This window comes from Balearica regulorum, chromosome 1, assembly GCF_011004875.1.
Source record: "Balearica regulorum gibbericeps isolate bBalReg1 chromosome 1, bBalReg1.pri, whole genome shotgun sequence".
NCBI lineage: Eukaryota > Metazoa > Chordata > Aves > Gruiformes > Gruidae > Balearica > Balearica regulorum.
Genome location: NC_046184.1, coordinates 216,514,914 through 217,624,639, shown reverse-complemented (window position 1 = coordinate 217,624,639; position 1,109,726 = coordinate 216,514,914). Strand labels below are relative to the sequence as shown.

At 47.6% G+C, this 1,109,726-nt stretch overlaps 29 protein-coding genes and 2 non-coding genes across 62 annotated transcripts; 16 read left to right on the top strand and 15 right to left on the bottom strand.

Moving 5' to 3' along the window:
- Positions 1 to 63,125: 63,125 nt before the first annotated feature.
- Positions 63,126 to 65,708, top strand: TPBGL (trophoblast glycoprotein like). Its single transcript, XM_075742979.1, has one exon. The coding sequence runs from the start codon at positions 63,183 to 63,185 to the stop codon at positions 64,254 to 64,256; it is 1,074 nt and encodes a 357-aa protein (XP_075599094.1). The 5' UTR covers positions 63,126 to 63,182; the 3' UTR covers positions 64,257 to 65,708.
- Positions 65,709 to 74,616: 8,908 nt separating this feature from the next.
- PGM2L1 (phosphoglucomutase 2 like 1) lies at positions 74,617 to 120,946 on the bottom strand. 3 transcript variants are annotated; one of them, XM_075742659.1, is made up of 15 exons: positions 120,867 to 120,946; positions 120,559 to 120,770; positions 103,622 to 103,789; positions 94,020 to 94,126; positions 91,765 to 91,849; positions 90,705 to 90,788; positions 89,190 to 89,383; positions 88,097 to 88,286; positions 87,758 to 87,855; positions 86,767 to 86,947; positions 85,109 to 85,202; positions 84,267 to 84,396; positions 82,732 to 82,921; positions 81,990 to 82,174; positions 74,617 to 77,118 (listed from the first exon to the last, which is right to left on the bottom strand). In XM_075742659.1, the coding sequence occupies exons 2-15, from the start codon at positions 120,667 to 120,669 to the stop codon at positions 77,016 to 77,018; spliced, it is 1,920 nt and encodes a 639-aa protein (XP_075598774.1). In that variant the 5' UTR covers positions 120,670 to 120,770; positions 120,867 to 120,946; the 3' UTR covers positions 74,617 to 77,015. The 3 variants fall into 3 exon arrangements, with proteins under 3 accessions (XP_075598774.1, XP_075598773.1, XP_075598775.1); XM_075742658.1 differs by having other exon boundaries at positions 120,559 to 120,911; XM_075742660.1 differs by having other exon boundaries at positions 82,041 to 82,174; positions 120,559 to 120,909.
- Positions 120,947 to 132,270: 11,324 nt separating this feature from the next.
- Positions 132,271 to 134,455, bottom strand: KCNE3 (potassium voltage-gated channel subfamily E regulatory subunit 3). Its single transcript, XM_075742662.1, has 2 exons — positions 134,336 to 134,455; positions 132,271 to 133,096 (listed from the first exon to the last, which is right to left on the bottom strand). Exon 2 carries the CDS (start codon positions 133,081 to 133,083, stop codon positions 132,766 to 132,768), a length of 318 nt encoding a protein of 105 aa, XP_075598777.1. The 5' UTR covers positions 133,084 to 133,096; positions 134,336 to 134,455; the 3' UTR covers positions 132,271 to 132,765.
- Positions 134,456 to 135,796: 1,341 nt separating this feature from the next.
- LIPT2 (lipoyl(octanoyl) transferase 2) lies at positions 135,797 to 138,391 on the bottom strand. The gene is made up of 2 exons (XM_075742661.1): positions 137,819 to 138,391; positions 135,797 to 136,469 (listed from the first exon to the last, which is right to left on the bottom strand). The coding sequence occupies exons 1-2, from the start codon at positions 138,294 to 138,296 to the stop codon at positions 136,237 to 136,239; spliced, it is 711 nt and encodes a 236-aa protein (XP_075598776.1). The 5' UTR covers positions 138,297 to 138,391; the 3' UTR covers positions 135,797 to 136,236.
- Positions 138,392 to 156,857: 18,466 nt separating this feature from the next.
- POLD3 (DNA polymerase delta 3, accessory subunit) lies at positions 156,858 to 186,817 on the top strand. Of its 2 annotated transcripts, none has more exons than XM_075742657.1 (12): positions 156,858 to 157,044; positions 158,763 to 158,818; positions 160,705 to 160,807; positions 163,305 to 163,344; positions 164,906 to 165,038; positions 167,833 to 168,097; positions 169,423 to 169,495; positions 172,587 to 172,749; positions 174,039 to 174,151; positions 179,828 to 179,925; positions 180,771 to 180,852; positions 184,604 to 186,817. In XM_075742657.1, the coding sequence occupies exons 1-12, from the start codon at positions 156,985 to 156,987 to the stop codon at positions 184,807 to 184,809; spliced, it is 1,392 nt and encodes a 463-aa protein (XP_075598772.1). In that variant the 5' UTR covers positions 156,858 to 156,984; the 3' UTR covers positions 184,810 to 186,817. The 2 variants fall into 2 exon arrangements, with proteins under 2 accessions (XP_075598772.1, XP_075598771.1); XM_075742656.1 differs by having other exon boundaries at positions 156,860 to 157,044; positions 179,831 to 179,925.
- A 20,282-nt stretch (positions 186,818 to 207,099) lies between these two features.
- On the bottom strand, positions 207,100 to 234,752 carry CHRDL2 (chordin like 2). The gene is made up of 11 exons (XM_075742655.1): positions 234,204 to 234,752; positions 226,471 to 226,583; positions 225,920 to 226,013; positions 224,950 to 225,092; positions 221,485 to 221,578; positions 220,333 to 220,388; positions 218,814 to 218,982; positions 217,692 to 217,886; positions 214,723 to 214,905; positions 209,988 to 210,080; positions 207,100 to 208,136 (listed from the first exon to the last, which is right to left on the bottom strand). The coding sequence occupies exons 1-11, from the start codon at positions 234,283 to 234,285 to the stop codon at positions 208,057 to 208,059; spliced, it is 1,302 nt and encodes a 433-aa protein (XP_075598770.1). The 5' UTR covers positions 234,286 to 234,752; the 3' UTR covers positions 207,100 to 208,056.
- A 12,995-nt stretch (positions 234,753 to 247,747) lies between these two features.
- On the top strand, positions 247,748 to 279,825 carry RNF169 (ring finger protein 169). Of its 3 annotated transcripts, none has more exons than XR_012833464.1 (7): positions 247,748 to 248,106; positions 262,774 to 262,850; positions 270,239 to 270,385; positions 271,303 to 271,415; positions 271,944 to 272,043; positions 273,839 to 276,243; positions 278,442 to 279,825. XR_012833464.1 is itself a non-coding variant. In XM_075742654.1 (6 exons), exons 1-6 carry the CDS (start codon positions 247,764 to 247,766, stop codon positions 275,048 to 275,050), a joined length of 1,992 nt encoding a protein of 663 aa, XP_075598769.1. In that variant the 5' UTR covers positions 247,748 to 247,763; the 3' UTR covers positions 275,051 to 279,825. The 3 variants fall into 3 exon arrangements, 1 of the variants encoding a protein (XP_075598769.1); XR_012833462.1 differs by having other exon boundaries at positions 273,839 to 277,285; XM_075742654.1 differs by having other exon boundaries at positions 273,839 to 279,825.
- Positions 279,826 to 279,938: 113 nt separating this feature from the next.
- Positions 279,939 to 295,200, bottom strand: XRRA1 (X-ray radiation resistance associated 1). Of its 3 annotated transcripts, XM_075742650.1 has the most exons (17): positions 294,651 to 295,200; positions 293,527 to 293,681; positions 293,205 to 293,276; positions 292,422 to 292,494; positions 291,649 to 291,746; positions 290,023 to 290,156; positions 289,324 to 289,422; positions 287,950 to 288,209; positions 286,917 to 286,957; positions 285,785 to 285,901; positions 284,685 to 284,778; positions 283,887 to 284,005; positions 283,173 to 283,433; positions 282,435 to 282,600; positions 282,194 to 282,306; positions 281,777 to 281,882; positions 279,939 to 280,973 (listed from the first exon to the last, which is right to left on the bottom strand). In XM_075742650.1, the coding sequence occupies exons 1-17, from the start codon at positions 294,742 to 294,744 to the stop codon at positions 280,732 to 280,734; spliced, it is 2,244 nt and encodes a 747-aa protein (XP_075598765.1). In that variant the 5' UTR covers positions 294,745 to 295,200; the 3' UTR covers positions 279,939 to 280,731. The 3 variants fall into 3 exon arrangements, with proteins under 3 accessions (XP_075598765.1, XP_075598766.1, XP_075598767.1); XM_075742651.1 differs by lacking the exon at positions 285,785 to 285,901; XM_075742652.1 differs by lacking the exon at positions 281,777 to 281,882 and having other exon boundaries at positions 280,780 to 280,973.
- A 901-nt stretch (positions 295,201 to 296,101) lies between these two features.
- On the top strand, positions 296,102 to 304,643 carry SPCS2 (signal peptidase complex subunit 2). The gene is made up of 5 exons (XM_075742649.1): positions 296,102 to 296,253; positions 302,079 to 302,162; positions 302,484 to 302,648; positions 303,547 to 303,677; positions 304,389 to 304,643. The coding sequence occupies exons 1-5, from the start codon at positions 296,215 to 296,217 to the stop codon at positions 304,573 to 304,575; spliced, it is 606 nt and encodes a 201-aa protein (XP_075598764.1). The 5' UTR covers positions 296,102 to 296,214; the 3' UTR covers positions 304,576 to 304,643.
- A 1,816-nt stretch (positions 304,644 to 306,459) lies between these two features.
- Positions 306,460 to 308,651, top strand: NEU3 (neuraminidase 3). The gene is made up of 3 exons (XM_075742648.1): positions 306,460 to 306,602; positions 306,770 to 306,940; positions 307,082 to 308,651. Exons 1-3 carry the CDS (start codon positions 306,576 to 306,578, stop codon positions 308,039 to 308,041), a joined length of 1,158 nt encoding a protein of 385 aa, XP_075598763.1. The 5' UTR covers positions 306,460 to 306,575; the 3' UTR covers positions 308,042 to 308,651.
- A 2,338-nt stretch (positions 308,652 to 310,989) lies between these two features.
- On the top strand, positions 310,990 to 317,287 carry P4HA3 (prolyl 4-hydroxylase subunit alpha 3). The gene is made up of 13 exons (XM_075742647.1): positions 310,990 to 311,258; positions 311,923 to 312,065; positions 312,326 to 312,546; positions 313,441 to 313,590; positions 313,696 to 313,747; positions 313,946 to 314,103; positions 314,191 to 314,367; positions 314,815 to 314,879; positions 315,062 to 315,221; positions 315,764 to 315,826; positions 316,109 to 316,177; positions 316,750 to 316,846; positions 317,051 to 317,287. Exons 1-13 carry the CDS (start codon positions 311,008 to 311,010, stop codon positions 317,119 to 317,121), a joined length of 1,677 nt encoding a protein of 558 aa, XP_075598762.1. The 5' UTR covers positions 310,990 to 311,007; the 3' UTR covers positions 317,122 to 317,287.
- A 983-nt stretch (positions 317,288 to 318,270) lies between these two features.
- PPME1 (protein phosphatase methylesterase 1) lies at positions 318,271 to 353,156 on the bottom strand. 3 transcript variants are annotated; one of them, XR_012833460.1, is made up of 15 exons: positions 352,494 to 353,156; positions 338,163 to 338,256; positions 334,723 to 334,815; positions 332,269 to 332,326; positions 331,649 to 331,700; positions 329,757 to 329,911; positions 329,148 to 329,238; positions 328,515 to 328,580; positions 327,886 to 328,018; positions 327,022 to 327,151; positions 326,286 to 326,330; positions 325,257 to 325,321; positions 324,172 to 324,239; positions 322,446 to 322,894; positions 318,271 to 319,350 (listed from the first exon to the last, which is right to left on the bottom strand). XR_012833460.1 is itself a non-coding variant. In XM_075742645.1 (14 exons), the coding sequence occupies exons 1-14, from the start codon at positions 352,589 to 352,591 to the stop codon at positions 322,876 to 322,878; spliced, it is 1,167 nt and encodes a 388-aa protein (XP_075598760.1). In that variant the 5' UTR covers positions 352,592 to 353,156; the 3' UTR covers positions 320,590 to 322,875. The 3 variants fall into 3 exon arrangements, 2 of the variants coding, with proteins under 2 accessions (XP_075598760.1, XP_075598761.1); XM_075742645.1 differs by lacking the exon at positions 318,271 to 319,350 and having other exon boundaries at positions 320,590 to 322,894; XM_075742646.1 differs by lacking the exon at positions 318,271 to 319,350 and having other exon boundaries at positions 320,590 to 322,894; positions 334,723 to 334,800; positions 338,150 to 338,256; positions 352,494 to 352,693.
- Positions 352,869 to 404,821, top strand: C2CD3 (C2 domain containing 3 centriole elongation regulator). 7 transcript variants are annotated; one of them, XR_012833458.1, is made up of 34 exons: positions 352,869 to 353,018; positions 353,152 to 353,415; positions 354,122 to 354,279; positions 354,830 to 355,029; positions 355,461 to 355,678; positions 356,551 to 356,683; positions 357,815 to 357,943; positions 359,109 to 359,256; positions 359,661 to 359,821; positions 360,942 to 361,157; positions 361,629 to 361,741; positions 363,593 to 363,711; positions 364,661 to 364,783; positions 367,750 to 368,217; positions 369,149 to 369,300; positions 370,522 to 370,765; positions 371,333 to 371,516; positions 372,298 to 372,478; positions 373,635 to 373,807; positions 375,843 to 375,963; positions 377,482 to 377,750; positions 378,362 to 378,451; positions 379,304 to 379,924; positions 380,813 to 381,127; positions 385,272 to 385,410; positions 386,923 to 386,987; positions 388,631 to 388,860; positions 389,563 to 389,663; positions 390,571 to 390,747; positions 391,719 to 391,936; positions 394,881 to 395,925; positions 396,605 to 396,707; positions 403,996 to 404,367; positions 404,459 to 404,821. XR_012833458.1 is itself a non-coding variant. In XM_075742639.1 (34 exons), the coding sequence occupies exons 1-33, from the start codon at positions 352,958 to 352,960 to the stop codon at positions 399,905 to 399,907; spliced, it is 7,008 nt and encodes a 2,335-aa protein (XP_075598754.1). In that variant the 5' UTR covers positions 352,869 to 352,957; the 3' UTR covers positions 399,908 to 399,937; positions 403,996 to 404,134. The 7 variants fall into 7 exon arrangements, 5 of the variants coding, with proteins under 5 accessions (XP_075598754.1, XP_075598753.1, XP_075598752.1 ...); XR_012833459.1 differs by lacking the exon at positions 404,459 to 404,821 and adding an exon at positions 399,839 to 399,960 and having other exon boundaries at positions 403,996 to 404,104; XM_075742639.1 differs by lacking the exon at positions 404,459 to 404,821 and adding an exon at positions 399,839 to 399,937 and having other exon boundaries at positions 403,996 to 404,134.
- A 1,612-nt stretch (positions 404,822 to 406,433) lies between these two features.
- LOC104632573 (putative mitochondrial transporter UCP3) lies at positions 406,434 to 409,341 on the top strand. Of its 3 annotated transcripts, none has more exons than XM_075742643.1 (7): positions 406,434 to 406,580; positions 406,936 to 407,074; positions 407,243 to 407,453; positions 407,885 to 408,082; positions 408,272 to 408,373; positions 408,453 to 408,633; positions 408,839 to 409,341. In XM_075742643.1, exons 2-7 carry the CDS (start codon positions 406,949 to 406,951, stop codon positions 408,942 to 408,944), a joined length of 924 nt encoding a protein of 307 aa, XP_075598758.1. In that variant the 5' UTR covers positions 406,434 to 406,580; positions 406,936 to 406,948; the 3' UTR covers positions 408,945 to 409,341. The 3 variants fall into 3 exon arrangements, with proteins under 3 accessions (XP_075598758.1, XP_075598757.1, XP_075598759.1); XM_075742642.1 differs by having other exon boundaries at positions 407,243 to 407,656; positions 407,836 to 408,082; XM_075742644.1 differs by lacking the exon at positions 407,885 to 408,082.
- Positions 409,342 to 411,156: 1,815 nt separating this feature from the next.
- On the top strand, positions 411,157 to 412,171 carry LOC104642980 (dicarboxylate carrier UCP2). Its single transcript, XM_075736560.1, has 5 exons — positions 411,157 to 411,254; positions 411,296 to 411,469; positions 411,670 to 411,842; positions 411,910 to 412,096; positions 412,168 to 412,171. Exons 1-5 carry the CDS (start codon positions 411,157 to 411,159, stop codon positions 412,169 to 412,171), a joined length of 636 nt encoding a protein of 211 aa, XP_075592675.1.
- Positions 412,172 to 412,970: 799 nt separating this feature from the next.
- Positions 412,971 to 416,916, bottom strand: DNAJB13 (DnaJ heat shock protein family (Hsp40) member B13). Its single transcript, XM_075742621.1, has 8 exons — positions 416,822 to 416,916; positions 416,458 to 416,561; positions 416,007 to 416,168; positions 415,632 to 415,789; positions 414,187 to 414,300; positions 413,878 to 413,991; positions 413,706 to 413,782; positions 412,971 to 413,176 (listed from the first exon to the last, which is right to left on the bottom strand). The coding sequence occupies exons 1-8, from the start codon at positions 416,887 to 416,889 to the stop codon at positions 413,023 to 413,025; spliced, it is 951 nt and encodes a 316-aa protein (XP_075598736.1). The 5' UTR covers positions 416,890 to 416,916; the 3' UTR covers positions 412,971 to 413,022.
- Positions 416,917 to 417,066: 150 nt separating this feature from the next.
- On the bottom strand, positions 417,067 to 430,407 carry PAAF1 (proteasomal ATPase associated factor 1). Its single transcript, XM_075742620.1, has 12 exons — positions 430,316 to 430,407; positions 430,183 to 430,223; positions 429,795 to 429,898; positions 429,313 to 429,402; positions 425,605 to 425,703; positions 424,751 to 424,901; positions 422,462 to 422,656; positions 422,022 to 422,113; positions 420,756 to 420,871; positions 418,729 to 418,811; positions 418,237 to 418,319; positions 417,067 to 417,522 (listed from the first exon to the last, which is right to left on the bottom strand). Exons 1-12 carry the CDS (start codon positions 430,360 to 430,362, stop codon positions 417,445 to 417,447), a joined length of 1,179 nt encoding a protein of 392 aa, XP_075598735.1. The 5' UTR covers positions 430,363 to 430,407; the 3' UTR covers positions 417,067 to 417,444.
- Positions 430,408 to 430,451: 44 nt separating this feature from the next.
- COA4 (cytochrome c oxidase assembly factor 4 homolog) lies at positions 430,452 to 431,620 on the top strand. Its single transcript, XM_075742619.1, has 2 exons — positions 430,452 to 430,531; positions 431,175 to 431,620. The coding sequence occupies exon 2, from the start codon at positions 431,182 to 431,184 to the stop codon at positions 431,446 to 431,448; it is 267 nt and encodes an 88-aa protein (XP_075598734.1). The 5' UTR covers positions 430,452 to 430,531; positions 431,175 to 431,181; the 3' UTR covers positions 431,449 to 431,620.
- Positions 431,621 to 433,082: 1,462 nt separating this feature from the next.
- MRPL48 (mitochondrial ribosomal protein L48) lies at positions 433,083 to 442,088 on the bottom strand. The gene is made up of 8 exons (XM_075742618.1): positions 441,942 to 442,088; positions 441,014 to 441,066; positions 440,671 to 440,708; positions 439,571 to 439,656; positions 438,660 to 438,832; positions 436,364 to 436,466; positions 435,442 to 435,531; positions 433,083 to 433,324 (listed from the first exon to the last, which is right to left on the bottom strand). Exons 1-8 carry the CDS (start codon positions 441,960 to 441,962, stop codon positions 433,250 to 433,252), a joined length of 639 nt encoding a protein of 212 aa, XP_075598733.1. The 5' UTR covers positions 441,963 to 442,088; the 3' UTR covers positions 433,083 to 433,249.
- Positions 442,089 to 447,265: 5,177 nt separating this feature from the next.
- On the top strand, positions 447,266 to 509,641 carry RAB6A (RAB6A, member RAS oncogene family). Of its 3 annotated transcripts, XM_075742635.1 has the most exons (9): positions 447,293 to 447,636; positions 485,064 to 485,122; positions 489,954 to 490,007; positions 491,334 to 491,450; positions 491,506 to 491,611; positions 493,503 to 493,614; positions 494,779 to 494,872; positions 503,784 to 503,850; positions 506,489 to 509,641. In XM_075742635.1, the coding sequence occupies exons 1-9, from the start codon at positions 447,567 to 447,569 to the stop codon at positions 506,551 to 506,553; spliced, it is 744 nt and encodes a 247-aa protein (XP_075598750.1). In that variant the 5' UTR covers positions 447,293 to 447,566; the 3' UTR covers positions 506,554 to 509,641. The 3 variants fall into 3 exon arrangements, with proteins under 3 accessions (XP_075598749.1, XP_075598748.1, XP_075598750.1); XM_075742634.1 differs by lacking the exon at positions 491,334 to 491,450 and having other exon boundaries at positions 447,266 to 447,636; XM_075742633.1 differs by lacking the exon at positions 491,506 to 491,611 and having other exon boundaries at positions 447,289 to 447,636; positions 491,334 to 491,439.
- Positions 509,642 to 514,459: 4,818 nt separating this feature from the next.
- PLEKHB1 (pleckstrin homology domain containing B1) lies at positions 514,460 to 524,351 on the bottom strand. Of its 4 annotated transcripts, none has more exons than XM_075742632.1 (8): positions 524,210 to 524,351; positions 521,399 to 521,555; positions 519,267 to 519,326; positions 518,631 to 518,783; positions 517,652 to 517,754; positions 516,682 to 516,721; positions 516,107 to 516,212; positions 514,460 to 515,966 (listed from the first exon to the last, which is right to left on the bottom strand). In XM_075742632.1, the coding sequence occupies exons 3-8, from the start codon at positions 519,301 to 519,303 to the stop codon at positions 515,830 to 515,832; spliced, it is 576 nt and encodes a 191-aa protein (XP_075598747.1). In that variant the 5' UTR covers positions 519,304 to 519,326; positions 521,399 to 521,555; positions 524,210 to 524,351; the 3' UTR covers positions 514,460 to 515,829. The 4 variants fall into 4 exon arrangements, with proteins under 4 accessions (XP_075598747.1, XP_075598746.1, XP_075598744.1 ...); XM_075742631.1 differs by lacking the exon at positions 524,210 to 524,351 and adding an exon at positions 523,468 to 523,565; XM_075742629.1 differs by lacking the exons at positions 521,399 to 521,555; positions 524,210 to 524,351 and adding an exon at positions 520,517 to 520,900 and having other exon boundaries at positions 519,267 to 519,329.
- A 772-nt stretch (positions 524,352 to 525,123) lies between these two features.
- On the top strand, positions 525,124 to 741,736 carry FAM168A (family with sequence similarity 168 member A). 3 transcript variants are annotated; one of them, XM_075742627.1, is made up of 9 exons: positions 525,208 to 525,347; positions 580,577 to 580,669; positions 634,374 to 634,461; positions 713,468 to 713,548; positions 726,002 to 726,127; positions 732,545 to 732,687; positions 734,729 to 734,903; positions 736,554 to 736,684; positions 737,949 to 741,736. In XM_075742627.1, exons 3-8 carry the CDS (start codon positions 634,392 to 634,394, stop codon positions 736,664 to 736,666), a joined length of 708 nt encoding a protein of 235 aa, XP_075598742.1. In that variant the 5' UTR covers positions 525,208 to 525,347; positions 580,577 to 580,669; positions 634,374 to 634,391; the 3' UTR covers positions 736,667 to 736,684; positions 737,949 to 741,736. The 3 variants fall into 3 exon arrangements, with proteins under 3 accessions (XP_075598741.1, XP_075598742.1, XP_075598743.1); XM_075742628.1 differs by having other exon boundaries at positions 525,225 to 525,347; positions 580,523 to 580,669; XM_075742626.1 differs by lacking the exon at positions 580,577 to 580,669 and having other exon boundaries at positions 525,124 to 525,347.
- On the bottom strand, positions 741,732 to 752,605 carry RELT (RELT TNF receptor). Of its 2 annotated transcripts, XM_075742624.1 has the most exons (12): positions 752,519 to 752,605; positions 751,617 to 751,697; positions 749,643 to 749,704; positions 748,398 to 748,487; positions 748,138 to 748,310; positions 747,959 to 748,044; positions 747,490 to 747,726; positions 747,252 to 747,332; positions 747,097 to 747,172; positions 746,791 to 746,979; positions 746,576 to 746,699; positions 741,732 to 744,148 (listed from the first exon to the last, which is right to left on the bottom strand). In XM_075742624.1, the coding sequence occupies exons 3-12, from the start codon at positions 749,685 to 749,687 to the stop codon at positions 744,110 to 744,112; spliced, it is 1,140 nt and encodes a 379-aa protein (XP_075598739.1). In that variant the 5' UTR covers positions 749,688 to 749,704; positions 751,617 to 751,697; positions 752,519 to 752,605; the 3' UTR covers positions 741,732 to 744,109. The 2 variants fall into 2 exon arrangements, with proteins under 2 accessions (XP_075598739.1, XP_075598740.1); XM_075742625.1 differs by lacking the exon at positions 752,519 to 752,605 and having other exon boundaries at positions 749,643 to 749,700.
- A 1,664-nt stretch (positions 752,606 to 754,269) lies between these two features.
- On the bottom strand, positions 754,270 to 791,573 carry ARHGEF17 (Rho guanine nucleotide exchange factor 17). The gene is made up of 21 exons (XM_075742623.1): positions 788,574 to 791,573; positions 766,569 to 766,646; positions 764,000 to 764,182; positions 763,487 to 763,603; positions 763,078 to 763,170; positions 762,120 to 762,296; positions 761,821 to 761,871; positions 761,134 to 761,243; positions 760,920 to 761,005; positions 760,669 to 760,787; positions 759,991 to 760,204; positions 759,805 to 759,878; positions 759,476 to 759,669; positions 759,138 to 759,388; positions 758,289 to 758,535; positions 758,120 to 758,206; positions 757,945 to 758,012; positions 757,428 to 757,576; positions 757,164 to 757,338; positions 755,998 to 756,240; positions 754,270 to 755,107 (listed from the first exon to the last, which is right to left on the bottom strand). The coding sequence occupies exons 1-21, from the start codon at positions 791,556 to 791,558 to the stop codon at positions 754,917 to 754,919; spliced, it is 5,892 nt and encodes a 1,963-aa protein (XP_075598738.1). The 5' UTR covers positions 791,559 to 791,573; the 3' UTR covers positions 754,270 to 754,916.
- A 2,345-nt stretch (positions 791,574 to 793,918) lies between these two features.
- P2RY6 (pyrimidinergic receptor P2Y6) lies at positions 793,919 to 802,520 on the bottom strand. 2 transcript variants are annotated; one of them, XM_075742616.1, is made up of 2 exons: positions 802,402 to 802,520; positions 793,919 to 796,310 (listed from the first exon to the last, which is right to left on the bottom strand). In XM_075742616.1, the coding sequence occupies exon 2, from the start codon at positions 796,253 to 796,255 to the stop codon at positions 795,263 to 795,265; it is 993 nt and encodes a 330-aa protein (XP_075598731.1). In that variant the 5' UTR covers positions 796,256 to 796,310; positions 802,402 to 802,520; the 3' UTR covers positions 793,919 to 795,262. The 2 variants fall into 2 exon arrangements, with proteins under 2 accessions (XP_075598731.1, XP_075598732.1); XM_075742617.1 differs by lacking the exon at positions 802,402 to 802,520 and adding an exon at positions 798,621 to 798,685.
- Positions 802,521 to 824,838: 22,318 nt separating this feature from the next.
- P2RY2 (purinergic receptor P2Y2) lies at positions 824,839 to 840,296 on the bottom strand. Of its 2 annotated transcripts, XR_012833457.1 has the most exons (3): positions 840,097 to 840,296; positions 830,111 to 831,243; positions 824,839 to 826,069 (listed from the first exon to the last, which is right to left on the bottom strand). XR_012833457.1 is itself a non-coding variant. In XM_075742615.1 (2 exons), the coding sequence occupies exon 2, from the start codon at positions 831,237 to 831,239 to the stop codon at positions 830,163 to 830,165; it is 1,077 nt and encodes a 358-aa protein (XP_075598730.1). In that variant the 5' UTR covers positions 831,240 to 831,243; positions 840,097 to 840,296; the 3' UTR covers positions 827,718 to 830,162. The 2 variants fall into 2 exon arrangements, 1 of the variants encoding a protein (XP_075598730.1); XM_075742615.1 differs by lacking the exon at positions 824,839 to 826,069 and having other exon boundaries at positions 827,718 to 831,243.
- Positions 840,297 to 870,974: 30,678 nt separating this feature from the next.
- FCHSD2 (FCH and double SH3 domains 2) lies at positions 870,975 to 1,037,017 on the top strand. 2 transcript variants are annotated; one of them, XM_075742599.1, is made up of 20 exons: positions 870,975 to 871,276; positions 874,063 to 874,160; positions 905,740 to 905,785; positions 959,019 to 959,095; positions 960,587 to 960,731; positions 964,919 to 965,052; positions 966,411 to 966,465; positions 966,913 to 967,041; positions 993,925 to 994,047; positions 998,698 to 998,793; positions 1,009,424 to 1,009,540; positions 1,010,729 to 1,010,833; positions 1,025,030 to 1,025,191; positions 1,029,406 to 1,029,540; positions 1,030,356 to 1,030,439; positions 1,030,572 to 1,030,749; positions 1,031,122 to 1,031,342; positions 1,032,342 to 1,032,471; positions 1,032,653 to 1,032,735; positions 1,034,668 to 1,037,017. In XM_075742599.1, exons 1-20 carry the CDS (start codon positions 871,256 to 871,258, stop codon positions 1,034,749 to 1,034,751), a joined length of 2,223 nt encoding a protein of 740 aa, XP_075598714.1. In that variant the 5' UTR covers positions 870,975 to 871,255; the 3' UTR covers positions 1,034,752 to 1,037,017. The 2 variants fall into 2 exon arrangements, with proteins under 2 accessions (XP_075598714.1, XP_075598715.1); XM_075742600.1 differs by lacking the exons at positions 870,975 to 871,276; positions 874,063 to 874,160 and adding an exon at positions 877,459 to 877,522.
- A 19,730-nt stretch (positions 1,037,018 to 1,056,747) lies between these two features.
- On the top strand, positions 1,056,748 to 1,062,890 carry RPS3 (ribosomal protein S3). Its single transcript, XM_075742614.1, has 7 exons — positions 1,056,748 to 1,056,880; positions 1,057,699 to 1,057,829; positions 1,058,093 to 1,058,186; positions 1,059,417 to 1,059,511; positions 1,060,379 to 1,060,566; positions 1,061,832 to 1,062,028; positions 1,062,822 to 1,062,890. The coding sequence occupies exons 1-6, from the start codon at positions 1,056,851 to 1,056,853 to the stop codon at positions 1,062,023 to 1,062,025; spliced, it is 732 nt and encodes a 243-aa protein (XP_075598729.1). The 5' UTR covers positions 1,056,748 to 1,056,850; the 3' UTR covers positions 1,062,026 to 1,062,028; positions 1,062,822 to 1,062,890.
- On the top strand, positions 1,059,899 to 1,060,045 carry LOC142600206 (small nucleolar RNA SNORD15). Its single transcript, XR_012833646.1, has one exon. It is a non-coding gene; the product is annotated as a small nucleolar RNA SNORD15 (small nucleolar RNA).
- LOC142600205 (small nucleolar RNA SNORD15) lies at positions 1,061,320 to 1,061,467 on the top strand. The gene has a single exon (XR_012833645.1). It is a non-coding gene; the product is annotated as a small nucleolar RNA SNORD15 (small nucleolar RNA).
- Positions 1,062,891 to 1,065,577: 2,687 nt separating the features above from the next.
- Positions 1,065,578 to 1,072,372, bottom strand: SERPINH1 (serpin family H member 1). Of its 4 annotated transcripts, none has more exons than XM_075742609.1 (6): positions 1,072,244 to 1,072,365; positions 1,071,123 to 1,071,163; positions 1,069,081 to 1,069,697; positions 1,068,786 to 1,068,884; positions 1,068,139 to 1,068,371; positions 1,065,578 to 1,067,956 (listed from the first exon to the last, which is right to left on the bottom strand). In XM_075742609.1, the coding sequence occupies exons 3-6, from the start codon at positions 1,069,661 to 1,069,663 to the stop codon at positions 1,067,654 to 1,067,656; spliced, it is 1,218 nt and encodes a 405-aa protein (XP_075598724.1). In that variant the 5' UTR covers positions 1,069,664 to 1,069,697; positions 1,071,123 to 1,071,163; positions 1,072,244 to 1,072,365; the 3' UTR covers positions 1,065,578 to 1,067,653. The 4 variants fall into 4 exon arrangements, with proteins under 4 accessions (XP_075598724.1, XP_075598725.1, XP_075598728.1 ...); XM_075742610.1 differs by having other exon boundaries at positions 1,069,081 to 1,069,694; positions 1,072,244 to 1,072,363; XM_075742613.1 differs by lacking the exon at positions 1,071,123 to 1,071,163 and having other exon boundaries at positions 1,072,244 to 1,072,372.
- Between the last annotated feature and the right edge of the window lie 37,354 nt (positions 1,072,373 to 1,109,726).

Genomic DNA, 1,109,726 nt, shown 5'->3' with positions numbered 1-1,109,726 from the left:
TCATGCCCCATCATTGCTGCCTGGAGAGGAGGAGGAGGGTTGGAGTGCACACAGAGGGAACAGGCGATGCTGGAGACAGTCTGATTCTGCCAAGAGAGCTTTGGCATGGCTGCCTGAGCTGGTTTCCAACCCTGTACAAAATAACCTCTTCTCTTCATGACTTCCACAATCATCTTTTTTCTCTGTGCTAAAATGGGGATATGAAAACCCCCAGGAAAGGGTCATCCTCTTTTTTGATTAGTCTTCTCATGTACCATGGGGAGGGCAGGGAGACTTCCCAGAAAGCTGTTATGTATCTGGTGCCTGTTGGCTTGAAAAAACATCAGGATAATGGCTTTAAACTGAAGGAAGGTAGATTTAGATGAGATATTAGGAAGAAATTCTTCCTTCTGAGGCACTGGCTCAGGGTGCCCCGAGAAGCTGTGGCTGCCCCTGGCTCCCTGGCAGTGTTGAAGGCCAGGTTGGATGGGGCTTTGGGCAACCTGGGCTGGTGGAGGGTGTCCCTGCCCATGGCAGGGGTGGGACTGGATGGGCTGGGAGGTCCCTGACCACCCAAACCCATCTGGGGTTCTATGATTCTATAAAACTCTCATCTGATGAATCCCCAGAGATAATAATTTGGGGCTGCTGGAGACAGGGGATGCTACTCTTCGGGGTAGTTTCTCTCTGCGATCCAATCCTCTGTGCTTAATTCCCCTCAGACCTCTTCAGACACGGAATTAATAAGTAAATTCAAAATTCTGAAGCCAGGAATAAATCGTGACATGGGTGACACTGGTAATTGAGAGTTTCTTAATTGCTGTGTTTGATTAAAGAGAGCTGCTGGTTTTGTGCATAAAAGGTAGGGACTCCAGAAACCCAGGGAAGGAAGAAAAGAGGATAAGAAGATGATGGAAAGAGAAAAAAAAAACAAGATCAAGGAGGAGAAAGAAACAGGAGAAATCTTGTTCAAGTACGAGAGATAAGGGAGACAGAAAAAGAAGTGTCACTTGTGACTATATCCATGTTTATTTCTGCCCCTTTGGGGCAGAAATACAGGGATTTGTGCTCTCCTGGAGTGAAATGTGGCAGCTATTTAACATCATAAAGTATGAAAGATGAAGGCAGGATATCAAGAAGAATTAAAACCAACTGGGAAATTGCTTTTCTGATGAAATAAAAACCCAGGGAAATAGGAAAACCTTTCATTAGAACTTACATGTCTGCAATCCCAAGAGGTTCATGCTCCAAAAAGCCAGGAGCCTACAGCCCAGGGGACCGCCTGTGAGTCCTATGTGTGTCTCCTGGTTCTGTAGCTCCAGCCTGAAGGACTCCATCCAAGACCAAGGAAACATCCATGTGCCATCACAGGTGGTACCAGGCCTGAACAGGACCCTGCTGGGACAGGAGCTGGTTCTCCTGCCCTAAGATGTCTTAGAATCATAGAACCACAGAATGGTTTGGGTGGGAAGGGACTTCAAAGACCATTGAGTTCCAATCCCCTGCCACGGGCAGGGACACCCTCCACTAGCCCAGTTTGCCCAAAGCCCCATCCAACCTGGCCTTCAACACTGCCAGGGAGCCAGGGGCAGCCACAGCTTCTCGGGGCACCCTGTGCCAGGGCCTCAGCACCCTCACAGGGAAGGATTTCTGCCTCCCATCTCATCTCCATCTCCCCTCCTGCAGCTTCAGGCCATTCCCCTTGGCCTGTCACTCCCTGCCCTTGGCACCAGCCCCTCTCCAGCTTTCCTGGAGCCCCTGCAGGGACTGGAAGGGGCTCTAAGGTCTCCCCGCAGCCTTCTCTTCTCCAGGCTGAACCAGCCCAACTCTCTCAGCCTGTCTCCAGAGCAGAGGTGCTCCAGCCCTCCCATCATCTCCGTGGCCTCCTCTGGACTCGCTCCAACAGCTCCATGTCCTTCTTGTGCTGGGGACCCCCGAGCTGGACGCAGCACTGCAGGGGGGTCTCCCCAGAGCGGAGCAGAGGGGCAGAATCCCCTCCCTCGACCTGCTGCTCACGCTGCTGGACACGCAGCCCAGGACACGGGTGGCTTTCTGGGCTGCCAGCGCACATTGCTGGGGCATGTGGAGCTTCTCGCCCCCCAACACCCCCAAGTCCTTCTCCTCAGGGCTGCTCTCCAGCCATTGCCCCCCCCCAGCCTGGAGTTGTGCTTGGGACTGGCCTGACCTATGTACAGGACCTTGCCCTTGGCCTTGTTGAACTTCATGCGTTTTGCATGGGCCCACCTCTGCAGCCTGTCCAGGTCCCTCTGGATGGCATCCCTTCCCTCCAGTGTGTTGACCCACCACACAGCTTCGTGTTGTCGGCAAACTTGCTGAGGGTGCACTCACTCCTGCTGTCCATGTCGCCGACAAAGATGTTAAACAGCGCTGGTCCCAGTACCGACCCTTGAGGAACACCGCTCATCTTCCAGGGACATTCCTAAAATCTGAGATGGATTCATGGGGAAATCCAAGCCAGTGGTCCCCAGGGCAATGATGGCAGTAGAGAAGAAAAAAGAACAAGAGGAATGGGGAAAGATTCCCTTTTGGGAGCGTATAGAAGAAATCTCTGCCCTTTCTCACATCAAAACATGATGCTCTTTGCCAGCACATAGTTGCTTGGTGGTCTCTACGTGCAGGGCAAAGCAAGGTGCTATGGTGAGCAGAGCTGTTGAAGAGACCTTTCCCTGACCCAAGAGATGAAGGGAGGGGGCTCCAGCCATTTTCCATCACCCTTTGGTGCCAATTTTGGACTAGGCAATATCCTGAGGTCCCCCAACTCTATATGCATGTGGTGCTATGGTCACAGGGATGTCCTTCCCACTGTGTTGGGCTACCTGGGAGACAGGTAGCTGGTTTGGAATGATCTTTGTCTCAGCTGATGTGAAACAAGAAATTTTTTGTGCCCAGCTTAAGAAGAGGGAGGTTGCCACAGGATATGTGCGCTTTCCTGAGACTTTCCCTTCTTTTTCATAATTTTCTTTATTTCCAGGTGAACCACACAGAGTAGGAGCCTGGCCATGGTGCTCATGGTTGGATGGGCGTGAATAGGAGTGGCAATCATGCTAGGGGCTGTAAGGTCAAGGCTAGTCTAGCTAAATCCTCGATCCTGTGTTGATTTTTCCAACTCAGATGACCTTTTTGTCTTTGTATGAAATCCTTAAGACCGACCTAGTTGCTTCCAGGTGGAAGTTAGAGGCTTTGCGACACTGCAAGAATAAAAATACTCCCTCTGTTTCCTCAACCAGCATTTCCACCTGCTTTCATTACCTTCCTGGCTTTTCTCTGTCGTGTCTCCAGCAAACTCTGAGCAAGTCTGTTCTCTGAATGCAAATAATGTCTCTGTTATAGATTAGTGGAAAGAGAGAAGGAGAAATCTTGGTGCAGAAGAGGACTGTAGGGGGTTTTGTGTCTGGGCACTGGCCCACGTTGGAGCCAACATGTCAGCTATTACACTGGGGATTTCCAGAAATAAATGCACAAACAGTTTCAGCTGGAGCCAAAATCTTCAAGGGACCCCAGAGATGGCCGCTTTGCACCAAATGATACTGGGGGTTTTAGCATATTGTGAAGGCACCACAAAGAGCTTAGCTTGTATGTAAATTTTGACCCTTAGAAATCTTTGTCTTGAGTGAAATGGTCTGAAGACTATAAAATTTGATGCAGTTTGCAAATATATATAATTTTTTTTTTCCCTTTAGAAATCTTCAAATATATGGTATGGTTATCATGACAAATAGCACACCCTCCCCAATAATCACCCTGCTCCAGCAGCACAGGGAGCTGCTCATAAAAATTCCAGACTCATTAGTTCCTTCTATCATCACCAACAAAACTTGGGTTCAGTGATTTCTAATGGTTTCCTTTGTGAACAGAGAATTGAATCTGACCTGCTTCGTTTGTACAACTGTCAATTGCTTCTCACTGATGGTTTTCTGCTCCAGGTCAGTTATGTCTGATTCTCTTTAAGCTTTGACAAATGCGAGGGCTTCTGGCACAGATGAATGGCGCATCGCACTTTCAGATAGCTCGGGAGCATCTTAATTGCCTTCCTCTTGTCATACATCCTCAGTCTTCCTCTCTGTGACAGCAATGTTCCCAGTATTTTCAGGACTGTCACCATGGCAGCCTGAGTGAAACTGGTTCTGGAGAACCACAATCCATTTATCTCCATGATCTTGCAGCATTAAGCCTTGCTGGGAAACCTGTATGGTGCAATCCCAAAAGCAGCATCCTTTTGGCCTTTTGATACTTAAAGGGAGTTTATAAAAAAGCTGGGGACAAACTTTTTGGTAGGGCCTGTAGCGATAAGGGTAATGGTTTTAAACTAAAGGAGGGTAGATTCACACTAGATAGAAGGAAGAAGTTTTTTACAATGTGGGTGGTGAGGCACTGGCACAGGTTGTCCAGAGAGGTGGTAAGATGCCTCATTCCTGGAAGCATTCAAGGTCAGGTTGGATGGGGCTCTGAGCAACCTGAAATAGTTGAAGGTGTCCCTGCTCATGGCAGGGGGGGCTGGACTAGATGACCTTGAAATGTCCCTTCCAACCCAAACCCTTCTGTGATTCTATGATTCTTGCAAGCTGGCTCCTGGAGTGCAGGAGCAATTCCACCCTGTGGCATCCATCAAGCTTTATTTACCCTTTTCAGGCATCCACAAATGTCTGGGTGATCTCTCCAGGGCTGACACAGTGAGGAGGTGACAGCAGCAGTGGCACTTTCCCCTTCTCCACTTACAGACCACGGCTGGACCACTGGGTCTGATTTCAACATCTCACTTCAAGGACAGCCCAAAGAACGTCCATGTGACAGTAATAGTATAATCAGAGGCCAGGAAAACCTGAACTATAAGGAAGCAATTGGTGTCATTTAATCTGGAGGAAGGACGGCTACGAGGAGACACAATAGCAGTCTTAAATTATGTAAAAGGTCATTGCAAAGGGGGGGAGAATAAACAGCTCTTCCAGGGACAGACAAGAAGTCATGAACTGAAATTACAGCAAGGGAGAACCAGGTTGAGATAGTCTTTATAGCTAGAAGGATAGAATAGAATAGAATAGAATAGAATAGAATAGAATAGAATAGAATAGAATAGAATAGAACAGAACAGAACAGAACAGAATATTCTCAATTACAGAAAGGGAGAACCATGCTAAGATAGTCTTCCTAGCTGGAAGGAGAGTATGGCTCGGGGCTGAGTGCTTGCAGGGGGAGGGATGCTCTGTGGCTGGAGGATTTTAGCCAGGAGTGATTTCATTGCATCAACCCCCTTTTTGGGACAGTGAGTGTCTAGCTGAGCTCTTCCAGTCCCTCCCAGTCCTGTTTTCTGCTAGGTGTCTGCTCTGGTCTCACACATCCCAAACACCCATAATAGTTTACACTATGTTTGCTACAAACAGCCCACGAGCTAAGCACCACGTATTTTGCAGTGACCCAGCTCTGGGATGTGCTAAGAGGACAAAGCTGTGCAGGAGCCGGGAGGTGCTGTTAGCTGTAGCTGCACTCTCCAGAAAGTCATTTTGAAATGATGGATCTGTTCCTGTGTCCAGGCTCTGAAAGGGCAGAGAAATAAATGGGAGAGGCTGCAGGGAAGAGGTATACAGATGATTCAGGAGCTGGAAAAGCGTGCGCTACTGCAGGAGATGAAAGACATCCTGGCTATGGAGATTATTACAGCAAAGGTTAAGATGCTGTTAAATTGCTCCCTGTGCTTGCCAACAAAGACAGAGAATGCCTGATACAAAGGGAGGATTACCTGTGGCCGGGTACTGCACGTTCAAACTGCAAAGAAGCCGCACGTTTTTAACATTGAGAGTAATTAGCCACTAGAACAGATTGTGGAAGGATGCAGAGATTTTCCATCGCTTTGAAGAATTATGCATTGCTCTCAAAATGCTGCAGTCACCCTCCTTGTTCATAATGATCTTGGATCAGCCCTGGTGTGGCCAGCAGGACCAGGGCAGCGATCGTCCCCCTGTACTGGGCCCTGGTGAGGCCGCACCTGGAGTGCTGGGTTCAGTTTTGGGCCCCTCACTCCAGGAAGGACATTGAGGGGCTGGAGCGTGTCCAGAGAAGGGCAACGGAGTGGGGAAGGGGCTGGAGCACAAGTGTGATGAGGAGCGGCTGAGGGAACTGGGGGTGTTGAGCCTGGAGAAGAGGAGGCTGAGGGGAGACCTGATGGCTCTCTACAACTCCCTGAGAGGAGGCTGTAGCCAGGTGGGGGTCGGTCTCTTCTCCCAAGTTACAAGCGATAGGACAAGAGGAAACGGCCTCAAGTTGTGCCAGGGGAGATTTAGGTTGGAGATCAGGAAATATTTCTTCACGGCAAGGGTTGTCAGTCACTGGAAGAGGCTGCCCAGGGAAGTGGTGGAGTCCCCATCCCTGGAGGGATTTAAAAGCCGTGTAGATGTGGTGCTTGGGGACATGGTGTAGTGGTGGCCTTGGCAGTGCTGGGTTAACGATTGGACTTGGTGATCTTAAAAATCATTTCCAACCTACATGATTCTATGATTCTAATGGTTTCTCATGGTCTTAGGAAAATCACCAAGCCCATGAGCACCTTGAGGCAGGACAAGGCAGTCTCCTTTGCTGCCTCTCCCATGTTAAACCCAGAGAGATGCTCACCAGCCCCAAGGTGCCCACATTGCTGAAGCCTCTCCTCCCCAAAACCTAGAGGGAGCAACCCGTGGTCTGTGCCACCCTGCTTCATGTCCAGGCATTATTTAGAGAAGACCTGGCTGGCACAAGCTTGAGGATAGCTAGCAATTAAACAGCACAGATAATTGTGAGTTCCATTGCTGAGAAGTCTGTAAGCACTCACTAACCCGAAAGAAATTGGATATTTCAGCAACGTTTCAGTTACACATGTCCTCCCTGCTGCCCTGAGGGTTCTTCTCAAGCATGTTTTTGGTAAGTACAGATGTTGGAAGCTGCAAGTGATGGAAATCCCCCATGGAGGAGGAAGAGGAGGAGGTGGGATTTGCCTCTTCAGGGAAAGCCAGAAGAGAACCAAGAGGCACAGGGACAGGGAATGGGACAGATAGCAGCATGTCTGTTTTGGGGAAGTAGTGCTGCATGTTTGCTCTCTTCTTCCCTTGGAATCTCTTTAAACACGGGACATTGGGCTGAGGAGACTTTTGGTCTCAACCACGCAGTTATGCCTATGGGGCAGGGTGAAAGAGAGTGGCCTGGTGGAGATGGGGATGTCCTGGGATGAAGAAGGAGCTTGGACAGAGGACCAGGGCTGCAGGGAAGAGCAGTGAGAAATGCAGGATGGGGGGAGATGCGGGGGCGATTCAAGCTCTGGGGCAGGACAGATAAGAGCTGTGGGCTACAGCCTTGGTGGGGTTTCAGGTAGGAGAGGTGCAGACTATTAGCAGATGGCTTCCTGCCCAGCAAGGATCACCATTTGGTGATGGACATGTACATGGCTCCTGCTTTCCCCACTGCCAACACCACCTCCCCGCTCCCCTCTTCCTTCTGTTGGAAATACGGCAGCCTTGCTCCAACCCTGTGGGTTAAAGAGCCATGCAGCAAAGTCCTGATGCGAGTCAGATGGAGAGGGGCCATCTGTCCAGCTGGGCTCTTTTGCCAGCATTAATTGCACTGCTTACTTACCTTTTTTTACAGCTGACATCTCAGTTTTGAGTCATTCCAGCCACTCTTTTTCTCCGCATCCAAAGCCAAACTGGATGGCCCCGCTGCAAAAGGCAGAGCACAACTTTGCTTACAACTTCCTAACCAGGTTTTGACTGTGTCCATCATCAATTAAAATGGAGATGAAACCCGCCAAAAAAAGTCATTAGCAGTTTAGCAGAGGGTCAGAAAACAGGTCATTGACTTGCTTTATCACGGCTCCGAAATTCTCCTAAGAATAGAGCACTTTAGATTAATTGGGGGAAAAATGGATTGGAAAGCTGCAATTAAGTTGATGTCATAATTTTGAAAAAATCAGGTGCTCTGCTACAGCTGTAGTTCTCCTCTCCCCGACTTTAATTGGTGTTCCAGTCCCAGTTGGCTGTATTGATAAAATGCTGCCCATAAGAAAAGTATAATTAGCATTGGTTTAAGAGGTAGAAACTTTTGTAAAGAAAAAATGATTAAGAACTAAACTAACTGCAACACATTTTATTTTTACCTTCTGGAAGCTTTGGGTAATTGCAGCAGCTCCATGCAAGAGTGAGGTCAGATAAATGGGAGAAGAGCATGATGCTTAATTGCACAGACACTGGAGCAGTTTGGTAGTGACCTCTAAGCTACATCGGTTGTCAACGACGAATGGTTGAACTCATTAGCTGGGTTATCATTTAACCATGATCTGAACAGTGCATAAACTTTTTGCAGCCCTCTAAGATACAGAGGTGAACGTGGCTAGAAGGAAGGTGAGGAAACCAGTATTGCTGGAAACAAGTATTTCTGCAAGTGAGGAAAACAGTATTGCTCATGAGGAATAGAAAGGAAACACAACCCGTCCATAGCTCCTTTGGCTGGATCTTGCTATTAACAACCCTGCGTGAGAGGCTTTTTCCAGCCTGGATAACTTTGAGCTTTCCAGCACCGCCTTTACCTTGCTCTGCAGAGACAGCATCTGACCAACACAAGCAGACTGAAGTTTCCGATTGAGCAAGTCTATGATAGCAAAATCCTGCACTTCGTAAGAAAGCAGATATTGGTCTCTGTGTCTCTGCCTCGACCAGCATTTGCAATATGTGCCAGCACCAGGACGAGTCTGTAAGGCCCCGAGTGGGTCCCTGCTTCCCCGGTGCTCAGAAGATGCAACAGTGCTGAGCACGGAGCAATTCGAGGCACTGAGGAGCCGGTGCTGGGGAAGAGGGAAGAGAAACTGAGCTTCTGGCCTTCTAACAATGTCTCTGCTGCATTAGAGCCAATAATCCTTCATTGCATTTAAATTAAAGGAGTGAATCTGGAAGTGTGGACCTTAATAAGGGCAGGCTTGCAGAGAGCAATTCCCTTGGCTTGCCCTGAGCCTTCCCCAGGGGCTTTTGCTGAATTGCTCCATCTCAGCAATGCCACCACTTCTTTCTGGATGTTTATACCCTTCAGACCACTCTGCACAGGCATCAGATTCTCCTTTGCCATCATTCACTTCAGCTTTACATATTTAACTCTTTTAATCTTCCGCCAATAAATCACTCTCTTCTAACCCTTAATCATTTTCAATGCTGTCCTCAAAAATCCCTTCAGCATGATGACACCCGTCAGGTACCGAGTTAATTAATAGGTGGCAGATCTCTTCCAGCACCGAGCTGCACTTCTGGAAAACAATCTGAAAAGTGCAAAGGAAAGAGAAGATCAGGTTTAACTGTTGGATGGGGCAGCCACATCTGCCTGGAGAGGAAAAGCTGAGGAGTAAGTGGAAGAAGTCTGCGTTCATCTTGGAACTGGCATGACCACAGGGGCCGTAGGCTTGTGCCGGCACACGTGTGGATATGGGGTCTCTGGACCTGGGGCAGCCCCATGAATTGCAGGTCAGACCTTTGGTGCAGAGCTAGTGGAGAGATCTTTTTTTGGGCAGCAACTGTAACACCACTCAAAGGTGTTTATGGCATGGAGCACTTTAGGAGATCTCATTTTAGTGGAAAATATGGGTACAGTTTGCGTCCAGTGTGTATACACACCAATGGGGGTGTCTAAGAAGAAGTGCCTCTGTGTGTGCTCGGTGTCTAACCTCCTGTTATATCCAAAGCAGGTATAGCCATTGCTGTTGGTGGAGTCTGGAGAGCAATTCTGCTCACTCTAAAGTAAGCAGATATTGATAACCCTGCCCTCCGCTGGACTTAATTCAGCTTCCCTGAGCATCCTGCTTTGTCTGCAGGTCTCTTGCACACCTGGGGCATCTCCAACACAGGTCTAGACACCCAGGTATGCCATTAAACCCCTTGTCTCAATCTGTACATGAGCATCTGAAACCATGTGAGACCCCTGGGGTATCTCAGCCTTCCATCCGCACAGAGCTGTCAGGGGGGACACAGGACCCGTGGGGACATGTGCCGTGCTAGACTGGCTGGAGGACAGATGGGATGAAGAAGAACATCTGTTTTGGTGTCTGCATCTGGGAGCTGACTGGTGGGATGCAGCTGCCTAAGCCTGGGTACCCAGCATCACTCTTGGCCTTATGGTGTGTCCCATCTCCTCTCTTTCCCTGCTGCTGTCTCAGATGCCCTGGCAGGTTCATTTTGGCTCACCCAGGGGAACAGCCCTCACCTCCCCGGAGCTGAGCTGCTGTACATCCACACGGCGCGATGAACAGCGACGTGGGGCTGCGCTGAGCACAGGGAGCAGAGGGTCAGGGCTGATCAGATTTCCCCTGCAATAACTCATCTTCAGAGTCATTCCCCTTCTCCCAAGACATACCCACCACTCCTTCAGAAAGAGAGGAGGGAGCTCAAAGCGGGGCTTTGCAACGTGGCCGAGGAATACGTGGGTGTCACATCTCTGTGCAAGGCCAGCAATGGGGTAAGGACACTGGAATGGATACTGCTAAGAGGAAGATTTATTAACCTCTTGTTTCCTTTTTTAAGCACTCTCAAAGTCACCTATGCGCTTCTGTATCACTTCCAAATAAAAGTTGCAGGTGCTGATAACATCTGACATCTCTCTGATTTACTGACAAACTGCTGCTGAAAGAAATCAGAGATAAAGGAAGCCAATTCATCCAGCTATCCCATGCAGATAGATCCTCTGGGGACTACAGAACTTCATATCCTTTGGTGTAAATCATCCAAGCAGCCTCACCTGCATCAGGACCTTCGGGGCACAGCTCTGTTATAAGCCCCTTGGCAAGGAAAGTCCTTGCTTGAGCTTCTGGGCAACATCACCGTGGCCTGACTCAGCCCTGCCTTCCCTCTTGCAGGGTGCAGCTGGGCAAAGAGGGGCTCCTGCTACACGGTGGGGGTCACACCATGGTGAGGAGGCTGTGGATGAGCTTGGTCCTCACATTTGCACCATGTGGTTGTCCGCAGTGATCTCAATGTCATGGATCTGGCCTCAAATCACTCGGTGCCTGGTATCTGGCAGGATGGGAAGGTGGAAGGAGGTAAGCAAGACAGCTTTGTGCATTGGGGTTGTCACGGCTGCACCACACGCTTGTCTCCCTTGGAGTCCGGGATGCTTGTTGGGTTGCCTATGGTGGCCACAACCGGCTCCAAGATACAGATTTCCATCTGTAGCCTTCTCCTGATCTCTCCCTAGCACCCACCACCCGTGCTTTGCCTAAGTCTCCTCCGAAGCTCCTTCCAGTTTGCTGTCCACCCCCAGTTTCCCTGCCCATGCAGCCAAAGGAGCATCCAGCAGGTCCTGGCTCTGTATCCATCCAGTGCCTCCTTCAGCAGAGATGAGGTGCGTATGGGGGGATGCTGCCATCCTGCCCTTGCTCTGGTTCTGCTTGCCAGTCCCAGGGAGGCCCCTGGGAGAGCAGGTAGGATTCAGGGCAGGGCTGGGCAGATGCTCCAGCCAGCTGCTGGGATGTGTCAGAGCTGTGCGTGGCTTGACAAGGCACTGGCGGAGACACAACACCAGCGACTGCCAGAGCATTCCCATCTTCTAGCAGGTTCATTAAGGAAAATTGCCCATACTTTAGTGGAGAGCGCCAGTCTGGTGGCTAACTAGCTGACAAGCAGTTGCAGAAACATCTGACAGCATCTCCGCACGTCCCTGTAAGATCCCAACCATCATTCCCAACCTTTCACATGTATGTGAGAATGAACATGTTCCTGCAGATGTTATCCATATGGATGAGACTGTTGACCTTGCACTTGACAACTGTGCAGGCATTAAGTCCATATATTTTGTGGGCTCAAACTAGTATGGATGATAATCTTCAGAAACAATGTATGAAGCAGGTATGTTTCTTTCTGGTAAAAGGAGAAAAAAAAAAAAAAAAGTCCTAAAATAAGAGCAGCCAGGAGAAAAGGTTCATGGAGAGGTCAAGGACAGGGAGTTTTCCTGGGGACTGAAAGCAACTGCAGAGGCTGAGTAGGTGTGAGCAAGGCACTCGAGAGCTAAGGACAGCCAAAAAACCACTTACAGCACACTCTGGAGAGAGCTGTGGGAGAGCTTTTGGGATTCATGACTTGCCATTACTGAATACCATGCAAGGACTTTTCCTTCAGTATTTAAGCTGAAAGCAAAGGATATTCAGGAGGTCTCCTCCTGCTTGGCTCTTCTTGGTCACCCCTTCTTGGCAGCTCAGCTCTCATGGCAGCAAGTCAGACCAGTAAAACAAAGTCATAGAATCATAGAATCACAGAATCATAGAATCACAGAATGGTTTGGGTTGGAAGGGACCTTTAAAGGTCATCTAATCAAACCCCTCTGCCATGGGCAGGGACATCTTCAACTGGATCATGTTGCTCAGAGCCCCATCCAATGTGACCTTGAATGTTTCCAGGGATGGGGCATCTACAACCTCAAAATGATCCAAGTTAAGAGAAATACAGCCTTTTGGGTTGGAAGTTGCCAAAGTGATGGAAGAGATGGCAGGAGTCCTTGCAGGAGCGGGTGGACACCCATCCCTGCCAGTGCATGCTGCTCTGAGGATGCACAGCACCAACATCCTAGATGGGATGTGCACTTGCTGCTTTAACACCACAGTCTTGATACTTGGCTCCCAAGGACCCTCCTGATCTCCTGATTTCACAAGTGATCACCATTTTCATCAAAAATGCTGTTGCTTTTGGTAGTGTTCCCTGACTCTGATCCTATTTTCTCCTTTCTCTGGGTACTCTCCAACCTCTTACGTTGTGGAGAGCTTTCTTGGTAGTTTCTGCTATAGAAATGCTCCTGCCTTTGCACACTGGGATCTTAGAGGGTCCAGGGAAAATGCTCTTGCAGACTGGCAACTGGACTGTCCTTGATCCCCTTTTTGTACACCACATACCTTGTAATATGCCTAAGCCAGACATGCACACACCTTCCTCCTCTCCCGGCTGTGTTTAACCAGAGCAAACCCTCCCTGGCTTCTGTCACTAAAGGGAGCAGCAGGTCCACATGCACTCTGATGTTTGTATTTGACCAATATTTGCAAATGGTTGCATGACATCTCATCTGTTTAACCCATGAGCTGTTGCAATCAGTGCTGCGTCTCGTGATGGTTTCAAAGCAGGCTTAGCTCCTGTCTGAAGCAGAGCCGTGGCTTTTGTAGGCACACGAGGCTGTTCTCCCCAGGGAAAAGACAAAACCCAAGATGAAGACAAAGATGGTGATTGTTTTTGTGCCAGCCTCTCAGGTTATGATATCTGAGTAAGTAACTTCCCTCCTATCTGCAAGGTTTGACGAGGAGGAGAAAGCAGGCAGCTAAACATCACCTCTGTTAACCAGGCAGGGCTGGCAGGTAGGGTACACAACCCAGGGGAAGCCTCCACACTCCTGGAGTGTCTGCTGGGTGTTGGGCTGGATGCTACAGGACATCTCAACCAACATCAGGTACCAGTGCTTAGACAAGGAAGACTCAGGATGAGGTCTGCCAGCCCTCAGCCCACCTCCACACATTACGTACCATATAAAACAACCCCATCGCCTCCATTAAACCTTTTGCAGTTGGGTGCTTACCCTTGATTTCCTTTCACCTCTCCTTCGATCTTCTGGGAAGCACCAGAGGACGATGCTGCAGCCTTGGAGCGCTGCAGTGCAAACCCTGCCCCGGGAATGCAACACCCTCTCCCTCCGGTTTATTAAAGACAGGGCTGCTTCAGTGCTGTGCTTTGAAGAAGGTGGCTTAATCCTTATCAACAGAGGAGAATTTCATCAAACAAGCAGCAGTGGTGAAATGGAAATGCAAAGATACATAATTCATTTCGGAGCGGACACAATTTAATAGGTGTGCTCAGCGGCAGCCAGGCTTGCCACCTTGTTCTCCACGCTGAGGATGATGTCAGGTCATACGGGATTAGCCAGACACGAGGTTTTTTGAAAGCCCTTTGTTCTCCCAAACTCCCTCTGCACCTTCAGAGTCCTCAGCTCACAGCCCCGGTACAGGATGAGCTCCTGTACCCAGAGTTACTTGCAGAACCTGCTCGGTGTCAGAAAGAAAAGGGCTTATTTACACATAAATGAGAAAGTCAAATCTCCACAATAGACGCCAGCGGTGGCAAGGAGCAAGGTGTTATTGGCAATTTCCTTCCCTGCTTTGCAAAGACCGAGATAACTCTCAGCTTCTCCCACCCTCACCCCACCAGGGCAGGGATACGGCCCCGGGAAATGGCATGAATCTACACGATCCCTGCAATCTCATCCCATGGGACAGCTTTATTCTGGGACTAGGATGGGCACAGAGAATACAGCAGAGCCTTGGTGCTGCCCATGCTGTGGGTGCAAAGGACTGACGGGCATCCCTGAGCATGGCACAGGGCAGAGCCTGCACAGAAAAGTGCCTAATTCCTGTCTGGGCTTCTGAATTCACTCTCTTGGGCTCCTAAATAACTTTTGCCATTCAAAAAAAAAAAGAAAGTGTCTTTATCACATAGATGGGACATGAAGATTTAGGCTCACAAGGGATGTGGATGACCCCATGGAAATGTGAATCCCAGGGGAGTTAGCCCTCCCAAGCCCTGTATGGCAATCCCACCACTGCTTCTTTTGAAGCATTAGGAGAGGCAAACTCTGGGTTGCTGTGGGGTTTTTTCCAATGGGAAATGTGGGAAGGATGAAAACCCCAGACTGGTATCCCCCGCTTGACGCCCACTTGAAATACTAAAATAACATTCTAGGTTCTTCCCAACCCATCCCGAGGGAGTGGTGCTTCTCCTTCTCCTGCTCAGATTCCAGCCAGAGGCTGATTGATGACAGGTCCCTGCAGGGAGGGATGGTGGGGTGGGAAGGGAAAGACCCAGCAGCACTGATCCCACAAGAGCTTCCAGTGCTTCATCACCCGCAGCACTGCTCCCTGAAGACTGGTTCTCTGCACGAGAAAACAGAGCTTTCTCTTTCTATTTTTTTTTTCCTCCTTTTTTGTCTCCAAAAGATGCTTAATTCCTTGCGTGGTAATTGAGAAAATCTTCAGCAAAACAGGCAGCAGGAGCCAAGAGGGAAACCTGGCCGTACTTAATCACACCATACCTTTCTGGCAGTGGCAGGGCTGGCATTTCATCGGGGAACGAGCTTCCTCCACAGCAGAAGTAAATTCCTATTAGCACCATCACTATCTTGAGCAGCTGATTCATTGCAGCCTGCCCAAATGAGTTTCAGAGTGGCCAAATGCACATTGAGCATCCTCTCAGCTGGGCCTCTGTTCTTGCTGAGGGCTCGAGAGCCCTCTGCTGTCCACCCATCCGGCCGCCCAGACTTGTAACACGTTGCATTGGGGGCTTGCTGCTCCCCACCAGCTCTGGCCACCTCTCCAGAGCCTAAGACTGAAGTTCTGGGGTGGACACAGTCAGTGGAGATCGGTGTGCTAGCAGAGATTCATCAGGCAGTCCCGCTTTAAAAATAGTTTCATGTGGCTTCAGGGCATCTGAGGTTGCCAAGGATTTGGCAAAGGCAAGGGTGGAGAGAAAATTATGGGGCTTTCTGGTGTCCAACACAAAACCCTCCAATACCACTGAGGTCTAGGTGTTTTTTTCTCCTGCACAAGCACCACGTTCCCTTGCACCCAGCCGGTCTCCATCACTAAATATCTGCAACAGCTACGCTCCAGCTGTGCAGGATTCTCTACAACAGAGAGCTGATGAGCCTCTCAGCCATCAAGATCATCCTGGGTTTTACAGACACAGTAATGCATTCTTCTTTGGACGTGGAGAAATCTCCTTCTGGAAGGCAAGAACACTTCTGTGCTCCCCACCTTGCTCCAACCACCAAAGTTTTCATGGCTGGTAGTCTGCCCCCAATGTCAAGACTCAACTGGGGTACTCTCCATTTTGTTCCATTTTAGAAATGATAAATGAATAATTAGCACAGTTTATCTATAGCATAATAAATGTGTATTAAATGCTCATATTACATGTAGAGGTGCTATGAAAGCTGGATAATACATACAATTACGAGCACAAGGGTGTAGATTCTCATTCTAGTTATTACATATAACATTTTAGCTCATTTATATACACACAGAAACCCTATGAGAGTATTATTGTTGTGGTTGTACTAGTGTTACTACAAGTCTTCAGCAATGGAGATCATGGCTAGCTGGAGTGCAGGGCAGGTTTGGCTGGATTCAATAATTCATATCTCTATAAAACTGGCCTAAATGGTGAGAGGGAAGATTAAACACAAAGTCGTCCCCAGAGCCAAAATTAGTTGCTCATGCTGGCTGCGTTACCTTAGACAGCAATGAGGCTTTTACTGTTTGTTTTATTAGTAGTCCATAAAAGCCTCATTATACAATTCTGCTGGTAATACATTATTTATATGTCACACCTCCTTATTTGGAGCGACTGGCTCCCTTTTCTGGCCTGTTTTGGGTGCGTGGGGTTTCTCTCCCTCTGGAGCTGGGGCTGCACCTTGAGTTGCGATGTCCCATGCTATGCCCAGTGACAGGACGGAGATGCTCCAGCCCCATGGCCAGGACACTTCCAGAGCCTGCATCCCACCCAGCATCAGCAGTAGGATGACAAGAGGGATGCAGAGACAACCCCCTTGAGACTCCCTGCCAACTTCTTCCCCCCCTACTAACTCTGGGCAGGCTGCAGCAAGTGGGTCCTCACAGCGATGCTTTAGGAAAAGGAAATAGCCACGTCCCTATATAAATAACAGGGTTTGCTGTTGTTTTCAACTAGACGTGGGGTAGCTCTTCACTTTTACTAGGGAATTATTTTTTTTAAGTACCAAAAAAACTGGACCCCATGGCTGGGTTGACTCATGCAGACAAATGGGCAGCCTGTACGTAGGGTGTTTCCAGAGCCAAAATCCTCCCATGCCTTTGTTCATCCCTCAAACCCCACTCTTGGGAAGATACCTGTTTCTCCACCTCAGCATCACTTTGTCATTTGGGTTAGTGATGGGAGCAGGAAGGGGGTTCCCTCCCGCGGGAGCAGTGACAGGTCTGATCTCTGGGAATCTACCCGGACCATCCCACCAGCCAGCGGGGTTGTGTCCCCGTTGGAAATCAGGGAGGGAATATGGAGCTATGTGGAGGGGAAGGAGAAGCTGGGGTCTCCCATATAGGCTTTGGGGCCTCAGTGTCCACTGCAGCTGGGACCCAGTGCCTGCTTTTTTGGGGGAATCACGTTTCAGTAATCCAACGGTATTGAGGTCTTGCAAAGCTGGGACCTGAGCCTGGGTTCAGGTTGGAGCAGATGGCTTTGCTCCAGCAGCAGTTCTGAACACCCGAGCACCCCTGAACTTCACACTCACTTAAAAATCCAGCTTTGCTTGCAGTTTTCCTGGCCAAACCCAGCTTTTCCTAACAGGTCAAGGACACCCTGCCCACACAAATTGGGCCATGTGCTAGGCCACCATTTCTGGGCCTCTGGAGTCAGCCAAATGCTGAACAGGGGGGAAATTGTCTCTCCTGCCTCTTGCCCTGGCACAGTTCATATCCTCAATGCTATCCAGGTACAACCGGCTTCTCCAGTTCTCCAGCCTTGCACCAAATCCAAGCTCTTGCCTTCACTTGCAGGCAGAATGTAATTTGCCCTCTCCAATGCTCCTGGAGGTCAGCTTCCACCCTTCCTCCTCCTCCTCCTCCTCCTCCTCCTCCTTCCCCTGTGCCTGTTCTCCATCACCCACCACCAAGGGAGACCATCCACCTTGTTGCACAGCGACTCACAGCTGTGTTTGCACCCCAACCAGTGCAAGGTTTTGTGCCTTTCCCTTTGCCCATCCCCAAGGATGCATTTAACAGTGTTAATAAGAGCTGGGATTGGAATAGTGTAAATAAATGGGATATTCCCCCTCACCTGGGAGGTCCTAAGTACCTTTCCTCAAGGAAAAATGAAGCATATTGCAAAATAAACACTGTTTTGGGCTCTGCCCTGGTTCAGATGCTCCTACACCAGTTGCTACGAGGCAAACAGCAGGTCTCCAATATTGAGAGCCAGGCTGTGGAGAGGAGAGGACAGAAAGGAGGGGCAAGAAAGAGAAAAAGGGGTTAGTAACTGTGTTTTTCCTCCTCTGAATCTTGCAGATTAGCGTTCAAAATCTAATGAAACTGGAATGAGGATCTGCTCTTGTTTGTACGCTGTAATGGATCATGATGCCGAGGTGGCTGGACTCTGGATGTGGAAATGGAGGGTTGCGGTAATGTGACAAGAATTAATGAAACGTAACCAGACTTTCATATAATTAAAAACAGGAATTGCTGGAAAGATGGCTCACGCAAAACGATGGGCCGGGGGTGGGCAGGGTTGATTAAAACTGGTGACTGGCTACAAATGATTAGATTAAAATCAATTAACTGTAGAATTGCTGTCTGGCATATGGAAGGATAATTCAGTTACGTAACTGGCAGCGGGATTTGCACTTTGCAAATGTTGTTTCAGTACATCAGACCAAGCGTAACAGGACACACTTCTGATTTCTGATTCTGGGGGTGGGATTTGGTAGTGCAATGCAAGGAAGGACCCGCAGCCTGGGGTTGTTGTCTCAGCAGCAGTGACCGAAGAGCAAGAAAGCCCAAAGATGGCTACAAAACCCTATGATGTCCTTATTTGTAAACAGGAGCTCTTTTCATTACGCTTTTAGAGACCGGTTGGATTAAGGAGGCATTAGAGGAATTCAGCGTGGGTCGGCTCTGTATCCTCCCTCCTCCTGAGAGCCTGCTGCTGGTGGTGCCCATTAGGCTAATGCAAGCGCATTAGCACGTTGAAAGGATTCCTGTGTTACAGCATCCCTGATGACTTCATTTCTTCTTCCTTCTTTAAACACCGGCAAAAGTAGGGGTGGGGTGGGGGGGGGAGGTGAAAGCCTGCAGAGTGAAAGCAAATGGCTGCTGGTTGCAAAGCAGTGGTGCAGCAGGGCGAGTGTCGGCCACGGGTCCTGATCTCCTGCCAGGAGCACTGCAGGTCATCCTGTAAGACCCTCCTGCTTTGGGGTTTTGGAATTGATGGTTCAAATAGATCGTACATCACCTGTACCTGAGGAAGGTAGCCTCAGATGCTGTCCCACCTCTAAGGCTCCTCGTGGCACTGTGGATGCGCAAACAGGACTGGAAATAAACCCCTGGAGGTTCCTGCCCAAAAGGCAGTGCTTGCAGACAAGTAGCATTACATTTGAATAAATTTGAAAGTTCCTACTGAAGTAATGGGTTTGCTCATCTCGGATACAGCTGCACTGAAGTTGGAGATCCATCTTCTTCGTACGTACCTTGCTTTTAAGAAGACATTTCACCAGGTGCTGGTCTGAGCTTCTCTCAGGCTCTCTCAGAGCAAAGGCACTCTCACATCATGACATCTCTGACACCGACTTTGCTGTGGAGGTGCACATGCAGGGACAAAGTAGCTTCACATCGAGTATTTCTGGTGAGCCAGACTCCCAGCTCATTTCATTCCCAGAGCCTTGAGCTGCACCCTAGAAATGGTTACCAAAATATCAGAGTGGTGCAGAAAGATGTTCAAGTGGTGCAATAAATTTGGCCCAGTTGCACCCACATCCTCAAGAGGGGAAAGCTGTTGGCCCTACTAACTGCAGAGCACCCGGCACGGTCTCTGGGACGGGTCGTTGTCCTGCCAGAGGATGGCAGTGGGCTTTTCCCCCCTCCTTTCCCAGAAGATCTGTCCTGGAAGAGCTCTGGAAATCTGCCACGCCAGCAAAAATACATATGCTTTCTGTAGAAGAGGCGAAAGTAGATTTAGGTCAAAAATTACTATGTATAGAGCAAAGAAACATCTCCTGAACCATCTGCCATGTACCAAAGCCAAACTCTGCTTAGAGCCTGCTGAGGCTTTAAAAAAAAAAAAAAAAAGATTGACTGGCTTTCATTCAGAGCTTTCAAACCACTTCTGCTCTTTACAAGGGTGTTTAAACATGGCTCCACTAAGCTGCTGTCCATCATAAATAAGCTCTTGGTTCTTGCTGTCAAGGAGAAATTTAACCCTGCTTCTACCTCTCTACTCCAGGAAGGCTGCGCCCAGCATGGGAAGAGCTCCTTGGTTCAGGTCCCACGTCTAACCTCCGCTTTGCCAGGCTGAGTGAGCACATCCTCCATTTTCTGCTGCACTCCCCAAACGTCCTGGGGGAACTTTTGCAAATGGTGCAAAACCATTTCATTTAATGAGCCAGAGTTGGTAATCTCTGCTGGAGATCACCAACAGATCCTGCTTCCCTGGCCTTTGTCTATTGTGTTTGGTTATTACGTATTGGTGCAAAATCCCTCTTTCCCCAGCTCTTCCTCAGGGGCCAGCACACTCGCCACTTCACCTCTCCATGCCTCATCCACATCCCGTCTGTTTCTAGATCTCAGCTGAGATCTTTCTTCTTGCTTCTTTTTCTCCTTCCCACGGCCAGCGTTAATGCAAAATCATCTGGATGCCTTTTCGGGGAGATGGAAGTGCTACACAGCTGCACCCCGACGCACGGCTGCGTTTATTACTGTATAAATCCCTCCCCGCCGCGTGGAAGGTCTGCAAATCACTAACACGGCAGGCTTCAGAATAAAATCTCTTTCATTACGGAGAGATGGATAATCATTTCCCTTCCTGAATGAGATGCGGCAGATTTATTGTCCTGACTCAGCCAGCAAGTTTATGTGAAGGAGGTAAGGTCAGGACAGAGTTTATAAACTCTGTCGATATTCCTGCTCTAGGAGGTTTTCTTCTCTCTGACAAAATAGTTCGGCAATGCTGGTTCCTTGTTTGATGCCTTTAATAAAGCCAGAAGGACACAGATGTCCTGAGATAATTCACTCTTCTGCACTGAATCAAGTAGTAATCCACACCGTGGAAATGTCTGAGTGGTTTCACGGCTGATGGGTGGAAAATCACTCAGTTCTCCCCAGAACTGAGACCCAGGTTGGTCATACCCAATCCCAAATATAGATAAAAATTATTTCCTTTCTCTTCTGAAATTCTATATAGCTGTATTTTTTCCTGTTCAGAAACATTTCTAAAAATTGGTCAGGAAGCCAAATGATCTTGTTCTGCTTTTGATTTAGAGAGGACAATACTCTGGTCTGGTTTGGGACTTTTTTTTAATTATAACACGCTTAAGTTAAAACCCCCAAAAGCAGTTCCAAAAGGGAAAACAAGCCTGTTCCATTTCAACTTTACAAGAACACTCTGCTCTGGGGATTTTTCAATGACTTGTTGAAATTAAACATATCTGTAAAAGGTTCCTCATTGAATGAGCCCAAATTCCCCTACAGACACAAGATCATTATGAACATTTCTGATTAGCTCTTTCACAGAGCCATATTTAGATGTAGCTGGCATTATCATGGAAATCGGCCCTGGAACATCTCCTACCAAAGATGGCAAAGCTCCAGCGGGTCACCTTGTCTCCATCTCCATCTTTTGGTACCTTGTCCTCCCCCACAGAGGAAATCCACGGACATTTGGATTCTGCATTCTCTTAGTCACCTCCAGGTGAGTAGACTTCTGGTACAGCTTTTCCCCAACTACAAGGTGCCTTGTAGAGGATATCTTCACTCTGGCCAACACATTTGCAGGGCAAAGACCTCTTCTAAAGCCAGCTGGGCTTGAACAAGTCAATAGGCTTTGTCCCAGGTGGAGGGCCAAGCAGAAGGTTCCTCTGGGTCCATCATACTCCAAGGTAGACTCTGCATGGGCTCTGCAGGTTGCTATTTCCAAGACAACCTGATACCCAAAAGGCAGAGTCACATCTGCCCTCTGTTCTACCCCTCTCCTCTCCGTGGGGCTGCTCGGGGACCTGCACCACAGAGCTGTGGTTGAAAATACCCTCTGGAAAAAATACAGTCTCTGGCCAAATTGGGTCATGCAACCAAACCCCTGCACCAGTCCAGGGATAGGGTAGAAGGCATGGCCAGGACATGCCAGAATAGAAGATATTCCAAAGACAGAGACCATTGCTCACCATGCACTGCTACCATTAGCTCAGGCTTACTGCAAAACCTCACCTGTAGAAATTAAGAGCTTGTTGCAAACCTCACCACAGCCAGTGAAAGGACTTCCCTCTAACAACTGGCTTTGGGTCAGGCTCTCAGGTTTAGCCCCAGTTTAGTCAGGGAACCACCAACATGCTCTCAGATCACCAAACCATGGACAGCTAACATGCTTTTGCTCTCAGGTCACTTCGGAGCACACTTTCTATTTATAGACATCCCAGAACAGCTTGTGGAGAAATAAACACCTGACGCTTCCCAGTTTCTGATGTTTGTTAATGATACTCCAGCAGCTCCATGCTAAACAGCTCAGCCAAGGAGAAGCACACCTCTCTCCAGATGGCAAGAGCTGCTGTCAGCTCAAATAGGGAAATCGCAGCTGAAACGAAGATACAAACTGGCATGCGGCAAGGTAGACATCAAAATTATTCGTGATCGGTGAGGTCTGTCACTACCTATGAGCAACAGCTCAGTGATTACCTGTCATAAACCGGCCCCTGCTGAACTTAATTGCAAACCTGATCTAACGTGTTTTGAACAAGGCTGTTGGCAGGAACAAGGAAACAGGTGGTTGCACCGCAATGCCAGCTAGCTCTCCAGGATTAGGGGACACCAAGTTTCTGAGGACTGCAAGAGGGCCCATGGAGGATATCAGGTCCTGGACAAACACAGGGCTGAACCAGAGTTGGTGGCTTTGAGTTGGCAATTTAAGGGGGTTGGTGCAAGTTCAGCAGAAGCTCAAGCTCTTGAAAGATTTCCTCTTCTTGTCTTTCTTCTGTCTAGGGTGACTGAGAAGCAGAAATGAAGCAAAGCTTGGTTCTACTTTTGTCCTGGAAATACCTGTAGCTTGTGCTCAGCATGCACCTGGGATATTGGGTGAAGCACAGGGCTATGATTTCCCACCATGATCCCAGGGATGGACTATGATATTCAAGAAAACACTATACCCTTCTGACTGACCAATATGCTTGTGGTATCAGTCCTACTTTCTTCTGCAGATGTTTGACTCCTCACCAAGTCTGAGCCTTTGGCACTACTTCCAAAGCAAAGATGCAGGTAATCATGATACAATAATCACAATACCATCAGTAGGGCAGCTCTCATCCAAAAGAAGTAGCCACAGCTGGACAAGTCACCCTGTCACCAGACAAGTGCTTGCAGAGAAGAGCACACACACGGGGAGAAGCAGAGCTACAGCCAAAGAGGTCAGCACACATCTGAGATGTCCTACCATGTCAGCTTGGTGGCACAACTCCCTACTTAATTAGCCACGATGAAAAAGGCCAAGTCTTTTTCTTGCTACCATCTTCATCTTCCTGCAGAAGATAAACTTCCCCAGGTTTCTCGCCCAAGCTTGCCTGTAATCCCAGAGGTAGGTCCTACCAGAACTAGCTGCTCCCATGGCATGGCCAAGATGCATAGTGCTTTCCTTGGCTCCATACTCCAAAACTTGCCCATTTCACACACGGCTTGAACCCCCCATCCATCTCTCTCTGGTGTGACGGCTCGTATCAGCAAACAGCCATCCAGCAGGAGATGGGGCATCCCAGGAAGGCTCTGTTTATGGAGATGTGCTCATCTCCCCATGGCAGATAGGCTCGGCAGTGTTTGGAGAGCATTGCCACTGGCAAGCCTGCAGGTTTGGGGGGCCAAGCCACTCACCAGCCATGATGACAAGCCTGTTCCCCCATCTGGTGCGGGTAAATGAAAGAGTCACTCGTTCAAGCTGTCTGTGGAGCTTGCAGAAGGGAAGACATTGGTGCAAAAGGGCTCAGAGTAAGTGTCATCCAGCTCCAACTCTTCTCTCTTAAGAGAGAATATGTACTTTATTAGATGGAGAGCAACTCCCCGACAGGGTGACTCACCAACCCTTACGTTATGCTTCGTATTTACACTCCCAGCTGCTAATGTTATGGCACTTAATGGCTTACAAGGTACTATTTCATCTTCTAAATATACACCCCCATTGTACTGCCTGAACTCCCTTCATTATATCATGAGCTGACTGCAGGCATCAATCATGGCTGTGATAAACAGAAACTGCCCTAATATCATTTCACAGGCTGTGAAGAATCTGATCTCAGCTGTGCTGGAGCCAGATGGAAGAGGGAGTGTGGAATAGAGACTTGTGCTCTGTTAAATATATGTGACATTTAATTATGATTGCAATAGCTTCTCTCTCATACAGGCTAACAGGAGACTGAATTCTACAAGTAAGAGGAAAAACCTAGATAATACAATCATCTCTGCTGCTTCCAAACCCAGCCTGGGCATTCACTGGTGCATTCTGCAGCACAACTCTGTTCCCGCGGGATTTATTATCTCAAATGCTGCATCACGCAAACACAAGAAGCTGCTCAGGTTCAGAAATAACTTATCTGAATCCCTGATGAGCACGTACAGTTTTGTAGCCCTCCCAGGACCTGGTGCATAGATCTCCAGGTGGTCTGGCCGTGGAGATCTCCAGAGCCATGCAGAACTGACAGGAGCCTCTGCACCACCTCTCCAGGCCGGGGCTGCACGTAGCCAGACCTCAGCAGGTTCCAGACACAATAGCTGCCTGTGGGCAGAGAAAATCAGCCCTCCTGGACTCAAAATGGCATGTACGTGTCTTCACCTGTGGCAGGGTTTAGCTTCAAACAAGATGAGCTGCCCACGGACAACGGAGGGTCAACTGTATTGCAGTTATTTCTGTTGTTGGAGTGCTGAGGAGCTGCCTCGGGGACTTGATCCCATCACCAGGCGCTGTGAAAATGCTGGATGGAAAAGCAGTGTTGTTTTAATGGGCAGTTAATGGCCTAGATGGATGGAGGTGGCATCTGTAGCCAGGTGGAGCTACAAGGAGAGAGTTTTGGTCATTGCTGAGAGTGCTGGACATACGTCCCTGAGAACCCAGTGCTCTCAGGACTTCAGGAGGCATCACAGGTCAGGACTCATCCAAGGAAGGACTTAGAAGAGACTAAGGATGTCGCTGCACTGAAGTTTATGCAGAAAAGCAAGGAAAAGAATAGAAGAAAACCCAAAGGAATTTCTGTTCTCCAGGAATTCATCCGTGCCCATCATCTCCCAGGCCAAGCTGAGCCAGGCTTGCTATGATGTGGAAGGCATGGTATGGAGAGCAGAGATAGACAACAAAGGGGTTTAAACCAAGGAGGAGCAGCTTGTGGTGCTTTGGTGAGGCTGAGCAGTAAAATCAGAGCTTTGGGAAATGGTGCAGCAGCAGCATGGGTTGGCCTAATTGCTCTTATGAGCCGGTGCAAGATGATTAGACCTTGATATGTCTCCAAATAGTGGGGAAAGATTTGCAGAGAATGAGTGTGTGAGAGCAAGGCATTCCTGGAGGTGAGGACACAACGTTTCTGTGGTCTGGGGCCGTGAACCCCTGAGCAAGGGGAGACACTTTCTCTGAATAATATCTTCAATTATTAATATAGTTCTTGACTTCTTTGTTTTAGGGCAAAAGCAGGACCCGTGACCTATTGTCTCCCAGCTTCTCTCAGCCTATCCCACCACAGTCACCTGCTTGCAGTAATGTATGTTTAATGAAAGGTTGGGTACTGGATAATGAACAGGAGCACGCAGCTAAAAATATTATTGACGAGTTTATACTTTGTACTGATATCCTTTGTTAAATCAAGGTCTTTTTTTTTTTTTTTTTGCCAGTCGGAAAGCATGAATATCAGTAAACAGAAGCCCATTTAATACCAGACTTTTAGCAATGGATAAGTCTCTATCCAGCTCTTAAATTTTGAAAACGGTCTCCTCCCTGAAGCCCTGCTTTCGAAAATAATAAAGCTCTTTTCTCCAACAGCGCGGAGCTTTTAGGTAGCAAGTGATTGCTTTATGGGTGGAGGGTACATAAATAGGACCAATTTGTTTCATGCCTGGAGGTATATCTCTTTTATGGCAAACAAATGTCAGAAAGACAGTGTGTGAAAGTACAGCTTTCCCGCATGTGAGCTGCTTTCTCTTCCCAGCTAACCCTCCATTACCTTTGCACCGTATAAATACTAACAGCCCGGCCTGCTTTTGGAGCAGGTATGACATCGTATTTATGAGAAACTGGAGACAGAGTGGATTTCTCCATAGCACGAAGCAGAGATGTCCTGGAGGAGCTTTTCCCATACAGCCTGTTCCCGCAAGTATGCATGCCTTGGGTAAAAGTCCCCGAAAACAGGATGAGCTTTCTCCGACCATGGGGTAGTGGGGTCACAGACAGCGAGGGGCCAGGATCATCGCTTGCCACCCAAGGGCACAGCATCTTGCATGGGAGGGACTTGAGCACAGTACAGACTTTGCAGTGGAGCTGCTAAAAATTAATGTGATGGGGAGAAACGGCCCCATGGACTAGCATCGGGTGCTGCCTGCGCTGATTCCCCAGCTTCATGAAGAAAAGCTTCCCCGTTACCATCTGACTAGCGCATACTGGTAGATCAGAACAATACCCAAAGTCAGAAATAAATGGGTTGAATAATTTAGTGGGCTCTGGAACACGGGAATGGCAGAGCGCGTTGCCAGAAATAGGAAATCACGGCTAATAAAGGCAAGCGACAGTGGAAAATTCATTAAACGTTTTTCAGACAAGAACATTTTGCCACTCGCAGAAAAAAAATTAAACTAGAAATGAGGGAAATTTTGTTCTACAGATTGATTTTTTTTGATAGGAACTATATAAAAAAACTGAAGAAACATTTGATTAAAGATAGGGAAAGAAAAGCTATTAAAAAATGAAAAGAACAGTCTACAAACTTAATTTCCATTTTCTGAGGCCCAAATCCATTCCTTTGGGTTCTGCCTGTGTAAACAAGCCTGGAACTGGTGAGTTTTGGGGTGCAATGAATTCCTGACCCTGAAGGTAGCTGACACCTGGGGGGTCACCCCGCTTGCAGGCTGGGGTGGGTTGGAAGTTGGGCACTCTGCACGAGTCTCGGAGCCATCGTGTGTCCTTCTGGGAGTCCTGATCTGCTCGCTGGGATTTATCAGTTGCTATCTCCTTCCATCCCTCTGCCCTTCTTCCCCAAGCTGTCTCTTTGCTGTCTCTGCAAGGGGTGTTTTGCAGGTTTTCTACCATGGCTGCACCCTTAGAGACCTCGGTTAGACCCAACGTGCGATGAGCAGAGTGACGCTCACTCCCACATCTTGCAAAATGCAAAAGAGGGCAAAGGAGTCCTCCCTCTCCCCGTTAGCTCCCCAGTACATCTCGCATCCTTACTTGGCCTTGACCTTGGAGCCAAAGTCTCGTTTTTGCACATTTGTAGCACCTATTACCTGCACATCCCCAAGTACTCTGCTGCATCAGTTATTAGCTGCAAGCCACTCATGGTGATGCAGCATTTTGGGCTGATAAATCAAATGTCAGGAAGCTCTAGGAGACCCCGCAGCGCTCCCTCCACCATGCAGCACTGCTGGGAATCAGGGCAGCCAGATTTCATCGTGTGGTTTAATGGGGACTGAATGGGAACACTCACATTTTTAGAGGTAATGAGGCTTCTTGGTGGTAACTTCACCCAGAGGCTGCTGACGCTTGTGGTTGTTTGACTAAAGTCAAGACTGGAGGTATATGTGAGGGACATGTGTTCCTCCTTCTCCGTGGTGAGAAAGTCCTTCATAAAATCACCCAAGATCTCCCTCATCCAGCAGCCCACAGTAGCCCAATGCCATCTCGTAAAGTGAATTCTGCTGGTAACATCCCCACGTCCACAGCTGTCTGTCCCCCAGGAAAGGTTCCCTCTCCCAGCAGGACCAGCTGCACCATTTTCCACTCTCCAGCTGTCTTGGAGATCTCCAAGCCTCTCATTTTCCCATGCTGAGCATAGTAAGTCCATGAAATCCAGGTGAATTCAAGCCACAGCAGCAATTCCCCTTGAGAACTTTGACAGGGAATGTAGTTTCAAAGAGGAAAAAATAGATTTAAAAGCAAGCAATGCGCCCACCTATCCCCCACAGCTCACGCTGCATCCCCCGATCCCCCCACCACCATGGATGGGTGTGCAGTGTCTCTGCCTGCTTTCCTAGCCCACCCAGCTTCCCTCCCACACCTCTTTTTCTGCACAGACAAAGCTCCTTCCCTCATTTCCAAAGCAATCCACGTGCTTCTTGTTTCCCATATTCCTGGGCTGATTCCTGTCCCTGCGGTTGTTTCCTAACACCTCCCTTGCCAGATTTCTTTCTTTCCCTTATTGCTCTTGGAGGTCCTTTTCTATCCTCACCCAGTGCAAACCAAACATCAGAAGGGCCTGAAGTCACCTGCAGTCATCTCACAAGGGGACAGCTGGTACAGCACATCCATGAATGCCCAGGAGGACCTGGGGAGGTGGGTGGTTGGGCAGGGTGAGGGTACCCATCTGGCATTACTGTTTACTTGGAAGTAAAGGACAGGTTTGAAATCCTTCAAACATGAGACTACCTGACACCGTGACAGAGCTGACAGCCATCCATTGCCTCAAACCTGCTCATCTGTGTCCCTGACGTTAAAAAAGCATATGGTCCCCATCCATCTTTCTAACAGCCCAGGTCCAAGCTGACTGCCTCACCGAATCCTTTTTGATCCTCAGCAGGCTCCGTGAGGTCCCATTTGCAAGCTGAAGCAGCAGTGCATGAGTCAGGTTCATCCTCTTCCTCCCACGCTTGCTACAGGGCTATGGACACATGCTGCTGTTCTCCCTGTGGATGACACAGCCCCAGAAATGATGACAGTTCCCTATTGGGACACATCTCATGTCCTGATTCTCTACAAGAAGGAAGTATGGCTGTTCTCCTCCAGATGATGACCCTGAGACAAGATATCAATGCAGGATGAGCCCCAACTGCTGCTTCAGTCCTGAGAGAGGACTCTTAGGATTACCTGCAGAGGCGATGCATGTGCAGAAGTATTTGCTAGCAGGAGGGAAGGGATGCCATCCAGAGGGTCCTGGACAGGCTGGAGAGGTGGGCCCATGCAAAACGCATGAAGTTCAACAAGGCCAAGGGCAAGGTCCTGTATGTAGGTCAGGCCAGTCCCAAGCACAACTCCAGGCTGGGTGCAGAATGGATGGAGAGCAGCCCTGAGGAGAAGGACTTGGGGGTGTTGGGGGGCGAGAAGCTCCACATGCCCCAGCAATGTGCGCTGGCAGCCCAGAAAGCCACCCGTGTCCTGGGCTGCGTGTCCAGCAGTGTGAGCAGCAGGTCGAGGGAGGGGATTCTGCCCCTCTGCTCCTCTCTGCTGAGACCCCCCTGCAGTGCTGCGTCCAGCTCGGGGGTCCCCAGCACAAGAAGGACATGGAGCTGTTGGAGCGAGTCCAGAGGAGGCCACGGAGATGATGGGAGGGCTGGAGCACCTCTGCTCTGGAGACAGGCTGAGAGAGTTGGGCTGGTTCAGCCTGGAGAAGAGAAGGCTGCGGGGAGACCTTCGAGCCCCTTCCAGTCCCTGCAGGGGCTCCAGGAAAGCTGGAGAGGGGCTGGTGCCAAGGGCAGGGAGGGACAGGCCAAGGGGAATGGCCTGAAGCTGCAGGAGGGGAGATGGAGATGGGATGGGAGGCAGAAATCCTTCCCTGTGAGGGTGCTGAGGCCCTGGCACAGGGTGCCCCGAGAAGCTGTGGCTGCCCCTGGCTCCCTGGCAGTGTTGAAGGCCAGGCTGGATGGGGCTTTGGGCAAGCTGGGCTAGTGGAGGGTGTCCCTGCCCATGGCAGGGGTGGCACTGGATGGGCTGGGAGGTCCCTGCCCACCCAAACCAGTCTGTGGTTCTATGATTTGGAGAAAGAGATGTCATCAAGCAATCTGTTTCAATGCAGGGCATTGAGTGGCTCATCAATAGCACCTCACAGTCTCTTTTTCATGTATTATTTCTCCATTTGCTCTTGCCTCTTTTTTTATCAGTAGCTCTCCCTGCTCTCCCGTAACCTCCCTCCCAACTGCTGACACCTCTAGCACCGGGGAGCCAAAAGTGATGGCAGGACCCTCACCACATATACGCCATACATCTATATTTGCCATCAGCATGTATGCATCTATGTTCCACTTCAGTGACTTGATGTTTTGGGCGCATTTTTGACACAGGTCTCACCTCACCGTTGTCCAGGGGCAGAGCACTGATGCTCCCTTAATGCAAACTTGCTGAGAACTTCACAGGAAAATCCCTCGTTAAGTGCAAAGATCATAAGGATCCCTCTGAAGAGCCAGGGGGTTTACTGGGAGACTTAGCAATTATTTGCACTGTATTCTGTTGTAGGAAAGTTTTTTCATGTCTCTATCAGATGCTACCACCATTTCTCCTCTCTCTTGCCCTCCTCTCGCCCACAACCCTGTCTCTGAATCTGTCTCTAAATTTACTCCCATTTCCTGGCTTTAACATCAGGATGGGACATTTGTACAACCCTTTCCCTCTCTGTGTTTGCAAACTCCACTGATTTATTCAGACATTTAAAAAAATAAACAAACCAGGCTAAAAGCTTCTGGTCCTTGCAAGGATAATGATTACAAGGGCCTGCCTGTGACCAAACTAACCGATGCTTGCAAGCAAAATACGTGTGGATAATCCAGAGCGCTTGCTGACAGCCTTGTAAAGACAAACCAGAGCAGTCGTGGGCTAGAAACAAGAGGTGCGACAATTAGACCAGTTAAATGCCTGGAATAAAATCACCAAAAGACAGCAAATGTGTCCCCTAGGAGCAACAGTTTCTGCCTTTGCAGTGAGAGGAATGGAGGAGCTTCATCTCAGCTGGGGCCATGAACTTCCAAGAGGTCACGGTTTGTGGAATAGGGAAGAGTGGGAGGTTTAATTGGTCACAGATTTATTATTTGGGCTGGCCTGAAGAAAATGAGAATTTCTATCCCTCGGGAAATTCCAACACCCACCTTCATCCCTAATGGATATGTCAAAACAGAGAAACTCCCCATGGAGTGGAAGGACAAGGACAAAATATTAAGCAATATCAGAAAGTCTCTTTTTGTTTATTTGGTCCTGAATGAAATCAGTCTGACTGCTCCAGCAAGTCACAGGTGTAGAAACTCATGTGCTTCATAAATTTTCTGGGCTTTTCTCTATTTGTCAGAGCACCCCACATTGTCACATGGAGCTCACTGCAGACCAGCCAGGTCCCCGTCCTGGTTTGCAGGAGTAGGTAAAGAGGAACACCAAGCTCCTCATCTCCTCTGATGTCCTCCCAGCAAATGTTACTGATAAATGTCAAACTCCCCCAAAACCAAAGGAGTGTGATTCAGCAGACGGAAGTGACTCAGTTTGGGTCACCTCAGCCTGCAGTGAAAAATTTCACTTCTCTTTCCGTGCTAACAGTGAAAGCGTTTCAGCACAACACAAAACTCCGCAGGGACGGATGGGATGTTTCCCATCAGAAACATCTCTGGTGGCACCATGGCTGAGGAGCTTTGCAAGCTGAGCTGCCTCGTGTCTCCAGGGCTCTTGGCGGGCACAGGTCATGATGTCTACACGCACCTCTTTGGCTTCTCCTGAAGGGTGGCCCTGAGACCTTTCCAGCTGGAGGATGGTTGACCCAGGGTAGCCCCATGGTGTGGTGTTGGCAGATGGAGCAACCGTGGCTTTCTCCCAACAGGGCAGCGGAGGGAAATGAGACCTGGTGCATCCATTCACCTCTCCAACGTGCTCCCAGCATTCAGCCGCCCAAACGCATTGAGTCCACAGGCTGGTTGCTTTCCACCAAAGAGATTAAATAGGTCACATCCCCTGCTGAGCTTCATTAACATGCACAAGGAGCACAGCTCAGAAACCGCCCTCCCGTGACGAGGACATGCTCGTCTTTGGGCAGCAGTGGCTGGTGAGTGACAGCAGAGCTGTGGGGAGCTTCGTTAGTTAATGAGGCTGAAAGTTGAACTCTCCTCCTTTGCCAGGCTTTTAAGTGAATATTCAGGGCCTGGAGCAGTTTCAGGATGAAAACCAATTTTTAAAATTTTTTTTAATTTTTTTTTAAAACTGAAGTTGAGGAGGATTTACAAGGTGGGTTGTACTCTCTGCTCAGCTCTCTAAAAGAGAGAGGGAATGAGAAAGAGAGCGATCTCCCCAGAAAACTGACTCAAAATGGTACAGATGTACTAAAGCCAAAGTCCAACCCATTCCTCTACTGTGTCCCCAAATTTGGAGACCCCCTTTCCGCTCCTTGAGCAGCTGCAGGAGGAGGAGCAGGGTGTCCCAGGGACCCTTCTTTCTACCCCACCTGCTGATGGAGCCAATAGCGCATCTTATGTTTTTGAACTTTTTTCAAGGAAAAGTGATCTCATGGTTAAAAAGACATGGAGAACGACGGATTTAGGGTTTTCTTCTCAGCTCTGCTGCTGGCACTGGTAGAGCACTGAGGTCTCCTGTGCTCCTCAGCAGCAGGGCTGTCTGCTGATAGCTCCACTTCCAGCCAGCAGGTCTACAAGTGATATTGATTCAAATTTAACCAAAAAAGATTACTTTTTTCTTTTTTTTTTCCCTTTTTTTTTTTTTAAATAAAAAGGGACCTGCATCTCCCAGATGTTCCCATGAAAACACGTTCTGGGGACAGGGCAGAGGAGGATGCTCTAGGGGAGCTGGAGCAGCTGAAGTCCAAACAGTCCAAGTCTGTGGAGTCTCCATTCCTGGAGATGTTAAAACCTGGGCAGCACAAGGTACTGAGTAACTTGAACCAGCTGGTCCTGCCTTGTCGTCCATTATTTGGTGATGCTGTGATATTTCCACCGGGGTCCCTGCCAGGTTCCCAGGAGACGGTGGTGCCCAATGACTTTGGCTGGAGATGGCACCTGAGTGTTTGCAGCATGCCACAGCTCAGCCATCACATGGGACCACTGTAGGTTTTTCTTGGAGAAGGCGTTCAGAGGGAAGAGCAAGCCAAGTTCGTATGAGCTGGGTAGAAAGTGCCTTCTGATTTCTATCATCTCCTGACAAGTTTGTGAGATCTTTTCCCTCCCTGGTGCTGGATGGGGCTGTAGATCACCTGAGGCTGTTCTGAGGGATGTCTGCCTTCATCTCACGTGGCCCTGGAAACTGCCTCTGACAAAGTATATTGCTGTATCCAGGGGCCAGGAAACAACAGCGGTGTGTTCCACCTTCAGAAGACTTCATTTGAACCCAAGAGCAGAGTCATCCCTCCCTTCAGGTGAGCTCTGGTCAAACACTCAGCACTCCTTTCCTGCCCTGATATGTGAAGTGACTTAAAGGTCCTGGTTCAAAGAGAAGAAGTTGATCTCTTCTTGTTTTCCCTCCTCCACACAGAACCTGAGCAAAGACAAAGCCTTCTGATACTGCAGCAAACCTTGACCTGGAAACCAGCAAGAAAATGCATTTTGCACGCAGCAGGTGCCTTGAAGGATCAGTTACAGGCACTGGAAGGAAAAGGAGGGGGAGGAAGCGAATGGTTAATGTCCCTCTCTGAGCCAGTTCCCTTTGCAAATAGCTATTTGCACACTGATGGAGGTGGAAATGAGAGTTCTTCATCAGCAGTCAGCCAAGCAACTTCTTCCCTTGGTTGCAATGCTCCTGATTTCTAAGCAAGGCTGGTGCTGTGGGTGTAATTTCCCTGGCAATGCTGCTGTCACAGGGCTGGTCTGACCCATCTCAGACCAGTTTGCCCCATAGAAGAGGATGGAGGAGATGGGTGAGAGCTGGGCGCTGCTTGCACTGGAGGCTTTGGTGGTGGTTCCCATCACTGGCACTATATGACACCAAGTGGGTGGTGTTTGCCCCACCCCCTTGCCCAAGCTCAGGGTGGACTTGGGCAGTGCAAAGGCATGTGCCAGCTTTATCCGGGGGTTTGAGCACCTGCAGGCAGTGGGGATGGCACAGGCCCAGGTCTGGGCAGCACAGGAGCTGGTTGAGTTTTCCTCTGCATGGACACTGCTGTGAATGTCAGTCTCTACTCAGGAGCTTGAACACCAGTGATTTGGGGAGCTTAATGTTTTGGGTGCCCTCCCTGGCACCTTCCACCTGTGAGGGTGCTGAGGCCCTGGCACAGGTTGCCCCGAGAAGCTGTGGCTGCCCCTGGCTCCCTGGCAGTGTTGAAGGCCAGGTTGGATGGGGCTTTGGGCAAGCTGGGCTAGTGGAGGGTGTCCCTGCCCATGGCAGGGGTGGCACTGGATGGGCTGGGAGGTCCCTTCCCACCCAAACCATTCTATGGATCTATGATTCTATAAACACAATGCAGAATGTGGATTTACAGCTGTTGCATCCTCTAAAGTGCACATCACTTTTTTCTCTGCCTCCTGAATCCTCTGGAGATGATGCATCTCCATGGCTGCCCTCCTCTGTCCTCAGTACTTCTCCCTCACTGCTCCCTGCCTCATTCCCTATGCTGAACACGCATGTCATCTCTCCACCTTCTTTGTGGTTGCAAAAAGGCCAGTGACCCACCAGGGTTCCCCCCCCAACAACTACGGGGGCTGGAGAGAGGAGAGCAGAAGAGTTTGGTCTGCCCTAGGAAGCGAGGGGTCTCGCAAGTGCATGTGCCACCCATGCATGTAGAGCTCCACCAAACCACTCTGCAGAGGCTGCCGGCATGCCATCAGATCATGAGGATTTCCTGCTGGGTTATCAATAACTCCAAATAGCTTCTGAAGAGTTCCCCCTCACGCTGCCTCAGAAACACGCCGGGCTTGTTCAGCACCAGGAATGACACAGGGGTGCTTCCAAGGACCACGTGTGAGCTGGATGCTTCACAGACCTCTTTCTTTGATGACAGTGTCCCCAGGTCTGGGAAAGGGTGCGAGCCTCAGGACAAGATCTCGGAAGGAAAACCAGCCTCTTCCAGCACCTACTCTTGCTAGCATATGTAAAGCAAACTGGTGGGACCAGTAAGCGTGGAAATTCAGCCCGGAGAATTCAGACCAGGCTATTGCGTGATGCCTTGCTGAGCCCGACATTGGAAATGACGCTACATTCATCAGGAGGTCCAAAGGATCAGGTAATCAGAGGGTGCTGACCCCATCCTCCTCCATCCCTGTGTACCACCACAGCTGTCCCACATTGTTTCTGGGAAAACATATGAGCCTTGGCAGAGTTAGCCATCAGGGAGGTGACGGGATGAAGCAGGGTTTACTCATTCCAGCTGAGCAGGGCTGTCCGGGCTTTCAGCCACTTTCAACCAGGCTCAGCAAAAAAATTAAAGTCTGTGCCTGTAATTACCTGGGCTCAGCACACCAGTATTCACAGTGAGTTGTAGATCTGTGTATAGGCAGAGTTATGTGTTTATTTGCTCCACGCTATGAATTAATGTGATATTTCACTCATGCCAGAGGGAAAAGAGAGAGAAAAGCAATGCTGCTATCCAACCAGCCCAGTTCAGCTGGGCTAAACACCCTCCTCCCATCAACTCAATGCAAAATCTTCACCTGCTCTAGGCAGTTCAGCTTCAAATTTCCTCCAGGGCAAAAGAGACTGATTTTGGCAGGGTAACCAAATTTTAACCCCCTCTGAAAATCTCACCCTGTGTGCACCCTGCTGGGTCCAGGCACGTTTGCCACCAGGTGCAAAATACAGGGACAGAAGAAGACGGAAGGAGATGCTCATGCAACACTTAGCTGCTGCACCTAAGCTGCTCCATGCAGTTTACCTGTCCTTTTACCAGCCCCAGTGAATGCAGTTTTCCCAAAGGGGTAAGTATGGGATTTGTGCTGCTCCTTGGCCCCATAAGTGATCCCTCCGGAGCTGATGTTTGCTTGACGGTGTGCCTCTGGCTCTGAGCGGGCGAGGTCTTCCACCAGCATTTCAGAAGGAGAGTGAGGTAGACCCTGCCCCACACAATATCCAGTCTGCCTCGTCTTTCTTTGTCTTTCCCTGATCCGATCAATGATGTGCAATTTTCTCCTGTCCCTTCTGTTTGGTAATTGCAAACAAGTTGTGGTTTGTTTGGTTTTTTTTTATCCAGGCTAGTGGTCTGCAGCAGAGCAAGAGAAAGGCACCTGCTCTGGGCTTGCTGAAGCTGGGAACGGAAAATTCAGGGAAGCACCAGCTGGGCAGCCAGGTCCAGGCAAATGTATTTCATGGACTGCTCTGTGTCACACAAAATATCTGGGCTCAGGGACAAGATAGGGACAGACCCAGTGAGAGGAAAGGTGTGATCTGGGGGTGTCTGTGGCTCGTGGTTTGGAAGATGTAGGGGACCAGGCTGAAGGGACATCAATACATGTGCCTCCTGGACCAACCCAAACCATCTCTGTGCAGGGCCATGAGATCACACGCCCGGACTGTCACAAGCTGCATTACAAAAACTTGGCTTAAAGCAGCAGCTCTGGGAGGCGGGGGGATTATGTGAGAACAGCAGTCACCATGCCAAAACTATCATTCTCTGCAGCCTTCCTGCTTTCAGGGGAAAGCCGGAGAGCATGAGACACAAAAGTCACAAATAAGAAGTCAGCAAGAATTATTCCTTCAGTTTTCAGGCTGGTGGTGGCAGGATACGCTGCCAACTCCCGTCTGTGCCTTCGGGGAAATATTTGCCTCCAAAATTTATTTTCCAATGTTCCCAGAAGTGCCCAAGGTTACATCTAGACTGTAGGCTGCCCCAGGAGCCCAGCAGTTTCATTGCCATCCCTCTCTGAAGGCAGGTAGGGGTCATAAATTAAACCTTGAAATGAAATGAGAAACAAAACCAGGAACAGATCTACGGTGAGTGTTGGGTCTGTATTTGCTTTATTTTCAGTGTTTACAAGCAGCCAGCCCAAACCCTGACCCTTCCCCGCAGGACAGAACCCCCCAGCATGGCCCAGCGCATCAACAGCCACGTTCAACCACATTTGAAATGTCCATCAGTAAAATCTCTTCACTTCTGACCCAATTCCTTCCAGATTTCCCTCCGGCTGGGGACTACAATGAATATTTTGGGAATTGGCACTTTGCACCAGGGAAGGAGGACAATTCCCAGCTCCAGCTCATCACTGCAGCTGGTCCCAAGGGAGCAAGGTCAGCACTTGAACCTGGCCCCAACGTGCCAGAGCAGATGGACCAACACCACGGTCACCCTGCCTAGTTTTGTCCTTCTTGATTTATCACCTGAGTAATATTTCTTCCTTCACTTTCTGTCTGAAAAGCTCTTTCTGGTCACTCCTCCAACTGACACTTGGACTTCATCCCCCAGGTTTCATATTGAACTTTGCTGTTCATCTCCCCTACCTCTCTGGCCACCAGAAGTCAGACAAAGCCTGAGGGCACGGAGCCTGGTAAAGCCCCTGAGTGAGGTCCACCAAGTGCTGCCAGCTCCGTTCTTGACAAGAAGGAACTCTTCCAGCAGCCTGTTTTCTTGATTCTTAGTTCCCAGCTAAATAAAGCAGCAAGAGGCATCACGTGTACCCACAACACATTGAGGTCAGGCTCGATGCTGAAGAGCATCCTTGGAGCACTATGGAGATGAATAGACTTGGTCCACTTGAGAAAGAAAAACTGCAGGCAGCTCCATCACAGATGGGTCAACACGCAGGTGAGAAAAAGCCTCTGATGTGTCCATCATCACGGATATTTCCCTTGACAATGTGAATCCTCATGCACCAGACCCCAAGCATAAAGGGGAGGTAGCAGCCCCAAATCGACCATCTTTGGGTCAGAGGAGAAAAGTGGCCAGATGCCTCTTTAAGCTCTTCTAGTCTGAGCATATGTTGCTTCCAAAATGATCTTTGCAGAGTGACATGAACATAACGGAGAACGGAATTTAGCCCCTGTGTGTCCAGCTGAGATATATGTTTGGCTCTTTGACTTTGCTAGAAAAGGGGTTTTTTATTATTTTCTTGACTAACCGCCTAGCTGGTAGGGAAGAAGCACAGCTAAAAATGGAGACAAGAATTTTCCACAGCAGGTACATTTAAATGTAATCTTCCAGGCTATAAATCAAAGTTTAATCCGACACGAGAGTACAACTCAAGTCCTCATCAATTTGCCTTCCTTGGTTACACGTGAACGTGAATATAAAGGGCTCCTTGATTTATCCAGCCTGGAGAAGCTGTACGGTGTTTCTTTTAATAGCTGATGCTTTATCTATCAATTCCCCACTCCCCCATGTCTATTCCTGAGCAGCTGATTAGAATTTATCGAGATCTATACTCCACTGCGAAGCGGACCCACTTCCCATTACAGTTCTAAAGCACTGGCTTTTATCAAGGGAAATGCGAATATTTATCAGACCCTGGATATATAGACATAAGAAAAATAAGACATTACCATTTTAAAGCTTCTTTTCATTGCTTTTTTTTTTTAATGCCACCTTTCTGAGAAACCAAGAGCAACAGCCCTCTCACACGACTGTGCTGCTTCTGCAAAGCAAAAGAAAGGGCTGATCACACCCAGAGCTGAGCTTAATTCCCTGGGGTCCCATCAAGAGGGGGATCCCTGGACCCCTTTACAACATCCAAAGCCAATTAACTAATTAGCTGGGCTAACCTGCTAGCAGACAGTTGCCATTTGAGGCTGACCTCACGACCGAGCTGCAAAAGTTGTTTTGGGGGACATAGCTCCGGTTCCCCCTTTAGCTGCCTGAGCTGCACCAACGGTTCCTCTGAAGCCCAGCATCTTCCTTGCTAAGCTTTGTTGACTTTGGATTAAATATAGGAGCAAAGTAACATCTAAGTATATCGAGTATTAATTGCTCTCTGAGGGAATGATGCTGTTTCTGTGGCCATCCATTGCTCCCCCCCCATAATCTCAGTGTGTCCTTTGATTTCTCCAGCTTGTATTTCCAGATTTCCAGTCCCTGGCCACCTGCGTTATCTTTCTTTTTACCCGTCTTCTTCCTTCCCCATCTTTTCCATTAGCAGCACATTGCAAACACACTTAACTCCTCCACCCAACTGCCTGTCGCACCCCACTGTGCAGTAAATTGCCTTTGGATGTGGGATCCCAGGGACATTTCTCTCCCAGAAGGGCCACCACGGTGAAGCTCTTTAGGGGCAGAGCACAGCACATCATCCTCATTTCTGGGACAGGTTCCATCAGGGCACCTGCCAGCAAGAGGTAAGATTGCTGGGCACTTCACGATGAGTCCCCTGCGTCCCATCCATGCATCGAAATCCGCAGTGTTCAGCTGTTATTTCTATTACCCAGCATTTAAGTTCCTCATTAAGACGTGTTAACTCCCATTTAATTCCCTCTCAGGATGGCAAGTGCTCGTGTTTAATGAACTCTCTGCAGAACCGTCTGGGGAGATTTAAAACAAACCCTCCAGCAGCTGGTCAGGGTGTGATTAATGATGGTTGCGCACTCGAGAAGAGCAGAACCAAGGGGACAGGAGCTGCAAGACTCCCCAAAAGAGGTGCAAATTCTGCCTTGGTGAAGTTAGCTTGTTCCTTCCAAAAAACCAGGACAGCTCGTGGTGAGGGATGCATTCAGCAGCACCATGCACCATCTCCGGCTGCTTGCACCGAAGGGTGAGGAGCTCCAAGCAGAAATGATGACCTAGGAGGAGAGGATGAAGCCTTTTTTAGGGGGACTGGACACACAAGCATTTTCAAGCAATTGAAATAGGCAGACTGGCTTCTGGGGTCCCCCTAAACCATGAAAGTCTTTTTCTATGGCCACCCTCAGAGAGGAGGATACTCTGGGGTATATACCTGACCCCCAGTGCCATGGGATGTCCCAGGGAGGGAATCCCCACCTAGATATTCTCATTTCCACCACCTAAACTCCTGAAGGTATAAAGAAAACCCAAAGATGCCTTCAAACTGTTTCTTACTTTGTTCTACTGTTAAGTAGTTAAACCTTTGCATCCTCCACAATATCCGTAAATGGTCCCTAATGCATCTGTCTCAGGAAGAAACCTGTACTGAAAAAATTGCTGTGCTCTTCACTCAGGTCCATAATCAGTAATCCTTTCTGCTACGTGACTGTCTCTGCCTTGTCCGCTTCCTGTCAATTAGCCAGGGAGGAACCAGGGTTCACTGAAAACATCTTCCAGCTTTGCGCTTGCGAGCGTTTGCAAGGAAAGCTCTGACAGCTCAGGAGCCATCAGCAGAGTAAGAAATAATTTGGCAATAATCTTATGTCATGAGCAAAGATGACGAAGCTGCAGTCAGCTCCTGACAGATAATGTAGGGAAATTCATTTAACGACTCATGGCTGCTTACAAATAACTTTCCCACCACCTGGGGCACGCTCCATATCTCTCTTACATGCTCACTAGGCATTTATCAATTTTATTCCCTTTTTTTTTCCCCCCCCATGTTAAAACATTCTTCCCAGCTGTTTCTTGCTGTACTACATTGTCTGTACAGCAACAGACCGCGACCGCGCTCCTCTCCCGCTGTTTGCCAGCCATGGTCTTCAGGGGATTGCAGCCTTCAGCTGGTAGCACGGGGACATTGGTTGGGACATGGGACGTTTGCTTTTCAATATGTAGTGGCCTGAATTTGTTCCTTTGCTGCATGGATGAAGCTGTTAAGATCCTCCTCCAAAGTGAAGACTCTACAACTGCCCCTAAATTTTCAGGGAGGTCATTACACTTTACCAGCAATGGCATTCACCCAGCACTTTGCCAGGGGAATACTGAAGGTCCAGAATGTCACGCCATTATGTTAAGGCTGTAAAAGTACGGCTTTCCCCCAAATAAATCATATTTCTATGTCAGAAGCCAGCAAGCAAGGCAAGTTGTTTAACTCCGCAGTGCTTGGCAGCTGGGTCACCTTCCCGCAACGCCAGCTGCAAAGCCAAGTGCAATCATCCCTGCCTTTTCCCTCGTGATCCCAAAAAGTTTCCCCCTCCATTCTTGTGTAGGAGCTGTATATCCTTTCAATCCACTTTGCTGCTGCTTCTTCTTCCCCTTTGGTTCCAGGGGAGGAGGCACTTCCAGTCACGCCCCTCACATCGCAGCCATCCATCACCCGCTGGCACTTCTGGCTCTCCTCCCCTGATGCCCAAGAGCATCACCTCTCCCTCAGTACACAAACGCTCTCCTTACCGTCATCATCGGCTTTCAGAGTTCAACAGACTCCTCTTAAAGAGCAGCAGTCACTGGGAAAATGGCCAGCACAAAGCAGGGATGGGATGGATGGGAATAATTCAGAAAAAGACAGGAAGAGATGGTCCAGAATCAAGTTGAACCGGATGCCAGGAAATTCAAAGCCCTGTACATTTATACAGGAACCTCAGTATGAAGGTGATGCTTTGGTATCACTTGAACACAGCTGTGTCCTCCTTGTGCTCCTCCTTCACTGCTCATGCTATAAGGGAACATGATGAATGAGGCTTTGTTATGATGCTGACCCCAAAGAGCTTCCAGTCTACATAAGATGGTCAAGAAATAAGAGACAAGAATTCTCCCCATTTTACAGTTTGGGAACTGAATGTAGAATGATTGCACAGTTCTGATCACACCGTACCCCACCGACAGAGCTGGAAATTGAACCGTATCTCCCCAGTCTCCAGGCAGCGCTTTACCTGCAATTACCCTCCCCGAAAGTGTCTGAATATTTGTTTCAAGTCCTACCTCTAGAGCTCAGTGATTGAACCCTTGGCTCACTGCGACTTGCCAATAGTTTTGCTCCAAGGTAATGGAGGAGTCAGGACTAAAGCTCCACTCTCTTTATGTCTGCTCATCCATGAATTCAAAGGTAATTCTGCATTAAAGGGGTGTTTTTGCCAAGTCAGGACTTTAACCTGCAGATTGGCATCCTCATTCATGGCATAAACCTCTTTGCTTTGAAGCTGTTGGCTGGCACAAGGGGTCTCATGGACCCCTTGATGATATCAAAAAGGGTTGATTGTCTAATCCCAGATATGAGATGGCCTTATTGCTCCTGCTCTTGCCTTCCCAGCTGCTTTCGATTCCATAGGCTGTGCTCTCAGTCTCTCCCAGACCAGAGCTGAAAGCTGCTCTGCTCTGCTCCCATGAAACACACCTAATACAGCTGGGTGCACTTCATACACGATGTGTGCTGGGCAGGAGTGAAAACTTAGAGACAGGGAGGCTGAGGGACAGTGGGAACAAACCAAAGGAGCTTTGTACTTCCCACGGACCCACAGAAGTGCTGGCCAGGGTGATGGAAACCAGCCCATCTGGATCATCTTTATTATTTTGCAACTGTCTGGAGTTAAAATCTCCTTATCCTTAGATCCCAGAGGCCAGCCAGGACTGGAAAAACAGTGCACCATGTAAACAAAAACACATCTCTGCCTTGGAGGTTTTCTGTGTCTCAGGCTGGATGTGACAGCGTGCAATGAAATGTGACAGGGAAACGGAAAGACGTGGGCATCAGCCACGGGGACATGGGGATGCACAGATCAGCTGCATCTACAGGAGGAAACCAGATGGGCCGTCTTTTGCATCTCTTAGAAGGTAGGATATGATTGGACTTAACGTGTTATGTTAGGAAAATACTGGGCAGAGCTCAGTGTCTGAGAAAAAATCCCACACAGCCAAGCATCTCCTGGAAGCTCTCCATCCCCAGTGCCCCAGCCATGCTTGGTTGGGGTTTTAGCAGAAGTCCATGGGAGCAAAGAAACGGAGCTCTAAGTCAACCAAGAAATCCACGCTGGGATAAACGGGCCAACACACCACCATTGACCCTGCACTGGGAGATCCTTTCTGCAGAGGGGTCTTTTCACACCGGCATGCCCAGGGAGGGGTTTTGCACCTGGTAGGTTGGCACCCCGTCACCCCCACAGGTCAGGAGAGCGACTTGTGACCGGGAGAGCACTGGGGACACATCATTTGGGATGGTGGCATGTTTCGCAGCACACATACAGATCGGTCCCTCTGGCTGTTGATGGAGCCATCAGACTGATGCAGCACTTTCATTCCCTACAGTGAATTGCTCCTTTCCTCCTCATCCATCTTTATAATACTGAGGCCTTTTTTTTTTGTCCCCTCGGTTGCTTATTCATACCTTAATGGCACTTGATTTTCAATGGGCTCTTAGAGCCCTTTTCTGTGCATACTCTGCAATGCTATTAGGCTTTTCAGCGCTCCTTTGTTCTTTAAACAACCTTTGCCTGCTTTTCCTGCAGAGACATCTCACTGTGCTGGGGTTACACAACTCCTGTTGGTATTACCATCCAGCTGAATGTGGCCATTCTCAAAATGAAACGAGAAGAGCAGCAAAGTCTTCGGAATACATAAACACGCTGAGGTGAGCCCCTCTTGGTTGCTGCTCAAAAGCATTTACGTCGGCGGTGCATGAACTCAACAGGGAAGTTGGTCTTCGGTGTTTATGAAGCACAGCTGGCTGAGCAGTAGACAAGCCATTGCTTCGGTCAGCGTGAAATTGCTTTCCCCTTCCAGGGACTTCACAATGAAGCTCAACGGTGTTTGATTTTACGATGTAGTGTGAGTGCAAGCGGAGGCAGTGAGAGTTAGTTAATACTAGACCTTGAGGGGAAAGATCCCAACAGCCTCCTGAATGGAGGGTTTGTGAGCTGGGTCTTGTGAGATAGGGCTGGTGAAGTCCTCTGTGCCCAGACCCTTCCCATGCAGCTCATTTGGATGCAAAAAAGGCATCTCTATTCCTGCCCAGGCTTTTGCATGTCTGTGCGAAGTCCTGTTCATCTTCCCTCATTCAGTTTTCTGAAGGGATCTTGTTTGTTAAACCTCTACTTCTTTATACCAGGTGTTCTGCCCGACTTCCTTTCCTGGATGACAAGGAAAAAGCGATTGCGAGCTCTCTAGCGAGTGTTGATACTAGTATTTGTTATTCCATTTAACACACAATCTTTCCTTGAGCCATTTGCTTTCCGAGGCACTTAGCTGTTGCCTTAAGGTTTGGTGCACATCCAGCTTTCACATCCATCCACTAAAAAAAGCAATAGCGTTTGAGTCCCTTTCATCATTGCTTTGTTGGGTTTTTTACTGATCGGATCTTTCCCGCAAGGGCAAACGCACCTGCAGCCCTGCGTGTGGGTGTCAGTCTCCTCTTCACCACGTCCCTGTTAGTTTGCACTGTGGCTCCTGTGGTCTCCTTCCACGTGTTGCCCGTGAGCCTGGTGGCAACCAGTCCCAAAACATCTGCACCAGGACCAGGAAGACCCATGTCTGGGGAGCCTGCAGGGCTGCAGCCCGCTCTGCCCTGCCATGCCCTCTCCATCCTGAGGGCATGAACAAAACCTTCAGTCCTGGCTGAGCCAGTGCCGGTGACCAGCCTCATCTGCTTCTGGAGCTCCTGGAGCTCCTCCACTCCAGCCGAGACAACCACTAAGCATAGGTTTGCAAGATACAGGGGGATTAGTGGGTGAGTTCAGACCTCAGGTTAAGCTTGGACCTTTTCCTGCCTGCCAGTGTAGGCATACATAAGCTGAGCTTGAATTTAGAAACCTCCCATGGGAGCAAGAATTGAGCCCTAAGTCTGCCTTTCCATGTGCCCGTAGATGTTGTTCATTTTTGGTGGGGCTGGTGGGAGGGATGGATGAAGAGGCAGATCCTACAGGGACAGCTGAAAGGCTCATCCAGACTAGTGCAACTTCAAGTTTACTCATGGAGGCTGTTTTTCAGTGCCCAAAGCCCAGATATTTTAACTTGTTCCTTAATTTGCTCCTTAAAGCAGTTAGCAAAATTTCTATTATCAATCAATCCGTGGCAGCCTATCCAAAAGACATGGGCAGGAACTGCGCATTAATTGTGAATGCTTTGCTGAATTTACTGCACGGCAGGACCGAATTTTTCACTCTGAGATGAAGCATGAATACGCTGCTTGGCACAATCAATACTTTTCTAGATTGCTAGGAAATTGTCAGGGCTACAGAAACCATGTGTGGGGTATTACCACCTCTCTTGGGCAACACGCAGAAATAGATCATCTCTTTTACTGTAGTAAAGCATCTGTGGATCAGCATGGGAAATAGCCTGGGGATAAAATAAGACTACTCTGTGCCTGCAAAAACACCTCTGCATTTGCCACGCCAGCCCCAACGAGAGCGTTGTCCTTCCCAGAGATGTGCCCACAAGATGTGCTGCAGTCAAATTAGTTTTCATTAGTTTAATGGGAAATGAGGTAACCGGGCAACATCATAAGTGAGAGGCAGGAGGTCAGAGAAACAGCTTGATCACATAGTAGGGATAATTTTTACCTTGCTTAGATGCAGATGGGATGTACAGTGGTATCTGATTGCCCTATAAGGATTAAGATAATTATTATAGAGATTAGGAGGAAGGAGGATTTGGCTTTTCTGCAGCTCTGAACCTGAGTTCAAGCAGAGTGTCCCACCTACCTATGGATACCCAGTTTTTACCTCCTAGTAGGCTAACTCCTTGTCAGGCCACTTTGCAATATTTTTTTCTATGAATTCGAAGCATTTTTTCCTTCTTACATTTACTCATCATTTTCCTGCAGTTTTCATATCAGGACCAAATGCAAATGTTTCAGGCCACTGTATTACATGGATTTTCTGTGGTCTTTATTTGCTTGTGGTATTGAAAGCTCACTTTTTTAGGCAAAGTTCCTTTTAAGCGACCATCTTGAACACCTTTGGTTTGCAGATCAGACCTAGGGGTCAACACAAGGGAGAGAAGAAGTAATAAATGGGAGAGACAGGAAAGAGGGAAGCTTTGGGATATGGGAAGGGAATGGTTCAAGTGGAAAGATCCTGTTATATCATAGTACGGCTAATTAGTACATGGATACAATAAGCTAAACTGACAGCCAGCATCCTCCTAAACACCTGCAGCTAGCGATGTCTCAGCTCTGTGGTCACCATCACTGGAGCTTTCCTGGATCCCCCCATTCCTCAGCACGACAATACATCAAAAGTTGCTTTTAACACCCTCTCCTCTCCACAGCCCCCAGCAGAAAGAAAACGCCAAGGATCGTTAATGCTCCCGTCTTAGCAAGTCTTTCATGCCTGCAGTGTTGCACCTCAACGCAGGGAGAGGTGGGGAGGTGGGCAGCCACCTCCCAAGGACACTTCTGCTGTCACTTGAGCGCAGGTGATGGCTCTGCCAGGACCCCAAGCCTGGTGATGTATAGGAGCACCACCTCCACCACATCACATGGATCATGGCAAACCGTGGCAGCACTGATCACCCTGTCCCACTCCTCTGTAGGTCTGGGAGACCTCAGGAATGAAGCAGGGTTGGGTTGGGGTAAGATACCCTCAGGGAACCCCAACTGCATGGGGCAAATCACCCCCTTCTCAAAGCAAGGGCAGCAGCAGAGCGCACAGTGCCAGCTAGCAGAGCCTGGCCCACCAGACACACCGCCATGGACACCATCACATCAGTCCCAGCACAGCCCAGCTCGGAGCAAGGCCACCTCTCTCTGTAACCTCCCCTCTGCAAGGGCAGTTGTGTCTGTCTTATAGCCAACGGACTCTGCTATAACATATACACGCTCCTGCTATAACATATGCAAACTCCTGGGTCTGGGTGAAGAACTCGCTCAGCTCAGAGGGACACCATGTCCTTAGAAGGTCTTCAGAGACATTCAGTTCTTGGGACAGTGATTGTCAGGAGCTGGAGCATCCCTTGATGATCCCAGCATCACCGAGTCACAAACTAATTGAGGTTGGCAGGGACTTGTTGTTCAATTCTTCTGCTCAAGCAGAACACCTAGAGTTGCCCAGGACTGTGTCCAGTGTCCCCTTGCTGTCTCCTGGTGCTTTTGTCACCCTCTCACTACACCCTGCCTGGTTTCTTCCCCAGGCTCCTTGGTGCATGGCAGCTCACGTCCTTCCCTCTGCTCACCATGCCCAGCACACCCCAGGGAGGCATGGCCCATGGCTGGAGGAGATGTGGGATGGAGATTTCCCACACAACCTTTCTTTCACCATTAAATTGATTTTGGGGATGTTGGCATGGGCTGGGGTTAGCAGGAGGACTACAGCATCATAGTGCTCAGTCAGTTGCTCTCCTCGGAGGGGCCATGACTGCTGATAACAGATTGCTGCACGAGGCTTGCAACATATCTCCCTCCCACCTCTGCTGAAGGATGCTCGGCCGGCTCACCGTGCGTCTGAGAGGCTCAGACATCATTTCGGAGGAGGCAGGGTGTGTGGTGTGGCACTTGCCCTGTTGGGAGCCATTTGCTCTAAAAAAAGGTTTAATTAGCAATAGTCATTGTTCATGCTGAGAGGTTAATACGGTCCCTGTATGGGTTATTCATGAGATTTTAGAGTAGCTTCCATCAAAACCTTCTTTTCCTTTTTTTTTTTTTTTTTTTTTCATCTCAGCCTGAGCTAAGATTAGTGAAGGCTGGAGAGACTGGGGTGGCATGGGGCTGCAGAGCAGTTCGTTATGGCCAGGGTAAGCCTCTGCTCTGTGCCAGGGTGCCAGCCCCTGACGGGGACAGGAGCCCATCTCCCTTCCCTCCCTCTGGGCAATGTCCATGTCCCAGACCCCCTCTCCCAGGTGTGCAGTACCATTATTTCCATTTTTTTCCACATCCAGCATTGCCAATTTCTTTTTCATCTTAAGTGCCACAATAGATGTTTTCTTTTGTCCTCCCAGTCTCCTGGAAATTGCCTACATGCAATTGCACTCCAAATCCAGCCCTGATCCCCTCAGCCCTGGGGCACTCGTCTGAGCCCTCAGATCGAGATCGTCACGGAGCAAACTCAAAGCCCAAAGATGAGCACAGATGGTCACCCTGGATCAAAAGGACTCCACCCCACAGCTCCCTGTGCAGACCAAAACCAACTCTGGTTACTCAAGCAAAGCACAAGCAAAGACCTAGGGTGCATCATGGGAACACCTTGTCCTCGTCCTTCTGTGGGATCCGTCCCCGGTAGATCGGAGCAAGCCCAACCTGGTTCCTGCAGCTCTCCATCCTCCCTGCAGCCTTGCATCACCCCTGCGGCAGCCACCATTGCTGCAAAGCTTCGTTGCAGCACTAGAACCACCATGAGTCACTTGGCCAGACCCAGAGCACAGCACTGAGCATCAACGAGTCCTTACTTCCCTGGGTGGGAGATGCCAAACCCATGCTGAAAGCAAGATATCCTGCTCCGGCCTCAGCAAGGTGCGGTTGTGCCGAGACAGGGCTGCAGTTGGCAGGACATGGTCCTCTGAGACAGGGAAATGCAGCACCATGTCCTTTCACTGCTGGAGAGAGAGATGGGACGTCTCTGGACACAGAGATCAAATTTTCCCCTCCCTGCTAGAAGGGACCTCACTGAGTCCAAGCTCTCAGGTGGTGGCACAGAAGCTCCTACTGCTGCCATCATGGATAGGCACCAAGGTGACACTTTAACATCACTTATTATATTATTCCCAGTTTCACTATGTGACCCAGTAAATAATAAATCAGCTCTTGGGGTGTGATCCATCACTCCTGTGATTCCCATCTGAGCTCTCCACCTCTTCCTGGGCTGATGGATGCTACAGAGGAGAGAAGCCCAAGATGCCCCTTCGCAAGAAAACTCAGAGGGTCTCACTTCTCCTGGGAAAGCACCTTTAAATTTTGTTGTAATTGCACCTCTTTCCCCACCCCGCGTGGCATACGGTGCTGCTAATGAAGATTGAATAGAGCAACAGTGTCTGCACGCGAAGCTGCAGAGGATGGTAAATCTGGCTGCTTGTACTGTGCACATGAACAACAAATCTAATTGCCATTTCGGAGCGGTGATTAGCGCTGCAGCAAGCTGTCAGCCAGCGATGCCAAATAAACAAGGCTTTGCAAGGCTGCCCTGGGAGGAAAGTTCACGAGGGGGCAAGAGGGGAGGAAGGATGGAGCAACTGATGAGAGCAGGGGGGGGATGCGAGATGCCGCAGGGTTGGGAAGCCTTTGCCCACGGTGCCACCTCCCACGGGAAATCTCTCCTAGGGCTGGTGCAGGATCACACCCCAACCTTTCTCATTCCCATGCCATGCAGCGTTATGGATTCAGATGAGCTTTAGCTGTCCCCTAAACCCAATTAGGGAGAAAGGAAAAGCAGCCCTGGGTTGCATCTCCCCTTGAGTCACCGTGCTGACCTCAGCCGCGCACGAGGCTCCGGCTCCACTTCTCTGCCCCCTGCGTCTCCCCTCTGCTGTGAAACATCTGGGATTAAAGGAAACTTTATTAATGGGCATTACAGAGAGTAAAGCATGTGTCAGGAGAGGCGACTAATCCTGCATGGCCGGAGAGAGGAGGGGGCTGTGGTGCACAAATCACAGCATCTGTAGCTTTTTTAACGCTGTTGGATAACAGATGTAGCCAAGCATGTAAAAATCAAGGCTAAAATACCATGCCATACTCAAGTAAACCACTTTTTCCCAAAAAAAATAAAGGCTTTACATATGCAAAACCCTCCCATTAATCTTGGCATTCAAACCACAAGCTGCAAAACTTAAAGTAGGGAAGAGGTAGTGTTTATTTCCCGTAACTCACTGTGCTCAACGTCTCCTGTGCTTTATCAGCACGTAAGACCTTGATATTGGATATGAGACTGGGCCACAGACTCCTAGTGGGACCCTGGACAAGGTTTTTGGGCCCAGTTCTTAAAAATCATTGCCTTGACTCGGGGTGAGTTGGTTGCCTTAATATCTTGAGGATGGGTCCTTATCCTTCATGAGTCTCAATGTTCTCCAGATATTTCCCCTCTTTCCAGGTTTCTGGAGTTTTGTGCTTTGCTCATAGTAGAAACAAGTCAAGAAAGTTCCTGCAGAGGTTAAATTTTGGCACCCAAACAAAATTTTTGGAAAAGATAGCAGCTCCCCAGTGGTTTTGGGGTGGAACTGAGGGAATTTTCCCTGCCCAGAGGGGCTGAGAAAATAAGAAGTTTCAGTCATCACTTCATCAGAGATGCAGGCATGCTGGTTCTTCTAGGACAAACAACAAAATCTCACCTCCCAGAGACTTTTTGGGCGGGATTGTTGTTTTTCACTGAGATGTTGCTACTTGATGCCTGGAAGGGAAAAAGGAGCCACACTCGTGACTGATAAACGAATAGCTCCAAATGCTGTGTACAGCTCCAAACGCATATAAGTCAATAACTGAAAGTCTGATCCAGCAAAGTCTGACGTTCCAAGAAGTCCCACAGCGTCTGGGAAAATCCTTTAGACATGTGCTTATGTCCCCTGGGTTTTCTGAAATGTAAATGCACTCGAAGCCAGGCCAGGAAGGGTCCTTCACGCACCGTGGAAACATGGAAATGGCTCAGTAGAAATGCCCCTGCCTTGGCACAGGGACGCAGGTGACACGGGGGACACAAGTCTTTCCCAAACACATGGGTTTATGCACTTGCACACCCTCGGACCAGCCACGAACACATGCTGCTCCGGTGGGGGATGCTCATGCACACTTCAGAAGCATCACTCCCTTTTAAGCAGCCTCAGTTGATGGCTAGCTCATTTATTTTTGTTTATATCTCAATTGAGCTGCATATAATTGAAGTCATATTCAGTTAAAAATATCCCACGTCTCTGATCAGCCCTGAACCACCCAGCTCTTGCTCCCCATGGGTCTCCAGCATCTCCTGCTTGTGTTGGCATGTCCCATGACGAGCCACATGGTCCTCAGTAGCCCCATGGCAGGTGGCCTCACAGGTCTACTACCACGTAAAAGCATGGCCAAAGTCCATCACCTCTTGCTCTTCCCCCAAAACCTGGGGTGTCAGAGGCTGAGGAGTTTGCTAGTCCCATCTCCAGCACTTCAACCCTTCGCTGCTCAGCCTTACAGGAAAGAGCATGCGTTCTCATCCTTTACAGTAAACAGAGCCTTAATCCAGGCCTTTAAGTCTGTCTAGATTTTGCAATAATTACAAGCAGCCTCCTAACTTATACGAAGTTTGATTTAAGCCTTAATTTATCTGGAGAGCAGAAAGTAAGCTAGCTCTGCCAATTAGGGGCCATCTGTTTTCTCCTAATCTTTTGCAGGCTTCAGACCCGCAAACAAGAACCACCACGGCTGGGCCATCGCTTCTGCCGGTCACAAACAACCCGCCGGCTCTCTGCAGGGGGATGCCTCCAGGGACCATGTTCTGGGGTCTTCAGGGATGAGTGTTTCCTTCCAGCCCTGGGAATAGTGGTGACCATGGCAAAGTGTGGGTGGGTCGCTCTGGAGAAAGGTCAAGGACTGGCATGGGTCAGTGCTGGAGGGGAGGGAGATGCTTCCTCAACAGAGATGATGAAGATGGTTGCTTTGAGCAGCACCCAACACCCTGACGGTACCTGGAGAAGGACCTTTAGAGGATAGATAGATGGGACAACCCATCCATCAAAAGGGATGGACAGATTCCTCTTGCAGAAATAGCTGTTTCACACATCCCTCCTTACAGCAGCCCAAGGAGAAGATGCCAAGCAGCGTCTTTCAGCCTGGAGAGGTGATCATGGCTGGGAAAGGAGCAGTGCTGCTGAAGACTAAATAATTCCCCCTGCCCAGAAGAAGACACCAGGGACAACCACGTGTCCCCAAAGGCCAGCACAAGGAGCTGGGATCCCCTGCTTCCATTCCCCGCATGCAGCAGCCTCCAGGCGGGGATGGATACTGGCAACTGGACCTGGCTCTGCTCCCAGGCCAGCTGGTCCCACGCCCTGGGTGCATCACCAGAGTTGAGCAATTCTAGCAGCTCTGAAGTTAATAATAACTCTGGACGTGATCACATCAGGCTTGCTCATCCCTAAAATCTTCTCCATGTAGCAGGGTTTTTTTTTTAAAACCTCTATTCCAAGCCCAGCATAAAAGTTATTTGGGGGCTGCTGAGAGCTATCTGTCCTCCCTGGTGTAGCGATCCTGTGGAGATGACATCTCCCTCAGCTCCCACGTCATCATTAGAGAGGTCCCCCAGGGAGGTGACTCAGAAAATGTCTTTGAGAAATCAAAAGCTGGGGGCTCTCCATGCTCCCCCTCCCATGCAGCAGTTTCAGAGCAGCCCTTGCTTTGATTCTCAGAAGGTTTCACTGCAACCTTGATGAAGCTTGTTGGGGTTTTATACGCCAACCATTAAACAACAATAAAACAGCAATAACGGAAAGATCATTTACCAGATGTTATCACCTCCCTCGTCTGCATTTTCTCCTGCAAAACGTTTTGGCTGCAGCAATTTGCTCAGGTACCACCTCTGCTGCCCTGCTCACCACGGCACAGGTCTCTCTGGTGGCAGAGGAAAGCCCACCACGCTTGGGTGCGAGGCATGAGGAGCAGCAGAGGCAGGAGAGCCAGGGCTTTGCCCCAGTGCAGGCTCAGGAAGCTTCGGAGGGTGGTTGCCTTGTGGGTTGTTCATGACTTTGATTCATGGTGCTAGAGATGCTCCTGCGGGAAATATCTGGTTGCTGGCTCTGCTGAGTCACACCGCTGCTTTCGACAGCAATCCCTCCCTGCAAACACCTTCCCCACCCAGCCGGGAGCCCTCTGTCCAACACCACCTCCTTCCCCACCATTTTTTTCCATGCATGGGCAAGGGTGACAGCTATCAAGGGCCCAGGACACCAGTGGCTGACCCCAGGCTCTCCTCAAGACCTCATAAATGGGATCTCTTGGTGCAATTTGGGCTGAAGGACAAAGACTTTGGCCAAGGATGGTGCAGGAAAGTCAGGGAAAGACTTGGAGGAGACTTGGAGACATCACCACGGATGGGAAGAGGCAGGAAAGTTCTCGAAGCATGGATAGCGCATGGACCCAACCCTGCCACTCACATCTCGCAGACCGATGGCAAAAAGGTCCGAGCTCAGCACACCTCTGGCTGGTGCCGGCTGCTCTAAGCACGATCCATGAGATCTTTCCGTGTGGGGTGTCAGGGTGGCTTGTCCATCCCAAACCCACCCAGAGTTGTGCTGCAACCACTTGTGACCAACCCAGTCCTTCACCCTCGCTTTTGGGGCAGCACCTCCTCTTCCCACTTGCACATCACACCTTTCTCCCAAGTCATCCCTTGGGGAGAAGCTCCCCAACAGCATCCACAAAACCACCCTGTTGCCCTTCTGAACCACCCTCTTCCTCACAATGCTGCCAGGGACAGAGTGTCCAAGGCCACAGCATCACCAGAAGGTCCATCCCTGTGCCACCTTGCAACATGGGACAACACCTGGAGTGGCTTCATGGACGGCTCTGCTGGGACACATTTTGCATCACCATCATTCGAACAACTTATCCCTTGGGTGAAGCTCAGGGGCAGGTCTGTCCTTGCTGGGCTTCAGTTTGTGAGTCTCCTGAAACGCATTTTAAGCTGGCAGATCACTGTGGTTCATAAAAGAAAATGGGATTCATTTTTCTCCCTGGGTTTTTGCTGGGGTTTCAGTCAACAGCGCCAAGCCAAAGCCCTTGATGTTTTACAGCTCTCACTAATGCACCGGTGCTTCCCAAAGCAAACTATTTATGACCACGCCACAGAAGGGAAGGTGGAAGGTCCCCACGGCAAGTTATTTATAATCCTGCTGATCGCTGCCCTCTGCTTTCCCCCTGAGCATCCCTTCTGCAGGCAGGAGTTTTTAAACATCGCAATTAGCTCTGTTGTCACGCCTTGCTCAGAAATCATCAAATCTCCCTTAGGAAGAATTCACCATAAACCTCGTCTGCTGAGCCCAGGTTCATCGCAGGTGAGCTGCTGGATGCTGCACACTCATCATCCCTCCCAAATCCAAGGTAGCCTCAAATACCATGAAAATCCTGTTGCCCGTGGGAGATGAGGAACAAAGTCTGAGCTATCATTTAGGGTGTCTGGGGACTTCAGGACACTTAGGTCTCATGGTTTCCTTTGCAGAGGTCTTACAATAGGTTCTCCTTGTCTCCGAGGAGGCCACATTTGCCCGGTCCCCGTCCAGAGCAGGACTGTCACTGGTCAGGGTCACCCCTGGTCACCTTCTGCAAGAGGGATTCTCGGCAGGGCCATGGCAGCTGAGTACATTTTATGCTGCCCTTTGTTTCCCCTTTAGACTCGGGAGACCCCTTATGCCACCTGAATAATACAAAACCAGGTCCTACCACAGTGTTTTCAGCAGCTGGAAGACAGAAATACTCAGAGGAGGCAGGGTGCAGAGACCTCCCCAGCTCATTGCACCCCAGTTTGAGATTGACCACCGGCTTGCTGGGTGGGAGAAGCCCCTGGAGCCTTTTCCATGGACCTCCCCTAAGCACTGCTGGACCTGGTCTCCCCTGGAGCAGACCCAGGCAGGACTCGATATCCCCATCCACGCTGTGGGATGCAGTAGCAGGGGTGGGGGGACAGGGAAACATTTTTGCAGGTCTGTGCCGCTCCAGGGACACCAAATTTGGGTGGCCACCAAAGAGCACCCCGAGGGAAGCCCAATTGGGACTCCACAACACCTTCATCCTCACTCATGCTGAACCCCATGATCCAGCAGACATAGCACAGGCAGAGGCAGGAGAGGTGGAGCTTGCAGGACCTCCCCCCGTGTGTGTCCCCACATCCCCCCCTGCTTTGTTTTACCCACCACGGTTATTTTTTAATTTCCCACAGCAAGAAGGAAAAGGATTCGCAACAGCCTCCAGCCCATCTACAGTCACAGCTCCGAGCGATAATTTCCACAACCCCAGGCAGGGAAGTCCACCATCATCATCACCACCATCATCATCACCATCGCAGCCTCGCGGTTGCCCAGACCAGCCTCCTCCAAGCCATCCCCCATCCTGCAACGATGGAGAGGGAAGTCCCCGGGAGCAGGTTGCACCAAGCGGGTGTCCCCATAGGAATGTCCCCAGGAGACAGCCCTGTCCCCAAGGATGTCCATCCTTCTGTCCTGCCCTCACCATGCCCACAGGAGGAGCTTTGAGTTCAGCTCTGCTGTCAGACATCGAAACCAGAACTTCACAGCTCCAAGCTCAGGGTGACCAGGAGCTGCAGCACCGAGTTTTAATTAAATATTCTCAAGGTGCCGTACGCTATCACAGGTGAGTGTGCAATTTGTCATGTCTCCATTATTAATTGTCAGCTCCGATATGAGCAATTGTGCCCCCCCCCCCCCCCCCCCAGTCCCAAGCTCAGGAAAATTTATAGCTTTTTATTTGCTTGGTGTAGTAGCAAGATCTCAGCTGGCTGGCGATGAAAAATATCCAGGGGAAGCACATGCCGGAGCCGCGGAGGGAGTGCTTGGTGGCCCGTCAGCTGCTTGCTCTCTAATTGCATCACTCCTTTGGCTTCCACTTGACTCGATAATTTGGGATGCTACAAGCAGCTTCGCATCAGCCGTCGCCTGGGTATAAAGCTCAGCCCGGAGGGGCGTGGGGTAGCCAGAGGTCGGCTCCCCCCGTGAGCTCCACCGCCGTCCTGCTCGCTCTCTCCAGCAGACCATGTCATTAGCGTGGTTTCCAACCCACTCGTTAAACTCTGGAAATGGATTTGACACCCTGAAAAGCATGAAATAATAGTTCTCCGAAGCAATACAAAAAGATAAACAGGCCTAAAGGGCTCCAGGGGGGAGGTTTCTGCAATGAGGAGAGAGACGATACGACCGAGGAGCACTTCTGAGCCCTTCGCCTAATTACCCATCCTGCAGCAGCCAGAAAGTGTCGGGCAGATAATTAAACAGCATCGCTGTTATCAGCTGGCTTAGCCGCACCAGGAGAGGGGGAATTGGTTGTGGATGGAGGTGGCTCTCTGCTGCAGCCCAGCAATCCTATTTATTATCCTTTTTGTATGTATGGCTTATGTTGCCTTATTAAACATATGCACTCTTACCGATACAGACTGGCCCTGGTCTTGGTGATGGGTGGCGGAGATCCAGCAGATAAAATGCACGTGAAAATTTATGGGGACTTCCCCCCGCCTTTTGGCAGCTCGAATAAACAAACGGGGTCCGTTCATCAAGATTAATAAATGCTTCTCAACACAGAGGTGGGTTCAGGCTAATTGGATCCTGGATGCACCTCCCACAACCTTTCCCTCTTGCTTGCACAAAGCATCCCGGGACAGGACCTCTACAGACCCATCTCACGAGGGGTGGATGGACATGGGCAGCCCGAACTTCCAGCCAAGGTCCCACTTTGATGTTTCCTCCTCTGGAACGTGCTGTATCCTCCCACCAGCTGGGGGGCTGCACGGCACGGGGAGAAGTAAAGCTACCCCAAACACAGGGCAGCGGAAGGACTAGCAAAGCAATTTACTCCCGCACAATTGGCTCCTTGGTCCCCAAACTTTCCAGTTCCCTGCAGCTCTTTTTAGCAGGTGGAGAATTTCCAAGATCCTTGAGATGCACCACATCTGCATGTCCAGGTCAGCAGCCCCCAGGACCAGCCAGACCTCGAGCATTCCCCCTTCGCAAGGGGAAAGACCTTGCGATTGCCCCATTCCCAGCCGATGCTGCCGTGCCACCCCACGAACTACCCCCCGAGCCCAGCCTTGCTGTAGGGCTGCCGTGGGACCCACTGGCTGGCCAACCTCCTCGCTGCCAGAGCCATGGGACAAGAACAAAACCAGAGGAACGAGCCCAACCAGACCATCACACGCTGGGTTTGCTGGTACCCGACCTTGCAAGCCCAGAGCCCCGTCCCAAATCACCTCTCTGAGGCTCAGCGTGAGGTTCCCATCAAAGCCAGGTAGATGAAGGGCTCATCCCTTTCCTCTCTCCTGAAGCAGAGACACTTCTGAGCTGTTTGCAGCCGGTTGATGCGTTAGTGCCCGGCTTTGTCAGAGCAAGGCTGTGGGAAGAGAAGAACTTGGAGCTGGCAGCCCCGTTTTCCAAGCCCCAACCAAGGTGTCCTCACCAGGAGGACAGTGGACCCTGGGATGAATCATTTACAGCTGGTAGCAAGAGGGTTTGCTTTTATTCGGGGTTGTGAAGACCCTTTTGAAGCAGCACAGGACCCCCTGATGTGCAAACACAGACTGAATGCCTCTGATCAGCCCCAGCCCGCGATTCTCCCGTAACCTCGGGAGCACAAGAATCCCCTCCCCGAATGATCCCATGTCACATCCATACATTCATTGCATCTCCTTTTCTCTGCACCTCGGGTGGGTGTCTGTGCCACCCTTTGGGACCATCTCCAGGAGTGATCCCGTTTGACCCCATGCTGGGGATGGGGCCACCCTGAGTGTGACTTTTAGGGACCACGTCCAGCTGGCAGAGCTCCGCACTTCTCCTACATCTGAGGGGGATAAAACCTCCCAAATCAGGAGGCTACCAAGCTTTCCGGGGATGGAGAGTGTCACGGCGAGACTCTGACTCCTTGGGAGGGTCAGCCCGTGCAGGCAGAGGAGCGCCGCAGACAAAAATGCTGATGCAAGCAAATCCAGCATGCCGTTGGGAGGAAGACTGTGCCCTCCGGACTATTTCTGGCTTGTTTTTCTTAACTATGGAGCCACTGATCTATGATATTGTCACTGCTGTGACTCTGCAGTTGGAATTGCATCAAGCCAGAGTTACAGAGAGGGTTGCGCGCGGGTCTCGGGGGACCGGTAATGGGAGAGAGCCCTTCACCTCCTGTTTACGCTTTAATGCCCATCCAGGTTATTCATTATTTATTGCTAATGTATTTATAGAGCATTACTAGCACGCACGGTGCTTTGCAGACATTTGGGGAAAAGGTCCTCTCTCCTTCGGGTATCGTGGTATAAATAGAGCGGTTAAACACAACACGGGCTCTGCTGACCCGTTGCTTTTGCACCCGAGTCCTGACGAGCCGGAGGGGCCATCTCTCCCCTCCAGGGTCTTGTGGCTTTTCCAGGGGTGATTTTTTTTTTTTTTTTCCTGATGGGCTGGTGCAGCATTTGCTCCGTGCATCTGTTGGGTCCAGGACATACAGCAAAGCCGAGCCCGGCTGTGGGGCACCCGAAGCACCCGCTGCCTGATGCCCTTGTTCTCAAGCTGGGGGCTGCAACACAGCGAAGCGAGCTGGCCGTCACAATCCAGCACTGCAGGGTTTCATTTATTTGGGGTGAAAAACCACCCTGACAATTCCAGATCCCATGCCCGATTCACTGCCTTCACTTGCCCCCTGCCTTTCCCTCCACAGCTCCTCAGGAACCATCTCCACAACCCAACTCATCCCATGATGACCACGACCGGCCCCAGCAGACCTGCCCACCCGCAGCTGCATTTGCAAGTCCATAATGTTTAAATGCAAAAATCTTTGATACCATCTTAAAATATGCACCAATTAGCTCAGCGGATCCAATTCCACCCGGCTCTCTGGATGCCGATGAATCAATTAGTGGAAATGCGGCGGGCTGGGACCCTGTGGGGTGGATGGTGGCTGCGCTACCAAAATGACCCTCTCCATCCTCTAACCAAGTGGCATATGGGATCTGGGTGCTCCTGACCGGGATGTATGGACACGGGAGCTGCAGAGCAAGAAAAGGGGGTGGCATGAAGCACCCAGCCAGCGGTGGGTCACTGCCGGTGACCGCCGCTCCTGGGAACGAGCTCATGGCTGCGGCAGTAACCACATCAGCTGCAGCCCGCAGGGACGTGCCGTCCCCACCTTGTTTTGTCTGCCCGTCCTGGCCTGCCTTTTATTTCCCACTTCTTATCTGCCCGTGCTGAGCAAACGGGATGGGGGGAAGGCGGTTTCTGCCGGGTCATAGGGAAACAGCTTGGCCATGGGACCGGGGAGTCCCAGCCTGACCTCCAGCCCCAGCGTCCATCGTGTCTTTGCACCATCCCTGGAGCAAGACACAAAATCTGGGACTTATTCTCCCATTCTCCTGCATCCTGGGGACTGTCCCAGGTTGGGCTAAAAGCAGGTTTTTTACAAAACCTTTTGCAATCCCAAGAGGGTGCAAGCAGTGGAGGGAGAGAAATCACCTGGGATGAAGGAAAACCTGAAGCAGGACCTCTCACTTCAGTGCCAAACCCCTTGCAAATACAAGTGGGAGGATTTTTCTAAGTGAAAGAAGTGTTGTTTCCAATGGCTTCACATGGAAAACATTAAAAAAAAAAAATATTCCTCATTTTCCAGCATTTTTCCAAGCATCGTCCTGCAGAGAAACAAGCAATTCCAGCGTCACAGGTGTGAATTTTAAAGGGATGCTGCGTTCGGCTGCTGCCAGTGTTTGCTGAGCAAAGGTTAATAGCTGGGTTCAAATGCTGCAATTTATGGATTGTAAGATTTCTTAGTAGTGAAACAGCTGTTCTTACACTGGCCACAGAGCATCAATCTGCCCCAAAACACATGGCCAGGGCAGAAAACCACCAAAAGGGATCATCAGTGACAGCAAAAAAAAAAAACCCACCCCAAAAAGGAGCCAGAGGGAGAAGTGGAAATGCCCCATCCAAGAGGGCAGAGGAGGCAGAGAGCTCCGCTCTGCTCCCTCCCTCTCTGTCCCGACACATCTCATGATGATATCGCAACTGCCCGGGAGAGGAACAGAGACCAGAAAATTAATTATTTTTTTTTAAAATCATCTATTATATCTTCAGATCTTCCCCTCTAACTATGCCTGCGTGACAGGGGAGACAAAGGGCCGTTGTTTTAACGCTGTTAATTGCTAATTTAAGGCTGGCGAGCAGGAAAAGCATTTCTGCGCCATCCGTGGCCTCCTGCTCCGCGGCCCCCGGCACTTCTCCGTTGTGGCAGCGGAGGCAGGGAAACACCAGGACCATGGGATGGCTTACACCCAAAGCTGCGGCTTTCATACTGCGCACAAACCACGTGGAAAACGCAAGAAAAATCACACGGATGACTACAGAGCCCAAGACACCAGGGCATTTAATGCCTTTTTCTTCCAGCCTTCGCTAAAAAGCCATCCGCAATCAGCCAACAAGAGCAGCACCAGCAGCAAAGAAACCAGAGTGGGACGTGGTGGGAGAGGATCTGTGAAGCCCAAAGGTCTTCAGCTCTGAACCAGAGCCGTGCTTGCACATCCCCGGCCTGCAAAACCAAAAATAACTTGGACCTTCATTGAAGGGGGGGGAAGGAGAAGCAAAATCACAGAGCAGGTGACCGTACACTGGTTACTGAAGACATGGCGCAAGTAATCAATTCTCTTTGGAAGCCTCCAGAAGATAACGATAACGAGGTGATGAGTAACGGTCTGTATTGATTTGTAGGAACAAATTGCATCAGTCCAACCTAATCTCGTCCCCCGACATGGCGATGCACCCCAGCATCGGGGCGATGCAGATCTCCTTGCCTTTAGCAGCAAGGAGTCTTTGATACCGCTTCAAATACAGAATTATGGTCTGGGGGAGAAGGTGAGGGAGGACCCAAAACCTAATCCAAGTCCAACAGGGGCTCAAAGGCGAGCACATGTTTGAGGGGTTCCAGGATCCACTGTGACCATTAACTACATCACATTCCCACAATCCAGTGTGACCATTAACAACTGGGAATGAAGAGCGTCTACCTGGTGGTCGATGCTGAGATGTCAGCATTGAAACTGCAGACTGGTAAAACGGGTGGTAAATTGGTCCAGGGCCATCCAGCAAGGACACGGGGATGTTGCTAGAGAGGAGACGAACACACAGGACCAATAAGATGGATGGCAAGAGAAGACCATAAATCCAAGAGTGACCCATCCGTTTGGGGATGGAGGAAGACGGGGGTGTCCTTCTGCTCCATGGGGTGTCTCAAAGCTCAGTTTTGGGGCTCTGCATTTCAGGAAAGTGATGACCCAACTGGAGAAAGGTCAGAAAACAGTGGCTATGAAGAGAAAGAGGGAAAAGTCTGTCCTCCACACCTGCATCTGAAAGGACAGAGGTCCTGGGCTGGTTTTGGGCTGGACCAGGCTGAAACGAGGAGCAGAGATGCTACAAGGTGAAAAGGAGGAGCAGAAGGACAGGTGGGTGCAGAGGAGGAGCAGTCACAGACACCAGCACAGCCCCAACCCCAATTCCCTGATGGTTCACAGCTTTGCTGGGATGACGGTGGCACCCAGTTGCCATGCTGGGATTTCATCACCCCCCCCGCAGGCCCCACACCAGCTGTCCCTGGGGAAGTCCAGGATGTTTGCAGCAGGCAAGGAAGGCAACGTTGTCCCACCAGGCAAGAGTCTTCGTGTCCCCAAAGCCACCCTGCCACAGTACAGCACCAGAGCACACGTCCCATCCAAACCTTGGAGCATCTCCATCCTTCAAAGTCAAAGGGTTAAGCTCCCTTTCAGCTGCAGAGAGCCTTGTGCTCTCCCATAACCTCCAAGGTCACTCACCGACCGTGTGTTATGGCTTTTGGAGAGGGAGTGAAGGCACCCTGCCTCCACCTCGGTTTTTACGGCAGATGGTCCTTCTCTCAGAAGCCACGGAGAAGGACTAAAAGATGCCGGGATTTTTGCAGCCCAGCAGATGAGAGCTTGCCAGGACCTCCACGCAAAGCAGCAGACGTAGCCCACCGGCTGCCTCATTTTCCAAAGCGCTATTGATTCGTTAAATATAGCAATTAAATGTGATAAATGGGCCCCAAAGTGCTATTTTGAGGGAGAGGAGGCTCCATCCATGAGCGCTGCAGTGCTGGCTCAGCACAACCCACTGTGTACATCTGGGCTCTCCCCACTCCTTCTCCTTGGGTGCGAGAGTGGATGCTGCCCCATGCTTTAATAGTTGATATCACACACTTCTTTGACGTATTCCCAAATCTGTTCGTCTCCCCCTGCCCCTCCCACAAGCTCCTTTGCTTTCTGTAGCTGCTGTTAAACACCGTCACTTTAAATGTAGGGTTTGCCCAATTTCTGGGAGCAGCTCAAGCCACCAGTCACACCAGTGGCCAAAATTTACCTGGTCCCTGCAAAATTCAGGAGAGCTTCAAGGAGTGGGAATCCCAAGGGGGTGGGCAGGGGAAGTCCTTCAGGAAAAAGAGCAGGATGAGAGGAGAAGTCCTTCGGAAAAAAGAGCAGGGAGGAGGGGAAAAAATCAAAATGTGAGAGAAAACGTGCACAGGATGGAGTTTATTTAATGTGACCCCCAGCTCAGAGGTATTTAGACACCCAAAGGGGGTCCAGCACCCAAATCCTGCTGCTGATCGTGCTGCTCCATCTGGCTCCGAACACAGCACACCCAACCCCTGACTGTGCATCGCTCCAGCGTCCGAAAATCCCATGCCCACCCCAACGCTGTCCCCATGGCCAGGGGGTTGTGACCCCCCGGGATCTCAGCAGCCTGTGCCCCCTGGGCAGCCCCCTGGGACGGTGGCAAGACCAAGGCAGTCTTTGCAGCAGAGGTAATATCTTTTATTAGCCCGGCGGATACAATAAAGAGAAAATAAAGCCAGGAGCGCACAACGGGCCAGCGCCGCGTGCCCGACACCGGTCGGGTTTTTTTCCAAGCCTGTCTAATAAAAGCGATGACCTCTCCGTCCCTCAGCATCGCCTCTCCTGGGAGCACGGGCCCTCACGGCAGCTGGACCCCACGGCTCCCCACGAAGCTGGGGAGGGGACGGGGACCCACGAGGGATGATGTGACCGAGTCCCAAAAAACAAAAGCAGCGATAACTTGGAGGCAGCAGCGACAATCCTGCCTGCGCCTCTCTCCAGGCTGCAATGCTGAAGGATGCTGCGGGGTGTCTGGCTCGTGGGGCAGGTCAGGGAATGGGGACCGGGGCTGCAAGGGGACCGGGACAGCCCCCAAATCCTCCCCGGGCTGGAGGGTGGCTGAGACAATCCTCCAAATCCTTCCCGGGCTGGTAAGGGACCGTGACAGCCCCCGACCCCTCTCCAGGGCTGGGACAGGAGGGGACGGGATGGGGACGGGACCGGAGCAGCCCCCCAACTCCCCCCATGCTGGGAAAGGACCGGGACAACCTCAGGGGACCGGAACAGCCACAAAACCATTTCCGGGGCTGGAAAGGGACCGGGACACCCCCCAAATCCTCCCTGGGGCTGGAGGGTGACCGGGAGAGCCCCCAAATCCTCCCCGGGCTTAAAAGAAACCGGGACAGTCCCCAACCCTTCCCCGGGCTGCAAGGGGACCGGGACATCGGGAAATCCCCCAAATCCTCCCCGGGCTTGATGAGGACAGGGACATCCCCCAACCCCAAATCGGGCTGGCAGGGGACCGCGCCAGCCCCCACCCTCACCCCCCCCCCCCCGCCCCCCCCGCAGCGGCGGGGCCACCGTGGGGGCCGGCCTAAGCCGAGCGGTGCCAAGCCGAGCCGAACCGTGCCGAACCGTGCCGAGCCGTGCCAAGCTGTGCCGAGCCGAGCAGAGCCGAGCCGCGCCCCCCCCCCCCCCGACGGCAGCTGCCCGCGGCGCTCCTCCGCCCAGCCCGCAGCGCCGGGCAGCCCCAACCCGTCCCCCTTCCTCCTCCTCCTCCTCCTCCTTCCTCCCCCCTCCTCCCTCCCTCCCTCCCTCCCCCCCCCCCAGCCCGATTTGGGCAGCGGCGCGGCCGGAGCTCCCAGCAGAACCGCCGTGTGCGGGCGCCGCGCCGGAGGCAGCTCAGCCCCGGGGGGGGGGGGGGTGGGGTGGGTTTGCAGGGAAGCAGGTCCGTCCCCCCCACACCCCTCCATCACCCATCCCACCCCCACCCACACCCCCCACCTTCATCCGCGCCCTCCCGCTCCCCCCCGGCCCCCTGTCCCACCCCTGCATGCCCGGGCAGCGAGCATGGCCCGCAGGCAGGCGCGGGCAGCGGGCAGCGGGCGCTGGCTGCCCTGGCTGGGATTCGCCTTGCTGCCGCTGGCAGTGCCCCCCGCCGCCGCCCCCGGGGGCTGCCCGTCCGCCTGCTACTGCGTGGCCACCCCGGAGTTGGTGCAGTGCCGGTACGAGAGGTTGGAGGAACCGCCGAAGGAGCTGCCGGCCACCGTGCAGAACCTCAGCATCGCAGGCAGCAACCTGAGCGTGCTGCATCGCGCTGCCTTCGCTGCCCACCCGCTGCCGGACCTCCGCCTGCTCCGCTTGCGCCACGATAACATCCAAACCATCGAGGACATGGCTCTGCAAGGGTTGTCCTCCCTACACACCCTCGACCTGAGCTACAACCCGCTGCTCTCGGTGGCCGCCGGCGCTTTTGCCGGCGCGCCGCTGCTGCGTACGCTGCAGCTGAACCAGGCGTTGCTGGCCGCCCCGTTGGAGGAACAGCTCGCCTTGGCCCTGCGCAACCTCAGCCTGCGGCGCTTGGAACTGGCGGGCAACGCGCTGTTGGCGCTGCCGGCCGCCCTGCTGCCCGCCGGCCTGGAGGAGCTGGACCTGCGGAACAACTCGCTGCAGCGGCTGACGGCCACCGAGCTGCAAAGCCTGGAAGCACCGGGGTTGCGGGGGCTCCGGCTCACTTTGGGGGCCAACCCGCTGAGTTGCGACTGCGCCCTGCGCCCGTTCCTCACCTGGCTACGTGCCACCGTCTCCCGCGTGTCCGACGCCCGCAGCCTGCACTGCGCCGGACCGCCGCCGCTACGCGGGACCACCGTGCTGCGTCTGCGGCTCGATGGGCTGATGTGTGCGGCCACCGAGGGCGGCGAGCCCGGTCGGCTGGAGACGGCCTCTTACGTCTTTTTCGGCATCGTGTTGGCCCTCATCGGCATTGTCTTCCTCATGGTGCTCTACCTGAACCGCCGCGGCATCAAGCGTTGGCTCCACAACCTCCGCGAGGCTTGCCGCGATCAGATGGAGGGCTACCACTACCGCTACGAGCAGGACGCCGATCCCCGCCGTACCAGCACCGTCGGCACCCCTGGCCTCTGACGGCACCCTCGGCATCTCACCCCCACCCCTCCGGCATCCCCGGCATCTGCCCACCATGCCGCCCCTCGACGCCTCCTCTCCCGACATTCACCTCATCCCAGCCCCGTCACCATCCCCTTGCCATGGCACCGCCAAAAATTAGTTTCTGAGGATGAGCCGGCCTTGGGGATGGGTGCTGGGGTGCGTCAGAGTGGGGTGCACCCTTCTCGGAGGGCTCCGGACCGGATCTCCCCGTCCGTGCCCTACTTGACCCCGTAGCGCTGATTCCCACAGAGGACCAGGCTGGATCCATTCCCAACACCCACGGGCAGGGGGAAGCGCATCCGAATCGGCCCCGCGGGATGCCGGCACGCGCAGCCCCGGTGCTCCTGGGAGGATTACGAACTGCTTCCCGCACCTCCTCTCCAGCAGCAGGTTTCTTCGGCAAACCGTGGGATGCCACACTGCCGGCAGGGCTCGGCACCGCGCGCACGTGAGTGTTTGCTTGGCACATCCCGGGAAGCAGCGGGCAATACCTGAAACTGTCCTCCTGGATGTTCCTGGAGCCTGGACTTGAATTTGACCATGTACAGCTCTCTTTCCTATTAGACTTCTATTTGACAGATGCAATACTTAACTTGATTTCTTTTTTGTTTTCTTTTTTTTTTTTTTTTTCCTCCAAACACAAAGGAAAACACACCGTCCAGCCGCTCCCCCCCAAGAAGCGTTGTGCTTTTCCGAGCCCTTTTATCCATTTGGTTTTGTTCAATGACATTTCCAGCTCTTTCCAGGCACAAAAACGATGCAGCTGTGTAGGAAACGCCTCCGCTGGCTGCGTGCATGTTCCCCAGGGCACGCGGGGGCAGCCCTTTTCTGACTTTAAAATATGCCCTAGACTAGGCTGTCTCAGCACTTTGTAATTTAAAACGAGCGAAGCAAAAGCTCTCGACCTAGTTCACCCGCCCGTGTTTGCTTTAGAACCGTGCCTGTTACTATATCCTAGAGCAAATATATTGAAAGCTGCATCCACCCTATCGGCTATTTTCTATAAAGCTTCTTGCAACGATTTCTGAATATCTCCTTGGCTGAGACGATGTTATTGCGATTGGTTTGCCGGAGGAAGGCAGCTGTGGGCTCCTCTGTAGTTTTGCTGGTGCTTCAAAACTTCCTTTTCCTGGTCCGGTTTGGTGGCCAGTGATGCAGAGAAGTTTTGCACGGTTTGTGCACAGAGCTCAGGCTCTGCCGGTCCTGATCCTTCCCTGGTAACAGGGCAAGGATTTGGGAAAATTATCCAGTTAATAGGTTTGTAAAGGGGGTTTTGTCTCCTGGGTGTTTTGGTACCTAATTCATGAGACACCGGAGCGCTGAGCCACTGGGGAGAGGCAGCGCAGGGCTGCGACTCGCAGCGTTTTCCAAAAAGAAGCTGTAGCTCTTGCAACGTGGCATCTTAAAATGCTGAATTTTGGCTGAAAATGTATATGTGTTGCATTTCGATACATCTGTGTTTGCCTTTCTCTGTACTGGGAGACCGATACGGGTGAACCGGGCAGGGGTGAGGACGGAGGCTGCACCCTCACTGCCCCACAGCCGTGCCGGGGCCAGCACCCGTGTTTGCCCGAGCTTTGGGATCCTTGCCGGGGGCGGGGGGGAGCAGCAGGTACCCAGCGTGTTGGGTTTGTAAATGAGAGTTTTGTGGGATTTATGGGCCCCTGAGCCCCCGTGTGTGTGTGTGTACTCAGCTCCTGCACCGGGTGTAGAGCTCTGCTGGGGGAAAGCGCAGTTATTTCCATCCCAGGTGTGCCTGGAGGCCCCGGGAAGGATGCGACCTGGCGCAGGATCTTTTGCGTTTTACCCGTTGCTTTTTCCCCCCGTTGCATTTTCCTCCTTTATGTTTCTTTCCCTCGCAAGCCCGGTATCAAGGTGGGCAAGCCAGGAAAGGGGAGTTGGTGCAGAGCCGTTATGTCTGGCTGTATTCAGGTGGGGATGGGGCACTGGGAGTCAAAATGAGTTTCCTGGGTGCTCTGGGCTGGTTCTGCTGAGCAGGGAGCTGGTTCCCCACCGGAGCCGGGTCCTGGCTCTGACTCAGTTCCCGGGGAAGCCCCAGAGACCCCCACGGCCCAGCTCCAGCAGAAAGTTCTTACATTTTAGGGACTTTTTTCTGAGTTTTTCTCCCCATCCTAGGAGCTTTTGGGGCCCCCGCCCCACATCACCTCCCCATGCCATGAGTTACCGGGCAGGTTTATGGGGAAGAAATCTCAGCCTGCCCCTCGCCCCCATCCACTTTCCCACCCCACTCCCCCTCCATGCAGCCAAAACGCAGCCCCCAAGCAAGAAAAAGGTCAAAAGGTACAAATCCACCCCATTGACATCTGGCAGCCACATCTGGCAGAGCACCCTGTGCCGGGACCAAACGCTGCTGAGCACCACGGGTCATCCCAGGCTGCGATTCCAGCGGAGCAGCATCAATTGGTGGGGACGATGTTGGGAAGTCCTGGCAAGATTTAACATCTCGCAGCCAGGAGGAGAAGCGCCCGGAGGATTTTGCGGGCAGAGGGGTGGTTGCTGGAGCAGGGAACACAGCGTCTGTCTGGCAGCAGCCACCAGTGCCTGGCAATAGATAACAGGAAGGAAATCACCTCCGGGGAGATGGAAAAGCGACCAAACACATCCTGACCCCAAAGCCCTTTGCCAAAGGGGGTGGCCGGCATGGGCAGCTGGTTGCTGCGGCTTTCCCCAAGGCCAAAGGGAGGGATGCGGTGGGTTTTGGGCCCCGGGGATGAGGACACTCCTCCTTTCGGCACCGAGCAGAGGGAGGTTTGGAGCATTGCACTCCTCATCCTCGCTGGGTGTGCTGAGACCCCCGGGGTGTACGTGCCGACCCCCTCCGGGGAGGCAAAGCCCCTTCGGCCCGGCGAAGGTGACGTGCGAGCGGTCGGATGGGGGTGGTTGGGTGGATAAGCAGTTGTAGGAGCTAATTCTTGTGGCCTGTTAACGTTAATATTATTCTGTACAGCGCATACCCCACGCATGACAAATCAGCAGGATTAGGGAACCTCTGGATAAGTGAAACCGAGACTCCAAACTCACGTCCCAAAGACGGCCGTGTGTTTAGAGAAACCCAGCTGCTGTCATGTTTCCGTGTGGTCCCTTTCCGCAAAGGGCTCGGCGAGGGGGATGTGAACGTCCCCGCACCCCGACTCTTCGGCAGCAAGCTGCTGCCCGAGTGGAAAGTTACCCCGGCAGCTCCTTCAGCTGAATGAAATGCAGGATATAAACAGCATCTGCAACACGAATCAAGCAAAGGATGCTCAGAGTCCTCTGTGGTGACTCGTCACCAAAAAACAGGAAAAAAAAACCCCAAAATGTCTATTTATATGCCCAATCTGGCCAAGAGGGAAACAGTGAGATTTAGCCGAGGAGGTGGATGTGGGTGCAGCCGGCATTGGGCCAGGCAACCCTGCCTGCACCCATCCTGCCCCCGCACACGTCCTTGGGGGGTTTAGGTGCTTGTGTCACCAGACCAGGGTGTCCCAGGTGTGTTTGGAGAAGCATTTTTGCTCAAGTTTGGTAGAAGTTGCTCCGTGGTACCCAGAGCTGCAGGAGAGATGCTGAGCACGGGCTTGTTTAGTGCAGAAGAGGCCAAAAATACCAGAGTGGTGATTGCTGCTTGATTGATCAAATGGAAATAACTCGGCTGGAGCATCATCCTTGTCCCCACTGAACACGGGGCTGCGATGGCCCAGCACTAGGGCAGGGAAGAAAATCAGCCACATTTACCAAATGACAATTAATTCTCCCCAAGCAGCTTCACCCCTGAGAAGCTTCACACCAGGCTCCTTCATCCTCCTTCTCCATTAGCAGGGATAAACTCAAACCTACGGGGGGGAGAAAAATAAAAACCCCTTTGCTTTTCATTGATTGCTTTAGGAAGAGGAAGGAGCTGTCACCCTTGTGCATTGGGGAAACTGAGGTACAAATGAAGCAGGGCCAAATTCCTGATAGCAGGGAAGGGTTTGGGCAGGAAAAACCCCACAGAAATGGATTTAATGGGGTTCACTTAGAACTCTGGGCAGCTTTGGGACCTTCAAGCCCGGGACAGTCCCCGCTCTGTTTGTCCTTCCTGCAGCTCAGAGGTAGCGCCTGCACCCTGCCAAAGAAATTGGGATTAAATAGGATCCCACCTATTTACTTGTGAGTGCTTCTAATTAGCTGGGTTGGGATAATGCCGGGAGACGGGGGTACCCAGTGCAGCTGAGCACTGACGCGCTCAGCACAGCGATGAGCCGTCGGCAGCACTGTGGGGCTGGGAGCTTGTCCTGGGGCAGAGGAGACCCAGCCCAGCCGCGGGGCACAGGGTGGGAGGTCAAAGCACCCCGACACGAACAGCAGTGTGACCCCCGGGGTAGCAGGGACAGGCAGGGACAGGCAGGGCTCGGATGGGCTGGGACAGAAAGAGCAAGGCAGGGCAGGAAGATGTAGGGCAGGGATGGACAGGCCCAGGATGGGCAAGGGACAGGCAGCTCACTGACCTGGACAGGCAGGGATGGGCAGGGATGGGACAGGCAGCAGTGCCCAGGCAGGAAAAGGCTGGACAAGAGACTGGCAGGGACGCCCAGACAGGGACAGGCACTGGGGGACTGATGGGAGCTGGGCTGAGAGATGCTCCCCACATGCCCCAAAGGGAGCTGAACCCCAGCAGCTCCCCAGGGCACCCCCAGAGGCCGCAGCCCCACAGCCTCGTGCCCTCCCTGCCACACGGGTCCCGGCGTGGGGCCACCTCGTCCCTCCCCAGGGGTGGCTTTTCACCCCAGTGTGTGTTTTCATCCGAGCCTGGCTCCGGGCAGCCCTGCAGGGAGCTGGCACCGCACGGCCCGGGCAGATGGGGAAGAACGTGTTTCCGCTAATCTGCCCCAATCTGGATTATTTTTTGAAATAAACATGCTTTTTCCCAGCTGTTTTAAGCAAGTTTTTGGCACGTTGGGGACAGGTGGGATTCTGGGGATGGGGGAGAAGCTGGCAGGGGGGGAGATGATGGAGTGGTGGGTGTCCCTGTGCCCCCAGGCTCCCATTGTTTGCTTGGAGAGCAGGGACCAGAGCATCTTTGAGGTGGTTTTGGCAGCACGTCACCCAACTCACGGGGCTGGGATCATCCTGTGGTGCTTACTGTGGACAGGGGAAAATCTTTGCTGAAGTTTCCCTCTATCAAAAGCCACAGAGAACTAATTTAGGGTGAGGGACTGGTGTCAGCCCCGAAGACCATCTCTCCCCTACGAAGCAGAGCTGGGATCATTTGCAGCTCCCGTCGGGGTAAAACGGCACAGAAAACGCCTCTGGCCATGGGTGTCCAGGATGGTCCGTGTCAGGCAGTTCCTGAGGGTTTGGGGGTATCTCCAAGAGGCAGGGCGAGCAGGATTGACCCAGGGCAGATCAGCATTGGTCCCTCATCCTGCATAAGGGGATGCACCAACACAGATTAACACCGCAGAGCTGCTCCATCCTCCCAGCACGTTCCCCTAGTGCTCACCAGCCTGACATTTACAGATACCTATTTTTAGATGATCTTCATCACTTCCAATTGTTCACACTCCTCAGTCTCAGAGGATGCATCCTCAGCTTAGATGGACACAATACCAGTTCCCTCCCTCCGGTCCTTCCCCCTCCTGCAGTTTTACACCAGCGTGACTGACCCCAGCCCTTGGCCCAGGCCTGGATAACACCGCCACGTTACAGCTGCTCACAGCTCCGTTCCCTCCCCATCGTGGTACAATTTGCACAAACCATCCTGCTTCAGAGGAAGCCCCTGAGAAGGACCTTTCTGTGATGGCCTTTTGGGGGAGGTTTCCATGTTCCTCATGAAGAGGAACCCAAATCATCTCTAATGTGCAAGTGGAGAACCTGCACCCCAAAGCCATGGAGATGTTGCTCTGCACGGGCACGATGAGCTGCCCATGAGCTGAATTGGGCTGTACCGCTGGGCTTTTGGGTGGTGTTTCGCTCTTGCTCTGTGCCTCAGTTTCCCTTTTGGGGAGCAGCACAGTTGAGGGCTTCCCCTCAACCCCAGGGACTGGGCTTTGGGGGTTGCTGGCCCCGCTCTGACCCCAAACCCTCTGAAGGGGCTTCAGGTGCTCTAGTGTGCTCCATATGGTGCTGCATACGCATAGAAATCACTCGTTAGCTTTCCCCCATAACGTGATGGGAGGAAGTAACCCTCATCGCTTCGTGCTGCCCTGACACGGAGGACACCAGCCCACAGCCCCCACCAGCACCCGGGGCACCAGCCGTGTCCTCCTGGGGCAAGATGGATCCAACCAGCAGGACAAAACCACGAGACACGGGCTCCAGAGACACTCACAAGCCCCCAGGGGCTGAGCCCAAGAGACAGACCACGCAGGCTGGGCTTGGCATACTGGTAATTAATTTAGTTAGTAAATTAACATTTAAATTGACCAGCCCTGAATGTGAAGCCAGATACTTCTGTCTGCCAGGACTCACCAGCCTCCAGCAACCGCGGCTGCTCCCAGGCCGATGTCCCCGGGATCCAGCAGCGCGGAGGAACCCCAGAGCCTCCACGCGATGCTCCGGTCCCCCAAACCGCTCAGACGTTCCCCGGAGGCGGCTGTGTCGTGTCGTGCTGTTCCTGGAAGAGATGTCCCTCTTCAGCAGGGATAAGGGCAGCGGATCCTGCCCCCAGGGTCCTCCCCGCTGCTCTGCGCCCCAACCCCAAACCCCGGGGGTGCCCAGCCTGTCCCATGGTTGTCCCCAAACCTTGAGAGGGGTGCAGCGGGCCAGCTCCAGCACCCACCTCTGCACGGGCTCGTGGTGACATCCAGCGCCGGTTCCTGCAATTACAGAGCGGCGGAGCCCGCAGAGGCTCAGCCATCGCTGTGACCTGTCGGGGTCCTGTCCCTGCTGAGTCTGTGGGTGATAGCACTGCCCCCCTCACCCCCAACCAACCCCTCCACCTCCCCGTCCTCCTGCTGTTTTCTCATTTACCAACCAGTCTGAAGCCTTCAGGGGTGAGGTTAAGTCTCTGCCTGGAAAGCACCATCCGTCGTGCTGTCAGCGCGGCACGGGGGAGAACTCAGAGGTAATTCTGGTGAGCTGGCAGGAGGAGAGGGGTTCCGATAGGGAGCAGGGGGGGCTCTTCAGCCTTGGCAAGGAGAAAATAAAAAATATAAAAAACCCCACCACAACAATTTAGACCCCCCCTAGGATGAAACCTGCGGAACCCTCCTAGACACACTGCCGTGCCCCCAGGAACCATCTTCTATCAACCCTGACGATGTTTTAAAGTGGCTTAAAATATTAAAGCCAAGCGGGGGTGAAATCAGCTCTTGTCTCCAAGTTTAACAGTGAGCACAAGAACCACGTAAAATCCCCAGCACAGGCTGATCTCCTGAGGACGGAGGGACCAGCAAGGGGGTGGTCCCTCTCCCTCACCACCCTTCCTGGTGGGACACTCCCTGTGGAGCCGAAACCTTTCATTTGGACCAGTGCCACCCTGGGTCAGACCTGCTGCTCTAGCCCTGCTCTCACCTGCAGTGCCCACCCCAGCTCACCTCGACAGCGGCTGCTCCCCTGTCCCGGTCCCCTTCTCCCCATCACAGCTCACAAACAGACCCTCTCGCTCCCCTCACCTGCTCCCTTCCAGGCTGTTGCTTTTCCTGAAGCAACTTCACCCCCGAAACACCAGCCTCTCCTCACTCTGGGTTGTGCCCACCTGCGTTACGGCCCCAAGCACCCACCTAAACCTGCTGAAGGGAATACCTGTGGCGAACTTGCACCTTTCCTGTGGCACAGTCCCCTTTACATCGTATTGTCCGTTTTCTTTTTTTCATGAGGATGAAGCCAACCTCTATGCCACACTAGCTAAAAAATGCCAAGCATGGTGTCCCTTGAGGGGGGAGCTATAGACATGGGACACTTTCTTCTTCCAATTCCTGCCTGCCCAAAAGGGAGAAGATTTATTTATGTACGTGTCACCTGCCAGACCCACTCTCCCCGGTTTTGGGTAGTTGCTCTCTGCACTAATTCACCTGCCCTGGCTGGTGGGTCACTCCCCAACTTGGTCCCCTGACCTTGGCTCTGTGGTGGCATCAGTGGTGACTTCAGGTCACAACCAGCCCGTCAGTCCCTGGTGCTCTGCCCCAGGACACCTTCAGGGCCAAGTCCCTCGGAAATGGCATCACAGTTTGACAGGATAGGTGTCATTGAGTGTCATCAGAAGGACGAGCCTTCGTACAGCTTCTTCAGAAAACACTCTCCTTCCTGGGCTTTAGGGGTCTGAGTGGCAACGGTCAATATTCCTCCCGCACCAAGTCAGGAACATTTATCCACCAGCTCCATTTTTGGAGCAAAAGTGTTTGACTAAAGACCAAAGAAACATGAAGGTTTGCTACTACGAAGAGAATATTTTATTACTTGTAACACTTTATTCAGCTAAATCCACATAGCAATACACACAGAAATACTTCAGAAAAGTGCAAATTCTCACTCTGTATTTGTAATATGCCCTAGTTTTAAAGAACAGACATGGGGTAAACAAGAGTACAGATCCAGAACTCCCCAGGATTCTAGACAAGGAGAACGATGCAGCTCCAGATACTTCAATCACCTCGTACAAAGCTACTCTTGAGCATGCAAAGGGCTGGGGAGGATGGACCATGTGCTGTGCACCAGGAATTTGGTATCAGGATGGACTCTGATCATCCAGGCATCACCATGCCAAGAGCCCTCCTCTCTTACTTGGGGAGAGAAGAGGGCAAAAAGGGGGGGGGGGAAGACAAAATGAAGACAGTAATAGTTTTAAAATTAAAGAGAAGATCCAAGTGCTTTCTAAAGCAGACCGCGCATTCTGCCCTGCCCCAAATGACAGAAACCATCATTCCCCCCCGTGGCTTCTCCCTCAGTACTCAGTTTCACACAAACACACTCCCTTTAATAAAACAGAAACTGAAATCCTTCGCACTTCAGGAGCCAAAGAGGGGACACAAAGTGCTACCTGAGTACCGCTAAATCAGGGAATAACGCCATAAATTTCAACAGGCAGGTATCCTCCAAGCAAAGACACAGCAACAGCTTGAGATCAGTCAAGAATTGCCCAGGGCAGGCAAAGGAGCCCCAGGCAGTGTGTACGGCATGTTGTAAGTCAGCTCAACCTCTGAAACAGAAACGCATACAAATTTAATTCTTAATTTAGTCTGTGGATGACACACGTAAGTATTTCCTCTCCTTAAAAGGAAGAGCTGAGTATTTAAAATTAAGGAAATTAGGAGACATACTCAGGCAAGATCCTAGTTCTCCTGCAGCCCAAGGGAAACCTGGCTTCTTCGAGCTGTGTCCTGCTGGGGATGGCAGTGAAGGGAAGGGCAGGCGAAGCACAACCAGCTCACCACCTGAACAGGACACCGTGCCGACGGCAAACACAAACCAAGGGCTACACTACTGTGGGCTAGAGCTAGAGCTGTACTTGGAGCTTCCAGGCAAACTCTCCCGTGTTACACACGCTCCCTCCTTCTCTTCCACTAAGAGTTCTATGATTCACTCGTGCTGCCGCAGGAATCATCTTTTAGAGGTGCAGGAGGAGACACATGAATAGCACTTGAAGCTAGTTCAACCACAGACTGGATGCTACATCACGACTAGAATAAAAAAAAAAATTCTGCTACAAGCTCTGTATCGTAGACATTCGACGTTGCCTGGCAAGTCTCCGGTACTTCTAAAGGTCCTATCCTAGGCCTATGGCAACTTTATCTCAGTGAGACAGAGATTAAGCCTGTCACATCAAAAAGGGAAAGACAAAAACTAGCGCTCCTAATTTTATCAAATGCTAAAACCAAATAATTGGCTGCGTGATTACAGTCTAAGCCAACGACTTGCTGTAGGCCAGCCTTTAAAAAGGTGTATTTTAACTGGAAGCGCCTAGTAAACAACATCCACAGCGTACTTTGATCTATTATCTGCTTCCTACTCAAGTTTGAAAAGCCTTTGTTCTTATCTGAAAAGTAGTAAAGAACAGCTGACGACTGAGAGAAGGTTGTGCACAAGCCCTAATAAACTCTATCACGATCTATAACCAAGTTACAGGGCAATGAAATAAGAGAATTACAGTCCTTCACAGTAACAGAAGTAAGGGAAGCAAGATCAGAGGGAGGAAATAGAGGAAGAGTTCCACAAATGGAACAGTATAAATATATCAAACAGTTCAAATACAGTAGGAAAACAACAGTAGCAGCAGTTTAAAAACAGCAATAGTTATTATACCCTTAAAATACATTCAACACATTGTGCCTGTTGCTGTCATTCCAAAAGCACAGCTACGTCTCTAACTTACTGCTCAAATCTATTGACGAGAAGAATCCCAGACACCTAACTCCCTGTGTTTGTTTTTTTTTGTTAAAGATATTTAGACTATGAACAGTTACTGACTTCTAAGAATGCTGATTTGAAAACATAAGCACAATTTTCTTCCATACTGCATTTATAAACACTTGCCTACTGATATAAAGCAGATCTCTGGGAAATTGTGTATTCCTGCTCTTTGGAGGAGCGCAAACATAACTCACGAGACGTAAATCCTACCGCTAACTGCTACAATATACACACAGCTGACCTCATCTCACACACTATGCTTTTTACAGTGTTTACCTTTGTTCAAAATTATGTTCCAAGTCACTTGTTCTCTTCTGAACTACTAGTAGGCTATTTAAAAAATCAAAATCCAAAACACCTAAAGCTTTAATCTGCTGCCAACGGAACAAACGGCAAGAGCCTCCTTCAAATTCGGTGCAGTTGAGATCCAGATCTGCACCTTTTTGTGAAAACTGAAGGCAAAGCAGCAGCCAGAAATGCCTTCACACCTCTGAGACCTACTCAATAACATGAGTATACTCTAAGCATAAATGCTTTCACCCATTTTCCTCACCACATCAGTCAAATACACAAAAAAAAAAAAAAAAGGTTTTTTTGGCATTAGATACATTTCGTTCAATTGCAGAATTATTTGGAAATATCTTCTCTTAAAATAAAAAATAAATAAATATTGGTGGCAAATAAGAATTTGCAACACAGACCTTCTGCAGTACATGTACATTCATATACAGCAAAATACTTATCCACGGTTATAGTGCAAAGCTTCTGTCAGCATGAAATACCCGATACCCGCACGGACACAGAAACCTTGGTGCTCTTTAAAGCCACCTAGATGCAACACATACAAAACCACTCTGCGCAATCCTCTGGCATCAAGCTGTAAGGGTATGATAAGATGGAGGACAAATGTAAAGATTTAACAATAGTGGCAAACCAACAGCTTTAAGTTAAGTGCATCTTGGGTTCTTGCTCATGTAACCTTCAATACAGAGGTAAAATGTTCAGATTTATCTATTTCTTTTATCTAATTATTGTAAAGTGATAGCAGGGAGATGTCCAGAACATCACTGACTTCATTCTGAAGGCTTATATTAGCAATTTAGTAGCACAAATTAACAAGTATTATCCTCAGTTAATCAATATGCAGTCTTTCTTGAAGTGTTGTTTCAGTTAAAGGATCTTCCACAGTCTTTCTGTACGAAAACATGGCTTTTATTTTCTCAAATCCTAGATATCTACATGAGAATTTCTGTATCTATTTTTTGGAAGTCAAATCACTTTCTGTTCAAGCGAAGGTAGGAAACACATAATGGGAAGTTGTTGAAAAATTGCCCTAAAAGGTAAATAATAGTATTTGCAAACAACTATTCTAACAAATTAGTTTACAAGATGTGCCAAAAAAATTTAATACTGATTTAGTAACCAAAAAAGAATAATCAAGGATGTCAGTGTCTCACCTCCACTTTCTTCTTCTTCTTTTTTTTTTTTTTTTTTTTTTTAAATACACAGGCAGTATGAATTCAAGCCAAAACCAAAAGAGTCCCTATCTGGAAGTTTCATATAGAGTTACTGAATTTCTGAAACCTTTATTAAAAAAACAAAACAAAACCAAAGACTTAAGCCCCTTCAGAGATGCAGGACAAAAAAAAAACATTTACAAATCCTATAGTAGTGAGAATGGGCAATTTAACCAAGGAATGAACAAGTTTCTAATCATCGAAAACCCAGACTGCAAGTGGAACCGCACGTGTTGCCACTATTGTTTCACTGTCAAGTTAATATTTTAAGATACACCCAGGAAAGATACAACGCACTAAGAGCACCTTTAACAACAGAAGGATACTTAAGTAGCTGAAAAATGTCATATTGAACAACTTGCCTCAACAAGAAATGCTAAGCACTGAACTCTACTTCAACGGTTTTGGAAATTAAGACCTGTAGCAATGACACCTACATTCACGCACAACAGCTAGGAAGAAGCAAGATTCTTTGTCAGTTTGGAGCGATCGCTTCCTTCAAACGCTATGGACTATCCAATTTTAAAACTTTTTCACATAAAAGGTATTTGGTACCTGAAATTAGCTTAAGACAAGATCTACTGGCTAAGATCAGCTGCCTAAACCTACAAGGGCAGTCCATTTGCATTGGTGCAGATTAATTAGTCTTTTGGTCAAAAGGACAGAAAATTATAATAAATTCCACCCTTTTCTCTCACTTCCTCTCCTTATCCCAATTTTCTAGTCCAGACTTTGGTGAAAAACCTGACAAAAGAATGCTTCTTCTTTATAGAATAAAAATGTAGCTGTTTAACACACATACACACACGCACACGTATTAAAGTGAGTTCTGTTCTTGGTTCCTTTGTTTCACATGACACAGTCACTTCTTTGAACACCAGTTACAGGAGATCTAAGCGGAGCGCCAGATCAGTCCATTCTTGTCAGGTTCAAGAAAATTCTCAATCAAAGCTTCAATAAGCTTCTGAAGTTCTTCTTCCAGCATGGTTCTGTCACTAGAAAGAGAACAATACCATGTCAGAGGTTTGATAAACAGCAGGCATCTATTAAAAAAAGAAAAAAAAAAAAAAGAAAAATCTGATGATGGACTAGCTCTTATGTTTCCTACCACTATCAAGGTGTAGAGACTCTGACCTGCTTGCTTTAACAAGGTATTTTTGGTAGGGACTATTGCATTATTAAATTAAATTTAATTAACTAAAGAAAAAAATAATCGCCACTAGAGGGCTCTAGGCTAGCAGAGAGAACACGAGAACTAATGACTGCAAAACCAATGCAAGACTGCACAGACACAGACTGTAAATGGATTAAAAAGTAAAAATGAGCTACTAATCGAACAGGTAGCTACCCTATATTATTCTCTACGCAGCCCACCTAGGGTACCTGGTTCTATTTTGACTCAAGTGCAGTTTTGGAGGATTGAGTAAAAAAGTGTCACGGCTCACGTGTGTAACATCCTGATCCTTTCCCTATTTAAGTGCCCAGACATTCCTTTGAGTAGAAAGACAACATCCACATGCACAAACACTAATGCACTGCAACACGCCTTTAAAAAGGCATAATCCCTCTCCAGGCCCAGAAGTCTCACTGGAGGAAGAGGAACTCAGTCTGTTTTTTAACAGAGAATAGGCAAAACAGGCTTATTTACGTTTGCTTTGTTCTTTTGTGGAACTGGCAATCTATCATTGCCCTTCAGGTCACCACTTCCTTTTAAAGAAAACACCCAAAAATGCCGCGATAAAACTGACTTTCCCGATGCTCAGCTTTTAAGAATAATCAACGAACAGCAATTCAGAGAAACATTTGCAAAGCTTGCAGGGAGAGGACTGCCTTTTGAGGTTCCTACAGATCATTTCATGCCTTGAACCAGGGAAACTTGAAAGCTTTTCAGTGCCGCGTTCCAGACAATAATTGCCATTAACCATAGGTATTACTAAAATGAAAGGTTGATGTATTTTTCTGACTTACCAGAATGAACAGCAGCAGAAGCCCAAATGATGCAAAGCATCTCAGGTACTTTGTTTCTCTCCTCACTACTCTTTCTCGTCTGCCCTTCACTTGTGTTAAGATTAGGCTAAGGGCATACTTCTAGCCTTTATTTCTTTCTTGTAGGTGCAGCTTTTTGCCTCAACTGTATCTTAACTTTTCTTCAGCATTTACACCAAATGGTACCTTCCCACTCCCAGGTTCATGTTCCAACTGAAGTGAGAATTTCCATACCCGCATAACAAAGAAGTGCTTTCATATACCAGACCATCAGAAAGCTCTCTGACCAAGTAATTACAAGCTTCTGGCAAGAGCTGCCATTCCAAAAACTGGGGTGTAGAACTCCTACCACTTCTCTGACCTGCTGTGACTCCATGCTCAATTCAAAACAACTTAAAAACATAGCTCACAAGATGAGCTGTACTTGTGTTACACACTTCAGGTAGCAATAAACCATGTTTTAAAGAATACTTCAGCAAGCTTTAAACTAAAGTTGTCAGAGGAGGGGAACCTCAATCCATCCCACTCCTACCAGTTTGATGCCACTACCAGCAAGAGATGCCCAGAGGCGGGAGAAGTATCACAGGTCAGCAGAAGAGCATGTGGTGTGCAGCGCAGAGGAACTCCAGCCAGTACGTCAACTTTGCTGGGGCCCATCTGAAACACCTCTAATCAAACACACAGCATGGGGAACAAACAAGAGGAGTTGGAGATGTGGACACACCTGCAGGGTGTGATCTCATTGGCATCATGGAGATGTGGTGGGACAGCAGGGCATAAGCAATCCAGGAGGTTCCTGGAATGCATTGATGGTAACTTCCTTCTCCAAATGATAGAGGAGCCAACAAGGAGAGCTGCCATGCTGGACCTTGGTCTCACCAAAAAGGGGGCGCTGGTGGGGAATGTGAAGCTCAAGGGCAGCCTTGGATACAGGGGCCATGAAATGGTGGAGTTGAAGATCCTCAGGGCAGCAAAGACAATGCACAGCAAGCTCACTACTCTGGACTTTGGGAGAGCAGACTATGGCCTCTTCAGGGACCTGCTTGGTAGGTACCATGGGACAAGGTCCTGGAGGGAAGAGGGGCCCAAGACAGCTGGTTGGTATTCAAGGGTCACCTCCTCCAAGCTCAGGAGCGATGCATCCCAACAGAGAAGAAGTCAGGCAGAAACTCCCAGAGGCCTGCATGGAGGAACAAGGAGCTCCTGGGCAAACTCAACCACAAAAAGGAAGCCTACGGAGGGTGGAGGCAAGGGCAGGTGGCCTGGGAGGAGTACAGACAAACTCTCTGAGCAGTCAGGGATCAGGCTGGGAGAACTAGAGCCCTGATAGAATTAAATCTGGCCAGGAAGGTCAAGAAAAGCAACAAGAAAAGCTTCTACAGGTACATCAGCGATAAAAGGAAGACGAGAGAAAATGTGGCCCCACTCTGGAATTCAACAGGAGACCTGGTTACCCAGGATATGGAGAAGGCTGAGGTACTCAACCACTCTTTTTGACTCAGGCCTTCACCAGTAGGGGCTCCAGCCCAGGTCACAGAAGGCAAAGGCAGGGACTGGGAGAATGAAGAACCACTCGCTGTAGGAGAAGATCAGGTTTGAGACCATCTAAGGAACCTGAAGGTGCACAAGTCCATGGGACCCGACGAGATGCATCCACGGGTCCTGGGGGAACTGGCGGATGAAGTTGCCAAGCTACTCTCCATTCTGTCTGAGAAGTTGTGGCAGTCCGGTGAAGTTCCCCACTGACTGCCAAAGGGGAAGCATAACCCTGTTTTTAAGAGGGGAAAAAAGGAAGACCTGGGGAACTACAAGCCGGTCAGTCTCACCTCTGTGCCTCACAGGATCGCAGAGCAGATCCTCCTGGAAACTGCTCGGGCACATGGGAAATAAGGAGGTGACTGGTGACAGCCAACATGGCTTCACGAAGGGCAAACTGTGCCTGCCAAATTTGGTGGCCGCCTACGATGGGGTTACAGCGTTGGTGGATAAGGGAAGAGCAACTGATGCCATCTACCTGCCTTTGTGCAAAGCATGGAGAGACATGAACTTGATGGATGGACCAGTTGGTGCATAAGGAATTGGCTGGACGGTCGCACCCAAAGAGTTCTGGTCAACGGCTCAACATCCAAGTGGAGACCAGTGACGCGTGGCGTTCCTCAGGGGTCAGTATTGGGACCAGCGCTGTTTAACATCTTTGTCAGGGACACGGACAGTGGGATCGAGTGCACCCTCAGCAAGTTTGCCGACGACACCAAGCTGTGTGGTGGGTCGACACGCTGGAGGGAAGGGATGCCATCCAGAGGGTCCTGGACAGGCTGCAGAGGTGGGCCCATGCAAAACGCATGAAGTTCAACAACGCCAAGGGCAAGGTCCTGTACATAGGTCAGGCCAGTCCCAAGCCCAACTCCAGGCTGGGTGCAGAATGGATGGAGAGCAGCCCTGAGGAGAAGGACTTGGGGGTGTTGGGGGGTGAGAAGCTCAACATGACCCAGCAAAGTGCGCTGGCAGCCCAGAAAGCCACCCGTGTCCTGGGCTGTGTGTCCAGCAGCATGACCAGCAGGTCGAGGGAGGGGATTCTGCCCCTCTGCTCCGCTCTGCTGAGACCCCCCTGCAGTGCTGCGTCCAGCTCGGGGGTCCCCAGCACAAGAAGGACGTGGAGCTGTTGGAGCGAGTCCAGAGGAGGCCACGGAGATGATGGGAGGGCTGGAGCACCTCTGCTGTGGAGACAGGCTGAGAGAGTTGGGCTGGTTCAGCCTGGAGAAGAGAAGGCTGCGGGGAGACCTTAGAGCCCCTTCCAGTCCCTCCAGGGGCTCCAGGAAAGCTGGAGAGGGGCTGGTGACAAGGGCAGAGAGTGACAGGCCAAGGGGAATGGCCTGAAGCTGCAGGAGGGGAGATGGAGATGGGATGGGAGGCAGAAATCCTTCCCTGTGAGGGTGCTGAGGCCCTGGCACAGGTTGCCCCGAGAAGCTGTGGCTGCCCCCGGCTCCCTGGCAGTGTTGAAGGCCAGGTTGGATGGGGCTTTGGGCAAGCTGGGCTAGTGGAGGGTGTCCCTGCTCATGGCTGGGGGTTGGAACTAGATGGGCTTTGAGGTCCCTTCCAACTCAAACCAGTCTGTGATTCCATGAACTGTGGAAAGCTGTCTACGCATGGGTCTGTGTATCCCCTCATGAGCACATTTTAAAAGAAAGGCAATCTACCACTCACTATCCACTGACCGACTCAACCTGATAAAAAAGTGCAGTTATAAGAATATGCTTACTCAGCATTCCTGCCAATATGTAGAAATAAATACCAAATCAGAGGCCCCTTTATGTTATTTTCAATTCTCTGCTCCACAGAAATGTTGGGACACAGGTCTCAAAACAAGGGGTACTCACACAGTTTAGGTTAGGAATCCTGTTCAAGAGCCTGCTTCTCTCCATTAGCTACACTGAGAACCTGGGTTCCTCATTCGTGCTACTGATTTCAGTGATGTAAACATACCCTATATGTTTTCTTCCCCTTTATACTGAAAGAAGCTCAATCCAGGTGACTGTCAAAAGGGGAGAGATTTCTAATTACTCTCCAGTAGCCCAGAGCAGCACAGCAGATTCCCAAATGTAACAGCAATCCACTTTGATTTAAGAATACTTGCCAGAAGCAGCACAACTTCATCACTTATTAAAAAGTGAATGAAGAATTGGGTTAATAAGCCTCCTACTGTAGCAGATGCTGAAAATTCAATTTTGTCTTATCCACTATACAGAGGCGATCCCTTATGAGGGGGAAAGTGCATCACTCTGACAGTTTAACAGGCTGAATAGTCAGCTGTGGCTCAGGTCTGCAGGGAGGCAGCAGAGGAATCCCCCACCAGACAGGGAAGCGATGCCTGCATACTGACCTTTCAGCCCAAAGGCATCTTGCAGTGCGTGCATGCAGATCTGCTACTGACCTCTGTTCGGGCAGCGCGCACATCTCTGCGTAGTACTTGATCTTTGGTTCTGTCCCACTTGTCCGAAGGGTGGCAACACAACCATTTTGAAATGTAAAAGTGATCATCTGACTGCTTTTACTCACTGGCAGCACCTACAGAAACAACAATATTTTATTACAGAACACCCGAACTAACACAAAAGTGAGGGGGGTTTGTTTGGGTTTGGTTTTTGTTTGTTTTTTAAAATACAACATTCAGTACATACAAAGCTAAATAAACATGTTTAAATCCCCTGCAGTATATATCCACCAGCCAACATAACAGAGTGGAACAAGGCATTTCAGCCTGACAAGCCTATTGCCTAGATCAGACTCAGTATTTCAGGACAACGGGACTGCCTCTTATTCCCATTGGAATTCCAACATCTGGAAGCCTGCTGGACAGCTTAAGAGTTGCAGGAGCATTGAGCTCACTTCAACTAATAAAGTTCATTCGTTGTTATATCAAAATAGTCAACACAATAGCCAAGCCATTTCACATTTAAGCAATTTTCTCCCCAGTAAATGTTGTTAAGCAGTCTTAATAGATGATGGTAATTATACTGCCAACTTAGCTGATACAGTAAGCTTTTCTGCATGGTTCTTGGTGTATTTAACTTTCAATCTCTTCAAAAACAGAACCTCTCCTACAAAAATACTGTGTAACTCACCGATTTCTTATTCGGCTGGCTGCTATCATAGCCAGTGGTAATATCTCGTACATGTAATATATTGTAAATGCCACAAAATTTTGGATAAGACTGAGGTGCATCGAAGTTCCGAAGCTTCTTGAATATCCTTTTGATAGTAGGAGGATCATAGCACAAGAAATAGGAAGTCTTTGATATGTGATATCCATACCTACAAGCAGATTAGCATTTTCAGTTACAAGATTCAGAAGTTTTCTGCACATCTGGTATCTAAAGAAAGTGCCTGTTTGGAAAAGCAGTAACAAAAAGAATGCAGTTCTCACAGCTGTGGAAACAGATATTTGTAGGCAAATGTTTGGACACTGAAGCAGATTTCACCGCATTAATCAGATCATTTTAAGCTATTTTTAAATTCAAGCAAAGGTTTCAGTTCCAAAGAAAAAAAAGCCAACCATTTGGTTAAGTGCAGCCTTGGTAGCCCTCAGGAAATTAATATGCAGTATCATTCTCACACTATCAAAAAATTGTCTGCTGTAGCCACACAAGCAGCAACAACAACAGATTATTTCAACAGCCTCCAAGGAAAGTGACTGATTATTTCATCCAAGTTAAAGCTACTACCCCAAATCAGACCTAAAGCAAGCAATCACTAGGTGCAGCAACCGTGTTCGCATGTTGAAATTTAAGTTGTTCTTCACTATATTCCACCTGCTCCTCATTCTACAGAGGCCCTTCTCTGCAGCTTAAAAAATTAAGTGTGACTGGAAGATGAATCCTTCCGTTATCACTGTCACTGACAGTTTTTCATTCCAGTTGTGCAGAAGTGTGCATATGACAGAGCAAACTCTTGAGTACCATAGTTAAATGCTGACCATCATTTGTGCTTCCTTGTTCCAAGTTGCTACTGGCCACAGCCTGTCTTTCTGCAGGGCTGGCAGGAAAAGGAATGGCATATGCATTTGCTGTAACTGTGCTGCTAATCCCGTTAAAGCATAGGAAATTCTGCTGATGAGCTGGGCTTATCACAGTATGACTTTTAATTCCGACTTATAAGTGTTCCTCATCTTATAGCCATGAATTGTGTCCATAGCTATTGAACACAGGCCATTGCTTTAATCTCTGTTCTATTACAGATCTCTGCCAGAACAGCACATGATCTTCTAACAATCCCCAGACCATGTTTAAGTGAAAATATTAAGTGTTTAAAGACCGGCACACAGACCCCAACTAAGATATAGCTGCCCATCAGAAGGTAAGAGGAGTAACATAGCATGAATCAAATTAACAGAGCAAAGTTTGCCCTAGTGGATCCATAGGCAAAAATTCTACTCTTTCACAATTTATTGCAGGAACACGATAGAAAAGCCTCTGTAGTCCTTTGGGAGATACAGTATTCAAGTGGGATCTGTAGTACTGAAGACCACAGTCCACCATAGCACCAGAAAAAAAACAACTTACAATGAGAAAACGTGTACGGAATGCATTAAAATATTTACTCGATTATTCCCAGCTCCAAAATAGTTAAGTAGAACCTACTAATGAAAAATGCAACTTACGTTTCATATATCTCAATGAGTTTCTGTGCTAGTGTTAGGTTCTTGTCCTCCAAATAGGTTGCCATTTCAGCTATGACCACAGCTGCACTTACGCCATCTTTATCCAACACCGATGTGCCACACATGAAGCCTAGAAATAAAAAAAATTGATTGTGGAAAAATAAACCTGACATACTATTACACCTATTTACTTTTACAAGAAAAAGTTTAAAACTTCAAGAAGATTGGCCAATATACATAAGCTAGTTTTCTTACTGCATATGCATTCCCCCTTTTCTAAGGAATCTAATTTAATTGGGGTTTCTAGGGCTGGAAAGATACATGCTATAAGCAATTAATTCCAGAGAACAGATGTTATCAGTCTGAGGGGATTGCTCATAGTACAGTGCTAACTATAAAAATTTGCTTGTTTTGTGCAAGCGCATCAATACTGCAAAGAGTCTTGCCAGTATGCCAGAACTTCCCAGTTCCATGTAGCCATTAACATAAGTCCTCACAGAGAGGACCTGTGGGATATTAAACTGAGTAAACACAGATCTGATGCTTCATCTCAGCTAAAAGGTCACAAACAACAGTAGTTTGGCTCTGGCATTTCAGGACTTTCAACCTGTATCAGAACAGTTTTGTATCAGGAACATGCACAACAACAGCATCAGAATCAGAGATCCATTTATTGTCATTTATTATGACAGTTGGCAAGTTGATTTGATGAGAACAAAACACCAATACTAGTAACTACAAAATACTCTTCTGTTTCGTTTCATAACTAAGACCACTCATTTTTAATTGCATTCCCCTCCCCCCCAACTCTCAACATTTTCAAGTGATTTTAACGTACATACCAATAGATTCTTCAAATGCAAAGAGAACTTCTTTTCCATTATCTAGGAGATCTTTTACTCTACTTCCAATCCATTTAAAACCAGGGAGTGTTTCCTGAAACAGAAAAAGAGAGTGCATTAAATACACATTTTCAATTTAGTTTCAAGTCAAAGAAGAAAGTGTAGCGACTGTTCCTTTCACTTCCAGGATGTTTTAGACTCAAAGAAAGAAACAAAGAAAGATGATGCAGTCTGAATTTTGGGGTCAATGGGAAAGACTGCTGCAGAGTCAAAACACTAAAGCTTAAGGACACTTTTCTGATTTTCTTGAAATAACTTCCCTGAATTTAAATCTAATTAATTGACAAACAGAACAGGGACAGTAAAAGACAAACATTAGACAAGTTGTATCTTCCGTTTAGATTATGAATCTAAGGCAAAGAGTCACTGGATAGCATTTTAGTAGTGAATATTCAACTAGGACATGGTTATCAAATCAAGGAGTAAGCGTGCTTGCGAGACTGTGGTTCTCTCTGAGATCAGGTAAGATCTCCTGTGGTGCTTATCAGATGAGACAACAGTACAAAGTTATTCAAAAGGAAAAAAGTTACAGAACTATAAACAGCAATTCTGGGTGATGGGAGGAAAGAGCACTGCTTGTGGTCTTCAAATCACGCAAAAGCAGTCAAAAGCTTAGAAACAGTTCTTCTTGGATTGAAGGAAGGTACAAAGAAGAGACCAAGGGGTTCTGTAAATTCCTAGGGTTTTTGTTTTGTTTTTCCAGTCAAATGTTTTCTGGAAAGGGATACAAAACAAAAAACAGTATTTAGTGAGACAATGAAATTCCCGACAAGGCAGTGGTATTCAACCTTATTAAACATATCTGGACAGTCAACTCAAAATGGTTTTCAGAGTTGCTTTCAATTTCAGTTTTTAATTCTTCATTGTTTGGCAAAGTATTTTTTCCTATTGCACATGGATTTAATTAAGACATTTATTAAACAAGACTTGGATCTTTGCATGTTTGTGCTAAGCTTTAGAGCACTTGCACCTGTTATGGCTAATATCCAACAGCCTCAGAAATCAGAGCAAGTACTTAATTTGAACGCAGGAACTAAACCAATAACCATCAGTCTGTGGGGGGCACCCCCCATTTTCTTTTTTTAGCAAGTCCTTCATGAAACTACATTAAAGATCTGAACATATGAGTTTGTCTGTCACAATTTGAAGTAAAAACAAATCTAAAACCTACTAGTGATCTGGGCACCTGAAAGAACATTGTGTAACCTGGAAGTGTTTGTTACAAATCCATCAAAAAGCTCTGCATTTTTGCAGTAAACACACAAAGTGCACACGCTTTCATTCCCTGACACAGAAGAAGTTATCTCTAGGAAAATAACCAAGACAAAGACATTATACGTAATTTAGGTTTTCATTAGTGTCACCTGTTTCAGCCTCCTCCTTGCAGCTTTGCATAAGTTGATCTCAGCCTGCATTCACTGTAATGTGTGTTGAGAAACACTCCAGATGCTGAAATCAGGCTTAAAAACTCCCAGCCAAGAGACTGGGAGTCATCTGTCTATTTTTCATTTTGTAAAGTCATAAGGGCGGGGGCTAGATGGAGAACATGGCAATCAGGTTTTACTCTGTCAAGAAGACATTATAAAAACCACACTTACTTCAAAGTGAAATCCCTCTTTAAGTGCAATTGCCCTCAAAATTTTCGAGGAGACTGTGGTCGCTAACATGTAAACATTCTTCACATCAGCATCTTCAGAGCAGTTTTCCTTCCAGCAAGAAAACATCCACCACCCAAACAAAGCTGCTAGCTCGTTGCCAGTGAACACCTTCCAGCAGCCACTGCAGACAGGACAGAAAATAGAAGAGCTCTTTCAGGTTTCCCAGGAGCATCCACTCAGGGGGAGATGTTTTCTGCAGTCATCGGAACAAGAGGAATCTGAGCACACCACTGACAAGCTGCTCTATACAAAGCCACCGTACTAACAGGACTCCACATTTATCACGTCTCAATGATTTACAAGCCCAGTGCATTCTGTTAGCAAGCAAAGATACCAATTAAGTATCCTTACTATCAACTTTAAAACAGCTTAGGTCTCTTTAATTTATCAAACAGAAGGATAGCAGTCTATACGGTCTATACATTGCAGCCAGGCAATGCCTGTGCAACCGCGCATTACAGATGGTTACTTACACAATGATCAGAATTTAGGCCTGTTAGTGGAAGAAAAATAATTTCTATTCAATATGAAGAAGCCAGGGAAAACCAAACAAAGAAAACAAAAGCAGCCCACAACGGCTAACTGTCCCAAGGTAGAATTTGTTTGCTTAATAGAAGTGAAAAAACAGTAACAACAAGATTTTACTGTCTTTAGTAACCACTCAACTTTTCAGTTAAGTCTTATTTGACCATTTACTTTAACATTGGTATTTAATCTTTTCTGAATTATTAACTGATTTTTATGTATTTAAACCACATTATTTCCAGCTAAGCTATACCAAAAGATGAAGCTAGCAAGAAAAATACCCAAATAGCTAAGTCACAACAGGAAATAGTAGGTTGAAGGTGCGTGCCTGTCTACCATTTGGGGACGTTCTGCAATTTTCACTACTTCTGCAGAAAGAGATAAAATAAAAGGTCCCATCACTTACTTCTCCTGTTGTTCTGCCACGGCTAGTCTGTCTGCATCTGGATCAGTGGCCACTACTACTTTAGCATTTTCTTTCTCTGCAAGCCTCAGTGACAACTCCTGGGAGGGAGCGGGGGCGGGGGGGGGAATAAAAAAATCACAAAAATCAAATAAATCCACAGTCTTACTTCTTAATTATATATAACATGCAGTTAAAGAAAATCTCATATGGATTGCCCACTGCATTAACACAGCTCAAAGCCAGGTACTCCCTTTTCCTTCTTGTTTTTCACCTCAGCATCAAATGCAGAGAAAAGTCCATAGAAACACATAAATCTGATGAAGTAGAAACAAAAGATACCAGCACAGATTCTCCTTCTTCAGGATTTGGGCATTTGACAGTAGAGAAGTCAGGATCTGGATCTTTTTGTTCAGGAACTGGAATGGGGGGCTGAAAGCCAAATGCTTTGAAAGCCAACTGCACGTAGTCATGTCCAACTCCATGAAACGAGGTATGAACAAACTTCAGATTTGTTTGCACATTTAGTTCCCTGAGAAGGAAAAAAGAATTTCAGTGAGATTTTAGTTATTTAACAAGACTACTTTCATGTAGGAAAGCAAAAGAAAATGCAATTACATTTCATACTGTTCTGCTGATTTCTGCATTCATTTCAAAGAAGGAATAAGTGAAAAGAGCGCATTTGGACTTTCACTAGAAAAAGCTTCTTCTCCTGGAGCATGAGATATTTACCTTCTCCTGAAGCAGCTGAAAGTCTCCCAAGAAGGAACTGAGATCTTCAAAGATCTCACTCTGGCTCTACTCAACCTACATTATTCATCCTCCTCCTTTTATTCTTGTCTTCTGCCCCATCTAACCTTTAAACTTAACCTTCTCACTTCTATTCCATGCATGCATACCTCACCTTTACTCAGAATTTCTGCATTTTATTCAGAACTCTTTCAGCATATTAATTTGCATAAAATGGTTCACATCAGGGTGCTTTACTGTAGCCTGGTGTCCAAAAGCAAGCTGCTTTACTGTCAAGAAGTGTGGTTTAGTCTTCATGATGGTGACCATTTAATTTAATGACACATCAGAAAAGGGATGGGGAGAGACAGAATGGGGAGGTGACCACAAATTATTCCCACCATGAAGAGCACAGAGCCTCAGGCAGAAAGTGATGTCTGTGGCAGAGTGGAGCACCCAGCTTCTGTGAACCGTAAAGACAGAAATCGAGTCACTGATTTGTGACGACAAAAATCACTACAGACAGGTCCAAAACTATTAAAGTTTTGGAAGACAGCCTAGTCCCGATACTCAAATCAAAAATGTTTGTGTCTGGCAGCATCACATGCTTTATTATTGAAGTCTATCTGTTGACAGTCAGTTTTTCACATGTAACCCAGAGCTTACTTAAAAATGTAATTTAAATACATTTTGTTTTATACAATACCTATGATAACAGATCTTTTTCAGATCTTCCATGTAACAGTCACAAATTTTCTTCAGAGGATCCTGTCTAAGGGGACTGGTGTCTACCAGATTCTCATTCCAAGAGCCATTCCATGGTTCAACGCACTCTTCTATACATTTTATAATTTCCTTATCGTGAGGAGAGGTGATCTGTGCTCCATTTTCCCAATAAACCTGGTATAAGTTTAAGGAAAACAAGAAACAGTTTATTTACAAAGATTATCAACTTAATAAATTACTTTAGCTGTAGGATTCTGCATACTTCCTGCTTCTTGAAGTCACACAGAAAAGGCTAGCATCAGGCTGGCTCGAGTCTCAAAAATCATTTGCAATCATATAGTTTATTATTTTAGTTATGTAATGATAGCTACTCAGCAACATGACCTATTTTCAAAAAAGCTGGTATTCAGCTATTATAACTGAAATCATCAAGACGTGAGAAACCAAAACTGGGCACTTGCATTTGAGAGTGTTGTGCAAACTGCAACAGAAGAAAAACATGACCTTCTACATAGTCTGGCATTCCTTTTGAAAAAGAAGCACAACTTGGTTTTGAAATCAAAGCAAAACAGATAAGCAGTGTGCCAAGGTACATGTTTTTCCATAACTGAACAACTGTAATCTTTCAACTGGAAACACTACCAAACCCTGAATGATAAAAAGTCTTTGTTAAAGAACTATTTAGATGCCAGTTTTCCCACAGTTTGTTTCCAATGGCATGGTTGAGTTCACAGTGCAGACTTTCTACTCAGACCAATCTGTCTCTCTTCTTGTCCACTGGCTTTCATGAAACCCGCAGGTACTCAGTATCTTCAAAACAATGGGTTTGTCAAGTTTGGTTAAAATTGTCCAAAACCTTCAGAAGCTCCCGAATTCACAGGGGATATAGTGAAAGATAAAACAACTCTTGTGGAAGACTAGAAAAAACATTATCCCGACAACAGTAAAATGCTTTGTATCAGAAGACACAAAGATAATAGCTTCTTGAGAAATGAAGCACCTGGAAAACAGATGCAACTTATTTTCTTATTCATTGCTATAGCTAAGCAAAAGTAAAGGCTGGTGAAGTACTTGTCCTCTGTGGAACAAGTTGTAAAGTGCAGTACAGTCACCTCCAAGAGTTCTCTCTGTGCAGAGTAAGACCAGTTTTCCTAGCATTGCCATTATCGCTGAGCTGTTACTAAGCTTCTAGTATGCAAAGTTCAGTTAAAATTTAGAGTTTCGTTCAGATTCTTATGAAGTTTAGAAAGGAAATACTCGAGAATTTCCTGTAGAAAGGAATACTCAAGATACACAAGCAGTGTGGTCTTAAGTTCCTTCTGTAAGAAGGAAGCGTGTGTAATTCAGGTTATAGAAGGATGGATTACTGGAAAACATTTCTCCTCCTAACGTACACACACATATGCTCCAGAAGAAGCCAAATGCCAAAGGCACGTAGGTAATACTGGAAAGCAGCTGGCTGTGACATGCTACGAACTTCAAGTTCAAGCCTTACCTTGTATCCATTGTCCTCCTTCCGGTTGTGGGATGCTGTGATCATCACACCAGCCACAGCTTTGAGCTGCTGAACAGCATAGGGCTACAAAGGAAACCCAGAAATGGTGATTTACCCAAGAGCTCTGCAGCTGGCACAAATAACATTATATTATTAGGATGGTTATGCAATAGAATGCTACAGAAGTGGCTCAATGTTTCACCAGGTTATTTGAAAGCTATATACATGAGTACTCATCATTCTGTTTCCTTTAGCTAGTAACAGAGAGAAAGCTTGTTCCGTTCTGTTGCATAAGAACATTATTCTATTTACCAATTACATAAACACAATTGTTAACCAGCCAACTAAAGGGAGTCTACGCTCAGGTTACACTGGTATTGGAGACAGAGAAAAGAGGTTGAAATAGAACAAAGGAATTCACCAAAAGGCTTGCTGAAAAACAAGGGACAGGTATTTCCAGCTAAAGAGCATCCAGTCCTCTCAGTCCTCCCCTCAAAACAAGATCCACAGCATACACAGCATGCTAGAAAAGCTTGCAGAATAGAAAACAAGGATTTAAAACCCTGCAAGAAAAAGCTTCTGCGAGTAGAACAGAAAGCTCTATTTGAGACACTAAAGGTGGAGGTAATCCTTCATTTTTTCCACTCTAAGCAGTGTAAGTCTTATGTCCAAAGACATACAGTCCCTATTTATATGTGTGTGAATATATACACATATATATCACCTTTGACCCTTATGACACCCAGATGTTTAACGATTGAATAAAAGAATAGCAGAATGCTTCACCTGTAAGTAATAGAGCAAAGCCTGGACTGCAATAACTACTGCCCTTGTGTAGCAGCCCAGGGTGAAATGTGATTCTACTGGCTCTTTGCACACAGAAAAATTCAGCAACATTCCTGTTACAGCCTCCTTGAAGAGCTAAGTTTACCAAGCAGCCCCTATTTTTCTGTTTAAATAACAGAATTTGAGAAGAAAATTGCTAGTTCACATTTTTAGTAATCTTTCAAACACTCCCCTAACTGCACGGTTCAAGAATATAAAAGAGAAGATGACTCACCACGAACGGTGTAGGGACATACGTGGAAAAGAAGTATACAGGTACATCTTTAGCCAGCAGGACAGCTGCAGTGAGCTTTGCAAGTCTACCAACATGAAAAAGAAAACATTCAGTCAACCCAACTCCCCTTGACAACCCAATAGCCACATGGCATTACTGTAACCTTTATTTCACTTGTTTCTTAAATTCTTTTTTCTTACACTAAAAGTAGTATCCTACAGTTTACACAGTCAATGTAATACAGTTTTCAGGTTCCAGAATCCAAGACAGTGCTTTTATTTATGGCACTTCAGCCAACCATGTAAATAAACCAGCAATATCAAAACCAAAGATACAGAACCTACTGGTGTGGCACTTGTCCTTCATTCAAGGACAGAACCGATCTCCCAGAAAGTTTAAAGTGCCAGATGTCTGCAACAGCAGGTTTGGAAAAAACATTCAGTATCCCACACAGCAAAGCTTGTTTGCCAGCCTTGTTCAGGAGCTTCAGACTACATCCATGAAGCAGATCTATTCCTAAAATATACTTCTGCAAACCAGCACGCTCTTAGTCCAGAAAATTTAGAAATAGTAACAGCACCTGCGTTTTTAAATCTTTCCTTTAAAATAACTTTTCCTTTCAAGCAGCATGGAAACTCATTCTCTTTCAGGTAACTGTTTGAAAAGAACAGTCTCATATTAAGTCAGGTACACACAGCTCAGTAGTTAATGGGAAGTCTTGCTCAGAATCAAAGCAGATGAGAGATTAAATAGCGTTAAGTTTGCTTTGCTCGCTCATTTTTACAGACAAGCATTAATACTTGCTTCTTTATCTCCCATGATGAGTATACCATAGTCTACATTTCAGTTACTCAGAATTTCACTATAGCACCTATCAAATATAACCTGAAACCACTTAAAGGAGTATGAGAGCTCAGCGTGTAGTTGAAGCTACCGAAATTTTGCTTGTGTATCACAACGGTTTATGTCAACTTAATTACAGGATACAGCCAGACAGTCTGCCATCTCCCTTGGCACTGGAACTGATGCAAAGAAAGGGGTGCTCCTGCTCACACAGTGTTAGATAAACATGCTGATCCCACTGAAAACACTCTTTTAGGGAGGTTCAATTTGATTTTAGCACTACTGTAACTGTGTCATCCCAAGCGGACAAAAGAAACATGTAGCTGAGAACTGATTTGCTCCATCAAGTCTGAATTCCAAGCTTTGTGTGGCTGAAAACGAATGTTTTTCTTAGGCTTCCCCATTTTTAAGCTGCGCATAACCCAGACAATTTGGGCAATGGCCTTGCAAACATAAGCGTGACAGATGAGTTTAAAACCCTTATGCCAAAGCCTGGTGGATAATGTGCCATGGGTGTGCGAAGACTAGACGGGAAGGTGTGGAGAGGCAGACTTCAGGGGAGTGTAGACACCCTTAGAAGACAGTCACTAGATTCTGTGCTCTATTATACCAAGATGTTTTACATTCCTAAAATATTAAATGTTGACAAAAAACTAAATTAAAAAAAACAACCACCCTGCATTAGTTACAACAATTAACTACAATAACTACATTAACTAGACAATAGTTAGCTACCAGGCTGGCTTGTTTTTTGTAAAGCATGCCATTACAACACCTGTTTGGCTCCCCAAATGACAAGGGATTAGGATTCCTTATAGAACTCAAAAAGCCTTTTTTTTTTTTTACAGTTCCTCTCTCCCCTTTCCTTGCAAAGAGCATGATTTGGCATTGCAGCAAGTTTACATCTTAAGCATTCCAGGTAAAATATTCCCAGTATGGAAATACACTGGGATTGCAGACTAGCATAATGGTACCAAAACACTGGGTTACAGTAAGCTGCAGGTAGAATTCTTCTCCCCCAAGCAAGCTTAAATCAGATGCATAATACAAAAGACCGACAGCGTTAACAATACTGCATTAACATTTAGTGATTTCAAGCTAGATGTTAGTATTCTGAATTTACCTTCACATTCAAATTTCTCTCCAGGCATATCAACTTCTTAATGTCTGCCTAATGTTCTTGTGCATTTAGACTGTAAATTCTTTGGTGAAGTGACTAGCCTTACATTCCACATTTGCTGGCAACTGGTATTATAAAGGCTTTAGTCCATGCCCCTCTTCATTACTATTTAAATGGACTAAGGGAGGGGAAAGAGTATGCGCAGTTCATGACAAAAATATTCTGATAGAACAGAATGCATTTAAAGCCACAATTTAATTTCTAGTCTTGCAAATGCAATCAATACTCATACTTCTTACTGCTGCAGTTGCTGGTCACCTGACCTCGTGTGTCATATCCAACAACAAAGCCTCTCTGCTTAAAGTCTGAAAAACACGTCTCAAGATACTTGTAGATCCCCTGGAAAGAAAAAAAAAAAAAAAAAAAGAAGAAAAAAAAGTAGGGAAGAATTAGCTGTAGTGCAGCACACACAAACATTAAAAATGATCTTTAACATAGGATGTATAATGTCAGTAGGCAAAATACAACTCAGCAAAAACCTCAGTAACGATATTCACAAAAGCAGCGTATTTTCCGCCCCCCCCCCCCCCCCAAAGTGTTCACAGAAAGAAAGAAAGCAAATAGAGAAACAGTTGTGGAAAATAAAAGCAGTACAACAATAAGTGACCAAAGAGCATAAACAGAAAGCTCTAGATAGCAAGATCCTCAAGCAACAAAACTTGTTTTCAATCCATACTATGCTTTTACGTATTCAAACCATCTTAAACACCCAAATTGAGGAAAATCTGTTTTTTGAAAGTCCATCTGCTCGGGCATTATAAGGTGAGTGCGTGTTGGTGCTGGTCTTTACTCCTGTGTTCACAGTACACAGCACTGCTTCCAAAGTGTTAGTTCTAGATTTGCATTAAAAGGATGATTCATCTGAATCCACTTTTTCAAATGAAAGTTTATCACTAGTGACCTGCTCCAGGTGGACAGATTAAAGTCCTCAATTTATATACTACAGAGATACAACAGCACAACTACAAGCTGTCTTCTATACGTGAAAGCAGAACATTTCCAATGGCAAGATATCAAAGACAGCCACCGTGCAGGGAAAAGAAAGGGGAGTAGATGAAGGGAGTAAATTTTAAAAAAAACATTGGAGGTGAAGAGAAATATCTGCTGCAACATACACAGGAAAAAAACAAACAGCCTCTCAGCCAGCCACCCCTTCTTTTCAAAGCAGGAGGAGATGGGTGCTCTTTGAAATCCTGCATTACACCGTGTTCCAGCTTCGCCCTCCTCCCCGCGGTCTTCACATCCATTCACTTCCCAGATAGAATCTCTCTGGAGATCCATCCCAGAAACAAACCAGGATGGATCAGCAGTTTTAGACAAAAAGGTAGAAGCACTATTGCTAGCATTAGTTTCCAGAAGCTACAGTTCACGACAACCAGAAAGCAGCCTTCCCTAACACACTTCACTGGACTTACCTTGGCCAAGCTTATCATTAAAAAGCCACTTCTGACAGAGTACAAGCTTCCTCTTGATAGAGAGGACAGGGAAGTTGTACTAGAATTAAACAGATTCCTCCTGCCCCAGTATTAAGTGCAACTCTTTGCAGTGTCCTTATCTGGAACTGACTCTGTATCACCAATAAGCAATCTCTCATCTGGAAAGCTAGTCTAACTCCTACCCATGAAATTCAGTTGAGCTGAATTTTTTACGTGGTTTTTGCCCTTTCCACCAAAGGATGTGCTTCAAAGCATTAACAGGTGGACACCGGCATCTCTTTGGAGAACCATTTCAGCTGCAGGTGTAGTGTTTCCATGGAGGGATTCACACAGAGAGAAAAACTTTAAATAAAAAAAAAAAAAAATCTTTGAATATCAAAGGAACTGGAAGCTGTGCCACGGCATGATCGCCAGCTGAAATCACCTTCACGCTGAACTGAAGTGTGTTGATACACAAACATGTTCACACCGCCCTGACAACTTATCAAGAACTTTTCATTTGCAGTTGGTCAAGAGATATGAGAGAGGGGAATGGGAAAAACTTGTCCACGTTTAACTAGAAAAGATTAACATTTAAAGAGATGAACAGCAGATTTCTTATCAACAAATCTGTTATTTAAGCTAGCAGTATCTTGAGGTCAGAGCACATTGCAGTTTTATCTGAACTAACTCCTCAAACATCAAGAAACTGCACAAAAAAGATTTACAGAAGCAGTAGGACCACGTGAGACAAACTGGTACTAGCTAGAAGCGGAAATCAAACGGGCACAGATACTTTTTCAGAAGCAACATGGATCAAGGTAAGTTCAGGCAGAACAACTAACAAATCCTGTTCACGTAAGTTAACACATTACAAATGACAAAACACTCTTTACAAATGTAGAAGTGCTACACACTACTTCTGTTTCACACCTACCACCCAGGAGCTCTCCCACGACAGCGGAGGCACCTCTTGAACTTTCTGGCAACCCCGGCATCTCTAGGGTTCTGCACCTCAAATTGCTTCTTCACCCCTTACTTCCAAAGCACAGCCATCATAGCTGGTTTAGCTTTCTGAGTGTACAGCAACCTCCAACACCCGCAGCAGTACACGTCTCCCAGCCTTCCATTCCCTCATTCCTCAAATACAGAAGAACTGATTTATTTTTGTTGCAAAGTAAGGGCCTATACTGATCTTTTTAGTACACCAGACCTTCTGTACTTTGTCCCCTGCACCTCATCCCAGCTATTTCTGCCTCAGCATTTTTGGCAGCAATGGGGTGCCACTACAATCTAGAGTAACACTCTCATCAAGGGCAAGGTGAGATTTTTCTAGGACATTCTCTTAAGTCAGCTTCACTGTTTGCCAGGGATCAAAGATTTCGTAGGAATAAAAATAGCAATATCTTTACTTTCTAACATGGAGAACTTCTGACTAAAATTAAGACAACGTGATATGCAGTACAGGAACAAAATACCTTCAGCTTAGCCAAAGATCCCACAGCTGAAATTAGTCCAGTCCTACTACACTTGTCTACTATCCAAATATTGTTATTAAAGCTGCAGAAAAAAAAACCTAAATAAAAAATGAGAGAGAGAGGAAATTAATGCAGAGTCTGTCCACTATCTGAACCCTCTACTTGAGTTCACACCTGTTTTCATAGAATGGTTTGGGTTGGAAGGGACCTCAAAGCCCATTTAGTTCCCACCCCTGCCATGGGCAGGGACACCCTCCACTAGCCCAGCTTGCCCAAAGCCCCATCCAACCTGGCCTTCAACACTGCCAGGGAGCCAGGGGCAGCCACAGCTTCTCGGGGCACCCTGGGCCAGGGCCTCAGCACCCTCACAGGGAAGGATTTCTGCCTCACATCTCATCTCCATCTCCCCTCCTGCAGCTTCAGGCCATTCCCCTTGGCCTGTCACTCCCTGCCCTTGGCACCAGCCCCTCTCCAGCTTTCCTGGAGCCCCTGCAGGGACTGGAAGGGGCTCGAAGGTCTCCCCGCAGCCTTCTCTTCTCCGGGCTGAACCAGCCCAACTCTCTCAGCCTGTCTCCAGAGCAGAGGTGCTCCAGCCCTCCCATCATCTCCGTGGCCTCCTCTGGACTCGCTCCAACAGCTCCATGTCCTTCTTGTGCTGGGGACCCCCGAGCTGGACGCAGCACTGCAGGGGGGTCTCACCAGAGCGGAGCAGAGGGGCAGAATCCCCTCCCTTGACCTGCTGCTCACGCTGCTGGACACACAGCCCAGGACACGGGTGGCTTTCTGGGCTGCCAGCACACATTGCTGGGTCATGTTGAGCTTCTCGTCCCCCAACACCCTCAAGTCCTTCTCCTCAGGGCTGCTCTCCATCCATTCTGCACCCAGCCTGGAGTTGTGCTTGGGACTGGCCTGACCTATGTACAGGACCTTGCCCTTGGCCTTGTTGAACTTCATGCGTTTTGCATGGGCCCACCTCTGCAGCCTGTCCAGGACCCTCTGGATGGCATCCCTTCCCTCCAGTGTGTTGACCCACCACACAGCTTGGTGTCGTCGGCAAACTTGCTGAGGGTGCACTCGATCCCACTGTCTGTGTCCCTGACAAAGATGTTAAACAGCGCTGGTCCCAATACTGACCCCTGAGGAACGCCACGCGTCACTGGTCTCCACTTGGATGTTGAGCCGTTGACCAGAACTCTTTGGGTGTGACCGTCCAGCCGATTCCTTATGCACCAACTGGTCCATCCATCAAGTTCATGTCTCTCCATGCTTTGCACGAAGGCAGGTAGATGGCATCAGTTGCTCTTCCCTTATCCACCAACGCTGTAACCCCATCGTAGGCGGCCACCAAATTTGGCAGGCACAGTTTGCCCTTCGTGAAGCCATGTTGGCTGTCACCAGTCACCTCCTTATTTCCCGTGTGCCCGAGCAGCTTCCAGGAGGATCTGCTCTGCGATCCTGTGAGGCACAGAGGTGAGACTGACCGGCTTGTAGTTCCCCAGGTCGTCCTTTTTTCCCCTCTTAAAAACAGGGTTATGCTTCCCCTTTGGCAGTCAGTGGGGAACTTCACCGGACTGCCACAACTTCTCAGATAGGATGGAGAGTAGCTTAGCAACTTTATCCGTCAGTTCCCCCAGGACCCGTGGATGCATCTCGTCGGGTCCCATGGACTTGTGGACCTTCAGGTTCCTTAGATGGTCTCAAACCTGATCTTCTCCTACAGCGAGTGGTTCTTCATTCTCCCAGTCCCTGCCTTTGCCTTCTGTGACCTGGGCTGGGGCCCCTACTGGTGAAGGCCTGAGTCAAAAAGAGTGGTTGAGTACCTCAGCCTTCTCCATATCCTGGGTAACCAGGTCTCCTGTTGCATTCCAGAGTGGGGCCACATTTTCCCTTGTCTTCCTTTTATCGCTGATGTACCTGTAGAAGCTTTTCTTGCTTTTCTTGACCTTCCTGGCCAGATTTAATTCTATCAGGGCTCTAGTTCTCCCAGCCTGATCCCTGGCTGCTCAGAGAGTTTGTCTGTACTCCTCCCAGGCCACCTGCCCTTGCCTCCACCCTCCATAGGCTTCCTTTTTGTGGTTGAGTTTGCCCAGGAGCTCCTTGTTCCTCCACGCAGGCCTCTGGGAGTTTCTGCCTGACTTCTTCTCTGTTGGGATGCATCGCTCCTGAGCTTGGAGGAGGTGACCCTTGAATACCAACCAGCTGTCTTGGGCCCCTCTTCCCTCCAGGGCCTTGCCCCATGGTACCTACCAAGCAGGTCCCTGAGGAGGCCATAGTCTGCTCTCCCAAAGTCCAGCGTAGTGAGCTTGCTGTGCATTGTCTTTGCTGCCCTGAGGATCTTCAACTCCACCATTTCATGGCCACTGTATCCAAGGCTGCCCTTGAGCTTCACATTCCCCACCAGCGCCCCCTTTTTGGTGAGACCAAGGTCCAGCATGGCAGCTCTCCTTGTTGGCTCCTCTATCATTTGGAGAAGGAAGTTACCATCAATGCATTCCAGGAACCTCCTGGATTGCTTATGCCAATGTGACACATTCTTCCCGCTGCCATTCTCCCTTTCTCCGAGGCCAGTTTGTAACTCCAACACCTCTTGGGATAAGTCCCTTCTTTAGTAAGTTTCTCAATTTAAATAATTTCCTATTTACAAGACTCAGGTTTTGATAGTGTCCCCATTTAATTTCTCCTGGAATAGCTACTGCTTCTAAATTGAAGATATCCAAGTCAGTATCTTGTCATTACATACTTGGTGATAATTATTAATTTATTAACAAGTGTCAGCATGCAAATGTATAACCACCTCAGTGGATCTAAACCAAAATACTCTTTAGGTCCACTGACGTATTGCAAATATTTACACCGCTGCACAGTTCAGGCAATTTTCGTATACAGAATTCACAGACAGACCTAATCTGCTTCTTCAACCATGTTTTAAATAATCCTCTTGAGTGTCCAGAACCTTATCATTAATTTCAAAAGAGAAGTGAGGGGAAAGTGATGGTACCAAGAACAGGATAGAAAGATTTTTGTTTGATGAATCAAGAGAGATCGTAACAGCTTTACAAAGTCCAGTATTTAAAATCTTTCAATTGTTATCTTTAGCTCTGCTTACAGAACAACAGAAAACTCACAGCAATGGTGCAAAGATGACTGATTTTGTCATTGTGGAGGTCAGTGACAGGTTACTTACCTATTAATAAAAGCAATTGGTTCAGCAGGACAGAGGTAATACTTAAGCAGGAAAATCTAGACTTTAGGGGTAGGTTACATACCTACAATCTTCAGAAAAGTCAAAAGTAACTTCTGGATATTCTATACCTTTCTGGATCTGACTTTTCATGATATCAGTATAATCATGCAAATTAAGAACACAGCATGGGCTTACTCATGCAACTAATTAAGGTTTATTTTAAATGAAGGAAATACTTTAATTACACTGAAGCCTACTTTTTTTGAATGGCCATTTATTCCTGTAGCAAGTAAGGACAAATAGAGACAGGGCTGCCCATTTTGAGATCAGGTTCAGCAAAACTGTTCATGTCATTTGCTTCTGAAACAAGAGTACTCAAAGAGATTAAATCTGATGCAGTTTACTTCAGAAACAAGTTTTAATCCACCTCCCAGAGACTGCTTTCTCTAACTCGATACATGGCTTTAATAAACAACTAAAAATAGAAGCCCCACAGAGGGAGCAAATGAATACAACCCAGTTACTTTCAGAAACCAGTAATGCCCATGCAACTGAACTTGCAAACACATTCCCAGCTGACCAAAATGAAACTTTTCACTTTCTGCCAAGAATGCGTATCAGTCAGCCGATCCAAGCTCAGTCACGCTTCCACGAGACTGGAAACACAAAGGCAGCATGCAACGCTCAGGCGCCAGGAGCATGAGCAACTCCAAATTCAACAGACTGCACAGGCCAAAAAGTAAAGTGACTATTATTAACTTCCTCCACATTATCAAGATGTTTACTCTGCCTCAAAGAAAATTAGACTTGTTTAAAGCAACTTCACTACTCTTAATTCCACCACTGGCAACAAACTGCTAGTTTTTAAACTGTTTTTTTCTTAATGTCTTCAGCTCATTCCCACTGGATCAGTGGGGACCACCTGTACCACGTAAGTTTTGTTCATACAATTACAGTATTTGTAGCAGATGAGTTTGGCATACTCAGATCAGTAAGGCTTGAATTAAAGGAAACGTCATTCTAAGATGTGTCCAGTTCACAGGTTAGAAATCTAAAGAAAACTTTTAGATCCGAGATGATACTGAAGAGAAAAAATGGTCAGATAAGGCTGGGTTCCAAACCCTACCAATAAGCTCCAACATGTTACTTCTTTTTAAAGCCTGTATAAACAGCTATTGGAATTTGGTTTCACCACAAGAGTTTGGGTTCCGGTTGTACAAGTCAGACATTAGCAGTGTCAAACAGCTTAACAGTCCCAGCTGTTCCAAGTTTTAAGCACATCACTCTGAGCCAATAGAAAACAAATTATTTCAGTCATGTCTACTGAGGGACTTCTATCAGAACATTAACCTGCAAAGAGACAGCTATTTAAAAATGTTTAAGTTCACAGTATTAAATGAGAGATTTTAATCAATCCTTTGTAAATCATGTAATAAAACACCTTTTATCATATGGTTAAAGCTCCATTTATGAAAAAGTACTTGACAAAGTAGGTAAGATTCAGTAGGTTTGTCATAACAAAAACTTTTTATTGATGTTCCAAGTACAATGGTTACAAATGTATCAGTTCATTATATTTGCAATAACCAAAGGTTATTATTTGCAATAAGACTAAAGGTGGGAGCAGATAAGATGTTTAGGTATATTTAATATACACAGTCCAAACTCATTTGTATTTTATATATTCATAAAGAAAGAAAATTTCCTGACTCATGCTATTCGTTTTCAAAAGCACTCAGCACTTCTCTTTCCTTGCCTGTCACTACCTTCACGGGGGTGAGAGAAAGCTGTATTTTGCAGATTAAGAATCCAACTGCTTTTTGCTTAATATTTACCATAATAAAGTACATGCAAGGATGACTATCAAAGTCAGGAATGATAGTTTCATAGGATTACAACCGTAGATAAATCAGTGTTCAAATTCAGAGTCTGCTTTCACATCCTTAAAGTCTGGATAATATCAGATCAAAATGTACTCTAATTTCTTAGGAACTTTAGTTGTGAAGATTAGTTATTTAATCTACTTGTTCTGAGGAAAAATTGATTGAGGAACACATCAGCAAAAAAAAGCACCCTAGTGCTTATTTGCAATAAGCAAATTTAAGAACAAATCCACTATGAGACAGCAACATAGAAGAGGAGCATGGATCACTTTTGCTCAAAAGCTACATCGACATCAACCACTCCTTACAAAGGTGTTTCTCAAAAAGGTGGAGGAAGAAGTGAGACATCTGGGGACCAAGTTCTTTAAGAAAGAATATGTCATCTGCTCTTGAACAAAACAGCACTTGAAAGAAAAGCAAAGATGATTAAGCCTTCTATTAATCAACAGGTTGATTTATTCAGACAATCAACACACATACAACTCATTGACACTGCTTGAAAGAGAAGCAGGGAGGGGAAACTGAGAAGAATGATCATTTTCCAGCCCTCTTCTGGCATGCAAGACCAAAATTAACACAGGAAAAAAGAAAGCTAAAAAGATACTGAAGAAACAAATACAGAACATTGTATTTCTGGTGGTTAATCAACTTAAACAGCTAGTCAAGAGAACCTAAAACACAGTTCAAGGAAAAGATGTGAGAGAAGTGAAGAGCCTGTGCCACCAGTCTTCCCCACCACAGCACTGATACCATTCATGTCCCCATTGCAGCCCCTATCCAGCTCAACTCCACATACCAGCTTTTGGGCTCTTCTAAATGTATGTCCAGCGCCACCAAACAGACCCTAATCTCTGGCAGAGGAGCAGGAAATTGGGACTAAAGTCTCCCTGGCCAAAACGTCATCCCCCACCCATCCCGCCAGCCCCTTTCCAACAACAGTAACATTCAACTATCAACATGGCAGTCAAGAGCTATGTCTAAGTTCCAAGATCTCCCTATCTGTATTCAAATCAAGATGTCCACCCCAAAATACTCTACTCCAAACTTCAAAGAACTAGTCCTCAAAAAGATCAACATCTGTTTACAATGTTTTCTTAGCAAATAATTCTATAATGATATCTCTAACCCAAATACACAAATATTAAATCATAGATAAATCATGAATCATCGACCTCTCTGATACAATATGTAACATAAGATTTGCAGTTTGAGAGTTTAAGTTCTCAAATTACTTTCTTGCATCTCTACTTAAAGAAGTACGAAGACCTACAGACAGAGCTATAGTAATACCAGTGCACTTAACCACAATATTTTCTGTAACTATCCAATCCAGTTGTAGGTAACAACCAGTTACTGGAAGGATTCCCCAGAAATTGAACAATTTATAATACAGATGTTCCTCATAGTCTGTCTACATTTGCTTTTTCATCTTATTTCCTGTTCATTTTCTTACAACTTTGGCTAAAAATGAAAAAAAAGGCTCATTTGGTTGGAATGGGTTTGCTTTGTTTTGTTGGGGTTTTTTGCTTTTGGTTTTTTGTTTTGTTTTTTGTCTTATTTTGGGGTTTTTTTTAGTTTTTGACAATACTAAAAGTTCTTATGACAGCTAATGATTTCCAACTGCAGAGCAGTATAATAGACTTTAACTACTAGCCAGATTCCAGTGGAAGTGATTATATTCTGCCTCCTAGGATGCCCAGTTACACCTGTTCAAGATACTTTATTTTCTTCCAGCACTAAACACTTCATGCTATCACCCTACTGTTGAATGGCTGCTGTGTTTCACCCTCAGCTTGTATTTCAATGATCCACTATATGACCCAAACATTACTGTGAAACCATTCAGTCCTCTCCTATACAACTATTCAGCTTACCTGCGTTGACTGGATCACAGTAAGATCATTTATGTAGCAAAAGCCCGCTCCCATAGCGGAGCGAAGCCCGGCAGTCCCAAAGGTCAGCCTGCAGCAAAGACGATCCCGTAACTCTTTATGTTTTCCATTCTGTAACAAGCTTTCAATCTGTTCTTTTGTTTTCTGGTTCTGCAAAAGAAGATTAAAGTCTTCATTTAGTTCTCGAAATCAGGATCTGAACTATACGCTCATTGTTTTTAAATAATTCCTAGTTCTGCACTGCAATAAGTTCTTACTAGCCTATAAAATGCCTGCCTGCATAAACTAGCCTTCATTGTAACTCTCATTTCTATTGTATTCTCTTTTCTGTATCATCCTTATTTATAAAAGATTCAAGAGCTTCTGCTGACATTGATATGCTGATGTGTTTGCCTGGTCATTAATCCAGGCTTCATGTAGCTGGAAGGTGTAAGTGAGGAGCACAAGACTTTAGAACAGGTTTTTCCAAGGCAGGTAGCACAAGTTAATTCTCAATCTGTGCTGCTGGAAGACAGATAAAAATCCTAACTTCAAAGAAGTATTTCCTTCCTCCCCACCCACAGGAAAGGTCTGCAAAGAAGCACAGTAAAATAAAGCTGACACTGTAAAACCAAAAATAAATCTTCTCTTTTCTAGTTACATTAGTCATTAGCGAGGCGGGTACAAGAGAGTCACAGCCCTTTTTACCAGAAATTCAAGGGAAGATAGGTGTTTCTGTCAGAAAATCCCAGCCATTTTTGACACTTTCCCTTCTCAGTATATACACTGGATACGAGTGGGTTGAAGAAAAAAATCCTATTGTGAAGGTATCCCATGTATTATTCTAACAGCCACTTCCACTACTTTTTAACTGTACTTCGGAGGGTCTCAAGAATCTTGTCAGTAAATCCCAAAGAATTAAAAACAAGTTTCCCCAATTACTCAAAAGTTCAGAAGGAATGCATTTTTACACACAGAACATGATACAGCCACTAAACAAAGAACCTCCAAAGAAGGCACTGGAATTATCTTTTTGAAGGGAAAAAAATTATCAAATATTGACAGTCTTATGGTACATATGGAAGAGCCAGAGACATTTGTCCTTTCCGGTATCATCATTAGCTGTTACACCACTTCACTGAAAGCTCCCAGCAGTTACATCCTGATGTTTGTGCATATCGCAGCGGGAACTCACTTGTCAGCTGCTCTGCCGTTACCTGAAAGAGGCCATACCAGGTCAGACCGAATAGCTGGTTAGTCCAGCGCTCTGACAGCGACTGTCAACAGACACCTAGAAAAAGACCTAAGGACAGCACAATCGTGGCAGGAACCTGGACAAAGGTGCAAGGGTGATCTCAGTATTTCCTAGTAGGGAGCTGCTGATCTGCACAGGAGGGCTCCTTGTACCGTCAAAAGGGATATAAACATCAGACAAATCAGGACAGAACATTTTTAAAAGTATGTCATCCCATGCCTCTATCATCTAAAGCCCACGACTAAAATGAACGGACACCTGACAAGGAAAATGTTTGGCTAAATAGAACAGTAGGAAGCAATTCTTCTGACCTGAAACCCACTCTATTATAAACACAGTCACTGCATTTATGAAACAATATAAGCGTTTATCACTTCCATGTATAGAGAATACATTTACTACCATTTCTCATTCAGCTGAGGGAGTGATTATACAGATCTCCAAAAGGCTTAATTCAAGTATTTACCTTAAGGTAGAAACTGCTACAATCCTATGGATGTTTTTAAGTCAATCCTATGCAGCACACAGCAGGTTACGTAGCAGGGTGGAGAAAAGACACCGATTATTGAAATCTCCCTCTGTTCCTTCTCCTAAACTTGCATCACTTTCAAAGCTATGGACTTCTGAGTGTACAAAACACACGTACATGCATTCTATTTGTTCTTTGTAGTTATTCTGTACCATCAACTAATATTGAGACTAGAAAACAACAGGACAAAATAGGGAAACTTTAATATTAAATTACCTATGATGATTAGAATTAGATAGTCATGGTAATACCAACCACACCATCTTGGACGTGCCTGGGGAAACCTGGGGGGAAGTGAGAGAAGGCGAGTCCAGTTTGACAAAGAGAAACAACGACATAATATCGATGTCTGTCCTTTTACAACACATACTAACAGGGAGCGATTTACCCATAGGATGCTGTTTTGAAAGAAGGAAGTACCCGTATTATATAATATGGGGATTTTGAAGGCTTTATAAATTTATTTGGTCATCAAGAAACTCAGCCTGTCTACTGACATCCAGTTTGGACAAGACAGCTCCTATAAACACAGCGCATCCCAGCCAGGCTTGCTAACACCAGGCTGTGTAGAAGGCAAGCGATACACAGCTGGAAAAAACAATGACTCCAGCCACGTAACAGCACAGCTCAGGCTGCACAAGTGCTTCTCAAACGGTTTTGCTTCAAGCAGGGTCCTAAGGAAGGGTTAAAGGCAAATGGAATCTGAAAGGCAAGGGTAAAGCACCCCTGACATTTAAAACAGAGGTCAGCCAGCTTCAGCTCCCGCACTGCCTGCCACAAGGCAGCCTCTGGAGCACGGGGAAACGTGCTCTGCACAGAGGGAGGTTCTTCGGGAGGATTTGAAAATTGCTGCGAGAAGCACAATGATATGAGCTGCATGATATTTTATTCGGGAAAAAATATTCAATAAAACTTGTTCAAAATCGGAAACTATTGCCACTGCTTGACAACAGATCTTGAACACTAACAGGACAAGATGTGAATTTAAAATCAATTTTAATTTCTTTATGCCTTAAAATAAAAAGGCAAGCCATTATTGTTCAGGCTCTCAGATGGCTCTGCAACCAAAGCGAGCCATTACTCACAACACAGCTAGAAAAAAGGCCTAAAAATAAAACAAAAACAATGAGGCACAACAAGTATTAAATCCCAGAAGTGAAAGCTTCTCTTTTAGCTGTTCATAGGCAATCAACCAGAAAACAAACGACTAATCCAAAAAGAGTCTGAGGCAGGAGTACAGGAGAACTCATTTCACACTATCAAAATTCAACACATAGTTTTGCTTTCAAATAAGGTTATTAAATTACACAGCATCTTTAATAGCTTTTTAGGATAAGCTGCATTGCTTGCCTGCAAGAGTAGAATAGCGTGTAGTACGTTACACAGTTTGTGGTCTGGAGTTTTGCAAAACTGAGGCAAGACTTTCCTGAAGAAATAGCACAAACATTTATTTTACAAATAGATTAACATGCATTTTTGATTGAAGCTACCTTATTTATTTCCTAGGGAATAAAAATGAGTCAGCCAAAATAGCATCCAAATAACATTTTAATTTGCTCAGGTCGCATTCAGTTAGCTAAAATTTCCTGCAATCAGAAAAGAAAAAAGGAGGGAAAAAAAGTTACAAGCTAAAGAAGAAAATCTCAAAGCTTTCCACAGATGACCTGAAACTCTTGGGGCTACAGAAAGAAGGAATTTTACAAGACTTAGTGTAAATTCAGATGTGGTGATGATCCATCCCATGCTCTGGGTTACACATTCAATAGCACTAGAAGTCTGATCTCAAGGCAGCTGTTACCACAACCGTCCGTGACACGTTCCTTATTGATTTTCATTGTTTCCTGCTTTTCAGTTTTTCTCCGAGTTGGAGTTTCAAAGCCTATGGATCAGTTCAGCTTCTTGCAACATACTGCTTGGGTACGAACACCATTTACCATACTAAACTGAGATTTTCAAAAGGCACTGCAGTCAGGTGGGGCTTAAAGATAAGGATAGCTTCCACTGTTGACATTTAACCTTATTGCAAATTCTCAAAAAACAGGGTTTTTTGGTGTTTTGCTTTGCAGATATGAAATACAGTAATATGTCTTTAAGTAATAAATCTGTATTGAAAGTTTCACAGTAGCTCTTATGAAGGTTCATTTTTCAAAGTGGAATACTTGTAACATTAAAACACACAACAGGCTTTAACATTAGAGACTGGGGTTATGAAGACAAAGTCTATGCCTTTACACAAAGCATATTTTCTGAAGCAATAAATTTCACTGCATGGTCACTCTCTCCCTCAACACTTTCTGCCACGTGAAGCAAGATGCACTAGGAGGGTATATCAGATTAGTCAAGCTATGCAGCATCCCATTATATTTCTAAGTTCCAAGGAAATATCATTGATCCCACCTATGGATGCAATTACCTGATGTTGAGGTGAGAGGCTTACTAGCAGCTTTAAGTAGTTCATTGATGTATTCAAAAATAACTATAAAAGACCACTGCTTAGAAAAGAATTTCTCAAGCTTCTGAAGCCAAGCAAGGCAGCAGCATGGTGTTAGCACCAAACTCAATTAGCTTGGAAACACAAAGTCAGACAACTGAAGTGCCTGCTCTTAACAGTTGCCTGGATTAGTATGTCAGTAAGCTCTGTTAATCACAACGCTGAAGTCTAGCGTAAGCGACAAGTTCCTTAGAGATTATCAACTACAGTGTTTGGACATTATTTTTAATATCCTTAAAAAAAACAAAACCAAACACACCCACAACACAAAACTGTCTAAAGCTTCCTGTCTTCATCAGAAATAAACTGTTTCATACATAGTCATTCCTTAATAAAGGCAATGCTCCAAGAAATCCTTGCATGCCCAATGGCTCTAACAAAGGAATTCAAATTTTTCTCATGGATTTAGCAACTTGAAGAGCCCACAGAATTTAGTGCTTCTTCTAAAGTCAAGCAGTACGTGGATGTCAGTGATATGAAAACGGCATTTCTTTCAGTAGCCACCAAGCACGCCAAATCTCTGCACTGCTGGCCAACGTGACTTGTGGAAGAACAGCTGAAGCACTCACAGACACCAGAGCAGCCCGGGGGATGCAGGTCAGGGTAGGGACCCCAGCCGCTGTGCCAGCAAGTGCGGCATCGCTGCTGGAGGCACACAGGGTGGGAGACGAGGGCAAAGGTGCTGTGGTGAGCTCAATGCCTGCGGCCTTACCCCACCAACGTGACTTGTGGTCTTTCCTAGGGGCCCCCAGCCACTCCAGAAGCGCTGGTGACTCATCTGGTAGGGATACCCCAAGGGGTTCAGGTGCTGACTGCCAGGTACTGCCTTCTCCTTCATTGCCCTGCGAAGCAGGGAATACCCCAGTAACTAGGCTGCAGTTGCTATCCCACACTAGAAAATGGTTGGGAAAGGGCAGAAAAGAAGAGGCTGAGTCCATTTCCGTACCACAGCTTTGGCAGGGTCTGCCCACTGCAATAGGTGTGCGTGTGCACAGACCTGAGCTCAGCACTGAGCAGCACTCAGGCTCTCCAAAGAAGGGAGAGACAGACCCTTCAAAGCCTCTGAGCTGCTACTGGCTTTCAGAGGATTATTTACTGGTGGAAAAAGCATCTGGCAGGGAGCAGGGCAGCATTGGGGATGGAGGCGAGACCCACATCCCACAGCAATGGGGGAACTTCTGTAGCCAGCAAAACAGCTTTCCATGCATCTGACAAGTGGCCACCACGTCATAAGGCCCCACCCCTTGCAGCCGCACACAGACACGCACACACATATATATATAGGTCAGGAGGCAGGACGAGGCAGCAATCAAGAGGCAACAGATGCTGCTCCTCTTGCTCCGGGTGGGGAAGGGGTCCTGGCCGCTGCCAGCAGCGTGCAAGGAGGCGGCAGATAAGGTGACAGTGGTTAGGAGGGCCCTGGAAGGAAAAGCTTGTGCTACCTGAACATAGGCTGTTGGGGCCAGAAAAGGGACAGGGGAGGAAAGAGCTGCCTCTGGCTGGTGACTGGGCTGGAGTCGCGTTTCTGACTGTGGCGCTCACCTTGATCCAGAAGGGAAAGGATAAATAAGAAAAACAGCACCAGTTCCCTCAGTCTCACCTCACGGGTGAGTGCTGCAGCCCCCCACCTTCTTGGAGCCCCTCTGCTGAACTTGCACCAGTTTGTCAATACCTTTCTTGTACTGGGAGTCCCAAAACCAGACACGGTATCTGGATGTGGGCTAACAAGTGCCAAATAAAGGGAGATAATTCTTTCCCCACAATGGCCCGGGATGCTGTCAACATCCTCAGCTGTCAGGGAAGGCCGCTGGCTACTGCTCAGCACAGAGACTTCCAGAGCCTTTTCAGCAGAGCCAAGCCCCAGCTTGCGTTGCCACAGCGGGTTCCTTCTCAAGTGCAGCCTGTCCTCATTGAATTTAACTTCAGGTCCCTGCTGGTCCATTCCCCCAGCCTACTTCCCCACGAATAGCAGCTCTGTCCTCAACTGTCTGCTTCCCGATCTGGCAGCACCTACAAACATGATGTGAGTGTCCTCAGAGCTGTTAATCTACCATTTTAAGATGTAAATTTGTGGAGCATTCTTAATTTTTAAATAGCTTTGAGACTTGCCACTTGATACGTGGGAAGTAAAGAGCAAGCAGAGGTCAGGCAATGTTTTCCTATCCCATTTCAAGGAGACTCTACCAAGTACATTCGGGGAGTCCTCTCATTCTCACAGAGAGCGGGGTTTTGCATTATTAACAAGTTGAGAGGAGAAATAATAAGACTATCAGAACCTCCCCTTCAATACTTCAGATTCAGTGTCACAAAGAAATAGAAACAATAAATACTTGGGACAGACAGGCTGCTGTATCGGTAAGAGTCTGAATATAGTTCTGCACTTAATGAGCACTAGAAAAAAATAAGCACTGCATTTTTTTTTCCTATAAAATTATTACATTAATATATACATGCCACGTCTAGAAAGCCAGTACTACTTCCTCATAAAAATTATTTTTTGCAAGTTATCTGTGTTGTTTCTGACTTCAGTTCTCAGTCAGGAACTTTATATAACCTATATTAGCAGTGCTGTGGAGTGAAATTTTAAAGTGGTTTTAATGGCTTTTAAGAAGAAGGAAGGAGTTGAGCCTGCTGGGGATGCAAGACGCGCTTGAAACAACTATTTATAAAAGTTTACTGCCAGAATCTGGTGTAGGGGGGCCATATCCTGCAGCAGCCCAAGGTAGCAGTTCAGACTGCAACATCACCACATTAAATAAACAAAAAAATTATATATTATCTGAATTCAGTGTTATGCTTCTTCATCTTCACTTTTCCACTTACTACACAGTTACCTACTGAGACATAATTACGCTTCTTTTGTAGCTCATCAGGATACATAATCCGAAACAACTGGAGAACTGAAGTACAAGAGCATTAGCTGAGTGTTTCTTACTGGTTCATTCACTCCCCATCATGTTAATAATGTGTATTTACTGCTAGAGTTAGGTTTCAAAGCTAATATCCTGTCAAAATAAGTGGCACTTTACAACTTTCAAAACAATCAGTTTTTGTTTTGCAGACACTCTTTGCATACGTAGCCTGGAAGAAGGAAAAAAGGTCTCAAATTTGCTTAGAAATCAGCAAATTTGACAGCCACAAATTAAGTGTATCAAGATTTGCCCACCAGCCTTTGGTTTTTCATCAGCAATTGTTTTAAGCTTTTTTTCAAATAAAATCAGGGTCAGTCCCTAAGATCCAAACATATCAAAGCATCTATCTGTAGGAACTCCTAACGAAGAGAAATGGAGCATTGGCAGTGGCATGGCTAATCAACTTATATACAAAACTAAAGACCAACAGTGGCACTTGCCTCAAGTTTTCATTTACAAATTCTCTTAGAAATTCTAGGTTCTCATTTCTTCTTGCTAAGCAAGAAGTATTTATTTTCTACTCATCAACCACACCAACGTTTTTATGCAAAAAACAGTTGGGGAACTGCAGGCAAGCAGTTACTGGGCTAGTTACTGCAGAAGGAGAAGGAAAGGTAATGGTAGAGCAAATCACAGCCTCCACATACGGCTGTAGGCACTGGATCATAAAATCACAAAAGGGTTTGGGTTGGAAGGGACCTCAAAGCCCATCTAGTTCCAACCCCCTGCCATGGGCAGGGGCACCCTCCACTAGCCCAGCTTGCCCAAAGCCCCATCCAACCTGGCCTTCAACACTGCCAGGGAGCCAGGGGCAGCCACAGCTTCTCGGGGCACCCTGTGCCAGGGCCTCAGCACCCTCACAGGGAAGGATTTCTGCCTCCCATCCCATCTCCATCTCCCCTCCTGCAGCTTCAGGCCATTCCCCTTGGCCTGTCACTCCCTGCCCTTGGCACCAGCCCCTCTCCAGCTTTCCTGGAGCCCCTGCAGGGACTGGAAGGGGCTCGAAGGTCTCCCCGCAGCCTTCTCTTCTCCAGGCTGAACCAGCCCAACTCTCTCAGCCTGTCTCCAGAGCAGAGGTGCTCCAGCCCTCCCATCATCTCCGTGGCCTCCTCTGGACTCGCTCCAGCAGCTCCATGTCCTTCTTGTGCTGGGGACCCCCGAGCTGGACGCAGCACTGCAGGGGGGTCTCACCAGAGCGGAGCAGAGGGGCAGAATCCCCTCCCTCGACCTGCTGGTCACGCTGCTGGACACGCAGCCCAGGACACGGGTGGCTTTCTGGGCTGCCAGTTCACATTGCTGGGTCATGTGGAGCTTCTCGTCCCCCAACACCCTCAAGTCCTTCTCCTCAGGGCTGCTCTCCAGCCATTCTCTGCCCAGCCTGTACTTGAGAAGTAGAAGGTTCCCTACATAACATCCCTTGACTCTGCCAAGGATACATTTACACTGTGAGTTCATCTTGTTCTGTTTTGTTCTTAAATCCTGGTGCCTCAGAGAGCCACACCACCTATGTAACGGTCAACTACTTCTAGTAGTGGAAGAAGCCAGGCTGAAAGAACATTTTAGGTACAGTATACATCCGTTCTGCCTGTCTGAAGTGAACCATGGAATAGTTTTGCTCCATGCACCAAGAACAGTCTTTCAATACTGTCCCCAAAGGCCCTACACCTTCCCCATACATCATACAACCCACGTACACAGGACCCAAATCTTCATGCTACCAAAACTAGCACCCCACCAGCACTTTGAACTAACAAAAGCAATGAGTTTCTGAGGCAGGGAGGCTGCACATACAGCACAAGATAGGCTCAGCCAAGCGCTATGTAACATTAATGGTGCCCATCCACCCTGGAGGCTACGAGGCCACAAACAGCGTGACTACAGCCACACTGTACTGCAGAAACTACAGGCAGACTGGACCACTGATGAGCTAGTTCCCTCCAAGAAGGACAGTCACATCGTGCTGTCGTTTCAGGAATGCTAAAACCTGGAAGCCTGTATCTGCAAGGAAGTATGGTAAAAAGCTCCAAACTAGCAATTCTCCAATTAGCATTTCAGAAAAACAGACAACACAAGACCAAACGCTAATGGCAAGAGGAACGGCAAACAGAAACGCAGCTCCAAGTCCTTTAATCCCGTAGCTTGGCGTACAAAACAGGAGGAAGTCACAGGCAAAGCAGGCCACAGCACCACGTTGTTCAACAAGCTGAAATAGTTCTTAGCACACACATTTCACTTGGTTCTCTGCTCTTCCTGAGGGTCATGGTAAGACCACGTCCAGTAAGCAAAAGACCATCTTTCTGTTGGCATTCATTTCACTACTTCTCTTTTTGTGGAAAGTTTTGTACAGTTTATATAAACAAGTTCAAGTAGACTTTTGCTTCACAGAACAGGACCTTGAGAGATCATCTTTTCCAACCCTCCTGCTCGAGCAGGGACACAGAGTTAGCTGCCCAGGACCCTGTCTAGGCACCTACTGAATATAGGACTCCAAGGATGGAGACTCCACCACTTCCCTGGACAACCTGTGTCAGTGCTCAGTCACCCTCATGGTAAAAAAAGTGCTTCCTGGTGTTCAGAGGGAACCTCCTGTGTTTGATTTCTTCCAGTCCTGTCAGTTAAAGAAGATGTAATGCTTTTGCAGTGAACCAAGGAGACTGAAGCCAATTTATGTATTTTGTTCCAGTGTCTAACTGAAGTGTGTAGCACAGGACAGTCCCTGGCAAAATCCCTGGTTCTTGTCAGGGAGCAAAAGATGCGAGTCCTGCTGTTCACACAGATGTCCTCAGAGCCATCAGCAACTCGTGGATGCAGGGTTTGGCCCTGGACACGTATTTAATCTTAAGCGAGTGAAATATGACCTTCAGTCAACTTGACAAGCATTTTTCTTCCAGAATTTAGCCTTCAAACCCACAAATCTCAGTAGCGTAAGTCTTTAAAACTGGACAGTAGATAGGGCCTGCTGCTTTTAATTCTATTTTAACCTTTGCTGAGCTGCTGTTCTTTAAATTGCTACTACAGCTACTTAGTTTACCTCCCCAGCACTATCAGTTGTTATGATTATTTTATTAATATTTGTTTCTTCTTGCTTGAATGGTCCATGTCACTGTGATGCACCAGCCCCGGTGATGTCACAGCCACGTCACAGCAGACAGAACATTGGTGGTGGTCCATGTCACAGGGGAGTTGGTGGCACAGCCAGCCCCAGATGGGCACACCAAGGGCTGTGCCAGGCAGGGGAGGGCAGGGTGGCTGTTCCTCCTTTGTCACTTCTCCTGTGCGTCACAGTGAGACACCCAGAGGGGGACAGGGCCAGACCACAGCACGCTCCTGTCCTCTCCCTTCAGAGATAAGTACCCTGCCTGCATCCCATCACAGTCATGCAGGGAGCTGGGCAGAGGGAGCTCCCCATCCTTTTATGCTGGGTAGCCACAGTCCCAGCCCCCCACGAGCACCTGGCACCATCACTAGCCATCCAGTGGCCAGAACACTGGTGGTGGCTCATGTCACCAGGGACCGGGTGGCACGGTTGGCCCAGGAAGGATGTCTCCTGGCCATCAGTGAGACATGGGATGGACAGCCTTGGCAAGAGGCTGGGAGAGCCCCAGGCAGAGGCTGTCCAAGGGGATGGAAGATGATGGCTTTGGTTGATGATTCTCCCATCTTTGACAGCTGCAGCCCCAGATTCATAATCAGACCACAGCCTCCTCTACTTGACCTAAGGATAAGGAAACACACACCACCCCAGTCTGTACTGCATCACCAGCCTACAGGCAGCTGGAAGCTCCCCACAACTGAGGACAAAGGTATCTCTGCACCACCCACTATAACCAAACCCCACCCACCCACCATATCCGACCCCTGTCATGGTCCTACAAGCAGCTGGAAGCACCCCACAGCTGTAGACAAAGCAATCTCCACACCCCATTATGGTCTTACAGGCAGCTGGAAGCTCAACATAGTCATGGACGAAGGCAGCACTGTACCACCAGCCACCGCTGTACCCTACCATCCACCACGTCCACACCTCATCACGGACCTACAGGCAGCTGGAAGCTCCCCACAGCCACGGGCAAAAGGATCTCCATATCACCCACCACCTCTGTATTACTCCATCACTGTACTACAGATAGCTAGAAGTTTTCCACAACCATGGAGAAAGTAACCTCCCCACCACCCTCCATCTCTGTACCCCTCCATAGCCTTACCAGCAGCTAGGGAATCCCCACAGCCACGATCAGAGTAACCTCCCCAACGCTCACTTTAAGTACAGAAAGTTCCTCAAAATAAAGTTTCTGATTCATGAACCCATTGGCTTGTTCTTCCAGCTCATGCTGTCTTTTGTCGTAGCCTTTTGGGGTTGTTCCTTGCTGTCCTTGTATTTATGCATCTTTAAATATGTGTGTGTATGTATGTGATATCACAGAATCCCAGATTGGTCTGGGTTGGAAGGGACCTCCCAGCCCATCCAGTCCCACTCCCCTGCCATGGGCAGGGACACCCTCCACTAGCCCAGCTTGCCCAAAGCCCCATCCAACCTGGCCTTCAACACTGCCAGGGAGCCAGGGGCAGCCACAGCTTCTCAGGGCAACCTGAGCCAGGGCCTCACTACCCTTATTGTGAAAAATTTCATCCTTACATCCAATCTAAGTCTACCCTCTTTTAGTTTCAATCCATTGCCCCTTTGTATCTTTTGTTCCACGTAGCAGCATTTCCTGTATTTGTATGGATAAGTTAGAGGATCAGAAAATAAATTAATGTGGTTTTTTATTAGTAAGCCAGGCTCATGCTCAGGAATTTATCAAACTGATCCTTGCTGCTTATTGACTGCACTGGCTTGGATCTCCTGCTCTAAGGAAGGACTGCTTAGATAGTAGAGGAATTTCCACAGATTTCAGAAATCTTTAAGTCAAAACAGTTTGGTCTTACTCTTAAATGCTGGATCCAACTGTTTTTGTTGTGCAAGCTTTAAATCTCTCATCTACGTGCATTTACTTCCTAGATATGTCAGTCATCTGGTACTACAAATATCATATTGATATGGATTAAGACAGTAGCAATAGTATTTATTTTTCCAATAAACTCTCTTTTTCTTTTTTAGAACATATGAGCAACCCTGGTTTACTTCTCTTTGAGCAGATGATGTTTTTCTAGGGAAGTATTTTAATCTTCCTTAGACAGATACCGTAGAAGAAGTGAATCTTCTACAGCAGGCCTGTCCTTTGCATTTATGTATGTCATCTCTCCTGACTTTGGTGAGATAATTCTGACTACTTTTCACTTCTACTGGCACTATGGATTCAATATAGTACAGGCAAAACCCCAAGGTTCTATTGTAGGCCACTGAAATTAATTTCTGGATACTATTACAAAACTATTCCATATTTATATATGCACACATATATAAATATACATACATAAAGTGTACCTATGAATAAGTCTGAGAGCTGCACAGAAGAACCTGGGTGGGTGGAAGGCACCAAGGCTGGGTGCTGCGGGGCTGCCCGGGAGCCAGCTGCGCAGGCCAACAGACAAGCCACCTCTTTTATATCAGCCCAATACAAAAGAAGAAACAAAAAACCTTACATAACTGCTTTTTTACAGTCATTTCCACATGTCTATTTAAATAAACTGGATTGAAACTTATTGTAGTAATGCTTTATAGCTCACTGTTGTTGAAGGAGGTACCTTCCCAGACTGTTCCCACTGGCGTGCTGGCCCCTTCCTTGTGTCAGGAAAAACATTTGGAAAAACATTTATGCAGCTGCAGCAAGTCAGATCAATAACAAATCCACTCTGCCCCACCACCCTGGATCCATTCCCTGAACGACTGCATCAATATTGTGCCAGCCCAAGCAGGCAGCGAGGGGGAAGTACAGCAATGAGGAAGGGTGAGATTACCTTCTTTCTGCAATTTTCTCATTATGATCCGATACAGAATAAAAACTATTAATTTCTAGAACATTTTAAAATCATTAAGCCACCCAAATATGCGAAGACCACAAGAGATCCTACATCATACAGAATACTTACATATATGAACTCAGATGTACCTAACACAGGTGAGTTCCAAATTATACAAAGCAAGTTTTAATGCTCAAGTCTTATTTCTGATAGCTGAGAGTGTGTAAACACAGAACAGCAATTCCCTTTCCCACCTCCATGATGACACTGCAGACAACAACATAGTGTATTCATCAATACAGACAGTAATGCCCTGAAGCATAAGCTTCAAAACTATCCTGATGGACTTCACAGACTTTAGTGTCTCAGAACAGGCACTGAAGCACAGTACTTGTGTTATTTCAGAGCTTCCCCCTTTTCACAGTTGTTTATGCGCTCTCACTAGTGTTGGTTGTACCAAGATAGTTTTCCACCCCAGTCTACCCAGATTATTTCAATAATTCACAATTTTGTCTTTCATGTTATAATGTTAGAGCTTGCAACGCATATATGTAATTTTGAAGAATTTCTTTTCTCACATGTGGCCAATTCCTAGACTTTATTGTCCCATTTTTATTCTTAAAAAATCACTTAAAAAGTCTTCATAAGAAAAAATTTTGCAAGTTCAATGACAGGAGCAGGTTATTGGTCTCTAACTACCAAGTCCACTTCCTCTTGAAACGCATCTTAAAAAAAATCACAGAAATTAAAAGAATGCTGGGGGGCACTCAAAAAAAGCCCTAAACCCAATCAAGTCACCTTGTTAGCAAGTAGGAAGCTATGCATGCTACATCTGTGCGCTGACAATGAGCCATGAATTAGTAAAATAAAATGAGAGTACAGTGGAAGGGGCCTGCACGAACAGCTCCTGGAGAACTAACTCAAGTTTTCCTACCATGTGATGTTCTAACTGTGCCTTTGTAGTAACCACAAAACATCCCCTTCTCCCAGGTACACTCCACTTCAACAACCACAGCTCGGGAACAGTTTGTGTACAAACACTCCTGGGTATCTTTATGGAAGATGAGCAAAGCTGCACTACACTGAGCATGCCCGGGGAACAGGAGTCTTGTCAGTGATCCTACAGGGCTAATTAATATGCCAGCAGCCAACAGTTTGAGCTTAGGCTTCATTTTTATGGTGTGAGGACTTACTGAGGGAAAGCAAGAGGGCACCTGTTATCTACCCTGACTTGTAGGCAAAGCTGTGAATCTTTCTTTGGGACTATGTTTTTTGATTAAGTAGATCAGCATCTTAGTTCTACTGTTCTCTCTCCCACCAGCTGCTGAGCCAGTATCTGACCCTCAGACTTACACTGAAACCTCCTCTGCTGCTACATACAACAAATGCTCAGCTACCGTACTGAGCACACCTCATTTTCATGCCACTCTGCGCGTGCAACATTCTTTGCCACTCTAAAAAACCACGTAAGACAAGCACATAAAATCATTACTACAACCAAGGTTCAAAATTCTAACATTTGCCCTAAAGAGATGTGGTTTTCTCAGAGGCAACCACTCTGACACAGCTTTCTACAGAACCCAGGCTCCTTTAGAAGACTCAAGGCAGATGTGGAAGTACAACAGCAAAGTTGCAGAGTAGATTAAGAGGAATTAAAGGGAGAAAATATAGAACAATGACTAATTGTTCATATAGCTTACCAATGAGGACCAAACAAAAGAAAAAAGTAAATGCACAGCAATTAAGAAGACAGAAGGGGAAAGGACGGAGATTTAGCTGGCAAGCTTCCTTTAAGCCAGTTGCTAGAAGCATTAATGAAGATGCACAATTCTGGTGAGAGAGAGGAAAGCAGAAAGCTCATCGTATGGTCAGACTTCCTCCACCCACCCACACCCCAGCCCGTAATCGGTTACAGTTTAGAAGAGGTTAGCACATATACCCAAATCAAAAAGCATGAAGAGCACAGCTCTAAGAATTAATTACAGCAAGTAATTTTCAATTAAGTTAGAGGACAAGAGCTCCCCACAGCTAAATACAGCTGTGAATGTAGCACATAGATTTTTTTTTTTCTTTGATCAGAGGCAGCACAAGTCCCTGCGGCCAAGGAAGCTGCTGGGTGGGAAAGGGGCGAGAGAGAGCCCCTTGTCAAGTCATTTCATAAGCAGCAAAGCTACAGAGACCTCATTTCCTAGGTTTGTGGTGAAACACGAGAGCTTTGGACAAATAATCCCTCCTCATGCCATACTGGCTGGTTTCTCCTCCCACAGCACTTTCGCTTCTTTTGTTTACAACCTCTACAGGTGTTTCTGAACCACCCGTGCCCCCAGCTGTGCAGTCCCTCTCCTGCAGGAGAGTCCTTCTCCAAGTAATAAGTTCAAGCAGCCTTGTAGGAAAGCCATGATTATCACCTAGGGAAGCAAGGGCAAACAAGTACAATCAAACTGACTCTTCAGTTTGAATTTTATTGGTTAATTTTGGCCTCAGAAGGAGCTACAGAAATAGTAAGGTTTCACTACTGCTGCTTTTAATCAGAATATTTTTCCCCAGTAACTGTAACATATAAAAACTGTAACATGTAAAAAGTCCAAGTTCTCCTACTTCATGCATTTTTAAGATAAAAATATATTAACCTGTTAAAAAAAAAAACCCTCTCAATTCACTAACCAGAAGTTAAATTAAAAAAATTTCCTAGAGTTCAATCTGGGTTATCAAGTGTATTATCAGGAATGCTATTTCCCTTTTCCACTCCTTCCCTCCCCAACACCTCTACTGCCAGATATTTTCACAACAGCAGCTCTGAGCACAGAATGTGCAGATAGCAAGCGTTAATTTCTGCAAAAATGAAAGAATAGAGCATGTTTCCAAGTAGCAGAAAGCTCATCTAAGGGCCATGACGTAGAATTTACTTGTAGCCCTCCTGCTTTGATCCTGACAGGATGAACATGGAGAGGAAACAGTATAAACACATTGACAATCAGTCTCATTAAAGTAAAAATAAAAAAATATGCCACAGACAGAAACCTAAACCACTGGTGCACTAGTATTTTACCCTTCTTCATCTCCAAGATATTTTTTTAAAGCACAGGCCGTGACATTTGGACAAACCAGCTGAAAATAAAAGTAACCCTTTCAATAATGAGTTAAGCAAAACAACCTCCAATATCATATTATTATTATAGTCCCAAATTTGCTTTGGGTGGTTTAATCGGAACTAACCAAGCCTGCAGTCCTCTTGATACCCCACTGGAGCTGCAAAGGAAAGGAACATGCCAGAACTTAGACCTCTGGAGTCTGCTTCTTTCCCAGGGAAGGTGTTAAATTCAGGAAGCTAAGAAAAACAAAATGATGCCATTCAACTAACTGCATTCTAAAGCATTAAACAATCCTTCCTCAAACCCAATTTCACAAGACACGTTTCTGTCTTAATGAAGAAGCAGTAGCAATAAGAAGCAGGTGCCACCAGTAAGATGACATCATACCATCCCTTCGTCAGGTACAGTCCCTGGATGGCTGCATGCCTCACCTTTCCCCTCTCATAAGTTAAGAATGTCTCAGTTACAACCTGGCAAGACTCAAACCAGCTATTTTTCGAAGGGGACCTGCCACACAGCAAGGCCACCCCCGATTTCGGGGGGAAAGGCCCCTGCTGAGGTAACGCAGAGGAGGGCCTTGGGGAAGGAGAAAGGAGCAACCACCACCCTCGGCACCGGGCAGGATGGGAAGGAGAGGGCATATAGGATAGGACAGATGACAAAACAACCCCAGGAGGGTGGAGAAGCCCCCACCGGGGGGACGGGGGTGGGGCTGGTGGTGGTGAGGTGCTCCCGCCGCTCCCCCTCGCCACACACCCACCTTGTCCCAGCTCAGCCACTGCCACACCGCCTTGTCCAGCTGCGCATCGCCGGTGCTGCGGGCGACGAGCACGTTGGAGTTGACATCCCCGGGGGCTCCGCACTCGCCCATATCGCCGTCTGCGGGGGTCGCGGATGGAAGAGGAGCGGATGACGACGGTGGCGGCTTCGCTTCTTCACTTCGCGACGCCCACGACGACACCGCGCATCGCCGGAGGGAGGGGAAGAGCGAGAGGAGGCGAGGCGGTGCCCCAGCGCACGGGGGAGGCGGGGGGCACCCGGGGCTCCCCGCGGCGGCCGCTATTTACCTCAGCTCAACGCTCGTAACAGCCGGCAACGGTCGCGGCTCGCGCGCCCGCCCCCGCCAGCCGCCCCGCCCCGCGCGCGCCCAAGCACCTCCCACCGCCGCCACTCGACAGCAACTGTAGCCCCGCCCCCGCGCCGCTGTCCCACCAATCCCGACTCTTCCACCCCACCTGAGGGGCGGGGAAAACGTCGCGGCAATGCATGACGGGAAATGTAGTCCGATTGCCGCCGCGGGCTGCAGAGGGGCGGGGCTGGTGGGCGGGGAAAAACTACAACTCCCGGCAGACCTTGCGGCGTCCCCCATTCGCCTCAGGGTGAGGGGACGCGGACAGGGCTGAGGGTGCAGTGGCTTTGCCTCCCTTCAGGCGGCCCAGCTGCGGGGGGCCCGGCTTCTACCGCCGCATACCTTCTCCCGTAGCCATGTCTCTTCCTCCTCAGAGCCCCCGGCTCCGTCTTGCCCTTGCCCCGGGCGCCCCGGGCTCCCCGGGGTGGTGGTATTGGCCCCATGAGTGGGGAGCCGCGGGTGCTGTGTCACATAGCGCTTGGCCCTCAAGAGGCCTGAGCAGGGTCAGGGTGGAGGTTTCCTCCTTTGGTGCAAAAAAAATGTACAGTATATCTCTTACTGCCTCACTAAACAGGTGCTCTCTGCCTCCTGGGTGATACCTATGAGGAAAAGCTAAAAACCTCCCCGGCTGTGCCCCTCCTTCAGCCTCTGAGGCAGACCTCAGCGCTGCTGAGCGCGTCATCTGTTCCCTCTGAAAGCATAATGGCAATGGCGCTACCCCAGGGGACAAGCCCGTTGTTAGAAGTGTTTCCAGACAGGCTTCAGCAGCAATTAAATTGCCAGGAGGAGGAAAATCATAACCCCCACCTCCCCTTCCCAGGCTGCTTCAGTTCTAATTGAACTGCCCATCCCCAAGCAGAAGGCCACAGCAGTGACTGCATCTCGCAGCGCATCCTCATCCTGCAGAGCATCCTCATCCTGCATCCTCATCCCACATCCTCACAGACGTTGCCATAGTGACAGCAGGCACTGCAGAAGGATGCGAGGCAAGGGCGGTGGGACTGCTGCCCAGGGGACGCTGGACATGAAGGGAGGTACGAAACGCAGGAGCTGTGAGTGGCACAGGCTCCTGGGGGAGGTAGAAAGAGAGACTGAAGGGAGAGGAAGGCGCAATGAGGGGATTACAAAGACATGGGGGGGCAGTTTGGGGTACCCAAGCAGCACAGCAAAGGATGTTGTTGAAAAATAACACAATATAGAAGGGAATGATCCATCCTAAGAAAGCTTAGAAACCTCAAGTTAACATCTCTCCCCTTCGAAACTCTCAAGTCAGTGTCCTGAAGGGACCTCTTTCTTGACTGCAGGCATGAACAAATCCTCTGTTTCAGAGGTCTGACTCGAGTGTGGGGAGATGAACCTTTACATTGGTCTATTACAGTAAATTACTGATAGAAGTCAACAGAAGACAAAGATAAGAAGAAGGAAGTAAGCCAATATAAATCTGTTATCACTGAAGGACTCTCCTAAGGTTGTTTCTGGTATAGAAGGAGAAGAAGAGTCTGCACACTGATAAAGTTAGAGTGAGGAAATCAGGCATAATAGATGACTCAAACAGAAAGTGGGCGGGATACTCGGTCTCCAGATGGATTTGGGGGATCCATGCTTTGGTACTGATGCTCAGAGAAGAAGCAAGCCTGTGGGGCAATAGGGAAGGGCCCTATGACCAGAGCCGCTATGTTGTGGGCCTTGCAGGACCACGAGCCAGTGGTGACCCTGCTAGCCCAACCCAAGAGCAGGACTACACAGCTCTGCACTTCCCACCAGCTCTGGCTTCACCCTATGGGCTTCTGTACCCGATGCCACCCACCCCATGTTGTTTCTTCTCCCATTCTTTTTTTTTTTTCCTCTTTCTTGTACATCTCCTCATAAAGGAATGGCATCTGTAGCAATGCTGAACCCATCCTGAGCCCAGCAGTCTGATTAAAACAGTGTCCCAAACAGCCAGGTGCTGGCACATTTCTCCAGATCTCAGCATAGCTGACAAGGGTGGCTCCTTCAGTGAATTTGCACCTGAGAGTCAGCGTGAGGTGCAGCACCTGCTTTTCCTACCTCTGCTGCTCTTTTCTCCTCTGTGTTCTCTCTTCAAGAAGGCCAGAGCCCAGCATAACAGGAGGTCCAGCCCATAAAACCTTTGTTTTCTTCCAAAAAAGGGACAATGGCCATGTTAAATACCTCTCCAAAGAGCGTTTCTTACAAAACCTGTAGCTATTTGGAAAGGCACTAAGAGATGTTGTTAAAATGGAACTTCATACTTCAAATCCTTCACTTCTTGCCTCTTTTTTTTTTTTTTTCTTATGTGCTTAATGAGAACTTTAAATTATTCTCAATGGTGATTTTTTGCCATCAGAGCAAGCAGGCTCTTTCTGTACGTGAAACTTTGAACCTCATTAAGTGGTTTCATGCAGGACAGTGGCAGCTGTGCCCACACTGTGTTATCAGCGCTCAGCTATGTAGCCATGATTAAAAGCAGGATTTTCCCTTCAGGTATTTAGATAGGAGAATTATCATCCTCTCAGATGTCAATGATCCTCCATGATTGTCTCCCTGAAGAACAGATAAAACAGCCTACAGGATAAAAGTCTCTGCCTATTATTTCTTTACCAGGAACAACCACAGCATGGAGGGTTTGAAACTTCTTGGGATCTCCCAAATGCATCCGAAGTCAGAGAGTGATGATCTGGCTTCCAGATATTTCCCTGTGAGAGGACCGAGGCACCACAGCGCATATAGCAGATGCCAGGCAGCCCGAGCAGCTCCAGAGCAGGGCAGTCATATAAAAAGATTATAGGCCATATGGCTTAGATCACACTTATGGAGATTTGCTATGTTGGCCTGGAGAAAACACTGACCTCACGGGAGATGACAACTAAGTCCACTGTATTTGAGCGTTAATCAGCCACCAGAAGAAATTTTAAAGCTGATTATGTTGCTGCAGGAAAGTTAAACTGGGTCCCATCTGCTTCCGTGCTGTCACAGAGAGAAATAGTGAAGAAGCCAGCACGATTCTGGTCTGCGCTGCGCTGGAGCCCAGCACATCACGGCTCTCCCAGGCACTTTGGGGTGATTGCAGAGCCTCCCCGCACTTGCTGGCCATGCATGTTGCCAGCAGAAATCTCTGTTTTCATCTATTACTAACAACAAAATTTGCAGGCCTTATGGCCATGGCAGAAAGCCAGAAATCAGGAAATTAAATTGCGAGTGAACGAAAGCCAACATTTCTAAGTTTTCACCCCCGCGTATCATTTCACCTAATTGAGGCACAGCATGCTCAGACCAAACTGAGCAGCAGCAAACAGTCTGGGGGCTAAAAACCACGGGAGAGGCCACATTGCCAGCGATGAAAACGAGCCGGGCTGGGAGGAGAAGGGCTGCCAGGCTGCTGGCAGCCACCGGCTCGTGTGCTGGGAGCTGCCAGAGCCAGCGGGGACCGTGTCAGGGCTCGGCTGGGGGGAATGACTTCTTCCTAGCCAAAATGAGCGTGTGCATCTCCCTATGTATGTGTACAACTGTGTGCATGCGTTGCTCCTGCTTTCAGGGAAAGGCCCCGCTCTCTGTGCTGCTGTTACGAAACCCAGAGTTCCCCCATGGAGCATAATTGCAACTATAAAATGGCTGTGCTCCCAAAATGAGAGTTTTCTTATAATGTAAACAAAATCATGGAAGTGAATAGAGACTTGTTAATAACACATAGCTCCTGTTTGGGCTTTGCAGTTATGCAATGTGAGGGTAAAGAGCGTATCCGTTCTCCTTTGCATGATTTGATATATCTGTCCTCCTGGCAGCGTCTCAGTATCGTACCCCTGAACAATGATCCACATATTTTGTTCTTACCAATGTGCTTAACGTTTTTTTCCGCAGAAGAAAGGCTAAGCACGCAGTGATGTCACCACGCATCAGACATAAAAAACATCCGTACAGTCATATTAGCATCCTCAGTGATCTGGTACCGCAGATGAAATCCTCACCCACAACAAACTGGATTAGCTCTTTCGATCGCAGAGCTCTGCCCAGCCCTGCGTTGGAGAGCCTCGGGGCTGAACCCGGATGGTACAGTGTTTCCATGGCAATTTTACCGCACGCAGTTTATTCCAGATTGCCTGCAAAAGGCTCGGGGTTCCCATGATATTCCAGGTTGTTTTTCCACTCCTGGTTTCTGCAGTAAACCGGGATTATGCGGAATGAACCCAGCGCATCCTTCCAGCTCGCTGCTGAGCCTCTCAGCAGGCACTGTGCATGCCGTCACTCTGCACCACATTTTTTGTTTTATTATTTATGTATCCTGAACACCCTGTTTTCTGGTGCCTCTTAGGTTACCTGGTAATAACACAGCAACTCCTATGCTTTCATTTCCCTCTCTCAGAGCAACATATTGCCAGAAAGGCAGTGCAACTCTAAGCGCAGGCAGTAATGACATCCCTGCCGGTGGATAGCATGCTGCACGGGGAGGGGCGAGTGCCTTTTGGGGCCTGAATACCATTTTTAATCTGATCTGGGGTCAAAGCAGCCAAAGTGCTTTGTCCTGGAGAAGCGCAGGCGCTCTGCGGACAGAGCATGAAGAAAGGGAGCGGGCTGGCAGGTGGGAAGGATGCAGCGGGGACTGCTGAGATTAGGAATCACAGAACTCCAGACTGGTGGGGGCTGGCAGGGACCTCTGGAGATCATCTAGTCCAACCCCCTGCCAGAGCAGGATCACCCAGAGCAGGTCGCACAGGATGGCGTCCAGGCGGGTTTGGAATCTCTCCAGAGAAGGAGACTCCACAACCTCTCTGGGCAGCCTGTCCCAGGGCTCGGTCACCCACAGAGGGAAGAAGTTTTTCCTCATGTTCAGGTGGAACTTCCTGTGGTCCAGTTTGTGCCCGTTGCCCCTTGTCCTGTCGCTGGGCACCACTGAGAAGAGTCTGGCCCCTTCCTCTTGACACCCACCCTTTAGATATTGAGAAGTGTGGATCAGATCCCCTCTCGGGCTTCTCTTCCCCAGGCTAACCAGCCCCAGCTCTCTCAGCCTCTCCTCACACCAGAGATGCTCCAGGCCCCTCCTCATCCTCGCAGCCCTCCCCTGGACTCTCCCCAGTAGTTCCCTGTCTGTCTGGAACTGGGGAGCCCAGACCTGGACACAGAACTCCAGCTGTGGCCTTACCAGGGCAGAGCAGAGCAGAGGGGGAGGACAACCTCCCTCGACCTGCTGGCCACGCTCTTCTCCCTGCACCCCAGGACACCATTGGCCTTCTTGGCCACGAGGGCACACTGCTGGCCATGGAGAGCTGCTTGTCCACCAGGACTCAAGCTTGTTGTCCACCAGGACTGAGGAGAAGGACTTGGGCATATTGATTGATGAGAAGCTCAACATGAGCCGGCAATGTGCGCTGGCAGCCCAGAAAGCCACCCGTGTCCTGGGCTGCATCCCCAGCAGCATGACCTGGTGAGACCCCCCTGCAGTGCTGCGTCCAGCTCGGGGGTCCCCAGCACAAGAAGGACATGGAGCTGTTGGAGCGAGTCCAGAGGAGGCCATGGAGATGATCAGAGGGCTGGAGCACCTCTGCTCTGGAGACAGGCTGAGAGAGTTGGGGTTGTTCAGCTTGGAGAAGAAAAGGCTGCTGGGCGATCTAATTGTGGCCTTCCGGTACCTGAAGGAGCCTACAGGAAAGATGGTGAGGGACTGTTGATCAGGGAGTGTAGTGGCAGGACAAGGGGTAATGGGTTTAAGCTGAAGGAGGGGAGATTTAGATTAGATGTTAGAAAGAAATTCCTTACTGTTAGAGTGGTGAGGCATTTGAGAGTTGCCCAGAGAGGTTGTGGAGGCCCCCTCCCTGGAAGTGTTCAAGGCCAGGTTGGATGAGGCTTTGGGCAACGTGATCTAGCAGGGGGGTTGGAACTAGATGATCTTTGAGGTCCCTTCCAACCCAAACCATTCTATGATTCTATGATTCTATGACTCCCAGGTCCTCCTCCGCAGCGCTGCTTCCCAGCAGGTCACCCCCAACCTGTACTGGTGCTGGGGTTATTCCTCCCTGGGTGCAGGACCCTCCCCTTGCCCTTGTTGAATTTCATTGGGTTCCTCTCCGCCCAACTCTCCGGCCTGTCCAGATCTCACTGAATGGCAGCGCAGCCTCCTGCTGTGTCGGCCAGTCCTCCCAGTTCTGTATGGTCAGCAACCTCCTGAGGGTACACTCTGTCCCCTGTCCAGGTCATGGATGAATATGTTGAACAAGACCAGACCCAGCACTGTCCCTTGGGGCACACCACTCGCTACGGGCCTCCGACTGGACTCTGCGCCGCTGATCACAACCCTCTGGGCTCTGCCATTCTGCCAGTTCTCAACCCACCTCACTGTCCACCCATCCAGCCCACACTGCCTAAGCTTGCCTAACGGCACGGCAAACGGCTTTCAAACTCTGCAGCTGCTCCTGGCTTGGTGCTTCACGACATCAGCCCATTCCTGCACCTCAGGAGCATAACACTCTAAATACCCACGCTTTAAATGCGGTGTGAAATGTGGAAAAACCTCTGCTCTCAGCCCAAAGGGAGGGCAGGGAGCAGCTCTCCTCACCGTTGCTGTAGTCTCAGCTCCCCGGTTCATGGGCCACGCCGCAGCCGGCAAACAGCCAGTGAGATCTTTCATAACGGGCAGCTTGGACCCAAAAATGCTCCACGAATCCAGTTCTACCCATGGGCACGTGTCTGAGGAAGCAGCCCTGAGCCAGCAAGCAGAGAGGAGCTTGGACTCGTCACCTCTTCCCACCTTAATCTTATGTCCTACCTGATAAAAAACATTTTATAGGCTCCAGTGACTACACACTTAATCTAAGACTTAATCACATAGGGGCAACATTATTTACTGAGGCTGCATAAGCGCAGTGGGTGAGCGTACCAGGCGTGGGTGCAGGAAAGCTGCAGTGGGCATCCCCATCCGCAGCACCTGGAAGAGGCACCGGTCCAGCTCTCCATGTCCACCCTTCGCTCGGGGCATGGGCTCCTTCCAGGGCTGCTGTTTCACTGGGGGGAATTTCGGTGCCTCCTGCTCACTTCAGCCTGGCTTGGGTCACCAGTCCCCTCGTATATCAATGCCTGTCCTTTACAAACCAGAAGCCAAACACAGACCTGGTTATTTTTAATCCTCTCCTCTAGGTATCAATAGCCCACAGGTGTGCTTTCCTGAGCAGTTGTCTACCTGCAGAAAAGAGATGTGATGGGCCCGTTTGCTCTGGTGAGAGAACACAAAAGGAGTATGGATCAGTCTTTTCGCCCCTATTTATCCCCTCAATTAATCCCAAAGTGCAGGGTAAGTTGTGTAGAGCTGAGGAAATTGGTACTGAAATGTCACTGCTTGAAACCGCCCGTGTTTGCGTAAGACACTGCGAGCTGTGCTGCAGGGCTTTCGCCCGACACTCTCAGCGCTGAGCCCCGCAGCCTTGCACCTGCGCAGCCAGGACACCGTTACAGCTTCATGTCCCACTTCTTGTGGGCAGCGATTGCCTCTGATGTATAAACTGCCCCGAATCCCCTCCCCAGCTTTTCCACCCTCGTTTCATAGCATTTAGTAGTAGCTCTATGCATGGGACAAATAGAGTTCGTTAGGACTTTTAGTAGCTAAAACTCATTTAATTAGCAAATGAACATCATCCAGTGGTATCTCTGCACCAAACCTATCAGCCAAATCGTGCTGCAGCGTCTGCCCCAGATCACAGCGTGCTCCAGCCAGCACAATGAGCACAACCAGCAAGAACAGGGAGGGTGAGAGGGGCCTGGGGAAGTTACCCCAGGAAAGTACAGGGGAACCCCCCTTCAACATGGAAGATCCTTGTCTGGCATCCATCTGCTGCAGCGCAGGGGATGCACATCCAGCACTCCTCTGCCCTGCCATGAACTGGAAGCGCTTTCCCTTTCCCTCTTTTTTTCTTTTTAATATTTCCCAAGTTTAGCTTTCACCATCACAGCCCCTGTCTGCCATGAGCTGCAAACCCTGCGAATAAGCATTCGTGCGTGTGAGCCTGGCTCAGCTCGCCTGATGAGAGAGCAGCGTGCCCTTCCCTCTCCTCCCCTGCACACCGGCTCCATCGGCAGTGCCGGATTCCCACCGGGCACCGACCGCTGTCTCGGACAAACAGCTCCCTTTGAACACACCTTCCCCTACCTCAGTGCCACTGTGCCGCATATTCACCGGCCAAAATCGGTATACCACAGACTGCTGGAGGCGCCTCATGCTCTTAGCTAAACATTCACTGATACCTGCTGGCATCGCTTGGCAATACCATCGCTATCAGTCTCTGCACTGCTACCATTTCACCTTGCACATTTCTTATCAAAATGCCCAGTATCAAAGCAGTCCCAGGAACAGACCTCCGCGATTCCTGTTGCTCCGACAATCCTACCGTTGCTTCGCTAAGCCAAGGTCAGCCTGAACTTCCCATACACACCACATTTCGGTATCCTTTTCCAAGTACCAGGCAAAGTGCTACAGACATCATCTCACCCATGGTTCATTGCTGTGTGCTAAGAAAAAAATAATCTTAAATAAATTGGCCTCCCGTGAGCCCTTTTTTTTTTTTCCTAGCTGCATTGCTTAAAACCTGAATGTAGTCAGCTACAATTTGCACGGTTGGATTTAGTGATTCAGCCAAGGCCAGTGCTTCCCCAGCTCTTCTCTCTGTGCGCCTGAGTGTGTCTCCTTGCTGTTAAAACTGCATGAGCATTACCCAGAAATTGTCTGCTCCTGGGGCTGCAGCACAGGGAGCGAGGCCAGAACCCCATCGGCTTTGACAAGGAATCTCTTGAGCTCTGGGATGAGCACCTAATTAGTCCCAAAATCCTTCCTCCATCAGCAGAAGCAAACCCATTTTGGGACGCTCCCAAATCCGTCCTCCCCTTATAGTCCCTTCTTTCCATACCCCTCTGAGCATCCTCAGCAGACCAACACAACCCCCTGCTGAGGATGAGCTCATCCAGCCAGCCTGGAGCCGTGGGTCCCATGGGGACACCCAGCCAGCCTGGAGCTGTGGGTCCCACGGGGACACCAGCCAGCACAGAGCTGTGGGTTCCATGGGGACACCCAACCAGCCCAGAGCCATAAGTCCCATGGGGACACCAGGTACTCTGGAGCCATGGGTCCTGTGGGGACACCCAGCCAGCCTGGAGCTGTGGGTCCCAAGGGGACACCAGCCAGCACAGAGCTGTGGGTTCCATGGGGACACCCAACCAGCCCAGAGCCATGGGTCCCACAGGGACACCCAGCCAGCCTGGAGCTGTGGGTCCCAAGGGGACACCAGCCAGCACAGAGCTGTGGGTTCCATGGGGACACCCAACCAGCCCAGAGCCATGGGTCCCACAGGGACACCCAGCCAGCCTGGAGCTGTGGGTCCCAAGGGGACACCAGGCACTCTGGAGCCATGGGTCCCACAGGGACACCCAACCAGCCCACAGCTGTGGGTCGCACGGGGACAAGCCCGGCTGTTCCCTCCCCAGGGATCCCACGGTGCCCGGGGAAGGAGCAGGTGCCCATGGTGCGGGGACCCTGAGGCAGCTGCCACAAGGTGGCACTGGCACCTTGTCACCCAGCCTGGTGGTGTCCAGCCCGAGGCCCCAGGGTGGGGGCACCCAGGGCACCCCCCAGCCCTGCTGCAGGCTCCGGTCTGAATTTCACTGTGGGGATGGACGGGAGGGTGCTGATGGATCGGAAATCGGGTGAATAACGATCACCACAGCAGCTATGGCTTGCAGGAGGGTTCTTCCTCCTCAGGGTCTTCTGGATTAGGGAAAAGCAGCATTTTTTTTTTATTATTTTTATGACATGCCACCCTGTAAGAGGGTTGTCCCCCTGGGTCACAGCAGCAAAAGAGACTCTGGGGTCACCAGATCCATCCCAGCCACCCCCTGTCCCAGGAGGGCCAGTGGCCATCAGGAGGGGCAAGCAGACCACATCCCCGAGGGGGGGTGGGTTTGGGGTACCACACTCGCCGTCCAGCACCCATCCCATGACAGGGACCCCCATCCTGGCCCTGCTGCGAGCGGCTGCTCGTGGCTCATCCCACCGGAGGAGCCGGTGTTGGAAGACAAACACCGCGGAGGTGGAGAAACCCCGAGTGCGGTGTGTACTTACCCAAACCAGCCCAGCGGAGGGTTGCTGTCTCAGCTGTCCCCACCTGGCCCGATTCCCCCAGTTTATTTGAAGATAAAGGGTTTATTTTCCTTTCCCACGGCTTCAACCGCAAGACAAACACGGCGAAACTTCTCCAGCTACTTCCCGCTTGGGCCGGGTGCTGGGGGACGGTGGTGGCGTTTGCCCCCGCGCCCCTGGAAAGCCCCACCGGCACCACGCGCCCGGCTCAGAGCTCACAGCGGGCTCAGCCCCAAAGCGGGCAGCCCCCCGAGGGCTCCCCAAACCCTCTGCCTGGGGTTTTGTGCCCAAGCCGAGGGCATGGGAAATCAGGAATTGGTGGCTGAACTGGTGCCGTCCCGGTGCCAAGGTTTCCAGCCCTACCCCAAACGCGCTCACATCCAGTATTATTTTTTGGATTAGGATTTGGCGTCACTGTTTGGGCTCGGGCATTGCAGCCGCGTTTAACCTTTGAATGCAGGCAGAAAGGCCCCTACGGGGCAGCTAATCTAGCTGCAATTAAAGACATTAATTATGACATTATTAACAGGTTAAGACGTGCGAAGGACTGGGTCACCGGCGCTGCCCCACAGCCTGTTTTGAAGGATGGGGACGTTTACTGTCCTGGACACCGGCCACTTCACGGGCCAGTCCCAAACCCAGCCAGCTTAAATAGCAGAGCTGAAGCCAAGGAGCCCAGCAGGACCCGAGAACATCCCCTTCCCGTCCGCCGCTGCGCCCTCGCCCCGTGGAAAACACATTTGGGACCTGCGGTACAAAAGGCCAAAGCTACAGCCGACAGCAGGAAGGAAGCAGGAAAAACTTCGGCATCACCGTCCGGAGCCCGGAGAGACCTTCGGGGACGTGCGGAGCCGGATGCCTCTGGCCAGGCTCGGGCCACGCTTGCAGCGGGTGCCCATGGCTCGAGCGATGCTCCTGGGCCAGCAGCAAGGAGAAAGCATCTCGTGTCCTGGGACGGAGCTCGCAGTGCCGGCGGGGAATTGGTCCATTGTGGGGGATTCGCCCCATCACAAGGGCTGCGGTGCTGGGGGCTGCGATGCCAGCACGGGGTTGCCCTTGATGCCCCGTCGGCAGTGCACAGGGAGAAGGTTTAGCCCTTACAGCATCCCCTGGGCTCCAGCAGCCAGGGCAGGACACCGGCACGGAGAGGTGCCCCACGGATCGCCCCTGACACCGACTTTGCTCGGAGAAGAAGCAAACGTGACCCCACTGGAAACTGCCACCTCCTTTAATTCCCCGCTGGAAAAGCGGGGCCCAGCCCAGCTCAAAAATTACAGGGTTTTAGCACCAGAAAAGCCTGCTAGCCCGTGTCACGAAGCTGATGGGAGCCCACGGAGATCAACGCTGGCCGGTCCGAGCAGGGAAATGGTGAATTTTCCTCCTTGAAGGCCCCTGCCAGCCTCGGCAGGCCACGATGGGAAAGGAGCTGCCTCTGCCATCCCCGTCCCCCCGGGGCTCAGCCAAGGTGGGTTTGTGGGACCAGGACCTGCCCGCGGGTCGCACCCTGCCAGCTCCTACCAGATGGGAGCTGTAGCCCGGCCAGGACGTACCCGCGCTGCTCACACTGGGGCTGAGCACCCCCACAGGGGCACCCGGGGGGGGGTTCCCAGCACCTTTGGGGGCAGGCTGGCCGGCAGCGCCACCCCATCCCGCAAGCAGCAGGATGCGCAGCAGCGTCGTGACCCCAAACCCACCGGCTCGCAGGGGGCGAGGCATCGGGGCCGGGCTCAGATCATGGACACCCTGTTCTTGATGTAGACGTGGTACGGGTCGCTGCGCTTGTCCACTTTGCGGGAGCGAGTGTAGCCCAGGATGAGACTCCCCACCGTGGCGGCAAAGAGCGTCATGACGAAGAGGATGTACATGTAGGCGTTGTCGTTGCGGCCGGGACGGCCGGCGCGGGTGCTGGCGTTGCGGGTGGTGGCGGCAGTGGCAGCAGGGCGATCAATGGGGCAGAGGATGACCCCGTGTAGCGTCTGGTTCAAGGCATTAAGCACTGCCTGGAGGCTTTGGTGCCAGGTCTCCGTCCGGTTATCCTCCTCCATGTCCTCGCCCAGCCTACGGGGAAGAACAAGGAGGCTCAGCCGGGGCTGTCCCCGCAGTGGCAGTGTCCGCAGGATGATGCCGGGGATGTCCTGCTGGACCCAATGGTGACCCCAAAATGGTCCTTGAAGCACCTCCTCTGCCACGCAGCAAGGGTAGGAGTGAGGACGTCCAAACCCTTTGCGTTTGCAGCAGCCCCCTCCTCAAATTTCACTCCTTCCACAGAGGCAATAAAGCCCCCGAAGCTTTGAGGCCCCTGCCTGCCCCCCCTCTCCTCCCCAGGCTGGGGACAGCGGGAGGAACAGCTGTCCCGGGGGGCTGGAACGGTTGGGTTCAAAGCCTGCTTTCCCTCGGGACGTGCTGGGACCGTGGGTACCACCCATGTCCTGCACCCTTGCAGGGTGCAGAGCCGGCACCCAAGGGACCCCGGGGGGGCTGCCTGGGGTCCCCTCATCCTAAATAACACCTCTGGGACTGATCCTGCAGTGCATTGACCCCACTCACTCCAGGCCAGCTCTCCCAGGGTGAGCAGGGACCTCCTTTGCTCCCCGTTGGTCCTAGCCCAGGGCCAGGATCTCCAACCACCCTGGCAGGGGGGGAGAGGTCCCCCCGCACCCCCATGGACCCATCCTGATGGGTCACTGCCCTAAACTCTCCCAGGGATTTCCCTCCCCAGGGGTCCCAGACCCTCTCTGACCCCCCCAGGGACACAGTGCCCCTCTGCCAGCCCATCCGGGACCCTCTGCGCCCTCACATACCCTGGTGCCTCAACCGGGGCCTCGGGGCAGGTGAGGACGGGAAGGGACACGGGGACACGGTCCCCCACGTGTGCCATCCTTCAGGGCACGCCAGCCCCACAAACCACTGTCATCCCCCAGGGTATCCACCCCGTCCCCCCCCTGCTCCTGAGCACCCTATACCTGCAGTACTGGCAGCTCACCCCCCAAAAAAGGGTCACCCCAAACCCAGGGTGCATCTCCCAGGACGAGACCCCACCAGCAGGGAGGAAGAAGGGGCTGAGCGGCCATGAAGCCACGGCGATGGGCTCAGACCCGGCTGTCTGCCCGACTTAGAAACCAGTTTGAAGCAGGAGGAGGCTGAATTTGGGAGATTTAGGGCAAGATCTGGGTTTATGCCAGGAAGGGGACCCACAGACAGGGTGCGGCATAGGGGGACACCACTTTAGGGGGGGTGTTGTAGGGCCAGAGAGGGGAAGGGGGGTCCGGAGGGGTGGGAAAGGGGGATCGCACTCACCGGGGGTGCCCTCCCTGCCTGTGCTGCTGCCAGGCTGAGCCGGGACTGGAGCATCGCGGGGAGGCGGCGAGGGATGCCGGCCGGGCTGGGAGTGCCGCCAGCCTCCTCCCCTTCCCGGGGCAGAGCCACCTGCCAAAGCCACCCAGCCCCAACACAGGCCACCAGCCTGTCCCCAACCCTGCGGGTCCCGCCACGGTCCCCTCATCCCGGCCGGATGCCGGAGGCTTTACGGGGCCGAGAGAGCCGGACCCTGCGTTTCCCTCCCGGCACACGCTGCCGGTCACGCTTTCCTGTCTCTCCTCCGTCCGTCCCCGCTGTCCCCGAGTCCTCGCACCGGGCACCGAGCCTGCCCAAGGCACCATCGTCCCTGCTCGCCATCCCTTCCCGGAGCTGAGCCGGCTCCATGAAACGGGGTTTTCCTTCCCATTGCCCCCCCCAGGCCCTTCCAGCCCCGCTGCGCCCAGCTGCGCCCTTTGCCCACCCGAAACCCCTGGGAGCTACAGGCAGGCACCCATGGGTGACTCATGGGGAGCTGCCAGTGCTGTGCAGCGGCAGAGGTACCCCAAAGCTCGTGGGGCAGAAAGAAGGCCTGGAGCAGCGGTGAGGGGCTGCAGGTGGGGGTCAGGTCCTGCTCCGAGCAGGGCGCAGGGATTTCATTTCCCATTTTCCATTTCTCCTGACCTCAAAGCATCCGTCTGACTGCGGGGCTGTACCTGCGATCAGCGCCTCCGGATAGGCTCCGGGTCGGCCAGCAACAGGAGGTGACTCGGACACGGCCGTGGCCATGCCACGCACCAACGGGGGAAGGTTTCGGAGAGCCCAGGCTGGGTGCTGCCCCTCCTGCCCACGCACCGGGAGGGCTGCGAATACCCCGAGGGGTGGCAGGCAGCTCCGGGGAGCTCAGCCTCAGGTTGGCTTCTTACCCCTTAAGAAACCTGTCAATTAGAATCGGTTTATTTGTGTCTAACCTATAGGTTTGCATTCACGGGGACGCACCCCGGTGCCATCGCGGCCCCGGGGTGGCTGCGTCCCTCCGCCCGGGATGGCTGCTGCGAGCCCACACCAACGCTGCGACCGGAACAGTGATTTTGTAGGAGCTGACGCCGCCTGCACAAACCCTGGTGACATCCCCTCCGGCAGCACGCACCCGGCGGGCGCAGGTCCCCATCGCCCAGCCGGAACACTCGATCCCACACCGCGCGGTCCCACGGGGTCTGCGACGGCTGCGGCTCCTCTCCTCGGGCACCCCCACCCCATCCCCTCCTCCTCCCACTTTCCCACCGCGTCGGCATCGCTCCGGTGGCCTTTTAACCACCATTTACAGTCTCTTATCAGCGATTTTTCTGCCCGGACACCACGGCAAGGATCTTTGCCATGGGAGGATTTCTCCAGGCGCAGGGCAAGAAAAAGGTCGTTATTCATAAAGCTCTGGGGTAAATAAACGAGCAAAGGGTCAGCAGCCAAAGTTCCCAGCAACTCTCTTTATACAAATCGGCTTCTTTTTATGTGTCGGCAAGGGAACGACACTGAACCAACCGGTCCCGCTTCCTCTTGTCCAAAGGGCATGTGAGTGTTCCCCTGAATTTCAGATTTTTTGGGGAGAGAGGCATTAAAAACACAGAGAAGTGCCTGTGTGGGCATTTCCCCAGCGAACAAAAGGGACATGGCACCCTTGGAGGACTCTGCCGAGGGACAGAGACCCGCGGGGCTGGGGAGAGCAGCCCCGATGGAGGTTTGGATGTTTAAGCAACGGCCCAAACCTCTGTGCCACCGTTCACGCGCAGTCTATAGGCACCGGCACGAGAGCTCGTCTCACAATAAAGCCCCAGGCGGCTGCCGTTGCCGTTCGTCAGCCGTGCCGAGGGTTTGCCAAAACACCCAGCCAAGGCGCCGCGGCTCTTCTAGTCCCCAGGGTCTTCGGAGCAGACCAAGGTGCAGTCGAACACCTCCTGGAAGGAGTCGAGGAAGGGCTCGAGGACGTGGTCGACGGTGACGTGCCGCCCCAGCTCGCGGCTCAGCGAGGTGACGCCTTTCCCCTCCAGCCCGCAGGGAACGATGTGGTCGAACCAGGTGAGGTCGGTGCAGCAATTCAGCGCCAGCCCGTGGGAGGTGATGTGGTTCCCGCAGTGCACCCCTGCGGGGGCCCAAGCACCCACCCATCAGCACCCATCCCCAGGGATGTCCCGGCGTGAGATATTTAGTGACCGCACTGCTCAGGCCACTATAACCCCCCCCCCCCATGCCATGCTCCCCGCTTCTGCCAGGGAAAACCCCTAAGCCACAGCCAGACTCCCCAAATTTGGGGCAGATGGGGTGCAGTGTGTCCAGCTCCCTCCACCCCACCCCTGCATCCCACCGCTGGAGTTTCAAGTGGGCTTGGACACGGGGCTGCGGTACAAAGTGGGGTCCAGGCTGCAGGACCCCGAGACCAGGCTGCAGAGCCCGACGGGGGGGGTGCAGAGCTCCAGGAAGGGGTGCAGGACGTGGGGCTGCGGCGCAGGGTCTGCAGAACAGCACGGGGGCTGGCGAGGGGGACGGGAGAAGGGGGCAAGGCTGGCGACCAGGCTGCAGGCACCCAGTCCTGGGTGCGAGGGCCTAAGGTGCAGGGGTGCAAAGCGCTGGGCCGTGTTTCGGGTGGAAGGCCCTGGCCGGACTGTGGGGACCCAAAATTGTGCTGCCCCCCTCCCTCGATGCATAGTCCCCGGTACATACCCCACCCATGCATGCGTGTGTGCGTCCCCATGCGTAACCCTCCCAGTGCACGTGCCCCTGTGCATGTGCCCCCGTGCACGTTCCTGCTGCGTACCCCACCTCGATGCGTACCCCACCTCGATGCGTACCCCCGCTCGGTGCGTACCCCCCCTCGGTGCCCGTTCTCCCCGCGCCTCCCCCGGTGTGCACCCCCGCACCCTCATGCATGGCCTCCCTGCCGCATGCCCCCCCCACACCCTCCCGCTCCCCCTGCATGCTCCTCCTCGGCCACGCACCCCCCTGCGTGCCCTCCCTCGTCGCACGTCCCCGGTGTCACACCCTGCCCCGGTTACACGCCCACGTCCCTGTACTGTCCCCTCGGTGCACACCCCCCCCCCCCCGGTGCATGCCCACCCCCGGTGCATGTTGCCCCACCCCGTGCACGTTTTCCCACCCCCGGTGCATCACCCTCTCCGGTGCATGGTTTCCCCCCCCGGTGCATCGCTCCCCCCGGTGCATCACACCCCCCCCGGTGCATCATCCCCTCCGGTGCCTGTTGCCCCCCCCGGTGCATCACCCCCCCCGGTGCATGTTCCCCCCCCCTCCGGTGCCTGTTTCCCCCCCCCCGGTGCCTGTTCTCCCCCCCCGGTGCCTGTTCTCCCCCTCCCCCGGTGCCTGTTGCCCCCCCCCGGTGCATGTTGCCCCCCCGCCCGGTGCCTGTTTCCCCCCCCGGTGCCTGTTGCCCCCCCCCGGTGCCTGTTGCCCCCCCCCGGTGCCTGCCACCCCCCTCACCGATGGCGCAGAGCTTGCTGTCGCCCATCCAGACGCCGGTGAAGGGCGGCGGGAGGGCGCGGGCGGCGGCCAGGCCGAAGCGGCGGCAGAGCCGCAGGACCAGCTCCTCCAGCGCCGCCACGTAACCGCGCAACGGGAGGCGGCGGCGGCGCAGATCGAGGACGGGGAAGGCGAGGAGCTGCCCGGGCCCGTGGAAGGTGATCTGCCCCCCGCGCCGCGCCGCCGCCAGCCCCGCTCCCAGCGCCCGCAGCCGCGCAGCCGCCTCCGCCTCCGGGGCGCCCCGCAGGCCCCAGGCGTAGACGGGCTCCGCCGGCTCGCTGAGCACCACGCTCTCCCCGGGAACGGGGTCGGAGCCGGAGCCGGAGCCCGAGCCGGACCGCGCCGCCCGTACCGCCGCCACGCAGCGTTCCTGTACCCGCAGCGCCTCGGCGTAGGGCCGCAGCCCCAGCCGTAACACCCGCACCGGCCCCCGGGCCATGGCGGCGGGGAGCGGCCCCGGGAGAACGGGGAGCGGGTAGGCCGCGGCCGCCGGGGCCGCCGGGAGGTGCCGGGCGGGGCGGGCGGCGCGGAGCTCTGCGGATCGCGGGGTGGGGGGGGACGGACGAGAAGCGGGGGCGATAGGGACAGGGGACGGGGATGGGGAGAGAGGGCCCGGGAGTTGTGGAGAACGGAGGTTGTCGTGGTTGTGGCCCGGCCGGCAGGTCAGCCCCCCCGGCGGGATGGGGGGGGAATCGGAAGGGTCAAAGTGAGAAAACTCGAGGGTTGAGATAAAGGCAGTTTAACAGGGAAAGCGAAAGCCGTGCACACGAGCAAAGCAAGGCGAGGAATTCATCCCCCCTTTCCCATCACAGGCAGGTGTTCAGCCATCCCCAGCACAGCAGGGCTCCATCACGCGTAACGGTGACTTGGGAAGACAAACGCCATCACTCCGAACATGTCCCCCCCGTTTCCTTCTTCTTCCCCAGCTTTATGTGCTGAGCATGACGTCATATGGTCTGGAATATCCCTGTGGTCATTGGGGTCAGCTGTCCCGGCTGTGTCCCCTCCAAGTCCTTGTGCACCCCCAGCTACTCGCTGGTGGGGTGGGGTGAGGAGCAGAAAAGGCCTTGGCTCTGTGTAAGCACTGCTCAGCAGGAACAAAAACATCCCTGTGTCATCAGCACTGTTTTCAGCACAAATCCAAATCATCAACCCCGTTCTAACGATCGAGGGCACCCTCAGTAAGTCTGACATCAAGTTGGGCAGGAGTGTTGATCTGCGGGAGGGCAGGAAGGCTCTGCAGAGGGATCTGGACAGGCTGGATCCATGGGCCGAGGCAACTGTGTGAGGTTCAACGTGGCTCAGTGCCGGGTCCTGCCCTGGGGTCACAACAACCCCAGGCACCACTACAGGCTTGGGGCAGAGTGGCTGGAGCCGGCAGTGTGCCCAGGTGGCCAAGGCGGCCAACAGCATCCTGGCTTGGATCAGCCCTGGTGTGGCCAGCAGGACCAGGGCAGCGATCGTCCCCCTGTACTGGGCCCTGGTGAGGCCGCACCTGGAGTGCTGGGTTCAGTTTTGGGCCCCTCACTCCAGGAAGGACATTGAGGTGCTGGAGCGTGTCCAGAGAAGGGCAAGGGAGTGGGGAAGGGTCTGGAGCACAAGTGTGATGAGGAGCGGCTGAGGGAACTGGGGGTGTTGAGCCTGGAGAAGAGGAGGCTGAGGGGAGACCTGATGGCTCTCTACAACTCCCTGAGAGGAGGCTGTAGCCAGGTGGGGGTCGGTCTCTTCTCCCAAGTTACAAGCGATAGGACAAGAGGAAATGGCCTCCAGTTGTGCCAGGGGAGGTTGAGGTTGGAGATCAGGAAATATTTCTTCACGGCAAGGGTTGTCAGTCCCTGGAAGAGGCTGCCCAGGGAAGTGGTGGAGTCCCCATCCCTGGAGGGATTTAAAAGCCGTGTAGATGTGGTGCTTGGGGACATGGTGTAGTGGTGGCCTTGGCAGTGCTGGGTTAATGGTTGGACTTGGTGACCTTAAGGGTCTTTTCCAACCTAAATGATTCTGTGATTCTACGGGGCGAGAGGGGACAGGCACGGGGGATGGGGACAGTGATGGAGGACAGGGGGAGGGGACAGGGGGATGGAGGATTGTGGTTCGGGGCTGGAGCACGGGGGACAGGGCCTGGGGACATGGGACGTGGCCCGAGACAGGGTACAGGGGGTGAGGCCTGCAGTGGGGGATAGAAGAGAGGGGATGGGGACGGGGGTAGGAGATTGGGGACGGGGGATAAGGCACAGGGACGAGGGCAGGGGCTGGGGGTGGCTGAGAGGGCCCAGGGCTGCAGGAGGGGGCACGGGGAGGAGAGACAGGGCCCCCATCACCACAGGGTGTGGGGCACAGGGGGGGACACAACGGGGAGAGGGGGGACAGCACAGCAGGGGCAGGTGGGGGACGGGCAGGGGGACGGGTGTCCTGGTGGGGACGGGGCGGGGCGGGCTGGGCAATGGCAGACCTGCTTAAAATGGGGTAAAATCGGGATTCTGGGGTGGCACCTCAAGGTCATGGACTGTAAATAAAGTTACTGCACTGCTGAAACGCTGATCTGCGCCGCAATTAGTCACCCTGCGACTTTGAAAGCGATAAAGCGTTCCCACCTCAACTTTTTATTACGAATGTAGAAAACGCAGACTGCTAATGAGTCAACCATTAAAACCTGAGCAAACCGTTCCCAGCCTGCTGTCCTTCCAACTTACCGAGCGGATTAAGCGTGTGAAAGTATGTTTTGATTTTATAGAGCAATCGACTGTGTTAATAAAGTCTTGTTTTTTATCAAAAATACGCTTCGCTGGTAATCAGCCCTTGGTCGCTGCGGGTAATTCAGCTGTCGTCTGACAGCAACGTTAACTTCTCTGCGGGTACTTGCAGGGAAGGGAAGGCACTTCCCTTTGTTTACTCATTTTCTTGATGAAAAGGAGCAAGCACTTATAAAATTAATACAGCTGGGGGGGGGGGAATATATATGGGGAAAAAAAAAACACGGTAAACCTCAGCAGGTCATCGTGTCCGCTCGTATTCGAGTACATGGAGCAGAACTCCGCTTGCTTTGGGTGGGATCATCACCTCGGCCACCGACTCCAGGAGAGCTGCTCCGGGTCTCTGTCCTTGGCAGGAGAGACTCATATTTTGCACCAACATTGTGTGTGTATCGAGTTATTTCCTTTTTTTTATGATTAAGCATCAACTTCTTGCCTGGAGATCAAAGCCAAATGCTCTTCCTTTTTGGCTTGCCGCGGCGCTGCATGCGTAAGATGAGGAGAGTTGTGTGTAATAGGTCTGGGATCCTCGTAAATAAGACGACAGAGATGAGCGCGGTTGCGTCGCTGGGGTATTTACTGTCAATATCCTGCTTTTGAAGCGGGAAGGAAATTTCTATGGATGGGAGTCACGGCTGGCTCACGTTTTAGCCTTCTGTCGGGGTTTGAGTATTTTTAAAGGGTTGTTGTTTTTTTTTTTTTTTCTTCCTGATAGGGTAATTTGCTGTTCTGTCGTACCTTTTGCTTTGGGTACCTTAAACATTAGCTGAGTCTCTTGAATCCTCACCAATTCCTTTGATTGCAGAGCCCGATTTTCTGGCGCGAGAGCCTCCCTCGGGGAGCTTGAGAGCTGATGCAGGTCGGGGCTTAATAGCAGGAAGGGGAGGGGAGGACAAAGGTGGTGGCTGTGAAACAGGTGCCTGGCAAGAGGGACTGTCACAGCTCACAGAGAGCTACAGACAAAGGGCAACGTCTTGGCTCTGGTGAAGTCCGGGACAAAATTCCTGTTGACTTTGACGAGGCTGGGATGTCACGGAGAGGTGACGGAGCTGTCCTGTTGTCACGGACAGAGCCAGGAGCGGAGTGCCCGGCCTGGGATGCCCCTCGCACATCCAGGTACCACAACCCCCTCCCCACGCAGCCCCAAGTCTTTCAGCAGAATCCCATTTATTTTTTATTTGAGCAAATTGTACTCGAGGGCCACACCAGCAATGGAGCTAACCGTGGCTCTGTTCACATGTATAGAATCATAGAATCAGGTTTGGGTGGGCAGGGACCTCCCAGCCCATCCAGTGCCACCCCTGCCATGGGCAGGGACACCCTCCACTAGCCCAGCTTGCCCAAAGCCCCATCCAACCTGGCCTTCAACACTGCCAGGGAGCCAGGGGCAGCCACAGCTTCTCTGGGCACCCTGTGCCAGGGCCTCAGCACCCTCACAGGGAAGGATTTCTGCCTCCCATCTCATCTCCATCTCCCCTCCTGCAGCTTCAGGCCATTCCCCTTGGCCTGTCCCTCCCTGCCCTTGGCACCAGCCCCTCTCCAGCTTTCCTGGAGCCCCTGCAGGGACTGGAAGGGGCTCGAAGGTCTCCCCGCAGCCTTCTCTTCTCCAGGCTGAACCAGCCCAACTCTCTCAGCCTGTCTCCAGAGCAGAGGTGCTCCAGCCCTCCCATCATCTCCGTGGCCTCCTCTGGACTCGCTCCAACAGCTCCATGTCCTTCTTGTGCTGGGGACCCCCGAGCTGGACGCAGCACTGCAGGGGGGTCTCCCCAGAGCGGAGCAGAGGGGCAGAATCCCCTCCCTCGACCTGCTGCTCACGCTGCTGGACACACAGCCCAGGACACGGGTGGCTTTCTGGGCTGCCAGCGCACATTGCTGGGGCATGTGGAGCTTCTCGCCCCCCAACACCCCCAAGTCCTTCTCCTCAGGGCTGCTCTCCATCCATTCTGCACCCAGCCTGGAGTTGTGCTTGGGACTGGCCTGACCTATGTACAGGACCTTGCCCTTGGCGTTGTTGAACTTCATGTGTTTTGCACGGTCCCACCTCTCCAGCCTGTCCAGGTCCCTCTGGGTGGCATCCCTTCCCTCCAGCGTGTTGAACTACTACATGACATGAATTATTTGAGGCATGCAGGAGTTCAACACACAGGCTAGAGCCCAGCTGTGCCACGGGCTACACGAGCTCAGAAGAAAAAGCCTGTCCCAAAGACATCGCAGCATCCCTGGCTGTAGGACTGACACGTGTCTCCCTTCTCCCGTCGGGCTGGAAGGAGCTCAGAGGTCAGCTCCTCCGTCACCCTCGCCCTGGCCAGGTTTGATCCTGGCTGACTGTGATGGTTTAACCAAGGCTGGAGGCCAGGTGCCCCCAAAGCCGCTCTGTTACCCCCCTCCTCAGCTGAGCAGGGGAAATGTAACGAAAGGCTCGCGGGTCGAGATGAGGACAGGGAGATCACTCCGCAATTACTGTCACGGGCAAAACAGACTCAACTTCAAAAAAATAATCTAATTTATTAACAATCAAATCAGAGTAGGATAACGAGAAATAAAACCTAAATCTAAACCCACCTCCCCCCACCCCTCCCTTCTTCCCAGGTCCAACCTCACTCCCCATTTCTCTCCCACCTCCCTCCCAGAGGCACAGGGGGACAGGGAATGGGGGTTGTGGTCAGTTCATCACAACGTTGTCTCTGCCGCTTCTTCATCCTCAGGGGGAGGACTCCTCACACTCCTCCCCTGCTCCAGCACAGGGTCCCTCCCACGGGACACAGTCCTCCACCAATTTCTCCAATGTGAGTCCTTCCCACGGGCTACAGTCCTTCACGAACTGCTCCAGCGTGGTCTCTCCCATGGGGTGCAGACCTTCAGGAGCAAACTGCTCCAGCGTGGGTCCCCCACGGGGTCACAAGTCCTGCCAGCAAACCTGCTCTGGCGTGGGCTCCTCTCTCCACGGATCCACAGGTCCTGCCAGGAGCTTGCTCCAGCGCGGGCTTCCCACGGGGCCACAGCCTCCTTCAGGTGCCTCCACCTGCTCTGGCGTGGGGTCCTCCACGGGCTGCAGGTGGAATCTCTACACCCCCTCATCCTCCCTCCTTGGGCTGCAGGGGGACAGCCTGCTTCACCATGGTCTTCACCACGGGCTGCAGGGGGATCTTGCTCCAGCGCCTGGAGCACCTCCTGCCCCTCCTTCTGCACTGACCTGGGTGTCTGCAGAGTTTCTCACATCTTCTCACTCCTCTCTCTGGCTGCAAAAAACTGCTATTTTGGGTTTGGGTTTTTTTTTCCCTTCTTAATTCTGTTATCCCAGAGGCGCCACCACCATCACTGATGGGCTCGGCCTTGGCCAGCAGTGGGTCCGTCTTGGAGCCGGCTGGCATTGGCTCTATCAGACACAGGGGAAGCTTCTAGCAGCTTCTCACAGAAGCCACCCCTGTAGCCCCCCGGCTACCAAAACCTGGTCACACAAACCCAATACACTGGCCATCCCCGCTGACATCCAGCCGGGTCTCTAAGACCTCCAGTGATAGAGAGGTCTCCCAGCTTGGTGCATGAGGAGGCGGTGCTGGGAAGCCTTAAACTATGGATTTATTTTTCCTGGCTAGCTGTTACACCAGTTGCATGCCCGCAGGTTCCCGTGGGATACCTTGGAAGCATCAGCCAACCTCCCTACACAGGGTATCAGCATCAATCAAGCCCTGCAAGCACCAGCTACCACTCCTGCAGTTATTTGGAAGGACAAACACTTTCACTACCACTTATTCCATAATAAACTTTTCCCTGAGGGTGTTGGGAGGGAATCGCTGGGGCTGAGATCTGTTGGTTCAGGCAGGATCTCAGTGGATGTCACCCGTAGTCAGAACCGCTCTTGCCGCCCTCATCTATTCACCGACTCAAAGCAGCATGTTCCTGAGGCTGTGACAAAGGGGAAGAAAAAACAAGGAAACGCATGTGTAAGGCACACGCACGTGTAAGGCTGTGCCGCGGGCTGCGTGCACCATGGCGTGCATGAAGGAAGTAGTTAAGGAAGTTCCTTGCTGCGCCCGGGGAGATGGGTCAGAGCCAGCGTGAACTTCTGTGTTGATTGATTGTGATTCTCTGGGCAGTCGTCATCTTTTGACCCATCTTGGAGTTGACATGGCAGGCAGCTCCGCTCCTCTGAGCTTCCCCTGACACTGGGAACTCGTGTTTCCACTCGCAAAGCTTGGATGCATCATTTGGCCTTCACTGATGCTGGTGAAGTTGCTCTTGTCTCTGGTTTGTGCCCAGCTGCTGGCCTGCCACCCTGCCAGAGGTCACCCTCCCTTCTGGTCAACCAGCATGACTTCTCAGTCCTTCCAAAACCATCTCGGTTTTAGGTTAAACGCTTACCACAGCGTTGGTTTTAAGAAGGATCCTCTGGAAGACCTCAGTTAGGGAGTGGGCTGACATGCAGTGATGTCGGCAGGTGTTTGGGGACACCAGCCCTAGAAGGGACACTGGGGACATGTCCAGGTGAGACCCCCCTGCAGTGCTGTGTCCAGCTCGGGGGTCCCCAGCACAAGAAGGACATGGAGCTGTTGGAGCGAGTCCAGAGGAGGCCACGGAGATGATGGGAGGGCTGGAGCACCTCTGCTCTGGAGACAGGCTGAGAGAGTTGGGCTGGTTCAGCCTGGAGAAGAGAAGGCTGCGGGGAGACCTTAGAGCCCCTTCCAGTCCCTGCAGGGGCTCCAGGAAAGCTGGAGAGGGGCTGGTGACAAGGGCAGGGAGTGACAGGCCAAGGGGAATGGCCTGAAGCTGCAGGAGGGGAGATGGAGATGGGATGGGAGGCAGAAATCCTTCCCTGTGAGGGTGCTGAGGCCCTGGCACAGGGTGCCCCGAGAAGCTGTGGCTGCCCCTGGCTCCCTGGCAGTGTTGAAGGCCAGGTTGGATGGGGCTTTGGGCAAGCTGGGCTAGTGGAGGGTGTCCCTGCCCATGGCAGGGGGTTGGAACTGGATGGGCTTTGAGGTCCCTTCCAACCCAAACCATTCCCTGATTCTATGACTCTATGACAGGTCTCCAGAGCTGCAGTCCAGACGTGTAGAGATTAGAGCAAGGCCGGCTGCAAGGCACGGCTGTTGTCGTGCACCGAGGGCATTTTACCTCCTAGTTGTGCTGATTTGAAATCACTACGAACTTCATCTGTCACATCAAATAATGTCTGTCTTGGCTACCTGACCCAAATAACTTTGGTACAAATTACAAGTAGAGCCAAGTCTCAAACTGTCCTAGAATTACAACCCTCCGGTGCACTTTCACACGGCCTCCGACTCGAGAGGCGGAGCAGAAGTCGCTCAGACGGGTCGTAACTCGTCTCTGACATCCGGGAGTCAGACCTGCTTGTCCGTGTGTCCTTTAGAAACTCGGCTCTTTTGAAGTAACCTTGTTTTGTTGACTTTCCGCTTCTTACACCTTGGAGGAGCTGACGCTTAAATTTCAGAGTTAGCACAACAGAGGGAGAAGAAAAAGGTGGAGCAAGTGCATATCGATAGATCTCGAAATGTTTTACCAGGGGGATCAGGATTCATTTTACCAGCGGGAGAGAAATCATATCGGAATCATGGTTGTGCCACAACCCAGGGCCAGGAGAGCCCAGTCGTGAACCCGCTGCCTGCAGCTCTGTGGATCACTGCAGATGCTGTGCCAGACTACACCGCTCCGGCAATCACAGTACAGGCAGGGGCTGGTACAGGCAGGGGCTGACGCAGGCAGGGGTTGATGTGGGCAGGGGATTAATAAAATGAGCACAAACGGGGCAGGAGTTAATGTTACGACAACAGAAGCGTGCGCTTGTGGCTCGGTGCCGCCATCCTGGTGAGTCAAGTTCTTCACACCCTGGTTCCGGCTTCTTCGTTTTTATCTCTATCCAACATGAATTTCGAGGTGCCTTTGATTTGATGCTGTTCTTTTTGTACTTTATGCAAAGAAATGTGAAAAGTGACAGTCGGGATGGTGAGAATTGCTATTCCTTCTGTCTTCCCTTTCTGCTGCCAAAAACCTGCCAGTTCAGAAGGTTTTTTTCAGGGATTAATCTCCCAAGAGAAGTTATTTCTGCTTTGAAGCAGTTGTCTCTTTTAAAAGGTCTTATTTCAAGAGTGGGAAAAAAAAAAAAAAAAGATCATTTATTCCAACTGTCAGGGATCAGACCTGGTGCTTTTGCTTTCTGTGACAAGGGGCAGATGAACCCCTAAGTGTCCATCCAGGAGCTGCGAGCTGCAGTGGCAATAAGGGAACTTTGTTTGCGAAGACATCGCAGAGATCCACTCCATTTTTAACTGCCACACACGGATTTGCAGCAGTTGCTGTTCTAGTCACGTTGAAATCGATAATATTCTTTAAAAATTTTAAAAGAGTGGCGGCATTCTGCTACTTTCAGGTGCAGGTTTGCAGTTTGTACCGCCTGCGTAGTTGAGCGGCAGCAGGAGAGCGGGGCTGGCATCAGGGGGACAGGTATGGGTCAGAAGGCACTGCCTTTTCCCCAAATCTGAGCTAAAGCAGGGCTTAGAGGCCACAAACCTGCCCCAGCATCCTTCCAGATAGCAATGCGATGGCTGCCTCCGTCCTTACTAGCTTGAGATGCTGATTTCTGCCATCTCTTCCTCTTCCTCACCCCACCGGGACTTCTGCAGGTCAAGGCCAGCTCCTCTGAATTACGGCCACCTCCTCTCACCCTCCCTGCTCCCCAAGCTCCCTCACTGGCAGTTTGGGGTGATCTGGGCAGTTGTTTCACAGACATCCCTGCCCGCCGCAGCAAACCACTGCTTGCTCTGCCTCCGCCGAAGGAGTCCGTGCAGCACTGGGGTGCACGAGAGCCCCAAACGCCGTCCCATTTACTGCAGAGCTGGCAGGTCACTCCTGCATCCCCTGTCGCGCAGCAGGGAGCGGGGAGTCAGCTCCCACGGGAAGTGCTGGGATGAATCCTTTCAGGAGGAGTGTACTTCAGATCATCTGGTTTTTTTCCCCGCACTCTGTAAGCTTCTGTTGGAAAACGAGCCGGGAGAGGTGTGAGCTCTGGGAATTTGGGATCCAGTCTAGGCAGGAGACTAGTTAGGAGTGAGAAAATGTGAGTACTCACATGTGATATGGAAATGACTGCGTTTGCCTTTATTTGTTAAATGTTTTTAGATTATGAATGGAAAGAGCTTTTAAATTAAAAAAAATGCTGTTTAGCAGTGCTCGGTATCTTCAAGGCCTTTTTAAACTCAACAGCATAAATCTTCAGGCATTAATGAAGTTCCTACCTTCTCTTTTCTTCCATACTAGAGACCTGCTGCTTCTCCCATCTCCATGCTGCAAAGCAGGTATCACAGAGGTTTGTAGGATCATAATTCAGGTTGGAAGGGACCTCAGGAGGTCTTGGGTCCAACCTCCTGCCCAAAGCAGGGTCAGCTAAAACCAGGACAGATGCTCAGGGCTTCATCCTGGCAGGTCTCGAAAACGTCCGAAAACAGCGATGCACAACCTCCCTGAGGTTGGAGGAGAAAAAAACTTCTCCTTATGTCTAGTCTGAACCTCTCTTGTTTCAGCCTACAGCAATCTAGTTGCCTCTGAGCGTAAAGCAGGTATGAGTGAGACCAGAACCAAATCTCATGGCGTTTTCAAAAACAGAAAAGAAATGCTCAGCTAGAATAAACTCATTCTTACCCTCAAGCCAATCTGCAATACCAAGAGACACACACACTGTGCCCTGAAGGTGAAAAGTGTAATTTTACAGTTACCAGGCATGTTAACCCAGGTCAGGAAATCATCCAGAAAGCTTGAGGCAGGAAACTTAAAGGAGGAAAAAACAAAAGATGAAAAGAGACTTTTCTTAAAAAAAAAAAGATGAGTAACGTATTAAGACCCGCGCACTCCTTCCGTAAACCAAACGCAAATGTCAAGCTAGGAGCAAAATGTCGCAGTACAAGAATAGCTACGGGGAAACGAAGAAAAAGAGAGAACAAGAGTGTGAGAGAAAGTGCACGGGACGGCAGGAGGAAGAGGATGTGTATAATTTTGTTACCAGCCAGACAAACACGATGCCAGCTGAGTAATGCGATTGTTGTGACCACAAGAGAAACACTCCAGCACACTGCGGGGCCACGTGCGTCACGTGAGGTTATTTTAACACTTATTTAAACGTGTGCAATTTCCTTCCTCGACCTTTGCCAGGTAAAAAATTGTTGCATCCGAATGGGGATCTGTGTCCGCCGGGAGTTCTCATGGAGTGAGTGACTTCGCCCAGAGCAAGGTGCGCTCCCGCTAAACGTGGCTCCTGTCGGGTGGCACGGCTGTGTGCCCTCCCCAGCCAGCCGTCCTTCTCTGGGGCTCTCTGCCTGTTGGAGCTGTGCAAGAGCACAGTTCCTCGTGGAATCACACAACCCTGATCACCAAAAAAAATCAGCTATTTTTTTTTTATAATTGGTTATTTTTCAGCTTGCTCAGCTCTCTAAGGCATCGCAGCAGGTGGTTTCAGAAGTGCCAGCAGTGGGGATGAAGGGGAGTGGGCACATTTCGGACACAATTTGCATGAGCTGAAGCTGCTGTGAAGCAGCAACTGTGTGAGGTTCAACGTGGCTCAGTGCCGGGTCCTGCCCTGGGGTCACAACAACCCCAGGCACCGCTACAGGCTTGGGGCAGAGTGGCTGGAGCCGGCAGTGTGCCCAGGTGGCCAAGGCGGCCAACAGCACCCTGGCTTGGATCAGCACTGGTGTGGCCAGCAGGACCAGGGCAGCGATCGTCCCCCTGTACTGGGCCCTGGTGAGGCCGCACCTCGAGTGCTGGGTTCAGTTTTGGGCCCCTCACTCCAGGAAGGCCATTGAGGGGCTGGAGCGTGTCCAGAGAAGGGCAACGGAGTGGGGAAGGGTCTGGAGCACAAGTGTGATGAGGAGCGGCTGAGGGAACTGGGGGTGTTGAGCCTGGAGAAGAGGAGGCTGAGGGGAGACCTGATGGCTCTCTACAACTCCCTGAGAGGAGGCTGTAGCCAGGTGGGGGTTGGTCTCTTCTCCCAAGTTACAAGCGATAGGACAAGAGGAAACGGCCTCCAGTTGTGCCAGGGGAGGTTGAGGTTGGAGATCAGGAAATATTTCTTCACGGCAAGGGTTGTCAGTCCCTGGAAGAGGCTGCCCAGGGAAGTGGTGGAGTCCCCATCCCTGGAGGGATTTAAAAGCCATGTAGATGTGGTGCTTGGGGACATGGTGTAGTGGTGGCCTTGGCAGTGCTGGGTTAACGGTTGGACTTGGTGATCTTAAGGGTCTTTTCCAACCTAAATGAATTTGTGATTCTTTGATTCTATGACTGATGCCGCCACTCCATCGACACTTCACTGGCATAAGCATGCAGTGCCGTCAGATGCAGCAATGCTCCATCCTGCTGCCCAGCAGCAGTGTTTGTCTGCTAGGGTGTCGAGCTGGTTTGGGGGGATTAATCCAGACTAAAATTAGTGCAGGAAAAAGGTTGTTTGAACTGAATTTGGTTTTCCTGACTCAGTTCGCAGCATGGCTGCAGAAACACTTGTGCTGGCAGTAAGGACGAGACGGTGAGTGGTGGGAAGCAGGCAAGGAAGAGCAGCAGAAGCTCTGGTTTGCATAAGCTGAAGAGTGATGTAGCTCTCGCTATTCCCAGCAACAGCAGCAGAGCTTCCTCGCCCAGCCTGGCTTGTGGAGTGCAGCTCCAGGGCTGCCAGGCAAGCGTGGTGTCCAGCTGTCACCTGCTGACTCAGACAGGGAATTGCACGAGAAGAGGTGATTTTGGAAATGCGGTGCCCAAGGCTTGATATGAGGTCGATGCATTCACAGACCACATCAGCTGTCGTGAGTGTTTGGCCATTTGCAAGCTCTGTTAAGTAGATGACCTCTCTCATGACTGTAGAATTTCTGTTTCTTGCTGCCACTCGCCAACTCTGTTATGGGTTATTTTCCCCCAAATCTTCTAACCAGCCTTTTTTAGAAGTTGAATCTCACTAGCTGCTAAACAAAGGTGTATGGAGACATCAAAGAACCCATCTGCAGCCTATTCCCAGAGCTCAGATCTTGCAGTCCAAGGGGCAGCTGAAATTTTCTTCTTATTTTCTTTGACCAGGGTATGAGACAGGGAGGAGGGAAGGAGTGGCCCCATTTTCTCAGCCTGGGCACAGTATGTGACACGGCTGAGCTGATGTCTAAGAGTTTGCTCCCAGTGTCTCCTTCCCTGTTTGTCCCCGGGATGCCGTAGCTGTGCACTGCCCTGCATTTGGGGGGATGCTTTCCCACTCGTTCTCATCTCTGCTTTATCAGTAGTCATTCTTCAGAGCATTTTCATTATTTCCTAGCAGTTACTCTTGTTTATCTTTGTTAATAGCCTGTCTGCTCACGGAAACAGATCCGCATAGCAGCTAGAAAACAAGCTGTTCTGCCACAGCTCCTTCTGTGCCCATCCTACTATTGAATAAATGTCAAATACTCCATGCTGAGGCATGCTAATTATCTTGAAATAAAAGCCATCAAGAACAGGAGTCCATAGGGGAACTACTCCGTCAATCTTCCCATGCAAACAGCCCCGAGAACATGCTTGGAGTGAGATATGAGTATTAGTTAACAACCTGAAGTCAGAAATGCCAGCCACTCATGTGACTCAACACGGGAAATTTGTCATGATGTTTTTGAAGATGTTCTTGTCAGTCATCTTTGTTTAGATGTCAGAGCATGTACTTGGTGGTGGCAGAGGTTATATTCTTCTGGCTGATACGTTCCCAGATGGCTACACGTGCCTTTTTCTACCACAATGCTTAAACCCTGCATTTTTACTTTTCAAGAAGGGACTCAATACAAAAGTACAAGAAATCTTGGCACAAAAGACTGTACAAAGTATAAACCTATCTGCTCATACCATTAACAATGCAACATTTCTCTTCATGAAGGCATGTGGTGCTGTGACGCACCACAAAACATGTGAGTGGACTGGGAACCAGCTCCAGATTAAGACACTTAAATTTAGGTGTCTTCACATATGCTGGGTGTCTAAAACTCTCCGTGTCGCTAGTGGAGACAGCAGTACTGTCAGTGGTGCCAGGAGTGATTTGGCTAACTAAGATAGACAGCGACCGGCTGTTTGCAGTCACGCTGCTGTTCTCCTCTGGTTGTCAGGAGGGAGATGTATTCCTGCTCATAAATCCTTCTTCCACCTGAAACTTATCTTGGTAGTTTCTTAGGTGCCTCTTCCTTGTCAGCATTATTGCTGCCTCGGTCTGTGAGCCTCTCAAGATTTCTTTATTGTGAACACGCACAGAAAAGAACATAGAAAAGACGATTAAGCCGTGCAAACATATGCATCTGTCTCAGATGTAGCCGCCTCCCGCAATACCAGAGTTTGTTCTAGTTTATGGCCATGCCTGTACGGATTCTGTACAAATTCCGAAGCAAATTAATTCCCACCGTCTTTCTGACAGTGTTCGATCCTGTCTTCCAGCTATGATTATCTATTTTGTATAGTTAAGGAAGGAGTCATCGCCTTGACTCCTTAGCTATGATTCACCCATCACACAGGTTTCCTACTGAGAATACCCCACTAGTTCTACCTTGTTATTTGTAATCGATCTCAGTGGCAGAAAGGAGGACCATCAGGCTCCGTATCTCCTTATATATGTCTTACGACTTTAATTTCATAACTGAAATCCCCCACTTGTACTCAGATGGGATTAATTTCTGCCGCAAAACTGGATCTTCAGAAGCCTCTAATAGATCTGGTGAGCTCCAAAAAGAAATGCGTGCCAGGACCTAAATGATTTTTGGATAGATTCAGTTAACTGTGCTTTGACACTGGGATCTCTACGTTTCTGTTCTCCCTTCAGCATTGCTCAGTTGCTCAAGGAAGTCCCCCCTCATACGGCATTAATTAGAACTTCAACAGAACTCCTTTCACTCAAACTCCTCGGGCAGAGGCTTGCCAGCTACTATATATAATAAATTTCCAGAGACTCTGCCCATTCTTTTCTGTTTTTTGGAAAACACTTGTGAAACAACGATTATTATGAGTCCTCAGTCTCAGTTTCTGCTGGTGCCGGTGGTTTTGGCTGTGGGCAGCTGTAAGTACAAGACATTTTGTTACTAACAAGCGATCTTTGAAAGAATCCTTTATAGTGCTTTGAGGAAAAAAAAGTTTGGGAGTCGGGATGCTTGGGCTTTACACCTGGGAGTATTGAAAGATTCTTGGACAAATCACATAACCTCTCTGTGTCTCAGTGTCGTCATCTTTGAAATGGGGATAACACTACTTCTTCAAAGAGGAATGTACATTTAATGTACGTTTTTCAGAGCCTCATATGAGAATACTGCAAATCTTATGCAAAAAAGTATTATCAGACCTTTTAAGGGAATAATCCCTAAGTATTCTGAGATCCTGCATTAGGATTCATACACCCTACCATCTCCAGCTGTGTAAAAGAAATCCCAGGCACATACTCTTCAGCATCTGTCAGTTTGCTGCATTACAATGAGATTATTTCTCTTGTTCCCATTTTTCCTTCTTTTTAAAATTACTTGATGCATTTTAGCTGTGAAAGATCATTTACCATCCAGGAAAAGGAGACAGGGTAAGTTCTAGTCTTCAGCTCCACGTTCAAGTTAACAAGCCAGTCTGTAGCTACACAGCTCTACTATAAAGTGCAAAAATAAATAACATTCACTACAAACCATAAGGATCCATGCAGCTCCCCGGCCAACTAGTGTTGTCCTTATTGCAAAGATCAGTGTAGCATTTGGTAGATTTATGATCCAAAAAAAAAAAGTTGACAAAGTCATCCAGGTTGCAAGGAGATGGCCATTTTGTACCTTGGCAGGTGTTGATGCTGGCACTAAAACTGGGCTGTGCGTGCTCTCAGGGTGATTGCTGCACACCCTGCTTTCCTCAGGGGGATTCGCTGGGACCCAAGGATTCCTCTGCAGGGTTTGTGTGAGTCCCCACTGCTGCATCTCTGTCCAGATTTCCTTTTCTGGCTTTTTACAAGAAGAAAAAAAAAACCAACAAAACCAAACACTAAAAAAATCCCCAAAATCCAAAATGTATTCTCAGAGAATAAACAGGGACTTCCAAAACCACCACGGCTGAGAAGGAACCTAATTAATTTTATAATGAGATTGCTGCTGTCCGCAGTGATAGGAGGGAGATGCACCGGGTTTACACCTTGGATCTAGTATGTACAACCCGAAAAATGGCAATATTTGCCAGGTTGAAGTGCAAGTGGAGATACGATCACAAACAACACGCCAGGTTATCACACACATCCCTGGCTAGCTTAGCTGGAGTATGAGGTCCATGAGTGCTCCGTTACCAAGCTGTTTGATCTCCGCTGATCATATAAAATCCCAGACTGGTTTGGGTGGGAAAGGACCTCAAAGCCCATCCAGTGCCACCCCCTGCCATGGGCAGGGACACCCTCCACTAGCCCAGCTTGCCCAAAGCCCCATCCAACCTGGCCTTCAACACTGCCAGGGAGCCAGGGGCAGCCACAGCTTCTCGGGGCAACCTCTGCCAGGGCCTCAGCACCCTCACAGGGAAGGATTTCTGCCTCCCATCTCATCTCCATCTCCCCTCCTGCAGCTTCAGGCCATTCCCCTTGGCTTGTCACTCCCTGCCCTTGTCACCAGTCCCTCTCCAGCTTCCTGGAGCCCCTGGAGGGACTGGAAGGCTGCTGTAAGGTCAGCTGCTGTGTTTCAAGCACTGTTGGATAGGAACGTTTTTGCCCAAGGACTTGATTCACAAGATGAAATTGCATAATGACTCTTCATCAGCTCTGGGCAGAACTGGAGATGTCTCATACTAGTGACAAGGATAACCAGTGAGTCCCAAAAAATCATTGCCTTTTTGTAACCAAGAGCACTATATGGGTAATGATTTTGATCTTTCTTCTGCTCCTTTTGAAATCAGAAAGAAAATCTCTGGTTTCACGGAGTGAAAGGTTCTTGCTCAGCACTTGCTAATTAAATATATACCTGGCAGCATCACTGACGTTAATGCTGGTGTCATGACCTCAGGTACCCGGAGGAAGATTACTCCTTTAAGATGTTAAGGCTAATTTTCTGATCTTTCCTTGCAAACCAGCAGAGTCTGTCTCTCTACTTCTCTATCGCAGGTCTCAGGACCCATACAGGAACGCATTCATCTCACAGACCCAAATTTCATTTGAAATTCTCCTGACAAGTGGTTCAACTCTATAAGCTGTGGTGCTCCGTGTGGACCTCTCAGTTTCCCAAAGCCAGTACACCTAGAGACAATATATAAATAAAAGGTAATAAATACCTGCTCATCAAGGTAGTATTTCAGTGATCTCTTTGTCAGAGGAACTCACTTCTGACCCTAAAACCACATTTTTCAGCTCAGCACCATGACCCACCTGAAAACACCGAAAGCAGAGGAAACATGCATCAGTTCTCTCCTGCAGAAACGGATGTCGTGGCAATGTTAGACGCTAAGAATTTATTTCTTTTGTGTTGCTTTTACTTAACTGTCAGTAAAATGAACCGAGCCAGCTGCATGCGGTGTCAGGGGAACAGGTCCCTGCCATAACAATTTTATTTGCCCAGAGAAGGGAGAGGTCGATGGAATCAATCCAGGGTGTTACAGACTACTCCCAACCATTCAAATCAATTTGTAGGCAACACCTTACTGACCTAAATAGATGGTATATGGAAAATAAAAAATTCATTGAGCTAAAACAAGCTGATAAATAAGGTCAATAAGAAACATGGCAAATAAAATTTAGAATAATCCACACTGGAAGGGAAAAAAACCCCACCCTTATAACCACCTCATAGATTTTATCAGATTTTAAATTAACTTTATCATGGAGAAGTTAGAAAACAATATAGATATATCAATGAAGTCATCAGCTTACTGGGAAGCTGTATTAAAAATGGAACGCAAATGGGATGGGATTGGGAATTAAAGATTGAGAATCTCGTGTTCCAGCATTTGCTATTTATCTCAAAAAAAAAAAAAAAAGAAAGTGTAGAGTAATATTTAGCAGATGCTGTGAGAAGTGCTGGAAGTGGTCACCAGTGGAAATATAGGGACAATTTAAGTGAGATTAAGAACCGATTTAAATAACACCCCTTATTTGGGGGAGGGAGCGGCAAGACTTGGATGCCCGGTTTCCCTCCGCCATTCCCATGAGGCAGGGCTGAAAAAAAAAAAAAAAGGGAAAATCATAAAAAGGGAAAAGTGGTTATTCCCAACAACAAGTTTACCTTCCCCTGCTCCACGCTGTGGCTCCTCCTGCCCTGGGTATCAGGGACAGGGTGCTGGGGCAGCCCATGGCCAGGATGATGGAGGAAAGGAGGAGTGGGGCGGCGGGAAGGCTGTGAGGGGACGGCATGGGGCTGCAGGGCTGTGTGGGGATGGCATGGGGACATGCTAGAGGACAGCATAAAGCCATGAGGCTGTGAGGGGGTGGCATGGGGACCTGTGAGGGGATGGCGTGTGGCCATTTGGCTGTGAGGGGATGGCATACGGCCATTTGGCTGTGAGGGGATGGCATGGAGCCATGTGAGGGGATAACGTGGGGACACATGGGGGAACTGTGTAAGAATGTGTGAAGGGATGGCATAGGGATGTAGGTCTGTGAGGGGATGGCATGGGGACATGTGAGGAGACAGCGTGGGGACCTGTGAGGGGACAGTGTGGGGACCTGTGAGGGCATGGTGTAGGGATGTGGGTCTGTGAGGGGATGGCATGGGGACCTGTGAGGGGACGGTGTGAGGACATGTGAGGGGATGGCATGGGGCTGCAGGTCTGTGAGGGGATGGCATGGGGACCTGTGAGGGGACGGTGTGAGCATGTGTGAGGGACAGCATGGGGACATGGGTCTATGAGAGGACAGCGTGAGGACATGTGAAGGGACAGCGTTAAGCCGTGGGTCTGTGAGGGGATGGCGTGGGAACCTGTGAGGGGACAGCGTGGGGCTGTGTGAGCAGATGATGCAGGGCCGTGGGTCTGTGAAGGAACGGCGTGGGGCTGTGTGAGGGAATAGCGCCAGGCCGTGGGTCTGTGAGGGAACGGCGCGGGGCCGTGGGTCTGTGAAGGAACGGCGTGGGGCTGTGTGAGGGAATAGCGCCAGGCCGTGGGTCTGTGAGGGAACGGCGTGGGGCTGTGTAAGGGAACGGCGCGGGGCCGTGGGGCTGTGAGAGGACGTCGCGAGGCGGCGGGGCGGGGTGTCGTGGCCGGGGCAGGCACAAGGACCACGCGGCGCCGCCGCACCCAACGCGCTCCTTTTTGTCCCCGCGCGGCCGCCGTCGTCCCCGCCCGCGTGTCGGCGGGTTGCCATGGCAGCGGGCTGGCGGCCGCGGCCCTGAGCTGCGCGGGAACGACGCGGGGCCCCTCCCGTCCGCGGCCTGGCCCGGCCCTATCCGCCCCGCCATGGAGGACGAGCTCTACCTCGAAAACATCGACGAGTTCGTCACCGACCAGAACCGCATCGTGAGTCCCGCCGGCGGCGGGGGTGGGGGGGGGTAGGGGGGTGCGGGAGGCCGCTGCCCTTGCGCGACCCCCTCAGAAGGGAGCGCCCCCTCCCCTTCCCATTCCCCTCAGCGTTGGGGGGGGGGGGGTTCAGCCTGCATGTTTGGGGAACCCCCTCTGACTGGGCCCCAACTCATCTCTGGGGGTGTTGGAAACGGGGGAGGCGGGGGGGGGGGGCTGCAGTGCCACGGCCTGGCGCCCTGTCAGCGCTTGGGGCGACGCCGGTGTAGCCCCCCCCCCTCCCCCGGGTCTCGGTTCAAACAGCCCAAACCCGCAGGGAGCAGCTGCTTTCCGTTGGCAGTTGGAAAACTGTCGTCGTCCCCCCCCCTGCACCCACCTGCGGGACACGCGTGGGTGCCCTCCCTTCTCTCGACAGACACAGAAGAAATGAGGCCTCCGCAGCTGCAGCCACCTTCCCCCTCAGGGCTGTTCGCTCCACAAGTTTTACTCATTTTGCGGGGATTTATGTGCGGTGCCTGGCTGCGTTTGCAGTGTTTGCTTTTCCACAGGTTGCAGTTAATACGGTCTTCCTGTCAGACTGGACAGGAGATGCTTTTCTGGTCAGGATTTTTTCCCGCCTCTTGTGCTATAAATCAATTTAATGTCTCTGAAGAGAATTGGAGATGGCATCATTTATCTCACAGGAAAAGCAGCTCTCCCCAAATTCCTAATGCTCCCTAATACGTGAGGTGTTTTTCCTCCAAAAAGCACTGACAGCAGTATTTTAGCTCAAGGTATAAAAGACAAAAGTATATGAAATGGGGTTTTTTCCATGAAAGATCAAGGCAGTCTGGACCACTCTTTCATTATTGCTAAATCAGCTTAAAACTAAAATTACTACTTATCATCTGTAGCCTCTTGAAGCCTTACTAATTTTAGGATGATTTAGAAACATGGTAAGCATGTGTGTCCGTTTTAAATAAGATTTTTGCCTAGAAACTGATACAGCAAAGTTGGTGCATCTTGTCTGTTAAAGGCAGTTGTATTAACATGAACTGCCTATGTCAGTATAGTTTATTTCACTAAACCACTAGACTAATAAAATTTAATTTAATTGTATTTGGAACAGGGGAGGCCGTAGCCTAAGGTTTAGTTTAAAAGGCAGAGGAGGGGGAGAAACAGGTATAAAGACCTGTTTATTTAGATAAGACCATGCCTTATCTAAATATAATACAGCAAGTCAAGTGGCAGGGCTGGGATTAGAGCTGTAGTCTCCTGAGATGTGGCACACTGTGCTGTTGGACTTGTGATGCAGCTGGAGATCCCCATGACACAAGAGGGTGGCAGAAATCTGAGAAATCCTTGGTAATTGTTTGGGAGAGCAATAAGAGCTTCTTATAATTAAAAATTGTGCTGTTTAACTTTTTTCTCCGTTGTGAAGCTAAGCAGCGCAGGCGTTTTGAAGGGCTTTTATTTATGCAATGGCTTTTCAAGAAGGTGTTCACAAAAAATACACTTTTCAGGGTAGTTTGTTTAAGTCTTAGGAATTCAATCTACTCCTCAAAGCACAGGTGGGCGGGTGTCCATGTGCTCTCACTTCTAACAGGTTTTGCTGTGGTTTTCCTGGGGGTGTGTGTGTCTAAAGAGTTTGATTTACCCATTAAATGAACAAAGGAGGGCAGTTTAACAAATCAAGAGAGGTTTTCTTACTAAAGTATTTATTATTTATTCTTCTACAGGTAACATACAAATGGCTGAGCTATACTCTGGGAGTTCATGTCAACCAGGCTAAACAGTAGGTATTAGTGCATCCCACAAACTTTTTGTTTTGTGGTAAAGCCTTGTTAATTACTGTTTTCACGATTGTGGTTAGTGTATTAAAATCATCTCTCAGGGAATATTTAAAAATCCTGCATAACTTCTCAGGTCCAGTCAGTTATGTTATTCAACATGCCTTACTCCTCCTGTAGGCAAATCTTGCCTTGACTTGATGGGAGTTGTGCTTTAGAGACCAGTGCTCAGCTGGACACCTTATACATAAATACTTAGGTCAAAATAGATATTTTAGCGTTTTATTACTACAGAAATGTATGTAGCTCTTTGCGTCCTAAAATGCAGATGTGTTTTCTGAACTTGGCTCCAATCCTGCAAACAGAGCTATGCCTCTGTGAGAACCTGCCGCTGCATACCCCGGCTTAGGATGCCATACGCGATCCATGAATATTGCTGGGAGCAGAGTCAGGAAAATGCAGAGCAGCACTGATGGTAATTGCAGCTCGTACATACGGCAAGTGCTCGTCTGCTCTGATTGCCCGTTATAAATATCTACTTACCAGGCTTGACGGGCACAGGTAAATGTTTGAAGAATGGGGAAGCCAGCTGCACTGTCAGGATGCTTTTGCTTCTTCAAATTTAGCATAAATGTGTAACCTTGTCTTGGTGTGTTTTGAAGAATAAAAATTACTGTAACCTTTTAAATATGCTATGAAACAAAGAGTGAGCTCTCAGGGATGCCAGGGCTGCTGCCACACAGCAAGGTAAAGTTAAGCATAAGATTTGAAAGCTCCTAAGAGTGTCAAGTCCCATAATACAAATATTTTCTCTCCTTGTTTCTGGCTATAGCTTGGACCTAAAGGGGCATTTGCTGCGTACTCAGCTGCGGTGTACTGAGCCCAGCTTCAGCATCCAAACTACTAGAATATCAACTCAGGCATCTTAATGTAATGAAGAGACTGTTTGGTCTCTTTCCTCTGCATGTGTGTGAACAATTTAGATGATGTGTAAATCTGAATGTGCTTCAGTGATGGTGTAGACCTGATTGGAAAGCTCTGCTGGGAACAATTCTGGTCATACAGTAAACTAGAAGGAGCCAGAGAACTTTTTGCTGTGAAGAAGATGGCCCAGGTGAAGCAGAGGCACCTTCTCATACCCTTGAAAGCAACCTGGAGATGGAAAACTCCTGTGGCACCTTTGTGCTTAAAACTCTCTCCTAGAAGCTGGAAAGTGCCTGATAACACAAGTTAATTATTTTTAGTGATTGTGCTGGTTGTGACAGCCTGGTAATTGCAGACTGTCTCTGTAGCAGTAATGATCTTCAAGTATCTTTATCAGGGAGCGTGCAGTATGTCTCTGCCCAGTTACGTGGGACACTCATCATAAATCAGCGGTATAAACTTGAGTCTCAATCTTGTCATCACTAGTCACGGTCTTTCCTCCTGTTTCTGATCACAGTGTCAGTGGATGTAGCTGGGATTGTACATATTCACCTGGCAATGGGACTACATACCAAAAATCACCAGCTCCTCTGTCAGGTGTTTCAGAATGCTGGGTTGTAATGAGGGAAACAGCCTTGCTCCAGGGGAGATTTTGGAACAAGCTGCTCAGAGGATGAGAGACCATTTGCAACCAACTGTTAAAGCTTTGAGAGCTTCTATTCATTTCGTCTTTGGTTTATATGGTTGTTGGACTGAGATCCTCCAAACTGCCAGAGGAGGAAGGTGTCTCAGTGAGATTAATTTAATGCTGGTTAAAATAACTGTGCTTATGTGAAATGTTTCCACGTTGGGCTGGCTTTACTCTTTTTTTTTTTTTTTTTTTTTTTTTTTTAATGTAAGCTTCACGGAAGGGGTGGTGACGGGCTCTTTCCTTTCTAGGTGATTAACACTGGTTTCTTTTGTGCAGGATGCTGTATGATTATGTAGAGAGGAAACGAAAGGAGAATTCGGGAGCTCAGCTTCATGTCACCTACTTAGTAGCAGGAAACCTCATCCAGAATGGACACGTTGTGAGTGTTTTATTTCTCAAAGGTGTCTGTGAGCTCTTTCTTTTTGTGTCTTCCATCTTGTTTTATAATCTTTGGGTCAAAAGCTGAACTTGCTCTCATTTTCCAGTCACAGGCACAGTGTGCTAGGTCTTCTGTACACATACACAGTAAGGCACTGTCTCTGTCCCAGCATATGAATGATGGGGAGGAAAGATCAGTTGGTTTGTGATTTGTTAATACAGTGCTGAATAATGCACCAGGGGTTTTATTTAATTAACTTAAATCCTGTTACCAGTCATCTCTCAATCTTACTGCTATTATTGGACAGCAAAGATTATAAAACAGCCTGGAGGGGCCCTTGTGAGATCAACTAATCCATTTCCCAGGATCTGCTGTGGAGTGGAAGTGTGCGAAGTATTGTGTGGAGAGAGCTTAGAACTCGGTTAGAATGGAATAATCGTAAATAGAATAATAAATAAATAGTTGAAGTTGCTTTAATTAACAAGACAACTTTTTTATCCTGGTATACAAGAAAAACATAAACTTATTAACGGTATTTTGTATTTAAAATGCTTTGACTTACTAAGCAAAAGAATCGCTACTTAATAATTTGTTTTTTCTTGTTGCTGCTTGTCATGTTTTCAAGAATGTCATGTAAAATTTCAGACAAGTACCCCAGAGGTTTTTGAAAGAACTTGAGCAAATTGAGTGCCTATTTCTGTTTGCTCACAGAAGAATTCAGTAGCCAAACACTAAATGCTTTTGATGTTACACTAGGTGTCTCTTCGTATATTTAGATATGAATTTAGCTATTCATATATTTAAATGCCCTAATATCTCTTACAATCCATAGTCTTCATTTAGAATTAGTACATCTCAGGGTATCCTGGCATTTATATGTAGATTGGGGGTAAAAACCCAACAAACCTTTTTGGCTTTCCTAAATAATAAATTGGTTCAAGTGCATAGAATATTCTCCTTAGATCTCCAAATTTGTCTGAAATTGAAGGTAATTATTTATTGCGTTTAGTTCTGTATAATGGAATATATTTATTTAAAGCTGTACAGGTGGCATCGCATTTATAGCCCAAGTTTAACAGGTTTTTTCCCCTGATTGATTTTGGTAATAACAAGGTAGCATCTCTTGGCTCACTAGAACTGGCTAGAGGTTTGTCACCACATTCTATTATTTTTAAATTTGCCATAATGTATTTAAAACAAACAAGTGAATAAAACAAGTAAATTCTGACATAGGGTATAGATTTTTTTTTTTTTTAAACTCTGTCTTAGCAGTTTATATATTTGTAAAACAAGAAAGATCTCCTAACGTAACCATATGAAGTGCACTTTTTTTGTGTTTTGGTTTTAAGTATTTTATTTTTGAGTACTGCAATCCCAGTGGCTGCTAAGAAAGGTGACCTGTAGGTGCAGTAGGTTGTTGGGGGCAGAGACAAAGCAATGCCAGGATTAGCGAATGCCATGCAGGAGGAGGTTAAAGCTCCCCAGACTGGATGTCTGAGGGCTAGCTGGAGCAGGTAGGAGAAGCAATCAGATCTCAAAGGTACTTCCAGAAGATGCGTAGCTGGTGGGTATTACCTGGCACAAGTCAATTTTGGGTAGGAAAGGGACGTGAGTGCTTCAGGTGTAACGCTGCAGTACTGTCTGCTGTCAGTAGGTGTAGCCACAAGGCTGGGGATTCAACTGCAAGACCCATCTGAAGGGAGATACGGATAGAAATTAGTCACAAATAATTCTCATCATGTCTTAAGCACTGCACGCTCTTCACTTGCAACTTTTTATCCACCTCAGTGAGGGACCGAGATACTCAATCTTTCTTTGCCGTTTCAGGTTGCCTGCATTTTCTTGCCTCTTACTCTTTTGCTGGCTAGTTGGTGGTATCAGTTAAACACAAAATAATTGGATTTTGTCCAGTTTGTCTATTTGGGTACTCTGTACATTAACTGCAGCCTGTTAAATGTCATAGAGCAGATACAGTCCTCAAAGATTGGCTGTAGAGCACACCTCCAGAAACATTCATTTCTGGGTTTTAGATTAATGCTTAATTTCTCGTGGTGTTTTGCTTCTCTGGTGGCGTGTCTGTGCTACAGTTTCCTGTGTTAGTTTACTGGCAATCTAAATATACACGGGTGAGGTAGGTTAGTGCGGCAGATTTCTAGCAGCTGGGTTATCAGCCGCATTAGTTTGCTTTTCTCCGCTGTGCTGCGCAGTGGTTTAGTTCTCGTTTCATCTGTGTCTCATCTCCCAGTGTCAGGAATGGAGGACAGAGGATTTCTTTAGGGTTGTAGTGACCTGCGAAATGGTCGATTAGAAAAGTAGGAAGACAGCTTTGAAAACTAGTGGCTGGTGACTGTTGAAAAGCATTGGCAGAGTTCTTTGCATCTATAAAGCTGCACCTGTAATTGGCAGACTTTCTTATTCAATAGATAACTGAAAATATCAGTCTTATGTACAGCAGATCTTTTCAAGTTTAAGATTGCAATTTATTTATTTTTCACAGTGCCACAAGGTTGCAGTAGTGAGAGAGGATAAACTCGAAGGTAAGCAGATCGTGAAAATTACGTGGTTTTAACTTTTTTTTTTCTTTGAAAGAACAGCAAAGTGAGTAAAGCTCAGAACTTGCCATCTGCACGTAAATGCCTAGTCAGGCTGTTGGGTTCAGGTGTGTACTTCTTGTACTAGCTTTTTCTCAGAATTTTGAATATCGGAGCCAACAGCTGTGTAACTTCACAGACTTGTGATTTGGGTCTGAATTTTTTTTTTTTTTTTCATATTGAACATTTTAGTCAGTGGTTCTTTTCCGCCTCCTTGCCACTGACAGTCAGCTCCTCCTTAAAGACACCACTATCGGAGTACTGCACAGCAGTGTCTCACAGTGTTTTAGAACAGTTATGAGCCTTCAGGTTCCCAAGGATGCTGAAGCAGATAATTCTAGCTATTGGTTAAATGCAATTACAGTCTTTCTTTGCTCTGAATGATGTGGGTATTAGTTAAATGTCCCACAAGAACATTCTCATTTTTGTCTGGGGTATTTACTTTCACAGTAAAAGGTGAAAAAACCCACCACTGCTTCCTGAAGCTGCTCTCTGTGCACTGCCAGTTGTCTTATCTTTCCAGGTCTCCTCCTGCTGATGAGATCTGATGCGTAGCAATTGAAACACAACTGCAGGCTCTTCATCCCTTTCAAATAACATCTTTGGCATTTGAGAATGTACTGTGGCATTTGTGACCTTAAATATCCATACCAATGATCTAACTTTGCTTGAAAGACTTGTCTTATTTTCCTTTTTGAAATCTGAAGTGGATTTCTAGCTAAAGTTGTCTTCATCAGGGTAGTGGATTATGAAGCAGTACAACTACTATCTGTCATGTTCGTTGAATTATGTGTGCTGCGTAGTGTTCTGTTTTGCCGTGGAGGAAAGGGTTGCTCATGTTTTTTGTATTAGAAGACAGGCCAAAGGTATGACTTACATTTGGAAGAGGCTGAGATTTGTGATGAGAGTAGGGCTGCATAGTCTAGGACTGGCCCCAAGAAATGATTACTGTGTGTATTTTTACAGTGCCTAGAAGCTCTGTCTCGGACCAGGACTGTGTGGAAAGAACAATATAAGCAATGAACAAAGAATTCCTAAAAACCAGCCCTTGTCTCAAGGGTGTTACAGTCTAAATAGCATAGAAGAGACAAAACATTGGTTCCAGCAGACTACTAGAGACAACGCTGTGACACTAGTTGATATAGTAGACGCTACCTTAATGGCAGAGAGCAGTTCCAGTGGGGTAGAGTTATGACCATCTATTTTCTTCCTTAGCTTCAGGTAGTCATGTAGATATTCTGGAGATTTTTGAAGGTAAACACAGAGATTATTCAGTTAATTCAGTTGTGTAAGATGGGCTTGTGGAGTCTGTTACCCTGAATTCTCAGTTAGTGAGCGTTGGAAGAAGGTACAATTACACATTTTTATATTTAGGTCCTTGCTGTCAAGCAGTCTGTTAGTCTTTCTCCGTCTTTGGTAGAGCCTGATGCTTAAAGTTGCCACCTGATTCTGTAAAGGCTGTGCTGACAGAGGACTTTTTTTGTTTTTTTTTTCTTTTCCCCTCCAGCAGTGAAGTCTAAACTAGCCACGATTGCGAGCGTGCATGTCTACAGCATTCAGAAAGCCTTGCTCAAGGACAGCGGGCCACTCTACAACACAGACTATGATATTGTCAAAACAAACCTGCACAACTGCAGCAAGTGAGTTGCGTCTTGGTGTTTCTTCTTATGCAATGTGATTTGAGAGTGATGAGATGTTGCTACGTAGGGCACTTCAGCAGAAGTCAATGGTTACCAGATATGCCTGGATTTTTAGAAAGCTAGAAAAAGATATCTTCTAAGTCATGCCAGACCAGTCCCCAGACAGCACATTGTATGATCGTTTCGTAAACCGAGCTATTTCCAGCTTGCAGTTGGTTCACTTGCTCCGTTACTCCAACGGGCAGATGGTTCTAGTACCTTTCTGATGGCTAGAAACCTTTTTCTCGTTTCCAGGCCACACTTAATCATGACCATTTTTATCCAGTTCTCAGTCACACAGTAAGAGTAAATCGAAACAGACTTACAAAAACATGAGAGATTTGCTCAGCAAAGCGCTAACATGAGTTTTCCTTTCTGCATTTTCATCCACTGGACTCCTTCAGCTGAAGATGTCTTGCAGGAACTCATTCTCCATATGTAAGATGAGAACCCAAGGCGTGGGGGAAACATACAAAATGAACCAAGCAGCACAAATGTCCTTTGTGGTTGGACTAGAGAAAGGTTGTTCTGGAATTCAGAGGGACTTCAGTCTCCAGGGGTCATTGTCTCCCCTCCTGAACAGTGCCTGGCAGCTGTGGCTTTTCATTTATATGTTGTTTTCACCACGACAGCTTCAGCTTGATGTAATCAGTACGTACAATGCCATGACCAATCTGGTTTAGAAGGGGGATGCCTGAATGTTGTGTCATAGAAAGAGTATAGAATTTGAAAGTAAAATGTAGCTGCCTTCAAAATGCTGACAAGAGAAGGTCTGAGAAAATAATGTTATAGAAGCTGTATGCTTCAAATGTGAATGACAGTAGCCTGGTAAGTGCTCGAAAGCCCTGCTTCAGTGACGCCGTGTGCCGTAGGTTTGGCTGCAGTTGCCTTGTTCCAGTCTGTTTACTCTCAGGCACCCCTGCATGCTGATACTTGAGTCTCAGAGGAGTCTCCCTTTCAGATTTGTACATCCAGAAGGTTTAGACAATTCAAAACGTGAAATAGCTTTCTGAAGCCTATGTGTAAATTCCTGCCTCGCTTTGGAGCAGAATTTCCCAAGCAAATTAAGAAGAATTCAGCTTCTTCATTTGTCACCTGGCTCGACTAAATTCAGACTGACCACGTCCCTGTCCCTTGTCAGCTATGTGAATTGTCTTTTTACACCTTGGACAAGATTTCTGCAGTACCTGCAAAAGCCAGAGGTTTAATTAGGAGCATGTTTATAGCAAACAGAACCTCTGGGCTGCTTATGTTTCCCTCTCAGTACGTATATCTCACAAGCTCTGGGGCAAGGATCTTTATTCTCTTCTGTGTTTGTATGGGACCTGTTATGCTGCAAAGACAGTGGAGGTGGCTAAATGTTGTACTAATATAACTGAATTTAATGCATGTTGCTAATGTCAGCTTTCCAAGTGGAAGCAGCTCCTTGCTCGCAGAGCATAGTCCGAGCATTGCTTGTGTTGTTTTTTTGAGCGATTTTGAGTGAATTTTGGATCGAGCCCATAAACTATAGTCACACCGCAGCGTTAAGGCAAGCTAGCTTCCCAAGCGCCTGGGATGTGCGAGGTTTAGATGTGTTTGCTGCACAGTCAGTGTAACAGTTGACAATAAAATGTTATTTGTAATCTGGAGAGTTGTTGGTGTTACTATGGGTATGTGTGGAGTAGGAGTGAAAGCTGTCCAGAGAGCAGTGTTGGCCATGTTGAAAACAGATTGAAAGTAGGAATATTTTTTTCTTCAATGTCTTCTTTCCTTCCTTTAAAGGTTCGAATGTCAAGAGATTGCTGCTGCAGCCTAGAAATGCTGTAGCGATGGTGTTGCTTTGTTAATACATTTCAGTTCCTGATCCGAGTAGAACTGGACTGTGCATGTGAGCCTCTAATGCTGAGGCACAGAAATTATTTGGCAGAAGACTGGTTTATTTCTTATGCAAATAAAAATATGCTGTGTAATTCAGTGGATTAGAAGGCGTGAGTCTGTGCTCTTTTGTGGCATTTCTGTAGGAAATCTGGAAAGCCTCGCCTGTGATTTGCACAGTGGGGAGTAGAGTTCAGTTATTTTTGGATACTGCTATTCCTGACTGTCAGGGAATTGTATTGTAACTGTGAGCAAATCATTTAGTTCTTATATCTCCATATACCCAAACAATCACGTTTCAGACTGTTACAAGCTGAGACACATCTGTCTACTAGCAATTACATGGAAGTGACTTTATATAGTTAAATCTGAATGTCGTGGGTATCTTCTGAGCCATTTATAAGTAGTTTGGTTTCAGCTGTGATTTACTTACCTGGCTGGTGTGATTGTGGCCACTCATTGTGGCAGTAGTGGACTCTGTCAAAGCATCTGAAAGTTGTAAATGTTTTAGCTCATCAGACAGCCATACAATTTATGCCGCAAACTCTAGCGACCATAACCCATTTAGGAATAAAATGCAGTCCACTCCATCTCCACCCTGGGTGTGGAGACCGGCTTTCCACCCCCCCGCCCCCCCCATGAAATCTGAACAGCTTGTTTAGCATTTGAATGCTTTGGCTCTTGCTGACAGGTTCGGCTGATCTTTGCAGTAGAGGTCTCCATCTCTGGTTCTGTGCCAGCCTTTCTTTTTTTGTCCAATGCACAAATTAAATTGCTTTTTTCTTCTTCCCCCCCCCCCCCCCCCCAAACAACAGAACACAGGACAAGAGAAGCAAGACAGCAAGGTGAAAAATAAGAAGTTAAAAGGCTAATTAAGTTTTTTCATTTCATCACACAGGTTTAGTGCCATTCACTGTGCTGCTGCGATCCCCAGGACGTCGGCCGAAGTTTCTCAAGCGCAGACGTCTGTGCAGGCTGGTTCCCGGACACCAAGTGACACGAATGCTGTCAGCGTACCTGTGGTCAATGGCCACGGTCCGTCGACTGCTAAACAGCCCTCGCAGCAGCCCAAAGGGATCATGGGAATGTTTGCAGCAAAAGCGGCTTCCAAACCCCAGGACACAAATAAAGAAACTAAAGCAGAGGCTAAGGAGGCCCCAGGTGTAAGTTACCTCAGACCCTTTGGCAGCCCTCTGGGTTAATAGCTTTAACGAACCGCTCTTCTAGCTTCACTCTTACTCAACGTAAATAACCTCGTCCACTGCTTCTGGTGCTAAATGTGCCGTCTGCTGGGAGTGCTCGGTCACTGTTTTATAAGTATTTAACTGTATAGTACAGATGTGCCTTCTGTCAGCCATCTTGGGCAAAAATATATTCTGCCACACTCTCGACCTATCCATAAAAGTGTATTTGCCATAACTTTGATGCTTTCCCGTTGTTCCTTGAGCCAGATCTCCAGCAAGTATAAACCAGCATAGCTGCATTATTGAGACAATTGTTCCATTGTCTTCAGTTATGCCAATATATACACCGGTTGAAGATCTCGCTCTCTCCTTTGTGCTTAAAAGGATTTGTTTTGAGCAATAAGTGAAATGCGAGAAGTCCAGGTCTTAAAAGTATCAAGGTGTTTAAACTTGGTCTGTGAGGGAAGTTTCAGAGCTTGACCTGTGCAAGACTAAATTGTTTATCTTCTCAACTGCTGTTTTTTCCACAGTAGGATTACATTTTAATTTTAATGAGTATAATCGTTTTTAAAGCAATGTGGCCAGTAAAGGGGTATTAAAATGGTAACATTCCCTGCATCTGGTTTGGCTTTTTTTATAACAGCTGAGTACATTTTGGTTCATTTTTCTGATTTTTATAGTGAATTTAGAACTGGTGAAATACGTCTATCTGAGTGTTTTGGGAACTTTAGTGCCTGGTTGCCCTTTTTTTTGCATGAAAATAAATGGGATTAGGAGGCCCGGCTTCCTTAGTTGGGTTTTCGTGTGTGTGTGTGATTTTTCACTTTGGTGGTGGCTGTATTAATGGAATAGAGGAGTGATATTTTTTGCAAACGGCTCAGCAGAACAGTGTACGTGCCAGAGTAGCTGGATAAAGTCTTCATGGTTTGGCCAATCTGTGTTCTTTCCTCTGTCGGTTACTGTGAATTGAGGCACTGATAGTTTGCAAAAAGAACAGTTCTTTACTGGGAACTGACCCAAGTCCCAAGCACTTATTTCAGTAACACTGTCAGCCATCAAATGGGAATGTGACCCAAGTTAGATTTGAAGGCCCAGCTAAGGAGTCGTAAGTAACTTGCTTTCAACCCTTTGATACATGTAATATCTAGTATCTTCAAATTCTCCTAAACAGGTACTGAAATCTAAGACACTGACTAGTCAACAAATTATATGTATTTATTTTACTTGTCCAGAAGCAGTACTATGCATTTTGAGGGCTGCGTTGTGTGAATAATTCCTGTGGTTACTCCTCTGTTTGCTTCTAGGTGTCTGCAGTAAGCAGCAAACCACCAGCAAAGGGCAACATAATGAACAACTTCTTTGGAAAAGCTGCCATGAGTAAGTGCTTGATAACATGCATCTGTTTTCAGAAACCATTGTGGTCAAGGACTGGCCCTCTGTAGCTTAAAAATTTCTAAGGGATGTTGGAAATCTCTTTTTTTTTTTTTTCTTTAAGTAGCAATTAAAAAAGCCCCAGTGATACCAGCTTGTTATACAGCTGTGATGGGAGGCATAAACAGAAAAGAGCAGAACTCTTCCTTCTCAATCCTGCCCTGCCAAACTTGTTGGATTTTCTTTATATCCCCTCTTTTCTTATAGTTTTCCATACCATTCTTCTGTTCTTTTGGACTCAGAGGGGTTAATGTTTTTGTGTGCAACCCTTAAGACAAAAGTTAAAAGTTTTAAGTGGAATTTTTCAGACAAAAAACTTGCTGGATGGAGATCAATTAAAATGACATATTTGTGCAGACTAACCCAGGAAGGATTTTTAGTGCAGAAGAAATCTGATTTAAAGTGAGTACTTCTGGCTGGAAGATTAGCTATTGGTAAAACGTTTGCCAAAACCTGTTACGCAGGGCATGTTAATGATGCTTGCTTTTCATCACAAAAATGAGGAGTCTATAGTTAGATTCAGGGTTAATTTCTTTACTGAAAACTGAAGAGCTAATAAGTGGATGATAAAAATGAGGGGCAGCCTTCCCCTTTGAGCAGGGATTTGGACTAGGTGACCACTGGAGGTCCCTTCTGACCTAAATTATCCAAGTTTAAAGAAAATATGCTGAAGCTTTTAAATAGACATTGGAAAAGGACTGTAGGACTTTCTTCAAAAATGCCCTTATAATAACGAGCACAAGAGGATTCAAAGCAGAGTAACTGGGAGGGAGTCAACAGAAATTCACTTTCTAACAGACATCTGTCAGAGTTTGCAGGGTACGGTTCCAGCGCTGAACACAGAAGGCACAGTACGGTTGGGTGTCTTTGAGTTCCTGTTTTGATGAGACTGAGGGAGCTGAGGACACTCAGCCTAAGCTTAACAAGCCTAAGCATAGTTACTTCCATTAACTCAAGTAAAATTATTAAGATCTGAGAAGAGCCCTAGACCAAAGCTAATATTCTGAAAACCCAGGAAGTTCATAGAATCCCAGACTGGTTTGGGTGGGAAGGGACCTCAAAGCCCATCTAGTTCCAACCCCCTGCCATGGACAGGGACACCCTCCACTAGCCCAGCTTGCCCAAAGCCCCATCCAACCTGGCCTTCAACACTGCCAGGGAGCCAGGGGCAGCCACAGCTTCTCGGGGCACCCTGTGCCAGGGCCTCAGCACCCTCACAGGGAAGGATTTCTGCCTCCCATCTCATCTCCATCTCCCCTCCTGCAGCTTCAGGCCATTCCCCTTGGCCTGTCATTCCCTGCCCTTGGCACCAGCCCCTCTCCAGCTTTCCTGGAGCCCCTGGAGGGACTGGAAGGGGCTCTAAGGTCTCCCCGCAGCCTTCTCTTCTCCAGGCTGGACAACCCGAGCTCTCAGCCTGTCACCAGAGCAGAGTAGAGGGGCAGAATCCCCTCCCTCGACCTGCTGGTCACGCTGCTGGTGGTGCAGCCCAGGACACGGTTGGCTTTCTGGGCTGCCAGCGCACATTGCCAGCTCATATTGAGTTTCTCATCCCGCAGCACCCCCAAATCCTTCTCCTCAGGGCTGCTCTCCATCCATTCTGTGCCCAGCCTGTAGTTGTGCTTGGGACTGGCCTGACCCATATGCAGGACCTTGCCCTTGGCCTTGTTGAACTTCATGTGGTTCGCACAGGCCCGCCTCTGCAGCCTGTCAAGGTCTCTCAGGATGGCATCCCTTCCCTCCAGTGTGTTGACCCACCACACAGCTTGGTGTTGTCAGCAAACTTGCTGAGGGTGCACTCAATCCCACTTCCCGTGTTGCCGATGAAGACGTTAAGCAGCGCTGGTCCCAATACTGACCCCTGAGGAACACCACTCGTCACTGGTCTCCACTTGGACATCGAGCCGTTGACCGCAACTCTGAGCGTGACTGTCCAGCCAATTCCTTACCCACCAACTGGTCCATCCATCAAATCCATGTCTCTCCAATTTAGAGAGAGGGATGTTGTACGGGACAGTGTCAAATGCCTTGCACAAGTCCAGGTCAATGACATCAGTTGCTCTTCCCTTATCCACCAATGTTTAACCCCATCATAGGCGGCCACCAAATCTGTCAGGCACGGTTTGTCCTTAGTGAAGCCATGTTGGCTGTCACCAGTCACCTCCTTATTTCCCGTGTGCCCGAGCAGTTTCCAGGAGGATCTGCTCTGCGATCCTGTGAGGCACAGAGGTGAGACTGACCGGCCTGTAGTTCCCCAGGTCTTCCTTTTTTCCCCTCTTAAAAACAGGGTTATGTTTCCCCTTTGGCAGTCAGTGGGAACTTCACCAGACTGCCGCAACCTTACATGGTTGAGATTGCATGGTGGAGATAACCCAGTGGTAATGGTGAAAGCTTTGTGGATGCATTTCCATGATTTCCAATGTGGTTCTTTTCTCTGCCGAGTCCTGTTGGGGAGCTCTTCAAGGAAACTTGTGAGGTGGCTGCAGGGAAGGAGCAAGCCGAGCAGAACTGGAAATGATTATGTGTATAGAAGAGATAGGGTGATTCCAGGAGTAAGATTTATTCCCTACATGTTGTACATCTCTCCTGGCTTCGAAGATTTCACCATTGCCAGAAAGTCCTGAGTTAACAATAATTGGGTCCTTCGGCTTTCTGCTGTTGATCATAAATAAGAGAGCTGTCATTCAAGTTCTTATGTATGAGATGTTTTCCCTTGCTCAATGAAGCAGCCAGCCTTGTTTCCAAGCAGTGTCAGAAAGACGTTGGCATGAAGTCTTCTGGCCCTCTCAGCAGCCCCTGTCCCTATTGACAGTGGAGTTGATCTCATTGTTGAATACCCTTTCTTTGCTCAGGCATCTTGTGATGATACAGGTTTCTAACTTGTTTGCCCCTGTCATTTGGGGGGGTGCGCGCACGTGTGTAAAGCTGCTGAATGAAGTTGACAGACTGTAATTAAGTGCTAGTGCGCTTACACCTTTGTAAGTTGTCATTCATACTGAATACTCAATGTTTGGGGTTTTTTTTAATGATTTATTCTCAGATAAGCTTAAAGTCAACTCAGTGCCTGAGCAGCCAAAGGAGGAGAAAGAAGTAGTCAAGCCTTCAGTTCCTGTAGCAGAACCAGAGTCATCCCCTAGTACTGCAGTAGAGAAACCTGGGAAGAAAACGGAGTCTGCTAGAAGTCAACAAAAGGACAAAAAAAGGTGGGCCGCGCCATTCAGGGTCCCTGTCATCTGTTAACACGCTTGTTGATGGCCTGCATGGAGCTGGCTGGTCACACAATGCTGGCTCACCTCCTGTTTCCAGCTACTAAATTGCATTAAACCTGGCTAAAATTATCTCTCTTGGAATTCTTTCCTAATATTTCTTTTCCATTTAGTGCTGTAGATGCCTCAGGGCCATTTATGCCATCGCAAATGGGAAGGGATGCGGTCCAGGTAGTCTTCAGTGGGAGGGGGTGGCTTTTCATGAGACAACCTCATACTGTGAGCAGACTTAGTATAGACCCTGCAGGCAATCTGTGGGGGCTGGCAGGAGCACCTGTACTGCAGGGAAGGTAGTATATTCCCAAGCTTATATGTACACAGCTTCCAGCACACAAAGTTCTGCTTGTTGATTTCCATAGCTAATGTACTGCTGCTTTCAATGCCGCTGGTTTACTTTGGGCTGAGATTCCAAGTAAATTTTAAGTTCAGCCCTTTGTGTTTAATCCAACCCAAACTGACAGAGACAAAAAATCATTACAGTCTGATGGCTCTCTGGTGGCCTATGAGTAATTAATTGGTGGTCTCAATCTGTTTCTAACTAAATAGGTAAACGCACTGCCCAGCCCACCATCGCAGTTAGTACTAACTGGTCGTCTTATTGATAGTCTTATTCAAAAAGCCAAGGGCCTGGAAACTGCATGTTGGCAGTGTGGTGTTGGGAAGGCCACTTGGGCTGTACCAGCTCTATGAGGATACGTGGGCCTTTAGCCTCCAGGCTTGTTAGTTTGACACGTCTCGCCAACACTAAAAAGAAAGAAGCTATTTTATTTTTCCAGTAGTCTTTAAAAATGGCTCCAGGATTCTGAGACACTACCTCATAGTCAGTCAGTGGCAAGCAGTCTGTCAAAAGAGCTTCTGAGCGATGCTGTTGGGGACATTAGTGTTTGGGAGCCTGAGCTAGAGAGACAAGATCAGAAATGCGCTCTTGCCAGGTTGCTGTGGCCAAGCTAGGTGAGGTGCTGTGCAAAACGTTGAACTGCAGAGGGGCTAAAGAAATCCTCCTTGTTTTGGAGAACGGGGTATGGCTAAGGATGAGAGGCTTGAAAATGCTCGTGCACCTATGTCTGATTGTGTAGGTGAGCATGCTTCAGTGTATGTGATGCGCATGTGTTTTTGAGAGGTACACAGGTATTTGATTTCCTTGCTAGCAGTACTTCTATCAGGAATTTTCATGCACGCACAAAGGATAACGCATGTTTGTTTCTTTTTTCTCCTTTTTGTGGCAGTAAAATGAAAAGGGTGGACAAGTCGGATAATGAGGAAGAAAGAGATTCTGAAAATCTAAAGAAAAAGAGGAAGCGAATCAAACAACTTCAGTCTGACAGCAGTGATGAGGAAGGTAAAAAGATGTGTAAACAACCAGGCATGTAGGTCAGGGGCCTGATTTCGACAATATTACTATCCAAGGCTGTTGGTCAATGATTGAGGGAATAGTTTAGAGGACTAAAGACCATGCAAATGGCTGTAGCTTGAGCTTTCTGTGTATCTTGTGCTGCAAGCACTTGGGCATACAGTTGGGATGCCTCAGTCTTTCAGTCTTTGTTTTAGCTTAGCTCGGATCTGGCTGTCTCCTCACCAAGTGTGCTGCCAGTCACACTGACGTGTGGGAAGGAGGTTCTCAAATCTCTTGTGAAAGATATCACGCCTTCCAGAATTGTAAGACTGGTCATAACCAGTTTATTTGGTGAGTAAACACTCGCAAAGTGACTTCCCCCTCCCTGCTCCCAGGGTCAATTTTAGTATCTTTATTCTGTCTGTTTCTAGAAATGGTTTGGAAGACAGAATTGGAAGCAAGACTTCCAAAAAAATAATAATAATAAAAAAAGATAATAGAGAAACTGGAGGCAAAACAGTTGAGCCATATTCGATGCGACTCTGCGTCTCCTTGGTGGCTGTTGCCTTTGGTAGGAGTAGGATGCCCAGAACGTCGCAAGATTTGGGCTTATAATGAGGAACAGCAGGGCTGGATTCCAAAGAATTTGGATAATTGAGGTGACAAATGCCGTTCAATATAGATAACTGGAAAATAAGTTGGGATCGAGCTGGGGAGTGTGTGCTAAATGAAACAGTCATCCAACAAGCTGATCAGGAAAAGAATTCGGGGATCATTATGGACAAATAATTGAAACCACCAGTTTGGTGTACAGCTCTAGTGAAAAAAGGTGAAACAGCAAATAGGTTGTATTAGCGAGGAGGTGGACTCCAGCAGGAGAACTGAAGCTGTTTGCTTATTTAGTGTGCCCAGCACATAAGAAGCAAACATGAAATGAAGACAATCTGTAATACAAGCTAGAGAGGCAAATACTGTTGGATATCTTAGCAGTCTCTGTGCCACCTTAGGCCTATTTTCATGGTTTCTCTTCATGTCAGTGATCTCTGTCATCAGGCATCTGTCACTTCTACTCAGACAGGATGATAAATCTCTCAGGAAGCTGTTCTTCACGATCAGCCTTAATTTCATCACATTCCTGTGTGCAGCTCCTTGTTTGGCCATAAAGAAAAAAAAATATATGCCCACACTCTTTGGTATTTACTTCTTTAAATGTTTGTAAGCTATTATCTGGTCTTTCCATTCACTCATCACTCAGCCTACTGACAAGCTGTGTTGCTTAGCTCTGAAGAGGGAAGATTGAAATCAGCCCGTTTAGCCACTTGAAGCGCCGCTCCTTGCTGGGCTGGAATCCCTCAGCTTGTCCGCTCTCTGCTAACGAACGCAGGCAGAAACAAGCCCTGTGTTTCAGGCATGTGGTAGGGCTGTGCGGAGAGGCTGCTCTTTGAAGCATGAAGGCTTGTTGGTTCAGTCTTCCTTGCGCTGCCATGAGTTGGGGACCCCCAGCCTGTGTTCATGACAGCAGTCTGAGCACACAGCAAGCAGAGAGGTGACTGCACACTCTGCTTTCCCTCTCTAGAGTCAGAACTCTTCTCGTGTCCAGAGACCAAGAGCAGCGTCATAAGACTGTGATAAATTGAGCAGCACTTTCTATAGAGAGTTCTGCAGTCTCCTGCTTGCTGCAAACCCACTTTTGGTTTTGAATATTTGAGCTCTCCAAGTCTCTTGATGAATACCTGTGCTGAATAGTTAATGCCTTTGAATGTAGTGCCTTGTGTTTTCATTTATTCCAAGATGTGGTCCAGACTCCTGCCCTCAGTACATGCAGTCGCTCTGTTTAGTTGTTCTGCCTTGTTTCATTTGTGCTCTGAAGTGTGAGTTAACCAGATTTGTGATTAGAAACCATGGATCTGGTCCTCTGGTCAGGTTGGGAGCCCAGTTGTCTTATTAACCTCATTCTCAGTAGCTTTAGACATTGAAAACAGTGCAAGTAAGGCTACCCACCCACTCCTCTGTTAGGGAGGGTTGGCTTTTGGTTTATTCCTGTTTAACCTACTAGAGATATATGCAGAAAGTGTGGCTGTTTGGAGAATTTTCTTGTCACTGCCGTCGCTCCTCCTGCGTTGTAGTCCTCTTTGTTCTTTCCATTATGTCGAAAATCGGCTTTGTGTTGCGTATTAGAATTGTAAATTTATGCAAATTACAGCTCGTGTATACAAATTTGTATATTACTCAGATTAGCTTAGTACTATTGCCTCTTGCAAAAGGGAAAGATTAGAATCGAGAGAGCTTCTCTGCTTCCTTTTTACGCTAATAGCTGTCTAAACCACCCTGATGAGCTCTGCATTCAGCCGTTTGGTTCTGCTGCTTGCACTTCTAAATCCAACTGGATGAAAGAAGATAGATTTGAATTCTTTGAAATATTCATACTGAATCCAAACTGGTAATATTACATTCAATATTGAAGTATGAGAATGTAAGTTGGATAAAATGAATAATTTAAAAACCAAAAAAGTACAACAGCTGGACTTTGAGAGCATTTATCCTTGGAAAGTTTGGAAATGGGTTTCTCAAGAGAGCAGGGGCAGTTTTAATCAGCAGCATCAGTGAGCAAAATGAGGCCTGGAGTGACATTGTTCTCCGCTGCATCCCTGTGGCAGCCGGGAGGAAGGCGCCATATGCTGCACAGCATTTGGAAATCGCTGCCAGACAGGGCACGCTTCATCCGCCACCTGCGTAATTCACCCGCAGATGATCAAGGGGTAAGTTTTTAAATATGTAAAATGCAATATGGGAAGCTGCACCACCAGAGCAGATATCAAAGGCTAACAGTCTAGCTGCTGCTTATGCTAACGTGCCACGCTAACCTGGCTGACCTCTGCTCGAAACGAACAAGGAGGTGCTTGCACAGGCTGCTCCGCGCAGCTCGAGGAGGCACGGCCTCGGGCAGGGGTGCTAACCTTTCCTGGGGGTGCAGCTGCAGATACAAGGGGAGGCTTGTCTGCGGCCATTGCTGTGATTGAATGGTGTTCAGACAGGGCTCCACCTGTGTAACTGCTAGTAAAACCACTGCCCTTTTTTTTTTTTTTTTCAGCCAGACTTAGCGACATTTTGTGGGTTTGAAACTAGGTCTGTACAACTGATGCGAAGCACTGTATGGGCGCTTTTATGTCGGGTCAAGTCTTTTGCGTTGTTCTATATTAGGCTGCTCTTAATATACTGAAATTAGCCCAAAGTAAGCTCTTCTTACACAAGTGTCAGCACATTGTACCAAGTTGAAAATACAGAGAGGGCATAAGGCACAATCCTCTCCATTTAAATGATTTTTCGTTAAAAAGTTATATTGGTATGAGGGTGCCTTAGTCACTGCAGGTTGTTTTGCTTCCAGTGCCAGAATAAACTACACAAGCGTGTCCACAGAGGACAGGAGGTTTTGGCAGCTTCAGCTATACCAACACAGGCAGCGTTTCGCAGTGTTGACAAGTGTTTTACAGCCACTTTGGAGAGTGATTTCAGTGGCACTGTAACCTACAAACTCTATCGGTTTCAGAGAGCCGCAGCAGAAGCACTAAAGCTTCTCACAGTTTTTCCAGGCAGGGTCAGAGCAAACCGAACAAAGCCAGGATTTACATCTTTGGTACATCCAATTGCCCAACTTGTATCCATTTCATGCAGCTGTTGCTGTTGAGTAAACTGTGGGCAGCAGCTAGAGGTTGACTCAGGAGTTATCACATGTCAGAGGGCTGTGTTGGCTAGAAGAGGATAATAAAATAATAGAGACGCAGCTTGATGGTAGTCCGAAACACTCTGACGTGGGGAGAAGGTGCCTTCTGCCTGCCAAAAGCTGGGAGAACTTGTTTGAAGGAGGCTGAAAAAAAGCCCACATATTCCCCCAAGGAAGCACAGTGGAGTTGATGTGCTGAAAATACCTTCAGCAGGCTCGGCTTGAGCACAGCAGAGGCAGCAGGTTTTCCACCAGGCTGGTTTTCAGCCCTCTTAGCCTGTGCTCCCTTAAAAATTGATGTGGCCAGCCCGAGTAGTCTGTGAAGCAGGTTTGGTGCTGTGCAGTATATATGGGCGCTTCAGTCTGCAGTTGCTGTGAGACTATGATAAATACTGAGAATTTTGAGTTCCCCGCAGCTCCGCGGCTGCGGTCCCGGCTGCCCCAGCACTTAGCACCTTAGAGCAGATCCGTTGTTTGGTTTTATCTTTGCGCAGCTGCCAGACCCAGCTCTTTGGAGCAAGGTGAAATACCGAGTCATGTTATCCCACTCTGTTTGCATTTCTGCGCCTCGCTTACTGAAGTAGTTAGGAGGCTGAGTCCTTGTTTGAAGAATGTAATTTATTATTTAGCCTTGGCAGCCAACCACTGTTTCACTTGAGCCCTTCTTAACCTATGAAGGTCAGTTGGCCGCCTGCCTGGCACAGTCATAATTCTTAACACTGACCTAATCGGTTGGGACAGCTACGGATCCAGAATTTGTGTTACAATGACAGGATGAATGCAGTGCTACAGCCAGCAGAGCTGGGAAGAGAAGCCAAGCAGGCACTCTGTCCTTCTGTCCGGCGGTATCGTTGTTATTATTAAGCAATAGGTCAGATGAGGAGTTTCTTCCCCCACATTCCTCGCTCTCCCCCACATTTGAGGACTTGCATGGCAGTGTTTTTTACTTGGACTCAGCGAGGATTCCTTAAAGCCGTTTAAATTAGTCACAGTGCCTGCTGCGTGGTGCAAGGTGCTGCTCCTTCCCCTCTTGCCCTGCACTGATTTTTCTTCACCGTCACAGCTCTGTCCCTCTGCCAGCCCCACAGAAGAATGACCCTGGCTTTCTCTTGCGTCTGTAAGCCCTGCCAGTCTCACTAAGGCCCTGTTTGACATTGCTGGGAGAGGCTCCAGAGCTGGTTTTGTTCTGTACAAATTTGTGAAGGTGGCCTTGACCATTGCGGTCAGTTTTGGCTTTGAAAGGATTCTACTATCTGCATCCTTGCACCCAGAGGAGAGCAGCATAGATGATGAGAGAATGGGCTTAGTTTTTGGGGTGGTTTGGTTTTTGTTTGTGGGGGTTTTTTTGAATGAAAGATTGGGGTGTCCCTTAACAATATTTAGAGTGGGTAATAGTATGTTGCACTTAATTCTTGGATTAAGGTAGTTTCAAGCTAATAGCATTGACCCTTTGGGATGTGTAGCACCACTTGTTAAGCAATGACTGTTTTGAACAATGGGGACGAGGTAGAGAAACCAAAATCATCTGGTGATTTGGGAATATGTAGTCTTAAACCCTGACTCTTCCAATTTCTAAACAAATTAGTCCCTCTTTTTAATAAGCAAGTGAAATATATGGCTAAAACATACCAGGTTTTGTGCCTATTTGTAAAGTTTCATTTGATGGAACTAATTTTGGCTTACCAAAAATCCCAAATGCACTTCTCCCATCCTGTCCCACCCTCCACCATCCTTCTTTTGGGAACTGCAGTGCGTAGCACCTTAGCACAAGGTGAACCATTGGCTGGAGGCCGACCGCTTCAAATGATCTGTCCGGACTTGAATTAAACAAATCTGAGTTAGAACTTGTAAACCTTGACCTGAATACAGGTTACACGCAATTGCGTGGAGTTAAATGAAATCATCTGAGACAAAAAGGTAGCTGCAAGGGGGCATTAACATCAAGATGTTCATCTTCTTAGCAGATGTCCCACTGTCCCCCACACCTGAGGAAGAGAAAGCTCCATCTCCACCTCCTATACCTGCCCTGAAAACTGAACTAGAGCCAACATCTACAGAGGTAAGATCATATTAAGGTGATTAACTTCTGGCTTTATACGACTCGATGGGGATTGCCCAGCTGCTTTTCAGATGCTGGGGGAAGGTCCTGTTTGCCTGTCAAGTCCATCATGTCATCCTGCTTGGAAGAATCCACCATGTTCACTAACTCATTCATTTTCTAGACCATCAGTTAAACTCTACTTTTTCCGCTGCCATAGCACAGTTTTCCGTTTTCTTCTCTTTTTTTCCTCCTAATGGTTCTATGAATTCCCTCTGATTCCCTCTGAATCTTGGCCTCAGGAGTCAGGGCAGGGCCAGAAATGAAACCAGAGACTCTCAGTATTCAGCCTTGTACCGCACAGAAGCTGCTGCGTAAGAGAGGTGGGCTGCGATTGGCCAGAAGTTAACCTCTGAGCTGAGAAAATACGTATAGTCTTACTGAAAGTGCAGCTGTTTGTCGCAGCAGGAGTTCTGATGTCTTGTACACCTTGTTATTTCCTCATTTTTTTTGGAGGTATGATGGGACAACCCCAGTGCCACCTTCTCACATAACTAAACACATTTCAAAATGTCACGTGCGCCAAAAGAGGAATGTGCTCCCCCTGTGCTGGCAGACAGGAAAGCTTGCTGTCTCATTTAAGTTGTATTGTGTCTGTCTGAAACTTGTCCTGGTAGGATGGGGAGAATTGTGGCATTAGCAAAAATGAGACTAGGATATCCTGGGAAGGGACAGAATTAGTTATCAGCTCGTGCTCTGCTTCATTAGAGAGACTAGATTTCACTCCTGGGGGCTGATACTTTTATGACTTGTACGTGCACAGGGTCTTAACTCTTGATTTCTCACAATCCTGCAATGTCCTTCAGGTTTCGACTGGAGGGAGGAAGAGGAAACGGAAGCGTGTGCTGAAATCCAAAATGTTTATTGACGAAGAAGAAGGCTGCATGGGTAAGACTAGTTGTCTCCTACACCTCAATGGAACTAACTTTATTGAAGATGTGTTGAAGGTTTTGACAGGTCAGCCTCTCCAGGCTTAGAAAGAGGTTCACAAAACCACTTTGTTACTCCACTTCAACCTCACGCTCCCAACCTGAGGTAACTGCCCTTTTGGTGAAGGCCTGGGTAGGGAGTCACGGAACTGTAGCTGAAACCTTATTCTTTTTTGATTAATCACAGATTTTCTTTTGGTTCTTCTCCCTTCTCTCCTGCCAGCATGAGCACCTCCTTCACTTGCTCTCCTCTCCAAAGATACAAGCTTTTAAAGATGATGCAGAGAGAGGTGTAGGTTTGGGGGTGAATTCTGGCTGGGAGGACTTGTTGGTTGGTTGGGTTTTTTTTTACCTTTGGGCGATAAATCCAGAGCTGTGCTGCAGAGCTTGATTATATGTTAATATAAACTTAAAGTATCCCAGATAAACAGGGAATAAGTTGGGGCTTAAATCTTTGAGAGGGTTCTTGTTTCTGATAAGGATGGCTCCGCTTTCAGGAGGGAAGAGAGTCTCTACAGATGCACTGAGAGGCAGATGCTTTGAATTCCAGCCTGGCTGGACACTGCTTCCTCCTGTGACCTGGAGAAAGCTGTGTGACCCCACTGTACTTGTTTCCTCCTCTGTGTCCTGACATTGAAGTTGAGCTGTAGGAGTTCAGAATACTTTCTTTTAAAGGTTTTTAAAAAATAAGAGGGTGGAATGTGGTTTTTGTAGCGCTGTTGTCAGCTCAGTTGTATGGGATGCTTAACATTCTCCAGCCTTGCTGATCTGAGTAGATGTCAAGGGAGCTCAGCCAGTTCTAGGAGAAGATCTGTTGCCGTTGCACAGGTTTGGGGTTGTGCATAAGCGTAGATAGATACAGGCTTGCTTGGCCCAGATTTGGAGCTGCCTGGACGTGAGTCAGCTTGTGTCTGTTTGCACCTGTCTGTATAGTTGTATCTTATGTTTCCTATTAACTTTGTGTGTCTCCTTTAAAGAAATACAAAGCTAGCACTCAGCAACTGGCTGTGCTAGTAACTGAAATCTCCAGTACTGGATTTTTGTCAAAGAATTGGACTTGCGACTCCTTTGGCTAGTTGCGTTATGGGGTGTTTTGGTCTCCCATCCCAGATAGAACCATTAAAACACTTGGAAGGAAAATGGAACAAAAAAGCATTAGCTGGGGAGTTGAGTTGAACGAGATCTGCATCCAGAGCTCGCAGCAATGACTGTTCCGGGTTCAGCTTCCAGCAAAGAGTGCTCTGCTCTTTCTGTCCCGCCTTTGCCAAACGTACCAGGGTTGGGAAGATTGCCTTTCTTTCCCTTCCCTTCACCCCCAAGGGCTTCAGTAGTCTCTTGTGAAATCCAGACCTTTGGGTTTACAGTTTGTGTCCACTACCATTTTATGAAAAGGGATGTGCAGGCCCCTTGTTGTGACTTTGGGAGACAGATCCTCTAGGAAGGAGGGAGGGATGGACCTGGGATACTGAGGAACTGGGTAGGGAGGACGTGCTGCTTTCTGTACTAAAACCAGCCAGTCTGTTACACAGAACTTGCTGTCTGGTCATTGTCCAGTTTCTCTTCTCCCATCCCTTCCCCACCCTTTCCATGCATGGACCTGATCATTTGAAGGCTAAATAACTTCCACATCTCCCAGGCTAATGTAAACTGTTGTTATTCTTTGAAATATAGGGGCATTTTCCCCTCCCTGTGCTTTTTTTTTTTTTTTTTTAAAACAAGGACTAGATTGTAGAGCTGTCAAATCTTAACATTAGGATTAGGCTGTACTTCACAATTTTAAGTGATTGTTTTCACAATAGCTGCAATAGCAAGGAATTGGTGTAAAAAAGCAAAACCAATTCAGGAATTAGCCCTGAGGGAAATTGAGCAATTAAAATATCTGCGGCGTTAAACATGAGGCGTGTGACCATGCATCAACTGGGACTTGATCAAGTGCCTGCTCTTAGCCTATAGCAGAGGGGAATTACTGAGGTTTAAGCTAGTGCATTTCTACCTTGCACTTCCTAAAGCTTGAAAGAACTCATTTGGACTTGTATATTGGAATATATATGTGTATGCTGTAGGTAAATTTGTCTTGCAGCACTGGTTTAAGTTAGAGCTCATGTAATTTGAGTTACTGTGACTTTGCGAGTCTGGCTGTGAGCTGAGCATCAGTAACTATCTATCTGTGTGCCCGTAGCTGCTGCAAATACAGAATTTTTAAGTTCAGCTGAGATCTCAGTAAAAGAAAGATGATCTAAGCTGTATTATCTTGCAGTTGGAGGGGATTATGTGCACACTTTCAGAGTTACCAAGAATTACTGACAGGGGTGACAATGTGATAACTTTTTAAAGCTCAGTAAGTGGCTGGGTCTGTTAAAGCTGCTCACTGAAAATCCAGTTGCCTCCAAAGGGAGGTTAGCTTGGGTTTACATTCCCTGTTTGAGCATCTGCTACCACTGCAGAGCAGGATTTCATACCATTCCTCTTCTCGGTTTCTGGTTACGTAGAAAACCTTATTTAATTTGATGCATTAATACAAGTGAAAGCCAATTTCCCAGAAGAAGGGAAGTTAGGACATCTGTTTAAAAGAATACAGTTGCTAAAGAAAAATGGCTTACTAGAAGAATACCAGAGCACTGCTGGGAAAGCTGATATAACAACATTTACTAGTATCTAACGATGGCTTTCATCAGTGGAGCTGACTTCAGTTTAATTTCCGTGAGCGTTGTTTTATATCCCTTAGCTTTCCATCACCGGACGCTGACAGCAGTGAGCTGGCAATCCCATTCAGTCATAGTCCTTGATTTCAGTCACGGGTTTAGTTTGGTTTTTTTTTAAGGGATTTCTTTATAATTGCCCTGCTTACCCACCTGTACAGAAAGAAGCTGCCCCCGAGATTTTGTGCTCCTTATCTCATCTGAGGTGTGCTATGTTTGCTTCATTTTTCTTTGGCCATCAGACATGCACGGTGCTGGTGAAGGAAGGCTGGGTCTGCCTCTGGGTTGTCTCGTCTGGATTTTAGGACAATCTGATTGCTTTGGCCCCTGTGGAAATCTGACCAAGTCAGAATGGTGGTTTTTAACCATAAAATAGAATCATAGAATGGTTTGGGTGGGCAGGGACCTCCCAGCCCACCCAGTGCCACCCCTGCCATGGGCAGGGACACCCTCCACTAGCCCAGCTTGCCCAAAGCCCCATCCAACCTGGCCTTCAACACTGCCAGGGAGCCAGGGGCAGCCACAGCTTCTCGGGGCAACCTGTGCCAGGGCCTCAGCACCCTTACAGGGAAGGATTTCTGCCTCACATCTCATCTCCATCTCCCTTCTTTTAGTTTAAACCCGTTTACCCCCTGTCCTATCACTACACTCCCTGATAAAGAGTTGCTCTCCAGCTTTCCTGTAGCCCCTTTAGGTACTGCAGGGCTGCACTAAGGTCTCCAATGATGTTCTGTCATCTAATGCTAATTCGTAGCTTTCTGATGGCTGCTTGTCACCTTCTGCAAGACAAATCGATGGTCTTCAGCGCAGTTGGGCTTTGTTTCTAGAAGGCAGCAACACTCGAATAGGTTTGGAAAGGGAACCGTCCTCTCGAGGACCCTTCCCAGTGGGAAGCCATGGGCAGCTGCTGCTTAAGGAGTAGTTTAGCATTAGATTAGCAGTGGGAAGGCTGCAGTGGGGAGGTCTCTGGTACACAGGCTTAACCATCATCACATCTTTTCTTTTAACCAGTGACTGAGAAGGTTTATGAGAGTGAATCCTGTACAGATAGCGAAGATGACTTTACCAAGTCCAAGCCACCAGCTGCTCACAAACAGCCTGCGCTGCCTATGAAAAAAGAACCAAAGGAAGAAAGGAAGAACTTGAAGAAAGGGGCAGCTACTGCCAACAGAGCCAACAAACAGGTCTCCATCATGGGGTTTTTCCAGAAGAAATGAACTGGGTCTTTCTCTCGGTCCTCTTGGCAGCTTGGGAGCGTTGCTCTTTTTGTGTGGCTTTCTGAAAGCTGCTGCTGCGGCAGAGCACAACATGCAATCTTCAGTTACGTAAGATATCTTGCTTACTATGTAAGTAAGCCCTCTGGACTAGATTTTGTATCAGAGAAAAGTTTTATTTGTTACTGCAGTAATTTCAGTCGTCTTCACTAAGCAGTGTGGGAATCGCCAGCTAGAAGCAAAATCTAGAGGAACTCTTGAAAGACTGTTAATCTATTCACATGAAATTTTATTTTTTTAATACGGCCTTTCACCTGCTCAGTGCTGAAGGCCTGTTCCACAAGTGGTAAATGGACTAAATTAGGAGTCGAATTGCGGCGTTTCTTTTCCTCCCTCTTTTTACACCCCCAGGTCTCCAGATTGATCTAAACGTTCATGTTGGTTAGAAGCTGTAATGTAGCAGGTCTTCAGGCGTACACACAAATATCGAACATCTGCTTCAGCTTTAACTGAATGAAATGAACTTAATTTTCCCCCTAAGACTGGTAAATAGTTTTTGCTCTGCCTTTCATAATCTTTTTTTGGACAAAGCAGTGCATATAAAATTCTCTTACTCTTTTCTTCCTTAAACATATCCTCTGTAAATTGCTCAGATGCCTAATTATAGATCGGGACACTGTTGGTGCTCTGTCTTTGCAAAAACATCTTTGAGGCTTCCCACACGATTGGCTCCGGTGTAATTGGGGGAAGGCTTTGCTGTTGTTGGGAAAGCAACTGTATCTTTAACCTTGAAAGTTAACGAGTCAAAGGGAAGGGTGTTCAGAGGGCACTTCTGATAACACCAGTCAGGTACCTGTTGTTGTTGCCCGTGAATAATTGCACGCTGGTTTTATAGGTTTCGGTTTGCCTGAAGTATTTTTTACAGGCATAAACCAGACAACGGAAGAGTTGTTTTCTAGGACATCTCGTCATCTGCCTGCTGAAGGAAGTGTGTCACAGCCAATGGCCCTGAGGAACCAGTTATTGGAGATGAATAAAGCACCGCAGTCCTGTTAATCAGAAATGAGCCGTCATTTTGGATGCCTTCTGGTTTTCTGGTGCTAAATTTGATAGGTATATGTAAAAGGCCAGGTTTTCTGGAGGATGGGTGCTGAGCGTTTCTGAAGCTTGGCCTGGTGAGGGCTCCCAAATGGGCAACTGATGTCATCAGTGGCTGTTTCTGCGTGGTGTTAGGCCAACGTACGTATGGATAAATATGTACGTATCAGTTTATAAACCGTTTGTGATTAGTAGAAGGATAGATAAAGTCTGAAGAATGTGAACCAAGAAAGAAATGTCTTCAGGCACCCAGATGAAAGTATTCCAACCTGTAGCCAGTAAAAGGGCCAACTGAGTGTATTTACGCAGTCATTCTGACCGAGAGGTCAGGTTGGTGACTGGAGAAATTTGAACGTGCACCTAGTAGTGACCAACAGTTGACTAAATTGAAGTCATGTTGCCCTCGGCAGCTTGCACCCTCAGCAGCTATGGGAGGATCTACTTAAAACCTAAAAACCTACTTACAAGCACGGGCACAAACCCGGAGACATTTTTTGTCCTGGCTAGGTTCAGCTGCTCACTGCATGGATCAAGAGTAACCTCATAGCTCAGCGCCCTCCCCACGTCACTCCCCGTAAGTGTCAGGAACTTAAAATTGGACTTTCTAAATTGAAGTCTGATAGGGGAAGTAATGGGAAGATGGGTGAGGGAAGGCAGAAGTGGCACAGTGCTCACAGACATCCAAGCACAGAGCCTGCTGCATAGGCTGAAAAAGGTTTTGTGCCCTCATGGTATGTTTGGGAAAGAATGAACGACCTTGTTCTGACTTTTATGAAGAAAATGTAACTGTTGAAAAAAAAATTGCTGTAGTATTTCTGGTTTTCTTGGTAGAATTGAGGGTATTTTGAAAAGTAATAAGTAACAAACCTCATTAAATAAAGATTTTTTTCTTTTGTCCTTGCTATTCATTAAATGCTGTGCTACATCCTGATTTCCAGTGGTTGCTGTGACACTTGACCATGTGGAAGAATATCACTGGTGAAGTGGGTAAAGAGTTCTTCCATCAAAACCAGGGCTGGAAGCCTTAAGCTGAGCATTTTAGAGCATCTGAAATGTGGGTAAGAACATCTCAAACTATCAGGATCTGTACTGAATTGACCCCTTGAGTCTAATTTCTATGGCAGACGTTGACAGGACATGGTGTCCCAGTGCTCTTGCACCTCACCTCTACCGTGGTCTAGCTGGAGCTCACCGCTCCACCCCACTCCCTCTATAAGCAGATCAACGTCATACGCGACTTCCTCAGGAAAATGACTTAATGTCTGAAGAAGCAGGGCATAGGCGAACTTCAGACTTCCAAAAATCATGATCTAATACTCTCCCCTCCTGCATTTCACGGGCTGCCAGCCCCAGGGGGGCCTCAGGTCCCTGGATGCCCCCGTGGTGAGGCTGGAGCCGTCCCCAGGCACTGTGTGGGAGTGAGGAACGGGGCTGGGTCCCCGAGCTGCTGGTTAAAGGGAGAAGGTTCCCTCTTGCTGCCACAGGCGGATGTCACCCATTTGGCACCCGGTGGCTGGTCGGGGGCGAAATGTCTGGGACGTGGTGGCGGCTCTGTGCGGTTCCCAGCCAGGCAGCAGCTCTCGGAGCAAGGAGCGCATCTCCTGCCTCACAGTCGGCTCGAGACTCCCTCTTGATGATGCTCGGGATCCAGAACCTCGTCCTGGAGATACAGAAATCCTTCAGGGATTTCCTCTCTTCCCCCTGCATCTCCCAACCATGTTTACACCCGCAGGAGGGCAAGGCCTTAACAGAGGCACAGGGAGAGGAGGTTTGTTAATTTAATATTCTCTGCTAAACAGCACAATTTATAGTGCTGCTTTGCTCAGGCCCCTGTTGGCCGAGGTACCTGTGAACCGGCAGCTGCACGCGCCCTAGAAACACTGCTCCTAGGGATGAAAAATCCCAATCCCGTGTTCAGGAGATAGCTGAGCTGATTTACAGCCCTCCTTCCCACGGGGCAGAGCCTGCTCGGAAAAAACCCCTCTGCCTTTCCCGCTCCAGGGCTGCCTGGCCTTTATCTAGTTAAAAAAAACAAAACCAGGAGGGATCCAAGGAAGCACTGCTGGGTGCTAACGCAGGATAACAAGCAGCGAGCAGCGCGGCCGAGCTGGGTGTCCCGGTGGCGTGCGGGGAATTGTTTTGCTCTCGGAATAGGCAATGCAAGCTCGGCCGCAGATACCGGAGAGGGGAGCGTGGAGCAGCAGGGCCTTATAAGGAAGCAAAACACGGTGCCGGTGGAGGGGAGAGCGGGCGCTTGCCAGGGCTGTATGTCAGCGCCTCGCTTCTCCCCAGCTATGGGGAGCGGGCTGCAGCACCCCAGGATGTGGGTGCTGCTGGGCTGGATTCGGGGCACCCCCTACCACGTTGAAGTATGCTTTGGTAGCAGCAGGTCACGGCATCTGTAGCCCTCAATGCCAAGACCCCTGTGGAAGCTCCACGGTGGCTCTCGCCCCAGCTGTCCCTCCCATGTGGTGGGACATTTAAAAAGCATTTAAAAAGCATTAAATTCAGTGGTTCAAACCAGCCCTCCACTATGCCATGCTGCTGGCTTTAGCTCGATATAGTTTGTTTTTTTCTCCCAAGGCACGTCGAGCTGAAGGACAAAGGGTTTGTGCACGTGATGCTGGGTGGACGGTGCCCTGTGTCTCTTCTGCTCTCCTGAAATCAGTCCCCCCCCCCGGGGGAAGGGTCTCACCCATCCTCTGTTGGAGGAAACAGCAAAGCAGCTCGTGGCCAGAGCCAGGGGCACAGGCTGCTGCTCCAGCATCCCTGTCCCAAGGAAACTGCTGCTAAATCAGCTGACAGTGGCTTCTCTGAGCCTTGGAAAAGCGCTGGAGACACCAGTGGTTCCAGCCCCTTAGGGCTCATGATGCTTTGAAGACCTAAACCATCTTCCCAGCACCAAGACCGGGTTGGATGAGGCTTTGGGCAACATGGTCTAGTGGAGGGTGTGCCTGCCCATGGCAGGGGGTTGGAACTAGATGATCTTTAAGATGATCCCAACCCAAACCATTCTATGATTCTGTAATTCTATGATTCTCAGAGCTGCCTGTTCACCATCCGACAGCTGTGCAAGGGTAGAGGCAGGTGGCTGAGACAAATTCATGGTTAGAATTTGCTTGTACAGATGCTATTTCAGATATTTCAGTGGCTTCTTTTGAGAAGATGGAGATGGTTCTCCTGATCCCACTTGGCCAAGGGCCAGGGACTGGGTTGAAGGATGGGATTTAATGCAGAGCTGGGGAGAGGGCTGAAGTCCAAGAGTTTTGGACCCCCCCCCCCATAAGAGACTCTTTAATCCTTGTCTCAGCCCCAAGTGTCACACCAGGACAGGGAAGAGCAGCCAGTGCTTGTCCCTGGACCAAGACGGGCCACCTTGACTTCTGACAAGGTCCAGTTTACCACCCATCCCTGGTCTCTGACTATTTTAAGGAAGGTTATGGGTGATTCTGCCTGAGTTCCTGTCCCCTGGCTGCTGAGTTTCAGCAGGACTTCTTCCAGGGTTGCTGGTGCCATTAGTTAATGTTTTCAGCCCATGTCCTACCAGGAAGTATGCACAAATTGCATGTCTTAATTCATGATTTGATTTTTTTTTTTTTTTTTTAAAAAGAAATTTCCCTTCTTAAACCACATCTTCTGCAGGTTTTGGAGGAGGGGGTTCAGCCTGGAAGCTGTCTCGAGCATCCCAAAAGCTCCTGGTTTGGAAACCAGCTACGCACCAGGGCAACTCACCTGTGGGAATCCTGAGCTCGAATTTTGGAGCTGGATCTCACATCAAAGTTGACCCTGCTGTGGGGCTTGGACCGGAGACCTCCAGGTGTCCCGTTGAGCATCCACCAGTCTGGAAGTTAAACCGGCAGCTGTGCAAAATCACGGCAATAATATTTAAGCCCCCTACGTGGTGTTGTCCGAGGTGGGGCTCTTGCCTGCGGGGTGTCTGATGAAGTCACCGCTCTGTTGGGCTGCGGTGTGGCACGTTAGATGTCTGCAACGGAAAAACACAGCAACTGGTGCCCAGATGGGGCTGAGGGCTGAGCCCAAGGGCACAGCCGCTAACAGGGCCGGCCCAGAGAGCAGCACCCGCACCTTCAAGTTGGTAAAGGGGAGATGGGAGCAAAGCTGCAAAATAGAAGGAGGAAGAGCAGCTGTGGGATTTGGGAGATGGTTTTTTCCGCATCCCCCTCCCACGGTGGGTACCGCCACTCGCTGAGCCACGAGGGCACCAGGACTGCGCTGCTGGGGGAGATGAGCCATTCTGTCTGGGTGCTGAACATCTCCTGTGGGTGCTCAGCATCCTGGGACCCTCAGGGCTGAACATCCCCTCCTTCCTGAGTGCTGAGCGTCCTCCCTCAGCGCTGAGCACCCTTTCTTCATGCTAAGCATCCTGTGTAGATGCTCAGGGCTGAGCATTGCCCAACCTTGGTGATGAGCTTCCCACCTTGGTGGCGAGTACCTTCCCTTGGGGCTGAGCATCCCACCGCAAGGCAGAGCATCCTGCCTTGATGCTGAGCATCCCTACTGGTGCTGAGCCCTGTACCCCTTTTATGTGACCCCCGTGTCTCCTTGCGGCCACGTCTGTGGCTCATGGTGGCCCATGATGGCCCCATCCCCATGAGCATCTTTGGAGCTGCGGCTTCTGCACCGCCCGGCACGTCCCAGCGCTTGTTTACTCCTCATGTCCTGCTGCGTCGCTTCACCCCAGCGTTTCCTGGGCTGGTGTCTGAAAATAGATATTTTTAACCTTTTAAAAATAGAAAGTCTCGCAGAATAGCAGCTCCTGTTTTTCCATTCCCTTCTCATTTCATCTTACGGCAAAGGAACCCGAGCCGGGCCACGCCGGGGGTGGTGGGAACCCAGCCCCGTAAACAGACTCTCGCAAAATGGGTGCTGGGGAAAACACACGTGTGTCTCGAGAACGAAAAGAAAGGAAAAAAAAAGAGAAGAAAAAAAAAAAATCAATAGAAAGGCCGGCCACCTTTTGCACGGAGCCTTATTTGGTATTTTCATGAAAAGTTATATCTTCACACTGTAAAAAGTGCCACTTATTACTCATGCTTTACTAGGTAAGTGTATTTTCCTTGGCATCAAGTGCATTGGGGTTGTTGGGTTTTTTTTCTTCACTACTCCCGTACAAACTATTTCGAAGGTCTCATTAGTTTCTCCATCAGAACTGGCGCTTTTTGCCGCTGTCTGGAGGACCGGTCTATTAAACCCGAGACAGAACCGCTGTTTGTTCGGTAAATATTAGGCTTGACTTCGCGGGACCATAAAATTACAGCGCGGGTGTCCCGCGGCGGGGTGCACAGGGCAGCCTTTCAGCCCCGGTAACCGGCCGCTCCGGCGCCGGCCGCCGCACGGACACGGATGTCACCCCATCCATGGATGGATGATGGCTGGATGGATGTCACCCCATCCCCATGGCACTGCTTGTTCCTGGATGTCAGCCATCCCGTGGTCCATCCCATGGACGGGTGTCACCATCACTGTGCACACACAGGTCGCTTGGTCACGACGTACGTGTGGACTCCACCACCATGTCGCTAGTGCACGGACGTCATCCTGTCCCTGTGGTCACTACGCACACGTGTACAGCGCTCCATCCCATGGTCACCACATACGTATTGTCACTGTCACCATGCCCACACTGATGTCACCCTGTCCCAGTGATCACTGAGCACACACATGCACGTTACCTTCTCCCAGGATCTCTTCACACACATGGACGTCACCTTGTCCCCATGGTCACTTCACACACATAGATGTCACCTCGTCCCCATGGTCACTCCATACACATGGATGTCACCTTGTCCCAGGGTCCCTGCACACACAGACATCACCCTGTCCCCATGGTCACTCCATACACATGGATGTCACCCTGTCCCAGGGTCCCTGCACACACAGACATCACCCTGTCCCCCTGGACGTGGACATCACCTTGTCCCAGGGTTCCTACACATGGGCATCACCCTGTCCCCATGGTCACTACATACACATGGATGTCACCCTGTCCCAAGTTCCCTGCACACACATGGACATCTCCTTGTCCCCAAGGTCACTGCATGCCCATGGGTGTCACCTTGTCCCAAGATCCCTGCACACACAGGCTGTCACCTTGTCCCCATGGTCACTACATGCACATGGATGTCACCTTACCCCAGGGTCCCTGCACACACGCAGACATCACCCTCCACCTGCACATCCCTCCTGGAGCCACGCACCCCTCCTGCCCCGCCACGGAGAAAACAAGTAGCCGCAACGCCGTCCCGCCAGCCCCGTGCCTGTCCTGCCGGCCACCGCCGCCTGCCTCTGCCGCCCCGCGGCTGCCTGGCCCCGGGCCCGGGGCTCGGCGCGAGCCGCGGTTCCCAGCCGCTCTAAAAGCCAGCTTTGTGTTTTACAGCCGGGCCCTCGCTTGGCATACGATTTTAATTAGAGTCTGGTTACACGGCTCGGCAGATGTGGAATGTATTTCTTAGCCCAGGTGGAATAAATCTATTGCCATAAAAACCAACCCCCCTGTTATTAAATTCTCCCTTCTAAATAGCCCAGTATTGAGATGCGCGACCCCCCCCCAGCCCCCCGCCCGCACCCCCTCAATGCAAACCCTTCTCTAAGTGCTTAATGAGCTTTAATTTTATTATATTCCCCGGCTGTATGAAATGGGCTTCTGGTCCCGGCACAGGTTCCCGGCTACTGGCCCTGCTGCGAGACGGGGTGCGGGCTGCCAGGGAGGACCCCGGCGGGAGGGACTGGTCAGCCCCATGGCCAGGGGGTGGCTTTGGGGGCTGGCACAAGGGTGTCACCCTGTCCCGCACCCAGAAGGGGATGCTTGGGGCCAGGGATGGCAGAGCCACCTGCTGATGGACCGTCATGTCATCCAGTGACAGGGATGCTCGTGGGGACTGGTCCCCCCCAGTTTAGAGACCCACATCTGCCCAGGTTGGGGGGCACAGGGACTGGCTGCAAGGTCCCAGCCACCCCAGGGACATCCCTGCTCTTCCCAGGTCCCCAGCGGCGCACGGGACAGCCATGAGCATATCCCTGGGGCTGAGCCCCATCCCTGCGCCAAGACCCACCCCCGGTCCCTGAAACACCCCGACGTGGGCAGCGATGCAGGCAGAGCCACTCGGGAGGCAGGCAGAGGAATTAAGGGGGACACCCAGTCCCCTAATCCGGAATCTCAGCCCTACGCCCTCTTTCATCCCCCTGCATCCCAGCACGGTGCCCAACAGCCACTCCGCTGTCCCCAGCTCCGCCCCCCCCCCCCCCCCCCCCCCCCCCCATCCCAAGCAACCCCCAGGGACGGGGACATAGCCCCCGGACCCCGGACGGGGTGCCCGGCACAGTCGCTGCCGGCACGGCTCCCTCCTCGTCCCTCGCCGCAAACACGGCGTCGCAGAGGGTCTGGCTCAACGCCACGTGGTGCCTGCCCCGTGCCAAGGCGCGGGATGCCAGGAATTAACTCGCGGGGATGTTATCGTAACTCCGGCGGCCAAACAACCGCCCCACGCTCGCAGCCTCACCCTCCGCAGGATCGGGGCTGAAACGGCATGCCGCACCCACCGGGATGCACCAGAGCTGGGACGCAGCATTTGGGGTCACCCAGCCTGCTAAATGTGTGTGTGGGGGGGGGTCTTGAAGACTTTGGACCTGTTTATCCAAGAGCAGACCTGACCCTTCTCCACCTACCCCTCCTCCTCCTCCTGCTCCAGGTCCTGCTAACCCACTACTACAGTGTCTTCTGCTAGGACGGCCATCCCCACCATACATTTTAAAAAAGAATATTCAAATAATAAGATTATTCTTATAATGATTGAATTCTGGCATTGCTCCCATCCTACATGGCCTCGTTCAAGCCCAAGGGACTGCATCTCTCCAGCCCTTTACCTGCACTCACCACATCCACCGGTGCTGAGCACGGGGCTGTACTGAAAGGACTTTCGGCGTAAATTTGAGTGGGATGGGACCCAGCTGAGCTAGCAGATGTGTCACAAAGGAGCCCAACATCACCTTCAGCCATCCTCAGCCGCTGCCATCCTTATATCCCAGGGGTACCCGCTGTAGGGGTGTCCCTATCAATCACCCTGGTTTTGGCCATGAGGGTGCTAGTGGAGATGATGTCAAGCTTTGACAGAATCCCAGTGAAAACAATCCCTGGCTCACCTTCCACGCATGCAGCTGGAGGTCAGGTTGGTCTTGATCCACGCTGGCTGTCCACATCTTCTTCTCATTCTACGCCTGGAGGTGCCGTTCTCCAGCTGGGATAAAGCAGTGGTGGCAGGAGCGGGGTCTTTGGTGCTTCAACCCCAAATGCAAACCCTCTGTCCCACCCAGGGATGGGGCAGAAAAGGGGTGTCAATGTGTTTGTTTTGAGGGGGGGACACAAATCCTGGCCACCACCGAGGCAGGGGACGTGCCCACTCCCACTAGCTCTACAGTGCTGCCCACCATGGTCCAGGGATGGTCCACCTGAGTCCATCCCACACCAGCATTGCTGGCTGGGCAGATAGATAAAGCTACTCTAATCCTGGAAAAAAGGTTTTTCCACACCAGGACCAGCTGGATCCTGCATCAGATCTGAGTGCTGGAGAGAAAATCCTGTTCCTGGGGGTGGGGACCAGCATTTCAGTCTCCTGGGCTGGTTGGACATCCCCCTGTGACACCCCATCGGGCTGGAGAAAGCCTCTAAATGCTCTCCAAGATGGAAACTCAGAAACATAGTTTCTAATAAAGCAGAATTTCTAACAAAATCCCCAAGTGCTCTTACCCCAGGGGAGGCTGGAGGTCTCACCCACTCAGGTGCAAATCAGGAGTAATCTGGGGCCAAAGGCATTCCTGCAGGTCTGCAGCAGTCAATTAAGACCTTCTGCAAGACCTTGTGGAGGCCAAAATCATGGGTGGGTTCAAATAGGGACCAGGTGAGCATGCGGAGTTGCTGGTGGCTGTTGAGTATGGTTGAGTTTTGGACGTGACATCCACCTCCAAGCCCTGGCCCAGCTCCTGTTGGGAACTGGAGGGGGGGAATCCCAAGGAAGGGACATCTCCTGGCCCCCCCGTTTCTTGTGTTTTTCCTTAATTTGGGGAGGAAAGGCTGGTGGGGAGGAGGGGGGTTGCCTGCATGCTCCCCTCCAGCAGGCTAAGCAGTGCCACAGCCAGTGCTAGGCAACTTCAAAACTCACTGCAGGGAAAAAAAACCAAACCAAACCAACCAAGGAGCAACATCTGCTCCCCAAGATTCCACCTCTTCCATCAGGGACGATGGGCTGGAGAAGGGAGTAGACTCTGCCCTGCCAGCATCAAAGCCCACGTCAAAGGCTGGAGAGCTTCATGAACTATCACAACACTCTGTTGGGCCTCAAAAAAAAAATCTCTGGGATGTCTAAAGAAACAGATTATAGAAGGGAGGAGAGGATGACACGGGAAAGGAACATGCACAGATGCATGGGGCACCCAGGGACCTGCTGAGTCCATCCCATGGGGACACTGGGATCTCAATTCCCAAAAATCTCCCGCTGACGTACCCCACTGCACAATCCCAAACCAAGATGTCTGAAGAACAAAATCCCAGGGTTTTTTTGGTTGCAAGAGATGCCTCCTCCCCCCACTTACCTCGGTGTAAAGGGAATAAAACCGCAGGCTCTGTGAAAAGCGGAGCTTGAGCCCTCCCCACCAATTCCCGGCTGGGAGACTTGGCGCTGGGCTCACCCATAAGTTTTCCCCCAGCTGGCCTCTCTTCTGGCCCGCTGGCTGGTATTTTGCAGTTGCTTTTGTGCCAAGGAGCTGCGGATGACGTTATCCCTCTTCCCCAGACCAGGTGTGGGGAGCACGGCTGCTCCCCGGGGGTGCAAAACTTCACGGGGGAGGAGGGATCATGCCCACCAGGAATGGGGACCCCAGTGCTGGTAAGAGCATCACCCAAGGCTTGTTTTGGAGCCCCACACAGAGATCAGGCTACTCTACTGCTGGTCTCACCAAAAGAAAGAGCAATGAGCTACAATCGAGCTATGGCTGAAAGTCCCAGCTCCCACCATTTCTCCATGTGCATCCCATCATCTGTCTTCTCCTAAGACCTCCAACATAACCCCAAGGGGCACCAAGTCCCTTGGAAGCTAGCCAGCAGCCAAGTCAACCCAGACTTCCCCATCCCAACCAGTGCACACGCTGCCTAGTCATGGAAGAGTCATAAAACTCAAGTTTTGGGTCATGGGAAAATGATTCTTCCAAGACAATGACCAGCTAGAAAGGGTTAAACTACCATTTCAAAGACAAAACGTCCCTCAAAATCCTTTAGGGTACGTAGGGTTACACCCCAGCCATGCCAACATGAAGGACAAAACTCCTTCCAATTCCAGCGTATCCCAATTTTAACGTGATCTGCTCAGATCTGCAGGGCAGGTTGAAGGGCAAGAGGCACCCAAAAGCCTTTGGGGATCTGGTCATCTCGGGCCAGTGCTTGGGGAGGCTGATCTGGAAATCCAATGCCAGTTGTAAGATCTCTTGCTTATCAGCAGATCAACACTGTCTGGAGAGTTTGTGCTAGTAATTTTGGATATTTATCATAGGGTGATGGTCATTTAGACGAAGGGCCAAATTATATTCACCTCTAACCAACCTTTTTTGTTGGTTTTGGTGATTTACATTCAACTTCGAATGCCAATAATGCATCTCAGGAAGACAGCAACGTAATTTGCAGTTTTCCCCTGGAAACCTCTTGGCTCAGGTAGCGATCAGTAACGGCCACATCATGTATTGATGCAGCTATCATCACGCATTGAAAGCCTTCGCCCGTTGTGTAACTGGGTCTTCCTGACTTCCAAGGAAGGTCATCGGGGGAAGGACAAAGTGCAGGTCTCCTCTGTGTCACATCTGGGCTGCTACGTCAGTAGGCTCCACATTCCCCTGCTCCTCCTCCGAGGAGAAGGAGCCTGCACCGATGTCTGCGTAGCTTTCTCGGGACGTGCTAAAAGCAGCCTGGAAGGAGATCAATGTTTCCGATCATTATTTAGTGCCGATCCTCCTGCCACGGAACGGGAGCCGGAAGCCTGATGGGGTTTGGAGGAACCTCAGTGGGTCCCTCTGCAGCCCCCTGCCAAACCCCGTTTGCAAACCGCTGTCTCGGGCAGCCCACCGGTGAGCGAAACTCTGCTTTACCAGGTTTTCCTGTGCAAACTGCAGCCTGGAGCACTTGGCACCGAGCAAAAACCAGCCATAGAGACAGGCAGGGGGAAAAAAAAAAAAAAAAACAAACCGAAAACCACAAACCTAAATTTGGCCTGTTTGGATGGACACTGATACGGTAGGTCTTGGCGGTTGGGGACACTGGTAAGGGACACTTGCCTACATTTCCCATCTAGATAGGCTTCTTGGACTCCTGCCTGTCCATCCCACTCTGGACCTGGGGGTTTAACATCTTGTGGTTCCCTTCATTTGCACAAATGCCTGGAGGTCAGAGGACTGGTTGCTGAGGTTGTCATGGAGTTTTAGCCCTTCCTGCATCCCCAACCCATCTCACCGCAGCCATCACTGGGAGAATAACCTCCCCAGCTCTCCAGAAGTCAGTGTGTGTGCAACTCAGCATGGGAGGGATGTGGAGACAGGCAAGAAGGAGCTCCCAACCATGGGAATGGGCTTTGAGGACCTTCCTCCTCTGAGATGAATGCCGAGCTTGTGGTTGGGGCTGGGAACACGCAGTGGGTGCCCACCTGACAGGAGCCAGTATGCAAGCCCATGGTAACCTGTCGAACTTTCTCCAAGCAGGACCAAGTCCTAGAGGGCAACCGGACTGGATTCTTCTGAAAATGTGGGTCTTCGTACCGTGCAAAAATGAAAGATGCATGGGAGAGCAGCAACAGGACCCATTGATGAAAGACATCTCCAACCAAGTCTTCAGCAGCCATCGTGCTGCTTGGTGGGAGCCCCGCACCAAGAGCACAGCCCACTCCAACCCCTAGCAGTGCTCAGGAGAGCCATTGCTGAGGACAAACACCACAAAACATCTCATTTTCTGTTGCAAACAGGGACCACAGCCACTGTTTCGGAGATGGAGGCACCTTCTCCTGAGGCATGCAGGACTCCCACCAACATGGATCACTCACACACATGTCCTCAGCATGACCACTCTCTTAAAAGACAATTTTCTTCCATCCCACAGGAGAAGAAGAGCTCTCTTGTGCTGCAGGACAGCTCCAGAATGGTGCAAGAGAGTCACTTTGGCTTCCCCCCATGTCCCACAGGGAGAACCGGTGCTGCAAGGGCAGAGCTTGTGCCACTGGACAGCCACATTTCACAGCAGCCCCTTCCATCACTTTGTCCCCTTTTGAACTCATATCTATGTTCTTGGCCATTGCAAGAAGCCATGGTGTCCATTCTAGCCCATTGGTTGAATTTCACCAGCCCAACCCAGCTGGGACCTGCACCTTTCCAGGGCAGAGAAGGCTAGCTGTCTTCCTCTGACCACCCAAAACCCACCCTTCTGGACCTCCAGACCAAAAATCTGTCACACAGCCACATTTCAGGGCTGTCCAGTCAATCCCAAGCAGATGTACGGGCGTATGATCAGATCTGAGCACGAGTCATGCTGCCGTCTGGTCACACAAGCAATTGCCCCATTGAGAGGAAGTTTCCAGCTGGCAAAGCTCCTGCTGCAAGTTGTGGTGGCCATGGTAGTGCTCCATGGAGGAACATATGTCCCACATCAGTGCTCCTGTGGCTATGTCAGGGTGTAGAAAGCTGAGTGCTCTCTCTGTAGAAGACATGGTGGTGTCCATGCTTAGCACAGCCTCCACCAGTCATGGCTGGTCACCCAGCTCCCATTGCACAGCAGTGATTGCAGCAAAACCAGGGCTATAAATCCATGTGTTGTTCCTACCCAAGACCACATCCACACCCAGACACCCCCTCAGCCTGGGGGGAGATGGGGGACAGTGCTGGTGCGAGGGCGTGGTGATGGGGACACAGAAGCCCATGGTGCCACCACTGCTCCTCTCGCAATGCAAGAAGGGGTCCATGGGCCCAAGTGTGAGGATGGGGAAGGGTGCTGAGACCCCAAGGGAAGAGGGTATTTGGGGACTGCAGAAGACAGTGTTGAGGGGAAGGACCAATGGTGGGCAAAGGGAGGGATGAAGGTGGTCTGAAGAGGAACAAGTGTATGAAAATAGAGGGATAAGGGGATATTACATGCCAGTTGCATGTAAACAGGTGAATGGTCACTGAACTTGTCCCCAGTCAGTGCAGTTTGTCTCATTAATTAGGCTTCATTTCCTCATTAAGCTCCATTTCTGTTTCCTGGTTGAGGGGCTCTCCCCTGTGCATGTATGTTTGGGGGTCTGGGTGCCAGCAACACAGACCACAGGTCACAGCCAGGTGTTGGAGAAGCCATCAGTCAGGGACCAATACTGGAGAGACTGGGGGCTGTGAATTGGAACTGGTGGGACTGGGAGGTCCAAGCCAGCTACTTGGAAAGACCATGGGACCTGGAGGTTGTCTGCTGGGAAGGCCATGCAGGGTGCACGTGGGCTACCAGAAGTGGCGTCTCCTAACTGACATGACATGGGGAGCTTCACTTCTCATGTGGCCACCTCTGGGATAGACTATACATGAGTCTGTCCTGAACTTCCAGCAGGCTCCAAGCTCCTTTCGGGTCAGATTTGGACACAGTGAGAAACCACTCGCCCTTAAAAATCAATGGTTGTCCCCCCTGCTTTCCCAACTTGGGGAAAGCCCAACTTGGCAAACCCTCAAATCCATCTTCCAGCACTCACAAGAAACTGCTCCATCTCCAAAGCAGTCCAAATCCTTCTGAACAGCAGCAGAGACCTCCACAAACCCCAACCTTTCCATGGAGATGCCTCAAGCTTCATCCACTCAAACTCAACCCCCAAAGCTTGAAGAGGAGCATGTCCAGGGCAGAGGTCTTTGCTATTTGGACATGTGGCCAAGCTCTTCTCCCCTGCTCTCTCCAAGGCCACCGCTTTCCCTTTTGGGGGGCTCAGAGGGGCACAGCGAGATACGGGGTGATGTTTGCTTCACAGTCCCTCTCCCTGTGTCTAATGGGTCCATCAGGATTATTTTCATTGTCTGTGCAGCTGGGAGGCAAAAAGGGGTGTCCTGGCCAAGCAATCCTTCTTACTTCATTTTCAACTGTTTTCAAAGCCCCTGATCAGACGACCCAGATGGTGCTAAATGGCCATGAACAACCTTTAAACAGTGGGTTATTGTTGTGCTCATTGAGTTAGATAATTGTGATGGGCCTGAACTAATTAATTTCTGCCCAAAAAAAAAGCACTGAATCATGGTCTTTTGGCAATGCTGGTGAGAAGGACTCGTAAGCAGTTCCCTTCGGATTTATCCAGCATGTACAAACAGTGATCTCCACCGGGGACTGCGTGCTCCTATGGGCAAAAAATAGGAGAGCAAGAGACACCACCCCGGTGAGGGCAGCCGGAGGCGGCCTGGGCGGCTCTCCCGCATCCCACGGGGCAGGAGGACCACAAGCACCGCGGGATGCTCCACCGGCTCCTTTGTACCATCGGTCTGTCCTGCCTCCGCTTTGGAAACCCCTGGTTTGGGGATGGCCACGTAACACGTACAGGGCAGAGAGGCCAAGCATCGCACCGGAGAAAAGGGCCCCCGGGGCTGCGGTCGTGCTGCGCCAGTCATGTTTCCTCCACCTCCCATCCCTCCTTCGGCTCCAGCCCCGCCAGACAAGGTCTCCAAGGATTTCCCTGTTTTTCTCATCACCCCTTTCTCGGCACCCGTCTTCCAGGCAGCCGGGGGCTTTTTCCAGTGTCCGGATAGTCCTGACTTGCTGGCAAAACTTTCCTCTGCGGGGATTTTTTTTGTTTCCTGGTTTTTGGGGGGGGTGTCAAGCTTTGACAAAGCTGGAGGCAAGGAAATGCGATCTCATTTCCCCAGCAGCTCAGACAACACACCAGATTAGGTACATCCTGAGCTGCTCCGGCATCCAAAAAGGTGCAGAAACAGGGGAAAAGAGTGATTACAGACACATTTCTATGTGAGAAGAGACAGGAAATATTAGGACTGTTTAGTCTGGAGAGGAGACAGGTCTGCGGTGGCACGAGAACAGCCTGTGAGCCACGCAGCACGGATGATCCTCTGGTTTCTCCATTTCTCATCGCCGAAAAAGAGAGAGATGTGCAGGGGAGAGCAGATGAGGGGGAAACACTCGCCCGGCATGGTGAGAGGGTCTCTATGGAGAGCTACAAGTGCTGTTTTAAGAGAAATCCCATCCCTTTGGGGAGAAATTCCCTCCCTTGGCTGAGGGAAGGTGATATGGGAATATACATCTCAATTCACCGGGAGATGCTTCATCTATGAGCCAAAACTTCAAACCATCTCCAGAGCCGTGGGCTTCATGCAGGACTTTCAGGGCAGCACCAAACCCGACAAAAAAACCTTCTTTTATGTGACTTCATTTCCCCAAGGCAGAGCCCTAAGGGTGCAGTGACACCCCAAATTGAGGAGAGCACGTCACCAGCCCCTGCTTTCCTGTCTTGCCCCGTGGGGAGCGAAGCTGAGAGGTATTGGCTTCCCCTTCACTCCTGGGCTGCCCGCGGGGAAGGGGGGCTTCATGCAGATTAAGGTGAAAGTAGATATTTTGCATGACTGAAAATCCGATGCAATGGAAAACAGCAGGAGCCAAGGAAGTGAGTGTAGCTGGCAATTATATAGACATATAGTTTTGAGAAGTGTTTTGACTAACCTGATAATAGAGCATGAAATAGCATGGCTCTGACGTAAAAAAACCCTAAGACCCCGGAGGTAGAGCCAAGATTTCTGATGGTGACTTGCCATCCGTCCCGGAGCACACAGCCACGGGGTAATTCAGGTTGGATGGGACTCCAGGAGGTCCCTGGTCCAACCTCCGGCTCCAGGCAGGGAAAGCTTTGAAGTTACATCAGGTTGCTCAGGGCTGCGTTCAGACAAGGGCTGAGTTTCTCCAAGGTTGGGGATGCCCCCCCGCCCTTGCCTTGGTCCCTGTTCCAGCAGTTGATCACCCTGAAGGGGGAAACTTTTTCGGCGTGTCTTTCAACTGGGCTGGGTCCAGCCTGTCACTGCCTGCCTGGTCCTGGGGATCCAGATTGGATCCAGTGCCCAAATACACCCTGCAAGAGACCAAAGGTGTCTCAGCACAGGTTGCACCAGCCATGGGATGAAATTACTGCACACAAAACAGACCACAGCAAGAAGGAGAGAGGGATTGCAGCAGGGCTGGTAGGAGATCTGGGTCCCGCAGAAGAAGTAGCAGGAGATACGGGTCCTGCTGTAGTGGCAGGAGATGCAGGTCCTGCAGAAGCAATGGCAGCATGCAATTAGAGCATGACATCTTCTCCCTGAGGGTTGAGAAGGGACTGTGGCGAGGGGAGAACTGCCCCAGCCAGGAACGCTGCATTAAACACCCCTGTGTGTTGCTGTTGCCCCATGGAGCCAAATATCTTCCAACGGGAGAGGTGCTGCCGTGGTCTAATTGCACGGATGCACCCGCAAGTTCCCCAAGGAGCCCACAGCGAGTTCAACGGAGCCGTTACCCAGCAGTGCTCAGAATTAGCCGCGTTTAACCCACGTGCAAAATGCTGGCAGAGGCCAGGCAGATGCAGGCAGGGTGGCAAAACCCGTCGAGGACACTGCGGCCCTTGTGCAAGAGCCCTTCTCCTTGCAGAGCTGGGCACACTGATGTCCCCCTCTCCTCCTGGCTCAGGCCAGGGCTGGCGTCTGGGTCCATGCCAGGTTCCCTTGGGCAGGACATTTGAAGCTCCAAAGCCTTTGACGCCATACAAATTGCATTTGGGTGTTTACTCTGAGTGTTTGTTTGGTTTTGTTTTTTTTTTTCTCTAAAGACTTCAGGCAACCTGTGTGTGACAGCATCAAGCCTCGTGCTGCTCCTCCAGGTCAGTGGTGCCACCAGTGGGTGCTGGCTTTCCGCTCACAGGTTTTATCCACATCAGCAAAGGTCCGAGCTGGCTGAAACTCCTTCTCGTGCTCTGTGGCTAATTCAAGAGAAACATGGGGAAAGCAGTCCGGAGCAGGTGGACATCAGCCAGATTATGCAGGAAGGTCTTGGAGAGCTCCATCTTTCACAAACCATGCATCATCTCCGTAACCACAAGGTGAGGTTTCTCTTTGCTCATAGATGTGCAAACACAGTCAGAATTGCTAGGTTTTGTTCCCAACCCTTGAACAGATCAGAAATGAGCCACAACCAGCACAACTGGACAATGACAGGGCTGCACACCCTGTTAAGAAGCTGTAAGGAAGGTGGCCCAGCTGTAAAGAAAGACTAGACAGGTGCTGTGCTACCTCGGGTAAGGGGAGAAGATGCAAACGTCAGTGAGGGTTCATGGACACTTGGCTCTATGCAATGGCAGGGCAGGGTGGCCTCAGTCCTGCATCCACCGGGAAAGACCCCAACCCTGCTGGCCCCCCAGCCGTGGTGGGACGGAGCAGAGGTGGCAGTGAGACACGTGGGGTGTCCCCAGGGAACGTCCCCTGCAGACCCCGGGAGCAGCCCCCCCCCAAACCCCGCTGCAGAAAGCCCAGCCCTGCTCTGCAAACTCCGTGTCGCGAGAGATGACAGGTCCCACAGCGCTGTGCCAGCTCTGTCCCCAAATCAACCCCATCTTCACGGCTCGGGGTGGAAACGGGGTGATTCCTGCAGAGGCAAACGGACGCAGGGAGGAGGAGCGGGGCGAGGGAGGCGATACCACCGACTGCGAGAAGTTGGCTTCTGATCTGTGGCTGCTGATCCAATTAAAAGGGTTAATCCCCAGAGATGCCCCTGTGGGGAAAGCAGCCTCTAGGAGATCCCCCGTGGGGACGCGTGGTCATTAGGGCAGGCTCCTGGGACGGCTGGGTCTGGCGTATCGCTGACAAGAGATTACCCACCGCTCCCAGCCTCGTCCAGCCCCCGCAGCAAGACCTTCTGCCCCTCCTCAGCCGGGGCAGTGCAATGTGCGGAGGGTGGTCACCAGCCCACATGGCCCCGCGTGTGTCCCCAGTGCTCCTCAGGGATGGTTTTTTACAGTCCTGGGAGACATGAAGGTCTCTGACACTGGTCAGCATTCAGGGTAAACCAAGGTGAAGCTGATGTCTTCTCTCTGGGAATTAAAAGCCAGAGGGCCCAAAAGTTTATAGAATCACAGAATCACAGGATGGTTTGGATGGGAGGGGACCTCACAGCCCATCTAGTTCCAACCCCCAGCCATGAGCAGGGACACCCTCCACTAGCCCAGCTTGCCCAAAGCCCCATCCAACCTGGCCTTCAACACTGCCAGGGAGCCAGGGGCAGCCACAGCTTCTCGGGGCAACCTGGGCCAGGGCCTCAGCACCCTCACAGGGAAGGATTTCTGCCTCCCATCTCATCTCCATCTCCCCTCCTGCAGCTTCAGGCCATTCCCCTTGGCCTGTCACTCCCTGCCCTTGTCACCAGCCCCTCTCCAGCTTTTCTGGAGCCCCTGCAGGGACTGGAAGGGGCTCGAAGGTCTCCCCGCAGCCTTCTCTTCTCCAGGCTGAACCAGCCCAACTCTCTCAGCCTGTCTCCAGAGCAGAGGTGCTCCAGCCCTCCCATCATCTCCGTGGCCTCCTCTGGACTCGCTCCAACAGCTCCATGTCCTTCTTGTGCTGGGGACCCCCGAGCTGGACGCAGCACTGCAGGGGGGTCTCCCCAGAGCGGAGCAGAGGGGCAGAATCCCCTCCCTCGACCTGCTGCTCACGCTGCTGGACACGCAGCCCAGGACACGGGTGGCTTTCTGGGCTGCCAGCGCACATTGCTGGGGCATGTGGAGCTTCTCGTCCCCCAGCACCCCCAAGTCCTTCTCCTCAGGGCTGCTCTCCATCCATTATGGCTGGAGAAGGATGGATGGCTGGATGAGGAAGAGTGAAGAGCCCACCTAAGAATCCATGGTTGCAGCTCTCATCTGAAGCGAGAGCTGACCCCATCCCTCATATCACTATTGGCTCAGGAGTAATGTCAGATGGGTAAAAGCCCTTCCAGCCTCACCACAGAAAGCAGAGGGGATGCTTTTGGGTCTCCTCGGGTGGAAATAAGCTGTCATCCCGGTTTTCTCTGCCAGGAGCCGGCAGAAGAGATACGGTGCTTGGCTCCTGCCTAACTGGAGCTCACCCCTTTGGTCTGCGCTGCTGCAGCGAGTGAGGGGGGAACAGCAGCCAAGGAGAGAATGTTTTACTGTTCAATATAAAATTTATGGGGTGCCTTTTATGACAGCGTCCCACAGCAGGGCTGCAGTAAAGGGATAACTAAAAGGCAGCAGAAAGCTTGACTTGCAACAGCAGAGAGCTGGGGGTGTGTAACGCCTGACGGCGGGGGAGAAGCTGACACCAGAGAAGATGAGATGCTGCCTGGAGAGAGCCGGGGGGGGTGCAATGGGTCTGGGAGATGAAGTTATGGGAGGATGGGACAGCCACATCCGCAGCCACACCGCGCAAATGGCATCTTTGAAGACTTCCAAGTCCTGCCTTCATGGTGGGTACACTCAGAACTAAACACCGTTTGCCAGGACCAACTTCAGCGCAAGGACAACAGCAGCAGCAGGAGCAGAGCGCACCCAATCCATCCCAGAGCATCCGCACCAGTGCAGCAACCAGGACAATGCCATCCGTGTTTCCCGGTAAGGGACCAGGCGGCTGGAAGCTCCTTGGGATGAGATTGTTTCATCTCCACCTTGTGTCTCCATGAAACCTCTTCCCAAAGGAACTCCCTCTTGCATATCACTGTTAATCTCCAAATCTCCCTGCCCAAGGTGAAGCTCAGCCAGGGGACCAGCGCGACGCAGCGCTGACAGGGGTGATGCAGCTCTGCGGTTACTTCAAACACGTTCGTTTTTTTTTTTTCAGAAGAAATATAATGCACCACGCTCTGGGTAGAGCTTACTCAGCGAGGAACGGCAGGAACCTTGCCCCAGGCAGGTTCCTCCATCGCTACTCACCAAAGGGTTTCTCCTGGCTGTGGAGCAGCTGACACCATCCACCACCCTCCTGGAGATGGAAAGGAGCTCTGTCTGCATGGCACCCAGCTGATTTGCACCCAAGAGCTCTCCTGCCTGTGCCTGGGTTCAGTATAATCCATATGGGCTCAGTGTAACCTATACCGGGCTCAGTAACCTATAGATCTCTTGCAGGAAACCTCGGCTGGGCCAGGCAGTGCAGGGTTTGTGCCGGTTTTCTCCAGGCCACTCCTAGGAACCCAACCGGGCAGCTTCATTTCAAACGCCTGCCGCTTCTGGTAAATGAGCGTAAATTGGGCCTCAGCTCTCGTTCAATTAGAGCATGCAAGAGCGAGTTAATTAGGCTGACGAGTGAGGGGTCAGGATCTGCCTGGGGATTGGCAGCATTCTCCCTGCTGGGGCACGGCTGCGGTCATGCACACGGCCGTGGGGCGAGAAGGTGACTTTGCCCCTCTCCCTTTGCCCCATGCCACAGGGGACACCCCCAATGCCCAAAGCATCACTGGAATTTTTTTCCTGGACGAATTTAACCAGATCAGTCCTGTCGCCTGGATCATGACATGGCTCTGGTGAGCAGCGCCGGGTCGGTGCCCACCGGCTGCTCCGCTTATCCCCAGTTGCTCCTTGCTGCAGGTCCACTGGAGCTGCAGACGCTTTGCGCTCCGGTTTCTGCGTCCTTTGGCTGTGCACAGACCTGGTTTCCATCCACATCCAGAGCGCGAGGCAGCAACCGTTGTTTTTTTGGGAGCATAACGAAGAGAGAAGAGGAAGGCACGGCCGTCCCTGGGGTGGGAGCTGCTCGCATTGATCCTTTTATAGCCCCACGTGAGCGGCTGCCTGTCCAAGAGAGAGCACCTGCACTCACTTAGCAGCTTGCTTGGGCACCCGTCCAGCATGTCGGGACCTCCTGTTTCCTGGCCCGGGTTTGCCCCCAGCCTTCGCCTGACCCCCGTGCCCGCCGCCAGCCCTGAGCTCTGTTTTCAGCCCCAAACCGGCTGTGGACTGTAAGCGAGTGGGCTGGGATGATCCCTTGATGATGAGCAAAGCATCTGGGGGATGCTCTCTGCATGCCCCAAGCCTGCATCCCAACCCTGAGGACATTACCTGAGGGAGAGCAAGGGGATCAGACCCCACCGGGCTGGGGGTCCCAACGAGACCCCCCCCCCCCCCAGAGTTGTAACACGGACCCTACAGGGAAAGGAGAGCCGGCACAGGAGGCTGAATCAAGAAGACGCTTTAATCAGATTTATCAGACAGATCTGGATCTCCAAATAAATAGATTTATCAAAACAGAATAAAACAAGAAACCAGGGATAAATACATGTACCAAAACAACCTGAAAATCCCCCAAAGCTATTTCCAGACAGGGGAAGGGCGATGCTGCTGCACGCCCTCCTCCCCACACTGCAGAAATGGTCCTGTTCGCCCTTCGGGAGATGCCCCTCCTGTGAATACAGCCCAGTAGATATTATGTAGGTTATATATAAATATATAGCATAATAACATGCTTAGTAGCAACCTTAGTGCAGTGTTTGGGGCCTCAGACCCTGTCAGCAGGTGAGTCCTCCCAAAAACTACATCTTCAAGTGACCTGCAAAGAAGGGAAAAGAATCCTCCCAGCTGAAACAGAGGAGAAAAGACCCAAGATTTTTCAAAAAATACCCTTTGGAGGGTATTCGGCCAAAGAAACCCTTTGCAGATCACAGGGGCTCCAAGAAAAGAAATAAGGATGATTTTTCTTTCCTTGCAGGTCATCTTTATGCCAGCGGTTGATAAAAAGCATGGTCAGGTTCTGCTTTGCTGCTAGCTCCCAATGCTCTTCAGAAATGCCAGGGTATCAGGGATGTATCCCACCTCTTCACGTCGCACCAGGTCTCACATCGCAGCCGGCTCTCCCTCCTCCCTCTGCACACCCGACATCTTCGGTAGCAGGAGATGACGGCCGGCCTCTTGTGCTCTCCCACTGGAGAGAGGCACCTCCACGGCTGTAGCTTCAATGCGGTTCAGTTTGGTTCATTTGCTGGAGTTTCTGTAATTTACACTAGTGTATCCTTTATTGCTGTGCCAGTCTATTTAATAATGCAACCTTTTTTTTTTTCATATATATGTGTATGTGTGTGTGTGTGTGTGTGTGTGTGTAGATAAATCAATAGCTAGATTAAAGTTTTTTTTTTCTTTACAAGTTCTTTGTTTCTTTCTCTGGGCTCTCTGTCATCCTCAGCTCTGACGTCTGGGCTCGGAATATGTTCCAGTGACCTGGATGAGCAGAGATAGACGGACACTCATTAGCAACAACCCTCGGAGGAGGAAAACACAATTTACCCCACGCGTAGCAACCTTCACACTGAAGGATCTGCAAGGACCATGCTGGGAGAGAGGTAGCCATGGCCAGAGCAGCTCGTCAGTGGTCCCATAATCCAGTCCTAGACTTTGCCATCTTGCAATTAAAATGGTATTTGAGGTCAAGAGGGGCCCTATATACCTCCTGCAATGCAATTAACAGTACAACCAACGGCATTTCCAATGCTTTTCCTGGAAACTACTCCCACGCTCTTAAAAGAAAAGGAGCTCAGTCTGAAACAGGGATAAATCTCCCTCTCTGCCTCCTCAAAGGCTGCTTTAACGTGAGCTGCCAGGGCTATGTCCTCCCCAGTGTGTCTGGGATTTGGGCTGACTCCCTGCCTCTCAGGGGGAAGAAGCACTTTGCTTGTCCTCTGACTCATCATCAGAAAGCCAGAATTCACGTTTCGTGGGCCATGGGCAGGTGTGCTTCTCTCCTCCCTTCTGTCATCCCATTTCTTTGGGGTGGGTTGCTCAAAACCCCCACATCCATATTTGTTTTTCTGCTGCTGCCCCAGCCTTGGCTCTTTGTGCAGGGCTTTGCAATCACCTACGGTTGGGGAAGGTCCTGCTGCAGAAGAAGAAACCCCCCTGGATCACCCCATAGCCTCACCGGTAAGCTGCAGACTCCCTGCAAAGAAAATGCACAGGAGGGAGTTGGGCAACACCCCAAAAACGAGCACAAAGCTCCCCGACTCCTCTCCTTGCTCCCGCAAAACACCAGCATCCTTGTACTTGCAGGAGGTGGCTGGAGGTGCTTTCTCTCTAGGTGGTCGCTTCCCCCATAATCCCAGCAAGGATTATGCAGCCCTAATGTCGTCATCCCCGGGGGGGGTTGTATTTTCTAGCTGAATTAATCTCCTGTTGTGAAGAAATCACCAGCCAATGCTTTCCTAGAACTTGCGGCAACGGCAGAGGGATGATTTCACAACAGGGTTATTTTTCAGGGGAAACTGAGGCAAAAAGCAGTGGGCGCCTGCCAGAGACCCCATCAGGGTGTGAAGCCCAACCTGGGAGCAAGGACTTGAAAATCCCCCAGGGTTTGGTCAAGAGATGATGTCCTGAATGGGCTGGAGGTGAAAACAAATCTCCACCCTCCCTGGGGCACTGGAAGTGCTGGTATGTGCTGGGCAGCAAAGCCGTTCCCGGCTGACCCGGTGACCCGTGGGTGCTGGACAATACGGGAATGGCTCCGATCCGAACCTAACCCATTAAACTCTAACCCAGCCCAGGCAAAGAGGCAGCCAGCGGAAAATAGCACGGCAGTTTCGCTCCGCACAGGCACTCTCGGCATGTGCACTGGCATTCCTGGTTTTTGTAACATTTACACACATCCAAGAACATTAAGAATGATTTTTAAAAATATTTCAAGAGTTTATTTTTTTCAAATCCCTTGCATCATTTTTTTTTCCCCCATAATGCCAGATGGATTAGATATAAAAAATCAAACGGTTTTACGGGCTTTGGAGAAACAAAGCCTTTGGATTTCACAAGCGTGCATCCACTTTTAGAAAGCTGGCTGCCCTTTCCGATACCATAAAGTGAAAATGTGACTGCTAACCAGGAGAGTTGCATATGCGTGTGAAGACAGGTCAGCCCCAATCTGGCTACGTTTGCACAAGTCTTCTCCCTACGGTTCAGCTCCCCACGCTGTGCCGGGATTTCAGCAGCCTTTGTGGAACGGCCAGAGCACAGCAGCAAAACACAGGGGTTGTTTGGGGCAGGGTCTCCTGGAGAAGTGGGGAAATGGGATTTTTCTCTCCCTACCTTCATTCGTCCTGGTGATCAGCCTGAAGTTCTGCGCTTCTTGCTTGAATTCTTGTTTGCTGATCTTCTTGGTCTGTATCAGATGAAATATCCCTGCAGAGGGAAGCACAGGGCATCAGACTCTGCAACGCTCAATTTAAGGTTCAGACGGGTTTGGATTCACAACTTTCTGTCCCCTCCTGAGATGCAAAAGGGACACAGGCTGCCCTGGATGCCCCGGAGTCCTGGTTCAGTGCAGGACCTGCTGCTGAAGCTTGGTGGGAGTTTGGGACCAAATCCAGGACCAGGAGAAATCTCATTTGCAAACAGTAACTGGTCGTTAAATCAGAGCACGGCAGGGACAACACCACGAAGCAGGTCAAAGCAATAAGATTTTGCTGCTCTGCAAAGCATCTCACACTGGAGGAGGTCTGATCTCCCCCAAAACCATAAGAGAAATTCAGGTGGGACGAACAGGCTCCTGGGATCCCCGTCCTCTCTGCTCACTCACGACCACCTATCTTCCCTGACTGCAGAGGTCCCTCCATCCTCAGATGCTTTCCTGGAAGCAGCTGAGGACCAAAGTTTTCCATCCCTCTGCCCCCAGCCCTGAAAAGCCTCCAGGGCAGAGAAAAAACCACGAATGACCTCAACAGAGATTGATATTTCTGTCCACGCCAGCATCGTCCCGAGGTGCCTGACTCAGAGGTTTGACCCAAGAAAACCAGAACCTGCATTTAGCAACGGAAGCGACCTTTCTGCAGGATTAAGGGTTGCGATATGCACATTAGCCTGTGAAGCGTGACAAACCAGGCAGGTATGCCTGGTATATCCTTCCCCACCTCTTACCCAAGCTCCCCGTGCGTCCAGCCTCTCGCTGCCGGCAGATGTGAGAGGCAACGTGGTCCCCCTTATTTGGTTAAGAGACTTTCCCTGATTCCCAGCAGCAATTACACATAAAAAGAGTATGTAACAAATGGGAACCGGCTAGCAATCCATATAAACGAGATGCTGTGGACTGTGGAAAAATTAATACAGGAAGTAAAAGACATCCGGAGAAATATGTGGATATTTGGACTATTAATAAGTCCTATAAGTGGGTCAGGAAAAGAAGTCCTACCAGTAACAAAAGAAGATACTGGATGGAGATAATAAAACTGTTAATGACGCAAGAAAGGCACAAGTGTTCAATAAATCCTTCTGGTCTATACTTAGAAAGGAGCAGGAGGGTGTGCTTATAGTCCCTGTGGCTGATGAAGCACTTTCCAGTACATTAGTAACCAAGAGGATATTTTAAACAAGAGCCACAAGAGATAAACATCTTTTAATCAACCGACCTAGATAATGTTCACCCAAGAGCCCTCGGAGAGCTGGCTGAGACCTTTGGCCCCCCGGATGGTCATTTCTGACAGATGCCAGGAGCTGGGGAGCAGCGGAGGAATGCAGACGGATGCTCCAGCACGCACAAGGAGAGCACGAGACAGCGCAGATAAGAATAACCCGCTGCGTCTGCCGTCCGCCGAAGAGGCAATATGGGATGGAGCTGGTAAAAGGTGATGCCATTTCTCATCGAGCAGATCCTGTCCAACAGACGGGATCATTCTTTGGAAAGTTTAGGATGAGATGGAGGGAGGTGGTGGGGCTGTTGGGCACTTAGCACCTTTCTTGGTGCTTTAAAGGGGGCTTATGAGAAAGATGGGGATGGACTTTTTAGCAGGGCCTGCAGCAATAAGCCAAGGGCTCATGGTTTTAAACCAAAAGAGGGGAGAGATTCCCATTAGATATAAGGAAGAAATTTTTTATGATGAGGGTGGTGAAACACTAGAACAGGTTGCCCAGAGAGGTGGTAGATGCCCCATTCCTGGAAACATTCCAGGGCAGGCTGGACAGAGGTCTGAGCAACCTGGTCTAGTTGAAGATGTCCTGGCTCATTGCAGGGGGAGTGGACTAGATGACCTTGAAAGGTCCCTTCCAACCCAAACCGTTCCCTGATTCTATGATTCTATGCTTTAGGCACCACCTCAGGACCAAAAAACAAACAGTTCAGTAGAGCACAAGGAACTAATTAAGGACCAGCCCCATCTCCCAGGGAGCAATTCATCTTTCCTAATTTTGGAGAGACAAGGGCTTTTCCACAGTGCCATTCTACCCATCCTAAAATGGGTGGACAGAAGATACCTTCACTGCTTCTCTCTGCTGATCACGTGGGGAACAAACATGACTTTAAACATGGTACTTAACACTGGGCTGGGCAGTGAAGAGAGTCTAATTCAAGAAACTGGTCTCAGGGCTTGCTAAATCATCTGCAAAACAAAGCCTCAGTGGGTGGATGGAGAAGGGAACATGGGTGCACACGGGTGTATGAGAACCATCCCAGCAGGATGCAACCTTTGACCAGAGCCCCACACTCCGTTTTGGGCTCTGCACTTCAAGACAGACATAGAAACAGTCCAGAGCAGAGCTATGGGAAGGACCAAAGGACCAGAAAATTCTAACATCAAGGAAAGACTGAAAAAAATTCAACTGCTTAAACTGTGTAAGAGAGGACAGTATCAGGAGCTGATGGCATCTTCAAGTGCATCAGAGGAAAGGAGTCTGTTCTTCACACCCATGGTGGAGAGTATGAGAAGGCATGAGCTTGTGCTACAGGAAGGGTGCACATTGGGAAAAGTCTTCCCTTAGGAAGGGGTTTGTGACTCTGGAAGAGATTACATGGGCTGTAGAATCTCCATGGCAGCAGATCTTCAAGCACATGCCAGAAGAGCATGGGGATGGCTGGTCTGGACCCCATAGCCTGGGTGTGAGGGTACACCAGTGTGGTGAAACACTGGGGATCGCTGAAGGTCCCAGAGCTGCAGGTTTTCATGGGAGAAAGGAATATTTTGGTCAATGTCTAATCAACAGCCTGGCTGGGTAAACGTGGAAAAGTGGTCCATGCAGGGACTGCACCTCCAAGTACAGCCCAAGCCTCCAGCGAGGCAGGGTGAAGGGCAGCAGCCAACTACAGAGCCTCCAAACTGTACAGGTCCCTCTCTGATCCTGCCTGTTCCTTTTTTGTCCTCACTCCCAGTGATAATTCCTGCTCCAAAACACCAGAAAATCACATTTCAAAACTCCTGAGGTGTTCAGACCCCTAAAAATGTGGGGAAGCCCCCATGGCCACGCATCTGGGGTCTGGTCATGCACCACCAGCAAGCTGGATAAAGTTTTTGGCTGGGTGTTGGTGCCGGTTTCTCCTCCCAGCTCCTGCCTTGTAGAGGAAACCATCCCAGCACAGAAATAGATGAGGCCACGTAGGTATCATAAGCCCATACAAAGGCAGATGGATGGGCTCCAGGTGTGACTTGCAGCCTCTTTTCTCCACACACACTGCTCTGTTGGTAGAGTGATGGACCATGGAGAGGTGGAATCCATATGTGACTGAGCTCATGCTCTTTCCCAATAGTAACACTTCGCTCTGCCAAGCAAAAGAGCTGTGTTGGCCTCGGGGACAAGGGCCTCCCCTGTCCTTGGCTGGCAGGGCTCGGGAGCTCCGTGCAGACACGAAGCTTTTGGCCTCAGAAGGTGGCGAGAAGGTTTGGGTGGCGACCTCTGCCAAGGAGCGAGGAGAGGAAATGGTGGGGCCCAGACAGTGCAGGCTCACAGCTGTCCTCCAGCTACAAGGTGTCATTGTGAAGGAGGCTTTGCCGAGGTGGGGGGGAGGATGGGGAGAGGGGCACCGTGGAGGATGGAGGATGGCAGGGGAAGGATGGAAACATGGTGGCAGCCAGGGCTCCATCTCTGGAGTTAATTTCTGCGGCTACTATCCACGTGTGTCCACCCTCGGCAGCTGGGAAGAGTTAGCCCCAGGAGGGCTGAGGTCTCCCTAAGGAGTGAGGTGAGACACAAACACACCCAAGAGACCAGAATGTCTGCCTACACATGTCCAGAAGACACCCAGCTACATGGGCTGAGGCTGTATCCATAGGTGGGGTGCAACCAACCTCAAGTGCTCAAGGCACAAGTTTTTGCAAGGGGTAGAGTATGTCCAATGAAGACTCAAGGTTGGGGCACTGAGATGCCTTCAGAGGCCCAAGAGAAACACAACGCAAATATCTACTGGACCAGGAGTTTCTAGTAGAGGTAGGCTCCTCTGGTCCATAAGAGTGTTGCAAAGCTAAAGGTACGGGGACAGAGCACAAGATTGGCGTGATTTCACAGTGTATTTACCATGCTTCGACTTCTAGAGGACACACCAACAGGAGCATCCAAATCCATATATCCAAAAAGTGAGTGGGGGCAATCCATCCCCCCTGTGTGCACCTTTGCAGCAGCTCTGCAAGCTTTGGTCCCAGTGATGGATGGACTGGGGGGCGGGGGGAAGGGAGTAGAGCAAAAGCAAAAAATATGGAATGACCAGAACAATTTTTTGGTTTGTTTTCCATGTGCATTTGGCATGCAAGTGGGCAGGTTTGGAGGAGCAGCCCCAGGGCCCTTCCTTGTTTGCCCATGTGCTGTGCCTCCAGATGGTGTTGGAGCTCGTGGCAGGGTACATTGGGGCCAACAGTGGTTTCCAGCCCCTGGTCTGCATGCAACTGCAGCAAAACAGTGTGAAAGGGGGAGTTAGAAAAGCCAGCTTGCTGTCAGCAGGTTTCAACTCACTACACAGGGTCTGGAGCACCACTAGAAAAGCCTGAAAAATTGAACAAAGCTTGGAAAGCACCAGGTTTCCACACACACCTCCTCCATTCCTGGCTGATTTCGTTATGGGACTCACCTTTAATCAGCTTCCAGTTGTAGATTTCCACCTCTTCTGCAGGCTCCTTCTCGATCGCGATCGTCCTGAGGATCTCCTTGGAGGTCTCTGAGCTCGGTGGCACAAACATGTACACCAGGACGCGGTTGGGGTTCTTGCCACACTGGGTGGTGACTATTTCATCAGTGGGTTTGACTCTGGTTTCTGGGCAAAAACAAGGACAGAATTCATTAAATAGGGGCAGGAAGGAGCTTGGAGGAGGTCATCTCAGTACCCAAGTTGACAGAAAGGCATCTCATTGGGTTTGATGCCATGCAGCACAGCCGCATCTCTGAATGGGACCTTGGCTCCCAGGGTCTGCTCCCCAGTGCTGAGACAGGCAGTGGAGATGTTGATAAAGGATCCATGGACCTGCTCATCCCCATATTTTCCATTCCCCTCGATTTTGGCAGCCTCTGTGCCAGCAGGGATGGGGAAGGGGGATTTTCTCCACTTGGATTCCCTGTACCTGCTGCAGGGACCTTGGTGCCATCATCACTGCAAAGCCTGGGCTGGATTACCCACTTCCCATCTCGCTCCCACTGCTGTCCCAGAGGAGCAACGTTAACGAAGTGAAGGGATGAGCCCGCAGCACAGGAGCCAGCGCCGTGGCTGGGCTGCCTGGGCAGCGTGCCTGGTTCAGCCCCACGGGTGGGCTGAGCCCCAGCCCCAAGCCCCCTCCCCGTATGGGGTGCAACAGCAGGGAGACCCACACCAGGGGCACCAGCGGGACCCTATGTGATGTTTTCAACATCCTTGTAAAGGAGAGCTGCTAATTTTTAAAATTTTTTTATGTATCTGGAGTAATTAAGAATCCCCCATGGTTTTGGAAGGAGATTTATTGCCTTTGGTTGTGGTCCTTGGAATGTAGAGGAGCCCAGCTCTGCTGAATTTAGCCTTGTTCTCCCCGTCATTTTGGATGCTGAAGCTTTTTACACTACTCGAAAGAAAGCTTGGCTAAAAATAGACGCGTGGGGTTTATTTTAGTAGGACAGTTATTTTAGGCCTGATTCTGCTCTCCCCCGTGCTTTCTGGGGTGGTCCTGAGCTACTCTTCTCAAAAAGGTGGATGAAAATCCCAATTTAAAGGGATGGGAAGCAGGGCTTTTTCAGCCACGGGAAGATAAGCGTTCAGCTCTGCAGGCTCAGCATGACACGAAGGGGGAAGACCACAGCCCACCACCCTCACCCCTGCCACCATGGGGTCTAGGTGCAGGGAAACTTCCATCCCAGACCCACCCACTTCACCCACTCCAGGGCTGCTCTTTGCATCGACTGAGGCAGCCCAATCTTCATGACAGGGAAGGAACCACACATCCTTGCAGGTACAACAGGTATTTAACAACCTTGGAGCTTCACACTGGAGCCACTCGATGGCCAACAGCATTGGGGAGGAGGAGCAAGGACCCAGGGGTCCTGGCCACAATCTCTGCCTCCAGCAGCTGCAATGGTTTCCCCATCTGACCAATGCATCACAGCAATTCCCCTTCCGTCGGGATCCCTTTTGCAAATAGAAATCGCTCAGCGTTTCTCTCCAAGCTACTGGGTACAAAGGAGGAAGAAGAGGACAGTCATGGAAACTGCCTGGAAAAAGAAGATGGGTGAAACCTCCGTGCAGTGAAACAGAGGACAAGCATGTAACTTGGCTGAGCAAAGTGTATGTGTGTGTGATTGCTATCTATGAGTACTGGAAAGCAAGAAGAAAATCATTTTGGCTGGGTCAGAGTGTTTAACTGGAAATAAATGAAGACTGAACAGCAGACAAGAGATCCCAGCAGAGAAAGTTGTAGACTTTAAACCAGAAAGACCCGCTATAATGGGAATGCAAGACTGGAAGGGCTCTGCTCAGTCATCACATCCCATTCCCACCAGGCACCACATCATAAATCCTGCTCATAAACATATCAGAAACCTTATTAAAACAAGCTGAGCTTCTGCCCTTCACTCCCCCGGGGAGGCCATCCCAGAACCTCCCTGCTCAGAGGCTGGAAAACCTTAAAAATCTCAGCTGAAATTATTTTGCAGCCTATTTGCCCCCATTCTTAAACATAGCAATGCCTCTTGCTTGTTCTCCCCGGTGAGACCGTCTGCACGAAACCACCTTGAAGATGCACATCAGAGGAGATCACCCAGAAACTGCTGCATCCGCAGTCAGGCTCAAAGAGACTCAGGTACCTTTAGTCTCTCTAGGGAAGCAGTGGGTGGTACAACAACTAAATAGCTGCTGCTGAATGATAGTACAGAGAGGTATAACCTAGAAAACATTCTCTGGTGGGAACAGGAGAAGATCTCATGTCCTGCTACATCTTTGCCAGGTCTGTGGTTTCAGGCAAACAGCTTTCCAAAGACCAAGAAGCTGCTGAGAGATCCAAAATCCATTGCACATGAAAAAAAAAAGAGGTCTTCTCCATTATGTTCTAGCCTCAGCACCATTCCAGTTCCACCTGGCCCACCCCAATAAGTTGTGTGCCTAACCCTCCTCTTCCAGGGACGGGGACCTCAGCTCAAACTGAAACAAACCATGAAGGCTACAGATAATCCTGCACCCAAAAAGCATCCTAACCTCAAACCTACATTTCAGCTGCCACAATTTAACCCTATGACTTCTTGTCCCAGCTGACGGCTGGAGAACAGACTGTGCCCTCTCTCCAGAAACCATCTTCTATCTGTCTGAAGACTCTTAGCATGTCCCTCTTTGGGCATCTTTCTCCAGACTACACCCACCCAACAGATACAACATTTTGGGATTGCTGCAGCTTCCTCACCTTGGGTGAGTCCTGCTGCCCTCCAGGAAAGGCCAACCCTTACATCAGTGCTGGCTCTGCTGAACTCACCTGGTGTGAATTCGAGTCACCAGTGATGTGAACACCTACACATCTGCTCTGGGCTTTAAACCAAAGCTAAAGGAAGGAACTGGAAGGCAGCTGCAGGAGCAAGTGGGATGTCACGTACCTGGACATATTTTACAGCATTTCCCATCTACTTTCTCTGGATAGTCACATGGATACTCCTTGGGGCACGTGATCTTCTGGCAGTCCTGGACACCGTCTCTGCAAGTGCAGAGGATGCAGGGCAGGAGGCCGTAGAGCCGGAAGACAGGGTGCCACACTTCTCCGTGGGAGTAGGTCTTCCCGTTGTAAACACAAGCTGGAGGAAAGAGAGAGAGAAAAGAGCTGCTGGTGGAAATAAATCTTCCTCCTTTTGTACACCCAAGGCTTGGTGGAGCTCAACACATTTCATCACTTCACAAATGGGTGGCCCCGCTGTCTTGAGGAACATGGTCCTCTGGCAGCACATCCGGCAGCAGCAGACACAGGGATCTTGCAGCCATCCCACCCAGCAGGTGCCATGGGACAGGGAGACCAGCTCCAGGAGACGGAGGCTGCTGGGGTCAACCACCCTGGTGGGAGTGAGTGGTAAGTGTGGGCAGGACCTCACATGCCTCCAAGCCTCTGCAAGCCCAGGGTGTCTCCGAGGCTGTCCCAGGCATGAAGCACAGTGAAGAGTGCCACCTGCTGACTCCTCCACGGAAATTTTTGGAGGTCCCAAAATTTCCTCCAGGGCTTCATCTATCTCCAAGGACTGGAAAGAGCCCTTCTGGAGACATAGTGGGGGGAGAGGCCTCAAGAGGAGAAGGGATCTGTCTTTTCTCATTTGGCTCCATGGGGTTGCCTCATCATCTCATTTTCCAACTCTCCCCTCCAGGAGAAAGACCACAGCACTGGGACAGACCAAGCACATGGTAGGTAGGTGCAAGGAGGAACATCCTGTCTCTCTGTGGCACTGTCCTGGACGGACCACATAGAGTCTTCCAGCTGAGCACCTCCCTTCCAAGGTCCCAGATCTCAAAAGCACCCCAAGGACCACCCTTCTTCCAATCCTTTTTGGACTCATGCAGCCATGGGGCTGTGGGCCACCAGTGCTGAGATAGCTGGGTGAGGCTGGCTGTGGAGGAGTGGAAGATGGGACTTGGTGATGGAAAAATGCTGCTGAAACAGATTCCCTGGAGAATTAAAAGTCCTGAAGAAGCCACCTTAGGCCACTTATAGACTGCCCGTCCCTTCCATCCCTCACCTTTCTTGTGCTTCTCTTTCAAGACGATCTTCACAGTGGTGCCACCTCCTCCCTTGGGTTTGAAGCTCCTGGGAATGAACTCCAGGGAAGAACTGAGAACAGTGGATGCAGTGGCTCCGGGTGGCTTCCTGCCCATCGCTTCCCCCAAGCACTGGTCTTGCGAGTGTCTCTGTGCGCAGTCAGAGAAAAGAAGGGGACTCAGACCCAGGCAGTTGGGTTGTTCTCACTCCAAAGCACGCTGGAAAAAGCCATGCAGTGTCCTGCACACCTTCCATCAGGAGTGGAAGGTCCAGAGACCACAGGGATGAGCAATGACCCAGGAGCCATCTTGGTGCCTGCCACCACCTAAGAGGTGCTGAGCAGTTTGTGTCAATGCCCCACACTGATGTCCACCCTACGCTGCAAGTGGGTCACCCTCATTGGGGCAGCACCCTTCTTGTCCCACGTGCAACCCAATGCGCTCAGGTGAGGTCCTACATCTCTAAAACAAGCAGGGAAATGGGCTGGTCTTTTCTAGATGCCTGCTGGGAAACCGAGGACTGGCATCTGTGCAACCCAACCAGGATCAGAGTGGTAAGGACGGGCCGTATCCTGCCCTCTCACCTGGCTGGCACCAGGAGAGTTGGTGTGGGACTGCCAGCCAGCAGGACTGAAATCCCAGGAACATCTGGGCTTCCAAGAGCAAATCGCTGGGACAAGACATACAGCACAAAGGGTCCCCTTGTGCCTATTTTGGTTGTTTTATAGGTGGTGGAGGTGTGATGCTGGCGTTTCACCCAGCAGTATGGAAAAGGGCAGGGCCAGGAGCTGTAAGTGACCTAATCCCACAGACCTGGCATGGGCTGCCCAGCTCTGAAATGTCACCATGAATCAACCCTCGACAGCCAAGGAGTCACTTTTTCCTTGCTGGGGCTGCTGATACAAACAGCCTGGGGAAAGCATGCTGGTGGCCAGCTCCAGCACTGGCTGCTCTGTGGGAGCTATGACTGGGAGGCAGAATGCCTTTAAGCCGAGGGTGGAGAGGAGACACCATCTCCTGAAGCAAAAGCCCCCAAAGAAAGATTTGGGCTATCTGACTGTATGGGTGAGGGTCGCATCTGGCTGTCGGTCACCTCTGAGTCTGCTCGGTCCATGTTCCTCGGCTGTTTTAACCTACTGGCCAACCTCAGCCAGGTTGGCCATCAAGGAGAAGTGCCCAAGATTTCCAATTCCCACAGGTCTTTTGCTCTTCCAAAGACATCAGAGATGCTTCAGAGGAAGAGGACAAGTTTTTCCCTGGTGGTCTGAGATCTCAGCCTATGCTGATAGCCCTCACCTAGAGTCAACGCCAAGACATGATTCATCTGCAAACCAGGTGTCCGTGGTTCTGCTGTCCAAACAACTCACTGCTCTCCTAGAGCTTCTGTGGGTCATTTCTTTGTAGAAGACTATGCCCAAGGACAAATGGCTTTCTTTGAGCTGTTTAACGGGGCTGTGCTAGAAGCAATAATCTGAGTTTTAAAATGCAAATGTCACGTACAACACCTCTGTTTAACTGGAGGGGTTCCTCTTCGGTGGACTTCTCGTATGAGCTATCTGCAAGAAAAAAACATTGTCCTGTGAAATGCTGTGGGGCTGGATGAGGATTTGCTCTCTGGGGTCTAACTGACTAAAAGCAGCTCTCCTCAGGTTGCTGACCTGCAATGTCTGCAGAGAGGAAAGGAAAAGGGAAAGGGAAAGAGACAGGGAAAGGGAAAGGGAAAGGGAAAGGAAAAGGAAAATGAAAATTTCCAAGAAAGAAATGGCCTCGTAGCTTCTGAAGTTAGGTGGCATGAAAACACCCCAGAGGTAGAGTATGAGGTGATGGGGATGATTTGGCACTAAAAAGAAATCCAAAGACATTTCTCACCGAGTCAATGATGTGCCTCAGCTGCACCAAAGAAAACTAGGAAAGAAGAGCACAAATTGCAAAGGGGGAGAGTTTGGAGGAGGCACCTGGAGGAGGTCATTCTGTGTCCATGGCCAGGAGACCACCATGGCCTTCCAGCTTCATAAATATTTCTCTATTAAAGAGTCATTTTATGCTATGACTCCACTGTCAGCAGAGTGTGAATCTGCCCATTTGCTCTTGAGTCTGTCTCATCTGGAGATGTGCAGCTTGATTCTCTTCTTCCTCTCCCAGGGTGAGTCAGGGGGAATAGCGGCAAATTCAAGAGTTTCTCCCTCACGGAGAGCTGTGGGAGTGAAACTCAGCCATGCTGTACTGTGATGGAAGGGGAGTTTTCCCTGACTGTCCTGGAAACTTCTCTGGAGCAATAGTAGCACACACATTCTTTATGTAGTCCACAAAACCATCTCCATCGTGGTGAGTGAGTGGTCTGGAGGACTTTGCCCGCCACGCAGGTCACATCTCTTGCACAATGCACCGCTGGCAGGGCAAAGAGCTCAGCTCTGGCCAGCAGGGCAGAGGGAGGCAGGACACAACTAGGTGTGGGAGGGGAAGCATGCAAGAAAAAAACTGAGCTCTTGTCTTTTGTTTTCTGGTAGGATCCAGACAGAGCGAGTGGCCTGATTTACAATACAGGCTTCCAAAATCCTGCTAAAGTGGCTTGAAATGGCTCCTGCCAGCTGGTGGCAACCAGCTGGGGTCTCTCAGCCCTCGCTCAGGAGTAGCTCCTGGGCCTCTCATTACCTTTGCAGACCTGGCAGCAGGAATCCGGCACGGTTAGGGGAGAGGAGCACAACAGCTCCGGGCAGGTCGCCAAGCCGCAGTAAATCTGGCCTTCCTAGGAGACAGGAGCGAAAAAAAAGCATTGTCAGCATTATCAAGGTCTGGACAGGGGCATATGTCACCTGTGTTGGGGTGCCAGCACTTCAAATTCCAGATCTAGCATAAATCAAAAGCCCACCAGTAGTCCATCCTCAGATATCACCAATCATCTAACAACTTATGAAAGCCAAAAATCTGTCCCACTGCTCTCTCCATCCTGTGGGGTATAACATGGTGGGTGGTGTCCTCTCCTGGCATGGCTGGTCCACTGATTGCCAGTCCACATGGTCTTGAGTGGAGTGGTCTTCCTCAAAAAGAGGGAGGCAGTGCCTTCCTCTCAGGCATCATTAGATCTGAAATAGCCACCACACACCTGTAAACTCTGCCTAACACCCACCAATTCGAAGTGGCACAAGAACCTCTTCTCTGACATTTCCCAGGACAAGGACCTGGAGGAGACAAGTGGAAAGGGGAAGCATGATGCTGAACCCAGACTCAGGTTCTGCCACAGCTCTGCCCTCCCTCTGTCTCGGTTATTCGGTAACACCGGAGCCAAGCACACAAAGACACTGGGTCAAGAGCTGCGAGTGGACGTTCAGGTATACACTTTCTTCCACTGGCTTGGTGATTAAGTTTGGAAAACACCACTGCTGTGGTGATTCAGGCTGAAAATCACAGCTCAAGACCAGTCTTGACCTTGGTGCATCCCAGTCCCTTCAGTCAATGGATTTGCACTTGTTTGCTGCAGGGCTATGTTTTTGCTGCTTTGCAGAAGGGTAAAAAAAGGATGTTCAGCAGCAGCTAGGTCCTCTTCTCCATGCAGCAATTTTCTTTGGGGTATCCCCAAGCTCTCCAGTCAACCAAAACCAAGAGGTTAACCAAGGATTTCCTTAGAAAACCAAACCACAGCAACATCTACCATCAGGAAGCCAAGCCGCTGGGGGATGTGAAGAAGGGGAAGAAAGTTTGGTAAATGAGAGAATCTGGTGGAGGCTGCTGCAAACCAAACCCTACTCTCTGCTTCAGGGACCTCCATGGGGTCCAGACCTGCAGGGAGTGGGATTTGGCCACAGAGCCTCTTCCTTCTTTCTACTTCTGACCGGCAGCTCATGGCAAAGACCTGCCTGGGGCAGGAAAGAGCCAATATCATAAAAAGCAGGATTTATCCCAGAGGCTCTGGTCTCAGGGCAGTTTTCAAAGAGGTTTAGACCAGCTGTTCACGCAGCTGTTCTAGCAGCTGACATCAGACACAGCCCGGCGAGACCCTGCCACTGCAAGGCTCCACAACCATCCTTTTATTTCCCCCCCTCGTATCCAAGGCATTATCCTGCCGAATAAACAGAGCCTGAGCGAGAGCCAGTGTCTCTGAGAGGGACACGTAGGTCTGCAGACTCCTGGGGTGGGAAAGCAGGGCCAGGTGGGCACGTACAGTTGGGTTCAAGGGCTCCTTCCTGGTGTTCGTCCCCAGCCTGGTGGGCTGGCATCCATTTGGGGCCTGACAGAGAGGAACCAGCCTCAAAATGGAATAATTTCTACGCCTAAGCTATTCCCCTCGCCACCTAGCTCCAAGCCACCTAGCTCTGTGGTGTGCACAAGCACCAAAGGCTCAGACCAGCTATCCTGGTATCACTTTACTATCAAGCATCAGCTGACGGTAACTACCGTGTGCGTGCTCTTAGCATGAGAGAGAGAGGTGGTTTGGGCACTCTCACCCCTTTTTCTTTCCTGGCCAAGCTTAGTTCAACTATTTGCTGCAAGCAAAGCACAGACCAGTGGAGCCTGGTCTCATCCAAGGGCTCTGTATTGCGCAATGAAAGCCACGTCCGCAACCCTCTTCTTTTTTATGGCAGAGGCTGCAGCCAGTATGAGCAGTTCCCCACAGCGCCCAAGTCCAGCATCAGCACTTTCTACCCCCTTTCCTTTCTCCCTCTCGAGGAGGAGGAGCTGCTCCGTTTATCTCCTGACACTCAGCTCCTGGCACGCATGGCCCCACACTCCGCACACCTTCCCCGTTGCCGCTGGCCAGGCTGCCTCGTGCCTCCTGAGCGAAGCATCAGGACTCGGTTTTTGACGGGTTTTGCAGGATCCCAGCCTGCACAAGAGGGCTGGGTAGAGTGGAGCCAAGACCTGACTCAGGGCATTGCTGGAGGCTCGGGGAGGAGGAACATCCCTCTGGTGCTGGCAAATAGGTGGTGGATGGGCATCCATCACAGGAATGCATGCTGAGGACCACACAGAATTCTGGCCACCGTCGCAGACCTCATGTAGGGCAACCAGGACCATCAAGATGGGCAAGCAATGGTCCTGCAAAGGTCATTGCAACTCAGCATGAAAGGCAGATGCTTCCTGCAAATGGTTATTGTAGGCAGCCTGGAAAGCACATGCACAGCCCTTCTCCAGGGCACAGCTGCAAACATGATGGCCCGGAGGGCTGGTGAACACACTGCAGGAGTTTCCAGATGAGATCAGCTCCTGGTGCAGCCCGGCCACCTGGGCTCAGCCCTGGGTTCAGCTTCCACTTAAATCCAATCAAGGAGGAAGAAGATCACCAGGTGCCTGCCCATTGCCATCCCTGATGGCCAGGCTCTGCTGCAAATGCCCCCATGTCTCTGCCGTCATCTCCCAGCTGCATCAGTGGTGAGCTCCAGCCATGCAGGGCTCAAATCCTTTCTGCAGCTCAGCTCAGTCCCACCAGCTCGACGCTGGGCTCAATGTCCCAAGAACCTCTGAAGCCCAAGAGCTGGCAGATTGTGTCCATGTTGCCTTGCAGGTAGGCTGACCTCCCCCAGACCTCTCATCTACTTTGCAGCAAGCACATACGGGGAAAGGTTCCTGGTTGTCCTCTCTGACAGCTTTATGCTGTATGATGCCTCAGTGTGGCAGGTGGGATTGCTGGATGCTGCGGGGACAGCCCCAGGGTAGTGGTCCTCACAGCAGGCAAATGCACCCATTGGTGTGCCCACCCCAAGGAGCCCCAGCAGCGTCCACCTAGAACTACCCTGTGGGATCTCCAGCGAATAACCCACCCTCAGAACAGCTTGTTCATGCTGATCCCACTGGGGAGGAGATGCAGGTGAGTGCTTTGTGCTCCAACTCTGGGGCCCAACGGACATTTGCAGCACACCCTGCTCTGGGTTGAGGCCAGACAATGCACCCAGGCAGAGAAGGAAGCACCCAGCTCTGCAGTCGTCCTTAGTCACTGGGCAGGAAGGACCCAGCACCATTTCAGAGGAAGCTCAGAGGAAACTCAGTCTCCCACACTGATAACCTAATCCTGATGATAAACTATCCCACCATGGGCTGTTTTTTGACCTGGTGGGACACAGTTGGGGTGCAGAAGCAGACCCCGAGCCCTCCCCACCCCTCACGGGCTCTCAGGTAGCTTACAGAGCAGCTGCACTGCACACACTGGTTTGGCTGGCGGCTGGGAAAGAGCTCACTGGTGGTGAACATCTCGCCTTGCTGGTACGTCGTCCCGTTGTACTGGCAGGTCTTGACAGGTGCCCGGAGGCCAGAAGGGGAATGTGGCTCTGGAAAAGATGAGAAAGCAACAGGATGAGAGCCAGCCCTTCCCTGGCCCCAGTGTAGCACAGATGCTCAGCAGATTCCCCACCAGCCCAACCCAAAAGGACAAGATCTTTACATGCTGCAGTTATCACGAAGAAGTGGCCAGGGCATTGCGTGGCCTGTGGGAATTTACATGCCTAAAAGCTTTTGGAGAATGGGGCTGCCCTGACCATGCTGAGGTCAGCACAAAGGTAAAACTGGAAGTCTGACCTCCTGGGGTCTTGTCCCCCACCATGCCAGACTGGTGTCAAAGCTAGTCAAAAACCATGGACAATTTGAGAAATTAGGAAATAAAAATTAGAAAAAAAAGTATTTTTAATTTTTAGCCAATTACCCATGGGAGAAACTCTTTTGATCTGACTCCAGATGTTGGAGGTCATCACATCCAGGAGAGGGAAAAATTCAATCATTTTGTTAAAAAACTTCAGAAATGTTTTTTGATTTTCCTGCATCCAACACATTTGCTAGCAAATGATCTGAATAAAGTGCCAGCTTCTGATTTGTCCCTGAACTGTGAACTGACATTTTGTCCCTACAAGGTTTCTTGGGATGGGGAGGAGTTGGAGAAAGTGATCTGGTAGAGAGCCCTTTTCCATCAAAATGACATTTTTGGGGGGAAAAAGCAATGCAAGCAGCCCAAGCTGCCATTGCTGCCATGACCCCATGAACACGGCCAGACCCAGCATCACTGTGCTGTCCCAGACGTGACCATTCAAGTGACTGCAGTTGAGGTACACCCTGCAGGACCACAGCCACCCAGTCACCCCCTCCCCACGGGATGTCCACCTACCGAGACACCGTGGGCAGCACTGCTGGGGGTCCGTGATGGGGCTGGCACACTGCAGAGCTGGGCACTGGATCCGGTAGCACCTGATGTTGGCGTTCTGGGGAGAGAAAGATGGTTCATTCAGCTACATGTTCACCGCTGCAAGAGGAGGAAGACGTTGGATGATGGCCCCATTATCACAATAGATTGTGCTGGTGTAGCTCACCCAGTCAAGAATGTCTCCATCCCTGGCTCGGACATGGCTGTCAGCCAGCTCATTGTCTCATCTCTCATCATCAAAGGTCACCTGTGGTCCCACAGCAGCCCTGAGCCACTTCCACCCACAGCCCACCAACGTTACTGAGACAGCTCACTCACAAGGTCAACCCAACACCCCCAGAGGGACAGGGGGCTTTTTCAAAAGGAAAGAGATTAACCCAATGTCCCTACGGGACTGGAAAAAGCTTCCCTGGTCAAATTAGACAGCAGAACCAATCTGCCTAAAAGCTCCCAAAGCAATTGCCCAATGCAGCAGCATCCCCACCACCTCCCGCGGCACCGCGTGGGGGACATGCCTCGGAGCAGCTGCAGCGGATGCAGTACATCAGCCCCTGCGGCTCCAGGTAGGGGTGCCAGCTCTCACCCGGGCTGTACTTCTTGCCATTGAAGTCACAGAACATATCCGGCCCTGAAAGTCAACCAGGAGAAGCTACGTGAGAGAAAGGGACAGTCCTTGGGAGAAGTCTCCTCCCTTTGTGATGACAAAAGGAGGGACAGCTCAGCACCTTCCTGCCGTCCCCCCAAGAGCAGCTGAGGACCACATCCCATCCACCAAACTCCTAACTGAATATAGTCCCCCAAAGCCTTTTTTTTTTTGCCACAATTTGGATTTTTTTAGCCTGGGACCCATCTGACCAACCAGCAACTCCTCTGAGCAAGCTCAACTCACAGTGCAGGCGAGGAACAGAATGGGTGTTTTTGAGGTATAAATTAGAGTTGTCTCTCTAAAATATGTCAGTAGAAATACTGTTTGAAGATGGACAAGTGATTTCAGGGTGATGCTATGGGACTGAATTTTCCCCAGCAGGGCTGTGAGTGGTGGGGGAGATAGCAGAGCCTGAATTTAGGAGACATTTTCACTGTTACCCAAAAAAGAAGAAGAAAAAAAAGACATTTTGGGGTAGAAACACATTCTGAAGGAAAACCTTTTGCTCCCCTTAAAAGCTTCAGCTCATTCTGTCAAGGATCCCTGGACAAGCGCTACCATGACACGGGCAGCCAAGCATCAGTCATAGAACCATAGCATCATAGAATGGTTTGGGTTGGAAGGGACCTTAAAGTCCATCTAGTTCCAACTTCCTGCCACCGGCAGGGACACCCTCCAATAGACCAAGTTGCTCAAAGCCCCATCCAGTCCTAAGCAGCAGGACTGTGCTGGCTTGCCCCGTCATTCGGACTTGATGATCTTAAAGGTCTTTTCCAAACAAAACAACCCTATCCTACCAGGCTTAGCCTCTTGGCTTTACCAGGCTCGATGCAGCACTGGTGTGGCTGGAGTGGATTGAACCATCCTTTTCATTTATGGGGCCGTCCATGGGCACAGCAAGTCCACTTTGTCTACTTTTTGCCCCCCAAAAGCACAAAACCATGTATTTTTCTATTCCTCCCTGATTCTATCATCCTGAGAAGAGCCAGTTTCCAGCCGTGCTCCTGAATCGGAGGTGTTTGTCCCAGAAACGATCCAGCCTTGCCTACACTGGCATGGGTTTAACCTTGCCATGGCACAGGGAGAGGGATGAGATGGTGCCCAGCACAACTGGTGCATGAGATCCCCTTCAGAGATCTCCCCTCTCCTCAGATTTTAGCAGGTGCCTATCAACTCTTTCCACCTCCAAGCCCTTGGTTACACACCAACCCTTTGGCAGGATGAAGCCAGCCTGCAGCAGGACTTGTGGGACAAACCACAGCCATAATCACCACCAAAAAAACCACAGGGCTTTGGCTAGAAAGCCCAATTCAGTCATCCTTAATGTTCACATCAAAAGGCATCGCCTGGTCCTACAGGACCGAGCTCTGACCCTGGCTGGACCTGCAGGAACCTGGACTCCATAACTCCCACCGCAGCCTGGCAGCTGCTCCTGCTCTCCCGTGGCATGTCCCCAAGCCTTGACCAGCCAGAGGGACGCACCGGCACTCAAGCTCTTTCGTGAATAAGCACACACCTGCCTGTGTGTGTTATTAGTGGTTTCAGTGCTTACAGCCCCACTAAAAACTGAAGGTGATTTAAAAGGTTATGTCATCGAGGGGATTTGAGGTAGTTTGGGTGATTACGTTGCTTGAAGGCAGCGGAGACATTTACGCTCCCTGAAGCATTTATGGGTGTTTTAAAAGCTTGCGGTGCCCTGGGGACACGTGGAGAGGGGAGAGGACTGTTTTCTGAGGCGTGGTGCCCAGCTCCTGCTCCATGAAGTCAGGCAAGCTAGCAGGTGCTGACCCTGCTATGCTGCTGGAAGGACTCCTCGATGAATAGCAGAGGGTGTCCAAAAAGAGCTCAGTGGCATCCACCACCTCAATGATGCTAAAAGCCATCCCATACTCCACTTTGTTATCTGGGGCAAAGCAGTGTTCTAGAGAGCCTGGTCAGCGTTGTCCCACCTTGCCAAAGCTGAAGATGCCATCTGCCTAATGTGTTTCTACCACCAACCAGGCAAAACTCAAATGAATATGCTGTGGTGAGCTGCCATGCCTCCTCCAGCTTCTGACCATCCTCTGGATGAACCCAAGTGATGCTCTATCATGGCCGGTCCCTGTGGCCATCAGGAAGGGCCACATCATTGAGTTGATGGCTTCAAGCATGTGATTCTCCAAGCAGTACCTTCAAAGGAGGTGGCCAGTAGCTGTCCAGACCACCTAGTCCAAGCACAGTGGTGTTGCATCTCCAGAGATGGAGATTCGCAATGATTTTGGGGTGGATGCCATCAGAGGGACAGACAGAACCATTTTCCTTTCTTTTCCCTACTCGGGTCTTTACATCATCTGCATAGCTTGCTCCAAACCTCTTGACAAGTCAGCAAACCCATACTCCTGGCCATGCACAGCACGAGCTTACAGCAAACCACACAACAACGGGGAGTATGTGGCTGGAAACTGCAGAAACCAGGGAGAAAGGAGAAAGAAAATCCACAACACTTAAAAAAACCAAACCAAAACAAAACCCCAAAACCTATCATTTTGCAAAAGAGTGAGAAAATGACTTCATTTTTCCCTGCTTGCAGCATCTTCATGAATTACGCTGAGGGTGAAGAAATCAAGTTGCCTTCATGTTACGCGGCCCTGCTCAGCTTGCAGGCTCCCATGCCAGTTGGCTGCTTCGTTCAAACGTTTAATCACAAGTGGAGCCCTGGTTCGGGTCCAGCCCTCGAAAGCAGCCTGATTCATGTCTGCAAAGGGCCTGCTGGTAAAATTAAAGCCGACTGGCAGCGCTGGGTAGCGGCAGACACTTGTCCGCATCTCAGTAGCACTATGCCACGTATTTGGCAAGACACGCCGGCATGTTTGGTTAAAAGCAAGCTGGGGATGGATGGAAGGAGCAGGCTTAAAAGCTGGAGGCTCTGGATCATTTTTTCCCATGCCAGGCTAATAATTTCATTTTCAGAGGTCAAACTTTGGATATCTTCCCAATTCACTCGCAGTGAAAAGCCATTTGTGGCAGTAAATTGCTCCCGTGCCGCTCAGTCTCCTTATTTATTGCGCCTTCAGCAACAGCGTGCTCACAAAAGTCATGTTGTTTTACTTCTCGTTTTCCAGAGGGCTCCTGAGCTGCGGAGCATTTTCAAGGCTGCAGTACCAAATATTCAGATGAAGCCATCACCTTGTTTTCCTTCCCGAGGACCATGCGATCCCTGGGCAGGAGAAGACAGCAGGCCAGCCTGGTCCATGTCACCTTGGAGACATAACCAGAGCTTGCTGATTGCAAGCCAGAGGCTCCACGCTTGGAGGTGGCCCTATGGGACCTGGAAGCAGGAGCAGAAGTGGAAAGAGGAGAGTTCCAGCCAACACCATGCTGGGGAATGCACCCGCAGCAAGAGTCTGGACACCCCTGGTCAACGCTTAAGGTTGTGCCCAGGCCCTGGTTTACTTTAATTATCATTAACTATCATTAATTATCACTAATTGCATCCTGGACAGCAAGGAGGTTATGCAATATGAGATGGAAAGTACAAGGGGGAGGATGAGGCAAGAGAGAGCTGTTACAAAGAAAAGGGTGAACTCTGGCCATGGCAGGGATAAGAAGAAGCAATCAGTTTGGGGCAAAACCTGGTACATTTGGGATAGGTATTTCAGGAAGCTTTCCAGCTACCAAGAGATTGAAACTTCAGAAGAGGCTATCACAGAGCCCCTGAGACACTCTATGAACCCACTGGAGCAGCATCTTCGTGAGATGGTCTAAAGACATCAATCCATGGTGACAAACTGAATGTCATGGAAAAACCCTTCCTGCACTTCCTTTGGTGACCGCTGACATATCTGTCACACCATAAGAATGGCCCTAATGCCTCTTTGGGAGGCATTATCTCAACAGCTTCATACACCAGCCATCAACAGGATGCTATCCCATGTCTTCATGATCTGCTCTAGATCCAGTGAGAGACCTGAGGGGAGATGGGAGAGACCCCACAGCCTCCTTGCTGAACCATCAAACTGGCCAACGTTGGTCAGATCACCCCTAGACATCTCCTGGCCTCACATGCAGTCAAGTCCCCTCACATGTCCCTTGACATGTGACCCACCCACTGACACAGCTTGTTTGAGCCAGTTCCTTGCACCTCTCCACATTTGCAACAGGCTGTGAGGACAAGGATGTCCCCATGGGCTTCCCAACACAGTGTGACTCATCCCACTGCCTTGGGCACTTTGACCAAGGCTTGAACCAGGGGCTAACAGAAATCAGATGCTCTCCTGCACCAAACCCAATCCTATGGCAGCAGGAACCACAGCAAGCTATTCAGCCTGCATGGTGATGGTTACCAAAATACCACGTTCTGCTGCCAAATCCTCCTTTGGCTCAGGTTGAGCCGTGCTCAGTTCACTTCCCTCTAGACGTAGGGACTGAAGCTCAACAAAGTCAAGCCACATACACACACGCACGTGGAAGACCCTGCCCCTACATCCCCTGCTCCCACACTGGGGTTTCCCATATGTGAGCAGAGGGTCACGATGGGTCATGGGAGGTTTAAGGCTGATTTTACATCACTGCTCCACCAGCCCGGGGAACAGTTCCCAGCCACACATCCATTATGCAGCCAGGTCTCTGCTCATGTGGGATCACCATACATCAATCCTGATTCACACTGGAGCTCCTCTATGCCACAGGACACCAAGGAGTCCCCACAGCCGAGTCCCTGCTGCAGGTAAAGCCTTGACCTGTGGCTAGAGAGGGGCTAATGCACCCACAAGACCCCAAAGCGGGGAAAGCCCTGTGCCCCAGTTTCCCTAGTAGGGACTCACTCCATGTACTAAACTGGCTCCAACAAGGATGCTACCGAAACATCCCACAGGTCTCACCCCACCTCTCCCTCATTTCATCTCATGGCACAGGGGTTTCTCCCATCTCTGCATCCCCAGACAGTACCTCCGCAGCTTTCCCCCGAGCAGCTCATGTCTGAACCAGACTCCCAGCCCTGACAGATTTTTTGGAGGTCAGGCACCTGCCAGCCAGCGCCGCGCTGGGCGTGCAGGGGTGTGTTTATGCAAACCAGTTTGCAAGTTTTAAGAGCGGCCATAAATAAAGTGTAAAAAGCACTGTCTGGTACAGAAAGTCCAGGCGCTCCTATGACAGCCCTGTATTTATGAAGGGCTTAAAACACAACTTAGTTGAGAAGAGACTGGTTAAAACACACTGGGCCCTTGACATGTGGCATCCTAACGACTCTGCTCATGTCCAGATCGCTTCCCACGTACTCGCCTTGCTCAGTCCCGGGCTGGGAATTTCTTCTCAGGACTTTAGGAGCCTGGAAAACTCTGAAGCTCTGCAAAGGCAGCCTCATGAAGCATCCCTGAGCTCCCCAGGGTGGAGGACCCAAGTGAAGCCCCACACCCAGAGCATCCCCATGGGCTCTGCGAGCAGCAGACGGGGGCCCGTTTCCTTCCGCACCTTCCCAAGGGGATGCTCAGTTGTTTAAAGCAGGGTGTGCAGCCCTCGTCTCTCCCTTACCATGGCCACCAGTAGTATTTTCTTTTCATCCTGCTCCTTCCCATCTTGGACCGCTCAGTTTTTCATCACACGGGATCTGAATTCAGAGGACAAACGGATCCCACGAACCCCCTTTTCTCCAGGAACCACGTTAAAAACAAATGAAACAGCAACTTCCAAGCTCCTGGGGAAAACCACTGCCCTTGTGCTCTCCAGAGATGCTGGTGTTTAAATGCCTCCAGCCAAAACATCATTGCGTTCAACTATTGCCGCCGAATTACTCATAGCGGCCGGGCTGCAGCACGTTCGGCCCAGTAACCTGTGCCTCTGATATTTTTTCAGCTGAGAGTGTAAATCCCCTAAAATAGCCTGTTTCTGTGGGTAAATTCTTCTTTTCTGACTTGCCTTCAAGCCTGAGCATTTCTGCTTCTCACCTATTTTTAGCCACGACACTGTAGGTCTTTTGGCTGATGAGCCTGCTCGTAACTAATTTATTCCTGTCTTCATTCTCCCTGAGTGCTCGGCCCCAAGAAACATGTGAGGCAGTGAGCTGCTGAGGTGGACAGGGGAGAAAAGTCCACAATTTGATGAGGACCTTGTCATCAAGACCCCCCTACCCTCAGCCATGGGGCACTTGGAAACCCAGCCAAGCCTCCCACACCGCAGGATGTGCCTCGCAGCAGAGCCAAAGTGATGCAGAGCTGGGGGATGATCCCAGACCTTCCTGCTCCAATTTTGTCCCTGTCCCACAGTCCCCAATGCTTTATCACCATTATAAGTCCCATAAATGGACCTCAGCGCTTCCTCCCAAAGCAGAAAAACCCCTACTGCCCCCATTCATCCTGCTTTATGCCCAATTTAGGGGCTCTGCTACCATCAGCAGGCTCCTCCAAAGAGCAAACACCTCACCCAGCATCTGTTTCACCTGGAGATGTCTCCAGCCCCCTCCTAAGCTGGGTACCATGGTTAATGCAGCCTTGGCAGAGGCAGGGAGTCAGACCCACATCCCTCATGCAAGAAAACGGATGCTGTGGTCTGAGCTTGGTGGCTTTTGATGAGCCCAGGGAAGGGAAAGGAGCCAAACTCACCCGGATTTTGGTCTCCAAGGCTCTGCACAACCCCATCCAACCGCCTGCCTTTCCCCCCAGCACACCCCACCACTGGGACAAGCAAACCAGCGCTCACATTTTGGGTCGGCGCTCCAGGAGGATGATTATTTGCCGAGCGCCTAATGCACTGCTGGCAGCGGGCAAGTCATAAATCATCCTAATGCAGCCACTGACAGACTCTACTGGGATTTCAGGAGATTAAAGGGTTGAATAAATGTAGGGACATGACAGGTCCTGCCCTGGTTTGCTTGGTGCTCAGGTGGCTTTGCAATGCTGTAGGGGTGCCCAGCACCTGTCGGTAGGGTCCCAGTGCCTTGCCCAAGCCAAACTCACCTCCCAGCCCCAATTAACACCTCCAGCACCCTCCAAGCTGCTAAACAGCCCTAGCTAAGTCCTTCAAGCCTTTTTGTATGAGGAAGCGCTGAACCTCCCTTCCCCATCCCAAATCTTATCTGCCCCAGTCAACCAGCTGGGAGCAGGAGCAAGGAGAGAACAAGGGATGCATATGGAGAAAAGCCCTTTGGTTTGAAGGGGTCATTTCCCCAAACTGCCCTTGGTCCCCATCCATCCTCAGAGAGGAGGTGCACCCATGCGGGGTGGAATCTGTGCAGGGGAAGGGCTGCAATTCAACCCCCTACCCTATGCAATTTCTAGCCCATGGGAGGAGGGTCCCAGACCTTCAGCACGTCCCTGCTAGCCCACACACCCCACAGCCCCCTCACCAGCACGCAGCAGTGTGCTCGGCGCTGTACGTCCCTGCTGGGTACAGCAGCGGGTGGAGGGGGAAACAACTGCGTCCCCAACAGTGCAGGATGAGGGACTCGGCTTGCTGCATGGCCTGGGACATCCTGGCCACGGAGGACCGGCACACGCCGTGCGAGGAGCCTCCCCGTGTCCCTAGCCATGACCGCAAAACCTCCCTGCAATTTCTTGGGGACCCCGGCGATGGGGAAACTGAGGCACGGAGGGACCCAGCGCAGCCGGGAGGGGAGCGGGGGGGACTTACGAGCCCGGGCTCGGCTCTCGGAGGCGAAGAGGAGCAGCAGGCACCGGAGGAGGAAGGCGAGGGGACCCGCCCCGGGAAGCATCGCAGCCCGGCGATCGGCGCCCGGGGGCTTCGGTCCCGGTGCCCGGGGGTACCGCGGTCCCGGTGCCCGAGATGCCTCGGTCCTAGTGCCCGGCGGTGCCGCTGCCCGATATCCCGGTGCTGGTCCCGGTGCTGTGCCCGGTGATGTCTCGGTCCCGGTGCAGGGGGGGCTTCGCTCTCGCTGCCGGTGCCCGGCGGTGCCGCGGTCTCGGTCCCGGCGTCGGTGCCCGGGGTTGCCGAGATGCCGGTTCCCGGGGATGCCGGTGTCTTGGGATGTCGGTGCCCGGCGGTGCCGCGGTCTCGGTCCCGGTGTCGGATGCCGCGGTGCTGGTGTCGGTGCCCGGGGGTGCCGCGGTGCCGGTGCCCAGCGGGGCTCGTCTCGCTCCGATCAAAGGCGCCTCCTTTAGGGAGAGCCGAGGAGTTTGTTTGTTGGTATTAAAGGCGGAGATGGGGGGGTGGAGGGGAGACCCGCAGGGTGGTGGATTTTTTTTTTTTTTTTTAATTATTATTATTTTCCCACTTTTTGGGGGTGTTTTAGGAAATTCCTCGGCGGCGGGAGGGCGGAGGGAGGGCGGGCGGGGGGTGGGGGGGGGGGGTGCGGGAGCCGCGGGTTTAACCCCTGCCTCCCTGCAGCCCGGCCGGGGCTCCGCGGGGCGGCTCGGGGGCACGGCCGGAGGATGGGAGGGCAGCTGGAAGGACCCACCGGGCTGGACCCCGTCCTGGGGTGCTACGAACCGGGAGGTGACACTAATAGGATATAACACCCCCCTACAGAAGGGCAGCCTGCACCCCTTCTCCCTGTTAAATCCCACCGGGAAGCAGATGTATCTACCCCATTCCGGGGTGAAGCCAGCCCTGGCACAGCCACAAGCATCCCACACTCCGAGTGGAGCAAAGCAGAATTTTGGGCTGCAGCCTCCCCTCCCAGGGCTCTGCTCCATCACCGAGGTTCCACAGCGCCCTGACTCCCTTCCCAGTAAATCCCAGTTCCCTTCCCAGTGCCATGCAGAGGTTCCTTCCTTGCCAGGACAGTGGGGTGCAGCTATCCCCCCTGTACCCACAGCATGCAGAGGTTTCAACAAGACAAAGCGGTTGCTCTCCCCACCAGCTGCTTTACATTCCTCCAGCTGCATAAAGCCATCTTAAATGACCAGCGGAGCCCCTGCCTGCAGGAACCCCCCTGGCCCCCAGCCACGATCCCAAATCCTCCTCGTGCCACCCCAGCAGAGCACAGAACAACCCTCGTACCTTGGCTGCCCTTCGTCTCCGCAGGATGAAGTTGCTGGGCGTGAAACACCGTTGGTTGGAAGGCCACAGGTCACGCAGTCACCCCTGAAGAAGCCACCTTGTCTCCAAACATGTTGCTCCTGTTCCTGCTGCTGCCCAAGTGCTGCAGGACATGGTCCAGCTCCGGCTGCCAGCCCCGTTCTGCCTGTCTGTGGGGCTCAGCTTTTGGCTCTCCAGGACCCTCACGGAGAAGTTGGGCAGCGCTGGATCCTCCAGCCATGTCTGCTCAGCAGCGCTGCTTCCCATGGCCAAATTATTCCAGGGCCATCAGTTCATCATGGAGATGGGTTCCTGCAGCCCCCAAGGCCAGATTGTGTGTAGGTTTTTACCTACCTACCTTCTGCTCCACCTTCACAACTCATACTTGGGGTGCTTAGAGCAAGACACTTTATTAGCACAAGAAATACAGGCTTTAACACAGCGCTGAACACCTTCAAGCCCTTGTTCCACCATCGAGCAGGCTTGCATGGAGGTCCCAGACCTCACAAGAGCCCTGAGTTTCTCCTTTGCAAATGGCTTCATCTCTACACCACGAGGGTCTCTCTCTTCCTCTCATCTCCTTCAGCTTCCTCGCACCACTGGCTGGGGAGAGACTGTCATCACCTGTGATCCCTTTGGCACCAGGTGACAGGAGATCTCTATCAGCCAAGTTATCATTTATTTTTCTCCATTAAGTCAAGCTTGGGATCCAGCTTTCCATGATATGAGATCTTTGCGCCTGATGCCAACCCACTTGAGAGTGGCACCAAGCCACCACTCTTCCAAGAGCTCCAAGGTGTCCCCAAACCCCTAATCCTGGTCACACCAGCCACGTGCCTCATTTGGCTTGGAGAGGAGAGCAGTCAAGGGGAATTTCTGCAGCAAAAACTCTTCTTTCCATCCATCTCTTCTTTCCATGTGGCTCTAGCTCTGCCCTAGGAGCCAAACACTTTCCCCTGTACTGAACCATGTCTGCAGGTGCCTGTTCCTGGAGCTGGAGACGAGGGAAATCTCCTTTGTAATAAGAAACCTGTTTTAATAACACTTGAAATCATCAGCTTTGTTATTTTCTCTTTAAGCTGCTGAGCGCAAGGAGTCAAGATGCATTTCTGCACCCGCACAGGCTGGACGCATTTGCTGGGAAGAAGGTAGTAATCACTTAACCACGGCTAGGAAATGCAGATGAGCCCTCACGGCATCTTGACTCTCCCGTCAGGAGTATCTGTGATCCTCAAAGAGCACAGCAGAGCAGGAGACAGAGCTGGGTCATCTGTGGGGATCATCACAGGTCTACTTGTTTACAAGCTCTAAAAATAATTTTACCACTTGGTGCTGCTCTCTGCAAACTGCAAGCGTGATTCAGCTGAAGGACCAAGTCAGTACAGAGGAACGTAGGAGCCCATAACCCAGAGCTGCTCTGCACATCGTCTGGCACCCACCATCTACAGAAAGCACACGCAGTGCTGTTGCTGCTGCATTTCAGGGCTAACTGGAGCAGTCCTGACATGACCACACACCTTCAAGACAAACTACAAAGCTGGGGTTTAGAGAAGGCAACATGCCTTGTGGATTACAGCATCCAATGCGTCGGAGCAACCCAAAGCCTGGGATAGTCCTTGCTGCCCACTTCTCTGAGCAATGAGTCGGTGTCCCTGCAGCCTCCAGGCAGGTCTGGGATGGGGACGTCCCACGCTGTGGTTGGGGGATCCACGGTTTTTCCCCATCCTACTGTCCCCACTGCGTTATCTGTGCACTGACAGCTCCATGCGGGGCAGATTCACACCGGCCAGGTTCAACTCACCCAACGTACCATCTAACCCAGCCTCCCTTGTTTCACCTCTCCACTCTTTTCCAGCTCCCTGCAAATTTTGCTAGCAATGCCTCTCTATTTTCGTCCCATGCCTCGATGAAGATATTTAAAGGGGTCTGGGTAAACAACAGGCTCCTTCCAGCTCCCACCAGGAACAGCCGGTACCTCCTCTCCCAGATCTTTCCTTGTGCAGGGCAGACTTGAAAAGCCCGTTTGTAGCGTAGGTCTGTGGGTAAGTTATGAAAGTGCTTAGAAAAATGGGGATGTGAAGCTCAAGTCAATGAAGTTATTTTACGTTTCTGCTGCAAGAGCAACAGCTGAATTCAGGACTGTAGATCCTGGCCCCGCATCAGGGCTAAAACTTATGGGAAAGTTCAGCCATGTCCTAAGCACAGACCCAGGAAATAAAGGCCAGCCTTGTCAGGAGCAAGGTGCTGTGTTACATCTCTGTTGCATCTCATAAAGAATACATTCACCCTTTGGCAAAACCAAGGCTCTTTATCTTCATCTGCGAAGGAATCCAGCTGACAGTTCTATACTGCCAACATCAATCCATCTGCAATCATGAATCAGGCTCCAAAAACCATGGGATTGGCCTGCAAATAGTAAAACTTGGGTCCTTTTTATTTGCCTTCTGGTTCCTGATCCTTTAGGTCAAACTCACTTCATGTTTTCCGGGCAATTGAGAAGACAAGACAATTCCTTTTTTTTAACTTTTTTTTTTTTCCAAATGAAAACTGAGTTTCTCCTACAAACTACCGAACAAACAACGTGGGCTCCAATAACATCTCCCCCACACAAGCCTCGTGGCAGGATCGTGAGCTGGCCACACTGCAGGCTGGAGGAGCTGGCTCCACACTGTACCTTTCCCTGGAAATTTGCAGCCCGGCATCCCCGATGTTTGATCCGGCACGCGTCTGCGGACCAGGAGAAATGCACATGTGAGGGCTGCCAGCTGCAGGCGACGGAGTTGGAAACCTGCAGGACTGTGAACTGTTGCAAACCAGACTAAAGAAATCCAGCTGCAGGAGTGAGTTCTGTCCTGGGGATGGAGGAGCTGCTGCCTCACTTGACATCGGGCTGCAAAAACACGTAGCATGATGTGATTTCTTCTGCTCAGGCATGAAGGCTGCCTGTCCTGGGGAACATAGGAGTAAATCCTGATTATCAGTCATCCCACAATCAAAAACCACAGTCCCTGTTCAAGCCCTGCAGCCAGTCCACCCCACTGACCCTCAGCCAGCTGCACAATCCAAGCGGCACCAAGCAGGGAAAATCACCTCCCATGAGTGGATTCTCCTTTTTTTTGGTTTTTAAACACAGGCTGTGGCATGAGACCCTGAGCAAAACCATCGGAGCCTCGTGGGAACTGTGGCCAGCAGGAGGGAAAATGCGCTGGCACCCGAATGTGGGAGCGCCCAAAGGAGAAGTGAGATTCCTGCTGTAACTCCATAGTCTTCTTCCATCCCCACTGATGACTAGTGACCATGTCCTTTATTTTTGGCATGCATTCAAGGAGGAGTCAGTGCATCCCACATCAGCGTGCCAGAGGGCCAAGCTAGGGTCAGTGGAGATGGGCATGAGTGGGAAATGAGACGATGCCTCTCTGCCATATTCCACAGGGTACAGCTAAATCGAGCAAAATCCATTATTTTCTTCATGCCACAGCTTCACAAAACTCCCATCCTACGCCTGGAGCCTCACAGGTTTCCTCTCCTCACCTGGGGATTTGAAAGCTGGTTCATGCCACTTCTGCAGACACACAAGCTCACGGTACCTCCCCAGCCGCCAGCTCCTGCCCAGCCTCTCAGGAGGGCGAGAGTCATATCTTCAAAGCCCCCCAAGAGCAGAAGACATGCCACCAACACTGGCAGCCCAGCCTGAGCCCTGCTGCAGCGTTCAACATGGCAGAAACACGGCTCCGACTGATCCCCTCCATCTGCTTTTCCCTTGTTTCGGTGGGCTTCAACCTTCCCTCCCTCTTCTCGCTTTTGTGACTTTGGTGCTGTGCTGCTATTGTGCACTCTCTGCACAAAGATGAGTTCCTGCAAAGTCCTGCTTGGAGAGCATCAGCCACAAGCCCTTTTCCTATTTGTCTCTTTTTGGCCTTTCCAGCAGGCAGCAGCTATGAATTCTCCTCCAAATCCCAAAGTGGCCATGATGGAGAAGTCTCTCTCCTCCACTTCTCAAAGCCTTGGGTCCACACATGGGCCGGGCAGGAGGGTGGGAATCCTACTCCCATCCCTTCCTGCTTGACAACCCTCCTCCCGGTAGGCACGAAGCCACCAGGAGGTAGAAAGGGACATTTGGGTAACCGGGGTAGATGGCTTGGGGGGCTCCATTCCCCACTGGTCCCTCTGGGCACCATGCAGAGATGGACAGATGGACAGGGAGGCAGAACATCTCTCTCTGACCTGCAGAGTCAATCTTGCCTCCCTGCACGATGCCCCAGGAGCTGCTCTCACCACTAGCTCTGCAGCTCCATCAGGGTGGAAGAGAAGAGCTGGTGAGGATCCTTCAGGCTGAGCCTTGGCCTGGTTTTATGCTGTTCCTTCTCATGCATTAAACCAGCGGTGGCGTAATGCTGTAATTCACAGCAGCGAAACCACGGGAGAGGAGCTAGGACTGATGGTGTAACTCTAGAACTCCTCGGTGGGTTCGCTGCAGCCACCTCTGCTGCCAGTCTCCTGTACCACCCTGACCTGGGGCCTGGCTTTGGTTCAGTGATGGCAGGAGACACACCTCCAAGCAAGGAGGTTGCGCATCAGCACCGAACATCTCCTGGAGCTGCAAGGAGACACCTTGCCTGCAAGCAATCAGCACCTTCTCATGATGCAGCAGCTTGGGGAAGCTGCCTCCGGCTGCAAGTCTAGAACAGTCATCACCTTACACAGTATCTGATTTCCTGCTCCCATCCTGATGAGTGATTAGCGCTGGTGAGAGCTCCTCCTGAAGGTCTCTTGAAGGCAACTGTGTTCGGGGAACATTCAAGCAGAGCATTCATCGTGGAGCAGTCTTGGAGATGGACCATGCGTGAAACTCAGCCTCGCTCAGGAGCTTTATCATGTCTCATACCATTCCTCGAGCTACAAAAACTGCCTACAGAGGACATTACATCTCCTGACTCATACTCCAGGGAAAGGAAGGAGCAGCCTTTACATCTATTGCCCTACAGTGATCTAGTAACTGTGGGAGAGAAAACCTGCGGGACACGTGCTGGAGGTAACAGTAATTTGTTACAGCACCTTGAAAGCAAAGTGTGCTCCCAAGGGCTTTGCGGAGTTGCAACAGGATCCAGTCAAACCCTGCAAGAGCACGTGCTTCTGGGAACGTCAGTTCCCCACGCAAACAGCCGTAACTACTGCAGGTGGCAGTTGTTTTCGCACAAATCTGAGTGCTGGAGGACTTTCAAGAGCTCTAAAGCTGCACCTTTGGGGGTTTAAGGCAGTCAATGACTGATGAGGCTTAAGAAGATAATTTAAAAATAATAATGTAGTCCAAATTAAAAAACAATCATGTAGTCCAAGCTGGAATGGGAAATCTGATAATTTTTTTAGTGTCTGAGCACGTTGCCAAGCACAAGACCAACGCAGGGTAAATAGTCTATACTCAGCGATATAGAGAGGACAGTGAGTAAGAGACTCTGCTCCAGGGATGGAGATCAGCAACCAAATAAGAGGGGTGAAGAGAGGCTGGGGAAAGCAAGGGGGAAGGATAGAGAGGAAAAATGAGGGAGCACAGTGCCTGTCCATATCTCCTGTCTCCACTGTGACACATCCTCACCTGCACCTCATAGCAAGCATCTGGACATCATCGCTGGGAGGGCTACAAGGAGAAATGGCAGTGGCAAAACCCTTCCAGCTCCTCGGGAGAGGTGAGAAGCAGAAAAATGTTCCCCAGCAGGCTGGGCAAGGCAGAGGTTTTGGCTTGGGGTGGCGGAAGGCGAGGCTGGAGCCTTGTGCGGGCTTAGGATACCCTCTGCAGGCCAGCACTGAGCTCCACACGTCCTGAATCGTAGAATCACAGAATGGACTGGGGTGGAAGGGACCTTAAAGATCATCCACTTCCAACCCCAGCCATGGGCAGGGACACCCTCCACTAGCCCAGCTTGCCCAAAGCCCCATCCAACCTGGCCTTCAACACTGCCAGGGAGCCAGGGGCAGCCACAGCTTCTCGGGGCAACCTGTGCCAGGGCCTCACCTCCATCATAAAAAATTTCTTCCTTATTTCCAATCTAAACCTGTCCTCTTTTCAGTTTAAAACCGTTGCCCCTTGCAGAGGTTTGGGTTGGAAGACGAGCTGGAGACACAGAAACTGAGTTCTGTCCAGGGTGGGCTGGATGTGCAGGAGTAATTTAGCAGAATATCCAGTAGAGATCCCCTTCCAGATCCACCGTCACTAGGACGTCCGCAGACAGCTAAGGCTCTGCACGGCAGCTTGTCCCATGAGTGGCTTTGGTGGGGAACAGTGTCCTCTTCCCATGTTCTCTGTTCCTCCTCGAGGGCTCCCCCCAGGCCAGGCAGCTTTGTGGGGGGCCAGGACGTCCGTGGGAATAACACACCCCATCTGACTCTGTCTAGCAGCAGCATCTACTGGACAGGCACCTGAGTTGCTGGACTAAGTCCAGTCCCAGCACCAAACTGCTGCATCCTTCGTGTCATCATTCATCTTAATAAAGTCAACTACAATTTTGGTTTTGTTTCCCGGAAATCAGCTTTTTTGTTGACTGGCATTTTGTGGATCCCCACAACAGCAAGGATCAATGCCCTGATATCCTTTTAGACATTCGACAGCTAAACCAGAGACAACTAAAGATAGAAGTGTGGGTGAGATGATAGCAAGTAAATGACAACCCCTAGCAAGTTCCTGGCCTGCATTTAGAGGCTGTTTCTTGGGCATGGATCTTCCCTTCCTCTCTCCAACTGTGGGTCTTTCAAGAAGGCCCAAAGGTGTAGGGCTTCACCTCGGTCTCTGCAGCCACATTTTCTCTGCTGCCTACCCAATGTCCAGAGTAGCTGAGAGCCTTCATCAGACAGGGACCTGACACTACAGTACGGTGAAAAGACAGATTGGTTTAGTGCCCCAGTAAATAGATGAAAAGCAGAAGAGAAGCACAAGATATTTCCGTAGCAACCAGTGCAGAGGCTCTGCCTCGTCTGATTTTCTCTGATTCACCTTCCCTGCACACAAATAATCCAGGGGTGCTGGTACGACCACTGACCCTGCTGGAAAGGAATATGCGGTGAGCACGTTGGAGTTGGGTGGACAGAAATTCCCAGCACTGGCTCCTTACCAAAGAAAGCACCACGTTCCTCTGGAGGGAGATTCTGAACCTAAGGCTTGCTTAAAAATGCCAAACCCCTCACAGTTTTTCAAGCTGATTCAAGCCCCTGAACGTAGAAACCTGCAAAGCCATGTCATGCTCTCAGAGCCCTGAATACAATTGCCATCACGGTGACATCCAGCCCAAACACGACCAACATCTGCGTTTCAGGCAATACACAGAAAGGCGAGAGCTCTCTTTCACTTTAAAATAAAGCCACACACAGGCTCAATGCACCTTTGGTCTTCCTGGCCAAGCTGAGGGCTAAGAAAGAAGTTCTCGCACACCTGAAGATGAACCTGGTAGGAAGCAGTGTCCTGGGGGAAGCCACAGAAGCAGTGGGACAGCACAGAGAGCAGAGGGCAGCAACCAGGTGCATCAAAGCAGGACCATGGCTGGGGCAGCCCTGTAAGAAGAAACATAAGAAGAAACATGTCTTCTGAGCCACACTGGCGTTTGAGATTTCTTCCTCTACTTATCACAGAGATATGTAATAGAAACAAATACTTGCTTATTCAGACAGGATGGCAGGTAGGGGGAGACATGAAGCAGGACCAGATAAATCACAGGCTTAAATGTCAATAAAAGTATTACAGATAAAAAAGTGAGATACCAAAAAAATTGGGACTGATTATTTGGGAAGGCTTCAGGGTCCCCACTGCTGGAGATCTCTGAGAAGAGGATAAGTGATGACATAACAGAGCTGATCTCACTTTGGACTGAAGCGTCGGAGCAATCTGGATCACCGTGTCAGGCTCTCTGACCAAAGGCTGCCATGCAGCAGAGGTTTAGTTCTGATGGTCAACAGGGCATCCACACTACATACTACACTGGGACACAAAACACCTCCCAACATCCCACCTAACGAACAGATAAACACACCAAGGGAGTGCCTCTGAGCTCAAAGACCTCTCCTGCACCTACAGCCTTGAAGCAGCAGGGACTTTGGGTAAAAATCAATCCAGCACCCCTAGTTGCCGGGACTGGGGTGAAATTCCCTTAAACACATTCGCTGCTGGTTGTTAAGGGAGTTAGGCATTGGAAAGCAGGATGTGGAAACCCAAGGCACAGCTTCTCTGTGCTCTGTCCTGCTCAGCACACAGCTCTGAAAGAAAAAAGTCACTCCCCAAGCAGATGCCCCAAAAACACACGCATGAGCTAATGGTTTGGTGGCATTTACTGCTACCTCATGCACATCCCATCCAAACCTTTTGCCCTCCCCCTCCACAATGGCTTCCTGAAGCCTTTAAACACCCTTGCGTGAGCAGGTGTCTCTCCCACTAGCACTGTCTCAGCAATGTAGAGGTCCCCGGAGGCTCTGCTACCCTTGATCCAAAACCTGAGTGCTCTGCTCAGCCCCAGATAAATAAACTCCAACTATACGGCAGCAATGAGGAAGTGCTGGAGGTATCAGAAGGATGGAGAGGCCACAGTGACCTAAAACTAAAAGAGAACAAATCTCCTGAAAAAAATCCCTAAATCTCTATTATACCCATCTTCCCTCATTCCCAGGGCACATGAGAACAGTCAAACCTGTGGCAGGTGACTGACAAAGTCCAGATTGACCAATGTCTCCCCTCCCTAGTCTGGCAGAAGAAACAGGCTCTCCTACTCCCAGTGTGAGTCCTAACACCCCAACCTCAGCCTCCAGAGCTGATGCAGGAAAGAACAAACTCACCCCAGGAGAAGTTTCAGGGCAATGTGACTGGGATGGTTCATCCCCTTCTTCCTTCCCTGCTAGCTCATCTCCCAGGATGATGGGATGTTACCAAGTGTTCCGTGCACTCTGCGCTGCACAAATATTGAAGCAGGGCTCCAGGATCAACTTAAGGAGGAAAACAAGATGCCTTCCTGACCCAGCACACATGATAACCTGGAAAGTAGAAAAGCTGGTGAGATGGCTGGGCCTCCTGCCTGCACAGGAGCTGTGCATCTCCCACTCCTCCCATTTAACACCCTGACAAGCCACGGCCCAGCCTCACTCATGCCAGGCCATCTAGGAGGTGTGCTGGTGGGCTTTCCAAACAGATATCCCTCTCAGACTCATCACAAGGAGCACAGATTTTGAAGCAACTTAGGTGTCTGGAGACAGAGATAGGCACTGGGTGGGATTTTGACAGCACAGAGGTGGTGGCAGCAAGGTGACCAATGTGGCCACCGTCGCCCACCCATGCGCTCCCACCCCTTCCCGGGGTGCCACGCTGTCTGTGGTATGTTACAGCAATTTGTGGCTTTGCAGATGGAGCCTGTAGCTGCTAACAAATTACATAGTCCTTATCCAGGCTAAAGCCACACTGTTAAGTGCTTTCTTCCTTCCCAGAGTGGTTGCATCTAAACTACTTTTGAAGAACAACCTGTGGCCCCAGTAACCCCAAAATTGTGCCTGGGGATGCGCTGGGTTTGGGTTGGGATGGGGCTAGTTCTTCGACACCAAAACCGTGCCAAGGATCTCTCTAACCATTCACTGGGACGCTTTGGGTTGTAACACAAAGACCTTCCCTGGGATCTGGACTCACCTCCCAACCCCAGCACTTCAATTCAGGGAGCAGTTGCGCCAAGGTAGCTCCTAGTCTAAACTCCTCCGTTACCAGTCTGAGGCAGGAGAAAGGGACGTGGGTTAACAGGGCCAGCAGGGATGCCAAGACAAGAATTATGGGAGATTTATGTCCGACGATGGGAAAAAAAAAATTCTTTTTGATGACCAGTCAGTCAGCTTAGTTCCCTGTCACCACCAACATGGCAGGGAGGTTTGCATTCCCCCAGTTCCTGAGGAAAGCACATGCATCTGGATGCCACAGCTCCTCTCCTCATTCCTTCCCTCCTGGAAGAGTGTTCCTCTGCAAACCCTGCCCAGAGGAGGAAGTGGAAAAGGGAAGCCACCACAAAACAGATTCAGGGAACCTGCTCCTAAGGCAGCTGATAACCCCATGGGGATGGAGCTGGGGTTTGCTGTACGCACTGAGCTCATCCTGGCCAGCAGCAAGCACCCCTCGCTCATGCCCACACCTTGCTGTCTTGCTTATTTTCAAAGCCTGTTTGCCTGGCAGTTTGCTGCCTCCTTTTCCCAGCTAGCCCCACTCTGGATGCACATCCACTCTAAGCCCGCTCTGTTTTGCAACCTCTTTCCCACACCCTCCCTTCCCCCAAAAAAACCCAGGATGATGAAATGTGATTTTGCATCTCTTCCTCCAAGGCTCCCTCATAGGATGTGGTACCTCTCAGGAGGAAAATAGTTCAAAGCCTTTCTCTCTCAGTAAAAGCTGTTTGTTAAGTTGTCAGTCTGTTCCACGAGCACTGAAGCTCTCCTCCTCGTTTGCTAATCGCTTAACGCTGCAGACCGAACGCTGTCGGTCTTCCTTCAGAAATGATTGTTCCTCATATTAAGCCTCTGAGGAATATTTGTTAAATGTTCTTAATGAAAATAATCAACCCTGCATCACTAAACCTTCAAATGCTGACAGCAGTGGATGTACGGCAGTGCCATCTCTGCAGCTGCAAGGCTTCGTACAGCACCATAGGCAGGAGTGCTGCTTTGTAAGATTTTTAGCCTGGTTTCTTTCCTTGGGCTAAGGAGGCCTTGCAGGACTAATCACTTCTTAATCAAGATGGCCCTTTCAACCAGCCTGATGGAAAGATGGAAATCTCAAAGATGCTCCACATCAAAATATTCTGTGCAAATAGGAGCTGAGTATCGATCAAAAAAAAAAAAAAAGTGTAAATTAGGGTCCTGCACTAATGGAGGACACTGGAGAATCCACAAGGAACAGAGCTTCATGGGCTCTGTGTGAAAATGCATTGTTTCAATGAAGTCATTCCCTAAACCTCCCCTCACCTCACACTCTAAATCAGGCAAGACTAGAACCCACCCTACCACCCCAATTACCCCTCCTCAGTGAGTTATTTAGCAAACATGACAGACTTGAGATGAATTTTAAAAGTCTCTGCTTCAAGCAGCAATGGAAAACGACGGGTTGGGGGTGACCTGAAAGTTTTAGGCCATGGGCAGGGAGCTGAGAGGAAGGGGTTAGTCTGAACCTACGAGTTGGGGATTTGGGCTCCTCCAAATCCCATGGAACTGAGCGCTGCACTCACCGCACAAAAACGCTGACTGAATACCTACAAGCAGATATTACTCAGAAAGGGTTAAACTAAAAGGTTGGTGCAGTACCAGCCCCTGTGCTCTGCTGTTTTATAACCTGCTAATGTCATCTGCAGAGCTCCTGGACCTTTACAGCCATCCAGAGCTGAATAGGAGTTCTCCATGGCTTGGCCTGTTATGTCCGAGTCCAAGAAGCTCTGAGGAGTCCAAGGCACATGCACTGTGGATATAAGGAAGTAAAGCTGCAAGTGACAGCAAATTAAGATAGAAAAGGATTGTCGGTACATGGGGAATTTTGTGGTGTCTTTTAAAGATGCACCACTGGATCTTGTTGGAAGATGGTTGAGGAGGAGGCAGGAACCTGCCAGAGGGCTGTGCTGTGCCTCACAGACACACTCTGGGGCTGCTGAGAGCCTCCACCAAAGTGAGAGGGTCTTAAACCCTCTGAGAAACCACCAGGTCTTGAAGCAGCTCTGTGAAAGGCACGCTAGTAGGAACAACCTGAGATCAAACTCTTCACCCAAGCTTTTGGCAAGGCTGAAGTCACAGATAACCTCCCGTAGGCAACTGTGGAGGACCATCCCTATGGCAGGCCACGGCTTACAGAGCAGCAGTTTGCTGAAGGAGCATGCAGCCACCATGCCCTACGCTATCCCCAGTGTGGTGGAGGGGACAGCGGTCTCCTGCAGGGCCAGGGCTCCTCCGCAGGGGGCCCCTCACACCAGAGCCAGGCTCTGTGAGGGGAGCTGCCGCCTGCAGAGCCACCACAAGAAGAAGCCGGAAGATTACTGAGGGAAGGGGGAGGCGGCCCCCTCCTTATATAGCCGGGCGTGATTGCTTATGAATATTCAACAGGAAGGCGTGGCAGTTTGTGGCGGTGGTCTCATGAATATGAAGCGCGGGGCGTGTTCCCTCATGAATTATGTAGCTTGTGGGCGGGGCCGCGCGCCCCAACGTTCTGTCCCTTCAAAGTGTGAGAAGATGGCGGCGGCGGGGCCCGGCGGCCGGGCCGCGGTGCCGGCGCGGCGGGGGCGGCGGCGTCGGGGGCGGGCCGGGGCGGCGGCGGCGTCGGAGGACGACGAAGTGGTGTTGGCGGTGGCTGAGTGCCCGGTATGCCGCCAGGCTCTGGTGGAGGCGGTGACGCCGCCCTGCCGCCACTCTCTCTGCCTCGCCTGCTTCCAGCGCTGCCTGCAGGGCCCGGGCCTCTGCTGTCCGCTCTGCCGCAGCCGTCTTTCCACCTGGGCCCGCCGCCAACAGGCCCGCACCGAGCCCGCCGCGACGACGGCCGCCGGAGGAGGCGGGGAGCAGCGGCCGCCGGACCAAGGTGCGGCGGCGGGCACCTGCCCCTCCCCCTTCCCCCCCCCCCCCCCCGGTTCCAACCGCCGCCGGCGGCGGGAGAAGGAGGGGGGGGGGGAGGGAGCGCGGGGCGCGCGCGGGTGCTCGGCCCCGAGGGGGCGGGGCCGGCGCGCGGGAGGTGCGATGAGCCAGCGGGGGCTCAGCCCCGAGGGGGCGGGGCCGGCCAGAAGGGTGCGTTGAGTTTGCGGGGGCTCAGCCCCGTCCTGCGAGGGCCGAGGTAGCGGGGGAGGGGGGGGGGGACGGACACGATGATGGGGCTGAGCCCACCCTCCTTTGCAGTGGTGGGAGATGGGCCTTGGGGGGGTAGCCCGAGGGGCAGATGTTTACACCTGGGTCAACATCTGCTCCATGCACCAAGCGTGCCCGGGCTCGGCTGTTGGGGCTCCCCTCGCCGACAGCAGCAGCAATGGGAAGAGAGGGGACGGCAGGAGGGTGCCCCCCTCCGTTAGAGGCGTGAAGGCCGGGCAGGAGAGGGCTAGCGGCAGCATCTCGCCCCATTCTCAGCCCCACGCTAATCCAGGGGTTTTAAGAAAACACCCCGTGTGGGGCAGGTCTGGCCTCTTCTTCGAGCGTCTGCTTGAAATGGCGAATGGCTAATTATTTTTATAATAACGTTGCCCAAAAAGCAAATGGTTACAATGGTGCTGCCCCTCGGAAGGGTTGGTGAAAGTCGGGTTGGTCTCTGCTGCATGGAGAGAGGAAAGCTTTTGTGCCGTGGGAAGTCCCGGTCCCTTGTTGACATAAAAGAAAAGTCCATCGTTTCTGAGTTCATGGCTTTTTGTCACGCGTTTCCTCCCCGTCTCAAAAGCCGGCAGCCTTCCTCAACTCCTAGAAAACCGTTCCATGCGTTTCCTTTAAAATAAATCCTCGTTTGAGCTGGGCGGTGTGGCTCTTTTCCGGTGGGAGCCAAGGCGCCGCGCAAGATGCCCACCTTGCTGCTGTCAAAACTCCCGGTGCGTCGGGAGCTTCTGCCGGCACCGCGGTACGCTCTGGTTGGAGAGGTGATGCGGCAGAGATCGGCCGCCTACGCTGCGCCTACACGAGTGCTTCACCGACGTAACAGTGCTGGTGGGAGCCCTGTAGAGCAAGACGGGGCTTTAAGCTACGGATAAACGACCTTTTAGCCGTCCAGCCGTGCCCTAACCGTTCCTTTTCGAGCGTGTTACTGGTCTCCCGGTTCGTGCTTGTGTCAGCACCCTCTAATTTGCTGTGGGGAAAAAATTGGCAGGATGAACTTAAACAGCTTAAATTGGTGGTTTGAACTAACCCCGCTAACCTTTGCTGGAAGCGAATCGGGAAGCCTTCGCGCAGAAGGATTTGCTGAATCAATGAACAGACGGGCTGTCCGGAGGGAGCCGAGCCAAAGGGCTGGGAGGGACGACAGAAACTCCCGGAGTCGATCTCTGCTCCGAGGTAGTTGTGTCACTCGTGCTTAAATATACTCGGCTTGATCCAACCTAGCTTGAATGAGAATATCCAACCATGCTGCAGGAATGTTTATGCAGTGCCTTGGCTGTTTTTTCGAAAAAATAATTAATGTTAATTCTCTGCTTGTCTTGAATTGCCTGAGATGTGTGTGTTTTGCAGCAAGGCACGAGGTCATCACGTTGGTTGTTGTTTTCTGCCTGCCTGAACTTCCTAAAACTCTGGAAATGTCTTGGAGAGAATCGTGGAGGGTCTTAGCACTGCGAAATGTGGGGTGTGCCCCCCAAACATGGACGGACACCTGAGTGTCACCTTGTACACCTTGAGTGTGGCTTGATCACGGGTGCTCTCAATTGGGCTAGGCTAACCCCTACTCGTGCTGTACTCCGCGTTTCATACCGTAGACCTCGCCACCGTAAAATTACACATAAAGCTGCAGAGCGGTTGAGTTAACAGCTGATGAGGTGAGCTCAAACGAGCTGTAATCTTGAGCAGCATTCCTGCTGCATTTTTAGCCCAGGCTTGAGCTTGTCCTTAAGCAGCCCCAGCTGGCTGCGTCGCGCTAAAAGCTGTGAAGGTAATTGGCCACTTATGTTGTAAGTTGGGCTAATAGTGTAGAAATCAAAGGTAGTCGATCCGTTACAAATGGTAACCTACTACGTGCAGAGCGAGTGAGCAGTAGACGTGGTTTATCTTGACATTAGAGAGGCTTATCAGAGGGTCACAGCGTGGTTGAGGTTGGCAGGGACCTCCGGAGACCCAACCCCTGCTCAAAGCAGGGCCACCAGGAGCTGGTTGCCCAGGACCATGTCCAGCTGGGTTTTGACTGTCTCCGAGGTTGGGGACTCTGCAGCTTCTCTGGGCAACCTGTGTCAGTGCTTGACCATCCGGACAGTAAAAAAGTTTTTTCCTATGTTAAATGGAACTTCTTGTCTTTCGATCTGTGCCCGTTTCCTTTCATCCTGTCACTGGGCACCACTGAGAAGAGCCTGGTTCAGTCTTCTCTATTGTCTTCCACCCGGTATTAAACACATTGATAAGATCCCTCCGAGCCTTGTCGTCTTCAGACTGAACAGTCCCAGCTCTCTCCACCTCCTCTCATATGTCAGGTCCTCCAGTCACTTAATGATCTTCATGGCCCTTCACTGATCAAGATTAACAACATCCACTGCTCTCCACTCATCCACTGTGCCAGTCATCTCATCACAGAAGACTGTTATGCTGGTTAAGCATGGTTTCCTTTTTCAAATATCCGAGCTGATTACCTCCCAAACACCTCTTTGTCCTTGTCTAGATGTGGTTTCCAGGAATAGTTGCTCCATCACCTTCCCAGGGATCTAGGTGGGGCTGGCCCTGTTGTTCCTCCTCCTTGCTCTTTTGAAGGGAGGAGTGACATTTGTTTTCTTCCAGGCCTCAAGAACCTCTCCCGATCACCATGACCTTTCAAAGATAATCAATTAAGAGTGGCCTTACCATGACTTTGCCCAACTCCTTCAGCACTCGTGGGTACAACCCATGAGGTCCTGTGGACCTGCGTATGTCTGGTTTGTTTAAATGTTCCCTAACGTCCTTCTTCCAGCGAGGGTGGGTCTTTGTTGCTCCAGATATTCACCCTGGTCTCGGGCCTAGGATTCCTGAAGCTGGTTTTAGAGTCACAGAAAGGTTTGGGTTGGAAGAGACCTTTGAAGATCACCTAGTTCCAACCCCCCCCGCCGTGGGCAGGGACACCCTCCACTAGCCCAGCTTGCCCAAAGCCCCATCCAACCTGGCCTTCAACACTGCCAGGGAGCCAGGGGCAGCCACAGCTTCTCTGGGCACCCTGTGCCAGGGCCTCAGCACCCTCACAGGGAAGGATTTCTGCCACCCATCTCATCTCCATCTCCCCTCCTGCAGCTTCAGGCCATTCCCCTTGGCCTGTCCCTCCCTGCCCTTGGCACCAGCCCCTCTCCAGCTTTCCTGGAGCCCCTGCAGGGACTGGAAGGGGCTCTAAGGTCTCCCCGCAGCCTTCTCTTCTCCAGGCTGAACCAGCCCAACTCTCTCAGCCTGTCTCCAGAGCAGAGGTGCTCCAGCCCTCCCATCATCTCCGTGGCCTCCTCTGGACCCGCTCTAGCCATAGAGACTGAGGAAAAGAGTCATTGAACATCTCAGCCTTTTCCATGTCCTTTGGCATCAGGTCCCCTGCCCCACCCAGCAGCAGACCCGCATTTTCCTTTTGCTGCTCACGCACTTGTAGACGCCTTTCTTGTTTTCCGTCGTATCCATTTGCTTTTTGCTTTTTTTACTCTTGTCTCCCATAACATCTGCACTGACACACTGGTGAATACCTGGAGGGACCTTACCAATGTGTGTGCATCCCTGAGAGGAAGCAGTAAAAGCAGCAGAACCAACATCTTCTTGGTGATGCCCTGTGACAGGACAGGAGGCAATGGGCACAAACTGAAACACAAGAAGTTTTGCTTACCATAAGAAAAAAAACCCTTTTACTGTAAGAGTGACCAAGCACAGGTTGCCCAGGGAGGTTGTGGGGTCTCTGTCCTCAGAGACAGTCAAAACCCAGCTGGACATGGACCTGGCCAGCCTGCTTGAGCAGAGGGGTTTGGTCTCCAGAGGTCTTTGCCAACCTCAACTATTCTGTGATTTTGTTATCAAACACTGAATAAGCTGATGTATTTAATTAAACCACTTAAAATCTGCAGAATCTTAAAAACTACTTGGTGTGACCTCTTGACATAACTTGATTATTCCAGCTTAAATTGGTTAATTAATCACGGTTTCAAGTCTCAATTTTTGTCATTCACTTTGGGATTTGTACATAATAGCGGACTTAAGGAGCTCTCAGACCTTGGCTGACATTGTGGCTTCTGTGTTAGGTGCTACACGAATACGTATGAAGACAAAGTCCTTGTCGTGACACTTGTCAAACACAACTGGATAGAAGTAAGCAGAGACAACGCGTACTCGCTGCCTGTGTTGTGTCTTAGCGTGGACTGGGTTTGCTTGCCCGCTCCTGGGCATCTGCTGCCCTTCGAGCTGCCCCGCTGCCTTCCGCCTGGCCTCCAGCTGCTGCTCCAGAAGGTGTTGGTGACCCATCGGTCCCATGTCCTCTCTGCCTCCTCTGTGGTCATCTCTAGGTACTGTGTAGCACCTGGAAAGGCACCCCTACATGCTGGTGTGAAACTGAATTTTGAGCTGAAGATGCAGTACTGGGTGTAACACTTTGCTAAGTGTGATTTCTTATATTAAAACAGTTGCTTGGTGAAAGTCTTGGAAGGCAGATAGGTGCAGCAGATGGGAGGCTTGGAGACTGTGGGTATGTGTTTGAGGATTCAGCCAGCCAAGAAGAAGAAAGAACATACCATGTTCACAGCAAGTTGCTCGGCCTGATTTGTAAGAAAATAAATATATTCACATTTCTCCAAGGAAGATGGAATCACGTGAATCACGACGAAAGAAAAAGGTCTTGTGAAAAAGGACAAGAAGGTTAGATTGCAGCCATATCTTCTCAGACAGCAGGCACAAGGCCCAACTTCAGCATCAGATACTCACCCACACTGATAGATTTTTGCCTGTCAGTCCCAGAACCCCAGACTGGTCAGGATTGGAAGGGACCTCTGGAGATCATCTAGTCCAAACCCCTGCCAAAGCAGGATCACCCAGAGCAGGTCGCACAGGATGGCGTCCAGGCGGGTTTGGAATCTCTCCAGAGAAGGAGACTCCACAACCTCTCTGGGCAGCCTGTCCCAGGGCTCGGTCACCCGCAGAGGGAAGAAGTTTTTCCTCATGCTCAGGTGGAACTTCCTGTGGTCCAGTTTGTGCCCGGTGCCCCTTGTCCTGTCGCTGGGCACCACTGAGAAGAGTCTGGCCCTTCCTCTTGACACCCACCCTTTAGATATTGAGAAGTGTGGATCAGATCCCCTCTCAGGCTTCTCTTCCCCAGGCTAAACAGCCCCAGCTCTCTCAGCCTTTCCTCACACCAGAGATGCTCCAGGCCCCTCATCCTCCTCGCAGCCCTCCCCTGGACTCTCCCCAGTAGTTCCCTGTCTGTCTGGAACTGGGGAGCCCAGACCTGGACACAGAACTCCAGCTGTGGCCTCACCAGGGCAGAGCAGAGCAGAGGGGGAGGAGAACCTCCCTCGACCTGCTGGCCACGCTCTTCTCCATGCACCCCAGGACACCTTTGGCCTTCTTGGCCATGTGGGCACGCTGCTGGTCATGGAGAGCTGCTTGTCCACCAGCACTCCCAGGTCCCTCTCCGCAGCGCTGCTTCCCAGCAGGTCACCCCCAACCTGTCCTGGTGCTGGGGTTATTCCTCCCTGGGTGCAGGACCCTCCCCTTGCCCTTGTTGAATTTCAGTTGGTTCCTCTCCGCCCAACTCTCTGGCCTGTCCAGATCTCGCTGAATGGCAGCGCAGCCTCCTGCTGTGTCGGCCAGTCCTCCCAGTTCTGTATGGTCAGCAACCTCCTGAGGGTACACTCTGTCCCCTGTCCAGGTCATGGATGAATATGTTGAACAAGACCAGACCCAGCACTGACCCTTGGGGCACACCACTCGCTACGGGCCTCCGACTGGACTCTGCGCCGCTGATCACAACCCTCTGGGCTCTGCCATTCTGCCAGTTCTCAACCCACCTCACTGTCCACTCATCCAGCCCACACTGCCTAAGCTTGCTTATGAGGATGTTATGAGAGACAGTGTCAAAAGCCTTGCTGAAGTTAAGGTAGACAACAATCCTGACATTACCATCCCAGATTATAGATGACTTCAGGGAACTTGGAAAATTGCTGAAGGACAAGTGTTGCTCCATGAACTGGGAAACAGAAATTCAATTTTTCAAGGAATGGGCTTGTTAAGCTGGTCAAGAGCTTTGAAGTCCTAACGTGAAAGTGGTCTGGGAGGGAAAGAATAAATGACTGCTCATGCAGTAGATCTCCAGGTGGTTTTGGAAGAGACGGGAAGTGTGCTCCCCCACGCCGAGTTAGGATCGAGGGTACCTAAACCATTCCTCATAGACATCCGAGTCGTCCGTTCGTACACAGATGGCAGAAGGGGATCCCACAGCCGCCTTTGTTTCAGCCTCTGAACACTTGGAAAATTTTGCCTAATATCTAATCAAAATCTCTTTTGTTATGAACGCAGCTGATTTCTTTTGTTTCTCTTCTGCCCGGTAGCTATGCAGAACAATTAATAACTGATGCTTTTACAGGAGGGGTGGGGTGTTTTTGCCAGACTTCTAACGTGACTTCCCCCTCCTTCCTCCGAGTCTTTTTTTGGCTGTGGTTTCCCTCTTTCCCTGCCGAACCAGACCAGTCTAGTTCTTGAGCATTTCCTGGTGATTCCTTAATTTCCTGTAATTTCTGTTGTTCTGTAGCCTGTCGCCTGTTTTTTTCTCTCCAGACCACAGCGCTAAGAGTTTGGAAATGGCAATTCTGATGAAGCCTTTCACCACTAAGTGAAAAGCAGCGATTTATTCCCCATGTCAAAGTGATTAAAGTCAACACCGCCTCTTTCTTCCTCCTCATTGCAGCATTGGTGTTGTATGATTGTTCGATGGGACAGATTAACTTTAAGATTGCCCAGGAAAAGAAGTAAGGTAGAGCTGCCTCTTCAGGGGCATTAATAACTGTGCCATGAGTCTGTCAGAGTGCTTGCACGTCCATCTCCTCCCCTGCTGTCCTCTCTCCAGTCATCAGAGTCAGTGCTGGGTCTGATCTTGTTCAACATATTCATCCATGACCTGGGCAGGGGACAGAGTGTACCCTCAGGAGGTTGCTGACCATACAGAACTGGGAGGACTGGCCGACACAGCAGGAGGCTGCGCTGCCATTCAGCGAGATGTGGACAGGCCGGAGAGTTGGGCGGAGAGGAACCCAATGAAATTCAACAAGGGCAAGGGGAGGGTCCTGCACCCAGGGAGGAATAACCCCAGCACCAGTACAGGTTGGGGGTGACCTGCTGGGAAGCAGCGCTGCGGAGAAGGACCTGGGAGTGCTGGTAGACAAGCAGCTCTCCATGACCAGCAGTGTGCCCTCGTGGCCAAGAAGGCCAAAGGTGTCCTGGGGTGCAGGGAGAAGAGCGTGGCCTGCAGGTCGAGGGAGGTTCTCCTCCCCCTCTGCTCTGCTCTGCCCTGGTGAGGCCACAGCTGGAGTTCTGTGTCCAGGTCTGGGCTCCCCAGTTCCAGACAGACAGGGAACTACTGGGGAGAGTCCAGCGGAGGGCTGCGAGGATGAGGAGGGGCCTGGAGCATCTCTGGTGTGAGGAGAGGCTGAGAGAGCTGGGGCTGGTTAGCCTGGGGAAGAGAAGCCTGAGAGGGGATCTGATCAACACTTCTCACTATCTAAAGGGTGGGTGTCAAGAGGAAGGGGCCAGACTCTTCTCAGTGGTGCCCAGCGACAGGACAAGGGGCAACGGGCACAAACTGGACCACAGGAAGTTCCACCCGAGCATGAGGAAAAACTTCTTCCCTCTGCGGGTGACCGAGCCCTGGGACAGGCTGCCCAGAGAGGTTGTGGAGTCTCCTTCTCCAGAGAGATTCCAAACCCGCCTGGACGCCATCCTGTGCGACCTCCTCTGGGTGATCCTGCTCTGGCAGGGGGTTGGACTAGATGATCTCCAGAGGTCCCTGCCAGCCCCCACCAGTCTGGGATTCTGTGAATCCACGATGCTTAAATTATTTCTAATCTACCAATCAAACCATTAATGAAGAGTGCGATCAGGACCAGATGCAGAGCTAGCCCCACTGGCCAATGTGAGAGTCTGTCCTGGCAGGATAGTGGATTGCTAACTCTTGGAAAACAAATTTTCAGCTAGTTATGCTTCTGTCTGAATAGTGGTTATAACTAGACTAACTTTTTCTCACTGTGCTTCTAAGAATCTGGGGGTTTATGTGTTTCCCAATGAAAAAAATGATACATTTTTGGCATGCTGTTACTCAGGGTGTTGAGTACGTGGTTATCCTGCAAATATATCCAGATAATACGGGAACTAGAGGGTGAGCTGGGAGTCAGCGTGCAAGGAAACCTCATGGAATGAGCCTGCGTCTGCTGGAATTTCACCTCCATCCCAGGACCAGTCCTGCTGTACCCAACTGGGCAGCTCTACGGGGTCTATGTTGCATGTGTCTCCGGCAGCTCCAGGAGAGCACGTGAGCTTTTGTGTTTGTGCAGTGCTACGCCTGAGCTGAAATGGTCTCCATGAGCCCAAAGGTGTTGCGACTAAACTGTATCTAGCAAAATCTCTTGATCTTCATGAGGTTAAGAGCTGTCACAGGATTATGAGTTCCTTTGCAGTGGTTCCTACTCTCATATTTTCTTGCTTTATTTCCTTCTGCATTTCTGTCCAGAGCAAGTTTTTGGGCAGTGCAGGAGGCAGTTCCTGCACAGGCTGCTCAAAAGTACGTGGGTGACCCCTAACACAGCGCATCCTGCTAGTCCTTAACTTTCTCTGTAAAGAAAAACTCTGGATATCTTGGTCTCTGCAGCAGGTGAAATACCCTCTCACCCCCAAGAGATGAACTCGTATTGTTACTTGTTTCCCCCTCATCCCCTAATTATCACATCAAAGAAGGGGATTGGGTTGAATTAATGCAGGTTGTTCTTACAGGGTTGGTGTTAGTTTGCCATCTGCCTCTTACCATCCAGATATTTGCTAACGAACTAACAATTGTTTGTAGTACCTGTTTGCATATTAAAACTAAGCCTGCTGTTTTACAGTTTTCAAGTAGCAGCTTCCCCTCTTGTTCCCCTACTTCTCCATGACCTTAAAGAAAACCCCGTTGCTCCAGGAAGCCTCAAAGACGACCACAAGCAGTTCAGAACTTACCAAGGGGAATTTCACCAGCTTTCTAAAGCCACCTCTTCCCTCTCCCTCTCGCATCCCCAGACAGCCTCTCCATCTTCCATCTTCCTTTATTCAAAGCCTCTTCCCGGGGGTTGCTACCAGCAAGAACACATCTTTTGGATTTATACCCAGTATGGCTTGAACATCTCCCATCTTTGCCAAGACTGACTTGAAGCACACCGTGCAGAGGCATCGACCGGTTCTCGGCCACGTCCCCGCAAAGGTCTTTCCATTTACAGTCTATTTTGTTCTTGAACTTGGTACATTCCTTTTAGCTTAAATGGCCTTTCATCTATTTACACCACTATACAACTCATGAATTTTATAAATCCTATAGTAAGAACTATTTGCTGTTTGGGCATTGTGTGAAACCCGTGGCCTTGCATTCACTGTCAGCTGTCCGTAGAAACCAGGCAAGACAGATCATTCATATGGATGAGAAACTGTATTCAAGAGAGTTCTTCCAAAATACCTTTCTTTTGCACTTTCTGTTCCATCTTTATTTACTTCTTGTATCTGCGTTCATGCTCCTGTTTCTTGAAGTACCTGATCATGGTTAATTTTTGGTAAACAGCAAAGCATCGGTCTTCTGAACTCTTAAGCTTTCACTCTGTCAATTATTTCTCTGCCCTCTTTCAGTTAACTGATCGACTTTTTTGTCCATGTCTAGATCCACTTTTTGGTGGCTTTGTGCACCTTTTCCAAGCTCCCCAGGCCAGGCTTTTGAAAATGAAGAAGCAGAACAAGAGGTGCAGGGGAAAGCAATGCTTTCTGTGCCCCCGCATCAGTGGTAGGGGAGCTGGGTTGCTCTGTTTGGAACATAAATCAGATAAAATTAGGTGATTCTCCCTCTCTACTCCACTCTGGTGACACCCCCCTGCAGTGCTGCGTCCAGCTCGGGGGTCCCCAGCACAAGAAGGACATGGAGCTGTTGGAGCGAGTCCAGAGGAGGCCACGGAGATGATGGGAGGGCTGGAGCACCTCTGCTCTGGAGACAGGCTGAGAGAGTTGGGCTGGTTCAGCCTGGAGAAGAGAAGGCTGCGGGGAGACCTTCGAGCCCCTTCCAGTCCCTGCAGGGGCTCCAGGAAAGCTGGAGAGGGGCTGGTGACAAGGGCAGGGAGTGACAGGCCAAGGGGAATGGCCTGAAGCTGCAGGAGGGGAGATGGAGATGGGACGTGAGGCAGAAATCCTTCCCTGTGAGGGTGCTGAGGCCCTGGCACAGGTTGCCCCGAGAAGCTGTGGCTGCCCCTGGCTCCCTGGCAGTGTTGAAGGCCAGGTTGGATGGGGCTTTGGGCAAGCTGGGCTAGTGGAGGGCGTCCCTGCCCATGGCAGGGGGTTGGACCTAGATGGGCTTTGAGGTTCCTTCCCACCCAAACCAGTCTGGGATTCTATGAAAATCTGTTGGGAAGACTTGTCTTGAGGAGATTACTGGAATTATTGGTACTAGCCTATTTAGGATGTAGCAAGTGAGGGAGAAATGACAGTGCGTTCATAGCTAACTACTACATTAACATTTTTTTTAGTGTCATCTTCTGCTTCAGCTAGAGCTCCAGGCTCAGAACTAGATTAAATCTATTTTTGTCCCATTTGACTGTGCATGAGAACCGGTCTGGAGTCTGTTGTGGTATGGGAGCTGCTCTGGGGTGAAAAACCAAAACTTTTTGGAGGGTTGCATATTTTTTTTCAGTCCATCAGTCTTAACTTGGCTCAGTTCCGTCTCTGGTTTGCTGTGACCACAGATGCTCGCGTCAGGGCAGGGGAAGGGGGCTGGCAATGCCGCGTGTCGTCCTACCAGTGTGTGACAGCCATAAGTCTTCCCACTGCTCCCAGCTTCCTGATTCTTCCACTTACAAAAAAGTTGCAGATTCGTGACCGAAACGTTCTGAATTTTAGTTCCTTGTTTCCAAATATGCCCCGATCCGCCGATGCCGAAGTATATGAAGCGTGCCATTGGTGTACCTTCACGTAATTTAGTTAACATCCTTTTAAAAGAACTAGAGTAACTACTCTTGTTGGAAAACCTCTCCGTAGTCAGAAAACTTCTAACTTTTTGTTTCGTGTTTTGATAACATTTGAGATCTCATCTTCATCTGCAAGTATAAACACAAACTGCTGGAAGTTAAAAGCAAAACCCGTGGAAACCTTGAGGTTTTGATTATCCCCGTCAGGAATAAAGGGGAGAAGGAAGCTAGAAAGCCTGCTGGAAGTTTCCATGGAAGCTGGAGATGAGGGGGATTCGCTGCCGTGGGTGGCAGAGCTTTGACTTGCCGGATGGCGTCACTTCAGCAAAACCCAGGAGCCTCTGAACGACGGACAGGGAACCGAAGGGTTTCTGAATCGAGTTCAACTTCTTTTTATTCAACCCATGTTGCTGAATTCACCAGATGGATATTTCTGAATCTTTTCACCAGTAAATATAAAATCTGCTGGTCAGGAGTGCAGGTTAACGGTGAGTGTGTGTAAAGCACGGTTCTGCGTGCTAACATTGAAGGGATGGAGGCATTCAAGGGGATTGAGGCTACAAGTCAAATGCCTCTTGTAAAGAGAACCAGCGTTAAATAATTAGAAAATCTTTTGTCCTCTCAAATAGTGCAGAAATCAATTGTTTTTTCCAAGATTGAGCACAATAGGATGAAACTCTTGTCTGCCAACATAAAAGAGCAGGATGCTGGGGTTGATCCTGTCGCTGCGACTGTTTCAGTGCTGTCTGCCTGCTCCGAAGGAGCATCCCAGTGCCAGCCTTCCCAACAGCCCTTCCAAGTCACCTTCATTCAGAAACCGTTTCTGTTGACCCGCTGCTCACTCAAGAGGAAGAGCGCGCAGGAGTTTTGCTGCAAAATCAAGTAAAAGGCCATTTCTTTCTTCAGCTTACCCATTTCCGTTGTTCTAGGCTGTAGCACACATCGAAACAGCCGAGCAGCCTTGTCCTGGACCTGAACATCCAGAATTAGCTCAGGGAGGTGTGCTGGAAGGATACATGGTGATGCTCTGATCATCCTGCCTTCCTCTTCAGCTACATCCCACTGTGGGGACCGATCCGGTTCCATTTGCAGCGTTTCTGTGCCGATGGAAGTATCTTGGCTGGGGGCAGCCACCGTGCAGCATCGTTCTACCCCGGAAACTACAGCGGGGTGTTGTAAATGTAAATCTACAGTTGTTGATAGATTTTTATTTTCATCTTTTCTACATAGAGTTTGAAATTTGGGGTCTCTCTTTTTTGACCCATCTATAAAATGTACAAGTTGTTGCGTAAAGATGCTAGATATAAAATTCCCTCCACCTGATGTTAGACCACTAGCTAAACCGGCACAACTTCATAGATAAATGTTGCTCCATTATTTAAAATCTCTTCTGGCTTGCTGAACCCATGTAAGCAATGAAACCGTTGATGTGGCTTGTCTTCACTGCTGCTTGTTTCCCTCAGGTTAGCTCGTATGCTTTTATTACCCCGGAGGGGAAAAATACACCTTTTTAGCTATGAAGATACGGTCTGAGACAAGCCTTAAACATTCAGAAGTAATTGAAGGTTGCTGTGGGCGCGTTACAGATTGCTGGTGCTCTTGGGACTGTCTCCGTGGAAGTTCAGCTTGATAAAATTCACAAAGAACTGGAACTGCTCAAGGACACAATTGAAAAAACATTTTGAGAAGCCGGTGGAAGGTTTCCAGCGCCGCCGGTTGCAGGCGCAGAAGGAGCGAGGAATGCAGCCTGGCCTCCCCAGCATCGCCACCGCTCGGGATTTTTATCACACATGTTGGGACATTTTGGATGTTTTCCTTTAAAAACAAGCCTAGCTCGTGCAGGAGTGCAAGTAAGAGGGAATAGCAGCTCTTTTTTTAAAAAAAAAAAAAAAAGCTTATCATCTATATGCCTGATGTTTGATAACGAGAGGGTTTTTTCCCCCTTTTAAAGCAAGTATGAAAGAAATACTTTGTGATTTGTTCACCTCTGGCCTTGGCAGTGTTCCCTCTCCATCGCTCCCTGAGCAGCAAGCTCCGGAGTTTGCACTCACACTCACCGGTGGGGAGGGACTGAAGTTACAAGGTTTTCCTCTAAGAACTTTAAAAGCAAACCGGTGGCAAGCAGGACAGGTGAAAACGGGATTTAGTTCAGTCTTTAAATGGCATGTTTCGGCACCAGGGCTGCGACCTGTCCCAAGGGAGGAGGCAAACGTGGCCGTGAACTGGAGGATGCCCGCCGGGGCAGTCGGCCGCTGGGTGTTTGATTTATTTAACCCGCTGTGAAGCTTTCATTTTGGGCCAACGTGTTGGAGGAATAAAAACGCTTCCTAAACAAAACACGCAGTGGAGCTGCCGGTTTATATCCCTTAATTTCAGTGAGCTGGGAAAAGGAAATACCACTGATGTTTCCTCCTTGCTCGTACCCGTTTCATCCCGAGCGCAGCACGTCGGGATGATGAGCTGTGCTGCTCCCTGCCTGGAGCGCTGATCTGGGCTGAGCCGGGACAGTCGTTCAGGGGTTGTTGTTTTATTCCGGTTGTTCCCTCTTCCATCCAAGCTCCTCTGACTGTAATGCAACTTGCCCAGACTTGTGCTGCAGAAAAGCGGGAGGGAGCTTTGAGGCTGACATAAAGAAGGGAGTCGTTTGGGGAGTAACAAATGCCGGGGATGGAGGTTAAGCTCTAATCCTGTGCCAATATGCTTTTGGTTTCTGAATTCCCGAGGGGGGAAGGGAGGAAGCGGGAGCAGGACGGGGAATTCCTGCCGGACGGAGCAGCCTGCCCGCCCAGCTTTGAAATACTGAGCTCGAGGAGCGCATTGCAAGCGGAATAAAAGCTGAGCTTGCTCCTGACCGGTGGGATGAAACGGCTGCGAAGGTGAAGGGGACAGGGAGGAGTAAAACCACCGTTTATATAGAAAATAGCGAGCGTTCTCGATGTGTTTGTTTAAATGGCAGAAGGGCACGGGTGTGAATTCGGGGCGTTGTGCTGCTGCTGTCAGCCTGTGTTTCTTGGGTGTCTGGCTGGAGCAGATGCTTAAAGCCTGGTTTTATTTCTAGGGCTCAGATTCCCTGTGACATCTCAGAGCTGTTACTTAACCTCTGTGTTTCCATCCTCCTAATACTCCCCTGACTGCTTCACTGCTTGTCAAGAACTCGTGAGAATCTCAAAAGAAATGGTAGAAGTGCAAAATGGTATTACTTGGCCATCCTCCTCCCAGTGATTCTGTATGTTAAACAGAGCTTTGACAGCAGTGTCATCATATAAACATACGTGCTTGAAAAAATGCTGCAGAACTTCTTGTGCACTTCCTGGAGAGCTTACCCTTTTTGGGAAATAACAGACAACCCCAGTCATCATACATTAAAAAGTGTTTCCTTTTTTTTTTTTTTTTTTTTTATCTTCTCTTTCCAGACTTTATATTCAGAGCACCCATTAAATTAAGCAAACCAGGGGAACTCCGAGAAGAATATGAAAGCCAGCTAAGGAAGGTACGGTATTCTGTGTAATTGTGGTTTTTCTTCCAGAATAACTTGGATTTCTTGCAGGAATGGCATCCTACCTATATGGAAACTTAAAGGGCTTTTTATTCCTGCTCCGTAACAAAGGTTATTTATTCCCTTTGTGCTGTTCAGCCAATTCAGGAAAATGTTGGCAGTAATCGAGCATGGTAGGATGAGCGGTAATGGTTTTAAGCTGCAGGAGGGGAGATGGAGATGAGATGTGAGGCAGAAATCCTTCCCTGTGAGGGTGCTGAGGCCCTGGCACAGGGTGCCCCGAGAAGCTGTGGCTGCCCCTGGCTCCCTGGCAGTGTTAAAGGCCAGGTTGGATGGGGCTTTGGGCAAGCTGGGCTAGTGGAGGGTGTCCCTGCCCATGGCAGGGGTGGCACTGGATGGGCTGGGAGGTCCCTGCCCACCCAAACCATTCCCTGATTCTATGTAGAAGCCAGATTTTGCTGCCTTAGGCTGCCTTCCAGAACACGGAAATGTACCTTCCTTGGTGACCCTCGAGCGACTGTTCGGTTGTACGGGGTTTGTTAGAGCATCAGTAGTTGTGGATGTAATTCCATAAAGGCTTTTGCAGCATAAGGCATCTCCTGCAGTAACATCCTTCACAGAAACAATCTATTCCAAACTAGACCTTCCTGTCTATTTTTAGGCAAGAAAAAAAATGTCATTTAAAGACAAAAAACTGAGAAGGGAAGAAAAGCTTTTCAGCTGTTTTGGAGTTAAAGTCTGGGAAAATATTTTCTACATTTAAAAAAGGATTATTTTTTTTTTTCTTATCTAAATCATTGAAACCTCTCCAGTGGCTAGTCGTTTATGGAAATTGGCTGCTTTTTAAGTGAGAAACATTACAGTGAAAGCAATGACTGCTGCAGCCGAGCGGATAATGATTTCCATTGCAACCCCTCTCGTGAGAATCGCCCGTAACTTGCCAAAACGTGCGCGTTGCCACTCGTAGCCCTTGCGTCTGTCATCCCTTCCTCTGCCCAGACCTGCGCGCCATCCTGCCGAAACGACGTGGACTCTGCCCCGCTGCCAGCGTCTCTGTCAATAGATTTAATCGTTGTCCCGGGGCCTTGATCTCTGTGATGGTGTTTTGCTTTGAGATGGGTCCAACCTCTCGCTGATTAGTTTAGCTGCTGGGGAAGAGGAACAGGGGTTTATTCATCACTAAGAATTTTTTTGGGGTTTTCACTTGAAGAGCTCAAGAACTGTAGAAAGGGCTGGGAAGATGCAGCTAAGTTAGAAAAATAACCTCTGCTGCGTGATGCTAAGTTGGGAAATAATGCTTAGGCGATATTTAAGGTAAATAACTCGTGTGGGAAATGCATGTATGTAAGGAGACAATTAAAACAGTGGAAGGGTCTTCTCTCTTGCTTCACTACACGTGGAATTAGCAGTGACACTGATGGGCAGCGCCGCTACAGGTTATCAGGATTACTTTGGCTGACGGTGAACTTTCTTTAAGTGATGTTAAGAAACGCAAACTCTCCTCTGGTCCGGGTGACTTTCACTAGGTAGGCAAGCACGCTTCGCGTGTAAAATCTTGTGGCTTGCGGCATTTTTGGTGAGACACTTTGTTGGTTTAGGCAGCAGTGTAAGACTTAAGCCCGCAGAAATCTTACTCATATAAAAATCTAGTTTATTAATTAACTCAAATATGCATCACTGTATTTGGCAATATTTTTTTTCACTGTAGCCTTTAGGGTATCTTTGGCGTAAAGAAGAAATAAAGCTTTTCATACAGGTATTGACTGTAAACCTTGCTAGGGTTTTCTAAATCTCTCCGTAATAGTGAGTGTGAGACTTTCCATGATGATATTGGAGTTAACTCGACATTGATCCTGCCAGACCTGTTGCTTGATGTCTTCAATCCAGTGGCAAGGTCAGAATTTCCCGGGTGTCCAGAGGAGCAGGAACCGCCTGAGTTCATGGCGACAGGATCTTAATGCCTCCGGACCGATGCGTATCCGGATCTTCTGGAAGGATTAAACCATCTTCTCTCCCATGGTCCATAAATCTTTTATAGGAGCATTGCATCCGTGCATGACAAAGCGGGTACTTTGTCACCGTTTGCTAATCCTGATCGCTCCGTTACCAACTTTAAATACGATTTATATAAAGACCAATTGAGCGCATTTGAAGCGTAGTCAGACTGCAGCTGAAGAAGTTTTTGCGTCTACCGCTTGACTTCAGGAAAAAGATGCCACGTGCGGTCCGGTGCCAACACTTCTCACTTTCCCACCAGTCAAAGGGAAATACTTTAACATGTTTCTGGCATTTGGGGCATGTTTTTGTCTCGTTCCTGTTCAGCCTGCTGGCTTCCCCTTTTTGCTCACTGGCAGATGGGAGAGAGGTTTCTTTCCCCTCCCAACTTGAACTCATTTATTAACCTCGTCTGAAAGAGCTGGTTGGAGGGAAGATTCTCTGAATCATCATCTAAGAGGAAAGGGCGATGTAATTTTGCTGACAAAAATGGCAACTGATGATGCACTCGTGCTTTTTCCTTATTCCAGGCAAAACTGTGCTGTTGCCACTTAGCCAGAGTTTCTTGGTGTCTCTGAACTTCTGAATTAGGCAGGAGGAGATGAGAGCTCAGGTTTGGGAATCAAAGCTTCTGTATAACTGGGCTTCCCTCTGTGTCTCGAGGCAAGAGATTTCATCTCGGCCTCCCTGCCCGTGAAACAGGGATAACCCATGCTGGCTTTCCTCCTGAGGAAGGGAGAGGAGTGTTCAAGAGCTTTTACATCTCCCACGTGTGAGTCGTTTTATAAATCCTCGCTCTTGACCTGCTTCCCCGCCTTTTGCAGTTGCAAACAAAGTCGTTACCATAATTATGTACTGAAGAATTTTTATTTGAAGTGGATAATCTCATAGTGTAATTTTCTCCACTGGCTTTCAGAACGAGATGAAATGTTTGCTGTCTGTGCAGGATAGCGAGGGGGTTTTTTTTCCTCTTTTACACAGCTCACTTGGTGCTCTTCTATTTTATATTTTTTCCAAAGGAAGATACCGTTTCTGCGTACTAAAAACCTAACTCATCCTGTTAAACTGTCTATCACGAGCAGTCTATTGCTTGTAATCACACGCAATCAGGAGGGAAACTCCTACCTGAGGCATGTGCTGACATGCAGCTTTCCAGCAGCATGGGTAGACGGAGCAGGCTCGGGGAGTGAGCGAGCAAACCCGGACACTTTATGGAGTGAAGAGAAGATGTCAAACGTGAGTTTACCAAACTTTGGGAAATTAATGTTAGTATGAAGAATGATGTTCCAGAAAATTTCGTTTCCTGAGCAATTTTTGAGTAAAAAAATTAGCGATTGCTGGTACAGTATTTTTTTCCTGCAGTTCCAAGTGGGATATCCGAAAGGGCTACAGATGGTTAAAATGCGTGTTCTGATAACCGTACTACTAATAGCAGCTGACGATCCTGCACCCAGTATTTCAAAGACCCTACTCAGATAAATGTAAGATACTTCTCCCAGGGTAGATGTTTCGCACCGTCTTTTTTCAGTTTCTAGTCCCCATGTCCCAGCACAGTATTGCCACGTTTGTAAGTAAATTCTCTGGGAGATAATGGACATTAGGCTAGTTTAATTTTTTTTTTTTTTTTTTAAATTAGTAGGAATTTTATCATTAGGGTTTGCTTTTGTTTGCAACTCAAATTCTGGATCTAAGTTCTTTTTTTTGTATCCTGTTAATTAGGATCCTGCTGTTGCTTTTTTCACTGTTCACTGTCAGCAGAGCTTGTGCTTGTACCTCCCATTAACTACGCCGTGGCTTGGCCTAAAATCTTTCAGTATTCCTGTATGTTATTACGTATGCTTGTGGCTTTAGATCTGGGAATTGCATATAATTTTATAAAAGTTAGACAAAACAGTGAGGATTCCATATATCTTCCTTCCATGTGAGAAATACGGAAAGGACACGAGTATTGGGTAGTATATTAGCTGGCCAAAAAAAATCATCTTTATAATAAATCTTGATGTGAACTTGTTTATCAGATACTTCTAAAAGGCTCCTTAAAGTGCAGAAATAATTGTTCGTGAAATGTGCAGCAGACCGTTCACCGTGTCTGCATCATGTGGCCGTCATCTATATTAGTCAGACGTTGCCTTGTAGTTACTGCTTGAGATTATGAATAGATCAGGAATTTAAAGATTCATCTTAAAACAACTCTAAACAAGAAGCCAAACCAGTCTTTGAACTGACTGAAACACCCACAATCAGCCAAACAGTGGGGTTTGTCCTGGTTTCTACCTTCTCTCCTCCTACCTCTGTCTTTCTCGTCTCTGGGGGGTTCAGATTCTGTAGGATTCAGGTCCTTCCCAGTCAGAAAATCATGATGTGCTTTTCGTGTAATGCATCGTGAACTCTGTTTTCTTTATCTCTTCACCTTTTAGGGCAGGTTCACCCGCAGGTCGGTGCTTTATTGTGTTTTTCCCCTTGCTGCAGGGAAGGAAACTACTGAATATTTTTGGAAGAATGAGGAGTTGTTGCAATGTCGCCCACTCTTTTGAAGCGCAGTGCTGTAGGATCAGTCTCGAGCTGCAGCACTGCTCGCCTGGGAGGAGAGAGGGAAATTGCGGTGGTGTGAGAAGATCGGAGGGAACCTAACAGGGCAGCTTGTTTGAGATGCCTACACTCAAATGTGAGGAATAAACGGAATTACTTCATTTCCTAGTGCTTAGCCATAGCTGTGATTCGTCAGCGTGATGGAGATCAGTCAGGCTTGTTGTCCCAGACAAGGGTAACTGATGCACAGAGGTTGGGTGGAGGAAGAAGGAAGAACGTGGTGTATATGCATCTATGTGTAGACTATTCATGGCCTGTGTCTAAGGCTGAAGTTGAGGAAGAGGTGAGAGACAGGCTGGGTGAGAGACAAGGCCTGTAGCTGGTGTTCTGCTCCAAGGGTCAGTGCTGGGTCTGGTCTTGTTCAACATATTCGTCCATGACCTGGACAGGGGACAGAGTGTACCCTCAGGAGGTTGCTGACCATACAGAACTGGGAGGACTGGCCGACACAGCAGGAGGCTGCGCTGCCATTCAGCGAGATCTGGACAGGCCGGAGAGTTGGGCAGAGAGGAACCCAATGAAATTCAACAAGGGCAAGGGGAGGGTCCTGCACCCAGGGAGGAATAACCCCAGCACCAGGACAGGTTGGGGGTGACCTGCTGGGAAGCAGCGCTGCGGAGAAGGACCTGGGAGTGCTGGTGGACAAGCAGCTCTCCATGACCAGCAGCGTGCCCTCGTGGCCAAGAAGGCCAAAGGTGTCCTGGGGTGCAGGGAGAAGAGCGTGGCCAGCAGGTCGAGGGAGGTTGTCCTCCCCCTCTGCTCTGCTCTGCCCTGGTGAGGCCACAGCTGGAGTTCTGTGTCCAGGTCTGGGCTCCCCAGTTCCAGACAGACAGGGAACTACTGGGGAGAGTCCAGCGGAGGGCTGCGAGGATGAGGAGGGGCCTGGAGCATCTCTGGTGTGAGGAAAGGCTGAGAGAGCTGGGGCTGTTCAGCCTGGGGAAGAGAAGCCTGAGAGGGGATCTGATCAACACTTCTCAATATCTAAAGGGTGGGTGTCAAGAGGAAGGGGCCAGACTCTTCTCAGTGGTGCCCAGCGACAGGACAAGGGGCAACGGGCACAAACTGGACCACAGGAAGTTCCACCTGAGCGTGAGGAAAAACTTCTTCCCTCTGCGGGTGACCGAGCCCTGGGACAGGCTGCCCAGAGAGGTTGTGGAGTCTCCTTCTCTGGAGAGATTCCAAACCCGCCTGGACGCCATCCTGTGCAACCTGCTCTGGGTGATCCTGCTTTGGCAGGAGGTTGGACTAGATGATCTCCAGAGGTCCCTTCCAACCCCTATCAGTCTGGGGTTCTGGGATTCTGTGTGAACGGCTGAGTGATGAGTGAGAAGGGAGCTGGGTGATGTTATCCTGGGCAGGGACGATCAGATGGGGCTATCTGAAGTACGTACTGCAGAGCCTGTTCATCAGGAAAAGGTGGTGGAAAGGAGGAGAAAAGGGGGTTGGTTGGGTTTGAGTAGCAAGCCTGCAGAAAAGAGGTCCTGGCAGAAATGGGGGAGGTTGATTCCTTAGGTAAAGGGGAGCAAAATAATGCAGCAGGACAGGAAGCCCACGGGAGTCGTGGACCGTGCTGGGGATAATCCTTTCGTTTGGGAAGAAAGAAGTCTCTGCAGGGAGAGGCTGGCCAGGAGGAGCTTGTGGACACAAAAGATTGACCTTCTTTGGTTAAAAGGGGTCACTAAGTGATGGATTGTGCTTTTGGAGGGAGGGAAGGAAGGAAAGTGTTGGCACTTCTCTGAAATCCACTTTTCTTATTACCCACTTCCTTATTACTGGACTTCCACAAGGTCAAGAGTGGGTAGAGGATCTTCTGGGCAGATAAAGGAGTACCTGGGGACTGGCAGTTGACGGAGGAGGCACGCTTTGGAAGGCACAGTGCAGAAAAAGGCTGGGAAGTGCAGCCAAACGCAGCTGGGGCTGCCCTGGCAGTTCCGAAGGATTTCTCATGCAGCCTTCAGGTTTGTGAAATGCAGTAGCGCAGCGCACGTGGATAAAATAATGTGGCGTCGTAGCCTTTTTTGAATTGCTGGGGTGGTAAACATCTAAGAATTAATGAAAATCAAAAGGAAATATAGGGGAAGTATTCTTCCTAGGAGGTGATACCAAAAGAGGCTGTAAGTGCTCGGTGGATTGGACTTCTTAGATTGCAGGAATGTATTAAAATACCAAGGGGATTTCAATAAGAGGTTAACTACATGGGACAGAGTAGTAGATTTTCAAAATTTCGATTCAAATTTTGGGCCCTCGGTTGGCCATCAGAAGGTTAGGTAATCTCTCTGGCTCTTCTCCATCCCAACATGTGAATGAAACAATAGGATTTCATGTAGCATGTGGGTTTCAACGTGGAAATGCTGTATCTAACCAATTTTAATTTAGGTGACCCTGTCTGCGTGTCTGCCAAATTGTGTGGCCTGTGTTGCAGTTCATTTGAAAATTGAAATTGGTAGCTTGCGTGAAACTACCATCCTGCACATTTTTGTTCGTAGTATGATTATCTACAAATAGACAAAAGCGTTTCTCTCTGTTTTAGAAAATGGTGTGGCAGAGAAGTCTTTGTCCTAACAGTGCCCTTGCTGCTTTGCAAAGAAGAAAATATCCGTGGTATTCATGTAGAGTGCGTGAACGTGAAAGCATTGTAGAAACAAACTGACCTGCAGATTATTGCTGGCGAGGGAGCCAGTGGCTCTATTCTAGAGTAGAGAAATGAAGACACAAAATTAAATGATGTGTCCAGACTCTTGGAAAATCACTTGTTAGCAACAAGTATTTTAAATACGCTCTTTTGTCATTATTTCCAGCTGAGAGAAGAAAAACTACAAGAAGAAAAAGCTTCCGAGGATCTGATTCACAAGTTCATTCTGGATGACATGGACGTAGGAAAAAGAAAAATGGAAGAACAGCAGAAAAAAGATGAACCTTTAGTGCTTAAAGTGAACCAAGAGTGTGTAAGTAAGCTTGTGCTTTTCTTTCCTATCCACATTATAGACACTAACTGGTAGGTGAAATGCTGCTAAAGCTCAGTCCTGGAACAAGAACTAGATTTTTTAAGACCTTGACTAGCTGAGAGTCTCCTGTTGTGCCCCTTGAAACTGGGAGCTGTTGTCCTTTGCCATAGGGAGCTTTCCAGGGTTCTTTGCTTGACGTCGTTGTAGTCCTTGAGGGCCTCGAGCTAACAGATTATAAAGATCCGCGTTAGTGAGAGCTGTCTTCTAAGGTTTGTTATGATATGGATGTTCTTGTAGAGGTTTCTGTCCCCGCTGTTACCCACTGTACTTGTGACTGATGGTGCAGCTCTTCCAAACGGCCCAGTTAAATCTGTAGAGGTAACCAGTCTGCTTTCTGTGTCCTTGGTCTTCAGGCATATCTGCATTTCCATGAACTTCTTATCTCCGTGAGTCTTCTAGAGCGGAGGTGTACGATACTGCGGTCCAACAGATTCTTCATGCTGAGTTTTGCCTGTTTCTCATTTCAGTTGTGAGACTCCGCAGGAAATGCTCTTAAGATTTAAAGATGGATAGGCTGCTGTGTGGGTACTGAATAACGTCTCCTAGTACCTTTCTTGTAGGATTTTCTCACGTTTCCTTGGTCAATAAATCCACTTTCTTCAATGACTGACAGCTATACATAGGAGCTGTGCGTTTATTTTTGCATTATTCATGCTTTTGGGGCCAGCGTATGAGCTCCAGTGAAGAGCTGCAGGAGCATGTGTGTCCGCTGGCAGGTTGCATTCTCGGTTTGTGCCCTTTGGGTGTAATCAGAACGGGGGCTTTTGGAATCTTTAATATCCTTGCAAGAAAACGCTTTATTTTCCAAGTGATTCTTTTTGTTGTACGTCAGCTAACTCTTCCTTGATTGACTTCAGTTTCCTGAACGTCTGTCGGATTCAGAGAATGAAGAACCATTCCAGGGCAAGCAAACACATCGGTCGGCTTTTGTTTCCAAGACCAGTGCCTACTCCTTTGCTTTCCTTTCAGGGTAAGATGCTGAGACTTTATTCAAGCCGATCAATGTCCGTTACAGATGTTCTTTTGACTGTTGTTCTAAACATACCTGAGATGCTTTAAATGTAATTAAAATGGTTGTTCCGATCCAAAATAAGTCATATTTTTTTCAGGAATTTTAGTACAGACTAATTGGTAGAATATAGCGTCTGTCTGATTACCTCCTACCTGTTAGGAAATCCTGGGGGTTAACGAAGGTAGTGTTCATCCCATGAAGCAGAAAAATCATTGCCTGTAGATTTAAATGACAGAAATCATTAAAGTACAAAATTCTGTGTGATGAGCTCACGAGAACTAAGCCCTTGGACACGGCCCAGGGCTCCGCAGCAGATCCAAGATTCCTGGATCTCTTTACCCCCCAGGGTGTAAGAGAACATCTCTTCCATCCGGGCGCTGCCGAGGCTGATGCCTCCTGCCCCAGGTCGCTGCTGCCAGGGCTGTGGGGCCGCTTGTTCCTGATTGTTCCTGATCAATCTCCCCTTTTCACACGTCTGCTTTTCAGGAACCTAACCGCCAAGGTGGAAAGGAGTCGGAGCTGCAACGACACCATTCAGGAGAGATCAAAGAGCAGGCAGAGATCAACCCCAGCCAACAAAACAAAGGTACCGGCTGTGTTTGGAAACACGGTTTCTGTGTGTAAAGGTTCTTATCTGAGGTTACACAGCGCCAGTAAGCTGGAGATATAAAATACTGTGTTTGCGGCGCTGCGAGTGCTGTGCTATCGCCACGGGGCCAATCGTTTCCTTGCAGCTCACAATAAAAACCTGCTAGGTTAGAAATTACTGAGCAGAAAAGTAGACAGCTTACAGAGTTGTTTGTTAGCATTGGAGGATAATTGGAAATTGGAAGAGTACTCATCATGCTTTTGTTTTGTAATTACTTTTCTTTTGTAATTACTTTTCTTTCCAAGCCTGATTCCTGGCCAATTAAAGAAAAATCTTGTAGAAGTTTAGAAAAAAAATCCTCTCTTCCTCCCCCTTTCTCTCCTGTTCTTTCCAAAGCTGTTTAAACAGAACAAAACTCATTGCTCTCCTGATGTTAGGATACTTCCCTTTGCACTTCCACACTATGGGAAGAGCCGGCCTGGTCTTGCTTCCAAGGGGCAGCACCGCTGACCCCTCTGTTTGGCCCTGCCAGCAGATGCCAGTTTTGCACACTCGCCCTCGTACTAATCTCTGTCTCTAAAGCCGTACTCTGCCTCTCTGGCCCGTGGGATCCCAGTGGCTGGCAGCGGCAGCTTAAATCATGAGAGCTGTCAGTTCTCAGCCTGGAACAGCCCCAGCGCTGCTCACAAGGACTTTCCACCTCCTCGTGCTGACACCCCTCCTCGGGCTCAGTGTCATCCCAGATGGAGAAGGGGAGGGTTCAATTCCAGAGATCCCATAGGGAACAAAAGCCTCTGCAATCCTTTGGAAGGTCAATTTGGTTGGTGCGTATTGCTTGGAAAATGGTAAAATCCCCGCTGGGCATACTGATCACCCAGCTAAACCGCTCTGAGGTTATGGGCATAGACCGTGGTCAGAGAGTTTGTATTTAAAAACCTGATTCCGTTCCCACCGAAGCTGATAGAAACTGGACTGAGCTGAAAGGACGAGTCTATAACTGACCTGCCTCCTCCGGACTTCTGGGGGTTTTTTATGTAGATGGTTTATGGACCTGGCCAAGTAAGATTTGCTCTACCAGGGCGTTCTACTAATTTGTTTTGACCCTGAAATAAGCTCGTGGAAACAACTCTCTTTCGGGCTAAGCAGGGAAAGGCTATCACTGTGTCAAACTAGCTGCTGGATAAAATAATGTCACCTTAGAGAAGAAGAATGCCAGTGGCAATCGTGTATGTGCAGCTTTTATTTCCAATTTATTTGTGGCTGGATTCCGTCGCATTCCAGATGTAACAGCACTAGGGGACGGTCTTGGAGATGACAAGAAATGTTGCTGTTAAGCTCTGCTAGGAGATGTCTGGGGCAGTGTCCAGCGTGGTGGCCACGGTGTGGCCTGGGACCACTCATCACAGTTGTTCCACCAGTCTGCCTCAGGCACATACACACCATTTCTCACGACGTTTTGCAGCCCAGCGTGTTAAACCTGGGCCAAGTATTTATTCTTTCTCTCCTACAGCTTGGTAGGGAGCAAAAAATCCTTTGGAGGTGATTTCCCTGGTAGAACGTGGCTTCCTTCAGCCAAGGTGGTGCGGTGCTTCTCAGCTTCTCCTTGTCTTGCCTTGCTTCAGCATTTTGCCATCGGAGTGGTTGTCACTTGTGGCAAGAACTGCTTTTACACTGAAATAAACTTGAGATCCAGATCGTGCCGGACTCAACGTTCTCCTTGTTGTCCTGTCGCATGCTTGTCCGTATTCTTCTCAATGCCAATCTTTTTCAGCTGTGGTGCCTTGCCTTGCAGGTGCCACCCGTCACCAGCACATCAACGCCGTTGGTTGGAGTTTTGTCGTCCACCCAAAACAACCGCTGCCTCTCCGCCCCAGACCTGATGGCAGAGAAACGCCTGGTTCTCAACCCCGTTTCGTCCCTCTCAGCCCTGCATAAGCCAGAGCGATCCATCAGCCCCGAGAGCAACGACAGCATCTCGGAAGAGCTCAACCACTTCAAGCCTATCGTCTGCTCCCCGTGTACTCCTCCAAAGAGGCTTCCTGATGGCAGAGTCCTGAGCCCTCTCATTATAAAATCCACCCCGAGAAACCTGAACCGGAGCCTGCAGAAGCCAACCACCTACGAGGCCAGTCCTAGAATACTGAAAAAATGGGAGCAGATATTTCAGGAGCGACAGATCAAAAAGACTCTCTCTAAAGCGACCCTTACGTCCTTGGCTTCGGAGCCTGGGGAAGACGTTACAGTTCCCGACATCACCAACTCCAGCACTTGCGCTAAAGAACACCCACAGGTGCAGGATGATCATCTTCCTCCTGATGCAACAGGGGACCCTCGCCCCGAGCTGGATTTCTTTCCTTCCATCAGCGAAACGAAGCTGGGAAGAGGGAGCGAGAAGAGCAGAGATTCACAGGCCTTAACGACAGACGACAACGCTGCTGAACCAGATGCGAGATCAAACGTCACCTCCCTAAACACGCGAGTGTCTGAAGTCCCTGACCTAAAAGTGAACACGTTCACGGACAAATCCTGTCTTAGTCTTGGCCCGAAAATGCTGAGCAGAAGACTTACGGGCGTTAGCGCGTCGCTGCCTGACAACAGCACGCTAGGAGTCCCCGTCAAGACGTCGGGAAAAAAGCAGCTGAAATACCTGAACAACAGCGAACTGATCAACGTACAGAACAGCACCTGCAATTCCGTTGAGAACATCATCGGGGAACAGCCCCCGTCGCTGAGACGGGGCCGGAAGAGACGCTGCAAAACGAAGCACTTGGAGCACAACGGCTCCGTCAAAAGACTGAGGCATGGGGCAGGGGAGGTGGGCTTGCCTCCGGAGGATCGCTTGGTACGAGAGATGGAGCAGAAGCTCCAGCAAGAGGAGGAGGACAGGAGGTTGGCCCTGCACCTGCAGCGGATTTTCGACAGTGAGAATAGGACAGTGGATAGGCGGAAAGTCAGAGTCGATCGGTATCTGCTGCGGTCAAAGAGCACTCTGGGCGCTAAGTAGCACTGGTGGACAATGTTGCCTTTCTAGAGGACGATGAGGTTTATGAGATTATCTTATAGGAAAACTATTTTTTGTCATACTTCCACCCACACAATTGTTTTTTCGTTTTGGTGGTAAGACATTTGTAGGTCCAGTTCAGAGAGAAGCCAGAGTCCTTTCAGATTAACAAAAAAAAAAAAAAAACCCCAAGAGAGAGAAAAAAATCTTCCAGCTTTCTGGTCCATTGGTCTGAAAGAAGTGTCCGTCGTCCCCGTGAATACACTGCAACGCCTCTGTGTCGGTGACATTGGGGTTCCCCAGCTGGGAGGGTTGTGTGAGCAGTATGTAGGGTACAGGATAAGGACCTCGTCCTTCCTTGCCTTGCCGCTTCAATATGCCAAGAGAAATCGGAGCTCTACTCGCAGAGAGGAAAGTAAGGTTTTTCTGTCCTAGAAACAGTCTTCTCCTCTCCGCCTGCCCCGTTTTCTGCCTTACGCTGCAGCTGGCTGCGGTGGTCGGACTGTTACCCATGTCAGCGCGTTCGAGTGACCTGATTGAGGGCTCTTGGGAGGGAGGCTGCTCCCTACCAAATAGATCCACCCGTAGGACTTTTACAAATGAATGTATCTCACTGTCTGCACCAGCAGTACAGATGATAGGTTACTTTCTTTAAGCAGAAAGCCAAATGCAGTGAAGAAAGACATAAAATAAGGATTTTACTGAAAAGCCTTATAGGAACTCATATGTTCCCGTTAGTGACACGGCAGAGAGGTCGGGCAGCGCAGCTGGGAGCCGTGCCCTGGGCACTGTGACCCGGGGAGCAAATGCAGCTTTTCTCCCGGTCCCTGCCTCTTCTGAGACAAGAGGGTTTCACGTTCTTCCCACCAACACTGAAACCTAGAAGGGGGAACGCTGGCCGGGTGATTTTGGGAAGGAAGTTCTCCCTATCGACACACACCCTTGCAGGTTTTGCTCAGTTAAGAGATCTCTCAGCACACCTAAGACCTGTCCTTACATGCCCGAGAGCGACCCGAGGAGGAATCCCTGGGGTACCTGAGGCATCACCATCCTCTCCCAGGCACCCGATGGGTTGGCGGTAGAGTTGGGACCGGAGCCCGGCTCTCCCGGCCCGTGAGTGCTCAGGGCGATGCAAGCCTGCCCTGCCCCTGCTCCGAGCTAGCTGTCTTCAGATTCAAACCACTAAGAAAGCTCAGGTGAGCAATGCACTAAAAATTTCTACTGAAAGGTATGAAGTTGGGCACAGCAGCCTGGACCGGAGCCTGGGCTTGGTGGAGCATGTGTTGTCTGCCCAGATGTGACCTTCGGTGGCAGCTCATCCTCTGGGCTCTTCTCCATGGGCCATTAACGCCGCAATAATTACGTTGATTATTTCCAGTAATCAGGTTAAAAAAAAACCCCATCATCTCAACTTGATACTTGAAAGCTGCCTTGCAGAGTATTCACTGGGCACCCTCGGTGTCCGCAGGGACCTTCATCCGGAGCGGAGGCTGCGGTGTTTTAACGATCTTGCTGACCCGTGTGCCAGATGACGAGTGGTATTTTCAGGACGTAACTGAAGCGCGGTGCTGGGGCAAACGTACCGAGACCCGTGGCGCGAAGGGAGGACAGCCGATGCATTTAAACAGGTGGAGCTGATCTAAGAGAACGGTTGTTGCCCAAATTCCTCTCTCTAAAAAATGGTTGAATTTCTCCCTCTCTCTTAAATGGTTAAAAACATAATGAGAACTGGTTTTCTTTTTCCTCTCCTGGCATGCTTGCGTAACTGCAAGGACCCTGGCGCTTTTTTCCTAATCGAACTGGATATTTTTAAAAAAAAAAAAAAAAAAGAAATCTTATATTTTAATGGATAAAATTTATATATTTTAAATACTATATTTCAACAGATTGACACTTTCGTTTTGAAAAATCTTATAGCAATGATTCCGTAATATATATCTATCTCTGTATCTCCTTAACACACAAACTACTGGATGTTTAAAGTCATACCTAGGGCCGGCTAGACCTGACCTGCTCTGCCTACGCACCGCGGCTCGTGGGCGATGGCTTTCCGTACCCTCTCACGCGCCGCAGCCTCGTTAGGTGCTGATTGAAGCAGGCGCTTTTCACCCAAACTGAATCCTGCTCCTGTACCCAGCTGTGAATTGGAAGGAAATGAAGTCATTAAAGCCTCGACCGGACCTAGAAGAGCAGCGCAGAGAGTAGCAGCGATGGCCTGGATCTGCCCTTTGCACTGAAGTAAGCTCAGGAGGGAAATTCACAGCTTTTACTCAGAATTCATGCCGGTTTTTTTTCCCCAACATTTTGAGTTAAAGCATGCACTTCTCAAAGCATGCATCTAGATTTATAATTATTTTTACAGGCCTCCTTCCCCACAGTTAATCCCTTGAGCCCAGATCAAAACTTCCCTAAACAGTTTCCTTCTTTCTCACGGCGCTTGTGTGGTTTCATCCAGGCTCGGGCTGCCAGGCGCTCTCTTGAGTAAGCCCGCACCACAAAAAACTAGATTTACACGCGGAATGTAGCCTTTCTTTCCCCTCTTAAAATAGATTTTGCAGTCCAATGCATCAGGCCAGTGTCTTAAATATCTTCTTTTTAAAAGATGACATAAATATTTAGAGGGTTTCGTGTGTTAATTTCCTCTTTTCTAAATCCGAGCGGAAGCGCGGGAAGCGCTGCCTGAGCTGGAGCTTGTCCCCAGCCAAAAAAAATCTTAATGGGCCACCTTGCGCCCCCGGCTTGCCAAACCTCGGCTCCCTAAGCATCACGCGCGCTCCATTTCATCCGCATTGATGGAGCCCTTTGGACGTGGCATCGTAAACATGTCGTGGAAGGGTTGCGGCGGCAGCAGCTCTCAGTAAAGCATCAGGGTGGGATCGATCTTTTCCCATGAAGTCGCATGCCCGCAGGTTTTTAGCCCGATGAAGCTGCTGGCTGCATTTCTACGTTCGCTTCTCCATCTAGTTGCCTAAAGACTGGGAAAAACATGGGGTCGTTTTCCAGCCGGCTCGCCTAGACCCTCTCGCCTTCTTCCGAGCTAGCGAGAGCGCGACCGCCCTCAGCTGAAATCCACCCGAAGCGGTGTGGGGTTCAAGACTCGAGGCGATACGAAGCTAGGATGAATGTTTTATTAATTTAACACTCTGTAAGTTTGTGTAAGCTTGCACAAAAAATGAATTGTATATAATTACACTTAAAAGAGCAAGAATTCCCAGCCTCCACCTTTTAAAGGTCAAGTATGACACTACCTTTGCCACAAACAATGCCAGCTGAGAAGTAAAATACCTCTTGCTGAACGGTGGATGCAGCACAAGATCTGCAGAGGCTCTTAAGACGAAACCAATAAGATTTATGCTTATATGAAAGTCATTTCTAACCCTCCTCCTTTCTGCAGCCACCTTCTCTCCGGGATGAAGGCAGTCATCGTGGGATAGCATGAGCGTGTGAACATCCTCCCAAAATGTGAAGCTGTCTTCTCTTGTGAGAAAAAAAACCCAAGAGGTCAAGAGATTGCACTGCCGGTAGCGCTGGAGGGCTGGGGTTGGTTTGACGACAGAAGGACCGTGTCTGCCAAAGATGCCACCGACTCCGGAAAAGTTGCTTTCTGACCCTCCGGAGCTCTCTGCCCGGGAAAAGCCGTACAGAAAGGTCCATGTTTGGAGTCAGTGAGATCAGATAAATGAAGGAAAAGTGCCAAAAGAAGGGGTCGTGCCAGATGATTGTATAATGTTGTTCTATAGTGTCAGTATTTTTCTTCAAATGCTATTGTACATGCAGCGCACCGTAGTCACGAAGTGTAGCTTGAACAAGCACTTCTTTGTATTTTCTCCAGGAAAGCAAAGGGGGAGGTTGAAGCCTTAAAGACTATCACTGATCTTAAAAACCAAGCCTTTAGCAATGCTCCGAGGCCAGACCCCAGGGCTCTGCCCGGACCCTCCCCCAGCCCCGGGCCGTCTCCCAGTCGTCCGGCGAAAGGTTGACGAGGAGCTTGTCCCGCGCGCAGGAGGGGAAGCGTTTGACAATAGCCCGGCCCCTCACGCTCGTTGGGGGGACCCAAGACAAAAACTAACGACCGTTGGACGCGACGGTCTCACGTGGCAGCGTCACGGAGACCCACGGCGTGTCTCCGTGGATGGCAGCTGGGTGGAACTGGGACATGACGCCGGTTTGAACTACGGCGCGGAAGCTGGGATGATCCCCGCGTGTCACGCGCATCTTCCCTGTGTCTGTAAACCACCACGAAGCATCAGCTCTAGAATTAGCTCTTCACTATGCAAACAGAAGAACCTTCAGCTGGTTACAAAGGGGGTTTGTGTAGACCTGGTTTCCTTGGTATTTACTGTCAAACTGTTTAAAACAAATCTAGATGTTGCTACACTTTTTTTTTTTTCCCCCGATAATGCTTTAAATCGTTGTGCTTTCGTGTTCTCCTCAGCTTGCCAGCAGAGCACCGGGGTGGTGAAAAAACTTACGGTCGTTTTGGGTCTCAGCTGAACCACCGTGGCTTCATCCAAATGTTTTAAAAAGTGATGGAAGTTACTGAAGGACTGTTGACTTGCATGTGTAAAATGTGTGGGTAAAATGACATGCAGGCGTCTGTCATGTTGTGGCTTCTGTTATTTGGAACAGAGTACATCCTGCTTGTGAAAAAAATTGTCACAAACCAGAAATATGCCAACCGTGTACAAATAACATGTACATTTTAACAGCAACGAGGACTTTAACTGCAGGACAAAGGCCGAGGTTAAAACAGAATAAAACCAGGTTCTGACAGTGAACTACCTGTTTCTGCTGAAGTTGCTGCGCTTGGAAATGAGCGGGATCCTACTGCTGCCTCTCCCAAACGGGTTACAGTTGCCCCTGGCTGAATGAGGTTGTTGGTTAATGTTTTGCAGGACAAAAACAACAAAAAAAGGTGAAGGTGAGTATAATGACCTATTTTTGATGTAGGTAAGCAGCCAGAGCGGAGTGAGCATCCTCCGTCGCTCCCCATCGCTTGTCCCAGCCCCTCCGGTTGCAGCGACGCAGCTGTAGGGAAGCCGGACCGGGGCGTGGATTTGGGGTTTTAATAACTATTTTGTGCCACGCTCAGGGCCGGCTGGTTGGGCACATACCTGCGTCAGGATGGGACTCCGTGCTCGGAGCGGCACTTCCCCTTCGTGGGGCGGATTTTCCCCACTCGATGATGGGATGGCAAGCAGGAGCTGAGAGAACCGGAGAGCTCCTATTAGCTTGTCGCTCCATTAACGGTGGTGGTGGTGCTGCTCACCCATGAACCCTCCTGGTACAGGCAGAGCCCCAGCGTTAGCTGTGCTCGTCGTGGGACAGGGTGGACACGGTGCTCTCTGCCGTGCTCATTGCTGGCCAAAACCTCCCTGCAGTGCCCAGAGGGTGCAGTAGTTTTTTCTCACGAGTCAGCTTTTGCGCAGGGACGGGTGAGCGCACACCTTGACATGGCAGGGAGCAGACATGGCTTTCACGTGCTGTCACGGCAGCGTTCCCTGTATCCATGCTTTCAAGCTGGAAGTCGCTGCCCGAAAGCCTGAGATGAATTTTGTCACCACGCTCGATTTTTCAACCTCAGGAGGAAAAAATGGCTCCAAACAAGTTACAGAACAATGTGCATTTTACCCAAGAGGACCAAGGTGTGAGATGCTTTATTAAACCCCTGGCTATACTACGGACTAAACTTTGGGCACCTTCTTCGCCGCTCTCTTCCCTGGCAGCTCTAGCTGTTTGGGAATCCCCTGCTTGGGTGTTGCCTCTTCGAGAAGGGCTTTTAGCACCTGCGCCTCATCTGACGGCTTGGCCATCTCCTTGCCAATGGTTGCGGGGAGGATCTCGAAGACCTCCTGGAATTCCTCCATCAGCCTCCGTGCTTCCCGGTATGCTTTGGGGCTGGATTTCCTCTTTTGCAAAACAGACGCTGGAAAAGGCCAGGGGTGTGAGCAGAGCGATGGGACGGCTCCTTGGCTGCAATATTTGATCTTCACTCCCACGCCTCCGCCCGCCAGCAGCCCCAGCCCTCCCGTCCCTGCAGCACGGGGTGCATCACTGTGGCAGGGACACAAAGGCGGCTGCTGGGATCCAGCTCTGACCTGGCACCCACATGAAACACGGAAACCCCAAAAGCAAAGGCACCGGTGGTCTTGAGTAACTCAGGAGTGAGGACAGATGTTCTGGGTTCAGGCCTGGGCAGCGGCTCTTACTGTAAGCGGCAGAAAGTGCCTTAATTTCTTGCCTCTCTTCCTCTGCTCTTCCCTGGTCAATGCAGGGAAAAGAAAAAGTGCTAGGGAGTAGGTGGGTCCTGCTTGCACTAGCAGTTCAGGATTGTACCACCATCGGGGCTGGGATGGAGACAAAACATGGCCACTGCTCGGAGACCTGAGTCCTGCTTCATCTTGGGGGCAAAACCACTTTTACTCCAAGGCTGTTCTTCCAACAGCTGGGTTGGGGTAAGGTTAAGCCAACTGTGGATCCAAGGAACCCCAGGAGCATCTGTGTTGGATTTACCCCTCTGTTAACCAGTAGGCAGAGCATCAGGGTCCAACCTCATGGTGGGCTGAGGGTGTTCAGCAGGTGAAGCCCCTGTCCTCTCCGTTGGGGACCCTCGTCCCCACCTCAGCCGTACCCCAGGAGCCCACCAGCTCAGGGACACCTTTATGTTCAGATCCTGCCTCTGCCTCTGTGGTGCCGTCAACAGGAGAGACGGGGAACGCAGGAACATACCCAAGGGGACTTCAGTGATGGTCGAGGTGTTTCTCATGGCCATCAGGATTCCTTCCAAGACCTCTGCTTTTGTCTTTCGGGCAGGAGGGTCGGGCATCCTCCTACGCTGCAAGGAAGACCAGGAGGCTGCAACATGCCTCCCCTCCACCCTCCAGGCTGATGATCCTCCACCTCCTTTTCCCACCCCCTCTCCTAAACTAACATGGGCATGGGCTTCTGCACGAGGTAGGTGAGACGGTCTCTTTTTTTTGGACCAAGCTGGTCCAGTTTCGACACTGATTTCAGAGTACAGGTGTACTGAGCAACACTGGGTCAGCTTTACGTGACCCCAGAGTGGCGCAGTGGATTCAGGGACTGTAATTCTACTATAACCCACCCCACAGACCCAGCTCAGAGGCCGTTTCCTCCACTCTTTACCTTTTCCCGAGGCACGTAGGGCTTCTGCACACTGTCCAGACGTGGTTTGGCATCCCGGTAAACCAGGGGGTGTTTCAGGATGGAGTACAACGCCTGCACGTTATTCTGTATCCCTGTGAACCAGAGGGGAAGACAGCACAACAAAAGCCTTCACTGCTTCGTTCTTGGTCAGAGTGGACCATACTGCTCATCGACCTGCCAAGGCTTTTCTAAGCAGGAGCCCTCTGCTATCTTCACTCACTAACTGGCTCGATAAAATCTGGGTCCGTTTCTCCACCAAGCAGCTCCTCGTAGCCTTTGTATCGCTCTGGAACCACCTGGGAGCTTCCTTCCCCCCTCTGCTCGCTCCTCTTCTTCAGCCTGCCCTCTGCCACAGGTCTCAGCAGGGGTCTGGACACATCCTCCACCTCCAAGGAGCAAAATAAAGGAATTCACAGCAGCCCTTTCTTGCTGGTTAAGCTGATGGAGTCAGCCAGAGCCTGTCCTGCTGTGGTCAGAAGTCTCTCCTGGTGGCACCGAGCCATGCAGCCACCACCTCACGCCATGTCTGCGGGACCGGGCACAGAGGAGAGACGAGCCATCTTCATCACAGTGCAGACTTTTTTTTCCCTGATAATCCCAAGATTTTCAGGGAAATCAAGTCAAAAAGCTGCCCTGGTGAGCTCTAGGAGGGAGTTTTCCAGCAAATGCTGCAGGGACAATGCTGGGCTGCTGAGCTCCTGCGCTTGGGGCTACCCACGAAGCCAGCACAGCTATGTGCCACCCTGCGAAACAGGCCACTAATTCTTGTTCTTGGTCACTGCATTGCATTTATGCTTCTTGCTAGTGCTTCCATCCTTAAATCCCTTGCAGTCAAAGGAGGGATATAACCACTGGTACCCACAGCACACGCACACGGTTTGTTCACTTAGGAAAGGTCCATCTATGGACCATTTCTGGACAAGCCTTGCAGTCCTGAACACTCAGAGCCCGGCCTCACCTGCGTTATAAAGAAGGATGCAATGTCCTCCTCGACGGGGCCAGGAGGAGGCCTGGAGTCACCCTCCCCTTCCCCCAGTGCCGTCCGCTGGTCGCTGGCTGGGGTCATGGAGCTGATGGGGGGCAGCGGCTGGGCTGGACTCAGAGGTGCAGCATCTCTCGCAGCCTCTACCGCAGCTGGGAGCGGTTTCCACAGAAAGGTCTTGGCAGGAGATTCCAGCATCAGCGGCTGCTTCGTGACTTTGGGGAGTTGCGACATGACCTGAGGGGACGCAATGGACGTCTGTACACACTGCCACGAGCATCAGCGTGGGGTCGGGTCCGGCAGCTGGAGGCTGGGCCTTACGGGACAGGGAGTGCCAGGGCAGCCCCGGCTCTGGGGACACCCAGGCAGCATCTTCAGTCCCGTAGGATCCCTCAACCAAGGCCGATGGGCAGGACTGAACCCAAAAACCCAGTGACAAACCCTGTCTGGGGCAGCAATAAGGGGGTGGTTGGATTCCCCAGCCTCATCCTGAGCAAAATACCTCCAAATCCTTCCCACCCTTCCCTCCGTCCTTCCAACCCCACTGGGATCCGTCTGTCCCGCCAGCTCTTCCTGTGCTCTCCAGCAAGTCGGTTCCTTGGGCAGTCCTGCCCTGAGTACTGCAGCAAGGGCTTCATCCCTGCCTCGGGCAGGAAAAACTCCACGCTCCAGAGGCACATCCCTCCTTACCTTGCGTCTGGCTTTGAGAGGGATGGAGAAGTGCCACCTCCCCGCGGCTAGGCTCTTCTGTCGGACAAGTTTAATCCCCAGATTGTGCTGGAGAAGCCGCGTCAGCAGAGGCGGCTGCCCTGAAGGAGCAGAGGTTGACCAGAGCTGCAGGAAGCTGGTGGAGAGCCCGTGTCCTGCTCCTTCCCTGGCAGCATGCTGTGCCAGCTAACCCAAGGCTCAGCTCAGAGCACGGCACTGCTCGGGGGACCAGAGTAGAAGCCACTCTGTTTTGTAGGGAGACGTCTTAGCCCTAAGGACACACACACTGGCCAGGGCTCCGTGCCACCAAGGCCAGAGGAGCAGCCCTGAACTGTTTTATTTACTAGTCTATACATAGCTCTTGCACCGTGTGACAGTGCTGCAACGTTTCATCAACATCCTTCTGGCTACCTTTGGGGTTTGTCCACCCTGCTCAGAAAGCTGCTGCAGGACAAAAACCTGGACCAGCTTCAGACAAGCCCTTTGTGGGATAAACACCACCTGAAGAGCAAAATTTAGCCTGGGATGGCACTGCTGCAGTCACGGATGGGCTCTTACGGACTTTGACGGGGCCGGGAGCAGCAGCAGTGTTTGCAAGAGCAGTGTTCACCTGCGTTGCTCTTTAGAGAGCAGAAATTATTAAAGCACCTCCACGGGGGCCAGGGCCAGCGTGGCAGGAGTGTCCGAACACCGAAAGGCAACGTGGTCCCTGTCCCAGAGAGCTCACAGCGAAGGAGGGATGGAGCAGGAGTGCCCCGCAGAGCTGGGCTCATACTGTACCGCTCCGAGTGGTGGTAAGAGGGTTGTTGTGAAATGTCAGCTCCTTCAGGCACGGGAAGAAAGCCACAGGTAAGAGAGCTGTCTCATCCGCAATCTGTAAGATAAAATAGTTTACTGTTTGATCTAAGCATTGAGTCACACTGGAGGCTGCAGGGTTTCATCCCAACCCTCCCACCAAAGCGCGTTCCTCCAATGCCTGGGGACCCTGGCACTGGGCAGGTAACGTGCAGTGAGGGTGAGGAGGAGGGAGATGGCATCCCTCAACCAGAGACACCCAGCAGCTCTGCTGCCTGTGATTATGGAGGGCGGAGGCAGCGCTCCCCTCTCCCTCTTGCACGCTGCAGCCAGAGGACTGATGCCTCCAATGCTCAGAAGAGCTGCAAGGTGGAGAGGCAGGAAAAAAAGTCCTACCTTTCCACCCTATGGACCAAACCACAGCCTGGCCCAGGGCACGGCAGCCAAAAACCAACTCACCGACAAGGCAGCAATGTAAAACAGGGAGATGACACACAGCAGAGCTCACTTTGGAAGTGAGCTGACCCATCCCATCATATCCCGGAGGGATGCCCCTTGTTGGGCAGAGGTAACTTGGCACTGCCAGCTCACCTGGCTGGAAGCAGTGTGAGTTAAGCCCTGGGCAGGAGCCAAAAGTACTGGGAAGGGGAGGTTAAATGAACGTGTTACTTCTCTTTTGGGGCACACTGAGAACCCCCTGTGGCTCAGCAGATAGGTATAACCTGGCACTAAACCAGCCCTAAGTTCTCGGTGAGACATCACCATCCACCATGCAGCTCCAGCAAAGGATCAGTCCAGGGGGAGGACAGTCCTTCACATATCCCATTCTCTGATTAAATCCCCAAATATGCAAGGGTTGAGGCAAGCTGGGTGCAATTCAGCTGCCTAAATAGGCTTCCTGTCCCACCTGAGAGATCCTGGATATCTGAGGCATCCCTGTGGGCTGGCAGATGGACACAGGAGCCAGGTAGAGCTGTGCCCTTCGGCAGTGGCAGCTAGAGGCCAAGGGTGTCTCCCAGAGAACTAAGGCCAGGCTCAGGGAGCTGAATCTTTACATTTATCTGGAGCCACAGGACCCAAATCACCTTGTTGAAGGCCAGGCTGAGATGTTTCAGCTCAGGAAAGGGAGCACGAACGTTCCTGAGCGTGGAGGGAGCTGGCAGAGTCTTAGTGGCAGATGGGTATCCCTCCCTGGGAACAACCTTAAAGAGAGGAGGAAGAGTGTGAGCAGAGACACCGCTCCAGGGGCTCCGGTGCCAGGAGACACCTCCGGTGACAGGATACCACCCTCCTGAGCCCAAACACCACTATAATTTGAGGAGCTTTTCGTTCAGACTCGCTTCGGAGATTGTCTCGTGGCAGCTTGCTCTGGCCTCTGCATTACTGTGGGAGCCCTCAAGTCAAATGCACCAAACTCCATCATCCAGCACCAAAATCGTACGCGGGCTCAGGAGGAAGCAGCTGTGCTCTCGGGGAGTGTGTGTGTGTGTACGCACGTGTGTGTTACGCTAGAACATGATGCAAGCGCTCAGCATCTCTGAAGCTCAGCTCTTTACTCAAGTTCTAATAAAAATCATAGAATGGTTTGGGTTGGAAGGGACCCTTAAAGATCATCTAGTTCCAACCCCCTGCCATGGGCAGGGACACCCTCCACTAGCCCAGCTTGCCCAAAGCCCCATCCAACCTGGTCTTAAACACTGCCAGGGATGGGGCAGCCACAACCTCTCTGGGCAACCTGTTCCAGCACCTCACCACTCTAACAGTAAAGAATTTCTTTCTAACATCTAATCTAAATCGACCCTTCGGCTTCAAATCAGGGTCTTCAGCTTCTAACACCTTATTCTGAAGAGCATCACATAAATGTGGGGGAAAAGATGACAGCGCTAAGAATGAATGAACTCCCAGCTCCTGAGCTTCAGTCCCCACCTGAGTTGCAGAACACGCTTCCCTGTGCAAGGGAGGGCACACCGTCACGAGCAAATGGCGACCCAGCTTTCAAACAAAAGTGATAGAAGTTTAAGCTCTGGTTTCCCTTGGTTATGGGAAAATTTGCTCCTGATCTCCTCGCTGAGAGACAATACTCCTTGCAGATACAACCTTGCAGGCCCCCAGAGTCCCAGTAGTACCCACGGGCTTATTGAAACTCAGCTGAGAGGTTTGGGGAAGGGAAATTTTGAAGCTCACACCCCAAATCACAGATCGGCCAATGGTTCTTACCAGCGCTGGGTGTTCCTGAGAGCCAGAATTAAAAACGACATCTGCAATGAAACACAAGGAAAGTGAGAGTTTCTACATGAAGCCAAGCCTGGACCAGCCCCAGCCATGGCAAGGCTGGAATTACCCCGGAAAAGCAAATCACCATCAGGCAGGATCTGGCTCAATGGCGGGACGTGCCCAAGGTGGGGGGGGGGGGGATCAGGCCCACTGTAGGAAGCTTGCTGACAGCCCCATCGCTCCAGGTGAGGTCCATGTCCCTCAAACACTGCAGAAACCTTGGTACTGGCCTCAGGGAAGCCAGGAGTTCCCCACATGTAGATTTTTGTTTGGAATCTCACCCGTGAGCACGAGGCCTTTCCCACATCATGCTGCTACCACCAGAAGTTGTACCGTTGCCTGCTCCGCAAATACCTAACAATAGGGACTGCTGCAGCGAGCCAGGGAACGGAAGAAGTGCTTGGAGGAGCCTCACCATCAGCTTCCATCACAGCCCGATCCACACAGGAAACACCAGGCAGCCTCTGGATCCATCCCATCACGTGGCCCACATGGTGCGTGCATCATGCTTCAGTAAGGACATCCAGAGGGGAGAGCTGACTTACCCCAGGAACGCAGACCTGCGCGTGGGCTACCTACTCACACAACCTTCCTGCCTTCTGCTTCTCCAGGATCCACAGTAATTCACTTCCCAACCTGAATTTTTTCCCTATTTTTGCCAATTTTCCTCCAGCCAGCATGCGCTTTCTCCTTTGGAGCAACCTACCCTGGAGAAGTCTGCCCTGCTTTAGGGTAGTCCTACAGTCTATCCTGCTTTAGGGTCATTTGTGTCCAGGAAGCTCCCAGTAATTATAAATGGACTGTAAAGGTTAGCCAAGACGTCTAAAATGGTCCCATGTATCCCTCCCTCACTGTTTTAATTTTGTCAAGCTGCTTCACTCACTAGTAAACATCCAGCAGATCCTCACCCTGACATAACTCATCCCTCTCCCACTGAAACACCTTGCGGTTTCAGGGAGAGGCAGACACTGCTCACCCGTCCTGTCCGGATCCCTCTCATTCTGTAACACAACATATTCAAGCTGTCCTTTCTTCGTCTCCAGCTCTGTTGGCACCTCCGTGTCCTCCTGCTGCGGCGGCCGGGACTGCTGCCAGAGCCTGCTCAGGGATTTGTACCACTGTGCCCTGAAGCTATCGCCATCCAGTGCGGGGTGGAGGAAGAACTGCCTGCGCTCAGCTTGGTGCAGGTAGGGAACAGCCGAAATCCCGTTCCTGTCCAAATTCAGCTCCCTCAGGCTACGGGAGGAGGAAATCTGTGAGAAACTCCATGATTGCTATCGGTATATGCACCCGGCCATCTGTTTGCCCCGGCGCCCGCAGGGCAGGGAGCTGGCCCTCGACCTGCCTCCTCGCTGAGCTTCCCAGCAGCAGTGCGGAGGCATCTGTGACAGCCGCACCTCGCTGCTCTGTTCCCCCTCGTCTCCAAATTGCAACCACAGGCTCAGTCCTTGGCACAGCCCGGCGTTGCCCCTGAAGCCTGTGACTCTGCCCCCCCCCACCAGCCCAAGGGTCAGCTAGCTCTAGCTCATCTCTTGATGAGAATTTAACAGACAAGGAGATGTCTCGGCAGTTCATTAAATCACCTGGGGCTCTGATGAGCTGCGGTCCCACTGAGATTTCTTAACGATGTTCCACCTTCCCATGGAAGTGTAACATCACCAAGGCCAGAAGACAACTTAGGGAAGAGCAAAACCCAAACCTCCACACTCCAGCCCTGCAGTCTCATCCCTAAATCTCGCCCACTCCCCCTCCTTTCTCTTGAACACTGCAGACAACGTGCACTTTACTCCAGGAATGTCCTGGCAAAGCCAGGGCAAGCAGCCAGACCAGATACCCACTTCCAGTTTGCAGTGCTGGAGGGAGGCATCCGAGGAACATCAGAAGGTCTCTGTGCTGTCCCCAAACCCAGCACAGCCCAGCTGAGGGGCACATGAACAGCCCCCCCTTCCTCGTGACTCATCTCTGGCTGAATCACGAAAGCCCACATTAAACAGAGGGAGCTGATCCACAGCCTTTCCTAGTGCTGAAATAAAGGATGAATCTGCGGCGAAGAAGGGAAAATGGAGAAAGCAACTGCCATTTCTCAAATCAGACCTGGAGATGGGCAAACACGCAGGGCTGGAGCTGAATTACCAGCCGCCTGCCAGGTTTTGGCCAGCTTGTGCTTTGCAGCAGGCTGTTTGCTTCCATTCAGCCCTATTTGCAATACTAGAGAGACTAAACAGGAAAGTATCTGAGTGAATCCCAAAGATTTTGGGTTTTATTTTAAGCCTGCTACTGTACAAGAGCTGATGGAGGCAGCTGCCAGCCCCCAAAAGCCAGAGCCGTCTGCTGCCAAGTGCTTCCTTACCTGCAGAGACGAGAGAGGCTCACAAAGATGCTCGGGTCTGACAGACGATTGTCATCCAGCAACAAGACCTCCAGAGATGGAAACCTTAAATGAGCAGAGCTGCGGATACAAAGAGGCTCATTAATAACACACTCACGCAAAGACAGGTGAAAACCACATCATTTGCTGTCACTGAGGCAAGATGTGTCCTCTGGGAGACTCGACTGGGGCTGGTTTCATTCTTTTAATAGAAAACTGATATCCCACCTGAGAGCAGCTAAATTGAATCAGTCCAAACAACCGTCTAGCTCAGCATCTTATCTCCAACAATGGCAAACAGCGGATACCTTGGCATAGCGACTGTGTCTAAGCCATATGTGAAGGGTCTAATAAATAGCGTCCTACTCACGTGGCTCGGCCACCCGCCAGGGCTGCTGAGTCCAGAGGTTCCTCTCTAGCTGCTGCTGACAGCACATACCCTGGGGGATGATAACGCTCCTCTGCCACCCAGAACCGACCATTAGGTTATTTGTTCTTCCAGTTTGCAGGGGAAGAGCTCTGCTGCCCGGACTGATATATCCCAGGCTGCCCACCCTCGCTGCTCACCACTGCTTTGCCAGCCCCACCGCTCCATCACCCTTGTCTGCTTGCCCGGAACATCCCACCGCCCCATCGGCAGCTCCCCACCAAACCGAAGCATCACTTGTTGCGTGCACTTACTCCCACGAGCCCGCCAGGTCCGGAGGCAGGGACCGCAGGCCGTTGGCTGTCAAGTGAAGGACTTTGAGCTGGGACAAATCTCCCAATGTCCAAATGTCCTGGGGGGACAAGTTATTGTAGGAGAGATCCAGATCCTGATGGAAACAGAAGAAACAACCCCCTGGAGTGAAGAACAATCTCTGTTGGCTTTCCCCAGGTAGATATTAAATATTTACAGACTTTCAGTCACGCTACCACCTGCCCTAGGGTGACGCTGTGAGCATCTCTGACTCGCAGGAACTTCACTTACAGCGGTGGGACTCTGCACCTCTGCAGAAGTGCTCAGGGCTGGTCCCTTGCTCACCTCTGTGGCTCACAGGACAACAGGCAGCAGAAAGCCAAGGAGCAGACCCTGCTGGGAGCGAGGACAAAGGTTTCTAGGATTCATGAACAAGAATGGCTTTGCCAGGGCATTACAATAGGCTGCATTTTCCTGGGAAGAGCTCAAAGCACTTTCCAAATCAATTTAATATGAATTTCCAATCAGCCTTCCCAGGGCTGATTTCTCTGGGCTGTCAGCAAACAAGATCCTGGACACAGGTCACGGATGAAGCTGAGGTCCACAGGGGCATGGCAGGAAGGGGAGTTTGGGTAGGTCCCATTCCCACCTTTCAGAGCTGATGCCAGTGGCAGGGCTGCTCACACAGAGGCACACAGGGATGGACAGGATCAACCTTGGCCTCACGAGCCTTGGAAATTTTGGTTCCCCATCAGCTGGGCACGTGCTTACTGACTGAGTCAAACCCTTGAGTGGGTTACCAACAGTGCATGGGAGAAACATGGGAGAAGCTCTCCTAGATTTCATGGATGTGGGGGCCTCCAAAAGCCTGCAGACAGGAGGGAGGCCAGGATCCGAGTGTACAGAGCTGACAGCCGAGCCACCAACAATTCTTTGAATAAGACAAGAAGAAAGAAACCTTTTCAGACAAAACTTTATATCCAGCAGTAACCAGAAACCAGAGAAGTCCAGGCAAGGACACCTCCTCAAAGAGAGCAAACCTAGATAAAATCAGTACTGCTGAGTTCTCTATAGCAGACACCCACGGCAAGCTGGAGGGAGAGGACAACTAGAGCCATCATACCAGGCACAGTTTCTTGTTCTTAGGATCCACTTTGTCTCTTTTTTTTAAAAGAAAAAACCCAAACTGACCCCTTTGCCACGTTAGAAAAGCAGCCCATAAGATGGGGAAACTGCAGACACCTATCTGGAGAGGAGGAAGATGCAACACAGAGAGGTAGAGTGCGGAGGAGGATGGGGATCTGTCGGGGACCACCCAGCATCAGGGAGGTGAGGGAAAGGATCGCTACACAGGGATCACACTGCAGGGAAAGGATCCTACAGCAAAGGAGGTGGCCCATTACAGGGAAAACAAGGAGTCCCGTGGCAAGGAGCTGAGCCATGGGGATCTGTGAGGGATTGCTCTGCAGGAGAAAGCAAGATGTGAAGGTCCTCGAGGGACACAGAGGAAAGGACTTCCTGGAGTCAGAAGGGAACAGGAAGAAAGAATGACCGTGTGGTCTCAGAGAAATGTAGGCTTCAGCACGACGGTTGGGAAGGAATAAAGTCTCGGCTCCCCCTCATCTTACTTCCAAATGCAGGAAGTCTCCAGCGGTGATTTTCAGATTTCTTAGTCCATTCAAGGAAAGTTGCAGTTCCCGCAGTCCTGGAAACTTCCGAAATGGCTCTGCAAGGGTAGAAAAGGAAATGCTCCAGCGAGTGAGGAACAGCAGTAACAGAACAAACGGTGTCTTATCTGGATCTGGAACGGACCAAAACCATCAAGAAGGAGAGCGATAGTATTATCGGTGGGCATGTTTGAAAAAAAATGCCAGCTCAGTTCGATGTTGTCCGTACAATACACGATGCCCCACCAGCCCCTGAGACATCTGGTTTGCTTTCATGCATTTGCTCCCACGCCAAATCGGATGATTGCTTGAAGCCACTGATGGCACGTTTAGCTTCTATGTTTTACTAGTTATAAAGGGATTTCCTTTTTGCTTTTTCAAATTAACTGAGCCCACGACAGTGGATTTGGATTCACCTCCCAGCTCTATCATTAACCTTCTGAGCCTTTGGGATAAGTCATTTCATTATTCCACGCTTCTATATATTAAATGGGGATTTTCTTTGTAAAGAGCTTTGTTTTCTAATAATGAAAAGGATACCACAGTGGCACACAATTATCGTTACAATAAAGGGAATTAGGATTTCAGTTTACTAACAGGAAGGAAGCAATTCCACAGAGAAGTGCTGTATGTATCTTAAACCTTTTTGTAAAGCTCTAGACCTGTGTTCAGACAAGCACAAGCTTCCCTGGGTTGAAAAGCAACGTCTATTTTTTGGTAACGCAGCCCCTTACCTAGTGTCAGCAGGTTCTCAGCAGCATTTATAAAAGCAACACCATCAAATTTCTCCAAATCATCTTCTTTAGCCTGCAAAATGCAGAAAAAAACCCAATCATTCCACTCCAGCCCTAAACTGATCTGAAACAACTGGATCTCTCCTTTTCTCAGAATGCCTACATCAGAGCACTTCCCATAATTAGGTCTTCATTTGTTTTTCTGGCTGTGGAGAGCACCCCTCAGTTTAACACACAGCCGCCTCCGTGGCCAACATCCAGAAGCCCTGGATTAGTCGAGCCCCAAAGCAAAGCCCCCTCTGCGTCCTCCCTGCTGACCTTGCTCCCCTGTGTGTGTTTTTCAGGGCTCCTGGGCCGTACCTCAATTTACACAATTTAGCACATCTGACCCGCACAGCACCAGGAGGGAACCCTAAAAAAAAGACACTAAAAACCTATCAGCACCCTATTGCAAATGAACCCAAATTAACAGTCACTTCTCAAGCTGAAGTTAAGCTGAACCTCCCTGAACCCAAAGAACAGCATTTTGCAAGGGGATGTAAGTGGGGAAGGGGCTACACCTGATGAAGACCAAGTTAATTTGGTGATGAAGACACGATCCAAAGGTTTGTAGGACAAATCATCCAAGCCTGTTCACGGCTGGCTGGCTGACCTTCCTGTGCAGGAAACATGCCTGCTTCTAACGTGTGTGTTCTCTGACATCTGGACACTCATGTGGTAACGTGGTAAATTTTTCAACTTTTAAGGTAGTTCCTTAATGCTTCTGGAGTCTCTGATACTCACAGAGACCAGATTTTGGCTGCTGATGTTCACAGAGCGCAGGTCGGAAGGGTTCTTCAAACAATGGTGCTTCATCTGGGGGGAAAAAAAAAAAAAGAAACACAATGGTTACTCCTGCACCACTCGTGTAAGCAATCCTAAATGTCACATCCTGGGACCTGAACCCCAAAACCAGACCTCAGCTGTCCCCTTGGATTGTGGGAAGGGGGGAGAAGGTGGCACAGACATAAGGAGGGAGAGGCAGTACAGAGTCCGTCCACGAGCAGGATCGCTCCACAAACCGCTATCATAAAGTGTAGGCAATAACAGAGAAATCTGCACTCACAAGAAATAGCTCGTCTAGGACATTGTTTTCATTATTTTCTTCCACGGAGGCAGAATCTAGGGGCTTTCTCCTCTGCTCTGGTGTCTTCCTGGTGGTCCTCTTCTCAGTCCGAGCCCTCAGGGTAGTTCCGCGTGCCAGCATCCAGCGCCCAGCCCCTGGCACGACGATGGACCAAGGCAGAGGGGATGATATGGAGAGCACGTGACCCTCCACATGTGCCCTTCTCAAAGTGGCTGCATTCTGCCTGGTGTTTCAGCCCAACACTGAAATCCATCATTTTAAAATCCCCTATACGGGGAAATACTGGAGTATAAAATGTTCAGTGACCATAAATTTAAGGTAGGAACCTTAAAGCTACAGCCAGAGCCATGGAAGAGAAGAACCATGCTACTTCATCGATGCTAATAAAGCCATAGGTTGCAGACATGGAAATGTGGGCTGGAAGAGCCTCCTGGAGGTCTCCAATCCCACCTCCCACTCAAAGCAGGACCATCAGCAATGTTAGATCAGCCAGCTGTGGCTTTGTCTAATGATTCCACCACCTCCCAGGGTAACCTGGTTCTGAGCTGCACCTCCTCCCAGTGAAGGAGTTCCTCCTAACGTCCATCCTAAACCTCCCAAGGTGAAATTTTTGGCCCAGTCATGCCATCTGCCACCATCGAGAGGGGTTCGTAGCTGTCCTTCAGGTAGCTGTAAGCCACCATCTCCCCTTGGACTCTTCTTGGCCAAATAAAAAACAAGCTCAGGATGCTCGACTGGTCAGGGGGCTGGAGCACAGGACCTTCTAGCAGACTTCACCACCACTTCTTAAACGTTAGAAGACATTTCTGCCATTTCTAAGCATTTCACAGATGTGACTCACAAAGCCCAGAGAAAAAGGAGAAGCTCTAGCTCAGAATGATGGAGAACCACGCTGTGCTATCCACATGCCTGCCTGAAGCTTCCCTCCTGCCGGCATCTGGAGACAGCTGCTGGAGCCATCGGTTAACGTATGCCCTAGATATCCTGCCCTCTTCATTTTAATGAAGGTTTAAATTATTTTAAGATTTTCTGGGCACGGTTTTGAAGTTCCGTTATCAACCGCTATCTGTGTTATCAGCTGTGATGTACCCTCAAAGCGTCACCTTCTTTACTTGTGTGCAAAATGTTCCTGGCAGGAAAGCAGTCGGTTGCATAGTTGCTTCCGTCGCCCATTTTATACAGTCGTGTCGTAGCCATCTTGACCACAACGTTCCTGGGGAGAGTGGGAAAACAAATAAATAGGTTAAAATTTTAATTGGCTCTAACGTTATTTTGCTTTAAACAGCTCTTTCCAAGGGTAGCCACAAACGAAGTATCAGCCTGTAGGCAAAGGAACGCTGTCAAGGACACACGAGGAGCATCACCTCCTAAAACGGAGAAGTAAATGAGGTGACAGGAGTACGCACGTTATTTTCCAGCTCAAGATATCAAAACGCAAACGCCGATGTGTGCGTGGGTCGGACTGTGTGGACGAACGACTCACGGGATTTTCTGGAGCGATGCTCAGCGCGACACAGACGCTGGCGCTGCCGGTAGGCTGAGATGGCAGCGGCACGGCGTACACCAGGACGCCGGCGGGGGCACACGCCTGCACCCCATGGTACACACTGACACATCTACACCTACACACAACCCCTACACACGTGCTCCACACGCGTACCCCGCTCACACGTACAGCCCATCGTGAACGCACACCACCCCGCGCTCCCGACAGCCCCCGGTACCTGTTCCCCTACGCCGACACATCCAACCACCGCACGTATACACGCGTAGTTATGAACACCCGGACACGCACCGCTCACGCAGCCCCACGCGGACTGGATACACCCCCACAGGTGAGCCCATACACCCACACACCCAACACACAGCCCTGTAACTACACCCCACCCCCCCCGACACGCACCCACGGACCCCCGCTACCCACGAACACCCTCACACAGATCCACCCCCCCCACAAAACCACCCACGAACACCCTCACGCACCCCAGTTGCACACACATATACACCCCGCGCACACCCACGTGCAGGCAGCCCACGGCCTTAACACCCCAAAACACCGACACCCACGCACCCCCCCCACAAACACCCTCCCGCACCCCACGTACACCCGCTCCCCCACACTAGCAGACACCCACACCCACACGAACACCCTCCCGCACCCCACGTACACCCGTGGACGCCTCCCACACCCCACTCGCACGCACCCCCCCACACACACACAACACACACGCACGACACCGCAGACCCCCCCCCCCACTCCTCACACACACCCCCAGACGACCATAGAGTTGACGGTCCTCCACACCCCAGAGGGGCCCCGCACGCGTCTCCCCCTCACCCTCCTCGGGCCCCGGCCGCAGCCCCAGGCAGCCCTGCCGGGGAGCGCTGCCCTCTCCTCACCCCGCGGGCCGGGGGCCGCCCTAGCCGCTCTCCCGTTCCCGCTCCCGGAGCGGGCCCCACACCGGAGGAACAACCGCCGCTTCCTCACCGCACCGGCCCGTCGCCATAGCAACGCGGAACGCGGAAGGGACGAACTACACTTCCCAGAGTGCAACGCGGCGAAGAGAGCGAGAGGGGGGCGGTGGCTTTTCCGCCCGCCCGTTCCCGTCGCCCCCCGCGCGCGGCCAATCAGGAGCGGACAGGTCGCGTGGCGACGGCGGTGAGAAGATGGCGGCCAAGGGGGGCAGGAACGGGCTGCTCGACAAGGTACCGTGCGGCGGGGCCGTCCGGGGCTCCCCTTCCCGCTGCTGTCGCTCCCCGCCTTAGCGGTGCTCCTAGAGCCGACCCGGTGCTGGGCTGAACCGTAATCACCCCGCTCTCGGGCCTCAGTGGGCTTCCCCTCATGCTGAGGGGCGTCCCCCGCCTCAGCCGTGGGGCTGAGGGAACTCCTCCGCCCGGCGGCAGCGCGCCCCGTCACGGCCACCCTCTGCCGCATCCTTGTAGGAGACGGGCAGAAGAGGCTCTGTGAAGGAAAGCGGGGAGGGAGGAAGTTTCCCGCGGGCAGGCCGTGCCGCGAAAGCAGCAGCCGCCGCTGCGAGATCGCTTCGTTTGGGTTTTTTTATTTAATTCTAGTTTATTTTTTGCCAGCGTGGCTGGTTTTAGCCAAGCCTTCCTGACAAAAGCCTGGCTAGCCGTACAGCTGTGCTCCTCCCGGTGGGTGTTTAGTCAGAAAAGTGACGCTGGAAGAGATGTCAGGTGGAGCAGAGCGTACGGTAAAAATCTGCTGATAAACCCAGGCTCGTCTCAGTAGTTAAAAGGAACTTGTTTGTAGAATGACTTTCACCTCGGCTCAGTTTTAAGCAGTCGGGTGTTTGTGTCACAGCTCTTTGTGGTATTTGGCAGTCCGGTAGCTGAAATTAAAGACCCCGAGGCAGGTTTTTTTCCCACAAGAAGATGGAAACCGTTGTGTCTGTATCTGTGGTTGTGAAGGGGTGTAGTCAGTGGTGTGTTTGGCATCTTTCATTGAACTTCAAAATCCGGATGACTGCAATTGAAAACACTTTGATTTTCATTGACGTACATATATATTCATAACTTCTAAAGAGTACAGTTCCCTTGCATCTGTTTGAGATTAAATTATTCTTACTATCCCTACGAATTTGGTGGTTTTTCTTCAGAACAGTAGATGAAGTTGTCGAGCGAATGCTTTTAGAGGAAGGTATGCTAATGAAGTATTTCTGGCTATCTTCTGCAAATGTCCTCGGCTTTTGCTTTCGAAATGACGGCGCTTTGTGGTTAAACTTTAGGAACTCTGGAAAGTGTCGTGCTCTCAAGGCGTTTCCCCTCCTGCCACATTCTGCAGATGCCAAGGGGTAATTATTAATTATTTCAGAGTGAAAAGGAGTTGTTGGTAAGGGAAGTCTGGTGCAGGAGCTGAAATCTTCAGTGAGAAACCATTGAGTAGTTTCAGCAGGGTTTCTACCTGAAGTGCACACGCACTTGATAACGTTCTGTCTTCTGTCCCCATGCTGATCTGTGTGCTTTCACTTCCTCCCCCTGGATGGCTTCAACGAAATCTGGTCGTTTCTGTGAACCGGTGTATATATTGCTGAGGTATTATCTGGAGAATTGTGGCCTTAGGTCTGTAATTTGCTCAAGTTTTTCTCAAATAGAGAAATAACGGGTTATCACTGAGGCTTTAAAGTCTTAGGACGGGTTGTTTGTTTAGGGTATCTTTTCATACTTTGCTAGTAAGGGAGTGATTTTAGGGAGATTTGTGGTTTAGCTATCCCATTTTTTTGTCCTTCTTGTGTTCTTTAAGTGTTGGTGCTACTCAGGTAGCCTGATTGTCCTGACCTCTCCCTGCTTAACCAGGAGCACCTAAGAGTACAAATTGGTGTGCAGCAGTGGCTATGGTCCTCTCAAACACCTTGAGACTTCACCCATGTAGCACGACACCAAGTTATTAACCACGCTCTGCTACTACTAGAGCAAAACCTTCAAAGATTTTGCACGCTCCAGGACTAAAACCGCTTCCTGAATATCAAGTGCCACGAATGCCTTCTGCTCCTGTGCCCCAGAAGGAGCTCTCTGGGACTGGGGGACATTGACTGTGAGTACAGTTGGGCAGCATGGGTATTTTGGGGAGAGTGAGGTCCAGAATTCCTTCCTCCAAGGCAGAAGCTGAGCTAGTTGGAGCTGAGAACGGCTGTGCTGACTTGCTGGAGTTTGCTACAGCTCTTCCCTCAAGAAGAAGAAGAGGAGGGAACCGATGTTCAGTGAGGTGTCCCTGGACTCTGCCACTTGCAAATCCTGCTTCTGCCTGGAAGATGTCTGGAAGGGCGCAACGTCACGGTTATTTTAGAATTTATGTTGGAGGGTGGAGGCCTGCGGTTTGGGACCGGCTGCTTTGTCGCCTGCAGCCCTACCTACAGGAAAAGGCAGTCAGCCGCGGTGTTCGCTGGGTGCCTGGAGGGAGACAATGTGCTTCGTCTGCTGAGGCTCTTCCATCCTCCCTCGGCTGCTGCGTTGCGTGGCCCACTCTTAAAAGAGTTTCTAATTTTAGGGTTTGGGAAGGGGACATTACTTTCTTTTCATCCTTGTAATAGAAAACACAGATTAGATGCAGAAATTTTACTCCCCTTGAAGAGTTTAGATAGTCTGCTCCTCTTGCAGTAGCAACAAATCTTTTTTACTGTACGACTTGATTATTTACGTTTGTATTACCCAAAATGCGCCATTACCTTCAGAGCAATATTCAAAGAGACAAGTTAGCTACGCAGAAGATGTTGCAGGCTAAAGTTGGACGTGATGGAAATAAGGCTGACAGTGGTGGCAGAAGGAGTAAGATGGCGGCGGGGGGGAGTTAAGTTTGTGCCATGTCTGTCTTCTGAGATGTGAACATCTTGAAATTTCTCCCATAAGATTTTTCCGTGCCTCCTGCTTATGAGGGAGTTTTGCGAAGAGCTTTAAATGAAGGTGGTAGCTTGACACGTGAGCCTTGCGAGCACTTGGATCCTGCGGTGTCTGCTGTGAAAGCAAGCACTTGTTTTACTGTCCCTTTTTTGGGGGCTAACGGCAGAACGTTCCCCTGTGATCCAGCTGCAGACAACATCTTTACTTGGGTGTGAACAGCTGGGGCCCTTGTGTGCTTCTAGCGTGAGACTGATTTTGCGGTGTTCTGAAACTGCATTTCTGATTTTATACTTTGTTTTTAAGTAAGGTTGGCTGTATTTTAGCCTTTGTTCCGAAGCCTTGTTCTTAAACAGCTATGTTCTCAGGAACCAAATCCACTTCCTAGCTGTGCCTGGCTGTAGAACGCCCTATGTGCTTCCTATTCATAGTTAGGATGTGTTTGGGATGAGTACAATAACCTTTCATTTGGCTTTTAAAACGAAGGAGTCAAAACACACCCAAACTAAAACCCATTTTGAACTGGTTGGTTTGGGTTTTTTTCCTCCATCAGGCTAGAACCAAAATTTGAGCTTTTTCTCGTGAGGCCCTTGGAGCTTGCAAGCTCTCCCGAGCTCTTTGGTCCTGCAGATCAGCCGGGAAGAATTAGAGAAGCAGCAGCACTGTGGTGCTGTACCGTACCAGGAGAAGTAACCTCAGGGGGACGTCATGACCGAGGTAACGGGAAGGCTGAAGCTTCTCCCCGGCTGAAGTCCCAAACCGCAGATGTGTCCCTGTTACAAGGTCCCTTCTCACATGAACCGCCCTGGGATTATCGAGCTGTTGCTGTCCTGAAGTAGAACGGCCTCCATCAGAACGAAGCTGGAACAAGAACCGAAGAACTGCTGGTTCAGCTCATTGCTTTAGGCAATCTAAGATTAGATTATTTTTTTCCCCAGTAACAGCTTTATTTCAAAAAAATACATCACGTGGGCTTTACATTTACCCCTGAAAGTGCTGTGTTTGCGTTAGAGATCGGTATCTGCTAAATATCACTGATGTCATCTGGCAATTCTCGTGTCAGGTGGTTCGGGACAGAGAACAAGAAGTGAGAATCCAGTTCTCGTTCTGCCGCAGGTTTCCTGGATATACGTTGTTATGATGGCGGTTTCTCTCATACCTTATTCCGGCAGTGCCTCGATCCGTTTTACGTACAGATGTTCCCCCCTGCGCAAATCCCTTCTGCAAGTGAAGCGTCACCAGTCCTGTGCCTCCGGGGCCAGTTTCCAGGGTGCCTATAAAATAGCTTTAAAATCTTCAGGTTTTTAAAAGTGAGCCTGGGGCTTTATTTTCATTTATTTCTTTATTCTGGAGGTTTTTCTCATTTGTGTTTCCCAACTATTCCGTCTTTGAATATATCTTAGAAAGCTGTTGGTTTTATTTGGGAGGAGAGGCGAAGAAATTTTAGCGTAAGCCTTGATTGCATCCTCACAGGTTTTAGGAATTAAACCCAGACATAAGATTGATTAAAAAGCTTGTGCATTGATGATGTGGTAGATGCATTGTGCTTTAATACCAGGTAAACCATGCTGTTGCCAGAAGCAAAGACTCCAATATTAAGTATTTAATCATAAAACATACCACAGAAATATTACTTGAGCACTGTCTTCTCGTGTATCTCTGGATTCTTGCTCTTCCTTAGGAACAAGCTGGAGAACGCTGTCATTTTATACTAAGGAATGTCTTGTTTTAGCCCTAGAAATGTGGAAAGCTTACTTAAAATATTTGCTCAGGTGTAGTTTTTTTACTTCAAAATGATTTCTTTGGGGGGTAAAAAAAGATCACAACTGTACTTAAAGGCAGATCTGGTTGGAAGGAAGCCTTCAGCTGGCCTGAGGTTCCTTGTGGTGTTAAAAACTTCTCATTTATTTTTTTATTATTCTTTATTAATTGTAAAAAGCAGAAGTAGCTGGTGCTGTTTCAGGAAAGTCCTCTGGTTTAGGTTTTGCTAAGCATAGTACATTTCCACGTCGCCAGGCTTGTTGACTTTCCCCTCCTTGGTGAGAAGTGGAGGCCGCGCCGTTCAGGGGTAGCCGCCTAAAATAGTTTGTAACTTACGCTGATGGGAAAGCTCTTTTCCCAGTTGTCTGTGACTTTTAAATGCTTCTGACTGTTGCTTTTGTCCCTTGTAAACCACCTACTGCGTATACACGTGCAGTAACGTTTACCGTGCGCCTAATAATCCGTATCTGCAGAGCCCAAAGGAGAATCGGGCTTTTCCCAGTGCGAGTGTACGGGAAGTAGATCAGGTTTTACATCTTACTTTAAAAAGGTTTTATTCCTGCCAGAGAAGGGAAATGAGCTCTTCTGACAGGGAGTTAATAAATCCAACTTGCTTCAGGAGCAGGAAATAACACGAGTGAAGTTGAGAATTACTTCTAAAGGCAGCTAAAACTTGAGCTCCAGTCACTCAACCGTTTGGAATAATTGACAACTTAAAATATACAGGGCTCGAGCTCGTGTGTCTGACTGTGGCTAAAAGGAATAACATCACCAAAAAATAATATAGTTCAGAGGAAAATGACCCCCTTTGAAAAGCTGAGCCGTTGTATCTGAGATTTACTATTGATGAAGGACCCACTTCTGAGGAAAATCCGAATATAGAAGAGCAACAGAGTCTTGGTTTTGTTCTGGAGGATGGTCAGACTGAAACTTCATTTCTTGTTTCATGCCTTTATATTTACTCCTTGTACCCAGATTGTTACGGGTGCCTTGAAATTTTCCTGTTCTCAGCAACCCCCAAAGAGTCCGTTTGTAACAGCTCGGCCGAAAAGCGTGAATACCTTCCAGGGCAAGGATGAAGTCGTAGCTGATGCTTGCTGTGGATGGCAGCCGGAGCAGCAAATGCAGAATCAAAATTAGAATAAAACTGATGTGAAAAGTCAGTTTGCCAAATATCTTCAATACCATGGCAAGATGTATAAGCTTAAATCTGCAAGGGTAACGGGTACGTCGGTGTTGAGATGATTTTTGGTGCGATACAGCCGTGTGACAGGTTCCGGGTTCCCTCTGTCTCTGGTCAGGTTTTCCCTGTTTTCTGGCTTGCGTCCTATCTTTGTGCTCGCGACAGGAACAAGCGTATGAAAACGAAAGGCTAAGCCTTCCCAAATTCTCTTCGCTCCCTTTGGTTTCCGTTGCAGTGGAAGATCGACGACAAGCCGGTAAAAATTGACAAATGGGACGGTTCAGCTGTGAAAAATTCGTTGGACGATTCTGCCAAAAAGGTACGTTCTGTGACTCCTGAGTTCTCCCTCTCGGGAAACACTCGTGTTTTCTTGGGTTTCTACATTTAGTTTAAAAACTCTGTCAACTTTTTTTGGGGGGGTTATATTTGCAAAATGCCCGTAGCTGTGCTGGTTCTGTAGCGATTCCCATGGCTAGAGCAGTGTTTGGGCTTCAAGTATCAGCAGTTACTAGGGTGTCTGATGCAGACATTAATTCTGTGTAAAGTTTCTGCTCAGTTTATCGAGGTTGTTTTATTTAAATCCTTTCCAGAAGCGGTTTATAAAACATAAGATAAACTCGTCTGCGTGCTTCTCCCGCAGGTTCTCCTGGAGAAGTACAAGTACGTGGAAAATTTCCGTTTGATCGACGGCCGCCTCATCATTTGCACAATCTCTTGTCTCTTTGCGATTGTAGCTTTGATTTGGGATTACCTGCACCCCTTTCCTGAATCCAAACCTGTTCTTGCCTTTTGTGTTGTATCATATCCTTTACAGATGGCCTCATTTACACCAAAAGAGGTTTATTTTCCCCATAAAGCACAACAAAACCCTTCTCTGTGTTCCTGTTTTCAAGCCCCTGAGAATTTTACTTCCCGTGGTGTGGAGATCAGCTGATAATCGGTTTTCATGTGCTGGCAAAATTCGGCTCACGTCAGAGGAGTCAGCAGCTGCCTGGGCAGCTGATCTGCTCGCCGGGCTCCCTGCTGTCTTTGAGTGAACTTCCCAGATCTCAGACGCTGACTGCGCGGAGATTCCTCCACTTCAGCGCGTTAATATCAACTGCAGATCAGCCCTTGGAAGCTTCAGGGGGTTGGGTTGGGGTTTGGGTTTGGTTTTTTTTTTTTTTTAATTCTACCTATAGCCTGGATAATTCATCTTGCAACATTTCAAATAATTTAATTCCAAAAATGAGAAAGATGAATTGTTCAACCTGTACTTAGGAGGAATGCGCAGCGATTAATTCTGTGACTCATTAGATCTTACGTTTTCCCACTATCTCCCAACAGATGATGCTCCAAAAATTTAGTGAATTGAAAACATTATTGCGTTGCGATTTTCACTTTACTTGGTTCCCCGAAGGAAGCGTTACTTTACGTGGCCGGAGAATTCCCTTCCGGGAACGCGTGTAGGGAGTTGTCGCTTTTCCCACGGCTCCCAGGCATTGATTAATGCTCTTGTACAAGGGCAAAGATTTAAGAAAGGGTCCCAATAATTATTAATTTCTCATGCTAACGAGGTGTCAGCCAAGCATCCTGTTTGGGATGATAATGCCGGGCGAGGTGGTTAAACGACAGTGTCTGAGGGGATCCAAGCAATTTCTCTGCCTAATTTCTACTTCTCATTGCAACTTCTCTACTTTCCTTAACTTTTTTTTCGCACATATTTTGTGATGATGGGAATCCTGACTATCTATACCTCATACAAAGAAAAGAGTATTTTCCTCGTAGCTCACAGAAAAGACCCCGCGGGGATGGACCCTGACGACGTTTGGCAGCTCTCCTCCAGTCTCAAACGGTATCGTTTGCTCCGGCAACCCGGGCTTAACGAGCGGGAGCGCGACGGTGCAATACCAGCACGGCTTCGGTTTTGCCTGTGCTGCCTGCGCCCGCAGCTACCACGCGCTCCGTGGCGGGGCAGAAAAGCCGCTTTTTGGATAAATTGTAAATATTGGGGGAAAATATCGGTGTCGCTGCACCGAGGACGTGAGCTTTCTGCAAAGGATCGGCTACTGTGCCGTGATCTTTGCGGCTTCCCAGGCAACTCGTGATTAAATGTTCAGCACAGAAAGAATATGATGACTTAAAAATAAACAGCGATTTGCGATGGGCTTGCCAGCCTCGCGCGCACCGTTTCCATCCGGATCTCTCCATAGGATCACCCTAAATATTTTCCTTTATTTTTATACCTACAAATCTGTTTCGCTCCGTCAAAATCAATATCCCAGTTAGAAATGAGAGCGGTGCCAAGCAGTTATCTACCGCAAATGTTCACATTTCGCTTCTCTCTAGTTCCCCCCCGTCCCATTTAATCACGAAGAGTATTAAAATCTTTAATTGAGTTATAATTAACGCCTGCACCTTGGCAGCTGCTAGCGTCCGTGCGGGGATCCTCCACTCCTGCGGGTTTTTCCCTTCACAAAGACGAGGATTTCTCTCTCATCAGCTTTTTTTTTGTCCGTGTCTCAGCTAAGCCAGGCTTAAATTCTGCTCTGAAATCTCTCCGCAGGTTTGATGACATGTACACCCTGAAGCTGACTTTCATCAGCGGGAAAACCAAACAGCAGAGGGAAGCAGAGTTCACCAAATCCATCGCGAAATTTTTCGATAACAACGGGACGTTAGTCATGGAGGCCTACGAACCGGAGGTGTCCAAGCTGCACGATAGTCTGGCCCAGGAGAGGAAAATAAAATGATTTCTGACACCGCCTGCCTCCTGGGAACGTGCTAAATTAACACCAATAAAGTAAAATAGCAACGAGAATGAATGGTTGCCTCTGGTTTTGTCCTGAAATCCTATTCCTTTTTGGACGAGTGGGATTTTTAAGCTCGGATCCCAAGATTTTTTGAAGCTGGTCTGCGTGCCTGCTGTTCCCATTCCACCACCTCTGGGGTGACTGTGGAGGATTTGCCCGTGGGGGACCCTCAGGAAGGGAAACTGTCACCGCCAGCGTCACCGCCGCTGCCCCGATTTCCTCCGGTTTTACCCCAGAGCTTGGTGCTGCGTAGCGTGGGGGTTTTACCCTTCCCCTTTCACTTTTGCGTTAGGAATTCAGGACAAAATCCTTCTGTTTAAACAAGTGTCTGCTCGCAAACAAGTTTTCTTTATTTTTGTATTTATCTAATTGGGGTAAAGGATCGTTTTATATAAATGTGTTGGGGGGGGGGGGAAAGATCAACGTGCTACTTGTGTACGTTCGGCCGCGCTCCTTATCTACAGAGAGGAAAGCGAAGGGCTGTTCCACGCTGTGACTGTTGTCTTTGTCCCTCTGCCTGGTTTCTCCGGGTGCCCCTTCTAGAAAATGGCATTATCTTTAAGAAAAAATTTAAAATTCCTTTTTTTTTTTCCTTCCTTTTTGTTTTTCCCCTTTTTTTCTTTTGTTTTCTTTTCTTTTTTTTCTTTCCTTTTTTTTTCACAATAAAAGGAAAGAACAGACCTCAAACGTGTGCCGGAGCCTCTCTGGGGCGTTTTGGGGTGCTGGGGGGGGGTCCCTGATCCGTGTGTGTGTGTTCCCCCCCCCCCCTCCCCGCCGGGGCGGGGCCGGAGCTGGCAGGAAGGGGCGGGGCGGCGGCGGCGGCCGGTAGTTGGGGGGTGCAAAGGAGATGGGGGGGTGAGTGAGTGGGTGCAGGGGGCAGGGGGGGGGTGCAGGGGGGTCTTGGCCTGGGGAGGGGGGGGCACGGGGCGTTGGTGCATGGGGGGGTGTAGGGGAGTCGGGCTGGGGGGGTACGCGGGGAAGGGGGGGGTGTCTGGGTGTTGAGGGTGACGGGGGGATTGGTGCACGCAGGGGAGTGGGGGGGACGGGACACGAGGGGGGGCAGGGGGGTGCGGGGAGGGGAGGGTGTCCATCGTGGGGGGGAGGTATGGGGGGGAGTCAGGCTGTGGGGGAGCAGGGTGGGTTTGGGGTGCAGGGGGAATAGGGGGGTGCATGGGGGGGTCGGGGCCTGGGGGGGTCATGGGGAATAGGGGGGTGCGTGGGGGGGTCGGGGCCTGGGGGGGTCATGGAGAATAGGGGGGTGCGTGGGGGGGGTCGGGGCCTGGGGGGGTCATGGGGAATAGGGGGGTGCGTGGGGGGGTCGGGGTCTGGGGGGGTCATGGGGAATAGGGGGGTGCGTGGGGGGGTCGGGGCCTGGGGGGGGTCATGGGGAATAGGGGGGTGCATAGGGGGATCGGGGTCTGGGGGGGTCATGGGGAATAGGGGGGTGCGTGGGGGGGTCGGGGCCTGGGGGGGTCATGGGGAATAGGGGGGTGCGTGGGGGGGTCGGGGCCTGGGGGGGTCATGGGGAATAGGGGGGTGCGTGGGGGGGTCGGGGTCTGGGGGGGTCATGGGGAATAGGGGGGTGCGTGGGGAGATCGGGGTCTGGGGGGTCATGGGGAATAGGGGGGTGTGTGGGGGGGTCGGGGCCTGGGGGGGTCATGGGGAATAGGGGGGTGTGTGGGGGGGTCAGGGCCTGGGGGGGTCATGGGCACGGGGACTCTGGGCTGGGGACACCGGGGGTGCTAAAGGGACTGGGGGCCCTGGGGGTGCAGAGCCCCTGGGGACAGCCCAGGGGGGATGTAGGGGAGCCCCTGCGGCGCAGCCGGACAGAGGGACCCGGGGACGCTGCGGAGGCGCAGGACAGCGGGGTGTGAGGGGCTCCGCTCTCCCCCCGCCCCCCGCCCTGCTCAGGCCCCAGCGGGGACCTCAGGGAGGTCACCATGTCCCAGGGCGTCACCTGCTTCAAGGTGAGTCCTCCTCCCTATCCCCCCGTCTTGGGGGCCATGAGGGCCACCCCCCCTTTAGCAACCCTTCAACCCGTTACCATCTGACCTTCCCCCCCTGCCAGCGGCGGGGGGATGGCAGGGAGAGCCCCCCACTACCGCCGCCGCCGTCCCCGCTCATCTTCCCGCAGGAGACGCTGTTTCGGCAGGCGAGCGGGGTCACCTACCGCATCCCGGCTTTGCTCTACATCCCCCCCACCGCCACCTTCCTGGCCTTCGCCGAGAAGCGCTCCTCATCCAGGGACGAGGATGCCAAGTACCTGGTGCTGCGCCGGGGCCGCCGGCACGGCTCCTCGGTCGAGGTAAAACAACCTGGGCTGTAGGAACAAGCTGTGACCTCCATCACGGCGGGCTCATCCCCCGGAGCGATGCCGGACGGTTTCGGGGTGCAGCGACCCCGGTGCATCCCATGGCTGAGCCCTGTTTTCCTCCTTTGCCGGCAGTGGGGTCCGGTGGAGGAGCTGTCGGCGTTGACGCTGCCCGGCCGTCGCACCATGAACCCCTGTCCCCTCTACGATGCGACGAGCGGCACCGTCTTCCTCTTCTGCATCTGCGTCGAGCAGGGAAAGACAGAGCGGTGCCAAATCTGGAGGGGCTGCAGCGCCGCTCGCCTCTGCTACGCCACCAGCGCCGACGGCGGCCGCGGCTGGACCCCGCTGCGGGACGTGACGGACGAAGCCATCGGCGCCGACCTGTCCCGTTGGGCCACCTTTGCCGTGGGGCCGGGCCACGGGGTACAGCTGGATTCGGGGCGCCTGGTCGTGCCGGCGTACGCCTACTACGTGCACAGGTGTTTGTTCGGGGTCGTGCCGCTGCCTTGCTACACCCGGCAGCACGCCCTCGTCTTCTACAGCGACGACCGCGGCCGCGGCTGGCGCAAGGGCGCCCTGGTCGACGGCGGGCAGACGGGCGAGTGCCAGGTAGCCGAAATCGGTGGGAGCGATACCCGCCAGCGTTTGCTCTACTGCAACGCCCGGGCGTTGCGGGGTTGCCGGGCCGTGGCGTTCAGCGCCGACAGCGGGCTGCAGTTCGAACGCTCGGCGCAGTGCAAGGCGCTGGGCGAACCACCGCGGGGATGCCAGGGCAGCGTGGTGAGCTTCCGCGCGCCAACCGGCGCCAGGGATGCACCGACTTGGTTACTCTACTCCCATCCCACCAACCGGCACCACCGGAGCGATTTGGGCATCTATCTCAACCCCTCGCCGCTGGACGGGGCGAGTTGGCGGCACCCATGGGTGCTGCACCCAGGGCCGGCCGGTTATTCTGACCTGGCCGTCTGCCCCGGCGGCGTTTTCGGCTGCTTGTTCGAGTGCGGCACCGCCAGCGCCTGTGAGGAAATCGCCTTCTGCCTCTTCACCCTGGACACCTCCGATCTCGGCGAGCAGAACCTCGAGGCTTCCTGAAACGGACCCATTTTTGGGGGGGGGGGGGGCAGGGGGGAGGGCATCGCTCCTGAACGCCGGCAGCCGGATCCGGTGAGCACGGCAATGCCGGGACCTCACCAGCACGTTTTGGATGCTCTGGAGGCTCAGCATCACGTAGTTTTTATTGAATTAACGCCTGGCTCTTTAATCACCCGTCAGATAGATGTTGTTGGCGGCCTGGGGACGGGGGGGGTGGAGGATCTGCCGAGGGGATGCCGACACGGCACCTGAAATGCCGCTGCTTCACCAAAAATCGGCGTTTTTTCCACCTGGTAGCGACGCAAAAGCAGAAGGTACCACCGAGAGCAGCCGGTCCCCTGGGGAAAAAATACCCAAGGATGGTATTTTAGTTGAAAACACTGGTGATTCCGGTGTCGCCCCTATGTGGCAGAGAGGGAATTCCCCTTTTTTACCATTTTTTTTTATCCTGTTTTCTTCACTTGCCTGGTTCAGGCTGAGTTTCGCCCCGTATTCCCATGGGAAGAAGCACTGAAATCTTGGGCGGGAGCGGAAGGTTAATTCTGCTCCGTAGGGGACAGGTTGTGACATCCCAACGGTGACAACGACCTCACGTCCCCCTGCTGCCGCCGCCAAATAAAATCTTCCCAAAACGGGTGAAATCCAGCCAATATTGGGAAAATCCCGAGGGAGACGACCCTGCCGGGGAAGGATGCGGGACGGCCCCGAGCGTCGTCGCCTCCCGGTCCATCCCGCGGCTACAGTTTGGGCACGCAGCACCTGGAAGAGAAGGAACCCCCCCTCCTTGGTCATGGGGTACGCGGTGGGGTTTGGGGGGGGGGGGGGCTGTCCCAGCATCCCCGTCTTACCGGTACCGCCGCGGACAACCGAAATGTCCCCGCTGGATCTCGTGGGCGAAGCAGAAGCGGCGGCAGCGGCCGGTGTGCTGGGCACAAGGGCGGGCGCCGGTGGGGCCGGCGTCGCCGGGGGGGCCCCGGGGAACGTCGGCGGTGGGGGGCCGGGGGCCGGCGGCCAGGAGCAGGGCCAGGAGCAGGGCCAGGCGCGGGGTGGCCATGGTGTGGGGACGCAGGTGTCACCCGGGGTTCTATTTATGGGGTTCGGTCCCCCCCCGGGGAGGTGGGGTTTGGCGGCAGAGGGTGCTGCTGGATGGGGTTTAGCGACGGGCGACGGCTTGGCCTGCTCCGGCGGGGACACCGGGGACACGGGACACGGGACACAGGGGACACGGGGGACACAGGGGACACGGGGGACACAGGGGCGGGTGTTGGCATTGAGGAACACGCTGGAGTGCGGAGGGGAGGAGTTTGTTCGGCTTCTTGGGGTGACTGGCGGGGGGGGGGGAGAATGTTGGGGGGGTGATGTGGGGACGTGGGACACGGCTGAGTGACGGGGACCTGCAGTGATGGGGACACGGGACACGGCTGAGCGATGGCAACCTGGGGCATGGGGTGACGGGGACATGGGACACGGCTGAGCGATGGCAACCTGGGGCATGGGGTGACGGGGACATGGGACACGGCTGAGTGACGGGGACATGGGGCATGGGGTGATGGGGACATGGGACATGGCTGAGCGATGGGGACATGGGGTGATGGGGACATGGGACACAGCTGAGCGACGGGGACATGGGGCATGGGGTGACAGGGACATGGGACACGGCTGAGTGATGGGGACATGGGACATGGGGTGACAGGGACATGGGACGTGGGGTGATGGGGACATGGGACACGGCTGAGTGACAGGGACCTGCAGTGATGGGGACACGGGACACGGCTGAGCGATGGCGACCTGGGGCATGGGGTGACGGGGACATGGGACACGGCTGAGCGATGGGGACATGGGACATGGGGTGACGGGGACATGGGACACGGCTGAGTGATGGGGACATGGGACGTGGGGTGACAGGGACATGGGACGTGGGGTGATGGGGACATGGGACACGGCTGAGTGACGGAGAGATGGGACGTGGCTGAGCAATGGGACGTGGGACATGGAATGATGGGGACTAAGGCCACGGTTAAGTGACGGGGACATGGGACGTGGCTGAGCGATGGAGCGTGGTACCCAGACCCTGGAGCAGAGGATCTCGGAGCGGTGCTCACCCCAAGCTCTGCACCCATCGTGCTCCCACCCCCCTCGTGTCCTTGCGCCCGTCACCCCGCCACGGTGCAGGACGGGGCCTGTCCCTCGTGCGGGCGCAACCACCCTGGAAGAAACCCGCGTTTCCCGACGTTTTTTGGCCTTTCCTTTGGGAAGGGGTTTTCCTGGGTAAAAAAAAGCATCTGCAGCGTTGGTGGGAACCCAACGGGACGTCCCTGACCCACCAGCCGCAGCCCACGGGGACAGGACGGGATGGACTAGGGACAGGCAGGAGGGGGACAGCATGGGGACAGGCAGGATGAGGTCAGGGTGGGGACAGGATCAGATGGGTTCCGGTAAGATGGGGCCGGGCAGGATGGGGCCAGCGTGGAATTAGGGACAGGACGGGACAAGGACAAGCAGGATGAGGCCAGGGGAGGATGGGGACGGGGAGGATGGGGACAGGATGGGATGGGGACGGGGAGGATGGGGACAGGCAGGATGAGGCCGGGGCAATTTGGGGACAGACAAGAGGGGGACAGGATGGGCTGGGGACCGGGCAGGGACAGGCAGGGTGGGGACAGATGAGAGGGGGACAGGCAGGATGGGGACCAGCAGGATGAGGTTGGGGCAGGATGGGGACCGGGCAGGATGGGACCGGGCAGGATGGGACCGGGCAGGATGGGGACCGGGCAGGATGGGGACCAGCAGCCAGCGTGGCGGATCCCGGCCACCCCCCCATCCCCCTTCCCCCCCCCTTCCACCCCCCCCACCCTCACCCCCACCCCAAGGCGGAGCCTCCCGCCCCTCCCTCCCTCCCTCCCCCCCCCCCCCCCCGACACCCCACCCCCCCCCTCACCCCTCCGGCCTCTCCGGGCGGCGACTGGATGCGGCTGGATGCGGCTGGATGCGGCTGGATGCGGCTGGATGCGGCGGGATGCGGCGGGATGGGGGCGCTGGGGGCGCTGGGGGCGCTGGGACTGGGGGCGCTGCTGGCGCTGCTGCCCCCCCCCACCCCGGCCGAGACCTACACGGCCATGCTGAGCGTCCGGAGGGTGCTGGGTGCCGAGGGCCGCCTGCTCCGCCGGCTCCGAGCCTACCTGCGGGAGGAGAGCGCCCGGCTGCGCCGCCTCGCAAGGTACCGGGCCCAGTTGGGTTGGGGGTTTTTGGGGGTTTTTTTTTTGGGTTTTGGGGTTTTTTGGTTTTTTTTTGGTTTTTTCCCACCCTCCCACGCAACCCGTCGCGGTCACGCGTGGGTGCTCCCACGCAGCACCGGGAGTATCTCCTTCTCTCTAGGCACCCAGAGCGCTCCCGGCCCAAAAGTGGGTGCTGCACTGGTGGGGAGGGGGAGGAGGGGGGGGAACTCTGCCCACCCACCCACCCCAGCACCCAATTTTTTTTTTTTTTGGGGGGGGGGTGTGCCCCTAATGAGGAGGTCGGGGGATCGCGGGTGGATGAGGAGCAGAGCCTGGACATTGCCCACGCTCCCCCCACCCACCCCAGCCATGTCCCAGGAGCGGGGGGTGGCCCCCCCCCCCCCCCCAACCCTGGGCTGGGACCCGGGGACGTGGGTCACAGCACCCCCAAGGCACGGGCCATCCCCACGTACCCACCAGGGGTGGGGTGGGGGTCTACCAACCTTCATGGGGTTTCTCCACCTCTGGCTTGGCCAAAAAGTGGGTGCTGGGGCAAAGCTGCCCAACTATGGGGGGGGGACAACAGACACACGACTCAGACCCCACCCTGGGGGTGTCACCACCCAGGAGCATCACTCGAAGTGTCACCCAGTGGGTCCCTTGTAGGTTTTATGAGAAGGTCCAGGCACTGCACCAAGACCCCGAGGCCTCGGTGGACAATCCCTTGCTGGCCTTCAGCCTCATCAAACGGCTCCACTCCGACTGGCCCAACATCATCTACAGCGACGAGGCCACCGAGAACACCCAGGGTAGAGGGGGGATGCTCGGCCACGCGTCCTCTCTGTCCCCTGGGGAGAGCTGGGAGGTGACCGGGACCAGGTGGAGGAGCAGGGGAATGGGTGGAGGAGCAGGAGAATGGGTGGAGGAGCAGGAGAATGGATTGAGGAGCAGGAGAATGGATTGAGGAGCAGGATGTGGGGTCCCTAGGGATGGAGAAGGGCTGATAAGGGCGATTGCACCCCAAAATCTCATTAATCCCCCCCACCCCACCCCATTCTCTCCCCCGCAGCGCTCCACGCTGGCTTCAAGGAGGTGGAGCAGGAGCTGCCCGGAGCTGAGGACCTGGATGGGGCAGCCCGGGCGCTGATGCGGCTGCAGGACGTCTACGCACTTAGCGTCAAGGGCATGGCCAACGGCGTCTTCCAGCGAGCCGGTGCCGGCCGGCCGGCCCTCTACAGCCCCAGCCGCCGCGTCTCCCTCTCCGCTGACGACTGCTTCCACGTGGGCAAGGTGAGGGTGAGCCCCACAAAGCTCCCACAAAGCTTTTCCGGCCGGGGCTGTTGCTTCCATAGGGATAGACGATTGGATTTTTTTTTTTTTCATCCCGCACGGATGCGGAGGGGCCCCTCTGACTCAGCCCGCAGGCATCCACCCGCCTGCCATCGCCTCTAGGCTCTCGCCCAAACGACAAGGCTTCTTCCTTCTTGTGGCGCGGGGAAGGGAAGAGCTGAGCCGGTGGCCTGGTGGGGGGAGGACCTCCTGCCCCAGCATCCTGGTTGGGTATGGGGTCGGCCCCTGCCCGGGGGTTAAAGTGGGTCCGTAAATCCCTGGGATGGGATTTGGGTGCTTTGATAGAGGTTTTCGTTCGGGGTGGAGACCCCCGAGTGTCCCTGCAGAGCTGGGGTGGAGCGTTAGAGCGTGGGATGGGGTGGGACACGATGGGTGGGATGGCACGGCATGAGACGGAGGTGCAGGTGGAGATGATGGGGATGGAGATGATGGTGATGGGGATCGAAATGGGGATGGAGAAGGATGGGGATGGGACAGGAAGGGATAGGACAGGATGGGGATGGCGTGGGGAGGGAATGGGGATAAGGATGGGAACAGGAAAGTAGGAAAGGGACAGGCTGCGATGGGACAGGATGAGTGGGAATTGCAATGGGATGGGATGACATGGCGTGGGGACGGGATGAGACAGGGTAGGGACAGAATGGGAGGGGATGGGGTGGGATTGGGCTGAAGATGGTCATGGGGATGGGATGGCTGAGAAGGGGATGGGATGGGTCAGGATGGGGTGGGGATGTGGTGGAAAGGGATGGTACGGGAGGGGACGGGATGGGATGGGAACGGGATGCAGGCCAGGTTGGCCCAGCCAGCAGGTCTGCGTGGCGCGCTGCCTCGCAGGTGGCCTATGACACGGGAGACTACTACCACTCCATCGCATGGCTGGAGGAGGCTGTCGGCCTCTTCCGTCTCTCCTACGGCAGCTGGAACCCCGAAGACCGGAGCAGCCTGGAGGATGCTCTGGACCATCTCGCCTTCTCCTACTTCATGGTACGGCTGCGAGTCCCACCCCCATCACCCCAGTGCTGGTGGAGCTGAACCGTGGGTGGGAGGATGCTCACAGGTTCTTCACGCTCCCCCCGCCCCCCCATCCAGGCTGGAAACATCTCCCACGCCTTGAGCCTCTCCAGGGAGTTTCTTCACTACGGTACGTGGGGCAACCTCGGATGCGGCAGGAGGAGGGGAGAGGTTTTGGGGTGTCCCCCATCACCTCTGCATGGCACCAGCCTCCTTCACCCCATTTCTTGCCCCCATGTGGGCTAATTCTCCAGGGACCGATGCCAGGTCCTGACTGATGCCAGGTGCTGGGGACATGGCGTTTCGGGTGACACCACCTCTCCGGCAGACCCCAGTAACCAAAGGGTGGCGAGGAACGTGGCCAAGTACGAGAAGCTGCTGGAGACAGGGACGGCGGCGAGCGCTGGACCCCTGCGACGCCCCAACGGCACCCACCTACAGAGCCGCGACACCTACGAGGAGCTGTGCCAGCGCCCAGGGGTGCAGGTGGGGCTGGCGGGGGCGGGGGGCATGGTCCCCCACCCCACCACTGTCCTTCCCTCTCACACCCTCCTTTGTCCTCTCTCTCCCCAGCCGACCCCAGAGCGTCTCCCGCACCTTGGCTGCTCCTACGAGACCAACGGCAGTCCCTACCTCCTTCTCCAGCCTGCCAAGAAGGAGATGGTCCAGATCCAACCCTACGTGGCTTTGTACCACGATTTCGTCAGCGACGCCGAGGCTGAGACCATCAAGAGGTTGGCAGGGCCCTGGGTGAGCCATCCCCGTCCCCAGGGATGTCCTTCTCCTGGAGGAGGGTGCCCCAAGAGCTGGTGGTCCAGGGTGAACCATCCTGAGCGTGCAGAGAGAGGAGGGGTTTTAAGCCAGGGCTTAGTCAAAGTCTTCTGCAGCGAGACCCTGGCAGTGGATGAGCCCAGCTTAGCTCCATCTGAGCCCTCTCCGAAAAGATTTTTGGGAGAAACCAGATCCATGCATGCACCTAAACCCCTTCCCAGCCGGGCTTGACTTGGTGCCACCCAACTGCATTGGATCCAACTGCTACCTCTGCTTCCATCACCCTGGTGGGACACCTTGGGGTGGGGATGTTTGGCAACCAGCTGGTATAAACCCCCCCAATTTCAACCCTCAACTGGGGTCCCTGCTTGGTGTGGGAGGGTCCCCATCTGCAGCAACACCCCCCCCCCAACATGTGTCCTTCAGCTGCAGAGGTCCGTGGTCGCCTCTGGGGAGAAGCAGCAGAAAGCCGAGTACCGGATAAGCAAGAGGTAGTAGTCACCTCCTCCCTTGTCCTCCAGCCAGCGGGACCACCATGGCCCCGTTGCCACCACCAAGGTGGCAGTGAAGCCGTGCTGGGCAGGCCTGGGTCCTCCACGCCCAACAGTGCCGCGAGGGTTAAGCCCAACCACGCCTGAATTTGGGGGGGGCTGAAGGTGGGGTGCTCCCGCAGCGCCTGGCTGAAGGACACTGCCGACCCAGTGGTGCGGGCGTTGGAGCAGCGCATCGCGGCAGTCACCGGCCTGGACCTGCGGCCACCCTACGCCGAGTACCTGCAGGTGGTCAACTACGGGTTGGGAGGCCACTACGAGCCACACTTCGACCACGCCACGGTCAGGGAGCTGCTTGGGTGGTCATGGGGTGGTTCCTGTGGTGCTCTTGGGGTGATCCTGGGATGGTTCCTGGGGGTGGCCTCTCAGATGGTCACCAGGGTGGTGGCTGGGCTGGTCCCTGGGGTGGTGTCTCTGCTGGTACCTCAGATGTTCCTGGAGGTGGCCCTGGGGTGATCCCTGTGGTGATCCCTGGGATGGTGCCCGGGTGGGGGGGGGGGGGGTGTCCCTTGGGTGGTCCTTGGGGTGGTTCCCAGGGTGATCTCTGGGATGGTGCCTTGGATGTTCCTGGAGGTGGACCCCCAGGGTGATTCCCCTGATGCTCTGGGATGGTTGTCTGGGGGAGGTCCCTGGGGGTGTCCCCACAGTGGTCCCCGGGATGGTGCCTGGGATGTTCCTGGGAAGGGAGGGAGGAAAGAGGGAGGGAGAAGAGATTTCCCTGGGGGCAGCTCAGAGCCAGCAGCTCTGTTAGGGCATGAGGTGCCTCCAGGCTGAGCCGTGTCAGCGTGGGACTGACTGTCCCCACCTCCTCGCTCTTGGGGCAGTCCAGGAAGAGCCCCCTTTACAGAATGAAGTCAGGCAACAGGATCGCCACGGTCATGATCTATGTGAGTCGTCCCCCCCCGCCCATTTCCTGGCCTAGAGAAATGACACTTGCATGGTCATCAGTAGGGTTCAGAGTGAACAGGGTTGGAGATGAGTGAGGGCAGCCCTAAATCAGACCGTGGTGGGGTGTTAAAACGACAACATCTGCAGAGTATTTAAGTCGTACTGAGGGAAGTGCTGTGGGGGGACCAAGGGAGGTTCTGTGCCTCAGTTTCCCCATGCAGAGCAGCCATACCACGGGGGAAGGGGAGGGCCACGGCTCATATTTTTTGCTCCTTTTCCAGCTGAGTGCGGTGGAGGCTGGCGGCTCCACCGCCTTCATCTACGCCAACTTCAGCGTGCCCGTGGTTAAGGTGAGGGAGACCTGCACAAGCCCCCCCCCCCCCCCGCCCCCCCGGTGTTTTTGGGGTGCCAAACCCCAACCCTAGAGCTGCAGACTCTGCTTTGGGGTGCCAAACCCTAACTGTGGGGCTCCTGTCTGCGTTTTGGGATGCCAAAATCCAACCTCGGGGATCCCAACTCTTATTTTGGGGTGCCAAAACTCCAACCTCAGGACTCCCAGCTCTGTTTTAGGGGTGTCACACCCCAGCCCTTGGGTTCCTGGCTCTGTTTTGGGGTGAAAATCCCAATTCTGGGGGTCCTTGCTCAGTTTTAGGGGTACCAAACCCAACGCAAGGTCTCCCAGCTCTGTTTTAGGGGTATCACACCCCACAGCTCCCAGCTTTATTTTGGGGTGCCAAACTCCAACCCCAGGGCTCCCAGCTCTGTTTTGGGGTTCCAAACCCCAATTCTGGGGCTCCTGACTCTGTTTTAGGGGTACCAACCCCCAATCCCAGGGCTCTCACCTTTATTTTGTGGTTCCAAACCCCAATTCTGGGGCTCCTGGTTCCATTTTAGGGGTGCCAAACCCCTCTCTGCTCCGCAGAACGCAGCTCTCTTCTGGTGGAACCTACGGAGGAATGGGGACGGTGACGGGGACACCCTGCATGCTGGCTGCCCCGTCCTGGCCGGGGACAAGTGGGGTGAGAGACGGTGCCCGGTGTCACCCTGGGGTGACATGGGGTTGGAGGAGCAGCTCTGTTGGTGGGGGAGACGAGAGGTGCTGGGAACCCAGAAAAATCCTGGCTAATAGGGAAAAATATGGCACTGATAGCGGAGCGGGGGCGGAGAGGGGTGCAGGGGGGCCGGAGGAGCTAAATGGGTGTCCTTGTCCTTGTCCCTTCCAGTGGCAAATAAATGGATCCATGAGCACGGGCAGGAGTTTCGGCGGCCGTGCAGCGCCGACCCACGAGACTGAGCTGCCGTGGGCTGAAGAACGTGACACCCATGGGTGTCCCCCAAGGCTGTGGCAAGAGGAGGGAGGGAAGGGGGTGGCAGGGGGACGGGGTGCTATTGGGGGTCAGGGCACTTGCTCAACCACAGCCGAATCCAGTGAAAATAAAGTCAAAAGACGCTAAACTGGAGTCTGAGGGAAACACCTTGGTGTGGTACCCGATGGGATGAGGTGGGGGTGTGTATGTGTCTGCGTCCCCCCACCCGATTCCAGCCTGGGCCCTAAACACACCCTCAAGCCCCTCCTCCAGCCCTAGATGAAGTCTCTCTGCTAGAAGGACCGGCAGCTAGTGATATAACTTTTCTACAGTAATCAGTAGGCTTCAGAGTGAACAGAACGACCACAGAGGACCAGAACACAGACGATACACTATCCTTCCTCAGCTCAACCTGCTGCAGTGCCTGGCTGCATTTTGGGCCTGATTGCGCAGCCCCACACTCCGCTCTCGTCCCGACAACAGCACGGGTCCCCCCCTCTGCACCCCAAAATGGTGGTGGGGTTTTCTGCGGGGTAGGCGCTGTAAGAGGGACCTTGGGGAAGGAAGAAGGCAGCCGCTGCCTTCCAGCCCCTCGCAGCCCCCAGCCCGCCCGTGCTCAGACCACGCTTACGCCAGCGCAGCTCCCCCGGGGCCGCACAGACAAGCTCCCTTTCTCCAGCCTGACCGCAGCACCTGCGTGACTGGAAGGCAAAAAGAGGCGGCAGGGCTCTCCGGCAGCGCCTGGAGATCAGGCGGGGAGCCCGCGCTGCTCTCCCCGGGTGCTTGCGAGGAGAGAGAGCCCCGCTGAATCAAGGGTCAAGGAACACCCCGATTCTGCATCCATCCGGCCTCATCTATGTGACATTTAGGGGGTCCAGGTCACCCCGTCACCTTTTGCTTAAAGGACAAAAATTAAGGGAGAAGGACAGAAACCCCAGGCAGACTTCTCCCAGGGCTCTCCTGCGCGCTTCGGGTTCAAAAACGTGCATTTATCGCTCCTGGGGCTTTTGGGCTCTGTTAAGCCGGCTTGAATATAAAACAGGCTACAAAATTTCAGAGCAAATTTCCCCAAATTCCCGCTCTTCAGCTAGGAACAACCCCGGCATTCTAAAACAGACGGTCCAACCCAGCACAGGTTACTTAAGAGCCAGAGCGCCATGGTTTATTACTTTCAGATGTTTCTGTACATATGGGAACCATCGGTCACGGAGAGGAGGAGAAAAAGCAAAAGCTGCGGCTAAAGCATCCTCCCCCTCCTCCTCACAGGAGGTAGAAGGGATGGGGGAGTATTTCGGATGACGAGAGGCTTCCATGAATCACCAGAAAAACCCAAAGCTTGGCCTGGGGATGTCCAAGGAACTGTCGGCTCACCAGCCGTCCTCCACAGGCCGCTCCGAGGAGCGCGAGTACGGCAGCTGAAGGGAAAGAAGGAGTTCCTAGCCCAGGCTTTGCACAAACGCTTTATTTGTAGGCGAGAGAAACGGACACCGAACGAGACAGGAACAGGATGAGGCTGACACGGGACACAGAGCGTGGTCTGCGGAGAACTGACACACACACACAAACACACACATTTTCCTTTTGGAGACAGCAGCGCGCGGTAAGAGGTCACCTCACCGGACTGGGAAAGCTTGGCCAAAGCTGGCCAAGCATCCAACAGCAAAGCTCGGAGCAAAGACCCAAGCAGCATCCTGCGGGATTTGGGTGCCTTACGGACGAGGTGCCGAGGGTGCAGCGTTACCGGACGGTTCAGAGCAGGCGATACAGGCAAGAGAGGCAGGTTTGGGCAACACAAAGGGCAGTTTCAGGTTGTGAGGGGAGTGTCGGGCGAAGAGACGAGTGTTATTCCAAGTTTTCTTGGAAACAGCAACCCATACGCTATTTTTTTGACCATACCTGAAGATCTAAGGTCTAGATTTTCAGGAGGGTTGAGCACCAGTTCAAACCAGTGAACGGCTGATTGCAAGAGACTTCTGAGGATCTTCCACACCCAAGATAAAAAGCAATAACGGAGTCAGTGCTGAAGTCGAAGAGGTGGAGAACATCAGCACGACGCTGTTTGCTCGCTCTCTTCCCATACCTGCCAGGTCTCCCCCATTCACTGAAGACCCTGTTGCACGTGGCAGCGTGATAAAGTTTTCAGGAGTCCTGGGATGGTCTCACTCAACGAGAAGCCAGCAAGAGACTTTGCCCTACTGCAATCGCTCAGCCCTGCCCTGCAGAGAGAGAGAGGAAAAGCAAGGAGGTTCACTCTAAACTGGACCAGTGCGGTATTTACTGGGCTACTGGTGCCACCAACGGGATCTATCACATCACCACCACCTCCGAGAGCTCCCTGACTGTGAGCTCAGTGCTTTTTTTTTTTTTTTCCCCAGAAGGTGTCTTGGTTGCACAGAAAGTCACCTCCAGTTGCAATAGGCATCATTATTTTTAATTAGCTTTGGTATCATCTCCCACCCGCTTTACATCTGGACCAGGGGAGGCTGAAGGGGAAAAAAAAAAAAAAAAAAGACAAGGCTCCAAAGAAAAGCGAGCTCTGCACAGCAACACAATTCGGCAAGCATTTCAACACCGACCGTCTGCATCTGTACGTATCGATCGCTCTGGTCATCAATAACCTTCTCAAAACACCAGCACAGAGGAACCGTGCAAAGACACGCATCCGAGCTCTGTGTTCACAGGATCCGTATTCAAAGCAAAAACTATACGCTTCAGCAAAACAGGAAATATCTTTCTCCAACAATCTCAACGCTCCTGGAATCTACAATCTCTGGTGCATATAACTCAGGAGGTGGCAAAACCTGTCCTGGGTCTGATTTGGAAAATTTAAGAAGTGAACCCTGCAACAAACCAGCCTCCCAAACTGCATCTCCTGCCAAGCCTTGGGATTTTCCATTGTGAAAGTTTCCACCGATCCTCAATCCAACAACTGGAACAAAAGCAAGAGAGATTTCTAAATAATCAGAAGCACCAGCGTAAAGCCAGCATCCTTTCAATTCAGACAGCCGCCTCCTGTTTATCTGCTTTTACAGGGAGATGGTACAATGCTGCAGGCTGTGGAAAAACGCAGTGAAAAGCTGGTAGTTATGGGGGGATTTTCTACATGTCCCCATTTTTCATGAGTCAGAGAGAACATTTCTTCTCTCTGCAGCTACTTTTACCATGGTCTGCGCTATCCTTCACCTAAATACCGTTTTACCTCCGCCTGTAGCTCCCCGAAAAGGGAGAAGAAACCGCAAGAGGAGCATTAATATTTTTCAGACAGAAGTACAGTCTCAAAAATGTACGTGGCTCGACACAGCCGAAAGGAATTCCCCCTCCACCCACCCACCCGCTATTGCTGCTGTCCCTGTGGTCACCTTTTTTTTTTGAAGCCAGCACCGCATGAGTCCCTGAACTGCTTATTCTGTGCAAGTCAGGACCGAGAGCTTGGCACAGAGCAACGCCACATTAAATAGGCTGTTGAAATATTTATTTTTTTTTTTTCCACTCACTTCTCAAATGGTAACAACAAAATATAATTCTGGGGAGCCCACAGGATTCAGAAACAGGCGTTCATTTTTCCGACGGTGCTTCTACAGAATACAAACCCGATTTTCTTTCGCTTTCCATGGAGGTTTGTTCTTATTTTTTTTTTTTTTAATATCTCGCAAACTGTAAAAGCAAATGAAGGGGATAACATGAGAGGCAAACGCAAGGAGTTACCGCAACGAACCACTCATAGCCAGATCTTCCAAGTTACTTCAGCACGGAGGAATGTGACTTTCCCGAAATCATTCACGATTATGACAACAGGCACATGCTTAACTATCCCGTGAAGTGAGACTCTGGACATACACACCGTATTATTTAATCTCTAACAATTTGAACACAGGAGTTGTCTGGAAAGGACCGAGAATTTTGCCAATCTTCAGGATACAGCTGGGGAAAGTGCTAATTTGCATCTTAACTACTGAAGATCCATTTAATTCATCAGCAACTAAAACAAGGCTGGAAGTTACATCAAGGTCACAGTAAACTATGTGCAATAATTAACACGGTGACTTAAGGAGGGAAGCGCCAGGAGCCAGCAATTGCTCTTGTAACACCTGAGTGCCGTTGGCCACAGCGCCAGGAGAGAGGAGAGCTCTCTGGAATGAGGCTTTCTCGTCTCTAATTCAGGCATTTCCCACCCTGATGTGTCAGGGGAGGGACACAGAGCAAGGTCACGACCGCTGTGTCCAGGGCTCACATGCGAATGAATCGGAGGAGATGAGTGGCTCTCCATCAGGGTAAACGCCGAAGTTAAACCAGGCTTCGCCAGCTCTTCGCACCGTCTCCCTTTGCCCCACCTGCGCTTCGCAAACGCCAAGAATTCCTGATGGCTCTCGTCACAGGACATACACACGGATGCACATCGCAGCTCCCAAATCAGGCCAACGACAGAACTATGCCTCGGCAAAACAGCGGTAAAATAAAATACTGCTTTCATCATACAGCATCAAGGGGTTATGGACACAGGGCCAAAAAAAAAAAAGAAAATATTTCAGACATCCACCAGCAAAACATTGAGGAAAACTGCTCCAAAACGCGTCTGCTCTTACGCTCAAGAGTGATTCTTAGGTGAAAGCAAACTGACAAACTGTCTGTGGATAATTTAACCCTGAAGAAAAGCTCGCCGTGTAACTACTGCTTTTACATGAAATATGGAAGGCAGGCAGCAAAACGGTCTAGAAGGCGACAGCGAAAACAAGGTCTTTCCTCCAATCCTGGGGAGGAGCATACTGCAGCAGCAGCTGCCTACACCTCTGCATCAACATCAGCAGGACCGACTCCAAGCTCTTCCAGGGTTTTATCTACTGCACTTTTTACATTTTTTTTTTTTTTCATCCCAAAGGTGCTGATCTCTGCTCAGTTGTGTGTAGCAGCTACAAGAAGAAATGCATAAACAACGTTCCAGGTGCAGAGAACAGCCAAGCTGCCTGTTGACCACGTTGTTACTGCTGCTCTTGGGTCTTCCCCATAAACGCAGCCCCAGAGTCCCCTGCCTGTTATGTGTCTGCAGCAGACGGAGTTATCCAGGCTATTTTTCTTAGTGAGAACTCAAAACAAGTATTAAGAAAGCTGCAAGACTCTGAAACGGAGCTCACGGTCCCCCCTCGCCTTTTTGTTTTACAGTCCTGTCCAACTTTGCACAGGAAAGTAGCACCGAGGCTCTTCCCGCAGGTTAACCCGTAAGGCTGGCATTGGTGAGACGAAACCTGAGCTCCCAACGAAGCCGATTCCTCGTCCGCTTTAGGGGAAAGAAACGTGTATATAAAAAAAAACAAACCTAAGGGGCACTTCAAAGACGATTAGATGATTCCACGGAGAAATCCGGAAGCCTTTGGCTATACTGCAATGCCCTCGGTGGATCTGGACTGCCAACAGCCCCTTTGCAGTTGGGTCCAAGAAAGCCTGAGAATCGACGGAGATCGGTATGATCGACTACTTGGGATTTCAGGAGGTCTTTCCTTGTGGCAGCAGAGAGGAGCCCACTTCCAAGGGCCTGAAGAGCTTTTCATGGTCTTCAGTACAAGCTGCTTCCCAGCAAGGAAGTCCCTAAGCATTTACACATTCTGGAGAACTAGTTCTAGGGGATGAATCTCACACCAATTTCTCATTGCTGCTGAACTGGAGAGATGAAAGGATATGGATACATCACAGTGGCCTCTGGTGCGGTTTATTTACAACAAGACTCAGTGCTGGAGAACACCAGGGTATTAACAAGCAGGAAACACACTAGGAGGGAAAAAGGAGAGTGGAAGAAAGGTCATACGTTAAAATCAAGGTATTTTCTGCAGATACTTCACTCTGCAACACCCTAAATTTAGTGGATTAGCACAAGGCCAAACAACAGTAACTTGTGAGCTATGTAACAGTGAGAAGCACGAAAGCTTAAAACGTTGCTGTCTATGGCTTAAGGACACAGTAAGGCCAGCGAGCCACCTCACTTTCTCCAACCAAGCCTCTTGTTTTAAAGCTGCTTTTGCTACAACCATAATAGCAGGAGCGACAGGCTAGCGCCTGCAAAGACTCACAGCGACAGCACAGGTTGCCAAAATACCTGGTGGAGATTCAACATTACAATGCGGTACAGCCCTTTGGCCTTCTCCCTCTCTCACCCTTTACACATCAACCCACGTTGTCTCCTTTCATGACATTTAAAATACGCAGTCCACAGTCCTACATTTCTACCGTTTCATCCCCAAGGGCGCAGGATAAAGGGGAATAAAAGAAAGATCATCCAGCAATACCTCTTTAGCATTGCCAGTCCTACAGCATCATACGTTTTGGGGCTTCTACCTTTTGTTGAAGAATTCTTAGCTAAAAGCAGGAAGACTTTTCAGGACTGCTTAAGAAACATGCTCAGTTTAGGATCATCTTTCAGGTGAATGGTAAAACAGATTAGCAGCTTCTATGAGGTTGAAGCGTTGGTTTAGTTATCAGCTTTATGGTACTCTAAGACTTTGGGAGTTTTTCCGATCACCCTTATCAGTCACAACCTTTTCTCACTGCTGGGCGGCTGATCGCAGAGGCCTGGCTTCATTATGATATGAAAACACATGAGATAAGTATGGCAAGTCTGCAAAGCGAAGCACACAGCTCTACCTGTCTAATCTCACCACTATCTCTCGGCCAAAGAAGCGTAGTGCAAGTTGTTTTCAAAACACAGGGCCTTGATTACTTAAATAAAATGCTATTTAAACTAAATACCATAAAGCTTGTAATTCTACCTTCTGGCAGGCTATAAAGAAAGAAATCAGCTAGGGAGGATCTGCTTTGCTCCTCCCCTCCAAGGAAGGAGGTTTCAGGAACACAAGTTAATATGCAAGAAATTTAGAGAGAACACATGAACATTAAACATATTACTGTCTGATTCAAAGCTGTTTGTTTACATGTGGTTTTTAGCATTATGCTAAAACTCCAACCTCCCACTTTGAGAGCCAAACACGCAGGCAGTAAAAGCAAGAGCTCTGCTCAAGGACTGCGTAGCTCTAACACCTGCAGAGCCTTACGACTGGAATCCACCGATGGGCTCTGTAAACCTGTGACGGATCAGGAACGTCGCAACAGCTTCAGCAACCTGAGGGAAGGGAAAAAAAAAAATCAGACAGAATTTAAAGGGACACGAAGAGAAGAAGAAATCCAGTAGTTTTCAAAGCCTGCAGCATTTCCAACATCAGTTTGTATCATCAGGACTCTCTTGCTGAATCAAGTTTGCTCCTTTGAAACTAAGAGCTATATATAAAAGAAGGAACTACGTGCTTTCACCTTTACTCTGACACTGACCGCACAATCAAGAACTAACAAACCTTTTTCCATGCCTCTTTCAGCAATTCTTAAAACAATGCCTAAGTTTAGCAGGTAAAAAAGGTCTGGCGAAATCTCAATGCAAGCCATTCCTATAAAGAATAACTCAAGACAGTAACCTGACAGTAATACTAATACCACTTCAAATTTATAATAAAATGAGTAACAGTGTAAGAACTCAGTATATTTAGATAAAAATCCCTATTTCAGATTGGTAAAGCGAAGCACAGGAAGGCTGAGTTTTACACTCACAGCGGTCAGCGTAGAACAAGCTTTAAAACCAGACGTGTTTCCAACCACAGGCTCCATCAGCTCCACCACATTCCTGCTTCTATCTGGACACTGACTTCAGCAGTACCCAGAAGCAGCACTGCTCCGTCAGTCCGTAAGCTGTTTCAGTAACATTTGTTTTCTATTTGGAAAACGCAAGTCACCCAACTCGGTAAAACACAGACCAACCCCAAAAGCTGCAGCTTAGTACAAGGGAGAGTGGAGAACTTCATGAGGAAAGGCAGGGAAGATAAATCCACGCTGCACGTGCCAAGAGTTAGCCTAAGAGTTAAATCTATAACCTGGCCAAGCCCTGTGCCATGAAACATCTTAGCCCAGGCTTTCCAGCCAGTTTAAAATCGTGATTAAATCCAAATTGTTTCGCAAATAGCCAGTTAAGATGTTGTGCCAAAAAACCACCCCAGAAGTATCTCTGCTTCATAGTAAGTAACAGAACCCTCTTGCGGTTAAGCTGTGAAGACCATGACTTATGTAGCTTCAACCCCGCAGCAGGGCTCACCTTGTCTGGAGCATCTTCATGGACTGCGTGGCCACACTGCGGGAGGACCTGCATCTGAAACTTCCCTGCAGATCAAGAGAGTCATCACTGGAACAGCTTTTTAAGTGGTCCCGAGTTCTAACAGCAATGGTTTAGGCAAACAGTTCTCACGGACGCAGGAAACATCAGACCCTACACCCTTAAAAGCACTATGAATCTATGAACTCTTTAAAAAGAATCCCAGATTCTTTGCAAAGCTCACTAAACCTCTTTACACACATTGGGCAAAGAGGGACCGGACTCTCAGGTAAACTGTACAACACACGCAGTAGCCAGTTTCGATAGAAAGCAAGAACCAGCTGCTTAATTCATCTTCCCAGGTGTAACCAGAGCAGGTTCCCAGGAGTTCAAATGAAGCCAAACTTTTTAGAGCTTCTTGGTACAGGTGAGACTGCCTTTCAAAGTTGAAAGCGTTATCAGATCTACCTTAACGTAATGTTTAACCTGCTACCAATACTGCTTTCCAGTACTGGTTGGTCTGGAAATCAATGAAGTTGGGACAGGGAGAAAGAAAAAACAAAGCCAAACCGTTAATGCAGATGCTGAACCTTGGTCTGATGTCTGCCAGAAACACCAGGAGACCAAAGAGTTTTGGATGGTCCCAAGTGCTCTAGCTAGGAACATCAGGAATGTAATTAGAAAGGGAAAAAAGAGATTAGAAAAACCCTCACAGACTATCCTTCTGATCCAAGAGAAGTGTGGCAGCCCCATTGCTGGAAACGTGGAATGCTAGACTGAACAAAACCCATGGCAACAGCCCGTAACAACTTCTAATTCAACCTCTTCTCAACTTCTCCACCTTTCCTACAAGCACAGACAGCTAGAGAACACTTTGGAATGGACTAATTCTGTCACACACGTTTGTTTTGATATAGACTGCACCAGTAAGGGGCCATTCCAGCGCTCTCTCGTTTGTGTACCCATAGCAACGAGCTAGCATCCAAAAAAGAGCATTACAGTAAGGATAGAGTAACAATATTAAATATTTACCTTGCATCTGTCCAATTGTTAGATCTTTATCCAGCCTGTCAACACCTACAATCAAATAAACAGATGTATTGGAGAAAAGCCAGAGAGAACATAACCGTCTAAGCAGGGCTTTACTCAACATTTTGAAGGAGACATTTGGCTTGAAAAACTCAAAAGAAATACCACCTCTGACACCCACAAGGACTTTTCACTGCTGCACCTCAAGACAGTAAAGTGACAGGAAAGAACCCCAGCCAAAAATGTAAGAACACACCCTTCCCTACAACTTAAAAGGGTATTTATCTTGGTTAGACAGTTTCTGATCAGGGTACAGAAAGGGCCTACAGCTGGTTCTAGAACACCAATAATTTCACTTTCAGTTGAAAAGTCCAGATCAGGCCCATATCTGTGGGAAAATATCATAGTAGTGGAGGCTGAAGGGCAGTTTGGATCTGTCCTGTTTGCTGCTCTTCCACACCGTACAAGTAAAACACCCGTCCAACGGCAGCAATACACAGTATGTCACTCTTTTGATATCACAGGCTCTGAACTAATTCCAGATCTGCCTGGATCAAATGGACCCATTTATGATATTTCATGATATATAGAAGAGCCAAGGTGGCAGAGACAGGTCTGCTATTCTCAGAGAAAGACACTAGCCAAACGCTGAGCCTGTTCTGTAAAATACATGTGGGACATCGCTGAAGTCAGCGATGAACAGCCACTGATCGTGAACAGGACCGGAAGAGACACGTACCAGCTAAAAGCAAAAGCTTTGGAGTCGGACAGCTTAGGAAGAGGTTAGATAAACCCCTGAACCAGCCATCCCAGTACTTCTCTGTTTTCGCCAGTTCAATTCGCCACGTGTATAAATGCTCCTTCTTTGTCTGCAGGGAGGAGAGAGAGTTGTGCATTAGCGATCAGTAAAACAGCTGAAGTAAGAATGAACTCAGAGTGCCACTTCAAGTATATATAAAAAATCCTGGCTCCCTCTGGTGGACTGCACACTTCCAGGGGGTGACCCTCCTTGCTCCTAAATTTCTCTCCAAATCACAGACAAAGTACACCAGTAGGGAACAAGAAAGTCAGCAGGAGCTACACCTATAGATCAAGAGAAGGCTGCAGTATTCAGGGCACTTGATTTGCTATTTTTTACTCGTACAAATAGCTCACAAATTGTCTGAATGTCCAGACTTGGCTCTTACTTAGGTAAAATAGAAATAAAAGGAACTGAGATGGCTACAATGATTTTCCTCGAGGAATTTACATTCCTAGGTTGCAATTGCCTCTACGACCTCCTGAATGCTACCGTGCTGTGGAAAGGAACGGAAATGCCACAAAGCCTCAGAAAAGAGCATTCCTCAATTCAGGCCATATGCATTAAATCTGTGAGCATCTCAGGAAAGAAAACCAAACACAAAAAACACGCTTTCAAGGTAACAGTCCAAGATAGAAACAGTGGTACGAGACAAAGAAGAAAAGCAACAGTCACAATATAAAGTTTTCGGTCCCTGGAGTTGCTCCCTTTTATCTTAGAACAATTTGGATAGCTACGGGCTACTTCTCTTGCAAGGAAGCATCGTGCAAACATGAGCTGAAAACACAGCAAGAAACTCCCTACCTCTGTGTCATCTTCCTTCTTCCTTTTATTGACAGAGCCTCCCCCTTCCTCATCCTCTTCCTCCTCCTCCTCTTCTTCAATAATACCCTCCACTATGGCTTTGGGACACTCAGGACTGGCAGCCCCTTCGCATCTGTGAAGATAAAACCAGAAACTGATTCCCTGCCAAAACAAACACAAAAAATAACAGGTTTTAACCTAAAACGGTCAGAAATTTCCCAGATACTGGCTGAAAAAAAAAAAAAATCCCCTCAAGTTTAAAAGTAGCTGTGCATGAAAGATAGAGTCATGACTAGCCACTTCTGAAGAGGCATCAGATTAACGCTTATTTCTTAATGCGTGCGGAAAGGCAGACAAAACAAGGAATACACAACCAGTGGTAATTAACTTTTTAAAACACGGCTCTTGGCAGATTTTTGCCCCAGGGAAATTTTGGCCAGGTTTTCTCTAAGTTCCATGGCTATGATTCAGTGCCAACTGTGATCAAATGATAAGAAATTTGTGTTTGCTAGAAGAAAGTTTCACTTTCAAGTGCATTTACACTCTGTAGTAACGGTATTATAAAATAGACAAGATGATTTTAAGAGTTTTAATTAAAAAAATAAACAAGCCAACAACAAACCACCTACTGTTTGACTTGACCGACCATAGAAACTCTGGCAGATTCAAGATTTCTTATTTGTCCACTTTTTACACTAGAAAAGAAAAAATTGGAAGAATAAAAATAGTTACTAAACAGAACTGGTAACCAGCAGGTCCAGAAACAGGAGCAAAAGCCCTTTACAGTTCACGATTTCCCCAAACCTCCTGTTCTCAGAAGGCATTCAGAGTGGCTCACACCACGTGCCGACTTACTTAATACCCGTTATCACTGTAATTGTGAATTTAAGACACGTGGGAGAAATGCTGCCAATGTCTAAGTAATTCTTGCTAAATCGGAAATAAAACCTGTTTCTTACACATGGGATGGAAGTCTCAAGCTTCTTCTCTAATAGCTGGGACACTTACAAGGAAGCTGCAATTCATATCACAAAGCTTTCCATTTGTTGAAGCTCTTAGAGGATCCTTCTCCAACGCCTAGCCAACTCTCCCAGGAACTTATTATCTTTTGAGGCCTCTTTCCCTGTCAAATCAGCCAAGGAACTGGCGACAATAGTTGGGAAAGTGAGCGCAAAAGGAGAAAACAGACAAATTATATAAACTGTGGTTCCTTCAGAGATCGAGCTACAAAGACAAGTGATTTTGGAGACTATGTGCATTACCTCCACTCAATGGCGTTCTCAAGTGACTTGAATGTTTTGGGACGACTCCTTAAGAAGTTCTGCATGCTGTTCAACGCATCCATGGCTGTACCTAAAATCAATTATTTTAACTTTATGGCATCTGACGAAATAATCGCCACATCCCTCTATACAGAAGTGGCTACCAGGGAACACCCTCAGAGAGAGCTGGAGCTCAGTGGGGATTTAATGCTGTTAAGGAAAGTAGAGCTTAGCACTCCTAAGCCCACGGTCACACTTACTCCCATGTTACAGAATTAATATTTGAGCAGGCAGGACATTCAGATAGTAAGAGAAGGCAGAAATCACTCATCAGGACCACAAATTACATAAAAACCCCACCCTTCTCCCTGCTAACAAGAAAGTATTGTGAAGAAATTATCGGGAAAATAGTAAACAAAGAGATCATCTGGGAAAAGCAAAAGGAAGGGTCACACTAGAAAGACTTCTGTGTAGGAAGCATCTGTTAGGAGGATGGGATTGGCCTTGGTTTAAAAACTGGGCAAAACTTTCTGTAATTCCAGGGATTTGGGGATAAAAGAAAGATCAGTGTGGAAGAGAGAACCCCAGTCCAAGGGTACACACACTTACCTTCCACAACATCAATCATGCACAGACCCAGTAAACTTGGCACCAAATTTGCAACCGCCGTGTGCACTGCGATGGCACCCCCCATGCTGTGCCCGATCAGCATGATAGGGGGAGGAAGGTCCCCGTACAGAGCTTCCACCACGTTTCCTACGTCTCTGCCAAATCAAGATAAAAGCATGGTTGGCATCTCTACCTTGATACATTTCCGAAGCAGGTTTGTACAATGGGAGGAGAAAGTACAGATCCAGGATGGAATTCCGGCTCCAAATCCACTCTGTATGCTCATTTAATCCACAGGTAATTGAGACAAGCTTATTCTCTTATCACTGTTTCATCTAGGCACCAATACAGAAAATCATTCAAGGCAATACTTTCCTGGACATGCATGTCATTTCCCTTTTTATTAACAAAAAGTGCCCATTTATAAACAATCCCTGAGGAGAACCTTTTACACGGACATTAGCTGGTAGGAATTTTAAGTAAAAAGTGAGAAAGCTGTCAAATCCTCTTGCATGGAAGCAAAGACTAAAAAAGGAGAAACCTTTTGCAATTAAAGAGAGAAAATAACAGAACCCCACTGACCAAGGCAAAGATAAACAGCACTGAGCACAAGCAAAAAGATTCAGACCCTCTATGAGCGCAGATACTACAAGGCAAAGGGCAATTTCCCCGTCCTTTCCGTAAGGCACCTACTTTAAACCGTCACTGCAGCACGTGGAAGCTGGCTGGTGCGATTCACAAAAACCAAAGCAACAGCAGAGGTAATGATTGAAATATACTGAAGAGCACTTTAAAGACACCCGAATTGGCTTCCCTGACTAAAACCATTCCCAAAAAAAAAAAAAAAAAAAAAAAGGTTAACCAGCTTGTTTGCTCTGCTCTGTCAGAGAAAAATGCTTCAGGATTTGATTAAAAAAAAAAAAGAAAACCAGCTATAATTTAAAGCTCCCATTTAAAGACTATTCAAGAATAACTTTCAAACTCATTGCTAAGATGAGAGAAAGGTTTAAAAACAAAAGGCAACTTGTTTTCCCCCCACAGTAGTGCTGCTCCAGATCTAAAAAAAATCCTAATCATTTCATACGGCATCTCCTCAGGACAGCAACACATCAGGATCTGACAAGCCGTAAGCAAAAGCAATAAGGTACACAATGGAAGTCAGAATACATTTCACACATGGCCTCCCCACAACAAACCGAGTGGATTTGTTCATAGGAAGGTTACAAAATCCTTCCTGATTCAATTGTAGTCAGAGCAAAGAGTCTCTTTGTACTCAACGTGGACATAACGTAATGTGCTTAGCAGTGGGTATTTGCTTTTCTTACAGCTTTGTCAAGAGGGGGATTTGCATCCCAAAGCAGGTCATGGTAGTTTGAAAAAGCAACTCCCTCCACGCTTGAAAAGTCTCAGTCTGTGACCCACACTTTGGGGATGGGGCCAGTCCAAGGCGGACACGCTCTCAATGCTCACTCGGGGAGCAGACAAAGAACCAAAATGGTGATTTCAAGCTAAAGTCAGTTATGTGTGAGGAAAGCGTTCCCCGTCTATTAGGAAATCCCTAGCAAGTGTTACAGCGTGTTGCAGATTTAAAGGGTTCACGGCAATGAAGCCACTGATCTTTAAAGTGAGTTTAAAAACTGAGGGCACCTAAAGAACAACGCCAGTTTGGAATTTGACTCAGCTAGAAGAGGAATATTTTCAAATCCACTTCAAACTGTCCCAAAACGGAAGGAAAAGAAGGGACAACTACCAGAATAATGTGAAATGAAACTGTCTTCCAGCTCCCCTGAATGAAGGTTGTGCGTCCTCAAGTAGTTTATTGGTCAATGATGGAAAGAAAATAAAGGTCTGTGAAAAGTGAAACACTGAAGAGAGAGCGTAAGCTTCCTTACTTTGACATAGTCTCTGCAGACAGATCTTCAGGATTCCTAACTTTTGTTTCTCCTGAAAGAACAAAAAAAAGTTAAGTTCATGTAAGCCGAAAACCTTCAGACCCCTCAGGACTTAGAGGAGGGGCTGTACAAAGTTTTTTGGCACAGTTATTAAGAGCGAGGCTACTGCAGTTGACATGAATAATTAAGAAACCCAGAATTAATAGGAACAGCTGGTACTTCATCGCATTACAGCTTAAGGGTAGGAAACGCTCCCCATAACTGTTCCATATTTGCAACGTATCTTAAAACTAAAGAACGGACCTTATTTCTAATGGTAAAGACCACCTATGGGTTATGACAATACGAAGGAGGGGGTTGGTGCGGGAACGTAGGAAGGAACAAGTCCACAAGCCCACCGTGGCCTCGCACAAAGGCACAGGGAGTCTCGGCTTCTGGCACGTGAGGACAGGTGGCTGCGGAGGTCCAGAACCCACTTTTCCATCCCTGCTTTTGAATAAAAATTGGGATGCCTTAAGGATGCTTTCTGAATCATCTTGGAAGGGATTCGTTACATTTTCTTTAAAAAACAAGAGCTTGTAATGTGTTTATGTGATTTTAAATTGGTTTATTTTACTTACCATGGCCCCGGAGATCTAAAGCCACAATCCTACACTGAATCCTGTTAATGATTGCAGACTGCAAGAAAGGACGAATACAATCGAATTTGCAAAGTGCCACATCTCATCTACAAAATGATTAGCAACATTAAGCCCTCCCCAAAACAACAGCAAAGGCTCCGATGGTGCGACAAAACCTCTCTGCTCTCAGCAGAGCGGCTGAACCTGGATTGCACGAGGTATCACAGAAAACAAGCAAGAATATTCCATATAAACTACCCTTAATTAACCAAAGCTCCATCATTTCTACCACTGTCAATGCTGTCTCTGAGGGCGCTTATTTTCCTGTGCATAAGACATGACGCGTGTTTCCCAGGATAATGAATTCAAGCTCTGTAGCACCTCTGAAAACTAAAACGCAGCAGTGGGACCCCAAAGTAATGTTCCCCTCTCCTTCCCCAAGCCCCACACGTTACAAAATGAGTCTTGGCTATACAGCAGACGTGAAGATGAAGCAGCTGCTTTGCTCTCAAAGAACAAAATTTTGCAGTGAGGCTGTAATGTACAAAAATTGATTAGTCCAAAGGGGTCAGGGGGAACAAGTGAGGAATTTTTTTAAAGTAAGGCAGGGCATTCTTTGTTGAAAGTAAGAATTTTGCATTAAGAAATCATCGATTACTTAAATAACAGCCCTGCAGGAGTGGGGGAATTTGTTGAGGGATTCTTAGCAGAACCACCTACATAACGGGCAGAGATCTGAAAGCTAGCCAGTCCTGTTTTGGTCATTTAACTATTCATCTCCTACATGACTGTAGCAGTTGCTCTCCCAAAACCCACTGAATCCACAAGTTAATATTTTAGAGCCCCTAAAGACACCCTGAAACCTCAATCTGTAAGGTGCTTATGCACCTAAGCAACAATTTAACTAGTCGGATGAGCAGTCTGCTGCTAAAAATCAAACAGTTGTCAGTAGGGAATAAGGAAAGAGGTTCATCAAGATGATGTGAGAAGCCTTCCAGTGCCCTGAGTTTTATCCAAATAGGAGTACTTTGGCCAAGAGAAGTACAAAGACATCATCCAAGAAGTTACCAGGCCAATAAGCAAAAGAAGAAAGCAGCAAGCTGCTCCTGCAGGCTGCTATTTTATTTATGGATGGTTACTCTCAATGCTTCCTGATTTGGGGTTTTTCTTGGGTTTTGGGGCCAGGGGCTGGGGTTTTTTTTGGTTTGTGGTTTGTTGGGGTTTTTTTAAGTTCTGGTTCATCCCAAACATTTAACACTTGATTGCTTGGGACAAACTTTCATTTCAAAATAGAACGGAAACAAAGGAAATAATTCAATAGCGGCCACACAAAGGCATGAGCTAATTGTTGCAGCAGTTTCTTCCTCCAGACACGGTCTCAAGTGCAAGGCATGAATCTATGTGAATCTTGCATACGATTGAACTTGGTTAATTTTAACAGTAATACAAGCAGCCAGTAACTGTAAGGCACGGTGTTAGAACTGCAATCACTCTACTGAATTCAACTTTGGAGATTTTTAAGTGTAAAAATAGTATTGGTGTTGCTGTTGGAAATAAAGAGCTCTAGAGAGGGTGGAAGTGACTTGCAAGAAGCCTTTAACTCAGAAAAGTGTGACTTCATACCTCTGCCTCCAATTAAAAGCAGTGACCTCACTACATCTGCTTTAGGCACTTGTACACCATAACAAAACCCACTAAACTAGCAGAGGAAAAGACAGCCGTCCATCTTGGCAACTCACGAGGTACAAGCGAGTAACAGGATTCAGTAAGACAGAGATTTAAGACTTAAAAAGTTCAATTACAGCCCAGTCAGCAAAGATTTTTTTCTAATGCTTCTCATTATAATATAAGATGGTTTATGATTACACCAGCAGGATTACTCAACAGTAGTTATGCTGGGAATTCAACGGAAGATGTAGAGACTTTGTCAGTCCAGTAGCACTTCCACTAAAGTCATCCTATAGCATCCTTCTGTTAAGGGCACTAGACGGCTCAAAGAATTCCTGGATTAAAAAGGTTCCAAATTAAAAAAAAGAACGAACAAAAAAACATACACTAAGTGATTTTACTTTACTTGAAATCCTTTTAAAAAAGGTGGGTTTGTTTCTTGTTTTCTTGGAAAAGCAGCCTTCCGAAAAAAGAAATTATATGCTGTGATGAGAAAGGTCTTGGCACTTCATTAAAACACACAAGCTATTTGGCAGATGTAGGTTTGGTTCCTGACGAGAATTAAAACCTAGAGGATAAACCCTTGCATGTGCTTTGCCTATCTAATAAATACACTGACAGCGAAATATTTAGAAGACCTGAGTCAGGTACGCACCAGGAGATTATAAGACAATTTTCCAAACTGATTTTCCTGTGCTTAACATAGCTGAATGGTTAGTTGTCTTCCACCCTTGGACGACTACATTTGCATACATAGATACTTCTGTAAAGCAGCAGCTTACTTACAGTAAATACAGCCCAGGAAAGAGCAGAATGGCCTCCGCCGTGTAGCAGCAGTAAGACAGGCCCCTCCAATCCGCTTTTGTAAATTCGAAAAGTGTATGAACAGTTAAGGACATGTCATAGAGTTATCTGAAGTTACTCAGCTGAATCTATTTTGGAGTTGGCAATACCCAACAGAGCTTTTTTCCTAACCTTGTGCAGCTGAGGCCTCGTTTCCCCCTCTGATCAAGAGGCATACAAAACTTAATCCACTTTAAGCTTCAAGAGTTGTTTTCCTGCTGCCCAGGTCCCCTCCTCCCTGTAATCCATGCATCTCCTACCCGCACCCTTTTTCCCCTGCGCACAACAGTGAATTGAACAACTAACAGAAAAACCGAACCAGGATCAGCATGTACTTTTGGAGTATTTCCCTATTAGTTCCACAGAAAAAATGTCAGATAAGCCAGTAAACAAGATTTTTAAGGCAATGTAATTAGTCTCTGGAACACACACAGCAAAGATGCTTCACTCAGGTAGCTAAAGTCCCCTTACAGTATAGATTTAGATACAGAAAAATCACTTTATCACTAAAAACAACGTCACTGAGATAAAGGCACAGAAGCGGGAGCCATGAGATATGTGGTCAGTGTCTGAAACTGTGAGCAACACATCAGCCAAGTCACTTCACCTCCTTCTGCTGTTCTCCTTGCGGTGGACAAAAGCGTTCCTCTGAATCTAACTGTGCTCTAGCTGCAGTTACTGACCAAGCTGTTGAGCATTTTTCTGCTGAATACGGTGTGCCCTTTGGATCTGCTGGTTGCAAACAGCTCAGAGAGGTGCTCCCTACGCCGTTTCGGTTACCGTGAGCTGTGTCAGCTTAAACAGTTTCATCAACTGGGGTTTGTTTGCACAAGGAGATCCAACAGAGCAGTGACAGGCAGCTGGGGCAGAACAGTGGGCACCAACGCCATTCGTTAATTCAGCTGCTTCCACAGGACACAACTATCCACAACTGTTCATATGGGAGCTCAGGTTTCTCTTAAGGGTCATAGATAATGTGTTGGTTTTGCGTGGCAAGGTTTTGGTAGCGGGGGGGCTACAGGGGTGGCTTCTGTGAGAAGCTGCTAGAAGCTTCTCCTGTGTCTGACAGAGCCAATGCCAGCCGGCTCCAAGATGGACCCACTGCTGGCCAAGGCCAAGCCAATCAGCGCCTCTGTGATAACATATTTAAGAAAGAGAAAAACAGCTAGGGAGAGCTTTTGCAGCCAGAGAGAGGAGTGAGAAGATGTAAGAACATCTGCAGACACCAAGGTCAGTGCAGAAGGAGGGGCAGGAGGTGCTCCAGGCGCCAGAGCAAGATCCCCCTGCAGCCCGTGGTGAAGACCATGGTGAAGCAGGCTGTCCCCCTGCAGCCCATGGAGGGAGGATGAGGGGGTGTAGAGATTCCACCTGCAGCCCGTGGAGGACCCCATGCTGGAGCAGGTGGAGACACCTGAAGGAGGCTGTGGCCCCGTGGGAAGCCCGCGCTGGAGCAAGCTCCTGGCAGGACCTGTGGACCCGTGGAGAGAGGAGCCCACGCCAGAGCAGGTTTGCTGACAGGACTTGTGACCCCGTGGGGGACCCACGCTGGAGCAGTCTGTTCCTGAAGGTCTGCACCCCGTGGAGGAGACTCACGTTGGAGAAGGTCGTGAAGGACTGTAGCCCGTGAGAGGGACCCCACGCTGGAGCGGGGGAACGATGAGAGGAGTCCTCCCCCTGAGGATGAAGAAGTGGCAGAAACACCGCGTGAGGAACTGACCGTAACCCCCACTCCCCGTCCCCCTGTGCCGCTGAGGGGGGCGGAGGTTGAAGCCGGGAGTGAAGTTGAGCCCGGGAAGCTGGGAGGGGTGGGGGGAGGTGTTTTAAGATTTGGTTTTATTTCTCATTCCTCTACTCTATTTTGCTTAGTAATAAATAAGATGAATTCCCTCTCTAAGTTCGGTCTGTTTTGCTCGTGATGATAATTAGAGAATGATCTCTCCCTGTCCTTATCTTGACCCGTAAGTTTTTTTTCATTGTACCTTTTCTCCCCTGTCTAATAAAAGAGGGGAGTGATAGAGCGGCTCTGGTGGGCACCTGGCCCTCAGCCAGGGCCAACCCACCACAGTCTTTTTTGAAATTGTCTCCACCTGCTCCAGCGTGGGGTCCTCCACGGGCTGCAGGTGGAATCGCTACACCCCCTCATCCTCCCTCCATGGGCTGCAGGGGAACAGCCTGCTTCACCTCAATAAATCCCAAATAACTAAGATTTGCTTAAGTTTAGGATGCTTATGTACACCACCTATGCAAATAGGTCTGTTATCCTTTTTATTTTATTATATAGGAAGCCTCAGGTGTGTGTACGGCCCTTACCTCAAATGCAGACAAGGTGCATATCATGAAGAACTCATAGGATCAATTAGACAAACGCAGTTAATAAACACAAAATAAGGACAAGCTGAGCAAAACAGCAAGGAGAGAGAATTTTCTCATTTCAAAGCATCACGTGCTACTGGCACCAGAGAAGTAATTACTAAATTGGTATTTGGAGAGAAACAGCTTGAAAGTTTGGGTTTCCTAATGGCCAAGCTAGAATATACAAGCTTAAAAATGATGCAACGATTTAAACTACAAGGCTGTTATTTAAACACAGGTTAAAACGTTTTCATTTTGTAATTACGTCAGAAGACCTGGAAGCACCTCTCAAACCTGCTTTTGTCAGAGCTGCAGGCAGAGGCAGGACTGATGGGGAGTCACGTCCCATTACCTTCACACACCGTACTTGTTGGGGTGCTCCCACAGCTCCCAGTTAGCAAATGGCCTGGGTAACAACAGCGGTTTGAGCACGTCAAAGAGGATCAGATAGAATCATAGATAACCAGGTTGGAAAGGACCTCAAGCATTATCAGGTTTGACTTTTGACAGCCATCGATGGATTAAACAGTAACTGGAAGCCTGGCAAAGAACAGTCAGATTCAAGAGAAGTATAAAAGCAACAAGAACGTCTGCAAAGGGGGCAGAGATCTTGGAGAGGAAAAGGCTGCAAGTCAAAACCTGGTTTGACACGGCCAGAAGACTCTTCGATGGCATCACAGCCTCCACCACAGCGAGAAGCTTCCCTGTCAGCATGCCAGCTACTGGCCTGATAATTTGGGGTGCAACAAGTAGGGACTCACACCTCAGGTGTGGAAAAAGTAATTATTAAATTTAAATAAGTGTTTCCTAAAGACGCGATGCCAGGAACTGACCTTGCTAGGCACATCTTAACTGTCAGCTTAGAAGGGATAGCTCTACTTACTGATATTGATCCCTACAAAATTAAAAAATGAAGATGAGAACAAATACATGAAAAAGATTAAGAGAATCCCAATAAACTCAATGATAAACTTAAACATGATAATTCACCAGTCACTGAGAAGAAGAAAAATTCAAGACAAAAAGGATATATCCTTGCCAGTCTCATTTTCTACCACAACATCCTCCATAGATTCAAAGTACTGGTTCCAAAGCACTGGTGAAAAATCACGCTTTCTTCCAGGGCTGCAAGACACCAAAAAAAAAAAGAAAAAAGAATCACAGTAAGAGTTATGTTTAAAATCTTTCATTTAAATTGGCATACAGGCAGCATTACATACATTGAAGAGAGCACGCCGGTGTTACACAACAGTTTAGGATTGGAAGCAAACGATGCTTTAGTGAAATTCCTTTCCAGCTACAATATTAGTAATTTTAGGGTCAGTAAGGAAATCCTCCCCCTTTTCCCCCCCAATTGTTGCTCGTATTGAGGAGATCACAAAGATGCACATGAAAACTAGTGGAGACACAGAGAGAAGAGTATTTTCCTCGTAAAGCGATACCAAGGAAGACCAAACAATGGTGATTTAGACTAGAGAGACCAAAACCAAAGGAAAAAGAACAGGGCACATAGTGATACTGTCCCAGGACAATCTCCCAATTTGCAATGATGCACGGATCAGGCGCTTCCAAAGTCAAAGTCAGAAGTCCTTAGATTCACAGAACCCCAGACTGGTGGGGGCTGGCAGGGACCTCTGGAGATCATCCAGTCCAACCCCCTGCCAGAGCAGGATCACCCAGAGCAGGTGGCACAGGATGGCGTCCAGGCGGGTTTGGAATCTCTCCAGAGAAGGAGACTCCACAACCTCTCTGGGCAGCCTGTCCCAGGGCTCGGTCACCCGCAGAGGGAAGAAGTTTTTCCTCACGGTCAGGTGGAACTTCCTGCGGTCCAGTTTGTGCCCGTTGCCCCTTGTCCTGTCGCTGGGCACCACTGAGAAGAGTCTGGCCCCTTCCTCTTGACACCCACCCTTTAGATAGTGATAAGTGTTGATCAGATCCCCTCTCAGGCTTCTCTTCCCCAGGCTAACCAGCCCCAGCTCTCTCAGCCTTTCCTCACACCAGAGATGCTCCAGGCCCCTCATCCTCCTCGCAGCCCTCCCCTGGACTCTCCCCAGTAGTTCCCTCTCTGTCTGGAACTGGGGAGCCCAGACCTGGACACAGAACTCCAGCTGTGGCCTCACCAGGGCAGAGCAGAGCAGAGGGGGAGGACAACCTCCCTCGACCTGCTGGCCACGCTCTTCTCCATGCACCCCAGGACACCTTTGGCCTTCTTGGCCACGAGGGCACACTGCTGGTCTTGGAGAGCTTCCTGTCCACCAGCACTCCCAGGTCCTTCTCCGCAGCGCTGCTTCCCAGCAGGTCACCCCCAACCTGTCCTGGTGCTGGGGTTATTCCTCCCTGGGTGCAGGACCCTCCCCTTGCCCTTGTTGAATTTCATTGGGTTCCTCTCCGCCCAACTCTCCGGCCTGTCCAGATCTCGCTGAATGGCAGCGCAGCCTCCTGCTGTGTCGGCCAGTCCTCCCAGTTCTGTATGAAATACTTTTGTATTTAATGGTCTTGCTGTAGCCTTAAAGCAAGCCCGATGCTGACGTGACTGGGAGCACTCCGGTGCCTGGAACACAGGAAACCATCCTGAATTTATGACTCAGCCCATGAATCATAATTAAAACAAGAATATGTCCCTCTCAGAAGTCACCTTGACACCACAGCATTAAAAAGCAGAGTGTCAGCTATTTACTGAAGGTTACTACTTGCCATGAGATTACAGCTTTCCTAGAACTCTCCTCTAATTTTTGGAAGAAATCTCATTCAAACAGAAAGTCAACCTGTCCTGAAGGCTCAGTGGCTGGTAAAAAAAACTGTGGAGAGAATTGAGCAGTGTGGTATATAGAAGAAACTTAGAAACACCGTTGGGAGTAGAATAAATAATATCCACCGGGTTTAAATTAACAGCAGCAAGTTTTAATTACAGCTCAAGTTTCCTGGAATTTATTGCAATGGTTAAAACTTTAACATATTTGTAAACAGATCTAGTATTTAAATACTGCATGTAAGGCAACATCAGGACTGTGATGGAAAAGAACAAGACCAAATTTAATTCAGCATATGCTTCCATATGTATCCTGCCTCAGTTAAATATAAGGACCATGAGAACGGCATCGCAACGAAGGCCAATAAACACCCCTCAAGCTGCTTTCTTCTGTTCTTAAAACAACGGTCTGCAATTCTGAGAATATCCTATAATAAAAACATTTTGTTAGGAAGGATGCTATCAAGTCCAGCAACACAAATAAAAGTAGTGAGTCCAAAAGGCTGAAGTTATTTAAATAAATCAATTTTTAAACAAGTAGGATTTTTAAAAGCTGTATTTTAAATTAATGATGATAACCACAAGACTGCGTTACATGGATGCTGGTAGACTACTTCCATGCGAGGAATGGCTTTCAGGGTCTGGTTTGCTCCAGGCTTTGCACTTATTCCCTGTAATTCCTTTAGAAATCATAATCTGCCCGTACAGAAACACTGCTTCACCACCATCAAAAAAACCCTCCAACAACCCAATCTGGCCAAACGCACCCCAATCACTGGAGACTTCTGGATGCCCAATTCTATCCATCACACATTAGGGAGCTAGTGCCCAGAAGCAAGATTTCTTTTTCTATCACATCGTTTGCCAAATACTGATGAATAAGCACCAAACAGGCAAGAAAATCTTAACGGTGGATGCTAGGGGAAGAGAAGGTGCTTTGGAGATTGACCGAAACCACTGTGTTAAAAGAGGACTCGGTGTGTTGAGACTTGGACATCAGTGCTACCTGTGGACTGCTTCGTGCTAGTAACTACTTCTACCTGGAGAGGTTTCCTCCTTTTGTATAAAGCTGGCATCTTCCTACCAGTGCTCCACAGGGAGTAACACCCCAACTGAGGCAGTAAAACAAAGCCCGATTTTCCCAGTAACACATTTTCAAAGGGTGAATCACAGTCATTATTCCCCATAAGCAATGAGACTCGTCTCCTCTTTATAATAAGTCTAATTTCCGCCGCAGTTTGTTGACAGGTAGGTACATCGCAAAGCACTGCAACAAATTATGCTTTAAATTAGCTGCTCCTGTAGTACTAATGTCAGGTCATATCCAGCACCTTAGGGAATGCAATTCCCCTAAATTACTGGGTGAATGCAGAAGACCTGTTCTGCGGAAATCGTATAAACCAGGACTCTCAAAGGTGCCCAGTCGACAAACCAATTTATTTTTTGCTTCCATCCAAAGGTGCAGCTGTGCCCTCTCCTTGCAGCCCCATTACTAACAAAAGGCTCCACAATCAAAATTTTCCTGATGACTCAGTTGATGCAAAATCTGTTTCTCAGGCTGACAGTCACTCAGTAAGGCTAAAAGAGTAGTGCTTAATTTTGGCAGTGACATAATTAGGCTAGATTCGAGCCCAGTATACAGGATGAGTAACAGCACACCATTTTAACAGGCTTTTTGTACTTCAAGTCTTCTGGGGGAGGCAATCAGCGCAGAATATTAAAATCAAGCATGGATGTGGGGGGGTGAAAGACCTTCACAGAAGGAAAATCTCCTCTGTTGAAGGAAGTTTCTGCTGAATTCTTGGCTTCCTAAAGAAAGGAACAGACAAAGGAGCTTTTCAATTTTGTAGAAACAAAACTCCTATTCCCCCCCTGATATTTCTAGAAAATGAAAGATAAGATAACCACCCCCTGAATGGTCCAAATTCACTTCTGTGGGTTTCCAGACTTCAGTATTGCTCGTCAAATTTCAATTAAATAAAATGAGATGTCACACACCTACGTAAATTCAGGAAATAGTAACCTTTTTTACAGCCTCAGCTTAATCTCATTCTCTGACTAAAGAAAAAAAAAAATTGCATTCAAACCTTAGCCTTTCAAAGAATGCTGTAGATCAGGAAGAACAGAGCAATATAATATCAAGATGACAAGTTGTCATAATACTGGGAAGAACCAAGCACACCTTCATAGGTGTCCAAGTATCCAAGGAAGGGAGACAACACTTGCTGTGACACTGATACATCATCCTGCTAGGAAAAAAATAAACACAAAAATTCCCAGCGCAGGTCAAGATTAAAAAAAACCCAACTAATGCTGAATTTCATAAGCAAGAACTTGGTATGAAATACAGAAAATGCATATTATTGATAAGAGCTTCAAGCCACCTGACTTACAATTGGTTTATCTTCTAGAACCACAAGAATCGGTATGATGAGAGACAGCAAAGATCCATCCGGCTCTGCAACATGTCACCAAGAGATGCCAGAACAGCAAGTGCTCTGGAAAGGGTTAAGTAGGGAATAGGGTATGACCTCCAAATTTTCACTATTAGCAGGACGGGGATCTCCAGAGGCTGCATCCTCAGCACTGCATTACAGGGAGGGCAGTTTCCATTAGCTCGTCACATAAAATACAAGTCACTTCCAGCCAGAGCTGCTTCCACAACATCTGTGACAACAGTGCCACGATTTAATTAGGCTTTCAGCAAAAAGGATTACTTCTATTTGCTTTTAAACCCACACTGTAATAACATTTGCCGGTTCTTCTCTACAATATTAATGACTGTATACACCCCTATCATATTTCCCTTGCCTGGGCCACGTATTTTTCAAGCCGAGAATCCTAATCTATTGATCATCGCCTTGCTTGGAAGCCATCCCAGCCCCGATCACACTCTCTCTCCGTACCATTTCTGGTTCTTTCTGGAAATGGAGAGAACTGCCTACAGCTCGGATGATTTCCCTTCTCCAGTCTTTGAATAGGTAGGATGTGCAGTTAGCGACAATAAATTTGATCACCCTTTTAAAATGAAGCATTTCAGCGCAGTCAGACTTTTTCATAGCGTGTTATGGCTCGTTTTAGGTTTGATCGTCCTGAATAATTCCAGGTGATTAGCAAATACTGTCATCTGCCTGGCTACATAATCCATAAATCCAGCAAGCAGCAGGAACTCCCTGGAAACTCCTCCTTTATTGTGAGACCAGAAAGTTTGTAAGTGGACTCTGAGCCATAAGAGAGGCGGAATATAGGGAAATCTGGAGCAAGTTGCTGATTAATATCATGCCAGATGAAGAGTTTTGACAAATTAATCCACTTTTTTGAAAGCAGGGTTACAGTACGGACAGCCATTATTACACAAGGCAAGGGAACACAGTAGCCTGTTGAGTAGTGCAAGGATATTAAAGTCATATTGCGTAGGAGAGGTATGGAATCACATGAATCACCAGTAGAACAAGTTTGGGATATTTAGAACCAAAATTAATCATAACAAAAAGCAAGAAATGAACTTCTCACAGCTGCACACCAATGCTAGGAGCCCAAACTGCAACAACGTGAAGTAGGTTGAGCTGTCACTGACGACATCTGGCTCAGGATCTGTCACAAATGGCAAAACCCATGTCAGAATTTCTACCACTAAGTGCAGATTTTTAAGCATTCAAGACTGCTAGAGGGAATATTAAGCACAACACTAACCAAAATCAGCTACCAATAGCCAAGCCATGCAGCAAGCGTTCATTAATCCTGCATGGGCAAGAGCAGGTATAGAGGAACTCGACGTCGTTCCTTTCGACAGATGAAGAACAGATCTCAAAACTAACAAAGTGAAGTCACGTACCCAGGCACAAGGCAAAGAAAGTGCATTAACAGGATGGAGCATGCGGTCCTGTGAAGCACAGTCTCCGGAAAGCCGGTGCTTTGTCGGCTGACTGCATACACCAAAGCAAGAGCACGGTGACCCCGGTCATGACGTGATTCTCAGGCACCTAAGGACGATCTCAACTTGGAGCACAGAGTGTACTACTGCTGCACAAGGCACTGGTGCCACAATGTCTGGAATACCGTACCTGCAGGTGGATCAATAGTTTAAGGATATAACTTAAGAAGGTTTTCCAGTCTTAATTATTCTTTGAACAAGGGCTATAACGAGAAGCTTTACAGAGCCCAATCTGGTTAAACACAATGCCAGGACTGATGTGGGGCGGGGTGGTGGAGGAGGAATAACAGAGTAAGCTCAGTTCACTTCATCTCAATTGCTCAGATTGAAGGGGATTTTTAGCTCGCTTTCTCAAATGTATGTCTTCATGAGATCAGATAACACCGAGAATTTGCTAGGTTGACCTGATGCAGCTCTTTCTCCTGGAACTAGCAGACAAATGGAAAAGACAACCCTCTGGTTACTGAGAGCACTGATACACAGTCGCTGTAACGCAGAATAAACTTGTGAGGCTAGTGCAGACGACATCTCCTTCCTTCCCCATTCCTCCAGATTGAACACAACAAGCTGAAAACAAAAATGGTTTTCATAGAATCCCAGAATGGTCTTGGTTGGAAGGGACCTTTAAAGATCATCTAGTTCCAACCCTCTGCCGCAGGCAGGGGCATCTTTCAGTAGACCAGGTTGCTCAAAGCCCCGTCCAACCTGGCCTTGAACATTTCCAATGCTGGGGCATCCACAACTGCTCTGATCTTTCCCAGATCTGTTCCCTACCTGGCTAACTGCAAGGCCAACCCAGCACAATGAAGATGAAGAAGATGAGTAGCAGGACATTAGGAGACATTGCTCCTTTCAGTAGCAGCACAAACCCATGCAGGGTTGGCCTGATCACATTGCCACAGTCTGAATTTGTGAAGCAACTATCAACTGAAATGGTTAAGCTTTGCTCAGTTTCACAAAAGCTGTCCATAATTCTTAAGCAAAAGTAAGATTACATTGGTCAACTTTCCATTTTGCTTGGGGAAAACCTGAATGGGAAATAAAAACAACAACAACCCAACAAGGGCACAATCAAAAGACTTACGAGTATTTTTGTATCTTCTTCCAACGTAATTTCTGACAGCAGAGGCCCAACATAAAGACTACTGCTAAAATTTTCATGCAAGAGGCAGGCAGATGCTAATACCAAGCCAGAGCCATGGAGAATATTTCATGGATTGCAAGAGGAAACCATGAAATCAGAGCCGAGCCCTTCCCTAGGAACTTGCCACCCTACTCCTTGCCATACTGTTTGATTTAGTGGCATTAGTGAATGATTTAAATTCAGCTTAACCCCTCCAGAGAAAAATGTGAGTAGTTGCATGTCATATATGAAATATATGGGAACAATATCTACCAGAACTCCTATGTTTGTAGGGGAATTGGAGCAGAAAGTGAAGAGGAGCTGGGAATTAAAAACTATTGTCACCTCCAATGAGAATATGTGCAAAATGTAATTTAAAGCAAAATACTTGCCTCCAAACAATGCTGAAGAAACATAAATGACCTCTCATCTAATAGTGAGCCCTGAAAAGGGCGGAATAAACATGTATTTTTCCACAAAACACCTGGTGACCGCAGGAAGCTGAGCAGTGGCTGATTCCAGAGAAACATTTCTCTGAAAAAAAGAATTAGTATCTTTGATTTGTTATTTTTCCTAAAGCTTCTTTTTTTAGTGCTACATCAACACACATTCAAAATTAGAAGCAAGCCTAATAAACAGCAGCTGTGATTTTGTACCTTCCTATGCTGAAGCAGTATTTTGCTGACCAAATATTTAAACTGACAGAACTAATTACTGCTTTGTAAAGTATCCGGCAGACCAAACCAGAACTGGATCCAACATAATAACTTTTCTAGAATGATCCTTAAACTCCAAGCCAGCCAGCCAGCATATTAAACTGGAATCACAAAACAAATTCCAGGCACCTTCTACAGCTAGTTTTACCCTATTGTGCAGTTTGTCCTCTTCATCATGTACTGAAAACGTGCACATACTGCAAACAATCCCGGAGCGACAGGAGCCCACGGGGCTCAGTAAATCTCTTGCCAATTTTTAAGTTCTTTCTCCGTCCCCCCAGGTATTTTCCTAAAAAGTGAGGGAAAAAAAAACAAAACAAACCAAGATTGTACCAAGCAGGGAGAAGCATTTTTAGAAAATTTTTTTTTTTGGCTGAGAGTCCATATTTAAAACTACTAAAGCAATTATGGAACATCATGTGCATGAATACTTAGGTTTTGCATCATATTTGAAGCTGACCAAAGCAAATCCAACTTAATCTATATGTAAGAACTGCCATGGATGACAAGTTGTATTTTAAAATTCTAAAAATTGACAAGAAGAGTGTTTTTAAAGATGCTGAATACATAGAATGTTCCTTTATGAAAAAAGCTTTGGGGAAAAAATGGATTAAAATGGAATAAATTATTTGAAATTGTCATGATTGAATTACACAGATCTGATCCAATCAAGCCCATCAAGGTATTTAAAAGATCTTGGGAGATCATATATAATTTTTATTCCCATACTGGAAAAGAACAGCAAATTGTCTTTCATTTTCAAATCTGGATCCTTAACTCTGAATAAACTAGTTCTGTAAGCAAACTAGTGTAAAACTCAAGACACAAAATAATAACGGCAAATGCATCAGCTGCTACAGCTGTCAGGAGCTGCTGCTGTTGATCTCGGTCCTTTTCCTTCACCAATTACGTTACAAACTCCATTATTTGATTTCCCCAAAGAACTCTGAGCATAAAGTTAGATTTTATTTCCATTCCAACTGAGTGATTCGAACGAATCACTTGCAATAGGCAGGCAATTTCAAACACAACCTTAAATGAATTTGCTCCTTAAAATAAATGGACATCGAAAAACAAACTTCAAGTTCCTTTCAGTGGTGTGATTTTCACAAAGAGAGGCACCACCTTCCTTAAATCCAGGCTACGCAAGCAAAGCTGGGTATTGCTGCCACACACGCGTGTGTCTGTGGACGGGAGGGGGCTCTAATCTGGAGGAAGCCAGGTAGCAGAAATCAATGCGATGTGCTGTGAAACACGACGAAATTCTAAGCGTGCATCCTGTGCGGCCGCAAAAGCCAGTCAAAACTACGTTGCAGCAGGCATTTTAACTATTCAGTGGGTTTGCTTAAATATTAATACCCGTGTTCCACACAATCAACATCCCTACCGTTTGCATTTTCACACGTGTCATTACTTTGATATACAAGTGGAAGCGTGGAAGAGGCTGCGGCTGGAAGGAGAGCTACGATTCACAGTGACGGAGCTGAGCTCTCGGCCCCCTGCGACAGTCCCACGGGCACAGCACAGCTATTTGCTTCGGACACTTTGACCTCTTGAATGAGACTCTCCCAATAAAGAGACATAAAGAAGCCATTGTGCTGGAAAATGGCAAAAAAGAATTAAAAAAGGAAAAAAAAAAAGTCTGTTTTCACCTATTTGAATGCAGTAATAGTTGACATTTTATTACAAACTACTGAAACATGGATTAACCTTTTAACAGCGTATTAATCAAAATTAAGTCTTAGATCTTTTTGGTAAGAAGTCTTCAGTATAAATGGCAAGAGCTTCTTTGCAAAACGAATAATCTCAGTCTAAGTTTGAAAATGATGTTTTGAAGAACGCATCCCACCCCGTTAGTTCGCCTTTCTAGTCAAAGACGACTGAAGCTTGAGAAATCTCAGTGCCGCAGTAAATTATTTTTCTATTTTCCTACAGCAACATCACTTGCTCCACCCTCTGCTTCTTATGATCTGCTTTCAACCACATCATACAGTCACATTAACATGGTCTGAATGGTTGATAAAAAAAGAAAGAATAAAAAAGAAAGTACCCAACACTCTATCAGAGGATTGGTGCATACGAAGCAAAGCATTTAGCCATGGAAAATTCAGCTTGCCAGCGCTGTTGGATATGAAGTTTAAACCCATTTTAATGGCCCTGCTTCCAAGTCAAGAAATTCAAAGCGCAGAGATAAAATAGATTTATAAACACGAGATGCTTAATACAGCTAACAAACGTTTCTCTAAGTTTAATTATTTTTGTTCCCTGTAAAAGTTTGAATTTTAAAGGACTATTTCAGTATAGCCTTGTACATTTGCCAGCACCGTAAGTCGCACTCTCATTTTTCTCTGTATAATTAATCACATTCTCTTTCAGAGGCCTGACTATGGAATCTTGCATTGCATCCTGCTATGGCTAAACTCAGCTAAACCTAAGTTAAGCCCAGGTAGAAATAATTTACACGAACGCAGACAAGGTGCAAGCAGTTACATAGCAGAACTGTAGCCCACAACCTGAATGGGGGGGGCAAAGTCGTACCACCGAAAAAAACCCCAACCCAGTTCTGCCGAGATGTACGAATGAAATTATCATCTACAAATGTAGATGAAATAATTTTTCCAGTTCACAGGTGTGTGAAAACCTCTGTTGAAGTTCCACATCCAGTTTTGGGCACTGCTGTCCAAAAATGAAAACACAGCTTAAGATGAGAAGAGATCAGAGATCTTGGAGGAAGGAAAAAAGGTTAAAGGAAGAAAGTATTGAGTCCACGGACTGATCAGAAGCAAAGGTCTAGATGATGCTGACACCCAGCCACCCTTCTCTCCTGCGAGCTTCATCAGCAACCGGAGACGAGTAGATGACACAACCACACAAAACTGACAAACAATTCCATGCAGTTCTGGCATTTGAAAGAGCTGACTAAAAATGTGACCCACAGTGCCCACTGCCCCACTAAAACCAGCATCCAGTACCCACGCTCCATCTTCAGACCAGTGTTGGAGCTCTCCGACGCATGGCTCTACCCAGCCTATTTAAAAAGCCACCTCACCACCTTCCCAGATCTGCCTTCCATAAAACGTGTCTACAGCACGACAACTTCACCTCATCATTACTTGTACTTTGCTGCCTCCGTATTCCACTTGTCTCCTTTTTACGCTTAAGTCGCAAGTATCTCCGGATGATGCTGTTCTCGTGTCAGACGTGCAGTGCCTCACGCGACAGGAACATCACCCATAAAGGGATTTACTCGATGTCAGAGCAGTAAACTAAAAATACAACTGCGCCGTTCAACTACAACACGACCGTGAACTATTCCCTGCTGCTTCCAAGGGGAAGGACAGGGGAATTCTTGATCCTTAACCGGATTTCAAATTAGTGCTTTCAGAAAGTAATTGAAAGGGGAAAGAAAATAAAAAAAAAAAAAAAAAAAATGTTTATAGCATTATAGAACAACAGAAAACAAAATTCCCTTCATAATCATTTCCCTAACAGAGAACATTCAAAAACCCTCTGAAGATGAGCAAGATAGGAAGCATTACATAAATTACTATATGGGATTGCTACTAACGAGCACTGCACGAGCATAAATGTTGTCAAACTGCAAAAATACCCCACAGACGTACATCATTAAAACCCTTTAAAAATCCCTGGAAATGCTCAATTGTAATTTGTTTGTTTACCTGCGATGAGCAAGTGAAGCAAGAAATATCATGGGGGTTTTGTTAGCACCTCATTAAGTTAGTAACTTAATGGCCTTTACTTTTGGTTATTTTTCTAATAAAAATTATCACGAGGATGGATTTCCAGAAATGACAACACTGATGTGGAAAATATATCCCGCAGCACGGCATCATTTTGCAAGAACATAGCCAAGGAGAGGGACACATCAGCTCCCTTAGCTTATATTCCAGGAAATTAATTTTTGACTTTTTATTTAACACAGAGACACCTGCCTTCAGGAAACATCTGACAGAAGATGATGCCAGCAGCAAGATAAGATGCAAACTGATTTTCATCCTGTTTAAGGCCACCTGAACACTGATGTTGGAAGTTTTTATATTTATTATTACAGTAGGAATACCTAACTGAACAAGCAATGTGTCCTGGTGTTTGTTTACAGCACCATCGATGTACGTATTGCTGTATGGAAAGAATTAGATGGGGTGCTGACAAAGTTTACAATGCATGAAACAAGTTTAAAGTACATTGAAAATTACACAAAATAACCACAGGGCATCAGTTAAACAGCATAAAACAAGAGTAAGAAATAAAAAACTTTATTTCTTCACCTAAAACAGAAGAATTGTGTTTGGCAGACTTTGTACAGCATAAGGGTTTGCTTGGTTAACTCTGTTCTGAACAGAGTCAGCATAATTAAATTATATCTTTAACATTAAATCTAGCCTTACATGTACCACGTAACCTTCAGCACACTCCTGTGAAATACAAGACTCTCCACAACACAAACGGATGAACTAGTGGTTTAGTGACTCGCTCGTAACCCCACACATGTTCTACACAACGTCGGGAAACCGAGCCCCTGAATCCCAACTCTCAATATCACATAACCAAGAGATACAGGACAGCAGTTCTGAGAAAGAGCAATCCCCTCTGAAAGTAATTCAAAACTGATTATTTCTAATTTCTATGCCTCTTTCTACCCCAGTACAAATTAATCCTTAAATACAACTTTTTTGCTTAACCTCAAAGCCATGCCAAACACCTACACGAAGCTTAGCTTAGAAATAATTCATATTAAGAGAAATAAGTATTTGATGAAGATTCGTTAGTATTAGTTCACGTACTAACTACATCTATTTGGATAGATATAATACAATTGAATATAAAGAATAAGATTTTGAAATAAATGTTTTCACATTATGCTCTAAAGGAGAGGAGAAACAGTCCTCTCCCATCCACAAATACCTAAACAGTTTATTTCAGTCACAGTGGAGTAGCTGTCTTTTTCATTATTTCTTTTAGTTATCTGATTTCATGCGTCAAGGCAAAGGAGATTTCCTGCAGGAATTGTAGGATATTTTTATCCTCCAAATAGAGCACTTCATATCGTGCAGGGATCATGCAGCACACACCTGAACCTCGCAGAGGCCAGCTCTCGCACGGAAGCTGGCACTCCTCCGAAGGATCGATCCCTGGTGTTTGTCACAATCCAGCCCTCAGATTTCATACTTTTAACAACCACGTATGTATCAGAAGTCACACAGCCCTGAAAATGCATTTTCTCCAGATTTAATAAAACATCCATGTTGCTATCGTTCTGCTCAAATCCACACTCTTTGCACAGGGCTGCCAAACTCTTCTCTTAAGCATCCTGAGACCACGTCTCTCCTGAGCCCGAGACCCCGTGCTTATTGCCAACTTCCTTTGCTCCACTCTGCAACTATAACTTCCCTCCCTATGATCTAGCCATAACCCTGCTGCAAGATCACCTTGCTCTCCTTTTGCCATAACTGGGTACCTGCTTTGAAAGCAAGCTTCTCCCTCACACCTTTGGAGATGAAATTACTAAATTCCCTTCAAAGCCATCCCATTTGCAGCCCACTTTCTCCCTCTGGCTTATGGTTAAAGAATAAAGCTTTTGCCAAGGTTGTTCTTGTCCAGTCAGTCCTTTTAACTTGCCATCCACACAGCTAAACACTGGTCAATCTTCTCTCACAGTTTCCAAAACATGTTCTCATTCCTGCTTCAAGGATTTGACATCTGCACTGGACCATCCCAGGTTTTCCATCATCTGAAGCAGGGACTTGAGTCACTTGGCAGAGCTCACCTAGTATACAGCTTCACATAAGTGTCTGCTGCTGAGAAATAACATTTAAATATACCTCTCTCCCCCAACCACGCTTTCACCGACTTTGAGGTGCCACCTAGATAAATCACAACGCATTAGACCCTCCCTTCAAACCCAGATGGCAAAAAGACTCAGAGAAAAGGCTTGCTGAAGAGCAATCCCAGCACTGAGGAAATTCTTTGTGCAGTAACACCTTCGCCTGCCTCCTTGCCAGGGAGAGGCGGTTGGAGAAGCGCCATCCAGATGCTGCTCTCTTGGGGCACTGGTGAGGAATCCAACCCCAGGGGCTCGATGGTCTCTCACATCACGTCACCGTCCAGGGAAACCCACCATCTCCATTGGGCTGCCACCCCCCGCACAAAGATCCCCTCACCCTACCCCCCCCCAACAAATAGCACCCGCTTTTCTCCCTTTCCCAACTCCCCCAGGAATAAGCACACACCTCCCCCGAAATTCCCTCTCCCACAGCACCCCCACTCTCAAATACCCCCAGGAGCAAACACCCCAGCGACAAGTAACCCATCCCCAAAAGCACATCCCCACCTCCACCCAGGACAGAGCACCCACTTTGGACGGGGCACCCCAACCTGCCCACACAAGGGTGGCCCCTCTCCCCTCTGCTGCCATCTTTCCAGCAAAGAGGACCTCCTGTCCCTAAACCCCTCACAATAACGAGCACCCCTTCCTCCAGACCCCCCAATAACGAGCACCCTCTTCCTCCAGACCCCCCAATAACGAGCACCCCTTCCTCCAGACCCCCCAATAACGGGCACCCCTTCCTCCAGACCCCCCAAAAACGAGCACCCTCTCCCTCCAGACCCCCCAATAACGAGCACCCCTTCCTCCAGACCCCCCAATAACGAGCACCCTCTCCCTCCAGACCCTCCCCAATAAGGAGGCACCCCCATAACTGCAAGCGAGACCCCCAGGCCCACAACGAGCATCCCTCCCCCACCGCTGTGAGCATCTTTCCCCTCCCCTCCCCCCCCCCCCCCAGTCCCCTCAGCCGCCCCCACCCCTCCCCCACCTACCCCATACGCATCTTAGAGCCGGACTGGCCGCCGCCACCGGGCAAAGGGGGCCGCGGTGGGAGGCGACCCAGGTGTAGCTGCTTCTCCAGAGCCGACATGACGCCGAATGAGGCACCAACGCACAAGGACACACCGCGAACCCCCCAAACCGGCCCCGCCGAGCGCCTCGGCCGCCGCCGCCGCCAGCCCCCGCTATGCACCGCCCCACCGGAAGCGGCCTTTCCCCACAGCGCCGCCGCGCGGCACCACGGGAAGCGCAGTCCACCGCCCCGCCTCGGGCACCCGTAGCGCACTCCCGTGGCCTTCTGGGAAATGTAGTCCGCGCTTCCCTGGGGTGCTGTGGAGTAGCGGTGTATGATGGGAGATGTAGTCCCGGAAGTGCGGCTCGGCGCCCCCTGGGGGTACGTCCCGCTCCCGCCGAGGCGGCGGTTGCCGGGCGGCGGCGCGGCCTGAGGCGAGGCGGGATGCGGCAGAAGAGGCCGAGGGCGATCGCTCCGGCGGCGGGGGGCTCTCGGCGGAGGGGAGGTGGGCCGTTCCCGGGTGGGAAAGAAGGGTTGCAGGGTGGGACGGGGAGCAGCGGGAGCGGCGGCGACGGTTAGGAGCGCACCTCAGCCCGTGACCCATGTCGTACCGGGCCGCTGATCGTTCGTCCTCACAGGTACCGGCGACATCCCCGCTTCCACCAGCCTGCCGCCGCTAGTGGAGGGTCCGCTTCGCTGCTTCCTCCGTTGTACCGTCTCCCGAGTCCTCTGGACGGTCCCCAAGCCGCCGCCCGCCGCCCTCGTCCGCCTGAGGTGGTGGGGAGAAACCTCCGACGGCACCGTCTTCCAGCCCGCCACCCGGCCGGGGCAACCGGCGGGCAGAACCACCGCCCGCTACGCTGTCCGCTGTGGGCCCAGGCAGTTCGCTGCCTACCTGACAGGTAGAGCCGCTTCACCCCGGTCAGGCAGGTCAGGGCCGGAGCTACGGGGAGACCCTCAAAGACCGAGGGGTTATTTACCCGCCAAGGAACCCCGGTCCTGTTTTCACTTAGGGGTTTTTAGGTAGTTTTGATGATTTGAGAGGCTTTTTGATCTCAGCCTGGAATTGCTGACATCAGTCTGTTTCGTAGTCAGGTTTAGCCGCTCGGGTCTGCAAACTCTTGAAAGTCTCCTGTAGTCCCCACAGTGTCAAGATCAGATGATTTTTAGTATTATACATGTCATACTAAATAGTCATTTAGTGTTCTGAGGGCGTGAAAAATAAAAATATACTCAGATGAGCTTGTAATGTTATTAAGGTACTTAATTTAGCATCCACACCTTCTCAGGGCAACCTATGTCAGTGTTTCACCACTCTCATTATAAATAATGTCTTCCTTATGTCTAATCTAAATCTATCCTCTTTCAGTTTAAACCCGTTACCCCTTGTCCTATCATAAATAGTCCTTTTGTGCTAATCTTGTACTTATTTATCATAATCTATTATCAATCTAACTTTTTACCTGTTGCCTCATTATCATAATTTCCCGACATGACATTATGTTAACCTCTAGCATCTCTGCCATTTTCACAAAAAAATGTTTTAATTGTGTTTAACTGTGGCCGTGTTGTGTGAGACTGAAATGAAGCTGTTCCTAATTTTCACAGATATGGGTGTGCTTGTCCTGGAGATAATAACCAAACCTGACCGTCTTCCAATTGGCAGAGTGCAAATCACCAAACTCTCCGGGCTGTCTCCCAGCCATCCGATCGATGGGTTTTTCACTATAGTTTCACCAACCTCTGATAAACTGGGAGAGCTGCAGGTAGTCCTTACGTCTTTGTTCTTTATTATAAATTGTATTGGTGTAACACTGACTGGAGCAGTTCACAAATGCCTTGGACAGAACTAAGGTAGCAAATGAAAAATGAATGCTGAGGGTGTGGACTCTGTTTTGTTTAGAAGGATGTGTGGCATTGGTAGTTCGACCTGATAGATTAGTCTCTATGCTGAAAGGGAGTTTTAACAGCAGATTTAAAAATGGATACTCAGTTCTAACACTTCTCCAGAGCCTCACTGGGCTGAAATTGTAGATGATTTTGAAATCTGGAGTGAAGAAGGTGGTGTTCTGTTTTGCAGCCCTGGCTCTGGACAATTTATGCTGACAGATAGTTGCCTGTGATTTGAAAACATGGAATGTGAAATAAGTAGTTGTAAGTATGTCAGAGTTTTATGATGTTAGGTAACTGCATGATATAAATATTATTTTGTATAGAAAAGCAACAGTTTTCCATAGCATGACGAGTAAAGTTGAATAGAGTATTGTGTTGCACTTCATTAAGAAAAGAACGAAACTTTCACGTGCTGTCTTTCAGGTCTCACTAGTTCTAGAACCTTTGCCAGAATTGTATGACACCAGCAGCTCTATCCCAGCCACAGATGCAAGTTTAGATGTCGTTCCTGCTCAGGGAAGCAGCAAGCCCCAGTTTCTTACTCCATCACAGCAATCCAAGCAAACATGGGTGACTATCACTGACCAAGAGTCTGTTCACAATAGCAGAGACACAACTCCCAGGTATCTTTTTTTCCCCATGACAAAATTCTGGTTTATTTTGCCGTTCGCATACTTTTTTTTTTTAAGTAATAGCTATGCATTTGTGAGTTAGGGAATACTTGATCTTTTTGTGCATTTTATATGAAATTCAGCATTTCAGAGCTTACAGGTACAGTTTCTCATCTGATGTAAATTTGCATCCTGCATTGACTTAGTTCAAGCTATGCTGGTTGAGACCAGAGGTGCCACAAATCTTTTACTTACAGCTTGAGTTGGTCTCTCTGATGGTATAAGTGGAAGATGAGGAGTCATTAAGATAATGTGTCGCGTTTCTTTTTGGAGCATGTACTGAAGAGGCAGCAGCTGCAGTGCTAGGGAGCATTTGAAGAGGTTTGAATCCCTTTACTGATCCACTTTAGCTGTTTTTGAAATAATGTTTTGTTTTTCAATAGAGGAAAGGACTATTTGCTCTTTCAAGAGAACTCTGAAAACATAAAGGACACTTTTTCTGCTTCTCATCACCGTCTGATTTTACCAGATGAATGTTTGAAAGTGAATGCTTCAAATCACCGAGTGTCGTTTCCCACCAGCACTGATCCTGAAGCACCTGCTAGAACAAACATGCGGGTGCTCTCTTTGCATAACCCAGCTACAAAAGACCTGCTTTCGGGTTTGTATACAATTTGGCATAATCTTTTAGATTTCGCAATAAATAGTTCTTGATACTATTTCAAGTGTCTGTCTAGAGATAAAGACTTAAGGAAAAATGATACTTTGCGTGCTCTCGCTATATTATTTCAAACAGAAAATGATAACAAAAAGGTCTTTAATTAAAAACTATTGATTTAGTCTTGTTGGAAGGTGGCTTGAATATCCAGATCAGGTAAAACGTGCTGCCCTAGCAGTATGCCTGAGCTCTGATCTGGAGGGATTAAAGAAATGGAAGTTTGGCTTCACAGGCTGTTTAATCCTTGCCACATCTTCCGAGATGTCCATTGCAGGTGCTGCTCACCTTCAGGTAGCTCTTGGGAGGGTTTCTATGCCATCGGCATTTTCAGATGGAAAATAATTTCCATCATCTGACCGTTAGCATCCCTTTTAGATCACAGACATCCTGGACTGGATTCAAATGAGCATCAAAGTAAAGCACATTTCCATATTTGAGGGGTTTTTTTATATTTACAGAGAAGACCTAAAATTGGACTGCTGTTGAGACATCCTAAGGTGACAAGCTACTCTTCCACAAATAATCTTGCTGTTGTATCTTAATAATGCCCCTCTAATGCCTGACTCGACGTGTGCAGATGAGTTATTTGTACAGCTCTGAGCGGGAGACTGATAGAGGATTACTCTTGCTCACTCCCAGCTGTGCTATCTGTTTTATAGTGTATAGCATGCACTTAATCTCTGGTATGTCAAGCTCTCTTTATAACAGCCGAAGACAGAAATTTCTTGACTGCGGCTGGCACATTTATTATGTTTACGCATTGCTTTTAAACTGCATTTGAATGCTGAGATTTAATCCTTCTGCTTATTTCTCAGCTCTTTTGGATCAAGGCAATAAACTCCGTGATGCCATGGTTATTTCTGCAATGAAGTCTAGCCCGGACATGGAGATTGAACTGAATGAAGTGCCTCCTTTTACAGAGAGAGACGATTTCAAAGCAACAACAAGGTGAGCTTGGAAAAGGGGGAAGTGAGATTAAGTTCCAAACCATAAATTTTGAGGCCTTGTCAGGAAAACTTTAAATACTGAGGTTCACGTGACGTATTTTAGGATTCTCATTCAGATGGGAAATGACTTGTAAATAAAAGTCTGAATTTTGTGAATTGATTTTAATCATCATGTAGCAAGCCTTGATTTAAGTCATTGATTTTAATTTTGTTTCACAGTATATTTGTATTTAGTACAGTTATTTGATAAGAAAATATTAAATGTTGATAAGGAATGAGAGTAATGTAAAGAACATAGCAAATTGAGTGGTACTTCATCACAGAGAACAGATTTTCAAAGGAGTGTAAGTAATTAGTGACGTAAATTGAGTACTTCTGTGTATTCTAGTTTGCATCTCTTGGTGCCAAAATACCCATTTGCATCTAAAACTGTTCTCAGAATTAGTAGTCATTATCTTCTACCATATGATCTTTCTTAGCAGATTGAGGGAAAAAAAGGGGTTTTGCCTTTTCGACTTCTAACTCCAACTGTGTCTAGTACTAGGCTTAGTAAATGTTCTCAATTCAGTGAAATTAAAATTTAGAAGTGCTACGACAACTGCCTGTTTTTTTACAGGAGAATTTTCAATTCCTTGTATTTGGAAAATGCCTTTTGTTCCCCTATAACTCAGAAAATATTGTCGTTGTCTTTGACAGCCAGTGATGCTGTTGCAAACACAATTTAAATTCTGCTCAAACTATTCCAGTTTGTTTAAAAGTAGGTGATTTTGGACATCATTTATAAACATCTGGCTTACTTTCTCAGGCCCTCTCTCTTCTCGTTTGCAGCAGCTGTGCTTAAACTGCAAGATTGGGCCAACCTTTACTGTTGGACTCGATGATCTTAAAGTTCTTTTCCCACCTAAAATTCTTCTATGATTCTATGACACATTGCAAAGTATAAGACTTTGGATGTGACTTGCAGCAGACTGCAGGGCTGCAGAAAGTTTTTGTGTATCTAGAGATTAAATTACAAACTGGAGAAGGCTGTACATAACCTTTGATATTAATCCTTGATGAATAATCTTGAACATACCTTAATGTCTTTATTTTTCCTTTTACTGCTCCCTGTGCTGCAATCACTGTTATCCAGGAGCCCAAAAGGCTTGAGCTCAAATTTTGTGCCTGCTCCCGAAGATCCCCAGCTCTTCGCATCTGAAGTTGCAGGTCAGCGATTTGACCTAAACTCTGAAGAGAGAGCAATACAGTTATTGTTGGGCAGGTGAGCGTGATGCGCTGGGGGTTGCTGCAAAAGTGTCTTTATTTGAGCACTTGATACTGAAAAATGCCTCTTGACTCTTCAAGTTCTCCACATTTCTGGAAATGTAACCAGTGAATCATATGTGCAAATGATGGAGGTCCTTGATGTCAAAATTATGTCAGAAAGATTAACCACAATCTTTGATAATACTGAAATTATTTAAATAGTTGTAACTGTTGTGCCCTAAAATGTTGAGACCATAGAACAAACACAATGTTTCTTTGAAGAACTTGCGGCCTGTAAATGAAAAACAGAGAGAACCAATAGTTATTTTTAATCTTTCTGCAAATATTAAACGGACTTTTTTGTCTCATTTTGTGAGGAGTAGTAAGAGTACAAATGATGCTTAGGATGTCTTTATCCAAACTGGGGATATGAAACATACAGCTTCTGTGTCAGATACAGTTCTAAATTTCAGTTCATGTGTCTTGTGCCCTGCACTGATTTTTTCCCTGTGGTTTTTCACTGGATGACACCAAAGTGTTTTGTTTTGAACTCACAGCACAGCTGGAAAACCCTTAAACCAAACAAAATCCAACTTGCTCCAACCATGTTCTAAAGAAACTTGTATTTACCTGCTCAGATAGAGCTTGTCTTTATTTTTTTATTAAACTGTAAGTATTACTGGTATTTTAAAGCATTCTGAAAGTTATAAAGTAATAATGGATAAAAATTATAGGTAGATATTAATAGCTATATTTTAAGATTAAAGTCATCAAGCACTGGAATGGGTTGCCCAAAAAAGTTGTGTCATCTCCAGCTTTGGAGATAATTCAGAATCCAACCGAACAATTTTTTTATTTGCATCCTCTGCCTTTGAGCAGGGGTTGGACTAGATGATCCCCAGAGATCCCTTCCAACCTCAACTGTTCTGCCATTCCATGGATATATATTCCCATGCGCTTTTTTCACATTGGGTCCAGAGATGTTATCACAAGATAACCGCTCAGGTTGCGTCACAGACATGTATTAGGTTGGGCATGGCGCTATTTCAGCACAGTTTGGCTGTATCCAGAGTCAGTATAGCACAAATCCAGTAGAGAATAGACAGTATTGTCAAAATTCATAAGACATTGACTGCAGAACTTGCAACACCAAGTTATGTTTCTTTCTCTTGTATCCATAGCGCTGATTTATCATCTCCCGTGCGTTTCTGGGATCGGACAAATTCCCTTTTGGATTCTCTCTCTCTCGGGAGTGAGGTGTATGACAGTGAACTCAATGATCCCCATTACGACCAGAGCCTGCTAGAGAGTCTTTTTTACACGGATCCTGTAAGTGGAGAGCACAAGGAAGGTGTTAATATGTAGTCCCTAAGGTGAAGAAAATCAGAAGCCTGCATCAAAAAAGGCTACAGATTTCAGTATTTGTAAGGCTCAATAAACATTAAGTATCATGCAGAAGCTTGCAAGAACATTGCTTAAAATTAATGTTGTTAAAAGAATACTATTAAGACTACAAAGTCAAGCAGTGAGTCTGGAAATTGCTAGGGCGGAGGCTGTCCTTGAAGACTTTTTTTTTTTAAAATCTCTGAAAAAAATATGCTACAATTTGAATTGTCTCAAATTATGCAATCTGCAAGTTGTTTTTCTTTTTTCTTTCTGTATCACGACCATGATGTATCTTTCTTGACAATGATAGTTAACAACTTATTTTATGTGCATTATTTCTGTTTCAGAAATCTGATTCCAGTTTAAGTGATTTCCTCAGTGATGATGATGTTAACCCCTCCAAAAAAGTAACCAAGACAGAAACTTTCAAGAAAGCTGATCCAATGAATCCACAGAAGGATTCTAATGCCTTTGATCGGGATCAGAAGGTGACAGAAATTAAACCCAGGTAAATAGTTACATTAGTGACTTGTTTTGCAGCCTCTTGCTCATTGTAAGTCAGGATTAGCAAGACTCGCACTGCTATCGTGCTCTGTCATTGTCACGCAATTCACTGAATAACCATTTTGGTGGGGAGTTTTTGTAGCATCTCTGCAAATGATGGAGGAACTGCTGTATGTTGGTAAAGAAACTATTGAGATGCAATTAGTTAAAATCACGGGTTTGCCAAAAATGCAATAAGCCTAGTAATAACATTTTTGAACTGTGGAAGCAGAAATGGTAAGGCCTCAGCAGGCCTCTCGGCTGAACTCTTGCCCTATCTCCTGAAACAATAATCACTGTGCAACCTTCATGCTAAATTAATCCCTGTGCTGAAAAAAAAAGTGTACTCCAGACCAGCTTTGTGCAGTTCTGTGTATGTAACAGATATGAAATAACCCACGTCCTGTTATCTGTCTTTGTACAATGTCTCTTAAGTGTATAAAATTTGTATTCCCTTTTTCCCATGACAGAACCAATAAAACAGTGTCCCTATAAATTCAGTTATCGAGCTTTACTTGTACAATATCAGTTAGTATTAAGGTTTTATGATTTTTTTTTTTCTCTAATTCAGCTCCAAACAATTATTTCTGAAACTTTTCTTACAAATACCGCTATTTTTACATTCAGGTAAAATTCATATCTCCAGAGGTACCAGCACAAAACCATTTACAAGTCAAATCTTACAAATAGAGTGCAAGTGAGATTTTAAATTATGACAAAAGTCCTGTAGCTGTTCCTCTGCAGCAGTGACTTGACAGATAACTATCTTCTCCCTTTTTTGCATACAACATTAAACGAAGCTTTTCTTTTTTTAAGAGTTAGACTGCATAAGCTTTTTTCAAAACTCCAACAATGTAGAACGTTGTTGCTTTTTTTTCCCCCCAATTACATACACTAAATATTGTATATTGTAAGATTTCCATTACGGAGACCACCAAATTTGTTGTAAAAAATACATTTTAAATGTGCATTTTAATGAACCGTGAGCAGTTTTTAAATAATATCCCACCAAACTACAATTTTTCCTTCATGTGATTTTGTTAATATTGTTCGTGTAGTCCTGATTCTCAATTTTATCCCTTCAGCTGCCCTCCTACTAGACCACTTGCTCCTCCAGAAGATCACACAGAAGAAACTCACGTCACATCCTTGAGCGCAGACAGGTTGGCATTGCTGGAGCAAATCCACCTAGCCAGAGTCATCATTGAAAGCTTGAAAATCTCTCCGGAGAGCATCCAGATTACACCAAAAAAGAAAGGCGTAGTGGGGAAGCCTCCAAGGCCTGCATCAGTTAATAAATGGTAAGGAGGATTGTTTCTCACCAGTTGGTTAGTTCTACCTTCGAGGTAGGTTTCTCTGAGGTTTGTTGTGTAGTCCATTTTACAGGAGCTCTCCAGGCTTCTGAGGTCTTCTCATTTCTCTGCTCCTCTCAGGAAATTGTATACCGTAGACTTCTGAAAGTTAGAGATGTGAATAATTCATCCTGGTGCGGGCTCACTTCAGGCTGTGCTTTTTCTGGGATTTTTGGGAGGTACAAATATGCTTTGTGTGTGGCAGTGTGTTGAAAACAAAAGGGTTGGGGTTTTTTTGAGGAGAATGTGACATATACGTAATCTGTTGAAGGAATTCCTCAAATAGGTAGTTCAATTATTCTAAAAAAATAGAGTAACTTAATAAATTGTGAATATGAAACTTGCCTGCTATGTTCAGTTTCATTATGTACATTAGAGTTTTGATGGATTGTGATCATCCATTCACTTTTTTGTTCATAGTACCTTCTTTGTTGAGTACCACTTTCCTGTGGGAGCCTCCAAGGATGAAAAAGGACAGATCTCCATAACAACAGAAGTAATTCGAATAGCTTCAAGTAAAATCACCGATGATGGTAAGAGCATTCTTTTTCACCCTTGTATTTAGTTTTGTTGACTCCTTCATCTCTTAGAAATTATTTAATAACATTTTCTATGTATTTTCTTCGCTGCCTGAAAAATACAGTCTTTTAAGTTACGATTAGTGACATCTCTGCCAACAGAGTTGCTGTGCTGCAGGCGGTGGGGTGTTCCTCTCGGGGAGGAGGAAGCCAAGAGATTATGATGTATTTTTTTTGCTTCCAAGAAGTAGTCATATTGGGATTTTCACATTTCTTTTCTTAGGGACAGGTCAGTAAGCCCATTCCTTCATTTCAACGTAAACCCAGTATCATTTCTGCAATAGTGTGAAGATTATAAAGTACTTTGAGAAATATCAGAGATGCTTATATCTCAAATAAATACCTAATTTTTCCAGATGCTGAAGCACATTACTCAGAGAGGCTTCTGGGTCCAAGAAATCCTGACAAGTCCTGTGTTTAAATCAGTAGACATTAATCTCTTTACTGAGAGTCACCGGTGTTTGTATCCCTGCAAACAATTTATGTTATGTTTCTGTCCTCAGTCAGTGGAGAATGCTGTATGAGCAAGATCCTCTCTGCCCAGTTGTCCCAGAAACTGGAATTCCAGGGTGACTTTCAGATGCCTCTCCCATCTGGTCACTCGCTGGCTTTGTGTCTTTCTGGGTGGTACTTGAGAGTTCTGGGGCAGGGAAACCTGAGTTCTCTTGTGTATTCTCCATTTGTATCCAGGGAAAACATCCAATTCTTCTGAACCTGGGCTCTTTGTAATGCAAAGATAATACAGGCTCCTGCGCTTTGTTTTGTGTGGTTAGATTTCAGCTCTTTGGAACCTAGAAAAAGAGATATGGCTGAAAATAATTTGAAGAAGCCATCTAGTCAATCCAGTGTACCGTTATCTTTCCTGAGAGCATTTATTAAAGATGCCCCATGGAACAGATTCCATAGGATCCCCAGCTGTGAAAGTGCTGTGCTTCCTGCTGGAAAAGTTTCCTTATGTTTAATCTGAGTTTTTCTCATCACAAGAATACTTACTTTATCCATTGTGAACATGCAAAGCATACTACTTCAAAACTCTTGTACTTCTTCTTATTCTTCTCTTTTTCTAGACTAAATACCAATTTGTTCAGTCTTTTCTTGCAGATAATACTTTTCTCCTGAACCTACGCTTACTCTTGCAGCTCAGCTTTGACTCTCTCAAGATACGTCTTGAAATATATTGCTCAAAATGAGACAGGGTTCTCCCACTGAAGAAGGGAGTCTTACTGCGTGCTGGGATAACAGACACTTGGTATCAGCTGCAGCCTTTAGATGCTGTTATAATATTAATTTTGTTGTGCTGCCCTCCTGCTGTTTTCTGGCCTTGGAAAATGAAGGACAGTTTACTTCGGGCTTGGTGTTAATAAATAATGCAAAATTAAATTATTGTGTGTGTAACACAGCAATCTCCACAGGAAAATTTATTTATATTCAGTTAATTTTGAGTATTTATTGCTCCTGTGAGAAAAAAAAAATAGTAGTAAATTACCTACAGAGTCATAACATAATTTAATAGGTTGAAACCATGAGAGATTCTTGTTGAGGGTTCCAGCGACAGCCCTTCCCCCTTCAGCTCCCAGCCTTGCTTGTTCTCTGATTCTGGCAGATGTGCAAACGCTCTCCACGTGTTTGTCCATCCTTCTCAGAAGTGCCATCGCTTTCCCCTCAAACCTCCTGAACTTCATGTGTCTCTACTCGCCCTGCATGTTCTCTGCAGAGACCGAAGATTTCTCTGTTCCCGATCAAGCTCAAAAGACAGGTGACCTCTGAATCCAGCTGAGAGCTCACAAATCTCTGTATTCCTTGCAGTGGTGAAATTTCAGCAGCGGTTTGTGTTCCCTGTCCATTTTGGTGGAACGATGATAGAGCACTGGTGGAGCTCTGACCTTGCTTTTAAAATCTACATGAGAAAAAGCACACAGAAAAAGGTACTGATTAAAAGCTGTTTATACTTGGTGTATTGAAAAAGCAAAGAAAGTCTTGGCATTTTGATTTCCTTCAAATATTTACGCAGACAGCAGTGGCTTTTCATCAGAGGCAAACCAGTCAAAGTAATGTGGCTTGAACAAGCCACTTCTTAATTGACCATTGCCAGATATTATGAAGGGAAATGACATTATGTGCAGATACTATAATTTGAACGAGTTGCTGTTCAATCTTGTCACCCAACTAAATGAGTTCCTGACTTTGAGACTGACAGGCAAAAAAATTTGGCCTTCCCTCATCTGTAAAACTGATCTCTTGCTGTTTAAGCCTGTTGGATCAATTAGAAGTGTTAGTCTTCAGTGAGAACGCAGCTTGTTTAGCAATATAGAATGAGTTAATATGGATGCAGTTGATATGGTTACTGTCCCCAGGGTAAGGGGAATAATGTGAGGTATGAGAAACTGGTGTAACTTGTCTATTTGGCGGGGGGGGGGAAGTATCTTTCTTTTCACTAAAAATATTTGTGGAATCATCTGTGTGTGATGAAGACAGTGAGAGGTGTTAACTCAGCTTATGTTCTGTTTTAATCAACACCAAGGATATCTGCCCATCTGCTCTAATCGGAGTTTTTCTTGTAATAAATGAATAATTGCACCTTTAAGTATGGAAATTTTGCTCAGTTCTAGGATTTGGGATGTTCATTTTTGCCTTAATCTGGAACTGTTTACTGTAGGAACTGGAAGAATTTTCTTTACTGTTTTCTTAGTAATACTTGAAATTGGAACTAAGGGAAACTTGCCTGCAAATCCCCGTTGGTATAAGTAGTGTTATAGGAGTGGGGAGGGTGAGCGGCTGCCCACGGCTTCTCAGAAGGCTTTTGTTCCCCAATATGCCCTTAGTTCCTTAAACCCGACAGAAATCTTGCAAAATGGATTCTTTTTCTGCCCTCAGCCAGTGCCCGTTGGCTCAGCAGTGCTGCAGTTATGCCAGGTTATTCGGTCTGAGCTGCTCACTGTCAACTGTGAAATACCTGTGGAAAAAGAGGGAGGTCAGACACAAGTTGGACCACTAAAGGTATGTGTTTTACCATACAGAGTCTGAGTTAAACAACCTGTTGTTACTAATTTTGGCTGAATGTTCTCTCTTTCTTTTTTTTTTTTTATTTTTCCTCCTCTTTCTTTTCTCTCTTTGTTTTAATTTGCCAGGTCTCAGATGTGAAGATTTGCAAGACCAATACAAGATAACATGAACCCCATTTTTTTTTCCCTTAGGGTTTTGGAGAAATATTTTGAACCTCCTCCAAGTCTAAGGATGTTGCTGTGTGAAGTTCCCCTGGCTGCAGGGTAAACTGAGGGTCAATAAAAGCTAGGGCTTGGATACAGAAACCAGTCTAGAGGTAGATTTTGAGTGGCACGTGTTCAGGACTGGGAGCGTGACATGAGCTGAGGTCTCTCCTGACACAGAGGCCTGATGCTTCCTCCCTGTCATTGGTACTAACTTGTTACTTCAGGAGTTATCTTCTCCAGCCAAAGTTTCTACCAGCGTGCTCAACTTCTGATTGAGGAGTGTTAACGGTCCTGCCCAGCATATTTGAGAGATTTGGTGGTTCTGAGAATAAACAGGTCTCTAGATTAGTGAGTGAAGGGATGAGAGAGTATTTTACATTCAGAGCTCCTAAATTATTCCCAGAGAACATGATCATGGATTGCTTCTGTCACTTTGTAGTTCACAGGATGAGCGATGTTCTCTGTCACAGGGGCTCTGAAACTTCTTTCAGTTCTCTTTAATCTCTTTATCTGAGATCTGGATGAGGGGATCGAGGGCACCCTCAGCAAGTTCACAGACAACACCAAGTTGGGCAGGAGTGTTGATCTGCGGGAGGGCAGGAAGGCTCTGCAGAGGGATCTGGACAGGCTGGATCCATGGGCCGAGGCAACTGTGTGAGGTTCAACGTGGCTCAGTGCCGGGTCCTGCCCTGGGGTCACAACAACCCCAGGCACCGCTACAGGCTTGGGGCAGAGTGGCTGGAGCTGGCAGTGTGCCCAGGTGGCCAAGGCGGCCAACAGCATCCTGGCTTGGATCAGCCCTGGTGTGGCCAGCAGGACCAGGGCAGCGATCGTCCCCCTGTACTGGGCCCTGGTGAGGCCACACCTCGAGTGCTGGGTTCAGTTTTGGGCCCCTCACTCCAGGAAGGACATTGAGGGGCTGGAGCGTGTCCAGAGAAGGGCAAGGGAGTGGGGAAGGGTCTGGAGCACAAGTCTGATGAGGAGCGGCTGAGGGAACTGGGGGTGTTGAGCCTGGAGAAGAGGAGGCTGAGGGGAGACCTGATGGCTCTCTACAACTCCCTGAGAGGAGGCTGTAGCCAGGTGGGGGTCGGTCTCTTCTCCCAAGTTACAAGCGATAGGACAAGAGGAAACGGCCTCCAGTTGTGCCAGGGGAGGTTGAGGTTGGAGATCAGGAAATATTTCTTCACGGCAAGGGTTGTCAGTCCCTGGAAGAGGCTGCCCAGGGAAGTGGTGGAGTCCCCATCCCTGGAGGGATTTAAAAGCCGTGTAGATGTGGTGCTTGGGGACATGGTGTAGTGGTGGCCTTGGCAGTGCTGGGTTAACGGTTGGACTTGGTGATCTTAACGGTCTTTTCCAACCTAAATGATTCTGTGATTCTATGATTCTTCCAGAGAAGCCAATTCAGCAGAGCTGTCGGTAGAGGAACTACAGAAGGGTGAAACACAAAGTGTAGAGATTAGGTGTGGGAGGAGTTAATTGAAGGCAAGGAGGAGAAATGGTGTGTGGTGCAGGAGAGGATGGAGTGGAACGAGGTGTGAGAGCAGAAAAGTGGAAGGAGGTGGTGTGGGGAATTAATGAACCAAAGTTCAATGCAAGAACTTATGGAAAGGGAAGTTAATACTTAAGGAAAACTGATTTTGGTCACTCTGTCTCTTAGATTTCACTCACTTGATGTAATACCTACCCATCAGCAGTACATGAGTGCCCAGCTGTTCTGGCCAGGGCATGGAGGATAAGGGATGTCAGCTCTTGAGTCTGCTTTGCATTTCTTGTGCTCTTTCTGACAGATGACCTGGAACTCCTCATCTTCAGATGTGTTCTTTATATCCTTTAGGAGTAGATACAGTTTGGGATCTTTTGCAGCAATATCTTGTCTCGTCCCTCCTAAGTCATAGGCAAAATTCTTGAGTCTGATTACTTGGTTTTCCTTATTCGGGCATTTTGTGGCTCCAGTCCTTTTCTTTATCTCGTTACCTTATCTTCTGGGCTTCAGTCTGTTCCTCCTCTTCTTGCTGCCTTGTCACATGAATGAATCCAGCAGATCTATCATGCTCTGTAGTAATTAACACTTGCAAATTAACACTTGCAAATCCTCTAACCCTTGTTCTGGTGTTTCTTTCATTGCTTTCACATGCACATTTTCATTCATACCAATCTAACTATTTCTCTTGCAAATCTTGACATGAAGAGGCAATTCAGATGTAGGACAAAACAAAAGCCAAAAAAACCCAACCTCAAAAAAAAAAAAAAAGACGACAAATGCAGTGGAATATGTAGACCATTGGAGAGACCAAGAAGCTCACAGGAGGGAGAAAAGTTAGGGACGGCTAAGATCAGCAGGGAATGTAAAAGCAAAAGAAAGCAATCAGAGAGAAACATTTATTTTTAATAATTTTAAACTGGAGGAAAAGACAGTTGTGATACCTTGTCACAGTACTTTTCACCTTGGCTGGGTAGGTGTTAATTTTTCAGTCAGCTTTGCGATTGGTTTTAATTTTTTTCATTTATTCAGCTGAAATTGTATGGTTTTGTACTTGAATTAGTGGTCTGTTTGATAAAATCGCCTGTAGTTTATTTTGCAGTGACAGTTGTAGCTTGTAACCAGCACATCTCTGAAGGTGAGCCTTCTGGGTGACGATCTAACACAGTTCTCGAACAAAGCATGCGATGCATTTTCCTGAGTTTACGTTGCAATCTTTTGTCTTTGCATGGGTCACATCTTCTGATCAACCCGCTTTGCCTTGCGCGATGCAGGTATCCTTAGAGCTTGCAGCCGACAACAAAGATTTCACCCGCACCGCTGCCAGGTCAGCGATGGCTGTGCAGCGAGCCCCAGCTCATGCTGTAAGAAGTCCCCGGCTGGAATTTCAGGAGCCAAATGGGAAGAGTGTAAATGCAGAAAGCCCTCGCCGCTTAAAACTTCACAACGGTGAGGACTCGCGGAAGACGGGAGCAGCCAGCATAAACATCATGCAGCCACCGCAGGCTGTACCAACCTCCGTAGCCCGTAATCTGACGACACAAATAACTGCATCTGAAGAAGATGGGTTATTGCTGCATGTGCTGTTGATGGTGCCGAATGGAAAGGATTTTGTTGCTGCAGACTGTGGGCTCCACAGTTCTTGTAATGTGTATTTAAATTGCAAGCTGCTCAACACGGAGGAGGCAACGAGATCTGCTGTCGTATGGGGCACAACGCAGCCTGCCTTTAATTTTTCTCAGGCAAGTCACAAGTCTTAAACACCATTTAACACTGTCTGAAATGTGCTATTCCGCACTGACAAACATATTTCAGAGATAAGTTACTTCTGTATATGTAGGGACTTCTCTGCTTGGCTTTGTCCAGTATATTAACAGTATTTCCAGTATTGTTTTGGCTGCATTGCACCATTTGAAATGCAGTTCCTTGAATCATCCAAATAATAAATGAGATATTTGAAGTACAAAAGAGAAATAGTCAGAAAAGTTTAGGTTAAAACTTAAAAAAAGTTGACTTTTCCTTTCTTCTATTGTGGCAAGAAAACACGTTGATGGCATCTTCCTGGCATCCTAATATGTAGATGTAGATTGTTTTTTGTTTGTTCCATTGCTCAGTGTTCTTTTTCTTCTCAATGGATTTATCAGCACAGAAATGTGGGTTACTACCCTAATATGGGCCAGAGCCTTCCCCAGCAAACAGCAGAATGTTGGGCTTTTAATAATGTTATGAGTTTGTAATTTTTTTTTATGGACTTTTTCTTTGGAAATGTCAGGGTGCTACTTTTAACAATACGTAGTGTTTTGTGAGAATCCTTAGTCTTTGACTGAGAGTGAAATGTAAAAACATAGCAAGAGACATCTGAAACGTTTGTCTGAAATGATTTATCTGTTGGTTAGTAAACAGGAGGTTAAAGGTAAAAGCAATATTTTCTAAAATATTGTATGATTTTATGTTAAAATTCATCTAAATTGCATTTATTTTCCTGGCTTGCTCTTTTCCAAGCCTACCAGTTTTCTGAAACTTGTTAGGCAAGTATGCATTTAATTTTTCATTTCCATTTCTAACGAGCACAATTTTGTAGACTGGAATAATGTGGCTTTACCACAATGCTCTGTACTTAGCAAATAGCTCCCAGTGTGTTCTGTGTACTAATTCTGCGTTAAACTCTTTCAGGTGATGCCTTTTTCATTGACTTCCAAACACTTGGAGCGGCTGAAGAACAACGTCATGATTATTGAAGCATGGAACAAGATGGCAAACGCTGGCTGTGACAGACTGTTAGGATTAGTGAAACTTCCTCTGCATCAGTTTTACATCTCATTCAAGTAAACATCTTTGTTCCATATTTTATTGGGTTGGGATATATCTTAACTGATGCTCAGAGAAAGATGGGAAGGGTGGTGTCCGGGGTTTGTGTGGGAGCGTTCTCGAATAGACTTTTTTAGGCGTTTTTGTCCTGCCAACCATCCTCTGCCACTTTCTTACACTGAGCAGTGTATGTGTAAGTTACACTGCCCTTGTACAGAAATACAAGTAGACTGTGAGAAATAAAGAGACTCTGCTGCATCAGGTTTGGAGCCAGGTTAACTTGCGGTCCTGTGAAAGAGTAAAACTGTAAGAGATCAAAGTCACCACACAGGAAAAGTAAGTGTGGCTTCCTGTTGGTGATTTTCCAAGGTTACAACTGATTGAGTGATTTTGTTCCTGAGTATCCTCTGCATAGATCCCATTGCTAGGGATGACGTCGGTTTGCGCAGCACAGGATAATGCTTGTGGTATCAAAAAGGTCTTTAAATGCTTCATGTTTTAATTGTCATCTTATCTGATGGGTCTCTCCAGAGCTCTTTGTTCTTTTTGGTTCAGTGTTTTGGCTTCTTGTTCAGTCAAGTAATATACCTGCTTAAAACAATTTAAATTAATGGAAATACTGGACAGAAGAGATTCTTTCTAATGCAAAGGATTAATTCCATTTATTTTGGTCAGACTAGTGATAGGTGGAGATCAGATGGTGCTGGAACCGACTACTTTGTTAATTATTAGTGTGTCATTTGTATTTTTTTTTTTTTTTAGTAATCCACTGTAGTTTACTTGTGTATATCTTCAGTGTATTATTAGAGGATTTTACATTTCGCTGAGACACTGTCCCTGTTCCTTCTTTTCTTCCTGCCCAAGCCCATCCCCAAAGGCACGTAATGGCCTCATAAAAGTATAATATAGCTCCGGTATATTAATAGGAGTCTTCTTCCAGTTCATCACCTTGCTCACAGATCTCTAGGCTGGCTTATAGCTAAGGCTAGGTTAGTTTTTGGAAGGCTGTACTTTGTCATTGCTGAAAATAGCCTTTTCCATTCAGCAGCTCATGGATCTGTGCTTTGTGAAGACTAATGTAATTGAGCCAAATTTTGGAGGGATGGAGATAGATTGGTTTCTAACTGCATTGAAAATCCCATCTAAAATGAGGTTTGTGTGATCATGTTCGTATTCTGATGGCTCATCCTCATGCTGGGGCTTTTTTGTTGTTTTTTCTTTGTTTTAATCTATTCTAGAGATCCAAAGATTTCCCACCTGCTTCTTCAAGCCCAATACCCAGTGATTGCTGTGGACAGCTATATGCCTGTGATCGATGTTTTTACTGGCAGTAGAAGTGGAAGCCTGCGGGTCATTCTGGCGATGGGCTCAGCTGATCAAATAGTAGCACTGCAAAGGCTAAAAAACGAAGAAGGAACGGTACCTCCCGTCACACAGCGCCCTTCCCACTCTCTGGACCCTCCTCCTACAAAGCCTGCAATGGTATTGTTCAGTAAATTCCCATTCTTGCTGTTAGGGACACGTGAAAAGGATTTTACCAGTGGGTTCATTAACAGGCCAGTGATCCCCAATCTCTTTTGATGCTGGAACCAATTTTGTTATAAATGATCACGTTCTATGCAGAATAACATTGTTTGTACTCTTTTCTTACCAGCTTTCTCTCACCAATCTTGACATTATTGCCCTTTTTATTGCCCTGCATATTCACTCCTTCTATCTACATAACAAGTGCAGTAAAAAAAAAAAAAAATTATACAAAACCTTAACTCTCACAGCCTTATTCTGTACCATACAGGTTTTGCCACTGCCTTCGAGTTGGATATGTAGGAACTTTCTTGCTTTTTATGTGCTGTGGTTTTTTGGCTTTTGCAGGAAAAAAAAAATATTGCTCTCAGGCTTTCAATGTTTCTGTGAACTTTAGGAGGAAAATGGCAGATAGTGGTTCTGCCCCACTATCTCAGGCTTCCTAGAATCTTACGTTCCCAGTCCTCTTGAATGCTGTTTCCTAAAGACTTGTCCTTTCCATCTGGATTTCCTTTGTGTCATTAGCAGTTAGACCAAGAAGGGGAAGACCTGATGGAGCATGTCTTCGAGATCCACGTGGAGAGTGTGAAGGGACTCACTCCCTTACAATCCACTGTCTGGGGAGAGGCCGACTGCTACGTACAGTACTATTTCCCAGTTCAAGAGGCTGGTTGTGGTGCTCTGCAAGGAACTGAACTGCATGAGGATGGTAAGCTTCTTTTATAATCCATCCTTATTTAGAGCATTGCTTTTGTTAAATACTGTTTAGTAATGTTCTCTCTGCTCAAGTAAGAGGATGTGTGTTTTTCTGAGCTTTCACGCAACCAACGCTTGCTTTCCTCGGAAGATCTGCGTACTTGGGCTGCGTCCGTAAATTAAAAGCCTGCTTTGATTGAGGCAGGTGACAAAGTTCCCTGTTCTGAATCTCTTCACGTTACCTTTTTGTTAAAGATCCTAGAGGGCTTTGCCAACTGATCCTGCAAAGGTGCAAGGACAGATTCGCAGGGAGTATTGAGATTGTGTACAGTTAAATTCAACGAAGGCTTTACATGCAGAAGCCTTCCAAGGTGCTCATTTTTATGGATACACCAAGAGAAGACTTGCCTGGTTAAGATCATTTTGATTATAAGGAGTACTTAACTAATTCCAGTTGTAGAAAAGGATTTAGTGTTGACTTTGAGTGCTTTGAATCACTAATATGTATTTCCTCTGAAAAATGACAGTCGGTAACATTGTTCCATAAGAACTTCTGTGGACTACGTCAGCTTCCAGCCACATTCAACAGTAGTTTTCAGCCTGTGGCTCACAGTTTCATGGGACTGCGTGAATTTGCTTGTAAAAGATTTGTGAAGCAAACTCAGAAGAGCAAGCCTTCTGGCAGGAGGATTTAACTTACTGTCCATGAGTCCAGCCTCCTGAAGGACTGCGAATGCAAAAAGGTTGAAACCCGCAAATGCAACTATTTTTAACCAGTTCTGCTTGACTTGTAGGCATCAAATTAAAGCCGTTTCGCACAGCAACCGCTTTGTGTGTCCCTGATCCCGTCTTTAATGATGAGCATCATCACTCTTTGCTGGTTCCTGCTGATGTCCCAGTCCAGAGGCTCCTGGTCGGTGCATTTATGGCACCAGGAGCGGCTGGAGGAGGAATCCAGTTTGAAGTCTGGTGCAGGTACAGAATAACGTCCTGTTCTTTGTAGGTGTCACAGCAATACAGAGAGAGACGTATCCGGTATTGAAAAATCTCTAGCTATGGGGTGGATATTTAAGCATAAGTGAAAAAGTGGTGAACTCATCAACATTTGGTGATGGCTATCTGCATTGAAGATTGCATTTAAGACATTTGAGGCTTTTTTTTTTCCCCAAGAGTGCTAATTACTCTTTTCTTCTTCAACTTCTTTAGAAAGTGTGTGCTCTTAGTTTGCTTTCTTCCACTTTGTTATCAGCGTAGTGATCTAAAAGTAGTTTTTAAATGCTTGGCACATCTAAATTTTACTTAATAGCACCCTGGCAGTATAATTTAATTGTTTTGGGTTTTTTTTCCCCTAATAAAAGGCACCAAATACAAAAGAATATACTATAAAATGTTCAAATTGTAGTTTCTTTGGCAACTGAAACTAATTATTAGTGACAGAAAGCAGAGACCATGAAGACAGGTAGCTTTAGAAAAGCATAATTAAAATAACTATAATGTGTTCATTCTGTAGTGAACAAACCAAGCTATTTAAAATTTGCAAGTTCCCATGAGTATTAAATTTTGTCCCCAAATGGAAAGAGAAACACAAGTCTGTAGCTCTACCACATTACTCAGTCATTGCTGCTGAAAGCCCAGTGGATGCCTTTCTCCTGGTCTACTTGTTTTCATTAGACACAATGCCAAAACTCACTTTAGAATGAGTCTGAAGCCAAATAGCAGAGTAAGAAACAGTCTAGAGTCATTTTTTACACTCACAAACCAGTACCATAAATCTGTTCTGCAAGTAGCATTTTTTTTTATTTATTAATGGGAATCGAGAGTGGAATCCTTGCTGCCAGATCCTTCTCTTGTTTTTCTTTGGGGTGCCAATTTTTAGTAGAGTTTCTGCTGGTTGACTTGCTATGACTAGTGCAAAAGTACATTTGTAGCATTATCTGCATGAGCACTTACTGTTGGGTTTTTTCCTGTGGAAATTCACTTACTTGAGGTTATTCCTGAGCTGTCAGGAGCCTAACTAGTGTTTGAAGGCACACAAATTAAAGTTGACTTACATACAGCCTTGACAGAAATAACGATCATTTTGTCATCATCAAAACAGTGTGACTGGTGCTGCTTCTTTGTGTCTTACCAGGTATTATTACCCAAATGTCAGAGACCAGATGGTTGCCAAAGGGACCTTGCCTTTGTCACGGCTCTGTGCCATGGTGACTATGCAGCATCGTGAAGAAATAGGGATACAGACTTTTAATCTTCCGCTGGTCCCCAGGACTGATTCCTCAGAGGAATTTCATCTGCGGTCTTCAGGTAAGGAAGACTTGTGGGTTTTCACTTTATATGTAAAAATGAAAGTCTATGTATTTGCTGCCAAGGGAAATAAAAATGTGTATTTGTAAGCTTAGGCAGTGTGGGTTGGATGAGTGGACAGTGAGGTGGGTTGAGAACTGGCTGAATGGCAGAGCCCAGAGGGTTGTGATCAGCGGCGCAGAGTCCAGTGGGAGGCCCGTAGCGAGTGGTGCGCCCCAAGGGTCAGTGCTGGGTCTGGTCTTGTTCAACATGTTCATCCATGACCTGGACAGGGGACAGAGTGTACCCTCAGGAGGCTGCTGACCATACAGAACTGGGAGGACTGACCGACACAGCAGGAGGCTGCGCTGCCATTCAGTGAGATCTGGACAGGCCGGAGAGTTGGGCGGAGAGGAACCAACTGAAATTCAACAAGGGCAAGGGGAGGGTCCTGCACCCAGGGAGGAATAACCCCAGCACCAGGACAGGTTGGGGGTGACCTGCTGGGAAGCAGCGCTGCAGAGAAGGACCTGGGAGTGCTGGTGGACAAGCAGCTCTCCATGACCAGCAGCGTGCCCTCGTGGCCAAGAAGGCCAAAGGTGTCCTGGGGTGCAGGGAGAAGAGCGTGGCCAGCAGGTCGAGGGAGGTTCTCCTCCCCCTCTGCTCTGCTCTGCCCTGGTGAGGCCACAGCTGGAGTTCTGTGTCCAGGTCTGGGCTCCCCAGTTCCAGACAGACAGGGAACTACTGGGGAGAGTCCAGAGGCGGGCTGCGAGGATGAGGAGGGGCCTGGAGCATCTCTGGTGTGAGGAAAGGCCGAGAGAGCTGGGGCTGGTTAGCCTGGGGAAGAGAAGCCTGAGAGGGGATCTGATCCACACTTGTCAATATCTAAAGGGTGGGTGTCAAGAGGAAGGGGCCAGACTCTTCTCAGTGGTGCCCAGCGACAGGACAAGGGGCAACGGGCACAAACTGGACCACAGGAAGTTCCACCTGACCGTGAGGAAAAACTTCTTCCCTCTGCGGGTGACCGAGCCCTGGGACAGGCTGCCCAGAGAGGTTGTGGAGTCTCCTTCTCTGGAGAGATTCCAAACCCGCCTGGACGCCATCCTGTGCGACCTGCTCTGGGTGATCCTGCTCTGGCAGGGGGTTGGACTAGATGATCTCCAGAGGTCCCTGCCAACCCCCACCAGTCTGGGATTCTGGGATTTGTGTTGGCAATTGATATCAACCAGGACTGGTTTTCCTCCCAGCTTTCACTATCACCATACCTAGTGAAGAATCAGTGATTAAACATGAGCCAACCCTCAAACTCCTAATGAGTTTAAAAAAGCCCTGCCTGTGTATTGAACTGCTTAGCTGCCAAATTAGACAGTTTGTTGTTAAGCTTCCCATGTAAGGTAGGGAATGGGAGATCTGAAGAAGAGCTTTTATGGTACATGGTGTGGGCAAAGAAGTCTTTCTCTTCTGCTGTCGTTCTTTCAAATGACACAAACTTCAGCTCTGGGAAGGCTGCTAAGGAAATCTGAGACAGCTTCTTGGAAAAAATGGTGATAAAAAAGATTGGGCTGGAGCAGGAGTTCATGCTTTAATTATTTTGTAATAGGTTAGCCACATGCAGCAGCAGAAAATCTGTCTCTCTGAAGATTTTGTCACTGCAACGCTATAAAAAAGATGTCTTGAAATACTACAGTGGAGTATTTTAAAACTATTACAATGAACGCACACATGAGGGCGCGGCTGGGTTAAACAGCCTCTCCTAGTTTTACTATGCCATAAATTTGCCGATGAGAAGGAGCCATTAAGACCATCTGATCTGGCTGTAGGTCAGGTTGCAGGATGCAGTCCTTAAAATTTCCTTCTGTACCTCTTGTGTCAGGCCGTAACTTCTGGCTGAAGTACAGCATCTTGCACAGTCAATCTCAATGGATTTCATCTGGAATTTTTTTTTTTGCTTGAATAGAGTAAGTTCTGTATTAAGAGGTATAACTAAGTATTGATTATATTGGATATATCTGTATGAAAAGCTGACCATTTCTTTCCTTTCTTTCATTTAATCCAGGCTTGCTTGATGTGAGTGTGAGATACCAACGATCCATGAAAACGGCAACAGGAATAACTGCTCAAGCTGTTTCTCTCTCTGTACAAATACACAGAGCAGCTGGCTTGCAAGCAGCAGCTAGGTAAAGCCTAATTCAAAGAGGAAGATTTTTCTCTTAAAATAGCTTTATCTGGAGGCAGCAGGCTGCGACGTTAGATTAGAACAAATTGTAACTGGCCAACGTTCCATCTGCAGAGACCGAGATTCAAAGTGGGTTCTGATCTGAAGTGAAAATAACTTTATAAAGAACATCAGTGGTTATTTCTGTCCCTTAAGCTGCAGTACAGTGTGGTAGCCTTTGTTCTGCAGAAGGATCGAGATTGTAAGGGCACATTTTTCTACATTTACACCTTTTTCTACACCAAAGGCTTATATAAAAATTGGCTGATGTAAAATGGTACTCGTTTGGGCATTGGATCTTGATGATACTGGTGCTATTTAAAAGCTAGCTGAGATTTGTTTTCTTGAATTTCACTGTGGAAATATCGATAAACTAACTAGTAAATGATACATGTTCCTTTTCACCAAAAGGCTGCTGCTCTAAGTGCATGGCATCACCTGAACTTAGTTCCAATATGTGATTTTCAAGAATTAATAAATAAAGAACTAGAAGAGAGGGAGTCAATGCCATGAGAGCAGGATGGCTCCTGTCGTTCTAGCGCAGTGCTCACTGACCCTTTCTTGGCGTTACTGAGCTCCTGATCTATCTTAATTCAAGCAGACTCTGTAAGATGAGGATCACTATCGTATGGTGCTTGGAGAAGTTAAGAAACTGGAATGACCTCAGACTCCTCATCCTTCAGGTGTACGACCTGAGTAACACCTGGGTCTGTTTTACTTTTAAATAATTCCATCTGCTAATTTCACCCCTTTTGCTTGCCAGTACTGGTAAATACTATAAAAATAATTTGGCCTTTTGCTTCCTTTTTACTTTTACTTTTTACAAGGGCAGGGAGTGACAGGCCAAGGGGAATGGCCTGAAGCTGCAGGAGGGGAGATGGAGATGGGATGTGAGGCAGAAATCCTTCCCTGTGAGGGTGCTGAGGCCCTGGCCCAGGTTGCCCCGAGAAGCTGTGGCTGCCCCTGGCTCCCTGGCAGTGTTGAAGGCCAGGTTGGATGGGGCTTTGGGCAAGCTGGGCTAGTGGAGGGTGTCCCTGCCCATGGCAGGGGTTGGGACTGGATGGGCTGTGAGGTCCCTTCCAACCCAAACCAGTCTGGGATTCTTTCTGGAGCAGGTCTCTGGGAAGTTAGCCTACAGCTTTTTCTACAGTATGGGATATTTTTAAAGGTACCAAGGACTTTCTCAACCACTTTGGTCTCAGAACCTGACAATGATAAGAGCACAGCCACCAGTGATGGACCTTGTGATAGTTACTCTCACTATTTCCTATCTGTTCTTAGATGTTCAGATGAAAAAAAATACGGTGAAAACCAATATGCAGCCTGAATCCGCATCTGGTCTGACTTCCAACACTCACTGTTTTGTCCGTTCTTTTCACCATGAAGACTTCAAGCCTTTGCTTTAATTGCCTTGCTTTCTAGATTCCTTGTACATTATATTAATTCTTTTTCTTCTTTTCTTTTTACATACTAAATGAAGAGCTGTGGCACAAAAGAACCCTTCAGTCCAGTACTATGCGGGTGTGGGAGTTAATGCTTATGTCTCTGTGCACCTCTCCTTCCTACCTGAGGCAGAGAGACGCAGCACACGAGCTGTGGCTTGTACTTTCTGCCCCGAGTTTGAGCACCATGTAGAGTTTCCTTGTAACCTCATCATTCAGAAAAGTAGCGGAGAAGCCTCTTCTCTGGGGGAACTCCTGCAGTCTGCCAACATCGTCTTCTCTGTCTACCATCAGACCACCAAGTCAGGTAAGGAGGACAAGTGATTTCAATGACTTAATGCTGTTGCAGAACGATCCCCTTGATTTTTAGTTTAGAAGAGAGACTATCTGCACAGTTACTAATAGATGTAATTACCTAAACTGTCTTCAGAGAAGGTTTTGGGAGATACTGTTCCCCTTGTGCAATGAGTTTTGAAGACTCCAGATGATCAAGATCACCTTTTAAATGAAAAGCTAATGCACTTAACAGCAATCATGCTTGACTCTTGCAGCACCCTGCCTTTGTACATGCATGTCTTACTGCCTCCACTTCATGAATGAGGTAGTGGAGGTTCAGAGAAGTGACAGCTTAAAATCCTCCGAGAATCCTGTGGCAGATAGGCAGGATTCTTTTACAACATAAGAACATGCCGTAGAATTATTTTCATGCCCCTGTTTTTCACGGATTTTGGCGTGATATGTGCTTGGCAATTCATTTTGACTTTGTCGTTTTTTTGTGGGTTAGAAGTGTTTTCCGTATAGCAGCCGAGCTATTTGCTGTTGAGGCAATACAACTTGCTTTCGAAGGAGATGCTGGCAGATTCACTTTTAAATCTCGCGTTCCAATTTGGTGTATTTGCAAAATGATTTCTTTTCCAGCCACTGAGACATTGGCAGCTCGGACATCAAGAGATTATCTTCTTGGGACAGTCACAATTCCAACCAGAGACCTGCTGAGAAGGAGATCAGGTAATACAGCAGCATTACGCTGCTGACATTCTGGGTAAACTCTATACTAATTACTTAAAACAATTTTCATTCCTATTTTAGGGGGTTTGTTTTGTTGGGTTATTTTAGACCAAAGTTCTCTCTGACATTGCACGTGCCATTATTAAAAATCCTGTATTAGAAAACTCATGTAAGGGCTGTTGTTTTCAGGGTGTAGGATGTATAGTAGCTGAATGAATATTAACCTCCTTAGTATTTTATTCAGTGCTGTTTATTTTCTACCTTAAGATGAAAGTCCAAGAGTACTAATAATTCAGTGGAGGACCAATGACTGCTTTTGAGATGTCAAAGCTGGAAACAAAGGCTTAGATAGGTTAGAAAGCAGTTGGATTAACTTTTTTTAAACTAAAGGTAAAATACCTCCTCTATCTAGTGTTAGTTTGTGGTGATAATGTCTTGTAATAATAATATTTTAGTTATCATCTTGGTTATTTCTGCTTTATTCTCAGTATAGTGCTAGTTTTCTCCAGTATGAAGTTTGGGGTTTATCTTTAATGGGAAGAGAGGAGGAAAAAAACTGAGAATGCCTAATTTTATAATTAGTGATTCATGGGATATAGTTTTGTTGTAAAATGAGTGCTGTTAATGAATTAGAAAGTAAAATGCCTTTGGGATCAGAACTACTGGTGAGGTTTTCTGAGTTCTAACAACTTGTGGCTTTTTCAGGTTAGAAATCATTTCACAAATTCCAAACTTTCACAAGAAAAAACCACTTCAATTACTGGTCCTTGACTAATGACCAGAGAGCAGAAAATTCTTTATTGATGTTTTTAAAAGGTAGGCTAAGTCTAATGATGATCTTTTCTCCTGAAGGTATTACAGGCTGGTACCCAGTCACCTTATCTGAAGATTTAATGCCGTCACACTGCACAAACATCATGCAGGCCGTTGTGGGAGGACTGGAACTTTCTATTACCTTTGCTCATCAGGACGACAGAGAGCGTGTTTTGGAGGCCGCTAAGCTCTTAGGATGGAACAGCGAGGAGAGCCGTGAAGACAGCACGGACGATAGTGATGAATGGGAGCAGAACGCCAATCCAGCGACCGTGAGCATCTCAACTCCAAGAGTATGGCTGCCGGTCCACTGCGTGCTGCTCACAGGCCAGATGCACCTAAATAAAAGCACTTATTGCTACCTCAGGTATAAGCTATATAATCAGGAAGCCGCGTGGACTTCGCTTCGGAGGCCAAAATTGAGTGACGACACAGAGAACGTTACAGTGAACTTTAAGAAACCAAACAAGATGACTTTGAGAAGGAGCCAAGGATTGCTTTGGTTCTTCAGGGAGGAGAAATTAGAAATCCAAGTGTGGTGGGCATACGGTAAAGAAAATGATGTGGAAAGACCACTTGATACAGATCGTCTTATTGGATCTGCCTATGTCGACCTCGCAGCATTAGCAGAAAGGTCAAGGACAACACTAAGTGTTAGTGGTAAGTTCCTAAAGAATGTTGCCATGTTTTGTTCCTCTTTATTGACGTTTTAGTTTGGTTACTTCTCTAGTCACTTTAAGTAAAGCTTTTACAGCTTTGTTTTGTCCTGTATGCAACACGCATTCAACTCCTCCTTTCGCTAAAGATAAACAAGGTTAAACTGCTTGCTGCTCTGAATTCAAAACTTAGGAAGTTTAAATAGGTGACAAATTGGCAGTAATGATCAGTAATAGGGAGAGCAATTAGCCTACGTGGATCAATGAAGAATGTTTCTTCAGAATTACCTATTTGGCATCATAATAGAGTGAAAAGCAGTAAGAATGCTGTCTCTCTAGGAGGCTGAATGCCTGCAGTCCGAGCAAATGACTAAGCACCGAGAAGGTCGTGAAAAGTTCCACTTTATTCAGTTACTTAGGCTTCTGCCATCTATGTGGTATCCATCAGCCCCCAGCTTGCAGGTAGATTTGTGGACAGGTCATTGGTTCTTCTTTTGAGTGTGCTCAGGGAAGGGAGAAGGAACAAGAGGTAAAACAAATGTTTATGCTGTGTGTATGTTGTGTTCTCCATATATGAATATAAAATTATTCAGAGGCATTATACCCAGGACGCTCAGGAAGTTGATGTGCTTTAAAATAGTAATCTGTGCTGCCAGCGGGAAAAGGAAGGCGTACCCAGTTTGGGGGACTGGTCACCTGCTTTTAACCTTTACAAGCTGATACTTCTACCAGCGTGCTGGGTGATACCTTGTGTAGAAATTACATTGAAAATCAAAATTCATTCTGCTGGTCTGATGTGAGATCTTTATTGTAACGAACTGTACCAGCTGTTTTCCAAGATCCTAGTTTTCCTTTGGCTTGTTTAGCTGTTTGGTTGTGAATTCTCTTGCAGGGGTTTATCCGTTGTTCAGATGCAACGCTGCGAACCTAGCGGGAGCTGCTGTACGTGTTCACATCGCCCTTTCTTCCACTTCTGCTCTGCCCAGCAGACTTCACTGTGCTGAGGAATACAGCAACAGTGAAGATGAAGGCACAGAGAAAGCACCTGGTCTGAGCCAACAGGGCTCTGAAAATCAGAGTCAGAAACCGGATATCGTAAGTTCAGAAATCACCAACGACAAACCACAAGAAGACGACGTGATGTTTCTAGAAAACACAGTTGCTGTCAATATCCTTGTGGAGAGAGCAATGCATCTAAGTTTAAAAGGTAACACCACTGCCCTTTTTTTCTTTCTTCCTTTTATTTATTTTTTTTCCCTGGGATCTGTTCATAACAGTTACTGCATGGACCAATTGAAAAACAAATCCTCAAACCCACTCCAGCACGGTGAGTGGATGTGATGGATTTTGAACTTGGCTTTGTTGTGTTGCAACCCCGAGAGCAAGAGCATTCCATCATTGTATAAGTACAGGGGAAGCGCGAGGTTAAACTATTCAGCCTATGTCTATTAATAAAATCCAAAATATGTCTATTAATAAAATCCAAAATAGAAATAATATAATGTTCACTGTTACAGATGACAGCTGAATTGTCAAGTTAAGCATTATCTGAACAACTTAACCCCAAGACACTCATATCTCAAAGGCTCTTGCAAATTTGCATTTTTAGCGTATAATCAATTTGTAAAGCTGGCTTACTCGTGCTCTCTGGAGAGTGCCAGTGAGGAAGGGCAGTGTAAGGGCAGAGCAGCCTGAGCTTGCCCAGGCTTGACACACTGCTTCCCGGTGGCTAGTCACTATGCCGAGGATCACTGAATGCTTGTAAATTTATGCTAAGTGTATTAAAATATTCCTTCCTAGCAGGTGGTGTTTGGTTCTTGATGTGCAGCGAGGTAACACACTTGGTGAATTTGCAGGTTTTTGGAGCCTTTTGGGTTTCCCTCAAGTTGCAGTCTGTAAATAAATCTCTTTGTTAAAGCTGAATTAAACCCTTTAAAACACATCAAGTGCTCTGCCCTGCACCTTGGGCACCTCTGCATGACTTGATCACTTGGTGTTTGCTCAGTGCTTGGAGTGATCTGATCTTGTTTGGGCCATTGCGCGTTACCTAAATAAATAGGAATAAGGAACTGAAGCCCAGGTGAGTCTCTGTTAAGATCAACTGTTTCACAGTCCGGGTGATAGGCCAGAAAGGAACGCTCAGCGTTTTATGGTGTGGTAACACAACTAAAACACAACTAAAAGAGTCAAATATAAGCCACGATTGAAGTGTAATTCTGATACATACTGAGCCCCACGGATGGCTTTTTTTATAATGAATCTTTAATCTAGAATTCATAGTCTTTGGAAACCTGATGCAACATTGTTTGCTACTGCAAGATTTCGATGGGATAAAGGACGTTTCTTTTGATGGTGTACACTACTGCAATATTTCCATCTTCAAACAACTTAGCATTTTAGGGGATTTTTAGAAGTAACTAACTGAGAGGCAAGTGATACACTGAAACAAATGCAATATAAGCTGATTTCAAGAAGAATTTTCATTCTTCATGATAACAATTTCATTTTTGTGTTACAGATAAAAAGGCTGGAATACATTTCCAGTCCAGTATGTTACGGATGATAAACTTCCTGCAATTTTGGAAGAATTACTTAAGATACACAATTTTCAAAAACTGAGTGAAGATACAAAATGTTTCCCCAAGCCTCTTCATATTTCTTGTGGTCTAAAATCAATTTTCCTGTTTTCTTTTTCTTCATCTTCCAAATAATATAAAGAAAAGAAATAGCCTAAATTTCATAACATTGGAAAGGAATGAAATTAATTCTATAAAAATGTAGAAGTTCTACAAAATGCAGAAGTTCAAGCTAACAGGTCTTTTCTCTAACTTAATTCCAACTGTTTTGAGCACTGTTTTGAACAATATTAGAACAGAATTTTCCACGCATCTCTTAAGGACTGAAGTCACTTTAATCTGCAGTTGCTAACCTCCTCCTGCCATGTTTTTCCTCTTTTTCCACATAGTTCTCACATCCCCAGGGAACAGATCTCTGTTCATTTTCTTCTGTCTGTCTTTTTTTTTTTAAAGTTAAGCTTCACCACTAGCGAATGGCTGCTGGATTCTCTCCCCACAGAGCAGCTCCAGCTTCTCCGTGGACCTCGCTGGGATTTAGGTCTTGTATTTACCAATAGAAAATCATCCCTAGCGAAAGGGAAGGAATTTCCCTTCCCGCTCCTGGCTTCTCTGCCAGGATGCTCCTTGCAGAGACTTTCGTCATATGGACAATCGTCCTTCTTTTGCTAGAAGAAAAGCAAAGCTAACACTTGAGAAATGCCTTTGACTACAGAGATTGATTTTAGATCTGCCTTTACATGCGGGAGATTGTGAGCTAGTCTGGACAGGTCTTGGTCGTTTCTCTAAGCTGAGCTCACATTGCCCACGTCTGTGTTTGAATTGTTGTATCTACAGTCTTATCAAACTGCAAAGAGTTTTGCGTGGTATGTTTTAACTGAAGTCATTGTGGATATTTAAAAAAAATAATCTTGTTCCCAAGCAAATCCTCGTTTTCAAGGCACAAATGAGCAGCAACTCAGTAAGCTACTATAAATCAGTCATATTTGATCGTATTTTCACAGAGAATCAAACTTCAGGAGAAAAGAGAATTATTTTTAGTTAAATCAGATTCATGCAGATCAGTTTTGATCATTCTGGTCAGCAAGGTCTTGGAAAAATCCAAAGCCACATGCTGATCCTTGGAAGGCAGAAAGGAGGAAACAATGTGTAATAACTGCGTGATAGTTGGTTGCAAAGTCTGATCATTTCTCCTAGCAGATTTTGCCAGCAACAAATTCACCATCCGAACAGCTCTGTAAGCAGTAAAATGCTGCTACAGCTTTACAAACCATGATAACGCTGCAGCAAATGAATCTCACTAATGAAAACATGACTAAGAGGGTCCAAGCCTGGAGGAAGGGTCTTGTACAAAAGGGAAGAGACCATAAGCATGTCTCTGTTTTGGGCTGTAATTAATTCACTGCAAGTGATTGTATCGTTTCTGCAGCTTTCGTTCAACAATCTCTAGCCCATAATATCCAGCAGCATCTGGCGAACATCGAGCTCCATCCCTTAATTTGACCATGCGTTCTTGTGATGAGAAACTATCTACCTCTAAGTGCAAACATACCCAATTAAGTCAGACTAGTTAATTCATCATCTTTTTTCTCACAGACCTTTTCCCAGGTGATTTCAAGACAAATGAGGGAGAAAATGCTTATGGTTCCAGCCCTGAACTATGTTTACACAAGGAATCTTGTTAAAGGTTTGGCTGATGCATTGCGGAGTGAATGCCATCCTAGTTGCTTAGCTTGGCAGTCACAAAGGTCTAGTTTGTGCGTGGATTAAAACTGGTATTTCCTGAAGCTACCTAAAACCAACTTCATTAAAGCCCTGGATTAGACCACGAAGGCAATTGATTTTTCCCTCCCTAACTCTGATATAAACTTTGATGTTTTGGCCAAAATATTAAGACCTACATCTACACTAGGCTTTCTTCTCTAAAATTTCCTGCCAGTGCCGGAGCAGGGCTGGTGGGAGCACACGTGCACTTAAAGTAGTAGTAGTGACCAGTATTTTATTTTCCATGTGCTCTATCCCTGCTCAAAGCTTCTACCATGGGAAAATACAGGGGGCTGCGACGATTGGTCTGTAACACAAACTCCCACTTCTGCAACAGATATGAAGGGCAGTGGGGAAAATTGGAAGAGAGGCCAGCAAGAATTTGAAATAAAATTGTAAATATTGCTTTTTCCTCTGTATTTAAACCTTTATAACAGATGAGGGTGGTGCTTATTTCTACCTTGCAGGTATGTTAAGTTTCTCTAACTCTTTCAGTCTTTTTGAGAGGAACTAATAGAGGATATAGAAAAGTTTTAATCCTTGGGTATCTTTAACACCGGGTGTGCGTCATCTTAGTCAACACAAGTGAGCTTCCTCTCAGCAATCCAGCTGTTAAGCCAAACCGCCTTTTGTAACGCTGACTATTTTCTGTGTTTGCAGCTAGGATTGCCAAATTCTGCGATCCAGCATGGAGGGGAGATGAAGCACTGGAATAGGGTCCTGGGAACTGGGGTTTTATTCTTGGCTTTGCCTCTGGCTTCTCAGATGATCTTGGACGAGTGGTTTTTCCATTTCTCCCCTGAATATTCCAGTTTCTGCTCTGTAAAAGGTTCATGTAATATTTGCTCCCATTGTAAATACAAAATATTTTCAGCTCCACCAATGAAAAGGAGCAGTTCCTAGATGGTGGGTTTCTTTGTTAATTGTCTGGTTTTAATTGCTGAACTGCCTGAGACTGTTTGTTTGTTTGTTTGTTTGAATAACTAATCTGTATTTAATTCTGTATCATTTTAGGGAGCCCTTTGACAGAACGTGAAGTAACAGCACCCAGTAGCTGTGTATCATTTGCTGTTGCTGGTGCAGATGCTCCGATTACCACTTCAGTAATAGAAAATACAGACTCACCGGTCTGGGACTTTCAGCAACAAGCAAGGTAAGTGATGTGGACTCGCACAGACACGCTTTGGATCTGGTATGAAAAGGACATATCCAATTAGGAGTGTCTTTCTACTTACTGGCCCTGTGCTCTCACCTTAAAATGCTTATTTCCATGTTTTATGATCACCACATGTTCATATTGGGCAAAAAGTTGTATGAGCAGGCTTGGTCTTAAAGCTAATGTGAGGAAGGGCAGTCTGACTTACACCGAACCTTGGCTGCAACGTATTTTGGTTTAAGATCTTGGGTGAGTCAGTCTATTTCCACTCATCTGTAGTTTTCTCATCTAGAGGAAGGGGCTGCTAATTGCTAAAGGACTCTTGGCAAGGCTAAGTAAGACTTGAGCCAATTTATTGGCTTTTTCTGTATGTTTTGCTTTGTTTCATGCTTAGAAATTACGCCCTGGTTTCGGGATCAGAGCTCTAAGTTTGGATTTACTTACCATAATTTTATGTATCTACAAGTTAGGTTTCTGACTCAGAGCTCTTCAGGCTTGGCTTCCTCTGCAGTCGCTGGAGAGGCGCAGGCACCTCCCGATGGTGAGTCACTTGACCTGTGTCAGAGACCCAGCGTAGGACAAAATTCCCTAAGGATGCCTGTTTCTCTCCAGTGACTGCCAAAATAGTGTAGGCAACATAGCTCGGACTTAGATATCTGAGCCTAAATTACAGCAGATGAATTGACCGCTCCAAGGAACCTCAGCAGATCGAGTCATACACGATAATATTCAGTAATAAACCTGTGTTTGCAGTCTTGTGGTTTTCCCAGTGTTTCTATACTAGATTTGAAATTAATTTAAATTTCCAAAGCAGTAACCAAAAGGGTTTTCTAAACTAGGTGGAACAAGTCTGTTACAGGGAATAAGAAAACAAACTGAATTTATTTTGCCCATCACAAAATGCATGCAAATATATACCAGTGCCTGCACAGGAGTGGGCTTTTCTGCCAGGCCACTGATTTGGCTTTAGGGAATTTGTAATATGAAGATGAAAAACATTGAAAGACTCTGATATAGCTGAAATTTAAGTTTTGTTTCAAAGGTTGCTTATGCTCAGAGCCGTATCTGAATTGCTTCAGGCAACTTAAAAGCTGTTCTACATTTGACACTTCAATTTTCAGGGTTTTATTTTTCCCCAGAAATCAACTCCAAATATTACAGCTTTCAACCATAACCCCAAGTGCTTTACTGTCACTGTGTTACTGAGTCATGAGATAAACTGTACTTCCATTTCTTCATGGTTTCATTGTCCTATCTTTTAAATTTACAACAAGAGTGAGGAAAGGGAAATATATCTTGAGTGAGAAGAAGCCCAAACCATGTAAAGATAGTTGTGCTTTTGCGGGCTCAATGATTTTGGATTTCATTGTGGGTTTTTTCCCCCATCATTCCAGGAGGAAACTGATTTGTCTGGATAGACACAATGGCATTGAACCTTCAGAGGCATTTTACTGTACTTGTTCTTTTTCCTACTTTGCATAAAATATTACGGGGTTTTTTTCTTGTCAGATTATCCAAAGAGCTTCTGCTGGATCCACAGCAAACCTTGGTCTTCAAAGTGTGGCATAAAGCAGGTAAAGTTTGTAGTTCACTATTGAGAGGAATGTCTTTTCTGCATCCCTTTTCTTGGGTGACTAGTATTTCATACAAGTAAAGTAAATTCTAATAAGTAAATTGGAGAGTGGAATTGTAACAACATTTTTACCTTGCACTAGAAGAATGCTAGAGATAAATACCCATTTTTTTCTGCCCCTCATCATCCTTCTTTTCCCCTTTAATCATCTGGCAAGATTTGGTTCCATTTTGAATTTGTCGGGACTTTAGAGGTAGGATTTTCCCAGTGAAGGAAATTCTTTACTGTGTCTTTCGTATGCTGTTTGCTGTCTCTGCAGTTGGTTGAAGTGTGGCCAGCCAGTTGTAATCAAATACTTTTATAGTGGCGTGGATATATTTTAACAATCGCTCCTGTATCCAGTCCCAGCATTCACTGGATGAGTTGAAGGCCTTGGGTTTCAAACCCTAACAACATAAAAGCTTTTTGTAAGCATTTTTATTGAACCTACTGCTTATCGTTAAACGATAAAAGATGCCACTAGTAATTCAAACTGGTGTTTGCTTGTTTTGGTGATAGCTCGGATTCTCCAATATTTAATTGGTACCAAGCAAGCACAAAGATCTGTGTGTTTGTTGGGAAGACAGCCCTACCTCTTCAGTTCAAACTGCTAGGACATGATCTTTAAAATACCAGAGTTTTTTCCTTTCTTTTTACATATTAAAGTTCTCTTGGTTCAAAAATAAACTTCCTGTGTAACTCAGCCTTTCTCTGGATTATACAGAGTACCATGTGTACACATTGTTTCTTCTTCCAATCCTTTTCCCCACCCTGGTCTTTCATTTTTTCTGCAGGGGACATTTTTAGCTGAATGTAGCTGCTAAGGTAATCCAAATAATATCCTCTTCTTGGATAAGATTGTTTGTTCTGTACTTCAGATAGATTTGCAAGACAGAAAAGACAAAATGTTGCACAAAAAATGCAACAGTGTAATGACAAATCAGCGGTTTTGAAAGTTTTGGCAAAAAGAAAAGGGAAGAAACATGAGTTTCTGAAGTGAGAGTGCAGTTCTGGAGGAGGAATGCATTTGCTGAGGTCCCCAGATTGGCCTCCAGGTTTATTTTTACCAGCTAAATATTTTTCCCTTTATTACAACCCTTGTTTCCCTAGTTCTTCTGATTAACGATCGCGTAGGGTACGTAACCCTTGTGTCCTTCCTTACACCTGCAGCAAGGTCCTCATTCTGCTCTGAATTATTACCGATGTTCAGGTTACCAACAACTGCAACAGGGACAGCTGTTTTGGCAAATCCATAGGGAGAAAGCTGGTTTCATTGCTTCAAACAATTTTTCCTGCTTCTCAGTCGGACATGATAGGTCTCTAGTTTGAAGCATGTCAACAACCAAAATCTAAGTGTTGTTTCTGTTGTCTTAAACTCTGTTTTCTATTATTTCCTCCAGATTTTTTGTTCCACTCTTTACTTGCTCTTTACCTTATGAGAGCTGTCAGCTATTAAACCATTTTTTCAGTTGTATAAGGTGTCTTTCCCTGTAAAGTCTAGACCTATTTCAAAGGCTGTATAACTGACTGATTTTTAGCGTTCCTGAAAATGTTCCATTTACATGCAGTTTAAATTAATATATGCTTTATATTCTTCTTCCCCAGAGACCGAGCGAGTGATAGGATTTGCATCAGTGGACCTTTCTCCTCTTCTTTCTGGCTTCCAGCTCGTGTGCGGGTGGTACAATATCACGGACTTCAGCGGACAGTGCCGAGGGCAGATCAAAGTAGCAATTTCCCCTCTTCAAAACATAAATAATCTCAAAGAAGAAAGGCAGGCAAGGATCTGGACCCAGCCACCGAGTTCTTCAGTACGTACTTCAGTTTCCTCCCCTGCGCGTATCTGATTAGATTCCTAATAATCAGCACTGACTCTGTGTTTCTAAAGTAATGAGCGAACAGCAAATTCACAGCGCTGTAATGGATCAGTCTGTGTAAATATATCAGAAACAATTCCTTGTTTAATTCTGTGGTAGCTGCAGGCCAACACTAGTTACAGTGCTCACTCAATCCTAGGACATAAACACCTCCAGCGGCTTCTGTTGCTCTCGTTTCTTTGTGGAAATGTTTCTTTGGGGTCTTTATTCTTAGGAAAATATTCTGTGGGTTTGGATATTTGGCATTGTTCTGTTTGCTGCTTTGGCTGGCAGCTGATACCCTGAAACATACTGTAAATTCAGCCTTTAGGTTATTATCCCAGGTTAGGATATTTCTAATGGGCAGAAATCTATTTTTCTGGCCAATTTGCCATTTCTTGTGTTTGTTTTATTCTCTAGGCTTTCCAGTTATGCTGGGGTGTGATATATGGGAGTAATGGAGCCCCTATATTATTCTTTGGTAGTGGGGGGGTGGAATTAACAAATGTTTCTGAAATAAGAGTGTTGTTAAATGGTACTTTGGTTCAGTGCTGGAAAATCCTTTGAAAATTTAAAGCTATTTAAAAAACTTATTTATTTGTTAGCTCAGCAAGATACTGCTTTAATTTCTCTATTTTCTTGCTATGAAAGGTTCATGTGTGGTGTTCCTCTTTATTCTAGGTGAAGCCCAGCTTTCCAACATTTCCCAGTAATGCTACAAACTTTTCCAAGGAGATGCTGAATACCTTGTCAAAGGAAGTCAGCGTTCCTACTCGAGAGCGGTAAGTCAGGCAGCTATCGGTCACTTTGATTGTTTTCAGGGCTCAGAAATCTCCCTCTCTGAAGGCTATTGACTTTTCTAAAAAAAAATAACAAGCCCTATCAAAGGTCTTTCCCTGGTTTTCGACTTAAAGATTATACCAAATGCCCTTTACCAGTGAGAGGGTGGCCCAGGAGATAGAAATCCTGAGGCAGATGTCTTTCTACAAAACTCAGATTTTTGTTTCTTCTCACTGATGTTTCCTGGTTTGTTTCATTTACACCCTTCTACATCAAGATTTACACTGTGCCGTTGCTAAAACCGGCAGTTACTTTTTCCAGGCCTTTATAAGGATAAGGGTTGTGTTTAGTTTTATTTTTAATAAAGATAATAAGAGTAAGTTAGAATAGAGCATTACTGATACATCTCTTTATTTTGCTGTAACTCCTGTCCATGGCTGGTGAATGACAGCTGGTGAAATGCTGCGATATTGCACATTCCAGGACTGGGACTGTCAGATATCCTGCAGCAATTCCTGCTTTTTCTCCCTTAAAACAAGCACCAATGTTTCTATATTTAACTAACAACATGTGAGAGAGAGCATTTTAATTCATGATGTGTTTATTTAGCATATGTAGGAGATTATACTTTTCCTGTGTGTGTCTCTGAAGTTTAGAGGGACCGCGGGCCACCATCTGTGGTCTGAACAGACATTGCAAATTCCCTGTCAGCCACACTGTTAACCAGCGCAGAGAGTTTACTTTATTTTAGTGTCAATCTGAAACAGTAAATGCCATTTTTGATGACGTTTGAAGGAGCTAGTTTCACCCATCAGTGGCTCTGTAATGCATTTAAAGATGTTGGATATTCTTAGTTGGCAGACTTTTCACAATTAGATATTTCAACCTGTTTTCTGTTGTTAAACATAGGCTTGTTTCTAGCAGAATTAGCCCCCCTGGAACACACACGCCTCGTCACGACGAGCATATGCAGAACGTGCGCAGATTTCACGAATCCCTGCAGCAAACGGAAGGGAACGCGCACCGGGCGGCAAAGATGGACTCGTTATCTCTGTCATCACGCGCTTCTCTTCTAACTGCTCTCAGGTAAAGCAGAGCTATAGCCAGCAAGGTAATTCAAAGCCTTAGGTTTGCAAAGCAGAGTTTGAAACTGAAGAATTCTTGTGTCCAATTTTAAAGGAAATGAAAATATACAGTAAGTGATTAAGAGGTATTAGTGCGATATCAGTGTCAGGATGAGATTGGAAAAGCAGGAACCAGGGGGACAACTCTGCATTAGGACTGAGGCTCTGGCAACGCTGTGAGTCTCTGAAGGGAAACAGCAACAGCGGTGTTTCCAAATCTGGATGGAATGCTTTGCTTCATCCATCCGTGTACATCTATAACGCAACACACGCTTAAAGGCGGTAGTTCTCGGAGTTAGTTTTCACAGGTACAAGAACAAGCCTGTAAGCATCTTCATGGTGCGTGGAGCAGGATGTCCTTTCCCAACAGGATGCCTTTCTCCTTACTAGGAGCACTTTTCTCTTGACTACATTCTAGATTTAAATCGGTTGTAAATTTTAGGAGAAGAACATTTATTATCTGTAGGAATATAGGACTGAAAGAGACTTTTTGAGTCATTCCATCCCTTCCTCTGCTGCCTCAAGCAATATATTGTAAAATCCTTAGACCTTAAGCAGGTAGAAATCCTCAGATTTTTATCAAGCTCAGTCATAAAGGCAATTAATATTGTTGGCTTTATGACTTCTGTTGGGAAGGTCATCTCAAGTCTGACATCCTTTGATTAAGTAAGTTTAAAATTATCTCTTTTTTTTTTTTTTTTTTTAACTTCCAGACTAAGTTTCATAGCTAATTTGACATTTGTTCTTGAGTGTTATCCTCTTGCTTAGAGCAACCTCAACATTTACCTGCTGATCTATTTTCCAATAATAACCCTTCATCTTGTATTTGCATATTTACATGCTGTTGTCTGGAATGATACAAATAGAACCAATCTGCCACAGGCTTTTTTTTTTTTTTCCTCCTCTTACCAAATTTCTTACCACTGCTTACAGAAAAAACTTGAGCGAGCTGGATGACGTTCAAAGATACTTCAGTCAGAAGCTGACCAGGTCTTTTCCTGACCTCACTTACGGTAATGCATCCAAACCAAGTCATGAGGAGCATCAGAGTGATCACCGGGGCTTGAGGAGCAGAGAAGTGGATCCCAGTGCATGCCATCTTTTGGAAAAATCTAGTCAGTTGGTGTCGCAGGTCAGCAGCCTAATCAATGGTAAGTTGTCACTTGGTTTGAATTTTTTTGTCAGAAGCTGCCTTCAAATTTCTTATGTAACTGGGACCAGTTCCTGGTGTTGGTAATCAGCATGTGTAGTGTTGGGAGAATGCTTCAGAGAGACTTTCAAACTCCTGTCAGTAATGATAGTGTTGAACTGAAACATTCAGAAGGAAGAAAGTTCACCCATGCGAACTGCATGAAGCTCAACAGGGCCAAGTTCAACAAGGCAGGAAGTTCAACAAGGCCACGTGCAAGGTCCTGCACATGGATTGGCTCAATCCCAAGTACAGCTACAGGCTGGGCTGAGAATGGATTGAGAGGAGCCCTGAGGAGAAGGACTTGGGGTGTTGGGGGGCGAGAAGCTCCACATGACCCAGCAATGTGCGCTGGCAGCCCAGAAAGCCACCCGTGTCCTGGGCTGCGTGTCCAGCAGCATGACCAGCAGGTCGAGGGAGGGGATTCTGCCCCTCTACTCTGCTCTGGGGAGACCCCCCTGCAGTGCTGCGTCCAGCTCGGGGGTCCCCAGCACAAGAAGGACCTGGAGCTGTTGGAGCGAGTCCAGAGGAGGCCACGGAGATGATGGGAGGGCTGGAGCACCTCTGCTCTGGAGACAGGCTGAGAGAGTTGGGCTGGTTCAGCCTGGAGAAGAGAAGGCTGCGGGGAGACCTTCGAGCCCCTTCCAGTCCCTGCAGGGGCTCCAGGAAAGCTGGAGAGGGGCTGGTGACAAGGGCAGGGAGGGACAGGCCAAGGGGAATGGCCTGAAGCTGCAGGAGGGGAGATGGAGATGGGATGGGAGGCAGAAATCCTTCCCTGTGAGGGTGCTGAGGCCCTGGCACAGGGTGCCCCGAGAAGCTGTGGCTGCCCCTGGCTCCCTGGCAGTGTTGAAGGCCAGGTTGGATGGGGCTTTGGGCAACCTGGGCTAGTGGAGGGTGTCCCTGCCCGTGGCAGGGGGCTGGAACTAGATGGGCTGTGAGGTCCCTTCCAACCCAAACCAGTCTGTGGTTCTGTGATTCTATAAGATGAGATGGGAGTTAAGGCCCTCTCAGGATGGTCTAAATTCTACTTAAATTTCAGTGTCTGTTCAGTAGAAAAAGGGAAGTCTTGCAGAAAAGCAGTGCGCAAAATGGAACTGAGCTGAGTCTGTGGTACTTTGCTAATAAGAATTGACATATCTCTGGTTTCAGGTGAAATTTATGCTTTGTGATGAATAGCTAAAATAAAGGTATTTTGGATAGGTAAGATGAAGCTCTTAGTAAGCTGCTTCTTTTCCGTTTATCACATTCAATACATTTTCTCTTTTAGAGGTATCAGTGCAATTAATTTTCCCTATCGTTAGTGCTGTTGGACACCAAATGACATCCTTACTAAGGATGGAGTATGACACAACAGGGAAGGGAACCGTATCTCTTGTTTTCAGATGTATGTTTTCTTCACTCTGCTTGGCATTTCTAACCAGCTCTTCATCTCAGCACAAGCCTGCTCACGGATCGCAGTTAATTTAACGTTAGCTTAACTGTTCACGCCGCTCTGATCTCATACCACAGAGGTGCTGCAGGTAGCAAAATGACTGGGAAATCAAATCCGTGCTGGTGCTTTTAAAATAATTTATCGGAGTAGAGAATAAACTGCGGCCGTTGAAAAGTTATTCTGTGCTGTTCCTGCCTGTGGCTCCCTACAGGGAGGCAGCGCTTCCAAGAGATGGAGTTGAAGAGCACATTTCTGTTATGCCAGAATTTGCAATTCTTGTATCACCACCTTGATCTTCTCATTTTTTTTTCTTTTTCTTCTCCAAGGTTTTGCTCTTTTTGTTCCCTTTCTCATCTTTATTAATTGTTTTTAGTGCTTCTTTATATGCTGTCCTCTACAGTCTGTCTCCAGCTCTTCCCTCTCCTTTTCCAAATGTCCATTTCCTTATAGCAAGACTTTCTCTTGCCTCGGAGTAGCAGTAGTTTGTCATTTAACCTAATACTGGTGAACTAATTTCTCAAAGAATGCAAGAAATGAATGGGATCTGCTAACTAGGAACCAAAACCAGGTGATTGTGGCTTTTTAAAGAATTTGTAAAATCCCCAGAGATTTTCAGGATTGCATAGATTTTATTAATGTTTAGGCTCCTAATCCAATCATCTTTTTTTCAGAGCCTGTGTTAGGAGCACGGGCAGCAATTTGTTTTCAGACTTTACAATTTTACCACCACAACTGCGTAATAGTCCTGAACGACTATTTCAGTTTTACAAATATTTAATTAACAATTGTCTGTCATTTGATTCAAGTTGCTAAAATGAACTGGAAAATGGAGAATATTGGTAGAAACTGTGTCTGCTGGGCCCCTACATAAAACAGGGGAAGCTATGAGAGGGGAAAGGTGGTTAGATTGTCCATCTCTCCTGTCTGGATTATTCCTGTCTCCTTCCCACGTGGTCTGAACTGTCCAAACTGGGTTTAGCCACACCAAACAACACGTATTTTTTGCTTTAGATGTACTCTTTATATCAGAGTATTTTTACTGTCTGATTTTTTTTCTCTTTACATTGATGTAGGTATTTCTAGTTATCTCCCAGTAATTTCATCCAGGACTTTTTTTTTTTTTTCTTCAGCATTTCTGTTCTTCTCCTGGCCTTGTCAATGGTAAAGAGAGCAGAACGTGATCACATCAGCAGAGTGTTTGACAGAGTTGTGCGTGTTTAACTTCTGACCATTTTTGCGTATATGATTTTCTGCAAAAAGCCCAAATAAATAAGATAAAAGGTTGTGGAGTCTCCTTCTCTGGAGAGATTCCAAACCCGCCTGGATGCGATCTTGTGCAACCTGCTCTGGGTGATCCTGCTTTGGCAGGGGGTTGGACTAGATGATCCCCAGAGGTCCCTGCCAACCCCCATCACTCTGTGAATCTGTGAATTGTTGCTCTGTGCATTTACTGATGCTGTTTTCTATTAATCAGACTTACAGACTATAACTAAAAATAGTAAAGAATCTTCGACAGTCCATCAAGACAGCGGCGGAAAGCTGGGTGCTACACACGTACCCAACCAGAAGGATGAAGAAGCTAGATCTGAAGTATGTCAAGGCCAACTTGAGTTGGACTCACCCAGCATTTGCAGTGATACACAGCAGCCGTGCTCTTTAGGGAGACCTGTGTTTGAGAGACACATGTTACATGAATTTCTAGACCACGCCATCCCTGATGACGAGCATCCTTTGCCAACGGACTACGTCCAGGAAGATGAGGGTGCTTTTGCCGTCCAGCCATGCAGTGAAGAAGAATACGAAGAAGACATTATAGAACCACGAACTCTTAACGAAATAACAACTATAACGGACAAAACTAGTCCTTGGTCCAGTGTGCTATCTGAAGTGGAGCAGGGTGACCAGCAGCCCGTAGACTTGGGGCCTGAAGATCAGCACTCGCTGGATATAGAATATTTGCGAAGAGGGAACAGCAGGCGGAGCAGCACCTTCTCCAGCATACTACAAGGGGACAACCAAAGCATGCTCACCACCCTTAGCCCAGGCGTTAGCCTCCACGCAGGTGAGGGCAGTCCTTGGGCAGTAACAGAGAGCTTTCAGAGCTTGGATAGTGGCACAGAAGCAACGGAGAGGGAGCTGTTTCAGCCTGCTCGTTTGTCAGAAGTGCGTCAAACAGCCAATGGCCCTGTAGAAAATGGAAATTGTGACTGGGATAGAGCATTAAACACTAAACCAATAGAGCAAAATGTAGCGTTTCATACAGCCTCCAAAGAACTGCAGGCATTTCCAGGAGACGTTGGTCTGACCAATTCAAAAACCACAGAAAAAGAGGAGGACGAAAATGGTGAGGTTGTAAACAAAGATCGTCAAGACGAGGAAGAAAGTGGTTCCAATGAGATGTGTGTGAGGAGCGTATCAGCCCAAGCAGGCTCAGAAGGAAAGAGTGAAAGCTTTTCTGATGACAGTAGTGAAGACCCACAGGAAGAGTCAGACAAGTCTGTCAAAGCGAAAATTGTTTTGTATCCTTCTTTTCCTCTATTCTTAAACGTCCTTTGCCTTTGAGGAGCGTGTCTCACTTGGTTAGAATCTTGCTGGCCTCAGGAAAGAGAAATTCACTGTGTGGAGCTCTTCCCTGGGAAGTGAGTCTGGAATTGGTGACCTGGGAAGGTGTTGGAAGACCGTGTTAAGCTGTGTTTCACACGATGTAGTGATGACTTCCTTGCCATTTGTAACCAATAGATTCTGTGATCCGTGAGAGTTATTTCATTTTGGGTAGTTTCAGCGTGTCTTCTTGCCTTTTTTCCCCATGTTGTTTTTCTCCATGTATTATACCTTTTGCATTTCTTCTGTATTAAAAGAAACGTTGTTTAATTTGCTTTTAAAATACTTTCCCACGTTTCTTGCACAGATCTCAAATCTTTCGGTCAGTTTTACTAAGTTGTGTTGGAATTTTTGCAGGATGAAGTACTCTACAAATATGTGAGGTATTACTGTAAAGCAAGATTGTGCCCCATGCTTTGTGAGGCCAGGGGAGAGAACCAAGTGTTCGGAACGATAAAATATTGATTAAAATGAATGAGACTCACCGTCAGGGATCCATTAACGGTTGTTACAGTGGATTATTCCCCATCTGCAGCTTCTGTCGAACTTTGTGCGACTACATGCTGTCAACGGTTATTCCTTAACAGTCCTGCTCAGATCCGATCCTGTTGTTATTCCCAACTTCTTCCTTCCACCCCAGCAGATGGAAGCCTCCATGAGACTGCTCAGCATTTCTTCTCATCCTTCCACAGCTCTGAAAGTAAGTATGGCACATCCTTTCCTTTATTGTCCTAGCTTAATGGAGGTCCTTCGTTAAAGGAGGAACAAAATTACTTCTCCCTTTCTTTGCCTGTCAGCAGTCAGGTTAGAGGTGATGGCTTCCGTATCAAGTCAAGGAGAATCTTTCTGGTATCTCTTCTCTCTGTGAGAATAATTTTCAGCGTTCATGGCTGCATCATCGGTGATAATTACACATTTATATTCAGTTTGTCTATATACAATAGAGAATGTTGCTCTTCTCCTCCCCTGGGGTCAGTGGACGTGGCCGCTGCTCACTCCACACTCCTTTGTGCTTTAATGTGAGGTAAGGTACCTAATTGCGAGGTGACAAGCTGTAACTTGTAATTATGACTTCAATGTCCATCTTTTAAATGAGGATGAAATGAGGGCGTTTGCAGCAAGAGAGCCTCTCCTTGAGAGAGATCAAGTAACTGTTCTTCGACGGAGGGAATAGTAGAATAGCTGGAGTGAGCGTTCCTCGTACGGGAAAGCTCTTGATTGCTTTACTGTTTTGTAGGTGGTTTTATGTGCACAAACATTTTGTTTACCGCAAGAGGTTTGTGCCTCAGTTGTTTTGAGGTCTACATCTTTCTTTTTTCCAGCCACAGCTTTGCTATGGTTGTTGATGCGGATCTGGGTACTGCAGCAGCTGGGCTGTTTGTTTACCGCTCCCAGGAAGGATAATGCATTGGTTCCCCTCCCTGTGACCTAGGAAACAAATGCTCTAAGGAACATTTATGTAATCAGAAACACCTTGCTTGATTAAACAGAATAGAAACAGGCAGGGGCTAATAGCTCTGAAGTAATGGCAACTACTTGAAATTAATAAACATGTTTACAGCTCAGGTAAAATACCTGACTTTTTGCTGGTTTGTGTTGTAAAAATGATATTTTTTTTCTGATTTATATAATATTATCTTTCCCTAAAGCCCTTGAAACTTGTTCCTGATGAAAGTAGAGATCTCTATCAGAGGAGTCTTGGGCATAGTATGCTTCAGGGATCCTAAGATGTATCTCGATTATGACACCTAGACTGCAGTGTGTCTTAGCACTTGTTAAGCATGCTTTTCCTGCGGTGTCTAAATATTTTGGATGAAATCAAAAGCAGAATCTCAGCTGTGTTTCTCATTTGGAATCTCCTTCAAATTCTCCTTGTTCCCTTCTGTCCATCGCTGATACCCCCTTCTGCTCCGTCTCGATGCCATGCCCCCTCTTCTAAGTTTTGCTTTCTCTGCAGAGTTAGCTCCACTTCTTCTTGTGGAAGCACCGTGTCTCTGTGGGTCTGCAAATCACCACTCAAACCTCCAGTTTAATGTTAATATTAGTATCAGCTTTACTTGAATTCCCTCTCTCTGCAGTGCTAAGCTTAGTAGCTACAAATATGCTCCTGAAAGTGATTAATAATTAGGGAGCATATTAGCAAGGCACTATTTGGATGTAGCTGACCTTAAACCAGCTTAATTCCAGGATTAGCTACAGATAATCTTTCGCTGTAGCACTTGTAGCCAGGACTCAGTTGTGCCTTGTGTTGCACACCCAGCGTTAAACACGCTGTATGAAGAACAAGAAGTTTTTCCATTTATGCTGACGGTAAAATGTAGTTCAGGAAAACTCTTTTCTCATAGTTTTGTTCTTAATTAGCCTTAAGTTTCTAAATCTGGGTTGGTTTGGTTTCTGCACAGTTCGGCAAACACCGAGCGTGACAGAAGGGCTGAAATCTGAGCTGTTCTCATCCAAAGATCAGCAGTCCCTTCTCACTCCCGTGGCAGCTGGCAAACCTCTCTCCTGGCCTCCCTGGTGTTCCTGCCACCCCTCCCTGTCTTGTCCGACTCCCTGCTTCCCCTGTTTTCCTATGCAAAACGATGACGAACGGCGAGAAGGTGAAGCGGCAAGTCATGTCAAAGGAGCTGGCAGCATTTTGAGACAGAAGGGTCATCTCAGCTCACGCTGGGAGGACACGGGGATCTGAGAAGGTGCTGCAGCAGCTCAGGCCTCACCTACCAGGGACCTGAGTTTTACCAGAGCTTCACGAAATCTAACATTTTTGAACTTTTTTTTCTCTGTTACATCAGACTCAGACTTCCAGTTCTTGAGGTCCTTCCCAGCTCTCCTCTTCCTCGAGGATCACCTCCTGTCCTGTCCGATCCAGCAGTCCCGCCTCGACTTCTGCTACTGTTCAGCGAGCAGCTTTGCACTTTTCTCCTCTCAGTCCTCTTCCAGGCAGTTCCTGATACAACTTAGGGAAAATCATCCAAGTTTATGGCCAAACTTAACAGCATCCAGCACTGTACCAGATTTACTGCAAATCTACAACTATTTTTAAACCAGTCAGAGCCATCGCATAGGTGGCCCAGATTACTGTCCAAATCTTATTTCCGACTGTCGCCCCTCGCCTCCCTTCTCCTCCCTCTTCGCCTTTACTGCGTTCATCCGTTCCATACGATTTTATATGCTATTGCTGATTTTTTTTCAGGGCAAAAATTTAATCTCTTTGGGTGTGTTTCACACGGAGGGCACTGCAGCATTGATTCTGGTTAGGGTTTGGGGCAATCAAATGTGATTCCAGTGAGATGCTGGCTGGGAAACCCGTATTAAGGCTTGCTGCCTTTCAGAGTTGGCCCAATCTGCTGGGGATGGAGCTGGGTTTTTTGGGGGCAGGAAAAAGTATTTAAAAAATGGGAGAGTTAATAAACTTCTCATTAAAATATTTTGATTTTTTTTTTTCCTCCCCTCACCTCTCTGAATATTCAAAAAGGATAAGAAACTTAAATGGAAACCAGTTTTACTCAGAATAATTAATATTTGTCCATACATAGATTTACCTCCAGTGTAAATTAGAAATAACACTTTTATAACACCGACTTAGGCAGATTCAGAATAACAGGCTTTTATCTGTTCTAAAAATGCGGATGGTTAGCAACAGTCCAAACATCCTTTCTTGGATGTAATGTTTCTCCTTGATCTGCTCCCCTTTCCCTCGCAGCCCCTAAATCTCTTTTTTTTCCTTACTCAGCTTACCCGGGGAACGGAGCTAAGGCTTTTACTCACTAAATTTGTCCTCCTAACCTGCTGAACAGAAATCCTGACATTCTCTTTCATTTCCACGATCAGAAAAAGAAGAAAAGCTGGCTATATTCTTCACGTTCATTTTGGAGTTACTGGCTGTTGTCTGTGAGTTGATAGAAACCTTTTCCTGTCCAGAAAGCAGAAGCAGGTACAAGGTCACTGCAGGGGTACGTTGTAGCCTATTAACACAGATTTGTTTTCATTCCTTCATCACCGCACAAACAAAATTAGCCATTCTTTGACCTTGAAATAAGCCATCCCCCCCCCCCCCCCAGACCTATAAAATGCTGTTTGCTTTACTCCAGTCCCTGGCACACGGCAATTAGATAATCCTCGCCTGGTTTAAGTGTCCTGCCGTATCACTGCCGTTTCTATAAAAAGAAAAGTGAAGCGTGGTCCGTGCGTAAGTCCTCTTTCCTCTTGAATCTTGCTGATTAATGCGTGTGCTTCGTGGCTGAGCGTCAGATACTCGGAGTCTGTGACTGCGTTGGCTTAGGGACGAGAGGGAAAAAACCTGCTCAGGTCGTAGTTTGAGCTGGCAAAGCGTTTTTGGAGGCAAGGAATGGCGTAAACACGACATTTCAGATGCGAGCTCTCGAAACTATGGAGGAGGTTAAAACTCTGACTGTTTGAAACTGCCCATTTGATGTATCAAAGGAACAGCTTAAAAATGCAGCGTTGAGGCTAGAATGTCTTGCTAAATGCTATACGTGCGAGGAGTTTGCATATTACAAAGAAAAACAGCTTTATATAGAGGTAACTGTAGATCTACAGACTTCTGATCCTCTGCGTGAGCTGTTAACTGTGCTTTTCAACTCCTCTCCTTTTGATTCACACGTTTGCATGTAGAATAGCAGCAAGAAGAGCTGCTAAACCTTTCCTACAGCTGGAAGTTCACTTTTAGGGATGTCCTTGGGATAGATCGGTGCATCTTAACACCTCCACATTGCTGCAAGTGGACCTGGCGGTATGAAAACTGGAGTATTTCAGCCACTTCTGTCTGAAACAGCTTGCGAGTGGTCTGTTCTCCAAGCACACCTCGTTTACTGACAGTCAGGAGCGTACAAACTGCCGTCCATCGCCTCGGTGTCATCTAATAGCAGCAGACACCTGCTCTTCAGTCGCATTCGTGCTCTTTCGGGGTATGTTATTGCCCTGATGGCAAAATGTGAGCGAGGGGCAGCATTTTCTGCTGCAGCCTCTGGCCAACTGGACCAGATGGGGAACAACTCAGTTTGTGACGTGCCTCCGGCGTCACCCACAGCAGCAGAAGTACTGTGGCACCTCTGGATTGTTAACTCTAAGAACAAAGGAGAAAAATCTCGTTTAATTTCTCCTTCAGAATCAATTTTAAAAATTCTTACAGCCAGGATAAGATTATTTTACAGCTGTTTTGAGTCCCCCCCCAAAAAAAGTCCTTCCATTTCTGCAGCTGTGCTGCCGTCGCCAATGGATCTGGGATTCTCAAGGCAGTTTTATTCACTTTTCCTTTATCTTATCCCACACGGAATGTTTCCTTCTCTTCTGAGTTGCTGTGCACGAAGACATGTATGGCACGAGTACCCATGTGAGGGGAATTGTGAGAGGTAGGAAGTGCGGGTTCATGACCCTTTGAAATAGAGTTAATGGGATGATTTGGGGAATTTGCTAGAGAGCCGTTGCTACAGTATTAAACCTGCTTCTGGTTTATTACCGCAATTTGTTCCTGCAAGGCTTTCACACGCACGGAGGCGTGCAGACAGTCTTTTTTTAGGTATGTTAGTGGTGTAGCCTGCTCCGCAGTAGAACAGGGCGCTTGTCAGAGGACAAACAGCTGCATCGCGGCTGGAAGGAAAGGAGGGTTTCTGATGTACAGTGCCAGCGCAGAGAAGCGGCGTGGGGTTGTTTAGCTGCAATTTGGCCGGCGTGTTGGCTTTAAGAGCCAGAATTTCCTTGGGTTTTTTGATTTTGTTACAGTCATAGACCTTCCTGGGCCGAGGGATAGGGCAGTCCGTCCCAATTCTTTGGAAGTACGTAAAACCGGTGTTTGGAAGCGAACGCTGCTTGATGTGCTAAAACCAGAAGCCTTTTACCAGTCCTCTGAGCTTTCCCTTTGAATATTTTTCTCTGTGAACTGCTTGCAAGTGCTCTACAGAGATCAGGGAGCAGCACAGAGCCAGCGTGAGCTGGTTACTGCCCGTCTCCAGCCACTACTAATGTTTCAGCTGTTTCATAGACAGCGCAGAAAACAGCGTGGGAAGAATAAAGCTACTGACCCCGGTCTTCTCTGGACAACCTTGAGCAGAATACGCTGTTGAAGGGAGGTGGTTTGGCCAGCAAGCATCTCTCTCCGCTGGTTTTTAAGCTTCTAATGTTGCCAGATCTGCATTTAATTTCTCTCCGCTTCTTATATTTTGGTTTTGGAAAAATGGTCCTAGAGCAGCATTAAGGAGACAGGAAAACAAAGCAAGGATTCTCATAAATATAAATGTTTGGGGGTTTTTTCAGTACAATAAAAATGGGCACTGTTTTAAAATAATACTGCCCTTAGCTATTTTCCTGAGTACCGTTTGAAGTCTTTTGCAGCACTGTTCACACAATTTATACACTTAGCTGGGTGAATCTGGGAGATGGTATTTAGGAATTTATGCTTAGCTTGTCGTAAGCTTTTTCTGCACCGTTGGACGTCAGACCACGTGAGCTGTTCCCACCCTTGTCATTCTTTTTATTAACCAACCAGCCAGCGACCACAACCATCATCTTTGTGAGCCTTGATCCGTCTGTCTCCCGAACCTGGCTGTGCTGAGCAGGCTGGGTCAGCGTATCTGAAAAATCATCCTGTAGGAAATCTTGGCTCCAGCCTCTCTCTCTATCTATCTTCTCTGTTTGCATAAATTGTAGCTGATGTTAAATTAGCTCATAATTAACCTCTTGTGCTTTGCAAACACAAGTACCCCCAGGCTGTGTAAGATCAGGGTGTGGTTTTTAGCTACAGGCTGTTATTCCATAAGGGTCGTCACCAGCGATGCTGTCGCAGGGCTAAGATGCGATGCACTCATCATCTGACCCTGTAAATCCCAGGTAATCAAACACAAGAAATCTCCAAACCCACTTATTCCTAAAAAAAGCCATTTCCCTCCCCAAACAGCACACGTCAAAGCAGGGGAGCGCACAGGAACAGGATCCCGGCGCCGTTTCTCTCGGGAGGGAGCCCGTCACCTTAGGGGACCTTTCCACCGTGACCGTGCCCAGCGAGGCTGAGCCCGGCTGGGACGCAGAAGCAGCCCGGCGATGTAGGTGAAAGGCCGGCCCGGCGGATCGGCTTTCCAAATCAAATCCCGCTCTCCAGGAGACCTTCCTGACCCCACAGCTAATGAGCGGCGTGTCCTAAAACAGCACCGCTTGCTTCAGCCTCTCTTGGTGCTTCACGGGCACGACCCGGCTCTAAACTGGTTGGGGAGAAACGCGAAGGGGTTTTTTTGTACGCTGAAAATATCCGTATTTAGTGCTACTGTAATATCTGGGAGGAAGGCTGACTGCCGGGAGGCTGCGTGCAAAGCAAGGGTGGTGGTAAAACGCTTAAAATGGTGATTTTTAATCTTGTGGGCTGCTGCTTAGGGGTCCCTGCAGGTAACTGAGACTGGCCGGTCTGATCCGTCAGCAGGTTTGGGTTTGGTGTGTGGGAGCCTTGCCTCTCCATTGCAAGGTGCTTTGGGTTTTTAGGCTTCTGCAAATTCAAAATAAAATAATAATTGAAAACTAAAATTCAGAGAGTCAGAGCCCAGGGAATACTCTGCTGTCATTCTTTTGGCTTCACAGAAGATGACTTGTCAGAGCCGAACTCTGTGGTTTGGACCTTTTTAAGTTTGGGTTTCAGTTTTTCGCGTTCTGCAGCACTGAGAAAGAAGGGCATTGCAGCATCTACTACTGTGTTGAGCAGGGAAATATCTCACCATCGTGGGGTTTTTCTTCAAATGGTTGGAACAAACAGGGGTTTTTTTTTTTCCAAACAGTTGCCTCTCGGTGTACGGAACAAGAAAAAAAAAAATCCCTCTGAGGAGAACTGGTGAGCAACAAGAAAACACATTGTGAGGGTTTTTTTTTTTTTTTTCCTGTGAATCCAACTTCTCGTACGCTGCACGAGCTCGGGGTTTGCTGCGATCAGAAAACAGGCGCAGGGCAGCGCGGGCAGGGCTCTAACGTCTTGGTCCTTCTCTCCGCAGAGCGGAAGCGGAGCTGTGCCGGGAGGCATCCCGTACCGGAGGCCGAATCGTCCCAGGCCCACGGCCGATCTCTCGGAAGAGGAAACCAAAAGGATCGCCAGGATCTTCTCTGCTCAGTTGTCCAAGCAGGAATAACGTTGGCTGCTTCCCGAGCCACGGCCTGACGCATCAGCTGGGTCCTCCAGAGAAGGGGAGATGGAAGCCTATTAATTAATTTGTCTAATTGGTGTCCCATTAGAGGGACTTAAAGCCAAGGGGAGCTGCGAGACCATTGTGTTTTGCAAGGGCAGGTCCCCGACGAGACTCACCGCTCTGGGTAACCAGTGGGCTGTGATCTGCTCTCCAGATACTCAGTTTCTCAGATTTATTCAGGTGAAATTTCTCTATTTAATCAATTTTTTTTTTTTTTTGAGTAAACACAAAGCATCCCATTTTGAGACAGCTCCTTTTTTTTCAACCAAAGGATGGAGAACATTAGAAGGTTGCCAGCCCGTCAGCGAGCAGAGAACTGTTGCCTCCCCGCCAGTGCGTGCCGTGGACGGGGAGGGAAGATGAGCTTTCAAAAACAGTTGGTGGGAAACATAATTTTCTGATTCTAGAGGAATGTATGTGCCCAAGGTGCTTGTGTAAATACCCAAGGATGTTGTAAATACTGATGTGTGTACGAATGGATTTTACTAGATTTTTCTAAACTATTTTTGTACATTTTTATATCAAATACCTTTCAGATAACGGACTTGGAGACGAACTCAGCTGTTATTTTTGCACTGCTTTTCACCCCCTGTTTGTATTTCAATAAAATTCCCCTGGTTTCTTGTCACCTGGTGCGAAGTGTCCCGCTGCCAGGTCACGAGCTTCTCGTTAACAGGTGGACGGGACGACTTCCCCGGGAGCTGCCAGCACGGGAAGGGAGAGGACGTCGCAGAAATCTTTCCTGGAAAATGGTGCGGCTGGGGGGGGGCAGACGCAAAGGTCGCTGCTTTGCAAAGTAATCGAATATGGCCGTATAGTGCAGCCCACGTGGAACGAGTCAGACCTCGGAGGCGAGCAAATACTTGGAATTAGTCAGAGCTGCCTCTAAACCCGCGCTTTGAAACTGGGATTTAAGGCACTGAAGTGTCAGCATCCCTTTTTCCTCCCACTTCTGCCATTTTGTTTTTCACAGGGGAAATCCTAAATGTGTAATTCGTTGCTAATGCAACTTACTTGTGCTGGGGAGCTAAACCCCAGCGGTAAAACGTGGTCTGCCCTGCCTGCATGCTGCCCGCACGCTGCCTGCAGAGCTCCAAGCCTCCCGCGAGCTGCCCGAAGCGGCGCCGGGCTGGCTGTCAGTCCTGCCACCTGCCTCCACAGCCCCGATCCTCTGCCCTGCAAACGCGTTCCCCTTTCCCTGCCCTCCCTTGGGATGCAAACGTGCCAGGCGTCCCTGAGAACGAGCGACGCGAGGGCTTCCTTCTCCCGCTGCTGATCCCGGCGGCGTCCCCAAAAAAACTCAAGCGGGATGCCGGCTGGGTTGGGAACACGGTGACAGAGGAGGTGACACCGCTGACTCCCAAGTTGGTCCTCGGGGATGAAAGAAACAGCTTCATTCTCTCGCATTTAGGTCAGCGGTGGAGCACGGCCGAGCTCTGGCCAGGAAAACAAGACGGCAGCCAGCCGGGGAGGGACGTCGGTGCTGGAGCCCGGTCGACGGAGCAAAGGTGGCTTCGGGGTGACAAACCAGCTCGAAATCTCTCTTGCGTGTTCACGCGCAGGGCGAGCTCCCGCGGAAGAAGCCTGTGCATCGCCAGGGATGTGCGATCCCCTGCGAGCACGTCCGTGTGGGGTTTGTGCCTGTAGTGCTAACCAGCTCAACGGGTTTAACAGGCAGAGTTTTAAGAAAACGGAGGAAAAGGGACATTTCTTGAGGTGTCACCCCCACCCTTGGCCTCCAGCCTTATCCTGAGCCCCGGCCCTCCCGGGCCGCAGCCCCAGCCCATGAACACGGGCTGGATTTCCCTCTGAGCCCTTGGGCTGCTCCGCGGGAGCTCGGGGGGAGCATGTTCCACCACGCAGAGGAAATCCCGCCGGTAAACAAGCTCGGCAGCTGCCCGGGATGAATTACAGCTGCGTGGTCCGTGCCAGGGACAGAGGGGTCCGACCTGCCCCGCGGTGGGGGGGAGCGCTCGGTGCTGCTCTGCCTCCCAGCCGCTCGCTGTCAAAGCCTTGGGCAAGTGGTTTCTGCATCTCCTCCTCCCCAGAGCGCATTTAGGTTAAAACCCCAAATTATTTCCCCCCCCCTCCATCCCTGAGGTCCCACCAAAAGGGCAGGACCACGTCATCGGGTGCTTTGCTCTGGTGGGTGCTGGTGGTCTGGGCAGGACCCCGAGGGCTGACGCAGCCACCACGTCACGGGTGGCCCCATTCTCACCAGCTCAAATGCCACCAGGGGAACTGGGTTTCGCTGTCACCCGATCCCCGCGGCCGCTGGAATGTCCTCTCGGGTGCTATATTAAGGGGGGGGACAAGGAGCTGGCCCTCAGGACGATGGCTGCGCGGAGAGGGGCGTAAGGCAGGAGCCGGGACGCGGTGCCGAGGTCCCCACGGTGAGGCCACGGGGGGACCCAGCCCCGGGCAGGTCACCCTGGGGGAGATGCCATCACTGAGCGCCCCCCCACCCCCACCCCACCCCCCCCATTTTGGCCAGGGCAGAATAGGGGAGGGTGGGCAGCGGTGAATCCCACGCCAGCCCCGGGCTGAGCGAGGAAGGCCCGTCCCTCGATTTCCCCCGGGACGCAGGCGAGGAAATGTGGCAGGATTTGGCTTTCAGGATTGTCCGAAGCCAGCCAGAGCCACCATGGCCCAGTGTCACCTCCGTCCCAAAACCGGACACCTCCTTGAAGTCCTGTCCGATGCAGCATCCCAGCCCCCCCCCCCCCAAACCCTCCCCTTTCCTTCCAGCCCCTCCACCACGATGGTGGGTCTGAAGCCCCCCGAGGTGCCCCCGACGGCCGCCGTGAAGTTGGTCAGCGCCGGCATGGCCGCCTGCATCGCCGACCTCTGCACCTTCCCCCTGGACACCGCCAAAGTGCGGCTGCAGGTAAGATCCGCTGCACACCCCACACCCCCCCCAAAAATCCCACGGGCAGAGGGAGCACCCCGCAACAGTGGCCCCCCTCCCACGCCAGCTTCACCCCAGAGCTGGGGACATTTTGGGGGGGGGGGGGGGGGGCGGGGAGGGCAGGGTGACGCAGTCGGTATCCTGCAGATCCAGGGCGAGGTACGGATCCCCCGGAGCACCAGCACCGTGGAGTATCGGGGTGTTTTGGGGACGCTGAGCACCATGGTGAGGACGGAGGGACCCCGCAGCCTGTACAGCGGGCTGGTGGCCGGGCTGCAGCGGCAGATGAGCTTCGCCTCCATCCGCATCGGGCTGTACGACTCGGTGAAGCAGCTCTACACCCCCAAGGGAGCCGAGAGTGAGTCCCTGCGCACCCCCGTCCCGATGCACGACCCTCTCCCAAGAGGGGCGCAGCCCACCCTGGGCAGAACAACCCTCCCTGGCGTGCACAGCCCCCCAAACTGCATCCCCCCGCCCCGGCTAAGCACCCCCACAACCCCAGGCCACTCACCCCGGGGTCCCCGGGGTCCCTGTCCCCACACAGCTGGGGGTCCCCACACAGCCAGGGGTCCTTGCAGGCCTGGGGGTCCCCGCAGGGCCGGGGGTCTTCACACAGCTGGGGGTCCCCGCAGGCCTGGGGGTCCCCGCAGGGCCGGGGGTCTTCACACAGCTGGGGGTCCCCGCAGGGCTGGGGGTCCCCGCAGGGCCGGGGGTCTTCACACAGCTGGGGGTCCCCGCAGGGCTTGGGGTCCCCGCAGAGCCGGGGGTCCCAGCACCTGCCCTCTTCAGGCACAGGGCTGGCAGCACGGGTGCTGGCGGGCTGTACCACGGGGGCGGTGGCAGTGGCGTGCGCCCAGCCCACCGACGTGGTCAAGGTACGGTTCCAGGCCAACGGGGCGCTGCTGGATGGTGCCCGCCGGTACAGCGGCACCGTGGATGCCTACTGCACCATCGCCAGGGAGGAGGGCATCCGCGGGCTCTGGAGAGGTAGGGACGGATGGGGATGAGGGACAGGGAGTGGGGTGGGGACAGGGATGGGGATGGGGATGAGGACAGGGATAGGCAAGGTAATGGGAACAGGGATGGGGACAGGGACGGCAGAGCTGGGGCACCCATCCAGGATGCTCCAGGAGGGGATGTGACCACCAGCCCCAATGCCACCACTCTCCTGCACAGGGACGCTGCCCAATATCGCCCGCAACGCCATTGTCAACTGCGGGGAGCTCGTCACCTACGACCTCATTAAGGACGCACTGCTGCGGGCACAGCTGATGACAGGTGAGGATGGTGCAGGGGAGGATGTGGTCAGGCACTGTCCCTGTCCCCGTGACCCTCAACCCCCGGCTCTGTCCCACAGACAATGTCCCCTGTCACTTCGTGGCCGCTTTTGGGGCCGGTTTCTGCGCCACGGTGGTGGCGTCACCGGTGGACGTGGTGAAGACGCGGTACATGAACGCTGGCCCCGGGCAGTACCGGAACGTGCTCAGCTGCCTCCTCGCCCTGCTCATGCAGGACGGCCTCGCCGGCTTCTACAAGGGGTGAGTTTGGGGACGTGTCCCCCCGCCCCGAGCACCACCAAACTCGATGCGGTGATGTGGACCGGCTCCACTTCACACCGCGACATCACCTGGCGCACCCCAAATGTCCCAACCGGTGTGCCGCCAGCAGGGCACCAGGCAGGGCTTCGGGGACCGCAGGGGTGTCCCCGCAACATCCCTACCAGCACCGCTTTTCCCGGCACAGATTCGTCCCTTCCTTCCTGCGGCTCGGCTCCTGGAACGTGGTGATGTTCATCTCCTACGAGCAGCTGCAGCGTGCCGTGGCGCTGGCACGGCCAGCCCGGTCCTGACTCCTCCCGCCCCAGCCCCTCTCGTCAGCGTTGACGAGACACGAGAGTAAATTATATTAATTGCTGAAGCGGTGAGGGAGCAGCGACGCCAAACACTCCCAGGCCGATGGGGTCCCACTGAGAAGGAGTGGCGAGATGGAAGGAGAAATGATGTTGTTTGTGGAGAATTGTGGGAGAACGGAGGTTTCCAGAGAGAAGTTTAGGGAGGAAGGAAAAAAACATTTACAGTTTTTTTGGTCCAGCTGGGCAGCGCTTCGCTTCCCGGCAGCGGTGGGAACAAGGCGTGAGCGGTGTGGGCAGGTGGGACCGAGTCGAGGGCCGGGGGGATGCGGCGATTCCTGTTATTCCTTACTAACGCTTCCAATAAACCGCCCCTATGGGGTCCGATCGCGGCAGGGCTCAGGGCTCTCTCGCCTGTTTTGGGGGGTTTAGGGTCGTTCTCCCAGCCCTGGGGTGCCACTGGAAAAGGCAAACCAGGCCTTATCTGAACGCAAAGGAGGTGTTTGGCTTCCAGGGTGTCACGCGTCATCGGGGGTTGGCTTCAGCAGAGAGGATTTCAGTGATTTGGGAAAAAAAAACCCAAAACAACAACAAAACATCGAAGCTGGGCATGCGGGTTCATGGCTGGGTGGTGCCACACGTGGGTGCAGAGAGCTACTGACCTTCCCCCCGCCTCCACGTGGGAGGCAGGCACCCCCACAGCCCCAAGAAGGGCTCAGCCACCTGAGACGGGCTGTGGAGCCTTGATGCCACGGTGAGGGCCGCGCCCAGCTCCCCTTACTGGGGGGAACCCTCACCTGTAACCAACCTGCCGCCGCCGGGGCTCGAACCCGGGTCCTTCCTGGGTCCCTCCCGCCGCCGCCGGGGCTCGAACCCGGGTCCTTCCGCGGTCCCTCCCGCCGCCGCCGGGGCTCGAACCCGGGTCCCCCCGCCCCGGGGCGGAGCGGCCGCGCTGTAAGAGCCGGGGCGCAGCAGGTGAGTCCCCGGGGGGACCCCTCCATCCCCCCTATCCCCCCCCCCCAGGCTGTGCTGGGGACCATCCCTGAACCTCCCCCTGTCCTTGCTGGGGGACCCTTGCACAGGGTGTCTTGGGGACTGCCATGGCCCCTCCTGGGGAACCCCGGTCCCCTTGCCGGGGACCCCCCACAGTCTCCCCAGGGAGTCCCCTGTCCCCTCCCAGCTGCCTTGGGATCCCCCATCCCCAGCGCCCCCCCCCCAATCCTCTTCCTGGCTGCCGGTGCCCCATCAGCCCTGAGTGGGGTGCAGGCAGGGGGGCTCCCCCCCTTCCCCAAGCCCCTCCGTGCAGTGGGGTGTAGGGGGGTGCCTGGCCACAACCACCCCCCCATCCCTTCGGGTGGGGACCCCAACCTGCATCCTCGCACCTCCCAGGGGGCTGCGGCACCCACAGCGGGCAGCTCCCAGCCCTCTCATCCCAGGACCGCGTGAGCCCGAGTCGTCACCCACCGCCGCTTTGCATGGACAGGCGGAACCGGGGAGCAGCCGCCCGAAAGACCTTCAATGCGCAGGACGCCTTCAGGGACGCCTGAAGACCCCCGAGGTACCGCAGCCGCCACATCTGGGGTGCTCAGGGTGGGACGGCGCAGGGTGCTCGCCGCCCTGAGCCCTGCGTATGACACCACGCTGCACACCCCAACCGGCTCCACAATCTCCCCGGGGGGTTGTTCTGGGCTGCGTCCTCCCAAAAACGTGGGTGAAAGCGGGTAGAGCTGCAGCTATGCCTGGGGTGACCCCGTTTTTCCCACCGCCAGCCCCGGGGAGCGCGACGGGGCTGAGCCACGACGCTCGGGGAAGGCCGGACCCCCGCGGTGTCAGTCTGGAAGTTCAGGTGGGGAGAGGAAGAGGGTGGGGAGGCCGAAGCAGGCAGGCTCCCTTGGCTTGCTTTCACCCTGCTCTGATGCCACGGGGGAGGTGAAACCCAGATTTTTTTCTCCCATTCTGCTCCTGAAAAGGCTGTAAGGGGCGTGTGGGGGGTTGTAACGGGCAAATCCCAGGATTTGTGGAGGCAGTGGGGATGGGAAACGGTGCGACTGCGGCAGCGGGCAAGCGAGCTGATACCTGGAGCCCCCGAAACACTGACCACTGCCCGGGGCATAGACCCAGCTCTCCCAGACGGGACAAACCCCCTCGATTTTGTCCCCTCCTGCACCGCGCCCCTTCTCATTCCTGCCGGCCACTTGCCAGCACCCACACCATGGTCGGGTTCAAGCCCCCCGAGGTGCCCCCGACGGCCGCTGTAAAGTTCCTTGGGGCCGATGTCGTCACCTTCCCCCTGGACACCGCCAAAGCGCGGTTGCAGGCGAGCCAGGCTCCCGCATCCTCCTCACCCCCAGCGCCGGGAGGGGTCCGCGGTCACGTAAATCCTTTGGCACCATCGCCACCACGGTGAGGACGGAGGGACCCCGCAGCCCGTACAGCGGGTTGGCAGCCGGGCTGCAGCAGCAGACGAGCTTCGCCTCCATCCGCGTCGGGCTGTACGACTCGGTGAAGCAATTTTACGCCAAAGGGTCAGAGCGTAAGGCCCTGGGCGTGCGGTGCCGCTGCCGGGCAGCCCCTCCGTGGGCACCAAACCCCTGCAGGGTCTGGGCTCAGTTTCACCTTCGGTCTCTCCGCTGTTCCCACTTTGGAACAGCTCCACAGGGGCTGGCTGATTTATTTTTTTTAATTAGTCTTTCCCCCCGCCTCCATCCCTGCCCTGTACTCGCAGCCGGCTGATGGCGGGCTGCCCCACAGGGACCACGGCGGTGGCCTTCGCCCAGCCCACGGAGGTGGTGAAGGTGCGTTTCCAAGCGGGCAGGGAGGGCGGCCGGCGCTACCAGGGTACCATCGATGCCTACGGAACCAGCGCCAGGCAGGAGGGCGGCCGCGGGCTGGGGAGAGGTGGGTGCAGCCCCCGGGAACCCCGGCTGCTCCGGCACTGCAGTCCTGACCCCTCTGGTCGCCGCAGGAACGTCCCCCAACATCGCCCGCAGCGCCATAGTGAACTGCGTCGAGCTGGTGACCTACGATCTCATCAAGGACGCGCTGCTCAAATCCCACCTCGCCAGCGGTGAGGCCCCCGGCTCCGCTGCGGAAACACAGCTTGGGCCGTGCAATTTCCATCCTGAGCATCCGCCTGGGGAGGGACCCCTGGGGTTGCGTGTCCCCCCCCCCCCCCCAAAAAATAACACGGGCTCACAACCCAGCTGCGGCTCTTGCCTGGCAGATAACCTCCCCTGCCACTTCGCCTCCGCCTTCGGGGACGGCTTCTGCACCACCCTCGTCGCGTCCCCCGTGGACGTGGTGAAGACAAGGTACACGAACGCTGCTGCGGGGCAGTACGGGAACGTCGGGAGCTGCACCCTGGCCCTGCTCAGAAACGAGGGGCCCGAGCCTTTCTACAAGGGGTGAGTAGGGGTTTGCTACCCTTTTCCATCCTCTTCCAAAAGGCAGCTGCTTCTGGGGTGGAGCAATGGTCGCTCTGGGACGCGGTGTGCTAAGCGCGGCTGCTCCGGCAGGTTCGTGCCCTCGTTCCTGCGGCTCGGCTCCTGGAACGTCGTGATGTTCGTCACCTACGAGCAGCTGAAACGGGGCCTGATGGCCACGGGCAAGAGGTCCCCTCCTGAGCCTGACGCTGCCATCACCACCTTCCTGGTGGCACCTCACTCGCTGACATCAAAGGGGATCACGTCTGCCAGATCCCAACCAAGGAGAAAGCTGTAGTGAGCACAGCGAGACTTTGAGTAAATCCTGTGGCCTTTTCTTCCCTGGTTTTGGTCTTTCCCTCACCCCCCCTGCACACAGTCACCCCCAAACCCTCGCTGTTCCCACGCACGAGCTGAGCCGAGAGTACTGTAACCCCCCAAAAAATCCTCCATCACCCTCTGCATCGCTGTGGTGCTGCTGCTGTGGGGTGGCATCCAGAAAGCAAGGTGGATCTGGATCCAAGTCCCAGGGGGAAAAAAAAAAAGCCTCAAGGGTGTTGTTTCCAGATCCCCAGTACTTGGAACAACCTCTGCCCAGTCACAGTGCTGGCTCCAGAGCTTTATTGGTGGGAGGAAGAGGGGAAAGTCATCGTCCCCTAGGACAGGAGAGCACTTTTCAAGAGCAGTTTCTTCTCAGGCGTGAGTTTCTTGGGAAAGCAGATGTTGAAATAGATGAGGAGGTCACCCTTGCGCCTGGGGTCCTGGAGCAGCGGCATCCCCTCCCCTGGCACTACCTTGCAGTACTTGGGGCTGCAAAGCAAAGGAAGGGGCTGAGAGGAGCCGCAGGACGATCCCGACACGGGGACGACAGCACTGAGCCCCGATGTGGCCACACACAGAGCCCCACGCAGGCTTCTGAGCAAAGTTTGCTCCTCCAGCTTCAGTCGGTGGCCTGCTCTCCTCTTCCAGCCCCGCGTTCCTTGCCCTGCAGGCTCTACCATCCAGCCCTCATCTCACTCGTGTCTTCCGCCCACCCACACCAAACCTTCTCCTCTGCTACCAGCAACATGGCCCCAGACCAGAAGAGTAGCCCATGGTGGGCATCAACCCCCACCAGGCTGGGACCCCCCAGGTCCAAACCTGCTAGGAAAGCTTTTGAAGCACCCCAGTAATTCAGGCAACGGGGATGAGCTTGGGAAACGCCAAGCTCTCGCTGAGGAGGAACAGGCAAACGCTGAGGTTCCTCCCAAGCGCCTGTTCACCTCCTCGGCCACCAAGCTCTGCAGAAAGGCTCCATCTGACCACCCGGCCCACCAGCAGTTTGCCCCATGGCGCTTACTCCACGATATCGTTGATGGGGATGTTCAGCAGCCGCCCGTCCAGCGTCCTCACATCCACCGTGCAGCCGATCAGCGCCTGCAAGGTGGGGAGAGGGACCCGGAGCTGCGTTTGCAGCCCCAGAGGGGAAACATAAGCTGGGGCGGGCTCTGTCCCCTCGCTTGGCTCTTTACCTTCCCCAAGGGAATGGTGGCGACATAAGTGAGGTTGTCGTCGGCTCTTTTAAACCTCGGGTGGATTTTCTCTTGGACAACAAAGGTGATGTCAGCTGGAATGACATTTGGGCCCTAAAATTGAGGGGGGGAAAAAAAGATACCTGGAAATGGTTTGGTGCAAGACAAATTATTTTATAAAGAAAATACTGAATCACTCCACTAGTTGTGTGACCAACTGCCCACAGCCTGCAGAAAGGGGAAACCTGCAAAGAGTGCGCAGCCAGTCCTGAGGAAACCTGGCCCAGAACTTCACACCACGGTCATTACCTGGTCTCCTTCCTTCTCAAAGGTGATCCTGGTGCCCTGCTTCCACCCCGGCTGCACGTCGATCGTCAAGATCTTATCTCTGATGGTGCTTGTTTGACCATCTTCATTCATCACCTGGAGGGTGGATGAGGGGGTTAGAAGAGCTGGGTTAGAGAATCCCAGGCTGGTTTGGGTTGGAAGGGACCCTTAAAGATCATCTAGGTCCAACCCCCTGCCATGGGCAGGGACACCCTCCACTAGCCCAGCTTGCCCAAAGCCCCATCCAACCTGGCCTTCAACACTGCCAGGGAGCCAGGGGCAGCCACAGCTTCTCGGGGCACCCTGTGCCAGGGCCTCAGCACCCTCACAGGGAAGGATTTCTGCCTCCCATCCCATCTCCATCTCCCCTCCTGCAGCTTCAGGCCATTCCCCTTGGCCTGTCACTGCCTGCCCTTGTCACCAGCCCCTCTCCAGCTTTCCTGGAGCCCCTGCAGGGACTGGAAGGGGCTCTAAGGTCTCCCCGCAGCCTTCTCTTCTCCAGGCTGAACCAGCCCAACTCTCTCAGCCTGTCTCCAGAGCAGAGGTGCTCCAGCCCTCGCAGCATCTCTGTGGCCTCCTCTGGACTCCCTCCAACAGCTCCATGTCCTTCTTGTGCTGGGGACCCCCGAGCTGGACGCAGCACTGCAGGGGGGTCTCACCAGAGCAGAGCAGAGGGGCAGAATCACCTCCCTCGACCTGCTGGTCATGTTGCTGGTGGTGCAGCCCAGGACACGGGTGGCTTTCTGGGCTGCCAGTGCACACTGCCGGTTCATGTCCAGTTTTCATCCCCCAGCACCCCCAAGTCCTTCTCTGCAGTGCTGTCATCCCCCCGAGGGACAACACAGAGAGGTGATCTGTGACACGGAGGTGCCCAAAGAGAGGGAGTTACAACTCCTCTGCTCATCCAGCCACCTGCAAGCCACTGTAGAGGACAGCTCATACTCCACAGCAAGGCAGCTGCAGGTACAAATGAGATCAGATTGAGGAGGAGAAACTCAGGGCCGGAACCAGGAGATTGCAACAGCGAGAGGAGGGATGCATGTCCCTGAGAGCACAGAGGAGACACAGCCCAGTGTGAAAATGAAACACTGTGGGAGCCCAGGAAATGCTGTGCTCCCTCTCTGCCCATCTCCAAAATCAGCCTCTCCTTCCTACCTGCTTTCACATCACCTCTTGTGCTGAATTCCCTTCGTCAACACAGGAGAAGAGGGTATCGGTTCAGATCCTGACGTCATTTGTGTTTGGTTTGATCCAGGATCCTCTCCACGGCACAGACGTGGAGTGTCGTGGTCTGTCGAGCCCCTCGAGTGGGACCAGCCCTAAAGCCTGAGGCTCCGCTGCTGAAACATCCTACACCGAGAGGAAAGTCGAGCCCAAAATTCCCCACCCTGCTGAGCACACCCCCCATTCACCCATGCTGCCCTTACCCTGCGGGAGATCTTGATCTTCTTGGTGCAGCCATAGAACAGGTCTTCAAGGGAGAGGTAGAGATCTCGCACGATCGGGGGGTCTTGCTTCATCGCTCCTCGTCCTCGCAGCCCTCCGAAGGGCAGGACCAGTTCCGAGCCATCCTCAGCAAAGAACTCTACATGGGTGAGCAGAGTGGGGTGTCACCTCACTTGGATCAGAGGTCAGGGTTCCCCTGGGGTCTCCTTATCGTGGAAGCTGAGCATCCCAAATATACCACTCAGAAACCTCTCATCTGCTCTGCACGGAACCATCTTCCCCCTCCAGCTGAAGTGTTTTTCTCCCGGAGTGTTTTTATCTTGCTCACGTGTGACAACAGTCTCGCCCCCACCTACCCGCAAAGGGGTTGTCTCCACCAAAGAACTCCTTGAAGACTTTGTCAGGGTTGTTGTGAAACACGTAGCCCGCAGTCCAGGGGTTCTCGCCACCAAACTCCAAGGGGATGCCGCCTTTCAGACCCTCTTCTCCAAACTTGTCGTAGATTCCTTTCTTCATGGCTTAGGGAACAAAGAGGAGCTGGCAACGGCCACGGTCTCCCACACAGGGAAAGTGCCGGAGATTGGGCAGAGACTGGAGAGGGGGTTCCCTCACCACCTTGAGAGCTGCAGATTGGGATGGAAGCAGGAATACCTGCCAGCCATCAGCCTGGCTGTGGGTCACAGAGCTGATGCCACCTCCCAGGGGTTCAGACCTCAGCACATCTCTAGCTAGAGCAGAGACGTTTCACTCCCAGTCCAGCCCCTCCTGTCCCCAAAGTCCGTGGAAGAGCAGTGTCTCCCCACTTACGATCGCTGAGCACATCGTAGGCCTCCGCCAGCTGCCTGAACCTCTTTGGCGCCCAGGGCTCCTTGCATTTTAAAGGATGGTTCTTTAAGGCCAGTTTCCGATAACTATGAAGGGGAAAGGACAGGAGAAACCAGCCTTACAGGCAGCCCACCTTGGGCTGCCAGGACACCCCCCAGCCCAACTGCTTCCTCACAGCTTCTTCCAGGCCCTTTCCCCCCCACACCACCTCAGACCCCTGCTGTGGAGAGGGGTGCCACGCACAGGGCCGCCCCCATCCCCAACACCACCTCCCGGCCCCCCTCAGGCCGTTCCACCACCCCAGCAGGCCCCGGGGCTCCCCCCACGCAAGGCCGGGGCCCCTCACGCCTTCTTGATGTCGGCGTCCGTGGCCCCACGGCCCAGCTCCAGCACGGCGTAGTAGTCCTGTCCCATGGCGGCCCGCTCCCCCGTTGCTATGGACACCGGCACTTCCGGCCTGTGCCGCGCAGGGCACTATGGGAGTTGTAGTTCTCCAGCACACTCCCTCATGCCCTTGTATCTCTCTTGTCTCTTTTTTTTTTTTTTCCTTTTAAAATAAGTTTTCTTGAAAAATTTCTTTTCCACACACGTGGTATCAAAGCAGTTGCTTTATTTCAGTCCATACTGCGATGCAGTTGCCTTTATAGCCCCCCTCCCAATTTTTTTTTCTCCTCCCCCCCGTTCCCAAAACGGCAGTTTTTCAGCAGTGAAAAAAATTTGTTGCAACACAAGATCCACTCGAACACCTCAGAGCCGCTCTCCAAATTAAAAACAATCAAAAGGTGGGCCGTAGTAAGAAATATTACCTGTCACCAAAGCCAGCTATATAGAACACGGTCATCACAATAGCCTCAGAAATTTCTATAGACCTCAGACTTCTATATACGCATCTCAAACACGCCGTACAGGAAAATAAGCTTGGAAGAGCTATTTCCACACATATCTCCACTATTTGGCTGATCCAAGCACTTAAAGGTCAGAAAGTTGGTATTTCCTCACTATCCCGTCTCTGCAGCACGTGTAAATCTGCTTCTCCCAAGCAGCTACCTGAAAAAGAGGGGGGAGAAAAAGCAGTATTTAAGGAGAGTATTTCTCAAGCGACAGTTAAAAGTAAATGTCAGGTACTTATTTGCTCACACAAAGGTTCTTCTGTTAGATCCTAAAGGGGATGTGACTGTTTTGCTCAGTTGCGATGAGTTGCACAGGTCAAATCTCAGCCTCCGCGCGAGGCCGAGTGTTCCCTAGGAGAGGGAGGACCGGAGCGCGGAGCTGGAACGGGTTAAAAACAAAAGCTAATTTCCACCAGGTTGAGAGCTCAGGGAACCCAGGTCACACTCCCAGATCTGTTCAATCGCAGCAGGGTGTCTGGAAACACAACAGCAAGACCCACTTTCTGGTCTCGAATCACCAGGGGACAAGCTGGCTGTTGCTTTTACCCACGACGATCCTCTGAGCGCAATTAATTCACAGTTCTTTACAGAAACACAGTTCTGGCAGAGCTACGCCAACAACCAAGCCACACTGCTGCTTCAGTTTCGCTCCTGCACGACGGAGATAACGCCAGCATAAACCACAGAGGATTTGTTTACGCACAATATTAAGATTATTCAGGTAGAAAAAAAGAAAAAGCTTAAAAAAAGTCAACTGCGTGAAGGAACCCGTTGTGCAGGCTGCCAAATCCCAAGAAAAAGGCAGCTCCCGGCTACCTGGCATCACCTTTCCCTACAGCCTTTATCTGGGGCGATACACCATATTCCTTACCTTGTACACAGGGTCGCAGTCAGCTTCTGTGAGATCGAGGACATAATCGAGGTCTTGCTGAACGATAAAGCAGGTTCCATCACCTACACAAGCAGAAGAGATAATGAGCAAAGAAGGAACATCGGCCAATTAGTGAAACAAGCCATGCTCTTCATTACAAACAGCGCTAACGGGCCCACCGGAAACACCTGATCACAGGTACAGAGCCCCCAGGAAGAGGGAAAAGCGCTGCGAGGATGGCAGAGAGAGATGAGGAAAGGCTCTAGCGGTCGAGAGGCACCTTGGAGGCCCTACTTTGGAGGAACACGAGGGAGGTAAGGGGTGGAAATCACAAGGCAAAAAAGCGATGATGTAATAACAGCTCCTACTACACCCCCTTTTTGCCATGGACACTCTGCCAGTGCTTATATGTAAGAGGGCAACACATAAAGAGCACAAACTCCTCAATTTGATTATACAATTTCTACTGGCATGACACAGCGCTCAAGTTACCTTGGCTGGCAATAAATCCATCTCGGTACGGGAGCAGGGAAAGCACCGGTGCTCCTGATCTATGGATGACCTGGATCGGAGCGCTAGAAAAGGGAGTGGAAATAAGGGACAAGGTTATGGTTTATAGTCAAAAGCCCATTGCGAAGTGCGAATGCTGGAAGAAGAGAGTGAGTTCATGGTTGAAAGATACACAAGAACAGAGAGGACATGGGGGGCTTGATCAGTGATAAGCAAAGAGTCTCTGTCCTCTAGAAGCAGATGGAAGTCACCACTGGTTTTCCTGCAGATGTTGCCAAAGGATGGAAATGAGAGTAGCTAGCAGGTGAACATCAGCACGTCTCCATGGGTCATAGAATCAGGGAATGGTTTGGGTTGGAAGGGACTTTTCAAGGATCATCTAGTTCCAACCCCCTGCCATGGGCAGGGACACCCTCCACTAGCCCAGGTTGCCCAAAGCCCCATCCAACCTGGCCTTCAACACTGCCAGGGAGCCAGGGGCAGCCACAGCTTCTCGGGGCAACCTCTGCCAGGGCCTCAGCACCCTCACAGGGAAGGATTTCTGCCTCCCATCCCATCTCCATCTCCCCTCCTGCAGCTTCAGGCCATTCCCCTTGGCCTGTCACTCCCTGCCCTTGGCACCAGCCCCTCTCCAGCTTTCCTGGAGCCCCTGCAGGGACTGGAAGGGGCTCTAAGGTCTCGCCGCAGCCTTCTCTTCTCCAGGCTGAACCAGCCCAACTCTCTCAGCCTGAGGTCTCCATAGCAGAGGTGCTCCAGCCCTCCCATCATCTCCGTGGCCTCCTCTGGACTCGCTCCAACAGACAAAAAACCTAGTTGTCATAAAATCACAGAATCATTTACATTGGAAAAGACCGTTAAGAGTCCAACCGTTAACCCAGCACTGCCAAGGCCACCACTAAACCATGTCCCCAAGCACCACATCTACATGGCTTTTAAATCCCTCCAGGGATGGGGACTCCACCACTTCCCTGGGCAGCCTCTTCCAGGGACTGACAACCCTTGCCGTAAAGAAATATTTCCTGATCTCCAACCTCAACCTCCCCTGGCACAACTTGAGGCCATTTTCTCTTGTCCTATCGCTTGTAACTTGGGAGAAGAGACCGACCCCCACCTGGCTACAGCCTCCTCTCAGGGAGTTGTAGAGAGCCATCAGGTCTCCCCTCAGCCTCCTCTTCTCCAGGCTCAACACCCCCAGTTCCCTCAGCCGCTCCTCATCACACTTGTGCTCCAGACGCTTCCCCACTCCGTTGCCCTTCTCTGGACACGCTCCAGCCCCTCAATGTCCTTCCTGGAGTGAGGGGCCCAAAACTGAACCCAGCACTCGAGGTGCGGCCTCACCAGGGCCCAGTACAGGGGGACGATCGCTGCCCTGGTCCTGCTGGCCACACCAGTGCTGATCCAAGCCAGGATGCTGTTGGCCGCCTTGGCCACCTGGGCACACTGCTGGCTCCAGCCACTCTGCCCCAAGCCTGTAGCGGTGCCTGGGGTTGTTGTGACCCCAGGGCAGGGCCCAGCACTGAGCCACGTTGAACCTCACACAGTTGCCTCGGCCCATGGATCCAGCCTGTCCAGATCCCTCTGCAGCACCTTCCTGCCCTCCCGCAGATCAACACTCCTGCCCAACTTGGTGGTGTCTGTGAACTTGCTGAGGGTGCCCTCGATCCCCTCATCCACATCACTGATAAAGAGGCTAAAGAGAACTGGCCCAGTACTGAGCCCTGGGGAACACCACTTGCGACCAGTCGCTAACTGGATTTAACTCCATTCCCCACAACTCTTTGGCCCTGGCCATCCAGCCCATTTTCTACCCAGCAAAGCATACGCCTGTCCAAGCCATGAGCAGCCAGTTTCTCCTGCAGAATGCTGTGGGAAACTGTGTCAAAGGCTTTACTGAAGTCCAGGGTAGACAACATCCACAGCCTTTCCCTCATCCACTGAGGAGGATACCTTGTCATAGAAGGAGATCAGGTTAGTTGTTTAAATCCTTGCAGCCCCAGGCACACACTCACTTTGTGTTTCTCACATCCAGCTGATATATGTTCCCATCCTGAGTCCCTGCTAGGATATAGGTACTTGAGAGGAATGTGCAGCAGTTGAACGCATCAGATCCAACAAAGAGGAACACCTGGGAACACAGGAACAAACACAAGTGTCAGACACTCACAGATGAGGACACAGGACACCTAGGAGATGGAAGCAATAATTTATTTAGAAGTCAGTACAATCACTTCCCTGAGTCATGGCACAAACTGACAAACCCAGAGCTAGGTTAATAATCCCTCGGCTCTGCTCCAAGACGTGCAGAACAGCGCTCCAGGATCAGTCTCGCCAAGTCAGCAGAGACAGCGCAATCAGTGAATGCTCCTTGATCTCCTCTGGAGGACGGATGAGCCACACAATGACAAACCAATACTGAGCTCAGATGAATCTTCAGACGCCCACGGAGTAGCAAGATCAGATCTGCACAGCAGGTTGGCAAAGACCACTCCTTCCTCCCAGAGGCACAGCCAGCTTTACAGAGGCTGTGAGTTTTTTCCAGGCTAGCATATCTGTTCCACCCAAATTTTACTCGCCACAAACACCACAAGCAGTTTAACCTACTACATCATCAGGAGCTCCTGATAAGGTCTTCAGTACCCAAGATCTACCAACTCCATCTTCCTTTGCCAAGAGGAGATAGACTGGAGACCCCCTGAGGTTCCCTTCACATGCTACTTAAAACACCTGGCAGAATAAAGAGCAACTTTACATCTCGGCTGCATCAGGCAGCCGGCAGTTCCTGCATTCACGATGACACCTACTGGCCACTGTTTAAAAAGTTTGCCCCATATCTGGATTATATTCAGGACCAATTCTTATTCCTCAACTCCCCCATATATAAATCTGACCAGTAGGAAGGAGAGAAAGCATCACTTTGTTGTACCAGGTTTTAGTCTCCCCTCCGCGGGATACATATGGGGAAAACACTGCAATGTAAAGACCAAAGGCAGGCAGATCGGCCCTTCCTTGCCTCCAGCCTGGTTCTGGCCCTTTCTGCGCCACGTGGTGAACCTCACCAGGGGAGCAGAACAGGATTACGACTAACCAGTTCACCCATCTAGGTTAGTTTTAACCTAGCTGAATTCCTCAGCCCAGTGCTCTGCATAGCCACGTGAATGGCAGCTTACAAACCGAGGAAATGGAAGTGAAAGGAGTGACGCCTCAGAGCTGATTTTATAGCAGCACCTCAGGGCACCCTCCCAGGTAAATTCTTCTGATAGTCTCAGACTCCTTACCGGCTGCCGGCTCTGCAGTCCCACTCCTTGAAGCTTCTTGTCCTCTCGAGCCAGCAGCAGGATTTTCCCTTCTGTCCCAACCTCACGTTCACCTGACAAAAGGACAACAGTTAATTCCAGCAGCGGGTACGCAACAAGTCTTGATGGTACCAAAACCTGGCAGTTTGGATCACCCCTGCTGAGCAGCATTCCTCCATACCCTAAGACACTAGATGCAGCAAGGCATGCCAGTAAGAGATCCCAGTCTTAAACTAATTGATAAGGCTCAATTCCTCTGCAGGACCAGGATGGTCTAATTCTGGTGACCCTAGTTCCCTTCTCTAGGTGGTACGAGGACACACAGCAGCAAGCCACGCAGTCAGGATTACTGGTGACAAACCTAAGCAGTTTGGGACAGGAGAATGAAGATGAATTTTAAGAGAAAATTACTAGGAGCTTACTAGGAGCTTTTTCAGGCGTGCCTAGGTTCAGTGAGTTGTCAGCAGTGCCCACGGCAATGCCGTTGACAGGAGAGCCGCAGTCAGCGATGACACCCAGACAGGCGGATTTGCCACAGTCCCAGAGATGGGCAGTGCTGTCTCTAGAGCAGGAAAGGACATTTCTTCCCCGATCCACAATGGCAGTGTCCAAAATACCTGCATCAAAGCAAAGGATGCGTTCAGACAGCGCGGAAGGCAGACAAAGCATCTCATTTCCCAAGGTGAACTCAACTATGAGCCCCAAATCACTGTCCCCAGAGTGCCACCAGTCACACACAGCCAAATTGCGTGGGGTACAGTGTGGGGCAGGGAGCCACGGCATCTAGGAAGAGGTGTACGTAGAAGGCAACAGCTCCCAGCAAACCATTCAGAGTGGAAGCCACCGCCTGGCACAAAGGCAAGACATTACCAATAAAATGATCAGCAACACCTCACCTCAGACTGAGCTGATACCGTAGCTGCTGTCGAGTTTCTACCTCCAAAACAAACATCTAACTTGGGCAGAGAAGTCTGGATAATCCCAAAAGTTGCGCGAGGCAAGCAACATTCACATTATCCAGCTACAGCAACATCAAAAGAGCAGTCTTTGCAGGTGCTAACATCCCCAAAATACTTCATTTCACTGTGGGACATTGAGTCTACATCTGAAAAATGATGTAGTGGGGTTTTTTTGGAAGGGAACAGTTAGATGGTTAGAAGATTTAATTGACACTTTCCCTACAGAAGCAGTCATTAAACATGACGAGCTCAAATGACTGCACAAGCCAAGCAAACTGACTGCAGCAGTTTGGGCTGGGGTTATAAGCAGTGAATAAAGTCAACTTCAGGGCCATCAGGAGCCAGCCAGCATTGTTCTGACCTAAGCTTCATTACAATGCCTGCCACGTTTTGTTTACAGGACATTTGCAGCAAAGTATTTTGAACCCACAGAAATAGATCATGATAACAATGGCAGGTTCACTGCAAGACAAGTTTGAGTTAATCAAGTTTTGGGCAGCCAGCCACAGGGCTTATTAACCTTTTTTAATAAAGCCTTGTACCTTGTGAGACAGGGAAAACAAGAGCCCGTCCAGAGCAGTTAGCTGCTCAGGGAGGAGACAATTTAGGGCAAGGTTTTAGGCATCTGATGCTACATCCACAACTCACTCGGACTTGCTTACGATCACCCAAGTGTTCAACTGGCATCCCTGCCATGACAAGAGAGCACCACTGGCTCTGGGCCGGGTGTAAACAGGAGTGAAAAAGGACCCTGCTTAAGCATTACGTATAAATCCACGCTGCTGCTGAACGAGGGGTCCTGGAAACCAAATCTTCTTTCCAGAGATTAACAGAGGCTCTGTCCAGAAATTGGTTTGATCACAGCTCTCAGGAATGTTTCTGTGTAGCTCATTTTCCATCCCTTGCGGTTCTTTCCTGGGACTACACGGCAAGTGGAAGAGTTTGTAGTGTGGACTCTGAACACAAGGAACAGCATTCGACTCACCACCCAAGGTGGCCAGTGCATCCTCTATGGGAGGACACAAGGACAGCGAAGAATTTACTCTCATTTTCAGCAGCAAGACCATCAGCAGGGGCAGAGCTGAACATCTGCCCTCGGTACAAGGGTGAACAATCTTCTTCCAGCCCTTAAGATTATTAAGAAATTAAGATTATTAAGAAATAATCCCTTAAGTATCCTTGCAGCTGCTCTTGCTGTGCCTTACTCACTTTCAACTGCCTCAAGGATGTGTGCTGTTAACTGCCTGCCTGAGTTCAAGTCCATAATAAACTGCTATATGCTTTTCTGGGCAAGAAAAAAACCCCAACAAAACAAACAAAACAATACAACCCAAAAGGCAGAGGCTCTGGAGCAACTGATGGTGAGCAGGATGATCTGGGTGCAAGCATTCCCAGCGCAGTGCAGGCAGCAAGGCTACTGAATGCAGGTCAGAGCTCTGGAGAGCCAAGACTGCCCTGGAGGAGCAGAACACCCTCTGCCACTCGCAACAGGCAAATGGACCACATCCTCCCTCTTTTAACCTTAATTAACAAGGAAAAAACAGGTCGGCAAGAGAAACAGTTTTATCTGTGCAATCCAACAACGACTGGTCTTTTTATTCAAGTTCTGGGAGCTTGAAAAAGATACCCTGGACATCTAATACAAACGCAGAGCACAAAGTGCAGCAGGCTGGTGACTGAACATTAGCCCTCAGGCGCAACACAATTATCCACATGGCAGATCAAGCATTTTAAAGGCTAAGTACTCTGTACCTCCTTTGTGACCTTTAAATGTTACTACGCAGCTGGCATCTTCTGCTGACCAGATCTTTAGCTGGGCATCCATTCCCCCACTCAGAACCACGAGGCCCGATGGGAAAAACCTGCAACAATTCACATCATACACATGGCCTTCCAATAGTCTCTGGAAAAACAAAGAACTATGTGCTAGTTCCGTTATTATCACCCTCATGCCAAGCAATTTTTGAGCTATGACACTGGAAAACTTAGCGTTCCCATGTGGGCAGAGGATTAAGCTCAAATCCTCTGGGTTTAAGTTCCTGCAATGGACTTGTGTGAATTTGAGGCAGTCAAAGAGCTCGCAGGTACACTTTAGGCCTCCCTCTGCCATTTGAGTAGCTAATTACATAGCAAAGGATACTACATTTGTTTCTAATTACAGGTTAAATGTCTTCATCCTCTGCCAAACAAGCAGCTGACAGGTCAAGCTCCACAAGAAACACCTTAATGGGTAAGGCAGCTAGCCATGATGCGGTTAATCCATCACAGGCAGGAGTCTTTTTTCCTCATCTCTTCTCTACCACAGAAGAAATTCAGTGCTTGTACCACACAGGTTAGAAGCTGTCATTCCTAACGACCCTTTCTCATTTTCACCCTGGGACTCCTCTCCGGATCGCTAAGCATCATTTCTCTTGGGAGAAATCATGCTTTCCAATAGATTTGACTTAAAACCTCTGAGATGGCAAATTTCAATTAGCTTTTCAATCAAAAGGCAGATCCTTGCCTACCCCAGACCACAGCGTGCGGGTAGCCTGACCGAAGTCACAGCCGAATGACTTCAGTCACGGCACAGACAAACACACAACACCAAAGCTAGACGTTCTTACTCTTATTTCTCCATTTGCAGCCTGCCAGATTTTCATGGTCCCATCTGTGCTGGTAGACACGCCAAGCCCTCCACCACTGGAAATATCAAGACAGGTGATCTGCAGGAGGGTAAAACCACCGAACGTTAGCTTTATATTACCCTGTACACAGGTTATTTCTGCTCAAGAGCGTAACTCTGTACTGGAAGAGACCTGCTAAGTACATCATTCAGTGCTATTATCTCCCCGAGACATACTGCTGGACTCATTTACCACACCCGGAAGAGTTTCCATATGCCTAGCTTAACAGTTTCAGCCTGATAATGGTCTTCTAACATTTAATAGCCTTACGCAAGGACTTCACAGGCTTTCTCTCCTCAGCCTCTCCATCAGTTTTCTGAGATATTAAGTCTTTAAGAAATCAAAACCCAAGCGGATCCTGAGCATCAGGCTTTTTTTAGAGGACAAAGGCAGCATAAAAAGAAGTTCTCCTCAGTTTATCTGTTTACACAGATTGTTGCATTCCTCCTTTAAGAGTGAGCTGCTGATTTGGGCTGACCCACAGACGAGTTGGGTGACTGGAACCAGGCACAAAGCACCCCAGATTTCTTGTAACCGCCACTAAATTTGACAGAGACATTCTTATTCTCTGTCTGTAACTCTGCAGAGATCTGCAAAGCAGGGATAAAAAGAAATGCTGAGTCAGAAGCCTGCACAGACAGCAGTTGTATTTCAGGTTTACCCCAGGTGAAGCAGAAAGCTGGATTTTTCTAGCAGCTCCTGTACACAGATAAGAAATTGAGCCAAGCTGTTCCACACTAGCCCAAGATAACAGGCCAGCTTGAGAGCGCCCCATCTCACAAGCCCACAAGACATTGTTTAAGCCATTTATGAAGCCAACAGCGCAGCCTAAATTTTCCGAAACACTGAGTCAAAACTAGCTCCTTATGCAGGCAGGCTAACTCCTCATACAGTCTGTCACACTGGGCATTAACAACAGCCTGCTTTGCATAACCGCTGGGAGAGCTGAATACTTTTGAAGAGAACAGATGTTGAGCTTATATTCTTGCCAAAGGACAGCCTTTCCCGTGATGCCAGACGTTATTGCTGCCATGGGGGAAAGGCAAATGTATTTTAGTTGTGCGTGAAATAAGATAATGGGTATTTCTAGCCTTGAAAGAAACGGTTACCTCTTTCAAGCGACAGAGATATTTCCGATACAGATTGCAGCAACACTAAACAGGCTGAAAAAACCCCAGTTACGTGGATTTTGTTAGAGCAAAGGTTAACACTAGTGTTGGATCCTGCAAAAAATAATAAAACTATCACAAATATGTAGTGGAATAGCTGCGCTGTCCTGCAAGATTTGGCTACTGGAGTCATGCTGTATTACCTCCAAAAGCTTCCTAATAATTGCATTTGCACTCCGTGGATTAGAAGAAACTACTACAGTGGTAAAATCCACTGAAAGAAATGAGAAACACAGATTACAGTTCCATCACCATTCCAACCCCTCACCACCACGACAAAACACAGGTTTCTGGTCTTAACTTGCACAATCCATCAGCATGCTTGCAGGTCCCAACCACCTGGTCAGGTATGTAGGGGATGAAGCTGCTCATCTTCATCCCAGGCTTCAGATTAAATGTTTTTCCTGAACAATTAACTATTCTCACATAAGTCTGGGCTTTGACGATCCTCTCACACATCCTCAGCCTTAGCTAGCAGCCGGTCTGAACAGACAGCTGGATTTATTACCATGTTCACAGGGAAACCCCAAAATACGAGTAGATTGAGAGACTTTGCCAAGAAAGATGACAGCTAGAGGCCTGAGGATGATGCCCGCAGGCAAACCAAGTACATAACAGACCTGCACCAATCTCCAGCTGTTTCCAGATGTTAAGGAGGATGTCCTATGGCATCCCATTGCTGCACCTGCATCACCTGGGCTTGCAGGGACATGATATGCCGCACTTCAGTCATAAGTTCTCCTATCCAAGCAAGAGTCGGACCAAACTGCTCTCCTGAAAAGCTCTGACAGCTCAAATCCCAGCTAATTAAGAGGGTGCAAGATCAATACTCAACCTCCACTTGAGAAAAAAAAAAAATTGGGAATTAAAACAGGAATTAGAAGATTTAAATAAGAGCACAAGGTAATGGTTTAGTCGTTACAACAGCCATTAAGTACATTTACTTGTGTATCAGTAATGTGATAAATACATCGGTAACATGAGTGGCATTTTATATAACAAACCAATCTGTGGAAATTTGCTGCCTAGTTAAAAATAAATTTAAAAAAGCCTGTGAAGGTCATTCAAGCAGGAAAAGTCTCACAGACATTTGACATATCCCCAAATTTTCAGGGGAGATACGTAAACAGGCAAAGCCAAACATAAGTGTTCAGAACAAGAGGCAGCAGGTAAAAAGGATAACCGGAGCTTAGTCCACGCCGGCTTTAAACTCATCTACATATTAATAGATATTGCTTCAGCTGCTTTCCAGAGGAGTTATCTGCAGTGCAGCTGTAACCCATCACACCCATTTGACAGCAGACTAAACACTTACGCCTGCATTTCCATTTTGCTGTGCTCTGAATGTTGATTCCATTTATCTCACAAAAGGGCAGTTGGGGATTCTTAAGTAGCACAGAACTCAGAGAAGTGATTCACCTCTGTCTCCGGAGCTGCCTTACTGCCAAGCTCCGTTTCTCAGCTTCCTCTTAAAACAGCTGTAGAGATGCAGAATTGCCTTTATGTCAAAACACATCTTGATTTATGCCGCTTTCGAGCTTCATTAATACAGACTGACTTTTCAGCTTTTTCGGCTGGGTTTATCACAACAATTTACACAATAAATCATGAGACAATTGTACTAAAACATCTCCAGGAGCCTTTAGGGGACTTTTTAGGGCAGTCGGCTGTACCTGCAGGCTACACATTCTCTAGTTTATTGGATCATTTCCACGTAGGGTTAAGCGTTCAGCAAAAGCAGAGAAACCCTTCCAGCAAAGCCAAGTTATGCGCTTCTCTTCAGTGAAGAAATGAAATTTCAGGTCAGGGTCAGCCTTTCTGTATCGCTGTTCAGTGAGAAGCTGTACTTGTTGCACCTCCAAATTGATGGGGGTGCAATAAGAAAGATTATTTAGCAAAACAAGCAGGACTGAGTTTAAATAAGTGAGAAGTTCACGCTATTTATTTATCTATCTATTTTTTAAATACAAGCTGGGCCTTTCTGGTGTCTGAATTCCCACCGGGTGAGGATGAACTTATACAACATTTGATTCCCAGCCCCGCAAACAGAAGTTAATACAGAAAATATAAAATCCAGATAATTTCATTACATGGGAGCAAACAGCCACTACAAACTGGGGATAAATAGGAACCAGTCAGAGATGAAGAGCACAGTGCCCGCAACCCCTTATTTTTGTCTTGCTTTTTGACTAATTGACACGTATTTCCTTTACAGGGGGATCTGTCACAGGCCTGAAGTGAGCAGAAATTACATTACTTGCAAGAAAACAGCCTAAAGAATTTTAGAGACTATTTTTCGTGGTAAACTTAACCATGATCAAGTTTCCCGAGTTTCTATGATCTGATACGCTCTATTACCTAGTTCACACACAAAGTCATGCTGCAGGCCACCCCTCAGAACGCGCACACAACAGACACACGCTGTGAAAGCTCACAGTCACTTCCAGTTACTTCCCCCTCGCTTCGCAAGGTTACTTACGCTTTTCTGATGAATTCTACAAAAAGTTGTGTATGGGGCCAGGAACTTCGTGGACACGTTTTCGTGAGGACAAGAAATGAGAATGCTTTTCTAAAGGAGGAAAGAGAGGGGGGAAAAGAATTAGAAATGCTGTTAGGCTGCAAAGGTAGAACTACGGTCTAGACTGGGCTGTGGTCTCTCACAGCCTGAGTACTGATGGAAGCTGCAGCGTTGGGCTCATCTCCTTCCACCTCCTCAAGACAGAGGTCTCACGGTGGCAAGCGATGGCTGCAGTGGCCTGACCAGCCATGACACACAACCCCAGCCCAACTATGGGATGTTATGGACCAGCTCTGGGGCACTGCACAGACAAGAGGCCCAGGACAGCTGGACAGGACCATGCAGGGAACAGTCTTAGGCTGCTATTTTGACTGGATAACAGTATCGTCCCTTCACACATGGAAGGCGGTTACCAACCCCCACTCCACCCCAGCCCCCGGCACCTTGGTGACTTCCCCAACCACGAAGCCCTCAGAGGCAGCGATGTCAGGGACGCCCTCAGTGCTGAGCCCGCGGCGGGTCAGGCTACCGTACAAGGTTGGCTTCCCTGTGGGGAGAGCAGCCATCAGCTCGGCCAGCCCTCAGACCCCCCTCAGCTCACCTTCCCCAAAACACAGGGCACTCCCCAACCACTCTCACCCCCTCCTAAACCACAGGGCACTCCCCAACCACCCTCACCATCCCCAAAACACAAGGCTTCCCTCAACCACCCCCAAACCACAGGGGATCCCCCCCCAATCACCCTCATGCCCTCTGAGCGCACAGGCGTCCCCCCCAGCCCCCCCCCAGCCCGCCTCCCTCCGAGGCCTCCTCAGGCCCCTCAGCACTCACCAGGGCTGCGACAACTCAGCCAGGCCTCACCCTCATCCCTCCTGCGGAGAGAAAGAGCGGCAGTAAACGTGAGATAGAAGGAACAAGATCGGAGAAGGGAGCTGGGGGAAGGGGACAGGAGGGCCGTGCTCACCTCAGCGCCTGGCTCCAGTCGCTCTGAATCCGCAGCGTCGCCGCCATCTTACCGAGGCACCCGCACCCTCTTCCGCCTCCTTCCCTCCCGTCAGCCCCCACGAGACGGAAGCGAGAGGTGTCCTCCAATGAGCGAACGCTTCCGCGGTCACGCCCCGCCCCGGCAGTGCCTTCCCCATCGTCAGCCTTAAAGGGGCCGCGCTGCGCTGCTGGGCAGGTATTGGGGGGGGTGCTGGGTACGGCATTGGGAGGGCATGGAGGGTGCTGGGCACCCATGGGTGGGGGTAAGGTGCATGGGGGAGGTGCTGAGCACCCACAGAGGGGATAGGGCACCCATGGGGGGTGGGGAGGGTGCTGGGCACCCATGGGTGGGGGGTAAGGTGCATGGGGGAGGTGCTGAGCACCCATAGAGGGGATAGGGCACCCATGGGGGGTGGGGAGGATGGATAGCTATGGGCTGGGGAGGGTGCTGGGCACCCATGGGTGGGGGTAGGGTGGATGGGCACCCATGGGGGGTGGACAGCTATGGGCTGGGGAGGGTGCTGGGCACCCATGGGTGGGGGGTAAGGTGCATGGGGGAGGTGCTGGGCACCCTTGGAGGGGGCAGGGAAGATGAATAGCTATGGGTTGGGGAGGGTGCTGGGCACCCATGGGTGGGGGTAAGGTGCACAGGGTATGCTGGGCACCCACAGAGGTGTGGGGGGTGCTGAGCTCCTCCTGGGGGTGCATGGAGCGTACGGGGACACCCATGGGGGCATGGAGGGTGCTGAGCACCCTAAGGTGCCTCCCAAAAAGGGGGCGGTGACCCACGCAGGCCTCGAGGGGAAGGCAGCACCCCAATGCCTGCCACCCCACCCCAGCTCAGCGATGGCGAGGCCCGGACACGCCAGGAGCCCCCCGTCGTTGGAGGCAGATGAGGATGAGGAGGACCCGGTGGACGCCATGATCTCACGGACGGGCTGCGTGGCGCAGCACCAGGAGCTGCAGGAGTGCATGGCGGCGCGGCAGGACTGGCGGCACTGCCAGCCCCAGGTCCGGGCTTTCGGCGAGTGCATGGCCCGTCGGCAGCGTGCCGAGGAACCGCGCCGGGCATCCGGCTCGCGCCAAGCCCGACCCTCACCTGCCGGGGACTGAAATCACCGGGGACCTCGGTGCCGGTGGCCAGCCCGCCCTCAGCACCCCAGGAACAGGGCAGCTGCACCATTTTACCCTATTTTTGTGTTATCGTTCATTCACGCGAGTGGATGGGCCGGTAAATCCACGCTACATCGTTGGGAAATTAAAATCCGGTGGATTTGTCATCCTGGCCAAAGCGCTCGGTCTCAGTCTGTGCCGCTGGGGATAATCGGAAGCTTGGAGGGGGTGGTTGTGGGGTGAGATGGGGATTTTCAGCCCAAAATGTCCCAAACCGGGAGCATTCATGGCACTCAGGCTGGGCCTTGGCTCTGCAACAGCCCTGCCGTGGATTTCCACTCCGTGTCCACTCCCACCGCTTTTCCCAGCAGCGATAACCTCTTGTTCCACGGACAGGATTTTAGGGGGGGATTTATCTCCTGGGAAGACCCAGGAGCATCAAGGATGGAGGAAAACAGGGGCTCGTAGGGAGCAGGATGCTCCTCTGAACGTCACCTCCTAGCAAATAAGCTATGAAAAACAAAATAAAATTCCTTTTAATGGGCTGGAAAGGGAAGGGCGCCCATAGATTTTGCCAGGGTGGAACTTTCCAGGCTGTCTCCCAGGGAGGTGGGGGCAGGTGGGCTGCCAAAGGGCTGTTTTGGTGCTTCCAGCCAAAAATCACAACCGGCGTGGGACCGGCAACCCCTGAGGAGCCCCACTTTGGGGACAAGTGCTAATGAGTTGTTTTCCCACTTTTGAAGAGCTGGTGTTTAGAAAGGGGGGGGAAAAAAAAAAAACCCAAAACAACCAGTTTTTGGGCAGGAACAGAACCTCCTTTTAGCATCCATGAAACCAGGGCTCAAATTTGGTTATAACACACTTCCTTAAAGGACGGCGTGATCAGATGGCATCGCAGCTCCTCCCTAAATAAAAACCAGATCGCAAAATTTGAAATAACGAGGATTAGAGCGAAAACGCAGGCACCGCGGCCCGTTCGACCCAGCACCCGTACGTGCACCCCAAAGCCGCAGCTCCCACGGGCTCTGGGTTTTGCAGGATGACGATAAGGGGCTGAGCAGCCCGGCCAAATTTGGTCCCGCATCACTTGAGAAAAGCGGCGGTCCTAGGAAAAGCATCTGGCACCATCCTGGGAAATTCCCCAAACCGCTTTGCACTTCGGAGATGCGTCCTTTCGAGGCACAAGGAATTTCTCCCTTTCCAAACAGCCGTTGTAAAAAGTAAATCGGCTTTAAAGGTGCATCCAGGGGAAAATTTATCCTTTGTGGCTTGAAAGGCAAATCTGAAATTAAGGAGAAATTTTGCATGTGCTGCCTGACAGCTCCAAGCTCCCTGCCTCTGAGGTTCCGTTCGCATTGGTGAAGCTCCGATTTAAGCAGCTCTACGAGAATAACACGTTGCTCCAGCCTTCAGCTGAAGAAAGGAGCCGGACGGTCACTTCCACATCAGTAGTATCTCGGAGAGTTGCACTACAGCATTATTAACTTGCAGAGATTTCTGCAGCCTGATATTCTCAAGTACCAAAAGCAAAACAGGCAAAACAGGCAAAAAAAAGGGGGGGGGGGGGGGGGAGAACTGAGAAAAGTAAAACCCACATGTCATTTTGGACCGTTTTGGACTGTATGAATCAGGTATAAATGTATTTGTTTTTATTAAGCTGCTCAACAACAGTGGAAATTTCTTCCAATTCATCAAATTACCAGTACAGTGCTCGTGAAGTCACATTCTGGAGGCACGAGCAGCCAAGGAGAAGCCTCGGTTTCCCAGGGGCGGCTCTGAAACGGATGGAGCTTTCTGCCTCTCAGTTCATCTGCGCTAGCAGCTCTTCAAGTTCTGGTCGAGACTTTAATCGGCTCTTGAAGTCAGCTTCTGTGTGCTGTGGAGGGAGGAAAAACCCAAGTAAATCAGAATCACCTCTTGAGTACTCAAAGAGAATCAGTTCAGAGTGGAAAAACAAAAGACTTAAATGTCCACCGAACGCAGGGAGTGGGAAGCGTCAGTGGAAAGTCACTGCAGGCTAGGATCTGGTGGTGTGCCCCAAGGGTCAGTGCTGGGTCCCGTCTTGCTCAACATATTCATCCATGACCTGGACAGGGGACAGAGTGTACCCTCAGGAGGTTGCTGACCATACAGAACTGGGAGGACTGGCCGACACAGCAGGAGGCTGCGCTGCCATTCAGCGAGATCTGGACAGGCCGGAGAGTTGGGCGGAGAGGAACCCAATGAAATTCAACAAGGGCAAGGGGAGGGTCCTGCACCCAGGGAGGAATAACCCCAGCACCAGGACAGGTTGGGGGTGACCTGCTGGGAAGCAGCGCTGCAGAGAAGGACCTGGGAGTCCTGGTGGACAACAAGCTCTCCCATGACCATCTAAAGGGCGAGTGCCAAGAGGAAGGGGCCAGACTCTTCTCAGTGGTGCCCAGCGACAGGACAAGGGGCAACGGGCACAAACTGGAACACAGGAAGTTCCACCTGAGCATGAGGAAAAACTTCTTCCCTCTGCGGGTGACCGAGCCCTGGGACAGGCTGCCCAGAGAGGTTGTGGAGTCTCCTTCTCTGGAGAGATTCCAAACCCGCCTGGACGCCATCCTGTGCGACCTGCTCTGGGTGATCCTGCTTTGGCAGGGGGTTGGACTAGATCATCTCCAGAGGTCTCTTCCAACCCCAAGCAGTTTGTGAATCTCATGGGCAGCTCAACCCTGGAAGCTGGTGGCAGAGCTCTAAACCTCCTCTCTTCCATCCAGCCTCCAACAGGAACACCTGCTGGGGGTAAAGCACAGAGGACAGAAAGCTTCTGGCAGTGAGTGTGGCAGCTGTGGACACGTTTGGTCACTACACAGGCTCTAAAATTCAGCCTTGTAGGCTCCTCCTTACCTGGCTAACTGGTTTTGGAAGAGTGAGCAGTGGCATCACGCTCCGTGAGTCAACTGGACGCCTCCAACTCTGCCATGGCCTGTCACCATGGCATCTACTTTCTTGGGGACACCTGCCACTTTCTCCAGAACTTTGCAAGAACATCCCAAAGCTTTAATCTCTCTTCCGCACTGCCATTCTTACAAAGCCAGCTTGGGTCTCTCCCCTGGGCTTCCTGCACCAGACCGTGATGACTTTGGAAATGACACAATGTCACAGTTCTCCCTCCAGAGACAAAACTGTCAGTCGAAATTAAAAAAAGACGTGGCAGCCCCAAGCAGAGAGGGGACTGTGACCAAAGCAGAGAAGATTACTGGACTCAGGAGACCTTCTCCCATATTCCTTCTGGTTTTGCAAGCTGGAGATAACTAAACATTCTTCAAAGGCCACTTAAGAAGCCAACTGTGTTTTCCTGTTTGAATTTAGCATGCTGCCTTCCCTTTCCAGCCACAGAAGTCTTTTAGTCCCTGAATAAAAAGGGCTTCCTGGGACTGTCTTGTCTGAATGTAACATGACAGAAGTTTAAATATCTCCTTATGCCAGGTCCACCAGCAAGTGGAGTTCTGTCCTGAAGTCCTCAGTACTAAGAAAACTTGTTGGGCCTTTCTGCAGAAAACAAGCTGAACCCTTCCCAGAGCAAATTCTATCAAAACAGGGCACAGCATTTGGGTTTCCAGTCTCAGCTTTGCTACCGAGCGCTCCATGAAGTTCCTGGTGATTCCCAAATAAGAGGCGGTGACGCACTGCTGAAGGAAAGCGTTCCCTTCCAAGCTGCGGGGAATCTGCAGCAGCAAAGCATCTTGCGACCTGCCATCTCCTACAGATCTACGGGACTGGCTGGGAAGGTGCCTTCTGTGGCACTAACTATAGGAGGCTAAATGGAAAATGAAACGCTCATCAAGAACCAGAGACGATGTTTTCTGATAGGCCAAGCGAGGGGCTGGTTCTGGGAGATCCTGGGTACCCGTAAGTCTAGAGTAGACAGTTGTCTCAGGAGCAGGTCTGTATTTTCAAAGCAAATTCATGTCACGCATCATACCTGCTTCCTAAATGCAAAGGTGTTGGTAAAACGAAACATACCTCTTTCACTAACAGATGGACCCCTTCAGGCTGATTACTCTGAATAATTTCCAAGAGTATCGGAGCAAACGTTGAACTCAAACCGCTGATCTGAAAGAAGAAATAAAGTGCTGCAGGAGCAGAACACCACATACAAAATGGCCTCATTATACTAATGGCACAGAAAGAGAGTCCATTTCAGTATAAGCCTGTGGCAGTCAACCACTTCATCAGAGGAGCACGCTCTGCTTCGTGCGCACACCTCTCACATACGGCACAGCCCAAAGCTCTCATTTCGGCTTTCCCCTATGAACGTCGTGCTTCCCACCCCTGCCTACGTGGTCTCCTGCATGTAAAGAGACTTAACCATGCACGAAGATCTTCATTTAGATGAGACTCTTAACACAAAGGCTGTCATGGCAAACCTGCAAGCCCCAGCGTTAACCACACATCAGCTCTCTCCAGTGGAAAAAACCCTCTACCTCTAGGTTTAAAGTGTAATTCAGCAGAGGTTTAGCATATAGCAAGGGAACACGCTATAAACTAAGAACAAGTCGCTTAGCAGAAAGACCTGTTTACCTCAATCAGTTGTACATTTTTGAAGCTGACCCTGATACTAAAGAGTATTTTTAAATTTCATCGAGTTTGTCCACTCATTCATCCTTAAACATGACTTTTCTATCCCTTGTATCAAGTATTCTGCATAAAATAGATAATACTTCTGGATGAAATATAGAATCCCAGAACTCCTCTTCTGCTTCTACTTTGCGAGCAACCTTTAGCAAGAAATCTAATTCAACTTCTTTGCTCTTCAATTTATGCATAAATTGATGCCTTTTATTTATTCAAGGGAATTAACTCTGATTGTTAAGGGGTTTTGAGAGCCTGAGATAGGAGGTGCCGCACAAGAGCCGCAAGACTATCAGCAAACGCCAGCTCGTACCTGGACAACTCTCTGATGGGTAGTAAGGACCGCATCCAACTGCATTTTGGAACCTCGCTCTTCCAAGAACAGCACTTCGTTGGTTTTGGTGGGCATCGCGTAGCTGCAGGAACCACAGGTCAGTGCTTAGGACAGGGAGGATAGATTTGCGCTACTTTACAGGAACGAATCAACCTCCAGCAGCAGAGAATGTGGAAGGAGATTAACTTTTCATGAGAAATTAATTATGCAAACAATGTATCTTGCAAATCGAGCACTGGCAGAAGCCGGGTGTTTTACTGGAAAGAGATAAGGGAGAAGCTTGCAGCACTACTGCCAGCAAAAAACCTGTTTCAGCTACAAATATCAGCCTGAGAGGAGAACTTTTAACTTCTTTATAGTTGTAGGGAGGCTTTAAAGCAACAGTTCTGACTTATTTTGTAATAGTCTTATCTATTCTCATTGGGAAGACAGCTAAAAACCACTGCTGCAACAACTCAAAAGACATTATTTTCACCTCTGTGAATTGAACAGGAGTATGATCAGACCCTGGATCAGATCCTGCTCTCTGGTTAGCGTTACTCTGAGGACCTCAGCCTCCCCATCTCCATTTGCACAGCATCAATAACAACAAACTACATCCTACTGCCCACGGTTTACCCTACAAATTTGGCTTTTAAAGGGCAAATAATTTTCTTCCAACCTCAGAGGGCACAAGTATGATACGAGGTAGTAACACTTCGCACCAAAAGCGCTATCAACACTCTCAGGCCATGGAATTTCTCTGTGAATGCATTCCAGCACGTTGCTGCTGACACCAGTATAATTTCTGAGTGTCGGCGGGTATCCTTCTTGAAACAAGCACCTATCAGTCACCGATGCGTCAGTTTTTAGTGTTGTTTGGTGTGAAAGACATCACAAAGAGACTACAAGAGACTGATCTACGGGCACAGGATTTCAGATCCACAGCTGACAGTTCAGCAAAGTGGATGAACATAAAGAAAACTATTTTTGAGAGGTTTCACTGGCATGAGCAGGAATCAGTGTTTATACTCAGAGGTACAGTTAAAGATACACATTTCGGATAACCACCACTACGTGTTTTTACTCCCTTACAGCAACGCAGTGCTTCTCGCTGCTGTAGGGGGCGAGGAGCTGTATCACAGTCCTCAGACTCATTAAAACCAGCAAAGCTGCTACCAGGGGTACACCTGCATCAGAGATTTAGCGTGCAACTGCAGCATCCTCTACTACTAAACTAAAGTAGCAGGTAGCTCTCCTACAATCTTCAGGGCTTTCCCAAGCCCATTCTAGTTTGTATAATCAGTATCACTTGCTTACTGCAAAATATCTGTGCAGAGCCTGGATGAAACAGCAGAAAAAAGAAAAACCAGCAGAAAAAGTCAGCAATACTTAAGCTTGCATTCCCAGGCTCAGCACCCACAGGCTTAAGCCTTTTTCTCAAAGGAATGAAAAGTTACAGCTATTTTTTTTCCCTCGAGATCTGTTCAGTCAGTGCCTGAACAACTTCCATTTCAGCATTCCTTATATGAATAAAGCATTCAAAACCATACAGCCACACAAAAAGAGAACACCGGGCAGATGACAGAAGATTTGGATTTACACGTGGGAATTTACATGCCAGCACGTCGAGGGAGGTTCTCCTCCCCCTCTGCTCTGCTCTGGTGAGGCCACAGCTGGAGTTCTGTGTCCAGGTCTGGGCTCCCCAGTTCCAGACAGACAGGGAACTACTGGGGAGAGTCCAGGGGAGGGCTGCGAGGATGAGGAGGGGCCTGGAGCATCTCTGGTGTGAGGAAAGGCTGAGAGAGCTGGGGCTGGTTAGCCTGGGGAAGAGAAGCCTGAGAGGGGATCTGATCAACACTTATCACTATCTAAAGGGTGGGTGTCAAGAGGAAGGGGCCAGACTCTTCTCAGTGGTGCCCAGCGACAGGACAAGGGGCAACGGGCACAAACTGGACCACAGGAAGTTCCACCCGAGCATGAGGAAAAACTTCTTCCCTCTGCGGGTGACCGAGCCCTGGGACAGGCTGCCCAGAGAGGTTGTGGAGTCTCCTTCTCTGGAGAGATTCCAAACCCGCCTGGACGCCATCCTGTGCAACCTGCTCTGGGTGATCCTGCTTTGGCAGGGGGTTGGACTAGATGATCTCCAGAGGTCCCTGCCAACCCCAACCAGTCTGTGAATCTCTCAAGAGAGATTTGTGCTCTTGCCCACAAGGTATCATCACCTCTAAGACTCGCATGGCCTAACGCAACGCGATTGCAAGGAATGACAAACACAGAGCCGTGCTCCTCCTACCTTTCATTCACTTTGATGGAGAGACGGTTGCAGAGTTTATGCACATACTGAGCAAAATGCTCCACGAGACACACATCATAGGAAGTCATCTGGATGTTGATATCTCCGTACTCATACTCGGTCCCAACATTTATCTCTTTCATCTGCACTTTATCCTTTCTCTTCTTTGGAGGCTGTATTTAAAAAAAAAATAAAGTAAAACCAGAAAGCATATCTGTTTTGAACAAAGCTGGAAACAGAAAACATTAACTCTTGCCCACACAGGAGACCACGCTAGGATACTCTCCTGACAAAGGCTTGCTGAACTATGTCAAACATATCACAGCCCATCTGTGCTCACTTTCCCCGACTACAAAACCGGGATGACATTATCTTAACAGATGTTCTCAAGTTGAGCAGTTCAATTCTTGGATGGCAGCACCACAGAAATCACACAGAAAATACGTGCATACCATGATTAATTTCTTCCAGAAGAAATCAAGGAGCAGGAAACAAACTGCTTTTTTATTTCAGTTCCTGCCTTCGAGGCAGCTGTCTAGATGAGTTATTGTTTCTTCCTTCCACAAAAATTGTCATCTTTTCAAATATCAGGGAATGTAAAAAGTTTAAATGCAAATGAGACCTGATCACAATATTCTGCAATAATTTGAAGCTGGGGTGTTAAATTCAGCATCAGGAAGAGATTCCTCCCTCCCAAAACTACTCATTAATTTAAACAAGGTACTGGACAAAATAAAGTATTTATGTAGCGTTGAGAGTGGGTACTTCATGTCACCTAACACCCTCTACCAAGAAAAGCAGCAGTAAACCATCACATTATTCCATGGAATTAATAACACCATCATTTAAATTGGACTGTAAAAAGATGGGTCAGCTGAAAGCAAGCACAGTAGGGGAGTTCTTATGCCTACCTCCTTTGGGAGCAGGTATTTAAACCTCCCAATACCATGCGTAGGACGGGATCTGTAGTGTCTGTGGCAACTCACGAATACATCACCTTAAAATCAAAGCAGAGGAAACATGTTTCCAGCTGAACAGCAGACAGCCCTTCTTTTAACAAACATACACGGGTGCTTTGAGAGCCCAAAATCCAGACTGGGGGCAAGAATTTTGCCTCCTGTCAAAGAACCGAGGACAAGGTGGGCTAAAGCTTTGGCCAATCTCTGCCCCACACAGGCAGCCGGTGCATCACAGCAAGCCTGTTACAATTCACAGTTGGTTACGGTGAGCAACAAATAAGGAAGGGAGAGATTAAAGGTGACTCATTTCCCAGGTGAATTCTCAGGCAAACAAACAAAACAAACAAAAAAAAAAGACAGATTTGTCAGCACCAGTGGAGGGTGAGGATACTGATGAAATGTTACATCTGTCTCCTCTTATGTGACAGCAGTGATGCTACTACGATGGATCTGAGCCCCACTTAATTTTAAATCCAGCCCTCTTCAAATATTCATGTGCCAGGAAGCCAAATCAAAATGCCATCGACTTTTATTTATACTTCCTTCTCTAGGGTAAAATGAAACCCTCAATAACCCTCATTTTAATCAACGAAGCTCAGAACAGCAAAGAGAATTTGAACACCGAGGATATAAGCCACTCTGTTACACTTTGCCTCCACATCAAAATCAAATTCTATTTTAAATTGTGACAGCGGACTCCACCAGCTCGATAAATGTTACAGCGGGACCTCACAGGGGTGCAAGTCAGCTCCCAGACATTAATATAGCAAATGGCATCTGGCTGGTGTCACTCTGCAGCGTAACACCATGACTAGGAGTACCTGCTCAGCCAAGAACAGGGAAAGAGAAGAGTTAAAAAAAAGGTATGGAATTGCTTTGGGTTGGAAGGGACCTTAAAGATTATCTAGTTCCAAAAAGAACACCTGCTCACATTATTTAACCAGCCCCAAATTGGTTAAAAAAATTAAAAAGGAGACACAAACACTGAAACGTGTAATATTTTGGGGGGTAAGTGAAGTTTTGCCTTGCATTGGATTCATACAAGGCCTTACCTGCAGCACACAGACAGCTTTCTCTGGGTGTAGCTGCTCTGTAGGAAACAAGATAATCGTTAAAAGCTCTGATTTCACCTACCTGTGGAAACACAACAATCTCCTTGAACAAAGGCTCACACCCCAAGTCCCTCAGACACAGCTAGATCTCATTAGCAAAGAGACTTTCTCATCTTCCCATCCTACAGCTCCCAGACATCAGCTGAAAGCCTTCCCTCCACAATTAAAAAGACTTTCTTCAACACAAAGGACTTTTTCTGTCTTGTGTGTTTTTTGACACTGTCCATAGAAGTGACCGAGTGTTTTTAATGCCTTATACTGTGTTTGATTTCAGACCACTCACCTGCTGAGAGCAAACACCTGCTTTAGCAACGCTCCCTTCTTCGAGCACAGCACCTGCAATGAGCCACCGCAGTCAAAACGCAAACAGCATGGCAGATACTCAGGGAGTTTTCACTGACACTTCCCAGAACAGACCCATCGAAACAACACCCGAGACCCTCTGAACGTACCAATAACCCTCCCAATCTCTCCGCCGCCTCCAGTCACTATCGCTCCCCAGAATACCACCGTAACACAGAGGAAAGGCATGAAGGAGGAGGAAGATGATGACTGCGGTAACCTTCTCATGCACCCCCTCGCTTTGCTACAAGTTGGGGTGGGAGGCCCTCCTCCCCTCGGTTACAGATCATGTTCATCCCTTGCACCGTCCCACCGCCTCCAGGTTACGACAACCGCCTGAACAACCCTCGTTCTTGTTCTAGCTCCAGAGGGACAGAGGGAAACGCAGCTCATCCATCACCAAGACAACGCGAAGCAAAGAGCTTTGCTGTCGCCACAACCCCACCAGGCAGGAGCTGCATCATGCCGGCCGGGGTGGGGGGGGATAATTACCAACGTCCCCAAAATCTGACCAGAGGGACAGGGAGGACCAAGGATCTGCGGGTGATCACTGGGGGGGATGTGGGGGGGTGTCTCTGGGGTGATCCCTAGGGGATGTCGGGGGGTCCCTGCCCCGGTGCAGGTACTCAGGGCCAGGCCTGTGTCCCCCCAAGAGACACAAATCCCCCCAAATCTAGTCCCGGGGCGGGCCTGTGTCCCCCCCCCCCCCCAGACTCCCCAGCGGCAGGGCTACGCCTGACCCTCCCGTCCCCAAGCCCAGAACCAGGCCTGTCCCTCCTCTCCCCGGGGCCGGGTCTGTTCTTCCCGTCCCTTCCCCGGTACCGGGACCGTCCCCGATGTCCCCAGCGCCGGTCGCGGCCCGCCGGTACCTTCGGCAGCGCCGCGCTCATCCCTGCGCCTCGAACGGAACCGCGTCCGTCGCTCAAAGCGTCCCCCCGCCGCGCCTCGGTGCTCCCCCGCCCGGGTCCCCGCGGGTCCCCGCGGCTCTCGTCCCGCGTTCCGCCCACCAAGGCCTCCCCGGAGGGAAAGCGATAATTTTTCGACACCCCCCCAACCCCGGTGCACGCAGGGCCCCGGTCTCCTGAAGCAGGGAGTGGGCAGGATCCGGTGGGGGGCGGTAATGGCGGACACCTTGTCCCCGCCGCCCCACACACACACCAGGGCCGCCCCACGGAACGGCGCGACGTGGCAAAAGCCACGCGGCGCACCCAACCCTGCTCCCAGCACCACGCACCCTGCTAGCCGCGGCCCGCCCTTCGCCCGCTGCTCATACACTGATTGGCTTTCTGCCGCGTCCATCAAGTCACGGCGCGGCGGCCATCTTGAGTGTGGCCTGGCTGGAATCGCACCCGCGTGGTGACGTGATCTATCAGGCCCCGGCCCAGCGTGGTGTGGCGACCATCTTGAGTGTGGCTTGCTCGGCCCCGCCATGTCAGCGGGCGCAGGAGCCCTGTGAGGGGATGGAGGGCGGCCGGGGACAGGCAGGGCGGGCGGCCTAGGGCCGGGGAGGCTTCAGGGCGCTGTGATCTGCCTTCATGAGTCCTCACTCAGCGCACGTTATCCCCGCTGGCTGTGCCATCGAGGCAGGGACCCAGCGGGGCCTCAGCAGGTCCCCACTCCAGCCTGGAGACAGGCCCCAGCGGGGGCATAGGGCCGGCCTGGGCACGCAGGGCTGAAGCAAGGCCAGAGGGTTTTGAGCTAAAGCTGCCTGGTTTGGCCCTGTCATCTGTCATGAGCACCACAAAGGGTTGTTTGAGGGTTTTTTTGCGGTTGCAGAGGCAGGGCTGGACCTTACCCTGTAGTCAACAGCTGTGTAATGGTCCAGGGTTGGCTGTGTCCGTGCTGGCAGGCCACCATGGGCCTTGAAAATGAAGAAGTGTGTCAGCATGAGGTGTTTGGGCCCTGTGGTAGGCACGATTTCGGCTTATGGGGGAAGCAAAACCAAACTGGTTTCAGCAGCAGGCTGCTCCCTTTGAAGACAGAGTGAATCCTGCCTTACTGCCAGCTCTTTCATCCCAGCCGCTGTCTGGATGCAATTCCCTAAAACATTTTAAGCCGGAAGACTGTAGGAAGGATGGACTGTCAGGGACCTCCCTGATTTGCAGCATGTGTTTTCCAGTGGGAGTGGAGGTGGGCAAGGGGGTCTGTCTGCAGAGCAGGGTGGGAAGAGGTGGGTGCTGCGTGGCCCTGTGCCCCCCGAGCCTGGCTCAGGAAAACCCATCCCTTTGCAAGCTGCCCCTCTCCTGTCTCTTCCACCTTCCTCTTCTTTACCAGGCTATCTCCAACACAAACCTTCATTTCACCTAGGCTCTTCCCCACTCCCTTCTCTCCTACCTGGCCCCAATTTCCCCCTTTTTGTGTGGCACATACTCCCACTTGCTTCCCTGAGCCCCCATTTTAGAGCTCTTCATTCTACGCAGCAGCTGCCTGGCAGCTTGATTTCGGGTGAGGATTTCTAGCTTCGCTGACTGATCGCTGCTCCAATTGCTTTTGGCTGGAGCTGTCAGGGCTCATGATGGACTGACTTTCTCTCTCTCCAGTTCATCTGCGTTCATTGATGTGGCAAGTCTCCTTCACTACAGACCAGGCTTGTACATTTGATTCCTGTTCCGTGATCTACCCTGCCAGGCCCTGTCCTGCATTTCCAAGTGCCCGGAGCTCCTGACGCACAGCTGACACCCCAGATGTTCATCCCCATTGTGATCTGGTGCATGGAGAGGAGAGAAGGAATGTGAGAGGACAAGGTTTGCCCAAAAGCAGAGGCTGGACAGGCTCTTTGCTGTGCACAGGGCTGTGCCGTCTCCTGCTCAGCATCTGGAGGAAGCGGAGGGGATCTGCGCCACCTTTGTTCTCTCCTCCACGCATTGCAAGGACACGAGCTCTCAGCTCTGAGCTGTGTTTTTGTGGCATTCCCCAGACATGACAAAACTGCTCATGTGGAACGGATGTTGTACTGCCCTTTGATCTCGCCTCAGGAGCCCGAGGCAGGGCCACCCTGGCAATGACGCTTGTTTGATAACTCCAGGGCTCTTCGAGCAAGGAGCACTGTGGGAGTCTGAGCTGGGTTAAGACCAGCACTCCCGTTGCAGGAAAGCTGGGCTTCTCCTGTGAACTTTGAAGCCCTGGAGGAAATGTGGTGCTTGAGCAGGGGTCACTGTGACTGGAGGGGGGCTGGTTGGTCCTGCATTTGTGGGGGAGAGGCTGTGACCCGCACCACAATTAATAGCAGGTCGTACTCGTGATGACTCCTTGTTCCATGACCTCAAACACTGTGTGCTTATGGAGGGGGATTACACCCCCTAATTCCCTCTGCCCCTCATGGGGACTCATCTTTTGACCACCCACAAAATGTGGCTGAGGAGGGAGCATTGGCTCCAGACTGAATTTGGAGTACAGCAGTCACCGCTAAACATATCGCAGGAATCCCCCTCCCAATGACCATCATTGTCCTACATGTCTCCGTGAAAAACGAGTCCATCTCTTCATTGTGGAGTTTGTCCAACATCTGTCATAGACGGATACATTTTAAGGCCAAAAGGGAATGTTAAATCATGTAATTTGGTCTCCGGCACGTTGCAGCCTATAGATTTCGGCTGACTTACAGCTGTATGGAAGCAATCACTCCTGTTTCGATGAAAGCATCTTTTTCATAAAGGCTCCTGCTCTTGATTTTCCCTGGATACAAAGATAGCGCTGCTCTTGGCAGCTCGTTCTGGCGGCTGAGCACCCTCTCTGTTAAAAACGTGGACCTTCTTTCCAATCTGAATGTGCCTCGGCTTCAGCTCCCAGCCGCCGGTCCTCGCTATGCTTTTCTTTGATTAATGAATCGTTTCACAGCCAGGTAACCGAATCCCTGTTTGTGGGAGCACAGCCTGCCTTTTTGTGACATTTAGAAAAAGAAGCAAAGGTGTTGCTTTGTTGCTTCCCCCTAAACAACCCCTTTTCTGTACTGTGCTAAAAAAAGAAACCAACAGGGAGCTCTTCTTCCTCTCAAGGTTCGCCTGGCTGCTGAGGGCCAGGCCTTGATGGAGTGATTATTTCAGCCATCCTCTTCTGCTTCGCTAGAGATTCTCTCCCCGTCGCGTAGCTGGATGTGCGCTGTTAATGACCCAGCGTGGTGCACAGCACAAGTGCTGGCAGAGGTGATGCTCGAGCGGTTTGTGACCTACGCAGAAGGCTGTTGCAGGCACTCTGCCCCTTCTCAATCCACTCTATTGTGCTGTCTGGAGGAGCAAAACTGTCCTGGGAGTGTTGAGATCCAGCACCTGAAAGTCTCCATTTCTTTTTGGGCTTCTCCAATTATAAAACCAATCAAAAAAAAAAGCGTTTAAATGTAAGCTAGAAGAAAACCTCTGATGTACATGTTTCCTCCTCTACCTTCTGCAGTGCTTCTTAAGACCTCAGCTAAGGCCCAGAGGAGTCGATGGGATGATCTCCCCTGGCTTCAGCCAGCAAAGGCAGGTCCCTCAAATGCTTTATCTTGAAAACCTCATCCATATCCCCTGCCAGCCCCTCGGGCTGAATCCTCTTTGGCAGGCAATGCAAAAGTGTTTCCTTTGCCCAGCGTGAAGAGATGCTGAGCCTGAGCGGAGCTTTTGTGATAAAAATAATTGTTTCTAACAGTCAAGACTTCTCCCTGGTAGAGAGCCCTTGTTTTCCCTGGGATCAGCAGGAAAGATCCTTGAATCCATACTGACATGTAAACAAGGACAATATACATATTTAAAATGCCGTTGGGATTATTTAAGTCAGGTCTCTGCCAGTCTGGATTCCCTTTCCCTGTGGTGTAGGAGAGCAGCCACACGGCCAGTGCCGCAGCAAGGGAGAAGCGCTCCCAAATGCCGGCTGCAAAGCTGAATGCGAGCTTCTGCTCATATCTTTATTAAAAGTTATTTAAATTTAATCACCTTATTAAAGACACATTTTCTCTTTCAGTTCACTGGCAGTTCAAGGCCTGGGGAAAAAAATAACAAAACCAAAACAAACCCTTGGAGAAGCAGTTAATCGTGTTGAGGGAGTACAAATGAAATGATCAAAAATAGAAAGTGTAAACTGTTTGGTTTTCAAAATGCCATCTAATTCTGCACCTGGATTGTGAGCGCTGGCAGGGGTGAGGCTCGTGTCCAAGAACTAGATCCCCGGAACGGGAAGGTTCAATGAGCATTTCCATTCACCAGGCAGAGACAGAGCACAGAGACCGTGGCTGGAGACACCGAACAAAGGACATTCATGGCCGAGGGTGACCTACCTGCAAGCAAATCCTTGACGAGAGCCTGTGCCCCCTTCGGCTACATGGACCAGGTGGAAAATACCCCTTGGAACATTATTTGGACTTTGTTGAGTGGATCGCAAGAATTTGGCACCAACATCAACATGAGTACAACCATGGGGCAGGAGCTGCAGACGCCAGACGTCTCCATCATTGAGCACATTCTCATTTCAGGCAGCCAGGTTGAGATATTCCTGGGAACAGTAGGAGATGCCAACGCCAGCTGAAGCCCAGGGGTGTGAGTGCTTCTGAAAATCACATTTTGTGTTCAAATTCAAGCAAGGAAGTATTGATCGGTGTTGGGAGAGGAGGGACGAGAGACATCCAGAAGCCAAAGTTTAAAGAGGAGGGGCCAGGATGCAGCTGGGAGCCTCCTCATCCACTGAACCTTGAGGGCAAACTGTGCAAAACGGGGAGAAATGGGCAAAAAATAGCTAAAAGGAGAGCTGGCCTTCAGCTGGGGTTCTGATCTCTCCGCCAGGCAACAAGGGAACACTGAGGCCTTTCCAAATGACAGCCCCAGACAGCACAAAAGGGTGACAGTAGGAATCATCACCCTCTTTGGGAAACGTCTTCACACCATGAGGGTTCTGCCGGGGCCGTCATGGGGCAAGTGTCCCTAAGAGATGCTCCTCTGAAAGGAATATCCGTATCAGTTTAGGATTAAGCCTTTGGACTTAAGGACTTTGCTTATTCCTCACACCTTTGGGCTCCCTCCTTTGCAGCTCAGTGATTTCAGCGAGCAGGATTTCACCCCAGTGTCCAGGAAACCTACGCAGCAATCGTTAGGTTCCAGAGTGAACGCTCTCACAGCTCAGCAGCAGGCGGCGGCAAGCCCCGCCCTCTCCCATGTCGCCCCGCCCCTCCCGCTGTGATTGGCTCGCCGCGTGGGGGGGGTAGGCGGGGCGTGCGGGCACGCAGAATGACGTGCAGCGAGGGGCGGGGCGGTTGTGCGCGTGCGCAGGGCGGGCGGGGCGGAGCGGAGTGCGCGGCCGCGGTGTGAGGAGCCGGGAGCGCGGGGGAAGAAGCCCGGCCCTGAGGGGAGCGGCAGCGGTACCTCAATCCAGCCGCCTCGCCGGGGCTACGCGCCCGGCCTCACGCCCCTGTCCGCCACCCGCAGCCTTCGTCGAAAGAAGGGGCGGGAAAAGAAGTCGAGCGAGAGCGGTCGCGGGTCCCGCCGCGGGGAGCGGAGCGAGCGCGGGGCGGTGGCGGAGGCTCCTCCATCATGTCGGCGGGCGGGGACTTCGGCAACCCGCTGCGGAAATTCAAGCTGGTGTTCCTGGGCGAGCAGAGCGGTGAGTCACCGCCCGGCCCGGCTCGGTCCGGGTCTCCCTCACACAGCGGCGGCAGCGGGGCGGGCTCCTCCCTGCCCCCCCCCCCCCCCCCCCCCGCCGCGGCGGACCCACCCTTGTGGGGGCTGAGGGGATCCTCACCCTCCGTGGGGGGGCTCGGCTGTGCCGTAATCCCACGTTATGAGGGGAGAAGAAGGTCTCCCGCCCTCTCCCCGCTGCTTTCCGAGGGGTGGGGGGCTGCGAGCCCTGACGGGGGGCGTTTGCCTCCCCCGTGATCGCCGCTTCTTCGGTGACAGGGAGGGATCGAGCGTGGTTCAGCTTTGGTTTAAAAAATAATAGAAAAACTTCACCAAAACCCAACGGCCACATCTCCAGAAACAGTTGCTGATTCATTTGATCCCAGCTCCTCTGTGTTTTTTTTTCTTCTTTTTTTTTTTGGGGGGGGCAGGAGTCTTAAACCCTGGTATTTTCTATGTAAATATAGCATTTTTCAAAAATGGAGTTATATCTTGGCAAAGCAGATCCAACGCTCTAAATATTTAATTCAGTCAATGAGATTTTCTTCCCTGTCTTTGGAATTAAAAAAAAAACCCAAAACCAACAAACCCAAACGATGTCTCTTCCTTCCTCAGGAGGAGGCCTCTGTCTCCAATACTGCATTTCAAATCTGTCACTTTGGAGAGTTTTCTGAAAAAAACCCAAACAAACCCTTATTTGTCAGATGCTTTGTGTAATCCTGGACAGATATTGAGCGATCTTTGACATAATGAGTAGGTGCAAAATATTCTTTGTCTCAGGGTGGGGTGTTTGCTCCCTCTGCCACCTTTGGTCTCTATGTTGTAGGAGATGATGAAATACTATTTTTTTTTTTTTCCCCCAAATGACTTATATCTTGGTGTTTGCTTGCTCATATGTAGATGAGCTTGGTGATAAGGCTGCTATTAAAATTATTTATCTATAGGTTGGTGGTTTTCTTTAGTCTGTTCCTTTCATCTTTTTACAATTATTTTTATATTTTAATTTTTTTTTTTTGTGTTGGAACAGCTCCTCTTCACATTAGGGATTCAGGGAGCACAAGTTCAACTTGGATATTTTTTTTTGGTGGGTAAGTCACCTGATCTACTTGGTGAGGTGCTATTTGGCCAGCCATTTTATGAGGATTTTGGAAGAGGGTCATGTGTAGAAGATACTGTTGGGTTTGGGTTTGTTTTTTTTTTCCCCCTCAAGGTATTTGATAACGAGAATCTTAAGTATGCATTTGTAAAATACTTTACTTGTTTGACTGTATTTCTGAGCTTTGATTTCATTAAGCTTTTCCAATACCTCCATGGAAGGTTGTAGTACCTGGTGCAGATCTTAAATCTCAGTAGCTCTTAGTTTACACGTGGATTTCTTGTCTGTCTATTCTAGCAGACATAACATCAGCTACCTCCTTCCTTTAGTCTTTGTCATTTTTTTCCCCTCTCAGCTAATCATCTGTGTCTAGACTGGAAGGTTTTAAATAATTCCTGTTCATAGCATCAAATCTGGGGAGGAAAGAAGGGGTTTTATGGGTATAGCATAGCAAAATACTCCTAAGTAAATAGACATAGTGCTGCAACTGCTGTCTTGACTGTGGCTTATGGATATGTCAAGCTGATTTGAATCTAGCTGGTTAGGGCCCGGCTAGCAGCTGCGGTGTGGGTTTCAGACCTGCCTTTGTCTTGGATCCTGGGCGATGACTCCGTGACTGATCTGCGCTGAACTTGGTTCTAAACGTGGCAATGCCGATGGCAATGTAGCCCTCGGTGTGTGTCCACGCAGCCCACAGGTGCTGCAGCGTGGGCATGCTCCAACACAGCACTCGGATCATTCTCGTCTGTGATGGAAAAATGGCTTTTTCTGAATGCAGCTTTGAATCTCTATAGATGCTGCTGTCATGATGTCATTCTATGTCTTTTTTTTTTTTTTTTTTTTTACTGTCCAAAGGGTGTATAGCTCCCGCTACAAATGGCTCCTGGAAGAATAAATGCCCTAGTAATATTCTTCCGTATGATAGAATTACAGAAGCATCTCTGATGCTGCAAAGGGAATTACATGTAACTTACACGTAGCTCCCTTTGTCATTCTTTGTTTTGAAGGTTAAGGGAAATCTAGAAATAAAGTTTTTATAATAGCAGCTTTCATAAATGAGAAGATCTCTTTGTACAACTGTTGCGCTGGATTGCTGCATTCGCTTCCTGTTTAGCTAAAAGGTTGGCTGCCCTGTTGGAAGGCCATAATTAAAGATATCCTACTGCTGCTGGTGGGGAGGCTGAAGGCTTCTGTTTCATTTACATTCAGGGACTTCACAATGACAAATGAAATGTTATAAAGGGCTACGATGTTGATTAGCTGCCTCAGCAACCAAAGCTGGCTAGTATCAGACCTTCTCTGCTAACTGTATACAGTCTCTTCAATAAATGTGTATGTTACGGCAAAGAAATTCCTAACTGGAGTTCATTACTGTGGGGGCTTTACAGCCCTGCCATGCAGTTGTGTGAGCGAAGACAATATCTTTCCCATGTGAGATCTGGAAGTGTCTCTAGGTGTCTTATTCTTATTTGAAAGGGGGATTGCACAGTGGATGCAGTCTGTGATTTTTTTTTTTTTTTTTCCTGCTGGTATCCTCAGCCATATTGTGGGAGTTCAATGCCGTATACCTATGCGTTCATGTGGACTGCAGTGATTCTTCCTAGTTACACTCTTCACTAGCTGCAGAATTTCTTTCCTATTTAAGATGCTGATTTATTTTTTTTTTAAAGCCCCTTCTTTTCTTGCTGCCTCATCCCCAAAATCCTCTTGTCTCTGGTGTCTGTTCCTTATATTGTCTGCCTTTTCTGCCTTTATTGCACCAACTCCTCGAGTGCTCGGTGCCGTGAAGAGCAAGCTGACACACCGCTGCAGCTCTCCATCCGTGGGTCCTGCCCGTGCTGATCGGTTGGTGGTGTGTGTTGGCTTGATGACATCGGGTCACTCACGGCTCCTTTCAGGATTTACTGCAAGTCATTGCCTCTCAGTAGCTATATGGCTGGTGTGTCCCCCACGCCCCTCCCCAGCCGAGCCTGGATTCTTGCCGCATGTACTGTGGATTCATCACAAGCCTGCAATATAATCCCTGTCCAGCTAGAGGAAGCTTCTCTTTCTTTCTCTCTTTTTTTTTTTTAAACTTGTAGTACAAGGATATAGCATTGGTTGGCTAGCGAGAAGGCAACTTCACCAGTGCTTGCCTTAATTGTATTATTTTTCTCAATGATTGAAGATTATACAGAGTTTAGCAGTTTTAGATATGCTAATCTTTGCTGAAAAGGCAGAGAGAGCTCTGTGCTGAGGGATTAGATGGAGCTATTGTGGGGCAGGGGAGAAGTATGCTTCTTACTGCCTTTGATGTTGTTTTATCAGATGATTTTCATCAGTCCTAATGCCTCGAGTTTAAGAAATTCTGCTTTCTGGGTCACATCAGTTAAGTGTATATATCACCTGTGTTACAGGGTAACTTGCAGTAAATATGGTATATATTCAAATATTAATAACATCTTTAGTTTTATCTCACATATGAGAATGCTTCTTAATATATTGATTTTTTGATTGAGTGGGCAGAACTGAATGTTGGGGCACTGCAACAGAAATATTTTTTTGTCACGTGGGTTTATGCTGCAGCTTTTATTGGCGAGCAAGTCTGAAGGGCATTAATATGTACAGAAAGCAAAATAAGTCCCTGTTGTCTCTTTCTGCTGGCATTTCTGCATTGCATAAGATCTTAAAAATGTTAATTTGTTCTAAGTTTTTTTATCGGGAACAGAGATTTTAATACTGGAAAAAACTGATAAGTACAATGTATAACTTGAGAAATAGAACTGTTTGGAACCCACTAATGAACTATACTGTTGCATAACGATGTTGGTACAGGCGGTGCTGAACAGTGTGATGTGTCTTATTAGATAACTGGAGAACTGCAGGTGGTTCACGTGTAACATGAAGCTGGCGTAACACTGGTCACAGTCCAGCCCGTCTGTAGATACTGGCATCCCTGTGCAATTTAAAACTCCCTTCTTTTTAAGGAATTCTCTGCTTTATGAGCTCCAGAGAGCTATTAACTTGTCTCACCAGTGGTTTAAAATCTTATCCCCTTCCCTCCTATTAATTTCCTAGCATCTTGGTTTTCCTGTGGCCGGGTCTTCAGATATTTGGGTTTATATTTGGACTATATGCATTTTCCACAAGTCACTGAACTTCATTTTCTTGGGTACACCTGGAGGATGAATATTGTCCTGGTTCTTTCTCTTGTCCACCTCTGAAATAGCCCTTCCTATAGCAATGTCTGGAAGAAGCACATCAGACTTGGAGAAAAAGACTGAAATGTTTTGTGGTGCCTGTTCTCATGGTGCCTTTTGATCCCTGTCTACTTGTGGAAGCTGCTGAAGTAGCTAGATCTTTCTTCAAAGGAAGAATAGCTGCGTCTTTCCGCATATTGGTATGTTTTTCTGTCTGTATCTGAGAAATAATTTGTGAACTTGGAAGGAAAGGATCATCTTATCCTTTGATTTAAAATAATGGGGTTTATATCTGCAGCTGTTGGGTGCTTTCTTGGCACATGATCCAGGTTCTACAAAGCTGATGTCTAAGGCTTTTGCTGAAGGTGTAAATCCGACTAACAGAGAAACAAAAGGTGAGGAACCTCATCTGAAGCCGCCCTTAGCAGAAGATCTAGCATTTGGCAATTATCAGAGACAAGAGTTACCAGCCATTCTTCTTGACTTCACTGCTCATTAAAAATCTGTCTTCTGTAACCTGTGAGGAAGTAGATACCTTCCTATTTACCTGACAATTTAGTCCAGGTATTTAAAGGCATCTGTTGTGTTCATGCATGAACACAAGTACCTGTTGTCTACACTACTGATTAAAAAAAAAACAAACCCAAACCAATGAACCAAAACAAGCAAACAGAAACCCACAATGGTTTGAAACATGGCTCAGAAGAAATAGAATTTGGCTGTCTCAACATGAACACCATCAGATTTTTCAGGACAGCCTCCAAAACTCACCTGTGAGTCCTGTAACCTGCAAGAACAGTTTCCTTGGGACAGATTATTGTTTCTGAAAGGGTACGGGAGCTCTGATGCATCTCTTCTGGTATGGAGCAGGGTAGGACAAGACTGAAAGCAGTATTTTGAAAATGAACTGATAGAATCAAAACAATGACGAGTTTAACGCATTAGTATAAATTATTTATGGAAGTAGTCCAAATGAAAAATGTGTCTCAGCAAACAACAGTCAAAATATGGACTGGCAGTGAAAGTAGAATTTTTCAGGTCTGTTTTCCTGATTTTTTTTTTATTTTATTACTGAGCTTTACACAAAGTTGAAAAGCTAAGTTGACTATTTGTTTTCCCTTCAGCGTAATAATACATTGAAGGGCCCAGGGACAGTGGACAATTGAATGAATTGCTTTACATCATATATTTTCTTTTTATGTTCAAAACATGATGGGCTAAACATGTTTTGGAATACTTGAGTAATATTAACTGAAAAAAACCTGACTTTTTTGTGTGTTTCAGTAGTATTTAAGTCTTACCCAAATGCAGCATAGTTCCTCACACAGAAACAATGCTAATCTGGAAAGCAAATATTATATGAAATTAAATAAATGCTTTTCACCCGTGTGAACTATGTAATGGTTCAGTAAATATGTGTCTGTGTACATAAATTATACTAGGAAAATAGCAAACTTGGTGCAAAGGCCGTACTGAGTGGCGGTGATCCTTTTGAGATGGAAATCGCCTCTCGTTGGTTGTCAACCAGTAAAAATACCAACTCAAGAAAATAACCAACTCTAAATGCAAAGCAGGTTCAAAATTGGGGGTTTAAGTAGAAAGTCTTTCTACTCCTGATTTTGCATGCAACTCAACGTGGTTATAAAAAACTCAATGTGGTTATAAAACATGCTGCTGAAACCTCCCCTTGTTGGATACGTGGATCTGTTTTTTGCGTGCCACCAAGTTCTTGAGCCCCTTGCTTGCTTCTGGCTGCCTCCTGTTGAGCCTGTCAGAGAGAGTTCAATCTTCAAATTAGGAAGGAAGTCCTTATTCAGCTGTACAGCACAACAGTGGCATTTGTTTAATTTGACTTTTTAGAACAAGGGTGTAACTTTCCTCTTTTGTTCCCTGTTAGCACGTTCTTTTCTGCTGGACTGCTGTAAACCTCGATGAGTCAGTGCTGCCCGCATGCCAGGGCATGCGTGGTTTCCCAGTCCACTGTATGTTTTGAGCAGACTTCTTGAATTTCTGGCATACCCAGCATGATGCTAACCAGTTTAGTTACCATGTGCACAAGGGAAGCCAGGGAATACGCTGTGTAATGTTCTGAAGTTTGGCTTTTAAAGTATTTTTACAAAGCCAAACACAAAACCCTTGAGACTCTTGCTAGTGGTGAGAACCAGTTAAAAAGAGTGCATGCTCCAAAGCCCCTTTCTTTCTCCTATGGCGTTTTTTATCTGTGTCATAACTTTCTCCTTTAGTCCCATCACAACAGTCAGAGCTGGAAATGCCATTCTGCTGCGCTGGAGTCTAACTGGTAACTCTGCGAGTGAATCCTGCCTGACCTTGGCTACTTTCACGACGGCCTGGCTAAGTACAGGTGCACACTGATATCGTCTGTGGTAGTTGCTTCCATTTTAGTGCACAGACTTAGGGCATACTTTTAAGAGTTTCCATGACTTGACTAGCTGCCAGTATCCCCTGGAGATGCTACACAGCTATTCTGAGATTTGCAGGCTTGTAGTGTTCTCTCATCCAGACATGTGTAGGTGTCATCAACACACAGAATTAAGACTTTGGCTTAGATCTAAAGCATATTTGCCCAGAACTGAAAGAGTTGGAAAGAAATATTCAAGCAATACTGATGAACAGGTAGTTATTTTGTCTTCAGGGTCAGAGCCAGCTGCATCAGTGGAAGGTGCAGGTAAACCTGCTAATGAGAAAATGTTCTTAACTTTCACTTGATCTCTTTTATGTCTTGAATTGTTACCACTTAAACCTCTGTGCTATTAACATTTGTGACCCTATAAATGAATGCTATATATCCTGCTAAGTGACATTTTTTAATGATTCGCTTCTAGGAGAGCAGTCAGTGATTGCTGCAGCAAAAAAACCCCCCAACAACGGACTCCAACATTTCTGTAATTAATGCAGAGGCCAGTGTTTTCCATTCCTCTGAATGCTTCCTGCTGCTCTTCCTGTGCTTGCCTCTGTCGAGGTTTGAGTTACAGCCAGTTCATTTTCTTAATGTTCCTGATATGTGCGACACAAAATCTAGAATAGATGTGTAGCTAAAAGGAGGGGGATCCTGGGAGTGTGCAGTCTCACTGGCAAAGCTCCAAGCAGTGGCTGATGCAGGATTGAGGAGATTCCTCTTGGTTTGATTTGGGCCAAGGGGTCTAAGTAGCTGCTTGCTGGAGTCCGGGAGAGTCAATTCCTGCAAGCAGGCTGAGAGCTCAGACCTGTAGAGATTCTGAAGCTGTCTGCACAGAAATGGGCGGGCAGTGTTGTATTAATCTGAGTGCCTAAACGTTTCCCTGCAGCTTGTATGGCTAGGCACTTCATTTGTTTTAATGAAGATGTTGCGTTCTCTGGGAGTAGAAAATACTCATTACTGACTCTGTCCTCTTCTGCCAGCACAGATATGGCTGTGAGAAACCCTGCTTGTCACTGATGAGAGGATTTTTTAATGCCCTGACAGAAGGAAGGCTTAGCAGAGAAATCTGAACTAGATGAGTGATTGAATCACCCAGTGGATGTGTGAGGTGGTGGAGGAAATGGAGAGAACAAAATTTATTGTGAGTGCCGCAAGCAAAAGCATAGCGTGCGCGCAGAGATCGATAAATCTTGGTGAGAGCAGCGTGAGCTCAGAACCTGGGTAGAGGGCGTTTGATTAGAAATGTGGGTAAGTGGAGAAGACTTGCTTTTGGAAAAGCAACCAAATCTGCAGGTAATGTTTCCTGATGGATGCAGTCAGTGTTGTGAAAGTAGATGAACAGGGCTTAACTTCCATGTATAACAGAATTAATTGGCGGTGAAACACTGTGCTGCAGTGTCTTCTCTTTCAAAGGAAGTTCTGACCCCTTCTTGACTTTACCACGCAGCAGCAGGCAGGTCCTCGTGCTAGAAGTTTGCTGCCTTATTTGTCTTGTCTATATTACCTGATTTTTTTTTTTTCTTCCCCTCATTTCAGATTGATGCATTTGCTGCTGAAGCAGTTCTTGAGTATTGTGTCCTTGACTCACTCAAAATGGCTGAAAATCACTCATGTCTGCATAAAAGCTAGGCTGGCTTTCCTAAAGCTGAGCTTCTGCTGTTTACTTGTATAAAGCTGTAGGAAAATCTTCCAGCATAGCAGCTGAACACAGCTGGAGGGGCCTCAAATTAAAATGGCTGAAGAAAATTTGAGTTTGGTGTATCACTTCAAGAAAACCTAAGCTTTTTTCTTTTCTTCTTGCTGACCTTGGAATGGCTTACAAAGAGGTTTCTCACAGGGTGGGTCATTTCCAGACGCACCCACCCATTCAGGTTCTTGTAATTCCTTCTCAGCTTTCCAAGCTGCCTCTTAATATCAGTTCTTTATATATTCAGTTCATAATTATGCCCCTGTTCTTTCTGTTCTTCCAACTTATCTTTTCTTTTTCCCTAGTTCAGTTTGCTTGGCAAAAGATATCATTGGAGTGGCTTTTATCCACCGTCATCCAATTAACTTTGTGACCACAGTTCTTTTCCACTTTTTTATTTTTAGTTGCTCTTAAACCTCAATGTGACTTGGAGAAGGCGATAGGATTTTTTTCTTGAAACTGCATAAACAGTAGGCAGATCAAAAGCTTGTGTCCCATAAAATTTACCTCTTTATTTGGATGCTATAGTGTGATAGCAGACTTGAAAAAAGCTTTTCCCCGTGAAAGTGTCGCAATCTTGTAATCATCTGCTGTTTTGGTGTTATAAAATGTTTTTCCCCTCTCTGTTTAAGAGTGCAAAGGGCTGATAAATTGGTTGGTCATATCCGTGGGGTTGATGGACTGGTTATGCTGTTGTGGCAAATGATTTACAGTTAATATAGTCTTGGCCTAAAGAATTCTAGAAATTTGCTTAGAAATTTGCTTAAAAATAAAAGAGGGATTTTTTTTTTCCTTCTCTGGAATACAGCTGGGTGTTACCCTAAATCATTAAACTCGAGAATGTATAGTAAACTCAAGAAGAACCTTGTGCCAATTATTAAATGCATTCCCTCTGGTAAGTCCTGACAATCTGGAGAAATATTTCCCTGCGGATTGTGTAGCTGATATTTTAAACGGTTGTCATAGCCTGTGCAAGACTTGCACAGCTAAGAATGAGTGAAAGACTTGAGATCTGCTTGGTTTCAAGTTAAATCAAGCCTTGTTGTTTGCAGCATGTCACAAGTCAGAACCGTGCCCCTTGGAAGGCAGAGGAGCCGTGTACCCTGGGCTAGGGGTGTCTCTGGAGCCTTGATCCCAGGAAGAGCAAAGGCTTTCCAGCTTTACCCTTTGGAAAGTGGAGGGAGGGGAGAAGTATCTTCCAGGAATTGTTTTTAAGGAGTTTCAGAACAGCTCTGTGCTTTTTCCCTGATTTAACGCTTCTGAAATGCTTGCCTAAAATACCTGACTCAACAATCTGCTTTTACATTGTATCTCTCTGCACTGCTTTGATTTCAGTAGGTGATTCCCTACTGCTGTCAGCCATGCAGTGGAAAAAGTCAGCAACCGGGTGTCGTGTGGTATTTACTGGACTTGGCGGTAGCTCTTTTAATGGCAAATAAATGCGACCTTCTGTGTTTGGTCGTATGTCTTCGAGGTCCTCAAAGAACCTTGTGGTACACTCAAAGCTGGCTTTGTAGGTATGATAGCCTGAAGACCCAAAATTACCTTCTGTGCACATTTACACAAGGAATTGCTAAAGTTAGCAACAAGTCTTTTCTATGTGTCTTAGAGAGTAAATATCATAGTTAAATAGGAACTTCTCTAGTATATGCCCTTAGAGCCCTTACATGAAGGGATTGTTCTTCTGGAAAATACTGCTGGAGGAGAATATTTATTTCACGATATTGTATCCCAGCTGGAGTGTAGACAATTCTCCTCAAAAAAATTTTCTGCTCCAAACCCAAATTCTCATATAAGTGCTTTCTTTTTTTTTTTTTTTTTTTTTTTCCTATAGTTGAATCCTGCAATTCTTTTTGGAATAGCCTTTTTCTGGAAAAAGGTCAGAATGAAAAAAAAACCTGAAAACTTGTTCCATTGGCTATTTGGAACCAAATTCCTATCTCTTTAAGACTAATTTTTTTTGTTTAAATTCTTCTAGATGAGTATTAAACCTTGGGTCTGCAGACCCCTCAGGCTCCATGGCCTCTTTTCAAGGCATTTGTGAAATGCAGCTGGGAAGGAACAAATTTTTTGTCAGGTGGCTGAAACTCCCTACAGAGAGTTCTGTGTCTCAGTTAGGAAGTTTAGAGGCCTGCACGTTGAGAGGCTGAAAACTCTCTTGAGCCGGATTAATATTGCTTGGTTTGCCAGATTAACATCATTTGAGCTTGAAGTTCTTAATTTGCAGTGTGCAGGTGGACCTGGAGTGTCGAATGTCCGTGCTGGTGGCCTCTGTTCTGCCCCAGTCCCTAGGAGGAAAGCTGTCGCAGCTCAGGAGCAGAGTTGTGAAGGAGAAACTACTCCCCAATTCTTAACGGAAGGTATTTGTAGTCATATGTTGCCTGGACTCATTTGAGTGTCTGAGGAGACCAGAGGGTGTAACTTCTTAAACTGTGCAGTTCTCAAATTCTACATGTTTTTTTGGTTTCTGTTGCTAAAAAAAAAATAAATTGTGGTTGGTTTTTTTGGTACTGAAAAACAGAGTCCTGCGCTGTTCTTGTAACATACACTGTATACATGTTCTACTCTATTTTGATACTGGCTATTTTCCTCCTGTGTTGCTCTGGAGTTGCATCATATAGGCCAACCCATGTGTATTGTTGTCCAGAGGACTGTGTACATCTCTGGTTATTTTTGCACCAGTCCCCAGATACTTTCCATAGACGTCCTTGTCAACTTGGATCAGCAAACGCTGGCTGAATTCACGCTGTGCTTTGTGGAGAGGTGCGCTTAATGAAAGCACACAGAATGTACTCCGTGCATTTCTTTTCCTTACAAGCTGCCTCCTTAGAAGCCAGGCTGCATCAACCTTAAATCAGGACTGTTTTAAGATGTTGTTCAAGCTTCGTTCTGAAGAAATACTCACCTGTGTTTCTGCCTGAAGAATGAGTTTGAGTGAAGAGAGCTCTTGTGGAAGCTGTTCTGCAGCTGTCGCATGGAAAGAGTAGAGGTCAAGTCTTAGTCCTTCCAGAGCTGCCCAGAAGATGGTACGTTCTGGGAATAGGATGGAGTCACTGAGGAGGAAACTATGTGGAGCTCTCTTTCTTCTTTTTCCTTTTTCTCCCTCCTCAAGTCAGGAGAAAAGTCGCTAAGGTGCGAGAGGGCAGAGTTTTCTTCGGGGCAGCGTAGGGTAGGGAACAGGAGGAAGTATTTGCTTGTTTTCTCAGGTGGATAATGGTTCTGGGGAAACATTAGGCTTAAACTTAAATTAGTTAAAGGATGGAGGGAAAGGAAGTCAGTAGTAATCCCTAGCAGTTTAATAGGTCTCCTGGAATTTCTCTAATTTGTCGCTTGAAAAGGCTGGCTTAGCATTGCTCGTTGTGCTTTCAAGGGCAAAACATATTTAGGAAGATAGCAATAGCTTGTTTTAAAGACTCCATTCAGCATGTGGTAAAGGGAAATGATGACTGGATTCCCTGAGCTAGATGATAGCATATGCTGGTTTAGCTTGCATCAGAATAATGTTTAGTGCTGAAAAGCGTAGTAACCATAAATGTTTTATTCCAGAAATGCATGCTCAGGTGGCCGCCCATTTTATCTCCTCCTTTCTGCAGCTGTTCTCTGCCTGAGGATATTGTCATCTTATTGTTACTTTCCATGCCTATCGAAAGTTTTGGATGTTGTATACGATGATACCGTGAAGGAGGAACTTCTCCTGCGAGATGGACTTAATCTACACTGCCCTCTCTCACCACTGCAATCTTCTGCATGAGTTTTTATCTAGTTTTTCTCTAACTCGCCAGTGTTGGTTGCATCTTATAATGCAGCTTTTAGGATTTATCTGACTTTAGCTCATTAAATTATGCAAGTAATTCTTAACATGGGGCAGAGGGGAGATTACATGGAAACAGAGGACAAAGATGGAGGTTATACTTTGCATACTTATTCAGAGGGGAAATGGGAAGGTAAACATTTGAAGTCCCATAGTGGACTGGGTTAAGGGCTGTTTGCTTTGTAACAGTTACCAAGATTTTTGTGTCAAACTTCCTGTTTACACAAATAGCTTCTGGCAGGAAGAATCCAGGGTCTGTATTTGCCTAGCTTGCAACTGGGCTGAAGTAGTTGTCCACCTGAACTACTAGCAGTGTAAATAAAAGATTTATTAGGAGGGGATCCAGCTGTGCCTAGGCATTGTGGAAACAAGGTCAGGTAATTGTGGCTCTGAGAAACCAAAATGAAGCCTTGTGAGTTAGGAAGAAGGCACGAGAACAGGTAATGTTCAAGCAGAATGACAGATGCAGTGGTGACATATGTCCTAATGCTGTATCTCTTAGTCACTGCACAGAGCAGCGTTTAATTAGGAAGGCGTCATCTGTATGAAAAGGTGATGAACCAAACTTCAGATAATCAAATATTACAGAAAAAACTCAGGTCAAAGTAGTGCATTCAGCAGCTTTTGTTTGCAGAAATATGACTTCTTCCCCATGTGTTCTCCAAAGGCAGTAGGATAGGGAGAGACAAGTGGGCTGGTTTTGGAAAATTCAGACTATTTTTATCACAGCAGTGAATCTGACTCTTACTTCAAAGAGAAGACAGTGGAGACAGAACAGATTTTTTTTTTTTTTTTTTTTTTTTAATCCAAGGTTAAGAGTTAGCCACAGTGGTATAGAGACCATGTCCAGATGGCAGTGGATGGAGACACATTCACACTAACAGTGAACATATAGTATTAAGAGTCCAGCTTTGGACAACCAGGAAGAAGTTAATAGGTGAACTCTAAAAGAAAGACTTGCAAAACCGAAAGAACCGTCTGAATACTTGAAACAATTAAAAAGCTAGTGGTTTAGGGAGAGAGAGTACTTTTGTTTGGCTTTTATGTATAAAGTTATATATATAATACACAAAGGCATATTGCAATATAAAAAGTGAACCTGCAATGCACTGAATTCTCTCAGCTATTCAGGCAGAAATTACATTAGAATCCCTTCAGTAACACTTTACAGAAATTGATAATTCAAATGGTTCTCAGGTTGTTCAGCCTGGAGAAGAGAAGGCTGCGGGGAGACCTTAGAGCCCCTTCCAGTCCCTGCAGGGGCTCCAGGAAAGCTGGAGAGGGGCTGGTGCCAAGGGCAGGGAGTGACAGGCCAAGGGGAATGGCCTGAAGCTGCAGGAGGGGAGATGGAGATGAGATGGGAGGCAGAAATCCTTCCCTGTGAGGGTGCTGAGGCCCTGGCACAGGGTGCCCCGAGAAGCTGTGGCTGCCCCTGGCTCCCTGGCAGTGTTGAAGGCCAGGTTGGATGGGGCTTTGGGCAAGCTGGGCTAGTGGAGGGTGTCCCTGCCCATGGCAGGGGGTGGCACTGGATGGGCTGTGAGGTCCCTTCCAACCCAAACGAGTCTGGGATTCTATGATAAATGTAAAGAAGGTAGGCAATAATTCATCTGTCCTTTTGTAATCTATGTATGATCTGTATGTATGACAATTATCTAATGAAAACTAGTTTTATCCCTGATTCTCAGTAGTTCCAGGAGAGGAATCCACTGCTGCCATCTTGGGAGAAGTCTGAGGCTTGCCATAGGTCATACCTCTGCAACAGGACAATCCTACGTCTCCCTCTTTGCCCTGAGATGACTGGAACAGTTCTGAACGGAAGTTGAATCGTCCAGATTGTTCTCTTCCATTTTGTCTGAGCATGGAATACCAATTAAAATGTTAATTTAGCATTATCACAAGACCTATATTGATATTGTGGAGGTGTCTAGAAGTTTGACCCACCTTGCTTACGTTGAGGTCTTCCAGGTTTTTATTCATGACATTCAGTCTCCTAATATATTTGCCACATCTAAATAGAATCTGTCTCGGTGTTTTGTAGTTGAAAACACCTCTTAGAATGAGTTAATTAACCACTGTTAAATGTTTTTAAATAGAGACATTTTACGTGTTGTCCTGTTTGCAGTATTTAATGAATACTTTCTGTGGGACTCTCCCTAGACAGATTAGTCAAACCCCTTGAATCTTGTGATTCAGTTGCTGTATTATTGCTGGAGCCAGTTTGCCTGGATAGTTCCTGAGAGGAAAAATACTTTATTTTTAAAGAAAGGATAAACTGCTTAGTCTAGAAATTTCTTTACAGTGCCTTAAGAATTTGATAAAAGTTCATAAAATAGTGCAAATAACTGTCAGATATCGTAATTTTTTTCCCCACAAATCAATTTTTTTCATTAAATCTATATAGTTCAGTTCTGTGTTACTAGTGTCTAATAAATGAACTTTTCCTTCTTTAAAGATGATGTATAGAGTACTGTTAATGGGCTGCTCTAGAACCAGGGATGAGGTGTCTCCTTGTTTCAGCAGCTTTGTGTGCCATCAGCATTTTGTGTCCTGTCCAGTTAAGCTCTCAAGTGGGAAATATAACCGCTCAAACTAGAAGGAAAAACCAAGAAGCTGCAGGTTAAAACTTGACTGCTCCAAGTCAAGGAACAGGAATTGGGGTGTTCTTGGATGTCTTTGCTGTGAGGATTTTTCTGATGCGCCAGCTCCTGAAGTGGACTCAAATAGTTTGCCTTTAATAGGCAGCATTATCAATAATATTGGGATACTTTAATCTGGTTTTTGAGTGTCTAATTTGAATTTTTCCTCCTTTTTTTTTTTTCTTCCCTAAACTTCAGTGGAAAGTTGTAATATGGCCACCAGTGTACAGTTCGGTGTCATACTTCTTAAAGTGAAAACTGAAGATTTTATGAAAACTCAAGTTATTTTAATAATGTTTACGGAGTGTTGAGGCATGGGATGGGCATGGTAGCCTTCAAGAAATCAACTGATTTTGATGCATTCATGCTGTGGTAATAAAACACACAGAGGGAATTCAGTTTCCTTCTGGTGTACCTGCAATGACTTCACATTTCTGTAGAATCTGTTTATGTGCTAAACTAACAGGACTCCATCCATGTAACCTGTTCAGTGAAGTGCTTGATTTACAATCTCAATTTGGGGCTGCTCCTGAATGAGAGAAGATGCAGTTTTGCTTCAGTAATTCTAAAAGCTGAATTTAAGATATTTTACTTAGAGGTGACTATTGAACTTCATCCCAATTTCTCTGTTCAGTTCTGGCTTTTTGTAAGAATTTTTTTTGATGGTTTCTTGAGAAAAATATGATAAACATTGTATTAACTTTATTAATAGACTGAATTAAAACTTCACGCTGAGTTAAGCAACACAGTTACTCGAAGCAGGTGAACACGTCCTCATCAAGGCTTTCCACAAACGTTGAATCGGTTAAATTGCATTTATTGACTTTCCCTGTCAATAGATTAGGTTAAAGAAATCTCTGAGGGGGCAATTTGGTATGCCTTCATGACTGCAACAAATCTGAGAACTAAAATTCTTTTTAAATTGAATAAAATAGCTTTTTCGCCTTATAGCTATCCAAAGTTTTCGATTTCCTTTCTTCTCCTGTTGATTTCTGCCTGTATTTTCTGCTCTCTGGAGCAGATGCGATTCCTTTTTGTATCTCATGAATACAGCTTGTCATGCACGTTAATGTAATCCAAATAATATTTATAGCTGATGATACCGTTGCTCTTAGATAATGTTCCCAAAAGCACCACCATCTAGAGAATATTATACTGACCATCCGTATTTAGCCCACGGCAGATCTCTCCAGTGTGTAGATATTAAAATTGTAATTAAACATGAATGTAAAAACTATTTGGTTCCGTTCTTAGATTGTTTATTGTTAAGTTGCTGTTGATCTTTCTGAATCTTACACCTTAAATTAAAAGATGCCAGACCACTGGAATTTGAATGCTTGAAGGTTAAAGTGACAAATAACCCATCACAATCCTGGGACTCTGTACCAAAGAAGAATCACAGACTGGTTTGGGTTGGAAGGGACCTTAAAGATCATCTAGTTCCAACCCCCCCTGCTGCGGGCAGGGACACCCTCCACTAGACCACGTTGCCCAAAGCCTCAAAGAAAAGGAAGATAATCTGAGGTTATCCAGGAAGGAGCCTAACTAGCAGCTGTACTTGGTTGTTTCAGGTAGCAAATCATTAGACTTGGCGACAAGTCTTTCCACGGATGTAATTTCTAGTGTATGTATTACGATTGTCATTGATAATACTCAAATCTCAGGAGAAGATGAATGATGCAAAGAAAAATTCAGGATTTCTGAAAGTATTTAAGTACTTTTGCATCAGGAAGAGGAATCTCTCTTGTTATTGCACTCTGTTCCTCAGATATCAAGATTTGTTTTTGGTGGTGGCAGAGAAACAGACATTGCTCTTTGTGGTGCCTTACCGCAGAGATAATGGAACAGATAATTTTGCAGGGAAATGTCACCAGCGCAATATAATTCTGAAGAATCCAGAGAAGTATTCTCATATTTGATGATGTATTAGCCTATTATTTTTAGTTTATCATACTTTAACACAAATTATTTTTTGAAAACATGGTTATGTTTGATTTATACACAGATTCCTGTGTAAACTGCCCATGAATATGGCTTGTTCTGGAAACAATATTGTGTTAAAGGTATTTAAACCACAAATTCATTATTATCTTTTGAGTGCCTGCCTCTGGTTTTCAAAATGTTTCTGTGGTAATTAGTGTCTCATTCAAATTGAGAACTTAAAGCAGCATTAAAAAGAATCTAGTTGAAGGGCTATCTTCTCTGGACACTTTCTCACTTTTTCTGCAGTAAATATGAGCAAGTGCTTCATAGGAGCATGGATCATACTTTCTGCTCATATTCACCTAAAGCTTACTAATTTTGGAGCAGTGGAATGAAGTCCTGAATATTTATTTTTACTCTTAACATGCTTATTAAAAAAGAAAAAAATAGTAATAGCAAGAGAGGGTAATAGTTGTGTTGATTCAGACTTTATGCCAATAGAAAATAGTCAGAGCAGTTTTCTGAATTGAGAAATGTCATTTTTCTTAATAATTGTTTTGCTTTAATCCTGTGGTCTAGGTGATGGAGGAGCTTGTAGCTCCTTTCCCTTTTGCAAGAGAAGCTCAGTGCAGGGCAACAGTTGCACCCACCAGAACCACCCCTTAAAGAGCAGATCCACACTTCCGATGTAATGTCTGTCCAGAGTGGCTTAATTACTTTTGATCTGTGTATGTAGAATTCTACATCTTCGAAGTCTTTTACAAGTAGATAATTAGGTATTTAAAAATAAAATACTGGGATGTAAAAATTGGATCTTATGAAAAATTAATTACTGAAGGTCTCCTTGTGGATTTTTGCTCAGCGCTGCACTTGTTTTTAATGGGGTGTCTGAATGATAGAGCCTATGTGTAGTTTATGCTTCAAAAAGGGAATTAATCCCTGTAGGCTTTAACTGCTATCATATATAAAGTGAATATTAAGCTACCATTGCATGACAATAATAAACTTAAATATTGGTCTTTTTAAGCTTGATAGATTCAATTTTTTGTGTAAGAGGCAAGTGGACCATTAAAGCAATTGAACTAATAAAAACAACCCCAACTGAACCCCTGCCCAGTTAATAAACAAACATGCAGTTAATATTAAAGGTAGAGTAAACATTTAATGGACCAAACTTTCCTTCTTTTGGCTTTATGCTGTGAATCTATCTTAGAAACCATTGATTGGGTTCAAAGTGACTTGGCATTTGGTATGTATTGCATGTCTCAGTAATAAATGTGTTGCTTCACTGAAATGCTTAGCAGTACAACTTTACAAGAGCTCTTTTTGAAACAACCTGACGCAAGGGCTAAAGCGTTTTGGTAAAGATGAAGTCATCTTAACATTTGCAATGTGTGCTAGTGTGTTAAAATACACATAAATTGGAACTGAAATTCTGACTCAAATTTTGTCTAACATTAAATAAAAGTAGAAATACAGCAAGTAGAAATTGTCTGTAAGCTATTATATGAACAACAAACAAGGGGTTTTTTTTGTTTGCTTGCACTCCAAGCACCTTATGAAGTGTTAGTGTGATTGCATTTCTGCCTGGAGATGTTATAAGAATGAGGTGTCTCTAAAAACATTTAATTTGTCTGAATGTGCTCACAGCAAATCTCTGTGCTTTTTCATCGAGTAAACTGGAACACAGCTAACTAGAGTTGTTCTGCAATTTGTCCGAAAATTGCATTATTAAGGAAACGTTTAGCCAGAGTGTTGTTGGGATTGCTGATAACTAACCAGGATGTTTTGGTAAAAAGTCAATACTAAATGTCATCCTTCTGAACTCCTGTTCACCACCCAGCTTCAGCTCAGCCCGTACCACTTTGAGGATGCTTGAGTCGCAGCCCAGAGGAGATAGCTTGGTAGTACCAGCATCTGCCATATTTTGCCTAGGCATACTGGTGTCATTTTAGAGCCTGAATTAACTTTTAGTCCCTGACTTGCTGGGAATATAAAATTCATTTAATCTTTCTTCAGTTTCTCCTTTTCCACATGTTCACCTCCATGTCATTCTGTCTTCAGTAATGGGAATATATAAGATTGATTCATTGTTTGATTTTAAACTGAATCTTGTAAATCCTCATAGTCTGGCTCATTCCCAACTAAATTGCAACTGGAATGAAGAGGGCTTTACTATCCAAGATCTAGTGCTGTTCTTCTTCCTTCTCTTCCCCATCATCCTCCAACTCCTCTGCTTCCCAAATCTGGGCTTAAATGTTTTGTTTTTCCACAAAAGTGGGTATACAAATGTAACTTAGCTTAATATTGGAGATGTTTGTAGAGTCTGATAGTGGAATACTTCTCTGTGTTGGGTGAAATCCAGTGTTTAAAGGCAGGGTGAGGAGTCCAGAAGACATGACTTTGCAAGAACTACTGCTGCTGTTCATCACCTTTAAAAAAACCCAAAAAACAAAAAACCAAAACCAAAACCCCCCAAACCACTTCTGAGACATAGAAGGAGCTTCCCAATAACATCTCCTGCATGGGATGTCTTCTGGTTTCCCATCTGTACTTCTTGCCAGCTGAGTTGGTGATTAGGTCCACCTAAAATTCTCTTCCTTACGTTGACCTGCAGCTGGGAGCTCCTTCTTCCACTCGCTATGCCTTGCTGCTGAGAAGCTTGGAATAGAGACTGTGCTCACATGGATTTCTGTACTGCTGAAGCTTTCTTCTTCCTTAGCCTCATGGTCATCCAGACTTGATCAGAAGATCCTTGGGACATGTTTTGCAATATTTCCAAGCACTCTTATAGTTTGATAGAGGTGCTGCTTTGAGTTATCACTATTTATGCCAAGGCTCAAAGAGCCTTACTTCAGAGGCATTTTGTGAGCAGTTAAAATAATGAAAGTCCTTTGGAGACTATCTTAAGCCTAATTGGAAACTTGTTTTAAAAAGCTTTAACTATGTAAGGCAAGAAGGAAAGCTAAATCTTCAGGCTGTGGTGAAAAATATGTTCATGAGGCTGTTGTTTTTTGTTTTTTTTTCATTGCTGTCAAATAATAGCCTGTGCAGCAGTCTTTGAAATGTAAAGGTGACCTGTGAGTACTTTTGGTTAATTAACTAGGTGATCTTTAAGGACCCTTCCAACCCAAACCATTCTATGATTCTATAATGAAGCTTAATACCTTTTTTCCCCTGTTTTCCTGGATATCCCACATAGCAAACGTGAGTGTATCATTCATCCTTTCTGTCCTCTGGTTGGTTTTAAACTCGTCTGTATGATACCTGCCCTTTCTCTCTGCTGTGGGCAAGAATAGTTAGTCTTTGGGATATTTTCTTCAAAATACTTAAAATTACTGTCATCAAAAGGTGAAGATTTTCCTTTCAAAACTATTTAAGCGGTTAATATTTTCATAGTTGGGACTCCTACACATCCTCTTGAAATATGGGGGGATTTTTAACCCAAATTGTGGTGACTGTATATGAAAGGCAGCCCTGTATCTTCCTGCTGCTTCTAATGTAGTGAACCAGGGCTTAAGAAATTCTGGAACAGAAACCAGTTTCCAGAAGCCATTCTTGAGAGCCATAGCATTAAAAAAAAAATAGTGTAACAGAACTCAGTGCAGGCCCTTAGGAAAGCGAAAGGAGTTGTTTGTTTCCAGTTGAACATCATCACTCACAGCCGCTCTAGCGCTGATTTTTCTTGTGTGCGCTCTCATCCGTGTCCTCAAAAGGATCAAGATGTCTGCCCAAGTGCTGTCGTCCTCGTTATGTCCCTTGGCTTCTTCTAGCTTTTCTGACACTGTACTTGTGTACCACGTAGGAGTTGAAACTGTTTGCAACCTTTCATCTAGGTATTTTGTCTCATCCCTCTTGTGGCTTGGGCAAAATTCCCGAGTCTCCTTGTTTTTGTGTTTTCCTTATCTGTGGACTTATGACTCCAGTTCTTGATCTTCTTGTTACCTTATCGTAGGTTTATTCTTCCTCTTCTTTACTGTCTGGTCATTTGAACAAAACCACATTTACCACACGATGTAGCAATTAGCGTGTGCAATTCTGTTAATCCTTTTTCTGTTGCTTGTTGTTGCACATGTTTACATGCATACTTCATTCATACTATCTTAGCTTTTTTTGTTACAGGTCTCTACAAGATTCTGAGACTCTCTTCCCCCAGGGAAAAACTCCCAGCTTGGTCTGCTATAGACAGTAAAAAATAGTTTCTGGCTTCCACACCGGCTTAAAGGGTGTCAGAAATGGGCAGGAGTCTGCTGCTTCAAAACTCAATTGCTTTCAGCCGTATTTAAGCAGAATATTTAGCCCTTCTGTACAAAATGATGGAAGTTTCAGAGCTCTAAATGTGAGAGATGACCGATGTTCTCGCTAACAAAACCAGAAGTACTTCTCATCGAGTGGCATTGTGTAACTTCCCAGATGCTTGATGTTACACCAGAGGAGGAAAACTGAAATTACCTGAAGGTCCTCCTCTTGTGACACTAATTTTGGCTCTGTGTTGTTTTTAGAAATCTTTTGAACTGCGAAAATAGCACTGGTTATGTTGACTTGGAACTCCGTTGCAGAAAACCAGACAAGTGGTTTCATCTTCAGAACGCACGGCCTATTTTTTAAAATCAAGTTTTCTAGCTGTGCTTAAGAGGAAACATTCCCATGCTTTTTTTTTGTTTTTTATTTTACTATCTTGACAGAGTAACCAAACTATCGTATTTCGCTTTCTATAATTTTAATAGACTTGCTTCTTCCTGTTCAGTAGTGAGGGGCTGACTCTTGTTTGTTCTTTTCCACTGGTTAGTGAATGTGGTGAGAAAAAACCCCGGCTTCTATATGAAAACTTTGCCACGTGCAACTTAATTGTTTAAAAACTATTACAGTGGCAAAGTCTGTAAACTGAGTGGTTATGAGATGAAACTAGAGGACTGACCTGTGTTCAGTGCTTCATTTCTTTGTGGCCGTGACTGAGCAAATAGAACAAGATTTTTTGCATTGTGCTCTTCCATATATTTCCCATTTTGGGAGGAAAAGTAAAGCTAATTACTGACAAAACCCACAAGAGTTAATGAAGCTATTTATCACCATGTATTTTTGTCGCTGTCACAAGACTTGGTGTGTATCCCAAGGGAAATCTTGCCTATGCATTCATAATCAGTCATATTGTTCTACTTTTATCAACTATGCCGGTGCTTATTAGGGTTTACTTAGTGGAAAAGAATACTGAGTTTAAGTCATTAAAGCTGTGATTAGTCTTCACAGAATTTTATTGATTTGTGCAAACCTTTCCTATATTGAAATACAAAGGGGAGCCTTGTCCAGCTTTCTGTACGTGTTTAGGCTGTGCCTTCTGCTCTGGCCTGCTACAGGCCATTAAATAGTCAGTCTCAATACGTGGCTTAGTTTATTACTGATAAATAGAGATACCGAACTCCAGGTAAAACTCACTTGCATCTCCCTCAAGGAAAAAGTGTGGTAAATAAATCCTAAATAAAATAGGATTCTAACATATCTAAAGAAAGCAAACAGGCTAATGTCGACTTAATAAAAGATTGATAATAGAAAATACCTTTTTCTGCCTCTTCCTTTTTCCCTTTAGCTACTGCCAAATTTTAAACACAAGTGACAATTCGTTGCTTCTCTTGCTGGTCTTAAAATGCCTAGAGACAGCATAAAATACAGCCATATGGTGCTGAATACTTAGATCAGTGGCACAGCAGACTTTTATCCAGTCGTCCTTCAATATCTAGCTGTCAGCTGTAAAATTCCTTTTTTTTTATAGTGTGACATTTGGATCTTGGTGGAACGGTTGCATAAAAGGTAGGATCCTTTGGGAAAATTGTTACTCTGCTTGTTAGAGGCAATTTCTTGTCCATTTTCTGTCCCTTGGGAATGTGTATGTGATGTTTAACATAAGCTTAGCGTTACTTCAGAGTGCATCATGTGATTATATTGGGTAGCACACGCAGTTTTTCAGGAGCTGCGGCGTCATGGACGCTGAGGCTAGCTGAAGTAAGATTTGGAGTGTGCCACTTGAAAGCTATTAGCGAAGATCATAATGAGGATGTTCTGGCAGACGTTGTGCAAGTGGAGCCTGGTGCCAGAAGGACTGGTGTTTCGTGTTCAGGAGAGCTGGGCAGGTTCTTCTCTGACCTGTATAGGGAGGCTGTTAGGTTTTTATACAATACAATTGTGCTTTTAATATTTTGGACTTTGCCTTGTAACACTGAGGATGTTCTCTCAAGTGTTTCCTGTTTGATGAGATGGTCTGTTGCAGGGACAGTGTTTTTCACACCTTTCCTGGCCCACACTTCCTCAAAAGGTTTTTTTTTTTTTTTAAGTGGTAGAAATGATACTGTTCATAATTCCTCTCGGAGGTTTTTTCCCTCAACATTAAGAGCAGGTTCCCTTGGGGAAGGGAAGTCTTAACCTGAGATTTTTAGAATGAAGACCAACAAAGTTGGTACTAACCAACATCTAGTGCAAGATGTTCCTACTCATTGCAGGGGGGTTGGACAAAGTCCTTTCCAACCCAAACCATTCTGTTTGAACTCTTTTTGCCAAATATGTGCAGAAAACAGAAATAGTGTACAATGAGAATCGGACTGGGAAAACTTATAGTGCAAGTCAGGAATAAAATGCAAACTTTAAGGAAAAAGACATCAGTCTTTCAATAGCTTTCACTGGCTAGCTATCCATTCTTTATTATAGAGATGAAAACATTAACAGTGTTCAGCTAGGTTTAAACCCAAGTGTGTGTCTGTCTAGATGTTTAGCTAATCTAAAGTAAGGCCGAGAACCTCAAATTTGAGACGTGAACCAATTCTGAACTGCTAGGTTTTGGAAAGCTTTTCCCTCTTTTCTGGAGAAAGAGAAAATAAGTCCTTAAGTTTTGCAAACTTTCTTTGCACTGGATTGTGTTGACTTAAACACGAGATTGGGAATGTCATTTCACAGCTGATGTTTTCCATGTATCTCCTATAGTAATATTAGAGGGTAAAAAAAGTCTTGACTAGAAATCTGCCACAATCTGATTTTTCTATTAATGCATATGCAGAACCTCTCAAATTCCCTTGAATATATTCACAGTTGTCTTGTGGCAGACTGATCTCGAAGGACAATTTTCTCATGGAGCATGGTAGTCCTGAAAATGTAATACTTGTGCCAAAATCTATTGCAAAATCCCACTGGAAGACAGTTGCTACAGCCAGGGCAGCTTTTCAGTCCTTGGCATCTAAAGCAGGTGTCCGTGTATCAGCATAAATAATCTGCTATCTGCAGGGCTTTAACTAGTGAATAAGAATCTTGTTCCTATTTTGGGCCAATAAATGAAATACATGTTATCAGGGACAGCCTGGCTATCAAAGATTGCGTTTTATTTTTGAGACAGGATTCTTTCCTGTTAAGAGTCTGAGCTTGTTGAACCAGAGCTGATGGTTTCCTTAGCAGGAATATAAGAAGCCATGTTGGAAGAACTGACGTTATTTAAGTTTCTGCAACACCAGCGTTTGAACGTTACAGGCCTTGCTGGGCATGGCTGTAGAATCATAGAACCTTTAAGGTTGGAAAAGACGTCTAAGATCATCAAGTCCAACCATTGACCCAATGCCACCATGTCTACTAAACCATATCCCGAAGTGCCACATCTACATGTTTTTTTGAACACCTCCAGGGATGGTGACTCCACCACCTCTCTGGGCAGCCTGTTCCAATGCCTGACCACTCTTGGTGAAGAAATTTTTCCTCATATCTAATCTAAACCTCAGGGGATGCAACTTGAGACCATTTTCTCTTGTCCTTTGGCTAGTTACTTGAGAGAAGAGACCAACACCCACCTCACTACAGCCTCCTTTGAGGTGGTTGTAGAGAGCCATCAGGTCTCCCCTCAGCCTTCTCCAGGCTAAACAATCCTGGTTCCCTTCTCCGTAAGACTTGTGCTCCAGACCCTTCCCCACTCCGGTGCCCTTCTCTGGACATGCTCCAGCCCCTCAATGTCCTTCTTGGAGTGAGGGGCCCAAAACTGAACCCAGCACTCCAGGTTCGGCCTCACCAGGGCCCAGTACAGGGGGACGATCGCTGCCCTGGTCCTGCTGGCCACACCAGTGCTGATCCAAGCCAGGATGCTGTTGGCCGCCTTGGCCACCTGGGCACACTGCCGGCTCCAGCCACTCTGCCCCAAGCCTGTAGCGGTGCCTGGGGTTGTTGTGCCCCCAGGGCAGGACCCGGCACCGAGCCACGTTGAACCTCACACAGTTGCCTCGGCCCATGGATCCAGCCTGTCCAGATCCCTCTGCAGAGCCTTCCTGCCCTCCCGCAGATCAACACTCCTGCCCAACTTGGTGTCAGACTTACTGAGGGCGCACTCAATCCCCTCGTCTAGATCATTGATGAAGATATTAAACAAGACTGGCCCCAAGACTGAGCCCTGGGGAACACCACTTGTGACTGGCCACCAACTGGATTTAACTCTTGTTAGCAAGAAAAAATACTTTCTAGGTCAGAAAAGTGCATCAACCTCAATGGCCTTCTGTCTTGGGTCAAGTATTGTGGCCTCGTCGCTTCTGTTAGGAAAATAGCACTGTGTACGTGCTCTTCTGAGGTACTCAAAGAAAAGACTGAGTGAAAATGAATGTTGATGAGCTTTTCAGACTGATGTATATTTTCATAGTCATCTTTTTTTATAAGGCAGTTGCTGAAGTGTTAATCATTTGATTAACAGTTGTTGTAGATAAGGGAGTAATTGGTCCCTTTTTGTAAATTATCGAAGTGCTTGACAGAAAAGAGCAGCCAGCCAGGCAGCAGGCATGAAAACTCCTGTTTGTGTGAGTTATTACCCACAGAGATTGACTGGAACTAAAACCCCTTTGCTCTGATGGCATCTGGGTTATGACAAAATTTTATTTCCTATTTGCTCTTCGATTGCAAGGGCATGTCTTCCTTTCACATGCTTGTGAAACTTGTATAATTTTGGACGTGGTTTGAAATGTGTATTCCTCAATTTCTATTAGAAGCCATTAAAAAAATTGATCTTTGGCTGTAGCCAGGGAGAAGAGTTGAATCTTTGCCTCCTGAGTGACAAATTGCTTTATTGGGGTCTACTGTTTGAAGACATTTTACTGAGACTTAAGGAGCAGCAAATTTCACTGATTTCCTGGGACTATAACAAAAATACATATAGTAGGTATTTTTGCCATAACTCTTTAGAATCCTTTAGGAAAATCATATCGTGCCCTCTGTCTCTGAAAGGAAAAGCATTGAGCGAACAGCAGCGCGTGTGAAATGCAGGATCGTTGCATCTTTTTTCATATACTTAGTCCTTAAAATGGTACTACTGTGAAAATGGACTTGCTTCCTTTCTTTGTGTCCTTGTTACTGTAGCACATGAGAATAAGCTGCGGATGATATCAGCCATTCACATAATAGCTTTATGTGTGCTCATCTGCTAGGTAGGTGTCATTCCTTGTTATATCATGCTAGTTCACTCAACTCTGTTGCTTCCCTTCCTGCTGTTCTGCACCAGACAGTCATAAATATTCATGCATGCTTCCTACCATCCATTTAGGCTTGTATACCTAGCTTATGGTCTGTTCTAGTTTGTTAAATGCAGGCTTTTTTTAAACACCGGAGTGCTGAAAGCTGTCTAGTGAGCTAAAAGGCTGATGTCACAGTTTCTGGTTTGTGAAGTTGCTTGGAACTGCTGAGATATGAGGCTTTAAAATATTTTCCTCAGAAATTCTTCCATCGCAGAGTTGACTGAAGTTCAAGGCTCTGATTGTTACATGGTAAAATGAAAATAGACATTTCCTCAGCAGCAAACGTTCTGGTCGTACTGTTTCTTACTTAATTGTAATAACGAGTAAAACTTCTCTTTGCACCCGAAGCAGATGCTCAGCTGTAATAAAACTGTCTCAACTTGCCTTGAAAAGGCCAGTTTGGATAGAATCTTTGTAAGGACTAAGAAAATCAAATTTACAATGAGAAAATAAGTAACTTTTTGTTGAGTATCTTTCAATACTTTAAAATACTCAGAGCTCTGTATAGAGGGGAGGGGAAAGGGCGTGTTTCTGAGTCCAGTTACTGTCTTGGTCATTTCACTGGTTCGTTGGTCAGATGCTGTTATCTCATTAAACTCATCACCGTTTTGGATAGAACCCTTGCTCTCAGTTTTCTTAACTGGGGCCATGCTATTTCTGTTCATCTGGGAAGGTGTTAAAATGTGTGTTTAAAAAAAAAAAATAATTTTTTTTTTAAGAGGATCAACCCTCCTTCCAGCATCTTACCTGAACAGGAGCTAGATGATGAGCAGCACATGTTAGCCTGAGGTAGAGGATTGGGCACTGATGCTGCTTCACACTACAAATTTGGGACTTCAAGGTTAATAAAGATGTTAAGATGCTAATGTCCAGTACTATAGCCTGGGATGGAGAAAAAAAAATAAAATAGTTGATATGCTTCAGGATTACCTTGGGCTTCCGAAAGTCTCTTGTATTATCCAGTTGATTAATTTCTGTAGTTATTAATTTTGGTTGCTTCTGATACCAGTAATCTTTGAACAACTATGGTGATGGCTGTGGACAGTTCCTTCTTACTGCTTTGTCGACTGGTGACTAACAAATGTAAATAGAAACCATGAAAATGCAAAGCACACCTTTCCTGTAGTTCCCTAAGGCTGGATAGCATGTTACAGGAATGACATTGGACGATGGAATCCTCCGCTGCCAGTCATCTGCGTTAAAACTTCTAATAACAAATAGTGCCCGGTCAGTCCACGCCGTCACAACCAAATCGGATGTGAAGCGTCTCTGCCAGTGCTGGAGCCTGTAAGGGCAGGTATGAAAAATGCGTAAGGGTGAGACGTTCAGCTGGGAAGGGTGATGCATCTTTTCAAGAGGTGGTAGAGTTAGAGAAACTCCCGATGGACCTTATGCCAGTGAATTTTAGCATGTGTTTGTGTTTTACTGTCTTGAGCTGTCGCTCTGTTTTAATTCGGGGAGGAAAAGGAAGAGGGGAGGTGTCGGGCAGGGTGCTGTTTATGGCAGCTTGAGCTTTCTTCTCACCTCCAGTTGTAAGAGGCCACTGAACGGAGATACTATTTTGCATGAAATAACACTCTAAGGGGACAGTTACTCCTTAGGCTCTTGCGTCCTTTGAATTTGAATCAAAAGGAACTCATTGCTGTGTACTCGGTACCTTGTAGACATTATGGTGCTGGTTTCATGCCTTTCTGCAGACTTGCAGCTGCTGATTTTGATAAGTATAGTGCACATCCCTGGAATTATTGAATAGCGTGATACAAACGTCGCAGTGTATTTTACAGATGTGTGAACTGATACAGCTGTGCTAGCAACGTGCAAGGCGTGAGATGTGTACCCCAGGAGCGGTAAGCTGACTTACCTACTCTGCTTCATGGGTACAAGCCAATGATTCTCAAATTGAGAGCTATAGACGCCTGGCAATCCCTGAGGTCAACGCAATTGATCCAGGACTGTATCAAACAGTTTTCAATAGTGCTTTTAATTAAAGGAGGGGGGGAAAAAAAAGCTTTGTTGTGGGTGGTGACCTGAAAAGAAATGAAGGATTGGCAGGGATTCATTGGCCTAAAAAGGTCAACTATGGTCGTTTGACATTGTTATTGATTGTGTCTGCCTTTCTAAAATTACTTTTTAAGGTAGGATGCCATAAAACCTACACAAATAAACTGCCAAAACCCCGTTCTGAATTGGTTGCTCTGATGTCTGTCCTTCTTTCCCCCTGCAATTGCATAAGAACTGCTGGCCGCTGCCAGCATCTTCACTGCTGTTTCTCACTGCGTGATGATCTGTTGTTTGCAAAGCAACAGTTGGTTTCCTGTGCTGCTGTGAGCAGAGGATTCTGAGTGTGGAGGTTCATGAACTTGAGTCATCTGCAGCCTGTAGAACCTGCTTTTAAGTTCTTGAAGGACTTTGACTTATTTTTTGCATTTTTAGAAGTATCCTTATGATGAACCAACCTATCTACTGAACGACCAAAGAAATATATAAATATCAGTGTTTTGCATCAGCAAGTTATCTGCAGATCTTCACTGGCCCATAGTTCCTCTGTAGAGCAATGTAGCTGCAAATTTCCTTTGTTAAAGAAGTTGCAACTAAACCAGAAGTGACAAAACTGCTGGAAGTGTATTAAATAGACTTTCTACTCAGCGTATGCTCCTTGCTGAGGGCTCCTTGTGCTTCACTTGATCTGAAGGTGACGAATTCACTGTAGGTACTTTAATTTCCTTTGCTGATCTTTGTGTGTCTGATCTAGGCTGCAAGCTTCAGTCCATTGTTTGTTCTATTTCAAATGAATATGAAAAATATAATCAAAATCAAGATGAGTTGCCTCTACTCTCTGGGATGGATGAATGAAATAAAATATATTTAAAGTAGAGAATGATGCAACATTTCTTTAATTACTAAAATTATTAAAACCAAAAGCTTGTTTTTCTGGGTCTTGTTTGTTTCCCTGTAACTCTCTGGGTATTATTCTACATTACCTTCCTGAACAGAATCTTCAATTCCTTCTTAAAGAAGCAAATCTGTTTAAAAGGACAAGAGTATAATTTATAACCTGGAGCTTTAACTAGGCTGGGAATAAATTATCTTAAAAGAGGCTGTTTGAACCATTTTATTTGTACATAAAGAAACCATTGCTGCTTTGGTATAATGCAAGAACCACTGAAGTAGTACGAAAGCCACTTGCACAATTTTTGTAGTGTTAACAGTACAAAATGTTCTTATTTCCTGGAATCAATGGGGGCAGCCGTTCCATTTCAGCAACCAGGCTGGGAGGGCATCCTTCATCCAGCTTCATCCTGCGTAGCCAAAACATGCTTCGAGAATGTCTGATAAATGCATGTTTAATATTGCTCTTTGCTCTTAAAAGAAAAAAAATAATCTGTAGCCATACATCTTTTAATACAAGTAACTGATTTATTTATTTTTTTTACTTGACTTTGTATTTTTAGATGTAAACAAAGCTACTTACTGAGGGTAGAGCTATGGATGTATTTCAAGATGATTTATTCTTTGCAGGCTTTCTTCTGATTATTTTTCTGGATTTTTTTTAAATTTTTTTTATTTATTTATTGAGGACTTAGGGATGCAAATTATTGGCTCAGATGGTCCTTTGGTCTGATCTCATCCGGTGTCTTGCATCAGGAAAGAAATGGCAGCATAAAAGAGGTTTGACAGTAGAGCAGAAGCGGAATCAATGGGGGGAAAAAAAAAATCCATCAGGGTAAAAAATTAATTAGAGCAAGGATATGAGACCACATCAACTGCTTTTTTCCTCTGCTCTCTGTGACTAGACTTGATGCTATCCTCGGAGTTCCTCAGCTGTGACTAAGGATAAACTTAATCTTACTGAGAATTTGTTAGATTAATGCAGTCTGGCTCTGTCACTGTTCTTGGGATAATGAATGAGTTTTGTTTCTTGCTTTGGGGGAACCGGGTGAAATTTCCATAGCTCGACAGTGAAGAGCAGAGGAGGATTTTTTTTTTTTTTTTTTAAAAAGAAGCTGCTTTAATCACTTTCATACAGCATTTCTTTTTTAAGAGCTCAGACTGATGTACCTAAAAATATTCTTCTTGATTACTGGCTCATACAGGTAATTTTAAGTCAACTATGAGCATACTCCTTGTGGGGTTTCTTTTTAAATAAAAATCTAAAAATGGTTTTCATGCATTCATAATTTAGTATATTGTTCTTAGCAATGCTTTTTTCCTCTTGTTGCCTTGGGTTGTTTTATCCAGATCTGGACTACCAAATTCTCTGATCCTCAGCATTAAATCTTTGAGTTTCGGCAAATCTTTGAGTCGGGTCTCAAGTACCAGCAAATCGGTGCATGAAACTTCATGTGAGGCCTGTAGGTAGAAGATCTTGGAGCTATAACTTTCAACAGGACTCCTTGAGTGGTATCAGGTCATCTGTTCGGGGAGTTGAGGGCAGAATGGAGTTTGATTTCTCAGTGAGAAATACTGTTCCTTGTCAGCACCTCAGCTGTTGCTGGATAAGCTGTGCTGTGGTGTGTCGAGTAAGGGAAATACTTCAGGGAAGATTTTGAGGTGAGTTTATCTGTGAAAGAAAGTTGTAGCCTCACTGGGATTTATCCTTCAACCAAATCTTAAAGGAGTCTGCAAAGGGAGAGTGAGATTTTGGGATTACACTGCGATTTGTCTTTGTGTGTGATGAGAAGGCTTTCTTCATCTTCCTCTCTTTACCTTCGCTTTGAGCGAGTCTGATCTCTGTTAACCAAGTCGGCCTCTGAGAACTGGGAGAAGTCAGGTGGAATTTTTTAGCTTTCCAATGAAAAGGCTGGATGGATTGATGATTCAGCCTGGAGAAGAGAAGGCTGCGGGGAGACCTTAGAGCCCCTTCCAGTCCCTCCAGGGGCTCCAGGAAAGCTGGAGAGGGGCTGGTGCCAAGGGCAGGGAGTGACAGGCCAAGGGGAATGGCCTGAAGCTGCAGGAGGGGAGATGGAGATGGGATGGGAGGCAGAAATCCTTCCCTGTGAGGGTGCTGAGGCCCTGGCAGAGGTTGCCCCGAGAAGCTGTGGCTGCCCCTGGCTCCCTGGCAGTGTTGAAGGCCAGGTTGGATGGGGCTTTGGGCAAGCTGGGCTAGTGGAGGGTGTCCCTGCCCATGGCAGGGGTGGCACTGGATGGTCTTTAAGGTCCCTTCCAACCCACACTAGTCTGATTCTATGATTTTTAAGATTATTTTGCTTTGCGGATGTTTCTTGGGTTTTGGGTGGGTTTTTTAATTGCTGATGCTTTGAAAATGCTAAACAGCAACTAGTATGAACTCAGAGATTGAAGCGTGACTTTTCTGGAAGAATCCTTGGACAAGATGTGAATCTCTCATATAGAGAGACAAGCACGCGCCTAAGAAAATGAAATGGGGAGGTAAGGCCTGCTTCTCTTGTTCATCATACAGTACAAGTGGCACAATCCCAATTTTCCCTTTGTAGGTCACTCTTGACTGTTCCCTGAGCTCTTTGCAGACTCTGCCTGGCAACAAATGACCTCCTAATCCCATGCTGGCAGGGAGATGATTTGTGTTATCTAATGGGTGTCTTCCATCCCTGGCTCTTGTGAGAGTCTCCCCGGTGACTTGTTACAGCACACGGCATGCAGTGCTGCTTCTCGTGCTGCCAGCGGTAGCTGGTAGCACGTATTCTGTACGCGTTGGCGCAGGGGAGTTGTTGGTATCCACTATTAATCAATGTCCTGAGCAGTGGTTGGCGTTGGACATACAAATCTCTAGTGCACAAGGCCCCAGAAGCAGGACGAGGCAGTCTTCAATAATCAGATGAATGACCTTGAAATCTCTTCAGTTGCTGCTGTCAGATCAAAGTTGCTGGAACTATGAGATTAGCGTATTGATTTCATCTTGCAGATGAATGCTCTTTCTGAAACAAGTGCTAGGCACTGGGCTCAAGACAAAGAATTTCGATCAGGTTGACTCAATTAGCTGTTGAAAGCTTTGAATTTGGGCCCTCATAGTTAATGGCAATTTTGCTGATAGGGGCTTCACAAGTTCCTGGCTTTTAACTCAATTAATTATGTGTCTTGGGTACTTTGCTGTTTGCCAATGATTCGGTTGCTGATTTAGGATGTTAGTATTTGGGAATCTACTTGTTTCTGTGCTGAACCGATGATCAAACCTTTCCTTTTAGGAGTTTCCTATTTCTATAGATCAGAACAGCCTACTTCTTTCTGTCCCGTAACGTATTAAAACATTGTGGCTTATCAGAATTAATGCAGATGAATGCTTCCGCTTACTGCCTTGTACAGCGAAACACTTCTCTCTCTGCTCTTCCCCCAGCCTCCCAGAAAAAAATCAGGATGCAGGCTCTGCAGTGTGTAGTGAGTTGGATGGTTAGAGGGGTGAGTCCAGTTGCAGCTGGTGAGTAGCTAGTTCAGTACAGGAGCCACCACTTATCTCTACGTCCAAATTCTTCCAGAGCTGGTATAGCTGAAGAAAACCATCTGAGAAAATCAAATATAAGCTTAAAAATTCCCATTGGAGCTGGTTGTCTTCCCATCCAGAAGTGTCCGTGGATAATCTGTGCACTTAAGCCATAGTGTCTGAGCCGCAGCTGTGTGATTAGGAGCTGATAATGTGGACGTTGTTTTTGTTAGATCAAAAGCTTGGAAGAGCAGAAAACTCATCTAATGAAACCCACGCTTAACGACAGAAGAGTTTCCAAAATTGATGTTCACTTGTAGTGTTGGAACAAATGGTTTCTTTGGTTAATCACTTATTTTCTTAAATTCTCTCTGCTTTGGAAAAATAACCCCTCTTGGACGCCTTGCATGTAAATTCCTACAGTGGCATGGCATCTGACAACTCTGTGCGCCAAAGAAGGGAGGAGAATCCACTGCCCAGCTGAAGAGGTTATTTCAGATTTTACCCTCACTTTTAAAATTGCATGTCTTTTCTGGTAGGGCTTTGTTTGGACTTGACTTTTAGCTGTTAGATCTTGATCTTAGAGAAGGAAAAGAGGCTAGAGACCACCTTTCTGTATCACAGTCACTTCTCTGCTGTCCGTCACCTTTCAGTTGTTCCGTGTAAACTATGCAAGCTTTTTTTTTCTTGCCAAAAAACGGCTTCTGAATTGTTTGAGGTTTTTCCTCACTTGCTGTTAGTGTGCGCAGCAGAATCTCCCCCTCGCTGCTCCAGCCAAAGCTGTGCACTGCGGATTCACAGCATTTCCTCCCCCACCTTTATTCCTCCAAGGATAATGTTAACTTTTTTTTTTCTGTCCCAGCAGCATGCCAGAAATATTTTGGCCTAAAGAATGTCGTATGCTACTGCATCTCTGACTAAGCTGCCCTGGACATATTTGTGTGTTGAAATTTTTCCAAGAGATTAAATTAACCCAGTAGATTTTTAAAAAAAAACCAAAAACCAAAACTGCTTAATGAAACAAGGCTGAAGTCTTGACTATCTTACCTGCTTCCTTTCGTTATAACCCCCAGCTTGCTTACCCAGTTGTTTGCAATCTGTGTTTTAAGCAGCCAGTTGTTCTTGTCTGTGTGTATTAACTTGTGCTACTTCTCCCTGCCGAGCTTCATTTTCCTCTTGAGGTCACTTCTGCATGTTTCAAGATTATTTTGAATTCTCATTCTGTCCTCTAACTTGCTTGCAATCACTCCCAAATTAATGCCTTCTGTGAATTCAATAAACACACAGCCAGCGAGACGGAATAGAAAACAAGTGAAAAGATGTAACAGAGTGGCATTCAAATTCTGCAGGTCCTCAGTCAAGAAATTGGTTCATTTTTTGGCAATGTTCTTTACTATGGTTATATTTATTTCTTCAAGTCATACATAGGGGCTTAATGCTCTGCTGTGACATTCTGAATAGAAACTGATGTAAAGATAAAACTCATCCAAGAGCCCAGGGGCTCAACTCCAAATGGTGAACTGTGGCTCGATGGCCCTTCCTTGTTGCTCTGCCAAGGTGTGCGGGGGGAAGATCAGCTATTTCTGCAGGTTGTGGTGTGCCAGCTGCACGATGAGGTTTCCCTTTGTAAGGGATTATTCTTACAGGGAATTTAGTTTGTAACTATTGTGTTAGGTCCGTCAGAAATACCATTTGAATGTTTAAGTACTCACAAAATCATGTGTGACGTTGCTTTAGCGATGACTAGCCCAGGGGCCTGTGCTGAACCTCCGTATGGGGAAAAGTGATCAACATAAATGACAATAGATTAATTTCTGTGTGTTTTCTCCCTTCAAGCTCTCTGAAAGAGGGCTTTATAGCAGCAGGGCTTCCACGGAAGAATCAGCATATGCATCGACATCACTTTAGTGTGCAACAGATGGTATATGAATCCTAAGGTGATTCATCCGGCTATTTTTTGTAGGGCTGGGGATAGTTTCTGCCATTGGCAGGCAGGGCGGTGTGTGTGGGGAGGCTGGGGAGAGGTGAGATGGTGTTAAATATTGGGAGTGGCTCTTTTAAAGAGGGAATATTTAAAGCCTGTAACCCTCTGGACAAGGTGTCTGTTTATATAATCTAAACTTGTGAATCTCTGAAGAGAAGATTTCACTGACTTTTCCTTTTAATTATAGATACGGTGGGAATTGTGGGCTTTAGCTTCTGCCAGGATTTTTTAAAGCTGGTTTGTTGGTTTTTTGTTTTTTGTTTTTTTTTTTAAAGGAGAAATGGTGATGCTTCAGTAGTCATGATGGAATTAAAACTGTAAGCAGTTGGTATTAATACTAGCTTGATCTGGTGACTATGTAAAGAAAACCTTGGTCTGTTTGGAGAAGAAATGTCTTGGAACTGAAGTGCATTAAGACACTCTATCCAAATGCTGGTTGAAGCAGATATTTAAGCAAGCCAAGCAGCACCTTATTTTTCCCCTCTTTTTGTGAAATGACTGAAGGTAGGGTAGGGAAGCTCAAAGAATAAGAAATAGAAAATCTTTTCAGATTTTATGGTTTCTAGACAGACTCCCTCCAAGACATCTCAGTGTGTAGTGGGAAGGGAAATGATGTGCCAGAAGACTTCAGTGTTCTTCAGGGGTTGTGACTTATGAAAGCAAATTATTTCGTGGGTTTGGTTACATCCCCTCGCACCTCTAAATAATTAAATTGGACCGTTTCCACCAGTGGCCACGTGAGGAGAAGCCAGCTTGTTTGTGGTGCCGCAAACCTGTTGGATTTGCTCATCTCTGTCCCTTGAGGCTTGTGGCTGTTGCTGGGTCTGGAGTGAAACCCTCCTTCTCCTCCTCCTTGCAGCCCGTGGCTGTTTGTCCTGCACCAGCTCCTGCTCTTGTTCAATGCATCTGTGGGGATAAGGAATAAGGGATTCAGGAATCCTGCCCATCTGAGATGCGTTGCTTCCGAAAACCTACTCACCAAAAGGAACGTTTGCTCTACCTTTGCGAAGGCAGCTTTTTAACTTTGTGGGGAACCCGATTATGCCTGTGGAGCAGAATATGTTAAAAATTCACATGGGAATTCAAATTTTGACTTGGGAAAATCTTTTTCTCAAGGGCTGTCTGCTGGATTCCTGTTAGTTTAGCACTTCTACAGCGTTAACAAGTTTGCAGGTGGATTAAAATGTTGCTTAGGCATAATATTGGAGATTTTGTTGAAAGTTTTATACTAAGATTTAAAAAAAGGAATCAAAAAACCAGAAGCCCCCCAAAATCTTGGCTTAAATTCCCCTGCTCTCTTGATGGCCACCCTTGCAGAGGACTAACATCTCTGGAAGCTTATTTGAAGAACACAAACCAAGCTTTGGCTTGTGCGCAACTAACTGCCTTTTATCTGCACCTGCAACGTTTGATGGCTGACGTAAGTCATACAGCTCTTCCTTGCCAGTGGGAGACGGCAAATTCCAGCTACAAGGAGGTTAGAAAAAAACAACCGAAGGTGATATGTACTTGAGTAACTTCAATTGTTCCCTACATAAATACAATTAAGAGTATTTAAACATACCGAGATGAGGCGGGTTGAGATGTTCCAGTTCCTGCATGTCTTGCTGGTCCCCTCCAAGTGAAGATGACAAGGAGCAGGAAAAAGTTGTCCATCGAGTGTAAGTTAGGCTTTGTCCCAGCTCAGCTGTATCGTTGGTATTACGGGAGCAGAAGATAATTGTTGTGACAATGATTGTTTTAAAACGAACCTCGTATGACTTGTCTTTTAAGAAAAATGAGATTCCAAGGTAGTCTGATACCTGGCTGGAATGTTATGATATGCATAGTTTATGTAGATCTCGGTTATGAAATGAGGATCTTGACATAGTTTGATATCGTTTGTGATTTAACTTGGCCAAGCTGAGTCACAGTTACAGAGGAGCTGCAGCATCACAAATGGCTGCATGCAAAAGGCTTTGCCCGTGTCTCTGTGCCTCTCAGGTGTTGCCTGCACATGCTGCAGTGACACCTTCTGATGGCAGCACCGACCGACTTCCTAATGCTGAACAGCTGAGTGAATATCCCAGTCACGAGCGGCAGCCATCGCCGGGCTGGATAATGGCATTTTTAACAGCATCTGAACCTGCTTATACAAAAAGGTATAGTGAAGATGTTGTCAAAGGAAGGGTGAAGTTAATGGAGTGATAAGGACTGCAGGCATTGTGGGCAGATGGTAGACAAGCCTCTTGACAATGATGCTCTTCCATCTTGTCTTATGCTACTGTGATACTACAGCAGGGACTACTATTTGTGTGACAAATACGGAGAGCGTGACATTGAGGAGACGTGCAGCGAGATGTATTTTAAAGCAACATAACTACCTTGTTTTTTGAGTCAGAAGAACTGTCTTGTTTATAATTGTTGTAGGGGTTGTCAGACCTATTGCGTTTGTTCATTTAGTTCAACTAAAATTTCTGAATGACTTGGTAGAAACTGGAACCATCAATTTATTTCAATTTTCATCTCAAATCACAGATGCATAAGAGTAAACCTAATGCTTGGGAACGATACAGGATCCAATTTTTTTCAGAAAAAATGTGCCTACCAGTGACTTCGCAATTGTAAAGTCAAATAACTGCTCTTTGCTTGTAGGAAGTTTAATTGCACGGTATGGATCTGTTGGACAACGAGTGAAACTCCTCCTGAAGCCATTTTTAAATCACTTGCTTAAAACTTGCACTGAAATTGTTCCTTGAATCTGTGTTTCTTTTTTTCTTCTTTTAGTGGGGAAGACTTCCTTGATCACCAGGTTCATGTATGACAGCTTTGACAACACCTACCAGGTAAATTAATCCGTATTATTGTCTTCTGTAAGGCCCCTCTGTTGCCACGGCTCCTATTGCAGGAAGAATCCATTTGATTGTGGCGGATAAGAGTTGGTACCCTGACCAAATTCTTAACTGTAAAATCTTTAGGCTTTGTATTTTAATAACCTTTCAGAATGGCATTTCAGTGTTGGATTCTGCTCAAGTAGCTTATCTGCTACTTGCAGCAGGAGGTGTGGTTCTTAGGTACACCCAAGTAATAGCAGTTGTTTAGTCTACCAGTTGTTTTTTTTTAACCATTTGCTACCAGACCATCACAGAACTAATGCCTCTGGTGAAAATGTAGCAGGTACCCGGCTCTTTTAAAAAGGAAGCAAGCTGAACTGCAAGAGATTCTGCAGTGAGGTGAACCAGGACTTGTGGAGCAGAAAGCAGTGGATTGTAAAGCTGGGTGTACTCTAGGATGCTATTTTCACTGTCTGCTGGAACAAAGACCACAAAACTGGTTGTTATGGACATCCCCATCCTGTGACTGCTTATTAATGCTTATTTATTTATTATTTAAACAAGATTGGCAAGGTTGGGGCTGAAGCAGTGGTGGTTTTTTGTTCCAGTTAGCCCTGCAGCCCCCTCGCTGCTTCGTGTTTGATGACAAGTCAGTTCAACTTGACGCAAGCTAACTTTTCTAAATTCTAGGAGAGCAATCGTTGTCGTCCACTCCCAGAATTTAGGTTGAGCTTGAAAAGGTGGCAAGCTACGAAAGTACTTTAGCTACATAAAGTGTGTCTTCTCCAAGCAGAACATGTTTCATGACTTGTTTACAGCTGGTGAATACACCAAGCTGAGAAGAATCTGTTCCCTGATGAATGTGAAGGGGGTTTTAGGGGGGCGGGAGGAGGAGGTAATGGGAAAAAAATAAGTAGAATGCTGTGACTCTTCTGTTCCTTAGTGTCTATCCAAGTATCTCGTTTAAATCTCTTTACCCCTTAATGATTTCCTTCCTGCCTCTTCAGTAATTCCTTATTGCTGCTGCTAGGCAAGTTGGGTAGAATAAGATGTAAGTTGTCCCTTAACTACAGGAGAAGTAAAGCTTCTATGGTGTAGGAGGGCTAGAGTACACATCATTGCTCCCGAGGGAGCAAACATCCTTTCAAATTCTACCCACTGTAATTACATGGACATGTGAATGCAGTTCTTTTATTTAATCTGGGTTTTTTTCCCACAGTATTTTTCTTTCAGGTCTGCTCCTTTTCTCTATGGAGCTTGCGTCCTAGTTCTTTCTTGAAGAGATTTGACCCTCTGTGCTTTATGATAATATAGTTGTCTCCATGGGAAGCTGGTCTGATATAGTATACTAAATGATTGCAAAATGAATGAGTGGGACTTAAAACAATAAGAAATCTTAAGGGCTTACAAGATAGTTTCAATTTAGCTGTCACGGACGCGTGCCTAGTTTGGGTGTTAATGTACTTGGTATAGTGTCATTCATCCAAAGACCTCTGTTTTCCTGAAGTCAGGACTGAGATAGGGTGATATGTCCTATTTAGCTAGAGCTGGAAGAAAGAATGAGTCATAAAAGCTCCACTAATTTGGCCAAAATCATACCACGTGTTAGTGTCAAACCAGAATATAAATTTCTTGATGCCCGGGATTATTTAGAGATCTCTCAAAGCCAAGTACTTGAATGATAATACATATCAAACCGTGTACTTGGTTAACTGTAGCTGTAGGTTAGTTGATGGATGATTTGTTTGTTCTGGACATTCCTAATAAATTTTGAATGCGTATTTTTTGAAAGCTGCCACAACCTATCATTTGAACAAGGTTTTTTGTGTTCAGTTGATAAAAATAGAAAGCTGTCGTTTAATAAAATCTGTGCTGTGCATTAGTTTTCTTTTGCTTGCTGCTAGATAAGAGGAATTCAGCTGTTGCCCCCATAGCTTATTAATAAGCTGTTTTCATGAAAGCAACACTTGTAAATCAAACAAGAACTCGTTGTACTGTGTCAAGGAAACCCAAACACCTGAAATAAAATTGTGCCGTTGGTGGTGTATATTTTACGAGGAGTCATTCCTCTCCACGGACGTGCTGGGAAAGATTTTCCTTGTTCTGTGGCACTGTATACGATGTATAATGAAAGACCAACATTGGCAAACATGATGATTCCCTATGTGAAGTAGGAGAATTACAGGCCAGGCTTCCCTTTAGCTTCAGCCTCTAGGAGGAGGGGAGAGGGAGGACAGTGTTGAGTTGAAACACTGGCCTGTGACTTGAAAGATAATTTAGGTTCTTGCTTTGCCTCAGGCTTCCTTGCATAGTCTTGGGTAATTCTGTGTCAGCAAGTATCGCCTATAAAATAGGGTAACAACAGTTCCTTATTAGGCAGTAGCGTTGTAAGGACAGATGGATTAAAACATGTTCTCATACACGACCCCATCCGTAGTGTGGCTTATTTTGTTCTGCTTGTCGTCTTTAAACTTGGAATTGGGACTCACAGTACCTCGCGTCGTGTTCAGAGCATGCGTAGTTCTGCTTGTTCCATGCAGTGCACAGCATTTCACAAGTAGGTTAAACCTGTCTCCGCCTTAATTATGGCAATTAGCTTAGTTTCATGTCCATGTATTTTTCCCCATCAGTAAGCAGACTTTTCCTCTACTCAGACATTGCACAGCATTTTTTACAAGTAGAGATCCCCCAAGCTTTTTTTTGCTCCTTTTGTCAGAATTGTGACAAAATGCCTCTTTGTAGGTTACCTATTTTATTAAAAGTTTGGGGTTTAGAGTGCCTGAATCCACTCCTTGATGTCTGCTGCTTCTCTGTTTCGTTGTGATATGATCAGAACAGTACAGGTGGACAAATACGTTTGGCTGTAAGTTATTCCATGTAATTCTTAAAGCTTGCGGGGAGCTTAGGTCAAGAGCCATTTCACAGCTTGAAAACAACAGACCTGCCATACGTTCTTCTCAACGTGATTAGCACAAGTATTTTCATCACGCAGATCTAAAATGAGTTTTGTGCTTGGCCTTTCTGTTGCATCTCCCATGCCGTGAGCAAGTTCAAGTGCAGGAATCTCGCCGACCCGATGCATTTCAGTGTGGCACTTCCGTTTCCACCGGGCATACAGAGACTTCTTACGGCAGCGAGCAAGCTTCAGAGCTCTTGCTGCCGTACAGCTGCGTGGGAGGGATGGCATGAAGTACAGGCTGAGGCAGGTTTTGAGCTTTGCAGCTGATGTTCCAGCTCCTACTGAGAACAGAAAAAAATCTGAGTCTCCAGCAGTTCGTCAGCCAGAATGGGATCCTGCCTGCTTAAGATCTTAGGGGGTTTTGTAGCTTTTCTCCTGTAAAGCGAAATCAGATAGACACAAGGGAAAATAGAAGCATCTTTGAGGCAATCTTCTGAGGAGTACCCTCTACCAAAACAATAGAAAACAAAAGCAGAAGGGAAGCATGTTGTTGCATTAGTCTTTTGAGGCTTCTCTCATCTGCCTTACAGTTATCATCTCTCTGCCTTACAGTATCATCTCTCTGAACTGGTAATGTCACAGTTCTTGATGAAAAATCACTGCATAGCCGTCTTGGGATCCACCGTTATTTATTTTTCCCGTATGCATCCCTGGTACTCCAAATCTGCTGTCCTGATCCAGCCAGGGACGTGTGTTTTCTGATGTGTTATATTTAGTTTCAAATGGAAATTCAGTTTGGATTGTTCAATTCTGCTTTTTTAATTCATTTCCAGCTGTATTTTCTGTATTGCTCGCAAGCAGGCTGGCTGGGTCTATTCTTTATTCCTACCACGTAAAATATCTGGCAGAATACAAAGAATTAATTATGGGGATATATAGTGAGGGCATAATAGCAGTCTAACAGTATGGAGCATATACAGTAAAATAGACTCTCCATTAGAAATACCTGCTTCAGTGTGGGAGAGCAGGGAAGAGATTTATATCAAACCTCTTTGCCCTAGCTGAGAGACTTAGCTGTTATCTGTGTATTCTCTTTTTTTTTTTTTTTTTCTTTTTAAATCAATTTGTTTGGAGCGTCTTCCAGGCTCTATTGATGTTGCTGAGCGGTGCAGCTGCTTGAGATGCTCAGTATCCTGCTGAAGCCAGGGCAGCCTTATAGCCCGAACAGGTTGGCTCGGTTGTATCCCTGCTGCAAACAAACTCCGAGAACTTGGATTCACCCTCACTGCAGCCTTGAAAAATGGGGTGAAGATCTTGTATTTAAGAAGCAGCTCTTGAGCGTGCTTAGTAGTGCTTTGCTCTTTGTCTTAAACATACATAAGGATGTTCAACGCGAAGCTCCCGCTAGTGTCTAGAAACTTGAGTGCAGCTACGCTGCAGTGAGCTTTAGTATTAACTGAGCTTTAGTAATTGTAATCTGCTCTTGTGTTGCAGCAGATGTGAAGATGATGTGAAGCCTTAATGAAAAAGGCTTAAAGTTGAGATATGTTGAGATATTTGACAGTTGGGAAGAATACACTGTGCCCAGATATCCTGGTTCAGCTGGTGAACACTAACTTAGGTCATATGCTTAAAAATCCTTGCTGATACCCATATGGCTGTAGGGATGAAACTGTCAATATGCATAAACTGAAGTTAAAGTTAACAAGTTTTATGCTTTAAGATACTGTTCTGCTTATGGATATCAAGGAAACTGCTTATTGAGTGTTACTTATAGGTAGAGCTATATCTCGAAAGTAAGAAAACCAGCATATTTTTCTTGCAGATGTGCTACAAGTGCTGAATTCTGATGTGGCAGTAATGCTCGCTCCCCTGAGAATCCCTACAGTTATTCTGATGTTTTATTTAAGAGGTGGTGGTTTTTTTCTTCTTTTTTTTTTACAGGCGACGATTGGCATTGACTTCTTATCAAAAACCATGTATTTGGAGGATCGAACAGTGAGTAAGATTTTTGTCACACTTCTCTATGTACAGTAGGAATGAGGATCGGCATCTGTTGTAATCGTGCAGCCCACAGTTCTGAGATCACTTGGAAGTACAGGCTGAGCCTTCATCTACCAGCTGCTTCCAGACGACAAGTGCTGTGGAGGCAGCTCCCTTCTCTGCCTGGGGAAATGGGAAATCATCTGCGGAGGGCTCCTGAGTGCTGTTTTACGAGCGGCAGAAGGTGCTCTAGTGTCATCCTCTTTGAAGAAAGAGATGACTGGGATAGTTTGAGGGGTGCATAATGGTGGGAATTTGGAGAAATCTCCTTCAGTTTTTGATGTCACGAGACAGAAGGATAAAATAGAACTTGCCAAATGCTGCCAGTTAATAGCTAGCTCGATAGTTCTTAATATTATTTAAAAACGAGGTTGCCTTCAACAGTAATCTGCAAATGATACTTGTTTCTTAGCTTAGTGCAGCACTAGTTCCTGAAATTAAACCACTCCTCTGTGGAAGCAAGTCTGTGGTTTAAAATGAGCTCAGATTCTTAATTAAGAAATTCAGCCGTTGAGCTATTTGCAGAAGCAAATTGTTCAGCGCTGCATAAGCTTATGGTATTGTATAAACCCCACAATAAATGTGATTGCATTGAAAGTGCTTGAGTGACGGGATGCTCTTGCCATAGCAAAATGACCCCTTGCGCATCTTGCCGTACGTGTTGCTTTTAGTATATCTTGCCTTTTCTTTCAGAACCCTGATAGTAAGAGACGTTCAACCTCAACCGTGTGCATGTTACTTTGCAGTGTGGCTAAGGCTTAAATATAGAGCAATAACTAGCATTTTATCCTCCTTGAAAAATTCACTTTAGTAGTTTTTCCAGTGCTTTGACAGCAGCTGAAGGCTGTTCCTTGAGAAGTGAGGTCTGTGGTTTGATTCTTCCACCAGCGACCGTCCTCCAGGCCGCTGGAGGTTACACGCTTGAGGAGGGATAGCAGCAGAGCGTGAAAATCTTGTGTAGGCAGAACTGCAGGTGAACGTTTGCCTGGTCCTCTCAGTTTGAAAGCTGAGTAATTCTATTTCTCCCCTTTTGGAAGGAAAGTGGTTTTTTAAAAAGTAGAGACAGCGGAAAGCCAAGATAGGTGCACATATACCAGTTTGGCTGCTACTAGCGCTTGGGAGAGATTGCTGTAAAGGAGACAGTACGCTGCTGCTCCCAGTCCCCAGCCATGTCCTGCATGAGTTTGTAGTTTTTATTTAGTTTTTTTTCAAAAAGTAAAATTTATTTACTCTTTTATTTTTAGTGGCAGTTTGGCTTTTTTAATTTTCTCCCACCCACAGATCAGGTTGCAGCTGTGGGATACTGCGGGTCAGGAACGTTTCCGTAGCCTCATTCCCAGTTACATCCGTGACTCTGCTGCTGCTGTAGTAGTTTACGATATCACAAGTAGGTATATTGCACTGGGTTTGACCTTTTTCTTATTTTTCTTGCTTGTTTGACTGATTTTGTTAGGTACGGTTGCAATTATGGGACACAGCAGGTCAAGAACGGTTCAGGAGCTTGATTCCTAGCTACATTCGTGACTCCACTGTTGCAGTTGTTGTTTATGATATCACAAGTGAGTGGGGGGAATTCTGCATTTCTAATACTCTGCCCCTTTCATCCTTTAGCCTAGCTTTGCATGTCCTATCACGGTCATCTGCTTGTTCTTCATTCTGGCATGAAAAAAAAATACGTTTTCTTTTATTGTAGTCAAGTTATAAGCTAGCCACATGATCGCTGCTCTTGTAAGGTATAAACTGTCTTACAAATGACATCATTTTGTAACCCTTTCCTATCGCATTCTCCTGAAGCCTTGAGTCCCGGCTGGTCTTGTTGCACTTTACCCTCTTTCATCTGCTTTTTGATTGTAATATCACCTATGACTTTTGGTCTCAAACACCTGAATCATGTTCATAGATATCTGAATTCTTAAATTAGAGACTTTGCACTGATAGCTGTAGCTTGCTTCACTCCATTTGCCCTCCCTCCCCCCCCAAATATCTGGGCATGGGCTGGGGGGAAAACACATTAACATCACATTTTCATTTGAATCAGTCACTTTCACATTTTGCAATGTGTAAAACTTAACCACTAAGCCCTTATCCTTTAACAATTGCTCTTTCATTTCTTACTAAGGTATGTACATTTTTGTGAACTAAAAATATTAGTGCTTTTTCAACCCTTCTCTTTCTGTTCCTCCCCTCAGTCCAGAGACCCCTAGCTTACTGGCTCTCTGTATTTACAAAGAACAGAAATTTTGTTCTAGGAGAACTAAACCTTCAGACGCTTTTCAGTTCTAAACCGGAATTGACTGAGAGCAACGGCCTAATTCTATACAAATGCAAAAGCGCTCGTCCTTTGATTTATAAATACTAGGAGATTACAGCAGGAATATGGGCTTTACCTGTAAAAGCTTTAATTGTTAAAAATAGCGCTTTCATTTGAGCTAAAATTACAGGTTAGCTGTGAACTTGGAAATTATTTTACTGACCTAGCAAATTCAATATTGCCAAGTAGTAAAGAGCAGAATTAAGACACTGGCAAGCGTTCAAGACTTGACTGTCTGGCATACAATATATTACTATGCAGTAGAAGCCATTAAAAAAATCAATACTCGTCAAGAACTGCTGCAGAGCCCCTCCCTGTTTTTAAGTACTGAAAACTACTTTGGCAACTCAGGTGCTCTTTGTGTAGCCAGCTGGCAAATGCTGAGCTCCACAGCAGCTTCTATACAACTCGTTTTTCCTTATGGGATGCAACTTTTCAAACAACATACTGTCTGATTAGATCAGGATAGCCTAAAATTTTTTATCTTGCAGCTTTTAAGGGCGTATCATTAAGAAAAAGTGTCTATGGATAGGCAAAATTTGTATTTCTGGTTCTATGCAAATGATTTGGAAACTATTTTGAACTCTGTGATACAGGAGTTGTTAGTATGTTGTCTAACCCTTGATATTTCGTAGAGAAAATCCTGAACCTAGCAAATAAAAAGTGATTAAGCTGTACAAAATGTGTAGCTGGTATTAAGTACTTTTGAGAAACAATGAAACTGTAGGAACATCTTGTAGATGCAGAAGTCATGAGCAGTGTAGAATGCAATATCCCATTAATCCCCATTCTCTATGTAAAATAGTTTATGTTGAACTAAAAAAAAAAAAAAAAAAACAAAAAACTGGATTAAAACACAGTGATAAGACTTCTTATTTTAGACGCTGTCAAAACCAAATTATAGATCACTCCCTGGCTTTGAATTCACCTGTGAGGAAGTACTAGCCCATTTTAAGTTAATGCCAAAGTTTCCATGTACTTCAGCGTGGGAGACTTAGGGTTTCACTTGCTGGTTCTTCATCACCCTATTATGCCAATTCCAGAGAATATGAAGCTTTTATTTGAGACTTACAGATGTATTTACCAGTGATCTGCAAAGAATACCTGCAGTGATAATCCTCTCCGCTGTTCTCTGTTAGATGTAAACTCGTTCCAGCAAACAACAAAATGGATTGATGATGTCAGAACGGAAAGGGGCAGCGATGTCATCATCATGCTGGTGGGAAATAAAACAGATCTAGCAGATAAGAGGTACGGAGGAATAACTCATCTTTCAAATGCTTTTCTTAATCTGCTATTTTCTCCTAGACAACTATTTTAAAAAGAATACTTGTATTTATTTTTTTTCCCAAAATGCTCAAGCTTGTTTTAACTGTGCTGCAGGTGGCTGTGACTAGAGAAAACTCAATTTTAAAACTGCTTTCATTTGGTGAAGCACAAGGTTCCAGCACAATGCTGCGAATGACTTGAGAAACTGTCACCAACTTGTTCATATGTCAGGAGAGCATGGAGTGTTAACTACAGCCTGCATCAGTGAATGAACAAGCTAAAGTTGTTACAAATATTCATGCTTAATAGATTTGCTCAGATGAAAACGATAAGTCCAAACAATCTTTACTTTTAAAACTCTTCAGGGGTTTTCATAAGTTGTCAAACTTAAATATTTCTATTAGAATTTGCGCATCTTCAGCTTTTGCTGCATTGTGTACTCTGCGTTTATGGTGGTATTAACACAAATGAGTAAAAAATCACAAAGGTAAAACAAAAGCATGAGGGGGAAGTATTCTGGATTTGATTTGAAATCCTTGTTTCCTCAGAATTGCTTCACTTGTGAGCCTTAGTTCAGATTTAAAACATCCTGTGAAGAGTTGTTTATGCACACATATGCCCCTCATATACCTCATGATTTTTGTTTGGCAGTTCTCAAACCAAAGTTTCCCCCAGTTTTTGCTGTAGCAGACTGCTTAATGGATGGGACTCCTCGCCAGGGGAAAACAGCACAAATTTCATTTGATACGAGGTGGTTACGCTTCATCCTTTGTCAAAATAGTTTGGTAGCCTGCTGCATGTTGACAGTTATTACTGGGTATTAAAAATCTATTGATTGCTAATTGTTCAGACCTAAAAGCATAGCTTCCTGGACAGGGATTGGGAGGAGACTAGTTGGTTCCACTGGAAGGCCAAGTTCTCCGCTGGGAGCCAGGTGTGCCGTAGGAGTCCGTCCGATGTGATGAAATTATACTTGTCTACAACTGTGCTCAGCACGTGGCATCTGTATGTAGGGAAAAAAAACATGAAATGCTTTCAGAACTGTAATGAAGCAGTCGCCTCCTTGGCTTAAAGATGAAAATCTTAGTTTTCAAGATGTTACTCTGTTGTTCCCCCCCGCCACTAATTCTGTGTTATCTTCCCCAGACAAGTCTCCATTGAGGAAGGAGAAAGAAAAGCCAAAGAGCTGAATGTAATGTTCATTGAAACTAGTGCAAAAGCAGGATACAATGTAAAACAGGTGAGTAATGTGGTGGCTGCGACCAACCTGGAGACTACTTCTGTTCATGCACTGTGTGAGAGGGACGTTTGTAGTCTGCTCACAGCAAGCAACATCTTGGAGTTGACTTGGGGGCTGAGGATCCCTGACCTTGCAGCGAACAACTTGCAACTTCTTTCCCCTTAGAAAAGAGGAATTATTGAAGAAGGTTTGTGGGTACGGAATCATACCTTTCTGGATTCTTGGTAATCCAGATTTGGTGTTTGGACTGAAGGGATTAAGGCATGAACCAAAAAGGGAAATGCAGGTCTGAGGACGGTTTCTGATATTGATTCAGTGAAAGAATGTGGGCAAACCAGTCAAGGAGGAACGTTACGGCTTAAAATGCTTCCACTGTACAGTGAGGCAGTGTAAACTGGTGTTCCCACTCTGCTGGAAAGCACTGAAAGTGTGAGCAAATGTTCTTGGACAGACGCAGCTATTTATTTCTGCTAGATGATGAGTTGTTTTTGAATTGGGAAAAGCAGTGAAATGTCTTTTCAGCAACTGCAACAAAATTAGGTTTTATATTGTGAGCTGAACTGCGGCTCCTTAAATTCTGACCTGCTAGATGAAGTTTTAGTACTTGTGTTAATGAAGATAAATCACTTGGCAAAACAACAGTGAACTGGTGACAGTAGTAAACACTGCGGAACTGATCCGGTGTTTCCATGCAAGAAATTTTGTTTGAGCTTATTAGTTATATAAGCAAATATGCTTAGTAGCAGATCATGAATAGTGAGCAAGTACATCCCTGCTGACTCAGTGCATAATGGGATACTGCTTTTTCATGGATCTAGCAATTTCTCATGTGGAATCATGACGCTAAAGCATTTGGCAGCTGGTCTTATGGTGGGAGGAAAAGCAGTAGTGCGAGGTGTAGAAGACATTCATTCTTGGGTGTCTCCATAGAGCAAACGTGCACATGCACACATCGTGTGTGTGGTTTTTATATATATAGTTAACACAAATAGTTTGTGTGCAGAATAGTACAAGGAGTTGCTAAAACAGGATTATAAATAATTTCCTTTGTACATTATAGACAGGACTAAAGGGTCTGTTATTAAAATGTCCATTGACTTTGCATATTAGTAGGAAAATTGTTCCCTATATAATGGAATAATTAAACATGTTAACTTAGCACTGTGTTTCAATGCTTTAGCAAGCGTAAAAGTGGTTGCTTCCAGGGTCCACCAATTATCCTGCCACGACACAGAGACTGCCTTGTAATTAAAGCTTGGATTCTGTGCTGGAATCCTTAATGTTTACTTAGACTGGGGGTGTGCACTTGAGAGCAGTTGCCTCGCTGAGAAGAATGACGATGATGATGAAGCTCTGTACTCCCTCTTTCCTTGAGGGAGCCGCTGTGCAGCTGACACATTTCCAGAAGTCTGTGTCCAAGCCTGTAAGGTAGCTTGTGGCTTTCAGGGCCAGTTGGAGCCCTGATGATTTGAGATGTGAGTAGGCAAATCTTGTGTGGAATGCCTGTAGTCTGTTTTGGCGTAAGATACTGTCGTTTAATAAAATATATGCTTTGTAAAGCTACCGCAGCCTTCATCATGAAGGATGGTAACTCCATTTAATACATTATGAAGGAACAAACTTTGCCTTTTTGTATTTTATGCTGACGCTGTTCAGGGATTGTACTAATGAGACTGTCAGAGCATAAAGCCATTTCTGTAGCTGTAGCCTCACTTGCCGTGCTCTCTAGAGAAAATCCTTAGTTGTATAACGGAGGTCTAGACAAATTATGCCTCTGATCTTAATTGCCAGGTTACATGCTGTAAGACTGCTTCTGTGAGAAAGTAGGTTTGGTAATTCAGCTCCAGCAAAAAAAAAAGTGGTGGTGGGAACCTGGGGGCTAGTTCCTTCTGTATGAAATGGAAGATTTGGTGTTCCGAGATGTAATTCTCATTCTTCACTAATATAATAAACAGTACTGTCTAAAAAACTTGAGGCTGTTACATAGCACTGCATTATAATCCGAGTGAGTACTTCATGTAGTGTGAAGTCTTGTCAGAATTGGACAAGAGGACAGATTTTAAGTGGCTTCATTCTCTGTGTAAAACATCAAAACAAAAGACAGGAGTGGTTATTCAGAAAGAACTAAAAATGGATTTTTCATAGGCGTTTTGATCCTTGTGTTGCAGGCACGGACTGGGATTTTCAGGAACTTCAAAGCTATTCTATACTGCAGAATATTTGAAACTTTCATTTTTTATTAGTTTAATAAGTACTTTTTGAAACAATTCTCAAAGGATAAGACTTTTAATACCACTAGTTATCTAGTTCTCTCTTTTTTTTTTTTCCCCAGCTTTGCTATTGAGTAGTATGAATTTATTTTACTAACTTGTCAATAAATTCTTCCCCAACGAAATGGGAAAGAATGTTAACGTTGGTCTCTTCTCCCAAGTTACAAGCGATGGGACAAGAGGAAATGGCCTCAAGTTGTGCCAGGGCAGGTTGAGGTTGGAGATCAGGAAATATTTCTTCACGGCAAGGGTTGTCAGTCCCTGGAAGAGGCTGCCCAGGGAAGTGGTGGAGTCCCCATCCCTGGAGGGATTTAAAAGCCGTGTAGATGTGGTGCTTGGGGACATGGTGTAGTGGTGGCCTTGGCAGTGCTGGGTTAACGGTTGGATGCGATCTTAAAAGTCTTTTCCAACCTAAATGATTCTATAACTGTGGAATGGATATCCTTCCCATAACCTGTATAAAATATTTCTTTAATAAGCTGAATGCAAATTTAACCTTCCCGTAACTGATAACTTCTATCCATAATATATTCTGATTCTGCAGAACAATTACTGTCCAAGTTAATTTCCATACAGGATTTTTAATTCAAGTGTCAAATTATTTAAGATATAAAGTCCATATTTTGACTACATATAATGAAACACATTGATGTAAAAACCAAAATCACCTTAGTGCTGGATATTAAATAGTAATGTAAAGGTGAATCTTAGACTAGTGATGACTCATTGATTTGCCCACTAGGGTATAGGTTCAGATTTAGCAATTACTGTGCAGCTTTGATACTGCGTGTGGCTGAAATGAGTAGATTAGGGAATACGAACTGTTTAATTTTGTTGGGTTTTTTTTTTTTTTCTTCCACGCAAAACTCTTGCCTGCCAATATTAAAACTTCTCCGGTTGTCAGTGCTTCCCTTGGCAGCAGATCTGGGCAGCCCAGAAAAGCTGCTGTTTCTCCACTGTCCTCTCTTCCTCTCCTGCATCTAAATCCTGTGCCCTGGGTTAAGGGTAGGGAATGACACGCGTTGATGCAGAACAGCCATTCAGGCAGCTTGGGAGATGCCGTGGGGTGCTCGCCAGTACGGTGACCTCATTCCAGGCTTGGTCAGACATTGAGGAATAATGTCATCTCACGGTGAATCTTGGTGCTATTTGTATTGGCCCAAGCACGAGGGTTCTCCAAGGGAAGGTGTCCACCAGGTTTCGGAATCAGCGTTTGCCCCGTTAAGCATACGGAAGAAGTTTAATTTCTTATCCTGCTTGGGGAGGGTAATGGCTCAGACTTTCTCACCTTCTCGGCCGTGTCACTTGTTTGGTAGCTGTCAGTGGGAAGCCAGGGTACTTTTGACCTTGTGTGCTACTTTTAGCTTCTTGTTCATCCTTGTCTGCTGGAAGGCAGGACTGATGAGAGGAGAGGGCACTGCCTTCAGCTCTCTGCTCACTGTAGCTGTCCTACAAATCCAGAGTGCCTGGCTTTAGAGCGTGACTCCAGAAGGTGAGTTGTGCCGTGCTTCAAACAGCGTGTATTTCAATGCCAGGATCTTCTCCCAAGAAAGAAACAGAGGGGAACATACTGCTGACAGGCTTTTTTTTGCCATTCCCCTGTGACGTGAAAGGGGACAGCTCAGAAGATGGCACCTCAGCTAATGCAGTACTGGGGACTGAGGTGGAAGCGAGTAACCTGTGCCTTGGTTTAGAGGCTCAGAGGTGGATCTCCACGTAGCCTCTGCAGAGAAATACAGAGGATTTGCAGCCTGCGTACGTGCTAGCTGAAACCTGGACATGGCAGTCTTTCATTTTATGAATTCTCTGGCATTTCTTTTCCCCAAAGACCAATCTGATGAGCTGCTGGGGTTAAGCCTCACCTCTTCTAGTTGCACACTGTCGAACTAAATTGTAATGTACGCTGTTGTGTGCTGTTGGATCTGTTAAGGTAGATCTCTCTCCAGTCACCAAGGTCCTATACACTTACTGTTTTACCCTGTCCTTTGGGGAGAGGGTGTTGAAGGAGAAACGAGTGGTTGATATTACAGAGTGAAAACAGTGATAGTATTATTCTGGGGTTAAATTGATGCAATAGAGGGGGGGAAATTGGCTTTTGGATCCTGCAAGTTTCAGCAAAGACTGATTGCCAGGGGAGCCTTAAGACTGAGGAGAGAAGTAGATAACTTGCTTCATTTAATGCAGAGAATTGTAGTCTCTGATACATTTGATTTGTCAGTCCTGAATAAGCTTTAACAGTTTGAGATTCCTGCTCTATCTCGGCAGTCTGTATTTCAGGGAATCTTATTGTTAGTCTGTGGATTTCATGCCCAGAATATGTCAGGGTTCATTTTGCTGTCTTGTAGAGAGAGAGGAGGGAGAGCCCTGAAGACCTCCTTACAGCAGTACCTGGCACGCTTCACATTTGCTCTCAAAGAGCCACAGGCTGAGTATGGTATTTGGCAGAAAAACTTTCTCACGGCAGCAGCTAAAGGACCGTGGCCCCTCGAGTAACCCTGTTTTCACAGAGCTGGCTCCATCTAGCAGCATGGCTCTTTCTCCTCTCTTTTGATTTTTGTCTGTCTGACGGGCAAGAATTATTCTTGCACTGCTCTCCTCGGAGAATGACAATTAGGGAAACATGTTTTGTTTGCTTTGCGTTGGGGAAACGGGTTTCTCGCCTGGCTTTTCCATCTGGACGGTGATCCTCCCGTCCTTTCCATATTGCTGCAGCAGTGTTACAGTGAAAACTGTTTTGTGCCTACAGTCGTTTGTGACACTGATCTGTTGGAGATTTATTGGCTGGAGCAGTAGGAAAGGCACAGTTTGGCAAATGAGTTGAAACTAATGGCGAGAGATGAGGGGTTTTTTTTCAGAGTTTAATCAGGAAGGAGATTGCAGGGTTGAATGCTGAAAGAGACTTTGTGTGGCTCTTAGTCTTCCAGACGGCTGCATTTAACTCCTGCCTTGGAAAAAAAAAGTTCTGAATGCTCACCAATACGTGTGGTTTTTATACACACACCCCCCTATGTTGTGCATATACAATATTGGGGGGGGTGTATATATGCATTATATTATATATGCATATATACGTGCAACTGCCCGCGACGTTTTTCAGTGAGATGGGACCTGTTGGCTTGGATCCTGAAGGCACTGTGAAGCAGTCAGGTCCCTGCGTAGAAGGCTGCTTTCTAACCGTCGTGAAGTTTCCCTAATTGGATTTGTTCACATATGCTGTGGCTGATAAGCAGAAGGTTAATAAGAAAGTTGATTTTCTTAGTTGCCAAATTCCTTTTTTTAGTCAAATAATTTAGGGCAGAAATACTGCTAAAGGCATAATTTTATTCCTGGTCTTAACGTAAAGAAAGGATTACTGTATTTTAGACACATAGCCTTTCTGTCAGCAGCTTGGTTTAAATGCAGTAATTCCAGTTGGTTCCCATCAGCTGAGGTTTTTTTTTTTAAGACTTCCTCCCCCTTATAAACTACATCCCTCACTTTCTACATATTGGACAAGGGCGAAATAAATAGCAATGCCACAGTTTAAAACCATTCTTTCTTTGTAATGCTGTTTTCACCTAGGATTTCAAAGCACATGACATCAGCAAAGAGCTATATGAAATGATGCATTTCCTTCTTTTTGTCAGCAAAGATGTCGAGTGAGTGTCCTAATTTAGGCATGATCTGGTAGGATTGTGCCATCCTGTTGTATATTCATCCTTAAAACTCATGGGAGGGATTTTTTTTTTCCCCCTCAAACCTTCTGCATCAAGAACAGGGTCAAAGATAATGTAATACTCTTCTGCAGAATATGAGGCGGGGAAAAAAAGCAGTGTAGTGAAAGGGTAGGTAAGGTAATTTGCTCCATTCTCTACCTCTAGTGTATCACTTCCATATCAGCAGGAAAGTGTGTGTTGGAGGGGCGAGAGGTTGAGCAGATCATCTCCTGCAGAGCTCATAGGGATAGATGGAGCTATGAGGTGATGTGCCAGAAAGGAGCAGGGTTTACTATCTCATCTGGTTATGCATTGACAACGTACCAGTACGCTTCTGAAAGCACACTGGATGGTATTTGAATATGCAGTGCTACATAGAGTGAACAAAAAGCCTTTTGAAAAGTAATAAGCTAAGAAGGTTGGCAGTGCTGTCCTCTTACCTAATTGGAACAGCGAGGAAAGATAGTGCTGACCGTGAGGATGCGATGGGAGATTGCTCTGACAGTCTGCAGCTTCTTTCTTCTCTATTTCATTCTTACAAGCCAAAGTGCTCATGTCTGACTAGTTTAAAATGCTTGGAAAATGATAGTCACCTGGCTTTTTCAAGCAGAGTGAAAAGTGGTGGTGAGATGAGGCAAGCAGATACAGTAACAAGAACTGATGAGCTCAATCGATAGGACTTTTTTTTGTACAAAGATTACAATTAGCTCAACGTGTAGCTTCTCCCTGTGTCAAAATTATCTTTATTCTGACCAGGCAATCTCTCTTACCTTTATACTTTTGGGTGATTTTGCGTTCCTGCTGTCTGTTCAGCGTTGGTGGCTAGTACAGTTTAGCAACCGGAATTTTGACATGATCTTTGTGAGTTTGAGAATTTGCCTGAACTTTACAGTGAGGCTGGTGGAAGGTTCAGGATAATGCCAGGGGTTTAAAGAAACTTAGATGAGGATACTAAGCTTTTTTTGCTTTGAAATTGTTCGCTAAAATCAGCGAGATACATCAAGCACTGGCTTCCCACCCGTATCCTTGTCTCGGTCCAGATTTCAGTGTATGCCCACAAAGTTGGTGAAAAGGGGATGAGGATGCTGGAGATTAGTTTCTAGAGTGGCTGTGAGGGAGATGATGGGAATGGCGAAGGAAAGCAGCTTTGCTGCCTTCTACCTGTCAGTTTAGCAAAGATCAGACACCGACAAGCGTAGTGTGTTCGTACTCCCGCCCTGCAATGGTCACAGCCACACCTGACGGACTGGGGGCTTGTTCATGATTAGCTTGGAGGGTACCTGTCAAGCCGACAAAGTTGTTTTCTTGTCTTCCCAGCGTCATTCAGATGTTCGGGGCTAAATTTGCAAAAGCGCTTGGGCACTGCTCTGCCAAGCTGTTCAGATACTTACATTCATAATATAAACCGACGGACAGTGGCTTGGCTCAGTTTTCTGTGGAAAGTGGGTCACTGGGAATAAGTGGTTTAGTTTTGTGTCAGCGGAGGAGAGGACTGAGATAATGTGCAATAATAACGATTTAACACGTTAAGTCTGATGTCAGACTCGCACCAGGCGTTTTGGGACTCCTGAGCTGCTGTCGGGCACGTGCTGGGGTGATTTTAACGCACTGATGGATGGAGGTGTTGAGCGGTTTGAAACATCTACTGTTCTGGATGCTTGATAATGCATAGGCAAGAAATACATAGTAGTAACAATGTCTGTAATGGTGCAAAAAACATTAACGCAGTGTACGTCAGATGCTTAGATCTGTGTGCGTGCTGAGCGCATCAGCATGGGATCAAAACTCTACTAGGGCCATTCTCCAAAGGTAAGAAACAACGAATAGTAAAGGTGCTTTCTGTCCTTCTATTCCGTCCTGTCCTCTCGTCCTGCTGCGTGCACGCTCGCCGAGGCACGTGAAGAAGAGAACTTGTGTGGTTCCTACCAAGTGAACGTGGCAGCTTCTTGGAGAAGTGGCACTCAGCTGTAGGATGATCCTTAACTGTGCTGTTCCCATGCAGGGGAAGACAAACTACTGTGGGCTGAGGAAATTCAAGTGTATTGGTAGAGGGTAAATCTGTAGGCTCCTCACGTGGAGGGTTGGGGATATGCCGTGTGGTGGGAACCGGAAATCTGAGCCTCAGGGGCAAAGGTAGGAAAAGCAGGAGAGGGAATTGGTGCTGTTCAGTCTTACCTCAGCCTCCTTCAAGTGGAATAAAGCTATGAAGAGAGTTTGGAGCTAAGATCTTGCAGGGAAACTGGAGAGAGTGTCCAAGTGAGAGGTAGAACAACTGCGTTGGGATTGCAAGAGTACTTGACACGTGTTCCTGCTCTGTGTTTTATACTCTGAGTCTGGGCTGCACATACGGTAAGGATGGAGTTGCTACCAAAAGTTGAGGGTGCTCAGAAAAGAACTGGGCAAATTCCTGAAAGAAAGATCCTTTTGTCTTGGTTCATCAGGAGCCTGAGCCACAGATACATGCAGCCTAGACGATGATGTCATTACGTACGTGCCCCGTTCTGACGCTCTTCTGTAGGTGCCAGCTTGGCCGATGTCGGTCACAGACTCCTGGATGTTGTGTTTGACTTTACCACTGTGTCCGCGCTCCTGTGTAACTAATACCCTGTGGAGGTCGAGTTCCCACCTGACGTGGGGAAGTTGTTGGGGTCTATGGATGTGGCAGATGTGAGGTGGAAACGCCGGATTCCAAACGGAGCACGTTTGCAGAGGAGGTGATAGAAAGTTTGCTGCTCGTAGCTAGTAACATTTGATCTTCAATAACAACAAAAATGGGGTTTGCCATTTCCTAAGAATAAAGGTTATATTTGGTGTCAGGCTTTTTGGCGTAAGCAGTGTAAATAGTACTGAAGGATGTATTGAATCATTGTTTGAACTGTATCAACCGGGGTGCGCGCTCTTTAAAGTACAATTGTTTTGATCTGTTCCCTGTGTGGTTTTTTGCAGCTTTTCCGACGCGTGGCAGCTGCCTTGCCTGGAATGGAAAGCACACAAGACAAAAGTAGAGAAGACAGTATCCTTTATGCGTTCGTGCTGTCATTCAGCGGTGGCAAAGCACTGCCAGGCATTACTGCGGACGAGGAAAATGCAGGCCCTGAATGACAAGGATGAAGGAGGGAGCGATATCTCTCCTGAAGCCCTCAGTCAGCTTATGGACATCCCAAAAAAGAGGCCTGAGAGGGGGAGTAGGGGCAAGTAACCCTCGAGCTTGAAGTACTGAGGAAGAAGGCTTGGTGGGATAGACGGTTGGGACTGGGGGTGTTAAGGGTGGAGGCCTCTGCCGTAAAGCAGGGGAAGTAGAGATGCTTAGGGCTAAGAGATAGTATAAAAGTGAGGACACTTGAATAAAAGCTGAAGGGAGGACAATGGGGAGGGTGCAAACAAATCCAGAAGGGTTCTCTGCTTGGTGTTTGAGCAGGTTGGATGTGAGGAGGGGAAGGGGAGACTATGGAGTGGGAGAAAACACCTGCAAAGAGGCCTGAACCCCCCCCCCCCCCCCGCCCCGGTTTGGCTCTTGCAGGGCTGACTCCAAAATCAGGCCAGTTCCTCACGGTCACGTTGAGGGAAACTTCAGAAATCTCCAAGGATGGAGATCCCATAACCTCCCAGACCGCAGGCATCTGTGGTGCGAGGGAGAAAACTCAACTGGAGGGATCGGTCTTGGGCAAGGGACAGGAGGTGGTGTGAGGGATAGAAAAGGGATAAAGCTTTCTGCGTAACAAGCACGGCTACAGCGGAATTGCTTACCTGGCCGGCTGGGTTTTTTTGGGGAGGGCAGTTAAGCCCACGAAGGTGCTTTTGGTGAGTGGCTTGTGAGAAAAGTGTAGGGGTGTTTTGTGGTTGTTTAAGCATAGCTCTGAAGGTGAAAGAAGTTCTGCGATAACTGGGCTGCTTCTTACGATCTCACCTGACTAGGCATTTTTGGTCGCTTGGATTAGAGAGGAGTTATTAGTGGGTACTTCCAGGTGGGAGCAAAGAGGGCTTGAGTTGCATCTTGATTAAAGGAGTTGGTGAGATGTTAGAAGTGGGTGAGGTTTTTTGAGTAGAGGGAGTTTTTCAGGGTTGTCGGTTTTATTTGCAGCAGGGATCGCGTAGCTGGCAGCTGGTCAGTGGAGGAGAGATGGCGCTTTGGAGGAAGGATGTGACAGGAACCGTAGGAGTGGGACAAGCGTGGTGCTGAGACTACGTCTCCTGTAGAGCGTAGGGGAAAGGAGGATTTGGGAAGCTGTGGATCGCAGCTGCTAAGGCACAAGCTTTGCACGATATGGACTTGATTGATCAAAAATACTTTGTTATGCAGGTCACTGAAAGGTTAATGAACACCAATCTTTATTAATGAGGATGGTGGTAGAATGCACAGGCACTGGCTGATGGGCCTGCAGTTTCCTTATCGGGGAGTTTGATCGCCAGTCTCTGAATGGGAGTGCAGTAAAGACGCTTTGAGTTTGGCTTCCTGCAGGCTGCAGATAGCAGGAATTGAATAGGATTGTCTCCCAGACAGCTGCGCTGGGATTAATGGGGGGGATTTTCCACAGGCTTTTTTGCAGAACATTGAGGGTTCAAGGATCTTGAACCGCTCGTGCTCAGTGATGAAGCCGGCAAGGCTCATTTTGAGCGTCTCTGACTTAAATATGTATCAAGGCTTACATCAGCCAAATGGACCAGATATATGAGATGAATTATCAGTCTTTTGTTTCCCTTTTTGTGTTTATTTTCTCCTAACCTGTGTAAAAAGCAACTCCAACCCCCTAAAGAAATAATTTAGAAGTACCAGCTGCGTGACCTGTTTGCCTCTGCGTTAGCTGATAAGTGAAAAGCTTGAGACTTGCGCTGAACTGCCGTGAGTCGGGTTTTGGGATTAGTGTTCAGAGTGCCTCCTGCGAAAGGCTGCGTAGGGAATTCAGGTGCCGCAAAGGGGAGCAGCTTATCACAGGCTGGTTCGGAGCGGCGACCTCGTGTTCTTGTCGGATATTAGCTGTCGTTGCGAGGGGCGAGTTCAGAGAGGCGGCAGAGGTTTTGTTTGCCAGCGGTGCGGTAAGCAGAGCGGTTTAACTAGAGGGAGGATGGATGGGAGAGTTCAGGATGGCATCACATCTGCGAGCTGCGGGTGGCGTAAGTACTCGGGGATTAGTGATGTGCAGAGCGTGAGGAGGAATGGCTTTTGGGGGGGATTCTCTTAGTGAGCTGTTCTTCCATGGGTTCCTCCAGACTCCTGCTATCTCCAGGGCGGCGGCGTTCCTTGAGCCGGCAGGTAGAGCCCCTCCTGGGTGCCCACCAGCTGGAGGTGCTGCTCCATGCTGGAAGACTGTTTCCAAGTTGTTACTGGTTCCCTCTGGAAACGGTGATTAGCCCCTTCAGCGTTTACATCTTTAATTACTATAGCAATTGCTTTGGAACAAGACGAGGTCACTGGGGAAGAGCAGACTCTGGTTACAGACAGGCATTTTCCGCTATGTACTTAAGAACACGCCAGGGCAAGAGGGGCTGCGGAGAAACCTCTGTCTTGACTGATTTGAAGCTGGTCTCTTTCAAGAGCTTTTGAAAATACTTTTCAAGTATTAATATTAAAATACCAGTCAAAATCCTGCCCCCCCTCGTGCTAGTAGGGAAACGCAGTTGGCTGTAAGTTTACCTTAACTTATTTCTTCCAGTGATTGACATAAAACTGGAAAAGCCTCAAGAGCAGCCTGTCAGTGAAGGAGGCTGTTCCTGCTAATACCATGTGGCTTCTACCTTTCTCCAGAACATCACTGCTTTCCCTCCCTTTACTCTTCATTGACTGCAGTGTGAATATTGGCTTGAACCTTCCCCTTTCAGTAATAACGTATTGCAGTTCATCATCGCTGGCTGTCTCGTGGAGATGATCTATTAGCTTCACAAGCACACACACACACACACAAAGAAAATGTCAGTGTCTTCATTATTTATAAGAAAAAAAAAAAAAGCCAAAATATTCCAGCATATTCTAGTTATAACTTTAAAAAAAAATAGGTACAATTTCTTAATATTTGTTCCTTTTTTAATATGTTATGATATTGCACTTTGAAATGATGGAAACTGAGTAAGTTTTGAATTGGACTTAGACGAGATGTATGTGCAGAAGAACGCTTGCAAATCTTACCCGTTTGATTTCTCTAACAAACTGGAAACGACTAGACAGCAGTCAGAAATGCAAGCGAAGGTGGCATATGCCGAGGGTTAAATGCTTATCCTATCAATAATAAAAAAAAAAAAAAAAATTAAACCCAAGCTCTTAATCTTTTGAGCAGAGATAGCCTGACTGGTTTTCAAACCCCCAATCGTTTTTAGAAACCAACCTTAGCAGGGCGGGGGGGGGGGGTTTCGACACCACGAAAGGCTACAGGATTATTTTTTATTTTACTTCTTGCAGAGGCAACGTTGAACACGTTTCCAAGAAAGCATATTGAGAAATAGAAAGCGTCTTTCTGAACGGGATGAATGGCTTCTGGAGGATTTGAAGGGGGAAGGAAAGGGTGGATGTGCATTAGCAAAACACTTGCAGGAAACGGGGGGAAATATGTTTCGAGTCCAAGATGAGTTTTAAGAGTATTTTTTTTTTTTTCCTTTTATGTAGAACACCTATGAAGTAAATTATTACTGCCCGAGAGATGGGAACGTAACGTTTCAGCTGTTTGTCGGAGAAAACCGTTTTGCTTCTTTTTTTAGGGGAAAATATTAAGTGAATTCAGGACCGGCACTAAAACCTGCCGAAGCGGATTGAAACCTTTTTAAATTTGGCAGAAAAAGGCAAGAGCAGCTGGATTTACCCAGCGGAGATGCTGAGCTCGCAGGCCAGTGCACGGCTGGGAGAGAGGGGGCGGCGGAAGGGGGAATCGCACCCGCTTTTCCGTAGCGTGGTCGTAGGTCGACTGGGGAAGGGGTGTTTACTTTGATCATACAGAAATCTAGTTGAGAGATCTTAGACAGAAAGGAAGGGGGTTTAATAGGATGGAAACCAACTTACGATTATGCAGATTTATGCCTTTATTTTTTAGCTTTTTTTTTATGTTCAGTCTTCCAAGTTGGTTTAGTTTGGTTCACTAGAGCTGTATAGTTTGGTTAAATAACTAGTAATTTAGTTTTCTATTTAACTAGGCTTACAATTAACCATTTTTCTTTGATATTTATTTCTTTGCCTAATTTTTTTTACTATTTTCGGTAATGATTTTTTTGTTTTGTTTGTTTGTTTTGCTGAGGAATCTGTTTAGAGCTTTGCTGATGTTGCGAGATGTAGCTACCCGAGAAACACGGAATCGAACACACTAGAAGTGCACCCTTTTAATCTTTACTAGTCATTGTGAAGTTACTGTGTAAGTTAATAAACACAATTGTAAATACATTGTTTGCTGGGCGAATATGGCTGAGTTACAGTGCAGGAAGCAATTCTTGAGTCTGTGTTGCGATTGCTACTTAAACGAACAATTGCAAACAAATATTCAGGCTCCTCCTTTCGTTCTCTTCTGCCCCTCTACCATCTAAAATAACCAACCAGGGAAGAGAAAGGGAATCGTCCTCACCACCACTTTCACCAGGAAACGGGCCTAAAAGAGTTTTGGAATTCTTTGTTCCCGAAATGAATGCTAAACTCGTGCCCTGCCCTGGGTTTAGAGCAGCTCTGCACAACAATAACTTAAAGGCAGAATGAGATGTAAAGTGCTTTTATAATGCAATATTAAAGGCGAGTTTTTTTTGACGTGGCATGTCTTGAAATAAACATCAATGATATGTGACAAAGGATCATTCTTTATTTAAAAGAAACTCTTGGGGGGAAGGAAACCTGGCTACTTTTCCTGTATTGTACTGTTCTTAACTGTGCAAAAATGGTTCATCTTGCTGCTTTTTCATTTTGGGTTTCTTTGGTTGTTTTGGTTTTTTCCCCTTTGGTTCTTCACGCAACTTACGTTGGTCATCATTTGGGTGTTTGCCACAAGCGCATCCTTTTTCGCTTCTGATATAACCAAACCCCTACGCTTCCCATAGTTACAAGCTTTAAGCACTGGATTTGCAAGGAGCTGGTTTATCACCTCCGGTTACGGTGGCTGAGCGGTTCGGCTGCTTTTAACGGAAGCCGCTCGCGGAGAGCAGCTACGCGTCTTCGAGCAGGTTTGTTCAACGGGCCCGTTATAACTTGCTCTGAAAAAAAAAAAAAATACCTAGAAAGGAGCGTGCCCATGAGCTCTGTGTTCAACACAGCCCAGTGGTCGCAGGACCGAGGACGAGTCGGGTCCCTGGTCCCCCAGGACAGCCTGGTACGTTTAACCTCTGTCCTTGCCGATAGTCAGTGCTTAACGTGACTACAAGACTCAATCCTGTCCTAATCCCAGTTTTCCAGAGAAAAGACATTTCCAAAGTGAGCACAGGAGCAACACAGTCTTTTTTTTTTTTTTTTTTTTTTAAATTTTTTTTTTGCACCATTAATTCCTTGCGCCATCTGTCTGTCAGGTTTTAGGTTTTAATTCTCTTTTGCTCCATCAACATGGCCAGTAGAACCACGGGAACAGACTTTTTTTAATGATGATTTTGTAAACAGTGAAGGTTTCTGCTCTGTTTCTTTTCTCCTCCCCACTCTGGCTTGATTGTTGTACAGTACATTATGCAGCTATTCCATGACTCACTTTTTGTCTTGATACAAGTAGTTGAAGAAATTGTATAAGGGGAAAAAGGTTCCTTTTCTTCATGTTGGAATGTCACTGGTACCTCAGCTCTGTTTGATAATATGAAACAACAACAACAACAACAAATCCTTAGCGCTTGAACTAAATAAATACCTGTCTCATTGGAAAGCTCTGGGTCTCTTCTCTAAGTACGTCCATCAGAACGCAGGTTCCTGGGGGCGCAGGCCGTCAGGCTGCTGCTTCTCGCTCGTGGTTTTTGGGTTTGAAGTGCTGCAGGAGGCTTTTTAAGGGCAAGAGTAAGCTTTTTCTTTCTTTCTTCTTTTTTTTTTTCTTTTTTTTTTTTTCTTTTTTGAGGAAAGATGATGGAGTTGCATGCTTACCGTCCCGCCGGTTCTATACGTGTCTCTGTTTCCAGCAATCGACAAGCGATACTGAGGATGGGTACAGAGAGCACATCCTCTGCCTGCTGCGACTCTGCCTTTCCGATCCTTTCTCCCTCTTGAAATCCAGCCGTTTCCTCCGTTCCCTTTCGCAAAGGTGATTCGGGCGTGTTGCGCGGCCTCGCCGCTGCCTGCTTCGGCTTCCCCGGGTGCCTGCTCTGCGATAGCCGGTGAGCGCGGGCGGACCAGCCCTGCCTTCCTTGAGGAGGATCCTCCTTAAGCCTCCACCTTGCTGGAGATGGCAGACGAGGGCTGCGGGGACGGGTAGGTGAGTACCAGTAACGGAGATGCTCTTTGACACAGTTACCCTTGTCTGGGATTCTGGGGAAACTGGTTTTGGGCTGGTAACGCCAGCAGCCTAACCTCTATCACTCGTTCAAGCTCTTCTATATTAAAAAAGACTGTCAATAAATTGGTCGTTAACTTTGACAAGGAAGAAAATTGAACGCGGTCTTGTAGCTGCGGAGATGTGCTGGAATTTCTGGTGTGGGAACAGGTCGCTGGAGAAGGCTTTTGTCACGGAGCGGGGAGCTGCTGTTCCTGGAACCCCCCAGGTCCTGTCCTGGGTGGGAGCCCACACGTTCACCTCAAAACTGGGTTTAGGATTAATCTGTTGGAAGGAGCCGGATTTAATATTAAGCGCGTGTTGTCTCCTAGGTAGCACCGAAGTGTGTCGGTCTCCATTCCTCCTTACGGCTCCCCGTTGCTGTTGAATTACCTAACGCTGCTGCCGTACGTGGCCTTGGGGCTGTCACCTCAAATCCTGGTATCCCAGTTTCCCAGCTATAAAAGGGAACCGGATTAAACTGGAGAACAGGGGTTGTCTCTGGACAAGGTGCGGTCTGGCCGCTAGCTCACGGCTGCAGCGGGTCGAGCTCTCCGCTCCCAACCTTGCTGTTTTTTATTAGCTCTAAAGTCAGACGGGGAGTGTCTGGCTCAGATTAGAGGCTGCTTCACGCTGGTGTTCGCTGATGGCTTCTTTGTCTGCTCCGCTGGTGGGGTCAGCCCTGATTTTCCCAGGCTGGAGGAGCCGCAGCATCCTCCTTCCAGCGTCTGCAGAGTTGCTGCAGCAGCCGACGCCGGCCCCTCGCTGCACAACGTCGGTTTTGCTTCCAGCGCCCAAATCCTCAGCAAACGAGTCAGTGAGAGGGCTCTACCTGATGCAGCGGCACCTTTTCCCGTGTACCAGCCCCGAAAGGCAGATAAATGGGGGGGGGCAGGCAGGCAGGCTGCTTCTCACCACGCTACCCGCAGCGTGGCTGCGGCAGAGGCTGCCAACGCTCCCTGCGGTCGGGAAAGCAGCTGCAAACGCCCGGACCTCCAAACAGCCTCTCCCATCTGCACTGCCGTAGCGCTCGGTGCTCAGCCACCGCCTCTGCTGTTGCCTGAGCTGGCGTTTCCAGCCTTGCTGGGCTTGGTTTTTCATCGGTTGGCAAAAGAACTTATTTAATTTTTTTTTTTGCCCCCCCCCGCTCCTTTTTAACCATCTTTCCCTTCCCCATCCTGGTCTGAGTACACGCCAAAGTCGAACGTGGTTTTTTAGAAGGTATTTGGGATCCTCTCGTAACCGACTGCCGTAACTGCCTGGCTCAGGCGTGTCGGGAGTTAAACGCCAGCTGAATTGCAATGACAGGAGCAGCTCTGCCGGTCCCTGGAGGATGAGGAGTAGGGCAGGGCCGAAGGCAGCTCGGGCTGGAGGCAGCTGGGCGATGCTCCTGCTGCCCCGTGGCTCTGCCCTGCTGCGTTCGGAGGGAGGAGGCTCTCCACGAACGCTGTTTCCGAGTGGAACCTTCCAGGCTCGCCACCTGTTTCCGAGGTTTTGGGTATAAATTAAAGCCATTTCGAGTGTTTGCTGTCGGCCACCCAGAGAGCGCGTCTGGGATGAGGATTGTGTTAAAGCCTTGATTAAAGTTAACGCTAATTAAAGCACTGAAATAGCTCTATATCCCCCCCCCCCCCACACACACACAGCCAGTTGGTCCATCCGGGGTGCTGCCTGTCCTCAGATACGGGGTGCTGGAGGGAGACGGTGGGGTCTGTTGATGCTCCCGGGGCTGGCGGTGAACTCGGCACCGACCTTTGCTGCCTTTATCCCAGCTCGGGAAGAGGGAACGGGTGGAATTTCGATGCTCAATCCTGACATTTGCCGAGGTGTAGCGACCTGCGATACACCTTTTATTTCCAGATAAGAAGTTTCTGGTTGCAGCAAGGGTCGGTTTCTTTGCTGTGACATTTGGGGACTAATCTTACAAGGCTGTTTGTGGGTGCGCTTGGACGTTTAATCGCTTGAGCCTGGTCCCACTGCGTCAATCCTCATTTCGGAGGGTTTTTTGAGTTGCTCTGGGCTTCGGACGGTGTTTGGGGTTTCGGCAGCTCTCACTACTGGGAGGGGTTGTGCGAGTCTGTATTTGAGCGTGAACGGAGCGGGGTCAACCCTCATTTCTGGTTTTCAGCACTTCTTGTCCCTCTGGTAGGTCCCAGTCGGCACTGAAAGCCCCCGGGAAACCCCTCTCCTGCGGGCAAAGACCTGAACGGAGCAGAAGCCAAGCCAGGAGACGGTTTTGTGGACGATGGCTTCTGTTTATGCTTCTGAATTTCTTTTTTAACCTATTTAATTGCTCCTTTGTTTAGTTTCCTAGCAAGGGGCCTGGCTGCCACCGGCTGCTCCCACCGACCGCGTGAAGACCCCGGGAGTCGCCGCTGGAGGCGTGTGCCGGTCCGTCGCCGCCCTTCTCGGTGCCTTTGCCTGGATCACTTGGTGTCCCCGGGTCTTTGGGGACCGGCGCAGCCCCGCTCGGTACGAGAGAAGCAAGATCAGCCCTGGGATGTTCAGGTACCGCAGGGATGGGGAGCGCGGGGGGGCTGAGCTGGGGAAAAGGAGCTTTTGCAGGTCAGCAGCTGGCCGCGGCGTGGAAAGGAGCGCCGATTTCCAGGTCGTGCTGCTCTTGGTGAAGCCTTTCCAGATGTTTCCATCTCCAGGTGTGTCTCACCCTTGGGTTGGGGGGTAAATGCCCCAGCAGCGGCTCCGGGCCTGGCACTGGAGGTGGGCTTTTCCCAGAGCTGCCAGCTCCCGGGATTGCTGAAATCCCTGAGAAAAGAGGGTTTGAGGAATGTGTCCCCCTACAATTGCCTCTGCCCAGCCCAAGCCATCTCGTACCCGCAGGTTACGCTGCCGTTACTCGGACGCTTTATTCCCACCGGAGCTGAGCTTGACCCTGGGGGCTCCGTGTCCCAGGCTGCTTCGTTAGCAGCCAGACACGCCGCTCCGCTTCCCGCCAGATGGGACGGCACCGGGGAGTCTCTGTCGGTGCTAATTGGCGGCGGTGCCAGCTGGGGCTGTGCGCAGCCCCGGACCTGAACCAACCTTGGCCCTTGTACCCTGGTGGCACTTTGTGGTGGTGACAGGAGAGGGACGGCCTCCTCGGTTGGCCACGCTCGCTGCAGGGATGTCCCGTCCCCCTGCCCTACAGCAGGTCCTGCTCCCCGGCGTCTTCCCACCCACGTGGAGGAAAGGGCTGTTGCTCCCAAAGCTCTGCCTCGGGGGGTCGGGGTGGGGGACACCCCGCAAAGCGTCTCCTGGTCCTGCAGGGACACGTTTAGGTGGAAAATGGGTCAGAAAGCGGGACAGCAACCCCGTCTCTTAGACAAGCGCTGCTCAGCTCCCACGCATGTTTCCTATCTGATCTGCATCCCAAGAGCAGCCATGGGTTTGTTTCGTTTCTCCGTCGGCCCCGCGCAGCGGGAATAACCGCAGGGGTCTGGGGATCGGTGGCGGGAGAGAGCGCGTGGTGCCGCGGGGAGGCGAGCGCACCGCGTGCGGGACCGGGGCTGGGAAACAGGAGAAGGCAGAAGGGATGAGGGCACAGAGGGGTGTACGGGGCTGGATCCTTCTCCTCTCCACGGAAGCTGGGATTTGCGTGCTGGGATAAACGCAGGGATGGAGGGGCCGTGGGGGAAAGCCTGAACCCTCGGCTTAGAAAACACTAAAATGTTTCTGAAAGCAGGGGGCAGACCAACCTCAGTTTACCCGACGTGCAAATTAAATAGACGCGGTGATGCTTTTTTAAGCCACGTTCAGGCTTAAAACGGGGCTGGCGGGGCCCTTCGCTGCACTGCTCCCTTCCTGCACGGAGACGACTCATCCCGCAGGCTCTGAATTCGGGAACCAAAGGACGGAGCCGCTCTGCCAATGTGCACTCGCGGTCCTCCAGCAATGGTGATTTCTCGGGCAGCTTTTTCCCTTCTGTATCTCTCTGAGGCCATCGTGCCGCACTCAGAGGCTGCCAGCGAGGACCTTGAGACCCTGCGGTGCTGGGGACCGTGGCCGGGTGCTGCTCAGACCCTGGTTTTGCAAGAAGCAGAGGGTGGGTTTGAGCTTTTCCAGTGGCCCATCCCACCCCTCGGAACTCCTGGTTGAAAAAAGGAGGAAAAAAAGGGTGCGGGAGGAGACGGAGAAGCTCTTGAGGGGGACCCAAACCTTCCCACCCCCTGGAGATCGGCGAGGGTGAGCAATCCCCTCCTCATCCTCACTCACGCACAGGCTGGGTCTCTTTATTCGCTGCCTTTATTAGACTGCGGATTGCGCTTTTGGGTTGGGTTGTTGTTTTTTTTCTCTCTCCAAAAATCGATGCGGTTGATGGGAGCTGGTTTGCAGCAGAAGGGAGGCCGGGAGAGCACGGGGATGGCGTTTTGGGATATCCCGATCCCCCCCGTCAGGCGCAGGGATGAGGTGATCCGGGGTTTTAACAGCAAGAGCGGGCTGGGGCGCTGGTGTCACTGCGTTTGGTTTTTTTTTATCTAGCTGTGGTGGGTTTTTTTTTTTTTGTTTGTAATTCTTGAATTTGATTAATATCGCTCGTGTCTCCAGGATAAAGTCGTGCCTGTAACGGCGATGCCTCTCCCCCTTCCCTCGACGTCTGCCGGGTGCTGCCCAACGCAGCGCAAAAAAGGTGAGCTGCCCCGTGTCCCCTGGCCTCGGGGCCACCCAAAGGGACCCTGTCCCCTCCCTCAATCCCAAATCCCTGCTTCCAAGATCCCGGCTTTGCTGCCAGAAAGGCTCCCCAGTCCGCAGGGAGAGCTGCCCTTTGTGATTTCTCCCCCTTCCCAAAAATCAGGGAAGCGACTGCCACTTGCCTGGGGAAGCTGTGATATTCCCAGGGCTCTTCCCAGCCCACTTTCCCAGGTTTTAACCCCAATTCCCTGGGGTTTGGTCCCATTTCTCCAGCTTGGCCAGGCCCATGGGACCGGTTTGAGGTTGGAAGGGGGTGGAAATCCTGCAAAGGTTTTAATCCCCGCTTTAATCTTTAAGCTGTCTCTTGAGCCTCCGGGGGGGGGGTGCCTCTTGTGTCAGCACCCGTCTGGTGCTGGAGCCTCCCCCCCAAAACAGCCCTCACAAAGCAGCTGGGCTGTGGGCTTCAAAGCCGGGGCTGTAAAATACCCGTTATCTCCCCCAAAACAGGGATCTGGAGCAGCACCCACTCTTCCCCTCGGTCCAAAGAACCCCGGTATTTCTGTAGCCAGCTCTTTGCAGGGGTTTAGGGTGGGGAATTGAGCCGGGTTTTGGGGCTGGGGCTCTGTACCCTCCACCGACGGCCCCAGCAGGTCCCCGGGCCTTTTGGGGGTGGGAGCGGGACACTGTGGGGTTTCGGGGTAGGTTTTGGGGGGTCTCTGAAGCATGTGGGGGTTATTTAATGCAAAAGCTGGAGCTGGGAGGAGGATAGGGGATGGGTTTGGGGCTGGATCTCTTGTCTCCAGGGTGTAGGGGACCGAGCAGGCTGTTTTTGGGAGGCCGAGGGTGGCTCACAGCGGGTACCAAGCCAGGGATGAGTTAAAGGGGGCTGGGGAGGCAAAGGGGCCGTGTCGGGGGGCTGCAGCCCAGCTTGGGGGGGCCGCATCCCGCAGGAGAGTGCAGGGCTGCTAAAACCAGCACGGCATCCACATGAAGGAGCCCAGGGCAGCGCCGGTGGCGGCCCCCGCCAGTAGCCCCAAGGCCATCTGGTCCCCGGAGACCCGGTAGGGATCCTCGCGCACGATGACGTGGGTCACCCCGGGAGCTGCAAAGGCAAAAAGCGGGGTGAGCTGGGAGGGGGGGGGGGAACCCCCTGAGAAATTAATCATCCGCTGGCTGGTAATAAGGAGAAGCATCAAACAAACGTTGGGGAGGGATGGGATGAATTGGGATGCGGCCACCCACCTCCGTACTGGTGGCCGTAGTGGCCGGAGCTGATGTAGGCGGTCTGGTGGGAGTCGAGGGGCACCGTCTGGTAGTAGTCGTCATCGTAGGGGTCATAAACGTGCACCTGAGAGCGGCGGGAGCGCGGCGTGAGGCTGGTGCCCAGACCGGGGCCGCAACTCGGCCGGCGTGGATGTGCCGGCGCAGCACCTCAGTTTCCCCACGTGTGAGGGGGGGCCTGAATCGTTGGGGTTCCCCCACGCTGCTGAAGGGGGGCCCGGAGTGTCCGAAACGCCCAAGTGATCACCCACCTGTGCTCGGGTCACCAGAACTGTGTCCCCCCGTCACCTGAACTCCGCCCCTGTCCACCGCTGACCAGGGTCACCCTCTGCTCTGTCACCTTCCGTTGGTGACATCACGAGCAGACAGCTCTATCGCTACCACTGCTCAACCTTCTGCCCCCTCTGGCTCCAGGGGCTTCGTTCCCCGGACCCCCATGGGTGCAGGGTCTCAGGGGGGCCACCCCGAGCTCAGCGTCGGCCCTGGTGCGAGGGGACTCGGGTTGGTGTTCCCCCTTTCAGGGAACGAAGCCTCACCGGGGTGGATTTAGCCTCCAGCACGGCCATCTTCCAAGCGCTGCAAATAAAACAGAGGGGACCTGGTTTTGGGGTGTGCTGGGGGGGGGGGTGGGAAGTGTCCCCCCGGGGCCGCCTGGCTGGACGGCAGCTCTGCCCGGCACACGCGTTCCCCCTTCCTCCCTCCTGGCCGCGGGGCCGGCACGGAGCTTTGATTCCCTGTTAGCCAGCGCTGGGCTTTAATAGGTGTGTGTGGGGGGAAAACGTGCTGGGAGGTTCCCAGTGCCGCGGGGGTGGACACGAGGTTAAATGCCGTCCCTGGGAATGGCCCTGGCTAAAACAAGGGCAGGCGGGAAAATGGCATCTAAATTGGGGGCAAAAAGAGGGTAATGGATAAATTTCCATTCAGCTGGGCTCAAGCTCAGTTCATCAAGCTCAGCTTGGCCACGGCTGAACATCTCCCTTCGGCTGAAGGTTTCTCACTTTTTATTTTTAATATTTTTTTAAATTATTTTAAAAATCTGTTTTTATAAAAATTCATATTTCAGGTTTTATAGAAATAAATAAAAATGGATGTTTCCTCCTGCTGGCCATGGCCTTAAGCCAATTAGGACTTCACTTTCACACGATTTATCGCCAAATACCAATGAAAACCCTTCCCCCGTGATCCTCGGCCAGGCTGAGAGGTGACTTCTCATCCGGGAGGGAAACCCGCCCCGCAGGAGACCAACTGCTTAAAAATAGCTCTGAATTATTATTTGGCTCTGAATTATTCAGCAGGAAAACCAAATCTCCACCTGTACCTATCGCCCTGCGAGCAAGCGTGGGTGTTTGAGAAAAGAGGGGCTGTGGGGGGTTTTAGCCAGGGGTGGGATGTGGTGGGAGCGGGACGGGGCTCCGGTGTGGCTGAGGCTCTTTCCAGACTCGGATATTTAAGATGAAAAAACTGCCCAGGGGATTTCAGTGTCGCCGCCGCGGGATTTTGGCTTACACGGCGTCGTCCTCGCTCTCGGCGCACAGCGTCGTCTTGGAGCCATCCCGCAGCACGACGGTCAGCAGGCAGTCGCGGCTCTTCCCCTCGGGCGGCTGCACGTCTGGAAGGGGCAGGATCCGGCCTCAGTGAAGGAGACACCCCTGAAACCCCCCTGTCCATCCATGGCCCTTCTTGGGACAGGGCTCCAAATTACCCCCCCCAGCACGAGCAGCTCCCCCCCACTAACGAATGCAGTCATTAAAAACCTGCCGCTGCGACACCGCGCTCGTAATTTGGGTTTAATTTCAGCTCTGTCTCCGCTTACAAGTTACGATCGGGCTCTCAAAGGTTAAAAGCCAACCCAAGCAAAGAGCTGGTGAGCAGAAACTTCCACCCCCACAGCAAGAAGAAAATGGAAGGCCAGAAAATTGCCAAAAATCTCAGTTTTGTCGAAGCGCAAGACGCTCGCAGGGGTTGGATCATGAGCAAAAATAAAATCTTAAATCCACGAGGTTCGTTTATGCCTGCGCCTTCCCCTGGCCTCAGAGCTCAGTGGGACGATCCGCCGAGAATAAACCTTTGGGTTTGTGCTCCCATCGCAGCTTTGCCGCTCGCAGCTCAAGAAAGGCGCTTTGTGTGGCGGCCGTGGGCTGCCGGGGGCCGAGCCGAGCTGCCGCTTCGTTCTCCTTGTTTGTGCGAGACGGCGAGGGATGAGTCAGGGCTGTGGGATCGTGTTTTGAACAAGCACAAACCAGGAGGAGAATTTCTCCTTCCTTCCCCGCGGAAAAGCAACGGGAGAGAAGATGCAGCGTGCATCACGTGGAGGATGGCCTGGCACTGGCTGGGAGCTAGAAAGGGGTGAATTAGGCAGCCTAGGGGGGTTTTTTGGGGTGTTCTAGATGTGCACAAGCACATTTCGGACCTGCAGAGCATGAATTAAAAGGGGTACAGCCACGCTGAGAGCCCCCCGGGGTTGGGGACACGGGGCTTTGCTCACCTCTGCACTCACGGCCAGTCCTCACGTCCCGGCAGCTGTATTTGATGTGGATCCGTCCGTCCATGTCGCGCTGCGTCTCGTCGTGGTAGTAGATCAAGCTGCCGTCCAGATAGAGGACGAACCAGTTTCTCTTCCAGCGGCGCAGGATGGAGCCTGATGGGATGGCGAGGAGGTGAAGGACTGTAGTGGGATACAGCCGGTGCGCTCACGAGACCCCGTGCCGTCCCCCAAACGTGCAGCCGGATCTCATCACCCCCTGCAAGAGCCGCTGCATCCCGTACGGATGCTCCTGGCACAAGCATCCAGGACAGCACGGCCAGGTGGCTTTAAATTAGAACGGGCTGCCAAAAACACCAGCAGGGCATCTCTGTGCTGCCCTGCCGTGTGCACAGGACCAGATCCAGCCCCGGACGCGGAGCCGTGTGTCCGTTTTCGTGGCAGAAGGCCCCTCTCTCTCCTCTTACGTAAATCCGTGAGCGGCTGAGCCGCCATTTCCTCGCTGCCGTGGATTAACCCACCCGGGCTGGGGCTCGTCCCCCCCCCCCTTCCTGCCTCCTCCCAGCATCCCGTAGCCAAAACGTCTCCAGGTTGGTTTTGGGGGGCTCCCAACCTGGGAAGCGCAAGGGTCGCACTTACTCTGCCGCCAAAGCCAACCGCTCTTCACCAGTGCCATGGCTGCGGGAGGGTTTTCCAGACCTGCTGGTACAGGAAAAATAACGGGGTTAAAATAGCAGCTCCCGCCTCGCCTGTGGCTTTTCCCCTGGCTCTCACCTCCTCACAGCTCCAGGAGCTAAGCGGGATGGGATTCACCCTCGTTGCCTCTTTTTTTTTTGGGGGGTGGGGGGGTGGGAGGAGAGGAATGAGCCAAGCATGCAGGTTAATCGGGGTTAGACAGACATGGGATTTCATCGTGTGGGAAACGTCGCGAAGGCAGGGAGGAGGAACTCCAGCCACCTTTATTTCTGCCTTTAATCTCATCGGGATTTAGGGATTATCATCCCGTGGAGGTAAGTGTAGAAATCTGGGCTGTGTATGAAAACAGGCAGTAACTCCCCACGGCCCCAGTAACTTTCCACGGCAAACGGCAGCCACGCTTGTTTGTTTTCCCTGCCTGGATGGAAATTAGTCCCCAACAAGGCCATGAAGTCATCGCTTCCCAGGTCCCTGAGCGGAGCCAACACCCCAGGGCCAGGCAGGAGCTGTTCCCCAGCCACTGTCCCCCCCCAGCCACCCCTCAACCAGGGACCTTAGTCCCCCTGTGATGGGGGCTCAGCACCCCGGGACAGCTTCCAGGACCCCCCGGCTGGGTCCCCTCCTGGCCTGGGGGTGCGGCGAGGCTCAGACCTCCACCCAGTACCTCTGTGCTTTGGTACCTGCGTTACCCAGTGCCCCAATCCCTGGGTATCCGCATCCCCCTGGGATCCGCAGCCCTGGCACCCTCATCCCCCACTGCTTGTATCCCCCTGGCACCCACATCCCCCTGGTACCTGCATCCCACAGAAATCACAGCCCCTGGGCACCCTCCCCCTCCCGTATCCCCATCCCCTGGTACCCCATCCCTCGGTACTCACGCCCTCGTGGCACGTTCATCCCCCCCCGTATTTGCAGCCCCCCGGTACCCACATCTGTTGCCCTCATCCTCCTGTACCCACATCTCCTGGTACCCGCAGCCCCTGGCATCTTTTTCCCCCCATTACCCACGTTTTGGGACACCCTCCTTCCGCATCTCTGGTACCCCCATCCCTCAGCACTGGCACCCCCTGGTACCCTCATCCCCGGTTCCCCCATCCCATCTCGGTACCCCCATCCCCCCGGTAGTCTCACCCCCGGTCCTGCCCCCATCCCGGACCCCCCGACCCCTCGGAGCCGCCCCGCGCATCCCTCACCGGGCGGAGGCGACACGGCGGGTCCCCGCTGCGGGCAACGCTGCGCTCCGCTCCCGCTGCCCGGTGCTGCCCGGCCCTGCCCGGTGCTGCCAGCCCGCACGGCCCGCCGGGAGCTGTAGTCCGGTACCGGCAGGGGCGGGCAGGAGCGGGCAGGGCTGGGGCGGCAGGTGCTGCTGGGTAGAAGCATCCTAAGGTGCTAGCCAGCGGGAAAATGTCGGGGGTTTAGCAATTTATCCCAGAAAAACAGATGCCCGGTGCTGGCGCGACCGGGATGCTGCCGGGCTGGTGCCACAGGTGATGGCCACGGTTGATGCAGCTGCGACCCGCCGAGGAGTCCAGCAGCTCCAAGCCCCGCTTCCTCCCCAGGGTCCCCCTTCTCCTCTGGAGATGGAGCGGCCGTCTGGTCGGGAGAAGTTGGGCAAAAAGCTGCCGGAAATATCGAACCAACGTCAGGTGGAGGCGAGCAGCGGTGCCTGCCATCGAGGGGGTCCGGACCGGGGCTACAGGGGCCGTAAATAACCCACGCGCTGGGGGCAGAGGAGCGGGTGCCCTCGGGAAAGCTCGGCCCAAACGGGAGCCCCAAAGCCATGCCCAGGACAGCGAGGGGATGCCCGGGGTCTCCAGCTGCAGGCAGAGGTGGGACCGGAGCTGGGCACGGGGAGATGAGATAGTTGGGGGATGCAGGACCCTCTTCCAGTGCTGGGAATGGATCTGAGGAGGTGTTTAATACCACAGTGGGATCTTGCCAGGGCAAGGACCAGCAGCACACCGCTGGCAGGAGCATAAATCAGGAACAACCCAAATTTGAAGCACCTAAGTGCTCAGCTGAATTCAATTTCTGAGTGGAGTGAGTTATCCTCTGAGTTAAAATCAAGGTCTGACCTGGGTCCTGCTGGAGGTAAGAGCAAAACTATCATTGGCTCCGGAGAGAGACAGGCTTGAGTCGCACGTGCTCAAAGGCTGTAGGGTTGGAAAAGCTTCCGAGTTGTTTGTTGCTGCACGTTACTGGAACCCTTCACCCAGCCGAGGCTTTGCAAACCTGTTGGGAGCCAAAAAAAATAGGGGTGAGGAGAGGAGGAGAGCCCGGGATGCATCCTTGCGCCCGGCCAGCAGCTGGCGGAGGTGCGGTCCCTGGCCCCCAGGCAGGTTTGGAAATTGCAGACTGAGGAACTGCAGGGAAAACACAAGGTTGAATTATTCAGGGAGATCAAAAGCCAAGAATCACCCAACCCCTCTCATCCATTCCCCTTCTTCCACAAAATAAGGCCCAGCAAGGAAGAGCTATAGATTTTTTTCATCTTTCCATGCATATATGTAGGGCGTGCTCAGGCGAACGTGCAGGTATTGCCTGTAGCAGGCAGGATTTGTGCGTGGGCAGGGATGCGTTTCTATCAAAACAAGCCTGCGGCGGGAGCCCAGAGCCTCCCCCAAAGCCTTTTTTGCTGCCCGGGGAAGGAAATAGCACATTTCCTACGGCTCCAGGCGCGTGCTGGAAATGGTTGGGCCTGAGACAAGTTAGGGAGAGCGATTCCCGGCGGCTGGCCGGTGTTACGTGGTTTAAAATACAAGTCAGGTTATTTATAGTCAAGGCTGGGCTGATAATAAAGATGTTTATTAAGCATCTGGCAGCCCTTAATGCAAAAAACCCCTCATCTATTCCAGCGGGCTTTTCGATGTAAAGCCCTTTCCCCTCCCTCCAGCACTGGCTTTACTGTGGCGAACAGCAGAAGGAATTAAATTAATCCGGTGGCACGCAGGTTGATTACAAAGGAGTTAAATTGCAATCGCCCCATCGGCTGGGGCACACGCACAGCAGCCCCACGCATCCCTCCTCGCTGGTTATCAGGCTGTAAAACATCCCGGTCGTGCTAAGTATTTCAGGGACACACATTTGGAAATCAGGGGCCGGGCTGGATGCTTTGTTCTGGAAAGAATTAATAAAAAAGTTCTCTTTGGATGGGATTTGAGTTGAAATTTGGATTTACTCCGAGCTATCCACTGGCTGCCGCTCCGTAGGTAGACGCGTGCCACAGTTTGGTATAAATTCTTCTCAAAGATTTTTCCGCCACGTTATTGTGAGCTCTGCCACAGGACCGGAATAATTTGTCTCCTTGACAGCAAAAGGACACACCGCCGAGTGAAATAAATAGATGCTCTATTTAAAATGGCAGCGGATTTTCATGGGGTTGAAAATCTATCGCACCGCACTAACGGGTTCTGCTTGGCTGCAGCCCCCGCTCGGCTGGCGGATAAGACATCAAGTTTATTCCAAGAAGGAGAGGAGGGAAACAACAACAATAACAACAACAATAAAAAAAAGAGCAGAAATATAACCCTCCCCCCGGGGAGCAAACATCAACCAGCCCACGTGTTTGTGATGGACAGGCTGAAATGGCAGGTGGCGGGGATTGCAAACCAAAGGCGGTACCATTAAAACATCGCCGAATCGCTCCACTTTCCTCTGGGGAAGAAAATGATGCTGGGTGGGGGGATTTGGGGGGTTTGGTTTATTTATCTTTTGCAATTTGGGTCTTTTTTTTTTTTTTTTTTTTTTGTTAGATGGAATAAATTTGGCGAACACTGGGTGGAAACTGTGACCTGAGGAGCCAGGAAGTTATTTCCAGCCGGCAAAGCTGCGCAGGTGGAAGAAGGAAGAGGATGCAAGGTGGGAATGGACTCGGCCCCTCGCTCAGGGGAACCAAATAATGGATTTCCTCCCATTTTCCATAGCGATTGGGTGCTGCTCGGTAAAAGAGACAGACTGTGAAACTTCCAGTTTGTTTTTCCTCCAGCTGGGCTCTGTCTGTGTCCCACTCAGGGCGATGTTACAGCAAGAAGCTGTCACAGAGCGGTTGCTCGGTGCCTGGTGGAGACCTTCCCCCCCATCCTAGCCAAAGCCTTGGGGTTTGGGTATAAAACAAAGGATTTTTGAAACTCTTCCTGCATCTCACATGATGTAGGAAACCAACGTCTCCCCCGGTGGGTCTCCTCCTGCTCCAGAGGCAGATGGACAGAAGCTCTGGGGGTTTGGACCCTCTGTCTCTGTGCTTGAACCTGGGGAGAGCCACAGGTGAGGACACCCCAACATTTGCTCTTTCTCTTACTAACACACATCTACTGTTGGGACAGGTTGGTACCTGGCTTGCGGGGGGGGGGGGCAAAATCCCCACGGTGGGCTGTCAAAGAGGCCCCAAATCCTGCTGGAGGCTCCTTTTACAACATTGGGCATCACTGCGGCTGAGCACGTCCCATCGGTGCCGCCAGCACCCTCCTTACTGTGGGAGAAATGTGCAAGGGGAAGTGTTTCCTTTGAAATTTTTTTTCACAACAACCCTCCCACCCCGTGCCAGCATGTCCAAGGGGTGAGACACCGAAGCGAGGCAGCTGGGGTGCGACCCTTGCCACCCCTGGGACAACCCCAGGAAAACCCCCCGTCCCAATTCCCTGATTCCCAAGGGGAGTGTTGGCCATAGACTGCTCGGGAAACAAAATTGCCAGCACAAAACTTCAGAAAAAGCCAAATACTTCAAACAGCAATGAGCATTGTGAGGGACTGAGGAGGGGACACAGGGACCTGGATGAAGACCGGTAGGAATTTAATTCTCTACCTCCCAGACACCAGCAGTTTCCCAAAATGCTCCTTTCCCACCCTAAAACGGGGTGCTGAGCTGCGGTGATGCAGTTTGCACCCACCTCGTAGCCGTGTGCACCAGCGGCTGCTGCCGGTCCCTCCTAAAAGGTTTCACATGAATTTTTCATGCTCGCTCCTGCATGAAAAAATTAAAGCGCTCGTTTGCGTTCCTGGAGAAGGGCCCTTTCCCCCTGCCCGGGCTGTGGGGTGGCCAGCAGCCACCTTCCCCAGTTATTTTGGGGGTGGGGGGGGTGGGGGGGGTGCCTGCCCCCCCATGAACCCTTCATGGGGGTGAAGGGTTTCGGCAGGGAAGCGGGGATGGGAGGAACGGGTGATGCTGGGGTCTGCGCCTCGCTGCTGCCAGGGCCGGTGGGGGGGGACAGGGAGGGTGGGGGGTTTCTTTTGGGGGGGGGACACGCAGCAGAACGGGCTGGAGGCGGGGAAGGGGGCGAGAGGCCGGTTGGGGTGTGAGGAGAGGGGACGGGGCAAGGCCACGGCAGGAGCAGGAGGCGGGTGGGGAGGGCTCAGGCCGGGCCCCGAGGCTCTCCCCTCCTCTCCCGCCGCTGTCGGTCCGTGGCCCCACCCTCGTCGGACGGCCTGGGGCCCGTTTCCCGGTGCCGGGCCAGGCCCCGGGGCCCGCGGAGCCCCGCGTTGCACAGCCCGGGGGGGGGGAACCCGCCGCGGCCCGTGTGCTCCCCTCAGCCCGCGCGGACTACAACTCCCATCAACCCCCACCGCACTACAGCTCCCGTCATGCCCCGCCGTACTACAACTCCCGTCACGCCTTGCTGCCCCGCCCCGCAAGGCCCCTCCGCACTACAGCTCCCAGCAGGCAGCGCGCCTGCACTACACCTCCCAGCACGCCCCGCGCCCTCCCGGGCCCAGTCTCCTTCCCCACCCGTCGCACGGACTACATTACCCAGCGTGCTCCGCGGCGACCGCCCGGCGCCCAGCCGCGGTGGCGGCGCGCGGGGCATGCCGGGAGCGGTAGTCCTCGCGGCGCCCGTAACGGTCCCGCTGGTGGTACTCCCCCCCCCCCCCCTCCGCCCCCCCCCCCGCCCGCCGCCGCCGCCCCCTCCCCCACCGGCTGGCGGCTGCGGGCAGAGGCAGGAGCCGCCGAGCAGGCAGCGGGAGGAGGGGGAGCGCGCTGCCGCCGCCGCACCGGCAGAGGGGACGCCGCCGCCGCCCGAGCAGCCGCAGGTGAGGCGGCGGGGGGGGGGGGGGGGGGCGCGGACGGACCCCCGGAGGGCGACCGGCAGCGGCGGCGCTGAGGGGGGGGCTGCGGACGGGGGAGGGGTGTGTGTGTGTGTGTGTGTGTGTGTGTGTGTGGCGGCGGGTGACAGCGGCGGGGAGGGGGGATGTGTGTGAGGGGAGCGCGGAGGGGGGGGGGGGGGTCAGCTGCGAGTCGTGTGTGTCCCCCCCCCCCCCCCCATTTCCCAGAGGGGACGCGGCCGGGACCGGCGATGGCGTGTGGGGGGGGGGGGGGGAGCATCCTCTCAGCACGGGGCTTTGCGTGGCCCCATCGAGGGTGAGGGTCACGCGTGGCAGGAGGAGAGCCCGAGTCGGTGTGAGGGGAGACCACCGTCCCGGGGAGGGCGAGACCCGGTCCCCGGAGCCTGTTGTGTCCGTGTCCCCCCCCGCCCCCGGGGCCTGTTGTGTTCCCCCCCCCCCCCCCGCCTCCCCCCGGAGCCCGAGGTGTCCCCCCCCCCCCGCCCCAGCCTCGGTGGCGGGGTTTGCCTTCAACCCCACGGAGAAGGAGCGGGCTCGATTACCCCCAGGTTTGGGCGTGGGGGACACGGCGATGGTCAGGGGGAGCCTGGGGTCACCTCACCAGCCGCCCTTGGGGGCGTTGGGTCCAGGGGGAGCCCGCCAAGGAGCCACCACCGCCGGGTCCGAGCCAAGTTTCACCTTCTTCTCTTCGTCTGGAAGAAGGGAAATGGAGTGACCGAGCTCACGGGTGATTTTCTTCTGCGTGTCCAGCTTTCAACCCTCAGGGAATGTCGGTGTGGGGGTGGGGGGGTGCGGGTACACCCCAGAGATGGGGGATACCGCCGCTTGACGGCGAACCCACCGAAAATTATCGAGAGGGGCACGCGGGGACGACGGCGGCGGGAGCGATATAGGGAATATTAACGAGCCCGCCAGCAACTTTATGGGATGGGGAAGGCCAAGTTGTGTCCGGCTCCCTCATCCCGCTCCCTTTTGCTGGGGGGGGTGTTTTAAAAATGGCCCAATTTTGATGAGAAGGGGGATGTCAGCGTGCAAGATCTGTAGCCTGAAAGCAGAGAGCGCGAGGTTGTGAAATGTAAGGGGGCGTTATTTTTTTTTTTTTCTCTTTAAAATAGTATATTCGAGTATATTTGTGAAAGGGGTGATTATTATTTTTTTTTCTTTGGTAATAATTGCTCGAATACTTTGTTGTTGGCGTTGTGGTTTTCAGGGCAATGAAGTCTATGGCTATATTGCGGGTTAATAATGCCCCAAAGGTGCTTAGCTTCAGTCCTTTATAGAAAACAGAGACGCCTTGAAATATGGAAACGAAATAAATATTCATTATCAAAAAAAGGTTTTGTACTGTGTGGGATTTTTGGGGGATTTTCCCCCCCACACACACCCCGTGATGATAAGCTTTCAGGTTATGGCTTGTATTTCCATGGACTGAATTTCATTCAGAAGGCATTCATGTAGTGCTGAATACTGTCAAATGTAGAAAAATGAGCAGGTTGAGTTTTTTTTCCCCCCTCTCCTGGACAAAGGCATGTTGTACTAACCAGAAAGGAACCCCAAGTGATTCTATTTATGTTTTAATCAAAATATGATTTAAGATGCAGTGGTGTGTTTATTCTTGCTGTTAAATAGCGATGGAGGAAGCTAGAGTTGGGTTTTGGTTTTTTTTTTAAAGGAATGTGAATGATGGAAACATCTTTAGGGAAACATTTTGCTGGACTTGATTGCATCAACCGCGTTATTTCATGAAATGTTAACTGTGAAGTGGTTGTTGATTAGAACTCAAATTGAGGAGCAATGTTGTGCAATGTAAAGAAAAAGGAAATTAGTACTCCGAGGCCAAATGCTTTTTTTTTTTTTTTTTTTAGTTCTTTCGGATTTTGATTTTGAATTTTAACTGTTTCATGGATTCTCTTGATCTTTATGGTTGAGTACATAACCCCTCCCCAACACCTATGGTCTGAATATTTATTCTTGCTAGATGTATGTAGTCATTCAAAGGACTGGTAGCAGTTAGCAATGTATTTTTTGGACGAAATATGTATTACATCTGATTAACTTTTGTCCTGGAAGTTACAAATATCTACTTACCCAGTTATGCATCTTAACTTTTTTTTTTTTTTTTTAACCAAAGTAAATGTTCGCATTTTTCAGAGTGGATGTCTCTCTACCAAATGATGTGCTCGTAGTGGCCTTTCATTTTAATGCATGTGTGCTAAGTATTTCAGATATTGTTGTTCCGATATATGGGGGTTTTTTTTGGTGTACTCTTTGGTTGATTAAAATTCTTGGCTGTTAGTAAAGACACATTTTTTTGGAGTGGTAGATATGTAACCCTTCTCCTTTGGGAACAAAGGGATTGGAAGCAAAATGACTGTGTGCCGTGAAGGTGTTTTGAATTTCTTCAGTAATAGGAAATATCGCTTGGAGTGAGAAACCTAAATGATACACCCGTATTGCATCAAAATTAATGTGGAATAACTATGGGGTATGGTCATTTAGGGAGGACATATTGTAGAAGTCCTTTCTGATCTTAGGTGATATTCATCTCTTGGTCAGAGTCGATGATAAGTCTGCATTGCAGTAGGTGAATTATTTAGGGATTTTTAAACCCCCTCTTTGCTGTTTTTTCCCCTGTATCAGTAACATACCACACAGATAACGGGGAAAACCAGGAGAGAAAGGTGATAGTGCTCTTGGTGCTCCTGGAAGCATTTCTCAGGCAAGTGAAACATTTCTGTGAAAGGCTGTCAGTACCTCAACTGAAAGCATAATTAAAATTATAATTCAATTGAGTCTAAATTTAATTATCTGATCTGTCTAGAAGAGCTTGTGAACCTCGGTTTAGATGCGTAGGTGCAAATGCAGCCACTTTAGGCAAGGGAAGCGTGTGTTTAATCCAGGTTAGTGTCCGCTTTTGGTAAGTTTTCAAAGGCGACCGCCGTGAGATTGGCACTGATCTCCTTTTCTGGGAAGTGGGACGTTCGCAGCTAGGATGGAGCTCGTGGGTCACCAAGTCCACGACAGCCAGCAACTGTGGAAAACATAATTCAATCTTGTTTTCAACCCGGGTGTTTTTCTTCTGCTGCCTCTGGCAGAGGAGTGTTTCAGACCTTTATCCTCTGGTAGTTCGAAACCTCCACGTTTCCACCCAGGAACTCTGCCGATTTCCAGCTCTGAAGCGGTTGGTAGCAGTTGATGAAGCTGTCAAAAGGGAAATACAACTTTTATATCTTCCTTTCTGAGCTCACTCTTTCCTTCAGCTGAGATTATGATCTTCACTTGTCTTCCAGTCATGCCTTTTGGGCTTGATTGTATCTGCAGAGGCCCCCGATTTCCCTTTCCGCAGCACAAGTGCTCTGTGTACTTTCTGTTTCCTCTGCAATCCATAAAGTCTCTCCTTAAACTGCGGCATTTTGATCCCGAATTAGCTCCCCTCGCGCTTGCTGACGTGCTCCTCTCAGCTGTGGCTTTTTCTCGGGCGGCTGCGGATGGTTGAGCCCCGTCTCCTCGTGCCGTGGAGGTGCTCGGGCTGACCCTCGTCACAAGGCGAGAGACGTGCGATGTCCTGCCGATCTCTTCCTCCCAACGCTGGTACGACAAAGAAGTATTTGAAGCATCCCCTAGAGAACTGTGTTATTAGTCAACGTGCTTGGGGAGGAGTGACTCTTGCATCGCTTTCAAAGTGCAAACAAGGTAATTTTTGTACAGCGCTGTCTTTGATTTATTTGCGGGTGAGATTGTGCGTCTGAGAAGCTGGCTGCGAAGGAGAGGTTCGTAACTATTCACGTTGATCTTGTTTCTTAATGTACCGTGATCTTTCTAATCAATTAGACTCAATTTTGCTGCTTAAAATCTGTAAGTCATCATGTTCAGTCCATCCATATTTGATCTAAAATGATTGAATGAGACAAGTGTTCTCGTTGTATTCTACAGTATTTTTCCAAACTACATAAACAGCATTTTTTTGCTGATTCCAAATGCCAATCGATAAGTCCCATCTGACGTTACTGGATTCTTGTATGCTGTTGTGCATCTCTTCAATAAATAGATGAAGATTTTTGTTTCAGTGATGATAAATAAAATCCACCTATCCATTTTTTGCCTGTTGATGGTCTTTTAACTCTTTGAATTAAAAAATATTGGCTCTTAATCTGTCACTTTTTAGAACTGGGAATAAATTTTCAAGAATTATTTCCATGTGACTCGACTACCTGCCAGTTGAAGGGATGCCGTTCTCCAGAGGTGTCTAAATTTTGTTACCTTCTTGTTCCTTCCACTCAATTGAATCATTCTGTTTCCATTTTTGTGTCAAAAACATTGAGATCACTAAATCTGAGAGGAAAATGTCAGTGGCAGTGCTATGTTTATTTATGCAAATTTGTGTAAACCTGATTTCTTGAGGAAGTAAGGATGATGTGATCGCATTATCTACTTGCCCACCAGTAATTCTGCGCCCCCTTTGGCACTTTGATCCAGATTTCAAAGGGCCATAGATGTAGAAGACAAACTAGCTTTATTTATTTTTTTGTTAAAAGTTTTGAGAAAGTTGACTGCTGGGCAGAGGGGAGAGAATAAAATCAGTGATTCTACCTAGGGAACAGGGTTCATAACAGTTGCCCTTATTTTTCCAGGAGACAGCATCTCGCTGGCCGGTTAGGTCATGTGCAGCTGGAGCACATGTGGTCCTTCGCCAAACCAAGAGACAGGGGCTGTGGGAGGGAGTTTGGGAGAAGTTTTGAGCAGGTGGAGAAGAGCTTGGAAGAATTATGTGGGTGGTGGTTGATGGCCTTCATGTAAAAATCAATAGGAAGTGCATGCTTGTTTGTCTTGCTGATTTTGGAGCCACACAGAATCACAGACTGGTTTGGGTTGGAAGGCACTTGAAAGATCACTTAGTTCCAAGCCCCCCTGTCATGGGCAGGGACACCCTCCACTAGCCCAGCTTGCCCAAAGCCCCATCCAACCTGGCCTTCAACACTGCCAGGGAGCCAGGGGCAGCCACAGCTTCTCGGGGCACCCTGTGCCAGGGCCTCAGCACCCTCACAGGGAAGGATTTCTGCCTCCCATCCCATCTCCATCTCCCCTCCTGCAGCTTCAGGCCATTCCCCTTGGCCTGTCACTCCCTGCCCTTGGCACCAGCCCCTCTCCAGCTTTCCTGGAGCCCCTGCAGGGACTGGAAGGGGCTCGAAGGTCTCCCCGCAGCCTTCTCTTCTCCAGGCTGAACCAGCCCAACTCTCTCAGCCTGTCTCCAGAGCAGAGGTGCTCCAGCCCTCCCATCATCTCCGTGGCCTCCTCTGGACTCGCTCCAACAGCTCCATGTCCTTCTTGTGCTGGGGACCCCCGAGCTGGACGCAGCACTGCAGGGGGGTCTCCCCAGAGCGGAGCAGAGGGGCAGAATCCCCTCCCTCGACCTGCTGCTCACGCTGCTGGACACGCAACCCAGGACATGGTTGGCTTTCTGGGCTGCCAGCGCACGTTGCTTGGTCATGCCCAGCTTTTCATCTCCCAGTAGCCCCAAGTCCTTGTCCGTGGGGCTACTCTCAATCCCTTCATCCCTAGCCTGTCGAGTTGCCCTGACCCAGGTGCAGAACCTTGCACTTTGGCCTTGTTGAACCTCATGAGGTTCACATGAGCACACTTCTTGAGCTTGTCCAGGTTCCTCTAGATGGCATCCCATCCCTCAGGCATGTCAACCGCACCACTCTGCTTGGTGTCTTCTGCAAACTTGCTTGATGGTGCACTCGATCCCACTGTCTATGTCATTGATGAAGATATTAAGCAGTACTGGTCCCAGTATGGACCATTGAGGGACACCACTTGTCACCGATCTCCACCTGGACATTGAGCCATTGACCACTAGCCTCTGGATGTGACCGTCCAACCAATTCTTCATCCACCGAACAGTCCACCCATCAAATCCATGTCTCTCCAATTTAGAGAGAAGGATGTTGTGGGAGACCGTGTCAAAGGCCTTACGGATGACATCTGTAGCTCTTCCCTTGTCCACTGATGTAGTCACTCCATCACAGAAGACCACTAGCATGGTCAGGCAGGACCTGCCCTTGGTGAAGCTATGCTGGCGGTCTTGAATCACCTCCCTGTCCTCCACAGGCCTTAGCATGTATAGGACATATATTTTGTATTGTTGTGCTCTGATATATTGGTGCTTTGCTTTGTTGGGTGGATAATCTTGACGTGGGATTTTGTGTTTATTTACTTGTTGGTTTGAATGGGTAACAACAGGAAGAGTTGTGAATTTTCAGGGTTTTCTTTTGTTGAGAGGCAGGCGTACTTTGCGATGGGTGTCTGAAGCAAGAATCCCAGACGCATAATTAAGATCCCAGTCAAGGAAGATCCAGCTCTTCAAATATATCCACCATTTGCAGATCTTCTCAAATTTGTGGAAGCTCTTGAGTATGAAGCAGCTTTTGGGAACCAGGCCTTTTTTTTTTTTTGTTTGGGCTCCAAACAGGAACATGAATACACAAATCCGAGTCACTTCCAGATAGAATTTTAATATATAACTTCACTCAAATATGAGCATTTTGTTATTTGTCTGTTTTTCTGCCTCTCAGTCTGAAAGCAGATGACATGGTTCATCATCCTTGTATTGAAGTAAACCTAATATTTTTTCCCTCTTTCCTGCTGGAACTCTGTAGGGAAGTGATGATTATGATGATATTCATGGTATAATACTTTCTTTTTCAAAGAACTGTCTAGGGAACGAGGTTCTGTTGAGGATAATGGGTTCCTCACAGCGCGAGTGTGACTTGAATAATTTTTAAAAAGTTCCTCTGAGTTTTGTTTACTATGGATGTGCTGAAAACCTGGAGCGCCGCAAAGGAATTTCAAGTGACTGTGTGCTTTCTGGGAGAAAAAAATGTGGGCCTGTTGATGCTCTCCAGCAAACCATTTGGGAGGTTATCGATTTGTAAAAGCTGAAAAAACACGTTCCTGTCCTCTGGAGATGCTGGTTTTATTGGGGCGCGCTTTTCCCTGGCTTTCCTTCCTCTCTTTGAGCGAAACAGTCACCTGGAAAACTGGAAGGCACGAAAAGTAAAAGAGCAGAAAAATGGGGTTTATCATAGCTTTCATATGATAACTTTTTAAATAGGAAGATTAATGCTGAAGTGTATTTGTAGGCTGAACATTTTTGCCTTCCTTGTCTTAGCAAGGGTTAGAGATTCAGCAGGATTATTGAAGACAAGCTTAGAGTATTTTATGAGAGAAGAAGTACTAAACTGGCAAGAAAAGAATAGATGCCATCGTGCCTGCTAGGCATGTCTAATTCTTTGATAAAATGGATAACGATCTCAGGCTGCAGCAGAAGTTAAAATAGACCCTAACATCTCGAGTTCTGCAGGGTTTTTTTTCTTGCTTCTAATTTGCTGTTCAACTTAATCAGAAAGATCTGGCTCTTTTATGGCATCAGACTCTTTAGTTTATCTGCCAGGAATTAAAGCGCAGTATTTGGGCTTTTGCTTTTTTTGGCATTAGATACCCAACTCTCTAAACTTGATAACATGTGGATTTTATCATTTTGATGTTGGGAATACATCTCGAAGACAAGTAAGAAGTTTTGAGCAGTCAGCTTTTTCCCCATTTCCCTTTCAGTTCTTCATACTTGAATTTGTAAGAGATGACAACTTGCTTTTTTAATGGACAAGGGGGTTTATGTGATTATTCGTAACAAACTCCTAAGACTTTCCGCAGTCTCAACAGATAAATATGTTCCTGTTCTGGGGGTCATGCTGGTCCATGCAAGATTTTGGACTTAATGGCATTCTGTGTGTGCCATATGTATGTGTGTAGATATCTTTTTTTTTTTTTTTTTTTTTTTACATATGAGACATCTTGTTTTGCGTTACTGACCAAACAGAGTTGGAGATGATCTCTGGAAAACAACTTGCTTTAACGTCCCATTGTCCCTAGATGGGTGCTACTCTCCTTAACCTATTTCTAGAGGTACTTGGTCCTAACTGAAGGAAGCCTCCAAGCATGTTTGATCTTCTCCTGCCATTTAGGTGGACAAAGTAAGATCACTCGTTACAGTTGCTGATGATTTTTCAACCAAGATGAATGTAGTGTCTATGCAGACAGGCAGACTCTAAGGACTTGTCCCCATTGAAAAGTATTTTGAATTAAGCTTGTGAGCATTTAAAGTGCAATTACTTTGGAATAGGTCCCCATGTGAACATTTATTCTGTAGTAGTTTATTCCGCAAATAGTTTTCTTCAGTTTCCTGTGTATGTCATAACTTAATGAGACTTAATGGCTTTTGCAAAAACTACAGCATTCCACATGTTTTTCAGGTTCAACGCTGTGTGGTGTAGGCAGCTAGAGTGAGGTTTCCATTTGGCCTTGTGGTTGTTTGGAGGAGGAGATCTGACTTATTTTACGCGTGCCCTACTCTTGTCCTAGAGTGGCCAGTGCCATATTCAGAGGGTGGTCACTTGGCCACAAAAGCAGGGTCACCAGAAAGCTCTCCTGTCGGTCGTCCTTGCTCTTATCATGCTGCAAGGGAGAGGTGAAACTGATGCAAGGAAAATTGCTTAAAGCTCAAGTTTGCTCTTGATTTAACTTACATTCACAACAGAATTTTTGAAGTCTTCAAATGCAATGCCATAAATTTGAGAAATTATTTATTTTCCTTTACTGTAACATCCAAATCCCAGCTGTTGAACTGGGCAGCTAGCTAGAATCTTCTGAATATGGACTGATCTCGTTTGGAAGCTCAAGAAAATATTTCTTTCCATCGGATTTTTTTTCACTGTCTGCATATAACACACATGCACACAAATCAAAGTTGTAGAGAAGATACTTGGTTTGGGTTGGCTACTTCTGTGGTAGTAGACTTATGTTGGTGGGCTCAGTAGATAAACGTGGTATCGCATCTGTTGTCATCTGCGTTTTAGCTTTTCTTTCTTGATTCCTGGAGTTTGATTTTTACCTATGTGTTTGTTAGTGTTACCGTCAAGAAATAATGTCTTAAGTTGCTTTAGGCTTTGTAAAATGGTGCTGGAGTGTTTTACAGCAGATCGGTATTACCTGGAGTTTTTGCTGGTTTGCGAATCAAAGCCCTCATTTTATGTTACAAACAACTTCTGAAAAAAAGGCATAAACCCCTCAGAGTTCTTGGTTGCTTTTGGATTGCCATTTAGCAAGGTGTCCAACGCGCATCACGTTGTCCTCTCCTTCTCATCCATGCCACTGCTGCGACGGTGGTCCAAGAGGTAACCCCTTTCCTTTCTGATGCTGCCTCTGTCACAGTGACCTGCAGCTGTATATACAATTAAGGTTGCTTCTGTCCAAGATTCTTGGAAGGTCTTTGCAGACCTCCCTGGGTTAAGCCTTGCAAGATCCTTGTGTGTAGATGTACTATCTCTGTTTTCACCAAGGAAGAACAGAGCCTGGAGATTTCTTGCTGACACTGCACAGATTTTTCCCTGGAAAAGAAGCCTAATGGCTGTTTATTTTGGGCTACTGTTTACCTTCCACCAGGGCAGTCAGTCTTAGTTTGAAGATCTCAAGTAATGAAGAATCCACCATTACTCTTTATATATTTTCAGCAATTAGTTACCCTCTCTGATTAAAAAATTTAGGTCTAATTTGAATTAGTTACCAACTGTTGCTTCCAAAAGTCTTTTCTTGGCTAAATTAAAAGGTCCTTTGATAGCCAATAACTTTTCCCGTTGGAGGGAACTCGTAATTCCATAACGGAGTGGTCTTTCAGCTTTTATTTTGGGTAAGTTAAAACATGTGGCATTGAGCCAGGAAGTGTTGAGTGGTTTCTGGCCTGGTAGTACCTCAGATTGTGTTTCAGGGTCTCTGGCTTTCAGAATTTGTTTCCTAGATGTAATACCTTGCATTTGGTTGTATTGAAATCTACTCTGAGTGGCCTTTGCAGTCCCAATTGCTGTGTATCGTCGGCCTGTTCTCTTCATCTGCCATCCAGAGCACCATTCACAAATCTTGTCCATGATTATATTAATTTCCAGATCTATAGCGGACCTCTTGAATCGTAATGGACTCCCTGTCAAGCCCAGCAGAACCCTACTACGGCTAACTTTGTTGACAGTGATTTTCCACGGATGACTGCTTTTAGTCATCTGTCAGTTGGCCAACTCTAAATCTGTTTAGCATGCTCTGTTGACATAGTATAGTGGTAATTTTTTAATCAAGATGTCATGCTCAACAAAAGTTTGCCTGTTAAATCGCAGCAGTTACCTTTATCAACCTGATTTTGAATCTCATCTAAGAATGAAATCAGCTTTGTTTGACAAGGCCTATTTTCCATAACATTGGGTTGATTGTTGTTAATTTTGTTCCTGCCCTTTTTAAGTCCAGATCAAATCTGATTCAGTTTTCTGTTATTTTATCCAGAGCTGATGTCTGGCTAACTGATTCATAGTTCCTTGGGTCATCTTTTTGCCCTCTCCTGATGTTGTGTTAGAAATCTTTGTCTTCTAAATTTTCTCCTGCGATCCAAAAAAATATTGAAATTAAACCCTTGGGGTCTCAGAAATGGTGGAGGACTCTTTGAAGACTCTCAGGTTGAACAACCTGGTCCTCTGAGGCTCCTTTCCTTGCTGAAACGCGGAGCTGGTAGAGAGCTTGGGAAACTCTCCAGTCCAGTCACCTCCTTGAGGCAAGATAAAGTGTCTCTAGAGCATCCCTGACAAATATTTTTCTAATTTTTCCTTAAAATCTTCCAGTTTAGGAGGTACCCAGCCTCCTTATGTAGCTGGTAGTGGGTGCTTAACCAATTTAGTTAAAAGCTTCTCCAATATCTTGTATCTCTGGCAAATTAAGAGATTTTGCTTCACTCCAGAGGACGTGCAAAATAACCCATCTCCTTGTCTCCGTTGTCACCGACGGGAGCGTGTTACATTCTCCTTCAGTTTTCTTTCCTCCAGGCTGAACAAGGTCCTTTAATCTGTTCTCGTGGATCATATTGTTTCCAAATCGCTTTATTATTTTTGCAGCTTTCCACAGTACTCTGATGTGTTTACTTCCTTCCATACACGGACTCCGTACTCCGTGGCCTTGTCAACATTGTATAAAATGAAGTAATGCTATTTTCCACGTGGCGCTCTATTAAAACAATCTGAGATGCCTTTTTTTTTTTTTCCCAAATCCATCGTGTTGTTGACTTACATTCATTTGTGATCCAATATACCCTCTAGGTTATTTTCTCTCATCCAGCAGCCTAGCTGGTTATTATCCACCTGCGCAGCATCCGCTGCTCTCGCGCTTGTCTTTATTGAGTTTCACCGGGCTATTTTGGTTTGACACAATTTGATCTTGATGCATCCGCGTTGTATCATTTTTTTTCTTTATCCTGTAGTTGCTTTTATATAGGTTCCTTAATAATTTTTCTAGTATCTTCCCATTGATTGTGAGGGGAGCTAAATCTCTTAATTTGCTTTAGAAGCTTTTCCAAACTCTGTAGCTATTTCCTTTTTGATCCCAAAATCACTTTGAAACTTTGTGAGTGAATATAAGTGGATCATCTGTATGCAAATTCCTTAATTTTTCCTTTGGTAAGTTACATTTGTGAAAAATCAACATCTTAAGTGATGCCTATTTTCATTACATTGATATTTCATTAAGATGATAACTGAAAAGTAGAAACGTCGCACACGTTAAAAGCAATTATTTAAATCAAGATATTTTGCAATCATGATTGAATTACTAGACCTAGATATATTTAAATGTGAGTCTGTTCTTTTTCTCCACTGTCAAGACTTCCAGTCCAGTGGTTACTACAGCTTTATTGGTTTTAATGAGGTCCAAAATAGTTACTTTGTGTTATAAATTGTCACCTAGCATTTTGGGAAACTAATCCCCTGTAATTACTTGCTGCATGAGAGTTTCTGTACCTCTCTTGTCTCCTCCGTAACCCCGCATCTTTCCCCCCCGCCCCTTGATGTGCCCGTGGAGTCACGTACCCAGCTCCCTGTCTTGGTGCTTCCCAGAACCTCCTCCTGGGCTTCTCCCGTTATAACACACCGAGTTACTGCTGAGCTGCCCTGGGAATTCAGTTCTTTGGCAGTACTGATAACCGTCAGAGAGGCGAGCCTTTTTTCCCTCCTCTTTGTAGGGGTACGTTGCAGCCATCGCTTCCCTTTCATATCTGAACACTGTCAAACTAATGGTTTTAAAGTCCAGTCACACTCTCATCGCACCAGATATCATTTCTTTTCTTATTGCTGGTCAGGATTTTATTTGTTCCTGCTTGTTATTCAGACTCCTTGCATCCATATATAGCAGTAGAAAATTCATTTTCTTTATGGACGCTCTTGTCTGACTTTGAACCTCATTTGCCCTTCTAAGTGTCCTTCTCTTGTGTTTAGCTTGTTCCTTTCCTGGATGCATCAGCAGTTTCATCTGGGAAGGTGTCTTATTAGTTGGAAAGATGCTGGCTCTGCAATTCATGATCTCTCTGTTCCCTGCAATATCGTTCAATCACTCAAATCCAAATATTCTCATCAGTCGTGCAGCCTTGTTCAGTTCGCCAACCTTTTTCTGCCTTTTCTTGCATCTAGTACTGGATGCACGTTTTAGCTCGGGGTTCAACAACGTCTGGATGTGCAATCAGACTATGAATGGGGTGCAGGGCTAGCAGCACTGGTATTTTGAAGCACTCGTTTGCAAGAGGCAGCACTTTGCAATTTCTGACTCTTCCTGAACTCTACACTCAGTAAAAGCCGCTGTCTTGTGTACAAGCAAGATACCATTGACTAGCAGATTCCTGCCTGTTCAAGAGGAAGCTTCTACCAGATCCTGCTTGGTTTCTCTTGGTACGCTCCAGCCGTCACATGGCGAAGAAAAAACCTGGCGTGGCACCATACAAAGAATGCCAAATCTTGACTTAGATTTTCCTTTTCAGGTCTTTTCCAGGATCCCTGAAATCTTTTCTCATCTGCTTAGTTCCAGCTGACGCCGAGTTGCTGCTCCCGGTATGCGTGGTTACTTCTTTTGACCAGAGCGATTAGCCAATATTTGTGATCGTCTGTTGAAAGAGGAAATCGATGACAGCCAGGTGTTTCTTGGAGGCAATCGTGCTGATTCACAGAGCATGTTTGCAGAGGCCGGTTTTTCCGAACACTGTCTGAAGCAAACAGCAGGAGACCATTTCGCTCAGTATTCCAAGGTCGTTTTTCCCTGCCAGCACTAAATACATGCGTGCACGCACGCACACATACACGCAGAGTTTTTCTGTGACTTACGCTATGGGTGTTTCTCTGGCTGTCCTTGACTTTCTTGTGCTTTCCTGATGCTCTTCGCTGATGTTTCTGGCTCTGTCAGTAGGCTCGACAGTCCTCTCTCCTGTACTCTGTGGTTTACATAGTTTCCACTTCCGATGCTCCATGTCTGTGTTCAGCCCTTGGGAAGCTTTTTTTACTCACATCTGTTTAGGCCGGTTTGTGGCTAGCCTTGCTTGCTTTAACCTTTTTATCCAAAATTCCACGTAACAGAATTGTCTTCAACGGAGATTTTTTTGGATGAATTCATAATCTGGTTCAGCCTTGTGCTTTCACTTCAGGGGAGATCTCTTTGCCGGAGAATCCAAATCTCCAACCTTTTTTTGTTGTGACTGGTATTTTGCTAACAATGAATGATGATCTCGTGGTTAGATCGTGGGAGGCGGGCATCCGGTTCTTTCAATGCCCACGATTTCCCTCTAGTTCACAAACCGCGTAAGCGGTGCCTCAGTTTCCCATTTGGAATACGGCCAAAAAGGGATGGTAATGCCTGTACTTCCCAAGATAGATAAATAAACACTGGGAGGTGCCCTGATACCCACAGCGATGATTTCCTTCCCTTCTCCAGCACTTCAGGGAATCAAACGGTCAACAACCGTGTGCTCGTGGTCGGCTGGTTGGGTTCCTTCGTTGTGCCCTGTATGGAGTTTTTCTTTAAGTTTTATAAAGATTTCTAAATGGCACCAAATTATGCTGCTTACATAGAAATGGCTCTCGCAGAAAGTGCATAACATCAGTGCTGCAGAGACTGTTAAGTGCCTTACTCATTTCGGTTTACAATTCAGGCTGGTGCCTTTGATCTGTGAAACTCTTGATTTGAATCTTATCTCCTTGTGAGACCTCTTTCCCCAGGACTGTGCTGGCAGTCAGGATTAGCTGGGCTTTACTTCGTTAACAATCTTGGTTTTGAATCTGAGAGGGCTTCAGCAGAGTTTTCTCCTGGGGCAAGGGGGGCATTGATTCTGGAATATGTTTTTCTCGGTGTTATCAGGATTTTCTGGCTATCAAGATAAGCTGCGGGGCTTACGGATCATGTAGTTTTCCTCTTACATTGGCAACTGGAGGAAGCCGTATGTGTCTTCCGTGGTTTTAGGTTTTATCTGACCTTCCTATAATTTTACCTTTTTATTATTTCATATTTCTTGCTTTGTATGTGCGTTTATGTTAACCAAAAGCTAGTGGGAAGAACACTGGGGAAAAGCAGGTGATCTTTGTCTTCAAAGTTCATGACTTGTTCTGATTTTAAAAAGAAAATAAAATTGGAAAATCTTAAGGACCAGCATGGCAAGACACATTTTCTGCATCCTGAGTTTCAAAACTGTTTCACTGTCAGAGTTAATAAACGTGAACTTTTGCAGGTGTCAGATCTGTGGGTCTGTAGAAGCGCTGGCTGCTCTGGAGTGAGGTCACTCATCTAAAAAGTTTGAATTATGCCCGTCACTGTTATTTCTGGCTGTGGTACAGCCATAGAAAGAAAAATGTAAATCAGTACCACTCAGTGGTACTAAGATACTCATTTTCTTACTAGCAGCTATATAACTTCTCAAGCAATAACTGCTACCTGAAGTGCTAACCATAAATTCTTGTTGATGCTAAAAGTCTTGTTGATGATAAAAGGTACAACCCCAAAATCCACGATACAGCAGTGCAAAATAAACTCAAAGACAAAGGGACCCTTTGCTGCCATCTGCATCTACGTCTCAGCAGAATAAGAATCGTGATTGTATTTCATGACTGCAAATTCCTGAAGTGCTGGCACCCAAATCCAGAAATCCTGACGCTGTTCTTTGAAGGCAAGAAGTTTTGTGTGGGTGTCTTGCAGTAATTTTAGCTCCTTTGCTTGATACAGCACATACCTTCTCTGAACTAAGGCTATTGCTTGACTCTTGATGTAAAATATAGCGTGCTCTAAAGGCTCTTCTGATAGCCAAGTATCAGGAGATAGTATTTCTATGAAATAGCATTTAAACTGTGTACTAAAAGCACCTGAAGTACTTTTATGGCTTCCTTCTCAGACCATCCGAATCACTTACAAAGTGTAGTTAACCTAATAGTGCTTTTAGAGGTAGAGAAGTGTCGTTTACCCCAATTCCCCATCTGTAAAATGTGCATCAGATGGGCTGAGAGCCTGGTTTTGTCGCTGGTTTAGGCAGGCGCAAGTCCTCGGTGCTGCGAAAGATGCAGTTCTGCCCTCCCTCCTGCCCCACTCCAACATACCTTGTGCAGAAGGCATCGTTTCATGAGATACTGATGGGACCAGTATACCAGTATGTTCTGCTTGGAGCTGCCCAATTAGGTTTCCACCTGGTGTGAACTTGTACTTGGGAACACATGGCCAAGGAGAAGGGAGGTAAACATGAGACTGCATCTTCTGGTAACACCACGAATTTATTGACTTAAACGACCTTAAATTTGGCTTCAGGACGTGAAACAGCATCCTCAGGGTGTTCTTTTACGATGTGTTTGAGGTAAGAGGACTGGCCACCTTGCTACGCTCTCTGTGATGCTTGTCTGACTGCGTGGTGAGCTGGTTCAACGCACTGAGCTGGCAGGAAAATAACTTACAGGAAAACCTTGCAAATAACCAAGAAAAACCTTACAAAGCATAAATTGGAAAGGGAAGAATAAGCTGAGGGATGATGTCTGGCATCTTCTGGGACTTCTAGCAGGACAACTCCCTTTTTTTTTTGATCTTATAGCAATGCAGTGTTTCTTTTGTAGGCTCAAGAAGGTAGATACCAGGAGTTTACTCCATCTTGTACTCTTAGGGATCTTGCCATTTAGTAAAGAGGGAGCAGAAAAAAATTTGGAGATTAAATTTACTTAAGACGTGTTCTGAAGCTGAAACACGGATGCTTTGTTGGAGATCAGTAGTCTCTGCCAATCTTTTTATATTGAAATAATTTAATGGGAATATCCATTTTAAGATTATTGGGAGTATCCAGAGCCTATTCCTGGCACTGAGAGCGGAAATCTGTTTTAATTGGAGCAGCTTTCTGCGAGCCACGCTTCCTGCCCAGAGCGGTAACGATAGGAATGATCAGTGGCATGAGAGATTATAAAAACCCCAGGCATGTTACATCCATTTCAAATAGCCTAGGTACAGTAAAAAACAACAAAAATTGGGCAGCACCTGGGCAAACAGAGACTCTCTGTAGGAAATTCAGAGACGGTACTAAACATCCGCAAAAAATACCTGACTCAACGGGGACATGATTCCTGGGTTCACCTTTTGTATTTTTGTTTTTTTGTTTTATTGAATATTTGTTTTATTGAATATTTCGTACTTAGAGAGGGGATAAAAATCCACTGCTGCCACAAATAGCGCTTGAGATTTCTTTGTTACTTACATATAATTAACCCTGATGATTTCTTCCCAATTTGGTTCATTTCTGTATTTATAGGCAGCATAGAAGAGTGAAGAAACAAAAGCAATTAGAACTAGGAAACGAAGACAAAATGTTATCTGATAACCCAGGAAAGTTAGACAGCTGGAAGCCTTTAGAAATAGTTTTTTTGAAGATAACTGTATCTCTCTAATTTCAGGAAAAAAAAAAAAAAGTGTACAAGTACCTTATTTTTAAAACCAGGTCTGTTTTCCAGAATGCCTGGAAAATTGAGCTTAACCATGAGAAGTGCTGCTTCTTCAGCATTTGCCTCTTAGAAGTTTTTAACAGGTATAATTAATTTCTGTTTGACAGCGTGACTACAATACACATTAATAACAAAACCTCAGAATTTTATTCTCATGTACTAAAATGAAGAGCAAAATGAAAAGATTATTCAAAAATAAATTTCATATAATCTGGGATGGCGGACATTAAAATATCTCTGCTAGAAATGTATTTTTGTTGCCACGACAGGAAAGTCTGTGTGCTGTAATCTTCATTTTCATACCCTAATTATAGTTTGAGTCCTTCTAAAATTTACCTCTAATTCTAAGTTTCCTTAACTTACTCTGTTGTTTTTTGGGTTGGTTTTGGTTTTGGTTTTTTTTTTTTTTTTGAATGATTGCACTGTCTCTAATGTATCTGACCAGAAGCAGCTGATTTTTATCCTAACGGTGATTTTCGTCTAGGTGACTTCATATTGCGCTATCGTTGCCTTTTTCTTATTCTCTGAAGCTACAGCTGTTTGAAGTGTCATGTATAGACCCATTAGTGATCTAGCACAGTGTCGCACATTCTTGGACTAAAAGCATATTACGGTTTAGCAAAGGATAAACTGAAATTTGCAGAGAATGCTCTAATTCTCTTTTTGTCTTTGGAAGTCTGGAATGAACTGTATTTTTTACTTTTTTTTCATATTTGATAGAAGAATCAGTACAGTAAAATAAACCTGTATTAATGCGACACAGATGATTAGTACAGGCACGTAGCAGTATGTAATCTGTTTTTTTTTCGGGGGGGACGATGACACCCCTTTTAGCAGAACACAAAGAGCGGTAAGATGAAGGTCTGTACTGCAATTTAAGGAAACTATCATCGGGTTTGAACCTTTTTGCAAAAGTTGGATGCGACAATAGATACAATAAAGCTATTTTATCTGATAAGGGTTGTTTAAGTAGGATGTTTGTCTTCATAACGGTGTAATTTGCAGGACTCAAATTGCTGTGATTTTATTCTCATAGAAATAACAGTATGTGTTTGGACTTGCAGGACTCCTGTTGTGGTGGATTTTGGTGGTAGGTTGTCTGATGTGTACTGGATGGTGCTGGACAAGCGTTTTCAGTAGCCCTGGGCAATTAGTTTTGAGTTTTGAGCTGGCAGGTGGTCACGAGGTAACTAGTTGGTCTTTGCAAAAGTGCACAAAATGGATGAGAATGCATCATTAAAGGTTAAAGATATGGTGTTTTTATGTGGATTTCCACTTCGAGTTCTTCAGTTTCTCAAAACTTACATCTCTTAAAAGCCGTAGATCAAGAAAGTTGTGAAAATTCATTTTTCAAAGGTTATTGTTTTCAACTTGCCTATTCAAGATTCTGTGTTGTTGTATACATAGGCATGCAACAAACGCGTCTTAAAAAATGTCTTCATATAAGAACATTGAGAGATAGCCAAACCTCAAATAATAAAGGAGTGCTTAAAGACTTGAACTCAGTCTTGTTTGAGCAGATCTTTACTATCAAGTTACTATCAAGTTAATATTCAGTTAATAATGCCTAAATAGGCTGCCAGTTTATTTCTTCACTAGGAAATTAAATCGGGTTGACTGTGCTTCAATTACTGTTTTCAAATTAAGTAGCTCAAAGGAGAGCGACAGCACTGAGAAGTAACCCTTGTCCGATGGTGCCTTCAGACCTGGTGCAGTGCTAAAACCTCTGGGGAGGTATCAACAGACGAAGCTGTTCTTTAAAGTGTGTCCCAGCAAACTGTGACTTCTGAGGCATTTTAGTACCAAGAGATGTTGTGATTAAGAAAATTCATAGAATTGTATAGAATCCCAGGCTGGTTTGGGTTGGAAGGGACCTCAAAGCCCATCTAGTTCCAACCCCCTGCCATGGGCTGGGACACCCTCCACTAGCCCAGCTTGCCCAAAGCCCCATCCAACCTGGCCTTCAACACTGCCAGGGAGCCAGGGGCAGCCACAGCTTCTCGGGGCAACCTGTCTGTTTTCAAATAAAGATATATTAATTACATTAAGAACAGCAGATGGGTTTCAAACAATGACTATTGACAGGTTATGGGATTTTAGAAGAGTTTCAATGAACTAGCAGTGGACCCAACAGTTTATTAGTGCCCTTGAAGTAGTGTCACTAGTACTGTTTGTGAATGACGGGTCATACAGAGGGGCAGAACAATAAGTCATGCCTCATTAAATAGAGGAGCAGACGGACGCCTTGGTGGAGTCTCCTGGTCTCCGACTGCCCGGGCTGTAGGGACGGTACCACATGGAGTGCCTTGAGCTCCTCCATGCTTAGATGCTGCCCTCATCAAGGGCAGATTGCTTGGTACCTTGGGCTTGGCACCTTTGTGTTTGATTTAAGCTGTATTCAAACAGGAGAATAAAAGAGATGCAAAGCAATGCTGCTGGAGGTAAGAGTTTCAAGCCACGCTTAGAGAAGGAGGTGGAAGAAGGAGAGAGTTGTATTATGAGTGGTAATGCTGGAAGGGATTAGAAGGTCAGTGGTGGGCCAAGCAGGTTAGTGTAAACACTAGGGTTGATGCTGTAGCAAAAAAAGGCAAATGCATATTTTTTTTTTTTGTTGTTTAGGTTTAGGAGCAAGAAAATATTTAGAAGAGAACAAATCTCATTTCTGTATTTGGTACTCATGACTTTCGTACGGGAAGATTGTGTATGATTTCCATTTCAACATCTTGAAATAGCTCTTGGATAAGTTGTAGGGGAACAGAAGAATCACAAAAATAGTCTGAGGACTAGAAAAAACATGGCACAGAGAAGCTTAGAGCTAAGTCTGTTCAGCTTATCAGAGGGAGCACTTGACTGCAGTAGCATCCAGGAAAATTCCAGACGCTGAGAGTCCTCCTATGCATCCAAGGAAGGCGTACCTGAAATCAGTGTTTTAAAGGGAAAATCAGGCAGTTCAGAGTTGAAGTGAGGCATGGTTTTATTAGGGACCGCCCATGGTAATGAACTTTCCATCTCTAGAAATTCCCCTATTTGATCACTTTTCTTTTAAAACTGTATAGGCTAACACAGGGTATGTTCTTGTCGAGTATTAGCTTCAGTTTGGGGGTGATATTTAATGGCATGTGGTGGGGCGGAGAGGAATTGCAGGCAGGCTGTGGTCTCTTCCTGGCCTTTAAATTGATGAAACTATGAACACAGCTCTTCTTTCTGGGCAGAAAGAATTGCGGAAAGGCACCAGGCGTTGTTAACCTGTGGCCGTGTTACAGAGGTTGTGTTAGGAAGTGATGGAGTTTGCTAATTGAAACATTAGTTTTTACTTAATGGGCCAACCTTTGCATTAAAATTACTACCTCGTTCTAGTTAAAAATTTCTGTACAGGATGGCACTCTGGTAAGGGCGGTTTTGGGTTATAGCTCAAATTAACTGTGAGCTGAAGACGAGCCCTAAAAACCTTGTAGAGCACATAGTGACTATGGTAATGGAATTGTATTGCTGAGAGTAAATTGCTGAGAGGTAAAAGCCTTAATTTTATTTATAATAGGGAATCTCTAAAATCTGTAAAATACACGTGGAAACCTGGACTGTTTTGAAATTTGATGGTGCCACAGGGTGATGGGTGGTGACTGATGATCTCAATTTAGTTGAGGGAGGGATTTATGAAATGCAACTACCTCTATAATTGCTATTTACAAACCATCTGTAAACTTCCTCCCCAAAGTGATCTCATCCTGAGTGTTTACCTCTGACTGCTGTGCCTTTGGAAAAATAATTTAGAAAACTTTATAAAATAGAGTTTGAAGCACACGTCAGCACCGGCTAAAATGATGCAACAAGAATACTGTAAGGCATGTGAGCAGCAAGACAAAGACTCTATTTAAATCCGCTTGCTCCAGGCGATGTGTTATAGTATCTGGATGCCTCCAGACGATCTTTTGTGGTCACTGAAGCCAGGCTTCACCAAGGTACCGGTCGGACCCTATTCATAGCAGTTTTCAGAAAATAATGCCGCATGCGTTATCAGCCTTCGTCTGCATCTAAAAATCTCTTTCTGCCACTTCTGCCTCTCAGTCAAAATTGCTGGTTTGGGTTATATTTGAAGAAGAAATCTAAGAATACTCTCGATGTATTGTCAAGGGTTTCAGTGCTAAATAAATGATAGGAAAGACGAGATCCTAGCAAGCGTTTGGGTAACATAAGCGAGACTAATGGTTTTTAACCTGTTTTCTGAACAGTGGGGCATGATTGATCAAAGAAAAAAAAAAATGGCTCAGTGGCTTCTCTGTATCAAAACTTTCAAGAGCTGAAAATGAGCATCTGAGGGAGGAGATACAGGGCTTAGTGAAGAACCTATGTGATGAAAGAAATTGGGATGGGAAGTTATAAAAGTACAGGTCGACGGTTCTGTCCTCTTTATCAACGTTTTCCAAGAGAGATCTGCTGTAGAAGACTTTGGACAGGCAAATGTAGCATTTTTTTTTTTTTTTAAATTTTTTTTAAAATCAAAGACCTTTATTGTGGTGTAAAGAAGATTTGAGTTTCTGGAAAGCTGGGGAAAAAAAGAGCTGAAGAGGTAGAAGACCGATCACTGAGGGGAGGTGACTGTGCTTGAGGAGCCTGGGAAGAAGGGAAGTGCAAATTTTCATGTGCCAGTCTCCTGCAAATAATGTTTCTTGCAATTCCTGCCCATGTTTGCCCCTAAAGTAGGGATTTAGGAGTTTGTTTCCATATCTGATTCTCAGTCAGGGGAAGAAATTTAGAATTTCCCAATGTTTCAGTGTTGCCTGCAGGGATGGCAACCAGATGTGGTGGTCTGGTAGTGACAATGCTCGCAGGGAGGAAAGATGAGGCTGCAAATGAGGAAGGGAGCATACGGACACAGCAGTGCTCGGAATTACGCTTCCTCAGAGGCATTTAAATAAAAATAATAATGAAAAAAAAAAAGGGTCACATTTTGTGGTGGCAGAGCGAGGAGCTGGAAGAACAGATCTTTGGTGTCTGGTGCCTACTCTGAGCTGGGCTTGCAGGTGGAAGCTGATAAAAGCTGTGCTTGCACCAGATTAACTAAGCTGTCCATCTGTTTGGAAGCAGATTATTGGGTTCATGGTACACGGGTTCTTCTCGTGTAGCTGAGCACAGCTACATGCAAAGGGTGGGCCACCGATGCTGGAAATATATGTGAGAAATCCTTTCTTTGTACGGTAGGTCTGAATTTGAGTGCGGGATCAGGCTGCTTGACAAGCAGGAGTGTGATACGTTAATTCTCGTGTAATGGGTCCCCTTTTTACAGTGGAGGAACTAAGGTGCAAAGAGGATACTTAAGTATTCATCTGAAAAATATTTGCTCACAAATATCACATTTTTTTCTTGAGATGCCTGGGACATGTTGTTTTCAGAGCATCTTTGCATTTTCATATATTCAATACAAAGCTCTGTTGACCACAGATGCGATTGTCAGGTCTCAGCATCTAACTTGCAGATTTGGCTTTGAGTGTCCAGAAAATGAAGATTACACAATTAATTAATCAGCTAGAAAGAGTTTTCGGTTGAGCATCACAGCGAATCTGTATGGCAGAAGCTGGGAAAGACCAGTTCCTTGGGGCAGTATTTGTCTTAATGCTTGACGGCAAGACCGTACCCACTGTTCTTCCAGTTTCTCATCATCTATACTATGTGCCATCCAACTTCTTCACCTGAGAGGGCAAGAGTCCTGCAGACAATGGCTTTATTCACTCTCAAGGGTAATATGGTTCTTCAATGGATTAAGATACATGTCCTAGCAAAAAAAAAAAAAAAAAAAAAGTGAGTGTGAAATTTCAGTTCTCAAATATCATGTACTATCAGTGCTGGAATTTCTCCTTTTGTTGTGTGGCTTTGCAATCAAAAGTGTATATTCATGCCAGGCTTTAATGAGCTAGAAATATGAAAAATAAAAATTTATAATATGGAACTGTGTTTATCGTTAGACTTTAAATAGGAAACACAGCTCTAACATAAATAGTCTGTGCGAGATTGATACTGTTAGATAAAAATAACTGTTAGAAGGGGCTCATGCTATTTGATGTTTCTTACTATTTTATTTTATTTGATGTTGGAGGATGCCAAGGTTGGAAAAATCCCGAATCCTGGGTGCCAAAGAACGTACTGATGGGGAGTTGCAAAGACCAAAGAACGTACTGATGGGGAGTTGCAAAGACCCCATCTGCTGAGCCTGTGGGGATGGAGTAGAGTGCCTGTTGCTGGCATATGTAAAGGGCCTGAGTGGAGGAGTGGGAAGATGAAATATTCTGTGTTTAGTTGTGCAAATTAACCTGTAAAAGCTGCAGTTTTCAGCGGTCTATAATTTGGCCAGTTGGGGCTGATTTTTATGAGCATATTTAAAACCACATTTTTAATGTCTGTTAACTTTGCCTCACCTTTTGGCCAAGTCTTGGAACCAAATTTTGGTTATGAAATACTCAGGTAGAGGTCTGGACTTCCTTAGTGTCAGAAGAAACAGAGCAGTTCTAGCTTCTCAGGACTGAAGTCCTACAAAATACGAGTCAGACGCCAAAGGTAGAAAACTGTGGCTTGAACAATTAAAATTTATTTAGGTTGCAATGTCACTGAAACCAAGCAATGGAAAGTGGGAGATAACCTTTACTGAAGTTGTCCTTACCAGCTGCACGTTACGGATACACAATTTTATGTAGAGTTATGAAGAAGAGTCTTGTGTGTTTAATGCATTGAAAGACACACGTCCACTTAGCTGGAGAAATTTGAGTACAAAACTACTATACTTGATGGAAATGTCGTTCTTTGCAGTTAAATTTTGCCATTCTGCTTACTGAAGCGTGTAAGAAAGAGACCTGGGATGATACTCTGACTTTTTCTAACATCATTTTTTTGCTATGGCTTCTGTATGACATTGTCCTTGACAGGCGTCACAAAACATTAAAGATGTTGCACTGACTAATCTAGCGTTGCTGGCTATGATGAGGTTTCATTTACCTCAACCAAAATAGCATAGCTCTGTATAAGAAGAACAATTTTATATAAACAGTATCTGTAAATCTGTCCTCAGCCGGTTTTTGAACTTGTTTGTGTATGCACAAATGCATGCACGCATCAACTCTCGGGGATGGCGTTAGCCACACACACATATATATTATTAGGCCTTAAAAAGAGATTTTTGCTTCTCAGAAAAATAACATCCATGCCTGTAGTTTAGAAGAGACGTGTATGATTTGGGGAGGAGTTTCACGACTGAAACCCTCGTCCCTGTTTTGAAGAAAACTTTGTCTTAAGTAGACAGTGTACAAAGGAAACCAGAAATAAATAGTGGAAAATACCATACCAGGAGATGAGCATTGCTATTGTTTATGTTTTGTGGTTTGGAAATATTCTTTTGTAGTGTGAGAATAGCAATGCGTCTCTGATCAAAGCAGCATGAAAAATGCATGGCTGCTGAAGGAAATTGGGCTTAAGCCCTTGACCAGGTGCAAGTCTCTCTTCTGTCTCCAGATATGCTTGGATCAGAGAGATGGGCCAACTTCACTTCATCTGACTCTTTATTGTCCATCGCTCGTTAGTGGTGTAACTATATGTGTCGGAGACAGTGGATATGTAATATGGTCCCATATTGTTGACGTTATTTTGGTTAGTTAATGTTTTAAAATAAACCGAAATGCATCTGCTTAGAAATAAATACCAATGTGCTCATTCAATACGAACATAGGAGGCTGGTTTTGAAAAAAAACATTGCGAGAAGAAAGATAATTTAAACCAATTTGTGGAAAGAACAGCAATAACCATGTGCGAATTGGGATCACTTGCAACCCCTCTTTCACTCCAAGTGTCAGTTTTAATTTTAATCTAAACCACTTTGTTGTTGAATATTGCAAAGAAATGTAACCCCCTTGGAAGAAATCAAAAAGAATCCTGCTATTGAGTTAATTAGATACAAATTTGAGTGGTTTTTTTTTTTTTTTTTAATAAAGATTAAATGATCTATTCAACTATTTCAGGCTCTACTTGAGATATACACACCTGTGTCCTGCTTGCAGAGGATTTTCCTCATTAATTAAGAGCACTTTCCTTGTGTTATTACTTAATTGGGTGTCACAGGGAACCTGATGAGACAATGGAATGGTCTTAATTGCATACAAACTAAATGCATGATACTTCACGTACTGGAGTGTTCCATGACACGACCCCCAGCTAGTTATCATCTACTAATAGCAATAGTAATTGCTCAGTAAGAAAACGTAGCCTACTTGATTTAGTATAGTGTTAATTAAGCACTTTTCTTTCCTATAGTCCACTTTCCCCACTTATCAGGCTTATTTAAGAAGCTTTCCAGGTTTGGCAACATACAATTTTGAAACATCTAAACAATCTTGACTGTTGTTTTAAGTTTCAAAAAGGGGTATATGTTTCTGTGCGGTTCCAAGCCAGTAACTGCAAAGATAACAGTTTAACTTTTAAAAATTATATGCAAGACTTGCTTTTTGTGAGTATGTGTATGAGGACAGTTGCCAGCCGGGGGCTTGCATGGCAGACGGCTGCTCTTGTGGTGTGCGGGGAATGATGCTTTAGTCAGAAGATGCGCTTATCGCTTCTGCCTTTTAGCTGGTTTGGCCACACGTTGTTTGTCACCCTGTCTAAACCATATCAATCCTTTTTTTTTTCTCTTTTGCTGGAAAAAAGCAGTTTTTCTTACACTTCTGGGATTAAAGATGATGCGAGGGCTGGAGCACCTCTGCTCTGGAGACAGGCTGAGAGAGTTGGGCTGGTTCAGCCTGGAGAAGAGAAGGCTGCGGGGAGACCTTCGAGCCCCTTCCAGTCCCTGCAGGGGCTCCAGGAAAGCTGGAGAGGGGCTGGTGCCAAGGGCAGGGAGTGACAGGCCAAGGGGAATGGCCTGAAGCTGCAGGAGGGGAGATGGAGATGGGATGGGAGGCAGAAATCCTTCCCTGTGAGGGTGCTGAGGCCCTGGCACAGGGTGCCCCGAGAAGCTGTGGCTGCCCCTGGCTCCCTGGCAGTGTTGAAGGCCAGGTTGGATGGGGCTTTGGGCAAGCTGGGCTAGTGGAGGGTGTCCCTGCCCATGGCAGGGGGTTGGAACTAGATGATCTTTCAAGTGCCTTCCAACCCAAACCGTTCTACCATTCTATGTTTCTAATCACTATTCTCCTTCTTCAGCATCCCCCTCCTGTTTTTAATCCTTTTGAGAGGGTGAGAACAAGAGTAAAAGAAGGAAAAAACACTTCCGCATGTCATGTCTCTCTCTCCTCATCTTTCCCGAGCAGCAGGTAGATGTGTAAGCAACATGAATTATGGATGTTACCGCTGTAGCCCACTGAGCGCTGAGTATCTGCAGTGGAGTTAACCCATTTTATTCAGCAGTAGACAGTAGAGCTGCCTATGGGGTTGGAAAAACCCAAAACCTTCACATTTTCAGTGCTCATTCACCCACAGTAACTAGAGTCTGCCTTACTCCCCACCCGTTTTCTCCTCTTAAACAACAGGTCTACATGAAAACCTTGCAGAAACTTTTGGGCTAACCCCTATGCTTATTTGCTACTTTGCAATTGCCTTCAAGCTCGGTTTGGGAAGTTAGTCCTGAATAATACTGGTTAAAACTTAGCGAAAAAAGCTGGAGAGCTTTCAAAGCCTTTCATTGTGGAACATTCTCTTGTTGAATTAGGTATTTCAATTGACAGAAATAGAAAAAAATCTTGTTGGTTGCAAAGTTATGTTTTTCTCTCATAGAAAAGAACGCTTTTGCAGTCTGCTGTGGTATTTTTTACATTTAAGATGATGAGAATCTCCAGCAAGATGAGGGAAAGACAGAAGCAGGGACTTAGACGTGGACTGCGCACGATGCAGAAGCTGACTCCTTGTATGACTTCGAACAAGACCTGTAGCTTGTCTGGATGTTTGTTTTTCATATCCCTGAAAGAGAATGATTCAGATTTCCCTTGCAAGGCCGTTCTTAGGCTTCTTCGTTAAAACCTTTGCAGGAATCAATTGGATAGAAGAAATGTCCTTGTAGCTCTGGGTTTTGGCATTGGTGCCCCCTAAAAAGTAATGGTCTGAACTGAAGAAAGAACTGATTTTTATTAAAAAAAAATTGTTTTATATACTCCTCGAGTACGTAGTAAGTATCAGCATAGGTAGGCAGTGGCAGTGAACCTACATCTTGTACCTTCTTGGTTTTTCTACTTTGGATTTATGTTAATGCCAGAAATCGCCATCAAAGGAATTCGATAGTGGGAGGATCTGAATAGATTATTTTTTCATTCTGTTTGTTGTTGTTACACCCTGATTAATTTTTCCTGTTGTATTACTGCATATAGATACAGTCTGTGTGTGCCTGCAGTCTTGGTGGGGAAGGGGGGGTAGAGTTGAATTTTAGCATTTACCATCCTATTTCAAGTATTTTTTGCCTTCCTTGTATTGTTTTCCATATGGAATAATTTGGATTATGAGACTACTCAGTGTCTGAGACATTTAGGCTATATGTATATGCTCTGTTTTACTTGCCCAATCAGTTGTCTTATGTTGAAATAGGAAGAATTTTAAAGAAGTTGCTAAAACTGTCTTGTTATTGCCAGGCTTATTTCTAGTCAGGATAAATGGGGAAGTGTTAGAAAACAGGAAACTGTCATCCGCCCTGAAAATTTATCTGTGTTGTTTTAAACCCACCTCTGGCTGTATTTTGATATATTCTTAGGGAGTCACAATTGCTGTGGTAGGATCCTTCGACTGATCTCTCTGCTGGCCTTGGGTTTGCTTGTGTGTGCCCAGCTTGATATTAGAAATTTCAGAATGAGGGTGAGGCCGTAAGTCTAAAATACAAGAGGATGTAATCGTGGGGGACAAAAGCAAGAACTCTCACTGGAATATCTCCTCTCTTCCATCCCATGTGGACCTTTCCAGTACTGCCAGCACAGGCAGGATTTACAAAACTCCTTAAGGTTTGCTGTGGCCGCAGACCTCCCTCTGCATCCCCTCTCCGGGCTGCGGTTGCGAGTGATGCAGCTCTTGCAGGCAGATTAGAAGTTATTCCTCTTCCTAGTGAAATACATCAAAGATGAAAAATGACTGCGCCAACACTTAAGTAATAACCTTGTCAGGGAAGCATGACTGCTTCTATTTTTAGGATTATTGTATTTTATATGAGAAAGGGCTGCAGTAGCCATAATGCATTTTAAATATTGAATTTCTCTTAAAATTTCCTATTTATTTGGCAAAGAGGATCTTGGGAGTCTTGTCTGCTGGGAAAGGAAGCGATTAGTTTTTGCCTGTCTTCCTTTACCTACTTTTATAGATGTGTTCTGTATATCAGAACTTTGTCGTCCTCTTCATCTTTCCTTCGGATTCAGATGCACCTCCATTTATTTCTGGAGAGAGATTAGTTTTCCTGTTAATTTAAGAAAATGACGGGGCTTTTGCTAAAAACCAGTCTGCACATGTGAGAGGGCTGCGGGACACGGGAAGCAATAATTGTGCCTGTTGTGATGTACAAATAGCTTGTGAGAGAGTGTAACAAGGGCTGTCAGTGCAGAGCAGAGCTGGAAACGCACGTTGGGGCTTTGGGAGGACCACGGCATCTCATCCGACTGAGGAGGTACCGGGCAGGACAACGTCCCGTTTCCATCGCGTTGAGGTGCTGACTTTAACATGAACAAGTGTTAGAAAATAAGACCAAGATTGCTCTGACTTTTAGGCTTGCTTTGCTGGACCCGTGTGTTTATTTTATGCCTGTAGATTGTACCATTCTTGGGTGTAAATGCACTACTTGTGGTTTAATGAAGCGGGCGGTTTGTGATGTACAGGAATTTCCTTGGGTGAGTGTTGCTGAATCTTCAGTTCATATTGAATCTCCTTGGTTTGTATTTAAAGAAAAAAAGAAATTTGTTGTAGCCTTGAAAATAACCCATGCCAACGTGAGACGACTAACATAGTGCTGTCTGTGTGAGACTGCAGACGTACGGCTCCATTTCACCCGTTGCATCCCAGAGTTTTCCTAGCGTGCAAAGGAATCACACAGGTACAGTCAAACAGTCAAAGTTTTCCGGGAAAAGCTGGGATGAAAAGTATTACTTAAGCTGGCAGTGTACCTATTTGCTAATACGATAGATTAATTGGAGTCAACTTAATAGTACTGCTGATTTTAATTATATTTGAGTCAAGGATCTCACTTTGATGATTTAAAACATTTGATTGTAAACTTTTTTTTTCTCTGTGCTTCTGTTTTCCTAAAGAAGTTTGTACTCCCTTCATATATTAGTTGTAAATTGTTGCCATTCTGTTTTAAAATGAGAACTCCTTTATTTTGGCCATTGCTTCTGTGCACGCTTATTTAAACAAGGACATCTAATTAGTAATTTGAGATTCTTTGTTTAATTTTTTATTATGTAGGAAATAGAGAATGATACGTTTCATGATGTGTGCTAGTAACTAATGTCAAACTTTCCTTGGAAACTGGAATCCAGTGTAATACAGTGTGGGATGCACAAGCATTTACGTTAATAGAGCTGCTTTCCATTTGATGGATTGCTGAGAAAAACAACAGACCTCTCAAAACAGGTAGGAATTGTCAGGATGGTTTCTGGTCACTGTAGATTAGATTTTTAAAGTGTTTGTGTGGTCCTGTCCCCCTTCTGCCCTGTCTCATCCCCACTGGCAAGGAAAGATCTCAGTTCCATCTTCCAGCCGTTCAGCGGTCCAGCCCCTATCAGCATCGCTGCGCTCGCTAGTTCATCCACTGTAATTCTGTGCGATGTATACAGGTGGGAGAGGATAGGTACCGGGGTGGAGTACTGTCCTGGGGCTCGTGTAAGGAGATCCTGTAGGTAAGCGGAACCAGGACCTGGCACAGCTATCCAACTGTTTGGGATCCTCAGGTCCTGTAGAAGAAACCTTTTCTCCCTCATCGTTAGGCAGATGATCTCTTCAGTGCTTTTGGACTAGAAAACTGGAGGGTACCTAAAAGTGTGAACCTGTCTCAGCTTGTTTGGTGTAGAAGGTAAACATCAAGGTCACTCAAATGAAAGATTCTTTCTCCTCAGATGTGTAAGTGCTCTTTTTGCACTGGGATTTTGCAGTAAATATTTTGCATCCCCAAATACATGTGTTCCCACTTTAAAGTTTTTATAACGGGCTGCGCGAGTGGAGAGCTGAGCGGGACAGCAGTAGGACTGAGGTCAAGAATACAAGGCTGCAGAAAAGCCCCACGCTTTGTCAGAAGGTGAGTATTTTTCTTACGCAGCAGCAATAACAGCAACCACGGAAGGCAAAATGGTCGGGTGCCGTTCAGCTTTATTGACACCAGTGATTCCTAGGAGTATAAGCTCTGGAGCAGAAAGCAATTTCAGCATCTGTTTGAAATGCAGCGTACAGATCTGTTTGTTGTGTGATCCATCTAACCATCAAAACCCGGCCGGTGAATTTGTCTAGGCTGATGGCTTGTTTCCTCTGTGGAGAGGCACTTCAAAGGCTGCCGTACAAGTGGTTGACATTCTTCTTCACAGAGATGTTGTTGTTCCAGGAGATCCATTAACGCAACGCTGCTTACAAGTTCTTCGGGAATTTAAGGATCCGATTCTTTCATTTACACCAGCATGGAACCGGATAGGAATGTAATGACTCGAGCTTTTGTAGCCTGGATAGACGTCCAAAAGAATAATTAATTTGATGGGGTTTGTGGAAATTAAGGTCAGAAAGGAATATTAGATGATCTTGCTAATTATGAGCAAATTAGATGGTGCAAATTCTGAGTAGTAAACTAAATACACACTTTCAGTCCTTTACGGGCTAAACTCTGTCACGAGTAAATGATGAGAAAGAAGAGAGTGTTAATTGCCAAGTCTGCTTCAATGGGGCATTGCTGAAGGTTCACTTGAGCACAGTTCGTGCAGCAGAGGAAGAGGGAAAGGGATTCCTGCCTTTCTGGACTTCATCTGATACTCAGACTGATCCTGAGCATGTTGGGCACGATGCTCTGGGGGGCCTGAGAAGGGCCTACTGCAGAGGCCACCCCACAACGCTATTCCTCTGTCATTGTAGCTCTCTTTTAGGTAGCTGCAGGCTGCGGTTAGATTCTTCTGAGCCTCCTCTTGGCCAGATGAAACAAGCCGGGCTTCCTCAACTTGTTTTCATAAGTCCTGTGCTGTATGCCCCAATCATCTTGGTAGCTCTCTGCTGGGTTTTTGTTGATTTGTTTAACATTGTTGTTGGACAAGGGTGTCCACCACCTTGATATCTGCTGAAACACAATGTCTTCAGCAGGGTTGCTACTGAGCTGGTATGTACCCAGCCTGTTCTGATGTAATGGTTATTCTGCTGGAGGTGTGCAACTTCATACTTCTCCTTGTTGCACTTTTAAGACTTCTGTTGGCCCAGTTCTCAAATTTCTCAAGGTCTCTTTTGTTTTAAGCTCTACTGGTCATGTCTTCAAATCCGCTGAAGGAAGGGTGATGGTGTTCAAGTAATTGATGAAGTTTGTGGACAGCACTAGCCCAAGTATCAACCCCTGGCCGCCAACTGGATGTTGGACCATTGAATACTGTCCTTTTACTGCAGTGGTCCAGATCATTTTAAAGTCATTTACAGACATATCTTTGATTGTAATGATTGCCTTAATATGTAGTTACAAGTCTTTTTATAGATATGTTCAGAATCTCCAAAAAAAAACCCTAACCCAGAAATATAAAATAGGCTGACTTGGATTTACGGGTTTCAAGATCAGGAATGACTCACATAATCATCCAGTTGTAACTGGAAACTGGCTGAAAAACTCTCCCAAAGCCTGGAATGGAGCATTTTGGAAACAATATTCACGTAAAGACACAAAGCAATGGTGAGCCCATTGTTATTCCTAATAAATGTTCACAGTGTTTAATTGCTCTCCCTTTCCTTTTTAAGGCAGTCCCAGAAAAGAAGAGAAAACTACTTCTGGCAGGTTTGAAACAAGTGGAGACTTCGCAGGAGCTATCTTTCAAGCAGGAGAAGTGCAGGGAGGGAGCTTTGGCTTGCACTGGGACCAGGGTGGAGTGACAGGGCAGAGCCTGATGCTAGATAAATAGTGGGTGGGAAGTGGGATAAGGTCTGAAGCTGGCAACTACAGAAGGGATGGGAAAGAAGGGGAGGAAATGAGAGTGATTCCGAGATGACTGAGGAACCGTGTGGGGCCCCTCTTTCCAGGGAGAAGGCAGACAGCTGCCGGTGCTTTCCACCAAGCCAAATTTCATACCCTAAGAGAGGAAGCCCAGATGGAGGAGGATGAAGAGGAGAGGGGAGAAGGGTACGTGCTTTCACCCTTCTCCCTCCTGCATCCTCCTAGGGAGGGTAGCAGAGTCTAATTCATTAAATCTTGACAGGTCCTTCTGATGTATGCTTGGAAAGCTCTTCTGTCTTTTATCAACTGAGTCTTCAGACGTTTTTTCTACTTCTGAACTTTATAGAACTCCAGAAAGCTTTTCAGCCCAATTTAATTTGAAATAAAAGAAAAAAAACATGGTTTGATTTCAGACCAAGTCAGTCAGGCAACAGTTAGGAAAGTATAATTAGACATGTAATTGGAATGCGTCTTAGACAATTAGTTTTTGTAAATGCGTATAATTTAGTCCAAAGTAAAGGGTCAGGAGGAACTTGCTGTGAAAGAGGTTAAGGAATAACGTGTATAATTTCTAGGCCTTTTGATGCTAATGTCTGACACAGCTGGAGAGGACCATACCCATCCTTTCAACACCAAAAATCCAACCTCCAGAGACCCGTAGGTGAGTCAGGGCTTCTCCTCTGACTTTGTCTCCCAGTATTCATTCCACAACCAACCTGAACAAATCCATGGGGGATGCTGTAGCAGCAGTGATTTAGCAAATCTCCCATTAAAAAAAAAAAAAAAAAAAAAAAGCTTGCGTGTGAGGAAACGGAGACCTGCTCTGTGGGAGTCCGTTCAGCTTTTAAGGAACCTTTTGAGAACTGGGAGTATTTAAGGAGCTGAGCCGTGCTTACTGCGGTTGGATCCGATCTTATCCCGAACACACGATGTACATTCTTTATGCCAAAAGGGACTCAGCATCTTACCCGCGCGATTACATAGCGGTAGTCGGGATGTTTTTCTTTTTGCAATGCTTTTGTCAGGAAAGGGGCAGCCGTTCAGCCTCAGAGGTCAGCCCAGGAAAAGGGTCTGCTTCACAGACATGTGTTACTCATTTGCTTGGCGTTTTTGACACCGCTTATTACAATAGCGTGCAGCTGCTAGTTCCCAGTCTCTTGTTTTGGGGTGGGGATTGAATTGGAAGAGAGAAATGTCAAAACCTCTTACTGGAATCTTACAACACCGCTTGCACATGTAGTGGAGTGTGCAGGGAATGCGTTCCCAGGACTTAACCGATCCTGCATAATTATGGTTTGCCTTTATAGCTTTAGAAAAACAACTTCAGTGTGTTCCAGTCTAAAAGAATTGATCAGTGGTGCTTGTGACTGGTTGCACCTGGGTTTTACCATAATTCTCTGCCTGTTATTTATGGTTTGCAGTCTGCACTATGCATGACCCAGGTTTTGTCTGCACAGATGTTAGTGCTAGCGATGTACTGCATGGAAGAATTCTGCGAAGGAGACTTGCTGCGTGACGTAAAGATAGGTGTGGGTATCAGTCAGCTACAGCAAACGCAAACCCTGAAAGAGTAGGTTCTTATTTCTTGCATTTTGTTGTAATAACAGTAGCAGTCTAACACTATGATTAACAGTGAGAGTCCAGAGGTAGCAGGCTGATAAAATGCTGTGCCCTCAAAGAAAAGCCTCGGCTTCTCGCAATTATAACGTCTGTGCACCAGGTAGATGGAGCTTCTGACTCCAGTGTTGTTTGTGACCTACTTGGAACTGAAATGTTTTAAGAGCCTGCTTGTTCAATACTCATTTACTATTTTTTTTTTTAAATTATACCGCATTTGGGTTTAATATAATCCTCTGAACATAGACTAATAGATAAGCATTCTCTACAGAAAATTTCATCAGTTTCTGTTGTTTTAATTCGTTCTGCTAGCAAGTACTAGATATGTTCCTTCTTTTTCCATTGTAAAAAAACCCCACCCCAAAACCCCATAACCTTTTCTATCATGTATCTAATATTTTATAGAGCAATCACAAAGGATAGTAAATTGAGTAAAACATACTATCCTTGGCAGGATTTCCCTTATGACTAAATTCAATATGAACAAAGAGGACAAGGGCAAATAACTTCACTTATTCAGGTCATTTTTCATAACAATCATAAAAGTTAGATAGAAAAGGCCTATTAGATTATCTCTCCTCTCTTCCATCTTCCCAGTTCTGGGTTGTTCTCTACAGTAACCTTCTGAAATTTTATTTGTCCAAGTGGAAGAAAGATAATTTGCCTGCTGATTATTATTTTTTTTTTAGTGGAAAAGGATGGATGGTTTTCTCTCTGGGCTAGCACATACTTCTTACGCTTCTACAAGGCTCATTTTTTAATTTCTACAACTGTCTCCTCTTCAGTAGTTTTATGTTCCTCTTTTTGAGCACTGTGATCTTATCGTGAGGCATGTTTCCTACACTTTGGCCTATGTTTTTAATTCCACCCCGTTATTCTCGTTGTTCAAGTATTGGAATAACCCTGAGGCTATCTGTAACAATTTCACCCCATTGTGTTTCTGCCCTTCAAGTGCTTGCCAGGATTAATGTACGAACAACAACAGATTGTTCTTCCTGTATAGTGGGAAATGTTTATGGTGCTCTTCAGATTAAAATAATTTAAAATCCTCTTAAAGATAGGGTTTCCCCCCGCCCCGCAAGAGAGCTACCAGCGAAGTATATACAAGATGAGTTAAAAACCCCCAAAACAATACAAACAAAGCCTCTTAGCAATGGGAAAAGAACGTGAATAATTGGATAGAAGCTCGTCAGCGCGGCAGCTATGAAGCTTGCGCTGCGTGGCTTTGTCGCAAACTCCACACGCGTGTTTTAATTGCCGTGCAGCCAACAAGCTTTTCACATGCGAGAAGGAAGAAATGGAATGTTTTTGATGTTTGTTGCTCTAAATTACAGTTGTATCAGTAGCCGTCTCTAAAATAATACTAAAATTAATGTGAGGGTTTGGAGGGAAGTCACGTATGAGAAGCGTATCTGCTTGTCTGCCAACTAAAAAGTCACCGAGCCAGTAATTTCTTCAGTGATCACAGTGATATGGTCGTGAGGAGGTGCTGGTGAAATGACAGCTCTTGTCTTGTTTCCAAAACAAACCTGGGTTGTGACTCTTCAGCGAATGGGGATGTGTCTCGTGTCATGGGGAAATAGGGAGTCTGTAGGGTTCGATGTAGTAAAATCGTTCGGCACTATTTTGGAGCATACACCGTGAGGCATGATCTTACGCCAGCAGAACTGGGGACCACACATGTAGGTCTTCATCTCTTCAGCACCTCAACTGTAAATTGCTAGGGGTTAAATTTTGGAGGGGAAAATGAGGGAGAGGATGGTGGCCAGCTCAGTCAGGGGGGAATTAGGTGCCTTAATCTGTTAGCATCTTAAAAATGTCCCAATGTGTATTCTTAGCATCTTAAAAAAGTCTCGGCATCCTGTATTTGGACCTGTCCGGCTTCTGCTGGGTTCCAGGATGACTGCAGACTCTTGGGTAATGTTAGGAAAATCAGGCAAGTCTATAATTGATGAACATGAGATGTATTGAATGTGACAGGGAAAACAACTGAAAATTAGGATACACAGAATGAACATTTGTGAAAGCAACAGAGGGTTCTTGGAAGCTGGTTGTTATCTTAATAGAACTGATATGCTGGTATAATGAAGGGAAATAAACCTTTAATATACAACAACATGGCTTTTTTGGATAATTGTTTTTTATGATACGTGTATTTGGTTATATTTCAGTTGAAAAAATCTTGAGCTTGGGTGTCCTGGTCAGACACGTAAGAAAACAACGTTTTATGCTTAACAACATACGGAGTTGCCCTTCCTTGTCTCTGTATCTGCACGTCATGTCTTGATGCCAATCCTGGGCAGCCTGTATCCCGGTCCCCGCGTGGGAGTGCATCTGGGGGATGTTGTCCCTGCACTCTGTGGCTCAGTGTTCTGAAGTTTGTCTGTCTTTCAGAATGGAAGAGGGAACTACGGTCCATGGCAACGCACAGTGATTTTATTTAAAAATACTTTTTTGGGGGAAGTGGTTTAACTATGAGGTGGAATAAAACTATGACATCCTTTCTCTCTGTTCTTCATAAAATACATGTATGTAAGGGTGACCATGTACAGACTTGCAATAAATTAATTTTGTTTGCAAAAGCACTGTAATTATACAGTTCTCCTGCCAATTTGGCACAGGAAGACAAGTAAAATTTCAAGTGGAATTCTTTCCCCCGAAAAGTCTTTCTGTATGTTTTTTTTTGTCTTTAGCTTGAACGTAATAATCTGATTGGCAAACCTTTTTAAGAATGAATCGTATAGCTTATAGTGTGAAATGATTACCTATATAGGAGTTATTGGTTTTGCATCCATGGGGAAAAAGAAGCAAACTTTGTGATGCTAACATCTGCTGGGTTGTCCTCGTCAAGAGACTGACGGGCTGCAGTGACCTGGAAGGCATCCAGCTGGTGTGTCTCCTTTGCTACCAGCGCTGCATTTTTTCATCTTTTAACTCAATTCCTACTCTTAGTGGCAGCTGTTTAATTCTTCTGCCAAAGATAGTTTCAGGGGAAAAAAAAAAAAAAAAAAAAAAAAGAACTGCAAAGGAAGGAATTGTTTAGAATATTGGGTCTAAACATAGATGATGGTGGTGATCACTGGTTCCATTTTTAGCCCAGCTTCCTAAAGAAATGAGGCTCAAACAGCAGTGACATCTGTTAGTCTGCTGCTTCCTCACAGATTTTGAGTGCATGGGTCAACTTCAACCAAATTTTGATTAAAAAATAAGTTCTGCTCCAGGTTTTGACGTTTGGTGGCTGGTGACATTTGGGGAAGGGCAGGCTTTTGAGCTCTTTTTGACCGCCTGATGCAGGCACTGGCAATGGGGCATGGGAGGGGGAGGGGGGTCTTGCAAAGCAGGGGAGCAAGAGAGGTGGAGGAGAACTGGTTGTCACACTGGTAGGTGACCTGTGATACAACTGTCAGGGTTAGAGAATAAAAATGATGGGAAAACCAGGTTGCAATAGTTTCCTGACTCAAAGAGTGGCCTGTCCTGTGTCACTAGGTGGGCTCCCACCAGAAAGAGATGTCTTCTCCTGCTGTGTTCCCACCTCTCCTTGTGCTAGCATGAACATTTGTGGATCACTGCTACTTAGGAAATGTTTTATGACCGTGTTACTTGGAGCTTAGATCAACTTAGAGCAATTGTGAAGGTGAAGCCCAGCAAGGCAGCAATGGTGGAAACCTGTTTGTGGCGCGAGTCATTCCTTCTGTCGCACTAAGCCGCTTTGACTTAACGAGCCTGGCTTTGGGCAGGATCAGTCCCGTTGGCTGTGCAAGTTGAGCGTGATCCAAACGAGCAAGTGTTACTGGGAGAGGAGTACGAGACAGCATCTCAATGTCAACCGCGGTGCTTGAGCAGAGAGGTCAGTGGAGTCTGGTAGAGCTTCCCAGCTTGAGTTCTTTTGTCTTCTCTGCTGCTTTGTTCCACACCATCCAACTTCTCTGGTGAAGACCATGTTCTCCTGCTTCTGGCCCCAGGCAGACTTTGTGGGCATGCATTCCTGGTTCCACCAACTATGGGAAAGCAGCGTCTTTGGAAATCATAACCGACCTGGAGAATAAAAGCTGTGGCACTGCTTTTAGAGAGGGCTTTGCCTCTGTTTGGGATCTGGCAGATTTGCAGAAATGTTTTAAAAGGCTCTTAAGACTTTTGTAACGGGGTGGTAAAATGCTACCACTGCAAAGAGTTCTTTAAGATGCTCTCCCGCAGTCTGCGGGGAGCTCCCGGCACAGAGGAGTAAACTGATGACCTGGAAAGAGAAAATGAAGGAAGCAAGATTAGTCTGCTCGACAGGGAGTGCCATGGTGGGATTTATCTTGATTCCTGTGAAAGTACCAGTCTGAAAGACTTTATACAGTGAAATACTGTGTTTTATAGTTGGAGAGGAAAAAAAAAGTACTTTTGGGGGGTGTGTGTGTATATATATATATATATTTTGTTCCTGGGTAGGGAATCTGAGAGTGCTTTATTTAGGATTTTATTTAGCAACTGTCATGCCAGTTTGTACGATCTCTACTGATAGAGCCTGTCCTGGGAAATGTCTGAAATCCAGAATCATGAAATATTTAGTGGACAGTTCACTGCTAATGGGCTCCAGATTTGCGCCAGTACCACAGGATCAGTAACAAAAGGCTCTGTGTTCCGATGCCAACTTCCCCGAGACTGCTCTGATTTTTTTAAAGTTTTATTTCAGGTTTTATCAAAAGCAAAATCTGAGTTCAGCAAGGCAGGGTTTAGTTGGTTAAAACCAGCAAAAGCTTGTTTATTTTCCCCGCTTGAAGGAAACCTTGAATATGGTACGCATAACATACATAGAAGATAGTTGGTTTTTTTTTTTCAGCAGTAGATAAATTGATGTGAGAAAAAATATACAGTATTGATTTTTCTTTTCCTGTGGCTTTTGAGAGGTTGTTAATGCAGCAAGTACACAAGAGCACTCATATGTCTGTCTGCACAGTAATCTCTAATAAATTGACTTTTTTAAAAACCATTTTTAGTCTGTAGTTTCAGTGACTTGATTTGTGGAGTAGATGATATCTCCTGGCACATAATTACTCATTTTTGGGTTGTGTAAAAGGTTGGAGGATAAATTTTGATGCATTATCTTCAGCACTAAACATCTCTTCTATTACTCATACAAGTTTTTCCTCTCTGTGTTCCTCCTTATTGTAGATGAGTAGAGAGGTTTTTAAGGATTGAGGGTTTTTTCAGTGATAAAATTTATAGTACAGATACTTTCTAGAGCTAATTTTCGCACATCATGATATGGCAACGGTCGTAATCATGGCAGGGGCAATGATTTATATTCAGGAGACCAACTATTTCTTTCTCTCAGGGTCACCAACTGTGTAAACAGGTTAGTGACTGTAATGTACTGTGACCTTTTGCTTCTTGTTTTCTTTTGGGAAAGAAATAAAAACGTGCAGCAGGACATGTGGCGGTAATCGTATTAAGGATAAAATGAAAGCAATTTGATAACCTCTAACAGAATTTGACATCCAAGGAGCTGACAGTCTGGTGGTGTTAATGCTCTGAGGATGCCAAGGAAGGCAATGGGTAGATGCTGACATGGACCTGTATGAGATGTTTGTGCGTAGTTGGGTAATTGTGTGTGTTGGATGTCCAGCAGAAGCACTTCTGAGACCTGTGAACAGGTAGGCAGATGGTGGTGCTTATGAATCACTGACATTCAGGGACACTTTCTCTGTGTGTGTTGCTCTTTGTTCATGCTGTTCTGGGCTTGCAGTCAAAATGTTGGGGCCATTAATATTTTCTTCCCATTATGCAGTGCAGGATGGGATTGTGTCCAATTTCTTATGGCCTTGCTGCACATATTTAGTGATACCTAGGATTTGTTGTCCCAAGGCACTGACATTTTTCTTCTTTTTATATTCTGTTCTTTCCATGTCTAAAGACTCCTAGGTTGCCAGAGCGGTACAGGGACCACGTTGTTGCTGGCTTATGAAAAGAGATTGATGTTGCTTATGGCACTCTACAGTGGTTTATTCCAGATAACTAATCATCCTGGTGGTAATTCAGCTGTCCCAGGTCTCATGGTGGTGATCCTTCCTTAATACGGCTCCTCAGGCTAGGAAAATCCAAGTGAGGATTTACACTCTGTCTCTGGTGTTTTCCTAACATACCGCTTGTTCTTACCCATTTTTTTAGTTTTTGATCTTGTCGTCTTCCCATGGTGGTTCTCAAGATCCTGCAAAATCACTGTTCTTCACCTGGAAGCCTTTATATGGAGGAAGGGAGCATTCTGTCCAAACAGGAGAACGGTTGCCTTGGGCTTTCAAAGTCTTACAGCTCAACTTGAATTGGTAGAAACACGAAACATTGCCTATGGTTAGAGGTGAGCTCATATCAGCTGAAGAAAGACTGGTGTCCTTCTGTTAGCTACAAGAAAAGGATCCCAATAAAAAAGGAGAGCGGTAAATGCAAGTTGTGGAATCTGTCTCCCTTTCCTTCAAGACGTAGGCTACCACAAATGCTCCTTGTGATGCTATTGAGTTTACCTGGTCTTTTCCTTTTGTATCCTTGTATCATGAAGGAACCAAAGACTCAGGTTGGGATGCTGTGGCAACTGCAGACCGCAGGCAGAAACTGTCTGAAGCTCAAGGCACCAAATGTTTCAAGAGCACAAGACATTGCTGTTGTAGAGAAAGAAGGAAAACCAGTTGCTATTCCAGACTTGTGCTACTTTGAGACTTCAGCGCTCAAGGCCACAAGCAGACTTTTTGCCATGTTAAATCATAGAATCATTTAGGTTGGAAAAGACCCTTAAGATCATCAAATCCAACTGTTAACCCAACACTGCCAAGGCCACCACTAAACCATGTCCCCAAGCACCACATCTACACGGCTTTTAAATCCCTCCAGGGATGGGGACTCCACCACTTCCCTGGGCAGCCTGTTCCAGTGACTGACAACCCTTGTGGTGAAGACGTTTTTCCTCATATCCAATCTAAACCTCTCCTGGCAAAACTTGAGGTTGTTTTCTCTAGTCCTATCACTTCTGGTGTTATTACACGGGATCATTTTCCTTCCACTAGCTGAGGGGCAAACAGTCTCTTTCTGAGTACTACTTGGACTTCACAAAGTCAGGAGACTCTGACTTTCCAGCTCTCGGAATAGCTTGCAATTTACCTTCCCTATGCAGTCAATAAGAATGCAGACACTTTAAATTTTTATAAGGTGATGCCCTTTTTTTGACCCAGCCATGGAGCTGTTGTGTGAATTGTTCAGGGAAGATAGAGACTGTCACCAATGGTTTGTTCCAGGAGTTTCACTTGGTGCTGGGGCTCCTCTTTGGGTTGTTGCCAAAGATGATACCAGCCGTATTCTGCTGAAATGTTATTTTACGTATGTGTGGATGTGTGTATTTATACACCATCACCCGATGCAAATGGGACTGTTCTTTTTATACGTTATTCATATTATCTGAGAAATACATGAGAATTAATACAAAATCTCATTGTTCCTTTATAAGTTAAAAATGGAGGGTGCTTGACATCTGGAAAGAGCTGTGCCTCATTTGTCCTTTTTCATGACACAATAACATTAATATTTTTCTAGCTTCTGATATTTTTTAATATACTGTTCAGGAGGCTTTTTCTTACTTTAACAGGCAAATGCATGATCTGTATGGCTTCTGTTTTCCTGCTGTCTTTACTTTTCCTATCCTTTCTTTTACATCTCCATCCACGTGGTTGCTCTTGACTGTTTATATTCTTTTTTTTTGGTTTTCGTCTCAGTTGAACGTCTCAATGCACTGGATGCAATCTTCTGCAACCGTGTAAAAGGCATTAGATTTAACTTGTGGGTTTTTTTTCAGGAATCAGCTTTGGTGAACCAACAATGGCAGTTTTGTGCGTGACTTTCTTCCCCTTGATTTTTTGCTCAGTGTGCTGTAGTGAGAGGTACTTTGTGTTTGTCTGAATTAAACCCAAAGACAAACCACGGAAGATACTACGGTGCCAGAACAGCAAAGGTTGATAGAAAATGCGGAAGCCAAAAAGCCTCTCCCTCTGGTTTGAAGGGACGTTAAGTCTGCTCGGAGCACGTGTTGTGAGATATAAAGTGCAATTAAGGACTTTTAATTCTTACAAGTTCATGACATTTCTTTTTCTTTTTTTCTCTCCTGGAAACGCTGATCTTTATTTTTCACTTTTTATGTACTGTTCAGAAGCTAATGGCTTCCATGGGAGGGACTTGTACATTTGTATGGTTGACTTTTTATTACAGTAGGCTTTTAGTAGGTCAAGGAAGCACACATGGGGGGCTCTTAAAGTGGACTATGAAATGATTTTGCTTAGCTTTGTTTTATCACTTCTTCCACAAATCTCTCTCTCTTCCCCCTCAGGCTGCAGCAAAACAGTACTGCTCTGCCAGCACTGCTAACTTCAAATAAAGCACGGAGCATATTTAATTTGCATTTGTGCAGGGGTGCTCGTTGCAAACGTCTCTTTTCTTGCCATAGTACTCGTGATAATTTCTTGATTGCCTCTGATAGGGGGATGACCGGCTCTGCTCTCTGAGAGAGCAGATGATGTAATTTACTTAGATTTAGCGAGGTTTTCTACATCCTTGTAGCCATACCAGTGAGCGGTGGACTACGAGATGGGTGGGAAACTGGTTGCAAGGTCAGTGGTTTGATGTAACCAGAGGGCTGGTTATGTGTGGCCTCACTGAGGATTAATAGTGGGACCACCACGTTTTAACATCTTTCTCAACAGCTTGGTAGATGGGATAGGATACACCTTTTGTAAATTAATGGATGGAGCTGAATTGGAAGTAGTGCTTGTTGTGATTGTGGATAGGGCTTCCCATTCAGAAGGACTTTAACAAGGTGGAGAACAGGACTGATGGAAATCCATAATGGTCAGCAGAGGAGTCCTTCACCTGGGATGGAATAATCCTGGGCAAGAGGCTCCCTGACACAAGGAGGGCAGTGAAATGCTGGAGAAGCCTCCAAGGTGGTTGCGAGCTGGAGTGGGTGATGTTAGTAGAGGTGTTGAGCTGGGTCTGCTCCTTCTGGAGAAGATGCAGGAGGAACTTTATTACTGCCATTATCTTCATTTACCCAAAGGGGAGGTTACAGTGAAGATGGTGTGTGCTTCTCAGAAGTGTGTAGTGATAAGAGGCAACAGACACAAGTTTGATTTAGGTTACACCTGGCACGGGAGGAAAAGCAACCCTAAACCCTCAACTATTGCCCGAGGAAACATGGGAATCCCCATTAGACTTAGATGAGGTAGCACATCTGCCAGGAATAGTTCCAGTATTGTTCTTTCCTTGAAGCTGGGAGTAAGACCGTGACTTTTTCTAGTTCTGCTTTTCCCATAACCAGCCTGTTGGACTTCCATGAAGAAAGTCTCACCTTCTTTTCTTATGAAGATCAAAAGAAGCCATCAAAAAAACACCACCCAAAAAAAAAAAAAATCCTGAAAATACCTGTATTATTTGTACTTCTAGAACTGGGCATCTGCTTGTAGTGCATCCATATCTTCTCAGAGATTTGCACCACTGTGTTTCAAGTCCTAGTTCGTTGGACACGCAAGCCTGGATTCAACTTGAAAATCATCAGGGAAGTATTTGCTACACATTTTTGCTGCGCAATGAAATAGAAATAGCCCTTTTTCACTCCCTCAAGAAACGTTAAAGTCTATTTGGAGGAATAAAAGTACAGTGCAACATTTAGTCATAAATTGAAGATTTCCAACACCGTGTTGACTTAAAGCATATGTTAGTGAAACATGTCTCTGCTTTGCAGACAATTTTTGTACTTATGCTGTGGCAAGCACATTTAAAACAAGCACAGAAAATGTGCTGCCGGGAACAATCCAGCAGTGATGGTAGGGTCATTTAGATGACTTAATAGGTCTTCTTTTTTTTTTTTTCCTAGCTATCTGTATTAAATCAATGATTCATATAAATTATGCCAAAGGGAGTTAATTGTTATTACATGGTATAAAAAGCTGCCAAACTAAGGGCAAAACTCTAGTTGCAGTGCATGAAATAAAATGGGGTTATGTTATGATTGCTGAAAGCATAAAATGGCTGAACCTTTCACCCCTACCAAACGACATAAACTGAAACTGTTGCAGTGACAGCGAGAGCGAAGAAATTTTGGAAGCAAAGATTTGGAGGTTGTGGCATGTTTGGAGGCTTTGGCACATTTGGAGGTTCTCCAGAACGCACAACAAAAATTGAAAGTGGAATACCCAGCTGAAGGAGAATATCGTACTTTTCGGTTGCCCAGATCTGCAGAGGAATTTAGGAATTTAACTTCATTGGTTCAGTGGGAGTTGAGCTCCTAAATATCTTTGAGGGATTAGGCTGTAGTCTATGTAATATGGTTTATTTCTTATCTCTACAAGAGGGGCACTGCTACCGTTCTCTCTTGCAGAAATGTTACAAAGAAAAATACTTCAGATTTTTTTTTTTTTTTTTTTTTTTTTTTTTTTTGTGGTCAGGTACTGTGAAGATGATGCTGTGTAGGTATCTTAATTAGATAGCTAGGGGCAGGGTAATAGGCTTGGCTCAGAATATGTTCTCCAGGCACATTTTCAGGGCTGTTTGAAGATGAATTATAGCTTCTCTGAGAGAGACTACATCAAGGACGCTTGAGCAGAAGATGCTAAGCTTTGGTGCTAGCCATTGCATGCTATTGCTTTGGAATATTTCTCACTGTAGTCAATGCAGAGGAAAAAAAAAATCCATCATATGTTGCTTAATTTCAATATGCACTTTGCACAAAATCTGCCCTTTCCTGGCAAAGTTGCATTTTAAATGGAAGACGATAATATAATGAGAAGAAAATGTGAGAGTGGAAACATTGACTATTGTGTAAAGGAGAATGGGTAAAAGATATATTTGTAGGAATTGTTTGGAGGAAAGTCTGGGGTTTATTGTGCAAGGAAAAGTAGTCTTCAAAGTAGGAGTCAGCATGGCAAAACCAGAGGAGCAGGTGGAAGGTGCGGATTTAGGGTAGGGACAGGGGGAGAACAGCTGGAGTAGAAGTGATGGCATGGCAGAGCTGCCAAGAGCAACTGCTGGGAGTAATTTTGAATGAGTACACATATTTTTTAGAATTGGTGTGGAAGTTCAAGAATACCATGACACACTAGAAACTTAGGAAATGGCCTTACTGAAAATGGGGAAACTCCACACTCTCTAGTTACTAAATAGTGAATAACGATAATTTCTGGCTGCTCAGTGACCTGACCTGATTGCAAGAAGTGAAATGTGTGGGGGTAAGGGTTTAGAGAGCTATTAGGCACGGTCTTTGGTGTGATCGGCCAGTGGTGGAACAGTAAATGATTAAAGTCCTTTGCAAAAGCTATTACAGGGCTAGAAGAAAGCTTTTAATTTTACTCTAATATTAACAAGATTATCCATCTGTAGTATTCAAGAAGGTGAAGTACTGGAGTGGGGAGGGTGTCCCCTACAATCTCTTTAAGAACTGGTGGATATTGCTCTAAATTTTGACTAGCTTTTTCACTGGCATTGCTACTGTAAGATCTGTGTCTCTCTGTGGGGCAAAGGGAGTCAAGAAAAAAAAAATTAAGTCTGTGGTGACAGAAATTGCTGATGACTTGCAAAGGAAGGAGAGATTGAGACTGCTTTAAACAAATGCTTAACAGACCCTAGTGAAAGGAATGTTGATTTAACTCATTATTATTTGCTTTTAAGCTTATTTAAAAGTGAGTTTGTTCTTGAAAAGATAAGTAATGAAAGTCCTTGAAAAAAGAACTTTTGAAACACCTTCATGGAAAAGCAGTTACCCACCTTGAAATTATTTTTATTGCTACCTAATCTGTATGAATAGCTCAATTAATTACTTGATTAAGTGTAGTTCGGTGCAGGGATGCTGCTCGGATATGTCAACATGTGTATGCTTTGAGTATAACAGAAGACAAAAGATCTGATAAGTAGTCAATTGTCGCTTTAGGAAACTTTGTGGATGAGTTTAAAAAAAAAAAATCACTTTTGTGAATCACTTTTTTAACCAGAACTCCTTCTTCCAAGACATACGGGACAGCAGAACAGGTTGTAGTTTCTAGAGACAAAAGAGTTCCTAGCAAAATCCTTTGGTCAAGAGAGCTTATAGTGGTAAACCAATGATTTCGTCAATGTAGCTTAGCTGTTTTTTCAAATGGAAATAACTACAGCAAGAAGTCTCTCTGTCAATACAATAAGCTGCAAATTGATTTTGTTGTCATGAGGACAGTGGAGAAAAGATCACACCTCTGCCTTGTGTAGCTATATTAGCAAAACATCACGAAGAGATCAAGGTCTATTTGTAACCTGTAATTTTGTTTGGAGCTTGACTGCAAGCCTTAGTTTGACTTTACAGGACAGCACAAAAGTATGGATAAAACCATCAGAAGTTGGTGAGAGAGGGGTGTGCAGGTCTTGTTCTATTGTTTTATCTCACTGTCCCTAAACAGAGTATTCTACTTGACAAATAAAGGTCTTATTTTGGAAAGCGTGTCTTTCTTTCCTGGAAACATCTGCTTTTCTCCTAAGAAACAAGCCTCCGCTGGAAGACTTCATCCAACATCCTTTGGCTACGTTAAAGGAGCATTAGTGAAAACCAGGTTCTAAAACCCAGTCATAGAATGGTTTGGCTTGGAAAGGACCTTCAAAGATCATCTAGTCCAACCCCCATGCCATGGGCAAGGACATCTTTCACTAGATCAGGTTGTTAGATCAGGAGAGTCCAAGGATGGAGATTGCATGTCCTGTCTGGGCACCCCTTTCACTGCTGCTTAACCCCCAGTATGAACTTGGTGGTACCTTACACCCAGCTGGAATTCTCCTTCCTGCTACTCGTCCCTGTTGCCTCACTGTGCACCTCTAGGAGTCTGGCTTTGCAGGCACTTGCAGGTACCAAGGAGGACCCCCAAAGCCTTCTGTTCTCCGAGCTGAACAAACCCACCTCCTGCAGCCTTTCCTCGTGTGCTCTGGCCACCTGACCATCTCGATGGCCTTCTGTTGGACTCTCTCTTGTATTGGGGACCCCAGTACTACTGGTTTCCAAGAGCTAGTATTTCAGATGAAGCTTCAAAAGTACCAAACCGAGGGGAATAATAACCATAAACCCAGCGTGTGGTTGGCTTTCGCTGTTGCAAGGGCATGCTGACTCACAGGCCAGTTCCTGTCTGCCAGGAGCCCAGGTCCTTTCCTGCAGAGCTGCTCCTCACCACATGCTCTTCCATGGGGTTACTCCATCCCAGGTGAGGGACCCTGCAATTGCCTTTGCTGAACCTCCATGAGATTCCTGTTAATCCATTTCTCCAGCATTACAAGATCCCTCCAAATGTTAACAACTCCTCTAGTTTGTTCTTAGTTTGATACGTGTCGTGAACTTGAAAAACCTGTTTTCTACCCTACAAAGTTGTTGAGAAAGCTGTTAAAAAGTATTGGTCCCACCATCATCCCTGAGGGATGCCACACGCAACCAGCCACCGGCTGGACTTTGAGCCATGGACAACTAACTTTTTGGTCTTAAAGGCTAGCCGATTTCCCATGCATGTTGTAGCCAAATTAAGGAGCTATGAAGGGAATGGGTAGATTACAAGGATATAATGGTGGGAGACCATGTGCTAAAGTCGAGGTAAGTGCCACCCACTGCGCTCTCATCGTGCACGGAGCCGGTCATCCCCATGCCAGAGGCAGTCGGGGTGTGATTGTCATCTTCCTTCAAATTTGATATCAAAAGGCCTCTTGCACTGATATTGGCCACCTTCGTCAGCATCCTCGGGTTTGTCCTGTCTGGTCCTGGGGACTTCTGTGTCCCTGGCTTATTTAATAGTCCTTAATTTAGTCCTCTACCCTCTATTGTGGGTATAATACCTGTCTCCCCAAACTCTGCTACTAGGCAGTGTATTGAGCCTAATTATTCTCATAGAGCTTGGAGATTTAAGAGAAACCCTCTTCGAAGACCGACTGTATAAATTGAAGTAGATTAATAAACTAGACTAGAACCTAATGCCATTTTCTATTCTAAACATAATAAAGTGAAAAATCAAGAATGAGTGCATTCATCTCCAGTGTGTAGTTTTCTGGATTACAAAATGTAGCAGATGTGGTATATAGCCCATATATTACGCATATATTTCTGTGTAAACTGGCATGTTTGAAAGACTGGCCTTGTAAGAATTAGTCTTTTTAAAATAGGTGTAAATATAAAAGCAAATCAGATCTCACTCTGTTTGTTCAAGCCTCTCTCTTCTGCTGATGTGAGTTCAGATTAGAGCAGCTGACTTAAATATCCTGAGTCCACCCATCCTGCCGCTGTGTCGGCTCCCAGCTCTGCACCTGAATCCTCCCCGACACTGAAATCCTGACCTAAACCGCACAGGCAAAACGCCACTGATATTTTGGTACCCGTTGTCCTTTTACCAATCTTTGGCTCTAAAAGCAACCCCACCAATTTTCCAGTGGATTAGACTTTTTTAATCAGTAACTGATGAGTAAGTAAAAATGCGGATGGGATTTGCTGCTTTTCCTAATCTCACTCTGCCCTTCTAGCCTTGCTACGGCATCCTTCAAGCAGGAAAGTGATTCTAACAACATAGTGGAAGAAATGATGTAAAAGGGAGGTGTGGCCACGGTGATACTCGGCAGATGACTACCGGCATTAGTCACTTGTCTGTCTTGCAAGCCAAGACAACAGGATGTTCCTGGAGGAAGGACGATGCCCAAATTTGCCGGTTTTAATGACTTACGCACTTTTCTTACATCTCTATTTCACACATCTATCCTGTATGTAAAAAAAAAAAAAAAAAAAAAAAAGGTTGCTCTGTGTGATGTTTAATACTCTGGGTTTACAGAACCCTTTCATTTTAGAAACTCGTTGCATGCCTTGAGATGTTGTAGTTGTGCGTCTTGACGTTGAATTTCCACGGATGCCTGTGACGTTGCTAGCAAAGCGTGTGTGCTTTTCACCCTCGTACTCCAAAAACTCTCTCTTCCCTCCAGATTGGCCAAAGTCATTGCTGGTGATCCCCAACCTGCTGCCGTCAACTGGACAGGACGAGTGTCAGGAACGTGTCTTTGCTCGCTCAGCTCTTGGCAGGAGCAAGCTCAGGAGATGCAAGTAGTCCTGGTAGCCTTTTTCTCCCAAGCACCCACCAACGTGCTGTGGCGTTTGGGGAGACCAGGGGTGAATTTCTGCTTGTGCTGTCCTTTTTGCTCAGGGCAGATTCTCTCGGCTGCATCTTGTGTTTTCTGTCTTCAGGGTGACGCATTTTTCTTGGGAGTTTCATTCCTCCTCTTCTGCGTGTTCCTATTGCTGGGCTCCCTTAACTGTGCTGGTACAACTCTCTGAGGGACCATATGGTGAACCAGATCAGTGAACAGCAAAAAAAGGTTATTTTTAACCCCGATCAGTTCACTAATCTGGTTCACTGTACAGCTCTGTAGAAGTCATGTTGGTACAAAGGCAACTGGCAATTTTTGAGGGGAGGAAAGACGGGAAGGCGCTTCCAGCCAGTAATGTCCCTGTGGTTTCCTGCCATGTTTTCTACTTTCCAAAATGATTTCTTTCCATGCCTTTATTTCCTGCTAGGTATTTTCACAGATGTTTTGGCTTCCAATTCCTCCAGGTGGATCTCATCTGGTATTTTTTTTGCCAACACCTCTGGTTTCTCAGGGTTTGATTTTTTGGGTTTTTTTAATGTGCCCTGAGAAGAACTGAACTCAGCTCCATTCTGGATAATCTGTGTATATTCATTGACATTTTGCCCTATTTTTCCTTAATTTAGATACTAAATGCGTTAGGCTCTATGGCAAATGTCTCTGGTATCCTCTCTATGGTATCTCCTTGCTCCCATCTCAATACCACACCCTTTATTATTGCCTTTAAGTTCTAGTCCTTTAATTATATTCACTGTGTGAGTAAAGGTGTGTGAATTAACTCTCAGAATGAAGCACTGTCAATGCTTTTCCTAATGGCCAAATAGATTGTCTGCCTTGTTCTAATTAATCCCTCTTTTGTAATGCTGTGAAGGCTTGTGTTAGAATGTTTTTCTCTTTTTTTTTTTTTTTTAATAGAGGTAAAGGTCTAACAAGGTTGCTGTTGCTGTAAGGTTTGCTTCTGTTTTTAAGACAATGGCTGCATATATTTTTTTAATACTGAAACTTTCCTATGTTTCCTTTTGAAGGTTGAGTATTGTCAGTAGTGCAGCAAATTGTTTCCTTCAATTAACATTAATCTTAGATAATTAAATTGTTTTGTTTTGCTTACAAAGTCATTTGTGATTTTGAACCTCTAAGTGTCTTAGAATATATAAATTGCGCAAGAGAGAATCACTAATCCAGAATCAATACTTTAAGAACCGGTTTTGAAAAATTGATGAAAACAGGAGGTAATTAACTTCAACATCTACTTTTGTGATCTTTGAAGAATTTTTCCTACTGGAATTGGAAATGTGTTTGATGTAAGGACAAGCCTGATGTACAAGGCTACGCCAGCTCAATGTCAGCCCTCTCTGCTGCCCCAAGGGACGTTTATTCTCTAATCTCAGTCTATTTAATTTTATTTATTGGAGCCCCAAAGATCACTTTCCATTTTGCTGGGTTTGGATACTCAGATGGTTAAACACAGGGTATTGTGGAATAGGACTTAAAGCAAGGTGGGTGCTGAGGTGCCTGGCTCCAGTCAAGCATCATTAGACCTTGTCCAGTTAGATTTTTAGCTCCTGATGTTTTTCTTTTCCTTCAAAAATCCTGGTCTTGCTGAATGGCCTGATGGATGGCCATGCAATTCGAGGGACTCGAGCGGTACAGAAGGTTTCTGAGATGGAAAATTGGCTCACGAGGGAAGTTTTGCAGTGCTGTCCAACTGAATAAAGTTATTTTCTCAGTGGAGAACACTGTATTTTTACTCTCCAGCGTGCCAGTGAATGCTTTTATCTTCATTTGATTAGTTGTGAAATGTATTTTTAAATGAATTATGCTAACACTATTTTATCAAACAATCTGCAATCTACCAAGGCAGGTTTTTTAATCACTGTGTTCTAAGTAATTCTTATTTTATAATCCGTGTACCCAACCCCTACCACCAGAGTCCAATTTGATAGAAAGAAGAACAAAAGTAATGTATAGAAAAGGAGACTTAGAGAAGAATAATTGTAATAAGATCATCATAATGGTATAGGTACTAAAACAAAATCAGCAAACTAAATATTGGTCATAGGAGGAGAGGATAGAATTAAAATGAAAAGTATTGTTTCCCCACTTGAAATACCACATGTAGTTGATGAAAATAATAGGGAACAAGTTTTCTTACTAAGTACCTGCAGTAATCTTATAAGGAAATGTTAAGGGATTTGAATTTTTTTCACCCCAAGAGGAAAATAGGAGGGGAGGGAGGGCTTCTTAGGTTTCTTTGCTCAACTTGATAGAGGTAAATTGCTTTGATAGCTAGAGCACATAATCTAATAATTAGGAAATTAGAAGTTAATGGGAAACTTGTGCAAAATGTATTCTATGTTAATTAATGAATTTATACAGCAAGTTGGGACAACTTTGGCTCTAGAAAAGGAGTTGACAAGGGTTGGTAGGAAGTTGAAAGCAGTAAGCGGGAGCTGGAAGTGTCTCGACTCTCAACCGAGATGTCTTTCCACTCGCGGTTGCAAAAATGTGGTGCACAAGCAAAGGAAGTGAAAAATCTGCGAGAACTGAAGAGAGAAGGTTTAACAACACCCTTTATCTTTGAAAAACCCCAAACAGCACAAACCCCTCACCACCAAAAAACAAGCACCTCCCAAACTCGATAAGGCATCCAAGTACCTTCTTTCCAGTGGTGTTTGCTTTGCCTGAGCTTGCCGGTGTGAGGTCAGCGTTTGGCTCCCCAGGGTACCAAGGGACGATGGCGATACTTCCGTCAGCCCCGAAACTGAGCCTGCAAGTGGTCGCCAGGGTGGCAGGAGTGGGAGAAGGAAACTTGCCTTTCTCGGGAAAGACAGAGTTGGTTTTTTTTCTGTATTCTTCAAGTCTTTGCTCCCCGGTCCCTTTTCTTTCTTGGTTCTTTTAATAGGTGGAGCAATAAGCCTGGACTAGACCTAAAGACAACCAGGGAGAAAAGGAAATATTAACACTGATGAGGAGAGCCTTCTTCTTCCCTAATGCTCTTCCCCAAGAAAGCAGTAATAATATTTACTTGATAGGGACTTGTGTGCTGGATAACTGCTCCTTTTGATCTCTAAATGCTTCATGTGAAAGCTCCAGCTAGCTCTTCAGGGAGTGGCACATAGTTTCTTCAGGTGTGTACTGAAGGACTTCTAAGACGTTGCCCAGCATTTTTAGATGGGTAATTAAAAATGCAGCGTTACAATTTCAATATCCTCCCTAGATACGTTGTATGCCTGCTGGTCTTCAGCGCTGAAATGAGTTTATTCCCTTTGCTTGCTTTTTTTTGGTTGTTAGTCAACAGAGGCAAGCTTTTCTCTTCCCTTTCTACCTGCTTCTGTCCTGCATGGAGGCGACTTCTGCAGATATATTCAGCATTCTGCAAGAGGCTGAGGTTTCTCCAGCTGCTGCTCCTCTCCCACTGGTTTGAGGAGCAAGGTTTGCTGGTAGAGCTGCACCAGCACACTGAACGGGGGGGCTTTGATGGCATCGCGGGGTTAATCTGAGATCACACTCTTGATGAACATGGTTGTGCCAGCAGAACTTCCCAATGTTGTGCTAATTTTCCTAAATTTTTCCAATGTTTTCCCTCTTGAGAATTTATTTTGTTTTTTTCATTCTCTAATGCATGTCTTTGTACTTCTACTCGAGGGCCTTGATTGGGACTAACTGTGTTTCTGCAAATATGTCTAAATTTTGCGTGTGTATGGCATCGCTGTGGTTAGAGAACATGGCAATCTGGGACTTCAGCTGAAGAGGGGTAGGAGATCAGGGTACAGCACAAAGCAAGAGAGTATGGTGAGAAATCTGACACAGCTTCAATTACATTTACATCTTGCACCTTCTCACATACTCTGAAAGATCCACATGAAACTAGATTTCTTTTGTGTTAGCACTTGCTTTGAATGATTTCTCTTAAATTCTGCCCGTTTAGGACTGGTTTTTGAATGGTGACTGCGGGCAGTGATGTGCGTGTGTAGGCAGTTGGATTACCTCCATCTCTGTGCAGCTCATCGCAGCTTCTCTCTGCAGTAGCAGCATCCAGTTATTATGAACCTAATCGTTTTGACTTCTGGTTCAAGAAAAAAACAGAAAAAGGACTAAAAAAAAAAAAACCCAAAAAGGGTAATTCTACTGAGTGTCTGCGTGGCAGCACAATACAAGAAGGTATTGATGCTGTTGCAGCTAAAGAAAGATCCCACCGACAAGGTTAATGGGAGGTGGGTACAGACTTCTCTCTCTCTCTTCAGCAGCTAGAGACGAACAAAGAGGTGAACTTTCTGATAATCCCCCGCCATTAAAGGTTGCTGCAATACTGTCCTCCTGCTAAATTGAGGTGGTGCCTGGAAACGCTCATGTATTCGGCACACGGAGCGGTGTTGGACATGTATGGGGAACATTTAGTATTTGTTGAGCAGAGCTTATTGACTTCCTTGGCTGTACAAGCATACAGATAGAAAAATGTTCCAAAACTTGGACTTGAAGCAAATTTAGCTATCAAATCGGCTTTGCTAAATGAAATGGTAATGGCAAAGGCATCGAGATTTGAGGTGTAAAAGCACTGGAAGGAAGGATCGTTGATCCCATGGTTGGTGCTGAGCCTGGTGTAGCTGGCCACACGTGCTTTTCATAAAGTTGCTAAAGGGTGGAGGAAGACTTGGGGGAAGTGGTTTTCTCCCCCATTTGCTTGGACCCAGATTATTTTCTACTCCTTTCTCGCCACAAAAGTAGTCATTTGTTTAATTTTACAAAATGTTACTGAAGCTGTTGGAACCGAAACTACAGCCCACGTCTTCTTGATAAATGGCTGTGTGTATTCCTGGAAGGAAGTTAAAACGGGGCTGTGTTATATTTGGTACCTCCCGAAGCACTGAGGCTACTCTGAGTACAGAATGTGCTCAAGGAAAGACTAATTTGCCACTGCAGAGCTTGATGTGATGAGATTGGTCAAGTCGTCGTTTCTGCTGGAATTCACTTACGCCTTCCTTTCTCTCCTAGAGATATTTGCTTATATATTTTTGAGTTGTTGTATCTCTGAACTGGAAGACTCTAAAGGCAAGTCAAAATGCCTAAAACGGAATTAACTTCCAAGCAATGAATCTGCTTATTATAAGGTGGAAATACAGAAGTCGAGCATCCGTACAACAGGTGGAAATATTTACTGAGCCATTTCCCTGGGTGTGCAACAGTGTTGGGATTATCTGGACGTTTGAGCATCAGCAGGGTGGTTTTTTGACTTCTCTCCAAGGATGTCATCTCAGATGGCATGGTGGAGGTTTCCTGTAGTAGGTGATTCCGGGAACTTCAGTAAAAATGAATATTTATCTTTTATTTTCTATTCATTTCCCCTTGCATGCTGTTTACTTTGCTGGGCTTGAAGGGCCTCGTGGTGTAATGCCACAGGGAGAGGTGGGATGGATCGGCACTCCCAAAGAATCTCTTGGTTGTTTTACTGCATTCAACGTTTTCTGTGTCCTGTTTTCTCCCTGAGAGTGTTTTTTGAATGAATGTAAACTAATACTGGATCAGTGGTTAGAAGCAATGAAAAAATCTTTAATGTAAACCTTTTGGTACTGGGTTGATTAAAATAAACAACTGTTACAAGGGGCACTGGTCCTGGTTTGTGAACAGTAGGTTTTCTGTTCCTTTGTATAATGCATAAAGCATGTGGAACTGCTTGAGAGCTTTTTTTGTGTGCTGTACTTTATTTTGAGGTATTTGGTTTTCAGTTCTCCGAGCTTTGGTGTCAGCTGGGAAGGGAGGGTGTAGGAGTAATGTGTAAAACTTTCTTTGGCCTCTTCAGTCCCAAATCCTGACCAATAGCTGGTTAACAAGTATTTACATGAAAGCTTGAACGTTGTTTTTTCCCTTTTGAAAGCTGAGAAGATCCTAGTTCTGATTTCATCCGCTCCTGTTCCTGTTTGTTTCTAGTTTCTACGCAATTTTTCAGCAGAGCGTAGGCAAAGCGTAGTTGATGTAGACTTTGTGCAAGACGTGCCATGTGAGTATTCCACCCAAAGTCATTGAGCTGTAGCGTTTAGCTGCGGAAAGGTTTCATGTCTTGATCTGAAGATGCAAATGTTGAATTTCTGCTGTCTTTCTTCCTTTATCTTTGGTGATGGAAAAATGTGTCCTTGATATGTTTAGGGGAAGGCAAACGGAGATATTTATTTATAAGAGAGGCGCGATAAATATGCGTATCTATTTGTTTAACGGCAGGAGGTAGGAAACGTGAGTGGCAGACCGTTCACATCATGCTGTCTTTTTTGCAACTGCTGGTCTCGTAGACAGCTCCCGTATCCCTTCCCTCCCCTCCTCTCATCCTGTATCCCCATCGCTCCTCCTTTTTTGACTGCATTTCTACATGTACCCACTCCTCCTTTTGCTCCGGTGGAGATAAAGACCACTCTTTGCTGGAAAGAGCCGTGTTTTCTGTCCGACAGGTTTGCCCGCAGAGCCTCACGGGTCTCTCTCTTTCTCTCTGGTTGCTGCTGCAGAGTTGTGGAATGCTGTGAAGACTCACTGCCCTGCAGCCAAAGGCAGACTGGTCTCCAGATTGTCTCCATCCAAAGGAAGCTCGTATCCAAGAGGTATCAATTCATGTTTTATGTCTGCCCTTCAATTGTAGCGCTTGAGTTTAGATACTCCTCCAAAGATATTTTTTCCCTACTCCGTCCGCAGATAGAAAAGCTTTGGATGCCGCGGATATTGCGTGTGTTGATTAAAAAGTGTTAGTGTTTGGTATGGGCTGGACCCTTTTTTATATTAAATGAACTTTGGTACAGAATCGCATTATGTTTTTAAAATAAGCAAGTGATTTCTGGGTCAAGAAATGCATAAGCTGAAGCTCCAGCAACACTGTAAGTCTAGTGTATTTTATTGTGTTGATTTATAAAGTTGTTAAACCTAAGGTAATCAGCAGACTGGAGTAGAACACACAGTAGGTATGTGCTGCTCCTATAAAGAATTCTGAGAGTTAGGTGGGTTTTTTTTTAGTGTTTAGTCTTAATGTCTTCTTAATAAATAATTTATTTTTGGTTTATATTAAAAAGAAGGCAAAAAGTACTGCTTGTGTTCACTAGCTGGGTCAAAATCACTGGGTTAGTAGAAGTGTGATTCCTGGTATAAATTTCTGTCGTTTGCCTGTAGACAGGCAAATTATTTTCTAGTCATTTATGTTGCAGCCTTTCATAGAAGAAAGCTAGAAACAGTTTTTTAAAATATAAACTTTGCAGTGTAATGTGGTCTGTAAATTGGTTGAAGCCGCTTCTGTCTTAACTGTTTATTTTTGTGTATGGTGCCTGGCATTATGAGACCTGAACAGGTCAAGCCCTCTAGGCATTTATATATAAGAAAATCAAATATATTACAATAGTGGGATAAGATGATATACAACTAGCTATTAAATACGACTGTACCTCTTCAGGAAATCCCCGTGCTGCACATGGTTATGGGCTGGAAAGTGTGCTGGGCAAATGTCACTGTATGCCTGCCCTATGCTTAAATTTTCCCTGAGGTATTCACACGTGGTTGTTGCTGCAGAGAGACACTGGATAGCTGAAGTGTCGGCCTGACCCAATCCAGCTGTTCTTGTGCAGGAGTGTGGAAAAAACAGGGTTGACTTTTTTTTTTTTCTTCCCCCTTTTCTATGTTTTGCTGCTTGCTTAGTAACATGAACTTTAAATGTCAGCTGCCAGGATACCCACAGTGTGTTCTGCACCCACTCCAGTCCGACTTGCTGAAAACCACATGCAGACAGACACCAACAGTGCTGATGGGTGCTCTCTGCTCGTGGATCCGGGATTGAATGTTTAGGCATGCTGTGACCCTTATCATCCCAATATTTTAGCATGCAGAAGCGCTCCAGCCCTGCTTTGGGCAAAACTTGTCGTGATTAGTTGCCTGCTCTTTGGGTATGGACAAAATCAGGCTGTTGTTTCTTCCTCATCCCACTCTCAGCAACTCAATCCATCTTAGGTGGGATGCAACAGAAAGTGTCAAGCATTCAGAAAAGCTTTGCTTCCTCCTTGCTTGTGCCAATCTTGAAGCAACAGCGACGGGCCCATTTCCATCTCCCTCTTCCCCTTTTTGTTGAATATCATGCTAGAAAAAAGGATAAAGAAAAAAAAAAAGGGACTTTTATGCTGCCTCTGTCTCCTTTTTCTTCACACTACCTCCATATCTCCAAGTAGGCGACTCAGCTGGGGCTATGCTGCTTTTTTGGGGCCTGAGAAACAGAGGTCCAGGGCAGCAGAAAGGAGAGAGGCAAAGCCAAGGGTGCACATTTGATGGGTTGAGGGGAGAAAAGCAGAGGTGAGGGCTCAGTTGCTCAGACTGGAGAAATGGGACTGGAACTGATAGGAGATCTAGAAGACAAGATGGGGTTTTTTCAAATGAGGGTACGTTGTTAAGTGTTGGGTTTGCATGAGAAAAAGAGCTTCTGGTCCAAGGGGCTCCTGGTCCAATTCACCTCCAGATTGAGAAACCTGAGTTTAAGCTTTATGTGTGCTGGGTGTCTGAGCTCCCAGCTTGGTCCCTGGAGATCTCGAGAGTGGAATTGATGGAGCCTGGGGAGATTTGGCTGACTAGCTGCTGGTTGTCCTCTTCAAGCCGATTGGAGTTGCTCTGCAGGCTGTGGGATCTCCACCAGACATTTCAGACATTTACTTCTCAGGTGTCTTTATCTTGGATTGAACCTCTCCCTTTTAGACTCGTGATGATAAACGGTGTTAAGAAATCAAAAGGCGGAAGAAATTGAGTTAAACTCTTGAACGTGTGTGTGCACGACCTCTTAACTTAGTTTGCTTAGGTTAGGTTATTTCCTGCTCGGGAAGTACCTCACTCCCCCAAATCTGAAGTGGAATTCCAGCAATTTAATAGTTAATCACTGTGTGTGTAAAATCCATGTGTATCTAAAAATGCCTTTCTTATCTGTGTGATGGTTTGGTTGGATGTAAATATTTTTAAATGTGCTTTTACATTAGGCTGGTTTTTATACAGTGTGTGTGAGAGGAATTTGCCATGTGGTTAACTGGGCCGGCCTGGACTTTATATATTTGTTCCACCTCAGTGTTTCTGAACTCATATGGAAAACTTCTGATCTTTTGTCTCCTGACCATTTATGCCAGTTTGGTAGGGTCTGTTTGGTGGTCTTCATTGGGTTGGGATTGCACCAAATCCAGAGGTGAGGTGAAGCACCTTGCCAGCAGGTGATGGGGCATGACTACCTCACTTAGTGGTTTTTCGTTTCTATTGCATGAGCAAATCCTTTGCTCATACCTCTTAAGTCTTCCTGAATTGCCAGCTCTGTTTTGTAGAATAAATTTCCTTTTGGAGAACATATGATATGGAAGGTGGTTTCTGTCAAGCCAAGCTGTACTATATCCAGCTCTGGGGTCTCCAGTATGAGAAGGACATGGACCTGTTTGAGTGGGTCCAGAGGAGGCCACCAAAATGGTGAGAGGACTGGAACAGCTCTGTTGTGGAGGAAGGCTGAGAAGGTTGGCATTGTTCAGCCTGGAGAAGAGAAGGCTCCAGGGACACCCTTTTGCGGCCTTTCAATTTATAAGGGTGGCTTCTAAGAAAGACAGAGAGAAACTTTTCACCAAGGCCTGTAGTGGCAGGACAAGGGGGAATGGATTTAAACTAAAAGTGGGGAGACTGAGATGAGATGTGAGGCAGAAATTCTTCCCTGTGAGGGTGCTGAGGCCCTGGCACAGGGTGCCCAGAGAAGCTGTGGCTGCCCCTGGCTCCCTGGCAGTGTTGAAGGCCAGGTTGGATGGGGCTTTGGGCAAGCTGGGCTAGTGGAGGGTGTCCCTGCCCATGGCAGGGGGTTGGACTGGATGGGCTGTGAGGTCTCTTCCAACCTAAACCATTCTACAATTGTATGACTCTCTGTAGGTCCCAGGCTCCTACGAGACATCATATGATTATTTAAGAGTGAAAGGAGATTCCCGTCCCTTGTTTCTGGTGGAGTCTAATGATGGTGACACCAAGGACAGCAGTTCATGTTCCCTTCTTTCCCTTGGGTCATGTTTAGAGGAGGGAAATTTGTCATATTAGAACATTAATAATGTTTTAAAATGTAGCCTTCTATCTAATCTGGACATGTTGTGGATTTTTAGCGTGTTGGTTTCCGTGTCCTCCGTGACACACGTGCATCCATGAGCACGCCTCTGAGGAGCACACTGCTCATCTGCATGACTTGGTGTGCCTGTATCTACACTACACACACTGCAGTGTGTAAGCAGATGGAGCATAATCTGGGGCCCGGGAATATTGCCTGTTGCTTCAGAGCTCTTTAATTTGGAAGTATTTCAGTCTTACATTCTAAGAGCTGAAGCTAGTAGATGGCGAGAGAATGGCTGAGACTCTGAGCTTGAGGTTGCTGGTTTTCTGATTCGGGTAGTGGGCTTGAGGGAAGAAAAAACTTGCTGTTGTCTATGGGGTATATCGGTTTGGTTATGAGAGCAGGTCAGAGGACTGGTGTTTCCCACCATACCACATCCCTGAATCTGAGCTGAGTGTGTGACATCCTTGGGCATTTCCTAAGGATGCTCTTACTATAAGCGGGAATGGCTGCCTCAAGCAGAACCCTCCAACGTGTTTCTTCTGCTCTTATTGCTTTTGGTTTTGCCCAGCAACCTCTTGCCGTATATCGGAAGAAACAGGAACGTGGACACTCTTGGTCCAAGCAATGCAGGTACTCTTCTTTATCTTAAGTTGTATCATCTCCTTCATCTTTACACGCAGTCTGACAGTCGTGGAGCAGCAAGGCTCTCTTAAATGTACCTCCACTGACACTGTTCCAACTCCCACAAGGTCTTGGTTTTTGGTTGAATTCCCTTTCTTCCCTCTCTCCCATGCCAGTCACAAATATTATAGGGTTTGGAAGGTTTTGGGATCTGTAATTACTTTGCCCATCCTTGCTTCGTGGGAATTTTCACTTCCTGAGAAGTTTTTTGTTCCTTTGTGAACACTCCTACGGTGCTGGACGTATCAGTGAAAGGAAAGGAACCCCCTGCTCCGTGATGTACCTAAACACGCCGTAACATATGACATAGGGAAACTTCTTCCCTGCATAAGGTAACAAATTTATAAAGATTAATGACCCAGCATTTCATCCTAAACAGCATTTGTGCAAAAGCTTTTCTTAGACATGTCTACCCCCTTTAAAAAAAAATCCTCTTTTAACGTTTTTGCCTCAGAATATCGTGGTGGTCAGAGCCACCGGCTAATCACACACATGAACTGTGACTGTGGGTCCCCAAGCTGGGCTGTGTCACTTCTCATACCCTCTTCAGCTCTGCAGGCGAAACCTGCGGTGCCCTTTGCCTGTCTGGGGTGCGTGATGGATGCTGTGCCTCAGGGATCCATTGCCATCGAGCGTCGGGATAGGAACATCAGCCTGAACATCCCACGATGATTAGTTTGGGGCATAGAGGAACTACTTTATTGACAAAACGGCTTCGTGATTCTTTATGGCTGAACACTGCTGATACACGGTAATTGTTAGAGGAGTGAGACATCGTTAGAAAGATGACATTTCTCATAACAAGCAAAAAAAATGAACTGTCAAAAACTGATTTAAAAACAAAGGAAGGTTTTAATAAGATTTATGGACACAAGCTGCAGAGGGGATCTCTGACACCAGACACTTCAAGATGCTCTGGGCTGACTTTCTACTGTTGATCTATGAGTTTATGTACATATTAAAGTATGCTGTAGATATTGCTCTGAGGTATGTGGAGAGCGCACCTAAATACTTTTTGTCTGTCTACTCGGCCAGAAAGATGCAGTTAGAGTCTCTTTTCTTTCTCTGAGCCTAGTATGGGAGTTGTATCTATATCTCTTTTTTAAAAAAAACCCGTATGTATCTTGAAATCTTTGCGGCCTTGACTTCTTTGTGGACTGAGGTTTACCATGTGGGTATCTTTTTGTAGCCCTTTGATAGCTGCTTCTCTTAGAGTCTAGACTGCTCTCCAGCAGCCTTGCAAAGTGAAAGTCCCAACTGGCCGCTGCAGGGAGAACAAAATGCATTTCAGAAACAATGCAAAAAATGGAGATCTGTGTTTCTTGAGGAGGGGAAGAAACAAAACCCTAGTGAGAACTCTTCAAATGATGCATTGAAACAAGTGCAGCACGCTCCAGAGAAGCTGCTGAAGGGCCTTGCCAAGTGGGCGACGGTAGGAGATCTGCTTGAGGACCGATTTTTCTATTCCTGCTGAAGAAGTGCCGTAGCACACTCAGTCCTTGCTGTCTCTGTGGCTGAGATGAGATTATAGGGAAAACATCCAGTATGTTCCCTAGCGCCTTCCCGCAGTGTTTGCTCCACGTTTCTGCCCTCACAAAAGTCATGCTGGAAGCAGTGGCCTTTCTTTCAGATGTATAATTTACCACCTCTTCCCAGTGTGCCAGCCTCGTTTGTATTGATAAATGAATGTTCTCTGCGTGCAACCTGCGGATAATTCTGCTCGTCGAGTACAATGCTGCTAAATATACCTGATTCTGATGAAGTGCACGTGAATTTGTGAGTTTGGTTAATAAGCTACACCTTTTTGTTAACTCATAAAAGCTGCATGTTCTGATTTATAGTGCCAAAAGGGGTAAACTGACATTAAAAGCATTAATTAGTCTTGGTTGACTGCACAAAGAATAGACTTGGTGTGAGCCAGCTTTTAATTTAGCCCTTTGTGGGCCTTTGATTTTTGCCTAAGCTTGTTAAAGGGTCTGTATCTCTGGCTTTTTCATGCTAGATTGTATAATTAGAGTTTAGTGTGAAATACAGTGATTGGGCTTGAAGAGCAAGAGCCCTGTACAATTATAAGCAATAAAGTTGTAAAGCAATTGGCCAGAACTTTACATATATTTTAACAGAGAAATGTTCTTTTTAACATGTGGATGTGATAACTTGGTATTGTTAGATTTGCAGTAACGATATCCAGAGGATTTGTTGTAAGCTGTGGGCACCCTTGGTAAACCTCAGAATAGCTATCTTTTCAAGAGCCTTGGATTTGCCTGTTGTGCACTATTTCAGCAGCACGCAAACGTAATGGAAGTTTTGTAAACTGCATCGCAGGTAGCACTGATGGGGTTTTTTTTAATTTTCCCCTACATCTTCACCTGTTTCGTACGGGCTAATAGGAAAAAAACCCAAACCTTGCAGCATTGCCTGGGTTTTATACTTGGAATTCTTACATTATAACATTTATGAGCGTATTTCAGTATATGGTAGTTTCTGTAGTACCCAATTCTAATCATCTATTCTCCACACAGAAGTTTGAAAATTACTTGAAATGCAAATTGTAGGCTGAGGGTGCTTTTTGTATAGACCTTCAATAATTATGCTTGACTGCAAAAAAAGAATACCGTTGGTATAATTTTGATAATTGCCTCTGGTTTGTTTGTGAATTAAGATTTCTCTCTATCCATATAAAGTTTCCTTCTATCTTAGATATTATCACATTAACTGCTTATAAAAAGAATGTTGGACTGGGTTTCCATCCAAACTTGCTAATGCTTGTGATGAAAAGAGCCAACAGTTGCCCAGTGTGGTACCTCCAATACTGCCTTCATTTCCTTTCCGTGATAGTACGTATTTATTACAACACTTGGCTGTGGGGATGTGTGATGTCACTAACGGTGACCCACTGTAGAAATGGTTTTTAAGAATACAAGTATCCAGCTGATCCAGAAGATTTTTGAGTCCTTTGATGAGGGAGAATGGTGGAATACATCCAAAGCTCCTCAGCTTAACAAAAAGTCTTCTTTGGTTTCCTGAATATTTTATATATGTATAATGACATACTGATGTCTTCTATTATAATTTGTATTTTCAAAGATGTTTGTGCTGTGAAGTTGTCTGTCGTTCTCTGTAGGCCAGTTCAGGCTTTGGCAGCTTTGAAAGCATAATAGTGTATGCTTTTCCCTCCTCTCACCATTAATTATGTCATTAGAAACACAATAGCAACTGGAGACCTGTTCTGCGGGTAGATGTTAATGATGGTTTTATTAGAGAGTATCACGAGCCGCTGCTGGAGAGATTCTCCTGGCCTCTCATTGAGGGGCTGGAGCATGTCCAGAGAAGGGCAACGGAGTGGGGAAGGGTCTGGAGCACAAGTCTGATGAGGAGCGGCTGAGGGAACTGGGGGTGTTGAGCCTGGAGAAGAGGAGGCTGAGGGGAGACCTGATGGCTCTCTACAACTCCCTGAGAGGAGGCTGTAGCCAGGTGGGGGTCGGTCTCTTCTCCCAAGTTACAAGCGATAGGACAAGAGGAAACGGCCTCAAGTTGTGCCAGGGGAGGTTGAGGTTGGAGATCAGGAAATATTTCTTCACGGCAAGGGTTGTCAGTCACTGGAAGAGGCTGCCCAGGGAAGTGGTGGAGTCCCCATCCCTGGAGGGATTTAAAAGCCGTGTAGATGTGGTGCTTGGGGACATGGTTTAGTGGTGGCCTTGGCAGTGCTGGGTTAACAGTTGGACTTGATGATCTTAAGGGTTTTTCCCACTTAAATGATTCTGTGATTCTATGGTTCTGCCGGGGTTAGGACACAGTGAGAAGCCATCATCTCTCTCCAGGTACCCTTGTGCCCAGCTCCTAAACCTATGATGTACCCTTCAAAGTATGTCCATGTGCTCACCTTGGCACTGTGATCGAAAGTTGCCGGGCTACGTACCAGCGCCTGCCCACACTTTGCTGTCAAAGTGCTGCCTTTTTCCAACCCTATGGAAAATTCCCTTCTCATTTAAATAATTGAGTTTTGATAAGTGGAAATGGAAAGAGACCTCTGTTTTTTAGCATTCTAGCAAAGTTGTAAGGCGACACTAGGATGGGATTTGGGGTTTTTTTTTTATCGTCTTTCTCTTCCTTATAGGCCCTGAATGAATCCACTTATGGCTCGTTGTCCCTGGCTGGCATGAGAAGTGAAGATAGAGAACCATTGCAAAGAATTGTGATTATCATTCTGCCGGGTCCAATAAAGGGTCGGTGTTAGAAATAAACCTCTATTCTTTGTTAAATAACAAATTAGGATTGTTTTTTTGTTGTTGTTTTGGTTTTTTTTTTTTTTTTGACAAGTTGTTATTTAAAAATCAGACAGCTGCACAAATCATTAAAACACTGAACATTTCACCAGGTGTCAAATTTTGGGTACTACACCATGGGTTTCCAAGTCCTTTATGGAGATAATATGACACAACAGATGATGCCTGCGGGTCCCCAGAAGCTCCGCATTGCTGTGTCCTCTGCAGCAGGACGATGATTTGCACCTCTGGGTGAGGGTAATGAGGAGAGCTGGCACTAAATCTTGCCGCTTGTGCTTGGGTGGGATTTTTGTGTTTGCTCAGAGGTGGATGCAAAAAGAAGCATTTTCAGAAGAGGGTGTTGCAATTAAAATAAAAAGCGTGGCCTGCTCAAGTACGTACCTGTGTTAATGCTGGCGAGCGCGTGTGTTGCTTCACCACCAAATCGGTCTTTGTTCCTGAAGGAATTTTGCGAGCAGTTGCCTGCTGAGTGTCATCCTCTCGCTCATTATCATCATTGTTCCCTCTTGTTTGGGCTTTTTCTTTCCTAGTGTAAACAATTTCTAATAGTTCCTTCTTTCTCTGCTATCAAATAATGGCAAAAGAGAAAATTAGTAATAGCTGAAGACCTATTTTTCATGAGGCAGGCTGAGTTTTATAATAAAAATGATTTCTCCTTGCCTGCTCAGTTAGACATTAATGATAATTTGTCATCTCTGCAATATTTGCTTTTGGAAAGAGTTTAAAGCATATGCTTCTGCTTCAGATATTAAGTTTGCTCATCATTATTAGTGTAAGACAAGGCATGTGATACGCTCTGGGGACTGTCCAGGAGAAATGTCCCCTTCCCTGGGAAGCTCATGATCTAGAGTAGAAGAGGTGAACTAGGAATTTGGGCTCATTTATTGGAGTTTGGGGAAAGGCTGGTTTTTAAGAGGGATGGGGGGAATTTGGTAATTCAGAAGAGGACTCTGCAGGTGGGGCAGGTAGAGGACATGGGCAGAAGAACAGCGAGGAGGTCCTAGGGTTGAGTCTTGGCAGGAGGATGCTTTTATTTTCATGAGCCTTGCAAACATTGCTAACTGAATTTCGTGAAATAAATTACTGAGCTAAGTGGTAGTGAAGGCAGAGCAATTCTGCAGGGAGTTTAGTTTTAGATTCATTTGGAATCAGGAGTTAGACTTAAAACAATAATTAGGATTTAACTGTTTCTTTTAAAATTTGATATCCTAGGGAAATTGGGTTTATGCCTTATGTTCTCTGTGTGAGCGTTTCCATTCTGCAAACTTTGGATTCCTGATAAGGGAAGGAGAAGTCTCGGAGATGATTAAATTCTTCTAGGTCTCATGAAAATACTGCAAATTAAAGGACGAAGACTTTTTGTAAGTGAGTAAAGTAGCAATGTGAATTCACACGAAGGTGTGAGAAAATCTTCAGTGATCCGATAAATGCCCAATCCCAGGAGAAGCTTTGTTTTGAATTTCCACTTGACCAAAGTCAATCAACGTGAGAAACAACTCCATGGGAAACCATTGTTCAAGGAGCTCCTTGTTTTCTATTTTCTTTGAGATTTTTTGTGTGTTACTGAATCAATTCATCATATATCTCCAGCTTTTTTTCTCTAGGGAAAAAGGTAAAAATATTTTGGGTGATGAGGTAAGATTATATGAGAGTTAGGAGAGGAGTAGTTGCATGTCATTTCAGAAGTGTTGTATCTATTCCAAATACAGTCTCCAAGAAACCTTAAAATACATATGTGTACATATATATATTTACTCTTTCCTTTCCTGCAAAATCCCAAACTGAGACCTGCTGATCGGCAATTTGGCCAGTTGTCTTCAGGGAAGAGTAATGGAAACAGAATTTCCAGAATTGTGTTTAATGAGTTTAATTAGACTGGTGAAGGGATTAGGGAGGACTGGAGGCAGGATTAGGGAGTTGTTATAACAGGTCTTAGACAACCTAGAGAGAGGGGAACTCTCTCCGCCTTGCTTTCGTTTTTGGTTGGGGTTTATTTACGTATTTATTTGAATTAAAGCCATTTGGAAAGAAAATTGGTAGCGTGTTTATACCCTAAAAGAAATCCTATGTATGTGTTTGAATGGGTAAGTACAGAAAATGTGACATCTGGGAATCCAGCTACGCACCTTGAGAGGTGATGGTGGTTGTGGAGGACTTTGGAGTATTGAACTCTAAACGTCCTCTGTGTATTCAGGGAAATGGAAGCTACCTTTCAACTGCATTTTTAGCAAAACTTGGTTCCTAACAGCAACACAGACAGATCTAAAATGACAAATATCTTTAGAGGCATGGAGATATTTAAGAGCTGGTTCTTCCCTCGCTTATCTGTCAGTTTGTTTAGGCTCCCAAGTTTGTTTCTCCTGCTGCAGTTGATAACATCGTTAGCGCTTGAAGCGGGGTAAAGAATGCAGCTCCTTGATCCCCTGCAGTCGCTGTTGATACTCCTGCCTGGAGAAGAAGCAAAATGCTTCGGGCCTGAGCTCAGGTTCTGACAGGTAAAAACATTTCCATGTGCTTGAAAGAGCTATATGCCCTTCTCTCTTCCCCAAACGCTTCTGAGTCCTTGGGGCAGTGAGTTGCTGGCGTCCACCTCATTTGGTGGACAGAATTTTGGGTGAAAATGTAAACCTTTGAGCTTCTGTTTTGTTTTTCACTCTTAGTCACCACATCCTTCGAAATAAGTCCAGCGTGTTGGGACACACAGGGCATCGTATCCACTGGGTACAACTAGGAAAGTGTGAAGCCATTATCTCTTCTCAGCTGCAGCCGGAGGATGGTAATTCACAGCTACCACAAATGTTTCGGTCTTTGACTTGCCATCATTTGTTTTCCTTCCCCACTTGAAGAAAGTCGTTCTTTCCAGTATGAGAAGCATTAAATTGACTCAACTACTTTGTTTGCTGAAGTAGCACTTTGAAGTGAATCTTTGAAGTTTCTTATATGATCTGGGATTCGATTAGACCACTTTTACCCAGCAGTCTCATAGCAGGGATTTTATTTGGGAGAATCTCACTAGCTATTTCAGCTCCAACAAGTATAAGCAGCCCTTCCTTCAATTTTAAGGCTATTACCTGCTCAGATAGTGCAGTAATTGAGGGAGTGGAATCATACCGATGCCTAATAAAAACAAGTTCAAGCTACAGTGGAATCAATTCAAGTACAGCAGGAGAGGCCCTCTTTCTTGAAAACTTTATATATAAAGTCCACTCTGTTCTTCTTCCAGAGATCTGTGCATAGATTGCTGGTTTCAAGTTGAGATGTTGAATGACCTAATAATGCCAGGTAGACAAAATATTTAGCTATTTAAAAAAAAAATATATATATATAAGGGGAAGAAAGGAAGGAGAAGGCACCTTTTAGTTCTGTCAGTTTTGATCCTAACTCACACGGTTATCAACATTCACCTTTAATAGTTGACTTGTGCTTGAGCACGCAGACGTTATGGGGTCATCCGTGGTATCAGCAGAATCTCGCTGGTCAGCTTTTCAAAGTATGTCTCTAGCATTAAGTCTCAAACTGGAAAGGTAATCCCCTCTGGAGTCTTGACCTACTCTCAAAATTACTTTCTCCTGCTCTTTTCAGCCTTTGGGTTCTATTCCAATGTTTTTTTCCTCTTCATCAAGACAGCTTGCTTAATTGCTGTGACTGCTAGGCAGAAATCTTACTCTCCTGTCTTACAGACCTCCTTTTCTTCAGTTCCTTCATAATAAAGTAGTTTCTGGAACAGGGCCAAGCCTTTAGCCCAAAGTGTCTTCTAGCTTTCATATCAAATGAGGAACAGCCCAGCCAGATTTCTGTCCTAATCCCTCTTCCCAAAGACAAAGACGTCGGCACTGTCTAGACGGCGGTGTTCGAAAGATTTTATTCGCTTTTTCCCATGTGTTAAGGCTGAGGGTTCCCTCTTTCTCCTTTTTGTCCCACATAATAGTCCCCAAAGCCTGTGAATCTGCCATCGCTCGACGGGTGAAATCCCGTATACAATTTGGGACAGAAGCGTACAATTTGGGAGTATGTGGTCTATGCCCCATTGAAGCAGAGTCAATGAAACGAGATGTGGTGAGTTCTGGCTGATGGCCCTCGTGGTGTACAGACTAAGCGTTTGTCATTTAAAATCTCTTTTTATTTTTTCATATCAAATGCTGTATTCAGTCACGAGATATTACACAATGGTTGCCAGCTGTTCTTAACCTTTTATACTTCTTTTATGGCTTACTTAATGCAACAGCCTTTCCTTGGGTCCACGTTGTACAGCTTTTCAGTGGAGGAGTGGCTTCTTACAAGCTACAGATTTTGAGTAGGAAAAGCTAACAACTTAGCTGGTTTCCTGGTCCTTTGAAATTTTCCTTCTACTGATGGCAGGTTTTGACCTTTTTTTTTTTTTTTCTTTGGAAGTTCTGCTGGGAAGTTTAGCTAATGAGAGATCATTAGGATCCTATTTACCCTTGGATGTAGTCTAGTTATGTAATGAAGAGGAGGTCAGGTACAAAAACGTTGGGAAAACTGAAGGCAAATTGGTAGAGGAGCAAAAGCTGCCTTAAGAGTATTGTCACAAATTCTTTTTGCCACATGTTCTCTCTCATTGTGGAGATGGGTTCCTTATGCATATTTATTTTCCATTTTTTATATTGAAGTGTGGAAATACTCATCTCCACTTCAGCCAAAACAGCCGATGCATTCTCTTGCAGATGTGAAAGGCTTTTCCCAGTTTGTCAACCTCCCCAAGGTTGGATCCGTGAAGGTGTTGGCCATGCTCATCCCCACGTGAGACCCGTGGCTGGCATGAATCTGCAAATAAGATGCTGCTCTAAGAGGAAGAAATTTAAATAGGTGAATTAGAAGTTTAAAGGCTGCAGTTAGACCTAGTAAAAATGTAAATGGGAGAAAATCAAACAAACTTGAGGCCATCTTGGCACTGCAGCGTGTGCCTTTTGCTTGTCCATCAGTCTTTCTGGATGTCACAGCTGGGGACATGGAGAAACGTTGTGTTTCGTGTCTTGTGTACAGCTGAGTGTGTAATTTCTAGTTAAAAATAAAAGACTTGCTTAATGTCGAGATTGCAAGTTCAAGAAGCGTAACGGGGCTGTACATCGCTAACCGCACATTCGTTTTGTTCTATGTATTTATCGGTGATATTTCTGTCCAGATTTCTCTCTCTTTTTTTTCCTTCTCATTTTGTGAAAGGTGCCTTGGTCTGAGGGCTAAGGCAATTTTGGAGAAATTAATTTCTTATAACTTTAGCCACCTAAAAGTGAAGCACCTAGTTTGTTGTGTAGTCTCCTTTTGTAGTTTGTGGGGACACGTAGACATCTGCAGCAAATGGTCATCCCACCTGCTATAGACAGTTGTATTAAAACAGAGTGAATTTGCCTTTGAAGTTTCTTCCAGCTGATGATGGAGGACATCTGGACCACTAACGTAGCTTAGATACCAAAAATTTAAATGGAGATAGTTAGGGAAGATAAACAGTACCCTGTGAGTCTTGCCTACATTGATGGCTATTACTGGATATATGCATGTACTTACTAGAAGATATTTAATTACAATTAGTCTTCTTTATAAAAACCTAAATCAAGTATTGTAGATCTGGGAGTCATACATTGGCTTCGAACATGCTTCGGGTGGACAGTATCTTATTTCTCTTTTCTTAAAGGGGGCACTGAGAGGACTTAAATCTTGCTCAAGGAAGGAAAGCTGATCATAAAAATAACCGGTGCGCTATCCTCCAAAAGCTGTGCAAGACAGATCTGTCACCACAGCGTAGGCTGCAGTCTTGTTTCTGAAGGGGCTTCAAAATAGGCACTTTGGAAACGATCACGGCAGCACTCTGCATTTGCAAAGATGCTATTGCCTTATCTACGGGCAGGGCAGGTTTGAAAGGGATTTCTTCAGCAAAAATGCCTGGAAAAGAACTGAAAATTTGCTATTCATCACAAGTTAATGATAAAATGGTTTGTCAATGGATTGCGAGGGTTGTTTTGCAGATACTGTTTGAGGACTATTTTTCTTAGTTCATTAAAGGTTTTGATGAGGATTTATAAGCTGATCGCTTTGGTCTCTCTGGTGGACTTGGTTTTGGGTTACTAAATATTTTGCATTTAATGTTCAAATAACGTGGAATTTCAGAATCAGGAGCCAATTCTCTTCTTGATTTAAAAAGGATTATGGACAGAAAGGTTACTGATTGCGTAAAGTAATTAAGTGTAATGATGTTGTATAGAAAGACCACTGCAGCTTATTTACCATCTCTTGGTTCCTTTGATGCCTCCCCTCCGTTTAGTGGTCTCTCCGGTCGGATTGATAACGTCGGCGTGTCACCGGAGCATCCTCTCACTCCCTTCCCCCAGCTGCCGGCGTGGAGGAATGGCGAGTTCTTCTCATCAGCAAGCCTGCTCGTTGCCTTCCAGAGCGTCTCGCTGTAATTCAGTTATGAATCATTGCTTTATTTGTCATGTCAAGCTCCAGCAGGACGGTTTAAAGTGCTTTTAGTCGGCAGTAATTTGAGGCACTCTGCCAAACCGTTCAGTTGTTGTCGGAGCTGGCGGTGGCTGCAGCTGATACGATGATAAAACGCGTCCTGACTGCAGATTATTGCCGCGGTGGCAGGAAGGCTGTTCATTTTTACATGTGGCAGGCAATAAGAGCTAATTAACAAGCGTATGAATTTGTTGGGTTTATCCCTGGGGATTACAGAGTGGGTGTAGGTATTTGAAACTGTTAATGTATATATTTTACTGTCTTTTATGTTTTTAAAAATTCATTTTCCTGAGTGTTATTTTGCGCTGAAAGTGTATCAGCAGGATATGGGTCTCTGTAGTGCAATCAGAATATTTTCTACACAAGAGGAAATGTGTCTTAAATTTTTCTCCTCAAACAGAAATACAACTTGCTTTAAGGGAAAAAAAAATTCCTTTTGCTACCTTAAAATAATTTGTCAGGGAAAAAAATTACTTTTTTTGTATGAAGGTTTTGTGTCTGCGGGATCCCAGCCGAATACCATGTAGGAATCGTCTGGTGCTAATGCGGATTACAAAAAAATAATCAGAATTGCTGGGCACAGGAGGTTATCAGTCAAATATTGTTTAGAGAAACCGTTCTGACGTGCTGCCTTTAATATCTCACCGAGGGGTGTAGATGCGCAATAGTATGAGCAGTGTGGGCAAAAGTAAAATAATTACTTTTCTCCTGATCATTTAACTAAATCAATTGATAGTAGGAATATCTGTGCTGGTAAAACGAGAGGACAGAATGATCCATACACATACGGTGTTCTTGTTATCGTCCCCTGGCTCCAGACCTCGCAGCTGTTGCAAGGAGAGCGTTGCAGGATGCCTTGCAGCTCAGCCTTCGACTATATGTATTTTTAAAAGAATTCCTCCTCCTTTCTGCTGCTTTGATTCTGCTTTTTCCTTTGAAAGCCAGACACGTAGCTGAACTTTCAGTTCTCATTATCATTGTCATCTTTTGTGTCCATCTTTTTTTATTATCTTCAGTCCCACCTGTGAAATAGGTGTGGTTTTAAAAAAGAAAACCCAAACGCCAGGTTTGTGATCTGGTTTTTGTATCGCTGTGCCATGGCTCACAAATGAGTGTCGGCCTCAGAATGGACACGAATGGGTTTACTGGCTCTTAAAATGTTTTTGCAAGACGATAAATTTAAAGCAGGGGGAATTAAAATGAGAAAGGGTGTTTCGCATCTGGAAGAATTGGTTGTGTCGTGCTGGAGCTGAGCTACAGGCGATTTTATGAGAACCAAACTGGAGCTTCAAATGCTGCTGTCCTCTCATATTAGCTTTTTGCCAGTAATGCAACCCGATCGAAATAATAAAGTGGAGCGCCTCACGTTCAGTATTTGTACTTGGGAATACTTGGTATGGGGTGATGTTGCGCGGTTGCGTTTTTCTGTGTGGCTGTTTTCCTACCTCCCAACGTTGAATATGCTGGGAGCTTGGGGACTTGTCATCTCACGCTGAAGAGAAAGGCATGGCTTTGAAAATCTTCAGACTTAGTATCTTCAGGAAAGGAGAATTATAATAGAAAAAACGTGCACTTTCTTGGTTAGGGTGCTGCCCAGAAGAACTGGGCAGTAACATCTGAAGGGGGCAAACCTGCTCTTGGAGGTCCCCTTCCTGTCCTCCGTTCCTCCCCAAGCTCTTCAAGACAATGACAGGTTTCATGCGGTGACAGACTGAATGCAGAAATACTGTGAATTTCTGAAAAGATGAAGTGTGGCATTTAATGCATTTTTTGATCAGTCATAAAATCATAAAGTCCCAGACTGGTTTGGGTTGGAAGGGACCTCAAAGCCCATCTAGGTCCAACCCCCTGCCATGGGCAGGGACACCCTCCACTAGCCCAGCTTGCCCAAAGCCCCATCCAACCTGGCCTTCAACACTGCCAGGGAGCCAGGGGCAGCCACAGCTTCTCGGGGCAACCTGGGCCAGGGCCTCAGCACCCTCACAGGGAAGGATTTCTGCCTCCCATCTCATCTCCATCTCCCCTCCTGCAGCTTCAGGCCATTCCCCTTGGCCTGTCCCTCCCTGCCCTTGGCACCAGCCCCTCTCCAGCTTTCCTGGAGCCCCTGCAGGGACTGGAAGGGGCTCTAAGGTCTCCCCGCAGCCTTCTCTTCTCCAGGCTGAACCAGCCCAACTCTCTCAGCCTGTCTCCAGAGCAGAGGTGCTCCAGCCCTCCCATCATCTCCGTGGCCTCCTCTGGACTCGCTCCAACAGCTCCATGTCCTTCTTGTGCTGGGGACCCCCGAGCTGGACGCAGCACTGCAGGGGGGTCTCCCCAGAGCGGAGCAGAGGGGCAGAATCCCCTCCCTCGACCTGCTGGTCACGCTGCTGGACACGCAGCCCAGGACACGGTTGGCTTTCTGGGCTGCCAGCACACATTGCTGGGTCATGTTGAGCTTCTTGTCCCCCAACACCTCCAAGTCGTCCTCCTCAGGGCTGCTCTCCATGCATTGCCCCCCCAGCCTGGAGTTGTGCTTGGGATTGCCCTGACCCACGTGCAGGACCTTGCCCTTGGCCTTGTTGAACTTCAAGTAGTTCTCATGGGCCCACCTCTGCAGCCTGTCCATGTCCCTCTGGATGGCATCCCTTCCCTCCAGTGTGTTGACCACACCACACAGCTTGGTGTCGTCAGCAAACTTGCTGAGCGTTCACTTATCTGGCCATTGGATTTTTGTTGCATGGATACAAAAATTCAATGCAGCATTCAATGAAAGATTCAAGAAGCCCCATTGCACGGGATTTTGGAATAACCTGCATCTAGGAGATCCTTTTAATACATTTTATTTTATAAGTCTTGATACTTTAGATTTTTCACCTTTAAAACATAAGCGTGTGTCTGTATGTGAATTCATTTTAAACTTCAGATCTCTTCTTGAATCACACTTAAGCTTTTGTGCACATTTAGTAGTGAGTCTTGCAAACTTGGAGTAAATTGCAATTGAATTTTACTTTGTTCTCTTCTCCCTTGTTCCTGTAGTACCTGGTGGCGTAAATAGTGGCATTTAATTCCATTTCTCCTATTGTCTTTTTTAAGATACTGTTTTCATGCATGGTGTTTTTCTCTTGAATTTAAACCGATGCAAACCTTTGTTTCTTTACCTGGCTGAATTTTTCCTGGCATCCAATTCATCTCATCAGCCACTTGACGTGGAAAAGGAGAAGAGGGAGGGGAGAAGGGAGGGGGGAAATGTGGGTGCACTGGGGTCAGTACGTTACGCAGCTTCTCTGGTTGGTGACGTTTGGCTTCTTTGTGCTCCCTTCCATGTTCTTTGTCCAGCTCTTGTCACCATATCTTCATATTTTGATGAATCTTTTGTGAAATTATTAAAAAAAAAAAAGTATAATTGAGCCCTTTGTATTTGTTGTCAGCTACCAGTGCAACCCAGTATTACGTCAGAGGATTATTGCCCGTGTGTTTGAGAGGCTGCCTGAATACTTGACCTTGAAAGCAGCTTGCACTCAGAGGTGCAAGAAGGTGGAAGGACAATGAGATACAGCATCGTTCAGCTTTCAAGGGAATTTTTCACACCGTGCACATCCCTCTCCTGCTCCGATTGCCCCCCAAATCCCCACCTTTCATGAGCACCTCGGACGTTCAGGTGTCTACTCGAGCGGCAGTGCTGCGCATGCACTAACGTGCTCTGTTTGCAGAGATTTTGGAAGACGCTGCTACCCGGGTCATACCTGCATAGCTGAAGTCCTCCTTATACATGAGTGGGTTATATTATTTTATTCAGTGTACACACATACTACCTTGCTGTGGTGGGTTGACCCTGGCTGAGGGCCAGGTGCCCACCAGAGCCGCTCTATCACTCCCCTCTTTCATTAGACAGGGGAGAAAAGGAAAAAAAACTTACGGGTCGAGATAAGGACAGGGAGAGATCATTCTCTAATTATCATCACGAGCAAACCAGACCGAACTTAGAGAAGGAATTCATCTTATTTATTACTAAGCAAAACAGAGCAGAGGAATGAGAAATAAAACCAAAATCTTAAAACACCTCCCCCCACCCCTCCCATCTTCCCAGGCTCAACTTCACTCCCGGCTTCAACCTCCGCCCCCCCCAGCGGCACAGGGGTACGGGGAGTGGGGGTTACGGACAGTTCATCACACGGTGTTTCTGCCGCTTCTTCATCCTCAGGGGGAGGACTCCTCTCATCATTCCCCCGCTCCAGCGTGGGGTCCCTCTCACGGGAGACAGTCCTTCACGGCCTTCTCCAACGTGAGTCTCCTCCACGGGGTGCAGACCTTCAGGAGCAAACTGCTCCAGCATGGGTCCCCCACGGGGTCACAAGTCCTGTCAGCAAACCTGCTCTGGCGTGGGCTCCTCTCTCCACGGATCCACAGGTCCTGCCAGGAGCTTGCTCCAGCGCGGGCTTCCCACGGGGCCACAGCCTCCTTCAGGTGTCTCCACCTGCTCCGGCGTGGGGTCCTCCACGGGCTGCAGGTGGAATCTCTACACCCCCTCATCCTCCCTCCATGGGCTGCAGGGGGACAGCCTGCTTCACCATGGTCTTCACCACGGGCTGCAGGGGAATCTTGCTCCGGCACCTGGAGCACCTCCTCCCCCTCCTTCTTCACTGACCTTGGTGTCTGCAGATGTTCTTACATCTTCTCCCTCCTCTCTCTGGCTGCAAAAGCTCTCTCGAACTGTTTTTGTCTTTCTTAAATATGTTATCACAGAGGCGCTGATTGGCTTGGCCTTGGCCAGCGGCGGGTCCGTCTTGGAGCCGGCTGGCATTGGCTCTGTCAGACACAGGGGAAGCTTCTAGCAGCTTCTCACAGAAGCCACCCCTGTAGCCCCCCCGCTACCAAAACCTTGCCACGCAAAACCAACACATTCCACCCCTCGCCTCTGTGAATCACATATTTAAGAATTATCATTAAAATATACATTCAACACAAAACTTCACAAACACTAATCACATCAACAAAGGAAAAGAAAAAAGAATTCCACACACCAACATCAAAACAACACTATCACAACACCAAACAGGAGTGGACAATCTACACACAAAATCTACCTCTACTCCCTTCACCACTGTATCACTCTCAAGTTACGTTCAGTCAATGTTTTGCCCGTTACCTCTTCCCATTACTATCCTTATCTCGATTTTCTCGTGCCCCACGTTGGGCGCCAAAAAGACTGTGGTGGGTTGACCCTGGCTGAGGGCCAGGTGCCCACCAGAGCCGCTCTATCACTCCCCTCTTTCATTAGACAGGGGAGAAAAGGTAAAACTTACGGGTCGAGATAAGGACAGGGAGAGATCATTCTCTAATTATCATCACGAGCAAACCAGACCGAACTTAGAGAAGGAATTCATCTTATTTATTACTAAGCAAAACAGAGCAGAGGAATGAGAAATAAAACCAAAATCTTAAAACACCTCCCCCCACCCCTCCCATCTTCCCGGGCTCAACTTCACTCCCGGCTTCAACCTCCGCCCCCCCCAGCGGCACAGGGGTACGGGGAGTGGGGGTTACGGTCAGTTCATCACGCGGTGTTTCTGCCGCTTCTTCATCCTCAGGGGGAGGACTCCTCTCATCGTTCCCCCGCTCCAGCGTGGGGTCCCTCTCACGGGAGACAGTCCTTCACGGCCTTCTCCAACGTGAGTCTCCTCCACGGGGTGCAGACCTTCAGGAGCAAACTGCTCCAGCGTGGGTCCCCCACGGGGTCACAAGTCCTGTCAGCAAACCTGCTCTGGCGTGGGCTCCTCTCTCCACGGATCCACAGGTCCTGCCAGGAGCTTGCTCCAGCGTGGGCTTCCCACGGGGCCACAGCCTCCTTCAGGTGTCTCCACCTGCTCCGGCGTGGGGTCCTCCACGGGCTGCAGGTGGAATCGCTACACCCCCTCATCCTCCCTCCATGGGCTGCAGGGGGACAGCCTGCTTCACCATGGTCTTCACCACGGGCTGCAGGGGAATCTTGCTCCGGCGCCTGGAGCACCTCCTCCCCCTCCTTCTTCACTGACCTTGGTGTCTGCAGATGTTCTTACATCTTCTCCCTCCTCTCTCTGGCTGCAAAAGCTCTCTCGAACTGTTTTTGTCTTTCTTAAATATGTTATCACAGAGGCGCTGATTGGCTTGGCCTTGGCCAGCGGCGGGTCCGTCTTGGAGCCGGCTGGCATTGGCTCTGTCAGACACAGGGGAAGCTTCTAGCAGCTTCTCACAGAAGCCACCCCTGTAGCCCCCCCGCTACCAAAACCTTGCCACGCAAAACCAACACACTTGCATCTCTCAATAGATGATTTCACTGGCTGCGCTTCTGTCAGGGCTCTCTGAATCTCCCAACTTAATCATGACTACTATGAATAATTTCATCTCTGCAAACATTACCTTCTCTCTTTCACTCATTTTTCCAGTTTTAGCGCCGTGGATGTAATACTGCTGGTCCTTGCAAAGGATCTTGGAGCACCTTGCTGCAACCTTTTTGGAAGCCTGAAAATCCAGTCTTTAATACTAGGCTGTTTCCTCTAGCTTAGCTCCTCTCTAATCCGTGCCAGTCCCTTTTCCTCTTATCCTGTAACTTTAGTTTTTTCATAGTTTCTTGCTAGGGCTTTTATTAATAGCTTTTTGAGGTCATCCCCCTCCAATTACGGACTCTTTAGTCATTGCTGTGTAGCCACAAATCGAAGGATTTTTGTCTGAGTTATTTTGCTTCCCATGCTGTGTCCGTTTATCTGAGTGTGGTTGGTAGGGCAATGCGTCGTTACAGCCAGTTCGCTTCGTGTGAAATAAGACATTGGGTAATTCCATCGTAATCCTTAATACACTTATTAGAGATAAGTACAAGTCTTCTGCTGTTATGTAATGAGCGATTCAAATATGATAGCGTATTTCTGAAAACATTATGGACAGGTCATTCTAAGCTTTTCCTGAACTGTTAAGTGAACGGTCTTTGGTTTTATTGACTTTAGTATATATTTACCTTTTCTTCCATCCTGTATTTCTCTAGTAGCTCTCTGGAGATGCCTAATCTTTCTATACTTGAAAAATAATACACGCAGAGTAGATGTGTAATTGGTGTATGCACTTTATAGGTTGTTTGTGGTATTTTGTCTGTTTGTGCTGCTCTTGGTTTGGATTTTGCTGTGTTTGCTTCCCATAATCTTGTTTTCTGATGAACCTTCTCCTCCCTGCTGTCCTCTTCTCCTGCCATTGGAGGTTCTATGACATCTCCTCAGGTAGATGACAGGCAGAGTCTATTGTCTTTAACTTTCTCACCTTTTGACTTAAAGCTCTTGCATACTATTATCCTTATTTTAAAATCCTCCTGTAAACAAATGCACCAAATTTCCATGTCACCGTGCTCATCTGTAGTTGAAAATATTGGCTTCCATGACACTGTGACTGTTGGTATTTAGTGACCACAACTGTTGGTATTTTCAAATCCAGTCTTGTAATTTATGTTGTTTTGGACATTAGATGAAAGTAGCCTCAGTTCTTAAATTCAATAGAAATAGCTATTTCAAGAAAAAATGCTTAAGTAACTGAGAAATTGCTTCTCTGAACTCTGCTGTGACAGTTGACACCATTCATCTCCTCCCATGTCAACCAGTTGGATATCACCAGACCTTGAGCAGTTCCTTTTCCAATAACCAATTTATGACATTGAAGAGGACAGACTGTTTTTATGTGCTGCAGAATCTACATACATCTCTGAAGATGATGGGAGGGCTGGAGCACCTCTGCTCTGGAGACAGGCTGAGAGAGTTGGGCTGGTTCAGCCTGGAGAAGAGAAGGCTGCGGGGAGAGCTTAGAGCCCCTTCCAGTCCCTGCAGGGGCTCCAGGAAAGCTGGAGAGGGGCTGGTGACAAGGGCAGGGAGGGACAGGCCAAGGGGAATGGCCTGAAGCTGCAGGAGGGGAGATGGAGATGGGATGGGAGGCAGAAATCCTTCCCTGTGAGGGTGCTGAGGCCCTGGCACAGGTTGCCCCGAGAAGCTGTGGCTGCCCCTGGCTCCCTGGCAGTGTTGAAGGTCAGGTTGGATGGGGCTTTGGGCAAGCTGGGCTAGTGGAGGGTGTCCCTGCCCATGGCAGAGGGGGTGGGACTGGATGGGCTTTGAGGTCCCTTCCAACCCAAACCAGTCTGGGATTCTATACTTACACAGAGACACCAGAAAATAGACAGACTCTCCAACACTTTGAAGACCCGTGTGATGGAGCACTGGATCCTGGGATCTCTTTTCATTGTTTTGTCCATCACAAAGTCCACATGCTGGTTAGTGTTTTTCCCACGTCACCTCCATGAGACAATGAATACGCAGCCTTTGGAGGTGTGTGGTCGACAGTATTTTGCAGTCTGTTTGGTCCAAGTAGGCATAGATCAGTGATCAGACCTTTGGGAAGATGAAAAACAGAGAGCAAAGGCAGAGCCAGTGTGCTTAGAAGTGAAACAACCCAGGAAAGGATCTGTAGATGTAAGTGCTGTAGGTGGCCTTTCCTGGCTGTGATGATCACCTCTGGTACACCAGATCCTGTAGGCAGGGCTCAGCAGATGGGAACTCAGCCAGGTGTCAGGAGCCATGGCTTTCAGAGACATGGAAAGGAAAAAAGCGAAACTATAGATTTAAAAAGTTAATTAAAATGTAGTGTTGAAATGGAGTCGGTTTATACTGCTTCAGACCCAAAAAGCCCATGTGCACAAGCATCGAATTGTGTGAGATCCGAAATCTACTCATGAGATGTAGACTCTCGTCTGAGATTCTGAAATGAGGGTAATTGAGCAGATATTTAAGATACAACAAGACCAGTTATGTCGTAAAAATGTAACCGTGTCATTCCAAGCAGAAAGTCCTTGGAAAGAGCTTCAACTGCAATTTTTCCCTGTCCCACATAAGCTTTCATTATTGGCAGTGAAGATCTGAAGTGCTGTTTGTTAGCAGAATTTACGGGTGACTGACAGCACACTCAGTCCTCTGAGTCCTCATCTTAAAGACAGTTCTTGCTATTGAAAAATATAGAAGAAATCCAGAAAAAACCCCGGGGAGTGTACGATATTCCCGAGTTAGGAACAGCACATGTGGCTTTTAATGGTAGTTTGTTTGATTCTGGAATATAGGAGACGTGATATCTTTCAGATGCATTTCAATGAGCCAGAACATTTTTTTTTCTTTCTTTTCCTACTCATCCGGAAACACTTAGAAATGAGCAATTCCACCTATTTGTCTTGTTGATGGCTGTTTTCTTCTAGTATAAGGAAACAGTTTCCACTTATATTAGACCATTATCTTGTACGGATGTGGAGCAGATTTCCATCCGCTGCTCTTGGCTATGGAGGAGATAGTGAACGAAATCTGGGGCAAGTTGGGGAAAGAAAAGGAAAATTTTAAGTAACTTGAACTACTGAAGTGTCTGTTCTGACATAGCTTGGAAATTCCTCATTTTTGGGGCAACAGTGATGAGAATAACTAAGGAAAACGCTGTGCCAGGTCTTGCCGATGCTGGTAGGTGAGTGCTGCTGTACAAACATTTTTACTTTAGGCTGGCGAAGTCTCTTACTGCGGATAAAACGTTGAGCTGTGGGATGTCATAATGCCTTCTGTAACTCTGGTTGTATTAATTTTTAATTTTTTTATTAGTAGTAATAGAAGTGTCTTGGGGAAAGAGGTTTTTCAATCAGACTGGTTATACAAAGAGAGAATGCTGGTATGGAGCATCAGATATACCAAAACCCAGAAATATATCTATCCTTGCTATGATTGAACTTGGAAAAGATTCAGTAATTTGGGTGGTCTACAGCTGTTTGTAAATGCCTGACTCTTCTTTTTTTTCTTTTTTTTCTTTTTTTTTTTTTTTGTTAAAAAAGTGGTTGAAAATTGCAAAATACGTCGGCAAAACATTATTTTCCCTTAAGTATCATGTTTTCATAAGCCCCGCTAAGTGATGGTCCATTGCCAGTGTTAAGACTAATCTAATGACTCAAAGCTACCGATGCAATTACAACACATGAAGGATCAGTTTTTAAAAATGATGCTAGCTAGGTGTCTAGCTATTTAAATAGCACATGCATATATATATAAAAAAAAAAATAATTACTGGAATGCCTTTCGGGGCTCCCTTTTCCCCAGAACTGTTAAATCCCTCTCCTAGAATAGCTCCCTGCTCTTTCACCCGTGTTTCAGATAACCTTCGGAAAAGGGAACTGTCAGATCAGATTTTCTTTCTGCTGGACCGTGTTAATAACTAGAAACCCCCTAGAATTTCTTGGTACTGATTTGCAAGACATCCTTCTGGTATAGGGACCCAGCAAACTCTCGCCTTGGACAACTGGAACAGTGAAAAACACGTAAGTAAATATGTTCTTTAAATTATATTTTAAAATTGGTTTAGGTACTTTTAATCTTTAACTCATTTTGCAGTTTAAACCTAATTCTGAATAGTTAAATTCAGATTAAAGAAACCAATTTTCTCCTAGTTTTGCATTAAACAAGTTGCCAGAACTTACCTGGTGGTAATGGGTGAGGTAGGAAGCGTTCTCGGAGGTGGCATCGCTAAATTGCAGACTTCATTTACACACGTAGCCTATAATAGTATTTTTAAAACGTTAATTTGCATAGAATGTAGTTACTGCCTTTCAAAAAAAAATGAATTACTCCTCCCCCAACTGGACCTATCTATGATTAAATCGAAATGCAAAAGTAGGATTCGTGCTTTTTAAAAATATGTGTTTGCCAGACTCTCATCTGAATTGTAAATAGCAGCTTTGGGTTTGAAATTAGTCATGGGCTTACAGTCCTGTTCTACAAATCAGTAAAAAAAAAGATGGATTTAGGTAGTGTATCTATTTTTCTGGTAGTTTGTAGGAGATGGGCAACTACTGAACATAAAAATACCAGCTTAAAATTCCTTCATGTGTTCTGTGTTGCTGGAAGTTCAGATTGTACTTGTTGATTTAAAATTGGACATTGAAATCATATGTTGGCAGCGGTTGAAAAGTACAGTGTTTACTTGTCATCAGAACTGGTTTCATCCTGGAAAACATCGACTACTTGTTTTGCTCAAACCGCTGTCTAATACTCCTAAAGTAGGGGGGCTCTTGCGGCACTGGGGAAATCACTTTGAAGCTATCCCAAAGTGACATTTCACTGAAGCACAAAGAAACATTTTCCTACCCAAGATGATGTCTTGGATATAATGTGGAAATTTTCGGTAATGATGATCAGTCAGAGCAAATTCCAACAAAGCCTTGACAATCCCAAGTCTTTTCTCAAGTGATAGCTGATTTCTGAAACTGGGAACTTGAGAATGATGCTCCTGGCTGAATTTGTCTTCAGATTATGTTAGCTTAATTTAGTAAGTGTTTTGTTCTTGGTTTTCTACTCTGAACCAAAATCACTAGGAAGAGAATGAGAATTAATTGTATAAGCATTGTATTAATGTTGTACACGAGAGTCTCTGTCCTCAGAGAAGCTCATGGATAGCCCACGAGCAACCTAACACAGCTTTGAAGGTGTCCCTGCTTGGAGCTGGAGGTTGGAGAAGGTCCCCACTGGAGGTCCCTTCCCACCTCGATTACCCTGTGATTTTGTGATCTCAGCAGAATTATTCACTGAGCTCCTGTTGAGCGCTTCTCTGCGAACTGGTTGGAGATAGGAGGAGCATGGTTTCACCCCCAGAACTTTTGTTGACTGCGACGTTGAACGCGTGTGCCTGTGTATGATGGATGGGGATGGATGGTCATCCTGGCTCGTGGATTGTGGACTGGGATTACACCGGCAATTAATTGTTTATACATGAGAACGCGATCCATGTCTTTCTTCAGTCCTCAGCCAGGGTTGCTGTGCAGTGCTGCTGTTCAGTAGCATCCCTGTCCAGTCCCAAAGGCGTTTTAGAAGAAGAGTCTTTCTCCATACGTGGAAAAGCTTTGGGATTTTGAATAAAAAAGGAAAAGGAAATGGACACAGTCAGCATATAAATACTTTGATTGGCAAACATGCATCTTTTCTGCAACAATTAAGTATCTTTAAAAGGTCCCTTCCAACCCAAAGCAGTCTATGATTCTGTGTTGCTATTAATGAGGAATAATCGACTCCGCTGTTAATGATAAAATACGATGGTAGTTGAATGGGTGCAGTCAGTTTGGCAATCTGAGAGATTGCTGCCCCAACAGTTTCATCTCTTTATTACAGGTCGCCTGAAAGCAGTTAATCTGGAGTAATTTAGTTGTGATATGACCTGGCTAGTCTCAAAATGACACTTTTAAAGAAGTTGCCAAATAGAGCCATCTGTTTTCTTATACTCTAATTGCTCATTCAGCCCAAACAGCTCAGCAGATCTAAGGAAACCAGTTAGCGGGGAGGGCCAAGTGTTGATGTGCTGTTCTGAAGCTATCTCGGTATGAATTAAGCCTCCTTGTTGGGAGCATAAACCCAGAGCCTTTTCTTATTTTTTTTTATACTTCCCTACTTATCTGGTTGCACTTCTGTTCACATCACCTATTCTGCTCCACAGATGAGGCTGGTGAGTTTTATCATCCCTCCTGCTTGGTAAGAAGTGACCTTTAAATTGCTTTTCCCGCAGCTTTCCGGGCACTGCGAGCCTCCTCTGAAATGATTTTGTGAAGCTTCAGTTCTTAAGGCTTTCAAATTCTTCCTTAGGATGCACTTCTATTACAGAGGCTGGAAGAAAGGTTCTTCTCAAAGGGCACAACCTCCGTGGTAGGCTGTGTTTTATAATCTTACTGAAGTTTCAGTTCCATCAGTGTCCCTCTTTAGATGATGGCTTGCAAGGAGAGGCACCACCTGAGATAGGAGCCCTGTGCACTTGTCATTCCCCAAAGCACGTGTTTTTCCAGCGCTAGGTCTAGACCAAGCCAACGTGAGCTTGCAATGACCACGCTCAGAGCTGCCGACAGCGCGCCGATGCCTTTAGTGCAGTCCTGGGAGGAAACGCCGTGGTTGGAGCAGGCGCTGCACCAGCGATAGTCGCGCGGCTGTGAGTGGTTTGAGCATAAGCAGAGCAGCTTCGCATCTGTCTGCAACTTTCTGTCTAGAGATGGGCACCCTCCCAGCTCTGTTGCCTCCTCCTTCCTTTGAGCGCCTTGCTGTGGAGTCCTTCGCCAGCTATAAACTATTTTGGCTCTCGGCAGGCTCTGCTGTTATTGCAAACGAGGAGGGGGGAATAAAAGCTCTCTGCATTTCGTCTGTGTTTGCCTCGAAGCAAGGGAGGGAAGAAGAGCGTGCAGCAGGCGGTTCCAGGGTCAGCTGGTCCTCCCAATCGCACCAGGGTCACTCGCCAGAGCCCGTCTGGTTTACGTGACACAAACTAGTCCTGGGGCTGTTGCTCCTTGCTGTGCAATGTTTGTTCTTTCTTTCTTCTGGGAACAAAGTTCATTGCTATTTTTATCTGTATTGTGTAGTGTTTAGGGGAGTTTTGGGTGCTGTAAGCAGCGATCAATAATACTTGCTGACTGACCTCTGAACAAGGCTTCCTATTGCTCACAGAGAAACGAATGTTGTGAGCAACTTGCTAAAAGCAGCTCTAATTCAGCAGGAAACCTTGGGGAGAACTGCAGCAGAAGCTGCTACTGATTGTGAAGGGTGTCTCTTCTCGCTTGGCGAAGGAGATAGCAAGTGGAACAAGGCTGGCGTGTGTCCACAGGGTGGGTTGCTGTTGATGTGCTTCCTAGAATGACATCTCATGCTTTTGGAGGCTTCTTTTGGTGTAGATAACTAGACTACCTAATGCATGCCTTACTGAGTGAGAGCCCAGTAGCAGGTTATGTGTGAAGTTCTACTTGAGCAAAATTGGCTAAAGAGAAAAAGATAATTTGGGATATTGTTGTGGCTATGTTTTAGTGAATGCCCTTCTCTACTGGCTAAGGAAATTGGGTTGTAAACTGCTTTAAAAATGTTCTTTGATGCAATCTCTTCTTTGGAAATAGGTTGCTCAGGTTTGCAGGCTTCTAGCCATACTTTGCTCTTAGAATCGTAGAATCACAGAAGGGTTTGGGTTGGAAGGGACCTTTAAAGGTCATCTAGTCCACCCCCCCTGCCATGGGCAGGGACATCTTCAACTAAATCAGGTTGCTCAGAGCCCCGACCAACCTGACCTGGAATGTATCCTGGGATGGAGCATCCACCTCCTCTCTGGGCAACCTGTGCCAGTGCCTCACCATCCTCATCGTAAAAACTTTCTTCCTTGTATCTAGTCTGAATCTCCCCTCTTTTAGTTTAAAACCATGACCCCTTGGCCTATGACTACAGGCCCTACTAAAATGATGGGCACCAAACCGTTGTTTTGGTCACTCTGCCTTGTGTTCCTCAGGGAATTCCACAGCTGGAGGCTTTTGAGGCAAGGAAATCCCAGGAAAAGAGATATGTGGGACATCAGCCCAGCCCCGTGGTGCTGGGATGGGGTTGGTGGCTTTGGGTAAAACCTGGTGGATTTGGGGCTCAGCATCCCTACATCCTCCCCTGGGCTTGACATCGCAAGAGGACCCATGGTCTCTTCCCCATCCCCTGCTAAAAAGTCTGTCTTCATCTTTTTTGTAAGCGCCCCTGAAAGTCTACAAGAAGGTCTCCCCAGAGCCTTCTCTTCTCCAGGCTGAGAAGAGCCTTCTTCTGTCTGTCATGACTGGGAAGACCTCTATCCTTGCACTGAAATGCTGTGAGTATATACATTGGCATACCATAGTGCCAGGCAAGGCAGTATATATACCCTCCTGACATATTTAAAGGTCGCATACCTATAAAATCATGAGTAGTGTGAGGAAGACAAGCAATTGATCCTTACTTGCTGTATCTTCAGTACAAGAACTAGGGGCTGTTGAGTGAAGCTGGCAGCAGGCTCGTTAGAAAAGAGTTGTTCTTTGCATATGTGTAGTTCAGCAGTTGAACTCGTAGCCCCGGAGGGGGTGCGGAGGGCAAGAGCTTGCACTGGTTCAGATGTGACTGGAAGTGCTCATAGAAAAGGTCTTCGAGGGCTGCTGAGTCCTTCTTTCTCAGGGAATCTGTAACAGCATTTTGCTAGAGTTGAGCACTCTGTGAGGGAGCATCACAGCACACTTGTCCTTTCCACGTGTCCTTACGTGCCTGGCCTCTGTTGGAGGTAGGATACTGGTTTAAGTGGACTTTTGGTGTCTCCTTTTTTGGGTCTGACCCTTAGGTTTTTATGGATTCCTATTTTCTCTGCCCTGGGATTTGTCACAAGTAGGCACGGTTCTTCATCAAGCTCTCAGTGCATCATCAAGGATGCTTAACCCCTTTGCTTCAGGTTGGCCTAGTGAAGTGTGTGATTTCCATGTCTTCCAGAGCTTCTGCTTGGCTGGTACTGGATGGGAAGAGCAGCAAGCACTTGGTGCTGCACTCATGGAGATCGTTGCAATTACCATTTCATTCTTAATAAGCAGTAACCATGCCCTACTCCCGGCTGGATTTGGCTTAGGATACCATTTCTGAGCAGCCTCAGCCCTTGTTACGAGCTCCTCCAGGTTCCACCAGAGCTCCTGCCGAATGGCTGTGGACACCTGGTTTGGATCCCTGAAAAATCTCAAGCCTTGAGATTGAGCTGCATCCTGCTTCTATACCGCAGAGCTGCCTACCTCCATCCTCTGTAACATTTGAAAGATCAGACGTGGACCGAAATCCAGAGTCTGAGGAGTCTGAGAGTTCAAACTGAAATGGATTCAGAGCCACCGCTGCAGCAATTTTTTTTGAGTTTTTTTTTTTTTTTTCCCAAACCTCATTCCACTGTGTGACTGTGTTAAACAGAAGACAGTAAAGATGTATTATTTCTATCTCCTGCTCTCAGTTTCTGCTTTCTGACCTCATCATCTTTCCTGCAGCTCAGGCTGTAGCTGCTGGGAGCCCAGGTCCATTCTATTTTCTGCTGTATCTTTGCTTTCAGCACAATCTCAGACTCTAAACCCGAGGATTTCACATTTTCACCTGAACTAAAGGGAAAGTGGAGGTGTTTCCTGAAAAACGATGTGAAACACATCTCCTCCCAATCTCCCCAGATGTCACCTAGATGTTTTCTAATGGTTACAACTTTGGGATGGGGAAGACAGGGACAGCAAGTCAGTAGTTCAGAGCGATTGTGCTGCGATGGGGTTAAGTGAGGTTCCTGCAGGCGTCTGTAAAATCCCTTTTGCAGTTTCTCTTTCTTTCCTGGAGGCAAGTTAAGGAGCTGTGGGTTAGACAAGACATTCTCTGGTAGAAGAATATAGAAGATGGGTTGCAGGGACAAGGTCTGCCCCCTTGTCACCTGCACTAGCTCCTACGAGTTGACAGATGCATCTGAGCCCAGCAGGAGCTGCTGATGCCTCCATGGCTGCCCGAGATCTCTCTGTTCGCTGCAGGCGAGAGCGAACTCGTTTTGCTGAGTCTTCTTCATTGCCCCTCTGGTTCTACTGGGCTCCCCGCACCTTGCAGGTAAAACGATGACTAATATTGTGTGGCTGCGTCCCTGGCTGTCTGGGTGCAGCCACAGCTGCTGGGAGTCCTGAAGGAAGGAGAAGAAAATGGGGTTATTTTCTTCCCAGTTTGAAAGAAGAATAATTTTGTCTCCTTGTTGCTTAAGGGTTGCCATTGCCAGTTGATATTCCAGGTATGGTAAACGAGAGATGCTGTGTGCGCCCTCCTGGTGATGCTAATTGTGTCCGTGCAGTGGAAGGAGTCAGAAGTGGTCTGCAGAGACAACTTCATTGCTTGATGAGTGATCAACCACTTTCTGGATCGTGAGATTCTCCAGGAATACGTGGGGTACGGGGAGATTCTCCAGGAGTACGGGGGGAGAAATCCTGGCTGCCTGGAAGACTCCAGCCCTCCTTGTTTGACCTCCTTGGCCAAGATGGTTTAGTCATCATTCCCATAATCGTATTTACCCTCAGGGGAAGTACATTGCCCTGGAACAGAAATCACTCTCAAAACTCTTCCATAGTATCCCTTTTTTATTCCCAAACTGCTCATACACAATTTCAGGAGATGAGGGAGCTCTTTACAGGGTGTTTGCCAGCTACAAGCCTTGAAGCATCTATTAATATCACTGATAGAAAACCCAGCAGGGCCTTGGCTGGGACTCCGTGGAGCTCCCGGGCCGTTGGCAGCTCAGACAGGTATGTCCGTAAGGAATTGCTGTGGCACCTTGTACCACTCCCTGCGTTCTTAATATCTCTTGAAAAAAGCTTCCCTATCTCAGAATCAGAGGTACCACTGGGAACTAAACTCGGATCCCTTAGGACATAGTTTGGTATTTTAATCATAAATCTTCCTTTTTCAGTATCTCTTCTGGCAGAGGTGCAACTTGTATCTCAGAAGGAGATACCTGACTGTAGGTTGTGTAGGTTTGGATGATAATGTGCATGTTATTACCTTCAGTTGTCGAACTCTTCTGTAAATAGGGCGGTGGCAGGTCATCCCATTTGTCGTGTCTGTTAGCTCAAAGCCTGCACAAAAGAGGTGACACTTCTCCTTCAGGCTGGACAGGGGTTGCAGGATGTGTTCATACCAATGGGGAGGAAATTATGATGTTTGTTTATTCCAAGTTACTCAGTTTGAGATCTGCTGGTGAACAGACTAATGGTGGTGCTCCGTCATGGTGATAGGCTGGGAGAGGACTCTGTAAGGTGCTACTTATCCTTTGGACCGCAGCAATAATTTCCTTGGTTGTCCTTTCACCAAGTCATCCAGCTGTTTACATTCTTCTACTGCCTCCCCTCCTCAATCTTGTCACACATAAACCCTTTGCAGCCTCTCTTTGTCCTTTGTGTCATTTCTTCTTTTGTCGGGGAGGTGTTGTCCACCTCCGGTTGTCCTTTAGTGGCAGCTCCCCTCCTCCTCCTCCTTCACCATTTGATTTTGTCAAGTTTATGCTGCCTCGATGGCCAAGAATTGCTGCCTGTAGACACCTGCATGACTGCTACCTTCGCTCCTTGGACGTATCTTCTCTGCTGTTACACTGCCGGGGTACCGGTGTACGGTGATGAGCGCAGGTTGTGCTCCCCAGAGCTGCCTTGTCTCATATTCGGCTGCTGTTCGTCGTAAAGCTGGTAGGTGTTTTGTGTGTGACAGCTGTCACAGCGCTCCAGTACCGGGATGGAGGGCACTCTGCTGATGCAAACTCAAATAAGTGTGATTTACTTTGCTTTTCATGCCTCATTTAATAATCAGTGCAAGTCCACAGATTAGCAACTAGAAAGTTATTGTTCACAGCATTGGAACCAAATTAAAAACATTCATAAGCTTATAGCAAAACTCTCCAAAAGAAATTACTGAGATCTGCTTTGAAAATTACAGGAACTTGGCCTATTCCTAATGGGGTAGTTTATTTTGGGAGGCAGATTAAAAGTCACGCTGGTTATGGGTCGTGATGTATTTCAAGGCAACGCTGAGCGGAGAAGTAGTGCTTCTTCTTGTCCTCCTACTGAATCCAAGCCTGTAAATATCTTCGTAGTATCTGGGGGTGAAATACCTGCTCTTGGCACGGTACTGATCCAGCCAGCCAAAAGATACGGAAGATTGGAGCTGGAAAAATGATCCTTTGTTCTGAAAGTCCATGGATCCATAATGATTCATCTTCAGCTTGTTTGCAGCTTAGGAAGCAGAACAAGCCCTGACAGTCGCTGACGATGAGCGTGGGTGAGCTGCCGAGGTGCAGGCGGTTGCCTTCCCTTGCTTCGCTTGCAGAGAGGTTTTCCTCGGCCTCCCCGCTGAACAGATTTAATAGGTTTTTTGGGCCTCAAAGGGCTTGGTCAATGCATCTAGCCTGGCTTTCCCTCAACCAGGCTGTGGGACATCGTGCAGTAATGTCTCCATCAGGCCTGTAGCTTCCAGGTAAATTAGTGCGTGTGCTTCAGAGAGATCTGTACTCTTGATTTATTGCGTATGTTTTCCCCAGTAAAGGATTCATGACATAGTTCAGGAATTGGGGCTAGTTTAATTATGTGGAGCAGTTTTGGATTAACCTGAAACCTCTGGTAGTTGGTGTCTTTGGATTGAGCGGTGACAGGTCTGTCAGGAAATTATACAGACCCACGTGAAGTCTCCAACCTACCTCAGGAATATACGTAGGATATAGAGGGCGTGGGCCAGCAGATCACCTCGTTAACCAAATCGCCTCAAAATCACCTCAACTGGTCAGGAGGGAGCTAAACCCACCCTGGCTGCAGCACAACTTCTAGCCCTCTCTTGGGAAGCGGGACGTGGGGATAGACATCAGGTTAACAAAACTAAACCAGAATAAAATATATAATTGCTAAGAGTCCGATGCTGAGAAAGAAGCGATGTGTAGTCGTAATTAACAGCGAAATAATTGAGTGATTTGCCAAAGTCGTGCAGGATACGAAGCGTGATGTATACGGAGAACATGCAGTGAAAGAGCTTTGCAGGAGATTGTCTGAGGTTGTGGGTTGTTTCACGGCAGAAGAGGCCACCCCTGTGGGGCAGAGGCTGTGGGCCCCATCTTTTTGGGAATGTTGAGAATTCCCAAACTTTTCCTGGGCTGCACATACTTCCTTGGTCTCATTACCCCTGGGAAAGTAAAACACCGGAGTTCATGCTGCATTCGTCTGAAGCCTTACTTTGTTTTTTGAGAAAACCCTAAACAGCCTTAAAAAAAACACAAAAGAGGATGCTTTTTTTTTTTTTTTTTTCCTCCCAGTGAAAGCAAGTGTTAAATACTGGATTACAAGATTGGAAATAGAGCCGTATTTTTATGTGGCTCTTTTGTAATTCCAGGATTATGTTTAACAAAGATCCTCTTCAGCTACACCAGTGTTTCATTAGCTTTGGCTGCTAGTGACCCCAGAGCTTTTCCTACCGCGTTAAACTCTCCGAGATGAAGTCTTTCTCTCTATATTCAAAATGGAATTTCCTTTTTCTCCTTCTTAGTATTTTGTTAACCTATTTTAGGAATGATTCTTCTGGATTTATACCAAATATAGCTGCTGTGACTCAGCCGCCTCTGTTCCTGGTTTTGGACTTGGAGATCCACTTGCTGCTTTTGCGTTTTATAGCACTTCCCTCCGCCTCTGTAATTTTCCCCTCTTCGTTTCTAATCTAGTCCTCTTGCGTTCCTCAAGTAGCGTTCTGCAGTTTAAATGCTTTTCCTGTTGATCTCGGGGTTTTTAAGATTGTCACAATGTTTTTTAAATCAGCATCGGAAGAAGATTTAAGCACAGGAGATTCACCGTGTCCAGTTGGCCGTTAGGCTGTCACGAAGCCCTCACTTGACATTTTAATAATAGAAATGATAGATCTGGAACCTAAACGTGTTATTTTGATTGTTCTAGAGCTCTGGGGAGACTCTCCTCCTCCACGTAGCACCTATGGAGGAAAGCTCCTCATGAGCTACGTGCACGGACTGTCATCTCTTGAAGTCCATCGTGATGTTTGTGAAAGTTCCTGTCTCAGCCGTGGTCCACGCTGCGGGAAGGAAATTCCACCGGGGTTGAATGTTATTTTGCAATCTGTATGCGCTTACGTTGAGGGCAGGGTGAATTTAATGGTGAGCAGCGACTGACCTGCAGACCTTGAAGCTACGAAGCGCTCTTTGTGTCGCACAGAGTTGGGGAAGGATGGTGGCACTTTTCTCTCACCGCATGGCAGCTGTGGTTCAGAATCGGTGCGTGGTTTGATTGTGTGTGTCCTCTCCTGTTAACGGCCAGGAACGAGGTAATTACTGCCCGTTGTGGATGTGAATGTCCATTTACTATGATCTAGACTGAAATCATGAACTCATTTCACGCTGGTTATTCAAGAGCTGTGAGATGGAGACGAGCAGGCTGGACACAACGTGATGCAGAAGGATGGAGAGGCATGGGAAGCTGACTTTGTCAATGATGTCAGCTCAGATTTGCAAGATGATACAGAGGCTGACGAGTATTTTTGCTTGCCTCTTAATTGCCAATAACTGACAGCACAGACTCAGCAGTTCTCTCTCACGTTCAGTTTTCTGTTTCCCCCCTCCGATGTCTGCAGAAGATTTTAAAAATCAGATGGCAACAGTGAATTGCAAATCAGGAGGATTAGCATTTGTATCAAACACGCTCCAGCAGAAGGAGATTACAAGTCCCGGGTCAGCCGATAGCAAGAGCTCGGGAGCGTGGCTATGGAGCGGGTGCTGCTGGAAGGGCTGAGGAGCAGAGTTCAGCGACGTCGGCCACCCGATATTCTGCTCTGGTCCTTCTGTGAGGCTGCCTTGACAGATGTTTTGCCTCTGCCAAGATTTTGTGTTCTCCTATGGAAATGCTTGAAGGTTTCACCTCTCTCTGCAGAATATAATCCTTCAAAAAATGTCATTTCTGTTCTTCAGTAGCGTACCTTTCTTTCTCTTTCAGCCAATAACAAGTATTTTGCGTCAGATGAAAAAAAAAAAAATACCGTAGAGGTGCAGGCACATGCCTCATCTTTTTCCAGATGCTTTCTGCGTAGGCTGATCTGAACAAAGAAGGGATGCGAGACCAGCGAGCATCAATGGCAGCTTCACCAAGAGGTGAAAAAGGCTCTGCTCATCCACGCGGTGCACAAGTCTCAAATACCTGCGGTTTTGTATGCGCTCAGCGTGGTGTCATGTTCATTTAACGCTAGCTGGGGGAAACCTGGGCTTCCTCTGCAAAGGGTTTAATCGCTGAAGGTACACGTTCAGTTAATTGCTTGCCTGTGGCAAACAGATTGCCTAAGGGTGAAATTAAAGTGCCACTCCTAGAAAGCTTTCTAATTACATTTCCGTAGCCTTCAGCCACGTTAGAAGGAAAAGTCCGATGCTGTTGTGCTGATATCTAAATCTAGGCGCTGTTGCTTTATTATTTCCGGAGAAAACAGAGGGGTGTGAAGTGCATCTTCCTCTCCGCGTGGTTGTCGCGAGTCTTCCTCTGTAATTGGACTGGGAGGATTTTGCACATTGAGGGATGCTGGCGGGGGAAGCGCGGCCCCGGTAGTGCAGGGACCCCTGTGCCCCGGGAAATTTCCGTTGAGATGCTTTATGGGGGGATCATTCGCTGTGCACTGACTTCTCAACACGTGCAGCATTCTGTTTAAATGCATTCATATACGTGAAGAGATTTAAATATAAAATTCATATTTAAATTTAATATTTAAAGATACACATTATGAATTGAAAAGGAATAACCAGATTCTTTTATAGGTATTGAAAGAAGTCTATTTGGGGAAAAAGAAAGAAAGGGGAGGGGGACCTTGGGGAAGTGTCTTGCTGTGTAATGCCCGTTCTTTATGAAGTGTATATTCCCAGGCTCTCCAGATCGTAGAGGTCATGATTACTCTCACAATTTGCCCTCCTCTTCTTTCCATCAAGGACATTTTTTTTCCCTCGTGTTGCTTGGCAATTCATGTGAAGATCGCTTAGGTCCTGCCCTGTGCTCTCCCTCTGTTTTCTGTGCCGGTTACATTGTCGAGCATCTCTCAGGACTGGTCTTCCAGAGGATGCACATCCAGCCTGGTTTCTGTCTTACTAACGGGATGTGCTGCCTCCCGGGCTGCGCGACATTTTACCGCGCTTACTCTGTATTTGATTCTTCCTAGATTCCAGTTCCTTATTTGCTCTCCAGGCATCATTCTTCCTTGCTGTTGGAATTGTCTCTTAAAACCGAATTAATCTTTGAACTGAACCCGGGAACTCGTTTTCTGTTGTTTTAAGAAAAAAAAACCACCATGCCACCCAATATTTCACAAAACACTGCCTGGGAATGTTGAGCTTATTTTTCCAAGCATGTAAAAACAAACCTGGGAATTCATTAAAAACTAGAGCGAATCTTACCAAAATTAGTCCCCTGCCAGGCTGTGTTCTTCATCGCAGGTAATATCAATTTGGGCATTGTCAGAGCGGAGAAAAATTTGGAGCAAGGAAATCGCTCGAGTAGGTGGTGTGCACCTGTAGTACGATTGATAGAGTTAATTTAAGATGCGAATTGAATTGTTATGAAGAGTGATGGCAAAAAGGTTGTTATCTACAGAGATGATGCTTATCAGCATGAAAATAAATGTGTCACAAATTGGTCGCAAATCAAAGGCTTGATTTTTTTTTTTTCTTCTTTTTCAAAAGGCATAAATAAGGGGCGTGCATCTGTAAATCATGTAATCTTTGTCTAACGTGTGCCAGGTTCTTTACGGAATATACAAAAGACTTTGCTCTGAAGTGTTTATTGCGTAAAGCAATGAGGCTACAGACATCTCTGTGTGCTTAAACCCAGGTAGGTTTAAGGATGCCTACACCAAAGTGTGTTGTAAAATAGCTGCAGCACTAAATTCTAAGAATAATTAAATTATCGGTCATACTTAATAGCTCCCTGACTATTTGGACATGCACAAGCGCTTGATTTGGTGTTGGCTTTGGTACAAGGCAGCAGCAAGCGCGTGTTTTAGTGTCTTATTTATGGTGCGAAGACGTAGGTAGATGCTAAAGTTTAATTTCAGTGTGTTTTGGAGAAGGCCATTACCCGAAGATTATACATTTCATCTTCAATTAAACTTTTGTCTTTGTACCTATAATAATACTGAAATGATATTAAAAATGCAGAAAGCTTAGGCAGGCTGAGAATTAAATAGATTTTGTAGACAGTCTGAGTTGTGGTGGCTGCGCTTGCGTAAAATTTGGGGTAACCTGTTGATGGTATTTCAAAACCAGAAATTCACTGGATCTGTTAAATTGCAAAACTGATTTCTTAGGGATTAACATGAAATTAAGCCATTTTGTGGCAAATGGAAACTTTTAGACTTTTTTTTTTTTTTTGTCAGCATGGGAATCATAGCATCAAAGGGGCACCGATTGATAGAAAGTAAGAGGTCTTCTCTTATTTTGGAGAAAATAAGGCTCCGGCATCCTTCAAGCCAAAGCAAACATGAATGACAGATTAGTGAATTAAACTAATCATATCATTGCTGGATGCCTTCTTGAGTTTTAATGTTGCATCATATCCTTCAACAAGTGAACGTGTTAACTTTTTTGGTATTGCTTTTATCAAAAATATCGATAGTTGCGATTGGAACTCCTGCTTTGCTCTTAGACACTAAGAGCATCATCTTGTGTTGAATTCGCCTGAGTGTTGCATCGTTAATATTTTAAACGAAACACTAGGTTTATTTTTTTTTTTTTTCTCCTCCGCACGGATGCTGAAGCCCTGGTTGTTCAAATGGCTCCACGTATCCTTGACCTTACCCGCAGGAGAAATCAATTTGAGGTGAATAGAAATGTTCACGTGTGAAGACCAATATTTGCTTAGCTGCTTCAGAGTAAGCTTTTCCTTTTAAACATTTCCGAGAGACCTCAAAGACTTTTTTTAGTTGTTTTTTAATGTCAGCATACGCTGTTATTATAAGGAAGGAGTGAATGACTGCTCTGCTTTTAGTTTCTGCCGTGCCATTCAATCCCCAAACTGGCCTTATGCCCCCGGATGGAAAACAAGAAAGCAAAGCTGGGTTGTCTGGCCAGCCTGAATCATCGGCTGGGGATTTAGCAATTCTTTTTTCGCTGGTATAAACTGCAAGCCGTAAGCTCCTTCAAACTTCATTGAATCTCTTCCCACTCTTTGGTTTAGGAAGGAAAGTCCGGAAATCTATGAAAAGTGTTAATTGTTGACTTGCTGTGGCCTTTCAGCCCTTTTCTTTGTGTGTGCTGCAAAAGCATTCCTGGTTTTGGCCTCCTGGGCTGGGTATATTCACTGGAAACCTGAATGAGCGTTTAGGTGAATAAAAGCACTGCAAAATCCTTTGTAATGGCAGGCTGAAAAATTCTTGGCTTTTACAGTGAATATGAAATGAATATGCTAATTGATTGCATATTGCATGTATTATAGAGTCATATCATACATTCACGGATCTTGGTCTCCAGTCTCTTGTACAGTGTTTGCTATTAACCTTTGGTAATTCCTGTATTGAATGTTTAACTTGTGTTTGAGACCTAGTACAGCTTTATAAATGTGTGTAGCCTTCATTTAAAGATTTCAAGTGATTGATCGTGGTCACCTGGTGCAAACTGTCTTTCTCGTACGCTGATAATTCATTGTTTTACTGTGTATTTTTGCAGCATCCACCCATAGAGGCTCAGGCTCAGAATCTATAGAAGAAATACCGAGTAGTAAAGGGTTCAGATATGATGTGAGTTGGATACGTACTAGAGCACTAGGGCATATGTGCAGAAGGAGGTATGAATTCATGATGAGGAGGGAGTGTGCTGAAGGTCGGCTCCTTCACCCACCCGCTGCTACCCAAGAGCATGGCACGGTTTGTTCACGGAGGCCGTTGGGTTTGGGCAGCTGGTGAGATGTGTGGGACACCGTGATCGGGCAGTGATCCCCACCAGCGCTGCTGGAACCTTAACCTTCAGCCAAAGCAGCGCAAAGCTTTTCTGAGCAAGGGGAGAGGAGCAAGCTGTACACCACCCGGTCTCCCACTCCACTTTGATGTTTGAGAGCTGACGGTGATTAAGTAAGTCTTTAGGATTTAAATCAACTAATTAATTTCATATTTTCAGTTTGAATCATCTTTATAGCTTGTAATAATGATTGCAACACCACTGCCTTTGGGTGTGCATCTCTTTTTTTTTTAAGCCCAGACTGTCCCACGTTTCCTTAGGAAGTAAAAAACCTGCCTGAGCTCTGCCTGTGATTGCTGCGAATATCTTATTTCCTTAACTAGAGTTCTGTTTATACATCACTTGGCAGCTTTCACCTGAAAAAGCCAATGGGGCTCTTTTGCTTATTTTTCAAGTGGTTCCACCGTTGCAACATATATTAGCCAGGTATTGGTGGTCTCCAGTAGCATCGGGCGCACCAAGTCCGGCGTAAATCTGGGGTCTGTTGTTGTTCTTCTTCCATGTAGACTCATTTCCAAATGGAGGGAGCGAATGCCAGCATCTGCCTGTCCTATGGGTAGGAAAGACTTTCAGTCTCCTGGGCTCGTTAATACAGTACGTCTTGCCAACACGAAATTACAAAAAGAGGATGATAAACAGAGCTCTTGCCAAAGCTCCCTTTCCGCTAACAGATTTAGCCTGTGCTCTCCTTCGTCTTCCCTGGTACAGCTTTGTTTTAGAACAAAGATTGCAAAATATTTAAGGAAGAAGGGACTGTTACGGAGGATTGATCCCTTCCATTTGCACTGTTAATCTTTATTTTTCCCAGTCTTTATACCCTGTCTTTGTCTGTGCATCAGTGTGACCGAAAAAAAAATTCAGGAGAGGGCAGGGAGGGATTTATTGTGCTGCCTGCCAGGGGAATGGGGCTGGAGCTGGAGGATGGGTCCATCGTCCTCCAGCCGCTGAACGTTGCCTTCAAGGTTTGCATTGGGTTTCCAGTCTGGACCGAAGAAGAGAGCCTGCAACCAGAAAACAGGACCTGGGAGGAGATCGTTAGAGGGCAACGAGGAACAGCCATGGCTGGAAGTCATAAATCACACAGTCAAAACCTGCAGCGTTGGTGGATTTGAACACTGACCAAATAAAGCCTAGAGGATTCTGACCCATATATTATTAAAAGGACATCTCTGCCCTCATCTGATTTTAATTCCAGGAATATTGTATTGCTCGTGTGTCGACTTTGTACGGTGTAATCCACTCAGAAACAAATTTAGATCTTTATCCTATTGCAGTGCGTGGGAAGGAGCGATGTTTTCAATATTCAGGGTATGGTTGGAAAGTGATTCTCCCATACTGAGGGGAGTAATTACAAAAATTGAAGGAAGGTAATTAGTGGGAGCGGTTGGAAATTTTAGAGCAAAACATAAATTAAAGCATGTCTTTGAGGATAACGTGACTTTTTCTGGTATTGAAATTTTTCTCTTAGAAATTGGTTAATACAGTTTAGTTTGACCCAGTGGAAAAGAAAATAAAATGCGATACTGTGGCCTGAAATGAGAATAAGAGTTCATGACCGTCAAGCGTTCATTCAGCGTGATTGGGACATGCTGTTCACCAGCGACTGCGTCCTGAGCTCGCCGTAATGGTGTCGCCTTCAACTCTTTTTCCAACCTGGTATTTCTCTTGTTGACCAAATCTCATTTTTAAATTATGCTTTAAACTCTTTGAGATGGGAGCGTTCCTCTCCGAAACATGCTCAAGTACTTGACCCTTCTCTATTGTAAAGAAGTTGGCAGCAAGTTTGACACTCGGGAGCTGAATCTTGGTCCTGCCAGTATTGCTTACCTTGAGCCCATCATCTCAATGCTCTCCTGCAGGCTTCTTGGCATCTGTAAAATGAAGCTGAGATGGATTATTTAATATTTTTAAAGATCTTGGAAGAGGGGAAGCTTATATATATTAGTAACTTAAATGATCTTTTTCTGAATGTTATTTTTGTGTCTGTTTTTTATGTCTGACTACTGAAGCGTAGCTTCTCTTAGGAGAAGGAGCAATGGTTGACTGTGAGAAGGGTGTGAAGCAGCTCGAGAAGTCTCAGATAACAAAGATAACGAAGAATATTATTTTGCTTTTTTTTATAGTGACCGGGTGATGTTATAGGATAGATGTTTATAGTCCAGGGAAGTTTTCTAACCAAAGCCTCAGTAATTTTACAGTAGGCCAAATTCTGCAGTAAGTTAATAAAAACCCTCAGCTAGACACTATTTAGTGCTTGTTTAGCATCATAGCTGACGTGGTAAGTAAATTTTCATCGTCCTGTGAAGCATCATAACCTCATCTGTTTGACTGATATGCTATTGTATAGATACCCATCAGTGGAAAAGTGTGAATGCTACCCTCTCCCCCCTGACCCCTCCAAGGTTTCTGGTGTCCTACCAAGTGCCAAGGACACTTCTGACTGGATGCCATTAGGAAAGGCCAAAGTCTTTGGAAAGCAGTTACGTTTGACACCAAGAAAGTTACAGCCTGAGACTGTGGAGGGAGATGGAAGTCTGAGAAATGAGTTACAGCACAAACTACTTTGAGCCGGAGATGAAATGCTGGTTGGAAGGACGCCTGGAGTCATCCAATCCAACCTCGTGTTTGCAGCGGGGCTTTCACCAGCACCAGGTTGGGTCAACCATGGCCTTGCTTAGACCAGTCCTGAAAACCTCCAGCAAATCTGTGGTCAACCTGGCAGCACTCATCTAGTCAAAAGGCTTTTCCTAATGGCCAACCTGAATCTCCCAAGCCATCGTTTGTGGTAAGAAAGGAGCAGAGAGAAGAGTCTTCAAACTGTGTGTCCTGGGAAGTCTTTTCAGCAAAACAGAACGAAGTAGGATTGAGAAGATAAAAGAATCAAGGTAATCAGCTAGAGGAGGATGTGGCTCAGTTGGAGAGCACAACGAGAGCACTAAATACAAGAGTACAGCAGGGTTCATTTTAAAAGGAGAAGTCAGCAAGGTCTCAAGTTAAAGAAATTAATAGGAATATATCAAGGAAGTCATTTGAGATCTCCTGAGGATGGTTTTGGACATGCAGGGACAGATATGTTAGATATTTTTTAAAAAATACATTTATTTATTGGTTACCTGCTGGTGAAACCCATCAGTCTTGCAGATATAAAGCCGGGAATTTACAGCACAGAATTCATCTGCGTGCAGATGTTTTCTTCTCTGGAAACAAGCTAATATAACATCAGGTGTGCTAGCATCATTTTTTTCTCATTGCTGACGTTTCTTGGAGGAGATCTGGTTTCTCATTTACTGAGGCCCATAAGGGTATTTTTATAAGCTCTGCCTAATTAAAATAATATGAAATACAGATCTTTTGCCACACCACATTCAGGCTCACTGAGTAACCGCTTGTTGCCACCAAGTGCAACAAGTGATCCTGTCTTCCTTGTCTATCTCTTGCTTTCTCAGGCTAGGACAAGGATTTCCTTTACTATTTTTTTATATGCTATCTAGCATAACTGCATCATCACATTTTTTGGATCCTCTGGCTTTTAAGTTGATCATAAACTTCAGCAAACAAAAGGACAAGATTTTTCCTGCCTCAGCATTTATTTTTGGGCAGTCTGAGATCAGCAAATTCCAAAGTCAAGAGCTGCTTTGTGCTTATAAATTATCCATTTAATTTCTCATACATGAAGACACAAGGACTTTTTCCTGTTACAGATGTCAAACTTTTCTCAAATGAAAGATGTGTGGGTTTGTTTAGTTATTTATCTGAGAGGAGGCAATGGATGAGGGGAATGTGGCTCATTATGAGCTTGGCTAGGGTCCAGAGGAGGCCAGGAAGATGATGCGAGGGTTGGAGCACCTCTGCTCTGGAGACCTCAGGCTGAGAGAGTTGGGCTGGTTCAGCCTGGAGAAGAGAAGGCTGCGGGGAGACCTTCGAGCCCCTTCCAGTCCCTGCAGGGGCTCCAGGAAAGCTGGAGAGGGGCTGGTGCCAAGGGCAGGGAGTGGCAGGCCAAGGGGAATGGCCTGAAGCTGCAGGAGGGGAGATGGAGATGGGATGGGAGGCAGAAATCCTTCCCTGTGAGGGTGCTGAGGCCCTGGCACAGGGTGCCCCGAGAAGCTGTGGCTGCCCCTGGCTCCCTGGCAGTGTTGAAGGCCAGGTTGGATGGGGCTTTGGGCAAGCTGGGCTAGTGGAGGGTGTCCCTGCCCGTGGCAGGGGATTGGAACTCAATGGTCTTTGAAGTCCCTTCCAACGCAAACCAGTCTGGGATTCTATGACTCCCAGCTAGCCCATGCCACCCTCGTGTGTCTCCCTCATGAATAGATGGGTGCTACTGCCCTGGTTTGGAGGTGGTTCTGTGTGAAAGATGCTATAGGACTGTAACGCATCCAGCTCATTTTTGTTTTCCCTTTGCTGGCCTTTGAGATTGGAAAGGTCAAGTGCTATATGGGAATCCCTTGCTCCGCAGCATTTCCAGTTGTTTTAATTCTTTCTCTCTGTCAGGGTCGGCTTCAGCTGAACAGCTCGGGTTTCATCTGGTGAGAACTGTGCTGCCGGTCCATGGTGGTCAGTAACATCTTACCCTTCCTGTCGCTGCTCTCCTGTTGATGTAGTGCTAGCTGGTAACATCTCTGTGGTCCGGGACAGCAGCTCATTGCCAAACCCCCGGGACTCCTCGGAGCAGCCGGATACAAAGGCACATGCCTTTCCGATTGCTGAAGTGGTGTCATATGAGGTAGCTACAAAGAAAATACATCATCAACGTAATTAATGAGTAATGCAGTTCAGGCACGTTCAGAGCCTCATGAAGGACCGTGTACGCTAATGACGCTGTGTTAATCACCAGCTGCGTTAGCTGCACTGCTGACTTCAGTGCCATCCGTGTTCATACAGTGAACGTCTTGATTGCATTGGGTAATGACTGCGCTTCAAATATTTTCGTATCATGCTTCTTATGTATTCTCGCAGAGTTGCGATCTCTTGAATGGAGGGAATACTATTTAAATTAGCTCTTCTAATTCAAAACTTGTCTCGAGAGTAAAACCGTGCAGCATATCTTTCCTCTGAAGATACTCTGCGCGTGGAGGACACTGATGCTGTCTGCAAGCCTTTACCCCCTGAGGGATGCAGACGTGCCACCCCAAATCTGGTTCACATCGGCATAGGCATGCCTCCGTGCAGTAACGTCGACTGCTAAAGAGTTCCTGAACTGCTGCTTCACTGCACTTCTTCATTTCCACTGGAAATGCTCCCAGGAAAAAAGGATCCAGGATACAACTGAAAGCAAGCGAGCAAGCCTGAAAGCAAACGTGCATTTCAAATGTGGAAACACTTTTTTGAAATGGCAAATGTTTTCTCAGGATAGAAGAAAAGTTTCTTGCCCAGCTCTTGCTGCTTCACAGGTGCTTGATCAATGAAGATGGCAATATGAATATCAATAGATGTATTGGTAGGATGGTTTGAGGACCAGGATGACCCTTCTGCTCCATCTGCATGAGTTTATGAAGCAGGATGCTGCAGGTTTTGGGGAGCCGGAGTTTGTGGTACAGAGTTTACAGTTATTTAGGTAAAACAAGGGTGGAGCAGAGCTGAAATTTTCTTTGAAAGTGAAAAGTGGGGAGAACTGCAGGAAAAAAGTAACATTCAGACTCTGGAGTGATGGCCTAGATCAATTCCTCAGTGCTGGGGAAGGTTATGGAGCAGATCATCTTGAGTGCCATCACGCGGCATATACAGGATGAGAAAGTGGTCAGGCCCAGTCAGCAGGGGTTCATGAAAGGCAGGTCCTGCTTGACCAACCTGATCTCCTTCTATGAGAAGGTGACCTGCTCAGTGGATGAGGGAAAGGCTGTGGATGTTGTCTAGCCTGGACTTCAATAAAGCCTTTGACACCGTTTCCCACAGCATTCTGCTGGAGAAACTGGCTGCTCATGGCTTGGATGTGCGTACTCTTCATCAGGTAAAAAACTGGCTGGATGGCCGGGCCCAAAGAGTTGTGGGGAATGGAGTTACATCCAGTTGGTGGCCGGTCACCAGTGGTGTTCCCCAGGACTCAGTACTGGGGCCAGTTCTCTTTAGCCTCTTTATCAATGATGTGGACAAGGGGATCGAGGGCACCCTCAGTAAGTTCACAGACAACACCAAGTTGGGCAGGAGTGTTGATCTGCGGGAGGGCAGGAAGGCTCTGCAGAGGGATCTGGACAGGCTGGATCCATGGGCCGAGGCAACTGTGTGAGGTTCAACGTGGCTCAGTGCCGGGTCCTGCCCTGGGGTCACAACAACCCCAGGCACCGCTACAGGCTTGGGGCAGAGTGGCTGGAGCCAGCAGTGTGCCCAGGTGGCCAAGGCGGCCAACAGCATCCTGGCTTGGATCAGCCCTGGTGTGGCCAGCAGGACCAGGGCAGCGATCGTCCCCCTGTACTGGGCCCTGGTGAGGCCGCACCTGGAGTGCTGGGTTCAGTTTTGGGCCCCTCACTCCAGGAAGGACATTGAGGGGCTGGAGCATGTCCAGAGAAGGGCAACGGAGTGGGGAAGGGTCTGGAGCACAAGTCTGGTGAGGAGCGGCTGAGGGAACTGGGGGTGTTGAGCCTGGAGAAGAGGAGGCTGAGGGGAGACCTGATGGCTCTCTACAACTCCCTGAGAGGAGGCTGTAGCCAGGTGGGGGTTGGTCTCTTCTCCCAAGTTACAAGCAATAGGACAAGAGGAAATGGCCTCCAGTTGTGCCAGGGCAGGTTGAGGTTGGAGATCAGGAAATATTTCTTCACGGCAAGGGTTGTCAGTCCCTGGAAGAGGCTGCCCAGGGAAGTGGTGGAGTCCCCATCCCTGGAGGGATTTAAAAGCTGTGTAGATGTGGTGCTTGGGGACATGGTGTAGTGGTGGCCTTGGCAGTGCTGGGTTAACGGTTGGACTTGGTGACCTTAAGGGTCTTTTCCAACCTAAATGATTCTGTGATTCTATGATTTGTATAAACATCAAGGTATAGCTGAAGTATAGTGGAAGAGATAAAAGTGAACATTCTATTGTACAAACAAGAACTACCATTCCTAATTTACTGCTACTTGAAGCCTTAAAGTTTTTGTGGAGCCTGACCTTTGGTTTCCCCTCTTTAAACTGATTTTTTTCAAATTGCATTTTATTAATAAAAGCTTAACTAAACTTGTGTCAACTTTGAGCTGATTCTTTTATAAGGTCTTTATCTGGTTAAATATTTTGCCTTAGGTGAGATGTATTCAATCGACTTTTAGTTACGGTTTAGGTAAAAAAGGAGTAAATTAAAAACGAGGTGTTAATTGTAGAAAACCACGATGCAGTATGAATCTCCGAGCTCGTGCATACTGTCACAGCAGCCTTTTTTGGGGAAAGGTGCGCACAGCCTTGTAGCTTGCCAAAATTAACCTTTAGCAGATGAATTGGAAGTTAATTTAATTATTGTTTGGCAGATCCCCCATGAGGGTCAAGCTTCGAATGACTTAACTGAAAAATTGTCAGAAAATTATTGGAATTTGAATGCGGTGTAAGGTCGTGAGGTCTTTCCATGTTCAAGGAGGCTTTGGCTGAATACTATTAGCATGCAATTTGTATAAAATGAATTTAAAGAGGTGATGTGCGGATCAAGGAAGAAACATATCTCTTTGCCTTTTTTCTTTGTTCACGCTCTCTTGTGTTTGGTTCTGTGCCGTCTTATGTGAAGGAAATAATTTTTGGTGCATTTATTTTCTCTCAGAGGGGAAAATACCACTCTCTTTCCAGAGAAAAATGTAAGGACGGGTCTCTCAAAAGCACTTACATCCCAGTTTCACAAAAGACGAAGGCAAATCACAACCTAAGCGGTATGGGAAGTTAGTCGCCTTGATGCAAGGACTGACATGAAACAAGATGGAGAAGTGTCCGTCATCCAGAAAAGCTCACATTTGCATTTTTTACTCCTTCCCTTACAAATGGACTGAAGTTTAGATCTACTGTTTCATTTTTTTGAGAACTTGCAAGATGCGCATGTCAGTGTCACTGTTTTAAAACCCCTGTAAAATATATTTATTCCTCAGTAACACTCTGTTTATAACGATTTTATTCACTTAGCCTGAAAAGAAAATGATAATAACTTCATAAACTTCCTGAATCTTGCATGCCAGGTTTATTCTTTTCTTTTAGGATTTTTTAAATCTCCTCCAATGTCATCTTTCTTTTCCTTTGCCTCTGTTCAGTGGAAGTGGGAAATACCTGCATTTCTGTATATCAGAGTGGGAGAGGCATACGAGATGCCAAATCCACCAACGTGCGCGCAGAAATACTTGCGTCAAAGTTTGTTTACGTGTTAAAAATTACTGATGCCCACCAGTATTTGTAGACTGGAGGCGCGAATGTCTTTGGGAAGCAGCAAAGCTGGTCACGGCGTTGTCAAAGGCATGAAGTAAACTAACGACAGAGAAAAACAACGGGGTAAGGTGTTCCCGTTGTCTTGCATCCGTAGTAGTTTGAAGGTGGTGGTGATACCTGTGCTGGTTTTTGAGCGCTTGGAGTGCTCCTGGAGGAAGAGGATGAAGGTGGCGACGTCCCAGGATGTCACCAGGGATGGGGGACAGAGTCCTCTCGTCTTGGCAGCAGCAGGAGAGCACGATGCAGAGCGCGAAGCCCAGCTCTGGTCCGGCGAGGCGGGAGCACCCGAGCGTAGCTCTGCAGCCACTTCACAGCACAGCAAGTTCAAGCTCAGCATTCACGGCACGAGCATTTTCATTTCCCTTCTCGTGTTGCTTGGAAATCCCCCGTGCAAACTCGATGTGACTGGCGCGTTGGCCTGCTGCTGGCGTGGTGGCCGCCCGTAGACTGACCTCTCTTGTATTTCTGTTTACCCTTCATCTGAAGTAATTTCCTAGTGGGATGGAGGCATGTCAGGCACTTTCACAGGAAGGATAAAATAGATGAAAATGTAACCAGGTTACAGCCAGAAAGTATCCCGAGACTGTTTGCTAGCAGCTTATTCCCATGGCATTCCTGCTGGAGTTACTCCTTCAGCTCCTTGGTGGAGTCTCAGCAGCTTCTAAGCAACTGAGCGTCGCTGTTGTGGGGATTAGGAAGCGGTGGAAGCTCTGTGCAATAGAGCAATACTTGTGTTTGTCTGTTTATAATTCATTTCTATTAGTCTTTTTGTTGTGTATTCATGGCCACGAGCAAGTGCTGCAAGTTATTGTGGTGAAGGAGGTTTAATTTTGCTAATCCTGTTTTATTCCCATTTCAGTGTAGCTGTTCGAATGCCACAATGCAGTGCCTGTAATGAATTTAAAATGTATTTTTGAATGGTATTGTCTTGCAGAATGTATTGGAAGCTCATCTGAATGTGCTTTAATACTAGATGCTGAAAAGAAAGAAAATCATCCATCTGAAATGCTGTTTGCATGGACTCTTTCGTGCTGGCTGGAAATAACACCCTGCATACCAAGCAGGGAGGAAGCACAAACCTCTTCCTCACAATACAGTCAAACCCCTAACGTGATTGCAATCTTTTTATCTCAGCTAAAAACCATTTTCTTTCATCCTTCTCGATACGAGTATTTCTTTTTCCATTTGGTCCAACACCTCATGCAAGCCAGACACATTGCACCAAATTATGTTTTATTTGTACTCTTTACACCCAGAAAAGTGCAAATGAAACGATGATCGCATTGAACCAGCCACTTCTTTATAAATGCAGCCGTGACTCCATCCTTGTCCGGGAGCTTACGGTGGGACAGGCAAGTTAAATAAGGAGCGAGGGGAAAACACGATCACAGACATAAGGTGCCTTGACCCAGGCACGAGCGGTTCTGGGAGGAGAATTCAGGAAATTTGGTGCCTTTTTATTTGATTTTTGCTGCTGAGGGGAGTCCAGGCTGTCGGGTCCAGCTGTCACTGGGTGGTTCTGGGTGGAGGAACGTACGTTCAGCTGGAAGGCGGAGGGAACGGTTTGGTTTTCAGGCAAGTTGGGTCCTTGAGCTGGCTCACAGGGACCAGTGCTGCCACAGAGGAAGATGCTTGGTGGTTTTTGCTTTTCCTTTTGTCCTTCTTGGGGAAGAGGGACCCTCAAAACCTGTATTTCTTGGGCAAAAAGGCTCAGCTGGGTAGGAAGCTGGCTCTGTGTGTATGAAAAGGAGAATGCAGGGCTGGAGTAAGATGGACCCATGATTTCCTAGCTCTGCTGTAGAACATCCTCAACTTACAGATCCTCTGAAGTGGCCAACATGAAGAGCCATGTGCCCGTGCTTGACTGATGAATAGGATGTGGCTTTTTGCAGCCGTTTGGTATTGCTGCAGGGACCTCCCAGTGCCACACGCCACCACCATCACCCTACCCCACCACCCCCCCCATGCAAAGAGCACCATTCAGCACATTTATTGAGAGCGTAGTCCAATGTCAGGCATCATGCTGTTAATTGGGTGGCCAGGCACCAAAAACGGAGCCTAGATATTGACTTTTCTCCTGGGAACACAAGGAGGGCTGGATGGGATCAGATCAAAGGTCCTTGCTGCCTAAAAGCCTGTCTGGAAGGCTCTTGGGGAGAGGAGGAATTGCTCTGTTCCTTGGAAGGCTTTCCAAATCCCACCATCCCAGCAGCGCGGGACATGGCGAGGGAAGCAAAGCAACTAACCAGCCCTTTTGCTTGTGTTGAATCTACCACACAATTATTTCTTCTAATGCCTCCACTCGCTTGGGTTGTGAGAAAGAGTGTGTGATTGCTGCCTCTCCACCTTCTCCAGGTCATTTTTATTTATTTTTTTATAGGTGACTGTCACATTCCCTGCCCCACTGGGCACTTCTTGTCTGGGCTTGAAGAGTGCTATTAGTGATTTAACAGTTAATTATGGCCAGGGAATCTCTGCAACTCTATGACACCTCTCTCCTTTTTCTCTCAAGTTCTATTTGTGGCATCTGTTACTTAAAGCATCATGTACCAGTAGTAATCTTTAGGCTACGTATATTACCAGGGTTTTAATTCTGAACAGTACTGCACTTTGGAGGTGACTCCCACCGATTGTGGTGGTGTTTCCATGTGCAAAGTGGTTTTGGTGTGCGTGAACCAGATTTCTTTCGGAAGCTTCATTCCAGTTGCCCATCACACATTCTGCAACCCCTCATAGGACGTACTGGTCCATACCGGCGATGGACATACCAGTAAAGGATACTGGTGATGTCCTTTAGACAACTTCAAACCAAGGGTCAGGTGGGGACTAGATTTAAAACCAGACTAAATCTAGTCCAAGCGCAGAGGATGTAGCTGTAGGAGCCTCAGCACAAAATGCTTTGGTTGCCTGATCGTGTCTGATTCCACCAAAGTGTTTATTAACGTAGACATATCTTTGGATTTTTATAGCGCTTTTCCTTGTCAGAATATTTTATGACCATTAAAAGTTTGAAACACCTTCTTGTCTTATTCCCACTATTGATGTGGAATCTGCATTGCAGGGTGATGATGGAATTGCATTGCAAAATGGAAGTCATTAACAGAGGCATTTGGGTGAAAAGGAGGAGGTTTTGGCTTCCTGGCTTGTGTTTAGAGCAGTAGAAGATACTGCTCATGCATTGTGTCGTGCTGGGCACTGCTGGGCACCTTGTTACGGCCAAACCATCTCCTTTCAGATGCTTTCAACTTACTGAAAAAGTAAGGTGAAACATGTCCTACGTGTTTTGGACAGGGAGAGGCATTTCACTTTGGTGCCTTGTCACTGATGATTTGTTTGAAGAAGTAATGTACGATAGAGGTGTGGTAGGTGGCCTGAAATTGATTTTTTTTTTTTCACTAGAGAAAAGAAAATAATTGTCATGAATATAGATTTTTTAAAATTTCATCTTCATATGAAGAAATCATGTGTGTTCAAAGCAGTGGTAGGTTGGCATCATGTAGCATATGCAGACACACGGCACGTTGGGTTGTGTGGTTTGAGGTATATGTATGAATGCGTCCTGTATCTGCCACATCCTACACCAGAATAGCCTCCTGTGTTCCACGGGATCTGTACGGCAGCCCAAAAGCCGTTGGACGTAAGGTTGGACGCTTGCAGAAGCTGGTGTTCACCGTCTCGGAGATAGATGACATTGGGTTTTCTCCTGGAAACAAGAACTCAAGCCAGAAGGCAAACACCCGCTTGCCAGGGGCAGGCTCACCAAGACTTGCAGCACTGCCTGGGGACACGAGGACCAAATGGCATAAACCCCTTATATTTGAATGTAAATCCCCAGCTGTAATGTCTCATGGATGTAAAGTTTTGCACGGATTTTCCTGTTGATCTTCTTAAGAGCTCCATCGTGCGTTACTGAAGCCGCTGGTGTAAATACATGTCTCTGTGTAGCTTTCTCTTCCAGCTCGCTTTATAACCGTGCTTTCCTTTGCTTTGGGAATTGCTCCTTCTGTGCTATCTTGGGGGTGGAGGGAAGGCTAATTAATTAAGCAGTAATTGTTGTCAAGTCAATTGGTGCTAACATTTAACATTTGACTTGTTTACTATCCGGAGGTAAAGCGGAAGGAGTTAATGATCTAACAAATTGTGCATCCATCATGAGAGACTTGTTTGGAAAGAATGGTTTTGTTTATGAACTGTAAAATAATAGATTTTAAAGAAAAACCCCATATTTTGAAGCAAGATCGTTGAGTTCTTGTGTGAAATTGTCACTAGATAGCTGCGGAGACAAATGCGTCGCCTAATAAAGCTTAATGACTGATTTTCCCATTAATCAGAACTGAGAATGTGCTTCATTAAGATAATTAACCGAGCCAGTTGCTTAACTGACAGTTAGTAGACACAAATTCCCAAGTTACTTGCTTTCCTCTAAATAAAACTCACAAGAAGTTAACCTGGCACTGCTTCATCATCTTTATTGGAGAGAGAAACAGAAGAGCTGTTAAAATCTCGTTGCCTGTGTTAAGCCCGTGACTGCATCTCCCCATCTGGGACAGCGGTGGGTGGCCCTGGGTGCTCTACCCAGCCTTGCACAGGACCCAACCCTGGGGCTTGACGTTCTTGTAGTCAGCTCACGCTGAAAGCTTGCAAATATTTGCCTCTCTCCATCTCGCCAGCAGTAAACGGTCTTTTATCTGCTAATTTCTGAAAGGTCAGGTCTTTGTTGTGGTTGTTTTTGTCATCCAAGAACTATTAGCTCCTCCAAGGAGGAGAATTCCTTGTCTGAATTTGTGGCTTCTCCTCTTTGTTCATTGCAAGCTAGAAGTGGGGTCATGAGTCCTGAGCCCCCTCAAGGCAGGCATGTGTAAGATTAATCTGCTCCGGTCCATTTGTAGGCAGAATATGCAGCGCTGAAGAAGTTAGGGGAATTAACTGAGAGATCCAAAACTTGAATTATTAAATATGCTATCTGGTTGTAACATCTAGTTGTAAATCCTTTCCTTCGCAGCTCTCTGTGTCTTGAATTATAACATGGTGATGCTAGAAGAGAAGACTCTGCACAGAAGATAACTCTGGAGCTAACGTAAGGCAGTTGTCTCAACTCTGCTTTTCTTTTGTCCTCAGAGTTCCCAGTCTTCCACCATGAACCCTGTTTACAGCCCCGTCCAACCTGGGGCTCCCTACGGAAACCCGAAGAACATGGCGTATACAGGTAGGACCGGTGTTCAATGGCTCTTTCGTGAATGTCCCTATGCGGTGGTGAGAGCAGATGATCATTAATGAGTGGTTAATCCCTTAACGAAGGGAGAAAGAGTTCCCATCAGGGAGCCAGATGGGAACGTGACTTGCAGGAAAAGCTCTTCAGGAAAGCCAATGCAGTAAGGTTGGTGGGAAGAAATGGACCTGAATTTATAAGTGGAGGATGCCCTGGAAATCCTAAAGAAAAGGATCAAAAGGGAGTTTCTTTAGACAAAAAAAACACGCAAGAAGTTGCTGGGGGAGTCAGCTGGGAGCTGGGCTTGCCTCCAGAGCTGAACTGAGTAACTCGGGTGCACGTCCTGGAATAATCCTGCTGTAGAAATGAGGATCCCACAGGAGAGAGCCCGTTATTTGGAGAACGTGCAGTTATTGTTACAGGTGGTGATTCAAACTACATTATTGGCTGGTTTTTTGTTTTCAAGTTCCACTTTGGTTGAGTTAATCTTACGTCGAACAGCGAGTTGGATGTCTGTTTGAAGTCCATCTTTAGAACTGAGTTGTCTAAAAATGTAATCTTTAATACTTGAAAAAGGCACTGAAATATGTTTGCCATAATTATGTAACTAGTGGGGAACTAAAGTGTACTGATATGGAAAGAATTTTGCGCAGAGAGAAATAGTGCTTTGGAAAAAGAAAATCTCAGCTTAAGTGTATCTGTGGTTTTCCCCGTGGATTATGTTTACCAGCAGTTGTTTTTCTGATCTTGTATAAGCACCTTACAAAATCAGCCTTGGAAGATAGTTCAGTCTAACGTTTTGGTGAATGTAATTAGCTATTAAGTGTCATATTGTGTTAAGACTTCCTTCTTTATATTTACATTTCCAGTTATATGTGTTGACTTTTACCTAATGTGTGAAATTGCTTGGGAATGTGCTTTTGTGGAGGAGAATGGTCAACAGCAAATGGAAATGAACATCAAATACTCTTAGCTACTTCATTTATAAAATATTCTTATTGACTGTGGTAGCTATTTCAGCTGGTAGATCAGCAGGGCTGGCTACATCGCTGCGAAGAGACCTGGCTCATACTCTGCAGAGCGGAGAGTTCCTCAAAGGCGGTTTGCCCCATTTTCATTCACCCTTTCTTTTTCCCCATCAAATTTATGCATGCTGCTTTGTTGGAGATACTATAGCTCGAGGGAACTTTGGTCTCACAGTCAAAGCACTAGAGTCTTGGGGAAAAAAAAAAAACCCTCTCTGTGAATAACAGTCTCTTCAAAAATATCACCGTTGTAAGAGGACTGCAGACTCCAGCAGTGCTTGGGTGATAGAATGAGCTCATAAGTGCACGGTTATTTTCCTGCACTAGAAAGAACAGCAATTTTGTGCTTTCCAGCACAAGGACGGTTTGGACAAGAGTCTACTTCTCTCCCACTTTACCTTTTTTTTTTTTTGGGGTTTTTTTTGGCATGTGTTCAAAGCCCCACCTTAATATCCATTCAATGTAGATTTTCCATATCTGCTTTCATACAATCCTGAATGCTTCAGAAGCTACTTGATAAGACAATTCTATTTAAATATTGGGGTGCAGATTGAACAGCGTTTGTACCTTGACCTTTCTAGAAGGAGAATTTTAGAGGGTGATTTCTGGCTTAGATGAATGAATTCTACATGACTGCCTTCTCAGTAAGTCAAATGGCAACATAAATAGGATATTATCTTCTAAAATAACCTGCTGATTAATCACCATGAAGATTATACTGTGCACTTCAATATATAAAGCTATTGTCTGCCCAGGCCAGCTCGTGCCAGCTCTGGTAGGGATCGTGGTGAGGTGGCCCCCATGAGACTGGTTTCACCTCAAACCATCGGACTTCAGGCATTTGTCTTCCAGAGTTTGCGGTAAATGAAGAGAAATCAGTGGCAGATGTGCAGGATGACCTTGGAGAAAAAAGTTGGAGGCAGATCAGCCTGGAAAAATGTAACAAGGTCCTTAGTTATGTCAATGGAAAACAAAGAAGAGAGGATTGAAGTGACTGCTTGAACGTAGGACACCGAAGCAGGTATTGAATCATTTTAGCGCTTGGTTTTTCCATTGCACAGGTGTAAGGTAAGGAGTCAGTGGGCTGAATTCTTACAATGAAGTCCCAAAATAGATAATAGGTTAAAAAGTGTTTAAACGAAAAGCTATTTTCTTTGCTAGGCAAATAATATTACAAAACCTTTTAAATATGAATTTATTTGAATATTTAATGAAAGACCTAATGTTATATTGTAAAAAAGGGGGAGAAAATTTAAATTCTATCCTTTTAATAGAAAGACAGGCAACTCCTGAGGTTGGTATCAATGGTTATTAAAAGAAGGTTGCCGTGTCTCCTGCATTACAAGTGCCAGGCTCTATCTAATTTTTTCTTTCTGTGCTTAGATTTCATTTACATTGATTTAACTTACATCATTTAGCTACGTACCGGTTTCTAATGTAGCCACAAGCTATCCTGGAGGATATTTAAACTCACAGAGACAAACAGAATGGACTTTTCACAGGAGAAGTGTAAAGTTAAGGAGTTTGTAGATTCTCCCTTCTCACGTTGCTTTGAAAATAATTGCTAAGGCATATGACATGGTAGATCTGGAGAGGACGTTGACTGTCATCGCGTGTGCAGACCCCTTCCATGGCTCTTCAGGGAATCTTTTGACACCATCTCCCATAACATCCTCATAGGCAAGCTTAGGAAGTGTGGGTTTGATGAGTGGACAGTGAGGTGGGTTGAGAACTGGCTGAATGGGGTGCATGGAGAAGAGCGTGGCCAGCAGGTCGAGGGAGGTTGTCCTCCCCCTCTGCTCTGCTCTGCCCTGGTGAGGCCACAGCTGGAGTTCTGTGTCCAGGTCTGGGCTCCCCAGTTCCAGACAGACAGGGAACTACTGGGGAGAGTCCAGGGGAGGGCTGCGAGGAGGATGAGGGGCCTGGAGCATCTCTGGTGTGAGGAAAGGCTGAGAGAGCTGGGGCTGTTTAGCCTGGAGAAGAGAAGCCTGAGAGGGGATCGGATCAACACTTGTCAATATCTAAAGGGTGGGTGTCAAGAGGAAGGGGCCAGACTCTTCTCAGTGGTGCCCAGCGACAGGACAAGGGGCACCGGGCACCAACTGGAACACAGGAAGTTCCACCTGAGCATGAGGAAAAACTTCTTCCCTCTGCGGGTGACCGAGCCCTGGGACAGGCTGCCCAGAGAGGTTGTGGAGTCTCCTTCTCTGGAGAGATTCCAAACCCGCCTGGACGCCATCCTGTGCGACCTGCTCTGGGTGATCCTGCTCTGGCAGGGGGTTGGACTAGATGATCTCCAGAGGTCCCTGCCAACCCTGACTGGTCTGTGATTCTGTGGTTCTGTCCTGGTAGCTCCTTACAGCTTTGGGGCTTAACGAGTGTCTCAGCCCTGATTGGCAGCTGAATGGAAGGGTTCGCTCGGAGCCCCTAATTTGAAATAGCACGTCAGCAAACCGTTCCCACAATCGCTTCATGAGACAGAGTGTACAAGATCTGTCCCAAAATTTTGATCGGAGATCTAATTTGGGATACAATATAGAATTTATACAGTATAAGATATAGTTGTTTTAAAATATCATCTTTTTGCGGTAGTGGAGGACACTGAAAAAAATTAATGCCAAGCTTTATATTAGGCAAGAAAGAGAATAGAAAACCCCTGAAGTGTAATAAGGTTGAGGTACAGGTTGTTAGCCCTGGGCTATGTTCTTGGTTTGCTTTAGAGTTCAGGTTTTTTTACCCCAAATCTAGTACAGCACGCGTGTATTATTTAAAATTTTGTCTTTAAAGATCATGAATAAACCATTAATTTCTAACCTTGTGGAATAAAACTCAGGTGGGATATATACAGAAAGAAGACAAGGATGGTAATCAGGATACTGGCAGGTTGAATTTTATGCTCTTGTGGGTTTTTAGTGCTAAATGTGAATGGTTTATATAGAATAGATTGCTTTTGGTTGAAAAAATCAGTTTTAATCCAATTTTCTTCTCATTCTTATTTCTTTGTTGTTTTTTGCATACCTGGTGGGCTAGTGAGAGAGGTCCATTTCAAGATAAATAAATTTTTTTGTACCAAATTGGCTGCTCGTGTGTTGGGGAGAATGGGAAATCCTTGGCACATACTCAAGTACTTGATGTACCATATGTTTATTCAGATTCTTAATTTTTCCATTCTGATCTTCCTTAAAGAAAATGTGAAGAACAGTTTATTTCCTAAATGATTTTTAAATTGTAGCCTGAATTAGATGCTATTTTATTGGAAATTATAATTAACTTTAAAGATGAAGTTTTCAAATAGAGTTACTAGGTGAAACAAAGTCCGAATGTTCGTCGAAACGTTCCCCATATTTGAACTGACAGATTTATTAAGCAAAGCTGGTTTCTCATGTAGTTAGTATGTCTCGTTTTTTGGGATCCTTAAGACCTTCAGATCTGTTGGGTTGCAAGCTCCTCCCCGTTTTGCTTCCTAGACTAGAGTAGAATAAGCCTTGTGCGTTTTCTGCTAGCAGTGCTCTCTTGCTGTTGAATGAGCTGGTTGTTGAGCTGAGCTAAGGCGACATGGAGAGAATATTCTCACTGCAGACGGAGCTACGTCTGCCCAACGCTGGGTTTGTGCTCCAGCAAGTCCTGGTTCCTTGTGCTTGGCTGGTGTCTGCTTCCACTTGGCTGATTCGACGTGGTTTAGAACGTCAGCAGCAAACAGTGGTTGAGTGTTGTTTACTATTTAATTAAAAGACTGTAATTAACTTGTATCTTCATGTAAGCTTTCATTTTAATTGAGGTTAACTTAAAAAAAGTATTTAAGGACTCTCATTTGCTTTTTTATTATTTGTAGAATTCACTTTACCTGCCCCAAATGTAAGCTGCTGAACTGCCTGGTTTTCCTTTGCCGCATTATCCTTCCCGTTTTCTTGCGTCCACTTTTGCTAAAGCACCGGTCCTGCAGCAAATAGATTAGCTTGTTGGCGCGGAATCAAGATGAAGAATTGGTTTCTCCTGTAGCTTGTTTGACTTCAAGCGTGAAACTATAAAAGTGTTTGTTATAGCTCACACTATTATCATTTTCCCTACCAGAAGCTGATTAATATGCTGATAAGATGCTGTGATTCATGAACCTTCAGTAGACTGACTCTATATTCCTTGTAGTTATTACTAAATAATAAATGATAATAAAATCCAAGAGCCTGAAGATGTGAAGCTGGTTAGTAAATCTCCAAGGAGTTTGTATCACACTGCTCTAGTGTATGACACTCTCCAGGTCCTGCTGCAGCAGCAGCCTGCTCAGGAGCTTCCGTGCTCAGAAGAGACGCTCCCCAGCTCAATTTTTGCTGATGGAAGCCCTTGGTTTGCTTTCCACAAACAGCTCTGTTCAGGCTCTACGTGCTGCGAAGCAATATTTCTGTTCCCGTCCCCCCCAATTATTGAAGGTAAAGGAAAAATGCTTTTAGTCAGTAGGTTATCTGACATTTTAAAAGGAACAGGGCAAGTTCTATTTTTCTAGTTTCTCACTCTTTATCCATTCAGAAAAACCCACTAAGCAATATGGATATATTCTCTTCTGTTCCTTCTTTGACCACAGATTACTGATGATACTCTTCCAGATGGTTGTCGTCCTCCACCTTTTCCCACATCCAACCCTCCACTTGCCCTCTGAAAAAATCCACGCTGTTTTCTTTCAGATTCCTTATACAAGTCCTAAATCCCTGCTGTGGAAGTGCGCACAACATTTGACCCTGCCTAGGGTCTCTCCAGGTCACCCAGATTCAGAATTTTTTTGCCCAGTTTTAGATACCTGCAGTCTGGATGCCGGTCTCTGAGTGATCCCCTGGGATTTAATGGTAACGGGCAAGAAAAGAACATCTCCAGTGTGATCTGAATGTCCCAGAAATGCTCCTTTCTCTCGGATGCTGAAAGGTGTACTGATGCCTGACTCAGATGTAGATATCTACCCAAAGTGGCCTCTTTTTGGTCTTGAGTCCCACCTCTGGGATTTCTGTCTGAATTATTTACTGCAGGTCTTCTAAAATGGTAAAATCCATTTTAAAGAGTTTCTGTCTTGACAAGGTTATGTGCCTGGATCTTGGGTGGGAAGGGAAAGGCAAACCTACCTTCGGAGGTGAGTATGTGTGGGGCAAGGAAGGATGGTAACTCTTTTTCTAGGCTGAATACTCCCACCACGTTTAAAACATGGACACCTTGCCCACCGAAGGTGAGCTGGGATGGTCATTTCTCAAACACAAGGTTTTTGGCTCTCTAATCCCTGCTGCCTGTAGAATCACAGAATCATTTAGGTTGGAAAAGACGGTTAAGATCACCAAGTCCAACCGTTAACCCGGCACTGCCAAGGCCACCACTAAACCATGTCCCCAAGCACCACATCTACACGGCTTTTAAATCCCTCCAGGGATGGGGACTCCACCACTTCCCTGGGCAGCCTCTTCCAGGGACTGACAACCCTTGCCGTGAAGAAATATTTCCTGATCTCCAACCTCAACCTCCCCTGGCACAACTGGAGGCCATTTCCTCTTGTCCTTTCGCTTCTTACTTGGGAGAAGAGACCGACCCCCACCTGGCTACAGCCTCCTCTCAGGGAGTTGTAGAGAGCCATCAGGTCTCCCCTCAGCCTCCTCTTCTCCAGGCTCAACACCCCCAGTTCCCTCAGCCGCTCCTCACCAGACTTGTGCTCCAGACCCTTCCCCACTCCGTTGCCCTTCTCTGGACACGCTCCAGCACCTCAGTGTCCTTCCTGGAGTGAGGGGCCCAAAACTGAACCCAGCACTTGAGGTGCGGCCTCACCAGGGCCCAGTACAGGGGGACGATCGCTGCCCTGGTCCTGCAGGGACTTCAGTCTGTCCCCGAGGCCATCAGTCAAGGTCATTTGGACTAGTGAGGATGTTTGGTCCGAAGCCACATAGGTCACTGACCTTCCCACCTCTTCAGTCTCACTCTGGGAAGTGTCAGGGATACACAGCTTGGTGGCAGCCGAGGACAGCGTGGCAGAAAGCAACAGCAAGGAATCCTCAAGAAGGAGGGTCCCACCCTCATAAAGGGTGTAGAGAAGACAACCGAATCTTTGTTTCTTTCAGAAACCAGTAGATCACTGGGTATGAATGTGAGCTGTTATCATGAAGAAGCTTTTGTTGGGTGGCAGTATTCGAACGGCCTGATCCTCTGGGTCTGATAAATAAAAACGTGCATTTCAGAGTCCCGATATCTAATGCACTTGTCCTGTTGACAGACAATTAGCCACAAGTAGCCCCACTGCTACAGGCCTGTAAGGAGGTTGCATCGCCAGGCACGCTGCTCAGTGGGTGCTGCTGCCGGGGCCTCATCTCCAGCTTGCAACTCTCAAGGGATTTCACCCAAAACGTCTCCGGATCAGCGTCGCTCTGTCTGGGACAGTTTATCCTTCCAGGAGGCAGCGCCTAACATCCTTAACTCTGACCAGATACAGGCTGGGAACTCAACGCTCTTCTGCCTCTGTTGCACGTAAGACTTGGGAGTCCAGATAGCTGTATCTGAACGTGACGGATGTTCTCGTTCTGGTGGCCTCTGCTTCTCCCAGGGCTCTTACCTGGTTTGTCAGGTGGAGTCCCCAGCCTTCCCATGTCTTTGCAGCAGGGATTCCCCTGTCTCTTTAGCTAAAGAACCTTGTCTCTTTTGCTTAATTCCTTTTTCTCTTTTGCTAATGGTTCATTTCCATCATGCATTCAGGTTTCTGTCCTGGATTTTCTGCTGCTTCTCCACTTGGTTTTTTTTGGTTTTTTTTTTTTTTTTTTCCTTTGGAGAGGACTGGAAGGTGGCACCCTCCCATCGCCCCTTTCCCTGATTTTTTGGGACAGGTTATCAGTCAAGCACCTCTGCTGCTCTTCCGGTCCTTCTCCTCCTTGCGTTGCTCGTTCCCTGGAGTCTTTCACTCCATCCCAGCTATTTTCCTTCTCTTTTACAGCCTGTCAGCCTGACCCAGCTGGCAAACACCTGCGCGGGGCCGGCAGAGCTGGACTCATTTCACCAGGAGGAACCTGACGCCTTTTAAATAAAAGGTCTTTGTGTGACTGGGTTCTGTTTAGCTGTATTTCCAAAGTGGATTAACCTAGACTGCCCAGAGGCGCTTTTTAGCCTCTGCAGCACACGAATGTGAAATAAATATTCAAGGGTAGCTGCTCGGCAAGTTTTATCCTGCACAAGATTCACCAAAGTATTTTGGGGAAGCAGAGGAGTAAAGCAAGGAAGACTTTGAATCACATGTGCAATTCATCTGTTATCTTTCCTGCAAGATCCAGTATGTTCTTCCTCAAGTAACAAATGCATCTTCTTCATTTTAAAGCACAAAATAGTCTTATTCCTGATGATTTAAGGAGAAGTCCTGGCTAAGAGCTTTATCATTTGTATGTAGAAAAGTGTGGTGTCTCCCTGAGTCACTCGTCAACCGTTTTTACACTGTGTGCAAGGTCTGGGTTCATTTGCTTTCCAATTTAATTGATTTTCCTGCTTCTTCAAGTGGCAATCTCTCTCTGGGATTTTTGAGAGCATCGAGAAAAATACGTGAAAGTAATGTAATTTTAATTTACGGTACAATGCACGCGTGTGGTTATAGTTCCAAGATTTTGTGATAGAGAATGGGTGTGGCTGGTAGGCAAATATGCGACTCAACCTGCTAATTACTGGGGGTTCGTGTTGGTGCAAAGGCATCGGTTCCATATTTTTCTTGTGTGTCTGAAATCTTGGAGATCTTTTGGAGAGATTCCCGAAAGGATTAAGGATTTGTGTGAGCTGATGCTCTTACATTTGTGACCCATGCTCGCAGGCTGCACAAGTCTGAAGCAAAAACCGTGCTGACATCATAGTCTAATTCTGTCTAAATCTTTGCAGAAAGGTGGAGGACAGAGATGCAATCAACTTCACTAGGTTGCTCAGCACTGGTTGCTGAGGATGGGTTTCCTCTAGGATCCTCCACACCTTTGCTATTGCACGTGCGTGAGCTTTTCGGATGTGGAAAGCTCCAGCGCTTCCTCTGGCACTTCAAGCTCTCCCACCCGTGATTTGCGTTCCCTCCGTAGGACGTCCGCACGCTCCAGAAGAGCGGGATGCAGCTCTGAGCCGGGCTGTTTGCTGCCCTCCCAAATTGCAAACTCCTAAGTTTTGGCATTTTTTTTTCCCCCAAGGTGAAACGACAACATTTGTTGGGACATAATGATTAACAGAGGGAATCGGCATCATCTGCCCTCCGGTCATTGGTTTTGTTGGCAGGACAGGATTCTCACGTGTGTTTTTATCCTAATCTGTATCATTTGTATTCGTTGTTGAACCTCAGACACAACTGCACATGTGAGGATTGACCTGATTTACACTTGACTGTTCATTTAATTTATTGGTATGTTGAAAGCCAGTACCTTCCAATTTTGTAGAAGACGGAAGGATGTTCCAGTAGGATTTCTACTGTCGGCTTTTAATCCTCCTTTGCATGCTCTTTGCAGGACAAAGATAATTCTAGGCTTGATTTCAGCCTTTCTTATTAACTTAAAATTAAAATTTTGCTGCATTATTCTCTGGAAAGGCTGAGCCTTTGATAACAGATTAGTTCTTTGGCCGAGAAAACCAAGTTCTTTCAGAACCGCTGTGTGCAAAGAGGATAAATCAGACCTTTTTCCCCCGTTCTTTTTGGGATTCCTCAGCACGTTTGTGGGGAGTGCAGAGGAACACGAGGCAAATGGCTTTGATGCTGAAGCAGGCAGGGTTGGGGTGCTCTCCTCCTTACCTTTCCTTGTGAGATCTACGTGCATGTCTACCCCATCCATTGATTGGGAAATGCCATTTCTGGATTTAATTAGGTGATCCATTACTTTCTGGTTCTGTAAAACAGGAATTTTAAACTGTGTTCAGGGTGTTGAATTGATTTCAGGGTGATTAAAAATGTATGAAGTGGGTACAGTGAATATTTTTCCTCTGGCGTTTCTTCATGTTTATTAATTGGTGTGTATAGTGCAGACAGGAAACTCATACTTGACTGGGAGAAGAATGAGCTCTGACTTGTGTAGACTCTTGTTATTTTTACGTTTAAATGCATCATTTTTGTACCGGAATACTTCCCAACAACTCGCTGAATTTTTCTGTGTTGGAAGCTGTTTGATATCCAGTGGTCTGGTTGATCAACGATGGCTAATTCACCGTCTTTGTAATAAATTAACTCATGGACTTTCTCGAAGCCGTAAAAAGCACAAAACCCCTACAGAAACGAGGGACAAGTTTTCTTATTTGGGGAGCGAGGGAGAAGGGAGCAGCAGAAGGGGTTTGGGTGAGATTTGGGTTATTTATGAGCGTGGGCAATAGCTGGAGGCTGTATTTGGGTGGTTCTCCTACCAACAGCAGCACCGTTGGACAATGGACATGGCGGTCACCGCGCTGCACTCACCTATGGATGGACGCAGGTTGCTGTGCAAAATGGGTCTTGGTAGACAGAAATGTGGATGGCGTATACCCGTGTTTCAGGACAAAAGACTTCTTTCTTTATAGTGTTAGAAATAGAGGCTTAGTAAAGCTCCTTTGAAGAAAATAATTCGTAACATCACGTTAGAGATGTTTGTAGGCTCAGCTGGTTTGGAGATTGGTCCGACTGATGTCAACCTCCCAAGGAGTTTCACAGAAACTTCGGGAAACATCCTTCACCCTTTGTTTTGTAACTGTTCGTACAAGGTTTTACACGCTTTTGAGTTTCCCTGTGTTGTAAATAAACAGAATAGTCTCAGATCTTAAAAGCAAACAAAACTCATGTTATGTTTTCCTGAATGACCCCATTGTGTGCCTTTTAATCCTATGTGCTCGGTTCGTACGTGGAACTGGTTTATGCTCTGCCTCATTTCTTGGCTACAATATTGATTTTGTTTTTCCCTGTAGTGGAAAAGAAATAAAAAGATTAAATGACTAGGGCTGAAGAGGGCTGGAGAAAATAAGTATAAGGCAGAGAAGAAAAAAACCCAAACCCATAGGTGGAAAAAAAGAGATGGCCTTGGAAGCACGTTTTGAAGGGAAAAGTACTCCTTCATTTAAAGAAAATAAATAGCGAATGGAGAATTTTCCTGTGTGTCAGTTACTTCTGCAGAGTATTGGCACATAATCTGAAATTCTTCACTCATTTGGGGAAGAAATAAGGTTTATTTTTAAGCATGAGCTCTACCAAAGCGCTCTCTGACATAGCGTGTAGACAAATTCTAACTAGTGATTTGTGCTTTTAAAGTGTATATTCAGTATTAAAATTGGCGAATGTAATTTTTTTCCTTGTCTTATTTCTTAGTCTCTATATATCATAGAATGAGACTTTTTTGTGGTGGCTCTGTTAAATTATAGTGTGTTTCCAAGCCATCTTCTTCTTTGTTTTAGCTGTAGTTGTATTGTTTTACAACATTTAAAACTTCTTTTTCTATATATTCCTTTTACTTCCATATAGTTTCCTATATGTTCCCTTTACATCACTGCTGAACAACGAGGAACCTTTGTATAGGCACTCAAAGATCACGTTGGCCGTCTTGGTATCGTGTCTGTGGCAGTTCGGTTCTCCGTGCTTCCAGGTCATGTTGCCAAGTCACACTTAATATACCATACATCAAATCTTAATCTTTTTTTGGCCTTGTTGCTTTCCAAACCCCCATAATTATTTCCCCTCTCCCCATAACTATCTCTGCATGTCCAGTTCGCTGATGTGGATGATGTTCCTACTATGAAGCCCCTCCACCGAGAGGTGGTTTTAAGAACCTCACTCCCCTTGTTTCCAATCTAGCACACCTCCTTTCACGAAGCCATGGTGTCTCTCCTCCAATGGTAGCAATTGTGGAAAAAAATACTATATTTCAGTTTTTTAAATCCTTCTTTCTGGAGGTGAAGAGTATCAGCATGGGCTGGCAGGAGTCCGTCAGCAGCCGCTAAATGGGTCAGTGATTCTGCGCAGAACGCTTTGGGAGCCTCTGCCATGGGCACCGTGGAGCTGGAGTGTGACCTTGTCATTGTGTGAATTTGAGATTGGGGTTGTTCAAAAAAACAAAACAAAAATGTATCCTAGCACCGAAACCCCACGCCTGCTTGGAATCTCTCAGTTGTAAGTTAAAATCTCACCGAGTCTAAAATAAATGGCTTTTTCTGCATATTTTTTCTGTCATTTGCAGTTCAAATTCATATCCTCGCTTGTTTTTCTCTGTGCATACTTGCACACCACACATTCAATACCTCTTAAATCCCCAGGTGCTTCAATTAAATCATTGAAAATAAGCTCCAGTACTGCCTCATGATCTGTTGAAAACCCGTAATATTTGCTGCCTTTCCTCCTCCCCTTCCCCCTTATTTTTTTGTCTGGCACAGCAAGTGAGTGGTTAGATACTCGTTATACTTTTGCAGTCTGAAGGTAATAAATTAAAATTTTGTGGCTTGACTTCTGGAAACATGTTTGTAGATTAAATATTGAATTTTTCTCCTCTCCTGGTGCACAATTATTTTTTTACACCGTGCATAGTCAATGCGATACAGTGCAGAGGTCTGTACGTACAGAAATGTGATCTGGTACGGGGTCGTAAAAGACTTTTATAAGCTTCAGAAATAGTTCCCCAGTTTGTACCAGATCTGTAAATTACTGAGTCTATTTTTCTACTGTGCTTTATACCTAACATCTTGGTTTAATGGGGATCAGCTTTCCCAAAGTGGCGCGGTTGAGCTCTGCCTTGTTAATCTGTTTTCTGTTTGCCTTAGATTTAGCCTCGTCTGAAACCGAAATCCGGAGTTGCTTATATGCAAACGCGTTCGTATACTTATTTTAAAGTGCGTGTGCCTGCCTTTCCCTCTCCCTGCGCTTGCTGGCATTCGGCCTCATTTCATCTAATGCAGTACTGGGCTAGAATTTTAATGTCTCTGCGGCCAGCGATGATTTATTAGATCCCAAAGCCCTGGCTCAGAGTGCAGGAAGAAAATATTGCATCAGTGAGCTGGCTTGGCACTGCTCAAATAAATGAGTCCTGAAAGACTCTTTAGTGTTATGGCCTTTTTTTCCTTCCCCTCTCCTCGCCCCCACCGGTTCTTCCCCTGTCCCCGACCCCTGAATTTCTGCTGATGTTGAGAAGTGCCCGTTTCCTTGCAGGAATTGCCTTCTCCGGGTCTTTTTACGTTAAACGCGTTTGTCAACAGCCTCGTCATACAAAGCCCTTTGAATCCCCGCGGTCGCTTCGCGTGGGACCGAGAAGGAGCTGTAATCCTCAAGTTGGGAAAAAATGAAGCTTTTGTGGCAGGGCACAGGGTTGGTGAGGAACTGATCCTGCTATAGCATTGCGGTGCATGGGGAAGATGTCCCTGTGGTCCTTGTCCTGGCCAGCACGTAGTGCCATCAGCTCTATGCTCAGCACCTCTTTGGGCCGGCACGCTGTCAGAGCAGCCCTGTGGGTCACTGTATCTTGAGCTCTCCGGGTTTTTAGAGTCTTTGGAAAACATGGTTTCTCCATTGAGCTTATAGTATCCAATAAATCTTTGTTGAGCTGGGAGGAAAATCACGCTACTGCTTGAAACGTCCCTGCAGGTCAAGGCGTGATGAGTTATGTGTTTTCTGTCACTATGGGTTTTTTCTCTTGTATGTGCTGATGGTGATTTAATTTTGTAAGTACGTTTCGCCCCCTTCACAGGACAGGAATGAGAGCAGTAAACATCGGCGTTGTCATTGCTGCACCACTGAAAGGACCAGGTTTTGGCCATCTCTGCTGCCAGTATCACTGTGTTCCTGGCCACCCTACCGACATGTCACTGGTGCGCGCTCCTCCGTGGGGCGGCCACCTCTACTTGTTATTTAAAGTAGAGCATAAAGGAGCAAATCCAACTGCTTACAGATAAGCCAGCTGTGTTTGCTGCTGGTGCTGGTGTCCTAATGATGCTCCTCGTGTCACCAGCTGTAGGGAAGTGTTGGGTGGAGATGATCAGTCTCCTGTGGGCAGAGGGGGACGTGAGAGTTGCGTTAGGTGGGCAAAGCTAGCTGTCGTCCACTGCTTGTTCAAAATACTGGGGGCACTTCTTGCATCTGCAACAGAGGCTGTCATGGAATCACAGAATGGTTTGGGTTGGGAGGAACCTTCAAAGATCATGTAGTCCAACCCGTTGCCTTGGGCAGGGACAATTTCCACTAGACCAGGTTGCTCAAATAATAGATCATAGAATGGTTTGGGTTGGAAGGGACCTCAAAGCCCATCTAGTTCCCACCCCTGCCACGGGCAGGGACACCCTCCACTAGCCCAGCTTGCCCAAAGCCCCATCCAACCTGGCCTTCAACACTGCCAGGGGCAGCCACAGCTTCTCGGGGCAACCTGTGCCAGGGCCTCAGCACCCTCACAGGGAAGGATTTCTGCCTCCCATCCCATCTCCATCTCCCCTCCTGCAGCTTCAGGCCATTCCCCTTGGCCCGTCACTCCCTGCCCTTGTCACCAGCCCCTCTCCAGCTTTCCTGGAGCCCCTGGAGGGACTGGAAGGGGCTCTAAGGTCTCCCCGCAGCCTTCTCTTCTCCAGGCTGAACCAGCCCAACTCTCTCAGCCTGTCTCCATAGCAGAGGTGCTCCAGCCCTCACATCATCTTCCTGGCCTCCTCTGGACCTCCTCCAACAGGTTCATGTCTTGTGTGTGGATCCTGTCTTAGCACTGACCTGGGGAATCCCAGCACTATAATATTTCAGAGAAGAGCAGCAGCCTGGGACCACCACCCCAGTGCTGGCCATGCTCACCTCCAAAGGTGGTCCCCAACAGGTTCCTTCCAGAACTGTTGTGCAGAATGGTGGCTGCTGTCAGCCCCACAGCGCCTGGGGACAGGTCTTTTGCTTCATGAGATCATTTTGAATCTTTTCATGAAGGAGGAGAATAAAGAAGCAATCAGACTGAAAGGGTGAGCTCTCAGAAGACTTGAGTTGTAGGCAGCAGTTATTGGATGTGAGGGTTGGAGGGAGAAGTACAGGAATGAAACCCTGGAGTAATGACAAGTGAAGACCTTCGTATCTCATACTTGAAAAATTATGTTTAGTAAATAACCAGGGGCAGCTTCAGCCTTACACTTGATTTGTTGCCATCCATTTACACTCAAAAATGATGTTGCTGTCTCTTGTTATTGGAATCCTAATGTATTGCAGAGAAGAGCATCCGTCTATAGGGAGAAGTTGTCAATTTTGGCGGCATTCCCAGGAGATGCAAAATACTGTCAATGAAATCAGATAGGGGAAAAAAAATAGATTTTAATAGCTTAAGAATGGGTTGTTTAATTCAGAAAGATATGAGCGTGTATGCATCTGAACTTCTCTTTACCTCTATTTTCTTCTTATTTCAAATGAGTAACTATTTCTTGAGGTGACGACTGTTTTTGTGTGTTGAAGGTGTGGGTAGAGGTGTGTGTACTGTTCAGGCGTTCTGTTGCCAGAATGTTTTTCTCTCCTCTGAAAACAGTTCAGGAAACAGTAGTATAACTATCGTAGGAATTCCAGGGTGAACAGAGCAGTTTTTCATAAGGGAAGACACAGTAATGATTATGTGGTGTTTAAATAGGGCATGGTTTGCTTTGAGCCTGTTAATATAATTCGGGGTTTAGGACTGCTGGACTCAGACTTACGGTGCACACCTACAGCATCTCACTGAATGCATGAGCAGCAGGTTGGTGACTCGCAGGTCTCTTGTAGCCCTCTAAGACAAATTGAGATCTTTGGTGGGGGAGGGGGATCATTCTTTGCAATTATTTAGCTCTTTCTATTGGCTTCGGAGAGTTTAGGATAACAGCGCTTCTCATGCGGGGACCTCAGTTTGGTGCTTGACCTTTGGTATGTGCATTTGAACCTGGTAAGTGCGTCTCTTGTCCTCCAGCATCTGACCCCAAGGTGCAAGGAGTTAAATCGTAAAATCAGTGGTTGACGTCTCCCTGTCTGATGGGAGGGAGAGAGAGGAAATGCATTTCTGCTTCTGTGTCCAAGCAAACACTTGAGGGTCAATGCTGCTAGCTAGCTGTAAGTGATGGAGGCTACAGGAGGATCCACGTGTGTAACTCTCTGTATTTGATATCAGTTTCCAAAAATGGTGGGGATTGTCCATGCCGTGCAGTTTGTTGCAACGTCTCTATCAAAACACGGACGAGACATGTAGAAGGGGAAGGTGACATTAAAAAAACCCAACACGCCTCATCTTGCTTATTCTGTCATACTCGCACGCTCACAACCCCGAGATGAATGTATTCACAGAGTCTGCCGGGACTACGTGCATGCTGGATGGAGAAGACCACATGCAGCCGTCAAGTCCTCATCATGTCTCTTGGGTCCCCCTTGATGGACAAAGACCGGCTGGTTTTTGGATGCGCCGTTTCTGCCCTTTAGGAGTTGATGCTGATTGGGATCTTTCTCCTCTTCATCCTGTCTTGCCTCTTGTCACTCATTAGTCAACATTGCTGATTTACTTATGTCCCTTTTTCAATCTATCTGGAGATCTTACGGCTCTTGTCCTTTTTTCTTCCCTAGTTTAGCTGTCTTGAGAAACTGGACATACTGTGACTTTTAATGTGCTGCGATCTTAACGACCTGCTGACACAGGTGCCATCAACACGTGCTTTTCTCTTAACCGTTCTTCTGCTATTTTTTCCACACAGAGCTGCGTTATTCTCTCTGGCAGCCATGGGAATGCCTCCACTGAGATAAAATCTTAACATTTCCAAATTATGCCGAAATTCCTGAAGATAAATGATAAGCAGTAGTGTAAAAATGAGTGGCTGATGACAAGTGTGTATGAAGGATAATGCTTGTTGAGTTCCCGTTCCCCTTGAAGGGAGGAGGGTCCAGCGGGCATGGGGCTCGCATTTGCTTTCCAGCTTACCCAGTGTTCCCACACCAAAATCCTCTTGCCAAAACGCAGGGACTCCAGGTAAAGAGGGAAAGTTGGCATCAGCATGGCCTTAACTAGCTTGGTCCTATCAATTGGTCGCCATTACAATGATAAATCATTCAAGTTGCTGCTTCCCTGAATGTTAGCGGTGCTTCTACCAGAGCGGTTGGCCCAAGTGACCAGCCTGCTCCCTGCCAACGTTTCTACTCCTTGTCCCATGGTAAAGATAAAGTTATCTAAGCCCTGAAAGGCAGAGGAGAGCGTCTCCCTCAAAAAGGCATCATGCATCTCCCCACGCGTTTTCATCTCTGAGTTCCTTTTTATCCTATCGGTGCTTTGGTTTGGCTGTGGAGTTTTTAAATTTCTTTTTTAACTAGACAGTGCGTTATCTCTCCCTTGCTTCTCCCCAGCTGTCTGGTTCCTTAAAGACAGTAATGTGTAATTCTCCCATCGTGGATGTTAGCCCCATTATGAATAAAGATGAAGTGCAAGCGGAATGCTTTCCCATTAATTTAAAACTTTGGTTATCATGACAACAGGTTACAACTCCCTTCATTGCCATGACAATCTCCTGCAAAATTGTTAAAATGTCGTCTTATAGTTATTTTTAGTTTGTCCTCTATTCCCATGGAGACCAACTTTTACTTGAAGTGTTTGATGCTTTGTGCTTGGAGCCTTTAATGAGCCTCACAGAAGTATGTAAGTCAGTAAAGGCAGAGACCTCCGAGGTCAACCGATCCCTCCGTCAGCCCTTGCGAGAATGGTCTGTACTGTACGCTTTTCTACCGCTTTGTTCTATTATGTGCACTTCTCTTTTTATTATTATTATTATCCTCTCTTCTGTGTTTTTTAACATTTACATGTAGTGTTTGTATTCTTCTTTGCATGTGACCCCATTTGTTGCATTAAATTCTGTCCGAAAACTTCAGATTCTGCAGAGGACACTGGAAAAAAATAATCTGCAAGGGAAAAAGAAAAAACTTCAGAAGACCGTGAACAGCACACTTAAAGTGGCAATTTGTTTTTAGTTGCCGTGTAGCTGTTTTGCGGAAAAAAATGCACAGAAGTAAGGTTTTGTCTCTGTCTTTCTAACAGTTTACAAAGGACGTTTTACTAGAGTAACATTTGCTCAATTAGCTAAAAATTTACTAGCTTATCATTAAGCAATATTACAACTATTATAAAAGGAAATAAAACTGTGCTTTGGGAACCTCCCTTTTCCCCATGCTTTTATTTTCTCCCCAAGTAGCCAGCTCATGTGATCCATGGGAGTCTCCCATTCATCAGTTGGAATTAGGAATTGAAAGTAATAAGAAGAAATAGTAGAAAACCAGATTGCATCCATTGGACTGTTTCCCAAAAGCTGGGCAAGGCTGACTGTCAACTGCTCTTTATTTATGAAGTATTTATCTTGCTGCTTCTTCAGTGGGTGTGAGCGTGGCTGCTCCGAAGTAAAAAAATGGCAAAATTGAGATGGCATCGCCACTTGTGCTGCGCTGGAGAGGGTTAGCAGAGAGGTGACTCTATGGATTAATCCAGGTTTCTTTACATTTAAGCGCTTGCTGTTAAAATTTAAAAAAAGAACACCTTCCAGTATACTGTTGTCTATGCAGTATTGATTCAGATCATTCAAAAGTCGTGTTTCTTTCGCAAAGATTGAAAAAAGAGTATTTCTGTAGGCTGCTGACATTGGCTCGATCCATCCCTCGGCGGTGCTGCCGTGATGGTTGAGTTTTCTCTGCAGGGTTCCACAAACAACGCAGCCGATCAAAGCCTCCTTTCCGTGCGTAATTCTGTGCCCTCTTCCACTTTCTCGCCTGTGGGTTTATATTTGTGAGGAATATCTAATGCTATCTGCCTCAGCCTGGAAGTCTTTCTTGAAGGTGGCTGAGACTCTGTAGGCATTTCATTTGTACTCATCACACCTTGAGTAAATGGGTTTTCCCTGTACTTGGACATTTTTTTCCACGTTTAATTACTATTACAGTTTTTATGTAGTTTCTTGATAGACATCTTAAATAGTCATATTGTTAATACTAGCCTTACTCTTAGCTCTATTTCCTTTGCCTTCCTCGTGCATATGGCCTTTAAGTACTTGTAGCCATCCATCGGTGTCCCATGGAAGACTTTTTACCAAGTGACAGGACAAGGGGCAACGGTTTTGAGCTGAAGGAGGGCAGGTTTAGATTGGTCACGAGGAAGAAATGTTTTACGATGAAAGTGGTGAGACACTGGCACAGGTTGCCCAGAGGTGGTAGATGCCCCATCCCTGGCAGTGTTGAAGGCCAGGTTGGATGGGGCTTTAGGCAAGCTGGGCTAGTGGAGGGTGTCCCTGCCCATGGCAGGGGGTTGGAGTAGATGATCTTTGAAAGGTCCATTCCAGCTCAAACCAGTCTGTGATTCTATGAAATCGTCACTTAGCCAAATGACCTGGGTTTAGCTATCTCAATCTTTCCCTAACAGTAAGACCCTCTGGCACCATAATCCTTTTATGTGCTTTTCACTAGTTTTCGTACAGGAAAATTTTGACTTTATTGGGATGGAGTAGGATCCCGTACAAACCATGCCCAGAGGAGCTCTCACTGGCAGAAAGGAGGTTCATCAAGAGTTTGATGAAGCTGGTATTGGTTAGTTTTGGGCCCCTCACTCCAGGAAGGACATTGAGGGGCTGGAGCGTGTCCAGAGAAGGGCAACGGAGTGGGGAAGGGTCTGGAGCACAAGTCTGATGAGGAGCGGCTGAGGGAACTGGGGGTGTTGAGCCTGGAGAAGAGGAGGCTGAGGGGAGACCTGATGGCTCTCTACAACTCCCTGAGAGGAGGCTGTAGCCAGGTGGGGGTCGGTCTCTTCTCCCAAGTTACAAGCGATAGGACAAGAGGAAACGGCCTCCAGTTGTGCCAGGGGAGGTTGAGGTTGGAGATCAGGAAATATTTCTTCACGGCAAGGGTTGTCAGTCCCTGGAAGAGGCTGCCCAGGGAAGTGGTGGAGTCCCCATCCCTGGAGGGATTTAAAAGCCGTATAGATGTGGTGCTTGGGGACATGGTTTAGTGGTGGCCTTGGCAGTGCTGGGTTAACGGTTGGACTTGATGATCTTATAAGATCTTTTTCAACCTAAACAATTCTGATTCCTATTTCTTGAAGTAAAACCAGTTGTTTTAAGAGATGGCACAAATACACAGATAATATTTCTAGCAATAATTTTAGGCCTCTCTAGCTCAGGAGCCTGTAATTGATTCTAAATTCTCTTTTTAAATGGTGTAAGATCTTTTCCTCTCTGGGATAATTAAATCCTTTTGCTGTTTAAGGTCACTCTGAATCTTTTTACAGCCGTTAAGAGCCATCAGAATACTTTTTTAATGTCTCTTGCTTGCAGAATCTCAATATTCATCAGAGTCCTTTTGTGTCTGATTTTGCGTTTTCCATACAGACTCAAAATATAACATGATTTCTCCCTACCTCAGCCCTCATCTCTAATACTGTATCGTTATTTTGGTAGAAGGATTTCCTGGGAAGGTTAATTGTTCGGTTCTGCTTTTCAGCTACAAGTGGTAGTTATGAAAGATGGTTGATTTTTGTAGTGCTAACCATGGCAATCAAGATTTTTATCCTGATGTTGCTCAGCATTCTGCAAGATGCAAAGAAGATATAGCCCTGATGCTGAGAATATAGCACCCAAATGAAATAATGGTCTATGAATCCCTTTTTGATAATTTTTTTTCGTACCATTACTTGTAGAGGACATTGCATAATTACACTGATATTACTCAGCTGGTAAATTATGTCGATTGTAAGATTTGTGGCTGTATCTTTCTAGGTGTTTCTGTAGAATTTTGTACACGTGCTGTACTAAAAATTTTTTTTTTGCCTTTTTTGTGTGTATTATAGAGGGCATTTCGTTTTCCCCGGTAGCATTTGTTACTACAATGGCTGTTACCATTAGCAATGAAAGATATAGCTAATATAATTTATGCAAGTTATTAATAGCACTGCAGATAGATAGTTTTCCTTTTGAGTGCGTTTTGTTACTTGGGTTTTTTTTGTTTCTTTTTCGATTATTTAGAATAGAATAGACTGTTTCAGTTGGAAGGGCCCTACAACGATCATCTAGTCCAACAACCTGACCAATTCAGGGCTGACCAAGTTAAAGTGTGTTATTAAGGGCTTTGTTATTTGGGGTTTTTTATTTCCATTTATGTGACCAGTGAATTAATTTTATGAGACACGTTGGTTGACAAAATACACCATGATCCGTGTTTTCTCTAAACTTGGGACCAGCGGCTACAGTTATGTGCAATAAGAAATCTCCAGGTACAGAAAAACTGAGTTTCCTTCCTCTCGCACTTAACAGGTACGGAAAAGGCAAGAGGTAACGAATTATTTTGGAAGGGAGGGGGAATTTTCAGATTCCCCTATTGGAATTCATCTTATTTAAATCAGTGCAAGTACAAATTAAGTCTATTCAGTTCCCCTGGTAATATGAGGAAGGAGACTTTTCTGTATCCAAAGATATTGTCATCATAAGCCAGGGCTGATGAGATGGTACAAGACCTTGATCTGCAGCAGTTATTAGAAAAGTCCCAGTTTGGCAAAGTACAGTCGTGCCTGGCTTGCAGCAAGGGTGCTGCTGCCGGCGACAGAGTTTGCTTGCACCAAAAACAGGGTCAGGAGAGGAGTTTGGGTTCAGGCTACCTGAGATGAAGAGCTATGAGGAATCCTCTTGCAGGGTAGATTCAGACATGATATCAAGATGAGGGTGGTAAGGCACTGGCACAGATTGCCCAGAGAGGTGGAGAAGACCCATCCCTGGAAACATTCAAGGCCAAGTTGGATGGGGTTCTGAGCAACCTGACCTAGTTGAAGATGTCCTTGCCCATGGCAAGCGGGAGTTTGGATTAGGTGACCTTAAAAGGTCCCTTCCAACCCAAACCATTCTGTGATTCTGTGATTTCTCCTTAATGTAGATTCCAGTCCAATGACTTTTGAAGTAAACAAAGACTTAGAGATAAAAAAAGCTGTGTAAAATCCTTACATCTCCAGGAGATTTTCTCTCTGTGATTACATGCTCGCCCCAAAAAGCACTGAGAGTTGCTTGGGGAATGGACTTGTAAAGATTTTGTAGAAACGTAAGCCATCTGCAGCTCTTTCCAATATTTCTTGTAACAGAAAACCCAACAAGTATTGAGCAAGAGCTTCCTTCTGTCAGTAAATGAAAATGGCAAACAGCTCCAGGCAGCTGGTGCATTTTTTCCTTGGATACCAAAGAAGTCATCCCTAGTAGGAATCTGTTCTTAAATATTTCTTTTTACTATAATAAACAAATCTTTGAAGCCTTGAGATCAAGGAGCAAGCAAAAATGTAGAACAATAACTTATGAAAGTATGATGTTGTTTGTGCCCCTCAAAAATATTGCTGGTATTTATTATATTAATCCTGTGATAACATGGTTGGGTTTTTTCCATTTAACTGTGGCCTACTTGCTTTGCTGGTTGGGTTCTGGCTTCTTCTCAGCAGTGACAGTCTTGGGTCCCATCCATGTAAGGGTATTTTATTGTACTCTGGTTTGAAAATGTATTATCAAGATGGGTCTTGAGTCCAGAGCTTTACATTTCCTCTCCTCAAGCACTGATTGTATTTTCTTGCAGGGTGAATGCCCAGCTCTGAATTATCAGGAGCATTTCTCTCCTGTACCTCCATCTGTGGTCCTTCCTAGTGCAGCATCTGCTCCTCATCCACTGAAGCACCTCAACCAAATTTCATAGAATCATAGAATCACAGAGGGATTTGGGTTGGAAGGCACCTTTAGAGGTCATCTAGTCCAACCCCCCTGCAATGAGCAGAGACATCTTCAACTAGATCTGGTCCAATCTGACCTTGAATGTTTGACATGCACCTTCTCCATTGACTTAGGAGGCTTTGTCACCTCTTGTCATTCAGAGGTTCTGCTTTGTCCCACCTCCAGCTTTCTGTGGGATCCCCGCTGGATCTTTGAATTGAAAATTTGTGGATCTTCCTTTCCGCTTAGACTTGTTTCTTCTTGATTGCTACAAAATCCAACCTTTCTCATCTGTCTTTTTGTGTGCAACCCTCAGGAGATCCTCAGGATCTTTCTCCCACAACAGTTTTTAAGTCTCTTGCTCTTCTTTCTGGATTCCCATGGAAAGCACTGAAGTTCTTCATCTGCCATCAGAACTGATAAACTTGAGGTCATTTTTAACCCAAGACTTTATTGAGGTTGCCAGCTTGCTTCTTATTTTCTGAAGAGTAGAGTAGAGTAGAACTGAATCGAATCGAACAGACTAGACCATTTCAGTTGGAAGGGACCAACAACGATCATCTAGTCCAACCGCCTGGCCACTTCAGGGCTGACCAAAAGTTAAAGCAAATTATTAAGGGCATGGTCCAAGTGCGTCTTAACCACTGCCAGGCTTGGGGCATCAACCACCTCTCTAGGAAGCCTGTTCCAGTGTTTGACCAGCTTAAATAAAAGATCTGTGACTTAGTTTTCTCACCTTTTTTTGATATTTTAGCAAAATTACAACAAATTTCCAGGTTGAGGAGACATTTCCCATCCTTGGTTTTAACCGAATTTGAGATAAGGTCTTCCAGAACTTGCTGAAGAGGGGAGCAAAATCTTCACTTTCTTTTTAGAGGGGGAAATTTCTTCTTGCAATGGGGAGATACAAGCTGGTCTTAATCACCACGTATGTTCTTCCTAGTGTAGTATTTTGATGAGATGAATGAGGGCAGCTCACACAGCCTCGGGTACTGAATTCAAAAAAACAGAGCTGGGGAAATAGATGCAAGACTAATGATGGTGGATGAAGCCTTGTTTGGAGCTTCTATTGTTTGTACTAAGCCAGGAAAGGACCCTGTATTCATGTGAAAAAAGTACTCGGTATTGTAGTCTGGTATAAAAGAGCAAAGGGAAACGGTGTGTGAGACTGGGGTGAAGCAGGCAAAGGGAAATTCAGGAGGCATTTGCTGTAAGGTCAATATCAAAACGCTGCCAGCCACTGACTCAGCGAATGCGCTGCGATTGATTATCCACCGACTCGTCCACTTGTTTGCCTTCCAGCTCTTACATTAACCAATAGTTAAATCATCCCTAGAAGTCCCTGAGGCTTCCTTGACTAATTGACTGCTCAAGGTGGTCCAGGTGGTTCTCTGCAGGTCCATCTGGCAGCAACTTGAACCCATCTGGCTCCACTTTGGCCTTGGAGAAGCCTCTCCTGCTTCCCCTGGGAAGTTTATCCCAAAATCTTTGCTTTCAGAAGTGTTTAAGAAACAAAGCAAGATATTGCAACTACGAGTGACTTCTGTCCATTGGTTGTTTGTGGGACAGACTGAACGACTTCTCCTGCCACCAAGTAGTGCATGACTTTTTTATCATGCAGAAGAAAAAATGAGAGCAAACATCACCTGTTGGGAGAGCCCAACTCATAGATATTTAGGAAGAGTAATGTGTGATCCTAGGGAACTTGGATGTTAAAGCTTCTGGCATATCCGTTCAGAGCAACCCTCCAAAGTAAATGCAAAGCCAGGCATCTTCAAAAGGCAGGACCTGTCATCCTGCGTTTCTGTAACCATCCTCTCCAAGCAGGAGGACTTGGCATTCTCCGGGATGGGGAGATTTGGTGGATGGCATGACTTCTAATGTTGTTGGCAAGTGGTACGAGTTGCGTAGTATTTGATAATGTTAGATTCTTTTTATTTCTTATTTTTAGAGAAATGTTTGCGTTTGTTCTTGCTCCTGGTGTAAATCAGTAGGCTTCCTAGGGAGGGCTCTCCAGATAACGTGCACCTACACGCATACAAACGCGGTGCCGTTGATGTCCTCGCTGTACTTATTCAGTTTCTAACTGTGAACCTTTGCTTTCCTGCAGTGTCAATCCAACACATTTTATCAGCAGAATGAAGGTCATTTCAATCCTTCAGGTGAACAGAAGACCTGCCTGCCTTTTAAAATCAATACTGGTGGCAAGATTATTTTAAGAAAGGGAAGATCAAGCCCTGAACCTGAACACCTCGCAACGGTGGCAGCGTTCAGGTTGAGTCCCTGTCTTTGCTGCCCGGGGCTGGGATGATGCTCTCCCGGGTGGTACCCAACATGAACCCACTGGGTTTCCTTCCAGCATCACCCTTGTTGTGCCCGAGTCCCTGTGGCTCACGCGTACAGAAAGCAGATTTATGCAGCTCGTTTGCTGCCCCTGTATAATCGTTCTTAGCTCTGCATTAATGTGCTGAGCAAGTAAAACTAGTTAATGAGAGGAGGAGAAAGGAATCTTTTTTGTAGGTCTAATGCTCTTGTTCCTGGAAGCGGAGGGGAGTAATTAGCATTCCAGCCGAGGAACCAGTTACTATGGCAGTACGTATTGATGAAACGCGGTTGATACAAGTGAGCTAATTCAAACCAGCCGAAGGCCATATGTTTAGATCTGTCTTTGTTATATAACAAGTTTTGAGGTCTTAAAAAAAAAAAAAAACAAACCAAAAACAGGAAAAAAAATTCTGAGTCGAAATGACCTTCAAGGAATGGTTAAAATAAGAAAGCCGCCAGCCTTTTTGTAACCGGCACACAAACTCATTAGTTACAGAAACAGGACGAAGGTTTTTAATCTTCTTTTGAAGTTATTTGCACATTTATTGAGACTTACCGTGCCTTTTTATTTGGGATCCTACTGATCCGAAAGTGAAGGACACACGCGGCTGCAAAACCCACCACGTTTCCCTGAAGTTCATATCAAGCTCGGTTATTAGTCCTTGAGGTGGGACAATGTGGTAGAATTCAGTTTCACTGTGAAATCAATAAACCAGGGATTTCTTGGTATTTCTATGCATTATTTTATTTTGTTGAATAGTTGATCTTCAGGTTATTTCCCCCTGCCCCTTCTTCTTTAAAAGGAGAAGAACTTTGGGGCGTTGAAATTCAGTTTACTACAGGGAAGAAAACATGGGATTTCAGCCTTCCTGAGTGGCAAGCGACCATTATAATTAAATTTATCAACAAAAGTGATATCTCAAAGAGTGCAATTGAGGCAGATGTTTCTTCACGCTCAGAGAAGGGGGTTGGAGAAATGGCACTTGCTTTTGCCCATTGCTTTATCATTAACACCGTTGCTAGACTCCTCATTCGTGGGATGGTTTCGTGACTGAAGGTGAAGCAGGAGCCGAGATGTCCCCACTCCACCGTGCTCCGGCGGTGCTGGTTCTCCTGGATGGAATCAGTGAGTACATAGCAGCAGGTTTGAAAGCTCAGTTTCCTATAGCCATGTCCTCTTAGTTATACCACAGCCCTACTCATCACCTACACGGGTATAAATGGTATCGTGCTAACTGTGGCTTCTGAAAGTTGGTCATATTAAAAAAAAACCACGAAGAAACCCAAAAGCATTACCCCCCAAATATATTTTTGTTAACCACGTATCGCCAGGATGGAAATTCTATAGGCTGCAGGTTGAAGATGCTGTGGACAGCAAGGAGTGTAATAATTAAATTGCACAGTGCACCTGAACGTGGGCTGTTATGGTGATCAATTTTAAATGCTGTCCTGTAATTATAATCAAACTATATTCTCTGCAGAAACAAGCAGCAAGGAGCTGTTATGCATTATTGACTTTGGAGTAGCTGGAAGAAATTCAAAACATCTTCATATAAATTACATTTTGGTCATGGTCTGCTCATCCACATTGGCTTTGCGGGCACAAGCTCCCTCTCCTCGAAGGTGGCTCCCGGCTGTAACGGCGTGTTTCTGCCGCTCCGCCCCCTTTAGTCACCGCACTTTGCTCTTTCCTATCCCCACCAAGAAAGTTTCCTCCAGGACATCAGCGACGCGGTTGGGGTTCCTCACCCCCAGCCCCACTTAGATCCCAGAGGCGCATCCATCGCCTGCTCTCAGGAGCATCCAGCCCCAGGTCCCTAAATTCGGCACGGAGGTGAAGAGAGAGCGCAGTGCTGTGCTGTGCTGGGAAGTTCTTTCCCCGTCTCCTCCGAAGCCTGGCATGGGCTGCAGCTTTCATGAAACTTGTGCTTAGTCTCATTTCCTCGTGTACCCGAGTCGCCGCATCCCCTAGTTTTTTCTCGGGGTTATACTGGTGCTTTTTCCTGCCGTCTTTCCTTTTGTAGTATTTCTGGTTTACCCCAGTCAAGGCAAAAAGTAATTAGGGGGGAAAATTAATTCAATAACTACACCATACGTCTAGTTTTTTGCTGTGTAGCCCCATCAACAGAATGGGTTGCCAGAAAGGGGATGTAGAGGGGGGAAGCAGCAAACTACTCCAAGGATGCACCTTGGAGTTAGTCCTGCTGTAACCTAAGTGTCTTGGCTGATACCGTATTTCTAATCTTTGGCTTTCGGGGATACACTCACTTCTACGCTGCCTTGGCTGCTTTTAGATTTTCATTTTACTCGTTCGCTTGGCAGTACCGCTCGCTGACGGAAACCTGGAGGGGATTCCCAGAGCACGTCCCCCGATCCCTGGAAGGTTGGGTACCCTCCAGCCAGCGACGTGAGCATCAGCCTGTTCTCACCGAGCCGAAGGGATGTTCGCTGCTGTGTTGTGGTTATCCCAGTAACGCAGCCCTCTCTCTTCCATGTCAGATTTTACAAACTAAGGGCATCCTCACATCTACACCCCTCTCTCCCCGCATCTTACACCAGCGCCGGGATCATCTCAGCGTCAAAGAGCCACTTCCAGTTTTCTTACTGAAATATCCCCGCACGTTTATGAAGTACCTTTTGTCATCCTTAAGATTTTTCTTTATTATTTTCTTAGGTAAGAAAAAGAAACTGGTGCAGACTCTGTCATGTGTTGATCTGGGCAAGTGTTCCTAATAAAACATTCATAATATTGCGCTCTTTTATGAGTAAAATGGTGGCCTACGCACTTTTACGAGCTATGCTGTACTAGTCATCGCAGAAAATATATGCTCATTTAATGCGTCGCAATAAAGAACCCTTTATAGAGGGTTTTTTTATAGTTTATTCATCTCTATTTATGTAGAATCCCCTTGAGAATCCGCGAGCCTTTTGCTTATTCAACCTTTCTGGGCTGTTTTGCCACGTCTCTCCCATCGAGGGGATATTACAAGGTAGTTAATATTTATTTATTTGATGAACATTGCCAGGACCTTTGCTGTTATAATAATATCCTCCGCCTTCTTGCAGCAGCTTGTTGATGCTGGTGGATAAATACGGTTGTGGTGGGGGTTTGGAGATGGGGAGGGTTGCAACAAGCCCTTTGATGAGCTGATGTGCTGTCAGGTTTAAAACCCATGTCCTAAGGTTAAACCACACTTTTAAGCCTTGTCCTGCTTAGCAGGTCGGGCTTTTTGGTGCTCCAGGACTCTGCTGCACTGGGCAGAGGATCAGATGAAAGAGCTGTCATTAATATGTGCCCTATACAGCACATTTTTGCAGTTTTGGAATAAAACTCTACCCTTCTGTTACATATGAACCATATTAATTTACTTTCAGGAAACGTCTACCTGACTCTTAAATATTTTCCTCTTTTTTTTCCTAATCATTGGCCAATTTATTGCAGAAGCTTAAGTAGATGTCGGACCAGTATTTGATTTAAAGCAGGCTCGCAAACTTAGTTGATGGCATGAAAAAATGAGATGTTGGACTGGAATACACCCAGCTTTCCAGGGCAGACGCCGAAACCCGAGGCTTTGGAGATAAAAGATGACACTGGGCTGCCTGACTAATCTCATGGAGGGATGCTGCTGTGATAAGATAACGAACTTGTTGTGGTCGTTGGAAATGGTTATTGGTGTTAAGAGGAGGAATGTTGCATGGCACAGACTGCCAAAAGCACCCGATAACGTCCTGCAAGCGTGGCATCGACAGACCCTGTCCCGCTGGCACCTCCCAGGCTTTTCTGTCCCTATCAGAGGAAAAATTAATGTCTAATTGCCACGTGAAAAATCCCCGAAGGTCAGATTACCTTATCCTAGATTTGGTTCCTCCAAAGCCTCGTGTTTCCCGGTGGAGCGACTCCCTGCAAGGAGAGGCAGGGAGTTTTCAGGAGGCTTCTTCTGCAAGCGATTAATCCTTTCAGGGAAATGGGGAGAGGAGCTGTTGGTTAGTGGAACTATATACGTTTCTGTCCCTTCCTATAGCACCTATACAGCAGTTTCAGGGGGCTTTAGCATCATCGCGTGGCAGCCATGCCTTCTGCCTTGCAGGTGTTATTGCCTCCAGTGCCGTACCTTTGCTCCAGGATTGACAACCTCCTTATCTTTTAATCCCATAGACTGATTTTTTTTTTTCTCTGCTTATGTTTTTATGTGAGCCTTTAAAAATGTTGTATAAAACGCTACATTTTTTTCTGTTTGAACAAATAGTCAGGATTCTATTAAAGAACAGGGCACGACATCGTTTTAAAAACTAAACGGAGCATTAAAAATTGGCTTTCTTGCTTTAAAAACATTTCACATGTATTCACCAGGATGTGGAAAAACTGAGGGAAATGTGCCACAGTGCAATAAAGAAAGCGCAATCTTCGCAGTCACGGTGATTTTCAGGAGGAAAGAAAAGATAACTTTATTGGGGCAAATAAATCCCTGTTTGGGACTTGGATAGCCAGTGTCCATCATTATTCTTGGCTCCTCCGGCGTCGGGTTCCTGCATCAGCCCATTTTGTCCCCATTCTTCACTCCCAGCTCTGCCTCGTTCTTCTCCTGCCTCTTCAGCCCAGGCTGTGGCAGCGATGTTATGTTTAATTTGGCAAACAAATTGAAAACATAAAAATAATTCCATTCAGTTTGAGTAATAATTAATATTTATTCTTCTCCAAACACCCCATTTGCCTGCCAGCCAGTCTGGTTGCATTTAATACAAATTATTCCGTTCAACACAAAATGTTTAATTTCAATCGTTTATGAGAAAATTAAAGGAAACAAAGAGTGAAGAGAGGTGCTAATTTTCCCTTTCAACCCAGTAGTCGCAGGGTTAGAATTTTTTTTTTCTGGTTACGGAAGAACCAGCTTCAATTCTGTCTGAGAAGGTTTGAACCCGTACGCTCTTGTTTCAAGAGCAATCACAAGGTTTTAAGGATATTTTGGGATGCTTTTCCTATTTATTTATAAACCTGTTCCATTTTGCATTAACACTGGAGCGGGACCAAAGTCCAAATGAATGTCCTAACCAGCAGGTTCAGTTCTCAGTATATTTTTCCAGTTGACATTCATCCCATTAATTTGAAGGAGAGTCACCGACTAATTCAGGTTGGAAAGAACCTCTGGAAGTCATCAGGTCCGGCTTGAGTCAGGTTGCTCAGAGCCTTATCCAGTTGACAGAAGTTAATGAAATGTTTTCGAATGATTGAAGCCACATGCTTTGGCAGGTTTGCAAATTATACTGAAAAAAGGTTCTCCTGACTCTGTTGCCAGGTTTTGAGAGGACAGGACCTTCAAAGGATCCAGGATGTTGTAAAGCACTCACTCCTTGAAACTGGAAAGATGGCAGAGCTTTGAACGAGCGTAGTTCAAGGGAGAGATGGGGAACGGGAAAGCTCAAGGCTTTACCTAGGATATATGAGCTTTCATATACCTTAGCTGGCAGGTACGGTACCTATGGCATACGTGAGATGCCTGGCCAAGACGAGCCTACGCTTCTGGAGTCAAGACCGGCTGGAGGCTCTTGCCATGGAAGTGCATTGCGGGGGCTTTCTCCTAGCTGTTATTTGTGCTGATTATTTTAGGTTATTCTTAACGCTGACTCGATTCCCTTGCAGCCTGAAGACTTTATTACCCGTCCCAGTCCTTTTTTATCTTAATATACTGTTGAACTTGTCTTACCTGCACATTGAGTAGTGACTTTCTTCCATCTCTCTTTCCAGATGCTGGGGCAGCGTGTGCAGAAATGTTCATTTTATTGCTGCTTTTTATTTTCTCTGTTCGTGTTTGAGCCCTGCAGAGCTTTGGCTGGGGCTGACCTCAGTGAGCAGTTAATAGGGTGGGCACAGTGGAAATCAAACAGCAGCACCCCAAAACTTGGCCCCATTATCTCCTCACTGGCAGGACCAAAATCTTCCTTTTAGTCCTTATGGGCTTTGATGGAAAATTTTATGACTTTTATGGAAATCCTTTGCTGCACTATCGGTCTGAATGCCGAGTTTCTTGATTTATTTTTGTGGATTTTTTTTTTTCCCCAAAAAGTTTACAGGATCTGTGGACACAAAGCTTTTGCAGCTGGTGCTGCTATGTCAATGGATTTCCAGATCCTCCCAAATTCAGGATGATGAGTCACCCGGCAGAAACAGGAAAGGAGTAGCAGTGCCGTCTCATCCGAAACACGTCCCTATTCGTACCGATGCTGCGCGTTACGTGTGATGAGCATGACATTGTGTTGTTTTCCTAGAATGTGCAATTAGCGGAGATAAAAAAGCTGGTGCTGCTCACAGTTTCTTTGATGGCAGGGTGAGAGAATAACAGCTGAGAGAAGGCGAGAAAAGCAGGAGGTTCTCCTAGAGACATCTTGGATCTTCTGAGTTGGAACCTGTCTCTGCTTTCCAGCAGAGCGCTCTTCCTAGGAGACCATTGCCCAACAATTTTTGTCACTTAACTCAGTCCAAGGCACATTTTATGGTTATTAGGGGAAATACATATTGGTTAGCAAAAGTTCAGCTCAGTTTTCTTCCTGGAAAGCTGGCTTAGTCTTGCAGTTGAGCTAGCCTGTACTTTAATTTCTTAATTAAATGACATTCTTGATAGGAAGCAAAGTGTGAATCAAAGAAAGCAGATGATGATCATATCATCTCCCTGTATCGTCTATCCCAAGTACAAGGCTAAAGCAGAGCAGTGTGATATTCTGTCTTGTGTTAAATATTGCACGAATTAAGAAGAATAATTAGGAAGTGCCGTCTGCTTCTGTTAAAAATGCACATACAGTAAATAGTGAACACGTCCTCGTCAGGTCATATTTTTTCCTTGACTGTGTATATTCCGCTTATTCTATAACTCTATTTTCACAAGGTAAAACCGAAAAGGTAAATTTAAAAAAAAAGTCTGATTTCACCCTGGAACAAGTGGATATTGATGCACACTGGTGGGATCTTTAGTTTTCTGACCAGACTTCTGCTATGTATTCAATTTATCGCATGCCTACACCTCAACCTTGGGGAAGCAAAGACCTTCTTGAATATTCATTGAAGAAGTCCTTCTAACATCCCGAACTTGCGTACCTGATCAGGTGATATATTTACTTCCTTAATCCTTCCTGACCTCCTTCCATATGTAAATTACACAATTTGAAAACACATACTTCAACACCGGATAGGAGATCCGGCTGATTACTCTTCCAGTAATTGCAGTGCCTCTTCCCAAAATTTCCTGGAAAAATCCTCAATCATAAGTCTCACTTGGCCGTGCTATGTCCTTGACCACTAATAAATCAGTTTTAGCCCATTTCTGTTTCCTTTGAAAGGAACCCGCATCTACATTTCCTTGAATCTCCTGAAAGCCTGCACGAATTACACCAAAAGGCTTTTGGGAAAATTGCTTGAAAGCATTATCAAACAGGTAAGATACCAACTCACGATCGCGCTAATCTTTTGGAACTCTTTCCTTTTAATTCTTTTGTGAAACATTGAGACGCTGTTCCAGCAAGGTTCCCTAGACGTACCTAATGCCGTAATTTATTTAGTGTGACCAAATGGCATTCCTTGTTTCATGTAAAGAAATCTAGTTGACCTGGAGGAAGACTCTCAAAAGCAAACCGGTTTTTTTGAAAGTGATAGTGATGAGAGCATGAATAATAATAAAAATGAATGATTCCATCGCTTTTCTAAGCTTTCAGGTTATTCTATGGCTCTAAAGTGAAAATTATGATGATATTCTTTAGGGTTGATTTTATTCAAATAGCACTGATTTGCTTTCTCTCCTGTTGTGATTTTAATCCAACTCGGTTTGTTAATTTGTATCTTGCCCTTTTGGGACCTCTTGGTGTTCGGCAGGAAATTTGTCAAGTCCTTCTGTCCTTACAAACGTGTCTGACGGTGGTTGAGGAGCAGAGCTGCTGTGGGTCTCGGACAAGACCTGTCATTTTGTCTTACTGTATTGGGTTTGCGTGGCAAGGTTTTGGTAGCTGGGGGGCTACAGGGGTGGCTTCTGCAAGAAACTGCCAGAAGCTTCCCCCATGTCCGACAGAGCCAATGCCAGCCGGCTCCAAGATGGACCCACTGCTGGCCAAGGCCGAGCCCATCAGCGCCTCTGTGATAACATATTTAAGAAGGGGAAAAAACAAGCTAGAGAGAGCTTTTGCAGCCAGAGAGAGGAGTGAGAAGATGTAAGAACATCTGCAGACACCCAGGTCAGTGCAGAAGGAGGGGCAGGAGGTGCTCCAGGCGCCGGAGCAAGATCCCCCTGCAGCCCGTGGTGAAGACCATGGTGAAGCAGGCTGTCCCCCTGCAGCCCATGGAGGGAGGATGAGGGGGTGTAGCGATTCCACCTGCAGCCCGTGGAGGACCCCACGCCGGAGCAGGTGGAGGCACCTGAAGGAGGCTGTGGCCCCGTGGGAAGCCCGCGCTGGAGCAAGCTCCTGGCAGGACCTGTGGATCCATGGAGAGAGGAGCCCACGCCAGAGCAGGTTTGCTGACAGGACTTGTGACCCCGTGGGGGACCCACGCTGGAGCAGTTTGCTCCTGAAGGTCTGCACCCCATGGGAGAGACCACGCTGGAGCAGTTCGTGAAGGAATGTAGCCCGTGGGAGAGACTCACGTTGGAGAAGGCCGTGAAGGACTGTCTCCCGTGAGAGGGACCCCACGCTGGAGCAGGGGAACGATGAGAGGAGTCCTCCCCCTGAGGATGAAGCAGCGGCAGAAACACCGTGTGATGAACTGACCGTAACCCCCATTCCCCGTCCCCCTGTGCCGCTGAGCGGGGAGGAGGTTGAAGCCGGGAGTGAAGTTGAGCCCGGGAAGATGGGAGGGGTGTGGGGAGGTGTTTTAAGATTTGGTTTTATTTCTCATTCCTCTACTCTGTTTTGCTCAGTAATAAATTAGATGAATTCCCTCTCTAAGTTCGGTCTGTTTTGCTCGTGATGATAATTAGTGAGTGATCTCTCCCTGTCCTTATCTCGACCCATAAGCTTTTTGTTGTACCTTTTCTCCCCTGTCTAGAGAAGGAGGGGGGTGACAGAGCGGCTCTGGTGGGCACCTGGCCCCCAGCCAGGGTCAACCCACCCCACTTACATCGGTCTTGACTTAGGAAGACACTCAAGCTCAAATGCATCCCTATTCAGGTAAAAACGCAACATGGGCTGAAGTGTTTTGCCATAAGAGAACGTTTGTTCTTTTTGGACGTTAATTACGAGAGCAAACTCTTTCCCTCTGTTCAATTCATGTAAGTATGATACTTTGCTTAGGGCTTAATAATCAGAAAGCCACGCTAAAAGCAGAAGGTGGTTAGTAGAGGTTACGTATGGCAGCCCTGGAAGCTGTAGGGTGTTTGTTAGGGCAGGACATCTCAGGGGCAGGAGCTTCTAGAGATGAGAGGAGAGCCCACAAGTGATCTTTATCCCCGTTCTGTTTCTTACCTCCCACTCGCGTCGTGTTTAACGCTGCGTTTTGGATATGACCATGACCTGTAACTGGGCTGGTGGATCTTGCCTAGCCCTTCCCAACACTTACGCTTTGTTATGATGGAGGAGTTGGCTGAGGAATTACCAGCTCTTGGGTTTCACCACCCTTTCTGCTGAACATCATCTTCATCAGAAAATGCTGGGCTCTATAGAGTTCCTCAAATGAAACTTGAGCATAATTAAAATATCTACTCAAAATCATGGTAAATGTATATTCAGCTTAGTGTCCCGTAAATAAATTTTTAAAAAAAGGCAAAAATGAGGTAAGCTAAGGAGCTGGATTCATCTCCCCTGTCTTTAGGAGGTGTCAGTACAGAGGATCTACACGTTAGCGCCTCACCACAGACTCTTGCTGGAGAGAAACAGGGATTTCTTGAGTAATACCCATCTCAGCAAATGTAGAACTGCTCTGAGTTGTAATGAATCCCTTCTCCCATAATCAATTAATTGTGATTCATTTCTGTCAAATATATTGGAGCTAAAGATGTGTGTACCTCTGTATAATAACTGATCATAGACCTCTGCGTGATGATATTTAACTCGGCAAGCCTGTTCCTCAGTGCTAATTTTAACAAACAAAAATTTAAAAAAACTGCAAAAAGATGCACAGGAGACAAAATAGTTGTGGGGCGATTGGTGCTTGTTGAGATTTGGACTAAAAATGCCACGTCTCCAGCTACTTCGGGCAAGTTTTTGCTGTCATGGAAAATGAATTCAGCACTGACACTGATTTTATTATACACTCCAATAAAACAGGTTATTGAGTTACATAGCTTATATATAGTTATAAAAGACAGATACTATAGGAAGTACAGTACTTTCTTCTTTTTCACTCTTACGAGTGAAATTTTTAAGCTAGAATCATTTTTTGATGCCCTTAATCATGAGAATACAGCTGAGCCTTTGTAACTTCTTGCTCAGCTGAGATATAATGGCGCTGAGATACAGCTTCGTTGCCAGTCGGTGCCCTTAACGGGGTTCAGAGCATCTCCTCTTCTGCCAACGGTCGTATAAAATAATTCTGACGGTGTGTTGTACCAACTTCCAAGACATGATTACCAGACAGTCAGTGGTTGTAATTTTCTCCTGAAAAAAAAAAAGTGATGATTCCTTGTGGTAGGAAAGGATAAACGCCGTGCAAGAAGCTGGTGTCACCTGCAGGTCGCAAGATGGTTGATCTAGGTTCGAGTGGTACATAAATACCCGTATGAGCTGCTGCTGGGACACACCGGCTGAAAGAAAAGATTTAGTAAGGAACTGAAATAATTAACTAGCTTGATTTTGCACTGTTGAGTGTTACGAATGCGGGGGGGGCTAAAGGAGATGAAGAGTCCACAGGCTTTGGAGAGGACCATTGTCAGAGAGACATACCAAGGTACCGCTCATTGTCATGCACCAGAAGCCGAGGACACAATCACAGAGAATTCAGTGAAGTACGTGGTAGGTAAAAGAAATGTTTGCTGGTTTGTCAGCCCTTGTGAAAGTGGGATGAAAATCAAGAGACGTATCAACAGGCTGCTGGGTGGGAACCCAGGGGAAGGTGGTGCGTGTAGTTTGAGGACAAAGAGGACTCGCAGGGTCTCACATTCAGTACTGTAATGAAGGGGAGAGAGAAAGAAAAAAAGAAATTTAGGCAAAAATCTGAAGACCAAAAACCTCAATAGTATTTTTCAGAGTCATGTTTCTAATTCTGGTCAAAAAATCAGGGAAATCATATGTGTGTGAAGAACACATACCAAAGCAGACGGTGAGGCAGGAAGGTTCATATATGATGAAGCAGCCAAGTGCTGCACTGTTTGCATCAATATGTTCTCTGGCTCTGCGGAGAAGTGCATCGCAAGGCACATAAACCATGTCAGATACAGCATGAGGTGGAAGTCTGGAAGGAAGATAAAGCACTGAAGTTGCAACAACTTAAATGAGGTTTATTTGTGCCATTTATAAAACTTCTGTGCTGTTGCGGTAGCTTTAGGAGGACTTTCTGATGTTGCTGAAGCTCTTCAGATCTTCACTTTCATGTTCTTTTTCATAATCTCTTTATCTTTTGATATACCAACACCAGAAAGATCCTGCCAAGCTGCCTGAAATCATAAAAAACCAAAGTTGCCCTGTTTATTGACCTCTGCTTGAAAACTGGAAACCGTACTTCATTTTCTCAGAGGTTTTCCTTATTTCGCCTCCTATATTATTATAATCACCTGTCTTTCAAGCATGAGACAAGCTGAGAGCCTAAGAATTGCCAGTCTGGAGCAGGTCCTCATGGTCCACCTGGTTCCCTCTCCTCTCCATGGCAGGTCCAGCACCAGATGCTGCAGAGAGGCGCAAGACCTCCACCACAAGAAGACATGGAAGATTCTTCCTTTCCCCCCTCCAGGTGCATGGATGTTAAGTCCCATCCTGAGCTCTGTTAGTTTAGTTTAAGCTCTCTGGTATGAAATCTCCTAACTCCTTCTATGATGGATGTATTCTACACTAATTATTGTCCTGGTTGCGTTAGATACATGCTAAATATGCTAAATTTTTGCCATCAGTGATGTACTCTGATAAGGACTTTCACAGACAAATATTTCTTATACCTGGTTTGGTATTAATCACCTTTTATTTTCATGGAGAGCAGCCCTGAGGAGAAGGACTTGGGGGTGTTGGGGGGTGAGAAGCTCAACATGACCCAGCAATGTGCGCTGGCAGCCCAGAAAGCCAACCGTGTCCTGGGCTGCGTGTCCAGCAGCGTGACCAGCAGATCGAGGGAGGGGATTCTGCCCCTCTGCTCCGCTCTCGTGAGACCCCCCTGCAGTGCTGCGTCCAGCTCGGGGGTCCCCAGCACAAGAAGGACATGGAGCTGTTGGAGCGAGTCCAGAGGAGGCCACGGAGATGATGGGAGGGCTGGAGCACCTCTGCTCTGGAGACCTCAGGCTGAGAGAGTTGGGCTGGTTCAGCCTGGAGAAGAGAAGGCTGCGGGGAGACCTTAGAGCCCCTTCCAGTCCCTGCAGGGGCTCCAGGAAAGCTGGAGAGGGGCTGGTGCCAAGGGCAGGGAGTGACAGGCCAAGGGGAATGGCCTGAAGCTGCAGGAGGGGAGATGGAGATGAGATGGGAGGCAGAAATCCTTCCCTGTGAGGGTGCTGAGGCCCTGGCACAGGGTGCCCCGAGAAGCTGTGGCTGCCCCTGGCTCCCTGGCAGTGTTGAAGGCCAGGTTGGATGGGGCTTTGGGCAAGCTGGGCTAGTGGAGGGTGTCCCTGCCCGTGGCAGGGGGTGGCTGTGAGGTCCCTTCCAACCCAAACCAGTCTGGGATTCTATGATTCTGTGATTAAATGGTGCCTCGTTCATGGTGCCAGACTGGGAATTTCCCCGCCAGTCACTCCTTACTCATGTCCCTACCTCCTCTCTGTAGGCCACTGCTTAAACTTCATCTTTCTGTTATATCTTCCTTTCTCATCTTCTTTCTAAACTGAACTACCCTTCCCTAATCCCTGATAATTTTGCAATATTCCTTTCGAGCTGGAGAGCCTGGCACCATGCGGAGCATCCGGAGGAGAGCGAAGCTCTGGTTGATAGAGAGGCATTGCGCGGCTCTCCGCGGTCTCCCTGCCTTTCCTTACGCGGCGTAACATCTTATTTGCTTTCCTGGACCCTAGTTGCTCATTGACCAGATGTTTCTCTTCATCGTGGCACTGGTAGCACCAATTCCTTTTCTGAGTGGATATAATTCATTTAATACTTTGGATGTTTGGGGTTTTTTTCCCCAATATGTATTATTATTTTGTTGGTTGTCATTTTGCTTATTCACCAAACTTTGCACAGGTTTTTATTTCCCTGTAAATTCCTTGGGGTCCTCTCTGGTCTGGCTAGTCTCGTTCATACATTTTACTAGCTGGTTTTCTTTTTTACTACTCACTTTCCATTATTAATACATGTATCAAACAATTGTAATGGCTTTTTGGGTTTTTTTCCTGGAAATTAATAGAGGCATGGTGCTGCAGGGGATTAATACAAAATGAATTATAGAGCCTCCTCCACGGGCCAAGGCGGGGGATATTTTTACTTTTCCCAAGTTTCACGAGCCAGCCCTCCCTTATGCCCACAGGACGAGACGTTGGTTTGAATGTGCATCATTGCTGGCTTTTACGAAGGGCTTCATCCTTCCCCCGCGTCCCTGGCCACTATCGCTGAATCAGGACAACGAGACCAAACGTCCTTTCTTGGCCGTTTAACGCTGACCGTCGTTAGCGATGCCTTTATCACAGCAAGAGCGCAAATCAGTTCCAGTGGGAGACAGAAAGTACACCCTGTCCAGGACACCGAGCCCGGGTCAGGTCAGGCAGCCGGCGTTTTTCCCCCTTGTTTAAACTGACAGTGAGCTGTTATCTTTTAATTGAAGTGCCCAGCGATAGCAGCAGCACGTGTGCTGGAACATTTGGTGGTCGGACCCTCCGGGAGGGGACGAGGATGCTGCGGAGGGCAGATGCTCGCGCTGAGCATTCAGCAGCTCCTTCCAGCATGTTTGGAGTCTACTCTTCCACCCTTGTTTTGTCTGTCTTTCCTTTATCCCTTGCCAAAGGATTAATTTAAAGGCATTCTCATTTCACTATCTTTTTTTTTTTTTTTTTTCTTCCTGCTAGACTGTCTATACTTGATTTGCAGTTAATTTTCCAGAGTGCGTGCAGCTTCTTGGACAGGGAGAAAAAGCCTTCTGAAATACAATCCTTGCATTGAATCATAAAGCTCCATTTCGTGTCATTTTCTGGCAAACGTAATTCAGTGTGGGAATTATGTTTGTGGTTCGGATCCTTGGGTCTAAGCTCCTATAAATCATTAGCAAACAATGCAGAAGCTCTCTTTCTGATTGACGGCTCAGTCAGTAGATGTCATTACTCCACTCTGGTTTATTTACCTTTTTCAGTAAGCTTAGGTGTAGAACTGCCCACATAAAAAAAAAATAAAGAGTAAATTAGCTTCAACAGGAATGATTAAAGCTATTACTATATTCTAATTTATCACCTATTACCAGACAAATGAGCACACGGTGACTTTGTGCTCTCCCTCCACCACGCTCTTCGTTGCCAGCGTTGCTTCTAATAACAGAAGGTACTTGATACCACTTAGAGCCCAGTGCCCAAAATGAATCCAGCACCTCTTGGCGTCCAAATTCAGGTGAAAAAGAGGACTGCTATCTCATATATATTTCACATAAAGCCACGCTTGTTGTAATTGCAAGTATGGAACAAAAAGATACAATTTCAGGGGAGAGAAGGCAGAAGCAGCAGGAACTGAAGTGCATAAACTGAAAGGATAAAATAGCAATTATTAAATAATTCTGTGTCAGAAATTCTCTGGCTAATATATTAAATCCTAGAATAATTTAGTTTGGAAGGTCTCTCTGCAGATCTTTTTTCCTCAGCCCCTGGCTCAAATCAAAGCCAACTTCAAAGTTAGATGTAGAATCATATCCAAATTGAGTTTCAAATTTAGCCAAGAAAGGATATTTCCATCCCCTCTCTGGGCCCCAGTTCCACCCTCCCTGTGGACGTGTTTTCTCCCAATACTGAGTTGAATTTTTCTTGCAGCAACTTGTGCTCATTGCACATCATGCTTTTGCTGTGCACCTCCAGGCAGAGCATGGCTCCCTCGTCTTTCTAACCCCGCAGCAGGGAGCTGCAGATGGTGTTAAGGTCTCCAACTTATCTTCTCTTCTTCTGGCTGAGCAAACCCAGCTCCCATCCTCACACTTTGTATGCTCCAGGCCTTGGGAGTGCCAGTTTAACTACTAACCACCGACAATTACCCTTCCAGTCTGATGATCCAGCCAGTTTTCCACCCGTCCAGTCATTAATTCCCTGGTCCTGGGGGAGACCGTGCTGAGCGATGTGCTGTGGTCAGGGTAGATGACAGTCGTGGCTTTCTTGTCAGCCGCTGAGCCAGTTGTCTCATTAATGAAGGCAGTCAGGGTAGTTGGGCGTGATTTGTGCTTCACAAATCCATGGTGGCTGTTCCCAGTCACCTTCTTATCCTTCACCTGCCTGGTTATGGTTTCCAGAAGGATTTGCTTCATGAACTTCTGGGTAGGGAGGTGCGGCTGACCGGGCTGGCATTCCCCTCTTCATCCTCTTTGCCTTTTTTTGAAGGCGAGTGTGATGTTTCCCTTTTTCCAATCACCAGGGACCTTCCCCATCGCCATTACCGTTCAGAGATGACAGAGAGTGGCAGTGACATCAACCAGCTCCCTTGGCACCCTCAGATACATCTCGCCTGGCACTATGGACTTGTGCATGTCCAGGTTGCTTAAGTGGTCCGTAACTCATCTGTCCTTCATCAACAGTTACTTCACTCCTTCAGACTCTGCCAAGACAGACTGCTCTCGGGCACGTGGGAGCAGAGCTAGCTGATAGAGACAAAGCAAAGAAGGAGCGGAATTATCTCAGTCTTTTCTATGTCCTTTGCTGCTCGGTTCCTTGCCTCCTTCTCCAGTGGGCCCATGTTTCCCTTTGTTCTCCTTTTGCTGCCAACGTACCCGCAGAAGTTCTTCTTGTTGCCCTTCTTGATCATGTCAACTCCAGCAAAGCGTTGGCTTATCTGATGCCAGCCCTGCACAGCCACCTCTCACAGACCTGCTAAGCACAACAACCCGTGGGATCCTACTGACCGGACCCCTGAACAAGCCAAAGTCCATTGAGGTGTAAATTCACGTATTTCTCATTTTTGTTAGTGTCTTCTTCTCTACCTTCGCGTTCCTCCTTTTGCCCATAGTCAGCCCTATAGTGTTGCCTATGTCATCAAAAAACTTCACTCCCCTGCTTCTTCTCCAGGTTGTCCTCCAAATTCTCCTCCAGGTTCTCCTCCAGGTCCATGCCATCCATGCAGCCTGCATGTGCCACCACTCTGGGACATTAAAATGTGGTGGGAAGTGCACACCTGACCCAAGCTGAAGCACTGATGTAGGCACATTGTTAGTCTGTGTCTACTACTTGGGGTCGTAGGCTTGTTGGCTTTCCTGCTCCCTACGGTGTCTGTCTTCTGCCCTTTTGACTCTCATGGTGTCTGATAACATGGCTGGTGAAGATGGTCAGTCCCATGGGAGAGGAGATCAGAGAAAGCATCCAAGATAGGCAGGAAGGCAAGATGGATAAAGAAAATGTGCGTGAAACTTCACGAGGGATGAACAGGCTGAGAATTACACTGATCCAGACTTGGATGAGGATTTTAGTAATGTGGAAAACACAGGTTTGGGTGAGGTTGAGGGAGGATGCAGTAGAGCTTGGCCAGAAAATAGCTATTGACAGAAAAAGCTCATCAGTGCTATTTAAAGTTGCAGGTTGGTTTGTTGATTTTTCACTATTTTGTGGTGTTTAATTTGTTTCGCTGTTGATGCCTGACTGATGTCTCGCAACTCCTACTCTAGGAGACTCTAAAATGAATTCTTAGCAGGATTTGTTTAATATCGATGTGTGGTATTGGGGTATACTTTTAATAAATGTCGAGACTGACACATATTGGTCTTGTGCCATCGAGTAATAGCTGTCCAAACGAGATCTTTTCCTTGATGCTTCTCTAGATGTGCGAAGCTTCAGCTTCTTTGTCGATTTTTTTTTTTTTTTTCTTTTCCTTCTTTCATGAGAAAACTATCCAGCAATAAAGCCCAGAAGAATATAGAAGGCAGATTGGTGTTTGCTGTTGTCAGTTCATTTACTGAAAACAGCTGGTAGCCATTTAGGAGAATGGGAGAAATACTGCAACTTCTGTCAAGACGGAAAGTAAACACATGATTAAGGCAGAATTGACAACTCCTGTTTCACCACCAATTATTTGTCATCATGCTTTGGTGAACGACATCAAGATGAGAATACATTGTTATGATGTGTATATAGATATTATTTATTTGTACTGGCGTAGAGTGTCTTCATCTGCTTGCTAAGTGCCTTGAAAATACAGTGAGATGAATCGTGGCTGTTGTTTAACTCTTTCTCAGCTGGGCTCTTCCCAAGGATTATAGAATTAAACTGAAAAATTTAATTGTATAATCTTTCTGGGGGGGGAATAAGCAGAGCTTATTGGTGCTACTTGGGAAACGCAGGGCAACGTACAGTTAAAAGGCTGGCCGTTGGCTTGCATGGTCTACTCCCCGTCGTTGCACCGCTGGTCTTATAAAATCCTAGCAGTGTTTCGCTTTTATAAAGTGTGGGTTCAAAACAGTCTTTTTGAAAAAGCAGAGTTTTAAAACCCCAGAAAAACTCCAAACCTCTCTTGTTTTGTCTTGGCAAGGAGCCTTTTCCTACGAAGCAAGCTGGTGGCTTCTCTTTGAATTGCCTGGCTCTTTGGAGTGGCAAATTAAGACTTAATGTGGCATCTGCTACCTATTAACATTTTTCCCATACCAACAGAAACGCGATCGCGTGTGATAGTATTGAATTAGTCCAAAGAGTTTTCTGAGAAATTGTGATATTTTAGAAAACATCCCTGCCGGAGTCCGTAAAACGTAGTGGGCTGCTCTGTGGCTTTGTTTCAAGAAAACTCGCGTTTCCGATCTGTATTTATCCTAAACAAGCATCGGGTGAAGTCTAGTTTGGTTTTTAGCTTTTGACAGAGCGGTCAGGAGGTTCAGCCCTGCTCTTCGCTGCCTGCCAACGTTTACAAGCAGTTAACCTCTCTCGATAGCGAAGGTCACGTGCATCAAAGATGGAGCTGTAAGACACTGATGTATTACATGAATGAGAATAATCTCACAGATGGGGGAAGGCTGGAAGTGAGATAAAAATTGCAGTATTAATTTTTTTCTTAATTCTGAAGGACGACGGAACTTCATTATCCAATATGCTTAAAATTGAACGACCTAATGAAATTTCACACCCACTAAATTTAATCATGGATTACTCATGTGGGATTTGAATCAGATAAAAAGGATGCCTCAGATATTTGGTAGCACTTGCATAAGGTAATAAAAAATCTGCAGTGTTCTTTGTCCTTTCCAGCAAATGTGAATTGCTTGACCTACTTTTCTTTTCTTTACTTTTTTTTTTCTTTTTTTTTTTGGCATTCATGGACCTGACCCTAACTTTCTCCTGGGCATCAGTGAACAGTCCCGCACTCTCGTACAAACAGACAGATCTCAAGAGTGCGTCCTCCTGGATGTTGTTAATGCACGGTGGATTATTGCTTTTGCTACAGTAGTTTGAGGCTGGGAAAAGAAATAAATATTTTAGCTTGAGTATAAAAAGGCCTTGTTGATAAGAGGATATCGCCCGGAGCAGGCGAGAGGTGGGTGCTGGACTAAGGTTCTTCTGCTCAGGGCTTTCTGTGTGACTGCTGAATGGTCTTTCGCAGATCGCTTTACCCCTCCAAACCTTCGGTGTATGGACTTAAATGATGTTTGACTCACAGGGATGTTCTGAGCCCCCGAGAACTGACGGTGCCTTTAGCAAACGTGAGACCACACATGCTCTGTGTTACAAACTGGGGTGTTCTCTCGTTCACTGTGTTTCTGGAGGCGTAGCTGTTTGGTGCCACTGTTGTAAGTCTTCGTTCTGATAGAAACCAAAGCTTATATTCACCAGCAAAGCTAGGCTTGGGGGACAAGCGGAGACAAGCACAAAGGCTGCACTTGAATTATTCAAGGATCTACTTGTTGCTTGCACAAATGACCGAACAGACCGTGTGCTCTTTTCACAAGCGAATTTCCAGTCAGTAAGCATTGGGTTCTCATGATCTAGGTGCAGATTGATGATCTTGGATTCTGTCATTGACAACTTTTAAGCAGTTAGGAGCTCAAATCTAGTTAGCATGAGTGATGGTTACAAGAAGAAGTAAAAGGAACACATCTTTGGGGTGGACCTCTTCTGGTCTTCTCCCTTCTGACACAGCTACTGCAGCATCTCCTACCCCTGCAGGGGTTAACCGAATGGCAAGGATTGTCAGAGGATTCCGGAAATAGCGATTCTCGTGTATATTTGGTGGGACTTAGGACTGTTCATCAACATCTCCTTGTTCCAGGCAGCACCCAAGCGCAGAGCAAAACTATACTTCTTGTCCCCAGAGCCTGAGAGAAGTGGAGAAAGGTGGGTGATGGAGCCCAGTGGCAGCCTGGAGGCAGTTTTTGGAGGTGTACAGTCAAAGGAGTATTTTGAAGAGATGTTGGATATTTAGGAGGAATCCTAGCCTTTCTTAGTGGGACAGCCCGAGTGAGAGGGACCACACAAAGGTGCTTCTTTGGAAATGCTCTGAGTGAGCAGCACAAGCACGGCTGGCATGCTGGGGGAAGCGAGGAGGAGTTGGTGCCTCACTACTGAATATGGATGGCTAAGGGAGGATTAGGTGACGGAGAACCTAAAAATAAGCAGAAATTCCTTACTCTTGGTAGAGGAAAGGGTGCCAGTCAAGTTGAGCAAAGGAGGAGTGGCAGGGACAAAGCCATGCACTAAGAAAATCATCTTTCCAGCGATATTCTGAAAAGACAGTGGTGGAATAGCAATGCTTTTGTTAGGGTTGGAGGAAAAACTAATGTGATGTGATGAGACAATGTGAGACGCTAAGTGGATGGTTGCCTAGATGGATGGGGAAGGCTGTGTTTTAAGGATGTTACGCACAAAGAATCTTGAAGACTTCAACCTAGTTTGATGCAGGAGCACAGACAGGTTGCAGTTGAAGACAGTGATGAAGTTATAAGTGCGAGTGAGAGGGAAGATGTTGGGCACAGTCGATGCAGAAGTAATAAGAAGAGCTTCTGGGGAAAGCTCATGTACTTCTATTCTTTGAGAGCTTCAGCTCATGGGTGGGCATCCTGGACATCCGTGAAGAGATGTCAAGCTGAAATGTTATTTGGACAGGAGGAGTCAGGTCCACAGTACACGCCGCTTGAGTTTTTTGTATGGGAGTTAAGAGCTTTAAATTCCCTTTCAGGAACAGTTGAAGTTGGAGAAGCCATCAGTCTTCACTTTTTGACAGATTAGGAGCCTGGCTGTCCACAGTACAACAAAGTCAGTAGACGGACATCTCAAGATGGAGAGAGGAATAGCCTTTGTTGTCAGATCTTTTCTGCTTTTGGCAGAACAATTATTGTGAAGCTTGCATGGTCTCTGCCTGGTGTCCACTGGGTGCCCTTCATCTTCAAAAGAAAAAAAAAGAAAAAAAGAAAAAGAAGAAGCTTCTGCCTTCACACAGATATATAAAAGGATCCATCAGCAAACTGAACAGCAGCTTCAAATGTTTCATCAAGGAATATGAAATCTCATCACAGCTGGATTACCCACAAGCTTTAAAGTTCTTTAAGGTCAAAAAGTAGTTAAATTGTATAGAACAGCGTGAAACAAGGGCACTGAGGCTTCCTCTGGAGGCACAGAGGAGCTGCTTGGTTTGAGTGCCGTCTTCAACACTCGGCTTGCTACGTTTTTTATTCTTACAATCCCTTTCTACTGGCATTTTCTAGGTTTGTTAGGGGGTTTTTTTTGCCAGTCTTTTCACACCGCCAAAATTAACGGAAGGGAATATTCTGTTGAGTAGAAGCAAAGGTGCCGTTCGATTATAAAAGGTGTTCTTTAGTATTTGCAAAACACTTTGATGTACCTTTACGGTGGTAAGAGCTATTACCGCTATTATCTCTCACGCTGCAGGATGGTGCCTTGTTTTGTTGTAATGGACAGCTGTAATTTTTGTTGACTTCTCTACGTCCGTGTCTGGAAATGGTGGCCGTGGTAGGCAGGAAGGTTTTCTGGCCGTGTTTATCCAGGAATGTGCATGTCCTGCCGCGGCAGACTGCTATTAGGTGACCTCCGTCAGGTTTTCAGAGATCTGGAGTGTCCATGAACCAAATGCAAATTGTTTGAATCTCTTCACTGCTACCAACGACAACAAATCTCCTCCGTTGCTGGTTTCTTGGGGAAAAAAAAAAATTTGGTAGTTTAAATCAGATCATTGCCTGCCGCAGATTTTACAATCCGTATTAAAAAATACTTGTAAGGCCAAAGAGTAAAGGCAATGATGGATCACAGGCAGCTGAGGCTCACTCAAGGAATTGTTGTTGATGCCAAATACGGGGGAGATTTTTCCTCCTTTTTCAGTCTCCTGCTAAGACATACACCTGCTTCACCTCCACAGGAGTTCATGCCGATTCTTGGGAGACGCGATTGTCTGTCTTTGCTTGTAATGCGCTGCGGTTTTAAAGCCCTCGGTTTATCCTTTAATATAAAAAAAAATTTACAAGTTTGTGTCTGCCTGGGTGGAATGCAAAATATTGGAATACGTGGTGTGCAAAGTGTGCTCGTGTGCTAACGCACAGTCGGAACTGCTGATCTGAGGAGCAGAGAGATGCAAAACGGCAGAGGCGAGATGGTGGGGTGTCCAGGCTTGTTTGGGACATCTCTTGATAGCCTTCTGTGTTGGTTCCTATCCCTCAACATCATCACTCTACTCATTTTGGGTTTCTCCAAAAACAGTCTTTTAAAAGGGGGTTGAAAACTGTCCCGAGAGCTTGGACCAGCGTGGAGAATGAGATCCAAGTTAGGGTATAGGGGAAATGACACAGAGCCTTAAAAGCCGGAGCGAGCGGTGGAAGGAGGAACCCCAGGAACTCTGGAAGGGGAGAGCGTCTGGTCTGCTGGAGGGGGATGGAGAAACCAGCAGCGACACTTTGAATGGATGTTTTAAAATATGCTTTGCGTTAATTTTATCCAGCAGCGTTTGACATGAAGTTAGATTTGAAATCTGCGTTTGCTCGTTACTGAGCGACTGATGAATGCCAAATCAATTCGTTACTTTTGGAGTGTTTTTTTATCTTGTCCCATTAACTGGGGTTGCTCAGATCCTGTTCATTCATAGCTGCCTTTTCTGGATATAATTTGGGTTAGGCAAGTAAGATTCTAAATGAAGTGTTGATAACGAGAAGTATTGTTCATCTTTCCAAAGATAGTTTAAGATTTTTTTTTTTTTTTTCTCCTTCCTTCCTTCCTTCGGTCTCTTTCTTTTCTTTTCTTTTCTTTTCTTTTCTTTTCTTTTCTTTTCTTTTCTTTCCTTTCCTTTCCTTTCCTTTCCTTTCCTTTCCTTTCCTTTCCTTTCCTTTCCTTTCCTTTCCTTTCCTTTCCTTTCCTTTCCTTTCCTTTCCTTTCCTTTCCTTTCCTTTCCTTTCCTTTCCTTTCCTTTCCTTTCCTTTCCTTTCCTTTCCTTTCCTTTCCTTTCCTTTCCTTTCCTTCTTCTCTGTCTTTCTCTGTCTTCCTTTCTTCCTTTCTTTCCCTTGCTCATGGTGTGCTGAAGGCTGTTCAGCAGTAATTGTTCTGAGCTCTGTGCATTCAGATGCATTTCATCACTGTCGGTATATATGTACTGACCGTACCCTCGCTGCTGGAGCACATGATCTGTAGGAATTTGCCTGCGGAGCTGAAGTTTTTCTCTCTCGATTCCTGAAGGCTGATACGACAGCTCAGCGAGTGCTCGGTGGAAGAATAACAAAATGACCTTAATACCTTTGAAAAGTTAACTACCGTGTTTAACTCAATAACACGGAAAGGAAATTGGTTTCCCTTCCTAAAAACGTCTCCTCTCGTCCTGAAGGAATGGATGAGGTCCCCATTTATCAAGCAGCTGAGATCAACAGGAAAATGTTACTGAGTTCCTGCGGCGCTTTTAATAGAATTAGGAGGCAATGCCCTTAAGCTGTTCCTTACCCAAACAAAATGTTTGGTGAGCCTTGTTAATCTATCCTGGCAGGACCAGAGCCACCTAGCAGCAGGAAATGTCACCATATCCAACTGCTAAAAAAAATGTAATAATTCTATCGTTCGTATTCCTGTGGGAGAATTCAGGAAGCGAAACTGTACTGGAAATGAAGAAAAATAATGGAGAATCGACTGAAGGCTCTGCTTAATGTCTTTAAGATGATGAATATTTTCTTGCGAAAAAAGAAAACATGCATTTCTCCTCCCAAATATGCACAGTTAATAAAAAGAACATGCCATGACAAGGATATGTCAATGGAGTTACGAAACATTTAGAAAATATCCAAACCTACCTTCCTGCAAAATCTTAGATGGAAGGAAATACGGTAAGAAATGATCAGAAGGAAACGGCAAGAAATACATTACACCTTTGTAAAGGGCTCTCCCTGTGAATTGTTTTTATGCTGCTCATCACCGTCAGCAGATTTTAGAGCATTGCCCATTGTCTTTTATACAGCAGCAATTCCAGTTTGAACCCGATGCCTCTCAAGGTCCCGGAGTAAATATATACGTAACCATTGTACAACTGGATATCCGCCGAACATGATAATGCCAGCGTGTATTTTTTTCCCTCTGGCACACACAGCTGAACCTCCATCTTTGCAAAGACTTCAGTGTTTTCCCACATCTAAATCGATTTTTACCACCACCAAGCCTTGCGCTCCGACGTTGTGTCTTTACGCTGAATAGCCTACTCCCACATCTTGTCGTTTTAAAACACAACGGCTTGGCCAAACCGGTCCTTGAGGGCTCTCTGTCTTTACGCAGAGCCATTTGATTCCTGTACCTGTTTGAAAGTATCTGAGGGCTTTCAAGATAAAATACGGTTGTCTCCTTTTCAGTCCTCTATGGTAGCCATAGTAAATGCCTTTGTTTCCAGGTGTAGCTGAAGCACTACAATTCCATTTGAAAATCCCATTAATCTCATGCACCCAATGATAACATTAAAAAAAAAATAGTACAATATATGGTTCCTCTTCCACAGGCTTCCTATTATTCAGCGTACACCTACGGCGCTGTCAGAGCCGGGCTTCATAAGTACTTCAGAGAGAAATTGAGTAAAATTTCCCAGGCTTAAGCTTGCCAGGACGTACCTTTTTACTCCTTCTAAATCATCTGTCTCCTCCTCTTGCACTCACTCTTGGCAGGAAGAAGGAACTGCTGACATGGCTTTCAGTCTTTCTCCCTGATCTCCAGGCACAAAATCATAAAATCACAGAATGATTTGGGTTGGAAGGGACCTTTGAAGATCATCTGCCATGGGCAGGGACGCCCTCCACTAGCCCAGGTTGCCCAAAGCCCCATCCAACCTGGCCTTCAACACTGCCAGGGAGCCAGGGGCAGCCACAGCTTCTCGGGGCAAGACCAGGGATGCTCATTTGTCATCTCTCTGTTTTCTTTCTCACCCCAGCATGTGGATGCTGGAGATGGGGAGGATCCACATAACTCGGTATTTAGGTGAATTCACACGGACAGTGGCCACCAAGGAGGTGTTACGAGACCTCAAACTTGAGCCAAAGTTTTAATCCTGGGTGTTACCACAAATGGGCTCAGATCACACAGGTTAAAAGAAAGAGAGGCTCTTCAGCAGAAATTATGTAGAAAGAAACTAAGATTCTCCGTCCAAAATAGCTTAGTATTTATCTCCAAATTCTTCCCATCGCGCAAATAGGAGAAGCTGGATGCCACAGTATTCCTCAAATTTTCATCCATTAGAAATTCAGCTGAATGGTCACGGGGAAAATTTGAACTTCAGCAAGAATAGTTTTGAATTGGGAACAAATTCAGCCAGGGGAGTTTGGAAGCTGTCCTTGCATCATATAGTCTCATTACCTTTTTTTTTTTTTTTTTAAGATAAACTGATGTTCACTGTTCTGGGGGGTTTAACTCTCTTTGTCTTCTGCTTGAACCCTTTCTTAACTGCATTAATCTCATCTTTTCATCAGAATAGATTTTTAGATGTTAAGCATATTTTGCACAGGTTGGAAGACTTAGCGAGCTGCCTGCTCTCTCTTGTTACTCTTTAGATTTGTAATTCCCCAAAGATAAAGTAGTATTAGGAACAGTCCCCAGTTTTCTCTCAAAAGTAATTTCTGATTTCCATATTAATCAAAAATAGCTTTACCTTCGTACTGCCCTAATCCTAGTAACAACACGGAAAGAAGATTACATTCTGTAGATGTCAGAAAAGCAATTAAAATTTGCACATAAGAATTGGGGGGTGGGGGGGTGGGGAGGAATATCACCTCTTTATTTTGTGAGCTGAACAGGGAAATACCCTGACCTCCAATTGTTTGTTTCTTATTGGCTCCTTTCCTTTTGAAGTGTGTGATAGAAAAGTCTTTAATATTCAAAGATTAAAATACTAGCATTTCAGTAGAATGAGAGGGTTACATGTGATGAGAAGAGACATTTTAAGAAAGGTGAGGATTGGCTGCGAAGAGCCTTGAATTTGCAGTTGGAGAGGTAAGTGACTATTAATAGCTCTGTCTGCAGAGATGGATATTCGTTGATCTTCGTGACGAGCTAGGAAAACGAACTTTGCAGCGGCAGACCGAACGCGTGTAGGTAGGGTGAGGCTGCAGTTGTCAAACTAGAGAAAAAGGGGTTGCAGTAGTGAAGACGGCACATGAGGCACGTGCCTACGTAGCTGGATGACAAAGGCTGTGGTTTAGAGGCTTGAAGTTTTTGGAATGTTCCAAAATGTTCCAAACGCAATGTTCCAATTTGGAAGTTTTGGGTGTATCTGGAGAAACAAGATCTGTCCTAGCTGAGGTGAAAAGGAGGATCATGGTGATCTGCAGAGTAACTGGAAAAAATGTGGTGGGAATGGCTTTTGTGGAGGTGAGGTGGAGCTACGTTTGACTTTGTGACCTGATCATCTATCACGTGTCAGCCATTTGGGTATAGTCAGGGTATTCTGTGGATAAATCATGGGGTGGGATGGTGTAATTTGCACAGAGGTGGTATATACATTTACAATTTTAGGTTAGGTTGTACAAGAGAACGGTTTAGAAGTTGAGGAGAAGAGAAAGCCACGATGGAGACTGTGGAAGCCCTGTGGAAGCTGTAAACTTGGAAATGGCAAAGGAGTGTGTAACTACATGTTGGTGCGGTATGGACTCCGTGTGTCTGAGATGTGTCTTCTGAGGGTCGTGCTGTTGTCCTTGATCTTTGAGAAGAGAGGGGTTTCCTGTCGCTATTCTCATAAACATCATTTATTCTCCATTTTTTCAGGTTACTGGCGAGTACACACTGAACTTGCCCTGTATCTCCTGTAGTACGTGACATGGCATGGCGCTGCAGATACGTTTTATAATTACTGAACCCTTTGAATTGAACCTGATTTGCAGTTGGACTAGATAATCGTTGTAGGTCCCTTCCAACTGAGCTATACTATACTACTATATTCTGTGCTGTTCTGTTATTTTAGTGAACGTAAGTAATCTCTGGAACGTGTAACATCCTATACACAATAATTCTTTTCCTGATATGCTTCTGCTGTTGAATAGACCCGTTGTGGAAATTGGTTTCTTCCATCTGGCTAATAACCTTGGACCAGTCCAAGGCACCGTTATCAAACCTTCATTTTGGATCCCAGAGGGCTCTTGCCTTCGAAAGATGTATATTTATTTGAATAAATTTCTCCAGCAACTTGCCGTGTGCCTGGTGAGCACACTCGACGCCTTCAGAACCTTTTCTTCCACTTCCCCCATGCGCCACAACTGCCAATAACACGTTTGGTGGAGAAAAAAGCATCCGATTTCTTCCCGCCCTGTCCCAGCAGGGGTATCCGAACGGTGTTGCTGGGACTTGCTCCTCGTTGTGGGGCAGTGGTCCGTTGCCTGGTACCACGTACAAAGAAGAACTGGTAAACACAATAATTTAATCTATTTTAAGCAGTTACATCTCTACGTACACTGCCTTGCAGCCTGCACTGGCATTTTTCTTGCCCTAATCATGCGAAAGGCAGCTTATTCTGAAAGAAAACTGGCTTTCTAAATTAGCTTCATAATTTAACTTACTTGAAAGAAATAATCTTTTGCCCAAAACATTCTGCTGCAAAGCTTTTCTTCCTATTTTGAATCATTAAACACATTTTTAATTGTGATTGATAGCACGTGGAGCCCTTTGGAAATCTATTTTAGATTAAAACTCTTAATGTGTTGCGCATTAGTTTGTTTTCGATAGGGAGAAAAATCTCCTGCAAAAAGAGATGATTGTCCTCATGCATTTTTTATTGTACTTTGGCAGGAGGTTGCTTGGGGGGAAAAGTTAAAACTTATTCAACCGGAGCTGTGACAGTGACAAACTGGCCTCAGGTCATTTCTTCTCCTTGACATTTGCAAGTCAACCAGTTGAGGAGCTTTAGATAATCTTTTACCGAGCTCCCTCCGTTGAAACCACATTGTAGGGCAACTTCAAATTTCACCATTCTAGTGTATCCATTTTGAAGGTCTGGGGTTTTTTTGGTTCGTTTTGTGTTGTTTCCCCGCTCAAGTACGTTTGCTGTTGCTGAGGAGCGTGTGTGAAAGGCACGGGTACGCCCGTGAGATGCTCATATTGTCTGTGGTCACTCTGAAGTCTCCCCAGCTGCTTTATAAATCGATTTAATGTAAGGGAATCACCTTGGAAGGCGGAGCACGTGACGGGCACACCAGCGCTGTGGGAATCGGCTAAGGGGCGCGTACGTCTTTCCCATTTGGATGGTTTGCAGCACTGAAAATGAAATTTCAACTGGGCAGCGGTTCCCAGCGCCGTTTGGCTGGTTGATAGAGGCAGCCTGAAGCCAGACAACTTGAATTTTGCTGGATTTTGGAGACCGTGAACGGCATTTGGTTCCCGGGGCTTCGTGACTCTCATGTTTTTGTAAAACCTTAATTCTGAACAAGTTTGGTACTGCAACGCCTGCTTGGTTTGCACACGCGTGCAGATAAAATAGATGCTCATCTTTCCTTTCCCCAGAATAACTTCAGATCCTCTTCATCCCAGGGCGTGCTGGATGTGCAGATCCTTCCACTCGAAGTTGTCGTAACAGCGCTACGAACTTGTCTCCAGAAAAGGTGTTGGTGTGAGCTTTGGCTGTTTAAAACCGGGTTGGACGATGTAGGAATTAGTCTAGCACTGCCCCAACTCCATAAACGCATACAAACACGCGCGTAAAATCGGCAGATAAATAGCTCTTTGCACCTCTTAGTTTTCCTTACTCCGTTTCAAGGTCGCAGCTGACTCGAAGGGAAAACATCAGCGACAAGTTCAGGAAATCCAGAAGTTGATGGGTGCTGCAGGGTGGAGGAGCTGCTGGAAACGGATCCAGCTGCTGCTTTGTTCAGCCCAGGTGGCAACTGTCTTGTGCCCAGGACGGCACTTCGCACAGCTGGTTCTTGAGCACCATTTCTATCATCCCAAGAAGCACATCCAGAGTAATTCTGGTTTTTTAAAGTCTGTCTCTGTTTTTTAAGAGGAAAAAAAATGTTAATCTTTATTTTCAATTCTCTTTATTCTCAGATGGAAGATTTTTTTATTGCAGTTAATACCACTGTTGTAAACACTTTGCCCCTATATGATGGATCCATCTTGATATACCTAAAAAAATTGCCAAGCTCTGGCAGAGCTAAAACGAAATGTCAGTGGATTGGGGGTAGAAGGGCTGGTGGGAATTGGTTCAGCCCTTTCCCTCTGCCTTTCTCCTGTAGAAGAATGGTGGAAAAGCGACTGTAGATATTCGGTAACGGCCTGACCACTGAAGGGTTTAGCACTTGGCTTCTGTTATGAGGTCAGTTGTACCAGTCCAAGCTCAAGCAGGCTGACGGCTGGGCAGAAAGCCCAGTTATTGACAGCAATGGTAGCGCTCCTTTTAACTTCAGCTATATATTGGATCTCAGAGCTTTGCTCGGTCGTTTAAGATCTTATTTTATTCTGGGACAAAAGCTTAGATTTGACTCGTTGCTGATATGAGGAAGGGTATTACATTTAGAGTTTCACCTAGAAAATGAAGCAATTATTCAGTTGTGGTTTTCCCTACCATTGCTTGCTGCAAGGAGGTACTGCGAGACGATGACTCAGTATAAATTAATTGTAATGCATTGATTTGGACTTGTAAATCTACAGAAGTTCATTAGTATTGAACAGGACTGTAGGAGCACTGGCTGACCAGGTGCCTGGTGGTTATTTGACCAAACTTTAGTCTGCTTGTGCCAGCAAGGACACCCGAGATGTCACCGCGCACCGAGAACAGCCTCTGCGTGTGACCCGCTTGATGTTTGCCAAGTGACCTGGAAATGGCACTTGCTCGTGTTTAAAAGAAGGAGCAAAAGCTCTTAAGAGTGTTTCACAAGGATGGTCTGTCTCAAACCATTCTGATAAAATCAGATTCCTATAGGAGATCTGGTTGCTAATTTCTTTAGAGCATGATGTGCATGGAAAGTCTTCCTCAGAGACCTTCTTTGCCGTCACATGGGCAGGCCCACGGGTGCTGGGTCTTGGGTTTTGTTTCAGCTGATGCTGCTCAAACAGTTCATCGTTTCTGGTGAGGTTTAACTTAATGAAGAAATGTCCCTTTGGGTTTGAAGGAACAGTCTCTGCCAACTTGGACTTCTTTGTTGACTTAATTCATTTGGTAACGAGGAAGCTGATTTCAGCTATGCTGATTAAAAGAATGCTAATTCAAAATATTGTTCCTGTAGTCGGTCCCTTGAAAAATCTGCTGAAAAGCTAGCAACTGCTTTATATAATGATGCTTAAAAAAATATTGCAGGGGAAATAATTTAGCATGAAGGTATTTTTAATATGCAATTTCCAACCATGTGAAAAAAATTGCATCCCTTATAAAAGGAATTTCTGGCTTGTTGCATATTTCGTTTTTTAATAGGTGTATATTAAGCAAGCATCTCTCATCTTTTAAAGCTGGAGTAAAAATGAAATGATTAACAGGTCCTCACAACGTCCTGTATGGAGCACAGATCCCCCAGAGAGACGTCCTTTGGCCCTGGTCCTCCAACCTACTGGCGCCTTTGAGTCTCTGCTGCTGATCCCTCCAAAAATATGTCAAGCAAGGAATGGGTCCAAATCAGAGAAAGGTCATCCCACACAACTGGACCCTCCTGCAACTCATGCTGGTCCCGTTGGGGCAGTCTTGCTCTTCAAGGACTCTTGAAGCCTTCAGTTCTTCAGGGACTGATCATCATTAACTTATTTCTCTGCTCCCTTGCACCTACTCAACGAGATATTTGGAATCTCTTCCTCCAGTGTCCATCATCTTTTAATGACCGTTGTACCTTGTCCCATCCCACCCCTCTAGTACCCTCAGTGCCAAATACCCCAATGACCTGACATCACATCTCAACCCTTCTCCTCTGCTCCTCTTGTCCCTGCAAGCCCTACAAGCCCTTTTAGCTTTCAGTCCGGGCCCTATATCCACAATCTCGCATCATGGGGATCCCCACTGAAGCCGGGACCCAGGCTAGCACCTTTTTTACAATGTGTGAATCCATAAAGAGGTTTGAGAGATGAAGGATCGCCTTCGTATTTTATATCGCTGAGGCTTTAAATAATGGAAATATATTCTTTGCATATAGCTTTAAAAATAACCATATCCAATAAAATATATGATGTTTATACTTGCCCTGCGTGGAAGGAGACCAGGGCTTTGTGGATGATGGGAGGTCTCAGGCGTGCTGAGATGGAGTGGGAGGCAAAAATCCAGGCAGAGGAGGATTTCGGGAGATCTAAAGAGAAAGTAGCACCATTGCCTGCTGAACCCTTGGTGAGGGACTGTGTGCTCTGCCGATCATGTTGATATTGAAACAATGTGCCAGGATAAATACATACTTCTTGCCTTTAAACTATTTTTTAAAAATCTAGAGTCAACCTCAGCTGATCCTTCATTTCTCAACTGTTCCCATTAACATAGACACACGCACGACGAAGCAGAAACCTGTCATGAGTTTTGGCTACTTCATCACGTTGCCTTACGCAGCCCTTGTTGAAGGATATACAGAATTTTACACATTTACATCAAAAGTAATGTAGACATGGTAATGTTAAATTCATCAACATTACACAATGCAGCGTGGGCACGTCTGCAAGAAGTCAACACAGAGCAGGGTTGACCTTGTCCTTGCACAGCACCCTCAAGCACGGCTTCATCACGATGTCCTCGGTGCTCCAGAGCAGGAGGATGGTTTTGCAGTGCTCCCCAGCTTCCAGAGTCAGTGATGATGGACCACGGTCCATCATCCAAATCCATGGTTTGGGATGGTCCTCATCAGGATGAAGGTGTGGGCATGCGTGAAAGCAGTCGTGCTTTGGACATTTTGTAGGAAAGAGACCTTTCCCACGTGAAGTTGTGTAGCAAAAATTCATAATTATGCAGATATATTGCTATTTTTTCAGTTTCAAGTGTCTCAAATTATCTCTTATGAAGTATATTTTGGTGCAATGAATTAATGGCAGTTTTCTACTGTTGGCTTTTTTGGTAACAGTTTTTAATACCATCTGAGAGATTCTTCTGGATGGCTCTTTCCTCTCCTTATCTATGGTCCTCATTTAAAACCGTCAGGTTCTGCTGGTAAAAATGAAGCAGGTTGCTATTTTAAGTCTCAAACCTTAACTAGTCGTCTTCCTTTTTTTAGGCTAATTTATCTACTCAGCAGCTCATGACACAGGAGGAGGCTGATGTAAACAATCTGATTTTTATTTTGCTTGACATAATGTCTTTCACTCCTCTAACTTCTGAGGTTTTCTTTTTTTTTTTTTTTTCCCTTACCTTTTCCATCCTAGTCCATTAGTAAAATTTGCTATATCTGGAGGGAGCTGGTGACTCTTTTTTCCGTTTCCCAGGCACGCCGGTGGACGTGTTATTTGTAAGCCAGTGTCACGACCTGCGGCGCGATGCTTCATTACGGATTTGCCAAGTCTCCTATGTTTTTACGGAGAAGTTGGCTTCTGGATTTAATTCTTGAGAGGATAGTAAAGAGCGCAGCATAAAATCCCCAAATCCTTTAAGAACAGTAAAACAAAGTCACAAAATCTTCCCTAAACACAGCGCAACCACCTGCCCTTCTAAAATTAGGGGGCATAGAGTGACCCAAGGCGCCTTGTCTTCATCTCAGGAGCTACCTCGTGGGGCAGAGGGCTGACAGTGGCCAGCTTTGAGTTTGTAGGGGAAAAGTGCTGCCTTAGGCAGGATGATTTAACGGGGGAACACACAGCGACGTCCTTTATTACAGTTTTATACTTTTTCTGATAACCTAAGTCTGCAGGTTTAAATATTTCATGCGTTCTGGTATTTCTCCTTTGGTGGAGCTCTGTTTGCTCTGCAGTGGGTGGTTGTAGGAAACCAAAAGGAAAACTAGCTGTGTTGGGACATTGGGATGGACGTGTTGGGAGGTGCTGTCAGGATGCTTTTCTGATTTCCTCCCATCTGCAGAGGGGTGTCCACGGTGCCTTGTGTTCCTGAGCCATCACAGAATGGTTTGGGTTGGAAGGGATCTTCAAAGATCATCTAGTCCAACCCATGGGTAGGGACACCTTCCACTAGCCCAGGTTGCCCAAAGCCCCATCCAACCTGGCCTTCAACACTGCCAGGGAGCCAGGGGCAGCCACAGCTTCTCGGGGCAACCTGTTCCATCACTAAGAGGGACCTTAATCCCAAAGCACTGGTTTCAGCTTTAAATCATGAAGACACCCTGTCTGTAAAAGCCCATTTGGAAGCGGGAATGGGATACTTTTATTGGCTTTGGTGTGCCGGATTTGTACACATTGCTTTATAAAACATGAAAATACTGTCTGTCTTCATTGAGCTTTCAGTCTGACTCAAGACACGTGTGATATAGGGAGAAATAAGTTATAGCTAATTAAATCTGGGCACTGGGGACTGCTTTAGGTCCTTTGGGATATGGTCTTGAGTGTCAAAGGACTACAAAAATGTGAACAGCATGTGACAGTGTAGCCACAACACTTACGTGCTTAGTGCTTGCTTGCTGTCTTTTTGGTTTGAGCTGTTGGGCTTGCACGCAGCGTGAATACACATCTACCACCTCTGCAGCACCCACCCATATATTATATGTTTTAGGAGAGTTTGTCACATATCTAAAATTATAAATATTTCAAGATGTGTTACTAAAATCCCTCCTGTTCTTCCACGTGGACGGGCAGCACTGAATTCGTGCCATAGCTTTTAGTGGTCCGCAGCCCACCTACGGTCCTATGGCTGCCTGCGTGAACTGGAAAGTGCCGTCGGCACCTTCCTCCTCCGCATCTCCAGCTGATAAATCACGTACGAAGCTTTTTGTGGTTTATCTTTCCTTGTACCTTTAGTCTCCCTTGTCAACCGTCCACCTGAGCTTCCTCCAGCGCTTTGTCGGCAGCGGTGGAAGGGAGAAGCAGGATAAGTGCCCAGCTCCTTTCTGAGCCGTGGGGCCGTTTTGGTGCTGATCCGGTGACTAGATCCCACCAAGTGAGCGCTGGGCTTTTCCATAAGCTTTTATTTTGTCAAATTGCATCTCCCAACCTTGCTGGCCAAGGTCACGGGTTTTGAGCGCGATGCTGGAGGACGTTCTTCTGTCCTGCTCCGCGGCTCTACGTCTGCTGTCCATCCCAAAAGTCGCAGAGGTCCCCTGCTTATCCCCGTAAAATATTGCACCTGGGTAATATCATGTGAGTCTTGGGATTTTTTTTAAACAAGCTTGACTGCTTTTCCTTGTCAAAAAACAAGCAAAAGAGGAGCTGCCACAAATTTATCACATCTGCTTGAGCAACCAGGAGAATGCACCTCAACCATAAAATGTACTTTACTTAATTAGCTCTAATTGCTTTGCTGAGTTGGACTATCATAGAAATCATTGTTTTATAGCAAGCGAATGAAAATTGTACTGTGCTAAAACATCCCTGGGCTGTCACCCCTCAGCTGTGGTTTTTAATACGTTTGTAGTTTCTTCTGGGCAGAAGTCTGTTTGTAAGGAATAAAATATTTACAAGATGGGGGGGAAGGGATTTTTATTTGCTTTTTCATATCTTTTTTTTTTTCTTCTAAAGCTTTCTGAAGAGAAGCTCTACCAGAACAGCTGCTGCAAAAACATAGCTCTAATTAAAACATTTCCTGAAATGAGTTCCTTTTTTTTTTTTTTTTTTTTTTTTTTTTAGGAGAGGGATTACAGGGCAAGAACATGGTTTATACACACTTCTTTAGGAAGTAATGGGATTGAAAAATTCAGTTTATGAACCAGAAGTAGTAAATGCTGCATGACCCCATGATTTCAGTGCTGTTGCTCTTCCTCCCTGGCTTTCGGTGCGTTGGGCAGGAGCTGCATCTGCTGGTGGGGTTCTCTGAGGTCTGGTGCGGCGGTCAGGGGACCTCATCCCAGCTCTTGGCTGGAAGATGAATAATAAAGACCTCGGGATAAGGGGTCTTGGTGGGATCACTGTATTTCTCCTCTCATTCCAAGAGAACCTTTGCACTTCCGAGCTGGTGAAATTAGATTTTATTTTCGCCAGAGCCTTTTTTTAAACACCGCTGTGGAGTTTTGCCAGTTCAAATATTATGTATTCTCAGCTTCCCTCAAGCACAATTTGAATTTAATCTCCTGGCCCAAATACATGCGAGAGACCCATTAAGCCTTTTAACACCCAAAACCTAGTTTTGTTAATATTCTATGTGTGCTCCATCTGCTGCTGTGTTTGTCTAAAGCTAATGTATTTGAGAGCAATTCACTTTGCTGGTCTAAGTCCAAACTGTCCAAAATACCATATGGACATTTTAAAGTTAATTAGCATTTTTAAATTCAGCATCTAAGTTCAGGATGTTGTAATCCTGAAACCTGAGTTTACCTCAAGCTTGATCTGTTTTTGCAACCCCAAACATTTTATCAGTTTGAATTTTTATCTTTGCTAACCCTCACGAATTAAAATCGCCAGGGCCATCCTTTAAAACTGGCCCTTTTGGGCAATAATTTGATTCTGTAACGTTGTTGTCATCATCCTGGAATTGCCCATTACTAGAATTAGCTGAAACAGGAAATTCAGAGTCCCCAGAGATCTTGTTGGTGTGAATCAAGACTAGCTCTGGTGAAATCAGGAGGATGCTGCCAATGTCGGAGGAGAATATGGAGTGTAAAAAGCAGAGATTGGAAGCAAGACAACGCTTGTGCTATAGGAGAGATTGAATTACCGGGCAGTTTTTGTGGCGTTAATCCTTGATCATCCTCTGGGGATGCCTAGGGCACGCCAAACCGGCAGCGCTAGGGACCTTGGCTTTGGCAGCGCACCTGGAGTACCATTTTTAAGGTAGGTCCAACACCAGCAAATTAAATTTAACCATCTTGAATAAGAAAAACTAAAAAATAATGTGTGGCCAGGTAAGGAGCTTTCTGCCATCACTTCTCTTCCAAGCAATCGCCTTGCTATTTATCCTGTAAAGTTACAGTCTGAAAGAAGTATTTCAGACACCTGTTAGTCAACGTTCCTCCGATAGACGCGGCGCCAGTCCCATGAGGTCTGTAGCATCAAACCATCCTATGCAGAAAGCGGTGGCTTGTCCCAGAAAACATTCAAACTGCATCTCTACAACACTTCGAGTGATGATAAATGAAGTGGGAGGATAGTCTTGTGCCAAACAGCCCAAACAGGGTCATCTTCTGCTCAGCTCGCAGTTTCTGGGTGACTTGCGATGAGTTCCTCGGTGTGTTGGCATCTCTGGCTGAGAAACTGGGATTTCCCTTCTTTCTTCCAGGCTTTTAAACTGTTTTTTTTTACATGGCAAAGTTCTTCACATTGCAAAGTTGCAGGGACAGACCGATTTCGGACACGTCTGTAGGTATCTAGCCCATGAGAGGCCCTTTGCAGATGCTGCTGTCATTGAAACGAGGGAGTATTTTTGACCCAATTGTCATAAACACCAACTGGGGACAAAAAAAGGAATTAGGATAGAAATGAAACAGGACCAAATTCCCAATTACAAAGTCCAAAAAGGCATCAGAGATACTCGATGAAGCCAGTTCCCTTTCTGTAGTTGGAAGCACGGAGGTCTGTCATGGAGCAGAAACTGCATCTGGAGCAAAATGCCAAGGCTTGAAATGATTCTTTTTTTTTTCCTCCTGGCTTGGGAGCGGAGCTGAAAAGCATGAATTGAAAATTAGCCAGATGAACAAGTGCATTTTGGAAATCACAAAAGGCTGTTTTTTGACCGGTTACTGTAAATACCCTTCCATAACATTTAACCTGAGGGCACGGAGAGCTCGGGCTTGTTCTTGTGCCTGCCTGCATTTGCATTACAAACTCCTCCAGAAAGAGTCTACCAGAAATCCTCCCTTCAAGACCCATCTAGAGTTGCCATAGAAACTCTGCCAGAGCAGAAGGAGACCAGGAGCGCCCGCTTCTGAAAGCGTGAGGCTCTCCTCGCCCTCTGCAAGATTGCGGGGAGACGACGAATTCATGATTGAAAAGCATTTGCACTTCTGTAGCGTCGTGTACGAAACCCTGCGGGTGTTTGTGGGTTGGACTCCTGGGTTGCCGGAGCAGAAGGGATGTCTCTGGGGCCAGAAGGATGCTCTGGCTCGTCAAGGAAGATCCGATGCTTAAAATTCACCACGGTGGAGCCTTCTCTGCGTCAGAGTTGCACCAGGCAACCTTCATTTGAAGGTAGAAAACCAGTATGAGAAACATGATGTCCTCCTCTTCCTTCTCTTCACGTACATCTCCCTAAATTTCAATTTACTGCAGCTTTTTTCCTTCCAACCTCTGCACTTCAGTGCAGATTTCAGTTCAGACAAAGAAATGCATATTCCATATTGAGAATACAAGTAATTATTCCATTAAAGATGCATGAATCAAGCAAGGCTCCAGCTCAATTTCCCTGAACCACGTCGCATCTATAAGCCAGTGAGAGCAGAAGGCGACTTCTGCTGGTGAAGTAAGCAGTTTTGACTCTGAGTACACACAGGAAAACAGAGTTTTTCTGGGGGGGAAAAAAAAAAGCAACCCCATCACTTTTCTGACCGTAAACTCCCTTTAGTTTGTCATTCTGGATCAGTTCAGCTGCCATCTCAGAAGCCCTGCTGTGGCATCTCCTCACCTGCCATGCACCCGTGCTGACCTTCCAAATGTTATAACAGCCCGAGAAAATGCTTTCTATAATATTCAAGAAAAGACAGAGGAAGAAACCTCTGGACAGGATGAAAAATGAGCTATGTATAGTTCACTGTGAGCAAGGAGAAGAACAGTTACTCCGTATCTTTCTTTAAATTGAAGAAGATTGAAGATTGCCCAGAGAGGTTGTGGTGCCCAGAGAGGTTGTGGCCTTGAACACTTCCAGGGATGAGGCTTTGGGCAACGTGGTCTAGTGGAGGGTGTCCCTGCCCGCAGCAGGGGGGTTGGAACTAGATGATCTTTAAGGTCCCTTCCAACCCAAACCATTCTATGATTCTATGATTCTATGATACTGGCTGAGTTAAGGGCTCGATGAAGTTGTTGTGCTCCGTTATCATTATTATGCAGAACAAAAAAAAGATTTCATTGTCTTTTGAAGTAAAGGTATTGAAAATAACAAAGATTAAGAAGGAAAGAAGTAGCTTAGTCTTGGAGCAGTGTGGGCCGTCACCTCGCAAACCTGCGGCCATTCTCCAAGGATGTCAACAAGCCCCTGTGGGAAGGAGGTAGCATTTCCAACGGGTTCAACAAGGTCCCTCAGCAAAGGTCTGTAGAGAGAAACTAAGCATCACAGGAGGAGAGGGAAGGTCCTTTCCAGGATAAGTAATTTATTCAAAGATAAAAAGAGGGGGTTGGAGTGAGTAAGAGGCTTTTCTGGTGAAGGGGTCCTGGTGTTTGGCAGAGGTTGGTGGTGGGAGCTGGGTTCAGCGCTTTCAGAAGTGACCTGGGAAAGTGAAGGAAAACTAATTTAAAATTTTTCAGGCCAATGAAAGATGAGGGCTGAATGTGAAGGTTTGCAGTAGCATCTTGTGAGACTTGAGTAAAGATGAAATCCAGTGTAGGTGAATGTGAAGTGATGCATGTGAAGAAAAGGAGTCTTAGTCTCGCATCTAAAATGCTGGGGTCTGAGCTGACCATTCCCGCTCAGGACAAGGGTCCTGAACCATGACAGCCAGTGCCATGGAAACATCAGCTCAATGCTCAGCACCTGTCCAAAAAGGCAAATATTATGGTAGGAATTAATCAGGAAAGGAGTTGAAGACCAGAATGTGCCAGTACAGCTGTGGGCATCTCCATGGTTCTGGGTGGTTTTGGTCCCCATCTCAGAAAAGCTTTAGAAGAGCATGAGGAGGTTCAAACAAGGACAACGAGGGCAAATAAAGATCTGGAAAGACTTCCATACGAGGAGCAACTGCATAACCTGGAAAACTGCAGCCTAAGACAGGCATGACCAAGGAGAGTATGAGAGAGGTCAGTAGAGCCGTGGGTGACATCATTGATAAAAATAAGTCACTCCTCATTTCTGTAGTACAAACCCTAGGAGTTATCGAATGAAGGAAAGCGAGATGTTTGCAACAAACCAAAGATGAAGCTTCTTCAACAAGTAGTTGGGCTGTGGAGATCCAAGGCTGAAAGGTTATATAGTTCAAGGGAAGACTTGACAAGACTATACAAGAGAAATCCATTGAGAAAGAAATAATAAATAATAACAAGTAATAAATAATACATATTACATAATAAACAATAAACAAGAAATAATAAATGTAGTGAAAATTGTATCTAGCCCAGGAATTCCCCAAGCTGTAAATGGCTGGAGGTTGGGAGCGTATCGGGGGGGGAAATCATAAACATTTACTTTTCCTACTCTCTTCCCCAGACATCCTAGGCGTAGTTTTGGCCGCTATCAGAGGCAAGGTACTGGTCTGGACACACCTTTAGTTTGATCCAGTACAGCTGCTTTTATGTCTTGTCCAATTCTCTATAGCCCACACGTCACGGCAGCTGAGTAAGAATTTGTTGTGCCTTATCATGGGTAGAGACTTGGGACAGGACGTTCTTTGCCCCGCACCGGCTTGTCGTGGTAGCTTGGCTGAGAGGTGAAGAAGTGCTGGGCATCAGGTACGCCACCAGTCTGGGAATTTGGGATCTCAGGTCCTCATCCAAATTCTGGTGTTGACCCTCCGTGCAGAAATTGTCTTCATTTCTGTGAGTCTTAATGTCCGTATCTATAAAAAGGTGCTATTTGTCTGTTACGTACCCGCAATTTGGCTTTATGCTTCTCAGCTTGGCTACTAAACCGTGACAGTTTCATCAGTAGCATCCTCTTCTACAGCAGAGCATCTATACTGATCGCATCCCAGGAGAGCAGTTCTGCAGGGAAGGGGCTTGGCATGACCTGGCCGATGGCAGTATTTCTTCCACCTTGACTGTCCCAGGTGGTTCATCTCTTGGTGGCTGACCCTTCTGCAGCCTACAACACATCCCACTGCTACCAGCTCTGCTTTAGGAAGGAGGTTTTGCAGAGTCCTTGCCTTTTTCATTCTTGGTGCATGCCGTGTCCCTACAACTAAACTGAGGGCCCGACAGCCATCTTGTATGAGTCCTTATGGAACGGTTTTGTTTGCCTGAGCAAGGGAAACACTTTAAGGTCCCTTCCAACCCAAACCATTCTATGATTCTCTGATTTTTACTGAGATAATTTTCCTGGGCAGGAAACAGGCGTTAGATTTTAAGTTGAATGTGTGCACAGCTGCTCAGAGGGAAAGTCAGCTTTGTCCATCGCATCACTGCTGTGGGATCTCCACAAGGGCTGGGGATGACTCTACCAAAGCTATTCAGATTCTGACAACGCACACTTGTGCCTTGTGTTATTCCTCTGGTAGATGATTCAGAAGAGGAAAGGTTTACAGGTAGGGCTAGGAAAACGATACGGTTGTCGGCTGCTGGTAGGTTAATGTCCTTCCTTAAGTTGATGAGGCTTTTCCTGAAGCCCAGCTGTAACCTCAGCAACAGTTGTCCTTCGAACGAATTGTTAGTGTCCAAGCAATATGTCCTGGTGTTTGTGCTCAGCTTGGCTTATTGGTAAATAATAACCTTCTCGACTCCACTTGCTCTCCAGCTATGGGCCTTTCCTTGGTACGTTTGCCTCTTGCTGTTCCCCAGGACCATCCTGTGCAAGGATGTGCTTGATTACGAGATGGTAAGGTACGGCCCCCGCTGTTCTGGCAGCATGGGCTGTCGTCTGGTTTACATCCAGAGCCTGTCAGGGCTAAAGCACGGCAGGGGATATCAACATTTACTTCTGAAACTCATTTTTCCTGCAGTACCTGGTCTTCTGCACAAGAAACTAAATGATGACGAGTTCTTCTGAGAGAGAGTTGCAGATGGACTTCTGTGTCTGAAAAAGTTTCCTTTTTTTTTTTTTTTTTCCCTGTTATGTCAGCTTCTCTAATAAAAGATCTGTGCTCTCCCAGCAACCCTGGTCTCATTAGTCTTTTCTGCCTGGCTCTGGACAGGCACGTTAGTGGTTGCCCAGCGTTGATGTGGATGCTTGGCTTTAGCTGCAGACTGATGGCAAGCTGATTTTCAGCGCGACCGGGATTCTTTTGAGGAAGAATGAAAATCATTATTCTTCAGGGCTTATCTAAGGAAGAATAGGAGGAATACCACTTGGTCTGCTTTAAGTTTAGCAGTTTTCTGCTATCATAACTTATTTTAATCCTTCCAGCTAAATGGTTCCCCGGGGAACATTATTGGATAAGGTGTAGCCACAGTTCGGTGTTTAAGAATAAACTGTAATGGCTTCTTTATCTAGGGCTTACGCTTTCTTTGGAGCAACAGACAATTTTACGTTATCATTAGCGGCTGTTCGTATCTTGTTTTGGATTAGTCAGATACAGAATGAAGTAAATAATTGCAGGGAGCATTAATATTGCGTGATTTAAACAGTTTTCTAGAACTTCTTTCCCGTAGAGACTTGTCTCAACATAGGAGAGGATATGACACATGTCTCTTGCCCAGGAGTTATATTGATTGACAGTCTGTCAAGTTCTGTCACTATGGTTTATTTATAATATGTGCCTTAAATAATCAAACTATCTCACTAATATTTTTGGACAGTTGCTCTTAGTTTTCAAAATGAGTTTTGCTCATACAAATGTGTCCTGAACCCAGACAGCTGCAGTGAGGCCTGGGAGGTTTCTTATGGATGTAGGTGGGAAATAAAACTGAGATGGAGCTGGAATAAGAATGGAAATGGGAATCATTGCTTTTGGCCAGCAGCTTGTGACTATATTGAACCTTAAAAAATGGTCTCTGAACAAGAGAAAATGAAGGCAACATATGCCCGAAACAGTGCTTCTGTCATTTTCTTCGTTTCTTTTTGGTCCTGTGAAGTCTCTTCATTCCCTGGCATGATGAAGGCAACAGCTTCAAGCTGACACGTTGTATTCTGCAACCACAAGACCCTGTGGAAGAGCTCAGAGTTCTCTGCAAATCCTCTGTTCTTCCTGCCTAATTCCCAAGAAACTGGGCAGGGAGGCCCCAGCAGCCATCCCCATCTTTGACCTCCAGCTGGGAAAATCTCCTCCAGGCAGGCAGGACCCTGTTGTGTCAACGTTGTGACCTTGTGAAATGGAGACAATAGACCATACCACATGTCCATGCCATCGTGCCATCAACTGAAGGTTTTCTGTCCGTCATCTTTCATGCCAAAGGTACTTCTCCCACTCCCATGACTTGCAATAATGCTTTCTTAGACATCTGTACAATATAAAGGAAATGGTCATAAAAAGAAAGTATTTTTTGCCAGATTCACGTAGTTTTTGTCAGGTTTTTGGGGGAGTTGGGTTTAAGCTGAAGGTTGCAGAGACACAGTTGTGTTTTCTGTGATGCTCGTAGAGCTCCTCTCTGTGTAGTCTCCAAGCGTTGTGCTTATCATCTAACACGTGGATGATCCATAAGAAAAAACTCCTTCTTCAAAGAGTGTGTGCTTTCACATAAGTGGAATTCACCACCCTTTGAGTCAAGCTGTGATCTTGGGGAGGGAGAGGAAGGAGGGAGAAGGAGTTATGGAATTTTTCACGCTGGAGGACCAGCACTTTTCTTTCTGCATCTTCTGCCCTGCAGGTCCAGAGCTCCCTCCCCCTAGGGAGCCTGCCTACCCCTGCGTAACGTCTTCACAGTCCTGGAAATGTGGAGCTGGGGTGAAGCCAGGGGGACTCAGGGGGCAGTGAGGCTCCATTATACCCTTCCGTCATGCAAAAATTCAACGTGAGCTGGCGATGTGCGCTTGCAGCCCAGAAAGCCAATCACATCCTGGTTGAAGATACAATATCCAGGTTGAGGGAGGTGATTCTCCCCTTTACTCCCCTCTTGTGAGAGCCCACCTAGAGTACTGTGGGGTTCCCAGCAGAAGGAAGACATCGACCTGTTAGAGCAGGTCCAGAGGAGGGCTGGAGCACCTCTCCTGTGGAGACAGGCTGAGAGAGTTGGGATGGTTCAGCCTGGAGAGGAGAAGGCTCCGGGGAGACCTTACTGTGGCCTTTCAATATATAAATAGGACTGGTCAGAAAGATGGAGAGAGAGTTTTTACAAAGTAATAGGACAAGGGGCAATGACTTTAGACTGAAAGACAGTAGATTTAGATTGCACATAGGGAGGAAATGTTTACGATGATGGTGCTGAGGCCCTGGCACAGGTTGCCCCGAGAAGCTGTGGCTGCCCCTGGCTCCCTGGCAGTGTTGAAGGCCAGGCTGGATGGGGCTTTGGGCAAGCTGGGCTAGTGGAGGGTGTCCCTGCCCATGGCAGGAGGGGTTGGAACTAGATGATCTTTGAAGGTCCCTTCCAACCCAAACCAGTCTGTGATTACTATGAATGCCTCGGGAAGAGAGATGGCACAAAGCACTTTGTATTGCCGGGAAGGACGTACCCTGCTCCAGCCAGACCTCGCTGCCTTCAGCATAAGCCCACAGATCCTCCCCACCGCCACTCCTCTGTGGGCTGTGGGGGCTTGGCCATCTGTCTGCAGCTCATCATGAGGTCTTCCATCAGCACGAATGCACAAGGGCAACTCTTGAACAGCAGATACAATAAATTACCCCATTTAATTAAAGTCCTTTAATCTTCATAGGATGAGACGGCAGTACTGACTTACAGTCCGCAGCAGCAGCGAGTGTGAGATATGGTTTTCCGGCTCTGTGATAGCGTGTCCAGTACAGAGTCTCAGTCTGAGTATGTGGTCAGCAAATGCTGGTCTATATGGACATCAGTGTTTAAAAATGGGAAAAAACAGTACCGGCAATGCGGCGGGTGCCTTTACAGTCCAGTTGAAGATTGGTTTTGCATGGCCATGGGTAACGAGCAAGAAATAAGTTGCTGCTGATGTAGAGGAAAGGACCTTTCAGGTGAAAAAAGAACCAACTGTAAAAGGTCTCCAGGAAAGCGAGCAGGTCATCAAATGCTAGAGGAAATCTTTTTTTAAAACAGTTGCTGTGTCTGGTGAATACATGTTCATTTGACTGCTCTACTCTTGGGCTGATGAGGCTTGAAACAGTAATAAGGGGGTGGCACTTTTTCATGGGAATGAATGTATTTATTATCCTCAGAGACTTCAGAAATGCTGGATTCTCAACCATCCATTAACTTGCTCTTCAGAACGGTTCCACCCTTGCTTTCAGCTTTTGCTCTATTTTTACATCCATTTAGCATGAGTGGGCTGGAATAGTTTCATGGCAAGGTAGTGAGTGAGTGATGGGATACCGGCAGTAACGTGGGACGATCAGTGTACAATAAAATCTGGCTCAGCCTCTGGGCTCCCTGCAGCATCAAGGTGCATTTGCAGATCTGTGTGCTCGTCCTTCGTAATGCCCGAGGAGACGCGCGCGGGAGAGGTTTGGGTAGAGCTTGACATGGAAACGCGTGCAGTCGCGGTGCTCGGTTCAACTGTTAAATAGTTCTGGGTGATGAGGGAAGAAAGAAAAGGTTGTGCCATCCTCCCTGCTGTAGTTGCATTTGTGAGCTGGCAAAACAGGGTTCACTCAGATTCGTATAATTTAAAGTGTTAAGCGTAAAACAAAATAGAAATCAGTTTAGGAGGGCTTCAGCTCTGTCCTCCTGAGTTGGAGACTGCTTCTAGACTTAAATTTGATTTGGAAGACTCTGTGAAATGGGGAATGTACTTTTTGAGCTATAAAAGGAGTTTCAGTACAATAGATTTGCCTTTTAAAATGCATGAGGCCAAATTAAGCTGGGGGTAGGTGAAATCTAATGGATGAGATGTGTCTTGATGTTTTAGTACCAAGTTTGACCCAAGTTCCAGCTGAAGGATGGTAACACCTTAAAACACGCTGACAATCTAACGTACAATCATTTGATCATACCTGTAGCATCCTAAGAGCCCTTAGTCTGTAAGTCACTTGTGACAAAGGGCTGCTGGTTGGCGAATGAAGTGCTTGGTCTTGGAAGCTTTGGTCTCCATTGACCTTGGTGCAGCCCCATGCCCACCAAGGCAGCTGGACCCTTAAAATGAGCAGCCTGATAGCCTTGGGTCATGGTTATGCAAGGGGATGAACGGGCTGGCCGTGAACATCCAGAGTGATGGGGCAGGAATACCTGCTGTGTATCAGGTAGGCAACTAGGTGTTCCACACCTAATTTCGGTGGGATAAATCTGGAGCAATTCATCTTTGATTTAAATAAGTGATGATTTAAATAGTTCCCATTGAACAGGAAAGGTCTATAAAATGCCCTGTGTAAGAAGCCATTCAGAGGTCACCTCCCTACCTCCCATGCACCAAGGCATATTCCCTGGGGGACAACTCCCCAAAACGCAGGAGAAGATGCATGGCCCAAGCCCCAAGCTCTGCGGCTGTGCGAGGAGCAAAGCAAACTGAAAAGACATCCGTATGGATGGAGAAAGGCCATGGAGAGCAAGGTTTGTTTAAATCTCTGCTTCAAGTCAATGCCGAAATGCTGTAGCTCTTCATCTCTGGAGGCTTGGTTTCCAATGCAGAATTAGTTCCCAGATGTCCTTCTCAGCTATTTTCTCTCAATCATCACATAATTAGGCGCATTCTTTCTGGTGTCATTGCTACCAGCAATCAATGTTCAAGAGCGCTGCTGCAAGTCTGGCTGGTGGAGACTTTGGCGGAGCTATGCCAGGAAGCTTACGTGGTGTCTGCTCTCTAATTTCTCAGCTCTGGGGTAATTCCTCAAGTACCAAATTTGCACGTTTGTGTCACAGAATGTGACTTTTTGCAAGAATAAATTCCCAATCAGTCTAAAGGGAACAGATTTACAGCAACGTGAAGCTGGAGACATGAAGTTTCTCACGTTTCTGTCCTGAGAAGGCACTCATAAATTATATTTTTGCAGAGTTTCTGAGGTCTAGGCAATAAAGAGTGAGAAATGGTGGATGGGCTTAAAATATAACATGAAAATATTTTGCAGGTGGAAATATTTTGACTTCATATGGCTGATCTGAAGAGGTGATTGTAAAGACAAAATGTTCCTGGACCTGTTGCAGCTTCAAAGCTATCGCTCAGCAGAAACAAATGGGCGTCCAGTGTTTTAAGGGTTTAAAAGAGAGAATTAGTAAAATGGTCCCTTGAATTTATCCACCTTGGAGCTATGAATGACACAATATGGACAGTTTTGTGTGGCTGCTTGGCTTTTTATTTCGTTGAATGTTGGCAGTTAATGAGCTCTTGAGATAGTGCAGCAAGTGTCTGAGCAACGGTGAGCTGGAGTCCTTGGTGGCAGGGGTTCAACAAGTTGAAGCGTGGTTTTATAGTGCCTTGTCCTACACTTAGATAAGGGACTTTATTATCTGTCCCTGTAGAAATCCTTGTGATACGGCCGCTATTACGGAGTGTCTCACTGCTCAAGACTTGCTAGGAAGAAGAATGAAGGAGAATATTTTGTCTTGTAAATTAATTTAGGCTGCTTGTAGCAATTTAAGCCCTAATCAGATAATGGCCAACAGAAACTATTCTTGAAAAACTCAACGGCACATTTTGGAAATCAGTGTTGCAAGTGACAATTTGTTCACCCAATCACTGGTGGAAGGCTGAAACACGGACCAAACCACCTGGGCTCTCTAGTTGAAGAGAAGCAAATTCTTTTTCAAGAGTTTCAAGAGTACCTAAGTCCTTTAGAGACCCAGCACTTGTGGATTTTCAGTGCTGCATTGGCTGGTATGTTGTTTAGATATTCCTGACAATTTTGCTTGTGATCTGAAGCTGGAACCTCACCCAAACGTGGCGTGAAGTTGCAGGTGGATGGATATGATAGATGCTGCTGGCTGGTGCCAAACCTTGGGTGAACATGTTGAGTTTGGGCTGCTCAAAACCAGCGAGCTCCTTTGGAAAAGGACTCTGGTATGTGATAACCAGACCGGTTCAGCATAACAGGTTCAGATCACTGAATTGATTCCTTTTCTAAGCATTCCCAAGTGCTCTGTCTGCTCTGTTTTTTAATGTCTGTGCCCCGGCTGTGCGGACAATGGAGTTTTGTCTCCGTTTCATCCAGGCTGGAGGGAAGAAATGAGTGGCAGAGCTCCAGGGAAGGTCCCCTGAAGTCCACAGTGGTTCCTCAGCACCCCACTGTCTCTTGGATGTGGCTTTTGTGTCATTTGTACAAATCCAGAAACAGGAGGACAAGGCAACGTGAACCTTAGGATACATTGAGGTTTATAGTTTACCTTCAGATGGGTGTAAGAAATATGCACAGTAGGTGACACAGTTAGAAACATGAATGAAATTTTTGGGGAAAAATGGCCTTATCTCTGCTTAGTACCACATTTTGGTGTCTCCAGAGCTCCAGAATCGCACCTAAACCTTATGGCGGCAGGCTCGCAGCCTGGCTAAGATGCTGGTTAACCTAAGGAGGTTCTTCACTGTCGAAGAGTATCGTAACAATGCAGCTGCAGTTTTGTCTTTTCGTAAATTCACTCAGTTTTTTTCAAATCTAGATTGGAGTGCTGTGCTAGAGGGAAGGGATGCCATCCAGAGGAACCTGGACAGGCTTAAGGAATGTGTCCATGTGAACCTCATGAAGTTCAGCAAGGCCAAGTGCAAGGTCCTGCGCATGGGTTGAGGCAATCTCCAGTATCAATACAGACTGCATGGTAAAGAATAAAGGAAAATCGACTTGGGGATACTGGTAGATGAAAAACTGGGCATGAGCTGGCAATGTGCAATTGCATCCTAGAAAGCCACCGGTGTCCTGGGCTGTGTGTCCAGCAGCGTGACCAGCAGGTCGAGGGAGGGGATTCTGCCCCTCTGCTCCACTCTGGTGAGACCCCCCTGCAGTGCTGCGTCCAGCTCGGGGGTCCCCAGCACAAGAAGGACATGGAGCTGTTGGAGCGAGTCCAGAGGAGGCCACGGAGATGATGGGAGGGCTGGAGCACCTCTGCTCTGGAGACAGGCTGAGAGAGTTGGGCTGGTTCAGCCTGGAGAAGAGAAGGCTGCAGGGAGACCTTCGAGCCCCTTCCAGTCCCTGCAGGGGCTCCAGGAAAGCTGGAGAGGGGCTGGTGCCAAGGGCAGGGAGTGACAGGACAAGAGGAATTGACTTTAGGCTCTGGGGAGACCTTACTGCGGCCTTTCAATACTTAAAGAGGGTTCTAAGCGTCCTGGTTTCAGCTGAGATGATGGAGTTAATTCTCTTCATTGCAGCTAGGATGGGGCTATGTTTTGGATTTGTGCTGAAAGCAGTGTTGATAATATAGAGGTGGTTTTGTTATATAGAGATGTTTTTGTTCCTGCTGAGCAGTGCTTACACAGAGCCAAGGCCTTTTCTGCTCCTCACCCCACCCCACCAGCGAGTAGCTGGGAGCGCACAAGGACTTGGAGGGGACACAGCCGGGACAGCTGACCCCAATGACCACAGGGATATTCCAGACCATATGACGTCATGCTCAGCACATAAAGCTGGGGAAGAAGAAGGAAAGGGGGGGGACATGTTCGGAGTGATGGCGTTTGTCTTCCCAAGTCACCGTTACGCGTGAGGGAGCCCTGCTGTGCTGGGGATGGCTGAACACCTGCCTGTGATGGGAAAGGGGGGATGAATTCCTCGCCTTGCTTTGCTCGTGTGCGCGGCTTTCGCTTTCCCTGTTAAACTGCCTTTATCTCAACCCTTGAGTTTTCTCACTTTGACCCTTCCGATTCCGCCCCCAATCCCACCAGGGGGGGTGAGCGAGCGGCTGCGTGGGGCTGAGCTGCCGGCTGGGGCACAACCACGACAGTCCATTTCAGCTGAAGCCAGGATACTGAGAAAGATGGAGAGAAGCTTTTTACCACGGCCTGCAGTGACAGGACAAAGGACAATAGGTGTAACATGAAGGAGGGGAGATGGAGATGAGATGTGAGGCAGAAATTCTTCGCTGTGAGGGTGCTGAGGCCCTGGCACAGGTTGCCCCGAGAAGCTGTGGCTGCCCCTGGCTCCCTGGCAGTGTTGAAGGCCAGGTTGGATGGGGCTTTGGGCAAGCTGGGCTAGTGGAGGGTGTCCCTGCCCGTGGCAGCGGGTTGGAACTAGATGATCTTTAAGGGTCCCTTCCAACCCAAACCAGTCTGGGATGATTCTGTGATTCTGCGGATGCAGGTTGCTCACTTACGGCGAGGATGGGCAGCGTGTGCTGATGTCTCCTTTAGAGGAAGCAGACAAATGGGGATCTTTGATTTGGGACTTCCCCTCTAAAACTTCTCACAGGGGCCTCTGCCGTGGGGTTTTAATGTCACTTTGTCCCTCGTGCATGGTCCTCTGGAGCCTGGTGGTGCCGACCCACAGAGTGTCACGAAGCTCCTTCTGGTGGCTCCTGGGAAGGAAGAGCCGGAGCTGGTTTCCACCCGGGGCTGAGTATGAGCACCCTGAATTTCAAATGCTGAAGAAAATGAAAGAGAATAACAAATCTAATCCTTGAAGAAGCCCAAATAAACCCCTCCCCTCTATCACAGCTCGTTTGATTCTTTAATCCTCCCCACCCTGCTGCCAGCCTTTCCTCCCAGGGCAGCCCTTTGCCTGCTGAGATCTCTGGGTTTGTTTTTTTTTAATCCTGCCCTCTCATTTCTCCCCAGTAATTCAACATTTTTTTGCTGTACTGATGTACAGAACAACCACAGCGACCGTGTAGGAGCTCAGTACCTCGGGACCAGGAATAAGCTATCCCAGAAGGCTGCCAGGATGGAAAGAGTTGTCTTAAATGCCCCATCCAACCATTTCTCGTCTTGTGGAGACAGAGCTCTGCGCTGAGCTTCTGTATACGGTTACACACGCATCTGTCTTGCGTGTAGGCGGTAAAATATATATAGTTGGAAATATAAGCTAACTGCTTTATTATGGGCGTTCTGAGTGTAATCACGAAGGAGCCTGGGCTAAACAAAGCTGGTGGTTAAACGCATTGGAAGGCTCCGTATGCCACTTTCTTTTTTAATTCATAGCTTGAACTCCTTTACTAGCGCATCTCCTAAAAACATGCATGTTAAAAAGATGGGGTGGGTAGCCGGGACTCGTAGCGTAAAAACCATTAATCAAAATCAGCATTGCACCAAAGACGACAGGGCTGAGCAGAGCTGGAAATAATGGTACAGAAACATTTAGAAATACATGAAAAATTAAAGGCAGCTTTAAAATACCTACTTGATGCAGCCCCGTGTGCTCTTCGCTTTGCACAGCCAGTTATTGCGTCGTAATTTTTAAAGCAGTTCAGTTAGTGCTTCTCAGAGCTGGAGTGCTGTATATTTTCCTTGGGGAGAACATTAAATGAACACTGGCTTTCCTACTCCTATTGATTGTGGAGATGCTATTAAATTAAAATAAAGCAAGAAAACAACTTTTGATCTCTTCTGCGAGGAATCTAATAAATTTTGTTCAATATGTTTCCATCTCATTTTCTTTCCTTCTGCATCACTGCTGTAACAATGCCCCACGCCCCAGCAGAGACATGGTCCCATCATGTGCAGATCTCTACAAATAGAAAGTAAAGGATATTTTCTTTCTCTCCTGGACATTTTCATGTCTCCAGTAGGAAGCCCATGAAGATTAGCAGCACTGAACATAAAAGAAGTGGGTTTGGCCCATTTGCTGTTATTTTTGATTCAAGGTGAAGAGGCAAGAGAGACGTGGCAGGAGGGGAGCAGGGTCAGCAACAGGAACAGGGATTTACGGGAGGTCTCTTAGGATATCCAGGGGGAAAATCAGAGCAGGATGCCGGACGCTTTGGTGCTGCCACCTCTCCTGAGCTCATCCCTGGTCGTTGGATCCCGGCTTCATCTTGTACCCCAAGGGATGTAAGACATGGGGACCACCGTGGGGATTGCAGCTTTTACTTTCCTGAGGAAGCTTGTTTGTGGTCATTTGGGGGATAAAGAAGAGCCAACAAACATCAATCCTAATGGCTCAAAAACCAATAAGGTATAAAAATGTCTCGTGTATTTTTAAACCCACTGGGTTTTGAGTGCTGAGAATTTTCAAGCACGTTTCCCCTGGCACAAATTGCCCCAGATTCTGCTACTTTCTTATCTTTCAGTATGTCCAAAAAAGGAGCAAACCACATTAATTTTCCTGTACCTTTCCCATCTCTGTTTCCCCTTAAAATAGAAAAGACAAGTTTTCTTGCTGGAGGTCAGCACTTATCAAAGTTTATGAGATCAGAGTGGAAGATAGAGTAGAGCAGGGCTGGCTGCATCTTTTCGCATCCGAAGCTATTAAAGCTTCTTTGATAGAAATGGTATTTATCTGAAATGAAATTATTCTGAAAATGGCCATAACATTCTTTCAGAACAACAAAAGATACCACAGCAAACAAGATACAGTCCTGCCAAGCAGAAGTTAAACCCCCCAAAAAAGAGAAAGAAGATCTAAATACACAGTTGTCTCCATCTGCCTACAATAACTGTGAAGTATTTCAGTAATTGCCTGGATGGAAAAGCTTACCCAAAGCCACACTTTTCCTGTGGTCTAAAAATGGTCTGATTTATTTCAGGATTTGGGTTTTTTTTTTTAATATATAAAACTAATGTTGAAAATGTTGGTCCAAGTAAAAGAGAAGGGGTTTTTCACTGAATTTGATAGTGTGTGACTGCTGGTGGTATGTCAGAGGGCACAGATGAAATACTGGCTGCATGTAGCCACACAGGACTCTGTCATGGTTGTTGACTTAGGGACTATTAATTAAGGACTGTTATTAAGGACTACTGCAGCAGGTCATGGGATTCAGGACTTATTTGGGGGGATATTGGAGGGATTCCCCCTCTACTCCGCTCTGGTGAGACTGCACCTGGAGTACTGTGTCCAGCTCGGGGGTCCCCAGCACAAGAAGGACATGGAGCTGTTGGAGCGAGTCCAGAGGAGGCCACGGAGATGATGGGAGGGCTGGAGCACCTCTGCTCTGGAGACAGGCTGAGAGAGTTGGGCTGGTTCAGCCTGGAGAAGAGAAGGCTGCGGGGAGACCTTCGAGCCCCTTCCAGTCCCTGCAGGGGCTCCAGGAAAGCTGGAGAGGGGCTGGTGCCAAGGGCAGGGAGTGACAGGCCAAGGGGAATGGCCTGAAGCTGCAGGAGGGGAGATGGAGATGAGATGGGAGGCAGAAATCCTTCCCTGTGAGGGTGCTGAGGCCCTGGCACAGGTTGCCCCGAGAAGCTGTGGCTGCCCCTGGCTCCCTGGCAGTGTTGAAGGCCAGGTTGGATGGGGCTTTGGGCAAGCTGGGCTAGTGGAGGGTGTCCCTGCCCATGGCAGGGCGTTGGAACTAGATGATCTTTAAGGTCCCTTCCAACCCAAACCAGTCTGTGATTCTATGATTCTATGATTAACCAGCAGCAAAGACCAGAAGAACCTCTTGGTGCCCCAAGAGGCTTTCATCTAGACCTCATCCCTAGTTGATGAGCAAGGGACTTCTCAACACCATGGGACACACGCACAGCCATTGGCTACTAAACTGTGTGCCAAGGAAGTAAAACCCCGTGCAGAAACAGGATTGAGAGAATTATAGGGAAAATAGGCTTGGTGTGGTCAAGAGGTGAGCTGGAGTTGGTTTAACACCCCTAGCCAGACTGGGCAGGAGGCAAAGTGGGATCATCGAGCTTGAGCAGGCAACAGGAGGAGCCTGGAGTGATGAACATACTGGAAAAGAAATGGTTATCTTCTAATGAAGCAGAGAGTAGGCAGGGATATTTCTGATTTAAGATCTTCATCATTAATGTTCTGCTTGCAATCACCGGATCTGCAAATAACTTTCCAAGGAGCTTCTTGATTGCTAAAAGGCTGTATATATTCCTGAGTATGATGACAACATAGTTTTATGTAGCCTAAAAGAAAAAAAAAATCTGTTGAACTGCTGCTTATCCAACATTAACTACAGCAATTTTTAATTAACCTGATTTAGAAGCCAAATATATCACTGATGAAAATGAGAGGGTAGAGCATACAGTCATTTATTCCAGTACAGTGGTCATGATTGTTGAATTAGATTTATTCAAATGAACCTCAAAATTTTGCCGCAGTAGTCGGCTGTGTGCCGGGTGCCAGGTTTTAGAAATCTGCATGTAGTGGAAGAGCAGTGAGCTTTGGGGCATGGGAGGGAGAGATTGTGATGTGTTTGTCTTCCTGCTCAGAAAGGGGGAGGAAAGACCTACGCTTGCTTTTATTTAATAAAGCAAAAAAAAAAGGTGGAGTGTGAAGCGACTGCTAATTACCTCTTTCCAGCTTTTGCTGGCAACCAGCAGACAGCGTCAGTGGAGCTTGGCGTGGAAAGACTCTCCAAGGGTCATTTTGTCTGCCGTTGGGTTGGCTCTGCTCTGGGATGATGGCCAACGAGATGCACAGATAAACCGGGGCAGCGGCCGTGGCGGTGAAGCACAGCAAAGCCAAACTCTCCGCCAGGAAAGGAAGATTAACATGTCCCGTTCGTTCTGTCGGAGGGATTTACGCAGGAGCATGTAAGAAGGGATGGAGTTATTCAAGTGTTACCATTTTCAGTCGGGAAGACTTCCGAGAAATGGAGGTAGGGCAGTAAACAAGAGCAAAATTGAGCAGACTGAGGTGCGGAGGTTGTCGTCTGTGCTCTTCATGGAAAACAACAACTTCTTGTGAAGTAAGAGTTTGGTGCAAGACTTCTGCACTGTCTGTGGGTGCACACAGGGACTCGGGTCTGCAGTGTACAGTGATTTCCAAGCCTCCACGTAGCCGACTGCTTAGATGATTTCCCCTGAACTCCCTATGACCGATCCGAGTGAAGATGATGAAAACCGAAGATGCTCTGCAACCTTTTTGAAAGTGCCCATTAAAACCTCATGAGGCTTCAAAGGGTACGAGCTGCCGTGCTTATTCCTTCCAGGTGGCCTGGCAGGTAATCGGGTCCCTCCCAGGGACGCCACTTGTGCAGCCATGAGTGAATATAAGGGCTGGCATGTTTTCATGCAACGTCTCTACCTTCCCTTTAGCAAGAAGCTCGGGTTAATGGGTTGCTGAGCACCGAGGATTCGGGCTGGGTGCTGAGCTCTGCTGTTAGAATGTAAAGCGCTACGATGATCAAGCTACGATGGCTGCAAGCAGCTCAGGAAAAGGAAAACTTTTCAAATATAGATGTGCTGGTGGCTTTTCGTAGCTGAATTCTGCATTCAGCGCGTGTATTTTCTCAGTAGTTTTCTTCAGAGCACAGTGAACATTCCTGCATTCTGCATTCCAGTTACCGTCCTCGTTTTCTAGGGGAATAAAGATGAAATATTGATGATGTCACGTGTAAGTCTGTAGAGCACATTCCTAGTCCTTCCTATACCCTGGCCAACTGAGAATACATCTGTGCTTTACCTCTCAGCTGTGCCGACGGCCTCTTTGCTCACACAGGTTGTTTATTGCATTCCAGGGGTGCTGTCCTCTTCTGTCTTGCTGTTGACAAAAGCGTAATTTCTCTTTTTTTTTTTTTTTTTTCTCGTTGCAGGTTATCCGACAGGCTATCCCACCGCTGCCCCAGCCTACAACCCAAACATGTATCCAACCAGCAGCCCCGGCTACGCCCCAGGTAAAATCTGTGTTTGGAGACGAGATCGGGCTTGTTGAAGCACGCAGGAGGATTTACCTTTTGCCTTTCGGTGTACAAAACCCAGCAGTTCCCATGTTCTTGTCAACAAATACTTTCCAGGGAAGGGGCCTGTGTTAAGCTCTTCTCTTCCTAACTCTGCCATTAACTTCGTGCCCTCCAGGGAATATTTGTCTATGTTGGAAAGTACTTTTGAGCCATGAATTATATCTTAATACTAATCCCAGGAATTTTACAATCCTCATTGCTGTGATACGTGCACATTGATGACTTCTAATATTTTCTGAATACCGCATGCTATCTCCCTGAAATTGCCTCCCCCTTCCCTCTGCTCATCCTTCTCTTCTCCTTCCACGTCATAGATGCAGAAATGTCACCAACACTGTCCTGGTTGGTGTCTGGATCTCCCATGCCATGTCTTTAGTGTCCCCCGCTTTCCGGTGGCACTGATGGACTCTGGGTCTGTCCTAGTGTCTTCTTCTGTTCAGCTCCTGCCCTTCACACTGCCCTGAAATGGCTCTTCCAAAGATGCAGAAGGCTCTTCCAGGCCAAACTCAGGTTCTCTTCTGCCTTAGCCTTGATGTGCTGGTTATCTTTGACAGCATCAGCCGCACTCTTCTCCGTAAAATCTTGTTTTCCCTTGGCTTTCCCAGTTTGGCCAGTTCTGTGTTGTGTTGCTGCTGCAGTCTGTCCATTGGGATGTATTTATATCTGCCCCTTCCAGCTTTCCGTGAAAGCTCGGCCAGGCTCTGTCCTTTATTCCCTTCTCCATTACTCCCCATCTATCTCTGGAAAACCCTATTTGCAGGTACAAGGTCTTCATTTTTCAAGGAGATCTTAGTTTTGCATGCCAGCCACATGCTCTTTTGCATCCTCCTTTGCAGTCCCTCTGAACTCTTCCTCCAGCCAAGCCAATGGGTAATGTGTTCATCCTCCGTAGCTCAGCCCCTACGCTGGAGCCCTGTGCAATCTGCCATCTCCAACCTTGGCAAATTCTCCTCCATCCTTCCAGAGAGCTGGTACGAAAACAATTTTCCCAGCCCACCGCTTTAACCGTATCATCCCCCTCTGTGCATCCCTCTTGCTCCTGTCTAGCACCGGCTACTTGTCTTTATTTACAGAAACAACACCCACTCCATTCAGTCTTATTGCTCTTTCGGCTCAGCCAGCGATGTCTGTCCTCTTCACCTCTTACCTTTCCAAGCAAGAGTCTCCCTCGTCCCTGTTGCTCCTCTCACCTCATCACTTATAAAGCCGTTCCTCATTTGAATTCCTCCATTAGCCATGGGGTTTTTTTTTTGTGATAAAAGCCCATGACTAGACTGCCAGGCTCCTTCCCTTGCCTGCTGTTGAGCACCATCTCTCCACACCTCCCTTCTGTCTGTTTTCTGCTGTTGTCTCTTGACCAAACACATACCGGTTACGCTGCTCTGTGGATGCAGAGAATCACAGAATTATAGAACCACAGGCTGGTTGGAGTTGGCAGGGACCTCTGGAGACCACCCAGTCCAACCCCCTGCCAAAGCAGGATCACCCAGAGCAGGTTGCACAGGATGGCGTCCAGGCGGGTTTGGAATCTCTCCAGAGAAGGAGACTCCACAACCTCTCTGGGCAGCCTGTCCCAGGGCTCGGTCACCCGCAGAGGGAAGAAGTTTTTCCTCATGCTCAGGTGGAACTTCCTGTGGTCCAGTTTGTGCCCGGTGCCCCTTGTCCTGTCGCTGGGCACCACTGAGAAGAGTCTGGCCCCTTCCTCTTGACACCCACCCTTTAGATATTGAGAAGTGTGGATCAGATCCCCTCTCAGGCTTCTCTTCCCCAGGCTAACCAGCCCCAGCTCTCTCAGCCTTTCCTCACACCAGAGATGCTCCAGGCCCCTCATCCTCCTCGCAGCCCTCCGCTGGACTCTCCCCAGTAGTTCCCTGTCTGTCTGGAACTGGGGAGCCCAGACCTGGACACAGAACTCCAGCTGTGGCCTCACCAGGGCAGAGCAGAGCAGAGGGGGAGGAGAACCTCCCTTGACCTGCTGGCCACGCTCTTCTCCCTGCACCCCAGGACACCTTTGGCCTTCTTGGCCACGAGGGCACGCTGCTGGTCATGGAGAGCTGCTTGTCCACCAGCACTCCCAGGTCCTTCTCCGCAGCGCTGCTTCCCAGCAGGTCACCCCCAACCTGTCCTGGTGCTGGGGTTATTCCTCCCTGGGTGCAGGACCCTACCCTTGCCCTTGTTGAATTTCATTGGGTTCCTCTCCGCCCAACTCTCCGGCCTGTCCAGATCTCACTGAATGGCAGCGCAGCCTCCTGCTGTGTCGGCCAGTCCTCCCAGTTCTGTATGGTCAGCAAACTCCTGAGGGTACACTCTGTCCCCTGTCCAGGTCATGGACGAATATGTTGAACAAGACCAGACCCAGCACTGTCCCTTGGGGCACACCACTCGCTACGGGCCTCTGACTGGACTCTGCGCCGCTGATCACAACCCTCTGGGCTCTGCCATTCTGCCAGTTCTCAACCCACCTCACTGTCCACTCATCCAACCCACACTGCCTATGCTTGAGGGGTCCAGAAGGGTCTGGATGGAGGAGGACACACATGTCCAGGACTTTTCCGCCTGGCTAGAGAGAGTTGGAGAGGAGAAAACCATCAAAGTATGTGGGTGGCATGAATACAAACCCAGTCATGCTCTGTGCATCACTTTGAGCTTGAACGCCTCATCTACATGAGGTGGGGAGACGGGCGAATTGCTTATAGCCAGGTGCTGGCAATGGTAGAAGATTTATGTAGATGAGGACAGAATGTAAATTAATCACAGGAGCTGCTGTCAAATAACTTCCAACAAGGACACTTCTTATTCCAGAAGAAGAGGATCTTCCACTGTTCCTAACTCATAGAAGTTATTCCGAAGCAGGAGTCAGGGAGTCATTTCCACCTGTCCACAAGGAGTTTTCTTCACCACAGCATGGATAAATGAGGTTCTGTGCTTAATGAGGAATATTTGACTTGCTCTGCTAAATCAATCACTTACTTTTTTATGCTTTCAAGCCCAAACTTGGAAACCTTTATAGAAGTCTTTTTCTTTTTGGAGTTGAAGACTTCTCTTAGGCCCCCACTCAGGAAATAACTTAAGTCAAACCTACATTTAAGTACTTTACTGAAAACCAGCCCTTCGGAAGGACCAAGCGACCTTGAGTTTTTAAAGTGCAGTTAAGTTCTTTGCTTTCATCCAAATTTCCTGGGGGACAGGAGCCTCTTGTCATGACAAAGGGTGGTAGACACCCAAGGGCTAAGTAGCAGTTGCGAGATGTATCTCTTATCTGGAATGAATTAAGTGAAAAGTAGTATAAGAAAAGGAAACCTCCTATTTAGTAGCAATCTTGAGATCTTGTTGCCCTGAGAAGCTGTGGCTGCCCCTGGCTCCCTGGCAGTGTTGAAGGCCAGGTTGGATGGGGCTTTGGGCAACCTGGGCTAGTGGAGGGTGTCCCTGCCCATGGCAAGGGGGTTGGAACTAGATGGGCTTTAAGGTCCCTTCCCACCCAAAGCATTCTATGATCACAACATTATTTATTAGCTGTGAGGTTTTTAGGCTGTAGAGTGTTGTCAGAGCATTTTCTTTAAGGGATACAGTCACACAGGTCAAACGCAAGAATTGGCAGTGTCTGAACTGTGATTGGAAAAGCATTTCTGAAATCAAGACTGTGCCTTTTTTTCATGGTTTTTATGAAAAAGGCCTGAAAAAAAATCTCTTGCTCACCTATTTCCAAGCACACATTGGAGATGAAAAATAACATTTTGCCCTTCGTTTTGACTTCATGGCTTTTCGGTTGGCCAAGATGTTTATTCTGAATGCTTCGCCTCAAAAGAACTGCGGGATTTTAAAACTTCTGAATAAAGCTGTCTTTTCAGCTAAGCGTTCAGTAGTCATCGGAGTGAAATAGATGCTTGCGTAACGAACACAAAGCCGGACTTTGTGGCAGTCTTGCTAAACCCTTTCTCCTCTGAATTGCCAAGTTTTCAGTCTCCTGGTTGTCATAAATTCAGTGGATCCCCAGGCTCGGGAGCTTTCCAAGGCTGATCTAGCAGGAATTCATTGCCAAAAACGTTTGGTGCTCTCTTCTCCACATCACAGTTTAAATTCACTGTTATTTTGCAAGGTTATTAAATAAAGCCGTTTACTGCGGATGACTCTGTAAGGGATGTGTTGTGTTTGTTTGGTTTTATGTGCTTCTGGTAGGGTCTTTAGCCGCATTTCTTCCCACTAAAAATCTTAACATTTAATGTGAAACAAATTTTGCTCCCCTAGATGTGTGCTGGCCACCCTCAAATTCCCCTAAAGGATCCAACACTGAAAGAGTAAAATGAAAAGAGCTCCACGGCATTAAAAAACCCAACAAACCCACAAATTTATTAGTGGCTTGTCCTGCCAGAGGCTGGCAATGTCCTCCCTGCTCAGCCAGGGACATAAATCCAGCAGTGTTCCTGCGTATTGACCTGGACGCTCTAAAATGTCTCTTGTCCCCAGCCACTGCCTGTGCCTTGCGTAGGCAGGAGCTCCACCACTGAGTGGGGAGATGGCCAAGGGGACACCCAAGTGAGAAGGAGCACCAAATTGCTGCAGGATGAGGAATTTTTTTTGAGGTCTATCTTGCTTTTTGTACATCTTGGGCACCATCCTTGGGAGGCTGGAGTTCCTAGTAGAAAACAAATTGAAACAACCCGCAAAAATGCTGCGTTGCTGTCCAAACAAAATACTTTTCTTTGCAAAATCTTGATGAAATCCACACATTCCCCTGGAAAGATTTTATTTCAGCTCAGTTTAATTTTCCAAATTAGAAATAAGGAAAAAAACCCAAAAAACCCACTAGGAAATGTTCAAGTATTTTAAACAGCTGCAGCAATTGCCACATTTAGAGAAGCTTTGGTTCCTTTAGCTGTATAGAACTTAGGTCTCTAACCCTTCCAGGCCAGGTCCCTCTGTATTCAGTAGAGAAAAAGAAAGACCTCCCTAGAAAGGCATTCAGCCCGTCTTTGGGGACAGGCACCCATGGGTCTGTCCTACCAGGAGACCTTGAGATGAATCCTGCCTGGCATGTCCTTCATGCTCGTGAGGAACAGGAACCCAAGGGGGGTTTGTAGATGCTCTCTCTCAAGTAACTCTGATGATACATCGTCAAGATACCATCAGAGAAGGAGACCTCTAGGATGATGTTTTATGGGGTTGCTTTCTTGGCATAGGTTAGGAGAGTAGGAATCAATTGAAAACTGGGACCCACCTGACATGTAAAAGCGTAGAGCCTGGAGTGGGCTGGAGGACAAGCCTCCTTCTCTTGAGCAAAGAAGTTGCTCGCACTCAGAACAAAGACAAGAAAGAAGTGGATGTCCCAACCCTGACAGCAAGGAAATGGTCAAGAAGACCAGGAGAGAACAAGGAAACAGAGGGCTAACCCTGGAAATTGGGGTTCACGCAGGTTGGCGAGCCCTGGGGTGCCCCTTCTTGAGCCCCATCATTTCTGCAGCGGCATCCACATCCTGTGTCCTCCTCCCAGCAGAAAGGACCCCCCCACTCGGCAAGGGCTGGGTTGTCCATCCGCCCTGATCTCTCCTCCCTGAAAACAGCCAGATCGTCCTTCAGAAGTTTCCTCGTGATTGCTCGGAATGGAATAATCCGCCCCAAACCTTGTTAGTCAGTGGCTTTTATAAGCACAAGAACACGAAGACTTTGATTTTTCCCTACCTTTGTCCTGGTGGCTGTGGCTGTGGGTGTCCTCTCTTTCATTAAAGATGCTTAACCTCCCCCGTGCTTTGATTTTTGCTATATTTTATCGCTACAATACTTTGCAGCAAGCAGTTCTGCGTATTAATTAAGGCTTGAGTTACTGATTTTTTTTTTTTTTTTTTTTTTTTTTTTAAGCAATGCAAATAATTGTCTGTTGCTTTAGATTTGCATGATGGGAAAGGGGAAACGAAAGCCGTGGTCAATCTTCTTTGTGCCAGCCAGCCTTTTGTTCAGTCCCCCGACGCTCCCTTCTGAAGTGCAATCCTAATCTTTACCGACTTGCTTTCTCTAAAAAAAAAAATAATAAAAAAATCCTCTGATCATTTTTGTCCCCCCCTCCTTGCCAGATCTTTTTGTTACGCAGCTTAACGCTCAAGCAAAGAAAGCCTTCGCGGCCATCTCAACATTTAAATTTCGTTTCTCTATTTATGATTCTTAAAAATATTTTTAATAATTTCCTATTGTCCAGGAAGCTGACAGGTCATTTTGCATTGAGAACAAAAAATCTTCCAGTGCGTAACGCAACATAGCTAAGCACCAAATTAGCGAGGAAATGGTGAAGATGAAAATCAGTGCTCCTCAACCCAAGTCTTCTTGTGCAGAAACCTCCATCCTCCCCATAAACAATCATGCAGCTCTTGAAATCACTGCAATTTAATATCATGGCAGGGGTTTTTCCCCCCACTATTTGGAGATTTATCTCGTAGGAGGTATGGTTCAGAGCCCTCAGCTTGTTCATGTGCGGCCAGGAGGAAAGATGCTTTCGTGGCCTCTGCGGCTCAGGAGCCGGGGATGCGCAAGAGCCAGTTAGTGGAGAAGAAAAGCCTGTGTGATGCTGTGAGTGAGGACAGCATCGATCAACGTTATCTGTAGAGGTAGAGAAGAGGCTACAGAGGCAATCCTGGCTCGGCTCTTTCTTAAATTTAGAGGCTTTTTCAAGCTACTTGCAGCTCCCTGCCAATTTTTATTGAATTATGTTTTTTAAGATCTTGATTCTGCCGTAGGCAAGATGCCACGTTAATAACTCCGGAAAGCAGGCGTGGGCTCCACCGCTCAGGACCTCCCAGCATTGCACCCGCTGTCTGTGGTCACTTCTCTATAGAAAACAGACTTAAAGGAGAAAAATTAAGAATTTTTGAGAGACAACTAATGCAAAATAAGCTCTGTAAAACACTCCAGCAGTGGGTACATGCGACAGAGCGGGCAGCATCCTTAACTGTGGTAAATGGAATTGAGTTAAAGTAATACTGTGGTTCAGTGGCTGAGTTAAACCCAGTCGTCTGTATCAGTACGGAGAGCGTTTACTCAAATTGAATCAGCTTCTGTCATACAGGAGGCTGGAAATAACCCCGCCGCAGAGAAGAGCATGCTGCTGGGGTTCATGCCGTCCATCAAACACGCTGGCAATCAGAGGGGAATCAGCTTTATTTTTAAAATCCTTGATTCTGAAACCGTAGACTATTTCTGAATGTATTTTTAAGGCATTTTAGATGTTGAGCCTTTAGCCACCTCGCTGCAGAAAGAGCTGCTGTATGTTCCCAGCAGAATTGCTGCTCTCAAAGGCATCGCACCCACTGACAAGGTTCTTCTGTTTCAAACCTCCTGGGCTGGGAGGGAGGTGGTACCTGCTGGCAGAAATCCTTCAGGACCACTAAAGAAACAATCCCAAACCAAAGTTTCATCTGCTTGGCTATCTGCTTCTCCTAGGTTAACGAGGCAAATGTGACCCTTAATACTACTTGGAACAGAGACTGAAAAAAGCATCCTTTGCTTGTGACTTCTGGATTTGTGGGCTGTAACTGAAAGCTAGCTGTCAGTCTTGAAAGAAACCGTCCTGTACAAACTTGATCAACCTCTCTGGTCCACCCCAAAGGTGTTCCTCAGATGAGCTCTCTTGGGTTAGGCATCTCTTGCCCCAAACCTCATCAGTTTGCTTGGCTTCCATGCAGAATCTTAGTGAGATCAGCCACTGAGCAAAGATGAAGACTGCCCTCTGCTCCTGCCCTTGGTGTGGTTCACCCCAAGTGAAGTACATCAGTGGTGGTTAATTTTCAAAGTCTTGTTAGATACCTGCTACTTATGTACCATCCACTTTCATCTTTGATGTCCTCCAAACACTCACGCTACAGTCCCTGACACCGCGCTGGAAGTCAGCGATGCTCGTGCTCTTCTGTTGACCTCATGGTTTCCGAGACCCTGGGATCCACATGGAAAATTAAATGATTTAGTGTCACAAACTTTGTAATTGCCTCAATCAGAGAAGCATAAGGATCTTGGAGAGGAGCTTGGAGAAGTCTAGAGTCCCCTTGGTCCATGCAGGTCCAGCAGCAGCGAGGAAAGGAAAATGGTAACTAGAACCAGTCTTGATTCCTCCGTCTCTCAGTGTCAGGTATCTGATGAATATTTGCTAATGTTTGAGCACCAAAAAAAAATTATAAATTCTTCTCCAGTTGATTTCAGACCAACCCTTCCCAAGGCATAGGTAACAGCGAGCCACTGCACTTTGCAAAGCTCAGCTGAAGGAGCCCTGCGTCAAGCAAAGAAATTCATTTCTTTCCATCCAGATTCATTGGAACAACACAAGTTTCTGCCTTGTGCGATTTTCCTGTTGCATTTTTCCACATTTGTTAGAGGGAGAGGCACAAGGCGGGCTGCAAGATCACTGCAAAACACCAGCATTGCAAACTCTGATGCTTGCAATAAGCCTGGTTATTTAGGACAGTGCTATTAAAAAAAAAATAAATCCTTTCAAGTATGTAGAAATGAGCACCGAAAATCACTCTACTGCAGAGACACGAGGCACGCCAATTTAAAAAAAAATAAAAATGTATGTCTTCATTAAGCCTGGTGCATGTTCCCTCCCAGGCATTCTGTCTTCCTGAGATGGTTGTTTTGTTTTAACTTCCTTCATTAATGCATGCCTTTTTATTTTCCTGAAAGTAGGGCACACACTTTTCGCATGGAGCCTGGCTTATGCTTTAACTGCGTTTATTAATAATGCAGGGGAGAATAATGCTTTGCATCCATTACTTCAGTGCCCTTACGGAGCAGAACAGATAGTTCTAAAAATCAGCCTCGGAAATTAGGGGTCTCTGTAGGGATGTTGTGGGACAGGATGGAGGCTCCGATCCCCCATTCCTGCTGCTGGGTCCTCCCCGGAGGAAACGTTGCTCTGCAGAGGGAAAGCGTAGGCATCGTCTTTCCCCGCCTAAGTGCTCTGAACCGTCCTCTGTAGGCGCCGGTCAACTCTTTAGGGACATCGATGGGTCCCCTAAGGTGGGTATCGTGGGGTCTGGTGGGGTGAATATCCCGTAGAGCCGTGCAAGGCTTTTTAAGAACAAATGCTCCCACCGTTTTGAGGCACTCGTGCACGGTAATGGGACGGCCGGGGGAATTAAGCTTATTGTAAACTTCGTATGATGCTCAGGGCCGTATCCATCACAAATAAGGTAGGCAGAGGGAAGCAAGAGATATACATACCATATATACTGTATCATCCACTTTGTCCTTTCATTGCAATTCTGTACTCCAGTTAATTCATGGAATTTTCTTCAGACACATCTGGTTCATATTTTTCTCTTTTTACACTTAAAATATGTCCGGAACATTACCACATTGGCTAGAGTTCCTTGCGGGGAGACAGACCAGACCCAGCTCTGCAGAGACCCACGCTCAGTTCACATTGCTTGCCCAGTTCCCACCACTAGATTTGCCAGGGATCCAACAGATAATGAATAAAACCTCTTTATTTTTCAATGAACAGCGTAGGCGAGAGGCTAAACCAACTCCAGACAACACTAGCTGGAGGTGGACCTTAAATGATATTAGCTAGTCATGGCTGGATTGTAACCTCTGTCCATTGTAGCTCTTGCACAGGACCAGGAGATATTAATGTTCCTAGAAGTCTCCTTGGTTGACCTTTTGTTTTAGTTTTAAGTGATGGATTCTCCAAGGATCCATGATTTAATGTAAAGAATATGCCTAGCTATAAGTTACAAGGTCCCAGCCATCTCAGAACCAAATTACCTTGATCTTTTGGTAGGTCTAATGTGGAGAGGAGAAACCACTGAGGAAGGATTCATATAACATCTAAATAAATTGTCTCATCAGTCTTGGATATTAAAACCTTTGTGAAATCCAGAGGCAAAAATTAATCTGATTTTGAATAAAAGCATAAGTGAAAGAGTGTTTGTCTCAGCACTGGGAATTAGCTCTCCAGTGTGATGTTCAGGACTGTGGCATTCCATGGAAAATAAAGGCAGTTTGGAAATCCTTAATAACTCGCAAACCCTTGCGGGGGGGCACAGGCTCAGAGGAGAACGTGATCAGTGCTTGGGTGGAGGAGAAATTGCAGTCTGAATCTCTTGCTTCCCATGAACCTACTGGTTTTCTCTTGAAGAAGTTCAGGAAAGAGGAGCACGTTTCCACATCTCTAGCAGCAGAGCACCATCCAGCCAGATCTTGCACCTATAAACATCTCCACACAGCTGATGATGCCATGCTATCCATTAAAGCATCGCTGCTGGGTGTCCTCCATGCTCCTGTATTTCTGTCCCACACTAGGAGAGTGGTCTCATGAGTTTTTGGTGGACCAACAGACCTGCAGCAGTGTTTCTCTGCTCTCTCTAGGCAGTGGCGTCCAACCATTAGGACCTGTGGCATGGCTGGCATAGGCTGTGGAAGCAGCGTCGATTATTCCTTGGCCTTCTCAATCACTTGTCCCCAACTTCCAGCCCCGTGGCACTCCAGATTCACAGTTACATCTTCAGAGATGGTTATTAAGAGTGTGAGCAGACATGGAGGCGTTGGAGGGGTTCAAAACATCATTGCTCTTGCTTTAGGGCTGCAGAAAGGTTTACAAGCCCTGACGAAGTCATAAAGTCCCTTCTGTAGGGCTTAGTGCCAAGCCCCTCGGGTGTAGGAACTTGCTTGGGAGAAGGAGTTATGAAATGGAGCCTTAAAATGTCTTCATGTGTGACTCCCTTGGGGCCAACGGGAGGGTAAAGAACCCATCATCTCCTCCTGTGGGCCATGGTGTCCCTCCCAAAGACCTCCTCTTTCTGCCCCAGACAGCTTTGTCTGAGCTTGGCTGGTTCTGCTATCAGGAACAGTTCCCTGCCTACAAAATCACATCTCTGTTGTTCCTTTCTTGCCCAAAGGTCCTTTTTTTTTTCCCTTCAGAAGTCCCTTGAGTTTGCAGATCTGACCCAAAATCCCTTTACTGCTTTTCTGGAGAAATCCTACCTGTCCCTAACAGCACCCGAGCAGGGAGACATGCCCAGACCTCCAACCTTCTAGAGATCTTTGGTAATCCCGTAATATGGTGTAGAGAGAGCATGTCAATGTCTAGCTTCTGCGTTCACAAAAAATACCTTTAAAAAAGCCATAAATCAGTGATTTTCTTTCCAACAGCTGCATCATTTTACCTCCTTTACCCTCCACAACTTCACAGCAAGGTCTAACCGCTAAGCGGCTTGTTGAGGATGGCCAAACCCTCGCTTGGTTTTGTTTCCTTAGTAGCTGGGTGTGTGAAATACCTGCTGTGGTACATCAAAATCTTGGAGCTTATTTCTTTTATAATGACAGCTGGAGCAGCTTGTTAAGCTGGTGAGCAGCGAGCTGTAATAACCGGCCGAGGCTTTCAAGAGATGTATGCATTCTGTTGGGAGGTGGTGGGACTTAAACCAAGGATGATGGGGGGCCACCATTTGAGATTAGTCTGGAACAAAAAGTTAGGACAGTTTCAGAGAAGGGAAAAAAAAAAAAAAAAAAAAAAAAACCTGTTAAGCCTTTCCTGGAGGTCCCAACTTTGGGAAGGAGCCTAGTCGTAGGCTTGTGTTGGTGATCTGCCTTCTCCGTAGATGTGCTCCAGAAAGCCTTCAGTGTAATGGCAGTCCTTCTTAGATAAGCACCGGCAATGTATTTGGATATAGGATAAAGGTATAGGCAGTGCTGGTACTTCACACAGAGGTGCGTTATGGAAGTTATAACACCTTTTCCTCTTTCAGAAAATATAAGACCCACAAAATGACTAAATTCTGTTGGTCCCTTCTCAAATCCCACAAGATTTGGCTTTTAAGATTCTTCTGGATTATTTCTCTTGGATTCGTAAATATTTTTCCGCAAACTAGGATACAGTGCGACCTGCCCAAAGCCACTGCTTCTGCTGACTGTCCTTTCCAAGGACAACCCAATGCTGTGATGGGATGGTCACAGCAACCAGTACCTTGTCCACTGGTGGTCCCTGCCATGCAGGCATCTCAAAGGCTTTTACTGTGAATCGAATGCCTTGCACACCAGGCTCAGTCTGTTTTCCAGCTGGGAAACACAAGGCCAAGGACGGCCGTTACTGGTCCCTAGGCACAGTGGTATCTGGGAAGGGATGGTGGCTCTGCTGGTCACGTCCCCCAGGTGTAGATCTTCATGCAGGTCACATGGCTCAGGAAACCAGTTGTTTGGGGTAGGTAACTGGTTTGGTGCAATGCACTGGGCAAACCATCCCTCCATGGGGAGCAGGTGGGGTGAGAGGAACCATGGTGTGAAATTCCTATGGATAGTTGTCCTTAAAAGGGAAGGAAGAGATCAGCAAAGTGGCTCAAACGTGACATAAATGTGGGAAGTTGTATCTTCGTTGCTCTGTGTGACACTTCTTCTCTGTCTCCACTCAAGCTACACTTCTGATGAAGCAAGCCTGGCCACAGACCTCCTCCTCCTGTGCCACGGAGGGCACCTTCCACCTCCCGGTGGACACCGGGACGGAGAACAGAACTTATCAGGCTTCTTCTGCAGCATTCAGTAAATAAACCTTTTTATTCTGGGGTTTTACTTTGTTATTTTGTGCCCATTTGCCTCCCCTCCTGTGGGTTATTTGGGGATGGGATTACTTGGGATCAGCCCGTTTGCAATGGATGGGATCATTCATGTCCTTGCAGGTGTCCGTGTGTCCTTCCCTGGGTGCTGAGCGCTGACAGAGGTGAGGGTGCTGCAGGTCCCGGGGGTGCTCGCTGGCACCAGGTAGCAGATCCGTTACCTTCTGCTGCCAGAGCTGCCTGGTGGGAGCGTTGTGCTGCTGCTGCAGTTCTCTTCTGGGATGAAATTTTGCAGAGCTCTTGGGTTTTTTTTCTTCTGAAAAATGAAGTAGCGTCCCTGCTCCTTTCTATTCGCATGTGTTAAACCCATGAAGGAGCATGAAAAGGACAGCACTGACCCTTCGAGTACTAGAGGAGGAAGTCAAGTGGAGAAGGGTGAAGGACTCTCTCAGCTGAGCATCTGGTCCCCAGGAGCAACCTGAGGTGGTTTGCAGGTGTATATCCGCAGTGGTGACGCTCTGTAGTTGAGCAGAACAGTATGTGTAGAAAAACCAATGGGAAATTATTGCCTGTTACCTTAAAAGTGAAAGAGAGAATTCCAAAATCATGTTTTTCAAGGAACCCGGGGTGAAATTCCCACCTTTTAACTCAAACTGGCAGGGGGAGCAGATGCTGCTTATGGATGGGAGCCAAACAGGCTTTTCCAGGTGGAGCCTTGTAATCTCATCCCGTAAGAGGCCAAATAGTGCCTCCAGGAGAGGTGATAAGCTCCCTGATAAGGCCCCCGGTGCTTCCCCTGGAATGTGGGGTGTCCTCTGGCCCCTGCCCCACCGCTCCTGCCTGCTCTCGCCTCATGTTGCCTGCTAAAGCCGGGGCATGGCTAGCATGGGGTGTGCTGTGAGCGTGAGGTGGGACCGCTCCTCGGTTCAAAATGCAAAATTAATCTTCCAAAGTCCCAGTCATATCTGGAGAAAAAAATATAAGGTATCGTAAAATGACTTTCCACGGGCCACGTTTGCAAGGCTGAGACCGTTGCGCCCATGCACACACGTGGGTTGAAGCGTTCCTCGCCGTTTGGCTGCTCCAGGTTCCCTTTTTGTGCTAAATGAAATCGTTTACAGAATGAGATGAGAGGAAGAAATATTGTTTCTCTTTTTTTTTTTTTTTAAATGAAAAAAAATATTAAAAATAAACCTATTAAAAGATTTTGGGAGACTTTCTCTTTGAAAAGGGATGTCCCTACCATCCTTTGGGGTGGGAGCTGTATGCCTGACACGGTGCGTGGGCTTTGCATCGCACCTAATTTCACGCCAGACCGCATTTGACTGAGTTGTAAGTGTCTGGAAAAATCTCAGCTTGTAATTAGTAGAAATCTAGATATTATTCAGCAAAATTCCCTTGGAGTTCAACCTGTGCCTGGATGTTTTTCCTCCCCATTGCACCTCCAGGCTGCTACAGGTGAGATTCCTTCCTCGAAATCAGAGTGAACAAGAGCAGGTACCAGGGTAGGAAAGGCTTTGGGGCCAAAATTTGGCTGCGGCCACCCGGTGTGGGTGATAAAAGAGATTAATAATGCAGTCACCGGCCAGACCCAGGCAGGCTGGCCTCGTTTCCAGAGAACTGGCTTGGGTACATTTAATTTGGAAATTAAATTTAGTAGATAAAGCCTTGAGGTTTGATTTGCAGAGATGCTTCAGGCTTAGAGCTGCGGTTGGCTTTGCCAGAGCTCTGCTGGGAAATGCCGTCTCAAGCACGGGCTCTGAAAAATCAGAAGCATTTGAGGTTGGGTATCCCAGATTGGTTCTGTCCTTCGGTTCGATCTCACCTAGCCCAGGTTTTGTTCTCGGGAGAACAGCCTTCCCATGGCAGGACAGGGGCGAGAGTTTACTCACGAGTATCAGATCAGCAAGGCGTCAGATCTAGATGGAGGAGAGCCAAGGAGAAGCCTGGGAGATGAGTCCTTCTCTTCCCAGGGTGAAGAGTGCCCACCAGTATGGACTGGAGCCGCACGCTGAACAGGGATAAATATGAATAATTATGCAGTAGATGTTCAGTACCTCCACGCATCTGCAGCAGTAAGACAGAAAAGGTGCCGAGGGGACAACTGGGCTGTGAACCTGCAATGAAAGATGGTGGCAAGACATGCGTGAGCTCAAAGGCTGGGTAGGGGCTGCCCAGGTGCCTTCATCCTGGCCTTGCCTACAGTGTGGGGACATGCCTTTGCCTTTTGGCCCTTTGTCATTTAATGATGAGTTTTTCAAAGCTTGTTTCGCCTGCATTGAGTGCAGCCTCCTTAGACACCGCTTGAATTTACTGAAAAAAATGCAAGTCTATTTTTAAAGAATCATGGAATCACACAATAGGTTGGGTTGAAAGGGACCTTCAGAGATCATATAGTCCAACCCCCTGCCATGGGCAGGGACACCCTCCACTAGCCCAGGTTGCCCAAAGCCCCATCCAACCTGGCCTCCAACACTGCCAGGGAGCCGGGGGCAGCCACAGCTTCTCGGGGCAACCTGTGCCAGGGCCTCAGCACCCTCACAGGGAAGGATTTCTGCCTCCCATCTCATCTCCATCTCCCCTCCTGCAGCTTCAGGCCATTCCCCTTGGCCTGTCACTCCCTGCCCTTGGCACCAGCCCCTCTCCAGCTTTCCTGGAGCCCCTGCAGGGACTGGAAGGGGCTCGAAGGTCTCCCCGCAGCCTTCTCTTCTCCAGGCTGAACCAGCCCAACTCTCTCAGCCTGAGGTCTCCAGAGCAGAGGTGCTCCAGCCCTCCCATCATCTCCGTGGCCTCCTCTGGACTCGCTCCAACAGCTCCATGTCCTTCTTGTGCTGGGGACCCCCGAGCTGGACGCAGCACTGCAGGGGGGTCTCACCAGAGCAGAGCAGAGGGGCAGAATCCCCTCCCTCAACCTGCTGGTCACGCTGCTGGTGATGCAGCCCAGGACACGGGTGGCTTTGTGGGCTGCCAGTGCACATTGCTGGATCGTGACAAATTTGTCACTCACCAGTTCCAAGTCCTTCTCCTTAGGGCTGTTCTCCATGCCTTCATCCCCCAGCCTATATTGATACTGAGGATTGCCCTGTCCCACATGCAGAACCTTACACTTTGGGCTTGTTGAACTTCATGAGATTCACCTGGGCCCACTCCTCAAGCCTGTCCTACTAGTGTATTGACCGCACCACTCAGCTTGGTATCATCTGCAAACCTGCTGAGGGTGCACTTGATCCCACGGTCTACGTCATTGATGAAGACATTAACTAGTATTGGTCCCAGTACCGACCCTTGAGGGACACCGCTCATTACTGGTTTCCACTTGGACATTGACCCATTGACTGCAACTCTGGACTTGGCCATCCAACCAGTTCCTTATCCATCTAAGGAATTAATCTTGTGGTGAACCCTTCACGTGGAAACAAGAGGAGTTGGTGATACAAAATTCCGCACAAAGCTTTTTTCCCCCACTTGCCAATCTTAGAGTTAATACAGAAAAATTTATCTGTGCGACTCAGGGCACTTCTGTGTTGCGGGATCAATAAGGTTGAGATTTTCTAGAGTGGCCCGAGGGATTTAATCAGCAATTTTAATTGAAGCTGGAGCTTAAAGGCTCGCTGTTGCTTTTAAAATCCCAGCCTGCTGCTGAACCGCAAAGCGGCAATAGCACGGGCCATGCCAACCTCCTAATCCTAATAAGGTGTTAGATAGTCATAATTAGGCTTTAAAATTAGCTGTCAGACATGCTTTTCCGAGAGGAGCATCCATCATCTTGTGTCATTAAAACTTGATTATGCTTCATTTTTACCCGCAAATTGTTCTATTTTTTTCCCAGTTTATAAACATGGAAGATTACATCTGCCTGGCCTATTATGTTTAATAACTTTTTTAATATCGTAGCTAAATTGTCCGTGATTCAGCAATCGGGTAACCACAGCAAGTGTTAGCATTCAAGGCAGTGAAACCACACAGCCTTGAGCTGGTTCACATCTCCAGACGCCCATCAGAAATGAAGTGTGATGCCGAGAACTGCCGGCCTCCAAGGTCTTTGTTTGAAAAAATGAGTTCAGAATGGAAATATAAATCCATAAGATTGAAAAACAGAAGGTTGGTTGGTCTGTAGGTGACGTTGTTGGGTTCCTGGAGGACCTCATGATGGAGGAGTCTCCACTTCTGCTGCCGTGGGGAATACGGCCATTTCGAGCCTGCGTTTCCTCTCGCTGCTTCCATCTCTCGTTGAAAGATAGTTGCTCTGCTGCTAAAGTGAGGCAGAAAAAGGGTCACAGCTATTCCGCTGTTTAATTAACACTTTTTTTTTTTTTTTTTTCCCAATCTGCAGTAATCAGGAGGCGGTTAGATGCTGTTTGGGAGTTCCTAGAAAGCTCATTGTTATCTTCACGCTGTTTCAGTGCCGGGCGGATAATATGGGATATTAGCAGACTTGAAATCTTGGCCTTCATTAATTGCTGCCCTGAACACTGGTTCAGTAAATTAGTTCATTATATTTGAGTGTTGAGACGTTATCGCTGGGCTGAGCCTTGACTTCTCTCCATCCTACACAGTCTTCAAGGCCCATTTGCTCTAAGGATGATTTCTCCCAGCCCTCCTGCACGAGCTGGCTACCATTTCTCACCAGCCATCCCACCCCACGCGCTTTTCCTTGCTCATGCGGGCAGATTTTTTTTTACCATTTCCAATTTTTTTTTTAACCATTTATTGAGCTGTGACCAACACCTTGATGCCTTCGCAGCATAATTAATGCAGTTTGGGGCATCAGCTCAGCTTTTAGTCTACCCTAAAAAAAACCACCTCTCTGTAAAGCACAACTTTAAGTATTCTTAAGGATATTTTTCCCCAATTTAGCACTTAAGTACCAGCCCTTTGTTTTGGAGAGCAAAATTGATGGAGGTTATGGGAGTCGACCCCGTACTCATCGGAAGCCAATAGATAGGAAGGTACTTTGAAAGGAAACAGAAGAAGAGTGGAGATCCTTACAGGATGTCCTCAGTCCAGGGCAAGCCTTTTAAAAAAAAGACAAATATGATCAGACTTGCATGAGAGGATCTTGACCTGGTACCGCTGGGTTTTCCTGGAAGGAAAATATCATTTTATAAGCACCAGACAACTCAGAACTTAATGCAAATCGCAGCAAAACCCCAAAGTGACACCCACAACCAGCAGGTCAGTTGATATCACGTTATCCTTTAGGTTATTTTTTGTTAAGTTAGGTTAATTTTTTGGGACAAATTTCCATGTTTTGGAAAGGATCCTTCATTTTAGTTTGTTCCCTGTATGCTCAGCATCTCCTAAAGGCTGCAAGATAAGTTAAGGTTTCTTTAGACCTTCGATAAAGTGTCAATCTGGGACTTGGATGCTCCAGCTAAACATCCTGTTGGGATGCTGGGGAAGACTGGGGGATGCTAAAGCCCATTTTCTTTTCCTTGCATCCTAACAAAAGACAAAAATTTGCTGCAATCTGCCGTGTCAGGATCACAAAGCTGAAAAAATATTGCGGGGGGACATTTCCCCGGCTGCCCAACCGCTGCCCTCCCAAGCCCCCGCCGCTCCGCGGTCCTTGCCAGCAGCCTGCTGTGCCTGTTTACCGAACGGAGCAAATGGCTTTTCTTAACGGCAGTGAAGCAGATTTGCTGCTTTTGTCGCGAATGCCAATAGCCTGCAGCGAGCGGGACAGGTAGAAAGGTGCTGGAGCATCATGTGGGGTTGCCTCTCCAATCTGCAAGGTGAGCTGATGGTCACAGCCCTCCTAAAAGGTGAAACGGCTCCGCGCTGTCCCCCTTGATGAAATACTTAAAGCCATGCATCATTTTCATCTCTTAATATGGAGGTTTGGACCATCGGTGTTGCTGCTGGGACACAGGCAGGGGACAGCAAGACTGTGCCATGAAATTAGATCCCCCCAGCAATTAAATTCCGGTTCTCCCCATCACATCCCAAGCCAAAAAAAAAAGATGAAAGGAGAAAAATCTGGGGAGGAGAGAGGGAAAAACGTACTTTTAATCAAGTAGATGTCTAGAGATGGGCAAGTAGGTGTGGGGATACTGCTCTCTTAGGTGATTTAAGAGCTGGTTGAGTCCCGTCAAGTCATGCCTTGACCATTGGGAATGCTCATCAGCTCTATGGCCCGGGGTAGGCTGCCGGGCCAGGTGGAGGATGCAGTCCTGGCTGCAGTGATCGATTCGCCAGGGGCTAGACATCAGACTCAGAGGTCTCAGCTCCGTGGGTTTCATGGGATGCCAGGAGATGCTGGTGCATCTTGGTACATCTCCTCCATGGTGAGTGATGCCCAGCGAGCATCATGAACGGCGTCTTGGGTAGCTCACGTGCCGGGTGGACCGGCTCTGTGGCTGTAAATCCTCACCCTAACTTGGACTGCTCTTTTCTTTGCCAGGGTACACTGCGGGGACTCCCTACAAGGTCCCACCGACCCAGAGTAACAACGCACCTCCTCCCTACTCGCCGTCTCCGAATCCGTACCAAACCGCTATGTACCCCATCAGAAGTGCCTATCCACAGCAGAACCTGTACACCCAGGTAGGTGCCTCGCCGGCTGCCGTGGCAGCTCACCACTTCGCTCAACGGTCTGCAGATGCAGCCCATGGCTCTGGTAGGGCTTCGTCCTTGGATGTCAGGGCTGAGCATCCATGTCCTGATGGGATGGAGGGGCTTGATGGGGCTTGGTGGGTCTCTGCGATGCTGGGGTGGCTCTCCTGCTTCCTCTGTTGGATCCTCTGGATGAGATGTGGTCTTGCATGGTTGTTGGTGTGCAGTGGAGTCAATGCAGTGGCATCCCTGTAGCTTGGCCAGGTTGGGAATCAGGTCCCTTCCTCCAAAAATCACACACCTGACTGCTGGGGCTCACTGCTTCTGGGACAGTCCCTGCACCCAGCTCTCCCCACCCTCCCCCAGCTCTCAACGTTGCTCTTCCCCGGGGCCGTGGATGAGTCTGGGTCACCCTAAGGGCCACTTGCTGATGGCTGTTGACATCTCACTCGACTTGCATCTCTTTCCTGCCACCTCCCATGGAAAAGCTCCTGTGTCACCTTCACCAGCATAAGCTACTTGAGGCCCGACCCAGATTCATGTCCTCATGGAGCAGCTCCTCCCTGACCACCTGGATGGGTTTCCAGTACCATCTTCGCTGCTCCTACATTGCCACCGCCTCCAGCTATGTGCTGAGGCCAAGATCCTCCACAGGGGTGCAACTGAGGGCAGATGTCCTCCGAAAATCACCTTGATGCCCCTTCCCACTGAGCTCCTTGGAGCAATCTGGCCCTGCAGCATCCCTGGCTTTCCCTTCCTCTTTAATGCCAAATAACCGACTTCTCCAGCAGCTACAACCTCGGGGAGTGGTTTATCCATGCCCTGCGGAGACCAGAGCATCTCCTCTTGCCGACTTTGTGTGCCGTCACCTCTCCTTTCATTAAGTAAGCTCCTGAAAGAAAGAAGTAATTTAATAGTTCACCTGCATCTCCTCTCCCCTTAATCCATACCTTCAGAGGTTCTTACTGGCTTTCACTAACGCACAATAAAACCTCCCTTTGTTGTTTTAAACCCTCTAATCTTTCTGCCCGTCCCTAGTTTGCAGGTACCGGCGGTGTCCCTGCCTGGCCCGGGGACGGCAGTTCTTTCCCTTGCGCTGCTCACGTTTCAGGCCCTTCGTTATTTTGGACGTGGAGCTTTTTCTGTTGGCTCCTGTCTTTTATTCCCACCCATCCTTCTCCCCGTTGGTTCAAAACCCTGTGGGTCTCGGCAGCCTGGGTTTCAGAGCCCCTCTGTCTCCCGTCGGAAACCTGAGAAGACAACACGCTTCCCGGACCCAAGCAGGCGTCTTGGGATCAGCCAAAAGCCGTGGCCTCTCCTTTTCTTCCATCTCTTGTTCATTTTCTACACCAGTAGCCAAAGTCTTTTGGGTCCAGGCCCCATTTCATCCCACCAAACGGAGGCAGCACGGTTTGCCCTGCTGAGCCGACACTCCTACCCAAGATGCTGATCCCCCTCCCGGTCCCATTGGCCTCATCCATCCCAGGGATCATTCCCAACGTCCATGGGGTTGGCTTCATCCTTGTTTGTCCAGGTCTGCAGGCACAGGAGCTTGCCTGTGGGAAGGATCAGCCCCTCGTCAGCGCTCAAATGATGGCCCGTGGGCAGCTCTTTATACCAGCAGCTACGCGTGACGCCGGCTTGTCTTAATATTACTTCTGCAACGCATCCGGAGGAGCTGAGGGCTTGAAGCTTCAAAGTGAAGGACCATCACAGCGGAGTCCCTCCGGGCTCGGGATACGGGCTGGGTTTGGGAACCTCCTACGTCCCCTCTGGTGCAGGGGGTGCAGGCACCGGCAGAACCGGCCCCAAGAGCATCTCTGCTCACTCCATCGCAGGCTCTGCAGCTGCAGCCGCTGTAACTCCTTGCTGACGGCGTGCGCTGCGTTACCGGGCTGATACCCGCTGCACACGGAGCTGGTGATTGCCTCTAAATAAAATACCGGGCTTCGAGTCACTTGCTTTGGCTTCTGCTCTCAATCGAGTGACAAAGACGATGGTGGGGTTTGTTTTTTTTCCCCTTCTCAAACAGGGAGCTTATTACACCCAGCCAGTGTACGCGGCACAGCCTCACGTTATCCATCACACCACCGTGGTTCAGCCCAACAGCATCCCATCGGCCATCTATCCGGCCCCGGTCGCTGCGCCCAGGACCAACGGTGTGGCCATGGGGATGGTCGCTGGGACTACCATGGCAATGTCAGCAGGTAAGAAGGAAAGTTTTATTGTGTTTTCAGCCGTAGTTTCATCTCTCGGATGGGACATACCCAAACAACCTGTGCAGGAGACTTGTCCCGGCTGGAGAACTCCGTGCATCCGCTGTGCTGCCTGCAGCCTTGCAGGGTGCATCTGGGAAGTGGCCTTGCACACAGCTAATCGCAGCTGCGGCTGCCAGTTTTCCGTGCTGGTTACTGCCCCTTTGCAGGCAAAAAAAAATCAATTAATTTGCTCCTGATACTGATCTGAGTCAGTTTTTAGGTTAGCAGAGGAGACCTTTCGTTTGGCTCACTCCAGAGGGATGCATTCTCGCATCTGTAAATATATTATTCTTTCCTCTGTCTGTTCCATGAGAAGAGGAATAACCAGGTTTGCCCATCTTCAAATAACGTTGTGTTTCTATCCTCAAGTTCCTTTTTTAGAATACTTGTTGTCTTGCTTTTGTTTGACAAAATGCACATTAATGTTGGTTTATGGATCTCAAACCCTCTGCATTTTACATGCAGGATTGCTTCATAAATAATATGCAGAATTGCTTCAAACTGCAATTAGTTGATAGCACATGAAGTAAGGATACAGGCTGGGGTTTTTTTTTCTCCAAAGCCTGTTTTTCTCTCATTAACAATTCTTAGGATTGTATATTGAATTATGCCAAGAAATGCATCATTCATCCTTTCGCATCTGCATTAGCTATGAAACAGGACTCTGTTATGGGACACAATCCCTGGTGCAAGCAGAGATATTGCAGCCTGGGCATGACAGGAACCACTCTGAGAGATTTACTGTTGCTTATACTGAGAAGTGGCTGGATGTAATTAATGCACGTGGGATGTCTTAACATACCCAGAAACAGAGAAGTTGTTTCGAGCACCCAGTCCCTCCCAGAACACGGTAGTTTGGGACTGTATTCTCCCTCCCCGTGTCTGCTGAAGGCACCGTGCAAATTCTTGCCTAAAATCCCTCTGCGTATCAGCTGCAGAGTAAAAGAAAAGAGGCCGCACCGGGGACGTCCCTCTGCCTCACGGCTGGGAGAGGATGGCTCCTTCTGCTGCATCCCAAGGCTCTCGGCTCTCCGGCTTTAAACGAAGCAGAAGAGCTCCACTGCCCTTGGGAGATGAGCGGCAAAGCTCATCTTCATTTTCCCTGGAAGGTCTGGGGTTTGGGTTTTTTTGTTGGGGTTTTTTTTTTTTTTTTTCTTTCTTCTCATCTCCTTTTGCAACCCTCGTCCCTTCCAGTTCGGTCCTCCAATGTTTCAGATCGTTGCAGTGATCTGCTGTTGCAATTTAGCCCGGCGCCTTCGGCAGGCGGAAGGCGTCACGGGGTTAGTGGTTACTTCTGCTGTCGGTCTTTAGGGACAGGGAACATTGGAAAAAGGTGAGTTTAAGGTCGGAAAGTAGTACGGAAAAATGTGCTGGAGCTTGAGGTGGGTTTATTCCGCTCGTGGAACCGCATGAGTCAGACACGTTAAATTCAGGTCTCATGGGCAGAATAACATGTTGGAGAATTGAAGAAGGAAAAAAAGGGCAGGCGATGCCGTGCCTGCCCCCCAGACACGGTCTGCAGCACCGTACCCTCGGCGGAGGCTATCCTCCCCTGATGGACCTCTCCTCCTTGCTAAATATTTCTCCCTGCCATTTCAGGAACCTTGTTGACCACCCCACAACACACCGCCATCGGAGCACATCCAGTTTCCGTGCCAACGTACAGGGCTCAAGGAACCCCAACCTACAGCTACGTACCTCCACACTGGTAAACCCACTGGCCAATTCATGTAAGTGCTGCCTTCGCGGGTCTCGCTCTGCCCTTGGCGATTAATCGGCCACTGAGCACCGCCGTCGCTTCTCTCCTGCCCACAAAGCTGCTGAATCTCTTTGTCCAGGCGACGCTCTGACTCTGGAAGAGCCGTTTAGCGCTGCTCCCTGGCTGCACGGCGCGCTGTCGCGGGGCTACGGAGGGTGTTAGTAAATCACGGTGTGCCTTGACCTTACGTCTCGCTGCTCGGTGCGTGCAAGGCTTCACCAGTGACCTCCGTGGCATCAAGGCACTCTGCGTGCAGTTGGGCACTGTGAGGGGGAAATTTTTATGCTGTAAGGTTTTGGATGCTCTTTCGTAGAATCCCAGACTGGTTTGGTGGGAAGGGACCTCCCAGCCCATCCAGTGCCACCCCCTCTGCCATGGGCAGGGACACCCTCCACTAGCCCAGCTTGCCCAAAGCCCCATCCAACCTGGCCTTCAACACTGCCAGGGAGCCAGGGGCAGCCACAGCTTCTCGGGGCACCCTGTGCCAGGGCCTCAGCACCCTCACAGGGAAGGATTTCTGCCTCCCATCCCATCTCCATCTCCCCTCCTTCGGTTTCAAACAGTTAACCCCTTGTCGTATCACTACGCTCCTCGATAAAGAGTCCCTCCCCAGCTTTCGTATCACTTCAATATGGGTTTTTTTTTTTCCCCTGCTAAAACATGCTGGGAGATCGTCTTGTTCATTAGCACAGGGGTTGCATGCAGCTGCCTGCACCCTGCCTGTTTATTAGCGCCAGGGGTGTGTGCAGCTGCCTGCAACCAGCTGCAGGGTCCTGTCGTGCTCGGGATCCCACAAATCCCAGCTGCTTGTTTAAACACTCTCCGTGTGTTGCTGGAGCCCTCGGTCCATCACGCCAAATTAACGGGCAACGCAGCTGATGGGAGCACACGATGCTGCACGGGGAGGCGGCGTAGCTCTCATCCAGCCCAGGGGGTCATCTGAAATCTCTCCTCGCTGCGTACGTTATGCTGGGCTAATCCTGCCCACGACAAAGTGTTGGGTAATTAGCAGAGAGCATCCTGTCCGCATATTTTTAATCCTGTGCTGATGCTTTCTCAGCTCCGTGCCCGAGAAATTGCCCGCGGAGCGGTGCGAGGGATGCTTCTATCCCATACGCATCAGCTAGACGTGCTGCGTGCGGTGCAGGGGGTTCAGAGGAGAGGAGAACAACCCTGCCTGATCCCGCACCGTTCGCTTCTAACTCCTTCTTTTTAATATGTTTGCTGTCTTCCAGATCCGGAGTCGAACATTGTATGCAACTACACAAGTCTTACATCGGTGCTGCGGCCGCTGTACTGCAGCACCTCGTCTGTTTGCAAGAACAAAAGAGAAAAAAAAAAAAAAAAAAAGTGCAAGGGTCACTTTATGCATTCTTTAGTGGTTTTTGTAAAAGCTGCTTTTTCTAATCTTCTGCCTCTTTTTTTTTTTTTTTTTTTTTCCCCTCTCCCCCTTCCTCCTCCCCAACCCACATAAATTGTGTAACACACATACTGACACTGAGCAATAGTAAAGTTCTCTCTTTGGTCCTATCGTTTGAAAGCTCAGAATATTCACTTTTCCAGCATTGCCCAGCTGAGTGGTGCAAAGATCCCCCACTTCTTGTTCGTTTGGGTTCTTTTTGTTATTTTTCTGTTGTCGTTGTTGTTGACGAGAGCCTAGATTTTCTTTGGCTAGTAAGAGTGGTTGATGTTCAGGGTACTATGTGAAAAGCACAGCGCTGGTAGGCAGGCTTATTCCGATTTGGTTTGGGTATTTTTAGTTGAATAATATAAATTATTTAATCTTCCATAACATATTACAAGAAAATTGGTGTCTTCCAGATAGCTGTCGTGATAGATTATAAACGCATTATCTGCAGTGAAATTCTGAACTCATCCCTTCTTTCGTAGGAGTAAGAGACTATAAATATAATTAGCAACGTAACACACACGTCTTAGGAAGTAGGAGGACTGGTCACCACCAGGTCTTTGGTCTGCTTTTTCCAACTGGGCAAACGGATCTTGCGTGACGGGAAGAGAGCGGCGGAGACGCGTGCCCTGGTGGCGTCTTGCACCTCTTGGGAAAATGAGATGCTCCCCATCTTCCACGTCGTGGGGCTGTGCGAGGGAGAAGGCAGATCCTTCCTTGCATGGCTACCGTTTGCAGGCAGAGATGTGTCGGGTGGCTGTTGAAGGAAGCAAGGAGATGTCCAAGGCTTGGTCTGAAGAGCTTTGCCAGGTCCAAGGAATGATCTGAAGAGCTTCTCCAGGTCCAAGGGTTGATCTGAAGAGCTTCTCCAGCGTCTGGTGGTGTAGGGAAAGAGGGTGGCTGGTTGATGTAGAGTCTCTGAGGCAGGGCGAGGGGGAAGACTGGTGGCTTCACCTTGCACCTGCACCATTGGCGGGGCTGAGACCAAACCACGATGTCTCTGTAGTGATCGAGGTGGCCCCCGTTCTTTGGGTCACAGCGGGGCTTGGAGACTTTCAGGAGAAATGTTCATCCAGGCACAAATCCTGGAACCATAGAGAAAGGCCGGAGAAGGGGATGATGTCCAGCTGCTTTGCTTGGTGAGCAGGGAGAAACAGGGGGAAGAGGAAGCAATAGCAATAAACATGTCGTCTTCCTCATGGAAGGCACCTGAGAAAAGGCGAGAGCAAGGAAGGTGATCCACAGCTGACGTGGACCGGGCTGGGAGACAACGGGCACGCAGAGGCTGTGGGCATTGGGGTAGTTTCTGGGGGGTTTGGCTTACCCAAGGGCATGAGGACATGAAGCCAACTGCGGCTGGTGATATCCCACCTCGGGGCGTCCAAGTAGAGCAATAAGTTGTCTCGAGGGCAGCAGTGAGAGCGTTCATATATGCAGACAACGCTTGTGGCCAGTTTGAGTTATTTTTAAATCCTTATCCGTAATCCTTATCCAGCGGAGAAACAAGGCTTTTCTTTTTTTTCCTTTCCTTTTCCTAAGACGAAAACATTGTTGGGTTTTGATTTTTTTCCCTCAAGCGTGCCAAAAGAGTTACATTCACCCGGCAGCATGTTTGCAACTCTCACATCTCTTGGGCTCGAGGTTGTCACAAGGAACCAAATCCAGAGCCTTTAAAGAGGTCAGGTTAGGAGATGTGGATGGGAATCCCTCCTGGCACTGCCTGGGATGGGTTTCCAACCCATGGGTGGTGTTGAGTCAGTGCCCAGATGTCTCAGTTGGCTGTTCTGCTTTGGTCATGCCTGGATCACGTCTCCAGATGGAGGTGAGGGCAGTGGAGACCAACACTGGAGGGTCACCTTGACTGGAATGTGGTGGTGTAGAGGTCAGACTAGAGGGTCTTTCAGAAGAGCAAGGTGACCAGTTGTGGGCACCTTGGTGAGACCTCCTTGCTCTTGGTGGTATCTCCCAGCTTGGCTTCTGCTACCATTGGGAGGAGCTACTGGAGCTCCTTCCCGTGAACATAGTCCAGATGGGGAGAAACAAGCTTAGGGACCCAAAAGGACTTTTCCTACCACTGATCGGTCCCAGGTGGTTTGTCAGGTCGTGTGTTGGTGCCAGCACTGCTGATGGGGGTCATTTGCTTGGTTCTGTTGGTTTGAAAGGAAATCTACCAAAGCTCTGGTTGACCTTCCCAACCTCAAGGGGAACAAAGTGGGTGAAGACTGAACACCAGTGTTGTGGAGTGGGGAGGGTGGAGTTCTCCCGTGTAGTACTTTAGGTTGCACTTTAGGTTTGTGTAAAAGGAAAAGAGAAGAAAAAAAAAAGGACTAAATAATCAGAGGGTTGCCCGTTCAGCTCGGCAAAGTCAAGGGTTAGCACATAAAGAGCAACAGGACATTTGGAAATAACAATACTACATCATCCTTCCGCTGTTTGTAGCACGCTAGTGAAACCTGGGCCAAAAAACCCCCCAAGAGATCACAGGAATTGAAGACCTCGCAAATACCCTTTCTTGCTCTGTTGACTTCACGTTATGTAGAAGGAGCTGCCTGTCAGCATTGAAACATGGAGGGTAGAGTAAGCTCTAGCTAACGTAAGAGCGCTACAACTTGCAGGGTCCAACGAGCTTCGTTATCACAGCCTGGGCTCTGCAGAGGAGGACCTTTCCCAGCAGGCCTCCACCAGCAGACACCATCCTACCACTGGCCTAGGCACCCTTCACCCTTAACTGCTTTAGGAACGACTGCTAAAGTTTTGGCCCATGGCTAGGAAGGAGATGCTAAGCTTTCTCCTGAAAGGAAAGAAAACACTAAAGGTGGGGTAGAAAGCTCCAGGAGCTGAGCATGGAGGCTTTGATCAGTAGCAGATATGATGCTCCTCATCCTGGTGTGCCCAGGCAGAACTACTCATTAACTCAACCCAGGTGTAAAGAGGTGAAATATTTGCCGTCTGTTGGGCGAGAGGCTTTGGTGAGCAAATTTGGCAACCGCTGTTGAGTTTATGCTTGGACCACTGCATGGCTTCAGGGCCACCACATAGCTCTGGGGCCACCACATGGCTCCAGGCTTGGGTAGCTCCTTCCCAAGGTGGATTCATGGGGCCGCAGTGGTGAGGAGATGCATGTGGGCCTTGATGCCCCTCCCAGGCTGATGTCAGCAGTGACCTGCAGCCCTGTCCCCTTCCCCGTGGAGGGATGTGGTTTTTCAGATAGATGGAAGGATGAGAGAAAAGCCCATGATCCCGAGTCCTTTCTTTGGCCAAGTCATGGCTCAAGTGAAGGTCCTGGGGAGGTTGCAGCCTGGTGGGGGACTCCCTTGTGGAGGGGACACTGATGGGGGCCACCAGCTTCCCAAATATTTCACCCCAGCAAAGCTTTGCTGGTGTTGGTTGAGGAAAAGGGTTTCCCCACGGTGAAGGATCACACCAGGCGTTCGCAGGGAAGAGCAGGAGGGGTTAAACCATCCTTAGCAGGGCCAGCAAAACGTCTCAGAGATTAAAATTCCAGCTAAAGAGGAAAGAAAATAACTCTCAAACCGCTGTTAACGACCATTAACCCACCCCTGCTGTTGTCTTTGCTTGAAAACATGAGCTGTAGGGTGAGATTTTGGGGGGGGGGGACACAAAGGGTGTGTTAATAGTGGTGGTGGCCCCCAACCCGAGCGAGCCCCTTGGAGCCTGTACCCGTCATGCCTCCAAGCGGCTGAACCCTCCGGGCGAGGATTTGCTCCTGTATTTTATGAAGAATACCAACCCAAGTCCAGCTTTTTGCAGTTTCAAGATGTAATTACCACGCAGTGTTATTTAAGGGGTTTGTTTTAGTGATGGATGTTTCGGGGTATCGGGTTTTTCCCCCAGCTGCCGGCATCTCCGCTCCTTCCCAGAGAGCCCCCCCGCACTCCCCCCAACCTCTGTGCCATCCCCTCCCTCCCCTCCTGCATCCCGGCGGCGGATGCATCCCGGATTTGGGATGATGCGGTCCCCGGCCGGAGGGCATGGAATGGGGTCTGGCTTTTCTGGAGGGAAGAAAACCCACATTTGGGGACTTCTTTTCAACGGGAAAACCCAACCATCTGACAATAGCAATAAGAGCCGTTGGATACCCATAAATTCAGGATTTGGGGTGGGTTTTGTTGTTGGGTTTGGTTGGTTTTTTTTTTTTTTTAATTGTCAATATTTTCAGGCCCTCCAAGCATCTGTCGTCCCCAAAACACAACGACCCTCTGCCCACCTTCCCTTTGCTTTGCCGCAAACGCCGGGTTGTCGGCAGGATCAGGCTCCGAATATTTTCTCTGCCGTGTGTTAGCATTCCCAGAGGGCAAAAAAAAGGAAAATAAAGTCCGTTAAGGAGCTTGGGAGGGAGGAGAGCTTGAAAAAGGCTTTTTTTTCCGGCGTGCTGCATCGTGGCGCTTACGGATTCAGCGGTAATCAGGTAAAATAACCTGTTACGGGGATGTTTGCAAAGCAGGAATAGCAAAATACGGGGTTTAACGGCAGCAGTTGCTGGTTGGAAACGCTCAGTTGTGCCGGTTGTAGGAAAAGAATCGTGATGCAAGGCGGCCACCCGCAGCAACGTCGCGTCTTCCTGCAAGGGACGGAGCGGAGGGGAGCTGGGGTTTTCCCGGGGTGAAGGGGGTTCAGGAGCAGGGTGCTGGATGGGGAACGATTCGCAGGGTCGGCAGCCGCCGGGAAGCACGGCAAGGAAGGGAAAAATGAGATAGTGGGGTGCAGGATTGGACCCAAACCCTCCCGTCCCCATAGCGTGGAGCAAACCTGCGCCGGGCTCCTACCCCTCTTTCTATGTAATTAATTTTTTTAATTGATTTTGACCGCCAGACCAGCTCGTTTTTAAATATTATTGGACCTCTTAAGCAAAAATAAATATTAAAAAAAGAAAAAACAAAAAAAAAAAAAGAAAAGAAAAAAAAAAAAAGATTAAAAACCAAGAGTAACCATGTCTTCCAAGTCTACGTCTCAAAGGTGTGTAGGGAACATGGCCTTGAACTGACCCCCCGGAAAGCCCCGCAGCCTCGGTTTGTCCATCTGAAGTGTAAATTTGGGTTTTTTTTCCCCCATTTGTTTTCTGTTCTGGTTTTGGTTCTGAAGATCAGGTCGTGATCTCCCTGACAGATTTCAGCCAAGAGTTTGTAACTGTACGATATTTACTGTAAGATGTAGAACATTCGATAACTATTAAAATGTTTCCAAAAAAAAAAATAAATAAAAGAGCCCGAGAGGGTTTGGTGGTTGGTTTTTCGGCGTGGTGATGTGGTGGAGAAGTGAACGGGACCAGCTATAAACCCATGTGTAGGTCGGTGGTAGAGCGTGAGGGTCTCCAACCCAACCCTGGGTGGGTTGTCCCGCTAACCCTGACATGGCCAAGCTAACGTGGTCCTATAGAAACAGCACCTATGGAAGGCGGAGTGTGTGATCTTTATGGTGAGCAGAGCATCACCACCATGTTCTCCTGGGCTGACCGAGACTTTGGATAGAGGAGAGGATGTGGATGCAGGAGACCAGCCTTGGCCAGAGCAACCCATGCCCCAGTTGGCTTGTTGGTAAGGTAGGAGTTGTCCCATGATCCAGGGACCATCGTAGCCTGCGATGTTGAGTGCTGGCACCTGGTGGTGGAGGAACATCAAGAGCTCATGACATTCCTGGAGAGGCTTCAGTTCAACAGACCCAGAAGGTGACTATCGAATGGCATCCTGGCCATGCAACATTCTCCATTGCATGGTGCCTCCAATGGAGCTGTGCTCTGGCATCGCGGCTCCCGGAGATGCTCTCCATCGGGCCACCACCAGACCTCGGGGACAGGGAATCCTTCTCACCAGCCGGGCAAGACGTTGGATTTGCCGTGCTGCCGGTGGACACCTTGGTGGCAGGAGCAGGGGCCAAGCTGCCACCTCCGACGCTTCATGGCACCAAGGGGGACTGGCTTTCACATGGTCCCCAGCATCCTCTGTCCCCTCCATGGGGTCTTTGGGGGTGTCACCGTCCCCCCAAGGCAGCCCCCAGGCCAGGTGCCAGCTGTGGAGGACAAGGGATGGACCACGTCTCCGGGTGAGGCTGGATCGGGCCCTTTGCACCACCCAAAGCGGCGGAAGCCACACTCCGTGGTGGCTGTCACCACCCGGGGACATCCCGCGTGGGAGGGGACACCTCCTCCTGCTGAGGGCAGCCCCCCAGGTTGTCCCCGCAGCCCCAGGCGTCCCCACCTACAGCAGCTGGTCCAGCCCCCCCATAAGGACGCTGAGACCCCGCAGGATTTGGCCGTGGGCTCAAGCAGGGTCAAGGTGTCCCCAAACGGCTGGGGACGGCCCAGGGTGACGGGAGATGGAGGGGACACGGTGGCCGGGATGGCCCCGGGGAGCCCCGACCATCGCTGTGATAAGCTGGGCGGGCTCAGCCAGGCAGCGGTGAAGGCAGGGCAGGCAGGGGTGAAGGCAGGGCAGGCAGAGGTGAAGGCAGGGCAGGCAGGCTGCCATTGGCCTTGGCAGGGTGGACACCCATGGGTGCTGCACCCAGCTCTGGGGGGGGGGGGGTGTAAACAGGGCTGTGGAGGGGTGCCTTGGAAGGGGGGGGGTGTGTGCGTGCACGCGTGCGCGTGTGCACACTTACAGAGCTCCGGGTGCACACGTGGGGGTGACTGCATACGCGTGTGCACGAGCGCAGAGGTGGGCGTGAACGGGTGCGTGTCTGCACAGCTGCGTGTGTGTGTGCAGGTGTACGCACACTTACGGAGCGCCACGTGCAAGTGTGTGTGTTTGCACGCGTGACTGCATGCACGTGTGCATATACATATGTGCATGTGTGCGAGGGGAGTTTGCACGTGCACGTCTGTGCGTGTGCGCGCGCGCACATCTGTCCACGTTTATAGAGCGCCGTAGGCAAAGGTGTGTCTGCATGCAAGTGGGACTGCACGTGCGTGTGCCTGTACATACGTGCATGTGCACACGTGTGCATTCAGAAGTTGGTTTGCACGTGCACTTACGCGTGTGCTCATCCCTGCATACGTGCACGTGCAGCAGGGTGTGCACACGTAACGAGCTCCATATGCAAGTGTGGGCACGTTTGCATGTGTGTGGTGTCTGCATGTCCTTGCGTGTACATATGTGCACGGGCACACACGTATGTTTGCAGGAGTGGGCTTGCGTGTGTATTTCCGCATGCGTGTGTGTGTTTGCACATGCAGCAGTGTGTGATCGGGTGTGGTGTGCACCTCTGTGGGTGTGCACGTGTATGTCTGTACACTTATGGAACTCCCTGTGGAAGTGTGTGCACGCATGCGTGTACCACTGCATGTACGCAGATGCGTGTGCACACACGTGTTCCCCCATGTGTCCGCTGAGGTGTGAGCGGGCGTCACGCGTACGTGTATAGAGCTCCACAGAGAGTCACAGAACCGGTTCGGTTGGAAAAATCATTTGAGATCATCGAACACGCAAGTGTGTGTCTGCATATGTGTGCGCACGTGTAGATACGTGTATGTAAGTGTGCAGAGGTGGGTTTACACGGGGATATATTTGCCCATGCAGATGTGTGTGTGAACACGTGTGTGCATGTATGTCTGTGTGTGCACAGAGTTCCCCGTGCGTGTCCACATGCAGGTGGAACTGCACACGTGTGCATGTACATGCGTGCATGGGTTTATGCATGTACGCGGGTCTCATCCGTGTGTGTGTGCCCATCCGTGCATGCGTGCGTGCAAACATACGTACATACACATACGCATTTCCACGCACAGGCGCTCGTGGCTGCCAACACCGCCACGTGCGGGGGCGTGTGCGAGGGCACGTGTGCCCGTGCAGCTGCCCGTGAGTCACGCAGCAGCCCCCCCCCGGCCGCGTCGCCCTGTGCCAGGCTCCGCCGCCAGCCCACGGCACCCTGCGGCGTGTGACCCCCCCACACACACACACACCTCCACGGCCCCTCCGTGCGTGCCGGGTTTCTGCGTGGCCGTAGGGGGTGGAGGGGTGCGCGGCCACACGCGTGTGCGTTGCCTCACCGTACGTGTGGGCTGTACGGCGTACGGGTGGAGCTGCACGCGGGTGCGCAGACACGCGGGGCACAGGGTATATTAAAGCGCTGGCTGCTGCGCAACACCCCGGGGGCCACCAGCACCCGTGCCTCCGCAGCACCCCTGTGCGCCAGCACCCACCCCTGCACCCCCAGCAGCACCCACCCCACAACCCCCTACAGCACCTTAGATGGGGGTAGGGGGGGAACTCACCAAACCCCTTCAGGCTCTATTTTTGAAATATTTTTTTTAAGCCTCCCAGCTGCTGGAAGAGGCTTGGGGGTGAGGGGCTGCACCGTCCTCACAAATCACCAGGTGCCCTCATTAGGCTTCAGAGTTAACACTCTACCCTCCACCCTCCCAAAGCCCTGTTTTGCCCCAGGAAGGACCCCCAGGGGCTCCCCCCCACACACCACCCTCCCTCCGCGCCCCCTCACCTTGGGGGGGCTGTCGATGCTTTTCAACCACGGGGGCTGCATCCCGCTGCCAGCGGGGATGGCACCACGGGGGGGTTCGCCCCCCACCTCGCTCCTCATCTCGGGGATCCGCGACACCCGAAACCTGTTGGGGGGCAGCACGTCAGCCTGTCCCCACCATGGAGGGGGGAGACACGCCGGGAGGGGGTGTTGGGTGGGGGGGGGTCCCCACTTACCTGCCGACAGAGAGGATGGTGACCTCACTGGGACGAGCCCCGGGCTTGGGGACCTTGGTGGCACTGAGTGGTGGCAGCACCTCAGGCCACTTCTTCTGGCTGCAGCGGGCGCACGGGGCCGGACCCTGCACCGTGTGGAGGTGTTCCTGGTGTCGGCAGGTGGGGGGAAACTGAGGCAGGAGGTGCAGTCTGGGAAGCGGGGGGAGATGCCATCAGCACGGGCTTGGTCCCACCATGGGGGGGGGGGGGCCCTCAGCGCAGCCTTGAGGCGGGGGGGGGTGGCTTACTTATTTGGGGGTGGCTTACTTATTTGGGCCCGGTGGTGGCATCGGCTGTTGGCCGTGATGCTCCTTCAGCAGCTCCTCCAGCGCCGCGGCGTTTTCTATGGGTGGGAGGACACGGGGCGGGGGGTGTCACGGGGGGTCCGGCCCATGTCATCCCCCCCAGAGACCCCCCCTGACCTTTCTTCTCGGTGATCAACCGCACCAGCACCCCAATGGTGTCCTCGTTGGCATCCTCCAGCTGGTAGATGGAGCTGGGACCTGGAAGCAGAAGTTGGGAGGACTCAGTGATGGGGGACAACCCCCCTCCCGCCCCCAGGAGGGCCTGGGACGATGAGAACCAGAAGCCACGGGGATGGGCTGAGGCGAGATGGATGTGGGATCACCGAAAAGCGCCCGCGGCACGACCGGGGCTCACCGGCGCTGCCGGGCTGGGGGTCCTTGCTGGTGGTGCAGTGGTAACCCTTCTTCTTCAGGAGGTTGCAGACCAGGATGCCCAACAACCCCATGGCGCAGAAGACCGGGACGATGGTCAGCACGGCCGCCTGCGCCGCCACCGCCGCCTCCTCCTCTTCCTCACCCATCAGGGTCACTCGCGTCCCGTTGGTCCCCGCCAGCCGGCCCGGTGTTTCGGGGCTGCGGGCTCGTCGCCGACCTGGGGAGGGGAGGCACCAGATCAGCCCCGGCGAGGAGTTGGGTTGGGATTCAATCCCGTTTGCCCAGGAGCGTCGCTGCACGGCTGGGCCCCAGGGAAGCAGAAGCCACTCGTGTCACGAGTGGGAACGTTCTCAGCTGCCACATCCTTACAGGACGTCACCCTCCCGTCTCAAGGGGGGACCGCATCCTGCGACGTCCCTGGAGCAAATGCCGGCACAACGGGCACCCACCTGGGCACCCTGGGGTGCTGCGGGGAGCAGCGGTGCAGGGCAGGCACCGGCCCCGGGGCTCCCTCTCCCCTTCAGGGCTGTAAAACCTGCGGGGTGGGAGGGGAGGGTCAGGATACGGCCCACGAGCAGCATCGGGACTGGGGGTTCACAGCATCCCCCCCCCCCCGGCCCGGGCTCACCCCGGCAGGCAGGCTCCGCAGCGGCTGTCGGTCGCTGCCGTCCCCGGTGTCACCAGGATCCTGTTCCTGGCCTGGCAGCGGGTGTGAGCGGAGCAGGATACGTCTCCCGGTGAGAAGGTGCCGGGAGGACAAGCTCGGCACGTCCCCACCGGGTCCTGAGCCGAGCCGCACGCCTGCGTGGAGGGAAAGGGAAGTGAGCGATGGCTGGATCCTGCTCCTTCCCCCCCGGCAGGGACGTGCCGCGGGTGGGCACGGCTTACCCCAGTGGGCTCCTCTCCGGGTGGGCATCCTGGTGCCCCGTGCTCCCGGGGACGGCAACTCCCGGCTCCCGCGTCGGGTCCGCTCAGCACCTGCAAAGGAGCAAAGAGCGGTGCTCAGCGCTGGCCGCCGCGGCTCCCGTGCCAGCGGCGACGTGACTCCGGTGCGGGCGACGCGGCAGAGGGGAACCCATCGCGAGCGCCGTGACGGGTGCCAGCCCGGTACACGTACCGCGGTGGATGCAAACCCATTGCGTGCACCGCGGCCGACGCAAACCCATCGCCAGCACCGCGATGGATGCCAACTCATTACAGGCACGGTGGTGGATGCCACCACGTCGCAAGTGATGCGATGGGCGCAGTCCCATTGCGTGCACTCCAGTCAGTGGAAACCCATCACCAGGGACGCGCTGGATGCAAACCCGTCGCCAGTGACACGATGGATGCAAACCCACCCCGTGCACCGCGGCGGGTGCAAACCCGTCGCCAGCAACGTGACGGATGCGAACTCATCGCGCGGGCTGTGGCGGATGCCAACCTGTCACAAGCGACGCAACGGGTGGAATCCCGTTCCACGCGCCGCGGCGGAAGCAAACCCGTCCCAAGTAACACGATGGATGCAAGCCCATCCCATGCACCACCACAGCTACAAACCCATCACCAGTGACGTGGTGGTGGTAGCAAACTCACCGCGGCTGATGCAAACCCATCGCGACCCTGGGGCCCATCCCAAGAGCATCTCCCAGACGTGGGACAAAACGGTGGCCCCAGGGGGAGCAGCGAGGCAGAAGCCACATTCCCCACCAGCCCCTGCCCTGGAAGAACTTCTTCCCTGTGAGGGTGCTGAGGCCCTGGCCCAGGGTGCCCCGAGAAGCTGTGGCTGCCCCTGGCTCCCTGGCAGTGTTGAAGGCCAGGTTGGATGGGGCTTTGGGCAAGCTGGGCTAGTGGAGGGTGTCCCTGCCCATGGCAGGGGGTGGCACTGGATGGGCTTTGAGGTCCCTTCCAACCCAAACCAGTCTGGGATTCTATGAAGAAGCTTCGACAAAGGAGAGAATAGGAGGAGGAAGAAATTGGAGGGGAAAACCCCCTCAAACTGAGCATCTCTCTGGAGCTGAGCAAGCCTCCAGGTGGGAAATGTTTTGGGGTGCCCTATTGTGGCTATGGGGTGGTGGTGCTGGGATGGGTTCAAGCGTCAGAGGAGCCCAAAGCAGAGACGCAGAGGGATGGGATGGACGAGGCCGTACTCACCCCCAGGACGGTGACAAGCCACCAGCGCATCCCGCTCCTCTTCATCGCCAGGGGAGACCTGCCTGAGGGGGAGCACCGGGGTCACCATCCAGGGAAAGGCCCAACGGAGAAACAGTTTGGGGGCCCTATCCCCCCCCCCCCCCATATCGGGATGCTGCAAAAGCATCTGCCTCAACATCCCTCCACCACCCCCCAAAAGTTTTATCAGAGCTTTGATGGGATGCCCGGCACCATCCCCTTCCCTTGCAAATCCTGACTCCATCCCGAACCGGAGAGGGACCAATCCTGCCACAGAGTCAGGACCAACCGTGCAAGGAGCAGGGCAAGGAGCAGATGATACAAAACACCATGAAATAAAGGGGTTTTCCTGTTCCGGAGGAAATCCGTAGGCATCTGCCACAAGGAAATGAAGTCACTAAAAAAAAATAAATGTATTTAAATAAAAAAAAAAAAATCAAGTGAAACAATAGGTGTTTCCCACAGGCTCATCTCCCCTCTTCGGGCTCAGCAATTAATGGTTAAAATTAAAATAAATGCTGACAGCACAGGGGAAGGAAAAAAAAAAAAAGGTAACCCAAACCCGGATCCAGCCTCCACCGCCCGCATGGAAATTCCCCCGGTCGTCACGGTCCCGTGAGAGCCACGCAGGAGCTTCGTTACAGCTTTTGCCTGATGAGCTTTTCCTAATTAGTGACCTGCATCATCGGTCCTGGATGCAGCTGATTCCACGTGGGACGGGGGGACGCTGCGGGGGCGAGCGGGACAGAGCTGGGTAACTACAGGACGTGGGGTGGGACACGATGGCACGGCCCAAACCGAGCACCCCCTGGGCTCCAGTTCCTCCCAGTAGCTCCCAGTTAGCTAGCACCCCATCAGGGTCCCAGCATGAAGCCAGCCAGCTCTTCTCCCCTCCTGAGGAGCTGCACCCCCAAACCAAAAGCCACTAAGCCCCATCTTAGCACCGTCTCTGCCAAGCTGGGACACCTCGATTTTTGGGGGGTGCTGAGCCAGCAGCCACCATCGCCCCGACCAGCCCGAGCCCCGCCACGTGCCGCCTCCCTGTTGAGCATCGCCCCAGGGCAATGGCATCCCACAGGGACACCCCAAATCCCCCCCGGGACTTGGGATGTGCCACTCGATCGGGAAAGGAGGGTGAAACCGGTGCGAGCCCTCCACCCTATGAGCCAGCACTAATAAAACTCGAGTTTAAGCCCTAACGTGAAGCGCTTTAATCCTTTGGGGCAGCGGCATTTCAGTCTTTAAGAGCAGCACCTTAGGGACACCCCAAAATGTTTGGGGTGCTGCTCTGCTGAGGAAGGAGCCGCAACGGCCTTGGAAGGGGACGGGCACGTCCCACCCTGGCTGGGGGACCAGGAGCCACGGCTGAGCGATGCCGTGGCCGGCACGGCTCACGCATCCCGGGTTCCCGGAGCATCTCAGCTGGCGACAAACAGATTTAAACCCCCCAAGGAACAGGGCTGGCCCCAAGTAAAGCAGATCTAAAGCCAAGCTTAACGCAAGGATTAAGGACATCCCTTAGGATGACCAGGCTCTGCCATGGGGACGCAGGAGGTACAAGGACCAGGCGGGTCCCAGCTCCTGGTTGTCACCGGAGCTTCGTCTAGTCGCAGCCACCCCAGGACTCAGCACCCATTTCTGGGGGCAGCTCAGGGACACCCCAGGTGGGGATGGGGGTGCAGAAACAAACCCGCAGCCAGCGACGGAGGGACACCCGGCTGCCCTGGCACGCGGGAGACAACTCCTGAAGCTCCCAGGGGAAACTAAACCCAACATAATTTGCCCCCCCCCAAGAACCAGAAGCAACAAAAACCTAACCCCACCAGTGCCAGACCCGGCTGCTATTTTGGGGACACCCCAACCTCCACCAACCCCGTACCCCGCTTGGCCGGTGCATCGATGCGAACACACCGGGAAAGGCGACTTGGTTTCGGTATCCCACCGGCTCACACAAACCTTTTATTCCCGACCCTTCCTTAACCCAGCCCGTAAGCCAAGGCTGCCCGCTGCGGGGAACTGCGTTTCGGCCGATGGCTCCTGCAGAGAAACAGGGGGGAGGAAAAAAAAAAATAAAAAAAATATATAAAAATGGAGCAACTGTTCAGAAACACTTTGGGGAACGGCTCTGGAGGCAGCTTCAGCCAAGAGGGGGATTGTCCAGCAAACGGAGCAAAGCTCAGCGTTATCGGAGCAAAGCTCAGCGTTATCGCATCCCTCCCCGGGTCCAGAGCTGGGGGAACAACCGAATCCTCACAAAAATCTGATATTAAAGGCAAACGAGCCCAGAGGCATCGCCGGCACGCAAAGCCCCAGCAGCGGCACGCTCCAGCCCTATTTGGGGGTGCAGCCTCCCCCCCCCCCCATCCCAGCTGATGCAAGTATTTGGCTGGGAGCCCTGTGATTTTTCCAGCTCCGGCAAATAACCCCCGGCACAGCTCCTGTCTCTTTTTCCAGGCAGCTGCTGCTGAGATTTTCTTCACCTCCTCCCCCCCCCCCCCCGTTTCTTTTAACCTACATTCGCTCTGCAGCAGCCAGAGCAGCACCCGAACCCCCAACCACCGCACCCCACTTCAGGCAGCACCAAGGTGAAGCTCCCCCCCCCCCCATACCCTGCTTAGAGACAAGGTCAAGGCAATAACACCCCCCCCCAAAAAAAAAACCCCCCACCCCTCTTTTCTATTACAGAGAGCCGAGCCCCCCCAAAACCCCCCAGCCCCCCCCCCACCTTGCACCAACCCCACCAGCCCCCGGGGAGGGAAATAACCCTTTAAAGCGAATTAAGCCGAGCTCGGAATAAGCCCAGCCCAAGCAGAGGTGGGGGTAGCCCCGGCCCGGGGTGCCCCTTGGGTGCCCCTTACCTGCCCCCCCCCCCCCAAACCACCGACCTCCCCACGGGGCCACCCAGCCGCGCGCGCGCCCCCCCAGCTCCTTATGAATGAACCCGCCGGCGCGCTACTGCCCTCCGCCCCGCCCCTTTCCTTGACGTCACCCACGAGGCTCCACCCCCTCCTTGGGACTTGGCCCCGCCCTCCTCCTCCTCCTCCTCCCTCTCCCCCCCCCCCCCCCCCGTGCGTCAGCGCCGCGCGCTCGGCTGCTCCCCCCGCCCCCTCCCTTACCGCGGGCAGCGCCCCCTGCTGGACGCGATGGGAACTGCGGGAGGCTGGGGGGGGTGGGTGGGGGGGGGATTTGGGGGTGCTGGGGTTTATCCCAACCGCGGAGGATTTTTTTGGGGGAAAACGAGACAAATCAGATGGCGGTGGGTTTTTACCTACCGAGCAGGAAATTTCAAAAAAAAAAAATTAAAAAAAAAAAGGAATTTTTTTGCCCCCTATGGCGCTGTGCGGGGGCACCCATGGGTGCTGCACCCCGCTTTCCCACGTGCCCTGTAGCTCACCCAATCTTGGCCTCGCCCCCCCCCCCCTCCTCCACCGGGGATAGATGAGGCCAGCCTGGTCACGGCAGGCCTGCTACCCCCCCTGTACCCCCCCGGGGGCCGGCGGGGCGTTGGGGTCCCCCAGCGCGGAGTCCCCCCGTTCCCGCTGTCTGTCCGTCCGTCATCCCCGGGGGACACCCAGGGAGCGGGACACATCCCGATGCTCCGTCACACCTTTCCCCCAAACATCCCGCTCGGGGTTAGCCGGGAGGGAACGACTGCACCCCAGGAGCGGAGAGGGTTTCTTCCTCCCACCGGGCTCTTCATCGCAGCCGGCATCACGGGGTGACGTCTCCAGTGACGCCGATGGGTGCTGGGTGTCGTGTCCCCCTCCCCAGGACTGCGCCCGTCCTCACGCCGTCCCCACCGCCCGCCCCGAGGCGAAGGACAAGACCACGCTGGCTTCGTTCTTGACACGGGTGACCTTTAATGACAAAGAACCCCCAAGGGACCGAAATTCCGCCCTCCCCTTCCCAAAATATCCTCAGCGTCCCAGCTATGACATCTGTCCCCCCCCCCTGCCCCGCTCCGGGTGGACAGACGGACGGGGGACAGCAGCATCCCCGTGGGGACGGGGGACACCCCGCTTCATCCCCGTGGGGATGGGGGACACCCCGCTGCATCCCCGCCACCGCGGTTGTCACCTCTCCCACGGGGACAACGGGGTGGCCAGGTCCGTGAGCACCGGCCTCGCCTGGACCCTGGGGTGCGAGCGGGAAATTGGGGGGGGAGGGGGGAAGGGCAGATTGGGAGAGTTTGGTCCAGGAAAGCCTCGTTTTTAGGGTCCCGACCCCCATCACCCCCGTTTAGGGGTGGGGACGACATCCCCGGTGTCTGGCAGGGGAACGTGAAGGTGGTCGCTCTCATCCAGAAGATGCTTCCAACATCGGTGGCGTCTTCATCCCGCTCCCCGGGCTGTGCAATCCCATGGGAATCACGGCGATCGGGGCGGGGGGATCCCCCAATTTTCCCCTTCTCCCCTCCATCAGCTCCCCCCTCCCCCCCCCCAGCATCCCTGCGGGGTCCGGCTCCATCAGCGGGGTCCGATTCTGCCTCGGGGCGACGACCCGGCAGGGTTTTAATCCCACAACTCTGGAGCGGAGGGACCGGCAGCGACGTGAGGATGCGCCTGACCCCACCCCTCTGCCCCCCCCCCCCAAAATAAATAAGGATGTTTATATATATATAATATATATATATTTAAAACAAACGGACAAACAAACAGAGCTATCTGGGTGCTGGCGATGGAGCGAGCGGGTTAGCAGGAGGCCCGGGGCGGGGGGGACACCGCGGGCGTATCGGCCCTGGGGTGGTCCCGCGGTGTGGCCGGGGGTCCCGGGGGAAAGTGGGGGGGGGGGTTTGCTGTGACAGCGCTGTGACCCCCCCCTACCCCGCCGCAGGCACACGCAAAACCAGCGAGCAAGGCAGGTTCCTGGCTGTACGGCATCCTCCGCTCCCCAGGGATGCTCTTTAACGCCTTCCTCCTTCCTTAGCGCCTTCCCAAACGAACGCGTCTCCCCCCTCCCCATCTTCTCCACCCCTCAAAAGCGGTGTGTTGTGTCCCCCCCCCCACCCCCCAGTCCAGTGCGGGGGTCGGGGGGGACGACGGGGGGACCGGGGCTCATCAAACCCGCCCCCCCCCCCCCCCCCAACCCCAAGCACACAGAGAGCAGCCGGGTTGGAGATGAGAGGCGCTGGGGTGGGGGGTGATGGGGAGGGGGGCGGTCAGGACACCCCCCCCTCCCGCATATAGGGGGGCCAGCACTCCCCCCCCCCCACCCCTTCCTCGCCGGGATAGCCCCGGGGGGGGGCCCCGCAGCCGTTCACGCTCTCCAGAGGAGGAGGTGGTTGGTGCTGTCGTCCCGGCCCACCGTCTCGCTGCTGCTGGTCAGGCGGAAATCCTCGTAGCCGTCCCCCCCGCTGATCACCAGCATCTTGGGTTTGGAGAGGGCGAGGGCCGGGGCGCGGGGGCGCGATGGGTCTCGTTTCTCCGCCTCATTCGCCTTCTCGGCCCCTGCCAAGCGCAGAACCCCAACGTGCTGTTGAATGGCCCCCCCAACCGTGCGGCTCCCCCGTTCCTCAGCAGCATCCCAGCACCATCATCCCAGCACCACCCCAGCACCATCCCACCACCAGCGTGACCCCAGCACCATCCCACCAGCACCATCCCACCACCAGCGTGACCCCAGCACCATCCCACCAGCACCATCATCCCAGCACCACCCCAGCACCATCCCACCACCAGCGTGACCCCAGCACCATCCCACCAGCACCATCCCACCACCAGCGTGACCCCAGCACCATCCCACCAGCACCATCCCACCACCAGCACCCTCCTACCAGCACCATCTCAGCATCCTCCCACCAGCATCTTCCCAACATCACCAGCCCTTTCCCAGGTGCCACATCTTGGCCCCAAAACCCTCCTCCCATCCCTACGTAGCCCCTCCCACCCAGATTAACCCCTCCCACCCAGATTAGCCCCTCCCACCCAGATTAACCCCTCCCACCCAGATTAGCCCCTCCCACCCGAGTTGTCACCTCCCCCCCACACCCATCGCCACCTTCTCCCCATCCCACCCCAACCTCAGAGCTGGGCTGGGTGACGCTCAGCACATGGCTTTCCAGTGGCTTTTCCCCATGGGAATTAGGGTCCCCTGGAGAAATTTGGGGTCACTCAAGCCCTAGGGGGGGTGGTTTAACACCCAATTTTCACACCCTCCCCGAAATTTTCCTCCCCCTGGATTTTAACAAGGCAAGGATGGAGCGGGGATTCTGCGACCACATTTCAAGGCTACTCCGAGTTGTCCACCGGCGGGATGGTATTCCTGACCCTGTCCGAAACACCCGCTCCCCCCCGGAGCGGGTCAGGATCAGGCCCCCCCCCCCAATCACCCCACCTACCCGTCTCCCTCGGCAATGGGAAAAGGACGTCGAAGCCGTCGGGCAGCTCGATGGCGGTGAGGAAGCGGACGTGGCCGGTGTGACCCTGGGAGAGCCCCACCAACGCCGGGGCCGCCTTGGCCGAGACGGCGAGGGTCAGCACCACGCCGGCGCTGGTCCCGATCCACAGCAAATCCTTGCACGCCAGGAGAGCCGTGATCCGCAGGCAGGCCGCCTTGTGCTGCCGGATGATGGCATCCGAGCCTGTCGAGCATCCCTGCCGTCAGTATCCATGCCTGGCGTGGGGCTGTGAACCCCGCTGATGCCACCGGTTCCAAGGGGTATTTGGGGGACGTGGGACGTGGGGAAGGGACCCCACCACCCGCCCTGGCTGGTATAAAGCACCCCGGGGTGCTGCCAGATCGGGCTGCCTGAATTCCGCGCGGGATTACGCAGATGCCCGGGAGCTGCCCTATTCCCACGTGGGATGATGCAGCCATCCAGGGCTGCCCTATTTCTGTTTGGGATTATGCGGCTGTCCAGGGGATGCCTTGTTACCCCGTGGGATTACGCAGTTGCGCAGGGATTCTCCTTTTTCTGCGTGGGATTACGCAGCTACCCAGGAGCTGCCCTATTACCATGGGGGATTATGCAGATATCCAGGGGTGCCCTATTCCTGCCTGGGATTATGAAGCCATCCAGGGGTGCCCTATTCCTGCCTGGGATTATGAAGCCATCCAGGGGTGCCCTATTCCTGCCTGGGATTATGAAGCCATCCAGGGGATGCCCTATCACCCTGTGGGATTATGTACTTGCCCAGGGATTATGAAGCCATCCAGGGAATGCCCTATCGCCCTGTGGGATTACGCTGATGCTCAGGTGCTGCCCAAGCTTTGCGTGGGATTATGCAGCCACCCAGGGGATGCCCTGTTTCCGCATGGGATTATCCACCTGCCCAGGGGCTGCCCTGCTTCCCCGTGGGATTACGCAGCTGCGTAACACCGAGGACGAACCCCATGAACGTTTTGGGGTCTCCTTCCCCCAAACTGGTCGGGATGCAGGAGATACTCAATTTCCCAGCACTGGATGCTGCAGGGCATTGCATTTTGAAAGCAGATGATGGGTACGGGTACCCACCAGAGACAGCGACGGGCACCCACTGGAGACCTCCCACCGGTGGGACTTACCGGCGAGCATCTTGTGTACCGGGGGGGTGATATCCGCTTCGGCCAACTGCTCGTAGCTGGTGGCGTGGTAAAGCCGGACCTGGGCGCTGCTCTGCAGCGCGACCCACACGCCGGTCCCCGCGCTCACCATGCAGGTGACGCTGCGCCCGCCGTCCTGTCCCACCTGGAGCGTGTGCTGTGGGTGACAGAGCCACAGCGATGCCGCTGATGATGCCACCGATGCCCATCGCCGTCCTCCCGACCTCCCGCCATTGCCCGTGGTACCTCTTGCGCCAGCGTGGCGGTGTTGAGGACGATGACCCGGTTTTGGCAGCCGCACCAGAGCTTCCCTGCCACCGCCACCATCTTGGTGATGGGGCTTCCAGGCGAGCCCAGGGACAGGGACTTGGAGTTTTGGGGGTCCCAGAAGCGCCCTGTGAGGGTGGTGGGAATGGGGTGGGTAGTTAAAGCATCTCCAAACAACCCCATGTTGACCCAGCTGATGGGATGCAGTGGCTTGAGATGCCCGTCCCCAGGTCCCCCTTTAGAGCCGATGTCCCCAAGGGATGCCAGCGGTGGGCAGGGACCAGGAGGAGGAGGCACACCTCCACCTGGCTCTGATTTTGGGGTCTTCAGCATCTCTTGAGGCATGTCCCTTCCCTTCCTGCAGAGGCAGGGAAGCTGTCGACACCCCAACCATCCCTCCCTGGGGGGAGCTGCCCGAGCACCCACCCAAGAGCCACCGCTTTGGGGCTGCGTTTAACCCCCACAGCACCCTTTGATGGTCCCAATCCGGCCTCACCTGCCTCCCGCTGGTACGCAATGAGCTCCCCATTGGCCAACGACACAAAAACCTGGTTATCGAGGTACCTGCAGGGAGAAAAACCCTTGGACAACCAGTCGCAGAGCCCCACTCAGCCACCCCAAACCACCTCACTGTGGACAACCCAGAGCCGAAAATCTTCTTCCCCACTTACAAGATGCACATGACAGCTGCGGCATGTTGCATCTTCATGCTGTTCTTCCTGTTACGGATGTTGTCCGAGGACTGGTACACGTGGATGCTGCGGGAGAAGAGCAAAGCTTGAGGCTCACATGGGATTGGAGTCCACCCCACGTGTGTGTCCCCCCATGCTGGGGACGCACCAGCCATCCTCAGTGCCCAACCACATGGAGCTCTGATGGGCTTCAGGGTCAAGGCTGAGGAGGTCCTCGAGGCTGCCCCGGGTGAAGGAGCCACGGCTGGAGCGGCGCAGGGCTCGCCCGTCTGTGGGGCTTTCGCCGTGCCGGTTTTGGCTGTAGGTGCCGGTGATGGGCATGAAGCCGGGTTCTTGCTCTTCCTCCGAGCTCGTTGTCTCTGCCGTTGCCTCCTTGCAGCTCGGGATCTCTTCATCTGCAGAGGAGGAAGGAATGGGTCAGACCAGGACCACCTGACACCCACCAAAGTGATGGAGAAGAGACCATAGGTCCTCTTGTGATGTCAAGCCCAGGGGAGGATGTAGGGATGCCGAGCCCCAAACCCACCAGGTTTTACCCAAAGCCACCAACCCCATCCCAGCACCACGGGGCTGGGCTGATGTCCCACATATCTCTTTTCCTGGGATTTCCTTGCCTCAAAAGCCTCCAGCTGTGGAATTCCCTGAGGAACACAAGGATGGAGCTACCCACCATTTTAGTAGGGCCTGTAGTCATAGGCCAAGGGGTCACGGTTTTAAACCAAAAGAGGGGAGGTTCAGACTAGATGCAAGGAAGAAAGTTTTTACGATGAGGATGGTGAGGCACTGGCACAGGTTGCCCAGAGAGGAGGTGGATGCTCCATCCCTGGAAACATTCCAGGTCAGGTTGGTCGGGGCTCTGAGCAACCTGATCTAGTTGAAGATGTCCCTGCTCATTGCAGGGGGGTTGGAACTAGATGACCTTTAAAGGTCCCTTCCAACCCAAACCATTCTATAATTTTGGGGCAAAGAAGTGATTTTTTGCTAAGCAGGGACTCACTGCCGAAGCTGGAGGAGATGGTGGAGTGGCTGGCTTGGCTCTGCAGTGTCCCTGACGGACTGGGCGAGGACTCATCATCCGTGTCATCGCTATCGAAGGGCACCAGCTCCCTGTTGCCACCGTCGACCGGCTCCGAGAGCTCCAGCGACGAACCCGAGATGGAGATGTGCAGGCACGGCTGTGGCCCCGCATCATCCGGCTGCGCCGGCATCGGCTCCGAGGAGGGACTGCCCACCGGCTCGGCACGCTCCCTGCCGCGACGAGGGAAGGGGGGAAAGAAGCAGCTCCAGCATTGCCCTGTGCCCGCCGGCTCCGCGGTGCCGGTGGGAATGTCCTACCTATACGCCCGCTTGAGACCAGGCACGGAGGCGATGCAGAGGATCCTGGCGGAGCAAACGGCGATGCACGCCTCCACCGTGGGCTCCTTACGGATGCTGAGCAAACAAACCTGCCCCACGTAACCGTCGCTGTTGCAAACCCAAACTTCGTGGGAACTTTCCGGGCTGCCGTGGCTTGGAGAAGCACAAGAAAACTGCAAGGGAGCAAAAGATGGGATGAATTGGGTCATTCAGGAATGGTGCAGGAGCTCTTGGCATCTGGCAGCGAGCCCACTGGGATGGAGAGGACCGTGGGTCCCGTGGGATGCTTGAACCCAGGCACCGAGTACCTGCATCCCGCTCCGTGTCTTCATGATGGGAATGGCCTTGAGGAACTCCGGGTCCAGGCAGTTTTTGCTGGAAGCTGAGAAAATCAAATTGGAGGATGAAGAAGCGATGGAGGAAAGGGGTCTACTGAAGTGGGGGCATGATGCTGAGCCCACCACCGTGTCCGCCTCCCCGGTCCCTGGTGTTACCCAGCTTCTTCTTGGCATCCTCGAAGGCTTGCTCAAAGCCGAGCCGGGCATCGGGGTTGGGAAACTCAAAGATGAAGGACTCAGTGCCATCAGCTTTGGTGGTGCTGAGCTCCACCTTGTTGGGGGGGAAGGCCATGCTGAAGGACAGGGATTGCTTCTCCGCCAGCTCCCGGTGGATGGCGGCCATCAGGTCCTTGATCACGTCATCCAGGCTCTGGGGATGGGGACAACACCAGCTCTCAGGGATGGGCCACCACCAGCCCAACAGCCTGATGATGCCCCTGTCCATCCCCTAGCATCCTTCAGAGGCTGCCCCAACCCCATTGTGGCTTTGGGGCTGTTGGCATCTGGGCCCTTAGAGGACACTCAGGGCCACCAGCCCTTCCACAGGCTCTCCTTCCCACCAAGGATATCCCAGTTGGTCCCCTGGGGAAGATGTCTGGCCAGGAGATAGCACCAGGGCCACCATGTGACACTGACCCTGTGCATCTCCAAGCATCCTTCAGAAGGTGCCCCAAGCCTCCTGGTGGCTTTAGGGCTGGTGGCATCCGGGTTCTTCGAGGACACTCATGGCCACCAGCCCTTCCACGGGTTCTCCCTCCCACTGAGGACATCCCGGGTGGTCCCACAGGGAATGTGGCCAGCTAGGGGACAACACCAGGGCCATCATCTTCATACCTGGTGGGGGAAGCTGAGGGTCTCCGACAGCTTGCTGACTTGCCCCAGTGTGCTGAGGTCTTCATCCAGGCGGCAGATGCTTTTCTGGATGCTCTCCCTGTTGGTGGCTTGCGAGGCACCTGTGCGGGGACACGCGCATGGCATTAACCCCTTCCTCCCTGGCGCCGTGCAGGGGAACCTTCTCCCTACCAGCCAGGGGTGAGCGATGGGTTTTGGGGTGGGATGGGACACTCCAGCAGGCAGTGACAGACCTTTGACGATGTCCACGTCCTCCAGCGGCAGCTTCCAGAGTAGTTTGTACTTGCTGGCAGTGTCGATCACGCTGGCTGCTGTGTACCTGTGAGGTTGGGGTGGGGATGGCTGAGGTGCACCCACGTCCCCAGCACCCCAAAGACAGCCCAGCTGGTGGGGACGGCCCTACCGCCATGGGTTAATCGTGGTGGGTGCCCCCCAGGAAGTACTCACAGGCTCATGGAGCTGCGGCGGAGGGAGCCCGACTTGCGCTTCAACGTCGTGCACACCAGCAGGTCCGTGAAGAGGAAGAAGGAACGGTCCTTCTTCCCACCCACCGCCTTCTGCAGAGTGATGGGAGACACCAAGGGGTTAATGTCCACCTCACCCCCGCTGCTGGTGCTGGGAGCAGTCCCTGCCTCAGTTTCCCCGTGTGCTGCCTTGGCACAGGGATGCAGTGGGGTGGGATGGGTCCCACGTCACTGTCTGCATGGGGAGCGGCCATGTCCTCATGGTGGTAAAAAGGAACATGGGTGCAACGGCCATGTGGGGAAAGCCCCAGGGTCCCACTCGCAGAGAAGCACCAGGGCCATGGGAACACCAGGCATGGGCTTATCAGGAACCCCATGGTCTCCACCTCCAGCCTACCTAACCACCCCTGGCCCAAGGCTGCTGCGGGTTCTTCCCATCTCCTTCCTGCTCCCAAACCCATTTTATCTTCCCACACACACTTGGGGAATTTATTGTCCCCATCAATCTGTCATTGATCCATCTGTCCACCCTTCCATCCATCCATCCATCCATCCGTAGCCTCCTATGGGCATACAGGCATCCCATGACGTGCAATCATAGCCTCCCACTGCCCCATCTGGTGTCTGGTCCCATGGCTCTGATGGTGACAAGGGATCACCCCGCTCTTACCACTTCCACGACCATCTCCTGGCGCAGAAACCTTCGGAGCGGGGCTTGGAGCTGTGGGGACAAGGAGGCTTGTGAGCGGGGAACGCCGGGAGGGACCATAATGGGCTTCACCCCTGCCCCTACGGTCCCCCAGCCCATTCCCAAACCCCCAGGAGACCACCAAGGCCAAGTGATGATGGGGAAAGCAGGACCCAGAGGAGAAAACAAGTGGCCCAGCCTGGGGTGACCCAGAAAGAGCAGAAATAGTTGCATTTTGTGGACAAGGAAAGACCAACCCTGTGTAAGACCCCCATACGTACGTCCTCCATCCCTTCGATGTGGGACTCAATCTCCTGCACGATCCGGGCATTCCTCTCCACCTCCTCCGCGCTCTTCATGCCCTTGTTGATCCTCTCGGCCACTTGCTTGATGTTCCGCTGGGCATCGATGAGGAAAGGGTGGTCGGGGTGGTCCTCTGGCGTGTGCTTCAGCAGGTCCTACCACGGGGACACAGCCAGGACATCACCACAGGTAAAGCCTGGGCATCGGTGATGCCGTGACGCCCCCAAGCAGAAGCCCCCACCGCGCTGCTCTGGCTGCTGGGGAAGGAAACCAGCCCCATGGGGGAAAGGTTTTGGAAAGAAACGAAGCCTTGAGCTTTGGCCATCACCAGCCTGGTCTTTGCAACCTCTAAAGAGGCCACCAGCTCCTGAGAGCGCATCATCACCTTGCACGGACGCTGGAGATTCATCCCTGGCAGTGTTGAAGGCCAGGTTGGATGGGGCTTTGGGCAACCTGGGCTAGTGGAGGGTGTCCCTGCCCATGGCAGGGAGGTTGGACGAGATGATGTTTGAAAGATCCCTTCCAACCCAAACCAGTCTGTGATTCTACAAAAACGCATCCCCACCAGCCTCAGTGCCAAGGAGAGTGACCCTGGCACGGGGAAACTGAGGCACAGAGGGGGTGGCAGTGTGACTGGTCCCAAAATGGTGCTGCAGTGTCCAACCTCCCAGCAGACAGGTAGAGGGGAAGGGGACTGCACACCTGTAGGGACATGCTGGGGTGGGGGGGACGACAGTGGGGTGACAGTCCTCAGGGTAACCAACCCCAGGAGGGCAGAGCCGCGCACACGCCCGGGGGCACCATTTTGTGGCAAGGGATGGAAAAACGGGCCAGGAGAGACGTGAGACCCATAAAGCTCCCGTCACGTGGAGGTGAGGAGGAGCCGTGGTCTCACCGCCCCTGGCACGGCACAGACACCCCCCTGCCCGCACCCACCTTCACCAGCAGCTCGTATCGCGGGATCCTCTGCACCGGCTTGATCATCAGGTCGGACAGAGCCTGCTTCTCCTTGTTCTCCCGCATGCTTTGCTGCAAAACACCGGTGGGGGACAAGGACAGCCTCGTTAGGTGGAACACGGCAGGGACCCAGCGTCCCACCACCTCAGGACCTGGAGCAACACCCATTTGGGGCTGGGGTGACTCCCTGTTACACCACCCGGAGTGACTCTGGTTCATCCCAACCTAGCGTCTTTGCAATACAACCAAGAAGGCGGCGGTTGGAAAAATCCCAGTCTGACCATAGGTCACCAGTTCACTCCCATTAACCCCACCCTGCCCCACCAGCAGCCTTGCAGATGGCTCTGGACCACGGCCAGTATCTATGGGGAGAGGAACCAGGACCCACCTCCAGGAACTTCATGAACGCCGGCCGGGCTTCCTTGGCGATCCTGACGGCATCCTTGGCGTTGAGGAAGTTATCGATGTAGGCAGAGTAGATGTTCACCAGCACATCCTTGGAGAACTGGGAAGGGAAAAGAATGGGAGGGAAAGTGGATAGGTCCAGCATGGACCTCCTGCGCACGCCTAGGAGAAGCTGCCCCAAGGGTTAATCCTGGCTCTGGGCTGGCGCGGGGAGGGTTTGCCTGCCGCCCGCCCCCCTCGATTTTTCAGCCCTGACATTTCTGCTCCCGAGGCAGAAACGCCAAGCTGCAGACCCAGCCGGTCGCCGCAACACCCTGCCGTTATGCTAAGCAGACGGCAGGCCTGGAGATCGTCTCCTGTTCTCCATCTCAGGCGTGTTTGGTCTGTCCTTTAATCACTCCTCTGCCTCCTGCTCCAAAACTTCTCCTGCTGGGGCCATGCCCGAGAGCGGGCACGCCTGGGTTCCCCGGGGGAAATCCACCCTGCGAGGACCTACCGACTGCACGAGGAGGTCGCCTACTTTCTGCTTCTCGTGCCAGTTCTGCACGCAGTCATGGATCTGCTCCAGGAACTGCTCGTGGTGCTCCAGCAGCTCGGGGATCTGGTCGAAGATCTCATCCACCAGCGATGGGTCACACAACAGCGAGTTCTCCGGTTGCTTCAGCGGCTTCATGTAACCCTGCGGGGAAGCAAAGGCCTCAGGGTCCCCACAGATTTCTTTCCCCACCCCATCAGTATGAACTTTTCAACCCCTGTTGCATCCTGCACCGGGGGTGGGGGGGCCCTCAGTGAACGTTGAGTCGTGGGGCCCATCAGAGGGACCAGACAGTGCAGGGTCCCAGCAGGTTTTGCACCCCAACTCCCCTGGGTCCCATCCCACCCGGTGCATCCCCCCGGCAGAGTGGGGAGCAGGGCTGGTCTGCACGAGCAAGCCCCAAGCACGGCGTTCTCTAACCCCCAGCCACGGCCTTGAGAGGCTCCAAACCTTTGCTGTCATGAGCCTTGGTCACCTCCATCCACTACAAAGCCTGACCCAGCTGGAGAATCACAGCAGCGCAACCCTGCGATCCAAAAGCTGGTGGGTTCCCGGTGGGATTTAGGTTGTTTGGGACCAGGAGAGGCTGGGGTGAGTGGGGTGGACACACCGGGTCAAGCCCTGGACCACCTCACCACCTCTCTTGGGCAATGGCCAACGAGCGATGCTCAGGGTCAGTAGGAAAAGTGGGACAAGAGCAGGTCCTCTGCAAGGCTGGGTGTGCAGCTCTGTCACAAAACCCCTTTCTTCTCCCCATGGGGCAGAGCTGCAGAGGGGAGCAGTGCCCGTGGGAATGGCAGAGGGTTTGCAAGAGATGCAGGATGAGGAAGGTCTTCTCAGGCCTTGCCTCCTCTTCAGCCCAAGCAGTATGGGGTGCTGACGTCCTTCAGGATGTTGGGAGGACCGTGGAGCTGAACCGTGAGGACAGGACCCTCTTCAAGCAGCATTGGACATCTCCATCCAAGCTGGAGATCCCCCAAGGATAAGGTTCCTCAGGCTGATGGTGGATGTCTCGTGAAAACCCAAGTTAGAAGGGCCAAATCCCTCCTGAGGCTCATAATCTGCCTCATCTGCCCTACTGTGGCCAACACCTCCAGCGGGAGCTGGCCCAGGCTGTGCCATGCATCCCACCCACTATGAAATTGTGGGAACGAGGACCAGATGGGGAAGAAGAGCTTGGAGACAGCCCCTGCCTTGGCATACGAGAAGCACAGGCAGGGCTCGCCCATGCACCATCTGGCTTGGCTGGAAGATGATGCTCCAAGGTGGTCCCGGTCCCTGGTAGCCACCGTGCTACATGCGACCGGGCCACATCACAGATCCAAGCACCTTGTCCCAGCCAAGACAGGGAGCTGGGGGCGTCTGGAGCCCTGTCACCGCTCCCAGAAAGCCAGGTCCCCCTGGTTGCACCGTGCCAGGATGTGTCCCACAGGCAAGAGCTCAGGCATTAATGCCCTGTGCCTCCCACCTGTGTCCAACCAGTCCCTCCAGTGGCGAACCGGTGAGCCCCCAGCATGGCTGTCCTCTCTCCATCCAGCCTCCTGTCCCACCTCAGAGGAGGACACAGCCCATGGGACATTCTCTGTCCATGCCAAGACCAGCAGAGACACTACCTGACCCCAAACCCTGTACAGCTTCCCCCAAAACAAGCCTCAGAGCTAGGGTCCTCTCCCCCCTCCAAGCCAACATCTGCACTAGGAGTAGCCTCAAAGGGTCCTTCCCTCCTGCAGCAACATCTGGCAGAGCACATCTGGGGCCACCATGGAAGCACCCTCGCAGGGGATTTATGGGGAAAGCCTGGTGTTGGGATGATGGGTGCCCCATGCCCTCATGGACATGCCCAGCAGATGTCCTACAGGCACCGCAGAGCTCTGATTTTTTGGTGTTTCCACCTGCAGCGCTGTGGTTGGACAACCCACACCTACGTCAGCGTGACCTAGTCTCCAGGGCGTTGACCACCATTAACCTTCTGAAACACCTTCATTAACATCTGAAACGTGGGGTGGACTCTCCGGTCAGGCTGCTCCAAGGGGGTTGGAACCAGCTCAGTAAAAAAAGGACCGAGAAAAACCCTTGGCCCGTGGCTGCAGGTGATGACGCTGAGCAGAAAATGGGGGGACATGGGAACAGGGGGTGTAAGAGGTCCTCCAGCATGGGATGGCCATCAGCCCAGGAGATGGGGTGCAACATAAGGAGGAGCTTTTGGGGAACAAGCATGGGAAGGGGCTTGGGGACATGATATCTGCCAGGTGACAACCCACCAGGAACATTACGGGTGTGATTTGGGGGACAGAGGTGACCCTCACATCCTGTTCTTGACACTATTGCCACGCTGCTCCCACCTCCGGTCCTGCCATCCCCAACATCCCCACTGCCACCCGTCCCCAATCCATCCCCACGCCGCATCAGTGCCGGTAGAGCACCCACGGCTGGGGGTCCGACTTGGGGTCCCGAGGACGGTGTGACAAGCAAGGGACGGCCACGCCGTGACACGGTTTGGGGTGCCACGTCCCCGGTCGTGCCGCGTTACCTGCATCAAGGTGCGCAAGGACTCCACGTAGGACTGCTCCGTGTCCAGCAGCGTCATGATGACGTGTTTCCTCATGTCCTGCCCGGGTGGAAAGAAAGACAAAATGAGTTTTGGGGTGACACGATGGAGGGGAGCTACGTGGCGGGTGTCAGCGCCGACGTGGGGGCTCGGTGGGGAGGCTGAACACCGGAGGAGCCCGGCTGGCGTCCAGCTCCCCTCCGCTCCCTCTCCACCCCGATGGAGGAATCCGGGAGGATTAGGAAGTACATGACACCGAGCGCACAGAGACGCCTGGTTTCCTCCGCGGCCGCGTCAGGAGCCCGCCCTGGCTCTCACAGCCCTACATGGGTCGGTCCCGGCGCCCTCCGTCTCTCCGGCGGCTCCGCTCGGAGCGGTCCCGTAGGAATTCGCCTCCCGCCCGGCACCCTGGGCACCCCGGCGCTGGGCTGTGGTACCGCAGGAGGGGGATTAATGGGGTGGGGGGGGATGTACGGGGAGGTGGTGGGATGGGGTGGTCTGCCAGTCTTGGGAAGCAGATGGGTTGGGGTCTTCTCGGTTGTGGGGCTCGGAGACCCCCCCTCACGTGTAGCACCCGGGGGGGACGCCCCTGCAGCTCAGCCTGGGGGTGAGATGCTCCAGAGCGCATGGTGTGAGACATCCCAAAAGTTTTGGGTGCAGAGATGCTCCAGAGACCCTGCGTGCAATGACACCCCAAAAGTTTTGGGTGCAGAGATGCTCCAAAAGCCCTGGGTGTGCGACACCCCAAAAGTTTTGGGTGCAGAGATGCTCCAGAGACCCTTGGAGCAGAATCACCCCCAAATTTTTGGGTGCAGAAATACTCCGAAACTTTTGGGCGTGGAGATGTTCCAAGGGCCCTGAGAGCAGAGACACCCCAAAAGTTTTGGATGCAGAAACATTCCAGAGGCACCCCACAAGTTTTGTGTGCGGAGATGCTCCAGAGACCCTGGGTGCAGAGATACCCCAAAAATTTTGCCTGTGGAGATGATCCAAAGGTTCTGGGTGAGAGATAGCCCAAAAAATTTTGGCTGCAGAGATGTTCCAGAGACATAGATGCAGAGATACCCCAAAAACTTCACCTGTGGAGATGCTCCAGAGACCCTGGGTGCCAGTTACCCCAAAAGTTTTAGGTGCAGAAAATGCTCCGAGGGCCTTGGCTTCAGAGATATCCCAAAAGTTTTGGGTGCGGAGATGCTCCAAAGGGCCTGGGCATGAGACACACCAAGTATTTTGGGTGCAGGGGCAACCCAAAATCCCTGGGTTCTTGGACACCTCAAAGACCCTGTGTGCAGGGACACCCCAAAGTCCCTGGAGGCTCGGACACCCCAAGGCCATAGGTATAGAGATGCCCCAAAGACCCCAGGCGTGGAGATGCTCCAGTGAACCTGGTCACAGAGACACTCAAAGTGTCCCATTAATGGAGACACCCCAAAGGCCATGGGTGCAGGGACACCCCGAATGCTGTCAGTGCACAGATATACCCCAAAACCCCTGTGGACATGGACCCTCCAAAGGTCCTGGGTGCTCGGACGCCCCAACAGCCCCGGGTGTAGGGATACCACCAACAGCCCTGGGTGCAGATATGTCCCACCTGGCCACCACAGCGTGTTGGGACCAGGTTCCCCTGACCTGCTGCTGCTACGGGGGTTGCTGGAGCCACCAAACCCCCATGTCCCCCATCTCCTCGTGGGATGAGCCTGTGTCCCCCGGCCACGTGGGGCTGTGTCCCTCCTACTGCTCCCGGTTGGGACACAAAGCCGCTCTGCAACCACAGAAGGAAGAATTAACCCAATCATCATCATCACGGATGGAGGCCACCACCTCCCCGGTGGTCCCCAGCGAGCAATGGGGAGGGATCCTGGCCAGATCCTGCTCGGTGCTTGAGAACAGAGCCGTGCCTCAGTTTCCCCACTTGCCCACCAAGCCGATATCGGCCTTTTCTACCAGGCAAGGAGGAAACTGTCTAGAGCCAAATATTACGGTGATGGGTCAAAGCCCCCCACCAGGAAATCTGCCCCCCCTAAGAAATCCATCCCCCCCCAAAACACGTTGAAGCCGAGGTCCTCAGGGACGCCGGCTGAGACCTCCCCTCTTCGTTACAGCCTGACGTTGATTAACATTCTCACTGCCGGATTAATTTGTTGTAATTATGGGCACCCACCGGAGGATGGGCTTTAGGGACGCAGAGCGCCTGACCCCCTGCCCTGCCTCAGTTTCCCCAGCCCTCGCACAGCCTGTACTTCCCCGCCTCGATAACGACGCTCCCGGCATTTTCCAGAGCCGCCCTAACAACCGAAGCCAAGGGATGGAACGGTGAGCCGAACAGGCTCAGCACCGCACGCCGCACCGCTGGCTGGGGTTTTGCAGCGGCGGGGAGATGATGCAGGATGAGGCCCAGGCGTTGGCAAGGGGATTTTTTTTTCCACCGTTACGGCAGCGGCATTATCCCGGCGGGGGGGAAATTCCTGCTGGGATGAGCAGGAGCTGAGGGTAACGCACCACCCTGGCGGGGTGAAGCGGTAGTGGGGCGCGGGCAGGATGTGTCCCGCTGCATCCCTTACCCCAGGAAAGCCTCTCCCCCGCAGGGCTGATGTCGCTTCGGTCTTTATCTGCTCTCCCTGGGGACTCCCTTGCCGCACCCCGGCTGCATCCTGCCTGCCCCGAGATGCTCAGCACCCTCAGGATCAGCCCCTGCCGCGATGGGAATTGGGGCATTTCCCCACCAGCCGACACCTCCGCGGCGTAAATCAGCATTGGGGGGGTGGTGGCAGGGATGGCTCCAGCCCTCTCCGGGTGGGAGCATCCCCTCCTCCCCGCAAGCCGGAGAACCCCGGGGGCGGCGGGCTGAGGATGAGGATGGAGGCGCCGTTGCCACGGCAATCGCGGTCCAGACCCCGCAGGTGCCGGGTTCTGCTGGGCGCACACGTGTCCAAACATGACGCATCCATGCACCCCCTCCCATATATCCCCCCCCCATCCCACCAGACACCCCCCCGTCCCCGTCCCCCCCATCCTCAGGACCCCCCGTCCCCCCCCAATCCCTTTCCGCATCACCTCGGTACCACCGCGACTGCCGCAACCCTTCTCCGGCAGCTCCTCGGCCGCCCCGCCGAGCCCGGAGGCGGCGAAGGCCGCGTCGATGCCGTCCCCGATGTCTCGCATGTCCTCCAGCGCGATGGTGAACTGCGCCAGAGTCCTCACCATCTGCAGCATGCGGGTCCCGGGGGTCGGTCCGTCCCACGCAGCCCAAGGAATAAAAAATTTTTTTTATATATATATATATATATATGTCCCCCCCAGGTTCACCCTTTAAAATAGGCGAAACGCTGCGCTGGGCTGCAGCAAGGAGAGAAATAAAATAGAGGAGCTATTTATATCGATAGGGTTCTCTGTGTGTGTGTGTGTGTGTGTATATATATATATATATATATAAAAAAAAAAAAAAGCCCTCCCGCAGAGCGGCTGCAGGATGCGTGCGGCGGGCGTGCGCCTGCGTCCGTGGCGGCACGCGGGTCCCCGGCCCCGGGTGCTACCGAGGCACGGGCAGGCGAGAGCAATCGGCGATGGAGGCAGAGCCGTGCCCACACACACACACACACACACGCGCGTGTGCGGATGCAGGCAGGGCCGGATCCTGCTGGGGGGATGCTGCTGGGGAGGCTTTGCGCTTTGCCGGAGGAGGATGCTGTATGGGGGGGGTGATGCCTTCTTGGGGCATGTGATTTTTTTTTTTTTGGGGGGGGGGGGGGGGGGGGGTTGTGCACAGATGGTGCTGGGTTGGGGTGCTGAGCATCCTTGGGGTCTCCGTCCCCATCAACTGGGGGGGTTCCTGGGTAACCTGTCCCCCTCCCCGATGTTGCAGATAGGGAAACTGAGGTACGGAGCAAGCCTGCTCCTCCCTAAATCATCACCTCAGCACCCACATCCCTGCTTGCCGGGTGATGCACCCTGCCCGGATCTGCTTGTAACACTCCCCTCCTGCTTCATTAATTAAATCTAATTAGCCGCTCACCCCGTCTCCACAGCAACGGCGTGCAGCAGGGCTGCGTCCTCCCATTGCAGCCAGGAAATTTCCTCTCGGTGATGAGGCTGATGAGCATCCCGCCCTCCCGGGATCCATCCTGGTCCCCTCCCAGCACCCTTCCCAGGGTGCATGGCAGAGACCAGCCAACTCGGTGCGTATAACGAGCGGGGAGCTGGAGCAGCCTGAAGTACACCCCCTCACCGGGATGAGGGAGGATGGACCTGCAGCACCCGGCGTGGGCGCGATGGGCGCGACGGGCGCGATGGGCGCCGGCGCTGCACCTGGTACAGCTAATTACATTAGGGGTAACGAGGCTGTTTGCAAAGCAGCGGCTCCGGCTACTCCTTCTGCACCACCACGGTCATCCCAGACCCATTTCTGCTGCAAGCCCAGATCTGTTTGGGTTGCAATCCTGGCCCCATCTGGGTGGCAATCCTGAGCTCTTTGGGATCCCACCCCAGACCCATTTCTCCTGTAAACCCAGCTCCATTTGATTGCAATCCCAGACCCACACGAGCTGCAACCTTGGGCCCACCTGCGCTGCGATCCCAGCCCCGTCCGTGCTGCAATCCCAGCCCCGTCCACGCTGCAATCCCAGACCCATCTGGGTGGCAATCCCAGGCCACTCTGGGTGGCAATCCCAGACCCATCCAGGTGGCAATCCCAGGCCATTCTGGGTGGCAATCCCAGACCCATTTGAGCCGCGATCCCAAAGCCATCTCAGTTGCAATTCTGGACCCATCCGCACTGCAATCCTGGGCTCTTCTGGGATCCCATCCCAGACCCGTTTCTGCTGTAACCCATTTTATTTGGGTTGCAATCCCAGCCATTCCTGTTGCAATCCCAGATCCAGCTGCCTCACAATCCCAGACCCGTCTGGTTTGCAATCCTGGGTGCATTTGGGTTGCAACCCCAGACCCAGCTGGGTTCCAATCCTGGACCCATCCGGGTTCCAGCCCCCGGAGCTGACTGGGTTGCAACCCTGGGCCCGTCTGGGCGGCAGTCTTGGATTCAGGTAGGTCTCAATCCGGGGCCCGTCTGGTTTCCAGCCCCAGATCCATTCGGGTCGCAATCCCGGGCCCATCTGTGTCGCAGTCGCCGTTTCTGTTGCAGTCCTGGGCCCATCTGGGTTGCAACCCTGAGCCCACCTGCGCTGCAATTCCAGACCCATCTGGGTTGCGATCCCAGACCCATTTCTGCTGCAATCCCAGACTCATCTGGATTGCGAATTTGGGTCCATTCGGGCTGCAATTACGGGCCCATCTGGGCTGGGCCGCAATCCTGGGCCTGGCTGGGTCGCAATGGTGGGCTGCTCCGGGTTGCAACCCCAGACCCCTTTGGTTTGCAATTCTGGGTCCATCGATGTTGCAATCCTGGGCTCATTTGGGTTCCGATCCCTGATCCGTTTGGGTTGTAATCCCAAACCCATTCCTGTTGCGATCCCTGATCCATCAGGGCTGCAACCCTGGGCCCATCTGCGTTGCAATCCCCGCCCATCTGGGTTGCAATCCGGGGTCCGTCTGCATTGCAATCCGGGGTTTATCTGGATCCAATCCCAAACCCAGCTGGTTGCAATCCTGGACCCACCTGGGTTGTAGTTCTGGACCCATTTGGGCTGGAACTCCTGAGCCATCTGGGTTGCAACCCCAGACCCACTTGGTTTGCAGTCCTGGGTCCGTCGGTGCTGCAGTCCCGGGCTCGTGTGGGCTGCAGTCCCCGAGGCATCTGGGTTGCAATCCCAAACCCATTCCTGCTGCAATCCCAAACCCATTCCTATTGCAATCCCAAACCCATTCCTGCTGCAATCCCAAACCCATTCCTGCTGCAATCCCAAACCCATTCCTATTGCAATCCCAAACCCATTCCTGCTGCAATCCCAAACCCATTCCTGCTGCAATCCCAAACCCATTCCTGCTGTAATCCCAAACCCATTCCTATTGCAATCCCAAACCCATTCCTATTGCAATCCCAAACCCATTCCTGCTGCAATCCCAAACCCATTCCTATTGCAATCCCAAACCCATTCCTGCTGCAATCCCAAACCCATTCCTATTGCAATCCCAAACCCATTCCTATTGCAATCCCAAACCCATTCCTGCTGCAATCCCAAACCCATTCCTATTGCAATCCCAAACCCATTCCTGCTGCAATCCCAAACCCATTCCTGCTGCAATCCCAAACCCATTCCTATTGCAATCCCAAACCCATTCCTGCTGCAATCCCAAACCCATTCCTATTGCAATCCCAAACCCATTCCTGCTGCAATCCCAAACCCATTCCTATTGCAATCCCAAACCCATTCCTGCTGCAATCCCAAACCCATTCCTATTGCAATCCCAAACCCATTCCTGCTGCAATCCCAAACCCATTCCTGCTGCAATCCCAAACCCATTCCTATTGCAATCCCAAACCCATTCCTGCTGCAATCCCAAACCCATTCCTATTGCAATCCCAAACCCATTCCTATTGCAATCCCAAACCCATTCCTGCTGCAATCCCAAACCCATTCCTATTGCAATCCCAAACCCATTCCTGCTGCAATCCCAAACCCATTCCTATTGCAATCCCAAACCCATTCCTGCTGCAATCCCAAACCCATTCCTGCTGCAATCCCAAACCCATTCCTCCTGCAATCCCTGCCTCGTTTAAATTGCAACCCCAACCCCAGCTGGCCTGCGACGCCGTGACGCTGCGACGCCGTGACGCTGCGACGCCGTGACGCTGCGATGCCGTCACGCTGCGATGCCGTCACGCTGCGACGGTGACCCAGCCGCTCCGCCTGCAGCAACGCCCTTGAGCCCTCCCGTGGGATCGCTTGTCCCTGGGGCGAGCAGGGGGGATCCCTCCATCCCTCCATCTGCAGAGGGTCCTTCCCACTCCCTTGAGTCAATCCCTTCATTTAACGGTGCCAGTAGATTCTCCAGTGTCTACTATTAAGGTTGAGCTTTCTGCTGATGGGTTTAAAATCCTCTCTCAGACCCACCCAATCTCTTCGGATGTTAGGAGGGAGGAAGGATGGATGGAGAAGGGTTAAGCCCATTCCTGCCCGGACCAGGGAAGGAGCCAGACTGAATCCCACCGTGCATCGAGGGGCCCAATGGAGGTTATTTTGCTGTCACCCAGGAAAGAAAAAGCCGGAGCGATGCCGGCCGTCTCCACCGGCCGCCGAGCCCGGACCCCCCTGCGCGCGGCCCGCAGCCCACAGGAAATTCCTGGGAGTGTTTGGCCACTCCAACAGCGCTGCCTATTTTTAGGGCCGTCTAAAATATGAGCCGGTTATTTTTAGCAGCGCGGCTCTTTGTAAACACCTTTAGATTTCCTTTCGGACCATCCTTTTTCTTTTTTTTTTTTTTTTTTTTCAACCCGGGTGTTTCCTTCCCAAAAAACCCCAAACCTTCCCAGGCAAAAGCATCCCGATCCCTCAGGATGGAGCCAAGGGATTCATTCCCCATCCCAAAGGCTTGTGCCAGCGTCGCGAGGATGCTCCCGAAAACCCAAGGATGGAGCGGAACTGGAACAGGGGATTTGGGGGGCGATTCAGCAGGACCCCAAATCCAGCATGGGGGGCTTGGAGAGGGCTTTTCCCCCCAGTTTTTCCCTCTGGCACTGGAAATACAACCCAACCCTGCTTAGCCTCCCGAAGAAGGACGGGAGCTCTATTTGATTTTTAAATAAGCCTCTGGGTGCAAATTCATCATTTTACTTTTCCCCGCCCGGGCGTAGTGATGCAGGAGGAGCTTGAGCATCCCCGGGGATTTTAAAGCATCTTAAAATATTAAATAAAGGACCTGGCAAATCATGTCCTGCCTCCACCCCCTGCAAACAAAGAGGCATCGATGGAGGGAAGTCCTAAAACCTTCATTTTCTTAAAGAAAAATGGGGGTTTAGGGGAAAGGGAGAGCAGGGATTTACATCCTTGAGGAATCCCAGCCATCACGGCAACCTCTGGCCCTTGAGCCCAGGCTGAGACCACGCACACATCAGTGCATGTAATGATACCGCTTGCAGCCACTTTGAGGATTCTTCCCCCCTCCCCAAATCCCGCTGCCGGTGGGAACCGGGTCACCGAAGCCGGGAACGTGGAGGAGGGTGTCGCACATGCTGTCACCACCCGGCTGGGATGCTAAAATCACATCCCATGGGAAGGGGAAACTCTGTATCCCCAGAGATGCCGTTTCACCCCAAAATTCCCTTCCTGGAGCCGCAACACGCAGGGTTTCTCTGAGGTCAGTAGTGAAACGAGTTGTGCCAGGGCTCAGCCATACCCTGGGTAAGCTATAGTGGGGATTTTTACCCTGAGACCCAGCTTTGGGGCAAAAAAATACGGCTTTAGGAAAAATATGGAGCATTTCAGACTGTTTTGGGAGCTGGATTTGCCGCTCGGGGCGTTCCCAGCTCATCCTTCCCACAGCTGCCGAAGGAGGAGCTAGCCCTGCTTCGAGCAAAATTATTCCCACCCCTTCAAAATGTGCCAAAATTTTAAGAATAAATAAATACAAGTTGTTTTTCCCCAGTTACGGCTTGTTCCTGCTGCCGGCTCCCAATGCTCCACGCTGCTGGGGGCGTGGGGGTGGGGTGGGGTGTGTGTGGGGATTCTCTAGGGTCTCGTAGTAGGGTTGTGCTAGGAGCAGCCTGAATCTCAGCACCTCCTTGAGACCCTTATTCCCAGTTTGGAAGAAACTGGGGGGGGGGAAATGGGATTTCTGCACCTTTCCTCTCCCTGGATGCTTCTTCCTAGGGCAGATCCCACTAGAGGGAGCTGGGATATAGTGGGAGCTACTGGCCCATGGCAACAGTCCCCAGGCTCCAGGGAGCCCACAGTGCATGGTGAACTCCGAAGCGCCACAATTTTAACGCGCCCTTGGCTTTATTTCTACCAAAACCTCAGAAAAAAAAAGGCTTGGCAACAAAACTAGACCCGCTTCCATCCATCCCAACGCGATGAGCAAACACCTCTGCAGCAAACAGCGTCACCCCAACACGTAAAACTTGCTCGCGCAGCCAGAAAAGCCCCTGGCTAGCACCATCATCCAAAATAGGATGATGCTATTACATCCAATTCCATATTTCCTCAATTGCTCGCTTTCTGGCAGGAAAATTTCTTGGAAAAAAATCACTTTATCCCCTCTTGGGATGATTTTAAGCAGGATGTGCTTGTGTACTAGTCACCACTATCCATGAATACCAGTCATCTCCACCCCTGGTACCAGCCACCTCCATCCCTAGGCACCAGTCACTGCCATCTGTGGGTACCAGCCACTCATCCCTGGGTACCAGCCACCTCCATCCTTGGTACCAGTCAACCCATCCCTGAGTATCAGTTGTCTCCTCTGCTGATACCAGCCACTGCCATCCCTGGGACACCAGCCACCTCCATCCCTGGGTACCAGCCACCTCCATCCCTGGGTACCAGCCACCTCCATCCCTGGGACACCAGCCACCTCCATCCCTGGGTACCAGCCACCTCCATCCCTGGGTACCAGCCACCTCCATCCCTGGGTACCAGTCATCCATCCCTGGGTACCAGCCACCTCCATCCCTGGGTACCAGCCACCTCCATCCTTGGTATCAGCCACATCCATCCCTGGGATACCAGTCACCCATCCCTGGGTACCAGCCACCTCCATCCCTGGGTACCAGCCACCTCCATCCCTGGGACACCAGCCACCTCCATCCCTGGGTACCAGCCACCTCCATCCCTGGGTACCAGCCACCTCCATCCCTGGGTACCAGTCACCCATCCCTGGGTACCAGCCACCTCCATCCCTGGGTACCAGCCACCTCCATCCCTGGGTACCAGCCACCTCCATCCCTGGGTACCAGTCATCCATCCCTGGGTACCAGCCACCTCCATCCCTGGGTACCAGCCACCTCCATCCTTGGTATCAGCCACATCCATCCCTGGGATACCAGTCACCCATCCCTGGGTACCAGCCACCTCCATCCCTGGGTACCAGCCACCTCCATCCCTGGGACACCAGCCACCTCCATCCCTGGGTACCAGCCACCTCCATCCCTGGGTACCAGCCACCTCCATCCCTGGGTACCAGTCACCCATCCCTGGGTACCAGCCACCTCCATCCCTGGGTACCAGCCACCTCCATCCCTGGGACACCAGCCACCTCCATCCCTGGGTACCAGCCACTTCCATCCCTGGGTACCAGCCACCTCCATCCCTGGGTACCAGTCACCCATCCCTGGGTACCAGCCACCTCCATCCCTGGGTACCAGCCACCTCCATCCCTGGGTACCAGCCACCTCCATCCCTGGGATACCAGTCACCCATCCCTGGGTACCAGCCACCTCCATCCCTGGGTACCAGCCACCCATCCCTGGTACCGGCCACCTCCATCCCTCCATCCCCATGTCCTGGAGAAACCACCAGCCACATCCCAGGGGAACACGAGGACCTGTGCCACAGAAGAGGGGCCGTGCCTGAGCCAGGCTGACGCCACACAGCATCACGTCCGGGGCTGCATCCCCTCCCCGCCCAGCCGCTTGCTGTTCTCCCACGGGTAAGAAAAGTCCGAGCCGCTTTCCGAAGTGTAACTTCTTGAAAGGAAATAGGAGCATAAATCAGCAGCTCTGATTCAGCTCCACTTGGGTTACTAATAATACTCCCGTGTTTATTCGCAGCCCTGGGGCTGGAGATGTTTGCTTTTCCCTCGGTCGTGGTTTTTCCCAGGCTCCCAGCTCGCAGAGGAGCCTTGATTTGTTCAGGGATGCTCCCATGGAGAAACCCGGCAGCACAACCGCCTCCGGGACGGGGAGAGGAGGAGGAAGAGGAGGAGGGCTTCAGCCCCAAACAGATGAGCCGAGAATTCAGTTGTTTTCCCTTCTTTGACTTCTCGGCTGCGGTGATTCATCCCAAGAGGACATGGCCTGGCTGTAATTCTGCTTTTTAAGTGTGAGAAAAAGCCAGGAGGAAAAAAATAAAGGAGTCGGAACAACTTTTTCAGGGCAGGGTGAAAAGATGCTGGGCATCCCGGTGCCGTTCCGGTGAGCGGCAGCGCTGGGAGTGGTGCCGGTGGGATGGGGAACGGGGAGACGGCGGGAGGCTCGTTTCCTGAAGCAACAGCGATTCATCCTCTAAATCTGTCGCGGGGATTTTCCCATGGGATTTTCACTTGAAATCAGGGTTTACATCGCTGGTGCCGGGGTGCGAGGGGTTCCCCCCCCCCCCCCAAAATACGAGGCTCACGGTCATGCTGGCGCATCTCAGGGCATCCTCCCTCCTCCGCTACCCACAGCAGGCACCCCATGGGTGCCCCTTCCCCGTGCTCCCCTCCCTGCCGATCCACGATGCTCACCCCAATTTACTCCCCACCCCACACTACCATCCATGCTCGGGCGCGTTTGCAGAGCCCTTGCAAAACTCGTGTCGCCGTGGTCCGGGGCGCGGCGGGGGGCTTGCCGGCCCCTCAGCCTTTCCTGAGCCCTAGAGCAGCTTTCACCAAATATGGAAGGTTTTTTTTGCCTCCGGTTTTCGGCACGCAGGCCGCGGCCCAAGAGCGCGGCTTTCCAGATGCTGAGGTCAGCTGCGCTTTCCGTGCCCCCCCCCCCCCCCCCCCCCCCCCCTCCTTCTCCGCCGTCTCCTGGCACACTCGGCCCCGCACCCACCGGGCAGGGGGTACCGTCACCCCCCCGACTCGCCAGCATCCCTGGATCCCCCACCAGCATCCTCCGCTGCCGGCACAAAGCGCACCCCGCCTCCCGCAGCACCCCAAAAGCAATAGCTACTGGGGGAGAAGGAAGCCAGGGAGGAGAAGGGTACCCGTGGTGGCACCCCTTGGCATCACGGCTGGGTGCTGGTCCTGTACATGTGTGGGTAGGAGGTGCCCTGGGTGCATGGTGGCCTGGGGCACAGATCCAGGCAAGGGGGGGTCCAAGCAAACTTGGAGTAGCCAGGAGGGAGCCAGTTTGGCACCCAGGAGCTGATGGGCACCCAGGAGCCTTGGGCATCAGGAGCTGATGGGCACCCAGGAGCTGATGGGCACCAGGAACCAATGGGCACCCGAGAACCAAAGGGCATCCAAGAACTGATGGGCACCCAAGAGCCAAAGGGCACCCAAGAGCCAAAGGGCACCCAGCAACTGTGGGGCATCAGGAGCTGATGGTATCCAGGAGCCGATGGGCAGCAGGAGCCAACGGGCATCAGGAGCTGATGGACACCCAGCAGCCAATGGGCACCAGGAACCTATGGGCACCCAAGAGCCAAAAGGCAACCAGTAGTCTGTGGGCACCCAGAAGCCAATGGACATCCCACGGGCACCCAGGAGTGACAGATGCCCAGAATCCAATAGGTACCAGGAGACCATGGGCACCCATGAATCAACAAGCACAAGGGAGCTGATGGACACTCAGGAGACAAAAGACACCCAGGAGCTTATAGGCATCCAGAGTCCACGGGCACCCAAGAACTGATGGATGGCCAGCATCCAAAGATACCCAGGAGTCCACAGACATCCACAAATCCACACACAACTGGGAGCTGACAGACGCCCAGGAGCTGACAGGCACCCAGGAACCAACCGGTACCAGGAGTCCACGGGTACCCAGAAACCAATAGGCACCCAGAATGCATGGGGATGCAGAAGTTGATGGATTCCCAGGATGCAACAGGTACCAGGAGTCCATGGACACCCACAAATCCACAAGCATCCAGGAGCTGATGGGCACCCAGGAGCTGATGGGCATCCAGGATCCAACAGGTGCCCAGGAGTCCATGGGCACCCAGAAGATGATGGACATAGAGGAGCCAGGAGCCCTGAACAGCCCGTGCCGTGCCCCTGCCCCAGCCCTTCCCCCCCCACCCCTGCCTGGATCCATCCCCTTGGCAGCAGCCTGGGTGCAACCACCAGGAGAAGACCTCCTTTGTGCCCACGCCGACCTCCATCCCCAGCATCACCCGTGCCTCACAGACACCCAGCCCCGCAGCACCCCACGCTCGGTGGGTCCCCTCACCCAGCACGGTTGTAACCGGGGTGGCAGGGAGCCAGTGGGGGAGGGCGGAGGGGCACAGACATCTCCAGGAACGCCCACATCCCACGTCACATCACGGCGAGGCGAGAGGTGACGCCTTCCCTGCCATGTCATTGTCACAGCGGCACCCCGGGGAGCGGGGGAGTGAAAAAAGGGTGTTTCGGCATCTACTGACCTGCTCTGGGTTCGGACGACCAAGGGACGAGTCCCCTCTCCGCTTACTGAGGCTCTGAGCCATCTACATCCCATCTCACCAGGGTTTTGGGCAACCAGAAAAAAGAAAAAAAGGACCAAAAGTGATCCCCTACTGCTATCGATGGCGTTTCTGCTGAGGGGTCAGGATGAAACCCTTCCAAAAAAAAAAAAAAAAAAAGCAAGAAGAAGGATGCCAAATCAGGGCAGGCCGACGAGTCTGCTGCTACTCCAGCTAAAAAAAGCAGGAAACCATATCCTGGGCTTGGAGATGCCAATCTTCCCATGCAAACAACTCCCTTCTTGTTTTTTTTGGAGAGTACTGTAGGGCTCAGGAATGGGCAGTCACAAATAGCAACTCCACGGCACAGCCAAGGAAACCTTCTCCAGGCCCAGGAATCATGTGGAGATGCCGAGGTCCCCACATTGGGATGGTGGCTCCTCTAGAGGGGACCTGGTGGTGGCCACCCCCCCTGTTGCAAAGGTGGCTTCTCCAGAGAGGACCTGGTGGCCGTCCCCATGTTGGTATAGTGATCCCTCCAGAGGGGGCTTGGTGGTGGCGATCCCTATGTCAGGATGGTGGCTTCTCCAGAGGGGACATCGTGGTGGCTGTCCTCACATCGGGATGGTGACTTCTCCAGGGGAGACCTGGTGGTGGCTTTCCCCTCATTGGGATGGTGATTCCTCCAGGAGGGACCTGGTCATGGCTGTCCCCCCATCAGGATGGTGGCTTCTCTGGAGGGGATGTGGTGGTGGCCATCCTCAGGTTGGGATGGTGGATTCTCCAGAGGAAACCTGGTGGACACCACCACAGATGTCCTTCCCCCAGCACATCCATGCAGATACATCCTAGTGGGGTTTGTTGGTGTCTTGGATGTCACTGGTGGAGTGGAAGGCGGTGGTGGCCATCCCCTGGTTCCCAAAATGGGACATGCCCAGGGGCTCTGGGACGTTGTAGGACATGAGGATCACACAACGCATTCCTGCCATCAACCCCTCCATCCCTCAAATTAAAGGAATTCGACTTAAAATAATTTATCTAAGGCACAGGGGGACACACAACTTGGGGACAACCCCCATCTGCAACCAGGAACAGTGGTCATGGAGCAACTGGTACCAGTGCGGGCAGGGACTGGGCAGGCTGGGACCAGCACCCCGTCCCCCGGAAGCCGAGCAGCTCCAATGGGAGTTTGTACAAAGAGCAAGTTACTGGAATATTTTTACCCAGATGCTGATTTTCGTTCTCCCTCCCATTGGCCGGGCTGCAGTTCCCAAAGACCCAAAAGCAAACATGCTATTTTTAGAGAAGAGTTCATTTACTGGAGCCATTCCCTTTGAAATTCCTCACCCATCCTCTCCATGGAAACCAAGGGAGCCCAGAGAAACAGCCCCACCGGGACCAACCATCAGAGCTTTAAAAAGAGCCACGTTGAGGGAGAGGGGGTGGAAGTGGCTGATTTTTCTCTTCTGGACACATCCTGGCCTGGAAACACCATGGTGGAAATCACAATATATTTGGTTTAGTGGGTTCTGTCTGTGCAAGCTGGGCTTGATGTCTTCAAGAGGAGATGTCCTGGAAGATGGACCATGCCTGCTCTGAAAATCATGCCTGTATGGCTAGTGGGGCTTGTTGTTTTGGATGGGTGGTGGGGATGGGTGATGGAGATAGGTGGAGGGGGATGGCTGGATGGGTGGATGGAGATGAATGGAGATGGGATTTGATGGATGGCTGGATGGGTGGATGGAGCTGGATGGAGATGGGATTAGATGGATGGCTGGATAGGTGGAGATAGGTGGATGGATGAGTGGATGGAGATGGATGGGTGGAGATGGATGGAGATGGGTGGATGGAGATGGATGGATGGGTGGTCAGAGATGGGTAGACAGACATGTATATATGGATGGAGCTAGATGGATGGAGCTAGGTGGAGACGGATGGATGGATGGATGGAGATGGATGAATGGATGAATGGATGGATCGATGGGTGGATGGAGATGGATGGGTGGAGATGGATGGAGATGGGTGGATGAAGATGGATGGAGATGGGTGGTCGGAGATGGGTAGATAGAGATGTATATAAGAATGGAGCTAGATGGATGGAGATAGGTGGAGATGGATGGATGGATGGATGGATGGATGGATGGATGGAGATGGGTGGCTAGAGATGTGAGGAAGGAAGGAAGGAAGGAAGGAAGGAAGGAAGGAAGGAAGGAAGGAAGGAAGGAAGGAAGGAAGGAAGGAAGGAAGGAAGGAAAGAAGGAAAGAAGGAAGGATCTTCCCCCACTTTTGAGGGGAAAGCCCTGGGAGAAGGGGAAGAAACTCTGCACAGATCTAACCCCAGTGCTGCCCTGCTGCATCTTCCCTTCATGTGACGGCATCACTTTCTCCACCCTCAATTTAGGACATGTCCCTGCTGCAGCTCCGAAGCTGCGGGAACTGCCCCATCGGGACCTGCCTGCACCAGACAGGTGTTGGAGCTCAGCAACAAAGTGACAACAAGCGGAGACCTCGGAACGTCACCTCTCTGGTCCCTCCCATCACACAGGGATCAGCATCCGCGGGAAACCTCCCGCTTCACAAATATCCCTGGGAAAGGCTCTAAATCCCATAAACCCGGCAAGGATGGACCAACGCCGCAGTAGGAAGACCCGGGAAGCTTTGAGCCTCCATCCCAGCTGAGTTGGGCAGGAGGGTACCAACCTCTCACATCTCAGAGACGCCGACCTGCTGCTTCCCCTGCAAGAGCAGATCGGAGATGGAGGCCACCTCCTCCAAGCAGAAGCTTCGGAGGCGTGCGATTTTGCACGGCAGCCCTGTTGCACGCTTGCAGGCAGGGTGCGGGCAGGCTGCCCAGAAATGCAGAGCGGCCCGTGCACTGTTGCACACGGCGATGGTGCACCACTGGGTGCGTGCACCAGAAGCACGGATGTCTCTTGTGCGTTCCTGCACACAGAGCACCCCGAATCTATCCCCGCACCCCTGCACGTGCACCCCAGCACCCGAGATCTCCCCGTGCAAGGACGCACGCCGGCACTGCTGATCTCCCTCGGCACCCCTGCCTGTGCAAACAGCACCGGGGATCTCCCTATGCACCTCTGCACGTGCAAAGTGGCACAACTGATCTCCTTGTGCACCCTTGCACCCTTGTGCACGCTTGCACACCAGCACCGGAATCTCCCCGTGCAACTGCATGTGCACACCGGCATCAGAGATATCTCTCTGGGCTCCTGCACGTGCACCCCAGCACAAGGCATCCCCCTGTGCACCCCTGCACGTGCGCCCCTGCAACCAGGGACCTCTCCACGCACCCCTGCACGTGCACCCCAGCACCAGGTACCTTCCTATGCACCCTTGCACGAGTAACCCTGCACCAAGGACCTCCCTGTGCACCCCAGCACTGCAGCCCTCCCTGTGCAGAGATGCACGTACACACCAGCACCGGGGATTTCCCTGTACGAGGATGCACGTGGACAGCAGCACCCTGGATCTCCCTGTGCACCCCTGCACGGACACCCCTGCACCAGGGACCTCCCCGTGCACCCCTGCACCTGCACCCCTGCACCAGTGTCCTCCCCGTGCACCTTTGCATGGGCACCCCAGTACCAGGGACCTCCCCTTGCACCCCTGCACGTGCTCCTCTGCAACCGGGGACCTCCTGCACGTGCACCCCGGCACCAGGGACCTCTCCGTACACCCCTGCACGTGCACCCCTGCACCAAGGACCTCTCCGTACACCCCTGCACGTGCACCCCTGCACCAAGGACCTCTCCGTACACCCCTGCACGTGCACCCCTGCACCAAGGACCTCTCCGTACAACCCTGCACGTGCACCCCGGCACCTGCACAGGGCCGTGGGTCTCTCCGTGGGCTGGAAGCGGAGTTCACGCCGAACCCGTCCCAGCCTCCCACCCTCGCTGCGGCCCTGGTCTCCTGCCAAGAACCCGACCTTTGGGTCAGGCGGCCGCGGGCCAAGGCCAGCCCCCAACCCCGAGCTCAGCCCAGCGCTAACCCTCTCGCTCCGGGGCCAGATCCTGCCCCGTTGCCATCACCTCACCGCACATGGGGTGCTACCCTGGGGTGTTTGGGCTCAAATGATGTGTACCCCAGCTCATCCAGCCCCTCTGTTGGAATTCACTGCCTAATTAATGAGATGCTTTTAATTAAAGCGAGCGCCTGATGAAGCTGCTTTCCCTACAAACGTCGGGGCGCAAATAAGGTGGAAGCAACGGGGCTGTGCTGCGCGCGGGGGCAGGCAGCAGGGACGGGGGACAAGGAGAAGGGGGGGTGGCTCTGGGTGACGCCGGACACGTCCTCTGCATCACCCACAGCTAGTCAAGACCCCGGCAGCGGGGAAGGGGCAAAGGTGGGCAGAACGAAGGGGGTTTCGGTTGGTCCACCGCCCCCCCCCCCCGCCCCACCAGCCACGGTGCTCGGCCCCGTGCCGGCGGTGCTGGCATCGGTCCGTGCCGTTGATTGGAAGCATCGCCCGCGGAGGCCCCCCCCCCCCGATACCAACCAACTGCTCCTCGCCCCATCCCACCTCCAACCTCCCTCCGAAGGGCAGCAGGGGCTGCCCGCGTGCCTCAGTTTCCCCCCCGCCCCAGCGTTTCGCTGAGCACGGCGGAGCTGGGGAAGGGCCAAAAACCGGACAAACCATCGGCGCAGGCACACGGAGAGGAAAGCCAGGATTAACCCATCCCCATCCTCCCCCCCCCACCCCGCAACGGCTTTAATTATAGATTGCCAGTAATGCCGAAACGCGAGAAAACTCCAAGCCGCGGCCCGAAACCTGGTTTCTATGGAGATTTACGGAAAGGGAACGGAGGGATAAATAGGTCCAAAGGTGCCAAACTTTGGCCATGGAATATATGGCCGGTGCACGGGTCTGGCCCTTGAGCTGGCCTCAAAGCGAGGACAAACTTCTGGAGGATGAGCCAGGCCAGGGCGAGCTCAAAGGGAGGATGCTCGGGAGGGGTAGAGGGGGGTTTATGCAAGCGTCCTTGGGAACGTGACCCTGACGTTTCCCTCCAGGGATCCCCCTCCATCCCCGATGGCTTTTTCGGGGTGCGACCACCCTGCTCGAGGAGCCGCAGGTGGGGAAGGCAGCGGCCGGGGTGCCGGGGGCCACGTTCCCACGACTCCTCCGCTCCCGCGAGGTGCTATATTTAAATCAATATTTTCCTGTTTAATCCGACTGCTGCTAAGTCAACAAACAGAGCATGGCAGCGAACATACCTAATTTTCCATCCCGTGCTGGATTTGGCCACAGGGAAAAGAAAGATGCAAGGGGTTGCCAGCCTGGCATCCCGCTCGTACCTTCACCAAGCAGCAAATGGACCCCAAATGCACCCCAAACAAACCCCAAACAGACCCCAAATGCACCCCAAACACACCCTTGCTCGGTGCTGGGCTGTTGCACGCGTGTGTGCATGGGTGCGCACGCGTGTGCTGCCCACCCCGGAGGCTCACGGGATGCTGGAGGCAGAAAAACTTCTCTGTCTTGAGGTTTTTTGGGGTTTTTTTTTTTCTTGCTTTCTTGAAAGCATCCTTTCTTCCTGCGGCCCCCACGCCGTGCGCCGGAGCGGGACGTGCTGCTAACGGCTCCTGGGGAATTAAAAGCCTCGTGCCCGGCATCCGACGCAGGGTAAAGGAGCTCTTCTGCACCCAGGACAGCTTGGCCGGCTCCAGCCCCACGGAGGATCGCTGGAAAACGCCCAGGACAAACAGTCCTGCTGCCGAGGGAGAACAGCACGTTACCTCTCCCAGCCGGGACCCGCCGGGCGGCCAAACCCAGCAAACAGCCGGTACGGCAGCGCTCACCTCTGCCAAAGCCACCCCCAAACCGTGGGGGCTGGGAAAATCTCCTGGAGCGGGGGGGGGGGGGGAATGATGCTGCAGGGATGCTGAACTCCAAAAGAACATCTTGGGGGAATGATGTCACAGGGATGCTGGACTCCAGGAGAGTATCTTGGGGGAAGGATGCTGCAGGGATATCCGACCCCAAGAGAATATCTTGGGGGAGGAAGATATATCTCGGGAAAGAAGATTTTGAGGGAACATCGCCACACTTGCCAGAGCCCATTATTAATCCCTTCCCGGCATCGTTAGCTGGAGACAGACATCAGGACAGACGGACCATCACCGTGATGCAGGACGGATGCTCCGATGCCCCAAAATCCCCAAGCAGTGATGATCATTTCCCCAAGCAGACGACCGACCTTGCGACGCCGGCCTTTTCCATTGACTTAGAGAGGTGGGGGAAAAAAAAAAAAAAGTAATAATAAAAAAAAAGCTTATTTCTTTGCTGTCGGTTAGGGAACACGTAAATCTCCGCTCCCAGCCAGCCGTCCCGGTGCCAAGTTATATCCGGTCCTTGATGCTCTCGCCTATAATTAAAGCAACTCCCTTGCAGGGCTCGGTCCCCCTCCGCCTCCCCCCCCCAGCCCAGGCTGGTGCCATCTGAAAGAAAACATCCCAGCTCCGCTATATAATAAATCAAAAAAGAGAAATAAAAAAAAAAATAATTAAAAAAAAAAAAAAATCCTGGTTTCAGTTATGTTATGGCTCCAGCACAAAGAAATTTAAAGGCAGGGGAGAGATTTGAAGATACAGCCGCAGAGTTGCCCTTAAAAGGGAAAATTCGCACCCTCTTTGCTGAGGCCAGCGGGTTCAAGCAAGGTGAGGAGCAGCATCCCCGGGGTCCAGCCCCACGGGGTGGCCCAATGTCCCTAAGGTGATGCTCGGCCAAACTGGGTTCCCAGTTGCCAGACCCCAGTGCTGGAATTGGTAAAAAATCCACCCAAAATGGTGCCGAAGTGACTAAGGTTGGGGGGGGTGTATCGGGGTGCGGGGTTAGCAGAGCATCCCTGATACCGGTGACGGTCCCTGGGGCACAGCAGGGAGCTGCCTGAATAAGAAATATCTCTTTATAAATTATTACTATAAACCACATACGATATAAACTTAACATTTTCATCACTGAGTAAGAGACATTTCTTCGTAAAGAAATGCCGCCAGGTGCGCTGCCTCACCTTGGGGACCTGTCGATGTCCTCAAGGTGCTGCCAGCTGTGGCCCCGGGAGGTTCCTCGTCACCCCGCTTAATTATAACGCTTGATGCTTCAATAGCACTTTTCACCCCGAGATCGGAGAGGACGAGAGCCTTGCTCTAAACTGGTACGTTGGGCAAAAATGCTGCAAAATTCACCCAAAATTATTTCCAAGGATCTTTTATGCAGGAGCAAGGAGCTCCCCGTTCTCAGCCAACGGCTGTTGTCCGGCAATGGGGACAACAACTGGAGAAAGAGCTGGATGGGGGGGGGGTGAAGCCCCCCAGGAGAATATCTGGGGGGAATAATGCCGCAGGGATGCTCGGCCCAGGAGAACATCTTGGGGGGATGATGCTGCAGGGATACCCAACCCCAAGAGAACATCCTAAGGGAAAGATGCTGCAAGGATGCTGGATCCCACAAGACTATCCTGGGGGCAGGATGTTGCAGGGATGCCGTATCCCAGGAGAACATCTTGGAGGGAATAATGCTGCAGGGATTCTGGACCCCAAAATAATATCTTCAGGGAATAACGCTGTAGGGATGCCGGACCCCAGGAGAATATCTTGGGGGACGATGTTCCGGGGGTGCCTGACCCCAAGAGAAGATCTTGGGGGAATGATGCAGCAGGGATCTGGATTTCAGGAGCGTGCAAAGACGAACACCCCTGCTCCACGCAGCTCTGCCCTGGCCAGCAAGGGTTACACTGCCGGGCTCAGCCCCGGGGACTTCACGCTTGGCTGCCAGCGGCTGTTGGAAGGGAACCGTCCGGCCCGTCCTCTTAAATCGGCATCAAAGCAGGGCAAGAGAGCCCTGCCAGCCCTGTTCCCGCGAGCTTTTGGCTCATCCCCTGCGGGAATGGGTATTTCTGGGCTTCGCCCAGAGCTATTAAAAGCCCCGTGGGTGCCGGCGCTGCTGTGCCGCAGGAGGAGGTGGCGCTTCCAAGAGCTTCCCAGCACAAACACCCGGAGCAATGGGAACTCAAGTCTACCTTCAAACAACAGCCGAGGGGCCGGCAATGCCGAAAACCCACCCCAGGAAAGACCCCAAAGCACGCAACCGTGCTTCGGGGTGAGCAAATCGCCTTTGCATCCCCCGAGCAGCAGTAACTCTTCCGCGGAGAAGATATAACTTTACCCATCGATAAAATATTCAGTGCATGCACAAGAATATTATTCCCCCTTCTTCCCATGCTGCTGGCATGGCAAAACCCATGGTCCCAGGTGGAAGGATGGTGATTTTTTTGGGAAGGAAAATGCCGATTTGCTCGATAAGGGGTATGACATGGGGAATTCCAAGCAAAAGGACCATTTAAGCTCTTCCCGCCAAGGAAAAGGCAATTCTTGGTTCAGCATCTCAGGGCCAGCCAAGAGCACACCCATTTACCCGGGCCTTATAAAACATTGCCAGGAGATGCTATATATAAATATAGCGTATAATATATACATGTATCTATAAAACCACCTCCCACCAAAATTCGGTGCTATTTAACCTGAAAACTGCTTCTTCCCACCCCAAAAATCACCTTTTTATTGGGGAGGTCGCTCCTACAAGCAAGAGCTCATCCCCTTGGGACTGCCAGAAAGGGCTGGGAAGGCTCTTGGCCATCCAGCAGCGCATTCACGGATGGGAATTTGTCCCCAGCGAGGGACACGCAAGGAACCCTCAAGGCCACCAACACTTTGGAGGGGTCACGTACCCCGTGAAACGAAGATGTTTTTAGGATGGATGGGCACTTACCACCTGTGGCTTGGTCCTGGGGCCGTGTTCGTCGGGCGGTCGTGGGCACCGGGGCAGCCGGGGCGGTGGGGCAGCGGGCGGAGAGCAGGGTCCATCCCCGGGACCGGGGGACGCGTCACCTGAGTTGAGGGCCAGCATGTACCGTTTGGTGACATCCTCCAGTGAAGGAGGTTGAAGGGTCGGGAAAGATTTGCCAGGTGAGCGGCCAGCAGCTGGCGTAGGGAGGTGGCTGTGGTGGCTGGAGGGGACAAGCGGCTCGGGGACGGTGATGGGGACGAAGGTGGTGGGCTCGCTGGTGTGACGGATGTGCTTGGTGGCCGGGCGGCTCTTGGAGAGGACAGCAGGCGCCGGCGGCGGTTGGTTTTCGTGGTGAGCCGTGCGGTTGGAGCGCTTCTTGGAACTGCGTCGGGCAATGCGAGGGGACAACACATCAGCCAACTTGGGGTCAAAGCCATAGCCGCGGCCGGTGCCCGGCGCTGCTGGTTGCGCCGAGAGGATGGGCTCGCTGCTGGATGGTGGGATGCTGGGCTCCAGCTCGCTGATGGCCTCACCGGGACCTTCGAAGGCGCCAGCCGGCAGCTCACCGCGTCGGCTGGGGTCACTCAACGACTTCTTCTTGATGGTCTTGCCATTGCCCTTCTCATCTATGAGCTTAGCCATGGCGCCGGGCTGGCTGACAATGGTTCGGATGAGGCTGCTGTAGTCCCGTGGCCCATCGCTGCCAAGTGACAGGTCGCTGCCTGCGCTGCCTGCACTGCCCGCAATGGCGGCAGGTTGGGGGATGCCTGCCTTGGTGCTCAGCGAGCCCAGGAGGTTGCTGTCGACGGAGAAATTCTTCACCTCCTCCGCCATGGAGCATCTCCGGTGAGGCATGGGGTCGCTCAGGGAGCGGTAGGGCTCGGTGCCACCCTCACTGCCACCCTCCATCCCATTGCCACCCACCAAGGGGAACTTACGGCGGCGCCGCAAGCTGCCGGGGGTGCTCGGTGTCTCAGATTTGCCAGCTGGAAGGTCTTCAGCTGCCACTGCTGGGTGAGCAGGCAGCGGTGTTTCGGTGTCACCGGCTGCCGGCCCAGCATTGGGCAGTGTCCAGGCATCCACGGCTTCATGCAGGTCTTGGAAAGGCATCCCTGTCGGCTCCAGCTCTGTGACGATGCCCTCATCCGTCACACTCGACTCATGACCCGACAGCTCCTCCACAGATTTCCTGCGAGCAAGGTTCTCCTCCGACTCCGCTTCTTTCAAACACCGCGTGCTCTCCACCTGTCCCCGAAGTATCACGTCTGTCGTCCCTGTCGGTGTCACCACCTCAGCACCCTCCACACCTCCACTGTCCTTCTGCTCGGCCACGAAGCCATAGTCCTGCTGGGAACCCATCCTGCTGATCTTCTCAAAGACCTGCCTTGCCTCCTGGATGTACTGGTCCTGGATGACCATGGGGAGAGCATCCTCATCTCCCTGCTGTCCCTCAACCGAAGCCACCCGGTCCTGGCTGTCGGCGGTGGCCAGGAGAAGCTCGGAGGAGCTCTGCTTCATGCTGCTCTGTAGGAACAGCCGCCGCGTCCCCGATTTTTCAGAGCAGGTGAAGGACTTGGCGCGACGCAAAGTGGCCGTCAGGTCCTTAAGCGTTGGCCGCTCGCCCGGCGCCCAGCGGTTGGGGGGCTGAGTGGCACTGTGGCTGCCCGGGGAAGGGTTGGCAATGCTGGAGCAGCCGTCAGAGCCAGCGTCAAGGCCGATCCTCACCCCTTTCTTCTTCACCTTCAGCTCTGAGAGGTCCGATTTGAGGAAGCTGAGGAGCGTCAGGGTCTCGGTGGCAATGTCGGGGTTGGACAAGGACTTGCGGTGTTTGGCCTGCTCCCCTTCTGGCGCGGGCTGGTTCAGGCTCTCGCTCCCGAAGTCTGGTTTCACCTTGGCCGTGCCCTGCGGAAGCTTGGGACGGACACGGACCACCGGCTGTCCCCACGGCAGTCCATCGCTCGTCCCGAAACTGGGTGATCGATAGACGCCGTAACCCGCCTGGAGAGTCCGTCCTTGGTTGGGCCAACAGATCCCAAACTGTTCCTCTTCCTTCAGCGTCTCCGTGCTGGAATAACGACTGCTGCTCCGCGACCCGCCGGGGCTGCCGAAGGGCAGGATGTTCACCTTGGAGACACGGGCCACCACGGGCAACGGATGACGGGGGACCACCCTCCCGCAGCCTTCGGCCTCGGCGTCGCCGCCATCCGCCGGGCTCTCCCAACCACCGCTCTCCTTCTTCTTCTTCCGGGCGGCGCGGTGACGGTGGGCACCAGTTTGCCCTTCGCCTTCGCTGCCCGATGAAGCGCGGGGGGAACGGGATGTCGCCGCTTCATCCTCCCCGTTGGAGCGGGGTGATGGGGAGGAGGAGGGTGGTTGCGGTCGAGTCGAGTTATGCCAGGAATGCGGGCCGGGCTCCGGCGGAGCTCCGCGGGGAGAACGGAGAGCCGGGTGCGGGACGCGGCTGCGGGGTGGAGGCGGCGGGGGAGCTCCCCGACCGCTCCCGCTCCCAGCCCCGCTCCCAGCCCCGCTCCCGTTCCCCATCCCGGTCCCATTCCCGTTCCCATTCCCGGTTCCCCCCGGAGGTTGCCGGCAGCTTTCCCCGAAGAGTTTCCGCATCGCCGGGACGCTGGGCCAACGCGGCGGCTCCGCGTTTAACCCCGGGCCCGGCGGCGACGACGACGGCGGCGGTGGCGGCGGTGGAGCCGGGGACGGTAGCTGAGCCCCGGCATGAACCGGGCCCGTTGGCTCCGGCTCGGTAAAACGAAGCGAAAGCTGCCGTACCGACGGGGCCAGGCTGCCAAAAGCCCGGCCCGGTTGTTGCTCCGCGATCGACGCTGAAACTTTCCTACCCGGGAAGAAGAAGAAGGAGGAGGAGGAGGAGGAGGAGGAGGAGGAGGAAGGCGGGGAGGAGGCGGGCAGGAGCCACCGACCCGCCGCTACCCCCCGACCGCTGCCCCCCTCCGCCATTGTCTGCCCCCCCCCGCCACCGCCGCCTCCGCCCGCCCCCCGGCCCCGCCGCCGCCGCGCCCCGGCCCCGGCCCCGCCGCAGGCACCGCCCGGCCCCGCTCCTCCTCCGGGCTGCCAGCGGGCTTCATCCCTCCCGCTTTGTTTTCTCTCTCCCTTTTTTTTTTTTTTTTTTTTTTTTGGCTTTTCCTCCTCCCTCACCCCCTGCTTTTTTATTTGTTGCATTCAAATAAACTTTCCTCCCCGGAGGCGTGGTTTCCTCCCGCAGAGGGGGATGGTTGGAGATTTTGCCTTTTTATTTATTTATTTAATTTTTCTTTTTTTTTTTTGGTTTTTTTTTTTTGGGGGGGGGGGAAGAGGAAGGCTGTTGCAGAGCTGCCCTCCCACTCCCCGGACAACCAGGAGCACCCTGCATCCCCCCCCGCATCCTTCATCCCCCCCCCCGCATCCTTCACCCCCCCCCTGCATCCTTCACCCCCCCCTGCATCCTTCACCCCCCCCGCATCCTTCACCCCCCCCCCTGCATCCTTCACCCCCCCCCGCATCCTTCATCCCCCCCTCCACATCCCTCATCCCTTCCCCTCCATCTCCTCCCAACTTTTTTTTTTTTTTTTTTTTTTTTTTTTTTTAAGGGGAAAACAGGATAAGTAAGCAAAAAACCTGGATGCCAGCAAGAGATCCTTCCCTTTGCTGTGGATTTCTCCAGCCCCAGCTTTGCAACTCATCTCGGGGAAGGCAGAACACCTTGTTCCCAACTTGCGAAGAGCTCCAGCAACGCGCCGCCCCACGAACAGACTTTCTCGTTGTTTTTTAGCATCGCTTGTCAGCGCTTGCTATTTGCAGCCCATAACCTCCTTTTCCCCAAGACAACGGATTTATTGCTGGCGATGTGAGAAATGAAGATGGCCGGGGGTTGGTTGATGAGTGACCTGGGGGGCCTTGGCAGGGTGGATGGGGCTGGAGAGGTGTCCTGGCCACGTAAAAGACATTGCTGTCTCTGTCCCAGGGGCATGAAAAAACCTGGTGGTGATTTAAAAAAAAATCTAACCCCCCCCCATAAATGCATTTTTCAGGACTTAAAAAGCGCCTCCGGCGATGCCGTGAGACGCACTGCCCCAGCAGGTATTCCTTCCCCAGCTCTCCCTTCCCTCCCTCCGCCCTCCTCCTCCGATCCCTCCAGGGCTGGGTGTCTCCTGGCCGTAAGGACGATGTCTCCATGATGTCCCCGCAGTCACCTGGCGTTCAGGATGGGATTTTGGGAAGAGCCACACAGTTCATCACCAGCTGGTCCTCAGGCTGCTGGTGTTGAGCATCTCACAAGCGAAGGAGATGTTTTGAAGTACCCCATCTCTAAGGTGCCCCGTTGTGCCCGTCACCCTGGCTTCTAGGCCTGGTGGTACCAAGGGAACTGCTGACAGGACCCCAAGCCTGGGCAGGACATGGACGACCCAAAGTGCAAAAATTAGTGAGCTCCATGTGCCTTCTAACCTTGAAAACACCCAAAATTTGTGATTCCACGTTCAGGGACCTCATCAGGGTGGCCTGGGGCCACTGGATGTCACCGCCTGAGCCCACGCTGTCCCTGCAGCCACCACCGGCCTTTTTGGGACCTGCTTTTTTTTTTTTTTTGCTTTTTTTTTTTTTTCTCTGAAAGCTTTATTGTGGTTAAATTTTGGCCGGCCACCTCATCCCATGGCTGCTATCCAGGCGCAGGGTGAGGTGACAGAGCAGGGCTCCTCCATCCCTCCCTGGAGCCTGGTGGGCACCCACAGACCCAGCTGGATTTCTCCAAATCTGAATATTTTGCGCCCTCTCCTGGGTCCAGATGGCGTGGCCCGATGTCTCCTGCCCTGTCACCTTGCTTTGGTCTGGGAAGAGTTGGGGACACCAGGCTGGGATTGTCCCACTAGCCACCGCTCTTGCAGCCCCCCAGAATTTTGCTCTTCTATTGCGGGACCCCAGAAGTACATTGGAGGAGATTTTGGCATGGATGAGCTTTGGCCAAGGGAAACCCTGGGGCTGGTGCTGCCTCTTCCATCACTTTCTGTGCTCCACCCCAAAGCTGTTGGAACCATGCATGGTCCTTCCCACCAGGACATGGCCACCACTCCTGCAAAACCAGGCAGTTTGAGCTAACACCTTTGCAGGATCCCTCTCCATTCCAGCCCACCGCCATGCTGAGACCTTTGAGCATCATCCAAGGGCTGATGACCACCCTGGGCACTCTCCTCATCCTCACGACAGCAAGGAGCCGTGTTGGGACCACCAGCCCTGGGTGCTGGCGAGGTCCTTGGGTGGTCAGGTACCCAAGGAAGATGCCGTGTGATTGCAGGGAGTAAGTCGGGATGAAGTCGCGCGCTTGGCTGAATTCAGGAGGGATGCTCACCTCTGGAGATTTGAAGGAAATTGCTTAAGTCAACTTAGACGTGATTATTATGCACAGACAACCTGTGAGAGATGCAGCGAAACAGTTATCCCCGTAGATACATACATACACTGTATAGATACATATGGTGCCACGTAGCCTGTGCTGGGCTACAAACCATGTATTATATGTACGTATATATAGTGGGTGTATATATCTGTACATATCCATCTGAAAAAGGAGGGGGAGGTTTATTCTATACATCCTATACGTTAAAGAAGACTCCCAGAGCGATTAGTGGCACATCCACCCTGCGCCATGTAAGCCAATCCCTCCTGGCTGGGAGGAAGCAGCATCCCACCGGAGGCTGTGGGGAGCAAAGCTCAAGCCCCCACCCAACGTGGTGGTGGCCAAGCCAACGATGGGACACGCAGTGACATGGCTGAGGACACCGACTGGCTCGGTGGCATGGGTGTCCCAACTCCAGGCATTGTGTCCAGGTGTGCCAGCTCTGGTTTTGGTGGATCCTGGAGGTGACAGCAGGATGCTGAGGATGCTGGGATGGCCCAGATTTGGGGTGCTGAGCTAAGCAGGGAGCTGGACCCAGATGATGCTGAAGGTCCCCAGGCAGGTGACAACATCGCTGGCTTGTGCCTAACCCAGCCCGTGGTCATTGCTTGGGTGGGAAATCCAGCATGGGTGTCCCAGTTGCCCTTATGTCCCCCTTCTCAGTTCCCAGTCTGGCTGGGGATGCTCTCCCACCATTTTGCAGCACCAGTGGGCCCCTGTCTCTTACTGGTGTGACCCCATTCTGCGGCCTGGGGGATAGGAATGTCCCAGTATTACCCAAAAAAAACCGTCCACGACACTGATCTTCAGCTGGAGAAACACACAGCCCCATGTTCCTCAGACAGGTATGAGCTGAAATAAATCCTCCTCAGCCTTTGTGTGGCCCCATCAGGGAATCTTTAAATGAGAAGGGGGAGAAATTTCCCCCCAGCAGCTTGTCCTGAGCCAGGGACCGTGTCCTCCATGGTCCCACCATGTTCTCCATGGTCCCACCAGTGGTTTATTGCATCGGTGGCTTGACCACCAAGGAAACACGATGCTAAGCTGCTCAAACTGTGCAACTGAACCAGACGGAGGACACTGGATCTGTGCAGAGATGGGGTTAATACCAGCTGCAGGCTGGAGATGGGATGAAAGTGCTGAAATCTTGGGAGATGCTGTCCTCTTGTCTTCCAGCACCTCCCCACCTGAAGCCATCTCTGCTCCGTGGAGCTTAAAGCCAAAATTGCTCCATGCCCCATCCCAGTGACACCGAGGTGACCCTTGTCCTCACCTAGGAGCCATAGGTAACACAATGGTCATGCCGCCACTTGGAGTTCATCTTGTCGAGGAGGTAACGGGTGCTCTCGCGAAATTTGCGTTGAGTGAAGTAGAAGAGGATGGGGTCGAGGACGCTGTTCATGCTGGCGAAGGGACGTGTGCACTTGTAGGCGATGGCAAACGCCTGGAGAGCTGGGCAGGGCAGGCTGGGTGAGGAGCGGACGATCAGGTAGATGGTCTTGGTGAGATGGAAGGGGAAAAAGCTGATGGAGAAGACGATGACCACGATGATGATCATACGCACGGCTTTGCCCTTCTTCTTGTGCACTGCCAAGCCGATCATCTCGTCCTTCTGACATAAGATTCGGGCCATGTTGCAGTAGCAGGCGAGGATTGCCACGAAGGGCAGCAGGAAGCCAGTGACGGTGAGGGTGATGCCGTAGGGAAAGTAGGCAGCGGACCGATCCGGTGGGCTAAGGTCATAGCAGACAGTACGGTTCCTCTGGGTGCCGGTGGAAGCGAAGACAAAGGTGGGCAGGCACTGAGCGATGACGATGAACCACACTGCGGCACACACCAGCCACGTCAGCTTCTTCCCCTTCTTCTTGTGCCATGAGGCCAAGGGGTGGCAGATGCCCAGATACCGCTGGACACTGATGCAGGTGAGGAAGAGGATGCTGCCGTGAAGGTTGGTGTAGAACTGGAAGCGGACGAATTTGCAGGTGAAGTCCCCAAAAGGCCAATAATCCTTCTGGGTGTAGTTGTAGATGAGGAGTGGGAGGGAGCAGACGTAGAGCAGGTCAGCCATGGCCAGGTTCAGCATATAGATCATGCTGCGGCTGAGCGCCTTACGGGCCACCCAGATCTGTGCAATGACCACGGCGTTCAAGGGCAACCCCACTGTGAACACCACCGAGTAGACCAGGGGCAACAGGACCTGCTTGAACTCCTCGTGGAAGGTGCATGAGTTCCTCCCGGCCCCCATGGGGGCCGTCAAGTTGGCCATGGTAGTGGTCCTCCCTGTTGATGTCCTCTCTGCTGGTGTGGCACCTCAGCAGCGCCTGCGAATGACAAAGGGGACGGTTGGTGACTCAGCCACATGGTGTCACATCCACCCTAGCAAGATGAACCTGAACCAGTGTGTGCGACCTCATAGCCCCATCCTTCTGGGTCAGGGCAACCCTCACTATCAATACAGGCTGGGAGATGAAGGGATTGAGAGGAGCCCTGCTGGGAAGGACTTGGGGTGGGGGTACTGGTGGGTGAAAAGCTGGACGTGACCCAGCAATGTGCATTCACGGCCCAGAAAGCCACCCGTGTCCTGGGCTGCACCACCAGGAACGTGACCAGCAGGTCGAGGGAGGGGATTCTGCCCCTCTGCTCCGCTCCGGTGAGAACCCCCTGCAGTGCTGCGTCCAGCTCGGGGGTCCCCAGCACAAGAAGGACATGGAGCTGTTGGAGCGAGTCCAGAGGAGGCCACGGAGATGATGGGAGGGCTGGAGCACCTCTGCTATGGAGACCTCAGGCTGAGAGAGTTGGGCTGGTTCAGCCTGGAGAAGAGAAGGCTGCGGGGAGACCTTAGAGCCCCTTCCAGTCCCTCCAGGGCCTCCAGGAAAGCTGGAGAGGGGCTGGTGCCAAGGGCAGGGAGGGACAGGCCAAGGGGAATGGCCTGAAGCTGCAGGAGGGGAGATGGAGATGGGATGGGAGGCAGAAATCCTTCCCTGTGAGGGTGCTGAGGCCCTGGCACAGGGTGCCCCGAGAAGCTGTGGCTGCCCCTGGCTCCCTGGCAGTGTTGAAGGCCAGGTTGGATGGGGCTTTGGGCAAGCTGGGCTAATGGAGGGTGTCCCTGCCCATGGCAGGGGGTTGGACCTAGATGGGCTTTGAGGTCCCTTCCAACCCAAACCAGCCTGGGATTCTGTGATTCTGAACCATGATGATGGATTTAGGGGTCCATCAGGAAGGTGAAGGTGGAGACAGTGGGACCATACAGGGTGGTGGCATACAGGACAGTGTGGTGGCCATGACCATCACCATCTCAGCTCCACTTTCCCTGGCACTTGCACCCACAGAAAGGTTTGCACAAGGCCAAACCGCCCTCATCCCAGTGCCAAAGAGGAAATTGCGGCACAGCGTGCCGTTAGCTGCCGGCATGGCGTCCTGCTCCTCTGCAGGGGGTGCCAAAACCCTACGGCCAGTCACTCGAGCAGGCTGGGTGCCCTGAGGTTTGGGAGATGACACCTGCACCGAGCCCAGCAGGACATACAGATGTTTCATGGTTACTTTCATCTGGGAATCGGGACTGGCGATGCTCTGGTCCTGGAGGTTTTTAGTCTCGTGGGCTAAAAGAGCCCATCCACGCGGCCTCTGGGCTGCTCTGTGCTGGAGAAGAGGCCACCTGCCTTCCTCAGAGGCTGAGACCGGTGTGAAAGACGCGCTCCCACAGCACAAAGAGACCTCCCTGACCCCAGCCACGTCACTTAGCCCAATCCCTCGCCATGTCACCCGTGGGTGCTACACGCTCCCAGGTTGCAGCAGCTCGGAGGCGTGGGCCGAGCTGCTTCTCCTTCCTCCTCTCGCTTCCTCCGTTCCTGGCAGACGCGGCTGCAACCCTGGCCGACGGCATGGGCCCAGCACCTGCTTCACCCTGCATGTCCCGGTGGGAGCCCTGACACCTCGTGGGGATGATCTTGCCTGGAAATGGGGTGGCCAGTGTCCCCAAGCCGGTTGGGAAGGGAAACTGAGGCAGGGAGGGGGTGGCCGAGCTCCGGGCAGGTACGTGGGGCAGAGGGGACCAGGGGGACACGCACAAGCCCAGGGGCCACCCCGTTAGCTCGTACCACTGCGGTGGCCCCATTTTGAGTCTTTGGGGATTTACCAGCCCCAGAGCACAGGCTGGCCATGGGGGTCAGGTTTGGGGGTGTATTGGGGACACACACAAGGTTCCCCTAGTTTTGGGGGTGCTCTGGGCTTGTAGATCAGTCCCCTCCTGCTCTCCCTGCTGCTGCATTTCCCTCCTACCCCCTCCCCGCACCCTGCTGAGCTCCCTGCACCCTGATGAGCCCCCTGCACCCCACTGGGTCCCTCTGGCACCCCACTGCGCCCCATTGTCACCCAGCTCCAGGCAGTCCCAGCACCCACCTCTGCCACCTCCAAAGCAATAAGTGCCCCAGGGCTGTGAACTGGCCCAGCCCCTAGGACCCCCCCAAAACTCCCCCGGCACCCAAGGCTGGGGCAGCACCCACCGAGCCCCCACCCTGGGCACCCACGGGAGCCTCTGCTGTCCCACGTGTGCTGGCGGGAACACCGCCCTGACATCGGGGACAAGGTGCCTGGCAAGAGGGGTCCTGGGGGGAACTGGGAATGTGTCTTACCTGCTGGGGGGTCACAGGGTGCCAGGGGGTGCCACAGGGTGCTGGGACCCACTGCTCTGCCCAGCACCCGCGCACGTCTGTGGCCCTGGGGTGCTGCGTTCACCCCATTGAGCAATGCTTCCCCTTTCCCCTCAACGGAAGCATCTTGGAGCGAAGGGGAACAGAAACCTGGGCAGGCCGAGACCGCGCTGCACGGCACGGCACCGTGGGCATTGCATGGCACGGCACGGCAGGGTGAGACCGCGCTGCACGGCACGGCACCGTGGGCATTGCGTGGCACGGCACGGCAGGGTGGGTACTGCTCCGCATGGTACGGCACGGCACGGCACAGCCCGCACCACCACCTCCATCACGGCTCCACACCGCGTGCGTACATCGCCATCCCCTACACACCTACATCGGCCCCCTGTGCGCACACGCAGACCTCCTATGCACACACGGACACGCGTGTGCACGCTCCCATGTACACGCCCTACACGTGTGCACAGACACACCCCCCCATGCACCCCCAAAAGAGCCGTACCAGGACACCAAGGGACATCCGGAGCTGGCAAATGCCACTGGGGCAGGGGACGCGCCCCAGACCCGGCTCGGGGATGCCAAGATGAGGCCACCAACTGTGTGACCAGGCCATGAATTTTTGGGTCTTTTCCCCCATTTTTAGCTCCTCCCAAGTGTGGGCATCGGGGGTGGATGCTGGGGACAGGGAGGACACCCGGGGTGGTGGCACTGAGGAAGAGGAGGACATTGCTGCTGTTGTCCAGTCCCCTGTTGCTGCGGCCACCCAAGGGAAACTGAGGCACAGGCACCGAGTTTGGAATGAACTGGTGCAGCTCATGACCCATTTTTGCAGATTTTCTCCCCAAAATACACCTCAAAGGGGTGTTCATGGGGGGGGAGGGTGGGGGACTGCTAAGGGACATGCCCAAGGCTACACAGGCCATCGGTGGCACAGGGCAGCCGCAGCCAAAGCTGAGCCAAAACTATGACGAACAAAAAAAAAAAAACCAAAAACCAAGGGACCCCTCCCCAAAAAAAGCAAATGAGCAACAAATACCTCTTTGCAAGAGGGGAACAGCACACTGAACCCCACTGCTGGGCTGGGAAAGTCGGAGGAGAGGAGGAAAAATCCCTGCCCATCCCAGGAAAAACCCAGCCGTCAGATGCGGAGAGCACAACCTCTCTATTAGATACCGGAGAATCCTCACCCCAACCGTACCCACTGCCTGCAACCGCCCGTAACGTCGCAATCACAGCCTGCCGTCGCCGATAAATCGCCGCTCTTTCCAGTTAACGAAACCACATCAAGACACTTGACCTCCTCCTGTTGCTGTGCCTGTGGTATGTCCCGGGTCATGATCTGGCCTGGCGGATTATCCAAAAAGTCCCTTTTTTCACCCTAAAAAGGAATCCCTGCCAGTCCTTGGGGTGTTGGGGTGGGCACCCTCCGTGCTTAGCTTCACCTGAAAGATCCATGGGATCCTGGTACCCTGAAACCACGGTGATGGGCACCAGGCAAAACCCATCGCGAAAGGAGACGGGGCGGGGGGGAAAGCGGGTGCCCCGACACCGCAGTGATGGGCACCAGGAGAAACCCCTCACAAAATGAGACTTGCAGAGGAGGAAAACAGGTGCCCATGGTATTGGGGTGCTCTGTAGGATGGGGTCACCCTTATCCCGTGGGTATAGGATGTCTGCAAAGGAGGAACAGGGTTAAAGAGAAGTGAGTCTGCTCTGCAGCGAGACGGGGAAGAGATCAAAAATAATCGCCGGTTCCGCTTACCAGTGGCCGCAAGCTTCCTCCAGCACGTGCTGGTGTGGCTTTGCCTCCCTCCAACCCCTTTGCTCTCAAACCATCTCCTGCAAGCCCTTCTCCAGTGAAATTAGCTTTAATTAACACCCTGATATTAATATGATATTAATATGAAGGGGGGTTCTGCAAGCTTGCTACAGTGGGAAAAGATTTGGGCTGCTGCTGTCCTTGAATAGGATACGGGGGATGGCTTCCTTCCTTGGAAACCTGCCTCCTTGGTTTGTCCTACCCTGGGAGGACACCACGGTGGGGATAGCTCGGTGGCTTGGTGGGAGAGCTGGGATGGTGGAGGTGGAAGCGAAAGCTCCAGCTCAGCAGATTTCAAAGGGGATGAAGGGAGGATGCTCCTGCCCCACGTTTCGCTTGGCCGAAGCCACAATATCCCCGTTCCCAAACACCTCCTGGCTGGTCCCAAAACATCTTCAGGTGCCCGTGGACGTGTCCCACCTATCCCAGGGTGGTTGGAGACCAAGCCTGAAGGTGTAATGGTGTGGCCAAATTGGGGCGGAGCAGCATTTTCAGGTGCTTGACGTGGACCCGTGGGGACAGGACGCGGGGACAGTCCCTTCAGCTCTGCCACTGATGTACTCTGTCCTCGGGTGACTCCCTTCACCTCCCCACGCTTTGGTGCCCCAGCTCTAAAATAAACATCTCAGGGATGCTCTGAGCAATCCGGGCAGCATTTTCCTGCTGGAAATGGGAGATGTTGGGGACAGGGAAGGTGCAATGAGTTGGCCTGGTCTCAGCTGGCAGCGCTGAGGCTCTGGCCGGGCTTATATAAACCCATACACATACGCACACAAACATATAGGCACATATAGAGCCATAAAGGCGGAGGCCAGGCTCCTCACACCCGCAGCAGAGATGCCAGGGAAGATCAGGTCCCCCGAGCGGATTTGAGGACATTCCACACGCGACACCACCTCTAGGACGGGGCTGATCCCTATGGATGCCCTGGGAGATGCAGGCGCATCCTGGGCGCACCCCAGGCCGTGACAGCAGAGTGACCGGGGCGAACCCACCCCGTTGAGCTTCACACCAGCCCTGACGTGGGAATCCTGGTGTGTTTTTAAGTTCTGCTCCACAGGAAAAGCTGCTAAACCTCCCGAAAAGCAAAGTCCAGCAGCTACCATTTGGGGTGGCTTTGAGACCACCCCAAAGCCCAGCCAAAGCTCTGACGCTCTCTGGATCTGCCCCCCCTGCTCTCCAGTTCTGCCTCATCCTGCCCGGTTCGATCTGATCTGCTTGGGTCCAATCCTGCTTGATTCAGTCTCACCCACTTGGGTCCCATCCTGCCCAGTCTGGCCCCATCCTACCTGGTGTGGTCTGACTGGCTCAGGTCTGATCCTGTTCGGTTCGGTTTGACCTACCCAGGTCCCATCCTGCCCGGATCAGTGTGACCCTGTCGGGTCCCATCCTGCCCGGTGTGGTCTGACCTACCCAGGTCCAATCCTGCCCGGATCAGTGTGACCCTGCTGGGTCCCATCCAGTTCGATGTGACCCTCTTGGGTCCAATCCTTCCCGGTCCAGCCCCATTCCGTCCGGCTCAGTGTGACTCTCTCGGGTCTCATCCTGCCCGGTTCAGTGTGACCCTCTCGGGTCCCATCCTGCCCGGTTCCCTGTGACCCTCTCAGGTCCCATCCTGTCGGGTCCAGCCCCATCCTGCCCGGTTCAGTGTGACCCTCTCGGGTCCCATCCTGCCGGGTCCAGCCCCATCCTGCCCGGTTCAGTGTGACCCTCTCGGGTCCCATCCTGCCCGGTTCAGTGGGTCCCATCCTGCCGGGTCCAGCCCCATCCTGCCCGGTTCAGTGTGACCCTCTTGGGTCCCATCCTGCTCCGGTTCCCTGTGACCCTGTCGGGTCTCATCCTGCCCGGTCCAGCCCCATCCTACCCGGTTCAGTTTGACCCTCTCGGGTCCCATCCTGCTTCGGTTCGGTTGGTCCCGTCCCTCCCGTACGCGACACTTACCGGCAGCGGGATGAGCCGGGGCAGAAGCAGCGTTCAGCGCCCGGGGCCGCCCCGCTACCGTCCGCCGCCGGTTCCGCTCCGCCCCGGGGCCGCCCCGCTCCGCCCCGCTCCGGCCCCGGCACCTGCGGGCGGCTCCGGCGGGGGCTGGGGAAGGGTCACATCTGGATTGAGACAGGGGTAGGGGGAGAAACAGCTGGACTGGGGGGCCGACAGCTGCATGGAGGGGGGCTGCAATGCAAACATCTGGCTTGGAATCATGGGCGAACATCTGGATTGAATAGGGTGCTGGGGGGGGGGGCTTCCAATAACCCCAAAAGTGGGATTTACAGGGTGGGATGCTCATGCACCGGCCAACAGCTGGATTGACCCGGCTGGAGGCTGGGACCTGCCGGAGCCCTCAGTGAGCGGCTGAATTTTTGGGGACAGGGTCTCCCCACGGCACCGGGTCTCAACCGAAGGGGTCGGTGGCTTCGGTACTCATTAACCAGGCTGTCAAGCCTCCACGCTTCCTGAGCAGGGCTATTAAAGAGCAATAAGGAAAGGAACCCCGGGGGGGGACGTGTTGGATATGAAAAAGCCGAGGCATAAATAGCCAAGGGATGCCCAGATTATGCGGGATGGCAGACTCAGCCCTTCCTTTCCCTGGAAGCCCAGTTTGCCCTCCAAAATTATTCCCCTCCTTCCTTTTTTCGGGGCTTGTGATGAGTCTTGGTAGAGGTGGAGGGGAAGGAGATGCCGGCCAGCATCGCCCGGGTGATGGAGTGCCACGCGGGGGGCTTCCCGGCGTCGTCTCGTTGGACGATGCACCCCTGGAGCTGGCACCCAAATGTGAGGCGAGGGGTTTTGGGCAGGGGCTCGGCTGCACGGTGCTGGATGGGGAGGTGGAACGAGGTGCCGCAGCCTATCTGGATCCTGCCGACGCCTGCGCTACGGCGGACAACGCGGGCTTTCATCGATCTTGGCGTGAGCCCGTGGCCAAGCCGGGTAGCAGGGCCACAGGGGAGATGGGCTCTGGCAGGAGCAGCCGTGAATATTTGCAACCACAGCCAGGCTGGAGCCATCACCCTCATCCCGGCGCTGCCTGGGCTTGCGGGCTTGGGTTGGTGATGGCTCGACGCCCTTGTGAAATTCCCCGCTCACTCAGCCACCATGGGGAGATGGAAACGGGGGGGAAAAGTGTCTTTCCTGGGAATAGAGCAGAAAAACGCACCTTGTGCAAACAAGCCCAGCAGCCTGCGATGGGGAGCCCAGGGCTTTCCGCAAGCATCTGGGGAATGCAGCTGAGAACGGACACAACTCACTCCTCCGATGAGCCGCCAGGGAGACCACTTATCCCACCTCCACGGTTGCCTCTATCTTCAGGCCAAGCTCCAAGCTGGTGAAAAGGAGCTGGTGTCCTCCTCCCTCCCGGTGTCCTTGCAGGTCCCCAAGGTGAACACCTCATAGCCAGCTGTCCCGCTGTGGGGACACTGTAAATAGTGGAGGGAGTGTTAAAAAAAGAAAATAAAATAGCGGCTCCTGGCTGCCTGCCAGCCCCAACTGCCTCCAATGAGCCCAGCAGCCGGACCTGTAGCCTCGAGCCCAGCCCTGCAGCACCTGGAATAAATGGGAACGTCCCCCCCAAAAAATGACATTTTGGGGGTTGAGCAGGGATGGGAGAAGCAAATTCAGAGGCAGCGGTGAGGCTAAAAAAAGAGATTTCAAGCAAGGTATTGTTTTTACGCCTCTTTTTATCCGTGCAAAAGGCAGACGAAGCTCATTGGGAAAAATAATCGGAGAAAAGGAATAGCTTAGGTTCCTCTTGGAGTCTCACCGATTGAATTAATCCATGGCAAAAAGGCCTGGCACGGTGGCTGGATTTGGCCTCATGAGACTCTTTGGCCGTCTGGTTTCTGTTCCTCCAACTGGATGTTGCCAGTAATTGTGTTAGTGACTGATTCCAGGCAACCTTTGCTGCCCAGGGTAATTGCACCTTCCCGCCGGGCTCCAGGTTTCCAGCCACCGTCGGGTCGCAGGATGGTGCGGATGGAGAGAGGAGCATCTGTGGTTGAGGCCGGGGAGGCAGCTGGGACATGGGACCATGCTCCTCCAACTAATGCAAAACTCTTGTTGGAGGCAAAAAGCAGCATTTTTTCAAACGCTGAAGCTTTGCAAAAGCTTCAGGGCAGAGATGTTGCCACCACCAGACACTGGACATCCCCATGGGGAAGGTCCTACAGGGCTTTCAGGTTTTTTCCCCAACCCAGATGCACTGGGGACACAGGCTGGGTCCCTTCTGCCTCGGGCTCCACCACAGCTCACCAGACCGGAGATGTCTTGCATGAAAAATTTCATTACTTCTAAAAGCTATTTATAACGGAAATGAAGTTAATTTCTCACGTCCTCCTGACAACACCAGCCTGCCAGGGAGGTGGACCTAGCAGAACTTGCTCATGAGGAGGTGAGATTTGATGGCAACTTTCTCTTTTTTAACCAGGTCAGAGGAGACTGTCATCCCAGGCTCACCTGCAGACATCTGCTACCCCAGCACCTCCCTCTGAGTCCCCACATTTTTGGCAGAGAAGGTATTTGGTGGAGAAAGTCTTATCTCTTGAGGTCCAGGAGAAACTGGTCTAACCTTCAACCCCCATTGCCATGATGGGGCCCAGACCCACGTTTCTGGCCATCCAGCCCAAATTTCCTTCTGGAGGTGATGAGGTCCCAGCAACAGCCAACGAGCCCTACGCACCCATTCTATCAGGGCGCCACGGAGCACCAGGAAACCCCGGCTTTGATGGGAATGCAGACAAAAAAAGCCTTGGCTTTGCTCCAAGTGCCTCAGCATTTCTGAAGAAGTGTGTTTCAGCTCATTTTCCTCTCCAAACTTCTTTCCTAGAGCCCTGTGGACGTCAGCACGAGAGGAAAGGATTGCTGAGCTTCTCCTCCCCTAGCACACAGATGATTAACACTTTGATCTTCCCTGGTTTCCTTTTCTCTAGCCAGCACATCCTGACGTGCCTTGAGGACTTAGGGTTGCTTCTACTCATCGCTTTGCTTTGCCCGGGAATCCTCAAGGAGCAGTGCAGAGTACAGAGATCCAGGCGTGGGTGGTGTTTTAGGCTCTGGTTTCATCCACAACTTCAGCAGAAGGAGAGTGGTGGGTGTTTGGAAGGTGGCCTGGGTGCAGAAGACCTTGTCCATCTCCTGGTGAAACAGGTTGGGAAGGGACCCACATCTGTGGGTCTTTGCCTGCAGGAAATCCCAGTGCTTGGGGCATGTGGGAGTGCTGTGATGGAAGTTTCTGAGGTGGGCCTTCAGAATTTGTGGCCACCTTTGAGACATCTCCACCCCCTGCTGCTAGGAGCCCCTGCCAAGAGGGAGGTTATTGGCTCTCACTGCCTCATCCTCACAAATAAATGCAATTTCTTCCTTCAAGGACAGAGCTGGGGTCTGGGATGGAGACATCTATGGTTGAGTGGAAATGAAACGCCTCCAGGTTGGCCACAATCCCTCCTTCAGCTCCTTCCCCTCCTTCCCATTGCAGCACATCACCCAGCCCTTTTGGGTTTTCACCCCTCTGTGGCTCTTCCCATCCTGGGAGAGCCCTAAGCTCTTGACGCTCAGCACAGTGATGGCCATCTCGGTCTTCTCACCAACACACCTCTTCATAAACACCTATCATCCCCATCCCCCATGATGGGAGACCGTGGTATGGGAGCAGAGGTGCAACCCAGCATGAAGCTCCACCATCACTGTGTGGGGAGAACTGGGCTCTGCCAGCAGCCTCAGGGATGGGTCCAGTTATCAGGTGATAATAAAAGGGTATCCAAAGGCAGGCTCAGATCCCCATGGGGACCTGCAAGATCTGGCTGTGTTGCCAGCTGTCCAGGGGGTGATGGAGGAGCACACCATGTCCCTTTGGCTCACCATCTCCAGGCTCCTCCGCTTTCCAGACCACGTCTGCAGGCAGAAATAAGGACGTCAAAGCACACAAGACCTGCAGGTACCTTTGGTATTTGGTATCCAGGAAGGTTTTAAAATAACTTCCCTCGACTCATTGGTGTTTCCTCGATAGCTTGTTTGCTTTGGCTGTTGGACCAGAGGCAGTTCTCCAACTGGACAGTTTTCTCTGGGAAACGATTTCCCCCCAATTACAACCGGGGACAAAGGGTGGAAACATTGATGGAGACACCTGCTTTTGGGGTACCACCATCCCAGCAGGACTACACACCTGGGCACATTCATGGGGTGAAAATAGCTATTTCAAGGTTGAAAACCAGCATTTCAGGTATGGGTCAACCCGAGGGGCTCCATGATTGTGATCCATCACTGTAAACCAGGGCCAAACACAAGCGTCCCAACTTGCCACCATGTGCTGCTACAGGAGCACAGATTGTCACCTGCCTGGTGGCAACTCAACACTTGGGTCCTATGGATGGGTTGAGGCAGCATGAGCGCGAGACTGGCAAATTTCTCACCAGATAGGGTGTGAGTCAACAGGAATCCAGCAATTTTGTACACCGCACAAAAAATTTTTGTGTTAAAAACTACTTGTTGGTGCAACTTCTTGTTGCTTTCCCAGGAACTCAGTGCTTGGTTCTGCTGCTTCTGCAGCAAGCAATAAGGGATTTTGTGTGTGATGAGTTCACTCGGGGCTTCCAAGCCATGGCTCAAATCTCCCAGCTGGATGGATGTGTAATTTTTAGTCCGTGCATTTACTCTGTCCCTTTTTGTAACAGGAATTTTGAGTCCTTTGCTGGTTTTTTTTTTAGCTCGTTGACACCATTAAATGCAATGCTGCTGACTCAGTACGTCCATCCCCTTGCCAAGGGCTGTGAGGATGCTGTGGAGACCTTGGGGACTCTGGAGCAGCCAAAATAACACTCAGGCATGAGACATCTCCCATAGGGACCAAAAACTTCTAGGAATTAAAACTCAGAGCATGGACCATTTGTTTCCCAGGAGCATGCAGGGACCTGCTCAACTCTTGGGCTGGTTCTCCTTTGCCTGCAGGTGGGTCCATCACACCCAACAACTGCATAAAATATTTAAGCCAGAGTGTTCTGTCCCCTCCATTGCAAAGGCAACCAAACCAGGCATTTATTTTGGGATAAAACTATTGGTTTCATGTCCAGCATCGTCAACAAAGTTTTCTGCACGGAGCAACTCACGTGTCCCCGCTTCTCCCTTTCAGTTCTGCTTCTCAGAAGATCACACCATGCCCTTGAAGAAGGCAAAAGGGGAAGCCAGTTCTCAAGCGGGGTTTTTGTTCCAAGAATGTCTTTCTTACACAAAAGCAACTGCTTTTTTTTTTTTGTTTGTTTTGTTTTGTTTTTCTGGAAAAGAGCGGAATTACAGAAACAAGTCAAAATTTAGACACAAGTTTTCTCTTCCGCCACTTACAGGTAGGCAAAAAACCCCATCAGTGCTTGAGGTTTCTACTCAGCTAAACCAAATGTGGTGGTAACACTTTATAGGAAGATTTTGGAGATATTCCTGATGTATTAATAGTCCTTGATTTATGGATAACAGGTTACTCTGCACTGCTTGCTGGGAGATGAGTGAACCACAACTTGATGGAGTTTACCAGGAGCATCCTTGCATAGGGACCATTTCATGTCCTCCATCCTCAAATGGATATGATTCCCATCCTTTTCTCCCTACCTGATCCATCAGGAAACCCCTCTGCAAGCAGAGAAGGGCTCAAAGCTCCAGCAAACCCACTCAGGACTCGCTATAGGGTTTGCTTTGGGTTATGGGCAACATTACCCATATAGGAGCAAGAACTGGGGGATCGGGGCCAGGTCGGTGCCCCGGGATGAGGAGGATGACAGGAATAGCTTCTCAGGACGGACTCATTTTTTGCAGGGACGTGGTCCTCATGCAGCGGTGCTGGGAACAGCATTATCCTTGGCAGCATCTTCTAAACAAACCTCGGAGCAGAGCCGGTGCCCAGACGTTTTGTACAAACACCAGGGTGAAACTATAACAAGGAAAATACAATCCCGGGGGGTCCCGGCCATCAACTGTCTGGGTTTGGGCAAACCTGGGCATGGTTGCTGTACCTTCTCTTTCTACGTGGTGGCTTGCAGCACCATGTTTGGGATTTTGGGTGCTGCAGGGAGGGAGGGTGGTATTTGGGTGCCCGTCTGGCACAGGAGCGTGCCAGGAGATACTCATGGATGCTCAAGAGATGTTGATGTGGAGGTCAGATCCATTCTTGGGGGGTTGTAAGACCATCCTGAGCAAGGAGTTCTGCACCCATTGCTGCTGCGAGTGGGAGGTTGGACCAGGGAGCTCCTGGGGCAACGCTGTGATGATCCCCAATCCGTGCCTCAGTTTCCCGAGTTGCACAAAAGGGCGAATGTTCAGCTTCCAGCTAATACCTAGAAAACTCTCCAGGACCCTCAAATGGAGGGTTGTACCCCATGTCCGCTATGGGTGAAGCCTCCTGGATCAGCAGGCAGGGGCTCCCTGTCCTCAACCTGCCTGTCCTGCACAGCCCGGGCTGCCTGAGACCTGCCCAAGCCAAAAATGTTCAAGCAGGTCTGTCCCGTCGGGGATGTGTTGCAAAACCAAGGCGGCAGCAGCGAAGCTCTGCGCATCGTCGGGGAGGGAGGAGGGGAATTTGACAGCAAACAAGATCAGCTCCTTCTCCCCACGCTTGCGTGTGCTGGCAGGCAGCGCAGGTAGTGCAGGCAGTGCAGGCAGTGCAGGCAGCACAGGCAGCACTCCAATCAGGCAATGCAGGTAGCAGCAGCAGTTGATTTAACTCACAATACCGCTCCAGCGTGCTGTGCGTTTCCCTTTTTGCAGGGTATCGGCCTCTCTAATTTTTATATTTTTTCATCCTTCTTCCCGCAAATAAGGTTTGGATCTATTCTGTTCTATTCTGTTCTGTTCTGTTCTATTCTATTCTATTCTATTCTCTTTTTTTCTTTCTTTCTTTTTTTTTTTTTTTTTTGCCAGTGGGAACTGCCAGACAGCTTAGACCCAGCGTCAGGCTCAGCGAAAGACAGACACACAGAATTTTAAAGCCCTTTATTCAGGCTGGGAGCTGCCAGTGGCTATGTTCCTCTCTTTCCACGCACGTCAAAATGAGAGCCCTGATCTCAGCAGGGTGGCAGCTGCTCTAACATAAACTTTAGGGATAAAGGCCAGGACGAGTCTTTAGCATAAATAGGAAAAAAACCTTGTGAAATAGGTTTAATTTAATATATCCAGTAATCCTAGGCATTCTCACTTCCTTCCTGTTATTATCTTACATGATCTTCTATTTTTGGACACTCAGAAAAAAATTATTCAAAGGAAAATGGAACAATAACAAACACAGGATTAAAATAAAATCAGGAAAATAATGGGAAAGGTGGATCAGAATCTGGTTGGGCTTCCAGGAAGGTTCAAGGGGAATCTCCCGCACGGGGACGTGACTGTGCTGTACTCTGAATCTCCATCGGAGAGGAAGATGAAGGTGCTACGTTGCCTTCAGGACCAACTGCAATTGCAGCAGCTGGTGGGCTTGGACCTGTTTGGTCCAAACTGGCTCACCTCAGCAGGATGGTTGGAGAAAGAGCCATGGGATCTTCTCTAAAACGTTTTGTGGTGGACTCCGTCCCCACACACGGTTCTGAGCACGATACATTAGCGGTCAACAGGACCTTGTCTTCCAGAGGCCAAAGGGACAGACTGCGACCAGGCGGCTGCAATTAAGCACGTCATTAAATCTTTTTTTTCCGGGCACCTTGACGTCTGGTTTTTAACACAGACATAAGAGGAAATGCTGGTTTTCTCCACCGGGATAAGAGCAGGTATAAACAACTCTTGGCTAACCAAGACCTTTGGGCATGACACACCTTGTGGTATCATCTCACCTTGGCACGCCTGAACGTGCCTCTCTGCTCAGTCTCTGTGTAAGGGCTAAGCTGCATCCCATGTGGTTGACTTCCTCCTGGGTGAGTGTCCAAGTGCCCAAATCTCTGGTATTTTAGAGGTATCATGTGGCCCATGAGTCAACACAGCAATGATCTGTTTTGGGCATTCCCAGGTGGGTAGTTCAGAACCTCCGGAGACAGCTCTTACCTCCACAGTGTTCATGTGTGCACAAGGTTTTTATGTCTGCAAACAACCAGGACAGCTCAAGGGCTTGGCTCCCACCCTGCTGGCTCCTGGATGTGTTCCTCTGTTGGCTCTTCTCCCTCTTCCTTGCTCTGCATTTCAGAAGACCTGCCCTGCTCCTCCCTCCTCTGCATGCCCATCACTTGCCAGGCGTTAACACAGGAGATCTCTGGGGTATCAGAAACGTCGCCAACTTCTTCTTCAGGGATGTCCCTGTTGGGACCTGCGTGCAGACAGGTTGATTTCTTTGGGCACCTTCCAAGCAGCTGTCTCCAGTGGGTTGTGTTCCTCCCTCACATCCCAAGAAAGTCTCTGTAGGCATCATACAGGGCCTGGAGAGGACAGCAACTTCCATGTACGTCCTAGGACCGTCACATAGGTCAAGGACTGTCACATCGGTCCTGGCACTGTTGAGTCAGGTCCTAGGACTGTTGAGTGAGGAAGACCTGCTCGCAGCAGCAGACAACGACAAATAGCTCACTGGTGAGGTAACACCACACATTGAACTGGCTGGTTTCTCCTTCTTGTCCTCCTCCTCCTCAGGCAGTTAATATTGATTGAGCTTATGAATTAACTTCCCTCTTAGAGATTCGATAGAGCCGGAATCGGTACATTAAACAAACAGCAAGCAGTTTATGACTCATGCCATGGCCCTGCGCCAAGACAAGCACAAGAGCAGAGGCCTCGGCCGAGCTTTGGGAATTGTTCAGTGTTAAAATCCAGATGGTCCTGCAGATGACACCGGATGAGTGTCCTCTCTAAATGCAGCTGGAGCAGGTGAAAAACTTCTCCCCTCCCCAGCTCCGGTGCCCAGGACCTCTTCTCCTCAAGCAGAGCGGAGTCAGCAGGACATCCCTACTACGGAGGGATGCCACCGAGAAGAAAACTCTTGTCCCTGAGAGGGAAGTGGGTACCACAGGGACACAGCCTCCATCCCAGATTTAGAAAAGTCCCTCTTCCGCACGCCACACATATTGCCTGCTCTGGCACGGGATGGTGCAGCCCTGTCCTTCAGACTCCCAAAAGTCTCTATTTTTCAGTAAAATGAGTAAGAGCTGATTGTTGTTTTGGGTAGGAATGATTCAGGAAGATTTAAATAGTAAAACTGCCCTTTTCTATAGTTATTTCCCTCTTTATTCCCGCTCTCGGCTGCTAGGCAGTTTGTATACAGTTATTAAAATCTGCTTTGACATCTCTCGCAGAGTATTTCCTTTTGGCTAGCTTCTTACGCATTTGTTTCCATCCAAATTCCCATACAAGGACAAGGGGGAACCAAACCGCTTTCATCCCTTGTAGCCTGACCAGAGCCCTCCTGAGCGTCATGGCTGGAGATCAGACAGGGTGAGACCACCCCAAGGTCCTGGCTGAGACCGGTCTTTCTCTCTGATGGTGCCGGCCACGTGCTAAGGAGGCGAAGTGTCTTCTGTGCCTGTTTGCAAGACAAAGATCTAAAGAAAACAGAAAATCTCTAGCAGAAACATGACCTCCATCACCTTGGGCCATGGGGTCTTTTTGCATGGAGCTACTCTCATCTCAGCTGGAGCTGGTGTTGCAGGAGGAGAGAAACTGAGCCAAAGCCTCCATGAAACTTTGCATGGCCCAAACTAGGAGGGAAAATCTCTTCTTGACCCCCTCAACTTCTCAGCTATTATGATCTTAAGCAGATGACCAACACTCACTAGCCAAGTCTCCAAGAGACCTGCACCATGTCCATGTCCATATCCGTCCTGTCTGCTCCCTCCTCCTTGTGATCAGTCCTGGCCACTTGAGAGAGAAGAGAAAAGTCTTGGGGGACCCAAGAACACTAATTGAAGTCTAATTGCTCTGCCAAGCCCCCTCTGGGACTTTCCCCCATGCTGCCCATGGGCCAGGACTCCCATTTCAGCTCAGTTCTGTCTACTATGAGGGTGCTGAGGCCCTGGCACAGGTTGCCCCGAGAAGCTGTGGCTGCCCCTGGCTCCCTGGCAGTGTTGAAGGCCAGGTTGGATGGGGCTTTGGGCAAGCTGGGCTAGTGGAGGGTGTCCCTGCCCATGGCAGGGGGTGGGACTGGATGGGCTGGGAGGTCCCTTCCAACCCAAACCATTCAGCATACGTCAGGGCTGCTGGCAGGACTGCTTCACCCCATGTGGTGGCCCTGCGAGGACACGGTGAGCTCATCACCCTCCTCCTCCCTCCTCAATAAATCCCAGCCAGCCTCCAGATGCACTGTGGAGGATGGGCGCCATGGGTTTGTCATTAGATCAGAGATAAAAGCTCTAGCTGAAGCAGATGAACTTCTGTCCTCTGAAGCGGGTGCTCCTGCAGGATAGCAAAGTCCAGATGTTAGCACAGCTGGCAGAGATGTCAGCGGTCTCGTGAGGAAGGGGAGGGGGCTGCTCCTGCAGAATCATCTGGGCATGGTGGCTGCTCGACATGCTATGCTTGGAGATGGGTTCTTTTCCAACTGGTTTGGAGAGGCAGCACAGGCACATCCTAAATGCCTAATTTTGGTCTGATGAGCCCAGATGTGTTTTGAAAGGTCCATGTCTGAGTCTCAAGCCTGCTTCTAAATACCATGGGGAGAACCAGCTGCCTCCAGAGGACAACCCACCTTCCCTCTCTAGAGATGTCATCAGCTGTCTTTTGGAAGTGTCCTTCTCACTGATGCTGGAGACACAGCTCACATTCCCATGGTTGACATTTACCTGCTGAAATCAGGTGAACCCTGCTTTCCCCAGGAGAGGGATCCATACTTATCCAGGTGCTCTGCCAAGCCAGGTTCACCATCCCAGTCACCTTAAAGATGTTCCTGTTCTTTTTCCAGGCTGTGGAAAAGATCAATGCTGAGGCTTTAGAAGTAATTGGGCCTCAATTCCCATAAATGCTGTTCTGGAGAACGTTCACTCAGAACATCTCACACTCATAGAAAGTAAGGTGAGGACGAGGATGAAGCCAGAGCTGGAAGGATGGGTGTGATACACAGTGTCTGCACACAGCACAGAAATGCCTCTCATGTCTGCTTCGCTTTAGATATTTCCTCCCCAGGTTATGGCACCTCTGTGTCTGCTGCTATTGATGGCAATTATCCTCCTTGGTTGGACCAAGGTAAGCTCCAAGTTTGGAGGCTGGTGGCTTAAGTGAAAGGCTGAGCATAAAGACCCAAGGTCACACAGGATTTGGGGAAAAAAACAAGTAAAATACTGGATCGGTGAGAAATTACTCAGTTAAGTGAAGGCTGGAGAAGGATTTGTAGCATGAAGAGGCACCTACTTTCTGCTCCACTTTCTACTTTCTGCCACTCTTTTCAGTCCAAAACAGGCATCTCGCACCTCACCGACACCATGGACGTGACTGAAGAAGGAAGCAGGGCAGGGAAGCTTGCTCTGGATGGGAAAGTCAAAGGGCTGAAGCTTGATGCTTTCCCGGGAGGTGTTCAGAGGAGGTGTGATGGTCGTGAGCCACATGGCTCTGGGCACAATGTGCCACCGGTGCCTGAGCAGTGGTGCTTTGGGGAGTCCCAGGCAGTTTTGGGGGATGCAGAGGCCCACCAGTCACTTGGTTCTCAAAGAGCATTGCTGACCAAGCCTTGGAGGGGGTCTCAGGCAACCACAAATCCCCTAAAATCACTATGTCTCCAGAAATCACAGCCCAAATGGACACCGGGCTTCTTGACCTCAGCAATCGGGGCAGAGCGGGTCCCATGCACAGTGGGATATCCAAGCCAGGCCCTCTGCTCCAGCTCCTCACCCTCGCTGCTGCAGCGAGGTCAGCTTTCTGAGGACCTTGAGCAACTCTAATCAGCCTCTCCCTTAGCCCAAACAGTCCCGTTCTCACCGGTCACTGGCTCCAGCCTATGCTTGCCCCCCAGGGCTGCTTGGCTCAGCACCTTCAGTGGCATCTTGCACCTTTCACCCACCGTGGGCAAGGGGAGACAGCCACCGAGCCCCACGTTACTCTGTGCATGGGGGGCTGGAGGTCCCTCTTCTCCAGAAATACCTCCCGGCATTCCTCTCCCATCCCTCCCAGTGCATCCAGGTTGGGGCAAACTGGCTCCCAGTTTGAGAACCTAAGCTACAATGTAAAGAGAAAAGGCGAAAAATTAAAGGAAAAATGGGTGCAACTACATATTTACTGCCTCAGATTGCCCCTCCATGCCATCGCGCTCACCCAGCCTGCAAAACTGGCTGGCAGGAAAGGGATGTGCTCCCAGTTTATAAGTGCTCCCAGTTTACAAGCACGAGGAGTGTGTTTGGGAGGCGATAAGGGCTGGTACAGACGCAGGGAGCTGGGCTGAGATAACGTGTAGGAGAACAGCCATCGGCAAACCCCTGCCAGGCTGCAAAGCATGGAAATGTTTCAGCTCTGCGGAGACGCATCCAGGGCCAAGCGACCCTGGACCGTGCCAGAGATAGGAGAGGGACACACACTGCCAGCCTTGGGGGCACGGACACATCCTGCCCCTCTGGGACCAGGTCCAAAATCATGTGCATTCAAACTAGATTGCTTTGCTCTGCTGCCCTTTGCATCCCTGGAGTTAAAAAATCACGGCTATAAATAACTTTATTTGAGCAGCCACCGGCACCTTGATCCAGGCAGGACTCAGGAGCTGATGGGAATTGGGATCAAATGGTGTGAAGAGGTCAGAAAGGGTAAAAATGGCCCTCCAGCAGGGCTGGATACTTTTCCAAGCACATGTGGGACCTGCCGTGCCCTGTGTTGGCACTGAGCACCCAGCCGCAGGGATCACAGCTCTCGTATGGATCCTACCATTTTTGTGATGCTTGGAGCAAAGTGCATTGCAGGGGGGAGGAGTCTCCTCGGAGGAAGTCACGAGGCTATCCCAGCTGGCCAAAAATCCATCCATGGACCAGAAATAGCTCCCCCATCCTCAACTATAGAGACATGCAAGTGGTCACTGACCCAAATAGTAGATACAGAAAATCTCCATGACCTGCTTGGATGTGTTTTTCCATCTCCCTACATTGTCTTTGAGCTGGCTGTTAAATCTCTCCCTGTGTTTGAAGATGCGCACGTGGGCAAGAGAGACCAACACAGCTCTGCCCTTCCCGCTGTGGGATCCAGGTTTTGACCCTTTCTCCCTTCTCCATGGCACCGTGGTTGGATGCAATGTCAAGCTCAGGGTTGTTTCCCTTGGGAAATCACCCTGGCACTGGGTGTTTCCCTTCCCTTGGCCTTTTCTTCAATGATTGGAGGTCAGCTGCCCAAGGTCTTTCCGCTTGGTCCAACGTGCTGCAAACATTTTGTCCCTCCCTCCCTCCCTCTCCATCTCTTTTGATTTCAGCATTGCTCTCTGCATCCTGGCCAACGTGCGCTGAGCAGGTCTAAGCATCCCTGAGGACATCCCTGGTTCTCCTTCCCTTCGGCTCAGGAAGGATCTTGCTTGGTTTATCCATTCACCCAGCGCTGAGGCTTGCTTACAAAAGACAACGCAAGCACTTAATGCCACAAAGGGCATCAGCTAGCGATTTCTGAGTATTCGGGGACAAGGCTTGGGATTATGCAGAGCTCTTTGCTGCCTACTGCTGAATTACAGTGACCTCCCACGATCAGTGACGGTGGGAGCACTGGGGAAATACCAGTGCCTTAGAAATAGTGCACACAAGCACGCAAAACACACATGCAAACCAAGTATTTGTCCTTCCACGCTCTCCAGCGCTTCCATGCTCTCTTTGCACTTCTCCTGTGCAAAGCGGAGGTATCCTGGTCCTAAACTGGGATGAAGAGGAGGGAAAAATGAGGAGGGGAAGAGATGTTGGAGGGCAGCAGGTTGGCTGGGAAATAATAACAGGGGCAAACAACCAGCAACAGCATTTTAGCTGGATCCAGAACAATGAACTCAACTCCTCTTCATGATGTTTCCTAGGACACCAAGTCTTCTTCTTTGCTGGTTTTAATGGATTATTTTAACCAACTGTTAATGAGTGTGGCTGATACCTGCAGACAGTGGCAATTTAGGTGGGACATTTCAGTATATTTCAGCATTGCTTGGGACGTGATGCCAGATAAGAGCAAGAAATGGCAATGAAATATGGATCAGAAATCCCTGCTGTGCCCACCGAGGAGCTTGGAAAGAAGCAGACCTGGTGCTTCACCAGCATCTCTAACAACGGGTATCCATTCACTGGGTGGAGAGAAGTTGCTGGCTTTGGTGAGCGTGTCCCAGTTTGCAGACTGGGAAGTGCTGGTTCCTGAAGTTTCAGCTTTCTGGCCCATGCCTAGAAAATACTGGAAAAACTCTGGGATGAGAAGATAAATAGAGAGAAACCAATAATAGAACATGTATTAAAAGCTCTTGTGATCTTGAAGGCAGCTGTATTTGATTTTGGAGGGGTCTGACAGTGGCTTTTCTAAGAAAATGCGTGCTCATCAACACACTGGAGTGTGTTTCTGTGCGATTAATTACTTCTGAGCCTGTCGGTCCATTTGATCACACCTGGACAAAGACGGAAAGCTCAGAGATGATGATGTTCCCACCAGCATGTGGAAGAGGAAGGAGACAGACCCTGAATGATCCCTCCATGGGGGACAAGGCAGGGAGAAACCCCTATTAGACCTCAGAGAGTCCACTTGTGATAAGGCCTCCAGCTTCTCCAGCTCCACAGGGAGCACGTGAACTGGGCATTGCTGTAAGGCTCGTGGCTACCTGTCCCCCCGCCCCCGCTGCCAGACAGAGATCCCACAGTCCTTGTTCTCCTTCTCCTCGTTGCCCATTGTCTTGACCCAGGATCTCATCCTGACTCTGCCACTCTATGACCTCAGGCACATCAGCCCCTTTCCACCCCTGCATCTGTGATGACCTCGCTTGAGGAGCAAAGCCTGGTAAGATGTGACCCACCAGGTCAGCGTGCCCTGGGCTTCATGTCCTGGTGGCCCCTGTGGCTTCCCAGCCAGCACAGCCCAGGCTGCCTGGTTCACAGCCAGGGGGAAGGAGCCACCTCACAGATGCCACAAGATCAGAAACCGTTCCCCCTCCTTCCCTCTGTGCCCTGGGGAATTTCCATTTTTGCTTTCTCTCTGGATTACATTCAAAACCTCAGGCCACACAGAACAACAGCGAAGAGGCAGGGAACGGTGTTTAGGGGACAAAGGAGACGTCCCCATCTTCTGTTCTTCATACAGTCAGAAAGCCGAGTGCTTAGGAAAGGGGTTCACTCCTGAGGACCCCTAAGATATCCAGGCGGGATTTTTATCTCTTGATGTGTGCTCAGCCAGGCAAAGAGTTATACACTGTTCTCCCTGGAAAAACGGGGCTGGCTGCATATCGGGGGCATCTGCAGTTCCTCATAATGTTTTTGCATCAAGAAGAGGGCCTTTCTAGCTGCACGAGACATTGCTGTTTACCTTGTGTAAATTTGCAGATTTCGAGCTTTCCTGGTAAAAAAGGGCTATAACTTGGCTTGGGGGTCCAGATATACCATCAAGCCAAGTCATTTTGTAGGTCCTGCACCACTAGAAGTTGAGGATGCTTCTCCTTAGCTTTTCCTTTTCTTCTGTAACAGCCATGCACGAGCTCCTGGTGCTGCCGTCGAGCTCCGAGCAGCCAAGCTGTGATGGACAGAGTCAGGGCAAGTATTTGTTGTGCTGCAACAGTCTGACCGGCGACTCTCCAGGGCTCAGACTGGGAAGTTAAAACATCCTGGCCCATGGCCAGCTGCTCTGGGCAAAGCCAGAACAAATATTCCTTTTAGATTAATTAGACTGAGGCTACGTGTCAGGAAAGTCACTGCTTGCCTGGAGTCTGCTGACTGGAGCAGAGATCCGGAGAGGTTGTCCCTGGAGGAGCGTGGTCAGAGGGCACCGTCATCCCTAAGCAGGGTGACCACACTGTCTCTACTGGGCAAAAGCCCAAGCCCTAGACTAGAAATGTCCATGGAAATGTGCTCCTGTCTGAAGCACCCTTTGGTTTCCATCGGCTCTGGTTGTCCCAGAACCTTGTGTGTGTCAGGGAGGGTCCCACATGATGACCAGTTTAGCCAGGCTCTCACTATCTATCTCCACCAGTTTTGCCCTGGGAAGATGTTGATGGTCGTGAGATCCCTTGGACCCTGGTCTAGACCATGATATATCTGAAAAAAGCATTTTCTGCAACAACATTTGCTTTTGAGACAATATAATTTCCTCTCTGTTATTGAGACAGTCACAAGTAGAGCTGGTCCACTGGATGTGTCTGCTGCAAGATGCTCTAGGCTTTTCCTCGTGGATGTCCACAACAGTTCAACCTCTGTAAAAGCCTTTCAAGCTCTCTGGTCCTGAAATCCCTCCTAATCTAGCCCCGAGTGTGTGCTCCATCCGTGCTTGGGCATTATCTTGATGGGTTTCAGTTGACACAAGCTAAAACCCTGTCTGGCCATGGTTAGCAAGTAGTATGGATTTACCAAAGGAGATTCAATGACTGTAAAGTATTTGCAGTGAAAAAAAAAAAGCTGCTACTGCAGTGTTTAACTGTAAAAAGGGAAATTACAGAGAAATGAGGAAACTCCTCAGAATTAAGCAGCTGAACACAAGGATGAAATGTTTGCAGACGGAGTGGAAGTAGCCTGAGGATAAAAATGCAAAGCACTGATTCAAAAAGGTGGTAAAAAAGGTTCCCCAGGGCAGCCAGAGTTAAACAGCAGGGTGAAAAATGTCATTAGAAGAAAGAAAATCTCCTGCAGAAGGTCCATGCCATGTCCAAAAGAGGAGACATGGAAGAAGCCGTGAACGCAGCAAGCTGAATGCAAAAACCCACTCGAGTGTGCATGGAAGATTTTTGGGAACAACTCACTAAAAGCTGAAAAATGCTTTAACAGGAACCAAAGCCCACAGTGAAGAGCTGCAGAGCTTCATGGTGTTGAATAAAATTCGTCGTGCTGAATTGCATGGTGGTGAGGAGGTGCCAGAATCTCCTGTGAGCTGTTCCCATCCTGCTGTCCCACATGGAGAGAGGCTGGACCTGTAACGAGTTCCAAGTGGGGGAGGAAGATCTCCCCCAGTAATTATTCAGCTCCTTATGGTTGTAAAAGACCTGTCCAAGACCCAGATTGCCATCACCAAGAGATGATGGTGATGTCACACCGCGGGGTGACAGCCGCTGTGGCTCATCCTCCATCACCCACCCGGTGTCCTACCTGGAGGAGGCAGGGCGATGCGTGGAGGTTATAAAAGTGGAAGTTTCTGAGGCAGTGAAATTTTCCGGAGATTATCGAGCATACTAACTCCACCTCCGTCTCACAAAATACTGCAGCCATAAAAGCAGGGCGTGATTCAGAGCAGGTATCACATTGCTCATTTCTTACCCCCGTCCCTTCCTCGGTGGCCTCTGCCAGCAATGGGGCACTGGGGCTTATGTAAATATATATATATGAAAATGCACAACACATTTAAGAAAAAAAAAAATATTTATATATAACACATGTTTCACAACATGTTTAGAAAGCATCACTGCTGTTACCAGAATATCTTCAGATACCGGTAGGAAATCCCCCGGTGGGTAGGACATCTCCAGATGACAGCCTCAGAAATACAAAAGAGGCCCCTTTCGGTGGTTTTAAACCATGTCATTAAACCTGAGATTACCTGGAGTCAGTTTGCATCACGCAGGGTAAACATTTGCCCTTATTGGAAAAGGATCGCTTTATCTTCCCCTGCTTTTGTGAATGCTTTATCCGCGGGGTAATTAAGCAACAAAGTCTTTCTCTTGCTCTTTTCCTACTGAATCAGGTTTCTTACAATCTTCTAACTGATTCCTCCTCCCACACAGGGTCGACGTCAAGCATGTGTCCACCAGTTTCACAATAATCCCATTAACTCGCAACCGGACAAAACCCACAAAGCCGGCCTGAGCGGTGAGGCTGGGGCAGGAGGCATTTTTCGACTGGGTGGTTGAACCAAAATTTGGGAGGAAAACATGATCCCGGTCAAAGGGAGGTCAAACTAAATAGTTTCTGTTGGTGTTTTTTTTTTTTTTAACCCTTGCCTATTTTGGTTTGCTCACTTAAAAAAAGAGATGAGCCATTTCTTTGTTGAAAAAATGTCTTTTTTGAAGTGAAAAGTCAAGTGCTTTCTATCAGAAAAGGGGGAAGGGTAATACTTCTGTGCTTCTCAAATGAACCACTTCATTATGGAAGAAAAGAATAAAAATCTCCAAAAATTATGACGTGTTCTGGGAGTTCAGTTATTCCCCCCCAAATGATCTCCATTGTCAACTAACATCGGTCTTTGAGCAGCAGCACAACTCTTTGGGGGAAATCTTTCTCTCCATCAAACCCCAGTTCTCTGCGGTGTTCACCTGGCATGACTCAGCCTCCTTAGACATCGTTGGCCAAATCCATGCCTCTGGGTTGCGAATGTCCAGATTAATCATTCCACCATTGATGGCTTGGTTTGGACCCGGGCTCCTTCGAAGCAACACCTTTTTGGGATGCCCACTGGTGGGCTGGAGGTGGCCACCTGGGTTGAGTGGTGAGGGAGAAACCGTATGGGATGTGCACACAGAAGATGGGTCCTGGACTGTCTCATGGACCAGCACAGTTGTAGCTAGGAGGAGCTGTGTTTGCTTATCCCAGCGTTATTGCTTACCCTAGGGCCACGTTTCACGTGGCATCTTGAGTTTCTCAAGAGCGTAGTGGGCTCCTGGAGGGACCATTTCTTCCTCAGGCGTTCATTGGGTAGCAGGGTCTTGTGCAGGTCACGGTCGACGTCTTTCCCAGGACAGGTACTAAAATGCCCAAACTAGAGTTCTGATGGGCCAAAGCAGGGAGGAGGAGAGCCCCCAAACACCACACACCCTCATCAACCAGATAGCTGCAGGAGGGAACCCAAAGGGGTGAAGCTCTCTTCCTCCATCTACGGGCAACCAGGAGGAAGAACAGCTGCTACAAATTAATTTTTACATCACGTTTCAAAGCAGCTGCTTTCTGGAGATGCCTGAGGAGTTACCATGACTCGAGAGTCTTTCGCTAATTGAGTCAAAAAAAAGGAAATATTTTGGAGATGCAGGGGGATTTTGGTGCTACAAGGGGTTGTCACAAAGAGCTGCTCTTCCTTCAGGCTTTGTGCTGCAGAGAGGAGAGCCCTGCCTCACCAGCCAGATGCTGAAACACAGAGATGGGTTGCAACATCTGGGAAGCATTGCCTGGGAATGGACGACGAATTTCTAGGAAATGATCCCAGAAAGTCTGGGTGAGGTTCAGGCCAGTGGGGTATTAATCACCAGCTGGAACCGGGGCCATGGGACACGGGCGCTTGATGCTGCCCACAGCTCTGGCTGGAGGCATGATCCATATGGTTCTGCTTGATCCAGGCCCACAATCCCAAAAACTTCCCTTTCCCCAACACTGTCGTTGCTCCCCACCCTGTCATATCACCCCAGGAGCTGACCACAGAGGGGTCCCCGAGCCCGGACCACCCAGCCAGGAGCCCACAGCTCATTTGCCTAACGAAGAGCAGATGGGGAGGCATCAGCAGGGAGGCTGCTCCAGGGCTTTTGATACTTCCTTGGCAAACTCCCGCGGTTTTTCAGATGCCTTCATGCAGCCGCAGTGTACCGAACGGGGTTCACGGCCAGCATCGACATGCAGATGGGTTTGGGAAAGCTGACGTTAGCGATGGTGCGGTGACAGCAATGCCCACCCACCAGCTGCCCCTGTTGAATTATTTTTAAGTCTCAGCCCTGTGAGCTAATCCTGGGAGGATGCTGGAGGGGTGAGACATCGGAGTATTGGCATCTCACTGAACACAGGGCCCTGGCAGTGCTGCAGAGGCTCTTTGGGGGCAATTTGTGTCATTTAACAACTCTCAGCTGGCTGGTCCAGGCCTTCCTGATACTCACTGGAGAGGAAAAGGCATTTCTGGGTCATGCACCTGTCGATCCCCTTGAGATGCAGCTCTGGGATGCATTGAGTCACGCCCAGGATGCTGTAATTTTGGAGCTAGCCCTGTTCTGAGCCAGGGGTTGGACCTAAGATCCCCACGGATCCCTTTCCTAGATCCTGCCTGATCCTGTCCTGATAGACTCCAGGCAGCTACTTCAATGGACGTGCCACCAATGCAGGTGGCTCTGCCAGAGTAGGTCCCCTGATTTCCCATAGGGCTGGTGGAGGGGCAGATGGTCTCCTGTGCCCTCCATCAATGCTTGGAGGTCCACTCAGGTGGGATATGTTCCCCTGGGGACCTGGACCATGGGAAATGCATCCTCCCTTTGTGATCATGTGTCCTGCACAGAGGGATGAGGGCATGCAGCAGGCTCTGGGGTGTCCAACAGCTCCCCAAAAGCCACAGTAATGTCCCTTTCTCCTAGCATGGACGCTAGGTCAGTGAATCCTTTGCCCAAGCAGGACCAGAAGTTCTGCTAACCAAATGTGGTCATCCCCTGAGCAGCTTCCCCTCCTTGCAGCCTTTCTACTTGGCCCTGCAAATTGCAGCATGCAGTGACAGGATCATACCCAAGAGCCAGCTGCCCCCCCAGGAGTTACAGCCTGCTTCACAATCCCATCCCAAGGTGCTCAGGCCCGTTTTCTCGTTTGGGACTAGATGGACTCGTTCCACAGGCCATGAGGAACAGCTACCGTGTCAGGACATTGCACCCGCACCCTATTTGCAAACAGGCTGTGCTGGCACCCACGTGGCATCTCGCCCTGCTGCCAGACTGCAAAATGCATTCAGTCACGAAGCAGGAGAGGGAGAAGAACTGCATCCGGCTGGGGGTGGGGGACCTGTTCACCTAACGAAGGTCTTAAGAAAGGCATCGCATCCGCTTGTGTTCTAGCAAAGGAGGTTTACAGGCACCTGCCAGCGCTTGGCTTGCATCTCACGTCCTGGTGCTGGGCTCACAGCTTCACTAATGGCATTGCAGGGGTGTGCAGGGGGGGTCAGGATGACTGGTCCAGCAGTCTGACCATGGATGAGGTTCTGTAGACAGGTTCATAGGCCAGGTGAACAGCTGATCAGGGACATCCTTCCAAAATTAACCCTTTTCCAAATCAGAGATGGTGGCAAATCCCCATCGTGAAGGCCACGTACCAAAGTCCTTCCCAATGGCCTCCACCTCCATCCATGCACTTGGGCTCCTTTCCCAGTGGTGGCCAGCTGGTTTCCAACTCACTTGCCCCAGTTTTGATAAGAAAAGGATGAAAGGACATTAAAGGAGCATCGAGCCTTTATGCGTGGGCAGGGATGAAGCTGGAGCAGCAGGTGGGCGGCTAGATGAAAGGCAGATGGTGACCAGGCTCTTTCCTTGCCCTTAAAACCACAGGTCATGGGAAGAGAGGCTGATTCCCCGGCCATCTCACACGCCACGGCTCAGCTCACGCAAGGGGAACTTCAAAGGGAACAGAAAACATCTTCATCCCCTGGAAAGTCCCATGGATGAAAACCAGGACCCTGCCCTTGCGTGTGTGCCTGGGTGGACGTCGCAGCGTGGGGACAGGGACCACGGTGCTCCCTGAGAGTCTGCTCCATCCCTTGGTGTGGTCCTGGGATGTTTCTAAGGCATCATTAGCACTCCCATGGGGAACCCCATTTTGCCTCAGGGTAGACGTGGGGACCCCTTTCTCCTTGCTGCCACATCCCCATAGCACCAGCAGAGGACTCTGCTGCAGTAGGGTTCAGCCTATTCAGCTAAATGGTTTCCCTATTAAAACTCAGTACAGGGTGCTGGCTGCGCTACAGGGACCTCAGTCTTCCATGCATCTTCCACCATCTTCCAAGGTTTCCCACTGGGGATCCCACCAGCTGGGATCTCAGCTGGAAGCCCCCCACCCCTTTCTTTCCAAGTTCAAGGGTGGGAGCTTGGTGCTTTGAGGGCATCTGAGCACTCCCTCAGGATTTGGGGGGTGTGGGAGGGACTGGAAGTGGGGGTTGTGACATGATGCCTTTCATAGCGGGTGGTATAAACAGAGGAGCAGGATCTTGTTGGGGATCTCCTGCTCTACTGCCAGCAGCATCAAATGGGGCTGCAAAACCCACCCAGTCAAGATGGTTTGTTTTTTTTTTTTTGGGGGGGGGGGGGCTGCTTCAGCACATCCATTGCTGCAAAGTTGGGAGCCTCCAGCGCCAAGCTGAGACCTTGCAGCTCATCTCATGGGTGATGAGCCACAGCCAGGCAGCTTTCAGCTCTCTGGGAGGATTTGAAGAGCTGCTGTTCTTGTATAAAGTAGGAGGTTTTGGGGTACAGAGGGCTGTTTTGTATGTTTTCCCGTGCCCTTGGGAGGGGGACAGGCACCAGGCAGGGCTCAGGCATGAAGCCTCAAACCCTTCTCCTCTCCTGGAGCGTGGGAAGGACACTTTGTGGGCATAAATGTGCTTATATACGTGTGCGTGTGTGTGCGTACATGTGTACATGCATGCATTCACAGTGTGACAGTCCAGCTCCTCTCCAAAACACGCACCAAGATGTTGGTGTTTAGCCAGTGCCTAAAACTGCAGGTATTTGGGGAGAAAAAAAAAAAAAAAAAAAGAAAAAAAGGGTATTTTAAACTTTCAGGCTTTCCTGAGCATTTATTTGCCAAGAAGTCTGCAAATATTGGTATTAAACCCATGAAAGCCTTAAAATAAACTCCTCACAAAGCTGGGTGGTGTGTTATTTCAAACACCCACTGGTTTTGTTTCTTGCAAAGAAAATGCTGCCTGGGCCCATCCGTTTTTGGTTATTTCTGCAATAATATGATTAGTTTGCAGGATTTGGGAATCTCCTCCCTTTGTTTGAACCCAGCGTTGGTCTCCTGGATGGCTTTGGGGCACCTTTCCTCTGTCACCTTTCCTCATTCATCATTGATGGTGTGATGGCCACCTTCCCAAGCCACCACAGGTTGTAGTGTGGGGGAAACTGGTGTGGATTCCCTGGTGTCTAGTATAAAGGTTGAGCTGTTGGGTGAGGGGTCCTTTGGTTCTTTCTCATTCGCGTGGCAAGTTTTCTATGAAACTCATAGGACCTCAGTAGTGCAGAGACTTTGTCCACCTATTGAATTGGCCAACTAGATCAGAAATTACTTGGAAGGGCAAGACAGACTTGTTCCTTAGAAAATCAATACCCAAGGAGGAAAATCAGAAGAAAAATGAAGCCAGGACTCACTACTTGGTAAAGAAGTGAACGTACCAAGTGGCTTACAGTAACAACATGGCTCGCTGCCTGCCTCTGCCAGCTTAAGGGTCTCCTTCCTAGAAAGGCATGACTGGGAAGGAAAAGCCCTGTGCTTGGATGCTGGGAAGGTCTAGTAGAAGTGTGCATGCCTCCAGTCCACATGGCAGATTTGTTTGCTTGGCAGGAAACCATCAATGCTCTTAACTTTCTCTTTCTGCTCCCAGTGCTAAGAGATATTTAGGAAAAGTGGTTTTGATGTTTGGTGGGTTTTTTTTTTTGTTTGCTTTGTTTCTCTGAAGTAACCGCACAACCTCTGTGTTCCCCGTCAATGGATATTATTCTTGCTTAATTCTCATTCTTGGATTTGACTGACTCACACGAGTTGGTGCTGGTACGAGCTACGGAGAAGTCATTGCAGCAAAAGCTTGGGTGTGATGCTGTAAAAGATAAAGCTATCCACATGCGAGCCCTTCATCTGCATGACATTCATCCCCGGGTGGGACTCCAAAACCTGGGCTGAAAATCAAGAGGTTTTTTTTTTTATGAGAGATGGGATGACTAATTTAGCAATTTTAGGGTTTGCAGCTATTTCTTTGGCTTTATGCTTTTGAGTCTTCATGTTTTGGCAACTATAAGGGCTAGAAAGTTTTTTAAAAGAGAAACAAAAGCAGAGCTTTCTCCCATGGCACAGGGGACCATGAAATGCTTCTCTGTCCCACACCGCAGGGCGATGGGCAGTTACCGCGCCTGCATCTTAAAGACATTGCTGGAAGATCAGGTGTAAACTAATTTGAAGGCTGAAGAAATTGGCCTTGGAACGAGAGCGAAGGAATTTGAGCTGCTCAGATTATTGCCAGGCAGATTTCAAAGTGACTTGATGATTTGTAATAAATGCATTAATGGAGATGAGTGTGTCCTAAGAGCCTCGTTAAGTTGGCAGAGAAAGACACAGCAAAAGCCAGGCTGGGGAGCAAGTGGCAGATAAGTTGCAATGGAAAACAAAATGTATTTTTTTCACAGGGGCTGGAGTTACACTTGGGAAGACTTCTTCTCCTGGTGTCTGTAAAGGAAGCATGTGGAGTGAAACCTTTTGGTTTGGTGGCTCTATGAGTTGCCGGGTGAACCAGAAAAAATGTGGTCTATGGGATGGGAGATTAATTGCTTAGAGATTCATTAATTAATTATTCCATCTAGCGACTTCTTCTGGTCTTCAACAGGAGCAGCCTAGGAGAAGCTACGTGACCAAGCCTGTGGAAATAAAAATCAACAAGACCGGTTATCGAATTCATCATGCTACCAGGGTTTTTTTGGCCCCCATAAAGCCCTGACGTGACCACACAGTTCTCTCTGCACTGGGGTTTTGGCCGAACTGGTGGTATTAGCCCCCTGCAAGCAATGAATTCAAGAAACATTAGGTGGAGTTTGCAATTCACAGAGGAGGTTTCACTTGACAGATGGACTCCAGGAGCAGTGGACTCTTGTGGGGCATCTTCTGCTCAGCCTGAATCTTTGCCAGACCTTTAAGAGGTAAATCAGAGGTTTCAGGTCAGTCAGTTGCAGTTACGGGGCAGTGCTGTAAGGGTCTGCAGTGCAATGCCCATGGGCACACCATAAGGAGCTGCATGACCCCACTAGGGAAGGGTTAAAGGGAGGTCTGAAGACCTGCTCGGTGGCTTTCAAGGTCCATAGGTTTGCTCTGACCAGCTATAAGGAGCCATCCTGGGGTGTATTAGGATGCTCCAACCTGTCTCCACAGCAAATTTTCACCTAAGACAGTTGAGTTGCTCCTCTGGGTCTTCCTGTCTCTCAGAAGCAAGGATGTGGGACAAGCACTGGTGTTACTGGACTTTCTGGAAAAGGGGAGACAGCAGCAAGATAAAGTGAAACCCTCCCCAGTGAGCTGCTGGGTTAGGGGGTGCTCCAGTAGCCCTCTCCATCTCATCTCCATCTCACCTTGCCCAAGGATGAGAAGACCTGTCTCTTGGGGTGGCTAGCTCTCCCATGGACTTCGACAGGAGTTTAGATGCTGGAGGTATCTACTGTGGAGCCCTAGTGTGGACAGCTGTATCTGGAGCTTGAAACATGTCTATAACATTCAACAACCCAATTTCTGTCCCCAGTATCCTCTTCTTTGTACACATCGGAGGAGATGGCAGAAGAGTGCTCATAGTAGAAATAAATTTATTTACTATAAGAAATCTGAGGTGTCTGCATGTTACAAAAATAAAAATGTACAGTCATTGTCACAAAAACTTTTTTTTTTCTTTTTAGTATAAGTTAGTTCTTTTGCAAACAAAAAAAAATAATCTAGATATAAATTTCCAGTTGGTAACTCTCCAACCGCTCTGCATCTGAACAGTGCCACTAGCTTGTGCGGGATCAGGATCACAGAGGGACCCCCCTGATGGGACTGGCAGTGTTGCCCAAGGTGGTGTTTTGAAGCTGGCTGATGCCAGCTTGGAGAAAGGTGGGATCGCCGAGCAGGACTGCAGGAGTGAAATTGAGCACAATTTTGTTGAATTATTCAAAGCACGTAACTTGGTATTCATGCTGCTTTTTGGCAAGTGTGGGAGACCACACCTGGCCTGGAGAAACGTTTGTACCAGTTCAGCACTTCAGTTGAATTAATTTCTCCCAGATATTTGTCTCGCCCCAGTGACTACGCCGTGACCCTCCCCATAAAGCCAAGCTCCCTTCACAAGCACAAGGTGCTGTCACGGTGTAAGCAAGTCCTATCTTAACCCAACCCTATCCTAAAAGTTCACTCAAGGATGAAATGAACCACCCTACAAATGTCCTATTTTTCTTTGCTGATGGTGCTCAGAGCTGAGACAGTCCCCTCCTTTGTCTCCTGTGGTTGTGACATTGTTGGTTAGGACAAGAGACCTCCATGGGACCATGGTTCCTCCAAGCCGGGACCACAGGAACCTCTCAGTTAATTCTGAATGGTCCCAGTCACGCTTGACTGAACTTGGCTGGTTATGTCGCAGTATGTCTTTATCTCCACCAAGCCACTTCATAAGGAGGAGGGATGGGAGAAAATGAGAAGAGGTCTGAGGAATTGGTCTAAACCAGGATCAAATGTGTTTGCCTAATCCTAAAATAGAGCCAGGGCTGCTTTTACAAAATATAACTTGTCCAGCACTGCAGCACAAGCAGTTTTCATTTTTGGGGTGAGGAATCAGCATCCTTGTGGCAAACTGGGCAAGGAAGCCGCGGACTTTGGCTCTCGGCTCTCTAACCCAACAATTACAGAGAGAAAGACCAAGTGGACCTTCTCGGGAAGTGTTTTGTGGATATTTTCTCTGGTTTACTTTGAACCGTCCTGGCTGATGGGGGATGCATGACCAAATCCAGACAGGACTGAGATTAAGCTTAGCACCACGTTTACTGGTATGGCTCCTAAACCCAGGGTTTAGTGCTGCCAAATTTCCCAGGGAAGGTCTACGTTGTCAGTAAGGGATATGCTGACTGGCTCCAGTGGAGCACTGGGATTACTGGGATTATGAGGAGACCAGACAGCAGCATCTGGGCAGCATTTTGAGTCATGCCAAGCTGCTAAAGGTCACAGAGGGCGGTCACCTCTGAGCAGCAATGAGGATGTGGCACCACTAAGCCAATGTGATGAGCAATGGTCTTCACTTCTTTGTTGGAAATGTGAGTTACTAGTAAGGGGGTTAAAAACAAGACATGAAGAGCTCACCCTGAATTTTAATGAGCTGGAGATAATTATTAAAGTCAGCAGCTGAGAGAACGCTATGGGTTCTTAAAAGCTTTTCAAGGATGAACGTTGCTGTTGGGAAGCACTAATGGGTGTTTTGGAAGCTGTTGACCCCACTGGAGAAACCTACAGGGGACCTGCTTGATGGTACCACTAAACTCTAGTGGGATGGTACCAGTATACTCCAGTGGGATGTATGGTCCTTTTTTAATGGGAAGCCAGCCCTTGGACAAGAGCTGGGAGTCCCTTCCCGGCTCTGCCAGCAGAGGCCGGGGGCTTGAAGCTGGAAGAGCATTTCTTCAGGGATGCAAAGCTGTGGGAGACTCTTTCCTGCTGCAGGTGGTATTTGCGCTTGACATTTTCATCGACCTGTTTATCAGAAACACAGCTGACACTCCTCATCGACCGAAAGCCTTTCCTCCCTTGCCAAGGCACAGAGAAACCCTTGCTATCTCTGTGCCAGAGAATCTGGAGAAAGGCAGATGGATTTATTCAGGGGAACCTTTTGTACACAACAATTCTGCTTTAGAAAATGATCTCAGATATTCAGGCTGTGATTTGTTTCTAGCAGATTTGGCCATCATGATAGAGGTCACCCAGCCTCACTGGTGGAGAAATGCCATTCAGCATTGAACAGAGAGGCAGGCTTGGATAAAGAGACAGAGGTAAGGGGTTTGTTTGTACAACCACAGCAGCATCTTCCCGAAAAAATAGGTTTGAAACAGCGACAAGCAGGGGAGCGCATTTAGCACAGACCATGCTGAAGCGAGTGCAAGCCAAGGCACTGCAAACATCAAAAGCCTTGGGCCCTGAAGCATCCTGACCTCCTTTCACACCTGGGATAAAGTCTTCTGTCGTGGAGATGGTGCTGTTCGCGCCGGAGCGGAGCTAGGATTTCACATCCTTGGATAACGTGTCCGAGTCGTTGCTGGTTCCCAGGTGACTATTGGGCACGATCCCCAGCGCCATTTCATTGTGAGGCTTCCCTGGCATTTTGTTGCCAGCAAATTTCATAAATCGTTGCCCTGCTAAGAAATACAAAATGGGATCCAAGCAGCTGTTGGTGCTAGCTAGGGGACGAGTCACCTTATAAACTAAATTGATAGTATTGAGGGTCTGACAGCTCAAGTCCCAGCTCCGGAAGGAGTAGTACAAGGTACGAGTGACATGGAAAGGAAGAAAACAAACGATGAAGACCATCAAGACGATGATTATCATCTTGACTGACTTCTTTTTGGATCGGGACAGCCTGGAGATCCCCCGTGTGGGCTGCAGCAGCCTCCGGGCCATTAGGCAGTAGCAGACGATGATGATGAGGAAAGGGATGCAGAAGAGCAGCACCAGCATCACGGAACTGTAAATGACAAACTGGCCGAAGAGGTCCTTGCTGGATGTGTCATGGCAGGTGACGGTGTCATGTTTCACGCTGGTGGTGACAAAGAAGAGCACGGGTGACTGGCACACAACAGTGATCACCCACACGATGACCGACACCCTCCGGGCGTAGCGAACGTGTCCCCACTGCAGTGACTTCAGTGGGAAGCAGATGCCCAGGAATCGATGGATGCTGATGCAGAGGAGGAAAAGGATGCTGCAGTAGAGGTTGGTGTAAAACAAGAAGCGGACTATTTTACACAAGCCTACACTGAAAGGCCAGTTGTCCCCCATGGCATAATAATAAACCAGGAGGGGCAGGGAGACCACGTAGAGCGTGTCGGACACGGCCAGGTTGAACATGTACGTGGTGGAGGCGTTCCAGGTCTTGATCCTGAAGATGAAGATGTAGAGGGCCAGCAGGTTGAGAAAGAGCCCCAGCACGCACACGATGCTGTAGGAGACGGGCAGCAGGACATACTTGAAGTCCTCATCAAATACACACTTGTAGGCATTGTCTCCTGTGCCACCTGGGTCCAAGGAGCTGTTGATGACTCTGGTCCAGGCTGGAGGAGTTGTTAGGTTTGCCATCACCCTGGAGGGAAAGCAAAGAGGCTGTAAGGACACGGAGGTAAGGAGTACCTGGAAGAGGTGAGTTAGTGAGAAAACCCTAATACCACAATGCTGTGACACGTTGCGTGGTTCATGCTGTCGTTATTACTGTTACTATACCCTTCCTTTTTCCTCACATCAAGGTTGCTATCAATGCTTGGCTGTGTCTATCCAAAACCCACCCACAAGCACGGCTCGCTGTTTGGCAGGCAGTGTCATCTCAGTGCAGGTGACAATGACTTGAGAGGTGGCAGTGTGTGCCTCTTGCCAGCACATCGCATACCCATGAAGACCATAGCCTCATTGCGTTGGGCGTTGACACAACCGAGGTAGTCCCTAGCATGCCAGACTTATAGTCAAGCAGATAAAGAGAGGTTTTTTTATTCTCATGTTGTATCTGGAGCACAGAGGAGGAACCAAGCTGCTCTAAAGTCACCAACAAACCCCAGGCCCACCTGCGAGTCCAGCTCAATGCCCCAGTCCACCCTTCCCACCAGGTTCATGCAGAAATTTGGTCTCCTGAGCCACAGAAAAAGGAAAGATGCTCCGTTCTGGGCTTAACCATCCATGAGAAGTGACTCAGCTGAGCACTGTGAAAGGTGGGTCCTGCTAAACCCCAGGCAGAAAGGGCAAGAAAAGGGAACTATGCTCTTCAGCAAGCAATCCCCGTGACTGGCAAGGCTCTGATTTCAGAGGTCTTCAGTTCCTTCTGGTAGAACAAACATCACAACAATATCAGGAGGCCCCTTTGATTACCTTAAGGTAAAACCTTGCCGAAAAGAGCATGTTCTCCGGCACAGAGCATCTGGGTTTGTTGTTGCTGCTGCTGCTGCTGGGTTTTAATGCCAAGGGTTTTGCTTGCCTTGGGCTGATGGTGACCATCTTGGTGGTCCTGCTTCCTGGCCTTGAGACCCACTCCTCCAGCATCACCACCACCAGAAAGTCTGCTCATGCTTGTGCAAAACTGATTTGTGCATGGGAATGACCAGTTGAGATGAGAAAAAAATGAACTCAACAGAGTCTCTGCAGACACACAGAGTCTGGCACTGTCTGTGTCAGGAGAGACAAGGGCCCTTTTGTGCGTCAAGGACAGCCCACGACCCAACCGACACATGATCGCTCTGCAAGCCCATCAGCCAGGAATCAAATTAAAATGCATTTGCCTCCCTTCCCGTAAAACAAGCCGGTTTGATCTCATGGGACGCAACGTGCTGAGCCCTGTGCTGCTGTACCCTGTCATGGGGAGCCTGCGGAAATGAGGTTATGGGGAGATGTATCCAGCGCAGGAGCTCAGAGACCGGGAACTACTGCAGGACAAAGGGTTTGGGTAAAGGTGCCCTTTGAACGAGTAGGTGGGATGTGCCCTGATCCAAATCTCACCATGATTTTAGGTGGAAAAGAGCAATACCAGCTTTCTCAGCTACATGGTTCAGCTCTAACCTGGTGCCAACCATGCTGTGGGATGGCATTGGCATGTCTTTTTTTGCAAACAAGCACTGTTTTGGCCCAGAACTATCCTGCACCTACCTCCAGTTCAGATCCTGCAGGGAATGAGGCAATGAGGGTCTCCTAGAAGCTGCCAACCTGCATGATCTCTCACTGAAGTGAAGCACTATGGCATTAAAAAGCACGTTGACAACTCATAGCTGAAGGAGAAGGGGTGAAGTGATGCCTCCAGCCCATCACATGGGGATAACTCCAGTCCTTGCTCCAGGAACTGGATCAAACAACCTGTCCAGATGTGGCATGGACACGATCCCTGATGATGTTTCCCCCATTTTGATGCTTTTCCCCTCTGAGCAGACCACAGGCAGTGCTGGCCGAGGCTCACACTTCCCAAGGACATGGGCAGAAACCACAGGCACGCTCACGCCCTGACTAATCTGCAACATCTGCAAAAACCCAAATATAATTTTGGGAACTGCTCTGTGATGAACATGAGGAGCCAAGATGCATCTCCCCCCGTCCCAGCTTTCCCTGTGCCTGGTTCAGCTCTGGTCCCATCACCTTTCACCCTGCTTCCCTCAAGTCCTCGGCAAGGGCGTTGGAGAAGGTTGACAGTGCTCAGGGAGATGGGAAAACACTTTCCAGCTGCTCTTCTCCCCAACTTCTTCCTTCCCTCTGTGCTTTGCATATCTGCAGTCAACACCACAGAGGTTGCCCGCAGACCTGGCAGTCGCTTAAACATGTCGGAACGACCACTGTGACTGAGAGAAACCACACAAGGTCCCCTAAAAGGTGCGGGAAAGGGTTACAGAGCTCCAGAGACATCTGCATCCCCACTGTCCCTTGCAGACAACCCGTCACCCAGCTCTGAAGCACTGATAGGGGCAAGATCACCCCATCTTCCAGCCCACCTCCTCGCAGGCTCCTGCGACCCCAGCTAGAAAACCCAACAAGGTGTTTGAAACCCATCCATAAGTCAAGGTGGGGAACGTCCTCCAGCGTGCAGGGCAGCACGGGCTGCCCCAGGCCATACTGCGGCCACGGATGTGCCAAGCTGCACGTCCCCATCTTCAGGACAAGGACCAAACAAGGCTCTCTGGTTGACTCGAACAGGGTAATCATAGAGACAAAACCCCACTCACAAGGCAGCCTTGTCCTTGCCGTTGTGCTCTCCCTCCTTTTCCTTCTGGAAATGCAAAAGCCTTTCTTTTCTATTTTTTTCCCTACTTTTGCCCAGAATCCCTGAGACAAAACCTGCTGTGTCTGTCGGGGCCGTGGCTGCGGTCCACCCCCTCACCCTCGGCCCTGATGCATCCGCAGTGAGCTAGACGGAGAGGACACGGCCAGCCAAGGCGTGTGAAGGCACAAAAGCTGGCAGCTGCCCTTTCCTCTGCCTACGGGCCGGATGGCACAAACACCAGCTTCTACAGTGACGCATCGAGCCCCCGGTGGGGACGAGGGGAGGGAGAAAGCAACAACGATCCCTGAGGATGCCAAGCAGGATGAATACTTCTAGGACTATCAAAAGCAAACCCATAACAATGCTTCTGTGAGGACCACCTATATCTGCTTCATCAGCTCTCTCGGCCCTTCCCAGGGTGTGTTGGGTTTGCGTGGCAAGGTTTTGGTAGCAGGGGGAGCTACAGGGGTGAGGGGTGGCTACTGTGAGAAGCTGCTAGAAGCTTCCCCTGTGTCTGATAGAGCCAATGCCAGCCGGCTCCAAGTCGGACCCACTGCTGGCCAAGGCTGAGCTCATCAGTGCCTCTGTGATAACATATTTAAGAAAGAGAAAAACAGTTAGAGAGAGCTTTTGCAGCCAGAGAGAGGAGTGAGATGTAAGAAACTCTGCAGACACCCAGGTCAGTGCAGAAGGAGGGGCAGGAGGTGCTCCAGGCGCCGGAGCAAGATCCCCCTGCAGCCCGTGGTGAAGACCATGGTGAAGCAGGCTGTCCCCCTGCAGCCCATGGAGGAAGGATGAGGGGGTGTAGCGATTCCACCTGCAGCCCGTGGAGGACCCCACACCAGAGCAGGTGGAGACACCTGAAGGAGGCTGTGGCCCCGTGGGAAGCCCGCGCTGGAGCAAGCTCCTGGCAGGACCTGTGGATCCTGTGGAGAGAGGAGCCCACGCCAGAGCAGGTTTGCTGGGCAGGACTTGTGACCCCGTGGGGGACCCACGCTGGAGCAGTTTGCTCCTGAAGGTCTGCACCCCGTGGAGGAGACTCACGTTGGAGAAGGCCGTGAAGGACTGTCTCCCGTGAGAGGAACCCCACGCTGGAGCGGGGGAACGATGAGAGGAGTCCTCCCCCTGAGGATGAAGAAGCGGCAGAAACACCGTGTGATGAACTGACCGTAACCCCCACTCCCCGTCCCCCTGTGCCGCTGAGCGGGGTGGAGGTTGAAGCCGGGAGTGAAGTTGAGCCCGGGAAGATGGGAGGGGTGGGGGGAGGTGTTTTAAGATTTGGTTTTATTTCTCATTCCTCTACTCTGTTTTGCTTAGTAATAAATAAGATGAATTCCCTCTCTAAGTTCGGTCTGTTTTGCTCGTGATGATAATTAGAGAATGATCTCTCCCTGTCCTTATCTCGACCCGTAAGTTTTTTTTTTTTCTGTTGTACTTTTTCTCCCCTGTCTAATGAAAGAGGGGAGTGATAGAGCGGCTCTGGTGGGCACCTGGCCCTCAGCCAGGGTCAACCCACCACACAGGGTCACAGCGGGAGGTTTTTGCTCTGACGTTGAATGCAGGTGACCATGCACAGCTTTTTAGGTGCCCTCCAGCCACCCGTGCACAGCAAGGGCATCGCCCAGACCAGCTTCCTCCGTGCTGGACCACATGATGGGTCTGGATGAACCTTGTTGCAATGGCTGGACCATTTCTCTCTTTGCAGGGTGGCCTTGGACCTGTTTATCCCATGGGACATGATTCTGGGACATTCAACCTGCAATGGTTGAAGACAGCATGGGGCAGGAGCCCTGTGACGAGAGGAGCCCGGGCAGATCAGCGTTGCAATCCTGGCAGCCACACACCCTCAAATATATACACCCACAGGCATGTGCGTGTGATGCCAGCATCCCAAAACGCTCCTGTAACAGTATCTATCACGGTCGGGCAGGGGATATTTAGATGAGTCAATACGGGGAAGGAGGGGGGCTGTCATCAGAGAAGGTCATGGGCAGTCGAGGGATGGGCAGCAACCAAAGCCAGCACAGGGGGACCATGGGTTGGACACTGAATCACCAAGTAAAGAGCTTTAATCCCGGTTTCTGCCCCATTTTTCAGAATTCCCGGTGCCATCCCAGCACCAGCATCCATCCCGCTGTGTTTCATGCTTGGGAACCTGCCAGCAGAAGCAAAGTCACGAAAGCAAAACAAAGCGCAACCAAATCATAGCTACGATGCATGCGTTTTCATGGAGGGTTGATGAAGTTTAATTGACCTTCCTGCATAATTAATGTGGATTAATTTGCCGGCAGGGCCTCGCAGATGCAACCCTTCCTTCTGCCTGTGCGAAGCTCTGGGAAATCAAGCCTGCGTGGTGCAGACGCACCGACTGTGACTGCAGCTCTCATCTTTTTACACCGGAGATCAAAACCACGATCCATTTCCCGCATCTTCCCCACCGTCTCCTTTATGACAGACCCAAGGACAGTGTGGGTGTTTTCCCTGCCCTAATTTATAGGCATTTAGTAGACTCATCAAACTCCTTGCTCCAGATCAGGAACTACTCGAGACGCTGGGAAGCGAACGACCTGGCATCGTTTTTCTCTCCTCTGGGACCGTGGTTGAAACCCTCCCCAACCAAAAGCAAACAGACAGCGTGTTCGGATGCTACCGAGCTTGTCTGGTTGGGAGACGTGAGATGGGCCGAGGCTGAAATCTGAGCCTGCCCAAACTGCCTGGTTTTCATCTGCCCTTTCCATTTGGCTCCTCTCCGCCCCAGTGACCTTTGGTGCCTTTCTCCTCCGGGCTGGCTCTGGCCACCAGCGTGGGCTGAGACGTTCCCAGTCGTCCCGGTCCCACCATCTGCATCGCTCCCCGATGCTTCTCTCCAGCGATCCCAAAGCAAAATACCTCCAAAATATATTTCCAAGATTTCCAAAAAACAAGCTTTAAGCAGCTCAAGGGGCTTTACCCATCTCCCTGACCGGAGCCCCAGGCAATGCCCCCTCTTTTCTCCCCCATGGGTCTGACCTACCCCTTCCTCCATCCCCAAAACAGCCAGAAACCCTCATTCCTCCCAAAATGAGCTTGCAAAGAATTTATGTTTCTAATTCCCCCCCCCCCAAAAGCACCTCAGAGGGCATCGCTGGCTCTGCTCTGGCTGGCAGAAATGGAGCTGTTCCACCAAAGCGTCCCCGTGCCTCAGTTTCCCCTCCTGCCCCCCAGACTGAGAAGCAGCAGAGTTCAATTTGTTTTCACCACGAAAAGTTTTTTTTTGGGGGAATTTTGGTTTCCTAGAGGGTTTTTCAGTCACTTGATCCAAGCTAAAAAGAGGAAAGGGAGTTTGGATAAAAGATAAAACAACTTAAGAACTTCATCACTTTGTAGGTCAAAGAAAATGTTTTGCTTTGAGTCAAGTGACTTTTTCTGGGAATTCCTGGTTTTCCCCAAGAAACTCCCTGAACTCCTCCTTGAATGACTCCCCCTTTGAGCCTCTGCTTCCCAGGCGGTACCAAAACCTCTTGCTTTCGTCCACACCACAGGAAGTCAATCTGGATTAACCAAAGCTATGACTTTAGAGCAAATTAGATAAAAGCATTAAACCCATCAGTGCTGGCACTCGTCTATAATTAGTCACCTTCGTTCGGTTGAACCTGACTCGATTCCCAGCATGGCAGGTGTCCGGGGATGGATCCTGCTGGAAGCAAATATCACCCTGGCCAATATTTAATCCTTTCATCACCAGATCAAACATTTCCCTTCCTGCTACTGCAAAGGTGATGCTGCCTGCGTGTTTTTGCCCTCCATCACCTGCCCTCCAGGAGACCCTGCAGCATCCCACGGGGTTGAAGGCAGATTACATCCTATCTGAGCCCCTAAATGTTGATTTTTATTTATTGGAGGGTGAAAATGGGGCCCTCGCATCCTTTAAGCTTCCTGGGGATAGAAAGGAGCCCTGTGCTGAGTTTTATACCAGGAATTTGACCTTGGTTCTGCAAAATTTTCTGGTGCTCACCGGAGGAAATGATGGTTGCACATGGAGAAGAGTGTGGGACCAGTTTCTGGTTGATCACCTGCTTTTGATAACTCTGTTTCACCCTACAAGCCCCATATCTGGGAGAAATTACATTTCCATGGAGATCTAACAGTCTCCTGCCCAAACCAAGGGGCCCAACCCATCAAGGATGCCCAACCCATCAACACCACAACCCACCCTGCAAAACCAAATGCACTCTGCCCATCTAGGAGATAACAGAATCCGAGACCGGGGATAACACAGTTATCGGGCTCGACCACGGCACCAGCAGTGACAGCAAAGCCAAAGCAGCACCAAACCCCAGAAAACCCCATGTAGGGTGGATTTTTGGGGAATAATTTGCTCCTCCATGAGAAGCATCCTGTGGGAGCAAAAGGGTCTTTGCTTCATGCACCGGTTCCCCGTTAAGGCTTTAACAGGGGATGTTCAGCGTTAAGGAGGGACGACGGCACGGCCGGCAGCACGCTCCACTGCCAGCGAAGTATTCAGGGCTTTGGCTTTATGTCAATAACTGGAGATAAAAATCACATCGGGCAGAGACAGGGTAAAGCCACTCGGTGCCAGGACAGTCAAAAATACTCCTCGGGGTTTTATAACCCACTAAATCCTGGAATCAGCCACGCTCCAGGGTTTGGCTGTGAATTTAGGGGTCTCTGAGCTCCTTAGCCCATCAGGCACTGAGGTTGAAGGCCAAAGTTTCCTTTGTTTGGGTATAAATGAGGAAGAGGAACTTGGGGCTCATGCCTCGCGGTAACGAAATGGCCCAACTTTGGCAGCCGCGAGCCTTGCGCTGGGGGCACCGTCCCCCACTGCCGGCGGCCCCCCAGGAGCAGGGTTTGCTGCTCCCTGCCTCGTGCACAGGAAGGCAGCGGGTTGCCAAGTGGGTTTTGCAATGAGCTGATAAGAAAACTGGAACAGAAAGAGAAATAAGATGTTTCGCCCTTAAACTTGCTCCTGCAGTGATGCCACCCCAGGCTCAGATCTGAGGCAGAAGGTGTTTTCGGGGCTAGGAGCTATTAAAAGGAGTCAAAGGGTTTGAAGCCAGGGTCTCACCAATCCCAGTGCAAATTAAACCAAACCCAAATAAATTAGACGGGGACCCCAGCGTGCGAAGAGGTGGAAAAACACAAGCCGGACTAAAGCAGGGAGTCAGCTTCGTGGCTTTTACCAGAGGTGTGTACAGGAAAGCCCTGATAAACAGCCAGGCAAATGTGTGATATGTGGCGTGTGAGCTGCTCCCACATCGAGGAGGAGAATTGGGGTTCGGTTCTGCTCCCCGCTTTGGGTGCACAGGGACCCTGTGCCACCCATGTCACTCACCCAGCGGGGAACAAGCAGTAAGTGCCACCCCTGTGTGCGTGCGTGTGTGTGCATGTCATCCTAGAATCCCAGAATCCCAGACTGGTTTGGGTTGGAAGGGACCTCCCAGCCCATCCAGTGCCACCCCCCTGCCATGGGCAGGGACACCCTCCACTAGCCCGGGTTGTCACCCCACCCGTGTTCATGTGTGTGTGCACAAGGGTGCGTGCGCGTGTCCCCCCTCACCCGTGTGGGTGTGTGCACAGGGGTGCGTGTGTGTGTGTCCCCTCACCCGTGTGGGTGTGTGCACAGGGGTGCGTGTGTGTGTGTCCCCTCATCCATGTGTGTGTGCGCAAGGGTGCATGCGTGTGGCCCCCCTCACCCGTGTGTGTGTGTGCACAGGGGTGTGTGCGTGTGCCCCCCCACCCGTGTGTGTGTGTGAACGGGGGGGTGTGTGTGTGTGTGTGTGTGTCCCCACCCGTGTGTGTGTGTGCACGGGGTGTGTGTGTGTGTGTGTGTGTGTGTCCCCACCCGTGTGTGTGTGTGTGTGCACGGGGGGAGGGTGTGTGTGTGTGTGTGTCCCCACCCACGTGTGTGTGTGCACGGGGGGGGGTGTGTGTGTGTGTCCCCACCCATGTGTGTGTGTGCACGGGGGGTGTGTGTGTGTGTGTGTCCCCACCCGTGTGTGTGTGTGCACAGGGGTGCGTGCGCGTGTCCCCCCCACCCGTGTGCCCACTCCCACCCCGTACACACGTTCCGCACCCCGTGGGTCGCACACTCCCGCCTCGCACTATCGCACACTTTCCCGCGTGGGCAGGACACGAAACCCCCCGCACCCCCTACCTTCCCCCCCCCTTCCCCCCCCCTCTCCCCGGGCCAGACGCGGCCCCGCTCACCGGGCGATACCGAGCCGGGGGGCTCCGTGCCGGGGGGCTCCGTGCCGATCGCCCCGCTCCGTTCAGGCAGGCGGCGGAGGCAGCTCCATGCCCGCTGCTCGCTCCTTCCCCAACCCCGGACCCGTTCCCGCTGTCCCCGGTCGCCGTGTGTGAGCCGGGCAGCGGGACGGGGGACGGCCGTGGGGCCGCCCCGCCCTCCCCGGGAGCTGGGAACGGGGCAGGACCGGAGCTGGGACCGCCCCGCCCCGGGGATGGGATCGGGGCCGGACACCCCGCTCCGGGATTGGGACCAGGACAGGGGAGCGATCGCTCCCCACACCTCGCCCCACCGGGGATGGGGATCAGGGATGGGACCGGGGTTGGGGTTAGGACAGGAGCTCCCCCCTCCGGGGATGGGGGCGTGGGTGGCACCGGGGCTGGGACCGGGACCGGAGACCGACCGCTCCCCCCCCGCCTCCACCCACCGGGGCTGGGAACCGGAGCTGGAATCGGGGCTGGGGCTAGGACAGGAGCCCCCCCTCCGTGGATGGGACCATGGGTGGGATCAGGGCTGGGGCCGGACCCGGACCCCCTCCCTCCCGCATCCAACCTCCCCCCCCCCGCAGCTGCCTCCCCCGGGGAGTGCCCTGGAGACCGTCGTGTCGTGTGTGTCCCCCCCCCCCCCGCCCCGCCGGGGGTACAGAGCCCACAGTCCCTTACCCGGGGCATGGAGCAGGCACATGGGGGTAAAGGGATCCCAGGACCAGCTCAGGAGGGGAAAAAAAAGTCTCTGAACGAGATGGATGAGCCCCGTTTTGGGTTTCTGCCACAGCCACCCTGATGTTGGACATTGTCCCATGGTGGGTGACGCCAAGCCGTGCCCTATCGAGCCCAGGGAGGGTACCGGAGCACCCCAGGCGATGCCCTGCAGCACATCCCTCTCCGCAAGCTGGTTTCATTTCCAAGGGAAGCAGAGGGATGGGCGACATGAGATGGTAAAGGAACTTGGAGGCCAATTTTGGTTCTAACTTTAGCTCTCAGGACCGGTTCCCACCGATCGGTCAGCAAGCTGTCAAGTCAAATCCAGCTGCCTTGCTATGAACTCCCTGGCGTGGGGGAATTTATTTTTGAAAAGAGTAATTTTGGGGGCCTGATTCACCAGAGCTTGTCCTGCTCCACTCTCATTCTCCTGGGAGCCACACACCAGCAAAATGCTTCTTCCTTGGGGATACAGGTAAGCCCTTGGGAAAGGGGATGCTGCATCTTTTACATCCCAGTGTTGGGACTTTTCATCCAGGAAACAGATTGCTGGAGCCAGGAGGACGTGGCAGAAAGTTTGCTGGAGGTATTGCTCCTTGCCATGTCTTCTCCTGTGGGCTGCTGGGGGCTGGCTTCAACCACAAATAGGTGTCCATCTCCTGCAGAGGGTAACAGACCTGTCAAAATCCCTCTGCTGGGATGCAAAACATCTACAGAAACCTAAGGGCAAACTGGACCATGGAAGAGAAATACTTCGAGGGTCCTAAATTTCTAGGAAATATGTTGAGTTTGGGTGTGGGCTGGGGGGGTTGTATCTGCCATATGCCCCAAACACCCTATGGAGGTGCTCTAGGGTCTGTTCCCGCTGAGTCCTGGCACATCACGGCCTCCCAAGAAGCTATGGAGGGCCACCACTGTCTTCATAGCCTGCCCTCTCCCTGCAGATGATTGATGTCCAAGTGAAGCAGTGACAGGTTCAACCCTACCTCCTCAGTGGGGCTCACTCCCCTGGACTGAAAACCCTTTAATTTTGGGGGGCTGGAGGGTTTCTGGGCAGGATGGGGCCAGAGAACAAGCTTCACTGGACCATATGCAGGTGGCCCAGTTGTCTCCCACCGCCGCGAGTGCAGAGCGAGCCCCAGTGCTCCCCTGTGTATTCCCCATCTGCGTCCGTGGGCGTAAGCCAGCTCCTCCTTCTGCAGCTGGATCCGATTTCTCGTGGGAGCTCCTTGGGCCTCCTGGATATGACCAGGGGGGACCATAAAGCTTACGAGGGAGGAGGGGAAGGGCACCAATGCCATCTATTATTTAAAAGTCGAAAGTGGCAGCTGGCTAAGGAGGCATTAATCAGTGTGAAGAGGATATGAACATCTGGCACGGAAACAGGGCTGCAGAGATCTTGCTGACGGACCTTCATGCTAGAAAAAAACAAAAAAAAATTTGCCTATTTCCTTCTTCTGATGTAATTTGTTTGAGGAGGGAAAACAATACATCACTTTGCAGCTATTTGGGACTGATAAGGGAGGAAGGGCAAGCTCGTTGCTTGCACAGAGGGAGGGAGATGCCTGGGCAGAACTGTTGAGTGAGGCTCAGACCAGTGAAGCTGTCTAGCAGTGCCCTACCAGGATGCCAGTGTGGTGCTGAGTTAAGCCCGTCTCTTTGGGATTTGGAAACGCTTCTTGGGCAAGGGTTGTGTTAACCGGACCATAGCACCCTGATTTCGTTTTCCAAATCCTTCACCCTGGCTCCGTCCGAAGGAAGGATGATGTCCAGAGATGATGGATGGAGATGTGGATGATGTCCAGAAATTTGCTGGCTGTCCTTGCATGAGCTTTGGCCCGTGTGGTGATCGCTGCTGCTCAGCAGCCCTTGCCTGGCGCCGTCTCCCCCAGAATGATCCTCTGAGGTCTGAACACCCGCAGCTCTTCCACCGCAAGATAAAGCCAAACAACTCAAGACAAGAAGCAGGCCGCTTTTTCACGTCAAGGGGTGATTAATTATGGCCACGACCGCCTGAGATGTTTGGTCGGTGGCTTGTTGCTGGATGCTTCAACAAACAAGAGGAGATGTTTTTCTAAAAGCTTGTTTGGAGCAGGGAAATGGTCCCGTGGAGAGTCCTCTTCCCATCAGACCTTTTCCAAGCCTGGTTGAAGTCCCAGCAGCTTCCAGCAAGCAGGAGCTTCCCAGCTTCACTGCCCACTGCAAGGAAAAGCCTTTCCTTCCCCTTCTTTTGCATTTTCTCATCTTTCTCCACTCATTTGGGTGAGAGGCAGATGGGAGGAGGGTTGTACCCTCTGATGTCCACCCTAATCCACCTTACTCATTTCCACCCTTCATGCAGGTGATGGTCACCCATTGCTCAGGGGACCCAAACCAAGAGCTTCCCTCCCCACCCCCCAAATCTCTCTTTTCCAGCTCCAAAGCAGCTCAAACAAGCTGAAGAAAGAAGCAGATGTTTTAAATCCAGCTGAGAAGCGAATGATTTGTGCAGCTGCCGCGCAGAAGATGGAGGCGAGCGGCGATACCCATTCAAGCCGAGCTGGAAAGCAGCCCTGCATTTCCCTTCATGGCTTCATTTTTCAACTGTTTTGGCAGCGATGCAGGTTTCTAAGATGCTTTCAAAACATTTTCATGTTGTCTAGCGGGGGAGGAATGTGATACAGGAATGGGAGGACCGGGAAGGTCAGGGTGGCCACAGCAGAGCTCTGCGCTGCACCCATGGGTGCAGCTTAAACCTCTGATGCAGACAGGGAGACATGGGCAGAAGCGCTTGAGACAAGCTGGGATATCTCAGATTTCTTTTTCTTGCTTTTTTTTTTTTTTATTTTTTTTAAAGCCTTAGTGGAAGCAAGGAGGAAAGTTTGCAGACGTGTGTTGTGTTGAGCCCGCAGACCTGCCTCGCGTTTGTTGGTGGGAGAGGAAAGGGTCATGAACGCTTGTCTAAATCTAAGTGCTACCTGATGCCCTGGTCCAACCTGGTCATGGGCATTTAATCGCTTCTCGTGGTCTTTTGGCTGGTAAGATGTTCAGCCACTTAATGGGGGGCAGAAATGTGCCCTGTGTGACCGGGCATGCGGGAGGGACTTCCCATGGGAGCAGATCTGATTTTGCAGCTTCCCAAGGTGGCTGCAATTTCCCTCCCTCTAATTCAGTATCATCAGCAATTTTGAAGGGTATATAAGAGGCAGTAAAAACCAATCCAGCTGGAGGATGAAGCATCTGTTCATGGTGGTGAATGCCAAGGGGGTGTGCAGGGGATGAGGTCAGGTGGGGTTGGTACCTACTGTGTGCTTTGGAGACATGAGAGGACCTTCCCAGCAGCCAACTGAGCTTCAAAGCGGGGTTAATTAGAGAAAGAGGTGTTGGAGTTGGGACTTGGGGCTGGAAAAGCACCATGAGCCGGCCCCTCTGTCCATCCATCATATGCATGCGCTCCTGTATGAATGTCCTCCTGCCATCCCCGAGGCTGATGACGTTTGGGGGAGCAGCACCCAAGAGCCACAACCACGGTGGTCAGTGGGTGGATGCTGGGCACAGGAAGGCACCTTCCACCCTTTTTCCACGCATCCCCTGCAACAAGAACCGACAAGCGGGTGCAGACGAGGCACAGGGGACCTTTGCTGTCCGGGGCCACATCCAGCTGGTATGGCTTGGGGAAGGAAGCACTTGGAGGAAACCTGGTGCACATGATGCTCACTGGAGCAAGCAGCTGGAAGCAGCGAGACTTGATCCTTTCCATATTGCTTCAGTGCAGAGAGAGCTTTGCTCTGCAGCTTTAGCCATCTGGGTGTCTATTTTTTATTCTCCAGCAGTGGTTGAGGGTTTTTTTTAGCCCGGCTTTCGTTTCCTCCCCACTGAGCGCATGTGGTGGCCCAGCCCCCTTCCACTGACTGTGGGGCTTTAGAGCAGGAGGGCAATGGAGGTGCCAGGCTTTGAGCCGCTCACTTTTCCTCTGAGCTCCTACACAACCCAGCTCTTTTGGAGGCGTTTGCAAACTCCAAGCGCATCCCCCTCCCTCAGGAGGACGCTTGCAGAGAACGATTCGGGTGCTGCCACGACCTCCCAGGCAGCAGGACCTGGCTGCTGGGCCCTGAAGCACAAGGATCCCTTTGTGGCTGACACTTTTGCTGCTATAAAGACCTTAAATAAACACATCCCACCGGGGCAGGCAGGTTAAAATTAACCCATGGGCTTGGGCTATGTATGTTGCCCACGGTGGACGTGGCTCTGCACCACAGTCAGTGGAGGGAGGGAGGGAGGGGGGGTCACAACGATGACTCAAAACCTTGCGAGCTGGTGGGGTCAGCCTTCCTCCCCGACAAGCATCATCCTCAGCTCTGCTGCTGCTGACCCTACCGATGAGGCTTTCTTAGAAGCAGAGATATCGAGTTTTCTGCCAAATTTCATGATGCTTTTTGCCTCTTCCTCTTCTGCAGCTTCCTTTGGGACTGCCCAGAAAATAGTAAATAAGACTGAGATTTTTTAAAAAAACCAACCAACCAAACACAAAAAGGTCTTATTCAAGAGCTGGGTTTGGAAGGTTTTCAGTGAGTTGCAACAAGAAGAGGTGCTGGAAGAGGTGGCTGGGAGGAGAGATGTTGCCCTGGGAACAGCTGGTGCTGCTGGAAGGGATTCTGTGCTGATCCTGATGTCCAAGAGAGCAGGTAAGCATCTGTCCCGAAACTGAGTCCTCCTAAAACCAGCAGCAGTGACCCATCCACGTAATGATCCAAGCCTAAAATAGCACCCAGGGAGAGGCTGCCCTGAAAAAGGCTCATTTCTCTATTTGCAGAGCTGAAGAACCAGGCAAGCATGGGTCCAACCATGCACGGACCCCTGGTAACAGCATGGTGGAACACAGTGGGCATGGGCAGCTAGATGGCAAGGTCCAGTTGCCCCCTAAAATTTGGGGGGTCACTGCTCAACTGACCCCCCAGCAGCTCAGCCTGAAGATGCATGCACAGCCTGGCACCATGGTGGATTTTGCTCTGGCTCCTCTGGCCAGGGATGGTAGGACACCCATAGCATCCTGTGTCTGCAATCCCATTTTTCATCTGTTCCTCATGAAGGACCCAGTGGACAAGAGTCACAGAGATGCTCAGGAGTTAGTTCCCATCAATGCCGGGGGAAAAGCCGTTATGCAATAGTTTTCCGGGTAATTTTTCTTGCTTTCAGCTCCCAGCAATGAGACTGTGGGACCAGTGCAGGGTCCCACCCTGGAATCCCTTTGTTTCCAAGAAAAACACTTGCTCTCCATATGAGGCTTTTGAATTCACTTCCTTCCCCTCCTGCTCCAAAATAACCTTTGCGTCCTTGGAAAGAGTCATGCTGAGATGACCCAGGGCACGGTGCTGGGACAGCAGATGGATGCGTGGACCCCAGAAAGCCACAGCTCCCTGTGGATGCCATGCCCATGGATGGCCCCTTGATGTCCATCTAAATCAATGTTTCAAATGGGTGAAAGAACCTCACCAAGTCCTTCTTTAGACCCCAAACTGAATGCACCCCTATTTAATGAGCGGGTGAGGATGGGGAGTGCAGCATTACACCTTCACAATACTCCAGCCACCCTCCTCAGGGACCCGTCCTGCTTTCTGCCCTTTGAGAGAAGGTTGGTGGCATCTTCCTGCACCCAAGTCATCCCTTAGCAGCTTCCCCATGGATACAAACCCCGTTTGAAGCAACATTAGGTCAAATGTTTGACCAACATTAGGTCCACTTCAGTTCTCAATAAAGACCTCCCTGAGGATGGCTGCAATTCAGCTACTCCATTTTAAAACCCCTGTTACCATCAAGATTAATTTTCTTGTGTTTTTCTGTATTTTCTCATTTAAAACAGAAATTAAACCCAAAATTTGGGCTCATAAAGCCTACCGCAAGGAGCGCAGACCTCTGCAACCCTCATCTGTTTCCCTGGCCATGGCTGGAGCGGAGTCAGAGCAATTGGGGAGATGGGAAATTGGGTCCACGTGGATTTCTCCTGAGGAAACACAGGGTGATGGTTAGGGACTCCGTCATGGATGTGTATTTTTTTTAACCTCCAACCAGGCGAGATAGGAGGCACCTGCTTTCCTGTGTCCAATAACCCACCCCCAAGGAGGGAGACCAGCCCAAAGGCTCACTCCCAACGGGTGTCCTTGTCAAGAATCCAATATTGTTATCTAGCGCCTGGCTGGTGTTTCATATTTGGATCTTTGCCACTGCAGTTAAAATAACTCTCCCACCACTCCCAGCATTTAAAGGTAACGTTCCAGGGATTAATCCAGAGTGTTTCAGGCCGGCTCCTTGGCTTGGGATTGCTGACGGGTGGCATCATGGTGCTGGGTGTGCGCTCCCAGTGCTCGTAGCCAGGAGTGGGCTTGTTACCAGCACCAGGTTCAACGTCCTTGGTGAGCTGAGGATGTAGCTATTAGCAAGAATTAACCAAAAAGAAGCCAATTCCTTCAGGTCAAATGGTTATTTCCTTGTAAATCTGCTTCTAGCCCTCAACCAAGCAGTCCTGGGAGGTCCAGATTTGCAAAACAAGCTCTGGAGGCAGTAGTCTTTATTTGATCGACTCGTACAGTTGGTCCTGTGCTTGGTTTTTGCTCAGACAAGTCCTGGAATCAAAGGAATGGGTGTCCAAGCTAAACACAAGCGGAGAGCAATTGGGTGCTTAATGAAGTGGGTATCAGTTAGGCCGTCTCTAAATGAAACGGTAAATCGTGCCTAAGGAGCAAAGAAGGTGTAGACAAGAAGAGAGGGAAGCGGAAGAGAAAAGATGATGTCATTATCTCCAAGGAAAGGGAGACACATTTGATAGTCTGTGATGTAGAAGATGGGAAGGAAGGATAGTGGGACCTGAGTTATTCTGTCATCTTCTGATCAGGGGATCCCAGCAGACTGGGGTCAGGCTGAAGGTGCTGACACATGCCAATGATGGAGCAGCACCATGGCCTGGTCCATCGCAGCTTCACTGCGCTGAGCCCTAAGTCTCTATCTCAAACTGGGTGAGTGCCAGGGAGTTTTGCTGAGACCAGTAGATAACCAGGTCCAGTTTTTTTAGCTGACACCTGAATTTCACCCTGCAACCTCTCACGAAAGCCAGTAACTAGTGCTTGAGTTGATCTTCCAGTCCCTAAAGGGGCTCCAGGAAAGCTGGAGGGGGACCGTTGGAACTGGTGAGTGACAAATTTGTCACGATCCAGTAATGTGCACTGGCAGCCCACAAAGCCAACAGTGTCCTGGGCTGCATCACCAGCAGCGTGACCAGCAGGTCGAGGGAGGGGATTCTGCCCCTCTGCTCTGCTCTGGTGAGACCCCCTGCAGTGCTGCATCCAGCTCGGGGGTCCCCAGCACAAGAAGGACATGGAGCTGTTGGAGCGAGTCCAGAGGAGGCCATGGAGATGATGCGAGGGCTGGAGCACCTCTGCTCTGGAGACAGGCTGAGAGAGTTGGGCTGGTTCAGCCTGGAGAAGAGAAGGCTGCGGGGAGACCTTAGAGCCCCTTCCAGTCCCTGCAGGGGCTCCAGGAAAGCTGGAGAGGGACTGGTGCCAAGGGCAGGGAGTGACAGGCCAAGGGGAATGGCCTGAAGCTGCAGGAGGGGAGATGGAGATGGGATGGGAGGCAGAAATCCTTCCCTGTGAGGGTGCTGAGGCCCTGGCCCAGGTTGCCCTGAGAAGCTGTGGCTGCCCCTGGCTCCCTGGCAGTGTTGAAGGCCAGGTTGGATGGGGCTTTGGGCAAGCTGGGCTAGTGGAGGGTGTCCCTGCCCATGGCAGGAGGGGTTGGAACTGGATGGGCTTTGAGGTCCCTTCCAACCCAAACCAGTCTGGGATTCTATGATCTCTGTTAGAAAGGCATCATGTCTTGCATTAGAGACATCCATGGGGAGACCCCACTGCCTCTTGCCAAGATGGTCCTTTCACTTAACACTGCTCTGTCCTAAAATTAACAGTCTCTGCCCTAAAATTAACATTTTGTACCTTATGTAATACGAACATGTGTCTGGCTTAGACATCTCATGACCAAAGGGCTCTTTGATACACGACATAGGGCCTTGTGCTGTGCAAGCCAGGTCTTGATCTTCCTTTTAGCAATTTGGGCAGGTCTTTTTGGAAAGGAGAAGCTGACCTGGCCTTTTCTGGGCTGCAAAGTGAACAGGTGGAGGGTGGTCACCAGCAGACACTCCCCAGCCTGCTTCAAGTCAAGGGGAAAGCCCTGGGTTTACAGTGAGAGATGGATGACACACAAGGTACCCGTGGAAAATAGATGATGGCTTTGCTCCCTTCCAAGATTTGTCCCACCCATCATGGTGTAGCCTGGGGCACAGTGCAGGGTTCACACGTGAGCAGGTTGAAGGACACCCTGGGCATGGCCTGGGGTATGAATTCACCGGTACCCTCCAGCTGGTAGCTGACATTAAAACCAAACCACAGAATCACATAGAAACAACAGACGATCTCATCGTCACCGGGATCTACCTCTTCCTGGTTAGAAAACAACCATGAGGAAGACCCTTCCCTTAGCTAAGTGCTTGCAGGTGTTTCCTGGTGTTGTCAGGCACGGGGACTGGCCAGGTTCTCCCTTTCAATGCGTCACTCATGGGGTGGCCATGGCAAAGCCTTAGGATGTGCTTGGACCCTATGATTTTTCAGAATAAATAGGCTATCTGATAAGAAAAAAAAAGACATAGATATTTTCAGGAGCAGGTATTTGCAGGGGAAGTGGATGGAGATTTATCTCCAGATAGGTAGCCACCAGGGAGAGGGTTTGTCTCTCCCCCATCCCTCCAGTTTCCATCAGAGTGAGTCACTCACCTTCCTATGGCAGGAGGAAACCCTCCCACTCTCATGGAGCCCTACAGATTGGCTGCCTACCAACCTTGCCTTTGTAAGGAGGCAGCTATTTTGGGATACAATGCCCTGCACCTCCCCATGTCCCCTGGGGCCAACAGCATGGGCTGGAGAATCCCCAACATGTGTCTCCTCCATACCACTCTGACTCCATGCTCCCTGTCCCACCATGGCTATGGAGTGATGGCAACAGCTTAGATCAGTGGGAAAAGCTGATGGGCAAATCCAGGCAAGGGTGACTGCTCGTGCTAACCAGGTGAGCAGAGCCCTGGAACCCACATGCATGTCCCCACAGAGACTGGGGTGAGGGATCTGTGGTCATCTTCCATGGGCCATGAGGAGGTGGGACATAGTCATCTTACACTGACTTGGTTTTAGGGCATCTGAGGGACCTACTGCCAGGCTGATGGGTGTCCTCTGCTCTGAAATTCAGCTCCCAGAGTAACCCTAAAATCCAGCTGTGCAGTGTGACAGGGGTGAAGGGGCAGGAGTGAGGGACCAGCCTCCCCAGCAACTGGGGCACAAGCTCTGCACTAAGCTTTGACCTCCTCCGAGATGCGCATGAGCTCTGTAATGGATGAAGAGCAGCACTGCAGGTGGAGGGATTGCTCGGGAGGAGGGTGTCTTTGCTCTGGGACTCAGGGCTGGGGCAGCCAGCGATATCCTCGGTCCTGTCACCATGTCTATGCATGCTCCTGGCCACACTGGTTACTCACCAGCAGGGAAAGCCTGTGCCTCAGTTTCCCCAACTGTTAAAGGTGAGTATGGAGCAAGTATTGCACCTCCACACCTCCTCAAGAGCCTAAACCAAAACCATGTCAGTGGAATGAAGTGGCACGATTTAATTGAGTTTGCTAATTACGTTTCCAAGCTATTTTCCCATTGTTGACAACAGCCAGGGAATCATTTTGCATGTTACCCCATTTTGCTGCCTTGGTTTCAACTCTGCGGGCTCCTTTCCACTGGGGGGTCATCTGGGATCTCTGATCCAAGTCTGACCTTCTGGACCTCTGCTCCAAGTCTGAACTTCAACAAGGTCAGGCTGTGTCCAGGACAGCCTTGAATATCTCCAAGGATGGTGATTTTCCTGCTCTCTGGGCTGTCTTCCAAGGTTTGTCTTTCCTTATGGGATTTTTTTTTTTCTAGTATCTCATGGGAATTTCCCTTTTTGCAGTTTGTGACACTGCTTCTTATCCCATCACAGGACACCTTCATTTCCATCCCCTCTGCGCCATCCCAGCAGGGAGGTGCAGGCAGCAATAAAATCTCCCTTGGCCTTTTCTTGTCCCGCTGCACACCCATCTCTCAGCCTCTCCTTCCATGTCCTGAGCTTCAGCTTGGTGGCCCCTCCCGTCTTGCTCCCATCTGTCACCCTCTGCCTGGTACTGGGGAACCCCAAAGTGGACCCACTGCCTGGATGTGGCTTCACCAGTGCCAAAGAGAGAGCAGGAATCGCTGCCTGGCCCGGCTGGCTGCACTCCTGCAAATGTCACTGAGGGCATGGTTGACTTTCACTGCCGCCAACGCACAGTGCTGATTTTGGGGTAACTTGTGGCCACCAGTTGCTTCCAGCTGCTCACCCCAGCCTGGCTTGTTGCAGAAGACCAGCACATCCAGGGGGTAGGACCCTGTGCTTGTCCTTGTTGAACCTCTTCAGGTCCCTCCAGCAGCCCTGCCTCCAGTAAGTCTACCGTGCTTCCCTACTGGGTATTGTTCCCAAACTCGCTGAGCATGCTCTGTCCCATCAAGCAGGTGGTTACAAGAATGATGAAGGTTATTAAAATAGCAGTTGAGCGTGTCCTGGAGCATACACAAGAGGGTCTCAGAAGTGCAGCTGCAGTGGGACATTGCGTCTGCAGGATCAGCTGTCCGCAGCCAGAAATTGGGTTAACTCTTCACATCCCTTCTCCCAGCTGTCTGATTCGCTTCCTGAAGAGTTCATGGTGTTTTTTCATCAGGCAAAAAGAGAGGAAAAGTCATCAGGAGTTTACATTTGGAATTAAGGAGTGTTTCATGCTCCTCATGCATGTGTGCTGAGGTCTTGTGGGGTTGGCACTTGGGGCTGCCTCACGGCTGCCAAGTCCTTATCTAAAGGGCCCTCTTCACAAGATGGTGGCTCTGAGCCCTGTTCCACCAGCATGGAAACACCCCCTGCCTCCTGCCCTGCGCAACTCCTGCCCACACCCATCCCAAGCATCGCCCAATTGTCCTTTCAGTTGAGGTGACATCTTGTCCTGCTGCTTTGCTTCATCACCCATGAAAATACTGATGGATGTGTCTTGGTTGGTAATGGCTCTTCTCTGACGCTCGCAAGGGTTTGGGGAGCATGGATTCACCCGCAGACCCTCCCCAGGGTTGGGGTTAGAGGTAGGGCTGTGGTTAGGGTTAGGGTTAGGGTTGGGGTTAGAGTTGGGGTTAGGTGATGGTGCTCCCCGTTCCCTGTTTTTCCAGCATTTAATGGAGACCCCACATAGACACATTACCTGGGTGGGGCTGGCCACTGTCCCTCACACCCACATGACTTTCGTGGGTTCCCTGTCCTTGACCTCGACTCTCCCTATAAACACACACAGGGGCCTTCTAGCTCAAATCCAGCTCTTATGGGCATCATCTCAAGACATGGCAGCATCTGCACTGGCAGATCGAGTCTTGCTCTTAGGGGACAGCATCTAGGCCATGTCCCTGTGCCACCCAATGACACCTTCACTTGGAGTCCCCATGCATGGGCTGTAGCCTGGTGTCCCCAATGGGACAGTGATGAATGAGTGGACCTTTGGGGAGGAGTGGGACAAGGGGAGGCCATGGAGGGCTGCCAAAAACATAGGCAAGGCAAAGGGCCGCGTTTAGGGCTCAGCGAGGTCAGAAGCAAGTTGGTCCAAGGGACCACCCAGCCCCAGGCGATGCCTTTTGCAACTGGAAAAGGGATGCTCAGGAGAGGAAAACACTCCCACATCCTGGCAAGGCCAACCTTCACCCCCGGGCAGTGTTTCCTTCCCGACCTCGGCTGGCGAATCCATCGAATCCATCTCACTCAGGGCAAGGGGACGCTCTCTGCCTACAAAGTTCATCTTGGCTTGTGCAACCGAGGCTACTCATGTCCTCTAACCACTGATATATTTCCCAGATGCTATCGCGGAGCCAGGAGCTGGGGGCGTTAATGGCACAGGGCTGCTCAGGGCGTTCCCGCCTTGCAGGGCTCTCCATCATGTCCCAGCCTGAGTTGGGACCTGCCACAATCAGCAACCAAGCGGGGCACAGCAAGTGAGTCAGACATACTCCACAACGCAGCCAGTCCTGCACGATGTTTTCTGATAGTTCGGGCATGTAGAAAAGCAAACACCAGCAGCAAAACATGTCTGCGAAGGCAGCAGCAGCAGCAGGGATGGAAAACCTCATCTTGCAGGTTTTAGATGCATCCATGTCATGAGCACACCTGTGAGATCTTTGGCTTCATGGCACGATCTTGCTCGTGAAAACGCCAGCCAGATCCGGCCCTTCTTCTGAGCTTTGTTAGACTGCGCATTGCCGGATGTGCATCTTATCTCTACATACTGGAGGGCCAGGATTAGGCTTAGCTCAGCTCGTGTTTATGCCTCTAAATTCTGGGAGTTTCCGGATGTACAATCTGCATCTGTGAATGGGTAATGTAAATGGTTTAAATATTTCATGGAGTTAAAAAGCAAAATAAACTCTTGTTTCATCTTCCCTATGACTCAGAGATGAAAACTCACTCTCCGGAGCGGCTATTGTGTAAGAGTGGGCTTGGTAAGTGGATTTTACTGTTTGCCACTGTAACCTATCAACCGTTCCCAGAGAAGAAAAACCTTGCATAGACCATGAGCAACGCCCTCGAAACAGCAAAACCAATTTGCTCCCAAAAATGTCAGGTCTTTCTAGTGTGGTGGGGCAGGTTTTGTGCACGGGATGTAGAAAAACAGCCGGCACATCTGAGCCCAGGTTTATTTAGTGCTGCCGGGAAGTTGTTGATAATCTACCAAGACTGAAAGAACTCAACTTTGGGACAGCAATGTGAAGCTGTTCTGCCTTTTGTACTGATCAGAAATCAGCACTGAAATTAGTATTTCTATGGGTTTTATTGCTGTTTTCTGATGTTCAGGCTAAAACTAGCAAGGTGTGCCTGCTCATCGAAAAGGCTGAACTCAAAATCACTTTATATATCTGTATTTTTACATTGGTAAGTTAAAATAGAGGATTACTTACTGTTTAAATGCTTTGATTAGATCTGATAGTTACAGCCACAATCTCTTTTCTCAGTGCATGCTCTGTTCCAGGAGAGTAAAAGTCTCTGGGGCCATTTGGTTTATTTTCTTTCACATATTGGAGTTTTCATCTCTTTGCATGTCTCAAAGTGTCACCTTCCAAATAAGATCGTTTCATTGGCAAAAACAAGCGGCAGAAGAGAAAAGCAGACAGGAGTGGGGCTGATCTCTGTGCCTTTGCTACAGCAGGGATAAACCACTTTTGCTCTCAGGCTGGTGCTTTGTGGTCACTTTGCTTTAGCAAGCATGATGCTTGACCATGGAGCATCATCTCTGTAAAAGAGATGCAATTCTTTGTAGAGAAGAGTTTAACAGGCTGGATGGCTGGGCCCAAAGAGTTGTGGGGAATGGAGTTGCACCCAGTTGGTGGCCGGTCACCAGTGGTGTTCCCCAGGGCTCAGTACTGGGCCAGTTCTCTTTAATCTCTTTATCTGAGATCTGGACGAGGGGATCGAGGGCACCCTCAGTAAGTTCACAGACAACACCAAGTTGGGCAGGAGTGTTGATCTGCGGGAGGGCAGGAAGGCTCTGCAGAGGGATCTGGACAGGCTGGATCCATGGGCCGAGGCAACTGTGTGAGGTTCAATGTGGCTCAGTGCCGGGTCCTGCCCTGGGGTCACAACAACCCCAGGCACCGCTACAGGCTTGGGGCAGAGTGGCTGGAGCCGGCAGTGTGCCCAGGTGGCCAAGGCGGCCAACAGCATCCTGGCTTGGATCAGCCCTGGTGTGGCCAGCAGGACCAGGGCAGCGATCGTCCCCCTGTACTGGGCCCTGGTGAGGCCGCACCTGGAGTGCTGGGTTCAGTTTTGGGCCCCTCACTCCAGGAAGGACATTGAGGTGCTGGAGCGTGTCCAGAGAAGGGCAACGGAGTGGGGAAGGGTCTGGAGCACAAGTGTGATGAGGAGCGGCTGAGGGAACTGGGGGTGTTGAGCCTGGAGAAGAGGAGGCTGAGGGGAGACCTGATGGCTCTCTACAACTCCCTGAGAGGAGGCTGTAGCCAGGTGGGGGTCGGTCTCTTCTCCCAAGTTACAAGCGATAGGACAAGAGGAAACGGCCTCAAGTTGTGCCAGGGGAGGTTGAGGTTGGAGATCAGGAAATATTTCTTCACGGCAAGGGTTGTCAGTCCCTGGAAGAGGCTGCCCAGGGAAGTGGTGGAGTCCCCATCCCTGGAGGGATTTAAAAGCCGTGTAGATGTGGTGCTTGGGGACATGGTTTAGTGGTGGCCTTGGCAGTGCTGGGTTAACGGTTGGACTTGGTGATCTTAACCGTCTTTTGCGACCTAAACAATTCTATGATTTTATGAATTAACTCAAAGGAGCTAGAGACACATCATATTGCTGTCACTGTTTCTCCTTTGCAGGGGAAGTTTTGGTTCCCCTCTTGCATGCCAAGACCCAGCTCTAAGCCGATGTCTCCCCTGCAACCATCCTCTTAAGGAGCGTGCCAGGCCCATATGCAGAATGAGAAAAAAAAAATGCTGAAAATGTATTATGCCACACGTTCAGCTCCGTACCTAGTTTTGCTTCTTTCCTAGCCTTGGTAGAGGATGGGTAACTCCAAAATCTCCACCCATTCATGGATGGGCACTTCAAAGGCCGTGTATCCATCTCCTGATGTCCTCTTCTCCTGTCTCCGTCCAGGTGCTCCCTCCTGAGCAGGGTCCAGTCAACAACCACAAAGGTCACAGTTCTCCGTGGGGTTTCCTTAGGAGCTTCATCTCTGTTTTCTTTCCTTTACTGGCACACAGACACAAGCCCTTCCTTGGAGGAACCAACAGTGATGGGATCCCTCCCTGTAAGGAGGCTCTTGGCTTCTACAACTTTGCCCAAGCAAGAAAAACCTGAGCATGGCTTCATTTGTGTGCCACTGGCTGTAATATTTGGTGGTGGAATCTCACCCACTTTGTGGGAAAAACTGAAACAGAGGAAGAGGAATCAGACATTGATGTTTCCAAGAAATGAGAGAGGAAGGCATGTGAATGTTGCTGAGTTACACTACAAAAGCACAGTGGTCAGAAGCAGTAGAAAAATGTATAAGAAACAAATTCTCCTGACCCAACCATCACTTCAGTGGTCAAGACGGTAGCAGCATGCAAAGCATGAAGCAAAAGAGAAGGTAAGATTTGGCTGGTGGTCACAATGTTGGGAAGACACTTGCTAGAGTCGTTGTTTGGAAAAGGTGCTGGGAAAAGATCCTTGCAGGATTTGAGGCGCCCTCTAGACCCTAAAGCATGCAATTCCCCGTGGCTGAACTATAGCCGTTCTCCTGGGCTTCAAAGATGGGGATATTTGGGGTTGGCAAGGGCTTATCTCCTAGGAGGACATTGCTTCTTCCTCCCTTCAGCTGCCCTTGGCCATAGGAAGAGAGGTGAAACAGATACTGAGGCTGGTCAGGGTGAATGGAGACGTCTGCATGCAAAAGCATCAGGAGAAACATCAGTGCCAAGGTGACGGGGATGGCTGGTGTTGATAACTAGGGCTGCAATGGGACGGGACCAAGTGGGGAACGCTGGAAATGGGCCATCTCCGTCCAGTCCAGGCAGCTGCAGGCTGATAAGGTCCCCGTGTAGCAGAGCCCTTGGCACAGAGCAATGTTCTGATAACGGGAGGGTGCAGTGAGGTGTTAGCATCTCCACTGTCCCCCTGCACCATGGGTCAACTAGCTCTACCCACACTACTCCAGGTAAACACATTTCTTCTTTAAAAACCATCCCATGATGGAGGTGCCATGTCCTTCCTGAACACCTACCATGGACACAGGAAGCAACAGTCCCTTTCCCTCTGCAGCTGGTAAATAAGGAGAAGGGCTTCCCACATCTTCTCCTAGCCACACAACACCTTTGAGCCCTGTCGAGCTCCTGGTCCCCAGAACTGCTCTCAGACACATTTTTGAAGAACCTCTCTCCAGATGGTTGTTCACTCTCTGTCCAAGAAGGACTTTTCCTTGGCCTCCCTGGAGGGATCCTTCCAGTGTGCTCAGCCCTCCCCATCCACTGCTCTTCACATGATACCATCTACCCGCAGATAAAAATACTCTTGGTCCGAGCAGGCGCGGATGTGCCCAGCCAGGAATGGATAATGTTGCGATCACAGAAATGTGCCCCAGCGAATTTCACGTTACACATTAACGAGAAAAGAGGGACAGCAGACGCACAGACCGGCAGGGGAATTTATAGCAGGAATGCATATGTTGCTCAGCTCACGCAGAGGGGATGATGATGGGGACATCCTCATCCCAACGTGCTCCTGCACAAGCCAGGGCTGGCACCAGCGGGTCTCTGTAAGCTGGAGACACTGAGAGTGTGCCCAGAGGAGCAAGATAAACATTGCTTTTGGGATCAGATCCACGTCCATCAGTCCAGTCAATTTAGAGTAGGAGTCTGGCAGTCTGACAGCAGATTGCACTTCCAAGGAAGGTGTGGAAAACCCCCAAACGTGGAGACATTCTCATAAAGCTGAGAAGATGCTCTTACAGCTCTGGCTTTGCACCTCCACACAGGCACCGGTTGCTAAAAATATAAAAGCCAGCCGGAGATCTGCCACCCATGAGCAGCACCTCCGTTTTTGGAGTCTGCTGAGGCCCTCAGCTCAGCCTTATCTCAGAGCAGGATCTTGTGGCCTCCCTCTGAGCAGCTTCAGGGGTCCAGTTTCACCATTCCTGAGCATGCCCACAAGTCTGCCTTGTTACCTTGCAACCACCCTCATCCTTTCCTGTCTTTTCTCACAACAAAGCCAGGCAACTGGAAGCAACCCACAGCTCCTTGACTTGTGAACACACCACTGGAGAGACCCAGACACATGAGCTTGGCTCTGGGCTTCACCATGGAGAAGGGATCTCCCACAAGTGCATCAAATTTCTCTCCATGACCATTATGCGTACAACCATTCTTCCCACCAAATCACCCTCTGTTAAGAGGGGGACACATCCTGGAAGATATTCAGGCACAGACATGGTAACCTCTATGGAATGGAGGTGGTGTGCTGCCTCCTCCACTGTTGAAGGCATATTTGCTGCCATGGACCATGCGGTGAGGCAGCACAGGGGAGGCCTGCACTGCTGAGCACGCAGGACTCAAAGGCAGTATTTTAATTCACAGCAACAAGTAGTTTTGTGTTGATTGCCCTGATTGTCCCACCTACTGCACGTTGGTTTGCTCTGGAAACACAGCCCCAGAGCACACAACCTTGGTTCTACCCAGATGAAACCAAACTGGGACATCTGCTCTGGGAGAGTCCTGAACACACAGCAACACCTTTTGGGGATTTGTAGGTCTGGCGCAGTGAGTGTCCCCTCAGCCTCGTCCTCCCGCATGTATCAAGCAAGCATGGAAGGCTCTTGCAACACGGAAAGCATCCACAACACCCCAGGGTCCTTCTGGTGCTTTATAAAGTGCCAGAAGGCATAGTCATCTTCCTATTTGCTGTCACACACCTCAAGAGCTCCAGAGTTCCTCCCTTGTCTTTACAACCTGTCTCCTGCATCAATGTCCTTTCTCTTCTTCCCTAGTCTAAGCCTCCTTTTGCTGTCTCTTCTTGTATCTTGTCCCCTCAGAGCTTTTGTCTTTTCTTTCATCCCTTTTTTCTTCCTGTCCCACCTTTCCTTACTGCCATAATTTCCTGAGGGTTATGTCAACCCTTCTGAGGTCAACTTTAGGAAGGTGAAGGCCGCCTTCCTGAAGACAAATTCAACAACTACCTCTCAGGAACAGCTCAGCAGGTGTGTCCCAACCCTGAGGACCCTGAACAGGTCTTCAGGTGATCTTTGCTGCTCACTGGGATGTCCACATCCATGTCTATGTGCATTGTCCCTGACTATGGTCACCTCAGATCCCATCCCAGCTCTGCAGAAGGGATGGTGACAACTCCTAGTTGAACACTGATGTGGATTTCTGGAGTTACATGCAGTGATGGTGAACATGCGGTGCTGGCTTTTGGCAGGAGGCCCTGCACCTCTATCTGGGTGCCCATGTCCCAGGGGCAACGTGATCCCACAGTATGAGCCCATGAAGCCATGCCTGCTGTCAAAATACTCCCAAATCTCAGGAGCATTGTTGGATGGCTCTTGGAGACTCTTCTCGTGCTTCCTGTACTCCAGCAGTACCGGTGACCTCCTGCTCCTGATGTGCTGCTGGCGTAGCACAGCTCCACATCAGAAAAGCAACCAACAGGTGTTTGATGTGACCCCATGGGGCTGCACTTTGTTGGTCCCACTCCTACACCAGATCACAGCAGCCCCACAGACTCACTTCCACCCAAGGGCTAAAACCCATCACTGGACATAACCCTCATCTCCTCTCTTCACCTCCCCTCATCTGCTCCCAGCTCGCAGGATGGGAGATAATACCACTATAAGGAGGAGCCTGAGCTAGGGCTTACCTGATTTACACCAGCAGAGAGGTCACCTCCAGCTGAAAGCACCGAGAAGTACCTCCTGGATAGGCTTGGAAACAGTTATGGTCCCACACCAGGATGGAACAAAGGTCTGAGTCCTGCTCCAGATGGGCAGATGCCTCCTGCCTCCAACGGGCCCTGACGTTCACATCTGGTCACAAGCAAACAGAAAGAGAGCAGGAAAGCTGCCAGTTCTTGGAGAAAAACAAACCCCATAAACCTGCCAAGCGTCCCTGCTTGGAGATATTTACTCTTTTGACGTGTTCTCATGGAAATTAATCCCAGTCTCACCCCTACAGGTATGGTAAACATGAGTGAGGAATGGGGAGAGGCTAGGACAGCAGAGCATGAGGAACAAAGCTTCCTGGGTGTACCAACCTCCACTGAAATGTGGTGGAACAGGCCCAAGCAGGACGTAGCAGGGCTGTACGGGCTCTCCTCCAGCTCGGCCGGACCTCTATCCCCCCCAGCCATCTCAGCTGCAGGACGAGTCGTTCCGCCCCAATTTAACCTGGAGGAGGCTGATTCATCCCTTGGGCTCCTGAAGAGCCACTTCAAGGTTTCCTCAACTCGTACCAGGTTACAACAAGCTCCAAAGAGAGATTTTTTTTTTCTTCTGCTGGGGAATGCCAAAGAAAATATATGAATTGGGAAAAGTAAGATCCACAAAGCATGCAGAAAGCAAGAAATCATATGGATGGGGAAAAATAAGATTCACAGAGTGAATTAGATTCCTTAGATTCCTAGGAATCCAAGCACGTGCTTAGCACACTCTGTGAATCTTATTTCTTGCTTTTTGCACGCTTTGTGGATCTTATTTTTCCCAATCCATATATTTTTATTTATGGCAAAAAAAAAAAAAAAAAAAAAAAGAGGAAAAAAGGAGCGTTCTCAGTTGCTCAGTTGTTACATTTGCCTCACCATCGCTGTAGGACATGCGCACCAGTCCGATTCGCATCCTCATGGCACCCCCACGTGGGGAAAGCCCGGAGGCTCCATCACCAGCCTGATGTTTTCCTTCTGATGGATGTGCAGAGCTCTCCAGGTGAAAGAATGAAGAGGTGGAAATAAAGATCAAATAATTAATTAGGGGAAATCCGGGGAAAACAGTGGCTGTGCGGGGAAAGCTCTGCCAGGGCAGTGCAAAGCGAATACCAACATCGTTGCTTGAGCACACGGGTTGCTTTGGGCAAACAGTGGGGCCAGGACCCATCATCCCTCACCTTTCACTGCATCCTGGAAGCAGAGGGATGCGAGGAGCCCCCCCAGCAGATGCTGGGATACCCCTAGCCTGAGATGTGCACAGGGCATGGCATCTTTGCAGCCTCCAAAAACCTGTCCCCATTTTATTGGAGCAGCGGCAAGGGCCGGAGGAGAAAGGAGGACCTGGAAACATCTGGAGATACAACATCTGGAGGCTGGAAACACCTGGTTTGGTGCGTTTGTGGTCTTTGAAGCCCTGGGAGAAGCACTCAGAACAAAACCGCAGCCATCAGATAATCCCAAACTCGATTTCTGGCTTTACCTGCTCCTTGGAGAGGTCACCTCCCACACTTGCAAAAACACAGGCAGGGAAGGGAAGGGAACAGCTGCACCATCCCCCAGGATGTAACAGTAATACTGTTAAGTATTAAGGATAATTTTGTTCCTTTAGTCTTTTTTTTAATACTTTCATTCATTTATTCATTCTTTTTTTCTTATCTATCTAACCATCTATCTCTAGCTATCTGTGTGTAGCTATCTGCCTGCATATCTATCTATCATCTATCTATCTATGCCATTAAGCTTTTTATTTCCTATATATTCCTATTTAATTAAAAACATATCATAGAATCATGGAATCATAGAATATTTCAAGTTGGAAGGGACCCATAGGAATCATCGAGTCCAACTCCCTGCTCCTCACAGGACTACTATGTATCCATATATATCTTCATATTTAATATAAAAAGCTGACTTCCCCGGAGGAAGCAGTTCCCGTATCATCTCTGCAGGACAGGGGGGACCTCTCAGCCCAGCAACTGCTGCGTCAGCAACCCCCTCCCGCCGCGGTTTCCGTTGGCAAGCAAATCCTTCTGCCAGGAAAACTCCTGCCAGTTCAGCAGACAAAATCTGCTTTGTCAGCAGCTGCTTGGATTTGCTGGTGGAAACGCTTCTCCGACGAGGCTTTCGCAGCCAGAGCTGCCTCACGCATTAATCACCCTGCCCGTAGCGTGGGTTAAAGCATGCCAGTTTTTCCTCCAAAGCGCATCCTTGCAGCCAAGAGTCCTCAAATGCAAAGCGTTTTCCTCGCTCGCCTCGAGCTTTTTGTACATAAAAAGGTTTAAACCCCTTCAGGGATTAAATTCAGATGCGAAGAATAAAGAGGCGCACGGGTAAGCGGCCGCTTGGGACCCTGACTCCAAAGTGATACTTTTTACACCGAAGGAGCTGTGTGAGGATGGGAATCAAATGAACCTCCATTCCTTGGGGTTTGTCTCCATATTTTGCTTTTACGGGCAGATTCTTCTTTCTTTCAGATGAGGGAATACACCTCTATTTTCAGGTGTGGGTTGTCACCATCGCCTGGTATTTGGCTCTTGGGGTTTCCAGGCTTTACGTCTTGTCTCTGTTGAGGTTCCCTGAGTGTTATGTGTCTCTTTAGGACCGTATTCTGCAACCTTTTTCATATAAAATAAAATAAAATAAAATAAAATATCAAGAAACCCAAACCTGTTTATTCTGCCCGGTTTAGTGATGCCGTGTCGAGCTCCTGCTTTTCTCAGCCAATTCAGTGCTGCTCTCCCCTCAAAATCTCATCCACCTCCTCCTCTGGTGTGGACCCCAAGGAAGCAGCTCCCCATTCTCACCACCATATCCAAGGGGAAACTGGGGTATTCATGTCCTGAGCATCCTCACGAGGCCTTGGTGCCTCCTGGAGGGGTTGTGGGGAGGGGATAAACCTTTGCAAACAGCCAGATTTACAAAAAACATTCCAGAAGATGAAAATCAACAGGGCTGACAAATTATTTCCTTAACCGCTTGGGGCACAAGTGTGTTTTATTTATCTCCCTCCATGGGATGTGCCGGCCAGGAAACACTGAGCGGCTCCTGCGGCTGTTTCCATGTTGTCTCCTTGGTGAGATGATATGGAGCAAGGCAAGACTTGGGGTGAAGATCTCGAGGAGCACACATAGCTTGGTCTCCTTGGGGTTTCCACTGTTGTGTCAGGTACCCTGCTACTACAGAATCACAGAATGGTTTGGGTTGGAAGGGACCTTTAAAGGTCATCTAGTCCAACCCCCCCTGCCATGGGCAGGGACATCTTCAACTAGATCAGGTTGCTCACAGCCCTGTCCAATCTGACCTTGAATATCTTCCACCTCTCTGGGCAACAGAGCTATTGCGAGAGCCAGCCCAGGCGCTGGACTTTGCACTCCAGTTGGGGACCCAAAGCAGGTTGGAGATGGGATTTATCACCCTTGAGATGAAGGACTGTTGTGGATGTTAGGACGTGATGTGACATGATGTGACAAACAAGGGAGCCACCACAAGAAGGACATTGAGGTGCTGGAGCGTGTCCAGAGAAGGGCAAGGGAGTGGGGAAGGGTCTGGAGCACAAGTCTGATGAGGAGCGGCTGAGGGAACTGGGGGTGTTGAGCCTGGAGAAGAGGAGGCTGAGGGGAGACCTGATGGCTCTCTACAACTCCCTGAGAGGAAGCTGTAGCCAGGTGGGGGTCGGTCTCTTCTCCCAAGTTACAAGCGATAGGACAAGAGGAAATGGCCTCCAGTTGTGTCAGGGGAGGTTTATATGGGATATCAGGAAATATTTCTTCACGGCAAGGGTTGTCAGTCCCTGGAAGAGGCTGCCCAGGGAAGTGGTGGAGTCCCCATCCCTGGAGGGATTTAAAAGCCGTGTAGATGTGGTGCTTGGGGACATGGTTTAGTGGTGGCCTTGGCAGTGCTGGGTTAACGGTTGGACTTGGTGATCTTAAGGGTCTTTTCCAACCTAAATGATTCTGTGATTCTATAAGCAGGAGGGTTGCAAGGCCAAGAGACGTGGGGATGGGGAAGCACACAGCCTCCCCTTGGCTTATACAGAAGAGGGATCTCCAAATGGAGCGTAGGCGCCTCAAAGCCCTTGTTCCATCATTCCTTAAACCTTCCCCAGCTCCCTACAGCTGACACACACCCCATCTTTTTGCTCGCCATGTGGGATGGCATCTTGGATCCCACCTTGCTGATGGATTTTGGGAGCCACTTTCTTCATTGAAGCAGACAAGGTGTGCTCAGGGATGCTCAGGCAGAGCTGCCTGCGCAAGCGTGACCTGGCAGCACAGGCAGATCCCTGAGGGAAGGCAGATCCTTCGGGATCTCATTTCTGCAGCACGATTTGATGGGAAAGCCACTGGCCAGCTCAGCCAGAGCCAGCCCGTCACCACCCAGGTCACCCTCTGACTTGGGAAAGCTCTTCCCCACCAGCACAGACGCTTGTACCCCAGGACTTGCGTATGTCAATGAGGATCATGATTTATTTTTCCTATTTTTGAGCCAAACCAGCTATATCTTACTTCTACCAGCACATGATTTGGGTCATTTCCTTGCTTATTTGCTTGCTGCACTGTGCATCGCTCAGAGAATCAGGGATGCGTGACTGCTCCAAGGAATGCCGGGGGACTATTTGCTCCTGTTCATCGCTGGGAGGTTTTTATCTCAATACCCAATTAATAAATTTCAATCTTCTTGCCAACACACAGTCGGTTTCTGGCGCATCCAGCTCCCAGTTTCCCAGTGATGGAGATGAACTGGGTCCCAGCTAGTGGGGGAGCAGCTGTAAGTTGGGGTCCAGGATCGGTCACAGGCTGTGTTGCTCTCTTGGATGGAGGAGGAATTGCTCATGTCTTGCCTGGACTACTCCTAGCTCCTTAGCTGGCAGGGCAGATTAACCCATGAAGAGCCGGACAGCTGCAGTGGGTGCCACCAGCTGACCAAAATCCTCCATTTCCCATGGAAAAGCTTTTTAAGAGACCTCTGAAGGACACTGGTTCATCATGTCATGAACATGCTGAGTTGCCCTTTGAGCACCACGACTGAGGGAGAAGCCAAACCCACCCGAAACGGCCCCGTTTGCCAGCTGCAACCCAACTCCAGCACTTTTCCCGGAGCCATAAATCTCTGCTTAAAGCTCGGCCCGCCTTCATGGAGATGTCAGGTTTCATTAGAAACTTTTCATGTGCTTCTTGTTTGGAGAAAAAATAAGACAAATGACTATTTAGAAAACTATAAAAGTCCTTTGGCTGCATCTCCCTCTTCATTGATGCTGCATCTCCCTTTCCAATGATTATTTAACTAATCCAGCCCACCCCCTGCCATTAATAACTCTATTTCTGTAGCAGTGGATTCATTTAGTTAATTGTTTGGTTTTTTTAATTGTGAATACGCTTGTTGCTTGTGGAGACCCTGGAGAATGAAGCCCTTAATAAACCTTCAGCACTGCGTATCGTGCTTACCTTGGTGAATATTAAGGGCTGAACCACCTCGAGCTATACGGCCTTAACTACCTCCCACCACTGCAAAGCAAACAAATACCACCACAATTAAAATTTAGCTCAGACTTTAGACACAGCACGTCCATGCAATGGCTTAACTATTAACCCTGCAATTGCTCCAACCTCTAACAACCCATCAGTGGGTCCATCCTTCTGGAGGGCAGAGAAGCACCGAGCTCACAGATTCACAAATTCATAGGTTGGTAGGGGTCAGAAGGGACCTCTGGAGATGATCTAGTCCAACCCCCTGCCAAAGCAGGATCACCCAGAGCAGGTTGCACAGGATGGCGTCCAGGCGGGTTTGGAATCTCTCCAGAGAAGGAGACTCCACAACCTCTCTGGGCAGCCTGTCCCAGGGCTCGGTCACCCGCAGAGGGAAGAAGTTTTTCCTCATGCTCAGGTGGAACTTCCTGTGTTCCAGTTTGTGCCCGTTGCCCCTTGTCCTGTCGCTGGGCACCACTGAGAAGAGTCTGGCCCCTTCCTCTTGACACCCACCCTTTAGATAGTGATAAGTGTTGATCAGATCCCCTCTCAGGCTTCTCTTCCCCAGGCTAACCAGCCCCAGCTCTCTCAGCCTTTCCTCACACCAGAGATGCTCCAGGCCCCTCATCCTCCTCGCAGCCCTCCCCTGGACTCTCCCCAGTAGTTCCCTGTCTGTCTGGAACTGGGGAGCCCAGACCTGGACACAGAACTCCAGCTGTGGGGAGGAGAACCTCCCTTGACCTGCTAGCTCCCATTAGCTCGGTGCAAACCTTCATGTGATGCTCCAAATGGGGAGCAGAAACTCCCTTTTGCTTCTATGGGTCCGTTGTCAGTTGAGCTGCTGCAACCCAGAGGTTATTTTCCAGCAGCGAGGAAGGTTGGAGCATGTGTGAGCAACATCTGGTGCAGCTGTATGAGTGGGTGGATGTAGCAGATGGGGGTTGATCGGGATGCGGGCCACCAAGCCAGCCTGGTAGAGGATTAATTATTATATTTCCAACATCTGGTCAGGAACTTTCTTGCCATATGTAACTTAAGGAAGAAAAAAACCCAGCACATTAGGTTCGGTTGTGATGTTCAGATTCAGCTGGGCTTGTCTGTGGTCAGCCGGGTTTGCAGGATACTCAGCTGCCGTCAAGTCCCCCTTACGTCTGAGTGATCGAAAAGGAGAAAACAAGGGGTAAAGGCTCAGAATATGCAGCTTGAACTCAATTTATGCCGTGAAAACAAGTATTTTTTTAATAAAACATACTGCACTCAAACACTTAGACTATTTACTTTTTGATCATCTTCTTTATTTCATGTCTTTTTCCCCCTGGTTGTGACTATTATCAGTATTATAAAGACGTGTTAAGTGCTACTACGGGCAGCTCCACCATGATTTATCACCCAAGATGAAAGCTCCCCTGGGATCCGCGTTGAACCTGCAGGGCCCCGTGGGTCAGGCTTCAGGGAATCTGCGGTCAAATATCTACAACGAAATTATTCATGGAAGAATACAAGTAATCAGTGGCAAAATTATTGCCATGCATGATAAGCGGGGGGGGGGGGGGGAAACGATGCTTCTGTTTGCAGGCGTGGTACCTAAAACGCTTCTCAGCCCTGTATGCAAAAGCCCGTGGACGATTTACGCCCGCGCGTGCCAGGGGTTGCGTGCACAGATACTACTTGGAGATATCTTAGGAGGAAGCTCCTTCGGGCTGGCCGGAGGAACGAGGCGTGAGATGCAAAACTTTTGCGGGATGACTTGGTTTTGGGGCAATGAGTTCAAACACCGAGAGCTCGGCGGAGGTTGCATTTTGCATCGGTTCAGCGTGACGATTTTATTGCTGAGGAAGCAGATCGTCGCACGTTGCACCATTGACTTAAGAGTTTCTCAGCAAGAACCCGCTCTCCCTGCAAGCCCTGGCTTCCAGAGCACCAGCTAATTTTTTTCCCTAACCCAGCAAAACGCTTTTTTTCCCCAACCCATTTTACCTCCTGCTTGAACCAAGCATCCTCCGCATCCCTCCCTGAACCTACACATCCTCCGCATCCCCCCTGAACGCATCCCATTGCGTTTGCTCGTCCTGGCTTCGAGCGCCGCGCCGCAGGCGGGAGCTGCAATACGTACGTTAATTAACGATTGCACTCAAGGCTTCCGTCCTCCCAAAGCACTTTCCCAGCTATACGTGGATGTGTAGGAAACGCTTCGAATGCACTTAAAGTTTCTACTGGGCACAGGACATGGTCTTGCACGAAAACCTTCCGGGGGGGGGGCTGCAGGTCGCGCAGCTCAGATACAGAGATGCAACGTATTTTCACAGCATCCGTTGATGTCACCACGTCTCACTAATCATTTAGAGAAGGTTTCCCGGAGAGAACGAGTTAGACTAATTAGCAGCACTAAATAAACTAATAGCTGGAGGAGAAAGGAGAATTCAAGTTGCATTTTAGGTTTGTTTTTTTTTTAAAAGTGTTAAAGATGGTTAAAGCGTCTTTAAAAGCGAGGGGTCATTTTCTGGGAGCGGGAGTGAAGCAGTTCATCAATAATAAAGGAGCCGGCGATGGAGCAGCAGCACCGCCGGAGCACTTGGGAAAATGAAATTATGAGAATTGCCTTACGCTCTGCAAACCGCCCTGGTAATTTGCTTAAAGGAAACATCCGAATGCACTTGAATATTTCAAAGATTTCATTGCAGCAGATCTAATAAGCTATAGCCAGGCAATCTAAGTGCTGGGAAAGGATGGGGGGGGGGGGGGAGGAGCAAAAAAACCCAAAAAAAACCCCCAAAAAACCCCCATGTCTGATCAGGGGTCTTTAATTCACACCCAGCGAACCATGGCACGGCATGGCGGGGAACGTCACTCCTGCCGCCGGGGCTCTCCTGCAGCTCACCGATGTCTGTGCAACGCTCACGGCTTCGGCTTCGTTTGATCCTTCGATTAAACGCAACCTCCCCGCAAAAGGCACCTCGGCCGTTGCGCGTTCGGGTGCTTTGCTCCCGGCGTGGTGGCTTTGGGACGCACCGGGACTTGGGTGCCACCCTCAAGGGACTTCTCCGGCCATTGTCCCCAGGGTCTGGGGGGTGACACTCCCTTAAATCCTTGAACTCCAGCTTAGGTCCAGCTCTTTCTGCCCCGCTTTGCTTGGGCAGCCTGCAAAGGGCCGGCGGGAAGGCGATGGCGCTTTTCCTCCACTGCATCCCGTCCGCGTGGTGCCGGGGAGCCTCTCCCAGGTGTCACGGGCCGTATCCCGCACCCCCTGGGTGTCACGGGCCGTGTCCCGCACCCCCCGGGTGTCACGTGCCGTGTCCTGCACCCCCCGGGTGTCACGGGCCGTGTCCAGCACCCCCTGGGTGCCACGGGCCGTATCCCGCACCCCCTGGGTGCCACGGGCCGTGTCCCGCACCCCCTGGGTGTCACGTGCCGTGTCCTGCACCCCCCGGGTGTCACGGGCCGTGTCCAGCACCCCCCGGGTGCCACGGGCCGTATCCCGCACCCCCTGGGTGTCACGGGCCGTGTCCAGCACCCCCTGGGTGCCACGGGCCGTGTCCCGCACCCCCTGGGTGCCACTGGCCGTATCCCGCACCCCCTGGGTGCCACGGGCCGTATCCCGCACTCCGCTCTGCGTGGCCAGATCCTGCGGTGGAGCCTGGCCCAACACGGCGGTGCGCTGGTGGTGGCCCTGGGCAACAGCGCTGTGGGGTGCCCGTGCACCCCCCGTGCACCCTGCTGGGCGCAGCCCTATGCACCCCCCTGCACCCCCATACGCACACTCCTGCACGCCCCCCGTGCACGTCCTTGTAACCCCTGTGCACGCCCTGCACCCCCAGTGCAAACCCCTGCGTTCCCCCGTGCACCCCCTGCACCCCCCCGTGCACCCCCATGCACCCCCCCCGTGCACCCCACCCACCGGCACCCCCCTGTACAAAACCCTGCACTCCGGTCCACATCCCCGCACCCCTCTTTGCACACCCCGCGCACGCCCCCCCCCCCTCCCCGTGCAAACCCCGCACCCTTTGCGCACTCCTGCACCCCTCTGCGCACACCCTACGTCCCGCCTGCACCCTGCGTGCACACCCCCATCCCGCTGTACGCGCACCCCTGCACCTCCCTTTGCACACCCCTGCACCTCCCTTTGCACACCCCCCTCGCCCTCCCTGTGCACAGCTTACACCCCCCGTGCACACCCCTGCACCTCCCTTTGCACACCCCTGCACCCCCCGTGCACACCCCTGCACCTCCCTTTGCACACCCCTGCACCTCCCTTTGCACACCCCTGCACCCCCCGTGCACACCCCTGCACCCCCCGTGCAGTCTGCGCCCACCGTGTAGACCCCAACTCCCCTCTGCGCACACGCCTGCACCCCTCTTGTGCACACATCTGCATCCCCCTGTGCACCCCTTGCACCCCCCCGTGTACCCCCCTACACACCCCGTTGTGCAAACCCCGCAACCTCGCTGTGCACACGCCTGCGCTCCCTGCGCACACCCCTGCACCGCCTGTGCGATCCCTGCACTCCCTTGTGCACCCCCCGCGCACCCCCCTGCACCTCTGTGCAAACCCCCGACACCTCGCCTGCGCACACTCTGTCACGCACCCCTGCACCTTCCCATGCACGCCCCCGCACCTCTGTGCACTCTCGTGTGCACACCCCTGCACCCTCCCTATGCACACCCCCGTGCACACCCCTGCACCCTCCCTGTGCACACCCCCGTGCATCCCCTGTGCACCCCCTATGCACGTCCCCTGTGCAGACCCCCGTGCACACCCCTGTACACGCCTGTGCACACCTCTATGCACACCCCTATGCACACCCCCGTGCCCCCCATGCACACCCCTGTGCACACCCCTATGCACACAACTGTGTACACCCCCTATGCACAGCCTCGATGCACACCCCCTATGCACACCCCCATGCACACCCCTATTCACACACCCTGTGCACACCCCTATTCACACCCCTATGCACACCCCTGTGCACACCCCTATGCACACCCCTATGCACCCCCCCTATTCACACCCCTGTGCACACCCCTATTCACACCCCTATTCACACCCCTATGCACACCCCTATTCACACCCCTATGCACACCCCTGTGCACACCCCTATGCACACCCCTATTCACACCCCTGTGCACACCCCTATTCACACCCCTATGCACACCTCTATGCACAACCCCTATTCACACCCCTGTGCACACCCCTATTCACACCCCTATGGACACCCCATGCACACCCCTATTCACACCCCCTATTCACACCCCTGTGCACACCCCCATGCACAACCCTATGCACACCCCTATGCACACCCCCCATACACACCCCCTATGCACACCCCTGTGCACACCCCCATGCACACCCGCACACACCCCTATGCACACCCCTATGCACACCCCTGTTCACACCCCTATGCACAACCCCCATGCACACCCTATTCACACCCCTATGCACACCCCTATTCACACCCCTGTTCACACCCCCATGCACACCCCTATGCACACCGCTATTCACACCCCCATGCACACCCCTATGCACACCCCCATGCACACCCCTATTCACACCCCTATTCACACCCCTGTGCACACCCCCTATTCACACCCCTATGCACACCCCTATGCACACCCCTGTGCACACCCCTATTCACACCCCTGTTCACCCCCCCATTCACACCCCTATGCACACCCCTGTGCACACCCCTATTCACACCCCTTGCACACCCCTGTTCACCCCCCCATTCACACCCCTATGCACACCCCTATTCACACCCCCATGCACCCCCCCTATTCACACCCCTATTCACACCCCCGTGCCCCCCCGCGCCCCCCCGCGCCCTCCCGCCGGTTCCCGCCCTGCTCACGGCGCCCCCTAGCGGCCGCAGCCGGCGCTCCGGGAGGGCGGGGCGGGGGGCGTGCCCACCCCGTCTTCTCTCTCTCGCTCTCTCTCTCTCTCCCCGCCCGCCACTCTATGGTGGCCGCTCTAGGCGGCTGGGAGGTTTCCCGCCGGCGGGGCGGGCCGTTGGCGGGGCGCGCGTCCCCTCAGCGGGGCGCTCCCGAGCCGCGCTCCGCTGCCTCCTTTTTTTTTTATTTTTTTTTTTTCCCGAAGTCGCTCCCCCCCCCCCCCCTCCCTCCAGCCCCCCTCAGCTTCGTCCCCGCCTTCCCTCTGCTGCCTCCTTTCCCTCCCCGCTCCCTAGGGCCGGCACTCGGGACGCTGCTCGGCGCCCGCCCGCCGCTGCCCGTGAGGAAGAGGCGGCCTCTCCCCACCCCCGCTCCTCCCGCCGACCGGGACTCGCCCCGAGCCGGGAGGGAGACGGTCGCTGCCCGCTCCTCCTCCTCCTTCTCCTCCTCCTCCTCCTCCTCCTCCTGCAGCGGGGGCCGCATCCTGCTGCCGGGGGGAGGGAATTGATGTGGAGACCCAGCGCAGCACCATGCAGCCCCCGCCGAGGAAGGTGAGGGCCCCCCCCCCCCCCCTGCACCCCGGGGGAGGCGAGAGGGGCTGGGGCTGCGGTGTGTGGAGGAGGTTGGGGGGCAGCGGGGCCGGTGGGGGGGGTTCGGGGGGGGGGGGGCGCTGACTGGGATGGGGTAGGTTTGGGGCAGGGTGGTGGGGCGGGGTGTGGGGAGCGATGAGGGGGTCAGGGTGGGGGAGTGGGGAAGGGGGGGGCAGCAGGTTGGGCTCTGGGTGGGCTGTGCAGTGGTGGAGTCTGGAGGCAGGTTAGGAGAGGGAGAGCAAGTGTTAGGAGGGAAGGGGGTGGAGGGGCGAATTGGGGGCCGTGGGGTCTTGGGGAGGGTGGCCCAGCAAGGTGGGAATGTCTGGGGGGGTTGGAAACTGGTCGTGGGGGGCCAGGGGGGTGGGATGGGTCGGGGGGGAGGTAAGGTCTGCAGGCAAGACAGGGCATGGGGAAGGGCTGGTGAGGAAAGAGGTGCTGGGGGGGCAGTGGTCGGGCAGTGGGTGTTGGGGTGGCCGTGCCACCTCCATACCCACTGGAGGTTCTCCAGATGAAGGAGAGCAATGGCTGGGTAGGGCTGGAAGGGGGTCAGTGACTGCAGAGGGCTTGGCTGCACGGAGGTGTTGAGACTGTACCGGTTGTGGGGTGCTGCTGGTAGTATTTTGGGGGCTCAGCTGTGTTCAGGTACTATGGTGGGTTGATACCAACAGCGATGGGTTGGTTGTCTTGGAGCAGAAGGTCACATCTGGAGTTGATGCAAGGATGCAGGCTATCCCGGCGTGTATCAGGAGCGCGGGCGAACAGGGGCAGCCAAAAATGTGCAACATATGTGTGATAGCAACAATCTGCAAATGCAGCGGGGAGGCTTTTTTGTGTCCGTGCGGCCCGTGGAAATATGGGGTGCTTTGCATTAGTGGGGGTTGATGTGAGAAGAGACATAAGAACGAATGTAGATTGGGAAAAAAGGCTGTTATTAGTGTGGCTTGTCTGTGCAGGCAGGTTGTTATCTGGGAGACTTGAGCTACGTGTAAGTACTGATACATGGAGATTTATCGGTTAGTTATTTTGAGGGTTGTGTGCAATGGTTGGTGTGTGGGGAGAAAGGGGGAGCTAGAGACAGTGAAGCGGGTCTCAGGATGGAGAGGTTGCTCCTTTCCAGGCACCGTGGAAGGGAGTTTTGTGGTTTTGAGATTGCGCGTGTTATATATTCTTTGCGATGCTGCCCGATGAGGGTGGTTTGGGCTGTAATCGTTTACAGTCTGATTGTTATAGCTCACTGTAGATGTTTGAGATCTCCTATGTGATGTTGAGATTTCTCAGTGAGAAGAGGAGACTGCAGGGGTTTGCTGTGTGAGCTGTATAATAGTGACTGGGAGAGATGGGGAGGAAGACTTGAGAGGGAGCGTAAACAGAAATCCCTTGTCATCCCCCGAGCTCCCCAGTAGCCCTGGCAGGCAGCTGCAGTGAAGATCTTTCCTTGGCTCATTCCTGCCTCTCGACCTCTTGTTTTGCGGCTGGACTCTGCTTTTGTTAAACTGTTCTTATTTCTATTTTAGTGTGCATTTGGCGGCTTATTTATATTACATGTTTGTCATTCTTTGCCTATATTATTTCATTTGAGATTGTTTCCATTACATGGGTCATCTTGTGTGAGTTTGTTTATTTTGAGTAGGGTTTTTTAAATCCACAAATAAAAATGAAAACGCTGAAAGTTCATATTAAAAATAGACACTTTTTCGACTTAAAGTCAGGGGCATACATGTGTGGTTTGGTTTTTTTTTTTTTCAATCATGTGAAAAACTCGTCTTTATTTCATGTTGTGATTAAAAGGTGCTTGTTGCTGGGGGATTGTTTTCAGTGTTAAAATTGAGGTTTTTGCTAGCTGATGAGATCTAGATTTATTTTGCCTGGCTAGAGAAGAAGAGGGAGATCTGTGTCTTCTTCCTCTGAATTTTTCATCTCTCTTCCCCCATTACAGTAACTGTTTGGCATTTCTGTCCTCATGAATGCATAATGTCTTCAGATACGCTGGTGATCATTTTTTAGGCTGATACATGGATTCCCTGTGATCACTAGAGGGCTTAAATGCCAAGACCTCTTGTTTTATAAAAACAAGAACAAAACAACCTCAAGGTTCCTTCCAAAATCAAATCATTCCTGATACCCGTGCCAATGGTGCTACCAGCCAGTTACCAAGTAGGTTCCCAAAGTGTTGAAATTTTAGCTTCATGATCACAAGGTTCAAAGGAAAATTACACCAATACTAAAAACATAAGGTCAACCTTCTGAAGCTTTTTATAGAGCGCTCTTTTGATTTGATGCACAATCAAAAGCAACTTGATGTGTAAGCTATCTTTAAATGATAGCAATCGTAGGACAGCTTAATAAATTTCAGAATTGTGTGATTTGCACTGAAGTGCTAAATGTATACATTATAATTTTTCCTCTCTGGCCTGCTTTTTTTTTTTTTTGTTTTTTGGTAGGCAAAACCGTTTTGTTGCTTACAAGCTACCCTCCCAGGTTTTGGAATAAAATTGCACTTTCATTAATGGTTGGGTGTCAGCTTCTTGCTGTGTGCAGTGTAAGCCTGCTGGGGTGACAGCACTTATTGAAATCAGCCTTTATGAACGTTGCCTGGGGTTAAGCTGCACTCTTAACTCCGTGTTTGAATTTTCCACTGAAATGTGCAATTTCAAAATAGATGAAGGACACGAATTGTGTTTTTTCTTGTTGAAATTTGACTTAAACTCTACAGAAAATACATGTGGTCTGTGCTGGTTTTTTTGTAGGTGAAAGTTACGCAAGAGCTAAAAAACATTCAGGTTGAGCAGATGACAAAACTTCAGGCCAAGCATCAGGCAGAATGCGAGCTACTTGAAGATATCAGGTAAGGTTACAGAAAATGCTACCAAAATTCCTTTAAGATTCAGTTTTTGGAAGAACATTTGAGTTACAAAACTTCAGGAACTGACGATGGAATTTCCTCTTTGGATTTCCTGCTTTTAGGCTGTTAAAGTTTTGACACAGCTGGAAATTATAACTGGAGCTAACACAATGCAAACCATTTTTTCTTCTCTTCAATGGGGGAAATGTTAAAAAAAAAAAAGGTCACAAACAACATACAAAAAGCATTGGTCTTTTCAGCAATGTTTCTGTATATAATAGAGTAAGACTTTGATTTACCAGTTGTAAGAGGCTGCTAAAATTATTAAAATATTTTAAAACCACTGATGATTTATATCTCGCTAGAGATAGTTTTTAACAGCATTTTTAAATTGTATTTTTAACCAGAAACTTGTAATAAGATACTTGCATTTATAAATTAAAACTCTGTGCAGGTTAAGATCAATAGAGGAAATCTACATGACGTCAATGGTGGGGGTTTTATTATTCAGTTTACCTAATGTGGTTGCTTCTCTTGAAGTTAAAAGTTTGCTTTTAACAAAATACGGTGGCAGTGGATACCTGGCATTATATGGAAGATTAATTATTCTGTTTAGGGAGGATCAATTTCTAGGATGGTTCTTCTGTAAAATAGTCAGCAGTGAGTTCACTGCTGTCCTGCTCTTTTTGGCAGTGTATAGTCCATCCATTAATTATTTAAATGAGATTTCTTGCTTTATATTTGTATATAAAATGCAAATGTGTTAACTTTGACAGATGACATACTGTTTGTCTCACTCTCACAGTGTCCTTTCTTCATAAATCAGAATGTCGAGCCTTGAGCCTTCTCTCCCCTGTTTTTCTTCTGTGGGTGTTGAAATGCTTTTTTTGCATGGGAAAGATCACAGCGTTCATTTCCTTAGATTAAAATTAGTGGCTGTGCAGTGTTTAACTCGCAAATGCTGAGTAATAAGTAGCAGACTGATCCAAGGAATTTTTCCCCCTAGATAGAAGCTTATTTTTAGAACATCTAGACCAGGTACTGCTGCTCTAGTCCAAGTTCTGTTAGCATTTCCTATTTTTTAGGAGCTTATAATTACTTCCGTTTGTATTCTGCTGAAAGATGTCATAAGCATTATTAGCCTGTGGATACAAACCCAGGAAAACGTGAAAATGCCGGCTTTAAATATTTTTCTTTAATGTAATTTAATTTCTACAGTTAATTTAATTTGTAAATTTTAATGTTATGGATTAAGAAACTCTGTTAAGATATTTAATTCACTGACACAGTCACTGAACGTACATAGTCTCTGTTCAGCATTCCTGTTGCAAGCAACGTGTGTTTGCAGAATCATTGCTTGGATTTACAGATTAAACATTCTTTAAACATGGCTTGATGTGATAGGATATGACAGCTCCGTCGTGTCAGTGGTTTGTTCAAATATCAGATAACAGAATAAGAGAGAATAAGAGAATTTTTGCTTAAAAACATGTGCTGAAAAAAAAAAACCCAAAACCAAACAAATTTGGTTTGTGATGCAGAGGGCTTTTAATTGCATCTAGCTGTGAAGGAAGACTTGGGCTTTGAAGACTTTGTAGTCTTGATAGTGCTCCGGTCAGCATGTGACACTCGTGTGAGAAGTTGGGTGTCAACCTTGTCGTCCCATTACTTGTGTATTTATGATTGTATTCAGGATATGCAGCCACCGTGATTCTGAAGTGTTCCAGAAAGCAGTGCTCATTGGAACCACACACAGGATCTTTTTGTCTCTGGAATGAAGAATGATTTTTATAGAAAGCACCCTGCTGTTATCCGAAAGTATTAAATTTTAACTGAATGCTGTTTGTTTATCAAGACTTGAGAGAGTTTGGGTCCTTTCGTAGCACTGTTGGAGCTTTCAGGCACTGCAAGAGCACAACTTTGAGATCCTGTTTTATGCTGCTCTGAGCGCTACAAACTTAACTGCTGCAGCGGCAATGAGAAACTCTGAATACACAGTTTGCAAGTTAGTGATTAAGAATGCATATTTTAAAATGTTAAATTATTACAAATGATAACTGTATTTGCTCGCATATAAATGCAAGCATTCAAATTGCATATGCAATACTTATAAACCATAGTATTTGTATAGGGTTTAAAACTCTTAATTACATTTTTTATATCATTTCAGTTCAGTTTTGTATACAACTAAAGAAAATGATACAAGGAAAAGATCAGAAAGTTCTCTTGTGAGTTCTATTAGAATACATCTATTGTCGAGTGTATTAGCAGATGATTTTTGGCAGCCTACCAGATCCTAAGCATACTTGCCATTCCAATGGCTTTGATATCTTTATGCAAAACTGAGCATTGCTTTAAATGGTTGTAGTTTGAAGGTTTTAACTATGTCATTTGGAGAGAACAAAGGCTGAACTACTATTTATTCCAAACGGGATTTTTCTTGGTCAGGGTTGAGGCATATAGGTGTAACTACCTTTTCTCCAGCCCCTCTGCAAATACTTCATCTCCTTGAGGGCTGTACGTAAACAAAACCACTATGTTTAAGTAAATCTAAAATATGTTGTCTTTTTGAGTGATAACACAGTGTTTTGTGTGCAAGGATGTAGATTCAGGTCCTGGAGGCCGGGAAGAAAACACAACGTGTTTTGCTGTGGAAACCATACCTGGGACTTGACAAAACTATGTGCTGATGTTGAGTGGAAAGCTTTCCTGGGAGGTGGATGACTTTTAACACAATGTAAAATTCTAATATCCATTAAAAAAAAAAAAATCAAATATGCATTGCAATCTTACAAACTGCATTGTGTTTCTCTTCTCTGCGGGAGCTTAGTAGCAGTAAAGCTGGAGTATCTTTTTATGAGTTGACAAGACTATAATAAAAAATGTGTTTTGAAATGTGTTAGCAAATAGGTTTAGAAATACATTTCTGTGTTTATAATCTATTTGGCTTTCGTGCTACATTTCTTCATACTTGGTGACTGGGGAATTTGTGGAACGAGTGATTCAGGATGCTTTTAGGATCATTGGCTCAGTTTTAGGCATGACATATGTTTATCTTCTGTAGCTCGCTAAAGCTACCATATCGTTTCATGTGGTAGATCCATGCTGGCATTACTATAAAAAGATTGTCTTTCTGCAACTGTGATGGAGAAAGAGGTTTTTTCCCCCTGAAAGGTAAATGTAAGCTTTGTTGTTATGACCCAGAAATCCTTCAAAGTTTTTCTATGGCTACGAGTACTTCTTCACTCTATCCGTACCTGGCTGCTTTTAGGCAGCCAGTTCTTTGGGTTTTTTTGTTTTGTTTTGTTTTGTTTTTTTCCAGGGCCAACTGAATTATGAATGGCTGAATTTATCAGAGATTTTTGGCAATTTTCATATATTTTATTTTGGTTTTAAAGATTGCCTTATTTGATTGGTGGTAGTAAATCAGTCTGAAACTGGCCTTAGTTTGCTGGGATGTAGACATACTTTCCTTTTGTGTATGTGCACGTCGCTGCAAAATTGTAAAGAATGTGTATGATCCACATTTTAATTCAACTTGGTATTTCTATGATGTATTTATGTACAATAGGCTTTATAAACTTGGTAGGTGATAGTTGCTTTACCTTGAGTGTTATCTCAAGGCCTGCTTTACAAAAGAACTTTACATGCCTTTACAGTTTTTGCTAATGTATTCTAAAATGTCTTTTTTAAAACTTCTTCGCTTTCATGTGTTGCCAGAGAGAATGAGATTGTGGTTACGTGGCTCTTTTAATTTGTTCTGAAGTCTGGACTGCTGCTGAATGGCCAGCTCCGCTTGCCAACTAATTCTACTGTCTCCCTGTAGGAGCACAAGGATGGGTGAGCCATGTGGGTTAGCGTGCTCAGCCACCTGAAATCAAACCTTCCCCAAATCTTCTCCCAAAAAGGGATAATTTTGGGATAAATCCATTCCCTGATCCAGCTTGCTGCATGGCTGCACAAGTGCCTCTGCTTAGCATGAGAGGAGGAGGGATGAGGACCTGAGGAAGGAGAGGGAAAGCAAGACTGTACAGTAGCAGCGCAGGTTCACATGGAATTAAAGTCACCATGTAACCGCAGCCTAATGCTCCTGTAGAAGGCACAGCTGCTGCTTTGAGAACTAGAGCTGGAAAAGCCACCTTATTTAAGTCTTAGATAATTTTCTGCTGTCTGGATGTGTTGATCGTACGTTGCTTCATCATTTTAAGTCAGTTGAAAATAGCTGTAAAGATGGCATGATTTCTGGCTGAGATGGAATAGCAATGCAGTCCTTTCATTTGCTGGATTCCGAATTTAGGTTTTCATCACTTTCAACTAAATTCATAATGTAAAAGGAATTGCCAAGATGATAGGCTCAATCTTCGTGTGCTCCTGGTACGGATGCAAATATATGTACAGATACCTCCTTCTGCTTCTTTCCCTCTTCTGTCCTTGTGGTTTCTCCCTCCTTACTTTTTCTTATTTAAAATATCATCCCATTGTTCAGTCTAGCATATATTGCAGTGTAACATATCCTGTGAATTAACTCAGCTTTTTTTTGGTAAAGCTACGTTCTCCTCTCACTCTCTTTCTGTGTCGTTTGCTTTTCTCCTTTGTCTTTGTGTGGTATGTTCCGTCTTCCAACCTCTTCTCCAAAGCTCTGCCCTCTGAAGATTGCTTCTTCCCTCCAATTTTTCAACTTTTTTTTTTTTTTTGTTTTTCCTCCCAGATACTTCATTTCTTCCTTAGTCTTTTTTTTGTCCAGTTCTGAGTTTGTGACTTTTAATTAGTTCTTGGGTATCACCCCTGTTTCCAAGATGCTTTTGCATTTAAAGCTCAGCAGTACCGCTTAGGCCTGCTAGATTTGTTAAGTCTCTGTGTTTACTTGCTAAGTAGGGAGATTTTCTTGTGGGTCTTCCTTAACAATCTGAGCCCTTTCTGGTCTTGGATGCCGCTTCCCTATCAGGCCATCGCTTGCTTTTGCTCTGCTGCGACGTAGCAGGTTGAATGTGGAGTATGTGGGTGAGGGAAGGAGGAACTTACTGGGGATTTGTGTATATGCACCTAGTACGATGACAGAGTACTTCTTCAATGTCTCTAATTTGGTGTCTCATTCTTGTCATGACAAGCCTGAGTGAACAGTACAGATATTTAAAAAAAAAAAAAAAAAAGAAGTATGAATGAGTATGTGTCTGTAGTGAGCTAGTTGCTGCTAGTTTTAACATGTCATTTGATGAATTGAATTATGCTCCACTTAATAAGGTTGCATGTAACCTTTTGCTGTGAATATACTTTGTACTGTCCAGTGGAATTTGACTATGCTTCTGTAATCTCACTGATTACATTGGTAGGTTCGCAATAAGGTTTACAGCAACTTTGGCTTTGAGTCAAGCTACTGAAGTAGAAGCTAACTTGCAGTTCCAATTTTAAATATAGCAAATCTAATATAGCAGCTACAACGCAGATCACTTAACAGATAACGTGCTAGGGAAAAGTCTTGTCACAGTATGGATAGTGCTGCAGAAGGATAAGTAACTGGAAAAGAAAACTGTAAAAGAATATGTATTTATATGTGTATATAGTCATATATATTAGGATGCCATAAGAAATTCTGAAGAATTATGAGAAAACTTTACTTTTCCTGTCCTGAGGCAAAGTGGTAGTGAGGAGTTTACCTTTCTTCCTGTTCTTTCCGGTCTCCAGCTGCAGGGAATGCAATTTGTTCGGATATTCTTGAACCCCGTATTGGGCTGCAGAGCATGTTTGCCTCTGGCTAGTGGGTATCTGATAAGGCCTTTTTTTAAAATACCTCTCTTTTCATGAGGAGGTCATCTCTTTTTTCCTTTGTACTGCTCAGAAATTTGTCCTTCAGTGCCACCTTTCCTTTTTCCTTCAAGGTCATTCACACCGTTCAGCAGATGCAATGCCCGCCTCTGGTGTTCATGGCTGTATTTAAGTAGGAGTGTAGTGATTTTCAGTGCTCACAGGTTCTGAATTCTGCAACCTGGCAAAGAGGAAAACAGCAGACAAATTAGGAAAACTCATGAAAACTGTATGCACAATATTGTTTTAGTCTGGGTTTGACTCACACTTGAAAAGACTTTCCTTGTGTGACTAGTGGATCTAGAGGCTTAATTTTTTTTCTTTAAAGCTTTTAATTTTCTTAGGAGTTGATGACATTTCTTTCCTCTTCAGTTGATCTTTCTCACAGCTAGTGAGTATTATGAGTTCATTTGTTTTTTGTTTTTTTTTTTTTCCCAAGATCTGTTAATTAGTTGAGGACACACAGAATAATTCTTTGCTATAATACTAAATATGCAGAAATTTCAGAAATTTTGAGGAAAAGCTGGTGGTGTTACTTCTGAATAATATTTCGTATAAAGATGCCACAGAATCTGTGGTCTGGGCACGTTACCTGTAATTAGGCAGTCCTTTAATGAGATGCTCACATTCTTGACGGAATTAAAATCTGGTGATGTTTTGACTGGAACTGTTTGAGGGAAGCTTGGAATGTACTTTAAAAAAATGTTGCCTACTGGGTGTGGAAGTCCAAGTTTTGAGCAAAAAAAAAAAAAGTTTCAGTATAAACATAACCACAGTGTAATGATTCAGGCCTATCTTGGCACAGTGAAATTGAGAAATGGACCACACTCCTTCATTTTTATTTTTATTTTTTATCCCTGACATATAAAAAGTAATGGATCTCCTGTTTCAATATTTCTAAGTAGCTTTACAGTTTTTTTTAGTTAACTAATGAAGGTTTGTTTTTGATGATTCTTTGGAGGTTTTTTTGTAGCAGCAGTAATAGTGTCGGAAAAAAAACCCCAACCAAACGAAAAAAAAAAAAAACCAACCCAAAAACTCAAAACAACAATCTTTCTCACATCAGAAAGAATTTATTTTTTTTCCTCCACTTTAGCTTTAAGGCTTGCATTTGAATGAGCTTTTATTTATTAAAGCAATTCCAACACATGCTCTGGAAGTCTGATTTTTAAGGGCTTGTGTTTCCTTAGAAGCTTTCAGGAGAGTTCAGGCTTCTTAGGTTAGCTGGTGAGCGCTGTGCCTTTTAGCATGCGTTTATCTTGGAAGACAGTAAAAAGAGGATTCTGGTTCGAAGTACAACACGTGCATTCTTTGCCAAAGGTTGCGTTTTCAGTGTTGACTCAATGCCCCTTTTTTAAGAATGAATTCTTTAGCTTCCATAAAGTTGTGTGGGGTTTTTTTTCTGAATTTTCTCCAAGTATGGTCTTTCCTGGAGCTATCATTTTTCACCACAATGTTACTTGGCAGACCTCTAGAAAACCAGCAGTTGCAATGCAGTCCTGTAAAGTTGCTTTGTTACAGATTTTTATGGTGACAGTTGCAAGGCGTAGCTCAAAATCGACCAAGTTAGATAGGTATGTTAGAATATATGGTACAGGATAATTTTAAAGGAACAAAATACTCTTTCTCTGATCCACTTGATCAAACCCAAGCCTGATTCTGTGAGGGAGGCTTTCCCTTTGAGGCTCTTAAGTATTTTTAATCCCAACTCTTGCAAAACCCTGTATGTAAGGGGAATTGAAGATGTTCAGGACATACCACAACCATGTCATGATAAGCTGTATTGGAAAGAGGAAGAGCGTTCTTATCATTCCAGACACAATTAGTGTAACCTGGCTTAATTTCCTATGGTGTTTTGTTGTATTTGTTTCATCATGTTTGGTGGGAAAAGGTTTATTTTGCAGGTTTCGCATCCTTTGCCAATAGTGCTTTTAGCATCTTTTGCAGACAGTGCTTTTAGCCTTTTAGCATAACCTACACAAAGACTTTACTTGTAAACAATACCTGCTGTGGCTTGGGACTTTGAGGCTGTTGATAGAGAGCGCTCCACCCTTTTCATCTAGCTTTGTGGCTGAAGACATGATTTTTTCTTCCCCTTGCCTGCCAACCTTATCTTTCATCTGGAAGCTATTTTAGATATTCAAAGGTGAACATGGAGATGTGCATCTGCTAGTAAAGCTGATTTCGTGTTAGTCCAGTTCATGGCCCATTATATTATCTGTCTTGCAGGCACAGATTCTTGTCTCTTGCCTCTGCGAGAAGGGTGTGGTGAATAACAGGAGATGGTATTACACCACCAGAACTGGCTTCACAGAAGTGTTTTTGACCATGTGTCAAGCTGGCTCAGAACAAATTCAGTTTTTGTCGTGCCGAAAATACCCACTAGCATGTTGTGAACACTGATTCTTGGCAATGGTGGTGTTTGAGCCACAGAACTGGAGTGAATCAGAAAGTAAAACTTTGCCCATGGTCCCTAATGTAAACAGTGTGGCAGGTTGGTTTCTTAAAAAAAAAAAAAAAAAAAAAAAAAAAAAGCCTCTGTTCATAGAAGCTGATATGACTTGGAGAATCTGATAGTTGTTACTGTATCTGAAGAGTTTTTTATGTTTTCACTAAAAGTTGTAATTGGGACCTGTGTGTATTTTGTGTCTCATAAAGGCTAGTTGAACTTTATATAAAGGATGCTGAAGAACCTCTTCAGAAATGTACAGAATTTACATTATAGACCTGTTCAGCCAGTCTCTTGATGGTGCATTGTGTGAATTTCCTTTTAATATTTGAGTTTCTGTGTTCGGGTCAAGTCTGGCTTTGGAATCAAAAGAGAACGGCTGGCCTCGTCTCCCGTGAGGAGACCTTGAAAACTTTGTGCCCTCTCTATGCTAGTGAGTGGGAAGCTTGTCCTGACAAATGAACGAAACAATATTATCAGATCATACCTTGCATAAATACTCTTCATAGAGGAGGCAGAGGTAAAAAAAGAGATTTATCTTTTTTCTTTTTTTCTTTTTTCTCCCCCCCCCCAGGTGGGCCCCAATGTAGCGTGGTTATCTTGACTGCAGAGAACTTAGTACTGTGTTACTTTGCCATCCCCGGTGGGTCACTGAGATCAGCTTCTCCTGCTCCTAGTGGACTTTTAACCTAGCTGTTATCTTGTATTACAGTTGTACAGTTCGTTCTTTTAGTTTTCTTATGAGTAAGCATCTGATTATATTTTTATTTTTTTTGGTTTTAGTGCAGTCAGTGACCTTGTTCAATCTTCTTAGTCCCTTACTGAAGTATGAAAGTGCACAAAAAAGGTGTTCTGTATTCGTGTTTTTAAAAATGGGCTGTAAAAAAAGGGCAAAACCTAATCAAACCAAAGTTATTCCGGTCAAGTATTTGCAGTAAATGAAACTGGCTTACAATAGCTCAAAGTAGTGTTCTTCTGTTTGTTTTTTATAGTAGGTTTTAAAATTTTAATAACATTTTTCCAAAATGCATAGTAGGAATATGTTGTTAGAGGCTTTTTATTGAATTAGTGTTTGTAAGTGTTCAGTTGTGTTTATTTCTGAAATAAGCACAGTATTTCCAATTAATACTTGAGGAAAGAGAGTAAAAACTGAAAAAAAAAATATTATTGAAATCTAGGGTGGTTTTTTTTCCCCTGTGTGCTATTGTAAGCATGTGGATTCTATTCTTAGATTTTTAAAGTTGTTCTCAATGTTCAGAGATGTTCCTTGTAAGAGTCTTTTGAATTATTTTAAGTATTCCTTTCTTTGTGCCTGTGAAAACGTGGTTAGGTCCAATCTCCAGTGGCTACAAGAAAGTTGTTCACACACATCTCTATCCTCCTGCGCTTTCTCCAGCAAGCATCCTTTTAATGAGAGAGACAGAACGCGTTGGTGTCTAATTTTATGAGAAAAGCTCAGCCATGCAGAAGGCTTTCGAAGATTTATGGTGGTAAAGCCACTAAGTATAGTTATTTCTAGCTTGTGTGCCAGATGCGAGCCAGTGTCGGTGAAGAAAATTTGGCGCTTGTGACCGTGTTTAAACGCATATGATACTGAGCGTAAATAAGTTGTTATTTTGGCTCTGCTATATTCTGTACGCGTATTTGAAGGGGAGAAAAAAAGGGAGGAGGCAAAAAAACCAAACAAGCCACAGTTTTTCTTGAGGGTATGATACTCTAAGATGATCTCAGATCAAAAGTACTTTTAAAGATGTTTGAATATAAGAATAAATGAATTTGTATATTTTGTGAGACATTCCTGGCAATACTAGGAAAGGCTGAAAATTTAAGAAATTACTTAAAATTATTTTTTAAGGGTGTAAAAGGTGGAAGTACTTTGGTTTTAATTCAGAGTTTGAGAATGACAGAGATGAAGGCCTGAGGTTTTTAAAAATGAAATAAAATTGACCCAACCATTTTTCAGACTTACAACTATTTTAGAATGCTGCTGAATCTCTTGCCATAATTGTGAATTTCTATCTGGAAACATTACTATGTGTTAGGCTGCTGAATTTTTGTTAATGTTTGATCTAAAAATAAGTATCTGTCCATCCTAAAACCAGGCAGAGACAGAGGAGAGGGGCTAGAATGACTTGAGAATTCAAGAAAAAAATTCAGAAAAACAATAATAGGAAACATTACGGTGTCTTGATTTCTGGCAGCCGCTTTTCATACTGTTGGTGTCTGTCCAGCCTGGTTTTAGCTTATCTCTAAATGTACTTTGCTTGTTTTCAGCTGGCTTGCCACTAGTGAGAGGGTGTAGATGGCAGCAGCTTTACATGTTATTTTAATGTGCTTGTTGTTTATGAAGTTTTCTTTCATGTTAATTGATTTTGTGTGATTGTTTCTAATTATCTCTGTGTGATCTAAGGTGACTAAATAAGAGGACAAGTAAATAGAGCTGCCTAGTAAAACCTAATTAGAAATAAGTCCTCCTTTTGAATTTCCTCTTTATCTTCTCATTCTTCCACTCTTCTCAACACTGTTAGTCTGCATAGTTGTGTGAGAAAGGTAGTACACAAGTGTTCACATTTTCTCCACAAGGTCTGCTACAGTATTTGTATGTTTGTATAGTTGGGGGAAGCCAAGCCATTTCTGGGAATGCTAGTCTTACTTTCAGTATTTAGTTCCGTCTGAATTACAAGAAAGAGAAGAAACAAATTAAGAGAGGACTATCACAAGGTTTAGGTTTTTTAACGTGAGTTGTAAAAAAGCCTAGACCTTTGGATTTTCATAAATTTATTTCACCAGCTCCTGTGGTGTTGATGTAAGGTGATAAACTTCAGTTAATTCACTCTACTGGCAATACCAGAATGAGCACATTGGTGCTCGTTAAAAATAGCTGTGCCTCCAAGGTATCTCCCTGGGGTGTCTAACCAGTACGAATTTCAAACTCCGCCACACCTTGGTTCTGTGCTGCAACTGTTGCCTTGACAGACCCAGCTGTTTTCCACTTAGGTGAGGAAATGAAATTGCATGCAGCAGTTGCTCTTGCTGTGTCCTTTTGATGTTACACCGTTCTCTGCTTGCACGTAGCACCGCTGTACAATTTGGCGTATGGGGAGTAACAGTTGTGGTTTATCCTTCCTGATACTGGGTCGGAGGAAATACTTTGCTGACTGGAATGATCTCTTCCCCTGTGCCAAGTTTTGCAATGAAAGCTATTGAGGTGACTTGTGTTTCTTTAATGTGTGTAAGTCTGTACCTGGAAATATGTCCAGACAGAATACTGGGGAGCAGACCTGGCTGGCTTTGCTCTCTACATTGATAAAATGCGAGCTAACTGTGGTCCACAGGTTCATAGAATGATCCAAACAGCCCAGGTTGGAAAGGACCTCAAAGACCATGCGATCCAACTTTTTTTTTTTGGAAAAGGGAGCCTAGGTGAGATTACCTAGCACCCTGTCCAATTGCATCTTGAAAACATCCAGCGGTGGGGACTCTACCACATCCCTGGGGAGGTTGTTCCAGTGACCGATTGTTCTCCCTGTAAAAAAAATTCTTTTTTATATTGCGATGAAACATCTCCCAGTGCAACTTGTACCATTGCCCCTTGTCTTCTCCATGTGGCTCCTTGTGAAGAGAAGTTGTATGACCATGCTGGACAAGAAGGAATCAGAGAGGTGAGACATTATGGTTTAGGCTCAGTGGTAACACAGCCAAGTAGCATTTGTGCGTTTTCGAGCAGAAGATGAGAAAACTACTTTTTTTTCCTCACCTCCCTTCAGTACTCCTGGGTGTGAGAGGAGCGTTGAATGGGACTGTGTGTCTGGAGCAGTAGCAGTGTTGAAATAGTGTATTTATATAGCAAGGTAATGTGGTGTATGAATGTGGGTTGTAAAAGGTGAATATTGTGAATTTCGATACCTCATAATAACAGAGAATGTAATTCCGTTTACTGAAACTATCCTTAGGTTGTTTAAAAAACCTTTTGATACTAGACAATGTTTTTTTCTTTCTCCGTGTAAAAGCAGCCAATAAATCTACTAGAGTTGATCTTTCTGAAACTTTGATAATCCAGGCAGGGAAGAAAATGCATGTAGTTTGGGGGTGGGGAAGGGTGAGTTGTCTTTTTTCAGATATGCCTAAGCAGGATAACAGAAAGGTGTGTGAATTTGTGAGCAAAACGATTCAAGGCTCATGATTTGATTTTCTCTCTAGATCTTTAAGCAATGTCATCTTTTCGTTGCTGTTCAAAGAACACTCAGATCTCTGCGTAGCAAACGAGGTGCTAAAGTATTTTGTGTAATGAATATCTTTGGGTCTGTTAGTGAGAACTGTAGCTATTTCTTGTATTCCACATTTTCCACCCAATAATAGAAGAGAGATGAAAGAAAAGTAATTTCTGCTTCAGTTTCTGTGAGCAGTTGCAGTAAGACTACTTTGTATCTGCTTCTTAGTTATTTTCTGTGTGTTTCAAATACAAGAGCTCAAAAGTGTAATGATCTGGGAGGTGATGAGCCTTTAGAATCACTACCTCTATATATCGTGGGAGACTTGGGAAGTGCACTAGTTCTTTTTGGGCATTTGAATTTTTCCCCTGTGCTTGCTGTGTAAAAGGTGCAGAAGCACTTGCTATGACACGGTGACCGATGTGCTGGCTTTCAGGGCAGCATCTGCCTAAACTTCTCATCTATCAAAATGTATGCAGAGTTTAAATGATGTGCATTATGTTCAAATAGGTTAAAAAAAACCCCAAAACCCAACCAAGCAAAACAAAAAAACCAAACCCACCCCCAAATCAAACAAACTTTAAAGATGTTAATCTGTACTTCTATTAATCTGTATGAAAGCAGATTTTGATTAGTTACTATGAGCTAATCAGTTGCGTAGAAAACAAAGAAAGCCTTATACTCTAGTTTTTCTAAGCATTTCAAGCTTAGGCTTTTCTGCTGAGGAGGTGAACATAATCTTTGTTATTACATGAGTCTTTCATTTGTAAATCTGCAGAATTTGGATGCCAGTATCCAAAGACTGGTTAAAGCTGGTGTTCTGATCTGCGTATTGCTGGGGGAGAAGTGACTGGACTATCTCTAATGCCAGGGGAATTAAATCCTCTATGTTTCTATTGCTTCTGTAGCAGCTAGTGGGCATTAGGTACTAAAGAAATAGTATAAAAATCTACATAAAGAGTTTGAGCATCTTCTGGTGTGTTGCTGAAGCCTGATAAAAATGTTCTTTAATTCGTTCTTCTGCACATGCTTCTCATTTGCGCTCCTTCTCCTTTTGATAAGAGGTGATCGTCTTCGCTTTCATCTTTACAAATGTGCAAGTAGGAGGTAGGAGTGAAGGTATGTTTCTTTTACTTGAAATCAAGGATAGTGATGTTGCTATTCCTGATTTCCTGGGGAGACTTGGACTTCTGACCAGTTGCGTTCTGTGTCCTGCGGCCAAGGTTTACTGTCACTGCAGAGCTCTGCTCTGCCAGAGGAATGTGACTGTTGACAGTGGTCTTTGTTCTGGAGTTTGGGGTAGTCTTTTAAACACCCCAGGCCTAGATTGTGGAGTGCATTGAGCTTTGATCTTCCCTGAAAAGTTCATTTTACTAGCAGGGGTGCTTTGATGTTCTCTGCTTGCTGGAGCTGATTAATGCCAAGTCCTTCACATGGAGGTGCACTGCAACGCTGCTGTCCAGTTAATAACTGAGGCCAGACCTTTTCAGCCAGAGGGATGTTGTTGTGAATCCAGACACAGCCAAACACTTTTCTACTCTCAAGTGAGCACATGGATCTCCCTGCTGTAGAGGTTTATCTGTTGAAATTTTTTTTCTCTTTCTAAATTTAGCAGGTTAGTTCAATATTGTGCTAGACAAGGGCTAGGCCTTATTTTGTTGGCATAGCTAGCTGAATGTTTGAAATGTGTTTCGCCTTATCTTCACCCAGCTGTGCTGGCAAACTGCCGGCGTCGAGGCACCCTGTATTAGCAACTGTGTTCTGGTTTTACCGTAGCTTTTCATTCAGGAAAAATAGTCTATATGATACTCCTGCTCCCCCAAAGTGCTGTTGTCATAAATGAATTTCCAATTTAGTTCTATTAAAAACTGATTCTTAATTCACAGTTGAGCACCTGAGCTGCATTTGCCCTTGGGGAAGATTATCCTCTGTTGGTCTTCCTGTTCTGAGGTGTTTGTAGCAGCCGATGCTACTTCAGGTAGTAATCAAGATCAAGGAAGGCCAGTGGCAAGAAAAGAAAAGTTTCTCATACTCTTTCAAATATCTTTTCCAGTAGTCTGGTTGGCAGTAGACTTGAGTTTCTGCCTTTTGGAACTTTTGGTGTGGCACTCTGGCTTGTATTTCCCCGGGGTAGGGAATGATCAAAGCAGAATTGGAAATGACTGGTTGTACTCAGAAGAACCTTCCCAGGTGAAATGGGTAGAGGTAAGGAATGCCACCATTCCAGAAAAGGATCTGAGCTGAACTGGAAAAGAAACAGTCCAAGGATAGGCAGTGCCCTGGTCGCAAGTGACATCAGTAAGACAATACTACGGTTCCTTTCTTTTTTCTTCCTACCCAGCAGATGTTCTACCTACAGAAATTTAGCAGCCTCCACTCCTTTTCTCATTATTTCAGCAATGACACCAAATTCAGAAAGCATAATTCTGTTTCAGTGTCTCCCCTGTCGCTTCCTCTGATTCCCATCTGGCCCAGGGATAACATTCACGAGCTGAATAGTGGGGAGCTGAGCAACCTTTCCATTGCTTATTTAGAATAGACTTTCGCAGTGGTAGGGGTAGGTGTTTTTCCGTAGTATGTGGACCACAACCTGTAATAACGATGTGGCATTGAATTATTCAGGCAGGGAAATGGGAAGATGATGGTGGGAGGAAGCATACATTTCGCAGTTCTCGCTGACTGACGGATCCAGTTCCTGCATCCAAGGTACAAGCAGGCTTAAATATCCTTTGAGGCAAAACCGTGAACAGTATTGTTTACAGAAAGCTATATGGTGAGCAGGAATGTGCTTTCTTGTTCCGACGCCTGTGTACAGAGCAGTGTACCCAGCTGTGGGTAAGCAGTTAGGTTGGTTCACCTGGCTGGTGGGATGACAAGCATCCTTAAACATCTTAAACCCACTCTCTTTGGCAAAATTATGAGACTTTGCACTGCAGTGGCTGAGGTGTGGGCGCATTCCATGCCGACTGTCGTACGTGCGGTAGTGTCTAGGAGAGACGTGCAACAAGTAGCAGCTGTTTCTTAAACAACAGCGGCTTTTTGTGAAGGTACAAGTGAGTTAGTACACAGAGCAATACGATTGGGGTGTAACTAGTGTGTGAATATTGCCTTCACACAGACACACCTCGGGAACGGTATTTTAGTGGTGAATGTGCTGAAGGTCTGCACGTTGAGTGAAAAGTGGAGATAAATTGTTTTCACTTGCAGCTTGTTTTCTTGCTCTAAAACTTTAAAGGAATACTCAGAGATATACCTACAGATACATTTTAGAAATTAGACCACATATTTTCAGTGAACTATTAGATTTTATTGACTTAAAAGTAACAGTACTGTATTCTTATAAGACAGAGCAATTGTGCTTTGAAGAAAAAACCATTATGGTAATTATTATTACTTCTTGAATGCATTAAAATACGGAATTTGACTTATGTCAATGTTAATGACAATGAAACCTTGTGAAGGGCATCATTTAAAAATGAAGTGCCTGTGTTAAAAATACAGCTAAAGAAAAGAGAGAAGTCTTTGTAATAAACTTGGGTGGCACTGTCAAGATTCCAGAAATGTGACAGTTGAGTAAGGTATAAACTCTAAGGTTGTTGTTGCCTGCTAAAAAACATTTTGTAGATCCAGGATGAATTAAGCTGCTTGAATGATGAAATATGTCTCAGCTTCTTCAGAGAGCTGTTAAGCAAATGGGGATCAAAGAAACTCCTCATATTCCTGTTTTCGAAAAACTCCTAGTAGACTGTGAATTGTGCTAGTGTTTTTTTGGTTTGGTTGTTTGTTTTTTTTTTCTTCTAAATAGGAAATATCTTGACTATGATGAATCAGGTTTAAATAAGCTAGAAAAAAGCTTTCTATTTGTCTAAATTGTATCTTTCCTTATTGTTTGCTTAATTTCCCATTTAAAACAAGTCTTTAGTGAACACTGTAAATACACTTAAGCTCTAAAACCAATCTTCCTATTTGTTGTAAATGCTAATGCTAGAAAAATGGCGCACTTTTATTTTGAAGAGGGTGAATGAATGTTCATGCTCACCAGCAGCTTTCTGGTTGTTTTTGTTTTCTTTTTTATTCTGCTAAAGGGAAAACTCTATTGTTTTAGTATTGTTTTGTGTCTGGATGTCATGTTTCTCTGATCACATGCTGGACTGCTAATACTTTTCTGAGACAAATTGCTGAAAACATTGACTACGTTTGAGGTTACAAGAATTCTCTATATATAGTGACAGAATTGATTCTTTTGGATCTGTTGCTAGTGGCAACTCATCCTAATCCCAAACTGCACAGTAATATGATTTATGGTGAGTACGTTGCTCGCCGTTTAATGTTGTCTGGAAATTTTTTCTGTGTGCGTTGTTAGAGGGTCATTGTTCTGGCATGAGGTGAAGATACGTCGTGGTTTAAGAAAGTTGTTTATCGTAGGTTGTGTGGATTAGAACGTTATAAGTGATGAATAAAATCTTAGTTGAAAAGCATGCTTAAAACTGAAACTTGGGAGAAAATTGCTTCGTCACTTTTGATAGGTTTATGAAGGAGAAGCTTCTGATTAATTAGAAGCTTGTGCTGATAAAAATCACAAATATCTCCTGTTTAAAATCTAGTTTGCTTGGGGGTTTGTACTATTACACTAAGTATTTTGCATATATATTAATATTTTTGTTTAAATTGGGTAACTTTTACTGAGCGTGTTCCACATACAGCATTAAAACCCTTGTGTTATAAATGTTACCACCATGTATGTTATGCATGTTACGAAGAAAACCTAAACTTGTACCCACTGCCTATGCCAGTTGTGATTAACCTGTCAATGTCCTGGTAAATCCATGACTTCATCATAACACAGTGTATGGCAAAGCTGTAGGTTTTAAGTACATCAGTTAACCTATTGAGAGTAAGGAATGTGCTCCTTAAAAAATATATATGGGTTTTTAGGGAGGGATTTTTTTTTTTTTTTTAAACAGCAGGAAATCATTCATGTGTGAGAACTTCTAAAGTCGAGAAATTCAAAGTTAGACTGTCTGGATTTTGTGTGTCAAAGAAAGATCTGGTTTATCTGCTCTCTGTCTGGGCATGGAAGGCAAATTAGTATTTTACTCCTTTGGATTGAGTGTGGATAAAAGGACAGTAGTGCCTAGATTGCCAGAAATACAACAGTTGATCATTTTTAAACCTGTGTGCCAGTGCAACAACAGAAAGGTGATAACAGAGCTGAGAGTCTTGAATTTTGTAGTGGTGTGGGTGGCAGTACCCAACCACTAACAGCCTAGGGGCAATTGCAGGATTTCTGTCTACAGAAGATAGAGGAAAACCAAATAACTTCCATTATTTAGAGACCTGTTTCATAGTAAAAAGACTGAGAGAAATTCAGGCCTGGCAGCATGCTGCCACTCGTTTCTTGTACAGGAGGTTAAGCTTTCTCTGGTTTAGTTACCTCTGGGTCCAAATTAGAATCAGCTTTTCCTCTGTCCAGAAGAAGGCTGGTAAAGACCTGTAGCTGCGTTTAGAAACGGCTGTGCTTTGTCCAGGATGGGGCTCAGTGATCACCGAGCAGAGGCAGATCATTTCTAGCTCTGCCTCTCTTCTAGGTTTTTATAAGTCCTCTGGGATCAATGCATAAAAATCTTTTTTCCATTTCAGAGAGTTGCTTGATGGGAAGGCAAGAGGGTGATCTAGATACTGAAAATGGTATGTGAAAACTGTAGTAAAACAATTGTAGATGAATGGCAGCAGGAAAGGCAGAAGACTGCTTTTGACACGAAGATACTATGCACAACTTTGATTCCTTGATTTAGGAGGAGCTTTGTTACACAATTTGCTATATGCTGATTTAAGTTAGAAGCTTTAATACCTCTGTTTACATTCAAGAGAATTTTCCTTTAGTGTAGTTTATCTTAGTTGAGAATAAGTGGGTATTTAAAGAGTAAACATTCCAAAGGACAAACCATAGCAAAGCTGCCAGAGATGATTAGTTTTAGTGGCAGGAAGAGCATACTTCTAATTGCAGCATCGAGATGCTGAATCGGATGCAGTTGGTGAGTTATTGTAAACCCTCTGTGTAGCAGGATAGGAGTAGAAAGATGTAGCAAGACTCCTCAGGGTAGTAAAATGATCTGTAGTAGCTGAATCAACAAGGGATTACTGTGTACTTGTCTATAAAAGGGATGGGACAGATATTGTAGCTTTTAGTTACTTGGGGAAAACTACTGTTTGAAAATAGCGAGATGCGTTATAGTAAGGAATTTATAGAGAAGAGCTCTGATATGTCACAGGATGTTTGAACTGTCAGTTAATACTGTTCTGCAGGGACTTCTGAAACTGTATTCAGAAGAGCTGAGTATTTTAAGATTAAGACTGAAGAGGGGATAATGCAAAAAGTATGTATACTAAAATCAAGTTTCAAAATCTCCACTTTTTTTTTTCTTTTATACTTGCTAGAGAACTGGACAAATACACTGAGGTAAGTAGAAAAAGTGAGGCATGACTTGCTAATGGGTTGCAAGAACAGTGCCCTACAGGGAGAACGGCTGAATTTCTTGACTCAGCAAGCGAAGAGTGTCTTGATGGTACAAATATTTGTGCTTTAAGAGTTGTAAAGATGTCCTTCATGCATCTTCTGAGGTCAGGCGGACCTCCAGTTGATTCACAAGCAGGAAATGTCACCGACTTCTCATGGTGGTGGGTCATAGAGCTTCATTGTGGGCAAAAGTTGAGGCTGTGGGTGACCTTGCGAGGATGGTTTTGATGAGTTTGTTCTTCTGATTTCTGTGCTTTCACAGCTGACGAGAACTTGGCCTACCCAGCAATGATCGTATTAGTATGCTCTTGTTAAAAGTCTTGGCCTGGAGGCCACATTCACGCTGTGTTAAGATGCTTGTGGTATAAGAGCTGCAAATTGTCCATACTTGCTGTGGGAGGAAGGCTGGTATTCTTAACTTGCTGTTAGGAGCCCTTTCCAGACTAGTGGCAGCTTGGGCTTCTGTGACCACAAATTGACTTCAGGACCTAGAGACAGGCTGTCATGAGAGCAGAATGCAGCTTCTTGTGCTGTTGGTGGGCAGAATCTCCTGGGAAGCAGATGGAAAGGGGAAATATGCCTGGATTGCTGGTTTTAGCTCAGTTTTTTGAAGGAAGACTTGCAGAAAGCTAAAGAGCAAACCACCCCGTTGTGTGGGAAGATCAGGAATTTCAGCAGAAACCCCACAAGGCTGAGCAAGGAGCTAAAGGACAGCGTATAAGTGAAAAAGGTGGGCAGTAAGGGAGGAGTATTAATGCTTTGCTTGGCGGCTGAAGGACAATCAGTTGTATCTACAGCTGGTCAGGGACGTGAAGAGTAATAAAAGAGGTGCTGTGAGAGTGGTAGCAGCAAGATGTTTTCGGAGGCACCAGGGGAGACAGACTAGTGATGAGTTCTAGGGAAAGAGACCGCAATACTCAACACTTTAATTTTTTTTTTCCCCTCCCCGCAGTCCTTGCAGGCAAAATCTTTACCTAGACTTGTGTGCTTAATGTATCATTTGGAAAGAAGGGCCAAGATAATGCTCTGATATGAATGTTGATGAGCATCTTTCTACAGGAAAAATCGCATGTGTATCTCCACGCAGAAGGGCATGGATGATGATCTTGTGCTAATGTATGAGACAGCAAGTTTAGCTGGATATCAGACAAGTAAAGCTAACCCAAAATCTAAGCAGCAAAACTGTGTTTGGACAGTGCTGTTAAATGCTTCACACAGTACTGTAATTTATTCTGGAATTTATTTAATAGGCGGTACAAAGTCTTCAGCAGGAAGGGCAATAGTAGTAGTGCTGACACTATTCAAACCTGGCATGGAATAGTAAGTGTGTGCACTGAGGGATCCAGACTTTTGCTCCTTGATAAAAATGCTGATGAATTGCTCATTCTTTATCAGATATATGTACACTGTTACCCTCCAGATTTAAAATAGTCACCTTTCTAGGAAGAGATCTGTTTCTTTCCGATGAGATAAAACCATCAAACAAAAGGGAGTTTGTTATTTTTAAAACCGAACATAAAGGCTATTATGTGCTGTAATATAGCATCTGGTGAAAAGGAAGCCGCTGCTGTGGCAGTGGAGAGTATGGTCTTAAATGAAATGGAAGTGAGTTTCTACTTGCTTACAACTTCTTAATTTCTTCAGTTGCCTTTTTGTGAGAGCAAGGGCATGAAGTCTAGTCTTAGAGAGACAACCTTGGTTTGACTGAAATACAGGGATGTTTAAATTGAATCCAACTAGCCAGAACGTGGTTGGAGGCAGTGCCCTCCCTGGTGAGATATCTTCAGTTGCCGATGGCTTTCAGGTGGTCTGACAGTAGAAAGCGTTGTAATAAAGGAGTTAATTCTTTTACATGTTGAGATTAAGGTGAAACTTTACCTTGCCTATGGATGCTGAAAGAGGAACTTGATTGCTGAAAGAGCTTTTTAACTACTTCCTTGTGGGGATCTCTGTACCTCTGCCCTTTTCCAGGTGGATTCAGGGAGGAATTGTCCCTTTAGCCAGCTTGGATAAGGATCCTTAAAACGGGTTTGTCCATCCTTTCCGAAGGCAGTTGAGCATGGCTGTCTAGATGGATGCAGATGTATAAGCTCCTTTGTCCTCTTCTCAGAGCCGACAGGTCTGTTAGGTACGGAGCATCCAGATCAGAGCTGTTGGAGGTTCAGCCAGCTTGGACCACGACCAGAGGAACCGTCAGATTTGTACCAGGTGTACGGGCCCGCCAGTGACACTTGGGACAGCACCGTGCCTTTCTTGCTCTGAACCTTGCTGCTTGCCAAGTTGCTTGCTTTGTTTTTTGTGGTGTGTTTATGGCCTTTTGGCAATGTAGAAGTTAAACTTGTGTTAGATTTAACAGATTTAAAAAGATACTTTATTTGTGATGCTAGAACAATAGCAATAGTGAATGGACGTGTTGGCACAAACTTAGTTTGAAAAAGCAGACTGTTTGTCGTGATGAAAGCTTTGCTGTAGAATTAAGTTTGCATGCTTTGTCCTAGGTGAATCTTTTGATGCATAAGTAAAATATCATTAGTGGTGTTCAATGATCAACATAGGCATGGTGGGCAAGTAGAATTTGTGCCAGGAAACATGCTATGGCTAGAAAAGATGAAAATAAACTGTAGATGGTCACTAATGCTACTTTCTCAAGCTTTTGTATGTAGTTGTGTTGTGAATACATTTCTTTTTTTGATGTTCAGCTTTTTGTGATTTTCGTATAATTTATAAACATAAGGAGCACCCTAAAACTGAAGAAAAAAAATCTCAAAAATCCAACCAGTGCTGTATGGATTTTCAAGTCACAATTCTTTATTTGAAAAGCAGCTAGCCTCATGATTTTGCGGTTGCTTAACTGTTAGGGCTGGCTCCAGGGGCAGGGAGACACACTGTTGAGGAAAGAGGACTGCGCTACCATTTTCACCGGTAGCACAAACTTATCCAAAAGTTATTGCTGGTATAATTTCAGTCATTTAGGAGGCCAGAATTCACTCTGTAAGGCCACTTAACCCACTCCCACTGCACTTGTTTTGGTTTTCTAGTTTGCGGTAGGTGTAACTTCGAAAGTGCAACAACCATGAACTTGCTTCAGCTTACCTTTAACTGGGTGGTAAGGGAAAGAAAGGTCATTACCTTCTGATACGTTTTGTTTTTCCCTACTGATGCCATCTTGGAACTTCATATAAACCTGAAGAAGCTTAGAGAGCTTTCCTGTTGTCTGTCAGATACTTGTGTCGAATCACAAAGCCGACAGTAATTTTTCAGATGCTATAGGCAGTGAAAGAGTTCTGTTACTCTCTTCCAGGCAAGGCCACTGCTTTGCCTTAAGACGACAGCATTTTCTAGGTTCAGAGTTTTGCTTGGAAAAGGGAAAGCCAGTCTTTTGTGTAATTATGTGAACTCCCCATCCTACAAAAATCTCTGAATATTGAAGCCATGGGTACTTTATGATGAAAATTGCTTCTGATCGTTCTGCCTCCATTGTACGTAGTGTTTTAAATTGCCTCTTTGAAGTGGCGCGTTGCTCGCTCTTTTCTTTGAAGAACCACACGTGCGCTTACCTGATGGAAAGGAGCTAACAGGAGACCCCTTCTTACTAGAAGTACGTTTCTAATTTTAATAACCTGCATTGTTGTGCTCTGGCTGCTGCAGCTTCTGAAGTCTGTATATAGATAACTTCAGAAATCAGTGCTTTTCTGTAAAACAAATTATCCTTCAGACACTCAGAATTTTATGTATATCTCTTAAAATGCTTCAGTAGCGGTAGTTCTGTTTAGTGTAAACAGAAAAACACGAAGAGGACGCTATTACATGCAGCGTTTGAGAGTCTTGTCATGATGAATAATTTCTGTAGATTAATTATTGCTCCAGGTATGTAGTCTTTGTGTCTGCTGGACATGGAAAGGGAATATTAATGCAGTCTGTCCCTGCATATACGGGTGTTCCTGAAGTACCTAATTATGCATGCAGCTGCTGGTGTGCTATGTTATCTCAGCATTTATTGCCAACCACTGGCCTAAACTGAGCACCAGTGATGATTTATGTTAGCTGAAGTACTTTTGAATTCAGTTGTGCCTTTGTTAGCGACACATTTAAAACACAGCGACACAATTAAAAACCAGGTAAAAGCACTTGTTCAATTGTATGATATTGATTCATTATGGCATATTTTTCATGTTACTGGGGAAAGTGGGATGAGGCATTCAGATAAAAGGAATGAATTAAACCTCTAAACAAGAATGTCAGCATTCTTAAAGAAATCCTGTTTTCCTACAAAGGGAAAAAATTTTTGGCCCCTTTCCTCCCCCCAGGTATTTCAGGATTGCTCCCCTTTTGATTTTGTAGTGGCAGCTGGAATTACAAACAATGTTTTAATCCAACTGTGACCATACCAAATGTAACTATCCGTCTATTAAACATTAGCTGTTGTACCTTTGAAGTGTTAAGAAGTTTCTTCTGGTATGCTGCACCTTTTCCTTACACATGCATGTGCTTCCAGTGAGGTTCCCCTTGGCGTTGGCAAGACAGCGCAGCAGAGTTGACATAGCAGTTGGTGCAGCAGTTTTCACGCCGCTTCTTCAGCGATCACCTTCTGGGCAGTGCTGTTGGCTTGCTGCTGCGGGCTCTAGCAGATGGCTTCTCTTGGCTGTTTCCTGACAGGGGAGTACTTAAACCTTTTGTCTTCAACCGACTGACCAGGGAGTGTCAAGCGACTCTTTAACTGATGTTTAGAGAGTGGCTATGTAGCTCCTAGCCTGGAGGACAGCTAACAGGTAGCACATGACACAGCAGGAACATGAGGTGGGCCAAAGACTCTGTTCAAGATGTGGAATTGCTTGAAATTGAGCACTGATGGTGTTGGGAACATCAACCGGAGCAACTACCCCCAGCACAACGGATGTCTCAACCCAGACAGAGGACACTGCTGTCCAGGTCTTGGGCGGCAGGTTATGTGTGGTGCCTCTCCCTGGGGCTGGTCAACAGTCGTGTCCCCCGCGGGAGATGTACTCTGATAAAGCACCAAGTTAACACCAAGTAAAGGAGCTATGGAAGGAAGTGAGCAGACTGCGTACCATCAGAGGGAGGTGATGGTCAGGAAAGAGAAGCCTCCATGTGCTGAGCTGATTTGCTATCTTGGGAGGTTTGTTGTTTGCTGGGGAGTTGGATCCAGGCTACTGCAGAACAGCTGCAAAGGCTTATCCAACATAGGGACCGTTACCCCATGTGGGCACCTAGGATGCTGCCGGAGGTGACCTTGGGTGTGTAAAGAGTGATGGCAGAACTCTGGGGACAAGTGTGAAGAACAGGGTGGCCTTGGGGATGTTGCTAGTCCTTCCTGTGAAGGGCTTGGGCAGGAGTGGACACATCCAGCAGGCCAGCACCTGGCTGTGCAGCTGCTGTTGCAGACAGGACTTTGGATCTTACAAATGTGAGACCCTCGTTGAAACAAGGACTGCTGAGGAGGGATGGGATCTGTCTGACAAAGTGGGGCACAAGCACCTTTGCCAACAGATGGACCTAGGGAGGGAGGCTGTAAACTAGGTCTGCCGAGGAAGAGTTACCATAACCTGAAGCAAAGGCATAAGACCTACCGAAGAAGTGTCTGGGGGGCAGCGTCCTGGACGAGAGTCTCCCAGATCCCCCCGTATGACTGGGGATCTGTCACAGGTGCCTGTACATGAGCCTGCGCAGCTGGGAAACAAACAGGAGGAATTAAAAATGCATGTGTGGCTGCAGAGCTGTGAGCTTATTGAGACTACAGAGGTGTGGTAAGATAGTTCGCTCTCTGTCATCTTTGAGAGGTCACGGCAATCAGGAGAGGTTCCTGATGACTGGAAAAAGGCAAATGCCATACCAGTTTTCAAAGATGGCTGAAAGGAGGATCTGGGGAACAGCAGGCCAGTCAGCTTTACCTTAGTTCCTGGGAAGACTATGGAGCAAAACCTCGTAGAAGCCATTTCTAAGGTTTCTTTTCCAAGCAGCCATTTCTTGAAGGGGCGAGAAGGTGACTGGGAACAGCCAGTGTGAGTTTATCAAAGGCAAATTATGCCTGATTGCCTTCTGGGAAAGCTGGCAATGTGGGCAAGGTGACAGCAGTGTATGTTGTATGTGTTGACTTTAGTGAGGCCTTTGACACAGTCTCCCGTAGTATCTTTATAGCCACATCAGGGACATATGGACTGATAAGTGGATGGAAAATTGGCTGGAGTTCCCAACTTTAAGTGGTGGAGAGCAGTGCGACGTCCAGCTGGCAGCTGGGTATCCTTCAGAGGTTGGTATTGGATCAATACCGTTTAATGACTTTAATAACGACGCGGATGATGGGATGGAGCGTGCTCCTGGTACGTTGATGAAGGGTATCAAATTGGGGGAGAATGGTTGATAGGCTGGAGGCAGGGCTGTGTGCACAGCAGCCTCGACAGAGGGGTGACGTGGGCTGAAGGTCAACAAAGGCAAATGCCAAGTCCTGCCCCTGGGACATGCCAGCCTTGAGCAACAGGCCAGGCTGGGCTGGGAATTTCAATGCCAACTTGTACGTAAATATTTCAAATGCGTGTAGTTCACCATCGGGGTTCCTCCCCTGTTGCTCATGTATTAGGATCTATTTCCCTTGCTTAGAATAAATACATCTCATCACTGTAAAAGGCATTCTAGATCAGTTTGTCAGTTAAGGGAGGTAGGGAATTGATATTTAATGCTCTGTTTTAACTTGCTGCCTGCAGGTTTTTGTTTGGTTTTGTTTCAAAGGTAGATTGGGGTATTTTAGGAGGGGGCTAAGGCTGTGTTCATGCATGTATTCACTGTTAGATAGGGAAGTTTTTAGATTGATCAGTAGTGATTTTTGTCTCTGAATGGGACGAAAAGAATGAACAAACTCAGCAGTGTAATTCTCCCTTGATGTATTTTGAGTTTTCTGAGTTTGTCCCCCTTTTTTTTTGTATATTTTTATAAAATGCGAGCTGTCTCTGTTAATGTTTTTAATGGAAAATTTTGGAGTGAGTGTATATTTTCATCTCAAAAAAAGAAAACCAGTGTATTATTAGTTTAGACACCACTGTACACTGAGTGGGTGTGCTACCAGTGTACATTACAAGTAGAAGTTGAAAAGTCATGATTTTCTGCTGGTGTATGTTCTAGATGTATGAATTATTCTTGATCTACTTTTTGGGAAGCTGGAAATTTTTGGGTATTTCATAATTCACTGATTCACTTCCTTGAGTGATGGTGGACTGAGTCAGTTTAAAAGCAGTTGCAATGTGCTCTACAATTCCTAAGTAGATTTACTTCAAGAATTTTTGATGGGGGTGAATTAATTTTCAAACTGACTTTTGAAATTGCCTTACTACCCCATAAAATCAAAACCATGGAGAATCTTTTATTCCTCCACCTTTTTTCCCCCCCATTCTTTTTCTCACTGTATTGGAGCTCGACAGATCTACTCTATCAATCTGCATCTTTTGTCACTTCAATGTGGGTTTCACTTTCTGTCGACTTGGTGAGATCTGCAGTTGGTAAAGGAAAGAGAAAATGATAGTCTTTGTTAGGGAAACAGTAACCTCTATTAAAAGGATTATAAAAAGGTTTTGGAGAGTTACTGTGTCCATGCAGTGTAAATTCCCCCCCCCCTTTCATCACCTTTCAGCAGAACAGCACTGAAAGTGTCAATTCTGCTGCTCTGAGTTCTGCTGATCTGGGAAATTCAGTCTCCGTAGAGCTGAGCATGTTGATTTTTTTTTTTTTTTTTCTTCTCATTTGCTGCTCCTTGCTTTTGTTAGTGTAGTAGTTGGTTACTCTCTTAGTTCAAGGTCAGTTAAAACAAGTGTATTTCTTTAGTCTAACATTTTGGGATGTTTTGGCTATGATACTAACTTGTACATTTTCTGGTGCTTTGCACAGTTGTATAAGTTGTAAGGAATTCTTATTTATTTTCATTAAAATTTCTAAACAATTTTTCTGAATGTCCATAACAAAAAATGTTTATTAACACAAACTGCTAATGCTAGGTGAGTTGTACCAATTTGCCAGTTAATACATCTGGTTTTTACCCATTATCGTGATCTTGCACAGGGACTCGTTCCAAATGCGATTCAGGCCCGTGCTTGGCTCATTGTTGAATTTCTCAGCCTTTAAATGGAAATACATTCACCTATGCAAATTTAGCGCATTCTTTTATTCAAGGGACCTGTACGTGAAGTGTCTGTTTACACTTTCGCATAGCTCTCTAGATGTAGTTAAATCAACTTTTTAATATAGAGAGTAATTTGCTCTCTGATTTTCAGAGTGTCGCTGTGTTTGACTGTTTTGACTGTGCGAGCTCTGACTTTCAACCTTCGTTTTGTATGACTGGATCATCTTGGCAAATATATAACTGGCATATATATATATATAAAATTGGCAATATTATATAACACTAATGTATATTTTTAATGTTAATATACTGATTTTTTTCATTAAAGTGGGAGCTTTAGACGTTTCTAGCCCAAGTGGACATTCATGTACCAGGCTGACCCCGTCTGTTTCTCCTGGTAACTGAGAGCTCTGTAGGAAAACTTCTTGAAGTATCATTCTCCACTGACCTGACTCCTTACTTCACATTGTTATGCTTATTTACAACAAAAATTTAAAAATATACCTGAATATTTCATAGCATCTGTTATCTTAAATTGCTAGGAGTAATTTAAATACCTAGCAGTTGCTGGAATTCGTGTTTGGGAATTTGCAGTGATGGTGAGGGTTTGGAACTAGTAAAAGTAATATTGACAAAGCAGGGAGGACACTAAGTGTAGTTTTCTTTCCCCTGCTCCTTTACAAGTTCCACTGTTTCATGGAGCCCAAGGGAAAGTTAGATCATGTAACCTACTTTCTTTGATCTGACAGATCATTGCATTTCATCCAGGTATTTTTCATCACATAAAGTCATATAAATTAAGACCAAAGGATTTCCTTCCTCGGGAAACAAAGTGACCAGCTCAGCCTTGTGGTGCACCTTGGAGAGTGTTTTCCCAGGTCAGAAGCCTGCTGAGGAGTGTAAGGAGGAGATGTAGGTGGGCAAAGTTCTGCTATACAGCAGAAAAATCTCCACCCTCCTCCTCTTCAGATATTCTTATTAGTTTTTAGTCTGAAAGAGAAGTCCCTTCCAACCCCATATTTAGTCCTTATTGTCCTAATGACAAGTAATCATTCCGGAGTGACTGTTCTCTAATTCCGCTGCTCTATTTTCGACCACACTTGGCCAATTACTGACATTTCACAGGAAGACACCCCTTCTCTGCAGAGCTTCTCTAGCTGTTTGTGCGTCGGAAAGAACATTCCGTCGTAATCCCTCCAGGATTAGGTTCATTCTAGTCATACGGAGCCGTAAACCACGCAAGGGGCTGTAGGCAGCAGTGTGTGAGGAAATGCTGTGGGTGGCTGGCATCGCCTCTCGATGTTAAATCATGTACGTTGAAACCATTGAAATAACTTTCTTGAGCGTGATTTTTTTTTTTTTTTTTTTCCTTTGGGCTTGCAGCAGTCTTCCCTAGCAGCAGGCTCGTTTAAAGACATGCGCGTGGTCACACTCTGGATGTGTAATAAAATAATGTGGTTTTTTTTTAAGTGGCGGTGACTTGTCCTGATGGAGCATAAATTATTTTTTTTTTTTTAATTCTGGTTTTCTTCTTTTTTTCCTCTGGTTTTAATTTGGTTTTCTTCTTTTGGAGACTAAGTCAGGATTTTCCTCCAATGTGAGGATTGTGGCAAGTATCATACTTAAATGAGAAATGGTCTTCGCTTGATTATATACACTAAATATTGTGGAATTTCTTTGTATTTATTCTTTCTCACCCTCGTTTTAAACTGTCAAAGACTTTAGATGATTTTGAATGATTTTTTTAATGGAGCAAACAGAGTGAGCATATTGCATGAATTAACATTTGCAGGATAGAGCAGATATTTAGAAATTACTGTCCAGCAACAAAAACTAAGACAGTTTTTAGGCGTGCAATTCTGGTGTTTCTTGCACTTAATTAATGGTTCATTTGAGAAACAGATGTAATAGCAGATATTAATACATTCTTGTTTAAAGAAACCCTAAATAATGTTCCCCCTTTCCTGTAGGCCCACTAATTAATTTCTTAATTACTTCTCAGTAACAGATAGAGAACATTTTATTAGCTTATGGAAACAAATGTTTTCTTATATGAAAGAACTTAAAATTCCATATTGAATGACATTAAGGCCCAGAATATTCCAGCTTTGCACATAAAATCAAGATACACACGTGAAAGTTTTCAGGTTTCCCAAGTTAAGAAACTGTGATACATTTAGTAGTCGGACCTTTTATTTTTTTCTTGCTCAAAATAATTTTCTCCTGGGAAATTTGTCTACTTCAGTCTCATATTTTGTCATGTTTTCTAATATATTTATGGTTGTCATAAAAGGATTTCTGTATAAACTGTCCCGAGGCTAAAACCAGCTTTGTGTTTGCCTAATCGAGGGAAATGCAGTCACAAAGCAGCAGAGAACACTAGCTTCAAGGAATGCATACGGCTGATCCTGCCGGTCTTTCAGTACTTCCCATTTTCTTCATTCACCAAAACAGAGATCCAACACAAATTTAAGTATTGTATAAATTGAATTATGTGCTGTCTTGCCAATTTTTTTTTTTGTAAAACCCTATTTAAAATACAGAACAAAATCTAAAACTGCTCTAAAATGTTTCTAATTTATGGAGCTGCTACTGTACAATACATTTCCTTCATGCTGGAGCTTGCAGTCCTTCCAAGTTCAAGATTTCTGTCGGTTTTGCAAGTAAATTTGATTTGCATGGTATTTTGTAATTCTACACTAGGGCCAGTTGAATGCTTTTGTTTTTCTTTTCTAGTGTAAACTTTTTAATGTAGCAGGTTTTTAGGGGACATCTTAGGCTTCCAGCTTGTCACAATTATTGTTACGCAATTAGTTTAAGTGGAATTTGTTTTGTATGGGGGGGGGGGAAAAACCCTCATGGTGAAATATAGAGCTCTGTATCCAGGGTTTGTGTGAACTGAGAATCCTTAATGTTTAGATCTGATTATATGTTTTCAAATAAGATTAGCTGAGAATTGGAAAATAACTGCCTTTGCCTAAAGTCTTCCCAGATTTATGTTTCAAAGAAAGCTGCTTGCTTTCTTTTACCTTTTCAACATTGATAACACATTTCAGTTACTCCTAGTAGTTACTTCTGCAGTTATTTATACTTTTAAAAGAAAAGTAAAGTCCTATAGAAGGATGTTGCGGTTTTTAGATGTTTGCTAAACTGACTGGGTTATCGGACTTTGGAACAGGAGAGCTTAAAAGACATTGTTTTGTAATATTAGATGAAATATCTTGAATGCTTTCCAAAGTAGATTCCTTCAGAAGCGTCTCAGACAACTTTACCTGTTCATATAGGGGAGTTTCATATGGCACAGTTGTGCAGCGCTGTGTTACCCACCTGAGCTACACGAGGAGGCTTTAGGAAGATGGGATGTAATGATTGGAGTTGGAATATGGCCAGCTCTTCAGGGCCATCATTAATCTGGAAAGAATTTTAAGCCATCCAGATGCGTTTCGACTTTTGTTGTACATCCCGTTGGGGAGATTGAGCCCGTAATGCCCTATCAGCGTGTGGATGCTCTTCAGGGGTGAAATGGAGTAGACAGGAGTAGAAAGAGCCTGTTCAGAACTGCTTTTGTCGGTGTTTGAGTTAACCTTATTATAGGATGTTCCTGAGGATTTTTTTATTAATGTGTCACCATAATTATTGTGTAACTAATTTAAATAGAATTAGATTTTCTTTTGCTGATGGCGTAGCCTTAAGCTTAGTAGTTTATAGTATAGCTTGAAGAAAATTACTCTGCTTTGACTTGTTCAAGGGTTAAAGAGGGAATAGCTTAAGCTATTGAAGAAAGAGCCTTGACGCATCTAGGTATTTGAACCTTCTGCCTCTTATAACAATATTGAAACCCTCGATTTTACAATCTGTTGAGATGGTACATCTTGAGCCCCTACATGAGAGCACAGCACTGATGTTAATATGGGATGACATGCTATGATTGCCACCGGGTTAAGTGGGTCTAATGTGATACAGCTACATTAATGGGTAAATGGGGATATTGCTGTGGGACAGCATGGCTTTAAAGAGAGACCGTTAGTCTTGTGACTACAACTCTGAACCTCGTATGTTCGGTTGCTGTTGAGGAACCATGACTCTCCTTTTTCTTTAAAAAAAAAAAAAAAATTAAAAAAAAGTAAATAAGTCCGTCTAGATGCATAAAGCCAAATTCCATTCTGTGCTACCAAATTTTTCCCTAGGCTATACCAGTGGAAAGCCGATCAGCCTTTAATGAAGTAAATGGTATTTACACCGGTAGTCCTGGGAACTGAATTTCTCCAATAAAACTTGGAAATTTGAACATCACATATGTGAAGTCCACATGCGCTAGTTGCTAGGCTACTGATACACAGTTGTCAAACAATTTTGCTTTTTTCTGTTGCTTATTTAACTATAAAGACTGTCTAGCAGAAAATCCTTTTAAGTAAATTATTGAATTTATAGTATTTTGCTTTTGTGTTAATGGATTATTTTTTTTCTTCTTCTTTCAGAGCATTCAGTCAGAAAAGAGCTGCAATTGAGAAAGAATATGCACAGGTACGTCTGGAATAATTTTAATGTCTATGGCATTGTTCTCTTGAGGCAATTTATTCATTAGCAAATTTTCCACAGTGTATGTTTTTTTTGTTTATCCTTTCCAGAAGTTGCTTAGTATGAAAGTACCATTTGAAATTCTGAATCGGGCAGTTTGGCCTATGCACTACTGAGACTTATTCTGTGCTTTCGTAGACATTTTGACTTGAGGAAGTTCTTGGGTACCAAAGACATTTTTAACATTTTTTTCAGATTATTATAAAGTCAATCAGCTCTTTGAGGTTTTCTCAGAAGTTAGTGTGAAACTCGAGTAAAAAAATAAAATCAGGTCAATTAGAGGAGAGGAAACGTGTTCTGGCATACTCAGTCCAAAATAAATTCATATTCTTCAGTAAGAGCAGCTTCCCATTCATTTGAAATAAAAACGGCCAGATTTGGCCTTGTGCTTGTGATAGGAAGTGGAACGAATTTTGATTTGTTTGTGAGAAAGGAGGGAGGATTGATTTTTCTCCCTTGTTCCAAAATTAGAAAGCGTCTAATAAAGGGCAGCTGCCTGCTTAATTTACAGTAAAGGGTCTTGGAGCTTAAGTTGAAGTACAACAGATTAAAAATCCATTAATTTATTTTAAAATAGATTAAAGGTAGAATAAAATACAAGTGAGGGAGCTTGTGGAGCTCAATATACAATAAATAGAGCTGGAGATGTGCCTGACTTTACAATTGTTGATGTTGGGGCAGTGACAGGAGTGAAATGTGAAAACGCAAGCTGTTGCTAAGATGTTTCCAAATGTAGTTTGTAGGCTGCGGTGTTAAGCATCCTTTTAGTCATCGCTGCTGCATCACCCACAAGTATATGCAGAACAAATGTTTTCTGTGGGCCAGGCTTTACTCTCAGTTTATAAAAGAGGATTTCTGTATACTTTGAACCTCCGATGTACACGTTTTCTAGTCCTAGGTTTTCTGCATGTGGTCTCAGCCCGGAACGTAGCTGAAAACACTGAGTAAATCAAATGAAATTTGTGCTGAGTTTAATCCAAACGCTCACAATAGTGCTATAAAGGTCGGCGGTTATTGGTGCTCCAATTCTTTCATTGTACATGAATTTACATTAGCATACATTGATTACATCAGCAGTGGCACTTAATTTGATTAAATATAGCAATTTTTCAATGACAGAATCGATATATGCCTGATGAAACTTTGATTAAAAGTATGTATTCATTAGTGACTTTTGTAATGACATTGTAGAGAATTTAAGATCGATTCTTAATACATTTATCTATTCCACACTGGGAATGTTTCTTATATGCAGAAGCACTTAGAGCAGTCGTTGCATTTAGGGAATAGTCTTGAGAAGTTGGAAAAATAATTACATTCTCAGATTCGGAAGGCTCAGTCTTAACAACTGAGGCTTTCAGATACTTGCGTTTAAAAAACCACCCAACTTTTCCAGCAATACAGCTGCATCATTTGAGATTCATTGAATGGCTGCTTCTATGAATGAAGTCTTGTGGGATCGCTTCCTTGGTTTGCTGATAAGTGTACAGTTCAAGAACAATGTTGGATGTTTCTTCTTGGGCCTAAAAGGATTTCTGTTTTTGAGATGGTAATAAAATTTCACATAAAGCCTTTTGGTCATAGAAATTGTAATCGAAATAAATGTGAAGTTGTACTCGTCATTGGTGAGGGGATTCCTTTTAAACCAGTTATAAAGAGAACTGGAAATTCTCAGTAGTTAGTTTCTGAAGTAAGATTTCTAAATCTTTTCACAGATTCTGTCCAAATCCCTTTTGTCACCTTAGGGAATTTGGAATATTCTAACTTTAGACATTTTTGGCAAGCTAAAAAAAATAAAAAAAAGTGGAACGGTGGACATTGAAAATAAGTTTCCCAGAACTGAATGCTTTGTTGGTTTAAAAATCTTGTATGCTGATGCACTGCTCTTGGATGCCAAGTTTCTATACACAAGAGTGCTTTTGTTCGGAGAAGGAGAACCTGTACAAATGCTAGTGAAACCCCATGGTTCAGTGTTTATAATTTATCCCTAATTACATGGCACGTGGCTTGAATGTATGGGATGAATTACAGGATCTGTAGGTAAATTGCCCTGTGTCTTATTTTATCAAGGGATTTTTTTACTGAGTCTTTTTGCCGTGTTGTACCTGTTGCCATTGACGTTTTTTCGAGCTCTTTTTTTCTTTTGCTTATTGTCTGGCTCCAGTGGGTTCTTTACTGGCTTTTCTAGGCTGCGCCGTGGTATAAATGGGAGAAGTATCTGATATATCAGCCCCAGTCCTGCAGTTCTGCAGTCCGGTCCAGATCTGTTGTGAATGAGCACTAAGCTGTTTCACTTGTATTTTCAGTACCGCGTTATTTAACATACGCTTCGAGGCATACCTTAATATTCAGAATTGAGAGTATAGAAAGGCTCTCACTTCCCATTGACAGTATTCAGAGTAATAGCATTTAAATTGCAATTTTGTATCACTATTATTATTATTAGCTATTTGCCATGATTAATAAGGTAGCTGAAGTCAGCTAAGAATACTCTTCTGTTAGGTGAAGGAACAACTTAGTGAATGTGTGCTGTTGTTGCTACCTAGTAAAAAAATGTTTTACCTGGCATGTTAACTTTTTTTTGCGGTCGTAATTACATCTCTGCTGTACTTTTTATTATTATTGAACTCTTTTAGCTTGACAACAGTCTTTCCCAGTCTGTGTCATGTCCTGAGAACACAGAAGCTGACCTTCCTTGTCATGTTTTGTCGTGCTTTGTTTTCGCTCGATATTTAGTGATTATTGTTTCAGAGTAAAACGTGACTCCAGGCAATTAACATGGCGTTATCTCTTTGGGTCTGCAAGTAACCTCAAAGAGCTAGAGCTGTGAAATGTGCATGCTAGTTCAGTTGCTATCTGTAGTACCTACACTGAAGGCATCAATAATGTAGAAAAAAGGTAAGAAAGTCCATTCTGTAAGTCACACGAGAGCTTTAAATTTGAACTGAGTTGCAAGTAGAGGTTTCTTTTCAGATTAAAAAAAAAAAGGCACTAATTGTTATGAAGTTTTTTCTTTTCCTGTCTATTTTTTCTGGAGGTCAAATTAATGTGCTCAGTAAAAACAGTTATCTGCGATCTGGAGAAAGCGGTCAGGCCACTTGGTGTTGATTGCTGCTTCTTGTTGCTTAGATAGTCTGTCGCAATGAGAAACTTAATACACTGAAAACATTTTATAATATGGAGAGAAGGCAGTATAGTTTATATCCACACATTGGCAGCTATGAGTGAAGCGCAAACGCATCCTTGGGTGTTGTTCCTATCAATGACAGTAATCAGGAGAGGACAAATGATAGTAAGGCGAATGCCAAAGCAAAAAGCAGCTTGTCAGAGCAGCTGGTGGAGGGGCGAGAGGAGCAGTAAAGGCAAGAGGAAAGGTGGGTGTAAGCAGGTAGTACGATTGCCTTTACTAGCTTTCCTCCCCTGTGAGCGTCTCACTGCCCTTGAAAAAAGCCACTTCTTTCAAGACATTAGAATATGCGAATACCTGTTGTCTAGAAAAGTGATGAAAACATGCAATATTGCCGTAGCATTTTTTGTGTATCTATGACGTGTGCTTGTATATACATTATATATAAAGCACATTCATAATGTATAATTTATATATCAAAATAATACTTATGGGCTGCAGTGCCCAAATAGTTGCTTTATTTTTTGCTTTACTGTATTGGTTTTCCATTGTTTAAGATCAGAAGATAGAAGCTGACTGTTTCTTTTACCATCTTCTGTCAAAGATGCTAGGCTGCTTTCCTTAAGATATAGTGGCTTTTTTAACAGTTTTTCAGTGGATTAAAATTCTAAGGGTTAAAATCAGAGATTTTCCCCCACGTCTTACTAACTTGTGCTGTGGCTAACTTTTTTTCTTTGCAGTCCCTTACTATGTCGTCCAATGCTTTGCAAATTTAACTGATTTCTCCTTGTATTGTGAAGACTGTGCAAAGGTGATAGTATTTATCTAATAAGGGATTAGAGCAATCGAGTGAATTTTAGCCAACAGAATACAGGTCTTTTGATAGAATGGGAGCTAGATCCCTGGTCCTTTGAGTTTTTTAAATTTTATTAAACAGAAGCCTTTGGCAATTAATGCAACTTTTGCTTCAGCAATAGAATTCCAATAATTTTTCTTCCTTTGCCTTGTAAAATGCTTTGAGGCTTATAGAGGAGAAGCCCTGTACAAGTATTGATTTGTAAAGTACCTGTGCTGGCATGTTAGAGGAAAGGTGTGCTTTTGTGGATCGACAACTTTACTGAAAATCAAATTGCTCCACTTACAGTAAAAGTAGAATCTTTCAAGAAAGAAAAGTAAGGTGCTAGGTAAAGTACTTCTCGTTTGAAAAGCCATTGTTTTAGTGCAATGTTGTAGTAGTTACTGTAAGAGCAGGAGGATGGCAGACACTCCACAGGAACAGCGACATCTGTGAGGCTTGGGGAGGGTGCTCGAGAGCTCCGTAAATGCAAAATGCAACCACTTCAGCATTGAACGCAAGTCACCTGGATTGATTCAGAAATCCCATGTGGCAGAACAACTGCAGCTCGGCAAACACGACCTTACAACGTGTTTGAAATAATAAAAAAAAAATAAATTCAGAGTGAAACGAAGTCTTCCCTCTGACTCAGCAGCTAACTAACCCCTGGGGAAGTGCTAAAAGAACCTTGAGGTACCTGCCTTGAAAATCCAACAAGCAACTTTCTATTAGTTCATTCCCTGTAGTCTGGACAGAATGTTTTTCTCTTTTCTTTTTTCAGCCCAAAGGATACAGAAGGTTACTGTGGCCTTACAGGGAGCAGGAAGAGATTGTAGACTTTAAGGGTGGATCCCCGACTTGGGGACAAACAAGAAGCAGCCGTAGATTGGCTGGTCAGTAGCCTGTTTTGTTAACCAATGAACTTAAATTATTTCTTTCTTCCTTTGAGGATGATATTAGATTTACTGCTGCAGTAAATCTCCCTCTAGAGTATTTCTGTAATATTGAAGACATTTGTCATGGTTTTGCTTTATGGCTGAAGTCGATGATATTTGTAATCAAGCGGTAATTTTAAAAATACCTGTGAAATTAGCTTTCAGGGTGTGTGTGGAAGACGTATTTTTGAGACTTAGGCGTATTTTATCTTTTAGCAAATTAGGAGCTTTCATTTCTGTACTCCAGATCATGTGAGGAAAGGTTTAGCTGTTAACTAGCACATATACAGAAACTAGTTTTTTCTCAGGCTTATCTTTTGAAGAAACTTGGCTGTTGTTCTGCAGTTTCTCTGCAGAGAAACTTCTGCTTGTAGTAAATGAGTAAACTATGTAGAAATTTCCATACTGGACAGTGAGATGATTGGTTGCTGTATCTGGATGTACGTGATAGCAGTTAATTTGGAAGACAGCAAATTGCTTTGAAATCTATCTATGTATTTATTGTATTTTCAAACTTTCTGTAGGAAACATTAGGAAAAATTCAGAGTGAAATCTTTTCTGTAAATGATCACACTGCATGTTTGCTAGTGTTAGCTTTATCATTGCTGTCTATTTTAAGACAGACAAAAAATTCTAAAAAAAACCCCTCCAAAACCCCTGTAAATTTCTGAATCTTCTCCATATAATCCTTCTCTTGAGTTTTTCAGTATTTTTACTGATCTTTTTAGAAAGCCACATCCAGCCTGGCTCGTGCTGGCTGCATGAGCTGATCCCGTAGGCTTGACGTGGTCCACATGCATTACTCAAAAGTCTGTCTACAAGTTTGAGGTAGCTTCATTCTGTTTTACCATATTATTGCATAGCATTTTAATAGTTTTTCAATGGTGTTTTGTTTTGTTTTTTTTTTTAACTGAATATGAAAAACCACATTTTTCTCTGCCATCACTGGGGAATATTTTCCCAAGCCAGAGCTGTGGCCTCACCATCAGAGCCTAGAGGGATGGTGCCTTTTTCCAGCTTGTTCCCCGTAGGGGCTGTGTGTGTATGGCACCTCTTTGACTTAGGAGAGTTCATTTCTTACCTGCACGGAGAGAACAGCTACTGAAATCTTTGTAATCCAAGATCTGAATTGAATTTGCTGCCTTTCCTGTTGTAGGAATTTCTGTAGACCCACTGAAGCTTCGTGTGTAACTTCATTTTGGATGTTACTCCTTTAAGTCTTGTTGGCACAGCTAGTTGAAGGGAGGAGGAAAAGCTGTATCCAAGAAACATCCAGATCCAAATGCAAAAACGCCAGAGCCATTCAGGCCTATTCCTTCCCTGAGTGATATTCCCTCACGGATACTTAGGGGCTGTGAGGCTCCTCTGTTTCTCCTACTTTGGAATCTTACTCTGGTTGATCCCATCTGTCGCAGAAAACCATGTCAGGCAGGTATGCTTGTAAACTTACTGTGCTTCTTCCTGCTTTGTGAATAAAACATAAAAATCTGAGCAGGTTTCTGAGAGGGGGAAAAAAAAAAAAAGTGGAAAAAAAGGATGTTCTTTTATTAACCCTAGAAACTAAGGAGGATGTAGAGCCTTCACAAGTAGCCAGTGCTTTCTGGGAGATGATGTCTCTGGTTGACACCCATGTCACCACTGACACTTGAAGCACAGGACAGCCTAGGAGAGTTCTCGCTCTCCACCTTCCAGCTCCAGCGGTCCTGCCTGTGGGATCTGTTACTCCTGAAGCACTTTACTACATGCGTGCTTGATGCAAGCGTGAAGAACTGTGTGAGAACGCATTTTGTTTGAACTTTCCTAGATTACCAAGCGACTCAGATTCTTTTTTTGTGACTGTTTTGTCCTCTTGGTTAGTTACTCCTTTGATTTTTGTTCTGTTTCATTGATGAAAGCACACAATACTAAGAGGGCCTTGTGGAGGTGCTTGGAAAACTCAACTGAACATGGCTTAGATCAAAACACAATTGTCAAAAGAATCATTGAAGTCTTAATTACTTGTCTAATGTTGTTGTTAAATGAAAATTTAATTAGGTACTAAGACAAATGCTTCATAAAAATGTGTTGTATCTACCTCATTAATGCATAATAGATTGGTAGTCTTCACATACTGACCTATGACTGCATTCGCTATGATACACTGACATATGAATCAAGTGGAAAAAATGGTGGGAAATGTTCAAGAGCGGTTCTCATGAAAATATTACCTGTTTTATTTTTGCAAAAACCAGAATCTAGTTGGTCCAAATGTTTATTAAATAGTGTTTTCTTATATGAGGAAGAGCCTCTCCATGTACGTTTATCTTGTCTTCTGATATTCCAGCATTTATAAAAATGAACATCAGTGGGTCTAAAGTTTTCTCTTTTAAGATGTGAGGTTTATGGGTGTGTTGATTAGAAAGTCTTTTTCCTCATTAATGTCACACATTCTCTATGGCACTAATATACTCGTTTGCATTAGAAACATAAACAAACTGCTGCTTTCCAAATACAGAATATTACTCGTGTTTGCTTTTTCAAAGTCCATTTATAAATTTAATCTCTGCATCTGATACTGGCCCTGTATTACAGCTAACTCCAATTCTTTGTCCATCATTCCATCAGCCAACAGGATTTCCCCCTCCCCAGTTTGAGTTTCTCAGTAGCCCCTATCTCCTCTTTCTCCATTTTATGTGTATTTTTTTTATCTTAAAGCCTTCTACATGAATCGTGACTTTTGTTTAGTTACATATCTGGTGAATTTATTTGTCCTAGTCTCTCTAAATTTTTGCTTGTTACTTTTTCTCATTTTTCTTACTTTCGAGTATTTAATTTCTTTTAAAGAGATAGAGAGGATTGTTGTGTATCTTTGAGACTTCCTCTGCTTACACAACTTAATCAGGTTAAAATCAGTGATCTGTAAGGCATCCCCACCTTCCAGTCCAAGAATTTAATAATCTTTGTCTAAAAGCAAGGCAAATATTTAGACTTCCAGTATGCTTTCATTTTCTGTTTAAAAAAACCCCTTATAATTCAAGAACCTTCATGTTTAAGTAGAGGTGTTCTGCAATTAGTAATAGCTCCCAAAACATTATTCTGGGAGAAAACTTTCTACCAGGAAAAAAGTTTCTTTCAAGAATCTCCTTGGGAAAATGAGTTTTCTTTATTCTATGCCATCACTTAGTTATGATATTTCTTCTGGATAATCCATGGTGATCTCTGAAAGAGCTTTGGATTCATTCAGTTAAGGTACAAATTTAAGAGGAAAATCTGTTTTTCAACCTGGATTATGAGAAATATGTATTTATGAATGAGAAATATCTCTACATAAATGTCTTTATTCCTTGCCATTTTCCTGAAAAATCTCATATTTGGCATGAAATGTGTGTTTGCGCATGATTTCAGATACACCTGGACAACCTCTTTTGTTGTCCAGCTCGACAGACTTTCCGTTTTTGAGAAGAGGATCCGTACCGCTTCCCGGTCACTGCCCAATGTGGACATCATGCATATTGATGACCTCGTTTGGTCCATTAAGCCATGATGCTGCATATAATACATCAACAGAACTTACTGGTTCCAGAAAGAAAACACCTGCTTGATACTACCTTTGTATTATATTCTCCTATAGTCGAACAGCATTCAAAACACCAGGATATCAATAAGAGGTTGAAGAAAATGAAGTGTAAGACTTAGTAGCTATTCATGCCATTCTTTCCAACAGAGCATGGAGAATCAGTGGCTGTGAATGCTACAAAGACGTGATCTGCTCCATTTCATAAATGGTTAAGAACACTATTGTGAATTTTAGAATAACTTGTAGAGACAAGTTTGACAAATCAGGTGTTATAATGGGATTATTGATACTATTCTGCACTTGTCACAGTTCAACCTCTTCGTGCACGTTTCCCTTTTTACCGCAAAACAAGAAGCTCTTTAGAATTCTCCATATTAGATGTCCGTTTAACATTTAATATAATATACTTTGCATGGAACAAAGACTATGGGTCTACGTGTGACATTCCAAACAATATTATCGGTGACCTTCTCTTTTTGTGTAGATTTTGCATTCAGTCATTCGTGTACTTTTTCTTCTCCAAGAAACACGTCAGCACTTAAAGCAGGGAAAAAAGTCAGGTATCTGATTTAGGTCTTGTCTTACTGACTGTTCTGTTAGATGAAAAATTAAAATGCCTTATACTGAAATATTTGTCCATTTTAAAAGAATTTTAAAAGGCAGCCTTTTAAAAATGCTAAGCTATCTGCTACAGTTTTTATGGAATTCTTTAGGTTAAAATAATATTTCTCTAAGAACAGAGGTGGACTGTCGGCTTCTATTTTCAGTGAAAACATCTAGTTCCTTATAAAGGGCTTGCTAAGCTTAGAATGACGCTATTTCTACAAAGAAAGCCCTTCATAAAGAAACTACATTTTTTGCTGAACTGATGCAAGCAAATTTCTCTGAGCCTGCTTTTAGCCGTTATTTTTCTTTCCAATTACTGTGCTCATAAGCATCCACTGCCTGGAATTCTGATACATGTAAGTGCTCTACTTTCAGATGAAAAACTTTATTCTTAAAAGCTGTTCATTTTTACTTGGTCTTTCAGTTTTAGTGAAGCAGGCAGTGTATCTTTCAGTCTGTGGAGTTATCCGTGAGCTGCTTCTGTGGGCATCACTGTTTTCTCTACTGTAGGTTGTGTGTGTTTGGTTTTTGTTTTTTTTCTTTTTTCCTAACTGCATCAGCATTTCAGCTTTTTGCTAAGACATTCAATCCAAACAGCCATCCTTCCCAATATCTGTTTTTCTCTTCCCTGTGATTTAAGAGGGCTAGTCACAACTCAGTGCTTTAAAAATAAACGAAGTGGAAACTTTGGGCCTCCGAAGTAGTAGCAATACCAACACTGAGTTGTAAGTCTATACCAGCAATATGCTACCTAGTCTTCTCCACCTCTTTGGATTTCTTTTTCATGTGTGTCTTTTCATGAATCTTGTGCTGGCTATACAAGATGACGACTGCTCTTTATTTCCTAGCTTTCCATACCAGTATTTCTTATACACATCATGTATTCATCTCAGAGTTATTTAAGTCTGGCTTTATATCTTCCCTCTAATAAAAAGACTTTGTACCTGTTTATTTTAAACCTTAGCAATGACTTGGGAGAAGGGAGTGGGGATACACTTAGGCAATATTTTGGAACATGTGAAAAATTACCACTGAGGCGAGGCATACAGTTCACAGTAAAAGAGCTCACATCCACATTCATATTTTTTAGGGATTTTTTGGAAGAAAATGAAAAATACTATTCTAACCATATTTTAATGGCCGTTTGTTTCATCCTAGTTCTCGTGCCCTTCCTTTCCTTGATCAAAACCTAGTTCTTATATCCAAGGATTATCCCTGCAATGTTTCTGGGGTGCAGTAGGAGAGGAGGTTGCTGAAGTGGGGAAAGACGTGGAAAAGTGAACCAGAAAATATGTGGGAACAAGGTGCCTGGGTCAGGCATGTTGTGAAAATGCTCTTGTGAAAAATTGGGATGGAGAGCAGGTGGTGGTGTGGGTTAGGCAGTTCATAGGTCAGGAATAGAAGTGAAGAGACGTGGAGCTGTTGGAGCGAGTCCAGAGGAGGCCACGGAGATGATGGGAGGGCTGGAGCACCTCTGCTCTGGAGACAGGCTGAGAGAGTTGGGCTTGTTCAGCCTGGAGAAGAGAAGGCTCTGGGGAGATCTAATTGTGGCTTACCAGTTTCTGAAGGGGCCTACAGGAAAGATGGGGAGGGACTGTTGATCAGGGAGTGTAGTGACAGGTCAAGGGGGAATGGGTTCAAGCTGAAGGAGGGTCGATTTAGATTAGATGTTAGAAAGAAATTCTTGACTGTGAGGGTGGTGAGGTACTGGAACAGGTTGCCCGGAGAGGTTGTGGAGGCCCCTGGATCCCTGGAAGTGTTTAAGACCAGGTTGGATGGGGCTTTGGGCAACACGGTCTAGTGGAGGGTGTCCCTGCCCGCAGCAGGGGGGTTGGAACTAGATGATCTTTAAGGTCCCTTCCAACCCAAACCATTCTATGATTCTATGGTATCACTGCCATAAGTTGTCTGTTTTTCAGTCATGGTCATGACTGCCTCTTCATTTCCCAGGACCTTTGCTGAGTAGTGGAGCTCTATTTCTACTCTTGATTTTAGAATCGGAATAATTTTGAGTGGAAGAGATTCCTGAACATTATCTAGTCCAACCTCCAGGTCAAAGCTGGGCTAACTTTAAAGTTCAGTGAGGTTGCTTAGGTCCTCATCCCTTTAAGTTTGGAAAATCTTGAAGCATGGAGCTGCCCAAATCTCTGTGGAGCTGTTCAGTATTCAGCAGCCCTCATGAAAAATGTGTCTTCATTCTCGTGGTTGTTTGATAGATCAGGCCCTGCCCGAACCACCTCTTTGGCCGTTTACCCCCCTCCTTTTTCTCAGCGCCCTGATCGTGGCTGTGCCTTCCTTTCCACGCTTCGTTCTCTTTTTGCCCTTGTTCTTGGCTTTTGGTTTGGTGTCGTTTCCTCGGGGGTGGGAAATGCATCAGAGTTTGCAAACCACTGCTGGAGATTTCCATGCAGAGATCTACAAATTGTCAATAAGTTTATGAATGTTCTGCCTGTGGGTTGGTTGTTTTATCCCCAAAGCTTCTAGGTAAAAACACAAATATTTGGTGGATGAGCATCACCTATCATCTCTTCCTCGTATTTTCTAGCATACTGTAGATAAGTCAAAAGCCATTTTATCTTTTAACTTTTTTTGTGTGTGTTCTGTTTGCATTTATGCAGTTTCTCAGTTAGCCCTGCATTTGTTCTGGAGCCATCAATTTAAAAAAAAAAACACTTTTGTATTCCAACAGAACACTGCTGCTTTACCTAATGAGCACGTTCTCTGTTACAATCAAAAGGCCATAATTTAGGGATAAACAGCAGTCACTGAATTGCCTGGTACTCTGGAGAGTGTAATTAAAATGAAAATGTTTGTTTAAAAAAAATAATCCATGCAGAAATAAAGGTATGTAGAGCTTCATTCTTTGTTTTATCCTGAAGTTCAGCTAGTTAAGTCAACTGAATACTTTTTCTGAAATTCAGCTAGTTTAACGGGTTTATAAATGTCGGTAGACATAAGAGTTGTAGACATAAGAGTTGTTATTCCTTTCTTCTGTGGGACTTAAAAAAATGTTTGACGGCACCTTCTGCACAGTGAGTAGAGTGTTTTTGGACCTTGTCTGTCTGACTCCATGAATTTTAAGTAGTGATATTTCTGAGAAGCCACTCTTGCCATATTTCTTAGATCACGTTACCTTAATTTTCCTGAGGATGAAGTCTCCATTGGTTTAAGAAAAAAAATGAAAAGCTCATTTGACCTGCTGTGCAATAGTTAAAGGACATAAATTTGTATGTAAGCTGTAAAAATGCTTGAACATAGTTTTACAGGAGTGGCCTCTCATCCTTTCAGTTCTAGAGCAGTCCCTGACCCCAGAGATCCAGATTTTACATTTGACACTTAGCAGTTTATTAGATGGATGTAAGGTAAACTGAGCAGACCTTCTTGGCCGCTAAAGCTGTTTGTCTTAGACCGAGGATTACTTTAAAGGGCACAGTAGATGTGTTCTTAACTATTTTTAAAAACTATACTCCCTTCTTCCCCTTTGCAACCTTGGAAGTTAAGTTTTCAGACCTGTACAAACCAGAATGTGTTGACAGCTAAAAAAAAAAAAGAAAAAAAGAAACAGAGAGAGAATGTTTAAGTCAAATCTACCGTAAATGATTATTCAGCATGAGATCCTATATACACAGAGTTGCCTTGTTCAGTTTCATACAGATAAAAGGCCTTTTATCAGCCAGTCCTGTCTACTCTCCCAAGAAAGAGGAGGGAGAAAGGAAACGTAAGGTTACTCAGACCAGTGCAGGAGAGGAGTCCAAATGGCAACTGCAAAGTAATAAAAGATGTGCTTCTCATCTGAGAGAGATGTGCTAGCAGGAAAGAAATCTGTCGATGTGATGTAGGCAAGTGAGTGCGTGCTGCTGGTTCTATGGCTTACTGCTTTGGTAAGTATGTGAGTGAATGGCTAGGGTGTTTCTCACATGTGTTACGGAAATGAGGCTTATTCTTCATGTCTGCTCTGGAGCTACAACTGTGCAACCCTCTCATTGACTTGCATACTTTATCATAAAGACATTGTATATTTATAGAATCACCGAACGGTTTGGGTCAGAAGGGACCTCACAGCCCATCTAGTTCCAACCCCCTGCCATGGGCAGGGACACCCTCCACTAGCCCAGGTTGCCCAAAGCCCCATCCAACCTGGCCTTCAACACTGCCAGGGAGCCAGGGGCAGCCACAGCTTCTCAGGGCAACCTGTGCCAGGGCCTCAGCACCCTCCCAGGGAAGGATTTCTGCCTCCCATCTCATCTCCATCTCCCCTCCTGCAGCTTCAGGCCATTCCCCTTGGCCTGTCACTCCCTGCCCTTGTCACCAGCCCCTCTCCAGCTTTCCTGGAGCCCCTGGAGGGACTGGAAGGGGCTCTAAGGTCTCCCCGCAGCCTTCTCTTCTCCAGGCTGAACCAGCCCAACTCTCTCAGCCTGTCTCCAGAGCAGAGGTGCTCCAGCCCTCGCATCATCTCCGTGGCCTACCTCTGGACTCGCTCCAACAGCTCCATGTCCTTCTTGTGCTGGGGACCCCCGAGCTGGACGCAGCACTGCAGGGGGGTCTCACCAGAGTGCAGTAGATGAGAGAAACTGTAGACGAGAAACTTTTACATCTTTTTTTTTTTTTTTTACCATTGATATATAAGCTTTCCTTTACAAATAAAGTGATTTGCCCATATTTAAAGGAACTACTGCAAAACATGAACAAAAACTAGGTATTACATCAGCTTTTAGATCTTAGGGGATTATTTCTGATAGATGACCAATAAATGTTTGAGACAACAGCTGTTTTTTATTATATATTTTCAGGCCTGTCTGGCCAGCAGTGAAACTCACCTCAACTGGGTCATTCCCTTAGAAATTATTTTAGAAGAAATAAGTAACAATATCTTAAAAACTTGGTGCTCAATTTTTTTGTCAGTACAGTACCGTAGATTTTGAAGATGCCCATTTAAAACTGCTTTACAATAAATAAAGGAGATAGTGTGTTGGTTTTTTTTGTTGTTTGGGTTTTTTTGTTGTGGTTTTTTTTTTTTTTTAAAATACAAAACCATCACTGATGAGGGAGTGTGCTGTCCAGCCGGATTCTGGAAGAAATAACATGGCTTGGTGTACAGTCTGTATAGATGATGCGCTCCCCTGCGGATCACAGTTTAGGAAACGCCATTGGGGAACATCCTGTCTCAGCGCTCCCCATTTCTTCCCCCCACCATACCCATTTCAGAACACAGTGTGGGTATTGTTTACTGGATTGGCAACATCACTAAAATAATAATAAAACAAACCAAAAAACCAACCCTGAAGTGTTTTCTAGAGCACTCAGTGAAATTCCGGTATAAGTCAACAGTTTGCTATTTAGGTGAAAATTTCAACAAAACTGTTATTTGCCTTAGCTGTAAAACACTGGGATAGATGTAAGCGTGTGCTTGAAGTACAATACGGAATTGGAGCCAAAATGGGGAAGAAAATTGTATTATGCCATCCATTCTAATCCATAAAATTCATGTAGGCAAACGAATCTCCTAATTACAAGTATGAAACAGTGAAAACCTACTGTGGTTTAGTCTCTTGCGATTTCAATTAAAATGACATGGGGTTATTTTCTTAATCTTTGAAACTGTTGTGACTTATCTTCGTTTAGTAGTGTTCAGTGGTTTGTATCCTATTAGTTGCAGTAGTGTACTTGAGAAATTGGATATTTTCCATGAAAAATAAAATTAGCCTGTGCTATAAGCTTTAAATCGGGAGGTTTCTGTGTATGTTAAATTATCTCTGTACTGTTGTATTGAGCAAACATTTTAAGATACATTATGACTGGTAGTGACATCATCAGTAAACATGAATGTCACTCATGAAGTAGAAATCTAGTGTAAGTATAGTGCAGGAACAAACCCTTAACATTGATTTGTATTTTAATTTATAGATGTAAAATGTTCCTTTCAGTCACTGAAATTGTTTTGGTGGTTGCATAGGCTTATTCCTCCTATCCCTTTTTATTTTTTTTTAATATTATTCCATATTTTCTGCTTGTCAGATATTCTTGCTGTTCTTCATTTCACTAGCAATATACTTACTACACCGTCTTTTGGAGTTTAAAGGGTAGTTTGTCATATTTTCAACAAGAGTAAAAGCATAATTCCTACTGATTGCAAACAGAAACTAATAGACTAGGAGAAAGTTAACGCCTGCAGATTTATGAAAAAAATCTCAGCACTGGTTTTCTTAGCTCGGATTGTGTACAAATGTGTCTCAGATCTTTTTTTTTTTTTTACCTTCACAAACTATACAGAGGTAATTTAAAAAAAAAAAAAAAAGTAAGGGCTGGTCACATTTTTTTTGAGACGTGCAATCTGTGAGCTACTACATTTCCTGGATTTATTTCTGGTCAGGATGCCAAGTACATCTGCGTTTGCTTTTCGATTGTCTATCCAAATAGGCTAGCAAGAAATTTGCATTTTTCCTATCGAACTATTTTTCTTCTGTTTATAGTAGTGCCTTAAAAGACATTTTCTGTCTGGTGTTGATTTTCTGGTTTTTGTTTTTCCTGATAATTTCTGTTCACTTAAGGTAGAGCAAAGCATCTGTATGAATGCCCTCCGGTAAGTGTGGTTGGGGGTGGGATTTCTGAGTAGGATTACTTTTTCTGTAAAAGTAATTTTCATAAAAGTGTCTCTTCCTGGATAAGAAGGATAATACACTATCTAACTTGTTAAACAGAGCTTTCAAATATAGAAATATTGTCAGGTCTAATGATACAATTTTTTACTTAACTTTTATAAAAATATCTGATGAAAATTGAGGGGGAAAAGCAAACTTTTGGGTTGGTGTGCCCATTTTTAGGCCTTTGATTTTGAAAATATGCTGTAAATATGCACATGCTGCTGTTAGATGGACAGAAAAACATAAAGAAGAAAGCTGAAGAAATTCATTCAGATTGTGGAGGCTGTGACAGAACATGAATGAAACCAGAATGGTGTATGCTCCTGTAAAACTAACTTAAATCTTCCATAGAGAGGTTCATATATGTAGAAGAAAGAGTAGATATGTATCCCTTTTTTTGAAAGATCATCATTCACCTCTACTCTTACATCTGAAGTCTGAGAAGTGAAGATATCATATAACTGATCCTGCCATGTTCTGCTTCAGTTTTCTTTGCCACTGAGCTCGCCACCATAACCGATTGCCGGTTGCTCCTTATAGTTGGGAACAAAAGGTTTTGTCCCGGTTGGTGGCCAAGGGAAGGTTCTCAAAGGGACATGAGGATCAAAGATCTAAAGTTTCTTTAAACATGGCTTTCCATTTTATTCCACCATTAAATAAAAGAGCGTGAAGATCTCTGTTCATCAGCTTTGTAACCCTTGCTCTCTCTGAAAAGGAGTTGCATAGAGACAGAGCTGAAATCTATCAAAATGTTTATTTCTGATCATTCTTTTAGCCTATAGGTAGCATTTTGCATCTTGCATCTCCTCCATTTAGAAGCAACATTGACAGCAACAAAAAAAGCTCAGGAAATTTGAATCTAGGTGCAGAGAACTTCGGGAAAGTCTCATGGACAAGGCTTTGCTTTTGGATGAGGACACCACCGTGAGTTCTTATATCTTTCAGAAATACCAAGATATTGCTAAAACTACCCACTGTCACTTTTTTTTTCCTTTCGTTTTTCCCCGCAAAGAGATGTACTTCTTACCACAGGGCTATTTCAGAGAATTCAGCGCTGTGTGAGATCTGCCCTGTTCCCTTTTTCAGTATACAAAACTAAAATGGGAACTAGATGATCTTTGACATCCCTTTCACCCCAAGCCATTCTATGATGGAACCAGAAAGGCTCATCCAAGACATTAGTCTAATGGCTCAACCAGGTTTCCTTGGGAAGAGGGATTTAGGAATCACTTTACAGCCTTACCTAGTAACAGTTGCACCAAACAGACAGAATCATACTTTGCAAAAACCAGTTGTTGCTAACGTTGATAGCTCACTCCTATACAGGTAGATTTTTCCATAGAAAAAGAACAAGAAAATACACAACATATTGATTGTCTGGACTACCTACTCTCCCATCCCATTCTTTCACTCTAAGCTAACCATAGTCAAGAGTTGTTTGTTAGATGGCCACTTTATAGAAGTTGTTTCTAGGAATATAAAAGGATATTTCTAATGTTTTATAGGTTACTCTTAGTACTGGGGTTGGACCAGATGATGACAGAATTATAGAATCACAGAATGGTTTGGGTTGGAAGGGACCTCACAGCCCATCTAGCTGTAACCCCCTGCCATGGGCAGGGACACCCTCCACTAGCCCAGCTTGCCCAAAGCCCCATCCAACCTGGCCTTCAACACTGCCAGGGAGCCAGGGGCAGCCACAGCTTCTCTGGGCAACCTGGGCCAGGGCCTCAGCACCCTCACAGGGAAGGATTTCTGCCTCCCATCTCATCTCCATCTCCCCTCCTGCAGCTTCAGGCCATTCCCCTTGGCCTGTCACTCCCTGCCCTTGGCACCAGCCCCTCTCCAGCTTTCCTGGAGCCCCTGCAGGGACTGGAAGGGGCTCTAAGGTCTCCCCGCAGCCTTCTCTTCTCCAGGCTGAACCAGCCCAGCTCTCTCAGCCTGTCTCCAGAGCAGAGGTGCTCCAGCCCTCCCATCATCTCCATGGCCTCCTCTGGACTCGCTCCAACAGCTCCATGTCCTTCTTGTGCTGGGGACCCCCGAGCTGGACGCAGCACTGCAGGGGGGTCTCACCAGAGTGGAGTAGAGGTGCAGAATCCCCTCCCTCAACCTGCTGGTCACGTTGCTGGTGGTGCAGCCCAGGACACGCTTGGCTTTCTGGGCTGCACACGCACATTGCTGGGTCATATTAAGCTTTTGATGAATCAACACCCTCAAGTCCTTCTCCTCAGGGCTGCTCTTCATCCATTCTTTGCCCAGCCTGGAGTTGTGTTTGGGATTGCCCTGACCCATGTGCAGGACCTTGCACTTGGCCTTGTTGAACTTCATGCGGTTCGCACGGTCCCACCTCTCCAGCCTGTCCAGGTCCCTCTGGACGGCATCCCTTCCCTCCAGTGCGTCAACCGCACCACACAGCTTGGGTGAGTGTGCACTCGATCCCGCTGTCCATGTCACCAACACAGATCTTAAACAAGTCTCCAAAGATCCCTTCCAACCTCAATATTTCTCTCATTATGTGATTTTATTTCTAAACAATGAAACTGTTAGGAATTTAGTAGTCAAAGAAAGGAATTGTGTAATATTCTTTCAATAACTCTTTCAAGTAGCTCAAGATATTGTAAGGTTTCAATAAAGGCTCTGCCTCATATGATTTGTGCAAATGTGTCTAACTGGCTATTTTGGTACCCATGTAGCTTCAAGAAATGAGGAAATGCGTTTTTCATGTTTTGAACTTGCTTTCTAGTATTAGAAGGCTGATAAGTTGAGGTTGCAGAGAAAATTTACAGAATTTTGGTTTAACACTGGCACAGGTTGCCCATAGGTGGTAGATGCCCCATCCCTGGAAGTGTTCAAGGCCAGGTTGGATGGGACTTTGGGCAACCTGGGCTAGTGGAGGGTGTCCCTGCCCATGGCAGGGGTGGGACTGAATGGGCTTTGAGGTCCCTTCCAACCCAAACCAGTCTGGGATTCTATGATTCTGAGTCATACATGGATTGTAGCTTTGTTGTCCTATTAAAGAATATATTTAAATACATCTGTTGAAGATTGTGAAGATTTGGGGAGTTCAGTTGCCCATTTGTTTTTCCTGGAAATTCTAGAAAATAATATGAAGTAGAAATATTAAATGGAATTGGATAGATCCTACCTGTTTAACTTACTGTACAACAATGAAATGTCTTTTTTTGTAGCTTGCAGAGTTTTAAAGGTTTGTACTCCTTTTTTTTTTTTCTTCTATATTTTTTAAATAATGAATTCTTCTGGTACTGTGATATCTCTAGATCATTTTTGCTCTGCACCAACAGTGCAAGACTTCATGTGAAAACAAAGGTATTTTTGCAGATATAAAAATGAGGGTGGGTGTAGGACAGTGGTCTTTAAATTATTTTTTGAAGGTGAAACTTGCAGCTGCCAGCAAATCTGAGGACTTTATTAATACTGCAGAATTCATTTCTGGCATTAAGACTCTTACTTTTGACATGGTCTCTCCTTATTGCATCACCTTGCATTCATGCAGTGTACTCTTAAGTGAAGTCTTCAATTGCAGAGGAGTGTCATGCAATTCTGTTCTTGCAGTAGCCTCTGGAGAGAAATAAAAAGGTTTGATTGCAAGAAGAAATCATGGTACTTAACTAGCTGTTTTGATATGTGGAGACTGCTTTGTAAAACCTAGAGTAAAGATGAACGTTTCGGTTCCTTCTCTTCCAGCTTTCTGTTTCTGTTGAGCTGGTTTTTTTCTGTGACTGATGGCAGTGGAAAAACTGACGAAGCAAAACTCTTTTTGATTGCCCATTTGATCGTCTGTGAAGGAAGGGACAATAATGGCATCAGCCATTGTGATAGATAGAGCATAAATTTTATGACCATGGTTGGTTTTTTTTTTCTAAATTTAAGTAAAACCACTAATTATATCTTCTTGTTCCTCTTCCTTATACTCAAAATGGTGAAAAACGTTTGGAACAGTTGCTATTATTCTTCTGTGCTTGATTTCCTTTCTATTTAGGCTGTCTCCATTAATGCCTCTGCTCCAGGTCATGGTTGAAAATACATCTATTCTTCAGTTGTACTGACGTATTTGACTACCTACACTTTCAGAAATTCTCCCTATGCCATCTGCATTGACCACTTCATCTTCATAGCTTTTGATTTTGGAGTTGTCCTTGATGATCACTGGAACCGAGCTACGTGAAAACGAGCACGTAATTCTGTGGGGTGGAGTGAGTGATTTGGTCTGCTGGGGCAGATGTTGAGGACCATGTCAGGATGTGTAGCATGGAAAGACTTTCCTAACTCACCATTTCCATGGGAGGTGGCTGGTGTCCTCTGCATATGAGCCAGATCGTATATTCCCGATCTGAGGTACAACCCATGTATTGTGGCTGTTGGACAGATGTGTGTTGAGGAGGCCACACAACATAGAGGACAGAGAACCCTGTAGGGCCTTGGAGGGTCGTTATGTTGTGGTCAAGATGTTTCAGATTACAAGAAAGCTGATGCAGTCAAAATACCACAAGCAAGATGTGTTGATCATTTAATCAGTAGAAGCATTGCCTAAATACAAGGCAGTATTTTTGCCTTGTGGCAAGTTGTTCTCAGTGCTTTACTATAGATGTTACAGCTCACAGCCCTCCACTACTGGTATTATTGCATGACATTGAAAATTTACCACCTGCTGGTTTTGGCAGCTGTTTACTGCCTGTCTCTGCTCTGAACGATGTGTTCATCATGCCTATTTCCCCTGGTACTGTTTCACCAACCTTCCAAAGAAACTTAATATGAAATCCCTGATACCCGTTTTGTTCTGGAGCAGCACAGATGTCACCTCAGTTTCTTTCAAAGTATGGAAGATGTTAGGACAAGTCTTGAAGAAAAGCCATGTGAGATAATATGGAGAATCTGTGGCCATGTCAGGCAGGGAAGCGGTGAGCTTTAGTCTTGTTTGCTTTAGATTTCTGCCCCTGTTCCCACCCTTACCATGATTTTATTGTAGGACATTCTTTAGGGATGTACATCATAGCCCACGTGCCAGCTTTTGGTTGGTCTTGATAGCCAGTCAGGGTAAGATATTTTAGGTTGCAATTTTTTCCCCTTGAAATTTTAAGTCTCTTTCTTTCTTTCGATATTACTTGTGCATTAAAAGAGGTTCGTTGTGTGGCTGGAACTCATGAGATTACAGCACCTTCTGTTGTTGATGCAGGCTGGTTAATGTGTCCTTTGCTTTGAGCCTTACTTCTGGTTGTTTCATCTGATGAGAACAGTTAATTTCTCTCTCTTGTCACCATGTTGGTCATGATTTCATAGACCAACACGCTGTTCTCCCATGGCTTCGGTTCTCTGGTTTCCTATGAGAACTGGAGAGTCCAAGCTCTCCGAGTCGCTCCTAATGTGGCTGCTGATCCATGCATTTGTATCGTCCTTATTCCTTCTCCAGCTCTTTATTTCTTGGAGATGAGGCAGAGGGAAAGACCGCAACAGCACACAGACTTCTGCGATGGTGCTCCATGTATTCCTGCAGCGATAGCAATAATCTGTGTTATGTTCTTCCTTCCGTTCCAACTCCTATCACTGCTGTTGGGTGGATTTGGGTGGGTTTGGGTTTTTTTGACTGCTAATAGACATATACATTTTTCATGCACCTATCCGTTATACCCCAAGATCTTGACCCTGCATGGAAACAGTCCACCTAGCATAATTTTTTTTCCCTTCTTTGCATCTCTTTACATTTATTTATATTGAATTTCATTTCCATTTTGTTACCCTGTGACTCAATCTCATTAAAATCCTTTTCCAGTTCTTGATATCAGCCCTTAACTTTACCACTCCGAATAACCGTTGTCAGCAGATGTTGTCAACTCATTGCTCCTCACCTTCTGCAGGCCATTCATAAACAAATGTCACCTCTGAGACCCAGCACAAAGTCCTGTCCATCGCTGGAGCTTACGCCATCCCTCTGCTTTGGAACTTGTAACCAGTTACCTGTTTCACAGCGACCTTCATGCTTTTGCTGTTTCTTTAAAAGTCTCTGGTGAGAAATAGGAGAGAGGATTGTTGCTGCGTGTTAGTAAATTGAGCTCTTGAATCTAAAGAAAAGCTGTATCTTACTACTTGCTTTGCAGGTTTGTATGGCTCATCTGAGGTGTTTGGATTTTTTCCCCGTGTATCTGAAGCCTTAAGAGGAAGTTAGGCAAAGAGCTTGTAACGGAGAAATTTTGAAAACAACCTTCTGAAATATTTTTCAGTTCCCAATATTTGTGCTCTTTTTGGTAAGCCACAGAGCTGAAGTGAGGCTTCACTTCCAAATTAAGATATTAAATGCAGCTAAATTTGAGTCACGGGCTGTGGTTAAAAATAAAATACATACTCTCCAGTTTACAAAACTTTTCACTAAATGGTGATGATATTTTCTTCACTGAAATCATTTAGACTAAGCAAGCTGTAAAATTCCACCAACTCCAAGCCTCACGGGGCTGTATGTAACAGGAATAAGCAGAGATTTACTCTTTCAACCAATTACTAATGGCCTGTTTGACAAAATTTCTCCCTGATTATTCTTGCAGTTTATCCAGGTTCAGGACTGTGAAATGCTTGATGATTCATAGCAGGATTAGGATGTGCTGAGGAAGCATCGCTGGAATTTAGACCTGGTGTGAGCACGAGTGTAGCCTGGCTGGTCGATGGTATCAGCGTGTGTGCTCAGCACTGTGGGATATAGGAATAGGTTCTACGTTAATTCTATTGTTTAGATATATTCAGTGATTTTTCTGATATTTTATGATTTTTCTGGTATTATCTGCAGTTTTGAGTATAAGTGTTTAAAAAGAAAAGTATCTTCCAGTAAAGACGGGAGAAAATCTGAGGTGATTCTACTGTGCGTGCGTGTCCAACCCTGCACACGTAGTATCATCTGTTTTCCCTTTATTTGGAGTTAGAATTGAAAATACAGTGCCAGCTTTTCTGAAAGCATCACATGTATCGCTTCTGCTCAGGCTTCTGATGTTGAAATTCACTTTGCCTTATGGGTTTTGGGAAAAATCATTGGTTGTCCTCAGGAACTTGTGTGGCTGCTGCACTGAGAAATGTCTGGACTGAGTTTTTCTGTGGATGATGACATGGGCTGGGTTGTAAATGCCACCGTACTCACGTTATCAGAAAGGCCAGTAATCGGTTTGCTGAGGCCAAGATACGATTTCAGGAGTTTAAAACCATGACCAGAGGCTACTGATGGCATCAGAGATATTTTTCTACCATTTAAAAAAGACAGAGTAAGCCCAATTTCAAAATAAAAAGAACTAGTGCATTCTTCGGCCAGCCACTTTTATCCCTTTATTATCCCCAAGACATGTTTATACACTCCGTAGGTGCGTATCTGTACTCGATGTGTTTAATCAACCCTCTGAGTGCAGGAGATGTAGTTTAAGTCCAAGATCCTTTTTTTTCCTTCTTTCTGATACCAGACTTCAACACAGGAATCGATAGCTTTGGCATTACTGAGAACTGCCGAAGAAAACAGGGCTTCATTGGTTTGCCGAATGGTAAACTAAAATGAATGGCATTTGTACAACGTTAATATACATAATACTCCATTGATTTGAAGCTTTTTCTATCTCAACTTTTTCTATATTTGATCTCCATGAGTTTTTAAAGCAAACTGCACTGCCAGCTGTCTCTACACTCAAAATTATACCGTCACCGGGTCTGTAAACACAATGGAAAACCAGTTTTATATTAAATTCCTTTCACTGCATAAATGGTCAGTGGAGCTGGTAACCAAGTTACTAAAGAATCAAAAGCAGAGTAGCTTTTAATTAAATATCATTTGGCAAGGTGCCCAGAAATTTCACTGTTGTGGGAGTGGAGAATGAAAAACAAAATTAGGAACTGCCACTGCTGCCTTTCAGAGTGTCTGGAAGATGTATATGCTTGTAGGTGCAGATACGCTACCAAATACTAATACTAATAAAAAATACAAATACATAGAGCAGCTACCGTGTCAAGATGACCTTGTGTATGTGTTTATCATAATCTTGATACCGGTTGTGATCAAATTTCATAGAAGGCCATGTCAGCAAAAGAATGGGATGTAAAAATAAAGGTTTAGGATAATGTTTAAAGGTGAGAAGCAATTTAGTCCCATTAATTGCCCCTCATTTACATCAATATTACTTGATACCAGAACGTTTTTTAATCATCCCTGCTTGTGCGTGGACTCATTAAGTTGTTCGTAGGCTGCTGCTAAGGTTGCTTTATGTACACCTGTAATTTAGGTGGTGGTGGTTGTTAGAGTCTTTGTTTTTATGATGCTTGATTTATCTGAAAGCTTTTCCATAGCTGATTTGCTCATCCCTGGGCTTTCTTGCTCACACATCGAATATCTCAGTGAGTGAGCAAATGGTTTCAGTGAATCCTCTTTCGCTGCATTCAAGTGTACAGTGTTGTAATTTCAGTCCTGTCTTACGTAGATCTTCCCTGCGTTTAACCAGCACTACATTTGCTTTTAATTCCCAAATCTCCTCTTTCGTCTTTCTTTCTCAAAAAAAAAAATTAGATTCTAAATTGGAAAACAGATATCATCTTTCTGAGTGCTTATTTTTTCTTATTTCACATAATGTTTTGATTCATTTTTTGCCTCTTTATTATTGCCAGAATGTCTTTTCTCAGTCATTGAAGTACTAACATCCCTTATATAGCAACTGAAGTGACTTGAACAAAAACTTTCTTTCGATATTCATGGAAATATTTCATATAGATTCCTGTGCTTTTCTTCTATGCACAAGGTTTTTTTCTGTCCTTTTTTGCAGTTACGTTCCTTGTTTGTGAAGCTCTAGAGCATCGTGCCCTCGTGTATTAGCTTGCCTCTGGTTTTAGTTCAATTCTCTCAATCTCTTGACTATTTTGCCTTCAGTGATATTGTTCTGTGCCCCTAAAACTGCCTAATTTCTGCATCTGCCAAGTCACAACACACTCTACTTACCCCAGTTATTGGTGGTTTTATTTGTATGGTAAGTGCTTCCAGGTAGGAAATCTGTTTTCTTCTGTGTTTGTACAGCACTATGTAAATTTGCAACAATATATAAATGTTTTCTAATGACGCACCCCAGTAGAAGTTAATTAAGTCACATCAGAGCTGAGTTTGACGTCTTGTGTTCAGAAACACACTGTTTATTTAAAGACCAAGGAGTCAAAATGAAAAACATGCTAAAGAAAGGTTCGAGTGGAGAGATGAGACCAGACTGCAAATTTGAAGCTTACCCTAGGCTAAATAACAGTTATTCTTTTAAAATCTATTATCTAGCAGAGCTGATTTCAATATGAATGAAGTTCGCTTTGGTTCTGATTCTAGTTCAGATCTTTTAAAACCAGATTTTGTTGGCTTTTCTTAGCAGAAATTTGTTCTTGATGCATTTGCTTAGAACAAGACTTTAGAAAGCCCATCTGCATTCTCCAGTCTCTATATACAGTACTCTCTTCTTTTTGGCTTCAAGCGTTCACGTGAAGAGACTTTTCCTTCGCAGAAACTTTGAATTTTAGGCACACATTGGCCAGTGTGTAAAAATACAGTACCAAATGAAGTTAGTTTTATTTCTCTAAGTGATCTATTTAATTTCCCTGCTTTATCTCACTTTTAAAGCTTTATTCACATCTTTGTGTCTGGGATTAATTTGACTTGGCACACTGCAATGTCTCTGTCTCCCAGGAGCAGCTGATTATTTACAATGAATTTCTTTTTCCTCTTCTCCCTATGGCTTGTAGCGAAGATTTTTCTCTACGCAACTCTGAATAATATGCAAAGAGCAAAAATATTTTAAGAATGAATAGTTGAGTTACGTGTAATGACTGGAAACTCAAACATGACTCACCTTGTAATGAGTCCAAACCTGTTATTTACCAGGACATCTTTGGTTTGCAGCAGAAACCTTTGAATAATGAATGGTGGCACTATCTATATAGCTGTACAGAAAATGTTGGGCTAGAGGCCTACAGTGAAACAAGGAGTTGACAAACATATGTTAATGATATGCTAAATTAATCGTACGGGTTTTGTATGCCAAAAAAAGGGAAAGCGTGTTTTCTTTCCTCTTCAGGTATGCATATAACGATGATGTGAATAAGAAAAAGTGGCTATTCAGATCTCATTTTCCAAAGAGAATTTGTTATAAATTTTTATGCACACTATCTTTTCTGGTTTTTTAAGTGCACTCTTATCTATTAATTTTTGGAAAACGTGAGGTTGTTGAGAGTGCCTGTAAGAGTCGGTGTGTCACTGGGCTGGGTGGACATTAACTGGAGCAGGGGCACGTCCTGCACCGTGTCCTGTGCCAGTCTCTGGCCGTGTAGCTCAGCAAGTGTCTCTTTAATCAAATGGATTTGTCAAGTAATTGCAAAGGAGGAGTGGAGGAGGAGAAGCATCTAGGTGTGGGTCCTGTTATGGACATATGCCTGGTGACGTGGCGGTGTGGTGGAGGGAGGAAGACTACCTCAAGGAGAGCGTATGCAGCACTGCAGCAACTCGTGTGATGTGATTTCTGGTCACGGTTAAGGGAGTTTTGGGTGGAAAAAAGGTGATGGGGAGAAGACCGTGGGTTGGACTCTGTTACAGCAGGCTGGATTTGTTCCCCCTTTAGTAAATAATAGTGTCTCTGCAAACCTGTTATTATATTCTAAATGCTTTTTGTCCCTCTGCCAATGTATTTTCTGTATACCTAGAAAAAAGACCAATAATAATTAATATATAGCATCTACTAAACGAAAGAACTTTTAGTAAAATCCAGTTATGTATGGTCATATAATTACAGCTGGTAGTGGTATTCTCATGCAAAAATTTTTCTAATATGCAGAAGTAACCCCCAAAGCAATACGAATCCTATCATGACCTGCAGGCATGCTTTAATTAAAATAGAAAACATGTATATTTTTTAGCCATGCTTGTGCTTACCTTTTTAACTTTCTCTGAAATTCCTGATTATTTACATGAACAAGCATGTAGTTCAGTCTCAGAATAATCCCTGTCCTCTAAAGATTCACTGAATTGCATGTGACAGTGAACAAGAATCGGTAACTCCAAAGGGAATTTGCAGTAAATCAGCCTAAGGCGGCTAAAGGCTTCCTCTCTCACAGAATTACCTCCAGAACTAAAGTTAGTGCTGGCATCAGTGAAGCTAAGAGCAACCAAAAAAGTGTCAAGAACGAAGATCTACGATAAGCACAGATGGAAAGAGCCAGATACAGGAAAGAAAACAAAGGCGTTGGGGGTGGAATTTTGTCTCTGGTGAAAGAAGAAATGAATGGTGAAGAGCTGTGGAACAGCATAAAAAATGAGATTATAGGAATGGCTGATCAAGTTGTGTGTTACAGGCCAAGACAAAGAAACAGAGGTGGGTAAAGAACGAGGAGCTGCTGAGCTGGAAAGTGTTAGAAGTTTCGGGGGGGGGAGGAAAAAAAGAGATTCAAGAGTTTAACCAGCTAGTTGGTGTTGAAATGGAAATAGAGAAATGCCTGGGTAGGGGAAGACTAGTCAGAAGAGTGTGTGGAGAAAAACCTGAAATGAGTTGTACTACAAGATCAGAGAATTCTGAAGTGGAACATTTGAATCGGCGATGTCAGTGGTGAAAGACAAGTAATAACTCAGAACAAGCAAGCACATAAAAATAAATGGTGGAAAGATATTTGGAAGCTCTGCAAAGTGCCCAGAAGCCAGTAGGTAGGCTGATCCTGGAGGAGCTTCCTACAAGAAGGAGGGAGAGCGAGCAGTGGAGTTAATGGAAATGCAAAACATTTCATAGCTTGGGAAAAAAAGTAAGACTAAATTCTAAGGAGTATCAAAATAACCACGGGGTAATTATAGATAAGCAGGAGACATGATAAAGGCAGTGTACATATGATGAACATATGAGCAAGAGTCTTCACTCAGCACTTTTATTTGTGAATTCTGTTGAATGAGGAAAAGTAGCAATAATATCAGTGATGTAAGGAAGATTTTATTGATTAATATAAAGCAATGGCCAGAGCTGCCAAGAAATTCTTTTGAATTGAAGATTGACATGAAGTCTTTCAGTTGTCGGGATCTGAATGGGATTGTGACCAGCAGGTTGAGGGAGGGGATTCTGCCCCTCTACTCCACTCTGGTGAGACCCCCCTGCAGTGCTGCGTCCAGCTCGGGGGTCCCCAGCACAAGAAGGACATGGAGCTGTTGGAGCGAGTCCAGAGGAGGCCACGGAGATGATGGGAGGGCTGGAGCACCTCTGCTCTGGAGACAGGCTGAGAGAGTTGGGCTGGTTCAGCCTGGAGAAGAGAAGGCTGCGGGGAGACCTTAGAGCCCCTTCCAGTCCCTGCAGGGGCTCCAGGAAATCCTTTCCCTCCAGCGTGTTGACCACACCACACAGCTGGGTGTCGTTGGCAAACTTGCTGAGGGTGCACTCGATCCCACTGTCCATGTCGCCGACAAAGATGTTGAACAGTGCCAGTCCCAGTACCGACCCCTGAGGAACAGCACTTGTCACCGTTCTCCACTTGGACATTGAACCGTTGGTCACAACTCTCTGAGTGCGACCATCCAGCCAATTTCTTATCCACCGAGTGGTCCATCTATTGAATCCATGTCTCTCCAATTTAGAGACAAGGATGTCATGCGGAACAGTGTCAAATGCCTTGCACAAGTCCAGGTAGATCATGTCAGCGGCCCTTCCGTTGTCCACAGACGCTGTAACCCCATCATAGAAGGCCACCAAGTTTGTCAGGCACGATTTGCCCCTAGTGAAGCCGTGTTGGCTGTCACCAATCACCTCCTTATTTTCCATGTGCCTGAGCATAGTCTCCAGGAGGGTCTGTTCCATGATCTTGCCAGGCACAGAGGCGAGACTGACTGGCCTGAGTTCCCTGGGTCTTTCTTTTTTCCCTGTTTAAAAATGGGGGTTATGTTCCCCCTCTTCCAGTTGGCGGGAACTTTGCCAGACTGCCAGGACTTCTCAAATATGGTGGAGAGTGGCCTGGCCACTTCATCCCTTCGTCCCTCCAGGGGCTCCAGGAAAGCTGGAGAGGGGCTGGTGACAAGGGCGGGGAGTGACAGGCCAAGGGGAATGGCCTGAAGCTGCAGGAGGGGAGATGGAGATGAGATGGGAGGCAGAAATCCTTCCCTGTGAGGGTGCTGAGGCCCTGGCCCAGGTTGCCCCGAGAAGCTGTGGCTGCCCCTGGCTCCCTGGCAGTGTTGAAGGCCAGGTTGGATGGGGCTTTGGGCAAGCTGGGCTAGTGGAGGGTGTCCCTGCCCATGGAACTAGATGTGTTGGAACTAGATGGGCTTTGAGGTCCCTTCCAACCCAAACCAGTCTGGGATGATTCTGTGATTCTAAGAGGTAGTGATCAGAAATGGAAGCAAACCTCCAGCATCTGGTATGCTTTGGAAACCTGGCTCAAGGGTTAGGTGGTGTTGAGGTGAAACAAAAAGAAGCATCAAAAACTTAGTTTTGAAAAGCTACTTTTTAAAAGTAAAAAAAACCCCTTCCTGTATAGGAGACAGCTTTTATCTTTACTATTTCAAATTACAGGACTGGAATAGTTTGAAAGCCTGTGGTACTTAAAGCAGAAGAGATACTGATCTTTGAATTGCTAAATACTGGTTGTCCTTTACACTGCTCCTGTAAACTTTGAGGCTTGCTGTAACTCTGATTGGTGTGTCTTTTTTGGGGAATAAGGGAAGATTTTTTTTTTTTTATTTGAGCAAGGTAAACCAGATGATTATTTCTTATTTTAGTCTCCTGATACCAGCTGTAGAAACCTGTATCCTTTAGAATAGTACAAAAAAAAAAAAAAAAAAAAGCTAACTGAAGGAAAAAATAATGATTATTGAATCAAGTATCACAACTTGTGATGATTGTCCAGCTCAAATAAAACCATTTACTGGAGTAAATCTCAATGGGATGCAGCTGGCTTGGCCCTGGGAGTTGTGATGGATGGGGAATGCAGCTGCTTCTGTACCCGTTTGCGGCCGGAAGGGTTCAACTGCGGAGCCGAACCCGTGTAAAAGTTAATGCTAATGGGACAGGTTGTTTATCTATTACAACTTCTAGCCCATTAATGCTCTTCTGCATCCATTTAATACCTGGTGCTTTGTGGGAAGGGACAGGCATGCCCTTATAATTATAATTAGTCATGCCTAACTTATAATTAATAAAGTTGCAGGCTGCTGCTAGCTGCATCACGTTCGTTTGCCTAGTCTTTTTTGTGTCCTGCTGAATCCTATAAGATCCAGTTCTTAGATAAGCAGAAGGATAGCTGAATTATTTAGATGGGTACTTAGGTGGAAAATTGATATTTGGGAGAGGTGAAAGCATTTTATGTAGAATCACCCATTTTACGGGTGATTTAAATCTTGGGTTTTGGACAGCTGTGTTTGAAATATAAGAAACTGAAGAATTTTAAACTAGTCTATATTATGGTACAAGGTGCTGTATTTTAGTAAAACATGTTTAAATTGAAGGACTGAAGTGAAGCAAATGCATTGACTTAGATTTCACTCGTGTTTTTTAATTACTCCATGACTGCGAGGTAGAATTTAGGAAAAAAATCCTTCAATTGTATAAAATCCTGACAAAATTCAGGCTCCCAGATAACTGGCTGATTGCTTGCCCAGCTTTTAGAAATGTTCTGCTTGCTCTAGTAAAGCATCGCACGGCCCCACCATTCACACATAAGTGATGTGTTACAACTGAAGGAGAGTTACCATCTTTAAACTGCTTTGTCCCATGGTAGAATACAAGGGAAAATGTAGAATAGCTGCGTATGAAGAATACATTTCCTGGGCTCTGAACTCTGTGTCTGACCCCTGCTATCCGTGCTCCGGTATGGAAATCACGTTACCGTTATGATCATTTCAAGCATTTCACAGTGAGAGAGAGAGCAGAAGACCAACTCGGTAAGGGTATGTGTTGCTATCTCCCGTTCACATTCCCTCCCTTCTTTCTCTTGGTTTGTTTTCCACATGACTGGGAAACAATTGCTTCTTCCACATGGAGCCCTTCTCCCATTCCTGGGAAAATAGCAGGGAATAGGGAACATTTGCATAATCGTCTTTAGTGCTATTGTGGGCGGGCTTTGGATGCCGGCACGGAGTTGCAGACTGGCCACCTGTCCAGAACAAATGAACTTAGCTTTTGTATAACGTTATCTGGTTTTCCACAGTGTTATTTTTGTGTAATGAATAACTCGATTAAAATATTATAAAACCCCATCATTCAGTAAATGTTTGCATTGGGTTTAAATCCCCCCCTTTCAGGGGTGGGGAGCGGGGGGAGAGAATTTCCTCTTTCTGTGTTAGCACAACTATATTTTCAAGCTGCCTCTGACATAGTTTTATAACTGCCTTTGTGAAATTATCCTCATGAATATTAATTAGGGGTGTGGGAAGAAAAAAAACCCCAAACCTCAAAATGATTTGCATTCATCCTTGTATAAATGATAAATTAAGTGTTGTCTAATGTTTTCTAATGGTCCATTTCACCTATGTAAAACAATTAATTAAACAATTGAGTTCTTAGGGAGGGAGGAAGACGAGGGTAGGAAAGGGTGCCGAGGAGACTACCCCGCCAGTGCTTCGTCGTGAGAGTTAAGCTCATAAGTACACGTTTTCTTGACTTCTGCATGTATGAATGTTGTTTCTTGATCTTTTCTACCCCTGTGACTAAAGACACAGTAACAAACTAATTTTAATTTCTGCTTTTAGGGGGAAAAATATGAAACGTGCCATTTCACGTAGCTTTGGTGCTTTTGATAGCCAAGCTATAGGAAGGACGAACTCTTGGTGCCGTGTTTTATTGCGCATCAACCTTTGCACTTAGAACGTCGTGGTATGCAAAGATTGAGTTTCGATTGCTGCATTATGATAAGGGAAGATGAACCCTTCCATACTATTTTTAGCCGTAAACTGTATGTAATGTAAACCTGATAGTAGGATTCCCATATTGCCATTTTTTTTCTTGTATTTTTTACTGCTGGGGTCTTTTGTCCATATGGACAAACAATTGGCCAAAGTTTGGCTAAGTAATTGTTAGTAAAGAATAAAGCCGGACATGTTTTTTTTCTTCCCCTTCCTCTTTTTCTTTCCAGTAGTGGTTAAAGGTACGAGATGCATTGAGCCAGTAGAACATGATTATTTTAGCTCTCTTTTTGGGCCCTTATTCAATGCTCTGTAATATCTGCGGCATTTATGATTGCTATTTGGTGGCAGCGGAGAAGCAGACGGGAGATTTCTATCATCGTTAACCGCTCTTGCAATTACATTCTTGAGACAAGACACGCACCACGTACGTTTTACTACCTTGTTTTGCTTCTTATTCCTGACACGCATTTACAACCATTTGAGTGGGTAGGGAGCTGCTGCTACTCTTTTATTTCCCTTAGTTAGCAATCGTTTGGTAACGCTTCTAATGAACATTGTGCTTTACTATCTGCAGGCGATTTATAAGATCAGCTGTGCAGGTATTTGAATTATTGTGGACTTTGGTATGAAAACTGCAGGGAAATACAGGCTGATCTGTCCCTCAAGTAGCTGTTGATCAGTAGCGCTGGTTTAAAAAAAGCCAAATATGTCTCCCAGATTACATGTTTCTTTTTCCGAGACACTAAAATCAATCAATTGCATGTTGCTATAATGAAAAATAATTTAATTACAGTGTAAGATGGTAGGCAGGAAAGACTAAATATTTAACATCTGTAAATTAAGGAGATAAGTTTCAAGCCAAGACTTATTACTTCAGCAGTTAACATTTTCACGTTTCTTTTGGTTTTGTGTGTGTGGATGATTTATTTATGTATTTTAGAAAATTATGAGTGCTGTTACTTACAGCAGTAAAAAAAGAGCTGTTTTGTTTGATTTGCAAACGGCGCTATAGTTTGTAAACCCTGAGTCATTAAATATGTGTTTTCTCTGCCTGAAATGTGTTGTTTAAAACCCAACAAACTAGTGAATTGGAAAATCTGGGCATGTTGATGAATTAGACATTATTTTTTCTTGTCTTGTGCTATTTTATCCTGCGTTGTCTATCTCTTCCATAATAACTGGAAGTTGAGTTCACTGTTTATACTCCTGTCCTCTGCCTGAAGACCTGAATTCCCTAATTCTTAGTTCGAGTTTCTGATTCGCAGCCGTGGTTCCGAGCACGAGTTTAATAGGAGGAGTTCTCCATATATGACTTAATTTGGAGGATTTAAAAGCTGACTGTTCAAGGTAATCCGATTCCTTTCTCCATTACTTATTGATGAGGTTTCCTAGGTTTTCCAGTTGTCAGCTTGCTGATGTAGCTTCGAGATTTAGGATGTTATGTGGCTATGGGAATCGTACTCTTTGTTTTCTTATTAGGAGCCTGACCTCGGGTACCTCATTTTAACGTTAGAGCGGACTCTTGTGAATAATGGGCTGTGTTGAAAGTGCATCCAGCTGGAATTGCGTCTTGGGATGTGGGGGTAGGGGCGACCGGAATCTTTGGATGCCATCATGAAGCAATTAGACAAGCTACTTAATAATTTATAGCTTGCTGTCTTAAGAGTTGTAAGCATTTTGACTGAAGAGGTTTTTGTTTAACCTTTCAGTGCTTTCTATGAAGCCTATATTTAGGTTAGAAATGATTTGCCTTTGAAGAACAGTGGAGAATACAGAACCAGATGACTTTGTCATCTATTAATTAATGCTTTGTGTTGCTACTGAAATGTAACAGTTTGCTCAGATCTCTCAGAGCCGCAACGTATTGTGAATACATAAAAACCTTTGTGAAGCAGCAAATGAACGTAACAGTATTTCTTTGCAAACCTTGTCAGATACATTTGTTAAAAGTCCTTTCAGTTGAATTTACTTGTCCCTCTGTGCCTGTTTTTATATTCTATAACCTTAAATATATATTAAACTGGGAAAAAAATAATACTGGGGAAGGGAGGAAAGCAGTTGTGTACCTGCTAGGTCATAATTTCAGTGTACCTGGTGTTTATATGAGAGATTGTTCAAATTACATGGACACCTTATAGCGAAATAATTTCTTGTCGTTTAATATTTAACAAGAACATGCTGAGATGCCCAACCTTTGCTACATCAAGGGAAGAAAAGTGCACCTGGGATTTCAGGTGCAGGAGAATGAAGTACTGTTAGACTGAGTTGTCTGGAGATGTGCAAAGGTGAAGGAGAACCACAAATACAGCCCAGAGCCCCTCGTACAAAATACTGGCCATAAACACTATCTTCATTTTCATAAGTAAAAGAGATTTTTTTTGTATGTTTTTTCCATTGCTATACATGTTATAAAATTAAAAAGTTATGAGCAATTTCTAATGATTGTCTCTTAAGCATTTGTCTAGGGAAGAAGGATTTATAAAACGCATCGCTAATGTTCTTGGATGTGACTCTTCCATCTCCAGTCGATGAGCAGCTGCTTTGCTCAGTTTAAGTAGTTTTGCTGTTATTCTGACACTGAAACTACACAGGCATTAGGAGAGGTTTTGATGACCGTATTCAATAGTTGTTTCTTTGGCTTATTCCAATTGTTGCAAACGTGTTATTCAAGATGTAGACCTGTCTTTTCTTTCCCATTGCTTTGAATTCAATTCCAAACAGCTGCACGGTTTCCAGAATTCTACCATGGATTCACTTTTCCTTACAGTATTCTGTCCCCTTTTTACAATCAAACTCATCTCTTTTCTGTTCCAAGGACTCTCCACTTTGGGGGAGCTGATCTCCTCTGCACAGTGTCTCTTGCAATATCAGTGTTAAATTTTGTTGGTTTTTTTCCTAAAAACTTTCAAACTTCACATTTTAATTCTACCAGAGCTCCCTCCTCCCCCCTTTGAGTATGCTTAATAGTGCGCTTTGGAGAATATTATTTCTGCTTTAAGAATTGGAGTATTTCGTTTTGAGTTGTGGTGGGTTTTTTCTGAAGGTACTGACATGCAAATATTCATATAACAAATACTACCTTTGATGTATAGGTAGTCGTAGAATGACTTTGCTGGATGTAATGCTGATGTTCATCGTTGTATGTACAGGTAACTTAATAGTGAACTCTAGGTAAAGGAATAGTGGAGTTTCATGGTCAAGCTACTGTGCCGTAACTTGGTTCTGTGCATTGGCCGGGTTACTCTTGGTCTGCTCTTGACTGGCACCATCGGCTGCCGTGAGGGTTCGGCACACCGTTGTTTTAGAAGAAAGCAGAGCGGTTCAAGCAGTTACCATTGACATCAAGGAGTCAAGCCATTAGGAGAATAAAATGCCCAACCACGCTGCTTAGCGTAGGAAAGCTACAGTTTCGCAGAGCTCAGCTCCAGCTGCTGATCACCGTATGGCTGCGTTTGCCCTCAAGCAATGACTTTTTTCACGTCTGCTGGATCGACAATAATGTCTGACTCTGCGCTGAATGAATCTGGTCTTGTATTTGTCACTGGTAAGGCCATGCACGTAGTTACTGTTTTTTATTTGATGCAAGGCTGTTCTTGTTGGAATAAAGTTGTAATAGTTGCTAATACTTATTCCTGGAAGTTACAGATTTTTTTTTAATCCATGTATCTTTTTAGATACAAGATTAAAAATAGTACCTACTAATCTTTGCAAAATGAAAGCTGCTGCTAGGTACAGAAAAGTAATGCTAAATACTCATCAAGACTTTACTTTGAGTACATAACAGCTGAACGCATTGCAATACAAAATAGTGCAACTTCATGTAACTTAAACATGCTGTTGTGCTGAGATCAGTGTTGTGTTGAATAATGTTGTCTTTTTCTCTCCTGTGCTTGATTCATTTACATTAGATTAATTTTTGTATATAATTTTTGTCTTAAATTTGAGGAGTTGCTACTATATTTGATTTTTGGAGATTTTGGTCTCTCTCTTTCCACCCTGACGTTACAGAGTGCTGACCCATTCAGAGGGTACTGGTGCTCCCAGACACCACAGAGGTCTGCGTAGAAAAATCTACAGCAGTATGCATTTATCTCATTTAAATTGCTGATCTGAAAATATAATTGAGAACTGCCATCTATCATCGGAGCAAAACCTTATGGTAAACTGGATGGACAAAAAAATTCAGCTGCTGTACCTAATACTAGTGTGAGTGTGGCATACGAATCTGTTTCCAAGTAGCTTATTTCGGTCCTATACTCAGCTAATTTTACGTTAAAATATAGTATATTTGCTACCAGCATAGACTTTTAAATCTTCTGTTTGTGGTGGTTTCAGACTTCTCTGATGTGTTTTATCGATACATGAGTAAACTCGATGCTTGAGAGCTTGTCTTGTAACCGTGAGTAAATACAAATAAAAAGATGAACTTTGCTTTTTTAAGAATAAACTTACTTTGAGTCCAAGTAAGTTTGGTCCAAATAATCTTGGTATGCTTTCACTGCAGTATTTCAGGCTTGCCTTTTTTTTTTTTTTTTTTCTCCTTTTTTGTTTTTGACCTGACCTGGAAGCAGACTAAGGAACTTGCCATATCTAATTTTGAAAATAGCATAGGAAGAAATAGCATTTCTCTGGTGAAAAATTAGCACACAACCCATTCAGAAAGCAGAAAAAAATACTAATACAACAATCTCAAAGGATTACAGAGATTTTTATATTTCTTTTTCCTTCTTACCTGCTTCAGAATCACCCGAAGCGAAGAACTCTGAGGCGCTCTATGGTTTAATTTTCAGTAATTCAAACTACGCAAGGTGTGTTAAGGTTCTGACACAAGCTAAGAAAAGCCATAAAATGCCCAGTTAAGAGGAAACGTACCATATGCTTTCCAGTCCTTAGCTGCCAAACTCAAGTCCTTCCCTATTGTGTTAGTGTGTTAGAGACCAGATGGTCTGCTTCCCCCATCGCCGGGCGTTTTCTTGATTTTCTTAGTTGTTCTGTTTGTCTGATAATACCGAGTCCATGAGTTTCACGTGTGAAAAATAGATATATAAAAGTTCCTGTGGGTGGACCTGTACTTTGCAAACCTTGAGACAGAACAAATTTGTGTTGTAAATACCCGAAGACAAGCTTTCCTTCTCTTCTGGCTGGTTTTCACCAGTTTGTTTTCTGTGCAGAGATTAGCTTGATGATTTATTTTTTTTCTGAATTGTTCCTGTTAAATTCTTTCTTAAATGAGCAGGAAGGATTTTTTTAATTATTTTTTTTTTCTGTGAATGAAGTCAAACTGAGTTGGACTTGGATTCTCTTGGCAGCTCTTGTAAGAGTTGGCTTGCCTTACAACCTCAGAGAAAAAAATATTTTCTAATAGCTTGTTTTTCCCCTTAGTGAGTGCTTTGGCACCTGTATCCTGGGCTGTGGAGGGCTTTTTGCTACAGATGTTTGAACATGAGCACAACTTTTAACATCTCTGCAGTAGTTGCAACTGCCTGCTCTTCTGTCCTGTTGAAAGTAGAGTTTTTAAAATTTTTTTCTTAAAGATACCCTTGATTTAAGGTACTAAGATACCTTGAGATACCAGATTTACCCTTGGTAAACTTAAGATACAAAGACTGCAAACCCTGAAAATCACTGCTGCTTTGTAGAAACTGGATGTGAGCTTTGGAGCCACCTTGCTTTTGGGGAATGCTGGTACCAGTGATTGCCTTTAGACCTTCTTTAAATATTTGCAGTAGTGTTGGCATGGTAAGTTCATCTGGATCTTCTCACAGCAAACTCTTTGCAGCATCGCAAAGATTTTTAGCAAGCAGGGCATATGATTTTCAGGGACCTAAAGTGGATTTGGTTTAATTGCTTCTTTAAAAAAAATAACAATAATTTCTACCAATCTATTTAGAGGGATAGAACAAGGGACACCGCAAAATACAGTGCAACCTGCACATTCAGTCCTTTGCACAGTTGAACATATGTAAGTGTCTTTAGGGCAGACAAAGGAAATAGTTGCCCAAAGCTGCAGATAGCCAGCAGTGTGCCCAGGTGGCCAAGGCGGCCAACAGCATCCTGGCTTGGATCAGCCCTGGTGTGGCCAGCAGGACCAGGGCAGCGATCGTCCCCCTGTACTGGGCCCTGGTGAGGCCGCACCTCGAGTGCTGGGTTCAGTTTTGGGCCCCTCACTCCAGGAAGGACATTGAGGTGCTGGAGCGTGTCCAGAGAAGGGCAACGGAGTGGGGAAGGGTCTGGAGCACAAGTCTGATGAGGAGCGGCTGAGGGAACTGGGGGTGTTGAGCCTGGAGAAGAGGAGGCTGAAGGGAGACCTGATGGCTCTCTACAACTCCCTGAGAGGAGGCTGTAGCCAGGTGGGGGTCGGTCTCTTCTCCCAAGTTACAAGCGATAGGACAAGAGGAAACGGCCTCAAGTTGTGCCAGGGGAGGTTGAGGTTGGAGATCAGGAAATATTTCTTCACGGCAAGGGTTGTCAGTCCCTGGAAGAGGCTGCCCAGGGAAGTGGTGGAGTCCCCATCCCTGGAGGGATTTAAAAGCCGTGTAGATGTGGTGCTTGGGGACATGGTTTAGTGGTGGCCTTGGCAGTGCTGGGTTAACGGTTGGACTTGATGATCTTAAAGGTCTTTTCCAACCTAAATGGTTCTGTGATTCTGTGACTGCACCACAGCACTGGGGAAGGCGCAAGCGCAGACCCACTGCCTCTGCAGGACAGCTGGAGCTGCTGCTGCTGCCGCGCCAAGAAGACTCAGGACATGCGGTGAAGTTGCTGTGCTTTCTTACCACCATCAGCATGAGAGAAGCAGCAAGCTTGGTTTTTACAGTCCTAGGAGTGTAAAATTCAGTTTTGCCTTTAACGTTGGTAAATCTTGGCTCAGTTCTGTCATCTTAGGGAATGAACATTGACAATTTCCGGCAAACAGTTAATTTCTCATCATTGGAAGTGGAACGTTGCGTTGGCACCTAGCATTTCATGCACTGTAATGTCAAATAGGTGATGTAGCAGTCTACTGATAGTGGCTCAGACATTAACTGGAGTAGTAGGCCATGGGTTAAAGATTCTTGAGAATGTAATTTTTCATCTCAGCTCAGCTGAAAGACCAAAGAAACTTCTGTTAGTGTTGAAAAATAGAAATTGCAAAAAAAAAAAGAGCTATCCCAAGTCATGAGTGGTATGTTGCTCTGATGCATATTAAAGGCTGAAGTTTGGAGTTACGGGGAAGAGAAACAATACTTTATATTTTATTCTTGTTGGGAGTATCTTCCAAAATCTCTTGCTTGTGCAAGTGGAAGATGAGATTTTTTCATTTTTAAGGGCCCATTACATTTCCAGTCAGAGACTGGAAAAAACTGTACTTGGCCGCATTTCTTCAGAAATTTTATTTCTTGAGCTGCTTAGTTTTTTCTGTATTTCCCTGCAGGACACCATCACATCCGTTTTTATCTCCTTACATGCATGCAGATTCTTTGGAAAAAACACTTAGCTGGAATTCCCCTCAGCCAGAATGTATTTATTGTTCCTTTTCTCCACCACAACATGTCATGTCCACTGAAATCATTGAGAAATAGTTCATCAGTCCCTCTTTGTGGGTCAATTTTCAAATGTCACTAATCAGCAGAAGAAAGTAACTTCGGTATCTGCTGGCCTCGAATGTTGAAAATCGTGTTAGCTACGACTGGACTACTGATACGTACCTCCTCCTCGAGCTGGCTGATGAATCCAGCTGTTTCAGTTCGGAAGTCTAAACCTTTGTTTCCCATAACTGGATCATGATGCCAAAACATATTTGCAGATGTAAGCAGGCACCCTTTTCTCTCTCATTTCCAGAGAACAATTGGGTTGTTTGTTCAGCTGAGAGAGTTGTCCAGCCAAGGTGAATCATCTGCGTTTGTTTTTAGAAATTTGCAGACCTCTATGTCTCTTTGTCTTCTACCCTTAACATTTGTAACCGTACCTTTAGTACGTTCTTAGTTGTTCAGAACAAACCAGAACTATCAGTCTAGAGATTAAATTTACTGGCTAAGCAGCCTGTTGTAATTTTTACACTACAATTAATTATTTTACTCATCTGTGCGTAACTAGACAAGCAGTGGCAAACCTTTCCTCCTCCTTGGCTGTTGTATTAGTGGAGGAAGAGAAGATGGTAGTGAGCAAAACTTGGAAATGACTAGTGAATTGGATAGGTTTGGCCTTGTGCCTCCTCACATCATCAGATTTTATCGTATAAATGATGAAAGTGTTTGTATTTAAAGTCTATATTTCAGAATAAATGGTGTAATTTGTCCTTATCAGGATACTCCTTTTCCAACGAGAACATGTGAAATACTCCCCAAACCTAAAAGATGTCTGGCATCAAGGACACTGTCACAGAAAATAAAAGTTTCTTGGAGAAAACTGCATTAATCGCTTAGACGGCGTGTGATGGTTGAGGCAACGTGGTGCCGTGGCGGGATGGGGGTACCACTAACACTTGCAGTGTGTGAATGTACAATTAGGTCATCTATTTTCTGTGCAAATATGTGTTTTCTGAGATGTTTGAGGAAAAGGTACTTTGCTCAGTTGACCCAGTCTACATAAGTTAATAAATATATAGCTGTAGAAACAGACTGACTGTGTACAGTCTTTAGTATTATTATTGTTATCGTCATCATCTTGTATTAGAGGATGTGAGAGTTCAGCAGTGCTAAAAGTAGGCTTTTGAGGTTTAGTGTTTAAAAAGAATACTTGAAACAGAGTGGACAAGAAATACTAGTTAAAAGAAACCCACTGAGAAAACTGGGCAGTCTGAATAATGATGATAATGATTTCCAGAGCCAAATTAGTTCGTGTAAACTTTGCCAGCCATACCGAATACCAAAATAAACCAAAACATACCAAATTCATTAAAAATATGGCATTGTGTTTTCAGGCAGATCTTTGTGTTTTCCCCCACAATATGATGTAGATGTTTAAACTAATGCCAAAACCTGACTTATAAAATTTGAATATGAAGGATTACCTAAGTTCCATATTCTGAAGATCCGACAAGCTGGGTAGCTAATTACCCAATGCAAAATAAATTTTGACACTGTAGTGTGCTAAACTTCAGGATAGTAACATTTTGGTTGTTATAAACTGATCAATAAATATTATGTGAAGCACAACAACTTTAATAGTTATCTGCCAGCTGTTTTAGGATGGAAAAAAAAAAAACAAGCTTTGTGCCACATAAAACGTGGAGCTGTGTCAATGCTTTGTAATCATGTGAACCTTTAATTAAGAAGTTCCCACAGAACAGAAAATGCCGACCCGCTCAGTTGCGAAGACACTTAGAATGAATAACACCGGGCAACTTCAGAAACGGCCGGAGAATGAAACAAATTCAGAAATGCTTTTTACAACACAGAAGAGAGTAAATGTAAGATGTATTCCTCTGCAGATGGAGAATGGAAAGAAGGAATGATTTGCAGTCTGTTTGTAGTGCGATAAAATGCAGACTCTTTCAAGAAATGTTTATTAGAGATGAGCATTCAGATTCACTAATTAAGAGCTCTAATAACTTGGAAGGAATAGCTGCCAGAATTGTTTTGCAGTTCCTCACCTTCTGAGATTCCTTACAATGCTCGTTGTTATGCTTTCTCAAAATATTAAATATTCAGAAATTGAATTCTCATGAATGGCATTATTTTAAAAAAACCCCTATGCATATTTATGCTTTATTTATACATATAGATGCAAAATCACACAACGAGGATGAGAGAACCATAATTTTACAGTCCTGGGCTCTGTGGCTGACTTGGTAAAGCCTTAAATACTATTTTCAGTAGCAATCTGTCTCTGAAACAAGATAGAGAGGTCGCCAAGCAGTCTTTGTTTTAGTCCAGCATTCCTAGATGCTGTCTTTGTAGCTCTTCTAATGTTTCACTGCTTTTTGAACTAGTTCAAAGTAACTTTAGAGTGAACAAATACATTAAGATCACAGAGTCTGCTGGTTTGTGTGTACACGGGATATTTCAGTGAATTACTTACCTTAAACTAGACTAACTTGAGTTAGGTTAAGAGATGCCAAATCTATGCTCCTGCATCCAACTAATAAAACCCTTCAACTCGTGTATTCCTCTGTATTCCCGATTTCTTCAAAATGCCACGTTTCGCCAAAGCATCCCAAACGCAGCTGTACCGCGTGTTACCGAGGGACGGTGGTGCGTGGTGCTTGCCTGGGGACCAAAGGTACCTTCGGCACGGAAGCTGAGTCTGTGGGGCTGCTGTCAGTTTATTTGTCTGCAGTTTTTTAGAAAATACGAGAACCTTTCAGATTCGAGAGATGAGCTGTGTAGCTGTATAAGCCAGTTTGGTGGCTGGGATGCCGTTGCCACTGTTGATAGAGCCAGAGAACTCCTCTTGGCATCATTACACTCTGGAATTTATAGAAGTATCTCTGTATGATCTTCACTGAGGTCACCTACGGTTTTTATCCTTCTTGTTGATGTTAATAAATACTCCATTTTGTCTTCATCCCAATATACATTTTTGCAATTTCTTCTGGCACTGTACTAAATATTTTCTAGCTGACTGTTAACTTACGTCAATGGAAGCTACTGCATTGGAAGTGTTTTCAAGAACAATTCTTAATATATTTTGGCTTATACTGAAAGACACCATCATGCTTATCTTGTGTCTACTATGCTCTTATAGGTTAGTATCTGTGATGGGTTTTTTCTTTTAATGAGTATATCAGATAACCTACCTATTGCTGTACATTAACTTTCTTTAGTTTGTATCTGCTGATTCTTTGGTGGGTTTCAGCAGTATTTGATAATATAAATATTCAGTTTTAACAGATATTATCACCCTTTCTGTCTCCTGTTCCGAGTCTCTTCAACTATTTTTCTGAATCATATGCTGTTGCCATATACATCTGTTTTCTTTAAATAAACTGAAGATTAACGCCTTTAATTTCGGGAAGGTTCTTATTCTGCTTAGTTCATAATTCTGCATTTCATTGATAGTCTCAAACAGGGACTGCAGTTATGAGAATATTTTCATCTTTCTGTGATACTGTGCTTGCAGGCTTTTAAAGCTGGTTTTAATTTGAACTTACCCTTTATTTAATTCTTCTCTGAAACTCAGTATTTCACCAGGTCAAAATTCAGCTATGTGTGTTTTATATTGTAATCGATTGGAAGTAGAAACGGACGGTGGAATTTTCCTTAACTGAACATCCTCAATTAATGTACTACTTTTGATATCATATGTGTATTTCAAGTTTTCTTAAACTCCCCTTTCCTACAGTCTCCGTAAATCTCTGATTTTGAAGAGTCTTTTTATTGTTGCTTAATCTGTTTTTGTGGATGACTGATCTAGTATGTAATTTTATCACCCTATTTTCAGATAATTTCCGGCCTGTGTTTTCAATTTACACTTTGTTTTCATATCTTTCTACACTTTAATGTAATTACGTAAGAAAATAGATGCATTCTGTAATGTTACATTCTACTGTGGCTTACTTGCTATATTTTTAGCGTCCCATCCAGTGTCTCAGTGTTTTTATTCTTGTACAGTTCCCTTCTTTTGCTTCATTTTTCTGTACATCTGCATGAATTGGGCTGTTTTCAAGCGCTTCTCTGCCATTAAGCACTAAAGGATATTTTGAAAGCAAAAACTTTGATTTTTGGGTTCCTTTACAAACCAGGCTTACAGTCAGGGTCAACTGGCAGCGTCGTTTGGCCAGTCTCCAAAAAGGGTTTGGTTAGATTATAAATATGTATTTTTTTTTCTTTTTTTTTGGGGGGGAGGTGGAAAAAAAAAAAATTTTTTTAGAAGGAAGAAAAAAGAGCAAGTGTTGGCCATACCAGGTTGAAGTTACTGAGGGCGGGAGAACTGCATGAGTGGATTATCAAATTTATTAACCTTTCTGGTACTTTTTTTAACAAATGTCTGGAATCAGAACCTGGTTCCAGCGGCGGTGTGGAAAGTGCTCGTGTGGTTCCCTGGTGCAGATGGATGCGGTTAGAGTTGTTTCACTGAAAGGATGATAAAATTTTTCTCTTTCAAATTCTTCCATCAGGCAGGTGAACTAGTTAACGTCAATTTTTAATCCCTAGTTCCGTCTTCGCCTATGACATCCTGTCCTGATTCAGTGGAGATAAGCATGAAGAAGGTGAGAATTTGAGAAGCTCTTGCTTTTTTGGGGGGGGTCCTAATTGGTGCTTTGCTTTTTCCCCCAGCACCGGATCATGATCCTTGTCCTTCTTTCTCTCCACTAACACAGAGCTCCCCCTTGGGTGGGGAGAAGGAGGCAATCAGCATTTCAGGAGTCCGTAGAGTCCGTTTTGTACTTGGCGCAAGTACTAATTTCTCAGCAGTTCAAAGAGAAAGTTGTACAGGGAAGAAAAATACTTCAGCCTGACAGTGCTTGCTCAGAAAAGGTTTGTGCAAGCGGCTTGTTTGAGACAGAGGAAGGATGTGGCATTTATTTCACAGACAGTGGGGAGAGACTTGTGGGACCAGGAAGCGTGAAAGTAGTTCTTCTTTTGAGTGAGTGATACAACTGCTTTTTTACTCTCACTTTTACATGTGATATTTGGATTATATTTTGCATAGGTGAAGATGCTGTGTCCTGAGAAACTTTACTTTGAATTAACGGTAGCGATCAGACCTGTAAATGGAGAAACCCAGATGCTTAGCCATGACTTCATTCTCTTCAGTCTTTTAATACCAGTTTTATGTGGTCTGTGCCTTGATACTTAGGGAATCCTTATAAATGGTGGGGTTCGCCCTCTTGATTTACAACTATTCTGGAGCCTTGAGAAGATGTTGAATAAGTTTGGAGTGGGTGCAGGAGCTGCAGAAGGGGATTTTGGAAGAAACTGCACTCTTCCTCTATCGAGGGTTAGTTAAATTTTGGTGTTGGTGCTTCTTACCTCATCTTTGTGGGGTCTGAAGGTAAAATATCTTCCATCTACAGACAGGAGGTTCTGCCAAGCTTTCTGTTGCAGTGTGGCATCTGACACTGATAGAAAGGCTGTTCATCTAGCAAAAAACCATCAGTCATCCGCTATGCTGAATGTTCGTGGAATGCTAAATGGGTTTCAGAGGCTTTGTCCTTAATGTCTGGATGTGCTAGTCAGGTCCAAATTGGTAAAAGTTTACCTAAAAGTATAAAAATTAACTCAGCCAAAAATTGCATTGTCTAGTGTAGTACGATGGAAAAGAAATCTACTTTTTAAGAAACTAGAAGCAATAGTTCCCTGTTCAGTAATACCATACAGGAATTTGGTTTATCTATTAGGAGTGGGGATTTGCTCCAGAAGCACAGACTTTTAAACCAAGATGCAAACAAATTTCTTCTCCAGAATTGCTAATCTGCCTTCAGCTACACAGAAAAATGATGTGGTGGGAACCTTCTGAATTCTCTTGATATCATCTAAGGCTCTGCCCTTTCCTGAGGTTTTCTAACAATTTCATAGGGACTTTAGGAAAGCTAGCTATCAAAAAGGACTCCGTATTTAAGTTTATGAAGAACAGCTTCACGAGTATAAGGATGAGTACTTGTATGTGGTCTAAACATAAGCTACTTATATTTTTGAAGACTAAATAAATTTTGAGCAGTTTCCCGCGTTTCAAACCCGGAGACTGGGGGGGGGGAATTTTGCTTAGCCCACTTCTCCTGCTGTTGGTGTCTCGAGGAGATGGGGGATGTCTGTTTGCTTGGCATGTTGTACCTCCTCATAGGTTGTGGAGCTAAAAATTGCTGTGTCTGCAAAAAGAGGGTACCTAAACTTCAAGCTGGCTCTCACTACAGCGGATGTAGAAGAGAAAACATGTTGAAATAATTCATCGGACTGTACCTTGAGAGAGTTTTGCGTCAACCTAGACATTTTGTGTGAGTAATTTCACAAAAGGCCTTAAAAATAACCTGGAATATTTCTGAATGGCAACATATCTCTAGTTTAGCAATTTAAAATATATAATTTAAAATGTGAAAATAATTTATACAGATGAATACTTAGCTTGGTCATTGTAACTGGTTTTATTCTAGTTTGTAACTTGCTCAGAGTTGGAAGGATCTGCAATTTAGTTATGGACATAGTGCCACATCGTGAAGATGAGAATTATTTTTTTGGAGCGCCTAAAATCCTAAACTTCGAAAGCCAAAGACAGGAGAACTTGTAGAGAAAGCAAACAATTTGAAGCTTTGTAAACTATGGTTTTATCAGTTAAAATTTATTGAAAGAATCTATCAGCATACTCTCAATAACAGATACACACAGATAAAGAAACTTCCAACATTTCTGTTTTGCCAAGTGAAGTAGAGCAGTGTGGGTAGATTGGCTCATATTAATCCCTAGGTTATATATCAATCTTGGCCTGATGAAAGATCAGGAATATAATAGGTTAGAAGATATTTTGATTAATAAATCTGAATTGGCTCTAGGTCCAGTCAGCTTGGCTGCAGAGGATTTAGCCTCAGATAATTTCCTGCCTTAAAGCTGTGAGTGTTGTCTTTGAAACCTTTGGAAAAAGGGGCAAACTTGGTGCCAAGTTTTTTTGAAAAGAGTGCTGAGGGAGGAAGAGTTAAGTTATATATCATTCAGGTTAGTTTCGATTCCTAGAAAAGATTGCAGCAACAAATAGAAGTGTTACGAAAAAACACTTAACACCAGTTCCGTGTAATTTTTTGCCATTACAGGGTAACAACAGGTCTGCAAATAGAGAAGGTGCTTGGTGTCTTGGCTTTAGGGATGTTATTGATTCTTTCATGTGGTGGTCTGAAATGCATGCTAGGGAAATGTGGTCTGGATAAAATGACAAAACCGTGATGAAAAACATTTGGAAAAGCATGCAGTTATCAAATAGTTCTCTGCTAAAATGAAGGAGGTTTCTTAGGACCTGTCCGTAATCGGGTAGTAGTGCTATCATTGATAGCCTGGAGGATGGAGTAGGGTGCGTGATTATTAAATTTACTCATATTGACTCAGGATGGGCAGCGGGTGAGTCTGCCAACAGCACTGAAGTTCAAAATCATCCTGGAAAACCAGTGTACTGTCCTTCAAGTGTTGGCTGCTGTGTTTCAGGGAAGATCTGGACCAACAGGAGAGAGACCAGACGAGAGCAGTGAAAATTGGGGGCAAAGGAAATAAGCAGGTTACGAACTAAGGCTGAAAAACTCAGGTTTGAAGGAAGAGACGCATGTTTAAAGCGTTCAGGAAGTCTTGAAACACTAAGATTTTTCGGTTTATCCGCTGTATAGCATGCTGGAAATTGCAGTAAGTGATATTAAGCACATTAGACTAAAAGTCGTCAGGCATTGGGATAAGACTCCACGATTTTTCCCTATGGTCTTCACCAACGTGGGGTCAAGTAGATGGCCTTTTGCCTTTCTGTAGTATCTCACAGATACTCCTTCTACCAGTGAATAAGCAATTCTTGGGGGCTTTATTTTATTTTTTTAATGTCTTTTTATGAAACGAATATAGAAAAATGCTAAACTCCAGGAGTAAGTTGTTTCGGAAAGAATTAACAGGCTTCCGGTGAAGTAACGGTTTTAACTCTTAACTTTAACTTAACAAATGATCAAAATCCATGAAGGATAAGAGATATGACATTTCCTTTGCTAAGCCTGATAGCAGGAGTGGCCTAGGTGATATTTAACTGCTTGTAAATTCATTTCTCAGCTTTCCCCTTTGTTTTCCTTTGCCTTCTTGTCATGCTTCAAATATCAGCAGCTTGGAAAGAGTTTGCGAATGAAAGAACGAAACTCCGTATTTTCTGGAACTGAAATCATCTAATGGTAGGAAGGAATATCCCGTCTCCAGAAAGGAGAAGCAGCACAATTAGAGATGCAGCTTTGCATTAGATAACCAGCCTTGCGTAATGTTTCTGGGGAGTTTTACAATTGATGCTGCAGATACGCAAACCCCTCATTTATTGATCGTTTAACCATATTAAAGGCAATGCTGATAAACAGTCCCGGTGTAGTTTTGATCTACGTCTTTTAGAAAGTATTAGGATGCGCCGTGGCGGTCCATGTGCTGCCTGTTATGTGAGTTGTTTTCATTTTTATTTGTGCTGCAGCGGCACTTTAGTCCCGGGTCTCATTGCCTAAGGCCCTGTGTAAGCTCCAAGCAAAATAATTGTGTCTGACAGTGTTTTTGTCGTCAGCTTATAATGTAAATTGGACCGAGTCATATCCTGCGTGGAATCCCTGGATCGAGCCTATGCTGAACAGAGTTCATTCTCATTAAATCATTAAAGGTTTTATTGAATCTAGCTCTAGTAAATAAAATACCACTTTAAATAATCGCTGTGAACACTTAATAACTACCTTGGAATTTAATATTGAGATTAAATCGTTCTTCTGTATTCAGGAGCTGGAGTCTTCTTCTCACCACGCAGACTGCATTACATTTTCCGCTCCCACACGTTCCCTTCTCCCTGTCCAAATGTTTTGAAGAGATTGGCAACAGCATAAAATATGTTTCAAATTACTCTTCGAGCTTGTGGAGGAAAACATCTGTATGATTGATAAAGCTGTCTACGGAATTTGTGGCACTAAGTATTGAGTCAGACTCATTGAGATAGCTTAAAGTCACGTAAAATCTTACTAATTTAAGAAAAGAATCTGAGAGCATTGGGGAAGCACAAGCATCTGAAATGTCTTTTTTTCAATATGCCTTATTTTTTTTCACTTTTGTAGTAGAAGCATTCTTCAAAATGTAGAAATTTCACATAGCTCAGTGCTGTGGGGTTTTTTCTTCGCTTTTTTGGAGGATTATCAGTATGTGGCAGTTTTTCTTCATTCTCAACTAGTCTTACTCTCCTACAACTAAAAGTTGATTTTAAAAATACCAGATAGCAGTCAAACTGCTGTTTTTACAATGGCAAGAAAGTCTTCATGTAACTCAATTTTACTTTTGAAGAACCAGAAGTACTGAAATAAAATTTTCCATCTCGCATGCAACTCACAATAATAATGGTCCAACATTACTGAACATTTTTTATTTTTTTTTTCATTTAAAACCAGAATGGAGCAAAGCTCTCTTGCGCGCAAGCCATGAAAGGGTCCGATAATGAGAATTTATACATAATAAAACTATTACTATTATACATAATAAGCATATTAATTTTTCTTGGAGAGCCTTAAGTTGCAGGTGTTGAATAGTACAGCTGGCTTCCAAACTTCTGTGAAGTCAGTTGAATTGGGAATAACCTCACTCCTTCCGGAGAAGAAGTCAAGTAAAGAGAGAGATGCTAAAACCCTCTCCCTTGTGGAGTGTTTGCCTGCCAGAAGAATACTTAGCGAACAAAATAATGCCACTTAGTAAATAAAATCCTGGCAGAAAGCTGCTGCTGCTGCACATAATCCATAGGCAGCGATCTCCAGGATCAGTCAAGCAAATTGCCATGCGTGTATCTGTGGGGAAAAAAAAAAAAAAAAGGCATTATTTTTTGTCACATGTCAGTGATCAGTGCTTGGAAAAGTTGTTCTTCAAACTAGAAAAATAGTGTATTAACATCACGTAAGAGATAATGGATATTAAATGTACAGGGCATCATCTTCCCAACTCAGCCCTGGCTTCAGGTAGGAACTCTCTCCTTTCTTCCTGCTTCAATTCTTCTTTGCATCTTCTCCGTTGCTGCTGTTTCAGGGTCCCACCACCGCTGCAAACGGCACGGGTTTTGGTTTGGGTTGGGGTTTTTTTGAAGCTTTTCAGTCATAGACCTTTTAGCAGCAGCTGCTCTCCATATGCCCTTCTCCTCTGCCAGCCTCCTATTTAGCATGTTGCCTCAGGCCTTACCTTCTGGCTGGGCTTTTTCTCCCATCCATTTCCTTTTTTTCCACTCGGAGGGATTATTTGGACTGTTTGCTTACAGCCTACGTCGGAGTTCCTTGGTACACTGAATATTAAAGATTACTCAGACAACAGTATTTCTCTGTCCTTCTCGATTCAAGGTTCCTTTTCTTCTGAAACAATAATAGCGGAGTGTAGATTTCTTTGTAGAAATGAAAGTTATAAGGGGTTGGTTGATGCATTCTGCTCTGATAAAGAAAAATGATCAAAATGATGCAAGATATTGAAACCACCTAAGTGCAAAAGAGCACTAAATTTGTCCGGTTGATAGAGATTTTCCAAAACTCAATGTTACATCAGCTAGCGTCCACCATGCAATCGATAATAGGTTTTAGGGGCTGTCATGAGCACCTCTCAATTATTACAGACAAAGATCTTAGGACAGCTTTGAAAAGCATTGTTAATACATCTTTTTAAAAGCCCCATACTTTTCTATCAATGATCTTTTAATTTGGGACATCTTTCCTTTTCTGTCGGTAATTACTTATTTCTGTTAGTATTAATAGCAAATATATTTTATTTTTTTTCTTCCCCCAGTATCTGTCACAACTGACTTTACTAGGACATACCAATAAATAGCTTTGAGGTAAGATCTGGTAATAGGGGAACATCAACTAGCTCCTGCAGCACTGGGAAATATGAACTGGAGCATACATGAATCTGCGTTGATTTTTTGATGGTCTTTCCATTCAGCAAAATTTCTTTTCTAGGTGTTGATTCCTCAGATGATTGATTGACACAATTTTCTGTCCCAGCCGTCCATCTGTCAGGCAGATTTGCAAACGGTTGAAGTGCCCACGAATGTGTAACATTAACGTGTTTGTAGCATAGCGATGCAACGTGCCTTTTGATGAGGAAGAGGAAGGGAAAACCAAGCTGTGGAGGAAGGCTATGGGTCTTCCTCAGATGAGTTAAAATTGGGTTTGTGTGACAGCCGGTCTGTTTAGGCTATTTTAGATTTGCTCTTCCTAAATCCTGCTTTGTGTGTTAATAACACACACCAGTGGAGTGACCAAGTACATTTCTTTTGACAAAGGGTGAGCAGAGGTTGCAGAGCGCTTGCAGGGGATTTCAGATATTTTTGACCTTTCACATCAATAATTATTGATTAAAAATAGCATATTTTAAAATAAATCAATTGTTACTCCCATTTGAAAATAGTTAACTAAACTTTGAGTCAAATTCAATGATAGACACCTTAGAATGAAGTGGAAAAACAAAAAAACCTTGATTCACAACCATCAGAGAGAAGACTTTTATCGTAGTTTTGTGAACTACAGTTTTACATATTTATACTAAAAATTGTTTTAGTTTTTCAGATATCAAAGGCTTTGAGGGCAGGCCCGTGCCTTTGCACGGCACGTGGAGGTGCCCAGCACGGTGGGATGCAGGGCTCAGGAGGGATGCAGATACACCGACCTCGCGATGTTGCTTCTCCTGAACAGGGTTTTAAGATGTGAACACTCCAACTGTCTGTAGCCCAACGAAACTGAGAGAAGAAGAGGTTTTATGGATTTCACTCAACTTTGGGTGGGGATTTGCGTTGTCATTTTTGCTAGCGCCTTTACTCAGTGAAGCTCTGTCCCATTCTCTAAAGTATTTTAAATAAATATTGAGGAAACGTGTCATCAAACAATACTGAGAGCATTCTGCGTGGACTTCTGTTCTTGCCTCTCTCCCGAGTTATTCTTGCGTTTAAATATCATTATCTCAAGCCTGTTAAACATGATTGATGTGCACCTTTGAGGAAGAAATGAGCACGCTCCATGGCTGCGGGTGAAGTCGAGTGATGCCAAAGGTTAAACAATCCGTGGACTTCCCTGCTTGAGCCCAACAGTGGTATTCTTTGTTTCGGTACAGCAAAACAAGAAATGTTATTGAGAACGGAACAAGGAGGATCTCATACCAGAAGAAAGATACATTCAGCATAAAGTTTAAGAAAGCAAACTTACTGTACCGCTCTAATTAAAACCCATACGTTCGCGTTTGTCAGTTTTCATGAACGAATACTAAATGATCCGACATCTTCACTGCACCTGGAGCCCTCTCTTCAACGTTTCATTGATTTCGGTGGCGATCGTGTTCAGTTTGGCAATAAATGGTTAATCACGGCTACTTTTATAGTTGATGTGCTGACATGGGTAATAGGGTTTCTGGGTGAAAAAATGGCTTTATTTATCCCTGTCATGACTTCTTTGCATTTTTAATTTTGGCATAGCTTGTCCTCAACTGTCAGTGAGGGGTTTTTTTGGTGGTTAGTTTTGTGTTTGTGAATGTTTGTTCAGCATCTTGGGGCAGATCTCATAGGTGGAGTCTGATGCAGAAGGGATGGAAACATGAAAATAGCACCAGGTGGGGGTACCTAATAAAGCTCCAAATCTCATCACAAATTGCTCTGCCAGAATGAAAGGAATGTTATTTTTCCTTTTATCTGGGGTTTTTAACTGCTACCTAATGCAATTTGTGCAGCTTTTAAAGCAAAATGGAAGAAACTGCAGTGGATATGCAAGAATTTATGGTTATAGGCATAACTTTACCTGTGAAAAGAATTACTGACTGTACAGGTGAACAGGTATGTTCATGTATTTCGTGTTCCACCATGAAATATCAACGTGGAATTTGAAAATGATCCTTAACTGACCAGTAAGTGCAATGGAAATGAAAGTAATTTGGGAAGATGCGGAAGCTCGGAATGGGAAATAACAGCTCTCAGGCATTGGCTTGACGAGGACTATTAGCATAAAGCCAGCTGTAAGCATCGTTAACACCCAAACGTGGTACCCAGCTCAGCAGATCGGTTCAGAGCAGTTGGAGTGGAACTCTATGGTGAAATAGATATATTTAATAGGAGGGAGCGTACGTTTTCTACTAGTGATATATTAGCAACAATTAACATTTTCCTATATGAAAGTTTCAATCAGATTGTAAGCTGAATAATAAATCTTTAGCCTCAAATGGGCTGGTGAGACAAGAATGAAATCTGGTTGTGCTTTTTGAGATACTTCTGATATTTTTCTCTAAGAGAACTTAAAGGCTGTCCTAGCAGGTGATAGCATCTTATATATATATACACACACACTATGAAATAGTGTATATATATAATATATACTATGAAAAATGTAAAGAAATGATACTTTTCTGTGCTTCTTGTTGAGTGGGTCAGCTGCGAAGATGTGTCGCCCTAGGCTTCTCCTCAGGATGCACGCTTTGGAAAGCATCTGAGGGGTTGATTTTTCTTAGCTGCAAAGGGAATTTCAACCCAAGTCTCCAAGGTCTTTGCTAAATAGATTTTTATACAAAAGCTGGAGAGTGCTTCTCTGGTGCTGGTTCCTTTGAAGAAGCAGGAACGCTGCTTAGTGTTCATAAACCCGTTATCCATAATATACATCATCTTTTCTATTTGATGGTACTCGATTCGTAAGCAATATATACTGTTCAATGAGATTACGAGCCGAAGGAGGAACTGCCGCCGCAGCGTTGTTTACAAATTAAATTTTGCTGCTCTCTGAGCTTGAATATGAAAATGTTGTTATTGATTTTCTGAGACCGTGCAAAGTGAAACACAGAGACTAAAGAGTGTAATTAACATTAATAATTAAAAATGAAGTGCTTTTTTCAATCTCTTAATCTATTGTAATCCTCTGAGTAAAGGCCTGATTTTATGAGCAATAGAACTTCTCCAGTTCATGATAACGGTGGAGCCTCGAACACAAAATGTTATTTTAGGTACTTCTTATTCTTAACTTTCTTTTTTTTTTTTTTTTTTCCCCCCCCTTCTTTTAACAGAGCATTCAGAAGCTGGCTAGCCAATACTTAAAGAAGGACTGGCTTGGAATAAAAGCTGATGAACGAAGTGATTATAGGTAATTTAACAGTTGGATATCTCCAAATAGCTGTCTCTGTAATTTCAGTTTGTATAATTATTTTACTGAACAATGAAACATTGCTCTTCTGTAGTTAAAGTTATTTTTTTCTTTGTTGTAGAACATTGTCAGTTAAAAATGAAGCTTTGTTTCCCCCTGAAATTCTGATATTAGTCTTAAATATATGTTTATTACTTTAATAACTTAGGAAGAGTGGAAAAATAAAACGGCAAGACAGGACAACAACTGTAATTGTGCACCCCGTTTGGGTATTAATCCTTGTATCTGAATATATATTTTAGTAAATAGCTTTAAGGTTAGAGTAACCAGTGTGTGGATTTCTTCATAGGAAAAGCCAGTGACAGATTTCTTTTTAGGGGGCTGTTCTTCATGAAGATCACATCTGATAGCAAGGAGGAGGCAAAGCAAGAAACAGTTGTTTACAAAATGTTTCATTAACATGAAAGGTAGATCATAACATGAAAACAGAAATGACTCAGTTGCTGAAAGCCTCCCACCTTTGAATAGTACCTCCTAAATATTTTGAAAAAAGTTTTAAGATACTTTATTTTAATGTGTTCTTTGTATTCTGACAAGTTTTATTTCAAACAGGAAGAAATTGGTGATAGATTTGGTTTTGGGACTTTCAGTCCCTTCTCACCACTTGTGTATCTAAGAAGAAATAAACTGAATTATCAGTCTTAAGTGGATATAAAACGTTCCCGTAACACAGAGACCCCTCCTACCTGCAGTTTGCTCCCCACTCAACAAGCCTTTCTTCTGCCTTCTGTGCCGTCAGATACACCCACAAAGCCCCGAGGTCTTCTCCAAATACCTGCCACCCCCTCCCTCCCTATCGCTGAGTACCTGGGCTCTGCAAGCTCTGGGGATCTTCCCTTGACACCAGCTGCAGGGGAGATCTTGTCGCCTTCTTCCCCCCCTCTCCCTGCTCCACCTTCTCCTTCCGATTTGGGCGCTTGGGAGCTTCTCTGGTGAATTATTGGGGCCCTGCAAAGCTCATTACACAGCTACAGTTATTGTCTTTGGCCCGTTACGCCTGATGAAGGAGCTACAGGTAGCTAAGGCAAAATTGATGAGCAGTTTCTAACTATTTGCTTGATTTGCAAGATGCCCAAACTCACTAAGTCCATGATCTTATAAAAAATTGTCAGCAGCTGATCTGGCTTTGGCTGCTGGTTTCTGTAGGGTCTGTTCCCTTGGAGCAACAGGTTTGACAGAAAATGTTTGCCAAAAAATTGAAGCACAAAACAGGAGAGAAAATTTTTACTTCTGGTAAAACTTCAGTTAAAATTATTGTTGAAAGTGCAGATATTTGCTAGGTCGGCATGAAGGATTGTGCTTTAGCTTTACTTTTAAAAGCAATCCTTTGAAGAATTATACTACTGTTCTGTAAGGCAACCCATAATTTCAGTGTAATGCCTGGCCTCCCTTTCTTCCTGCCCACAACCTTTCTGTGTTTCATTCTTTTAGGAGCATGTACTCAGTTTGGAAATCACTTTTAGAAGGCACGATGCAAGTGGCCCAATCCCGACTCAACATCTGTGAGAACTATAAAAACTTAATTTCTGAACCAGCCAGGACTGTAAGGTGCTTTAAGGAACAGCAGTTGAAGAAGGTATTTGGGCTTTCATTAAACTTTTATCATTTTTATTTAGAAAAAAATGATGATTAGAAACCTTTCGTACTTCTAAAATATATATTTACTTTTCAGTCTCTTCCTATGAATGTTGTTACAGAAATAAATAGCCAGCTTGTTGAAGAGAGTTCAATGTTCTGAGCTGTTATCTGAAATTAAAATTGCTTTGAAATGGATCTTTTAAAATGTGACACGCAGTTGGTCAAAACTACCTCGGCAAATCTAACATCACGCTGCGGCGATTAGATTGAATTGGGTTTGCAGTGACAATTACAAGTGGGTTTTTGTTAGAGTCGGTTCTGAATTTAAGAAAAGACGTACGTTAAACCTGAAGGAAAGACTTGTGCGATCTTCAAGATGCAGAATGCAGGTTATCCAGCTGCCTCCTGTAAAGGTATCAGAAGTAGGTATTGCAAAAGCTGCTATAATTGATCTGTTAATCCATGCAAAAAAAAGGGGGTAGTTCAAGGAAGAAAGCCTTGAACTACCTTGACTTCATTTAACCGGCTGTTAGCATTTTAAAGTAATTTATGTCTTGACAGGTCTGTACCTTCAAATAAAGTGCGATGTTCCATCTGTTTCTGCAAGGCACTAGGAAACATTTTACAAGTACAGTTATTTGTGTTTATGTAAAGCTAAGAACTTTTAATATTTAAATTATTTTCTGTTTGTGTTCTGTGGATTTCATTGGAGCGAGGAGAAAGCCTCCTGTTTTAAAGAGTGAGCAGAGTTTACAAAAAGGCACTACTGCACCAAACATAAAGCCTTACAAGTTTTCAACGATGATCTTTTTTTAATGCTCGCTATATGGCTTGGACGAAACATAACATAAGGAGGGAAATAGAAATGCTGGTGGAACGCACTTTGCAAGCGTCTCAGATATTAGTTGGTAGTTGTAAATATTCCTTCCTTCCAGCCGTTATCATGGAGCACTTACATCACCTCTGGGTTTCATTTGAGGTAGGCTGAACGAGCCACTCGAGGTTAAAAGACAAAAAAACCCCAACGCACCATTTCGGTTTTGTTTGCGAACAAGTGAGGACAATGAATCGTATGGTACCTAGTCGTATACTCTAAACCAGTATTTTGTAAAATATTTGGCTACAAACTTTTAAACAGATGTTAGTGTAACATGAGCTCTCAGTTTCAGAATAAATTATGATACAGCTCTTAGAAGCATGTGCAATGTCTGTTTTTCTGGAGGAAAAATTAACTTTATTTATGTTGTTTTATTGTCCTGTTGAATTTTATTTTTCTGTGAAGCTTTCCAAACAATGCTGTAGTGATTTTATAGTATCTTTACTGGGTAAATAATCTCCAGATTTATTTTTCTGCAAATGCAGATAGTTCAGTGTTTAAGAATCAGCAGTTGAAGTGGGGACCACCTATTTAAATTTATATAAATGATGGAGATTCCTTCTTTTCCTGCACTTTTGAATTAGCAGAACAAATTATTACGATTATCAGGGCAGTATTTCTGGTTCAAAGTGCTCTAACAGCAATATACTCTTTCTGCAAGGTGGAATAACCATCCACTCGGTATTAATTTTCCTCCACAAGTTTATTGTTTTATGCAGTGCAGTCTCTCACCCTTTCCTTTGGATTTCCAAACAGATAAATAATATATTATGTTGACCTCCATGCAGATAAAAAGCTTATCAAAATTGAAATGCAGAGTAAAATACTTGCAAGGTTACACTGGAATGCCCGTCTAAAATTGAGTTTCTATTAGAAGCAGCATCTCCAGCCAGGATTGCAGTAGGTATTGAGTTGCTCTTGATGAGATGTCGTCTTTATTTTCCAGATGTTTCTGTAAACCTTTACTTCCTCGACTTGGTAGCATATAGAAACTTCATTTTTATGACCCTTTTTAATACTAAACTGGAACAATTTCAGAAAACCTCATCATAATTTGCTGAAAAATATCGCTAAATCGCAAGGTGACTCTGGAGCAGGGGTAATAAATGTGTCTCCTGTAGACCGCGTCTGACCTCTTAGGAAAACCGATCCCTATCCCTCACTCGGCGGCTCTTGGACACAGAGGAGAGGCTGTTTTGAGAGCACCAGCCCACCCCCTGCCATTATCTTTCCCCAGAGACCTTGTAAGCTTATCCCATAAGCGATGTCTGGTTTCATATGTTGGCCTCGAAGAGAAGGCAGAGAGCTGCAGTGTCCGTTCGTTGGTTATCTTCAGGAAAGACGGCGTGGCCACCACCGCAGACGTTTGCAGGGATCTGTATCAGTAGACTGAAAGGCAAATGGAATAAAACTGCTCTGCGTGGAAGCAGCGCAACAAGAAACCATCTCTGTCGGCTCTCTGAAACAGCTTTTTATGTACAACTACAGCCTACCCAACCCCAAACCCCTAAATGACAATTTTTTTATTCTTCAGAGATGCGAAAGCAAAGATTATTTTATGCTTTTAAAATGATCGTGTTAACAACTGGAGTTATTTGATATTTTAATTTTTTGATGACAGCAGGAGACTTCAGGGATCAAAATACTGATTGATGTAGCAAAAACCCAGTCCTTTTGAAATGATTTTAGGTCTCTGTCAGCTGTCCAATAAATAGAGATTTTTCTACCTTTCATTTTTCTATCATACACTCAGAGGTCTTCAGAAAACCCAATCCTGCCCTCCGCTACTCCCCAAGCCACACTCCAAGAAGCTTACCTTATGGATCCTGTTGCTTTATTGGTCTGCACACATCAAATACTGGTTTTAGTCTGAACTTCCATGAATTTTTATGTACTTCATAGCCAGAATGTTATTTGACATTTTTAGTGAGAACAGAATTATGTGATGAGAAGACGAGCAATTTCTATTGACCAAAACATAAAGTTTCCTTTTTTACAGGCGGCTGGATTTTATTTTTAACAATTGTTGAATATTGTGAAATTAATGTTACGTTGTTGGATTCCATCACCTTATTAGTCTTGCAGTGCATGTGAAGGAGGTTACATGCGTTAATAATTAGTGTAATGAAAAACCTGGGGTGTTTAGGAGGGGTGTTCAGTAAGAGGACAGTGTGTGGCAGGAGAAGTCAGGTATGGATAATGATGGGAAGAGAGGTGGGACCTTGGGTCTGGTCTTTGAAGGACGGAGAAGCAAATGGAAAGGCAGATTGGTTTCCGTAAGCTAGCTCCAGGCTCTAAGTATGAGCCTGGAGCCTTCATTGACCACATCTAGTCGGTAATATCTATAATTAAATATAAATGCAGGGAACTATCACTCTTACATGTATTTAAGCCAGTTTGGGCAAAGGAAAATCTTTACAAATCTCTTTTAAAGGTAGTATAATTCTAGACATTGATCGTTTGCATTTATTTTGTTAAGTAGATCCTTTCTGCTTAACACAGACCCTTTCCCACAAATGTTTTTTTGAAGCTGATAGGATATTTGGAGAATTGCTGAACATTTTAGTAATTGTTGTGAGTAAACCACTGTCAGCAGCTCGGCCCCGCCGTAGCCGCTCGTTCGCTTCTCTCCGGCGGGATGGGGGAGAAAATCGGAAGGGTAAAAGTGCAAAAACTTGTGAGTTGAGATCAAGACAGTTTAATAGGTAAAGCCAAATAAGGAATTAATTCACTACTTATTTTCCCCCTTGACTGGCTATGCACTGTAATCCTTTAATTTGCCTTTGTGACTTGCACTGATTTCTGACATAACTCTATTTGTTGGAAAGCACTCCAAATAGTTTGAGAAAAATGAGCTCTTAAAATAATGTTTATCAAATTGTTCTTGTTGCTGTTGTGTTGCTGTGTTTTACATGGTAGCTTTTGTCTTCTGTTTCAAATTTTAGAGAAAGAAGGATTAATCATTTCTTCTATCACCTCTGGTAGATTGCCTTTGGATTTTTCCCAGTTGTATTCCAATTATTTCAATTAATTACCTCATCAAAAGCTTTCAGAACTTTTATGTTTAATTTGCAAGTTATCGTTGAATTTGAATAGTTAACCAGCAGCAGAAAGAAAGGAGGAAAGACGGTTTTATGTTCTGATCAGCTTTAAAAGAAAGGCATGAATAATTGACCAGGAGTGACTTGGAGCCCGCGTCATTCCATATAAAATGTAATGAAGAGTAATAAAATGATGATGACAGTATTATTTGGATGAAAAAAACCCAACCATTAATGTTTTGTTTCCCGAATGGTTTTTTTTTTCAGTGCGTGGACCAGTTGACAAGGATCCAAGCTGAATTACAAGAGACAGTAAAAGATTTAGCTAAAGGCAAAAAGAAATATTTTGAGACTGAACAGATGGCTCAAGCAGTGCGGGAGAAAGCTGATATTGAGGCCAAGTATGTTTTTATAATAGCATATGTAGAAATAATTGCATGCGTATAAAGCAGATTTGTACTTGTATTAGTTTTTACACTTGATATTATTTTAGAAGAAAGACAATTGTTTGCGATGAGCTTGTGCCAGGTTTTATTTCTTTTTGCTTACATACATTTTTGTACCCGTTTCAAGCATGCTTTTACCCTGATAGTCAAGTACAACTCATTTAGGCTGGTTTCTTTAGGAAGGAAGTTAAACTGCCTGCTTTAATTTGACCTTTTCAGGGGACAGTGTGTGAGCTGACACTCTTTTTGATATTAAAGGCTGCTTACTTCCTTTTCTCTCCACAGATCTCAAATTTGGTATCGGTCCATTTGGAGGGAGAGGGGGGCTGGGATGCTATTTTCCGTTTTTGAAGATAAATTTTTGAGGCTTTAGGTTTTTATGCTCCTTGATGTCCTAAAGAAGTTGATTTCCTTCCTTTCAGGAAAGCAAATAACTCACGTGTTTTCAGTTTGGAGCTTGGCCTGTCTTACGGGAGTTTGCCTTACCCTTTTTTTGCAAGTTTATTTCTTTATTTGAGAAATTCCTCAGAGCTGTTCTTAGGAAATGAACAGAAATTGTGGTTTCATTAGAGAATTTTTTCTGTCTATCACTTTATGAGGGATGGATGATGAAGAGAAGAGCTTTGATAAGATTACCTATAATTCCCAAAGAAATTAAAAAGAAAAACCAAACAAAACCCAAACCAAACCAAAAACCCAACCGAAAAACTTGAGCTTGGGAATTTCGGGCCAGATTCATAGTGCAGTAATGTCCAGATTAAAATAGCTATTTACCCAGTTCTGTTCTCTTATTTATTTTTTAACCACTGTGTTTCAAATAGCTAATAAATTACTTCTCTAATTTCTCTTTCATGAATCCAAATGTGAAAATCAGACCAATTCTGCTTTTAAAAACCTGGGTGCGTACATGGGTACTCCTCCAGCTTGCTGGAACATAATTACTAATGATTTTGCATTAATAGTCCAGCAGATGACCAATAGCTCAAATTTACAGCTCTTGTTTGATTTACATCAAGCCAAAATATCTTGAGTTGCAGCCGCCACCCATGATGTATTTAAATTTTGTTCAAAAGTCAGGATAAGCTGTGCAAAAGATTCCAGAACACGCAATGAAGATGCTATTGATGTAGCTCAGCATAATTTGTAATATCTTCCTTGATCCTCAAGCTTTTCTTAAAACTATACAAAAACCAATTTAAGCATAAAAAATTATTTAAATTAAATTGTTGCAGAAATGAAGTGCAGAGCCCTATTTATCCTATACTTTTGTAGAATGAGTATAAGACAGTAATCTCTCTTAATTTTTGTTTCAGGTCCAAACTTAGTCTTTTTCAGTCAAGAATAAGCTTGCAGAAGGCAAGTGTAAAGGTGAGTATAAAAATACCTTAACGTTTCTTATAATCATGCTTTGCAGCTAATTTCACGAGGCACGTGACCATATTTCAGGAGGCATATGACCAAAGTTGTCTGGAATCTAGAGATGACTGACATTTCAGAAGATAGATTGTCAGAGCAAGTAGTGAGATAAGAGCAGACGCTTCAGCAGTCGGAGCGCAGAATTACATACGACCAAATTTACAAGGAAAATTTTTTCTAGTGGGACTTATAACTGTTCTTTGAAGACCGCATGTGAAATTACCAACTGCATGAGAGAAAAATGCATTCGAAATCCCCTTACCATTAACAAAACTGTTAAGCTATTAAAGTTTTGACTATATTAATATATACATATGCATGTTAATTTACTATTAATACATGTTTGGTCATTTAACTTCTCATTAGTAACTATCTTTTAACTTCCATCTCTCGTTGTAGTTAAAAGCACGACGATCTGAGTGTAATTCCAAGGCTATCCATGCAAGGAATGATTATCTTCTCACTTTAGCAGCTGCTAATGCACACCAAGATCGCTATTATCAAACAGACTTAGTAAACATTATGAAGGTAAGGAAGCTAATTTATGTATGGGAGTTCGGAAGTGGGAAAATCTGGAATGCAAAATGAGAGAAGTACAAAATCTCGGGTTGTTTTGCGACAGCAATGTTGACTCTTCCGATGTGCGGCAACAGATGAGAGTGCAGTTCGATAGAGAGATGCTGCAATAGTGCGCAGGATCTGTCGTTCCAATTATCAAGCCCCAAAGCTAAGCAGTCACTTTTATTTTTTAATTCACTTTTTTTTTTTTCTGAAAAACTTGGATAAAGGAATCAAGTTGGTAAAACTGAGACCTGCATTTTCCTATTGTAGTCAACCTTAAGTAGCTGGGGATTTTTTAGTTCTTCAGTGGCATATCCTATAATCCTTTTTTTGTATGCAGTCATCTAATCAGAACATTTCTTTCTGGTATGATTAATGAAAACAAAATCATTAAATATCTTGGTTTCAAACTATGAATTTTAGAGAATAGCAAATCGACATTGCTGTACTCGTGCGTGGCAGCTTGCCAAGTCAAGCCAAGAGTAGATACTTGAACTCATAGGAAATGACACCCTTAAAAAGTTCAAATATGGTTGCTCGCAGTTTTGTGTTTGTGGGGTTTTTTAATATCATCCTAGAATTATTTAAATGTACATTATTCCTGTAACTTAGTTAGGGATAAATTGTAAAATCTGTAAAATCAGCTATTTAAAGCTAATTCAGGCTTTATGTAGATGCATTATTGACATTTTCAAAGTTTATTTAAATTTGCTACCTACAAGCTATTTCCAGATGATGCAATCAGGCATGGCAACTTAGAAGTTTGTAATTTGCATTTAAAATTGCTTTATTGAAGAACTATCGCTGCATTATAACGAATCACCGTATTATCAGCATGCTTTTTGCATACTGGGGGAGGAAAAATATTGATCTGAAAAGCCGGTAACCAAAGTAGAAAATGAGAGCACTGAACGAGGCATCCGAGGGAGTCTTATATGTAATTCCATTATATCTTGACTAAGTTTAACAACTCCTATGGCAATATGTGCGTTCCTCCTAGTGTAAATCGCTGCCTGTGTTACAAATTCTTTCCTGGAAGGCTAAATCAGATCTGGGTATCTCGGAGGCAATACGGAGCTGAGGCAACAAGCCCATCTTTCCTCTGTGCGTGTGTATGTGTGTTTGTGCTTTTCTGGTAGTAAACCATGAATATTTGTGCTGACTAAATGTTTACTATGTGGAAATGGTTATAAAGTAAATATTTCCATATATTACTGGAGATAAAATTATTAATTGATGCTTACGTAAGATAATTCCATGCGTACATGCATGGTTGGCTGTCCTCAGTTAATGCTCTTACTTGGAAGTAATGCCAGAAGCGAATTTAATATGTTCACAAGAAAACAAACAAAACAGTCATTTGAAATAATAAAAAAATGAGCAAATAGCCCAAGTAAAATTACGGCTGGCTGTGGTTATGGCTGGTCTAGTCTCAGGGCATTGTAACGTCAACCCTGCAAAGGGATTTTCGTTTCCTCTCTGTATCTGGCTACATTTTATGTGTATCGGAAACTAAGCGCATAGCGAGCGAGGCAGGATCTTCATCTCTGAGTTTCCACAAACATTTATGTCTTTTTGGATGGTGTGGGCTTTCTGTACTGTGACATTAGAAACCTGCGGATACCCCAGGAATATGGGGGGGGGGGGGTTATAAGTTGCAATTAAACATCAAACTAAAAACCATTGAATCATTTTTAAGAGACTGAAAAACACAATAATGGAAAACAAAGCCATGCTGGTGTCGTCGTCCACAGATGTTCTATGTGCACGGGCTCCAGTTGCTAAAGCCACTGCTGATCTGGTGGTTTCTTTACCCAAAGAAACTACTTTTTTTTTTTTTTTAATATAGAAATCTCTCTGTGCAACCTATTCTTCTATATAAATAATTGTGGTTTACTGAAAACCTAAGTTGCAAGTTCTTTCGTCGAGCCAGATTACTTTGGAAGGAAAGGACGACATTCAGGGTTCCTTTTCTGCATCTCTCTCAGATATTTATAGTAGTTGAATCTCCTCGTCTGGTAAACAACTATTTTCTTAATGAAGAACTGTAAATTCGGGTTATTTGCACTGTTGTTGATGCGCAAAAATCCGTGGGAGCACACCCACGTGTCCTTGCAGCAGGGTCGTTCTTTGGAGCAATAAGTCAAAGCAAGGTCTCAAATTGAAACGGCAGGGAAAACCCTCAGGAAAATCAAGTATAACGTATCGCTGGGCTCCAGCTGCATTCATCCAAGAGCTCTAATGTAAATTCAAATGTGAAATTGCTGAAATATACATGGTGTGTAATCCGGTGCTAAAACCCGCCTCAGTGCCAACAGAAAGCAACAAGTGTGTCCCAACCTTTGAAAACCGGCTCCAGGAGGGACCCTGTGAATTATAGATGAAGAAGTCCGACTTCCCTACCAGGCAGGCTGATAGAACAAGTGCAGTGCTGAACGGAGTCGGTTCATACGCAGATAGGTAACGGTGGGAACAATCAATGGGATTTTTTGAAGAGGGAAAGCGTCCTGCAAAAAGAGATCTTGAAGGAGTTGGTAAGCCTGGGGATAAGGGTGATTCATCTGATTTAATGTCTTGAATTTGCCAGGAGCTCTCAACAAACTTCCCACTCAGTCTCTGCTTACGTAAAAGAACGACGTTGGTACAGGTAGGGCGGTGAGGGTTTTCTCATAGATTAATAACTGATGAAGAGATACAGAAGATGTGGGATTAAAGTAAATACTTGGGTTTTGTGAGGGAAGGAGATTTGCTGGCAAGGTCCTCTTTTTTCTCTTGCCTGTCCTCTCCTCCTGAAATGCGTGTGGGAACCATGGTGTTTAACGCACTGAGAAAATGATTCGTTTACTTAGCATAATGATTTAACATAACCAATATGGAGAAGAAACTGGAGAGGTGATGATTTGAAGGTGAAGAATCATTCAGTATAAGCAAATGTAAAACTTATGACCATAAAATGTGGCAAGTTCTTGACAATTTTGGTTGCCCAGGCAAGAAAATAGCACAAGAAATCAATGTTAAAAAGAGAAAAGCAGTCAGTTGGGCAGAAAATTGCTGCCTACAGAATAAAGAACTCTGAATAGCCGTTACCATTTATGAAAGAGATACCAGAGCTGGAAAATGGAGTGAAGGATAAAGAAATGGAGACTTTGTCTACTAAATGTTTCTAATCCTTCCTCTAGGTAGCATCACTAGGAAGGGAGGTATTTTGAAAGGGTATTAAACCCCTTTCTAGGCAGCGTGGTTCTTATTTTAACAGGTTGAGTGGCTGTCGGACCCAATTTATGTTACATGCTCTAATACAGTTGTAGCATCTAAACTAAATATGTTTGTGTTGAGATTAACCTTCTAAAAATGCACCTTTTATCTTAATATTAGGAAGTCCTTAGGTATTCCAGTAGTGGTGGCCACTTTGCTCCCTGTGAGTGTTTCTCCATTTAGCTGCCATTTAGCTGATACGCCTTCTTCTGTTTGAACTCTGCGGGGCTGTCCGTGTTTCTAAATCACATCAAATTTCTCCTTAAAACTGTTCAGATTTTATCTGTCCTGCAACACTTTTGGAGTTATTACCTTCTTGCAGATGCTCAGCTTCTTTTGTTGCTTCTCTCTTGACCGAGACTCTCAGACAGAACTAAGCATTCCTGAAAAATTCATTTCTCATACCAGCTGCCCCATTTGAGAGCAAACTGGAAGACTGACTTCTGTAAGGAGAGAGTTGGGATCGATGAGTGGAATCAGCAGCATCTCAAACATCATAGGACTTAATCAGTTATTTAGTGTCCACTCCTTCAGGATGAGTTCTGCAAATCGGTGATTATCTCCACTCCGTAGACCAGGTGAGATTCCTGTAACCCACACCATCTACAGTGAGGTATGACTCTTTGTGGAGGGTTGACCCAGGCTGGAGGCCAGGTGCCGCCTCAAAGACGCTTTGTCACCCACCCTCCTCAACTGGGCAGGGGAGAGAAAATATGATGAAAGGCTCACGGGTTGAGATGAGGACAGGGAGAGACTGTTCACCAGTTAGCATCACAGGCAAAACAGACTCAACTTAGAAAACATTCGTCTAATTTATTACCAAGCCAAACAGAGCAGAGCAATGAGAAGTAAAACCAAATCTTAAAACACCTCCCCCCACCCCTCCCTTGTCCCGGGCTCAATTTCACTCCCAAATTCTCTCCCTCCTCCCCCCCAGCAGCACAGGGGGACGGGGAATGGGGGTTGTGGTCAGTTCATCACACAGTGTCTCTGCCGCTTCTTCATCCTCAGGGGGAGGACCCCTCACACTCTGCCCCTGTTCCAGCCTGGGGTCCCTCCCACAGGGCCACAGGTCCTGCCAGGAGCCTGCTCCAGCGTGGGCTCCCTATGGGGTCACAACTCTGGGGTCCTCCGTGGGCTGCAGGTGGAATCTCCTCTCCCCATCATCCTCCATGGGCTGCAGGTGGAATCTCCTCTCCCTATCATCCTCCATGGGCTGCAGGTGGAATCTCCTCTCCCCATCATCCTCCATGGGCTGCAGGTGGAATCTCCTCTCCCTATCATCCTCCATGGGCTGCAGGTGGAATCTCCTCTCCCCATCATCCTCCATGGGCTGCATGGGGACAGCCTGCCTCATCATGGGCTTCTCCATGGGCTGCAGGGGAACCTCTGCTCCAGCCCTTGGAGCACGTCCTTCCCCTCCTTCTTCACTGACCTGGGTTTCTGCAGAGTAGTTCCTCTCACATCTTCTCATTCCTTTTTCTGGCTGCAAAAACCCTACTTTTTTGGTTTTTTTTTTTCCTTCTTATACATGTTATCCCAGAGGCGCTACCACCACCGCTGATGGGCTCGGCCTTGGCCAGCAGTGGGTCCGTCTTGGAGCCGGCTGGCATTGGCTCTGTCAGACACAGGGGAAGCTTCTAGCAGCTTCTCACAGAAGCCACCCCTGTAGCCCCCCCCCCGCTACCAAAACCTGGCCATGCAAACCCAACACACTCCAGTACCAGTTTCGTGAGTTTGTTTGAAATCGGGTGCACCTCACCTTTTTATTAGGGCAATTTTTTCCTCTGTGTGGCAGATAGGTGCATTTTAAATTATTTTCAGACTGGTTTCCAGGTATTCAGTAACCTGTAGATAAATCCTTTCTCTAAATAATACTTCAGAATGTTACTTGTTTAATATAGTAACCTTCAGACTTGAAAAACAAACTACCCCACCTCCCCTGCCTTCAAAATCTCCCTACTCCTCAGCTTAAGTATCAGTTATGCAACAGAGCCATTAGAAATCATGTGGAAAGTGGAAAAAAAAAGTAATTTTGTTCTGTTTTTAGAGACAGATCTTATACATCCTGTGTCTAGAACAGTTGTTTTCAATGGCATTTAGGTATAAACTGATGGCTGCTCCTTTGGAGTCCATCAGTATGGATTTTCACTGAAGAGTCGAAGCTCTCCGTGTTTTTCTAGTTACGTTACCCAAAGATGATGAAAGCTTTAGAAATGGAAAAAGCTGCGAAGAAATTTCAGCTGATGCTTGGCTATATTACTGTGTAAGAAAGTAAAACTTGTGCTTATTTACAGGTGGTTCAGAGTTTCTGTTTGCATCCGTTATAAACAATTTATTTGTAGGTTTTAGTTTTAATCGGGTTATTCTTTCCAGAATGAGAATTGGACTGTGTGGGTTTTGTTGGTGTGAGAGTCGCAGACTCTGGCTCGTTTGAAGCTGGGGTTGGCTTGATTGGAACACCACCGCTCTCTGGCCATGGAGTGTAGCATGTTCTGGTCCATCACTTTGGACCGTCTGCGTGTGCCGACAGCACTCACTTTCCTAGAAGATGAGATTTTATTCTTAACTTTGGTGTCAACTTGTACACATGGATAAATAGTGGATTAAAATAAATAAGCTCATTTGGCTGTCTTTTGCTATCCATTTTCTTCTTGTATTAAACTACCTTTTATTCCAATTTACTAAAGCCTAGGTATCTCTGTGACATTTGATCCAAAGGTGGCAATTTGTGTGACTTTTCTTAAAGGCTGTCGTGCATATTTAACCAAGTTGTAATTTTATAATTATGCCTTCAGTTTTATAGTTCCCAGCTGTCAAGAACTCTTTTGCTACACGCATCCCTTGACTCCTACTTAGTGAAGAGGGCAAAACACCGACGTTTATTATAGGATGTGCACATCAAATGTTGGTCGTTGCATCCTGTGCAAGTTGAACCGAATGCAGACGGGTAACATTAATGCGTTCCTTGGCTTGCCGACAGCCTAGACAATGGCATGGTCATCAGTGGTTTATAAGCCATAAAATAAAATAAAAGTTCATTCCACTGTTAAAGAGAAAGGAGGGGTGGTGATATTTTTGCAATAACAGCGTTGGTTTATGCTGGCACAAGGTCGTTGCGAAACTATTGATGAGAAAGCGTAACGCGTGTTGGGCTGGAGACACCGGGGGTTACGCCATGTTCAGAAGAAGCCGGCGTTGGTGGTGTTCCTTCTGTCTGACTCAGAAACGCTGCTGTTGGACTGTCTTGGGACACATGAATCACAAATACATGTCGTGGCCTTATTTAGTTTTCTGTAACAGGCAACAAATCGATGTTTTCATTAGCAGGATTCCTGCTGGCATACAGCTTCTGATAATTTTCGGTAGTTTAGAATACGTTACTTTAGTTTGCAATATTTTTATGCAAAGAAGAAAAAATTATTCATTCTGCTGTGTGTGTAACTGTGAAAGCTATCAGAGAGATGCTCAGAAAGAAAATACAAAATGCTTCTAGCATTTTTAAAAGAATTGAGAATTACTTGTACTGTGCCATCCTCGTGCATCAGTGACACAAGTAAATGAGAAGCAAAATCATTCTCGATCTCCCTTTAGAAAAAATACAAATCCCGTTGCATTTTTCTATACCTGTCCTTTTTATCCAGAATTTACATCAGGATATAACAAAGTTGTGCCATAGACCTGAGCTCTGCATTTCCGTCTTTGTAGTCAAATAAAAAAAATAATTAAAAAAAAAAAAAAAGCATAGACTAAATCATCATAATGTTTTATTCTTTGCCAGTTTCCTGACAAGCTGCTTAGGAACAGTTGCCATCACCTGATTGCTAAGGTGCAGGCTGCAAACTCTTTTAAGCTCAGTCGTCTCTCTGGTGGTCAGGCTTCTGCGGAAGTTTAATCTGAGGTCAGAAGGAAGTGAAAGACGACGGTTGAAGTAAATTCAGGGCTGTTTTGATATCTGTCATTTTAGAAACTTTATTATTACTGCCTTTCATTTTTTTACTGCTCTACTCTTAACTCCTCTGTAAGTTCCTCTCGTGAACCACCTCTGAATATGGCTTTATAAAGCAACTTAGAATGAGGAAATGTTGATCTAAAAAAAAAAACCAAACCAAAAAAAGGAGGTGTCATGAACATTTGAAATAATTCTTGGATTATTTTTAGTAGAAAGAGAGAACTAAAACTGATTTCAAAGTCTAAACATTTATAGATGGCATGAACGGTAGCTCAGCAGTTTATTCCATTACAGCCTGCGGCAGGTGGGTGCAGAAGCGTGTGTGCACGCAGGTCGCGGGGCTCAGGGCTGTCTCCTTTGAGCTTCACACGAACCAAGGTCTTTGACACAATGTAAAAGATTTTATTCAAGTATTTTATTTTGTTTCCCTGCTATGTTTTCAAAATCTGTTACTCTCAAGGGTTTCCCTGTTAGTGCTTGAAATCTTTAAAGAAAATCTGCCTTAAGATTTCAGAAGTATTTTGTAGAGCTAGGTCATCAATGGAGCTTCATGACTGGTGCCAAACATACAGTCACCTTTGTATCTAGATACTCTTAAACTGTCCTGAACGGTATTGTGGGGTATAATTAAAAAACCCAAACAAACAACAAACCAACGAGACACCCCACCAGACAATTGGCAATCAAATGTGATTTTCAAGTTGGGGAACTGTTTACTGATAGTGACAAATTCTCCATAAGGTAGCAAACAGCAGCAGGTATTTCTAAATAAAGCTCTCTGTTGGGCTTTTTTTAAAATTCATATCATACCTAGCGCAGTCTTTGGTGTTGGAGGACTGCGTTGGAGGAAGAGTGTGAAAAGCCAGCGTGCTTTGCTATTTTTTTTGTCTTTGTGGTTTCAGTACGGTTTTTTTATATTCTAAGTATCAGTCACCTTTTCTGTTTCTTCTGTACTTTCCAGTTTGCTTGACATGAGGAAGTGCAATTGTATCATTTGGCTCTTGTTCCCGATCAGAGTTCTTGTAGTGATACAGCAGGTTTAAACAGAAACTTCATGTTACGTAATTCCCCTAGAAGAGATCCTTACTTCTGCGTGGGTGATACCGAAAAACGTTACAGCATTGCTTTTTGAATTTGAGAGATTGGTTTTTTAAAATTAGAGGTAACGTTTGCCGTTTTCACATCTTTGCCTGTGTTTAAACTCAGTCTTAAGGGGTTCTGAGGGAGGAAGAGATCTGTCTGGCTTCTGAGGAATGAGCTGGCAGTCATGAGGACTAATGAGTAGCGGGTTTGCTCAGCCTAAGAAAAGAAAGGGACATCTTCACGGTCTTGATGATCTACAACGACCTAGTGCGGAGAGTATGGAGAAGACTGAGCCAGACTTTTTTTTTTTTTTTGAAAGTGATGTCGTGGTGGGCAAGGAACAAATTGGAACACAGGAAATTCTGATTAAATATAAGGAAAAAGTTTTGCCATGAAGGTGGTCAACAAGGCTCAGTGCCGGGTCCTGCCCTGGGGTCACAACAACCCCAGGCACCGCTACAGGCTTGGGGCAGAGTGGCTGGAGCCGGCAGTGTGCCCAGGTGGCCAAGGCGGCCAACAGCACCCTGGCTTGGATCAGCACTGGTGTGGCCAGCAGGACCAGGGCAGCGATCGTCCCCCTGTACTGGGCCCTGGTGAGGCCGCACCTGGAGTGCTGGGTTCAGTTTTGGGCCCCTCACTCCAGGAAGGACATTGAGGGGCTGGAGCGTGTCCAGAGAAGGGCAACGGAGTGGGGAAGGGTCTGGAGCACAAGTGTGATGAGGAGTGGCTGAGGGAGCTGGGGGTGTTGAGCCTGGAGAAGAGGAGGCTGAGGGGAGACCTGATGGCTCTCTACAACTCCCTGAGAGGAGGCTGTAGCCAGGTGGGGGTCGGTCTCTTCTCCCAAGTTACAAGCGATAGGACAAGAGGAAATGGCCTCCAGTTGTGCCAGGGCAGGTTGAGGTTGGAGATCAGGAAATATTTCTTCACGGCAAGGGTTGTCAGTCACTGGAACAGGCTGCCCAGGGAAGTGGAGGTATTTAAAACCCATGCAGATGTGGTGCTTAGGGATGTGGTTTAGTGGTGGCCTTGGTAGTAGTGCTGGGTTAACGGTTGGACTTGATGGTCTTAAGGGTTCTTTTCTAACCCAACCTGTGGCTGAACAGAAACAGGGGCTTGGAGAGGAATGTCATACCTTGGAGGCATTCAGAACTTGACTGGATGCAACCTTGAGCAACCTGATTTGTCACTCCTCTGAGCAGAGGTTGGACCAATATCTCCCTTTCAACCTAAAGTATTCTATGCTTCTGTGAAATAACATGTTCTGTTAAGACGATCCTGCTTGGGAACCCCTAACTTGCAGTTTCTGGGGTTTTTTTCTGCCATTAACTGGAATAACTGCATGAGCCAACAGTCCTCATGTTTTAACGAACCCTGGTTTTTTCTTTATTAGCATTGTTGGAAGTTTTAGTGAAGTTGAGCTGACATCTGTGTTTTCAGCATAGTCACCCACCGCTTTGACCGAGCACTTTTGATGATCATTTAAAACAAATGTAAATCCAGACACCAGCCATGACTTGCACAAAGGAGATTCAGCTGAAGCCGGCAGTGTTTATAAAAATGACCCAAGATTGAGAACTTAGTGGTTTTCAGTTAATAATTTGATTTATGTCCAGAAATTAATAGGTGGTGTATAGCAAATGGTTTTTTCCTCTGGTGACTTTATTTGGCTTGAAAAGTAATTTGACGTTAGCTGAAGGTCTTCAGTTGACTCGGGAGTGTTATCCTAGCAATGGCTGGCCGGTGTGTGCCCCGTGTAAATAAAAGGTTAACATTTACATGAGCGCGTATTTGTGCAGACTCCAGAACAAGCAGAACCAATGTTATCGCTGTAAGAAATCATTTTACGTACACGTTATTGTTTTAGACTTTTTATAATGATTTAGAAGCACCCAGGGAATTACTTTTCTAAAATGGAGATTCTTTCCTAAATGAAAAAAGAGTCGTTAAGATAAAATAATTTTGAAGTCACCAGAGGTTTCCATTTTCTTCTATAAATCTTTTATTAATTCCGTACTAGCTATTCTTTTAAAATCCTGTAATACTCCCTTTAAAATTTAGAGGGAATTGATGTAAGTGAAAACTATTGTTTCACTTCCCGTTCTTTTCAGCTGCAAGCCACAAATATTTTGTAATTACAATTAAGCCAGCCATAGATCGTGTTATCTACGGTATCAGATGGGCATAGAAACTTTCCTTTACAGACGGTCGATGAGTCTGCATTGCTTGCTCATGTTCATTCCTATGAATGACCGAAGGGAAGCAGTTGCCCAACTCGTGATACGAGTGTTCCAGAAGCTCTCTGTGGGCTTCACAGTAGTTGATACCGTGCCCTTTTCCCTTCTGAGGACATCAGTCTGCCTGCATATGTGCACAGAAAACCGTGGGGAAATTAATTCCTTTAATAAGGCCCTGTTTGTAGTGTGATGATGCGTCCACATAAATTGTTGAATAATTAATACAGAATTGGGCTCTTTTGTTTAGGCTTTCTCCATTGAGTATGTGCTAACTGCAGTTTTGAGCGTTTATATTCCGGCTGACTGTGAGTAAACATTTACAGGGAAGTGAAAAGAGGCTTCCTACTGGAAAGACAACCGCTTCCGGTGGTAATTTCGGCAAAATCACAAACGAGGGAAGTTTAGATGGCCTTAGCAGTAAGTGGTACTGCCACCACTAGCTATGGTAGCATCTGATATTTTCGATTTCACATCCACCGCTCGCACCCTGAAAGATCACATTACTCATCACGCAGCCTTTCCAAGCTAACTCGAGACAAAGGAGTGGGTCTGAATCACAACTATTTCTGTTGTACAGATGAAAAACTGAGCGATGGTCACATTTGCCTGCTGTCGGTCCGCTCCGTCTCACCTCGTGTTTTAACCACAAGTCAATTCCTTGTTTAAGCATTTGGTCCAAAAAGGCTCTTTATTTCCAGGGAAGTATTATACTTAAATACTTAAATTACTTAAATATTTATACTAAGTATTTATTCCTCCATGGGTGGGGAGTGTAGAGTGTAAAGACAGAGCATAGCAAAGCCTAATATATAAATCAGGGCAATTTAGTTAATTATCTTAAAACAATAATCATTTTTCATGGGATAATAAAACTATTTCTTGATAATGCTTGTGACTTGTCAGTGAGTTTTCCTTTGGCATTATGACAGAAATAACTTTAGAAAAGGGTCGATTGCGAAAAAATGTACTGTGATTTTACAGATGCTGATGAGAGGTATTTCCTGTATAGAAGGTTATGTAGAAAAAATCATGGATTTATTTATAGGAGAAACTAACAGGAGGCTGGTATCATCGGTGCAGTGAGTGGGAGCGACTTGGGAAGGAATAAAGAGAAATAATCAGTGCTGAAGGTTGAATGTAATGCTATAGAACAAGCAAAATGACTGGAAAGCCAAAATAATTCAAAATCACTGCTAGGAAGAGGGCACAGGGAAAGCAGTACAAGGGTTAAGATCGGGAAGGAAGTACTTAACAGGAATCCAGGCAATCTTGTTGAGAAATCTAGTTGTAGGAGTTAACAGAAAACTTTCAAACAATTTTTTTTAAACTTTTAAAGATTTTATGTAGAAACCGTTTAGGATTTGGATCGGGCCTCAACATTTTTCTGTCATATGTCATAAAACTAACATTTTGAACAGGAAATGAAACTTTGCCATCTCGTTTCAAAGCCGCGCCGTAATACAATAAGAACAGTTCCCGAAATACTTTGCTGTGCCAGAAAGCAGCCTGCACGCCTCCGAGTCGCTGTGTAGCTAGCGTGAAGAAAGAACCAAACTCAGGAAGCACCTGGTGTGCTCCGGTTGGGAGGCAGGTGGGGCTACGTCGAAAAGTTTTAACTAGAAACACGCGACATTCCTATTTTAGAAGTCACGGAGTCAGTCATCCCTAACAGATTGTTCACGGGGTTTTGTTTTTAGCAACTCCGGATTCACTTGAAGAATTGAAGACACAAGGGAAGAAATACTTTGGATTTTTAGCATTTTTATCTGCTATTACTTATAACCATGCAGCGTTTCAGTGAGTTACCTGTATTTACATGGAAACTATGTGAAAACCTCATGCACTGTTTTTAAAATTGAATGCGCGTGCACAGGTTTTGTCCTGTTAAATGAGATACTAGCTATCTCATTTATCGAAACAGTGGGCTAATAATGTGCATAACGTGAATGGCGCTCTGTAGAACTTATACGTCTATATGAGAAACGAGCTGTCCTGTGTCCCCAGAGTGGTTATTCAGGACTGAAGTGCTAATGGAGGTGGTACTGAAAACGCTCAGGTGATCCGTTGGATGATTCAAAGTGAAATCCAAAGGTTTTTGTGAATAACTGCTGCTCCATCAAAAATGAAATATCTGGTTGCGTAGCTGCCTTGCTAGATATTTCAGTTTTGGTGAACCTTAGCCAATATAGGTTGCAAATTGAAAGTGGTCATCTGGACACGTTGGAGCCAGTGGCAATGATGAGCTGGTTTTAATCTTCTACCAAAGCCTCTAGGAATGGTAGAAAAAAAACTTTAAAAGTGTTTGAAGCACAATCTTGCTATAGATTTTGTTGTCTCCAAGGAACGTTCACAGCGGTTTAGAAGGCAAAACATGTCATAACAACCATCTTTTGATGGAGACTGTGAGGGCTGATGTATAGTGTCATGTACGTCAACAGCAGGAGAAAACGTTTCTGAGTGACTTAACTTATGAAAGAGGTAGAAGAATTATAAGGAGATAAGACCCAAAATAGCATAAGGCCAATAAGTGTAAGATGGAAAATGTCACACTGAATTTGAAATGTAATTAAATCCTAAAAAAAGTTACTGGAAAAATGTCTTTTTTTTTTTTTTTTTTTTTTTTTTGCATTTTGATGTCACCCTACAGGGAGACAAACCTGCTAAGAGTTTTTACAGAATTGAGAAGGTTTACATAGGGGTACGGCTGTCAAATTGTGAGATACATTTTATTCTTTCAGCTTCAAAAGCTTTGCTTCTGTTTCAAAGTGAGTTCATTTGGTGATAGTGGAGGTGTTTCCTAGTATGGGTGGATGGACGTGAGGAGCTGGTCGTCAGTTGTCATAGCCTGCATGGACAATAGCTGTTTGACCTGTATTTTTGGCACAGTCTTTAGAAAACTTTCCTGCCTTGGGATCCCTTCCCGCGGTTGAATTCTGGGCTCGTGCTTGTGAGCCTTTACGGGTGCCCGGATTTGCAGCGCGTGCTCCAAAGCCAACACACAACGTTGGGTTTCGGCTCCTTTTGAGAGGTCGGTAAATAGCTCAGGGCTCCGTCAGCGACTGGTATCGACGGAAAGAAGCGTTCCTGTGCTGTGAGCTGGTCTGCAGGGAGAGGAACGGAGCTGATCCGTGTGCCATTGGAACTAGGGCACAGAAGGGCATTAGGGGGTAAGAAATTCCTATTTAGCATTTACAAATTGCTAGGGAGAGAATTGCTTGGGAAGCTGGCTGAAAAGCTCGGTCAGCGGAGGAGGAGGAGGGGGAATCCTTCAGTATGATTTGTCTGTCTACCTGGTAGTTTTCATACAGGGGAAAAAAAAAAAATTCCCATCTGTTCAAGTTGTCATCTCTGCTAAAAAGGCTTTATAGCTAGGATGAACCCCCTTATCGTGGATGGGAAGCAAATATTCCCGACTGGTAGATTCATTAGATCTGTAATGCCAGACGACTGACTAGCTGGAACAGCGCAGTCCAGCTGAACAAGGATATTATTTTGTAATGTTTTACAAATCGTTGAAGCACCAAGGTAACTGCTGATAGGATTTGAATGCTAATTAAAGGAAATAACATCTCTCTTATATACCCCGTGTTGCTCATGGGTAATGGGAAGAACCTGCTCAGTGCAGCTGGTTCACCAGAACCCCGTCTGCTGCGCGCACACCCGCTTCCCCCTTGGCAGCAGCATCGCCCCAAAGCATCGAGCAGCACCCTTCCATTAATCCCTTTTAAAAATCTTCATGGATTTCAAAAACTTCAGGAAAGTTTAAATGTTTAGGTTCAGGGGCTTTAATCTCACATAACTCCAAGTTATGGGAGCTGAAAATGATCTAAAGGTACTGGAAGACAATTTGTTTGAAAGAATCGTGACAATATCCTGGGGTTTGGTGCCTGAATTTATTTGTAGGAGCTACTTTTTGACTGAAGTATAAAACGAGGTGTGTGGAGATAGGTAGGAATAAGGTTTCTGGTTCAAGCTAAAGAATATTAGAAATAAAATGTTTAAACTGCTCCTATTAATCAAATTGTTCAGTGGTTTATATTAGACCTTAGATATAATGATTTAATATAATAGATGACAAATTCAATTTAATAAAACAGAAATTAAAAATGATGGGGAGTCCTAAGAACAAGGTGGATAAAAAGAAGATGACAAATCTGAGTGAGAAGCATCTTTTTTCTCAGTAAAATCTTCACAGATATTTGTGACTATGTGTATACCCAAATAATTTAACACGTTTTAATAGTTGACCCACTTCTGTCAGGCTTCGCTTTTCTCAATGGGCATTCATTCAGTTGGATTATTACAGTATATTTCTGTGATATGCATATGTGATTTCAGGTACGAATGTCTCTAAATTCTATGTATCGACGTTCACAGACTCTGCCGTCTAGTTGGGTCAGGAAGCCCCATTTCAAATTTAAAAGGGGATATCAGAGACAGTGTTAACTGAATTAACTTTGATGAAAATCTCGATTTATTTAATAGCAAAGACAAGGTATTAAAGATAGCCTTGTATCAAAGAAATCCCAAGCCTACCAGATTCTTGGAACATGTCTTCCGATGTGATTTAAACATTGCTCGCTCTGTTCTGACCAGATAGTGTTGTTAGGACATCATTATTGTGAAAGTAAGTAGTTTTTGAAAAGGTTTGAGCGTTAATCATAGAGCATGTTGAAATAAGTTGGAAAAGAAGCTTACTTTAATGCAATTACATTCATCAAATGATGTTATGAGAGTAAAATATAATTAGGTGTTTCCAATCAGGCCACGCTTAAGAAGTGATTTCATTAAAAGATAGTTTAACACTACTCGATCCCATTTGGTTCACTTTTCTGTTGATTTTTTGTTACCCATCACTGTCGTGTATCACGTAGTAGATGCTTGTAACATACTGTCTGCTTCTGGAGGACATGGTACGGCCAGTGAACCCATCGGTACTTGTTTCGGAATACTACTTGTAACGTGGGGTTTTTTGGTGCCAGGCTTTGTGTTGGGAGCGGGGGGAATCTGTTTAAAAGGGAGAAACCTTTCACAATATTTTTAATTACAGACTTCAGACTAAAATTATCTTTCTCCTCACCCACTGGTGCTTATAAGGACTGCATGCATAAATTGTTAGCGTGATTCCCCTGGGAATAAATGAGAATGGACTACTAAAAGTAATAAAGCATAATTGGCACGTGGAATTCCCGAGCGATATTTGGGAAACACGAATTAATCTTCTGTGCTGCAATGCAGCTGCTATACCTTTGGCATACCTCTATGATGTTTTTTCCTTTATTGTTTGAGATAATTTCTTTCATTGTTCTCTGATTCTATAATTATTACAATAATCACAGTACGGTGACTCTGAGCTGTTTTCCTTTTAAGAACATGTTGTTCATTTGTGTAGATTACAAAAATTCCTAAAAATAGTTTTGCTTGTTTTGGTCCTTAATTTTTAGTATGACTAGTAAAGAGTGTTTAGTAATCCTTTAGTAGAGTGCCTTTTCAGGAGCGTGGGATTCCCTCTATGAAATATGCTGTGCCCTTTTCATACTGTTTAATTAATTCATATGTTAACGTAAAATTTAAAACCCCATATTTTAATTTGAGTTGGAAAATGTCTTCATTATTCTGAGAAGACCATTTGTGTTGTGGATCAGGCACAGCGTTACATTTGTAGAACCACGTCAAACTGCAGGTTATGTCTGTTTGGCATGATAAGAATCTGAAATGCTCAGTAATAGATGAAATTTATTGAAGTTTTTAATGTTGCAGCATTGCCATCGCTAAACTTTTTTTTGCAAACGCGTTTGGAAAAGCCTGTTCACTCAGTAGTTTGCTGGAAGTGACAGGTAACTTTAAACCCGTGTACAGAAAAAAAAAAACAAACCAAACCATATGGAAGTGATAAATCCAAATAGCAATTGGGAACAACAGCCTGTGTTGGAGCAGAAAAGGTTTTGTTAAACAGATTTATTTGAAGAAGCAAATGAAAAGCACACGGGACAAAAAATTAACTGCTGTTAAAATGATAATTCATTTGATTGAGTCAACTGAACAAAACCTAAAACCAGCAATGGCAAAATAGATGCTTAAAAAAATGGAAGGATGCAAAAGAGTAAAAAAAAAAAGAGCTCATGAGGAATGCATATGATCAGTACCTGATTTTAGATTTTTTTACACTTTTTTAATGCATTTTATCTGCCCAGGGTGTATTTTTAACTATAAAGAAGCACGAGGTTTGGTATGAAATGTATTTTCACATGCAAATTTGTGTCAATGTAAGGTTTCTGTTCCTTAGTCTATACTCTTGTGGAACATAGAAAATTTTGAGACTTGTCAAGAAGAGCTAGTGAGTCGGAGTCAAGGGTGTTTTGGCTATAGCCTCCTGTAAGTATGAAGGCTTATATGGACACTTACTGGTAAATCCACACCTTTGACACAGTGCAGGTATGTAGTAAGGAAAAATTTCAAGAGCTTCCTTGGAGATGAGTCTGTGTGTGTATGTGTGATTAAATCCCATAGGAACTAAGAATTGTCGTGGTTCTAGCCCATTCTTGAGCAAAGTACACTTCTTTAACCTACCTTCCAAATTATGTCAATATATATTTATTTTTTTTCAACTGAGCAACAAAATAATTCATTGTTGGGTACATTTTCCTCCTGAAGAAACAAGAAGAAAACCACCTGCTGTTGTTAGACATACCACATACCCCACTGCTGTTCAGCAGTCGTTATGATGACGATGATATGATCAGCATAAGAATCTTTGAATAGCAGAAATCAGTGGCAAAATGCTGAATGATTTAAATATACATTTTTCTGCGTGAAGGAAGCCAAATATTATTGGCAGGAGTAGTATAGAGTACTCTTCAGATATGAAGGTAACGTGACGGTGACAGTCTGCCACAAAGCCTTCTTCTGTGCATTGGATTCGAGCCAGAATTATTTATATTTTTTTTTCAAGAACAAGGAAGTACAAAAGCAAAGACAATTGCACCAGTGCAATTTATTGAAAATTAGTCATGTCAGAAAAAGGACAGGACCCAGGACAAGAAGAACATGGAGCTGTTGGAGCGGGTCCAGAGGAGGCCACGGAGATGATGGGAGGGCTGGAGCACCTCTGCTCTGGAGACAGGCTGAGAGAGTTGGGCTGGTTCAGCCTGGAGAAGAGAAGGCTGCGGGGAGACCTTAGAGCCCCTTCCAGTCCCTGCAGGGGCTCCAGGAAAGCTGGAGAGGGGCTGGTGCCAAGGGCAGGGAGTGACAGGCCAAGGGGAATGGCCTGAAGCTGCAGGAGGGGAGATGGAGATGAGATGGGAGGCAGAAATCCTTCCCTGTGAGGGTGCTGAGGTCCTGGCACAGGGTGCCCCGAGAAGCTGTGGCTGCCCCTGGCTCCCTGGCAGTGTTGAAGGCCAGGTTGGATGGGGCTTTGGGCAAGCTGGGCTAGTGGAGGGTGTCCCTGCCCATGGCAGGGGGTTGGAACTAGATGATCTTTAAGGTCCCTTCCAACCCAAACCCTTCTGTGATTCTATGATTTCTAGATTATAAAGAATCTGTTTTCATCCTCCAGGTTTTTTTAAACGTTATACAGTAGAATCCTTGAAGATATGATTTTTCCATTCTAATGGCATCTCACATCAGGGTATTCCCACTGATTTAAGTGGAATTATTCTTGAACCCTGAAATGTTAATTTAATGCTATCTTCATCAGGTAACTCTCATGGCTGGCTGTCTCATGGGCCAAGGAATTCTAAAGAGATTTCCTTTGGTGCCTGTGTTCACCTACCCGACCCTCGTCATTAAATGTGACAAAGAGGGCACTACCACGAGATCTGTGGAGTCAAATCTGGGAAGAGCAGTAGTTAATGTTAATATTAATTTTACTTATACTTGTTTTAAAGGGACTTTGTCTCTGGATCACGGGAGGGTGATGGGCAGCTGTTGGTGGCCATTCCATGTTTTTCCGTGCTCCCAGTAGACTTCAGTGCGCAGGCAACAAAGGTTTTGTCATTAAAAACAATGACCCTGCCTAAATTGTCAAGGAACAAAATGATGTGCAGAACAATCATCAAGTGACTAATGAGACCAAGCAAAGAACTTGCAAACAAGCCCAAAACTATTGACACTAGAAAATACAAAGCTCGGGGGTAAGGGAAAGTGCAAAGTGTGTTTACGAGCTCCGAGCTGAAAGGTGAGCAAACAGAAGTCAGGGCGCTTGCTGTCTTCTAGTGTTTATTGTTCCCATGTTTGCCACGATGAAAGCTCCTTCTCTAGGTTGGGGGAAAAGAGGAGAAAACAAAGATAGTTTCTGCAAATTTTGTTGGTAAAATAGACAATATGTCTTGCAACGTTTTTCATTGTATTCTCTTCCTACCTTCTGGTTTATTTGCGCTCCTTCCCAGCTTTTTGTTCCTGCTCCTGAGCAGTGTGGATATGTCCCTGGAATATCGTTCACTTCCTTGTTCACAGTTGGCTGTTTACAAATGTGCTTCTGAAGAACGTAGAATCATTTAGGTTGGAAAAGACCTTTAAGATCATCGAGTCCAACCGTTAACCCAGCACTGCCAAGGCCACCACTAAGCCGTGTCCCCAAGCACCACATCTACGCATACATGCAGTCATGCAGATTGTTGATTTAAGAAAAAAGAAAAGGAAACACGAGAAGCTAATTAGCTTGACAGCAACAGTACAGCGAGACAGTTCTAAAAATTCCTTCAAATTATTTTCTATGAAACTGCAAGAAGGAGGAGAAGCCAGAGAGGTGGAAGAGGACCTTCCTCTAGGGAGTCTTGAGTTATTGGGCCAAAACCTTAATTTCAAAGAGATATGAACAGGTTGGTGGCTGGGGAGGTGGAAGAGTGTACTGTAAGTGCATTAAGGACTCACAAAGTACAAATCTCTGCAATTTTCTACCCTTTTTGTTTGTTTTGGCTGATACCTTGTATCTCACGATGCTTGACATTCAAAGAAACTATGGGCTGCAGGAGTTGAGGACAACTGAGGTGCACAGGTCGCTTGGCTGTCCACCTGTACTTCAGGGTTGGTATCTGCTGACATACTTCCAGAGATGAACTGAAGCTGCTCTGTGGCAGGGGAAGCGATCAAAACCAGTTTAAATTGGGAAATTCAAGTGAAAGTAGAGTCTTCGTGCTGTACTACTTAATTTTCACAAAGTGGGGACACCAGCATGAGCAGATGAACAATATTCTGCCCAGGCACGCAAACATTAGGCAAGGTACAAATGCCGGTGGAACCCTGTTGTTATTCAGAAAGCTTTTTTCCCTGTTTGCGTCCCAGGTAGCTGCACGGCAGCCATCGTTTGAGAAAAATCAAGTTTCGGTCCCATCGTCCTTTTTACACTTGCCTCTGGGATTGGTCCCAGCTCTCGTAGCTCTGCATTTTGAGTAGCAGCTGCCTGCCCCAAATTAAATAGAAGCTTTCCTCGCTCTGTCCAGATGTATCTTCTTTAGGGTCGTGGTGTTTCCCTTTTGTGGGACCCCGCTAGATTCCAGATGTTCACGTGCAGGACTAGCTAGTGATACCCACCAAGAATGAGTTGGATCTGGACCTCGCTGTAAAGCAGGTTTATTGCTACAGCAGCTTTGGATGTGCGAGATTATCCTGGGATAACGATAATTTTACAGCCTTAGCGTAGCACTGTTTTGCATTGGGTGCAAACTGCATGGCTCTACTACTGCTAACTTGAAATTCTGATTTTCCAGAGCTCAGCTTAGGTGGTCCTTTCTCCTTGTAGGCTGAGGAAGATCCAGAAGGATCCAGAGAAGAGGGTAGATTTTTGTCATCAGCTTTCCTTTGCAGCTTTCTCTTCTTGCACAGCAGAAAAAATAGGATTTTTTTTTTAATCAAATACTGAGCCTGCAAAGGGCAGGCTAGGCAGCAGGCTTCCCGTCATTCTTAGGTCAGACTTCAGACTTGAGCATCGTGATGGGTTCAGACACTGCGCAGTTGTTCCTGCAGGATTGCAACGACTGAGAAACGCAGAAACTCGCGCTAGTTTTATGACAGCAGATACGCGGTTGCTGCAGGCATGCTGTTCAGGGACGCTTCTGTTGCTTTGATCTTGGGCTTGTTGGTAATTTATATCCAGAAGTCGCATTTTGTTGACAAATACTTGGGAGACCTGATTTACTTTTATGTTAGGATGTCGTGATGGAGAAGAAGGGTATTTCAGGAATGACAAATACTGCAGTGATGGAAGACTTTAAAAAGAAAAAGACTTAAAGAAAGCGAGCTCCTCTTCGATATTAGGAGAAATTGATGCCTAGAATAAATTATTTCCAGGAATCAGCATTTTGAAGGGAAAATCACTGTGGAATGTAACTGTTAACTGCAAAGAATGGGTTTTCCTGATCTTCCTTCCTTTCTCTCCCGATGTCCTTGGGAAATGCTGTTATGTATCGCTGATCCGAATACTGCTGAGTTCGGCAAAGCCAGCTGATTTAAGTTGTTGATTTTTTCACTTCTGAGTTTTAGATGAATTTTTAAAATACTCTATCCTTCACCATCAAACAACACGAGATCCATCGCTGTGCTGGGGATAAAATACATACGGACTACTTTTGTTCTTAACCTCTCATAGACCCAGAAGGATGCTTAAGCTAATATTTTAGCAGTAATAATTCCTGTTAACAATTTAGCTGCTATTGTATGTACCCCAACCTTTCCTTTTTATATTTCTTTTTATCTTCTGAGGTATTTACATATAAAAATTAAAACACTTGGAGTCTCATTTACCAAAATCATTCAACTGAAAATTCCCAGGTTGCACCATCCGTGAGATCGTAGTGTTTATTGAATGGATTATCGGCATAAGTTTTAAACACAAACACTCAGAAAGTTTCGCTCAGCGTGCATGTTATGTAATTTTTATTGTTTGTTTGGGGTTTTTTTTAATGTTAAGTAAGAAAACCAGAGTAGTGTTACGGAAAATGCAGGATGAAAAATAGAATCCCTGTTCTTAATGGGTTACAGGGTGTTTTCAAAAAACATCACGGATGTTTTAGAAACCAGGGTTTCTAATGCAAATGAGAATAGGGCGATATAAGAAATTAATTTTCATTTTTAATAGGCTAGCTAAAATAGATAGAAGGCAGAATCTGTGATGCAGATCTCCCTTTTTATTTGGGGATTTGGCTTTGATTACTAAACAGGAAAATATGTCACGTTACCATTGACTTTTCTACAAAGTTATCACTCCTCCAACACAATGATTTTTGTTCAGTTCATTTAAAACTTTTCCTTATCTTTTCATTTTCAGACTGTAGTCTGGGTGGGGCAGGGTCAGGTCTAATTTTGTTATATTACCTCCACCCATGTAAGGAAATTCTTTACCTTCAACATCAGCTATATTGTTTCCGACATAGCGGTGGCAGCTTACGAAGCATTTGGCAAGGTTTTTAATGCTCGGCGTAGGCAAAATTAGCCCAAGTAAACTGGTGAGTTGCATCAGCTCATGAAAAGATGGATGTTTGTGAATGAAACATTAATTTGATCCACCATGGTTGTCCTACTGAAAGAGTGGGGGTCCAGTGAGGGTTAGGGTGTTCAAAAATATGTAAAAATAAAAGTGCTTGTGTTTAAAAACATAAAATGATTTCTAGGCGGTGATGATTCAGATGAGACTACGGTAAATTAGTCAGTGAAAACCCTCGCAGCTTTACAAGTGGGTTTTTGACTTAGTACTGTAAGGTCCAGGTTTTGGTGCCTGGTGGATTCAGATCAATAAATGAGAGGTTTAACTTGAACCTGAATTTAAACTGTAAAAATATTCTGTGGAGCTTCAGTGCAGCTTAGCAGTTTCTGTGCAAGACAAACATGAATAGAATAACAGGAATATTTTGGAAATAAATGAGATAAAATGGAAGAGCCGTCCTCGGTGCCTTTGCACGATTCTGGTCCGCGTTAGGCATGGGTCAAATAGTTTCCATTTTTCCTTTGGGATTTGAGAAGCAATGAGTCTTTTAAAATAAAAAAATACCAAGTAGTTTAGCTTGTTCTCTGTCTTCTCCAAGAAATTGAAATGGTAATTTTGAAATGGAGTGTGACTGAGACCTGTAAATGTTCTAGTGAAGAGAGACCTCGAAGTTACAGGAATGAACATGGTACGTTCAACACGGTGGCTTTTCTACATCAGTATCATCTTAGATTAAGAACAACGTCCCAAAGGCAACCAAAGGTACTAGCAGTATCTAAAACAGTTTTATTTACATCTTCGCTTTTGAGGAAATCGTTATAGAATGTAGAATGATTAAAGCCAGTGCATTTGAGTTCCTAAAATGTGTAATATAATCTCTTGAATTAAAAAAGAAAAACCTCCTCAGAGCGGTGATCTAAACTGAGACTAAAGTTTTATTCCTAGGAGAAATATGTTATGTTATACTTGAAACTTTGTGTTGAAATCAGAAAGATGTTCACTCCATCCCCCATATGTCATTTCATTGAATTAATGCATAGAATTTCTTACAAAAATATACTTTAATTTAGTTGTGTATCCATTGCTTTTGTTAACAGTTTCATTTTTTTCTCAGTCCTGATTTCACCCATTATCTGCTAAAGCTCAGACTCAGGTGGAGAAGTAGTTCTGTACCTTAAGCATGACAGTTCCACTGGGAAGAAATTATTTCTTAAAAAACATTGACTTTTTTCTATCGTTGGAAATTGTAATTCTGTGGTACTTACCTTCGTATTATCTTAGTGCTGATGCCGGATTTGTTTTAAAAAAAAATTTAAAAAATCTTGATTTCCTTTTGAGGTTGGGAAAAGACAAGTTTTTCAGTCTGATTGTAATACAGTAAGTGATTTAGTAATCTTTTGAGATTCAGAAAGAGAACAAAAGCCATTGTAGTGGAATAATGTCTGTTGGCGTTTTTTTGTTGGTTTTTTTTTTTTTTTAATTTCTTCTTCAAGGTATATGATCAGAAATTTTGAGAAGACTTTATTTCAGACCTGAATTGTGACGTTCAGTGGTTTGGCTCAGAGTGTTGGAAAGTAAATGAGATTCAAATTCGGCATTATAAAATCCCATATGAATGTTAATTTATATCGTATAGTTCAGCAAGTCAAATCTTTTGGTTTACTATTAACATATCCAGCTTGATATAATAATTACCATTTTCTAGAACGAATAGATACATTATCATTGAAAGCAATTTGTAACCCACCTGGTCTCTAATCCTGTATCTGATGGGATTGTCACGTTTTCTGCGTGACGATGCGTTTTTTAGCACGTGTCGGAGCTGCACGCTTAGCCATGGGTTTACTTGGCTGACAAACGTGCCTGTGTTGTATTGCGCCGACTTTAATAACTTCCATTCTGGCAACTCTCATCGGTATTTAAGAACTTCATCATATTGAAACCGCTTTTAATTAATGAAAAGAGAAAGGCTGTAATGCAGTTTTCACGTGCTGACAGATTTGTGTGCTTCCTCGTGTTTTGCCACGCTTTGCTTTGATGTTCTTTCTTCTATATCTTTCTTCTATATCTCTGTATCACACTGGGGGGGGGTATCCTGGCATCTCAGCGCAAGACTTCGGAGCTGTGATCATTGCAAGAGGAGTGAGGAAATGATGAAGTTAATGTTTCTGTATCTTTTTATATTCTTAGAACTGCAGAACGCAACCATAGATGAATTAATTCCTAGTGCTCGGTAGATAATAGTTGCGGAGAACAAACACGTGTTGAGATGGGCTTCATCTCACCCAGCTTTATATGACCACCGTGTAGACGTGTATATCTAAGCTAATTGTCTGGGCGCTATTTACGGTCAGTGAAGAGGAATAGGCACTTGGCACGCTGCGTCTCATCTGACCTGTTTTAGCCATCTATCTTAGAGGGAGATGAATCACACCACAGAAGTACCAGCTTCTCTCCATTGACTCTAAAAAGGACCTGGAGTGACAAACTCCGACGTACGTGTCTGCGCTGTAGAAGTCTTAAGTTAAATGACATCAACCCCTCCTGCTGGGTTTGGCATAAAAAGAACATATGGGCTTGATATGAAGGCCGGGGGATCGAACTCTGAAAAAACTCGTTTATAGCACGTTGGAATTAAAAAAATCACAGCTGCTTTGCAAACCAAGCATTTGTAATTGCTTTGCCAAGTTTAAACTATTTCTTTACATTTATTAGCAGAGTTGCACTCCGGCCCGGTGTTTGATCTGAAAGGCTTTAGGAACAGATAAGGTTGATCGTAAAAGTCTGCAAGTTCTGTTTTTGGGGGAGTTTCGGAATTGCCATCATCGTACAGCGATTCTCCTGAGAGCAGAACCAGTCATGGCAATTTTATACATCATTTGTATTCTCTGGAAGTCCAAGACAGACCTGCTGTTGGGATCTGAAAATCAATGCCCTTGAAACGAGATGCTAACTTCGGCGCTCAGATAACTCTGATACTTAGGGCTCATCCCTTTAGCGTTAGGAAAAGCACACGAAGCGTTAAAATCCTCATGCTAACCTAGGACTACGCCTTACGAACTAAATGTGTGTTGCAAGATGAATTCCAGTAAAGCTGTGCCTGTACCAAGAGAGACAAGAACTGAAGCTGCATGTGTGCATCGCTGTAGGTTTTTATGGATTTGCGGTTGGGAATTTCCTGACATTTTTATCAATTGAACATCCCAGCTGTAAGCTCGTATTACATAATTCTTTTAATAATTTAAAAAAAAAATAAAAATATGCTTGACAGAGTATTTGGTAGAGCTGACATCACTTGTAAGTGCCTATAGTTAACCTATAGCTCTTTCCCAGCCATACAGTGCATCTTCCTTTGCTGAACAGAGCCGGCCCGTGGCTGGGGGCCTCAAGTAGCTGCCCTGGCTGCTGACCCCTCGAGACCGGCCTTTGATGCGGGTAGCTGGCAGCACGGCTGAGTGAGCCAGCTACATTGTGGTGCCTTGAAAGAAATTCCCACGTTTGCTGCCGGTTTGGCACGGCGGCTTATCTGTTTGTTTTCTGATGGCTGTAGTTTTGCACTGGCAAGTTTTGAAGCAGATTTAATGTCGAAGGTTGAAGGAAAAAAGGAAGCCTGTGCTAGGAAGAACTTTACGCTTGGTAGGTGGAGGATGAAGAAATAGTTTAGTATAAAAAGGATTTGGGGTGTAAAATTTTGAACACGGGAATTTGTCGCACAATTTTCTTCCTTTCATCAAAGCATCCTTCACCGAGGATGTCTGTGTCTGAAGTTTTAATTTCATCCGGTGGGTGCTGTAGCTGTGTGCTGATGGTGGGTGAACCTTTTTTGCAGAAGGAAAATCTCTCCTGCTGTTGGTCGTCAGTTCTGAGTGATTTCTGTCTGCTTTACATGTGTCTGTTAGCCTCGTCTTAAACGTTGAGCTTGATTTTGCTGGGGCAGAAATGACTTCTTAAGGCGTGCGCAATTTCACCTTTCCCCCCCCCCCGCCCCCTGACTTTTTAAAATTATTTAAATGATCAACTGCAATTTTATATAGAAATGCGTTCTTGAATCTGTTGAAATCTAGTATACACTATTTCAATGAATATACTGTTTAAATGGATATCGGTGAAATTTGGTATATTTAAATATATATATAAAATATATGTTTAAATATATCCAGAGTCAAATATTTAAATGAAATTGTCAGTCGCTTGCTAAGTTGTACACGCTTGGTACAGAACTTACATTAAACCTACGTGTAGCGTAGGCTGTGCAATGGGATTTTACGGCTCTGGTTACAACAGGGCTTTTGAGTTTGAACTTTGACGTCGCCCTCTGGTAACTACCAAGTTGGTGATAAATTTTTGCTGTGTATCTGGTATTTCTGTGCACAAAAGAGATGTGTTGTGCTGATGTAAAGTGGCAGGTATTGATTAGCAGGTTTGAATAAGCAAACAGCTGCGCGTCTGAAGCAGACGGATGTTGGGTGTCTTGGTAACGTCATTTGGAGGCTGGTACGGCGACTGGAAGAGTGCTCTGGCCGGTAGAACTCCTTGCGGTTACTAGGTCCCTTTCTTGACATAAATGACATCTCCCTGAGCGTATTCACTTATCCAAACCTGACCTCACTGTTCTGCTATGGGCGTATTACACAACTGGGTGGAAATCATTTCAGAGAACGTGATACTGTTACGGTGCTCTGTGGTGCCATCTAATGGAAAGAAAACACTGTCATTCCTCCTTGTCAAAAATGAAAGACGGCCACCTGTCACTAGCCAGGCTAAGAATTACAGGTGAATGTGTGTTGAAAGACGTTATAGGAGCATCTTACAAATCTAAACAGGAATATTAATGACTCATATACAAAAGTACACCTTGCTTTTCTTAATTTCTTTCTTAATTTTCTCAAAATCTTCCCCTCGTGCAGGCTCTTGATGGAAATATATATGATCACCTTAAGGATTATTTAATGGCATTCAGCAGGACTGAACTAGAGACGTGCCAAGCTGTACAAAACACATTCCAGTTTTTACTGGAGACTTCCAGCAGGGTAAGTTTTTACTGAATGATCCTTTGTAACTGAATACTTACAGCATATATAAGTTGTCAGGCTTAAGATTTGCTTCCAAAATAATGACAAAACTGAATGGTTATTATTTCTGGTTACTCCTGAGTGGTATTAAGTTAAAAGAAACTAGACAGTTTTCCTGGGGAGAATTTTTCCTGTTGCCACCCAGACTGCATTCTCAGGAGAGCATTTACACAGTACAAGATCTTTAGAGAACAGCAATCAAGAGATGTTCAGTTATACGCGCTCGGCGTGTTTGGAAAGAGAAATTGCAGCCGAGGTGTGCCCTGGGTAATCTGGAACTGCATTAGTCATCCATCACAGTAAAGCCCTGTGAAACTCTTTGGATCATTTCTTAATAATTGACTGTCAACTTAAAAACCAAAATATTACGGTGTTTTCTGCCTTGAATTAAGAATGGCAAATACAGAAAACAGATTAGAGTCTTGTCATAGATGTGGTTTGTTTGCTTTGTTGAGCAGCCAGAATCAGTGATAGCTTCCAGGATAATTTTGATAGTTAAATAAGTCATCTGCTGGGCTAAAAAATAAATAATCATTGCCTCTGAGCTCAAACGAGCTGCTTTGGTACAGTCATAATATTCCTTTCTTCGCTTACCTTAACCACCCACACAGAAACAGAGCTCATTTATGCAGGGACTTATGTAGGAACAACATATTTAACACGTTCCTTATTCACCTGCAAGCATGCTAACTCGCACCTTATTAGATACAAAGGGAGTGGATTAAAAATTGGCTTCACGCTAGCTTGTCTTTGAATTTATTTGGCAGCAACTGTAAAGATAATGAAAATACCATTTTATCTTCTGTTGGAAAAGGACGTTCAAGAATTGATCTTGGTGTATATCGTTCAATATCTTCCCCCAGAATGCTGGGTTTGAGTCTTTTAACTAAATATGCATGTGTAATGTCTACGGATTCATAATTAATTTCTCAATATTGTATTCAATGCTGATTAGAGTATTTGGAGTGGTGCCTGTCAGTTAAACTGTTGTTTCCAAACAGCTCATAGAATCCCAGGCTGGTTTGGATTGGAAGGGACCTCAAAGCCCATCTAGGTCCAACCCCCTGCCATGGGCAGGGACACCCTCCACTAGCCCAGCTTGCCCAAAGCCCCATCCAACCTGGCCTTCAACACTGCCAGGGAGCCAGGGGCAGCCACAGCTTCTCGGGGCACCCTGTGCCAGGGCCTCAGCACCCTCACAGGGAAGGATTTCTGCCTCCCATCTCATCTCCATCTCCCCTCCTGCAGCTTCAGGCCATTCCCCTTGGCCTGTCCCTCCCTGCCCTTGGCACCAGTCCCTCTCCAGCTTTCCTGGAGCCCCTGCAGGGACTGGAAGGGGCTCTAAGGTCTCCCCGCAGCCTTCTCTTCTCCAGGCTGAACCAGCCCAACTCTCTCAGTCTGAGGTCTCCAGAGCAGAGGTGCTCCAGCCCTCCCATCATCTCCGTGGCCTCCTCTGGACTCGCTCCAACAGCTCCATGTCCTTCTTGTGCTGGGGACCCCCGAGCTGGACGCAGCACTGCAGGGGGGTCTCACCAGAGCAGAGCAGAGGGGCAGAATCCCCTCCCTCGACCTGCTGGTCACGCTGCTGGACACGCAGCCCAGGACACGGTTGGCTTTCTGGGCTGCCAGCGCACATTGCCGGCTCACCTTGAGTTTCTCGTCCAGCAACACCCCCAGGTCCTTTGCGCAGGAATACCCTCATCGTCTGTTTGTGCGCGCTGATCTTGTGATAGCTCATGTTAGCAAGCCTCTGTGTGGCCGGAAGCCAGCAGGTCGGCTTATTTTACACAGTAACAACATCATGCTGTATGTTTGAGGAAAATAGTTCTGTTTCTGCTTTACTAAGTGAGTACAACGCCTGGAGAATGAACAAAAATGTAAATACAGCTGTCAGGTCTGAACAGGATTTTTACAACTGGTTTATGGCTCATCAGCACCAATTTTCTTGCAGTTCAGGAATGCAGAGAAGAAAAATTTGTATTACAAATTTGCTGCTGAAAATGTGTGTCTTGCTCTGAAATACAAAACACATGAATCGGTGGCTTATTCCAGGGACGGAGGCTTTGCTCGTCCTTTCTTTTGAACTTTCAGCATTTCTTGAAGTCCACGTTGCAAGAATCAGTCAGCTCAAAGGGTGAGCTGAATCCAGAGTAGAAACTCTCTATCAGAAGCTATGCGTGTGTTTCAAAAGTAGCTTGAGTGTTAAACATGCAACAAACTTCTTAGCAATTTAGTAATTTGGAATAAAAAACCAACTTGCCATCAAAACGAAGATTTTAAATTTGGGGTTTTTTTAAATACTTTGTCTGTTCTTTTTTAGCTTTAAGTACAAGATCACAAGCTTGCCAAGCTACATTTGGAAAAGATTTTAGATCATTGGTAGAATTGCTTTAGTTTTTCCATCTGAACTATAATTCTGTTTACGGGGTGGAATGAAATGATATTTGCTGTAGAAGGAGACAAGTTGCTTCCCAGAAGTGCCTGCTTACCTCCTGGGTCCCGGAGAGCCAGCGGTGGCTGCTACGGATGGGCAGGGCTGCGTTGTAGCCAGCTGCTTAGGAGATTGTCACGATGGAGGGAAACATCTCAAACTCAAGTTTTCTGTAGAAAATGCAGGGTTTTCACGGTTTAGCGTAGCATCCTTTCTTGCAGCTTTGGAGGTTTTATTACTGCTAGGTTGGGGTGACCTGTGGAATTCCTCTGGCATGTCCAGGAAATATTACCCTCTGACACTGAGCATATGAAATTGCAATTTAACTTCCTTTTCACTTGAACAGTCTCAGTCAAGACTTGTGCTTCTCGCACTTCTCTTTTGGAAAAAAATCTGATTTTCTGTGGAACGTTTTCTGAAATTCCATTTGCTGTTTTGAATAACATTTCTGTGATGTTTCTGGTAAGAAGCTTCACCAACCTGGGGCAAATAATTTCATTTATGTACATCTCTGACGATGCCTTCTTTCTGCCTATGGTATATATTTAACATGTGATTTCAGGTCTCTTTTGCCGTGTCTGTTGATGTTGACTTCATAAAGAAACTGTGTGAGAACGTTGACTTGATTTCTGACTAACAGGAAATCTATTTGGAAAAGTTGCTGCTTAATCCTGAGAATATTTTCTTTTTAACAATTGTCAAATATATTGTGCAAAATATTAATTTGCTGGACTTGCACGCTCTCCCAAGTCTGACGTTACGATAACAGTTGTTCTCATTTCTAACTAAGTTGCTTTTGAAGGGAAATTTTTGATGGGTTGCTTTTGAGTGAGAGGTCTACAATGAGAGTTTATTGGATTAAAATAACTGTCTAGGTTTTCACGGCCTCAGGAACTACACGTTGGGGTTTTTTTCCAAATTGTTGTTTAAAACAATGACGTATATTTGACGTGGCACAGAGTTGTGTGCCCTGCTCGGTGTTCTGAAGGACCATGTGAAGACCGGAGGTGTTTAACGTAAACGATGTCGCTGCCGTGGTCAGTGCTGAGCATCAGCTGAAGCTGCAGATCGTTCCTCCTTTGGGATTTTCCAAATTTCTGTTTATGGGAATTCCTAATACAGGCTCCGTGTATGCCTTCTCTGTATGTTTTCTATGCATTTCAATGTGTTTACGTTCAGCTGCTCAAATTGGTGCAGTAATTATGTGCTTTACTGTTTTAAATGAGTGCATTATTGGCCCTGGAGGACTATTTACTTTCTTTAACTGAAGATTAATTTTTTACAGTTCAATATTTCGGTAACACAAGCATCAACATTTTGATGCATTAAAGAACATGTTGTATTTACCATTGTACACACAGTGTAATCAGAATTCTCAGTCACATACAACGCTGCTGCTATTTCTGGATAAATACCATCTTTATTATACACTTCTGTACATTTAAACCCTTAGTTTGGTAGTAGATTTTTATAATTTCATGCTGCTATTTGCGCATTTTCATCAATTGAAGCAGTGAATACTCTCTGGAGTTCTTCAGCCAGTGATACTATTTTTTCATATTGCAATCAGTGAGTTTTTCTTTATAAATATGTGTAAGTTGTGACATAAGAGATTTGTTTAGGGATACGTGTCATGCTATCTGAAATGTATCATTAAACAAATTTAGTAGCTGAAGTAGTTTTAGTTTAGCAAAATGCAAGCTACGAGAGTTTTCTCTGAAAGCAATTTAATATAAAGAGATGAATTTTGCAACTGATTTTGTATACGTTATTCCACATAGTCTTTTCAGCTCCCGCAACTAATAATTTGTGTAAAAATAAGACATTTCAGCTTAAGAAAGAACTGCACGCAAGAGATTATCCACAAGAGGAGAGAAAAATACATATGGTAGTGACACCACAGAACTCTATACTCAATAGTTGGCTTTTTTTTTTTTACCCCCCCATTTTGCCTCTGTGGGATTTTTCATTGATTAGTGGCCGATATTTTTGAGATCTTTGTCGTCCAGTGTGTGTCCTACCGGTCACTTCTGAGTAACTGCCCAGAATCAGGTCCTGTATTTCCTTTTGTTGCATTCAGGGTTCTGTCTCTGTTTGAAATAACGTACTAATTGTACTGTAGCATGTTTTAAAGTTTACACAATAACGGATCTAAATGACATTTGTTGTTTTCTCAGGTGGTGCGGGATTACAATCTACAGCTGTTTTTACAGGAGAACTCCGTGTTTCACAAACCACAGCCTTTCCAGTTCCAACCAAGTGACAGTGACACTGTAAGAACCCTGCCGAATTCCTTCTTTTATTTGTTCGTGCTCTATTTTTAAGAATGTTGTTATCAATGGATAAGAGAATAGCGCCCGCTGGTAGCCCAGTCTGCTTTAACCTCATGCTATATTTTTGGAAAAGAAAGTGAAAGTGGCCTGATTCCACCAGCTCTGCTTGCAGTAGGTGGCTGACGGTAACAAAAGCATCAAGCAGGCTCAACGTCATCCACCGAAGAGCGGAATCTTTATTTTTTTGCTTCCCGATTGTGACTAGCAGTCCCGTGTTTCTCTGCTTTCAGCATAATTCTTACTATGTTTCATTAGCTTTTTATCGTGTTGCTGGGATTCTCGTAATAGTCACTAATACTGGGCTACAACATATGTGATGTTATGCCAAATAGTGTCCATATATCCCTAAATTACTCAATGAGTAGTTATATGTATGTATCAGAAGTTATTGATTTGGAAAGAATATTGCTAAAACATCGCATTCCAAAATAATCTCAGAAAATATTGTTTTGGTGGCTATGTTGCTTCCAAAGCAATCGTTAATTATATTAACTTTGAGTAAATCACAGTATGTAAATACATTTTCAAACAGCACTTTAATACAGGTGGATTGTTGATGGCCCACCGACATTTCTGACGTCATTTTAAGAAATAACAGTTTAAAATAAGTCTAGATCTTTAAAAAAGTTAACCTCATGCAGCTTTTTATTACTTGAATTCATTAATAAACTGACTTGGACAAAAATGTCTTGATCTCCAGGTGATTAAATTCACAAACCCTGTTAATAGATACGTAAGAGTGATTTTTCCAGACATACTAACATCTATAACAGAGTTTCCTTTGTCTTTCCACTTTAACAAACCGTGATTTTGATTTTTCTCCCAGCTCCTTTGTTATTTCCATAAAAATTTCAAGTTGTTCTTAATACAGCGAGCAGAATCTTTCGAACTCTCTTTGCCTTGCCTTTCTAACCTTTGCTGCTGTGTGTTTTCATCCTTGTGCAATCTCCGCGTCTAGAGTTTTAATGCGGTTCAGCTGGTGGATATTGAGCCCTCACCTGTCAGTGCTATGAGAATGACTATAGCAGAGGTATACGGTAGTATTTATGATCGGCCTTTGGCGTTTGTGTCGGTATTGTACACGCATGCGGCTCAGGATGCTGAATTTACACTCGCATAGAGGTGGCAACAGAATGCGTAATATATAAAAAATGGGGGGGGGGAAGCCTTTTTCACAATGAGACTTAAGGAAGGAAAAATCAATTTAACTGTGTTATTTGTGGGGATCAGCTTCACACCTATCTGTCGCACTTGCACAGCATTTGTAATTGATACTCTAATCTTTTGGGGGCATGAATTAAAATTTCACAGCTCAAGATAGTGATGTGTGTAATTGGTTACTTCTCTAATGTGAACGGGGAAGCTTGTGTAACAGCTGGAGGCTATTAGTATGCACTGAGGAAACGCAGTCCTATTATTAATTTAATTTTATTCTTTTTTCCAGAGGGCTATCCCCATGTAAAATAGAACTGTAATTCACTCTCATGAAACTCTTCAACAGTAAAAATTACGTGATTCTTTGACACGGTGCTTGGGCGGTCTGACACTGTATACGTGCGCCGCTTGTCGTGCTTAACTCGGGAGTTTTTAGAAGGCAACGAACGGGTCGTCGATGTCTAAAGCCGGCTCAGTGCCTCAGGTGCAGGGACTTCTTGGGCCGTAGAATTACTGCGTTTCTTCCTTGCACTGTGTTTTTTTGAGCTTCTAGCTGCTTACGCTGTAACGAGTTTTCCAAAAATACATAGATTATTTCTTCTTCTTTATGAGGCAGATAATTATGCTCAGCCCTACCTGGGCAATTGCAGGTTACACACTCACTGGTTTTAATCAGTAAGTAGAAGGAATGAGGGCTTTTGCTCAGGCTTTTGAATTTGTCAGAAATCCTATGTTTTCTAATTAACCGAAGAACATTTAATTGAAGAACAATTACCGAGCATTCTTTTGCCACGTATTCTCTTTGTAGATGATCTGCAGAGATTATCAGCTGCCTTTTAGGTTTTGGGGGTTATGCATGATAATTTTCACACCGAAGACTAAAACTGAAAGAAATCTAAGCAGGGCGATTAATACATCTAATCAAATGTTTAATATTAACCTTTTCCAAGAACAAATTACAGCCTCTCATCAAACTAAATACCTGATCCATTGTGACCACGGTCAAAATTTGGAGCATTGAAGTATTACCGGAATGAAATTTTGAGTATTGTAGTCAAGGAGAATGTTATAAACAATATGGATGTGGAACTCGCCTCTGAATGCTTTTGTAAATTCTAGTTTTACGTGGTCCATCTCAAAATTTTGTTTTATGAGGGGAGAGCTGTTGCCAAAGAGTAGCGCAGAATAGGTTGTCGTACAGTCCTTGAGTCAAGTAGAAAGCCCACAGCTAAATTTACTTTCAAAATACTCTCAACACGCACAGTCAGAGCCTCCAAAAGAGACTTCATAAAAAAAAAAGTAGGTATGAAGTGGTTTTCCATCATATCAACATTTTCAGGATTTTTGTTTCCCCACCATCCCACTAGAAATGTAGATTCTTGAGTGTCCACAAGGAGAAACTGACCACAAAATATTTTTCATTATCTAAAAAACCTTGTTTGAACTTAACTTTACACATTTGTTCATCTTACTAAAATCCTAAGATTGTTTCAATGTGTCTGGTAATTTTGACTGACATTAATTTTATTTTTTTTTTTATTTTTTTTTTTTTAAACCAAACCAATTTCCCTTAAGGAAATAGTTTGTCTTAAAAGTATTCAGTAAGAAATCATTGATAAATTCCCAACCAGCTTTAATCTTTTCAATAAATAAATTCAGGAAATGGATCGGACCTTCACAAACAGCAAGATGGAAAAAAGAAATGTGTCTTTTGAAATACCTTTAGTTCGCAAGAAAAAAGCAGACAGCACATGCTGACCTTACATGGAGGTACATTCAACGTAGTGACAGTTTAATTATCAAACATCCTCCCACGAGAAGTGATATTAATTTATGAAGTCTGCAGAAATCTATTGCGTTGAAAACATACCGTCCCCAGGCTTCACAGATAAGCCCCAGCCATAAGAACAGGGCAAAATATAAAGGAAATTAGCCAGCTTTTCCCTGTTTCCTGTTTGGAAAAGATTCTTTTTCCTTGAACTGCCTGTTATCATGTGAGAAAATGAGCCAGACGACAAAAAACATGTCGATAGTGCGGGAGGATAACGGCAACAAAAAGCTGACACGAATCTTTTGAGGTCTTTTTCCTGTTTTTTTTTTAATCTACATGTCGCCTGTGACTGTAGTTTCCCCTGTACGTTACTGAGGCTGTCATTTTCTTTGAGCACGCAACTAAAAAATGTGGCCAAGTCTGATTTGTATGACAGCTTAGCGCCATGAAAAAAAAAATTATATATTTTTCGCACTGGAATTTGCAGAAAACCAACATCGCGGTAAAATTGGGAGAAAGTTTTGCCGTTTCACCCCTTGTTCCTTGGATGGAGAAGTTTTACAGATAGATTGGGAGAATAAGGATGAATTTCACTTTGCAGAAGAGGATCTTGAGCAGCTTATATTGAGCTATAGGTTATAAATTATATAAGCTGTACTTACAAAAGGACATCGTTCTTGCTTGTGGCAAGACATGTTTTCCCAGCTCTGCGAGTGCTCAGGGGCTTGAAAATAAATAGAAATTACTGTAGAAATGGGAAGCAGGGCTCAGTCGAGGGCTCTACTTTGTCAGACTTGACTTAACTTTTAGCAGGTTTCTGTGCATGCCTGCAGAGGTATTTACGTATTGCAGCATTTACTATGGAATTTATTTATTTTAAAAATATTTAAAACTTATTTAGTATGAAATATGTTTAAATATTTTAAAATTCCTTTGTTTTCTAAATAACGTTATAGTCTATTTTTATAATTATAGAATATAAATATTTTATCTTTGGTAAAAATATTTAAATACAAAAAAGTTCATGAAATATAAACTGCCAGTAAAAAATAATCCCTCACCTAAGTAAATCCAAACTAACAAGATCAGAGAATGCACTACCTTTTTCTGTAGTCTGTGCTTTTAATACCAGAACAAAGTGATCGTTTTTAACTGTAATTTTTTTGAAGCTAATTATAAAAAAAAAAAAAGATTTAATTTTATCAATGTATAAAGTATTAGGAATTATTACTGAGGAGAAATACAGTTCTTTGGGTAGAGAAATGTTCAGTAAATGCAAGTAGGAGCCTGGCAAAGCTGAACTATTCCTTGTATAACTTGACACGTCTTCTGCATGGCCGACACGACTAAAACCGATTTTACTTAATTCCCCCTTACCCCAGTCATGGTTAAAATACGGTCTGAGCTATAAAATTCATATTTAAGGCTGATATTGAAAGTTTAGTTTAAAGAAAAGGGAAAGTCTTGGGTTGAATGGTAACATTGTTTCTGATTTACTTGAAGTATAATGAGCTGAAATTGGCTCACTACCTAATTAATTTTATTTCAATTTAGAGAGCACGCTGTTAATATTCTTTTTTTTTTTTTTACAGTCAGGAAACACTGTTTAAGCCAAGCTCTGAGACTAGAGAGCAGAAGTAATACTTGAAAGAAGTGGCCACTTAAGACATAGGTCTTTGTATTACATTGAGAATATCTATGAAATCAATTTTTCTATGTCAAAGTTGACTCAAAAGGCCCTCTTTTTTTTTTTTTTTTCCCTTTGGTTACTTACTGAGAGCAATTTTTCTACGTTTCTAGTTAGAATGGAAAGCTTTCTAGATTTTTGGAAAAGTTGTATGTGAATGCAGCTGCTGTGATAGCTAAGGCAAATGAGAATAATTATGAGGGTGAGAATGGAAGTATGTGAACAAAAACATACTGCACTCTAATTTCAAAATTAATTTCAGTGAGATGATGAAAAACTTTTAAAAATAAGATTAAATTTAAAACAAAACAAATAATTTGTGGCTTTTAATCTCTGCTATATAACAAAAGGGCTTAATACAAAACCAACAGGCAGTCAGAACAACAAAGCTGTGTTAATCCCTGACATCTAACAAAAACCAGTACTTTCAAGATTCTAATCTTTCCAAAAAACCCCAAACCAAGCAGAGATGGGAAAAAACAACCTTTACAGTAACCCCATCCTAACATGTTTGGCATCGGCTGCCGCAACAATCTGCGTGCACAGCATGTTTCAGAGATTTCTAGCTAATGGTCAGCGATCCCAGAAATAATTATTGAAGCAGAATTAAAAATAAACACCTCCCTAAAAACCAACTGGAGAAATCATTTCATACATACGGCCGTACAACTGTTCCTTTCATGGGCACTTTTAGTAAGGAGGGGTTTGGTTACACCAGATACCAGACAATAGCTTCAGTATTTGTTGGGATTTAAATATTTTGCTATAGGAAATTTCTTTAAGTAAAAACCACGCAATCATGGCGGGACTATTTTTCAGCCTGGATGACGTCAAAAAATCCCAGGATCTCCTTTCTCTGTTCAGATATCCCAGAACCCTCTTTCTAGTGATGAGTTTAAATGTAATTATTTTCCTTATTCCCTGCCTGATAGGATGTTCCTTATCCTTCTGCAGCCCCCAGCACTCACCACAGTGAGATGTTAATTTATTAGATTCAAAAGCAGAATGTGGTTATATAAAGCAGCAATAGTAGGCTGGTTTGGTTTCAGCTTTATCATAATGTAGGTACAGAGGTTTACGTAACCTATTAATAGTGGATGTCGAGCCATCTTCAGTCTTCTGAGTGGAAAAAAAAAAACCCTGTATGCGAATAATCTTTATATTTAAAGATGAGGAGTGGCCTGTTTGTAACGTTGAAAATTTACTGACATGCAAGTCGGTCCTAGCTCCCTCTTGGCTAAACTAAAATTAAATTAGTTCTACAATAATAGACTGAAATGAGCACCAAACTTGACTCACAATTTTCTTCTGACTGTTGTGTTTAGCTATGAGAACGTGTGAAAAATGTCATGCATATTCCTTCCTCCTCCCTAGAGGTGTCGATCGTACGGTTGAGCTTGCTTTTCAACATTGGCATGGTAACCTCTTACTTTCACCTCTTTCAAAGAAATGGCTATGATTTTTAGGTGTGTTTTGTGTTGGTGATTCGCATGCAATAAACGTTCGCTAGTTTTCTCCTTTGTTGAAATGAACTTTTTTAGTCTTCAGCTACAAAACCAAGAAGCTTTTAGGCTCGGGAGCCAACTCCTTTTTTGCTCTTAGAACTGTACGTGTGCCATCTGCATCCAGATATAACTGCATAAATAAGAGAAATGTGTGTTTGTCCCTGTCAGAAGGCAACTTCTGCACCTGCAACAACATTTCAGACAAAAATGGAGAAGCGACATGTGTCTGCAGACTAAATGCATTTGTTAATTTAAGAAACAGCACTAAGCTCTTTAGCTGGTTGGAGTCACCTAGTACTTTCTGTTGGTTAACTGATTGAATTTTTAGCACTAAACACTGCTTTCGCTGTAACCCAAACCCTGAGAGAACAGCAGAATGTCCATCTATGTTTAGCTCGGGTTTTTTGGCTCTTCCTTCATTCCTTGGCCATGGTAAGTGGTTTTGGTTTCCCACTTTTTTGGAAGAGGTTAAATTGAGTCAGTGGACGTCTTGCCACCACCAAATTCCAGTCCTGAAAACGCTGAAGCAAGAGCTTAATTTAGTAAATCGGGTTAGGACCAGACACTTCACTTCCCCCACCTTCTTGCCTACACTTTTGATTTTTATGTCTATAGCAGATAAATCTCTGGTTTAGCTCCTTTCTTCATACCTATTTAAATGGCAGTGGGCTTTTTTTATTTCTTACTTGATGTACCCCTCTAGCCTGTCTTCACCTGAGGATACAGACTTCTCAAGTCATCCTTGAAGTCCTCCTGGAGCATATACTCTTCCATGCCAGTCAGGAGTCCCTGTTTTCAGCTTCTTCCCCAGGAGACTAAATTTTACCTCTAGATCTTGTCTCCTGCTTTTGCCTGTATTTTTTGCATCCACACAGCTCTAGGTTTTTCCCCAACTGTTTTTATTACCCCATTTTTTTGTTATTTTTTAGACCTTTAAGCAAGGGTGAGGTCTGCTTGGATACAGTAATGTTTTACGAATAACTGACATAACCACTCTGATCCGATAACAATTCATTTCTCTTTTAGTCTGCCCTCAGGAGTCACCACAAAGTTTGCATTCATTTTTCTGGTCAAGTGCTTTTGATAAATAGATTAAGAACCAAAAGCACGCTTGGGATACTTCAGAAAGTTATCAAGTGACTGAAAAGAAGTCTGTATTCTTTCTTAATGAAAATGAGATGCTGAGGAGGAGCAAGACCAATGGGAACATTGAAAATTGGTTATGTTTTATAGAGGAGAGGCAGTGGCAAACGATTCTGCTCACATTTGCAGCTGTTAAGACTGGAAGCTGTGGAAGAAGAGCTTGTACAAAAATGCTTACTCCAATAAACCAGGAAAAAACTGAGCTCAAGTCTTATCTTAAGGATTGGATGTGTAAATAAATCCGTGTGTTTGTCCTTATATTTTGCGGTGACCTAGTGGAGTAGCTTCACGTAGGTAATTTGAGAGGTCAAACAGCAGTGAAGAAACGTGATTGTATAAAGCCACCTCAATAAAAGCAGGCAGAAGCCAACTTAATATTTAAACCGAAGAGAGCTGCACCCGCCTGTTCTTTGCTTGTTAGGCAGCTTTGCCTTCCTACTCGCTCATGCCAGAGCTCACCACGTGCTTGTAACTTACCTCCTCGTCTTCTGGGCTGCACCACGTCTTGTCTAACAATTCCTTTCGCTTTGAAAATACCATTAACACGGGCTTTGGGGCTCCATCCCACTCCAGCGGGTGAACTTCATGGAAATGTTTGTTTCTGGCTTTGAGCTAAAATATGATGACATCTTATACTGCATTGTAAAAGCCTCTTGGTTTTTTGGGGTTTGTTTGGTTGCTGTGAGCAACACAGGGATGCTACCTCCCCTCCGCCCCTCTTTTGGTGTCTGTTAACGGATGCCTTAAGGCATTCTGTAGGCACAAGTTGAAGCGCTGCAAGCTTCTTGGCTCAGTTACAGCTTCTCGCAATAGAAGCAGAAAGTGGCCCAGGAGTCGCCCGAAGCATTAGATATATTTTAGAGCCCTGTGGTGGGAGCGTGCGTGTTTGTGTGCGTGTGGAAGGGTTTTCTTCCTTTCTCTCGCTTGACTCTACCGTTGGAAATCATCTCCTCTTGACAACCCCTTGAATCCGCTCCCTTTTCGCTCTCTTGTAATAAGAAGATGAATAAGAAGAAAGGCCAGATTGAATTTTGGTGAAAAGGAGCTTAGCTGAACAAAATAACAAGCTGAACCAATTTTTACCTCATTTTCAATTAAATCCTCTGATAGGATGTTAGCATTAGTCAGTATTATTGCCTCTCCCATGAGGGCAGTGTCATCTAAAGGCAGAAAAATCTTGCTTTCAAGATCGCTTTGGTTTTCTTCCCAATATCTTTTGATTTTACTCCAGTCTATACCAAATGCTAGAATTAAAATCGTCTTCCTTCCTTGAGGCAAATTGTACCGCTTTGCCTGCTAAAATACCTGATAACACCATCTCTTCTGCTGCATCAGCTTCTCACCTAGCCTGAAAATAATTCCTCGTCTTTCTGCTCTCTTACCTTCCTCCTGCTGGCTATCCTTGAACTTCTCCTTCCTAAACAACTTTTTGCATACTTGTGGGAATCTTTTTTAGTTTCAAACCGCACCTGATGGAGAAAAATCCTGTCTTTTCAACCATAGAGGAGAGAATGCGAGAGAGAAATTCATGGAACAGTCATTTCTTTCATGCGTGCATACGCAACCTCAAGTTGTTTTGAGCAGCACTAAGCACGATCTCTCGAGTGATAATTTTAAGAGGATTTTTTTCAGTTGATCTCAAAGGTTGTGAAAAATAATATCAACCTGAAGGAGACTTGTGAGAAAGAGGAATGCAGGGTGGCTCTGGACCGCAGTGCCTGTCTCAGTAGTGAGATGTCCATGAGTCAGCAAGTCATACAGGACAAGGAGTTCTTCTTGCGGATCCCCTTTGGAGTATTGATTAACTTAAATTGGAGAAACCACTGAAATGTATGTTGTAAGAATGTGTTCTGTTGTACCAGGAGCACACCCTGGGAAGGTGGGGTGAATAGAATGTCTTCTCACAGCTAGTTTTACTGATGGGAACAGTATGAGACTGGCTCAGAACAAAAATCACAGAATTCCAGGCAGCTTGAGGTTGAAAGGGACCTCTGGAAGTCATCTGGTCCAGAACCAGTTGCCCAGGACCGTGCCCAGATGGCTTTTGAGTATGTCCAAGGGTGGAGACTCCACAACTTCTCCAGACAACGTGTGCCAGTGCTCGGTCACCCTCACAGTGAAAAAGTGTTTCCTGATGTTCAGAGGGACCCTCCTGTGTTTCAGGTTGTGCCCATGGCCGCTGGTCCTGGCACTGGGCACTGCTGGGAAGAGCCTGGCCCCATCCTCTTGGCATCCTCCCTGCAGGTACTTACGGACATTGATGAGATCCCCCTGAGCCTTCTCTTCTCCAGGCTGAACTGTCCCAACTCTCTCAGCTTCTCCTCATAGCAGAGATGCTCCAGTCTTCCTGGCCCTTTGTTGGACTCTCTCCAGAATCTTAATTAATAGTTATCCTTTGGCAGAATAGGTGCAGTAAATGTCTACAGAATACCCACAAATGTAGGAGGAATATCAGGAAACCTACTTTAGTGGAAAGATGGAGACTGATTCATGTCCTGAACACTGAGATGTAAATGTAAGTGCAGTGGGTAGTGCACTAATGGAAATTAGAGAAAGATTGGGAATGATTTCAGAAATTAAACGCTGGGAAGTCTGTCTTCAGAGTTTCAGATGGGTTCTGTTCAATCTGTAGACAATAGAGAACTACTTCATCTTGCTTTAGTTGGCATTTCTTGAAGGGGAGACTTTTTTTTGTTATTGATACAATAAAAGCAGGCATAAGATGAAACAATATCAAAGAGGTGATTTGAAATTTGAGTTGCTGTTTTGCAGACAAAAATTTTGACAGAAATTGCTGTGCTGTTCTAAAATATTTGATGACATTATGATTTGATCACAAATTACAAAGAATGAGCCTGAATGGCCTATTGCATCAGACTTAACCTTTCATCTTTGCTTCCAATAATGCATGTTTACTTTAGAAATTGGATGACTTCCTTGGCTAGTTATTCTTCATCTCTTTGATACAGTGTATGGGTGAAACGGTATTTCAGTTTTATTCATCATGAGTGTCTTTCATTGCAGTAGGACTGTGTTTGGTATTCAGTGTCACGCTGGTTTTCCTGAGATGGTTCAGTTGTGAATTCTTGTGAATTTTGATTTGCTTTCGTAGTTGGCTTTCCGCAACATGGTACCATCACAAAATTCATAAGGAAGAGAGTTGTTTTCTTGAATCTTTTTTGTTTTGTATGAAACAAGATCCCAGGCTGATGAATGTAATAGAAAGTTATCCTATAACTAAATGTCATCATATCTGCAGGGGTAGCCCCGGGTCTATATCGTGACTCGTTCTCTTGTTTTCTGTTCCAGAGTCGACAACTGGAATCGGAAACTGGAACGACTGAGGAGCACAGCCTCAACAAGGAGGCTCGGAAATGGGCTACCCGGGTAGCCCGCGAGCACAAAAACATCGTCCACAGTCAGCGGGTAGGTTAGGAAAACATTCGTTTACAGGTTTTATTTGCTGCATGAAAGAGGAACTGCTTCAAGCGCCAAGGAATTATTTTTGTCCTGTTAGATCTCCAGGCAACTTGCCATTTTCATCTTAGCCTTTCTTGATACAATACACTCAAACGGCCGGGTTAGCACCTCCTCAGACTTTTTGGTTTGTCAATAGCTTGTTATTCCCATACAGGGATCTGTTTCACATGCTCAGGTCAAGCCTAATTTGCATAGACTACATTAAATGCAGTTAAAGAAGATGTGTCTATGCTACAATATCTCTAATATGATCTAATATTCAGTGAGCTTCAGGCCAGGAAGTGGGGACCTGACTTTTAGTTCCACTTCAGAGATCTGAGCCATTCCTCAAACTACCCAGGGGAATGCACGAAGCAAGACCAGAGTAGGTGTTGACCATCTTACCTGTCTTCTGCTGAACCTGGGTCACTCTATAGCAAAAACCAGAAGTTGTAGCACCAGGCTGAAGGTATTAACAGAGTCTGTAACCAAAATATGATAGGAAAAACTCTCCACAGAGGAAGGAGGGAGCAACCTGGGTTCTGTTCCTTTTTCTCCAAAGACTATAGAACACAAAATACACAGTCACTGACCCGGTCACAGATTTGCAGATAACTGCTGAAGATTTGTGCAGTCACGTGCTTCTGTTATTTTTAATTTGGACCAGTGCAATCAACATCCACGTACATGAAACTAAAAAACTCCAGTGTGTCTTCTGTGATTCAGCAAATTCTCTGGACACGACGTTCCTGCAAATGCAGCAAACCTGTCTTGGCCTCCGCTACAACAGGGCTACCGTTAGCAACTTCTCACTCCATGTTTAAGATGCTCTTTTTCAACCTGACATAACCATGGAGCAACATATCCATTTTAAATATGTAAATATCACCATATTGATGAGTTGGTTCATCCCCTGTAGTGTGTTTTCATGAAGATGTGGAAGTGTTCCCCTAAGTGGAATTTCCATGTGGAATACTGGGCTTTTAAATTGTATTTTGCCTTGGTCATCATCTTTTTTTTTCCTGGAATGGACTATTGTTGGTCAACCCAGCATCTAATCAAACAACAATTTCCCTGACTTGTCATAAATATTGATCGTGTAAATAACTTGCTAGCATTTACTACATCTGTGGTGGATTTTCTTTATTCTAACAGACACTTGAAGAGCTAGAATGCCATGGGCCTGGGACGTCTGAGCAAACTCGAGCAGAACTGGAGCAGAAAATAGATGAAGCCAGAGAAAGTATTCGCAAGGCTGAGGTAAGAAGGAAATTATTTTGGCATATTCAGCTTCGTACCACAGAAGGATTTGTGTTACAGCTATTTAATTTTCTTTGTGGAAATGTAAGCTTTTAGCATCAAAAATTAGGGAATTTTAAGATGTCTTTTTTTTTTTCCCCTTGATTTCATACTTCTCAAATTGCTGAATCAACTTAATGAAATACTCGAGATTAGAAGAGTAATATTAAAAAACCTCCTGATGAAGAGTGATTAAACTTGCTGCATTTTCCGCTATGGTGCAAAGGTCAAGAATCTCTATTCTTAGGGTCTTTGTCTTAAACAGAGAAAAAACAATCTCAGGTTTAATAGTTTCCTTCTGCTTGAAGGAATTAATACCAGAAAATGGTGATCATATCTCTACCTTCACGCTTTCTGGCTTCTAGAAGGAACTGCCATACGCTGATAAGCCCTCTGTTCTAGTATTCTTTGATACACATATTAATTTGTAATGTCAACGGGAAAACATTTGAAATAATCTTTGTATCTCTTTCTACTTTTACTCTGAGGTATTTTTGAAAAGGTTACAGAGCTTTGTGAAACCTGTTCTGGGTTAAGAAAGACTCATGAAAAGATAAACTTGCTTCCTACTTGACTGCCAGTGTTGGGTTGGTAAAAGTTAACTCTTTTCATGGCCAGTGATTCAAAAAACCTTTTGCAAGCAACAGGAACTAATCTATTAGTTTTAGGCTGAGTGGTTAGTTTAAGGCTTTGCTTAATTAAAACTGTAGAGCAAATGTAATTATTGCAGTTAAAGGCTTCTCATACTGCTAGATATTCAGAGTACCTGATGTAATTAGAAATGTGATTTACAGTTCAAGATGTTAGAAAATACGGGATAAAAATATTCCTCCTACTAGTGTGCTAAATGTTAGCCTCTCTTTAAAACAAATCCAGAACACGCTCTTTTAACAAAAAGTGTTTTAAAATGCAATAGCCTTTTATTTGGAGTAAACTATTTCAAACAGACTATACTCCAAAGTACTTCAATGTATATTTAGTTAATGATTAAATACGCAAGGACAGAGAGCATGAGAGTGAAAGACAAAAGCAGCAGCAGAAAGAAAGAAAAATCAGGATAAGAAGTTGCAGAGGAGAAGGTTCTCGCACAAAAATATTATAGAAGGTACAAATGAAATCAGTCTGGAACTTGAGGGTTTGCAAGTCTTAAGAATGTACAATTAACAGAACCCAATAAATCAGTGGAAAGGGAGCAAAGAGATAACATGTTTCCTTGGAGGAGATGGTGGAGAGAAAACTTGACAGGAGTATTTTTTATTTGTTAAATTCTGGAAAATTAGAACTTTGAAAGTAAGTGCCGCAATAGTAATGGATCTCCGCAGTAGAAATTCAGCCATGGTCCTGTATGAGTGGTGCAGGGATAACGCGCCAGTTATTCTCTATGCAGATGAAGCAAAGAAGAAATTTAAGAGCACACAAGGACTTTTGCCCAGCAGAAGACTGACTTTTCTGAGAGAATTAGCTAAAAGAGCTTGAGACAAAATTGCAAGTTTCCTTGGCCACAGCCACAGAATATAACTGAAGATAGAAAGTGCCAAGAAGTGGAAGGTTTATATTAAAAAGAAAAAGCAATGTGAGATCAGAAATAAACCCTGTAGCGTGCTGTAGAAGGCAGAAGTCTTTTGCAAAAGCCAAGGGCTGGATGGAGCTCCGTTGGGAAACATACTGGGCAAGAAGCTCACGGCCAGGAAGGTGGTTCGTAAAAGCACTGAAGGAGGAAAAAAAAAATAGCCTGCGATTCACAGATATAGTGAGGAGCAAATGCAGCGTCATATTTACGCACCCTTACAAACACCAAAGAGTACTCCAAAGAGTTCCAGAGCGTGAATCTTTTTCTCCAAGAGATGTGTTTCACAGTGTTTGATAGACAGCATTCAATAGTGACAAATAACGTATTTCTGTGGTTTTCCAGTGCTAGCCGGTGTGTCGTAGTTAAAATGTTGTCCCTTACCTTTCTAATTTGTGACATGTGTTCTGTTTTACAACAGAAAATCATGGAAGCGCCAAGTACTTGAGTCTAGAAAGACTCAGTGGCTGGGTGATTTTCACTTATTTTCTTCCTTTTCTTAGACAAGAGCTTTTTGCACACATACGATCCATAAAGAATAAACTACATAAGCTTTGAGTAAAAATGTTTTCTTTCGTCATGTAATTATAATTCTTTTCAATATGTGAAAACCAAACATTTGCCACATTCCTGCATATTTAAGTGCAACTGATTAAGTTGGAATTACTGATGGTCAGGTAGGGGAATGGTATTTGTGCAAAAAGTTACGGTCACTTATTTAGGTAGTAGGGGAGCCATGGAACGGCCCGTTCCCTGTCCTGCTCCACTGCGTTTGGGTCAAGGAGCTGCAGCTGATAAGTAAAGCCAAGCAGCGAGACACCTGATGTAGCTCAGTGCTTTGAAGAGGTCCTCCTTCTCAGGATAGCACATGGGAAAAGAAGGATGTCTGGAGAGTTGGCAGGTGTCAACCATCAATTATTGGAATTGACCGCCCTCATAGGACGAGGGATAGTGGTTTTAAACTGAAAGAGGGGAGATGGAGATGAGATGTGAGGCAGGAATCCTTCCCTGTGAGGGTGCTGAGGCCCTGGCACAGGTTGCCCCGAGAAGCTGTGGCTGCCCCTGGCTCCCTGGCAGTGTTGAAGGCCAGGTTGGATGGGGCTTTGGGCAAGCTGGGCTAGTGGAGGGTGTCCCTGCCCATGGCAGGGGGGGTTGGTACTAGATGGGCTGTGAGGTCCCTTCCAACCCAAACCAGTCTGGGATTCTGTGATTCCTGACTTAGGAAGGAGAAAGACTTTTCAGCATCTCCATGTTAGTCAGAAAAAGAGGACTTGGAAAGTGGAAAAAGAAAGATTACATAGGCTTTGTTTCTTTGTTGTGAAAGTCAGTTTGATGTGTGGAATTTATAAAGTAAAACTGGAAAAAAAAAGTCCCCAAAACATGCAAAGAACGTTTATTGGATTTACATTTGCGGCTGTTACCAAGGGTCTTCTACAGTTGCCTGACACCATCTGTGGTTGCAGCCAGTGTGAACAGCCCAGATTTGCCCTTTAACACTGGTTAGTTCAGGAACGCCTTGTCACATTAAATCTTCAATTAAACCAGCAAACGTTGTGGATACTGCTGTGATTGTAAGTGGAAGGGTAATACGTTCTGGTGCAGCGTCTGAAAGTGTCTGATGATAACGTGTAGATTTGATTTTTAAAAACAAAACAAACCTCTTTTTTTGGGAAGGTATCAATGCAATTTTGCTTGCGACTGCAACGAGTATTGGTTGATGTACTGTTGTTTCTTGCCACGATGGCCAAGTCTCAGACGTGGAAATCTCCCTGTTTGTTCTAACGGAGTAAAGCAGCTAGAGGATGGCACATCTAGACGATGACAGGGGTTGCGAGGTATGAATTGTGTAACCTTGAGATCATTTCCTCAAATCAGTGGTTGTATCAACCTGCAGTACCGACAGAGCAGCATGTGTAGGACTTAATGCTTCTGAACGATCACGGGTGCGTACTGCTGGCGCTTTGAAGACACGGACATTTTGCTGGATGTTACTTGTTGGTCACGTGCGTGTGTCCGTGGTGTGTTAGCTGGTGTGTACCGTACTTCCTCATTCCAAGACGTTCTCCCTTCTTCTTTTTGGTTTCTTGTTTATCTCTTGCAACGCATTTTATTTTTATTTCCTTTCTGGAGTAACGTGCCTGTTGTTCTTTCCTGTTTTGACTTCTTTACCTACTCTTTGGTGCTTTTGCCTTTGCAAATCACCCTCTTCCTCTTCTTTCTTCATCATTTCTGAAGGGGAAGATAACTTCACAAGCATGGTGGGGTGAAATTTTGCCTTTCTTCTGGCAAAGCTATATTGGTCATCGCCGAACATTTCCACCTGCATGTTTCTCCCTGGGGAATTTCACAGTCTTGACACATTGCTGCAGTGCCAGCCTGGACCAGAAGACAAACCAGTCTTTCCTTGTCATCTAATACAACATGAGCTGAGTCAGAACCTTTTAGAGACGATTTATATTGGTAATGTGATTTCTCCAGGGTGTATTGTGCATAGATGTATTTATCTCATCCCCCTCTTCCTGAGAGACCCTGAATCCTTTGAAATCTGACAGCTGAGAGGAACTGTAAGTACGTGTAACGTACGTGTTTTCTGACAAGCACGAGTGTGGAAGCTGGCACAATTTGAAGGTACAGCAAAGAAATGTAGTAAAAGTGTGCGTCCAACCAAGACATACTGAGGAAATCTGTGTTTTTGTCTTCTGCAAGATAAGTGCCTGAACAGAAAACCTTAGATTGGCACATTCACAGCTCAGTGGGTTATTTTTGATCTTTTTCTCCCTGGGATATGAAGATATTTTTCCTTGTGATGTTTCAGGGAGCAGACTCCTTGATTAAAGTTTGGGAAAAATATGGCTTACACCAGAGTGCTCCTCTACAATTGAAACATGATGGATGAGACAATGACTGTAATTGATAACCAGAACCCATATTTTCTTCTTAAAAAAAGAAAGTTGCTGTTTTGTTAAGGGGGTTTTTGTTTGGTTTGCTCGCTTGTTTCTAAAGAAAATGTTAGAAAATGTCTGATAATACCTCTGGCACTGGCAGAGCGCTAAAATTTACTGTGGTTAATGCTACACTGGAGAGTTTCGATCCAGAGGAGCCCCATCCTTGTTAAAACAGCGTTTAACGACTGCTGCACAAGGGCTGGATTTTGATAAAGACAAGCACTGGGAGCAGAGAGTGCTCATTTAAATTGAAGGTGGCACAATTCAAGCATCGTCTGTAAAGGAGGGCAACACCTTTGAAATTCAGTAATTTGAGAAAATAAATTATTCTTGTCACTTCTTTGCACTTACTCGACCTGTTTTTTCAGCTTTCATTTTTGTAACAACAGTAAGGAAGGTTGCTGGGCGTTTTACAGCTGTTAATTCAGCCAATTGGGTAGATCTGATTTGCCTTAAAATAGCTTTCCATTTCTCCACTGCCCGTGTCCCTTTATCTTTAAACTATTGGAGACAAAAAAAATTTAGTATTTCCACTGATCTGCATTGCAGAAATAAGGGAAAACAAAAGTTGAAGCTATTTTCCTTGGTTTCTACGGTCCTTCTTTCAGGGCTGCATCCCAGATTAGTCGAATTCTTCTTCTCATCTTATTTTGTCTCTAGCAAACTAAAGGCTCCGATACTTTGATAGCGCAGCGTGAGGCTCACCAAGCAGTATAGTTGGTCCCAGGGCTGGAATAATTTTTTCTCAGTGATGGTGGGAGATTTCCCATTTGTGCTCAGGTCTGTGCCCAAGGAAGGTCTTGAGGCCTCCACAGGCGATTAATCCTATTTCCACTTAATTACAGGGGGATGCATTTTGTCTCATCATTAGGATATCTACGACTCTCCAGAGAGTATTTGTACCAGATAAGATTTGATTAAGACTCATTATGGTGCTGTTTACTTCGTTTGATTAGTTCCGAAGCTCAGGTCCATTTTTAATTGTAAATGGAGGGCTGTTTTCTCCCTCTGCTTATATTTGGCTATGAATATTTATTACTGTGCGGTGATAACAGTTGTGTTTGCTGGCTGGGCTCCTGTTCTATCTTAGGATCTAATCTATTAATTGTATGCTGCATGCGGTCCTACGGCATCTCAAGTAGACGTAGCTACGTTTCAGCCTGTTGTTATTTGTGTGTTCTTGCAGTTGGAATCTTTCGACTGCAAGAGTGGTGTCATTCTCTGCTCATAAGAAATGTGAGAAAAGCTTAATTCCCAATGCTGCACTAAAATAAATGAAATGGAATAAGGCTACCAACCTCCCCAAAAAAAGTTAAATTTGTAAAATGTCACCTGCTACCATCTATGGCTTTGCTCAGGAAACATATGCTTGGGAGAGCTGTGCTGAGTACACAGATTGCCTTCTCGGTAGGAGCCGTTAGTCTTTCCGGCTGGGCAGATTGAAGAGTAGCCTGGAAAAATGCCACCGACATCCACAGATCAGGAATTTTGAAGTCTTTTGGTGAAAAGCAGTTTAGGGAGGACATCTGCAGAGATGAGAATGTCGAGAAGAACATCGTCAGAGCCCTGAAGGTGTATTATGAAGATGTACAAGACTTAGTACTTCATCATCCAGATCCAAACATTTAATCATTCTGACTGCAGTGTTGCAAAGAATTTACTACCGTATTTGAGAATTTTTATCTTGAATTAATATTTTCTGATAATTACTTTTCAGAGACTTGCTGTAAGTGAGAAATTTGGAGAGCATGCAGTATGCTCAGATCCTGCTTAAATATTTCACAGTATATCTTTTTACAAACTTGCCTGTTCTGGTGTGAGCAATGAGAAAGGAAGTCTTTAGAAGACTGGGTATTCACGATAATAATTAAGGATATTTTTTTCATGCGTGGACATTTAACAGAGGAAGGTATTTTGTGGGATGAAGGGGCGGGAAACAAACACAGAGATGGTTTGAACCTGATGATGAAATACAGTCATAAAGATTCTTGGAAGGATATAGTCAACTGGAAAGCCATATTTGCTCTCTCTCTAACTTATAGAACCCTGTGTACTGTAAAGGCTAGATATCCTTATATATGGAAACAAATGGATAAATCGTTTTGAAAACATCCTACAAATAATAATCATCATGACTTTAATTGTTGCCGAGATGAAGAATAATTCCTGCGGGACTTCAGGCAGCGACTCTCTCTCAGATTTTTTAGTAAAGGGATCAGGGATTAGTCTGGGCTACAAGAATATTAATGTTGCTTGTTTTGTAGATGTTCTTTTTGTCTTTTTTTTTTTTTTCCTATTCCTTTCTTTTGAAAGGTGGATCGCACTGAAAATCCAACTGGGATCCTTAAGCCTGTGGTTTGAATGGCGTGTCATTTCACAGAGTTGTTCAGGTTAGGGGCTGGGGGGTGTCTCTAGTCCATCCTCTGCTTAAATCTTACTGAACCTTTTGACTATGAAATGTATAAATATTTCACTATATTAAGAACCAGTATTCATTACCAGGACTCAGGAGAAATGTGTTAATAAAGGTTTGTATATATAGATTTTATATACATTCATTTTCTACTTACAGAATTTGGGTAATTTCCATTCAGCCCCTTTACCAGTAGCCTGGGAACAACTCCTTAAACCCTACAGGATGCTTCGATACTGTTCTTCTCTACTCTCCGTCTCCTTCCCCACCAACTGCTTTCTCTGTTTAGGAATCTCTGATGTTTTTATATGCTTGAGCTTGGGCAAAATCAGCCTGCCAGTTGGGCTGGAGCTACGCAGGTGGGCTCTTCTCCATTAATAGCTTCGCCTCTGTTTTCTTAACCTTGGCATTCACTCTCGAGACGCGTTATCTGTGTCAGTGTTTCATTTCCTGTTTGCTTCACCCTAACAGTCTCGTTTGATTTAACTCCGTGCAGAATATTTAGCATATAAATTAACTAACTCTGCTGTAATATCTGTAGAAACTTCCCGCCCATCCTCCCACTTAAAACAACCCACTCACTGATGTGTTGAATAATATCATTTATTAGCTAGTTCCCTGGCTGGTGCGGAACAAGTGTTGGGTTTGGGGATTTCGGTCCTGGCCAGGTGAATTCGCAGGGGCTGGGGGTTCCAGGTTGCAGCAGGACTCACTGTCGTCGCTCTGTTGCAAGCAGTGGCTGAGCTTTGCCTGGAGCCAGGTAGCAAGTTGTCCTGGTTTCGACTGAGATGGAGTTAATTTTCTTTCTAGTAGCCGGTATAGTGCTGTGTTTTGGATTTAGGATGAGAATAACGTTGATAACACACTGGTGGGTTGAGTTGTTGCTGGGTAGTTGTAGTGTCCACACTAAGTTAAGGACTTTTCAGCATCCCACGCCCTGCCAGGGGCACAAGGAGCTGGAGAGCCCAGCCAGGACAGCTGACCCAGGCTGGCCAAAGGGATGTTCCATACCATAGAACGTCATGCACCGTATAGAACTGGGGAAGTGAGCCGGGAGGTGGGATTGCTGCTCAGAAACAGACTGGGCATCAGATTGGTTTATTCTCCTTTTGCATGTGGTGAGCAATTGCATTTGTGCATCACTTGAGGGGGTTTTTTAATTATTATTTATTATTATTGTTATAGTAGTAGTAGTAGTACTACTACTACTTTTCCTTTGTTACCCGATTAAACTGTCTTTGTCTCAACCCACGAGGGTTTTTTTCCATACCGGCTGGGGTTAAACCATGACACAAATTTGTTTCTTTGGCTGCAGAGGAGACAAAGGAAACCCAGGGTAGCGCAGAAACAATATCTTTCTTACCTGTTCTCTATAAATCTCATAAATCCTGTGGTCTTGATTTACAGTACAGCAGATGATCGCTGTACAGCCAGACTTACTGATAGACTCCCCTTTCAAAGCTGAGCTCAAGTTTGTGCCTCAGGGATCAAATGTGAGGTGAGCCGTGTAGGATAGGGTATTTTTTTTTTTTTTTTTGATTGGGGTGGGTTTGGCGTAGCTAACTTCTCCCCGCAAACATCAACAAGGCAGTGAAAGTTGAGTTTCATGGATTATTTGCTCCCGCATCCCTACTTCAATAGCACTGGACTGCGATTTAAAATGGATTTGCAGGGGAGGGCTTACGTTGGGTTTTGAGAAATTTGTGGCATTCCAATAGTTGTTTTTACTGTACTCATAGTTACTTCTGCCTATCGCTGTGTAAATAATTCTGGTGGCAGAAAATTTAAATGATACGTTATTTTTCATTAAGAGAATTATTTCATTTTAATTCCTTTTTTTTTTTTTAATTAAAGAAGCCTAGAATTTAATCAGAAATGTTTCTAAATGAGGAACAAAATAAAGATAATATCTTTCCAGAATGTTTAGCCAAAACCTTTCCCTGTTGGTCTTTTTTTAGCTAAAACAGTTTGCCAAATGAGATTCTCCAACCCAATTAGTGATTTTCTTCCTGCCACTAGAAAAATATTGTAGTAGAATAAAATATTTCTCACCAATAAATCATTTAGGTCTACTTGTAATCCTAATTAAATCCAATTTTAATGTCTGAACATGTTTGTAGGTGTAACTTTTGTCTAAAAGAAATAATTTTGAATTTTTTAAGGGAAAGATACGGGCTGGGCAGTGGAGTTCAGGTGGCTTTGGGACAGATCAAAAAACACAGGGAACCTACAGCAGGGAGAGGAGCGCTCTGATGGTCAGGGGTCACGGTCTGTGCCCTGAGAAATCGTGGAAAATAAAGCAACTCTACTTTCAAGAAACTCCATTCAAAATTGATCTTAACAATCATAAACCAAAATATCGAAGGGGCTCCATTTGATCAGCTTCGCAGGATTTCTGTGTTTGCTTTTTACCCCAACACTTTTATAAATGACTTTAAAAGACTTAAAGCAACCGAGATGTTTGTGGGATATGAACGACCACTTGGTTTCTTCTAGGGCCTTTTCTTTTTGGGAACAGAGAACAGCTATGTAATGTATTCTTGCTGGTTTTAATTTCCATGACTTCCAAAGAAGTTGTTTATCTTCATCTTGTGCAAGCTGTAGGTCTAAAGCCTTTGCTTAATTAAAACTGGAACAGTAAATAAACAAAACTGTTCCTTCTTCCATGTAGAGCAATGATAGGTATGTGAGAAATAGATAACAGTATTTATGTTTTTAAAAACTTTGGAGTTTTTTCCTTTCATCTTCTCATAACCTTCCATCAGCTAAGGCAAAAGAACAGCTCGGAGAAGCAGGAACCACCCAGAACACTGTTTGTAAACTTGGTGGGTGGCTGACGGTTTTTAAATCAGTGTAAAGATATCCCAGTCCTTAGCTATTAAATAGTAATTGGTAAATAGTAATTGTAAATAGCAATTTTGCTGTTAAATAGGAAAATATTTGTCCTATGGTGAGACTTAATAACAACGAAATTTGGGCAGCACCCAGGTTTCAGAGCGAGCGCTGGATTCCAGCATTCCTGCGCTTTCGAAACGCAGCTGCCTTCCTGGAGATACTTGCTATTGCTGGGAATGTAAGTGGTTACTCGATTTAAAATATTTTCAAGTCCATGAGCTTCTGTCAGCGGAGGTCGCTCAGTCGGGAAGTACGGCGTGTGTGTCTGCTCGAGTCCATTTTGTTGAGAGGGAAAGTCGATGATTAAAGCCTTGGTTAGTTTTTGATTTGAAATATATGATCTTTTTGAGGGAAGAAGCCTTTGGGAGCTAGCGCATCTTTTTTTAGGGATGTTGTAGTCTTGTGTGGTTTCGCAGTGTAATGCAAAGCACACCACGTCTCTTCCTATTTCAACGCATCGTTTTCTGGCTACCTTCCCACGTCAGAAACGGAGCGAGAAGACTGGACAAGCTGACGTTGCACCCGTTGGGCGAGGTGGGTCCCTCCTTGATGAAGTCAGGACTCCAGCTTGCAGAAACCTCACCTTCCAAAGGTTTACCCTACCTTGGGCCCGGGTGCACGTACGGAAAAGCTTGTTGCATGACTCGAAGCTGGTGAAAACACCAGTATTTCCTCCGGGTGATCCCTCGCTTCCCTCTTAACATTTTATTCCGGCATAGTGAAAGCATCAAACCCCAGCTAATTTAGACACAGTGATATTTAAATGAAGCACTTGTATTTTTAAATACGTAGCTGTTCCTGTGTGAGAAGCAGAATAAAGTTATATTACTGTCTGGTATTCTATTTTATTTTTTTCATATGGGTAGGAAGCTGTTAACCCTGGTCTACCAGTATAATTATTTAGGTAAAACTATATATGTGTGCTTGTAAATAGCATTATACATCTTTCAAGTGCAGGCCTGACCTAATACCGTTAGTACTTTTATAGCTTGTCTGCAATGGAATGGAACTCAAAACATTTGCGGTTTGGAACAAACATTTGTTGAATATTAAGACTACTGTGTGTAAATAGAGTGGGGTAACTCGATTGGATTTGCTGGGTACCTTGAATTAAAAACTCTTGTCTGACCCTTAGCAAGGACAGTCAAGGATCTTGGAGCAGCTTGTTTATTTTAGCTAACAAGTTTGTACAAACAGCATGGTTTACAGCGGACTGACTACTAATAGGAACTACAAATGTTTGTAGCGTGCCTAGACTAATGTTTATTGCCGTTGCATAACTCAAACTAATTGGAAATTGCATAACGAGGTAAAACAGCAAAACAACTCGGCTGATCATTTCCTAGGCAACTTTTGTTGAAGGCATACAGAAAGTCCTGGTAATATAATGCCAGAATATGAAGACAAATCAGGGCATAGCTGCTTTACTCCACAAGTATTTGTATACACGGAGGCACCTCAGCTCGGTAACGTGATAAAATGGGGAGTTTCTCTTTTAACAAGCTGAAGCTGATGACTCACGTTGACCCGCATTAAGTCAGTCTATCACAGTTTGAAAATAAAAACCCAAAGGATGATGCGTCCTCCGCAGCCGCTATCCCACCCAAGCCCTACCCCAGTCACAAATCAACCCCGTTGCCTTTGACAAGGTTGTTTTCACGCTGCAGATGTCCAACCCGCGTGTTGGAACGCAGCTGCCGAGGTCGGAGCTGACCGTGCTCCGACATCCCGCTAGCAGGTAGTTCATCTTGGGTGTAGGAGCAACCAAAACAAGTGGCAGGACCAGTGGTCATCATCTCTGGGTGCCAGAGAGTCACTTATCTCCCCTTCTGTCAAAGCAGAGGTGTTTAGAAAGTGGTTTCGTTCAAAATCTGGAGTACTTATTAACAGGGGAGAGATGTGTTCACTCGCAGAACTTGGCATCCCTGGATTCAGCTTTTTCGGTGCAACCCTTCTGTGCTAACATCTTTGGTTCACAAGTGTATTCTCTGCTTGATACAGTGAAAAATCCACTTCGCAGTTTGATAACTGCTCCTAAACCAAATTTTTTTTCCAACAAAAAGGTTAATGATTAATTAAAATTATTATTGTTTCCCTGTTCTGACCGGTTTAAGATAGGTAAACTAGTATGAGTAGGGGCAAAAGGAAAAGAACTGAGAGGCATTGCCTTTCTGAGACCGGTAAGGGCGAAAATGCCTACTCCATCCACCCCTGAACTCAGAACTCTAACACTTCTGATTTCAAACCTTCTCGTAGGAATTGCTGTTGTAAATGTTTACACATTTCAGGCTGAGGCTTGGGCCGTACTAACTTACAAGGTTTTCAGAAGATGCTTGATGCCACAATTGAATTGAAAGGATCTGGCTTTCAAATGTAAATGCTGATGTGTGGATCGCTCTTTGGACTTTGTAATCTTTTTAAATCAGTGTTTTCTGAATCTTGACTGAAGCAGTGTGATGCAAATTGATATGTTTTACCTTTTTTCCTCATTTTCTCGGCTCTGTGAACAGTATTTACAGGACATGTTAATCATTCACCTGAAGACCGCTTGCACGGAGAAGTGGAAACTTCGCTTGGCTAAGTGGCTTTGGCTTTTCCCGTGGGAAATACTTCTCAAACTTGTCTGATCCTTCAGTCTCGGTACCTAATTCTGTGGGAGAACGTATGCATACAGCTGTACCCATACGAAGATACATCTCACATCATAAATTGTACTCTAATAACTTATCTGCTTTTTAAAAATCACATTTCTAAACAGAATTAAAAATAAAAGCTCTCAAAAGTAGTTTCATCATTTGAAACAGCTTTAAAGTCACCTTCACAAATAGTTTTAAAATTAAAATGGATCCATTTTTGGGGGTTCAGCTGAGTGAAAGTTATAGTCATTTGTTTTCTGACTTGTCTTCTTATTAGTAAGATAACTGTGAAGTGCAGCAGCATGTCAAAACCCAGAAAAATACCAGTATCATTTCAGCTCAACAGAGACTTTTGTATATAGTAAGGAGATGTGTAAGAGAAAAAAATCACGTAGCACCAATTGGCATTTTAATTCACTGTGTATATATACTCTTACATAGTCTGCTGGGGTTCAGAAAAAGTAATTTCCCTCTAATTTTTGCGTACACCCATCTATTTTTGCTGGGTTTGCTTGGTTTCCCAGTGCCGCTGCTGTGTCAGTACAGGCAGTGATGCTGAAGTCAGGTGCTTCCGACCCCCGTGGAAGGGCGAGAAAGGAGATGAAACTTTGCTACTTGCACAGTAACTTGCTCAGAATAGTAATGCTGGGAAAGAAATGCAGGAAAAACTCGGGAACAATTCAGGGGGGTTCTGCTGTTGCCTCCATCAGTGACTCGCTGAAGGACCTTTGGTAAATCACCTGGATTTTTGGTCCTCTGATGAGCAAGCGCAAGAGGATGATGATGACGATGATAGGGCTGGACTGGACATAAATATCCTCGACTTTATTCCTAGGTTTGCCCCCACATCTTGATGCGGTCTTTGAAATTCTCCTTTGCTTTTCTTTTAAAATTCTGAATTTCGCTTTTCTTGAAATTCTGCATTTCTTCCTGCTACTCTTTCCATTCCTTCTGTTTAGATTGTTAAATCATTTGGATCAGGGTGGTGATTTGCCATGAATTTGTTAAAGCCTTGGCTCCGGCGGCCAGAAAGCATGCCAGGATGCTGAAGTGAACCCAGCTGTCAGAAAACCTAAATTTTCATTCTGTTCTAAAGACAAAAATCATGAAACTGTTTGTTGAAGTGTGATATTTATTCAGTTTTGGAATTATTAGGATATTCTGTTTCCACAACAAATAAGCTTCCTGTGATCTCTGGCAAGTGCTGATGGAAAAGAGACTCAGTTGGAGGGGGGGGGGGTGTATCACGTCGGATTTATTTGTGTATCACATCCAGTTTAGTCACCAGCTGAGAGGGCACCCAGGGTCTGCAGCCCAGGAATATCTCGGATTTTAAAAATACTGTGAAACACTGGATTTTGTCTGGGGTTTTGCACTTGGAAAATAAGTTAAACTAACCGACCGTTAGAATATATGAATAGAAAGTTAGCACAAACTAATGGATGTTATTTTAAAAACACCGACTTGTGAAGTTGGCTGTGCCTGTAGTTTTATATCTCTAGGAAACTGTTCCCTGTCTCTTGGCTCACGCCGCGTTCCTGCAGGCAAGGAAATGAAGAACTGGACTCGTTTCTGCACGGAGCAGCTTTCGGAGCCACCTGAGTAATTTGTGGATCAGGAAATAAAACGCATTTGAATCGTTGCGAGGAGTGAAATGTAATCTTGAAAGAATTCTGACTTGTGGCGTGTTTATTTCCTCAGATAATTAAGCTGAAAGCGGAAGCCCGTCTCGATCTGCTGAAGCAGATCGGTGTGTCTGTGGATACGTGGCTAAAAAGCGCGATGAACCAAGTGATGGAAGAACTGGAAAATGAGCGCTGGGCCAGCCTGCCCTCGGTGACCAACAACGGCTCTTCACACCTGGTACGGCTTCCAACCTGTAAACCTCTCCTCGTCTCCACGTGGCTCTTTCCTAGTAGCAACTCCTAACTTTGTACTGAATATAAACCAAAATGGATAATATTTAGTTGGTTGGCTAACCAGGAAAATCTTGTAGCTTTACGTGGCTGAAGCATGAGTCTGAATTTCATGCAAGAAACCAAAAAAAAAAAAAAAAAAAGAAACAGAAAGAAAAAAGATTTCTGTGTTCTGTTGCTGAGTTTACTTTAGATTGATTTTTCTGACCTTGGATAAGTGCCATAGCGTTTATTTGCCGTCTCCTGAAAAGAAAAATGTCTGTGTGTTTCTTTGAAGTTTCATTAATAGTTTACGATGTTATCTGAGGTACTTGGATGAAAGGTTTTATTATTCCAAACGTTTAGAAAACTGTAGACTCTACATCATCTCTTCAAGAGTCGTTTACGTGCAGATCGCAGTTGTAGTCATCAGGAAAACTGAACCTGTTTTCCAAATTGATTTGGATATTTGAGATTAAAATTTGATTCATTAAAAAACAGTGAAAGGCTCTGGAAAACAGGCGGTCCGTTTCCGTGCACAGGGCTAGGTGTTTCCCTCAAAGGTTTGTCGTAGATTTAGATGGTACTGCTGTTCACCTGCAAGTTACTGCCCTGTTATCTGAGATGCAGTAAATATTTGACATTTTCTATAGGAATATCTAGTTTCACTTATAGCAGTAAAGAAGTTAAATTGGAACAGAGCACAAACCTGATTACTACTGCATTTCATCCCAAGAGTCGGTAACTTCTTAAAACTGTTAAATTCAATTGTGTGAGTATGTCTGACTGTGTCCGAAGGCTCTTCTGAAAATTTCATCCAATGTACCCAAAAGTGAACGAAAAGCGACTTTGATCGGTGCAAGATTGGTAACGATTTTTTTGCTCAGTTGTAAATTTGAGGGCTTAGTCAGTCAGCCTCCAAAAATCTTTGCATTTTCTGTGTGTTTATATATTTAATATTTAACAAAATTCAGAGGCTTTTGTAAAGTCTCGGTTTGCTTGTGGATACTTTCCCAACTATAGTTTTCATAATTACTTAATTCACGCTTTCTTTTTAATCTTAAACGCTTTGGACAGTCAGAATATATCTTCTGTATAACAAAACTCTCAGGGGGAATGGGGATGGGGTTTTTTGTGGCATTGCGAATGATTTGGAGGACGGTTTGCTTTCACTGACCGCCCAAAAGAAACAAAATCTCCATTTCAGCAAGTACGTGGTATCTACACACAAAAAAATCCGGCTCGTTCCCATGTTTCTTTGTGCTTTTCTGCTTCTTAATCTTTTTCTTGGTGATGGTGGGAAATCCTTTCCTTAGAGGGATTTTTTAGGTGTCCAGATATTTTCATCTATCTCAATTTTAGTTCAAAAAAGTGAGCGAGCGCTGAATAGGGTCTCAGCAAATCCTGAGACTCCCGACTCCGCTCTTGCCTTTCTTCAGGGCGTTGGGAAGTTACACACAGAGCTCAAACCCAGCGACAGTGATTCGCAGTCTCTCTGCAGGCTTTATTCCCGTGGTTAGTAGTACAATTAGAGATTAAAGTTTGGAGCATGCAGATCCAAGCTTCACCCTTCCCAAATCCCAAAGGAGTTCTCGTGCCGAGTTTCATTTCAGATCCTTTCTAGCCGGGGTGGACGAGGATGTGTTACACCGCTGTGTTTAACAGTGTTTTTTCCCTTTCTTCTTGTACTCCACCTCCTTTAATTTCCCGTCGTGCACGTTGGATCCCACCCAGTACCTTGTTCTCGGTCTCATCAGACATGCCAGCGGTTGGCCCCGGAGCCAAACCCCGTGCTAGTCCCTGGCGAGCCAGCAGATGCCACAGCGTGGGAGGTTAAACTCTGATTCTTATTTTCCCCTTTTACACTTACGTATGCTCCCGTATTAAAAAAAAAAAAAGATGCTGTTGACCTTGGCAGGCCAAATGAGGACAGCCCGTAGATGGAATTCTTAGAACCGTTACCGAAATGACGTTGCTTGCAATTATTAAAAGAATTACTGCAGCGTCTAACAAGCCACTTTGATGAATGGGCAGTGTTGAATGTTCAGAGACCAGCTGTCTGCCATCCTTACGTCCTGTGCCGGTATTTCTCACGACAGAATTTGTTCAGCAAAGCTCTTGATATATTTTCTTTCAAAGAGCTAAAAAAGAAGAAAGCAACTTCAGTGGTTGATATCACTGTATTTATTTAACCTGCTGCAATATTATAACGAGCTGAAGGAGTTAATATCCCGTCACCGATCCAGCTGGCTGACTTTCTGATACAATGATGAAACGCACAATCTTGGGAGGGAATAGATTTTAGATTTTTTTTGCCAGCGTACATGCCCCAAAAATGGACGCTCTTAACTATGAAGTGATACAGCGTCTTTTAACTGTACAAAATTATACCATCTTTCAGCTATTAGATCATATTCAAACCTGATTGTCACCTGCTACCAGCAAGCTGTGTGAAAAATTGTACTTTCGGTCCCTAAACACCTGTATTGCAAATGGTGACCGAGCGACACCTTTGGGCGCTCCGGCAGACCGCTCTCTTTGTGAACTGGAAGGAAATTTCAGCTTTTTTTAAGCCCCTACAGGTCACACATCCAAATCGGAGAGGAAGTGGTTCGGTATGAATGTGTCCTCTGTTGTTGCCAGGGTCTCTGCATTTCCGAGGGACTTTTGGTATATTTTTTTGGTAGTGAATCTCTTTTTGTATAGGATATGCAACAACACAAGATATAGCATAGTTTTTGTCACATGTATAATCAAACTATCCGGTCACCTTCTTACCTGCATTTATTCTTGTGTTTCTTCCGCACCTTCGGTATAATTGTGGCCGATGTATTTATTCTTTGCTTACGGTGTTTCATTACCAGACTCCGTAGAAAGACGAGCTTTACAAAACAAACCGCTAAGTTTTCTGTATCATTAATGCCGTTTTCTCTCTGTGTGCCTACTTTGCAAATCTTTCTATTCAAGGAGTTTGAGCAGCCCACACACTGAAAATGAAAATGTATTTTTCCTCCTCGTGTTAGAAAACCGGGACCAGATGTTTTACGAACGAGTCTTTCTAGACATGATACACTAATTTCCATGATGTCTCGTGCGGCTGTCGGCTGAACGTCAGCTTTGGCTGCTGGGACATAGACCATGCACAGCAAAAAGCAGTTACAAACTGGAGGGGGAAACCTTAAATTTGCCATAATTTAGAGTCGGTCAGTAATATATCAAAGCATTAGCTAGGTGGGACAGCGATTATTTTATTTTTTTGTTACCGCAACATCCTTTAACGCATTTAAGTAGCAACGGATGCGAACTGCACTTGAATGAAAATGAGTGGGGGGAAAAAAATCATATGAATTACAAGGACGTAGCCTAGAAATCATAACGTAAAAATTAATCTGAGTCAGAAAACGATGAAGCTTTGTGCTCTTCTACTCCAAGTCTAGAAGAGCAAAGATGTTACGGAGCAGAGGTGCGGAGCCAGCTGGTTTAGAGAGCCCGCACAGTGCCTTTTTGGTCTCAGCCTAACTTTCTGGTGATTTATCAGCCTTTTAGTTTTCACGAGGCATACCAAATTCAGTCCCAAATTAAAAGGAATAAAGAAGGGGAAGATGGCAATTACATAACAGCGTTGCCTTTGATTCGAAGGATTTGCCTGTTTTCACAGGAGATAAAGCGTTTATTCACAATTTAATCCAGGCACAAGGCCAAAGCACAGCTCATGTCAATGTTGCCCAAACTACACTTAGAGAAACTTGTATTTGTCCAGTGTATCCACTTCCGTTTTTATTTAAGCTTTTATAGCTAGTTTTTAATCATCAGTCTTTTTCTCTAAGGATTTTTTTTTTTTTTAATAAACTGCAGCGAATCAATTTGGTGCAGAATATACCAGCTGGAAGGCAGATTTTTTTTTTTTTTTCATGTTTAGGTATTTCTACTGCAGTTTCATTTGATAACTCATGGTCATAGGTACATTAATCTTTTAATAGCACAAATTCTCAGTAAGTGACTCTTTTTTTCCATTAAACTATTTGTTATTGCTCTGAAATGACATCTCCAAAGTACATTAGCCGCTGTTCCACAGTGTATATTAAAAAAAAAAAAAAAAAAAAGATCAATTCATTTGTATTGTTTACTTCTTCCCTTATTTTTATCTGATGGTATAATGCTAAATTAAATTTGTTTTAATAGATTAATGCTGATGCAGAAAAGGAGGAAGGTGAAGAGTTTGAAGACAACATGGATGTTTTTGATGACAGTAGTTCTAGTCCTTCTGGTACTCTAAGGAATTACCCGCTCACCTGCAAAGTTGTTTATTCATATAAGGTTTGTGATTTTATTTTTTATTTTTAAAATTTGATTAGAAAAATGAATTATGCAACAAACAACTAATAAATGTAACTGTTCAGTGGGAGTTTGAGGTAGAACGTTAGCGTTTGGCTCAATAATGGTGCACATTAAATATATCCTAACATCTAGCTGTGCAAAACTGCAGCAGTGTAAAATCCGTACGGTTGCGAAACACATTTAAACTACGGTTTGCAGAGTACTGAAGTCCATGCAGGAATTGCAGCATGTAGAGACGTCCCTGTCTGGCTTCCAGGAGACCCGTTGTGTACCTGCCATTAGAAGATCTTCCAGTTTTCGTTGCTGAGCCGGTGTGGCTATATCCGAAATGCCTTCTGGGTGTTGGGCGTGCTTGTGTGCCGTGCGACAAAGCTCCTCTTTGTCCTGTAATAGTGAAACCGCCATTCATGAGTTAAAGCTTTGCTGACAAACTCCATTCACGCTATTTACTTCTGCTAGCACTGCGCGGTCAGTTGTAAATCACTCCGCTGCGGTAGCCGAAGCCACGGGCAGACTTAGAGTACGGAGTAATTAGGGTTTCAAAAGTAAATAGGGTTTGACGCGCTGGGTGGTATTCGGGGTATCCTCTTGACTGAAAAGGGGCTTGTGAATGTGAGTAGGTACCCAGAAAAACCCTTATTAATATGTTTTAAAAGTATGCTACAGCGTAAAATCTTCAATTTTTTAAAAAACCTAAGTTTTAATAAAAGTCTGGATGAGAATGTTCTTTACGCTGCCTGTTCCGTGCACCTGAAAACACTTTTATTTTCTAATCTTCCTGTTATATACTTCAGGCTTCTCAGCCCGACGAATTGACCATAGAGGAGCATGAGGTATTGGAGGTTATTGAAGACGGAGATATGGAAGACTGGGTAAAGGTATCATTCTTCTGAGATTGTTTTCTTTTCGCTATTACTTTTAGAAATAGAACTTGGGATGGGAGAAAGTATTTGGATTCTTTTCAGAGTAGCATGCAAAAGCAGAGCATCTTTTCTGTCATTTATTTCCAGGCACGGAATAAAGCAGGTCAAGTGGGTTATGTGCCAGAGAAGTACCTGCAGTTCCCGACATCCAGCAGCCTGCTGAGTATGCTACAGTCCCTTGCGGCACTGGACAGTCGATCGCACACCTCAAATAATTCCACTGAGGCTGACTTAGTCTCGGGCAGCCTGAATGGAGACTCCAGTGGTAAATACCAATAAATAAATAAATAGTATGCTAAGTTTGTTCTTGAAAGCATTCTTCATATCGAGTTTGGATGAAGCACATGAGAATTTCTCTTATTTGACCTGTGTCTGAGTACAACTGTTCTCAGTAATAATCTCGTATCAAATCTGCATAGTTTACCTGGCTATCTCATAGAGTTGAGATTAACATTAACTAAAATTCAGGACAACTAGAATAATTTGACTCAGCAGGTACAGAATCATGGAATCAATCACTTAGGTTGGAAAAGACCTTTGAGATCATTGAGCCCAACCGTAGAAGTATCTGTAGTACTTACTATTTTTTTTAAGCTTATACCAATTACACTTTTATTTCTCCTCTTCCATTCTTCAGTCTGTTTTGTAAAAGCACTTTATGATTACGAGGGCCAAACAGATGATGAGCTGTCCTTCCCGGAAGGAGCGATCATCCGCATCTTGAACAAGGAGAATCAAGATGATGATGGCTTTTGGGAAGGAGAATTCAACGGACGCGTTGGGGTGTTCCCATCGGTATTAGTTGAAGAGCTTACGGCCTCAGAGAACGGAGAGACTCAGTGGATTGGTGATATTCAGGTATGTAAAGAGTCAAGGTGCTAGCTTACACGTATGCTATTCGTTTGTTACGGCAATTTTTCCAGGCTGCAAACATCTGCTGCTTTTTTTAGGAAAAAAAAAAATCACAACCAATTTAAGAAAAGAAAAAAAAAAAACAAAAACAACAAACCCTGAGTGTTTACTTTTTAGTTTCTTACACAGCCTAATAATTATCAACTGATACATTTTGGCAAATGTAAGAGATTTGTGAATAAAGGCAGGTATTTGGGTAGAAAGGAAATGAACCAAAGGAGAAAATTCACAGTCTACTTCCCATAATTAATTTATGGCATAGACTGAGACATCAAACAGAACCTGGCAAAAAGAGAATTACAAGTTCTCTCAGCCCTAATTTAATGTTTTCATACTTAAATCTATTCTGTATCCTCTCCATTTTTGAAGGGCAGAATGCTGCCGAGTATTATATTACAGTAATTTTTGCAAAAATGTCCTCATTCCAGTATAGTTTTGTAATCCTCATGTCATACTAGAAAATCAGACACATTCTCATGTGCAATTGCGGTGCTAGAAAGTGGACTTCCCTGTTCTCTACAAAGTAATTTCTCCAGTATTTTTATTCTTTGATTTGAGAAGATCATAAAAACTTAACATTGGAATGATACATATGCCGTTGAGTTGGGATAAAACTCATGATCTTAACGCTTTTGTGTGACTATATGTGGAGAGGCACACTTGGCCAAATGACTTTTTTCAGATAACCTTCAAAAAGTCTGTCTAAATTACCTGGGAGAGGATGAAAATTTCTGCTCAGTGGCAACCTATGATTTAAAAAACACAGAATCACAGTTGGATATCTTGGCTTTCCTTCCCAAACGTACCTGACAGCGCTTTTGCCACGTAGTTTTTCTCTGGATGAAAGTTCCTAGCATTCCGATGAGCCAGTGAACCTGCTGCACCTCGACGTAAAAATTGTCGAGGTGTAAGGCTTTCTGCAGCCCCTCTCTCTTTTTAACTCAGGTATCCCCGACTCCGAAGCCTAATAATGCCCTTCCACCGCTGCCGCTGTATGACCAGCCACCCACTAGTCCCTACCACAGTCCGGATAAAAGAGGTTCTCAGTACTTCCCCAGATCACCGTCAACTAACGGTAAGAAATTTTGTGATACCAAAAGAAACATTTCAGCTAATTGCTTGATTTAGATTGTTCACGTTTCAGAGGGGAAAGAAAAGAAAAAAACAAAACAAAACACCTTTTTTTCTGGCAACATAAAGTTTATCCAGCAATACCGAGCGGCGTGTTTGTGATGGGTTGTTGCTTACTCTTTCAGAAAACAGCTTCAGTTCAGAGTCCCCTGGATTCTCACAGCCTCCGCGAATTCCTCCCGAAAGTTCCTATGGCAAACTGCGACCTGTAAGTGAGAAACAAGTGCTGTTTGCTGTTGTTTTTATCGATGCTACAAAGTTCTAAGGCCAAGCCTGGGTAAATTGGGATGGGTACGTTCAGAGCAGGGTGGTGATACAGCACCTGATGATTTGGCGCTCGGTGTTCTGCAAATCCAATCACTGTGTGTAAAACCGCGGTATCTCAGGTGAATACTGCGAGGAAAGGTCTGTTCGCTCCCCTCTGATAATACCACAGACGTGTCAAAAAGCTGTAGGACATGAGAGCTATTCGAGATGAAGTGAACACTAGAACACAACAAAGCTGCGCTTGTTTAAACAGCAAGTCCCTGTGTTTAAAGATGACCTTGAATCTTATCCATCCCCTGTCCTTCATCTAACCTGCCCTTCTGTATCTGCCTTCGTAGATGTCACACCTGCATGTCTCTCTGTGAGGCGTATGAATCGTGAAATCTAACCTGGGAGGAAATTACAGCTATAATGACAGCGAAATAGATGGTAGTCGATAAACTTACGCTGCCTTCTCGGGCATTGGGAGTTCGTTTCTGTTCTTGCCACTGTAGTAACCCCTAAACAGAACTAAAAAAGAGGTGGTGAATAAATGCCAGAGCTGTTTAATCATACGAGTTGTACAACTGCTTCTTCTCCAATGTGCTGGCAGACAAATCTGCTGGCCAGCAGTTTGATGACATACACGGTCCTTGGCACTCGATTGCATTTAGGGTTAAATTTATTTCCGAACCCCTTGATTGGAGGGGTTTGGATTAAAAATTCGTAATGTTAAGGTCTATACATTTTGTGATGTCTTTGCTGCCTAAAAAGAGAGATTCTGCCCAGAAAGGAAAGAAAGAATTTAATCACTTAGAACTTTGCAAAAAGTTTTTGCAAAAATCCATCTCCTGGGATTAACTTTGAAATCAAGTTTGGGGCATTTCAAAGTCCTAAGCCAAATCATATTAGGATGTAATATTTGTATTTTCCTGGCATTCTCAATGGATGAGGTTTCAGACCAAGAGCTCTTTTGGATATTTGGAAATTATATTCTGAATATTCCAGTAATCGGTGAGTTAGCCTTATTCATTGACATATGCGAGGCAGACGTAGGACTGCATCATTGAGTATTTAAGTATTGAACAGAGAAATTTCACGTTGTCTTATTCCCTTCTAAAAATACACTGAATCAGCTTTTCCGTTTTGTAGAATTCTATTTTCTTGAAATTTACTGCCTTTTCAAGGTATTACTACAGTGTCGTGCCTTAATTGAAAGGATTTCTGTTAGTATTGCATTTTAAATATGCCTGGTTTGAAAATATTGTGAAGTTTGTTCTGGTATTCACATTTTCCAGAGCAAATCACACTGGTGTTTTCTGAAATCACGTGATAAAAACCCTGCATGAAATGCTTAAAGTAATCTGTATCAGGAGCAATAATCACTTTATTGATGCGGCAGAGTGTAAAAATCGCATCAGATTTCAGGCGTATATCATTCAGGTCAGCGATTGATTGAATACGAATCAGCCACTTAGATACAGAAGGCATCTTGTGCTTTCCAAACCACGTAAGTTCCAGGCAAAGGTGTCATCAGATTTCGTTTGATGTAAAGTCCAGAGTCTGTCCCAGATTTACGTACGGGATTATCCATGGGTCCAGGCACAGCAGGTTATTTCCCTCGGTGTGTTTGCCCCGTGGTGACTGCTTGTCATCCTGGAGAAAAGTCACCTGAGGGTGGTGGCAGTTGATAACGAAGAGCCTTGATGGCTTAATTGGAGACGGCTGGACCTGAATTCAGCTGGTTACTCGCTGTAGTTCTGTTGATCTTAATACACAATCTGTATATTTGCATCATCTTGAGGTATAAGCCCAAAGTTGCAGTTTTAGCCTGTCCAAGTTCTGAAAGTTTGACAGTTTTCTGATAGTTACAGGCTGGTTCTGGCTGTTTCAGGTACGAGCAGCTCCACCACCCCCTACACAGCATCATCGCCGGACAACAGAGAAGATAGAGGACGTGGAAATTACTCTGGTGTAACGCTTGGACTAGTTAAGTAGTAGTGCTACAATCAAGACCAAACGCGGTATTTGGTCGATCTCGTTTTTAGGCACCTTTGCATGATGAAGACTTTTAATAGAGCAAGAGATAGGGAGGATTTTATGTGGCAGTGACATGGTGGATTCCTTCCCACGGTCATGAATATTTTGTGCCTTTTTTTTTTTTGTTTGTTTGTTTGTTTTGATTTGTATACGTCATTCTTCCTCTCTTAGCACAAACCAAGATGGGCCAAACAGCGAGCAGAGGATTGCCTCGGAGCAGGTTTCTCTCTTGGCTGAAGATGGTCAATTTTTATACGGAGGCTGAGGAAAGAGCCTCATTCATGCAATTTAGTCATAGCGTACTTCGATCACGTGCATTAGTACAGTATATTACTGTTGCCATAGGAATGTGTTAAAGATTGTCAATTCTTCAAGTAGCATTACTCGTCTGATTAGGTATTAATCAGATCTTGCGGAATGAAAAAGGGAACTGAAAAATAAGTATAAGGAGAGGCTGGCTCCTCTTTAATCCCCTTGCAGAAAGGAAGAAACAGGAAAATAATCTTATAGATAAGGAAAACTGATGCAGATCATATGGCGTTAATTACATTAATGCACACCTCTTCAATAATTAACAGTTAAACAGAACTAAATGTTCTTTGTATTAATATTTATGCAGTACATTTAGTGATAGAGTATCTAATATGGAGGTGCTGAATTAGTAGCAACATCTTGTTCCATAGCATAAACCAACTGGTAGAAAAGTAAGTGAGGTTTTGTCTAGATCTGGAAATTGAGCTTCATTTTTTTCTTAGCAGATTTTGGGGGTTTTGGTTTTTGTTTTTCTTTTTTTTTTTTTTTTTTAAAGTATTTGGGTCACTCTTATCCCAGTTATTGCCGTGTACTTTATTATCCAACGTTAGCAGTATATCTTTGTCATCAAAACATCTGGCTAGAGTTAGAAATTACATTTAGAGTATTTACATGCATTATTTAGTTTTTGCATTGGATGGTCCTGTAGCGTTTTCCCACGCGAAGCCCGTTAACTAGCCCAAGCCAGAGCGCCAGGAAAAGCTCTGGTTTCTGCGAAGCCTTCAGACCGCCTTTGTGGCCAAGGTTATGGTCTCAAAATTGCTCTTAGGCAAAAAATAGAGAGTGAAAGAATTTCAAAAGTACTTTTCAATCGGAGATCTCTGAAAAAGAAGCTTTTTTTTTTTTTTGGTTGTTGTTGGAAAGGGCAGAGGGTATTCAGAGTTGTAACATGGAGAGAAATGGTCAGAGGAGAGGGAAAAACTGGATGAAAACAGGTTTTTCTTTGTGTCCTTACTAAATTATTTTCAGCCATCTCCATCAGATCAAAGCTTCAGTTAAAAGGCATCACAAGGTTGGGTTTTTTTGAGCTGTTATATGGGTTCTATTGAATGCGCTCTTATGTCTTCTTTTTTTTTTTTTTTTCTAAGCCAGTAAGTTTTCTACCTTTAGTTTACTAACAAGGGCTATTTTTTGAGGCTGCATTTACAAAAAAGCAAACAAAAAAAAATAAAAAAATCATCTAACAAGATTTTATCATAAACTTTGCACATACTTGTAAATCCCAACCCAAGCTGGGTCTCTGAGACATTCGTGTTTGCCAATCTCCTTTCCCAGTGGGATCTTTAACCAAGAGTGGGGCTGTTTGAAGAAAACAAATTCATGGAGCAGTTATGAAATCAGTGACTGTCCGATGAAGTCTTTTCCATATTTTTCATTCTTTTGCACCTCTTGTCCTGTTGATCTGTTTGAGGTCTTTTTATGTGTTTATCAAACTTATTCTTAAGTTTAAAAAAAAAAAAAAAAAAAAAAAGTTTTTAAAAAAGATTTAACTGTTTGCAAAAATTTTGAAAGCTTCACAATGCAGAAGATAAGCAAGTATTGCCATAATGTTCATGTTCAATTTCTTTGGCCAGTTTTTCTGTGTCCTTCATACCTGGACTTTCAAAATTCAGAAAGTGTTATTTAAAGTCTCTTTAGTTGTATTTTAAAATATTTTCTGTAAGAGCTGCTAATTTTATTTAAAAAAAAAAAAGCAAAAAAAGAAGAAAAGTTGTAAAAAATATGCCTCCTTTTTAACTATGATTTCTTCATACAGGGCATGTATTCAACGTATCATCGTGTACAGCGTCAGTACACTGAAAGCATCGGTGCAAATGCTTTCTTTATATTGGCTGTAAAAAGTTTGTATTTATTATGTATAAAAAGTTGAATAATAAAAAAGTGGAACTAAATCCATGACGTTGCCTTGATACGGACACTGCTCCGCCTACGGCAGAATGTCGGTAGAAGGTTTGGGCATAGGTCTGTGGCGGAGGGAGAACCTGGCTTTTGGGGATAAAAATGTACATTTTCGTGGGTATCATTTTTATGGTTTATGCTTTTACACAGAAATTTGAATCTCCTGCTCAGGAAAAAAAACACTTGTGCACATACTTAAAGCGATCTTTAAACATCGCTTTAAAGTGGGTTTTATATGAGGAACAAAATTGTGCCAAAAACGAAGAGCCAGTAACAAAGCTCCAGTTATCAAAATAATTGCTTAATAGCCTTTACGCACAAAGAAAGCGAGGGAGAGTGATTGATAACAACTCCTCAGCGCAAATGTCCTTTAATGGGGTTGATTTGCCTCATTGTGTGAGGAGTATTTCCGCCGCATCCCAAACCTCTCTAGCGTTACGATCCCTTTACGCTCTGGGTTTCCCTGATATATTTTCTTACCGGCACTCAGAAGCCACCCGCCGGTGACCAGCTCCTTGCGTGGCTCATTTCAGTTTCTCGAAGGGGAGCGCTTTTTGCGTTAGGTGCTAAGTGATACGTGAGCTCCGCGTGCTTGATTTCCTCCCGAGTTTTGCTTTCAGCTGTTTGGAGACGAGACTGTATTTTACCCTGTTTGAACACAGCTCGCTGCAGTAGGACTCCAGCACGATCGGCCGCTGGGCATTGCTGCGGCGTTAGGTTAGATCTTTAATCTTTCATTTCCACTGTTCACACAGAACCGTTACACAGGCTTTCATCATTTTTTCCCTGAGCTCCTGCAGCCGCTTCCTTTGAGAAATCCCATCTTCCTCTGCTTTTTATATGCATTCACAGTGCTCCTCCAAAAATTATTGTCCTGGCTTGCTGCTTTGACCGCTTTGTCCTTTCTTTTAGCTTCTTGCTCGTTGCATCTCTCCTTTTCTTGCTGCATCACACACAAGCCTCTCTGCTTGTGATTCTTTCCACTGTCAGCATCGCTTATAGATGATGTTAATCCTCAAATCCACCAATGACGCCACTTTTCATTTCTTCCATTTTTTAACAGACCCCCTTCATGCCTCTACTTTTTCTCCTTCCCCTTTCCTTAAAAGCTGTGCCGTGACAAAACGAACCCAGCAGATAATGCCCGTTCAGCAGGTGTGCTGTGATTGCATCATTCTTGCCATTAACATGTGCATAACTTATTTCCATCAAAATCTCTTCACCCCGAAGTGCTTTCCCAACTGAGCGGCAAGCCCCCGTTGCTGCCGTTTGCCTGCAAGTGGTGGGAGATGGCTGCGGTTTTAACAGCACGCAGCGGCCATTTGGAGGCCAAAAAAAGGCGCGGAGTTAAAACAAAGAGCTCTGGGGTTATATATTCTGCTTAGGATATTTAGAAAGTGGTACGGGGACCGTGCCCAGCACAAAGGTTGAAATGTTGGTCTCTGGAAGAGTCGGCAGCAGGACCGTCGCTGTCTCTGTTAGAGCTGGGGTTTCCTGATGGCTCCGATTCCCAGATTTGCGCTTTTTACCCGCTCGCTCTTCCAGGAAAGTCCCTATAATTAAACTGTATTATATATTAAACTATAACCTGCAAATCTCAGCATGGCAGAGGCAGGAGGAGCAGGAAATCTACTTCAATCGGCTTCTCCTTCTCTTGAGCCTCCCAGGAAGCTTGGGAAGGGAGATGCTGCTGCCGTGGAAAGAGTCCTGTCTCCCCACGTTTTCTCCGTTTGCTGATCTGCCGCCCTACGTAAAAATGACGGGGTGGGGTAGGAGGGAGCACGCTGCCCTCTTCTATCCTACGTCTGGCCGGCTCTCTTCAAGAGGTGAGCTCGGGGATAGTGAGCCCTCGGTTCAAGGCACAGGGGGAGGCTGGAGAAAGTGAGGGATAAAAGGAAAGAAAACTTAACTGAAGTCAAGGATGCAGCAAACGAGCCAATAAAAAAATGCAGCTAGGAAAATGCTGACGTGCTTACTATACCAAGTAGTTTCCTACTCCAGGCATTACCCAGGGGGATTGAGGATTACAGATCTGGTAGAAGGATCGCTGTAGCAAGTGAGCCTCTGCATTGCAGGTGATTTCATCCAGAAAATAAAAGCACTGCAGTGATACCGGGGCTGGACTGGAGAAGGTAAGAAATCTCTGTGGTTAGCGGAGTTGAACTGGAGCAGACACCAGACGTGCGGTGCATAACCAACCACCCCTCTGTTCGCAGCGAGGGGAGGAGGACGATAACGGGTTTGCTGAAGTACGAGCGCAGTCGCTCGCCATTTCAACACGGCAGCATTTGTGTGCGGAGTCTGGGTACAATCGTATTGCGGCTGTACTTCCCTAAACAAGCCGAAGAAAAGGGCAGGCAGCGGAGGCAGCAGGTCGCCAGGCTGTTGTTTAACATGCTGGAATGTGCTCTACATCCCAAGGGAAAACCCAGCCGTCCTCTCCCTCAAAAATACACCCTGGAATCATTTTTATCTGTAGCGGATCATGATTTAGTTTATATCACATACGGCAGACCCAGCGGGGGATAAAATTGAGATGGGCGGAGTGAAATAAAGTTTCTCCTAGTAAATTATTAAAACTGTTTCTTCTGCTCAGCCATCACCGAGTTTTCTGTCTGAGTATATGGTGCTGCTTTGTTTGAAAGCTGAGATGAAATTGTCATCTGGAAAAGGATGACAGAATCCCAGGCAGGTTGAGGTTAGAAGGAACCTCTGGAGGTCATCTGGTCCAGAGCCGGTTGCCCGGATGGCTTTTGAGTATCTCCAAGGGTGGAGACTCCACAACTTCTCCAGACAACGTGTGCCAGCGCTCGGTCACCCTCACAGAGAAAAGTGTTTCCTGATGTTCAGAGGGACCCTCCTGTGTTTCAGGTGGTGCCCATGGCCGCTGGTCCTGGCACTGGGCACCGCTGGGAAGAGCCTGGCCCCATCCTCTTGGCACCCTCCCTGCAGGTACTTACGGACATTGATGAGATCCCCCTGAGCCTTCTCTTCTCCAGGCTTAAAACTTCTTTCTCTGTACTTCTCTGCAAAGAAGAGCTTTTACATCAGCCAGAAACCTTTCAGAAAGCAAACCCTGTGGGCTTTGTGTTGTCTGTGGATCCCAGATCTCTGCTTCAGCTGGGCTGGAGTCTCGTAGGTCCGACGCAGAGAAGCTTCTGTGTTGAACGGTGCGTTAGGCTGGGCGCTGTGCAGTCGCCACAGAGACTCAGAAATCGGATTATAGGATCGAGGCTTCAGATTGTACCTCTTCAGCAGGCCGCAGGAAGCAGTGTTCTGACATGGCCTGATTTCTGTTCCCAAAGACGCTTTGGAAAAACACATACTATAGAGACTGGCTGCTTCGTACGTTGGAAATGGCTGGTGGAGGCTTTCAAATCCTGAGTCCAGACCACCCCCACCAGTGAATAAGGCACGTTGTGATGTCTGCCGGGTCAGTTTGCATCCCGATCTCGTTCCTCCTCCTCTTCCCGTTTCAAGCTTGCTCCCTGCAATCAATTTTCCAGCCTCTTGGCCTATCTCAAATGTGTTAAGCAGCGATTCTTCCGCCACTTTGTTTAAAACCCTCTTTTGCTGTCTTCTGAATTTCACAGCTGGTGCCTGAAGGGGGCACGGTGGAGGAAACGGGCCCAGCGATCTCCATCCAGCTCTATTGAGCAGGCATCACCTCTCACGAGAACTGTCGCTGCTCCTGCTACTTGACAGCCTGGGCGATGGCCAAGGATTACACGGATTTTACAGAAGGCTTTGGATTCTCGTACGTCATTTCACCCCAGAAAAACGTAACCATGTGAATATCTTTTAAATATTCTCCTGAGTCGTCCAGTATTTGCTGTGAAGAACAGGAGACGTGGCTAAGCTTGCCGCCTTAGTGCTTCATCTTCGCTACGAAAGTAGAAGCTATTCAACCTCAAATCTGCGAGCTGAGCTCCACAGATGGTTTCCCCAGCTACTCCAGTTTTTCTTGCACCTAAATACATCATTTTGGCCAAAAATGCGCTTGTATGCCGAATAGACACTGTAGATGCCCACAGATGGAGGAGACTCTGGGTCCTTTTCTGAGTGCTTACTGGGAGAGAGCGTGCTGCTGGGGCTGGCGTCACGCTTGGATCACTGATACACCCGTGTGTCCTCACACGGCCGAGAACAGCTCAGGAGATACACGATTACGTTTCGGCCTGTGGGATTTCACTGTGTAAGAATATACTATTTTACGTTGCATTCTGAATTTTCAGTGAGGAGAGAAACAAAAATTAACGGGGTGCTTTGAAGGAGGAGGTTGGGCTGAGCGAGCAGCGTTACCGACCAACGCAAAAATGGTCGTGGCTGTGGCACGAGCGAGATGAACGTGATGAAATGGGCCCGATCGGGGAAGAGGGTTACATTAAAACATTGGATTGAGGAGCTGGGAGCTCATTTCTGCTCCCGGCCCCGACGTTAGCCTCCCTGGACAAATTCTCTGTGCTCCTGCATCCTGTTTGCAGAGCAGTGCCAGCATCACCTGAAGATTTCTCTTTGCAAAGATAAATGTGTGCATAATCAAGCTGCATGATAAAGTACCCTTCTATTTTGAAATTGGTTTTATTCCACTCCTGAAGTTTTACCTTTTTTTTTTTTTAATGGAGGTTTTTTTTGTTTAGATTTTTCTTTTTTAATGCAGATTCAAGAGCAATTGCTGTGAGGTATGCTTCTGCTGTGGTGTAATTAGTTTTGTCTACTGTAATTGCTTCTCCTTTTTCCATTGTTTATTGAAAGACGAATGAATTTCCAGGTCTAGTTGCATTGGGAATGCTGACAGCAGCTTTTTTTAATCCCATAGCACAGCTATTTGTCTTTTTTACTCAGCTGAATCCTGCAGAGTGGGCCAAATTCGGCTTCGCCTCCGTGTCCCGGGCAAATTACTGCACTAATTAATTTCTCTAAGACTGGGGCCTCCTTCCTGCTTAACGTAGGGGAATGCAGAAGCAAGGGCGCTCTGTCTGCAGGCGTCAAGTGTGGATAGAAAACAGCAACAACCGCGGATGAACTTGCTGAGTAAACTTGCATGAAGAGACATGAGAGGCTGATCATTTAAAAGTAAGGTTACAGGATTTTTAAAAAATATATACTCCATTATTAATTTCACATCCTCCTTCATAAGAATATCTTGGTTTCTGAGATGTGAGGTACGATCCATTGCATTGTGTGTTTTTTCTGTTTATGCTCTCACGGTGTATCGCCGCAGGCATTGCTGTGGAGCAAGCAGGGTTGATTTTAAAACAGAAGAACTGGCATTTTTCTTGGGAATTAGATGACAGGAATTATTGCTGCTCCTCAAAAAGGAGGAAGGGGAGCTCCGTATGGCAGCAAGAGAAGAGACAAAGAGGAGACTGTGGCTGAAGAGCGTGCACGGTTACTGACAACATCAGTAACGGTGGGAGACAACAAACCGTGCGGCAGAGAAGGGCTGCTTGGCAGTGCTTGACCAGCCAAGCGCATTTGGATGCCAGAAGAAAAAGACTCCATGGAGGAAAGCTTTTGGCAGAGCTTTGGAGGAAAGACAGAGGGAAGCAGAGAGAGTGCTTGGACTTCCCAGGAACTTCAGTGAAAGGATCCGAGCGATCCTCTCGGGGTGCTTGAGCCAGCAGAGCTGAGACTAAGCCAGATAATAATCACTTGTTAAGGCGTGAAAGCGTCAGGAGGCTTTCTGAGGCCACGGTTCGATGACAGAGTAAATCCAGCATCAGGGCACCTTGTGCTAATCCAGGAATGCCATGGCCCTGTGAGATGGAGTGATGGTCCAGATAAACTCCCTCTGCCAGCTCAGACGTGTCCAAAATGCTTCCACAGGTTAAGTTCTGTACCAGCGGGCTGGGTTTTATCTGTCTTGGGTCACTCTAATATGTCAGATCAGGTTTTGCACGTCCCCTTGCAGGCAGAACAGAACTGCTGCGAGTTCTGTGCTGTAGCTGGTTCAGCAGAGACGAACTGGTGCCAGGGCTGGTTCAGCTTTGTCTTGGTGGACAGTGGGCTCGGTCTTGTTTCTGAAACAAAAAAAAAAGCAAACTCAGGAGAGGACTACCCCAAACCCTGGTGAGCATTGCTGGAAAGTTTTGTCTCCCTGCGGATCTGAGGATCATGAATCCCTGAGTCCCCGCACAGGCTGCTGTCCCCGGGTGTCCATTGAAGATGGGACTTCCTACTGGAGTCAAGGAACATCGCAGCTGCAGACTGCTGCGTGGAGCTGGAAGCCCATGAGGAACACGTAGAGAAGAGGACCAGTCATGTGCAGAGCCAAAAAGCCCTTGATGCTTCGTTGGGCCTCCCTGCCAGTAACGGGGACTTCTCCCTCACTTGCAGTGCCAAGGTCTTCTTTTGGGTCATGGCATCCTGGATGTATGGCATCTGCCTCCAGTTTTTCCAAAACAGATGGGTTTGGTTTTTTTTTTGCCAGAGTTTTAACAGAAATTTCATTCCAAGTATTAAACTTCATAAATACCCATTTTAGACTTCTGAGCAGAACAGAAATGCCACATTTGGAGCTTCCCCCTGGCGAAGAGCCTGCACAGATCCAAAGTGGAAGCCCACTGCAATGCAGGCTGTAGCCCCAGGAGCTGCATGGTTGTAAGATCGAAAGATGGAGTGCTGAATTCTTCGCTCAGCGTGACATTTGAGGTATTGCAGCAGAGGAGAAGGGTGGCTGGACCGAGAGGTACATCAGTAAATCTACTGCTGGGTTCTCCTTTAACCTAGCTCTTGTCTCTTGAACGTCTTGTACTAGTTGGCTTTTGATTGAGGTTGGCTTTGCAAGGCCAGGTCTCCCTGCACCATAAATCAGCGCTGCTTCCCTCAACCGATGTTACCGCATCCCGGCTCTCGCAGTAGAGAGCCACGCTGGGTGTGAGAAGACTAAATGCCAGGCAGTTAATGTTCCTGGAAAGGAAACCCGCATCGCAGCCGATTCTCAGACTACCACAAATTGTTGTCGGGGTCAGTGCAAATTATTACCCAAGGACGCTGGCAGAGTGTGATTGTTCTCGGATAACAAGGGGGATATCATGTTAATTCAGCTGGCAGAGCTGTTACGACTAATAGCGGGGAACCGCTGCCGCTGCTTTCGAAATTATCTGACTGAGCTAATCCGAGGATGAGGAGACGATTTATTGATTTGAAGTCCTAGCCAGACATAGATGGAGATAATTCTAGGATGTTAGGGGTATTATTTCTACAGAAAAGCAGGCTTGGTAAATGCTTTTCATTTATTTGTTAGCCCCTGCAAAGCAGTTGTGTTGTATTGCAGCTTGAATGTTTTATTTAGAGATGTGATTAGCTGAGATACTGAAAATAAGAGCTTTCTGGATGGCAGTCATTTGATTTTTTTTGCTGAAACTGCTTGTTTTCTAAAGCAAATAGCCACGCAAACTGCTAACACTGGTTTGAGCTCACCCTTTCTTTAAAGCTATTTTTAAAAGATAAAGAAAAAAAGGTTGTTAAGTTTGTGGCTCTGCTTTTGCATTCTGGTCAGGTGTCTTTTCGCTCTTCATGGGTCTCTTGCAAGCTGGCTTCCGAGGACTCTGGTTAATGTCCTAGAAAATAACCTTGTGCTTACGCTAACGGCCATTTTATCACTGCTGCTCTCTTGCTGTTTCTCGAGGGTGGAGAACTGCCTGCGGGAGCAGGGCAAAGAAATAACCAGGTTATTGCCAGGTTGCTCAAGAAAGGCTCCCACTGTGTTGCCGCATCACCGGTCCCCAGCCCAAAGTGTTCCTGCCCACGATGGCTGGCTGAACCGGGGTTTTCACTGAGCCGGCAGCCTGGCAAACCGTGAGTTACAAAGATCAGATGTACATATTGAGAAAGACGGGCTCGGACCCCGAGACTCTGCTGGAGATGGGACCTCAGAGAGCGTTTTGCCCCATTAGTACTCGGTCTGTCCTCTTGCCAACAGCCATTAGAAGGAACCGCAGGATGGAGGTCAGCCAGTGCTGGAGCAGGAAGCCTCCCCGAGGAGCCCTGGTGTTGGATTACAAGTGAGGATGCTGCCTCTTTGATGCCTTAATCTTCGTTCTCTGTATTGCAAAGTATTTTGCTTCCCCAAACCCAACCAGGGAGGCGACACAGCTGAAATCTTTTTGAGGCGCAGCTCTGGGACCAAAGGTTTGGGCGTCAAGACCTGCCCTTCCACTGACTCTTGCTGCAGCCTTATCAAGTCACTTCACCGGCACTTGCCTCCAGTTCCCTTAAAACGTGTTGTGGGTGTCATCCGTCCAGATGGATGGCTCCACGGAGGAGTGCAGAGCGTTAGCATCTGGAGTCTTGGAGGCAGAGTGAACATTACTGGTTCCTGGCCCTTTCAGGCCTCGCGCGTTACTGCTCACACCTGGAATCTTTCACCATCGGCTTTGCTTTCATTCGCCATATTGCAGTCAGGCTGGGATGAGCACTGCTCCTCTCTTGTTCTTCCGAGTAGGGAAAATCCTACATTTTCCAAATCCCCCGACTCCCATAAAAAAAACCCAAAACAACACAATCTCTGTCACTCTGCAGCACAACAGGTTTCAGATGAGGTGGCTGCGTGTCTGCTCCAGAGATGAGGGCAGCATTGAACATAGGTGTTGCATGTTTATAGAGAGACCAAATCGGCAGCTAAATTAAACAATTTAGTTTGAGTATGGCCAACTTAATGTCACCCAGCCTCAGTGACTGGTGTTTGATGGCATCATTATACACAGGCTGTTGATATGGCTGAAGTTTTATTCGGGGCTTTGTCACTCGACTGTAATAGTGTGAAAATAAGGAATGTTTTCATGAATGTGTGACCAGCGAGGACTTCACAGACACGGGAGCAATGCGGCGCCATGGCTGGGTGGCTGCTGTAGAAGCTGCTGGCTGCGTTTGGCTGCCTGTGGAGGGCTGCGGGCTGCACCGCGGCAGATGAAGGAGGGGATGATTGGAACAGGCCCTATAGCAGCGCTGCCAGGTCCGCAGCAACTGTCTGATCGAGGCTGCAGCCAGGGTTGCATGAACGTCACCGAGGGCAGCTCCGCAGGAGGAAGCTGGGTGGAGAAACCCTGTGGACCTGTGCTCCTTGGAGAAACAACTCTGTAGAGCTGTGCCAACTGCATTGTTTTCCACTAAAAAGAGAAAAATAGAGGCCAGTTAAACCACTGAAAACCTGGTATTTGTGCTGCCATCTGATGCCTGCAGTAGTGATGGGATTCAGGGCTCGATGTGCACGTTGGCATGGACGCCTCTGAGCCGCCTGCCAAGGTTCTGCTCACCGGTGCCACACGCTGAGCCCAGAACCGGGGCGGGCTCACGATCCGTCCCCAAATGACGCACCACCAGTGTGGGATGTCAGCGGGCGTCCTGCGATTCTCCCGTTGGAGCTGGGGCCAGCGATGACATTTTCCATTACCAGAAGCATGAGCGGGGGAAGGCATTTTAAAAGTGTATTTATAAACCTGTGTTCTTACGCACTGTTTCCTAAACTTTGGGTGAAGAACAGCAGAGGCGGGGATTTGTGTTAGGTCGTACGGCTGCTGGTGGTTAGGAACAACAGGGGCACGACTACTGTTTGGGAGAAAAGGGGAGTAGTACGGGCTGAGCGGATTGCAGTGGGTGATGGCGTGGGGAACAACACACCGGTGCAGTGGATAAAGCTGCACGGAACTGGTGCAGTTCCATGTGTGCTCTTATCTTGCCTGTCCCCTTTCACGACAGTGCAATAAGTGAGGTTTCCATCGTAGGATGACGTTTCCATCGTAGGATGACATTTCCATCGTAGTGGGGGTACGTGTGCACCAGGAAGGTGTGGAAAACACATGCCACTGCTTTGAGCCCAGGGGAGAGAGACCCACGTGCCCACAAATGCATCACAGCCACACATTGTCCTCCACCCCTGTGCAAGAGGGAAAACAGCCAGAGATCCCACCATAGCGTTTGGGCTTCTGGACATTTCTGGACCATTAGGAAATGTTTGCTGACAGGAGGAAAAGCTCCTCGGCAGTTAGTCTCCAATGCGGCGCGACATCTTTGTGAAAAATATAAGAGGGGTGTAGTTGCATTTGGCCTTGTATTTCTCCTGCTGTAATTATTGGTTTTAATCACCTCATTACCTAGCACAGAAAGGAGCTTAAGGCTGCAGGTAGCAGCACAGTGGGGAGAAGCCACAACAAGGTTTCAGGCTGTGTTTTTTCACTCTGTGCCTTGGGGCATTAGTATTACTTCCCTCGAGGACCAGCTTCCCAGCAGAAGAATCAAAAGCAGTGTGAAGAGGTAGCGGGAGAAACACAGCAGCAGCAGGGAGAGCCCTCATCGGCGGCTGAGATCACCATCAGCTCGAGAGGCTTTGTCCAGACGAGCTAATGAGGCACGAACGTCCGAGCACTTCAGACACGCTGCTGAGAGGAGGCACCACGTGCTGCCATGGATTAGGGCAAAAAGCGGCGGCAGGAACCCAGGAGTCTGAAACTTGGCATCGCGGTACTTTCCCACTCTCCGCTTTTCTCAATATAAAGCGGCAAAAATGCCTCCTGCAGGATCCGTGCTGGGCTGGGGTGTGGAGCACCTGTGCTGTTCCTTGCATGGAGGCAAGGAGCAAAAGCAAATTCTTTTTCCCTGCCCATACTGAGTGCATGCTCCATGTACGCACACCCACGTTTGTCTTTCCTGGGCTCTCCACATCCTCCTGTGTCACGTAACCATGGCGAGCGGTTAAACCATGAGCTGCCGTTTCGGGGAGTATATGGAAAAGCAGGTAATGGCCTTTGCAACCAGCCTTATCTCAGTGTGTCCCATACAGATGCACCCATAAATCATCATAAAATGTAGTATGCAGCAGAAAACAGCCGCCTCCTGCCCTCCGCTTATTTCCTGGAGCTTGAAAGCTGATTAAGAATCACTTACTTAAGCTGATGAGTTTCAAGTGATAGTACCAGGGCAAACCGCTCTCTTTGAACTGCCCATTAAAGTTTCAATTTACGTACCTTGCACAGAGCCGTAGGGCCAGGGTGTGAGCTGCTGGAATGACCTCTGCTAGCAGCCAGTGAGTTCATTAAATAGTAAAGAGCCGAACAATTTCCAGCTAAATAGAACACTGAGCATCCTTATTTCATTTCCTGTTTTTAAAGGAAGTATAAATTATTTACTAATGTGCTTAAAGTCCTTTAAGTGAATCCAGGCAGTGAAGCAAAATCTTGTTTACCAGGGCAGATGCCCAAAGGAAAGTGTCAGGGTGATGGACCCATTTGTGAACAGCCACTAAAACACTGCCAACGATTTATCAGATTTAATGGAGGTAATGGGCCAGGATTACGATCCAGTCAGGTTGGTGGGTTGGACTTCTGCGTTTCGGTAATGGCTCGGTGATCACTGCAATTTACAGATTAAGTCCACAAAATTCCTGGTGCAGAGCTTTTAAGTTTGCCCATTTGTAAGTTTAGGGATTTTGTTTTTCAAGCCTTGTCACTTGAAAACTTTAACCATGTTCTCACATGTGAAGTCTCTTGGAGATTCACACGCACGTTTCCAGAGCTGCATTTCACTAGGCCAGCTATTCATCCTTAGCAAAGGCCTGAGCTGTTTTTGCCCTAGTTTCAATCCTGCTCTTGGATTCCTTTAGCCGGCTGCAGGGAAGGAGACAGGACTGGGGCAGCAGAGCGCTGCCTCTGCCTGGAAACACGGCACCCTTTCCTCTCCCTGTGCTGCAGGATCACACCACCTTCCACTGTTTGACTTAGTCCCCTGTGTTCTTGCCAAGCCAAGAAACAGTAAATCCTCCTGCGTGTGAAATGTTTACAAAAGGCCTGTAAACGTGGCCCTGACTCCCGCTCCTCCCGGCCACCTTTCCTCTCCATCTCGCCCTGCTCTAACAGCTTCCTTGGGCTGCTCTGTGCGGGAAGGGGCTCACCAGAGCAGGGCTTGGGCTCCCCATAAGGCAACCAGCTCCACGGGGGCCAGACACGTTCCTCAGGAACTTCTCCAGAGCTGCCAGAGAGTTGCGAGTAACTTGGTGAAGGGATTTTTAACAGACATCGCAATTCAACTCGAACAGTAGCAGCTGCTCCAACTGCAGCAATAAACTGTAATACTCCATCTCTTGCAATAAAACTCCCATCCGAGTCAGACTTTACAAATGCTTTACAACTGGTGTTTGCAATTCATCATATCTCTACCTGAATTACTTTCCAGGACTGGTCTCCATTCATTTAAGGCAAACTATCTCATCTTGTCCATCTCTACCCTGGGTTTCATTTTCCACAGCTACTTGCTGGGAAAATTCATTAACTCTGTGGTGCGTCTGGTGAAATTGCTGGTTGTAGGGATGGTGATTTGGATGTTTTTCTTTTCTAGGCCTCCGGCTCCTGTACAAAAAGGTAGTGGGATGTTGTCTTAACTCGGAGCATTGACTTTGGTCTTGTTTCTTGGTGTCACAGCAGGGCCTGGCGCTTTGGATGGGGGTTAGGCTCTCGGGAGTGTGGGAGGGCAGCCTGTCCCTCTGAGGATGGTGATGGCCCAGTTTTGGGAGCCCTCGCAGGCCATGTGGAGACAGCAGCATCGCGGACACGAGGTTGGGTAGATGCATTACGCTGTTGGGTTTTGTGCCCTGTCCTGTCACCCAGCCCTCATCCTGGCTGGGCAGAACTGATGGAAACAAGTCTGAATGGTGTGTCTCAACAGATGTTCATCAAGGTAGGTATTTTGGATTGCTTGTGCTCAAATTACTCTGCTTCAGGGGAACGGCTCCTTTCACAATGAAACACTGCACGAGGAGGTTGCTCAGCACCCTCTGTTAGGGGTGCGAAGAGAGCTTCTACCCCCAGCTTCCTGTATTCGTGATCCCGGTCCCCTCCTCGTGTTCTGGTGGCACTGGGCTGCTGCGATGCAGCTCCCGGCCCACAGTGGGACCTCGGCTTGGGCTGAGGTTTCTGCTCCGTTTCTCACAGCAGACATTAACCACCCCATTACAGGAGAGCTTCCTCACCGCTGAGAAATGTGGTCTGGAGCTGACTGGCCTAAGTGCATTTTTTTTTTTCCCCTCCTTTAATTGATATGGTTATTCCTGTAATAGCGACCATCAGATTTCTTGCTGCTGGGGGCAGTTCTTTCCTTGCAGAGGCCATCTTGGTCCTCCACAGCTCTTCCTTGCTGTTCCTCAGGCCTGCAAGGGAGCCTATCTGTTAGAGACAGTCTATCGGCCTCAGTCAATAAATTTATATCTAGATGGATCCTTCCAAGCAGCCACCCTTTTCTTTATAACCTGCAGCTGCAAACAGATGAGCTCAGCTGCTGTGAAAGGGGTATTTTATGGACAGGATGACATCCCTTCAACACCCCAAAAAGCTTTTTGGGGAGGGAGGTGCATCCTCAGAGCCAGAGCTCGTAAGAAAGTCCATAGTGAGGACCTGCTCTCGAGGGGCTCTTCCGGGGTCTGCCATGGATGCTCTCTGCTGAGGCTGTTGAAATCCCCCCCGTAGCATGGCCCCAAGGACTGTGCCACGGCTTGTTTTATGCAGGGAGAGAAACGTGAAGAAACAGGCTCCTGAGGCATATCCAGAGAGGTGATGAGCTCCGTCCTGTCCTGCGACCCAGCTCGTAACCCGAAATCCCGCAGGTGTCTGAGCACAGGGGATCACAGGGCTGAGGTTTTACCTTGCCTCCCTCCTTCTCGCAAAATCCAGTTTGCGTCTTGCTCTGTGAAGCAGGTGGAAGAGGCCGGGTCAGGCCGCAGCTGCCCCGTGTCACTGGGGAACAGCTGTCTCAGCGCAGGTCCTGCGCTTCTGCCCATACCGATCTGTTCGGATGCGGTTCTGACGACCCCGAGGCTGTTTCCTGATGCTTTCTTCCTTTGCAGAGCCAGCACGGTCCTCGAGTGCCCGCTGGATCTCCCTGCAGCGCTGATGTTATTTTGCTGCAAGAAAGCAGCAGCAGCAAAGGCGGTAGGGGATCTTCCCAGGCAGGACATTTGCTTCCAACGCCACCTTAGGGAAAGTGTGGGGTATCCCAAAATCCGGTGTTCCTGCGAGCTGGGAAAGCCGCCGGCTGTCCTGGCCCCTTCACTGCAAAGTGCTGCCAGCCCCTCCTGGATGCTCTGAACAGGAGCCAGGTTCCCGGGGAGAAAACACGGGGATGCCGGCTTAATTGAGCCTGTTCAATGGCCTTTGGCTGCCATAAACCATGTCGCTGTCTGGGCAATGAAAGGAGCTGGGGGGGGGGGGGCAGGACAGCTCCTGATTCCCAAACCTGCTCCAAGCCGGCTTCCCCTGCAGCGTGGAAACCTGCTGCTAACCCCCGGCACCTGCAAGGGGCCCTTGGTAGGGGCGCAGGGGGGTCCCTGGTGCCACAAAATGCCACGTCGCGGGGTAACGTCCCTCCCATACATCCCCTGCTTTTCCTCCTGACCTCAGCTGTGAAAGGGAACCTGTTTTGCACGTACAAGAGGAGATCCAAGTGCTGCATGCCAGACTAGGGGCTGCAGTGGGGTTTTTAATCAATTGGGGGCAGACGGGAGGCCAAGAGTGCCCATCCCGTGCCTGGGAGCCAGGCAGAGGGTCAGGGCCAGAGCTGGAGCCAGTGGTTGCATCGTTGTGGCAGCCTACAGGGACTAACCCCAGGTCCTCAGCAGTGGAGCGAGGCCAGGGGACTGCCTGGTGCTCCCAGAGGACGAGGAGCCCCAAGGTCAACCAGAGGTGATTCTCTGGGGATGCAGCTGGGGACCTTTCACTGTCACAACCCCAAGGGTTTTTCCATCCATCCAGGGCTTTGGGGACAAAGCGAGCTCCTTTCCTCATGGTGAGGCGGCCCCTGCCCTCTTGTGACTGAATCCGTGAAACAGCAGCAGGGAAATGGGGGGCAGCAGGGCTGCTGTTCCCAAGGGCGGCCACCCCTTCCCCTGCTCCCTCTGGCTCTGGAAACGTGAGCGACAGCTCTTCCCGTTGTGAGGTTTATGGACAGTCCTGGGCCGGCTGCAGATCCAAGCCACCGACCGGCCTCACTGGGGCTGGAAGCTGCTTTGTGGACCAGATTTGAGCACTCTGGGGTGAGGGGTACAGGCACATCACAGCTTTTTCAGGATGTTGCCAGCCTCCATTTCAGCAGGGATGGAGTGAAGATGAATTCACCCCCATTTCGCTGCAAACAGCATCTTGGAGCATCACCACTTATCTCTGGGAGCCACGCTGGCTGGCTTGGGCTGCAGATGGGGATGGCTGGAGTTGAGGGAGGAATCCCACGTTGCTATTTGTGGAAGGGACTGAAATGTTCCCGGCTGTGAAGGCTGCAGCTCAGAGCTCGCTGGCTTAGCCGGGCCACATCTGGGGGGGAGAGGGGACATTCCCTTGCTGCCTAACGCCACCGAGGCCCCTGCTTTGTACCAGGGTGTAGCTTGACCCTGGCTCCGGTTGTCGATGCTGACCCTGAAATGCTGACACAACACATAGTTTCTCCTTAATAGGGCATGGAAAAGGCAATGCATGTCAGGGCCAGGCTTTTTGCTAATGTTGTGCCTTTCCTTGTCTTTATAGGATCCAGAAATACATTGGTTGAGCCCCTCCTGGGTAAACTCAGCCTAAAAAAAAAAATTATCTTGGGCAGATACTTCCTGCTCTGGAAGTATCGTGGTCCCAAGCTGTAAACCAGCAAACAGAGTGGCGTTTGTGCAGGTTAGGAGGGTCTTTTCTTAAAAATTGTTTGAGACTCTGGTTAATGGGATCTTGGGCTTGGATCCATGCACAGAGACATCCTTAGCTCCTGGTCACTTCTCCAAAGGTAGTGTCTGTCTGTCTGGTGTTACCGTGGGGTGAGGACCTCTAACACCCATGTCCCCTCAAGTTGGCATGGTGCTGGGACCATGGGTTCCTCAAGTGTCTTTTGCACAAGACATTCCAGCCTGGCCCCATCCCCCTGCCTCAATTTGCTGCCCTCTTTGGTGTTCACAGGCTGCCATGGAGCTGGGCTGGAGCAGGGAAATGAGCAGGGCTTTAAATAACCTCCTCCAAAATATATGTGTGTTTGTGTTGGATCGTTTCTGGGAGCTGGTTGACAGCCGGGCTCCAGAAACAGCGGGATGGGCCAAGCAGGGGGAGGGGAGGAAGGGGCAGGGGTGAGGGAGGAAAGAGGGGAGCTCCTCTAAGCCTCTTTGCTGCCAGGGAAAAATGTGATACTGCACCACGCTGGAAGAAAAAAGGAAAGCTTTCTTCGGAGCAGAGATCTCCTGCTCATCTCACGTCTCAGTGATGGGCTGGGGAAATGTCACATACACGCTCACTCTTGTTTGCGTTCAGTGCAGAAACGCTGTGTTGGTCAGTCCTATGGTCCAGCCAGATGGATTGGGGATGTTCGAGGTACACCCTGGCTTTAGTATCTACTCCTAAGGTGGCTACCCTGTCTCCTTTTCCTACCTGCTTTAAGTCCTGGGCATCCTCCTGAAGTCCCCTGCAGCTCTGCCACAGCTCCCTGCAGCCCAATGGCCCCAGGTCCTCCGGAGGATGAGGCTCAGTGGGTCCCTCTGAGGGGTCAGTTCAGAAAGCATGGTGAGGAGCAACCTGCGGGCTTAGATGGAGGGACAGAAATTAGGGCGCCTTACACCCAAGCCAAGGTGTTGCAGATACAGGCTTGGATGAAGCGTTGGTGGTGATTTATACAGTGCTAGGAAGGGGTGAGCACCTCTTCTGCCATCTGGATGTGAGCTGGCTTTGTCTGTCTCCAGGGATGCAGCTGGAGAAGAGCACCAGGAGCTCACAGAGTGCCTAAGAAGGTATTTCTGTCTATACTACGTGAACCCAGTCTGAGCCCTTGGCCCCCAATGCCCCCAAAATCCATCCATGGTCAACCCGGCTCCAGCCCGGCCAAAGCCTCAGTCCCTGGGGAAGAGATTGGGAGATCGATGGAGCCACGGCTCCTAATTTTGGCCAAGAGAAAGTCGCCGCTGAGAACAGCCCTGCTGGAGTCCACAGACAGTAACTGGGACTTGAGGAGCACGGAGATAAAAGGACAGAGGAGGATGGGGCCACTAGAGAGACCACTGAGTGTTTTGGCAGCCCAAGAGCGAAGGAAGAGTGGGAGCAGAGGACAGCGGGCACAACCGGAGCAGAAAAGGGGGATGGGGGTGTCCTGCTGTGTTCCTTCTCTCTGGAGAAATCATAGCTCTCTGCAGAGGGTGGGGAGAGAGGTCGAAGGGTGGAGGGTGAGGGACAGCCAAGCTTGGACAGGCCCAGAGAGACGGGAAGGAGTTGGCTGAGGGCAGGGCGTGATGGTTGGGCACACCAGGAGTGAAAGGTGTTTGTTGACAACAAAAGAGGACACAAGTCCCTCACCGGCAGCTGTCCTGGCAAAGTGGACCGTGGGCTGCTCCAGGCAGGCTCTGTCTCACCGACGTCTCTGTCATCCCTCAAATCCTGGACAAACGAATCCCTGGGGAAGATGGAGGAGAGACATGAAGCGTTCCCCACGCTGGAAACTGTCTCCACTGACATCTAGTGGCAAAACAGTCCTTTCCCTGGTAAAGAGGAGAGCTGGCTTCAGGGGCTGCTGCCTTCCTTCTGCTCCCCACGGGCAATGCTGGGGTGGGTGTCTGAAGGAGAGGTGTTTTACCAGTGCTGTACTGGTCATACTGGTATTCTCTGCATGCTTTGCCTGGCTATGTCTCAATGAGGCAGCAAAGCCAAAAAACACGGACCCCAAAACACCATCGCTGGTGCAGTGACAGTGTTAACAGGGCCCTGGAGGGTTTGGCCCAGGAGTCAGCACCGTGGATGACGGCTGGGCCATATCAGATCCCCTCACTCATGCTCCCAGGCGGCAAAGGTCCCACTCTACTCCCCGTCCTCCCTCTGAGGGTTGGTACCAGCTCCAAATCAGAGGTGTATTCTCCACCTCGCTGTTCCCAGAGGGATACTGGCTGCTGCCCGGCATGTTTATGAGAACCCGATTTTTACTCCTCAGCTTTGCATGACCTGAGCAGTCCAGCCCAAAAACGGAAGCAGTGTGGGAGGTGGCTGCCAGGCACACCCAGTCCCTCTTGGTGGGGACACGGGGGCCATCAACTGTCTAATTTTGAACCACCACTGGCCCGAACCTGCAATCCACTACTGTCAGCTACCTACAAACAAGAGAGCAGCCATGCTGGCTCAGAAGACATCTAGTCCAGAGTCTCCTTCCGTAGCCAAAAGCCCAAAGAAAACCGAAACTACGACAAACCTGTTTGCAGCAAACACCCAGCTCTCACTGCCTTTGTCTGCTGTTCGTGGGAGGACCACAAACAGTCAGACCCTGCCCATACTCTCGAAGCTTGTGTGGGTTGGTAGATCTTGGCCATATTTTATCTTTCGCAGGTTGAGCCCCAACCTGCACAGCTAGCATCACACAGAGGTGCTCCCAGACCTGTGAGCATCCCTGCTGCCCTGCTCTGACCCTCTCCCAGGTCTCTTTTCGGAGACAGGATCAGATGTACCCAGTGGGGCACACCATGGAATTATTTACAGAGCCATGAAACTATAGTCTCCCATTTCTTGTTTCTTTTTTTGATAAGTCTAACATTTAATTGAATTGCACAGACCCCTGCAGCATCCATGTAAGGAGTGGAGCTGTGCAATGCCTCTGCCTCCGCCCATGGCCGCTTAGTTTCTGTAAAACTTCTGACAAGGCTATCCAAAACAAGCCTTACAGAAAGCCAAGAAGCTTGTTTCAACCTTTTTTGCCCTTACCCTTGTATCATCTGGCTGCCTTCTGGGAGGTTTGCAAGGCAGGACTTCCCTTTGCTGACTCTTCCCAAACAGACCGTATTTACCCCCTAGTGTGGGTATTTTCATGTATCAATTCTACACATTATTATGATTTCTAATTGAAATGGTAGAACCAAATGCCCATAATCCCCTATAATCCCTGTACTGTTAAAAAAAATAAATAAATTGCCACTTTCCCCATCTTTAGCCACCGCAGAAGTTTCGAGTGAGAAATCCCTCCCTGCTGTTCCTAATTTAACCCAGTGCTCAGGCTGCAGAGGTGATGATGCCATTGTAGGAGGGAAAAAAAAAAAACAAAACCACAGAAGATCTGCCCTGGAGCCACAACTGTCCTGTTTACTGGATCATTTGTCTTGCAGCGAGGTATAGGGACCACAGCCCTGTTGCTCCACATGCCGCACACACAGAGTACAAAAGACCTGCGATGGCTTTAAGTTTACAGTTTGCTATCATCCACGTTTACAGTTAACTATAAATATTTAATAGCTATTGTTAAAATTTACACAAAGCAGTGAATTACTGGATAACAGTACAGCATCCTCTAGCAGCAAAGACTTCCAATGTTTCCCTGGAAATAACTGAATAGCTTGTGATTTTCACACCTTTTTCCTGATGGGTGTTTTCTTCATCTGTGACTGCCTAAAAAAAAAAAAAAAAAAGGGGGGGGGGTTAAACCGACAGAAGCAGCTTGTTAGGAGAGAGGCTCTGCTGCTCCCCTCACTTCCCAATGGCCTGGGGTGGCTGGTCACAGTGCCGTGAGGGGAGGGCCTTTTTACTACCAGAGGAGGCCTCCAGGTAGAAAATCGAGATGAATTATCATGCTGCTAACCCCTATGCCCATTTATACCGGTTTTATAGCCGGTTTAATGCCGGCTGTGGGCGTTCACAGCAGCCTGGCAGAGCGGAAAAAACCCCACTGACAGCGATAGGGTTAAGGCTCCCCAACATGGCGGCGCACCAGCTCACGGCGAAGACTACATTACCCATCGGCCCCTGCCCGCCAGAGCACGTGATCTGCCCGGCCCAATGGGGAGCGGCGGAAGGCAGATATAGCCCCGCCTCCAGGGCCCGCTCCCTCCTTTCCGCCGGGTGGCGCGGCTCAAGATGGCGGTGCAGATCTCCAAGAAGCGCAAGGTGAGGGCGGCGGCCCGGCTCGCTGCGGCCGTGGGGAGCTTCCATATCGGTGGGTTCGCGCCGGGGGTGGCCCCGGGCCTCGCCGGGGGGGGGCGGCGGCGAGGGGATGGAGGCGGATGCGGGAGGATGGCGGCGGATGCTGCTCGGCGGCCCGGCGGGTAACATGGCGGCGGCGGGAGGCCGGGGGTGAGGGAGAGCGCGGGGGGAGTCGTGAATTGACCCCACAGCCCTGCATGGGGCTTGCACAGGGCTCTGGGCTTGTGTGCGCAGGGGAGGAAGGCTGGGGTTGTGCTGAGGGACGCGGAGCAGTGCTGGAAGCTGATGAACTTGGTTGCTTTTTCATTTTTATTAGTGGAGAGAGTTTGGATTTAGTGACTCCCTGTTTCTGTAGGTCAGAGAGGCTGGGAGGGTGCAGGGCTCTGCCTGTCTTGGAGAGGGAGGGAGGTTTGGGGCCTGTGTACTGGTGGGGTGGAAGTGGGAACTTTAGCAGCAGGCTCCTGTGGGGTAAACGGATGTGACCCTTCTAATTGTTTTATGGAAATTAGTACCGAATTAAAGTACCACCGCAAGATACAGCAGCGACCTGTGCTTTCAGCCTTCAGCATGGAGTGTGGCTGTAGCGAGGCGTGGATCAGGCAGTGGTGTAGGCTCCTGCTAGAAGGGAATTGCCTTCAGACTGCCAGTCTGCAGGATGGTCCCAGGAATGAATTTCACCTGAACTCCGAATGTGAAAATCTTGTGTTCAGGCTGAGCATTTAGGCTGAGCACTTGAACAGGGTTTGACTCGATGCATTTGTTTTGGGTTTTTTTTTTTTTAGTTTGTCGCTGATGGTATCTTCAAAGCTGAACTGAATGAGTTTCTGACTCGTGAACTGGCTGAAGATGGGTACTCTGGAGTAGAAGTCCGGGTAACTCCAACCAGGACTGAGATTATCATACTTGCCACCAGGTAACTGAGATGCTGCTGTTGACTCACAGGTGCTGTACAAGGCTATAAGGGATGCTGCTGCAGGCTGAAGCTTAAAGTGGTAAATGTTATTACAAGAAGCTACTTGGGAAAGAGATCCTGAAGTAATCTTTAGTGATGCAGCAGTGTTACAACCCCTGAACTTAAGTTAGACGCTCAGTCTGGAAGCTCCTTGGGGTGGTTACCAGCTCAGACATGGTGACACTTTTCTCAGTTGTACTGTACTTTTTTTTTCTTTCTTCCAGAACTCAGAATGTCCTGGGCGAGAAGGGGCGACGCATCCGGGAGCTGACGGCCGTCGTGCAGAAGAGGTTTGGCTTCCCTGAGGGAAGCGTTGAGGTAAAACCGTCTTGCTTAAAACAGTAGTAAGTGGGCCGTGCAGTTAGGTTTCTGCACTGTCTGGATGGTGTCAGCTGAAAAGTGGTTTGACTAGAAGATAACTTGGGGTGTGTTTTACCTGTTTTCACAAAATACTCTTGCACTGAAATACAAAATGCTTTGCTGTTTGGTATTTTGAACACTGTCACTTCGGCTGGTTTTCTCTGATTTCCCAACAGGGAGGATGCAGATAAAGCTTTTTAAACTTATCTGTAAATATTTTATAGAGAGTGTTGCTGAACCCATATGGAGGTGAGAAGTAGTCTCGTGGCATAGTGTTTGGTATTTATATGTCACCATTACCCTCATTAAATTCATAATGCTTCTGTCCCTACAGAGAAACTGTTTTGGTGTGGAAGGATCTTTGCGATTTTTGAGTGGGTTACTGTAATGAATTAGACAGTAAAGTGACACAACAATAATTTCCTGCCTTTTTAATGTTTGAAATCTGATGCCCTTACTAGTACTTTCCTCTAAAACAAATCAGGTGAGGGGAGAAAATGTGTGGTCTGGGGTGGTGGCTCACATTTTTATTCCTGCTCGGCCAGTGTTGCTGGATCACGCTATACAGTGAAGATTGCTGATTATCTCCAGCAAATGCTTAAACATACTGAATGGCACAAACCCTCACGGAGTGCATTGTGATTTGTCAGCTCTAGGAATATTGTGTGCATGATTTTGAATGTCTGCCACTTCTGAAATATCAGGCTGTAATCTCTTGGAGATGTTAGATTAAATACACCTCACTCTCCCAGCTTTCAAAAATCAAACCTTTTCTTAGATTTGATTTTAAGACTTAAGCAGATTTACGTAACTTAACATGTTGTAAAAACTATATCTCAAAGTTCTTGGGATGTACGGATACCTCTCTTCAGTGTTACCTAATGTTGTGGGGCTGTTTGGAAGCAGCAACTCTTTGAGACTGCACCATAGATGTTTTAAGAGTCTCCTGACTTTTCAGTGGAGCGTTATCAGTGTGTCTCAGCTCTGCCAGGAGTGGGAGACAGGCACCAAAGGAGTTAAAGGAGTGTAGTGTCTGAGGATAAAGCTTCTGCATGTGTATGTGGAAGGACTAACTGAACTGGGTGTAGAGGATGGGGCATAGAGTAGCATCAAGCTCCTGTGGTCTATTAAATTAAAGCTATCTTGAAATACAGCCCTGTTTCTGAGTTTACTTCTTTTCCTTTGTAGCTCTATGCCGAAAAGGTGGCCACGAGAGGTCTGTGTGCAATTGCTCAGGCAGAGTCCCTGCGGTACAAGCTTCTGGGAGGTTTAGCAGTGCGTCGGTGAGTAGAGCAAGTGGAATATGCCGGCACGGTGAGGAAGTGTGGGATTCAAATACCATTTCAAAAAAACCTCCTTGCCAACTTATCTTTAGTTTGAAAATTTAACCTAGTAATGCTGTGCTTGGAGAGAGCAGCTCATATTTTTGATAATTCTACCATATAGAAGTTTTTTTACTTAGTACACAGTTTTGGTAGCAATTGCTAGATAATGTATTTTAGCCATAAAAGTTGAAGTCTTAGAGTACATCACATCACAAGCAGTCTGACTGGTATGCACAAAGCTTGCATTTATTTCTTTGTGACTAAATGAGTGGAGGAGTGAAACACAATTTCAAGCCTTCTGGCTGAGTTGTAGTTCAGGTGACAGTGGCCTCACTTCTCAGATCCCTTCGGTGATGATAAGATGACGAGTCAGAAGCGGGTGGTTCTTGTTGCAGTACGTCTGCAGTGTCATGTTCTGTGATGCTGTGGATGGTTCTTCAGCAGGAGCATCCTGTCATCATTGAATGATTTAGAGGCATTTGTCTGAGAAGGGATGGGGACCTGCACTCCTGAGGTGTGTGGGTTGGCCACCTTCAGCTGCTTTTGTGTCACAAAGAATGTTTGCTTGTTGCTGTTGGCACAATCTTCCAAAGACCGTAAGTCACTAGAGTTTTGTTAGGCTAGGCTTGACAGTACTAAAATGTTACGAAGGTTTTTACTACTTTGTGTAGCATTGGCAGAGCTTTGGTTGCATGATTCTGCATTCAGAAGGATTTTTACAAAGGTTTGAAGTGTGATTGTGCTTGAAATTGGTGTAAAATGCCACCACAATGCCCCGTGGATTTGCAGAGTGGGGGTAATGCTGTGGCTGGTCTCTCCCTGCAGAGCCTGCTATGGTGTCCTCCGCTTCATCATGGAGAGCGGGGCCAAGGGTTGTGAGGTGGTTGTGTCCGGCAAACTCAGAGGTCAGCGTGCCAAATCCATGAAGTTTGTGGATGGCTTGATGATCCACAGTGGAGACCCGGTGAATTACTACGTCGACACAGCCGTGCGTCACGTCCTTCTCCGGCAGGGTGAGTGGCTGGGATGCAGATCCCTTTGCAGCTCTGTTGGTTCCTTCTATAAGTACTTCAGAGACAGATGATCTCAGTGCCTGGTGTCCTGTGCCTGCAGGTTGGAGCTTTCCCTCTGTTCACCTGTGGGGTGGTAACTCACATGATTTTGATGCACTGCTGATCTTGCAGAGTGGTTCAATTGTGCTACCACTGGTACCACTCTCAAAATCTGTTGTTTTCTTGGGCTTTTGCAACTAAGAGTTCTGAAGTAAACTTTGTGTGCATTTGTGTTATGTACATGGGAAATGGAGAATGGGCCTTCAGCAGACAACAGAATTTTGTGTAGTCATCCCAGGTCATCCACGTTTCTAGTGGTGGGGAGATTGTATGTTTCCAGTTGAGAATGTGGCTTTAGATTTTCCAGTTACTCTCACTTGTGTCCTGAGGTTGGTAGCAAAAGAACTTATAAATGAAACATAAATTGGCTGAATTTAAGAGCTATTGGCAGTTTGGATTCTGGCTCTCTTGGCTCCTAGGGACAGGCAGAACGCGGGTACTACAAGACCCATGAAAAATCAAGTGTCAGACAGTTTTCCCTCATTGCTGTGCTCTGTCAGGTCTTCCCAGCTAAACCAGCCAAGCCTGCTTACACTTGTCCTTCCCCCTGGTAAAACACAGGTGACTTCTGTGTCTTAACCGGCTTCGGGTTACTTAATCACAGAACACCTCGTGTAGGGATCCTAGCATAGACAAAAGTATTCTCCACCTTCCCTTCAGTGATGATACGATGACGAGTCAGAAGGGATGTCCTTGTGTCATTGCAGCCCGTTCAGTGCCATGTTCTGTGGTGCTGTGCTCAGGCTGCCTTGGGCAGGATGTCCTATTCATTGGATGATTTAGAGGCATTTGTCTGAGAAGGGATGCAGAAAACCAGTGCAATTTCCTTGGAAAGTGAGCTGAGTTATCCCGGAATAAAACCACACCACAGGGTTTGAAAACCACATCATGGCTTAAGGATATAGCACGTTTTCATCATAGTCCCAGGCTGCAGTTAGCAAGGGCAGTGAATTGGATAAAGGTAAACACACTGATGTAAATTGACAATAACTAGATTTTTAGGCTATAGCACGTTTGTGTTAATCAGCTTGCATCTTCAGGGTTGTCAGGAGATATTTTTGGTACAGATAGCGTATTTTGTAACCTTGGGGCTTGTCACTACTGAATGTGTGTTTGATATTTTGTGTTGAATGAACATGTCTGTGTTGTCCTGTCATTCTTTGCAGGAGTACTGGGCATCAAAGTAAAGATTATGCTGCCCTGGGATCCAAGTGGAAAGATTGGCCCCAAAAAGCCTCTGCCAGACCATGTCAGCATTGTGGAACCCAAAGAAGAGATCTTGCCCACCACCCCCATTTCAGAGCAGAAAGGTGGCAAACCAGAACAGCCAGCCATGCCTCAGCCGGTTCCCACAGCCTGAGGGGTAAGCGCCTGCGAGCGGTGGGAGGTAGCTTTGGGGAGGGTCCGTGCAGAAAAGGTGTCATGTCACCAAAAAAAGCTGTCAGGTAGCTGGGGTACCGGGAAGAAAAGCTGCTGCGTTGTACCAGGTGGAGTGATCAGCTGGGTTAGGTTTAGAGATTGCCCTGGATGAAGGAGGCATGGTTTAAGGCAAGCTGCAAACCAGCTAAGCGCACCCTTCAGTGAGGATGAGATGACGAGTCTGAAAGGAAATGTCCTTGTCCAAGTGCCCTGTTTCTTGTTGTGTTCTACAGCGTGGATTTGGGGACCTTGGGTCACAATTTGAGTGACTTGGAGACATAGGTCTGAGAAGGGTTCAGTGCCTTGGATGTTGTCTTGTCGTACCACCTGCTACCAGTGTGCAGTTGACAGCACAGGGTATATATTCCTCACATACCTCCCCTCATGGGATCCAGTTTGGGATAGACTTAGAAGCCAATAATGTTGAGCACAGTGTGTGTAGGCTAGTTTTGTAAGTAAATAATCAAGGTTTGAAATCCTGTCTCCCTGAATGGGTAACTTCTGAGGCAGAAATTGATAGCTTGAAATTGTCTGAGACCTGCTCTGGGTTGTTCCCAGTGAAAATGTGTAACTCGCTACGGGGAGAAGGGGGATCATTGGCTAAAATGCAAGAAGTGGGACATGCCGTTGAATTTGAAAACTTGGAGCCTGATGTTTGTTCAGTGTTTTGGGTAGGAGAATGGTTATGGGGAAATGGTTTGCCACCATCTCACTCAGTATTTTGTTCTTCATTATAGGGTTTGTAACATCTGCAACCAGAAGCTTGACTGTCCTGAAAACATCTCTTAATAAAATCACAAAAGACAGTGTTTGTGGAGGTGCATTTTTTTTTTTCCAAGTTGTATTCCAGGAAAGCCTTGCTCCCACCTTTGGTGTGGAAGGAATTCTATTGCATTTCTTCCAGCTTGCGTTATCCTTTTGGAGTGAACTTACCAGATCCCAATCTAAACAAAGTGCGGACAAAATGCTGATCTCTAGGTAGAGCTGGAGCAGCAATCCAGTCTTTAGGGGGTCGTGAACTGGAGTCGTACTGGTAACTCTTCACATACATAGCAGTCCCTTTCTCTGAGGTTTCCAGAAGGGGGAGGGTTTTTTTAGCAATGTCCAAAGCAGTTTCAGTAGTTTATACCTTTGTGGCTTCATCTGAAATATTACTATATTCTACTAAGTGCTTTTTTCACCTCTGTGCATCCATTTCCCTTGTCATTGAAAAGACTTTCACTGTGTGACTTTCAGGGCTATAGACCATATAGGAACATTATAGCTCCTGTTAGGGTCAGGTGACCTTAGTGGAGATGATATGGGGTGAGACAAACTTCTGGTATTTACACATTAGAGGGGGAAAAAAGTGTATGCTCTGGATTTCAAACCTTCCGTCCTAAGCTTTGAGATGGAAATATATTTAAGCGATTGGGGGAAAAACTTACCTTCCTTTGAGGCTTCAGTAGACAGTCTGTTAATTTGTCACTGTATTAATAACTGGCTTTGAGCTGTATGATAACATATGTAGATCCTGAAGTTGATAATAGATGACAAGGCTACTTATGCTATTGAAACGCGTAGTGTGTAGGCAAGGATGTGTTTCCACTTCTGTTGCTGTATGAATTACTTTTCATGCTGTTCTTGTCTTCTGCAGTCAAGCTGAAGCACTGAAGCAGTGAGATTGAGCAGTTAAGTTTCAGGCAGAGATTCTAGTTCTGTCAGCTCCTTTCCCAGTATGTTTTTCAAAGTCTGGTGCAGTAGTGAGAGAGATCTCAGAACATGTTGTGTGCAGGATCAAGGCTTTGTTCAGATTTCTTGAAATTCAGAACCTGTTTGTTGTATTAACAAAAATTGTACAAATTTGCAAGATTTGCTGCTTAGGAATAACTTTGACATCCAGATTTCCATTTTCAGGAGGTTTCTCTGCAGGAACTAGGCAGACAACATATGAACTGGAATTTCAAACTGGCGGTGTCAGGAACTGGTCTATCTGGCAGCGTCTGTGGATGTGTGAGCCTCAGCTTTCCTGTTACCAGCTTCTCTGGCAGGCAACCCAGCCTGGCAGGGTGCTGGCTGGGAAGCTGGTCAAGTCTGTCAGAAACACATGTGCCTTCTCAGGGTGTCAGAGAATGAGTCTGCTTTCAGGTTTCTGTGCACATCTTTCAGTGGAAAGCTTTAAAAAAAAAAAGTTATTACATGTTAAGTGTTACAGTTAGTAATGCCAACAATATTTTTTTAAAAATGAATTTGAAAAAAAATCTGAAAGAAAAAAGTGACAGATAAGCTTTGTCACTTTATAGGAGTAGGAAATGTGTGCAAGCTGGAAGGCCTGAAGTGCGACACATAATGCAAGGCTTTGTTGTGCAAGAGATTGAGATGTACAAGTAGTGTGTTAGAGTGGTATTGCTGTGCCTCTCTTCTTGCTAGAGCCATCGTGTTTGAGAAGTTGAGGACAACATCAAGAATTATCCTATAATGGTCAAGGTTCGCGTGTGTGAACCGAATACCTTTCTAGCATGCATGGTTGGAGCACGCCACCACCACGAACTGTTTGAAGAAGCTGTCAAAGGAGTAGGGGGCTTGTTCAGTTCCCTGTGTCTTGAGGGTGCCATTTTCCCTAGGATGAAAAACCTGAGTATTTAAAGCTGTTTGCAAGATGAGCTGGGGGTAGGATGAACTCGGGAGCACTGGAAAGGTTTTAACTTAGTTGCAATATTGGTATTCCAGGTTGATGGCGTTGCTGGGGTGCTATGGCTAGTGCTGGAGATGGTGCTTCTAGTTTGGTGCAGTGAAAGGCTGTGATCTGGCAAGCACCTGGTGCTTTTTCAGTCTGTGAGGAGCTCCACGTGGATGTCCGTGCCTGCCTGACCCAGACACGTGCTATTTTGGTGTAGGGAAAAGGGGAGATGTCTGTGGTGTTGGTTTTGCTCATGACTGAGTGGCAGATGGCTGCATGCATGAACGGAGACAGCAGGTTAATCCCTTTCCAGCAGTGGAAGAACATGGGCCAGCAGAATCTGATGCTGCTGGATCTTCCAGCTGTGCAAGGTGTATTTAGCTCTGTGGCCACAGCAATGGTACAGGTTCTTGCAGTTCTTTTTCCTCTGTTTCCCTCCACTGGAGCCCAGGTAGAGCAGCTTTGGGTTGTAGGGTCAGGAAAGCTGGTCCCTCTGGCTAACAGTTCACTTTTTATTCCTATGCTGCCCTATTTTAACAGCTGTTTGCTGCTCTGTTAAATGGCAGGGCAGGGCAGTAGGTCCCTTACCTGTGAAGCATTAAAGATACTTGCAGTTTCAGGAGAAAAAAATTAAAACTGAAAAGCCAACCTGCTAATAGTGTTCCTTTCCAGTGACGGATGTGCCATGGGAATTCATCTGTTGTGTATTAAGTGTAATTTTTGTCCATAATTATGTTAAGGTGTATTATAGATGGCAAGGAATGTCTCTGAAGCTCTTCTATAAGAGTAATTTGTCTCCACCCAAACCCTGTGAGTGACTGTGGCCGCCAGAGGTTCATTGAAAAAGTTTTATTGCAAAATTATACAACTGTCATTGTGTGGTACAAGAACAGACAATAAAAGCCATCAGACGCCTGCATCCACATGATGCAAATTATTCACAATATCCCACAGTGTGTTCTTGCCTTGCCCACCCCTCACCCACCCCCCCCCCCATCCTCCACAACATGCTACAGCGTGTGGGTTTCAGTGCGCTGATTCACCGGGTAGTATATAGCATACACGCTGGGCTTTAGGCTTCCTATGCATCCCGGTACATCCTTGTGGATTGCCTCCTACCTCCCAATGCAGGGAAAAGCACCTGGGAATGTGATCTGGGAAGAGGCTTAAGGACAGGAATCTCCCATTTCTGGCTGGCTTGGATAGGAATTAGGGCAGACAAGCTTTTCTGCAATTGTGTAACCTTGCAAACCTGGAGAAGGCATGGTTGGGTCAAACTTGGTGGTGCAAGCTGCTGTATTTTTGCCTGTAGGAAGCTCCTCCTAAGAGACTTTGTAGTTGTAAATAAATAAGCAGAAATAGTCCTGTGTATGGTCAGACAAAATGCAGTATTGGGCATCTCTGTAGCAACCGGACAGCAAGCACATTGGCAGGGAAATAGAAAAGCAATGCCGTTCACTGTCCTTGCTGGTTTCAAAGAACTGGCACTTAGACTGTGATGCACGGATTTCTCTCATTTTAATACTTTGCGATGTGTCTCAGTGCGTAGCAAAGCTTACCCGACGTGCTTCAATGGTTATGGGATCCTATCAGTTACTTCTTTAGTATTAACCTGATATGCCTTGAAGAGAAGATAGGAATAGCCTCCAAGTCTAGGCTGGAGCAGGCTGTGAAACTTGCTAATTATCAGACATAAATACGAGTATAATTATAAATACATTTGTCTTTCAGTGTGCCCTTATCCAGGTCAGCCAACAGGGAGCTAAAGTATCACAGAGGAGAGGAGCTTCAGAAAAGGGTCATTAGGAAGCTGGGTAATGGCAGCTCTAAAGCTTTAAACAAGAAAGTGGAACTGAACCTGATCCTTTCCCTGCGAGAAGCCAGCGGGAATCCCTTGACCTGCTACAGGACCAGCCCTGGTCTTAACTGGGAGAACCTTCACACTGGTAACTCTCTCTCCCAGCCCTATGTGCTGATGCAGAACCACCAAGAGAAGGGGAGTTCCTCCATTTGCCTGGTACAGGATGTTTAATTGCAGATGTTGGCCCAAGAGCACCCTTCGTTATCCCCAGAGGGGAGGAGCAGAGCCATTTCTGTCGGGCAAGAGTGTTGAAGGGACCTCAGGTTTCTTTCTAGAAGCCCATCTGCTCTTTGGCCACTTACTTCTCTGTGAAGTGTTGAGTAAAGCTGCATTTGACTTTGCAGTGAGAGTTCTAGCTAAGGAGCCGATAACCTGCTGTGGTTGAAACATCTAAGAGTCATGCAGAGCAGGGTTAGGCAGGACAGAAGGGCACAACTCCATACAATCTCCATTCTTGCATGCAGTCATGGTCCTGCTCTGCTCCCAGGGCCACAGAGGGGGCTGGACCCCAGAATTGGCCCTTTCTGCTCTGTTACGCACCACTGAAGATAGAAGCAAGGAACAATTGCAAAGCAACTAGAGCGGCTCTGGTGTGGTGCCGCGTAGCATCAAAGGGGGAGAAAAGCAAGTGGCAGAGCTGAACGTGCAGAAGAATTTGAGATGGAAGGGTGGAGGGCTTGTGCCTTTGCAGGGCTGATGGTAGCAGCAAGGTACTTAGCAGGAGGCTTAAGCCTAGTGCAGGGAGGAGCCAGGCATCAGCCCAAACATCTCAGCTGAGGATGCCAGTAGCTGAGACAATCCATGCCAGTTCCCTTCCGCTCCTGGTGACCCTCTTGTGCCAGGCTCCCCTGCTCCTCTCTGGAGGTGGGTTTGTGCAATAAGTATTTTGGGGTGAGGTAAAGTGTATGCTGGTTTCTCATCACAATGCACCCTGGTCTGAATAGCACCCATAGTTCGAGAAGGATACAAAATAGTGTTTCCCCTTTTTTGAAATCCCCCCACTAAAAAACACACAAACCAAAGCTCTGGGGAAAAAAACAACAAACTAACTACAACTCATCACGCATCTTGTCGCCTTTGGGCCTCACGAGCCTGCCGATGAAGAGAATGGAGTTGGTTTTATTGTCCTTGATCATGAAGATGAAGGGGTGGTCAGCATAGAAGAGTTTGGGGTTCCTCATCTCCTCTCGGCCGTAGATGTCAGCATCGTAGGGGTTCCCTTCCGTGTCCCATTCAAGAGCAGCAGCATGGAAGACGTTGGACAGATAAAGGTCTTTCTTGCCAGAGATCTTTGACAAGTCAGCCTTGGTTTTGTCAATGGCTTCGGTCAGGCCCAGATCAGCCAAGTGTTTCTAGGAGGAGAAAAGAGGTCAGCAACCCTCCCAGAGAGGACACGGTGCAATCCTTTCCAACCATGATTAGGCTAGCCACTGGAAAAAGGATGACAGGCACAGGTAACCCATCATCCCACTATCTTCTCTCCCACCCCAAAGAACTGTAAGGCCTAACTGTTTTCTTTAAGGACCTCCTTTACCTGAAGATCATGGCTGACTTCCAGGACAACTTTAGGCAGTGAGATGGCCACTGATCTCTTCTTCATCTTGCCAGCCCAGGCCTTTAGCTGCTCCTTGTTCAGCAGTTTCTCAACCCTCTCCAGAGGCTCCACGTGGTTTGGCATGATAAAGATCATGCTGGAGAGCTTGTGAGCAAGTGGCATCTCTACCACCTGGAGCTTCTCTGTCTCATCATCATAGTAATTGTAGAGACCTTGAAATCAGAAGCAGGAAACAGTGAGATGTGGAGCAGAGGCAAAGCTATCCACAACCTTGTTGTGAATTCACCCTGGACTTTCCCTGACCAGCAAGGAAGGCGAGTCTGAACACTGTTTTGGGAACCGGCCCAGTGTTACTGGAGTTGGCAACAACTCCCAACTGTGGCTCTTGTTTGCTTGATGAGCTTGGATTTATTCCTAACAGCCAAGCACCCAATAGTAAACATGGATTCTCTCTGCTCACAGAGAGACTGAATCAGCAGAACAAGCACACCCTGCTTTGTTCTCTCTCACTCATTGACCATGAGGCAAAACAATCTTGGAAGCAGTTGGTGGAAAGCTGGGTGACGGAGCAGCAGCAAGCGTAACTCCAGTTGGTCTTGACACAGGGCAGGAGGTTTGCAACTTACCTGTGCGATGCATCATTGGAACTCCCACAGTGTAGGAACGGGTCACCATGAAGCCACGGTTGTCCACCATCTTATGATGGAACTTCTCATCCCAGTGAGCTACAGGAGAGAGAAATTCAGCTTGTAAGAAAAGGGAATGGGGGGTGATTTCATGCACGGTTCCTAACTACTAGCTCTGAAAAAGAGCATGCCTCCAGTGGACCTAGGATTTGTTCACCTTCCCATTCAGGCTGCTATGTATTGGCTCAGGCTAGGTTTGGGTTCACTCGTAGCAAGAACTGAAGGTAGAACTTACGCTTGAAGAACATGGCATTGACAATGAGGGCTCCGTCAGTTTTCTCAACGTCTTTCGTGACCTCTGGGAGTTTCCCATCCGTGGTCTGGGCTGCCCACTCGTTAATGGATTTCAGGGCGCTCCTCTTGTCTCGGAAGTTGATCTTGGAGTGCTCGTAGTTGTAGTGTTTCTTGCTGTTCTTCACAAAGTCATCGGCGAAGTTGATGGAGGCAGGGCCATACAAGCGGTTACCGATCTTCCAGGTGACGTTGCGGGCTGTGCTGTTGCTGACCTCATTCAGGAGCTCGGACAACCCGCTGTGCACATAGTCGTCGTTCAGTTTGTCTGCGCTGAGCACTGCCTTGGCTTGGGAGGCAGTTGTGGCTTTGCCCCCGAGGGACACGAGGCCGAGGGATGAGGCCACAACCACGGGGGACAGCAGGATGTTCTCCATGTTCTTGTCTTTTGCCATGGCATGGTAGAGGTTGAAGGCCAGCGTTGCGCTACGGTCGGCCAGCGTTGTTGCCTTGTCGCTCAGCTTCCTGTCCTCCGAGGGCACGGCTGCAGCGAGGCCGCAGAGAGCAAGCACCGGAATAATCCACATGGCTTTGGCAGCACCCAACACCTCTGAGGACCTGCTGGGCAAGAAGAGCTCACTGTTAGTGTCATTCAAGCCCTTCCTAGAGCATTCAGAGGCCCCAGGGGCTCTTCCAGTGAAACCCACTTCTAAGCTCCAGTGATAGCCAGAGCATCTGCATCAACGCTTCACTTGGGGTACAACGATCCCAGGTGGGCTCTTCCCCTGAGCATCAATTAATCTTCGAGTCCAGGCTGCACTCTGGCATGCAGAGCCTGTGCATTTTGAATGAAAGCTTCCTTTTTAAGCTATTTTACTATAATACTACATGTTCATGTACAGTAAGTGATTTAAGCAGAGGCCAGGGAATGGAAGATGGACAGATTATTTCTGTCCCCAGAGCAGGAGCAGATCAAACCTCTGCCCTGGTCAGGAAAAGCTAAAAGCGGGATGTTTCTGCTGCCCAAGGGTCACAAGGTGCCCAGGGCCTACGGCTGTCAGCATACGGCAGGGATCGTCCTCGCTGGGGACCCCAGCGCGGTACCCAGATGCTCAGCTTTCTAGACACTAGATGGAGCACATGAGCTTCAGCTAAGTCAGAGGGGCCCCTTGAGAAGATCCAATGCTGTCTAGTCAGCTCTGTCCGACTCAGTTTTGCCTGTGCAGCCCTGCCAGGGAGGTACCGGGACAGAGGACGGTGGTGGGTCCCTCCTTTTCCCCAGCAGAGCCCCTTCCCAATACGTTCACGGATTAGGTAGACGCAGCTCATCGCAACACAGGTGCACCCATCCCCAGCGAGGACTCTGAGCTCGTAGCTTTGATAAATCCACAGACTGACCAGTCCTAAATGCCGTGCGTGTAAGCTCTTTGGAACTCACCCCACCTGCCTCCAAGGCTACAACCTGTCCCCAGACCTTCCCTCCCTCCTGCCTTCACGCTGCTCGCAGCAAACCTTCCTGCTGCCACATCCTCAGGGCTTAAATTCCACCTTCGCGCCCAAAGCGAGCTTTTCCTGGACAGGCTGCGTCATGCCCGAAGGCTACAATGGGGTTGCGTTCCTCGGTCCTCTCCTCCCACCCTGCTCCTGGCCAGCCTCAGCGGCTGCTCCTTGCATGCGGAGACAAGAGAAGGCTGCAGCGGGGCAGCGTCAGGGTTAAAGCAAACAGAGCAGGAAGCGAAGGGCCCGCTGGGATTACATATGGAAGGAAACACGCACATAGCCCAAGCAAAGAGAGTGCGCAGTTGCACCAGGGATCCTTTGCCAGAGTGGGAATTGCGTAGCCTAGGGGAGAGAGGGAGTTTGTATCCTAAAATCCTTTTGGGAGCAAGCATTCCGTTGAAGGGAAGAGCCATCCCGGCTACGTAAGAGCAACAGGCTCCAAACTGCCCTTGATGCACTTTTAAGGTGCAGACAGCATCGGGCGTGGCAAGCATTTAAAATCTGAGGGTTTTTCTTTTATTTCTTCCCTTTTATTTCTAAAGATACCTTGAAACTCTTTCATAGTGAGGTCGTTTGCCTTTTTCATTCTGAAAGAAAACAGATACACGGAGTAATTCTCTTGCGAGCAACGGGCAGCCCACGCCGCTTACATCCTCAGCTTAAAAAATGGTTCATTACTGCAGAGACAGGCGAGAAATTTGGCCGAGCGCGCTGGGCTGCGACAAGTGACGCTTCCCATGGCGGCGAGAGAGAAATTTTGCCCATCCTTGGATTATGGCTGAGATTACTGGTGAATTCATAAGCCAGGGTGAAAATAAAGGTAATTTAGGGGAACGTGCAGCTGATAAAAGCATCACTTGTGTTTGTACGACCCGGCCCTGCAAGGGGACGCCCTGTGCCAACGTGGCATCCTGCAGACCTCCTTGGGGCTGTCAGGGACCCGCTCTCCTGCCAGGATTTGGAGGTACCATCGCCCACGACAGCCAGCCGGATGCACGCACCCCCACCAGAAGCGCGTACCCCTTCGAGGACTCTTTCTCCCACGGCCGAGACAAAGCCGCAGGACGGAGGCATGCGAGCAGAAGTTCGTTTCATGTCAGCAGAGGGACGTGACACGTTGTTAGGGCAGGCAGAAGGACAGGGTTAGTCGGTCGTGTCGCGGGGAAGCTGCGGTGGGAGCTCCTATCCTGCGCTGGGCTGGTGCCCAGGGTCCCGGAGGCTCCCAGGCAGGGCAGGAGCAGGGGCTGGAGGTTTTCTCCACCCAGGGCTGCTCTGGGACCACTTGGACCAAGTTGGTGCTTCCCTTATCCCCCTCTCTTCTTTCTTCACCCCCTGAAAGTTTCTCCTGGGTGCAAAACGAGGGTGCGACCATCTCCAGCAAACTGGAGGCGGCGGTGGGGATCTTTTTCTGCCTTTTCTCCAAAAAACAGAGCCAGCTTATGGGCCAGTCTGTACCCTACACATATTCCCCAACCCACCTCAATGCAACTTACCCCCCATGCGACCCCCCCCCCCCCCTCCATTCCCACCTCCCTGCCCTATGGGGTCAGCCTGGAGCATGCGGGACCCCAAAATAACACCCAGCCTGTTGCAATCTCAGCCTGGCAGCGGTCCTGCAAACCTGGGTTACCCCAGATCCCCCCCCTCCGGCCCCCCCTCTTTTTTACCTGGGGTGGTGCGGAGCTGGGGTGCTCCTTTGCTCGGCTCCCCTGTGCACCTCGCGGTCCCGCGGAGGGGGTATATAAGGGGCCGGGGAGAAACTTCTGGAAAGTTGGGAAAAAACCTCTCAAAAACGCCTGGGGAGGGAGAGGAAGGGGAGGATCCGATAAAGCTCTCCCGGCCTCCCGCCAATGGCAGGGAGAGCCCGGCCCTGCTGCTGCTGCTGCAAGGGGAGGGGGGGGGGGGTCCGGCGGGGCTGGGGGGGGATGCGTGGTCCCTCCTTCTGCCGGCACCGCTCCGCTGCCTGCCCCCGGCCAGGCCTTCCAGCAGGGCTCTGGGAGCCTCTCCCAAACCAAAACCGTGCTTTTTTGGGTTTTTTTTGGGTTTTTTTTGTTTTTTTTTTTACGGGGTTCTGGCTCATCTTATTCCTCCCCCTGCCCCTCCTGGCACCTCTCAAAGCTGGTGGTTTATTTATTTTTTTCCTCAGGTGTCATCCTCCATGAAGTCAGGGGTGTTGCAAAGGGCTTCGGCCACAGACAGCGAATATTTAACAACTGCACCTGGTTCAAGCCACATCTTGCCATCTGAAATGCCCCCCCCCTGTTCGGTGATACCCAAGAGGACCTGCATTTCCTCTGCAGGAACCTGATGGCCAAGTTACAGGCAGCTGGAGAACTTCCTCCTGTTGCCGTATCCTGCAGACACTGCTTTTCCATCCATCTCCCCACCTGCACTACCACCCACCTCTCCTTTTCCCCAGCAGCCGAGCTGATGGAGCGGTGAACCTCTCACCCATCGCATCTTCCATGCTTCCAACATCTCCCCCCCTGCACCGTAGGCGCGAGAGCGGCAGGTCGGTTGGCGTCTGTTCTTCATCGTAGCGTAACGCCGTGGCAAAATCCTCATGTCTGGCAAACTTAACGCAGTTTAGAGAGGCCGTTACGGCAGCAAATATTCGCAGCCGCAGAGTAATGTTGAAGGAGTTAAATGCTCACGCCGCCCAGGGCCAGGCTGCCTGGCCGAGAGCGCTTGCAGCAAAGTATGTGCCATAGAGAAGTTTCTGCGCTGAGTCACAAGTATTGAATGCTGCTCCGTTTCAACCGTCAAATCTTAAGCGGGCATGGGATCATTTTTTTTAATGGCAATCCGGGATATAGTGATATTCTAGGTACCAGCCAGTAATTAAGCACCATCCTCGTTGCTGGTTACCACATTAGCAGAAGGATGCTGCATCATTGTGTTGTTTAACTGATGGCTATGTCTTCCCTTGCTTCTAATCACCATGTCATTTCATTTTTTTTTCCCCCTCCTGGTTTTGGCTCTGCAAGTTTCTCCACTTCCCTCGGAAGACAGAGGTCCCAGCAGGTTGCTACGTCTTGTTGCTATAGTAGAAAACAGCATCTGATTTTTGTCTTCTGGCTTTGAATATTCTGCCCTCAGACCTGGGTTGTTGTCTTGCAAGGACCTTGCATTGCAATCATCTCATCTTTTGACTGTCTGTTCCCCTGCGCAACGTAAGTCCACCGATTCTAGAAGATGGCATCAAAAAGTGACATTTTTCTTCTGTCTAAACCACTCAGATGATGCCATGTGAGCAGATACTCCGCACCTCAAATGAGGGGAGGCCTTTGAGCCCTCCCTGTCCAAAATTTTCCACCAGCTGCTATAAACCAGCTCCCCAGAACTCTTAACAGCAAACCAAAATGTGTGTCTCTACTGTGATTTCGCTCACAGCACAGTTTGCAGCAACAAGACCTCGATAACAGTGGTAGCAGATAACGGGAGGTTTGTTCTGCTCACCGGGTGTTTGCTTCTGGCCGTGAGAAAGCTCGTCCCGTTCATCCATTCCCAATAACCTTGATTATGGCTGAATTAATCCACGTGATATCATTTGCACAAAAGCTGTTACAAGGGAAAAAAATGCCAAGGGGGTCTCACTCACCGAGCGACCTTTTGGGTGCCAAGTCATTTCAGATACCTGAAGAAGCTTTGTGTGATTTCTTTTTTTTTTTTTTTTTCTTTCTTCTTTTTCAGAAAAGAAAGAAATACCTGAACAAAACGCGTTTCCAGCTGACATCTTCCCCGGGCATTCTGCATTCAAGCAGGTACCTTACGTACGTAGGTATCTCTAATGATAACGTGCCTAAACGGTCCTAATGGCCTCGCAGTGATGATGTTCAGAGATCAGCTTCCTTCTGGGAGACATTCAGCTCCAGGTACCTTAAACAATATTTTTGTGTACGCTAGTGTATATTTGGAGCAGTTTTCTTAGCTTTGTGTCTGCATAAATGATCAGAATGTGGGCCCCAGGGTTTTTATAGTATAATCTTTGCTTTATTACTACGTTGCCGTAGCAAAAAAATGAATTTACGGAGAGCAAACAATCAATACATAGGTGAAAAGTTACTGGTCTGTACCAGCAGCATGTACCAGCTGAGAAATGAGAAAAGCTCCTTTAAACTTCCAGCATCAGCTGGTTTTCTCTGCCAAGCTCAGAATTGCTCCACCTTCAAACCCTTCTGTGTAATTACTTCCCATGTAAGATTTTTTTTTTTTTTTTTCTTCCCAGTGAAATTTAAAATAAACTCTAAAACTTTTAATCTTGATCTCTTTCAATGCCTCCCAGCACCGGACTCCTTTGACACAAGAGCAGGGCTCTGTGCTTGAGTCCTTTTAAATGGCTTTGCCTCAATAACGAGAATTTGGAGTTGAATAAAAATCGTTCTTTGTGTTTGAGGACAGGCAGCCCAGCATAAAGTTATTTCAGTTTTTGCCTGATTTTTAAATGTATGTTCCTCCCTCTTCCTGCTATCGCTCACTGTCCCATACCACTAATTCGTCCCCCCAGACAACACAGTCCTGAGTGCTTTGCTCTAAGCCAACCACAATAAATCTGCAGGGCTTTAGGATGTGAATATGCCGAAAACGAGTAAATTCTACCAAAATGTCAGCAAACCGCTTAATCTCGACCATGACCGTATTTTCCAGGGTAAAAAGTCCTAGGAATCGGGCTGATCTGCATCGCAGGGGGAGATTTCTGTTGCCATCGAGCGATTTCCAAGTGCAATCGGGTTTTGCAGGCGCTCTGGCCAGCGGTCCCTGCCCCCACAGTGCCACGTAGGAGATCCTACGGCAGTGGGATGGGGGCAGAGGACCGGGAAGGGGGAGCGATGCTGGGAGTTGCCTTCTTCCGTCGTCTTCTCTGCTCCTTTAATGAGAGGGCCCAGCTGCCAAAAGACACATCCACTTCTCCAGCACAACCCCTCCCCTCCAGCCGCCCGGCTTTAAAACACTCTTGCGCTTAAGGCAAAACTTGCGTTTCTTTTGTCGGGAGTTATTTCGAGTGCGGTTATGATCCCTGGGGAGCCTTCGGATTTAGAGGGCTGCAGATCTACCGAGCTATAACATGCTTTAATTAAAACAAAAAAAAAAACAAAACCCCAAAACCCAAACAATGTGTGATATGGGGCTGATCCTACACACCCTGACAAACCAGCCGGAGATTTGGAGCCTGTTGTCCCAGCGCCTGGGCCGGGTGCGGGGGAGCTTGCTGGGGTGCAGGACGGTGAAATCCGACTGGGACTGGGAGTCCTGCACCCAGCTCTGCAGGAAACAACCCGTGCCTAGTCGTAAAACATCTGGATGATGCTATCATGGCAATTTGGCTTGTCTTATTTAAATCAGTGTTGCTAATTCACTTGATTACATATATTAAAGGAGCGCTTTGTTTTTACAAAAGCAAATGAAAGCAAAACCTGCAGTTTAACAGGCTCTTTGGGTAGAAATACAAATTCCAGCAGCTTTGCACATTTACCCTTTCCTGCAGGCTGCAGTGACCCAGGAGACGGACCTTTGTTTTCCTGTATCGGTGACAGAGTCTGGCATCTTCTAAGCTTCCATGAAGCAGTGCTGGTGCAGGATTTCTGCTTTCCAGGATCAAGCATGGTCTCTAGCAAGGATAGCAACGAAAGCAATTTGTAGAGGGGAGATACTTAGTCCCTTCTTGTAACTCTCAGCTTTAACGGGGCAGGGGATTAAAGTTGTTCGCCAGATCCCGCAGTTAAAAGCACGGGGCTAGGCAGAAGCTAGCAGGAGATCATTTCAAAACGGATCTCAGACAGTCCCTTTTCATGCAGTTGCATTCACGGGAGGCAGATGGGATCTAATCTAAAAGGATTAGACAAAATAGACTAATTAGTTCCAGGAGTAGATACTCATGGGGCTGTACGCTGAACATCCCTAATGCAGCAGGTCTGGGTGCTGGGCTGGCACAACGGCAATGGACAGGCAAGCTGGAAACGGGTGCTTGCCCTTGAAGGTGCTGGCCTGTCCCATGGTCACCGGTGGAGCAGAGCTAGATGGACCACGCTGGCCTAGTAGGACATTTTGTGTGTCCTTTTGAGCCTCAGAGTTTAGGAGCCTCACTTCTCCCTCCCATTTACCTCCGAGGTTTCTCTGCTGTAGGAAGGCAGGGATGTTCAGAGCCAGCGTGGGTCTGGTACTGAAGAGCAGCTGAGAAGCCACCCGGGTGCTGAACAGCTCTTGGAGGGAGCATGGCACATGGGGCAGGATTAGGTCTGGGAGGATGAAAAAAAAACACGGGACCTGCAAAGATCACGATGGGGGCAGCAAAGGTGATACTGATCCTCTTTGCAGCCTCCACCTTGAATGCATCTAGTTTTCCTGCAGAGGATGCAGTGAGCCTGGGAGACTGCTTGATTCCCAAATTTGATGTCCCTGCTGTGTCTCCCAGCCTGGTGAGAGCGTTACCTCACCTGCCTGTGAGGCTGAGACAAAGGCAGCACCAGTGGGAATGCTCCCCCATTTCTGCACCACTTCTCCTGCCCACATCTGCTGGGCATCGTTTTCTCAGCTGATGGACAGAGAAGCTGAACCAGCCTTGGATAAACTCTCCCTAGGTCAGCTCAGACCTTCTCAAATCAGTTCAACCCTCCCCAGACTATTTCTCAGAGCTTCCCAAGACAGCCCCAGGAGCAATGTTATCACTGATTCGTCTGCGATTGCAGAGGAACTTGCACGTGTCTCAGTTTCATCAGCAAAATCTCTCCCCAAACTAGAGCAAACGGGTCTGGATGGAGCCGTGGCTGATGGAGAGATCCAGCCTGAGATCATCTCCCCGAGCCATTTGAGGAGCTGTGGATGACCGCGGCAGCCAGGATGACTCCAGGCTCAGCTGAGTTCCCAGGAGCACTCAAACACCGTGGCCTCACCTCTAGGCAAATCCGGCATGTGTTGGGTGAGGGGATGCCCGTCCGGAGCTCGTCAGGGCTCGCCTGGTTCTGCAGGCACCCACGTGTAAAGGCTTTGGTGGTGGTGGGTGTGTGGGGGGGAAATTCTGCTTCTCTGCTCAGCTCAAGGGCAAGTTCAGGATTGATGCTTTAATTTTCCCCTTGCAACATCTTCCTTTGCCGCTCGGAACTCATTCACGCGGCTCAAGGCTGATGGAGCGATGGCTCCGCAGGCAGCGATGTCTCGCACTCGGCCAGAATCGCAGCCCTTTTTCCCCCTCTCTGGCTCGCGGCCGTGCCCGGGTCCCGCTTTGGCTGGAGCTGGAAGGGACCAGCTTTGTTTGAACAGACAGCGCACAAAGGACGGCAGTGAAGCTGAAAGGCTGAGTGTCCCGTGGATCTGCGCCCTGGCCTGTCTGGTCTGCAGCGGTGACAAGCCAAAACTCATTTCTGCTAGCCTGCTCTGCCCTGAGCTGACTCTGCTGGCCCCTGGCTATCTGGGAGGTCACAGGGTGGGTTTATATGCCCTAAAGTTGCAAATTCAGCCTATGGATGCGTATATCCTCGGCGAAGCACCGGTCAGCTCTTGTTTCTTCAGCAGATGTGATGGAGGAGAAAAAAGGGAAAAGAACCGCGATTGGCATGGGGTGGGGGGGGATGAATTCTCCGTCGGTGGTGTCGCACAGGTATGCCGTGACGCAGGAACGAGGACGGACAGGCTAACGAGGCCCCAGCTGCAGCTTTCCCACGGGCCACAGAGGAGAGAGACTCCCCTGATCCCACTTTGTAATCCCTGTTTTACTCCCCGAGAAAAGTTCAAAATCCACAGGGTCTCCTGCCAACACGTCGAGGCGGGGAGGGAGGGGGGGGGGGGGAGGGAAATTCCTCCGGTGCTTTCGGGTGGAAAGAATGGCATCTGCGCGGCCTCGGCGGAGGTCCAGCACGGGTGATGGCAGGTCGGATTGCAAATCCCCGTGTCCTGCACCCTCCTGGAGCCGGGCTACGGGGGGGGGGGGGGAAAGGGGGGTGGAATCCTTGTGGTCAGCAGCTTGGGGGCAGGAGTTTGGCATCCCTGGGCAGCGAGCTGGGAGGACCGAGGTGGCCGCCGGGTCCCGTGATTTTACTACGCTGATAGAGGAGCTCTGGTGTGGAGTCATGGCACACCAACGGGACTCGGGACTCCGGGGAACCCTCTCCAGGCTGGCTGAGCTGCCGTGGACCGGCCGTGTGTATTCCTCACCCCCTCCCGTCTGCCTTTCAGTGACTGGGACCATCTGGATCCACCCAAAAGTTAACCGAAAGAAAAAGAAAGCGGTTAGTTTTTCAGCCACGTCAGCCCCACGAACGCCAGGGCCACCTCTAAGCGGCGAGAGCAGGGGGAGACCAGTGATTCGGGATGCCGTAGCCTCAGTTTCCCCACTGCGAGGAGCCTGAGGAACGTGCCGTTTCCAGCTTTTGACCCTTTATTACAAAAAATGAGCAGAGGAGGCCCAGGAACGCAGGGAGGTCGGTACGCTCAGAGCTGCGCATGGAGCAGGGGGGCTGCGAGGGGGAATCTCTGATGTCTCGTTAAAAGCTGAGTTCCTGTCCGCTGAGACGTTAAAGCTCTTCCTCGTCTCTTCCTGGCTGCCTGTTTTCAAGAAGCATATAGGAACTTAAAGGTTTGAGCTCTCTGCCTCGCCTGTAAATTCGGCTGAAGCTGTCAGAAAGCTGAGAGGAGGCACAGACCCACATCCAACCCCCCACCCCCCGCAGCGCAGCAACGTTTCAGGCCTCTTCTAAGGAAACGGGATGTAAAAGGAAACCATTTATTCTGGAACCAGCTGAGGGAACAGAAACGCCCCTAAAACCCACCCTTGCTTGGAGAGAGATCCTCCGCCAGCCAATCTTCTGCTTCCAGTGCAGAGCTGCACTGGGGCGGGCAGCGGGGCGGGTTTAGCGTGTGCACGCGTGTGCACGCGTGTGCACGCCTGCGTGTGTGTGTAAGCATACAAGCTGCCTGTCTGACCGGTCTTATCGGTGTCCTTCAGAGTGGTTTGGTTGTTGGAAGTTGGGTCCCCATCAAGTTGAGCCGCAAAACTCTGCCCACCGGTGATGCCGATGGGTTTGGGGGGGGGGTGGTGCTGAGTGCAGGACAGGGTGGTGCTTTTGCTGCGTTGTGAACTTCGGGGTGCTTGATGCAGCGGTTTTAAGGCAGGAAAGGAGGATGGGAGAGATGAATCTGAGGAAAGACGTGTTGGGCTCAGCACCACCCCCCGCCCCGCACCGGGCAGCGGTCCAGCAGGAGCAAACGGCACGTACATTTCTCATCGCCCATGTGCTGCGGATATGTAAGCAAAGGGATGCTTAGGAAGGGGCTTGGCAGCCGTTTCATCTCTTCCACTCTTCCACGGACAACAGAAAAGCTGCCCGGAGAGACACAACAGCAAAAGGGGCTTCATCCTTCCCAGAGTCCAGGGACTAAAAGCTCTTAATTGTCCCAACCCTGGTGACCTTCTTGTGCTGATCTGGTGGGACCAAACCAATTTGCGTGCCTAGATCTGAGTTGCTGCGTCTTTCCTTGGGATGGCAGAATGGATCCGCACGGGAGGCGGATGTCACACCCGTCAGGTTCCTTCACGTAGGTCCGAAGTCGGTCAGGGAACGTAACCCTCGTGGCAGTTTAGGATGGACCTGCAAAAGGCAAAGACCAGTCTCCAAGGCAAGGGGACCGGCTGGTGGAGGATTCAGGCGTTGATAAGAACAGAGATAAGGCATCTGAGGGTTTCTTTGCTCTCTGTGTCAGAAGAGCGGTTGAGCTCAAGTGAAAGTTACCCAGTTGAACTTTGGCCTTTCCGCGCTTTTTAGTGCTTTTTGCAACTTTTAATGCCACTTCTGATGTCATTTTGCAATGCATTATAGACACATACTGTCACGTGTAACGTTCGATACATTTAACCACGTATTTCTGAAGTTTCCTATATCCCAGAATACGGGGGGCATGCAGCACCCTTAGCAAAAAGGGACATCTGTTCTACGTCGCCATGCATCAAACCCCACATACTACGCTTAGCCTAAATTCTCCTGCCTGCTTAAAATATGTGAGCTGAGAATTGCAGTGTGTATTCCCTAACTACTGTATAGGTTTTCAGAGAAAACTTGGCAGGAAAGAGGCGGCAGACAGAATTTCTGGAACGTTCATGGAGCCCTCCTGATGCAACCCTGATGCATTCTTGCAGAGCGACGCCTGCTAGCGTAATCTTCAGAAGGGGCTGCTGCCATTTCGCTCCAGATGTCAACGGGCTGCGTCCACACATCAAAGACTTTTCCAGGGTCAGATGTCCATCCTGCCAGAGCACCGGGGTTTGTGCTGCTGGTATTGCAGAGCCGCATTATGCATCAGGGAGAATTATGTTAATTTTAGAAGCGAAAGCCACCGTTAGATTTCCATTTTCCTTCTTTTATAACTTGCAGGGAGGAAAGTTGTCGGTCGTCCAATGAACTTTTCTCTATTTCCCATTTTAGAATTAACCGCAGCTGCCGCAGTCTTCACTGAAAGCACAAAAAAATACACCCGGCCGTTGCAAACGTTTCTTCTTTGCTTTTTTCCTCACCAATCGCCCTCCGGCCATTGGACACAGCGGGGTCAGTCTTGCAGGGTTTGAGCTGCGCGTGTGGCTGAGTCTTGTTACGTTTAGCTGGTGTCCTTGGCCACCAGGAACCTGAAGGCTTTGACAGGTAACTGGGATGAGACGGAGCGGGTAGAAATGCTTTTTTGGCTGTTTCTATTGTTAAATTAGCTACTGCTGGCCTTGGCAGCCAAATATACCCTGGCCTTTGTCTCTCTCTTACATCATTGCATAGACCGGAGGTTGTATTCATTCATAACACGCTGATGAAGATGTTGTGATGACCCCTGAATTGCTAACAAACAGAATTGTTTAATCTAGAAAGATTTTTTTTTTTTTTCCCCTGGTCTTCCCAAATGGATCTAGAAACTCACAGAAGGATTTAGTTGTGGGAATAGTCAGGCACTCAGGAACGTCTGTGGCTGCGTTGCTGCAGTACGAAGAGCACATACGGATTCTGGAGCAGGGGAAGCTGTTCAATGGGAGATGGCCACGGTGATGCAGAGCTCAACATCTGCGAGCTGAGTCACACAAAGGAAGATCTGACTCATCACATATGAAGTTCTGCATCTGAAAATGTCCAAAAATTTTATGAAATTGGGCAAGGCTGATTGTCCTGGCTTCATAGAATCACAGAATCCCAGACTGGTTTGGGTGGGAAGGGACCTCACAGCCCATCTAGGTCCAACCCCCCCTGCCATGGGCAGGGACACCCTCCACTAGCCCAGCTTGCCCAAAGCCCCATCCAACCTGGCCTTCAACACTGCCAGGGAGCCAGGGGCAGCCACAGCTTCTCGGGGCAACCTGTGCCAGGGCCTCAGCACCCTCACAGGGAAGGATTTCTGCCTCCCATCTCATCTCCATCTCCCCTCCTGCAGCTTCAGGCCATTCCCCTTGGCCTGTCACTCCCTGCCCTTGGCACCAGCCCCTCTCCAGCTTTCCTGGAGCCCCTGGAGGGACTGGAAGGGGCTCGAAGGTCTCCCCGCAGCCTTCTCTTCTCCAGGCTGAACCAGCCCAACTCTCTCAGCCTGTCTCCAGAGCAGAGGTGCTCCAGCCCTCCCATCATCTCCGTGGCCTCCTCTGGACTCGCTCCAACAGCTCCATGTCCTTCTTGTGCTGGGGACCCCCGAGCTGGACGCAGCACTGCAGGGGGGTCTCGTGAGAGCAGAGTAGAGCTTAAGAGTTGGGGAAATGGAGGCACAGAGCAAGTCTGGGGCAGAACCAGAAGCCAGGCATCCTGCACCATGAGTCCTGTACCAGTTTTGCTGGTTTGTGCGGCATTCCTTCTCCAGAAGGATGCTGAGTACTTTGTAGGGAATCACAGAGGCATCTTCTTGCTCCCTGGACAGACAATCTGCCTGGAGGGCTGGTACCCCGGGATGCTGAGCTGCTCTTTGCCAGCTGCGCCTAAGCAGGGCAGAGCCCCTGTGATTACTCCAGCTCAAATCTCATCCAACAGAGATGGATCTCATGGCCAGGCAGGCTACCTGGTCCTCACAGCCACAGAGCAGCCTTCTCTATCCTTGTGTTCTCTCCCTCCTTCTGTCATAATAATTTGAGTGGTGTTCCTCAGGGGTTGGTACTAGGACCAGCACTAACACCTTTGTCGGTGACATGGACAGTGGGATCGAGTGAACGCTCAGCAAGTTTGCCAATGACACCAAGCTGTGTGGTGTGGTCGACACGCTGGAGGGAAGGGATGCCATCCAGAGGGACCTGGACAGGCTGGAGAGGTGGGACCGTGTGAACCACATGAAGTTCAACAAGGCCAAGGGCAAGGTCCTGCACATGGGTCAGGGCCATCCCAAGCACAACTCCAGGCTGGGGGGGCCAATGGATGGAGAGCAGCCCTGAGGAGAAGGACTTGGGGGTGTTGGGGGGCAAGAAGCTCAACATGACCCAGCAATGTGCGTGTGCAGCCCAGAAAGCCAACCGTGTCCTGGGCTGCGTGTCCAGCAGCGTGACCAGCAGGTCGAGGGAGGGGATTCTGCCCCTCTACTCCACTCTGGTGAGACCCCCCTGCAGTGCTGCGTCCAGCTCGGGGGTCCCCAGCACAAGAAGGACATGGAGCTGTTGGAGCGAGTCCAGAGGAGGCCACGGAGATGATGGGAGGGCTGGAGCACCTCTGCTCTGGAGACAGGCTGAGAGAGTTGGGGTTGTTCAGCCTGGAGAAGAGAAGGCTGCGGGGAGACCTTAGAGCACCTTCCAGTCCCTGCAGGGGCTCCAGGAAAGCTGGAGAGGGGCTGGTGACAAGGGCAGGGAGTGACAGGCCAAGGGGAATGGCCTGAAGCTGCAGGAGGGGAGATGGAGATGAGATGGGAGGCAGAAATCCTTCCCTGTGAGGGTGCTGAGGCCCTGGCACAGGTTGCCCCGAGAAGCTGTGGCTGCCCCTGGCTCCCTGGCAGTGTTGAAGGCCAGGTTGGATGGGGCTTTGGGCAACCTGGGCTAGTGGAGGGTGTCCCTGCCCATGGCAGGGGGTTGGAACTAGATGGGCTGTGAGGTCCCTTCCAACCCAAACCAGTCTGGGATTCTGTGATTCTGTGATAAACCCCAGGCAGGAACCAGCTCTTGCTTTGTGTTTTTGTAACCCCTAGCACCATGGGACCATGATGGATGACCCTTCTCCGATGTGGATGCCCAAATTTTACTTTACGCAAGGAGCCATCTGTTTCCCACAGCGGGAGGAGATGCACAAACCACCTCTCTTTGCACCTCCAGCTGCCCAAAGGCAGCACCGTTTGTGCTCTTGGCCCAACACACAGCAAATTAAACATTTCTTGCATAGCACCCGGGGTTTGACAGGCTGCTTCCAACACTGGAGGAGGCATCGGTGCTGATGAATTTGGTTTTGCACACAAGGTCTCTTGTTCAATGCGGGGCAGAGGTGGTTGGGCAGGCGTGGGAGAGGTGGGGTAGGAGGATTAGATGAATGAGGATCGTTGTTTCACTCCTGATTACCTTCAGGGGGGATGCTGGATGTTTACCAGCCATGCATAAATGGCTTGGATTCGGTCTTTAAAATCATTTTCATTTCTGGACTCTGTTGGCTTTGACGACAAGACCTGTATCCCCCTGTGATCACTCCTGGTTTGGTACCCAGGGGGATGCTGTGGTTAGAAAGACACATGTGAATCGAAGCCTCTTACAGCTGCCTTTCTCCTCCCCTGCATGGATCTGGCTCAGCCCCATCCAGCTGGGATTTATTTCAAGCTCATTTGCTGCCCGAACATAGAGAAGAAGCAGCAAAGAATGAACGGCAGCTCCTGAGCTGAATAGTTCAGGATGTGAATCAAGGGCTGCAGTTTATTTAAAGGGAAACGCTCAAGTCCTAAACTTCCAAGGCCACAGGTATCTGTTGGATAGGGTAATACTCAGCTGTGGTTATTGTTGGCTGCAGTTTCCAACGGCAAAGCTGTGTGCTGGACACGCAAAATCATGGAGAAACGAATTTGTATTCTGTACAATTGGTACACAAGCCAAATTTGCTCCCGGGTGGAGACAGTTGGAAGATCTCCAGATCCAACATCCCAGTTTCTGTTCAAGCCCATAAATGCTTCCTGCCCCGGCAGCCTCCTTTGGCGCCGTGTCTGCGAGCTGTAGCCCACCTAACAAGCACTGCCTTCATGGTCCTTTTCCAGGAGAACTCCCTGGTACTTCTTCAGAGATGCAGCATCCACATGGGAAATCGCAGTGGCAGGGGAATCTGTTTTCTCAGTGAACACACTTGTGGTGAGGGCTTTGCAGAGTAAAATGCAGAACGTTGGGTGTCTCCTGTTCACCTGGATTCATGAATACCCTCCAATGCCACGTTTCCAGGTTTGATTTCACACTTTTTCAGGAATCTCCCATGAGCATCTCTTTGTCTCCACTTTTTCTTCCTGTTTGTTTTTATTTTTCAACTTTTAAAGTGTTTTTTTTTTTTAACCCTTTCCCATTCTTTCTCTGGACACAATGGCAGGAGTTAGAGAAAAAGCCATTTTTCCATCTCTTCCATCGACTCTGTTCCTCTGCTTTGAGCACATCTGTGGTGGGACTCCTCGTACAAACTTTCCTCATAGCAACTAGTGGGGGATAATTCACGGTGAGGGCATGTTGGGCCATGGCTTTCACTTTGGTTAATATATCCAAAGGTCTCAGAACCTTTCAGTCACCGAAATTTAACGTGTGGGTCTCTCCTAAGAGACAGGAACCTCATGAGATGAATCTAGGTCTGTCTTTGTACCATGGAGGAAGTCTGAGACCAGGTCTCATGTTAGAGCACATGTGTAGACCCTCTCTCTAGGCTTGACCTCCAGCTGCTAATCCACCTCCAAGCTGGTTTATGTTCTTCCCCTGTGATGGTGCATATCGCGATGTCTGAAGTCTGGGAGCATTGTACACCTGGAGAATTCCTATCAGCAGTTATTGGGGAGTGAACACGGACTGCCAGGGAACATCTTATGGTGCAGTGGCGATGGAGGCTTGCCTGGCATTGACCTTTCATTTATCCTGGTGCACATCAGGGGTGGGCAGTCGACACAGCAAACCTGTGAGAGGGACATGATTTCCCCATCCCTGCTGAGACTCCGTGAGCACCTGCATCACACCAAGACTGGTGGGAATGCTCACTAAAGGAGTTCCCCTATTCCTCCTCCCTTATCCCCACTTCAACTTCACTCTTCTTCACACCATGCCCTGTTCATGCAAATCCAGGGGCAATCAGCTTATGAGTTGATTTGGTGGTGTATTGCTCAGTTGGTGTCGGTGTTAGGAAGTGCAGGCAGATGACTGGGTTGCCTGTATATCTGAAGAGCCAGTGAGTGGGTCTTGATTCTCCTGTGGCATCTCCATCACACAATCACTCTGGGAAGTGGGCAGCAGTCCAGAGCATTTAGAAACCCAGGACAGAAACTTCTGGATTTTCCTTCATAGAAGAAATTGCTGAGAGTGCTTTTGGGGACCAGAGTTGGTCTTGGTGCTGGGAAAGTCTCCTGTGTTTGATTCATTCGGTGGTCACTGTAGGGAATTGAGGGGGAGCACCTTACAAAGAAGCAGCTTTGGATCTCAAGTGGAGAGAGGGGTAAGTGTGGATGCAGCGGTGAGAAGAGACTAAAAGAGCAGTGCCTAAGAGCTGGTGATTCACGTTTCCAGTCTACTCTTGCCACACTGGTGGAAAGCTCTTAGCCCAACCTCATTAAAACAAAGGCAAACTGATGTGTGCAGCACCCACACATCTGGGAAGTCATCGATGTGGTCACCAGGGTCACAAAATCAGGTCCCCTGGGATACAATCATCGCCATCTCTGGGCATGCAGCAAGCTGAACTCGTAGGGAGGTTGCTGGGGGCTACTCACTGGTCTGGAGCAAGAGTCTGATGAGCGATGAGCAGCTGGAGGGTGGCAGGTATTGGGTGCTGGGTATGGATGAAGCTGTTTTCTCCTCCTTCCTCTTCAAACCAGGGAGACACCCCAGCGCAGTAAGTTTTAGTGGTAGTGGAAGTATCTGTAGGACATAACAACCCTACACAACTCATGTGGCTTTCAAAACAAAATGTCAGACGTTTCCTGTGTGCCCATGGTGGGAAGAATTACTTGCTAGAAATGGTGCTCTGTTGATGGGGGAGGAGATGCACAAACGCTCTCCGATGTTACAGGCACAGCTTTGGGAGGAGTGGAGTTTTTGTCCCAAGGGTCACTCCAGGAGATCAAATTAATTGTTCATTTGGGACAAATGAATTCAGAAGGGGTAATTTTCCAGCCAAAAGAGAAATCCAAAACACTTAATTTTAAGGAAACATTTTGTTTCTTTTTTTTGTTTCACTATTTTTCTGAAGTACAAAAGGGCTTAATGTAGCCTCAAATATAATTTTCAGACAAAGAAAATTTAAAAAAATAATTGAAGACACCAAACCGCTTGGTTTTGCCCCATTTTTTCCTTCATTTTACAAACACACCCCAAATTCAGAAATATCTTCAGTCACTGTGACAGCGCCTGTCTTGATGAATTAACTATTTAACTATGATATTCTCCCTAATTCCTGCTAATAGAATAATTGGATCTTCTGGAGGCAAGTTCATAAAAATGTGGGATGCATAATGAATCCACTCTGTGCTCTGCTACTGAGTCACCACGTACCTTTGAATCAAGCGATTCACCGCTGCCTCAAGCTTTCCTGATGGCAGGTTGAGCCACAGCGTTTGCAGGAAGGTCTGTGGTCACCACGTGGAAGGAGCTAGGAAGCGGTACGTGTGTCACCAGGCAGCAGGGTAGGGAGGCACCTGAAAAGCCCTGCAGGAACCATCTTGGGCACGACAGGGCTGATGTAGAGTTGGTGCAAATAAATCCTTGTGCACATGAGGTTTCAGAGAAGCACTAGACATCATGGCACCATGTTCTCCAGCAAGTACTGTTGGACATCATCACTTGCGTTTCCCCATTAGCTGGAGAACCTCAGCTGTCTTGAATCATAGAATCATAGAATCACAGAATGGTTTGGGTTGGAAGGGATCTTAACGATCATCTAGTTCCAACCCCCTGCCATGGGCAGGGACACCCTCCACTAGCCCAGCTTGCCCAAAGCCCCATCCAACCTGGCCTTCAACACTGCCAGGGAGCCAGGGGCAGCCACAGCTTCTCGGGGCAACCTGTGCCAGGGCCTCAGCACCCTCACAGGGAAGGATTTCTGCCTCCCATCTCATCTCCATCTCCCCTCCTGCAGCTTCAGGCCATTCCCCTTGGCCTGTCACTCCCTGCCCTTGTCACCAGCCCCTCTCCAGCTTTCCTGGAGCCCCTGCAGGGACTGGAAGGGGCTCTAAGGTCTCCCCGCAGCCTTCTCTTCTCCGGGCTGAACAAGCCCAACTCTTTCAGCCTGTCTTTTATCTTGCTTCAGTTAAACAGAAAATTGTGTGCCTTGATGTCACCCCTGCTTCCCTAGTCCATCAGGACCACTGTCCTCAGGGATCAAATAGAGGCACAAACCTCCCCCAGCCTTGACTGCCACCAGTGTTTCTCTTGCCTGTCCCAGCCCCAATCCCACGCCCTGAATCCTGCATTGGGAATACACTTCTGGCTGCGTGTGGCTGTGGCCGAGAGCTTCCCATGCTTCAAAAAGTGCCATAAAACCACAAGAAACAGCACAATCCCTGTGCTGCTGTCTCTGAGCTCTCTCTGATCCCTGGTGGAGCTGATGCCTACACTTGGGAGAACAACTCTATTTAGGAGGACTTTCTGGGATGTAAGTGTCAGTGAAGTGTATGGAAAAGGCTGCACCAGAGCAAGAGAGACCAGTGGAAATAGACGGATTTAAAAATAGTACAGACAGAGGAGATGGGCTGGATGAGATTCAGCAGCTAACAGAGAGGTGGGAGCATACGGATCAAATGAGGGTGCTGCGGGATTAATTCAGACCCTGTTCCTACATGGGTGGTGAGACGCCAGCCCTGGGCAGGGCTTTCCCCTGCAGAGACTCTGGCACTGCCGCCTCTGCCCCGGGGTTCCCGCTGAGCAGGGCCCAAGCACGGCTCCCCCCCGGCTCCCCCACGTCCCCTCGCTGCGGAGCACCGGCTCCCAGCTCAACCCACCCAAGGTCCCTCTCTGCGGGGCTGGCGGGACCCTAAGCCTTGTCCCCCCCCAGGGAAGCTCTCCCCTGGCTGCCAGGAGCCTGGAGACCCGCTGCTGCCCGGCGCTGGGGGGGGGGGGGAAACCCACTCGTCCCGCCCCACGGCCCGTGTCACGGTCTCGCTGCTCCCCCCACTGCCCGGCTCCCGCACCGTGCCGCGGGGTGCGCGGCTCTCTCCAGCCGGCCCCTTCCACAGCCCACGCCTCTGCGGGACCGGGACCTCGGCACCAAGGGGGGGGACAGGTCGGGCGGTTGGGCTCCACCGCACCAGCCCGGGATGCCCCACAGCCGGTGGGGGGGGGGGCACAGGGCTCCCGCGGCCGCCTTGCCCGCGGAGCACAGCGAGCCACGGGGCAGGGGTAAAGCCCTCAGAGCCGCCGTTCGCAGGGAAGAGGCGTCTCTCCTTCGGCTCGCTGCGGGAACGATGCTCTTCCAGGTCAGGCCTCCCCGCTGCAAGGAGGACAGCGGACCAAACCGCTGGCTGGGGCCGGGCAGCACACGGGGTTTGGCCTTCCTGGTGCGGGAGTTGGAGCTCAGGGACTCGTGGATGTGAGCTGCGAGCTGGAGAGGGACCTTTTACATGGGGATGCAGTCATCAGGGGAGGGGGGGGGTGGCTTGAAGCTGCGGGAGGGGAGATGGAGATGAGATGTGAGGCAGAAATCCTTCCCTGTGAGGGTGCTGAGGCCCTGGCACAGGGTGCCCCGAGAAGCTGTGGCTGCCCCTGGCTCCCTGGCAGTGTTGAAGGCCAGGTTGGATGGGGCTTTGGGCAAGCTGGGCTAGTGGAGGGTGTCCCTGCCCATGGCAGGGGGTTACAGCTAGATGGGCTTTGAGGTCCCTTCCAACCCAAACCATTCCCTGATTCTATGATTCTGTGATTCTGATTCTTGGCCCTGCAGAGGGGCTGATATTGCTCCCACCCCTCATGGCTTTCTGCCTTTCTGCTCCTGGCCAAGGGCTCCCTGCAGACTCCTGAGCAGCTCCTGCTCTCTGACTCCACTGTGCCACCCTCTCCTGTGAGTGAGTGACCAGGGACCGGGCATGAAGCATTTGCAGACCTGATGAAGGTCTGACATGGGCTCCTTCTTCTCCATTGTGGCTACTGCTGTAGCCCAGTAGATGCAGCATTTCCACTGCTAAGGCCAGGCTGCAGGCTTGGTGCTGGGTTTGTAGGACCTCAGGAACAGGGTTTGCCAGTCCTGCTTTGTCTTAACTTGTCTTGAGCTGCCTGAAGCTTAGGTTCCCCCCCCCCCCCCCCCATTTAGATGTAACTGCATTTTTTATTTTCATAACCAAGTGGCTATGACTTATTTGTTTTACTTCTGCTTGTCCTTGTCTGGTGTGACCAAAGTTTCATTTAGACATTAGGAAGAAGCAGATTATCTGTGTGGAGTGAAATGTTTATGCCTCTCCTGTACTGGTGCAGGGTGGAAGAACAGAGGCATGATGTGACAGTGGAGGTCCTGAGCAGGGGGACGCAGGATGACAGGGGCCGTGGGGTGGTGCAGAAGCCCCTGGGGCTGTTTCTAGGGCTGTGCCATACAGAATCATAGAATGGTTTGGGTTGGAAGGGACCTCAAAGCCCATCTAGTTCCAACCCCCTGCCATGGGCAGGGACACCCTCCACTAGCCCAGGTTGCCCAAAGCCCCATCCAACCTGGCCTTCAACACTGCCAGGGAGCCAGGGGCAGCCACAGCTTCTCGGGGCAACCTGTGCCAGGGCCTCAGCACCCTCACAGGGAAGGATTTCTGCCTCCCATCTCATCTCCATCTCCCCTCCTGCAGCTTCAGGCCATTCCCCTTGGCCTGTCCCTCCCTGCCCTTGGCACCAGCCCCTCTCCAGCTTTCCTGGAGCCCCTGCAGGGACTGGAAGGGGCTCTAAGGTCTCCCCGCAGCCTTCTCTTCTCCAGGCTGAACCAGCCCAACTCTCTCAGCCTGTCTCCATAGCAGAGGTGCTCCAGCCCTCCCATCATCTCCGTGGCCTCCTCTGGACTCGCTCCAACAGCTCCATGTCCTTCTTGTGCTGGGGACCCCCGAGCTGGATGCAGTACTCGAGGTGTGGTCTCACCAGAGCGCAGTAGATGTTTATTTCTGAGCCAAGCACAGTAAGAATGCTGTCTTGCGCCAGGAGGGGAAAAAAATGAAGCAAAGATGGATGCACGTGCCACATTTCACAGGGAATGTTTTCTTTTCCTTATTTCTTGATGGGACCATCCTCTCTCCCATCCTCTCTGCCATCCTCTGCCCTCACATCCTTGTCTTGGCTTTCTCCTTTCTAGCTGATTCCTGGAGCTCGGGTCGGCTCACTGCTCGTTGCATTGGCTCTGCAAATGCTTGCAGGCTCCCGGTGATGGAAGCCATTTCTCAGCATCCCTGGGGTAGCCAGCCTGGCGGTAAATTATTCTTGGTGGCAAGAACAGCTTGTGGTATTTATATAGTTGTCAGCAGACGTTTCTGCTTACGTTGGAGAGGAGCCTGGCAAGAAGAGGAACAGGCGCTGATTTTGCAGAGACCTGGCTTTGCCTGCATGGAAACACCATTCCCGTTTAACCGTGTGGGACTGCTGCCCTCTCTGCAGATGAATCCCCCAGCCGTGCTCACTTGTAGCATCCACGACACTCCCTCGTGACTCCCCGATGTGCTGCTCGCTTGGTGTGGGGTGTTGCGTTAGTTAAGGGGACATTTTGAGGACAATCAATCAATGTTGCTGGCCTTCCTAGGAGGGGGCAGCCAGACCTGTGACTCCCCAGCACAAGGGATGCTGAAGCAAGCTGGGCACTCACCCAGCTTCTACCTGCTCTGGCAGGGTGACGCTATCGGGGGCAACCACGACCGTGGGGGGCTGATGCTGCTCCGATGCTACAGATTTGGAGCCCATCCCGAGCTGTGAGCAGTGGGTAGTTCTCCTGGCTGCAATACTCCTGGCTGTAATATCAGTGTATTTTGGAGGTAATGGAGGGGATTTCCATGAATTAGGGTTAATTCTGCCCAGCATGTAGCAGAGGGGGACACAGACGTGAGTGATGCCCTGAGTCTTTGCATTCGTCTTCTCTCTGGGTTTATCCTGGTAAGAAAGACACTCAGACTCCGCAAAGTATTATTTAAATTGTGATTTGTTAGAGTTAACACCAGAAAGAAGGCCATGATAGACGCTCCTTCAGATGCTGAGGACCCCAAATTGTGCAGCATCGAATGGGTGCCTGACCAGCATGAAGCACGCCGGGAGATCCCATGTCTTTCCAGGTTTCATTTTAAAAGCTTTGGTCAATGCTGCTGTTCTGCTAGAAGGCAGAGAGAGGGAGTCCTTCTCCTTCTCTCTGAAGAACCTGCAGGATCCTCGTCTCTTGAAGAGGGTTCCCCAGACTGCCCAGAACCCAATTGCCATGAGGAATCTCTGAACCATTTGTCTCTTTCCCATGCAGGGAGGGAAAGAGAGGCAGGGAGCAGATGGGATCTGCAGGAGAGCCTTGCAGGAAGGGCAATAGACAGGAGGGACTTAGAGCAGCGCTCTTATATAAAATCACAGAATCATAGAATTAGGGAATGGTTTGGGTTGGAAGGGACCTCACAGCCCATCTAGTCCCAACCCCCCCTGCCATGGGCAGGGACACCCTCCACTAGCCCAGCTTGCCCAAAGCCCCATCCAACCTGGCCTTCAACACTGCCAGGGAGCCAGGGGCAGCCACAGCTTCTCGGGGCACCCTGTGCCAGGGCCTCAGCACCCTCACAGGGAAGGATTTCTGCCTCCCATCTCATCTCCATCTCCCCTCCCGCAGCTTCAAGCCACCCCCCCCCTCCCCTGATGACTGCATCCCCTTGTAAAAGGTCCCTCTCCAGCTCGCAGCTCACATCCACGAGTCCCTGAGCTCCAACTCCCGCACCAGGAAGGCCAAACCCCGTGTGCTGCCCGGCCCCAGCCAGCGGTTTGGTCCGCTGTCCTCCTTGCAGCGGGGAGGCCTGACCTGGAAGAGCATCGTTCCCGCAGCGAGCGGAAGGAGAGACGCCTCTTCCCTGCGAACGGCGGCTCTGAGGGCTTTACCCCTGCCCCGTGGCTCGCTGTGCTCCGCGGGCAAGGCGGCCGCGGGAGCCCTGTGCCCCCCCCCCACCGGCTGTGGGGCATCCCGGGCTGGTGCGGTGGAGCCCAACCGCCCGACCTGTCCCCCCCCTTGGTGCCGAGGTCCCGGTCCCGCAGAGGCGTGGGCTGTGGAAGGGGCCGGCTGGAGAGAGCCGCGCACCCCGCGGCACGGTGCGGGAGCCGGGCAGTGGGGGGAGCAGCGAGACCGTGACACGGGCCGTGGGGCGGGACGAGTGGGTTCCCCCCCCCCCCCCCCCCAGCGCCGGGCAGCAGCGGGTCTCCAGGCTCCTGGCAGCCAGGGGAGAGCTTCCCTGGGGGGGGACAAGGCTTAGGGTCCCGCCAGCCCCGCAGAGAGGGACCTTGGGTGGGTTGAGCTGGGAGCCGGTGCTCCGCAGCGAGGGGACGTGGGGGAGCCGGGGGGGAGCCGTGCTTGGTCCCTGCTCAGCGGGAACCCCGGGGCAGAGGCGGCAGTGCCAGAGTCTCTGCAGGGGAAAGCCCTGCCCAGGGCTGGCGTCTCACCACCCATGTGGGAACAGGGTCTGAATTAATCCTGCAGCACCCTAATTTGATCTGTATGCTCCCACCTCTCCGTTAGCTGCTGAATCTCATCCAGCCCATCTCCTCGGTCTGTACTATTTTTAAATCCATGTCCAGGGCGCTCTCTCTTCACACCTCACAGCCCTTTTCCGTAACCTTTACTGGAAGGTTGAACCCCCCCTGTAGATGTGAGGGCAGGCCCTCGGGGATCCGCAGGGCCAATCCTGCAGTCACAGAATCCCTTCAACACCCCGTGTTGGAGCCAACGTGGAGCTCAGAGCATTTCTGAGTGATGCAAAGAGAAGAAAGGCCATGTCCCACCATGTCCCATGTCATGGGTGGCTCAGGGTATGTGCAATTTAAGCTCTGGTGTCAGGATGGTGGTGTTCGTAGGATCTGCTGTGCACTGTTTTTTCCTTATTCTGTATTGTCAGTCCTTTTGGGTGGACCAGTCGAGGTCCAGGCATCTTCTGCGTATCCCAATGTGCTTCAGAATTGGTGGTTATGTTGAGAAGAGGGATGTGCTGTAGCTGTTTGTCACTACACCATAAGGTGCCAGATCTCCTGCTTCTGGGGCATGTCCATGTGTCCTTGAGGGATGTGTCAGGGTGAACAGCCCAACCTAAGCAGCAAGCGATCCCTTTAGGAGACGGTGGGAAGGGCTGGCTTCCTACAAAGCACTAGCAACCGGGAAAAAAAAAAAAGTCTGGAGCCATGAGAGGGGACTTGCAAGTCATACGCTTATGGTCTCCCACCCAGGTCTGATCCAAAACTGCAGCCTCAGATCGAACACCAGCCAAAAAGGGGGGGATTTGTCTTGTGGGGAAGTGTTTTATTTTCTTTAATTAGTTCGATCTGAACTGGATGGAGTCCAAACGTTTTCTGAATTGCCAGTGAGCCCTGAGCCGTGCAGTGCATGATCAGAGCTGACAGCCTCAGTGGTGTCGGTGCAAATGCCAGCAAAACCTACCGATCGACCTGAAAAACCCCTACAGATCTGACATGAAACATTTCATGCTCAGGGAATGGACATTTTAAATGAAACATCAGGAGCAATTCCTGCTCTGATCCCCTCCTCTCCTGATTTTGCCATTGCTAGCGGTTAGGAAAATCCCTGCAGAGAAACTCAGACCTGCTCTAACAGCCCCTCACATCGGAATAACCAACCGAAGCAATAAGTTTTACCCTATATATATATCCAGGACAGAGCAATTAGAGCCTGTCAGGATTATTACAGCCTGTCTGTGGTGATTTACCAGGCATCTGAGTGCCTATGCATACATCTCCGGGTGCCTCGCGCTTGCCTTTCTTAAGGACACGATGCTTCCCGCAGGGATCTGCTAAATGAAGGGGGAATTAAAGGAATGTGTTATTCACTGACACAGTTCATCAACAGGCCGGCTTCCCAAGGAGCAACAGCTCAGGGTCTCGCCTTCGAGGGAGGATCTGCTTTATCACGGCGTGGCACCTCGCCCGGGGAAAGCCAACGCTTCACCCCGCCTTGGAGACAGCTGTGATTTATTCCGGAGCCGGATTTCTGCTTCTGTGCAAGGAGGCGGTGAGACGTAGAGTCGGAGAGATGAGCCATGGTGCATCAAGGAAGCAGGGAAGTGGTTTCACACTTCCAGCACCCCTCCTGTAACCACTCCAACATCACACCCCCAACCCGACCTGGAAGGCAGGTCCCAGCCCCACTGGAGCTTTGCCTCCCCGAAGGAACCCCAGTCCTTTTCTCCTGGTGCCCAGAGCTCCTTGCACAGCACAGCCCTTCCCCTGACCTCTGCTGATCAGGTGCACACAGGGATGTTCGATCAGTTCCATTTCATGCCTTGATATGTGCTTGCTACCCACCCTGCAAACCTCTCTGCAACTACAGCCTGTTTCCCCTGGGGAGTCTCGTTCCACCTTTAAACCCTATGGCCTTTTGCTTGCAAACGCTTTATTTCCATCCTCTTGGCTCCCATCTCTGTCCTATAAACGGAAAGGCTTAGACAGACACTGCTGCGCATTTAGGGCTGTGTGACCATGAGATTTACTGAAGCAAACCCAGTCAGCTGATCTATCCCGGCATACTCATTAAAGGAATTATTTTCCACTGACATTCAATCTGTGTCTGCACAGGGTGGGGGATAAAAAAGGGTGAGCTGGTATGTTTTGCATAACTGGTGAATGAGAAGCATGCCAGACAGCGTCCCAGGAGATGGGGGCACGTCTCTGCCATACCTATATCACTATCTGCTATAGTCTTTATCAGGGAGTGTAGTGACAGGATGAGGGGTAATGGTTATAAACTGAAAGAGGGGAGATGGAGATGAGATGGGAGGCAGAACTTCTTCCCTGTGAGGGTGCTGAGGCCCTGGCACAGGTTGCCCCGAGAAGCTGTGGCTGCCCCTGGCTCCCTGGCAGTGTTGAAGGCCAGGTTGGATGGGGCTTTGGGCAAGCTGGGCTAGTGGAGGGTGTCCCTGCCCATGGCAGGGGGTTGGAACTAGATGGGCTGTGAGGTCCTTTCCAACCCAAACCAGTCTGGGATTTTACCTGCAACCTTTTATCCCAGATAAAGTCGGATGGGCTGAGACTACGAAGACCTCTCTTTATTCCCATAGGAAATCCTCTTCTGAGCAGCCAGCATGAGCACTGTAGAGAGAAAGCTTCTCAAAGCAGGTATGAGGATCAGTACCGTGATGGAGGGAGGCCCTACCCCATGCTGCGTAATACTTTTTAATGTTTAAACAGCTTTTTCCTCTAGGAGAGCAAAGGATTTGTTGTTAAATCCTGAACAGGGTTTGCATAGGATGCGACCAGCTCTGGGGTGCAGCGCAGCCCCCAGCACCAGCTGTGATGATGGGAAGGGATGGCAGAAGCCTGGGGGGCACTGGCAGAGCAGAGGAGGCCATGTCCTTGTTCAGCAGGGTTAGATGCCATTGAGAGCTGGAGTAATGAACTTGTCAGTGTGCACGTCCCATGCCGGGGGATGGACACCAGCCCTGTCAACTCTGAGCTCGTCTGGTGGACATAAGGAGGAGGAGATGGCTGGGGGACTCTGGCTCATCACAGGATGTTTAAATGTGTGATGCTGCACGAGAAAAGGCAAATGAGATCCCCAGATGCATCTGGAAGGGTGTTTTCAGCAGATCAGAGCAGGGTTAGAGCCGCAACACTGACCCTTTGGGATAACTCTTCCTGCACAGCCACTTTGCTGGTGGCATGGAGAGACCAGCCCAAATCCTTGGGGGGGACCAAACTCCCGCTGCTCCCAATGCCTGCCAGAGACTGATTTGCACATCCAGGGAGTCCCACAGGGCAGGAATGTGAATTCAAGCATCCAATGCCCGATCTAGTCCTCTAAATGCTCAGCCATCCTCTCCCCTGACCTGCCAGTCCCACGCTGTCCCTACAGAGCCCTCTGCTAGCACCACTGCCCATGAAGGCTCATCTCCACGTGCCATTCTTGGCATAGCTGAACCCAAATTATATCAAAGGCAATTCCAGGCTGCAGTATCCACTCCCAGGCTTCCAAGGCCTCTTAGCACCAGACTTTTAATTGGGAATATTTACACAGAGATTGTGGGTCACTTACCAGGGTGCACTGGAGACCAGCCTTCAGCACTTTGGACCTTGGATGTCATCTCCAGAACCCAGGTGTTCTGCCCATGAGTGTCTTCTGTATTAAATTGCTGTTTTTCTTTTAAGTTGGAGGCGGGGATCAAAGCTCTCCATGGTATTGTGGGTGTCTCCTCCATCTGCGGAGCTCTCCTCTAAAGGAGTATTGCTAAAAAGATGTGAAGAAAACTCTTTTATGGCAGCCTAACAGGTCTGAGTAGTGCAGGCCTCCTGAATTTTTGCTGCTCTGAAATCAAACTCAGCTCCAAGTATGTTTTCGTATCACGGTGATAAAACCACTGCTTTCTGCCTTGCCCCATTGCATCCCTTGGTGCAAGACATCATGTTTCTTAAGCCAGGCTGCTGTTCTCCCTGGTATATCTCTTAGCTGTCTGTCTTTTTAAACCAGAAACAGGTTCAAGTCCCAAAGGACCTACACCAAGCTCCAGTGACTAGATTTTCACCTCCGTGATGGATCAGCCTGGCAATACACTTAAGTAAGGCAGAGATTTCAGTTTGGTACTGAGATCTGAACTTCCATTCCTAATTGGCTAGCTTCAGGTACAGGGTGCTGAATCTAAAGCTCTTCCGTAAAATCCATGGCTTACACTAAAAAGAAAGCCCAGTTGGGCATATAGCAGATGCATTCTTGGGTTCAGTTCATAGCTGCTTGAGCTCAGAGCTGTTTCAACCCTCTTTTGATTGCCCCAAGTGGATATTTTTTTGTTTGGGTTGAATTTATCCTGAGTTGGCCTGCTGTAATCTGCAGCCTCAAACTCTATAACTTCCATAAAGAGTATTTCTAAGGGGATGGGGAAATACTAAGGCCCTACTGAAGTTCACTTGAAATGCCACGTACAGTTCCTGCAGTTTGGATCCAGAAAAATCAAGTCAACCTGGAGCAAGTGCTGTTGAGCAGTGACGGGTTCTTCAAGACATGGCAAGTTTGGAGAGGAGACATTGGTCTACCACTTGCTGAACACCGGGCAAAGAAGATGGTGTTGATGTGAAAAGAAGGTCAGCATCAACCCGGCATGCATGTCCTGCAAACAGTCTACCTGCAGTGGTATGCTTTGGGGAGCCTTTGGCCATTGAGCTATATGCAGCCTGGTGCAGATATCAAAACAGGGGGGACCAATGAGACTTGGGAAACAAAGATGGGAGAGACTGGCAATCAGAAAAATGCAATTTCTGGAGAAAGATGGATTGAAATAGGATTTTTATCCAGAAGAATCCAAGTGGAGACATAAAATGGCCTTCAAATACATTGAAAAAGCTGGTACAAAGAGGAAAGGAACAAACTTTTCCATGCCCAGGATGCATAGGAGGAGATGTTACAGGCTTAAATCCTACCAATTAAGGTGAGGCATTAAGGAAAAATTATAAGGATGAAGAGAGAGGAGGCTGGAGAGGGCTCGCAGTTCCCATCACTAGAGGTCTTAAAGCACATGGTAGATAAACATGTACCATGGCTGGGCCTGCCTGAGGCAAGGGATGTCTCAGTGGCTTTTTAAGGGCTCTGTGATTCCAAGTGAAAAGAATTTGTTTAGTCTAGGAAAACAAAGAATGAGACATCACTGTCTATAAATATGTAGGGAGTCTAGAGAGGGAAGGGGCAATAAACACTCTGGAGAAAAAAAAAAAATTGATTTTGAGACAACTTTGGGACAGTATGGTCTAGCCTGGGTGATGGCTAGGCAGGAGGAGGACTCTGAGCATCAGAAGGTCCCGTTCATGGCAGCAAGGATCTTCTCTGCATCCCAAAGTGGGGAATCGAGAAAACCAGACTCACTTGAGGAGCTCAGCAGTCTCTGGGTGAGGCTCTATGCCCTGGTGCAACTGAGGACTGCACCCAGGTTTCCAAATATCTGTTGAGCCCTTAATGAAGCTCAGTGAAAACATCTGATGAAACCATGGAAGGCCCTGAACTGTGTATGGTTTCAACATAGGATTATGGTTTCAACATACCTCAGCCTTGCTGTGACAGTGGAAGGTGTCTCCTAGTGAGCATATCCCTCAAGCACTAAGTCCGACACATCCCAGCCAGCACAAGCCGTGACCGGGGCTGCAGACATCTGGCCCAGCTCAGACAGGACCATCCTGCTGCAGGTGACTGCTGTGTCCCTGTATGTTGGTGACCTCTCTGATATTTTGCTGTAAATGAGGTCCACATCTGGACTTTTTCCTTCTACCTTCAGCTTTCCAAGTTCTTTCAGGTTCTGCACCTTACGCTTCCCTTCAGAAATCAAGGTTTGGCCCCTACCCTACCCTAGACCTACCTCAGCTCTGTAAATCATGCAGGGTTGGATTTATTGCTGTTGTGGGGACAACTGAATTAAGGTCTTGTATCACATAAGCAGCTGCTGCAGCATCAGTATTGGCAGCTCCTGCGGACGTGGGCTGCAGGACCAGCGTGTGCTCTGTGGGCACAGCGAGAGGCAGGTTCTGCTCTTGTGGGTTTGCTGCTTGTCTTGAAGGAGAAATGGAGGCAGAAGTTGAGTGACTGCAGCTTACCCAGGTGAGGGATGTGGTTACCCATGAGTCATGGGCTACCTGGCAGACTGGTCATCCCTGGATGTCTCCTTCTCGGCGTGTGGCTGGACCTGTTGTCTGTGCACAGGCAGCTAATCTGAGCTTGCAAATAGACCCGAGGCTTCCTGGGAGGGCTGAGGTCCCTCACCATGCCTTACCCAGCCCTGATGACCACAAAAGCCCTGGCTGCACCTAAGGACCATCACCAGGACAATTTGCACGTGAGATGTCTTTGTCTTGATGTTCAGTTCCTCCAACCCTCATGATGGGGCAGCTCTCCCCAGTGTTTCAGAATTTCACCTCTCCTCCTTTCCAAAACATGCATTTGACAGCTGGGATGGAGCGGGGACCTCGGGGCCTCTTGGACACATCCCTGCAGAGCTGCTGACAGTGAGGGCTGGAGAAGGTCTCTGCTTCTTGCCTGCTCTTGACAGCCACCTTCACCCCTGCGACTCCTCCTCGTTGCTTTCCAGGGGATGGCTGGAAATCTCCAGGCAGAGAGAGGGGCTGGAGCGCTCCCACGGAAGGGACAGCGTGAGATGGAAATTCCTGCTGGGGATGAGTCACGCTCCATGTGCACGACTACGCCTGGAAAAAGCAACCACTGGCAACTGCTTCCCATCCTGCTGCGGTGCTGGGGGGGGAAGAAGGGCTCGCGGGTTCCTTTGGGATCACTTTTTTTTTTTTTTTTTTTTTTTTTTTTTTGGCTTGCTTTGTTTTAATGAGGATGCACGGCAGGGCTGAGCATTCACTGGGAGGCTGCAACCCCTTCTTCCATGCATCAACCTTTGCTCCGGCATCACACCAAAGTGCCCGGTGACGTTTACGCTGTGGGATCGGGAGAAGGAAAGAGGGAAAGGATCTCTTTGGGGGAGCCGGGCTGGTGTAAGATTGCTTCTTCAAGCAGGAGTATTCCTGCTGTGCTCAGTGCGTTTCAAAGTGGCCACCCATGGGGAACATCAGCCCCTCCGGTCCCTGGTTTAGAGGTACGACTGTTGCATGGGAGCGAGCTCTCGGTGGGCCGTGCTGCAGAAGCTGCTGTATACACGCTCCCAGCCTCCAGACGTTTCTAGCCTAAGCAGAAAGTAAGGGGGAGCTGCCGGCATGGTTGTTTTTTGGTGTTTTGGGGTTTTTTTTTTCCCCCTAAAATGGTTTTCTTCAGAAAATGCTAATTGTTTGTACTCACCCTTGCATGCACATCTGTGAGCCGGTATGGTGCTTACCAGGTTTCACCACATTTCCATCAGGAACACACTTTATATTTTTTCTCCTCTAAGATAAGGGGAGAATTTTTAGGCTGAAGTTTCACCCAGGTTGGGGAGGAGCAGCAAAGTCGGGAATCAAATCCCAAATGACTGCCCAATTCCTAGCTAGTCAGACACAAAGCATAAGGTGACTTTTTCTTTTTTACCCACATCCCTTGCTTTTTCTATTCCCCCCCCCCCCCCCCCCCCCCGAACAACTGCACAAGTGCCAAAACCCCAGCGCTCTGCATGACGCAAAAAGCATCCCAGTTCCCAGACAGACAGTATCCCATTTTATAGACACAGCACCCAAGCTGCTTGCTCGCAGCCATTGATAGTCGGGGCTGGGCGCAGGCACAAAGCTTTATCTGTGCTGCCGGGTCTGGGAGCATCCTCGGGGCTGGATGCAGCACTCGGTGCTATGCAGTACCAGTGCCATAACAGAGCAGGATCTGGATCCACACCAAATTCCTCTGCCTCCTTACCCTGGCAGTGACCACCTCTCCAACCCTCTGGATTTTTCCCTACCAGCTCTTCCTCCGTTTCACATTTATTTTCGTGGCATTTTGCCTCAAGATCAAGGAAAACTTACCATCCACCTCCCTGTCTTCGTGCTGTTACCGCCGACCGTGGGCAGCAATCGTACCACTGCATTTATTTCTGCTTCCCACTCTGCTTAGCATTAAATTTTCTGAAAGATCCTCCTGCACAAAAGTCTCCTTCTGAGCACCAAACCATTGCACGCACTTTGTAGGAAACATCCCCTGCTCGTGCCTCACCACCAAAGCCGAAACACTCCTGCCTGAAAAAACTATTTATCAATCGGGCAATACCGGAGATGGTTTACACAGAGAGGGAGCAGCATTAAACCAGCTTTGAGTGTGGGTTTTGGTTCTGTGATGGAGCTGCAGAGTGTAATCCATGCTTCACTTTGCTGAGGTGCAGGATTCATGCACCAGGAGAATAATAAACCGCCCCCCAGGCTGAATCTCTGGCTGATGGCTGGAATTTGAGGAAATCCTGTGAGTTTCTAATCTTAGACTGCTTTTCCTGGGTAGTTTATTCCTTTAAATAGAAAGGCTTAAATGGGATTGACTCCTACAATCCTTCTGCTCTGGACTAGCCCATAATCTTTAGTGGCCAGCAATGGGCACGGGTGCTGCATTGCACATCCTTTCTGCTTCTGCTGTGGAGGGAAAACAAGGCTTAGGCAGGCTTTCTGCTTCTTTGTCCCATCCAACTCACTTTTGGACAGATACGCTCGATGGGCAGTAACAGCCACCAAGCTTTGTGAAACTGGGCAGGCAGAGACAAGTTATAAATGACCCACGAGGGAAAATCTTGAATATGAGCACACCCCTTTATGAGACCCTAGAGAATCCACATGGCAGAAAGCCTCTATGGCCACAGCCTGTCCTGGGTTTGACTCAGTTGTACCACGTGCCCAGAGCATCCCTCACTCTAAAAATAGTCCAAGGACATTTAAAACACAATGCTCTACTAAACCAGAGATACTGTTGAAAGCATGGTTACACATGGAGGCTTCACCTCCAGGTAAGACACTTTGGAGTTCCTAATTGGGTCATTAATTCAGAAGAGCATAATTAACAGAGTAATTTAACTAGGCATGAAAGCCAAAGGCAGAAAGGTCACTAAGTGGCTAGAAATCACTCTGCTGAAGAAATCCCACTGGGGCAGCTGGTGTTGGCAGCCCAGGTTTGGTGCTGAGCAAGCAACGTTGTGGTACCACCTGGAGACCCGTCCCAGCTCCAGGCCTGCCCACTCGGAGCAGCAGGGAAAGGACCTGTCTGTCTGCTGCTGCATGTGTCCAGACCTCTCCTGGGTTTCTCCTGGGCTGTTTGAAGCCCACGTGAAATGGGAAAGGAGGGAGTGGGTGGCAAGAGCAGGTCGTGGAGCAGAAGGGTGATGGACCCATTGCTGCGGCTCCACAGCTCCATGGCCCCAGGCCATGTGCAGACAGACCATTGCCCAGGGCTAATGGAGCAGAAGATCCAAATGTGATGCAAATGAACGAGATACAACCCTGCCATTGGGGAAATTTTAGAGTGGGTGTATGTCTCTGAGACGTGGCAGGGCTGGTCACACCCGGAAAAAAGAAGTCCTTGAGGATGCAATCACTTCTGGGGTGAAGCGCTGCATGGATGGGCAGTGCCCAGCCACACTGCATCCTTGTCTTTTGCTAATGTTGTCCATCTGTCCATGAGAGAAGTGTGGCAGACACCTGGATCGCAACCGCACAAAGACACCCTCATCATGGGATCTTTCGGGTGAAATACCTGGGATGTTTTCTAAAGCTTTCTAAAGCTTATTTGTTCAGTCTGGAAGGGAACATCTTGCTCGTCTGCTTTGACTCACGAAACAGGTCAGCGAGCATTGTCCCCCACAACTTGCAATGGCATGAGGGACTATCTTTTTTAGGATGACCAATTATATATCTGGATGACCATTTACATTGCAGATCTCCAGGAGAGCAATCCACCTCACCCCTGGCGAGTGAATGCAGGTTTCTCCGTAATTTTCCAATAGGATTTGCAGTGGGTGGTCACAGACTCAAGAGCTTGGCAGCCTTTTCAGTGGTGCTGTTTGCTGCAGAAACCATTTATTTTTATCCTTGTATGGAATAATCATCTTCTGATGTCTGTGCTGAAATCTGTGATTTGTGCAGCCAAGCTCCCTAACTTTACAAGGTCTGTGCTGCTGCCCTTGGCAGACCTCAAAGCAAGACACCAACCCTGGCTTTAACCATCCTCTTCCTCACCTCTGCAAATCCTTCTTCCTAGACCCATCCCAAGCCCTTCTCTTCAGCCAGAAAAGTATATCCTGGCAAGCAGGTCCCACTGCGTGTTGGCTGATGGTTGGCAACCCATTCCCATGCTGGGCAGCAACTCCCAGACCAGATCACCTTATCTCTGCACATCCCTGTCCAGAAGAAGAATCCTTGTGCTGCTCCAGCCTGCCCCAACTTACCCACCCTGCTGATGTGTCTGCAATGCCCTCTGACGTGTCCTCGAGGCACAGGGGAGGGAGAATGGAGCATTTTCCTCCTCCCACCATCCTGTCTCAGAGCGCGTGGGAAGTCCGACACTGCTGGGAGATTGTGATGAGTCAGCGTTTGCATGTGCTGAGTCACTGCAGGGAGGTGTCAGAGAGGAGGGGAGGATGCCCAGCCTCATCAGGGGATGTCAATGTCCCAGGAAGAAGATCTGTCTGAAAAATATTCCTATTAATGAAACTCACTGAGCTATCAAGGACAAGTCACCACCTTGTAGGGTTGCTTCTAGCAGGGCCACCATGGACTAAAAGTGTCACCCCATGAGGAAAGGTTATTGCCCGGCCCTGCCTCCATCTGTGTCCTTTCAGATGGCCCACAGCTCATCATTCGGGAGGAGTGCCGCATCCCTAACTCACGGCTGCCCTTGTAGACCTGTCCTGCAATGTGCGAAGGGGTGCCTCTTGGTAGCTCCATCATACCAAGTCTGGGGAACCATGCCATCCAGCACACCGTACTGGCAAGGAGGCCATGGAGGAATGACTGGCAAGTCCACAAAGCAGGGCTTTTGGGATGTCTTGTGAGTATAACTAATTTTCAGTCCCCTCACTGATCTGGTTTGTATATTTATTTTTTTTTAAATTGAGGTAAAGATGCTTCTGAGCATGTGATGGCTTCAGGCATGGATGAGCTCAGGACTTCATCCCTGATGCTCAAAGCTGGGTTTAGATTTAAAGGTGAGAATTGCAGCATGGACAGGTCCTCCATGCTGGACATCCATACTGACACCCCCACAGACACCCAAATATCATCGGTCCCTCGATGAACAGCACAGAGCGCACCAGAGGATGCTCCAAATACACATCCCCAAATCACCCTCCCTCTTGCCAAGCACTTGCTGGTGGTAGGAACGCTCCTCACAGCCAGCCTGAAGGAGTCCTGGTTATTTTCATCAAGGCCTTGATTTCCTCTCTTCTTTCTTTCAGCTGTAAAATGGGAAAAACCCAAAACCCTAGGATGATGACAGTTTCAGGAGGGACAGTGTGGGGGACCTTTCCCTCCACAGGTATGGTGGGAGCTCGTCCGCACCATGGCAGAGCCAGATCTTCCATCCAGAAGATCTACCCTCCCGTCATCCTACCTGGCAGTTAACCTATTTGCTTTCTCATATGTGGCTTCCTTTCTCTTCACCCCTTCCTCCTCCTGAAAAGCATGCCACAGGCAGGACACGGGATACACAACAGGGGTACAAACCCCAAAGAGATTTAGGTTTTTTGCTTTTGTCAAAGTTCAGTACTCCTTTCAGCTTCCCTATTCTGGCTAAGTTCAGTAATAGAGTGAGGCAGTCCTGGCTTTAGATATCCACCTCCATTTCTAGCTTGAATGGGATATATTTCTAGGTCAAGAAGAGCTGGAAGAACCACCCCAGGAGTTTTTGGTCTCAGGGTCTCTGCTAGGACCTGCCTTTAACACAAAATTAATTTTCTGTGCTTGCTCAGAGGCCAAGCAGGGAGTGAGGCCAGAAAAACAGGGGGTCATGTTGGAGTTTCTTTTTTTCTTCACTTAACTCTGAAATAAAAATATATCTCAAGCTTGTTTTGGGATTAACAAGAAAAAAATTTGTCTTGATGGGAACCATCTGTGGCTGGGAGATGCCAGCTGCTCTCTGCTTTCCACACAGATGCTGTTATCTGGGGTGTGTTCCTCTCCCAAATATTATTCTTCTCATCCCTACGCTGGTCGGAGGAATCCCAACTAGTTAAGGACGTTTTTCTCTCCGGATGGGCCCAGCATTAAAAAGCAGCAGGAGCTCATTACACCTATATAACATAATATTTGCTTTCCTCATTACACCACCGCTGCCCGGCACAGCTTGGTGGTGGCTGCTGGTCTCGCTAGCGTAAATACTGGAAGCATCTTTGTTGTAACCTTTCCACCCCAGACGTTACCTCATGTTCAAAGCAAATATCTCATGTCCTCTCCGACCTGTCCTGCAAACCAGGAGGAGAAATCTGCCCCAAGGAGCGGAGATGCCCTTGCTCCGCATCTGCTGTGCTGCTGAAAATGTGTGTATTCACACCAGTATCCCCATAGCGTAGAGGACTTGAGGTGGCTGCTAAACCTACCTGGGGCTTGGGGTGTCTGCCAGTGAAATGCAACCACTTCTGGGTTGGAGGATTTGCAACGGGAGGACAAAAAGTTGTGTTTACAGCATCAGAAACACCGGAGATCATTCAGAGTAGGAAAAAGCCTCCTAGACCAGGAAGAGGAGGGGAAACTCAAGATGAAACCAGCAGAAGACAGGGCAGGTCTGGCCCCAGGAAGAAAGGAGGAGAGGCTGAATACGTTTCTCTGCTCTCTCCATGCTTCCGGCAGGTGAGGAGGCTGCCCGGCTGAGATGCCTCCTCCCGGGATCAGCTCTTGGCAGGTCGAGCAGGAAGCTGGAAGCAAGACGAGACCAACAGGTTCTTCATGCTGCTAGGGCTGCAAGAGCTGCTCGGACGGCAGCTACATACCTGACCTGGGATCCACCCTCTGCTGAAGAGCAAGGCGCTGAGCTGATCTAGCTAGGCATGAAATGGGCCAAAATGAGCACTTTAGGGACTTTTACAAACGTGGTTCAAAGGGAGGATTTTTGCGTGGCCCTTACTAGCCATGACATCTTCAGAGCGAGTCCAGACCATGCTTGGGAAATGGTTTGGACTCACTTGCACAAGTGATGGCAGGACACATAGGTCTTGCCCACATTGCCCTCCTGCTTGTCCCCCGAGGACAACCTGCTGCATTGCATGTGGGGACCTCTGACTTATTTTAATCTACCAGGATCAAATAAGTTAGTTCACATTTCCCTCACAGAGCCCGGCATGAGCTGGTTGGAGAGGAGGATGCTGATCCCACATCACTACCTCCGCTCCCTCCATCCACCCACAACGTGTCCCAGTGTCATGGGTGCTGGTGGATTTTGCAGTCCAGGGGATGAAGGCAAAATGCCTTCCATCTTTGAGGCTGGTAAAATCCATCCATAAGACACGGGCTTGTCCCCGCAGCTGGGGGTGCAGCCCACGCTCCCACCTCAGGAACGCAGGATGCTCTGACGCTGCTTTGCCCAACCCTGCTCTGACCACGGGCTGGGAATAGTCATCGCTGCTATCCTCGGCCAGGCAGCTGGCCCTACCCATCCTGCCTGTCTTGCATCCCTAGGGATTTGTACGGTAATTGCTGAAACTCCCTTGGGTTTCATCCTGCCCTGGCACTGCAGGACCCCAGGGACAAGGAGCCCTTGCAGGTAATTGCTGGCCCAGCCCTGGCCCAACCAGTGCCCCCAGTTCAATGGAACTGTTTTGCTGCTGGTGACCATGAGGAGGTAGCGGGAGCTCTGCCAGCACAGCCTGGGTTGCAGAGGTGAAATCCTCACTGTGTCCAGGCCCTTTGCCTCCTCCTGCTATTTCACACCCTGCTTTGATTTCATCTAGGAGGGCACAGACGGGCTTGAACACGGAGATAAACTCGTGTAGGAGTGAGCACGGCACATTAGTGATGCAAACGGAGCAGCGAGGCGTCGGGCAGAGCGGTGTGGTCTCATCTCTTAACGTGGCACTAGAAACCTCCTGGGAAAAGTCTTCATGAAGGATTTGGGGCCATAGATCTTGAGCTGCTCTGGGAAAGGACGGGCAGCACATTGGCAATTCTGCCCTTTGACTCACCTCCGGCTATTTTAAGGTGCTCGTGCTCTCTCCACGCACATGTTCTCCCGGGCGGCTGCACACAGGGTCTTGCTCACTCTTACTCCTGAGTCACCGCTTGTCCGGTTCCCACCACACAAGCCCTGAGTCCTCCTTGGCTCTGACACATGAACCGGAGGTCCAACGCTGCAGTTACGCTCAGACTAATTTTGCACCATGAGAGGCGAACCCTTTGGTCCATCTTTGCATTTATCCTTACTATGCAAACCAATTAACTGACTTTATGGTTAACACTTTGCAGTAGGTCGTAACACTCCACAGCAGAAGAGGAGAGTGGTCCTGCTTTTCTAGTGGTTTTTTTTTGGGGGGGAGATGTTAAACCTTTCAAGTGCACCCAACCTTTAGGCAATATCAGTTCTGATGCTGACTACACCACTCTGCTTAAAATCCTCTCCATGAGCCCAGGCCATCCAAATGCTGGCTAACACAAGTGGTGTTCTGCAAGGAGGACTCATCTTTCCAAGATCTTATATTAAAGTCCTGATGGGCCGAATAGGCCCCCGAATGCCAATCTGACTTTAGTAGAGGAGTGTATTTGTGCATAGTTACCGATGCTCGGACAACTGAATTCAGATGTGCCCCACACACGCTGTATTTCACCCATCAAAAAGCAATTTACAGATTAAATTTATATAAACCAGTGGAACAGCGTCATGCAGAACCACATTATATTGCAACAGGAAGGAAATACATTGCTTCTTTATTAGAAAGGAGGGGAAAATGGATTCACGTAGCATTTTTCAGACAATGAGGTTTTGAACTCCGGGGGTTTAATATTGGCATTGTTTGTGCAAACACGCTCCATCACAGACAGACTTAGCCAGAGGCTGTGATGGGTCTTTCATCCCAGCCTGCAGATAAAGCCCCCGTTTTGGGGTCATCGAACAGAGACCTTCAAACCCCACGTCTCTGTCCAAGAAAAAGCCGGGATGGAGATAATCAGAAAACCAATGTTCCCCTTTGCCTCGCTGAATAAGAGAGGCTTTGTTCAGTGACACAGGCCAGGTCCGTGGCAAAGCCGCTTGCAAGAGATTTTATTTCAGCTACCTGCAAAGAAGCTATGAGAAGAATGTGGTAGGTTCCTCTCGGTCTGGGGAAATGGAGAGATATCACCTGAAGGTGTTGTTTAATATTAACTGGACCAGTGCACATCTATGAAAGGTTTGATTGTGTGCCTATGTGTGCTTATATATAAACATCACCTCCAAAGTCATATTAATGTGGCTAAAGCCTCGCACAGACTGGAGCAGGTGAAAGTCCTCCTGGAGGGAGCTGTATAGATGATCGTTTCGGTTAATAAAGATAGATTTCTGTGTTGGCACCAGGAACACAGGTGTAGAGGTCCCATCCCTGGCAGTGTTGAAGGCCAGGTTGGATGAGGCTTTGGGCAACACGGTCTAGTGGAGGGTGTCCCTGCCCATGGCAGGGGGTTGGAACTAGATGATCTTTGAGGTCCCTTCCAACCCAAACCATTCTATGATTCTATGATTCTATAACACAAGCCGTGAGCCCAGACCTTCCCATGTGAAGTGCAGGCACAGAACAAAGGCATCATCGAAAAGCCTCTGATTAATGTTTTGGTTAAGAGAAAACCAGGAGCAGGCAGGCAGGGAGCAGAAGGAAACAATGCAGCCCTGTTTGCACGGGGAAGCTGGTGAGTGGCTTTTGGGAGGACACTGGGGTTTGCTTTCCAGGATGGATGTGATGGGAGCTCCTCCAGCAAAAGCCACCATGATTTCGATGCAAGCAAGGTTTGGCCTTCATACTCAACCTCTCTTGACTCTTTGAGCCAGGTGGAATCAGAGGTATCTTTGGTAAAGCTCCTTCTCACAAGGGCAGGGAAAGCTTGCTTCACACGATGACAAATATATTTCTTTCCTTGCTGTTTCAGCCACATTTGTTTATTAAGTGCACCACATCTAGGATCTAGAAAATGCTGTTAAACATAGTCACTTTGAGTCATTAGTTGAGAGATGGCTTTACCTACGTGCCCTGAAGTTCTCGCAATATATCTAAACACAGTCTGGCAGTGGGTGGATAGCTATTCCCACATACAGCTAAACGCACATTTCAAAAAAGGAGTTGCAGGCTTGAAATTGTCTCATTTGTCACCAATTATATGTTCAGGACTGGATTTTCCTCCCTTAAACTGCCTTCATTCAGGGAATCACCAGATAGTGAGGAGGATGCTGGTTTAATGGCTTTAAAAAAGGGAGGAAAAAGGCCCTTGGTCGTGCCTAGATGTTCTCTTCCAGGAGCAAAGAGCTTCAATCTAATCTTAATTCATCCCTTGTCATA

What these genes read in the sequence shown, in the direction of transcription:
- TPBGL (XM_075742979.1), top strand. Translation starts at nt 63,183, where the DNA reads ATGGCCCGCAGGCAGGCGCGGGCAGCGGGCAGCGGGCGCTGGCTGCCC.
- PGM2L1 (XM_075742659.1), bottom strand. Translation starts at nt 120,669, where the DNA reads ATGGGCGAGTGCGGAGCCCCCGGGGATGTCAACTCCAACGTGCTCGTC. An exon ending in AGGAGGACAATGGATACAAG is followed by an intron (nt 89,384 to 90,704) that starts GTAAGGCTTGAA and finishes AACTTATACCAG; the next exon opens with GTTTATTGGGAAAATGGAGC. An exon ending in AAAAAGATCTGTTATCATAG is followed by an intron (nt 88,287 to 89,189) that starts GTATTGTATAAA and finishes TTTCCTTCTCAG; the next exon opens with GGAACTAAATGTGCAAACAA.
- KCNE3 (XM_075742662.1), bottom strand. Translation starts at nt 133,083, where the DNA reads ATGGAGGAGGATAACCGGACGGAGACCTGGCACCAAAGCCTCCAGGCA.
- LIPT2 (XM_075742661.1), bottom strand. Translation starts at nt 138,296, where the DNA reads ATGGCCCGGGGGCCGGTGCGGGTGTTACGGCTGGGGCTGCGGCCCTAC. An exon ending in CAGCAAGCTCTGCGCCATCG is followed by an intron (nt 136,470 to 137,818) that starts GTGAGGGGGGTG and finishes GGGCCCCCGCAG; the next exon opens with GGGTGCACTGCGGGAACCAC.
- POLD3 (XM_075742657.1), top strand. Translation starts at nt 156,985, where the DNA reads ATGGAGGACGAGCTCTACCTCGAAAACATCGACGAGTTCGTCACCGAC. An exon ending in TCACCGACCAGAACCGCATC is followed by an intron (nt 157,045 to 158,762) that starts GTGAGTCCCGCC and finishes ATTCTTCTACAG; the next exon opens with GTAACATACAAATGGCTGAG. An exon ending in TAGAGCCAACATCTACAGAG is followed by an intron (nt 179,926 to 180,770) that starts GTAAGATCATAT and finishes AATGTCCTTCAG; the next exon opens with GTTTCGACTGGAGGGAGGAA.
- CHRDL2 (XM_075742655.1), bottom strand. Translation starts at nt 234,285, where the DNA reads ATGCTTCCCGGGGCGGGTCCCCTCGCCTTCCTCCTCCGGTGCCTGCTG. An exon ending in ATGCTGTAAAATATGTCCAG is followed by an intron (nt 214,906 to 217,691) that starts GTACGTGACATC and finishes GTTTTTGCCCAG; the next exon opens with AAACCAGAGTCAAACCCACT. An exon ending in GATCACCAGGACGAATGAAG is followed by an intron (nt 208,137 to 209,987) that starts GTAGGGAGAGAA and finishes CTGCTCATCCAG; the next exon opens with GTCACTGGAACATATTCCGA.
- RNF169 (XM_075742654.1), top strand. Translation starts at nt 247,764, where the DNA reads ATGGCGGCGGCGGGGCCCGGCGGCCGGGCCGCGGTGCCGGCGCGGCGG. An exon ending in GCAGCGGCCGCCGGACCAAG is followed by an intron (nt 248,107 to 262,773) that starts GTGCGGCGGCGG and finishes TTCTCTTTCCAG; the next exon opens with ACTTTATATTCAGAGCACCC. An exon ending in ATGAAAGCCAGCTAAGGAAG is followed by an intron (nt 262,851 to 270,238) that starts GTACGGTATTCT and finishes CATTATTTCCAG; the next exon opens with CTGAGAGAAGAAAAACTACA.
- XRRA1 (XM_075742650.1), bottom strand. Translation starts at nt 294,744, where the DNA reads ATGGCTACGACACGACTGTATAAAATGGGCGACGGAAGCAACTATGCA. An exon ending in TGAGAACCTGCTGACACTAG is followed by an intron (nt 291,747 to 292,421) that starts GTAAGGGGCTGC and finishes CTACCCTTGCAG; the next exon opens with AGCCATTTCGGAAGTTTCCA. An exon ending in TCTTACCACCACTCGGAGCG is followed by an intron (nt 284,006 to 284,684) that starts GTACAGTATGAG and finishes CTGCTCCTTCAG; the next exon opens with GGCAGCCGCCTCTGCTGACG.
- SPCS2 (XM_075742649.1), top strand. Translation starts at nt 296,215, where the DNA reads ATGGCGGCCAAGGGGGGCAGGAACGGGCTGCTCGACAAG. An exon ending in TGGACGATTCTGCCAAAAAG is followed by an intron (nt 302,163 to 302,483) that starts GTACGTTCTGTG and finishes CTTCTCCCGCAG; the next exon opens with GTTCTCCTGGAGAAGTACAA. An exon ending in CCTTTTGTGTTGTATCATAT is followed by an intron (nt 302,649 to 303,546) that starts CCTTTACAGATG and finishes TTTCGCACATAT; the next exon opens with TTTGTGATGATGGGAATCCT.
- NEU3 (XM_075742648.1), top strand. Translation starts at nt 306,576, where the DNA reads ATGTCCCAGGGCGTCACCTGCTTCAAG. An exon ending in AGGGCGTCACCTGCTTCAAG is followed by an intron (nt 306,603 to 306,769) that starts GTGAGTCCTCCT and finishes ATCTTCCCGCAG; the next exon opens with GAGACGCTGTTTCGGCAGGC. An exon ending in GGCACGGCTCCTCGGTCGAG is followed by an intron (nt 306,941 to 307,081) that starts GTAAAACAACCT and finishes CTTTGCCGGCAG; the next exon opens with TGGGGTCCGGTGGAGGAGCT.
- P4HA3 (XM_075742647.1), top strand. Translation starts at nt 311,008, where the DNA reads ATGCGGCTGGATGCGGCTGGATGCGGCTGGATGCGGCTGGATGCGGCG. An exon ending in GCCAGCGCCCAGGGGTGCAG is followed by an intron (nt 314,104 to 314,190) that starts GTGGGGCTGGCG and finishes CTCTCTCCCCAG; the next exon opens with CCGACCCCAGAGCGTCTCCC. An exon ending in TCAGCGTGCCCGTGGTTAAG is followed by an intron (nt 316,178 to 316,749) that starts GTGAGGGAGACC and finishes TCTGCTCCGCAG; the next exon opens with AACGCAGCTCTCTTCTGGTG.
- PPME1 (XM_075742645.1), bottom strand. Translation starts at nt 352,591, where the DNA reads ATGTCGGCTCTGGAGAAGCAGCTACACCTGGGTCGCCTCCCACCGCGG. An exon ending in GAGAACGCCATTGAGTGGAG is followed by an intron (nt 328,581 to 329,147) that starts GTAATGCACATA and finishes TTTCTTTTCTAG; the next exon opens with TGTAAAAAGTGGACAAATAA. An exon ending in AAAGCTTTTGCTTTTAGCTG is followed by an intron (nt 326,331 to 327,021) that starts GTACGTGTCTCT and finishes ATTTGATTGTAG; the next exon opens with GTGTTGACAGGCTGGATAAA.
- C2CD3 (XM_075742637.1), top strand. Translation starts at nt 352,958, where the DNA reads ATGCGGCAGAAGAGGCCGAGGGCGATCGCTCCGGCGGCGGGGGGCTCT. An exon ending in CACAAGTTGGACCACTAAAG is followed by an intron (nt 364,784 to 367,749) that starts GTATGTGTTTTA and finishes TGCGCGATGCAG; the next exon opens with GTATCCTTAGAGCTTGCAGC. An exon ending in GGCTTGCAAGCAGCAGCTAG is followed by an intron (nt 375,964 to 377,481) that starts GTAAAGCCTAAT and finishes TACTAAATGAAG; the next exon opens with AGCTGTGGCACAAAAGAACC.
- LOC104632573 (XM_075742642.1), top strand. Translation starts at nt 406,949, where the DNA reads ATGGTGGGTCTGAAGCCCCCCGAGGTGCCCCCGACGGCCGCCGTGAAG. An exon ending in CATCCGCGGGCTCTGGAGAG is followed by an intron (nt 408,083 to 408,271) that starts GTAGGGACGGAT and finishes TCTCCTGCACAG; the next exon opens with GGACGCTGCCCAATATCGCC. An exon ending in GCGGGCACAGCTGATGACAG is followed by an intron (nt 408,374 to 408,452) that starts GTGAGGATGGTG and finishes TCTGTCCCACAG; the next exon opens with ACAATGTCCCCTGTCACTTC.
- LOC104642980 (XM_075736560.1), top strand. Translation starts at nt 411,157, where the DNA reads ATGGTCGGGTTCAAGCCCCCCGAGGTGCCCCCGACGGCCGCTGTAAAG. An exon ending in AAGCAATTTTACGCCAAAGG is followed by an intron (nt 411,470 to 411,669) that starts GTCAGAGCGTAA and finishes CTGTACTCGCAG; the next exon opens with CCGGCTGATGGCGGGCTGCC. An exon ending in CGGCCGCGGGCTGGGGAGAG is followed by an intron (nt 411,843 to 411,909) that starts GTGGGTGCAGCC and finishes TGGTCGCCGCAG; the next exon opens with GAACGTCCCCCAACATCGCC.
- DNAJB13 (XM_075742621.1), bottom strand. Translation starts at nt 416,889, where the DNA reads ATGGGACAGGACTACTACGCCGTGCTGGAGCTGGGCCGTGGGGCCACG. An exon ending in AGATCAAGATCTCCCGCAGG is followed by an intron (nt 414,301 to 415,631) that starts GTAAGGGCAGCA and finishes TCCACCCTCCAG; the next exon opens with GTGATGAATGAAGATGGTCA. An exon ending in CCCATCAACGATATCGTGGA is followed by an intron (nt 413,177 to 413,705) that starts GTAAGCGCCATG and finishes TTTGCTTTGCAG; the next exon opens with CCCCAAGTACTGCAAGGTAG.
- PAAF1 (XM_075742620.1), bottom strand. Translation starts at nt 430,362, where the DNA reads ATGGCGGCGACGCTGCGGATTCAGAGCGACTGGAGCCAGGCGCTGAG. An exon ending in GCTGAGTTGTCGCAGCCCTG is followed by an intron (nt 429,899 to 430,182) that starts GTGAGTGCTGAG and finishes CTCTCCCCACAG; the next exon opens with GGAAGCCAACCTTGTACGGT. An exon ending in TGGATTTATTGCCAGCCAAG is followed by an intron (nt 418,320 to 418,728) that starts GTAACTTGAGCG and finishes CTGCTTGTGTAG; the next exon opens with GTGATGGAACCTGCTTTATC.
- COA4 (XM_075742619.1), top strand. Translation starts at nt 431,182, where the DNA reads ATGGCGAGGCCCGGACACGCCAGGAGCCCCCCGTCGTTGGAGGCAGAT.
- MRPL48 (XM_075742618.1), bottom strand. Translation starts at nt 441,962, where the DNA reads ATGAGCGCGGCGCTGCCGAAG. An exon ending in AATACCTGCTCCCAAAGGAG is followed by an intron (nt 438,833 to 439,570) that starts GTAGGCATAAGA and finishes TTTTAAATACAG; the next exon opens with CCTCCAAAGAAGAGAAAGGA. An exon ending in TCCATCTGTTAGTGAAAGAG is followed by an intron (nt 433,325 to 435,441) that starts GTATGTTTCGTT and finishes CTCCCTCCACAG; the next exon opens with CACACAGAAGCTGACTTCAA.
- RAB6A (XM_075742635.1), top strand. Translation starts at nt 447,567, where the DNA reads ATGTCGGCGGGCGGGGACTTCGGCAACCCGCTGCGGAAATTCAAGCTG. An exon ending in ATATCACAAGTAGGTATATT is followed by an intron (nt 491,451 to 491,505) that starts GCACTGGGTTTG and finishes TGATTTTGTTAG; the next exon opens with GTACGGTTGCAATTATGGGA. An exon ending in ACAGATCTAGCAGATAAGAG is followed by an intron (nt 493,615 to 494,778) that starts GTACGGAGGAAT and finishes TATCTTCCCCAG; the next exon opens with ACAAGTCTCCATTGAGGAAG.
- PLEKHB1 (XM_075742629.1), bottom strand. Translation starts at nt 520,703, where the DNA reads ATGCTTCTACCCAGCAGCACCTGCCGCCCCAGCCCTGCCCGCTCCTGC. An exon ending in CGGTTGGCTTTGGCGGCAGA is followed by an intron (nt 518,784 to 519,266) that starts GTAAGTGCGACC and finishes CCATCCCATCAG; the next exon opens with GCTCCATCCTGCGCCGCTGG. An exon ending in GAGAGCGAGGACGACGCCGT is followed by an intron (nt 516,722 to 517,651) that starts GTAAGCCAAAAT and finishes TTTTATTTGCAG; the next exon opens with CGCTTGGAAGATGGCCGTGC.
- FAM168A (XM_075742626.1), top strand. Translation starts at nt 634,392, where the DNA reads ATGAACCCTGTTTACAGCCCCGTCCAACCTGGGGCTCCCTACGGAAAC. An exon ending in AGCAGAACCTGTACACCCAG is followed by an intron (nt 732,688 to 734,728) that starts GTAGGTGCCTCG and finishes CTTCTCAAACAG; the next exon opens with GGAGCTTATTACACCCAGCC. An exon ending in TACCATGGCAATGTCAGCAG is followed by an intron (nt 734,904 to 736,553) that starts GTAAGAAGGAAA and finishes CTGCCATTTCAG; the next exon opens with GAACCTTGTTGACCACCCCA.
- RELT (XM_075742624.1), bottom strand. Translation starts at nt 749,687, where the DNA reads ATGAAGAGGAGCGGGATGCGCTGGTGGCTTGTCACCGTCCTGGGG. An exon ending in GTTGATCACCGAGAAGAAAG is followed by an intron (nt 747,173 to 747,251) that starts GTCAGGGGGGGT and finishes TCCCACCCATAG; the next exon opens with AAAACGCCGCGGCGCTGGAG. An exon ending in CCACCACCGGGCCCAAATAA is followed by an intron (nt 746,980 to 747,096) that starts GTAAGCCACCCC and finishes CCCGCTTCCCAG; the next exon opens with ACTGCACCTCCTGCCTCAGT.
- ARHGEF17 (XM_075742623.1), bottom strand. Translation starts at nt 791,558, where the DNA reads ATGGCGGAGGGGGGCAGCGGTCGGGGGGTAGCGGCGGGTCGGTGGCTC. An exon ending in GCGACCTCCTCGTGCAGTCG is followed by an intron (nt 763,604 to 763,999) that starts GTAGGTCCTCGC and finishes TTCCCTTCCCAG; the next exon opens with TTCTCCAAGGATGTGCTGGT. An exon ending in GATACGAGCTGCTGGTGAAG is followed by an intron (nt 762,297 to 763,077) that starts GTGGGTGCGGGC and finishes TCCCCGTGGTAG; the next exon opens with GACCTGCTGAAGCACACGCC.
- P2RY6 (XM_075742616.1), bottom strand. Translation starts at nt 796,255, where the DNA reads ATGGCCAACTTGACGGCCCCCATGGGGGCCGGGAGGAACTCATGCACC.
- P2RY2 (XM_075742615.1), bottom strand. Translation starts at nt 831,239, where the DNA reads ATGGCAAACCTAACAACTCCTCCAGCCTGGACCAGAGTCATCAACAGC.
- FCHSD2 (XM_075742599.1), top strand. Translation starts at nt 871,256, where the DNA reads ATGCAGCCCCCGCCGAGGAAG. An exon ending in AAAGCTGATATTGAGGCCAA is followed by an intron (nt 965,053 to 966,410) that starts GTATGTTTTTAT and finishes TTTTTGTTTCAG; the next exon opens with GTCCAAACTTAGTCTTTTTC. An exon ending in TGCAGAAGGCAAGTGTAAAG is followed by an intron (nt 966,466 to 966,912) that starts GTGAGTATAAAA and finishes CTCTCGTTGTAG; the next exon opens with TTAAAAGCACGACGATCTGA.
- RPS3 (XM_075742614.1), top strand. Translation starts at nt 1,056,851, where the DNA reads ATGGCGGTGCAGATCTCCAAGAAGCGCAAG. An exon ending in ATTATCATACTTGCCACCAG is followed by an intron (nt 1,057,830 to 1,058,092) that starts GTAACTGAGATG and finishes TCTTTCTTCCAG; the next exon opens with AACTCAGAATGTCCTGGGCG. An exon ending in TCACGTCCTTCTCCGGCAGG is followed by an intron (nt 1,060,567 to 1,061,831) that starts GTGAGTGGCTGG and finishes CATTCTTTGCAG; the next exon opens with GAGTACTGGGCATCAAAGTA.
- SERPINH1 (XM_075742613.1), bottom strand. Translation starts at nt 1,069,663, where the DNA reads ATGTGGATTATTCCGGTGCTTGCTCTCTGCGGCCTCGCTGCAGCCGTG. An exon ending in CAATGCCATGTTCTTCAAGC is followed by an intron (nt 1,068,885 to 1,069,080) that starts GTAAGTTCTACC and finishes TCTCTCCTGTAG; the next exon opens with CTCACTGGGATGAGAAGTTC. An exon ending in AAGTCAGCCATGATCTTCAG is followed by an intron (nt 1,067,957 to 1,068,138) that starts GTAAAGGAGGTC and finishes TTCTCCTCCTAG; the next exon opens with AAACACTTGGCTGATCTGGG.